Genomic DNA, 1,074,100 nt, shown 5'->3' with positions numbered 1-1,074,100 from the left:
CAAACCATGTATGGCTCAGCTGAGTGGTCCATGCAGACTTGGTTCCAGGGAATAATTCGTTCATATTTCTCACATTCATTTCCTTCCTGATTCTGCCAATAAATTCTACTGGACCTTTCCAGGAGGCATATAAACAATCTCCTAATACACATTTCTTTACTTTCCTTCCCTCTCCAGCTAACACCCTCTTTTCACTCCTTCCGTTTAATGCATAACTCTGAAGAACTGCCCAATTTCTCTTCCCTCCATTCTCTTTGGAACTTCCATTTGGGCATTTGCCCCTCTCTGCTGCACTGAACTGCTCAAGGTCTCCCATGATCTCCATGCTGCTAAACCCAAAGGTCAGGTCTCAACACCTTCTATAAGTAGCATTTGGCCAAGTTGTTCACTCTACCGTTTGAAACACTTTCTTGTGTTGACTTCCAGAAACCACGTTCTTGCTTTTCTTCCTACCCCATGGCCACTTTTGCTGAATCTCCTCTCTGGCTACCCCTTACCTTCTCAGCTCCTTAAAGTCAGTCTTTTTCCTCTCCACTTTTCTAACTACATTCATTCACTTGTCCTGTAGCTCATTCATCCAGTCCAGTGGCTTTAAATGACATCTGTGTGGTTTTCGGTATCATACTGATGGCTCCCAAATTTGTATCTCTAGCCATGAGCTATTCCTTGAACTTCAGACTCCTAAATGCACTGTTGAGTCAACAACTCCACTTGGATGCCTAACAGCCATTTCCTGTCCAAAATACTAATCTTCCCCCTAATTCTCTTCCCTCCTGTGTTCTTGGTTCAGGTCAAAAACGTAGAGTCATCTTTTTTTCCTTTTCTCTTCTGTAACTCTCTCCTTTATAATTCATCACATATCCTGTCGGCTCCATCTTTAAACCAGAATCACACCACCTCTCACCACCTCTTCTGCTACCATCTTGGTCCAAACAACCAATGTTTTTCTCTTGAGCTACCCCATTAAGGATACCCCATTAGGGACTCTTGTCCCTCTGCAGTCTAGTCTCAGCATGTGTGATCCTGTTGAAATGTAATAAGATCACTTCTGTGCTTAAAGCCATACTGCTTAGCCATCTCTCCCCAAGTGGAAGCCAAAATCATTTCTTTCTTTTTTCTTTTTTTTTTAATTGAAAGTATGGTCAGTTTACAATGTTGTGTCAACTTCTGGTATAACAGCATAATGTTTCAGTCATATATACACACACACACACACACACACACACACATATATTCCTTTTCATATTCTTTTTCATTATAGATTACTACAAGATACTAAACATAGTTCCCTGTGGTATACAGTAGAAATTTGTTTATCTATTTTATATATAGTAGTTAGTATCTGCAATTTATCCCTTCCCATTCCCTTTTCCCCCTGGTAACCGTAAGTTCGTTTTATCTATGAGTCTGTTTCTGTTTTATAAATAAGTTCATTTGTGTCTTTTTGTTTACATTCCACATATAAGTGATATCATATGATATTTTTCTTCCTCTGTCTGGCTTACTTCACTTAGAATGATGATCTCCAAGTTCATCCATGTTACTGCAAATAGCATTCTTTTATTCTTGTTTATGGCTGAGTAGTATTCCATTGTATAAATATACCCCAACTTCTTTATCCAGTTATCTGTTGATGGGCATTTGGATTGTTTCCATGTCTTGGATATTGTAAATAATGCTGCTGTGAACAATGGGGTGTATGTATCTTTTTTAATTTTCTCTGGATGTATGCTCAAAAGTGAGATTGCTGAATCATATGGTTAAGTCTATTTTTAGTTTTTTGAAGACTCTCCATACTGTTTTCCATAATGGCTGCACCAAATGACATTCACACCAACAGTGTAGGAGGGTTCCCTTTTCTCTACACCCTCTCCAGCATTTATTGTTTGTGGACTTTTTAAATGATGGCCATTCTGACTGGTGTGAGGTGATACTCATTTTAGTCAAAGTCATTTCAATGTCCAAAGATGTATACTCCCTGTTAACTCTCTGACCTCACCTACTCTCCTCTTTCATCTCCCTCTTCCTTACTCTGTTTTGGTCACACTGGCCTCTCTGCCCTTCCAAAACACCCTACATGCTTTTCTCTATCTCTGGAACTTTCACCCCCAAATATCCATGTCTGCTCTTTCTATAATGTCACTCACTTGGTAAAGCCTTCCCTGGCCACCCTAGTTAATCTATAACCCTCACTCCCCATTCCAGCTCTTCCTAGTCAACTTTCTTGCTTTGTTTTCCTCCAAAGCATTTATCATCACCTAACACAATATGTTTTTCATTTTTTTCTTTATTGGTCTCCCCATAGACACACTAAAATGTAAGCTTTCAAAAGTTAAAGATTTGTGTCTATTGCAGTTTTATCCCAAGCACTTAAAATAGTGCCCAGCACACAGTAGGTACTCAATAAACTACTGAATTAATGATTCAGCACTACTCCAACCTCACAAAAGTCTTCTCTAGGAGAGGAATAAAATCTGAATAAATTATTGTGTTAAATGTTTATATCCTCAGGTGAAGAACAGTGTGGACATAAAGAGGGGATTGATCAATTCTAGGCTGGGGTAGGGGAGGTGTCCTGGAGGTGAGTCTTCAGCAGGGAGTAGCTGTCACCATCCCCACTTGAGGCCATGTGGTCATCTGCTCATTGTTACTGGTGACCTTCCAGGAAGATGGCCCCAACTGCATTCTTGTAAGCCACAGAGAGGAGGTCTATTAAGGTCTCTTGCCACCTTTGTGGGAAAAGGTCATATCATGGTGGATCCTGGCCTCCTGGGCCAGGCAGACCCCTTTCACGGCTGCCCCTGGTCCCTTGTGTCACTCTTACGTATGACCTGATAATACATTGCCTTCCCTGCTATCCCAAAAGTCCTGCTGTGTCCCCATACATACACAAGAGGAAGTGTTGGTGACTTAATGCCCCGGGGCCTGAACTTTGACCCTGGGCATTGGAAGCCAGTGGATCAACTTTCATTATTTTCCCTCCCCTGCCTCCGGGACACACACAGTAGCTTCAAACAGCCTCTCTGAAAATGTCCTGTGATACAAAGCATTCCGCTTATTTCAGAATGACGGCCAGATCAGTAATTCCCTTGGTCTTTCTCTCTCTCTTTCTCAGTCTCCCTCTCCTTTCCTTTCATTCCTGCCTCCCTGAAATTACACCTCCCTGGAAATGCTCTTTTTTTTTTAAAGAAGCCAAACTAAGATAGTGTCGCTCTCCTCTTCAGCAACTTTGAGAAAGTGCTGCGATTTCAGGAAAACTTCGAAAGATAGCTTTTGTTGGGACAGTAGAAAGAGAATTTACTTCTTCTATGAGAATCTTACACTAGTCATTTAGTTTCTAAGAGCACGTTAACGCCCTCCCACATAAGTCGTGTACCTATAGTATCCATCTCGCCTTGCCACCTGGCTGTCATGAGGCTCACATGAGATAACATGGGAAAGGGCTTGTAAACTCTTCACCTCCATACACAGGCCCCATGTAACAAACCCCTACTCCTTTATCTGTCCAGCCAATCTCCTACAGGCAACACTCCTTCCTACCACACTCCATCCAAATGACTACCCCAGAAATACAGTAGAGTAAAATCACTTTCCACATCTGACCACATTGCATTGGTGTAGAAATGGACCCCTGGCCCACGATAGGCGTGAAAGTCCTTCTTCAGGTATTGGGGCATGGGTCAAGGCTTTCTTTCTCTGTACACTTGGACGCTAGGATTTCGACTCAGAAGCTGCTGGCCCCCTTGCTTTATCACATGGATAGATAAAAGAGACGCTCAGTTCAGGCCCTGGGGAAGGTTGGTCACAGAAAGACAAAGCATAGCATACCTCCCAAGGAGGCCACTATATACCTGTGCAGAAGAGACTTCTAACTGTTGCCCCAGGAAGCCAAAATACAATTTATTCCTCAGGCATATTTGTAGCTCAGTAAGAAAACCAATAGTTGGCTTGTAAATATACAAGATACAAGAGAGCAAAGTTTCTATTGGGAGTAGGGGGGAGGTGATACTGCCTACACTGCATGTGAGGAAAGCATGTTTTGGGTCCTGAGCATTAAATGAATACAAGAATACACCTTCTGTTTTCCAGGCAACTGAGGAATATCAACAAATTTTAGCATTATTTCTCATTCCTAGGCATACACCCAGATCTTAATCCTTCTACATACATTTGTCTCCTTCTTAGATACACGAGAACAGCCAGACGTTTAGGTGAATTTCCACTCTGAGTTGCATAACACAAAATTATAGTATTTGTCCAACAGAAAGAAAACAAAATCTACTTGTGCTTAAATAAAAAGCCAGATAGCAATACACACCAGGACCACTCAACATGACACCGGACAATAGGTGAAAAGTGCCCAAATATTGCAGGTAACAAGGGTTTCCAGCTCAAAGGAGGAAGGAGACATTCTGTGTTGAAGAGGTCAAGGAAAGCTTTGAGGAAGAGGCAGAAATGGAATCAGACTTTAAAGAATGAGTGGTTTTTAAAAAGGCATGAGCAAAGGAAAAAGTGAGGAAGATTTGCTGAGGGCCAATTAACAGTGTAGTTGAGAAGCCAGATTACAAATGGCCTTTAATATGAGCCAAAGGATCACTCCTACTTATTTTAGTGAAAAGAATATTTTATCTATGAAAATAGTGTGTAAGTAATTGTATCATGTGATGTCTGGTACACAATACACGCTCACTTATTGTAGGTTTTAAGAAATATACAAATAAAATTATTTATGGCTTAAAACACAGCACAATGTTAGAAGGAAGCATTCAGTTCAAACACTTAATTTGTTGATTTTAAAGGAAGCTGGTTCCCACTGGGAATATTACAGAAATATTGCCAACTTTTATTTCTGCAGTAATTTCGCATGAATATGTAACTTTCTTGCTGTCGTTGGCAAAACTATGTTAAACCTACACTCTATTTTCTCTGTCCAGGTAGCAATCTCCTGGGTTTTCATTTATACAGTATTTAGGGAGGACATTGAGCAAGAAGTAGGCAGAATTCATCCCCACAGGATGCAAATCATAATGGCAATGCAGAAAACCCAGCATCTGCCATCTTAAGGAAAGGACATGAGTGTTTAATTCACAGCATTGAAGACAGACTAAGCTCAGGTGTTGAACCTGGACAGGAATTGAATAGACACGATTTGCTGCAAATTCTCCAGTGGGACGGCTCCCTTCCAGGCTCAAAGTCTTTCTTAAAACCACGTCAAAGTGTTGGAGGTCTGAAGATCTTTCTCTTCCCTCCTCTACCTTGACAGTTTCTATCTCTGGAAAACCTTTTCTGATACTGACAACCATCAATTACCCTTGTTTTCCTAGCTAAGCCAAATCACTGGCTAGATTTTCCATCTTCTCTCTAATAATCAAAATCTATTTAAGTGTTAATTTTCCCCCCTTGCAATTTTCATTAACCTACTAATGTTTGGTCAGCATCCCACTAAAATTTTAAGCAAGCCATTTATGTGTTGTAGCAAAACTAATGAAGAAACATGAGAAACAACTGAGTTATCTGATTGTGGGCTGTCTAGTTAGGGATTACATTCACCTTAGTTACATATCTCTAACTTTATAGTGTTGACTGAAATAAAATCACACAATGTGAGAGTTGTGGGTCGAGTTTTATTGGGGGCAAAATGAGGACTATAGCCCGAGAGAAAGCATCTCAGGTAGATAGCTCTGAGGAACTGCTCCAAAGAGGCAGGGGGAACTCAGTATTATATATGATTTCAGTGAGGAGGGGACGTGCAGTCAAGCACACGTTTAGGCATAGGCTTGCTGCTAGTCACGAGAGGCAGATGTCACCTTTACAGATTTTAGTGATTTTCTAGATATGAGAAGACGCAAGAATTTGGGCTCATAAAATCTTCTCCTGAAAATATCTATCTGAAGGCCTGTTCTGCCAGTTTTCCCAGAGCACAGAGGGCCTCATGGCTGATCTCCACCCTGCACTCTTTTCAGGGAGTGTTGGAGGTCAGTAGCGGCAGCAGCTCGTGATTTAATCCAAGCAAAGGTAGATGGCAAGTGCCAACATGATCCAGTCCTTGTAGAGGCAGGTGGCAAGTGCCAATTTTTAGTTGGCAGTAGATATGCTCACCTAGGTGTAGTCAGCCACGATGGTGTTTTCCATATGTACAGACAGATGAATAGCATATTGGGGGAAGGGCATCTGATATATCAGCCGTAAAGCTTAAGGTCCACTTTCCACTATGCAAAGGTTTGTATAACCAAACAGAAACAGAGAACTCAACCAATCATCTGGTTAATTTATGGGAGGAATAAGTAACCTAAAATAGTGCTTGAAATCATTGACTTTTTATAGAAACAGAATTTCAGGGCTGGAAGTGCCCTTATATGTTAATGAGTACAGTTCGCTCTCTGTGCCCTTCCAAACTGTGATTAAACGTCTCAGGTGACAGGGAGCTCACTACTTAACAAACAGACCTATTTCCTTCAGCACCCCTAGGACTATCAGAAAATGCTTTAATGAAAACATTAGCTTGAGGATTCCCGCAGAATCTCTTCGGTTTCACATCTGTAAAATTGGGATAGCATTTTAATGTTGGCTAGATGGACCTAGAACTCAGGGACAAGATTCATGTCCAGTCACATTATCATGAACAAAACACAGCACTGTGTACTTGACTAGTCACTTCCTCAGAAAGGCATAAGGAGTATGTTGGACTGAAATTCCGTGTCACCCAGGCATTCTTTGCCTCTGTGAACAACAGCAATAAAAAAAATTTAACTTGCCCACAGAATGATCAACCACTTGCTTAGTAATTGATGGACAATTCAGTGCTTCTTTCAATTTAGATGTTAAAAAAGAGTGACCAGATATCCCTGAAAAAACTGTTTAACAGGTAGGCATCATGGGAATCATTTGTCAGTGGTGCAGATACAGAAAAAAAAAAGAAATACTTGAAGTTTAAACGCTATGATCTTCATGAATTCCACAGAATGTGAATGACCTTACAGCATACGGCTTCCTGAATAAAATTTAAAATGTGAAGACAAGAAGAGAACAGAAAGGCCACGTTAGATGTAGAAGCTGGGTGGTACACTGATGAGCTAAGCTGCTTGGTAAAAGAGTAGTTTTAGAGGGCAGGCAGTTCATACTCATCCCACAGCAGGGTTAGGAGTTCCTATGAACCTGCTCCTGTAGGAACAGGCCTATTGAGTTGCTCTGTAACTATCAAGTCCAAGATGGACGGAAAGAATATGCATCTTATAAAAAGTAGGGACTGCAAACTCAGATGTCTTTAGGAAGCCAGGCAGGTAACAAAACAAATGGAACAGACCAGGTGAAAGGGAAAAGGAATGGCCTGGAAATGACACAGCCCTGCAAATTCTCCTTTTCCTTCTCCTCTCCTTTTTTTGTTTTGCTTTGCTTGTTTATTAGAAATAATGAATGAGCAAGTTCAAACACACCTGTTGGCGAGATTTACAATCTTTGATCACTCCCTTGTTTCACACCTAAAGGACTGCATTTATTTAGAAGGCTATATTTTTAAAGGAATACTTTTTTTGTAAAAAAAAAAAAACAAAAACAAAAAACGGAATTTCTGCAGAGTGTAACACTCAAGATGGTGAGGGGTAGGGAAATCTTGAGGAGACATTTCATATACATGTTAAGGGCACTAACTTTGGAGTATTAAAAAATGTAGATTTAAGTGCTAGCTTTGCCAATAATAGCCTATTTTGTTTTAGAAAAATTATTTAATTACTTAATGTCTTGAAAGCTCAGTTTCTTCACACATACAAAGGGAATAATACTATTTACCACATGGGGTTAAAGTAAGATTTACATGGGATAATGTAAACTGTTTAACAGTTAAGCGGAGGTGGTTACTGTTAGTATCATGTGTTGTAGTCATGTAGTGAAAAAGTTCATTGTTTCAGGGAAGGAAGACAGAATCTGCTGAGATAATCTACCTTCAAGGCAGGCTGAGCCTTGCACATCTGAGAACGGTAGGCCTTCACTTCTGAGATGAGTAGAATTAGCTTTTACTCAGCAGAGAGAGTGAGGATGGTGTAACAAGAGAGGGGAGTGGACGGGGGCCTCCGAAGCCCCTGCCCGCTGCTGTGTGATTCCCCGTGCTGTTCTTGCTGCTAAGCTGCAGAGACATGTTAGACACAAACCAAACTTAAAACCAGTGACATTTTGTAGAAACTCATAAAGAGACGAAGTTTTGATACAAGCAGCTTTTACAAACAAAGCTGGAGGCTAGAAGCTGAAAGAATTTGAGAAATTGTAGAGATGGATTTTGAATCCCAGGAGGTCAAGAAACTGGAATTTGAGTCAAGTGTTAGGAGCAAGTGTAGTCTATGAGGATACCTCTAGTCCAGTCACCCTGGGAACCATGGCAGAAACCAGAGGGAAAAAGATTATTGGAAGCCCTGATATGTGTGTTCCAATACTGGAAGGGCTGTCAAGTGGGGGAGATCTGACTTGATTTGTGTGGATCTAGAGAGCAGAACTTTGGACCATTGGCTTAAATATCTGTAAGGCTAATTTTATCTCTAGAAGAAATGTGCAAAGCTGGCCAAAGATAAATCAGCAGCCTCATCAAGCAGTGAACTTCCTATCATGGGAAGTGTTCAGGCAGAGGGTCTACCTGTTAGAAATGTTGGACAAGGTGTTCCTGTCTAAAACTGCCTTAGAAATTGATGTCCACTAAGTTCCCTTTAAGATTTCAAAGCTAACATAACACACTAAGGAGACAAGGGCAGGGACAAAGGCAGAATCTGCCTTGCCCTCAGAAGCTTCTGCAGTTGGAGGAAGACATTCAGCAATACACTGATATTTTAGGACCTCTTCCGTCCTAAACTTCTGCTCTTACAGGGGAGAAGGAAGGAGTGAAGAAAAAAATGGAAAAGTAAAGGAAAAAGCAGGAGGTAATTACTGTCAGACAGAAGCACATGCAAAAGTTAGAAAGAAATCTGCAAGTCCAAAGAAATAAATCACTTCTTGCCTCACCCTATCCCAAATCCTAATGTATTCAAAGGGCTTTGTCAGAATATGTTGCTAGCTGCCTGCAGGACCCCAACAGAAAACAAAATCAAAGGACTTAGGCCACATGGTTATATGGGCAGTGTCTGTTAGTTACCAGCTTCCCTCCCCAGCATTTTGAACATTTTTCTGTGCTGTTTTTAACAGTGGGAAATTAGACAGCAGAAGTCACTCTGTTATATACTATTTGAGAACCGATACTACCACAACTGACTGTGTTCTTCCTTTCCCTCATTAGTTGTTAGAGTTTAAGTTCATTCTCATGTGAGGATCCAAGAAGAACGGTAGAATTTCAAAGGTAACCTTCCCTGCAATAATTGTTCATCATTTAGTTTTCCTTTCAGAAGTGCATCTAAGGCAAATGTTTGTGTCCAAGTCTAAAACAATCTTTACCTGGCAATCATTAACATATATTAATTAAAATTCGACATGCTTATGATAGGAAAATACACATAATTTTTAAAAGTCTTTCCCCTAAAATTAAAAAATATGTAAATCTACATAATAACCAAACAGACCAGCCCTCTTTTGTTGTTAAATTAAAATCAGTGCAGCATAAATACCTAGATAGGAGAATCATGTCATAAATATTCCAAGGAATCAATTGATCTCATTTAATTGAATTTGAGAGCAATAAACTGTAATACCTTCTGCTGTTCTAACTGCATGTGATTCTGTCAGCAATCAACTCCATGTGATGGATGTGTCTAGGCTGAGATGCTTCTATTTGTCTCGCATTTTTATGATCACTAAATTCACTTAAACTTTAAAATACAATTAAAATGCAGCATAATCAGGATTTAGGGGGAAAAAACAAGCTTTCAAAAATCTGCCCAGGTCTGGGTTATCAGAAGATTTAGGTACTCTGAATTCACCAGCTATATATTTTTCAGAAGGCCTCCCCAGTGATTGCCTTAGAATTATTAACAAAATCCAGAAGCCCTGGAGCTTCCTAAATGCTTATGAATGATTCGGCTTAAAGGTTTTTGCAGCCCTCATTTGCATTGTAAAATGGACTTCAGCTCTAAGTTCAAGGAGAAATTTTAGAAGCTCTGACATGGCAAGGTGCCATGAGAATATTTTCCCTGTGGGGAAATGAAACTCAAATGTGCTAATTAAGGGTGCTTAATATCCCTCAAAATTAATTCTTTGTTACCTGCAGTGGTTTAATTATTCCCTTATGGAAAGCTCAGAAATGCCCTCGATCTTTAAATAGCAGTGGGCTGCTCAGTTCTGAGTAAACACCCACTTTGAAGGTATTTCTTCTACTCCTTGGTGACAGCAATGGCCAAAGAGGGGAAGATTTTTGGATGGCACAATAAAACAATAGGACAAATTTTCATTGGTTTGCAAAATTAGCTTCAGTGATGTCATCACCCCTCACATAAAACACCACAGATTGACACAACATTGTGAACTGACTGTACTTCAATTAAAAAAAAAAATTCTTCTAGGAAAAAAACTCCAAAACTTTATAGAAATAAAAATGAAAGGGAGGAAAGGGCTTAATTAACACCAGGTAATTCTAAGCTCTGACCACCAAAAACAGTCAGCCAAGCCCTAACCCTTTACCCCCTAGCTGCCTGCCCTTTCCAGAAAAGGAAAAAATCAGATGCCCTCAGAAGATATTGGTTGCAGCTGAGAGAAAACTAACCAAATGCAAGGCTATTTATCTTAAGAAATAAACTTGAGTGTTATCCAGGTAACTGTTGTTTCTCGTGGAATTAATTCTTGAATCAGGTAACTCCATATAGTGAAGGGAAACAAAAAAAGCTATAAATTCAGGTGCCTATCTTGAGGTCAGATATCACTTCCTCTGGTAACCAGTTCTGTCCACACAACCTGAAGTTGCTGCCTGGTCACTGTATCACATCCCCCCATTTGTGGTCTTCCCATCATTCATGGCCATCTGAAATCTTGTGGGTTTACTTATCTACCAGTTTGTCACTGTCTTTCTACCTCGACTAAACCTAGGACCTCGTGCATGCTAAGCATGCACTCTGCCACTGAGCTCTACCCTCCCTGCCATAGACCAGTTGTAAATTGTAATCAGTTTGAAAAAAGAAATTTTCGGGGGAGGGTGTAGCTCAGTGGTAGAGTACGTGCTTAGCATGCACAAGGTCCTGTGTTCAATACCCGATACCTCCATTGAAAATAAATAAGTAAATAAACCTAATTACCTCCCCTCTGAAAAAAGAAATTTTCAATGAGTCAAAAAAGCTGCTCTATCTCCTTGCAAGATTTGATTTCATCTGTTCCAATCTAGTAAGAAGCATAGTCATTTCCTCAGGCCTTCCAAGGTTAGCCAAGGTAAAGAGACAATACAGTCAGGGCAGGCATCAATTTTCAGGACTGGACCGCAGACCATCCTTAGAAATACTAATTAACTCAACTCTTTGTGGATCTCAGTGAAGAAGACCTCTTTTCAGTATCAAAAAGGAATACCAAATCATTTAGGAAAACTTTATGTCTCAAGTTTCAGATAAGGGGAATTTGTTTCAGTTATTTCAGGCTAAAAATAAAAATATGAACACACGCTATCGAAAACATGAAAAGGGAAAGGGCCCTAATGGTGAATACCACCTCTCCCATCCTGCCATCTTTCGCCAGGTCACCTTCAGGCAAGGGGTGGATTTGCTCTCCTCTCACACACATTCTTCCCCCTTGCAAAACTCTGCCCTCTCTGGGAATGACTGCCAATGGTCAACATTTGGCCTCTGGTTGAGAATTTAAGCACAAACCTCAGCCTTTCTTTTCCTGCACCTTTAGAAAATCTCTAAGTGACACGAGACCCAAGTGAAAGACAAAGCCATAAAAACCCAACTCAAGGAAGCAAAATAAAACCTGGAGATGAAATGCAAGGTGTCCACAGACTTACGTCCAACGCATCTGACCTTCCCTTTGGGCTGCCGCAACCAGCTGGATCCAGAAGATTCATCCGTCAGAGGAGCGTAGGGAAAAATGGAGTCAGTCAGGCTCCCTCGCCGGACATCCAGCGCCCAGTGACGCAGCTACATTATCCCGCATGCGCAGCACGCCTGCGTTGTTATGTAACGACGACTTGCGCTACGCAGGCGCACTGGGCAGCCCACAGGTCATAGTTGGCCATATTCCGGAATTGCTTGTTTTGGCGTGTAAGGCGGGCGGGAGTTTCCGCCGCCATAGAAGCCTGTGTACTCCTCGCCGCAATAAAGGCAACGATACCTATGGCTCGGCGAGTGTTCTTCAGTCTGCCCAAATCCGTGAACCTGCCAGGCCTGGAGCACCTGCAATAACACAAGGAGTCACAGGAGCTGCCTGGTATCTGAAAAACCCACACAACCTGCCACCGCTCTGTGCAAGAGCCTCCGCGTGGCTCTCCTCGTCCAGAGGACAAAGCCGGACTCCTCTGTGGGTAAGCAGGGCCCATCACAGTTGGCCACCCACCTCTCTTTCCCAGTCCTTCTTTCGAGGCTCTCGCCCAAACCATTTTAACTTTGCACTCATCCCCTGCCAATCCAACCTTCTTCCCTCACACATGTATTTTAGCAGACTTTTCCCCCCTTCTTTATATTATTTCCTTGTAAAGAATGCCTTCCCCTTTCTTCTCTACCCATCAAAATTGTATTTCTAAACTCATTTCCCCTCTCAAAACTGTAATTTTCCCCATCCATCAGAATTGGAGTAAATCCTTCCTACTTGGGCTTAACGTTGAACCTGAGAGCCCTCCCACCGAGTCTTCTCTCTTAAACCATGGGCTCCCTCAGGGCAGAACCGGTTCTTTATCTCTATCGCCCAAGGGCCTAGTGGGTTTGGTTTGGTTTGGTTTAGGTTTGGTTTTTCATATAGCAGATATTTAATAAAGTTTGGTCTAATTGGATTTCTTAGGCAAACAACAGCTAACAGCTAATTTAGGATGGGAAACAATTTATAAGAATTAAGAGTTCAGGAGTCAGAACACTTGGGTATAAATCCCAGCTTCATCTCTTACAAGCTCTATGAAGTTGGACAATTCCCTACATCTTTAAACCTAAGTTTCCTCATCTGAGAAAAATGGGCTATTTCTACATTCATAATACATAATAGTATTTATCTCTTAGACCTATTGGAAGAACCAGATGAACACATTTAGCACAGTGCCCAGCCAGCACTTCGTAAGAATTCAGTGCTGGTTACTTGTCCCCTCCTGCCTCTCCTCCTCCCCGTTCTCTTCTTTTTCTTCATTGCTACTACCACTACTGCTGCTTCTGTGACTCCTGCTACCTTAATACCTTACAGGGAAGGCCAGCTGGGGACCGTAAACCTCCTACTCCCTCTAGGGCTCCTGTCTTTTAGACTATGTCTTAGAAAGAATTATTCCTTCTTGCAAAGCATACTGTAACTGACCAAAATGTGACCTTGATACCCTGTTGGAGTGGAAAGAAGCCTGGGAAAATGTTTTTTCACAGCTTTGAGCAGAGAATTTGTTTCGGAGTTAACCCCTATTTGTTTTGGGAAAACTACTTCACCAACTCTTTGAGACATACAAATGCAAAGTAAAAATCTACCCATTTCTGCCAGAAACCAGGAGGTCACCAAGAATTAGAAGACCCCTGTTTAGCCCACAAAGTCAGAGTTTGTGTTTGGGGTGTATTACTGAGTTGAGCTTCTGCCTGTAGACTTTGTTGCAGTGTTTTCATGGAAAGGAAAAAATAAATATTTCTAACCCTTGTAGGAGTGAGTTTGGAGATCCAGCCTGAATTACTGCTGGTCCTAGATAGCACTGGGGTTGGGAGCCATATGATGTGAGCTGTTTGGCTTTGTTTTATTAGCCTCGATGGCAGGAAAATGAGAATGATGTAGTGGTGAAGTTGAAGGAATAGCTTTTGTGGAACCCTGTCACTCTCTGGGAAGGACAGTGCTGCTCCCCTGCCCAGTGACAAGAAAAGAGTGTGACCCAGAGTGGGGACAGAGTTATTGTTCCCACTTCTTTGCAAGACCACCTCCCCTCGGGCTTCCCCAGCAGCTACTGGAGCAAGAAGACCTAGCCCTGTTGTCACTGATGTTCTCAAGAAGTCCAACCATTGGCAGAAGAAACACAGAACGTGATAACTGTTGTGTAGTGGCCTGGAGGACAGCTGGGTTGGTGAGCATCTTTAGGACCTATAGAAATAGTGGGGAAGAAATCGAAACATTTCTGGGAAGACTGAGGTCAAGAATTGCTGAGCTCTTGTAACTTGGACGTTAAAAGTATTGTCACCTCATCTTACCATCCTTGGCTCCAGTTTTATGAAATCTCTGGCACGCTATTTGAATAAATAAATACTTATTTTTTAATAGATTATTTTTAATGCATTAGTATTTTTTAAATTTAAAGCCAGAAAGAATTTAGGGTGAGAGATAGCATAGCATAGTGATTTTTTAAAAGAATGGATTCTGGAAATCAGCAGATTTCTATCTTGACTTCTCTTTTTACTAGTTGTGTAATCATAAGCAATGTAACCACCCTCTTTAAGCCTCTGGTTTTTATCTGTGAATTATAGATGTGTGGCAGATTGTGTTTTCCAGATATGGCTGCACCAATGTGTATTTCAAGCCACATGCTGTTCTCTTGAAGTGACATTGATGTTCTTTCATCAAAAGATGAACCTTAAAATCTTATACTAAATGAAAGAAGTCAGTCACAAATGACCACACATTCTAGGGTTCTACTTGCATGAAATGATGTCCGGGATAGGCAAATGCACAAAAACGGAAAGTAGATTAGTGGTTGCCTGGGGCTGGGAGCCGGTGGGAAGGGATGTGGGGAGTGACTGCTGATGCATTCAGCATTTCTTTTTAGATGAAGAAAATGTTCTAAACTGAGATTTTGGTGATGGTTGCACAGTGCTTTGAGTATCATAAAAACCGCTGGATGGTACAACTTTAAAAAAAATGGGATCTATGTTTTCTTCCCTTGAATCAGGGCTGAACTGAACTGCCTCAACGAAAAGAATGTGGCAGAAGTGACAGGACTTCCAGCTAAGTTATAACAGGCAATAGGCTTTCACGCCTGGCGCTCTCTTTCTCTGCCTTTGGAACCCAGTCACCATGATGTGAGGGAGCCCAGGCCACATGGAGAGGTCACATGTGGGTGTCCCAATCGACGTCCCCCCCTAGACACCCCCCCCAGCTGACAGCCAGCATTAACTGCTCGACATGGGAATGAACGACCCTTCAGATGATTCTAGGGCTCGGTGTTTAAGTCCTCCAGCTGAGACTCCAGACCTCTTGGTGCAGAGATAAGTCAGACTCATCATGTTCTGTCTGAATCCTTGACCCACAGAAACCATAAGAGATGATAAATGATTATCGTTTTCATAAGCCCTTACATTTTGTGGTGATTTGTTGTGCAACAATAGATACCTAACTAAACTAAGAGGTAATGGTATGTAATCCCTGGTGATGTTATAAGGACTAAAAGAAATAGTACAATGCTTAGCACAGCAGCAAATGCTCGATAATGTTAGACACTGTTATTATAACAAAAAAGGCAATTACTAAGGAAAAATTTGAGGTGAATGAGGGCTCTCAGTATCCTCTTCTGAATGTCTTAACACATAACCAGGGGAAAGAGAAGTTGAAATTGATGAGTAACCCACATTAGAAGCAGAAGTCTGTGGGGTTGCACTTGAATAAAGGCATGTGAAGATTTGGTTTTACCCGTCTAAGAGGTAAAAGGTCCTCTTAAAATTCCTGGAGCCAGAATCTCAGAATGGGAGAGAGAATAGATGTGTTAGGGTCGCTGTCATATCTGAGCCCTCAGCACACACAGTGGTTGGCACACCATCCTGTAGACAGCCCCAATCTTTAAGAGAAGCTAGCTTCTGTGTGTAATTACAATGACGTCTCTGGTCAGTAACTCGCCAAGTAATCTGTCATGTGCGGGTCTAATATCAGGTTCTTGAAATATTTCAGAGAGGTATCAGACTGTCTAAAGCCTTTTTGTAAGGACTGCTTTAATGGAAACTTGGAGATACTCCAAGCTTGTTCTGCTTCACTAAGGTAATTACAACTCCATCATCCTCAGAATTTGCTCTAGTTTTAAGAGCCATCCATAATTTTGATGAAAATAGATGTGAATCATTGCACATTCTCGTTGAGTTTCCAATGACTGAAAAAATCAACAGGAAAAGGAAAGACAATGGCCGCTTTATACCTCTAATCTTTTTACCCCCCCCCCACACACAAAAAGGTTATAAAGTATTATAAAGTCAGTAACAGTGTAAGGACAGTGAAAATTAACTGGAAAATGTATCCTTGTTTTTCCTCTCTGCTCCTGAAGATGCGTTGCGTAAAATTTGCAGTTCTTTCAGATTACAAACAATTGTTTTACAAGCAATGATTTGAACAGAGAATCAAGACTTTACTGGTATTGTCTCTGGCATGGTAGCTGAGGACATGGTTTTTGGGTTAAATGTCATTTTAACGACCTTTAATCCTTTAATCCTACTGCTGTTCTACATACTAGTAAATGTAGATACCATCTAGTGAGTGCTTTTTTGTTGTTGTTCTAAGCACTATACTCATTCCTTTGTACACATTACCTCATTAGAATCCTCATCACAGTCAATCTTTGAGATAGGCATCACAAGCCCCAAGTTTTTCTTATGGAAACTGAGTTATAGAGTCAAACAACTTCTAAGAAGAGTAGCTGAGACCCAAAGGCCATGCCTTGCCCATTAGTGCCGCTGGCTGAGGTTACTTCCCCATCAGCCAAGTGCAAAGGCTACTTCGAGACCCAGCTCCAGTGTCACCTCCTCTTGCATGGTTTTCTGCTCACCACCTGCCCCTCCATCTGTCCCCCGACCACCCCTGACACACACACGCACACACAGGGTGTATTCTTCACTCCTCTTTAAACTTCTATAGTATGGCTGGCCGAAAGAAATACAGTAAGCCACGTATGTAACTTTACATTTTATAGTAGCCACGTTAAAAAAGTAAGCAGAAGTGGGAAATTCATTATATACTTTATTTAATCCAGTATATCCAAAATATTGTCATATCACATGTAATCAATAGAAATATCATTAATGAGATGCTTTGCATTTTTTTTTTGCGTTGACTCTTGTGCTGGATGCTAGTTCAGCTAGTTCTCAATTTGAACTAGCCAAATGCCCAGTCATCAGTAAGTAGTGGCTAGTCTATTGGACTATGCAGTCCCCATGTCATTTCCTTCGTATTTAGTGTAAAGTAAGTTTCTCGAGGTCAGGAAATGAGATGAACTCTCCTTTGTCTTTCCCAACATCCCCAAATATCATGCATAATAAATGTTTGTGTCAAAGTGTGAGTCAAGAGAACAAGTTACGGCACCTTACTGAATTCCTGGAAGGGAGGAATCTGCACCACATCAAGGCGTGGGTAGTTCTCACCAAGCGAAAGTCATCTTCCCACAGTATAGTCTTGGGCACTGCACGTTGCTCAGAGAGCTGAAAAACAGCCCTGAGGACAAAGTTATGAAACTGACAAGAAAAAGAGATTGCTCTGGGAGCTAGGAAAACAAAAGACCGGCAGAGCCCCACATCACTTTCTGGTAAGCATTTCAAAAACAGAAAACGAGATAAACAGACAATGATGAGAGGTTGCCCAGTGACTCAACCATCTGAAAATAATAGAGCAATCATTGACATGGTGTAAAAGGATTCTTTAAAGCTCTCTGGTATGGCTTACACACTTGAAACACATCTTGAGCAAACATTCTAACATATAAAAGTGGCATATTGGCAAAAAAAAAATTACCTGTATTGGCCACTCAGGTTATGTCTGATTGACTCAAAAAATCAAGCAGGTAAAATCCATTAAAAAATCAGTTGTCAATTAATGTCTTAAGAAAATGCCCAGTTTGTTTTCTTTTTTTCAGTGCGTAGTTGTTACAATGTGGGAATATAGCTTCACAGTACGTTGATTGCACTGTTTGTGATTTTGTACTAACTTATTTCCTAGGTGGCTGTGATACATCCTGAAATACTTCTTTTTCCAATTGTGTCGGACTTCACAGTTCACTTTTGTATATATTGTCACCTCCAGGTTAAACAATCTGGAACACTTTGGGTCACTCCCCGGGACCTTCTGTTGAGGATTTCTTGAATCATACAAAGTCTCATGCTGTTGATTTTGGAAATCATACATACATACAGTTCAGAAATTCATACACTTTCCAAGTGATTAAAACGCCGTCTTCTTTAAAATCAGAGCTCGCCTTTTAAGTACATGTAGGTCTCGCAGGACGTACAGGTGGATTCAATGCAGAGAACCCTCAGACGCTGCCTCTGTCTCTGAGACAGTAAGCTTTTGAAAAGCCATTTCACTGATGCCCTTTGGTTTCCAGGAAAAACTTGTAGGACCAAGAGCATCACAGCTGAGAGGCTACTGGTAGAATATGATGAGGCCCAGAAATTGGGTTTTGGTTTTTTTTTAATGTCAAGAAACATTCTCCCTGGAATATCAGCCTCACAGTTATTACCATTCAAGAGAAGACCTGAAGCAGGTAAGGAAGCTTCTGGGCACTGTTGGCTGGAAGAGGGCTTTATCTGAAATCTGCACTCAGCCCTGACTGAAGCCACCTTGTCCGGAGGTGTCTCTGTGTGGTCCCACCGCAAGGTGACTGCCAGGTAGCTCCCTCTGCTCAAATGTTCACCAATGGAATTTAATGGTTGGTAACAGAAAAGTAAGATATAACTCAACTTCTTTTTTTCAAATCTCATGCTAATGTATATTCAAGTTCTTTCAAAGATCCAGTGTTAAAGGGAAAGTTGATTCCCCCATGGGGTGGTTAAGAGTAGGGCGTGTATTAGGTTTCCATATGCCCTTTACATCCAATTAAGTGCCTACAGAATCGAGCTCCCAGGAGCCTGCTAGTTTTAAAGCTTCTTCCACCACCCTTTTATCAGCATTTGAAATGGGTCATTAGACCTTCAACCAGTATCAGCCCGAGATGTTATGGTTGTAGTTTAGCAAGAATGGAGCCATTTTCTAAAGGTGTTTGTGTATATACCAGGAAGAAGAGTATGTCATCTAAAAAAACTGAACAGCATTCTAAATTCTACACCAGTAGATCTTTTGTAACAAACGGGTGGTGGGGGTGGGGGAACTAGGCTAGAAGATTGTGGGAAAATAAGACAGGGCCTTAGGGCCATGGTTTGCCACTCTTTTTGATCAAATATCTCATTTTTATAATAAGTAATTTAGACTGCCACCTTAACTATCCTGAAATGAAATTCAAATAATCTCTTATAAAAATCCAATATACGTCCCTAACTATAGTATAAAGGAGGAATAAAAAGGAAGAAATTTATGAAATACATAAAAATATGTATTCAGTATGCAAATGCTTGGCCAAGAGGGCACTGGAAAATCCGCAGTGGAGTCAGATGCCTGCACTAATCAAGAAATCCAGCAAACGCAGTGGGGACGATTGCACTGTGAACCTTTCTGTGTTGCATTGAGCAACCTCGCCATCCTGATATGATGTCCCGAAATAGTGAGCAAGTCTTGGCAAAGTTCCAAGCCAAATGCAAGCATCCCTGAAAAAGTCTCAAATATGTTGTTTTTATATTTAAATTGGAGTCAGATTCTAGGTTCAGATAACAGGGTGTATTTTTACCTACATGCATGTCCAGGGGACATCTGAAAGTGGCGTGAGATGCCAGACAATTCTTCATGGTGTGAGACTATCTTAGAATCTCTGTCCCCATCCCAAATGTCAGCGTTAGCCCCTACGCATTGCAATGTCCAGAAGTGTCGCCACCAATTCCTCTGTGGGCAGAGACCTAAGGAGAAAGTCTATGAATGTGCCTGGAAACAAGAGTCTAAGGAGAAAGACAAGCAGTGAGCAATTCCCAGAGAGGCCTTGTATTCCATTTAAAGCCGTTTCCTGTTTTATACTATGCTGAAGTCTCCTATTCTTAGGCCCAAACCTCTAGCAAAGCTGGAGAATAAGGCTTGGAGATTATCAACTGTGAACCATGCCCCCAGTCCTACCATGGAGCTAGTTTGGTGAAGACCCTGCCACTGCCACCACAGACAGGTCAGTGTGTGCAGCCGCCACCTCTGCTGGCGCTGCTGCCATCACTGACTGGGGAAACAGAACGCAGCTGTCTCCCAAGCATCACCTGGCTTTGCTTGAGTACGTCACAGTAACAGCTTCTTCACCCCCACTGGCTTCCCCTTCGAAGTGTGGTGAGTGCATCTGATTGGCTCAGACTCTGTCTTGTGCCCTTGTCTTAACTGAATGGGAGGCTGGGAGAGTGTCCAGCCATCTTCAGCTTCCACAGCAGGAGGCAGGCACTGTGTCCTCCAAAGTAGGAAAAGGGTTCAGAGGCTGGGCAGCCTACAAGGATGCCCAATGCCCACTCTAGCTGGCCAGAATAGCTCTGCAGAAGAGAAGTCCCCATGGGGTTTTGCAGGAGAGAATGGTCGCTCTGAGGCGTTATGGACAAGGAAGGCTTTACCCAGGAGGTGAGATTTGATCAAGACTTGAAGGACGAGGAAACCAGTAGGGCTGTCTAGAGACAGGATAAGGAATGCTAGAGAGATGGCATGACACTAGCAAGAATGCAGAACTGGGGAGACAGGCTGATGAGTCAAGTTCACTGGAGCTGAGTTTTCACAGGGAGTCATTAGTGAAAGGAGAGCAGAACGGGTGGGAATGGAATGCGGAGTTTGGAGGGTTTGTGAAAGTGGTTTTGATGCAGTCAAAGTGGTGTTTGATGGGGGTGTTTGCATTTTTTTTTTGTATTTACTTTCATTGCTTTATCAAAAAATAATGTCATTGTCAACTTGAATCTCATCCTTTGTCTTTAGGAGAACAGACCTGTTTTTATGAATTGCTAAATGCTTGTAGATTTTTTGTTTGTTTATTATTTGTTATTTTTGTTGGTGGTGGTGCTGATTTTTCCTGATGAAGAGGCTAACTGCTTTATACTTTGAATTTGTATTGCATCGTATCCACAGAGGAATTTCATAGGTATCTTTTAGATGATTCTAAGAGTGACCCCACCTGGAACTTTTAATCGAACTAGGTATCATAATCCATTTTTTCCAACATTTGCTGTGCACCTAACATGGGCCAGGATCACTAGGGAATGGCTTCTATCTGCATGTTTAATGTAATACTCTTTGATTTATGAAGAAATAGGATCTGAGAGAGTAAGTAATTTGCCCAATGGCACACAATTCGGAAGTGGTAGTATGTATCTTTTCGAATTAGAGTTTTTGTCTTTTCTGGGTATATGCCCAGGAGTGGGATTGCTGGATCATATGGTAACTCTATTTTTAGTTTTTTAAGGAAGCACCATATCATTCTCCATAGTGGCTGCACCAGTTGACATTCTCAAAGGAAGCAAATCTTGTTTGACATCTCACCCAGGCTCATCTGGCTGAAATCAACAGATCTTTTGTCTTGTCAAGGATGCCCTTTGCAGTAGTAGAAGTTAGCTATGGACTTTATGCCATTTTTGTTTGCCTGTTGGACAACTCTGCCCTGAAGTGATATAAACTGCCTTCCTGCCTCGGCAGTACCAAGTACTTAAATTACTGCCAATGTAGTGCATCCTTGTGTGATAAAGTTACCTCCAAGAGGACATGCCATACTCTTCTCTTGTCTTATCCTCTGAACCAGAGGCTCCAAGTCCTAGAGAGTGGTAATACAAACCAACACCCATGGTCTAAGGATCATGATGGAGAAGAAAGGATGACATAGTCCAATGGTAATCTAACAACCCATTTTGGTCCCCAACCCTATTCTCTATTCCCACTAAAGTTTGAGCAGAAATTTTAAGGTGTGGCCATCCAGCGTGACCTGTGACATTTGGTTTCCAGTTTCCACTTTCCTCCTTTGTTCACCCTTTGGAAGAGAGAACAACAAGCGTTAACATGTCAAAAAGGCAGGCAAAAGGAAGAAAATGGAAAAATAGGAAAAATAAGCAATCTGTGGTTTCAAGCTTAGCTGGATCTCTCCCCTGCTCTGCTGTCCTTAGTGAACTGGACACAGGCGTTCACCATCCACCTCAAGTCCTCTCTAGAGCCTCAAGCTGAAGGTCATTTTGTCTCATATTTCACCAAGAAAGAGAGGCCTGTTGGTTTAAAAATCTCTCCTTTCCCCTTACCCTGAAAACCTCCCTCTACTTGGAAAAGTGTGCCTCCTACTTTTCAAAGGTAAGCTCTCCTCCTGTGCTCCCTCCCAGTGGTAGCCTCAGCTACCTTCTTCAGTAACTTGCTCCATCCATTACTTTTATTTTTGTCTCCCATGTCTCTCAGCCTACAAGTATGTTCAAGGGCACCATATCTTAAAGACAAACCAACACATGAAAAACCTTTTCTACCCCTACCCCACACATTGCCAGTTCACTTCTTGTTGCCTTTGCACAGCCTTGTTATAAAGGGTAAGGCTTCGTGTACTGTCTGTATGTTCTCACCTCCCATTCACTCCCTGACGCAATATGGCATCTTTGCTGAAACTGCTTCCCCCAGACCACTCGTCCTCTGGACACCTGGGTTTTTGTTGTTGTCGTTTGCTTGTTTGTTTGTTCTGAGTGGCATTCCTGACCGGAGTTCCCCTGGTGGTCAGAGTCAGAGGGGATACACACCAAAGTCAGTCTAGACCCTTTTGAATTTCCTTCTCTGGAATTTGACACCTGAGCAGAGACACACAGGGAAAGGTGAGTGCTGAGCATCAACTGACCTTCACTTTTTCTGTGAAGAAAAAGTCCATCTGTTTCTTCTGCTCAGAATCCCAGGGCTCCTGTATTTCCTGCCCCTCCTGAGCCTGGTGGTTCAGCTCTTCATGAGACTCTGTGAGCTATACTGTATCCTGGTAGCTCCCCTTTTCTTTTTTAAGTTAGAGGAGGAGAAATGGGGAGTAAAGGCTAATAGGCATAGGATTTCTTTCTGTCATGAGGTGTCCTTCTCACCCATTTCCTATGATTATGGGAATACAGGGGATAAATCCTTGACATCAGAACTGCCCCAGAGCCCGGCATTATAGAGCAGGTCATTAGTACAAGTCCATCAGACCCCACTTCCCCTGAGTTGTCTTGCACAGATTTTCTCTGCTAAAAGTAGCATTCACAGGTAGAGTGGTGATGATTGAGAATTCAAAAGGAGAGCAATAGGGATGTTTATCAATTAGCTAGAAGAATAAAGAATCAGGTTGGCTTATCCTCAAGCCAAGGAGACCTGAAGATGAGCACATGTAAAATCAGGTGGACCTAGATCTGTGTTCTGGCAGAGCCAGCTTGAAATCCCAGCTCCACTGCTTACCCTAGTCTTAGTCCTTAACTTCTCTAAGCCTCAGTTTCTCTACCTGGAAAATGCAGATGATAAAGGTATCCACTGTGTAAAGTCTTGTGAAGATGAAATGAGCTGTAAGAAATGTTAAATGGTTGGCAGAGCGTGTATTAACCAGTGAGTGCTCAAAAAGTGTGAATTGCTGTGACTACGATTCTGTTTTTTTCCCTAAATTCAGGTATAATCTCATTGGCTTGCCATGAGTTAATCCATGAGTGGATGGTCATAAAGAAATATGTTTTAACTGCTTTGTAAAATTATTTTAAAATCATCTGTAAGTTTCCCATAAGGAAAAAAATTGGTTTGGATCCTTTAAAAAGAAAAGATAGGTTTAAGCATTTGGTGAGAATAGCTGAGCTTCCTAAGAAACGTAGCAACTTGGTTACTAGGGAATTAATAGGGATTTTTTTTTCTTTACTGAGGAAGAGACCATCGTGTGTTAACATATTTTAGATGTGTGTCATGTTTAGGGATCCTCACTGTTCAAGGAAATAAAGTAAGTGGGGGCAGTCTCTCATTGTACAAAATAAGCCAAAAAAGGAAGTACAGTTTACCTTTGAACAACGAAAGGGTTGGGGAGCCAACTCTCCCTCTGCTGGAAAATCCCTGGATAATTTATAGGCAGCCCTCCTTATACAGAGTTCCTCTTATCTGCGATTCCATATCCACAGATTCAGCTGACCATGGAGAGTGTAGTACTACAGACTTTACTGTTGGAAAAAACCTGAGTATAAGTGGCCCCGAGCAATTCAAATCAATGTTGTTCAAGGGTCAGTTGTATTGAGCTGAGAGAGAAACTGAAGGTTACAATGGCCATTGACACTTCATCTAAATCTGCAAAACAGACAGGTGAATACTACCTGGTTCAGTGCTAAACCCAGAACATAAATTCAACAGTTTCATAAAAGATCATTGAGTGGAGGTTTATAATCCTGGGACTTTAGTTCAGTGTTTTAGAGGACCTGTACATACGTAGTATTTCTTCTCTGTTCGCGTCCTTACAGCACTGCGTTAAACAAATTGCTTGGAGATTAAGTCAGAGGACCAGGTCTTAACGTCCCTATTCTACTGCTTAGTACCTGTGTGACCTATAAATTGTGGCCATCTGTAAAGTGTGGCAAATAAAAACACCACCAAACTGACTTCAAAAAACTATTGGAAACATCAGAATAAAAAATTAACGTGAACACACTTTGCAAATTATACTGCAGGATACAAATGTTTGCTGTGATTATGTAAAATCTAGTGATTAGTGAATGGTTAAACACTTTACATTTTATTTTAAAAGTACTTTTTTTTATAGTAAAGGCAAAATTGATTTCACCATAAATTCTTTTTTTTTTTTAATAAGTGAAATGTATAAACTATGGCTCCAGCATCAAACACCACCTGGTGGCAGTTAAGAGAAATGCAAGTACATTGCTGAGCTACAGCACAAATGTCGCAGTAAAGTAAGCTAGGTAGAATGGATACTGAGAATCTCAAAAGAAGGGCTTAGACTAAAATGAGCTGAAATGAGACTCTGCATACCTAAGGCTGAAGCTAGGAAACGGCCCTGGGGTTTCGTATGCTCTAAGCTGCAGCAGTCAAGCCGCCGCTTGCTTCAGCTGGAGCTAAATTCGGGGCAGAAAGTTGTGTCTTCTTTACCCTTGATGTCCTACTGACCAGCACAGTAGTGCCCAACAAGTTTATTAGGTGAGAAAAGAAAAAGGTAAAAAAGTAAGGGAAGGGAAGGAGAAAGGGAGATAGAGAGGGAAGGAAAATCTTAAGAGAAACTCTGTAATCCAGCCCATTCTGTGCTTTCAGTCTGTGAGGCTTTTGAGTTTTTTTTCTTCTACTTGCCAAGTGGTTTCTTTTGAAAAATTCCAACTCTGTGTCAACTGAACTAAGTTAAAAGCTGCTGACTTGGAATGGATGAACAGGAACAGTGTGTCTTTCTAGGCCTTTTGTGTTGGGACACATCTGCCCTGACCTAGAATGCCAGGAAGCGTCCATGACATAGGGAAGAGAATGCCTAAAAACTGAGATGGTTTGTGGAGGACAGCTAAGTCCCCAGCTCAGCAGTTCTGTCTTCCCTGGATAATCTTCACCACATCAGCCCCAACACGAGGGTAATTCCTCCAATCTGTTGGTTGCTCCCTGCTCTTTGGTGCTGGCATCCCCTCGCAGAAACAGAGCAATGTCTCCCTTTAGAGTCATAGCCCTTGTGCCTTGTTCCTTGGCCTTCCTCCATTTTCTCTTCTCTGGAAGGTCTCTGTCATGCTCCCAGCAGCAGAGCATGCTCAGAACGTGACTTGTACTTGATTATTTCACTCTAATGTGAGAACATTTGCAAATAGACTACTCGCTATATCATGCCAGCCTCATAGACAATCAGGAACTTGGGCTCCAATTACAGAATGAGCTGAGAGAAATCTTACAACTAACTAGGTAACCCCAGTCTTACACATAAAAATTCATTTAATTTACCTAATACTGTAAAGTAGGTATTATTATTATTGCATGTTACAATATTACATACATTAGTATTATGACCCTCACTTTGTAGCCTATGAAATTAGGGACTCTAATTTGATGAAGACTTGGAAGATATGCATTACTCCCAAAGGTGATGTAATATATAGAAAAAAGTCATAAAACAATTATTAAATTCCTAATAGATTGTCCAAAGTCATGGCTGTGATGACAAAGGAGCAGAGAATCATGAAGGAAGGAGAGAGATGCAGATTGAGATGGCTGACTTTTTTTTTTTTTTTTGTAATAAATGCTAGGTTTTAAAAATGAATGTACTTAAAGCTTCTGATGTATATTGTCAAATTTTATCTCAAACGTGGTAATAATCTATAGTCCTACACAAAAGTCCTGAGAATGCCTATTTTATCTGATTAGGCATTACACATTTAAGAGTCTTTGCTACTTTCACACTCAAGAAAATAATATTAAGTAATTTTATATGTCTTTAAACATTTTCTTATGTGTGACTTCTGTGTATTATCTGTTGTGTCTTTTTATAGTCATTAAGTTTTAATATTTTAATTACCTTACAATAAACATCAACCTCTAAAAAGAAAACAAATATAATAAAACAAATACAGATAGTTATTAATTACATTGTGCATTAGAAGCAATATTTGAATATTATTTGAAGTATAGTCAGTTACAATGTGTCAGTTTCTGGTGTACAGCATAATATCCCAGTTGTACATATGCATGCATATGTTCGTTTTCATATTCTTTTTCATTAAAGGTTATTATAAGATATTGAGTATAGTTCCCTGTGCTATTCAGAAATTTGTTATTTTATCTATTTTTATATATAGTAGTTAATATTAGAAGCAGTAAGTATTACAGTATTTGAATCCATGAAGTAGAAGAGAGTTAAAAGCTTTGCAGGAGTTCATATGAAAAGATAAAGAGATGAAAGATGTTGATCCCAAACTATATGATAGAGAATGAAAATCAACTCTAAGAGGTATAGGTATTCCCATGGCTGAATTTGGCAGTGCTGGTAGGATGGGAGTGGGGTAGATGAGAAGATTTGATATAGAAGAAATAACCAAAGATGCATTTTAAGAAAGCTGAGTTGAAATAAAAGGCTGGAGTAATATTAAATAGGTGATTCTACTGTGCAACCAGAATTGAAAACCATTGATCTAATTGATTTGTGCAGTTTCTTCCAACTGGAACCCTCTTTGAATTTGAAGTCCAGCAATGTACTTATATTTTATCACATCTACTTCCTTTCTGCCCTCACTCACTTTGGAGGGTGGGTGGAGGAGAAGAGTTCCCACAGAATTTTTGGAATTAGTGATTTCAAAATAGCACATGATCTCAATGGCTTCATAAAAACAAATGTGTGACTCAGTAAAAGATCAGGAGACCTTATGACTTTTTTTTTAAACAAAGCTTTTTGAGGAATTTTTCCTATTAAAAGAAATGATAATCTTAGAGAAAATGTTACTTAATTTTTTACTGTCACTGGACTTTATCTGATTTAATTTTTTGTACATGAGATTTTTTAAAATTTAGAAATGAGTAAGTTAGTAGACAGAAATATCCCCAAATCCTCTCAATGCTGATTAGTCTGAATGGGGTTGGCGACAGATAAAAGCAACTCAAGCAACAGAGAGGGAGAAACTTCAGACTTTCAGGGGATTTTTTTTGTTAAACCCTGACTAGCAACTAACTCTGGGGACTATACAGCAACTTTCCCTGCAAAAACAACCTTCCTTTGTGGGTTGCCTGGTTTTTTAAAGGACTTTTTAGCCAAAGGTCAAGGGACAACTTCTTCCAAATTAATTAAAAGAGTTTGCTTTTATGTTTTGTTTTGTTTTATTTTGGTTTGGTTTTTTTTTTTGTCTTTTTTATTTTTTTTTTTAATCTTTTTGTTTTGTTTTGTTTCTTTGTTTGTTTTGTTTTATTTTGATCAAAGTTGCTTATTCTCTTTTAAAAGTTGCATTAAATTGTAATCAGATATAATTTACCTTGGTTTCCCGTTTTGCAGGTGACCTTCCTCTTTCCTTGTGCCTAGAGATTCTTTCTCCTATTCTGTCTTTCCCACTTTTACTCCTCTGTCCACCCTAACCCAAGTCAAAAGGGGCTGACGAAAGAGGTTCACCAAATTGAAATGCTGGCGACATAACTTGGGCTCTCTTCTCCGCCTTGATGTTGCAGACCTCCCAACAGACTGCTGGCATCCAGTTGCAACTTCCCTTTCTCTTTTGGAGGCATTGGAGGGAGAGTGTCCTCTACTTTCTGATAACAAAGTAGCAAGCATGCAACAATTCTCTTGACCTTGCAAAAGACCAAGACTGAAGCACATCTTATGCTTTCATCCTTTTTCTCTTTGTTTTAACTTGTAGAAATTATCTCTTGGGAATGGAATGCCTGGGCCTTGCCCTTCCATTCCTCTCAGTAACAGTGTACCATTCTGGGTTTCTGGACGAAGAAAATATTATCAAATGACAAATGGCCATGAAGGCCCTTTGGACAGATTGTCTAACAGTCCCTGTAAGCTCTGACATTTTAGATTTTCCATTTACTTTTAATAACACTTAAGAAAAAAATTTTTTTTTAATTTTACTAGAGCACCTTTGATAGGCCTGGTGACGTGGTTCCTCTTTGGATGAGTCATAAGAGTTGTGGACACTTGTGGGAGCTGTGGGAATTTCACTCTTCCTCCACCTGCACATGAGGCCCATCACATTCAGGACCAGCTCTGCCTTGAGCTGGAGGGATACAGGGAAACCTTGCTGAGTGTCATACCCTAGCCTCCCCTGCTAGTGCCCTCTGCCTAAATCCTCATTGCATAGTTCCCAGACGGGCTTGAGATTTTGTCTCTGTTTGTCCTGAATTTTCAATTCCTTCCCTCTTCCCAGGCCCTCTTCTGTTAGCCTAAGTACCTGATCCCTGCTGCTGCCTTCCCCAGACTTTGAATCAGAAGTTTAGTTTGATGACAGTGTGTGTTTTCAGAGGCAGAAGGGTCACAGGGGAAGCCACCACAGTATTTGAGCACGTTCCCCCAGTGGCACATTTTCAGCAGTTTCTTAACATAACTGTAAACGTGACTGGTGTTGAGACTTAGAAATAAAGCCTCTAGAGAAATGAATGTGAGTAAAACATGGCGATCAGACCATGAGTTGCGTGGAGAAGGTGGTTTCAGCCCACCCATCCATTTTTCACTCACTATTGTTCCATGAGCCACTAGGCTCTATGCAGAGCAGTTAGACTGGGCACAAGTCTCTGCTCTAAGCATCTTCCCTGTCTAGACTTTTGGCATCTTCCTGCCTCTCCTTGATTTATGTTACCCTTTCTGAACTCAGCTTTTCCATCCAGTTGACTTATGGTGCATGCCTTTCCTCCACTGTTATCACCAAAGTCCTGCTGGTGTTGCCCTCATCCTCTTGACTTGTAAGACATGGTCATTCCTCTCAAGTGATCCTCTGTGAGTAGAACTTAAACAAGGAGAGAGGGGAAGGATGCCAAAGGAAGGCCATTTGGGCCTGGTCCCTTGTTCACAAAGGGACTCAGTTGTAGGTTTTTAGCCTTCTATTGAGGTATTACATACAGAGATATTAATAGGATTAAGAAACAAAAATATTCATTATAGAACTGTACATTTTTGTCCCCTCATTGGAACAGACTTCCATAGTGCAGTGTGAATTGATATTTTTCATGATTTGTAGTTGTGATGAATAGCATACTTGCATTTATTATAATTTGTGTTTAAAAATTATCATTAATTATAAACACTTAACATATACTAAAAGTATTGTAAGTTTATCTCCTATTTCATCATTTAAAAATTTATTTATTTTTTGGCAGGGGTTAATTAGGTTTCTTTATGTATTTATTTTAATGGAGGTCCTGGGGGTTGAACTCAGGACCTCATGCCTATGCACTTTACCACTGAGCTATACCCTCCCCATCATTTCATCATTTTTTAATATTCTGGAGCCTCCCTTGGCCTCTGAGAGGCTCTACAATTCCTATCAAGACAGACGAGGGATGCTAGGCTGAGTAGTCTCCTGCTGTTGCTCAGAGCTTGAAGTTACTGTGAACTGCCGTAGTTCAAGAGACTTTCTGGAGGGATGGACTCCATTCTTTCCTTCTTCCATCATCACACCTTACCTTTTTAGCATCTTACCCAGAATGCATGTAATATTCCTTATCAATGGTGTCTTGCCCAGTCGTCAAGGGACTTGCATGTCCTGTTTCATCTGTTGTGTGTTGTGTCTGTTCTCTGCCAGATGGAGGAGTCAGCAGGGGTGTAGGGAGAAATCTCTGCGGATAACCTTTCTGACACCTCTTTTTTTCCCTCCTTCCTACCGACCCCTCCAACCCCCCACCATGGGAATCAGATCCTTCTAAAAGAACTTGGAGAATTCCCACAATGAATTTGGTTTTTGGACTTTCTCTTCTATTTTCCTTTCCATACCTAACCAGAAAGATGACCCCATTTGTTTCATCAGAGACCTTTAGCAAATTCCCAAAGACACTTTGGGCATTTGATCTGCATGTCTGCATTGTGTGAGAAGAAATTTATAATTACATTTTGAAAATTGTGCTTAATTTTGAGAACTCAAAGAGTAACATAACAAATGTCTTATTCAGTCATTCTGAATTAAGCATCATCAGTATTTTGTCTCACTGACTCTCAGTCTTTTGTTTCTTTGTTAGTTAGGAAATAATCCACTACAGGCAGAGGTCAACCTCCCTTAAACCCTCTCCCTGGAGTTAACCCCCCTCCTCCATTCTCCACACCCTTCTCCTCTGGTGCATTTGAAGTGCTGTCTATTGTCTTCCAGTCTGTTCTCAAATAGATTTACATACAGTTTTACTTTTCTCTACATGTATAAATATATATACATAATATTTGTGTATACATAATATTTGTGTACACATAATATGGCTGTGCTTTTCAATGCTATGTGTATGTAAAAGATAAGCATAAAATACATGTAAGATTGTTATCTTTTGTATATGTGTATGGTTAATATGCACAAACAGCATCATCCTATATGTGTCAATCTCTGTCTTATCTTCTTCAGCATTGTCTCTGATGTCTATATCTGTATTTAGATACTTAAAGGTCTTTTTCACTGTCACAGAGGATTAGATTGCATGGATGTAATCCATTTCATTCATCCATTCCCTTATTGATGGGCATTACATTTTTTTCCACTTATTTACTAATGTTAACAGTGCTTCCATGAACATCCTTGGTGTTACTCCTTTTTTGCACATGTATGTGTATTTCTACAGTGTATACTGATACGTAAAATTAGAGGATTATAGATTATATGTATTTTCAATTTGACTAGATGCTACCGTACAATGCCAGTTTATATTTCCAAACAGCAGAATATATATTTTTCCAAATCCTGACCAATAATGATGTTTTTAGACTGTGAAATTTTGCTACTATGATGAGATAAAGTAGTATCTCAGTGTTGTTTTAATTTGTTTTCTCAATATTAATGAGGTTGAGCATCATTTCATGAATGTACTAGACATGTAGATTGCCTCTTGTGAATTGCCTATTGTAAACTGTCTTTTTTCTATTAACTTTTGAGTTCTGTATATAATATAATTATGAATCCTTTTCTAATTATTATTATTACTGAAAAGACTTTTCCCAATCAGTTGCTTCTTGAATTTCATTCAGTTTTTTAAAACTATATAGACATTTTAATTTTAATATAGTCAGATATACCACATTTTTTTCCTTTTTGATTGTTGCTTTTCCTTTTTTAAGAAATGTGTAACTGCTGTATTCCCTATTCAAGAATTGCCTTAGCTATTCATGTACTTTAACTTACATGAATTTTTTGAATTGGGTTGTCATATTTGCTAGAAAAAAATCATTTTGTAATTTTTATTGGAACTTATTAAATATATAACTTAACTTGAGGAAATATTTTTATAAAAGTTTGTCCTTTCATCTTTGAAAATAATCATTTATTCAAATTTTCTTATTATGCCTTTCAGAAGAGTTTTAGAATTTCTCTATAAATATCTAGCATTTGAAAAATCAATTTCTTGCTGTTTTATAATCTTGTTGCTCTTGAGAATGACTTGGTATAAAAAAAATTGGTGAAAGAAATACTACCAAGTTCTTTTATGTTGACATTTTATCTTACTGAAAAAATTCTACTGGATTATCTTATTCATTCGAATAATTTTTTTCCATTTCTTGACTTGGATTTTGATAAGATTATCTTATCATTTGCAAATAATGACAAATTTGTCTCTTCCTTTCAGAAGTAGACAACATGGTTAATTTTTAAATTTACAAACCACAACAGATTGAGTAATATGTAGCCTGACTGACATTCTGTAATTCTTATGCTCCTTATTTCTTACTGCGCTGACTAGGACATATAAAGCAGTATCAAATAGTTGTGGTCTTCAGACTTTAACAGAAATATTGTTGAGTATTTTTGCTGAAAGATTTTTTTTAAATATCCTTCTCTCGTTAGGTTAAGGAATTTCCTTTTTTCCCCTACTTTACTAAGCATTTTTATTTTCATAGAATGCTTTTTCTATAGCCAGTGAAACTATCATGTAAAACATATGATGAACACTGACAGGACATAGATTTCTGCTACTGATCATGACTGTATTTCTGGAATAAGTACTACTTTATTACTATTAACAAATTTTGCATTCAATTGGCTTGTACTTTATTTAGCAAGTTGGCTATTTTATGGGTGTGTGTGTATGTAGGTACATATGTAGTTAAAAGTAGTGCCTAACTCTTTCATTTAAGCATTTCCATTTAATGTTGCCACTCTGGTTTATTAAGTCTCTGAGAAGTGAATAAACTATCATTTCTTCAAGGAGAACTTCTCTGAACTGCAGCCTAGATTAGAACCCTTTGTGAGCCCTCTCACTGTACGTCGTATTATAGTTATATAGTTATCAATGAAACTGTTTGCTGACTGGGTCGCTCACCAGGGTTTAAGTTCCATAAGGCAGGGGATTTTATGTTTAACTCACTGCTGTAGTTCTAGGCCTAACCTGCCCTTGAGCATAGTAGACACTTTAAAAAATTTTTTTTGGAATGAATGAATGATTAAATAAATAGCAGTTTGGAAGCTGATGATGTTCCAGGGTCTTTCTCTGTTTAAAACTTGCGTAATGCTGATGTAACAACTCGATGTTCATTATTAGGTTGCTTTTCCCAAAGTATCTTTCCCTGCCTGAATGGACATATGAAGTATTTGAAGTGCCGAAGACTGGATAAATCCCAGCCTTCCTCCTCACTGGCACATCATTGAAAATTAGGGAAGTTTTCTAAACTTAGAAACTAAATGTTGCTGAAACAAACACACTGCTTAGTAGGTATTTTCAGTTTACCTCCATGGGAAATTGCACACTCACAGGCTTCAACATGCCCTACAAACCAAAGCACAATTAAGCAATGATTGTTACCCAAGAGCTGATAAACATTGACTTTTCAAGGCCAAAGATAAGTGTGCTGAAAGCCAGCTCTGGTGGGGACTTCCAGATCCTTGGAGATTTTGATAGTCAGATAGAGAGAGGCAATCTGCCTTCCACACCCCAGCTCCTTGGAAGGTCCCAGGAATTCTGTGACTAGTAGACACTCTGTTTCTCTGATCCTCTTTCTCACCAGAGGTTCCTAATTTTCAACATTTAGGCTAGTTCTAAACGGTGTTTTAACAGTTGACTAAAGATAATCTCATTCTTTGCATTCAGTTACATCTTTGAGGATGTTCTAGGGAATTGTCATTTCTGATTTCTTAGAAGTAAACATGTCATGCCAGAAGGAGAAAGAAAAATACCACATGAGATCGCTCATATGTGGAATCTAAAAAAAAAAGAACATAAATACAAAACAGAAACAGACTCATAGACATAGAATACAAACTTGTGGTTGCCGGGGTTGTGGGGAAGGATAGACTCAGAGTTTGAAATTTGTAAATACTGACAGGCATATGTAGAATAGATAAACAAGATTATACTGTATAGCACAGGGAAATATATACAAGATCTTGTGGTAGCTCACAGCGAAAAAAAAATGTGACAATGAATATATTTATGTTCATGTATAACTGAAAAATTGTGCTCTACACTGGAAATTGACACAACATTGTAATCTGACTATAACTCAATAAAAAATTAATTAATTAATTTAAGTTTAAATTTAAAAAAAGTAAACGTCATAATTAAGAAAAGGAATAGCCACCTCTTGCCAGCAGTGACACTTTAAAATTAATCAATTTTACTTTCCTATATTTATATCCAAAAATAACTTAAGGTAGTTTCAAATTTGTTTACATCAATTATTAGGCTACCAATGTTGGCTAAAATTATTAAATGCACTGCTAAAATCACATCATATTCAAAGTTTGTCAATTTTACAATTATAATTTACAATTAAATTCTGAAGTTGGAATTCAAAGGATGCTTTTTTTAAATGAGCATATTCACTTTGTTCATTGACAAAAGTAGAATTTGTTCATTTTAAAAAATGCAGCCTTTAAATTATAATTCATTCAGGACTTACTGTGTGTTTAAACTATACTAGGTGCTGGACACAAAGTGAATCTGTCCCCTGCCACTATGGGACGTATAGACTAGTAAGAGAATGGGTGGTTTTGTGCTGTGTCAGCTTAGCTAAGCTAGAACCATGTTTCTCAGAATCCCCTTTTGTGTATAGTTCCAGTTTAGCGTTGGCCACAAGAAACATCGTGGTGAAAGTGTGTGTGTGGGGGGGTGGAAGTTAGCATAAGGCACGCGGCACTGATGTCCTCATGCCCACTGTCACCCATCTGCTGGCTCACCTGTAGGCATCGGGCAGCAGCCAGCCTGCAACTCGGCTCCATCTACTCTTTCAGCTTTTTTTTGAGTCTCCGGCCAGATACATGTGTATTTCCATGGTGAAGGGCAACAACTTCTTCTGAATGTTTCGCATGTCATCAAGGTTGGAGGTCACCATAGACTGAATGACTGTGTCCCTTCCAGGTTCATACATTGAAATCTAATCCCCAACTTGGTGGTTTCTGGCATTGAAGCCTTTGAGAGATGATGAGTATAAAAGAGACCCCAGAGTGTGTCCCTAGCCTTCCACCAGGTGAGGTCACAGGGAGAAGGTGGCATTTATGAACCAGGAAGTGGGCTCTCACCAGTCTGCTGGCACCTTGACCTTGGATTTCCCAAAGTCCAGAACTGTGAGAAATAAACTTTATTGTTTATAAGCCACTCAGCCTGTGGTATTTTGCTATAGCAGCATGAACAGACTCGGACAGAGGTAGCATGAGATGAACATGGGTTCTGGTTGTCCTCGGGGGTTACTGTTTGTCCTCTGTCTTCCCATTTCATGCCTGGAATTTCTTCCTGCTGCTAATCCTGCTGACATGTGGAGACTTCAGACCCATCACCAGAGGCCAGGCAACAGACTTCACGAGCAATCACAATTGCATAAAGGCTAATCCCTATAATGCATCTTGCTTTTGATACTACTCAGGGTGCTTCTATTTCTCTGATCAACTCTGACTGATGCAGGGAGACAGATGTTGCTCTAGGACTCATACTGTAGACTCTACAGTTACCATTTGTGTGAAGGAATTTGAAGGAAGAGTACAAGCCACAATGAGACCATATAAGTACAGTGCCTTAGTTCAAATCAGGGAAGGAGGGGTCAGAGAAAGCCCCTTTGAAAAAGTAATATTTTAGCTGAGACCTGGAGTTTGAGTAGATGCTGGCCAGGTCAAGAGTTAGACATGAGAGATGTGGTATATTTATACAATCAAATACTGCTCAGCCATAAAAAAGAATTTTTAAAACTGCATTTGCAGCTACATGGATGGACTTGGAGATTGTCAGTCTAAGTGAAGTAAGCCAGAAAGAGGAAGAAAAATATCATATGGTATCACTTGTAAGTGGAATCTAAAAAAAAAAAAAAAGACAAATAAACTTATTTACAAAATAGAATCAAACTCACAGACATAGAAAACAAACTTATGGTTACCAGAGGAGGAAGCGGGTGGGAAGGGATAAATTGGGAGTTTGTGATTTGCAGATACTAACTACTATATATAAAATAGACAAACAACAAGTCTCTACTGTATAGCACAGGGAACTGTATTCAATATCTTGTAGTAACCTATAATGAAAAAGAATATTGAAAATGAATATATGTATATATGAACTATTATACTGTACACCAGAAATTGACACAACATTGTAAACTGACTATACTTCAATTAAAAAAAGGAAAAAAAGAGTTAGACAAGAAGAGTAGCCGTGTGCAAGAGCACTGAGGTCTGCCCTGTTGGAGGAACAGAAAAAACCAGGGGGGCTGAGTGGAGGGAAGGAGACAATGAATGTAGAGACGGTCAAGCCATCAGGGCCCTGTATCTAGTTCAAGATCTTGAGGCTTTACTCGAAGGGGATATGGCAGGAGCAGCTTTCTGTTTTTAAACAAAGTGATTATCTATGTATTTGAAAATGATGCTCTGATTGTTAAGAGAGAAGCATGGTCTAGAATGGAATTCAACATTTAGTACTTGGCTGCCTCCTGAAATAAAAATTATCTGCCAAAAACTCACAGCTTGTAGGAAAATAAAGACCTGGCCCCAGAGCACTGAAAGCCTGACCATCACACACGTGGACGGTGGCTTCATTGTTGTTCTTGCTGCATCACGTTGTAGTGTCATGGATGCCTTGTGCCGTCACACTGTTGGCAGTAGTAAGCAAGGACCGCTCCACAATGTCAAGGTCGTGACTGCAAAAATGAATTAGAAAGAGTAGATCATTTGAACCCAAATTTAAAAACATGCTGACCTTATTCTGACACAGAGATCTTCTTAAATATCACTAAATCTATCTCTTTCCATTAGATCTTGAGTTAGCTAAGTGGTGATAATTTTGCCTGCAAAAAAACATCCTATTCTAGCGATGTAGATGCCTTCCAGCACCTCTGTTGCTCTCCAGATTTTTGTTGTCCACTTTTACTCCTCAGAAAGGGGCTTGGGTCCATAGTTCTTCAAATTTAAAAAGTGTATTTCCAAATGGATTCTGGCAGCCTAAGTGGCCACAGTCTGAGTCATATAAAGAAGAAAGCATGTTAGGTGATAATAGAAAACATGAAAGGTGATAATAATGATGATGATGATAATGATGGAAGATGAGGAGGTAAGAGAAGATGCTTAAGAACAAATTCTTTCCATGGAAAGACTTAAAGAAAATATAATTATGGGTTTGGGTTGGCTATTTTTCCCAAAGAAAGAAAACTCTAGTAATGGAGACTGATAAATCCTGAAAAATAAAGAGATAAGAAACAGGAAGTTATTATAATGGGTCTGATGAATGAAAGGGTTATTGGCCGTAGGAACAAACAGGAGCACAGACGCAAGAATCTTTTAAGAAGCAGAGGCAGTGGGACTTGTCGTTTGCTGGAACATTAGCAGTACAGGAGAAATGGTGACTCAGTAATGGTAGTAAGGTTGACACTGAGGGTTCTGGAGAATGGTAGAGAGAATTTTTTATTTCCAAAAAAATATTTTGAGATTTAACAGTGCTAATGAAGAAGGTGGTAACTCTAGGCCTTTTCTTCAGGTAAACAGAAGAATTGAAACTCCTTTTAAAATATAACAGAATTTCCATTTTCTCCAGGCATTCAAATGCAGTCAAATTACTTCAGTCTAGAGACTGTTGAGACCCCGGGTATCTGAGAAGAGAATGCTTTGTTTCTCAGAATAGCATGACTGATGGACACAGTATCTCAAGCCAGAATGGGTGTGTCTTTGAATGGCCTTAGGCCTTCCACTTTTTAAGTTTGTAGTCCCTTTTTTTCCCCCCAATCTAGAATAAAAACAATTTAATAAAGGCTTACATAGCAAAATGTAAAATTTTAATATATACACATATTTGTGACAGAATTAAGATGAGTGTTTAGTAAAGAGCTTTAAGCATAAAATGATATTGTATTGCATGCAATTTAGTGATGGAGTAAAATAGAAACATGAGTTCAAGGTGAAAAAAGAAAAGTAAAAGATTTCTGAATGTTTTAGAAGAAATTATTCATGTATATTTTAAATGGTTGACAAGGATTTCAAATTATTATGCTCAGGAAAAAAAAAAAAAATAGGGATGAGATGTCTGTCCTGCAAGGATTTATCCTGAGCTTTCTTATGGAGTGCTGAGGGTCTGGTAAAGTATATCCATTTACTGCATTCCTTTTTTGTCGTCTGTGATCAGCTATGCCTAGGAGAGATGAAGTTTGTAGCCTTGGTTTAATTAATGCAGAGGGAAAGTGTTTCACAATGGAGTTGTCATGTTAATGACATGATTGGTATTTTGATTCTTTGTATTCATCGGAACTACCTGTAGTTACGTCTAAGACAAATAGTATTATAAGAATATGACTGTGTACTTGTATATTCTCATTTTCAGGTTACAGGCTGCCCTTGGTATTCACTAACTAGGTTTTCCCCAAAAGCACATGTTCTGGGGGAAAAGAGTGTGAGAGGAGGAGAGGGTATTTGCTGCCAGTCTCCACCTGCCTCCACCCACTCCCTCTTCTACCTGTATCACCAGTTCCCAGTTGAGTGATCTTTTCTCTTGCACATCCTGGAATTCTCACTAACCTCTTTCCTGTCTGGGCCTTTCTCTGGTCCTAGATTCTGTAAGTAGGAGAAAATTTTTCATTATTTATGTGCTTGGCAAGAGAAAAATAGCCACTATTATCTGTGATGAAAAGCTGCTCCGATGGGGGAGTTGTGAACACTCTGTTGCTTCACTCAGAGTGATAAAAGTTGAGACTCTGGGGCTAACAGTTCTGCTTTTAAATTGTAGAGCATATTCTGCTGTAGCTTGTGTGGAGTCAGTTACTAAAGGATTGTGGCTCCAACACTGGGCCCACAGAGAAAGCTGGTAGAGGGTTAATTAACTGTGCAGTGCATGTTCTGATTCTAGAGAGTTCCTGGAAAGGGACTTCATTGGCACTTCCCAGTGCTAGGCATTCAGATTCTGTTCCTTTTTTTTTACCCCCAACATAGAAACGGTATCAGTTTCAGCGTCAGTTCTCTATCAAGGCTATAATTGATATTCAAAATCCTTTAACTATTAAAACAGCCTCGGGGAGAGTATAGCTCAGTGGTAGAGTGCATGCTTAGCATTCATGAGGTCCTGGGTTCAATCCCCAGTACCTCCATTATAAATAAATAAAAACCTAATTACTCCCCCCCAAAAAAAACTAAAATAAAATAAAAGTAAATAAAGCAGCCTCAGGTAACTTTAAATTTTCTACTCCCACCTTTCTCCCTTCAACTGATATGTGTACATCACTATGTTACTTTGAAAAACTTTTTATCTTTGAAAAACTAGAGCCTCAGAAAGTCTGGGTAATTCTTTTTTTTTTAATTGAACTATAGTTGATTTACAGTGTTGTGTTAGTTTCTGGTGTACAGCACAGAGATTCAGTCATGTGTGTGTGTGTGTGTGTATATATATATGTATATATATACACACACATACTTTTCATTCTAGACTCTTACAAGATGTTGAATATGGTTCCTTGTGCTATACTGTAGGACCTTATTATTCACCTATTTTATATATAATAGTTTGAAATATATGCTTCAAGAATTTGTGTGCCATCCTTGCGTGGGGCCATGCTAATCTTCTCTGTATTGTTCCAATTTTAGTATATGCATTGCCAAAGTGAGCACTGGGAAATTCTCAATCAAGATTGTCTCAAGAGTTACTGTTTAATGGGTACAAAATTTCAGTTTGGGGTGATGAGAAAGCTCTGGAAATGGGTAGTGGTGATGATTGTACAACAATGTAAATATACTTAATGACACCGAATTGAATGCTTAAAAATGATAAAAATTGTTAACTTTATGTTATGTATATTTTACCTCAATTAAAAAAAAACTCAGACTGGTAGTTACCTCAAAAAAGAGCTATCGATGGGAGTGTATTTTGGAAAGACCTGGCATTTTCTATTTTTCCTCTAGTGATTATGTATCTGTTCAATGATTATTATACTTACCTTTTAGTTGTATTTCAGCATACAATTATATTTCTCAGTAAAAAAAAAATTTTTTAAGTTAAAAAAAAAAACCTATCCCAAGTGGTTAGAATTATGAGGCCTTGGTAAGTCCCTTCCCCTAATTTAGGCCTCATTTTTTATTTTTAATGTAAAGTGAATTAGTTAAACTAAATGATCATGGAAGCCTTTCTAGTGCTAACATCCTGTAATTGTGTAAAATAACTGCTTAGGAAAGAAATAATGACAAAAAGCAAAAATCCTTGGAGTGTTATTTATTTTGGCTGTGTCTTCCTTCAGAGAAATTGAAAATTCAAGGGGGGAAAAACCGTGTGGCAACAAAATCCACTAACGTGAAGGAGTAGGTGTATATAGATTGTCTAAAGCAGAGCATAGGTTAAGCTGGTTGTTCTCTAAGATGCAGACATGAAGAGAAAGGAATGTTTGTCACTTAGTCTAAGGCAGCAAGGAAAAGAAAGCTCCATGAATGGTCAGGTGGGTGGAGAAAAGCCTGAGGTGGAGCGATAGGAAGCCCTTCTACCAGCCCAGAGGAGGAAGGGGCTGGCACCCACATTTCCTCACATTACTTCCTAATGCAGGCTCTCCAATGACAGCTTTGTTTCCACATAAAACTATGATCCTCTCCATGAATATTTACCTTCCAGATCCACTCAGAAAGGCTCAGTGGGCAACTGAACCTCACAGATGGGTTCCTCATGATGCTCCATTTTCCAAAACTCCTACTCATCCTTTGAGGCCCACCTGCCGTCTTCACATTCCTCGAGACCTCAGTGAATCCCACTGTCCCTGTCCTTGGGCTTCCATGACACTGCAGTCTCCTGATTGTCCTTCTCTGTCTCCTCCTGTTGCCAAGTCCAAACTTGTTCTGCTCGCTGCACGACAGGCCAATAAATAGGGAGATGAGGTGTTGGGGCAAGGAATAGCAACTTTATTCGGAAAGCCGGCAGACCTAGAGGATGGCAGACTAATGTCCTGGAGAACCATCCTGCTCTAGTCAGAATACAGGCTCCTTTTATACAAAAAATAAGGGAAGGGGAGTGAAAATAAGGGAGGGGTGTGGTTGATTGTTGTAATCTTCCTGCTGCAGGCATGCTTTGTTCTTGCAGCCATCCCCGTGGGCAGGTCATGGTGTCCCTGTAAACCTCCAACAAAACAAAGGTTATTCTTTATTACACTCCTCTTTACTTCTTCCCTGACTCCAGTTCTCCCCCCTCAGAACTTCCTGGAGCACCTAGTCTCTCAGAAGCTTGTTCAGAAATGTACCGTGTATTGTCTCAGGATTTTCACTTACAGGAGGGTTGACAAACCGTGTTCTGCAGCCCAACCATTTTTATAAGTAAAGTTTTGTGGGAACACAGCTGTACTCATTCGATTAGGCATTGTCTCGGGCTGCTTTTGTACTCCCATGGCAGAGCTGAGTAGCTGCCACACGGACCACCTGACCCACAAAGCCTAAAACATTAGGAGTTCACCAATCTTTGATCTAATGAAGTAAGCTGTTAACATTTCTTTTGCATCATTGCCTTTATTAAGTCTTTTATTTCTCCAACTTGAGGACAGGGACCACGTCTAATATGTTTTTGTGCCTGTTCAACTCCCATCTCTGTGCCTTGTACTTTGAGTCTCAATGAATAATAATAATGAATGGATCTATTCATGAAAGAATGAATGAATTATCGAGACTGCAAAACTATCAACATTTTTGTTATTGTTAAAATTGTCAGTGGTGAGGCAGTACCTTCCCTTAGCTCTCTACTGAGGTGCGTCTGAGTCTCCTTTTTGCCCTCTGTAGACATCAGGATAGCACAGTGCTTGGGCACAGATTCATTGGTCAGAGAGCTTGGGGTGTGCATCCTGGCCCTGGTTCTTGCTGGCGTGTGACCTTACAGGGGTGCTTATAGTTCTCTAGGATTCACCTCCTCATCTGTAAAATCATGATACCAATGGTTCCTTCCTCATAAGTCTGTTGTGAGGATTTTAAAATAAAATAATATATTTTAAGTGTTAGCTGTAGTTTCTGGGACACAGTAAACCATCTAAAAATGGCTGGCAATTGTTATTGCCGCACCGTAATTGTGTTTTATCTCCTTCCATCCCCCTTTCTCTACCTAATCCAAATTCCTTAAAAAAGGGTGTGTTTTCTCTATATTTTTTTGTGGTTTGGATTCTAGGGTTAGAAAGTTGAGGTTCTCTTGGCAGTGGAAGAGGGTGACAATGGACAGATATGTCCCTATCAACTTACCTTGTCTTAATTCTCTTGCCAGAGAAAAGCAACAACCATTTTTGCTTGATAATCACTTCAGAAGCTCAGTAAATGCAGTGAACGGTTTTTGTAAAATGGTAGCCAACCAGAGGAGTGAATGAGGCATGGTTGTTTAGAGGATGAATAGTGCATTGCTCAATTCCTGATGGAAAAAAAAATATCAAGGGCAAACTTGAAAGAAAATTAAGTCCCAGAAGGCCAATAGACTAGGAAAGGAGGGTGGAGTAGTGTTTTACTTTGATGATAGCATTATTTGAAAAAGTTGGGCACTCCCTCTCTTAATAGCACCTTCTGTGTTTCAGGCTTTCTTTTGGATACAAAGCATACATCAATAAAAATAATCAGATAAAAATCTTACCCTTGTGGACTTACATTCTGGTGAGGAAAAAATAAACATATAGGTAGACAGATTAGGTGGATGGGTCATAGATAGAGAGATAGATAGACTTTACAGCATTAGAAGGTGATAACTCCTATGGAGAAATATAGCATAGGATAAAAAAGGATTAGAATGAGAAAAGAGAATGGAATGTTGTTTGCATTTTTAAATAGGACAGTCAGAAGACATTTGAACAAAACTGTGAAGGATCTGAGAGAGTGGACAGGAACGTCTGAAGGAAAAAAATTACAAACAGAGGGAACATACTGTACAAACGCCCCAAAGCAGAAGTATGTCTGGCTTGGGCAGGGAACAAGAAAGAAGTCAGTGCAGAGGCCAGAAATCATAATAATAGGAATAAAGTAGCTAATTTCTGCTGAGCCCTTAACTCTGAGCAGTCTTCTGAGCTTTATTATATGTAATCTTCAAAACCTTCACACACTGTAGGCAAAATTACTCTTTCTATTTTACAGATAAATAAACTGAGATTATTAAAAGGTTGAATAACTTGCACAAGATTATCCAACTAGCAACCAGCGGAGCTGGATGTCTCTGATTCCAAACCTCATGCTCTCTGTCAGGACATTTTTCGCACTACATCTTTGTCTGTTTTGGAGGTCAAGATTGGATTAACACTATTCTGCTCCCCATCTAGAGAACTGCATAATTCTTTAGTTTGACCTTTTTTACACCTATTTGTCCTTTAGACACATTTTAACTCAAATACAGAGTTTAAACTATTAGCAGGGGTTTTCCATGGCCCCTTTACCACCTTGTGACATTTCCAAATTCTTTCCTCTTCTTTCCCATTCTGAGCTTCCATAATTTTTACCAGCTCTGCTTTTGCGTACAAACCAGTTCAGCCTCAAGGAGAAATCTACCCACCAGAGGGTAACCAGATCCTCCCTGTCCTTCCTCCAGAGATCAACTGATGTATGCTGGAGCCTCCTGGAATTTTGACTTTGGCAGTACAGGATTGTGGGCACTCATACATGGGGACATTACTTTTGCAAGTTATTTTGGTAAGTCCTTTTCCTGCCTCCTTTATTTATTTGTTAACTTTTGTATACAGTTTTAAAGATTTATCCTAGTCTTTGACAGTATTACTTTAAACATTCCCACATTCTCAACCCTGTCTACCACCTTCTTAATCAAATGCAAAGTATATTCGTAATAAAGCCAGGGAATGGTACTGAAATTTTTAAAGTCTGTTCACTTCTCTGTCCATTGATGAGTGTTTCTCATCAGAATTCCTATGAGCATTATCCTCTGTCCAAATTAAATCATTTCCTTCTCTCTTCAAAGAAAACGCAAGAGGATTCAACTACTTGTTTTCCTTCTCCAATACGTATGAAATATTTTCTCCCAATAAAAATGTACGTCAAATTTCAAGCCAGAATCAGAAGGACAGAATGTTCATTTCTCGATTAGATCATAAAATCTTTGAGCTAGAAAGACAAGGACCGTGACAAGGAAGAAATTGATCTTTTTGCATTAGTATCTGAACTGAAAGAGAAGAAAACTTGGATATTTTTCACATAAAGCATGAAATTACAATTGCTTGGGTATTGATATTCTTGGAATGGGTATTGAAATAGATATGGATGAAGGAAACCATGAGTTTTGTGAATAATGTTTTTTAAAGGAAGTTCTAGTTTTTTGGTTTGTTTTTTTTAATGGAAAAACTTCAGTATGTTGACCAAATTTTTGAGATTGGTGGCATGAATTTGAATGGCAGAAAGCCAAGCTGTGGTAATTGCTTTCTTCAGAAGCTAAAGATACACTTGCTTTTTAAATCATACGAAAAAATTAGACATGGGGTTACCCAGCCCATCTTATCATATTCCAAGTGGAAGCCAAGTGGTTCTTAGATCATGACATATACGATGGTACCTATGAATATGGTCTGACTGAACTCTTCAGTGGAAAACCACTCAAGGTTTCTTTGCCTTCCTAGAATGATTGAAATTAATATATCTCTAAATAAGTATGACTTTACACAGTTTCTTCTTTATTCTTTCATGGAAATTTTCAAATAGATACAAACTTAGAACAGTTTAATGATTTCTTAGCTCCCATCACATAGCTTCAACCACTTTCAACACATGGTCAATGTTGTTTCATCTCTACTTCATCCTCCTAATACCCTTACAAACAGTTTTGAAGCATATCTAAGAAAGCATATCATTTCATCTGTAAATAAGCAGTTTCTTCTTAAGTTTTAGAGAGTCATACTATGAAACATGCAATAAATCAATGTTAAAAAAGAAAGTGCTGAAAGTCTCCCCCATCTTAAATGTGCTTCTTGATTCCCTTGGCTCACCATAGCTTCTCATTTTGGCCCGAGAAAGATGAGAGCACAGTTTCACCAAGACTCACAGGCAGTCTATTGGAAAAAAAAGTCAAGAAGCTGAAGGTCCCCTGTTGTGCATAGTAGACATACATAATTATTTTTGCCTGCCTGGCATCGGAATACCCTTTTCTGTCTTCAGAGACTTCTGCACCTTGAAGCTTAATGGAATAAAAGTCTATTTCCTACTGTAGGAGTTGGAAAGGCAGAAGGCTCGCTTTCCCAGTTCCCTTGTATCTAAGGTCATGGCCATAATAGGCTTCACCATGAGATACGCCTGATCCAGATTTTAAAAGGAGTGGGTGACTCAGAGAAGCAGTGACATGGAGGGCCTACTGTGGAGGCAGTGGCTCTGGCAGCCATGTGTGTTTTGTGGGTGGGGAGGGGAGAGGAGGGATGTTGAGGGGAGACGATGACAGTCGGGCCAGTATCCTTGTTCAGTGTCAGTGTATAGAGTGTGTTGACGAGTGCTCAGCAATGAAGTCAGTGCAGGGCCAGTTTGTTAACATGATTATGGCTGGGGTGCCAGTTGAATAGTTTCCAAGCTGGTTTTTCAGCTCTACTGGCCTTTCTTTGAGCTACCGATATTCTTTGACTAAATTATTTTCTGTATAATAAATGTTTCTGTTTTTACTATTGAGAAACCTGACTGGTACACCTGGAGTTTATGCAAAACTTTATAAACAAACATCTCACAGGGACCCTAAAACATAAAACAGATTAAAGAAGAAATAAAGAGGAGGCCAATAATTACTCAAAGATCACCAACAAAAAGCTGGTAGAAATATATCACTGTAGCAGCTTGGATAATTGTTGAGCAATTCTATTGGTGTGGTAGTTGAAGTTTTTCACTGCATTCCATTTGGACTTCTTGGCTCAAGGCATTGTTGATATGTAATGACATTCATCAAATATTGCCTATTGTAGTGAAAAATGTTGGGGGGAAAGTCACCTTAAATATCCACCAATTGAATTGGCCACAATAAGACAAACTCTTTTATAGTACTTGTCTCTCCCACTGCCCACCCACCCCACTCTTCTGCCAAAAGTTAATGGTGAAAATTCATCTGCAAGCTTTAGAAAAATGTCAGTGACACAATTTTGAGTTTTTTTAAAAACGTGAAAAATCCAACCTCAAGCTAGATGAAGAGCAGTCACAAGTGTAGTCCCATTTCTGAAATGTGCAAGTTTGTGAATGTATATTGTAGTAAATACAAACACAGCAGATCTTCATGATGACCCTCAGTGGGAGACCAGAATGAAGAGATCATTTTTATTTGTTTTTTTCTTAAGCTTTATGTATTAGTTTCCTATTGCTGCTGTAACAAATTACTACAAATTTATTGGCTTAAATCAACACAAATATATCATCTTATAATTCTGGAGCCCAGAAGTCTGAAATGAGTCTTACAGGGCTGAAGTTAAGATGTCAGCAGGGCTGTTTTCCTTCCAGAGGCTGCAGGGGGGGAATCTGTTTTCCTTGCGTTCTCCATTGTCTCTATGCCACCTGCAACCCTTGGATCTTGACCCTTTCCTCCATCTTCAAAGTTCATCACTCCAGCTTCTGGTCCCGTCCTCAGTTCTCTCCTGGCTTCTATCCTCTTGCCTCCCTCTTTCACAGGCCCTCGTGATCACATCAAGCTCACCTGGATAATCCAAGAAATTCCCCGTTTCATGACCCTTAACTTAATCATATTTGCAAAGTCCCTTTGCATTGATAGGCAACATATTCGTTGGTTCCAGAGATTAGGACATGAACATCTTTGGGAGACCATTATTCTATCACAGTTTTTAAAAACAATCTAATATTATTAAAAATTTATTTTTTTCGTAGAAGCCCTTGTTCTCAATAGTTTAATAGTTTAGAGTGTAATTGTAAAATTCCTATAAAGTGTCAATTAGAGTGCAATATTCAAGCTACACAGATTACACGATTAGTTTTTGGTTTTGTTGCTTTTCTTTTTTACAAAAATAATATGTTTATTTCAAGATAATGCTAGAGATTTGTCAATTTATAGTTCCCAAAATTTCCTTTCTTTTCACTCTCCATGGCTTTTTTATGCCATAGTTACATTTTTTATTTGACAAAATGTCTTGAAATTATTGTTCAATATAGTTATGTTTGACGTTGAATCCATTTTCTCACTTTTTGAAGATATTGTGCTAAATGTCAATGAATATATGCCAACAAATGCCATTAACAATAAAATAAATAACAAAGATATTAACTTTTAAATAATTCATCAAGTATTAATACTTACGTTAAAGATATATGGCTTTTGATGCCTTTAAATCTCAGCCTAAATGGTAAGTAATAATAGAATAATTTCTAGGTCAAGTCTGCCCTCTGCTTGAAAACAAATTCATGATTAAATGTATTTTTGTTTAACTACCTATAAATGTTAATGGTCAGGAAAGAAATATTTCTTACAAGGTGAAGGAATTCTCAGTTTTGGTTGTTGTTCTATCAAATAATATCAAATCTACATCTCCTGATTTCTAGAAAACCTGATGGAAAAATACTCACTTATAACAACCTTACAATTAGGGATGCTCTCTCCAAGGGTAAATGTGATTAACAGGCCTGGGAAGTAACCCAGCCAGGGAAAAAAAAAAAGTCAACATAGCTTTCATTTGTCAACCGGCCTTAGGAGCAAATGACAGGAGCAATTTCTCTTATACTAGCCCAACGTGAATTCATGGTCATTAGAGGGTTGAGTGTGCAATGCCTTGCAGGTGTTCTTTTGTAACATAGGAATATTCATTAAGTCTTTGTACAATATGCAGGCACTAATTATTATTTAGCTCCACCAGCTCATGCCTCAGCGTCTTTGTGTGTTGCTGGTTTTTCCTGCTCAGCCGGCCCCCTCTGCTTGGCCGTGCTTTGCATTTGGCTTCGCCTTGTGTGTTTGTAACTATTTCTCTGGGGTAGGTCATCCTCCAGCCTTCACAGAACCTCAGCAGCTTGGTGGGTATTATTTTGACTCCACTGAATTTGTTACAAAATTCTCTCTCCACCTCCTCCCACCACCCACCATTTTCATATTGTTCCCAGTGATATCTTGCCAACATTCTGCTGTTCTGGGAAACTTCATGAAGACATTTTTTTTCTGAACTATATATAATCTTGGCAGGAATGATCATAATGTTAATAGTGACTCTGTTATCACAGGAAGAACGTAAGGAGTGGTTTAATTCATAGGAAAGAATGTAATTGTGCAAAAGTTTTCTAATTAGAACATTTTCTCCCAATGGTAGAGTGGTTAGAGGTCGGGGATATAGAGAGGTGTAAATCCATCAAGACTGCTGCTTCACACTTAAGGCTATCCCTGCACACTCTGGGCAACCGACCACCGCAAATGACCTCAGGGCTCTGAAAAGCTACTTGGCCCCACATATTTCTCTGACCCAAGGTTCAGAAGAACCACTCCTTAAGGGCTTTCTGGTAAAGATGTTTTAGGATTAGTAGCTCATCTTTTGAGGCTAGTTAACCTATCATTCACATTACCTAACAGCAGACACGAGGTGTGGGAGCTCATGACACGTAATGTTCCGATGGAAAGGACAAATTAAGAGAAATGGTAGAGGAAAGTCCAGAAAATGCCTGGAAGGCACCGCAGCGTAAGCAGAGAGTGGGTAGTTGGAAGCTTATCAAAGACAAGAAGCAGTAGGAAAGTGTTAGGGAGTGTTGCATAGCTTTCTGTATAGATATATTGATTCATCATTATTTTATAAGGTTCTTCTTAAGTGTCTATTTGCTGTGGTCCAGTTAGTCATTTGGTGTCAGCTATGCAAAGGAATAGATTTTTTCATGTTTTTATTTTAGTGGCCCAAATCTTTTCAAATAAAAAATTCACATATTCCCAGTGTGCAAACCAAATGAAAGGAAAACTCTTCTGACTGAAGAGAGTTGAAGTATTTGAGGATTGCTCTTCCCCACAGCACCTGGCCTCTCCTTTCTCTCCCGCCTCCGACAGTCCCCGAGGCAGCTCTCTGGCTGAAGTCTGTCTAAGTAATCAGCATCCTTTGCAATGAAGGGCATTTATTCAATAGATTCCTGATTGAAACCACCACTTCGGGAAGAAAAATCACTCTTCATTAAAGTTGGCAAACTTAGAAACCGCTGATACCCCCACTTCATTAATTAATTCATTTCTTTTTTTCCAAAGAGTATTATTGATAATCTACTATGTGCCCGACACTGACACACTCTGGAGATAAAAGAGTGACCAATGTAGACGTGGTCTGCGCCTTGCGGAACTTAGTTCTAATTAAGAGTCAGCTATTTGCTGCAGCACAAATGCACCTAGAGATTATCATACTAAGTGAAGTAAGTCAGAGAAAGACTGTATTATATGCTATCACTTATATGTTGAATCTAAAAAATAGTACAAATGAACTTATTTACAAAACAGAAACAGACTCACAGACATAGAAAACAAATTTATGGTTACCAAAAAGAAAGGGGAGGCAGATAAATTAGGAGTTTGGAATTAACATACATGCATTACTATATATAAAATAGATAAACAACAGGGACTTACTGTAGAGCACAGGGAACTATATTCAATATGTTGTAATAACCTATAATGGAAAATAATTTTTAAAAAGAGTCTAAATATATACATATAGATGTATAACCAAATCACTTTGCTGTACACCTGAAACTCACATAATGTTGTAAATCAACTTTACTTCAGTTAAAGAAAAAAGTCAGCTATGTGTTGTCACATGCACTCTTTGAACAAATTATTTGCCCAAGATGTTTGCCCTTATCCAACTACACTTTGCTCAAAGCCTATTTTTCCATGGATACTATTCTTCTATGTGTCTTACAAAAACCTGCTCACGCTGTATAAAGTTCAAAACTTATCCAGGTGATGCTAATACAGCAATTGGGAACACAGTTTGCAGTATGCTGAAAGATTGGCAAAGCATTACCTAACCCCAAAGACATTACTATTCTGTAGTCAAAATATTCAGAATTAAAAGGAGTTTTTTCCGTTCATGCATCCTGATGTTCCTCAATTCCTTCCATCTAGGAAGTTCTTTGGAACATTGAAAAATTCATCCTCTGAACAAACCCAAGAAATCTTGGCAGCTCATTTCTTTTAAGCCTTTCTCTTTTCTTTCACCAGCAAATCAGAAAAATGGAGAAGTTTCACACAGTGTGATCCCAGGAAGCTGTGACACAAGAGGGAGGCTGACAGGCTTCATAGAAGCCATGGTGTGTGGTCCCCAGGGTCTGCCCTTCCAGATGCCCACCCCTTCTAGAGTCAGTGTTTTATATCATGCCATCCCTCCTCTTTGTATACCCTTCAAACGGCTGCCTGTCACATCTTTTCTTTTAAAAGTGTTCTTTAGTTTTATTCTGAAAACCCTAGAAATAGCTAGAACCGCTCTAAAGTAAGGTAAGACAAGACAGGAAAATCAGTAGCATAGTAATAACTGACGTATAACTAGCATTCGTTTACTACTAGTTATTCATAATTAATTTGATCTTCACAATAACCCTGCAAGGAAAGTATTATAAAGTAGTATAACCCTCTCTAACAGGTAGAGAAACTGAGCTTCAGAAATGCAAAGCTAAAGGTCACACAGTTAGAAGCATCTGAGCTTGGACTCAGAGCTGGTCTGCTGATACTCAAAACTGAGTCCAACTGGAATCCACAGCCTGCCCGCATTTCTGGACATTTGGGATCGTCCCAGGCCTCAGGCCTCTACTTTTTCCCACTTTTTACAGTCTTGGGAAAACTCATCAGAAAGACATTTTAATCTTGATTTCTTGGAAGAAGAGAGTAGGTCATAAGGAATCCAAAGCCGGCTATGAGAGACAGCAGGGACGGGTTGGGGAGGTAATGCTCCCCCTCACTGCCCCTCCTTGCTCTGGCCCTGGCCCGCCCTGCCTCTCTCTGCCTTCCTGCCACCCCTCAAGCCCTCAAGGCTCATCCCTGCCCCGGAGGGCTTCCCACTGCTGCCCGCTCTGCCTGACACGCTGCCCCAGACCTTCCGCGGGCTGCTCTGTTTCCATTACCCCATCGTGTTCCGATGCTCTCTCCCCTGGAGCGTCCTCTGACTCCTCTGTGTGACCCACCCCATCCTCTGCCCTGTCACCTTACTTTGTTTTCCTCACCCTTCTTCCACTCTCTGAACTTAGCTTATTGCTTTTTTTTTTTAAATAGCGGCAAAATACAGATCAGATGAAATGTACCATCCTGAACATTTCTAAGTGCACAGTTCGGTGGTGTGAGATACAGTCACATAGCTGCACCCCCATCATGACCTGCAGAACTCTTTATCTTGCAGAACTGAAACTCTATATCCATAATGTGATAACTCCCCAGTTCCCCTTCTCCCCAGCCCCTGCCAAGCATCGTTCTGCTTTCTGTCTCTAGAGATTGGACTATTCTAGGTACCTCAGGTAAGTGGAATCAGACAGTGTTTGTCTCTTTGTATCGGATTATTGCACTTAGCATAATGTCTTCCAGTTTCATCCATGTCATAGCACATGCCAGAATTTACTTCCTGGTGGTTTTGTTTTTTAATGGAGGTACTGGGGCTTGAACCCAGGACCTCGTGCATGCTAATCATGCACTCTACCACTGAGCCATATCTGCTCCTGTGCCACCCCCTAGAATTATTTCCTTTTTAAGGCTGAATAATATTCTACTATATGTATAGACCACTTTTTTTTTAACCCATTCATCCATTGATTGACACTTGAGTTTCTTCTACCTTTGGCTGTTGTGAATAATGCTAGGAACATAGGTGTATAAATATGTCCCCAAGTCCCTTCTTTCAATTCTCCTGGGTAGATACCCAAAAGGAGAATTGCTGAATCATATGATAATTATTTCTTTACTTATTCAACAGTCTGGCATTCAGTAGGCACTAGATTATTTTTTAATTGAACAAATGATAGCCATTTGACCAGAGGGCACATGCTTTTTCATTTAATTTTTAAAGTACATAATACATATAAATAGTAAAAACAAACAAACAAAAAATGCTCTCTCTATCTAATAGGGTTTAATTGACAAGCAAGTCTCTCTCTTCTTGCCCCAACTACTTAAGTTCTCTCATTATAGGCAACAGTTTTTACTAATTTCCTATATGTCCATCTAGAAATACTCTTAATATACAAATAAGTATAATATATACTCTTTCCTTATTTAATGGTACAGTACAGACTTATAAGCAAAGTGAAGAATTACCAGGCAGGGTCAGACTAATGGCCCGATTCTGGGGAAAGTTAAGACCTTAGAGTAAAAAGTCAACCCATCAGGTCAGAATGAGGAGGGAAAAATAGCACAAGGCTCAGGACAAGAGACCAGAAAAGGCAATCTTCAAGCTGCATGGAACATACTTCCATCAGTCAATTAAGTCCTTGCCTGCACTTGGCAACATCTTCTATCTGCTCCTTGTCTACTAATTAACCTCTGGGTGTCCTCCCTACCTGCCAAGGAGAAAGCCCTTGTGGCAGGGTGGAAAGAGGCCAGTTTGATTGAGGAGTCTGAGGTCATAACACGACATGGAAGTAAGAAACACCCAATAACCATCACAGTCACAGGGACGGAAGTGGTGGGTGTGTGTCTGGCCTAGAGATAAAGTCTTGGGTGCCACCTGTAGAGAAAGGGGTGCTAAATTTTGTGAGCAACAGTGAGACTTCAAAGAAAGTACATCAAGGGGGCAGAGCAGTAAGCCAAGGATTAGGCTCTGCCAAGACCCCTGGACATCAGGCAGGGAGAGGGAAATTGTTGAAGACAAGTGTAATCAGACAGCATCCTCAGTAACGGGAAATTTAGGCATGGGCACCGCGGTGATGTTTCTTCATTTAAGAATGTGGAAGTTCACTCTGAATCTCGTGAGATTTCCTTTTCAGTATTTCCTGTAATTTGCTCTGAGAACAAATGTTTTCCTGGAACATGGTCTGTAAAAATATGTAATTCTAAAAGATACTGTTTGCCGATGAAGAACTAGAAAGAAACAAAGTGTTCTGGCCACAAACAGTATTGTTAACATGTTCCTCTGACTAAACACTTGCCATATTTCCACTATTCCTTTCTGTCCTTTTCTTCTTTAACCTATTTTAAAATACCATGTTTCCTTTCTGACTTATCTCCTCGTTTCTAAACCTAAAGTGATCATTGTCCTACCCTCTGCATTGCAATGTCATTTTTCTCTTTGTAGGTGGGAATAATTAGCTCTTTCTGAATCTTCAATCAGGTTCTCAATGATTAAGTTATTTGTAGCTTTCTCTTAGGAACACTGTTGTTACAGAAATGACAGGCCAGCCAAGAAACAAGCACCACTCGGAGGGTTGGAGTACTCAGATTTATTACGCCGGCGGGCTCAGAGGGGCTCCTGCTCTGAAGCTCTGAGCACCTCCAAGACGTGCACATGAGGTTTTGTAGGGTTAATTACAAGTATGGGCTATTAGCCAATAAGGCTCAAACAACAAAAAGCAAGGAATCAGTACACTGAAGCTTATCAATTCGGAACAGATCACATTACTGACACTTGTTGAGCTTGGATTTACCAGTTAGCTTGTTAGCCCAGTAAACTGACACTAAACTTCAGATTTACGAGTTAGCCCGGCAGAACTCAGATCAGTAATCCGTCACTTGTTACACTTAGATTTGTGACTTAGCTTGTTAGCCCAGCTGGGCTTTTCTTTCACACTGTCAACAGTGACTTGTTTAGATCTTAGAATAAAACCTCTGAATCTTCAAACTTCTTGCTTCCCTCCTCCCTTCTGTTTCTTTCAGGCCCAGATATGCAAGATAGCCTTCTGAAAAGTAAGCAAATCTCTCATATGTCAGCTTCAAATTATGCAGAAAAATAAAAAAGTAAAGTCTTTTTGCTCTAAAGGAATAAGGGGAATCTTGTTTCTTTGGTGCTTTATGATGAAATTTCACCATTGGCTTTCTCTTTAGGGCTGAGTCTCAGTGCTCTCTTGTGCTTTGAGGGAGGGCAAGAAGGGAATTGTGAGTCCTAGGAAGCCCCCAGGCTGCAAACACAAGTTCTAGAATCTGTAAGCTCATAACTGTAAGTCCACGACATGTGGAGAAAAGGAAAATAGCCAAGAAGGAGCACAGTTATTTTCAAGAAAATACATCTGGGGGAGGAGTCTTAAAAATTATTGAAGGCTTCATACTTATTTATTTCTATTCATCTCACATTAAGTGATTCTTTGTCATGTGTCAGGCACTTGTTAATGCTGGTAATGGAAAGATAAATAAGTTTCATAGAGCATAGGTAAGAGATAAAACGAATATGACCTTTTCACTAAGAAAAGTAATTACGACACCATTGCTGTTACAAAATCCCAGAGGAATACACTGTCAACTGGAATAGGGCTTTGGAAGGGAAAAGTAGTTCAAGAAAGCATCTGATGGAAGAGATCTGTCTAGAAGGTATAAAACCCTGTATGAAATTCAGAAGGACACATCAGCAAAGCTGTATTTAGTAATAGAGGGTTAGAAAGCATCATAATTTTTCTACACACGTCATCCTACCCAAAGAGGAACATTTAGTAATTCCTTGAGTAGGGTGTTGACAGTTTCTCCTCTGAGAGGATAGGGAAAACAGTGAAGATACACTGGCTGTACTTCTAGCCACCCTGGAGAGTAGTCAGGGGTATGGAAGTGACAGGAGTCAGGAGGGAAAGTGGCCCCATTGCAGAATGGTAACAAAGTGGGAGATGTGCGTGACTAAGCATTTCCCTGGACTTTAAGAAAGCAGCTTGTAGAATGTTCAGAGGAAATGTACACATTTATCCATCATCTGAGACCAAGAAGGAATATGACTAAAAGAGAGAGGTTCTACCAAGCAAAATGCTGAGAAGGCAATTACAAATGATCTTCAGTAGAAGGAGAACGGGGAGGTGGCCATGGAGACCGATGCAGGTACACAGGCGCTTTGAGGGCTTCTGGTTTTGAAAGGCTATGTGGGAAAGATGCAAACTGGGATACAGAGTGAAGGGCACCTAAAAAAAGTGATAAGATCTTGAAAGACCAGCAAGAATCAGCAGATATATCCTGATGGAGCAAAATACTGTTTTGACCACTCCCCGCCCACCCCCAATGATGATCCTTACCAGGCACAAACACACAAGAACTCCATGGGCATAGTCAAGTGATTGCCACAAGGAAAGGAGGTGTCTGACCCCTTTTATTAAGGGCCCCAGGGCAGAACTTCTGAGCTGTTGAGTCATCTCCATCCATTGTCAACTCACCTTAGGCAGTTTCAATGGGTGGGTCCCTCATTGTGCTTTATCAAACTCAATTCAGGTCAATCTCTAGACAAAGGAATTACTCAAAGAAATTTGGCAGTTGTTATATGGGCTCTTCCATTTTTGCAACAGATTTTTATCTTCTAAAAAAGGGCCTAACAGATCTTACTGTGACCTACATAGTCAACATCAGTAAACTGCTAATCCTGTTTGTTTCTCACAAGAAACAAAATCCTAATCATATTAATTGCATATCATTCTTCTAGACTATTTTTTAAAGAAGTAAATATGATTGGCTTATGACATTGGTCCCTCCGGATATCTTTATGCACAAGACAGAGCTTATGCACAGTCGTGGTACCTGGATTGGATTTGTAATGGTTTCAATTTTTTTTCCTAGCAATGTTGTGTCAATTTCTGGTGTACAGCATAATGTTTCAGTCATACATACATATGCATATATTCCTTTTCATATTCTTTGTCATTGTATGTTACTACAAGATATTGAATATAGTTCCCTGTGCTATGCAGTATAAACTTGTTTATCTATTTTATATTTAGTAGTTAGTATCTGCAATTTATCCCTTCCCATCCCCTTCCTGCCCTGATAACCACAAGTTTGTTTTCTGTGTCTGTAAGTCTGTTTCTGTTTTGTAAATAAGTTTATTTGTACCTTTTTTTTAGATTCCACATATAAGTGATATTATATCGTATTTTTCTTTCTCTTCCTGACTTACTTCACTTAGAATGACAACCTCCAGATCCATCCACATTGCTGCAAATGGCATTATTATTTTTTCTTTTTTATGGCTGAGTAGTTGAATACTTATTTAAAAGAAAATGACTTAACAGATAGATGGTAATATGAAAAGAAACTTCTAGGAGTATCTGAAAGGAATCTGTTCTATTAAAAATTGTTTAATAGTGACTAGGATGAGACATGAGAAGCCTAAAGAATTACAATTATATATGCAAAATAAAGCTGGTGGGAATATTATACCAGATAGCAGAATCAAGCGATTAAAATGTCACAGTGGATAAAGTGGGGTGAAATAAATAACAACCGAGAAAGGAAATACAAATTCCCACATGGGAGCTGAGAAAAGTCATTTTTTATTTTTCAAATCCAGATGATGGAGAAAATGGAGCAGATTTCATAAAAAATGTCATTGAAAAGAATGTCAAATAGACCAGATTAAAAGAATCAATACATTTTACTGAGGACTGTGGATGTTCAGCGCATTTTAAGTCTGCATTAATAAAATAACGGTGGCCACATCTAGGGCAGTGATTGTTTCAGCTGTGCTTTGTCCTCAACACGACTCATCCAGATGTTACATTTAATTCTTCATACTTCATTTCAACTTGAAAGCATTTGGGAATAAGGTAAATAGAACTACAAGGAAGTCACTTAGTCCATTTTTGTACACCCAGACCCACTTTTTACAAGAAAGAAACAGTCCCTCTCTTATTCCATGTGGTCCTGGTGAGATTATCCATCATTGTACCCCCTCTAGTCCCTCCCAGAATGACTGGTCCAGGGACCCATGTGATTTATGCATTTGAGGTTTAGGAGTTTTTCATCTTTGTTATGAGAGGATGTAAGATGTAGGCGTGTACAGCCGGGTACCAACTTTTTGGCCATAAGGAGCCTGTTGCCTGCAGAAGAGAGTAAGATCAGCAGGTGGAACAGAGATAGTAATGTACTGGAGCCAGCTCAGACTGACTTATGGGAGCCAGCTCTGAAATTTGCATAAAATTTTGAGAGCCAGTAGTTAAAGCCATTATTCTTAAGTGAATTATATAAACAGAATTAAGTAAATTACAATTAAACAAGGGTGATACCTATTCAAAACTTACCGTTTCCTAATTATTCGACTACATATTATTATTATCTATTCTCCTGGGGTTACTTATGGCTGTTGTTCTCTGAGCGGTGGAAGTACTAGGTAATGGTGCATCATTGCACGTCTCTTCCCAGTTCTGTGTACAGTGAGATTTACACTGGTCGGTTGAAATTAGCCAGGCTGGGAGTATTTACACTATAGAAATTGCTAAACACTACAAATCAAGGCTGGATTTTTGTTTTATTGACTTTCTAGACCAGAGATCAGCCAACTTTTTCTGCAAAGGACCAAATAGTATACATTTCAGGCTTTGCAGGCCATACCGTCTGTCAGAATGACTCACCCAGGCCACTGCAGTGTGGAAGCACGTATAGACAGTACATAAACAAATGAACATGGCTGTGTTCCAATGAAACTTTATTTACAAAACAAGCTACACACCAGACTGGGGTCTCAGGGAGAGTTTGCTAATCCTGTTTCCAGAGTTGTAGAGAAAATGTTAAATCATACAGAGTAAACATAGAAGTGTGTCACGTCTAAAGATGTTGTGTTACACATCGCACAACGAAATGAGGAAATACTATTCTAGTATTCAAAAATTACAACGATTCAGCAAAATCAGTCTCTGTAAAAAGAGTGAAGTTCCCGCATACATGTTTATTGTTTCACTTTCATCTCTCTTATCTGTGTCAGCTTGGGCTACCTTAACAAGATACGATAGACTGGGTGGCTTCAACAACAGAAATGCATTTCTCACAGCTCTGGAGGCTGGGAGGTCCAGGGTCAACGTGCCAGCAAGGTAAACTTCATCTGAGGTCTCTTTGCTAGGTTTGTAGGCAGCCTCCAGCTCACGATGTGCTCACATGACCTCTTCTTTGTGCGCTTGCAGAAAGAAAGAGAGAGAGAGATTCTTCTTTTAAGGCATCAATCCTATCAGATTAGGATTGATTGTGACCTCATTTTACTTTCATTACCTCCGTGTAGGCCCTATCTCCAAGTGCAGTCACACTGGGAGTTAGGGCTTTGTCTTAGTCTGCTCAGGCTGCTTGCAAGGAAGTAACAAAGCTGGTAGCTTAATCACCCTTTATTGTCTCATGGTGCTGGAGGCTGGACGTCTGAGATCAGAATGCCAGCATGATCAGGCTCTGACGAGAGCCTGCCTGGCAGAGGCCACCTTTTCATTGTGTCCTCATGTTTGGTGGAGGAGTTGGGTGGGGGACTCTAGTCTCTTTCTTTTCTTATAAGAACACTGATCCCATCATGGGGACCCTACCTGTCTGACCTCATCTAAGTTTAGTTATCTCTCAAAGGCCTCACCTCCTAATACCATATTGGAGGTTCACACTTCAACATATGCTTTTTAGAGAGATTCATTCAGTGCATAACAGACTTCAAACATATGAGTTTAGGATGGAGAGTGGGAGACACAATTCAGTCTATAACGTCTTTCTTGTAAATGAAAATAACAACTAACAGTCAATCCAGAACTGCACTCATTCTTCAGTAACCCTGCATTTGGCTCTAGGTATAAGAGCTTGGCAAAAATCAACAAAAGCATTGTAGGAGAATAAATTTGCAGTATGGAATTTATATAAAGAGGGTTATATATTTTGTTATTAGTAGTAAATTGTGCTGTACATCCTTTATAGTGGTGAAATTTACAATAAGCTTCTGTGTGTCTATACATGTGTGCATTTCTTTTCTTCAGACCCTAGTTGTTAAACACCTTCCTGCCCACCACCAGGCAGAAAGTAGAAGTGAGTGCTGGAGAAGAGCCCGAGAGACAGTGATTGAGGCCTCAGATCCAGCCGTGTTTATAACTGCCTGATCCACCCTTGTCCACCCCTGTCTTCAGTTTCATGAACCAGTAAATTCCTTTCATTATAATTGCCTAGAGCTAATTTTAATTGAATTTCTATCACTTGCCTTCAAGAATCCTGACTAATACTGTGTGTCATAGGCAAGTTCAGGGAGCCAAGTTTATTTTTTTTTTTTCCAGCCCTGAGAAAGCAGTTTCTGCAGGTCTGAAGACACAGCCTTTACTTTCAGGATCAAATCAGACTTTAAGCAGAAAGGATTAATGAGCTCTATCCTGAAACTGGATTTCACATTGCCAGCTTTTCTGCTTCTCTGACTCTGTGCTCATGTCCCACTTTATTTGTTAATTTTTTTTTACTGAGGTATAGTCGATGTACAATGTTGTGTTAATTTCTAGTGTACAGCATAGTGATTGATTTATACATACATATATTCCTTTTCATATTCTTTTTTCTTATAGGCCATTACAAGGTATTGAATATAGGTCCCTTGTGCTAAATATAGTAGGATCTTGTTGTTTATCTACTTTATATAGAGTAATATCTACAAATCCCAAACTCCCAGTTTATCCCTCCCTACCCCCTTTCCCACCTGGTAACCATAAGTAACCATGAGTTTGCTTTCTGTGTCTGAGTCTGTCTCTGTTTTGTAAATAAGTTCATTTGTGTGTGTGTGTGTGTGTGTGTGTGTGTGTGTGTGTGTCTTGTTTCTTTTTTAGATTCCACATATGAGTGATATCATATGGTATTTTTCTTTCTCTTCCTGGCTCACTTCACTTAGTATGTGATTTGCCAATTAATAACAGGATCCATATCTGAGCCCCAATTCCCAGTTTTCACCCAGTTCTGAAAATAGGTCTCTTTGGTTCTATCACATGATCCACTTGCCTGGTGCCAGTACCTTTAGGCCTGGCTCTGTCTTTTCCCCAGATGCTCTAGGGCCTAATTTTGTAGAACTGCTGAAGACAGTATCCCCTGTGCTGCCAGCCTGCTCCGTAGCTTTGCTAAACCTGTCCCTTCCCTGATTTCCCATCGCAGTGCTCTTGTGGGGACACGCTCTCCTCGCCCTCTCCGATGTGATTTGCTGTTCTCAACCACAACTCCAACCTGTAATGTGACCCACGGGACATGGTGTCCTGCCTGCCACACTAGACCCTTCCCTGAGTCTGCTGCTCACTGGGACCCACTGGCTGGCCCTTCTCTGGCGGAGCCTCCGTTACCCAACGGGCTCTGCCCCGGCCCCCAGGGCAGCCAGCCAGGCCAGGCCCTGACACATCCCTTGTCAGAACTGCAGTGCCTGATGTCATCTGCGGGGGAGGACAGACCACACCCACGGTTTACAAACCACGTGCACGACTGCTTTTCAACATGGGCTTGGTGTTTCCCCTTGCGTACTGAAGAGAACAGCTCTGTCTATGAAAATGAAGCACTAAGGATTGTTAAAATTTACCATTAAAAAACAAATTAATTCTAGGTTGTAGATTGACATGTACTTAGGTGTTTCTACAAAATAAGGCTAAAGACCAGTTCTGTTGGCCTACTTGTAACTTCTCTTTTCCCTCACCCAGCTCCTCACCTCCACCTGTTCTTTTGTGATGTCAAAGCCATTTAAGTTAAGGGTGGAGAGAGAAGTGTTAATCAAAAAGCTCCAGCAACAACAGCAAGCCCAGCTCCCCAGTCTGCAAGGCAGGAACCACATGGCTCTCTTATCTCAGCATTTTCCATTGCACAGTGGATGCAGACACAGCCCAGCATCTTAATAATGGGGCCCATTACATTACATTTTCCTCTTTGCTTGAAAAAAATGAATGTCAACATACACATTATGTTCAAGCAATTGTAATGTGTCAACATCATAAAGTCTAGACGGGTAAGTTCAAAAGATTGAAAGTAAGGTAATTTACTTTGTTCCACTTGAGGGAAAGTAAAAGATGAAGCAAAATGGGACTAATTAACAACCTTAGCCTGTGTGGAATGCTTTTTCACATGCTACAGGAAAAAAAATGGCTTTAAAAACAAAGGCTGAAGAGGGAAATGATCTTCAACAGATGAGACAGGACCCAAGATCCATGTATATAGTAATGGAATTAGAACAATGGAGTGTTTCTCTCAAATCATATCAAGGCTTCCACCAGGGACTTCCCGCAGTAATGGCATTTGTCTTGCTTGTTCCCTGGAGCAGCTGTGCTCAACCTTTTTTGTACTACAACTCGCTTGATAGATGACATTTAAATATTTGACACTCCCACAGGCATGCTCAGACTTTAATGAATCAAAACCAACTTTTGTGTGTGCAGAAGTAAAGCACCACAAGTTTGTAACGGCCAGGGCTATTAAATGTAGATCAGTAATAAACAGGCAAGGCTGCCTGTGACGCTTAATTCCTGATACGTTGGTGGTAATTCCACGTCTTTTTCTCCCATTCAGAACAGCATGATGGATTCTAGATGATCGAGAGCTGTGTTGTTTGGGGAAGTCTTCTTGAATCCACTCAGATGAATTTTTTAAAAGTGGAAAGTTTGCAAACTTGAGAACTTTAGCTCCCATCAGTCATACATGACTGTGTCACACCTTACATGGAATTACAGCCTTGGAATTTAGACCATCAAATAATAAGAGGGAAGGGGAAAGCGAAAAGGAAGAAAAGCCATTTTTATAGGAAATGGAAAGGGGCGGGAAAGAGAATAGAGATGAAATGGAAAAGAGGAATTTGGCAGGCAGTGTGGAGTGTCAGAATACCAGCTCCTTTGACTTCCCCAGTTTAGCAGATGTGTTTGGAAATAAAGGAAGCAAATGGATGTGGTCCTTTATCCAGAGGAGTCTTAAGCCTGGATATGTGGGGAGAAGATGGCCTGATTTGGGGCCAGCCTGTCCGAGAACTTTTCATGAGTATACTTTGAAAAATCAGGAGACAAGATACTCTTTTGACAGCCAATCTAAGGAGCTGAAATACTTTCCCAAAACCCACAGAGAAAGAAAAGTAAGGATTCATCATTTTAGTATCAGATACCTTCAGTCATGTTAAACTTCTGCATTTAAAAAAAAAAAATTCCCCTTTCAAAACAGGACACCTAATTTGAAAGACTTCTGTGTCTCATTTTAACCGTAGCATGATGTTGAGAAATATGGTAGGCATTTTGACATCAGAACAGAAGTATGTGTCAGAATACCAGCAGGAAGCAGCTGGCACACTCAGAGAAGGTGGGAGTTTAGTAAAGGGGCTAATGACAGAGGTGAGATCAGGGTCAAAGGAAAAGATAAGGGATGGTGAACCGACCAGGACTAGCAGCACTGGAAAGCCAGTACCATCCCTACGCCTGAAGAGGACTGGGGAGGTGAACTGAACCAGACCCTGAGCCGAGCTGTAGAGCTGAGGGAGGGTGATTGCCTGACTGGAGCGTGGCCGCAGGGAGAGGAAGGCAACCCCAGCCGAAGCACAGCCAGGCAAGGAGGGTGCACGGGGGGTGGCAAAAGGGGTCCAGGATGTAATATCCTGTTGACATTTCCTATTGGTTAATCCCAATCAGAAGCCAGAGGGAGAACAGGAATGGTGAAGTCCATGGGGGTCAGCCTCCTTGGGCACAGAGCAGGAAGGAGAAGGAGAGGTGGATCTGAAAGCTGCAAATGGAGAGTAAGTGCTCAGAGAGTTTCTTTCTACGCAGCCTTCTCCCATCCTTATGCCCGAGGCTTCATTACTCTGGAAAGTCATTGACAGTGTGAGTGGACAGGAAGAATTGATAAGCTAATTCTTCCTGGATTTTGCAATGCTCTCCATTTTGATTTGGGGCAAACTCCTTTATTGAGGGAGAAACCACAATCAGAACACGGACAGTAGCAGGTTAAAGAGGCAGCCTGGGCAGTCTGAATCAACATGTAGTGCCTTGTTTCTAAAACAGAAAAACAACCTGAAATACAGTGTTTAATAGAATTTGGTCCTGCAGACAAAGGCCATTGAGGTCAACAAATTATTCTTAATGCTTTCTCCTTCACTTAATTGCGTCGAAGCCCCATAATCTACAGGAACCCAAGAGAAGACATGTCCTTACAACTTGACAGTGTGTTCATCAACTCTGAACTGGCTTAAAGATTTTCTTTCCTCCAGTGAAGTTCAAAACGCCAGAGTAACTCAGCTTGAAATTAATAAGCCCCCAAAGGTCTTGATTCAGTATAAGAATAAAATTATTTTTTCTGATATCTAGGCAGCAGAAACCTCACTTTGATGCCTGGGTGCAAGAGTTTTACTTCTTTAAGACTTGGGGCTCTGCTTGTTTCTTTCAAGATGCCCGAGGGGCCAGATAAAAGGAGATTGTATTCTTATCCTGGCTAGCAAGTCCTAACTCAAATTTTGTCAAAGTTAATTACATCTCTAATACATGTTCATTGTTGTAAAGTTTATTACATTCTGTTAACATTTAATAGTTGTGGTGGTTAAAAGTTGTGGATAAGAAAAAAAAGTTCTGTGTTCAAATATATTTAGGAAGTACTTGATTAAATAAATATAAATGGGTTTTGTTACCAAATAATTTCCTGTATCCTTTATATTTTAATGGAATGTTGTATTTACACGAGAGGAGGCTAATGGGTTCAGCCTTCCTGAACTTCCTTGGTCATGGAACCATGTGTCACACATCATCTTGTAGACTGAAGTTTCATGGGATGAATTTTGAAACACTGTCCTAACAGCAGGTCTCCAAGCCCCTAATTCTCTAGTAACAATCTATCAATTCTGTCAAGAAAAGTGATGAGACTTCAGGCTTTCAGGAATGTCAGTGGGCTGATGGAAGCTTCTTTAAGTGTAGGGTTGGGAGAAGTAAGTTTTTTTGGTTTGTTTGTTTTACCATGTACTGGCAGAATGATACCGTGCAAATCAGCACCACATTTCTGAGTCTGAATTTCCTCATCTCTAAGAGTAGAGTAATATTTCCAACCTCACCAGGTCATTGAGAAGTTTTCAAAAGTAGCATGATAGTTTCATAAAATGTTAAATACACAGCTGCCATTCCACTTGTAGGTGCTTATTCAAAAGAAAGGAAGGCATATGTCACTAGAGGAATGTTCATATCAGCTTTATTTGTCATAGCCCAAACTGGAAACAATTCAGTGTCCATCAACAGGCAAATAGAAAAACTGTGATGTATACATACATTCATACAATGGAATACTACTCATCAATGAAAAGAAATGAAATATTCATACATGCAACATGGTTAAATCTCAAAAGATAATGTCTAGTGAAAGAAGACAAAAAGCATACATACTATATAATTCCTTTTATATGAAATCCTAGAGAATGTAAACTGATCAGTAGTGACAGAGAAAGGATCAGTGATTGCCTGGGGACTGAGGGGAGGGATTGCCAAGGGTTGGCAGGAGGAAGGATTTACAAAGGGGCGTGAGTAAAGTTTTGAGAATGACAGCTGTATTTACTATTTTTTGCTGCATATAGAATCCTAGGTTGACAGGGTTTTTTGAGGTTTGTTTGTTTGTTTGTTTGTTTTTTGTTTTTGACTGTAAAGATGTCACTCCACCACCTCCTTGTTTACCTTGTTTCCAGTAAGAAAACTGCTGTCACCCTTACCTTTTTCCTCAGTAGGTAACATACCTTTTTCCCTCCCCTCTGGCTGCTCTAAAATTTCCCCCTTTGTTGCTGATTTCCAGCAACTTGACAATAATGTGCTTTGGTGTAGTTTTTTTCTTGTGCTTATGGATACATTGAGTTTTTTGGAACCAGAGTTTATAGTCTTCTTCAAGCTTAGGAAATTTGCGGCTGTGATTTCTTCGAACATTTCTTCTTTCCCACCCCTCTCTTCTCTCCTTCAAGGGCTCCAGTTACACCTGAATTAGTTAGACACTTGGAATTGTCCCACAGCTTACTAAGGATCCCCCCCCCCCTTTTTTAATACTCTTTTTAAACACCTTTATTGTGGTATGGTTCCTGTACATTAAACAACACATATTTCAGATGTACACTTTGATGAATTTTGATAGATGTATATACCAATGAAACCACTATCACAGTCAAAGTAGCTAACCTTTCCATCACTCCCCAAGAGGTACAATTTTTGAACACCCGATTTATCCCTTCCCGCCCCCTTGATGGTTACCAGGGGTCAAGGACCATTTTTAAAGTTCCCTTTTCTCTTTGTGTTTTGTTTTAGGTAGTTTTTGGCACTCTCTCTTCAAGTTCGGTAAACGTTTCTTCTGCAGCATCTCCTCTACATCTGATATCATCCAGTGCTTTTTGTTTGTTTGTTTTTACCTCAGATGTTGTAGTTCTCATGTGCAGAAGTCTGATTTGGGTCTTTAAAAAAATTACCTTTTATGTCTCTATGTAACTTTTGAACACAGGGAGTACAGTTACAAAAACTGCTTTTATGTGCTTGTCTGCTAATTGTAGCTTCTGTGTCATTTCTGAGTCTGTTTTGATTGATTTTTCTCCTTGTTATGGGTCAGATTTTCCTGCTTCTTTGCATGCCTGCTTTTGATGCCAGACATTGTGAATTTTGCCCCTGTCGGATGCTGGATATTTTAAAATTCGCATTAATATGCTTGGGCTTTGTTCTGAGACACAGTTAAATTATTTGGAAACAGTTTGATCTTTTCAGGTCTCGCTTTTTATGATTTGTAGGCAGGACAAGAGCTGTGCTTAGTCTGGGGCTAATTATTTTCTACTACTGAGATAATACCAAGAACTTTTACTCCTTAACTCAGGAAATCTACCAAGATGCGCTTGGCTTCACGCTCCCTGAACTGTGGCCTGGAAACTCTCTCAAGGTCATGTCAAAGCTGTGGCAGTTGTAGGGCTCAGCTCGTTAGTTTGCTGTCTCTGAGGACACACTGTCCTTTGTTGTCTGATGGACAGTGTCTTCATCCATCAGCCTTTCACTTAATTGTTTCAGCATCCACTGATGTTCAAGTCCTAGAGCCTTTGTCTTATTAGGGGTTATAAACTGATGATATTTACTTCTCTCATTCTGTATTTGTTAGATGAAATTATTTTAAAAGATTCTTTCCACATCATGTAGTTTGTTACCTAATAGTATGTATGGTTCATAAAGAAAGGGAAGAATAAATGCTCTCTTCCAATGTTTTCCAGTGTTCAGCATAACTTATGTTTCACTAGCATTCCCTAAAGATGATCAGGAGTTTCTTCTAAAAATTGTGTTTAAGAGCTTCCAGCTTGGTGAACACATGGGGACTCAGGCAGAGTAGCAGACTTAGAGAAGGCGTGCACGCTCCACCCCTTATCCTCTTACCTTGCCCCATGCCTCGCTTCCATCTGGCTGTTCCTGCATCATATCCTTTCATAACAAGTGGTAATCTAATTGGAGAGATTCTAGTCGTGGAGGAAAGACACGCAGATGCAGCGGCAAAAGGCTAAAGAGGGTAGAGTGGTGCCGGTCCACCTGCCTTCACGCCCCCAGCCCACAAAGAACAGGGCTACTCCAGGGGGAGGTTGGAGGAGGCCCTTAGCGTCCTCACCAACTCACCTCCTGTCTGCCCCAGTTAGTGATTTTCCTCCCTGTCTTATTAAATCTCATTTTCACTGTTGAAAAATGTATTTAAGTTATTAAGAGCTCATGGAATTTAATATATTTGATGAGTTTTGATATATTTAATTTTTTTTAATGTTCAAACTGTTTTATCTGTGGCCGAGAAGTCAATTCAAATTGGTTTTTAAGTCTTTTTGACATTACTTCAGTAGTCTTTGATAGCTTCCTTGCTTTCTGACAAAACACAATATCCCAGGTTTATCTTGCATATTTCCTGGCCCAAGCATGGAATGAACTATTTGTGTAGATAGTACTCAGTCTTTTTTGGTAGGAAATGATGTTTAGAGACCATAATCTGGGTGCTAAAGCTACTTTTTTCTCTTGGGTTGTCATTGCTTCTAAGCCTTTCCATAGAGAGCTCGGAAATAACTATAGAAGAAGAAAAACACATCATTAATTCATAATGATACATACAATTTAGATTTCAGATCATAGAGTTTTACTTAACTTTTTTGATTTTATATTTGTATGTCTTTTATTCTAAAAAAAGTTTGGTTTCTAATAAGAAAGTTATCTGTTTTATCATATATATACATATACACACATAACTATTTATATACACATGTATATAAGTAGTCTTATTCCTAGTAGTGATAATTACATTGTTACTTTGAAACTACCAGACATATATAATAGTTTCAAAGTAACAATATAATTATTACTTTTTGCAGTAAGACTATTTAATGCAGATTAAGAATTCATTGCATTTTTTTCCCATTTAGGGTATATTCCAGTAGGAATTTACAGTCAAAACACTATATTTTAAAGTCACGTGAAATAATTTTTCTTTATATTGTTATGACAGCTAAATTATATGCCTTTGATAAAGCTGTTTATTTTAGTTTATTTTTATTTTAATGGTTACTCTTTTTAAAGTTTACTTTTACTTTTAAATTATGCAAAATATTAACATGATTCCAAAGTAACAATGTGCTGGTAAAAATTTAACAACTGGCTCTCTGGGATAAAAGCCCTGATTTTGCTCGTTTCTGTGGTGTAAATATCACCAGGACCAATTTCAAGCTAACAAAGGTACATCACTGGGTGCAGAGTTCAGGAGATGCACAGTACCATACCATTATGTAATATTTCTACTGCAGATATATAATAATCTCTGTAGTGTAGATAATAGTAAAATAATTACAAAGTGATGAGTTTAGAGTATTTATTATCTTTATTTTTACACTAATTACCTAACATTATATAATCTAATTTTTAATAATGGTTATTGACTAATTGGCTCACAAATTTCTTGAAAATTTAACAGTTGATTCTTGCTCACTGGTGTGACCTGACTCCAGCACATCTCTGTTCCAAAGTCAAAACCACAAAGCATAGCACATTCAGAAGGGATTGCTTTCTACCTTCTACCTATCCTTTCCATCCAGTTCCCTTTCTTGTCATATGTGTAACCATTTTTATTAGATTTTTGTCTCATCTTTTCATTGCTTATTTTTGCAAATACAGGCAGATACAATTATGTATTTCCTTTCATAAAAGATATCATACAAATAACAATGTTATGTGCTGTGTTTAGCTTAGAATTGTGATTCCTATTTAATTGCAACTCCCCAGGAGAGATAAAGAGGTGACATTTAAACTATTATCAACATCACACTTTAGTAGAAATTAGTTTTCTTGAGAGCTTAGAAGGGTCTGAGTGGGACCAGAAGGTTCCATTGAGAATATGGGTGAAACCAGCAATCCGAGGGCTTCATAGACAAACTTCCCAATTTTACTCGGGATCAGAGAAGTGAGAAGCTAGGCTTTGGCAAGCTGCTGAGGAGGCGAGGTTGCATGGATGACTGCTCAAGCGCTGGCTGAGCTCCCAGCATATAAACCCAGCTACGTTCACTGATGTCGTCTTTCCTCTCTGTTATAAAACTTCTGGCCATCAGAGGGGTAATTGGTGTTTTGAGGTTTTAGCTGGAATTTTCAACTGACTTAAATTTAATAGGACTATGTTTATCATCCTTCTGAAAGTCATTTCTACAATATTTATACATTTATACTCTATGGGACTGGAATCTTTGATTGATATTGTTTGTTTCTGATAACTTTGCCTGAAAAGAAATGACTGAGATCTTGGAATTCACGTCATTATCACACGACTGCTTTCAAAGTCTTGAGACTTTAAACAAACCTCTTTATTTCCTACCATGAGTATATCCCATCCTGCATTTGCCTTAATAGATAGTATCATTACAGTGATTAGTCACACTTTATAACACCATCATATTTGCATGACGAAGGCCAGAGAGATGACAGGCCTCTTGACGGGATTTGGTGGTGGTGGTTGTTAACCAGAATGGGCTCTTTTATTCTGTGCAGCCTCTAATTATTTCTGGATTTTATTATATTTTTCTGTGAATTCTAGGGGAAAATATGTCATAATGTTTATGACAAGAACACATGGGATAGTTGGTTAAGACAGACTGACGTGTTTTTTGTTTTGTTTTTTTTTTGCAGGGCAAATTATATTTTTATTCTGTTCATCTTTGTTTTGTTTTGCAAATAGCAGTAAGAAGCAAAGAAGGCAGGATGATCAAAATCTTAGGATTGCAATTAATGAAAATGAAGAGAGAAAAAATGGCCAGATGATGAACCATTTTTGTCTTTAGATGTTTATTCCAAGCGCTGCTTTGGTCTGTGTAGTTTAGGCAACAGGTAATTCTTAGAGATTTTTTTTTTTAATCGACTTTATTCTTTTAGAGCAGTTTCAGGTTCACAACAGAATTGAACATAAAATACAGAGTTCACACATAGCCCTCCCCATCCACGCATATATACTCTCCTACCCTCAACATCCCTCAGTGTGGCATATTTGGTACAATCATTGAACGAATGGCACATGATTATCAACCAAAGTCCATAGTTTACGTTAGGGTTAACTCTTGATGTACATTCTGTGGGTTTTGACAAATGCATAATGACATGTAACCACCACTATAGTATCATACAGAATAATTTCATTGCCCTAAAAATCCCTTGTGCTCCATTTATTCATTACTCCCTCCCTCCCTACCCCCAACCCCCTGGAAACCATGTTCTTTTTATTGTTTCTGTAGCTGTGTCTTTTCCAGAACATCATTTGGTTGGAATTGTACGGTTTGTAGCCTTTTCAGACTGGCTTCTTTAATTTAGTAATATGTCTTTTAAGTTTCTTCTGTGTCTTTCATGACTTGATAGATTTTTTTTTAAATTGCACATATATTTTTTAATTTACAGATATGTACTGTTCATTGTTTCTAAGAATGTTTGGAGCTTTAGCCTTTTAAACTTAAATAGTTACCAAAGGAATAAAGCCAACCACAAAATAAGAATAAACTCAAAAAGATACATACACCCTGCTATTAACAGCAACATTATTTATAATTGCAAAGATATGGAAGCATCCTAAGTGCACACCAATAGTTGAATAGATAATGGAGATGCAGCATATATATATGTAATGGAATACAACTCACCCATAAAAAAGGATATTTTGCCATTTGCAGCCCTTCATTCACTTTTTTTTTCCTTACTTCAAAAACCAGAGTTTTATAACTGGCAGAGACATTTCAGTTATATCAAAACCAACAAAATACCTAGAAGTAAACTTAACCAAGGAGGTTACCTACACTCTGTAAACTAAAATGACACAAAGAAATGGTAATATTTCTTGTGCTCTTGGACTGGAAGAATCAACACCATCAGAGTGGCCACATCACCCAAAGCAATCCACAGATCCAACGCAACCCACATCAAAACACTTGCAGCATTCCTCACAGAACTAGAACAAACAATTCCAAAATTTATAAGGAACCACAAAAGACCCCAAACAGCCAAAGCAATCTTTTGTAGGTCTTTTTTTTTTTTTCTGTCCTCTTTCTTCTTTTTGTTCTCTTTTCTTGTGGTTTGATGACTAGAGAAGGTCCTTTAACATTTGTTGTAAATCTGGTTTGGTGGTACTGAAATCTTTTAGCTTTTGTTTATCTGTGAAGCTTTTGATTTCTCCATTAAGTCTGAACTAGAGCCTTGATGGATAGAGTATTCTTGGTTGTAAGTTTCCCCCTTGCATCACTTTAAATATATCATGCCACTCCCTTTGGCCTGTAGAGTTCCTGCTGAAAAATGAGCTGATAACCTTATGGGAGTTCCCTTGTATGTTATTCATTGCTTTTCTCTTGCTAATTTTAATATTTTCTCCTTATTCTAAATTGTCAATTTGATGACTACGTGCCTTGGTGTGTTCCTCTTTGGGTTGATCCTGTGTGGAGCTCTCTGCGCTTCCAGGACTTGGGTGACTGTTTTCCTTTCCCAAGTTGGGGAAGTTTTTGGTTATTATCTCTCCAAAAATTTTCTCCGGTCCTTTCTCTCTTCTCTTTCTGGGACCCGTATAATGCAAATATTAGGGCACTTCATGTTGTCCCAGAGTTCTCTTAAACTATCCTCATTCCTTTTTATTCTTTATTCTTTTTTTCTGTTCTGAAGTAGTCATTTCCACTAATCTGTCTTCTAGCTCACTGATCTGTTCTGCCTCATTTAGTCTATTCTTGGTTCCTTCTAGTGTATTGTTCATTTCAGTGATTTTATTCTTCAACTCTGTTTGGGTATTCTTTATATTTTCCAACTCTTTGCTAAAAATTTCACTCTGTGCATCTATACTCCTCTTGAGTTCTCCAAACATCTTGGCCATCATTACTTTAAACTCTTTATCAGATAAATTACCTATCTCCTCATCACTTATTTCTTCTTCTGGGATTTTATCTTGTGCCTTGGCCTGGGAGATATTCCTTTGCCGCCTCATATCATCTGTCTTTCTATGTGTTTGTGGACTCCTTCCACAGGCTTTGGGATTATTGTTTTCTTATTTCTGGTGTCTGCCTCTGGTGTGTGAGGCTGGACTAGAGGCTTATGCAGGTTTCCTGGCAGGAAGAGCCAGTGCCTGCCCACTGCTGGGTGAAGCGTGGTCCTCGCCATCTGGTGAGTAGGGCTGTGTCTAGAGGCCTTTGTGGCTTAGGAAGTCTGATGATGGGTGGGGCTGTGTTCCCACCCTGTATGTTGTTTGGCCTGCTTCCCTGCAGGCTGTTGGGTGGGGTAGGTCTTGGTGCTAGTGATCCAATCAAGATGTCAGCCTCCAGGAAAGCTCATGTAGATTAACGCTCCCGGAATGTCTGCCACCAGCTTTTATGTCCCCTGAGTGAGCCACAGCCATCACTCACGTCCCCAGGAGACCCTTCAAATCCAGCTGGCAGGTCTGGCCCAGGTTCCTGTGAAATCACTGCCTCTGCCCTTGGACCTGGTGCATGTGAATTTCTGTGTACACTTCTCAAGTGAATGGAGTCTCTATTTCCCCCAGTTCCATGAGGCTCCCAGAGCCAAGCCCCTTGGCCTTCAAAACCAGATGTCCTGGGGTCTCCTCTTCCCAATGCTGGGACCTGGGCTGGGGAGCCTGACGTGGGGCTTAGAGCACTCACTCCTGTGGGAGGGCCTCTGCGACTTAACAGATCTTCAGCTTGTTGGTCACCTACCCAGGGGGTATGGGGCCCAAATATATCATGAGCACACCCCTCCTACCATCCATCTGTGGTTCCCTCTTTATGTTTCCAGTTGCAGAAGATCTTTTTTGCTAGGTTCCAGTCTGTTTTCAATGGTTGTTTAGCATTCAGTTGTGGTTTCATTGCAGTCGCAAGGAGAGGCAAGCTCGTGTTCCTACCACTCTGCCATCTTGACCAGAATTCCCAGACTGATGTGTTTTTAATCAACATTTCCCAGCTGAAGATTAGTGATCCCATGGCACCCAGAACCTTTATGTGAAATTAACGTGGAGGAAATGAATCTAAGGGATTGTACTGCAGTGCTGGGCCAGCACTTTCTATCCCATGCAGAGAAGTAGCCTCAGAAAAAGAGATGGCAGATAACTAGGGCGGCCTTTTATGTCCTTACATAGCGCTCTGACCTTTATAACGGGGGTGCAGAGTTACCTGAGACTGAATTTACACGCTCACTGAAAGCTGCTGTGCAAACCTGAATTTAAAGGACCTCAAGACGTTTGACCTGCCATGACAATGGCTGCTCTCGTCTAATTGGTTGGCTACTAAAATTTGCTGCCTACTCTACTTACCTTGATAAGAAGATTTAAAAGAATGAGCCCAAGCTCCAATTTGTCTCTCTGGTACCTTCCACAGTATTCTTGTTCTGGGTTAGTCCAGTGATTCAGATAGAACTGACTGTGGCTGTAATCTAGCACCCAGCACTCTTCGAGCCATGGGCTACAGTGAAGGTCACTCTACTCCTTTCCCTAGTCGTCTTCACTAAGGTATATTTAAATCAGACACACCAAGTAAGAGCAGAGCCTTCGTATTATAGAGACCGAGAGCTGCTGAAAGGGACAACCAGGAATGCTGGTTTACTGTTAGTTTATTGAAAGGGGTGTTTCAGGGGCTTGAGAGAGTGTAATTCATATAAGAGAACTGGCATCACATGATCTGGCCTAATACCTTAATTCAGGTGCTGCCTTGCCTACTTGTATGTACTTAGATAAATTACTAAGAGGACAGTAATCTCTATTTCACAAGGTTCTTGTGATAACCAGAGAAAATGTTTGTGGAAAAGAAACTCTTTAAATGTTATAGAGCTGGAAAGACTATCATAAGCATCATGTCTAGAGTTTGAAGAAAGGACTGTGCTCACAGGAAAGAGTGAATCGGGAAGAATACACCCAGTGGTGCAGGGAACTGATAAGGATGCTTTTCGGTCTTCGTCTGGGCTCTGGGGAAAAAAAGTTTTCCTGGAGAATTTCCAACCATGGGTCTGTCATTACATCAATTCCAGGAACACCCAAGCTGAGAAACAAACCCAGACCAAGCTACCCTCAGGCAGCTCACAGAAACAAATACAAAACCCACTTGTTCTGGAAGAGGAGGCTCTCGTCCAGATCTCTCAGGATTTCTTCCAGCCGTTTATGTATTTGAAGACGCTTCTTATGTTCTCCATAAGTCTTATGCTGTCCAGTTTAAATAGTCCCTACTGTGTCAGCTACTTTTTGTATAATTTCCAGAATAATCTCCATCCATTTTCTTCTGTGTTCTCTCTAATATATGTTCCATTTAAAACGTGCCCTCTCCTTCCTGTTCAGACATAAAGGCAACACTCTAGAAATTGTCTAGCCATGTGTGGGATAGTACAGGACCATTATAAAAATATAATAATAAAGTAACATAATATATCACCATAGTCATTCATTAATGTAATGTCACCGTGATAAAACTTCTAGTATGATGGCAAATACTATTGAACGTGTTTTGTGTGCCAAGCACTATATACTTTACATGCATTATCCTTTTTAATCCTCATGAAACTCTAAGACAGGTTTTATTATTATCCCCGTTTGGCAGATAAGGAGAAGGCCTAGTAACTAGCCCACGGTTACAGAGCCTGTACCTGGAGATAGTCATGTGTGTATATGACCGAAGCCAGGATTTAAACCCAGACCTATCTGCCTTCAGTGCCCGTGCTTTAAACCACTAATACGCCAGTAGGGCATCTGAAAATCCAAATGCCAATTTTGGTAACTGTCAAAGTCTTTTTTTTTTTTTTTTTTTTTTGAGAATTACATTATATTTGGCAGACATTGCTGAGGACTCGAACCCCTTCGAGCCTGGGATGACAGCCTCTCAGATTGCTTTGAGGGACTGCTCCGAAGAGGTATGGGAGGAGCTAGGATATATAGGAGTTTTATAACAAAGACCAGGTAGTTGGAACATTCAAAGATTACTTGTTAACTAAAGAAAACCAGGCATCTCAAGTTAAAGAATTTAGTACTTTTCTATGTATGGGAGGAAGCAAACCTTTGGGCTCATTGAATTCATTCCTTTCACAAGCACCTAGCTCTCTAGGGCCAGTATCCTGTCCTTTCTTATTCTAAGTGTGCTCAGAGTGCACCATTGTGAGTGGCTGCAGAGGCCGGGCTGCAGGCTTGACTTCACTGGGGGGTGGCGGCAGCGGCTAATGACTTGATGGCTTCAGCATTCCTTGTTTACTGATATGGTTTGCAGTATTTTTCGTTCACAGTGCCCCCCACCCTTGGTCTTAAATTAGACCAGTATCTTGGGAGACATTTCATGACCAGTTTTGTCCCGCGGTGCTAGGAAGGCTCATTCCTAGATCAGGCAAAGATTCTGTTGACATGCCCCTCAGAAGTGTTAACAGGGATCAGGCCCTGTTGATACTCAAAAATTCTCCGGATCACCTGTCTTACTAGTCAGTTATGATCCAGGAAATATTTTTCCCTTGTTGCTCATTCCCATACCTAGAATCACACTATTACAATTATTCTATGCAATTACTCTATGTGGTCTATTTCCTTAAGATGTTTAGCCATCATCAATCTTGTTGGAGGCCTGGTTACACATTGGGAAATGTGAGAACAACAATCTTATAAAATAGTGTTAGTAATACAGTTAGTAACATTAATAAAGTTATACAAAGCATAACAATTTAGAAACAAAACTCAAATTAAAACAATGATTTCTGTCACTGTCTTGATTGTGTGGGCAGTGTCCTCAACTTCCTAGGATTTTTATTTCTTTAAAATTTAAAATTTAAACCACTTATTTTTCCTGAAGATATGTTTTCATAGGATAGAGGGACAAAGAAGAAGTAAGAAGACACAGGGAGAAAGGGGACAGAGGACCAGAGGGCACAGATAAGTTTGTTTGGGGGCACTAGTAATGTCTTTTGCTTATTTCTCAAGCTTTTAGTCAACCAGACCTGGCAGGTGACAAAGAGCTACTGTTGTCACACAGCCAGGAACTCTTCTGCTCTTAAAAATGTTTTGGTACTTTTTATTTCTTACCTTTCTTGAAGGTAATAGTATTACTGCATTTCTGAAAGCTGATGGGTGCTATATTAAAGTTATCTTGTTAGAATCACCTTTGCTTTTCACGGAGCAGCGTCTGCAGCAGAGAGCATTTATGTTTGCAAAGCCTGCCCCCTGCTGGATTAGTGAAATATTACATGCCACGTTTTCAAAGCTTTCCAAAAATGGATCTAACTTGTAAAGATACCTAAACCGCTGTTCAGAGTTTTAAGGATTGTGGGGGAATAAATACAGCTTTTTTAGATGATTTCTTTCTGTTTCCCAAATTATTTTTGGGTGCATTTTATGGATTTTCAAGTCATATCTTCCTCCAAACCTCAAAATAAACGGTTTAAGGGCCCAAAGAGATCATAACAGCAGTAACAGTAAACATTATACTCAGTGTTTTCTGTGTGCCAGGAACGTGCAGAGTAGGCTGTGAGCACTACCTCTCACAATGCTTACTGACACCACAAGAGACAGGTTCTACACATTATCACCCCACGCCCCCAAATTACAGAAAGGCTTAAAGAAGTTGAGGGCTCCTCCACACTCACCCACTGAGCCGCAGGTTGGGAGCCCCTGAGGCTGTTCTTGAGAGCTACGTCACCCCATTAATTGGCCACAGTTGGTTGGACCAGAACTAGTTAAAAAGGCTGGGTCAGCCAGATTCTTTCTCCTGATGATGTGGAAGTGGAGCCTTCAGTCTGGTCCAGTCGCTTAAATAAAATAAACACAAGGAATAGCATCTTCTGCCATGTACATGGAGAAGCAGAAAAAGATGATCAAGAGGGAGAAAGGGAAAGAATAAGGCAAAGCACAGAGAAGAGCAAAGAGGACAGCTTTCCTGTTCTTGGTCCCAGTTCCTCGTGAGGTTCCTCTGCAGTTTCATCAACTTGGCTTGTTGAAATGTGTTTTTCTCTATTTAAAAAAATATGTATATAACCAAGTCATGTGAGCAATACTATATAACAGTGAACCAAATCTAGTGTTATAATGAGATAAAATCTGAAGTTAATATGGCACATTGAATGATGTGCATGATTTTTATTGTACTCCATGGTAATTAGGCTCAAATAGGGAGCAATTAATGAAAATGACTGTAATTACTGTCATGTCAACAAAGCCAAACCAGGCGATTCCAGAGTCAGCTGTAGGGAAGACAGTTTAGAAACAGCAGGCAGTTGTTTGGCAGTTGCTCTGAAAGACCCTGGGTGGAAAAACCAGGAGGTCAGGTCCTTCCTTCCCTTGCCCACAGTTTTCTAGCAACGATAGCTCAGGTGGTTCCTGAGGTCCTGGCACACAGATGTGTGAGCCCCACTGCGCGTCACTCCTCTCCCTGCCCTGTGCCTCTCCTCTCTGAGTCTCCAAGGAGGAGAACACGGAGACTGGTGGGCTGCGTGCCGAGGGCTGCATCTTCTTGGGAGGCTCTCCGCTCCTCAATGTTGGATTGGTGAGGTGCAGACCATGGAGAGTCTGAAGCTGCTCCTAGGACGAAGCTGCCTGCCTGCTTCCCATGGTGTGCTGTCCTTAAGTCTAATTCTAGGTTGATGATCAGTGCAGTCCAGTCTAGCTCACTTGAGGTCTGTATTGAAGATGGGGGTGAAATCCTCATGGCAATAAAAAGTGTGACATTGTCTGACTTTGCTCTACGTATGGATAGCTATCTTCCTTGGGGGGCTGGGCATGACACATGATTGACATGTGTTGAAATTGCTGGGTCCCAACCAAACGCCATCCTTTTTTTTAAATTTAATTTAATTTTATTTTATTTTTGGGGTCAGGGAGGTAATGAGGTTTATTTACTTGTTCTTGGAGGAGGTCCTGGGGATTGAACCCAAGACCTCTTGCATGGTAACCATGCACTCTACCACTTGAGCTATACCCTCCCTACAAATGCCATCCTTTCAATCCTTTTTCCATTGAGGTAAGACAGACGAGGAACACTCAGAATAGTTACCATAATCCAGAATCTTAGAGTCCTGGGACTAATTTGGCTTAAAATAGCCATTCTTTACAGGGATAAAAATTCAGTGACACAGAAATTTTCCACTTTCCTTCTTTGACACATGGCTAAACCAATACCCCAGTCTGGACTTTCACCAATTTGAGGTGCATTTGTGCTAATAAACAAATACATCTTGGGCATTTTAGATGTATTAATTCTTTGAAAATGTTTTTGTCATATCATTAGCTATGATCCTGGCATGGGAACAATGGGAGTATTATGGAAAGGACCAAGAAAGGTTTTCCTGGGAGTCATTCAATCTACATTATTGAGTAAATGCCATGTGACAGGCATGATGTTAAGCACTAGACAAAAAATTACAAAATAATATCTCTACCCCTGTTCAGGAGCCTAACAGGCCAGGCATTCACCATGAACTGGTGTGATGACTTGGAGGAGCATAAAAAAAGAGGCTATTCCTGTCTTGGAACATTTTAATAACTTCAGGACATTTTATACAGATAACGTTGGGTTAAAACAAATATTAAGAGGCATCTAGGAGGGAAAGGATGGGGGTGGGAGTGGGAAGAAAATTATAGGAAAGGGGAGGGTTGTGATCTCAGAGCTGGAGATGGCTGTGTACACATGCATCTGAGTGCTGTTTTTAAACACTGTCTGTCTGAAACTTCTCTCTGCCCTCCACTTCCCCTGCTCCAACTCACCCCTCTTCCTGAGTCATCCAGATTGCCATTTCTCACTAGGTAAAGAGACAAAGGAAAAGATGCAATTTGTGTAAAATCCTCACAAGCTGTTAGGATGCATTTGTGCACTTCATCTGTACACACCACCCTGCAGTGGGTGGGGGTTCTGTGTTAAGATGGGGAAACCGAGGTGCAGAGAGGTTGTGTGACTTCACATCACACAGTTTGTAGAAGGCAGTGCCAAAACACAAACTTAAATTTTGAAGATTAGAACTAACGGGGAGAGTATAGCTCAGTGATAGAGCGCATGCTTAGCATGCACGAGGTCCTGGGTTCAATCCTGAGTATCTCCATCAAAAACAAAAAAAGAATTTAAAGATTATAATAACTAAAAGGTGAGTGTGCTTTTTGAAAAAGTAAAAAAAAAAAAAAAAAAAGGAGGGAAATGTGAAATACAAAAAATAAATGTCTTCCCTTTTTTACCTTCCAAACAGTTTAGGAGTTTTATAATAATAGATTTTTTTCCTTATGCATGAACATGTGTATTTACATACATGATATATGACTGTATATGTGAATGTGGAAATTTTTTACATAAATGGGCATTCTAACTATACTGTTCTGTAATTCACTTCTGTCACCTAACATTACTTCATAGCTATCCTTCCTTGTCAGAATCTATACATTTGCTTCATTTTTACTTGAAGATGTGTATTCAGTTTAATAAATTTATTATATCTTTTTTGTTGTCGTTGTTGGAGTACCCATTTTTAATTCTTTTTTTATTGAAGTATAGTTGATTTACAATGTTGTCTTAGTTTCTGGAGTACAGCACAGTGATTCAGATATATATATTCTTCTTCAGACTCTTCTCCATTATAGGTTATTACAAGATATATGCTATACAGTAGGACCTTGTTTCTCTATGTTATCTATGTTATATATAGTAGTGTGTATCTGTTAGTCTTAAACTGCTAATTTATCCTTCCCCCATCCCTTTCCCTTTGGTAACCATAAGTTTGTCTCCTGTGCATCTGTTTCTGTTTTGTACATAAGTTCATTTGTTTCATTTTTTTTAGCTTCCACATATAAGTGATATCACACGATATTTGTCTTTCTCTGTCTGACTTATTTCACTTAGTATGATAATCTCTAGGTCCATCTATGTTGCTGCAAATGGCATTATTTCATTCTTTTTTATGGCTGAGTAGTAGTCCACATGCACCACATCTTCTTTATCCATTTATCTGTTGACGAATGTTTAAGTCGCTTCCATGTCTTGGCTATTGTAAATTGTGCTACTATGAACACTGGGGTGCATGTGTCTTTTTGAATTAGAGTTTTCTCTGGATATATGCCCAGGAGTGGGATTGCTATGTCATAAAAACTCTAATTTTTAGTTTTTTAAGGAACCTCCATACTGTTTTCCATAATGGCTGCACCAATTTACATTCCCATGAAGAATGTAGGAGGGTTCCCTTTTCTCCACACTCTGGATTTATTACATCTTATTTAAACATTTCCTTATTGATGAGATTACCCCTGTTTTGTTTCATTTTGAAATTCAATATTAGTGTTTTCTAATTAAAGTATTTTCTGCTTGTGAGTTTTCAGATTTAAACCAGGTAGAATTCTAAGATAGAAACTGAAGGCTCTTTTCTCCCCCTCTCCATTCCAGTTCCCACTCCCTGGAGTTGTTCTTGTCACTTTTGTTACTTTTGTTTTTGTTCTTCTGGTGCATCATGTTAAAACTGAATACTTAGAGTTCTCAATTTCTCTGTTTTAGAACATCCTGTTGTCTTGCCTCAGTGATAGCTGGGAAGTTTAACATGCTTTTGGTATCTCTGCCTCCCTCTATTAACTGTTAGCTGTATTACACTGATTACGATTTTTAAGTTATTCAGGTTAATTGCATTTATACTTTTCTCTAAATACGTCTTCTGTGTTTGTTAGAGGTTTCAAAAAATTTAAAGCAATAAAAATACATTCTGCTGATGTAAATACTATATACACTGAAGTGCCAAGTCGTCTGCTAGCATCCACAGAGAAGGAGGTCTTGTCCTCTGTGATTTAACCAAGCTAGCAGCCCAAAGGAGAAGCATTGAGCTCCCATGGAGTCTCTTTTTATTTCTTTTCAGTTTCCTTCTAGCTCATCCTGGGCTGCCACTTTTCTTTGTAGATCATGTCCAAGCTAGCAGATCCAAGCCAAAGGGCTCCATATTCTACAAGGCCTTGTAAGAAGCATGAAGAGCTGGGGGCTGGGGGAAGCAGAAGTTCATTGTGTCCCCACTGAGGAGACATGGAAGTCCTAAGAAGGCCACTGAACTGCCAGTGACCACAGGTTTTATCCTAGAGGCTTTGGTTCTATCCAGAGGCAGAGAAGGGCTAAACCATCAACTTCAGCTCTGAAGTCGAAAGCATGACAACCATCAATGCCAAAGAGAACCAGACTCTATGCCAGGGATCTGGTTCTGGATGTAAAACAGGAATTCTCACTAGAACCTGCATGTGTTGATCTGTGGCCTCCTTATTCCCAAGCCACAGGGTTACCCATTCCCCAGCCCCAAACACCCAGATACCGCTTTGGTGAGGAGCAGCAGAAGGGACTAGAAACATAATATAAAAGAACTGTTTCAACTAGAAGGGACCAATTTACTGAGATTTGTCTAGTTTAGTTATTTCTTCCCCCACCATACCCAATGGAAAAGAGATCCAGGAGAATATTATTTCATGAGACAGAGACTGACCAGCTGTTCACTAAACCCGTCTCCCTTCCTCCTGGACTCTGTTTCCCGGCCTTCCATGCAGTGAGGTGTAACCACGTGCATGAGCTCTGACCCCAGAGATGTGGGTGGAAGTGATACATCCCACTTCCAGGCCTGGTCTGTGAAGCTCTCCCTTGTGTTTTTCTTGAGGCTCTGTTCCTTTTCACAGCGATCTTGGCCACCATGTACTGAAAATCGTGGAGCTGCATATGGATGCCCTCTGGGTCCTCGGAGTGTTAAGACAACTGCCTTGCAACCAGAAATAACTCTCTTGGGGCCTTGAGGTTGTGTTTCATTTACTATCGCTGCATAAGGAACCACTCTGACACTTGAAGGATTAAAACGACACTTTATTATAACCTCTGTCAGCTTTGTGGATTGACTTGGCTCAGTTGGACGGTTCTCACTTGGGGGTCTCGTATGGTTGAAGTCAGATGGAGACATCTTTCTTTTCATTCTTAACTCATTCACTGCGTAGATCCGTAACTGGCTCCTGGGAAATATGTTAAGCATTCAGTTTCCCAGGCCCTGTGTGCGGGGACTCGGCTGGAAGAGTGTGGAGATTTGCATTTTAACCAGCACGTTTCAGAAGCTTTATTCCTCTTATCAGTTCTTTCCAGCTCCGAAGTCCTACAGAATGGAGGTCAGTCTCTCGGCAGACCTAATAGGTTTTGCTTTCCCCAGCTCCATATTTCATAACACACTTAGAAAAACTTTCCATTTTATGAATCACCAGGAATTCGAGAAGTCATGGAGTCCTTTCAGTCCTACCTCCAGAGTGGGTAAAAGTGAAACTGCTTTATTCCGAGGAACATTGATCCTGTTTCAAAAGACCATGAGGGAGGAAGAGTGCCTCAGAGGAGACAGCTCAAACACCAGGATTAGCTTCTGCAATGATGAGATTAATCGACTGATTGACCTACCATTATTTCAAACCCAGAATCCTAACCACAGAACAAGCCCCCCACACTCGTTGTCTTTTTCACTTTTATTTTATTTTATTTTTGACTGCTTTGATCTTGGTCATTCCTTCTCCAGGCTCTCCACAGGCTCTCAGCTCCCTGACTTAAAACCCTCAGCTCACGCTTTCTGCAACTCCTCCAGGCTCTTGTTAACAGCCATGCTACTTGCCTGGGATGTGGGTTTCCCACCCTGGCCATGCTACATTTTTACCCTCCTTGAAAACACCCATAAAATCGCCCTTGCTCAAACAGCAGGCCGAAGGGGGAGGAACAGAAACTGAGGAGTGAGAACTCTGCTCAAGGTTCGGCTTTGCCACTTCCTGGCTGTATGACCAAATAAAGTCCAGTAACTGGTCTTCACTTTCCTTATCTGTAAAATGGGATTAGCATTCATCCTACTCTACAGGGCTTGTTCTCCAGGAACACTGGCTTTCTTTCAGTTCTTGGGAGGAACAATGCCCCCTCCTACCACAGGACTTTTGCAAAATCTGTTCCCTCCCCCTGACGCATGGTGCGCCTCTCACCCCTCGCCCTGGTAAATGCCAGCCCTTTCTTCACGTATCACTTCAGTGGTCACGTCCTCAGGTCAGACCTCCCTCTCCCACCACCATTACCTCACCTTTGGGGCACTGGTCACAGTTCTAAGTTCATATTGATTTGTGAGACTCTTTAATTAACATCAATCTCATGTAATAGATTGTACACTCCCTGAGAACAGACACATTTGTTTCCTCTCACCATTTTATCTCCAACACCCAACATTCAGTAAAGATTTCTGGAATAAATGAATGAATGAATATGAATGAATGAATCATAGTTGTGAAAATGAAGGAGACCATGCACATCAATCATTTACTCTTTTGTTATTATTAATAATATTATCTTCTCCAAAGCGGGTTTTATAATAATAACACCAGTGATCAGGAGCACAAGAACTGCATGAGGTAAGGGCTATGCAAGTTGTTTGTAAATTAATTATAGAGCAGCAGACAAATACTAGGTTTTTATAAGCATTGGTATCCCTTGGTGCCCTCTCTTGGGAACACCTCAGCAGTCCCTGGCACAGCTGTCTAACGCATGTGTACGCAGACACAGCTGTGCTTCTGCAAACTGATACAGACCTGGTTTGCCTAGTAGGTAATTGTCCCCATAAACAAATCACAAGCGAAACAGCAATGGCACCATTAGGGGAAGGAGTGATGCATCTTAAGGAAATAGCTCTCTTGAAGCTCATGATCACAGAGCAAGCTTTGTCACAGGGAGGTGAGCAAGGGTAGAGGGGGTGGAGGCTGTGCAGGACTGGGGAACTGAGCTGTCTACTGCCCTACTGGCAGCAGGGGCATTTGGGAGCCCAAGTACTGTGCCCAACAGGGTGCAGCAAGCTCATGAGAAAGGCTTAGGTGATCATCATGCTGGTGTGTGATCTGTCGGCTGCAGCGTGGACAGAGTGAAGCACGGCCCCATCACCTAGCTCCCAGTGTTCCCATCAGCCAGAGCAGGACTCTCACCAGTGGTTGAAGCCACAGGAACTTCAAGGGGAGGGGGTCACAGCAGACTGGAGATGGCCTCAAGCTCTTTGACAGTCCTGCCACTGAGAGGTGGAGTGTACATCCCCTCCCCTGAATCTGGGCAGACTCTGTGACTGCTTTGGCTGACGGAATTTGCCAGAAGTGATGCCATGCCAGCTTCTGAGCCCAGGCCTTGTGAGACTAGCAGCTTGTAAATCCTGTCTCTTGGAACACTCTCCCTGAGGAAGCCAGATGCCATGTGGGAGATCCACCTACTCTGAAAGCTTTGTGCATGCGAAGCCCAAGCCACCCGGCTCCCGCTAGGCCCTGAACGGGGGTCGGTGGGGAGGGAAAGAGAGGGGGGCCAAGGAGCACTGAGGCACCACACCATGAAGAAACTCTGGCTGTTTGAAACCACTGCATTTTGAGAAAGCTGATCACACAGCAGTAGATGGTTGAAAAGGAACCTACTGGCAAGAGACAGACAGGGACTCCAAGCCCCGTCCAGAAAGGCGAGGTTCAGGGAAGAGCTGCAGTCCTAGAGGGAGACTGGGCTACTGGGGAACTCATCGGGCTGAGTCCTAAGGAGGAGAAGGTTAGGGAGTTACTCAAGGCTACCTGGCACTCAGCATGTCCCAAGACACCGGGCACAACTCACACCAGCCCACAGGTTGTGGGCTGAAGCCAGTTGCCTCATATCCTGGCCATGGGGGTGACTAGATGAGAAACTGTCAGAGGCTGTGCTGAAGGAGGACCAGTCAGGATGCAAGGAGGAGAGAGAGACAGAGAGTGACAGACAGAAAAAGCATAGGGACTGTATAAAAATAAGATGAAAACAATGCAAGAGTTGTGAATTCCAGTAAGTTTGTGAGTTGTAGTAAGTTTATTAAAACGAAGCTTCATCTTTATACGTCTTGAGATCTTCAGAAGACTTGGAGTGCCCGTATCTAACTGCTGCTGCTGCTTCTCCTGCTTTTCCTTTAAATTACAGGTTTATTGAAGGCAACAACTGTTTCTCCTATCATTTTTTTCCCCCTCAAAATGTAAAGTACATGTTACAGGGGTTAATGCGATTTTTGTTACCAAAACCCAACTTTCTTGCAGCTTCTTTGAGTAGCCCCCTGCTTCTGGAAATCATAGGCGAGAGACATAAAACAGAGAATTGCAGACTACTGAGCTCCCAAGGGAGGCAGAATTCCTGGGACCCAGTTATTTATATGAAGAGTAGGCAGGAAGAAAGGCTAGTTTAGTTCACAGTATTAAACAGAATTAAGACAAAAACAAAAGTTTTGTATAGCCTGGATTCTTTTTGCTTACTAACCTACTGCAGCCATTTTCATTAATTTTTTTAATTACAGCAAGAGACAAGTTCAATGACATTTTCAGATAATGCAAATTTATCTAATCCAAGAGTCCAGCTCCAGTATATGCCAGTTCTGAGGGGAGTTTTTTGGGTTTTTTTTTTATTGCTTTTGTGACCAACCCAGCTGAATGTACTGAAAGGACCTTGCCAAATTTAAACTACTAGAATGCCTTAGAAAAAGAGATGAAAGCATGCATTTCCCATCAAGTAGGGGCTTACCTCTTCTGTCTGACATAAAGGCTCTGCAGAGGCAGAGGTGATTCTCCTGCATTCTCATATGAATGTGCCTTTTCCAGCAAGCACTACTGCCTGGTGGTTTCCAGTGAGCAAATCTTACTGTGTTCACGGGGCTAGAAAATTCCCAAGGTCAGGTTCTATACATTGACTCTTAAAATGTTCATCACATCATCCAGGAGAATAATAGACACTATGAAAACTTTATGAATATGGTTGAATTCACTTAATTTCAAGGAACTCTTATAAATTATGAGTGATTATTATGTAACTATACTTTTAAGATTATAGAATATTTACCTTATCATAGTAGTTATGTGCTTTTAAAGAGTAATTGTTCTCTCAGTTATTTTGAGCCCTAAATTTGCATGTTACAGGGATTAATATTTCTTGTCTTGAACAACGTTAATAATCTGTCTTGGTAGCTGAAAGTACTGAGATCATTGGGGTTTATAAAACCGCAGTAAAAATCTGTGTTTACCTCCTCCACCCAAACAGATAAACAGGCAACAAGAAGGTACATTTAAATGTAAGTAAGGGTCACACCAGATCAGCTAGCTCTCCTTGGTAGTAACTGCATGAATTCTTAAAATTCCATGTTCTATAAATACAGTAAAAAGAAGGGCTAAAAAAACCCCAGAAAATAGTCTTTGGAATTAACTATTTCTAGTTCGCTAACAACAAACATACTCATATTAGAAATTAAGTTTCTCTCCTTATCTGCCAACATTATATCCTTAAAGATTCCCAAAGTAAAAAATGTCACTGAAAAGAATTTAAGAAAGAAATAGATTAGGGACCAAGGTTAGGGGTACATCTAGAAAGTCTTTAAAAACTTAATTTTCACTAAACTAAAGCAGTAGATCCTGCAGCTCAGTAAAGGAGAAGTCACTGACATTTCTGCATCTTAAATAGTAGTGTCATTGCTCCTGTGATCTCTTGCTATACAGAAAGCCACCCCAAAACTTAGTGGTATAAGCCACTTTATTGAGTTCCAGGATTCTGCAGATCAAGAACTCACAGAGGGCCCAGCAGGGATGTCCTGTCTCTCATCACAGTGTCTGGGGCCTCAGCTGGGATGATTCTAATAAGCGGGAGCTCGAATCACCTGCAGGCTTCTTCAGGCTCATGTCTGGAATGTGGCCCATGATGAACTGAAGGCTGGGCTCAGTTGAGGCTGTCACACAGAGCTCTACACAGGGCTCTTGTCATGGCTTGGGCTTCCTCCTAGCATGGCAGCCTCAGGATGAACAGAATTCTTACATGGCCCCTCAGGGCTCAAAGAACATGTGACCAGAGAACAGGAGAAACTGCATGGCTTTTATGATCTAGCCTCAGATGTCACATAGTGAAATTCTGCTATACACTTGGTCAGAGCAATCTCAAGCCCATCTAAGACTCAAGGAGTGGGAACATACACCTCATCTCTTCTTTTTTTGTTTTGGTTTGTTTTCTGCCTTTCTGGTTTCATCAGACCTCAGAGTCATTCTCCCTACATCACTATTTGGAGTGACTGGAGAGTCGCATATATTTGATCCTCTAATTCTCAGTTCCTCAAGATACTCAAAGAAATAAATCTGCATTGTACTTGACTTATGTGATGTACAGGTTCAGGCTGGGGAGGAATAACCTCTGTGGTCTCCAGGTTTAAATCATCAGAGAGCAGCTGAGCTGGTATCTCCATTCCGGTCCTAATGCAGATTGTAGTTCACATTCGTTACCTTGCTTCTGTGTCTCCAAGCCCCATCATCCTCATCTATATTCTGCTCTGTTTCCTGCTGGGCTGTTTCCTGCCTCACATTAATTAATACTCATTGGAGAGAGCTTTCAGGCAGTCAATAATTGTACAAAGTTCAAGTCGTAAAATTCAGGCATTCTGCTGCAACTACAAAAAGTGCATCGTTTGTGTTTACGTCACTCTGTTTCTGCTTCGAGTAGTTATTACAGAGAACTTGCAGTGCAAGAATTGCAGGAGGGGCTGACTCTCCCACGTGGCTGCCTTCAAACGGGGAGCAGAGCCCTGGATGAAGGCTTCTACTCAGATTTCTTATAGTCAGAGATGTTAGGGACTTCTGGGCCTTAGACAGAAAAAAGAAGCTTCTGGTCTAAGTGGTACCTGGAAACTCGCATTAAGCAAACCTCTCACTCATGTAAAACTTTACTGCAAAGGAGCTATTTTTCTTAGAGCTGAGATGGAGATTGGGTTCTTCCAGCGCCTCTTTTGGAATTCCCTGTGCTGGATGTTCAGGTGCAGATTCCTGAGTCCCACCCAGACCAACTGAATCACAACCTCTCATTAAAAAATAACTCCCCTTCTCTTCATTCCTCAGCCCTTTGTAACCACTATTCTACTTTCTATCTCCATGGATTTGACTATTCTGGGTACCTCACATAAGTGAAATCGTACAATACTTGTTCTTTTGTGTCCGGCTTATTTCACTTAGCATAAAGTTTTCAAGTTTCATCCATGTTGCAGCACGTGTCCAAATGTCCTTCCTTTTTAAGGCTGAATAATGTTCCACTACACACACGCGTGTGCGCGCACACACATACTACATTTTGATTATCCATTCATCCATCGATAGACATTTGGATTATTTCCGTCTTTTAGCTATTGTGGATAAGCTGCTGTGAACATTGGTGTACAAATATCTGTTACAGTCCTCTTCAGTTGTTTAAAGTATACATCAAGAATGCATTTGCATTTTTAATGAACTTCTCTAGTGAGCCTCTTGCCCTAAATTTTGATAGCCACTAGCTTAGAGGCTTTCCTCATGAATTGTTTTGTCAAATCTTGTGCAAATGTATCTTGAAATTTAGTTTAAAGGAGGATCAGTGAGTGAGTTTTTGCACCATCTCTTTTCTTTTGCTATTCCCTCTTCCTCATCCATGTTAAGGTCCTAAAACCTTGGGTCTCGCCTATTATGAGAATCACCTGTAATGAGTCTGTCCCTTTTCCAAGTTATTCTCAGCACAGTGGTCGGAGTACCCTTCCTAAAACATCTCTCTCATTTTTCAAATCCATCTCCACTTCTTCCAAAACCTTACAGCCATTCATCATGGTCTCCATCCATCTTTTCAGCCTTATCGTCACCTAGAAATGCTACCTTCTTGCTTAGGGGTTTTCTGAATGTGCTCTCTGGACCACCAGCCTCAATATCACTGGGAAACTTGTCGAGATGGAAATTCTCAGCTGGCCTCAGAGCTCTTCAGTGAGGAACGGGGTAGGGTGTGGAGCCCAGCACTCTGTGGTCTGACAAGCTCTCCAAGGTGTTTCTGAGTACGAGACCCACTGCTGTCACCAAGCGACTTGTGATGGTCTTCCCAAAACACATCTCCTCTGCCAACTGTGAACCTGCCTTCCCACTCTCCCGCCTGGCAGAGATTACCCTCTCTTTCTGCCCGTTCAAATCCTGTGTGGCCTCCCAGCCCCAGCCGTCTTCACAGAGCCTCCGTTGAATCCCCTGTGGGAAATCCCTCTCCCAGCCCTGCACTGGGATGGGCCCTTTCCTGCAAGCCATTTGCCAGTTCATCCTGTAGTGGCTTGTATCGTCTGTGTCTTGCACAAGGCAGGTAACGACTGTATTTTTATTGATTCCAGTATATCTGCTTTACTTCTCCTAGATTTAAAAGGAAGCCGAGGGATTTCTCAGACTATAGCCCCAGTCTCTTCAGAACAGTTAGAGCGCCATTGGGTTGGTCCTGAATCATTGACGAGGACAGCCCGACACTTGAGACTAAAATCCAACCATGACTTACTGGCCCTGAACCAAAGGTGGGTAGTGTGCACTGGTGTGAATGTCAGTCACGTGACACCCTGAGGACCATTTCTTTCTGGAAGTGAGGGCGTCTCAGCTGTAGCAGCAGATGGGGAGTGGGGGTGGGGACGCAGAGCCGCCTGCAGCCACTAGATGGAAAGGGCTGCAGCGAAGCACAGGTGCAAGGCTTCTGTTGGCCAGCCCAGCTCCCTGCGGGTTTATGGAGATGTCTGAGAGCATTTCCCCTTTCTTTCAAGCTTTATGGCCCGCATAATCTAAAGGGTGCATTAGCCTCCCTGCAATTACTCAAAAAGGAATTAATAGTGAATTTTGTGTAGAAAATCTAAGAGAGTGTGCCAGGTTCAATTAAATCTTCCACAAAGACTGTGAGAGGCAACAGTGGGAAGGCGAGATTTAATTTTCCCCCAGATGCTGGAGAGTCTGCGTTGTCCATGGGGAATGCTGTAATGTGTTCATAATGGGAGTGTCTCTCTTTTTGTTCAAGCGCTGCCTAATTCACTAGAAAATGTAGAGGGAAATGCTTTTCTACACACAACTTGATAAGAGGACTCGTTAGAAATACTGCGGTAGAATTAATAAAATGTCGAATGATTTTTCCATCATTTTTCTTCCTAATACTTGGTTAATGAGGATGAAAAGCAATTATTTTTATAATACATTTTCATGTAATTGGCAGCTAAGTGTACTCAATAGAGAATAATGAATGTACTAGTTTGCAATGAATTCTTTAAAAGGAAAGAATAGAATTGGGAAGATTCTGAAAAATGTTACCCTTTGGGCTACAGACACAGATTCCCCATCATCAATCATTACCTATAATTTACAATATTTCAAATATGGAAGGTAGTGTTATTATTTCTGTAAAATGGCATAATTCTTTGAGAGTTCTACATTTGGAGCGAGTTCATAGCATTGCCTCAAATTTGCAAGCTGCATACAAGTGACAGGAAAAACATGTTTGTTTTTTGAAGTTGGCTGTTTTTAGCTATAAAGGCTAAATGGAAAAAGCAATCTCATTTAAAATGATGCTGCAATTTCTTGATATGTGAAAGGAAGCTGTTTCCATTGAATGAAATTCAAAAACTACTCACTGCCTGTGGTGGGGCGGGGAGCTGCTCAGTCTAAGAATGGTTTTTAAAGCGTCTGCCCAAGAAGCTCACGAGAGGAATGATTTCCTGATGTTTACAGATTGTAGTCACAACAGCCAATAACCATTTAGAGCCTAGATTGTAGGAAACTATTCCAGTGTATGTCTCTAAAGATTCAGTAATTTCTGGGTCCTAGGATAAAATCTCAAATACACACGAGAATCTTTGGAGCACCCGCTAGTTTCTATTTATCTTTTTAATGTAACCATTTTCACTATCACATGTCACTATTGCACAGATAGCTCTAGGGCTCTCCTTCACCCCGCCCCTTCCCTTGAAGTTCTTTCTGCTGCTGCTGGAAAGCGTTCTCCTTGGGGAGCTGTCGGAGTCAAGGCCCTGTTGGGAGTTCCACAAAGGCATGTGCATGGGCTTTTTTTGTAAGTGATGGCAGAACAGAGCTGGCATGTAGCTTCTATTCCTTCTAAAGGGGGAAACATTTTGCTGTCGGTGAGAAAGGCTGGGATTGCTAGGTTGTCCAGACTTGGGGGTGGGGTGGCGGGTCTCTTTTTATTCATTTTTTCCACGCAGTTTTCCTAAGAGAATTTAAGTTTGGTAGGTTTGTAAATTAATTCCAATCTTGTTTCTTCAGTTGCTTCCTTCTTCATATTGAAGAAATGCATTTTGGATTTCTTTTTCTCCCCCAGACTTGTTTTCATACGTGTCTCTTGTCTTCTCTTCTCCTGAGACATGGCCATTTCCAATGACAAATAGTCTTTAATAACTCCTCAGTCCACCATCAGATAGGAGATCCCTGAAAGAATGTCACCAGGCCAGGTGTCAACTTGAGGGGAAATTACTTGGCTGCAATCAACAGCTTGAGAATCAAAATTTCAATTGGCAAAGCGAAACTTGACAGTGACATTGTGAAGTCGTGTTTTCCTAATGACTGTATTCATGATTTATTTGGTTCTACCAAGCTTGCATTCATAATGCTGTGCTGTATTTATGCAGATGAGCTTTTCATAGCAATGTGCTAATTTCTTTCCTTCATAAAAAAAAGCACCTGGTCCCTCCTGTCTGTCTCCACCTCTCCAAAACAGTCACTATCATCTGATGCAGACCTGGTTTGTTTTGCATTATGTGTGGCCCCCATCTCCACACACTATTCCATCCCACGTACGCTCATCAAATTAAGCTTCCAAAACTGAAGCCCTGTCATATCACTTTCCTTGCTTGGAAACCCTCCGCTTTTCTCTCTTGCCTGTTGAATTTTATTGGCATCCAAGGTTCTGCATACCAGAGCTTTAGCCAACATTTCAGATCCTATTTCCCACTCTCTTCCCTGCAAGCTTCCATGACCTTCAGCCAAAGGGAAACACACCGCAGCTTCCCATGTCCACATCTTGGTTTATGCTGCCTACACCAGGGGTCGGCACACTGTGCCCTGGGGGGTTGGGTCTGCAGCCTGTTTTCGTACAGCCCATAAGCTAAGAATGGCTTTTACATGTTTCAAAGGTAGAGGAGGAGGAGGGTAGGAGTATACAACAGAGACAGGATTTGACCTGCAAACCTTAACATATTTATTATCTGGCCTTTACTGAGCAAGTGTGCCAACCCCTGGCCAGAGAACACCCTTCCCTCTCCTACTGCTGCCATTAAGATCACAGTGATCGCTGTAGATCTGTGCTGAATACAGCCTCACACAACCCTTCCTGCCCAACCGCCCAAATGTCTCCTTTCTTCAAACCAGCGTAGGGCCTTTTGGGGCTTTCAGAGCTCTTACTTCTCTCTCTTATACAGTAATTATACGTGTAAGTTTTTATTAAGCTGAAAGCAACTTGAGGATAGGAATGATTTCTTAATTTTTTTTTTCAAAAAAATTCCTTCCAGTATTCCAGCATCTGGTAAAATAAGCTATAGATCAAACAGGCTTAGTAAATATTTGTAATTGAATTCATTTAGGGTCAAGTAAATACGAGCCATTTCCTGGGTTCTTAAAAATGAAGAAGTTTCCTCTTTACCTGGGCCTCAGGTTATGCTGCTCCACTGAACAGTATTCAGTGGAGCAGGGGCCCCAGGACACCATGTAAGGGTGAGCCTGGAACTGAGTGAATCCACGGGAGCTGCGTGGAAGTCTCCCTGGCCAAGGGAAGAACACATGTGAGTTTACTCCTAAAGATGTCACTTCCCAGTGCTGTCATGTTTATGGTGTTTACCTATTTAACAATGAGGTCAGTAGTTGATTTCAACCATTCTTTATATGAATTTTTCTGTTGGAATCTGAGAGTTACACTCTGGGTCTGTGAGGATCAAAGGTTTCCCCAGCCAGGTGCTCTCTCAGGCCCTCTCTCTAAAACTACTGCAAACACTTGGGAGAAGTTCAGCCATAATTCAATGATATGCAAAGGCAAAATATGGAAGTGGGCATGTGGGATAACATGATCGATAAGTTGTTGAAGAGGCATGAGTGAGGTTGATCTTCCAAGCCAGGATAAATCTCGTCCTTCATTGGGTTTCGTGCAGGTCAGTCATTTTTGCTTGACCATGAGTTAAGCATAGGAAGCATCCTTTAGACAGAAAGCAAAACTAGTGGGTGATCCAAGGAGGGACATGGACTTTGGAGTAGGAAAAAAAGAGCTGGTGTGTTTCACACAGGTTTCAGGCAAGGCAACTGGTCATCAAGGTGAAGATCTCATTTGTGACAAATCCAGCAAGGATTGACAAACACTCATGCACACTCTGAACTAAGAGGTGAAGTCCAGAGATGTATATTAGGATAACTCATGTCATATACCCAGAAGGGGAGTATGTATCATAGTTGAGGAAGTTGAGGAAGGAAATAAAGTGAAGCCAGACATGGAGTGCTTAACTTCAGGTCTAAGGAGTGAGGCAAGGCCATCATTAGCTAGTAAGTCACCACTCAGAAGTCAGAAGACTGGACACGTCTCCAGAGTCAGAAGGGGAGGCAGGGCACATGTTGGGGATGGGGATGGGGGCTGTGCCTGGTGTGAGGGTTTCAAACACGTGGTGGTAGCAACATGGGAAAGAATTTTCAGATCAAGAACACTGGATGATCACTCTTCTAGTGAGATTGCATCCAAATACCAATGACATTTACACAATACCATTGTCACACCTAAAAGAAAAAAGAAAAAGAATAATTATTACTTAGTATTACCTGGTACCCAGTCCATTCTCTAGTTTTCTCCATTGCTTTCAAAATAATAAAATGAACGTCTTTACACATTTCTGATGGTGACATGTTTTCAAAGACGGTGATGGAGCCTAATGTGTATTGATTTTATGTTCCATCTGTGAGGGTTGTGAATAAATATTTCCTGAATCCCATGGTGACAGAAGCAATAGCAGGATGTCATATTGGAGCCTCCAGCAGGGTCAGGAGCTGGCCTGAGGGGGTGTTAAGGGAAACACAAGAGAGAAGCAGGGCCCGAACTACATACAGCAGCGTGAGCAGGTGCCTACTGAGGGACGCTTTCAGAGAGAAAACTCCTCTTCTAAACTTCCTCCAAAAACTCCTTCTCCACCTCCCTATTGTTAACCCCTCCATATGGCCTGGGGGAGCCGCCGAGGGCCAGAAGTAGGATGCTTTTGCGGGCGCCTCCCAGCCTGGTTCTTTTCTCACCAGGTGATCTGCCATCCTGCCCTCCCTGTTCCAAGTTGCACACTATCCCTTTGGCTCCTTGGCTCACTCTTCATGCCTCTTCATTTTGCTTTGACATTCTGACTCCTCCCGGTGCTGCGTTATATAGTTCCATTTCCTCGGACCAAATTTCAGGTACCCCTGCATTTGGGATCTCCAGCCCTGGCTTCACTGTGTTTGTCCTCTATCTCCCAAACCTGATAGGAAAGAGGCCGCACTCCCTGCTTCCTCCTTCCACAGCCCAGCCAACATCTTGACTGCAGCTCATGAGAAACCTTGAGCTAGAACCACCACACTGAGCCATTCCTGAATCCTGTTCCCCACAAACTGTGAGATAATATGTGTCTGTGTTCTAAGCTGCTAACTACAAGGTACTGTTGCTACAGAGTGATAACTAAGTTCCTCATTTCTTCCTACATTTATTCATTTGATTCAACAAATACTTACTGCGCTCTGTTGGCTAAGTTGCAAGGCAAGTCTGTGAGAGGGTACACAGCACATCCCTCATGGACAGAAGGAAATAGCCGCATACTACACCTACAGCCGCACGCGGGCAGCTCCCAGCCTTAGGTGCAGAAGAGCCCCATTTCCACAGAAGATGCCTTTAAGGTGCCCCTATCAGACAAAGGGGGAGGACCCCATTTTTTAAAATATTTTAGGGACGGAGATTCTGTTAATTCTGCAGAGCTGTTTTTGTGTCTCACTGCTTCATTTCGGAAGCTCATTTCCTCCCTCCAGCACAGTTCTTGATATGCTTTGAGTCCCTTTACTCCTATCACTTCTTCAGTGAACACAGGGAACACACTCAGGATAACAAACCCCCCACTGGCTCCCAATTACCTATGTCAGCATCCACGTCATTAATATTTAAAGGGCACAGATCCCACAGTGCTAAGTACAACAGAAATAAATAATGTATATCTGTGTGTTTTTCACGGGCTTGTCCCTGGCCATATTGTGTGGATGAGAGATTTAATAAATCCCTATTTGAGCTCAGAGACCAACCCTGTGCTGCAGTATTATTACCTTTTGGTACAAGTCTACTTCTTTCAGCATGTAATTCTTTTTAATGCTCAGACCCACGGGAGGAAACTTCTAAGGCCTCAGCCTGAATTTCCTGGCATTTGATTACTACACACCCCCGCTGGTTCAGTGCAGATGCACCCTCTGATGTATGACTTTCTTCTTCAATCCCAGGCATTTTAAATTAAGTATGATTTTCCATGATACTTCTGTAGACTATACAGCAGCTTTGAATTCTTGAATAAATTATTATTATAGTCACAGCACATCTCCCAGGCCACTATATTAGATAGCGGGAAAAATATAGTCTTTAAATCAACTGTAATTTTTCACTCCTGTAAAAAATAATTTGTTGGTCAAATGAGTAAATAAATTTGAATTGTAATTCTATTCAAACAGGCTCCTCCAGAGCCAGCTTTTACACCATGTTTACTTAAGACTCAGGTAGGCCAATTGTTTATTAAAAGATCTACTGACTACAGGTTGCGTAAATTAGACTCCTTAAATATAGATCTCTTTTCTGAGTAAAATTCCTTAGCCTTTTTGTCACAGAAGCAAAAGTGAGTCATTTTTCTTTGAGATTCACTTTTCAGCTACCCCCTAAATGTATGATGTTTGAACATTGGAATGATTCCTGAGTGGTCAGACGTTTTTTAAAAAATAATTTTAGAGACTGGGGGCCCAGTGAATGAGAGAGAAGATAAATGGGTCTTTGGCAACTAACTTTAGCCCTTGGAGCAGAGGGTACAATTGTCCAATATGAACACGCTTCTAAAAATAACCATGGGCAAACCGTGGCCTTGTGGTTAATTAAAATACCTCCTCCTGAAGACAATCGAGCTTCATATATATTTCACTTTCTGGGTGGGGCAGAAACCCGAGTCTGTTAGATGAGACTATTAACCAAACTCAGTCCTGTTTTAGTTGAAGGCAAGTTGTCAAAGAGATAGTAAGCCCAAAGAAATCACATAAGTTCACATTTATTTTTAATTTTCAATTTCTGTACACAGTGGAGTCTTATTCTTAAGAGGCAAAAAAGCACATTTCATAAATGAATCAATTCATAGAACAGCTTTGTGAGACAGGTTATGTTGACAGAGAGATGAGTTGTGGGGGTGAAGAATGTCTCTCTGCACTTGAAATGCAGTGTGTGTTAATTTTGGAGAGAAATTATTTATGTTACCACTGCAAATGTTTAACTTATAAAAGCCATGCTGTGGAAGAGGGAAAGGCTGATGGGTAAGGCTTATCCAGCAAAAATACCTGGTTCTAACATTTATAATAATCTCTTGTTTTGATAAAAGAACAAATATGTATTTTCAGCATGTGTGTGTATGTGTTTAAATACCAGATGAATTATTTGGCTTTGTTTGAAGAGGAGTTTAAACTCAGAGTGAAGAAAAAAATTCTCTCTGGAAATGAATTTTGATTAATTTCTTTCATAAAGAGTGATTAAGGCAAATACTCTGTCCAGTGTATTAGCTGTTAGCCATGCGTGCTATTTGAATTTATTTAAAATTAAATAAAATTAAAATTGCAGTTTCTCAGTTGCATGCTCCACATGTCAGGAGCTCAATGGACACACGTGCTTAGGGGCTGCCATATGAAACAGCCCAGATATAGAACATTTGCATCATCACAGAAAGTCCTATAACAGCAATGCTCTATATCCCACCTGGAGAATAGACAAAAATAGGTCCCATCTCAAACTGTTACCTAAATTCAGTACCTAAGAGAAGCTCTAGATAGTTCACTGGAAACAATAGACGTTTTAACCCACTGAAAATTTACCTTCTGTTTCGAATTGTGTTGTTGGTAGTAGTGGTGGTTATTTATTTGTTGTCGTAGCAAGATAGCTGCTGGAGATTCCCTTGGATTATCTTGGGCAGGATGACTGATCAGAGAAGCAGAGAAAGTATTTCCCATTAAAAATAACTGGGGCCCAGGGGAGGGTATAGCTCAAGTGGTAGAGTGTGGACTTAGCAAGCACCAGGTCCTGGGTTCAATCCCCAGAACCTCCACTAAAGAAGTAATTAAACAAACTTAATTACCTCCCCCCCAATGAAATAAAATAAAAATACATGAGAATAGTGCCTTTTAAAAAAGATACTCTTTTTAAAAATAAATAAATAACTTAGGCCCAACTCAGAGGCAATCAAACTCTGTTTTCTGATGAACAGTGTGGCATGAACACTCTGTGTCTCGAGAGTTGGGCGGGAAAGGAGGCTGACTAGTCCCTACCCCCACCTCCCTGAATGTCTGAGACTGGAGAGAGGGACACTAGCTACATGTCCTCTGATGGGCTGACCCTCTAATCAGCTCAAGCACAGTACCTCTGGGCAGAAGCACTTAGCTGTAAGGGCCCTTAGGTGGTCTCCCGAGCCCAGTGAAGGAACCCTGGATCAAGCAGAGCCGCCCACAGAGGGGGCCTCCTTGGAAGCTTAGGATGACCTGGCGAGAAGTTGGTTGAGGGTGACTTCCCTGCAGCTCTTGAACGTATGCAGCAGCAAGGAGCAATGACCACAAGGCAACAGCAGATCTTAAGACACAAAGTTCATCCCCAGATAGAAGTGAAAGTGGATGCACCTCTTTGTTAGTTAAAAAGCCACCACCATTTTTGGATGAGCAAAGGGACTGAGTAAATCCCAAGGGTGTATTGTAGGCTTTCCTTCCCATCTGGCGTGGAGGGGTTTAAGCAATTTTAATTGAACTTGGGAAAATGAAAATAGACTTGATGTAACTTGCACCTCGTGTGGTAGAGAAGTTGATACTTATCTCGTGAAGACATTGGCAACTGTAGGCTAACAGCTCACCCCTGAGCAGTTGTATAAATATCCCACACTTAGAAATAATTCATTTGGCAAGGGAATCCAAATAACTGGTAAATTAGCAGATGGGACATGCCCACCTGCTGAGAAGACTTAATTCAGGGATTGAAACAGTAAAGTTAATTTTAAAACACTTTTTGAGTAAATAATAAAAATTATAAAGATAGACAAATTCTAGTAAGTTATAATTTTTATTAACAATTTAAAACCCATAATATCTCAATTAATAGCATATTTACAAATATTAATTTGTTGTTTTTTAAGTTCTAAATGAAGTTGTTCATTCGTTAGTTCATTAGACACGTTTGATCTGCGTTGCAAATAATTGGTTTCTGTACATGATTCTGTATATAACAGATTTGCATATTTGTTAAAATTCATGGCAAAAATTGTCCTGTTTTCAGATAAATCAAACCAACTTCAAAATTGCAATGAGGATTTTTTATTGACTTAGATTTTGGAAAATACTTCTGCTAATTTAAAATATTCCCATAATTTTCATAAAGTGACTTTTTAAATGATAGTGATCTGAAATATTTGACTCACTTTAATTCACATGCTTTTCTTAGAAATTTAGCTCCTTTATTTTATAACTATAAAATGTTCATTTTTGTACATAGATTATTAATGTCAAATTTGCAAATGCATCAGATTGGTATGAATATACATAACAGCTCAGTGCTTTCTCACTCTTCCACTGCGTGCCCCAGTTCTCTGAAACCAGTGTATTAGCTGGGGCTATTAGATATTTCCCTGCCCAGGACCATATGAAAGTTTTTAATCCTTCAGTTCCCTTGTTTCCCAGAAGAAATGTTTATCAGAATATGTTTTCAGATAGGGTATCCTGAGCCTCGCTCAGCCCCACCCTATCTCCAAATCAACTGCTCTCACTTTAAATCCTGGTTTCAGTTACAGGATATTTGTGATAATAAAAGACAAAAAAGCTACAGTAATTCTCTGTGAGCTTTCTTCTAAAAGTTTACAGAAGTAAGCATTATTGTCTTAGCCATAGCTACATACTCATATAACAATTTAATTTGTGTGCTGGTGAAAATGACTGGCAAGTAAGTTCAAGACTAAAACAAATATGGGGTGTGAAAAAAAGCTTTCACATTTGAGCTGGCTAGTGGCCTGTACTGAATTACTAAGTGGGCAGACTAAGCAGGCTTGTGCATCAAAAAAATGAGTAAGAAATAGAAAAAAAAATTTAAGTTCACCTTCAGTGAATTTATCCAGAATATTATAATCTGAAAATCCAAGAAAAAAACTATTTTAATTTCTCTTTGGTGTAAATTGTGCAAATTCCAGCTTAATATTGTTTTTCTTTTTAGCCATATGTGTTGGAAAAGGGGGAACATTTTTTTTTTCAACAGTAGAAGCCCTAAAAAGTAGAGTTCTAATAGGTGCCATAGTATCCAGAGGAGATGTGTTTGTACCATCAAGTCATGCCATGTGGGTCAGGTAATGGTGCATTTCAGTTCAGGTATAATCAGTGTATGTCTTTAGCCATGCCAGCCAAGGACTCAGATGGGAGGAAATCCCGAAGGAAGTAGTCCTAACCACCCTACACATACCCCAGGGTTTCAGGCCTCTGTAGAGATGCTTATGTATTCCTGACAAATCCAGGTCTGTGTGTCTCCACTGTCACTAAAAGAATCCATAGATTTTTTCCAACCTATCATAACTTGGCTCTTAGAAGATTTCACCCACCAAAGCGGCACTTCTTTCTGGTTGGTTGTGAACAAAACCCAGCGTGTGCTAGGTGAGCTAGGGCCCCAGGAAATACTCCTTTTTTTCTAAATAAGGTGTGAATATCACCAGATCACCCCTTTCACAACTGGAACCCCTACCTTCGCCAGGACCACCTTCTTTTCCCGTTCTCTCAGCCACTACTTTCTGTTTCTATCAGTAGACTCTCTACCAAATAAGATGAGCAATTCTCTTCTGGGGGCTTTTAACACACACAAAATTCAATCACTAAGATTTTATGTGCTGAAAGAAAGATCTGTCTCCTGCCAAGAGTTCATAGAGCACAGCTACTTTCCAAGTCTCTCAACCTCTAACCCTGTAAGGAAAGATAAAATTTCTTTCAGTGAACCAACCCTGAATTTTGTTTTCATTTAAATACACACGAACAATGTCTTTAATAAAACTATTGTGATGCTAACAAAAAACAAACAAATAAACAAACAAACAAAACAGCCTTTTCAATCCAAATAACACTGCTGATGTGAATGACTCTTCTGCCCAAAATCCTGGCCTCCGTTACAGGATATTTATGATGATACGAGTCTTATATGATGAACGCAGGCAGCCCTCCAGTTGACTTAATCTGGCAAGATCTTTAGGTATGAGTATGAGTTTGGGCCTGAGCCAGCAATCAAAAGGGATTGCAAATTTAAATGATTACCTCATTTAGTGAAGTCTGCTTTTTGGCTAGGTCGGAGGCACCTTCTCCAAAATTTATCCAGAATACGTTTGAATCATTCTAGCTGTGTGACCTTGGAAAAATTATTTCGTCTCTCTGTAGCTCTGTTTCTTCATCTGTAGAGTGAGTAAATTATAATATTTACCTCATAGGCTTATCAAGCAAGTTAACATCCATAAAGCACTTGAATTACCTGGCAGGTAATAAAATTTATAGAAGTATATATTATTATTACTATTCCTATTAGATTGACAGAGGGAAGCTGGATAAACTTTACATTTATTCTGAACCCATGTAATTATCTAGCTAATACAATTTCCCTTAGAGAATATTTTCAGATGTATTTTTCATACTTGTATATTCTCCAAATGACTGTCTCAAATCAAATGTAAGCCCCTTCTGGAAACAGTTTCTTTTAAGAAGGAAAATATTTTGCGAATGAATGACTTATCTTTGGAGGATATAAGTGGAGATAAAAATGGGAGGGACATACACTGAAAACTATTATCGTAAACTCCTAATTACTACGTGGATTGTAAAGTTTTGTTTTTCACTGACCTGCATAAAGGTAGCCACAGCTAAATACCTTGGTCATCTCTTACATTTATTTTTAAGTTTACTTTAATATTCCTTTGGTAATTTAAAAAATTATTTTAAATACTTTTTAAAGTGATAAGATACCTCTTGGAAAAAATATTTCTGGTTTAAAAATTTACTGTCTTGAAACGTAAGGCTTTTGCCATGACGGTGTACTGGTACTGGACTAACTCTCCTATAGTAACATACTAGGTAACTGGGTAAAATATTTGAAACAACTATCTTTGGATAGTGGACGATAGGCAGTACAAGACTATTATCCCTGAGAGAAGGAAAATGAGCAAAGTAAACCTACAATTACCCAGCTTGACTGCGTGGAAACACCTTTCAGGCCATGGGGCAGGAGGGAGAACTCAAGCACAGCACAATAGTCTCACTGAGCTAAGAAGACAGAGGGTAGAGGTTAAGGGGGCTGAGGCAGCTAGAATTTGTGCTACAGAAAGCAGGAGAATGGGAGGTGCACAGAATAAGAGCTCCAGAAATCTTCATAGGGATCCCTTTGAGTCTTTGGCTTAATATTTATCTGCACATGGATAGGATGACACCCTGTGAGACCAGGTAAAAACAACTCCCGGAGAACTATAAATTGAAAACCCACTAGAGCACCCACAGAACGAGAAGGCATTCAAGTTCTGTGCTTGAGACAGAGTGGAGACACATCCTTGAACAACTGGGCATTTAGTAGAGGCTCCAGAAAGCCTCTGCTGAGACTAGAGCTAATTTACCACCACAATAGAGCTTCTGCTGCACATGCCCACCAAAGCTTTACAATAGCTTCAAAAAGACTAAGGGAAGCTGCAGTAGATTAACTGCTCACAGGAACAAAACCCAACCTTCTTCAAAGAAAGATAACAAAATTCAGACACTTAGTAAGATGACATTGACAACAGAAAGCATACAAAAAAATTTACTAGAAGTGCAAGGCTCAGGAAAATATGACCTATACCCAGGAGGAAATCAGTCAATAGAAGCAGATCCGGAATTGACAGAAACAATAAAATTAACAGATAAGGACTGTAAATCAGCTTTAATGAATGTAATTAAAGATTTAGGGAAAATATGTATGTAATGAAGAAGGAAATGGACACCATAACAAAGAGCCAAGTCAGACTCCTAGAGCCGAAAATTGAAATAAAAAATGCATTGGACTTAATATATCAGACACTGCCGAAAAAAAGAATAAAAAGAATACGAGAACTTGAAGAAGGTACAATGGAAACTATCAAAACTGAAGTACAGATAGGAAAAGAGATTAAAAAATAAGCAAACAAATCTCAAATACTAATGTATTTTCTCAGTGAAAGAATCCAGACACAAAAGAAAAAAGTTGTGTAATCCTATTTACATGAAATGTCAAGATAAGGCAAATCATAGAGATGGAAAGTAGATTAGTGATCACTTAGGGCTAGGGGTGCAGATGGGAGCCACTATAAACAGGCCCAAGATTCCTTTTGGAGGTTGGTTCTAAAATTAAATCGTGACAATTTTGCACATCTCTGCAAATCTAAAAAATTATATGATTAAATTATATAGGTAAAATGAGTGAATTTAATGGTATGTAAATTTTAACTCAAGTTATTTTTAAAAAATCAACAACAAAACATACATTGCCTAAGGAACACCATCCAGTGGCCCAACATGTTTGATAAGAGCATCAAAAGGGAGAAGTTAGAAAAAAATTTTAAACACGTTACTGAAGTCTGATTGGCTTACATAAAAACATACATATTTAATATATACAACTTAATAAGTTTGGAGATAATTTACAGTCATAAAACCATCACCATAATCTAGGCCATAAACATATCCATCACATTTTACTGGATGAAATTTTCTAGGTTTAATTAAAAATACTAATCTAGAGAGCTAAACAGCTCAATATACTTCAAACAAGAAAACCAAGACAAAGGCACATCATAATCAGTTTTTTTAAAAAACTCAATTATTATAAAGAAAAAATTTTAATTAGCTCAAGAAAAAAAGACATTACATACAGGGTTATTAAGTTAAGAATAAACTGACTTTTCATAAGAAACAATGCAAGCCAGAAAGCCATTTATAAAATGCCGAAAGGAATTTAAATGGTCAAACTAGAAATCTATATCCAGCAAAAATATCATTCAAATGAAAACAAATATATATGTATATGCATGACTAGGACATTGTGCTATGCACCAGAAATTGACACATTGTAACTGACTGTACTTCAATTAAAAAAAAAAGAAAAAAAAATTCAAAATGAAAGTAAAAAAATATATCTTCAGACAAACAAACCTAAAAGAATTTCTTATCAACAAGCTTGTACTACAAAAAGAAATGTTTAAAGAAGTTCTTCAGGCTAAAGAAAAAGAATACTAAATAAAAATTCAAATATGTAGAACATAATAAGAATGCCATAAATGGCTAATATGTGTGGCAACATAAAATACATTTTACCATTTTAAATTGTGTAAAAGATTTATTGATTTTCTAAACCAAAAAGTGATAATTTCTGTGAGATTAATCACATTTTTAGAAATAAAATTAACAAGAAATCAATTAAGAAGAGAGTAAGATGGAGAAGGGGAAATGGTAAGTATACTGTTATAAGTTGGGTTCTTATATTATGAGTGAAATGATATAATATTATGTGAAGACAGGCTGTGGTAAGTTAAATATGTCTATGGTAAACCTTAGAGCAATCACTGAAAAAAAAATAGAACATGGTGGTATAGGTGATTCAATAGAGAAGACTAAATAAAATTCTAAGACAATTCAACCTACAAAAGGCATAGAATAAAGAGGAAAAACAAGAAAATGAGAGACATGAAACAAACAGCAAGATGGTCATATTAAGCCATCTTTAGTGTGTGCTGGAGTCGACTGATGCCACTTCATGAAAGCGAATGATGGATACCTTTCCCAACTCTCCGTCTAGTGATAGCATGTTGGTAATTTGAAACCAGCATTGATGGGAATATTTACACAATGGAAATCAAGAGATGTTGAAAGTTAGGACATTTATTTAGGAAAGCCTATTTACCATCATACCACTGACCTCAATCATATAAAAAAAGTGCATGAAATGTAAAATAAACACATTAAAGGGTAGAGAATGGCATATTCATATAATATACTACACAACTATGATGCTATTTTAAAAAACACACTTAAAATGTAACAGAGATAGATTATAAGTATATTAAAAATAAGATACTGTCCAACATTTCTCTGGAAATTCTAGCCAGGACAATTAGAAAAAGAAATAAAAGACATCCAAACTGAAAAAGGAGAAGTAAAGCTATCTCCACTCACAGAAGACATGATCCTGTATATAGAAAACCTAAGAAAGCCATGAAACACAATTAGAATTAATAAGTTTAGTGAGGTTGGAGGATACAAAATCAGTACACAAAATTTATTTCTATTGTTTATTTCTACACACTTGCAGTGAACAATCTAAAAACCATATTAAGAAAGTAATTCTGTTTATAATAGCATTAAATAGAATAAGAATACTTAGGAATATTTTAACAAAGGAAGCTAACATTTGCACATTGGAAACTACAAAATATTGTTAAAAGAAATTTAAAAAGACCTAAATAAGTGGAAAGGTAGCTCATGTTCATAGATCAGAAGACTTAATATTGTTAAGATTACAATACTTCACAACTTGATCTACAGAGTCAGTGCAATTCTTATCAAAATTCCAGTTGTCTTTTTTTTGCAGAAATTGACAAACATCCTGAAATTCATGTAGAAATGGAAGGATTTGGATTAGACAAAACTGTCTTTAAAAAGAACAAAGCTGGAGGACTCACATTTCTTGATATCAAAATTTATGACGCAGTTAACAGTAATCAAGACAGTATGGTACTGGCATAAATATCGACAGATCAATGGACTAGAACTGGGAGTCCAGAAATGAAATTACATTTATAGTCAATTGATTTTGACAAGGATACCAAGATGACTTACTGGGGGAAAATAGTCTTTTCAACAAGATATGCTGGGTTAAATGGATATTCAGCTGTAAAACAATGAAGCTGGACTCCTAATTTATACCATACAAAAAAATAATTTAAAGTGAACTATAAACTGGTATTTTTCAGCCATAAAAAGGAATGAAGTGCTGATACATGTTACAATATGAATGAACCTTGAAAACATGTGAAGTGATAAAACCAGTCACACTAGGCCACATATTGTATGATACCATTCATATGAAATGTCTAGAATAGACAAATGTATAATGACAGAAAGTGAATTAGTGGTTGCCAAGGGCAAGTGGAAGGGATGATTGCTGATGGATACAGGGTTTCTTTGGGGGAGGCAAAAATGTTCTGGTATTAAATAGTGATACTAGTTATATGACTCTGAATATATTAAAAACCACTTGTACACATTAACAGAGTTAATTTTACAGTATGTGAATTATAGCTCAATAAAGCTGTTTTTCAAAAAGAATGGAAAATATATTATGAAAACTTTAATCATAAGAAAGCCAAAGTAGCTATCCTAACATCAAAGTAAACTTCAGTATAAGAAATACTGCTAAAAATGTAGAATTATTGTACATAAAGATTAAAGATCAAGTTTTCTAAAAGACATAACAACCCTAAATATGTATGTATTTCATAATAAAGTTAAATGACAGACCTGAAATGAGAAATAGACAAATTTAAATTATAATAGGTGATTTCAACTTTCCTCTCTCAGTAGCTGATAAACAAGGAGACAGAAAATCATTAGTAGAAATGACTTTACCACACCATCATTTTTACCCGATTGCTAATTATAGAACATACCACCTAACAAAACAAATATACATTATTTTGAAATGCATGTGGAACATTTATCAAGAAAGTCATATGCTGGAATATAGGACACATTCAATACATTTAAATGGATCAAAGTCACACAGAGTGTTTTTCGGTAACAATGGAATTGGAAATTAATTACTAATTAAAATATTAAAAATTTTCCAAATAGTTGGAAATGAAAAAAAATTCTAAATAATCATCAAAAAAGTCATAAGGAAAATTAGAAAATATTTGAACCAAATGATAATGAAAACACAACATATCAAAATTTGTGGGATTAGCAATAACTAGAGGGAAAGTTATAGCTTTAAATGCTTTTATAGAAAAAAATTAAAAAGCTTTCTTTCAAACCCAAGATTCTGCCTCAACAAGATACAAAATAATAGTAAATGAAGCCACTGTATAGCACAGGGAACTTCATTCAACATCTTGTAATAACCTTCAATGAAATAGAATATGAAAATGAATATATGTATATGCATGACTGGGACATTGTGCTGTACACCAGAAATTGACACATTGTAACTGTACTTCAATTAAAAATTTTTTTAAGAAAAAAGAAAATGAAGGCAAAAATAGAGGGAGTAAGTAACAAAGAGGAAATCTGTGAAATATAAACAGGGCAAGCAGTAGAGAAAGTCAGTAAAATTAAAGGAGAGTTCTTTGAAAAGGGAGAGAGGATCACTGTATGCAGTTTATTAATAGTTATATAAGCAATAGATATGAGTTAAATTATACCATTAAAACTGACAAGAATAAAAGATTAAACAAGAGAAAAAGAAGATTAAAGATATATGCAGATAAATAGAGGTGGGTTTGTATTTTTGTTCTAATACATAGTGTGTGTGTGTGTGTATGAGAGGATGGAGATATATATATATATATATACATATGTATATATATATGAAAGTGTAGCCAGGCTTATTATTTATATATAATTATTGCCAACTTTCTCATTGTTGGAAGACTCCTTGAAAAAATGACTGATTCCAGAGCTTGGGCAGAGAAAGGACAAGGGGAACCTAGAACTTCTATTAGTCTGCTATTGCTGCATAAGAAATCACCACAAACTTAGCAGAAAAAATAACACCCGTTTATTATCTCACCATTTCTGTAAGTCAGAAGTCCAGGTATAGCTTAAATGGATCTCTGCTTAGCTTCTCACCAGGCTGAAATCAAGGGGCCAGCCAGCCTACATTCTCATCTGGAGCTCAGAGTCCTCTTCCAAGCTTATGTAGATTGTTGACAAAGTTCAGTTCCTTGTGATGGAGGACTGAAACCCCCATTTTCTTTCTGGCTGTCAGTGGTGGTTTCTCTTAGATCCCAAAAGACTCTCAAAGGCCCTTTATGACCCTCTTACTTCATGGTAGCTTTCTTCTTCAAAGCCAGCAGGAGAATCCCTGTAGAGAGTTTTACATAATGTTGTGGGGATTTTTTTGTATTTATATATATATATACACACACACATTTTTAACTTTTATTAAAGTATAGTTTACAATGTTGTGTCAGTTTCTGGTGTACAGCATAATGCTTCAGTCATACATGAACATACATATATTCACTTTCATATTCTTTTTCACCATAAGTTACTACAAGATATTGAATATAGTTCCATGTGCTATACAGTATAAACTTGTTGTTTATCTATTTTATATGTATTAGTTAGCATCTGCAAATATCGAACTCCCAATTTATCCCTTCCCACCCTCTTCCCCCCTGGTAACTGGAGAATGTCATTCTAAGTGAAGTAAGCCAGAAAGAGAAAGAAAAATACCATATGATATCACTTATATGTGGAATCTAAAAAAGAAAGAAGAGAGAGAAATGAACTTATTTACAAGACAGGAACAGACTCACAGACATGGAAAACAAACTTACATAATGTTTTTTTAACGGAACAGAGTTTTATATAACATAACACAATCATGGGAATGACTATGCTGCTCCTTTCCAAGGGGAAAGGATTATACCATGTTTGTACACCAGGGGGCAGAAATCCCAGGGACCATCTTAGAATTCTGCCTTGCCCAAACGTCTTGTGCCAAAAAGTAAGGAAGTTCTCAAAAATGATGTCAGATGGATAGAACAGCCATCTTAAAGAGGCTTCTACTCCTCTTGTCTTGGTCAATTTGAGCAAAATAAATAAATAATGAGAGTAATGGGCTAAAATCCATAAAATAAAATACAATATCTGCTTTCACCATTTATATTCAACATTGTACTGTAGGCAAGAAAAAAAATAAAGGACATTCAGATTAAAAGAAAGAAATAAGACTGTCTTTACCACAGACAACATGATCATGTGTATAGAAAATCCTAAATAATCTACCAATAATCTACTAGAGCTAATAAATGAATTTAGCACTGTTGTAGAACAAAGATAAATATATGAAAAAAATCAACTATATTTCTATACACTAGTACAAACAATTTAAAGTTGAAATTTTAAAAATGCCATTTATAATAGGATCAAAAACCTGAAATACTTGGGATACTCTTAGTAGAAATATGTATGGTACCTGTTTAATAAAACTATAAAAATCAACAGGAAAAATTAAAACTAAATAACTGAAGAAATACAATGTGTTTGTGGATTGGAAGACCCAATGTTGTTAAGATGTCAATTCTTTCCAAATTAACAAGCTGATTCTAAAATGTATATGAAAATTCAAAGTACCTATAACAGCCAACATAATTTTCAAGAAGAACAGACAGAGTACTTAGAGTATCTGATTTCAAGACTAATTATAAAGCCACAGTAATCGAGATAGTATGGAATCGGTGTAAGAATAGACATATAGATTGTCTGGACAGAATAGGGAGCCCAGAATTAGAGGCACACATATACGGTCAACTGGTTTTTGATGGGATTACATTGTTCACCTTCCCTGTCAGTGACTTCACACCATTCCTGGCACCTAGTGATCTGTTTCCTATCACTCCAAGTGAGAGTTGCCTGTATAAGGATTACTTATAAATGGAACCAAAGCCTATAGATTTCATAAGTGAAAAGTCAATGGAGTAGTTATGAATTTAGGCAGTGTTCAAATTTTAAAATTAAAAAAATTTTAAATTTAGTCAGGAATTGATCTTTTTCTTGACTCTACCTTCTTCAAATTGACTTTATTCACAGGACATTTTCCTTAAATGGTAGCAAATATGGCCACCAGAAGCTCAAGTACTATGTTCTGGGTAACAGCCTCAGTGTAAAGAGAATACTTGACTCTTTCTGTGTAATTGCTATGTAGTTGTAGCAAAAGCGCTAAGTCTAATACTTACGACATTTACCTGGAGAGTATGCTTATCCCTGAACTGTGGCCAGAGACATGAGACATGTCACTTAGCCAAGCCAGGCCAGGTGCCTCCCTCTGGATCTAGGAGATGACTCCAGCATCATGTAACCCACAGAGGAATTGAGGGTAAGGAGTAATGGCATCCCCAAGTGCTTTCTCAGGATAAAGATGTCCACAACAGTGTGATAAGCTAAGCATCCTGGATTCTAGCCCAGCATTCCTCATACCGCAATACTATAATCCAGCACTTGGGACAGTGCATAGTATCCCATCTGGTCGTCTGTTACCAGAATGTGAGGAGCATGTAGTATGGCCCTTCTTTGGGATGGAGGGACTCCAGCCCTGTGGAGTAGGGTTACAGGTGGCAGAGCCAATTGGATGAGACAGTATCATTGTCATGAAGATTAGCAAGCAGACTAGTAGAATCTTTTACACCAGTTTCTAAAAGCTGAGTTTACAAAACTAAATAAAGCATCAGTGAACTTGATAGAGGGAAGACAGACAATTCCTAGTCATTTTTAATTGTTTCATGCCAATAAGAACAATGACTATGAAGAGAAAAAGAAAAGAAAAAGTAGGGAAGATGGGAGATTGGAAAACTGTGTAGAAGAACAGTTTCTTATTCAATATATCACTGACTATGTTGACAAGCAGTCATTTCCAAATGTCAAAAATGTAAGTAGAACAGCTCACTTAGGAAAGGGGAAGGCAGTATTAGTAAGTCTAATCTGTCAGTCAGTGCTCACCTGATTTGTAGAGAAATGCTAGAGGAAAGCTTTTCAAGTAAAAAAATATATACTCATATTTGCAATAAAATTAAAAAAACAGGACTTTGAGAATATTCTACTTCTGTATTTCTATGGAAATACAAAATACAGTCTATTTAACAAGATGGAATTACATTTTTGGCTTTAAAAATATCTGTATTTTATCATGGAAGTATAAAGCCTATCACTGATTAAGTTACTTCCCACCAAAGATAGCTCTCAGTATTACCAGCATTTCATATAATAAACACAAATACCAGCGCCCTTATTTCAGGCAAGAAATACTAGAGAAAAAATATAGATCATGAAATTGTAAACTCTACCATCAATGAATTTAAAGCCAAATGATTTCATAGAACTACACCATTTCTAAGATAAGGAAAGAGTAAAAATATTTTAGATGTTAGAAGAATGGATGTGGAAAAGCCTCCTAAAGTAAGGTTTGGTGGTTTCAAAACCTAACTGCAAATTCTTGAAAACTTCACCGATGGAGTGATGTGAGTGATAGGGGTCTATGTTCTCTCTACTTAAATCTCAGTGAGCTAGTGACTGCTTCACCTAATAAGAGATGGGAGTTGTGAGGCCATGTGACTTCCAAGACCAGGTCATAAGAGCCCTGGGGCTTCTGCCTTGATCACTGGAACTCTGGCTCTCAGAGCAGCTATGAAAGAAGACCAACTCCGCTGAACCCACCATGCTGGCAAGGTCAGTGTAGACACTCCAAACAGTCCCAGCTGAGCCCAGCCACCTGGCTGTCCCCACCAAGGCCCTACTTGCAGAAGTGAAGCTGTCTTGGGCCCTCCAGACTACTGAGCGACCTGCATTCATACCGTGTGGAACTGAAGAATCACCCAGTCAAACATTTTTTGTTTTAAGGCATGAAATTTGGGGGTAGTTTGTTATGCATACAAAAGAACAAAGGGGACGCCATTTTAGAATAAATGATGTAATTACTTTTCTTATAAAACAACTTGTTCTTAAAAACAAGAACATAACTGATACATCTTAATAATAATTAAGGACAAACAACACTGCAAAATATTACAGCAATAAACTGATATTGAGTGTTTTTTTTGCTTCCAGGATGTTTGTGGCCTTATCTAAGGGACACCTTTAACCCTATAAGAAGAGTCATTTGGAAAGGAAATAGGAAAAGAAATACAGTAGAATTTCTTAATATGACACATGATTAAATGAAACTTCTGTACCTCTAAAATTCAAGCAATCAAAAAGGGTCAAACAATAGATGGTGAGTTGTCTGTATCTCTGTCTCTTGTTTCTTCTCCTTTTTATGAGAAAGAGACAAGGGATAAGTAAATAGCTGATATTATCATTTTACTGGAAAAAACTCAAGCAACATCAGGGCTTATCACTATGACAGTTTTTAGAATCCTCATATTAGGTAAAAGATACCAGAAACTTACTAATGAATAACTAGAGAAACAACAAAAACCTAAAAATGTGGCTACACCTTTCACCTCCATAGTTCTGCACATTGGCAAAAGATGTTTATTTCCCTGAAGATCTGTAGAATTCCAGAGCTCCAAGGGAACTGGTAAAGATAATTAGAATAATCTCCAGAACTATCTTAACATAGAACATATTTGTTCTAATCTTTTGAACTTTAGTTACTTATTTCTCAAAGACTAACCATTTGTTTAGTTTTCGATTCAAATATTACACTGAATCCACTGAAACATAATTTTTATTTTTTGAACTTGGCTTCTTAATGTGAAATGCAGTACTTTTACAAAGGCACATGTGAAACTTTCTAATATCCTTCAAATGAAAGCATAACAAGTTAAACTAAACAAGAATGCGTAGAAGAAAAAGCAAAAAAAATATCACTTGTATTTTATGGTTAAACAGAAAATTTAAAACTACAGAGAACACAGAATTCATTATGTTTTGGTTAAGTATAACACTGTAGATCAAAACAATCCCACTGTAAAACAAACTGCCTTCCGTGTAGAAGGGCTTCTGTACGTCATGGTAGCAACTATTTTTAATCAACTCAATTGATTAACAATAATAGTTGCAAGCACCAGAATCCTCTATATTTCCTAATTGGCTCAAAATAATGTAAGAACTGCAAGAGAAGAGTTGTCAAATCTAAGAGCACTAGGTATTGGTAAAATGTGTTCCACGTAAATGTTCCAGAGGTCGTACACCTTCCACGATGGAAAAGGAAGCCCTTGAAGATGTATCAGTGTCCTCACTGTCCATGGTGTTTTTAATTCTCAGGAGAAATATTGATCCCATTCTTAGGAAATAGTAACATGTTTATCCCAATCGAGGATATTAATCTGATCTTATTAGCTATTGTAATACATAAACCATAGCCAATTAGTTGTGTCACTAGAAGATGTTCTCCTTTCCTCTGATGCTCGCCTGAAGGCTCTGCTATAAGCAAAAGAGATGGAAATTGGGTCTGTAACCAAGCACAGTCACAGTTTCTTGGGAAAGACTGTCCCATTCAAAGTTAAGCTCCAGTTCCTGGCTTTTGAGCTGTCAGCACTTAAGCAACTTTCAGACTGTACCTGAGGACCCGGTTGAGATTTCCAAGACTCTTTAGTCCCAAGCAGATGACTTCCTGAAAGCAGACTGGCAATTCAAAAGCCAGTGGTACAAGAATTAGTTACACTGAAGTGAATGGACTAATGGGAGGCATTTAACTGTCCTGTGTGTCTTCGTTTTGTTTTTTTTTTTAATATTATTGGTATATTGGTCTTATTTTTTCTACTTATGTGTGTGTGTATGTATATATATATCATTTCTCTTTTGTCTTATTTTATCTTTAATTCTTAGTTTAGCTGAATCAGAAAGCATATTCAGAAGACTCATATTTTTATTGAATATTCTTATTTTTCATAGTAATATAGTTTAAGTTTAGTAAGACTCTCTTCCTTATACCAGATAAAACTGGACAAATCATTTGTGCAGTGGAGGCTGTATATAGATTGTCATACTTGACATAGTTCTTGGGGCATCAGTTGGAACTAGTCCCCATGATGGAACATGGGTTGTACTTTGTAGGTGGAATCAATATTCACAAAGCTGGTCCAGACAAACTGGCTTGGTCTTATTCTCTAACTGTCAGGATCCCAGCCTCACAGATAATAAGCAGGGCAAGCATCTTGGCAGATTTGCGGGGGCCTTGAACAAAGATGAAGTCACCCAACCAGGAGGTAGTTTCATGAGCTTGGACTAGAAAAGCAAGTAATAGAGGCCTTTACAAATCTCCAATTCCTTTTTTAACAGTTTTGGCAGAAATCCTCTGGTTTCAGTAGTTGCTTCCTACCATTTGGCTGGAGATTTGCTGAGCAAAGTGAGGGGAGGAGGCTTTCTTGGTCCATTAACACCTTTGCTGCCCCTAGGTAAATAATAAGGCCAAACATAATGAGACAGAACTTTTTAAAAAAAAAAAAAAAAAGAATTATTTTTGGAGATAATTTGTGATAAAAGGGGGGAATGTTAAGTAAAATTCTCCCAAACAGGCACATTCATTTTAAAATATCACTGCTGTTGAACTTTTTATTGAAAAATAAAAAGGACTATGAAACAATAAAACAAAATTAGTCACAGATTTAAACAAGAAAGACTTCTCAGATTACCAGCTACGTTCGATAGTAAAATGAATGCTCAAGTATCAGTTTCCCACATATATTGCACATACACCTAAACGATAATTTCCCACATTTCCTCCTGTTCCCACCGACTGTCTCCTGGTGGCTTGAAGCATCAAGCATCTGTCAGGCTGCAGACACAGCAGGAGCGGCTGGAGCCCCAGGTGATGGCCTGGCAATGGCTGCATCTTGGGCTAGTCCTCCCCTCTCCACCAGAGACAAGATGCAGTCAGCGTGTTCTAGCCACCCCGGTCAGGCTGAGCCTCGGGGTATCAGCAAGCCCCCAGCGTGCTGTTTAAAGGCGATTGTTGCTGCATTGTCTCAGGGAAGGGTCTAGAAGGATATCACTGGTCATCTTTCAGACTTAACCACATGGTGAAGTAAGAACTCTGCGTACTGTAACGTGTCTCTCACATAGAAGCCAGAGGTGCATGGTGGGGGCGTCTGCCAAACCTGTCCTGGCTGATTGTCATGCAACTTTAATAAGAATGCTTCATCGAAAATAAAGAATCAGAGATAAACGTGGGACTGATCAGAATGGCTCTTCAGGGCAAAGGAGGACAGGGGATCTCCCTCCTCTTCTGCCTTTATGACAGCATTCCGATGTTATTTTCAAAATTTCAACCCACATCTGGGATGTGTAAAGCCTGGCCTGGAGCTCAGCTGGGAGGAGAGATTGAAGAGAGCTCACACACACACACACACACACCACACACACAGGTGAGAACTAGGGGAGGCAGACTGGTGGATTTTTATTTTATTTCTTGACCCTGTGAGGAATGGTGCACCGTGAAGATGAACCAAAAGAGAACAGATAGCTGCAAGTTGAATGATTGGCAGGAGCAACGAGCCCAGTCTGCAGAAATGACAGTGAGACTTCCTTAAAACACAAGATGTTCTAATATTCACTTTAAAATTGTACTACTCTAAGGGAAATCTCTTTGTTCCTGTAAATCTTCATACAATCAGATATATTCCCAAATACCTTAGGGGTAGGTTTTCTTTTTCATTTTGTCTTGTTTAATGAAAAGTAAGGAAAGTTTTTATCTGGGTCAGTAAAAATGGCACATTTAGGGTGCTGAGATGACACCTCAACCTAACAAAGTCAGCAGGAGGGGAGTACGGCACCAAGCCAGCCTCCTGGGAATCCATGGGAGTGCCTGGGATAGGAGAAGGAACCTGCCTGGCTGGGCTGCAGCCACACTTCTTCCCTTACCTCCCCTGCTCTGTGTGCAGGGGGAGGTTGGCTGTCAACTCAATTTCCCAGGCTCCTTGTGGCTGCTGGTGGTGGCTGGGGTCACTGATAGGAAGAGCTGGAGATGCTTAGAGACTGAAGGAAGGAGAGACTAGGCTCTTTCTCTCCTCCACCCACTGCTCTGGGACTCTTCCTTCTAGCAGCTGCCTTGAGGGGGCTGAAGGAGAAGAGGGATTTCATGCAGTCAGACCGGCATGATTCCACTCTTTCTCAGATGGCCTTGCACCCTCCCAATGCCGCCTCTTCCCTCCATCCCTCCAGACACGGCAGAGGTAGAGGCTTTCTGTTGCTCATCTTGAATTGCTCTGATGTTCCCATTGTGGCTTCTCAGCTTATTTCTGTGGATAACCCATTCTCTGCATTACTCGCTCCTCTAAGTATCCAGGTGGTTTCTGTTTCCTGATTAGACTGAAACACCAGTTACCATGTGGATAATATACCAAAACAAAAACTGTGATCAGTTTTACAGACTCAGAGGAATTTCCCTGCAGTGAACTGCAGGTGCTGCAGGGCTGTGGGGCGGCAGCTCCACTGGGAAATACAGTGAGCACGGGGAGGGTGATGATTTTACAGGGAAGCTTCCTCCAGTTAGGGCTCGAACAGAAGATGTGGGAGCCAGTGCTGTTCTGAAATGTTTTGTCCTATCAAACTGAATTTCTGTTGTTCAGCATCTACTTACAGGTGGGACTGAACATCCCATGAACAGAAGACAGAGAACGGTAGGTAGCAGTACTGTCTCCTCTCTCACCTGAAGCATCTGGCTCTGGTCCAGACTCACATATCCCACTCTGAAAAACAAAATACCTGTAGTTAACTTGACATCCCGCCTTGGAAAGTAGTTTAGTAATCAGCTTGTTTCAAGCCTACAAGTCCTTTGGGGTTTTCACCTCAAGTCTTAAGTTCTGAAGGATAATAGAATATGTTACTCCAAAGTATGCCACTTTGATGTAGTATTTTTTAGTTGACGGCAACTGAGAGGAAGCAGAAGGAAAACTCTGTCCTCCGTGTCCTAAAATCAGGACATAAACTTGAAAAAATGTTCCCTCTTCCCTCTGTACCATGAAGGACAGAAGTTAATCACTAGAAATAATTCTATATCCCTATCAGCCCAGAGATTTGATGGCACCAGAGGAATCAACATAGCAGATCACCAAAGGGAGGGGGAAAAAGCAAAGATGCTAATCCAACAAAGTACACTTTTTAATAGCAAGGAAGCAAAAAATAAATAAAAAGTTAAGGAAAACCAAATCTATTCATTTTTATGATAAATGCATATAGTTTGAATTCTGCTATGAAATGGAAAGGGTCCTCTGATCGGACTGGAAAACCACCTCCAAGAATGAGCTATTAAGGAAAGGCCCTATTCAAGCAAAATAATAAAAAGGTGTTAAAAATGAAAGTTACAGGCAAAAGATAAAGAACGAAAAAGTGGCATTATTCATGTAGAACTCAAGACAAAAATCATTCAGTGGAGCAAAGAATCATTTTGTATTGATTAAAAGTAAAATCCACACAAATATATTTAATAACATCTATATACCAAATGATGTACATTTAAAATATATCAACAATTGTCAGGTACAAAGTGGAAGCACTAGTGAGAGTATTTACAGTGCCTCTGTCTGTTTTAAAGATGAATTAGACAAAAGTCAGCCAAGGAAATGGAGAAACTGAGAAAGCCAGTAGAATTACAAAGATGCTGAGAAATATTTTTCAATCAGATCTGTCAGCGGTCACTTCAGTTTTTCTACATGTATAAGAGAGAACAACTCAGAATGTTCAATGTCTAGTAAGAAAATAGCAGCTAGGATTAATTAACACAAATCTGGTGAGTTCATTTATAGCTTAAGTGAGCAAGTTCAGTTTCTTACAAATTCAAGTTCAATACCTTCAGTGGTGTGCTGGTAAATGTTTTACAAACAGCAGTCCAGGGGGAACAAAGGACTGATTTGTACCTTGCGCATTTCTGTGGTGTAAATACTGCCACTGTGGCTGATTGCACGCTAACACTGGGAAGTCACTGAGGGCCGACTTGGGAAGACATACACCCATTTGGCTCTCCCAGGCCTTATGAGTTGGTTCCAGCCTGTGACTGATGCATTTAATGACAGATAACAAGCACGTTTTCTTTTTTTTAAATGAGCAAGTTTAACAAGCTTCCTGGTCTTTCACATCTCATGGATAAATGATGTGTTCTTAGGAGACATAACTAAAACTTTATAGGTAAACAGTTAAGTATCACAGAAATCCACATGCCCTTCCTTATCATCAAACATAAAATCAGGAACTGATAATAATGCTGACAAGAAACAGAGCATATATAAATACAAACTTATGGCTCCCCCTAGCTAGTCTCCAATGCTGCTTGATATTTACTGTGTCTGTGGCCACCAAAATATAAATGAATGTGAAAAGAATAATTTCAACCTAGTGTTTGATTACTTACATCTACTGATTATTCTCTTTTAATAGCTTCTTGTCAGATAAGATTGTAACCTACAGTCTGTCATTTTTTATTTACAAACTCACATACACACATAAAGATTTATATCCTACTGTGTATATATTTCCCATGAGTATTAATTGTTGGTCCATATGCAATTTAAAAAATGGTGAAAAAAGTGAAAAAGTTTAGAGATGCCATGATGAGATTGAACTTAAAATATTTAGAGATATATCTATAAATGTATAAACTATTGCTTATCAGTTCTGTGATAGGCTAATTATTGATCTGGGGAAGAAGAGAGAGAGACAGACTACTTTTATGGGAAAGGAAGAAATTTAGACTCCTGTAACAGATGGGAAAATGGTGGGTAATACAGATCAGAAGAAAAATGTTTTTGGTTAGTGGTAAGTACATAAATGTATTTGTTTTTAGAGCATTTATAAGCATATAATTATGCAATTATGTATGCTTGGGCATATTATGTATTCTGTGGCAATAGAAACAGTGTACTACATTAGTGGATTTATGAGAACATGTCTTGGTCAATTAGATGGATGAAGACATTGGCAGGGTAAGAAGGAAACAACTGCTTGTTTATAATCTTGCAACCACAAAAGTGAGACATAGTTGTAGCTCATCAAATCGAAATAAAGGGTTCAGCTAAGACAACTATTTAGACACCATTTCTAATTGCCCAAATTATTTAGTTAGGATTAGGTTCAACTGAAAACCCAAACCAGTCTTCACTTAAACTAGATAGAAATGAGTAAGTACTTTGTTCTTGTAGATCCCTGGACAGGTGGTCCAGGGCAGGACGTTTCACTGTGACAGAGACCTGGGCTCCTTCTACTCACGCATCTGTGTGGGGCCTTCACTTTATGGTCCCAGGTGCTAGTAACTTGTTCCAAGCCCACCAAATGGATCAAGAGGTGAAAGGGAGACAAAGGGTGAGCTGTCTCTGAAGGAAGGTTCCTGGAAGGTGCTGTACTATCGTTTCTTTTCACATGACCACATTTAGCAGAAAGAGACACTCAGAAATGGACTTAGCCAAATATTTTATTGTAGAAGGAGAGAAGGCATATTGAGAGATGCCTAGGGTGCTGATAAATATTACCTTTGAAAATACCAGGAAGATTCTACTACAGCTGATTAAGGGACTTTCCCCCATGTTACATATTAACAACTAAAAAAAGGCATGTGTGAACCATATGTATTAGTTATTGGCAGAACAATGTATAATGTTTCAAAATCCACAGGGACAGAGGATTTGGTGAAATGTGGGAGCAGGTGAGATGAGATGTGGAAGGCGAGATGTCAAGTAATAGAGACATTGTGGGTCCGCTGGCTCAAGAGCATCCTGGGCAAATTACCTGACTTTAGTGCAGTGCTGTTTGAAGTGCAGTGTGTAGACTCATGGTAGCCGCATCAACTCAAAGTTTGTCAGAAATGCAAATCTTGGGCTCCACCCCAGACCTAATGAATCAGAATTTCTGGAGGGGGTTGGGAGTAAGGTGCACAGGCATCTGGGTTTTAATAAGCGCTCCAGGTGAATCTAAGTGCTAGAAGAAGCATTGTATTAGTAGATGGATTTGAACAATGTAACTCAGCCAAGTGCTTTTTTTGAAATTGAAGTATAGTCAGTTTACAATGTTGTGTCAATTTCTGGTGTATAGCATAATGTTTCAGTCATACATACACATATATTCCTTTTCATATTCTTTTCCATTATAGGTTACTACAAGATATTGAATACAGTTCCCTGTGCTATACAGTAGAAACTTGTTGTTTATCTATTTTATATATAGTAGTATCTGCAAATCTCGAATTTTATCCCGGTTTATCCCTTCCCACCCCTTTTCCCCTTGGTAACCATAAGTTTGTTTTCTGTGTCTGTGAGTCTGTTTCTGTTTTGTAAATAAGTTCATTTGTGTCTTTTTTTATATTCCACATATAAGTGGTATCATATGGTATTTTTCTTTCTCTTTCTGTCTTACTTCATTTAGAATGACTGTCTCCAAGTCCATCCATGTTGCTGCAAATGGCATTATTTTATTCTTTTTTATGGCTGAGTAGTATTCAACTATATATATATACACTACAACTTCTTTATCCAGTCATCTGTTGATGGACATCTAGGCTGCTTCCATGTCTTGGCTATTGTAAATAGTGCTGCTATGAACATTGGGGTGCATGTATCTTTTCGAATTAGAGTTCCCTCCAGCTATATGCCCAAGAGTGGGATTGCTGGATCATATGGTAAGACTATCTTTAGTTTTTTGAGGAATCTCTATACTGTTTTCCACAATGGCTGCACCAAACTACATTCCTACCAACAGTGTAGGAGGGTTCCCTTTTCTCTGCACCTTCTCCAGCATTTATCATTTTTGGACTTTCGAATGATGACCATTCTGACTGGTGTGAGGTGATACCTCATTGTAGTTTTAATTTACATTTCTCTGATAATTATTGATACTGAACATTTTTTCACGTGCCTATTGGCCGTTTGTACAACCAAGTGCTTTTTAATCCAACTTGCTTCCCTAATCCTGTCACTATTCTTGCATAAAAGAAAACATTAGATGAAGCTGGATGTGGATGTCAGCACTGGTAAAATTAAAATGGCATATTTATATATTTGTGGAAATAAGAATGGATCTTCCCCACACTTCCATAAGTAGTAGTATATCTGCATTTATAAATATGAATATATGTACATATGAGTACTTTATATAACTGTTAACTGGTATTATGCTTGATGTGGAAACATTTAGACACATTCAATGCAATCTGTTGTTACTGTTATTTAAAATTAATCCCTAAATCAAAATAAGTATGATAAATACGGGAAAGGATGGTAGAAATTTACCATTATATAAAGATACGTTTGTCTTTATAGAGAAATAAACTTGCTTGAAAGAATCATGTGAAAAGCCTAAGCACAATAAACATGCCAGTTTTCCACAGCCTAATCTAGTTAATTAATATTAAACTAAAATCTCAAAATAATTTTTAGAAAAAAAATAAAACAAAACTATCCTAATGTTCAATTATGAGCAAAAGTAGCTAGGAAAATTCTGGAAAAAAATTGGAATCTTGGTTTAAAATATATTGTATGACTAGAGAAGAGAAATAAGTGAAAACATTGTAGTAGTGACACCAGAATAGGAGGGGAAACAACAGAACAAAATATAAAATATGGAATCAGAGAAATAGATGTTAAATAGTTTATTACAAGATACAAGGGGCATTTAAAACTAGTGGAGACTATAACTCAATAAAAAAAATGTTTAAAAAAAAAAAACTAGTGGAGAATGAAGAGCTTAGTCAATAAATGAGGTTCATACCCTTGAAAATATTCATGTGCTTTGACCAGAGATGTGTATGAATGGGTACCCCAGATATTTATGTATACACTTTTAGGACATGACAAGAGTGGCAGTTTATAGTGTGAAAAGTTTTAGTTTACTGAATTCATAGCACTTGGATAATTTATTATCCAGGAAAAATAAAATTGTATTCCTATTTCTTCTCAAACAAAATTGTATTTTCTAGAAAGATTAACACATTAAAATATTTAATGGATGAAAATGCAAAATAAAATTAAAATGAGTTACTTTCTTAAACTCATGAGATAAAATTTGAAATCACACTATGTTGGTGAAGGTATATGGAAAACAGGCACTCTTAAATATTGCTTGTGGGTATATAATTTAGAATAAGCCCATTAGAGGATTATTTAGCAATATCCATGGAAATTAAAAATACTCATCCTCTTCAACTCACTGTATCAATCAGGACTCTCCAAAGAAACAGAACCAATAGGATGTGTGTATAAAGATACGTATTTTAAGGATTTGATGCATATGATTGTGGCTGGCAAGTCCAAAATATGCAGGCCTTACATTTAAGTCTTTAATCTTTTTTTAGTTTATTTTTGTTTATGGTGTGAGAAAATTTTAATTTCATTCTTTTACATGTAGCTGTCCAGTTTTCCATGCACCACGTATTGAAGAGAGTATCTTTTCTCCATGGTGTATTCCTGCCTCATTTGTCACAGATTAATTGACTGTAAGTGTATGGGTTTATTTCTGAGCTCTCTATTCTGTACCACTGATCTATGTATCTATTTTTGTCTCAATACCAGACTGTTTTACTGTAGTTTTGTAGTATAGTCTGAAGCAAGGGCGTGTGATTTCTCAGCTCCATTTTTTTTTCAAGATTATTTTGGCTATTCAGAGACCTGTATTTCCATACAAAAATTTTTTTTTCATACAAGTTTTAAAAAATTTTTGTTCTAGTTTTAGAAGCACAAGTGTTAACTCTTCTCTAAATGTTTGGTAGAATTCACCTGGAATGAAGCCATTTGGTCCTGGGCTTTTGTTTGTTGAGAGGTTTTTTTGTTTGTTTTTGTTTTATTTATTTTTTGTTACTAATTCAAATTCATTACTGGTATTTGGTCTGTTCATATTTTCTATTTCTTCCTGGCTCAGTCTTGGGAGATTGTGCATTTCTAGAAGTTCATCCTTTTCTTCAGGCTTATACATTTTATTGACATACAGTTGTTTGTAGTAATCTTTTTATACTCCTTTGTATTTCTGTGGTCTTAGTTGTAACTTTTCCTTTTTCATTTCTGATTTTATTGATTTGGGCCATGTCTTTTTTTCCTTGATGAGTCTGGCTAAAGGTGTATCAATTTTATCTTTTCAAAGAACCAGCTCTTAGTTTCGTTGGTCTTTTTTGTTTTTTATTTTTTTAGTCTCTTTCACTTATATATGCTCTGATCTTTATGGTTTCTCTTCTACTAACCTTGGGTTTTGTTTGTTCTTCTTTTTCTAGTTCCTTTGCATGTAAGATTAGGTTTCTTATTTCCTGAGGTAATCTCGTATCACTATAAAATTCCCTCTTAGAACTGCTTTTGATGCATCCCACAGATTTTGGATAATTGTGTTTTCATTTTCCTTTGTCTCCAGTTATTTTTGATTTCTTGATTTCTTCAGTGCTTCACTAGTTGTTCAGTAAAATGTTGTTCAGCCTCCACGTGTTTGTGTTTTTTGCAGTTTTTTTCTTGTAGTTGATTTCTAGTTTCACACCATTGTAGTCAGAAAATATGCTTCATATGATTTCAATTTTCTTAAATTTCAGGCTTGTTATGTGGCCTAGCTTGTGATCTACCCTGGAAGATATTCTGTGTACACTTGGAAAGACTGTGTATTCTGCTGCTTTTGGATGGAATGTTTTGCATCTGTTGAGCCCATCTGGTCTAACGTATCATTTAAGGGCACTATTTCATCGTGGATTTTCTGTATGGATGATCTGTCCATTGATGTAAGTGGGGTGTTAAAGTCCCCTACTACTATTGTGCTACTGTCCATTTCTCCCTTTATGTCTTTTAATATTTGCTTTATATATTTAGGTGGTACAATGTTGGATGCATATATATTCACAATTTTTATACCTTTTTCTTGGATTTATCCCTTGGTCATTATGTCATGTCCTTCCTTGTCTCTTGTAACAGTCTTTGATTTAAAGTGGATTTTGTCTGATATAAGCATTGTTACCTCAGCTTTCTTATGGTTTCCATTTGAATGGAATGCCTTTTTTCATCCCCTCACTTTAAGTCTTTGTGTGACTTTAGATCTGATGTGAATCACATATAGGCAGCATATATGTGGGTCTTGTTTTTGTATCCATTCAGCCACTCTGTTTTTCAATTGGAGCATTTAGTCCATTGATACTTACATAATTATTGATAGGTATATGCTTATTGCCACTTTGTTAATTGTTTTGGGGTTTTTTTGTAGTTCTTTTTTGTTCCTTTCATCTTCTTTTGTTCTCTTCCTTTGTGAATTGATGACTAACTAGTTTTATGTTTGGAGTCCATTCTCTTCTTTTGTGTATCTAGTATAGATTTTTGGTTTGTGGTTACCGTGAAGTTTATATATAGCAATTGAGATATATATATGCATAATTATTTTAAGTTGCTGATCTCCTAATTTCAAATGCAGTTTACCAACTTTGCATTTTTATTCCCCTCATGATTACTGCTTTTGCAATCGTATTTTACATCTATTTGTTTTGTGTATCCCTTAACTGCTTATTGTGGTTATAGATGATTTTACTACTTTTGTCTTTTGACCTTCCTACTAGCTTTGTACATATTGATTTACTACCTTTACTGTATTTTGCCTTTACCAGTGAGCTTTTTCCTTACATAATTTTCATGTTTCTAGCTGTGGCCTCTTCTTTTTCACTTAGGGACATTTCTTTAACATTTCTTGTAAAGCTGGTTGGTGATGCTGAACTCTTAGATTTTTGCCAGCACCATGTCCACATGGTAGGACAAACTCCCAAAATGGCAGCTCCTGGTATCTGTCCCCAGGCTGAGCTCCAGTTGCCTCCTGCCTCTCCAGAAGACTCTCCAAGATCAGCAGGTAGGTTGCCTCATCCAGTTTCTGGTGGTTGCTGGCAATTCCTGGCACATTGGCTTCTAGAGGCATCACTCCAGTCTCTGCCTCCAGCTTCAAATGTCCTTTTCTTATGTGTCAGTGTCTCTTCTGTTTTGTTTTCTTTTTTGTTTTTGTTTGTTTTGTCTTTTAAGTACACTAATCACTGGATTAAGGCCCACCCTAATCCAGTACAACTTCATCTTAACCTGATTACAACCGCAAGATCCTATTTCCAAATAAGATCACATTTACAGGTTTCAGGTAAAGATGAATTTTTGGTGTGGGGGGTTGGGGTTCTCTTTAACCCAGTACAGTGCCCCAATACTGAAATGTAGCTATGGGAATCTTTTCTGAAAGTTCAACCCAGATTTGGTCCCTTTATCCCACTCCCAAAATCTGGAAGTCTTTCACTATCCTGTCATAGATAACGGCTCTTTAAACTAGCTAGAATAGGTTCTATTTGAATGAACTGTGACAATATCTTTGTACATTTTTTTTCCTTATGTCTTCCATTTAAGGCTTTGGTTTTGGTCACACGTGTTGGTTAAAGAAAATTCTAATTTGAAACATAAATCTTTCATACTTAGTCCTTTGAAATCTCAAGTTTCTTTCTTTCTTTCTTTTCTGTTTTTCAAACAGGTATATTACCGACTGGAGGAAACGACAGGTAAGTCCATGCAAGAGGCCGGCAGGCCCGCGGTGGGGCGTGAGACATCCCTCTGAGCTCAGGTGCTGCTCCACGTCGGGCTCTTAGCCGGGCCGCCTGCCTTGGGCCACCTGGTGGCGCTAGGCTGGCGGGGGCGTCATCTAACTTGATCTTTCCCGGCCCCTGCGTTCTGCCCGCGTTGGGCCTCCGCTGAGCTCTCCGCTGCCCTTGCTCCTCCCTTGGGTCTAGGAGCACGCTGGGCGCGGGCAGGGGCACGGCCGCGGGATCCTGGGGCTCACTCACCAGCCTCTGCGCGGCGCACATGGACTTGAGCATCTGGAAGATGGCGAGGGGCGCCTCTTTCAGCTTGAGCAGGTCCACCAGGATCTTGAACACATCGGGGTCCATGGCACCGCCCGCCGCCTGAGCCAGCTCGAACAGCCATCTCCTCGGCGCTCAGCACCTTCTTCCACCGCAGCGCCAGCTTCTGCAGAACCGCCTCTGGCCCCGGAGGCGCACCCGGCGCCGCCATCTGCACAGCTGCGGAGGGTGCGTGCCCTCAAGTTCCATTTTTTTTTTTTAACATTTTTTATTGATTTATAATCATTTTACAATGTTGTGTCAAATTCCAGTGTTCAGCACAATTTTTCAGTCATTCATGGACATATACACACTCATTGTCACATTTTTTTCTCTCTGAGTTATCATAACATTTTGTGTATATTTCCCTGTGCTATACAGTGTAATCTTGTTTATCTATTCTACAATTTTGAAATCCCAGTCTATCCCTTCCCACCCTCCACTCCCCTGGCAACCACAAGTCTGTATTCTCTGTCTGTGAGTCTATTTCTGTCCTGTATTTACGCTTTTTGTTTGTTTGTTTGTTTTTGTTTTTGTTTTTTAGATTCCACATATGAGTGATCTCATATGGTATTTTTCTTTCTCCTTCTGGCTTACTTCACTTAGAATGACATTCTCCAGGATCATCCATGTTGCTGCAAATGGCATTATATTGTCGGTTTTTATGGCTGAGTAGTATTCCATTGTATAAATATACCACCTCTTCTTTATCCAGTCACCTGTTGATGGACATTTAGGCTGTTTCCATGTTTTGGCTATTGTAAATAGTGCTGCTATGAACATTGGGGTGCAGGTGTCATCCTGAAGTAGATTTCCTTCTGGATACAAGCCCAGGAGTGGGATTCTTGGGTCATATGGTAAGTCTATTCCTAGTCTTTTGAGGAATCTCCACACTGTTTTCCATAGTGGCTGCACCAAACTGCATTCCCACCAGCAGTGCAGGAGGGTTCCCCTTTCTCCACAGCCTCTCCAGCATTTGTCATTTGTGGATTTTTGAATGACAGCCATTCTGACTGGTGTGAGGTGATACCTCATTGTAGTTTTGATTTGCATTTCTCTGATAATTAGTGTATTGAGCATTTTTCATGTGCCTTTTGATCATTTGTATGTCTTCCTTGGAGAATTGCTTGTTTAGGTCTTCTGCGCATTTTTGGATTGGGTTGTTTATTTTTTTCTTATGGAGTTGTATGAGCTGCTTATATATTCTGGAGATCAAGCCTTTGTTGGTTTCACTTGCAAAAATTTTCTCCCATTCCGTAGGTTTTCTTCTTGTTTTACTTCTGGTTTCCTTTGCTGTGCAGAAGCTTGTAAGTTTCATTAAGTCCCATTTGTTTATTCTTGCTTTTATTTCTTCTAGGAGAAAATTTTTGAAATGTATGTCAGATAATATTTTGCCTATGTTTTCCTCTAGGAGGTTTATTGTATCTTGTCTTATGTTTAAGTCTTTGATCGATTTTGAGTTGATTTTTGTATATGGTGTAAGGGAGTGTTCTAGCTTCATTGTTTTACATGCTGCTGTCCAGTTTTCCCAACACCATTTGCTGAAGAGACTGTCTTTATTCCATTGTATATTCTTGCCTCCTTTGTTGAAGATTAGTTGACCAAAAGTTTGTGGGTTCATTTCTGGGCTCTCTATTCTGTTCCATTGGTCTATATGTCTGTTTTGGTACCAATACCATGCTGTCTTGATGACTGTAGCTCTATAGTATTGTCTGACGTCTGGGAGAGTTATTCCTCCAGCCTCTTTCTTTGTCTTCAGTAATGCTTTGGCAATTCTAGGTCTTTGATGGTTCCATATAAATTTTATTATGATTTGTTCTAGTTCTGTGAAATATGTCCTGGGTAATTGGATAGGGATTGCATTAAATCTGTAGATTGCCTTGGGCAGTGTGACCATTTTAATATTGATTCTTCCAATCCAAGAGCATGGAATATCTTTCCATTTTTTAAAGTCTTCTTTAATTTCCTTCATCAATGGTTTATAGTTTTCTGTGTATAATTCTTTCACCTCCTTGGTTAGATTTATTCCCATCAAGTTCCATTTTTAATTGCTATTTCTGGGTGTATCGATAAAGTCCTAATCAGCTACAGATGTGGGGAAGAGAACCAGGACTTTTTGAGAGACTACTATATGCCAGAGACTTACGTTAACTAGGCACTACAAGTTGTTATCTGAGTTAACATGAAAGAAAACTGAGGCCCAGTGAAGAGAAATAACTTTAACAATACTTGGCAGCTAATAAGTGGGAGACTAATAAATTCAGCAGTAATGTTTTTTTCTGTATTCTTCCATGAAGTACTTTATTGGAGGAAAACGATTGTTAGAGGATTTTAAGTATCCCTGATTGATAGATTAGCACGGCATACATAATATAATTATCCAGCAATGGACCAACTTAAAACAAGAACTTCTAAATCTAAAGGAGTATTGTTCCCTCCAGGTAAGTCACAGTGGGAGCTATGTAGTGATTTCAAATATTGCTCCAAGTATTTTGAACCTTCTCTGTTAGAATTGCCCTTAGAACTGAAGACACTCTCTTTTGAATATCCCCAGTGGTGAGTTTTCTTTTCTTTTTGGGTTGCCTTTTTTCCTTTTAGAGTGGCTCTGATTTTAAAGATTAGCCAAAAGTTGTTTAGAGCAAAGTGTAGTAAATAAAATGGATGATCAAGCAATGATTTGTGCAGTACACAACCCCACAGATGCTTTAGAATTTATGGTAATAAGCTTGCCTGACCGTTTGACCTTGTGGATTAATTCAGCATGGACAATACCATTTATGTTGAAGAAACAATTAACATTGTCTTCATTTGTGACTTGGGTAGGCATATTTTCTTAGATCTTTGGTTACTTGAAGTTCTCCATTCAAGACTCTGGCATCTTCTTTTCAGGTCATACAGGAAATATCAAGTTTCCTCAAGGTTCTGTTGTCCTCAAAAACACATTACTTTGTCCAGCTTCTCTTGAAAGGTCAGAATAAATGTCAAGTCTTCTGTGTTTCTGTTCATCACTCCAAATGCGTGGCATGGTCTTCACTGCACCTTTGCTTTGGCTCAAATTTCTTTTTGGAATGAAACTGTTTCATGGTTCTTCAACACAGGAAAAGATGCTCAGCATCCTCTGAATGCGAGAAAATAAAATTAAAGTGACAACAACATTTTCTTCACCTAGTATATGGGCAAAGATCAAGAAGTTTAATACACAGTATACTGCAAAAGGAACCTTCATAAATTGTTAACTGGAGTGTAAATTAGTACAACCGCCGTGAGAAGTAATTTGTCACTGTCCTTCCAAATTAAAAATACCATACCCTTTGATCCAGCAGTCCTACTTCTAGGGATTTTCCCAGGCATACTTGGACACATGCAATGTCATACATATACATACTCACTGCAAGCTTATTTATAAGAGCAAAAAAGTACATCAATAGAGGTCTGGTTAAATAAGTCATGGTACATCTATGCAATGAATATTAAGTAGCTCTTAAGAAGAAGAATTATGAAATGTTCTATATCTTGCTTGTATTTAGTTCTCAAAATGTATCACATTGAATCTCTGCATTTTAGTGAATGCAAATTATACTTCAGTAAAATAATGAAAAATGGACAGCATAGAGTTAGGTTAAAAAAATAATAATGAGGACTCTATGACACCTTTTCCAAGATAATTTGTTAAAGGAAAAAAAAAGGGACCATGGATCAGTATGCATATTACCATTAGTGTAGAAGACAATATACAAACATAGTTGCATGTGCATAGCGCATCTCTTGAAGGATGCAAGAGTAGCATGATGGTAGTTGCTTCTAGGAAAGAGAACCACATGGGTGGAAGACAGGGCAGGAGGGAGATACAGTTTTCACTCTATACCCTTCTTTCTTTAAATTTTTATAACTTGTACATATATTTATGTATTCAAAAGGAAAAAAACTTTAAATGAAGCTCTTTCATAATTTGTCATCATCACTGTTCCCATGCATGATTAATTGCTTATTCAGAAGAACAAACCTGTCAATAAATACGTGAACACTCTGAGCTTCTCCTGTGCTACTGCTTTCTACCTCACAATGAACATTCTTGCTATCTTTTAAAAAATGTTTGTGCCAATAAAAGAGTATTTTATCGACCTGATATTACCTCTATAAGCTCGTTCTTTTAATACAGTGAGTATCTCACTTGCTGAATTAAATCCATACACTATCTATGGGACATACAAAATGGACCATGCATTTTCATGAGAGAGGAAAAAATAATGCTCTTTCTTTATGCAGACAGCAGAGTTAAGGCAATGACCCGCTTGCTTTGACAGCCCAGCCACAGGAACACAAAATGGTAAGCCTGCTATAATTCTCAGTATTCAAATAATGTCTGCATTAAGTGAGTGGAAAATAAAACCAAGACATTGTGTTTTTTTTTTTCTTCTTCTTTCAATTTTTTTTCAATGTTTTAGTGGAATTTTAAAAGACTTAACCCAATAATTGTTTCATTGTTATTAGTTTATCTACTGAAATATGTGTTAAAGTTCTATAATAATTGTGGCCTTTTCTAATCTATTGAATTGCTAATATATGCTACTATTCTTTGTATTTGAGAAACAATTGTTTTGAAAATTATTCACTAATTACCTGAATTAACTGCTTCATTTAACCATGAAATACTGTCATGTAGCTTTTACTTGATTTGGAGACAAAACTAATAAATTATTTATATTGATTATTGAAATTAACAGTTACTTTAGCATTTTAGAAACACAGATTAACAATGGCCATTGTTCATAGAGTATTGTTGAGGGTGCAAAAAAGTAGTTTTGGAGCTAATACTTATAATATTTGAATAGAAGAATAGAGGTACATATGGAACATTTGTCTCCAAACTCAAAATTGCCAAAAATTTTTGCTCAAAGAAGGAATGCTCCACACTTGGTGATTGTCTCCTGGCTATCTACAGCCTTACTTTTTGGTTTTAAATATCCTTAAACTGCATAGTACATCAGTAGGTAGTTTTAATTAAAATTAAATTAAAATTTAATTTAATTAATAAATTTTCTTTAAAGGTTTCAATGTAATAGTAGCAAATATGCCCCTCAAGAGATAGAGGACTATAATGCAGAATTTCAGCTTCAGCTTTTGGAGTTACAGCATGTTTGAATCCTGGCTCTGCTGCAGATAAACCGAGATTAAGGTTCAGTTTGTTATTTAACCATTGTGACCTTCAATTTCTCTTTCTAAATTTTTCTCCATCTCTAAAAATGCATGTAATGTGATCTGCATCAGCAGCTCGTAGATGAAGATCAATCAATGCAATGTATCTAAAATGCTTAGTACAATGTGTCTGTAAACTATAGCTATTGTTATTATGGTAAAAGGAAATGCTTTGAATTACAGTCGTTTCTGAAAATTATCCTAAAGCAATATATTACGATCCAGTGTTATATTTGTGATGAGGGTGAAAATGTCATTCATTTACTCTGATTCATTCACATCTGGGATTCTGAATGTCTTCTTTCTATCAAAGGGAAAAATTCTCTTTATATTAAGGAAAAAGCTTTTGTGGATAAATGGGATTAATTTACGGTAAGAACAATCTTTCAAGACATCATTTTTGAACCCTTCATATATTAACAGCATCTGGTGTCTAAATTGTTTTAAATGGCTCTTCCTCTCCATTCTGCTCTTCCCTCCCATCTTCCAGGGTCTCTCCACCTAATCCAGGCCATCAGAGAATGGAGAAAATAGAACCCAATAACTTGAATGCTCTAGTTTGGAGTCTTTGAGACAAAACTGGCATCATATTCACATGGTCAGTCTCCCTGACCCCAAGGGACAAATTATTTGTTGACATGTCTGTCTGCACCCTTAGACGTTAGATTCCTTTGAAAGTAGGAATGGGTCTCATCCATCTTTCCATCATTCCACAGCCCCATGCAGAAAGCTTGCACACAGTAGGTACACAGTTTTTGTTTTTTTTTAAATAAGGCACTGAGTATTGTTGTCTTCCAACCATTTCAATGAAGTATTTTTAAAAATGGTTACTATTTCTTTGGTTATTTCAATTTTCTTATTACAAAAAGGCTTAGTCCTTTTTAATTGGTATTTTATTTTCATTATCATTTGCTGTGTCTAGTTCAAGAAAGCCACCAGTGACCAGCCTTTTAGAACTGTCACCTCTCTGGGCGCCCCCTGACTCGGGTGCTTGTCTAGTTGTTGTGGCTTTCCTGTGTCACAGTGATGTTCTCAGGACGATCACAGTTATTTTCAACTCTGGCTGCACATCAGAATCCTCTAGCTGCCCAGTTTCTAGATACAGGTTATGGTTTAGTAGATCCTAGGTGACACCCAGCTGAACAGGTGACTCTGATGCCCAGCCGGGTTGAAAACCCCCTGGATCGCCTGTGCTTTTACTCTGGAGGGAGCCCACAATGTTGTTCTCCTTGGTCTAACCTGGGTGCAGGCTCTGCCTTTTGGCTCATGCTATGCAGAGGCCACAAAATTCTGCTGCACTGGTCTGATGCGGACTAAAAATGTTTGTCCTGTGCAGCATTATTGTTTTATAATTGTGAAATATTTCAAACATACAGAACTGTAGGATCAATAATGTAATAAAAACTCATGGTCCTACCATCTAGTCTAACAAATCTTACCATTTTGCTATATTTATTACAGATTTTGATTAAAGTAATAAAACATTACAGATGCCCTAGAAGCCCTTTGTGTGCCTTTCCCCTGCCTATCCTCTGCAGGGATAATGACTACTCTGAATTTGAAGTTTATCATTCGGACCTATGCTTCACTAACTATGCATTTATTCAAAGGCTGTGTTTAGCGTTTTCTTGTTTTAAACATTATGTGGATGGCACCAGATTGTGTGCAATAGTTTATAAAGTCAGGCCCATATTTACAAATGGCAAAATTTCGCATAAAATCGGATTTATTGGCTTCTCTTAAAACGACCGGAAGATCTGGCAGTCCTGGGCGAGCTTTTTGGCATGAGGACGTGCCGTGCTGGGCCAGCGCCGGCCGGTGTGACACCGTCCCCCTGCTCACACTGTGTAGACATATGTGCTTGCACCTGGACTGCGTCTCCTTTGATGCAGGTCTGGCCCCTGATACTGAACTTCCTTCCACTATGATTCTCTTCTTTCTTCAAGGCCATTTCTGCTGTCCTCTGCTAACTGTTTTATGTCTCTCTTTCTGCTCTCTCTTCTCTTTTGTCTGGTTTTCATTTTAATTTTCTTGCTAATTCCTGCCATTTCTTTTAGAATTCTTGATTTTAGTGCCTGGGGTTTTCGTTTGTTTGTTTTTTAATGGAGGGCTTTGTTTTTTAGACTTTGCCAATCAACAGTAAAAGATGTGATTTATTTTGATCAGCAAATTGACCTGTCGTAGTACATCTCTGGGATCTCTGGTTTTGGCTCTTCTTATTTTACGTGGTATTCGCTTGTTTCTCTAACTGTGGGGCAGCTGGGGCGCTGGAAGATGGGACACGGGATAAAGTGCGATTGTATGGGTTATACGATTCTTAAGGACTGAGATGGTTTTGTCTTTTATTTTTCTTCAGTATTTGGCAAAGTGTCATGCAAATTATAGTCCCTAAAATGTATCTATTGGATGAAAGAATATTAGTAAGTTAAACTATTGTTTTATTACTTACCCCTTACAAACGAGGGCAGCCCCTGACCCTCCTTTTTCAGAATCTGCATTCTGCAACCCAAGATGCCTCTCCTGATAAAGATCTAAGCCTGGCAGGGAGGCCGGAGAGGCAGAGATGGAAATGTTCAAGGTTTGTGGATAGTTTTGGTGGGAGGATTTTTTTGTTTGTTTTTTGACTTGGTTTTATTTATTTGGATTGTGTGTTAGTTTCCTAGAGATAACAAATCACCACTAACTTGGTGGCTTAAAACAACAAAAATTTATTCTATTACAGCTCTGAAGGCCAGAAGTCCAAAATCAACGTGTTGGCAAGCTGTGCTCCTTCCAAAGGCTCTAGTGGAGGATCCATCCTTGCCTCTTCCATCTTCCGGTGGCTCCAGGCGTCCCTTGGCATGTGGCTGCCTCACTCCGATCTCTGCCTCTGTCAGCACATGGCCATCTCTTCTCCCTGTGTCTTCTGGGAAGGTTTTTTTTTTTTTTTTTTAAATAGAAAGGAAGAGAGAGACTTTGAAACATCCTTGGTGTTTGGAAAAATCTGAAGGTGAGAAGGGATGAACAAAATCTTTTCAGAAAGTGCTGTTTTGTGTAATGAATGGGATTCCTCTTGTGATTCTCCAACAGAGACAGCAATAAAGAATCAAATTGACTTTAATTACATTTTTATGTTGGTCTGCCTGGGACAAGACTATCAGGTTTTAGGCAGATTGTGTCATAGAAGAAATACGTATGCCATACAGATTTACTATAACGCCTTTCGATGTTTTAGCAAAGGGCAAGCCTTGCTAAATATAGAGGTCTTTGTGGATACAGAGAGGACGGCTTCTGGTGAGACCTCTCTCTCTCAGGACTGAAATCATGGTCAGAAACCCCTGAGATAAATGAAAAGGTGTTAACTGTCACCAGAGCAATTTTGTCTGTAACATAGAATGCAACAGAAAGTCAATTTCAACAGTGGGCTAGGAAATAAATGAAAACACATGTCTGGAAGTTAAAATTCATTTAAGTTTAATTCCCTAAATCACGTGAATTTAAAAAGCAGTGTCCTTGCAATAATTCAGCTTAAAACAGATTTTAGCCTCTCTTTCCATTTATGGTTGGGAAGTAGGCACCAGTGACACCTTCACACTAAATAGTGTTAACCTCATACATTGAGTCACAGCAGCTCTGGACTTCGGGTAACAGATAGCATCAGCTGTGTCGGTGAGAGCACGTGCCACCTCTGTCAGCACACTAGGTGTGAGGTGGCTTGGCCCTCAAAGTTGGAAAGATTCATATATTCTCAAATGCATTTTTCAGACGGATGTTTGACATTTCTGAGAATTCATTCAGGTATTTACTCTGCAGTTTTTTATTTCCTTTCAGAATAGCACTAAAAACAAGTTGTAGTGTGAAGTCCACGGCTTTCGTAAGTGGCAGCTCCACAGCAGTGGCTGTCTCCATCAGTGCTCGTCGTCAACAATGGTCCGAATGAAGTGCAGTTGTTAAAGAACAAATCCCATAATCCCACTGTATTAGTTCCCTAGGGCTGCTGTAACAAAGACCACAGGCTGAATGCATAAGCCAATGGAAACGTATTCTCTCACAGTCTAGAGGCTAGAAGTCCAAGATCAAGGAGTTAGCAGGGTTGGTTCCTACTGGAGACTGGGAAAATCTGTTTTATGCCTCTCTCTGGTTGTCTGGGGGCAATTGTTCACATTTCTTAACTTGCAGATACATCACTCCAATTTCTGCCTCCTTTGTCACATGGAATTCTCTGTGTGTGTGTTTGTGTCCCTGGGTCCAAATTTCCTCTTCTTATAGGGATGCCAGTCACTGGCATAGGCGCAGCCTAAACCATTTTGACCTAATCGTAGCTTGATTACATTTACCAAGACCCTATTTGCAAAGAAGGTCACATTTACAAGTATTGGAATTCGGGCCTTTGACGTATCTTTTGGGGGGACACAATTTAAACTCTAATACCCACATTCCCCTGAGTCCAACCCCGCGTCCCTCCCAGCAGGAAATTCTGAGCCACTCCTGTACCATTGCAGTGCGTGCTGTGGCTCAGATGTGCTGCATATAGCAGCTTGCTGCATCCCTACAGCAACCCAATCGTCCTGGGATGATTGTCACTATTGTAAAAAAACAGAAGCTCAGAGAGTTTAAGTTATCAACTAGTAAGTGCGGAGCAAGTGTTTAAATTCTAGCTATTATGGACATAAACCCATACCTTTTCCACTAGACCCTGCCATCCCGACTCAAAAAACTGTTGGATCCTTGTCCTTGAAGCAATTGTTGAAATAAATATTCAGCTCTTTCACAACTCTCCCCTCGGACATAGTTAATAAAACAGGAAATCTGAGAGAGTTGGAGTTGGAAAATATTGTGATAGATAACTCTTCACAACCAGGAACATCTGGCCTTTTCCCACCGTGCAATGGCAGTGACTTTGCAATAGATTATAGGTAAGCCATGGGAGAAAGACCATCTGGTAACCTAGAGAGTCCCTCCTTCTTTTCAATAGATGCATTTCTAAAACATTTTATAAATTGCACTTGTGTATATCTACTTTTTTAATGCATTCAGGCCATTTAAACTTTAAAGGAATCTCATCTCTCATGAAGTTCTGTTTCTCTGCTCCTTAAATAATTTTTAAATCTACCCCCTCATCATTAACCTCAATATCATGGCTTTATTCACATACACATTTCTCTAACTTGACTACTGCAGTGGTTTCCAAATAGGTCTCTCCGCCTCCAGGTTCCTCCCATCTAATCCACTCTTGACATGGCTGACTCATTCTGATGCTTAAGAGCATGTTTTTATCCATTCGAAAAGTGTTATATTCATTCAACAAGTATTTACTAACAATATTCTATGCCAGATGTTATTCTAGGCACTGGGATATAGCAATGAGCCAAAGGAACAAAAATGCCTGCCCTCAGGGAGCTTGCATTCTCTACAGTTCACGATTGTCATTATTATAGATCTTTCTCCTGTGTGTTTCTGTTACAAATCTTGGCAGATAAGAAGAATGATGATGATGATGTTGATGAGGGTTTTCATTTTTTTGAACATTAACTATGTGTCAGCCATTATTTTAAGCTGTTTACATACAAATTATGTTGTAACAACTCATGTCAAAGTTATTATGATGCTGATTTTGTGAATGAGGAATTGAGACTCAGAAAGTTTAAATAAGGCAGAGATTTACAAAAAAACCCAAAACAACAACAACAACAAAAACACCGACAAAAGCCTAAAAAAAACCAATCCAAACCAAAACAAAAATGATGGTGGCAAGATTTGAATCTGGCACTTTGTTCCTTCAAGGTCTACTACACATCTTCTTACAGATGTTCAAGTGGTTGTAAAGGAGGAAAAGACTTTCTCTAACTTCTCAAATTTAGTACCTGGGGACCTGTGCTGTGAATTAAACTGACAAAGGAAGATTAGCAAGAGGCAAAAACAGTTTATTTGTGTGTGAAATGCACCTATGTGTGGGAGTACTCAGTAATGAATAACTCAAAGCAGTGGGTAGGGGGTCTTATATACCATTTTAACAAAGACTGATAAATTGTGGAGAAGTGGCTAGATGAGGAAAAGGATGTTTGGGCTTCTAGTGGGGTAAATTGTGAAGGTAACTAGAAAATGTATGGGGGAAACTGATGGCGGATAAGAGCTGTTTATGCAAACTCACCTCAATGTCATCCCCAGGATAAGAGTCATTCTCTTCCTGGTATGGGGGGGCATCTTTGCAAATGGAAATTTCCTTTATAAATGGAAATTCCATTTACAAAAGGGAAATTGATGGCCTGCTTTCAGGCAGATTCAGGGAGGGAAGAGAACTCTTCCTGTGTCTATTGTTTCTTAATTGCCTTTAGCTCAAAATAATTCTTATGCCAAAGTGGCATATTTTGGGGTAGCAAATTCTGATCCTCTTCAGGATTTATGAATAACTAAACCCTAGTTAAACTCTTTGTAAAACAAATAACCACTGCAATGATCTGCTTATAAAATGACACTTTTGTATAAGGTTTACCTAAAGCAGTGATGTGCTCTGTAGAGGACATGTGGCAATGTCTGCAGACTTAAATTTGATAGTCATGACTGAGAGCAGAGGTGCTGCTGGCAACTAGTGTTTTGAAGCCAGGGGAACAGACCTCACCAACACAGAGAATAATCTGGCACAAAATATCAAAAGAGCTGAAGTTGAGAAACCTTGACACATAATGAGGTAGTTGTAAACACTTAACAAAATTTAGCCTCTCATTTTTTCCTTCTAATGTTTTAAAGTCTCTGACTGAATGTGCTCTTTATGTATTGAAATAGACCTTGTTTGTATTTTAAAGGCTTCCTCCTGTGCCACCTTTCAGTTTAAATTTAGTCATGAGTTTTCAGGGAAAACTGCGTATCAGTTGAATACTTTCAAAAATACATGTATTTCCAAGTTTTAAGTACCATTTTATTCTATTGTTTATGGAAACATTAACTTAAAATTCTAATCCAATTCTTTTATGTAATTTAAAGACACAGTTCATGTGCTGTTCTTCATATATAAAAATGATGCCAAAGGCCACTGACAGTAGACATTCTTCTTTAAACTGATTTACTGGTAGTAGGGATGGGTTTGCACTGAGTCATCAGTTCTTACAATGTCATCATCCTGGGAGCCATTTGGAACGTAGTCGGCTGGGTACAGATATCTGTTACATGACTACAGAACTCTTGCTCTTTGTGGGAAAGTAAGTGATCTGTGTTTGATTCAGTTCTGTGCTACTGGTTCTTGACAGCATCATGTTTTCCGATTAAGTTCCAAGAACTTTCCTGGCCTTCAGTTTCCTGGCCTTCATGGTTTGAAAGTCAAAATATAAATTCATATGACAAAATGGAAGTCATATTCATTTAATCATTTTTCTTTTTCTTTGAAAATAGTCCTCAAAAATTCTTTAGGCTGGGGAGCAGCCCTTGAAGAGGTGAGCAGGTAGAGAGTGCATCCCTGTTCCTTATTTTTAACCCTTTAAAACTCAGAGGTCTCCAATTTCTTTCTTTATGAAGTTGTCTGTTTCTTGACAGACATTACAATCAATACACGGTTTTTGAACACCCATACATAAAAGAATGTATGACTTCTTAGTTCAGCATAAATTTCTGCTCATAGACCAGAGCACTGGAACATATTTACCCCATGTGTTCCACTGTGCTGTAAGAGATTAAGCACACTCATGTTCAGTTTACATCAATGTTTCGATCAGGCATATGTTTCTCCTAATGAATTTCTGGGTTTCCTCTGAATTATCTTTTAAAAAAATGTAAGGAGATTTTTAATATATAAATGCAGGATACAAATACCAATCTTTCTGAGTTTTTTTTTTTTTTTTAACATGTTCACAATTCTTATTCAGTAATCCTCGTCATGGAAACTACACAGGATAATTTTGGCCAAATGACGACTGGGTCACTGCATCGTTTCAGCTTAAGACAAGAATGGTGCAATCTTGGTCATCTGTACCAGGGAACAGAGAACATTCAGTATTAAATATGACACCTATAATTAGGAAGACCTATGGTTATACCATGGCAATTTAAAAGATGAGGTAATTTGGGGACTGCTGAAAAGCAGCAATTAATTAAGTTTCCAACGCAGTTTATTTCTGCTGCGGTACATTCTTTGACACCCAGGATACTCAGTAAGGGAAACGCCTGCTATGTGTTGTCCTAACGGGTTAATCTGGCTTGTTTTAAGGGTTTAGAATTTAAAATAAAGTGTCCAAATCTCTCTTACATTTCTTATTCTAACTTCACAGGCCCTTGCATCACCTCTCTGGGATCCAAGCGGCTTGGAACAAATGAAGAAAGTCTGTGTACAGCCAGGGACCTAAGGAATCAGGTTTCACCAAGAAAAACATTAGCAGGGCTGCGATTAGATTAGGCCAGGTGGGGAAAAGGATATTGGCAGGTAGGGCGCCGGAAAGTTACAACTTGTGTTATTTTTTAACTGGCGTCCTACAAACGGCCGGCGTGTAGGTGTTTCCATCGCTGACTTGTAAATGAACTTCAGGTTCTCTTTAGTTGGGGAGACTTCTGAATCTGAGAACCTGGCGGCGGTTCAACGACCCCGCCCTCGGGGTCCCCAGGGGACACCTTCCGGAGAGCCTGATTGAGGCGAAGGCGCAGGGAAAGCGGGGAGTGAGGGGGCGAGGGACGCGGGCCCCGAGAACCAACCCAGTCCAGCCTCGCTCCCCTTGGGTGGAAACTTCCTCGGCGGCGAGCTGGGCGGGAGGGGGCGGCGGTTCCCCTCGCGGAGGCATAAAACTGCTCGCGCGAGGCTCGGGGCGCGCGGCGAGCGCGGCCGCCGCCGCCTCCTCCCCTCCCCTCCCCTCCCCTCCCCGCCTCCGCCGGCACTGCCTCCTCCCTCCGCCTCGGCTCGGCCTCCTTCGCTCCCTCCCCTCGTGGCTGGCGGCGGCGGCGGGCGAGGAGGGCGTGCGCCGGCCGAGAGGTGTCGGCGGCGAGGGAAGGCAAGTTTCAAGTGGAAGGTCGTCCGCCGGCCGGCGCGTCCTCCCGCTCTCCGGCAGCATCATGGCGGAGCCGAGCGGCTCGCCTGTGCACGTCCAGCAGCCTCAGCAGGCGGCCCCGGTGACAGCGGCGGCGGCGGCCCCGGCGGCCGCGACAGCAGCTCCGGCCCCGGCGGCGCCCGTGTCCCCGGCACCGGCAGCGCAGGCCGTCGGCTGGCCCATCTGCAGGGACGCGTACGAGCTGCAGGAGGTTATCGGTCAGTGCGGGGGGCGCGGCGGGGCCGGCCCAGGCCCGGTGCCGAGGCCGAGCGGGAGGTGCGGCCGGGGGCGGTGTGGGACGCGGGATGCTGGGTTCCTCTGCATGCACGCCCGGGAGGCAGAGCGGCTGGCTTCGGGGCCTACCGGCTTCAGTAGTTTTTTTTTTTTTTTTTTTTAATTTATTTGTTCGTTCAGTGAGCGCTGGTGCGGCAGGAGGCGGCGCGGCGGATGTGACTCGCACTGCAGACTAGCTGCATGCTGCAAACTTTTATCTCCCGGATCTCCGGGGCGGCGGAGCAGGGGACTCGGCAACGCCGCCGCATCTCCCTCAACCCGCGCGCCTGGGCCGCAGCCCGTGGTCGGTGGCCACGCGGGCAGGCAGCCGCGGCCGGGGTGGGGTTGCGGGGGCGCCGCCCTGGGCTTCCAGCGCCCCCGCGCCGCGCCCTGGGGGACCTGGCGGGCGCAGCCGCGCCTCTGCCTCCGGTCAGCAGCCTCTTGCCGTGGGTAATCGGGCTACGTAGGAGTTGCGGAGGCCCAGGTTCTTTCCCGAAGCTGGGGAGGATGCTGGGCTCCCTCCCTGACAGCCGCTGCTCCACGCCTGCCTTGCAGCTGGGCTCTCCGCGCCGCCCGGCGCGCCTGGGTACCCGTCTCGGTGCCGGGGCGCGCTGCCTGCCGCCCAGCACGGTCGCCCGTGGAAAGCAGGAGCCCTGGCCTTCTGCCCTGCGCCGGGCCGATGCTTCCCTCCGGTCCAGGGCCGAGCTGCAAGAGTGAAACCCGAGGCTGTCGGTGATCTACTCCCTGCCTTTCGGTGCCTTCTAGTCGGCTCACAAATAACACCTTATCTTACATTTTTAAAAACCTGGCAAAGTCTAATCGTAAGAAGCCGGCATTACTTTTCCCTGGACCCAGCACGTGAAGGGCCGGGAGATTTGTGTTGACCCTTCACTTAGAATCTTCCTTATTGGATTATCCTGTTTGAGAGTCTTGTTAAACCCAGTTAGGGAACCCTCTCGGTGGAGTGGGCCCTCAGCTTCTAACCTTACTGGCGCTGGGATGGGATGCTGCCTTTTCATAACTTGAGATTTAAGTATGGTGATGAAAAAGGAATTCAGGATACTTATCTTAAACACTTTTTTTTGCTTTATATTAAAAACAATTCTCTAACCACCTCCCCCTTAAAAAATTAAAACAGTAAGAATTTCATTAGGTAAATGAGCCTTTACATCACCTGATACTGAGTGAATGAAACATAGCAGAGACCGAAATAAATAGATAAGAAAATGATGGGCAGAACTGTAACCTGGGATAGAAAAGCTCCAAAGAACCTAAATCAGGCATCTCTACATAAAATTCTTTGAGGACCTAGACCTTTCATAACTTTAGGCCTAATGACTCTCAAGAGATGAGTCTTCATGTCACTTCCTGGATTAAGTATCTTTAAGGGCTTCTCAAAGCCTAGAGTATTCAGTGAAAACTCCTTTAACCTGGTATCTAAACCCCTTCATCTTTCCAATTTGCTACCTGCCCTCAACTGCTTGCCCCCTCCCATATTCTGTTGGCATTGATTATGCCCTGAATCCTCAGCTGTCATAGGACACGCCTGGCCTTCCATTCCTTGCTGCCTTTCACAGGCTCTTCTCTCCTCTAAGTGCCCATCTTTACAGTGACTCTCACTCAGCTTCCAAGGGCAGAATGAATGTTCTTGGAAACCTTCTGCTTCTCCCGAGGCAAAGTGTGGTTGGTTCTTCTGCCTCCCTTTACATACCACTTGGCATGTAACTCCATAAGTTTTATTTGCTCCACAAAATCTGAAGGCCCCCATGTCCCAAGCGTTGAGCTGGGTGCTAGCAGTATAGAAATTAATAAAAATGGTCCCCACCTGCAAGGACTTACTGAGTTGAAATAAATGATTCCATAGGATGTGATGGGTGAGCACAAAGGGGGAACTGCTAGGAGAAATAGGAAGCAGGGTATTCCACAGGAGACATTGAGCTGAATTTTGGAGTCTTGGTATGCTTGTAAAGTGCTTATTTCCATTGCTGCCTTTGCTGGCCAGCTGTGAACTCTTGCAGGGTCTTATTTATCCCTCTTGGCTCCAGCATGCAGGGATGGTCCATAAAAGTTGAATGATGTTATCTGCCACATAGTTTTCATAGGGTTAGGACCACAGCCCACTTATAATCAATTCATATGCCTATGTTGTTAATTATTAGGGTTAATATGCAAGCTTTGCCTTTTAAAAACAATGTATTGAGTTGACCAGTTTTGTGAACTGAAGTGAATAAAATCTTAGTTTAATTAAAGTGATGGGATTGATTGCAGGGCTTCTTTCTGCTTGCAGTAACAGCATTGCTAATTATGGTTGGTCAATTTAATTAAAAAAATTCACCTGAGGAATTTGCAAACAGAAACACGTGCTTATTACAGCGTCACTGATTTTTGTACATTCACACTGCAGGAAAGGCTTTTCTACATTTTAAACGTATCTCATATTTTTCCAACTAAAAGAGATGGCCTGTGTGGGGGCCATGTTATTGAAAAGTCAAATTGCTGGAATAGGGTTTTGTAAGGACTTAATGTTTATAGGAAATTACAAACCCGTTTCCATTTAGTGTTTAATGCTAGTTGGGTAATTAAGACTGAACTTGCGGTTAAGCACTTTTGCTCAAATGTTACACGCAGAAGTTAGTAGTACAAACACTGAACCAGTTTTGACATGAATGCAGGTGGACACCCTTCGCCTCTCCTGCCACAAGGCAGGTGTCACATGATAGGGCTCTGGCAGTGTGAACTGTGACCAGCAGGAGGCTCGGATGTGCATGAGCAGAAGGCCAAGGGAGGCAAGGTGTTTTAACTTTCCAGTGTGGCATGGAGCACTTTTTCTTTATTTCCTTCTGGCAGAGGTTGGGACCTCAAGATTAGGAGAGAAGAGGTTTACTAAAGCCCAAACAAAGCAGGTTCAGTCGTTTGACTTTTGTTTTAGAAAAATAAACACAGGATTTTGCAAGTCTTAAAATAAAGCTTTCTCTTTGTTATGTTGTTCTTATGTGGTAAAAGATCAGTGGAGAGTTTGTAATGCTCTTAGGGGTAATCTGGTTCAGAAGTTTATGCGAGACCTGGAAACGATGTAAAATCTGTTGGAGTGAGCTTTATACTTAGGGGTTAACAACGTTGTGAAATGATTAAATTCCTTCTTTTAGCCATTAATATTAGTTGATTTCAAATATTTGTTTCCTATAGAAGTAACTGCTCCTCAGAAGTATTCTAGCCTGTTTATACCCTTCAGCCTCCTTAATTTTTGTTCCTCATCCCTTCCCCATCTCACTCTTAGATTCCTTCTTTAGAAGTATATGGGGGCACCCAAAAGATATGCCAGTTGAAAAATTAGTTTATTTGTTTGTGGTATTAATGTTATCATCTTGATTTGCTAACCAGAGGACAGAAGGTGAGTCATGTAAGTGTTGACTTGGGTGTCCTTAATAGATTGAACAACCTCAAGGAACTTTTCCGTCAAAGAGTTGTAGTTATTGCTGTATCAGTTTCTGTGTTTGAATCAGGTAATTCCAGTAGGGGCTAATGTCTTTGTTGATTTTCCTCTGAGAAACACTAAATAGACTTGTGCCTCACAGTAGTTTTATTTAAAGTTTTTTTTTTGCAGGATGAGCCTTTCTGTAGTTCTGCACCTGACTTCTCAGTGTTGCTTCACTTTTGTCCTGGGCAGTCCTTTAGAATGATCCAGAAGTACCACCTACTAAATTTTCGGCCCAAGTCACCAAAAAGAATTTGGTTCCTAGACTCCTAACCATAGTTTGACAGAGGCAGTTCTCAAGTACTCTGTTTATTTCTCTCCTGTGAGCTTTGTTTAACCATTCAGGTGTGTTTTTCCCAGGCCCAGGTAATAGGCATATGGTCAGGTCCTCAAGGAGTAGCAGCCCACATCACACCTGCTCTGTTCTCAGAGATTCTGCAGAACTCTTGGTTTAGGGATTAGAACCGGTTTTACAGATGTGCTAGAGGGATCTTGAGGACACTGAGTCACACTCATTTGCATGGGACCTCAGAGGGCTGGAGCACCGAGTGTGTATTGTGGTCTCCTGGACCTTTAAACTGTGCTGCTTTGCTGCTGCTGTCAGTTTGTAAAATTTTTTTTCTTTTTTAAACTAAAAGAGGCCTGAGAGGCTTGACTTAAGGCAGGGGTTTTGATTTTCATACCATTTAAAGAGAAAAATGCGTATAGAACTGTTCTTTTTGTGGGTTTTTTCACTATTGTGGTAAAATATATAAATATAAGATTCGTCACCTTAACCATTTTCTGGGTATACAATTGAATGGTGTTAATTATATTCACAAGGAGTGCTCTTTTAAATGTGCTGTTCAAACTAGCATGTGGGAAAAATCTCTAGATTAAGAGAAACTTAGGGTAGAATTACTGCAGCACTTACTTTATTTGTGCATTTGATGTGTGACTGATAACATTTAAGTTTGTTGTATCGCACATTTTTGATGGTGTTGGAGAGTAGAACGTGGCGGGTTCTGGTCAGTTTCATATCTCAGGCATGGCAGTTGCTGGCCTTGTGGCCTTGAGCCAGTTACTTAGAGGTGTCTGCACTCAGTTTCCTCATTTATAACCTGGAGATGGTAACAGTTGGTTTGCCAGGAGAGACAGCCTGTGAAACACTCAGAACAGGCCCTGGCCCTGGGTGAGCTCTCCTGGAGCCTGAGCCATCACTACTGTTGGCTGTGCCAGCTAATCAGATCCGAGTTACCAGGAGAGAACACAGCCCTGTCTCTAGCAAGTCTTAGGGAGCCGCTTGAAGAGTTTCTCTGCTGGGTTAGTACTAGGAAGGATGCAGGAGGGAGACCTGGCCCCTTAGTCCCCGCCCTCCAGGTGGGCAGCTGGATAGGGAGCCCGAAGGCCCTTCAGGGAGGAAGCTGCAGAGACCTGTGGAGCCCCGGCGGCGAATCGGACAGCTCAGGACAGCTCAGGGCTTCGGGTGCCAGATGGCCCTCTGACAAGTGGTGAGAGCACCCTGCAAGAAGGCTGTTGGAGGAACGGCCCATCGCAAAAGGGCTCTGCGAACAACCTGCTCGGACTGCACTTTTCTTCCACCTCTCATTGGCCCCATGGAGGCTGCCGTGCTGGCAGGAAATGCTGCTGACTCAGAGAAATGGTCAGTGTGTGCCCCAGTGAGGGAGAGGACAGGGGCATTTGTCTGCAGGTGAGGTCATCACTATTGCTCCCTGTCTCCTTCCTTCCCTTGCTGCTCTTCCTCTGCTTACATGCATTCTCAAGTCTCTCTTATCTTTCACAGCAAAAGAGAACAAAACAAGACCTCTCACTACTCCTTCCCTCTCTAGTACCACCTTCTCTCCTTTTACAGTTGAGCTGAAAGAACCTCCCATCAAGCTCAGCTCACTGCAATCTGGCCTCTGGCGTCTTGCTAAGAAACCAAAGTTGGAATCTCCACAGTCTTGGTGACCTTCTATGGCCAGAGCCAGTGGACACTGCAGGCCTTCCCTTGCTCTCTGTAGGAGTTGGCACCAGCTGCCATTTCTCTCCTCCTTCCCTCCTGCGCCTGTGCCAGGATCCACTTCTCCATGGGTCTGAGGCTTCAACCACCACCTAAAATGCAGAGGGCCTCCCTGGTCTTGGGCTGGTGCGAGGGCCACTGTTTATACATCCTTGTGTAGATACTCACAGTGAAAATCACCATCTCCTCCTAATTTTACTCCTTCAACATTCTCCATCTTCCTTAAGACCCTTGAGTGTGAAGCAGATACATGCTGGTCATCCCACACTTGACTGCCTTCCTCCATCTCCCACATCTGACTGGTGTTCAGTCTTATCTGTTCTGCGTGCTTGATTCCTTCTTTGATCTGTTTCTTAGTCTACCTCTGCACCATCTCTGGCTTAGTTGAGGCCCTTCTCAGTTCTTATTTGGATGATTGTAATAACTTCGTAGCCAGCTTCCAGCTCTGGTATGCATTGCTACTAAAGCAATACCACTGTACTAAAGTTTTTATCTGTCTCCCCCAGGCTTGAACACCTTTAGTGGCTCTCCATCATCCTTAAGATTAACTCTGAGCAGGTGTTTAGGGCCTTTGGGAATTGTCTCTTGCCTTTGACAGACTCCCAGCCAGTAGGAACCTTTTGCAGTTGGTGAAATGCAACTTCAAGCTTTCCCAGCCCCTGCTAGGCAGGTTTTCCTTCTGCTTGAAACACCATTCCACCCTCATTTTCGTTTTCATCTGTTTAACAGTGTGCCCTGTTTCTCCTTTTAAGTACTACCTTCATTGAAGTATAATATGCATGTGGGAAAGTGTACATATCATAAATGTGCATAGCCTGATGCATGTTCATAAAGAGAACATGCCCTGTCTCTATCCCTGAGCCTCCTCCCCTCTGCCTCCTCTATTGGCTCCATCACCCCGGTGGTCCTCACAGCCTATGTGGATTGTCTGCCTCCTTGCTCATCTTGGCCCTAGATGTGAACTCCTTGATGATGGGTCTTTGGCCTCCATACCCCACACCTCTTAATAAGTATTTGATAAATGTTTTCTGGATGGAAGCCTGAATTTTAGGGATAAATACTGCTTCCCTCCTTGTGGGAGAGAAACATTGCCTCACTTTAAATATTTGTCTCCCTGGATCCTGAAGATTTAATCTTGCCTATGGTTAATGATGATGCTTACCGAGTTGCGTTTGGGCCAATCAGCTTAAAGGGCTCTGTAGAAATTAGCTCATTAATCCTTCCAGATCAAGAGTAAGCACTTTGAGTACTTCCACCTGCCTGTGCTGTGCAGGTAGCCAGGCAGGCAGAGGCCTGGCTTTCCTGAGGTCATAAGTCTGCGAGGAGGTGGCCTCTCCAGATTAAAGGGGCCGGGGCTCCCCGCCACAGTCGCTGTGTCCTGTTACTTAGGCGTTGCAGGGCAGGGCTGGGAAGTCCTGGCACGCCTCCCCTCTTCTGTGGAGCTTTCCTTTCTTGAGTGTACCCATGACCTCTCTCTTGCTGTTTGTGTAGTTATATATAACCCAACCTTGAAGCTCTGTGGGGCCTCTTGCTGTGTAGAAATCAGGACTGTTGGCGAGGATCAGGAACACAGGTGAAACACAGGAGCAGAATACCAGGGCGGGTAGTTTCAGAAATTGTTACGATGGCAGGGATTGTAGTTTTATAAATGACTAGGGACTGAGGGTCATAGATTGGTGTGGTACAAGCTAAGACCACAGAACTGGGTCTTTTAAAGTCAAAACCAATCTAATATGTGTTATAGTTCCTCTATGGTGTGTTTTTTGGAAGTTTTTTTTTTTTCCTATTAAAAAAAAATTCTCCATGCGATCATGTGAGGTTTTACATTTTCCTCCAGGATAATTTTGTTTAAATTATCCCCAAACAACTCCAAGATGGCTGAAGTGATTCAAGTGTACCAAGTGTTTCTGTTTCCAAACCTGCTATTCATCGGTCAAGTTTTTGCTACTAAAGAAGAATTCAGTATATTAATTAAAAAGGCATTTTAGATTTAACTTAACTGGGAAGCAGAGGAGAAATAGCAACCCTTAGAGAATGGGTAAGGAAGTGCTTCAGTTCAAAACTGATTGAGATAAACACTTTGAGAATCTCATGTGAGTAAATGCTGATGTATTTCAAGGTTCTTCTCATTTGCCAAAGAATTATTTGGAAATAAACTCTGGCTTAGCTTTAAAAAACTTCTTGGACATTGAGGAATTAGATGAATCCCCTTTTTGACTGATTGTATATTTTGATAATTGGGGAAACATCATCTTAAGATGGACCTTCAAACATCGTTTTATGATAGTTTTATTTTCAAACTTCTTCCCAGTAAGTGGCGTTCAGTATAACTCAAAGGCCTAGTACTGGGGGTGTTCATTCAATTTTTCCCTTAGATGAAAATACACATTTAGATGACATTTAGGGGGTTTAGGTTTCCAACCTATAGTCCCTGATTTTCCAGAAGAACTAGCATGGTAAGTAGAGATTGATGGCTTTCTATCATGTGAATGATAGCTCTTCACTGGGGGAGTATTTTAGAAGCCAGTGACCTGTGACAATTCTGAGACTTCTCACAATCACTCTTCTGATGGTTGAGGTCTAAGAAGAATCTGTGATCTTCTTTTAAACTGATAGCATCAGTTTGTGCCGGGGTTTGTAATAAGGGGCATCCCAGTTGTGTTCTTTCCTGCTCTGTTCAGTCTGGGGACTGAAAAGGATTATATTCTGTGGATTGGTGCCTATTGGCCTATTTTGTGTTGCTTACATTCTGATTTGAATTATCTGGTCTGTCCTCCCTTCCTCCCTCCCTCCTTCACTTCCCCTCTCTGACTCTCACTTCCTCCCTCCCACCCTCACTAACTCCCTCCCTTCCTTTCCTTTCTTCCTTCCTTTGCAGTTGACTGTGTCACTGTCCCCTTTCTTAATTATGAGGTGGCTCAAGAAGGGAGGGGAAGAGAGTGCCTAGGCAAGGAATGGTAGGTCGGTGCTGGCTTTTATAAGTTAGCTCCTACGTGAGGAATAGCATAAGAATATAGGGGGTAATGAAATGTAATTTGAGGGGAGACTGAAGGGAAAGTCCATACCTGCTCCTTTGTTTTACATCTGAAGACTCTACCAGCTTGACTTAGAGTAATTTGCCTGTGGTCCAGAAGTCCTTAGAATCTCAGGCCAATGCTTCCTACGCAGTTCAGTATTTTCTTCCACTTATATGATGTTGATTCCTCGTTGGTGGGAAGGAGGAAGTTAGAAATATTACCGAATCAGTGAATTTTATAACTACCATTTTAATAAATATGTATCTGGGAACATATTTACCATGTAGATATTATAGCAAAAATCTTACGTATTTCTTTAGCAGTGTTAAAATGACCTTTACACTTCTTCACAGGCCATGTTTAGCATGTAAATCGGGTGATATATAAACATAAAATAGTCTCATTTCAACCATCATCTTTTGTCTGGTCTGTTGCAGTAGATATATATGTACATTCTTTTAATTAAAATTTTTTTACAATATATTATATTTCTAATCCTTGGTTGGAACCTGTCAGTGAGGTAGAGGGAGTGTGCGTGCATGTGCGCGTGTGCGTGCTTGCTGAAAAATGAAAGATTGAGGAGCGGCAAGTAGATACATCTCAGGGCTGGTTATTAGCTGGAGCAAAGCTGTGCTTGAGCCAGGTCCAGGCTGATAACTTCACAGCAGTCAGAGCAGCAGCAGTGTTCTTAGCAGCGTCTAGTTCTAAGCTGTCTAGTATGGTAGCCACTAGCCACGTGTGGCTGTTTCACTTTAAATTAGTGTGAAACTCTTGGGGTGTTGAGGGATGAATAGACGGCGCACAGAGGATGGTTAGGATAGTGCAAGTGCTCTGTGTGGGACCATAGTGATGGGTCCACATCAGTATACGTTTGTCCAAACCCATAGAGTATGCAACACCAGGAGTGAGCCCTAAGGTGACCTGTGGACAGTGGGTGGTAAGGATGTGCCCAAGTAGATTCATCACTTGTGGTCAGTGTGCCTCTCTGGGGGATGGTGACAGCAGGGGAGGCTGTGCATGGGCGGCAGCAGGGGGCATGTGGGAAGACTCTGCCTTCCTCTCAGTTGTGCTGTGAACCTAAGACGGCTTTAAAAAGAATAAAGTCTTTAAAAAATTAAATAAAATACAGTTCCTCAATGACACCAGCCACATTTTCAAATGTTCAATAGCCAACGGTGCTAGTGCAGCCGAGGAGCTGTGTTTTATGTACTTAATTTTAGGCCTGTAATCTGCGCTGTCCTGTGAAGTACCTCGCTGGGTGGTGCAGATGCAGACTTTTCACCACCACTAGAAGTTCTGACGGGCAGTGCTGAGTGGTAGTTCCTAAGAAATATTCAAAACCTGATGAAATATTATGATGGCTGTAGATAACCCGAGGCCACCTCCTGGTAACACACTAAGGGCATTGCCACTGACTTGAGATGTACCAGAGGGGACAGGCAGTGCTAACCTGATTAAAAACAGTTTTAGTTTAGTTTGTTTTTTTTTTTTTTGCCTTGTTTTTTGCACTGTGCTCTGTTAGAAAGCTGATTGATTCATATTTTCAGAAGCACAGTTACTCTCTTTTGTGGTGGTGAAACAGATACCCCTGTTGACGTAGGGAGACTGTTCTGAAGTATGAGTTTTTATCTTACCCACTTAACTCATTCTGGAATGTTCTTGTGATCACTATAAACACAGAATCCTCCCCAATGAAATCTAGTATTTTCAGAAGTATCAAATGTTACATTTCCTCAAGAAATCACTTCAGAGTCTTGGGGTTGGATGTGGTAGACAGAATCACTTCAACTTCTCTTTTATGAGTTAGGAACTGGCTTTTTTTTTTTTTTTTTTTTGATGAAATTACAAAGACGTTGTGAAATTAACTCTACTTAGAAAAAACGATCCTGATATCAATTCTGGTCACTTAAATGGTAAATTTGAATCATGGTCCCTTCCCTTCACTTGATTTTAAAACATTTTGGTATTTGATTCTCATTAAAGTACTTACAGTGTTTACATACCACAAAGGAAATAAAACATCTAGCATTGAAGTCAGTACCTTAATAGAAATTCAAACTTAGTTATCACTGTTTGGTAGGACACCTGCTTTGTTAAGAGAGGGAATTAATGACTGAGGGGTGGAAAAAAAATCTGTCAGGAGATGAACTGGGTTTAATTTTGGGCAATTCAGGAACAGTCTGTACTTTCTCACATTTCACGTCTCTAGGGTGACCGGGGCCTTCATAGAGAATGTTTTACTATGTAATCCTTTTTTATTTTTCCTTGTAGGTGCTCTTTCAAGTTTCTGGAGTCCTAAATCCAGTGCTTGACCTTCGACAAGGGTTGTTGTGGAAACATTTTTAACATGGCACCTCTCCTGGGCAGTTGGGCGGCTGAAATAGGGCTACAGAAGCGTCTCTGTGTGTTTTCAACTTATGGTCATTAGGACAAATTTAAGAATAGTAATATTTTTGCCATCAGTTAAGATCAGGGCTAGATTGTTTATCTTCATTAAGATAAATACTTATCTATTATTCAAAAAGCAACAGTTTCTAGGGTGAAGAGATAACAAGCCTCTTAATTCATCTATAGCCATCTTCCTGAGTGTTTCCATAGAAGCAGCAAGACTTTCTAAAGGCCATAATTTCGTGTTGTACTCTTTAGAGCCCATTAGAAATAGACAACATAGGCAACTTGTGGTTTATATATTTGCTTAAATAGTGTTAAAGGCGGAGAGGGTAACGGACGTGCCATCGCTGGGGTAGGTAAGGGTTGCAGTCAGGCACTTGTTTGCCTCTGGCTTATAGGCTGCGGTCCACTTAGTCTGCGTGTGAAGAGTGACATGGTTTTCATCTGTATGCAGTTGTTTACAAATGAAATATTCTCTTGGAGCTACTTGGAAGAAAGGGAGTGACAAAAGTATGAAAGGTGTTATTTATGAGGTCTGACTGACTTTAAAATTGATCATATTAGAATTGATGTGCACAAGAAGTATCCTTCAAGGGGACATAGTGGGAGGGTGTGCACCTAACACTTTATAGCTATATTTTATTTTAAATTAAAAAATTCGCCCATTTCCCTCAGCCCTCTTATGAAGAAACGAGACTGATTTTCTAGTATGACATTAATTTGCTCTTAAGATATTTTCCAAAATGTTTTAAGCGGTGGTAGGTAGCTTTATCAGAATAATTAATCTAGCCTGAACAGTGCCGTTAGTTGTTTAAAGGCACTTTTGTTTACTGTTATTTTCTTTAAGAGATTCTGTGTCACTGCTTTATGGAAGTAATGAATGTATCCAGGACTATGGCTTGTGATAACAGTGAGCTCAGTTTGTCTAGAGGTAAGAATAGCAATAGCAAAAGCTGATGGGCTGAGAGGATGCATGATGGAGTGAAGGGGTGAAATTCCAAAACCAGATCTGTAAAGCCAGAGGTGGGATGGGATCATTGGAAGGCAAAGACTAGCCTGGGGCAGTGAAAGCTCTCAGACCTCAGCAGGAGTGAGTAAGATGGAGAGGAAGAACTCAGGGCCGAAGCCAGGTTTAACATTTGCAGGTGTTCAGCAGGGGTCTGAGGTGAGTAGGGACTGTATAACTTTTCCCAGAAAGCTTCAGTGGCATAATCTGGCTGAGGTGGGTGCCTCATTTGAAGCTTTGCTTTCAAGGAAGGATGTCTCTAACAAATTGAGAGGCTCAGATCTCTGAGTGTGGATCCATGGTCTCTGTATCAGTATGTACAGCTGTGTAACAAACTGCCACAAAACTTAATGGCTTAAAATAATGACCATTTTATTTGCTTACAGTTCTGTGGATTGGCAGTTTGGGCTGGGCTGGGCAGGGCAGTTCTGCCAGTTTGGCCAGCTGGGCTGGGGCTACCTATTTTAAGGTGGTCTCGTTGTGTGTGCGGTGGTTGCTGCTGGCTGTTGGCTGGCCCTCTCCACTGATCCCTCCTTCGCGAGGAGGCACGCCTGTACTTCGTCCCTGGGCTGCAGCAGCATTCCAAAGTAGCTGGAGTGGAGCTGCAGGGACTCTTGAGGCTGAGGCTTGGTGTGCAAAGCGTCACTGTGCCTCGTTCAGTTGGTCGGAGCACAATACAAGGCTCCCACAGAGTCGCGGGCAGGGAGATCAGTTTTCCTCCTTGCTAGAGGGAATGGTAAAATGACATGGCAAAGGGACGTGTGTACAAAGGTGGGAGGAATTCTTACTGCCTTCTTTGCGAACTTTCTACCACAGCAGCTTTATTTAGGTCGAGGGTGATGAATACACAATGTTTGTCATTCATTTAACATTTGTTTTTAACTCTTGGTGGGTTTGCTAATTACCTGACTACCTTTACCCTGGTTGTTATACTGCGGCTGATTACAGGTTTCATAAACTAATGTGTTGTGTGAACTATCCATCAGAGTGATTTTTGCTAGAAAAGTGGCTTTATAAATGTATGACTTGCTAAGAGGTCTAAACATGTCTGTTCTAATGTAACATTTGAAGGGCAGAGGGGTGTGTGCGTGTGTGTATATAAAATGCTGATCCTTTTTTAGACTTGAGGTGTTTTATTTCAGACTGACCTTAAAACTCAACAACACCGCATTAAAAATATAGATTGTTTGCATGCATATGTAATTATTTCTCCTGCCACCTAGAAGTCAGTGAACTAGATCTGTCACAGCTCTAAAAATAACATGTTTCCTATGCATCACTCAGTTTAAAGGTAGATTGTTGCTTAGACAATGAGGAAAGTTTCTTTACTTTGAAGGCAGTCCAGTGATACTGTACCGCCAGTTTTATAATCAGTTTTCAAAAAAGAATTCCCACCCTGTTCGGATAATCAGATAAAAATACTAGAATCCCAGTAACAGTTATTGACAGAATTTGCCCATGTCTTTAGTTTATCATATTGTAATGGCAGAAATGATAGTAAGATGGGAGGGGTGCAAGTATACCATTTATTAAATTGTGGAATCTTTCTGGTCAAAGCCCTTATTATGAAATGTTGTATGCTTTCAGATGTGGGAAGAGAGCTGGGTGTTACTGCTATCCATCTGCAGATTTAAATGCTGAGTGGCTTGCTGTTTATTCCAAAGGGGAGACAGACCTGTGCCTGGGTTAGACCCGTGGAGCCGTCTTTCCTGTGCTTGGCCCAGGCCCCTTTCTCACATAAAGAGGAACGGCTGAGAAGAGGGTGTTGCCTAGACCTCTGAGTTATAAGAACTCCAATCCTATTTATTTTCAAGTTCCCAACAATTATACAAGTAATAATGGAAGGTCCTTATAGAAAGTTTGGATAATACAGGTGGGTGAAAAGGGGGAAAAAACCACTGGTTACCACAGGGCCTAGGGCTAGATGCGGTTTGAATTTTGCTGTAGGCGTGTAAGTTTTAATGTGTTGGACTGTAGAAAAAAGTATAAATTACTATTTTTGGAAATTGATACTTTTTAGCATTCCCAGTACTGTCATATTTAATTTGTTTGGAGCAAGAAAAATAAACCACTCTTAGGTTAACACTTACTTGGCAAAAGTGATTTGTTTCTTGAAAATTTGGTACATCCTGAGAGTCAAACATACTGTGTGATTACTGGACAGAGAATATATGTATATTTTTCTCACACTTAAGTGTTCTCAGAATACATTTACAATCTGATCTTACTGTCTGTGTTACAGTTTATTTCTTAGGAGTAGCATGCTTTTCTGTCCTTTTGTAGTAGCCTTTTGTCCTCTGGGTGTTGTGAATCTCCTTATTCTGATATTTGGTACTTGCCTGATTCAGAGTTGAAAACATTTTAGAGAAAGTTCTGGGAGAGAGGGAAGTTATGAGTAAGTAACTGTCTCATTGTTTGTGGGTGTGTTTGAACACAGAAATGATTTTTAGATTTCCCATTGACCTTTCATATCAAACCTTGAGGTGGCAGTGAGAACTTTCTGGATTGGTGAAATATTTTTCTGTAGAAGTAGCTATTGGATTTCCTGGGCATGTGGGAGAAATGAATCTCTGGGAATTTAATTTGATCTGAATGTTGAATTTTTTTTGTCTTTTAAGGATGGATTTCATAGAACTTTGAACAAAAGAGATGAAATACCTGTTGGCATGACTAGTCTTCATTTCATTAAAGGTTTAAAATGACAAGGATATAGTAAATACTTTGTGTCAAGTAGGTGAAAATAACAGCCCTCACATTTTCATTCCCCCGGAGATGTTCCCTGTATGGTCAGTTTGCTGTGTACCCTTCCAGATGTTTTTCTACGTTGAATATACACGTAGATTTTTTTCCAAATGTAATTATTGCACGGGTTATGTGGTACCTATGCATTGAATTTTACAACTTACAGATTTAATTTTACAAGTAACGTTACATGTATATATTACTTCTGTGTGTCTTTATACATACTTGTAATAAAACATTATAGTTACTCACAGCTTTCATTCTGGGTCATTTCTTACAGATCCACCTCATTTAAAAATATGCCAGTTTATTTCTGTTCTGGGTCCACTTCTGTACTATGGATGTACTTTATTTAACCAGCCCTTTGGCGATTAACTTGTGGGTTATCTCCAGGACTCCGTATTCCTGTGGGATGGATATCCAGAAGTTGGATTTCAGGGACAAGTGGTACTGCATCCGTACCTCTGACAGACACTGTGAGAATTTCCTCTAGTTGTTTTGTTAAATAACTACTCTCTTAGTTGCTCCTGTTTCCCTTAAAAATAGAAGGGAGTTGGATTGAGAAGGCATCTTGCCTTATTCCCTACTTGACCCAGACCTAAAATACCTAAGACCAGGAGGAGAAAATGGTGGATGGGGTGGGATCAGGTGATTGTGGGTTGGAAAGAGAGAAATTATCATCCAAGTTTAGGGAATGAAAGCTGCATGATTTTCTGAACTAAAAAAAGTGAAATGTGACATTTTTTACTTTGCACAAATTTACAGAAAGATTTTCTGAATTGGTGAAAAGTTTGACTTAGAAAACTAAGTTGATTAATATACCCTTTTGGTTACAAGGACCAGGGACTCACTAAAATTACCCCCAAGTGATAGGGCATTTTTTGTTTGTTTTGCTTTTTATTTTAATTGAAGTATAGTCAGTTACAACATGTCAGTTTCTGGTTAACAGCACAATGTCCCAGTCATGTGTGTATGTATTTATACACACACACACACACACACACACACATACACACACACATATTTGTTTTAATATTCTTTTTCATTAAATGTTATTATAAGATATTGAATACAGTTCCCTGTGCTATACAGAAGTAATTTGTTTTTTATCTGTTTTTATATAGAGAGGTTAACATTTGCAAATCTCAAACTCCCAAATTTATCCCTTTCCCCTGGTTGAGATTGTTTAGTGTCAAGTCTGTTTCTGTTTTGTAGATAAGTTCATTAGTGTTTTCTTTTTTCTTTAAAATTTTTTTTTAGATTCCACATGTGAGTGATACCATGGTATTTTTCTTTCTCTTTCTGGCTTCCTTTACTTAGAATGATGATCTCCAGGTCCATCCCTGTTGCTGCAAATGGCATTATTTTGTTTTGTTTTTTTAATCTCTGAGTAGTATTCTGTTGTGTAAATATACCACAGCTTGGGCATTCTTTATAAAGGTAGATGTGGGAATAGGGACACAGGAATCTGATCCATCATCCTGGGTTTTGCAGCAACCAGGAAAACTGAGCATCTAGGTCTTCGGGAACTGCAGTCAGATGTGTCCTCATGACCTGGGAGTGGGCGAGCCCTCAGCAGCAGCAGGAGTTTTTGGGTCCCCTAACCTTGGTGTGACTGCAGCAGTCAGTGTGCGCCTGCTTTGGCTCTTGCCTACCTGCTGCTCTCTTCTCTTCCTGTGGTTTCTGCTGAGTCAGGATTTTGGCTCATCCATAGCTTAAGACTCTTCTAGCTTCTCTCTTCCTCTTTCCCTTTGAGACATAACTTTGGCTGCTAATGGCTGGATTCTCCATTACTTCTCAATTTTAATCCCAAAGATTGAGAGTCCAGTTTGTACAGAGTCCCTGCACAGGGCCCCTGGCAGCCTATGCACGAATTGCTGCCTTAAGTTCAGGTGCCCTCCTGGGATGACAGTGTGACAGCAGAAGCCCCTGCCTGGGAAGGGAGCTTGGGCGTGGTGGGCACTGCCAGTTAGTGTTTATGTAACATTATGCTTAGGTAAGCAACCTGTCCAAAATGTAATCCTGACGAATGTGCTTTTTTGTTAAAAGATATCTACTTATGATGGGCTTAAGAAGCAGTTTATTCGTTTAAGTCGGTAAATACTTCCCTGGGAAGCAGCCTCCCTTTTTCCACATGGAGTGTACGTTAGGAAAACGTATGCCCTGTCTCACTTATTAGTCGTCTTCAGTTCTGGAATAGCGATGCCTGGGTCGTGAGATGTAGTCTTGCCTTTTCTGCTGGAAAGTGCTATGAAATAGTTCATCCTGTTCATGTAGTAACGGTGAAGTTCCGAAGAATAGGCCTGGAACCCAAAACTTCTGGAACAACTCGTTATCCTGTGTGAATAATTTTATCTCAGCAGTATCTTTGCCTTGCACTTTGGGAAGAGTATCTGTCCTCCCTAATTTTATTAGGTGTTTGGCACTCCAAAGTTTAAGGGATGAAGAGTTCGCAGTAGGTTTCTGGAAGGTTTCTAAGTTCTGTTTTCTTCCTGAGGGTCACTATCAATTTTCCGCCACCACCCCTCCCTTTTTCCTTGTTTTCTTCCCTCCTCAACCCGAGTCTTCTCTTTCAGTTAAGGGCATGGCGGGCTAAATATTTCAGTGACTCTTGAGTTCCTGAGTCCTCAACTTTGGTGCCAGTGTCTCTCAGCATCTCAACAGGCGGATTCCTTGTGATTTAAAAATGAGAACCATGCTCATAAAATGCTGCCTTAGTTTGGTCTCAGATCACTTGAAATGTAATCTGATTTGCGAGGCAGCATTTAAATTCCTGTTTATCGAAAGGTTTTGATTATCATTTTGTAGGAATTTTTGTTGGGTAAAAGAAAGATGAACAACATATTTATCTGCCCCTGAAAAAGATAACCAAATGCTTATTTCATTTGGGAAAGATTCTTCTCATGGTCTTGAATTCTGCATTTTAATCTGTTTAGGAATGCCTTTTAGCACATAAGTAAAATTAAACGTTATTAAAGTCTGTGCAATGCTTTTTGTTATTTAGGAGAAAAATCTTTTAAATACTTTTTTGGTAAGGACATGTGTAATTTAAAGCTTTCATACTAATAGCCTGGTTTGAGCTGATAGGCATGTTAATCTCTATTTGATTGCTTTGGTGGAGAGTTGGGAATCACCTAGTGCCTGACGTAGAGTGCATTTATAAGTGTGCTTTCTTTGGTTTTCATTTTGTGGAGTAATAAGGTGAATTTTCCTTCATGTTATTTTATTATATTTGACTGTTCATATGATTACTGGATTTAAATTAAAAGTTTAACCACTTTCCCTTTTGGCTACATGTCCCTTTGTTTATCCTTTTTTTTTTTTTAATGATAGTATACATGTTTATGTTGTGGCCCTTTCAAGAGTTACTTTGTAGTATGATAGTGCTCTAGGAAAATAGATTTTTTGTTTTTTTTGGTAAGAATTCCCCATTCTTTTCTATTTTAGTTTAATTTTCATTGCATCCTCTTATTTCTCCTTTTGGAAGTGCCAAAGTGTGGCACAAATATGATTATATATAGAATATATGACTAGATATGATTGCATATCACTTGTTTTCTTCATATGTATAGAGGCAAAAGATAATGTGTGTGGAAAACTATCTATGACCAAAGAAAAATTATGGGTAGTAAAACTTGTTTGACTTTTGGAGGAGAATGTTATTATACCCCTGGAGATACAGTGTCTGAAAAATAAAGTTGAGGATTCAAATTCTTGGAAGATTTTTCCTCTATACCATGAAGGGTGGAGGACTTGTAAGGATGATTGAAGCCGACAGGATGATTCTGATACAAATGTCAGGCTCACTCCCGTGTGCCAGGGACTAGACCAGGAACTTTGCATACTTTAGGTCTCATCCTTACCTCTCGGGGTTGGTGTGACTGCCCCAGGTTTACAGATTAGGAAGCAGAGATGTGGGCGATCACATCATCTTTTGAAAGTCACACAGCTGGATCTGAACCCAGTGACGTCTGGTTGCAAAGCCCTGGCCCTTTCCAGGGTTCCCTTTGCCTCTTCTGCTTCTGCTGTCCCATCTGCCTTTACGGTCCTCAAGCTATCAGGACAAGGAGTTAACTTCCAGAAGAAAGGTCCCTATTTTAAAAGCAGGGTCACCTGGCAGTTGGAGCTGGAACTTGTACATCAGGCCGACGCCGGCTCGGGTCCCATTGACGTTGTGCGCCAGCTTTGTGACTGTGAGCCTGTTCCTTGGCTCATTGAGCTTCATGGTGTTTCATCATCAAATCGGGCCATCATATCAGTTGGGCAGGATAATAGTATGCACAATAAGTAATATATACTGTATAATACATAAGAAATAAAAAAAGGATGATGATGATTGTAGTAGTAGTAGCTAGCACCGAGGAGCCCTTAACGTGTCAACCCCTGAGTGAACACTTTTCACAGTTAGTTCATTTAATCCTGACGACAGCCTAGTGAGGCAAGTTCAGTTACCCTTGTTTGACATAGAAAGTCCTTAGTAGGCGAAGGCTGTTTTTATTCTTTGCATTTTCAACACCTCCCCATTGGTATGAATAGTTAGTATTCACTGACGGAGAATCCACTGTCATTCAATAAACTTTAATAACACCCCACTCTATGGTCATTAAAATAGATAAAGTGATTCTATCTCCAAGCCTTTTGTTTGTGATAACTCTTTCATAGATAACTCTTACTTTAACAAGTTTCTGTTTGTTGTTAAAAAGGATTAATCTCATGATAGCTCAAGTACTTACTTAGACGTTTTACAAATAGGAACATCATGGACAGAAGTGCCTATATTCCAAACCAATTTTTATGTGGCCTCAAAATCAAGTAATCCTGCTACGTTGGTAGAAAGGGCTCTGGGGAGTCTATGAGAGGATGAGGAATCTTGAAAAAATGTCCTCTGTGACCTGTCCTCTCATTCTTCTTTGTCATAAGAGTACCCCAAAATTCAGCCAATAAACTGCATAAAGTAGCAGTTCTCATGGCCTGTCATCTACCTAAATCAATAAAGGGGGTTTAAAAAAAGTTACTAACTTTAATGTTGAAGTGCTGACAGGGGTAAAGAACACAGAATCCTGGCAGTGGACTCATACTTTCATCATAGAAGAGAGAAAATTGTTGAGCTTTGCCCATGTGCTTCCCAATATTGAAAACAGACCAGAAAACTGAGCTGAAAAAGCAGACTGTTAAACATTTAAAAGAAAAAATAAAAAACCCATGCAAACACGCCAGTCTCTAAACACTCCTGTAATGTCTGGGAATCTCCTGGCTAGTAGTCAGAGAGGCCTTGTGTGGGTTAAGAAAGGTGTTCCTCACATGTTGGAGAAAGTGGAACCGTGGTTCTCAGAACCCAAAGAAGAGGGTGGGGAGAGAGATGAGTCTGTTCTTTAGAAAGAGCTGAGCCACTGTGAGCCGGCCGAAGGTCAGAATTTATATACCCCTGCTTTTGCTTGCTCAGAGGGTGGTTAATTATCCTCCATCTATTTATTTGGTGTTTGCTGAGCTCGGGTGTGTGCCAGGCATTGCTCCATCTTGGTGATATAAAGAGGAGCTCCCTTTGGTGTCTGACCTTGAGGAACTGGGAAGGTCTGCAGGTGAAAGTAGACAGGGAACCCATTACACCCCAGGGAGGTGTGTCACCAAAATTCAGAGCCAGTCGCCTCTTCTCCAAAGTCTTTCTGTCTCTCACCCCCAGCATGTCATATCGTCATTGTTAGATTTTTAACAGAAGGGATTTCAAATCCAGTTTGTGAAATTCCCACTGTCTTGAAAAGTTTGCTCCAAGGCAGAATTGTGGTGAGAGGTAGACAGGACTACTGTTTTGAAACTTGGTAATTCTCTTCGTAAAAACAATTTCTGAAGTTTAGTACTGTCTGTACAAACACAGGTTAAATGCTAATGTTAGTTGAATATGTATATAAGTATGTGCATATACGTCTATGGCTTTTTGATGTGCGTGTATTAACATCATGCTTTTATCTTATATGTAAGCTTTGGTCTTTGACAGAATCAGTGTTTAAACTTCCAAGAAGGAAGAGAACTAATGAAAAGGAACAATGTTTTTTTTGTTTTCCCAGTAACTACATTTACCATTGTCTGAGAACTCAACCAAGGACCACAGGATGTGAATTTAATCAAGTTGAGCCTTTGAACAAAGCTATTCTGGTTGTGGTGGAATTTTTTACTTCCCATCATCCTGTTCACATGTTCCCTTGACTCCAGAATTAGCAGTTCACTGTGATTTAACCAGTTTAACAAATAACAATGTCAATACAAAAGAAATGGGTTTGGGAAGCAAAAGGAACTATTATTTCTGACTCTGTCTTCTACATCAGCAGTCAAAGTCAAAGATTTTAACCTTTTACGGGAAAATGTTTTCTATATAAGTAGTCCTCTTTAAAATATAACCCCTTCTGTGCAGCCTAGGTTTAATTGGAGGTGCTGTTTGATTGGCAGTGAGGCAGGGTGCATAATCTCAATCTCCTCAGTTAACCACATGTACAATTATGTTATCTTTGACAATTTAAATAAAAAGTTATTTTTCTAACCAGAAGAAACTAAAGCATTTACTGGAGAAGTGTTTAGAACTAGAATCTTCCCTAGAAATTCTGGCATTCTTTTATTTGATGGACTGTTTTTCTTGATCCAGTTGAAATGTCTTGCCTTTGATCTCGATGTCTCTTTTGGCATTGCTTGTACGTTTCATCTCTTTGAGAGAAAAACCTCTGTGTGCCTGTTGTTGGTCACCTCTTATACTTCATTAGGGATGTATTAATAGCTACTCTGCCAAGTATTTTACATGCATATTTTATTTAATACTCATTTCAAGCCAATGGGGAAATTGAAGCCTTAAGAGTAAAAAAAAAAAATTGTCAGGGGCAGATTTAGTTTCTCTTTCTTCAAAGTCCACACTCTTAGAGTAGCTTTCTCTTTGTCCCAGAATTCTCACCAGGTAAGCCAACAGCCTACTCACTGTATCACTGTCACTTTGCAAGGATGCATTTATTGATGTTGCTAATTGAGCCGTTCAGTTTCATTCCATTACTTTTTCTCACATAGAAATCTGTTAACAAAGAGAAAAGCTGATTATCACGATTATTCAAGTATACAAGGAAACGAACTCTTCATCTCTTTTCTATGTGAATACTCCAGAGCACGCCATTAGGTTTTGAGGCACGTTCCCCAGTAAGATAAGCAAATAATGCTTACATGATGAAGTTTAAAGCAAAGAAGTCAACCAAAATTAGCTATATATATATTAAAGCTATATATATATTAAACTATATGAAAGAAAGAGAAGTAGGTTAAGGAAACCTGACTTGTTCTCCATCAGAACGTCAATAAGTGAGGGCCTGGAATGCTGCCTATAAAGTTGTGAACAGTCTCATCATTTTAAAAGTTGACCCTAAGAAATGGGTTCTTTGGTTCCTAAGTCTGCTTCGTTAGACAGCTCCGAGATTGCTAGGGAAGTAATTGAGAGACCAGAATGTTTTTGCTTTGAGAGGTATGCTAGCTTGGCAGCAGACCACTTGGAGAAAAGATCAAGGATGGGTCAGATAGATTTTATTCTTCAGCTGAGGGCATCTGTCTGACTGACGTCGGCTTTGGACAGTGGAAGGGCAGAAACCTACAAACTTCTCTCTCTGATCCAATAGGAGGGAAGTAAAGGAAGCCACAGGAAAAGCCTTCTCCTCCTGGGGACGGGGATAGGGCCACGGGATCTCCTTAGCGTGGGCTGGGAGAAGCCCCCTAGTCATGACTTATCTGCCCTCTGCAAGGCAGCTGACCAACAAATTGAGAGTTAAGTGTACGTGGAAAGTGTCTGAACACACCTGAAATAGAAATTTTTCTCTTTTTTTTTCCCCCCACTTACTGAATGTAGAGACATGTTTGGTTCACCAAGGTTCATCAGGTATCACAAAGAACTGGTAAGGGAATTGAGGTTTTGCCTGGCCAAGGTAATAGTGCCCCCCAACCCCCACCCCGAGGACTGGTGTTACCTTCCTGGGTACCTGGGATCCTTGCTCATCTCTTAGACTAGCTGGATACCTCTTCTCTCCTAAACAAATAGTACTTGGAAAAGGAACAGAGGAAAAGCAGTCATCATCCCACATTTTGTATGGCTCTGATTGATTTCACTGTGAAGCTGGGGCAGTGGGTGACCGTGGCCGGTGGTACCGGTGGCCTGGATAGATCTCTGCTCTTCTTACTTCCAGCTCTGCTATTCTGCTGTTTTAGAATTTCATCTTTTTCCCTCGCATGTTATTTGATGTGAACTGGTCCTGGTCTGTTTTTTTCAAGTAACCTTTCATTACTCCTCATCTGTACTATCTGTTGCTTCCTGAAAATAAATGGTCAGTTCCATCTTTCTGCCATTGTTGCTCCTTTGGCCACTTTCTAGAGTGCTAGCATCTCTCTTTTTTTTCCCTCCTGGTATGTAAGTTTTATGAGTCTTTCAAGATGCAACCCAAGTGCCTATCCCAAACTCTTGATTTATACAGTTCTTAGGGAAAATCACCTATAACTGGATAATGCAGCTATGAGAGCATAAAAGCTTGTTTGCTCTGGTAGCTTTTAAGTCCTTGAGAATAGGAAACATGTCCCAGGTTTTGGATCCTGAGTAATGTTAAACATAGCTCTTGCCCCTGGCAGGAAATGGTGGTCATCTGCTGAGTGGCTGCTTGGACATCAGTCTTTTGACTGTTCTGTTAGTGCCCAATCTAGGCTTCACCTCTCTTTTAGACTTTCTGGAATCTGCTTTTATTTATTGTATTTTATTTTTTGAGAAGTCTCTGCTCTTGCCTATGCTCTCTATGCCTGGAACTACCTTTGGAGAAACGTGACACTTTTTGATTTTGTCTCAAGCTTTCTACCCAACCGTTCAGGCATTTTTCCCAGGACGGTCACGTTCTTTAGGTGAGCTGGTCCTTATTCTCTTTAGTTGAGCGTTGACACGGGCACCTCTGCCCTTACCCTGGTAAATGTGGTGCTCCTCTATCCCACGGTCACTAATTTAATAGTAGGACTTTGACCTGACTGGTCATCTTCCCAGGAAAGATGATACATGTAGATACTGTGAAAATGAACTTTCCCAAAACATTCTTTTGGGAATTTTCTCTGCTTTTGTGGTTCTGTCCACGTCACTTGCCTTTTTTGAACATCCAGCCCAGGCTGCAGGACCCCCAGTACAAATGAAGCAAAATCCTCTGCTGTCCTGTGGGACTTCAGTGAGTGACAGCGGCAGTGCCGATGATTCCAGAGAAAGGCTTTGTTGGGCAGAGCACAGGACTCAAGTGGCACCCTCTTCCTATTTAATTTAAATCCTTTCTCCATCAGGATTCCCATCAGCAAGAGTAACTTCCATTTATTTCCTCCTTAATGAGGAGATGGTATTATGTTTATATTATCCCTGTACATGATAGTATTTTCAAAGTGGAGAGAATTTAAGTGATTTGCTGCTAGTGAGCTTTTCCTAAGTTGTGATGCTAACATGGACTTGACCTTAAAATCAGTAGTTATGCTTTTTTTTTTTTTAAAGAACACATTTGTTTCCAAGGCTATGTCTGTATCTATGTATTATTTATTAACTGTGTTCATGAATATATATATTTACTCATTCTACGTATAAATCTCTGACAAGGAAGGTCGGTAGGAAATTGAACACAGTAGATATCTGATGGAACACATACCCTGTGTGACTTAAGGGAGTCCAATATATTACTTTTCAGGTTTCTTTTGTGGAATGTTCTTCTTAGATAACTTGGGAGAATTGGATGCTTTTGAAGATATTGGTAGAGTTGCAGTGAAACACATCACCTATTTGGGTCTTGGGAGCTGGTTCAGATTCATAAGGAAATGCTCTGCAGCAATACAGCCCTAGCAGGCCTGAGAATCTCCTTTACCTGGTACAGTGCATCTGCCCCTGGGAGAACCCAGGGCTGGAGCTGACCTCCTCCCAGCCAGCTCTCGCACAGCCCCCAGCTCCCCAGCACCTGGGCTGTTTTTTTTGTTTGTTTTTTGTTTTTCTAAAACACAGTGCTGGGGAAAGCTTCCTGGTACCCAGGAAGGGCGAGCTGTGCGGGTAACCTCCAAGCCAGGAGCTGCTGATGCAGACCTGACTGAGGCCTCCTTGAGAGATCAAAGTCCTCGCCTGTTCATGAGCTCATCTGTGGATGAGAGGTGCTGTGGTGGAATGGGCTTTGCCTTTACAAGGTCGAAAGCACACGAATAATGTCTTATTTTGAAGGCAGCTTGTAACAACGTTTCTCAGCCTAAAGGCTTGTATTTCTCTAAGGTTTGCTCAAGCTAAGAATGGCGATTTGCCACTTCGTTAGATGACTCACCTCCCTGAAAAAAGACATTTAGCCCGTTCTCTCCGACCGCCCTGACCCAGGGAATTTCTTGCAGGAATTCCAAGGAGACCTTTAAACAGCCCAACACAACTTTTGCCTCGATACGCAGGCACACTTCTGCTCCTGTCAAAATAAAATTAGGTTGGTAAGTCATAAATTAGGACAATATTTTGCGACTTGTGTTTATTATTTAACAAGTAGAATAAATAGCTGGCCTCAAAAAAAACCCCAAACAAAACAAAAGCAAAAATTTAAACCAATCCCAGGTCAGTTGACAGAAGGTCGTTTTACTGTTTGCTTGCAGTGCAGATGTACCTTCTCAGGGAGATGGGAAGCCTTTCCTCTGTCACCTTCTGATGTTATTCACCCTTCCCTTTCCATCGTCCTTGGGTCTCCTTGCTCTCGTTGCCTCTGCCCCTTGTATTGGGTGGGGAGATGAAAGCCCAGGAGAGGAGCGCTGGGAGCCCTTTCCTATCTCAACTGCTTGCTTCCCGTCTTTTGTCCCTGTTACAGTTTCCCCTTGCTTTGCTTTTATCAAGTCTATGAATGACCTCCTTTGTCAGGCTTGTTGGAATGCCCTGTGGGAGGGATGCTATGCAAAAAAAAAAAAATAATTGTATTGCATAACTGCCCTGCCCTTATGGATGCCAGATAGCCCTTGTCCCCAGAATAGACCCTCCTCTCTGGCAGGTCTTGTAAGTGCAGGATGCGGGGGGCGTAGGGGATGGCCTTTCCCTCACCTCTGATGAAGGGCTGATTTTAGATTTCAAAAATGCCTGTCTTTCCTTAGCTCAGAAGGGGACTTTTCCCTGAGTGTGTGTGTGTTTTCCCTGTGTGATTGTTTCCAGCTGCCGTTTCTTCACAAATGTCAAATTTGTCCCTCCCGTGTCACCTCCAGGCAACTGATGTTTGTGACTAATTATGAAAAAGGGAAACCTTTTAGTTGATTTTGATGAAAACAGAATCCCAGAGAACTCTGTTTGATGCGCTATCATCGAGCAGGTGGCATGCTGGTGTTTGGGATTTGGAAAATAAATCCAGAAGAAGTAACGCTTTTGGCATGTTCTTGGAGGAGCCAGAAGCTCCAAGGTGAAGTTCATGGATTTGTTACTGATGGCTGTGTGTATCCGCTGAACGAATTCCAGGCCTTTAAACTTAATACCAAGCTGCCGGGCCAGGTGGTTACTGGGCTTAGGGAAGGGCCATCTGGGGGCAAAGAATCATACAATGACCTCCTATCCAGCTAACGTTTTTTCCCCACTGTGAAATCAAATTAAATCAACTTCAGTTTGGAGGGTGTGGAAGCGGAGGGGTGTCTTTGTGCTCTTGGCTGTTTGGAGGTAGCAGTAGTGGCTAGTGGGAGGGTCGTGACTGTGAAGGATACATACAAGGTAGCTCTGCACACTAGCCTTGTTTCCGAATAGGGTTTTAATTTGGTATAGGCAGTTGTGTACCATGTTTAATCCGTCTTTATGGAATGTCCATTAATTGGCACATTGTGTGCAATCAAGGGCAAAATATTATGTACGGTCAAGTAAAGCAAGTTAAAAAATGTTTGGATCAGAGTACATCCTTACAGCTTCAAAACAGTGACGGAGGATGATATGTACTAACGTGAGGATAGCCCAAAGTGGAGAATAGAGGTGGATTCCATTTCTTTAAAAAAGAAAAATGGCAGCCGACCGAGGCAGTGTTTTTGGCGCAGGTAAGGAAGGTTTAACCACTCCTAGATCTGTTGAGGGCACCCTGGTCAGCAGGACTCTTTTCAGAATTATGTTGTGTCACGTTGTGTTTTGGCTTTCATTTATGCTTATGCCCTTAGTCATTCCTTTCCCCCATTTGAACCTGTGTGAACATTTATGTTCATCCTTTAATTTGTATATATTACTGGAAAACGTGTTGTTTAGCATTCATGTTTTTTCCCCCTGAGGTGAAATTCACATAAACATAAAATTAACCCTTTAAAAATGACCCGTCTAGTTGCGTTTAGTACCTTCACAGTGTTTGTAACCATCACCTCTACCTAGTTTCCAAACTTCCATCACTCCGTGATAAAACTTGCCCCAGTCAGCAGTTAACTCTCCATTCCCCCTTATCCCAGCCCCTGGAACCACCAGTCTGCTTTCTGTTTTTACAGGTTTACCTCTTCTGGGTATTGCATATGAATGGAGTTATACGGTATGCGACCTTTTGTGTGTGCGTGTGTTTTAAAATCAACTTTATTGAGGTTAAATCTACATAAATAAAAGGTACATGTTTTCTAGTGGACCTTATACATAGTTTTTGGTTTGCTCATTTTGCATCTTTTGCATTTATTTACAGCAGCCCCATGTGAGTCTGTCATTACCCGCATTTTGCAGATGAATACTGAGGCTCAGGGAGGCTGAGTGATTTGCCCGAGGTTGCACAGCTCCTGAGTGGCAAGCAGGATGTGACTGTGAGTGGGCTGGCCCCAGAGTCTGTGCCGCTGACTGCTGTTGTCCACAGCCGCTCAGGTCACTTACAGGTGCAGCTCCAGACCTGCTCTCCCCCACACAGCAGTATGCTGTTTTCCCACATTGACAAAAAGTGGCTATAGACTATTCTGCTGCTGTTTGCACCGTAATAGAACTATTTCCCTATTGATGGATTTTTGGAATGTTTCAGGTTTTTTTTTGTCATGAATTGTATTGAAAGGAACATTAAGGACCAAAGAAAATTCTAAAGTAATAGGTTTTCATGTAGAAATATGGCCAAGCAAGGAGAATAAGCTAGAACATGCCTATGATCCCCCTCAGAGGTAACCACTGTAAACATTTTTTAACATAGCTTTCCAGGTCTTTAGGAGAAAGGATGGTAAAGTAAATGAAGGTTTGCAGTAGAAGGTTTACAATATGTTGTGAACATCTTTTTATCTAATTAACAGTAGTGAATATTTTCCAAGTGCTTAGAATGTGACAGAGACTATTTTAAATGTTTTATACCAGTTTCACAGGAATCTTGTAAAGGGTGTGTGGTTCTTAGAACACGTGAGGAGATTTATGTGTGTTTTAAATTCATATAAGAGGTTTCGTGCTGTGGCTTTTACTGTTATTTATTGATTGATTGATTTTGGCTCAGCACTGTGTTTTTATGATTCATCTATTTACCTTGCTGTGTTTACCTAGACATTGTTCCCACCTTATCTTTTCCTCCAACTCCATGCACAGGACAGTAGGGAGCACCCTGGACACGCCATCTTGGATGTGTGGAGGAGTTGCTGGGAAATATGTCCAGGAACAGGATAAAGGGACCAGGGGAATGTATGTGTACTTAGACTAAGTACTGACCAAGGCAGATCCTTCTCCAGGATGGCTGTGCAGGAGTCTGCACTGCACTTCTTTGCTGTGTGTTTTCTGTGATTTCAGAGTTCTGTGTATAAATGCCTAGAGAAAGGACCAAAACAATATATACCCAACTGGCAACACTGACAGCATGTACACAGGGACCAGGAGGGAGATGATGGTCAGAGGGTCCTTGAGCCTTATTGGTCATGACTTGATAGAAGGAGAATGTCTTTGTGTGTAACTTGTCATGCTAAGTTACTGTTTACAAAAAGTTCTGGAAACATGACTTTACCTAAAGTTTGCTGTTTTATTTTATGAATAGATTTGGAATTGTGACTGTGGATGAAGATGTATGTGGCACATGGGATGAGGTCTTTTGTAGTTCGGTGCTTTTTGAGACCTGCCCTGAACAGTTGTCCTGGTACCACCTGTGAGCCCTCTTTAGATATTTAATCCAGATCTCCCACGTGTCAGTGGCTCAGAGGGGTGAAGTGATTTTCCCGAGGGCACAGGGGCAGGAGACTCAGCCAGGTCTGCTGTGGAGGAGTGGTGTTGGAGAGGTGGGCCAGGGTAGAAGACTTCTCTCTGGAGATTAATTTTCTGGAAATCAAGGTGGGGAGGAAGTGAGTGCTGTCTTCCTGCAGGTGAGATGGGAAGGGAACATTCTCAAGAAAGTCAGTTGCTGTAACTCCCTTGGGCAAACACTTAACTGAATGAATGAATGTATTAGTTTGGCTTCCTTCTTTTCTTCTGAAGTGGCAGAAACAAGGGTTCTGGATGACTGAAGGGACACTTTTTAAAGGGACCCATTCAGGGTCCTCTTGGATATTAGATTCAACTGAGATGCGCCATTCTTTCTACGGAGCCCAAATGAATAGTGAGCAGTTAATCACCTTGTAAGTCAGTGTGCTCAAGTGGGGCAGGTATGTGCTCTTCTCCAGTCACCGGTCCCATCACCTTCACCCTGCACCATGATAATGGATCGTAAGTTGGTTTATAACAGAACCTGTCAGTGAGTGTTTGTGTCTGCATTTTGCTTTCAGCGCCTGGAATAGGAATACTTATATGAACTCACTGGGCAGAAAGAGGAGGTGTTTGTACACAGCTGCAATGATAGGTTCTTTTCCACTCCGGCCCACTGATAATGCAGGTTTCCTCCGACAAGCTACCTGGAGACAGAAGTCAGGATGTTGTTGATGGTGCTTTATGAGGTAGACATATGTTTACTACTTAGAACTAAGTAAAGTTAGAGAATAAGAATATATGGGAAGGCAGATGCAAAGTCACATCTTTAAGACAGGAATGTGTCCTACCACCATATACCACCTGGAACTCACTGGTTTAGAGGTTAAAGGCACAGAAGCATGGCTGAGAAGGCAGAACCATGGGCTGGTCTGTTCTTCCCAGAGTTGCTGAACCCTGTCAACTCTGGAACAGAAGTGACCCTTATGAACAGGTGCATATGTGTGGTAAGTACCTGATGGATGTGTGCTGACCAATAAATAATACTCTTTCCTCCTGACTCATGGAGTTGACAAGAAAGACTGTCACTCTAATTACAGCATATCCTTGTGTTGAGCAGGGAGGCTGAGTGATCCTGCCAAGTTAAGTAAAAGGCTTGAGATGAAGTAGTGGACTGGGAGAGATGCCAGTCATGCTTTGCCTTTTGGGTGAATCTAAGTTAAAATCTTATCGTCTAGATTTACAGGTACTTGATGATCTTTTGCCCAGAATATTGAAGGTGCAAGATTATTAAGTTGGGTTAAGAGGAACAGAACAGTTTGTTCTTTGGGATTAGATGACTATAGAGAGAATGGGCTGTTTAATTACCTTTTTTTTTAAAAACTGTATACTCCCCACTCATGATTCAAATTTTGATGAGCACATTTTTGCCTTATTTCAGAGAAATACCAGTGGAATAATAATTAAATTGTTTATCACCTTATGTAGATTGCCTCTCAGATGAAAAGAAAACCTTCCCTGCTGTTTCCACAGAAAATAAGAAGGAGATTAAAGATTTTTCCGAGTGCGGATTTTAGATCCATTATTCAAAGTGTGACGGTTTGCTTACTTTGGGAGTGTGTGTCTTGATGTTTCTGTACAGCTTATATGACCTGGGAACTGGTAATGAATTTGCAGCACCTCGAAGCTAGAAATTTCTGTAAAACCACAGTATATATTTTCTTTCATATTCTCTGAGCCAGCGTGTGTGGGCCCCTTTCAAGAAGGGGAGGGAAAATGGTGATAAACGACCTTTGAAGTGAACTTTTGATATTTGCATTACAATTCTGTGGGCTTAAGCTTTTAATTTTTACAGTTGTGGGCGGTATCTGTGAAGAGTTTCCAGTATGTTCTGAGCACTGGCGTTATGACTGTTACAAAAATGTAAAGTGCATTGATCTGCCCATTTTATCTGCCGTAATGAGTTCAGAGCTAGTATCCTGTGCAGCATGGGGGGCAGGGCGGGGGGCTGGGAGTTTTTTCAGTTACACTGCTTTCTTCTGGTAGGTGAGAAGTGATAGGTCCATATAGCCACTTAGCTTCAGGAGTGAGCCTTGCTCTTTTTCTCAAAATAAATGTTTTCCTGGTGGTCTCTTGATAATTTCTGTCATTCTTTTTCAAGTCTAACTTATTAAAATCCATTTGATTTTTGCTTAAGTCTTTGATCATCATCAGTAAAAATTTATCACACTGCTTCTGTGCAATATCTCATCCAGGCCTGGGGATGCAAAGGAAAGGGGCAGAACCCAAGATTTGGAGGTTTAACCAAAACAGAAGGTAGGCTGGCTTTTCTGGAGTTAGTGGAAGCCAGTGGAGCATTTGATTTTGGGTGATTTTTGGTGCCCTGGGGATGTCCACTCAGCTCTTTCTCCCAGGTGATCTGGGCGCTGGTGCGGTCACAAACAATGCCCAAATCATAGGAGCTGAAAGCAAAGAAGTGAATTTCTTTTTCGCAAAGTCTGCTGTGAGTCTGGGAGATACTCCAGATCAGCTGTCCTTCCTGCAGCAACTCAGTGATCCAGGCTGCTTCAATCTTGTGGCTCTGTCACCTGATGGCCGCAGGAGAGGCAGAGCTGCGGGAGCGTCCCTCTGCCTCAGCCCCAGAGGGTGACTCGTCACTGTCCACTGATCATTCCCAGGGCCCCGGCTGTTGCAGGGTAATGCAGGGGGTATCTGACATCTGTCTCTTGTGTCTCCTTGAGGACAGGTGTCTCAGAAAAGAGCCTGAAACTAGAGATGATGATTTGAGAGAAGCCATGTACAGAAAAGGAAATGGTGGAGTGAATTTCTAAGGGAAAGTGTTCACTGAAAGAGGGTGGAGCTTTCCATGATGGTTTCTCTGCACAAGGCTTTCTTCACAGCCCAGGCGATACCATGCTGCCCTGGAAATGTATAAGGGTAGTGGTTGCCACTCTCAGGGAAGTCAGAAAGGTTCCGTCGGTCCTGTCGCTGATTTTTGTGTTATGTTGACATTATCTGTGTCGGAAAGTGTACCTGAACCTGGTCGGGCTGGTTGGTCATTGGGTGGTATGATCTTGTAGGTTAACAGATCCTCACATCTTGATGACAACAGTCTGTCCTGGCCAGAGCTTTGGTGGTGAGCTGGTAAAAATGCTTCTTGTTTGTCCTCCTTTTTATCTCACTGGGATTAGGAGAGGGTTTGTATGCACTCTTAGAGATAGTAAAAATTATGAGGGCACTGGCTTTCTATTATCCCTTTTCCAAGAATGTTCATCACCTGCCCTTACACTGGAGCATGTGACCATACTTATGTCACTATACCCAGAACATCCACAGAGAAGGGAATGCTGGGTCAGACGACGATGCGGTCTTTGTGGTTGTTTACTGCCCCGGTTCTTCATCTCTGACCTTGCCTTTCCCCACCCCTGTTCTTCCTTCTCAGCAAGTCTTCCTATTGACTCTTTCCTCCATGGCCTTTGGGAGCAGGCAGAACTGCATTTGGAGCTTATTCCAGTGACCAGCTATTTGACATTGGGCAAAATTTACTCACTCTTCAAGCCTCAGTGTCCTTATCTGTAACGTGGGGCTGAATGGCTGCCTCATGGGATTCTTAGTATTCAGAAATGTATGCAAAATACCACGGTACCTGGTGCCTTTTAATTGCTCAGTAAATATTAGCTATTTTGTATTTTGTTAGTATTATTGCCATGTCCCATATTTTATGGTTCATCTTGAATAATTCCTTCATGAGAAGTTGCTTTGTTGTTTCACCAGGCAGTGGATATGGTTTACTTCACTGAGCTGCCAAAGCACTTGAAATCTCTGTTGACACTTGTCTTTTCCTATTGTGTGGTACACTTGCGTGCTGAGACTTAACATCCCACGGGGCACTGAGTATCTTTCACTCATTGTGGAGTCTGCTGCATTGCCTTCATTGTGGGGTGCAAAGCAGTGTGTGCTCAATTAAAGGTTAAGTTAAGCCAAAATGATATAAAAGGGGAGAATTATTTCCCTAGTTAGCATATGTGTTATGATTCTCACTGTTTATGTAATTGAAACTTTCGTGTAACAAAGGGGGAAAAATTAAAGAAATAATGAAAACAATGCAGATGGCATAAGAGATAATCACTGTCATGAAGTAGCAGGTCACAGGTACTCAGAAGAGAACTTAATACGACCCTGGTCGTTTATATTGCCGAGAAGGTGGCCTTCATTTATGATGTGTGGTCAGCTTCTTAAAAGGTTCACAGCTTTCTGACTGCTTCTGCCTATGAGGAGTTGTGCCTCTTATGGGTGGGGTGTTAAATGAATCTCTCCTGAAGTTGGAGTCTCATTAAGTGAGTGGATTTACCTGGAATTTTGCTCATGTTGTGGACCCAGCTTGCATCCATGGAGTTGGTTTCCTTTCCTCTAGAAGAGCCTCATTTGCCTTCCTTCCTCTGCCCCCACGGCATCAGAAGAAGCTTGAAGTGGGTGAGTTCTTTCTCTCCCCCTTCTATTTCTCGGGTTGATCACCATCTTTGAGAGCCGGATCCTCAAAGAGATCCTTGAGAAACTTGTCTTTTCATTCCTTTATTCTCTTCTAGAAGTGAGCGGAATGTTGGGGGTCTGCCTCACAGTCTGTAACACCATAAAACGCTGAAGAATGTCTGAAGACCTTAGTTTGCTGAGGCAGGTACTCTCATTTTGTGGTTAGGGGTCATGTGATTTGCTCAGTCACCCAGGGAGCCAGGCGTCTTGACCTCCTGATTTCTGCTACAGCACTTGACTCATCAGGGGTGTCTTTGTGCTTGTGCCAGGAAGTAGGTGTTGTGCTGTAAGCACTGGTTGGAGAAGCCTGGGTAAACGTGCTGGCTGTGGGCTTTCCTGCAGACCAAAGAAGGCCCCTGTGAGGACATCACTATCCTGTGTGTTGCGATTGGGTTGTGCCCTACGTTGGTGGTAAACCAGATGGATGTGATTGGGCTGGTAGAATTATATAAATTTGAAAATCTACTTAAAAGGAACTGATAGCTAAAACACACTTCCTCCTTTTCTTGGCCTTAATTGTCAAGAGTATGGCTTATAGGATTGTCTTCTACTTAGTTGCTTGTTTGAAGATCTCCTACTAAGGGAGTTGAGTGTGTGTGTGTGTATATATATATACATAAACCCACTGCAATAAAACTTATTATAGTCCATATAATTATCTATTGTAAGCAGTTTATTTTTTAATTGAAGTATAGTCGATTTGCATTGTTCTGTTAGTTTCTGTTGTACAGCACAGTGATTTAGTTATACATATATATTCCTTTTCAATGTAGGTTATTATAAAATACTGAATATAGTTTCCAGTGCTATACAGTATGTATGTCTTTGTTTATCTATTTTATATATAGTAGTATCTGCAAATAATAGGAAGTAATTTAGATTTGGCTTTAGAAATTTTGTTTTTTTTAAGCTTTACTATGAAGTAAATTTTTATTGTAAAACAAGACATGCTTATTGAAGAAAAATTGGAAAATAGAAAAACACAAAGAAAATAGAAGTACCCCCATAATCTCATCCCCAAAAGAGAAAAAAAGTGTTTTGGTGTTTAGTGTATATTCACAAAATTGGGGTGACATTGTTGTACATGATGATTTGTAACTTGTTACTTATTTCCCCTTGTCAGTACATATTATTCTATGATAAATGCAGAGTTATTTAAGGATTGCTTTCAACATTTTCTTAGGAAAAATTTTCAAACATGCAGCAAAGTTGGAAGAAATTTACAGTGAATACCCATATGTTCATCACCTATATTTTACCGTTAATATTTTAGCATACTTACCTCATCACTTATCCATTTATCCACCCCCTCAATCCATGCATCGATCCATCTTACTGCTTTTTCCCTGAGTTTCAGAGTAAATTTCAGTGCAGTGTATTGCTTTTAATCAAGCTAGTTAACCTTCATACCTTCATAATTGTTTTTGCTTATACCAATATTCAAAAGAATTTGTGTTCTCTCAGCATACACGAAGGAAAGCCCAGAAAACTAGCCAAGAAAATTTTGTTGTATGTAGTGAGAAAGGACATCCAGGGTTTTAAAATTTGCCTTGGAACAGAATGTGCATCATTCGTGTCTAAGGTGGCGAAAAAAGAACCAGGAAGGGTGATCTCCTCACCCATCTGCTTTTACGCCTAAATCAGACTTCAGCACAGGGCCAGGAAGAGCTTTAGGAGGGCTGATGCTTCTCTCCCTTGTCGTCCTCAGCACTGTGAAGACCCCTCGGACTTGGGAAATAGTGCACGTGGATGGACTTGGTGGGTAAAAGCACCTCAGCATTTAACTCCCAGCCTCCCAGTGGCCCCCGGAGCAGGTGTTCCAGCTTTCTTCTACCTTGGGGCTCCCTGGCCAGGAGATGGGGGCGCCGTTGCTCTGCTCTGTAACTTCACTCTTGCTTCTGCTGGGACAGGTTTCCTGCCCGTTTACCTGGCCTTCCTGTTTGAGTGACAGTTTCCTTCTTTGGTTTTGGCAACAGTGGGGAGGTTGGGGACAGGCACGGGACAGGCTTGGTGGGCACAGAGAACACTTCCTGCTTGTGTCTCTCCAATGCCCGCCTTTAAAGCTGTGTGTCCCAAGGGGCAGGGCCAGGTGTAACAACCTCGCTTTGTGCACAGTTCCCAGCAGAGCACCTTGTGGATTGAGGCCCTTACAAATGCCAATGGACAGAGTAGCCCTGTCCCTGTTAAGCCCTCCGGAATCCCTGTAGTTGGCTGTTCTACTCTGCAAATGCGTGGTAGCTTTCACAGGCGTTTTAAGAATGCACGTCGGTTTTGTTTGTCGGTGGCTGCAGCCTTTTTCCCCCTTCTTCCTCGCCACATTTTCACACCCCAGGGTGTGCTGTCTCAGTGTCACATCAGCGCCATTTAAAATGATAAGAAGCTTGGTCCTGATGTTGGTGACTGCCCTCATGTGTTCCTTCTCGTAAACTCAACCCCGGCTAAAACGGGGCTTCCGAGCCCTGACTTTATGTAACCGGGCCCCACAAGGCAAAGCGGCTCCTCTTCCTTTCTTTTGTCCTCCTCGCTTCCTTTTTCTTGTTTTCCTGAGGGCGTTCGATTCTCAGCTGTCTCAGACACATCATCTAGTTTCTGAATTATCCAGGTTCCTCGATTTTTCTACCCACCTCAGGCAATTTCAGTCTCGGTGAAATTGGCTGGGACCTTGATACTTGGAAAGGACACCTGGTTTCCCCTTAGCCCGCCTCTTTCTGCTCTAACTCCGGGAGATTTTGACCTCTTCTCCCCTACTCTCTGGGATGTTTGTCACTACCTTGAGACATCTTTGGTTGTTACACCTGGGGAGGGGCTGAGGGAATGTTTACTGGCCTCTGATGGGTGGAGGCCAGGGTTGCTGATAAACATCCTGCACTATGTAGGGTAAGCCCCCCGCAACAAAGAATTATCTGTCCCAAATGCCAATAAGTGCCAAGGTTGAGAAGCCCTGCCCTGATTTAAAGGTATTTTTTTGGGAAATCTTCCATAAGTGGCATTAAATGATCTCCATGCCAGCGTTACACTGGTGCCTGCCAGAAAGTTCATCTGTACATCTAACCTAAGTCTCTTATGCTGCAGTTAGTTGCTCTGAAGTGAAGATGAAACCGTGTGCTCACCCTCTTCTGAGGACGATCATGCTCTCCGAAGCAGATCTCAGTTCACTTTTAAAATGTATTGTTTTACAGTCACTCTCTCTCTTTTTAATGTCTCAAGATGTTTTCCAAATTTTTCATGTATTATGTCTTTTAAATTGTAGTGACCCAGTCGAGAGGCAGCATTCTAGCAGTTTGGCTACTGCTACATGTGATAAAAGTGGTTCTCTTTGGGGTGGGACTGGTTGGGGGCGGGCATCATGACCAACCATGTAAATGACCAGTAGGAGAGCAGGAAGACAGTTACTTAAGGAAGTCCGTTTCCACATTGGAGAGACCCCAGTAAAATCTTTACTCTGCCACCTACAAAAAGTGGACTCTGGGCTTCAGTTTTTGAGGCATAAAATGGGGATAAAATACTTCATAGGGTTGTTGGGAGTCTGAAGTGAATGGGACCATGGCTGTGGTAATTAATGGTCATTAGCATTTTGAGTAAGTAGAGACTTGGTGTTTTAATTACTGTGTTCATGATTTTCTTTGGAGAAGAGACTCAAACCCTGGAGAAATCCTCAGAGGTAGTTTGAGTTTGATGGTGGTTTTCAAACTTTATTGTGCAGAAGAGTTCCCAGGGAGCTTGTTCAAGAGTGCAAGTCCTCAAACTCCACCCCCAGAGAGTCTATTTGGGATGTTCGACCAAGTCCGGGCATTTGTCTGTTTCACACTAACCCAGGGGGTTCTGATGCAGGTGGTGCACAGGGAACACTTGGAGAAATCCTGGCTCATGGCTACCAGGTGAGTGCAAAGGAGAAGCCTCTGCCTTCCCGGGCAGCCTGGCTCCGGCTAGGTTGTTTTCTGTTTCTCTGGGGCCACTGACAGAGAATAATCTTTTAGACCTGTTCCCAGCAGGACAGAACTGTTCTTTGTTCTTGCTTTTGATGACAACTAGAGGTATCTTTTTACTGGACGGTTTCCTTGAACATTATTTTGACTCAGAGGCCTCACTCTTTGGGGAAGCAGCTCAGGAAACCAGGCTGGGAAAATCTCCTTGGTCCTTGGCAGATGGAGTTGTGATTTGGAATGGGGCGAAGGGGCAGGTTGGAGGGAGGTGGTGTTTATTCTCAGTGGGGGTTTTGGAAGGCTTTGGAGAAGTGAGACTGAACAGGATTCCTCCCAGATCCAAATTGCATTCCTTTAGGAGTGAGGTGACAGTGACCATGTCCCATCCCCTTGCAAGTTATTTGTGTGTCGTTTGTCTCTTCTTTCACTGACTTGTGCCTGGCGATCTGGACTATTGACCGCATCAGTGTTTTAAAGAGTTTATTTTTACAGCCAAGGTTGGAAGGGTGGGAGGCTGGCTCACGGAGTGGACCCCTGATGACCAGAGCTTGTGAACTCCTGAAGTGAATGTTTGTGATTTCCTGACATAAGGACAAAATAAACATCCAAGGCTTGCCCAGAAATATATCTTAATGCTGCCGCTGTACTGCAGCAATGGGTCTGCGTGTGTTCTCAGATCTCTTTCTGTGGGGTATGTTTTACCCACGCTTTCTGTCAGGCACAGCTTCTGGCTGCCAGCTAAAATTTGGCCTCTGCATTGTGGGCTGTGAACCCAAAATATTTAAAAAGGAAACCTTGGAAAGAACTTTCATCATTTATTTAATAAATGAAAGTGTGAGGTGGAACTCAAAAGTCAACTGCGGAGTATAGGTGGAAAATGTAAACCATGTGAGTTTTAAACCATGTGTGCCTTTAAAGTTTTACATCCTCATTGGTAACTCCCCCCCTCCCCCCAGGAACTCCCTTTAAAGTTCTGTCTGTTGAATTTGATGAGTTTGGAGCTGTGAATATGAATCTTACATGAAAAGCATATAAACAAAGAAGTTAGGTTGCTCTGGGTTGGTATTTTTCAGTCCTGCATATAAGATGTTGGTTCAGTAAGTCTTAGTTTCTCTGAGTTAATAGGAGATTGTTCTGTTTGATAATGTTGGATCCCTGGGCCCATGGCAGGTAGACGTTTCTGTGGATTTCATCATCACAAAACAAAATAGATAGGACACATAATTATTTATAAACTGGTACAAAGATAAAAGGTGAATGTTGAATGAATAAATGTTAGTGAAAAATGAGAAAGAAGGTTTGCCTAACTGAATGGTTTTTTTCCCTTTCAGTTTTAACTCCATTTGTTTTAGAGTCAGGAGAGAGCTAAGATAGTAGTTGGGTGTGCACGTTTCTTGTTGACTGAAAGTGTGCTGATGTTCAAGACTAATAGCGTGGTGTTTTAATATTTCCGTGGATTTTTTTGTCTTATCAGTCATAGCCTTTTCCCATTTCTTAAATATTTTGATAGTTTTTGATATATAGATGAATAAAAGCATGGAAATGTTAGTTTAAAGTTCAAGAGAGAAACGAAGGTGAATGGAAAATAAACATCATTTTGTTGACCCTATTTGGTCATTTTGGTTCTGGCTGGACAATGTGAGGAATTGCAATACAGGTCAGATACTATCATGAAACATAATATGATATCCAGATTCTCTTAAAGCCCAAACATTTCCAAGACCCTGCTGACAGCTTAATTATTCCAAGGAATATTTGATACGGCTGAATACCAGTTGTCCAAAGCTTTTGGGTATCCTTTTGGAGTCTTTGTCCAGTGTAAGGCCTGGCAGAAGATGTGAAAGTGTGCATGGACATAATGTCGAAATGCAGGGCTCCCATTTCCCTTTACAAAGAGAATCAGCATGGAATTCCTTAAAATGGCACTTCTCCACCAGTGACTTTGAAAAATGATACGATTCGCAGAACAGCTTCCTCTGTTTTCTGGGAATGGAGTTCAGATTCTCCCACGATGAGATCTGGTATGTAGATAGCCATCTGACTTTCTCCTCCAGACGTTTTTCTGAAATGGGTGGCCTCAAGAGTTAAGGGGAGTGCATAATACCATGGAAGAGTTGACCCTTCTGGTCTCCATGGCTGGTGAGAGTCTTCACAGAGAAGCTGCTGCTGGCTTCCATTTAAAGCTGAGAGCCTCGGGTCTGCTGAAGGGTGTAACCCCTTGAGGGATCAGGGTATCAAAGGATATGGGATTTTTCTTTTAAGCATTGGCTGAATCTAAAGCCCCTGAAAGCGCCCCATGCCCTCACCCCTCTGCTACTTTTAGAGCTGCCTAAAATGCCGATGCCGATGCCGATGCCGTAGTGGGGGATCTGGAAGACAGCTGGGGGCTGGCATTTGCATGAGCCTGTACCACTTTTTTAGACCTGCATCAAGGAGCTAGGAAGCCTTAGAGGAAAGACACCTTTATAACACAGTACAGTATTCTCTCTCCATATAATATTTGTCTCTATGTATATAGTGCTCAATTATGCCCTCCTGTTTAAATGTGGTAAACTATTTTAACATAGTACTATTCTTAAACATTCAGAGAGTTGTCTCCTGCAGCATTTCATCTGTGGACTCTGACCTGCAACTTTGGCGAAGTGACAGTGCCAAATGTGATGTCTCCTAAGTCTGTATTCTATTCACTTGTTAAACACACACCCACACACACATATACACACACACACTTTATGGTGTAGGTTCAGCTAATTTCCTGTTGGGTTTGTGAGTTATTCTTGTATCCTAGGTAAATAATCCCTGAATGAAATTGATATATTTCTTTTTGCTCACTTGGGTTGGCAAATCATTGACAGACAAATGATTTTGTAAGCAATTTACTGGGTTACCAAATACAGCACCTTTGTAAGAGCCTTGAAGCTTATGCATTTGGCATTGTTTTAGCTTTTATTTGCACCAAAGGTGGATTTTCCCTTTGAAATTGTTAAATAAAACTGAGAGAAAGGAGAATTCAAGTGCCCAGTTTTAGGGTTAAAGGCAGTAGTTTATGGTTCAGTAATATGTTGGGATATTATTTTGCAACTAGTATAATTATAAACATATTTTAGAAACATGAAAAGTATTTATGATCTAATTCACAATGCAAATAACAGAATACAGAGCTGTAATTATTGTGACTATATATGTGAGTGTATGTAAGTTTGTGTGAGTGTGTGTGTATGGATAAGAATTAGAATGTAATATGCCACTCTGATGATAGTTGTGCTTGGGTAGGGATTGGAAAAAATTATTTGAAACACTCTTTGCTGTTGTTTAGTGTGGTTTAATTTTAAGGAAGGGAGGGAAAAAAAAGCTTTCATTTGGCTGGTTAATTATTTCTTTTAAGCTTCCAAAAGTAAAAGAGTGGGATGGAAAAAAATACCTCCAAATACCAAATCTTTGTATTTCTTATTTTGGTTTTATAAAATGTTTCTTCATAGGAGGCAGCACCCACAAATATCCATTTGTAAGAGATGACTGAACAACTACTTTTCCCCAGAAATATCTCTTGAATATGTGGAAACACATCCCCCTCCCCTACGGGCCTCTTCTCCCGTAGTAAATGGCAGATGGCAGCAACTTGGTTTTGACATTTCTTTCCCCTACACCCTCACCCTTCCTTGTTTCTCGCGTTGGAGGTTGATTGAACAGTGCATGGTAGCTCAAGCCTTTTAAATTGTCATCTGGAGCAAGTAGAATTTATGCTGGTGGAAGGACCCGTGCTGGTGGACAAGGTTTGGGAAGGGTGAAGAGAGAATCAAGGCTATTCATTATAAAATGCAGTGATGATTATAGGAGAGGTGATTCATATTTAGTTTTATTACCTCAGTGTTTTCCCCCCGAGATGATTTCCAGTCTGTCAGCTTTCGTCCTGGCCCTGATCCTCATTAATTCGTGCCTGCACGTTTATGGCAACTCCCTGACCAATCTTGCTGCGTCTACCCTTGCTCCACATGCAAGCTTACCTCCACAGAGCAGCCAGAGCAAGCCAGGTCATGTAATTCTTTTCAGAATTCTCCAAAGCACTTATTTTGGTCTGTAAGTCTCTCTCCATGTGTTCAACCCTGCTGACCTATCTGACCATCTCTTTTTTCCGTCTGCCCTCTTAATCAACAAACCGTAGCCACACTGCCTATTTCTCTGTCTCTTGAGCTCTCCAAACCCACCCCTGCTTCAGGCCCTTTGCACATCTCTGCGCACAGATCTTTGTATGGTGGTCTCTTCCCCTCAGCCCAGAAGTCCACACTGTCATAGCTCAGGTACTCTCCCCATCAATTGATATATCTGTTTTATTATTTTTTTCATAGAACTTATCACAAAATTATCTTATTCATAAGTTTAAAAATCCAGCCCCTACACCTCTACTAGGAGGGCAGGCACTTTTTACTCTCTGCCTCATTTCCAGCACCGTAAATAGTGCCTGGCGCATACAGGAAGCTCAAAGTCTGTTGAATGAATAAACAAGTACATATTCTGTCAGTATGTCATTATATGAGCTATAAGTTTAAGTTCTTTCCAACCCCAAGATGCTGTTGTTCTTTGTGTGTTGAAGGCGCGATCACGATTATTGTACATGGTTAGTAGATCAGGCTTTTGGTTGCTCCCCCCACCCCATCCCCGTTGGCGGAGGAGTTGTTATGTGTGTCTGTCCATTGTGTTCTCCTTACTGGGACTGGATGGGCTGGAGTGACAACCTGAAGCTAACTGACCCATGAGGAGACCGGATCTGAAACTTGGGCTTTTTCAGGATTTTGGTCCAGATACTGTAGCTAGTGGGCCACAGCCCAGAGCCTGGACCTGAAGGCCTGGCCACTGTCACCAACAGGTTTCTATTACATTATGCACAGGAGGGGTCATCTTGGCGGTGAACAGGGCGAATCAAGAGGGTAGGTACTGCCTTCTGAGAGCTAAGGGTTCAAGGTAGAAGAAGCACTAGTTAACCAAAAACTTGACAGCAACTACGTAAAACTAAATACTTCCTATCACGTGTCGAGTTAATGAAACAGAAAGGAAATAAACTTATTTGTTCAAAGATCGATTTAACAAGTGCTTTTTAATCCAGTTCAGCCCAGCTATTAAAAACAAAGGTAATAAATGAGTGACTCCAAGTCATATGTAACTCATGCCACCTGGGGCAGCCCTCCACAGCATACAGGTCTGCTGCCAGTTAGGGACACGGTCATGGGTGTGACGATCTGGGCCTCGTGCCGTAAGGAAATGTCGAACATTTGACATTTGTAATGACTTTTTGTTTTTTTTTTTTAACTATCACATGAGGTAATCTGTGTATGTTGAATTTAGCCATCATATTGCTGTTGTAAAGTTTAATTGCCCAATGTGTGACTAGGGGTCCAGTACATGTTGAAAAGCATTTACAGGGATCTAGCTCTTCACCTTTGTTTACTGCATGTCCTTAGTTAACTATAATATTTGAGGAGTCGTGTACTCTGAATTAATAAATTTCCAGATAACTGAAGCCCGACTTAATTTCAGTTGTAGTTGCTGGAAATGATTCTGAGTTTCATTACACTTTGTTGACTGAGGCAGGGAAGCAGAATTGTCCTCATTTATTTGTGGTGAATTTCTGCAAATTTCCCTGAAAAATAATAACATGTTAAGGGCAGGAGTGGTGAATCTTCATTTTTGAAGAGCTAAATACACATAAAATTCCTGATTGTGGTTCCTTGGACAGGGATTTGCTCCTTCTGGTCTCTTGCAGGTCGGGAGCCCCTTCTGCAGGCTGGTCCCTCTTCTCCCCGAGTCCCCTGGCATCTGCTTTCCCATAGCTCACACTTCCCTGCCCAGACAGCCAGAGAGGCCTAGGAGGTGGCGTCAGGCACTTTTTAAAACTTTCCACTCCCTTGTTAGGAGGTGGGTACCTGGAACCTTTGGGGGTGATTCGGGGAACCTATGTCCGCTCTGCTTTAGCAACTCAGGGAGGGGTCCGTGGACCAGCCACGTCATGCGTCTCACCTGAGAGCCTGCAGAAACACAGACTCTCAGACCCTGCCCCAGACCTACTAGTCGGCACCTACAGTTTCACAGGATGCCCAGCTGACTATGCTGCCTGCACATCTTCCAGTTCCTATAAGGTACTGACACTCTGGCCCCCAGCCCCAAGACCACAGGGAGGTAGAGTTCTCTGACATCCTGCCAGGCTCCACCCATGGCAATGTGGGATGTTGGGGGAGGACCCAGAGGGCTGGGCTGGTGGAGGCAGGGGCTGACAGCATGCTGCTTCCGTCGGGGCCCTTCACAGGGTGCTTCTTCATCTTCCTGTCTCACGCAGCCTTGCTCGCAGCCCTGATGGCTCCTGGACACTGCTTTCGCCACACCTCTTTCTTGTCTGCCTGCTACTGGGTGAGAATGTGGCAAGAGAGAAGTAGGGGGAGCCCTCTCCCCTGTAGGGTTGCCTGTACTTCCTCTTGGGTGGTGTAGCTTTGGGGGAGAACCTCAGGTTGCTGGGGAGACCAGATAAGCAGGAGTCGCATTATGAGTAAAGTTAAATCAGGTGGAGAGATGGGGAGGGGTGGGTGGCATTGGCGGAATGGACTTTTTCCTCTCTGTCCTTCAGCTGGGAGAAACTTTTTAGTTCCTTGCTGCTTCATGGAGGTGGTAGCCAAGGATATTTAATTATTGGAGAAGTGGATGTAGAACAGTGAATCCTTTCCCTGCATAATTTTCTGTCCACCCAGTCACTGTGGTGTGAAAGTTGGTTGTCGGCGCTGGCTGCCGGGAGTAGGCTTCCATGAGGTGGAGTGAAGGAGCTGGCAGGAACCGGGGCGCTGTGGGAGCAGAAGTGATCTCAGGGAAGAGGGGTTTTCAAAAGCTGGTAGTAGGTGTAGTTCTGGTTTCCATCTAGGTGTCTGGGATCATCATATTGTTGATAACATTTATATTAACAATCAAAACATAATTAAATTCTGTGCTAGACATGTTCATTAGTATTACTGCATCTGTATGTTTTAGCTCATTGAATATTTACAGCTGTCCTCTGAGGTTGATACTATCGCTGTTCTCTTTTTTGTAATTTAGGAAACTGAGGCTCAAATGCATAAGCAACTTGCCCAAGTTGCTGGTAGGCCTGTCTGGCCCCAGACTCCCACTCCTGATTACTCCATGACCAGGAGGGAGTAGAGTGGGGCAGGATGGGGCTTGGAAGTGCAGAGTGAACATTTCGGGAGTGTTGGATATTAAAAAGGGCCATGGTAGGAATTGTGTTTGAAAACAGAGTGAAATGAGAATTAAAAAAAAAAAAAAAAAAAAGCCTGGCCTTTGTTAGGGGAGCTTGGAAGCTTGGAATAGGGCCAGCATCTGTGCATCATGCTCCCTTGGCTCCTTGTTAAGTGATTGTCTCTAAGTGTTACACAGACCTTGGTAAACCCAGCTTGTGCATTGGGCTGATACCTGGCAAACCACGTTCCTCCTTTGCCTGCTGGTCCCTGTTGAGCTCTGCTAACTGGGGGTTCTAGGGGGACTCTGGGGGGCGGGAGGGGGAAAAGGGAAAGGCTTCGTCCTATTTGGTTATGGTTCTTGTCAGCTTCCTTCCAGAAAGGGTCTTTCTGCTCGCGGCCGATGGTTCCAGTCTCTAGCTTCTTCTTACATCCTGGAACTGGTCTCCTGGCACCCTTCAGAGATGCCGTCAGCAGCCAGTCCTCAGAAGTTGGCATCCCAGCCCCACATGGACCCTCCCTGAGAGTCCCTCCTCCCAGCTCCTGAAGTGTCAGCACTCGCTGCTCAGACATCTGGGTCCCAGCTCTGTGGGTCTCCTTCTCTAAATGCTCAGATTCTGATAACCCCATCCCTTCTTATTGATTCCCCGGCCAGAAGGCGGTAGCTGCTTCCTGCAGTCATTCTGTGTTACTCAGTCTTTTCAGTTTTCTGACACCTGTTGAACCATTTCTTAATATAAGTAATTAATATAAATATTACTTAATATAAGTAATTACTTAATATAAAGAAGTGTCTTAGTGGATGCTTAGTGGACCTGGTCTTAACTGGCCTCTGGTTGATAAATTTTCCCAAGTCCTGGTGTCCTGCAGGGGAGGGAGCAGAGAAGCTGATACCCAAGATCCATAGTTCCTGAACTTGAAAGTATAGACCAGTCGCTGGAGAAGCTTATTAAAAATGCAGATTCCAGGCCTCCAGTTGCAATAATTCTGATTCAATAGGTTGGATATGGGCTTAAGAGTAAAGGGAGGAGGGATAAATTAGGAACTTGGAATTAACCAACACACAGTATATAAATAACAAGGACCTACTGTAGAGCACAGGCAACTGTATTCAATATCTTGTAATAACTTATAATGGAAAATAATCTGAAAAAAATATAAAAACAAGTGAATCACTTTGCTGTCTACCTGCAACTAATATGACATTAAAAAAAAAATCTGCTTCTTAAACAGACATTTTAGGTGTTTCTGAGATGAGTTAAGGTGTTGCCTTGTCTCACAGGCTTTGAGAAAATCTGCCTAAACCCAGGGCCTTCTCATGGGGACTCTTTCTTGGGTCTGAGGTGGTTGTCCTGGGGCTTAGAAACACACTTTACTTATTTTTTAAAAAAACAGAATGGGGGCTATGAATGTGCTGAGCTTAAGACCAAGGGCCCCCAAGGATCCCTGGAGACTGAACAGCCAACCCTTTTTCAGCCCAGCAAGCTCTGATGCAGTCAGCTGGGAGAAAGGCGCTTCCCCCCAAATGTGTGTTGTCCGCGCATGCCCAGGTCTGGGTCCAGTGAGGAGGAGGCCTTTTTCTTATTCATACAAAGGCTGCATGCTTGTAGTTGAGATGGGTAAATGGGACTGACCTTGAAGTAGATACTGGCTCTTTTTTGCATTTAGAGCCCTTTCCAGTTGCAGGTGGCTTAATGTTGGAGCAAGAGACCACTACTGCACCATGTTAGGATAGCATATTAGAACCAGGCACTCAAGTCTTTTGACCTTTGCCAGTGGGTGTATCTGTTTATCTGTGTGAATAGCAATGGACATTCCTTTGTGGAATGTTGGCTTCTATTTGGTTGATTTAATCAGTAAATGAGTGGGTTTTGCCGGGAGGAGTTGCTACCCCCTCAGAGAGAACAGGAAGTTTTTCAGTCTTGCTAGATCATGGGGCTTTGAGTTTGCAGGGGCAAGGACTTCAAAGTGACCTTTACTGAGTGTAAAAATCCAGTTTGCTCCGTAGGAATGTGTCCCTCCTGCCGTCCAGAGCCTGATGCAGTGTTTCTCGAGATGGATTTGGGAGCTGTCTTTGGCTGTCTGTCACCTCTTCACTTTGCTAGGCATTCCATATTACCTTTATCATCAGGTGGACTCATGGAAGGCCCTGCGTTATTTTAGCCTGCCACACTTTGCATGATTCCTACGTGCTAAGCAGTGGCCAAGGAGTTCAATTTTTAAAAATCAAAGGTCTCAACCCATTCTAGTGGAACCTTGCTCTTCAGTATGAGTTTTCCTGTGACACTTGACTCCAGAATTGAAAGAGATGGTCTGCAGATCAGAAATGCCTTCAGGCAGATGGCCTTGGTAGGCTTGTTACTTGAAACTAATTGCCACATCCACCAACCACTACTGACTTAGAAACATTCACGGTGAGCTTACTAAGGAGACGTGCTCTTCTTTCCAGGCTGTGTAGCCTTCTTGGGCCTGCACTCTTTTGTACAGACCCAGCTCGGAGCGCAGCTGCACCTCCCTTGCCCCCCTTGTCAGCCCAGGGATAGGTTGACATGAGTTTCATCCACCTGGCAAATACTTCCTGAGGACCTCCTGTGTTCCAGGCGGGGGCCTTAGTGGAAGGGCTGATTCTAGGAGTCATCAGGCTGCAGGGGCCACTTGATGAGTCTAAGAGCCAGGATGAGGCAGTACTGAGTCCTTGGGAGGAGAGAGGAGTGACTAACTCTGCCTGGAGTTGTTAAAGAAGGCAGCATCTCAAGTAATTCACAGCCAATCCCTGGGGCTGGGTTGTCAATTATCCCTCCACCCACCCCATCAAAATAAGATGGTCTTTTTTTTTTTTTTAATTAATACACATTCATGGACAGAGAGATTGTTTTATTCCAAGTTTCATGTTGGTCATTGTCAACATTAGAGCTTGAATCCTAGAATGCAGTTTCAGCTTTGAGAGATCCACCTTTGAAATAAGTGCTTTCCAGACTGCAGCAGCCCCCGCACCCACAGGGCATATGCTCCGAGACCCCCAGTGGGCCCCTGGAACAGCAGTACTGAACCTTAGATGCATACTATGTTTTCTTCTGTACATACCTACATACCATGAAGGCTAAATTATGAATTAGGCACTGTAAGAGATTAACAGCAGTAACTAATAATAAAATAGGACAATTACAGCAATATGCTATAGTGAAAGTAGCGTGGTCTCATTTTCCCCCTCTCAGAATGTCTTACACATTTAATGCCTCTTCCACCTTAAGTAAGCACCTATCATGTATTGTGGCTTTTTTAACTTTCATAGTTCGAGGTAAGACAGCAAAACTAGCACAATTTTCTTTTTCCTTCTTCACGATTTCACCAATGGAAGATTTGTTCTTACTGTATATCTTAGCAATCTCTGCAAACAATTTTTTTTTTCTTATTGAGAACTTTCACCTTTTCACTTAAAGGAATTACTTCATGGCTTCTCTTCAACAGATCCGAATCGCAGCATCACTCGTCTTGCACTTTGGGGCCATCAGTAAGTAAAATAAGGCTTTACCTGAACACGAGCACTACTTGACCTGGACAGTCCATCTGATAACCTAGACGGCTACTAAGTGACTAGGGGGTGGACAGAGTGGACAGAGGGGTGATTCACATCCATGGTGGAATGGAGTGAGATTTGATCACACTACCAAGAATGGCACAAACTTTAAAACTTATGAATTGCTTATTTCTGGAACTTTCCATTTAATATTTTCTGACCACAGCTGACCTCTGGAAACTAAAACCACAGAACGCGAAACCACAAATAAGAGAGGGACGACTGTGATTGTGAATTTTTTTTAAGCTGGCAAGTAATCATATTTACAGAGCAATTCTTTATCTACTGTGTATCATTAAGAAAACCCAGAATGTCTATGCGTAAATCCCAATATTAATCACACTGAATTAAATGAGAATTAGAGTCTGATGTTACTATACAGTTTCTTATCTCAACATACCACTCTTTAGCCAGGTGCCTAGAATTTACCTGTATCCCATGATAATAATTTTCTTTATGTTGGATAATTCCAATCCACTTTCTGAGTTTAGTAAGTACAGTATAGAGTTGTTTTTTTTTAAATAAAAAAAATTTTTTTTTAATTATTGCTTTAGATGTAGCTGGAGGTCCAAGGTGAGCTTATGACATTCATTCTAATTTGATTCTACACACCAGTTTCCCTCTATCTCCGTTACGATCAGAACCCCGGGCGACTTCCGTTTTCCTGTGGCATTATCAGACAGTTGTTGCTGAGTTACACACAAGCCTTGCTTTTCTTTGATGAAGTCTGTGACCTCTATAAAGATTTTAACAAGCCAGGCTTTTCCAGGTGCGGTAGTTTATCCGGGTCAGAGGTGAAACGTAACTCATTCACTGAGTGCCCATTTCTCCACCTCACCCTGGTCTTTGTTACTTAGTACAGTCAGCTCTAAGTCTGCTCTAGCCACCCCACAAGGAAGCTCTACTCACTAGCTCTTTTGACAGAGGCCGGAGGAAGTAGCTCAACCTGCTTGGCTCTTGCACAAACCAGGTCACTTAGGAGGGTCCCCTGTTTGTAGCTGCCTTGAGCGATGTGGCCTTGCTGTGCCCGGCCAGCAGTAGCAAACCCGTACAGCAAATTGCACTTAACGCCTGTCTCACTGTTTCTGCTCTTTGTGTTTGACCTGAGAGTTGACTGCCCACGTTCCTTTCACACAGAACTCCCCGAATGCCCGAATGCCCCTGCTAGCTTTCTCTTGGTGTGAAATAGAATGAGGTGGTTGATGATGTGGTAACAGTGAATCAGTTCGGCCGTGTCCTGAGTACATTCGCAAGTTACGTTGAGCCATAGGAAATGTGACCATTTCTGATCAAGAAGTACGACCACTTCATATGTGTAATTGAATAGATAATTTTAGATTTGTACTCCTCAGGTAAGGAAGGGTACCCCTTCGAAGCTAACCAGCAGTAAAACCCAGGAAGGCAAATAGGACCTGTGGTAGGCTGTTACGTGGCTCACCGTGGTTTTACATTTTTAACCAGTAATTGCTAACCTTACCATCTTGGGAGATCTCACACAAAATTCTCCTTTTTCAGCTTTTCTGCAGGAATCAGGAGCTTGCCCTGCTAGATCAGAGATCTCACACGGGGACAGGAGCCCAGGGCAGAGTGGCGGCTGTCCCCTGTAGGGCTCACAGGTGTGTCCAGTCACACCCTGGCCTGCTTCTGGCCCTCACGTGACCTGGTTGGCCTCATGGGCAGTGTGGTTGGACACATAATATAAACAGAACACCTCGAGTAAGTTGGGGAAAGAGAATTGGAAATCATCAGCTGGACCTAAGTCATTTGTTTTGTTTGCTGCACCCAAGCAGCCAGCACTGCTAAAAAGAAAGCCTGAAACAGCTCTGGACTCTGTTCACTGAGAAAGGACAGCTAAGCCCAATTAAGGAGTGTTTTCATGTGCTAAGAGATGGGCAAACTCTTGGTAAAGTCTTGGCTTGGTGCTCTTCGTTTAAGTAGGATGTGATGACAGAACTTGCTTCCGCTGGCCACCGTTCATGTCCCGGGCTAATGTAATGCCTTTTGTGTTTATTCCTTTGCTTTAAAAAATTCTGACATTTATAGGAAGGGGTTACTGGACCACTGGCCATGTCCTCACTCTAATGTAAATGTTCTTATGTATGAATGTATTTTTTTGAAAGTACCAAATATTTGTTGCTACATTGTTCATAATGGGGGGGGACTGGACATAAAGAAAAATAATGCTTAGATAGAAGAAGGGCAGAATAAATTATGGTACATCAACATCGTGAAATACCATGTGGCATTAAAATGACAAATTGGCTGGATACCAGTTGACCTGGAGGGATTTCCATGGGGAGTAATACTAGCTAAGATTTAATTAGTGCTTCCTATGTGCTCGGCACAGATCCAAGGGCTTTCCAGGTATTAACCCATAGCTGCCCTGTGAACTCGGCGCTATCATGGACATCTTACAAAGGGAGAAACTGAGGCATGGGGAAGTTAAAGTCATCCAAGGATAAGCACTTGGTTTGTGGCAGGGCTGGGATATAAACTGATGCAACCTGGATAGACAAAGATTTTTTAAAAATTATTTTGTTAATAAGTTAAATATCACAGTACATTTTTAGTGAGGAATTTAGCTATAGGATATTAATTCATAGCTGTTCTGAATTCTCTGGCCTATTTTCTTATGTTTTAGACTCTTAGACTCACCCTGCTGTATAAGACCGTAGAAAGCATTTAGTCTTCAGGTTTTCCAGTTTAGCCCTCCTCCTCCGCCCCGTTAAATCAACTGAATCTTCCTTGTAAGCAAAATGAAACTTGGTTTTGACCTGGAGCTACTTTGCCCTCTTTCTCCCCCAGTGTAAACTACGGATGTAGTCTGTCTCCATCACGTTACAGATGGAGAAATCCCAGAGAGAGCGCCTAGCACTTATTGAGTCGATGTTTTCCAGAGATGTGAAGCACATTGTGTTATTAAGCCTTGCAGGTAGATTTTATTATGCCCATTAGGGAAACTGAGACTTAGGTAGAGATAGGCCTGGTGTCACAGAGGGAATTGGTACCAGGGTTGGACAGAATTACTGTCTAACCTTTTCAAGGAATTTACTAACCTAAGGCTTGAGAATTCCAGTGGCCTACCAGAGGCCTTTCAGTTGAATCTTGCCTCTTACTGCTATTGACTTAATGAGGGAGGTTTTGAGAACTTCTAACTTGTATGGCATAATTTAGCACAGGCGGTCGTGGGAGAGTGACTTTGGTATTAGCTTGGGCTGCCGTAACAAAACACTGTGGATTGGGTGCCTTACACAACAGAGACTGATTTCTCACTGCTTCTGAGGCTGGGAGGGCCAGACCAGGGCACTGGCTTATCTGGTTTCTGCTGAGAGCCCTCTTCCCTTCCCTTCCTCTCCTCATCCATAAAGCGAGGGGTTGGACGCGATGGTCTTTAAGCCTCCCTGCACCTCTCACATTGTTGTTGATCTCTCTTACCATTGAAGGCAGTCCTCAGATTCAGAGTGGGCTGTTCCGTGTCGTCCAGTGAGTGGTGAAGTCCCTTTGTGCTGTGACAGTGAGCTCAGGTCATAAGGCTTCATCTTTATTCTTTCTAGAGAGGAGAAGCTACCACTTGTTCTTCATTCAGCTGTAGTAATAAAGCACTAACAATCCTCTGGTTGTGTAGCTCCAGTAAAAGCCTTTCCCCACCACTCCCTCCCCCTTTGTAGAGTTCTGATTTGTGTCCGTATTCTTGCATTTGTCTGTGGAAGCCAGGAGGCTTTTACAGTCAAGGACTTGACTGAATCTGAGTGGCGGCCCCATATCACATGCAATTGTTTTCGCCTTTCCTGGGATTTGTTTTCTTCTTCCTGTTTTTCTGTTCTCCTGATTTGAGAATGTTCTGGGATGTGGATGAAAGATGGAGGGGTGGGACTCGGGGAGATTTACAACAGGTAGGGCTGAGCGGCCTGGCAGCAGCTAGTGATGTCTGCTGATTTCTCTGCTGGGTACCAGGCCCAGCGCTAACCAGCTGCTTACACTTTCTCAGTGGCTCCCTTCAGCTAGGGTCTCTTGTTCTGGAGACCCTGACTGGAAAATACACTGCTATCAGCAGGGCTCTTTGTAGTGCTTGGCTCTGGTATGTGGAGCACTGGGGACTGAACCCAACATGCTGAGATCCACAGGATTGGGGAGGCTGATCCGGTGGCACTTTGAGTCACAGCTGATGGAGCAGCAGTGAGGTCAGGGACTGGGAGGCCCCTTCAGGCAACAGCTGACAGCAGCGCTTGCTCCTCACCTCACTCCAGTGAGAGTGAGGCTCACTGGGCCTTCCCTCTAGGGTTTTTTTTTTTTCCTTCAATCATATAGGACAGAGGAAGACATTTTCCTAGCAGGGACAGAACAAGGAGGGAGGGGGGTATGTGCTCTGGCTGTGGGAAGTGGACAAGAGCCTGGACCATGGGGGCCGGCAGACCTGACTCAGATCCTGGCTTAGGTGCCTGTTAGCTGTGTGGGCAGGTTTCCCGAGTCCTGGGGTTCTCAACGTATGAAAGGAGTCTAGTAACGAAAGGTGCACAGCTTGTAACGAGAATATGTGAGGAAAGTGCCAGCTGTACAGTGGGTGGTCATATGTGTGGATTCTCTTCCCCAGTGATCACAGGTGGGACTTCCTGGAACAGAAGCCTAGAAGTTGGAGGCCTGTCTTTGGAGCATTAGGGTGACCAGCTTGGGTCACCAGATCAGGGGGGCCAGAGCTGATGGTGAGACCATGGGGCAGAATTTTAGATACCCATTTGGACGCTCCCTTGGGGTGGGAAAGCCTTGATTTGCACTCGATGTCACACCTTCCTATCACATGTATCAAAAAGGCTAATCCTGGTCTCTGTCCCTTATTGCCCAAAGATGCCCCCCTTACCCCTCATGGATGATATTGAGTGACTCATTTGGGAACTAGTACCCGAAGGAAAACTTAAGCAGAAAGGCCGACGGTCACGTCTGGCCTTCTTTTGTACAGTCCTGAGCACAAGCGTTTTCTCTCATTGACAGTCTTGCAGCAGTAGCAGATTTATGCGAAGAGAATGAGACTTTTGGTATTCTTTGCAGAATTTAGATGCCTTAACCTGGAGGTCTTTTTTTGCCCCTCCGGAATATAAATCCGATTAGGAGCTCTTTGTGCTCTGCCACAAATCATTACGTGTCTACATTTTGCTCTTATAAAATACGGATAATGACATGACGCTGTCTCCTAGGAGTTTGAGTGCATTAGCTAATGATCATGAAACCTTAGAAATGGGAAATTCATATGAATGCCTGAGGGCTTTTGTAATTACACATTTGCGTCATTTTGCTTGGCATCCTTGAAAGTCGTGCTTTCAACATGAGAATACTCGGATTGATTCCTCTTCTAATTGATGAGCAAGCTCTGAAGAAATAAGCTCAAAGAGTGCTCAAAGTAGATAAGTTGTCACAGCATCTCGTGGAAGCCCTGAAGTAGCTCAGGCTGGAGTGGCTTGGTTTGGGCTGAAGTTGGAGAAGAGCTTGAGATATTTTAAAGGCACTGAAAATAGGTAATATCAGTACCTGAGGATAGTGATGGCTTCCACCAGGGTTGCACTTAGATGCTCACGTCCCTTGTCCCTGTGACATCAGACCCGTCACTTTCTCAGCCTTTGTTCTGGGTGGCAGTGAATGCACAGTACTGCAACGGGCTCTTCTCATGTGGGGCACCTTCCTGGATTGTTAATCGTCTGGAATGCTGATATTGTCTTTGTATCCTCTAGAAAAATTCCAGCTTTTCTTTTTTCTCCACCAGACAATTATTTTCAGATTTAAACTCTTTAAAAAGATGTTAAATGATAAGGTTTTTGAATACCTTGAGTAGAAATTTTTAAAAAATAGATATTAATTTATGAAGGAAGTCATGAATAGTAACCAGACAGTGTGCTATTTAATAGCTGATGGTGTTTTGTTTTCTTTTCTTTTCTTTTCATTTCAGGCAGTGGTGCTACTGCTGTGGTTCAGGCTGCTCTATGCAAACCCAGGCAAGAACGCGTAGCAATAAAGCGGATCAACCTGGAAAAATGCCAGACCAGCATGGATGAACTATTAGTGAGTAAAAGTGGAGGGGACACTGCTAGTTTCTTTTCTTAACTTACAGGTATGTAGAGGTGGAGGGGAGAAGGCAGGAGAGGAGAGAGCGGAAGCAGCTTGGTGCTTTCGCCTGTTTGGACACGTATGTCTTGGAAAGCAGCCCACCTGGCTCTTTCCTCCTTAGGACTGTGTTGTTTAAGATTAAGTTTACTTTACTTTGACAAAGAGAATTTTGCTTAGTCCTCTAATCCCCAGGTGGGGATGGTCTTGTGTTGACACTGTTTTATGAAATGGGAGAATAGACTTAAACGACCCAAGGTCATGTGCTACCGAGTGCAGAGTTGAATGGCGAGCTTCTGGCCCTCATGACAAAAATAGGACTGACCCCCTCCCCCTCAAGCAGTTTGCTGGTCACTTTGGCTTTCATACATTACATGGTCTCTTATAAATTTCAGTTATTCAAAAGACTGCAGGGTAGCTTGCATTCTCATTGGCTAGTAAGAGGAACCTGTTTTTTTGCACTGGGCCACTGGTACTTCTGCTACATGAAGCACATTACAGAAATAATCGGAGCTTGTCGGTGTGGCTGTGACTAGAGCAGCATTGGTTGGTTGAAGGAACATTTGCTTTGGGCTTAGCTGACTCATTATTAAATGAACAGCTTGGCAAATGGTTATTAGTTGCCCGGCAAACTGTGAAGGGTTTGAGAGTTTAATCTCATAAATATAGTTGTCATTCCACCTGCCAATTTTCTCTTTTTCCTTTTGGTCATTTATTTGAGGATAACAGAAAACTGCAGTGGAGGAGTTAACTGATTGGTTATCCCAACACTAATCCCAGTACAAATATTAGTCCAATAGCTCCATACAAGCTACAAAGTATAATGACAGTTGGCTCCAGATGAAGAAGCCTTTTGTTAGAGTCTACATTGGGAATGGAATGTCATTAACAAGAGCTTTTTGTCTTTACTCAGAATATAGCTTTTATTTCAGGCATAATTACAGTACACTATAGTATAAACTAAGTACAAGGATAAAGCTGTACTTTTCCAGATCTGTTTGGCCTTCCATTTTAAATTAGGCTCCACGAGGCATGGATTTAACTAGGGTCTAAGCAGCAGATTGTCAGCCAAAACTCAGATTAAAGGAAGGGTTTCCCCAATGTGTGATGCTAATTAAAAAAATTTTTTTTTGCATACATGTCAGGCTTTTTCACCCTCTTACAAAATTTCAGCTATGCTTTGCTCTTACTGAAATGGTTACCGTACACTTTTTGTTGCATACTATCACGGTGACCAATAAAATTGTGCCTTTGTCATCTGACTAGTTTTCAAGGTCACTTGCTGCAGTGGAAAAAGCTTTAAACAAACTGTGGGGAGAGCTATGTCCCGCTTTTGCCACTAACTTGTTTTTTTTAATTTTAGTCCAGTTACTTAACAGCTCCGTACTGTTTGAAGAGAGAGTTGAATTGGAAGATTTCTATGATCCCAGTGGGAGTCCTCAAATTCTGTGGCTACACTAAGTACATATTGATTTTTGAAAAAAATTTGGAGTATACATTTATCCATATGCCCTGTTTGGAAATGTTACTCTTGAATTTGCCCGTGACAACTGAGTTTGACTGTGGGGCTCTGTTGGAGGTCTCGCAGCACAGCCGTCTTTTTGCCACCAGCAGAATATTTATACAGAAGCTGTATAAGGCTTATGTGTATTTGTGTCCGACAGCTCTGGAACCAGCCTTCTGGCTGATGCTGTGGTCTCTGGAGTCTACCAAAGCCCCCACGATTTCCCTCTGCTGGCTTTTTATCAACAGTTGGCTGCCAGTGATGACAGCTATGGAAGGGGCCTCGTGGAGGCAGCAGGGGGAACGTCACTCCGGACCCCTTCCTCTGCTGCTCGCAGTTTAGGGAGAGCCGTCAGCGTGAGGACTGGTGCTTTTATGGCTTTGTGCTTGGCTCCGTTAATCTGAGGTCTTAAGATTTATGAGTTTTCTTCTTAGCAGTTAATTTATTTTTCATTCTTCCCCCACCCCAGTGCCCACGTTGTATGCACAGAGTAGAGGATATGTGCATAATGATCTAGTTTTCATTTTAAAAGCCATATTGATGTGTGGCTTTGATCTTTCCTTAATCCTGGAACTTTGACCTTTTGATGTCTTCATATGCTCGAGATGGGGAGAATGGCTGTGGTCCTTTAGGACACACAACTCCCAGGTCCCTTGCGAGCAAAGAGAAACGGCGTTTACAGCACAGCCTGCCTGATGTTGCCGGGCTTTTGTGGCCTAGCTCTTGGCACATGACTGTGTGGCGCGAAGCTGCTGTAATCCTTTCTGTTTCTAATAGTGCTGCTGCTCGTGCTTTTATTATCTCTGTGGGTTCACATTTTGGCAGTGTTTGGACATCCGGTATCCCAATAATCCTTTAATTCCGTGAGTGTGTGTGTGTATTAACTACAGGTCAGTGCTCCACAACATTTCACAAGCTGTGCCGTGTGTTAACTGGAGACCATTGTTCTTATAAGAAACAATGGCCACTGGAATCCTTATCTTGTGGGAGTGTTATGTCATAGAAGACACAACTATCAACTATTTGCTGGCCACTGGAACAGCTGTCTCCCCTGCTGAGTGTGTGTCACCTCCGGCCACCTCCTCTGCCCTGCCCCCCCACCCCCCGGGTGATGACTCCCATAGTGGGGTGGATTTTACACATGGAGGTCAGATGTGATGGCACAGAACAGTTTTGGACAACTGGCCATAGACTCTGCTCCTTTCTGTGGTGTAGACTATGTAGATTTTCCTGTGTCGTGGAATTTGTTTGAGGTTTGGCTGAAGAAGAATTCAAATGATTTCTGAAGCAAAGTGATCATTAAAGTGTCACCTTCTCTGAGAATAAAGGGAGGAGAAGAAGTGTTCAGTGAGATCACTGGTGCTAAATAATTGGTAATTTAAATAAAATTTCTACTGCTGAAATGAGTACTGTAATATTCCTCAAAGATAACTTGGTTCCAGATCTAAGATACATTTATTCATTTATTTGGTAAACACTTGTGTTTCTACATTGTGCTTAGGCCCATAAAAAGGATGAAATTTGGGTGTATACACGGGAGCACAAAGGTATATGCTCGTTAAAAATTTGTTTCATTTTTAACAGCAATTAGATTAGAACTCCCTAGAACTTAGAACTCCTTGGCTTCACATGAATAGCATTTACTCTGTTCAATCTCAGCTAATTATTTTTCTATGTGTTCTTTAAAATTCTTATATGTTTTAGACTTTGACCTTTAACTACATTCTAATCTCTCTAGGTATGATGATCTTGGTGGTTAATTTTCCAGGAGCCAAGGGGTTACTGGTCTGTTCGATATTCTTAACCATCCCAACCAAGATACTTTGATGATTTCTGAAATTTGTTAATCCCACATTTGTTGTTAACCCCACAGTGGTGTAAATGCCTAATTATAATTAGTTTAACATCCTCTGGGAGATATTTATGGTTTTAGAGCAGAACATGTTAAATTCATAGTTATTAAAACCCTACTAGATGCTAGGCACTGGACACGTGATGGGAAAACAGAGGGCTCCTGTTTCTTTTTTGTGGAGCGTCAGTAAGTTTCTTCATTTGGGGGGGGGGTTGGTGAGATTTTTTTGAGCTCGGGATATCTTTATGCACTTCTTCCCCCCTCTATTTGTCTAGAAATGGTTTAGCAGATTGATGGTTACATTCTCTAATATGTGCTCCATTGAAGAAGTTCTTACTTACCAATAGGAATTAAGGCTTGCTAAGCGGGTCTGACCCACTGTCATGCAGCCTAGCACATTCTAGTTGAAGATGGCCTTGAGGTTTCTTGGAAGAGCTTGGTTCTCTGGTTTGTGGTCAACCTCAAAGATTAGGGATGCTACTCGAGAGCACACTTGGCTTCCCTTAAAATTCGTTACGAGTAGAGAATTAATCTATTACCTTGTTCTGAAGTCATCTGTCTTTTTCAGTCTCTGTCACCAGGTGATAGTGAATTCCATAAATGTGACACAGTCCTTCCTTTCATTTATCCCAAATCCCACTTTTTTCAGCCTCCAGAGGATTCTCTCTTGGTTTTTACCCAGGGATTGATAAACGTGTCAGTTCATCACCTTACTAGATGTTATGATTTTTAGACTCTAATCATATCCTTCTTAATTTTTTTCTGTAGACTAGGCTTCTCATATTTTTAGTCTGTCTTTGGTACTGACTCACAGAAAACTGAGTACCATTTTCTCATTCTTTCATATACATCAGTAACATCAAAACTTAATTCTTAGGGGCAGGAGTGCTCTAGGTATAGGGAAAATCGTGGCTCTGAGCTGGGCAGTGTTTGTTTATTAAAAAGGGGGAAAATACCTGCTAAAATTGCAGTAATAAATAATGATCAGTAAAATATTTTAGCTTGTGATGGGTGACAAACATGAGCAAAATTGTTTCAAAAACGACTGTGTACCATTGAATGCTAAAACTTGTGGTAGAGGGGAGTCTGCCTCCGGGGTCAGAGGGCCTGTGTTCTCCGCTTGGATCCTTGACTTTGGGTGAATCACTTTCCGCTCTGGTTCTTAGTCCCCTCACTTGTTCAATAAGGAATTATACACGAAGGCAAAAATGTTTTTTCATCACCAAAGTTTTATGATTCTTTATATTTAAAAATTTAACTATTTTAATGAAATCCCCACGTCAAACCACTTGAACAACAACACTAATTACTAGTAAATTATGCTTTGTGATTCGGGGGAGTGTCAAGTCACTCCAGTATTGCAGTATAACGATAAAAAAAATCACTGTAAATTCGTAGATTTCAGTACACAGTGTGCCGTGTGTTTCACCTATGTACAGAATGAAAAAGTTTCTCAGCCTTTAACTAGAAAATTCTGGCATTTGCCCTTCTCTTCCTGTGTCATCTTTATAGAGATATTTTGCTGTGTCGCACTGACAGTATTCGTAAGGCAATCTAGCACTTGCTTTCCTCAGAATACTGCCCTGCTCTCAGTTTGTTTTCTGCTATAGTGGTACTTCATTGATTATTCCTTATTGCTCTTAAAATTTTTTTTTTAAATTTGTGGTTTTTTAGAAGGGTGGTAATTAGGTTCATTTATTTATTAATTTATTATTATTTTTAATGGAGGTGCTGGGGATGGAACCCAGGACCTCGTGCGTGGTAAGCACATGCTGTACCACTGAGCTGTCCCCTCCCCCCTTCCTCATTTCTCTTGATCTTGGGTTCTCTCCCTGCTCTCCCTTCTCTCCCCCTGCTCCCCCTTCTCTCCCCCTGCTCCTTCCCTGTTCTCCCCTCCCACACTTTCCTTCCATCTCTTTAGAGGAATGAATTACCAACAATTTGTAGGTTATCTTGAGAATAAAACTCTAGATACTTACTTTGCCTAATGGTCATTTGAGAGACTAGTTATCTCCTGTTATCTGACACACACTTCTCTCATCCTTTTAAGTTAAATTACAATATTTGGGGGCCTCTGAGCAGTTCCTCTAATCAGAAGGTCTTTTTCCTCCCCCTTTAATTGAGGTTTTTAAAAATTAAAGACAACTTTTTTTGTGTGCTTTTTAATCTAATCTCTGTAATTGTGTTAATACTTCTGCAAATCTTGTTTATTGTAGGAAAAAATTTTACCAGCTTGAGGATGTCAGCTTAAAAAGCTGGAAGCTCTAGTGTATGTATGGTTTCTCTGCTGTAGCAATTGAAGTATTTTCCATTCTTTTTGAGCTAAAGGACTTTCTGATTAGTAACTCAATTATTCGTATCCCAGCTCATCCCTGATCATATGTGGTAACAAATTACATTTGGTTGTTTCTTGTAGATCTTTCATACCAAGGGCATAACATTAAAATGCAAGCCTGCTTTGCTGAGTGTAGTACTCTTTTGGTCATTTTAGTCTCAAGTACTGAATTTTATACTGTCATTTGTCCTTTGCCACTTGGCTTTGTAATTGTTTTCATATATTTGGTGTTTGTGTTTATCCAACTATAGTCCAATTGAGGACAAAATTAGACATGAGAAATTTTTGGATAATTTGAAGATATGCCATTTTTAAGAAATGAAAGAATATCATATATGCAAAATAATTCTTACAGCTCTAAAGTTACATTAGCTTAGGAATATGTATGATTTGGTTTGAGAAAACAACTTTATTTTTAGAACATTAAATTTAAAAGTTATGTCATAGTTGATTGAGATAATAATTAAATATACGAATTGAATATACTTTTAAATATTCTTACACATTTGTTAGAAATGGCTTGCTAAAATGTTCAGCATCTTTTTTTTTTTCAAAAAGTAATCAGAAATGAACATTATAAGGACATGCAGGTTTCTGGACTTACGTGTGCTCGATGACAAAGAGACCCAGCACACGCTCATTTTCAGAGTAGAAGAAAGTGGGGAAAACCTTCCCAGAGTGAATGCAACTTCAGTTACATCTCCTTTTTTTTTTTAATACTTCACTTTTGCACTTAATGGAAAATGTTGCTTGGTTGAGGCAAATGGTTTTCCTATGTTATAATCTTTGTTAGCTTGGCTTGGTTATTTCCACAGGTAATTAATCTGCTTCTGATAAAGGAGGTCTTGGAAGCACTCAAGGGGAAGGCTGGAGAGTGCTTGGGGGGTAGGTTTCTCCCATTTTTGCAGGAGGGTGGTCCCCCAGCAGAACCCCAGACTGCATACGGTAGCCACGTGTGGGGCAGGGGAGGCCGTAAAAAAGAAAGACACGTTTCGCCTCACATTCTCATCCTTTGGTGATGCAGCCAAATATAGCAGCAGTGCTGCAAGTTGGCCTGGAGGTTTCCCGCAGCATAAATTGGCTGGCAAGAAAGACTCTCTGCGTTTCTGTTTTGATGAAGTCTTCGACTTCACTTTCTCTAGCACTCCCAATCACAGACGAGTAAATGACCATACAGCGGTTGTGGATAGCTGAGCCTGATTCAGATTCCTGATGCCCGTCGGCATCCTTGTCACTGTCTGCCGAAGAACTTTCTTAGCCAGCGCTGGAAGAAAATGACTCTTCCCCACTGAGTTTGCTTGTGGGACTTCAGCATCAGTCCTTTATCCCTTGCTTTCTCTCCTCTTTTTCTTTTCGTGAAAATACTATTCCATCAAACTATTCTAGCAACTTCTTCATTTCCAAGCAAAATTGTTTTTTAGTTTTTTTTTTTGAGATCAGTTTTTGCAGAATGCCCCCATCTTTGTGACGTCATAACCAAGCAGATACACCCTGGGATGGATATTCTGTTCTGTCCAAAGTAGACATTTACCCATTGTGATTTCTCTGCTGACTTCCAGACCTCCAGCTCCCCTGATTCTTTACCTTTTAAACTGCTCTCTTGAGTTTTAAGTACTTCTCCACAAACACTGATTAAGCCTATTACAAAATTGATGCTTCCCTTTTCCTAATTTCTAACAAATGTTTACCTGTCTTCAGAATATCTTGATTTTCCCCGCATCTAACCCTGCCTTCATTTGAGCTGTGCTTGGATAAACACGGATACCAAATTATATGAAAATAATTACAAAACTATTGTAATTTTTTCATACAAGGGACATTGATTCTTTGTAAATAATACAGGTCAGAATATTTGACTTATCTCTATCTTGGGTAGGTTTTTTATTCTTACTGGTACTCATTCTAAGAGGCAGGAATGTGCTGCATATGTGGCATATAATTTTTTATAATTAAAAAAAATCTCAGAATGACTTTTTTCCTGATTGAAAATGACAGTCCAAAAAAAAAAAAAAGCATCGCTCTTATAAAAGCTTTGCCAATCTTTTTCTTCCATTTTGTTGGCTGACATTTGAAATATTGAGTTTTTGGGGTAAAAAATTTGCTACACCCAGTATTGGGTTACTTACGAATATTGATGAGGTTGCCCTTCATAATGATGCCGATGTTATGAAAGTGCCAGCTGGAAAGGACTTTCTGGAAAGTGTCTTTAACTAACACGGTTACCCTCTTATCATTTAAGGAATTCTTCAGATGCTTGGAGGAGATGGCATACATTTAAAAGAAATACAGGGTTATGTCTTGCATTTGGAAATAAATGCTTCACTTGGTAGCATTTGTAGGTCATAGATTTATTTTTTCTTTCCAGATTAAGCTGCCATGTGGAGATGTGCTTGGGAGGCCCATGTTTCTTTCTCTCGGGATTTCACTGAAAGAATTTACCGTCTCAGTGCTTAGCTTGGAAGCAGTGCTTCTCAACCATGCTGCCCATCAGAATCACAGGGGAGCTTTTGAAAACTCTCATTCCCAGGGCTGTACCCTAAACTGATTTCCATCAGCATCTCTGGGGCTGCGATCCAGGCATTGATATTTTTTAAAGCTCCCTTCGGCAGTTTGTGCAGCCAAGGTTGAGAACCACTGCTTTAGAATAAAGTTAGAAATAGCATCTCCTCCCACTTGACTACATGTAACATTGGAGCCTAGGAGGGTTTGATTTCTTAACTATGGCTGAGTAGGATATTTTGCCACCAATATTAGATAAAGAAGAAGTGACTTAGGGTTTAAGCTAAGTTGTGAAAATATGCTAATTTGGGTAAGTACGGTTTACCATTTAGAATTCAGGATCCATCTAAACTGTTCTTCAGTGATGACATCTCGTTCCTTTCAGCGCTTTGTGAATCTCATGGTCTCAGGGACCAAAGAAACTAGGCTTTCGCTTTTTCCTAATTCTTTCATCTTTAGACTCTTCCTTGTTTCTCTTTGCTTGGAAAGCTTTGCATAAATGTGTCTTTAGACTTCTTACCCCAGAGCATTTGAGGCAGTACACTGGGATACATGAAATATGACAAGGTAGGCTGAATTAAACACAGGGTGAAATAATTAAGAAAAACATGGGAGGGGACAATGTAGAGTCAGGAATGAAGTGAAAAAGTCAGGGCCCAGTGACCTAGACACATGTCACAGGACACACCTTGAGCCAGCAGGGCATGGAGTGCGTTCCTCACGTGACGCTTCTCTAGGCCAAGGTGAGTGCTGCTGCCAAGGTCTGTCTCCGTGCCTTTGAGGCTTGGTTTGGAACTTGGGACACTTGAGTTAGTGATCATGGTGGGGGATACTCACACGCACAGGAGGAACTGAGACATTAGGAGACTGGCTTTCAACCTTCGTGTTATGTGCTCAGCCTCCTACAAGGAGTTACATAGACATAATTTTGCTTATTCCACAACCTCTGTAGATGGCATTATCAAGCTCGTTTTACAGAAAAGGATACTGAGGCTCAGAGATGCTGGATGGCCCGCCCAGGTAATCAAGCTGTGGTCAGTGGCAAAGTTCAGCTTCAAAACCAGCTGTGTCTTAGAGGACAGCCCTTCTTAAGTGGTTGCTGCTGGGTTACAGCCCTGTTCCTCATGGTTCCTGCTTATTCTCAGTAATATTAACAGAAAAAAAATTTGGGGGGTGGGTGGGACAAAGGCCATATAGCAATATTAGAAAATTGCCCATAATATTTAAACACAGGTTTGTTTTTTTTTTAAATTAAAAGTTTTCCAGTTTCTTGGGATTTTGGGGGGCAGTTTTTCCCTCCCAGCCCATATTTCCAGGGTGGGACCCTTCATGTTTTTGTGTCCCCCACCAAACCTAGTTTGTCCCTATCAGAGGCCTGCGACATGCCCTGTTTCGGCGGATCCATCGGGCTGGCCCAGCAGCAGTGTGTGGGTGTCCCTCTTTGATCGGCCCGCCGCCCACATCTCTTCCGGCAGAGATGCTGCTGTGGCTGCTGCTTCAGTCATAGCAGATGGAAAGGCCTTTTAATTGCTACCCCATTTTAGGTTGGTTTTCCCACTCTTGGGAAATGTCACTTGTGCTGTGTTTCAGATGAAGCTGCAGGGGCAGACCCAGCTCTCCAAGCCACAGGGAGCGTCGAGCTCAGTGCCGTAGCTTGGTCTGGCATTTGACGCCGTGTCCAGGTCTCATTTCGCTAGACTTCCAAGGGAGCCCTCGTGTTAGATCCCTTGACTACAGTTTTGGCAAATGTGTTGCCTGGATTTCAGGGCCCTGTGAGTTCTTCCTACATTGACTTCATGGTTTTCTCTCCTTTTGATTTTTTTACCCTTTCCTGTAGTTGTGAAATTCAAACTGCTTTAATCCCACAGTCCCCTGGATTTCCAGCTTTGCCTCCTGCCCCTCTCGCGAGGGCTCACTCAGCGAGGCGGTGCTGCCAGGCCGGCTCTCCTACACCTTCCAACCCTGGTACCTTCGCTGCCGCCAGCCTCCCGTGCTCCTTCCTCTCACACCCCCTCCACCCACCCAGTGCCTCTGCCTGCCTTCTGCCACTCTGCCGCTCGGAATCTGGTTTCTGGACCCAAAGCATCAGCATCAGCGGGAAGCCCCTTAGAAATGTGGACTCTCAGGCCCCACTCCGGACCTACTGGATCAGAATCTGCATTTTCACAAGGTCCACGGGTGATCTGTGTGCGTATTCAAGTGTGAGACGCAGTGCTCTAAATCACGCATCTTCTGTGGATTGTGTCCTAACTGAGGGAATAGAGTATTGGAACCCATTCATTCTGTAGGAAGAATTGGATAGAAAGGTTTTTTAAAAAAAATCCATTTACTCATCTTTGGGTGATACTTCTGTCACTTTTAGGGCTAGTATGTTTGGGTATAAATGGCTTTGCCTATCCATATGAGTGAAGTTGGGGCACTGGGAAAAGCTTAATTTAGGTGATGGATTGTGACCGAGGAAGGATTCCAATAGCAGCCATCATCACTGTGTTAAAAGGAAGTGGGGGGAGTAGTTCTGTGGAAAGAATATTTGATTCAAGAGACAGTTATATTTTTCAAAGTATACAAAATATATAAATTTGTCTTAATCTGTCCAGGTTGCTAGAACAGAAATGCCACAGGTGGCATGGCTTATAAACAATAGAAACTTACTTCCCACAGTTCTAGAGCCTGGGAGTCTGAGGCCAGCGTGCCAGCATGGTTGGGAGGGGGCGCTCTTCCAGGCTGCAGGACTTCTCACTGCCTCCTCGTGTGGCAGAAGGGGGAGCTGGCTCTCTGGGGTCTGTTCTATGAGGGCACTAATCTCATTCATGAAGGCTCGTGACCTGATGGCCTCGCAAAAGTCCCGCCTCCTGATGCCATCAACTTAGGAATTTTGGGGGACACAAACATTCAGACCAAAGTAGAAGTAGAAATGCGGTTGACCCTTGAACAACATGGGTTTGAACTGTGGAGGTCCCCTTATATGTGAATTTTTTTCAGTAATAAATACTGTAATACTGCAGGATTGTGGTTGGTTGAATCCAAGGGTGCAGAATTTTGCATACGGAGCAGCCAAAGCTTGGATACTGAGGGCAGATTTTCGACTACACGGAGGGTGGGCACCCCTACTACCGTGTTGTTCAGGGGTCAGCAGTGTATACATTTTGTACCTCAAAAAGGCAACTCTGCAACAGGTTTATATATAGACTAAATTAAGGGTTGGGTAGGCCAGAACACCTCTTTCTTCCTTTTTTAAAGGTGTATTTCTATCCCATTTATGGAAATATTACTCAGTATGAGGGGTTTAATGATAGTTAGCACAGGTCACATCACAAGGCAGAGTGACCAATGTTTATCCCCAAGGCGAGTTTCATCATGTCTTCACACATTGGAGGCTCTACCGCTTGAGAGGTTGTGTAGTAAAATGGCTGGTGTGGGACAGGGTGGGCCCCCCCAGCCCAGCAGGAGGGAGTGCAGTGCCATCCTGAGGGGTCAGACTGATGCATGTCTGGTCTCAGGGCCACCTCTTCTTTGATCTGTGTTAGTAGGGGTGGTATCTGTGGCTCTTCTTCTTTTTTTTCTTTCTTTTAAGTGCTCAACACCTTTAAATACCCAGCTGGTACCTCTAAATCCCCGAATTTTGAAAGAATAGGATTTGATAAGTTATATCCATAGGGTCTCTAGGACAGTTTCTCCATGTGTTAGTTACAAGAGTTTATCTCCCCCCGCCCCCACACACACACAGAGTTGCTCACTACGATGTCAGAGAACCTGATCTTCTGGGTAGGAAGTGATACCAGCCATCTAAAAGCAAAGGGCTAAAAAAAAAAATAGTTTTTCCAGACCCTGACCCAACTCTGCCTCCATGCAAAAGAATTTCCTTTCATATGAGCACTGGTTAACTGTATGCTTTAACGATGGGAAAGTTGGGTATTAGAAAGCCAGAGAGGCGTTTGTGCACATTGACTAGAAAATGGTGAGAATGTGGCACACACACACTCTCAAACGTTATTCTCATTCCTGTGAGCACCGGGGCCTCTGTGTCAACTGGACCCTACCTAAAGCTGCAGGCCTTCAAAGTGGGCCGTCCCCACAACGAGCAGATGCTGTGGCTTGAAATAGGAATGCCTGGGCAGTGTTCCACGTCCCCTTCAGAAGCATCTTACGGTATCAAAACCTAACACCAGAAACAGATGGAAACTGGACCTCAGGTTTCAGATCTTGTTCAAAGGATGGCAGTTGCTGAATTGAAAAGTGCTAGATTTAGAAAGCCTGTAACCAGTTAAATGGATGAGGAAAATGATGAAGGGCAAGTGTTGTTATATGACGAAAGGAAAATAGAAAAATTAGGGATTTTTCTTAGGAATGTACCTGTGGTAAAAAGCACTTAAATAAACATGTATATTAAGGCACATGTATGTGTGACGTGTCACCATATTTAGACCAGGTTATCTGAAATGTAGTGTCTTCTTCATAATTTGAGAATTAAGTGGTACTGGATATGCAGAGATAGCAGCCCAAATTGGAATATTCCAATTTGGTTGACAACTTTAAGTTAGCTCTAAGTTAACTAGAGACTCATTCTTGCAAATATTTATAGGATGCATAAATACTCTTTTATTTCATTGGAAACACATAGCAGTATTAATGAGGTTTCTGTGATGACTTAGGTTATTCTTGTGGCTTTTGGTCAGCACCTTGAAAGTGAGTTATACTGGTCTGGTGCCTTTGATTGAGGGTCAGCATTCGAATGAAGTTTTATAGGAGTCATCTGGCAGTAACTTAAAACAGCAAACTAAAACCAACATGAACTTGAATATTGCAGAAAAAATGTGGCTTATTGAGGTTGCCCATTTGTTTGATTTCAAAGCTTTGTTGTTTTGTCTTCTGATAAAACTTTTTTTCTCTGCCAGTGATGTTTTCTAAACTGTGACAGACAAAGCATTATTTTCTTGCATTGTTGGTATGGGTTCAACTATGACAGTTTCTCTATTGCAGTACTTCTCAGAGCCTTTGACAGTACTAATGTTCCCCAAGACTCTTCTAAAGTGAGATGTAAGAGGGGAGGGTATAGCTCAAGTGGTAGAACGCATATTTAGCGTGCACAGAGTCCTGGGTCCAGTCTCTAGTACCTCCTCTAAAAGTAAATAAATAAACCTAATTACCTCCCCACAAAGGAAAAAACCTTAAAAAAAAAAACAAAGTTTAAAAAAAAAATAAAGTGAGATACGATATCTGATGTTTCTTTCCCCAGCTTATTTTGTTTTACCAGCTGCCGCTCCCACCCCTACCTTTCTTTTTCTTGGATGGAGTATCATTGGCGAAGATAGTTGGGGAAATGATACTCCAGCATTTTTATATGTATTTTTTCATTTGCCATCACAGAAGTTCTGAGACGCAGAAATAATTTTGTCCTTTTTTGGAAGAGAGGGGAGCTAAGAACCACTAAAGTTCAGGTTGGCACCAGGACCCAGATTTCCTAACAGCTCACCAACCTTTTTATCTCTCTGTTGAAGCCTTTGGTTCAGGTGGGACACATTCATCGCATATTGTGGGGCTGGCAGAGTAGGATTAGGGGTTATCTGGGCCATGTGCTTATCTGAGCTCCTCTGTCCTGTGGCTGGCCTTCCTCATTCTGGCAAGTTGATAATGAGGGTGAGAGAGTTAGCTCTCATGTGGTTTCCTTGAAGTAGGGGTTTAGGCCAGCCCCCCTTAGGTGTGCCTTTAAGTAGGAAAGTCATCCAGCCACTCAAATGTGGTTCATTTGTGTTCTGCTTCCTGATTTCCAACCGATGGAACTGTGTCATGTTTTGCTTTTTTTTATAGAAAGAAATTCAAGCCATGAGTCAGTGCAGCCATCCCAACGTAGTGACCTATTACACCTCTTTTGTGGTGAAAGATGAACTTTGGCTGGTCATGAAATTACTAAGTGGAGGTAAGTGGGTTTCGTCGTTGTTGTTTGTTTGCTTGGTTTTTTATTTTTCCTTTTGTGCAAGTCAGCATATTGAACAAGACTTTCTGTTTGATCCCCTTACTCCTGAACTTGGAAGTTTTGCGTGGTTTGTTATTTGTCGAGAGAGTAAGTCCAGACTTCTTCACACCGCTATTCAAAGCCCTTCGTAACTCAGGTTAACTCCTGGAGGATCTGTGTCCTCTTCTGCCCCAGCCTTCTAGGCGTGGGTGAGACTCCCTGAAGGCCTTCTGCCCTCTGATGTCTCTGTGCCATCACTGGTGCTGCTCTGGGTGTCTGTCTGTCCTTCTCCGTGTGCTCAAGTCCTGAAAGGCCCCATCCTGTCTGCAGCCAGCCCTAACTCTTCCAAAAACTTCCCCAGTCCTTCCTCTTTACAGCCTTCATTCTTAACATTATTTAAGTGGTTAGCACCTGGCCATACAATGAGTTGTTTCAGTGCTCTTTGTGAAAAGTCGGTGGTGATGGGAATGCTCTGTAGCTGTGCTGTCCAGTTTTTGCTAGTTACATGGGGATCTGGAGCACTTGACATGTAGCTTGTGTTACCAAGGGACTGAATTTCTGTTTAATTTTAATTAGCTTATATTTAAATAACCAAAGGTGGCTGGTGGCTATGGTACTGGACAGTGGGGTTTCTGATTGTGGACCTCGTGATTGAAAGCACATGGCGAGGGGAAGTAATTACCTCTCTAGCCTCAAATCACTGACGTTATAGAAACCGTGGGCAATTTAACTTGTAAGGCCCTTTCCCATTCCTATATTTTATTTCCTTGAATCTTTTAATGTGACTGACTGGTAGGGAAGGATCATGATAACTGTTAATTTTCTTGAACAGTTGCTCCTTAGCTGGATCTAGTACCCGGCAATTTAGTGACCTTATTTCAGGTAATCTGGACAGCACCCTTGAATGGCAGGTGTCCTCATCCTCGTTTTTCAGGAAGTGCTCGAGAGAGTTAAGCATCTTGCCCAAGGCCATGCACCAAGTTACTGTTGGTGCTCGGGTTTGTGGCTGTAGGACATGCTAAAAAGCTATGCTGTGCTCCCAGTATCGTCACTGCATCTTGCAGACCCGAGCACTGGAGCTGAGGCAGCCCAAGTGATTCCATTGCCGCGCCCGGCACCACCGGCACCACCGCGTCTCCCGTGTGTTCTCTTTGCAGGGCGTCACCGCCTGGATATCAGCTTTCTGAGGCATGCAGTATGGTTTAGGAGTGGAGGAGAACGTTTTGTGGTGCCTAGACGAAGCCAGAGCTGGCGGAGCAGAGTTTATATTGTAGAGCTCGTTTCTATCTGCAGACCCAGTTCAGCCAAGGCTGAGTCAGGGAGCCTTTTTTTTTTTTTTTTTAAAGAGAAACTGTCTTGGGCCCAGCAGAGGCCCAGCAAGGAGATGAGGAGGGCAGTGAGATCGCCGCGGGTCTGCTTGTGTAGGTCTCAGTGCTGAGCCTGAGAGAGCTTAGTTCGGTTCTGTTCCCCATCTTGTCCATCCTGTTAGGCATCCTTGAGTGCTGCATCTGGTTTTTAATTAGAAAGGGAAAGAGGAATGGGAGGAAAAAAGAAAAAGCAAGCCGATTGGAGCCGATTGCAGTGTTGCGTATCAGGGCTGCTTCTTGGTTCTGCTGAGGACAGCGCTTTATTAAGAAGATGATTTTAACCTAGTCTCTCCTTGGGGGGGGGGTCCACTCACTCCAAGGAAAAGAGAGATTCTGGGCACCTGGGACCCTGGCTAGTCCCCACTACCTCTGCTCAAGCTGAGGATTTTACTTCCCGTCTTTATTTTTATCCCAATTAACCTTTTCTAAGCTTGAAAACCTCCCCCATGCCCTTTCCTAAGGACTGGATAGAAAATTTCATTGTCTTTTTAAAACAATCCAGTTTAGTCTCCCTGGGCTTTAGGTCAGAGAAACAGGTTTTAAACAGGTTTCCACAGGTGAGGGGAAATGTGGGCAGATGTGGCCTCCTCACTTTTCTTTCAGCAGAAAGTGCGTAAGTGCCTGCTACGGTGCATCCTTCCTTATAAGATAAAAATAAAATGTTTCTGAAAGTATCTTTTTCTAAATGATCCAAAAGTTCAAGAGTCAATGAATAGAGAGATGTTTTGTTTCTCTCTGAGGGGAAAAATATGCATTTGTTTCTTTCTATACCATTTTATCACATCAAATCTCTTAATGAGGAGTGAGCAGCTAGTCTGGTGTAATAATAATCTCTGATGGGGAAACACAATCCTCTTAGTAAGAGAGAGCCCGGAGCCAAATTCAGGTCCTGAAGTAAGCTATTTGTTAACTCTTCAGCAATGCTGACACCCCCCCCCCCCCCATAATTATGTCTCTTAAAATGACCGGGAGGCTTGGAATATTAATTAACATGTGTTGAAACATGAATTCGCAGTGCCAAGGATACTAATCTGTTTATGGTAACAAAGTCATGTATATTTATTTCTTTACTATAAAAGTCAGTACATCACGCATCAAGTAAATGCAAGCGAAGATTGCCTGGAGTCACAGAAAGACATCTCTGGTGATGAGCGGGGGTCTAGAGACAACATGCTTTTTTTCCTCTCCCCACACCTGTGTCTTAGAGGTTAGGGAAGAGGTATGTTTCTCTCAGCAGTTCCCTGCTGTCTTTTCTCCTGGCCTCCTGTTCCTTCCTTTTTTAGTTCAGACATCCTGAACCCCCCTTTTAATCTGTAACCGATTTTATATCTAGGGAAAGGGGACTAACTGAAGTGGCTGTGCACAGTCTTCTGGTTCCTGACCCAGAATCCCTCTCATTAAGTTCAGCTGGAAGTGTGCTTGCAAACTTGGGTTTAGTGTTTCTGATCACAGGCTGCTGTGCAATTGTTGGTATACTTTGGGAAGATTTGTGTTAAATAAGTAAGAAACATATTTTGATGTTCTCATTTGGTTTTCTAAATAGGGAGCCCTATTCTGGAAAGATCATGAAGGTGCTTATACAGTTGTTCAAGTCTTCTGTCTGTCCGCTTAGGTTCGATGTTGGACATCATAAAATACATCGTCAATCGGGGAGAACATAAGAACGGCGTTCTGGAAGAGGCAATAATAGCGACGATCCTTAAAGAGGTTTTGGAAGGCTTAGATTATCTACACAGAAATGGTCAGATTCACAGGTATGAGCTCTACAGAGATATTTAAATTCAGTTGTTGGTAGCTTTAGCCCTAGTTGGTAAAGAATATTAAGGAAACACATATTGTAGGCAGGTATTGACATATTTCTAACTTAGATAAGGCTAAATAGATGCGAAAAAAGTACTTGAGAAAGAAACAAAGAGAATAAGTTTTGATAAATTATATTGGTATCCTCAGGATTGGTTAATCTGCTTCACTGAAATAAACGCAGAATATAAAAAGTACCGAGTGGACTCATTAAACATCAGTTAACATATCACCCTTGAAGTATATTCATTTGAACTAGATAGCATCTCTAACTTTCTGATATAGGCAAGAATGTTCCAGACATTTAGTATGTTAATTATTTTTGACATGGTGGTGAAAGAAAGAAGGAGGCACTAATTTCATCTCTCTTGTGACATGAGATGCTAATCCTTGAAGTAGCCTAACAGCACTGAGTATGAGTGCCTGATGTTTCAAATGGTCTAGTGTTACTTGGGCTCTTAGGAATGACTGCAAGTAAATAACCATTTACCAGTAATACTAATGCTATAATTCCCTGACCCTGAACTGCAAGTGAACTGTATATTCAATGGTATCTACTATATCTTTCAATAATTAGAAAATATATTACTTTAGAAATCAAACTTATAAATTGTAAGTTGTCATTTTTCTTAAGTGTTAAGACTGCTCAGCACAGCTTCTATATTGTGAAGAGATACAGAATATTATACTTAGTATTTATAATCAGTCTCTCCCCAAGAGGAGAGATTGATCAAACCCATTGTTTATGAGGCTGACTGGATTGATTTGGAATTGCACCACAGAAAAATTTAAGCGGAAATAGAACAGTTTTACACAGACAGGGCTCTAATTCCTGATAAAATGGTAGTATTGTGAGTATGTGGACAATTTCTAACTCTAACATAAAATAAAGGATCTACTCAGTATTGTTTTTATTGAATCTAGATAATGACATCACATAAAAAATTATTACTAAAATCCTAACCATTTTCCAGGAGCAAGCTATAAAATCACAATGTGCCCTTACAGCTTTTTAAATCTATATGGTTTTAATATTTATAAAATAATAATTATGTCAAACAGCTACATTGCATGATATGATGTTTTAAAATCTCTCTGAGTGAATTATGCAATATAGTATTAGTACTCCACAACTCATTCTGCATTTTTTTTCTAATAGGGATTTGAAAGCTGGTAATATTCTTCTGGGTGAGGATGGCTCAGTACAAATAGCAGGTAAAGCTGACAAAGATAAAACATTATTTGTTTAGAGATGTGTTACAGTTTCAGAGAATGTAGAATCATTCTTCGGAAATGAATAAATGCATGTAATCTGTTTTGTTTTTTTATTGAACTATAGTTGGTGTACAGTATTATGTAAGTAACAGGTGTACAATATAGTGAGTCACAATTTTAAAAGGGTATATTTCATTTGTAGTTATCATAAAATATTGGTTATAGTCCCATATTGTACAGTGTATATCCTTGTAGCTTATTTTATGCGTAATAGTTTGTCCCTCCTAATCCCCTACCCCAATACTGTCCCTCCCCTCTGCCCTCTCCCCGCTGGTAACCACTAGTTTGTTTTCTATATCTGTGATGTTCACAAGTTTGTTTTGTTTTTTAGATTCCACATATAATGATACCATGTAATATTTGTCTTTCTCTGTCTGACTTATTTCACTAAGTGTAATACCCTCCAAGTCTATCCATGTTGCTGCAAATGACAAAATTTCTCTTTTTTTATGAGTAGTATTCCATTGTGTGTGTGTGTGTGTGTGTGTGTGTGTGTGTGTTCATACACAGACACCACTGTATCTGGGCCGCTCTGTTACAGAATGTTAGGGTCTGAGGTATAACATGTTTTCCTATTGTGTTGACAGATCTTTGTCAGATCGTCCTATAAATACTGCTATTTTAGAGCATGGCCTATTAATAAAGAACAATTTTTACTTTTAATTTTATTGTTTTTTTTTACCTTCCAGATTGAATAGTGGTGATATTTATGTAACTGCAAGAAGCACTTTTGAGAGCTTTGGCATGAGTTTGAAAATTTAAAACCTTATACACATTAATTTTAAACCTTTTATTTCTCAAGAGGTGGTTGAAAGAATTGTAAACTCAAACTCTAAGGCTTATTTGCTCTTAAAAGTCTGACTCTCCCTGGCGGATCTTGACAGCTGGTGGGCATGGAGCTGCAGTTGGGGTCAAACGAGTGAGCGCATCAGACTGAAGGCTTCTATGTTCTGAACCTCTCCTTTTGTTAATGTCCTAGAATAACCTGAAGGGTCTGGGATAAATGGAGCCATGTCCATATCAACTCTTGTTTTACCCCCTGTCTGTGAAGGTCTGTCTCAGCCATCCCTGCTTTGGGCATTTTGGGCTGGACAGTCCTTTCCTGTCCTGAACTAACTTTGTCACCTCAGGTGTTTAGCCTTCTGGCTTGCAGGCATTAAATATTAATAGTAGCCCATCCCAGCAACTTCCTTGGTAAAAATCACCAATCTGGCTTGTGTTGAAAAAATGAAGTTTGCCCCAGATGTTTAACATCTCGATATTTGTACGGGGAAACATTTGAATTGAAGTGGAAGAGTCCTGCCTTCCGGCATAGGTTTAGGGTCTTTGCAGATCTAGTTACTAGAACGAAGTTGATCACAGTCTTTGGTTCCAGTCTTGTTTCTAGACAAATCTGAGGATCTGGGGTTATTGTTAGAAATGTGAGAGTTCAGCAGAAAACAGACACACCCCCAACAAGGGACAAGCCTTGAGCCACCTCTCTGATTCACTGTTTGCGCCTCTGTAGGTGCCAGAGGACCTGTCAGGTGGTGCCCTGGCTGGTGTGCCGAGCACGGTGCTGTCCTTAGGCTCTGTGTTTAGTTAGGTCCACTTAAGAGCACCTTTATTTAGGTTTTTGGTTTTTTTGGGGGGGCTTTGTTTTTAATAGGAGAGAAAGATGTTCTGAAAATAAGAAAGGGAAACTGAGAATTTGTTTCACATCAAATGTTTCTTCCTTAGAGAACTAATAATGGCAATGGTTTTTCTTTTTTATCAGCCCTCCCCTTTGAAAAGATAAATTTAGTCAAGTTTAAGACTGGGGAGGCACTCAGTGTGTCAGTTAAGCACAAAGGCTTTGGAATCAAGCAGGCCTGATTCAATGCCCACTGTGCTACGTGGGGCGAATTATTGGATCTCTAAGCCTCATTTTCCCCATCTGTGAGATGGTGATGATAAGGCCTGTCATTCAGGAAGACACTGATTTCCTGCACAGCTATTGAAACGTAGGATTCAGGCCCTTGTAAGTGCAGTGTGTTTTGGGGAGTTGCAGCGTTCTAGGTGGAGCGGAGAAGCCAGTTTGCAATCAGGCGGTATTTCTATTTAGGCATTCTTGTTAAACTGTCTATAAAGATTCTAAAAGAAAGGACCTTAATCTTTAAGACTCCAGTGAATTGATATGAATTTTTAATTTTAAATACCTAATTCTGTATTCTCTATTTTAAAGATGTCTTTCAAATTGTATAACCTTCATATCTCATGAAACCTGGATCCACCCCTGTTTATAGGGTTGTTGCAATTAGAAAATAAATGTTAGAAATGCTTAGTGCAACACCTAACATGGGCAGTAGACAGAAACAGACATCATAAGCTTATTTTTTGAAGCACTGTTCGCAAAAGATTGGAAACAACCTAGGTGTCCCAGTTAAGTATAGTGTATGGAACATCTGCATTATGCAAGACCCACCAGCTGCGATGGAGAATGAAAAGTTCTCTGTACACTGACATGGAAAAAAATCACCAGGCTGCATGGTTAAGGTGAAATACAATGTGTATAATTTGCCACTTTTTGTGAAAAAAGGGAAGAAATAATCTATGTTTGTACAAAGAAACATTAGAAGGATTATGACGGTGGGGGTGGACTGGTTAGAATACGCCTTTTATAACATTCTGAATTTTGAACCATGTTAAAGTCTAACCCACTAAAACAAATGAAAGGAAATGACTCAAACTAAATGAACTCTCGACAAGTCAAAGCCATTTTTAAGCCTTTTATTACAGAAGTTATCAAACACAGCCTAAAGCAGAGAAGAGTACAGAGTCCTCGCCTGGCTTCAGGACTCATCAGTCTTTGGCCAATTCTCTCTCTCTCTTTTTTCTTATATCTTTTTATTGAAGTATAATTCATTTACAATGTTGTGTTAGTTTCTGGTGTATAGCATAGTGATTCAGTTATATATATACATATTCTTTTTCATTACAGACTACTACAACATATTGAATAGAGTTCCCTGTGCTATACAGTAGGACCTTGTTGTGTATCTATTCCGTATGTAGTAGTTTGTATCCGCTGATCCCAAACTTTGGCCAATTCTTGATCCATCTGTCTTCCCCCTCCCTGTTCTGCCGGCTCTCAGCAGTATTGATGCTGACTTTTGTCCTTGAGCCATCTGAGTTAGTGCCTTATGTTGGTGTGTCTTGTCCTTCCTCCAGCAAGCGGCCCATATCCCTCAGGCTGGGGGCAGTATGAAGAAAAGGCTTCAGCTAAACAAATAACAACTGAAAAACTTTGTAGACAAAAGCTTCACATCACCCCGCACCAGAGAGTCTAGCTGCTAAGAAGACAATCTGTGGGATCAGCTGGCTTGGTTGAAATTCCCGGGTCACCGCTCAAGCTCTGGGACCTCGGTCAGGTTGCTCAACCTCAAGACTCAGTCTCCTTAAAGGGAGATAACCTCATCTTTTTTTTATGAAATCAAATGAGGTTCATCGTACCCAGGGATCTTATAATAGTGGCTGGTGCATAGTAGACACCCAGAAAATATCAGCAGGCGCTGTACTGCGGCAGCTGCGGCTGGTGCTAAGGCTGCTCCTGTTACTGTTAGTACTGTTAGTACTGTTACTACTGCTAGTACTGCTCTGCCGTTACTCTGACCTGACCTTAACTCTCCCTTGTGCTGCCTGGAGATCACATGTACCTCAAATTTGTCTTGCAAGAGGTTCAGCTCTGAGGGGCCTTAGGAGTTATAAAAAGGGAATACTTATTAATTATGCAACTTGGAAGCTAACTTGTCATTAATCTTGCTCTAAGCTGATTAAAAAAAAAAGTACAATGAATTTTCTCTGTTTTGTGATGGAATGATCATTTCTCACTCAGAGGGTCCGGACAGCAGCGGACTGCCTTTGAAATGCGAAGGCAGGTCCGCCCCTGGCTTACTCCGCTACCTGGTCCTCTGCCAGTCACTCCATCCATCACGCTTGTCAGATTAATGACCCGAGCCCTTCCTCTGGGCCTTTGGGAGCATGTCTTCCTTTTCTCAATTGGGATCCCCCAGAGGCAGGGTTTCCTGACTTTCTGTCTCCCTCTCAGGTCTGTCGGTTTTTCCTCACTGTGGGTGGTGGTGGGGACTGTCACCCAGCACGTGGGTGCACAGTGGGGGCTGCTGGGTTCAGGAGGGCACGTGCGGAAAGCCGCCGCGTGGGCTGTCGTGAGGATTAAATGAGTCAGTGTCTAAAGTGCTCAGAACAGTGCTTGGCTAATGGTTAGGGCTCTGTGTCCGGCCCCTCCGGGCTTTCCTTGGTGTCCTCTTTGTGTGTGCGACTTGCTGCCTGTGGAATGACATGAGCTGGAATGTTCGTTTCCCAGCGAATGATGATGGGTTATTAGGCATCTGAGTGTGCAGTTTCTACATCTTGGAGCGGTAGCTTTCTAAAATTCACATTTAATTCTTTCTAGATCCTCTGACCTGAGCATAGCATTGAATTCATAGAGGCTTTAAAATTAAAGTGGTTTTGGTTTTAACTCTAGAATAAGATCATTGCCTTAAAAAACATTTGTAGTGTTTCCTTGAAATACCTAGATGCTACTACTCTCTGTTTTCTAGGAGTTTGCTTTCTTGGTCAGGCAGTGGGCCACTGCCCGACTGAAGAGGACAAGGAGTCCTCAGGTGTTCTGGGGGCATCTGTGGTGTGTGAAATCGGGGAGGCAGGTGGGAGAGTTGAGAGCAGACTGACAGCAGCAGAGCTAGATTGTCTTGTTGTCGCTGTTGTATTTGGACAAATAATGCATTGCTTCTCCTCAGACTTTGTCCTCTCTTCCCTTGACATCTTTCTGCTCTTGGGGCTCCGTTTTTTGAAATAAAATGTAAGCAGGGGAGATGTTTGCATTTATTTCTTTGAACGTAAAGTGTATTTGTTTACCTTGAGAGTATTATTATGAGGACTGGTTTCAAAAAAGAGTATTTTTGCCGTCCTATTAAGAAACATACAGTTTTTATTTAGAAAATCACTCTGCGATAGGTATTTATTCCCTTTCTCAGAACTTTTTTTTTTTTATTAGAAAAGGGAAAATTTTGAGGCTAGGTTCAGACCAGCAGAAACTCTTGCCTTATGATAATACATCCAACAAATGTGGTAAATAAGGCTGATACGCCCTATTTCCAACAGTACCCATTCTGTGGGAATTATATGCACTTTTATTGACTGTGGCTCTGAAAGCAGGGCCTATCGTGTATGGAGTGTTCCCTGTGCGCCAGGCCCAGTTCCGCGTGCTGAGTGCGCGGTGACTGGCTCCGCCTCCCCGCGGCCCCACAGGAAGGTGCTACCATCATATCCATGCTACACGCTGGAACTGAGGGAGGGAGGGGAGTGAGCCGCCTAGCTCACCTGTAGAATAACAGGTGGGGTCAGGCTTCAGGTCTGGGCAGTCTGGCTCCAGAGCCTGTGGCCCCACGTCTGTGGGATTTCCAGGAGGAGAGTCCTAAATCTGGATTTGGATGATCTCAGTTTCGGATGGAAGACCAAGAGTCATCACTGGTGCTTCTCCATTTCTGCGTAAATCGATTCTTTTGGGGGCTGGGGAACATATTCAGCACCTCTCCCCTCTTAGTTCCTGCAGGTTGAGACACAGCATCACTGATAAGGTTTTGGGGGATAGGAGAAGCCATCAGCTTGGACGTCATTTGATGTAGAATTCAGCACTGTGGTCACACCACACTCTTCTCAGACTAGAGAACTGCAGGTTTGATGTCGTGAATTCAAACCTGAGGACTGCCTACTCAGGGTTTAAAAGGAAACACTACTTCTTATCATGTGTTCTGTGCTCAGAAAAGCCCGTATGTGTGGCTTCCTGAGAATAGACTTGGAGAGGATGCCTTGGTGAGTGTAATGGTTTTTGCTGCATTGTGTGAGAGAAGGCGTGGCTAATTGAATGTCATGCTCTTCCCACGGCCTGGCTTCTCATTTTCCAGTGTGATGCTCTGTCAGACATCGTCAGGAAGAGCTGAGTGCTTTGTCCGACGAGGAACTAAGCCTGTTTGTCCGGGAGGAGTGAGAGACGCTACTCTAAAATAGAAATGCATGTAAAACCGGTCCCTTTGGGGTGGTTGCTACTAATATATTTTTTCTTAGGATTCTTTTCAATAGTGACCATTCTTAATCTACTCTAAAAGTCTTGATTTTAAAACGTTTGATTTCTGAAGAACTTTCTGTAAACATACGATTGCATTATATAAGGTTAGAGTTCATGCTCCTTCTCACTTACTTTTAACTTTCTGGTGTGTTTGTGTGTGTGTGAATGTGAATTTCCCAACCCGAGTCTTTCATAACAGATATGAAATCTGGTACCTAGCTGACTAAGGCAGCCTGGAACTTGTGAAAGTGATCGTCACATCTGTCTCGGTGTACCTGAGCCCATTCAGGTCAAGCTCATGTCCCAGGTGTTCCACCTTCGGAGGCACCTTGGTGTGACTTTGTGTATCATCTCTCTTTTCAGGGAGAGGTGTTTTGTCCTGGGTCAGCCTTTGAATACATTTTCAGCTTCAGTCAGCTTCTTGAACACTGAAAACCCCTATGACTAAAACTTCTGCCAGGAAAACTTGCAACTAGATTTAACTTGCTTCCAGTACTCAGATATTCTTCTCAAGGAGCCAGAGGAAGGTTTGCAGGGTGGTGGAGTTTTTATACCTGTAGCTGCTGGATTCTTTTGTGTTCCTTCTGTGTTCTTTGGCTCTGGTAACATGAACTTTAATGGCGGGGGTAGGGGGTGGGGAGTATTTCTCCTGTCGTAGGGAAGAGAGGCTGCTGCTTCAAGCAGGGTAGTGTGGGCTCCCTGTGTGCACCTTCCCCTGTGGGCAGCCTCTAATTAGTGTCAGAAATCTCTGAAAGCCTCTGTGGCATCCAGATCAGGAAATGATAATGTCACCTTATTTTTGGGTGCTTCAGCCTAGAGCGTGGGCTCTGACCCTAGACTTCTGTGGGTCCAATCCTGGTGCTGCTCCTTCTAGCCCGTAACTGAGTTACTTAACCTCACTGTGCCTCAGTTTCCACATCTATGCAATGGGAAAATATTAGAGGGTTAAAGGACTTAACACATTCCATTTTAGAATTAGTTAGCTTGTAATTGCTTTTGTATTGAAGTGGGGGTCATGCCCTTTAATCATTTAGGGTGATCACAGGAGGTGGCTAAGGAGGCAGGGCTGTGGGCACACCACCTGACTGCCTGCCATTTCGTCTTGCTCTCCCTCTTTCTTTGCCCCATCAGTATCCCCAGCATCACCAGAGTGAAAAATCTACAGTGCACGTCTGACCATCTGATGCCCTGGCATAATGTTTAAAACAGTTGCTGATGGAATAAAGCCCCAGCTCCCTAATACAGCATATGAGGTTCCTGTCTGTTGTTCTAGTCTCCACCACCCGTGCTTTCTGCTTCACTTCCTTGCCATCCCTTGTCTTTACTTGGCTCACTTCTTCTCTTTCCCGACTCAAATCAGGGCATTCTTTCCTTGAGAAACCCTTTCCCACTCTTTCCTCTACCAGCCCCACCCTCACGGTGTTAAGCACCTTACCCTGGTGGCTTGAAATTGCCCATTATAGAGTCCAGCTAGACAGCCTGTTACCCAGTGCTGAGGTTGGGTCTCCACGTCCCCTTCTTCCCTCCAGACCGAATACTTATCAGCCGTAGAAACTCCACGGTGTTCATCTCAAACACCCTGCAGCAGTGCTGGCACGTGGCAAGTTTTCATGAACTCTTGGCCAGTGTGATCCGAACTGTCTTGGCAGGCTTGCACACGTGTGTGCCCGTCAGCGATGGGGGTGTGTACAGACGTCAGAGCTGGACGTTCCAACACACAAGGGTGGATGAGCTTCACAGGGAGGAAGGGGAGAATAATGCAAATACTTAGGCACGCATACTCATGCATATTTTTAAGGCTAAAAATAGCTTTTTCACAAACATTTTCCATCTCTGATTTTAGGCAAGCTCCACCTTAGCCAGCTAGCCATGACACGATTAAAAAAGTTAAGGAAGAGTAGAAGCAAAGAACCCAAATTAGGAGACAGTGGCACACTCAGAAAATAGAATACGATCCAAGTTAAAGTCCTTTGGGGTGGGGGGAGTATAAAGTGCTTTTTTTGGGAACCAAAATACGTTTTGAGTTCCCGGAAGTTGATCATTATGTGAATTATGTTTTAACAAATTATGGCAAAATTCTCATTTATTCATTTCCAGGAGGGGTGTTTATTAAGTAAGGACAACAAATTAATGTGGCCTCCTGAATTCGGGGATCTTGACAGATGGTAACATTGAGTGAACCCTCTAGCGTGAGCCACGGATACAGTCAGTTCTGGAAACTTAGGTTTCCATGCCATCTGCACACCATCGGGGAAAAATACTTAGGGAGAGTTTCAGCCCCTTTCCATACTTTAACAGCTGCTAGCAGTTGTTTGAGCAGCAGTCTAAGGAAATCTCCCTGGGTGAACCCCACTGTGGGGAAGCATTTGCTCTGTGCTCCTGCTGGAATTTTTCTTCAGCTGCAGTGGGACAGGGCTGAGCCTCAAGGAGAGGTGTAGGAGGACCCGAGGCAGACGAGCCTCACCCTTCCTTCCTTCCTTCCTTCCTTCCTTCCTTCCTTCCTTCCTTCCTTCCTTCCTTCCTTCCTTCCTTCCTTCCTTCCTTCCTGCTTTCCTGCCTTTAAGGGCCTGCAACTGTCGTTATGATTTTTTTTTTAATTGAATATGGTTGATTTACAGTGTTGTGTTAGTTCCTGGTATACAATATAGTGATTTAGTCATACATATATATATTCTTTTTTATTATAGGTTATTACAAGCTGTTGAATATCTTTCCCTATGCTAGACAGTAGGACCTTGCTGTTGCACTGTCATTATTAAATTTTATTCATTACCACAAGCTGCTGAGGTCTGGGTAAAACAAAGAGCTTCTTAGACCGAGAGCGGAGTAGTTCAACTCATTTCTTCGCTGGATCACTTTTTTTTTCATTGACTTTTTGTTTCCCAGAACCTCCAGTTCTTACAACAAAAATGAACCTCCCCTGGTAAAAAGGTGATCATTAAGTGTTTGGGTTCAGTGCCTCTTTAAGCAGTGAGTCCATGGATGTTTATTGAGCATTTACTATGGCACAGTCTCTGAGCTGATCTGTGGTCAGCAATGGAGACATCTTGTTTACTGTACTGAGGTTTACAGTTCAGGTGAAACAGACAGCTCTCAACAGTTGCCATAAAATTTAATTTAAAAAATCTGTAAGTGGAGAGGAGTGCATATTCCCAAGGCATCTAAGTTAGCCACGCAATGTCTAGATAAATAGGTTGTCCTGGGAAGAAATCTTAAATATGTATTGTAAATATGAATGATTTGGGACTAGGTGTTTTGATCGATAACATCTTAGAAGTTACTGCATGTATCATATGTAGAGTAGAGATTGTTAGGAAATCTAAATAGATTTAACATATATTTACACTCTACGAAATGTAATTTGACACTTGATTTCACAGAGTACACTTGAGAACACAGTAGCCAAGGATTATGCAGGCCCCTGGCTCACTAATGTACCCTGTACCCTCCACCAAGTTCTTTGCTAGCCGTGTGGCACCTATAAAATGAGATTCTTAGGCTCTCAGGTTTCCTTTCAACTCTAAAAATCATATAACTGCAACACAGAAGAGCTCCATAGCCCTCACGCTCCCCAACAAGCTGCCCTTCCACAGTTTTCCCTGCTGCTTTTAGTGGCAGCTCCATCCTTCTACTGAATAAGCTAGAAATCCGTCCTTCGTGACCCTTCTCCTTCTCTTAAACTCTGTGTCCTGTCCAATTTGTCAGCAAATCCCATAGTGAACCACGACTCACCACCTCCCCCGTGGTCATCCAAGCTACCAAATCCGTTAGCTCTTGCCTGAATAATTACTGTAGCCTCCTAAGAGGTCCTCTTCTTCTGCCCTGGTCCCTGTGTACTCAGTTCTCTGTACGGCATCTGGAGTGATGCTGTTAAAGAAAGTCAGCTTGTATCATGGCTCTACTGAAGACCCTCCAATGCCTTTCCATCTCAGTCCAAATCCTAATGGTGGCCCACTGGGCCTTTCAAGATTTGACTCCTCATTGTCTTGTTGACCTCATCTCCTACGCCTTCCTCTCCCTCGCTCCCCTCCAGTCAAATTGGCTTCCTTGCCATTCATGCTCCTGCCTCAGGGCCTTTGCATAGTCTTCTCCCTCTCTCTTGGAATACTTTTCTCAATACTCACATGTCTCTTCAGCAAGGCTTCTGTGGATGGCATCCTGCCGCACCCTGCCCCAGACTCCCCATCCCCTGATCTGTTTTCCATTATTGCACACATCAATGTGCTCTATAATAGTGGTTCTCAAGGTGGGATCCTAGATCAGCAGCCTCAACATCACCTAAGGAGCTTGAGAAAAATGCAAATTCTTGTGCCCTTCTGTCCCCAGTTTCTGCCGACTCAGAAACCCTGGATGTGGGGCCTGGCAATCAGGATGTTAAGCAGCCCTCCAGGTGCTGATGGACCGTAAAGTGTGAGAACCACTGCTGTGGATTGTGCTTCCTTGTTTTATTATCTGTATTTACCTCTCCTCCCCACCCCCGCCCCAGCTTAAAGGTCAGCTCCGTGAAGGCAGTGGTTTCTGTTCTGTGGTCCCAGAGTTTAGAATGGAGATGGCACTCAGTAGGAAGTTGGTAAATAGAGATTGAATGAACTAAGGGCTATATGACTGTGTAGTAAAACTTTAAAGAATACTGAGCAACAGAATTTAACGTGTGTTCCTCATTTTTTAGAGACTTCTCAGTGTTAGGAGTTTTAAACGTGAGGTTTTCTTTATCGCAGACTTAAAAACCTGCGGATTCTTTGAAGACAGTGTTATCCCCGACTCATCCTTCTGGAAACTTCATGGAAATGATGTAAATTGTTGCTTTAAATACTATGGCAACTGGAATTGTGCTATTTTAATCATCTCCCATTGGGACCATCTCTTGAAGAGTGTGCAGATGGGTCATTCTGGTTTATTGGAAGCTTCTGATAGTAGAGCTAGTTGAGTGGAGATTTGTATGAAGAAGACCACTGGGAGGTATATGAATATTGCATTGGAAATTTAGACTCGTTAATATTTGATCTAAGTTGCCTGCGCCTGTCTTTGCGGATCTGGCCGGCCGGGAGACCTCAGTGCCGGCAGAGCCTGCCTTCGGCTTGGGAAGTGATAATGCTGGTGGAATAGGCCTGCCTGGTGTTTTGCATGCTTTGCTGTCAGTTCGGCACTGTTGGCCTTACAGATGAGGGGACTGAGGACTGCAGAGTGACTGTGGCCTTGTTTGAGGTTGTTCTAAAGGTTGTAAAGGCCAGTCACTCTCAGGTCCCCTCTGACTTCACTTTTGGTCCCTAGCTCGCTTCCTTGACATCAGGCTCCCCACCTCTCCCCTATTTGCTTCTTCACTTTATGTCTTTTGACAGTTGGGCTGTTGGGGCTCCGTTTTCTCAGCTGTAAAATAAGGCAGGTTGACAAGATGTTCTCTGAGGACCTATCTTGCATGAGAATGTTCGAGTGTCCCTTCATTAGCCTCAGTCACCAGACATTCTCAGACTTGCTCAAAAGCATGCAAATCAGAGGGTGGTGTTGGGCCTGACGGGAGAGTAAGCCGAGTATCTGTCCTGTGGCTGCTTTCACCAGAGCATCTTCGAGAACATCCCTCCCTCCCTGAACTGGGGAGCCAGGAAACAATGGATTTGGGATTTGCAGATTTTCTGTGCTTTTCCTTTGTCCACTGTAATGATCATATTTGATGGAAAGCTGACCCCTGGTGGGCTCTTGGTCATGTCTATTGTTGGACTTGAGGAAGCCTGCTCTTGCCCGATACCTTTAGCACAGCTGGCCTGGGTCTACTGCTCCGGCCTTCCTGGCTCCCTTCCCTGCTGCTGCTGCCCCCGCTGGCTGTGGCCTCTGGCTCCTCTTCTCACCAGAAGTTAATCTGCTTTGAGGATGCTTCTGTGGCTCTGGCCTAGATGGGCAGGTTTCCAGGGGTTTACCACTGTCTTAAACTAGTGTTCTCCTCCACGCTGGGGCTGATTGGCTGTGAGTCAACTGAACTGTGAGCCTGAGGTGAACTGGCATCAGCCACCACTTACCTTCCTGTCTTCTTGTCTCTCTTAAGCCTGTATTGTCTTGGTTGTGAAGATGGCTGAGGGGTTGGGGAGGGCTAACAGCTTGTGTAGCCTTTGTGTTTTCACCAAGAAACCTTCTGTTGAATTTTTAAAATAATTTGTCTGTGTCATTGTGAATTGATGTTGATTCAATGTACAAAGTGCAACAAGTGCTAAGACCCTCTCCCTTATAAGTAGAAACATAGACGTTTGAAGGAAACCTTTTGATGGCCATTTTGAGTCTACTGACATGAGACACCGATCACGGGAAGATTTGTTTCTTTGTGTGTGTGCTTTTTTTTTGGTTTTGAAAGGTGAAAGTCTACCTTTAGGAAATTAAAAAAAAAAAGTCTTTTTTTTTTTTTTTTTTGCTGTCAAAACAGGCTGTGAAATTGTCATTCTCTGATGTTTCAAAGATGGTCAGGATTGCTTCTTGCTCATTAATAGACGGAAAACCTGGGTTTGTCCAGAGCAGCTGAGAAGCGCCCCCCTAGGGCCCAGTCTCTGGAAATATAACAGATTGTATTTTGTGATCGTGAATGCCCTAGACGCTGCTGTGTGCGCGCGGGGAGCAGCCTGTAGGGCCAGGCGAGGCACAGGAGCCCCATTTGCTTGTGGGAAAGGATAAATAGAATTGAAAACCAGAAGCCTGATTCAGGGAAAGGAGATTGAGTGGAAAGCGAGAGTTTCAGAAAACTCTTTGGTTCTGTCTGGTCGCTCTTGGGGTCGGTCCCTCCCTCTGGAGCAGGACAGGTGGTGTGTCCCACTCCGTAGTGAGGTGGTGTGTGAGTAACTGATTACTAATAGCAGATAAGGTGCTAACACGTTTGTTACTGACTTGCTTAAAAGATGAGCGGATTAAATCAGTGTTATCACTTGAATGATGTAATGCCGTCACCCTCACATACTTACATCTCAGAGGTCTCAAGGGTCGGGGGGAAGGGATCAGCGTTACCGGTATCTTTGCCGAGGCTGATGCTCACTGCAGCCCGTCTCCTCTGTGCCGGGGAACCTCCAGTGAGCAGCTGTTACAGACTGACTGTTAACGAGTATTATGATTACAAATTATGTAAATGGATTTTCAAAGATTTTGTACAAATCTGAGTATTCCCACAGAGGTGTGCCACGTGTGTGAATTCGTCCTGCTTGACGCCCTGGCATCACTGGGTCAGACAGTTCTGTGTGGGACGTGACTGTCATTTTTAGTGCTGCCCTTGTGCTTACTTGTCGTAAGACACGTGAATGTGCACTCAGCTGTTTCATGCTGCTCTCTTTCCACTAATGTGGTTCTCTGCACCCAAGAGGTGAATGAGCTGGCTGTACTTTGAGGCCCTCTGCTCACACTGAACCGTGCTGGAGCGCCTGGGAGGAAGGCGGTGCGCTCGCGCAGTGCTTCCCTGACTTGACTGCGCGTCAGGTCAGCGGGGGCTCTTGCTACAGTGCAGGTTCTGACTCACTGGGGTCTGTGTTTGGACCCAAGGTTCTGCATGTCTCAGAAGCTCCCAGGTGAAGCTAATGCATCTGATCTGTGACCTCACTTTGAGAAGCAAGGATCTAGACGAGAATGTTGAAGATACTTCTCTCTCCTATTTTCCTAGGAGTGCATTGTTCTGATCTGGAACATTTATGTAAGCGTAGCTCCAAACAGAAACTATTGGCCAAAAAGTGAATTAGGCTCTTCTTGCAGTATGATTTTTCTCCCCTTGAGATGCCTGTGCATTTATTTGTTTTGATTTGTGCCCCTGGCATTAAAAGCCATGCTTAATACTGGCTCTGTTTAAAACTCCAAAATGGCACTGTGTGCTAAATTGTTTTCTTGCTGATTTTTCCCAAGTCCATTTGGGGATTATAACGACTTTGGCCTCTGATGCAATGGTTAACCCTTAGCAGTCAGGAAGTATGAATGAACATGGCTGGACTGTGGGGAAGGACAGAGGATTGCAAGGATTAAGCCGTTGGGTACAAATACCTGAGTGCTTGACTGGCAGGGGAGGAGGCAATACGGAGAGTTAACTATCTCACACATTAGTCTGGGGCGTTTGGTTCCAGGCTTAGTGCAGAAGCCCAGGGATATCAAGAGGTCATGGGCTCTTTCCTGCATTCTGCTGTGCACCCAGGGGCTGCTCTTGCTCCCAGCATCACATCCTCCTGTGATGTGTCCCTGACAGTCAGGGGAGTAGGAGGAAAGGAACCTCGTAGGGAGGTTCTTGTATTCAGGCAGAAAATTTTCTCACAAGGGCTTGCACCGTATTCCCCTTGAATCTCCTGGGCCAGGTCTAGGGCAGCCCCTCAGACCATTCACTCACACCATGATTGGCTGAGATCTGTGTGATTGACCCCGCTGGGCCCCACACACCAAATCAGGATGCTGGTGGAGAGTGGGGTATGGATGTTGGGTAGGCAGCCAACAGTGTGTGCTGCTAAGGACTACTGTTGAGAATCTGCTGCTACATGTTCTACGTGTTTTCTGTGCCTCCCATTTTATAGCTTGTGGAACTGTTGCTCAAAGAAGTAATGAGCAGGGAGTGTATTTGGAATCACATGCAGGCTTATTCAAATCGAAGGGTGGAAATGTGGCTCCTTCCTACTCACTGTGTCCTCCCTCAATGCCTCTCCTCTTCCCTGTAGTTTCGGGGATCATCGATGGAGACTCAGTGGAAACAGTCAGGACCCCATGGTGAGCCTCTAAACCGGAGCCACATAGCCCACACTGAGTGTGTCACTCTTTGCCTCTTGATAGTCACGTGCACGAAACACCACTGTCAGGATAGTAAGAAGACATCTCCTCTGAACGAAGTGGCATTATTTCAAGGAGGAAACGAGCCCATTGAGTGTTGTCATCCACTGTTAGGTTGCCACGTCCTGCCTTGGCCCCCTGGGCTACGGGCTCTGCTTCTTGCTTTGGGTTCAGCCAAGCTCCATGTAGGTCCCTGGAGGAGCTGCGTCCACCTGGAGGGCTTGAGGGTCCCCTCTGCCACCTCCCAGTCAGTGCTGCCCTGCACTCTCTCCTGCCAGGGTTCCAGGGCTTCCCAGCAGGCCCGAGGGGATACCCCCCTCCCCCATCTGCCCTCAATCTCGGCTCTTAGTGCCTGGAGGTCTTATGACTCTCTGAAGACCGCAAGCCTCCAGCAGAGTGAAAAGTTGTTCCTATTGAATTTAAAAGCAAGCAAGAAACAAGCAGAGAAATTGGTAGAAAACGCTGGGTTTAATTATGCATTTAAAAAATCAAATTGAGAAACAGTGATTAGGTCAGTGAAAAAAGCTATAAAAGCACTGTGCTCAAGGATATGATAATTGGATATATTGGACTGCATTGCGATCAGAAGGAAACTCCTGGAAGACTTTGACTTCCACATAATGAAGAATTGTGGCTGGGTCTGGGCTGCCTTCTTATCCTTCAGATGCCTTGTGGGGAAAGAGATTGTGCCCAGAGAGGGCTGTGATCAGAACTGTGCTTCAGGAAGATTAACCTGCGTACAGACAGTCGTCTGTATGGCAGGTGGAGGAGGCAAGCCCCTGGTTCTGTAATTGCCTAAGCCTTCCCTTACCCTGGCCTGTGTTTTTCCTCTCTCGCCAAGAAAATCAGGGGGAGGAAAGGGCACCTTGGAATTCCCAGCAAACAGAAATTGGCACCTTTACATAATTCTTTGATTTGTGTTGTTGAGGTCATGTAATAGTCTCTTGATTTAAATTAATACCGTATTTTCCCATGTTGGCTCTCACTCAAAGGTCAGCCTTGTGTCTGGATTAAAGCTCTGTAAGCCCTGTGGAGGCTACACCCACGCTGGCTGGGGGTGGTTGTGCCTGCCCCATGCTTCCTGAGTGGATGCAGGGTGCTGCACCACTGACACATATAAAAACAACATAAAAAGCACTGAATACGTCATTTAAAATGAAACAGCTATTTATACCGTACCTAACAATTAAGAAAATATTTGCTTCTGTTTTATACCCATTCTGATAGTTGGCATAATTGAACTCATAATGTGCTTCTTTGTCTGTCTCTTTATTCACCCAACATTGGCGGGAAACCTGTGGGACTCAAGAAAGCCGGATGCTGGCAGCCCTGAAAGTGTTCCTGGGTGTTTATCACCACACTTCAGTTTTGCCAGGAAAGCCTTGAGTCTCTCATGAGAAAAAAGACTGGGAATCAAACCAAACGGTGAAGGGATTGTTTTTAATGATATAAACATGACGTTTAGGATTAACCAGAGAAACTCAAACGAGTTTTTCTGTGTTGGGTAATCACAGCTTGATCTTTACTCAGGGACGAGCTTAGGAGTTGTGCAGTGTTAACCCCATTATTCCTTTTTGTAGTTATTTTTCTGTGTGGAAGAATCCACTGAATTTTCCCCCAAAAGAAGCCTGGGGCTGTGTGGCTAAAACTCCTCTGTGAAGGCCTGTGGATTTTAGTCTGACCTTCACAAACTTACCGTGTGGTCATTGGCAAGTCATTTAATAGTTTTCATTCCTTTCTCTTTTTCAATTCCAGGACCCACTGAGTTACCACATTTTCTTAAGAATTGGTCTAATCCTTTCCTTTTTCAGAGTCTCTGCTCAAATGCAGGCCCTGTTGGCTTTACTCCTGGGCTGTGGCTGTGGTCTTCCCTCCTTCTAGTCTTTCTCCTTTTCTGAATATCCACTGCACAATTACTTTTCCCAAAATTTCCTCTTTGCTAGAGAGAAAGCGACGGCGGTCCAGGGTGCTAACTGGGTCCATTGTAGCTTCCCAGGCTCTGTGATCGGGCTCCTCAGCACTCTCTCTGCTGCTTTGCTTTTCTAGACCGTGGCCTCTTGGGGAGGGGCTGCTTCTAGCCGGGAACTGGCCCAGGCCCCTGCAGCCATGGCGACTCCTGCTGCCCCAGACCCTGCCCAGCCACATGGAGGTCTGGAGGGATCAGTGCCTGTCGCAGCCCATTTTTGAATACATTTTAGGAAGCTCTGAACCATCAAATGTTGATTCCATTACTCTCTAGCCAAGTGTTGCATTGACCTAAGCTATTTTTTTTTTCCAGCACAACTCAGGCTCCCTTTCATCGATATTAGTAGGTATTACGGATGCTTGAGGTAGCTTTGGGTTGGCTGCTCACCCACCACATCACTCCCAGGTTTTAAGTAAGTCGAGTCGCAGACCAGATTTTGCCATTTGTTAGCAAGCACATCCCTAAAGAGTTGTCACCATTTGTTCTATAAACTCAAGGAGATCCCTGCTCTCTGTCCTTTGAAGTGAATGAAAAATTCACTTGAAGCAGACATGCCAAAATTCCAGATACAGTGTTGTTGTGCACTTGTACTTGGCACCTGAAATCTAATTAGCCCTGAGTCTGGTCAGGGATTTAGCTTACACTTGAGCCTACTTGGATCCTTTCCTTTCTGTTCACGCCGGATGGGGAGTTTATCGAGTATTTTAGCCACTCTCTCGTGTGCTCACTGCTTTTACTTCCACCAGTGAGAACCCATTTCTGACATACATCATGCCTCTCACCAGGTGACTGTTTCCCCCTTTTGGGCATTCACCTGGCTCTAACTTACCTATACTTGGATACGGATAACAGAAATACTTTTAGCAGCTGTCTCTGGCATCCTGAATGAAATGCTGCCCAGACCTCCTAGCACTGGGCTTCCTGGGTCAGAACGCCAGTTGACCATGCGGGTTGTAGTACCCACAAATATAATATCGCGTGGTGTATGTCAAAGTATTTAGATAAACTTTGGACACAAGAACAACACAGTTGACAGACTAGTTTTGCAGGCTAAATCAGACAAGTGTAATTGCTTTATTTTACCACCGCCAAATGAATTTCTTGCCAACAACAGCAAAAATGAGAGGTTTTGTATCAAGATCTCGATGTTTGGTTTTCTCTGGGAAGATGGGGACATCTGCAGCACCAGGGGCATCTCTCTACAGCGACTCTCTTTTCCATCTGAATGGCAAAACCCTGCTTTAGACCTGGGGTGGGAGGGCACTGAGACTGGGCTCCTAGGAAGTGCCCAGCACTTCCCAACGTCTCCCTACGCTGAGTCAAGCACCCTTCATCACTGAGATGGTGCTGTTGGTTTTCAGGACCCCCTCCCCTCCTTCATATTTTCTGCCTTGAGCCCCTGTATGTATTTGAGTTTCTGAGCCTTGCAGCTGTCAGGCAGTTTCTCTTCTTGTACTTTGTTCATTCTGCTCCTTTGTCTGGAGGGTCATATCCTTTTGGGGTTGTCTATCGCAACATTAACCCCATCTTCAAGGCCAGGTCCCAGGCCCACTTGGCAGTGGAGTCTGTCCTGGCCCTTACGGTCCTAGCTCCTCTGCTTCTGCACAGAGAGCAGAGCATAGCATTGGATTCTACATGTTGTTCTGTTGATGGTAATATTCTTAAGGTCAGGAAATGTATCCTTTCCATATTTCATTATGTACCTCTGTGTTTTTGTGTGCGTGTGTTTTAAATGGAAGTGCTGGGGATTGAACCCGGGACCTCGTGCGTGCTAAGCACGCTCTCTGCCACTGAGCTATACTCTCCTCCCAATTAGGTACCTCTGTAAAAACATTAATGCTGTCCCCTCAGCCCAGTCAGAAGGCAGAGAACAGTAGCTTACTGATCTACCTGACAATTATTATAAAGCATATTTATACGTGGTGAAAGAAGTAGGAGAGTGTTATAAATGTGAAAATAGCGTAACAGTAGGCATAACCAAGAAGCCTGCAAACAGCTCAGGAAAGGTTGGTGCCTTGCTGTAGTCCCACAGTTGGGGAGAAGCTTGGTCTTCCTCCTCACTGCGGAGATATCCCACGCTGGCCAGCACAGCTATGCTGTTTCTGGGAGGATCTGCCGCTCTCTAAATCAGGTAGCTACACCGGAGAACCCTGCACATCCTCCTCAGGGCTTAGCATTCACATTTCAGAGTAAGACGATTCCCAAAGTTACTGAAGTCATCCACCACAAATTAGACATAGGTGATGGATGCATATCAAACGAGCCACACCCTAACCAGAGGCAGCTGTGAAAATGCCCCAAGGCACCAAGAGGCAGGATGCAGAAGATGCTTCCATCAATTACTAGGGACCAGCAGAGTCTCCTCTGCTGATGGTTCTACCCTTAGTGGAGGGAGTACCGGGATGATGACAAACCCTCAGGCAAGTGCAAAGGTAATGCTTGCTGAGGGCAAGGATGGAGCTAGGTTCAGGGGTAAAATAAAGTAGGTAGTTAAGGAGGGCGGGGTCTCCAGGTCTGAATTTGGGAGTGGTGATAGATGAGGCAGGAGAGGAAAGGGGAGTCAGATCTGCGTGCTGTGATGAGGGATTCTGACTTTATCTTGGGGGAGCAGGGAGCCATAAAAGATTTTGAAGGAGCGATCAGATCTGTAACACTGAAGGGCCGAGTGCTGAAGCCTGGATCTGGGGAAAGCAGGGTGCTTGTGGCTTAGGAGGCTGCCACAGGAATCTTGGCTTAAACCAGGGCAGTGGCAGTTGGGGAGGAGAGAAGTGGTTGGATTCAAAAGATGTGAGAGCCTTTTAGCTCCCAGGATGACAGCATTCTCTCTGGTTTGAGATGCAGTTATTCCTGGAGGCTGGCTAACTTTATGTGTAGTCTTTGGTTCCATGTTGCCAGAGAAATGTTCATTTCTGACCCAAGTGTATCTGGCTCCACTCCCTTTGGCCGGGTAGAGGCCCCCCTCAGCCATCAAGGGCGCTTTTCACTGCTGCTGCTCCGCCCACCCCCTTCTCACTGTCACATGGACGCTGTCTCGACAGAATATACCCGTTTTCCTGTTTACACAAGCACACCCCTTACTTCAGTCAAAATGTTCTCTTTCTCAGTACATATAAATCTTTCTGTATACACATTAGCCATACTTAGGAGCAAACTGTGTATTTATTCTGGAGTCACAGGCTGAGTAGATGTGAGGATTGGTGTTTTCTGCTTCTGGAATTTTTGTTCTGAGCTTTAAAGGCGTTTAACCATCTGTTTATGCCTTTAAAGTGAGTGTTCTAAGTGGAGGCTATGAGTACATATGTGAGTCATGAAAGATATATCGAAGAGGTATTGTCAGTAATGAATTGCCGCTATACATCTTCCTCAGCTGTTTCTGTAGGTTTAAAAAGGTCTAATGTAATCGGATGATATTGTTAAGGAATTGGAAAGTCTAATGTTAACTATGGATTTTTATCTAGATTGTATGTTAGGAAGATACATATATACACGCATACGTATATATACACACACACACATACATATACATATGCGGTGTAGGGTTGCTTCAACTGCGTCTACAAGAACTTATTTTTCCTTAAAGCCACTTCTACCCGTATTCTAAATTATTTACAGAGGATATGTATATATTTAATATTATCATGCTATAAAATTATTTTAATAAAAATGGAATGTTGGGGTCACTGTTAACTTACGTTTTTGAAAGCCTTATCATACTTTTTCCTCTAGCCAAATTGAGTAGAGGCTTACAAATGGTTCAGTACACCTAGCTCTTCTGTAAGAGAATGAATTTTCTCTCCACCTACCTGCAGGAAACCAGTTCAGTGGTTTCAGAGATTCCTTTCCACAAAACTTCATTTTTCTGACTGTTCTATAAGAGTTCAAATAGAGTTTGGCATATACGTGCAAATTAAATGACATGGCATTTTCAGAATATGTTTTCACTCACTATTAATGTGAGAGTAGCAGTTGGAACAAAGACTCTCTTTGTCAATTTTTATTCCTTTTACTTGTAGTTGAAATCCTATTGGGAGTTGAGTAAATTTAAAGGTAAATAAAGTGAAACAGTCAACATATTTCAACTTAGGAAACTGTTAACACTGGTGTTACTGCATAACTTAATAACGTAGATCTAAAGCAAATGCTAATATTTGACCTTGGTTTGTACTTGATGTTGTTCTTTGGTAATTACTGTCATCTCAGTCAGTCATGGAAGGGGGCCAGCAGAGGAGAATTATGTGAGAGCAGTTTGAAGGAGCTCGCACCTCTTAGATTGCTGCAGGGTTCTGAGGTGCTAACTCCTCCTTTTTATTACTGTTTACCAGCTTACTATGAGCTGCCCTTGAGTTGGCTCTTACTGGTAGGTCTGTACTAGCCCTAAGTAGTTGGTATTCTGTTAACTAATTTTAACCGTGAGTAAAAATCAAAGCACAAATGCATGCATAAATAATCTCTGGGTATTCCCTCTCTACTTTCACATATAGAAACATTTTTGCATAAATGCATGCACATGTACAGTATGCCCAATTAATTCATCTTCTCACAAAAAGAACTTCTAATATATAATGGACGTCGAGAGGAATATTATTTCATTCTCCAAACCATTCTGTCTATACCTGTGAAAATTTTCCAGAAAGCAAGTGGTGAAGAAAACCAATCTTTGCTGACTGGACTTTTCCTTTGTGTTGATTGACACACATGGACAAACCCGGGCATGTTGGTTTTATATACCTGGGCTTGTGGATTTGCCGTTAGGATTTTGGCCAAGGTGTTAGAGAGCACTGTTTAAGCAAAGGCGTGGGAGTATAGACGGTGAATGTTATTCCTCCTTTATATGAAAAAGAAGTCCACTTCCCAAACATTGATGATACGGAATTAAAGAGGTTAGAAAACAATCATAATAAAAGGAAAACATTAAAAGAAACTACATCATGTTTCAAAAGAAACATGCTAGTTGCGCTGCCTCCAGTACTATTCCTGTAAATGGTTTTCTAAAATGAATCTTAGCTAAAAGCTAAGATCCTTTATATTTAACTTAGGGTGTTGGGAAGGTGTTTGTCTCTTTATTGTGACCCTTTATGGTTGGTTATGACTTCTGAGACCTCTTTGGTGGAAAATAGAATTTGCTATGCTTAGCTTTCGGACAGGTGGGCTTGCTGAGCCCTTCCTTACCTGTGATGGCGTTCTCCACAGTGTGGGGGCGGCAGATGGCAGGGCTGCCCCGTCTCTACCTGGGAGAGCTCCATGGTGTTTGAAACAAGTCATCACCATTGATTGCTAGGCTCACTCGGAAAAGAGATGTTCATAAAGTCAGAATTTGTCAGCAATAACATGTTACATAAAATAAGGGTGGTTTTTTTTTCCTTTCAGATTTTGGGGTAAGTGCTTTCTTAGCAACAGGGGGTGATGTCACCCGGAATAAAGTAAGAAAAACATTTGTTGGCACCCCGTGTTGGATGGCCCCTGAAGTCATGGAACAGGTACAAAAAAATGATGTTTTGATTGTCATAGCAGTACATACCATTAATACACTTAACATTTCATTCAGATCAGCCATTTTATTAGACTGTATTGTGTAGATAAGATTTAATTCCCAGTTGCTGGGCCTTAGCAAAGTAATATTGAAGTTATGCAAACACAACTGTGGACTTCTGATGTCATATGGACCACATGATATGTGACATGCCTGCTGTATAATTGTGTTTTTTCCTGGTTCCTTTCTTAGGTGAGAGGCTATGACTTCAAGGCTGACATGTGGAGTTTTGGAATAACTGCCATTGAATTAGCCACAGGAGCTGCGCCTTATCACAAATACCCTCCTATGAAAGTAATTACTATTGGAAATTATATGTCGGGTTTGAAATACGATTTAACAGAATCTGTTTTCTAATTCTCTTAAATATAGTCATTTTTCTCTTTGACCCGAGGAGAGTTAGTGGAGGAATGCAGCCAAGTTAAATGCTGTCTTCTGTTCTCAGTGGACAGAACGGGATAAAAGTAGTCCGGTTCCCAGCTTGGAAGCTTGCTTTGCACGCTCAGCACAGGAGAGTATGACCAGGTTGGTCCCTGGAGGTTGATGGCTGTGACCAGCGCTGGTCATGACCCTCTGATAGCAGAAGACTCCCAGCTCCCCAAGAGCAATCTAAAAATGGATTTAGTGATACCATCTTTGCAGGTGGATTTCTCAAATTTTGTCCCTTTTTTTTTTTTTTTAAATGATCTCTAGTATTTCACCCTTCTCGAGTGTCATGTTGACATCTCATCTGAAATAAGGGAACCCAGTGTTTTTAGGAAATAACATAATTTGGATACTATTTTTAGATTTTTGTTTTTCTTCTAATTGGCCTATGTCATTATTTCTGTTAGTTTTAGATGGTGGTGTCAGGGCTCGTGTACCCAACTGGATTTTGTCTTGACATGGAAATAGTTGAGTGTACAGAGAATATGATCCATGTTCATTTCAACTTTTTCCTAGGATTTTATTGGAAGAGTTTAGGAGGATTAAAAAAAAAGAAACCTCAGGATAAAAAAGTTGAATAATTCTACTGACTAAAATGTTAATACATTCTTATTGTAGACAATTTGAAAGTACAAATAAGAATAAAAAAGAAGACAGTCATCCATAATCTCATCAATCACAGACAAGCCCTATTCAACTTTTAGTGTAGTTTGTTATTTTCTGTCTATATCATAGACATATTTTACCATAGTTAAGATTTGGGAGGGGTTGTGTGTACTTAACCTGATTTTGTCAGCAGAAAATGTAAAACTGAGATGTAAACGATTGAAGTGACTTCTCAGAGAAAAAGCACTGAAGCAACTCTGAGGACTTTTTTCCCATCTGGTTTTTCTCTGCTTTTTCTTCTTTTTTTTTTTTTCTTTCCCACTTCTTAGTGTTTTTCACTTGAATCCCAGCCCAAAGTCCTGCAGGACTTCAGATCTCACAGATCTCCCACTTTCTTCTGTTTGCTGTTGTCCTCCGCAGACAGCAAACGTTACTTGAACCCTTCAACTGCTCACGCGTCTGAAAGTGCTCCAGGAGTCCTGGCATGCATAGTATTTGCATATGTTAAGGCCTATTTATGCATTAGTGAGGTTTTTTCATTTTATAGGTCAATCGTTTGCTACAGATTCTACCCTTTTTTAATAGTTAATAATTTTGATGTTAATGTGAAAGAGTGGACATTTTTACCTTTTCGATGTGAAAGCTGTATTTTGAGGTTGTTTTGTCCCTTTCCAAGAGCAGCATGGCCTTTTGCTGTGGTTATAGTTTTTACTAACTTATAATTGCATCCTGGTTATCTTTCAGTGTCTTACTGTCTCAATTTTGCCAAGCCTAAAGCAATTTTCTGTATGTTTTCTCATTTAAAAAAAAAAAAAAAAGGAAATCATGTGTTACCTCCTGGGATGCTGTGGATTTATTTTCAGGGCTGGTAATGTGTTACAGAAGCCTTGAGTACAGGAGCTTCCTTACTTAGGAGTGACCTGGACACATGAACGTTCACTCTTTCTCTGCCCTGCGCTGCCCCTTTCCCTGCCAGAGCCCCAGCCTTCACTGAGCTGCTGCTGGAGCTACGTGCTCCTCCAGGCTGTATGAGAGCCAGTTCCCAGGAAGCTCTGTCCTGATCCCTTTGGGAGACCACTCTTGACACGTAGAGCAGATTTTTTAAGTTCTGGGGGGAATAACAAAAAGGTTAAAGGGCACGTGAACAGGTTTGGGAAGGAAAATGAATACTCTGCGTACACACTTTCTAGAAAATGAAAATCATAGGAAAGCACGTTTGTACCTAATCAAGGAGGGTCTTTGAGGCTTTGGTGAAAAATGAAAAACTCAATTGTAGCAATTGCTGTCCTGAGATTCTATCTTTCTGTTTATTTCCGCTGCAGGTGTTAATGCTGACTTTGCAAAACGATCCCCCCACTTTAGAAACAGGAGTAGAGGATAAGGAAATGATGAAAAAGTACGGCAAGTCCTTTCGAAAATTACTTTCACTGTGTCTTCAGAAAGATCCTTCCAAAAGGTATGTCAGGCTGAGTGGATGAGCGAATGACCTGCTTGGAGTCATGACAAAACTTTGTTTGTGGATGGGACACAAGGCTGTGTGAGGACACCTGAAGGGGAAACCCAGCTCTGGTCCCCAGATTTCCAGCCTGTTAGTGGAAGACCAGCTTGGGCCCAGGAGGGAGAGAAGTGAGTAGGGACGGGGGAGAGGCAGAGGAAAATTTTTAGTGTTAATAAGATTCACTGTGCTTGTTAGGTGTGGGCGCTGTCATCAAAGGAAATGAAGTAAAACAGAAATCAGAAGAAATTGGCAGCGGCACACTCAGGAGCTGAGCTAATATTCTGCACTGTGTAGGTTGAGCTGACCTCTCAGGATTTGAATATCCTGCCGGCTCCAGTCTAAACCAGGCAGAGCTATTGAATTTTGCATGAACTTCCTTTTAGCTGCAGAACAAGTTGTTTGTGCTGTTTAAAAGATTATTGGTAAAGAAGATTAACATTTTTTACATTTGAAAGATTAATCATATAAACAGAAGCAAAGGGTTTTAAATTAACTTCAGTATTTCCTCTTTGTTCTTGGGTTGTTGCCCTGCACTGTGGTGTGTTTTCTGAGTTGGTTTCTTCCTTCTTCATTTCTGTGACTTTGAAGTATCCCGGGTAGTGAGAGTTGAGCCCAGTGTCAGAGAGGGTTCATGACGTGTTCCGCACTCAGACCTTGGCTGGGTAGAGTCCCTCTGTGGTGCTCGGCCGTGTGCGGCATTGCCCTGACAGACGGTGAACGTGGGCCACACACCTCACCTGGAGAGGCTGCTGAGGAGGTACTGGCCACCCCCATCCACCCAAGGCTCCGACTTGATACTTAGATTCCAAAACATCACAACTGGCTTCTCTTCTGCAACTTTCTTTTTCAGAGAAGGACCTGGCTTTTCGAAGAATTCCTTTATTCTTAAGTTCTTTATGAAACTGAAGTCTCTTGCCTTTACACCGTGCTCTCCTATTTGAGGAGGCCACCCTTCTCTAGAATAAACACAGTTTCCATTATCTTACCTGTTCTTTGCAGCTACTGTCTTCATTCCTTTACATTTTACTGAATATGTCTGAAATCTTTCCTATATCAATCTCCTTTCCCACAGAGCCAGGTCTAAAGACTCTCGTCTTTTAAGCATCTTGAAACTCTTTATTGCGAGAGGGGTGCAACGCTTGCTTGCCTTCCCCTTGTATTTGGTGTCATCTCCAAACAGAAGTTTTTGGCATCACCACGGAAACAGAATCTGATGCTCTGCAGCTCAGAGGAGTACTTGTCTTCCCGCTTAGCACTGGGTTATGATTGATGGTCTTGGTGGTTCTCGAACTTGTGAGACCCCACCTAGTGGTAGTGATGTGTAACATTGCACAATTCCAGCTCTTATAAAATAATTCGGCAGGGTGGAATTGTTAGTGTGCTTAATGATACAACAGTACATTTCTTTAGGAGATTTGTAATTTGGTCAGAATAAATTAAATTAGACTGCCATACATGATATTTAATAAGCCATCCTTATTTCTTAGTAATCTTGAAAGTCTTTCCAAGTTTAACTAATTATATGATATATATACCTCAGATATCAGGTTCTCACCCTCCTACCAAACAACAATAACAACACTTTTAGAAAAGAGCCATGCACCGTATATTCGAATTCTTACAAACTCTTTCCCTCAGACTGCTCTCCTAGTGACATTATTGGTCTACAGAGTATTAATAGCTTAAGGACTTCAGTGTTTTCTCTGTAAATCATAATCTATTCTCACTCTTGCTCAGTTGTCCTCTGTATCAGAGAGTGTTAGTTGGGCAGAAATTTCCCTGGTGACTCTTTTACTGAAAAGATGTGATGTGGGAAGTTTGGGAGGGGAAAAGATCCATGAAATGTAAGAATGGAAAAAAGTAATATTGTTGAGTTATTTATTAGATACGATGCAATTTAAAACTATGTATTTGTTACTGAGTTAATAAGTAAACATTTAATTGTTGCATAATTCTGAAGGAAATTGTGAATCTTTCCTGCCTTTGCTTTTGTTGTCCAAGGATTCTTCCTCTTCTTCTGTCTCCTGTCCACCTGTCTTTCAATAACTTGAAGAAGACCCCATCTTCTTCAAGTTAGAGACATCTGGGTGAGATTCGTAGCTCTGTTTTATCATCATCTGCATGACTTAGTTTCCTTGGCTGTTAAATGGGCCCAATAACACCATGTCACAGGATTGCTGTGAGGATGGAGTGAGGTAATGCCCTGAAAAAAGCAGATAACACAGGGCCTGAGCATTCCTGAGTGATCAGGAAATTAGGATCTCCATTTTTCCTGACTAAGTGGAGTGATTGCAACTCCTGGTTTTCCTGCAGTTTGTTGAAGTTGTGTCTCTTGTAGCACTTAGCACACTGGGTACATTGACTTACACATTCAGTTTCCTCATGAAAATTCCTCATTTAGGAGAATCTGTGCCTCTCATCTTTCTATCTTCATATCCACAGTGACTGGTCTGTATTGCATTCTCAGTGGTATTTCCTGAGCAATTGCAGACAATGGGAACTTGCAATTTGGGGATGCTGTGGACTCACTGAAAACAGGTACAGAGCCATACCAGATTTGAGTGGGTTGAGGAATGAAGGCAAGAGTTTTGCCCATTTATATTTATTTCTGTCACTAGCAGTCAGATCGTCTACTTGTAATCTAAAAACAGTTGAGTGGTACCAAAACCCTGGTCTTGCCTTTTAGCAATGAATGAAAACGTATCACAGGGGAATGGTGACTGGGACAGAATCAGTCCTATGCGGGAGCCCTCAGGCTAGCTGAGAAGGAGCTGTGCTGTCAGCCTTGAGAGCTCAGGGAACTTTCCTATTCCAGGAGAGCTGGGTATTGGGAGCTTTTTGCCTCCTCCAAGTCTGTGCTCTCTGCATTTGCATAGACAAAGAGTTGCTTATATTTGCATAGCAGAACATTTTGCTATTCCTAAAAAAATAAGCCTTAATCTTATAGGTTATATACTTCATATGGATAGCTACTGTAAAAGGAGCTGGCTTTTTTTTTTTTTTTTTTTTGAGCAAGAAAGGGGTGGATGTTGCATAGATAAATCCATTAGAAACAAAAAAACTTGAATATTTCTTCTGGGGGGAAGGGCAGGGTGAAAGATGCAGCTCTGCCAGAGGTCAGTGTATTGTTAGAAATTAAAATGGAAATTTTAGAACTGTTTAAACTGTATCACATTCATCCTGAATCCTTTGAAAATTATTTTAAGTCTCAGTGGACTTTGGTTCATCCATATGCATTTGAATCCTTTAAGAGATTCTCTTCTGAGAGACTGTTGGTACTTGTAGACTCCTACATTGTTTTTAAGAATTTAAAATTGAATCATTATTCAAAGCCTGGGCCATCATTTTGGTTGCTGGGATAGCATTTTAGCATTTCTCATCAATGTTTGTATTTACATTATGTTGTATTGCTTGATAATTGTTAGTGGCCACAGAGACATAAGGTGCAGAATTCTTTCTTCAGTACTACTTAGCTGAGGGGCTGGCAGCATCGATGGTTCCACATTAACCCTATGCTGGTGACTGCTATAGCATAAGAATAAAACACACAGAACACACAGAAACCCTAAAGTCAGTTGGGCAGCACACACCTCGGCTTTTCCCACACCTTCTGTCACTTTCTTTCCTGCCTCATTGTCCTCATTCTTTCCGGTTCCATTTTCCCATACTTTCTATAGAGATAGTTTGGCACATGTGGGATTCGACTCTACAGAGGACCTGCTGTTTAGTTCTTCTCTGTGTAGAATAGTGACCTATTATTTAACGTAAATATTAAGCCTGTTAAGAAAGGAATGTGGCTTCTTATTTCTCATTTCTTTCCATTTCTCATTTCTCCTGTCCTTGTGTTTCTGTGTTGATTGATGAAAGCTAAGGGTGGAGTCTGGAGAGAAGAGTTTTCTCTGCAGCATGCTTTTCCCCTTTTAGAGTTTTGGTTACCATAGAAATGACCTTGCTGTGGAAGGGGAAGTATTTTCCCAGCCCTGTATCTCCAGGTATGCCTGGCATTTCCCAGCCTCCTCTCTACATGGGTCCTACCCTTGACCTTGGTGTGCAGCAGGAGGAGGTGGTGCAGAGGAGAGAGGGAGGCATGCTTGGCTGCCCTCCTCAGTGCCTCCACTGTGCACAGATGTACCTCTTTCCTTTTTTTTTTTTTTCATTTGTAGCATGAGTCTGATTTTCATTGCATCACTCTCCTGTTCCTGCAATATTGAGCAGATGCTTGGAATTTGGTGCTGACTAACTCTTGCTCCAGGAGTTGTGGTTCGGTGCCCAAATGTCTGAAGTAGCATCACGTTTACCCCATATTTGATTGTGGTATGAAATTGAGCTGTAGCAGTTTTGTGATCTGTGGTACGCATTGGGGATAGAAAAAATAAATACTGTGTGGTCCCTGTCTTGGAAGGGCTTATAACTAGTAGAGTGGAGGCAGGGAAATACAGGGACAGATTATTACCGAAAGAAGTGTGAGTGGGTTGTGTGAGCACCAAGGTGGGAACAGTGAATTCTCCTTGTAGGAGCTGGGAGAAGCATCTCTGAAGATGAATGACATTTAAATTGGTTCTTGACTGCTGAGCAAGGGTGTGCCAGTTGGATACAAAAGATACTCAAACAAGGAAAGTGATGTGTGCTCTGTGAGACCATCTCTGCAGTTGGAGGATGGAGTTTGCATGGGGCATGGTGGGAAATGAGGCTGGAGGAACCAGGCTCTCAGGCCACTGAAATCCACAGGGAGGGATAAGAAATTGGTTTTGTGTAGCAGCCAACTGGGGAGCAGTGTGGGTGATGGGTTGGCAGGAGGAAGAGAAAGGTGGTAGAGAGACCAGCCAGGAGGCTGTGTTGTAACTGTACTGGCCAGAGAGGATGAGGGTTTCAACCACAGCAGTGGCCTTGAGTTCCTTAATCATCTTGGTTTTCTTAGATTTTTTTCTTTTCACTTTTAGAAGTTAAATCTTAAGTTATTTTTTATGCTTCTTGGTTTTTAAAATTTTGTTTCACGTTGTGAGGTGCCAGACATGCTCAGTCCCCTGTATAATGGCTCCCCTCTGTGTTCTCCCAGGAGCCCTGTCCGTTCCCCAGCACAGGCCACATGTTTGAGTGTCCTGACCTTCCTCCTGCAGGCGGACAGCGTGCTCTGACTCTCACCTGCCAGCTCGTAAGCTGCTCGGGGTAGTGTTTCTGTCTGCGTAGTCATTAGAGTGCGCCTGGCACCGGCCGAGCACGATGCCTGACAAATGGCAGATGCTCAGTACGTGTTTCCCGAGAGAATGAAAGGATGAATTTGGAGTCACTGGAGGCCAGAAATTTTGCTGACAGTCAGTAAGAATTGTCTACATTAAAAAAAAAAAAAAAACCAAAAAACCCAAAGTTCAATCATGTAAATGAATAGTATCCTTTTGAGTTCTAGTGCTTGGTAAACAAGGTACAAGGTACAAATTGGTGAATTTGAACCGGCTTACTATGGAACCCAAAATGTACAACGTGGCCCAGCTCTTGTTCAGACCTTTATTCAAGGCAGTAAGCAGTTAGGGCTGTGATTGATTGCAGTGAGTATGGTGATTTGGGGTGTTTGTTTGGTACTGTAACCAGCGTTGTGCTTGAAATTGAGGAAAAGAGCAGTAACAATTTAAAGAGAAAATTGCTTTGCCTAGAAATACAGCTTCTGGCCTCTGTAGATGTATACGGTTTGTACACTGTTGCACTTAGTGATGTTTCCTATTTTTCTATATGCTTGGGTCTGGTCCCTGGAAACATTTTAGTGGAAGTTCCTTTCCAAAACACTGGTGTCCACTCTCTTCAAGTATGAGGACTCCTTTTAAACTTGCACCCCCTTAACATGTTATTCTTTGTCCCACGGCCTGAGAGGAGACCTAATGGTACTCAGTAACCCCCCTCCATCCTCCCAGTTTTTCTGTGAGAAATTTAAAACATACAGAAATGTTTTTGCTTCTACACCAACACCTAGATTCAACAATTATTAATCATTTTCCATATCTGCTATACCTATTTATCTACATTTTATTTGCTGAACAGTCTAAAAATAAGTAACAGACTTTAAACATCAGCTTACATTCCCTACAAATAAAGACAAGTTCCTACGGAACCACAGTACTTTTCCACACCTAAGTAAATGAGCAATGATTTCCTAAAACTGCCCCATACCCAGCACTTTCACATGCCTCTGCTTCTAAATGTCTCTCATAGCTTCTCCCCCTCCTCTTCAAACCCAAGATTCAGGAAGGGGTCACATGTTGCATTGGTTTTATGTATCTTTAAGTCTGTTTTAACCTAGAATAGTCCCCTCACGTCTCTGCTTTTCTTCTATGACACCACCTTTTTAAAGAGATCAGGACTGTCGTCTTGCTGACTGTCCTGTCCTCTAGGTTCATGTGATACTTCTTGCATGGCTGCTCTGTTCAGAAGGAACTGTCGATGAAGGGAGTGAGTCTGTGGAAGAGTGCTAGTTAATAAATGTAGGAGGAATGATAGATGTAGAAAATCAGTGTCCTGCCATCTCCCATGAAATAATTGCATAAGACAAAGATGCTAAAACCCATCAGGTGAAAGTTTCTCCGGAACAGGATATTCATATAATGCCAAAGTATTATCTAGCAGAATGCTTGCCAAGTGCAGTGGGGAAAACGTTACCTTAACAGTGGAGAGACCTCAGGCCTGGGGACCACGTAGTTAAACTTAGCATGACTCCCCGTGAAATTACCTATCATCATGTGCCTCCCAGGTGCATCACCTAGGACGTACTTTTCCCCGAAATGCTTGAGTCAGCCCAGCCAAGCCTTCAGACCCAACTTTATGGGAAATACAGGTTAGAGAAATGAGTTAAATGGCATCATGAGGATACAATCAGACCAATCCTGTCCTGCTTTTATATGAATTTACATTTTATTACCCACTGTCACGTTTACCCTCCTCTGAAAAACAGTAGTCTGTGTAACAGGGTTACTCGGCGGGCAGACGACTTATACGCATGATGCGTGGCTCCTTGCAGGAACTGCCACTCTTGAGGACTCACGGGACAAATCATAGAACACTGTGGACTGTAGTTTCTTTGATAGGCTCACACTGCAGCCTTTTCAGCTTCTTAATAAATATAGGACTTTAGCTCACAGATGTGTCAGTCTGCCACCTTTCAGAAACACTGAATTCACTGAGCAAAGTGTAAGGGTGAAGGATGGAAAATTGATCGTGCCCCACATATTTTACTTCCAGGAGTTTATGTGCTTTGCAGCAGAGGTGTTTGGAAAGAACTGGAAAATTGGCACTGTTTTATTTGGTGCCACCTTCCGATTAATTTCATTTCTGGTTTTGTTATTCCTGAAACTGGGGTCTTCCAGAAAGAGTCTAGAATTAAGTTGTTTCATCCAGGCAGCGTCTTTATTGAGTGGTCATTGTTTCAACTCTCATTTATTATTGATCTTTCAGGCCCACAGCAGCAGAACTTTTAAAATGCAAATTCTTCCAGAAAGCCAAGGTAACATGCTTAAAAACCCAAGTCAATCTGCTATTTTGAAATCACTATGAATTTCTGTGTATCATGTTTGATGTTAAACCGTTGGGAATATTTGTTTTGCAGAACAGAGAGTACCTGATTGAGAAGCTGCTTACAAGAACACCAGACATAGCCCAAAGAGCCAAAAAGGTAAGCGCCATGAGCCCTCCTGCCCCAGGAGGAGCTGCTCCCCGCCCAGGGAAGTGGAACCCACAGAAAAATAGGAAAAAGATTCCCACCGCTCAGGATGTATTATTTAGAGGTTATCTGATTAGTGATTACTGTGATAACTGTGTTTGCATTTGGGATGTCTCGGCTTGCTGCTGTGTGTTTGGGTGTGGAAACAATGTGAAACTCAAAGTGATCTCACTTTTCCGTTTCTTAGCTTCTCAGCTTTGCTTAAAGAAGGTCGGGGGAGGGGATTGTGTTGAGGCTTAAACACTGGAGAGGTAAAATATCTTCAAATCTTTTTTTTTTTTTTTTTTTTTTGGACTTTACCAAAGAGGAACAGTCATTTTTAATCAGTTTGAGAAAACAAAACAAAAAATAAAACTTTTGTATTTAATGGTTATTTTGAATATCTCTGTGATATAGGTTCTTCCCTTATAAAACACCCATGAGTTTTTTGTAGTCTATGCTGTGTTAATTAAATTATGTTAATAATTACTGGAAAAGCTTTCCATTCTAGATTTTAGATTTTTTTTAATCTAGCAACAAAAGTAGACACCAGAGTGTCCAAGTCAATGGCTTTCCAACAGCTTTCTTCACCTTGGTAGGTATGAGTAGGTATGTGTGAGTATATTTATTTGTGTGTTTTTCCAGAGATTTGTTTATTTATAATTACAGATTTGATTATGGTATGAAACCTAACAAAATTTAACCTCTGGTTTGGTTTCATTTAGTTTGGTTTTAAAATTATATTATTTACAATTTTTAAATATTCATGTAGTCACAGATTTAGAAAGGGGAAGATCCTTTTTCCCCCCTTTTTTACAATTCATAGTTACAGGGAAAGCTGGTATGAGTCTGAGTCATCTACTCTATAAATAAAATTGGCAAAGAAATATGCATTAGAGATTGTGTCTCATCATGACTAGGTGTAAGTAATTTGGACTGTTATCTTCCACACGTTGCCTTTTCTAAAACTTTGGGTGTGAAATGCATTTAGCTGATGCTTTAGAATTGCTGGAAGCAGATTTGGAAACAGGCTTTGGGAAATGACCTACTCTGTATGGGTATCTGAGCATCTCTCCTGGACCTGCAGAATCCTTTGGGGTGGGCTGGCTCTTGGGCTTTCGGGCTGGGTGAGGGTTGGGGGGTTGCTGGGTTTACTCTGGAGACCGGAGGCAGGGTTGGTCTCTGGGGCAGCTCTGAGGGAAGAGTGAATGTTTGGCGGTTGTCCATCAGGTGGACCTTCAGATGTCCTAAGGAGCAGCACAGAGAAGCTTTACTTTGAGGCAACAGAAAGTCGGAGTGCCCGACACAGTGCAGGGCTCCATGCAGAAGGCTGAGGGAGGTGCCCGTGGAGCTTCCCTGGGGTGTCGGAGTCCAGCATGGGGTCTTTGATCAGAGAACTAAAGTGTCAGCCCAAGATGAAGAAAGCTATTGGAAAGCCGTTGCCTTGGACTCTTGGGTGTCACTTCTGTTGCTAGAAGTCTGTCTGATCTCATCCTGTGGCTGTCCCTGAGATGGGCTTTTCCAGGCCTGCGTCCTTCCCAGAGCTCCAGCCTCACCCCACCAGCGACTCGCGCAGTGCTTCCCGACACTTGGTCTTCCCTCTCGCGCCCAGTCTCCCTGTGCTCTGCGCTTCTTGCTGAGCCTCCCCAGTCTCAGAACTCTGAGATTATTTTATATCTGAGGACTCCTCCTTTGTCTTCCCCACGTAAACCCGCTCCAGGTCCTCCCCACGTTTCCTCTGCAGCGTTTCTCAGAATGTTTTCCCCGTTTTCAACTGAACAGTTGCAGAGGATTTCTAACTCCTCTCTTCCCCCATTCCTCCTTTCTGCCCCCTTTTAGACACTAGTGCAAGATTAACTTTCTAATCATGTCACTGAATTGCTCAAAGAGAAAAAATGATCCCTCAAATTAAACATAAGCAAAAGCAAATAAATGAGAGGGAAAAAATTCCTGTCAAATAAAGACCAAGCTCCTTAGCCTCGAATTCATGGCACCGTTTCAACTTCCTGCTGTATACGGTTGACCCTTGAACAGCACGCCAACCGTCTGCGCAGTAGAACATCCAAGTGTAGTTTATAGTTGGCCCTGCGTGTGTGCGATTCTTCAAATCCACGGATTCCACGAACTGTGGATTGTGTGGTATTGTATTTACTATTGAAAAAAATCTACGTGTAAACAGATTCTTGTGGTTCAAACCTGTATTGAAGGGTCAGCTATCTTCTAAACTCCAGCCAAACTGAAACCACGTATGGTTTTCACTACATACCTCCTGCTTGCCTTTGAGATCCCGTCAGTTTGAGAAGATGAAGAATCTGTTCAGATTCTCACCTTGTCTTCTTTTTTTAAAAAGATAATTACATTATTTATTACATACTATTAATATCAGTGTGTTGTGTGTCCCAGATTTCATTTTGCATGTATCTTCAACAATAAGCAGCCAGCGTTTGGGGGAACGTTTTTCCAACCATGTCGTCGGCCTTTTAACTTGCCCCTTGATCTTAGATTGAAACCTCAGGGCTTGTTTCGTCATCCGTCCCTTCCAATGGAAAACGGCCACACATCTCAGTCACACAGAGGAGTAAAGAGAAAATATAAATTAGTTCTTTAAATGTCTTGTAGAAGTAAGTGGCCCCTAATAATGTTTTTCTGGCGCTCTGGCTGCATTAAATTGGCTATTTTCCTGTCGTAATTCTTATGTTAAACTGCACTTTGGTCATTGGCTACAGTCCACTCCTTGCCCGTAGCTTCCATGGCAGGTGCGCTGAGCAGAGCGACAGCAGTCACAGTGCATGTCTGGTGCACAAGCAGTGCCCAGGGATGTGTGCTGACTCATTGAGCACTTGCAGCGGGTGCTCTCAGAGCAGGCCATGTGAAACTCTTGTTTGCCTCTCACTCAAACCTCCAAATGGTCGGCATATACGTGTTCTTAGGATTCCCGGTAAGAGGCAAACCTCCCTCCCTCCCTGGGACCCGTGATGTTGAAAAGGGGCTGTGCTGTTCCTTATATGAAACTTCTCATTGTAAGCTTGGCCACTAGGAAGTATGTGTTATTTTAATCGCCATGTGCATTGAAAACCTTTGCGGTAGGATGACTTTGTTTGTCTTACGTTCTTGCAGTGTATAAGTAAATTTAATTTAAAAGTTGATACGGGGGAGTCTTCAGTATTATTGCGTCATTCATTCTTGGACTTGTCTCGTTGGCATCTGCGCGGCCCCTGCCTCCCTGTGTGCGGCGGCCCTCCTAGTACGTCGTCCTCTGGTTGCTTGGTGTGGCTTTGTTCCTCAGAGGCCACTCGTTGATGGTGGTCCCTTCAGTCTTATCTCCTCAGTTTGTTGTTTTTGAAACGGAAACAGGCAGTTGATTGATACACCAGTGCTGACCGTGACAACTGGGCCTGTTGACTGAGCTCTGGGCGCTAAGGCAACCATGTTGAGTTGAAATTTGTTGTCAGAAACATGGTCTCTGCTTCTCCTCCCTTGGGGTAATCAAAATTAAGGGATATTTTTCAATATGTATTTTTCTGTAACACGAATAACTCACATTTAGGACAGAGGGACTGGTACCGTAGCTGCTCTTGGGAGTCTGTGGAGCCATAATTCCACGTGGGTAGGCGGTCTTGTCTGCATCCAAATCAGCTCCTCTAAATTAGGAAAAAAGTATAAAAAAAAGTAGAAACAGACCAGTGAGAATTACCTTCTCTGGTAATTCAGTGATATAAAATGATCTTCTTGGATGTGGTAATTGCAGAAGTTAGGGATGTTTGGTTTTTTGTTTTCCTGGAGGCGCAGAGTATTTGGTCCTTTCTGGGTCCTGCTGAAAGACAGTGTCATTTAGGGATCTTCTTAATTCTCTTTTGCCCCGAGTTTTCTGTCTGTGAAGTGGAGATGTGATGAAGGGTGGTGAGAGGCTTCATGTTCCTGGACCACAGGACACGTTATAACTGCTACACAGAACCGTGCTGTGATGACCCATGAGAGCAGGGTTAGGTGCGGCCGTACAACTTCTTTCTCAACTTTTCACTTGTCCTCATGCGTGAGAGGAAAAGGCTTCCTAGCCATTACTTCTTCCCATGTGTCTTTTTAGGGGCCTGTCTCTAGCCATCTTTTGGGGTTTGAAAGCTTGACTATGTGATGTTCCATCGTTTACACTACTGGATTCGCTGGGCAGAGAAGGGTGTCAGTCATTCTGTTAGAGTCACAGGCAGACGCTCCAGGCTGTGTGCCCTCTCCGTGGGAGCATCTCAGCGTCAGAGCTGGCTGATGCCTCTGCTTCACGTCAGTGACGTGAACCTTGAGTCACCACATTCACACTCATATTTGCACACTTTCTGTGGCTAAAACCTACCAATGGCAGGACAGGGGCAAAGGGATGCCCCTGCTTAAATGCTGACTGCTTAGCCAAAATGAGTGTTGGCTGGAGAAGGGATCCGGCGGGGAAGTGTGACACACAGCTTGTCTTTTTATTATGGTGCCTGTGTTTTCATGGGAAGTAGAATCCCTGGAGGATTTTTTTGTTTGAATTTTCTTAATTATGAAATTGAGAAGTTAGAAATGGTTAGTGATTATCAGAATGAGGAATGGGATATCCTACCACTGCTACGTTTGGGTGGAACCATTGTGTCTGTGGGTCGGAATTTCTTAGGCTGTAAGATTGGTTTCATATTAAGGACCCAAGGCTGTTGGCACCCTTTGGTCCTCATGTGTGCTTAGGAATCCATAAGTAGGAATATTACAATTCACATTTATTTAATACTTGATATATATTGATAACTTGTAGTGTTTTTACTTTTTATTTTGAAATAATTTCAGACTTATAAAAAAGTTACAAAAATTTCTGTGTATGTTTTCTCTTACTCTTTCTTTGGAAATATTTCAAAGATACAGACATGATGTCCTGTATCTTTAAATGTACTTCAGTGTATATTTTCTAAAAACAAGGCTGTTCTCTTCCATAAAAGTATAGTTATCTAAGTCAGGAAATTAACAGTGACCAGTGCTATTGTTTAATTTTCAGATCTCATAAAACATTTTCCAATTTTGCCAGTTTTCTCATTAGTCGTTTGTCTGCTCGAGGCTCTAATCCAGAACCATGTAGGTGTGTTATCTGATTTTGTCTCCTTTAATCTGGAATAGTCTTTCTTTTTCTTTCACAACTGTGACACTTTTGAAGGGTACAGGAGAGTTATTTTCAAGAATGTCCCTCAGTTTGGGTTTCTCTCATATTTCACGATTAGGTTCAGTTTATGCATTTTGACAGGAATATCTCAGAAGCGATGCTGTGTTCCTCTTGGCATATCCTGCTAAGTGGCACATTGTGTTGATTTGTTCCTTCGCTGGTGATGCTAACTTCGATCACATGCCTAAGGAGGTACCTGCCGGCTTCTTCACTGTAAACACAATTACCTCTCAATAGGAGGAATTCATTAATATTACATTCCTTCTTTATATTAAACACTAAAAGGTCAAGTGAATGTACTTACTGTACTGGGTCATTAGTTCTTTTTTTGAGAAAACATTGATGCTTTGCGTCATTGTGTTTGTGCATTCATAGGATGTTAACGACAGGATTTCTCTGTGATCTCTAAGCAGTCTTGCAGACCAGGAACGCTTTGCTAGCGTGTGACATTCGGATTTAGGGGGAGGTGGAAATGGTACTGCTCCAGCTCCCACACTGGGTGTGGAAGCAGCAGTAGCTGGATCTGTGTCCTTCCTTGGGCAAGCTGCTGAACCTCTGAGCCTAGTCTGTCAGATGGAGCCAAGGACACTTACTTGATCTGCACAGGATGTCTGGTGCTCTGTTTGACTCATAGCCCATCCTCATCCAGCAATGGCTGTTGTGACTGTCATGTAAACAAGGAGAATGATCATTGCAGATGCAGGAGACCGGTATTTTAGAAGTATGTAGTGGGTCTTCACGTGCATGCAGAGCATTTAAGTTACATTTATCTCATTACGGCAGCCTTATAATAATCAATGAAGTCCTGAGTAAGAGGGCAGAGCATATGACATGTTAGATTATTAAGACTGGCTAAAAAAAAAAAAGCTCTAAGTATTTTGAGGTATGAGTGGAAAAGAGCGACCAGGGCCATAAATATCTCCCGGTTCACGCTCCTTTAATTTGCAGACCTGGAAATTGAGACCTAGGGAGCTTGGGCCCAGACCAAGGCCACGCAGCCATATAGTGACCGAGTTTGAAGCCAGCCTCCCAGTTTACTACCAGTCTCTTCTTTTAGTTGATGAAGAGGGGAAATGACTCTGAACTTCTGCAGAACTGCTTTTTTTCCTTCCTGGAACCTTGTAATTAATTTATAAGATATTGAAGGTTATATATTACCAAGAAATCAGAGAAAAAATGAAGCGATTTCAAATGCTTGGTGGGTGGACTTTAGTTCTGTTCCAAGTCTGCCCAGCAGAGGGCAGCGATGGGTTTTAATTCCGTGTGGTGGTGGAATGCAAGGGGAGCAGGAATTCTCAGCTTGATTGGAGGTCTCTGATTTGGTTGGAGTAGAAGGGTCTGAAGGATGTTAAGCCCCTGCTGAGCTCCTAGACACTGGTACTGAGCACTGGGCACCTCAGTCAGTTGGGGCATTTTTTCCCCTGGGCAGGGGGTTGAAGGGTGATGGTTTAGGTACTCCTCATTATTATCACTTTCATTTTGAATTCCATTTTCTCTTTAAACAAACCACAGTAATGTAACATTTTACATCATTCATGTCAAAAATACAAATCTTGATTTTTGAAGATATGACTGGAGAGCTTCCAGTGTTTGTAGTCAAACAGTTCTAGGTGGCAGTGGGCTGTTTCCAGAAGGTTCACTGGTTGCTGCAGTCCTCAGAGCCAGGCAGGTAGGAGGAAGGAGGGAGTCAGGGTGTTTGGTAACTGCGGAGGAGAAGTGAACAGAATTCCATGCCCGCCACCATGGATGTTAGAGGTTTAACGTGAAACACTCCTGATGATCCAGGTAGGTCCCGGGGTGCCGTGTGTCTTACTGCTTCATGTTTCCTTTCCCCTTCCCCTTGTTCAACAACAGCCGTATGTGTTGGTAATGTATCTTATTGAGGGACTCACGTGCTCAGCAGGGGGAGGGCTGTGGTGTTGAGGATGTTACTTTTCCTATTTTAGAGCTGAGAGAACAGTTGGCCAGAGGTAAAAATTATTGCTTAACTGGACAGATGTTCCCAGAGTGTAAGCTCATTGATGTTTTCCTTATTTTTTTAAAAATGTTAAATGCATTGCTCTCAGTCAGTTTAAAATGCAGTTCATTTGGTCAGAAAAGTGCTTTTGGTCACTAGGGGGTGCTATCAGAATTGTTCATTTTCTCTAAGTCTGTGGACAGGAGTGGCTTCCTGGTCTATAAAAACCCTTGCAGTGGTAGATTTCTTCCTTCCGCTCCGAGCCTGCTTTGAGGAGCTTGGCTGGTGTTTGTGCCGGGGGTGAGGACAGAGGCGAGAACAAGAGGGAAACGCGTCATAAATCACTTTCAGTTTGGTTGGTGAATTGAGTTTAAAAATGCATATATTCTGCGTAAGTGTCCTCTTTCTGGTGGCATTTGACTTAAAGGAGAAAGGATTCACTCTGGAAATTGTGATTTGCTAATCCCAGCGGCCCCATTTAGGGGAAATGTCTGTATTTTCAGATTGAGGTCTCTTTTAAAGACACCAACTGCTTAAGAGAGCGTTTTAAACTTTTACAGATCTTGGAGCTCCACTTTTGGAAATTTAAAAATAATGACATACATTCTGAAAACATTGTGAGAGGTACTGTTTGTGCAGCTTAATTTTGGAGAACTGATTCTTTTCTGTTACTGGAAATGAATAGGCAGAATCAGTGGCCTTATTTCATGTTCAGTTGAAATTTTGAGGCTTATGTGTTCAAATGCATTATGTGCTTCATTTTTGCCTCTGGGAAATTTGCTAACTTTTCACAAAGCTTGTGTGCATCAGCTAACTTTCTGTAACTTAATCGGCATGCATGTGCCAGGAGAGGGGTCCTGACTGCCTGCTCATCCAGTGTTCACTGAACATCACTGATGACATACAAGGTGCTGACTACTTAAAGCGATTTGCTTTTATTCACCTTTATAGCTCACTCTAATACTAGTCTACCATTTCTTTTAAAAGTAGATAAACCATGAAGAATGGAAGGGAATTTGGCTATGGTTGCAGAAAAACTTGTATAAAAAGTTAGGTCTCTTTTTGATCTTTTCCAAAGTCTAATGTGATTGTTCCTTCTCCCTGGTTTAAAGCCATTCAGTGGATTTTTGTCAATTACAGGGTGAATTTCATATTTCTGACACTGATAGATTAAGGTCCACGTCACATGTAGAGTAGGGACCAGGCAAGGCTTCCACGATCTGTTTGGACCACTTCTCCAGCCTTTCCTTCACCCACTCACCACCTCACCCTTGATACACACTCTTGCAGAATTTAATGGGAAGCTTAGAAAATCCTATATCAAAGTGTAACCTTAACTGGGCCTCTTGAATTTAAATTTGTTTTTAAACTCCTGAATTTGAAAGTAAAAAGAAATTTTAAAAGAATCCTCTGGACTGTTTTCTAAACCGTAGAGCCACACATCTCTAGTAAAGTCGATCAAGTTTGATTAAGACGAAATAAGGAGAGCCCTCCACCCCCTGGTTTAAAGCCATTCTACTGATTCTACTTTCCTACCAGCACACTCCTGAAATCCCATGTGTATTTTCCATGAAGGTGCATGTACTGGTCCCTCTGTTTAGGCTTCTCCCTGAATTTGCATCTTTCCAAATCTAGCATCTCTTCTGTGGCGTTTTCTCATACCATTCCCCACCCCACTGCCCAACTGCCTGCACTTAGCATCATTTATAGTTTATTTCCTCACACTCTTGCCTTCTATATCAGACTGTGAGTTCCAGATTATTCCTTGTGTCCCCAGTACCCAGCACAGTATCTTGGTCAATCAATAAATGTTTCTGGAATTGAAGTTCAGCAAGCAAGATTGCAAGGTTATGATGACAGCCTTTAAGGGAGTTGATGTGAGCAGAGGCAAAGCAAATCTGCTTTGGGTTTTAAAGGAGAATCATTAAGATGTTTTTCAGTTGGCTCTGTACTCTTTTATCTCAAGTCTGAGACTCAGATTTTCTGATCTGAAGTTTGAAATCCTTTGTTATCTCCGGCTTGCTAAGAGTCTTGGGCAAGCCAATTAATTTTAATTCACCTTTGCCAACTTATCATAAAATAGAATGGTTAGATTTTATTGTCGAACAGCTGTGCATTATCCACTCTGGATTATTTGACAGCAAACATTTAGTCCCTAGCACCCAGCATGTTCTATATTGTCATTTTCTTCTCGCAACCAGTATGCTTATAAGTTTTCCTGTTACCTGAAGCCACATCTAGTTAGGAAGATATTTCAAAACTAGATTTAAATGGGTTTTTAGTACTCTCTAATGTCGGATTACCTGTAACCTATCCTTCATTTAGAGGAAATAATTTAAACTTAACCCTTATATCATGATCCTCTAAGTCTTTAAAATGAGTATGATATTTTGGAGAAGGGAAAGTGAAAGAGACAGAAAGTAATGGAACTTTTGCACATCATTCAGAAAGGAAGAACTCCATGCTAGTGGAAGGAAGGTGAACATTTTGCCCTTTCCCCTGGAACCTCTTGCTAGTTGTGGTCATGCGCTGGGGCCAGCAGAGGGCGTGGTGCACATGCTTAAAGAATCCTGAGTTGGGTTGGAGGGCTCTGCTTATTTCGTCTTAATCAAATTTGATCGACTTTACTAGAGATGTGTGGCTCTACGGTTTAGAAAACAGTCCAGAAGATTTTTTAAAAATTTCTTTTTACTTTGAAATTCAGTAGTTTTAAAACAAATTTAAATTCAGGAGGCCCAGTTAAGGTTACACTTTGATATAGGATTTTCTAAACTTCCCATTAAATTATTCTCACAAACTCAAATACTGATTTAGAGGGGTGTATAGTAACTTTTTATTTTTTTCTCACATACAGACATAAAGGAAAGGAACCCTTATATAACATACAAAGCAATAATAGAGCTTAAAGATTCAAACAGCCTTTGATTTAACCCAGATTTAAAAGGCCATTTGAAATTGTGGGTTGTTATACAACCAGCTTGTTGGCTGATTATAATTCAATTGGGGAGGAACTAGGAAGGTCCAGTTTTATCAAGACTGGAAGGACCCCTTAGGGGATAAGGACAATGTACTGATCGGTGGGCTTTCTCTGTGGTTTTATGGAAAGCAGAAGGAGGTAGAGGAAGGAGAGAAAGGAAGAGGGAAATAGAGAAACCAAGCCTAAAAAGAGACGGAACAGGCCTCGGCAGGATGCACTTGATCAGGAGGCTGGGATCCACCGAAGTCGGTGATTGAAAGTTAAGACCAGGCTTGGGCTCTTCATACAGGCCCCAGCCAGACCCTGCTCTACCACTCGCTCACTGCGTGGCCTTGAGCATCATTGGAACCCCCTGTGCCTCATGTGTGACATACAGACTGTTCGGGGGCTTCTCATCGATCTCCGGTGAAAACCAGACTCCCTGACCGAGCCTCCAGTGCTCGGCATGGTCTATTCCCTTACCACCCTGAGGTGGCTTCTCTCGCTCTCTCCACCCCCGGTTCCCTGGGCGTCCACCGGCCCAAGGCTTTTTGCAGGTGATGCTTCCCCTGTGTTGGAAAGGGTCAGCCCCCTCCATCCTCAGCAGACTTCAGTTTCAGCTCAGTCATTTCTGCAGAAAACAAAATTGGAATCATACTGTATTTATTGCTCTACGATCTACCCATATTTTCATTTAAGATACCTGTGGATGTTTTTTGTGTCAACAGACATAGATTTACTGAATCATTTTTAATGGCTGCATAATAACTATGGCAAGGATGACCACAATTAATAATCAGTTTTTTCTTTGTGGACACTTAAGATTATTTCCAGTTTTTTTTTTTACCCATGCTGGAGTGAATGTCACTGTGCATGCATTACTGCATGCAGTGTTGCCTGTTTTGTTAGGATGCGTTCCTAGGAGTAGAATTGTTCGGTCTAGCTTGGTCAGAGAGTAGATGCCTTGTCATTACTGACATCCCTTGGCTTAACTGATGTCTAAAATGGGAGGCGTCTTATTTCACATCTTACCCAGACTCTCAGATCTCTCATCTGTAACGTATTACTTACATGCACACGTGCACACACACACACACACACACACACACAGATGCACACCTGCTTAGTCCAGTGCCTAACATATGATATTTAATATTTTTATTTATTTTTGGTATTGAAATATTTTCCAAGTATATTTATTTTATTTCATTTTCTTGGGTCTGTAGTAAACCATTTTGTAGAGAGCATTACAGGACCTCTGGCAGTTCTGCAACCTTGAGACTTTCAGTAACTTGAGGAGAGATTAGAATGCACCATGTACTAAAAGTGGGTCGACAGAGAGCCTATTACGGAGGTCGCAGCTTGGGGTCCTAACGTGTTAGGGCCACTAAGGGTAGTTCAGATAGAGAGCTGTTGGTGGTGGAAGGTATGGTGAGCCCTGCTCTTCTGCAGCCTGTTCTGAGATGAATTATTTTCACTGTGGGAATGAGGCTGAGTGTACAGTGTTATGAGGTGTTTTTACCCATTATTCTGTCACTGAGATCTTTTCTGTCCAGAACAAACAAACGATAAAATAGCTGCCAGCCTGTGAGTAACAATCAAACCATTTTCACCATCCTTTGATTTATGGTTTGAGAGGGCTCATTATGAGGAACTATACTCAATATCTTGTAGTAACCTATTATGAAAATGAATCTATGTACTATATGGATGACTGAAACATTATGCTGTACACCAGAAATTGACACAACATTGTAAACTGATTATACGTCAATTAAAAAAAAAAAAGAGAGATCTGATGTCTGCCGTTTGTGCTGCACCAGGTGGTGGCCATACCCAGTATCTACAGGTAAAGGAAGGTACCGCCCAGTTTGGATACTGGGCTTTCCCTCTTTTTCCCCCTTTTGTTATACACCAGTGTCCTGGTTCGGATCCCCTACAAGCTTAACTGGTGATAGCTTTTAAAATTGTAAACCCCAATTCTCCCCTCTGGAATCATTGCATAACATATTAAAAAAAAAAATGTATAGCCTTGAGTTTACACCCTCACTGCCCCTTGGCTTGCTCTGAGACTTGGAGGAGTCACCCAGCGGCTCTGAGCCTCCATTTCCTCACCTTCCCAACCTCCAAGAGTTTTTGCGAAGTTTAAACGTGACAGTTTATATTAACTGCTTATGCAGCGTCTGTAACATCACAGGGATTCATCAGTGCCTTTTCCTGTCTCCCTACCCTCACTGTGCATCAGGGAACGCTGTGTAAGGAAGGAGGGTGTGTTATACAAGTGAGCAGGAGGAAGAATTTAAATGTCATGTGAGGACTGTCTTTTCTTTTTCTCAAGGAAATTAAAGGCTAAGGTTAGTGAACCTCATCCCTGTCTCTCCTCCTTTCTTCCGGTCTCCGTGGAGCCCCAGCCGCTCACCCTTCTTCTGCAAATAAAACCGTTCGTCCTCCTTCTTCTGCCAACACACACAGTCCTACTAGTTTCCTCGAGAACTTCAAATTACTGCCGTTTGTTTAGAACTCTATTATTTATTTCTGTTTTAATTAAAATTCCTGTTTCTTTTCTTATTTATGCATACTTAAGTTACAATCGGAAAGTTTCCTTATTTAATGTATTTATTTTAACAGTGATGGTCAATTTGTCCGCTAGGACAGAGTAAATGTTTTGTGGAACACATACCTCTAGCCCTTCCCCGACTGATGTTTTCTGTATTCTGATGTGATTTCTGTGGGATCCTCCTGCTTTTCTCTGATTTGCCACCTCAAGAGATGTTCTCCTGTCCTTTTTCCATACAGAAGCTTCATTCCTAGTTGTTCTGCAACTTACTGTGCAAATACCCAGGCCCCCTAACCAAAGATTCGCATTCAGTAGGTCTGAGGCCAGGACCCAGGACTCTGCATTTTTGATAAGCAGGTCAGTTGACAGTTATGCAAGTGATTTGAGACAGACCTTCTGGTCTGTCTCCAGGTTTGGAAGGAAATTATGCTGCTCAGCCCATTTTACAAAAAATTTCTTATCAGCCCTGCTGAGTAATTGAATAGGCTTTACTGAAATGCCTGTTATTTCACCTACTGCTTTTCTCCCCTTGCCCACCAGCCTATGGGCAATGCCGGTCCCACCTCTCTGTCATTTACACCGTGAACCCCACTGAGCAGCCCCTCCTCAGTGTTGCATGTAGGATCCGTCTTATCTGTGTTCCATCACTTGCTGGCTAGGCTGTGCCGTTTGAAGTAGAGCTGTAGCATCTTCTGAAATCATGGCTTCTTGCGGTGTTGTTCATCGATCTTATATTCACTATTACAGTGGGCATATCTGTCTTCAGAGTGCTCTGATTTTACTAGTGTTACTAATATAGGCACTTGTTTCTACCATCCTCATAATGCTCATCTCTTTGGTGCACAGTATAGGAAGGTATGTGGCAGTCTAACACGCAGAGGTGGCGAGATGGATTATGAGCCTTTGGCATACACCCTCATGCAGACTGGGCGATAAAGTGTTGTGGAGAGTTTATATTTGGGCAATGAAGAGAGAGTCAGGAAACGGCTTTGTGCTTATGTTATAGGAGAGTTTCTAATCATGGAAACTGTCCGAAGGTTAAACAGACTGGAATTAAAATCATGAAGGACCTTCAGGACTGGAAGAGACCCTGGCTGTCATTCAGCCAGAGCTTCCCCACCAGTGGCCAGAGCACACTGGTGGACTGCGAGTAGTGGGTCACCAATGAACCACGACAGTGATCCCGCCATCCCTTCGGGCTGTGGAGCAGGGCTGGTGTTGGCTGGCGTTCTGGGGCCCAGCTGCTGTAAATCAACTTAGCAGGTTATCCCATGTGCTGTATAAATATTGCTATTTTCTGTATGTGTCATTAGATGTACAAGTTTGTGAAATAATTATCCAAACCACTGTGTATTAAAATTCTGTGAACCACCAAAAAGAAAACAAACTCATCTGGAAGTTAACAGTTTTGAATATAGGAGATTTTGAGAAAGCTTAGGAGTTCGGAGTTCAGTTGGAAAACTGCTGGTCTGAACCTGTCCTCCTGGTGTGGAGACCAGATACTGAGCTTTATGGAGATTAAATGGATTTTCAGTGACCAAGACCTGGATCACTGCTTTCGGCTCCTGGTTCAGTGCTATTTATCAAGTTTTGGGCTCACTGAAGCCAGCTGACAAAAGTAAGAAGAATTAGTAGATTGTAACTGCCTTGAAGAGCAGAGACCATCTTATTTGGCCATCTTAAGTGCTTTCCATGTTCTCTGAAAATAGGTGCATAGTAGATGTTGGCCAAATGAATGAATGTGATGGAATTTATTTTTTTCTCTACTGGGAAGTTGGGCCAGATGTCTTTCAACCCTCCTGCAATAAAGATTCAGCGAAGTTCTTACTTCTTTCGAGTGTCTGGCGGATAGAGGGCAGGTTTTTTCCTCCCTCTGTTGTAACTGAGCTTAGGGAAAGCTCTTACAGTACATGTCACACTTGAACTCCCGGGAGCCTTGGGAAGTACAGAAGGATTTGAAAGTGGAATTCAGATAGACATTGAAAACTGCTCCTTGAATTTATAAAAAGAAATTTGCTCATTTTTCAGAATGTATTTTTCTTGTTTTAGAGTATATTTTCCCCTCATAGTGTACATGTGAGAAATAAAGTAAGTTGAATATCCCAGTAATGGGATCCTGCCTTAAACATAGATCATATTACATTTCTGGGCTCATAGAAACTTGTATAAGGATCCAGGAAAGAAAAAAAAAAAAAAGAAACACTTGGAGGCCGAATGGTAAATGAGGTGTTACCTGTAAGGGAACATGCCCACATCCGCTCTGTAGCAACAAGGGATGAGAGCTGTGTATGACCTGTTGTTTAGCTCACACACTGATGTTTAATTTAATTATTTTTAAGTCTAGCAATTAAAGGTTGAGCCTGAGACTCCTGAATGTAGCAGATCTTATCATCCTGAGACTTGAAAGATGGCTGAGATGTGGATGGTGCCCCTTGGCTTCTGGCAGAAGCAAACACATATTCTTTGAAGGAACACTTTCCTCTAAATATAAATAAAACATTAAAAATAAACAACTAATTTAGGTACTATCCATGCCCCTCCCTAAGAAATTAGACATTGGAATCACCTGTATTATGCATTCTATAAAAAAATCACATATGAAATTGTTTAAAGAAACAAGACTCATAAAAAATGAATAATGAAATATCAAAAGTGACCAGCAGATTTGAAAAAGAAACAGCTTTTAATAATGAAACTGTTAAAGTAAGAAAAATAACAAACAAACAAAACCCATCAATGGAAGGTCTTAGATGAAAAGATATTTGATGATTGGCAAATGGAAGAAACTACCAAGAAGGCAACAGAGAGGGACAGGAAGATGAAGATGATCAGACAGAGAGAGAGTGAGAAACTGTGACGTGAATCCAGTCATAGCCTTATAGGAACATGGTAGAGAAAAACAGAAGAGGTGATATTTTAATAATTTTCCTGGAGCTATGAAAGATAATAGTCCTCAGAAACAGATAAAAGTATTATGAACCATAAAGATAAATAAAAAGAAATCTGCACTTTTGTATTTTGAAGTAAGATTGCAGAACATCAGAGATAAAAAGGAAGATCTAAAAATGAGCTAGAGAGGTAGAACAGATCACAGGAAGGGAATGATAGCCAGGCTGACAGCACGCATCTCAGTAGCAACGATCAAAGCCTGAAGACAGAAGAAGCAGTTAATATTTTCAGTGTTCTGAGAGAAAATTAAAATTTCATAGGCTGAGAATGAAATAAAGATATTTTAAAATTAACAAAAAATTGAGAAAATTTGTACTCAATGAACCTATGTTAAAGGAACCTGCAGGATTAAGAAAAGTGAAAATTAACAAGCTAAGCATTTAAATTGAATTTAAAAAGGAACAATGTGAATCTGAAAAAAATGGAAGGTTTTATAAGAGATGAGCAAAAATTAGTGAAATCTGAAACAATACAGAAGACATCACAAATAAAATACAGTTTCAGCAGAGATTAAATAATAATACTATGAATTACTATATGTCATATATTTAAAGGAAATGGGTAAATTCTAAGAAAAGTGTAACATCAAAATTAAGGCAAGAAAAATAATATTGAGTAGTCCTATAGGTTAACAGACAGAACAGGATATTATTTATTATTGCTAGTATCTTATTAAATAAGTCTAACAAAAGGTCTATAAGAATTTTAGGTAGAAAAACTATAAAGCTTATTGGAAGATTTTAAAGAAAACCTAACAAATGGACAAGAAAACCATGCGTATCAATAAGAAAACTCAGTCTAATGAGAAAGTCAGTTATCCTCAGGTTGATTGATGGGAGAGTCAGTGCTGTTCCAAGTCAGATTTTCTACAAAGATTTGTGAGAAGCTCAACTAGCTAATTACAAAATTTATTAGAAGAACAAAAGCTCAAGAATATACAGTGTAGCTCGATAAGACATTGTGATATTGGGGATAGACAAATGATCAATGCAATAAAATAAAGAACCCAGAAACAGACTCTATAAATGACAGAGACGTACTGAAGCTCTGAATGGAAAGAGGGAATAATTCAGCTAATAATTCTGAGATAAGATGTGCATCCCTGTGGGAAACAGTTCTTTTTCTACGCAAACATGTAACTTCATTCCAGACTAACTAGACGTTTAATGTAAAGGCAAAAAGTTAAAACTTTTAGGAAAAGAAAACATATTTCTTTGGAGCAGGGAAGGTTTTCTTAAAATTCAAAAAGTCTATCCATAAGAGACTGTTAAAGTCACCTGCATTAAAATTGAGGACAACTCCATCAACAGATGAATGTCTAGAGATGTGGAATATATATACACACACACAATGGAGTATTTCCCAGATGAGGAAACGGAGAAACACAAATAGCCCAGAAACAAAACATAAGATGCTCAACATCATTTGTATTCAACAGAATGTAAACTAGAAAAACAAGATACCATTTTATCTCTATTAGATCAGCAACGATTAAGAAGCCTGGTAATTCCATAGTTGGTTGCACTTTATAAATAGCTGGTGGGAGGGGAAAGTAGTACCACCAATTTGGAAGAGAATGTGGCACCTTCTTACAAAAGGGGTTTCTGTGCCCTATAGCCAAGCAATTCTACATTTAGAAAATTCTATATCCAGAAAACCTTTTGCACACCCTTGCCAGGAGACATTTATGAGAATGCTCAGAACAGCTGCGCTCGTGACTGTGAACACAAGAAAGTGACGCAGATATCTTTACATAGGAGAATGAATAAATGTTGTCTACCCACACATCAGAATATAATATAGCAGAGAAAATGAACAGCTAAGTCTCAGAAATTTAATACTGAGTGACAGTAAGCAGACTGCAGAAGACTAGGCAGAATGATACCATTTTCATAAAACTCAAAATAAGCAAAACTAAATGATACAATATTTAGAGATATGTATTTGAAATACTACTATTTTTAATAAGAGGTAAATGACGAGAAATTTTGTGGTAGTGACCAGGACTGGAACAGAGGAGGAGCATGTGTGTTGTCAATGCAGCGGTATTTTGAGTTGGATATTATTATTATGCTTTCTAACTTACATACATGACATGTATGTTCTTTCATATGTATCAAAGTTCTTATAACAACAGTAGAAAGAGCCAGACTGCCTCGGTTCCAGTTATGGCCCCTATGTGCACTAAAGGTTCAACAATGGACAAGTTACTTAACCTCTTCAAAGCTCAGTTTCCATATCTGGAAACTGGGGTGCTAGTACCTACATCATTCAATTGTTGTGATTATTAAATGGGCCCCCACAAGATTTAAGTTAGTGCCTAATCCAGGGTAAGCATGCAGTATATTTAGTGTATATTTCATTATCTTTTTCTTAAAACCTGATGTGTGATGCTGAGTTCTTCACCTAAAATTAAAGTGGATGGTGCTCCCACAGAGCGTGCACTTCTGTTCTGATCGTACGTTAGAAATGAGATATTCACACTATGCATTTAAATTTGCAGAAATAGTACATATTGGTTTATTCAGAAGGGTTAATGAGTTTAGTAGAGATTTTTTGCCTCTTGACAGACCAAAGAAGAGGTCTTCTGGAGGTAGGAGCAACTTTTATGCCCTTTAAGTCTTTTAAATTCTGGAATGCTAGCGAAATTGCTCCTTCATTTCTTGCATGCAGCTAGGGAACATTGGAGAAAGGCACTCTTCCCAAAGTGGGTCACAGGTTGCCACACCATAGGGTCAAGACATCCCCAAACAGACATCCCATTGTGCTCTTAACTCAGAAGTAATCACATTTAACTTCAGAGATTGTGAATAGGGCCCAGTAACCGTAGAAGACATTTTAGAAAGTGCAATACCAAAGGATAATTTAAGGTGACATGTATATTCTTCAGTGAGCAAGGTTTTGCCAGGGTTGTTGAAACAGCTGTATTAGAATTAGAAAGAGAACATTTAAAATTTGGCTGGTTTGAAAATGTTTTGACTGCACACACTGGGGAGCAGGGGAGCAAAACTGGATTCGTCAAGAGTGGCATTATTAGTGTGAGAGTAGGAGCCACTATAAAGTGAGGGATTCTTAAGCCTGTTACTCAGAGCTTAGGAAAGTATAAAAAATGTTTATGGTGTGGTCACAGGACATATCACCATGAACAGTGTTATAGTAGCTGTTACCACTTGGTGGATTAATAAGGAATGTGAAAATGTGTCAAATTCCCAGTAATGTCTCAGAGTTTGGATTATATCCACATATATTTTCATTTTACTATTCAGTGTAACCATGAGGCAAAGAAAAGGCCAGATATTTCACAGGACAATCTGTGTGTTACAAGGGTGAATGTACACAGATGTAAAGTGATTTTTTTATTAAAGGTGAAGTAGCGAGTCGGTGAGTCCAGATTTCCTTTATTTTATGGCAACTCCCTGACGAGAAATGTTTGAGCTAAGCCCGCATTTCAGTGCTTTACAGAGGCTGACAGGGATGGTGCGTGCAGTGCACGCAGTGTAATTATCCTGGTGTCTTTCAGGAGAGATGCTTTCTTCATTCAAACAGACAAGTAGGTGAGGTACTCATTATTCTGGAAGGCTCCAGATTCCTAAAACCTTTCAAAAGATTTTCCTGTAGCAGGTCAAGTCCAAGACGGATGGGTTTTTAAAAGATCGATTCATCATGTTGTATAGTTATTCACCTGGGAATTACAATCAGAAAAAAAAAAAGTTTAACACAACATTGTAAATCAACTATACTTCAATTAAAAAAAAAAAAAGAAAAAAAGCAAAGTTTATAATATTTGAGAATAAGACCTGAGGATAAAAACCACAGTCACTTCTGATTTTCAGTTTCATAGCCCTGAAGTTCGCTAATGATTATTTGAAAGTATTTTGTTGTTAATTTTACTGTTAATGCTAAATAGATGTTTATGGTAAAATAATCAACTGAGATAATTTTTTACATTTAAAGCCGTGTCATAAGAAACAGTGGCGTACTCCAGGTGACTCATCTGTTGTAAAAATAGCAGATCATCAAAAGACAATCCTTTTAGTTTTTTTGAGTGAGTTTTAGATTATGTATTCCAGGTAATTCTGGATTATAGTTTAAGCTTCAACCTAGGTGCAACTTAATCTGGGATATAGTCTGTTCTTTTCAATTTTGGCTCTAACATACATGTACATCAATAGGAGAGGAAGTGCTGATAACAATAACTGTAACAAGGATAATGACAAAATCGCTGATCTTTGTTGGGCTTAAACTAGGCAAATACTGTGCTTGGTGCTTGTCTGCCATTTTCTCATTTTCTCATTGAATCGTTACGGAATCCTTGTAAGGCAGGAACTGTTTTATCTCCATACTGCAGATGAGGACACTGAGGTGCCTAGGATGTAGGGAATTTAGCTGGAGTCTCACAGCTGGTAAGTGTTAGAGTGGAGGTTTGTACAGAGGCAACCTGATGCTAAAGCTGATGTTTAAAACTAGCATGCAGTCCTGCCTCCACACTGAGTATTGTTACTTTAAAAATGTATTGGAGTCTTGATATCTTACTGTTTTCAACGTCTGTGCAGTAGGACTGCAAGGCAGGAGGGCCTTAAATGGAACCGTCATCGTTCTTTAAAGGAAGGCGCAATTCTTATCTTGAATTTCAGTGCTCAAGTGAGGTTCTGGAATAAACATAGCCCTTGCATAGGACACAGCCGATTTCATTTCTCCCAGAATTGGAGTCATTACTCATGCGAAGTCTTGCCCTACTGGTTATAAAGCCTGCAAACCCTGGGTTTAAAAATCTCAATTAATGTGTGCATCTCTACACAGTCTTTCTAAGACATGATTGGTATTTTCTGTAGATGTAATAGATGGTGTTTGCTTACTTAAAACTTTGTCTTTAATTTGCCAGATTTTACAGCTGCACCCTCTCAGCCAAGAGTTGCATTTGAAATCGATTTACAAGCCCAGATTCCCTTTCTCAAGACCTTTTATTTCTATGCCAATTAGCTAACATCGTATTGTGGGGATGTCCTGAAATAAATCCCCTGAAGCAAGGCAGCCACCTGCCTTTCAGAGGTCTGATCTGCTGACTTCCCTTATTTTATAAAATGACTTCAAGGTACCTGCATGGGCCGGGGCTGGTTTGCAGTTGGTTGACTCGTTAATTTATGCTGTCACTAATAGGTCACAGGTCGTATTTTGTTCCTGGAGAGTATCAGGTCAGAGGAGAGCACAGGAAGCTGTGAAGTTCAGCAGGATGAGTAGGTTAGACTGAGTTCTCGTTCATTCTCATATTAATGAGTTTTCTGGCAGTAACTAGAAGTTATAATGAAGAAGCCACTTTGAAAATCCAGCCTGCCTACCGCTGCCAGAATCACCTTTTTGAAATTGTTTTTCACGTGTTGTTTATCTGCCCAATATGAACATACAGTCTTAGTTTTCACTTGTTTTTAACTCAAAAAGGCAACATAATACACAGTTCTTTGTCTTGGGATTTTTCATTGAATGTATTTCTATATCAGTACATAACTTCCCATTCTTTTGTATTGCTACCTAATATTCTATTGTAAGATATATTGTAATTTATATAACTGGTTCTCTGTTGTTGGACATCTGGGTGTTTCCAGACTTTTGCAGTCATAAGCATTGCTTCATTAATTATTATTGTATGCATGTCATTTTGTATGTATTTGAGTTTTTCTGTAGGATAAATGCTCACACTAGAAAGGCAGGGTCACAGGGTGTATGTGTATGTACTGTGGGTAGATATTGCCAAGTTATCTTCCAAAGTGTCATGGTTTTTAGAACCCTCCTCTCCCATCACTCTTCAGTCAGAATGTCAAGCTTCGGCTAAACTAATTAGGAGTCCTAGTTAGTGGCCCTGAAAAATAATGATACAGCTTTTCACCTGCTTTCTGACTTTCTCAAAACACTACTCCCTTCTGTTCCTTCCACCCCACACCTTCACAGATGCCCTGGAACACACAGGGAACTCTTCTGTCTCAAGGGCTCACTGCTTCACAGTTCATGTCGCTTTTCTTCTCTGAATGTTCAGGGCGTGTACACGCTGTACTCATTTTGAAACTCCGTCTTATACTACCGCAAATTCATTGCTCCTTTTGCAATGGCTGGCCTTCCCAGCGGGCTTAGCAGCCAGATGGAGGGCGCTTAGCTTTCTTTTTCACATTTTGTATCTTCCTCGTGCCCAGGACAGTGCTTTGCATATTTTAGGATTCTTCCCTGATCTTCTGAGGAAAACAGATTTATTGTTTTGGTAAAAAAGTAACACATAATGAGAAAAAAAATGATATAGAAAAGTGCCAGGTGTAGAAAAACTCCCTGAATGGTCACCGTGTGGAGATAACTGCTCCTGACCTCGTGCCCCACGTCCACCTCTCTCTTTGCGAAAGAGTGTGTGGAGCTGCCGCTGGAGGAGCACAGGGCTGCACGTGGCCTCACGCTGCTCTGGTGGTTGAGTGCCTCGCTTTTGTTCAACAGAAGGTTGAGCTCCTTCCCCACGTCACCGGTGTGGTTCTGCGTGGCTTTTAATGCCTGTGTAGTAGTAGTTTCTGTGTATACTCCATAGCTCGTTTACCCAGTGCTGAGCTGACTGACATTTGTGGTTTACAGTTTTCTCTCTGAGTCAGTGCATCTGTCGGTACTAGTGTGATGATCTCTTCAGGTAAGGAAGAGCCTTGGAAATAAAAGAACTGGGTATATCTCATGGGAGCTAAATAATTACTCACAAAAGAAAAAGTTTAAAGCAGTGTTGAGTACCTTTTCCCTAGGCAGCTGTCAAATGCTAATAGTTAGCTGTGGCCTTCAGTACAGCATCCAGTCATCAAAAAGTGTCATGGCATATTATACATAAATGAAAGGAGACAAAATCTCAAAGAGGTTCTCCAGGAGAAATGACCTTTGCATGTATTCATGAGTGTACAAATGCATCATTGCTTTCTGCCTTTTATCCTGCTGGGCAGTGACTACCTGTCTTTCTCCTTCCCTAAACTGTTTTGAAACGCTTGTCTAATTTAGAATATTATAAAAGTATTTTCTCTCCTGCCAAGGTACAGAGGAGAGCAGTGTTTTCTGTTTCTTGGAGAATAGTTTGCTTAGGAAAGTACATAGTCTAACGAAAGAGGCTGCAGCTGTAGGCTATTTTGAAGCCTACTTGAAAACACTTTGGTGTGTTTATTTCTTTACTACTCTTTATTTCAGAAAAGCTTTGAGATGGTTTACAAAGATGGCAAACAGTGGGCTGGATAAAATTTATTTGATAAATGGGAAAAAGGGAGGTAAAGGGAAAAGAAGGGTAAGAAAATACATAGAAAGCCCAGAGTGAGGTTAGTTGACAAAATGGACAAGAAAGATGAAACTGCCATGTTTGGAGTTCTGAAAGAGTGGCACATGGGCAGTTTTGTCCGGTGCAGCCACAATGTAAGTCCTGTGTACTTGTTTGAGGCAGGCCTCAGATTTGGCCCTGAGCCGGTGTGTGGGGTTGTGGCCTCATCGTCCTCATGATTAGAACACACACCTGCTCAGAGGAAGTCCGAATATTCCTGACACTGATGCCAAAGGGAGAACACCTAGAGAGGAGATTTTTAAGCAATGTAAATTCATGCTCCCAGGGCAGCACAACTGGAAAGGCCCCAAGGGGCCGTGCTGTTCGACCCCCTGAGGATCCTGTGAGGCCTGGTGGCTGTGCAGTGCTTTTGAGGGGGCTCTGGTGGGCACAGAGTCTGCATAGGACTCTGAGCTTGAGTCAGTTCCCTCCCCTCTCCATGCTGCTGTTTCCTTGTGTACCAGCTAGGAATATGGACTGGTTTCTGCCTCATGAGACTGTTGTGAGGCTTAAGTAAGACAATGCAAGGGAGGGAAATGCAAATCAAAACCGCAGTGAGATCCCACATGGTGCCTGCTACGATGGCTGTAACCAAAAAGGCAGACAATGACAAAGTTAGTGAGGATGTGAAGAAACTGGAACCCTCATACACTACCGTTGGGAACATGAAATGGGCAGCTCCTTTGGAAAAAACTGGCAGTTCCTTAGAAGGTTACCATATGATCCAGAAATCCACTCCTAGGTACATACCGAAAGCACCAAAACTTGTACGGAGATGTTCACTGCAGCATTGTCCACAAGAACCCAATGTGGAAACAACCCAAATGTCACCGACTAACGAATGGAAGAAAAGACAATATATTGCATGATTCTGTTTACGTGAAATGTCCAGAAGAGGCAAACCATTAGTGACGACATAGACTGGTGGTGGTCTAGAGCTGGCAGCTGTGGGGAAGTAGAGGATAAACTGCTAATGGACATGGAGTTTCATTTTGGGGTGATGAGCTCTTTCTAAAGCTGGTAGTGATGATGGTTACTCTGTGGCATGTACACTTTAAGTAGGTGAATTGTGTGGTAGGTGAGTTATCTCTAAACAAAGCTGCCCCTGTATAAAGAGGTAACGCACAGCAGAGTTCTTCATGTGGTGCAGTGAGCAGTGCACTAAGTAAACGCCCAGTAAGTGTCGGCGGCTCTTTTGAAACTGCTGGCAGAAGTGAGGCCCAGAGAGGCCAAGTGCCTCATCCAGATCACGTGGCTCCCTTGGCCCAAACCGCAGCCGGGTTCTCCTGAAACTGAATCAGCGTGCTGTTCCTCCTGTGGGACGGCGGCCGCAAGGGCCCGGGGCTCTCGTCGGCCCTTGTCCCGTGGTCTCGGATTGGCTTGACTTCAGTTCACCTTCTTTTGGTCCTGAACCTTCCCGCCGTCCAAAGGTTTTCGAGTTTCCTGATTGTGGATACAATTATCAATCTTGAACGAGTCAGCAGAGTTTTCAGTTACCTGTGGTGAGCTGCTTGAAGAGCTGATGCGCGGCCCTGGCCGCCTGTGACGTCTGAGACTGATGAGCCCGTCTGAGGGTTGCCGGGTGCTTGGCTGCATTTCTTTGTCTCCAGGCAGCGCGTCTTTAGCCGTTGTACTTTCTGCACTTCTCCCTCGGAATAGGCTGGGCAGCCAGAAGTCGTAGAGACCCCTAGCTCTTGAGTTTTCTCAGCAGCAAATCCGGCGTCACTTTTGAAGTTGTAGTGTTGGTGTGAAGTGAAATTTGGGTTTCTTATGACAATTTTTTTTAATGTTTATGTTGTGGCGTTTTTTAAAAAAATCTTTCTTTGACCCCTGCGTCTGGGCATTGCCAGATCATTGTGACGTGAAAAAATCACGATGCTCAGGATCAGCCTGGTGTTTTCAGTCCAGTGAAGCTGACCGGGTTTTAGATAATTTGAATCGCGTTAGTTTGCTGTCGATTAGTGTTAAGGAACACATACATTAACAACAACTTGAACAATGTGTATGTTTCACTTTGTATAAAGCTTAGTGCCTTAAAGGGTATAGCTGAAGGTTTGACAAATATTACACTAAAATGGCAGCTTTCTGAAAATTAAATTTCAGGAATAGCTGATTTCAGGAAAATCAGATTTCCAGAATAGCTCTCTCTTTATAAATAGTTGGGGAATAAAGCAATAGGACCCTTCCTTGGAGCATAAGAGTAACCTCCAAGTAATAAACATTAATAAAAAGTTAACAAAGGGGTTAACTCTTCACAGTAACAGCCCCTCTCGTGTTTGGACTGGTAATTTCGCTCTGTAAATATGAAGGCACACTCTGGTATGTTGGGTCACCATTGATTATCTAGTATCTGTTGGTTAACTCTTGCTGTGTAATGAATTACCCCCAAACTTAGTGGGGGTAACTTAACTCAGCAGCAGTCATTTTATTATTCTCTCTCATGGTTCTGGGTCATGATGGGCCCAGCGAAGTGGCGCTTGCTTGGGCCATCTCATGTGGCTGCAGCCGTGAGTGACTAATGGCTTCTTGAGGCTGGTCCACTCACACAGCTGGAGACCACTGAAGACAGCTGTCGTCCGGGACCTCAGCTGGGAAGGTCAGCTAGGCACCTCCACATGGCCTCTCCACGTGGTCTCTCCTCGTAATGCCTGGGTTCCAAGAGCTTCCAAGGCAGAAGCTCCGTGGCAGCAGAGTGACAAAAGGTATGGTATCAGAATCACCTTGTGCTGGGTGGGGATTTCTGGTCTTCCTGTGAGGGGACAGGAAAGATGTTAGCACAAAGTGATGGTGCAGACCTCAGATGAGAAAATGGACAATTACAGTTGTCCTTTCTCATGCCCTCCCTCCCTTCCAACAAGTATTTAATTTGATTATTAGAATATGTACCCTTGATAAGAAAAGGGCAGATATTTATTGGGTGTTTACAGTATGCTAGCTCTATTCTAGGTTGGGCTATTTGACTAAACGTGAGGAAACCTAGTGATTACTTAGGATTGTTCTTCACAGTTGTTTCATTTACCTTGTATGAATTCTGAGAAAGGGTTAGTGTTAGCTTACTCTGAGGTCTCCGGTATATCACTTAGCTTGGATGAGTCTCCATTTTACAGACTCTTTGTAATACCCATTTGCACAGCTCTTGTAGGAGTTGGAGATGTGTTTGTAAAATGAAAAGCACACAGAAAGCACTTAATAAATGCTGGGTTTCATCACCTTTACAGACTGTGATTCCATCAAATGTTCCAAAGCAGAGTCATAGGACCTTCTGGTATAAATGTAAGCATTTTATGAATGTATGCCTTCATTCCTTCCCCTTCAGCTCAGTTGAAAACCTGGAACATGCCAATGAGAGAGCCAGGCTCTGGGATTCAGGGATGAGCAAGCCGGGCAGAGTCTCTGTTCTGTGGTTCCTGCATAGGGAAGATTCCTCTGTGAAAAAGATCTGGAGACACATATGACTTAGTGAAGAAGTGAAGTGGACACGTGGGCAAGTATAGCCAACTGTGTGCTTTTTGGACAGGGCACTTAGATTTCAGATAGATGTGGTCTGGAAGGGGTTTTGAGTGGCTAAAAAGCAGTCAGCAGGGATGTAATAGATCTCTGGCATTTTCCAAGACATCATCTCTGAGTGCACTGTATCGCCTGAATAGTTTCAGAGTGCTGGAGAAACGGGCCGCTTGGTGGTACTTGTCAGTGTTAATTAACCCAGGCTGCTATTAGGAAACCAGGTTTAGGAGGACAAGGACACAGAGTAGCATGTGTTCAGAAAGGGTCCCAGAATAATAAATTAACAACTTGTTCTTTCTCCCTTGTGGTATTTTGGGCACAGTTAATATCCTTTGCAAGATTTTTTTTACCATGCCCACTGATTCAACATAGATATAAATGAGTATAATTCAGAATATAAATATAGAAAAGGTCTTATCAGGGAGTTTATCTTTAACTCAGACGTGGTATCATTAATACTTTAGATCTCATTATAACGTTATAACCTGAGTGCCACATCTTCCTTCCTGCATGGAGACCTTGGAGAAAAATTGTGGTCAGCTGCCATCTTCATCCACTCATTTATCATCAGCATTCGTAATGATGATCCCAAATACCCAAAAATAGTCATATCAGGCTGAATATTTCTAAAAAAATAGACAAGTCTACAGGAGGTTCTAAAACTCCACATATTTGGATGTAATCTACAGTGATCCAGTCTCTGAAGTTTCTGAGTCTGAGACCACCCAGTTTTGTTGTTTTTGTTTTTGTTTTTTGGAGTAGAATTCAATACATACCAGCCTTTTTGGAACATGTACTAAATTGGGTGCACTGGACTAAAATGCTTTACTCACATTATCTCATTTGTCCTCATAATAACCCGATGAGGTAGGTGTTACACTCAGTTTTGCAGGTGAAGAGACGGACACTTAGGACACATGTTGACGTCCAGGGAGCGGTCAGCTTGGAACTTAGCCTCCAAGATGTCTGATGCAAAAAGCCCTTTTGTTGGCAACTGCTATGTTGCACTGTCATCTAGTGGAAGAATTAATTAGAATTAATTTCTTTCTTGTTCTTTTCTTTGTTTCCAAAATTTTCTGTAATAAATGTGAATCAATTTTATATTCCAAAAATCTCAACCAATATAATTCAAACACGTGTTATGATGCAGTTAGATTAAATATTTTTGTGTGATGTGAAAAATCTAAAACTACATGAATCTGAACACTATAACCTTATATTTAGCAATTAAATAGATATTACAATTAATGCTTAAAATGAAATGCAATAGGCATACCAGTATTAAGGTTTCTGCTTCAGTTATTTTTTCGAGAAAATAACACCTATTGATTTAAGATCTTCACTCCCGGATTCTAAATTGATTTTCTTATTTCATTGTCAGCATGATTAGAGGATTGTCTTCTGACAAGGACAGGAAAGGTATACCCTTCCTCTTTGTAGAAATTTATGTACATGGGAAGGTTAGAGCTAAGTTTTGAGGGGGGTTGGTGATTAAAGGAAGAGAGTTACCTGAGTGGTTTGAAGACTCAGTAAAGGTTTCTGAGGACAGTGGGGATCTGAGCATTTTTCCCCTTCTTCTTCCTCTTCCTCCACCACATAATTTGATATCAGGGGCAGCTGTCAGTACTGGGGAGACAAATTAATTTAGATAATTACATCAGCTAATTTTAGTCTGCTGCTTTCTCCCCCACCCCGCTTGCCCCCTTCCCCCACACCTACTCCCAAAAGATCCTTCCTTTTTGGGCATTGAGCTGGCTAGTCCCAGTGATGCCTTGGAGGTTTTGCCTCATTTGGTCTTGGGTAGGGAGGACCTGGGAATCTGCATTTTAACACACGATCTGAGTAAGTTGTATGATCAGGTATATTTGAGAACTCCTGGGCCAGAGGAAAGCCTGCATGAAGAGCAGCAGTAGGAAAGGAGATTTTAAAGTAGGATTGGGTCCAGAATGTGAAGAGCCTTGAATCATAAGCCATGGGCTTGGGCTGTGGTGCCGTAAGCTCTGGGGAGCCGGTGGGGGGCACCCTGTAAGCAGGGAAGCAACTGCAGAAGGCAGGTTGGAAAGGGGTGGAGAGTAGGCAGCCGCCTGAAGGAGGAGCCATGGGCGGGCAGAGGCTCTTACAGACGTCTAGGCATGAGGGACTGAGGGTTTGAATCAGGACGGTGGCAGAAGGGACGTGAGGAAGCGCTGTGGGAGTGGCAGAGTTGAAAGAGCCTGGCAGATGATGGCTTTGGAAGGCAGAAGCACAGAAGGGAGGGGAGAGAGGTTGAGGCTGCATGGATAACCGGATGGTCGTTTAATGGGGAAGAGATGCCCGGTTTGTCAGCATCTACTTGAGTTTGAAGTTCCACTGGGACTTCCACATGAAGGTGTGCTGTAGGGCAACAGAAATATGCAGCTCAGGAGAGACGGCGACTGAAGGAGCTGTGCTTAGCACTTCTCCCCATGGAGATGATGGGGGAAGCCATGTGATGAGGTGAGATTGCCAAGGAGGACATTGCAGAGACGACGGAGAAGTCCCGGGGGAGCACTTACGGGACGGGTGAAGGATGGAAAGGGCTGTTGGAGAAGAAGAGGGAAGTGCTGTCTCAGGAACGGGGAAGGTCAAAGTGGTCGGCAGTTTTGCATTTGGCAGAGAGGGTTGGGAAGATGAGGTCTTACCGGAGGACACTGGATTGAGCTCAGAGTTAGTGGTAAGGGGGAAGCTGGGCATTCAGATTTAATGAGTGAAGAGAAGGTAAGGAAGTACAAGTGGGTCATTTTTCAAAGTTTGACGGTAAAGGGCAGGAAGAGGCCTTTGAGGCCTGGCATGTGAGAAGGGCTTTGAGGCCAGTGGAGACTCATAAACATTCAGGAGTTTCCTGTGGAGGAGGCTCGGGGTGCCTCACAGAGGGTTCTGGAGGGCGGTGTTTCAGAGACACTGAGCTTTCCTGTGGCAGCTCCAGGACTGTGCTCAGGCTGCAGAGGTGAGGCTCAGCCTTCATCTCTAAGTATCCTGAGAGAAGAGTGAAAGTTGACAGTACAGATCTGAGCCTGGGGAACTCAGAGTGGAGGCCCCCCAGACGAAGGGAGGACCTGGGCGGGAGCAGCGGTGGGACATTGGATCAGCACGTGATGAAATGCTCCATGGATGCTGGGGCTTGGCCAGGAGGGCAAGGGGCGAGGTGGCCGTGGACCTCATCGAGGACACAGTGTTTGAGTTGTCCCCTGCAGGATGTGTGGTCGTGTTCCTTCACCAGAAGATGAGGACGCTTATCTCAGGTCGGGAACCAGCCTGGGCAGAGACTTGGGAATGTATTGGAGGTGCAGTTGCTGATATGACGGGAGTTGAGGGAAGATACTCAGGCGGCTGGGGGGATGGGCAAGAGCCAGACCCCAAAATGCCTCATGTGTCTTGATGAGGAGTTGGGTTTTTAAGTTTTGGTTTGTTTGTGTTTTTCCTGACAGTCGTGGGGAACAGTGAGGAGAATTTAAGCAGAGATGTGCAATGATCTAGCCTCATCTTGGGAAGACCGCCGTAGCCTCAGTGTGGACAGTGGTTTAGGGGCAGGACTGGCAGCAGCAGCCTGGCTGGAAGGCTGGCGTTTGGTCCAGGTGAGGATCAGGGGGTGGGAGGCTTCAGAGATCAGGCATAAGAGAGACGTAGGAAGCAGAGGGGACAGGACTGAGGCTTTGAAAGGCTTCACCGTGATGGGAGGTTGAGAGGAGGACAAGGAAGGGGCGGATTTCAGGAGGAGCTGAGGCTGAGCTCCTTTCTGACAGAGACCTATTTAGAAGGTAGGAAGAAACATTTACTAGCAGAGATGCTGAGCGTTTAGAACATGTTGAGCCTCGTGGGATGCCTCCTCTCAAATGGAGAGTACAGAGCATGGTTGGCCAGCGTACATACCTGCAGAGCACGGGAGGATGTGGCCTGGAGAGAGGAGTAACAGCTAGACCAGCCTGTGCAGAAGGTGTCCTGGGAGTGTGGAGCCTACACACACACACACAGAGAGACACCTGTACACACACAGATACATAGATATACAGAAGAGACACACAGACATATACACAAGAGACATACACATATGCACATAGACATACATATGTACACACACATATACACCCACACACACAGCCTCTCGACTCTAGAACTAATGATCCCTTTTCTGAATGTTCTGGGTGCCTTCTACATATACTTCTACAGTCTTAGCTATCTGCAGGTGAGCACTGCACTCTTACTGGCATTAGGCAGAGAAGGAGATAAATTACGGCATCCGAGTATACTTAGTTATACTACCAATTAGCAAATGTGACGAGAGATTGAGATCCTTAGAAGAGCAGATCCCGCAGGAAGACTTGGATTATGTGTAAAACTCATCTATGTGTCCACACATGCTCTCTCTAGCCCTTACTGAGGACTCTGAAGCTCTGATTTTTTTTTTTAATTAACCCCATGAGAATATACAACCATGTTATTTCTTGGTTTCTTTTCTTTCTTTTTTCTTAATCAGTGGTTGGACAGATGCTGTCTTTGGCAAATACATGGATTAGAATATGTAATTTTTCAGAATCTTTAACGGGAAAATCTCTGTCACTTGCTTTGCTGCTCAGCCCATGTCTTTTTAGTACTAAATGAACTAACAAAAATAGAATTTATGGCCCTTTCCAGCAGTGAATTGAAGCACAGTTGAGACATTGCCCCTGAAATAAAACTCCTGTCTGGAGCATTTTTACATTGGAGTCTTCATCATAGCTTCCATTTATTGCTGAGAATTAATTTTCCCAGTGATGTAAAGGTAGTGAGTATTATCCCTGTGGAGGTGGTGCTTCTTTTTAGCAGCGGGGAACAACAAGGCTCTTACGGTGTCCTTTTAGTTGAAAAGCGGCATCTCAGTCAGAACCTGCTGATGTGGGTATGATGGGCAGCTTTTTAAGAGAGACCCTACCAAGAACTGTTCCAGATGTAAGAGTGTGGATCATGTGTGGGTCTTGTTTAGATCCCGTTTTGAATAAATACACTGAAAAAGACATTTTTGAGGCAATGGGACAGGATTGAACATCGACTGATAGTAAATTCTACTGAGGAATTATTGGTGATTTTGTTGTTTGTGAAAATGATACCGTGATCATGTTTTAAAACCTGCTTATCTGTTAGAGATGTGTGCTGAACTATTCACAGGTAAAATGAGATGATGCCTCAGATTTGCTTTGAAAATACTGAATCGTGAAGAGTTGGAGTGTAAAGGTGAAATCTCAATGGCAGTACAGTTCCATTAAAAAAAATCCTTAACAAAATGGAATATAGTAAAATATAGATGCCAAGAACAGGAGGGAGTTGAAAGTCTCCTCACCTGGTTTTGACACTTCTGCAGACATACCGTTACTCTTCCTGCATGTAGGGTGATAATCTTTCTGACCCATGAATCAAGAAGTACAGTGCCACTATTGTGTTGCCATGGTAATAGTGACTCATCACCCAGGACTTGGGCATTGGTCCAGGGAGTTCCTAACTCATCCCCTTCAGAGGCTCAGCCTCCTGTGGAAATGACCAGGCAGAGGGTTCCTTGTCTCTTGTTACATTTTTGAGACTTCTGAAAGAGTGAGACATGGGATGATAACTTGGGTGGGTGGACTATAAAGAGATGGAATGGGAGAGAGTAGAGATTTACATATGAGGATTGATTTTGCATATAGATCTTAGGATGGAATCGTTGGCTCTTCTTGCTTATCAGTTCACATTTGTGCTGAATCAAACACTTCACTCTTGCAAACCAAAGTGTAAGTCAGTGCTCTGTGTTTGTGTTTTTTTTTTTCCCTAACTAAGCTCTCTTCTGAAGTCTCTGCCCTTTGCAGACAGCAGGATAGCGAACTGAGTCCGTTACAAAGGGAACATGATTTCTGCGAACCACCACGGACTTTTTTGCTCCTTTGAATTATTCCCAGCACAGCTGGATGTTAATATGTCATCTCAGAGGCAGATGGGCCCATCCATTTTGATCATGAGCTTTGCTGTGACTTGACGTTTAGAACTATGCCTTTCCTCTCAGATCTTCAGAGTTTTCTTGACACCAGCTTCTGCTTTGCTTAAACAGGTAGAAGAAACGAAGCCCTTTGGCCTCCCTGTGCTCATCTGTTAACCATGTCACTGCAGCGACAGGGTCCGTGAGGATAGTAGTAGGGTAGTAGCTTTCTGAGGACATGATAAAATGCCTTTGAGTTGCAGGTTGAGATACTTTGGCCCAGAACTTTACTGTGCAGCCTTTACATTTTAGCCTGGGATGACTACTCATTCATTTGTCCAACTAACACATTTTAGTTGTACTGGGTGCTGGTTTACAGAGCAGGGTTTTCTCTTCTGCAAATTTCAGGTGTGTTCTGAATCTGGAGATTATGAACATGAGCTAAAAGGGTTTCAGGAAAGAAGAGGTAAATTACATTTCCCCTCATATCCCTTCAACAACCCTGCGTTGCTGTGTTTCCAGCGCCTGACATCCCTCTCCAGGGGAAATGGTGGGAAAAGGATGGGGAGAAGTTCCCTCCTGGTACAAGGTTTGCTTTGGCAAAGCTTGTTTTTGGGAGAGGGGCAGCAGAAAAATGTTTATTCATTAACAAATACATATTTGGTACCTACTAAATACAAGATACTAAAAATAAGGACTGAGATTAGATTGAACTGTGTCCTACCACCACGGCATGTGCTTTCCCAGGTCTACATTTTCTTGTGTGCTGAAACAGTTTTTTAATATCTTTAGAATTTTATAGCAAATGCCAGGTTAACAAAAACAACAAAATCTGCTATTCTGTAGGCACATACTCATCTGGAGCTGGTCTTCTCCCAGAGAGAGGTGCTCTTGGTCGATCACTGTGGTCTGCCTGTGTGCTGTCCATCCTTGCTGGGGACGGGATAGGTAAATCTCGTCGAAATCCAGGGGTCAGTTCATCAAGGAAGGCTGCTGGCCCAGCATTTAAGCCACATTCTCAAGTATCACCTTTGTAAGGAATAAGGGTGATGTTTTGACCCTCCCCCCTTAGGTTGGTCTTATTTCCAAATTAGTTCAGGACTTGGGAGGGGGAAAGGACTAACATTTATTGGGATTTCTTAAGGTGCACAGCACAGTGAAAAATAAGCTCCCCCCAACCCAGAAGCCATCACCAAGTCCTGTAAATCCTTCCAGAAATGCTCTGTGCACATACAGATGAATCTAGAAATGAGTCTGAACCTCCTCCTCTTTATGTTAAACAGTGACGAATGCTCCGATCTCTATTGGCTTCTTCCACTCCGTGTGTTTTGATGATCTATTTGATATTTGCTGTTGGCTGCATAATATTCCACCATGTGGATGTTGTGTTGCTTTTCTAACCAGAAAGAATAAACAGGACTCCTTTTGAGCTTCATGCCCTGAAAAACAGTGGGAAGCTGAAGTTCGGCTGGTGACCAGCAGGGGTGGCACCTCCTCCCGTACCTTTTTTTTTTCCTCATGTGGAAGAGGCATATCATGTATCTCAAGGTGATAAGACTTGGTCCTTGGTAGTGGAGAGCACGCTGGAAAACTGTAGGGACCTGCTTCTTCCGAGAACCTATAGCTGACATTTAAGTGGGAACTTGAAAGCTGAGTCACGGCTAAAATGTATCTTTAGGACAGTTAGTCATAATTGCCATGAAGGAACTGCTTGGTACCGACATCTGCAAGTTATTCTGAAATGTTTGTGTGAATGTGTATATTTTTAAAAGTAGACATCTTAGTGGAATTACAATTTACTGATATTTTCTGTATTGCGTTCCATGCAAGAGTTGCTGAGGCTGGAGGAGTTTCCATCTGACCAAGCTCAGTGTTTTGGGGCATCTTTCACAGGTAGTGATTCCCTGAGCAGATCTGGTTCTTGCCGGAGCGTTTTCCAAGGTGCTGGTATTGCTGTACAACTCGGAGTTCACGTGAATGATGTTCAGCGGGCAACTCACCCCTGATCTTTATGGTGGATGTCTTTAAAAGTTAAAAATCCAGGCTGAAGTCTGTGTTAAGTTACAGTAGTTCTTATCATCTTAGTTATTTTTTGTTTTACTGTCCTTACTGTTCACCTGTCTTCATATTCCATTTGGAGACGGTAACATGGGCCGTTACCGAAGACCAGTGGCTGCTCCTGTTGGTGCTGCTCTCCTGCGAGCCAGCTGGCCTCTTGTTCTGCAGCACCAGTACTGAGGCTGCTGGATTCAGTGTATCAGTCAGGCTTCAGCCAGAGAAACAGAACCACTAGGGGTATAGAAAGAGATTTGTGTCTTGGAATTGGCTTTCAGAATGACGGGGCAGGGTAGGCCGTCAGGAAGGGCAGGCCCGAACTCTAGGGCATGGCCAACACTACTGTCCACAGGTGGAATTCCTTCTTCAGAGAAGCCTTATTAGCTCAGCTGTTAAGGCTTTTCAGCTGATTGAATGAGCCCCACCCCCTTCCCGCTTATCAAGGGTAATTTCCCTTGTTCAAAGTCAGTTATGGACTTCAACTGTATCTACTCTGCCTTGACAGTAACGGTAAGTAGTTAGTGTTTGACTGAATAACTGTGGACAGGAGCATCGCCAAGTGGACACCTCAGCCCGACCATCTCAGTGTATCTCTGTTGCTCGTCAGAACTCTCCTGATTTCAGTGGTCCTTCCTGCTGCCGGCCTGGAGCTGCCTGGAGCTGCGTGCTGTTGGCTCTGTGCTCTTCATTCTCTTTCCCGCCCCTCCTTCCCCTGCAATTAAGTTAAACCGGTAACTTAGTGCTGTAGCCAGAGCATCTTCCACTCTGCTCCACTGCCGAACATTTATTTTCTCTCTTTTTTTCCCCCCGTGGCTTTACATGACGCGTGTTTTCTCAACTGTGTTATTTGTCTTACCAGGACAGAACGTTCCCATTGTTTTCTTTATTAGCTGAAGTCACAGATCAGCTTGGCACCCATTCCAGCAGGAGCTTTCGTGCTCAGAGACAATAGTTGCAAAATTGGATGCTGCTTTCTTGGCTTCTAGCTGCCATCACTGTTCTTTGTCAGCTGAACTTGGGGAAATGCCATATTGGAGGTTTGATAGGACGAAAACAGAGAAAGAAATCTAATTACTTCTTGTTTTGTGCTGCTTCTTCAGAATACCTCCCTTCCAGCTTCCAGAATATTCTTTTTCAAGGCATTGCCCTTTCATGTTGGATTTCCAAAGTTACAAAATTCCATTATCACCATCTGAAGAGCAACATTTATCGAATTTGATTCTTTTCACATTAGAAAATGTTAAAGCACTGTAAGGAAGTTGCTACAAGTGTGTCCTTCACTGAACAAGCCCAGAGTTTTGAATTGTTATTATTAAATCATAAGAGTCTTTGTTTCTCTAGAATTTTTTCTAATTGCCTACAGGACATTTTAATATTCTCCTTCCTTTATTCTGTCCTTTTACATTCTAGAAAAGGGGAATGTCAAATTTTAGCAGAACTAGATGAGCATTGAATTCCAAGAGGTCAAAAAAAAAAAGTTAATGCAAATCACTGGCAAAAAAGTCCCAGATTTAGCTGTAGCCACTTATCTATAATTGATAGGGATGGACTTTTTTCTTCCTGGTATTTTAATGAATAATAACATGGTCAGACAGAAAAAAATTAAGTATAAATTAAAATCAGAGTGCTCAGATGCCCTGAAAGCCCCCAGTCAGAAAACACTGACCAAGCAGCAAAGCCTGTTATCTGTCATGGGAAGGGGTATCAAATATGACTTACTAATTTTTAAAGAATTACTAACTATACAAAAATGGGAATTAAATCCAGTAAATAACCTCATCACCATCCTTATGCTGATTATCTGTTGCTGTGCATCAGATCACTCTAAATTTAGCAGCTTCAGAAAATAACAGCCATTTTATTAAGCTTCTGTGGGTCAGGGATTCGGGAGAGCCTTGGCAGGCTGGTTTCTGGTTTCATGCAGCTGCAGTCAGATGGCCAGGCCGCCTCTCCGTGGGGTCTAGTCTGCAGCACGGAGGCTTCAGGGCGGTGGGACTGCTGACATCGTGGCCGGAGGCATCCACTGCTCATATTTCAGTGAGCAAGGTGGAAACTACATCACCTTTTCTGACCTGGCCCCGGAGCCACCCCGCTTGGTTCTCTTGGCTCCAGGCAAGACACAAACCCATCCAGATTTAAGGAGAGGACACTGGACTCCATCTCTTGATAGTGGAGTGGCAAGATTCTGGAAGAACACGTGGGGCAGGAGGTATTGTTATGGGCATCTTTGGAAAAAACAGTCTGCCCCCCAGCCACAGTAATTCACATCTCTCCCACATGCGAAATACACTCTTGTGCTTCCAAGACCCTCCAGAAGGCTCAGCCCATTAGGGCTTCAGGCTCAGACTCAAAGTCCAGGGTCTTGCCATCTCATTATCTGCCTGACACACACCCAAACACAGCAGGAGGACAGGTTTCTTAAAGGTCTGCCCCAAAGTGGGAAATCGAGGGGGCAGCTGGGTCCATGGCAGTTGTGGCATTTGGCCAGGTCCCTGTTGCCCATTCCTGTTCTGCTCTTCTCCGTGGCTCTCGGTTCCACTCTCTGGGCTGTTCTGCTTTTTAAGTGATCCTTCCTTTTCCGTAAGAAAGAGCCAGTGTTTGCTGCTGGTTAGTCCTGCCTATAAGAGTTTGGGGATCTGAAAGCTCTTTTCATTTTGCACTGTTTTGGTCGGCAGTAATTCCGTAGTACAAGTATCTGCAAAAACTTTGTGGGTTTTCCTTGAATCTTGCTGGGTTCATGCCATTAAACAAGAGCTATGACCTCAAGGTGCTTTGTCTACCTTGGGCTCCCAGTGACACTGCTAAGAGACAGCACCCTTAAAATTCTCAGAAGCCTTAATATTTAATGCAAATATGCTCTTAAGATCCTTAGAAGGCCTTAGATCTGTTTGAACACGTCTAGGAGGCAACACCTTAGATCTTTCTGAAGTCTTGAAGTGTCTCACAGCCACGCCCTGGACTTGATCTTTGCTCTGAAGCCATGGCTAGGTTTGAGAATTGTTTGACATCTGGAGAGGCTGGACGTGAGGAACAGCTTTGTATTTAACACTGGGTTCTTCAGCTCCTCTCTCTCTCTCTCTCTCTCTCTCCCTCCCCCTCCTCACTTTTTACCACAGGCAGTGGGCAGAACGCAGATGTCACTTTGAGTATTCTGCCTGGAAATCTCTTTAGCTAGATCACTGAGTCCATTAAGCACAACTCTAGTCCCACGTTACCGTAGATACCAGCATGGCCAGACTTTGTCATTGCACAGCGGGGTCCTCTTGTCCTCCAGCCTCCAGCAACATTCTCCTCACTTTCCTCCAGCCCTCACCGACAACCTTCTTTTTTTTTTTTTATTGAAGTATAATTGATTTACAATGTTGTGTCAGTTTCTGGTGTACAGCATAGTGATTCAGTCAAACATACATACATATTCTTTTTCATTATAGGTTATTGCAAGTTATTGAATAGAGTTCCCTGTGTTATGCCATAGGACCTTTTTGTCTATGTTATATATAGTAGTTTGTATCTGCCAATCCCAAACTCTGAATTTATCGCTCTTGTCACCCCGTTCCCCTTTGGTAACCTGAAGTTTGTTTTCTATGTCTATTTTGTTTCTGCTTTGTAAATAAGTTCACTTATGTCATTTCTTTAGATTCCACATAGAATTGATATCATATATTTGTCTTTATCCATCTGGCTTTCTTCACTTACCGTGATCATCTCTGGGTCCATCCATATTGCTGCAAATGGCATTATTCACTGACAGCCTTCTTAAAACAGCAGCCCTTTCACTATCGTCATTATCTTGCGTGTCAGGAATTCTGAAGGGCTTGTTCTGTTCTGACTCGGGGTCAGAGTGGAACTGAAGCATTTGTGCTTAGGGCCCCGAGCCACTAAGGAGGCCAGTCTGACCGCCCCAGGGCTCCTGTGATTGTTGTTGCTGTAAGTCACACAGTTTGGGTGTGATGAGTGACCTGTCAGTAGTAACTGGAACAGTTAACCTTACTGTTTTCTTCTTGGCCTTAGTCATCTTCAAGTCCTAGTACGCCGCCTGCTTTGCTTTCAGGAACCCACATGTGGTCATTCCCTTACCCCTGTGGCCGTTGAAAGCCTCTGTGCTTTTCCCCAGTCCGGATTCTCAGCCCTCTGTGAGTTGGACTACAACAGAGGTGCAAACTCACAGGCCGCATTTGTCCCACAGACACATCCTTCTTTAGGCTGTGCAGAAGAATTTTATTCTAACTTGATATACACTTGTTAACATTTAGGAAAAAATCAGGAGCATTCGCAGAAAAATCCAAGCTATCCAGCTCCCTGGCAGAATCAGATCTGGCAGCCCTTGGCTATCTTTCTGCTGTGGCTATCAGCTCACACTGGGCACTCCCTCTAGGTGGGACAGGACCTGCTGTCCAGATCACCCATGTCCCCACTGGGTCTGCTTTCTGTTTCCTGCCGGGTTCCTACAGCCTTTGAATTGGCAATTCTTACTGTGCAAGTTCTCCCCACAGCTTTTCTGGCCTTATGCTTGGCTACTTCCCTAAACCCAACCCCTAGACCAGCCCCAGTACCTTGTGACCCAGCCGTGTTACATGAGTCAGCAGAACTCGGTGAGTTCTTGCCTTCCCACTGGGTGGAGTAACTTCACTCCTTCTGCCTGGTGAGCTGGACAGCTGGTCCTCCTCTCTTCAGGGATCTCACGGCTTTCGTATCTTTGTTACAGCACTCACAGTTTATTGAAATTATTCGCTTAACTGTCTGTCCATCTCTCTGGATTGTGAACTACCCCAAGGTGTAGCCTTTTATTTTATTCGTCATTTGTCAAGAACTTGTCACCAAGGTAGGTATTAAATAAGACTTTGTTGACAGAATGAATAAATGAGTGATTCTTTAAACAGACCAAGGCTAACTCTGCCCTGAAGGAGTGTTCAGTTCAGCATGTCATCTGTTAAATGTAACACAGAGTAGAATGATATGAAGGAGCAGGTGAAATGCCAGGTGGGAGACTCGGCAGAAGCTTCTGGGACTAGAAGTAAAGAGATAAGTAGAGAATATGAAAGGGCAGGTCTGGCCAAGATACAGATGCAGTCCGCATGTAAAAAGGTAGAGTTGTGAAAGCACGTAACTTGTACACAACTGGATTGTGTGTTTCTGATGGCATATGGCGGGACGTAAGTCTTGAAAAGGTAATTTGGAGCGAGGGAATGGAGAGCCTGGAATATTAAGGAATCTGAGCTCATTCTGTAGGCAGCAGTGAACTCTTGTCAGCTTTTTGGGGAAAGTGCTGATCTGTGACTAGTGGCAATATGAAAGATCAAATAGGCAAGAGTTTAGAGGCCAGAAGATTGATTAGCAGTTTGTTTTAATGGGAGAGACAAGAGATCAGCGTTGAAGGGAACCTGATCTAGCGCAATGCCAGCTGAGGAGGTAAAATTTACAGAATATAGTGTTTGATAGATTTGGGTTGTGAGAAAGATGAAGTGTATTAATGATAATAGCACCTGTCACGTCTTGAGTGTTTATTTGTGTTCCAGGCATCATGTTAGCAGCTTTATATGACTGTGCCCTTTGTCCAAAATGACAAAAGTTGGGAGCTTTGGGAGTTTTTTTCTTTTTTTTAACCCAAAATGTAGTTTTACTTTAAGTGTTTTGTAATTGAGATAATTTATAAGAAATATGCCTTGTTAAGCCAACGTCCAGTGACTGCTTCATGCAGAAAATATATGTATGAATATACTCACATGCACATACACACACATACACACACATGCATAGTAGAAATAATGCATTTACATATTTCTGTTGCTTTTGGGATTAGAAGGTACAAACAGAAATGTCAGCTACGCTAGTCATCCTCCGTCTTTAATATTTTTCATTTCCCAGATATTCTGTCAAATAATCAAAGTTCCTAATTGTTACAAACAAAATGAATAACTGTCAATGATACTTACATTTACCATTGACGTATTGTTGTATTATTTACAGAAAGTTTGAGGACCTAATTTCGTGCTTTAACTGGAAGGATCTGTATTTCCATTTTGCAGAAAAATTATCTGGTGTAAAATTTTTGATGGTGTTTATATATAAAATTTATCATGCATTCCTAATTATAAAAGAACCTTGAAACTAATGTGATACTTTATTATTCCAAATCTAAAGGTTAGGAAAAAATGTTTTCTGGTCACTTTGAACACACAAACACTTAGGGACATAGATGAAATAAAATATCTACTCATATTAGTTTGTTAGTATAGTTACATATAACTAAGTTAAATGAGTTGTTATATGAAACATTTTTATTTAGAAATACACCATTTGTCTTCCTTTCTTACTTTGTATCAAGCAATATTGTTTAGGCTCTGAGTTAACAGTATTGGCCACAACCATCATAAAGCCAATTTTCACATTGTCTAATGGTTTTTCAGATGACCCTCTTCCCTCTTTCATCTACATTAAAAGATTATCTAGCCCTGTGTCTCCTCATGATGCTTTCATAAAAAATGTTATCCCAAGCCATATGTATTAGTTTGATTAATATTAAGATATTTTTCTTCCCACTCCCCTTGATTACATTGGTGTTTGGTAGATAAACGTCAATTTGTGTGTTGCTTTTAAAGGTAAAATTTGAGAGGCTTGTACAATAAAATTAAGATATTTGCCATTGTATTTATTCCCAGGGACAACTACTGAATTCATGTTAAATGTTGTCAAATTTTTTAATGTTTCTGTAAGCTGAGTTTATGATCAGTGATGTGCTTATAAACACTGAGAACTTCCACTTTGTCAGCAAGGGGGAGTACAAATGCCAATTTAATTTATACTTTTTTTTTTTTTCCAATTTCTGTTGTGTAAACACTCCTACTCTGGCCAATTTTAAGTGACCAGTGTGATGGCAGCTGTCTTGTAAACTTTATGCAATCTTAACAGTGGGTTCTTCCTAGCCAGCATGAGTCAGTACCCCCCACCCCCCAGGGGTGTTAACTAAGACACAAGACACTGCAGAAGTGTTAGAGTGAGCGTGGGTGGGGCATTAACAAACAGGCTGGAGATGGCGAGCTGTAAGTTGATCAGATGTTTATATCCAACCTAGCATGTGGAAAACAAGACTAAGAGGTCCAGGGTCACTGGCTTCACGGAGAGTGGGGGCCCTGGAGCTGTGTGTTCACACCGGGAGATGGTGTCGAGTGGGCTAAGAGCAATCGGGTTTGTGCTGAAGATAGAGAACAGCAGGAGACGGAGAAGGACAGGTGAGAAGAAGGTTACAAACACAGGTTTGGAGAGCATGAACTAGAAGAATGGCTTCAGCTGTCTACAGGCTGGCGTTACGGCAACGGGGAGGAGCATTGGATTTTACAACTGTGACATCATTAAATCTTGGGGAAAGAGCACGTAGTTTTGGTGGCCAAATGCGGACAGATAACATTTTGTGTGAGGCTGAAGTTTCAGGATGGGCTGAGGGAGTGAGGGCAGCGATTAGAGAGGAACTTCCGAAAGATGTTGGGGTGGCTGCTTCAACTGAGCCTCCCTCCACTCCTCCCCCTTTTTTGGGAGAATTGTACGAGAAACTTAAACATCTTTATGATGGGTGTAGGGGGGCCAAGGCCTTGGTTATTTGTGTCTTGAAGGACTGAGTGATTGAATAAACAAACGAGCTCGGTAGGAGGCGTTGGTCTTGACAAGGAAAAGGAATCCATTTTCCTTACACACAGAGGGGAAAGGGGCTAAGGGCGGGGGAGGGTGTGAAGATATTTATCAGGAATAGAAGGCTTGGGATATAAATTGGATGGACCTGGTGCTCTCAGGGTCACAGGGGAAGCTATTGGGGTGGTTGGGGCCGGGTGAGACGGGCCCTCCTGTGAGCAGCAGTTGCAGCGGGTAGCCCTGGAGGCGGGGGTCAGACTAAGCACTGTCACTCCCAGCTGCACGAGCTTGAGCCAGTTGTTTAAATTCCCTGTGCCTCAGTTTTCTCTCTGAAAAATGGGGGGATAAAATGATTCTCAGCGCACAGGGCTCCTGTGAAAGTTACATTAGTTAATAGGTTTCTAGCTGTTCAAGTGTAGTAACACTGTGATTAGCAGGAACGGACTGAGGAGGGGACTAGACTCACAGGAGCGAAAATTCTTACCCAGCCCAGTGCTTCATCTGAGGGAGGATGTGAATCACCTGGGGATCTTGCTAAAAGGAAGATTCTGATCCAGTGGGTCTGGGGTGGAACCCTAAATTCAGTATTTTTAGCAAGCTCTGAGTGGTCCTGTTGCTGCTCATTTGGGGACCACACACTGAGCTGTTGCAGCACTGATGCCCCCACTGGGAGAGGCCATTGGCTCTGGAGTGGAGAATGGATGTTTGGGCCGAGCCCACAGCTTCCCTCCAGGTGTGGGTTGGACAGGAGCGGGCCCAGGGGCGTGGGGTGCTAATTAGTGCAGCTTCAAGCGCGTCAGCTGTGGGCTCCAGGCCTCGCGTGATGCAGGTGAAGCCAGGAGGGGCTGATGGAAGAGGCAGGCGCAGACCGAGGGTCTGAGAGCACCGTGAGGCCAGGCAGTTGGTGTGGGCGGAGGTGCTGGAGAGCTGGGGGCGATGTCCAAGCATCAGCTATGGGGATGGTAACATACCGCTGAAAACTTCGTGAGTATAATTTTATTTTTAGATTTTTGATGATTTAGAAGGCTTTTTGTTTGCTTGGCCGGGCCTCAAGGACGTTAAAGCAGCAATTGATTAGAAACTATTCTTTACACTTCTGGCTAGTAGAATGCACGGTAAGGGAAAAGTTCCTGGGTGTTGCTCTCTGCCGTGTCCAGGATGTCCTTGGTGGGCAGACGTGAGAAGGGTGGGCTCCCCAGGTCACTAGGGTTCAGGCTGCAGTCAGGCACACTGTTCTTCCCATGAACAGAGGCACAGGGGAGTACAAGTCTCCCGGGGACCGGAAAAGCATTCCGGGGAGATCCCCAAGTCCCACTCCAGGGAGAAGCTAACGTGGCAGTGGAAGGAGCAGGTGGGCGCCTTGGAAGGAGGGGGCGTGCAGGCCCGAGACAGATGCTGCTCAGTTGTGGTCAGTATTTCTTTGAGTCACGTTGATCCTTTGTCCAGGAGTGTGGAGAGAAAGATGCTTCATTCCTAACTCATTTGACACCGACCGTGTGTGGAAGGATCTCCTGCTGGCTCTCTTGTTTTCTCTTGTGCATGTCCTTCCTGGTCTGGTGTCTGGGGCCAGGGGGCAGCCTGAGATACTGCATGGGGATCCTGGGCCCTGGTATCTGTAGAGAGCTCCTGTTGGGAGGGGCACCAGCGGGGGGATGAGTCAGGCTGCTGCCAGGACCGTGTCCTCTGTTGCTGCCGTTCCCTGTCCTTGGCTGCTCTGCTGGCCTAGCTCTGCCTCTGACACCTGAGCCTGTGGCCCCAAGGACTGGCTGGTGAACCACGCCGTTCCCTCTGTCTGCCTGGTGGAGCCTGGCTTTTTTTGGTGGGAATCAGAACTTCAGTTTATTTCTTGAATAGATTCCCGTAAAAATGCCATTTTGAGAAAGAAAAAGATAATATTACTTTCCTTTTCAGAGATGTGGTATAAATAGGGAGCTGCTCTGTTGACTCTTACTCCTAGTTTTGGGAGTAAATGTTATCGCAGGTAAAACTGCCTAGCCTCCCTATGGCCAGCTCTGACCTGAGGAGCTTGTGGGTTTATGAAAACCTCTAGCTATCACTTACATTGAGCTCATTTCTCTGAGCATCATTGGGTTATTTTTTTAAACCCCCAACAGCAAACAAATTTCATCTTGCCACCTCTTGGCTTTACTGAGTGAACCATTTTTAATAGACAAGAGCAAAGTAACGGAGGGTAAGCTCTGTTCTCCTGTGTAGGGGGCGGGGGAGGAGGGACGTTTTACACATCTCTTTTTTTGAAGTGTCCATTTTCTAGAGTATTTTTCAGTTCCTGAATAAGAACCCCATATGTTTATAAACTATGTGAAACTTAGTTGCCTTGGCACTAAGAGCTGAAAATTTCCTGTCATCCCTACAAACTCCCTGCAAGGATGTAACTTTGTAAAATTGCTGCTTGGCCTCTTCCGCAGAGGTCAGCGTCACTAAATACACCATGAGACCTGGGTTTCAAACTATGCTGTGCGCTTTTCCTTTCCAGTAAACGCAGAGAACATTCTTAATGAATAAATTTATATTCTTATTCTTGCTATGCTTATACCAATATTTTATGCTATGTAGATTTTTGAACATTCTTTGTCCTAATTTCTACATTTATTTGTTTAACCGAGTGTTTATTACATAAAGGTCCGTTTCACCATTCCCTTCAGTTGTCCAAGATTATATAATCCTAGACATTTTGCTTTATCTTCTAGCCAAGTAAAAGGAAGAGGAGGGAGACAATCCGGGTTTTAAAATAAAAAGAGAAGAAGATGCCATTTTTATGGCCTGTAGTTGGGTCCTGCTTGTAGAAACAAAACTGACAAGATCTTGTAAACATAGAGCAAGAGGAAAAAGCATAAACTTTATTTTAGGGTGTAAAGATGTGCTCTCTGACTATTTTCAGAAAGAGAGATTTCCCTACTGTGATCTTTTGGATGAGTACTTGAATACTAACTCATCAACCATGCTTGTTTTTTTACAGTTTGAATAAAGGTGGAATTTTGTTCTGTTTATGATATGAAATTTTACGCGTCTTCTTATTCCTTAGTTAAGAGCATGCTTTGTAGACGTGGCTTTAAATGCTTTCTCTTAATGTCGTCGTTAACAGATTGTCCTCTGTTCCTATCATCGTGGTTACTGTTACAAAGAAAATAATTAATTTTGTTGTATATGTCAACAGAAAATTTTCTCTTCCTTTATCCATTTCTTTGTAGCTTTAAAATGAGCAATCTGTTCTAAAAATCCTGAAGTGCATTTCAGCGTTTTTTCCTACAGTACTTTGCTAGCATCTATAAGCATCATTAAAATCACTGTCATTAAGCAGGTCTCTCCAGTGACTCAAAATGCAAGTGGAAAAAAATGTCTTAAACCAAGCACAGAAGCGGTTTTACATAGCGCTGAGTGTTTCGAAGGTGAATTTGTTAAAAAGTGTTTTTTGAGGTGGAGAAAAAAGCTTTTTTAAAAAAAACAAAAAGCATGACCGTTTACAGATACGAACAAAAACGCTCAGCTTGTTTAACTTTACATGTGGGAGCTCAGGACCAAGTGGTCAGCTTCCTTCTACCAGTTCCACGTGGTAACGCCTTCCCGTCCCGCCCAGCCCCGAGCCCGCGCTGCTGATGGCTTCACGTTGAGCCCACACGTGTGAATGCTGACTTTACATCTGAATTCTGTGCTGTTTTCCTTGGGACTAACGAACTTCCCACGGTGTAACTGAGTAGTTTCTACTATGGAAAAAAGTCTTTACATCATAGCCTTTCAAAGTCTTCCCAGGGCATTTTTAGCTGCTTTTTCACAGTTACCATCCAGTGGCACAGAAGACTCATATTTGAATGATGGTCTGAAGGCTGTTGTTCTGGCCTTGATTCTGTCATTATGCCTGTGTGCTCTTGGGTCACTTTCTGGGCCTTTGTTTCCCCATATGTTTGACTTGACTGTCTCCAAGGTCCCTTTCTACTTGGGGTTTTTCTGAAGCAGTGGATCACTGGCTGTTAGATTCACATCATGTCGGCTCGCTACGTTGCTTTAATCCATCATGCCTCGGTCTGTTTTTTAAGACAGATTCCTTTGGTCAGGCTCATTATTCTCAGTCATCTTATCCTTTTAAAAGTTTTACCTTTTCCACCACAGTGACACTTGGAAAGCATGTCCCATGGATTACATCTCTACCCTAGTTCCAAAAATGTTTGAAATAATTGCAGAAGATTGTTACCATCTGGTTCAGTGAGCTGGTGTGTCTGCTGATGGTCTTGTTGTGTTCCTAGCAATCTCGCGAAGTCTCAGAAGTGCCGTCAGGTGTGTTAAGAACAGTCTGGGGCTATTTTGTTTTGCTCAAGTAGGTTGAGCAGAGTCCTGGGAAAACAGGAGGATGTAACATTCTGAAAAAGAGCGAGGTGGCAGGAGAAGGGTATTTGCTTCTCTGATTTAGGTTTTAGGTCGCTGACACCCTAGGCTGGTAGGCCAGGTTGGGCTGCCTGAGTCCCCTGCCTTCCCTCAGTCAGCAGTCTGTCGTTTGCATGCATTTCCTTAAGCAGTTGTGAAACTTGCTATGTGGCCTTTTATGTGTAGGGATTAACAAAGGGTGAACTGAAGCCAAGGTGAGAAGCAGGCTTGATCCTTCGTGGCTGATGTGTATGGGGATCTTCTAAAATATTTTGTTCTAATGTGCACATAGTAATGCATTTCGGGAACACGGTGTCTTTGGCAAGAGGACGCACGTGGGGATCCGGAGGCTGTGTAGTTTGGGGTATTCGCTGCAGGTTCTCCCTGAATTCTTAACCACTCAGGTTATTTTCAGGATAGGTTTATGCTGTGAAACCCAAGTAGCAGCACTTGCGAACACTGTTCATGTTCGACCGGTGAAGAATTGGGTGGGTTTGTTTTGATTCAGGTAAGAAGAGTTCCGGGGTCAAGTGGTCACCTTCATAAAACTGAAGACGGTGACTGGGAGTGGAGTGACGACGAGATGGATGAAAAAAGTGAAGAAGGGAAGGCAGCTGTTTCTCAAGAAAAGGTAAATGACATTGATGATTTGCCAACCTGTGTACGTTTTGTTTTTGTGGTTTCCTGGGGGTGTATATTAATGGATATGTAATTGTTTTACAGTCACGAAGAGTGAAAGAAGAAAATCCAGAGGTGAGTGGTGGTCATTTATTTGCTACCCTCTCCCATCTCCCCCCTGCCAGTATCAGAGTCTGATTCATTTGGTGGAGAACTTGTGAAATTTTGCTCTTCTCGTTGTATAGAAAAAAAAAGGCACTTAGATTTTGCAGGTCCTGATACTGTCTGTGTTACTTTGGGGCTGTGTAAATTGGGGCAAAGTACTTGACTCTCTGAGCCTCAGTTTCCTCCTCTGTCAAATGGGGATGGTCACAATAATTATAAAGTTGCTGTGAGGATTGGTGAAATCATACACATAAAACATTCAGTGGGGTTCTTAGCACAAACTAGTTATTCATTTAATCTTAACTTTCAGTATTAGTGTCATTTAGAAAACATAGTAGGTGCATAAGAGAAATTCCTTCTGGATTTTTAGTGGACAGTCAAGCAAGATATTCAAGTGGTTAGAAATTCTAGGTTGAATCTGTTGGTCCTGATTTTTAAATCTCCTGGGTAACTTTGTAGACAAGGGACCCTCTTTCATCAGCTTCCCTTTGAGAACTGGTCATCTTTTGATTAACTTTACTTCCTCCACTGGTTAATTATCCTAATGACTAGTGATGACTGTAGTTCAAAGGACTTGCTAATTTTAGAGGAAATTTGAGCATATTTAAATAGCTCCAAATATTTTACAAACCTAGTAACTAATGTATACCTTGATGAGTTCTTATTAGGAAAACAGAAGGCTTTGGGCTGCAAATGATATCCATCCCAGCTTTTTTTTTTTTTTTAATTAGCAGACATTTCCTTTTAATTAAATGGAGTAAGTCTTATCATTCCGCTTTAAGTGGCAGTAGCCAGCCGGGCCATCTATGAAGTGAGCATCAGAGCTAGAAGCCACTTCTCCCCTGTCATTTCTCCCCTCCCTCTGGTCCCTCTTCATCCTCATGCCTCACTGCCAGGCCTTGCCTAGGGGTTTTTCAGTCTGCCTGCCTCCATTGGTAACTCTGCTTCAGATCCTGTTTCCTCCTATATTTATCATATGAATTAATCTTTCCACTTTGTAAATAAAATATAAGCTTTGGTCAAGAAAGTTGCAAGGGTGGTGAGCTCCACAGTGGGGCACTGGCGACACACACACCCTGCTGGGTTTTAAGAATGACCTTAGCCTGTTCGTCGTGAACTCTGCCGTCCTGCCCACTTTCCTGTTTTCCCTGGAGTGAAGTGCAGCCAGGGCTTTTCATCCATCTCTGAGTGTCTCCGACTAAAAAGCATCAGTTCTTCTTAGAAACAGAACAAAATGACATGAGCCAGCATCGCTGACTCAAAAACAGTCGCTGATTCACTGCAGGACATCTTCATTGGGTATTTACTGGAATCCTGTCTTTCTAGTACAGATGGAAGGGTAGAGGTCATTCCTCGTGAGGATTTGTTAAGTTTATTTTGAGAATATCTTGCAGTGTGTTCATCGAAATTGCTCTGATAATGGCTGTGGTATCTGGATAACAGCAGTATCTTTCTGGCAAACCAATTTTCTTCAGAGACAGGGAAGAGAGTAGGGTGTAGCGTGCTGTCTGTGGGTCACATCACACATTCTTATTGACCTTTTGAGTGGGAGTTGAAAGTATTAGGCATGTCACGGTATCTAGACTTACTTGATTTCTCAGTGGCATATATATGTTCCTATACTGGTTTACAATGAAGGTAGCACGTGGGTTGGCTTCTTATTTCTTGAACAGAAACATGAATCTGAATGCAAACACTCCTACCAAACTCTAGGAATCACTAGCCCCACCTACCATGACACAGCTTCCGAGGCCAGGGTTTTTTTTTGTTGTTGTTGTGTGTTTTGTGTGTGTGTGTGTGTGTTGCACATCTGGCATTTCAATGTCCTGAGCTGTGTCTGGAGTCCCTGTAGTAATGGTTCCTGTGTCCTTTCAACTTCTAATTAAAGTAGCCCCTTGATCTGCCAACAACACCGAATCACTTTTTGTAAGCAAAGCAAAAATTATTTTTATCTAGTTTAAAGGGAATTTAAATTGTTAAATGTGCAAATATATATGTACCTACTATGTACACTGCTTTAGTAGGTGTTGGGGATAGATCGGTGAGAAAAACTGAAATTCCTGTCTTTGTGGAGCTTCCATTCCAATCGGAGTAGATAAACAATATCCAGTAGCCCTCATAGGTGAGTTAAGTGGTTTGCTACAGTGGAATAGGAGTGATGGAAAATAATAGAGTAGGGTGGAGGGTGAGGTAGCATGGTCGGGTTTGTAATTTTGAATGGATTGGTCTGGATAGACCTTATTGAGAGAGACATATAGTAAAGACTTGTAAAAGGCATAGGGGGATTAAACAGGAATAACTCTGAAGAACCACTTTTATCCTGCTACCCTCTTTACCCATGTGACTGTCTCTTCTTTCCAGAGGTTATCAGTTTGCAGTGTTTTCTTTCAGACCTTTTCCTGCTCATAAACACAGAAATATGTACACAGGGAAATCTAGCCTATCACTTTAAAAACATGAATGGGGTTATGAAGACAATAAAAATTATTTTGCATCTTGCCTTCTATCTTGGAAGTCTTTCCACATGAGTTGCTGTAGATCTCCCTCTTTGTTTTTAACTCCTGAGTAGTATATGTATCCAAATGGATTAACCTTTTCCTTCTTGGTGAGACTTTGGGTTGCTATTATAAGCTACTCCATTAGCGTTTTTGTGTATTCATATTGAGGAGCACATATGCAAGCTAAGCAGAGGTGCGCAGAATTGTGATTGATTCGTTCGACAGAATCTGCTGCTTTTGAATGTTTATAGCTGCTTTCAAGAGATCATTAAATATCTTAACCATGTTTTTGGTCAAGTACACCTCAATAAAGCTGGGGAAAAAAAGCTGTACTAACGTATACAGCCTCAGACAGTGTACCTTATACCTTTAAGCATCTTTGAGAGAAATTGCTTATCTGTACCAAATGACACATTGAAATGCCAGAATGTTGACATGTTAATAAGCTTTTCAATAATGCTTGTCATTTAAATTGCAGTTTAGTTATTCACTTGACTCTAAGCCACTGGGGAGACTGGTACAGTACTTTATTTATGTTTTTGTTCCCTTAGTATCTAGTAGACACTCTGTACATGTTTGTTGGGGACATGGATACCCATGCACTGAAAATCAGACATTAAACAAGTGCCTCAATACGCATATCATATTTATGAGCAGCTGAGAAGTGGGGGGAAGTTAGAAGACATTATATGATTAAGCTGAAGTTCAGGAAAAGTAGCCTTAGTCGTCCCAGAGTGAGATGCTGCAACAAAGGAGGGGCATTTTGAAAATGCTTAATTGTGAGGGGCTCCTTGGCTTCCTGGGAAGAGTAAGGCAGAACATCCAGGTGTTACAGCGTGAGTCAGAGAGGACTGAGAAGGCTGGGGAGAGACAGCGTTTGCCAGAGGACATGAGGAAAGTGTGCCTAGTACTGGGCCATATTTGGAGATGAGAGATTCTGGTGTAAAAGGGCAGGTTCCAGATTTACACTGCTTATCTTGAGATCCATAGCAAAACTCTTAGGGAAATTGGTCCTAGTGTGTCCCTAACCTGGGTTTTTAGAAATAGCCTTGCAAAGTATTAGTCACCTGCTAGTAATTATTAATTTGTAATAAGTAAATAACTCATGTTAATTTCCTTTATTTATTATCCTACTCCACTTTGATGGTGGAAGCCAGTGGAGACTCAGGGTCATTAAACAGCAGTAATGTTAATAGTGACGTTAGTTGAAAGAACATTTAACCTGGGCCTGATTTCTGTGTGGAGCTGCGGTGGGCGCTGTGGCAGGGTGGGGGGTTACATAGAAGAGCTCCAGAAGCCGCTCATCTCTTTGGGGCAGGGCTTGGGGGTGGTATTGGCAAAGACTGGTTTCCTTAGGCAGGGTTTCCTAGCTTATATAAATCTTCCCAGCTATTATCTCATTATTAATTTTTTTTTTTTTGGCTGTTTTATTTTTGTTGTTAGCAGTTTGATCTTTTTGATCAGTGAGTTTTGGAGTCTTTTTTGGTCAGACTGTGAAATAATCAGTACATATCTTCTAATTTTAATGAATTTTTATACCTGAATTTTCTATATAAAAGTAAAATGGACTTTATCTTTAAATCCAGATTTCCCCTTGATTGCATTTAGGTGAGGAGGACATTTTCCAAGACTTCTGTCATACAGAAGCATCCATTTTACAGTAGCTCCTCCATTAGGTGGCATGAAAACATGATTCACAACCCTGGCTCCATATCAGAAAAATCGAAGGCTTTAAAAATGCGGATCCTTATAACCCAGCAAGTCAAATTATGATTTGATGGTTTGGGGTGATGTCCAGGGCAACTCTGATTTTTTCTTTTTAAAAGCTGCTCACATGATTCTGACACATGGCTAGGATCGAGGACCACTGACAAGGAATACTCGCTCCGAATCTAAAAGTCCAGACTGGAGTCTAGGAGAGTGTGTGCTCCAAATTCCTGAAAATTACCTTTAAATATCTGCCTATCAGAAGTCTCAAGAACCACCCCTCCAAAAAAACCCAAAAACAAAACAAAGAAAAAAAACCCTAAGACATTTCAGAATCCCTTGGCAAATTTATCTTAATCAAGTTACTAATGCCAGGTGGGAAGGTTTGTTGACAGAAGCCCTGAAGCCCTACAGGGCCCATAACAGGTACGCTGAAGAATTTTGTTACGGAGCCTAGGCTGGTTTTTTCCCCCCAACTCTGATACTTTGTTCTAAGGAGAAGATAGACTTGGTATGGATTTAGGTTGAGTGAATTTTACCAGAGATGAGACACAATGTGAAAGCTAGAGTCATTGCTTATGTTACTCATTGCTTTTGCTTGGTGATTGCTAAAACTGCGTTTAGCTTTTTAAAATGATTTCTGATGACATTGTGTTTTCCAAGCACCTGTCGGATCTCGTACGCGTTTGTCTTACATCCAGTTTGTAGTTGGAGGGGGAGATTTGGTTTCTTCCTCCAGATTGATTGTACTCGGCCTTGGTCACCACAGACGGCTTTAACCTGGTGCTTTTGTGATACCACTTTCTAAAAGGTATTACCGCAAGTGACTGTCTTTCTGACTGGTTGTGGCAAAAGTTAGAAATTATATTTCTGAAAATAAACCTTTTGTGTTGGAATAACTTTAGTCATACAGAGAAGTTGCAGAGATAGTGCAGAGTTCCTGTACACGCTTCACACATGTTCTTGTGCTGTTCATTGCTTTCATAACCCTGGCACGGCCGTCAAAAGCTTTGTTACTATCAGCTAAACCTTAGACGGCTTTGGCATTTACCTAGTTTGTCCACTAATATCCTTCTTCTGTTCCAGGATCCAGCCCAGGATAACACATTGCATTTAGCCACAGTATTTTTAAAAATAGAAAATGAGAAGATGAGGCAGAGAGCTATGCAAAATTGGAAAGCAGGCGTTGTCCTTTTTTTCTCTCCATTCAAAGATCTTTTCTTCTTTCACCCAGTCCCAGAGGCCTCTCTCCAGGGCTGTGTCCAACATTAATCTATTTTTCTCTCTCTTTCCTATCAGATCACCCATTCTCTCAAGTCCCCTGCTTGTAGCAGACTGTTTAAAAACAAATCTAAGTTCCAATAGACAAATTTATATTATACTGTTAATGAATGACAGCTGCTTAATAGGTTAGCTTTCTTATAAGTTTTTACATCAAAAAATGTACACCCAAAGTCATGCCCTAAACTGATAGAATGGGGTGCGTAATGGTGAAATTTGGCAGACTACGATTGGTTGTCAAGGAGGATGTTTTGTTCAGGGAACCTCCCTCTTCACCACTCCTTTGCATCTCTACATATTTTCTGCACCCGATGAGAGCCACAGATTGGTTTCTTCATAATGTGCAGAGTGCACCTACACAGTGAGGTTGCCTGGTGGGTGTGGGGTTCCAGCCCCTAGTCCAGGTTTATATCTCTCCTTCTCACCAATTGTCCAGGAGTAAGGGAGTGGGGCAGGAGGTGGGGCCTGGTTGTCCCCTCCAATAAATGCCAGGTTACAGATTACAGTCTTTCTTGGACTAACGGTAGGGTATTCTGTAAGTGCTGATGTGGCTTTAGGTTGTATCTCGAACCTTAGTTAAGATTGTGGAACCAGCCTGAAAAATTTTTTACTGAGAAATCATTTGGTGTAGGCCAGGGCGCTCTGGTTAAGGGACACAAATTGTTTGGTCTTCTAACAGAGTCATTTCCTCCCAACATTTTACTATGAAAATTTCCCCAAATACAGCAACATTAAAAGCATTTTATAGTGAATATCCACACAGCAATCACCTGGATCCTTCCATTACTAGGCTTGCTTTATCTCATGCACAGCCATCTATTCATCCATCAGCCCATCTTCATTTTTGGAGGCATTTCAAAGTAAATTGCAGACATCAGTACGCTTCCCCCTATTTCTTCATCACCAACACAGTTATTTTTGAGGAAGCACAGAAAGTTAAGATTGTTAGGCTCTTAAACTTTAGAAGACTCTCGGCACAAAGAGTTTCTGGTCCTCTGATAATTTTAGAATCGACAGTCAGCTTAGGAAATAATATATATTTTTTGGTCTTTGTTATTGCTGTTTCTCTTTTACCTTTTTGTCTTTCAAATTTTGTTCCAGGGCAGAGTTTACAAAAGTAGGGCTGGAGGCAGAAATATTTGGGATATCACAGTACGATTAGGTTTCCAATTTTGAGAGAAAAATATAACCTGTCACTCTAGCTTTTCTTTTGGGGAAAAGGTGTTTTAAAAATCCAGCTGCCCTTCTATAGTTTTGAAATCCAGTGCTCTGAATAAATTGTTCAAACTTATGATTAGAGGGGTAGGTTTTACTAATCCTAGCATTCTTTCATTAGGGGGTCCTTAACTTTAGATGAAATTGTGCAACAAGGGAAAAAAAAGTCCTGGGGCATCTTTCTTTTATCAAGTTTAAAATATCAGATAGTCCCTGCTTTTTCACTTCAGCTTGGTGGTTCTTCTAAAAGCCTAAGGCTCATCCAGGACATTGTTTAAGATACAGATTCTCTCCTGTCTCCATGAAATCCTGAATTACGGGCTGGGTGGAGCCCAGGAATCTTTAACCTGTGTCCTAGGATAATTCCAATACAGGTAGTCAGGGGGCCACACTCCAGGAAATGGTGCTTTAAAATTGCTTAAATTATTTAAAATTTTTGTCTCTGGTAACTGAGACTTAGTATAACCACATTGACCTTAATGTCTCATTTCGGTTTCCTTAAGTGCTGTTAACCGTGGCTCTCTTGACAGATGGCGGTGAACGCGGGCAGCATACCCGAGCAGATACAGTCCCTTTCTGTGCAGGACTCTCAGGTACGTTTCTCTGCCAGTCATTTATGTTCAAGATGCTTTGTAGAAAGTTTTTTTTTTTTTTTTTTTTTTTTTAACAAAACCCAACATTTTAGAAAGATAGATGGTATCAGGGTACTGCTTCCAAATCAGGGGCTTGTAAACTCTTTTTTAATAGATATGGAGAAAAGATGACTGTCACTTTTGACCATGGTTTTCAGGACCTCCAGCCTTTAAATGACAGGTTCAAGAGCAGGAACTGATTACCAGCCTGCTTCTGAGATTGCCAGTGCTGTGTGAAACAGGAAAAGGAAAGAAAATAACTCTGTTCTGTTAGATTCCAGCCACAGAACATTATAGTTAATTGATACTTTTCTTTTGTGCTTCTGGTTGGATTGCTATAACCTGTTTTTGTAATTCTTTCATCATGGAATTTCATGGGTCAGTTTATCCCTATGACTTGCCTTGTAGAAATAATAGTCCAGTGACTGAAACGAATTCATATCAGAAGTTACATGACAGAAAACATGTGCCGCAACTTGTGTTGGGTGCTGATGAAGGCTGCTGCGCGGGCCGGGGCAGGACTGTGAGCAGAGAGCCAGAGTGCAGCCCTCATCCTGGTCTGCCGTGTGATTAATAGGCAGGCCCTTTGGCTCTCAGCATGGTTGTCCTTTCACGTATCACCAGCCTTGAGATCACATTTGCCCCTAAACCCGCATATTCCACTTAAATTTATTCTTGTTCTACCTGATCTGTATTTTATGAAACAGCTGTATGCTGAGCAGGTAGAGTGATGGGAGTTCGTGGTTGCAGGTCAGCTATCTAGTCCTTGACCCGTGTTTTCTAGCTGAGGAAGCAAAGACTTGGTGGAGGTGAAGTGGCTCATCCAAGGTTGCACAGGTGCTCAGAGGCAGAGCCAGGGTTCAGCTCAGGGCCTTACACTGTATCAGGCAACTCAGTAAAACACCCTGAGATCAACTGTGGGGATTGGTGGAATGAGAAGAGGCAAGTTGACAGTGACGACGGGTCAGAAGGCCTAGAGTAAAGGAAGCAGGAAAGGGGTCAGGACACCTACTTCTGTGTAACATGGTATAGTTGAACTCATGTTCGTATGTATTAGTCTCCCAGGAAACTTTCAGGGCAGGTGTTATCCCCATTTTGTAAATGAGGAAATACATTCAGAGAATGACGTGCCCACGGTTGCATAGCTGGTCAGTGGCAGAGCCAAGACTTGACCTAATTCCCTTATTTTTCCACTCCAGCATGGAGGTCTCGTGCCTAGGGATTTGTCGGAGTAGGGAGGGGCTGTGTCATAGCGGAGGCCTTCAGGATCGATGATCTGTGTTCAAGGAAATAGGCTGTAGGTGAGAAGGGTAACAGAGGTAAACAGTGGCCTGACCTACGAGGCCCCTCCCTCTGCATCCTGAAGTTTAAAGTACCCAAGCTTTGTGCATCACCAAGGTCTGGTAGCTACAGTCCATGGCTCGGGGTGCAGGGTGCCTCTTTGGATGGCCAGCCCTTCTTCTTTGGACTTAACCGCAGCTCATACTATTTGTTCAGAGGGCCCATCCTACAACCGAAGCTTTGTGTGCAACATTCAGATCCACAATTGTGGTGGAAAGTTGGCATCGTTCCAGCCTTGGCACAGAGGTGTTAAACCTGCATGTGTAAAGACCTAGTTTTGAAATTTCCAGGAAGAAAGGGCTCTCTGAATGAAGGGCTGTTATGGTTTTATGCATTTGTTTCCCAGGTTTGTAACGCTTTGCTGTTTTCCTTTTAAAGGGCCTACCCAACGCTAGTGAAGACTACAGAGAAGCTACTTGTGCCGTGAACCTTGTTTTAAGATTAAGGTAAATAATATTGTTTATTTTGCATCACTTTTCCGATACTACAGTATTCTGATCTCATTCCTTAGCTTTTCATAATACTAGCATAAAATCGAATTGCTAACTTATTTGATTTCCCCAAATGCCCAGTGTGAGCTGTGTTCCCAGGACTAGTTGCTCTCTTCTCACTGTTTTCTTGAGAAGAATAAGAAAGAAAAGCACCTTATGAGTGTATCTGCAGGCTCAGCGTACCCTTCATTAAGTTTTTTTTTTTTATTGCCTTTTCTTTCCTGGGTATTTTTTTTTTTTTTTACAATGTAAGATCACAGTAAGAGATTTTTAATGAGTTTCTTTCACACTTGAGCAGTCACTGTCTGACAGAAATAAACCATGCTTGTACTGCAAGTTGCCTGTTCAGAACATTTTTCAGTGACAGGTTTGATCAGCCACTGTGGAGAAATGATAGATATATTTTGAAAGAACCCTCAGTCTTTGAGGAAATGGATACAAATATGGTTCCTGACAGTTTAGTCTTTGTATCTAGCGAATGAAATCTGTTTCAAGGATTTTTTAAAGAACGGTTAATTTAATGTATATTTTTGTTAAGAATTTGGTATCTCAAGACAAAGTAAATTTGCTGAAAATTGTAAAGAGCTTAACTTAACCAGGTCAGTCAGAACACCGTCACCTTTTTGAATGCGTTTTGAAATAAGTTATACATATGTTCTCCTTTGACAATTAAATAAAACCCATGGCTAATGGACCATTTTCAGAGCTGTGGCTATAAAAGGTGGATTCACTTTCAAGGTTAGTTTCCAGCCCTCTGAATGATCATAATCTGTCAAGGTAGATTATCATCACCATCATCACCCCTTCCTTCTTGATGGTTGTTGACAATCTGCATTGCATTTTCACACACTTACCACAGGAACCCCACAGCGACCCTCGGTGTGATTTAGTTCAGGGTTGATTTCCAAGTCAGGGTGGGGAAATTATTACAATACTATTTTCCTTATATTCCAAAGTAGCCTTGATTGTGATTCACAATTAGTGTAGTTAGCACTCTCCAAAAAGGAAATAGCCCGTTCCCCTTTTGCTTGATTTTGGAACCAGATACTCCTTTTATTTATTTTTCATTTGTTCATTTATTCACTCATTCCACCAATATTTCTGAGAAACCCACTCTGTGCCGTGCTCAGCGTTTATCTTTAAGACACAAGGGTGAGCGAGACTACAGAGGTTATAGTCTGGCCCTCTGAGCCTGCAGTGTTGGACTGACCCTCAGAGTCCAGCAGCCTGGTCTCCTATTTGACATAGGCAGGAGTCTTTCCTTTAGCATCCCTGCTGGATGTTTCCCCAGCCTCTGTGCAGGCATCAGCTCACTCTTTTTCCCTGATCACCCCTATGATACTGAGAAGTTACAGTCTGTCTTCCTCCTGAAGATTCAGCTGACCTTACTGTTCTGGGCTCAAATTCTGGCCCTTGGAGCAAATATCAGTCTCTCTGGATAAAAGTCTCCTGAAGAGTGTGTTAAAATGCATATTTTTAATTGAAGTATAATTGATTTAATAGTGTTTAAAATGCATGTTTTTGAGCCTTGCTTCCAAATAGGATTCTGGAACAAGACAGAACAACTACGTTCCATCGTTTTTCTGAAAGCGGTTTGTTATTTGCCAGGCTCGCTCTCCTCTCCTAGGCAAACCAGTGCAAGTAACTTCAGCCTTGTCTCTCACCATATAGTTCTGTATCTGCCTTCTGATCCTCGCTGTTCACCTTTAGTGATATTTAGCCTATGCCAACTTTTGTTATCCTTGTCTTCACTGGTCTAAATGGTGGTTTTCCTGAGTTTGTAGCTTGAACTAGTCAGTCCTATAAGATTGTGAAGAAAGGGTTCCATGTTCAAATAAGTTAAATAATGTGTACTGTCCATCTGCTTACTGCGTGTGCATGCACGCGTGCGCACACACACACACACACACACTTACACTTTTTTTCGAAATCACAAGGAACATTAACATTAAAGGTTCTAAGGAATTCTACCGGGAAGGAATTTGTTGAGAAAAATACCAAGTGAGCCACCTCATAATTTATATTTTGTCTTTAGGTATTAATACAATTTCTGGTTTTAGTTAAACATTGCACACACATTTTGTCATTAGTATGTTTTTCATAAAATAGAATACTCACATACTTGACATAAAACATGTGTTTTTTAGAGTTAGGTTCAGTGATTTGGGAAAATGATAAACTTATCATTTAAAGTGTCGATTCCTTTGTGTTGAATGCTGTTCATGCTTTGACGGCGCAGCCCTGTGGACGGCAGCTGATCTTGCTGAAGGCGGCTGTGACAGTTGTTACACGTAGGCGCTTTGATCTAGCCTGTCAGTTTGCTCGTAATGAATTTACCTGGCTTTTAAGTAGCAGTATGACTAGATCTTGGTGGGCCAATTAAAGACCCTAGACCGACAAAATAGCTTTCCTGTTTGGAAGGGAAAATGATCTCTAGAATGGGATATTTATTTTAACAAAAATCCTTTAGCATGATAATATGGCCTCATTTGACTTATTATTTTAGTTTCTCTACTAAAAGTTGACCTCGAATATTGGTAAAATTTAGACTTAGTAAGTTATAATTTCATAAAGAAAGCTGAAGCTGATAAAAACCAGGTTGCTCACTGTGTTAGCATCAGTGTGCTCGATTTCTAATTTCATGTCATCATTCAGGAGGGATTAGAATTCTTAAATGGTTCTCTAGCCTGTAAAATCAGGTTCATTGCATAATTCTTACTAGTCAAGTAGTTGGGAGACTTGATTAATATTTCCCCCAAAGGTTAAATAGTGTAAGCTTAGTGTTCAGTCGTGGCAGTGCTCTTCCCCCGTGCCCCACCACCCCGCCCCACACTACTTATTTATGGCTTTCTTTTGTGCAAGGCTTTGTTGAAAATCCAGAATATGACAGTTTCTGCACTCAAAGAGCTTACCATGTAGGCGGATAGATCAGACCCTGCACAAATGACTCTAACACAAGGTAGAAAGCGATAAATGGCAGTAAGAAGACAGATGAAAAGGAGAGTGATGCGTAGTTAAAGGAAGGTGAGCGCCCTTTTGTTTGAATGTTACCTTTGGCTTACTTGTTCCCATAGTAACCAGCATTTATTTTTTTCAGCATCCATGTTTTGAGAAGAATAATGGTTAGGTTGAATTGCGGGGCAGTGTAAGGCTGTGTGGTCTTTGGGAAAGGCCTTAACAGACTTAATTATTTCTGACAAGATTATGTTTGTGTTTTGGTAGAGTGGTATGTATTATTGCATAGGCACCAAGTTATTAGAAACAATTCTTTAATATGAAAAATATTTAGCATTTTCACTTTTTATAATTATAAAATGTTCTCCTTTGGTGATCACCTTTCCTCTGAGAACTGGCATCACTGTTGCACATCTTGGCTAGATTGTTAAGTGAGGTCCTTCAAAAAGATGAGGTTCCTACTGTGTACCAGGCACCATGATGAGCACTATGTGTGCTTTGTCTTGTTTAATCATCATAAAACCTCCATGACATGAATACTGTTGTGACTGACATTTCACAGGTGAGAGATGAAGGTGGAAAGTCGTCGGGGTTATTTGTCCAATACCTTCCAGCTCTGGTGAAGCGGAAACAGGGCTTGAACCTGGGTCTGTTGATCACACTGGTCCTTGCTCTTCTGCACTTGACCCTCTGGCCGTGCTCTACTGAGTTCCATGTTGAACGCAGGGAGAAACTCACGTACTTTCAGGATTGTTACATTTACCTGTCTCCTCGTTAACATTTTACCTAAGTATTCTTTTAACAGTGTTTCCTGATCAACTCATCATTAAATATTGTGACAGGAATACCTGAAAATATTTTGGAGGCGATATTAAAGATGATGATGAAAATAGCAGTCAGCATTTGTAGTGCTGCAGCTTTAAAAGCACTGTCACATCTCTTGCCTGATTTAATTTTTCCTTTCATCTTATGTTTGCTGCTCATTAGTGAAAAAGAAAGATAAGGGGTGTTCAGTAACTTTCCTACAATCAGAGAGATAGTACACCTAGGCTGGAGACTGGGTCTTCTGATGTTAACCCAGTATAACTAACAGTATAGTTTAGGGAGATGTTATTAGTATAGAAGATACAGGGTAGTGTAGGCTGTAGGTCTTTTGCATATACAAAATCCTTCTTCTGGAAAACATGGTAAGGGAAGGAATATCTGTATTCAGAACAATGTGGTAATGTAAAGGAAGCAAAATAAAAGAATTAGAAACCATTCATTATGAGATAATGCCATTTCCTTTCTGACAGTGGAGCAAGAAGAGGTTTGTGAGTGCAAATACTTTCAGCAATAGGGAATGTATAGATTTCTGTATTTTCAAGCAATAGATGGTCATCTTAGAAATCTAGAAAGTCAAATAAAAGAACAAGAAATAAAATCTTCCATAATCTTACTACCCAGAGAGAGAGCATTTATTAGCCTCTTGATATTCTTCTACTCTTTTCTACGCCTGTTAATTTATAAAATTTTTTAATGTTTTTGTATAAATATTTTGTATCACGTAACACATAGTATTTTATGCTCTTCTTTGTCTGGTAATGTCTTTGATCTCTTTTCATATCCATGAGTGTAAATCTACAGAATCCTTTTAAATGGCCGCCTTACATTTTGACTGAATGTGCCAAAACGTATCACTTAAAGAATTACTTGACATTTACGGAGTTCTAGTTTTTCAGTGTGGCAGCATAGAAAAGCTTATATGTGCAGAAATGATGTATGAAAACTGCTCAGTAGAAAAATCCCCTTGAGCATTGGATTTTGACCTTGGTGACATGCTCTCAGACTTTGAGAAACCTGGAGATACGTAGCTGAGTAAGCCCAGTATCAAAGCTCATGGGGACTATAGGGGCTGGCTGTGGCTCTTGGGTCAGAGACCTGTCACTATCCTGGTAGCAGCTGACACGGCTTCCTTATTCTTTGTTAGTGCTGAGTTCTTACAGTAGTTTTTTTTTTTTTTTTAATTGAAGTACTGTCAGTTTCAATGTGTCAATTTCTGGTGTACAGCATGTTTCAGTCATACATATGCATACATATATTCATTTTCATATTCTTTTTTATTATAGGTTACTATAAGATACTTAGTGAATATAGTTCTCTGTGCTTTACAGAAGAAATTTGCTTTTTTAAATCTATTTTATATATAGTAGTTAATATTTGCAAATCTCAAACTCCCAATTTATCCCTTCCCACCCCTTTCCCCCTTGGTAACCATAAGTTTGTTTACTATGTAAGTCTGTTTCTGCTTTGTAGATAAGTTAATTAGTCTTCTTTTTTCTTTCTTTACTTTTTTTTTTTTTTTTTTTTAAGATTCCACGTATGAGTGATGTCATACTGTATTTTTCTTTCTCTTTCTGGCTTACTTCACTTAGAATGGCAGTCTCCAGGTCCATCCATGTTGCTGCAAATGGCATTATTTTATTCTTTTTATGACTGAGTAGTACTCCATTGTATAAATATACCACAGCTTCTTTATCCAGTCATCTGTCAATGGATATTTAGGTTGTTTCTATGTTTTGGCTATTGTTTATAGTGTTAGAGCAGGGTTTTAACTAAGGCACTGCACTGAGAAGCCACAAAAGTGAATGATTCCCAAATGTAACATGCCCCACAACGGTAGAACACAAACACAAGTTTCCATTTTGCCACCGTTCTTTTAAGTTCTTCCCTTTAGTGCATGTTCTTTAAGAAATCCTCTCTTGGCTGCTTGCTGTGAGCAGCTTGGGATTACAGGAAATTGACATGTGTGGGACATAACTGTTGGAAGAGATGAGAGATTTATTCTCTTAGAGCCTTACACAATGCCTAGCATGTGATAGACCCTCAATATTTTTTTTTAATTGTAATAGAGTCAGTTTACAATATTGTATCAATTTCTGGTGTAGAGCATAATGCTTCAGTCATATAGGAACATGCATGTATTTGTTTTCATATTCTTTTTCACCATAAGTTACTACAAGATATTGAATATAGTTCCCTGTGTTATACAGTATAAACTTGTTTATCTATTTTGAATGATTCTTAACTAAAGACATTTTCCACAAACTTAATATCAAAATGCCTCACAAGATTTTATTTAGTTTTTTTGTAGCTAAAGATGTTGTAGTGGAACAATAGTTTTTGATGTTATAGTGGCAATGTGTACAAAAACACTTCTTTACTGGACTTCCTCTATAAAAGTTCCCAAGCAAGGTAATTCTTTGGGTATAATCTCTCTAACATATTTCAGAAAGTATATAAGGACTCCACGCTCTAGGAATTGCAAGACAGTTTCTGTCGCAGAGATAGAGTCATGCAGGACCAGGATCCTTCCTGTATATCCAGCTCAGATTACTTCTAGGGTTGTCATCAGCATCCACTGTTGGCTATACCTGCCGCTGGGTCTCAGGACCAGGGCTTAACGTGAGAATTTCGAAGTGTCAGTGTGATACACTGCTTCTTCCAACGCCCTCTCTGGTAGACAGTTCCCTCGTGAAAAGTCTTCCTGCCTCCCGCAGGCAGCTTAGAGGTGGCAGCTGGCGTGCCTCTGTGGAGCTTACCTCCTGCAGCTCTGATGCAGAAGGTTTTCAGAGAAGCTCTCAGCTGACCTTGGAAGGGCAGTGAATTGTGCAGTGTCATCTGACCAGCTGTGGTCAGTGCCAGAAATAGGACCCCAAAAGCCTACAGAGGGGGTTGCCTCCTTGCTCATTGTTAAGTTCTGCTGTGCTCTGGCCAGCTCAGTCTAAGTTGCTGGACCAATTGTTTGGTCACATTTCTGGGACTTTCTTGTCTTCCCATAACTCTCACTACTTTCTCATGAAAAAATTTTTTAATATCATTGTACAGATAGGCAGGAAGAAAATATGTCTTAAAAATAGTGGGTACCTTCAGTATGGAGATTCCTTAAAAAACTGAAAATATCCAGCAATCCCACTCCTGGACATATCTGGAGGAAACTAATTTGAAAAGATACATACACCCCAATCAATGTTCATAGCAGCACAATTTACAATAGCCAAGACATGGAAGCAACCTAAATGTCCATCAACAGATGACTGGATAAAGAGGTGGTATATATATGCAATGGAATACTACTCGGCCATAAAAAGGATAAAGTAATGCCATTTGTAGCCACATGAGTGGACCTGGAGATTGTCATACTAAGTGAAGTAAATAAGCGAGAAAGAGAAAGAAAAATACCATATGATAACACTTATTTGTGGAATCTTTAAAAAAGACAAATGAACTTATTTACAACACAGAGACAAAATCACAAACATAGAAAACAAACCTCTTTCCCCCTTATGGTTACCAAGGGGGAAAGAAGATGGGGAGGGATCAATCAAGAGTTTGTGATTTGCAGATACTAACTACTATATATAAAACAGATAAATAACAAGGTCCTGCTGTATAGCACAGGGAACTATATTCAGTACCTTGTAATAATCTATAATGAAAAAGAATATGAAAAGGAACATATATATAACTGAATCGCTATGCTGTACACCAGAAATTAACACAACATTGTAAATCGACTTTAGCTCAATAAAATAAAATATAAAAAAAAAATAGTGGGTACCTTAAGAAGCTTTGGTAGCATTTAAGTCAATGTTAATTACCTTATACCTTGGCTGGTAATGGCCGGAAATTTTAGCAAACACCCGAGTATTTTAAGTTGTCCTTTGTGTCACTGTGCAGAGGCTCTCTCTCTTCCCCTTTTTTTATACTCCCACCTTTTCTAGCTGCTGATGAGGTAACCTGCTGCTCTTAGCATTCTAAAAATTCTCCTCTCCAGTTTTATCAGGGAAGGTTGTCTCTTAGGACTTGTCCTCTTGATCAGAGCCGAATAATTCTGAGGTCTGTTTGCAAAGTTATTTCGGTTCCCAGTTAACCATATCCCTGGAGATAATGAGTGATAAGATTTCTTCCTCGAAATGTGGAGTCTTGGAAAGGTAACAAGCATATTTCAGTTTGGGGGCTTTCTTTGCATTAACTTTTCTTTGCCCATTGAAACCAGAATCCCTGGAATATACTTTCAACTTTATTTTGCAATTCCCAGAGTGCTAGAAAACTTTATTCTCCTTGATAAGATTCAGACAGTTGTTAACTGGTAGCACAGCGAGACATCTCTGCTGCCCAGTGAATTTCATTTGTTGGTCTTTGTATTAGTTTTCTATCACTCCTGTAATAAATTACTACAAACCTAGTGGCTTAAAACAGCACAAATTTATTATCTTACAATTCTTTAAGTCAGAAGTCTACATGGGTCTTGATGGGCTAAAATCAAGGTGTCCACAGGGCTGTGTCCTTTCAGGAGCCTCTAGAGAAGAATCTGTTTCTTTGACTTTTTTTTTTAAGGCTTTATTTTTTTAAAGCAATTTTAGATTCAGAGCAAAATTAAAAGGATGGTAAGATTTCCCATTTACCCCTGGATCCCCTACATACATAGCTGCCTTTGCTATCAATACCTTCAACAGAGTGGTACCGTGGTTACAATCTGTGAATCTACACTGACATGTCCTCATCCAAGTTCCATAGTTTATATTACATTGGTGGTGTACATTCTATGAGTTTGGACAAATGTATAATGATATGTGTCCACCATAATAGCATCACATAGAGTGTTTTCACTGCCCTAAAAGGCCTCTGCCTGTTAACCCCCTCCCACATCCCTGGCAACCAGTGATCCCTTTACTGTTTGCATAGTTTTACTTTTCCTAGAATGTCATATGGTTGACGTGGCACATAGGAATGTACATTTAAGTTTCCTCCATGTCTTCTCATAGCTTGGTAGCTCATTTCTTTTTAGCTATGAATAATACGCATTTTCTATGTGTTCCATAGTTCTTTGTTTTTTGTTTTAATCTATTCACCTACTGAAGGACATCTTGGTTGCTTCCAAATTTTGGCAATTAAGATAAAGCTATTATAAAATATCCATCTGCCTTTTTTTGCATAGACATACATTTCCAGTTCCTTTGGGTAAATACCAAGGAGCATGATTGCTGGGCTGTATGGTAAGAGCGTGTTTAGTTTTGTGAGAAGTTGCCAAACTGCCTTCGAAAGTGGCTGTAGCATTTTGTGTTCCCACCAGCAACGAATGAGAGTACCTGCTGCTCCACATCCTCACCAGCATTTGGTGGTGTCATTGTCAGTGTTCCAGATTTTCACCATTCTGGTGGTGTGTGGTGGTACCTCTTTGTTGTTTTAATTTACATTTCCCTGATGGCTTATCATGTGGAGCATCTTTTCATATGCTTATTTGCCCTCTGTATATATTCTTTGGTGAAGCGTCAAAGTCTTTGGCCCATTTTTCTTTGTTTTCTTATTATTGAGCTTCAACAGTTCTTTGTATATGTTGGACAGTAGTCCTTTACCAGGTATGTCTTTTGAAAATATTTTCTCCTAATCTGTGGCTTGTCTCCTCATTCTCTTGCTGTCTTTTGCACAGCAGAGGCTTTTAAATTGAATGAAGTCAGATTATCAATTATTTCTTCCATGGATTATGCCTTTCATGCTCTATCTAAATAGGCATCCCCATACCTGGGGTCAGAGGCACAATAGTAAGGCAGGTACCAGGACTCTCACTTACTCAGGAATTGGAGTTTGTTTTCCTTGCCACCTTCATTTATATCATTATCCAACGTTACCTGTGTTTCCTAGGTGTTAAGTCATGGCTGGGAGGCACTTGGTTAACTCAGGGAGTCTTTGCCTTCTCCAGCACTCTCTCATAGATCTGGAGTGTTTTCTAGTGCTTGTTCCACACTGTTTCTCTTTGTGCATCAATGGACAGTTCATGGAACATCTGGGCAGGGGCCTGGCTATTTATAAGATACTCAGTCACTACAGGTTATCAGGGCTATCACTAGTCATTGCTTTTGCAAATGGTGGTAAAAAGCATCTTCTCAGTAGCGTGATGCATTGGGTTGTTAGCTAGATTGAGGACAGTTAGTCTGAGGGCTGCTGCTAAGGTGGGTGTCACATGGTTAAAAGAAGGTGTGTGCCTGTGGGCTGACCGGAGGTGGCCTTTTACAAAGGGCTAAGCTTGGCCCAGTGTTTATGAAAGAAGATGAAAACCATCAGCTTAACTGAACTTAAAGGAATATTCTGAGAAAGAGGTAGAAAATACCTGCTAGATTGTAGGGAACCCCCGCGAAATGAAAACCCAGCGCTTGATAAGGATCTTAATTCCATCAGACTTTGGCTGCATAGGGTGACCAGAGATGGTCTTCTGAGTTCCCAGACTCTGGGCCATGTGGAAATCAGACTGTTATACAAATACGGGAGCTGCGCATTTAACATTTTTCCAGAAAATAAAACGCTTCCCTTCCCTCTGGCAGTCTGCTCATCTTTGTTGAGTTTCCCCAGTGAGGTGTATAGTTAAGGAACTTTAACCTCCAAAAGAAAATATGAGTTTTGGTAGAGTTTTTAATGAATTTGGATACTGGAGATGCTATAAAGCCAACCTTGCCACGAGATGTTTCTGTGTGTCTTCTTTAAAACCCTTGGCTCATTTTTATTTGCAGAAATATAACTCTCTTCAAGGAAGTGCTGGAGGGCTTCTGCTCTGGGTAAGAAAACAAACCACTTTTTTGAGACACAGGGAGCCCCTGGGACCTGGGGTTGCTCCTCTCACACCTGTCGGTTTGGGACCCTGTGTCTACACTGTTCGTGTGAGTCAGAGCCCACTTCAGTGGGTACTTTAGGATAACTTGTCAGGTTACCTCCATGGAGAATTTGCTGCCTTGCTAGCTGCTTGCCTTTGTTGTCTTAATGGGGAAGCTCTGGGGGTTCAATAAAATCAAACTGCACGTCTGCATGGAGTTGATTCCAGATTTTCTCGCAGTGGAGTGGGAACGAGTTCAGCTCGGAGGGAAAGCTGCTGCGATTTGTGTGCTCTGATCTGTTCTCTTTCTCTGGCCTGAGTGAACCATTTTGCTTCCTCCCTCAAAGAAGAGAGCTTTTCCCGAGAATGTTCAGATGAAGTATTAGTCCTTTAAAAGGCTTAAAATGAATGTTTATTACCACAGCAAGGGCTGTACCGTTTTAAACTCTTAGATTGTAAATCACACCAAGGATCCACATCAGGTCGGCCTTTTGACTGCATTAGGCTAACTGCTGTGTTGCAGGAAAGTATAGTGTTTGCTTAGAGTACTTTTGGCAATACCCAAGTAGCTCAGATGAATCTCTTCCCTTTCGCGAAGTATTCTGTCTCCCTCACCACCCCCTCTAAGAAAATCTAAAAATAGGGGATTGAAAAAAATCAGGACTGGAAGATATTTAACAATTCTTCATTCATTCTTTTGTAATCAGTTTATTGAATATACTATCTGGGGTTAAAAAGTTTTATTTCTCTTTTGTCACCATCCAAAGAGCTTTGTTGACTCTTCCTTTTCCATCTTTTAGTGGCATCTGGGGCATTAGGCCATGATTTTCCAGTCAGTTGGGATATTAAAAAGTTAAGTCTAGTCTAAACTTCAATCTTCTACTCAATTTAGCCTTTGTATCTCCTCCCCTCCGCAGTCCGTCCCCTCTGGCTGAGGAGAGGCCACCCTCAGCGCTTTCAGCCTCTGCCGCCCCCCCCCCCCCTTTCCGCACTGCTTCCTCCTCTTGGTTGTCCCCGCTTCTCCAAGTGGTCCTGTGGCTGCCAGTGTCCTCTGAGGCAAGTGTGCAAAGGCTGGCTCTTGGGTGGGGACCCTCTGAAGAGTTCTGGGCCAGCGCCTTCTTGCCTTCACCTGGGCAGGTGGGCAGGGGGTGAGCACTCCCCTCTGCTCTGTCTTACCAGTTTTCTTTCCTCGCTCAGGCAGTTAGGGGTAAGTCCACTTGATAAATTTGCCCCGTAAGCAGATAAACGTGGGGAGTGAGGTGCCAGCCTTCCCTCCTTGCTGGGGCCTCTGATGAGCTGAGCGCTTCTCTGGGAGGCTCCTGCCGTTGGCTTGGGAGTGGGGAGTCCCAGCACGCTCCCTGGACCAATAATTCATGACGGAAGATTCTTTGTTGTTCTACACCCCCACCCTCAAATTTTGTTTATATAGATAGGGTTTGAGGGAGTCAGAGATCATGACTGGTGCTAGCATTGTGATTTGGCCAGTTACTAATAAGCATTGAAATGGCTTACCTGTAACATTTGCAGTACCCTTGAGAATATAGGATTCTTTCTTGATGCCTGTGTGTCCTCGACTTAGCGTCCTGGGAACCAATTCTGGGGTAACAAGAAAAGATCCACTCAGTATCTGTTGATACAGCTATTCATCTCCATGTAGATTGAACTACTTCTGGGCAAGCTACCCAGGCAATATTATGAAACATAACCCTTGGCCTTAGAAGTATTAAGTAGAATTTGCAAGGAACTTGCTGATCACTAACTGCTTTTCTTTCTTGTCTCTGTTATCAGATGTATTCCTATTCGGTGTTCCCATTCATTTTTCACTATATTTAGTTGAAAGGAGAATTTAAAATACCCACTCTCTTCGGCAAGGGTCCTGTTAGAATTGTTACTGTGCTTGAGGTTTTAGGTAGGTTGGTGGGTTTGCCCCAGGCTTGTGGTATGCCCTCCTCAGCCTCCTTCCCCCATCTTGTCTGGCTTCTATGACCCGCGCCAGCATGCTTGTCACCTCTCCTTTCACATTGGACAGTCTGCACTCACCTTCCCCGAAGAGCCGTCGTTGGCTTCACTGGGTCCGCCCCAGCACAGCGCAGCAGAGAAGGCGTGTGAGTTTGGGGGTTGATAGGTTTGGTAGGTAGGTACATTTTCACCTTCTGCTTTCTTTCCTTATAAACTCCTGGTCTTCCTGTACTCTCCTTTTTGTTTCTTAGAGAATTATTAGAGGCTCCTCTTTTCCGTGTTTTCATCTTTTGTATAAACAGCCTTTGGGTCATATTCCAGTATTTTATCAAGATTACTTTAAAGACAAATCAGACTGATGCTCCGTAACCTCTCTAAGGCTAGAACTGAATTTATGACATTCATTAAATCACCACGTTTAAGGACTCCACAGATTTATCTTCGTGGCCTTGGACTTCACGTTGCCTATTGAATGATAAGGAAAAGACATTTTTCCCCCCATTTTATTCTCTCCTGTATAACTACTGTTGAAACTGTAGGAAGGTCCATTAAGACTAAGGTTACCTTAAAGGGAGGCTGTCTCTGCCACTAGCCTGACTATACCCTTGATGCTCTCCGTGGTACTGCAGGGACCTTTTCTCTGTCCCTCAAAAGTTAGCTATTATTATTTACTTATGCTCCTGCCTAACTCAGAAAAAAGGAGCCATATAAAAATTACACATTTTAAATAGCCTACAGATACATTTAGTGGCCCGGGGAGAGGCTCTCTGGGAACGTGGGCTGTGGACACCATCTTGGTGCTTTCCCACAGCCGTGCTCCAGCTTGCCGGTAACACCCGGGGAGCAGGTTGGACACTCCTCTGGAGCTCTGAGTTTTCTGACTGCCGCCCAGGGGACACCTCTAGATCACCTGCTCAGCAGGGTTTGCCCTTGTAGCCCCTCGGGACTGGATATATTTGCGTACTTTAAAAAGCTGCTGTCTGAGGGTCTGGCTTCCAGCCAGCCTGGATCTAGGTGCTGGGATCCTCTCCTTTGGGACACTGACAGGTCCTGGCACATCCTTAATTACAGGCAGCTATTAGAGATACAGTAGGCTGCCTGGACAAGCACAGAGGTTGGAGAGACAATGAAGAGCCTGCAAAATTTGTGCTGAAAAATCTCGTGACCGTCTTACAGGAGTTCCTTTGTATTTAAAAAGTTGTTTTTCTCTTATTGCTTTTAATATTTCAGCACAAATTTTGCAGGCCACGAGAGAGTGGCATGATATATTCAAAGTCCTGGGGGAAAAAAGCTTCCAATCACAAATACAAGTAAGTTACCATTAAGAACTGAATGAGAGAGAAAAAGTCCACCAGACAAGCGAAAGCTAAAGGAGTTCATCACCACTCAACTGGCCATACAAGAAATGTTAAAGGGAACCTCGTGCACTGTTGGGGGGAATGTAAATTGGTGCAGCCACTATGGAAAACAGTATGGAGGTTCTTCAGAAATAATAGAACTACCATATGATTTATCAGTTCCATTTCTGGATGTATGCACCTCTGTATTCATTGCAGCATTATTTACAATAGTCAAGTTACGGAAACTAAGTGTCCATGGATGGATGAATGGATAAAGAAGATGTCTGTGTGTGTGTGTGTGTGTGTGTGTGTATACACACACGTATCTATACACACACACAATGGAACATTGTTCAGCCAAAAAAGAATGGAATCTTGCCATTTGTGACAGTGTGAATGGACCTCAAGGGCTTTATGTTAAATGAAAAAGTCAGACAGAAAAAGACAAAGACCATGTGATCTCTCTTATGTGAAATCTAAAGCAAACAAACAAAACAACCCAAAAGATACAGAGCACTGATTAATGGTTGCAAAAGGTGGAGGAGGTGAGAATTGGGTGAACTATAGTTTGGTTTTGTTAGTTTAAATAAATTGAGCAGGAATTTTAAAAATCAAGAAAAATAAATAAACATAATGTATTTGAACATGTTGCAGATAGGAACAAAAGGCTTTGAAAGGCTTTCTCTAAAGAGAAAGACATAATAAGAATTTTTATAAAGTGCTATCCTTTTCCCGATTTGAGAGGCTGCTTCCCACTGGCTAAATCCTCAGTAATAATGCCCTGTCTATTATTGTTCTGATACAAAGTATTGTGAGGGTGGGGGATCATTTTATATAAAAGATCCTCACTTTAGGGGATTTGTCTACTGGATAATCTGCACCCTCCTGAGCTCCCATATAAAATGGAAATTAGAACCCTCTAGTTTTCAAGTGTATATAATCTGCCCAAAGTACAAGGTCAGAAATTGTGAGAAGGTAAAAATGTTCACAGAGTAGTATGTGCTTCTGACAAAGTTCAGGGAGAAACCAGGGAAAGGACTAAAAAAGGACTGTGATGGGGTTGGCAGTGGCCTGTGTCTTTGAGAGTGGTCAGAGGTTGGGCCTGTTCCGTGCTTCTGACTTCACTGTGAGCTCAGGTACCCCTTCCTGCTGTGTGGCTCCTGCAGGGAGAATTTGCAGAGAAAGCCCACGTTTGCATTGCTGCATTGCTTCCCTGTTTTAAGGTTTAGCAACAGCTGCAACACGATTTAATCAAGCAGGAAAATATTGCTTTGCTACATCTGGGGCTTGTTTGTTTGCCTCTTTTCTGTACATACACACTTAATCGCTCCTGTTACTGTGGTGTATGTTTATCTTCAATTAAAAAATTAGGAATCATCGGACTCCAGATTAGACTTGTCTCTATTAGTTATTGGTGAGTGGTTTTTTGCTATCAATGAGTAATAAATAGCACTTCTCAGATTAATTAATTGTATTTGCTCAACAATTTTTTTTTAAGTTTTCACCATATGTCAAGCACTGTGCTTGGAGTACAAATATGAATAAAACAAGTGAAAAGATAAAGAGAAATGTACTCTGGTCTGTGAGTAAAAGGTATCCTTTGAGCTGTGTTTTGTGTTTGTGGTCAAGATTCGGTATTGAAGATTGATTAGGTGGAGCTGGGCAGTGGGGACAGATGGCTGGAAAGGGTAATAGTTCTTCACCATTGTGAGGGATGGTTACGGACTTTTAAAAATCAGATTAAAGCTATGAGCTGCCCGCCCCACCTCCCCCAAGTGCATCTTTAACATTTACCAGCATTTTGCATGCAGTTCAGTGGGTCTGCCAATCCTCAGAAGCCCATCCATAGACCCCACAGGTCCCAGATTAGAAGACAGGGAGCTAGAATTAGAACCCTTATAACGTTGATATAATACTGTTACTGATTTCCCACGTATGTCCAGACTCCATCATAACCCCGATCTTTGAATTGTGCTAACCTGACTCCAAATGGGAATCATGTCATAGTATATTTGTTTGCTGTTTTGAATAGACGAAAGGAACATTGCTTGTTTCTGCCGTAGAGCATAGGCTGTGTGCACCAGTGATTTCTAAAGGGTGAATCGTTCCATGGATGGACGGATGGACGGATAGATAGATAGGGTGATACCAATCCAAGCTGGGTACATGGAGTGATACTAATCCAGTGGCAGAGCAGAAGAATGGAGACTGTCATAAAAGTTCAGAAAATAATTTCTGTGCCTTTGACTTCTTTGTGGTTTTAACCTCTGCTATGGCTCACTGAAATACTTAGGTATTTGTGAAAAATGGAGCAGTGTGGGAGGTAAGCATTAGTTCAGGCCAGGAGACATGAAGAGAGATTAAAAATCCCCCAGTGAAACCCATATGTTTAAACACTGAATCCAGGCACCCACTGAAGCCCAATAAGCTTCAGTCAGTGGTCTTCATTTGCCCAGGATCTATCCCCTTTGCCTTTTCGTCTCCTGCTTGCTTCCCTGACCCCATTCCCAGAGTCCTAGGTCATCCTCTGGCTCCTCAACTTATTTTTGGCTGATATGATTTTGGTGACCCCCTTGAATTTCCTCCTTGAGTTTCTGTTGGTTCCTGTCTAATTCTCAGCTCTACTTTCCTCTCTGGATCTGTGTCCTCCTTTGTCAGAGAACAGAAACGTCCCACATGGGCCAGTCCCCATGTTCTCTATGGAAGGAGGGCTGGCGGACTTGGACGTGTAATTCACGTAAAATTATGTCTAGGCCTGTATGCTCCACATAATGCTTTGAGAGTGTGCCACCTGTTGGAAATGGGAGGGTAAACAATGTGAGAAAAAAATTTTTTTAATTGTGTCATTTTACACCAAACAAGGATTACTTAACTAGAGGAGCTTTATGATGTCTATGGAAAATGGCATTTTGAATAACGACTTGGAAAAGGGGGTTGATATGTGATGTGCCAGAGAGATGGAAGTACCAGAACTCAGGTGGGTGTGATTTAACCACATGAGGTACATGAACGACTTATTTCTACCTTGACTTTTTCTAGAGAAGACTTGAGTTAACTGGAAATATAAAAATATTAAGTAGGAGAAATAAAAAGAAGCTAAGATGAGATTTTAAAACTATCTTGAGAGTAGAAAGAGAATTGGACTAGGATCTCAAAGTGATATAATTACAATCATTGAGCAGTAAATTTAGCTCTCAGCTTCTTAGCAACCAGGAAATTATAGTTGTCTGTGTGGTTCTCCTTTCCTGATAAAAGTAAATGTGTCCCATTAAAAGGTTATACAGAAGGGCAAGCTCTTGTTTGAAACTAATTTCAGGAGAAATTTATCTCATGGTTCTTCCTGTAAAGAACCTTGTATAACAATAGCAGAAAACTTGACTCCCTATATTTTTAGAAAAAGTACAACAAAAGGTGTTCTTGTATTGTTTTTTTTCCCCCCTTAGATTGATCCTGCTTTAGAAGTCAAGGGCTTGTCCTCATTGAATTATGGTGTAAAGTTACATCTTCAGATGCTAAACCAGTTTCAAGTCTATTTTCTTTCTGCTCATCAACTCAGAGAGGGCTTAGAGAAGTTAAGGAGATGCTTTTGGCAGGGAGAGGATAGCAGTTGGTCCAAGTTAAGAGCCTGACACCCAAAGTGCATTGATTAAAGGGAATTCTTATGTGTAGATGAGCAACAAGCACTGCTGGCATTCTCACGGGGACCTTCAAGAAGCTGATTTGTGCATCACCCTGATGGAGGAGCCCTCATTTGTAAACCTGCTTCAGAGAAGGACCTGTGGGGATAGATCACGCAATTATACACACATACACACAAAGCCTCTAATACTTTCCCCCAACTGTTCAGTTTACACTCCATGATTCAGAACCATGCAATTCAGGAAAAGGGTTTTTAGCTCGAGCAAAATCACTTTACAGGTAGATATGATTAATGGCTTCCTCTTCCATAAGCCTAAGGTCCATTCTTTAGAACTTTGATTATATTAAACACTGTTTGCAACACATCTCCAAGAGTTTTACTTTAGAGTTAGAAGGGCTGCATGCTTTTCATTTTAGTATTAGCAAGTGTTCATCACAAACGTGAACGCTGGTTATAGCATGCTGATATTGAACTTGTTAAAAACAAACTCAGAAGGGTCACCTGCTCTGGGAGACTCCTAGTGAGTTCAGTCCCGTGTTCTTCCCGAGCTCCAGGCAGGCGAGGACCAGGTCTGTTTGTTTTTGTTTTTAAATTAAATGCTTGACTGTTTTCTTTATTCAGCTGTGTGTGTGATCAGCATTCACTTACACTTCTTTTCTTACTGAGAAAAGTTGGCATTATAACATCATACTAGTTAGAGGTGTACAGCATAATGATTTGATATTTGTATTGTGAAATGATCTCGGTAAGTCTAGTTAACATTCATCAACACACGTAATTATAATTTTTTTCTTATGATGAGAACTTTCAAAATCTACTCTCTTACCAACTTTGAAATATACAATACAGTATAATTAACTATAATCACCATGACTATAGGTCTATTTTGTTCATCTCTGTATGTTCTGTGCCTGACACATTTCTGCCACAGGAGAGCTTGTTAAACACTTGCTAAAAGAATAAATGAACCACATTCTTACCTACCTATATGGTGTGTTAAATAGGCATAGCATCATGTAATTAAAGAACCAAGACCTTATTTAGACGTATTAATGAAAGAGAAATTGGAAAGAAGCCCTTCTGAGAGCAGAATCAGTGTTAGGGTATATTAGGAGACAGAGCATGCCCTCCACACTGATAACGCATAAAACTTAGGGGTCTCGTGCATGGGATCTGTGCACCTTCATCAGGTGGCAGCTGCCACGTACTAAAAGAGTTCTTGTCACTCAGCTTAATCATTCTGAGATCCATGTGTGCTGTTGCATGCATAAACAGTTCACTCCCTCTTACTGCTGGGTAGTTCATCTTACGGATATACCTGTTCACTCATCTCCTGATGGGCATTTGGGGTTTTTCCCCCCAGTATTTTGCTATCATAAGTAATGCTGCTGTGGACATTCACATAGGAGTCATTATGTGGATTATATTTTGATTTCTCTTGGGAAAATATCTAGTTGTGGAACAGCTGGGTCAGGTGGAAAGTTTTGTGTTTAACTTTTTAAGAAGCTGCCAAAACAGTTTTCACAAGTGGAGTTTCCGTTTTACATTTGCATCAGCTGTATATGCAAGTTTTGGGTCTACCACATCCCTGCCACTACTTGGTATGGTCAGTCTTTTAAATTTTAGCCATTCTAATAGGTATGTAGTGGGTCTCACTATGATTTTAATTTTCATCTCTCTCATTAGAGACGAGCATTTTTACATGTGTTTAATAACCATTTGTATATCTTCTGGTTAAATCTTGTGTCAACATTTTATGGAATTGTCTTATTACTGAGTTGTAGGAATTCTTTGTATATTCCGAGTATGTCCTTTGTCATGTGTGTGTGTGAATATATTCCCTCGTTCTTTGGCTTGCATTTCTGTTTCTTAATAGTATCCTTTAGGAAAAAGTTTCCAATCTTGGTAACAAGTTTAATTTATTAATGGTTTATACTTTTTGTATACTCTGTAAGAAATTCTTACCTACCTCAAGGCTGCAAAGATTTTTTTTTCTCTACCTTTTTTCCTAGAAGTTTTATCATTGTAGCTTTTACACTTAGATCTGCAGATATTTTAAGTTAATTCTTGTGTATGGTGTAAGATAAAGATCAATGTTCTTTTTTGTTTGCCCTACAGATACTCAGTTACAGCTTCATTTGTGCAGTGAGCTGAACATTTGTAAAATGTTCATTCATCATAATGAAAATGATGCAGCTTTTTTTTAGAGGGGGTCAAAAGAATAAACTCAAAAGATTGTCTCCCACCTAAACAGCGCTCCTATTGGCATGTTGATGCTTTTCTTTCAAGCACTTTCTCCGTGCTTATATGAGTGCTTGCGATTATACCATGCACATGGCTTTGTGACCTATTCTAACTGTAGGTAATGTTTCTCCATTCGTTTTCAGTCTATCATCTAAACCTCACCCAAGGATCCATGTTTCACTGCCCCCCCCCCACCTTGGTGACTAAAAACACTTATCTAGTTACTGCTTTTATTTTTTAAGTTTGAGCTCAATTCTCTGCCTTTTCTTTTTAAGTCTTTTTTACCCAAATGATGATGAGTCATTGTAATTGTAGCACAGTTTCTCTTTCAAATCTTAGTGGATCTTTTTAAAGAGTTTTTTCCCCCTGCATTATAAAAGTAATACATGTTCATTAGAAGAAGTTTGAAAAATAAAGAAAGTTACAAAGAAGGAAATGATTACCCATTGAATCATCACTCGGGGATAAGCACAGTTAGCATTCTGGTGTATTTTCTTCTATTTCTTTTACTCTGCACAGTATTTTTTTTATTGTTCCAATTATACCACATATGCAGTTTTATACCTTGCTTTGTATTTAGCATTACATTATAGCTATTTTCTCATGTCATTAAAAAATCCCTATAAACAGCATTTTAATAGCTACATTATATTGCATCCTGTGGTTATTCCACTGCAGCTTATTTAACTATCTCTCTGTCACTGGGGATTTAATTTGGTTCCAGATTTTTGTTACAAAATAAATGCCGTGAAGACTGGCCTTATACAGAAATCTGTCAGATTTCTGATTTTGTATGTCACATTCATAGACATAGAATTGGTAGATCAAGGAATATAACTATTTTGAAATTTTGGAAACATATTTCTCAAAAGGGAGCATCAGTCCATATTCCCAGCGGCAGTGAAGGGAGGTCTAATGCACTGTATCCTTGAGAGGGCTTCACGTTTCCTATTATCACTGTGTAATCTTTCCTAATTTAATTTGGTAGATTAAAAAGTAGTGATTGGATTTTTAGTTTGCATTTTTGCTGAGCCAAATCTCAAAATCCCCAGGTGGACAAAGTTGGGGAGGGCGTGAAAAGACCCTTTAATTGTTACAGCCTAGTAAAACAACTTACCCCTGTATAAGAAGAAATTGAAATTTCTATCATTATGGGAAAAGAATTCATACCATGTCTTGAAATGTGCACTCGTCTTACCAAAGCAAGCCTAAGGCTTCCCCTTGCAATTGGAGAGTTTGTTAAAACAGCAAAGGAAGAAATTAGGTTATTCCGAGTGTATGTGTTCTTAGTGATTACCTGCTGAAGTCCAGTGATCATTATTTCCTCTTTTGGGTGCTCTCAAATTACCTTTTTAATAATGAATGTGGAGGAGCAGCCTCTTCATAGCGGTCTCTTTCCTCTCCTTTCCTAACTTTTCCCTAAAAAGACACTTTGCATGGCCTTGTCCTCGTCCTTCCTCTGTAGTGGGCAATGGGAATCCTGTCGCTAGGTTTCCCTACTGGGTTCTAGGAAGCAGCAGCAGGGCGTCTGAGGGAAGCCTTTGACTTACAAGAATCCAGAGGCTACCACTCTTCAACACGCTCAGCCAGCCAGAGGTGCCCAGATACATCTGCAAATACGTGTCACCTTCTTCCCTTAGAATCTCTGCTCCTGAACCTGTTGTCTGTTGATATGAGCAAGCATTTTTGCTCCCCTCAAGAATAGTAAGCCCAGTTTCAGACAGAGCTTAGCAGAACTCTCAACTGTAGGGCCAGAATCATTAGGCTTGCCTGATGCCAGGGAGAAATCAATAATGTGGCATCTGTCTTCCCGCAAAGGCACATGGTGACATGTTTCTGACCCTGATGGAGTCGTGGAGTATAACCTTCTGGTGACTAAGAGTTACTGGAATGGGTGGGCATGGGAAGCGCGCTCTGTGAGCCTCCTTCACCAGCTTTATGGCAGCAAGTCCTCTCCCTGCACAACCTTCCCAGTCCTGCAGTTTTATTGGCACAGTAGCCACACAGACTTGGGCTAATCCTACAGAAAGATACTCTGAGTTATGCGTTTATCTTTGGTAAACCCACCCTTTTCTGTTTTAATGTAAGGAACCCGCAAAGAGACGTTGAAATTCCTTGGCTGTTTTTCCCCAGCTTGGTAGGTTTGAATTTTCCCTATGCTAAGCATTTATTTGCCAGTTTATTTTAGGAAACGTGAAGTCTGGGAATGACCTTGGTTCTGTTACTGCTTCCTTTACAATATAGGCAGTTCCCCTGCTCTGTAAGTGTATGTGTTTAAGGAGAGGGGCAGGGTGGAGATGCGGAGTAGCAGGTGGGGGTAGACATTCTGCAGGCTAAGAAAGAGGCGTTCATGGTCCCAACATCTGAGATGAGTGTTCTCTTAAGGACAGCATATCAGCCACCTCTGATGTGCCTCGGCTCACTCACCTGTAGAGTTTCTCTCCAGCTCTGAATACTGTGATTGGCCGTAAGCCTGCTGGGCACCGTCTCTACATCATTTCATCTCTGTGTGTTCTCTTCTCCCGAGACTCGCACTTTGCCTATGTGTGTTTTATATGTATCTCAGCAGAATGACTGAGTGAGTTTCTCTACTTGCCTCATTTAAAACTCACTCAGATAGATTTGATTACACCTTCTCAGTTAAATGGCCTGTTACATATTTATTGTGTTTGAAGTTTAAAGAATTTTATTTGATGCATATTTTTACTTAGGTTATTTTTGTCAGAAGAAAGGGAAGGCGAGGTAAGAAAGGATTAAACTCTTCTCTCTGCTTTGCCTTCAAGAACCATCCATTAGGACATTTTAGAATTGCAAAGGTAGTAATAATACTTTAAATTATCATTCTAAAATTGAAAAAAGTTGTAAGAAAGCATGTTGGAGGTGGAGAATTTCGCTGAGTGGTAGAGCACATGCTTAGCATGCCCGAGGGTTCAATCCCCAGTACCTGCATTTAAAAAATTAATTAAAAAACCTAGTTACCTCTCTCCCCACCAAAATTTTTTTAATTAAAAAAATAAAAAGGAAGTGATAAAAAAAAAAAAGAAAGCATGTTGGCGATCCCATCTAAGACACTGAAATGAAATTAAGTCTTTATGTGTCCCAAGCGAAGCAAGACCATCATCACAGGGACCCTTATTTCCAGCTTTTAAAACTCAAGAGCAGGAATCTTTTTTTCATCTGTAACCAATCAAAAGGGTGAACAACATTCTGGATACAGGAGTTTCCCAGAACAAGCTTGAATCATCAACGGGCAACTTTGATACCAACTCCAGTTCTTTCAAGTGCCCAGCTGTTTGGCAGCCTGATTCAGGCTCTAGTTCATAAAAAGCCTTTCAGGTCATTTTTAAAATGTTTTATTAATGGCCACATCAGCGGGGTGAAGGAGATGAGTTTGCTGAGGCACAGATAAAAATGAGTATTGTGTATTTTTTTCCCTCCCAGTTGGCTCAGCAGGAGATCCTATTAGTGTTCTAAAAAGTTGTATAATTATCGTGGCACCCGCTGCTCACTTGGTGAGCCAAACCGGTTTTTAATGTTCAGAATAGAAAACATGGAAATGTCATCTTCCTAATGCGCCGTGTTGTCACTGGTAGACGAAGGCATTTCTGATGACAGATCAGTGGTAACAGTGATGATGAGAGTCACAAGTGAATAGCACTCCAAGCTGGGAGCACTGTTCCTTGAGGCGCCAGATGGTGGCGTGTGTATAATATGAATGACATGTGGGTCCTATCTAATGGTGCAAAGGGAAGGAAGTTGCCAGAAATGCTGGTCGAGCCACCAGCAAGATATGGGTGCTTTTCTTGTGTCTCTTTCCTCAGGAAATTGCCCTAATCTGGCAGACAGGATTTCCTACCTCAGGCATCGTTTCTGTCTTTTGCTGTACCTTTCTACAGTCACATAACCTGTGATCTTCGCTTTGACCGAACGAAAATTCTCCTAAGTGGAGAATTTAAATTCAGAAGGGAAATAGGTGTGCGGTGTGTTACCAGGAGAATTCTCAGCTCCTTGTGGGTTGACTTCACTTTCTGAGGGTGATCAAGGATTCCAAAAGCTGCCCCAGGTACCAGTCTCTTTGTCTCCTTCAAACTCTTGGCTGGAGGATGCCATCCTCCACCTCCAAGTGGTCAAGCCCCATTTATTCAAGCATTATTGGGATTCTTAACAAGGTAGAAACCTTTACCCCCCAGAAATCTTATTATACACATTGGTTTATATGGTTAGAATCTACTATAAGACTTGCTGTTGGATTGGATACTACAGTCCTGCTCAAGTTAGGTGAACAGAAAAGAAAGATCAGATCTCAGGTTGGGGGCCCACGTCTGACATGATGAATTCAGCAGCTAAAGAGTGTGTTTATTATGGCTGTTGATATTTGACGAATGCTGACTGGATGCTTGCTGTGTGCAAGGCGCTCCCATGCCTCTTCTCACCTGACCCTCTTAGCTACCTATGAGGTACCTCCTGTTGTACCTTACTTTACAGATAGCGATGCTGGGACTTGGAGAGTTAAGTGAATTGACCGCAATCGTGTTTCAAGTCAGTGTTACAGTTGCCATGTGAACTCTAGAATGTCGTCCTGAGAATCCAAGCTGTGGTAGACTGAGCAGACCAAGCAGAAAAAAGCGTATCTTGTCCCCTTTGACTCCCTGTAAAAATCAACTCAAAGATTTCAGTTTGAGGGTAGGAAAGGACATGAGGTGGAGGAGAAGCCAGTTAGAAGGAGGTGTGCTCGCTTACCTTCCTTACTGAAATAAAAACAAGTGCCACATAGACGTGACAGCAGCCTGCAGCGCTGTGCCCAGGTGACTTCGCCACAGCGTCTCCTAGCTGGGTTTCAGCCCCCAGAGCCTTGGTGTCAGGCAGCCTAGCCCATGGCTTATACTTAATGGGAGTCTTGTCCGGGTTGATCCCACCACTCCAGGGTTGACTGCCGCCTTGCCGCCAATGAGGAGTAGCTTTTTGGCCAGAGATCTCTTCAGTATAACAGACCCCGTTCCCCTTTCCCAGATTCATTCCTAGTGTGACATCTACTCTGTTGATCACAGCCCCGTCCTTCATAGCAACTTAAATGCCCTCAGCCCAGAAATTCATTTTTGGGGTTACCTGGGTATTTATAGAAGGTTGGTTACCTCCATACGTGGGAGTTTTGTCAAGCGTGCTTACATTTAATGCAGTGTCTTGCAGCTGGTAAGAAGGACTAGTGTACCATTGGACTCAGTTTGATCCCTTGAATATTTATTGAGAACTTTTGTGGCAGACCCCGTGCCAGGAACCCTGGGGGAAGACAGGGCATAGCTTCACGGCCCCTCTGGTCCATCTTTTGATTTCGGCATTTTTGGCCAGAATGCTCATAATTGTTCACCTTTACCATCTCTTTATCTTTCTTATGTATATTTAGTGGCTTCCTTATTTTTTTTTACCAGCTAATTCCCTGAAATTTGACACATAACAATGATGATTTTATTTTGTCTCACACCAGTGGAAAGAGGCTCTACTGTTTCGTTCATCATTTTGGAAAGGGCCCCACGACTTCTGCCTCTGAACCCCTTCCCCCTCTCTAGTCTAGGGGCACTATTTTTTTGGTTTTGGTGCTTCCTTTCTGAAAAGCACATCTATCAACTTTTAAAGTAAAGAAACGAACAGCACATAGTTTGCAGGATGTACCGCATAAATATTTCTGTAGAGTGAGAACTCTCCTTTCTGCAGCCTGACCTCCTTTATTAAATTTTTACCAGAGTCAAGAGATCTAGAAAGTTAGTCTCAAAAACTCGTCAGAGATCAACAGACCAGGTTTAAAGGCCAGTCACTGAGGAACCCATCGTGAAGGAAATTGTTGAGAGTATTTTTTTTATTACTGATTCTTAGGTAAGAAAAATGCAGGAAACCTGCAGGCTCAGTAAGCGCCTCATTTGTGTGGTGCAGTTACACACATCGGGGTTGAAACATAAACGTTCTCAAGCATGTTTTTCAAAATCTCTGAACTTTGAGTTATGGCTCCAAAATAGGGATTCCATGACTCCCACATGAAAGTCAGTTCCATTACTTGACACTCATACAGCATGATTGAACGTAGGCCAACGACTGCTTCGAGCATCTGGAATAAGATTATATGTCACACTCATCTGCTTTTGAGTCCTGTCCTCAGTTATGCCCTCCATGGGGTAGGCGGTGCTGCCCCATTGCAGAGTCAGCTTCATGGTTCAGCCTCAGGTCCTTCTCATTTTGGCAAACTGCGTGCACAGACTTTGAATTTTCCAGTTAGAATGGTTTGATTTCTAGGCCAAGTCATAAATATACCATTTTATTTACTTTATCTGGAACTATTGAATGGATAGTTTCTTCCCGAAACGTGGTAATAACTAGTGCCCTAAATTAGTACTCCGGAAGCTGAGAACAAAATTTAGTATTTGCTGGAGTTTAGTGTAAGTGTTGACTTTTAAAAGTTTGCCAGGACCGGGTGAGAAGGAAGAAGGCATCTCACGGTGCCTGCGTCTTAAGGATGACTTTACAGTAATAAGAAGAGTTGTGCATTCAGATCATCAGGGGGCTTTTAAAGGGCGTTTGTGGGAAGCAGATAGGACCAAACTTCAGATTTCCATTCCCATGCTTGTGGTGATCTCCAGATTTAAGAAGAAAATCAGTTTTGTAAAAATACCTGTAAACTCTTCCAGGCATTTCCCCTTACTTTGAATCGCGTCATGCAGATAATGACCTCCTTTTCGGCTCTTCGCCTTTCTGGAATATGTTAATCCGAAGGAAGCTTCTCACCCCCTTCCCTCCGTGCCTTTTCGGCCGTGTTGGTGCCAGAAATTAGAGAACCACATAATGCCAAGCCTCAAAAGCTAATGGATGCTTTTTTTGTTCCCCCCTTGCCTTGAGAGAGGTTTTGGATTCTTTATTTTTGTTTTCACTTTATGCTGAATAAAGCTCCTGTCCAAATCCAGCCTCCTCACAAGTTTGGCCTCATGTGCTCTAGTATGCATTTATTTTCTTCAGATGCCCACCAACAGCCTATCCAGGGCCTCGTAACAAGGCTATTTTCTGTGCAGGCTGCGTATTTTATAAATAGCCATTTGCTGAAGTAATTTCAGAAATGTCCAACTTGAGGATTTATGCTGTCTTTGCCAAAGGGTCATCCACACTAGCCTGTAAATACACTTAATTATAGGCCGTTTCTCTGAAATGGATCAAAGGGGAAAATACTTGCTCACCCCCATTTATCTTTAAACTTGATTGTCCTCAAGCTCTCACCTGTGGAAAAGCCAATGCGGGAAGTGCTTCCGTTTCTAACCTGGAGGACGCTGGTGTTAACACTTACTATTCACAAAGCCTTCATGGTTTTCTCCCTTGTGGGATGGGCGTTTTATTTTTTTGAGGTATAATTGACATATATTAGTTTTAGGTGAGCAACATAGAGATTGGATATTTCCACGTTTTGTAAAATGTTTACCGCAATAACATCTGTCTCCCTACAGAGTTACCGTATTCTTTTTCTTGTGACGAGAACTTTTAAGATTTACTCTCTTAGCAGCTTTCACATACACAGTAGTGCAGTATTACTAACTGCAGTCACCTTGCTGTACAGGGCATCCCCATGGCTTACTGCGTAATTGGACGTTTGCACCTTTTGACTGCCTTCACCCATGTTGCCCACCCCCACCTCTGGTCACCGCCAATGTGTTCTCTGTATCCATAAGTTTGGGCTTTTGTTTTTGTAGTTTTTTTGCTAATCTTTAATGTAGGTTTCCCTGGTTTTGGTTATACATATAAATCAGTAGGAAAATTATCAGAATGGGAAAGTTAAAATAAAGCATATTTCTTGCTACTTGTGTGATCACCTGACATTTAAAGACTTATGTTATTGTCCGCTCACTTTTTATTATTGCAGCTAAACTAACATTCTAATAAGACTAACTCTCTTGATGAGTAACACAAATTCTCTAAAACTTTTAAGCAAAAAGTTATCCTTCCTCAGTTCCGAAGCGGCGAAGTTTGGTGTTCAGCTGAGCACGTGTCCAGGTTTTTGGCCAGACACGCAACTTCCTGTTGTAGCTCAGACACCCTGCTGCCCACCTCCCTTAGCAGCTAATTCACCAGTTCTCTTGGGGAAGACTTATGTCAGTCTCCTGCAGGTTCACAGCAGAAGGTTACCTCTGCTTCCCACGTACATTTTAGCTAAACTGAAAGATATCGCACACAGACCATCAGGCTCCCCCCAGTAGTTGTCAGAGCTCAGTCATGAAATAGCCCGTTGCAGCACTTGGCAGAGACACTGCTGGGGCCCCGGAAGCCGTCTGTGTAGGCCATTCATTTCTCCAGGTTCTTTGGGCTCCCTCTCTTGAGGTAAATCACCAGGAAACAATGTACCTTGGCTATATTATTTCAGCTCCCAGCAGAAATGCCATCATTTAGGTAAGATTTAATATTGTGCCTTCAGCACACAGGAGAAAAAAAAATCCCATCTTTTGTACCACATAGTTGAAGACATTTATATGAAAAAAACCTCGTGTTTTACAACATAGATTTGAAGACATTACTCAGTGTCCCTTATAAAGGAGCTTCCATAAAAAATTTCTCTGTGATATTAATGCCAAGGGGGAAAAATGTGCCTTACATGTTTCTTTTTTGATAAGTTAAGAACTGTATCATGCAATATTTCCTTTTTTTTTTTTTTTTTGCCTTACCCACAAGCAAACAGCTAAATTTGGTGCTTACTTGGAATAATTGATATCTCAAGCATGTGTAATGTCTCTTTCTGTGTTCCCTTTAACTACTTTCTGTTATGTTTAATAAGCAAATGTTTGATTATGTATTTGATTTCATTTTGAAAGTACTTCCCACCCGTTTTGCAACAATTAAACAAACCAAATAAACAGTTGGCAAGGAAGATGGCGCTTGCCCATAATAGAGTTTGTAGCAGTTTGTGCCTTGAAGAAGTAACCTTCCATTATTTCGAAAATTTACTCCTGGAATCCTGCAAACACGTGCAGCCCTGCCTACCTCCCCATATAATGTATCAAACTGCATCGAGACACCCACCACCATAACGTGATGTCTAGAACCCAGTTGGATATTTATTGAATCATGTCTTGGGCGGGGTGATTATGTTGTCAGTATAATGGACTTTGCATGTTGACTTGAAATCCTGACGCACTGAAGACAGGTTTCTATCACAGAAACATCTGTGAGTCTGGGTTTTCTGCAATAAACCCTAACACACTGCAAACTTTCAGGGGCAAATGTTAACGAAGGCTGCCTCTATACTTATATCAGTGGATTGTAATTAAGAGGCATATACCCTGAGTAATAAGTGTGCTTAATATTTTTTTCTGCTCCTAAAAAAATGTGAACTCTTGACTGGACTGTTTCTGCCCTCATCAGCCCTACACACGAGACTAGTTTTGTGTGGTCACTCCGTTTCCCTTTTGCCCTGTAGGTAAAAATCAGTTCAATAAATACCTTCCCTGGACATCCTGAATACTAAAAAGGACTGCCACCTGTGATATATAGTTCCATAGTCTTGACAGGAAGCAGAGCCCTTCCACAATAATCTGTTTGCTCCTGATTTATCACAGCTCAGATGTAACACAACTGATTTTGTACCGTGTAGGTAGAACATTATTAAAATTTTATGTGTAAAACAGAATCAAAATGTTGTTTAGCCTGGAGAGTGGATGGAGTGGGGGAGAGGAGACAACTGTGGCTTCTACTTGGCAGGCATGGAGATTTTCAAGAGGTTTCTGTTGAAGAAAATAACCTAATTTAACTCAGGTTGGATTATTTCCAGATGAAAACTTTTTTTTTTTCTAAGATGGGCAAAGGTGGTTATTTATGATAATTTTTGCATGTGACTTATTCATAGGTGTTGGCATGGTGGAGAGCATCAGAGATCGCTGTATGCAAGGCTCAGCGTATGCACCTCTAATTTAGGTGTCAGCTGTGTGAAGTCACATGCAGCCAGGCTGTCTGCTCCCTGCAGGCTGCAAATCTGAAAGGGTCCTTCAGGCTGCTCGATAGCCAGTGGGATGCTCCAGAGTCCTTAGCCTGTGGTTCTAGTTGCAGAAAGGCCTGCAGACCACCAGCGTGAAAGGTCGAATTTTTTTACTTGTCAAGATAGTTTATTAAAGAAACGGGGTGCGTGCGTGTGCGCGCGTACCCTTACATGTGTGCATATACATGTGTACGTTAGTCACTGCTCGTGGTTTTGTTGTTGTTGTTAAAGGGAACCGTGTGATATCCTGATCAGTTTGACGTTGGTCACGGGCTCTGTGATGCTGCATCACGATGTAGACTAGAATTCTGGATGCTGCCAACTTACACCTAGGCTGTAGGCACATTTCTGGGTGTCTGGAGGTAGAATGCTGAAAGGAATTTTCACTTTGGCTTTTTAGGACCCTGATCCAAAAGGCTCTTTTGAGGCAAGTCACATGCAAGGCCAGGGGTTGGGAGGAGGGGGAGGTACGGCTCTCTCACTCCTGGAGCACTGGCACGTGGTGTATGGAGGTATGTGCACATGGGAGAGCTTGCTCCAGGCAGGGCTCTGGGACGCGGTGCTGATGGTGCAGCGGTAGCTCCCACCTTTCTCTCTGCCACCACGTGGACCGGACATGAAGCGCATTCCCATCAGTGACGTCTCGTTGGGTGTGGTCCTCCTTAACTAGGGGCCACGGTGCACTGGGAGAAGAACCTCTTCCTTTAGAGACTGTACCTCCATCACCCTGCCTGCAGTTTGAGAACCACTTATGGGGGATAAAGAGCCATCGTCTCGGAATCTGAGTCCCTGGTGGGGTGTTCTGCCTGCTGGTAATGGCCCCCAAGACTGGGCTGGCACCTAGTAGGTGGTCAGCAAGGACTTAGGGAGTGTTGAGTGAGTTAACCAGCTGTGTAGGCTTACCTACACAAGCCACTCAGTCTCTTTGGCTTCTGTTTCCTCACCTGAGGAATGAGGGAAATGGATTAGCTGACCTCGAGGGCCCCCTTCAGTTATAAAGTTATATGGTTCTGTGGTTGGGCCTTTACCTGAGGGGAGGATTAATTTGACAGGAGTATGAAGGATGAGCAGAGTGAGAGCTGAGAGGGTCGGGGAGCACTCCTCTCTCTAAATTAGTCTAATAGTTCCTTCTTGCTACTCTTTTTTTTTTTGGATGGGGGTGGTGTGGTTAGGTTTGTTTATTTACTCATTTGTTCAAGTGGAGGTACTGAGGATTGAACCCAGGACCTCATGCTGCTAAGCATGCGCTGTACCACTGAGCCGCACCCTCCCTGCTCTGCTGCTGAGTCAGAGCACACGTGTGCTCCGGGCTCTTCCCGGCAGTGTTACATGGTCAGCCACTGCTCTCTCCGTTCTCTGGGAAGATGGTAAGCTCGCTCGGGGCGGGAGCCGGGCCTTTGCCCGCTTGCGTGGGCCTCAGGGCATAGGGCATCACTGCACCTGATGGTGTGAGGGAGTCAGTCCCACGGTGTTTCCACACAGCTCGTTGAATCTGGGAGGGAAGCTGAAGAAACTGCAGGTGAGACAGGGAAGCTGCCGACTGGATGTGCTTGCTGGTGGGGGAGTGAGCTGCAGAGGGGGCTCCCAGAGCCGTCTCCCGGGAGCCGCCAGTTCCTGAGCAGGTAGGTCTCTGCTCTGGGAAAGCCTGCAGGTGGAGCCGGTGCCACGGCAGCACACCCATCGGCCTGGCCCGGGGAGCTGCTGCTTGCTCTTCCTGCGTCTTTGGTGTCTGGCCTTATGTTGTCGGTGTCCTTCAACTTCTCGTGACATTGGCATTTTTCACGTCTCACGGAGTTTTCTTCCTGGGCCGCACGCTCATCTGTCAGGGGTTACACCCCAAGTAACGGCTCCCTCCCCTCTGGGCCCTCTCCCCTTCGGCTGTGCATCTTTAGTTTTAGCCGCAGTTTTCTCTCTATGGATGCATGGTGCACGTGAGTGTGGCTGAAATTTTCTTTGTTCACTAAAATCATTTATTGTCATACGTATCGCAGATATTGGTGACCTGCCCTTGATCAGTATAGTGGACTTTGAGAGAACTGGATGATTTGAGAAATTTTAAGATCATTAGCCCACAGGTCGTGGTAGGTGGCTGGCAGCACCGTTTACTGTGACAGAGAGCGGAGAAAGAGTTGTGAATTGGGGAGGAAAAGGGATGCGTTCCATTTTGAATGTGCTGAGTTTTCCAGTGTCTAGACGTCGCAGGAAGAGATGCTGTATTGGCACTCGGAGAATGGGCTTCATATTAAGCTCTGGGACGATACCTGGATTTGTGTTGTGGGTTTGGAATTAATCATCCAGGGAGAGAAGGAGAGGAGAAGATGGCAGAGTATAGAACATGAGTATTGAAGGCATAGGTAGATGGAGATAGAGGTGTGTTTGGAGCACACAGGGAAAGGGCAGCTAGGGAACCATGGAAGGCCAGAGGACAGGGTGTCACAGAGACCAAGGGAGAGGCACTTTACAGAAGCCAGACTTGTAGACTCTTCATACATTCCTGCCTCTATCCACTCAACAAACCCTGTCTGTGCTCCCAAGGACCGTGCTGGGTGCAGAGGGCCATGCTGGGTGTGAGGACCATGCTGGGTGCAGAGGGCAAGAGCAGTGCCCAAGGCAAGATGGTGGGGGGCGGTCCTCGCTCTTTGGGAACTCAATGTCTAGTGGATGAGACAGACATTAAAGCAACAACCAAATGATTACATTAGTGCAAAACAAGAAGCACCTTGCACAGAACTGGGGGCTAGGAGTGCAGTTCAGAAAGAGGCTTACTTAATCCTGTCTGGCTGCCCTTAACCCCCTTTCCTGTTTCCCCCAAACAGACACGACCAGGCCCCAGGGCATGGTTGGAGTCAGTCGGGCTGGGGAGAGTGAGAGCGGCAGGTGGGGAGCTGGCTCCCCGCAAGGTGCTGCAGCCCCTGGAGCAGTTCCTTGTTCCCTTGCTCAGCGTTGGCTTCCCTCCTTTACTCACTCTGTCCCACCAGCACACAAATTTTTTTTTCTCTCTCATCTTAAGGAAAAGCCTTCTCTTTATCCCACCTCCATCATAGCTATTTCTCTCCACCACTGCACAGCTAAACTCTTTGAAAGAATTGTCCCCTGACTTCAGTTCCTTTCCTGCCACTGTCTCTTGAGCCCATTCCGGGCAGGCCTGGACCCTCCCCCGTGTCCACTCGGGCTGTCCTTGGCGAAGCCGCATCTGGACTGGGGGCAGCGGTGGGGACGGCGACAGGGGAGCGAGGAAAGAGTGGAAGAGGGGATGGTGGGGAGACCGGCAGAGGCAGGTCTGGGAGGGTCACGCTAAGGACTTGGAATTTTACTTTAAGAATCAGGGGATGGAAATGGAGTCTTTCAGCAAAGGAGTGAGATGATTAGGTTTCCAGGGAACAAGCTGATCTGACTCCTGGAGATGGTGGACTTGAACCTAGAGAGAGCAGTTAGGAGCATCTGTAGATGCAGGGCAGGGCTCTTAGAGCCTCGGGTGAGGGTTGTACACTGGCAGAGACAGTGGGTAACAGAAGTAAGTTCTAGATTTGGTTCAGATCTGCCCTTCAGGCACGTGCTGTGGGGTACAGCCTTTACGCTTTTCTGAGCCTCCATCTCCTCAGCTGTAAAATAATTGGGGATCATAGTCATCCCTACTTGAGGGGTGGTTTTGAGCCTCGAGTAAGGTAACATGTGAATCACCAAGCATGTACCAGCAGGTATTAAATGCTGTTAACTATGATTTTCCCCATCGCACAGTGGAGGAAACAGAGTACAGAGGCCAGACAACTAGTGGGTGGAATTGAGCACAGCCCTCTCTCCACAGTTGACAGTATCACCTCATTAGCGCCGAGCTGCCTCCTGGTGTGGAGAGAAATGCCCATCTCGCTCAGTCTCATTTTCTTCCTATACCTGTGGGAAAGGACTTCAGTTTGGTGCTAAGGGTAGGAAAGGAGCACACTGACCTAAACTGGTGTCCTAACTGAGTCCTGGCCCAACATGTTTGAAAGGTCCCCATCCGGCTCCCGGTGCGGGGGACATTCCAGGAGTCCAGGAGTGTGTGGAGGGCCCACTGAACTTCCTTGGACACCAGCAGCTCTACCCTGACCTGGAATGTAAGGAAGAAGAGGGCTGTTGTTGGCTAGGAAAATCCCCTGCTACTTAGCGGGGAGGGGCCACCTGGATCCTGGGAAACTTTGTATCCACTGCCCTTAGAGGGATCCTGTGTGGTGCTACGCCAGCTCCATCCTTCAACCTCAGGGCTCAGAAAGATGGTTGACTTTCAGCCTCGCTCCAGAGTACCCTGTGTGATGGAGGGGACACAGTCCCAGTGACACTGAGAGCTTATGAGACCCTTTGCCAACGAGTGGTCTTCGGTCTTCTAAGCCTTTGGATCACATCTGATTGTTAGGATGCGTGTGCCCCTGTGTATTTGTTGGCGTGGGCTTGGAAACATTACTGTGTGGCTGAGAAATGCAGATAGTCCTGAGCTGGCATTTTACTCTGGGAGCCCTCCAGGAGCAATAGCTCTGTCAGACTGTCCTGACGTGCTAAATTAAGAGGTGCAGAAAATGCTACATCCTGTAAAATACATACTTGAACTGCTAGGGCCTTGTGCACCTCTGCCCCCAGGAAGGGTACATGTTCACTCACGTGTCTGTCATCACCACCCTCGTAGGCAGCTGCCTCAGTTGACTGTTCACTGCCTCTGTGTCCCTTGCAGATGAATTGAAGGAGCAGAAAGAAAAACCCGACGCATACCGATCTGTATCTTGGAAGTTCTCATTTTGAACGGACATAGCAAAAAATAATAGTATTTAACAAAATTAAGCCCCAGTTCTTGCCTGGCCATAACCAGCTGGTACTGAGTAGTGGTTGCCCCCTTCAAATGGGGAATAAGTTTTCCAGTTGGCATAGTCGTCACATCTCTCGTTTTGTTTTTTTTTAGTACACTTCCTGCCTCACCCATTTGAAGTTCCCGCAGTGGTGCTTTCAAATTGCTTATGAGAGTGTAAATTGGTCCAACTTAAATGAAGGGGAATTTGATAGTATCTGTCAAATTGTAAATGGATATATCCTTTGACCAAGCAATTTGCTTCTAGAAAATTTATTTTTATTCTCATATATTTGCAAAGTGACATGAGAACAAAGTTATTCATTGCAGCACTGTTTATAATAGTGAAAGAGTAGAAACAATCCGTTCATAGAATGGGAACTGGTTTTAAAAAACAGGATAGAGCATATAACAGAATACTATATAGCTATAAATGAACAAAAAAAAGAATTCAAAAGCTCTCTGTGAAACAATATGGAGAGATTTCAAGTTGTATTATTAAGTTAAATAAAAGGCAAGGAGCAGAGTAGTGGATATAGTATGCTGCTGCCATCTTGCATTTGTATTAAATAGGCTAGAGGGGACTGTGTGTATTTGCTAGTATACACATAAAGCATGTCAGGAAGGATGCACAGAAAGCATATAGCACTGATCGTCTCCATGAGGGGAACCAGGCAGATGAGTAATAGGGTTTGAGAGAACTGGATTGCACTGAATACCCTATTGTACCTTTTGATTTTTAAACCATGTGATAATATCGCCTATTTTAAAATGTAAATGTCCTTCCCAAGCCCTATAAGCATTTGCATTTGTGATACAATATCTACTGCAATGAGAAATAAGAGTTGTTCTTGGTTTTTTCTATTTAGGATTAAAAAGGTTTGCAGATGTTAACCACTATGTATAAAAATAGATTAAAAAAAACAAATAGCACAGGAACTATATTCAGTATGTCATAATAACCTTTTATGAAAACGAATATATGTGTATATATGCATGACTGGGACATTATGCTGTACACCAGAAACTGACACATTGTAACTGACTACTTCAATTAAAAAAAAAAGGTTTTTAGTAAGAGTTATCGAGGGGGCGGGTATAGCTCAGTGGTAGAGTGCATTCATAGCATGCACAAGGTCCTGGATTCAGTCCCCAGTACCACCATTAAAAAAAGTTATCAAAAGATTGCCTGGTTCTTGAAACCGTTGCTCTCAAGTTATTAATGTCTCCTCTGTAAAGTTGCACAGACTTAGTTTCTGGCCTTAAATCAGACCTATTTTCAGCTTCCCTGAAATCAAGAGTATCCTGTGCCACATCAATTAAAGTAAATGTACTTTCAATTAAAGGTGTTAAGTATGCGTATGAAAAGATTAATTCTTTATAAAAGGATGACCTTCAGTAGTTAGATCCAATTAGGCATTTTTCCGACTGTATTTCATCCTGATGGGACAAGTCTACTATTCACAATCAATCACTGTGATCTTTACAAAGGCAGGTATTTTAGGTTCAGAGTCATAAAAGAATGACTTGACTAGGCAGCCACCATGACCTGAGCCACAATCGACGAAGACAGAGATTATGGACCTTGGATGTTACTTTCCTGGGATTAATATTTAAAGAATCAGGATGAGCATGGTGATATTCGGGTACAGTTCGTATATCTCTCTTCTCATGACCTTAGTAGAACAAACTAATTTCAACAAGACTGATCAAAAGAAAGAGAGAAAAGGAGCAATGACCTAAATTAGCATGAAACCTAGTTCCCTTTCATTTTTTTTCTCTTCCTGTCATTGCATGATTAAATACAGTAAAAAATACTGGCTTTCCTAGTGATGATTTTGTCTTACTGAATTGTTGTAGTTCACATGCAACCTTTGCTGATACATGGCACACAAAACCAAGGCTGTTAAATAAATAAATGCCCACTGATCTTTTTATGGTAACATGCAGAGTGCTGCGGAATATTTATTTTCTCTCAAAGAAAATTGAACATTTCTATTTGCATTAGGTATTTGCAATATGGAATTGTTGGTCCTCACTATACCACTCACTAACTTAGTAAACTTGGAAAAGCCATTAAATGTACTGGTCAGAAAATGTGAAACAAGTAATACTTCCTTTGTATGTATCTCAACGGTTGATTGTTGGAACCAAATGAAACTTGATACCAGTGTTTCTCAAAGTGTGGTCCTGTGACCCCTGGGAGTCCTTGAGACCCATTCAGGGAGCTAATGAGGTAGAAACTATTTTTTTTTATAATAATTTAAAGAGATTATTGGCCTTTTTCACGCTCATTCTTTCACATATGTACAGTTGAATTTTCCAGTGGCTGGCTACATATATGATGTTGCAGCGGATTGAATACAGAAGCAAATGTAAGAATCCAGCTGCCTTAAGCCAGAGGTTTACAAAAATAGAGAACAATGCATTCGTTTCACTGATTTTTTTCTTTTGGAATGCAAAATAATTATTCATAAAAAAATTCTTTTACGTTAACAGGTGACTGGGCTAATTATTGTCCTTTTCAAGCCAGTTAATAAATATTTTAAGCAGTTTTAATTTCTAGTGCAGTAAATATCGATAGATATAACTAACATAAACAAAAGCTCCTTAAGGGTCCTTTGTACTTTTTAAGATTGCAAAGAGGTCCTAAGACCAAAAAGTGTGAGAACTGATGATGGATGTGAAGCACTATGTAATGTGTAGGTGACGTTGGTAAGTTTTTAAGTTTATTATGAAAATGTAGGCAACATGGAAGCAGCCCTTCCAGTGCAGGCGCTGGTTGTTCACGGCCCCCTCCACCTCCAAGGCAGGCTTGCTTAGTCTGGTGTCCAGGATGGTCTCTGAACCATGTACAGCTGCCTGCAGTTTCATGCATCAGTCATGGGTCTGCTTTCTTAGTGTGAGTGTCTCCAATATTTAGTTTTCTGATTCTCAGAAGGTCCTAAAAGAAGCACAGCTGTAGGAATCGCTAATGTCCGCTAGTCCCACTCTTGTCTCCAAGAGGAGTAGTAATGACATCGTGGTGCAGGCACCTGGGAGGAGATGCAGAAGTTCAAGGCTCTCTTGTCAGTGGCCTGGGCGTGGCCATCTCTTGAGTTCTTGACCCTTTGCCTCTCTGCTTGTGGAAGGCTGTGAGACTTGCGCCGGCTTCTCTAGGCACTGGGAAAAGGGCTTTCTCTCAGTCAGTACCATGCCTTTGTCATTGTTCTGGGCCTCATCACACTTGATGAAGTAGGTTATTGTAGGACATAAAGAACCGCGAACAGGCTATGGACCAAAAACGGCCCGGAGACTGGCGTCTGATTTGAGCACTGTGCCTAGACACCAGCAGGCAGTAGCCAGAGTTTTAGAGGACCAAACTGGGGTGCTGAACAGGATTTGACCAGACTCCTGGCACCAGAAGGAGGTTGTTCAGGGATGGGTATTCAGCCCATCTCCGTCTCTGTCTTGCACATCCATGGGAGCTGAGCAAGTAACTGAGTGCTTACAGAAATTACTACTTCATGTGTCCTGCTGCAGTTTCTTAAGGTGTTTATTTACTTTAATTCCAGCATCTGTTGAGAGTTATAATAGTTAAGTGTTTTTCTGAGAATTTAAAACCACTCTGATTATAACTCAGTGCCCCTTATTATCATTTCTTGAAATCAGTGTGAATGGAAAACTCGTATCTTAGATATTTTCTTGTTCCATATTTCCCCAGTGTCATTTAATTTTTTGATTGAATGCAGATGTATGTATATATTGTAGTTTTATGTAAGCATTTAAAATTTTTTTTAAGTTTTATGTATCCAGTGGGTAATTTCACAACATACACAGGTCCCTCTCTAGTTATGATAAAACTTTTAACTACAAAATACACACCTTATTCTGGGCATTTTGTTGCACGATTTAATGTATAATGCTGTCGTGAAGTTTACTGTGAAGACTATCTTCCTTATTTCTTTCACTTTTAAAAATAATTTGATAAAATACTATTTTCCCAGGAAAAAATATGACAAATGTATTGAATATTATTTAAACTAGACTAAAAGCTTCTGAAATTTTTAATGAGGGGATTAAATTTAAGGTTAATGATTTAGTGTAGATTTTATAAAAGAAGCATTTATTTTTGGAATTTTATGATATGAGCATGTTTGTGTAAGGTAAATTCAATCAATTAAATGAATATCTCCCTTTATTATTGTCATAACTATCTCTTCCAGTTGAGGAGGTATTCGGAGGTAACCCAAAACTGTTAAATGCTATCTACGTGTTAGTAGCATCTTATAAAAATTGGGATACATTTAGTTGGGTTAAACTCTGCTTCATTAGATTTTAATGTGCTATATGTTATGTCTTTCAGAAACTCCAGAAAGGAACTTAATGACATACGATTTGAATTTACTCCAGGAAGAGGTAAGTTTTAGTTGAAATTATTATTTTAATGCTGCAAAGAGCATTTCAGAAATTGATTACAGGCGTGTGGTTATAATTTGCTATTCAAAAATGCATTCTATAAAATCAAAGAGGGGAAGGAAGGAAGGAAGGATTTGCAATAATTGTGGGGAATCCAAACTGAACCCACTTACTGGCTGCATGAATTCCAGTGACGCACACAGCACAGTATATGCACACTTAGAAATTGACTATATTAGCTGGACCATGAAAAGAAGTACTGGTGTGATGATGCAGGGCCTCAAGGACATTGTGATGAGTGTGATGGCTTGTGCACAGCAGTCCTAATTAGGACTGAGCAACAAACAATGATAGTAGACAAAAAGGTAGCGCACTTCGTCTCTCTTGTTGTCAGTTCCGATTACACGAAGCCCACACTGAGGGATACCTGGGCTTCTGCTTGCTGCAGGCACCACTAGAGAGCTTGGTAGGAACGGTGCCAGTCTTGCAGCTGCATGTAATTTCAGTATTTTGAACAGTTATTAAAATAGTTTAGAGGCTAGACTGGTTGCTCTTTAAGCACCTGGATGCCTGGAAGTCAGAGCCTTGTCTTATTTCTTGGCATCGTGAGCACCTGCCAGGTGCCTGGTAGGCAGGAGAATCTCAAGTCTTTTTTGGTTAATTATTGGATACAGGCTTTGGAGATTTTGTTCTTGAACAAAAACTGCTATTTTCATACTGTTTGGTTTATGGCCCGAACAGTCTAGAGAAGTGAGAATCAGGTGCTAATGCTAAGACTGAATGTGTTCTCCTTGGCCTCTGGTTTCAGATTTTTATGTACATGAAGATGGCCTCAATGTCTATGTTGGATATCTTTCTAAAATATATTAGTCTCATACATTTGAAGTATTAACATATATATATATAAGCTAATAACACTCTGTAATTACTGTACGTATTAGAACTCTAGGTGAATTTTGATTAGATTAAATAAATTGTATTTGCTGAAGTTGTGAAAATCCGAAACTTTCTAGCTTGATATCTAGCCAGTCAGTTAACTGCTTTGACCTCCCTGCTATTATCACCTGGAAGGAGACACAGACTCAGGTGCTTCCAGGAGTCAGAGTGAATGGTGGAGCCTTCAGGTAACCAGAGAGTTCTGTCTAAATATATTCAGGTTCAGTTTTGAAGAAAGTGCCCATCAAACAAAATACGTTCCTGGACCGTACATGGTCACAGACTCGCTGGCCCTGATGTCTAGGCTCCTGTAAGCACAGAGATTTAATGACTTCCAGGATCTTTGAATTAAACTAACATATGAAGTAACTTTTACAAAAGAAATGAAAGTAAGGCCCTTGTGAATTTGCTAACTGATCTTCCTTTCTGGGTACATCTGTCTTTGACAGTTTAGACTCAGCCTATGAAATTGAACAATTGCCCATTCTATTATCAAAAAGCTGTCTATTTTGTCCTAATATAAAGATACTGACCAGACAATACTGTGATAAAATCTAGTCACTAGATAATAGATGTTTCAAGTACAGTAAATAAGAGAACAGATTCTTATTTTAAGGGGTTTTTTTTTCTGATTTTTTAAAATTGACAGTGGCAATAAAAGTCAATTTTAATTTTAAGAGGTAACAAAGAAATGAATTTCTGCATTGAAGATTTCTGGGGAGAAGACAGTCCTATCAGCGTTACCTGGCCCTTTGTGCTGGCTTTGGCAGCCTTGTTTGCCATGGTTAGATTCAGAGTCGCTGCATTCGTTACCCAGGTGGAAACAATAGTATTGGCTTCCTGTTGATAGCTGGCCTCCCCGGGCAGTGGGCACAGCTTGTTAATTTTAGAAACACCATGGCTATGTCACCGTACCTCTGTGATTACTGATGCTGCCTGCATTTCAGGTGTTGTCTGCACTCCATCTGTGCATGCACACCACGTGGTGCACTGTCTCTCTGCTGTGTACACACCTAAATACATGTATATGGCATTGACTGTATAACATGAACATATCAAGTACTCTGTCCTCGTTTGAGGGTAAGCTTTTTTGGTTTATGACGTTGCTGTATGCTCTGGAAGGCAGAGCATATGTGATTCTTTATGATTATCCTTTTTATGCATTAGGAATGTTAAGCAGCTTAAAGAAAAATAAATGACCAGTTAATTACCTTCAAGTTTTTGCTCTTAACTATTTCTGATAGATTACTTAACATGCAAGCAAAATAACTGCTTAGTGGCACACACACCCAAACATGGAATATTTCCATTTTGACCAACCAGCACAACCCATTTACCAAGAGTCCTGAAAACAGTCAGAGGTACTGTGCACTTTAGTCATTTGGGGATGTTACTTGCTTTGGTACTGTTTTAGTGCTAGCCCTCATTGTGGCTTTGTTTGATTATTCCGTTTTCAACTACCTTCTTTTGATAGTAGCTCCTTACTCAAGTGTAAGAACTTACTGGTACTTTAGAGATGGTGGTAACACATCCAGTTGCTTTAACAGATGATCAGTCAGCAGATGTAGACTGGGCACATGGTAGGCAGTGGTTACACTAGACAGGCACTTTAATTCAATAGGCTTCTTTTCTTGACGCTTCCAGTGGCATCCAGAAAGGTGGAGATTGTGCGATGAACATTCCAGCTGACTTCATGAAGCTAAATCACATTCAGAGTAGAGCCTTTTATTGTGCTCCCCTAGGTTCCATGCTATGGGATCATTTTATCTCTGAGAGAATTTTATGCAGTGTTTCTTGTACCTCCAGCAGTAAGGACAAGACCCAAGATAAACCCACCTTATATGGAATTTCATTGTTTAGTAAGATTCCTATGTTTTTCTTTTCTATTTCCTTCATTTAGTCCATTCACTGAATGAGGAAAATGATAGAATACCACAATTTCTCTGCAAGGACAAAGAACAGATGTCAGCTGTCAAATTTTTATTGGAGATTTAGGAAATTGGGCCATCTACGAAAGGGAGAGAGAGCACAAGAGTGTGAGGTGCATCTGAGATGATCTCTGGCTGCTGCCTCTCATCACAGTTACCATTTATTGAGTAATTACTGTGAGTCAGACACTGGGCCAGGCACATTGAAGCCCATGGATTGTAAGATAATTGTACCATCCGTCAGCCACATGCTCACGTGAGAGCATGTACATACATACTCTCTCTCTCATATATGGCCTCTTACATAGTCACACATTTGAAACACAGATTAAGCAAGGAAACTGGTCTGTGTTGAGGGCACTGTTGGAATAGCAAACTCAGTTCACTTTAGATGCTTGTTTGATTTGGGTGCTATACTTTTCCCAGATTCTTCTTCTCCAGCTATAACCCTGGAAATTTGTGGCAATATCTGATGGCCACAGAGACCACGTCACCTCCCTTGTGAATCATAGGGGTTCATAATGGTTCTTTGACCATGTGGCAGTTTATCAGTTTCTCTTTACAGAGTCTTCAGACCGACTTCTCACTATTACCATGTTCGTGTATAAGCTCTCAATTAAGTAATTTCAGTTATAGTCACTGGCTTCAGTCCCATCTTTATGTGATTTCTAACTCCTGTCGCTTATTGAGAAAAGGCATTCTTTTATTCAACCACATTTTCTAAGAGGATGAATTGTTGCTATCAAATGATCAATGTCATGTTAAAGGAGTTTCTTAATAGCATAAATTTAAATAGCTCATCTCAATAGTCCAACAAGCTCATAGGCTGTTTGTACCAAATATAAGGTTGTATCAAATGCTGCCTCTTCAACCTGTGCCATAAATTCTGACTCAGTAGCTACTAATGATAGGGCAGGATTGATGGAGACTGGAATTAACCTTGGCAAGAAGGAAAAGCAGCGTCATAGGGACCAGTTATGAGCTAACTTCAAGAGATGCATTTGAGGAGTAATTCAGATAGTAGACAAAGGGCAAAGGTTTCTTGGTTCACCAGAAATGAAAAAATGATTTTGTGTACCTTCTGTTGAATGAGTAGCAGGATGCAAATTGTACCTGGCAAACGTCGTTCACAGTGCTTCCGATTTTACTCCTGATGGAATCTGAACTGTTGAGTTAAAACACATGTGGATGATTTTTCTATATGAAAAAAATACGTATTTTACACTGTATTGTTGGGTTTTACGTATGGTTGCTAACACACCTTCACATCTGGGCAGATACGGCAGACGGCGTTTCTCAGGAGCTCTTCTCGGCGGGCTTGGTTGATGGTCATGATGTAGTTATAGGTAAGTGCTGTTTTACTCACGTACAGTCATTTTGTTGATGTATCAAATGGAGATATGCTCAGAAAAGTTTCATAAAGAAGTAATTATCTATGTGGATTTCTGAAAATTTCTTCTTGAACTCTTACCTTTTATGTGAAACAATTATACTTAAGAGCCGTATTTAATTTTCTGTTTTAAAAGCTCTTAATGCAATTCTGTCCCATCCATCTGGGCATGATTTATCCAATGCAGAACCTCACATATTAGAGATAAAACAAAGAACCTGGAAGACCCAGAAGAAGCCTATGACATAGCAAACCCAAGAAACTATAAATTCTATGTAGCAAAGTTCAGGAGCCTCTGAGGTCCTCTCTCAGCAGCTCTCTGCTCTTTCTTTGGACACAGTTCTAATAATCTTAGATGGCAGTTTTGGCAAGATTCATTATGAAGTCTTAAGGTTGGATGGGACTTAATGATCATTCAGGTCAGTTCTTTGATTGCATAGACAGGGAAACAGATTCCTAAAAGTGAGTCACTGGTGTCCAGGGCTGTGGCAGCTGGGCTGTGGCAGAGACCAGGGCCCTTTCTATGACTAATAGAATCAAAAGAAAGCTGCATGAAAATAGGGGAGCCTGCTAATTACACACGCTGATGGGAGCAAGAAATGACTCCTGATAAGACAAGGGAGACAGAGAAGCTATAAGAGGCAGACAGTGTCGTCTAAGAAAGAGTGTAGCCTGGTTCTACCTGAGGTAAGGGTGAAGAGCTGCACACCCCTCAGCAAATTCTGTTTATGAAGACTTCATAATGTAGTCTGTTACTGCGCATTCATAATGACGACCCTAAGTAACCAAGGTGAGTTACCAGTAATATTAATTATGAACCAGTATTAATTATGTTGTTAAGTATAATAACATTATATTAGGAGATTGTGTATTATGATAAAACTTTCTTCACAAATATTCAAATCAAAACCAAATCCTGAAATGACTTGGGACCCCTAAATGATGTTCTAACTTTAAAAAATCACTTACTTGAAATAAATCCCTCCCCAGTAATACTGATAGGTGTCACTAAGAGGGAGCTTGAAGTAGGTATATCTACCCATCTGAAAAATTTATTCCTAGCATCTCTATAATATACATCATTAAAAAGTGAGTTATTTTATGTAAGAGTGCTGGGGTTTTAGGGAGAGATTAGAATTCTGACAAAAGAATCAGTATCTTGTTATTGGTGTACAAAACAATATTCATAAACGTAAAGATATGTTTATAATTAGAAAAAATTAAGCTTTTTTTTCCTATTTATCATACATGATGTGTACACACTGGTTTCACAAAGAAGCTCTGATTCCTCTGCCAAGTGGTACATATATAAAGAGAGATATTTTAAAGGAAAGCAATATATATATATATGTGTGTGTGTGTGTGTATATATATATATATATGCACACACAGGTGTGTGTATATGTTTCCTGGTATATTCTGTCTTTCACACTTTGCTTTAAAGCTTGTGAGGTCTGACAGCTGGCTGAGTTCTTACCTAGGTTTTCTGGTCAAATGTGAGGGGGAGCTGAGTAATAAGGTTACTTCAGCTTTGGCATCTGCTGTAAATTCCATCTCAGAATTCTTTATGTGATGTTAATGGTTCTTTGATAAAGGTAGATTCTCTCATTCTCAGTAAAAAAAAAAAAATGAGCAGACACCTTAGGGTCTTAGGTTACCTGAAGAAATTAGGAGAAAAGTTAATGGCTAGATCAAGATCCTTTGTAAGGTATGTGTTCCTTAAAGAGAGCTCTGGTCTGTTCACAAGGCAACCAAAAATAAAGATGATAATGATTAATTTAAAAAATAATCAAAAACACCTACTAATGTCTCATTTGGCAGAAAGTGGAGGAGGAGCACAGTCTTTTGATTCGAGGTGATCTTGGCAGGTGGTAGGGAGCGTGGCGAATAAAAGGGATTCATGGGAAGACGTTAGGTCACATCTCCATTTGAGCATGGTCTTGCTTCAGGCTTATAGTCAAATTTAGCACGCTTCTCTTTTTGCCCCAGGCTCAGCTGAGTCCAAACTAGAGGATTTGGGGTTGTCGAGTTTTTTAAAGTGCAAATTAAGGCATAATTCATGTCCAGCTTATTGAGTGTGTTTTAAATACAGTGCATAACCAGAAAGCTTCTATTTTTCCATGCTTTTAGTTATTTTTTCTTCTCTAAATTTTTCATTTTGCCTTTTTTTCCCCCTTCTTGGAGCTAAAATGTAGAGTTTTGGAGTGAGACTGTGTGTGCAGTGGTTCCTTACCTAGAAGTGCTCAAAATGCCTTAAGGGACAGCGCATCTAAGAGTTACAACGTTTTCGTGTTTCATTTGATCGTCACATTGGTCCTATAAGGTGGAGAGGGCAGGTTGTTTTTAGCCAGTGTTCTATGGACAAAAAAGGGAGGCCCAAAGAAGTTTCTGGGATATTGTAACTTGTCATGGTCCTTGAACTTGGATCTTGTGACTCTAAGCCCAAAGCCTAATCCTGAACCTGTATACAATTAATCCAATATCTTTAGCCTTGAAGAATAGATCTGGATCATTTTAAATGGTTTTTGTGTCCCCTGGGAAAACAGCTTTCCTTACTTGTTTTTCCTGCATCAGTAGGTGATTTATATTTTAATTGTTGACTATTTGACCACACATATAATGTGGTTAACTCGGTCCTCTCTAACCTGTCTCAGCAGTTCTCTGTTCTCTCCTGCATCATTTACTTCCCTCTTTACTAGATTTGTTCTACCAGTGCACAAGTGTGTCTCCCATCTTAAAAAAAAAAAAAAAAGAGCCCTCTCTTTATTCCACCTCTCTTTAGAGACATTTATCTTCATCCCTATACAAGTAAACTCCTCAAAAGAATTGCCCTGGCTTCAATTCTTCTTCTACCACTGCCTCTTGAACCCACTCCAGTCAGACTTGGGACCTTCCCTACTCCACCCAAGCTATTCTTTTCAAAGCCATACCTGGGGAGGGCACACACCTGGCAGATGAAATGGGGAATGCAAAGGTGGATGTGGCTGGAGTGGAGTGGGCATGACGGGGCCAGGGGTTAGAAGGTGCAGGGCCTGTGAATGACTGCCTGCCGTGTTCCTAAATCCAATGGTTATTTCTCAGTGACCTGTCCACAGCCTGGGGCATAGTGGACCATCCCCTCCTCCATCATAAGTATTTGCATTTGGTTTTTTAGACTCCGTTCTCTCTTGATTCTCCTGGCTTATTGGTGTTTCTTTCTCAGTCATTTTTGTCACTTGTGTCTCGTCACTCTGACCTGTGAATACTGACATGTCCAAGGACTCTTACTAAATTTCTTTTTTTCCTCATCACTCAGTTCCTTGCTGATATTATCTAGTTTCATGGTATTAATGGCTTCCACTCTCTAATTCTCAAATTTATGTCTCCAGCCCAGATCTCTCCTTTAAATTCCAGACTCATATCCAGCTCCCTTTTTGGTATCTTCCCATGGAAGGCTAAAAGGCATCCCAGACTTAATTACCATCTCCAAAATCCAGTCCCCGGGGTTTTCTCCTAACCTGCCTCTCCAATAGCCTTGCATCCTAAGTTGCTGTCAGCTACATCTTTTCAGGTGCATAAGCCAAAAACCTAAGAGTTGTCCTTGATTTTCCTTTCTCTCATCCTCAATATCCAATCTATCTAAATATTCCCAAGATCCAGCTGTTAGTCACCATCTCACTTCCCCTCCTATTTCAAACCCCTCTTGTCTCTCAGTTGAATTATTGCCTTCATCCCTTCACTGGTCTCCCTGCATCTGACTTTGCCTCCTTTCAGTCTGTTCTCATCATTGTAGCCAGAGATCCAAGTAAAAAGTAAGTCAGGTACAAAATGCCACATGTATTGTGATTCCATATATACGAAATGACCACAGTATGACAGTCCATAGAGTGAGGAAATAGATTGGTGGTTGCCAGAGCCTGAGAGGGATGGGGGAGACTGTTATGGGTCTGGGACTTCTCTGCGATGAGGAAAATGTTCTGGAATTAGAAGTGGTAATGGTTGCACAACCTTGTGACTATACTAAAAAGCACTGAATTGTGCCCTTTAAAAGGGTGAATTTTATGATATGTGAATTACATCTCAATAAAAAAAATGGAAGCCAGGTCACATTAATGCTTTAAATAAAACTCTCTAATAGCTTTCCATTCCATATCTCAGTGGCTTACAATCCCCTCTGTGATCTATCCCCTGTCACTTCTCAGACCCCTTCCCTCTCATTGACTCTCTCTCATCCTCATCCCACTCCAGCCACACTGGCTTCTCTCCTGGCTGTTCCTTCTGCCAGGATGCTCCTTCCCCAGGTCCACCTGTATGTCTCCTACTGCTTAAATGTTGCCTCTCATCTACTGGTAATTGCAACCCACCCCCAACTCTCTGCCCCCATCCTCACTTTACCTAGTCTCTCTCCATCATGGGCTGTATGTTTCATGTATTTATTTATTTATTTTTAACTATATAGGATTTTCCCTTGAGGATAAGTTTCTCAAAGGCCAAAATCTCTGTTTTGTAAACTACTATGTTCCCATTGCCCGAAACTGCACGTTTCACATAGTAGGCACTCAATAAACACTTGTTCAAGATAAACAAATACCACCTTGAAATGTACAGATAACTCATTATAACTTTCTCTTTAGAAAGCTATTTTGGGTATAGGATTCCAGTCTTTTAAAAACTCTTACTTTTGAGAGTACAGAATTCCAAGTAGTATTTACAAATAAAAATAGATTCACTTGACAAAGGTTGTGCCAAAAAATATTCCAGTTCAGTTTAGAACATTGGTGTATTGAGGTTTAAATGATTTCTTATTTGTGTATTTTTTCTGCTTCCATAATACGAAACAGGTAACATTTCAATAGAAAAAAAAAATCCTTCTTTCTCCATCAGAATTTCCTTTTGAATTGGAGTAAATGCTTAGGGCCATATAAAAAATCTGAACAAAGCAATAAGTATATGTTATGGAGCAGTGAATGTTATACCTTTTACTATAACACAGCTAACATATGTTACAAAAAACCTTCAGTACCCAGCTTCAGAGTAATCTGCCTTCAGTGATGGACCTTTACAAAGCAGAGTTTAGACTGAAGAAGGATGGGCATAATGACACGGAGTGATTGCTTTTGTGCAGAAGATGAGCAGTGCAGAAATTAAATGCAGTGTTTATAGACTGAAATCATAAACCCACTTCAGCTGTGCTTCAATGAAGCACTACCTTAGTCAAGAAACAGAAAAGATATTTAGGCCTTGTGTAAATCAGAAATAAGATTGGCAAGGCTTCCTGGGTGAGTGGGTGTTGGTTAAAAAAAAATAAGTTAACTTTGCAAGATGCAAAACTTGATGCATGTGTGAATTTCTTCTCTTGCCTGGCTGGGATGGCTGACAGATGGAAATAGACCAGATCTGAGCCCCTCATCCAGCTGTTTGTTTCAAAGAGGGACCTTCAGTGAGGAAGCAGAGAAACTGGTCCCTTTGCCTCCTAGTTCAAAAACAGCCCATCAGAAGTTTTCTTGGCAATAGAAACAAAGGGGAGGGGGGAAAAAACAAAACTCATGTACAAAAGACAGCAAAAGTTCTGAATTCTGTTCAGGCCTTGTGATACATGATATTTTTTATTCTTTCTCTCTTTCTTTAAACTGAAGTATAGTCAGTTTACAATATTGTGTCAATTTCTGGTGTACAGCATACTCAAAATGACTTAACTTAAATATGAGGTAAGACACTATAAACCTCCTAGAAGGGAACATAGGCAAAGCAGTTTTGTACATAAATATTAGCAATGTTCTCCTAGGGCAGTCTACCCAGGCAATAGAAGTAAAAGCAAAAATAAACAAATGAGCTCTAATTAAACATATAAGCTTTTGTACAGCAAAGGAAACCATAAGAAAAACAAAATGACAACCTATATGAATGGGAGAAAGTATTTGCAAATGATGTGACTGACAAGGGCTTAAGTTCCAGAATATACAGACAGCTCATACGACTTAATAACAGAAAAACAAACAACCCAATCCAAAAATGAGCCAGAAGAACTAAATATGCAATTTTGTAATGAATACATGCAAATAGCCAATAGACGCATGAAAAAATGCTCCATTTCGCTGTTTGAGTCTCTTGAATGAGTGTTAGCCCCTCAGCAACAGAGGGAACACGGATGGGTGTGCTAAGCCAGCCAGTTCTCTCTCCTGCTCAGCCGCTCCTGCAAAGCTGCTGACCCTGATTGGCAAGGACCCTAGGGCCAGGATTCGACAGTGAGTGAATGTGGGAGAGGAAGTCGCTTGGCAGCTGCCTTTTGGGGAAGTGCCTACTGACTGCACTTTGCTGGGTTTTTATCCCACCATTTCCTGGCTTTGTAACAACATGTCTTTTTTTTCCCCTTTAAGTGGAGTTTAGGACCAGATGTTGGAATTTGTTTCCCGAGAAGGGAAGTGTGTTTCTCCATTCATTTATACAATTTTGCTCTGATGGATTTTGAGCTTCACCGACAAGTTAGCACTGCCCTGGAAGCTGATATTATCTCTGTGTATACTCATTAGCTCTCAGTGGGCTTTTGGACACAATGTTCACGTCCCTGGGATGCTCTTTTCCTGCACATGGAGAAGCCTGTTCCAAGCCTGTGTGCCCTTTGAGATTCACCATAAATGCCACTTCCATGAAGCCTCCTCTGTTGCTCGCCCCTTTCCTAACAGAGTCTGGAGGACAGCCTTTCCTTGTCGTGAGTGCCAGAGAACTGTACTTTTACCTTTACTGATACGTCTTTCGTCCAGCTCTGCTCACATCTTCTCTTTGTGTCTAGCTTGAGCACACCTTGAGAGCAATGTCTGTTTTCTATTTTATGGAATCTCTAACATCCTTGCCATGCATAGGTGCTTCATAAATATGCCGATGGATAAATGAATACATTTAATTCTGTTTGGTACACTGAACCCTGGAATAGTTCATGAATTGATCATCTGGACAGTACAAATATTGCCCTCTCTCAAAACCTAGGAGAATTCAACATCATTGATTCTCTCTCTCTGCTCCCCTTCCCCCCCACCCCCACCCCTGGCTTCCTTCTCGCTTTCTTAAAAATTGACTTTTCGATCTTGCCTCTCGGGAAGAAGATGCAGTTGGTCTAGAAGGCCTTCTGTCATCCAGTGCTTGCTGCGGTTACAGTGTTTGTCTCAAAGTGTAGACTGTGAGATGCCTGCATCAGTCTTACCTTGATGCTTATCAAAAATGCACATCTCTTGAGTCCAGCCTTGAGCTACAGAATCTGGTGTATTGGGCATAGAGTGTGAACATTTGCATTTTTAACAAGCATCCCAGGCGACTCTCAAACACCATAGAATGCTGTGGTCACTTCTTTAGTTCTGCTGGCAATAACCCTCAGAGACAGTGTTAGCTTGCTTTCTCGTCTGTATCTCCTTTCCAGTCTCCCTAATCTCTGCTTTTCTGCCTTGATCCTCTTCTTCCTTTTGGAGTCTATTTTAAAACTGTGCCAGTTAACTTCTAAAACCTTGTGTATAAATGGTGTAGATGAGTGGAAGAGCCTCACTGGTATAAATTTCTACCGTAATGAGTCATTACCATTTTTATTAAAACGACTGCTGCTGCTCAGGGCGCAGTCGATCCTCCAGGTGGCCTTCAGCTTTTACGTTTCTGCACAGTGGCTATGTATCTTGAGGCTCCAAGGTACGCAAGCAACAGGATCTTTGCTCGTTCATGAGCATATGGTTGGATGTGTGAAGCGCTTTGTTCCCCTAGCTACAGCCAGGGATATTTAAGTCTGCTGTGAGTGATCCAGGATTTATTGAGCAGCCGTGCACTTTTATAATGCAAGTTTTGGAAAAGAGTGAACATATTCTCTCTTGTATTCAGTTCAGTGATTATGCTCGGATGTTTATTGATATTGAAATTCAATGAAGGAAAACACTCATTAAAAAATAGTGTCTCTTTTACACAACTACGGTGATTTTAAAATGGTGACAGATAATGGGAAAGGAAGACAATTCTGTCAGCCCTTCTTGGGTTGAGACAGGCTTGGTGTGAGTTAAATGATGTCAATAAATACAGTCGAGTGATTCCTGATTAAAAGTTGTCTGTATGTTAAATTTAATAGTCTAGGGAATTAGGGACTGTAAGTGGCTTGGGAGAACTATACTGATTACTTTCCTTGTATATTTTACTAGAAATAAATATTGAATAGTTTGATATGGCAGAGGGTTACAATTTTTAAAAATGCACCATCGCCAATTTGATTGTAGCTCATTGCTCCTGGTTTTCCAAATGTCACTTTAAAAAAGTCTTTACTGAGGTATTTATTCCCTAAATAGGACAGTTTATTGTTAATTTTAATGTGAAAAGATGGTGTAAAGAAATTATTTAAAGATATTTACAAGTGATAGGTTGGACCATCTAATATAGAAAGTACCATGCATTTGATGACTGGCCGTCATATTTGGCAATTGTACTCTTTGGAGAGGTGGTAGAATCCCAGTGTTGCTGTGTAAATATCCAAAGAGCAGTCTGCTCTGTGGAATGGTAGGAATTGGGCCTGAATAAATGTGCAGAGAGCGCTCAGGCACATGGGCACACACCTGCACACATACACACAGTACACACACACGCACAGTATACACACACACAGTATACACACAGTGTACACAAGCACAGTATGCAAACACACCTATACACATGCAAACACCTGCACACATACTCAGTATTGGTCACAGATCTAAAAGTTAATATTTTTTTAAGTTTATTTAATTGCAGCAGAAAGAGAAATAGACTGAAGTAAAATATAATTCTTGTATTCACAGAGTATTGTTTTTTATAACCTTTTAACCATATTCCTCCCACCCTCCAAAATTCAAGGAAATTAAACAGAAGAAAAGTTTTCCTGGAAAACCAAATCAGAACCTAAAATAAGCTGCCCGGTCCTATGACTGAATCCACTGCCAGCCCTAGCCACCCCCTCTGCTGACTTATCTGCGGAGTCCAATGGAAAATGACTGACTATCCAGATAAGGGTTGGCAGACTTATTGTTTATAAAGACATCTGATTTTGGAGGGGGAGGGCGATTCAAAATTAACTTTCAAAATGTAGGCAAAAGTTATTTCCAGGAAGTTCTCAGAAGCATAAAACCTGTGATTTCCCCAAAGGTGTTCTCAGTTTCCGTATCACATGATTATGAATCAGTATAGCAGTAAACCATAGGTAAGCCCTGATTTTCTGATCAACTTTGTCACTTTTTATTTATTTAAGATTTTGGCTTCTCTTTAAATCCACTGATACAGATAGACTCCAGTTAAGATCTGTACTTAATTTCATTTAAGTGAAACAAGAGCTTGCTAGTGGATTAATTTTAGATACCCACTGTCGGTAGAGTCTTGCTTTTTTCAGTTGCTATGAATGTTCCTGTTTTAATTTATGTTAATCTGTCTTGTTACTCTAGAATCAGATATGCTTAAGGATTCCAGTCAATCCAGCCAAACTTTTGGACCATAGAATTACAATAAATCCCCAGTACCAATCCCTGCCTATGAGAGTATCTTTCTGGTGGAAGTAAAGTAGGTTTACTGTGGTGCAGGAAACCTAGTTTTTCTGACATTATTTATTTTTCTAACAACTGCCAGGTGTATAGCACTTAAATGGCTCTTTGCTGAATAGTCTGTTAGTAGATTGATCTGTTTGGGGCTGCAGTCATTGTGTACTTGTATATGTGTGTGTGTGTGTGTGTGTTTACCCACTTCAGCTCTCTGGCCTACGTGCATTTTAACTGTTTCATGCAGCACAATGTTGCAGATGTGAGGAGATGCTGGGTTTTGCTTGTTGATGGATTGGCAGGCAGATCTCTTAATCTCAAACTATCTCTGCTGCTCTTTTTACTCCATTGAGGTAAAATAGAAGTTGCTGCCTCTTAACTTCTTATGTAACAGAACGTGGAACTCCTAGTATATCCAATCAAAAACATTTTAAAGCCAAGAAAGAAAATTAGGTCAATATTTTTAATGAAATGTGGGCTTAGTATCATTTTATTTTTGGCTTTGTGTCTAATTATAATTTTTTTTGATGTTGCATATTTATTTTTTAAATTTTTTTCCCTTTTTCATTTTTATTAGGTAGAATTATTACAGTTTGACTGCACATACACATTATATTGCATGTAAATAGATATATACAATACTCTGCACATTTTTTTAGTTTACATATATGTACTGATCATTGTTTCTAAGAACAGATTAGAGCTTTAAGCTTTTAAACTTACAAGTTAACAAAGAAATAAAGCCAACCATAAAATAAGAATCAACAGAATGCATTAATCCAATCATAAAGTCAAATGTACTTACTCATATTCAAGAAATCAATCATCTACGTTATAAATAATAAGTAGTTCATTTGTATCCTTTTTTCCCCCCTGAGATTCCACATACAAGTGATATCATATGACATTTTTCTTTCTCTTTCCGACCCACTTCACTTAGAATGACGATCTCCAGGTCCATGTCTAATTATAATCTTAACTTGATCCTATATCTTGTATTTGGTTACCATTTTTTAAAACAAAGAGGACTTTCTTGCTGACTCTGAGAATACCTACTTAATCTTGCATTACTTAAGTATAACATCCAAAAGGTGTGTAAGAATGCTAAACCCCAGATTCATCTTTAAGACAAGGTGAGCCCTTGATTGGTCACATCCTAATAGATTGTGAAACATGCCCTTGTCTGATGAGCCATAGAGCCATAGAGCCATCCAACAGAAATTTGTAGTCAGGATAGCATTTGAATAGCCTTGGGTGTAACTCGTGGGCCTGGCGCTACGCCGTGTCTGGCTAGAGTACACGGAGGCAGAGAGTGAGGACAGAGCTGTCCATTAGACTTAGCAGGTTTGGGTTGTTTGTTTGTTTTTAAATTTTTGCCTCATCTTCTGATAGCAAAATGCCTTAACCTTCACTATTAGGGAACTTGGTCAGCCATGAGAAGTTTGTTACTTGAAATGAGAACATCAAATTCAAAATATCTTTTCAGTAATAGGCCCTCGAGAGGGCTAATTTATAATGGATCTTGAGACTTCTTACCAGTTTGTGATTGTTAGCTGGGTCTTTAGAAACTGAATGTCCTCGTGATCCTTTTCTTCTTTGGGTGGATGGATCTGGGGTCAGAACTCTGCTTCCAGGTCCCTACACCATCTCATCTGTCTGTGATGTGCAGGGTCAGAAGGACAGCAGAGACTGGCAAGTGGCTTGGGCAGTGCCCTGCTTTCCTTCCCTGTGAGTTGACTGTTCATCCCTCACATATCCTCCTCGCTGTTTTGCTTTCCAGTGCTTGCACTTGTCAGTGGAACTGATTGATAAGGTGAGAATGGCGTGCACTGGAGAGCTGACATCTAATAGAAAGGCAGACGACAGGCTCGAGGACATGGTTTGGACAGCACAACTCTTGGGAAGCATAAAAATGCTATAGGTTATCTGACTCATGGGGTTCTTAGCCCCTGGCACAGGGACTGGAGCACTGAGAATTTCTTTAAAAGTGAAAAGTTGACTTTTTTATTTAGTGCTCATAAAAACTGTTATAAGGAATGGGTATGAGAAATTAATTTTTGATTTTTTTTCAGGAGGGATTTTTTAAACATCAAAAATGTCTAGAATTCTGCACTTAAAATAACTCTGAACACTGGCTCTATAAGATTAATTAGCAATACTTAACTATAACTGCTCAGGCTTGTTGACATAACCTGAAATATCCATGCAGTTCAAATGTCTGCAGACTAAATAGTTCCTCGCCAGTAATAACTGATATTCCTCTGGGACATCACTGGGCGTCCCCAAAGGAATGTGTCCTGGGGCCCTTAAATCACTTTGTTAGTGCTGGGTACCACGTGGTGGGCTCACTGACTCCCATTTGTTTCCTGCCCAAGAGATTCCTGGAGAAGCCTCACCAGTGTCACCAGTCAGTCTGAGGTCCCCAGTGCCCACAACAGAGGTGCTGCTTCCAGAAGGTCCCCTTGGGGGGGGGGTGTCCTGTTATTCAGCCAGAGTGGTGCTTTCTTTCATGCAAAAGTGGGGAGAAGGGTCTTCTGCCACACTTTGTCATCCTGAAGTTGCCCTCCTTCATTTACTCAATAAATAAAACACCTAATCTACTCTGTGCTCAGTATACCGGGTGAACAACACACAGGTTTTTTGTCCCCACTGAAGCTTCCAGTCTCACAGGAGAGGCAGGGTGTTAGGGAGGCAGTGCACTGGTGTGAGGGAAACTACAAACTTTGAGAAGTGGTCTGAAGCAAAAACAATGCGCTATAAAGAGAGACAGTAATAAATGGGGGTGGGGTGCTGCTCCTCATTTAGAGTCAAGAGTAGAGTGAGCCTCTCTGAAGGAGAGACAGTTGGGTGAAGTCAGAGAGTCAGCCTGACCATGCCGGGCAGACACACAGCGTGTGCGGATTTAAGGAGCTCTGTACAAGGCGCCCAGTGTGGCCAGGAGAGGTGAGTGAGCAGAGGGCGATGTGAAAAAAATGAATCCGGGCAGGAGAGGCGGCCAGGTAGCGCAGGACCTTGTAAATAGCCATTCGCCATAATGCCTTATGAAGACTAAGTTCTAATTGTTCAGCTTCGCTCAAGTCTCGTGAAGTAGACATTCTTGCCTTTTTCCTATCTAAGAGGGCAAATAGTGCTTTTCTTTAGCCTCATTCATCCTGCCAGAGAGTCTAAGTATTCAGTGTACACAGACTTAGGTCCCTTTGCTGCCTGGACTTGGGGCCCCTTTGACCAAGGTGAGTAGAAACCACGGAAGGACAAAACAGCGGCCCCCGGAAGGCTTGGGAAGTAAAAGGTGAAGAGGTGTTTCAACATCCTAGGTTCATTCACGTTGGACGGCACTGAAAAGTGCCTTGTGATTTATCATTTGGGGGCCAGGGGAGTTTCAGAGATACCTTCCAGTAATTCTGAATCCAGTTATTCTATCAAAGGGAAATTGGGATTCCTAGAAAAGGCAAAACCTGGACATTAATTGCTGGCATTTGCTTTATATTAATTGTAACCAAAGGGCCTTCGTGTATGTTCCCAAGAGGATGAAGTGTATTTTTCATTTCATAATATTGCCTAATTCTCACACAAACTATGGAGTGGGCTAAGGTGGTACTGTATATACAGTGGAACTATTATCGCTATAGTGGAGTGCAGGAGACATGAAATATTCATCTTCATTGGGCTAAAACAGACTTGCCACTTGAAGTCCACTAATTGCAGTTGAATTCAGCAAAAATTTTTTTAAGGGACGAATACTCTAATTACTAAAGTAGGCATTCAAGTGGCCTCCTGTTCAGAATGCAGGCACAGTAAAGGGAGTTCTTGTTTAGCTGACCTTTGTCCCTGTGAGCCAGATGCAGAGCCAGGACAGTGTTTTCTCCCAGGGGTGATTTCTAGAGTATTTATGAATTAGTAGAGCTGACAATGCTGCTCATGCTGTTTTTACCCTCCTTTTGTTGGCTTTATTCTCTATGCAGTACTTTCTAGGAAAAAAGCTTTTCAAACTTCTGAGGAATAGAGGTGATAAAAATGTTCGATGGCATTGAAGTCACTATTCAGCCTTCCAGGTAATAATTTAAAAAACTGATTTCACATTGGTTGTTGGTACAGTTTGGTAACAAATCAGATTTCACATGTCTCTTGAACGGCTGCTTTCCACATTGTTCACTGCTTTTTGTGATCAAGCAGATAAAACATACTCCATCTGTTCCTTAGGCTCACAGATCTGAAGCTTGTAGAGAGAGACCCCATGACCTAGGGAAGGCACGCCAGCTTTCGAATCAGACAGATGCAGGCGGACACCCCAGCTCTGTTAGTTATTCAGTGTGACTCAGGGAAGTTAGTTCATCTCTCTCGTCCCCAGTTTCCTCTTTACCCATAGAGTGGCCCTCATGATTCGTATAGTTGTCATGAGTCTCACTAGATTACGTGGAGGGGTCACTGTGATAGCCGGTCCATAGAGACGTCAGTGAGTGGTGGTTCTTTCCTCCTTCTGTGTTGGAGTCAGTCCAGCTGGCCTCCTCTCCACTGTAATACTACTTTTGTGAAATGCCAGTCAGAGAATGTAAGGCAGCCCTGCGGTTTCCATGAGTAAGACAAGACGCAGGTCCGTGGCAGGGAGAAGCTCCGCGTGGCGAAGGATGCCTGAGGCACTGTGGCCTCCCGGGGTTTATATCTACGTCTGTCGCCTCCGTGCCAGCAGCCAGAGTCACTTTCTCCCGTTCCTGCTCTCGCCCACGCCGTGCTGGGCAGCGCTGTAGAAACAGCAGAATGAGCGTGGACACGCTGGAATAAGCAGCCGGATAATTGGTCCTACCAGGTGGTTTACTTGTGGTCAGCCTGGAGGAGACTCTCAGGACACTTCCTTGTTTAGCTTTCTGCCTGCTTCCCTGTGACTGAAGTTCTCTTTCCCACCGCCTGGGAGGATGTCAGGCATCTGGGCGCTACTTGGCCCCAGAAGAGAGGCCTGGAGAGAAACGTGAATCCCCTCACCCTCCTGCGGCTGGCCTTTGAGCTCTGCACCCATCCCCAGTGAGCTGCCTCTTTCTCGGATACTGGGCAGCAGGGCTGTCCACCGGCTTCACCCCCGTCTCAAGGAAGCTCACACTTCTTTTTCATGGGAGTGTGGCCATGCTCAGCGGCCTCGACAGGGCAGCCCAGACAAGCCAGACAGAAGCCAGTACAGCAGGCCTGATACTTGTACAGAATAGCCAGCCATGAACTGGACCCGCCGAATTGAGTGGCACTCTCCATAAAATGCACGGGGGATGACCCTTTAATCTGCCCCCCACGCCCACTCCCACCCCCATGTCTGCTCCCACTAAGGAGGTTCCATGTCTGACAAGAGTTTGTTCTCACACTTGTTTGTGCAGGTTTACTTCTTAGTAAAATGATAATCATTTAAATAATTGATAAAAGACGAGTTCAAAAGGTGAATTGCTTCCCTAAAACACAAATGGGATGCTTGGGGGAAATCTATTAATAAAGACAAATTGTTAAACACAAACTGTTACTAAATTCAGTATAGAAAAGATAATTGTTTAAAAAAAGAGATGTTTTTAAACCTAGGGTTTTTTAAATGGCTTTGATCCTACCTCAAAATATTGGTGAAGGGAATGTACCTTAATACGGTTTAAGTTAAAACACAAAATTTAAGGTTTACTTGCATCACGTTTTTGTATTTCCCTGCCTTTTTACGTCAACCGACCAAACGCCACGCCAGCTTTGTCAGGAAAGAGTATTTCTTCTGTGACTGGCTGTGTCATTTGCACGGCCCAGCACGAGTTGAGAATGCAGAGTCCCTTGTTTTAAAATGAGTACGTTCAAAACAGTGACTGCAAAGCATTAAAGCAAGTGCAGGGCCCTTCTAAGCCTGGGCCCCTGTGTGTCTGCACAGCCCAAAGGGGCTTGGGGAGGGAGCGGTGTTTGAGGGGTTACTAGCTCTCTGACCTGGCTCTTGCGCCAAGGAGCTTCCCCTGGTGAGAGGCACCGTTGTTGCAAGTTACTGGCTGGAAGGCCTTTAAACAGAGCCAGATCCACTCTCTTTAATTTCTGGCCTCTGAAGCAATGCAGAACACATCTAATCCCTTTTTCAAACATTTATGCAAATATTAAAAACTGCCCACGCTTTCCCCTTATCCTCCCTCTTCTTAAGGAGCTTTCTTGGGTGGCAATATTGTTTTTAAAACCTCCGCTGCCTCATCTCTCTGGATGCTGTGTGGTTCTCCTGTATCCTCCTGAGGGGTAGTGCCCATCCTCGTACGCAGACTCCAGATTCCTAATGTGATGTGGGGGTCACAGAGCCTGGGGACCCCTCAGTCATGAGGGGAATACTACATTTTGACTAATGGCATCAAATACTATGTGAGAATTTTAGATAAAATAGGTGCCATTGTTTTATACAGAACTTAACAGCAAGGAAAGCAACTTACTTTAAAATTTTTTATTGTTAAATACATCAAATATCCAGAGAAGTGTATAACGTACTGTAGACTTACACACATGTCATTGAGGTTTTATCGTTATTGACATATTCGCTGCAGATCACTCTCACCCTCCCTGCATCCCCTTTTAAAATCTTTTCCCCACTGGTTGCTACTTACCCAGTGTACTCTTATTCTCTCTACTTCTATAGTTGATTTTTGTGCCCTGAAGGCTTTGTTTAATATTGTTTTCCTTGTTTGGACCCATATAGGGTCTCTGTATCTGTACTAGAGTCTTCTCTCCAGGGAGTTCTAAAATGAACACTCTTTCTGGCATAAGTTTTAAGTTTATTAAAATTCTATGAAATGAACCTGGAAAGCATTATGCGAAGTGAAAGAATGAGATACAAAAGGTCACATATTGTTTGCTTCCATTCTTATGAAATATCTAGAATAGATAAATCCGTAGAGACAGAAAACAGATCAGTGCTTGGTGGGAGCTGGGGGGCGGTGGGAATGGGGAGTGATGGCTTAGTGGGTGTGGGGTCTGATTTGGGGGAAAGGAAAGTGTTTGGAACTAGGTAGAGGCAGTGGTTGCACAACATTTTGAAGGTACTAAATGCCATTGGATTATTCACTTTAAAAACTTTTGTGCTGTGAATTTTCTCTCAAAAACAAATTCCATGAAATGATATTTAAGTATTAGGAGTAGAGCATTGTATATAAATACTGAAATCAGTAATGTTGATACTTCTTAACTAGTCACTGTATCATGAATATGGATTACCCCGTCCCCAAGCCTGAAGCACAACGTCTTCTTGGTAGGCGAGATGATGCTTATTGACAGTGTAGCAATACTTGTAGATAAATAGTCTTCTAAGAGCAAATTAAGTCCATATAATAGTTGAGACTTGTGGTTTCAGTGTGCGCATAGCAATGGAAAGTTGTGTAACTTTCCAGCAGTGTCTTGTGTACAGGTATGGACTCCACTCAGGCTGTTCACTGGTTGGTGTGGGCTGTATTCCAGAAGGGCAGAAGAAAGGGGCTGTGTCACACCCAGATGGTTTTCCCTTGGGAAGACTCCAAGGGACTCTCTCATGGACAGAGTTTCAGAATCGTTGCATTTGTATTTAGCCTGTTAGCATTCATTTCCAAATAAAATATATCATTCTTAGGAGATTTTGGTGTTTTAAGAAACTGATAAGAAGGTAAGACAAAGGGAGTCTTTTTCTCTATCTGTTTATATGTTTTTGTAGAAACACAATCAGTGCCTATCAGGAAACTACACTGGGTGAAAACTGACCCTTCACATTTTGAAGAATTTGAATGATTCTCAGGGAGAAAGTGCATTTTCAGTTGGAGTGATTTAAGCTACAACCAACAGAAGACTCATGTTAAAATGGCTTAAACAGGCAGGACTTGGAGCTTACAGAGCTGGAAATCTAGAAGGAGGGAAGGTTTGGGGTTGTTTAGCATCTCAGCAGCGTCAGTCAGGACTTGTGGTCCTTCCTCTCTCAGCCCAGTTTCCACAGCTTTGACTTCATACCAAGGCTCTTCCCCTTCTCTGTCCTAAGAGGCTACCAGTGGCGAAAAGTACTACGTTTCCTAATTCACATTTGGGTTTTTGTGGTCCTTCCTAAGGAGCAAGAAAGCTTCTCTCTTAGAAGCCCCAGCAAGCCCTTCCTTCTCTGCCATTGGTCCATATTGGCCTGCCGCCCATCCACCCAGCCCTAAACAGACCCCGTGGCTGTGAGATGCTGAGCTCTGTGTGAACCGATGGTGGGGCATCAGCCACAATATTCACGCTGGCCCTGTGATCGTTTTGCTCATCTTAGAGCCTTAAAAATTGTCTTCTTTTTAAACTGTCTATAATCTTGGTGTAGACAGTCTCCAGAATATTTATTGTGCCATGTTTAGGATATGCCAGGGCAATATCTTTCAAATGTGCTATTGAGATGTGCTATTTGCAGCCCATTTTCAAAAGTGGGGAATATTAAAGAGAGAGAAAAACCAAAATGTGTCTTCATTTGTTCTCATCTTTCATTGGTGAGTGCTTCATACTTGACAGAAGGGCAAAATCTAGTTTGTTTATGCACCTCCTTTTTGGACTTTGCATGCTATATAGGTTTGTTTTTAATAGTCAAGCCCTCTTTTCAAGTTAGTATACACTTGGTTGGTGCTTCATTGCTGATTGTGCTGTTTCATTCCATTTTCTTAACTGCATTTGGTATGCAAAATTGCAACCTTAATTACTTATTATAGAATTTCCCCTCACTTTAAACCATGACTCCTTTTATTTGAATTGTTTAAAAATAATAATAAACCCCAAACTGTGAAAAACTGATTTTTTAAATTACTTCAGCTGGCATTTTCTATCTCAAGTCTTAATTTAATCACAGTTCTTGAGGAAATGAACCTAGGCGGTCTTAATTGAGTATATCTGTGCTGTGGAATTTTTTCCCTCTGTCGGCATACCAAAATTGAAATCTGTTGAGTTTCAAGTTTTTACCACAAAGCCTCAGAACCACATTTTAGTCAATAATCCATCCCACATCCCTTTTTCTGCTCTGATTCAGTTCCTGACAGTTCCTTCAGTTTTTAGGGTTTTTTTTGCTATACTGCAGAGGTTACAGCCTAGTGGCCCAAGGCTTGGATCTTCCCTTCAAATATACTTTGTTTGGCTTGAACAGTGTTACTAAATTTTGCAATTAGTTGCCAACATTTAAAAAGTGAGAGACTGAACATAAGAATCCAGTTCTGGCTTATCTTAGAAAAACTGGAAGATCTGAAAACAATTGGGAATCAAATCTAAAATGGCAAAACTCCTGCCCCGTCCTCTCTGAATGATTTTCATTATCTGCCTGGTCCCTGAAGACATTTGAGTTTCTGGCCCCTGTAGAGTGCCTTAGTGCTAACTGGTGGCATCCTGTTTTCTTCCTACATACACAGCGTGTCATCTCTGCAGACCTAGATAAAGTTAGCTTAAGAATATTTTTCTAAGCAAAATGCAATCTGCTGTCTCTTGGATCAGGCTATTGCTGTAAAGCTCTACAGCTTTATGAAGACTCTTGTCTCCCTGATAACTCGTTGGAGACCAACATCATGCTTAGGCATGATCCTGGGCCAGAAGAATTCAGTAGGCACCTAATTGTCCAGTTTTGGAAAAGATTTAATTCCAAACCAGTAGAACATGAAGTCCTAAACCATTTCCCATCAGGGTGGAGGAGCCACCTGGACTCATGAGGACTGACTGAGTTAGCTAAGGAGACACAGAATCTCAGGGAGCCAAGCCCTTGGTCAGTCGCAGCACCCCCTTTAAGAACACCCACTGTGGGGCCATTCCTGCTGGTGGTCTCCTATACAGGTTCCCTGGGCATTTAGCAGTTCTTTATTGATAGAGCTCATCAGTGCTAAACTCAGTACGTGCCCCCATCTGACACGTGAACCCGTGGCATTAACGTGCGTGCCGTGTCCATACGACTAGATAGTAAAGTAGCAGCACCAGCACGTGACGTTCTTGCTCAAAGACGATCACAGTGTCATCCTAACACCCCTTCATCGCTGTTGAGGATTATAATTCTGACCTAACTCCAAGATCTCTTCCACCCCCATCAGACAAACCCATTTTAAAACTCGAACTTGCATCCCTTTTCGTTACTTTTTAGGCAGATCTATCACCATCCCTCCACCTTCAAACACCAGGGTGCTGCCTGGAGCTGAATATGCCGACACTCATGATAGTCTCAGACCAGGCACACAGGCTAAAGTAATGTTCTGTTCTTGGCTTCGTTTTCCTAGTCTGATTTAGGTGTTTATCATGGGAAGTTCCATCACTGGAGAAGTGTGTAAGTTGAAAGGAACTCTTACGTTCTCTCAGTAGTGACTTACAATACTTCTGTGATTAATAGGATTTTGCAGATGAGCAAGTTTTGAAAGTGTTTATAGCATCTACTAAGCATTTCCATATAGTGTTTGCTACTTTACCCAACGAAGTAATCTGGATGGTCCTTAAAATTGAAGCTCATTACTCTACCATGGCATCCCCTCATAGTCCTAATAGGTTGTTGCCTCTTTGGACTCTATTTGAAACACTGTAGCTAGTAATGCCTGGTAAAATGTCTGGAATTTTCTGAAAAATGCTGGATATTCAGTGGGTCTGTTGAGAGAGTACACTAATTCCTGGACTAAGCTCCATACACACAGGTTATTTTTCTGCTTTGTTGACTGGTGTATCCTAGAATGCTAGAAGAATAGAATAATATTTAGTGCTTAGTATATAGTCGATAAATACTTGTTGATTTGTTGAATGAATGATCGAGTTAACTTAAGTCATACCATTGTACATGCTATAAGAACGTATGAGGTTCTTTTTGAAATTGGGTTTTGCTGGTCTTAGTCAAATTGCCGGCGTGTGTTAGCAGCAAAAATTGGGGGTCTGCATTTGTCGTGCTTAGATTTATAGACTGAACAGGATGGGCATTCCAGAGCTTTCTATCTTCTAGAATCATGTCTGACAAACCAGAAGCTAGAATGCAATCATTTTTTACTTCATTACCCAAGCAAGAATGAATTCATCATTTTTATCTCACCATTTCTCATTAAAAGCCTGATGCCAATATCTCGTCTAGAACACTGCCAAATTTCGGATTCTGCTAAACTGAGAATTGAATGCGTTTGAACAGCACACTGTGGGCCTGTGGCAGATTAACTCTTAGGAAATGGAAAATATATATATATTTGACTGACCTCCAGCCAGCCAGAAACAAATCCTCTGTATAATCTCACTAAAATGTCACTTGGTTGTGAACAGGCCCCTCATTTGTCTTATGAGAACCTGCATATCAGGTACCAGGCCACTGCCGTCTTGTCTGCTTCTCTTTTGTCCTCCCAGGCAGCTGCATCTCAGATAAGGTGCACTGGTGAAGAAACACAGTCGTCATCCTTTACTTTGCCATTAGCTGCATTCTTACCTTACTGACATGTCTGTTGGATGAAGGATTTGTTTTTTAAAGTTTAGTTTCTAATAGCCGTTTGGTGTCTGTGTTTCTAATTTGTTCGTAGGCTTTCAGCCTCTTGCTCCTTTTCAGCTAGCCTTGGTGTGTTATGTCTCACATTAAGCGGTGAGGAAGAAGAGCGACAGCTGGCGGCCCTTGGTGTTTGCGGGCTGGACAGTCTGGTCTGAGGAAGGCCGTGTCTTCACTGCTGCTCGGGGTTAAAGCCTTGGGTTGTTAATTGCCCGCTACTTGCCATTGTGGCTGCCCCCACACAAAGCACAAAGCATAAGCAAGCAGTGACGTTGCTCATCTTCTCGCCCCATTTACCTGCTAGGGGCATTTTTCTCAAGACTTCCAAATACCACAGTTTTCAAGGTGGTTTTAAATACGCCCATCATCTCAGGAATTTTATGTGCGAATTTCTAAAGTCGTCATTTACTGTAAACTAAATCAGCTCTGTCATCATCTTCTATTCCAGCAACACTTTTTTCCCCCTTACATTAACGAGATGAAGCCTTCACCTAAGGAAAAAGGTTTTTTTCCCCCTTAAAGCAGGGAAAAAAGATGTAGAAGCATTAACAGCAAAATAATCCTCAAAACAGCTTACTTTTCTACAGCTTTAACTGGGACCAGCTGTCAAGTGTTTTGAGTGTTGCAACATCTGAAAGATCTTGGCTGAAAGACAGTAAGATCAAAAAGATGATGGCATTTTAGGTTGGGAAGTATTAGCCCCACTTCCTTCTAAAGCAGTCACGCTGGGGAGCACACAGGGCTCTGTGATGTGTTTCACTTCCTCTTTTGGTTCGCTCTTTGAACCCCCAAGGGGATCTTCATCTAAACTCCATGACTGCTTTGTCGTAACAACATTAGCTTTTAGATGGGATGGAAGCCACACTGGCACCTGCGCTTTGACATCGGGGAGAGCACCCTACATGAGGGGCACCAATAGTGCTTCTTAAATCGTGATTTTTATTTTAAGTACCTGCCTTCGAACAGTAACTTTTAAAAAGGTAGGTATCTGAGAGGCAGCATGCACTGCAGTTGTTTGGACAAACTCTGGAGAGCCAGCCTGCCTGTGTTTGGGTCCTCCCCCCTCCCCTTAGCTGCGTACATAACCTTGAGCAAAGTGCTTCATCTCTCAGTGTCTCAACTTCCTCTGTAAGATGGGGCAAATGCTAGTTCCAAGCTCATAGAGCAGCTGGGAGGATTACAAGCTGATACATATAGAGCATGGTAAATCTCAGTAAATATGGTATCATTAATTATTAATAATAGTTTAGAAATAAGACCATTTCACTACTCCAACTGGCAGAATTCCTCAAAAGCAAAATGAACTGTCAACTCGGACTTGCTCACCTGGTGGTCATTAGCATGTATGAAATTAAAACCTCATTAAAAGGGACACAGGAAGACATGATTATTTGGGAGTTAGTTGGAGGTTTCAGTATTCCCTGGGTGGCTCAGTGCAGAATACTCTGTGAACACATCAGGACCTCAGCCAGCTGGGGTTACCTTGGCCATGCCCTTCCTAGGATCTGATTAGAATTTCAGGGATCATCTTAACGGTCTGTTTTATTAAATGATTGGACAGCCTTGAACAAAAGACACCAGTTTTTAAAACACAGAGAGAGAGAAAGAAATGTTATTTACCTTTTGCCTCTAAATCGGCATATCTTTACTTTTCTCATGAATGCCCCGCTGCCACACAAGTTTCAGTGAAGAGGAGTGATGTTATCGCGGAGTTTAGAAAGGCTGCAGAATCTGTATGTCCTCACTCTGCTCACAGTTGGCTAATCTAAGTCTGCTAATCCTCTTCCTAACATCCTAAAAGTATGGGATTATGATAAACCCGGGGAAGGAGGCGGGGGGAGGGGGCTTTAGTTTTGTAGTGAAACTACAGCGGGGCTGGAAACTGCATTACCTTCGCTTGTGCCCCCTGCCTCCCCCACAATCTTTTGAACCAGAAATCGACTTTAGCTGCAACTCACAGCATTTTATTTGATTTCTTCCAATGGGTAAGAAAAGCCAGATCTGCCCAGAGTTAATGAGATCCTGGTGCCTTAAATAGCATCGGAGTAAGTAGTACTGACTTGTTCTCTGAGGCTGCACGTACAGCCCACAGTCTTGTTTGCCTTTTTCACTGCTGTCAAACATTCTTCTGATTTTTACTCCTTCGTGCATTATTGATGATCGTCCCCGAGTCAGCATCTCCTTCCTGACTCCTCTTCTGGATTTTGATTGCTTGTGGCTCCTCTTGGTCCTCGATCTCATTACTGCACACTGCGTGAGCCCCTCTCCACATCCTCCTACAAATGGCCCCCTTCCTGAAGATAATCAGCAGCTTTATTTACATGGATGGTAAACTTACCTGTGCCCCATAATGACCTCACAGTGTTCCTTTCGTGTCTGTTCCCTTGCCAGAAGTGTTTTGTCTGTCTCCCTCTGGTTTTTATTCCCCAAATCAATGTGACATCTATTCGACTATTTTTCACCTGCTACCTGTTGTAAAAGTCTAAATCCATTTGTTGTGCTCAGGTATCTAAGGCTGGAAGACAGTGGGTTGATCTCTTCTCTCTTTATTAGGGAGGGGATGGAAATCTGAAATTCAGTTAATTTTATTATGTTTCATGTACATGCAAGAAACTTGTGATTGTCGACCCCTTTATAAATAGATAATGTTTCTGAAAGTCTGGTGACCTTCTGGTTCAGAAGTTCCAGTCCCATTCAAGGACCAAAGTAAAACTACAGTCGTCGTTTCCCAGATTGCTTTGGGTTGCTGTTTTTAAGCATATGAATGATTTAGTCCCCTTTCAGTCCTTAGAGACCCAGCACGTCCTCTCTGCAGTCTTATTTCCCCTGCCATTCTTTCAAATAATTTCTGGTAACAGCAACAGAAAGTATCCTTTTGATAATTATCTCGACTATGATTGGCATTAAGGGCATTGTTTCTGATGCACACTTCTAAGATTGTCTCTGCTTTCCCCACCCAAACAAGATTGGAATGGCTTAATAAATCAGCGTATTGTGCAAGTGAGCAGTGCTGGCCGTGCATATGTAGTCGGTGAATTCCAATCTAGAGAAATATTAGCAGGACCAAGACTTAGAAAAGCTGTGACTGTGGACTCTGATCTAAGTGTTTGGTGTACGCTGTATTTTCTTTCTTCCAAATGCTGCATTTTTCAAAATTGAAGTACAGTTGATTTACAATGTTGTGTTAGTTTCTGGTGTACAGCAAAGTGATTCAGTCATACATACATATTTAATGAATAAGATAGGTGTGCACACCCCTTATAACATGGAGTCTAAGGCTGCTAAGAGTTTTAAGGATAAGGTTTTGAAACCGTTGAATTTTTAGGCTGTTTTTTTAATTTTATTTTTTTATTGAAGTGTAGTTGATTTACAATGTTAGTTTCAAGTGTTACAGCAAAGTGATTCAGTTATACATATACATATTTTTTTCAGATTATTTTCCATTATATGTTATTACAAGAAATTGAATATAGTTTCCTATAATATAGTTATATTTATAGTTTTATATTATATATATAGTTTCCTATATTATGTGCCCACTTCAGTTTATCTTAACCCAGACAGTGTACTTGATATCTTCGATTCTAATCCACACATCTCATGACTATTCAAATATTTTTACTTTTACAAAGCCAAACCAAAATTGTACATTTCTTCAAGCTTTCTTAAATTATAACATTCTTCAGTGTGTATAGTTAACATCACTGTTAACTGGAGTCATATTTAAAACCCTGTTCTTCCTATAAGACACAGTCCGCACTCCTCGGTGGACCAGGCGTAGGTGACTGGCCTCCGTCAGCTTCCTCGCCTGCGTCTCCCAGAAGCCCTCAGCCCCAGGCTCGCCCCAGCGCGCGGGGAGCCTTCCGTGTGGCGCTCGGACTTGCTGTGCTCACGTGCTCTCCCTCCTCCTGGAATGCTCCCAGTCATCTGGCAGATTCCTCCTCTTCCTAGACTCCCCCCCCAGAGCTCTCCAGGCCGGTTGCCTCTGAGCTGTCCTTGGTGCTTACTCCTGTCCCTCCCACGGTACTCATAGGACTGTGCTGTAGTCGTTTGTTTATGAACCCGCCCACTTACTAAGCCAGGCAGGGTTTGCATTACTTACGTGTGTATCTCCCGAATGCCTAGCAGGTACGCCAGCTTAGGGTACACATTCTTGTAAGAATTAGTTTAATAACTAAATGCATACAGTATCCCTGTTGGAATGCACAGCTGCTTTTAAACAGTTGTGGAGTTTAATAGGCAGTAGCTTGAATTGTCTTGTACTTCTAACACTCCATCCCCTCCATCCCCAGCCTTTGCCCCACAACCCAGAGGGGCTGAGCTCTCAGTGGTCTCCTCATGAGCTCCCTTCTCATGATAGAATATACACCCACAGGACCTTTGAGTAAGTGCTACTGCCACCCACCTTGAGGTTCCGGAGGGTCGGAAACAGCAGAGTCCAGAAGGCTTGTGAGTTTTCAGGTTGGGGTGGGAGCAGGCGCAAGAAGGTAGGAGAACATAAGCCCACACCCCATGTCACAGTTCAGGGAGAGGAGACCCAGGGCATGCCACCAGGGTAGGTGGCATCAGAGTGAGTTCTACACGGCCAGCCCCCAGGCTCTGGGAGACCTGATGCAGAAGGCAGGGATGAGGATGGCTCAAGTTCAGCGTGCTAGAATCAGGAAGTCCCTGTGAATGCCTGAATTCCTTATATGTTTAGACAAATTTTAGGGACAAGGAGCAGCTTCACCCTTTCCTTCTACAATAAAGGAGAATAATTCCATCGCCACTAGTTTCTTATGACCTAACATTTTCTTACTGTGAAATCCGTCCTAGCCGTAGTGAAAGACCAAGGCTCAGATTTAGCTACAGACGCCTTGAAGAGCTAACATACTATCTTGGAAAAATATACTGCTGGTTTATTTTCATTCATTTGTTCGTTCTGTAAGTAGTTATATGCACCTGCTTTGGGGCAGACCCTGTGCCTACTGGGTGTCCAACAGTGAGCTAAACAGACCTTGTCTGTGTCTTCGTGCCTCCGTGGCCTCTGCCAGGTGGAGGGAGGGAAGGGTTTGGTAAGCGCCTAATAAGGTCAGAGAGGTTCCTTCTGCGGGTGGGGTGAGTAATTCACAGTGGAAGGGGGAGGTCTGATACAACAGGCTTTCATAACTTCACCCCCATCAGCTCTGTTTCATCTTTATGGAGGGAAAATACCAGCGTCTGAAAAAATACTTTCTAATCTTGGCAGCCAGGTACTCGCTGATCTTTTCTTTATTAGTTCACTTAGCGCCTCCCGGGTTCCAGGCTCGGTGTCGGGTGCTGACCAGAGATCTAGAGGTGACTGATGGTGTCTGTGTCCAGGGAGCCTCAGTCTAGCTCCCTTGTAAGTCGGGTGACCATGGCCTTTATTTTTTAGGCCATGGCCTATCCTAGAGTGACTTCCCAGTCAACCCTTGAACTGATTTGATTTCTTATTATTAAAGAAGACATTTATTTAACTTTGCTCTGTGGGTACCATTCACTGGCTGCTAAACCCTTACTTTAAATGTTTGGAATAAACCACAAATTAAACAAAAATTTTAAAATTGAAAACTCAAAAAGTGAAGATAATACAGATGTCGTTCTTGGGGGGCAATGCCGGGTAGTGTAAACGGAAGCCCCACACTCTCCTCCACTGCCCAGGCAGCCACACGTGTGAGAAACGCTTCTGGCTGGAAGGCTGCCACCACGTGCCGGCCTCAGAGCCCTTCAGATTTCCCGGCTGTCTGTGCTTATGGCAGATGGTTCTGTCGGCAGTGGCTGCATTGGCCCATAATTTAAGTAGTGTTCCTTGTATCAGTGTGTTTACTGTCTTATTAATTCTAACTTTTCCAAAGCTTTTCCCAGTCCAGAAGCCACTAGGGTTAAATCTCAAGCTGCGTGTGTCCTGTTAGTATGGGACTATTGAAAAACTTGCTTATAAAATGGATTAAGGTAAAGCATGAGTGACAGAAAGAGTCAATCCTGCGAAGTTAAGTGTTTCTTTTCCCTTTGGTATATTTCCCCTGGCTGATTAGAATTTTTCTAAAATTCATATGATTTTACAAGGTTGTAAAGACAGCTTAAAGACTTAGACAGGCTTAGGTTATACAGACTTACTTCTGTTAAGTGTTTTTGTTTTTAAGCAAGGGATTATGGGCATTGAAGGAGACACACATTGTTTTTAGTCTTATACATACAGTGCATTGGAGAGCAGCTGCCCTGTTGTCTTAGTTTGTTCTTAGTTAATACTTGCTGCTTGTAAGTTTTCCCTCAACAATGGTAGAGACATTGTCATCTGAATCCCAGAGTATGTTTTGCCTTGGTGCTTTATACACAGAGTCTTGTTAATATTTCCAAAGTGTGCTCCTGGGTGTAAGATTACTCCACTCTTGGAATCTAGACACCTGGCATAATTAACTGAAACCTTTTTGCCGTAGACCTGGAAGGGCTTTTCTTTGTGCCTCTAGAAATCAAAGTTGGATGAATTTCCTGTGTCTTATTATCTCTTCTGCCTTCCATGATATGATTATTTCCTTCTCTACTTTCATTCAATCTAGCTTATGACCTACACATTTAAGGATCCCTAGTGGAAGAGGGTTGAGGTTTCTGAACTGCACAGGAAGCTCTAGGAGATTTTCCAAGATGTGGGCTGATGCTCCGTCTGATGCCTGTATAAGTGTTTTATTCATTTATTGGATGAACTAGACGAAGATCTGATAGACACCCTCTGAACATCTTACCTCTCAGATGAAGAAACACCTCTGGTTTCTCAGCAAAGGCTTTTGGTTCTTTTTAGAAAAAGCATCCCACTTAACCTAGAAAAGCCATACCTGTATTTATGGAACCCCTTAATATCTGCTTTGTCAGAAAGGGGCTGTAAAGACTCAATCAAATATGTACATGGAAAGATGCTCTGTTAGGGAAACGGAATGTAAAAGTACAGACTTCAGTACACATTAACCAGAGTGGCTTAAATTAAAATGAGTGACAGGCTAAAGGTTGACAAATGTGTAAGAAGCTGGAACTCTTATGCACTGTTGGTGGAAATATAAAAATAGTTCAATCACCCTAGAAAATATTTTGACAATTTCTTTAAAAGTTAAACATACATCTACTACATGATTAGCAATCCTACTCTGAGGTCTCTACCCAGCGAAAGGAAACTGTGTATCTGTACAAAGGCTTGTACGAGAATGTTGGTAAGAGCTTTGTTTGTAACAGCAAATCATGGAAACAACCCAAATGTACCTCAAGAGGTAAATACATAAACTGTCTTACATCCATACAATGGAATACTACTTAGCAATGAAAAGGAAAGAATTTTTGTTTTATTTTTAAATTTTTTTAAATTGGCATATAGTCAGTTACAATGTGTCGATTTCTGGTGTACGGCATAATGTCCCAGTCATGCATAAATATTCATATATTGTTTTCGTATTCTTTTTCATTAAAGTTTATTACAAGACATTGAATAACCCTGTGCTATGCAGAAGAAATTTGTTTTTTAATCTATTTTCATATATAGCGGCTAACCTTTGCAAATCTCAAATTCCCAAATTTGCCCCTTCCCACCCTCTTTCCCCTAATAACCATAAAATTGTTCACTATGTCTGCTAGTCTGTTTGTTTTGTAGATGAATTCATTAGTGTCGTCTTTTTTCTTTCTTCTTCCTTTTTTTTTTTTTTTTAAGATTCCACATATGAGTGATATATGGTACTTTTTTCATTCTGTCTTACTTAGAATGATGATCTCCAGATCCATCCATGTTGCTGCAAATGGCATTATTTTATTCTTTTTTAATGGTTGAGTAGTAGTCCATTGTATAAATATACCACAACTTCTTTATCCAGTCATCTGTCAGTGGACATTTAGGTTGTTTCCATGTCTTGACTATTGTAAATAGTGCTGCTGTGAACATTGGGGTGCATGTATCTTTTTGAATCAGAGTTCCCTCAGGATATATGCCCAGGAGTGGGATTGCTGGATCATATGGTAAGTCTTTTGAGGAATCTCCATACTGTTTTCCATAATGGCTGCACCAAACTACATTCCCACCAACAGTGTAGGAGGGTTCCCTTTTCTAAAAGGAAAGATTTTTTGATACAGCTCCAACGTGGATGGATTTCAAAGTAATTCTAATGTATGAGAAAAGCCAGACAAAATGAGTACATCTTCTATGACTGCACTTGAATGAAATTTTAGAAAATGCTAATCTAATCTACAGCAACAGATCAGTGGCTTCCTGGAGAGAATAAAAAGAAGGAAAGGTGGGGGAAATTACAGGGGGTCTGAGGACATTTGGGGATGTGATGGATATGTTCATTATCTTGTGGTCATGGTTTTAGTGGCATATCCCTGTGTCAAAACTTACCAAATTGTACACTTTAAATACATGCAGTTTAATGTACATCAATTATACTTCAGTAAGGCAGTTATTAAAATACATAAAAGGCCCTACCTCTAAGCTCCTTACATGACTGTACTAGACGAGGGTAGTAAGCCTATGGGATAGTGATTGTTAAGATTATAAAGGACATGACCCCCTAAGAATCTGGTAAATGCTACAACACTTTCCCCAGAAATGTGCAAACAAAAATTTTGCCTATAATTTAGAGGGTTCAAGATTAAAACCCCCAGGTTAAGGCACCTATGGGATTTTTCCTATTTTTTGAAGAACCAAGGTACTTTTCAACAACTGCGTCTCCTAAGCAGTGATCCTCTTTTATTTTCCAAAGCAAATAAATTAATTCTTACCTTCATCTCAGAGGAATGTTGGATATTCTTGGCAAGCCTGACTTTAAAGTGTAGCCATTCTTCACACAGTAAACTATAAATGCACTGGTGTATCACCTCCACCAGCTAAGTTAGGCTGCAGTTTCATTGATTATACCATTTCATTGATTTCAAAATGAACAATAATAACATAATGATTATTGGACACTTCTGTTACTGCACTGTGGTCAGTTCATAAAACTCTGCCTTAAGCACAGTAAAGGAAATTCAGGATAAAAATAGCAATTTTATGATTATATTTCAGAGGACAGACTCAATACCAGCCACTTTAGCTATTCCATCACTGTTTCAGGCTTTCCCATCATGCCCAGATAATAGTAATACACTGGAATTTACCCAAAACTAAACAAAAATGGCAGGTGTATTTCTGTGTCTTTTCCTTCCTGTGAGACCTTCCTGCTATATGTAAATAATACTAATACTCCGCTTTGTTTAAAGTTTTGACCTCAGAGGTTGCTTGCTTATAGTACCTGTAACATTCCTAAAATCTCTTCTGTCTACCTCTTTTTCTCATCATCCACGATCCTAAGTCTGAGCAAAATGCAAACAAAAATGTTACACAGTACACTGATTTCCCCCCTTTCCTCGTGTATTTTATTTATCATTTGTACCATCTTAAAATTTTAATCATGGAAACACTTTCTAAGGTGACTGTACCCTGTCCATCCATGGATGGAGTCTTAAGATTTCTCGGGGAAAAGACTCAGAGGCCTAGATGTGCTGGCACTTAGGTTTTTGAGGAGTGATTTCATGACTGACACAAGTGAGGGAGTAAAGGAAGAAGGATTTTGGAGATGGAGGAATTAAACTACGATTTAACCATGGCAAAGACCTCAGCTAATCCCACAGCGAGCTTTGGATCTGAGTTGACCCTTAGGGTTGTCCTGCCCTGCGGCGCCAGGGCCTTTCTGCTCTCGTGGCCAGTCGAGGGGTGCAGGCTGGGCTGCCTTTGGGGAGAGGGCCGACTCTGGGTGAGATGGAGCTCTTTGGCGAAGGGGAATTCCCAGACAGGGATGAAGCTGAGAGTCATCGGCTACTAGTAACCCCGGCAGGTGGGAGGATGGTTGCCTCAATCCCTAAGACAAGATCTTGGCAGCGCAATACAGTGTTCACTGCTGTCCACCCCTGGCACTGTGTGGGTCTGCCTGGGAATCAGTCCTCAGGAGGGGTTCATCTCTTTTCCTTGGGGAGACGTGCAGGAGGGAAGGTCAGTGGTATGACTTTTAGTCCCCGCTGCAGCACCCGGTCCTGAGATCACACTGGAGGCTCATCACGTCCGTCCTCTGCTGCCTGTTGTAGGTTCCCTTTGTCTGGGGTACCACCTGTGCTAGTCCGGCCGCTTTACTTAGGGAGTGACCTGGTCTCTCATCTCTGGGAAAAAAAAAAAAAAAGAATGAAAAACAGCCAATCTTGGGGGTTCCTTGTAGCTGAAATAGGGTGGAGGTATTAGAGATGAAGAGAAGTAAGCTGTTTCAAATCCATACTAAAGGCAAAACTGTCAGAAATTGATGGATTAGAAGAAAAAGATGAGAGAAGTAAATCAAGATAAATCCTGGTTTCAGTTCAAGATGTTGACACAGGAGGATCCTGAACTCACTTCCCACCGTGGACACCCTGAATCTACAGCTCTGTATGGAACAATTTCCTCTGAAAGAAGCCCCCAAATTATCTGAGCAACTCCTGTGAATCAGGCAAATGAGAAAAACCCACATTGAAACGGGTAGAAGAGGCTGAGACACAATTTTGCCATAAGCCCCACCCCTGACACCCCAAGTTTTAAGACCTGCACCTGAGAGATGAGCCCTGAAAACATCTAGCTTTGAAAGCCAACGGGGCTCATGTCCACAAGACCAGCAAGGCTCAGTGGACTGAGAAGCAGTTCCCAGGGCTCCTGCAGGCTCACTGTGGCCTCACACCCAGGCCCAGCATGCAGGGATAGGGGTGAACTAGACTTACTGTGATCATTTCATAATACATACATACATCGAAGCAATATGTCGTACACTTGAAACTAACACAGTGTTATATGTCAATTATGTATCAGTTTAAAAGAAAAATGGCCAATCTTTAAAGTCATGGTTGCTTAGGATACTCATAATTCATTTGAAATGAGGCAAGAGTCAATTGATTTGCTTTTGGGAAAATAAATGAGATTATTGTTAGGAGGCAACATTTTTAGCAGTTCTTCTAAGATACGAATAATTCTTCCGTAAGAGGGTATTAACCTAGGGTTTTTAGAATCTTGGAACCCTCTATACTGACACTACCATATGTCAGGCACTAGGGACACAGCAGTGAACAAAGTTCCTGCATTCATGGGAGCTTATGTGACTTGGGGAGGGGTGGGGGAGTGAAAAGCCACATCCAAAAATAACTCAGAAATATATAGTATGTCTGGTGCTGATAAGTGCTATGACAAAAAAAAAATCTGGATAAAGAACTAGAGAGTGGGGCTGTGGACAGGTAGCCAGGGACGTTTGAGCAGCAACTAGGAGGGAGAGAGGGAAGCAGCCCCGGAGGAGCAGCATTTCCAGCAGAGGAACAGCAGGTACAGAGGGTCTCGGGTGGAAGCCTGCTTTGAATGCTTAGGGAGCAGCATGGGCGTGGGGGCTGTTGTGGCTGGAGCAGTTGCAGCCAGAAATGATGGTGAGAGATGAGGTTGGACCTGGACTGGGGGGGGCCTACTCATTGGAGAGACTGGTTTTTACTCTGGAAGGCTGTTGGGGCAGAGGGTTGAATAGAAAAGTCATGTGGTCTGATGACAGAAGGCGCACCTGACTGCTGAGTGGAGGCTAGTCCTGAGGGACCAGGATGGAAGCAGCGACACAGCAGGTTACTGTACACTCTAGATGAAGTGATGGCAGCTGGACTGGTGCAGCAGCAGTGGAGGTGGTGAGCTGCTGTCAGTTTCTGTGTATGTATCCACGTGGATATATTTCCAAGATACACCTTTTGTAGAGATGAATTAAGATTGTGTCTGGGTTATCAGAGACAGAATCTTAATTAAGTGGGGACATCAGCTCTGTAACAGAAGTTTTGCACACAATGGTGAGAGTAGGGATAGAGAGGGAGAGGAGAATGGGGGTTACAGAGCTTTTCTGAGGAAACTGGGGTTGGAAATGATGAAAAATAAACTAGAGAGAGAGGTAGTTGGGGATGGATCGTGGAGGGTCTGATGGACCACATTAAAAACGTGGGCTTCATCGACAGATGGCTGGGTAAAGAAGTCAGTGGTATATTTATACAATGAAATACCACTCGGCCATAAAAAAGGATAATATTTGCAGCACCATGGATGGACCTGGAGATCATCATTCTAAGTGAAGTAAGTCAAAGAAAAATACCATATGATATCACTCATATGTGGAATCTAAAAAAAAAAAAAAGACAAATGAACTTATTTACAAAACAGAAACAGCCTCACAGACATAGAAAACAAACTTACGGTTACTGGGGGGAAGAGGGTGGGAAGAGATAAATTGGGAGTTAGAGATTTGCAGATACTAACTACTATATATAAAATAGATAAACAAGTTTCTTCTGTAGAACACAGGGAACTGTATTCAATATCTGGTAGTAACCTATAAGGAAAAAAGAATATGAAAATGAATATATGTATGTGTACAACATTATGCTGTACACCAGAAATTGACACGGCATTATAAACTGACTTTAAAAACAAAGACAGAAAACCCACAAAATTTAGACTTTATCCTGAAATTGATGGGAAGGTTTGTTAAGAAAGCAACATGTTCCATTTTATGACTTAAATTCTCCAGGTACCTGGTGAGTGTGAGAAACAGGGCTCATGAGCAGTTAAGACTGAAGGCAGGGAAACCAGCTAAGCTCTGCAGTGGTCCACGGTGGAGGTAGTTAAGCTGGTATTTATTATGCACTTGCTCTATACATCAAGCAGGACTCTGAGCACTCTAGCTCAGCCCTCCAAACAGCCCTGTAGGTAGGCACCGTCAGCATTCACCTTTCACAGCACACAGAGGCCGAGGAGCCATGCCCAGGTCCATGGGGCTGCACCGCTCTAGGCAGGACTCAAGCCGAGGCTCTCCGGCTGGAGAATTCGGACTCTTGCACCCTTCGCTACACCGCATCTCATGAAGATAAGAGCCCGGATATTTGGGGAAAATAGGGCAGATCTCTTGTATCTTATCCCAAACCGAGGTGTGCATCAGCCGTAACTCTGCGTGAGTGCTACAGCAGTATCTGTGAGAAACCCACGTCTCTTTCTTTCCTTGCGATCTCACACTGCCTTTCTGCAACCATGAGGTGTACAAGATGCATCTCTGAAGAAATACTGTGATGTTATCATCAGTTAACCCACGTCTACGCTTCGGTCTTAGCTCAGAATTTCTTTTTAGGGGAATGCGTTGGACTTGGTGTCCGTTGGTGTGCTTTTCCCCACAGCTTTTGTCTGGGAATAGCTGGAATTAAGTAACTCACCTCCATTAGAACATCAGGACTATATGGGCTTCTTGTGAAATACACTGACCCGTGGGGAGAAACTTGTTTCTCTTGACTAATCCCTCCGAGTACAAACACAGACTGTAAATAGTCATGCTCTAACTGTTACTTTTTGTAAATGTCAAAGTGTGCAGATGAGTAGTACAAGTTTATAGAGAAAAAGAGTGTCTGGAGAATGCCTGAGTTAGTTTGCCAAAGAAATGTCGGCTCCGCTGCCTGGCGTCTGACAGCTCACCCCGCCCCCCTTCTCTGTTTAGATTCAGGGAGGGAATGAGCATTAGCATCCTTTCCCACCTGGCCGTTACTATCATTCCAGCTTCGTAGAGCACAGTACTGATGGTACCTTAGGCCAGATGTTATCCTCCAAAAGAGCAAACAAACTTCCAGCCCTGCCAGGGATTCAAGCCTGAAGCGTGGCACGGGGACACAGAAATAGCAAAGATTAGCTTGCTCACGCAAAGGCATCAGGGGGCCCCAGGTCCTGGGGCCTGAGTGAGTGTTATCTCTGCCTTAAGTGGCCACGAGACAGAAAACACCGAGACCAAAGACAGTGGGCCGGGGAGGAGGGGAGGGACGAGTCCAGGGAAGGTGACACAGGGTCCACATCAGAAACTAGAGGAAAGAGTTTTATCTGGGAAAGCCAAGGGCCGTCAGAAATGAGTTGATGGCCACTGAGTAAGCAGGGTTCAGAAGCTCCATATTTTTTGGAAACCAGAGTAGCTTAAGACAGGAAGTTCAGTGTTATCAGCACACACCTGAGACACTCTCAAGTAACCACCAGCCCTACCCAGCCCTTCCTTCTCCACTCACGTTCCAGGTAAGGAGCACTTTTATTTTTGAAACCCAGGTACACAGTTAGGAGAAGGGAGGAAGCAGTGGCACCCATCTTTTTAATGAGCATTGCCACTGGAGAAGAAATTAGCATCAGCCTGAATTTTATGTGATGTCAGTTAAATGAAGGTTGTTTTATAGCCCTTTACAACAAATCAGAATCAACTAAATTGAAAGTAAGCCTAGCAGCTGGGATAAGTAATCAGGTAAGTGGCCAGTTTTGCTATTTTTGCTTTGAGCTGAAGACAGAATTTAATTTCTAATGTCCCTGAGGTGTAGGATTCACAGTTGGGGACTGCGGTTTCTGGGATGATTGTTTAAGATGCTCGCAGCTCAGTCTCGCCCTCCAGTCTACAACTTGCTCCACCGTGTTCCCTGGAGATGGGCCCCAGCACATACGCGTGTCCACCAGAGACAGGGTTGTGAATTAGTGTAGGACAGAGCTCTGCTTTTGGCGGAACATTAGAGAGCAGGCTGGAAATAGATGACCCAGAACGAGGCAGTAAATCATCCACATTAACTGAGAGACTCTAATGAAAGTCCTGAAATTCATATGAAGACTTTATGGTCGCTCATGAAATTAGCCCAAATCAGAGGAACTATTAGAACAGTTTTGTGCTTTAAGAAAACGGTGACTGTGTTCAGTTGCTGCAATTTGCATATAGTCAGAATGCCCTGACAGAATAAATCCTGGCTTTTGGGGACAAAATTTCCCAGCAGAGCTTTTCACTCCATGAGCCATTGTTTCTTTCATGGATTACATGATGAGTTTAGTATCTCAGATAAGTTCAGGAAACTGTTGAGGAGGCCAGAAGATGCTTGGTGATGATAACAATACTGAGGTTAGTGGCCTGGGGAATATACCTGGGGTGTGCGTGTGTGTGTGTTTGCTTGTGTGGGCAAAAAAAAGGAGGAGGAAAAGAGGATGAGGGGAGAGTAGTCTTAACAGAAATGAAACTTTGCAATTACTCAGAATGGAAGTATTAAGAGGGCAACAGATGAAGATAAAATGGTGCTTGTAATTATGGTTTATGAAGACAAATAGGCCATACTGAGTATGTAATCTTCATTTTTTTCTCCTCTGCAGCAGATGGATTAAAGGCAATACACTAATCTGCCGAAAATCCATGTACCTAGGTGGTTTTCAGTCAACCTTAGAGAAGAATAAAATTTGCACAGATTTCTTTCTTCTTACAAATTTGCACCTTAAAACACTTTTCTCAAAATATTTGTATGTTTACTATTTCCCCAAAATTTTTATATCAGAATATTCAGAAAACTTTTCAGATGTCTGCTTACTGAAGTAGCAGGTGATCTTCCCCATGAAAAAGAAAAATGATAAAAGGGACTCTCTCCCTTAATTTCTTCAATAGTAACTTCTCCTTCCCTGACCAGTAACACCTACTTGACTTTCAGTGCTTTATACTTTACGTTTAGATGTGGAAAGAGCATGATGTTAAATTTCCATCATCGTCACCTCTTGATAATTCTATTCGTAAACAATACCCAAAGCAGGAAAAGCTGACTTCTCTGGGAGAACATCAAACTGGTCATGGCAGTGCAGAGAGCAGGACGGGTCTCTGATGGATCTGGCTAACACAAAAACAAACCTTCACTATTGAGCCCCAGACAGCCTCTAGCACTTGACCCTGTTCAGCCGGCTCGGGTGTCGCTCCAGGTGGTCCTTCGCGGCTTTGACGGATCATTGTGCTCTGAAAGCACTAAACCATGTCCCTGAGTTGTAGAGGTTACCCACTGTATCTTGTTGCTTTGATAAAAACTGGCACACAGAATTGAGCAAATTTATAGGGACAGGAGTTCAAATGTGCTGACCTGTTATTTCTAGAGAAACGGTTCTTTGCAATACCTCTCCTCTTTGTTTGTACTGCCCTCTCCTGGCTTGTACATCTGTTAACGTATTGTGTTGAGAAAAACCACATGGTGGGAAGAAACACTGAGGGCTGCTCTCCTTTCTACTTTCCATTAGCAAGTCATTTCTCATTTTATTGTCTGAAAGACGGGGTCAACGTGGAGTGATCGATTCAGATGTGCTGAAGATGTAAGTTGTGGTAGAAACTGTCTTTATGAGAGTAATTTTATATGGACTTTGTAATGTCTGTGAAAGAAATGATTTTGCAAGTTACTGCATCATTAGTCAACTTTTCTGAATCATCTATGTGAAGATTCAGTGTTATTGGAAATAATTTGGACACTTTTTCTCCATGTTTATATTTTACAGTGGCTGCTAATTTACAGAAGATTGTAGATGATCCCAAAGCTTTAAAAACATTGACATTTAAGCTGGTAAGTGGAAAGCTATGGAATGAAGGTAAATATTTTGCCATGCTGCGCCAGCAGGGAGTAGTAATGTAATATGATAACCCACTCCGTAATTCTGCCAGTGTTGTTTTCTTTGGAAACCCATTTTGCATTCGTCATTTGCCTGGTCAACATTTGGGAGCATTTTCTGATCACACTCGGAAATCTCCTCTTCCGTGAGCATAGCTTGTTCTTTTACCGTCATACCTTTGACTAAGAGTGGCCATTTGAGAAGTTTTAAAGCCTGTACCGTTTTGCCCCCGGTTTGTATGGTAACTTGACCTGAAAGACAAAATTAAACTGAATTCCTTCCAAACAACACTAAAGCTTTCCTGACGTGAAAGTCAGGGTTTCTAACTTTAAAAAATTGAAGCCGATTGTGGTAGAAATGTTTTAATTAATTGGGAGCAATTGTAGAACAGCTCACTGAAGGCTAGTGAACAAAGACATAACATTTTAACTCCACAATTCAAACCACAGGAACAGATTCTCAGAGAGAGGAGATATTTCAGCAGTTTTTCTGCACTATTAGGTTTTAAATTTAAAGAACTAGGGTGGCCACAGAGATACAGATACGGAGCATTCTGGGATCCTTGTGAAACCAAGAGATGGAGATCATGGCCAGAAATGGAGAGAAGTCCAAGTAGTCCAAAAGCGGCTATTTTCCTGAAAGTTTTATCAAACAGCACATTAAGTGACTCATCTTAAAATTTTATCTCATCAAGGACCAGTCAGAACGCTGCAGGCAATTTAGGATCGAGATGGCCAGTGCTTTGCTGTGCACAACATATACTGATGACCTGTCTGTTTAATTTCTTGTAAAAAATTTAATGGAAAACTTGTGTGGCCAAAAAACGCTAAATGATGAGTAACAGTAAATGTGAGCCTGGTGCTAATTAACTTTCTGGGCCTTGCTTCTCATCTATTTTTGGAGGGCTAGGCTGGGTGAGAAAAGAAAAACAGATTTTCAGAGAAAGAATTTAGGTGAAGAAGTTCATTTAGATAAAAGAACATTTTTAGACACAGATAAATTAACAAATTGAAAAATTCATCTTCTAGCTTGGGACGCATCTGTTGCCTCTGTCATGTTTCTAAATTCACCCGCGTCTCTGTGAACGTGTTTCACTCCTGTGAGAAGGTACTGATGAGAAAATGGCACCCCTTGGCTGTATTGTAAGCCAATGTTAATGTTCCTTTATTCCTTTTTTATACCGTTAAAAAGCTACAACATATTGCCTCCAGAACATTTTCCTGATTTTGAACCTGTAAACTGAGAGACTGAAACTTCCATGGTGCCCATTCCCATTGTCCCTAAACCTGCTTAACCTACTAAACAGGAGTAGCAACTCTGGCCCTTCAAACTACTGACGGTTTTGTGAGAACAGCCCCCGCACGGTCCCTAGATAAGCAGTAAGAACCCCTTGGATTCCCCCTCTTGAGTCTGTGCTCCTCTTCACCCCCGTTCCCAGCGCATTACCAGGATCCGCTCATCTTCTGAAACTCATCTTCCCGCCTGTAACTTGCCAGCCTCCACCTCTGTTGACCACATTGAGGCTAGAGCTGGGGTAATTCTTCCTTAATTCCAGAATGCTCCAAATACTCGACTGGCTCTCCACTGTCCTCTTCTGAAATGCAACCCCTAAGCGTGGCTAAGGAAGTCCTCCCTGCTCAGACCTCCCTTTAAGTCCTGCTTCCCTTTCCTTTACCCCCCCCCCCCAACTTGTTGCCTCCCTCTTTCTCTAGTTCTCTCCTATTTTCATCTGCCAGCCCTTCCTGTGAACCTTTTCCTCTTACTAAAATATCCTCACTCAGCTTTTCCAGGCCTGCTCATCACAGTGTCCAGTTTTCTGCTTAAATTTCACTTCCCCAAGAAGCTTGTTCTGACATCAGTCCTTGGCCTCAGTGCTCCTCCCGTATTCTCCCCGACGAAGGTTATGTTGTATTGAAATTGTGCAGAATCTTATTTGTACCTCTCATCCATCTAGAGGCTCTGGGGTGGGGAGGGGGGCAGAGATTTCTATCTTGCATCCTCTGCACATAGCAGGGACTTGATGATCATGAAAATGTATCGGAATAGTGCAAACCTCATTGAGGAAAACTTCAGCCGTCATTATCTTTCCTGTTTGTTTCCATCCATGTAAGATAATTAGGACTGTGACTGCTGCTCCATGCCCTCTTTTTACAGTGTATTAAAGTTCCTTGGCCTTGCCTGCAGAAGTCACAAGCATCACTGCTTTTCTTGTGCATCCACGGTTTGCAGGGCAGTGCAGGTGTTCTTCATCTCAGTGACTGTAGTCCTCACCATCCCACAAGATGGTGACGTCATTAGGTCCATTTTCTGTCTTGGGAATTGGAGGCCCTGTGGGGTTGACCTGCCCGGGGTCATACAGAACAGAAGCCGCAGGTTCAGCGCTCGTCTGGCATCACAGCCCATATGTTTCACAGCTCTTCAGTCTTAGAGGCAGGACCCAGCAGCCGTGGTTCTACAGTTTTCTGCTGCTTAGTGGCTCCGCCCTTTTGGATGACTGGATATGTTTACACTGGCTGACCAGATCTCCTTTGGACCTTTAAGCACAGTGAGTAATACTGGCCTGTCTGGCCCAGGAGACGTGCGGGAGCAGCTTTCCAAGTTTTTCCTGCCCCTTACAGCTTGAGGAGGTTAATGTGTGGCATTCTCAGTAAGTGGAAATGGATGGCTTCTCCCCTAAAAATAGTTAAAAGATGTTAAATAAAGCCAAACTCAGGCGTGACCTCCTATTTCTGTCCCTTTACTCTCCATCCAGCCCTTGTTAAAACCTGAGAGGGTTTCTTTGTGGTCGTCAGTTGCTGGCCAGTTTGAGATCCACTTGACAGAGCTCATTCGAACTGTTGGCTTAATCTTCTAGAGGACACTAGCATCCTGGTAAAACCACAGAAATTCCAATGCATTTGCCTTCATTCATCAGTTTGGTTATTTTACCGAAGAATAAAAGATCAAGGTACTTCAGAAACATTTTTCCTCCTAAGCGGCAACTGCGCATAGTCCTTTTCTCTCTCAGCTGTTCATCATTTTAATCACAGCGCTTTCTTTGCTTCCTAAAGGAGAATGTCAGGGGCCTAAAAATCCTCTAAAGAGCCACTGGTGCTGTGATTCTTCACCTCGCGGCACAGCGGTCTCACTCAAGGGATGGTGGGGCAGCTGGGAAATTACTAAAATAGCCTAATGTAATTGTTCTTGGCATTCCAGTGTAATTGTTTCCCTGGGCTTGGGGAATTTTGAAAGTGCCCCCTGGTGATTCCTGTGTTGGGCTGAGGCTGGGAATCAGTCCATTTGCAGATGGCTCCTCCGATCTCTTTCCTCTTCCCGCTCCCGCTGCTGTTAGATGTACATGGCTTAGGTTTGACAAGGTGTCTCTAATCTTGTATATCTGCTTGTGTAAGAGAAACAGTGGCCTGAGGGGTAAGGGTATTGGCTATTTAAAGAAGTACATTTACTTTTTTCTCCACCCAGTGAGATCTTTAGGATCATTTGACAGGTAAGTGGAGTCTGGTTTCTGTTGTCAGTGTGGCTGGGAGCAGGGAGATCAGAAACCTTTCTTATCACGTTCAACAAGGTGGTTCAGGCACAGACGGCATTTCAGCTCAAGTATTACGTGCTTCGGGTTTGACATATCAGTATGGTTTTATCGTTGTAAGCCTCGAGACCAGTCTTCATCAGTGTTTATTAAGGCATTTTTTAATTTGCTACCTGGCAGTTTTTTAAAGTAGGTGAGTCTCGCAGCTTTCTACATGGAATTTCTGAAACTGCGTTAGTGAAAATAGAAAATATTTAATATGTCCTTAAAGATAGAATACAAATTGTACGTACAGTTGACCCTGGAACGACATGGGTTTGAACTGTGCGGATCCAATTAGACGTGGATTTTTTTCATAAATACCTTCCACAGTACCAGCAATCCGTGGTTAGTTAAACCCCAGGGGACAGAAGAACCTCCTTTAAGAAGGGCCAGATATGTTATATGTGGATTTTTGCCTGCTTGGAGGATTGGCACTCCCAACCCCTGCGTTGTTCAAGGGTCAATTGAACATGTAATTAATATCCAGTCAGGACACATTTACTTGAGCATTCTAGATTTTAGTTACTGAAGTATAATAGCATGCATTGTGGATGGAAATTTTATAAGCATTTTGGTAATTAATGACTAAAGGGCCTTATTTTTAGAGTCTTTCAGCTTAGCTATAGTTGGAGGCTGTGTGACAAAGGAGGCATTTCCCAAAGTACAGGTTAAGCCAGGGCACCTGAGAGTGTTGGCTTTCTCTCTGTCCTGAAACTGTCAGTTCAAGATGGTCCACGTAGCCACTCTCCTGTTCAGTTGGAAACAGTGCTTCTGCAGGTGTGGTCCCCAGATGGACAGTGTCAGCTTCCCCTGGAAACGTGATAAAAATGTGAATTCTAGGGCCCTGGCCTAAGGAATCAGAATCTTGAGGTACAGGGCACAGGAATTTGTTAACAAGCTCTTCAGGTGATGCTGAAGTTCACGAGCCACTGCTCTAAAGGAAAGGGAGGTTCATGCCTTGGGAAGCACTAGGGTAGAACAGAGGTTCTCAAACTACTGAACCTGTAAATCAGCTGGAGCGGTCAGGAAAGCCCCGACCACACTCCAGACCACTTCAGTCACCACCTCTGGAATGGAGGTGGGCAGGGGCTACTTTCAGAGTCTCCAGGTGCTTCCAAAGTGCACCCAGGCTGGCGGTGGAGGGACTCCTTAGACTGATGTGGACAGCCACGTCTTCAGCTCCTCCCCGGGGTGTGGGCCACACCTGCTGGGCTGGCAGGAGGGGTGAGCAGGTGGGGGTTTTTCAGACATCAGAGTACAGACACTTGAGTGAGAGCAGTGGGGTAATGGTAAGTTTCTGATCATGTATACATTTTCCTTTAAGGTTCACAGTGTTGGTCCTGAAATTCTGGTGTTGAGACCCTTTTAGGGGATCCTGAATGTCAAAACTTTTTTATAATAATACTGAGATGTTACTTGGCCTTTTCCATTGTGTTGACATTGGTGTAGAGGCCCTTGTGGTTACAGCTACTAATGCTGGCACAAATCAAGGCAGGAACACCCACCTGTACTGGTAGGCATCTTCTTCAGAGCACTCATTTACTGGGTGATGGACTAAAATGCAAACAAAGCCAGTTCACTTAAGAAGAAGCCATGAAACACTACTATTAAATCCCTACTTGAGAACATATCTTGTTTAACATTGTGACTGATGAAGTGGGAAACACAGCTCCAGTACTAACCATGAGGGTTGTCGCCAGGAAAAGCACAAGTGAGACTGTTTGAACTGGCCCTTTGTTTTTTTCCATGGAGCACCATTTTCACTTGGAAGAACTGGCAAACAGTGGCTATTCAGACTAGGGATTTGGCAGACTTTTTTCCAAAATGAACCAAGTAATCCTGACATCCTAAGGAAAACTGACAATATTTGTTAGTAAGTCTCAGCTTTCAAGCAAAAATAGGATTTTAGAACTTGTATCTGCCATTGCGAGCTTGACAGACCCTCAGTACTTGAGGCTTTTCTGATGAGATTGGTGATGGGTAAGATTAATAAATACAATTTGTTGATATTATATAATGAAATACGTCAAGATTTGCAAGGTCTGAATAGCGCAGTGATGCTGAAAAAGCCATTCCAAGTGCAAAACAGACCAATGGATTTTAGTAAGAGTTGAGAAAAGTTCAATACTATGGTTTCACATTCCACATTGCAGCTAAGCCTTAAGAAAAAAAAAAAACCTGGCAAGTTTTGACACAGTTATGTAGACAGGCTAGTAAAATGCTCTTCCCTTTTCCAGCTACAGATTTGTGAGAGTCTGGATTTTCTTTACATAGTGCAAGGAAAACAAAGCAAGAGAGTGAATGCAGATGCAGGGCTGATAAAATCCAGCAAAACATTAAACAGTGTGGTAAAAATACAAAGCAGTGGCCATTCTTAACCAGTTTCCCAAAGCAAACCTTTTTTTCACAAAGATTTTATGTGTTAGCATGCACTGGGCTTGTTTTTGTAATGGTTAATGAATCTATGTGACTACTTTAGAAAATCTTCTATTTTCTTAGATGTCATTACAACCTACATCATGTTTTATGTTTTTGAGTATATTTAATACTTAGACATAAAAATGATCAAGAACTCCAAATGTGTAACAGTGTAAAGGGATCCTGAGATCATAAGGATCTCTGGTCCCTTTTTCTGTAGAGTTCAGCATCATTTGCCCTCATTTGTGTCTTGCAGGCCAAAGAGAGACAAGGATTCAGCCTTAAGACAGCGCTAGCGAGGTAGCTGGGGAAGGGAGAGCCGAGTGCCTTGACGCAAAGCCAAAGCGCCTGGGCTGCTTTGGGGTCACTGCATGGGGAGGCCGTGTCCCATCCAGTGTTCTGTTTCCTGGCATAGTCGCTGGTTTAACTACCCAGTCTCATAAATGCTCACTCCCATGACCCTTCCTTAGAGGGGTGTAACGTTTTTATTTCTCATCATTTTAACCCCCTGCTATTCACACTGCCAAATTTCAGAGGCACTGATGGGCTTCACACTTGCTGGGCTGACCTTTTTGTCGACAGCAGCAGGAAGTTTGACCTCAGATGTTTGGCAGTTGTCCACACAAATTGTCTCTGCCCCCAGCAAGGGGTTGAGGAAATGACGTTATTGGTAACAGCTACAAGCAGAGAGGCAAAGTTTAAGAAGACAGATGAAGAAACAGTGGTAAGTAGGAGGAGAAAATCGGTGGGGGTGGTAAATATCACAGTGTCCACGTGACAAGACACCCACCAGGGAATTTCGCAGCTTCTTAGTGACAAGGGAAGGAGTGCAAACGGTGAACACGGTCCTTTACTGAATATCTTACCTGTCAAGTGAAACGAGAGCCATCATTAGAGACACACAAAGTAAATTATTTAAATGTTAGCTAATATTCCTACTCCGTAGGCTGTGGGTTTTCTTACATAAGCATAACTACTCACACTGAATGTTACTGTAAAATATTCAAGTTGTAGGTTCTAATTAGCTGCTTATTTTAAAGGAAAACGCTGGGGTTGGCAAAGGCCTGCGTTTAGGTACTGTTTGTTGGAGCGGTGCGAAGCAGATACAGTGTGATGATTGGAAAGGGCTTTTTACCACAGGAAGCTAATTGTTTTCACAATAATTTAGCAGGAACTAGGCCAAGAAGAGGCGTGGAGGGCTCTTCGGTCGATAATTGCCCATTCCCAGGTATTCAGTTTTCTCCCCACTTGTACTTACATAATGTACTTACGTGTGGTTGGTTCTGATGTATGCACTGAGAGTGAAGAGGCAGTGTAGAGTGGTGAGCCGAGTACTCTGTGTGCAGGAGAGGGAGGTTAAAAAAACAGAATTTATGAACTAGGACCAGGGAGAGGGTTGATGGTCAATGCCTTATTGCCAGTTTCTTTTGATTTTAAAATAAGTATTTGGCACACTAACTTGGGCCAATTTTAGGTAATGTATAAGTCTTAAATTATTACAAGTTACATTATAAAGAAAAATCTGGTACACTGCATTTCCTGTAAAAATTACTTGCTGGTATTAAACAACCTTGTCATGAGCCATTCCACTAAGTTGGTGACCACTTTTTCCCCTGGCCAGTTTGACAGATGATTTTGCTAAAACAAATTACCCTTGTGTGACCTGTTAAAGCTCTTCTGCTCATTTTTGTAATGTTCTTTTAGAAGTTATTAAGGAGCTCATTTACCTAGCTGTTGAAATCACGCCACTCGTTGACAACTCCAGGGCGGCAGGCGTGGGCACGGCGGTGTTCTCGCGGCTGATACACCCCGCTCCTCTGTGTTCTGTACTTGATGGCATGAGGACTGGGCTTCTCAGGGCAGTGAGCACCCAGTAGTTGCTGAAGAGCGCGATTCTTAGGATGTCTGCTGGCAGAGATGAGACACCAGGCCTGGATCTGCCTTCACAGGAACAAGTCGGTAAAAAAGCAGCAGTGACCAACCAGCACTGAGGTTTCTTTTTTCCTTTTCAGGCTTCTGGCTGCGATGGGTCGGAGATTCCTGATGAAGTGAAGCTGATTGGGTTTGCTCAGTTGAGTGTCAGCTGATGTCTGTCTCTTGACATCACCCTGATCTGTCATGCCGCCCCCGACTTGTCCCTCCCCTGACCAGTCCCTCCCCTGACCACTTCCTGCCGCCCCCTAGCAAAATCAGAGGATTGTGAAGAGGCCGGCTTCCACATAACGGGATAAAAAAAAAATTTTTTTTTAAACTTACGACACTGAGTTTCTGCTTTATTCCCTAGCAATCCACTGTATGAGAACAAGCAAACGCCACAACTGCACGACTGTTGCTTATTTTTCCAAAAGCTACCTAATATTCTCAGCAATCAATTTGGATATCCCTTAAGAGAAAAGAATCCGAAACCCACTCAGGTGGTCCTACTTATCGGCAACAAAAGGAATTTTTTCTATCAGAAGCCTACTTCTCTCATGGTCGTTCTTTCTGTTATAATACTTTAATTGTACATCTGACAATACTGCCTCTTATGTTGTATTTAGAAATTAATATACTTGTAAAATTAAGATTTATTAGCCAAACTTGAATTCTAGTTTTAAAACTGACTGTGAATTTTATTTTTCATATATTTATGCATTACACACCTTAGCTATAAGGAAAAAAAAGTTTTTGATTATATGCTTCTTGCAGTTACTCACTCGTTATTTAAACAAAGTTTCAGGTTTATCTTTGGAGTACTTATAACTTCTGATTTTTGAAATGACTGAATTAGGAACTAGAATGCTTTCTCTTTTGTTTTGCCTAAAAACCAGTCCACAATCGGATTGTCTCTTGGGAGAGGGAGGTGCCTTGCAAAACAAAAAAAACAAAAAAACAAACTTTCATATTAAATGTGCCTGAGGCTGCTTTACTCTGGAATAGTCTCAGATCTAAAATTTTCTCTACAGGAAGTGGCAGATGTAAGTTTTGCTTCACTGGAACGTTAGGATGCTCTATATAAAATGTTGCCATTCTCTTAGATTGCTGAATATGTACCCACCTCTGATATGACTTCTCCTGAAGTGAGAGGATCTGTTGTTCCAAAGGCGATAAACTTGAAAAATACCGGAATCCGTGTTTTACTTGAAATTCTGCAGCATACCCAGACGGAATGAAAAATAATAAAGGGTTTTGTGCAATGACTCAAAAGGTAAAATGCTGTTAAGTTTCAAGAATACTTTCAACCCAAATAGCCCTTTGCTTGACTATATATTATGGTAATAGTAAACCTTAGGATTTTCAAAATTGGAGTCTAAACGTTCAGGGAGGTGGCTCCCGGATGGTACCATTTGCTGTTTCCTAGCTAACCCTAGACATGGCAGCTCTTTAATGTACTTTCAAAAGCAAATATATATTACTAAGGAAAAGTTATTTATAATTGCCTTGTCAATTGTTAAGGTGTTCTAGAGCCATTTGCATACAATTTAATGTAATTTCATTCCATTCTATTGTTTACACAACGGTTACTCACAGATGACTGCAAAGGTAAAAGGAAAATAAAAGTGTATCATTGCACAAAGAGATGGCATCGCATGGCTTCATTCCTCTAGGTAGCACCTGCACTGCTACCGTGATAAAACGCCCACTGAGAACTAACTGGTGAAAAGCGCCCCACAGGAAGACTAAGGCATCATCCGGTCACAGAGAATCAGGTTTAACAAATAACCTGAATTAGCTTGAGGAGAGAATGAAAGACAAACATTCACACGCCAGGTAGACAGACTGTCTTGGAATTAAAACCACAGGACTGCAGGGGACAAGAGAATTCCTTCTAACTGCTTCGGTCTAGTGACGTGGGCGCCGAGGCTGGAGTGGTTAGGGGCTGCTCCAGGGCCTTTGACAGAGCTGTCTGCAGAGCCGGCCTCCTAGGGCCCCGGCTTCCTGACATCCACAATATGTTCTTAAATTAACACTCTTCTGCACAACTTGTGGACAAAATAGTACAAGCAAAGACCCTCATCTTCTACCCAGAGTAAAACATACATGAATAACTGGAGAACTCTTATTTTGCAATACAGTAACGAATATTTAATATCTATTTTTACTTTATGCCCGGATTCCCATCTCTTCCCTAATGGTATTTGAAGGAGCCTACATACATTCACATACTAGGATAAAGATTTAAAAATAAAGTTATGATGAAGGATCAATAAGAATTGGCTAGCAAATTTGATACAACATTGTAAAATGATTATAAATCAGTAATATTTAAAAAAAAGAATTGGCTAACAAAGAGAAAGGAAAAAAACCGTATGATATCACCTGTATGTGGAGTCTTAAAAAAAAGACAAATGAACTTACTTGCAAAATAGAAACAGACTCACATAGAAAACAAACTTGTGGTTACCCAGTGGGGGAAGGAGGAGTTGAGGGATAAATTGGGAATCTCGAATTTGCAGAGACTAACTACTATACATAAAATAGATAAATAGCAAGGCCCTACTGTATAGCACAGGGAGCTGTATTCAATACCTTGTAATGGCCTGTAATGAAAACATACAGAAAGGAATATACATGTATATATAACTGAAGCACTATGCTGTACACTGGAAATTAACCTTGTAAACCCACTACACTTCAAACATTTTTAAGAACTGGCTAACAAGATAAATGCAAGTGTCAAGTTAGGGCGCAGAAATCCACCATGACGTATCGCTTGATGACTAGAGTAGTGCGCAGGTCTGGATTACAGCTTCCAACCCACCCACGGTGAAGAGGGATGTCTTTCAGATACAGATGACTCATTTTTTTTTCTTTTTCCCTCTCAAGTTAGGAGAAACAGTTTTTCCTAGTACTGCAGCCTGCGATGAAATTCTAGGAAGTTGGAGTTATGTATTCAGAAACTTAAGACTTCTCAAAGCACTGATACATACAGAGCAAGTTCTGAACATTTTCTTTTTCTAGTACTTTGAGTGGAGACCCAGAGGTAGGGTTTATGATAGGAAAACCTGGCCAGAAAGGAGCGGAGGGCATGAACCACGCAGTTCCTCTCGCTCGTGGTCTAGACAGACAGACCTAAGGTACAGCTGAGAGGAATGAGTGGGCTCCAATTCCTTTAGGCCAGTCCTCTGGGGCTACTTCTCTTAATCAAGCTTTCGATTAAATACGACACGTTGTGATTCTGTTCACTGGCTAAGACCTAAACTTCGTTAAACATAGATATATGCTATTATTTATTTGGACAACTTCATGTGCTTTGACAAACAGGAGGATTTACACTTCGGAAAACCAGTGCCCGCATGTATCTGACCTAAACAGATACAGAAACTGTCCTGCAGCCCATGTGCCCCTACTGTGGTCAGCTCACAGTAGGAAGTTATCTATCTCATTTTCAACATACTGTTTTTCTATGAACAAAGGAGTTTTTTCTGTATGTAAAACAACTTTTAGAGATACCTATAAATCCTGTGTGATGAAAAATTTTTCAAAAAGTTATCCTTCTAAAGTTTCCTAGGTGTTAAATATCTTGTGTGCTGGTAAACATGGTGTCTCTTCATGTCTGGGTAGGGCGAAGCAGTAGTCCTTACGGGAAGAGGCAAGAATTCCCTCAAAAACCGAATCTAGTCCTATATACAATGATCATAGCATGGGAAAATTTCATATCAGGATTTTCACTCCCTCATCTCAGTAATGCACCTGCAGCCTGTTTAGTGTTAAACCTGACAAATTAACTGTGGATTCTGCTTACCAGTTTAATTAAATTACAGATACGGTGAATATGAGCCAATTAAGAGTGGAGGACTTTGCCCAGAATTAGGGTTTGCATTTGACAGTAAATGATCTTAGGCTTTCTTTTTTCTTAGGAGTGTCTTTGGTAAGAGAAGATGTTGCTTAGTGAAGCCCACTGAGTCCGTGACAGTAAAATCTTACCAGTTTAAGATAAACTCTTTTCTCCATTCCTGTAGCAGAGAGCATGCTCCTAGCTCATCCAAAAGTGGCTCTGCAGCATTACAGTCCAGTCAGAGGAACTCAGATATACTCCTGCTTTCCTGCTACACACATTCATTGTACAGTCTGTTAGGAGGTCCTAGCTCAACTCAGACTCTCACCAGGATACTGAAGGGCGGGTTGGGTGTAAGTGTAAGTGGTGTGCCGGGGTGGGTGGTACTAGAACATTCCCTCACAGCCAGAATGTACAAACCTAGAATGATGTGATGCTTTCAGGGGTTCTAAGTTTCAAGAGGTCTATTACTAGGCCAAATAGCCATAAGCAAATGGTTTTATCAAGTGGTAACATCCATTATTTATTGGCATGAACTAAAATTTCAAGTAAGGAAGTTTGATCGTAAGAGTGTTTCCTTTAAACTGATGCAATTCCTAGAGCTTGCTGCTTAGGATGTGCAATACCAAGAATGATTAAAATGCTTAATGCATATAAAGTGTGTGAACTGTAAGGGTGAATGTTTAAAATAGGATCAAGTGACTGATTCCTTCAGGGGCCCTAGATACAGTATCAATTAACACCCAGAACACCATAGAAAGGGGCTGGTACTCCACTGGAATACACAAGCCATTAAAAAAAAAAAAGTCAAAAGTACCTGTTTACAAAATGTCCCAGTGATTGCCTCAGTGCCATTTTGCCGCAGAGAAAAAGCACGGTCCAGAAATGGTGATTTTTTTTTTTTTAACCTGTCTTCTTATGCCTTGCTCAACTTACTTAGTCAGGGCTAGTTTGGGGACCTAAGAACAGAAGAAAAAAACTGCACAATTAGCTTACCAGCTATATAGTACATCTTATGCCAAACTAATGGATGCTCAGAAAGATACATAAAACTTCCCCTACATGAACTGTAACCTACAAAACAAGCATCATTAACTGATGAGGTTTATTGACCCTGTATAATTTAGCTCATAACTCAGAGGGCAAGGAATATTGTTAAAAGTTATAATCTTATGCTACTATTTGAATTTGCTACAGAATGAAGAAAGATCAGTAATAGAGTAATAATCCCTATAGTGTAGTTATCCATCATGTAGAACACTGCCCTGAGAAACCAAGATTTTAATTTATCACATAGGGAACTGGTTTATTGTTCGGGTAGAATGTTCAGTAAACTTGAGTCTACAACATGGAAGAAGTAGGATGACCTTTAAAAAAATGGTAGAGACAATACTCTGGTCCAGCCTCCACCCAGATGAGTAACTTGGTATTGAACAATCCTGGCAATAGCACTTAGATGTGTTAAGTAATAAATACAAATGGCCAATAGGCACATGAAAAAATGCTCAGTATCACTAATTATCAGAGAAATGCAAATCAAAACTACAATAAGGTATCACCTCACACCAGTCAGAATGGCCATCATTCAAAAGTCCACAAATGATCAATGCTGGAGAAGGCAGGGGGAAAAGGGAACCCTCCTACACTGCTGGTGGGAATGTCGTTTGGTGTAGCCATTATGGAAAACAGTATGGAGATTCCTCAAAAAACTAAAGACAGACTTACCATATGAAACAGCAATCCCACTCCTGGGTATATATCTGGAGTAAACTAATTTGAAAAGATACATGCACCCCCAATATTCACAGCAGCACTATTTACAATAGCCAAGACATGGAAACAGCCTAAATGTCCACCGACAGATGACTGGAGAAAGAAGATGTGGTATATCTATACAATGGAATATTACTCAGACATTAAAAAGAATAAAATAATGCAATCTGCAGCAACGGATAGACCTGGAGATAGTCATTCTAAGTGAAGTAAGCCAGATAGAAAAACAAAAATACCATATGATATCACTCATATGTGGAATCTAAAAAAAGAAAAAAAAGACACTAATGAACTTATATACAAAACAGACTCACAGACATAGTAAACAAACTTATGGTTACCAGCAGGGGAGGGGGGTGGGAAGGGATAAATTGAGAGCTCTAAATTTGCAAATATTTACTACCATATATAAAATAAACAACGAATTTCTTCTGTATAGCACAGAGAACTATATCCAGTATCTTGTAGTAACCTATAATAAAAAAGTATATGAAAACGAATATATGTATGTATATGTATGACTGAAACATGCTGTACACTAGAAGTTGACACACTGTCTTTTTTTAACAGAAGTGTAGTCAGTTTACAAACAAACAGGCAATCAGAGTGAGGTTGAGTACATTTAGGTAGATTTTTCATGTACATACATCTTTTTCTCCTCTCTCCAAACTCAGTGGGATTCTGGAAAGGAAATAAGCAAACTAAGAGGAAGAAATCCAAATGGCAGAGTAGAAGGATGTGGAGCTCACCTCCTGCCACAAACACATCAAAACCTTATCTAACATGTGAGACAGTTCTCACTGTATAACTGAATCACTTTGCTGTACACCAGAAACTAACAACACTGTAAATTAACTATACTTCAACAACAACAAAAAAGTCTACAGATTTCAAATGGTGAGGATGTGGACAAAAGGGAACCCTAATGTACTGTTGGTGGAAATGTAAATTAGTGCAGCCACTATGGAAAACAGTATGGAGGTTCCTCAGAAAACGAAAAAATAAACAGACATAGACTCATAGATATAGTGAACAAACTAGTGGTTACCAGTGGGGAGACAGGAGAGAGGAACAAGATAGGAGTAGGGGATTAAGAGGTACAAACTACTATGTATAAAATAGCTACAAAAATATGTTGCACAGCACAGGGAATACAGCTGGTATTTTATAATGACTTTAAATGGAGCACAATCTATAAAAATATTGATCACTATACCTGAAACTAGTATTATTAGTCAACTATACATCAATAAAATAATAAGTGAGTTAAAATGACACAGGATTGAGCAAAAGAACAAGCATGTCACACACTGGGATGCCAATACTATTTTTGCTTATTACTGGGAAAGCCTGAATTGAGACTCCACACTCTGTTTTCCCGTTCTAGAATACTGTATGAAGTATTGGGCATACACATTATCAAATGTGATTCACACATCAGTCCTGTGATAATGTGTATGTGTACGCTGAGTAACAAACAACATAAGATCTATTTCTTATTGTGGCCTGTAGCCAAAAAGATTGAGAACGACTTTTTTAAGCTATTTCAACTATTCTTGATTTTACTTGCAGCTGAAAGCAGCCGCCCTGATGAGCACTTTACATCATCTCATTTACTCTTAAACAGCTCTGGGGGCTAGGTTTATTACTCCATGTTAAAGATGAGAAAACTAAGGCTCAGAACGACTAAGCTCCCCAAGATAACACAGTAAGTACTGAGATACAAAGCAGGGATTTGAATACAAGTATCCCTGGTTCTGAAGCCCAAATTCTTAGTCACTGTATCAGGCGACCTTCCTACACAATACAAGAGCCACTTTATTGCAGGTTTGCTCTGGGCCAGGCACTAAACCAGACTTCCCCTGCCTTACCCTGCTTAAGCCTCGCAGCAACTCTAGGACATCGACTCCACTATCTGCCTTTCACAGATGAGGGAACAGATGTACAGAGATCTTCAGTAACTTTACCAAGGTCAGCCAGCTAGTCAGTGACAGAGGAGAAATGAGCCTATGCCAATCTGATTCCAAAGCATTCCCACCACCCCTTAGAGAGCTGCCTTTCTAAGGGCAAATTCTGATTTTGTGGGTCCTGAAGTTTAGGCAGTTTAGGGTAGGAAACTAAGTTTTGCAAGCAAAATTATTCGTTGAAAATTAGGTATTTAGTCTTGCAAGGGGACCTAAAGATTATTCCTAGTAATTCTGCCCCTGAGCCACAGATGTAACACTTGCTTCTCATTCATGATTTGTATTTTAACTAACTTTTATGTTCATCAGAGCCCTTTGTGATGTAGCTTCCAAATCCAGGAAGGTAAGTGATTTTCCCAAGATCAAAGAATCAGAAGTAGTTGTTTGAGACAAGACAGATTCAGTTTCTTTATCTTAAATGGCTTTGAAAAACTAAAATAAAAAACAAATTACATTCTTTGATAATAAAATGTGAAAAACCAAAATGGCTTCTGCGCAGGCTTTGTTGCTGCCTGTCAGAGTGACCTCACCCAAGTCCTGCTTCACTGAGCCTCAGTGTACTCCGTCTTAGATTGAGGGGGATTCATTAGTTGATCATTAACTTCCTTTCCAGTATGAACATTCTAGGGACCTAATTGAGCAGAGGAAGGAACAAACCGCTTGCTGCTTGACTGAACTGGCCCACCCATTCAGCTGTAACAGTTGAGCTGCTGGTGAATTGGGTCTGAGAAAATCCAGTCAGCTAATTAGGATCTTTGGTTTCAGCCACTGGTTGTACAGGGAGTCAGGACTCACCTACTGGAAGTTAAAATGATGGCTGTGTTAATTAACTTGATTGTGGTGATTATTTCACAGTGTATGTGCATATCAAAACATCAGGTTGTAAGCCTTTACTCTATACAGTTTTTATTTGTCAATTAAACTTCAATAAAGCTAGGGGGAGAAAAGAGGTGGAGGGTCACAGCTCTGAAAGGAAGCTTACTGCTTTCTGATTCTTCCCTCGAGCCTCTTACAGAGCTGCTGGGTGGGAAGAGAGGGGCTGAGGAGACAGCACAGTCCTCAGGCTGCAGGAAGTAGCCCACAGCTCTGGGTTCCTTGCTTGTCTCCAGATACTTTCTCTGGATCCTATATTAGCTAATGGACATGGTCTTTAAATATTTAAAGTATTTATATTTCTGGGGCTAGACCCTAAGCGCTCCTCAGAGGCCATTCCTCTAAGCTCCTCCACAGAGCTCTCCTTACAAGAAGAGAGGCAGGAAGCGTGGGGAAGGGAGATGCAAGAGGAAGACACCTAGCAAATGACTCCAGCCATGCATCCTTGCCAAACGTAAATACAAGCGGCCAGTGTTCTTACTGACTCCTAGGACCTAGGTCAAAACCCAGGTCTTAGAAATGGTGGATTCCTTAATATTTCTAGCATTTTTGTTTTATGAATAGTTAAGTATTTCAAAAATAAGTTTAATATTAACATTACTAAAAATAGTAACCAGAGTGTCTATATTCCAGATGCTTTTCATATGTATTACCTATTAATCTTATAACTATGCAAAGTAGGTATGCCTGTGTCCAATTTACAGCTAAAGGAAATAATAGGCATTCACAGAAGGAACCTGTGAGGTCAACAGCTAGTTAAGAGCAGTCCTGGAATTTGAACTTGCACGTATCTCCTCACCATATCACACTGCCTCCCAGATAAGTCTGCACTTTCCCTGTATTGATTATAATGTCATTTGATTGCCTTTCAACAGAAAAGAGTAAGTTTCATATAGGAGCTATTTCAAATGAAGCTTATAATATTAAGTTGTCTGGTACAGACCTTTACTCAATGTGATGGGGGGAAAAAAATCCACTAGGAGAAAATATATTGTTGAAAACCAATGACTGCATTCAGACCAAAATAGATTCAAGTACAAATGGTAGGTGCAGGCTGATCGAGAAAAGGACAGTCTGGCTGGAAAGTAGCATTTTCAGCTGCTACTCTATGTTGGCAGCCTTTCAAAGCCATACAACTGTTAAATATATTAGTATAAGGAAGTCTGTAATACCACCACAGTCAGCTGTGCAAAGTGAAATTAAGAGTGACTGACAGATAAGTAGACTTCAAGTAGCAAATTGCCGAAAAGATCAGCCTGGAACTGTGAAACACAGAATGGTACTCTGGTGTGGGTTAAAAGAGAAAGGGTTGACTTGTCCATCACCACAGCCACTTTGGGGATCAGTCAAGTATTTCTTGAACTTCTCAGTACCGGCACAGGTATCTATACGGAATAAGGTTAAACTTCTTCAGGTATCACCTGGACAATGCTCACTACCACAGAGAGATTACCTCTGAGTCTAAATGATTTCTGGCTCTTGGATATTGCTTTCATCCTTCAGGAAGACAGGAGGCTTGTTTTAAAAGAATGATGTAATATTGGGCTGTACATGGTAGAGCTCTGGTAAATTTCAGGAAATTGTTTGGGGTTGCCTCTTAAAAAGAGAATCATCAGTGTCTGGGCTCCATTTGTGCAAGGAGACTTTGCATTTGCTTATGGTAGACATGGCTGATCAATCACTGATATCTTCCCTGAGCCTCAGTATTTTCCAACACAGCAATCTAGATAACCCTGACTAACTAGGCACTTGTGAAGTGAGCTAAGCCATGAAAATAAGAGCCTCATGCCTATTTTATTAATAACTTTATACACAAGACTTAGAGTAATTATGCAACAATCGTTGAATGAATGAATGTCATGACTGACTTCTACCAATTCTCTCAAAATTTAGACTCAATAAATATATTTTTTAAAAGATCACAGGATTTCAGTGATCACCTGATCTAATCTCCTGGCAATCATCCTTGGGGCTGAAGATTTCTAACTCCCAGTCTTGTATTTCTGATAGCCTACATAAAAAGAAATTCTCTGCTAAAGGAGAAATCTTGAAAATATGAGACCAGACAGTTTTCTGAGTGGGCCAGGGTTTGTATTTTTGAAGGTTTTAATCAGAGAGAATATGTTAAATGTAGGGTGATCCCCAAAATGTCATCCCCAGAAACTCCTAGTCTGTAATAAGCACTTAAGTACACAAGGAGATACTTGATACATAAACTTAAATTTCCATCAAATCACCTTGAAGCTTTTAGTTGCAGAGAAATGATTAACTTTTTAACAGATTGAGCAAGGGTAAGTCCTCTACACCAATGCTCTGTGCTGAAGGCTGTCAAGGCTCTGTATTCACTCTTTGTCCTTGAGTTTGCAATGGATGTCGCTGAGGTGGCTGTATTCAGAAAGCTAACCTCAACGGAGCCCTCTGACCAAAGCCAATCCACAGTGAGGTTGGAGAGCCACACACTCAACTGTGATGACTCTTCCTGCAAACACAATATTCAAAGAGCAGCATTTTGTCACCTAGCTCTGAACGCATGTGGGTAAGAGTATAGTTTTCAATAATTTTTTTCAACTTCCTTTTATTTGGATGTAAAGCTTTTATTACCTTGTACTGATCTTGAGAACAGTCACTGGTCTACAAAAAAAATTCTTACATATGTGTAGAATCCTCAGTCTCCCTTTCCCCATTCTTGTCTTCTTCAAAAGACCCCCGTACTGTCCTGGGAGTAGGAGTCGAGAGCTAAGGATCTTTCAGTCTTGAGACAATGGCTCCCCAGCATCTCATCTACTGCTCTCCTCTGTGCTCTCTCGACCTCAGCCTCACTGGCCTCCTTGCTGTTTGTTCCTTTAACACACCAGGCACTGCTTTAGCCACTCCTTCAGAGACAGGGTTCTCCCAGACCCCCTTGACTCATTCTCGTTTATTCTCCAAGTCTTTGCACAAATGAGGCCTCCTTAGCTCCACATTTAAAATGAACAACATTCAACCCAATTACCCAGCACTCTTAATCCCCCTTACTTTGCCACTTTTTTCCCCTAAAGCACATGTCACTCTCTAACAGTCTATAAAATATACTTACTGTGCCTAGTATATATTCTCATTCTGCCCTCCAAAGTTAAAGATCTTTGTTTTGTTTAGTGAGGTATTTAAACTCCCATAACGAGGATATTATAGACTCTCAAGTACTGGCTGATGAATGAATGAATGAATTCTTAAGAAAAAATGTAGGCAACGCTGTGAAACAACAGCCACAGCTCAGAGAAACCAGCCGAGGGAGCTCCATTCTGGAGCTTCTTATTTTCTCTTTTCACTCAGCCTGAAATTTTACCAATTACAGATTTACTTGACATACGGGATGTTATCTTTCAAAATGCAAATACTATGGTATTGGTGGTAAGGATGGTCAGTTACTAACATTACTAACACGTTAGTGTGAGTCTATCTGAGTTCAGTCAGTCTCTCCCAGTCTCTAATGGGAGAAGAACAAGAATGACAGCGGAAGCTAGGACATTTTGGGACAAAATGACTTTAGGGAGTGTGGAAATCCTGGGTGGGCACCAGAGTGCATAGGCTTAAGGCAGTATAATAGGGCTCAGCCTGGAGGGACGGGAATGGTAAAGCCACATTTACATGTTAATGTTTAGTTTTAGTGACGATCTTTTCAAAATACCTCCAGGAAAAGTTGGTTTAGATCAACGACCTCCTCCCTGGAATGAATAACATCTGGTGGCCAAGCAGAGCCCATGTCCAAAAATGGGCCCAGCAGGAGCTTGTTTAGAGGGGAAAATGGGAACGGGGATAGGCATCTGGTTTCCTGGATCTCTCACTGTGTCTCCTGCCAGGAGACTGAAAATGCTTATCAGATTTGCTTCATCTGGAAAGAATGGTTCTGTTTCCCTTGCAGCTCTCTGCAGGCTGGCCCAGCTGATTAGCTATCCAGATTTAACTGCCCAGCACTGTGGCACTTCCATAATTTATTTGGCCACCATGAATAACACCAATATTACAGCCCACACAAACACTGCTTTATGGCTATTTTATGACTGTTAGATTGTTGATGGTCAAGCTGTTTTCAGAGTCAACACATCATCCCTTAGTGTCCAGAGATTTCAGACCCCATCAAAGACCCGAATCAAACAACTTTGGGATAATGATGAGGGGCCGTGCAGGGTTGGGAGAAGCAGTGGTGCATTGAGCTCAGGCTTCAAAGTTTGTGGCCATTAAAGTTGCTCATATTTTAGGGCTGCAGAAGCTTAATGAAATCATTTTCCTCCCATCTTTTCTGGACACCACTTGATTATTTGTAGCACAAGTTGAGATTTGGGAAAACAAGAAAGAACAGAATGAGAAACTTCTAGATTCTCCATGGATTATGTCCCTGTAAGCCCCATGGAGGGATGTCTTTACAAAAAAAGCTTTAAATTCCTCTACAGACTCTTCTGGATTAAAAATCGTCTACTCTAAATAATAACAGCTACCATCTGCCTAATGTGCACGCCTTGCCAAGCACTGTGTGTGTAAGATTGCATTTAATCCTCATCCCCTAGAAATGCTGTTACCCTTGTTCCACAGGTGAAACCTATCTCAGTGGACATCTGCCCAGGCTCCCAAAATAAGGGGTAGAATCAGAGCCCAAATCCGTGGCTGAGCTAACACGCATGTGCGTCCTCACTTACAGGCACCATGAGGGGTGTCTGGGTCTCTTGGCTCCGTCTAGAGAGACACAGTTTCAAGAGATTTGTTTACTCCAGAAGTTCCCCCCATTAGAGCTTGGCATCAGGTTTTGGTCTGAGAATTCCCTTCATCTCTGTCTTCTCATCAAGACCTGGGACCAAAAAAGTGGTGCAGCTTCAGCCTCTTACTCCCACCTGGGCAGCCAGCCAGCCGCCCACAGGAGGCTCACATTCTCTGCTGCTCAGCTCCACAAGGAGGGGCCTGCAGGTTATACCTGGAGAGCAAAGTCACCAAGATGGCGACACAGGCCATTCCTGACTATGCTCCCTCTCAGAAGAACAACAACTCTCCATGAACAAGACACCACTGAGGGAATGGTGAAGCATCGGGGGGAGGCCTGTGGACTAAGAATGCCGCTGCCATATCAGCAAACAGGATGGTGCAGCCACCAGCCATTGTAGCCACCCCCTTCGGTGAGCCCTGAGGGAACTGAGGATGGAAATAGGATGCCCGCCATCTAGCCATCAGCCTGCAGCCACCCCGACCGGTGCCCTCTGAGGAGACTCAGGATGGGCAGCACAGGATGCGGGCCTTGGAGAGCTAAGGTGCATATCAAAGGAAGGATTTCAGTGAGCCCAGATTCTTGCATCTTCCCATACATAGAAAAGCGCTAAAATTCCTTAACTGGAAATATCTGGTTTTCTTCAATTAACAGTAACCTTTTGATGTTCCAACTACCGAGTCTTTACTGCAAAAACTCCTATACATGCTGGCTCCTCCCTTATCTCTTTGGAACAGTCCCTTAGAGCTATCTGAGAGGCTGACTCCTGGGCTTGAAGTCCTCAGGAAGTCTGCTGAATAAAACATTACTCAACCTTTAGGTTGTGCTTTTCTTTTCTTTTCTTTTTTTTCTTTTTTTCAGTTGACAGGCTGCAGCACCTTCCTGCACCACAGAGACCAAGATGGGCTGTATCTGAAGGCTAAGAAGCCGCCAAACAGTGACAGCACTGCCCGCCCTTAGGCCAGCCCAGCACCAGGCAGGAGGCCTGCCCTGAGCCTCTGGTCCCTCCAGTGGGAAGAGAGCCCACGGGTTCAAACAGCTCCCCCAGCACTGTGGGTCGCTGTGTGGGAGCCCCTACTCTAACCTCACCCATGGGGATGGCAGGGGAATCCACACGGCTCAGCCACTGGGAATCTATGGCAGAGAAGAGGGAAGGGACTCGCAACCACCAGCACAGGATCTTGGCAGACAGAGGTCACTACCCACCAGCAGCTTTAACCAAGTTGGTGGTGCGCTCTGACCAGGACCTCACCAGGGTGCAGACCTGTCTGCCTCAGGTCCTCAGATGAGGAGTGGGGCCAGTCTGGTCTGCCTACACTGTGAAAAAAGCTGAGTCACAGCCCCACCTACTGGGGACAGTGTTGCCTGGCCCCACCTGGCCAGAGGGGCTGGTGAGAGCACCCAGAAGCTGTGCAGCCCAGCAGTGCTCTGGCTGAGGGGTGAGTGGGAGCTGACTGACCGCAGAGCCAAGCCAGCACGGGGCCTGGAGAGTTTTCTGCTATGCCCACAAAGAAGACTAATTTGTAGCCAAGGCTGAGGGTACCTCAACCCCTCCTGACCAGAAAAGCTTGCTGGGAAAAAATTGGAGTGGCCCCTCTCTGTCCTATCAGACAAGGGAACAGAGGCCCAGCAGCCCTACATGCTGTGTGGAAGGGGTCTCCTGGCCCCACGTGACAAGAAGGGCTGGTGAGGCCACCCGGAAGCTGCATAAGCCCGCAATGCTTGAGCTGAGGGACTGGCAGGCAGAGCTGACAGTATGTGGAGCAAAGTCAGTGCCCCTTTTCGGCCAGGAATCTTGGGGCATGGGTTGGCTTAACAAAACAAAGAGCTTTACCAGTCTCAGAGCTGTTCTTCCGAAGCTCCTGGGAAGGCAAACAAATTCACAGCCTCACTCATTGCTGAATACAGCCTTCAACTTGCCTAAATGGGAACCTAACCAGAGCACATGGCAGGCAGTGTAGCCCAGACAACAGGCCTGCTTACACTGACACTTGAAGAGAGAACTCAGCTAGTGCATCTCCTTGTTTGCAGAGCAAAACTGGTGGCTCACCTGCCCAGGTACCCAGCTGCACACTCTTGCCTAAGCCCCCAATAGCGAATGTTCCAGACCCTGGTCCCATCCTACTGTCTTGCCATGGCACAGAAGCTAATTTATGGCCCCATCTGCTAGTGAATATAGCAGCCAGTCCCATCCATCTAGAAAGCCTGACCAGAGAATCCAGGCAACCAGAGTCCATACTATAGCCTCACCCAAATAAAGAACCAAGCCAGCAATACTCAAACAGGTCCCCATCACTGACCGAAGAGCTTGAGCAGCTGCCCTGACCAAAGATAAACCTGTCCAAGAAGATTACCAGCAGACACACCCACAAACCCAAACTGAACTGACTAGTGAAAATCTGACCAAAGAAAATCTGTAACATTTACTCAAATGTGCAGATAGCGAAATAATGACAAAGATTCAAGGGTCACAAATCACGTGAACATGACACCAAAGGAAACAACTCCAATAACTGATGCTAAAGAAATGGAGATTTACAAACTGTTGGGCAAAGAATTCAAAATAATCCACTTAAGGATTTTGCAGCAAACTACAAAAACATGCAGAGAGACAAGTAAAATAAGAAAAACAATGCATGAACAAAAAAGTTGGACAAAGAAGTAGAAACCATCAAAAACAAAATAAAATAAAACCTAAACAGAAAACCTAGAGTTGAAAAACACAATAACTGAACTGAAGAATTCAATAGAATGTTTCAAAAGCAGACTTAAAAATAAAGAATTAGTGAAACAGAGGATAAGAAATTTCAAATTATCCTATTAGAGGAACAAAAAGAAAAATGAAAAAGAGCAAAGAAAGCCTAAGGGACATACAGGAAACAATTTAAAAAATAATATTCCTGTTAGGGGATTTCCAGAAAGAGAAAAGGACAGAAAGTATATTTAAAGGAATAATGGCTGAAAACTCCTCAAACCTGGAACCAGAAAGCAGAAACCTCTGCATGAGGTAGGGCCTGGCAACCAACTGGACTGGGAGCCAGCCATGCCTACCAGACCACCTGCAGTAGTCAGCTTGCCACAACAGAAGGACCCACGTAGCCCACATAGGGGATATCCCTAGAGCATGTATCTCTGGTGACCAGAGGGGAGTGTGCTGCTGATACGCACAGGACGTCTCCTACAGAAGGCCACCTCTCCAAGGTCAAGAAATGTAAACAATTACCAGATACATAGAATTAAAAACAGCAAATTAGGCAAAATGAGGCAACAGAGGAACATGTTTCACAGGAAGGAACAGTATGAAACCCCACAACAACAAAGTGAAGTGGAGACAAGGAATCTACCCAATGGAGATTCAAGGTCATGATTATAAAAGATCAAAGAGCTTGGGAGAAGAATGGATGAACAGAGTGAGAAGTTAGAAGTTGCTCAACAAAGAGTTCGAAAGTATAAAGAAGAACCAGAGATGAAGAATACAGTAACTGAAATGAAAAATACACTAGATGGAATCAACAGTAGATGAAATGATACAGAAGAATGAATCAGTAAGCCGGAAGAGAGAGTAGTGAAAATCACTGAAAGTGAACAGAAAAAAGAATAAAAAGAAATGAGGATGCGTAAGAGACCTTTGGGACAACATCAAATGTGCTAACACTCACATTGTAGGGGCCCCAGAAGCTAAAAAGAGAGAGAAATGGGCAGAGAGCATATCTGAAGACATAATAGCTGAAAAGTCTTAACCTGGGAAAGGAAACAACCATCCAGGTCCAGAAAGCAGAGTCCCAAGCAGGATCAAGCCAAAGAGGACTATACAAAGATACACTGTCAAAAGCCGTAAAAAAAAAATTTAAGATAGACTATTAAGAGCAGTAAGGGAAAAGCAATTTATGTACAAAGGAACTCCTATAAGGCTATAAGGTGACCTTTCATCACAAACTGCAGTTCAGCAGGGAGTGGCGTGACATATTTAAAGTAATCAAAAGGAAAAACCTACAACCAAGAGTACTCCACCCAGTAAGACTTTCATTCAGATTTCAAGGAGAGATCAAAGTTTTACAGACAAGATAAAGCTAGAAGACTATCACCACCAAACTAGCTTTACAAGAAGAAATGTTCAAGGGACTTCTCTAAGCAAAAAGAGAAAAGGACACAACTAGTAACATAAAAATTACAAAGGGAAGAGCTCATCAGCAAAGGCAAATATACAGTAGAAGGCAACACATCAATACAAAGCTAGTAGGAAGGTTAAGAGACGAAAGCTGTAAAATCATCTATATCTGCAATAAGTAGATAAGGGACACACAAGACAAAATGATGTAAAATATGATGTCAAAAACAATCATGGGGGAAGGGATTAAAAATGCAGGGCTGTTAAAAGGCTTTTGAAATTGAGAGATAAGTAACTTAGTCATGTGTGTTTGTGTATATATGTAGATTGCTATATAAACCTCATGGGAACCACAAACTGAAAATCTATAATACAAAAAAGATAAAGGAATCCCCCAAAGATAAAGGAATCCAAACACTAGAGATAGTCATCAAATTACAAGGGAAGAGTATAAAAGGAGAAAGGAACAACAACAAATCCCAAACAATTAACTAAATGCCAGTAAGTATATATTTATCAATAATTACTTTAAATGGACTAAATAACTCAATCAAAAAAAGGAGTGGTTAAATGCATACAAAAACAAAACCCATATATATATGCTGCCTACAAGAGATACATCAGATCTAAAGACATACAGACTGAAAGCAAGGGACTGGAAAAATGTATTTCATGCAAATGAAAATCAAAATAAAGCTGGGGTAGCAATACTTATCAGACAAAATAGACAAGAGCTGTAACAGGAGATAAAGAAAGACATTATATAATGCTCAAGGGATCAATAAAGAAACAAAACAATTTTAACTATATATGCACCCAACACAGAAGTACCTAAATACATAAAATATTAACAGACATAAAGGGAGTAACACAATGATTGAAGGGGACTTTAACAGTCCACTTACAATAAACAAATCATCCAGACCCCTCCTCTAAAAAAATCAATAAACATTGGCATTAAATGATCATATGGACTTAATTTATATTTACAGAGAATTCCATCCAAAAGCAGCAGAATATAGTTTTGCATTTGCATATGTAACATTCTCCAGGATGGATAACATGCTGGGCCACAAAAACAAGTCTCAGTAAACTTAAGAAAATTGGAATTATACCAAATATCTTTTCTGTCCACAATGCTATGAGATAGAAATCAACTGCAAGAAAAAAACTCCAAAAAACAAACAAATGAAGGTTAAACAACATGCTACTAAACAACCAACGGAGCACTGAAGAAATCAAAGAAGAAATAAATAGCTGGAGACAAATGAAAACAAAAACACAACAAGCCAAAATCTGTGAGACACATCAAAACTAGTTCTAAGAGGGAAGTTTATAACGGTAACTGTCTATCCTAGGAAACAAGGAAAATCTCAAACAACCTAACCTCACATCTAGAGGAACTAGAAAAAGAACAAACAAAACCTAAAGTTGGTAGAAGGAAAGAAATCAAAGATCAGAGCAGAAATTAATAAAATAGAGACCAAAAGAAACAGTAGGAAAGATCAATGAGACTAAAAGCTGATTCGTTGTGAAGATAAAACAGATAAAGCTTTAGCCAGACTCATCAAGAAAAAAGGAAAGGGGCCCAAATCGGTAAAATCAGAAATGAAAAAGAAGTTACAAGTGACACCACAGAAATACAAAGGATCACAAGAGAATACCATGAATAACTATATGTCAATAAACTTGACAATCTAAAAGAAATGGACAAATTCCCAGAAATGTGCAATCTCCAAGACTGAACCAGAAAGAAACAGAAAAATATAAACAGGCCAATTATCAGTAATGAAACTGAATCAGTAACTTAAAAACTCCAAACAAAAGTCCAGGACCAGATGGCTTCACAGATGCATTCTACCAAACATTTAGATAAGAATTAACACCTATCTTTCTCAAATTATTCCAAAAAATTGCAGAGGAAAAACACTTCCAAACTCCTTCTATGAGGCCAGCATTATCCTCACACCAAAACCAGACAAAGATATTACAAAAAAGGAAAGTTACTATCCAACATCACCAATGAACATAGATGCAAAAATCCTCAACAAATTACAAAGTGAATTCAACAATACATTAGAAAGCTCATACAGTATGATCAAGTGGGATTTATTACAAGGATGCAAGAATGGTTCAATATCTACAAGTCCTGTGGTACACATTAAAAAATTGAATAAAAATAATATGATCATCTCAATGGATACAGAAAAAGCTACTGACAAAATTCAACACTCATCTATGATAAAACCTTTATACTCACTTTGTGAAGAGTTAACACACCTCAACATAATAAAGGCCATATATGTTAAACCCACAGCTAACATCATACTCTGATACTAAAAAGCTGAAAGTATTTCCTCTAAGATCAGGAAAAATACAAGAATGTCCACTCTCTCCACTTTCATTCAGCATAGCATTGAAGTCCTAACCACAGCAATCATGTAAGAAAAATGGGAAAGGAAGAAGTAATATTGTCACTGTTTTCAGATAACATGATACTACACATAGAAAATTCTAAAGACACCCCTGAAAAACTACTAGAGTTCAATGAATTTGATAAGGCTGCATTATATAAAATTAATATATGGAAATCTGTTGCACTTATATACACTAATAATGAACTATCAGAAAGAGAAATTAAGACAACAGTCTCATTTATCATGATATCAAAAAGAGTAGGACACCCAGGAATAAGTATAACTAAGGAGATAAAAAGACTTGTACTTAGAAAACTGTAAGACACTGCGAAAGAAACTGAAGATGACACAAACAGATGGAAAGATATACCACATTTATGAATTGGAAAAATGAATATTGTTAAAATGACTGTATTTCCCAAGGCAATCTACAGATTGAACAAAATCTCCATATGTGGTTAATTAATCTATAACAAAGGAGGCAAAAATTTACAACGGGGAAAAGACAACCTATGCAATAAGTGTTGCTGAGAAAACTGAACAGCAACATGTAAAGAATGAAATTAGAACATTTCCTCATACCATATACAAAAATAAAATAGATTAAAGTCCTAAAGATTTAAGATCAGAAAGTTACTAGAAGAAAACATAGGCAGAATAACTGTTGACAGAAATCATAGTAATATTCTTTTGGATCTGCCTCTTAAGGCAAAGGAAACAAAAGCAAAAACAAACAAATGGAACTTAATTAAATTAAAAAGCTTTTGCACAGCAAAGGAAACCACTGACAAAATAAAAAGACAGTCTATGGAATGGGAGAAAAGTTTAGCAAGCAATGACTATTAAGGGGTTAATATCTAAAATATATAAACACTTCATACAACTCCATATCAAAAGCAAACAAACAACCCAATGAAAAAGTGAGAAAACAGACAGATTGCCAATAGGCACACAAAAAAATGTTCAACATCATTAATTAGAAAAATGCAAATCAAACCACAATGAGTTATTATCTCACACTTGTCTGAATGGCTATCATCAAAAAGCTCACAAATAACAAATGTTGATTAGAATGCAGAGAAAAAGAGAACGCTTGTGCACTGTTGGTGGGAGTGTGAAGTGGTGCAGTCACTATTGAAAACAGCATGGAGGTTCCTTAAACTAAAAATAGAACTATCAAATGATCCAGCATTCCACTCCTGAGTATAGGTCCAAAGAAAACAAAAACACTAACTCAAAGAGATACACACACCCCAATATTCATAGCAGCATTATTTACAATAGCCAAGATATGAAAGCAATTTAGTTATCAATCAATAGATGGATGGATAAAGAAGTGAGATGTATACATCTTTACCTAGTTATATATTACAAACACACTGTGGAATGCTATTCAGTCTTATAAAAGAATGAAATTTTGCCTTTTGCAACAACATGGATGGACCTGGAAGGTATTATACTTAGTGAAGTAAGTCAGACCAAGAAAGACAGAGAAAGACAAATACTGTGTATTACTACTGACATTAGCATCTAAAATATAAAAACAAATCTATATAATAAAACAGTACACAAACTCACAGATACAGAGAACAAACTGGTGGTTACCAGTAGGGAGAGGGAGGAGTGATGGCAATAAAAGGGTAGGGGATTAAGAAGTACAAACTACTACGTATCAAATAAGCTATGAGGATATACTGTACAGCACAGAGAATATAGCCAATATTTTATAATAACTTTAAAAGGAGCGTAGTCCATCAAATTTCTGAATTACTATGTTGTACACCTGAAACAACTATGACATTTTAAATTATACCTCAATAAAAAATAAATTTAAAAAAAGTAGCAGAAGAGAGACGTTACATACAAGGAAACCACTGTTAAGACTACCGGCATATTTCTCAACAAAAACTTTTCAGGCCAGGAGAGAATGAGATGACATTTACAAAATATTGAAAGAAGAAAACTCTCAACCACGAATTCTATACCCAGTGAAGCTGTCCTTCAGAAATGAAGAGAGGATAAATAATTTTCCAAACCAAAGCTGAAGGAGTTCATTATCACTAGACCTGTCTTAGAAATGCTGAAAGGTAGTTTTGATTGCAAGTAAAAGGATGCTAATTAGCATTATTAAAACATAAAAAGGTAGCATAAAACTCACTAGTAATAGTAAATATATAGTGAAAGTTAGACTCTGTATTAATGGAAAAAAAGGAGAGAGGACCCAAATTAAAATTATACATGAAAAAAGAGACATTAATACTGACATCACAGAAATACAAAGGATCATAAGATGCTACTGTGACACTATATGCTAACAATCTGGTTAATCTAAAAGAAATGGAAAAATTCTTAGTAACATACAATCTACCACGACTGAATCAGGAATAGAAAATTTGAATACACCAATTACTAGTAAGGAAATTGAATCAGTAATCAAAAACCTCCCGAGGAAGAAAAGTCCAGGACCAGACTGCTTCACTGATAAATTTTATCACACATTTAGAGTAAAACAAATCCTGCTCAAAGTCTTCCAAAAAATTAAAAGAGGAAACACTTCAAAACTCATTTTACAAGTCCAGCATTATCCTGATATCTAAGCCAGATAAGGACACTACAAGAAAAGAAAACTACAGGGCAATATACCTAATGAATATAGTTGCAAGAATTCTCAACAAAATACCAGCAAAACCAAATTTAGCAGCACATTACAAGGATCATTCACCATGATCTAATGGAATTTATCCCTGGGATGAAAGGCTTGTTCAACACATGCAAATCAGTGTGATACATCACATTGAACAGAATGAAAGGAAAGGATAGTATGATAAGCTCAATAGACACAGAAAAAACATTAGACAAAATTCAACATCTGTTCATGTTAAACACTTGACAAATTAGACTATAGAAGGAACATTTCTCAACATAATAGAGGCCATAAATGACAAGCCCACAGCTAACATTATACTCAGTGCTGAAAGGTTTCAAGTTTTTCCCCTAAGATCAGAAACAAGACACATGGCCCACTCTCACCACACCTAATCAACATAGTACTGGAAGTCTTAGCTAGAGCAATCAGACAAGAAAAATAATGGCATCAGAATTGGAAAGGAAGAAGTCAAATTGTTCCTATTTGCAGATGATGTCATCTTATATACAGACAATCCTAAAGACTCCCCAAAAACTGTCAAAACTAATCAACGAATTTGGTAAAGTTGTAGGATACAAAATTAAGATACCAAAATCAGTATCATTTCTATACACTAACAATGAGTTTTATGAAAAATCAATCAATCCCATATACAATAGCATTAAAACAATAAAACACTTAGAAATAAATTTAACCAAAGAGGTGAAAATTTTCTACTCTGAAAATTACATTTTCACTGATGAAAGAAATATAAGACACAAATACATGGAAAGGTAACCTGTGTTCATGGATTGGAAGAATAAATACTGTTGAAATGTCAATAATACCAAAAGCTATCTGTGGATTCAATGCAATCCCTGTCAAGATTCCAATGGCATTTAAAAAGCAAAAATAGAAAAAACACTCCTAAAATTTGTATAGTACCACCGAAAACACTGAATAGCTAAAATAATAAGAACAAAGAAGGGGGCATCACACTTCCTGATTTTAACCTACACTATAAAGCTATAGTAATTAAAATAGAATTATAACAGAATTAAAAAAAGAGGCCAATGGAACAGAATCAAGCATATGCCTAACAAATTAGGCATAGAGGGAACATATCTCAACATAATAAAGGCCATATATGACAAGCTCCCCACTAACATCATAAATCATATAAAGTTAACTAATATTTGACAAAAGAGCCAAGAATACTCAATGGAGAAAAGACAGTCTCCTCAATAAATGGTAGTGAGAAGACAGGATATTCACATCTAAAGGAATGAAACTTGACCCCTATCTTACACCACTCACAAAAAATTAGCTCAAAATGGATGAAATACTTAAATGTAAGAACTGAAATCATGAAACTTCTAGAAGAAAACATAGGACAAAAGCTCCTTGACATGGGTCTTGTCAATTATTTTTTGGAAATCATACCTAGAGTACAAGCAACAAAAGCAGAAGTCAATACGTGGGACTACGTCACACTAAAAAGCTTCTGCACAGCTAAACAAACAATCAACAAAGTGAAAAGACAACCCATGGAATATGAAAATACTTGCTAACTATGTATCTGTTTAAAACCACAATTAAATAAAATCTGTTTATCTGTTTAAAACCACAATTAAATAAATTAAATTAAAAAATAAAATAAAATCTGTTTAAAACCACAATGAACAAGTTTATACTGTATAGCACAGGGAACCATATTCAATATCTTATAGCAACTTATGATGAAAAAGAATATGAAAACGAATATATGTATGTTCCTTTGTGACTCAAGTATTATGCTGTAAACCAGAAATTGACACACTGTAAACTGACTATACTTCAATAAAAATATATTAAAAAAATAATAAAGCCACAATGAGATATCACCTCATACCTGTTATAACGGTCATCATCAAAAGGCAAGAAGTAACAAATGTTGTGTGGATGTAGAGAGAAGGGGACTCTTGTGTGCTGTTAGTGGGGTTGTAAATTGGTGTAGTCACTATGGAAAACAGTATGAAGTTTTCTCAAAAAATTAAAATGAGCACTTCCATATAATCCAGCAGTTCCACTCCTGGGAATATATCCAAAGGAAATGAGAACACTATCTCAGGTATCTGTACCCATGTTCATCGTATTATTTACAATAGCCAAGACGTGGAAACAACCTACATGTTCATTGATAGATGAATGGATAAAGAAGATATGGTATTACATAAATAGAATATTATTCAGCTATTAAAAAAAAAAAAGAAGTCCTAACATTTGTGACAACAAAGATGGATCTCAAAGGCATTATATTAAGTGTAGTAAGTCAGAGAAAGACAAATACTGTATGATCTCACTTACACATGAAATCTAAAGAGCAAAAACACCAAACTCATACAAAAAGATCAGAGATCAGACTGGTTATCAGAGTTTGGGGTGGGGTGAGAGGAGAGGGAATTGGAGTAAGTTGATCAAAGGGTACAAACTTCCAATGTTAAAATAAGTACGCACTAGGGATGTAACCTACAACATGATGACATAGTTAACACTGCTCTATGATATATAGGAACTTTGTTAAAGAGTAGACCCTAAAAGTTCCCATTACAAGGTAAAAGTTTCTCTTTTCTTTTTGTTGTACCTATGTGATGATGAACTTAACTAAACTTACTGTTATCATTTCATGGTGCATGTAAATCAAACCATGCTCTCTGCACCTTACAGTGATGTATATCCATTATTTCTCAAAAAAAGCGGAAAAATTGTTGAATGAATAAAAATGTTTGTGTTTGGTGGGAGACAAAGGGATACGTATTAAAAATAACTGAATTCACAGGAGTGTATGTTTTTATTAATTTAGGAGGAGTAAGAAAAAGGTTTTGTTTTGTTTGTTTGAAATAACAAGTGTTTTACTCTTAGTCTAAGGTAGATTGTGTTCTTGATCAAGAAGGTTTGTCTGGCTTTCCCATAAAGGCAGAGGATTCTTTTGATAATTCCTAGGGTTACCTTTTACTCTTATTTAGCAAAGCACCCTCACCATGCGTCCCTGCAAGCTTTAAGGAATAAAAGGCCAAACAGATGAGGCAAAGTCTCAGTTTGTTTCCTTCACAAAATGAACCAAATATTTTCTGAAGCAAGGATCCAGAGAGTTGCCACTAGTTGGTAGCACTGATGTGGGGATTAGGCAACTCACGTTGTTTCCTTAAATGTTTTAAAAAATAGGTTAATGTGAATGCATATGACATTTCTGCTGCCAAATGCCTTCTGGGATGTGAGAACAAATCATTTGGGTAAAAACTTGGAAATATCTAAGATAAATGCTTCTCTTTGATTGAACAGAGGCAGGATGTAAGAGCCCTAATGTACTGTAATTTGGAAGGGCTTCTGGAGAAGATCCATGTCTTTAAAAATTAAGTATATGTTTAGCTTTAATGGTAAACTTTCTAAGTACTCATGCTACTGGGTATCACTTAAGGGAAGCTGAATTGCAAAGGCTATAAAATAAGATATGAACAAAAGAAAAAATAAAAAGTAAAAGTTCTCTAAAATTTTTTTCCTGCCAATAAAATGCTCTGGATCTTGATTGTTTCTTCAAGAGTTTCTTTACCCCATATGCTCCTCGTGGTACTATTTATGTGATACAGCTGCCACAAGATGCTTCTTTACTATTAAACAGAAGATATAAAAACCAATCTATCATGAAAACCACAAAAGCCCACAACTCAGAAACAAAGCATGTATTTCCAAGTATACTTAATTTTTCTGAAAAGTCACATAAGTACAACATTTCTCAACTTCAAATGGCCAAACATTAGTGAAATACTGTTCTCGACTGAAGGCATTAAGCCCTTTCTCTATGCCAATACTAAATGGGGAACTTTGTTCACTCTTATCTTATCCCCGAAATCCTCACTGAGAACTAGGTCTACATATATTGTGGTGGATGTGTACTTTCTTTGCTCATATTACAAAGTGTATGGCCAACAATTTTTTTAGTTAACAGCAACCAAAACTGAGTGCCAAGAATCTGTGATGCTTAAAAAAGAAACCGACACATAAAAACTTTAGGAAATACAGAAAATCTCTCCATTTAACTAAAAGGAACATAAAAGTTCAGGATTTTCAGTTTGATTTTCAGTTTTCAGTTTTGACTGAAAGGGAAAGAAGAAATTCTAAACTGTATATACTCAGTCATAAAACCACTTATCTTTTCAAGGCATTATGCTAGAATCGTGAACAAATGGAACTGAAGCTAGACATCTGCATTCTCATCCACAACATCAATTACCAACACAGAACTGAAGCAAACTTTGGAGACGATATAAATTCTTCACACAGTCAGTAATCGAGATTTTCCAAGCTAATTACAGACTAAGCAAAACAAGTAGACACCCAACAAGTATCTGCCCATGCCTCTTCTATTCGTGATCAGTGAAAGAGTCAAACTAAGCTCTTTCAAAAAGGTCTATTCATTTTTCGGCTTTTGAAAATAATGCACATATAATACCTGAGAGCATAAACTCAGGAGAACATTCCAACAGAAGTCATGAATCTGAGAAATTCTATGCTCCAGTCATGTCTGTTCACATATGGAGAAAGCCGGACCCAGAGAGATGAAGCCCGTGGCCTCCCATCCCACACAGCTTGGTAGCAGCAGAGCCAAGACGAGAACCTGAATGACTTTGCCCCCAGGCTCACAATCTTCCTTCCCACTGTACCATCCTGCCTCCTCTCTACTGTGACTAGTGTGGCAGCCTGAAGTATAGTATTCCTCTCACACTATTTCAGGTGGACTTTCAATAAATGCTAAATTGATAAAGGGAATACCTCAATTATACACTGAGGCAATGTATAATTATGCATCACATTAACTGTGATTCTTTCAGAGTCCTGAATGGTGGATGGACCACTGAACGGACCTACCACATTGACCCACCAGTACCTGATCAGTCTATGCTGGACCTGCTTTTTGTAGTTGACTACATGGTAAACATTTTTCTTTTTTTCTAGTTTCACTGAGGTACGGTTGACAAAAATTCTATGTATTTAAGATATGCAACTTGATGTCTTGATATACATATTCCTTGTGAAGTAATCTACATGATAAACATTTTTATGCTGGCTTATAATTTCACAGGGCTCAACCATAAAGAAAATACCTTGTTAAGAAATATTATTGATTCCAAAATGACAGTGCTAAGTAGGAAGAGAAAAACATTTTACCAGGCGCATTCTCATGTGTATAAAGAAACTATTATTTTTCACTTTGGAAGCTCAGTTACGCTTGTTTAGCATAATACGTTTAAAGTAAGACAGCAGTTAATATATTAGCATGTTGTCATCCATTACACTCCTGACAGGGAATTGAGCACAGATAAATGGGACCTTAAGGGCTTTAAGGAGACTTCCAATTCCTGCATTTATACTTAGTCTGGGAGCCAGAGAAGAGAGAAGCAAAGCAATGAATGTAAGTATAAATATGCATGACTAGTAGTGAAATGATGTTCAGATGCCTTTTCGGCATCAACAAGCCAGTTGGACAGACAGAGATGTTAAAACACAAGATTTCTTTCTTTTTTTTTTTTTCCTTTTAAACATGGAATTCATCTCTTTTCTTCAAGGAATTTCTGCCATGTGTGGTTGTTTTCATTACTTGATGGGCAGTTTTCTTAAGCTGCTTTACATTCTGCGTTAGCTTGCTAAGGCTTCCACAAAGTACCGCAAGCTGGGTGGTTAAGTGAGAGAAATTCACTTTCTTGAAGTTGTAGAGGGTAGAAGTCCTAGGTCAAGGGGTCAGAAGGGTTGGTTCCTTCTGAGGGCTGTGAGAAAAGGATCTATTTCATACCCCTGCTAGCTTCAGATAACTTGCTGGCAATCTTTGCTGCTGCTACAAGACTCCCATCTTCCTTACAGGACATGGCCATGGAATGATATTCTGGCCAATGAGATGTGAGCAGAAGCAATGACAGCAGGTTCTGAGCAATATTCTTAATGAAGGTTGATTTCCCTCCGCTTCCTCTGTCCTTCCCTCCAGCTGGAACACAGACATGGTATGTGCCAGCTTCAACCTTACAGATGAGGGAAACATCTAGGGCAGTGGTTTTCAAACTTTATGCTTTCTGGATTCCTTAAAATTCTTAAAAATTGAGGACTCCAAAGAACTTTAATTTGTGTGCATTATATCTATTAATATTTATGATGTTTGAAATGAAGTGAGAACATTTAAAGATATTTAAAGTAACAATGAATCCATCACATTAATGTAAATAAAGTTTTTTATGAAAGATAATACATAACACAGTTCTGTGAAAAGTGTAGCATTGTATTATATTTTTGTAAATCTCTTTAAAGTCTGGCTATAGAAGACAGCTAGACTCTCAGTTTTGCTTTCACATTTAATTGGTTGTGATAGCACATATCATATAACCTGTGGAATATTTCACTGTGTATTCATGAGGAAAGGAATGTGGCAAAAACCTTAATATTTTAATAAAAATACTATAAGATCACTGATGAAAGAAACTGAAGACAATACAATCAGACACAAAGATATAACTGTGTTCACAGGTTGGAATAATTTTGTTAAAATAACTAGACTACCCAAGGCAAGCTACAGATTCAATGCAGCCTCTGTAAAATTACCAATGGAATTTTTGTGTCACTAAAACAAATAATTCTAAAATTTATATAGAAGTAAAAAAGACTCCTAATAGCCAAATAATCTTAAGAAAGAACAGAAGATGGAGGTATCATGTTCCCCGACTTAGAAGATGGAGGTATCATGTTCCCCGACTTCAGACTGTACTACAAAGCTACAGTAATGAAAACAGGTATGCTACTGGCACAAAAACAACACACAGATCAATGGAACAGAATATAGAGTTCAAAAAAAAAAAAAAAACCAAGACAAAACAAAATAAAAAAACCCACATCTATGGTTAATTGATCTAAGACAAAGGAGGCAAGAATACACAATGGGGAAAAGGTAATCTTTTCAATAAGTGGTGCTGGGGAAAGCAGACAATGAAATGTAAAGGAATGAAATTGGAACATTTCCTCATACATATACAAAAATATACTCAAAATGGATTAAAGACCTAAATATAAGACCAGAAACCATTACATTCCCAGAAGAAAACAGGCAGAACATTCTCTGACCTAAGTTGTAGTAATATTTTTAAAAATCTGTCTCCTAAGGCAGAAGAAATGACAGCAAAAATATGAACTGGAATCGAATTAAACCTAAAAGCTTTTAGTTGGCAAAGGAAACTATCAACTAAAAGACAACCTACTAAATGGGAGAAAACACTTGCAAATGATTTTGTGACCAGTAAGAGGCTAATACCTACACTATATAAACAGCTCATACCACTCCATATCAAAAAACAGCCTGATAGAAAATGGGAAGATCTAAACAGACATATTCCCAAAGAATACACAGAGATGGCCAATAGGCACATGAGAAGACATTCAACATTATTATTCAGAAAAATGTAAGTCGAAACTATGAGATCACTTCACACTTGTCAGAATGGCTCTAATCAAGAAGACCACAAACAACAAATATTGGTGAGGATGTGGTGAAAAGGGATCCCAAGTACTCTGCAGTGGGAGTGTAAATCTGTGAGACCACTATGGAAAACAGTGGGAAGTTTCCTCAGAAAACTGAAAATACAGCTACCAGGAAGATCAGTCAAGACGATGAATTAGGAGGACATGGACCACACCTACCTCCATGAACACATCAAAAATACATTTACATGTGGAACAACTCTCACTGGAAACTGGAAGAAATACTCCTGTACAACCAAGGCTGTAAGAAAAATCCACATGAAATTGGGTAGGAAGGGAAGATAAAGATCAAGTTGGTACCTGTGCCCTGGGAGGGAACTCAGAGGAAAACAGAGATTACCCTGGGGAGTGAGTGGTTCCAGCCACACACTGGGCACCCTGGTCTTGGGGTTTGACACGGGGAAGATGAGCCCCCTTGGCTGGCTGGAGGGCTGGTGAGACTAACAGGAGCACTGTTGGAAGCCTGGACTCCACTTGGGAGGAACACATCCACATCTGCTTGTTCCTGAGGCAGGCCAAAGGGTGGACTGAAAACTGCTGGAGTGGCACCCAGCTTCCTACGACCAGCCCTGTGTGCAACCCAGTGTGAGCCCAGTGAAATCTTCAGCCCAACTTATTTTAAATCATAATGCCTGGAGCAAGGACCACCATGAACAAAGAAAGAGCTCAGCTGTGTGACTCAGAGGCAACTCAAACCCAAAGCAGCGTCTGAGCAGGGCACAGGCAGTCATTACTGGCGCTTGCACAGGCAGCCCACGAGAAACATTCCTGATGGCTGATGGAGACAGGACCGCCAGAGGCAATGCACTGACACACGCTGAGTCCACACAGGCCCTGCCTGCCTTGCAGTGCAATTCCATACCAGGGCAGAGTGGGCAGAGGCTGAGCGGGGAGGTCAGATGTGAGGTAGGGAAGCATTGTCTGAGCCGGGCAGGGAAATCTCTTACTGGCGCTTACACAGGCAGCACATCAGAAGCAGCTCAGAACTGTCTGTGGCTGGATCACCACATCCTATACCCTGTCACAAGTCAACAGCCTGCATAGGGCCCTCTTGCTCCAGCACTGCTTTCCTCAGGGCCAAGGGTGCTGGTGCTGAGATGGGGAAGAGCCCACACTAAAAGAGAACAGAGCCAGCTTGGACCTGAACTTCAGGGCTTCTGCTTCAACAACTTGGGACTGGGACGCAGTCCTGCCCCTGATAGGTGATGGCCCCTAAGCACAGGGAAAGCCATGCTTCACACCTGGATCTGGCCCTAGTGCCCATCCATCTCTAGTCTCACCTCCTACCAAGATGATAGCTGCCAGCACAGACTCAGGAAAGATATAACTTATGTTCATGTCGAATTCAGCTCTCCTACCAAAGCCACTGGCCACAGGAAGATTGTATAGGGATGCTCCCACATAAGGACACCACTTTAAGATGGTAATACCTGTTTCACCTAAATTCATAGAGACAGAGCAAGTTAAGCAAAATGAGAAAACTGGTCTCAATTGAAAGAACAAGACAAAACCCATGAAAAAAATAATGAAATGGAAACAATATACCAGGTAGAGTTCAAAGCATTAGTAATATGAATTCCAACTAAACTACAAAAAACAAACACAGTGAGAATTCTAAATTAAAAAAAAAACAGAAAAACATAATGAGAATTTTAACAAGGAACTACAAAATATTAAAAAGAACCAGTCAGAACTGAAGAATACAATAAGTGAAATGAAAAACACACTAGAAGGAATTAATAGCAGATCAAGTAATAAGGAAGAACAGGTTAGTGACCTGGAAGATAAAATGGAAATCACTCAATCAGAATAGCAAAAAGAAAAAAAGTGAGAATAGTTTAAGAGATCTCTAGCATAATATCACAGGTACCAACATTCCCATTATAGGGGCCAAGAAAGAGGAGAGAGAGAGAGAAGGAGGTTGAGAAAGTATGTGATGGAAATATGGCTAAAAGCTTCCCAAGCCTGAAGAAACATATTTGAGTACAACAAGAACAGAGGATCCCAAACAAGATGAACCCCAACCGACCAACACCAAAACATATCATAATTAAAATGGCAATAGTTAGAGAATTCTAAAGGCAGCAAGAGAAAAACAAAGTCATATGCAAGGGAACCTCCTAAGGCTGTCAACTGATTTCTCTGGAGAAGCTTTGCAGGCCAGAAGGGAGTGGCATGATATATTCGAAGTGCCAAAAGGGAAAAATCTGTAAACTAGGATACTCTACCCAGCAAGATCACTTAGTATTGAAGGAGAGATAAAGAACTCAGACAAGCAAAAACTAAGCATTCATCAATACTAAACCTATTTGAAAAGATACACACACCCCAATGTTCATAGCAGCACTATATACAATAGCCAAGACATGGAAGCAGCCTAAATGTCCATCAACAGACGACTGGATAAAGAAGTTGTGGTATATTTATACAATGGAATACTATTCAGTCATAAAAAGAATAAGATAATTTGCAGCAACATGGATGGATCTGGAGATTGTCCTTCTAAGTAAAGTAAGCCAGAAAGAGAAAGAAGAATACCATATGATATCACTTATATGAGGAATCTAAAAAAAGGAAAAAGACAAACTTACTGACAAAACAAACAGCCTCACAGATATAGAAAACAAATTTATGGTTACCAGCATGGGAAGGGATAAATTGAGAGTTCAAGGTTTGCAGATACTAACTAATATATATAAAATAGATAAACAACGAGTTCATACTGTATAGCACAGGGAACTATATTCAATATCTTGTAGTAGCTTAAGGTGAAAAAGAATATGAAAACAAATGTATGTATGCTCATGTATGACTGAAGCATTGTGCTGTACACCAGAAATTGACACAATATTGTAAACTGACTATACTTCAATTAAAAATATAGATATAAATGATTTTTATATGACAACTAGAAACACATTTTTCAGAACATTTCAAGTTAATCACAAATTTGAAGACTCCAGCTAAACGTCACCTTTCCAAAATGTTTTACACATTTTTAGTTGGATCAACCACTTAAATAAGCTAATATAAAGATTAAAAGCCAAAAAAATTGTAAAAACAGCTATAAATGCAACAAACAGTGAAGGGGTAAGCATGAAGATATAAATTAGGACATCAAAACACAACATGTGAGGGAGGTGAGTAAAAAATATAGATCTTTTAGAATTTGTTTGAACTTAAATAACTACCAGTTTAAAACAAGTAGATATATATCAACATATATGAACCTCATAGTAACTACAGATCAAAAACTACGATACGAAACTAGAAAGAAAGGAAGACAAGTCTATCACTAAAGAAAGTCAAACTAGAAGGGAACAAACAAAAAGAAATGAACTGAGAACTATAAAAACAACCAGAAAACAAGTGACAAAATGGCAGTAAGTACATACTTGTCAACAATGACTTTAAATGTCAATAGACTAAGTGCTCCAAGAGATATATGGTGGCTGATTGGATGAAAAAACAAGACCCATCCATATGCTGCTTACCAGAGACTCACTTCATGGCTGAAAATACACACAGGCTTCAGTGAGGGGATGGGAAAAGGTATGTCATACAAACAGAAAAAAGAAAACAGGGGTAGTAACACTCAGACCAGACAAAATAGCCATTGAAACAAAGTCTATAACAAAAGACAAAGGAGGGTACTATATAGTAATAAAGAGATCAATACAAGAAGAGGATACTATACTCATTATCACATATGTACCAATACAGGAGCACCTAAATATATACAGCAAGCATTGGTTAAAAAGGGAGAAATTGACAACAATACAGTGACAGTAGGGGACAATAACACTCCACTTACATCAATGGACAGATCATTTCAGGGAAAAAAAAACAGTAAGGCATAGTCTTAAATGACACAATAAACCAGTTGGACTTAATCTACAGGATAGGCCTCCAAAACACAGCAGAATATACATTCTTTAAGTGCACATAGGACATTCTCCAGGATAGATGGCATGCTAAGCCATGAAACTAGTCAACAAATTTGAGAGCACAGAAATTATATCAAGCATTTTTTCAACCACTTTATGATATGAAACTGTAAGTCAATTATAGAAAGAAAAAAGAAAAAGTGGAGACTAAACAACACGCACTAAAAAAAACAACAAAAAAACACAATGGGTCAATGAAGAAATCAAAGAGGAAATTCGAAAATACGAATGTGACAAATGAGAATGCAAACCAACTTTCCAAAATCTAGGGATGCAGCAAGAGCAGTTCTAAGAGAGGTTTACAGAAATATAGACCTAGCTTAAGAAATAAGAAAAAGTTCAAATAAACACCTAGAGCTACCATCTAAAGGAATTTTCAAAAGAACAAAGCCCAAAGTTAGCAGAAGAAAGGAGGTAAGATCAGAGAGAAACTAAATATAATAGAGACAAAAAAAAAAAAAACCCCAACAGAAATGGTCAATGAAACTAAGAGCTATTTTCTGGAAAATATAAACAAAATTGATAAACCTTTAGCCAGGCTCATCGAGAGAGAGGACTGAAATAAAACAGGAAATGGAAGAGGAGAAACCACCGCCAGCACCACAAACATACAAAGAAAAATAAAAATCAGAGAATGCTATGAACAGTTATACTAACAACTGAAACAACTTAGAAGAATGGACAAGTTTCTAGAATCATACAACCTGCCAAGACAGAATCAGGAAGAAACTGACCATTTGAACTGACCAATCACTAGTAGTGAAACTGAATTTGTAGTAAAGGCTCCCAGCGAAAAAAAAAAAAAGTCTAGGACCAGATGGCTTCACAGCAGAATTGCATCTAAGTAGAGCTAATACTTTCTTTCTGAAACATCCCAAAAAATTGAAGAGGATGAACACTCCCAAATTCATTGTACAAGGCCACCATTACCCTGATACCAAAACCAAACAAAGACACCACAAAAAGAAAATTACAGGCCAATGTCTATGATAATACAGATGCAAAAAGCTTCAAATTAGCAAACTAAATCCAACAATATACAAAAAGGAACATACATCCTGAGCAAGCAGGATTTACTTCAGGGATGTAGGCATGATTTAATATTCACAAAATCAATGTTGATACCACATTAACCACATTCACCACATTAACAAAGGATAAAAATCACATGATCATCTCAATAGGTGCAGAAAAAGCATTTGACAAAATTCAACATTCATTCTTGATAAAAAAACTATCTAACATGGTGTAGAGGGAACATTATCTCAACATAATTTGGGTCATTTGTAACAAACCCACAGCCATCATCCTGCTCAACGGTGAAAATCTGAAAGCCTTTCCTCTAAAATCAAGATCAAGACAAAAATGCCCACTCTTTCCACTTCTATTTAACTTAGTATTGGAAGTCGTATCCATAGCAATCAGACAAGATAAAATGCATCCACCTTGGAAGGGAAAAAAGTAAAACTGTCACTATTTGCAAATGACATATTATACAAACCCTAAAGTCTCTACCAAAAAACAATTAGAATAAATGAAATCTGTAAAGTTGCAGGATACAAGATTAATATACCTAAATTTATTGCTTTTCTATTCACTAATAATGAACTATTAGAAAGAGGAAGCAAAAAAAGATCACTTTTAAAATTGAATCAAAAAGAATAAAATACCTAGGAATAAATTTAACCAAGGATGTGAGAGACTCAACACTCTTAAAACTATAAAACACTGATAAAGGAAATTGAAGATGATAAAAAGGGAAAGACAACCCATGCTCTTGGACTAGAAGAATCAATTTTATTAAAATGGCCATACTACCCAAAGCAATCTACAGATTTAATGCAATCCCTATCAAAATAACCAGTACATTTTTCATAGAACTAGAACCAATAATCCTAAAATTTCTATGGACCAACAGAAGACCCCAAATATTCAAAGTAATCTTGAGAAAAAAGAACAAAGGTGAAAACACACTCCCTGAGTTCAGACTGTACTACAAAGCTACAGTAATCAGAAGAGCATGGTACTGGCACAAAAACAGACACATGGGTCAAAGGAACAGAATAGAGAACTCAGAAATAAACCTAAGCCCTTTTGGTTAATTAATCTATGACAAAAAAGGCAAGAATATACAATGGGGAAAAGATAGTCTCTTCAGTAACTGGTGCTGAGAAAATTGGACAGCTACATGTTAAAAAATTAGCTTAGAGTATTTCTTCATACCATCTACAAAAATAAACTAAAAATGCATTGAACACCTAAATGTAAGACCTGAAACCCTAAAACTCTTGGAAGACAGTATTAAGCAGAGCACTCTTTGACTTAAGTTGTGGCAATATTTTCTGTGGTCTCCTAAGGCAAATAAAATAAAAGCAAAAATGAACAAATGGAACCTCATTAAATTTAAAAGCTTTTTACACAACAAAGGAAACTTTCAACAAAATGAACAACCTGCTGAATGGGAGAAGATATTTGCAAATGATATGACCAGTAAGAAGTCAATATTCAAAATAAACAAACAGGTCATACAATTGCATATCAAAAAAACCAAACAGCTTGATTTTAAAAAAAGAAAAAAAAAGGGAAGACCTGAATAGAATTGTTTCCAAAGACATACAGATGGCCAACAGGCACATGAAAAGATGTTCAGCATCCCTCACCACGGAAGTGCAAATCAGTACCACAATGAGATATCACCTCACACCTGTCAGAATGGCTATCATCAAAAAGTCTACAAATAAATATTGGCGAGGATGTGGAGAAAAGGGAATCCTGGTATACTGCTGGTGGGAACGCAGACTGCTGCAGCCTTTATGGAAAACAGTGCAGAGGTTCCTCAAAAAACTAAAAATGGAACTACCAAATGATCCAGCAATTTCACTCCTGGGTACGTATCAAAAAAAAACACAAACCCCAGAAAGTACTAATTCAAAAGGATACATGTATCCCAATGTTCACAGCAGCATTTTTTACAACTGCCAAGATACAGAAGCAGTCTAAGTGTCCAATGATGATGAATGGATAAAGATGTGGTATATTACTTGGACATAAAAATGAATGAAATTCTACCATTTGCAACAACATGGATGGACCTTGAGGGTATTATGCTTAGTGACTTAAGTCAGAGAAAGACAAATATGGTATGTTATACTTATATGTGAAATCTAAAAAATATAACAAATGAATATACACATGAAAATAGAAATAGACTCAGATACTGGGGACAAACTAGTATTTCCCAGTGGGGAGAGGGAATGGGGAAGGACAAGATGGCGAATTAAGAGGTACAAATTACAAACTACTGTGTATAAAATGAGCTACAAGAATATATTGTACAGCACAAGGAACATAGCCAAAGTATTTAAAGTATTTTATACTTACTTTAAATTGAGTATTATCTATAAAAATTTCGAATTACTACATTGCATATCTGAAAATATTATTTATCAATTATACCTCATTTAAATATTAATTTGATATTGTAAACCCTTGAAAGGGTCTCAGGGGCTCCTGAGGAGTCCTTGGACGAGGCACTGAGAACCACAACAGAGGACATGAGAGACTGGGGTCTCAATACAGCTGCATGGAATAGAACCTTCTAACCCCAACCCTCGACCCTCGACCACCTATCAACATACACGTTCGTGTGAATGATAAATAAATCTTGTATCTTTAGTAAGCCACTGTACTTTGATCTTCATTTATGCAGTCGAACCAACATCCTAAGACAATCATTTGACTGGCAGGGCTGTTTTTCTTATAACAGTTAAGAATGAAGTGATACTTCTTGTATGAAGTGTGAGCTAAAAGTGGGAAATAAACTGTAGATTTAGAAAGCCTCCACTATCAAAATAAATGGGAGGAAGTGCATCTCCTTATGGAAGTTAGGAACATTTCCAAGCTTTCAGACCTGAAGGGTGCCTGTTTCATTTCATCTTGTCCACTTTGCTCACTTGTGACACTGGCTGGTCTCAGTAGGTCAGTGAGTCAGTGGAGAGCTAGTGCAAGTTGTTTGGCAGGGAAGTGATCAGAGCAATGCTTCAGAAAGATCAATCTGACAGCCCTGGGAAAGTGGATCGGAAGGAGAGAGGCTGGCAATGGGGGAGCTGGGCAGATTTAAGGCTACCATACGATTCCAGGAGAATGAGTCTGGATTAGGTCAGTGGAGGAGAGCAGGAAGGACAGGGTAGATTGAGAGTATTAATGCCTGGATCACGGTTCCTACACTGTTACATTACCAAGAACCATGGCACTGAGCACAGCCCAACTCTGCACACAGACTATTCCTCAGAATGGCTTGTTTTCAGGACCCTGCCTGCTAGTCTGAATTATGTAGCAACATGAAGGATCCCTTCACATCTTTTCCAAGACTGCCTAAAGCTGATCCCATGTTTTCCCCCCCAGAGCCCAATTATCTCACACTCCACTTCCCTGCACTCAGGGACCTGAAACAGACAGCACACTTGGCCACATTTCACCTCTCACTAGGTGGCAGATGCAAAAGAGTTGCCCCTTTCAGGATGTTTGCATTATAATCCCATCCAGTTCGTGCCTCCCTGTCCTGAGAAGGGAACAAGGGGGTCATTGTCCCGGGTCATATTCCTTACCTGTGTCCAGGGTATTCCTGATGGCTCTTTGAATTTATCATAGGTCCTCCTTTCTGAAATCTGGAATGAAACAGTAGAGTGTGCACTCAGCAATAAGAAGAGAAATAGCTAACAGGTACAGATCACTTACAATGTGCAGGTACACCTTTAAGGGCTTTAGATACATGAAGCTGTTTAGTTCTCATAGCAACCATGTAAGACAGATGCTAGTATCATCCCCATGTTACAGCTGAGGGAACTTAAGCACAGGATGTTGAATAACTTGCTAAGGTTTTACATCTAGTAACTAAGGAGCTTGGATTTAAACCAGGTCATGTGTCTCCAAAAGCCTGCAGCCTTAACCATGGCACTCTGCCATCTCAAATACGGTGCCCAGGGTTCAAGCCTGGGTTCTGGAGAACAGCCATTTCTAAGAATGTAAGCAAGAGAGAAGGCAGGGAGGGCTTGATATTATGCACCTGTTCACAGCACCTAATACCCAAGCAGAGACAACCGGAGAAAAATCCATTTGATACTCTTCCTGTGCCTTTACACCACATGCCCAAATTCATCGGGTCTCCTGTGCCAGAGATACGATGGAATCGGTTACCAGTCTAAAGTGATGAGTCTGGAGTGCTGGACTGCTGGTTTTAAATCCCATCAGAAGCTTTCATTCATAACCCGCTGAATGGAAGGGAGAAGTGTCCCCAGTTCCAGGCTGCTACTGCGCTCCTAATCACACACTCAAAGAAGAATCTCTCACCAGGACCAACACCTTGGTGCATGCACAGCCTTACCTGTGTGCTCTGAGGAAGCTGGCAGTCCTCAACTCAGTCTTCATCCGGGAGCTGCCTTTAGGCAGGCTCCTTGAATCTCCAGGTTCTATCAATAGAGGAGATAATTTGGCACAGTTGGTCAAAGGTCAGCCATGTGTTTTTTTCTTGTGTTTTTTCTTCCAGGATGATTAAGTTTTTATTTGTTGAATCAACGTTTATGCCCTCTGCACCCAGGCTAACTTTTTTGGGGGGTGGGGGGAGGGTAGATAATTAGGCTTAATTTTTTGGAGGAGGTACTGGGGATTGAACCCAGGACCTCATGCATGCTAAGCATACCACTTGAACTATACCCTCCCCACCAAGGCCAACTTTTTACATTTTTAAAATACCAACTCAAATCTTACCAACACTGTTATCCTTTTCCTCCTGCAACAGGCAAAATCTCCTTTCTGGGGTTTTCACAGCACCTTGACCATACTTCAGCACTTATTAAACTGCACTGTAACTGTTTAAATACTTGTTTAAAAAGTAAGCCTCTCTAAGACAAGTTTTACCTAGCCAGGTTTGTTTTGTCTGACGAACAGTAAGCGAACACGCCGACACCGAGGTTTGCGAACAAAGAGAGGGTTTACTCACAAGGCAGCGGAGCCAGGAGACGGGAGACCAGATCGCAAGCCGGCCGCCTTGTATGCAAGGGGCTCAGGGTACTTACGGGATAGAGCGAAGCGGCAGGGCGGTCTGAGGCGAGGGGAGCGTGGGGGAAGGTGATTGGAAAAGGTGCCCTAACATTCTGCGCAGGCGTAACTAGGCTACAGGCTCCTGCACGTTCTGAGGGTGGAGTTTTGGGCCCTCTGATGTCAAAGGTCACTGAGCTCAAACACTCGCGCATGCCCAGTTGGAGGGTGGGTGGTCCTATCCAGTCTTAACGAGCTCAGCTCCATTAGACACAGCTGATTCCAAGCTCCTGGAAAGTAACCTGGGCAAACATCTTACTGTTCCAGCTACGTGCGCTTGGAGGCCATGCAAGCCTTTTGTAGATGACCTTGATTAGTGAAGGCAGGTGAAATGGATTTGACTACCACCTACAATTTCACAAGGACTGTGCCCCACCTGCCTTTCGGCCCCTGTACCTCCTGCTGTGGCTTTACACACAGTTGAGAAAAGAAAAACAAAAGAATGGAAAGTGAGAATGAGAGGCAGATAATGGTGTTAACAGCTTTATATGATTCAAGATGTCCTGAGAAGAACCGTCCTGGCCCTCAAAATCTCTTTTCTGGGTCTGCTTCTATCTGTGACATTCTGCCATAATCAAGGAGGTGTGCAAACACAAACAGCATTGGGAAAATAATCTTCCCTAGCCTGTAGCTATTAGTGTAGGAGGGAATGACTTCTAAGAGGTGAGTTTCTGAGCAGAAAGAGATTGGGAAAAACTGGGATGTGATGATGCCCACAATGAGTTGTCTCAGGCACAAGGGAAAGAGCCACAGACATTGAGTGTCTCAGTATGTAGATAAGAGAAGGGTAAGGGAAGGGGATGAGGGAACTTAAGGCAAATTTCCTTACATCATAAGTGTGTCTAGAACTAGCCCGGAAGAAGAAAAAAAATGTGATTATTCTGCATATCCCATTGATGCATTTTTGGAATCCTGGTGCTTATTTTGGTATTAATTTTATGTGTGGATATCAGGGTTATACTAACTAGTCTAATCCTCTTGGAAATGTGGGATCCAGTGAACCAAACTGGTGAAGCATTTAATTCAGTGCTTTCAAGGCCAAAGCAAATGCTGCAAATTTGCCCTCTTTTTTCTGAATAAATTAACTCATCAATTCACTAGATGAACCCACATTTCCATTTCACAGCCAAATTCCAACTAGCATGATTCTCCAGCACCCCCGTGGGAGTTCAGTCTGGAATCGGTTGTGCTATACGACTTGGTGGCTTAATAAGTACTTCCAGACCTCCATGACTGCAGAGATCTGGGAGAAAACACCACACGAGCTGCTGTGTATGATGGATGGGAGACCCATTTCTGCAGGGACTCCAGTCTTACCACTCCCTAACAATCACCTCCCTTCCACTGTCGTTTGCTTCTCCCCTCCCCTGTTGCCTAGCTTCAGGGTCATTTACTTTTCCAAAGCCACCTGCTCCTCCTCGCCTTTGAGTTTCTAAGTGCCAACTCTCTAAGATTTGACCTCAAGACCAGCCAACTCAGAGCTGGGATGGCTTTTCCCATGTGCAGCAAAAGCCATTTCAAAAAGCAGAGAGAGAGCTGGGCACCTCGTATTTTCCTTGCTGGATGTGTTTGTGGCTGCAAAAACCAATTGCTGAAGCTCAGCCGTAGGAAATGAAATGTATTTAGTCACAGGTAAAGTTCATGAACGTGGGATTAGCTGCAGAATGTGCGTTGTGGCATCTTCTACCAATGAATGCACATCCTAGATCCTGCTCCTTTTACAAATAAGCTATGTCTAGAGTGGTACTGACGACAAAAACAGAAGCAAGTCTGATGGTCTGGCAGCCTCAAAGCTGCTGGGAATAACGAGCTACGGCACACAGCACTTTATCTTCATCAGATTTTTCCCTCTTCTTGTTTCTAGCATCTGAAATGCCCATATTCCGTTGGGATCAAACAGGCATCTAGCTCTGCAGGACAAACTCTTCCCTCCACACTTTCTGGGTTAATATTTGAAGCTGTTGCACCAAGAGAAACTGTCGTTTAGAGAGCACACAGAAAGCAGATCAGGGCACATATGGACACCACTTGGATCTCCCAGCAGCAGTCCCAAGAATGGCTCTTTATGCTCCCTTCCAATTGCCCCAAAACAATTTGGGAAACCAAAGACCAAACCATCAGATTTAGTTGGCCTGTTTACACTAGATACAAACTTTGGTGAATTTTTTTTTTACTAAGAGAGCAACTTACTTTCATCATTTGGGCTTCCATAGGGGAGTTAAACCTGGAAGACCAGCCAATATCAAATGTTAATTCTATATGAAAAGGAAAAGCTTTCAAAAACCACAGATCAAAAAGGACCTTGAAGAGGTCTTGAGAAGTCAGAATTTCCAGGCTGTGGAGTTGCTGTTCAAAACATAGAGAAAGTAGCTGCATGGCTCACTTAGGTCTTTGGGCCATGGCCTCTGCTGTAGTTGGTTCTCCTTGGTTTGCCTCCCAAGAGGAGGCATGTTGACTTACCAGGCTGAGTGCTGGTTTCCACTGCAGGCTCTCTTATCCATATTGCTGGGTGGTACTAGGTTAATCCTCCAGTATTTTGTAATTGCTTTGAACTCTCATTTGTTCTTTACTTTCTACTTGGAGCCACTACGGGGTAAAAAAAAAAAAAAGAAAGAAAGAAAGAAAGAAAAAGTCTGAAGGAAGCTTAAACTTGAAGAAAATAGAATTTGTTACAAAGTTTTGCAAAGGCTTGCAGCGACCTTCAGCAACTCAATCAGCTCTTAATTTTGGCCCATGTCTGTCTCATTGCTTCCTTTACTAGGAGGAAAAAAGTTCTCAGTTGTGTGTTTTCTTGTTCTGCCTCTGGTCTCATTACAATTCCATCCCCATACAAATACCCTTCTCCTTTTTTATAATCTCAGGTGGTGTCTTTCTCAGGCTAATTAATCAACCTGAATTCTTAAACCCACACTCTCCTCCTCCGTGACTTTGCTCCGTTCTATTTCCTCCTCCCCTGCTACCTTCAGCTTCTGCTCCTGCCTTGGAGTCCCTTCCCAATTGATATGCACACACCTGTGCCCAGGAAGATTTCCCAAACTGTCCTGCTACTTTACTTGCACTTTTCCCTACCAAGACTCTTGCCCAAATGCCACCCAGCATCCATTTCCAGTTACAGTAATGCTAATAACCAGAAATGTTACTGAACCTTGTAACTTTTGCCTGATGCATGGCAAGGAAAAATGTTGAGACACTGAGTTTTGCAGCAACGAGAGAGTATATTCACCAGGCAGCCAAGCGAGGAGATGAAAGAATGAGTTTCAAATCCACCTTTCTGAAAGCAAGGGGCTAAGGATATTTATGGGATAAAGACTGAAGAAGCAGGGCAGTCTGAGGCTTGGGGAACGTGGGGAAATGTGATTGGAAAAAGGTGAGGTAATCATCGTTCTGCCCAGGCTTAACTAGGCTACAGGCCCCTGCAGGTTCTAAAAATGGAGGTGCTTTGCATGATCTGAGGTAGAGTTTTCCATCCTCTGACGTCCGAAGATCACCAAGTGGACACTCACCTATGCCTATCTGGAAGGTCGGGCGATCCTACCCAGTCTTAACCAGCTCAGCTTGATCTAGCACAGCTGACCCCAAGTTCCTTGGCAAATAACTTGGGCCAATATCTTGTTTAGGCTACCTGACGCCTGGAAGACATGCAAGCCTTTTGTAGATGACCCTGATTAGTGAAGGCACGGGAAATGGATTTGACTAACGATGGTTTCAGTAATAAATAACAGCTAAGTGCCTGTACTGTCTTAAGTGATGTATATACATCGCCCCTTAGCCTCACAAAATCCGTATGAGTTAGCTACTATTACTGCCATTACTGTCTCCATTCTAAAGGTGGGGATGTGAAGGCACAAAGGAGTTCAGGCGCTTGCACAAGACCACACAGCGCGCTTGTAACAGAGATGGGACTGAAATCTAAGCAGCCTGCCTGCTCTCGGGGCCCACAGTTCATACCAGTCTTGTACTCTTTTTCTCTCTTGTTCTGCAGTCAGCCCTCCCAGCACTCTGAATCCATATTCAGGAAGTGCACGGACCTCATAAGAGATGAACCTGCTGACATGATCAATTTCGCGTTCTCATCAACCTTTCTTCAGTATCTGATATGGTTGATCTTCTGTTTCCATCTTTTTGACCCTCTCCTCTCCTGTGGCTCTCACAGCACCACACTATTATAGTTTTTATCCATTCTCGCTGACCTTTCTCTGTCCTCTTTACTAGCTCCATTTTCTGCTGTTAATAAATATGAGCATGCCAAGTTTTAGTCATTGAAACTGTGCCACTCTCCATATAAATTCTCTCACCTCAGGCCTTCAATTGTGTCATCTGCCAATGAATCTTAGTTGTATAGCTCCAGCCCCATCCTCCCTCCTGGCACCAGGCTTGGATTTCCAACTGTGGGGTGGACTTCACCTCTAGACTGTATCACCTTCACTTCAACTGCAGTATGCGTTAATATAAATGAATCTCCAAGTTGCTAGGCAATGTTCGTCTCTGCCTTCTATCTCTAGTTTTGTTCAATGGTGCTATTACTCATCCAGTCACCCAGGCTTAAAATATGGATGTCATCTCTGAAGACTACCTGATCATCACCACTTAGCGTTATCTACTCAAAATTAAGTTTTTGTCCGTTCTTACTTTCATGATGCTCACAACTTTCTCCCCTATCCCATTCTCTTTCCAATGCCAGCACCCTAGACCGTGTTAGCTAATGCTTGACCTACAGTTTAAGCCAGTCTCTGACCTTCTTGCCTCCTTTGCTGACCCCAATCTATATGGCTGGCTGCCAAAACATCATCAATCTAAAACACTACTTCCATCACGTTATTACCCTACACATAAATCTAGAGGCTTCCTATGAGCAAAACCCAAACTAATTAGCCTTGCATTTAATGCCCTTGCTAATCTGACCACAACTTGTCTCTTGGCTCTCTGTCCGCTCCTCCAAGTGGGCTCTGCTATATCCAAACATCTTCAGCTCACTCTTGCGTCCACACCATCCTCTCGCTTCCTGGGACAATGCCCTTGCTCTTTCCCACAGACTACTTACCTTTCAGGATCCAGCTGTAGTTCCCGTTTCTTCAATCAATATGTTATAACCACATTCCCCTAGACATGATCTCCTTCCTCTGAATTCTACAGTCATGATCATCCAAGCTATCAATTTAGCACTACGCATTTCCTGCCTATATGTTCATGTGATATGTATTTCCTCCCCAACTATTCTTTTTTTAAAACACATTGTGCAGTTGTTAGAGTCTGGGTACTATATTAGGTGTTGTAAAGACACCATATTTTAATAATAATATTGAGAAGTAGGTATTTTAACTGTAATTTACAGATGAGGCAACTGAATCTCTGAGAAGTACTTTACTAAGGAAGCTGCTAACATGAATCTAAGCAGGGATTTTAACCAGGGAATGTGACTCCGGGGCCAGTTCTCTTTCTTTTGTAAGAAGAGATCTACTATTATAGCAAATTACATAAACAGCTTTCCTAATACTGAAAATTCTTACATTACTGGAAAAATCTTACTTGGCTAATACGTAATTTTCTTTTAATGTGGTACTTAGGTCTGCTAACATTTTATTTAGAAGCATTTTGCACTGATAGTTATAAGAGAGACTGGCCTATAAAGATTTTCTTTTTGGAAATTTTTGTTGAATGTTGGTATTAATTCTTGCTTCATAAAAGAAAACATTGAAGGTTTTCTTCTTTTCCTGTACTATAGAATTATTTGTTCTTTCAAGATTTTATAAGAAATCCACCACAAAAACCATTTGATCTTTGTGTCTTTTTGGAAGTGAGGTAAGGATAGCTCTTTGAAAACGTTCTCTATTTCTTTTACTTAATTGATATATTTATATATTTTACCCGCACTTGAATCTGTTTTGATATAAAAAATTATATTTACTTAGAAAATTATTTATTTTATCTGGATTTTTAAATTTCGTTGACTGAAATGAAGTAGAATTACGTTTTACGATTCCTTTAGTTATTTCTGTAAATATAATTCCCTCCCCCTTATTCTTTCTTACCTTGTGCATTTGTGCTTCCTATTTGATTACATTTGTCATGGGCTCATCTATTTTATATTTCCCAAAACTGGATTTTGTATTTACTTATTAGTTCTATTATTTGCCTGCTTTTTAATTTACCATTTTCTGCGTTTATCTGTTGTTTTGTTCTGCTCTCCTTTGATTTGTTTGTTTTGTTGCTCCTTTTCTAAATTCTTCGATACTCAGTGGATTTGTTATCATTCTGTTATTACTAGCTATTGAAGACTTTGCATTTGCTTTTGAGTGCTGCTCTACCAATCACACAGATTCTGACATACGGTATTTTAATTATATTTTTCTCAGATATTCTAAAATTTTCTCTGGAGTTTCTCTTTTCCCAATAGTTGGTTAAGAGAGAGTTTTTGAATTTCCACCGTCTTTTGGTTTTGTTATTATCTCCAAGTTTTAACACATTATGGTCAGTGATTATACTATTTATAAAAACTTTGGAGCACAAAGAGGATTTTCTGGGACCATTCTATAGATTCTTGAAATGTAGAAATGTTCTTTTCCTGAATACAGCATTCGATATCCATTTTTATTGTTTTTATCCACTTGCTCAGTCATTGCCCAAGAGAAAGAAAGTCTTCTCTTATTAATATAGTTCTGCCTTGGACTCCTTTAATTCCTGAAGTTTTTGATTTATGAATATTGCTGCCAAGTTACTTGCTTAATAGATGTTCATACTTATTACAGTCTTATTATGCACCTTTAATATTATAAATACCTGTCTGGCTTGTGTCCTGTTTATTGCTTTTGGTCCTGAATGATATCTTTTCTGATACTGAGATTGTGACCCCTGCTTTCTTTTTGTTTGCTCTCCTCTGGTGTCCTAAACTCTTCTTTCATTTTCAATCTGTCTAAATTACTTTTTTTTTTAATCTTAAATCTTCATCATAGAGCTTGGTTTAGCAATTCCAATTCAAATGATTCATCCAATAAAAAATCAGAGGTATTTACAAAGATTCATGTGCAAGAGTAATCATTAAAGGAGGAAGCTGATTAAATAAATTATTATATATTCAAAATGTGTAATAAGATACAAATGTTAAAATCAGATTGAATAAAAAATGACTTAAAATATTTAAAACATAAATATATTTTATATGCTTTATGAAATATTTTCTGATAATGGCAGTTTCCAAACAGATTGTGTAGTTTGACCCCAACATAAATATCCATTCCTATATCTTTAATCATACCATATGTCTATATAATATAGCTATATAAAGACTGGGCAATGTATATAAAATATTAACAGTTGTTAGCTAAGTAGTAGTATTGCAGATGGTTTTATTTTTCTTTTTTGTGCTTTTCTATGTTTTCTGAAGTTTTAATGTTTACATTTTTTATAATCTCTATGTGATTTTTTTTCTAAAAATGAAGTAAGACGAAAAAGCTCATTGTCTAATAATTTGACACGAAACTCCTGGCTTCAGTTAATGACTGATGTCCTTAGTACCTGCCTTACTCTCCCAGCATTCTGAGCAGAGCTCTGGAAAGTAACACTTTTTCCTTGAACAGAGTGGCTAAGACTTCGGCACCTGAAGGGAACCTGATCACTGCCCTGCCTCCCTCAGAGGTTCCGTCTGACTGCCTGGACCAGGCTGGGGTGGCTTACTCCTCTCCGGGGGCCCTGGTGGCCTTCAGGCCCAGTGTGTGTGACTGTAGTTCACCGATAGGTTTCTGCAGCTGCCCATTCCTGAGAATTCCTCATAGAACAGCTCCCAGAGGAACAGGATGTTCTTTTTCTCCCATTTTCCCCCCTCACTAGCCTTTTTTACCTAAGAGACAGGAACATTCCTTTGACTAAAAACCTGTCAATTTTGCTTTTCAACTCCTTCAGTGGGTAATTTAACTGTCTCATTAGTGTTTTTAACGTGTGGATTTTACTAGGATCCCTTTGTGTTTTTGTTGTCCTTTTACCAGTTGATGTGGAGACACAAGCTGTCATTATAAAGCCTCTTAAGAAATTAAAACCATTTCTCTGAAACAATCCCCAGGATTTACATTTTACATCTCAGGGAGGACTTCTCTCTGATGAACTCTTCATCTGTCAGCTTCCGAGGCTGAAACAAAATTTCTTAGAGCTTTGGTTCTGTCTCCAGTTTGGGGAGGGGAGTCAAGAAACCACTTGCAGTGTGTGGTTTTGGGTTTGATTTTTGCTTCTGTTCTGTTTTTGTTTTTGCTTTTAAAGATGTGGCTATTTCCACAAAGGTTTGGGCAGTTACATAGCCACTGAAGGAGAAGAACTATCTGAAAATAAGACTAGACAAAACAAAATGCAATCTCTCAAACCCTTAATTTCAACTTCTCGCAGTATAATTTGGGGCTGAGGTGATATTCAGAGTAAAAACCTATAATTTTGTTGTACGTGCATTATACTCTTTCCTCTTGTTAAATGTCTACATCCAATTCCCCAGTGAGTTCATAAACCAAGTACTGTATTGATTAGCTTTTTATATCAAATTTATTGCTAGACTGAGATAAAACTGACCTAGCTGATAAAACCAAATACTTCCTTCTTTTTGTCTCATAACCAGGGTCAATCCTAGGAAAAAAATGTCAAGGAACAGTGTTACTATCTGTCTTCCTCTTTTAATATTTGTTGGGGGTCCCCCGCAATAACCCCCAAGTATCTATGGTACCATGGAGGACCCCTAAAGCAAACGCTACCCACAGTTTGCATTTGCCTGGCAGATATATTTTGTGAGGCTTGTACACAGTTAACAATTGGTAAATGTCACATCAAAATTCAAGTTTCAGAATCTCTTAGAAAACTAAAAAATCTGATCTACATAACTTAGACTTTTTGCAGAATAGCAGCTTACCTTTTCTTTTTGATTTTTATTTATTTTTGATAAATAAAACTATATAAAGTATACAATGTGATGCTTTGATTGATGCATACATTGTAAAATCATTACCACAATGAAACTAACGTATCCATCATCTCCCATAGTGACCTTTTTTGTGTGGGTATGGTGAGAACACTTGAGATCTACTCTCTTAGCAAATTTCAAGTATATGATACATTATCATTATTAACTATAGTCACCATGCTGTACATTCGGTCTCCAGAACTCATTCATTTCATAACAGAAAACTTATGATCAATATCACTCCTTTTTCCATTCTGCTCTCCATTACTATGGGTTAAAAAAAAAATCCATATATAAATTATATCATGCAATATTTGTCTCTTGTGTCTGGCTTATTTCACTTAGAACTTGTCCTCCAGGCTCATCCACGTTGTTGCAAATGGCAGAATTTCCTTCTTTTTTTAAGGCTGATTAATATTCTATTGTGTATTTTAAAAAATCTATTCATCTGTTGAGGGACTCTTTGTCCCCGTATCTTGGTTACTGAGAATAATGCTGCAATGTACATGGGTGTGTAGCTATCTTTTCAAGATAGTAATTTCATTTCCTTGAGATATATGCCCAGAAGTGGGACTGCTGGACTACCATATGGTAGTTCAGTGTTTATTTTTTTTAAGAACCTCAATAATATTTTCCATAATGGCTGTACCAATTTACATCCCCACCAACAGTGCACAAAGTTGCCTCTTTCTCCACATCCTCACCAACACTTGTTATCTTTTGACTTTTTAACAGTAGCCATCCTAACAGGTGTGAGGTGATACCTCAATGTGGTTTTGATTTGCATTTCCCTGATGATTAGTGATGTTGAGCAACTTTTTATAAAAGTCGTTTTTCCCATTCCATAGGTTTCCTTTTCATTCTGTTGATTGTTTCCTTTGCTATGTAGAAACTTGTAGTTAGATGTAGTCCCACTTATTTATTTTTGCTTTTGTTGCCTATGTTTTTGATGTCAATTAAAAAAAAAAAAAAAGAGAATTATTGCCAAGACCAATGTCAAGGATATTTTCCTCTATGTTCTCCTCTAGGAGTTTTATTGTTTTGGTTGTTATGTTTAAGTATTTAATCTATTTCGAGCTTATTTTTATTTATTTTGGTATAAGGGTCCAATTTCATTTTTTTCATGTGGCTGCCCCAATTTTCCAAACACCATTTGTTGAAAACACTGTATTTTCCCCATTGTATATTCTTGGCACCTTTGTTGAAAAGTAGTTGATAATAAATGTTTGGATTTACTTCTAGGCTCTCTATTCTGTTTCATTGATCTATGTGTCCGTTTTTATGCCAGTACTATACTGTTTTGATTAATACAGCTTGGTGATATAGGTTGAAATCAGTTAAGTGTAATGCCTCCAGCTTTGTTCTTCTTTCTCACAATTGCTTTAGCTTTTCGGGGTCTTTTGTGGTTCCACACAAATTTTAAGTTGTCTGTTCTGTTCCTGTAAAAAATACCATTGGAATTTTGATAGGGATTGCACTGAATATATAGATCACTTTGGGTAGAACTAACAATATTGTTTCTTCCAATTCATGAACACAGGCTATCTGTTCATTTATTTGTGTCTTCTTTGATTTCATTCATCGATGTTTTATAGTTTTCAATGTTCAGATCTTTCACCACCTTAATTAAATTTAGTCCTAAGTATTTTATTCTTTTTATGCTATTTTAAATGGGACTGTTTTCTTAATGTATTTTTGGATAGTTCATTGTTAGTGTATAGAAATGAAACAAAAATTTGTATGTTGATTTTTTTTATCCTTCAATTTTACTGAATTTATCAGTTTTATGTAATTTTTTTTTTTTTTTTTTGCTGGAGTCTTTAGAGCATTCTATATATAAGATCATATTATCTGCAAAAAGAGACAATTTTACTTCTTCCTTTCTGATTGGGATTCCTTTTCTTTCTTTTTCTTGCCTAACTGCTCTGGCTAGAACTTCCAGTACTATGTTGAATAGGAGTGATGAGGGTGGGTACCCTTGTCTTCTTCCTGATCCTAGAGGGAAAGCTTTTAGCATTTCACCATTGAGTATGAGTTTAGTTCTTGGCTTGTCACATATGGCCTTTATGTATGCCAAGACATTCCTTGACACCCACTGTTTGAGAGTTTTTATCATGAAAGGATGTTGTATTTTGTCAAATGGTTTTTCTGCATCTATTGAGATGATCATATAATTTTTATCTTTTTATTCTGTTAATGTGATACATAATATTTAACTGATTTGTGTATGTTGAACCATCCTTGCATCTCAGGGATAAATCTCTCTTGATCATGCTATATAATCCTTTTAATGTGGTATTAAATTTGGTTTGCTAGTACTTTGGTGAGGATTTTTGCATCTATGTTCATCAGAGGTATTGACTTGTAATTTTTTTTTTTTTTTTGCTTGTAGTGACCTCGTCTGGCTTTGGTATCAGGGTTGTACAGGATATGTAAAATGAGTTCGAAAGTATTCCCTCTTCTTCAATGTTTTGGGAAGAGTTTGAGAAGGACTGATATCAATTCTTCTTTAAATTTTTGGTAGAATTCATCTATGAAGCTACCTGGTCCTGGACTTTTCTTTGTTGGGAGGTTTTTTTGTTTGTTTTGTTTTGTTTACTCCTGATTTAATCTCTTTACTTGGTTTTGGTTACTGTTCAAACTTTGTATTTCTTCATGATTCAGTCCTGGTACATTGTATGTTTCTAGGAATCCATTTCTTCTAGGTTATCTTATATGTTGGCATGTCATTATTCATAGTTATGTTTTATGACCCTTAACATTTTTGTGGTATCAGTTATGTCTCCTGTTTCAATTCTGATTTTATTTATTTGAGTCTTTCTATTTCCTAGTTAGTCTAGCCAAAGTTTTGTCAATTTTATCTCTTCATAAAACCAACTCTTCATTTCATTGATTTTTTTCTATTGTCTTTCCATTCTCTATTTCATTTATTTCTGCTCTGATCTTTGATATTTCTTTCCTTCTGCTAACTTTGGGCTGAGACTGCTCTTTTTCTAGTTCCTTAGGTGTAAAGTTAGGTTGCTTATTTGAGCTCACTCTTTTTGTTTTTTTCTCAATGTAAGTAAGCATTTATCACTATAAACTTTCCTTTTGTTATTGCTTTTGTTGCATCTCATAAGTTAGGTATGTTGTGTTTCCATTTTTGTTTGTCTCAAGATATTTTTAAATTTCCCTTCTGACATCTTGACTCATTGCTTGTTCAGGAGCATGTTGTTCAATCTCCACATATCTGTAAATTTCCATGTTTTCTCTTGTTATTGATTTCTGGTTTCATACCACTGGGGTAGGAAAAGATACATCATACAATTTCAATCAGTATTCTTAAATTTGTTGACTTGTTTTGTGGCCTCACATGTTATACAACCTGGAGAAAATTTCATGTGTACTTGAGAAGAATGTGTATTCTGCTGCTGGCCTGCAAGATGTGTGCTGAGAAATCCACTGACAGCCTCACTGGTGGTGGTGATGGGGGTTCTGCTGTATGCAATGAGCTTCTTTTCTCTCTCTGCTTTCAAGATCCTGTCTTTATTTTTGACAGTTCTATTATAATGTGCCTCAGTGAAGTCTTCTTTAGGTTGAACATGATTAGAGACTTTTGAGCTTTGTATACCTGGATGTCCATATCATTCCCCAGATTAGGGAAGTTTTTAGCCATTATTTCTTTAAATGAACTTTCTAAACTCCCCACCCCACTCTCTACCACCTGGGACTTCGATAACGTGAATATTGTTCCGCTTGACTGTGTCCTATAAATCCTCTGGGCCTCCTTCATTCCTTTTCATTCTTTTTCTTTTCATTTTCTGACTGGATAATCTCAAGTTACCTGTTTTCAAGCTCACTGATCCTTTCTTCTGCTTGACTGAGTCTCCTGTTGAAGCTCTCTATCACATTTTTTAGTTCAGTCATTGTATTCTTTAGCTCCACAATTTCTGTTTGGTTATTTTTTGGTTTTCTGTCTCTTGGTTGAACTTCTGATTTGTTCTTGTATTGCTTTCCCAATTTTGTTAGATTGTTTATCTGTGTTCTCTTGCAGCTCTCTGAGCTCCTTTAGAACAATTATTTTGATTTCTTTGCTGGGTAATTCCCGGACCTCCATTTTTTGTGGTCAGTTACTGAAAATGTATTGCTTTCCTTTGGTGGTATCATTTCCCCCTGATTCTTCATGATCTCTGTAGCCTTGCATAGGTGTCTGCACATTTGAAGAAGCAGTCATCTCTTCTAGATTTTATGGACTGACTTTGGTAATGAAAGACTTGCCAGAGGGGTGGGGCCATGCTGGAGTGTGCTGTGGTCCTGGGTCTAGTTGTGAAGGGTGCCAAGTATGGGGTGAGTGGTGGCTCTGGGTCCAGGGGGGTGTAGTGTCTTGTTGCTGGGCTCTATGGCATCAGTAACTGCTTGATTCTTGTCAGTGAGAGCTGTAGGGTATCCTTCATGGATGCAAGGGCTGCTAGGGTCCTGAGCAACCCCAGGTTCTGTGCCGTGGGGCTGGGGCAGGCAGAGGTAGTGGCTGGAGCTGGGGGTGTGCATACCTTCAACTGCAGCGGCCGGCTGTAGGTGCCTGTGTGGTGACAGGGTTGGCAGTAGGCACATGTACAGTGGCAAGGGTCGTGGCCAACTACAGACTCAACAGGAGCCTGGGCTGTTGATGTGCACCTGTGGGGCTGCAATGGCTGGCCCAGGTGCATATGTGGCATTGGGGCCAGTGACAGGATTTGGGGCCGGTGGCATGCAGGTGGATGGCTTCAGGGGTTAGTTGTGGGCACATGTGTTAGTACAGGTCAGTAACAGGAGTCAGGGCTGGCTCTGAGCACTGGAGCAGGTGTGTGGTCCTGGGCTGGCGTTGTGCACACACACAGCTGCAGAAGCTGGGGCTAGCTGCGGGTGGGGTGGCTGTGCTGTATCCCAGGACTAGGTTCTGGTGGCGGATAGGGAGGAATTCCAGCAGCTGGAGTCCGTGAATGCTAAAACCTGTGGGGCCTTCAGCGGTGAAAGCTGGAGGGGATCCGCATCAGCTGTGCTGGCTGTTGGTTTCCTCAGTGGTAAAAACTGTTGGGATCCTCTGCAGAGCAGTCTCCTGGGGTCCCTGTCAAGATGCCCAGTGATGAAAGCTGTGGGGGTCCACAGCATCCACAAGGGCTGTTGAGATTCTCAGCAGTTAAGGCTGCTGGGGTGCTCTGCAGAGCAGGCACTGGGAACTCTGGTCACTCCCACCAAGTGGCTGGTACTGGTATACTGATAGCCTCCCCTTCCTTGTTCCTAGCCATCTCTGGATGCCTCAGCTATGCTGGTCTCTGGGTTGGGTCAAACTGATGTGGGTCCTTCATGCAGTGCCCCAAAAGCCTGGGGAACCTGGTCATTCACCCCACTTTTCTTTTCCCAGAGTTCCCTCTTTGTGCTGAGCTGTGTCAGCCTGGGGGATAGAATGACACAGGCAAAATGAAACTCTTCTTCCTGTCCATTTTGTGCAGTTATTCCCAGGTTTTTTGTTCCACTGTGTCATCAAAGCTCTTATGTGGACCCTGAGCTCTCCCAGGGCTGTCTCCGTTCATTGATAGTGAACTGCTATTCTTTTTGGGGGGACCAAGGTGAGGTCTCCTATTCTGCCATCTTGGTGACGTCACTTGCAGCTCACCCCCTCAGGCTGGCCATGTGCTCTTGCTCTCTATTTTGGTGCAGTCTCCACCACTCCTTGTTTTATACCTGTCCTCTTTATGTCACCCATTTATGCAACTTTCATTGTTCCTGGAGGCATGAGTCTCTGTCCCCTCCCCTAAAGCAGAAACTGATTATGACTTAAGGTTGTGGTTCTTAAACTTCAGCACATATCAAAATCGTCTGGAGTGATGGTTAAAGCATTGATGGCTGGACTCAACCCTGTTCAGTAGGTCTGAGAATCTGTATTCTAACAAATTTGGAGGTGATGTAGATACTGCTGTTCCGGGGACCACACTATGAGAACCACTGCTCAAGGTATTATTCCTCTGAGGGATATTTAGATTTTCATTCACTCATTCACATATTCAATATTTATTACAAAGTACTTGGTTCTATACTAAAAATTCATTGCTGATCAAATATATACAATACGGTTCTTAATTGATAATCAGGCAACATTTTTAAACTTTATTTATTTTGTTTGTATTTAATAAGTAAACTTTATTTATTGTATTTGACAGTGCTGTGAAGAGTATTCAAGTATGGCTTCCTTGAAGAAATGACATTCAGTTAATCCACGGAGCTAGTCCTAAGTAGGGCTTGGTCCGATTAGGGAGGAGAAGGGAGCTTCTTAGGTCAGAGGAAGAACGTACGTGAAGCTAGGTAAGCCAGCCTCCGGGATCTAAATGATGAATCTCTGGTGGGGATTTGAGAAGCTGTGGAAGATATTTCAAAAGAGCCAGGTGCCTATACTGATGACTTCTGAGGCTGACTGTTTCTAAAATTGCAGGGAACAGAGCCAGGAGAGAAGGAACCATCAGTCCTGGCAACCTGATCCATCAGTCCTAATGATGTGGGCCGCACAGGGGACCAGTGGCAAAAGTTATTTTGAGATTCTTCTGTTCTGGGAGAAATCCCAGTGGCATGTTGGCAACTCATCCCAATTTCTCTCTATTCCAGCCTCTGAGCATCGCTAGAAAAAAGAAAGATAACAAATTGCAAGATCAGATCGTTATAATTTCAGGCTCAGCTCACCAGTGCCTCTGCCCGGCTCATCACATAAACGGTTGATGCCATGGTTCCTCCTCACATCTCCAGTCTCATCCCCTTCCTGTCACTGTGGCTAGTGACCTCCACGTAGTATGTAGGTTCTCCTTCTGAGCCATCTGAAAGCATTCGCTTTTATTTTGGGGGCTCATAGCTCTTTCTCCTTATTGTCACATGTCTAAATGTGACAGTCTTTGTCTTTGCGTTCTGTCTTTCCTTTTCTCTTTCTGCCACAATCCATAAACAAGAATGCCTCCTACTTAAATCTTTTTTTCCTATATTTCTTTTCAAATGTCTTCATCTACTTTTTTCTATTTATACATGTAAAACTTATTTGCAAATGAGAATATCAAATTCAGATCTCCAAGTCTTTGTTTTTGCTCTTTGAAGGAACGGAGTGGTTTTGACATTGTCAACCACCGCTGGCTCTTTTTAAGCCTGATCTGTTTTCTGCCCCTTCATTATTCCTCATAGATTGTCTTATATCTTCGTTTTCTAGTGTAACAGTCATATAGAATGCTTTTTAAGGTTGCCTTTAGTTCTGAAATATGACTATAAGGAATTCGCTCCTCTTCCATATAAATTTTGATTGAAATCCAGCTTTTAATAAATTAATTTTGGTTATTTTCATAGCATCATTAACAAAAAGAAACACGTCTTTCACTTTACATTTTACAACTTCTCTTCCACCTTGCAAATATATTGTATCAATGCTACTAGCCAAGTTGTTTTAATGTGATTTTACTCTGGACTCTTAAAGTGGATACCTAAAAATGTGTTCTTTCCTAGAAGTGTATCTTACACACTGATTTTAAATATTTAACTTTGGAGGTTACATCTGTTCCCATCCAGGTTTTTCTCAAGACAGTGGAATCCTTATGCCGTTTTTCTCCTATGTGGCAGGAGCCTTCTATAAATTTCTTCTCACGTTTCCTTTGGGAGTACGTGCATTTTACAGATCTGATCTGGTGCCCTTCCCAATTCATATCCACACATTCTCTTTCCAATAAGGATCTCATGGATATTCCATTATCTGATTGATAATCCAAAATTTCACCCAGAAATAAGCTCCCTAGGTTCCTCTTTTCCTAATATACATTTAGAGGAGATATAAATCCCAGCCCCTAGTCCTCTTGTATCCAGTAAAATTTTCTGGCTCTTTTTTCAAATATGTATTTTGCCATTTTCTTTTCTCAAGGTCTGATAGCGTTGGTAGTTTTGAGCTTTTTTATCCTTTTTGTATGGTTTTTTCCAGTTTAGGTGATTTTGGTTTATTTGGTTAAGATTTCCTTTGATCTTACTCTTTTGACTCCTTGAGGTTCTAATTCTTCACCTAATTAAAGGTGATGTGATATTCTCTTCTCCTGTGTTTGAACTGTACAGTCTGCCTTACTATTTCCATTTTGTTTGATATTTTTATAAATGCTCTTGCCTTTTCTTCCTCCACTAAGGACTCTGAGCAGAGATGCATCATTATCTTCTGATAATGTGTAATGCATTCATATAATTTTAAATTCGATTACTGTTCATCTTTGGGTTGACATGTTCTGATTTGTATTTCTTGAATTATCAAAAATGTGAAAAACATAAAGACCTTTGACTTTTGCCTATATAGGTTAAGGAATTTAGCAAATTTTTGTCTCCTCATCTTTCTTAAAATACATTCCAATATTTGTTATAATATCTGAACTCTCTCATTCAGATTATTTGCAAATCATTATTATTTTAGTCTTGCAGATCTTAATTTCTATTTTCAAAATATATATGTAGTTTAGTCATATTATAACAATTATTTTACTCAATCCTTTGTTTAAACAGTTTCACTGCTAACCATCAAGACTTTTCCAGTCCTGAGTTAACTGTTTTTATACATCTCTAGATCAACTAGAACATCTATTTAACTTTATTAGAGAAGCTCAGTCAAAATACCTGGGAAACGTTCACTGCTGACTTGTAAGAAAGACAACTTGGATGTGAATAGATTTGGGGGGATACAAATTTTTCCCCTGAAATCTCTCCTAAGTGGAAGGAGCACAGATGTTCATCAACATGGGGTTAAATATATAGAGGTCCATCAATACAACATCTTATGATGCTAGTTTTTAGAAAAGAAAGAAACAAAAAGCTCTCCATACATAACATGGAAAGATCTCCAGGTTATAACACTGGTGAAATGAAACATCATGGCACAATGCACACCCATGTTCAGAGGAGCACTATTCACAATAGCTAAGAGGTGGAAGTAACCCAAACATCCATCCATAGTTGAACAGATAAACGAATGTGGTACATACATACAGAATATTATTCAGCCTCAAAAGGAAGGCAATTCTGACACATGCTGCAACATGGATGAGTCTTACTGACATTATGCTAAAGGAAATAAGCTAGTCACAAAAGACACTGGGATTCTACTTACACAAGTTATCTAGAGTAGTCAAATTCATAGAAACAGGAAGTAGAATGGTATTTGCCTGGGGCTTGGGAGGGAAGTTGTTTAATGAGTATAGAGTTCAGTTTTGCAAGATGAAAAAATTCTCGAGGTTGGTTGCACAATTAAGTAGTCTGCGTAAGTAACATTACTGAACTGTATACTTAGAAATGGTTAAGATGGTAAATGTCATGTCATGTATTTTTTACCACAATATAAAGATCACGGTACAGAGTATGAAAACTTCAAGGTAAAAAAATGGGTTCAAAATATAGATATATCTGTAACTGAATATGCACAAACAGTAAAATACACACAGGAATATATCAATAGTAGTTCAAAGTTATAAGTAGGTAGACGTTTGGAACACATAGATGTGCAAATGAGCATTGAGAGGGAGATTTTTTTTTTACCTGAACATTTGTTTTTATATTGTTTTTTAACCATGAGAATATATTACTAATTCATTAAAAAATAAAATGAACAAACCCAAACAGTGAGTAGACAGTGCTGGTGTTTATGTTACCCAAATCAATCTCCCACTTTTCAGTAAGAGACACTATCTGTCTGATAGGAGGTAATACTTCTTGAAGCTTCTAATCTCAGGGCCCCCAGATTTTTTTTTTTTTTACTGATAAAACCCGTTTACTGACTGTGGTAGGCAGAATAATGACCCCCTCGTCCTGCAAAGGTCTCTTCATCCTACTATCTGGAACCTGTGACTATGTGACTTTCCATGGCAAGGGGGAATTAAAGTTGTAGATGAAATTAAGGTATTAATCAGCTGACTTTAAGAGTAGGAGGTTATTCTGGATTATCCAGTGGGCTTAATAGCATCATAAGGGCTCTTAAAAGGGGAAGAGAGGCAAGAGAGGAAGTCAGAGAGATGTGATGTGAGACTCTACCTGCAGTTGATGGCTTTGAGGATGGCGGAAGAGGCCATAATCCAAGGCATGTGGGCAGCCTCTAGAAGCTGGAAAAGGCAAGGAAATTGATTCTTCTCCAGAGTTTCCAGAAGGAACACAGACCTGCCAACACTCTGATCTTAGCCCAACAAGACCTGGGTAGGACTTCTGACCTACAGGAGTATAAGATAATAAATTCATATTGTTTTAAGCTGCTAAGTCTATGGTCATTTGTTACAGCACTCACAGGATATGGCGACTGTGGAGTGGGCTGAGGAGACGACTGGGGACAAAATAATCCAACTCTAACTAGCAGCTCTAAAAACCTAAGTGTTTATTCATCTTCTGAATTAAATTTGGATAAAGATGAATAAGGAAAAAAGAAACCAGGGATATTGGTACATTGTCATCCACTCTTTAATATAAGAAAGAAGACTGAAATCAGAGTGATATTCTTCCTTTGAAACTAAGATATTTTTCTTTCCCTAATTGTATATTATTCCCTCTCCCTTCATCCTTGAAATTAAAAAAAAAAAACTATCATTAACCAATCAGTAAATAGAAAATACAAAGGAACAAGAATCACTCTTGAAATTAAACACACATCAGGACATGTCTAGGTGGATTTTTTTTTTTTTTTTTTTTAACAAATTGAGCTAGTTTGGAGTTCTTCCTTGGTGTCAGGGCCAACATTTTAATCCTGAAAACCTATCAGGTAGGAATGATTAGTGTCCCCTTTTGATTGATGATAAACCCAAAGCTTAAAGCAGTTGAGTAATTTTCCCGAGCTAATCAGTTTTGAATCCATGTCTGCTGACTCAAGGGCCCACGTTCTTAGCCACCGAGGTTCCCTGCTCTCACGTTCTGCCCCTTTTCCTCCTGGCTAGTCTTCAGAAGTGTTGCCCTTCAGATCTTGCCTTCTGGCTTCTCCCTACGAAGTATTTCTCATCCATAAACTTCATCATGTAATCTCTTCCCTTCACATTCTGTCTTTCAAGTCACTGGTCCCTATTTTTCTAACCTCCCCTCTGCTCTCTACTGCTTTCAACATAGATTTTAATATACTGTTGCACTTTTAGTGTACTTGTGTGAGCGCGTGTGTTTGGCTTTTTTTTTCAAGGCCGATCATTTAAAATAATTCTATATTTGCACATATTTTCTCTTTCATCTGTTGAGTCACAGAGACACATAGGAAAACACAAAGTAAAAACACAAAGTAAATGCTTTCTAATTTTTCGTCTGGTTTTTCATGAAAGATTCTCTCCTCAGATCCATGGCACCTTGTCACTGCTCTTGAGTTCTGCATTCCACAGAAGAGAAGATAGCTCTACCCATACAAAGCGCTAGGAACTAACAGTTCCCTCACCTTTCCCGTAGAGAACGGTGGCATCTCCCGGGTGGATCTTGACTTGGAGGGACTATCCAGAGCTGATTCTGACCAACATGGCCCACACGAAGGAAGGACTGATTACTACTCCCCGCTCTTCTAATTCTGTAGAAAGCCATTTGTCTTTTCATACTAAAAGTTATTGGAAAAGTTTCCCTGGAATTTTCTTGAAATTTTAAGCAGAAGCATGAAAAATACAATCCGCAGAGTGCATTACTCCCTGAAGCTTCCTGTTTATATCCCTTCTTGAAGCCTACTTCACATGCTACAGTGTCATGGGCCACCTGTCCCCTTTACCACTGCCTCACTGCAGAAAAGGGCATCTTTAAGAAAGTGGGGAAAGAGGCAGTGATGACATTCCTACAAACGGACGCACACGCGTGTGCGCGCTTTACCCTCTGTCTCGGGACGTACACCTTAGAGGTGCGGATCCAGGCAGGACAAAGGGAGTGGGTGGGAGCCTCTCTTTCACTGTCCTCCCGCCCCTCCTCTCTGTTGCACGGACCTGCTGTTCTGCCTCATAAGGTGCAGTATTCTCTGGTGACTGTTACTTTTACCACCTGACCTCGGCTGGGCTTTGTCTAGTAGAAATGCGTTTCAGAGTAAAACTGTTGATATTTATTTCTGATTTTCGGTGCTATGGCAACTTTGTAACTCACTGTAACCTTTCATTGCTATTATAATGGGCGAGATGAGAAGAGTGGATTGGTACGACTCCCATAACCCAGAAGTCAGCTCTGTGAAGACACCTTTGCTAGTAAATGCTTCCTGTTTTTGTCCTCAGTGGGAGTCGTCATCTCCATGTACCACTTTTCCATCCCTAGCTACGTGCTCTATTTTCTTGACTTCTTTTCCATTTCATTCTGAAGCCTACCTAGGCTATGTCCTTAGACAGCACCAAAGACTTTCTGTGTTCATGTGGCAACTCTGTTCTGTTATCTATTGCTTGTCACCTTTAATTGCCAGCCTTTGAAACTGGTGCTGGCTGCCTGTCTCCCATTCAGAACCCTGAGCACCTTGCGTATATGTAGCCTCCTTTCATCCTAAAGGCTGCACACGAGGTTTTTTTCCAGGAGGCCCTGCTGTGCCCTTTTCTTCATCCTAACATGCTTTTCCTGACTGTAGGTTATACTCAGATGATTTATTGAGCCTCGTCTGTAACATGTCTTTGATTCCTGTATATTCACCAAGAACCCTGTCTGTCCCTAAATGAAAAGCACTTGGCAGGCAGTTAACCTTATCTTCCTCTGCCACAGTTCTATTACATGCCTGTGTCAATGAAACCAACTCCCAAACGGTCTGCTACTTTTACTGAAACCATCTATACATCACAATCTCTTAACAAGTCATAGAATCTGTGACTAAAAGGGGCTTTACAATTAATTTCGTTATACATAATGACAAGAGGATAACATGATATACAATTGAACAGTCATGACGTGAAATTATATATACAATATGGCTGTGTGTGTGTGAGACTGTGTGGTGAGTGTTTGTCCTAGAAAAGGTAGACATCACAGTGTTGACAGGCTTGTCTCTGGGAGGTAGGATTACTGTTGCTTTTAATCTTCTTTCTTACATTCGTCTACATTTTCTTTAATAAGCAATGCCATACTACAGGAAACACTGGAGAAACAAAAATTCCAAGGGGAAAATTTTTCATCCTAGAATTCTATACCAATGCAATTAATTACCTATAGCAGGCTAGAAGGCAGACATGTTAGATAGGAAACTACAAAAAAATTTATCTTCAATTCATCCTTTTAGGAAGCTTGGTGGAAATGATTTCTTACAAAACAAGGGAATAAGCTAATGTAGCAGAAGACACAGGATGTTGGAAACAAAAAACTCAAACCAAAAAATCTAAAGGAATTCCCAGAAAAAGCAGACATGCAAACAGTCATAGACAGAAATCACCTTAGAAAGGAAGCTGAAAGGGGAGCTTGTTTTTGTTTTTGTTTTTGTTTACTTTGGGAGAAATAATTAAGAATAAATTAGCTCTGATATGTCCCTAGATGTCATTTTCAATGGATAGTGTTATTCACACATTCATTCACACAGAACTTATGTATTAAGCACTTATTGTGTCATTGTTATGCTACGTGCTACTCAGAAGAGTGAACCAAAAAAATCATGTTTTTATGTAGCATAAGAAGCTAATGGCAAGGGGTAGAGGGATAAATTAGGAGTTAGGGATTTGCAGATACTAACCACTATATACAGAATAGATAAACAACAAGGTCCTACTGTATAGCACAGGGAACTGTATTCAATACCTTGTAATAGCCTGTAATGAAAAAGAATATGGAAAGGAATATATCTCTATAGATGTGTAACTGAGTCATTATGCTGTACTTCAGAAATTAACACAAAATTGTAAACCAACTACATGTCAATTAAAAAAAAGAAAACTTATGCCCACACAAAAACCTGTACACAGATGCTTATAGCATCTTTATTCATAATCCAAAACTTGGAAGCAACCAAGATGTCCTTCAGTAGGTGAATGGATAAATAAACTGTGGTACATTCAGACAAAGAAATATTATTCAGCACTAAATACAAATGAGCTATCAATCCATGAAAAGGCATGGAGGAACCTTGAACGCTTATTACTAAGTGAAAGAAACCAATCTGAAAAGGCTACATATTATATGACTCCAACTATAAGATATTTCGGAAAAGGCAGAACTACAGAGACATTAGAAAGATTAATGGTTGCCAGGGGTTGGAGGAAGAGAGGGATGAACAGGCAAAGCGCAGAGGAATTTTAGTGCACTGAAACCACTCTGAATGGTATTATAATGATGGATGCATGTCATACCTTTGTCCCAATCCAATGAATGTACGTATAAACACCAAGAGTGAACCCTAAGGTAAACCATGGACTTTGGGGGATAATGATGTGTCAGTTGATAATGATATGTTCATTGATTGTAGCAAACGTACCACTCTGGTGCAACTAGTTGCTAGTGGGGGACGAGCAGGGGGTATATGGGAATTCTCTATACCTTCTGCTCAATTTTGCTGTTACCCTAAAACTGTTTAAAAAACTAAAGTCTATTAAAAATGCTAAAAAAAAAAAAAAGAAGATAATGGCTATTACCTTCTTTAATTTTCCCCACAGCCCTATTTTGTAAATGAAGTCTTTTCCCCAAGTAATAAATAAGGATGTCAAGTTCAGAGGGTTTGCATAACCCGCTCAGGGTTGCCAATTAACAAGTGCCAGGACTGGGATTCAAACGCGGACCTAAAGCTTGTATCGTCTTGGCTGTGTTCAAAGCTTTTTCCTTCAGGGGAAAAAAAGGGTCTTTGCCAAGAAATCTGCTTTCTTAGAATTGTATACTTAGCAAAAAATGGTAAGGAATATAATTTGAAAACTCTCCTGGCTGGCCATTTTGCGGATGATGCGTCTGGATAAATCTGTACCTGATCGTCTGTGACAACACGCGCCTGTACAGATGGACGCCCAGCAGACAATACTGCAGCCCGCCGCCTGAGTTACTGCTGCACTTCCCAAAATGTCTGCTCAGCATAACTGCAAATTGAAAATAAACTTGTAAACCATTGTCAGTGATGTAGCCCAAAGACTTTATGTGCTGAAGTGTCTTTAAAGTTGTTTTTCATTATGGTCTGCCCTTTTTCAATGGGCAGAATTCATTTTCTCCTCTTTAAGTGTGCTCAGCGAGGGGAAAATGGATCTTGAAAGGAAGACGAAGGTCTGATTTCCTGGTGCTCTGTGCGAAATGCATCCCATTTTTCAAAGCTGGGATTATTCTCTCCTGCCTCTCCTTGCCCCACGTGACCTCACCCCACAAAACCCGTTCTCCAATAGTCTGTCACTCTCAGGCAAGCTGCTCCAAGGGACTTAAATTGCATCCAGCCCGGAGATATTCACTGGGTATGTATAGGTGTCCAGCTTCTCTGATGTTAGGCTTGATATAAGCCCTTATACCAACCTCAGGGCTGGTTAGCACAGTGCTTTCAGGGTTCAACTCTGCAAACCACAACTGCCTGGCTTCTAACCCCAGCTTCACTTCCACTGAGCTCCATGACCTTGGACAAGCTACATAGTTTCCCTGTGCCTTGACTTTCTGTAACATAGGAGTAACAACAGCTCCTTCTCTGTAGGATTCTAATGGGAACTAAGGGAGGAAACAGATGTAAAGCACCATAGGCAAAACGTGTGGGTGATTTGGGGTTTTACCAACTTTCTTTTCACCTGCCTTCTTACCTTCAAAATAATTTGCCCCAGTATTTCAAACAAACGAATCTCCATGTAATCGACCCTGGATTCGATAAGCAATCAGTTTTCAGTCCCAATCTCTTCTCCCTAATCAGACACTGTGTCCCCTTAGGAAATGCAGTCAGCTCTGATGCCTCATTATCTGTAGGTTCCCTGTCTCTCCTGGCACAAAAACCTTAGACTCCAGACACTTGTCTCCTGCCAAAGAGTGAGCACTCTTCTCTTTCTACAGCTGCCCTTCCCCGGGCACCTCCCAATACCTGCTAACTTGGAAATCTGTGTCGAGGATTCTGGCAAGAATTTAATTGGTAACTTTCTCAAAGTTTTGTATTATTAAGAGGTTTGTAAAGGCAAAACCAGATTTCAAAAAGGAAAACACCTCCCCTCAATCCCAGAAAATGCAGCTGGCGCTCTATATTAGCTGTCTGGGCTATTGTAACTCCAACCTTGAACACAGAAGACAATTCACCGCACTTACCAAACCTCTTCCTCGAGCACACTGAGGGCAAGCCCGAGTTCCCTGCGGTTTGCTAATCAGGAATTAGGAGACAAGCCTGTCAAGCTGCTATAAACCTTCAAATAAAGCCAAACCAACAAACCCGTGGAGGAAAAGAAAGCCTACCTTTTCCATAAAGATGGGGGCTCCCACAGGATCTATCCTAGGTCCGTCTCTGTCTTCCTCCATTTCTCTTTCCTCTCCTCCTCTCTCCTCACTTTACACACGTCCATAGCTTAACAACCATCTCTAAATTGGTAGACATCTGGGACAAGGGTGGTCCCCACCCTCTCCTTCCTCTCCAAGGCGGGGGAATGCTCTTCAGACGCCCGGCTCCCTATCAAAAGTAGGCAGATTCCCTGCGTACTGAAGACCACTTAACGCGGTGCTCTTTCATTGGTTTCTTCCTTTCTCCTGACTTGACTCAGACAGACCGATTCTGCACCACTCACCGGCGGCAGCTCAGCGCCCCTGCTGTGTCTCCGCTTCGCGCAGCTGGCCGGTCGTCTGCTCCGGGGAGACCCGGCCGCCCCCTGCTGGCGCGGCTGACTTTCCCCGGACTTCCTTCCCGCTCTTCCCCGTGACTAGGGCGCAGGCCCACTTTGCCTGCGGCAGAGCTTCCGCCCGCACTCCCTTCCCCTCAGCTTCCCTCTCCGGTTCTCGGTTCTCGGTTCTCGTTCTGCCGCGTGGCAGCTCAGCTCCACAGGCTGCTGTGGTTGGGGCCTGGCCGGGTTAAGCAACAGGACTTGGGACCGAGTGTCTCTCTCTCTCTCTTTTTTTTTTTTTAATGTATTTTTTACTGCTTTCTCTTTCTCTGTCCCTCTGGATCTGATGGATGTTTTCTAGTTGTATCTGGCATGAAGCAAGTTAAAAATTACTAGCTTTGAAAAATACAGTTCTGGCACACCTGTTGTTTTTACGTCCTAGCACCCAAACTCACTCTTCTCCTGGAAAAGGTTATCCTGTTTATCTGGGGGGAGTTACCCTCTTTCTCATCCTCAAGACACGTTCTTTTTGTGGAGCTCCGTCCCACAAAGCGTGAAGCTCAGACCTGGGCATCAGAGCATGGTGCCATCCTGGCCACAGTGCTCGTTTCAGGGGGCGAAAACCAATGAGACTTTTTCTGGGACTGTTAGAAAAATGCTCTTTTCCACTGGACCTGAGATGGGAAGATGGGATGTTGGAACTTCTGGCGACCATCTTCAATCACAAGGGGACAGCCTGACTGGGGATGGAGTCAGTACACGGGGGTATGTAAAGGTATGGATGGAAAGACACCAGGAGACTGAGGTACAGGACAAAGCATCCTTGTAGTCAGCCCCACCCTTAAACTTCACATTTACAACCCAATAAATCCTTTCTTCTTAAGCCAGTTTGGATGAGGTTATCTGTCACTTAAAATGGGAAGATGCCAACTAAAGAAGGGGGGTTCAATTCCAGGCTCTCCCATTCACCACAGTTTTCTTCATTCAGATTTGGGGCTCATGCCCCCTTAATCACAAAACGGTGCTGTGCTTCTTCAGCTGTGATCCCTTGTGCTTTGATCTTCCCCAGGATACTGTCAATGGGGCAGGGTTTGGGTGTTCCTGGGTTTCCTGGTGACAGTATCTTTTGGACACAACCAAAATTTCATCCCGATTTGATAATTCTTAGATTCATATTTTCCGACCAAAGTTTTAGTTCTTACATCAAGATCTATGATCCATTTTGAGTCAATTTTTGTGTGTGGTATGAGGTATCAGGGAGGTAAATCATTTTCACTGCATAAGAATATCCTACTGTTGCAGCTCGTTTGTTTAAGATGTTTCTTTCCCTGTTGAATTGTCTTGGCACCTTTGTTCATCAACGGACCAAAAACGCAAGGATTTATTTCTGAACCCTCAATTTCATTCCATTGATCTGTATTTCTATCCTTACCCAAGTACTTGATTTACTTTCTAGTAAGATCTTGATTTACTTTCTAGTAAGTTTTGGAATTGGATGATGTAAATCCTTCAGGTTTTTCCTTTTTTTTTCCCCCTTCAAAATTGTTTTGGCTATTCTGGGTTCTTTGTATTTCCATATAAATCCTAGGATCATGTTGTCCATTGGGAAAAACAAAAAAAAAAAAACCCAAAAAACCTCTACTGGGATTTTGAATATTGAATCTTCTAATCTGTGTACATGGACTGTCTCTCTTCTTTTTCAGATCTTCTTGATTTAAATTTATTTCTAAGCATTTTATTTCTTTTGCTGCTACTGTAAAGGAACTATTTTCTTACTTCCATTTTTTAATTGTTCCAACTTTATATCTTTTGAAGTCATTAAGAGGAGAAAAAATATTTATATAGACTTAGCAGTTTTCATTTCTTTCTGTAGAATCTCCCTAACATCTGGTGTCATTTCCTGTCCTCGAGAAGGGCTTCAGTATTCTTTAGTATTTCTGTACAGCTGGACTGCTAGCAAAGTATCTGTTTTTATTTATCTAGGCATGTTTTTATTTCATCTTTAGTTCTGAAGATAGGTCTGCTGGATATAGATATATTCATTTTTTTTAAAGAATTTTGAATGTGATTGAACTGCATTTTGGTCTCTACTGTTTCAGATGAGGGATCAGTCATTGAGAATACTATGTTCTAAGAACTCCCCATTGACGTCCTGCATCACCTCTGATCACACTATCAGACTGGACTGCAACTTCAGGCTAGTGGAGCAACTGACTTTGCTTAGCAGAGTTGCCGATTACCAACACTGCTACTTTCACCATAGCATAGTGGAACGTGGGTTTACTTCCTACTCCAAATCAAGTGAGCCCCCTCCAGTAACAAAGCTCTAGCCTCACCCTGGCAAAATTACCACACTGACTGAGCTGAGAGATAGAGAGGAGGGAATGGGAACCACCCCAAGAAAGCAAGCGGCAGATTCCCTCTGTTCTTACATATAGCTCCAGCAGCTTTTTCTGAATCAACATTCTTCAACTTGTTGTTTGCCTTTAGTCAATTTCCAGAGCCCTGAAATGCATGTTTATGAGCCTTTAACTGTGTTTTATAGTTGATTTTTGGGAAGAGGATTTGCCAACTTCTCCACTCTACCATAGGCACTGGTTGGGTGATTCAGACTGCTATAGTTCTATTCACTTATGAACATATTCATATCTTTAATTTTCTTTGGCCACTTTTAATCAATAGGAAATATCTGTTGGTCAAAATCACTCCTGTCATTTTTAAATGGTTTTACAATTTTAGTAACTCCCTGTAATCCACTCATCATAACACTCACCATACTAAATAGCAAATTGCCTATTTAATTATCCTTAACCCTCACTAAACTGTAAGCTCCATTATGGTAGAGACTGTCTCTTTTGTTCACCAGCTATATTTCTAGGACCTGGCACAGCCTGATATATTAAGAGGTGTTTAGGCTTATTTTTAAATATTTGCTAAGTAAACAAGTAAATTTCCCCTCCCCTGTTCCTCGTCTCATGTGCTGAGGTAATAGGAAGGAGCCTAGGAAGTGTAGAAGGCATTTTAACTAGAATTCAAGGGCTAAAGTAATTAGTCACTGGGGTTTTCTTTGTTTAGGAAAGCCCAGCGTTGCTCTCAAAATGAGTGATCATTTAGCTCATTAGAATCTCAGTTTGTGAACCCTAACTTGCTTTTGAAGCCCCTGAGCCTACAGTTCTAGTTTTAGGAAGGCTGTGTAATAGAATGGAAAACTTAGGACTGGGAGTTTTGATTCGCCCTTGTCAATACCTGACTGAATGTCATTCTGTCTGGGCCTCCATTTTCTCACTTAAAATGAGGAAGTTGGGCTGCATTTTATTGGTCTGCAAACATGGCCAAGCAGAAGAATCTGCCCTGAATGTCGTCCCATTGTGAGAATCCCCAGGGTTGAGATGGGATGACCTGTATTATGAAAAGCTCCAGGGGGAAGTCTTTTTGTAGTCAGCTAGTCTGGCAAATGGATGGCGTTTGAGAATCACTGGACCAGATGATCTCAAAGGCCCCTTTCAGCCCTGAACTTACTGTCCTCCCTTCCTCTCAACGAAAGTGAAACTCTCTTGGGGTTATGCACCCAGGGTCAACCCAAACCTCGGTGCAGGAGGGAAAGTCTTTGAAGATATAGTTTATTCAGGCCAAAGAAAAGACAGCTTCTGGCTTGTTTTTGTGAAGTCACACAAAATGTGGGTGTGTGTGAAACGGGAACTGGGGAAAGGAAACTTACACCTCTTTTGGCTGACTGACAATTGATACAGGAAGAGAACTGCTAATTATCTAATAAACGAGGCTGGCAGGATATTTTGATCACTTTACTCTTTCCTAACCTGCAAGTGAGCATTTGCTACTATCTTTCGTTTCCCAGTTTCTAGAAAAGCAGCCCTTCCCAGCATGAGCTTATTTCAAAATAAATTGAATAAGGCTTTGCATGCAAAGCGAGAGCGCTGGGTACTGTGAACAGGGGCTCTTCTCAACCAATTCCACAGTCTGTTTTCCTGGGAATAGAATGAGATAAACTCTAAGGGAAGTGTGGCAGAGGGTTGCCTAGAACAGGTAAATGTTCCTGCTCAAACACAAGCATCTGACTCCTTTTTGTCCATGAGAAACAAAGACCCACCTGGGTCCCAAAGAGGAAGGCTGAGATCAATGTGATGATGTGAAGAGGCTGGTGCTTTCTAAGCTGCTAGAAGAGTGCTTCCTCTAGATGCCAAAACCCAGTATTTGCTGCCTTAGACTTTCACTGGGCAAGACTAATGCATGGCAGGACGGCTGCTCCACTCCCAGAGCACCAGAGATGCGCTCTGATCTGCAAGAGAAGCACGGGCTGTGTTTCCCTGTTCATGGATCCTACTGAAGCTTGGTGCTTTTTCTGATAAGTAGCAATTCTATTCAGAAAGAAGAAAATAAGTAATTTTTTATACAACTTACTAATCCAGTGATTCTCAATCTTCTTGGAATGATGAGCTTACACTGTTTGATGGAAATGTCTGACAGTCGTAGATACTTTGATTAAATTCTAATGCTTCCCCAGCAGAAATAGAACATATCCACTAAAAATCATGTATGCAAAGAACAGAACAACACAAAATGTTTGTAACTTTAAGTAACAAAGATAAGGTTCAAGATAGCATGGAAAATATCACTTAGATGTAAAAATAGACACAGGAAAATTATTGGAAAGAAACATGTGGAATAATGATAATTGCATTAGAATGGTGTGATTAACACTGGATTTTTTTTCTTTTCCATACTTTTTGTAAGATGGCTTAAAAAAATTAAAATATCTACCATGGTTAATTAAGAATAAGTGCTATTGAATGAAGATCATCTAACAGTCTGAGCAGCCACCTCTACCTCCCTGTCTTCATCTCCCCAATTTTCAGTCAGAAGAATCAAAGAAGGGGCGAGTGTTCATGTATGGGAAGAAGAGTTAGGGATGTGCACTGATTGCTAGCTAGCCGTCACAAGCTTAGGAGATTTAGGGATGAGGGACCAATGAGCACACCTCGATTATTTTCTGAGTGTGAGAGCATCTGTGTTACAAAGGATATTGACAAGCTGTATTGACAAGGAGGAACTCTGACAGATGAATGCTGGCGATGTTGCTCCACCTGCTCCCTCATCTTGCACTTGAGTGGTCATCTGTACCTGTTCTGTCTGAATCTCAACATGGCTCTTCAGTCTAAACCAATCTCCACGGCCACTACCTTGAATATCCTGCTACCATTATCTATTCTGCTTTAAAACCTTTCAGTTACTCCCTGTATTGTACAGCAGCCACTTTCTAACACTATGGTTCAGCTCTACCTAGCGTTATAATTTTTGACATATAATAAATAACAATAAATATTTGCTGAATGAAAGAGCAATCCTTTACCAGTTAATATGTGAATGAATCAATGAACTGTCAACAATCATTTTCCAGAATAGTGGAAGAAAGACCCCTGAAAAAAAGCTGCTCCTCCACGAAAGCAATGAGAACACTGGAAAAAAAGTGTCGACTGTCAAAATAAGCTTTATCAGAGCTCTGTAAATTAACTAAAGGCTTGCAACAATCTGAGGAGCGTCCATTTAAGAAATATGACTGGATCGTCATAGGAACAGCAAGATTCGTGGGGGTTTAATTCGCCAGTCTTATCCACCTCTTCCTAGTTCTGCAGTGGTCTTGAAAACAACTATGGTAGCTGTGGAAACCAGCAGCCTAGAAGCCCTCAGAGGAGGCATGATGGGTTTGGAACTCCCCAAACACCCCATAACCAGCAAACTGTCACTATCTGTCCTGCCTGGCAACTTGCTGATAGGCTCCCTTGTCAGGGATTGCCTTTACCAAGACTTATACAGATCTCATTCTGTGAAAACAGCCCTATCCGCAGAGTGTTTGTCGAACGCTATCAGTGGCAACTGTTGAACATCACAGCTGCCTGAGGCAGTGTTACCAGGAGGACTAATAAGAGGCTGTCCAAATTCTTCAAAGAAAACCTGGAGAAGGAGATGTCCATAGGACGCTTTGAAAAGTACTTCTGGCACATTTGTGGGAGTCAGAAAGGCCACACACAGGTACCAGGCTATGGACATGCCCAGGAAAGACCTGAGAAGGCCTGGTGATCATAACTCTGGCTAACTTAGAAGCTCTGTGCAAGCAGAAAGTGAAGGTCAAGGCAGTGTTGTAAACAGCTTGCCAGAGCATTGAAAGCACGGCCAGTCATGCACATACACAGCCCCTTTGCAAAGGCTGGAAAACACTGGTTCAAGACATTTAAGGAAATCTGTCCAGTCACCAGTCGGCCACTAACCTTACTGATTAGACATCTCAGTGGCCAATACAACAAAGAATATATAGACTTTACAAAGTTACTCAAGGAAAATCACTAAACAAAGTAGTTAATAACCACCACAACTAACAGCAATAACAACAAACCCCGAGGAGAGGGGAGAAATCTAATTTCCAGAATTGGCACATTGTATTATTTAAAATGTCCAGTTTTCAACAAACTATTATAAGACATACAAAGAAACAGGAAAGTATTACCCATTTAGAGGAACGCAAGTCAATAGAAACTGTCCCCAAGGAAGCCCAGATGACAAAGACCAGCAGAAGACTTTACATCAGCTATTATAAACATGTTCAAAAAATGAAAGAAAACTATGTCTGAAGAAAAGGAAAATATGAGAACAATGCTTTCACAAATAAAGAATATCAATAGAGAGTTAAATGGTAATAAAAGAGCCAAACAGAAATTATTTTCAAGTACATATGAAACATTTTCCAGGACAGACTACACATGGCTATAAATCAACAAATCACAACAGATTTAAAATAAATGAAATCGTTCAAGACTTGTTTGCCAACCACGATGAAACTCTGAAATCAACAACAGAAAGATACTGGAAAATCTTCATATAACCGAAAATTAAATCATACATTTCTAAATAACACACGAGTCAAAAAATCACAAGGGATATTAGAAAATATTTTGAACTGAATGAAAACAAAACCAAAACATATCAAGATTTATGGGATGCAGCTAATGCAGTGACTTAGGGAAAATATATAACCCAAAGAAGCCTATATTAGAAAAGAAAGAAGTTTACATAAAAAAATCTAACCTTCACCAAAAGAAACTTTAAAAAAAAAAAAAAAGGCAAAATGAAGCAAACAAACATACAAAAAATTAAACCAAAATAATCAGAAGGATTGGAAATAATGCAGACCAGGGTGGAAATCAGTAAAGTAGGAAAACAAAAGCAATAGGAAAACATAAATAAACCCCAAACTTGGTTCTTTGTAAAAATCAACAAAATTGATAAACCTTTACCTAGATTGACCAAAAAAAAGAAAAAAAGGGGAGAGGACCCAAATTACCAAAATCAAGAATAAAAGAAGGAACATCACTACCAAAACTACAGACATTTAAAAGGATTATAGGAAAGATTTTGAAAATTTTATGCCAAAATGGTCTATCCACACAATGGAATATGTATTCAACCACAAAAGAATAAAGTGCTACACGCAATGAAAAGCAACCCCGTGCGACAACGGGGATGGACCTTGAAAACAGGCTGAGTGGAAGAAGCCATTCCCCAAAGACCACGTATTTCATGACTGCCTTTATCGTGATTATAGAGCCCAGAGGGGTGAGAGATGATGCAGAGGGAGAGAAGAAAAGGATCTGGCTCCCAAAAGGTACACTCTGCTAGGCTCCCAAAAGGCTAGGGACAGTTCATTCTGCAGCCGTGGAAAACCTTCCACTGGGAGGAAGTACTATGGTCAGACCTCTAAGTGTTAGAAGGATTACACATGATAGGAGGGATTGATGGTAAAAAGAGAAGACTAAGGAAAAGAAAGATAGCCATTTTCTAACAGCGCGAGGAAGTCCAGTGATCTGTCTAGAAAGGGAAAGATGACTTTAGGAACAAGTGAGCTCCTGTATCTGGAGTTAAGTAAATCAAAGGTGGGCGGGCATTCACATGGACATTGAAATTTGTTGGATTAGGGCATGAAAGTTTCTTCTAACAACTTCAGATTTTATGGTTTATGGATGGAATAGTTAAAAGGGAAAGTAGAATAAAGAAAATTAACTTTATTTTGAGACCTGTTTGAACTTTGGAATTTCCCTTGAAAAAGCAAAATTTTGTTGATTTATTTAAACTGCTTACTGAGCACCTTCTTTGTCTGACTGTGTTTGGTGATAGACATGCAGCGTGGGCAAGGCAAACATAGTCTCTGCTTTCATGAAGACTGTGGTCCAGGGAGGTGGGGGGTATGGATAGACCAGAAGTAAACAGATGCTCAAATAGATGGACAGCTATAAATGTTGATGCATTTGATAAAAGAATACAATGATACCGTGCAAGTGAGTGACAGATGAAAGAGCCCAGGATGTCTCTCTGAGGAGCGATACCCACACCAAGAGCTTCTGAAGTCTGGGGCAGGGGAAGTGGGTTGGGGGGAAGATAGTGAGAGACAAGGCTCAGAGCAGGGCAGAGCGGAGGTCCTGAGGAAGGAAAGGGCTGGGAATGTTCATAGAAATGAAAGAAGTTTGGTGTGACTGAAAATGGAGGAGGATGTGGGTATGAGATGAAGACCATGATGTAGGCAGAGACCTTGTCATGCAAAACCTTGCAGCCATAATAAGGATTTTATACAAGGTACATTGAAAAACCAATGAAGTGTTTTAAGTAGAGGAACAATATGGTCTAATTTTTGTTTTAAAAAAGCCTCCCTGGCTGCTGTGTGGATAAAGCACTGGAAAAGGGAGAGTGGGATTAGAGAGGTGAGCAAGCAAGCTACTAGCATGGTCAAAATCTATTGTAGTGACAAAATTAAAGGACCTGGTGGTGGATTCAAGCTATGGAGAAGCAGATGTTGAGGGTGGTCCCCAGATTTCTAACGTAAGCAGCTGGGGCTAGAGGGCACAATTACTAAGATGGGAAGATTGGAAACAGAGCATACTTTGGGAGAAGATAACGCCTGCCAAGTCCAAAGCTGTTCGTCATTGTTTTGATCCCTTCTAAAGGAGCTCAGCAGCTCTTTGCACATGAAGGGCAATGGTCCAGGAACTTTTCCTTACACCAGTGGATTGATGCTAGGAGGTGTTTGTGACTTCAGTATTATATTGGGTGAATCTCACATTTAGGGAGATTAAATGGCATCAGCAGGTACACTTGTGAAGGCTTTGTATTTTGAGACAGTCCACAAGTCTCATAATATATGACGGCCCACACCTGCGGGCTTTCTTTGGCTCGTGGAAAGACAATCAAGAACATCAATGAGCAACATCTGACTTGAGTCTTGAAGTTTGGGTGAAATAGAGGTGTGGGCTGGGGAGATCATCCCAACCATGGAGTAGCTATCTCGCTGTGGGGGAGAGACTTTAAACAAGTCTTATTGACTATTTATGTGTAGTCTGATAAAGCTAAGTGAGACGTGCCTCAGCCCTGGGGGGACAACTGCCAAATAGTCTGGAGATTTCAAACCCTGTCCACCATGTCCAGTTGCACATGCGTAGCTGTGAGTACAGACTGGGCAAAGCTGCTGACTCAGGACAGGGGGCTGGGACAGGTCTGCTTGCCCAAAGCTTTTCAGCAAATTTTACTGCCCACTGTGCAATCTGCTTTTAAGTTCACAGGAGTAGGTTTTAATTTTAAATTATTAAACCTATTTAGAGTTCTGTATCATCTTCCATTTGTTTGAAGAAACTGAAGTATCAGCGCATAATGTAAATTAAGCCTACTGGTTCTTGTTTGGGGCTGGGGCTCAAAGACAATTCATATCACAATGAGAATGGATTTAGTATTTGAGAGGCGCAAACACATAGGACCACACATGGATTACTGTGTTTCTTTTCTGGTTAGCAGACATGAATCTAACCCCTATTCTAATCCGCTAAGTTTATTCATGGAAGTGTAAAAATACTAATTCTATACACCAAGCTATAAACAATTCGGACTTAGTGAAAATGGAATTACAAGTCCTTTTAGAGTGAAGGATCTCCTACTGAGGCAGGGATTCTAGGAAGCACATTCTGATTTTGAAAAATAAAGAAGCTTGAGCTTTGGAAGGCATGTCAACAATCCACTCCTAAAATGTGTAACACTTGGTGCTAACATTACATCTGGTTCCCAGTCAGCCTTCAAGGGCTATATATTGAGTGAATGGTTGAATCAATGCATATGCCTCCATGAACTTCCATCAACATTCTGCCATCTCCCCAAGGGCAATAAAGCAAAATGACAGCTTTCTCAACTAAAATTGGTTTTATAGTTTATCAGAAATGCAATGTGAATCTCTTTACTTTGATTTTAAAGCTAGGTTGCTCAAGGTTGTACCTGCCTTCTAATGCAGAGAGAAAACTATCCAACCATCTCTTTCTCCACTTAAAATGGTAGGAAGTTCACTTTTTAAATTCAGGTCCATGAAAATCCATGTAGGTCTAATCTCTGGGATCCAGTCCATAGCACTCACAAAATTTACCGCAAAAGAATGTAGCACTTCTGGTACGGGCATCAGAACCAACTGAGAATAATTACAAAGTAAATAAGCAAGCAAAAAATCAAGCTGATACACAAGAGAATGTGAATTAACAAACAAATTACCTTAGAAAAAAGCACGATTGACAACTGCCTCTGGGGAGCCTCTCTGTTCCCTTCCTGTTTCTTCTCTAGCTGGAAGAGAATTTGACGGACAATGGATGAAATCTGTGACACGTAGATACCTTTCACGGTAGCAAAAGTAAAGAGGCATTGATTAACCTCAAATGAAAACAGGTGTGGCTCTTACCTCATTTTCTGTCTCACTTGAATCACTGCTTTCTGTTCTCGGACCTCCCTTTCTTCCTGCTCTTTGCCCTGGTCTCCTCTTACAGTTCTCATTGTTTCTTCTCCTTTGTTACTTTAGAGTCATTTTCGCCTCCTTTTGTTTGACTTGGAAATAAAAAAGCATATGCAAAGCTTTTGCAAAGTGTTCTTTGTGTTCTTGTTGAAAAACATTTATTTGTGGCTGCATCTGACCTAGGTTACTGCCAGATTCAAAGTAGAGGCACCGCCCTCCCTCTGAGGAGCCTGTAGCCAACCCAGCGCATGGCAGTTATAAGGACTCCTGAAGGAGCGTTCCTGCCCAAAAAATCTGGTTCTGTTTTTTTGCCATTTAATACTAAGTAATTCTGATGGATGCTTTGAACCTATTTCTTTGACTCTTGCCTAGATTCTGAGGCCATTTTCCCAGCTATCTGCATACTCTTTGGGCTGAGTACCTGGACTCTGAATTGCTTTTTTTCATGCTGACTTTCCAGGCTTGTTTATTACTTCAAGCACTGACTGCCCATTTGGTCTTGGATATAATGTTACTTCTAACCTTTAAAACCAGGGTTTCCCCCTATTTTGTTTCCAAAATTACAAATGGAATGGAGAATAGTATGATATAATGGAAAAAAAGCATTTGGACTCCAGTCAAAAGAACTAGGGTTTGAATACTCTTTCTGGTTATCAATTTTTTGATCCTGGAAAAGGCACTTACTTTGACCCCTGGATTCCTCAATTCCAAAGTGGTACCAATAATAAATACTGGGTTCTTTATCTAGGAGGGACCACCTTGTTTCTGATTTCATGCCAAAAAAAGCTTCTTTTTTCCCCACCCTAATTGTTGTTCCTCAAGAGGTCAGACTGCTAATCTGAATGGTCACATTCTGAGATGATGATTAGGCCACACTTACACTAAGGGCGTTCATGAACAAGCTGCATCAGCATCACCTGAAAGCTTGTAAGAAAATCAGAACCTTAGATCATACCCCAAACTCTCAATCTGCATTTTAACAAGAGTCCCAGGTAATTACCAGGCACGTTCCGGCCTGAGCAGCTTTGCTGGGGAGGGTCCATGGCCTTCACGCCAGCCTTCCTGCTCCGCTCCCACAGCCAGGCTGCCTGAGCTTGGACGGCCTCTCGGACCGAAGGGCATATTGTTACCAATGGCATGCGTAGCAAGTTAACGCAGATATTTCTGTCCATAAAGTGTGAAGAGAAGCTTGTGGTTGTGAAGTTATCTTTTCCTAAAGGAAATGTGAACTAACTTATGTTGAAAACCAATAGGAAGGAAGCCTGGGCAGGTACGGAAGTGGAGCTCGTCTGAGTGCGGTTTGAGACAAATCAAATCCCCGAGTGCGGAGAGGGCTTGCCTTTTTAACGAGCTCGCCAGTGATGGATGCCTCTCCAGGGAATCCCTGGCTTCCAAGAGGGGAAAGAGTATAATTGAACTTACAGATCGTTCTTTCTACCCCACAGAAATGTGTGTGTGAGCTCAGAAAGATGGAGGCTCTCTGAAGGTTCCTAGTGAGGTGGGCTGGATCAGAGTGGGATTATAGAATGTGACTTGTCTTCTGATTAATATTCATTAGATTTGGATATTCTTGAATCAATGGTGGCTTATTTAAAAATGTTTGCATCTTTTACCTGTGCTTTCATGTTGCTTAATTATTAAATTTTTTTTTTCTGTCTTTTTCTCTTCTCTTCCTTTTCAGGTTTTTCCTTTTCTTTATACTAAGTTGTCATAATGTGTTATCCAAAGAGCCCTATTTTTAACATTAAACATTGTATGTGACGGCTACCTGAATAAAATGCAAACCTCATGTAAAACAGAAGTTTGGGAAGAGATCAGTGATTGCTGGAGGGCGGAGAAGGGGACTGATTACAAAGGTGCATGAGGGAATTTGGGAGGGGAGATTCTAGAATTGTTCTCTATCTTGACAATGGAGGTGGTTCCCCGGATGTATGTATTTGTCAAAACTCACAGACCTCTACACTTTAAAAGGGTGAATTTAAAGCATGTAAATCGTAACTTATTAAAAAAGGAGGGAGTTCCACTCTGGAAAACAAATTTAAAAATTAAAATAATGACACTGAGTTCCATAGGATGGGTGTGGGTGTATATGTCCTTACTCTGTAAAAGGCAGCTTGCTGTACTGGTTAAGAACATGACTTTCAGAGCCAGGGGACCTGAATTCACCCTGTAAATGAAAAAAAAATTCTCTGCTGCCTCAGTTTCCTAATCTGTCAACTGAGGTAGAGCAGCATCTCCCCCATAAGGGCTATTGTTTGGGTTAAACAACAACAAAGACAACGGTAAAACAGAGGGGCGGACACTGAAAATTTAAGGCACTGAAATGGGAGAAGGTCTCCCATGTTTTCTTTTTCCTCACCTCATGCTAGATGATGTCATCCTTGTCTCTGCTGAGAGACAGTCTTCATCACAAAGCCGCCACACGTAAGTGTGCCCAGCCTGCCGTTTCAAGCAGCCACTGCTGAGTAAACGTTCTGGAATAAACCTCAGAGAGAGAATAAATCACCTCTCATGCCACGCTCCCTCCAGGTGAGGACTGAGGTCATTGCAAAAGGCATAACAAATAGTCGACATAATGTCCCAGACTAATAGATTCTATAAGGAAAACTAAATGGAAAATGTTTCTTGAGCGCTGGGCACCTCTGATGAAGAGACAGTGGGGCCAGGGTTATTATAGATGTAGCTGAATCAATAACACTTTTTCTTTCATTTCTCTCTCATCTCACGAAAATGCCTATTTTAACCAGCAAAGAGGTAAGGAGATATTATCAAGGGCAATTTTTCATGCTCACATGGGTTATATTCTGGGACACTTCGCTTTTTTAAACAGCCCCATTTCTGGGTTTTATCCCCCCTCTCAGAAATGTATTCAATTCTCTTCCAGCAGCATGAATTCATCTGGAAAGCTATGACAATCAATTAAGTAAATGAGAAAATAGAATGCTTGTAATTATGATAATCAAGCTATATGAAACCCACCCTCTTAGGTCCAGTACCCACACATCTTTAAGCAATATATTAATTAAGCTTTGGGTAATTGTTACAATTAAAATCAAGCTTTTACAATTTTAAAAAATCACTCTGAACGAGAAAAGGGAAATATTTTTAAAATATATGCAGCTGTTGGTTTTTAATGCAATTCATGATCAGGACTCCATTGTCACTTCCCTGGCTGCACAGAGACCATTCCAGTATGCTTTACTGATGTGACTGCTCATTTACAACTGGAGGAATTCGTATGCAGCACCCTTATCAGATGTTTTCTTGTTTCTCTAAGTCAGAGGTCAGCAAACTTTTCCTGTAAAGGACCAGTTAATAAATATTTTAAGGTTTGCAGGCCAAGAGGCAAAGTTTGAAGATAGAGAAAAGTACTTATATAACAAGAAACAAACTTTGGCAGTTCCTGTATTGATAGGATTAAAACATAATAAAATAATAATTGAGACAATTTTTTTTTTTTGCGATACATACCTACTAATGAGAAAAGCAGAGTCCTTCCTGTTGGGGTAACATTTTGCTTCACTGGAGTTCAATGTGTCTCCCATCCTCGAGTCACTGCAAATGTTCATCACCAATCCATTCTCAGCTTGTGGGCGGCAGGCTCGATGCGGTTCGCACGCAGAGTGCAGTTTGCCAGCTCCTGCTCTTCATCAGTGTTCGCAGCCTTAGGGTGCATCAGAATCATCTAAAGAGCTTGTTAAATACACTGCCGAGCCACACCCCCAAGTTTCTGGTGGGGCCCAAGAATTTGCATTTCTAACCAATTCTCACCTGACACCGATGCTCCTGGTCTGAGGCCATACTTTTAGAACACCGTGCTTGACACTGGTCCTTTTAAAAAGTCACACTGAATACAGATCTACATATTTCATTTGCTCGCATTTCAGCTTACCCGATAGACTTCACCTTTTTGAGCGCCAAGGCACAGGGCAGAAAATCCCAAGTTAGATTTCTGTTAAACAGTGAAGACGTATTTAGCTAGATCAGGAACTTTTGTCTCTGAAACAGCTATTAGTCTCTAGCTTGCAAGGTCAGGCATCAGCGTCTACAGGTGAAGAATGCCTGAACAGCACTTTCCTGGTTCCCCATCAAATTTTTAAAAGAGCATGCAATATTCCAAAGGCTCTCTGTGGCTGAAACATAAGAATGACAGCTTTGCTTTAGATGTGACATGTCCTAATGCATCAAGCACATTATCAGTATAACGCTCTCTGGATTGGAATTTGTTGGCATGTTCCACCTATAGAATTGGTCACAGACTTCCGTAAGGTCGCCAAGGGGCAAGGGAAATAATAATTTCATAACTCTTGGAGTAGCCCATGGTTCACTAGACCAAGTTATCTCTGAGTTGACTGTTAAGTTGCCCTGGGCTCTTGTGGACAAGCTCCAAATGATTTGAACTGTCACCTGTACTGAGGTTGTAGGGAAGGTTAAAATACGACAGGACATCGGCTCATTTCAGTGATCAACTCTCACCAAAGACACTTTCAGAAAAGAAGCAAAGTGGAAAATATGTTCTCCTTCTGTTTATTTGTCCCAAAGGTTTAAAAAAATCAGCTTTATGGAACCATAGTCTTCCTCATGACAGATGGGCTTATACATTAGCATCGTGCTTCCAATCAACAGTTTACATTTCACGAGGAAGGTGAAGAAACTGAAAGTAGAGACATTTTCTGCATCTATTTGTCATTTTTCAGCTTTATAACATTGATACAAAAAATAGTATTCTGATTAGCAGCTGGATTGGCAACCCACGTAACCCTAAGGAGTCCTACAAACCTGAAGAGTGCACTTTTACAGACAATTACGTTTGGTGAAAGAGTATGTACAATTCTGACAAATAAATACATAAATACAATCATTCATATATAATGATATACCTAAATGTCAATTATCATCCACAAGCGTTTCTAGTAAATTACTTCTTTCATTCACAAGTACTTTGTTGCTTATAAAAACTGTCTTCACCTTTACAGAAGAAATGACATAATCAATTCCCCCACTAAACCCACTTATTAGGAAAGATAGAAAATGAATCCCAGATGCTTTATGTAAATATTCCATTGTCTTTTGATAGAAGAGATTTGATTGAAAAAACTCCTTCCTTAGCTTCTCTGTAAAGAGTTTCTTCTCCCCACATCATATCATGCAAAGGGGTTTTGTTCTTCTGAATTTATTCCAAATTGAAAATGATCTTCACTTTTTGATTCTGGTTATTTAAAAATACAATAATATATATTGAAACCTGCATTTGCTCCAATATCAGAAGACACAAAGCCACACAAACTAGCCACCAAAGATCAAAAGTTTTTTTTCCAAAAATAAAATTTTAAATGGAAATTTAAGAGTAGAGACATGAGTTATTAATACTTTTTGTTATCCAATGCAAAATGAAGAAAAAACAGGTGGGGGGACAGTCAGAAGGTTTTTGTAGACACTGTCTGAATGACTTCTGGTACAATGCTGTGTGAAACACCATTTTATGTCAAAGAAATTGATCATAAATTAAAAAATAGCTTCACAAAGAATTGAAACCATCATTTGGCCAGTGTCATAAAACTAACAACAGTAGAAAATTAGAGCTTTTTCCTGATTACTTGACTTAACCATTTCTGGAACATTCCAAAAACAAAGGGTAAACATGCTTTAGGCTATTGAAACACAGGACAAATGGCTTTGTCTCACCAAGCTCCATGCAGAAGAAAAATGTCCATAGCAAGCAGATTCTAGCTATACGTACAGCTGAGGAGAAAAAAAAGTGCCTTTAAAATATATACACATGGTCTTCAATGAATATTTACATGTTCATCACGTGGGTACTACTTAGCATAAAAAAGTTAGGAAACAGTCCTTTAAGACATGATTTTCTGATTTTTGCTCCTTTTAAAGATTAGGGCTCTATTCATAATGTACTCACACACACACATAAAATAATTCACAGATGTACACATACAATGCTAATAATGTGCAATTCCTCGACACTGAAGGTGCCTTGACTGAGCATAAGGTAAATGCAAGATGTTGGTATGAGACTGAGGCTTGATTCAACTACACGCTTGACGGGCGAACCAAGTTCAAAGTCATGAGACTTTCCCAGTGATTGGGACTCACAGCAGTTGAGGGTTGGGGGTTGGAGGGTGGCTCGCCTTGTGCGGATCCATCTCTCCCCGGGCTACCTAATGCTGTTTTCTAATCAAACCCAGCAGTCCTGCTGACTTGAGATGAAGATGAGTTAAGGGACAGGAAGGCCTGTCTCCTATTGGGTTCTCTTGGGCTGGAGAGAAGACATCCAGTGTTTTCAAGAAATAAACCATGACTTCCATTTGTACATTTGGTCTGCATGTTTGCTATCAACTGCTAGGGGAGCTTGCAAAAGTCAGGTTAAAAAAAAGAGTATGCTTTTTCAGTTGTGGAGTTTTCTTTGAATGAAAAGAAACAGAAGTTTTATAATGAATAGTAGAAATGTGTGGTGTAGGGCTTAGCCAAGTGTCTAGTCTTCTGCTAGAGGCAGACTAGTTCTACCAGTCCTCAAAGCTCTTACTGAGAATTCAGATCAAATGTTTCCTGAGATCTAAGTTGATGTGATACATTTTGCAAAGCATGTGCTTCAGTGACTGCAATGGACCCCCAGCCAGAGGCTCCTCCCCAAAGAAAGGCAGCTGCTTTCCCTTTCAGCACCCTGGGATAGCAAGGCAACGCACTGAAGTAATAACTGACTCGTTGAAACCAGAAGAAATGACAGAGAAATTGAAGCCTTCCCAAATACCCAGCATACTCAAGGAAAAGTCAAAATCTTAGAAGAATCAGGTGCACTAATAATTCATATCTGATCTTTATTTTGGCCGATTTTACATTAAGATGGTGTTACTACTCCTAGTGGCCATCACTGTGATTATGCGATTATTTTAGCATTTAGCATAATGCAGGATACGTTGCATTACGTAGCACCTTTGAAACTAAGGATCTCAAAATACTTAGCAAATGCGATTTGCTCTCACAGCACCTGTGAGGTAGGTGTTTTTCCCAACCTTTTTATAAGTGAGCAGAGTGAAGCACAGCCAGGTGAGGATGCCTGCTCACGTGACCCATGGGATGGCATCAAGAATGTGAACCCAAACTTATCCATCCTTCCTTTCCGTAAACCTCAATCACAGAGCTTCCAGAACACCCCCGAACAGCATCACTGTTAGAGATACTTGGCTGTTTTGGATGTTGGAGAGATTATATCTATCAACAAGTAGGGCTAAATCCTTCAATAACATTGCTACCCATTAAAATATTTTCTCACGTGCTTTGCAAATGTACAGAAGGTGCACCTTACGCCAGTGCTGAGTTTGTGTTAATTATAATGCATGTATAAATTTGTATTTTCTCCATGGTATTTATTGTTCTTTTGGCCTCCTATCAACTTACTTCTACACATGTGCCTGCTTGAGCCAGAAACTTTCCAATGTGTTTAGCAACATGGTATGGAGGGAAAGCAGGTGAGATTACGTTTGGCAGTCTCCTTGGAGGCACCGGGTTATGTTTGTTCTGAAAGAGCCAAAAAAAAAAAAATCTCCTGTTTATTTTGTTAAGTAGCATTTTATATACATTCCACCCGCTGACTAGGTTTAATTCTTGGATGAGCAAGCAGAGTTGTCTTCCGAACATAGAGAAGATTTGATTCTCAAGTTTAAATTCCCATTTATTTAACTGCAGCCTTCCTGCCAGCACTAAGTTCATTTCTTGATGGAACTACAAATACTGTATACATTCCATGGTAATACAGGTAAAAATTCAATGAAACAGCACACACAATATTAATAATCACATCCAGTGTGTCTCCCTGACTGTGCATTATGTCTGAATTATTTTTTAAAAAGTGTTATTTACTTATTTATTTCCTTTTGCAGAGATGATATGAAGACATTACCGTGAGTGCCAGTTTCCCAGAACCAGATTTTTGATCTCAGATGTACAGTATGTAAATTGTAGTGGTTGTTAGGAAGTTGCTTTTTGAGATAAATGCAATACCTTAGGACCTGAGAATGAAATCTGGTCCTTTTAACTCATGTATTATTTCTCTGACCAGAGCTTAACATTTGTAGATTGGTAATCCAAGAAAGGAACTAGCAGTGGGAAGAAAAGCACTTTTTACAAAACCCCTTCACCAGTTCACTTCCCCTGGTGACACCTGTAAAACACCTACACCCTAGGCCTCATTTCTTAAAAAAGAAAAGAAATGTATTTACACCAGTAAAAATCCTAACATCTGAGATGTTTCTTGCTTGACATGTCATTCCAGATTCTGTGCATTTCTTCTGGTGAGATCTGATGCACGGTGATAACTCGGCGGTACCTACACAAACTGTAGGCCATTTTCCAGTGATTGAAGCCACTGTTCTGGAAAGGATGTATGCCCAGCTTGCGAAGACACAGTCCCACGTATACATCTTCTAGGTGGAGCAGCCTTGTGTGGAGTGAGGTCTTGTAAATGAGCTCAGCCACATCAGCTGAGAAGATATAGCCGGTCCCCGAGCAGAACGGTGGGTAGTTACTGTCCGGGTACAAATCCCTGGGCATATACCACTTACTGCGGACGTCCCGGATTGGCCCTCCGTTGATGACGTAGCCAGTAAAATACCTCCGTCTTGGTTTGGTGGAGGGTTTTAGCAGTTTATAAATCAGGTTGTCCATGTTTACAAAAATGTCACTGTCTGTTTTCATGACATACTTGGCTTTTGAACAAAAAGTGGCCACCCATCTCATCCCCATTAATGTTTTGAGGGTAAGGTTATGGTAGGAATCAATGAAGTCCTCCACGATGATGTCGTGAAAGATCTGGCTCTCTTGTTCCACCATCTGATTGAGAACAGGGTCAGCATTCTTGCCCAGGAGGAAGAGCGTGGCTATCTTGATCCCTTTAAAGTTGTTCTCATCCCCCCACGTCTCTCGGATCGCTTGGCGGGCATCAAATTCTTTATGGGTGGTGCTGATGAGGATAACAAGGAAAGGAATGCTTTTCTCACATTTGTTGGGCTCGTTTATAAGAAATTCAAAAGAATGTGGGTTTATAGGTCGAGTTCTTATGTTGCCAAAGGTGAAGTTTTTCCTGGCCACGGTCAGATGGCTGAACGGCTTGGAGCCAGTGTAGGAAGAAGTAGGGCGAGTTACACTCAAGTACCAGAGAGCACTAGCCCAGCACACAACTGTCAAAACATACAAACAGGAGACCTTGGAAGCCATTGTCTTGAGAGCACGTCTATTCCCAATATTGAAGAATATGCCTTCTTGGCATTAGTTTCTTTTCATTTTGCAAAGGCAGCATATTACTAGTAAAGCTTAAAGTTTGATGGAGAAGTGTGAGGGTGGGACTGTCCATGGGGCTCAGTAGCCGTCTGGCATCTCTGCATTGACTCTACTTTCTCCCAAACCTGATGGAAGTTCCCGTGCCTCATAAATCTTCCACTTAACTCTGCAAAATCAATAAAGTACAGTTGTCGTTCAGATTTAGTCATTTTGCATCCTCAAATAAACACAAGGGTCAGAGAAATTACCCAAGCTGATTAAAATAAACATTCATTTCCATCAGTACTGAAATCTCCCCGATACAACCCTCCTACCTTTTCTTCCCTTGACAGACGTTGTTTGTGGATATTCCTACCCAATTAACACGTGGACTGTAAGCTCTAGATGAACACGAAGTAAACTGAGTATCTGTCATTTTAAAAAAGCTCCCCCTCTTCACAAGAGGCCTTCTTCGCAGTTGAATATTTTCCGACTCTAAAGTCCTCTTTCAACCAGTAGAGTCTCACAGCCACATATCTTCCGTTTTTCCCGAGTCTAAGGTTTTGTTTGCTTGGCTCTGATGATCTAATCAGCCCCCACCTCTCCTTGCTTTCTCTAGCCCCGTACTGGGAACTGTGTCGATCACCACTGGAAATCTTCACTGAAGTGGTCTCCCTTGGCTCTGACTTAGAAGTAATTCCCACCTTTTCCTCACTCTCCCCTTACTTTGGCTCTCACAGTTGTTAGTTCCTAATTATCAGTTTTCTATGACTCTTCGTATAGAATATCCTTAGCCCTCACGCATGGAGACCTCGGCCCCAGTGTCCTTCAGACAGCCGACAGCATTCATTTTGGAGCTGACCTAAATGGTATTGCTTTTTGTGGTTTTCAACAATTCACCCTTATGTTCCCTTGATGAAATTTTACTGTTCACTTTTAATTCCTTTTACTTAGTTACATTTGCCTATAAACACAGCAGGAGTATAAAGGAGAGACAATTGAGCTTGGGGGCCACAAATCCAACGGAGACATGACAGAGCCCTTTCACTGGTGTTCATATTAAAAAGCTGTCCTTCACAATCCTAATCCTTTCTAGAACTTCAGCTGCTGTCATGCCAGTTAAAAAAACTGGCATGGTTTTGCCAGGTTACAAGAGCCATTCATGTAAAAAATTCTCTCTTCCTTCCTAGTTAGATCAAAACGTGGTTAGGTAGTCTTGGAAGACAGAGGTAGCAGATAATGGGTATCAATTTCAACAAAGTCTGCTCTTGAAGACAACGATGTGCTTAAATGTACACACAGTGTTGAAAGACTGCAACTGGGATTATAGCTCGAAAATCAGGCTCCAAGTGTAACAGTCATAATGAAATGAAAAGACATGATGAGTAACAGCAGAGATAACACACATCATCTTGACTAGGCCAAGAGCTGACTGTGAATGTATGATCCATATGAGACCAGCAATAAATAACTCAGCGTAGTCATGGTCCTAAGTAAATGCGTATTAGAATGGCTTCAAGCAGCATGACTCTGGGCACAGTCAGGCCTTCATCCAACCCATATTAAGTACTCTCTAAATTTAAGCTCCAGTATCCGTGGCCTTCTGGAGGGAATTTCTGCTTGAAGGTGCATTAAAGCTGATAAAAAGAAGGAAGTGATGTGCAGCAAGCTTTGAAACTTCAAACAGTAAGTGAGTGAAATCAGCAATGGACAGCTTAGGAAGGTGCTCCCCTTGGGATCTACACTGACCCCATCTGAACTCCAAAGGGATGTGAGTAAGTCTCAAGGTGGTACCAGAAACCAAACTTTCTCCATCATTGTCCAGGCCTAGTATTTGATTGTTATAAGCCTACCTTTATCATCACACAGCACTGGTCACCTTTCATACTTTCCTACTGAACTGTGAACCACCTATTACTGAGCTGTTGAGGGACTCCCCAAAAGTATCACCTGGAAGAGGGTACTGTCAAGTTCTCTTCTGTAATCGCTCATCAGACTATCAATGAGGGGCCAATGGTGTGTGCCAAGTATTGGAAAAAGATATAGAATCCATACACCTCCTCAAGGAACTCACAGTCTAGGAGGAAAGACTTCAAGTAAGTGACTAAACAGTAGCATACAGTTTTCCATCATGTGGCTCATGTAGTACATAGGAGAGGTGGGCCGGTGGACAGGGTATGGGAGAACTAGGTACAGCACTGCAGACTGTGCACAGCACAGCTCCAAAGGGCACCGTTCTCATAGACCGCGTGAATCCCACTCCTCCATCCCATCCTGGAGCCAAACAGTGAGGCTGCCGTGGGGAAGAAGCCATGGAAAGTTCAAAAAGTTATTTGAGTGGAATCTCCAAGGACATCGAGGCGTTATCTGACAAGGGTCAGGCATTCTAGGCAGAAGGAACAGCATATACAAAGGCATAAAATGAGAGCGCCTGCTGTGTGCCTCGACTACAAACTAAAGGAAGAGAACAAGGCGATGGGGTGGTGAGGGCTGGGGCTAGCAAGATGGCTGGGGCCAGATGGTGAGTGGCACCCAGAAACTGTTCTGAGCTGAGTAGCTGGTTACCCCTCTTTGCAATCTAAAGGGTGTAAAGGAGGATTTTACCTTCCCCAATCCTGTCTGTTGATTTCAATAGCAATTCATTCTTTCATTTTTAAGGACATCTATCTCCCACATTTCTATGCCCCAGAAAAGTAAGTGAAAATTGGTCTTACCTGATATCTTTCTGTATGATTTTCTCGGAGAAGGGACTCCATAAACACAGGGACCTGGGGAATTTTAAAAAAGCTAAAAGAGGGGGGAACATAAGAGAAACAGGTGAGAGTATAAATAAGGTGTATGTATTTATACACACTTTTCATAGAAGAACGAGCCTTCTTGCCTTGACAGCTAACCAACATGATACTTCTTACCACTGTTACTGTAGGTCTCATTTAAAACGTGTACAGTTCACCAAGTATTACACTACGTGCTGTGTTCTCTGCCATGAATTTTATAGAGCTTTGTCCCTCATAGTGTTACAAGAGGTATTTTCTCCATTTTACAGGTGAGAGAACGGAAATTCAGAGATACTAAGTTCAAGACCACAGGACAGGGGAGTGACTAGGGAAGTGGGCCCCCGGAGCTCCCCGAGGCCTAATGGTAGGACAACAGGCAAAAGCTTGCATGGGAAAGCCCAGGGTGGAAGGGAGCGTCTCAGGCTGCTATTTTCCCAGTGACCCAGGGGTCTGTTTTCTTAGATGTACGTCCATTGCTTGAATTTTTTCTAGTTCATTCTGCTTTGCTATGCACCACACTACACCAATTCTGTGGGGATCCTTTATCATGAAAAAATGATGATTTGCAAAGAGCCCATTAAAGTTTCAAGATGCTGGGTGGCAGGGGGGAGGGGGGGAGCTGCAACTGCTGAAGAGGTTCAGAAACACTTTGCAGTTCCCGTGCCCTGAAGTCCTGCAACACAGACACACAGACACAATACACACACACACACACACACACACACACACACACACACACACACAGAGAAAGAATCACTCTTTCTATTTATTGTTTTTTTTTTGAGACAAGAACAAAAGTAGGCACAGTGTTATATCTTGGTCACTAGTAAATGCAAGTTATCACAATAAAAAGGTAGGATATAAAATGGGGAAAGGAACCAGCCTAGAATCTGAAGAACAGCCAAAGATAATGAGGACCTCTAGTAAGGGATGCTAAAAAATGTCCTTTTTGCTCACAACCAAACAGGTTTCTCTTTTTTGGTGGCTAAACAAGCACAAAAATATGCCTCTGGACCAGAAATGTACTACAAGTAAGGACAGGACAGAGTAGCCTGGTGCATTTAACTCTACAGTGTAATTTCTTGTATGTTGGATGAAGCGGTTGGTAAAGTGCCAGATGTCCATGTTTTACTCTTTGAGTAATCTTAACTTGCTGTGTTCTTTCTGTGCCTCAGTAGCCCTAGGTATCAAATAAAGGCAAAAATAGCACCTGCTTTATTTCTAAATACATATTATAGGTATTAATGATCACCATTAATTGCGTTCCCAGGGAAAGAGTGCTATACGGGCAGATGGTATTAGGATACAAAGAGCAGGTTGAAATAGGGACGAGGGGGTTATGTCAGTTCATCAGTTCGTGATTTAGGATCCAGACACACGTATCGATCGACTCTTCTAAATACATAGCATTGCTGTCAGTTTTTTGGTTTAGTGACTACACTGTTCATATTGTCCTGCTAGAGAATTCTATTTTCTTCCTGGAAAACTCAAAGCCAAAGAAAGGTCCACTGAAAAGCTAGGAAAATTGGTGGGCTGAAAAGTTCGGGGGAAGGATCTGAGTGTCACAAAGCAGCATCCTGCAGGGGTTTCTTTCAGTTTTACAACACTGAAAAAAAAAAAAACCCTCTTTAATAGACACGTTAATGTATCAGTAAAATAGAAAGTTGCACATATAACGTTTGTTATTCCTTTTGGCAGCCTTACCACAACCACAGACACTGATGACACATTAACTTGTCATCTATTAAATACAAATCTCTCGACACTGAAACGTTCAAGGAGAACGTTTGAAAGACTCCCCTGCAACCAGGGGTCTTAACTGTATTGCAGATTACTTCATCCACAGAATCCTTCAGTAACCACCCACCCTCACATTTCAAGAAGTTAAGGGGGTAGAATTTTCAATTTAAAAAGCATATGTTTCTCCTAGAAATCGTATGGTAGATTGTCTATTACTTTGAGGAATTTATTATTTTATTAAAAAGCCCCTGAATTTGCAAAAAGGCCCATTGTATGGCCAGAGGTCAGTCCTAGGAGCAAGTGGGTTGTGTCCCTTGGGTAACCTGTGCATAGTTTGGGTGCCAAGTTCATATCCTTCTCCATTATGGTTCAGGCAGGCACAAGTCAACACTGATCTCCTAAGCCTCAGCTGCCACTGAGTTGGCTCAATTATTCCAGCTGCCCCACACCCAAGGGCAAGGCTGCAGGAGCCCCAGAAAATGGCCTGCTGCCACTCTCTGGTGTCTCAAGGAATATAGTATCTCACTTCATTTGTTCATCAGAGATGCACTGAACACCGGTTGATGCCAGGCACTCCTCCAAGCCAGTAAGACAGATGGGGCTGGGTGCTTACTTTCTAGTAGATGGAGGCAGAAATTAAACACATGATAAATGAGTGCACAGAGACTCTCAGGCAGAGGTAAGTGCTGTGATGTAAATAAAGTGGAACAATGGGCTAGAGCCTGAATAGCAGTGGGAGGGGGAGGGGGCTACTTTAGATAAATCGGTCACACTCTGAGGAGGTGATATTTGAGCTGAGAATAGAACATTTAGCTATCTGTGGTTCAGTCCTTAAGTCTTTTCCTAAATTTTAGTTCCTTCTCTTCCTTCTCTTGGCTCTTTGGTTCATGTGTCTGTTTTTGTGCCAATATCATGTTGTTTTGATAACTGTAGCTCTGTAGTATTGTCTGAAGTCTGGGAGGGTTATTCCTCCAGCTTTGTTCTTTTTCTTCAGTAATGCTTTGGCAATTCTGGGTCTTTTGTGATTCCATACAAATTTTAGGATTATTTGTTCTGGTTCTATGAAAAATGCCCTGGGTAATTTGATAGGGATTGCATTAAATCTGTAGATGGCTTTGGGTAGTATGGCTATTTTAACAATATTAATTCTTCCAATCAAAGAGTATGGGATAGCTTTCCATTTTTTAAGTCATCTTTAATTTCCTTAATCAATGTTTTACAGTTTTCTGCATATAAGTCTTTCACCTCCTTAGTCAGATTTATTCCAAAGTATTTTTTGATGCAATTTTAAAAGGGATTATTTCTTTCCTTTCCTTTCCTGATATTTCATTGTTAGTGTAAAGAAATGCCACTGATTTCTGTATGCTAACTTGTATCCTGCTATCTTGCTGAAGTCTTTTATCAGCTCTAGTAGTTTTTGTGTGGAGCCTTTATTTTTGGGATGAATGCTTTGTTAGGGGCATCTTTTTGGTTTTTGATTTCTGCCCATCCTGGTTTTTTGGATTTTCTTGGCTTTGTATTTCTCAGCTGTGGCCATTCCGTCCACTCCTGCAAATGCCCTCAGCTTTCTGAGATGTAAGTTATTTACTGTATTAGTTCTCCAGGGCTGTTGTGACAAAGTACCACAAACCGGGGAGCTTAATTGACATAAATGTATTGTCTCACAATCCTGAAGGTTAGAAGTCTGAATAGATGTTGGAGGGTTGGCTTTTCCCGACGGCTGTGAAGGAGAATGTGTCCCACCCTCCCTCCTAACTCCTGGAGGTTTGCTGGCCTCTTTGGTGCTCCTGGTTTATTGATGCCTCACCCCAATCTCTGCCTTCGTCTTTACTTTTCATTCTCCCTGCCTGTGTCTCTATGTCCAAATTTCCCCTTTTTATAAGGACACCAGTCATATTTGGGCTTACCCTAAAGACCTCATTTAAACTCCTTTACCTCTGTAAAACCCTATTTCCAAATAAGGTCACATTCTGGGGTACTGGTGCTAGGACTTCAACATATTTTGGGGGGAAGACATAATTCCATCCGTAACAACTGCCTTCCTGGGTAGCAACAAAATCAAATGCTTTGCTTCACAAGACTTCACTCCTCTACACAGTTCTATTTTCTTGATTTAAAAAGGTAAGTAACAGGGTTTTGGTAAATTAACTTTTAAAGGATGAACAACTTGTAATTAGCACTCAAAGGAGGATGGAACAGGAGTGTGAAATAGACACAAAGTTTGGTCAGTTTTTACATTTTAAAAAAGCTAGTTCAGCTGATGTTTTTTTTAAACCATGTAAAGAATATGACACAGTTTATTTCACTGAAGCAATCCTTCACTCTGGTCACTTTTCTTTTGACCCTCCCTTCTCCCACTTAAAAAGCAATGTCGGGGCTCCGGCAAACCTTCCAAAAGGTTGGGGCCAACAGTTCTTGAAATACTGACTTGGTTTCTAGAGAATCAGGACAATTCTCCTGTGTCACCTCAAATTATCAGCATTTCTATTATCCAGAGCCAATTTTGAATATTCAGAGACCACAGGACACTACAAAAATGGTTTTAACATTAAAATCCACATAGTAACTTTAAAACCATGGTGCAGAAAGATAAGCCAGTTGAAAAACATCAGCCAATTTTTAACTAGTTAAAAGAAAGGAATGAAAATTAGACAGAAACTCAGAAGGAGAGAGAATGAGAGAAAGAGGTCTAAATACTAATGTTTCTGAGACGCTCTTGAAATGAACGAGAAGCTGGTGGTACAGCTCATCAGGATAGTGAGCAGGGGAAAAGAGATTCTTTCTGTAAAATAGTTTTGATCTCAAATGACTTTCCTCAGAGCTGGTGAATCAGTGAAATCAAAGAATCTTCATTCCTTGGGGAAATACAGGAACTCAGACCGCCACAGAACTAATTGATAAACGGGCCCCAAAGGCCCGAGAGTCTACTCGGCTGCATTAATTTGGCGAATCGTTCTCTCGATGCCTGACCCCCCTCCCTTCCCCTCGCTCTTGTAATTACGGTCTAAATAAGCACAGGAGAGGAAGAAATAAAGCACTATTAACACTAGATAATGGTCCTTGAAGGCAGAATTTCATAAACCATTATGTTATACAGCTTGCTGACTTATTATCTCTCCAAATCACAGAGGGCTGGCTTTCTCTCCTAGCCTTTCTTTGAAGTAAGCCCCCTTCCTACATGGCAGGCATGGTACCCATAGAAGTAGAAATCCCCGAATGCTCGTAGAAGCAAGTGTTCTGACTCTTCAGCCTCAGAAAGACAAAGAGCTAATTCGTTTCTTTGAAAAATGCAATTATGAATCCTTTCAAAGAGACCCCAGAACTGAACTTAGCCAACAGATCATTTGCAACGAGGAAGTGGCAGAAAGCAAAAGGTAATCTTTGTCATGCCTCGGCAGTTGAAATCATTTCCCTCCCAAATCTGGAAGAAATTATTGGAACCTTTCTCCTTTTAGTTCAATACACCTTGAAACTTATTGAAAAGGTCTTTATAAATCCCAGCATTCAGAAGAATGGGGCCAACCTGAGAGAGGAGTGGTTGGGATGAGGATGCCTTGGTGTGGCCTCAGGGCTCTTGCTATTCTGAAAGCTACACTCTATTTCACTGCAGAAAGAGTGCACTTGAAATTAGAAGGGAAGATTATAGCTTTCTTCAAATCAATGTGTTGCCCTTGTTCTAGAATTCGGGGCATTTTTAAACACTGCTACAATCCTCTTGGGGAAAAAATGAAAATGAGGATCTCATTATTTTAAATAAATGCTTGGCTTCCTTTGCAGTGATGGATATTGTCTGGACTGTTTTATACGAGGCACATTTTTAAAGATGGGCAGAGCAATCACTTATTTAATCACAGAAGCCTGGGAGCCTGGTAGTGTGGTCAGGCCTCACGTAGGGCTTCTCCACGGGGATAGGAAACGCCAGGGTGTTTTATTACAGACATGGAAGAGCACACGAGGAAAGACATTCACCTCATAGCCAACAGCAGCTGGGAGAATTTTAAAACAATGAGCTCTATGACACCAAAAAGAGTTTTCACTTTGCTCACTATCTGGGGGCAAGCTGATATATAAATGGACATTTTTAGATAACCAGAAAGATGGTAGTGTATTTACTATCTAAAATTTACCAAGTCTAAGGAGAGAGATTTCTTAGACAGGTCATCACAGAGAGGTAATATTATTTTAGGTCATATTTCAAAGAATGATAAAGGTACCATGCAGCAACTGATAACATATGGATAAAATTTGCAATTTTTATTTTCCTTTTTGCCCCTTTTTCTAACTCGAATGCCCCTTTATGCAATATCATTTTATTGGAATATATAATAGCCAAAGATAATTTCATGTACATGCTGTCAATAGAAATTATTCTATAGGCAGGCAATCTTACAGCACTGGACGAACTGGATTCAACTTCCAGATTTTAGGTCATTGGTCCTGAACTCAGTGCATCTCTCTGCCTTGTTCTCTACTCTATAAAACGAGAATGATAACATCTGGACAGTACTATGCAGGATCAGTATAAGGATCAAATTTCAAAAATTATTTGGAAATAATTTGTAAGTGGAACACTGCTACATGAATTAAAAGTGTTATCATTATTAATATAAACATGATAAAGACAAATCCAGAGAGAATCACCTATAAAATGTTTCAAGAGCCACAATCAGTCAACGCATCTTGAGTATTTAGTGCAAAAGCTGTTTTCTTACTTGGCTGTTGCTCCCAAGAGGGGAAAGACTATTTTCATAAGAAGTTTCAATGTCAGTTTATGATGCGTATATAAAAAGGTCTTATACTTTTGTTAAAAAAAAAGGGGGGGGGTGGTTTACACAAGTCAGAGGAAATGTCATTGTGAGTAGTAGTGTTAGCACTAATATGATGTAGAATTAAAATTTTCTCAAATATGACTTAAGAATATAAAAAAACTACCAGATTTAAATAGCCCTTTGAGTAGCATTTACACAGCCATAATTAACATTCTGTGTACACTAAGATAGCCTGAAATGGCTACACCATGGTTCTTTTATAGATGCTTAAGACAAAGTCAATTCAAGATTCATCCTATTTTTCTTCATAGGCTTGTCAGGGCTTTTAATAGAACCTATCCGAGACGTAATATGACAAAGTATATCATCACTTCAACACTTAACTAAGAGACTCACCAGTTTTCACCATTAGAATCAGCTTTATAAACTGTTCTAGAAATGCACCCCAAGAAAAGCCTGGGTGATAAGGAGAGTTTGGGTAGGCAGAGTAGCTTTTTAATCATGCCCTTTTGTTTCTGAAATCTGTGGTTTTGCATATAATTTTCTTAAATTAGTACCCACTGGCCAGTCCGATGGAAGTGCTGCTGTTGGTTTCATTCTCATTCTCAATCAACTGTGTTGGTTCTTCGCTGTCCAGCCCCCAGCTTCACCCTCACTAGACACTACTTTATGCCTGGGATTTCTATTTCTACACATTTGCTTCTGTTTACAACTTCCTTTTCACTAAAGATTTGAATTTCCCCAACAGTCAGACTCCCAGCCTGCCGATTTTCATCCTACTGTGCCTTGAACCCTTCACCACAACCAACCTTACATAGCTCTCAAGTCTGTTTGAGGCTACAGCGGACTCCTCTAGCTTGGGTTCTGCAGGCAGGGATTCCAACACTAATCTCTCCCACGGGCTCTGGGTTCAATTCTCATTCATGTGTCCCTTCTCCAGTCTCTCTCCACTGCATAAATCCCCCACTGTTGCCCATCATCTGTCTTCTTACTCCTGTGCCTTTAAATATTGTAGGAGGAAGTCTCATTATTAAAGAGACTAGGCTAATTTGTCTTCTACACAAAGCACAAGACTGACAATCAACAGAAAAAGGTTCAAGTTGTAGCTCTGCCGTGAAACCTCTTTGGACCCCCCCGCCCCTCGCCAAAAAAACCTCTCTCTTAATTTAAAAATTGCATCAATCCTCACTGATCAGGAATCCTGTCACTAGTCCATGTTTCCTCAACCCACCTGATTAGGGCTCTTCCAGATCTGGTGGTTTCCGCCTCTCTATTCCCACTGGCTCCTCTTTTGTCTTCAGAAGCGCTTATCTGCTTTTGCTCAGAAAAATGACAAGAATAACAATAAAACCTTCCCTTGACCCTGCCGTCACTTTCAATTAGCATCATCGTAGTCTTCTTCATTTCATATCCAGCGCCCCCAGGTGAGCGCTCGCTCCTCTTTTTCTCCATCTCCTCACCCAGTTAACTCTCGCAGGGTATCCACGTGCCTCGCCATGCCCTCCCTGCTCTCAGCTGCCTTCGACACACTCGGTCCCTCTGTTCTTTCTCCTCTTGCCTAGGCTTCCTTCCTACTGCACTCTCACTTCTCTGCTCACCTTTCTGGTGGTCCTTTGTGTTTCCTTCTCATCACTCCTCCTCTGTCTGCCCTTGACATTCTCTAAACCAGCACTCAGCCCTCCCTCCAGTCTCATCTGCATGGGGAGCTCATTCTTTTGAGAAACGGCTTTTGCTGTCAGCTTTCCAACAGTGCTCACCAGAAAGGGGAAACAGGCACCGATGAGCCTTCCGTCTCTTCCCACTTTCAGCACTGTTCTCTCTCTGATAAGTGTCAGTGTAAACTGGTACCAAAGCAGGGAGGCATGTGTCTGCCTTCTGCTTTTTGTTCTCCCCCCACCGCCACTTGTCTACAATATATTTCAGAACACAAGGCTTCGAGTCCAAGTTCTTACACAGGGAAGTTTGTATCCTAGACAAACTCAACAGGCATTAGGACAGGTTTTGCTAATGACAACAAAACATAAAAAATGGTTCTGTGCTTTTTGTTCCCCTACATACATGAGAGGTTTCACTTTTTATTACATTCGAGATGTCGGGCTGTTTCTGAGACTGTTAAAATGTTTTAGAGTCTCATTCAAAGCATGTTTTCACTTGGCCCATTAGAGATGACTTTCCATGAAATTCTGAGGCTATTTTTTGTTTAAAGACTGCATTTTAATACTCATTTTTTTCCCCAGTAACTCACAGACAGATGGTACAGGTGATTTTTCTAAGAGATTTCAAGATATCTGCTTTGCTTTTCCCTTATTATATAATTTGAAAACCCATCAGTTTGAAAGTTTTGTGAAAGTAGAATTTAGGAAAGGTCTCTAAGTATAATTGGAAACAGGTCAATTGTGAAAGGAAATAGTCTTTTTTTTTTTTTAAATAAATGGAACTCTATGAATGGTTCAGAAATTAGAGGAAAAGAAAATCTCTCTTGCCTCTCTACATTATATTTCTTCAGCCAAAACTATAACCATTTTCATGACTGTGTAGAGTATCATGACACATCATTATTAAGATTTGTTAAATTAAGATTATCACTTTAAGGGTGGGGAGGGTAACAGCTCAGTGGTGGAGCACGTGCTCAGCACGAACAATGTCCTGGGTTCAACCCCCAGTACCTCCATTAAAAATAGATAAAGAAATAAACATAATTACTCTCCCACCCCCAAAAAACTTTTTTTAAGTTTATCACTTTAAGTAATTATTTTGAAATGGTATTTTAAATAACAGCTTCTGTTTATCGATACTTATTATTTGCTGGGACTACATAAAGTGCTTTACAAGTAAGTATTTTTTTCATATAATTTACTTATTTAGAGGACACATCATTGCTTCCACTGCCTCTATGCACATCTATGATGTTCTCTATAGTTTACATAAAATCTTACTAACAATTATAAGAAACAAGCATTCCTGCTCCCATCTTACAGAAGAGGAAACAGATCCAAAGAGATTAAGAAACTTGCCCCAGCATCTTATATGTAGTGAGTGAGTAAACCTGGATTTAAACACAAGTCTGTTCAACTATGATGTATGGGTCCATAAGGTATTTTCTGCATTTCATTTTTTTACATGGTAGTCAGATTAAAAATGTTTGTATTTCTTATTTCCTTTAATAAGAACTTATTCATGGAGTAATGTGAGAAATAGGGAAAACTGACTTATAGCTGCTGTAAATGTAACTATGGCTTTAGGGTCTTCTGGCCCTGAGATCCTTGGTTTCATAACATAGATGTGTAGTCATTATGTTTTAATGAGAACTGGAGAAAGGATGAAGGACTCAACTCCACTGAGAAGGCTATTCCCTTCACAATATTAAGATATCTAGAAAACCAAACCAATAATGATGCTTACAGCTCATGCAATTCTATGTCAAAAGCAAACAGTTGCTCTTAAAGAATATTTTAAATAAGCTCTGAAGCCCAGATGAGCACCTCTACCATAATGAGCATCTCTAACAGTCATTGATCTTGGGAAGAGGGTGAGACTTGGCATGTGAGGCTCTGCCACTTACTAGCTATGTGACTGTAATCAAGTAAATTCTCCCTTTATGGCAGATCTGGAAGACCAGGTTACTGATTCCCTATTCCAATCTCCCCTTAGCTTTTCTTCCTGGAAAGTGCCAATTGTAAAAGAAGCCGAAGTCTGTTTATAACTAGGATACAGGCATACGACCCAGTTTCCACCAATCAGAAATCTCTGGGCAAGACAAAGATTCAGGAGTGAGCAACATAAGATGGCAGCTGCTTTCTGGTTATTTGGATTGACTGAGAAGCACATGGAGTGACAAAGGTCTAGTTCTTCGGGAACCACTGTGATGGAATTTCTGACCTGCAAATGCGAACATCGTAGGTGTGAATAGAGGCTGGGGAAGCAATGATGTGTCCTCTAAAACAGCTCCAAGTGATTGTCAGGCATTGTTTGGGCTATGTCGTTCATGGTCATGCTGTTCTGACTGGTTAAGAACCAAACCTGGGTCTTGCCCCCAGCCCCACAAGAGATTCCATGAACTGCCTCGTATCCTTCGATAGGTTCCTTTCTCCTTAACCTGATAGACTGGATTCTGTTGTTTGTAACTAAGAACCAAAGCCATACACCATTCTACTCCTTCAAGTATAAAATGAGATGATGATAATCTAATTTTCAGGCTGGCTGTGAGGTACAGGGTAAGCTTTAAAATGGCATATAAATTTTAGTTTCTGTTTTTATTAATTGCTGACCACTGAAGCTTTGCTTCAGAGAACTATTGACCACCATAAAATTAATAAATATGTCCCTGCTGTACTTCTCTTGGAAAATCCTACACAGCATTGCCCATGTGAGGTGCAGCCTTTGAATGGGGGATGGCATCTGAAAACTATTTCCTCTCTCCATGCTGTCCACAAATGTATGCCATGTGTCTTTGGACTGGATGTCACTTGGCCCTCTTGCTGTGATCTTGCTTAAGGCCAGATGCCCTGGATGCCAACTGACTCTTTCTTTCAGGGGACCCTTGTGCCCCTTTCTCCAAGGTGAATTCACTGAAAACCACACAGCCTTTACTTAAAAATAGATCTCCAAAAATATACTCTCAAAAATCGCTGAAAATCCATTTGGTTCTTTTTCTGTGATGTGTTTATTTTACTTATATAACTATACATGGCATCATACATGTGCCTACTCTCGAGTCTGGAGACACGCTGACAACTTTTTCTCTGTCCTTTTTTTTTTTTTCGGTCCTAAAAAGGACCACTGTGTTTTTGTTTGTATTTAGTCACTCATGATAATTCCCATGATTAAAATTTATAACATTTATAAATGTTATATGAAACACAGAAACTGAAATGAAAATTCCCTACCTCTAAGGAGCTTATACTTACATCAACTATAACTATTTGGGAAGAAATAAGGAATAATTAGAGTTATGCTACTAAAACTGAAATAGTTAATTACTGATGAGGATGACTGGGTTAAATTCATGGAAGAGACAAAATCTGAGTTAGAGTCCAAATTTTTCAGAATGAAATCTCAATAGGAGTTCAGATTTTTCCAAATGAAATCTCAATAGGAGAAAAACTGGTTGTCAGGGAGAGAGATTCAGTGATAAGATGAAAGCATTTGCAAAGAAACAAAGGCGTTAAATTGTTTGATTTATTTGGAGAATAGGGAGCTGTCCGGTATGGCAAACTCTTGGGTTCATGGTAGAAAGTAGTTCAAATTGAGAATGCAAAGGGAGTCATTGCTCATGAGTATATTTCTTCTCCATCAAACTTTTCATCATTTCTTCAACTTCACTGTATTTTTATAACTTTACCATTGACTGTATTTTAGGTTGATTGTTTATGTTGTATGGAAAGACCCCTCAATCAATAATTGGCTAGTTTCCTCAACTGCTTTTAATGCTGTCTCTTTGATAAAATGTAACTTCTATACGGGCAAGGATTTTTATCCGGCTTTATCACTATTTTTATTACTCTCAATATTATGTCTATCTTTATCACACACCTACGTATAATAGCACGATGCAAGAATTATTACAGTTGATGAATAAATAATTGCTGAGTAAATGGCTTCTAGGTAGCCATAAACATTAATCCATCATCCAACAGTAGCATCAACAAGAGCCCTTTGCTGAGATATCATAGATAAGTGGACCATATTATACAGCAAGTATTGACGTGATGTGCTGGAAAGATACACCAAAAGGTGCTTTGCAGTCCGAGTGTATGATACCTTTCCTCACGCCTGGCCCTTTTCACTGTGTCATTCAAGGCAAATTTTTTCTCTGATTTAATTCCTGAACTCACGACTTAGTTATAATGATTCTAGGTTAAAAATACATTTTCTGGAGAAAAGACAGAGTTTCTGCAGGTAACAATAAAACACACAGACAATAATTCAGCATCAATGGAAGAGAAATTCAGGAAACATAACATAGAATTTGCAGTTTTTCTGGGGTGAGTATTTTTCAAAGTTTTTCACAAGTTGTCAACTGTCAAATCCTTGAATTATTCTTTCCTGAATGTCTTTCTGAACCAATTTTTAATAAATTATCTGGCTTGCTGTTGTGGTGGGTCATTTGTGATTCCATCCATCTTGTCCAGTTACAGCAGTAACATGTGTAAATTGGATCTCTAAGGAGTGATAAAGTGATGCAAATAGTGCCTTTCACCTTGGGTTACCATAGCCACAGTCATTATTTCCAATAGCTACTGTGCTGTGTTCCTCTATGAAATCCCTTAACAAGATGCTTCACCTCATGTCACATCCAGCCTACTGATAAGAATAGATACATTGAAAAGTCTGGAGCTGACATAATTTCACTGCCAAAATTGCCCTTCCAAAAAATTATCTTCAGAGCTATTGTTAGGTTGATTTTAATATGCTCGGAAATTCTTTATAGAGACCATATGTTGCCAGACTCAAGAGGATAATTTGCATTTGGGGTAACAGGAATGGGGTTGAAGAATGACGCTCTGATAACTAGAAAGTTTTCAAGGCATGAAGCACACCAGTGACAATGGACTCCGTGGTTCCCTGGGCACGGCCAGTCCTAGAAGACTAGTAGAGAAGTGGCAGTGCTTCTGGGTCTCTGGGGAGCTCTAGGGGATGGTCTCTGGGGCACCTGCCAGAAATCAAGATTAGTATCTATTTTCCACTTGGGTCAGAGAGCTAAGCAAATGAGTAAATTCCCAATAGTAGCAACATATTCTAACCTGAAGGAAGGCGATTTTCAAAGTGCTGCCTTTGAGCCAGCGTCCTCCCCGTGTCCTTTCTCCTCCGGGTTGTGGGATGCTAACGGGTGGAAACACTGGGGTAAATGAAGTTCTTCAGGTTTATTTACAGCAGGTTGGCCCCAGAGCCTTTAATATGACCCATTCCTTTGGGAATCTCAACACAGAGATATAACATGGCTCCCCAAATTCTGCTATTATTAGGAGCTTCTTGGGAACACAGTGTGGGATGCTGTGCCCTATTGGACAGTTAAGATGCTCCACGACTTCCCTTTTGGAATTGTAAATGACTGTCACCACTTTTGTGTTATAGTATTTTGGGTTTCTTAGGGAAAAAAGGTCTTAAAAAAGGCAGACTGGTCATGGCCTTTTGGTTACTTTATGGAGTGAACATAATCCTATTAAAGTATCTATTTAAAAAATTTTTTGTTAGCCTAGTACCTTATTACTCTTAATTTTCTTAACTTTTCTCTTTCTAACAGTGTATTTTAAGGCTTTATTGCTTTTGAAAAAGCTTTTGTTTTAGTGGTACAGAAGGGATGTATCCTCAAGACATAAAAATTTAGAGGATCAAAATAAAAAGAAAAAAATAAAAATCACCCATAATCCTATCAAGCAGATATAAGCACTGTTGACAAGCAGATGTAGATCTTTACTTAATTTGCATTTTATGTATTTTCACTTATAAATATAGAATCATGTTGTGTGGATTTTTCATGTGCTTTTTTTCCACTTTGCAAGCAGCATCAACACTTCTGCATGCTATTACCTACTCTCACGCCACTTCATTTTCAATGACTGCCATATTTCATTTATGTAATCATCCTTCTGCTGCTGGATGTTTACTCTTAACAGGCCTCCCGCTCTTCCCAAGTTTACTCTGTTAGCATTCTCAGAGATTTCAGTGATGTGACTATTAGAACAGATGACAGTGTTCTCGGTTCTGTGAAGCCTAGAAACTCCACATGCCAATTGCAGTGCCAGAGAACAAAGGCACTAACAGTGATCTGCTGCCTGGAGTCCCTGAAATTCATTCGCATTGTAGAACTGACGGTCATAACTTTCCAAAGTGGCTCATCCATCTGCAATCACAGCTTATTCCTGGGTCACTACTATTTCAGAGGAACAATACAAGCAAGCAAAACCTGCAATTTATGGGTCAAATTCACAGACGTGCACTAAGTCAACCCTTCTGGGATGAGAACAGCATGGCGTCTGGGGGCCTTTAGGATGGCAGCATGAAGTCTTTGTTTGAAGTCTTCCGGGTTATTTATCTCAAAGCTTGTTCTGGAATGAACTGCCTACATCGCTTAAAACATAGATAGTATCCTCAGCGTCAAAGAGTTATTAAAATGCTGAAATCATCACATCCCAGTAGACTGTTCAGTGAGCCAACCCCATTAATGATTTGAACTGACTCGCAAGAATTCATATCTGTAGGCTGACCACAGGACTTCTTCAGGGCATCTGGTCAGATGTGATATGAGGGAGCCTTGTGGGCTGGATTTCCCTGGTCTTACTCCAGGCATGCTATCTCGGGAGGATAAGATCTTGATTATTTTTCATTCTAGTTTCCTTAACTGCCAAGCACCTAGAAGTAATCTGTCGTATCAAGGAGGTCAAACTGGACTAGAATTACCTTGGCTCTCTCTGGGAGTCAAATGTTTATGAAAATTTGTAGCTACAAACTTTTAATTTGTAATTCCCAGGATTTGAATTTTGTCAGTAATCTTAAAAAGCATTTGTTATGGCATTTATACCAGGATGTGGTATTATAAGTGTTAAAACTATAGTGCAGTCAGACAATTTAAGCTCAAATTTTGCCATTTTCCGGCTGTATCAGTGTTCTGCAATCATTTCTTCAGCTGGAATACAGGAAAACTGTGCCTTCTTAAGATCCATGAAAATTAAATAAGTATCAAGAAAGCACTCAATACAAGTACTGGCCCACAGCAGTGCTAATAAATATGCTTATTATTAGTTTTAATAATTGAAGAAAAGTATATTTAAATATTTTAATACAATTTATCATCAGTAAAGATGCTATTATTCATTGCGTCTGCTACGTACGGGTGCTGTGCTGGTTTCTGGGGGTAGAAAGTTGAATAATATACTGTCCTCTAAGGAGCTGAAGTCTAGAGAGTAGTCACTTGTGGTTTATTTCAATACAGTGTTCTAAGATATGAAATAAATTGCATGAGAGTACGTATGAGCTGTGGAGCTGCACTGCTCAGGGTAGATGGACATGGGGAGACTTGTGGGAGTCACGTGGCCTGGGCGCTGGAGGCTCACATGCTGGGCATCGTCAGCATGAGCTACTGAAATGTGGTTGCTGTTCGCCTCTAGAGCTTCCAATTCAGACTTAAATCAAAAGGTCTGGAGAGCCCACCCGAACGTTTTTGTTTTGTTTTAACTATTGCCTTTTATTGTCTTACAGAAGATATGAGAAAACAACTCCCTGCTATTCTCTGTACAAAATAACTTGCAATATTACGTATCTTTCCATGACCTAGTGCAGGGAATACATTTTAATTCATTTGGGGTTTTTTCAGCTTCTTGAACATTTACATCAAACCACATTCTATGCAAGTGTTTAAAACCCTAGACCAAATCAAGTTAGTAGTTTTGTGTGTTTAATTAAGTGAAGAAAAAAGAGACAACTCTATTTAAAGGAAACATTATGGTGGGGAAAATTACTAAAATACATTGGTCTTCCATCCTTATTTCCTGTGGTTTCCCATATTTCTCCTTTTCCCTGAGATAATCTCTTGGCAACAAATATAGAATCTCAAGACCTGTACTCACTGGAGACACCTGGATCTCTTGTATCTTTGTCAGGGGCATTTTACTTTCTTACTTGGGGATACAGCTTCAGTGGCTGCTGGCTGAAAAACAGCCCGGTGTTGCTTTTCACCCACTGTTAGGAACAGGGCGAGGCTGGAACGGGCCTTTGGCCCTCATTAGAGGGCTCATGTGTTTCATTTGTACATTTTGCAGACTCTGCTCAGGCAAGTGTGCCAGAGTCATGGCCAGGTTTGCTAACTGGAGAAGGCGAAAGAGTACCCGTAGAATCTCAGGGTTTCTGGGGAGTTTGGCAAATTGGAGGTTTAATCCCATTGTCTTTCTTCTGCTAAAGGCATAGAAAGGCACTATTTCAAAATTTTGTTCTCCATTCAGACAGGAATGTGGCTTACAACGATCAAATGTCAGACGTGAATGAACCACGAAAGCTGACTTTCTTGTTTTAAGGGTGAAGACCTTGGGCTCATCCGTACAGTGTTCTAATACTGGACGGAGGGGATTTACTCTGAGGAGCTTTTTGAAACAGCTGTTCCAGGAGGTTCTGAGTATCACGCAGGTATACAGCTGACCCATGAACAATCTGGGGGTGAGGGGCCCCGACCCCCAAGCAGCCCAAAATCCAGGTACTGCTATCTTTGCCTCAAAAACGAAGGAATTGATAAACAGTCTGGACAGAATCAGGACTCAAACTCTACTTCTTTTGATTCCACACATCTACATATTATTCCATTATTCTCTAGTTGAAAACAAACTTTTCCACACAGTTAAGATCTGTAAAGTGAAATTATAGGTATTATATTTATTGAAAAAAAATCCATGTATAAGGGGACCTGTGCAGTTCAAACCCATGCTGTTCAAGGGTCAACTGTCTTCATCAAGTTGTCATTCTCAGTGAAATGAATGACAGCATGTAAGAGGGGGAGTTCCTTAGCTGGCATAAAAAGGATCTCCACGTTTAGTAACTTCATTACCGCATTCTACGGGGAGAAAGCCTATAGAAAGATTAACCATTTGTGACCAAAGCAAAAGAACCAGTGGGATCCAAAGCTAGAACTTGGGTCTCTGATTCTATTAAGAGCCCCGTTATTTTCTGGAAAAGAGACCATGCTGTGCCTTTCAAGGATGGACAAGCCAGGGCAACCCAGTCTTTCTCCATCTTCCCTCATTATACTCTTACAAAGGGTGCCAACCAAGAAGACCATTATTCAGACAAGGCTGACTTTGTATAAAGAAAAATCTAAGCTCCACTTGGGTGCTATTTATTGACTTCAAGCTTATGTTTTTCACTCTGGGCACAAGGGTTTACGTGGAAGACAGTTACTTGCACTAAGTCTTCATCATACAAAATGGTGGCTCTTTTTAGTCTGAGTGGTTATAATGAATCTATAACCCACAAGAACACCATTGCTCTGAACTGATTCTCTTTATGTTTGAGTTCTGACCTGTTTTAGAGAGTGTTTTTGAAATGGTGACTAGCACATACTATTTTGTCCAGCAAAGTTTTCTTTTTAGTTAATAATCCACTCTACAATGAAGTTCAACTCTCGACTGATACCGAGGTCCAACAATGAGCTTGTTTTGTTAAAAATTCTGATTTCATCTTCACAGTCTAAATTTCAATGTTGAAAGTAGTCTTATAAGATGATTTAAGACAATCATCTACCCCAGGGATAAATCACATCTTAGGTATGAATGTATCTTAGGAGCTATAGGAAGAGTTTCCAGAATTTCCTTTGGCAATTTGTACTAGTATCTGGTCATGTTCACTTAAAGATGTCATAGTTCACATACAGACCCCTCTTCCTGTAATTTCAGCACCTATCTTCCAGTTTTACCCTGGGACTTGGTGGAGGACAGTCAAATCAAGTCTCTTTTTCAGTACTCATGTGAGGATAGATCAGTAACTTTCAGCTTTCCTTTCCCCAGATTAAGACATGCCTATTCCAATGGTGGGAGAAAAGGAAAGTTTGTATCACACATAGTTGTTCTGTTGTTGCCCAGTGTCACTTTTCTACACTCAAATCAGGAAATAGCTACCTTTGGGTAGTGGTTTTCTTCTGACTCGTGGGCACTGACACATCTTCAGGATCTTTAGTTTAAGGAACTGAATGTCCTTGAGAGCGTCACTGTATTATCTACAAGAGTCATTGGTGCCTCTATTTTTGTTTTTGTTAAATTAATTTCCAAGTCTTGGAGTTCTGAGTTCATAACCTCTGCAAGGAGATGATCACTGTCATATAGCTTAGCCTCTGAGCTGTGGGCTTGGAGGAAGCTCTATTTCAAGGACAAGGAAGCCAAGGAGGGGCAGGGGGACATGTTTATTTGCATGTTTCACAGACAACAGTGGGACTGAATCTAAACTCTGGCAGGAGAATGCATTAGGTGCCAAACTGCCACTGTCATTTGCATAATGTGTAATCTAAGGTGTTGATTCATCCCTGATAGACAGGCATGTTTAGTGAGGGGTGGCAAAATTACCCATAGTCCCTCTGCCTGACCCTTAAGAAACTAATCACATTCCTTCTCTCCATCAATTCCACAGAGGCAGGGACCTTTCTGCTCCACTGAACTTGCGTCTTGTCTCTTCTTAGCAAACTGACTAATGGTGCTAGCTTTTCCGCTGCTGCTGCTTCTGATGCCGCTGCCTCTGATGTTGCTAAAGGCAGCTGCTCCCCCACCCAGAGGAATGGAACCGACATAAATATAGCAGGTTGTTTGGCATGCTTATTTTATAAAATTGTATTCCATCCCTAAATGGAACTTAACTTTTGAACACTATGGAGGAACATGTAGGTTTGGAAAGTGTCGTGCTGTTAAAATCGAACCATTTGATGTTAGTGTAATTGCAGAATAATGGATTTTAACAGGCTGTTTGTTGAAGGTGGGTGTTTGGCATAGTATTTTGGTTTTAGCCTGGACATATATGTTTGCATGTTTTTGCAATAGCAAATGCCTTTGTTTTAACAAATGAGTTCTCATTTTAATAAAATTCCTATCATTAAATATTTAGTGAAACTTGTGTTTTTAAATACACAGTGGTCAAAGAGGAGACTTCCACAGCTTTGACTTTCACAACATTGTCTTCACTCATCCTATTTCTACTGTGCAGTAATGGTGTTGTTTAGGGGACCAAGGGTAGGAAGTTTCTACATCCCTTCCACCATATGCAACTTCTAAACATTTATATAAACATTTACTAAGAACATTTTATAAACATTTTTTTCTAACTCTCAAACATTTAAGAGGCATTTCCAATTCCTTTTGGTTTAACCACACAAAAAATTACCGTATGTGAGGCTTAAAAATGGTTGAATATCAGCAGTTTCATGTGGCTCAACCCAACAGCTCTTTAGGAGAGCTGGGATTCAAACTCAAGTCTGGCAGGATCTGAAGTCAGCCTTTCTTCCATTATGCCATGCTGCTGCCTTGTTTATTTATATTCTGGGTTGTTCCAAGAATCTAGCCTTGTATCCGTTACATACTCAGTATAACATGTGGTTAATGAATATTTGTTGACTGGCTTTTAAAGATGGATTTAGAGGAAGCACCATAGATCTATGTTTTATACCCACTTAGCAAAGTGTTAGGTCTCAGTTTTTAACCACTGTAAAGCTGGGTGGTTATCAAGGACTATTAGACACAATGTCATAAATCATTAATCCTCTAATCTCCACAAATTGTACAGTTTCCCAAAGTTCAAACAGCTATTAGTAGTGAGGGGATCTTCATGGAGCAGGTGAAACCCTGCACCTCTGATCTCTCTTCCTCTTGTGTTTTCTCCTGCCCGCGAGGCTTAGCAATTTCACCGGTTTTATGAAATGACTGAGAAAGCACTTAGCTAATCCACCTTCAAAATATCCCTCCCCTTTCTTTCTCACTCTATTAACATCTCCTTCCACATTTTCACTTCTTCCCTCTCCAACACTTTCTCTTTTCTAGAGATAATACTCTAAGCTTTCGGCCACAGGTGTTTAGCTCAAATCCTTGTATTGACCATTTTAAGAATATATTCACACATCTCGGAAGAACCCAGGTGGTCTTCAGGCAGAGTATGTCCAGAAGATGAATTCTGAGAGCAAATCAATGACTGCACAATTTATAGTGTAATTACATAGTAATTACTCAATTTGCTTGTGAACACTGAATCCTCTCCATGGGTTTTAAACAGATGCCACAGCAGATGCATCACACTGAAAGGAGAATTTCTATTAACTGCAGCAGCAGTTGGGCTTATTATCTTCAGTGGTGCTGAATTAAATTAGTGATAGAGGGCACTGTTAGAAAGTATGATTCAGACAGGAGAGGGACAGAAGTTGTCAAACATGGGAAGGTTCCCATCAGTACGTGTATCAAATATAGCATCAGCATTTCAAAGGATTGATGAATACTTGGCTTTGGGGTTTTGTGACAGTTATCTGTAGTAATGACTGAATTTTGGAGACAACTTGCCAGTGTGCAAAATTATTTCTACCTATGTTATCTCGTTCGGTTATCGCTGGATCCCAGGACATAGGTACGAGTGTCCTGAGGCTCTGAGGTCCCCCAGGCTCTTACAAGGGGTGTATAGCAGAGCCCAAATCAAACCCCAGACGGCCTGACTCCCAGTCACTTCTCCCATCACACCACTGCTTCTTCAAGCGAATAGTCAATTGAGCCCATAAATCAATTAGACTGGGCGTGTGTATTTTATCAAACTGACAGACCTTCTGATTTGTTAATTTACAAGCCAAGTGATTAAATCAGCTGTTGGTGAAAATACAGATTAAGCACCACCTGTTTATTTTTACATCAAACTCTTGGTTCTGGTAGTATCTGTTTCCAAAAGCTACAGTTTGAAATCTAGTCTTTGTGCAACATAGCAGACCCACACCTTTCTCTTCTGCTAAGTCCATATGCATACAGGATAACCACCACTGCGAGTGTGCCCAGATTGATACTGATGGTTTTAATGTACGGGCAAATTTGAAATAAAAGAATGTACAAGCTCCTCAGTTGAATTCTTGTCTGCATTTTGCTGGAGGCTGGGAAAAACTTGCACGTGTCTTTGATTTTCCTCTCTGACCAACACTTTTATTTATTTATTTATTTATTTATTTATTTATTTATTTATTTATTTATTTAAGCATCAATGGATCCCTACCTCAACACATTACAGCTTAATGTCTTTCTTCATCCAAACCTGAACAGTGGTGTGTTTGCCCAAGCAGCCTGCCCCCTGCCTACCCCTGCTCCCTGGTCTCTGGAAAAGACTTGGCCTTAGTGAGACTCATTCAGGAGGCTGCTCGGGTTGCCAGGGCTCCAGAGAATTCACTTTTGTTGAGTCCTTGAAGGCATTTCCCTAGGGCATGACTTCCAGACACAGGTGGTGACTGGCGAGAATGACAAGGAAATGATCTGGTTGTCTGTCAACAGGACTCTCACACAAATGTCAGAGCTGGGCTGGGAAAAGCTGCAGTTCTTTCTGTGCGTTCTCTTTCATAAAAAAAATCCTGAGGGCTCTCTAGAGATTTCTTTCCCTTTTCCTCTCCTCCCCAAAGACTCCGTGGTGTTGGAAGCCTTCTACACTTCTCACCAAACAAGATGGCAGCCCCGCGCCCACCGTGCTTTCTCCCTGCCCACCTCTCACCCACTCTCCTTTCTCCTACTTGGGATTTGGACCCCTCCTTGGAACACTCCCCCTCCTATGGCTCCTCTTTCTAACATTTTCTATCCTTTTCTCTCCCCTTCCTCCTGCATGTCTGAGGACAGTTCTCCCAGACTCTCTCAGCATAGCCCATTAGTAAGCCAAGGCCTGAGTCTCAGCTGAGGACAGGGGTGGAGATGCGGCCAGTGAAGAAGGAAACAAAGGGGGAGGGAAGGCATCAAAGAGAGATGCAGAGAGTGAGGGAGGGGAGATCAGAGGAAACTAAGTGGGTTTGGACCCGGCTTTTCTGTCCTGCTCCAACATTATATATGATACTTTCTGTATCTGTTATGTTAGAACTCTTAGTGTTAATATACCATAAATAGATTAATTAATAGATTACAAATAATTAATATTAGAAATAATTTCTGCAAAATCTGACTTTGTGAGTGGAACATAATAGACACTCAGTAAAGGATGGTTATTACCTTATTGCTTTCTATGACCCAAAGTGACTCCAGATAAGTGACTTGGGTTCAAACTATGGAGCAAAATCCAGTTTTGATAGAAGCAGCACTGTATTCTTGGTAACAGGTTCTCTGTGTTATAATATACAGATTGTGGCCGTCACTGGTGAAGAATGTCACAGGAAATTTATAATAGTCACCAGGTGCTGAAATTTGAGTATGACGATTTTGGAGACAGGTGAGCGTAAACATAAAGACTTGGATTTCAGTCTTAGCCACGCATTGGTCTTGGAAACATTCTGTACCCTCCACAGGCCTCTGCTTCCTGATCCTCACAATGAAGATGCTGTAGAACCAACCAGACAGGGTTGTTCCTCGCTCAGATAGGATCCTGTATGCAAACCTCACGGCACAGTGCTTAGCATGTAGTAAGTGCTTAATAAAGACTGTCCATTAATTGGTTTCAGTTTTCTAAATTAGAAAAGATTCAAGTTTATTCTTGTAAAGGCACTGATTTTCCTCGCTTGTCTTCTGATTTACTTTCCTGAGAGACAAAGAAAGGGCTTTGTCTATCCCCTGTCGGGAGTGTGTGACCCCTGAGAAATTCATCTCCTACATGGACTGTGACAGGAACAATGTCAGGACCACTATGGTAGCTTTCACATCAACCACATGACCACTGCCTATCAAATTTCTGGCCATTTCAAATGCCCATGGATCATTTCTCCACAGGGTGGTGTTCATTAATTTATAAGACAGTTCATCATGTGCTAGAATTATTTCACCAAGGTCCAAGGGATATTTTTGGGCTATTAGGCAAGAGAAGCCACTTGTGGGATCTCAGGTAGATTTGACTGGCAAAGGAGGATTTGTTGACCATTTCATATTTTATGGCATTTTCCTAATTCTGGAACTATATGGCTTATGCTAATTTGTTTGACCAACATCTATAGAGCACCACCACTTTCTGGCTCTGGGCTGGGTGCCAGGGACCCGAAGGTGCATTAGACAGGTCACAGCCTGTGAGAAAGCATGGGGCCTCATACACAGCTGAGTGTCTGTCTGTCGAGGTGACCAGGAAACAAGTCCTTACTAAATCATAAATACATTTGAGAGCTGACAGCAAGCACCCCAGGAGGGCAGGGGAAGGAGCAACCTCTCTGGGCTGGGACATCTTTGCTGCCTGGAGAAATCTTTACTGGGCTTAAGGTTCTGTTTATGCTGTTTCTCCAGGGCTCAGTGAAATTCACTAGAACACCTGCCACATAGTCCCACGACAGAGCAACCCCATGATGCGGTCGGCCCTAACCCCACCTTCCACCCTGGGGGGCCTCTCTTTTTTCTTTTTTCGTTTTCTTAACCTAGGAATTGTATACTGTTCCTGTTTCCATACCAGTCTGCTCCGTGGCTGAGGCACAGCTTGGGAAGGACTTTGGCTCTAGTGCATCCGAGGCCATAAACAGACACAGCATCAGAAGAGCCAACTCCCGGGCAGCAGCCGTGCAGCGAAGGGGAACCGCTGGGTCTGCGGCCTGAGAGGCAGGCCTGGCTCCCTGCGCTCAGCCCCGCTCTGCGCATGCGCGGAGGGCGGGGCTGGGGGCGGCGGCCTCTTGCTCCTTGGTCTCACCAGGTGCCGGCCTAGGCCGATCCAGCTCCTGAGTCAGGGGCACAGAGGGGACCTGCGGCCACTAACACAGTGGCTGAGCTCAATTCCCAGCTGACCGTGTGCTCGGCCTTTAAGAGAGGAAACGCTACATTCTCTTTTCTTTGCGACTAAATGGACCATCTTGCATCCTGCTTACCAAAAGCGGCATCTGTGTTGGTCTGTGTACCTCACTCTCTGAAGCTTTGTAACCCCACCGTCCTCAGCTGTCAGGTGAACGAGTAACACCTACTTCCAGGGCTGCCTTGAGCAATGAATGAGATGACCTGTGAGGCACCTGGCACAGGGAAGACAAACTGTGTTGGTGTCTGAGTCCTGATCTCTGTACATTTAGTCACATCGGTGTCCTCGGGGCCTGGAGTTTTGCCTCTGAATGTGAATAATGATTGTTTTGGTGTGGAGGACCTTTGGTAGATCACAGGGTAGAACTATGTGTTTTATTCACCAACATTCCTGTGTGCTACTGGCATCCAGGACTCTCACCCCATCCCTGACCATCATCCCTTCTCTGAGCCTCATTTAGTACCAGGCCACCACCTCATTCCTGACAGGGTGTCTCCTAATTAGTGTCCTTGAGTGTCTTTGAGGGTTTGGGACTCAGAGACCTCCACAGGGCCATAGAGAGGCAATAGACCATGGAGCTAGACTGCAGTAGCTTGAGCCCACCCTGGTACCTAGTGGGTTTCCTCTTCCTCAGCTCTGGCTCAGCCGCCTAGCGTGTTGTCCTGGAAGATGCCCATCAGAGACCTGAGCACGCTGGCTCCTGCCTTCCTGTTCATTCCTCTTCTCAGGGCTCTGGATGCCTGAGGGGAAGCCTTACTGGTTTTCAGGCATGAGAGGAGCATATTGTGAGCCCTGGAGGGCAGAGTGGTGGAGCGGGTAGAGCACATGTCTGAGAGTCAAGTGACAACCCATTCCCAGCTGTGTGACCAAGGACTTCCCACATGCCACTTAAGTGATGTGGCTGAGAAACGTAGGAACTAAATGGCAGATGGGCCTGTGACTCTGCCCAGCTGAAGAATGTCCAGTAAAGCCCATCCTGAGGGAAATTGCTGGCCCCAATCTCTATCTAAATAGAAATGATGCCTAAATTAACACTTTAGCTTACAGGACTGAATGAAAAGGAATCAGAGGGAAAACGTTTGAAAAATTAGCTCTGAATTCATCAGAGTCCAAGATCTTTATCAATATTTCATTTTAAAAGGAAAATAAAACAATGTGCTAACCTCTCAGTGGCTACTGAATTACAAGCTGGATATTTCACCTTAGCAACACCTTAGTGACATCTAAGGAGATCAGAGAGGGGATCCAAGTGTTATTGCACAGACCCTCTGCCCGAGCCCGAGACAGACATGGAGAAGCTAATGCCCAGCCACCATTTCTCCAGGTGCTGCAGGGGCTTCCTGAACGACTTCCCTGGGTAGGGAAGAGAAAAGGAGTGGATTGTGGATCACCATTCAGAAATGGAAATGAAAAAGATGTCCTAAAGGAAAAAGTACTTATGGTGCACTCTGAGTATGATAACATGGAATCAGCAAGAGACTTGTCTTCTATTGGCAGCCTATCTCTGGACAAAATACTTTGATGCATAGTGGGGAAAAAAATAAAACATAAAAAAACATAATAAAAAATAAAACATAAAACCTTACACTTAACACTTATTTAAGACAAGGAGATAAAGGATTTGTAAAAATATTTGAAGGGACTCCAGGCATGCGTGGGTACAAGACCTGGAGGAGAGTGAACAGCAGGGGAACCCCACGTATGGGTAATGAGAACGGCCCTGAGGTCCTCTGACTTTCTCTTAACCCTGTCCTGGTTCCTTTCCTCCCCTCTCCTTCCCATCTGCCTTCTTCTGTCTCCCTAACTACTTCCGAGCTTCCAAGAGCCTCCTCAGTCCTGCTTCAGCCAAACAGAAAACAATGTTCCATTAGAATCTGAGTAGTTTATCTGAGACGGAATCTACCTTTTAAAACCATTAGAGGCTGATATTGGTAGTCCTTTTGGTAACATTTGTATTTTAACAGGGAGACCTTTAGAGCCTTATCAGAAAAGAGTGAAGGCAGGGCTTATTTCACAAGTTCATGAGCCAGTCACACGGGAGGTATCTTCACATGGAGGAGAAAGATGGGCAAGTTCCAGAACTCCCTAAAGCACTGCAGGTTCAGCTGCCTCCTCCCCCTACAGATCAGGTCCTCATCTGAGAAGAGGTTGGTGCTTCTGCTGCATGTGCCTTCCTTGACATTGTCATCTGCTTGTGATATGTTGTGCCAAATTGTAACTACATGAGAAAAAAGACTGCCTTAAACATAACAGCAAATGTTTACTGAGCACTTACTATGTCCATTCAGTTTTCTAAGCCCTTTATGTTTATTAACCAATTTAGTTTTTACGATCATCAGTGATAGGTTGCCATTTTAAAGATGAGGCACAGGGCCTCTGAATAATTTACCTAAAGCCACAAGGCAAGTAAATGGCAAAGTTAGTATTCAAACCCAGCTGTCTGACCTGCTGGCTCCCACTGTCAGCCATGATGTAGAGTGTATTCCCAGCACCTAGTACAGTGCCTGGGAAACAACCACATTTCCACTTTTCCTTTTGTGTCTTGCGATGATTAATTTTATGGGTCAACTTGGCTGGACCATGGTACCCAGATATTTGGTGAAACATTATTCTGGATGTTTCTGTGAGGGTGATTTAAATGTAAATTTAACTTTAAGTGGACTTTGAGTAAAGCAGATTGCTACCCATAACGTGGGGGTGGGGGGCACAGTAGGTGATGACCCAATTAGATGATGTCCTGAATAGAACAAAAGGCTGGTCTTCCCTAAGCAAGAGGGAATTCTCTTGCAGACTGCTTTTGGACTTGAACTGCAACCCTTTCTTCAGTCTCCATCCACTATCTCGCCTCCTCTATCAGATATTGGACTCATGAAGCTTACACAGTTGCGCAAGTTGATTCCTTATAACACTCTTCTTCTATTGCACATCCTATTGCTCTGTTTGTTTCAAGAACCCTGCCTAACAAAAGTCTCCTTTGCTAACAAGTTCCTCAAGTCTAGATCCTAGGTGTCTTTCCTTCTCAGTTTAAGTTTTGCCTATTTTTTAAGCACATTTTTCCAGTCCCCTGCTATATGTGTGTGTGTGTGTGTGTGTGTGTGTGTGTGTGTGTGTGTGTGTGTGTATTGCTTTTCATATTCTTTTTCATTACAGGCCATTACAAGGTATTGAATATAGTTCCCTGTGCTCTACAGTAGGACCTTGTTGTTTACCTATTTTATATATAGTAGTTAGTATCTGAAAATCCTAAATTCTCACTTTATCCCTCCACCCCCTGCTTCCCCCACCCCCGGTAACCACAAGTTGTTTTCTCCACAGACCTCACATAAAAACTACTAGAGCTGACAAACAAATTCAGCAAGGTAGCAGGATACAAGATTAACATACAGAAATCTATTACATGAACAATGAAATATCAGAAAAGGAAAGCAGAAAAACAATCCCTTTTAAAACTGAATCAAAAAATAAAATACTTAGGAATAAACCTGACCAAGGAGATGAAAGACTTATACATGGAGAACTATAAAACACTGCTTAAGGAAATTATAGATGATTTAAAGAAATGGAAAGATAGCCCATGCTTTTGGATTAGAAGAATTAATATTATTAAAATGGCCATACTACTCAAAGCAATCTACAGATTTAATGCAATCCCTATCAAATTACCCAGGACATTTTTCACAGAACTAGAACAAATAATCCTAAAATTTAGATGGAATCTTAAAACCCAGAATTGCTAACACAATACTGAACAAACTTAAGGGTATTTCTTGACTCCTACGGTAACTTTTCACGTGGGCTACGTGTACATCCTCTGTTTCCCCTCTTATCTTTTTCTTCACGCTCCAGCCATAGTGATCTTTCTTAAAAATAAAGCTGATCACATCATTCTGTGTCCCTACTGGCTTGAAACTATTCAATGACTTTCTCTTGTGCTTACGAAGAAGGCTAAATTCTTAGCGTGGCTACAACGTGGTTCCCAAGGCTCTGCATGGTTTCATCTTGTAGCATTCCTCCCTGCTCTCTGTATTCAGCTATTACGTTTGTTCATTTCCTTAAAAATGCTTTGTCACTGGTCCTTCACACATACTGTTCTTATTTTTTAAAATGTGTAGCAGTATTTCCAACCTCTCAATTCTCTTATCAGGAGTCACTTCTAAAGGGAAACTATTCCGCACACCTCTCCCTCATACTAGTGAGATTTTTTTTATTATACAATCTCATAGTATTAATCTAAATTAATAATAATAGCTAAGATTTATTGAGTGCTTATGATGTTCAAGTGTCAAGCACAGTACTAAATATTTTACAATCACTATATTTAAACATTATTTAATTAAAAATACAACATCTGAGAAGTAGGTAGTATTACCATCCTCTTCTACAGACTGAGGGACCTGAGAACCTGGGTGGTAAGCTAAGTTCATCTTCAGGAGTGTGATGACTTGGTGGCTATTTGGCTCTGCCACTGGACTGTGTATTTGGAGTGAGCTGGGGCCATTCTCTGTGATTGATCAGTACTGTCAGAGGACTGCCTAGCATGTAGAGTATGTTCAATACCTACTTGTTGATTGAAGTAATGATGAATATTTAAATAAGTAATGAACTAGAGCACATTTTAATATGGAAACTAATTGAGCATTCCTTTCATTCTCTACCCTAAATCAGTCGCCTATGAGATTATTTACAAAATTCTAGAAGTTGCTTGTAAATAAAAAAAATGGCATTCCCAATACTAGAGATGCTTTAGAATCTCCTCCACTCTTCATTTTGATGACCATCTGCTCCATTTCTAAATGAGGTAGCTATTTAGTTTAATTTTGCTCATAGTGAAGGATTTTTGTTGTTGTTGTTGTTCCTATCCTTCTGGGGCTTCTGAAATAGAGGGAGTCACACACACAGAGATACACACTTACAAACATGCATATTAGGTGCATCTATACTAGCTCTGTAACAAATAAACCCTAAATTTCCAAAATTAACACAATAGATGGTTATTTCTCATTCAACCTAATGAGGCTGTTCCAGTGGGCCAGACAGCTTTCTGCCTGGTGATCCATGTCTCCCTCCACTCCCGAGGGCCTCAGACTTCTCTCAGGCAGGTATCAGCAGGGGAGCACAAGCATGGAGCAACCTACTTCCCAGAAATCCTGGCCCCAAAATGAAGCATGTCACTTCTGCTCGTATTCCATTGCTATAAATTCATCATGTGATCACACCCATCTATAAGGCAGGCAAGGAAATGCTATCTAGTTATATGCCAGGAAGACAAGAGAGAAAACATATTTGAGTGAGTCACCAGCCATCTCTGCCACACCTCCCGTCCCTACAATACAAAGCAGAGAGATAATAAAAGATTAGCGCCTTGGGGTACGGAAGATGAAGCTTAATTTTAACAGGTGAACATCTGAAAGGACTGTGAAGGAGAGCATTTTGAGTGGATCTTGAGGGACAGGTAAGTTCTTAGTAGAAAGATATCTTAACAGGCATAACTGACACTGGAACCAAAAGTGGTGAGGTCTAAAGTCAGCAGGGAGGAGGGGTGTGAGAAGGAAATGTACGCCTGTGCTTTAATCTGTGTGTACATATCTCAGAGTCAAGTAGAAATTTCTTTAATAATCTCTTTTTCCTGGTTCCCTGAGCTCCTCTATAACTAATTAAATAACAAACAGAATTACCCCCTCCACCATAAGTATCTTAGTCCCTAATGTGAAGATATGAAATAATTATAGGGTGTGCTGTGTAAGAATTTTAATGTCATGGAAAACTTGTATTTTCAAGACTGCGCTAATTATACAGGATGAGGCTGAACAAAGGGAAGATGTACAATTATCAGAGCACAGCTTATTACAACCAGTTCTATTTAGAGGCTCTTCCAAACCTAGATATGTAGTAAGTCAGGAGTGAGCTAGTCTATCTGGTAGAGGACCACTCTGGAGATTGGAGAAATGCAGGACATGGCCATTTGAAATGTAACTATGGTGATGGTACAGGGAGACTTTAACACTCTACACTTTGTCCTCTCTAGTGGTAGAGAGGAAAGAGAAGGGTCTTGAGAGGGAGAAGACCTCTGTTTCTTCCTTGGTCTGCCAATCCCTGGATGAGCACAACCTTTCTGGGCTACTTCCTCCACTGGATGGGGATAATAAAACATGAAAGCATTTAGCACTGAGCCTGGACTATATTAAGGACCCCATTTTTATTCTAGATCCATTTCCTTTCCCTTCTCCTACTTTTTCTTAAGCAAGATTTCATTCACCTCAATAAAAATCCTTAAGAACTGTAAAGAATGACTGTAATATCAGATGGATGTACCTCCTCTAAGTCTACCAAACTTCAATAAAGGCAGTTATAATATCAGTGGCTCTATCTGAGCAATGTCAAGGATAAAGAAATACCTTAGTTGTCAAATCCCTGGAGGGCTGACTCAGCTCTTCTTTTCTTCCAAAGACGATAAACTGTATCTCCTGCAATTTGCTTCTGGCTAAAGGGGTCTTGTTTTGTTTTCAAACTAAGATCTTCAGTGCAAAAGACAATCTCTCCTACATATCCATTAAATGGACTATGATGAGTCCCATAAAAATGTGGGCTTTCCCCTAGATTCTGTTGCTGGAATATTAGAAACTGATACGAAAAGCTGAGAGCTGAAAAATTGCACAATATTACGTATTATTCAAATGCAAAATGCTGTGGGCTGCCACCCCACATCTCAGCTCAGCTATGAATGGCCTTTATACCCAAGTGCATCTCAGTATAGACTGAAAGGATAGAGGCCTTCAGCTTCTGAGATGGCATTAGGATTGCATTATCATATCAATAACCCACATGCCAAGTTCTTGATAAAAACGATCATAATCCAGAGGTAAGAGATAAAATATGAGAGTTTGATTTGTGTAAACAAATCAAAGGCATTTAGAGTCAAGCTACTTAATCTATCTTAAAGCATTGCCAGGAATATAAATACGAGCCTTGAAGTCAGAATAGGCAAGAGTTGAGAGAGTAGAAGGAACTCTAAAGATTATGTGCTGCTTCTTCCTGATTTACTATATCCAGCCATACTGGCCTTCTTTCAATTCTAGGAACCAGCCAAGTTCAAGGTCTCTGGTCTTAAAGCCTCTATAAATCATCCTTCTGCCTCTTCAAAGATGCCTTTTGTGATAGTCAGGATTGTCTCCCTTAAGGTGCATTAACAAATAGCTTCCACATCTCAGTGGCTTAAGGCAAGAAAAATTGTTTCTTCAGGCTACATGCTACCTGTCCATTATGGGTTGGTTGAAGGGGCTTAGTTCCTTGAAGCCACACACGTTCCAGGCTAAGGGAGCAACCACATCGTGGACCACATCATGCATCAGACTGCCACAGAGAAAGGGAGCTAGAGCAACAGCACTTAGATGTTTCAGCATGGAAGCCACACATACTATGTCTATGCACAATCGATGGGCCAGACCAAATCCCTTCGCCCATGGAAGCCCAGAGAGACCAAGGCAATGCAATCCTGTCACGTGCCTGGAAAGGGAAAAGAATGGGACATGTCCCTGGACTCTCATACTTCCCCAGACCACCTTTTAGGAAGCAGGCTCTAGCTCTCCACTCCCTTAGCATCCCCTTTGTTTTCCATAGTGCTTGTAACTGTATTATTTATTTGTTTTCTATTTTGGTTTTAGTTGTTTTCCTCCACTGAAATATATGATCCCAAAGAGGAAGGACCATGTTAGCAGGTTAATTCCATGAAACAGTTCTCAAAAATGTTTAATCAACCTAATATATTTGAATACTAAATATATCTGTCTTGAATTTGGAGAACCCTTATGGTGATAAGGTCATGTCTCTGTCTCCGCCTTTTCTGGCTGTGGGCTGACACCTCTCCATCACTCCTTATCAGAGGATCCTGTCTCCACACCATGGCAGGGGCTGAGGCAAAGACTAACTGGGCATTCCTTCAGCTGCTGTTAGGAACTGGGAAATTCTCAACTAAAGCCTCCCAGAAATCTCCAAAGGCGGTGAAAACCAACATATTCAGTGCACATTGCTGTAAACATTGTAAATATTGAAAAGAAAAAAGGAATTGGGTGAATTGGCATTTTGTCGAATTGACTTTTGGCAAATTACCCGGCAGGGAATTAGCTCAGAGCTACCCTCTCACCCTCCACTCACAGCTGTGCTTCAGTGTCAAACCTGGTATTTAGAAGGCACTCCGAAATAACTGTTTTCATGGGCAAGGAAACTGTAGTTTAGAGAGATTAAGCTATTGCCCCAAATCACAGAGGTGATGGTGGGAAAGATAAAAGTCTGATTCAAGTCCCCTCTCGCCAGTGCGGTGCTCCTTTTCCTAAGCCACATTCCAGGAAGGCTGCAGTCATTCTGATAAACTTAGCATGTTACTGAGAGCAAAAAGTTAGTGTAGAGAAAGATTCTGAGTGTTTGTCTTGCATATCACTTTAAATAAAAAAAATTTGAATGATTACTTGTTATTTTAGACACTTTTTATAACTAAACCATCATTTGCTGTATGAAATCCTATTATTTTCAAGCGAAATAAGAAATAATTGAAGTACAGTTGCCTCTGGGACAAGGTTATTGCAGGAAAGAAGATTCAAGAATCAATTAGCTATGGCCTTGGAGAAATGGATTTTTAAACAGGCATTGTCTCAGGTCACCTAAGGCATATCTTTAATTCCCTAATATTTCATCTTAAAAGAGGCCACCACTACTATCAGTCAAAGGTTTTCTAGATACTGGTGGATGTGAATTTTTAAAAAAGAACACTTTTTTGAGCTACCTATTTTTTTTTTACTCCTGTATTCAGGAACAAAGCATTTATGACAAGGTGATTTTACGTACCATAATTGGGAAACATTAATCCAAGGAAAAAAACCCTAAACTTCCCTCACTATTCATTAGTCCTTAGACGTTGATATCTGATTTGACAGAATTGCTATTGTTTTCCCTTAGTGACGGGCTACCTAAGGGCAGTGAGCATCTCCTACCTGTTGGACCAGCCTTGCTGGGTCTCCTTCTTCTTACTCCAGGCGTGGAGCACAAAGCATGGCCTCAGTCTGTCTGAGGAGGAGATGTGCAGTAGCTCAGGCCAGGAGAAGCTGCTGCTTAGCAAATGGCAGGCTCCTAGGAAGATAAGAAGAAAGAACGTTTCAGAAACAATGGGGATTAATCAGGCTCTGAGATATGAAGGCAGACTGCTGTCACTTTAAAAATAAAACACCTTGTGTTTAGGCTGTAAGTACAATGCATAGAACGGCAAGTAAAAAAGCACTGAATAGATATTGATCAAATGAAGAAAAGAATGAAAAAATGAACAGTGAAGGTCAGAGCTGGTCCTAGGATTACAAAACTATATGCCAACAAGACCAGGCAAGCAGGGTAGGCGGGGAGCGGACTGGGGTGAGCCAGTAGAGGGTGGTGGAGCTGTGCTGAACTGCTGAGCACATGTCCCCCAGCTGAAGCCGGCAGCCAGGGCTCGGAGCTGCCTGAGGGCTTCCGTTGATGCCTTAAGGAAAAGCGGCTCAATAATGCCACAACTTCAGGTTCTCGGGGGAAGACAGAATCACAGATTATTATGTGAAAACTTTTGAATTTATATTTTAGAATTCAACTGAACAAAACAAAACTCTATGCAGGTCAAACAAGGCTAAAACCAAAGCCCATGTGAGGGTCAGAATTAGCTCCTGAGTGGCCATGAGATCTAAGATCGAGGGCAACATCTTTAATGTCCAGTGATGACAGAGGGTCCAGGGAGCTGATGCCACTTGAGCAAAGATGCCCAGCTAACTGGAGGCAGTGCTGGGCTTTCTGGACATGAGTGCCCTCCCTTCCTCTTACAACTTGTGACCACTCTCAGACTGCCTGAATCTGATCAGAAACCTGTTTAAATAACACTGGAAGCCGATCAGAAGCTGTCTTCTGCCTTGGTCTCACAGCTGTGCTTAGATAAAACTTCATAATGAGAGGTATAATTTTCTATTCTTACCACTCACATTCTGGGTAAAGTCAAAGGGACTAAAATATGATGGTTCTTCAGCATGGCCAGATGTGGAGAGTGGGAGTGAGGGGTATGGACAGAGGCACAAGTGGGTCCCACTGGATCCACCTGCTGGTTCTAGTTTCTGGCAAAAGCCTGCTGTTTAGATGAGGGGTGGTACTGTGTGATGGTTAAGTGCGTGGGATGGGTTTAAATATTGACTCAGCTGCTTACTGTGACTTAAGCTCTCTAAGTCCCATGTGTAAAACACTGATAACGACAGTACCCAAATCACAGAGTTGTACTGAGGTTTAAATGAAACAGTGCACAGAAAATGCTTATAATGGTATGTATGTAAGTATGTATGTATGTAAGTATGTACGTATGTATGTATTTTTCTATTTATTCACCAATATTGGTTAGGAATAAAGGGAGAATGCAATGAAACTGATAACTTTTCTGTCCCATTCTTTGGGGGGGGGTGTTTCTTTCTTTATTCTTATTTTTTTAGTTGAAGTATAGTCAATTTACCATGTAGTGTTAGTTTCTGGTTTATACTGACTCAGTTATACATATATATATATTCTTTTTAATATTCTTTTTCAACATATGTTACTAATAAATATTGAACATAATTCCCTGTACTGTACAGTATGACCTGTTGTTTATCTATTTTATATATAGTACTTAGTATCTGCAAATCCTGAACTCCCAGTTTATCCCTCCTCACTCCCTTTCCCCTCTGGTAACCAAGTTTGTTTTCTATGTCTGTGAGTCTGTTTCTGGTTTGTAAATAAGTTCATTTGTATTTTTTTTTTTGATTGTATATGATATTTTTCTTTCTCTTTCTGGCTTATTTCTTTCAGAATAACGATCTCCAAGTCCATCTATGTTGCTGCAAATGGCATTATTTCATTCTTTTTTATGGCTGAGTAGTATTTAGAATGGTAGTTAGACATGATAGGCACTCCATAAATGTTTGCTACAGTGTAATAAATACCAACATTTATTGAATGCCTATTATATGCTAATTTACTTGCTTTTATCATGTGTAATTATCATCACAACCCTCTTTGTTTTATGTAATTACTTTCATTTTAATAATAAGAAAACCATGACCTTGGAAGATCTAGCTTCTTGTCTAATGTCACCTTAGTATGAATGGAGCCAAGTATTGGAACACAGGTCTACTCAGCCTAGCTGTCTTCTTAACCTGCTTCTCCAGTGCCTTGCCAGTCAGTGTTCAACTGAAGATACTGATTTGGATCTTTAAAGGGAGGGATAATCAACTTTGGTCAAACGGTAAATATTTATCAAGTTAAATACCAGGGGTGTGGGTACAGCTCAGTGGTAGAGCCTGTGCTTAGTATGCACGAGGTCCTGGGTTCAATCCCCAGTACCTCCATTAAAAAATAAAAAAAGTTAAATACCAAAGCAAAGAAGTCTCAAAGCAAATAATCAAAAATGCTTCAATGCTTGGTAATCTTCTGCCTCATGTAAAAATGTGCTGTACTGGAATGGGAGAGTGCCACATGGCTATGAATAAGATAAGAGAGCACGTGGTCCATTTTCAATCGACATCAACCCTCATTCTTACCCTTTAAGATGCTCTGGCTCTTAATAGATTATTTGCTTAACATTGATAAATCAATTTCCATGGAGGAAGTAGATTTTAGGAACTGAAACATGTATTGAATGTCAACACTGGGAAGATAAGACCTGGAAGATTTTACTCTAGCATAGTTCTTTTTAAACTCATTGCTTTTATAGAATTTTCTATACAAAGAAAGAGTAGAATAAGACACAAACATTTTTAAAGTGTACGAAGCATTAATATGAAGCATCTTACATAAAATATTGTTGAGTGAAGAGAAGGAAGGAAGGGAGGAATAAAGACATGAGCAGTTACCGACTGCTACCATGAGCCAGACCCCATACTACGCACCACGTACTGTTAGATACATATTAGATTTGCTAAATGAAAAATAACCAAACCAGGGCCACAAGACATGTGAAGAATGTACATTACAGCCAAGTCAAATTTTCAGGGGCAGATATTTCAGTTTAAATCTTAAGTCTTACTTAATATATAATATTTAATACATAACTTAATATATAATACATAATACTTAAATATAACATCTTATATTAACCACTCATTCTGTTTAATTTTTTTTGACAAAAAAGAAGTTTTTAATTAATTTTAACCAAACAAAAACAGGGAAAGAGGGTCAATGAAACTCACTTCTGGGAAAACGTAAATTAGGATACATAAAGATGCAAACTTTCTCTGCTTTAAGACAAACTTAACATTATCCTAGGAGTAAATGGTATCTATTCTCAGCAACAATATAGAAAACAGGAATGTTCTGTACAAGACCAGATGAAAAATATAAGCCACTTTGTTCAGGCTGACTTCTAAAGCACCATTTTAATACTTAAATTAGAGTCATTGCAACTTTCTAGAATGTGAAATGCACCCACATTTGAGTGCTGGTTTTAGAACATGAAACAATATGTCAAAGTCAAATAGAAATGAATTTGTTCATTATCTACTCTTTTGGATAATTGCCATTATTGCTATTTCTCCTGGGGCAGATAATTGAAAATTGACTATATAAATTGTTGTGTTTTTCTGGGAAAATAGCCTAGACTCAAAATTTGTCACCCACATTTTAATCTAACTTATAATTTTACCAGGCCTAAAAATTATAGCTACTCTAGTACATTATTTTATTATACCTCATTAATATCTTTTCTTCTTTGCAGATTTATGTGGCTAAAAGGAATTGTGCAGTGCCATTCATTCCAAGGAGTCCATTCATTTTGCTTTGCCCTCCCACCAGAGTTCGCTGTGAGGTGTTTTACTGACAGAATAGGACAAGTAAGACAGTAAAATATTTGAACATGACATTTAGTTCCCCCAGTTTTGCTACAGCCCTCTTTATGGCAACAAAGGGATTTGCCGCCTAAATCTCTAACGTCAGCATCTGTCCACGTGTGATCCTGGTTTGTGTGTGGTCCGTGTACTATCAAGGACTTGAATAAAGACCCACGGAACAAAACAGAAAGCCCTACTGGTTGCCCATTTATCAGCTTATCAAGATAAATTCTTTGATTCATTAGGAAGCCAGGTAGAGGTAACAGTTGTCTACTTAGTTAATGAATTTAGGAGAACACAGGGTTTTCATTCTCTAAATTTCAGTGATAATGAACCTAAGTTTCTATTTCTCTGGTCATAGGTAGGATCCCTGGGAAATAGACTTGGAGACTGAGACACCCATGCAGGAAGCTGACTGGAGCATGTTCTCATGTGCAACACCTCTTCTGGGATGAGAGGGGAAGGAGGAAGGGGTGGGAGAGACTGAACTGTGAGGCAGTCACACTGGAGACTTGAGCCCAGTCCCCAGGGAGCTCTGGAGCTGGGGGGAGCCTGCAGAGGTCCACTGTGTGCTGGAGCTCGCCTGGGCTTGGGCAGAGCTCGCTTTACACACCTCTTCCAGTTGCAGTCAGTGATATCGTGCTGATACCTTGAAAATGTAGGCATGTGTGTGAACTATTTACAACCCAGTAATTGGCCAATGCTAGAAACGAGAGCTTCTGTCACACCTGACTACCAAGCCCTCAACCTTCGGACAGCTGGCTTACAAGCAAATGCCTAGTTGAGGAAGACTGATTTGCAATATCTGTGCCAAAATCCATGTGATAAGTTCTTAACTGCATGTGGTACGACGTGGAGGGAATGGTAAACTATACTGCTACGTCTTGGATCGCTGTAGCTTCTCCAGGCTAGGTCTCCTCTGCTCTACACAGAGGATTATTCTAATCCCAGGATCTCCAGCCCTGCTATGCTGTCAGTAATCTTTACTGTTGCATTTTTGAAAGAGGCAGCCAAGCTCCTATGAAAATGGAACTGTCCCTATGAGACACAACATGGTGACATGACTGCCAAGGCCCAAGTGACAGTTATCAAAGGAGAAAGTTCTGACAATGATCAAAGAACACCCTGTATATAATACTCGGAAAAAGCCAACAGAAATAATTTTTATGTACAAGTACTGCCATGTCTTTACTTGTAAACATGATCATTCCCTGCCAGTAGAGTGATAATCACTGCAGCTTGTCTTTGTTTAATGAAGTCATAAAATATTTCAAGAGCGAGTTTAGCATATATACCACAAGGTGGGAGATTTTAAATTTATTAATCAAGCCACACAAAGATTTTGGGCTAAAATCATTCCAGTTTTTTAAAAACTTAAATCTAAAGGAGATGATCTAAGCCAATTGCTGTTTGCCAATACCAATATTTTTAGGAAATTCAGAGAGTTGGTATGAGAGAGTTCACCATTAGCTGGGATAGTAGAAAAATTTAGAGGGACCATTCTGAACAAAGCTGCACACCTACCGAAATTCTTTCTTTTCAGTCCTTTACTCCATAGGAAAAGACCATAAGGAAAGACTCAAGATTTGTCAGAGACAGATTATACAGAAACTCTTCTCAGCTTGGCCCCTTACCTCCTAAACCCACGCTAAATCTTGGAAATGTAGTAATTGCAAAAACACCACGGAGGCATCCAATTTAGGGGGAAAAAAAACAATAGCCATCAAATGGAGAACTTCTCATGATTTTAGTATGAGACTAGAATTAGGAAATGCAGTAAGAAAAGTGTGGATGATTCTGAAATTCAGTGATTAAAAAGTGACTCAGTATTGACTGTATCTATCCTATCACCTAGCACATTTCTGTAACAGACATCAAAGCAGACAGGAAGTGGGGTTTCCAACAAATGTTCTTTCATGACATAAAATCATTGAGCAAAAACTCTCTTATACATCAAACTTAGCACAGGACCTAGCACATGGTAGGGGCTTAATCTCTCTCAGTACCTTGCTGTTAGGTGAACTGATGAAAGCTTGCTTGGACCACATTTGGATTCTCTAATCAGCTACTTAATTGTTCTCCTATAATATCCAGTGTTTCATTCAACAAACCTATGCTGAATATTTTCTATGTTGTGGTAGTCTAGGAGAAGCTGAAAATATAGAGGAACTCATCTGTCTCTTCTGGAGACACATAAAATTCAGACAATAAAGCAAAGTAATAGAGATACTGAAGCACAGAGAAGAGACCCCAAACTGGAAGTGTGTGTGTGTGTGTGTGTGTGTGTGTGTGTGTGTGTGTGTCTCGTGTGTGTGACCAAATGTACTTTTCTCTTAAATGAGGTATTAAGAATATTAATAATTAAGAGCAATAACTTCACTTGTTCTGACTGAAAAATATGAATGCAACTGATGTTTTTGTTAATCAAACAGGGGATATTGTAAGGCTGGAGGAATGTAGTATGGAGCCTTAAAAATAACCTGGCCTATTTTTTCCTGATTTTAAAATATTTTAGTTTTTTTTACTAGTCTAGTCTTTCAACAGTTCAACAATATTTTTATTTTCCTTTTATGTACAATTCACCTACTAGGTCCTGGGGAGATTTAAAGAAAAATGAAGAAAATTCAACTGGCTTTCAGAATCTTACTGAGACATTCCAAATATCTGCTATGTTATGACCCTTTTAAAAGTCTGATATAATTTCATGATACTTTTCAAGAATACAAATGTTCTAATCTATGTCTATTTATGAAATTCTAGCCTGTATAAATGAGTTGCTTCCCAAATGCTTTTGAGAGAACATGAATTTCCCTTTATAACAAGCAAAAACAGAACAATGGAACAGGTCCTTATTAGTGTTTGGCTGTCAAACTTTTAGCTAGAGCTTTAGGTCTCTGCCTTTATAGATGGCAGAAGTTGCTTCTGAAAATTAAGACCATTCCAGGGCATATGTGCAAAGGAATTTTGCAAAGCTTGCACATTGACTGAGTCAACTACTGCCTTAGCTGGACTTTTCAGGTCATGCAAACACTGATACAGTCAATCATCCCACATAAGCGCATGCAATTTGAGCATGTCTCCTGATTTGACATAGACTGTCTACAGCCAGTTAGCAACAATGAGACTTGAGCGCAACCCATCTGTGGGTAATTGCTTTGCTTTTTCTTTTCTTTTTCTATAAGCAATTTTATTCTAGATCAGTATTTTTAGCAATGGATATGGGATCTGCCACTAGAGATGATGAGAGAATAGGCTGGCATCTGCACAAATATATCACCACCATTAAAAAACAGCAAAAGAAAACCAACAGCTTAAAGTGCATGCCCCACACACAGATGATCGAAGGAGCAGTAGCATTCCTTCATCCAAAGGGCAGCATCTTGACCTGACATGTGCCTGACGAATGGTCCTCTTCCTTACTTAAGTGGTCCTCCATCATACCCAGGCACATTTGGTGCAGATGCTCTCAGCCATATCGACCAGAGAGAGGCACGGCGGAGAACCTGCAGTAGCGCCTGCAGGGGGCTGGAGGTTGGGAGGTGGGCACTCGAAGAGAAGCCCCCTTTGCCCTGAATGGATCATACTGAATGGGGATTTCTATAGTCCAAGATCCATATGACTTTCTGAAGTTGTGGCATGGCAAGCAGGAGGTGCAGTATGGGAACAGTGCATCTTTTTCTCTTAAGTTTTATAGAGCTCCCCACTAGGTTCTCACCCTTGGATGTGAAAAGAAAATGCACCTCTGTTACTTCCAAGTTGGGCACATTTTTCCTCAGTAGGCCTTCCCCAAAGGGATGAGGAGTTAAACCTGACACTGTGGAAATGTTTTCCATGCCTTGGCTAAGTTGCAAAAGAAATCAGTTTAGAAATGTCTTGAGTCTCTAAGTGAAGTAAGCCAGAAAGAGAAAGAAAAATACCATATGATATCATTTATATGTGGAATCTTAAAAAAAAAAAAAGACACAAATGAACTTATTTACAAAACAGAAACAGACTCACATACAAAACAAACTTATGGTTACCAGGGGGAAAGAGGGTAGGGAGAGATAAACTGGGAGTGTGAGATTTGCAAATACTAACTACTATATATAAAACAGATAGACAACAAGTTTCTACTGAATAGCATAGGCAACTGTATTCAATATCTTGCAGTAAGCTATAATGAAAAAATATGAAAAGGAATATGTGCATGTATATGTATGACTGAAACATTATGCTATACACCAGAAATTAATACAACACTGTAAACTGGCTGTACTTCCATTAAAAAAATTTTTTTAAAAACTTCAGAAAAAAAATGTCTTGAGTTAACAGGGAAACATTATGTTGAAAAAAAACAAACCCCACAAGTATTTTCATTTGGAAACAAAGGTAAGTAAAGCCTAGAGACTAATGATCTCACAGAAGGACTAAATCTGAACAACAGACACTCAAGAATTAGGTTTATGAGAAGGGGCTTTGTAACCAAGCAGGACCCTATGGCGCCTTCCTGCGACAGACCCCTCCCCCATTTCCTCTGCTTTAGCTCCTCTATGAAGTACCTAGATACAGTATCTGATGCAAATTTCCAGAGTTGTTTTACAGATGCTAAAACCCTCACCAAATTAAAGAAATTAAGTAGTTGATGACTAAGAGCACGGTAGACCCCAGACCTACTGGTGAGTAAGGATTGATAATGTTAACCCCTGTGACACCACCCTGTTACCTCACCATCAACCAATCAGAAATGTACACGAGCTGGTCACATACCCTGGGGCACCCCTCCCTCTCCTTGCCTTTAAAAATCCTTCACTGAAACCAACCAGGGAGTTGGGGCTTTTTGAGCCCTAGCAGTCCCAGATTCCTCTCACGGTGCCTTAAAATAAACACTGCACTTTCCTTCAGCACAACCTGGTAGACTGTGGCTTGGCTGTAGTGTGTGCAGGCAAGCGGACCCAAGTTTGGTTCGGTAACAGCTTACAATTTCTTACTACAATCACTCTATATGAATACAATTTTACACCTGTTTTCTAGTACTTTGACTGATGCTATTATTTTTCAAGTTTTAAGGTCTAGACTCCTCAGCTCACTAAGCCACATCCACCCCACTCCTTTGACAACATCACCTGGGCCGCCTGCCGTTGTTTGTTGCTTTGAACTTCTGCGATGCTGAGGCGGCCCACTCCGGCTCTGAGAACAGGGTGAGCGAGCCACAGCCTCATGTTTTCCTCTTGTGTTATTATTTTTACCTGATTTCTCCCCAGGAGGAAGCTGTACATTTTAACCAGAGAGATACGGGGAAAAGAAACTATTTTTCTGCCAAGATAACAATCGACGACCTCGGGCAATATGTGCAGTTTTCTGGAATTCTATTAAAAATTATCTGATGAACTGCCTTCGGGTCTCTGTGTTGTTTTCTTTGTGTGGGGCAAGAAGTGGGACCTACTAGGCTTAGCAAGCTTAGCTGGACGTTACTTAAAGTTTAGGCAGTAAACAAAGATGTGCCCTATAGTGCACAGATGGCTGGAATGATCAATTTTAGAGTTGAAAGTTACATTAAGAATTACCTGGTCCTGCCCATATTCATTAAACTTGGTACAATAATAGCCCCAAAGATACAGTACCTTAAGTAATCCATCTGTTCTCTCTATTAAACCCTTCTTGTCTGGATTCTAAAAACCAATCAGTTCACTTTCTCTTCCAGTAAAAAATAAAAAAGAAAATTTGAAAAAGGTCACAAATCAGGGCCATTGTGTGTATACTCCTTGTAACACATTTTCCCCTGGAAAAAAATAGTAATAAATACAAAAGGACCTGTGACATATGCCTCCATTAAAGTAAAATACAAGTCTTTCACGGGGCTAAATGCATACCTAGAACTGCTTACTGCTCCATGCGATTGTGATACTGGGGATGGAGCCAGAGTGTAAATGGGTCACCCAGAATGTACTTTATCTAAAAAAATGTATTCCTTGGGGGAGTTGTGGACAAATGGACTGAATGTTCATTTCTGAGGCCTTTGCTTAGGAAGTCAATGAAGCCAAGTACGCCAAGCAAAACCATCTGCTCAAGGTCAAAGAGATGGGAAGGCCGCTGCCAGACCCCACCTGGATGAGGGCCTGCCCAAGCCATAGGCACCAGTCCATTTCCTCCTCTTCCTTACCTGGAAGAAGGCAGATGCCTGGAATTATGCAAAATCAAACAATATATTTTCCAAAATCAACAGAGCTAAGCACCCTGTGAAATCTCTAGATAGAGAGAAGACACCACATATGCCCACACTGTACCACCACCACAGCAAGTTTTTATTTTTGTAAAGCAATTATCAACTTATGTATAAATGATTACAGTATTTGAGATCCAAGCTCCTTGGAAAAATCTGATGTTGCAATCAAAACATAATTGAGCTATTTTGGAAGAGAAAGACTATTTGCTCTTCAAAACACACAAATATCTAAAAATTAAACAATGACCCACTTAGAATGGACTGCTTCACTGTAATTTTTTAAGGATGCATTTTAAATGAACTTCCCTACTTGATGAAAAGTTTCTATAGTCTAATACTGGTTATTTCCCAACCTGGGATGTCTGTGTGTCTCTGAGGGTGTGTGTCTCTGTGTGTGTTGAGGGGTGGGTGGTGTAGTCAGTATTGATGAGTTAATTTACTCAAGTGATCTGATCCGAAAATCCATCTGCAATCATTTGCAGCCTAAATAATGTCTTGTACATGTAAGTATTTTTCAAATATGTATACACGCTCTCATGATAAGAAAAATGCTAATTCATTTTAAAGTGTTGTCTACAATCTACTTCATTGTATACTTTTGTTATTACATATTTTTCAATTCCATGGATCATAAAAACAGCAATTACCTATGGGCAACCACAACATTTTAAATGTTAAGAAGGAGGTCTCTTTCCTGGATTAGATGTAGTGCAGTAATGTATTTCAAGAGTTACAGATAAAACAGTTGTAATAGGAACTTACTAGAGGTATAGAATATAATGGAGATATGATAGATATGATGCATTTTCAATTATGAATGAGTCACATTATAAGAATCATTAAGCCATTTGGTTATATTAAGTTGAAATGTTTAAGCCCAGCTCTGAAATATAACACTTAGAAAACAATTAACAGTCATTGCCTCTGGGGATAGGAGTGAACTTGTGTGAGCTGCCAGAGCAAAGGCACTTCTTTTTAGTCTCCATACATCTATATTGTTTCTATTGTTTACAACAACCATGGATTCAAATATTCCTTGTATATTTCAGAAAGAAAGAAAGAAAGCAAAAGCAAAAGCAAAGCAAAGCAACCACACAAAATGAGGTCAGCAGTCTATGGAGCCAGGGAGGTGCTGGCTCCCTCTCTTGCACGTCCGCCCTCTTCCACTAGGCTTGCAGTATGAGGCTGAGAATTGCTTCTCATTCCTTATAACTTCGCTGCTCCCAGCTAGACAATCGCATTCACCCCATGCTGGGCCCTGGGCGGCACACGTCGGGTGGAGTCTGGGCTCACAGGGAGGACTGCAAAGCAAGCTCCCTATCACCATGTCCATGTGTTTGGGAGCTACAGGACCGCAGTGTATTCCCACCCAACTGTGTTTTGTTGTACAGTTGCCTAAGAGTGCAGAGAGAATGACTCTTGCCTCCTGCCACTGAACATGCACTGGCACACCCCAGGGAGCACTTATGAAATCCTCCTCAGTGCTACACCAGGATGAGATTACAGCTGGCTGATCCAAAGGGGCTTCCTCCCACGATGACTCTATGAGAGCTGATGTTTGGTGTCAGGGGTGCACAGGGATCATGTGATGTTTAATGCATTTAGGCTCAAGAAGCTGTAGCAAATTCCGTGCCACACTTGCTAATATGGTGAGTTAATCTAAAATACTTTAAATTCTGTCCCCTCCAAAATGCTGCCATGCTAAATTACCCCAAGTTAAGTAATGTCATGTTGTATTATGGCATGACATTCAGGTAGCTTATTGTAGCAAATAAAAACATTTCTATCCTTAAGGAAGATTTCATGGAAAGCAGATGCACTGTGGTTGTTTTTTTTTTCTAAGGAATTTAGTCCAATTTTAGTAATGCATATGTGAAGTGGATAAAATGTTACAAATAAAAGATTCTGGTTTTTATCTGAGGCATAAACTAGACCTTCAAATTTTAAGTATAGTACTGGGGAAGTGAGTTATTTAAATTTAACGATCACATTTTCTCTCTATCTGTTATATCTACAGTGATTTTTCTTTACTCATTCAAAGGGAGGACAAACAAGATGGGGTTTTTCCTGATTGGTTTTTTTGATTTAGGACCAATATACACCAACTGGCTCTGTTTTCACTACTGCATGCACATACACGCACACACTATATACTATATATATGAGAAATATACATATAGTTTTTAATACTTTACTTTTCCAATTCTCTCTGTAAATATGTATATATTTAAGTATATATTTGTTGAAGGCTGTTTCTATGTAACAAAAATCCACCATAGTGAAAGGTGAAAAAAGTATATTCAGAGTATGACAATATAACCTAGCCAAGCATGCGTGGACAAAGAATGTCACTAGAGAACAAAGGATGTTGAGGCCCTCAAGCCTTCAGCCACGGCGGCCACCCCCGATGGTGGCCCCTGAGGGGGAACTCAGGATGGAGATAAACAGGATACTGGTTCTAGATAGTCAGTGTGCCTATCAAAGGAATAATATCATTAAGCCCAGTCTCTTACATCTTTCCATACATAGGAAAGCACTAAATTCATTAACTTTAGGTGCCTGGTTTATCTTTAGTTCACAGTAATCTTTTGATGTTCAACTATGTGTTTTTTGTTTTGTTTCTCTTTCCCCCCAAAACTCTGATACATCTTGGCTCCTCCCCTCCCTCTTTGGCACAGTCCCCCAGAGCTATCCAAGCAGCTGAATCCCAGACTTAAGTCCTCGGTAAGTTTGCCGAATAAAATACAATTCTCAATCTTTCCAGTGGACATATGCAATGTGCAGTAGCCAGGGCATCAACTCATTATGCATATGTTTGATCAGCTATTTCAGCTTTCACCCTGATGGATTTCTGTCACACAGAAATAGCCCTCAATAAATACAGTTAGTGAGTGTCTCTTTTGAAACGGGTTTTCATGGTTTTAGATTCAGGTCCAGAGCATGCTTTCTTTCTGCAAATGCTTCCTCTAGACTCCACCTCTCAAAGCTCAGTGAGCTGAAGGCCGCTGGGCTAAGGCTTAACTGCTGTGCATCTAAGCTCTTCATGGTCAAGGAGGACTTGTCAAGGTCAGTCAGGTCTCCTTCACAGAACTGCCCATCCCCAGGCACAAAGATAAGGATCAGCAGACCCTTTCCTTTTGGTACATCAACAGACACTTCACTTTTGTGAGGGGGAAAAGAAAAGCTTTTCAATATGAAGAAATAATTCCAAAGTCTCAAAGATCTATGGTTAAGTAGGGAAGCTGAGTTGCTGATAATACTTTAAACGTATTTACTACTTCCATTTTAGTTTGGGACTTGTATTTACATATCTTTATGTTTTGTTTTGATTTTACTCTATTGAGGAGGAGGATTAAGGGGCATGGTTGTCAACAGGCTGGGGTGATAATGCGTTTTTTCCCTTCCTGAACATCTGATTTAAAGGTAACAAAAGACTCCAGAGGTTGTTTGATCATGAAAATAAATAATCTTGAGGTTTCAAATTTTAGAAGGCATCACACAAGGATGCCCAGCACCGACTATCATGGGAGCTGCTTACAAGTCCCATGTTTTTCCCTCTGGGATTCCTGTCTCAATGATTTTATGTCCATGAAATAAAATAACGGGAAAAAATTCAAGCAGAGCTGATAATGAAATGCTGTCATTACCTCAGCATGAACTTTCTGTATTCGTTCAACAGATATCTAATGAAAAAAGATTTACAGAATAGGGCACTAGTCTAGGCACTTGGAAATACATCAGTGCACAAAAGAGATAAAAATCCCTGCTCTGATGAAGTTTATGTACTAGGGGCAAAGACTATATGCATGCATACCTTGTGTATATACATAATGCATTAATAGAATGTTCACTGAAGGCAGACAGAAATTCTATTAAAACTAAGAACCTTTGTCTGTGGGTCTTGTACACATTTCAGATTTCATAAAGTAATTAAATTGCCCTTTAACATTTGCTTTAAACCTTCCCCCTCAATTCTTATTGAGATTATAATCTCTTCACAGTTTGACAAGAGCAGGCACCAGGCTCAAGGAATAAAGCCAGGAGAACCATTTAGTGTGTTCTAGAAAGTATGACTTTTCAAAACTTAAAACCAGGTTTAATGATTTGGTTTGAAACAATCATTCAAACTCTCTCTGTACATTTGCTGGACATTTCAGAAAAGTTGGTAAATTAAAAAAAAAATCTTCCCAATATATTATGGTACTTTTTCTTGGTTTCCAAAATGATGGTCTGTTTTTGAAAGTTGATTTTAATCCGTTTTATCAACAGTGAGACAAATGCTTGGATGTCCCATTCACAGAGAAAATGATTATAGAATCAAGAGGCTGCATCAAGTACCATATTAAGGAAACAGTATCCATGGCAACAAAAATGAGAGTACATTCATTGAAATCACAGGCTTGGAAAGCCCCTTGAAATAGTTCTTCACACGAGAGTGCCTCTGTGTAGATAAAAACTCATTTGGCATTCAAAAATATTTACTGAAGCCCTACTGTGGGTCAGATACTGTACCACATACCAGGAACAACTAAATCATGGGTCATATTCCCAAGAAGCCAATAGCTAATAAGGAAGTCAGAAATGCAGACAATCTAACTAAGACTCAGTGTTATAATGATGGCATATTTAAGGTGATGTAAAAAAAAAAAAATCACCAAGCCTTCCTCTATTTCATGGCCTCTCAAAAATGTTCCTGTAATCTCCCTCATGAACCTTGCTCACTAGAGAAAACACTTTATTTTTACTAATTTCTGCTTAATGTCTGGCACAATCTATAAGGATCAGTTCTGTTTTATCCTGTTCTCAGAGAAAAAGATAAAACATCTGATTATAATTTCTTTATAAAACCCTGCATATGTTTTAAAATTAGAAAATTATTAAATCAAAATAAAAATATTTTAACTGTTGAATTTACTTAAGTACCATCTCTTTCCAACAAAGATTTCCAGGGCATAAAGTAGAAGATTTAATCATAAGGAAATTAAAAAGAAACAGAAAAACAGACCTAATTTATAGGCAATCAGATAAAGTAACCATAAGAGTTATTGTTACTAATAGCTGGAAGCTTTTTCAGATCTGCATTTCATTTGAGCTTCCTAGCAGCTAATGTAAAGATGAGAAATGTGACAAATTAGTTACATAATTTTAAAAAAATATGAAAGGCATAAACATGCCAGTTTTTCAGCAGAGGTCAAGTTATTTTTAATATTAAACTCTATAATAACTTTTACACAGAGAGAGAAGATTAAATTATATAGTGGCCACTATCCAAATGGTGAAGCATACAACCAGATGTTAAATCAAGTCTAATAAAAACCAAGGACAAACACTGAAGCAAATTTAGTGAAGGCAGAGCCAGAAGGAAGCAGATCATTATGATATAAACATATGGCTCAGGATATGAATACATGCATAGATCAATTGGCCTCCATTTCCCCTCAAAGCACTTTTTCATCTGACATAAGAAATACCTGTTTCCTTGACAATTCAAGGTTAATTCTTCGGAAAAAACCTTGGAGAGCTGGTTTTCTAGAATGCTGCTTGATGGTGGATGAATGGTCTATTAGCTTTGAAATTTAAGTCAACTAGTGGTAAGATGGTCAGTTTACTGTGAAAATGAGAAAGCAAACCAGCTTGGATCTTTGTTTCTACAGGATGTGAAAGACATTCCATCGTCACACAGAAATGAGCTAATCGGAGCAGGATTCTCCACAGATACAGCATCAGACTGATTCTAAGACTTGAATAAATATCCCAAATATTAACATAGAACAGAGAAAAAAATGGTATTCATCGGGAAATTATTTCTAAAGACAGATAGGTATGAAATAACCAATTACTTTAGTTAATTCTGGCAAATAAAAGGGCAATTCAGGCAAAAAAGCAACAATGACTCTCAGCAAGACAAAAAGAAAGCAACCCACGTGCAAGAGAGTGCTGTTCAGAGACTTCTTCCCCCTCTAAAATTTTCAAAAGGGAGCTTTGGTCTCAGACGGTTCTGATACAGGAAAAAACATGGGGAGTGAGAGGATGGCCATGTCCCAGTCCCTGGGGTGCACCTCATCAAGTGAGGGTCCTTGGCTTTGTGTAGGAAAGAATTCAAGAGTGAGCCACAGCTGAGTAAAGGTAGATTTATTCAGAGAGATACATACTCCATAGACAGAGTGCAAGCCATCTCAGAAGGCAAGAGCAAGGCCTAGGAGATACACATTCCATAGACAGAATGCAGGCCATCTTACTCAGAAGGGAGAGTGGTGGCTCCAAGCATGAGGTCAGCTAGGCAAAATGAGATCAGGCATGAGGTGTGGGGGTTGTTAGTTTTTCTGGGCTCAGTAACTTCACATGCTAACAAGTGGGAGGACTGTTCCAACTACTCTGGGGAAGGGGCTTGGATTCCCAGGAGTGGGGCCATCACCCACCTTTTGACCTTTGTCATTGTCAGCCTTGAAACTGACATGGCACCTGTGGGAGTGCCATTTACCATGCTACTGTCTTTCAGTGAGTGTATATTGAAGCTCAAGGTCTACTGGGAGTTGAATCTTTCACCATCTTGGTGCCAACTGCTGTGGCATTCTTGTAATGGTTGTGCCCTGTTCCCTTCCCTCTTGTCTCAGTTCCAGAATATTCTCCTTAGGTTTCTATTCTGGAGCAATGTAATATCAAACTGTTTCTTCCTTCTGTTTTAATTTAGGATCTTTGAATAAACTTTTAATTCTTCTAATCACATATCTGTCCCATAGGTTCTTGGGAAAATGCAAATTATAGTTTGCCAGTAGACTTTCAATCCAAATACTTGAAAAGTGAAGGAGAGCCGAGCTGGACGGTGGAAATCGGCCGGCCGTGCTGTCACGACCGCTCGTAACCACGTTACCGCTCCCACTTCTCCCATTTGTTTGTTCTTGTTAGAACCCATTGTTTGCAGTCGGAAAGCAAGCAAGTACTTGAGGCTCTGAAATTTATTTTACATTAATCCATACATAATTTCAAAGGTGGAAAAGGAAAACCATTTCTTCTTTCTCTTGATATTGGAAATTGGAGCTCTGTGTGACTGTTTACCTTCCGCCTTCCACAGCGGCCATGAGATTAAAGCAAGGTGAGAAACAGCATGGTCTCTGATCGTTTTGACTTTGTGAAGCTGGGTGGTCAGGATGAAAGACAGTAGTTTATCACATTAGTGCGTTCTCGCTTAAATTTTTTAAAAGAGGGAAATAAAAAGGATTTGTTCAGCAAATAGCTTGTTAGAAAACCAGTGACAATGAAGCTGACCTTTCTGTTACATCAAAGGGGCCTTATTAAGTGCCTTATGGATAAATTTCAAGTTTGGGAAAAATAACTGCTACAAAGCAAAGCTTTTTTTTTTTTTTTTTTTTTGCTTTCTGTTGGCTCATCTAGAAAAAGCTCAAAATCTTAAACTATCAGTTAAATTGGGTGCCTGCAAATGAGGGGATTTTCAACATATAGTCTGTTTATTAAATCCTCTGGTTAATGTTATCCAAAGTGTAACAAAGGAGCTGGCTCTCTTACTACAGTTCTTAATGTAATAGTGAATCAACAGAAAAAATAATGTATTCTCTTACTTTACTGACTAAGGCAATGAGTTCCAGAGTGTATGTTTCTTTATTAAAAACATCAAATTCAACCAGATTTATTTGAATAAAACATATATTCATTAGGCTCACCCTAAGGTTTTAGTTTATTCAGTGGTAACAGTGTTTAACGGATGAAGAATAAGTGAGTCAGGAGAACAAATACATGTTTCAAGAAATATTAGAAATATTTCTCAGCAGTTAGAGACAGAACTCCAGACTAGAGAAGGATTCCGAGGTCTGGCCCTTTAAGCAGCAAAAAGTGCATAATACACCCACTGTGGCTTTGTCTTCTTACTAAAATATCGGTGGTGGAGAATCTTCAAAATTCCTCTTTTTGGGGAAAATCTCGTTTGAAAAATGGGCTGATTTTGAAGTAGAAAAGGAATCAGCTGATAGGTACTAAGTCTCAGGCTGATTTCTTCATCTTTTCCCTGGGGAGAGGGAGTGAAGGAATTGGGTTGAAAAAAGGAAAGGAGTTCAGGGAATTTAGAGAGACAGACAGCCTGCAGCCTGTAAAATCCTAACATTTGAATAAAAAGACGAATGCACATCCATCATTCAGATGTTTGTTAACCAGATGCCACGCAGGTCAAACATCAGGGTGGGAGCTGAGTTTTTCATTTCTAAAAATAAAAGACGATGGAAGATGTCTGCTTTATCTGCTGAGACTCCAAAACACCAATTGTTTGGGTCATTTATACTGGGGAAATTTTACTCACTATCTTACCTTTATCATTTGTTTCTCCCCCATCCCCATGCCTTGCCCTCATACCTAGAATGGAAGAAAAGCCAAACTAATCATCTTCCCTGCAGCAGACAAGGTTAGTTCCTACCTGGTCCCCATTCTTTTCAGACTGCTCCTTAGTAACTACATGCTGATGTGTCTACAAGAAACGCCTGCCTGCAACCCTGAGCGAGCACTCCATGGTGCCTGCGAGTGGGGAGAATGGAAAGATGGGAGGAAAGGGAACCTGGGTTCTGATGGACGGGGTTGAACTAACCAATCCTGGGCTTACCTGACTTCACACTTACGGTTATCAGTGATAATAAAGTCCCTGAAAGCACCTTAACTGATCAATTTCTAGTCCCCTCAACTACACAAGTGAGTAGGCAGCTTCCATTTCTTTTTCTTCCTCAATCTCCAACCCTATCCATCTACCTACCTACCTACCTACCATCTACGTACAATTCTGTCCTCCTGTCTTTTATTGTTTTTCCTTTTCTTTTCTTTCCTTTTCTGAAAGTCTTTCTTTGGGGCTCTTGTAATAATTTCTAATTGATCTCCCTGTTTGTAGCATTGGTCTCTGGATACATCCAGCAGATGGCAACCATCCTGCCCTTTCCAGAAGGGGAACCAAATTACACTATTCTTTCACTTAAATTCTTTAACAATGTCTCATTCTTGGGAATGGTGACTATTGGTGACTTGGGAATGGTCCAAGCTATTTTCATGTTTACTATGGTTCTATAATCTGGTTCTTGCCAAGTCTTCTATCCTGAAATATTCTTTATGAGGCATTGTTTAATTGGCTCCTAGTCACCCTTCAAGACCTAGCTAAAAAGCAAGAAGTCCCCTCTGTGGTATTGCTGACTCATTCTGGCCAATTGCTCACTCCCTTTTTATGCCACCTCAGTATCTATAGGTAATTTTATCAATACTTTTCTCACAATATTCTTTGTATTTCTGTGTAAGTCTGTCTTCTTCAATAAACCACAAAGTCCTTGAAGCCAGAGGCCATGCCTTTTTTACCTCTGAATCTCAATCCAGTGATTTGCTCAGTGGGTGTTTAATAAGTATATTGTGATTGCTTCTAGAAGGTTTACAGTACAAAGGTGGGACATCTTAACCCAAGAGAGCTTAACTTTCAGTGTGAGAAATGTATATAGTATCTCTTCTATTTTTACCTTGAGCTAATAATGCCTATGTCATGATATGGGGAATCAATGCTATAATAACCAGGATCTCATCAAAGAGATTAGAGTAAATTATTATTATTATTGATATGCATTTGTTTTATAAAAATCATCCAGGAGCTATTGACAAATGGCCTCTCAGAAGTCATAAACTGCATTAAATAACGATCAAAGTATAAACTGTTCAATAGATCAACCCATAAGGTTACTGCATGTAAAGGATACAACGATCCAAAGGTCAACACAATGTAATATTTATTCCCATTTACAAGAAGAAAATACAATTTTGGTTCAGGGTGTATCATAATGTTCACAAAACATGGCAGCCCCAATCTGTGCTTACTTCATGTAGAGATAATTCCTGGCTTTCTTAACATAATAAATGAAATGGATTCATTAGACTACCCTCTGGGCACATGTGTTTTACATTATGAGTCTGATCAAATGGTTATATTTACAGCAAAGTCAAGTGAGGAAACAGAGTTCTGCAGCAAAAATTCCTCATGATTTTCCTTCAGAGACTACCCAAGTAGACCCAGTTCAAGCAGAAGGCAGTATACTGAAGCCAGATTTTGGATTTACAAGACTGCTCTGAATTTGAGACCTGCCTAATTATTTTGACTTGGGAAAAGCCACTTAGCCATTTAGAGCCCAGTTTTCCTTCATATCTAAAAAGGATGATAAGGGGGGCGGGTATAGCTCAGTGGTAGAGAGCATGCTTAGCATACACAAGGTCCTAGGTTCAATCCCCAGTACCTCCTCTAAAAATAAACAAATTACCTCCCCCAACCAACCGCCCCCCCCAAATTAAAAAAGGATGATAAATGACACCTATGTCAGCCTAAATAGACAAAACAGTCTTGAGAAAGAAGAATAGAGCTGGAGAAATCCTGCTCTCTGATTTCAGACTATACTACAAAGCTACAGTAATCAAAACAGTGTGGTACTGGTCTAAAAGCAGACATATAGATCAATGGAACAGGACAGAAAGGCCAGAAATAAACCCATGCACTTATAGTCAATTAATCTATGACAAAGGAGGCAAAAATATACAACAGAGAAAAGACAGTTACTTCAATAACTGGTGCTGGGAAAACTGAACAGTTACATATAACAGAATGAAATTAGAACATTCTGTAACACCATATACACTAATGTGTATAAACCTAATGTAAGACCACATACTATAAAACTCTTAGAGGAAAACATAGGCAGAACACTCTCTGACATAAATTTCAGCAAATTTTTTTTGAACCAGCTCTCAGAATAATGGAAATAAAAGTAAAAAAAAAAAACAAAGGGGACCTAATTTTGCACAGCAAAGGAAACCACAAACAAAACAAAAAGACAATCTACAGAATGGGAAAAAATACTTGCAAATGATACAACTGACAAGGGATTAATTTCCAAAACAGATAAACAACTCATACAACTTAATATCAAAAAACCAAACCACCCAATCAAAACATGGGCAGAAGACCTAGATAGACATTTTTCCAAAGAAGATAGATCGCTAACAGGCACATGAAAAGATGTTCAATATCCCTAATAATTAGAGAAATGCAAATCAAAACTACAATGATATATCACTTCACATCAGTCAGAAAGGTCATCATTAAAAAAGTCTACAAATGATGAATGCTGGAAAGGGTGTGGAGAAAAAGGAATCCTCCTATACTGCTAGTGGGAATGTAAATTGGTGCAGCCACTATGGAAGACCGTATGGAGATTCCTTAAAAAACTAAGAATAGACTTATCGTATGATCCAGCAATCATATATTCCTGGGCATATAACTGGAGAAAAGTATAATCTGAAAAGACACATGCACCCTAATGTTCATAGCTGCACTATTTACAATAGTCAAGACATGGAAACAACCTAAATGTCCATCAACAGAGGAATGGATAAAGAAGATGTGGTGTGTGTGCATGTGTGCGTAGATAGATATATATAGATGTATACAGATATATCTATCTACACACACATACATACACACACACACAATGGAATACTACTCAGCGACAAAAAAGAATGAAATAATGCCATTTGCAGCAACATGAATGGATCTAGAGATTATTGTACTAAGTGAAGTAAGTCAGACAAAGACAAGTATCATATGATATCACTTATATGTGGAATCCAAAAAAAAGATACAAATTTTATTTACAAACCAAAAATAGACTCATGGACAGTAGAAAACAAATTATGGTTACCAAAGAGGAAAGGACAAGGGCAGGATAAATTAGTTGCTTGGGACTGTTGATACACACTACTATCTATAAAACAGTTAAAACAACAAGGACCTACTGTATAGTACAGGGTACTATGTTACATTTCTTGTAATAATGTATAATGGAAAAGAATTTTAAAAAATATGTATGCACATGTATCAGTGAATGGCTTTGCTGTACACCTGCAACTAACAGTGTAAATCAACTATACTTTAATAAAAAACAAAATTAAAAGAAAATAATCACCTACGTGAATGTGCCTCCGAGGGGACAGCCATGAAAGGATTGATTTCTTCTCATGCTTTTATGGTACAAGTGCAAGTGGAGAGTCCAATGAAGCATTCAGTTCAAAAGAAATCCCTGCCTCTTTGGGAATTCTCTTTAGTTAATGCTAATTCCAGAGAAGTCCGAAGTCCATGTCCAATCTTGTGTCGTGGTTGTACAGAAAATAAAGGAGTTGGGTAAAGGGAGTTGGGCCTGCCCCCAACTCACCCTTCTGTTTGCTTTTGTGCAGATTTGATAACAGTGTTCCAAGGGGCCTGTGTCTATAATTTCCACACTGTAATAACCACTGGGCACAGAGTGATTCCTGACCCACTGGAGTTGTGGGAGGGGAAGGGGATGAAGAGAAGTAGGGATGGAAAACTCTGGAGCGACCTACTCCAACATTCACCTTCCTCAGTATATACAGGAGGAAAGTGTATTTTGGATGTTAGGATGATAATATGTATTATTACCCTATAATAACTATAACAGTTTGCTTTGAAAAGACCTTTTCAAGAATAATGGTTATTGTTATAATCATCACCATCATCATTATTTGGAATCTGCCATTATTGAGCGCTTATACACCAGGCACTGTGCCAAAGGCTTATTTACGCTCACCCATTTAATTTTTCTCTCTCTTTTTAAAATTGAAGTTTAGTCAATTCATAATGTTCTGCTAATTTCTGGTGTATAGCATAGTGATTCATTTGTATGTATGTATATATGTATGTATGTATGTATGTATGTATGTATGTATGTATTCCTTTTCCTATTTTTCATTATAGGCCATTACAAGGTATTGAATATAGTTCCCTGTGCTATTCAGTAGGACATTGTTGTTTGTCTATTTTATATATAGTAGTTAGTATCTGCAAGTCCCAAACTCCCAATTTATCCCTCCTCATCCCCTTTCCATTTAATCCTTAAAATATTATGCCTATTTTGTTGGTGACACAAATCAAGGCCAGAGAGGTTAAGAAATATACTAATGTTGCAGAGTGAGTGACAGAGCCAGGATTAAAACCCAGATCAGTCTGACCCCCAAGCCTGTGCTCCTAACATTCTCTATATCCTTGTATATATCAGGGTGTCAGGCCCATCAGGAGGAATGCATTATACCACAAAGCCACACAGACAGGGTGATAGTTTCCTGAGGCTGAGGAAGAACTAGAAGTTATCCAATGATCTGTTTCCTGACGCACTGTAAAAATTGAGTAAGTTATATGACATCTAAGCTAATGGCCAGCACCAGTTTAAAAACTGTCAGGGAACTCTTTGGCTTGAAAGAAATCAAGAGAGCTGTTACAGGACGAGAATGAGCTGTGTCAGAAGAGCCCTGATGCCATTTCAAGTCATCTGGGCACTTAGACTGCTTCACTGGCAAGGGAGCACTGCACCCTCTGGCTGGGAGGAAGTGCACACAGGACTGTGCTATGGGCTGCACTGGGTAGGATATAGTCATGAAATATCATTAATTTTTCTCATATCATTTCCCTGAATCTCTTTTATCGGTTTTCCCCTTCCCTCCCCTGATCATTGTCTTAGGTTCATCCTGCAGATTTCTTGGTTACTTTGAGGGCATTAAAAGAGTTTTGTTTTCAAGTTATTGAAAAGACAAGTGTCATCTAAATCAAAACTCCAATCACTCGTCCAATTTAAAGAAGCTATTTTCTAGCTTGGACCTGGCAGGCCATATGGCAGGGGACATCGGCTTCTGCAATATTACTCCACTTTACTTTGTTTCTCCTTCCCTCTCCTCTGCACCCCACTGACTGTGTTGCCCCCGGCCCTGCCACTGTCAGGCAGGAGGGGAGGGATGAGAGGAAGACAGCACAGTCTCACCTGAATGGGGCTACTGTAATCAGGCATTGATACTCTCTGTAATGGCAGATGCCCAAATGCTGGTTCTGCCTCATGGGGCAGGTTCAAGATTTCCTCAGGTCTCTGCCAACCACCCCGTTCCTTACCACCAGGGTCCCCGGCACAAAACATCACTGACACAGGTGGTGTACTCTCCACTGACCTGCTCTTAGCTCCTGATCTTGGACTGAAGGCTGCCCCGCCGTCAAGGGAACCTCTCAGAAAAGATCCTTTCAAGATAGCTATAGCCCAGCAGCATTTAGCAACATGCCCTGTTCTGGAACAGGTGATGGGGTAAGGGGTCAGAGAACCAAGTTCACTAGACCTTGGCAGGCCTCGCGTGGATGAAGAAGCACCTCTCATTGGGATGTGATGGTTCATGATTTCTAATAGGTCAGGTTAGAGGCCTCAGCAGAGACTTAAGACAATGAGAAAAGTACCATTTAATCCCTTCAAGAGGTTAGTTCTCCTCAAGAGAAGTAGGACTAAATCCATAGAGCCAGAAAGTTTTCATTTGATTGAGCTGGTAGACCCATGCTCTTGGATTGGAGGAATTAATATTGTTAAAATGGCCATACTACCCAAAGAAACCTACAGATTTAATGTGATCCCTATCAAATTACCCATGCCATTTTTCACAGAACTAGAACAAATAATCCTCAAATTATATGGAATCACAAAGACCCAGAATTGCCAAAGCATTACTGAAGAAAAAGAATGAAGCTGGAGGAATAACCTTCCAGACTTCAGGCATTACTACAGAGATACAGTAATCAAAACAGCATGGTATTGGCATAAAAACAGACATATGGATCAATGCAACAGAATAGAGGGCCCAGAAATAAACCCACAAACTTTGGGTCAATTGATGACAAAGGAGGCAAGAACATACAATGAAGTAGACAGTCTCTTCAGCAAATGGTGTTGGGAAAACTGGACAGCTGCATGTAAATCAATGAAGTTAGAACACTCCCTCACACCATACACAAAAATAAACTCAAAATGGCTTAAAGACTTAAACATAAGACAAGACACTATAAAGAAAGTGTGGAAGAAAACATTGGCAAAACATTCTCTGACATAAATCTGAGCAATGTTCTCCTAGGGCAGTCTACCCAGGCAATAGAAATGAAAGCAAAAATTAACAAATGAGACCTAATTAAACTTACAAGCTTTTGCATAGCAAAGGAAATCATAAGCAAAACAAAATGACAACCTATGGAATGGGAGAAAATATTTGCAAGACATGAGACTGACAAGGGCTTAATTTCCAGAATACATAAACAACTCATACAATTTAATAACAAAAAAAACTAACAACCCAATCCAAAAATGATCAGAAGACCTAAACAAGCAATTCTCCAATGAAGACATACAAATGGCCAATAAACACATGAAAAAATGCTCAATATCGATAATTATTGGAGAAATGGAAATCAAAAGTACAATGAGGTATCACCTCACAGCAGTCAGAATGGCTATCATTCTAAAGTCCACAAACAATAAATGCTGGAGAGGGTGTGGAGAAAAAGGACACTGTTGGTGGGAATGTCGTTTGGTGCAGCCGTTACGTGAAAACAGTGTTGAGATTCCTCAAAGGACTAAGCATAGACCTACCATATGATCCAGCAATCACTCCTGGGCATATATCTGGAAGGAACTCTAATTTGAAAAGATACCTGCAACCCAATGTTCATAGCAGCACTATTTACAATAGCCAAGACATGGAAACAATCTAAATGTCCATCAACAGATGACTGGATAAAGAAGATGTGGTATATTTATACAATGGAATACAACTCAGCCATAAAAAAGAATAAAATAATGCCAGTTGCAGCAACATGGATGTACCTGGTGATTGTCATTCTATGTGAAGTAAGTCAGAAAGAGAAAGAAAATTACCATATGGTATCACTTACATGTGGAATCTAAAAAAAAAAAAAAAAAAAAAGACAAATTAACTTATTTACAAGACAGACACAGACTCAAAGACATAGAATACTAACTTATAGTTACCAATGGAGGAAGGCGGTGGGAAGGGATAAATTGGGAGTTCAAGATTTGCAGACACTAACTAATATATATAAAATAGATAAACAAGTTTCTTCTGTATATTCACTATCTGGTGTAACTTATGGTAAAAAAGAATATGAAAACAAATGTATGTATGTTCATGTATGACTGAAGCATTATGCTGTACACCAGAAATTAACACAACATTGTAAACAGACTATACTTCAATAACACACACACACACAAAGAATGCAACCAATGTAGAAAGTGAACATTTTAACTACCAAAGCACCAGTCCTTTAAAAAGAATGAAATAATGCTGCAGAGCTTCAATGCCATTTCCCCATATTTATTTAATTTGATCCTGATAACATCCCTCCCTGTAAGGCAAGTGATGCTATAACTCCTGTGTTACAGGTGAGGAACCCAAGATTCCATGTGTGAACAACTAACCCAAGATGGAACTGAGGGCTAGGTTTCCTGGCTGAAAACTGTCCTCTTTCCACTAGTCTGCACTAACAGGAATGATCTTGATTCCACAGATCTTTCATGATGTCAAAGCCCATTCAAATTCAGAGTAAGAGGCAGACCTGCCATTTACATCTGTGTTGATTTAATAGCTATAGTGATTCAGAAAAGCTGACTAGTGGGAATGATTGGAAATGAGCAGTGGAAATTGCTTTCAATGTATCACCCATGAATCAATAGTTCTTGCTGATTTGAACAGTTGGAAAAAGTTTACTGATATGAAATCAGAAAAGCAGTTGCAGAAAAGCCCTAAGGCTGAACAGAGCTTTACCAGCCTTCACAGAGGGCTTTTGTCTTCTCATTTGACTTCAGGAACAGTGAGCAGAGTGAAAACAGATGCTACTCCCTAAATGAGAACTCAGCAGCAAGAGGGAATCTGAGGTCTGGCCCTTAAATTCATAAAGAAATTCTTACATGAATAATTCTAGATCCAAGCACTCTGGTTAAATGCTCAGTGGAGCATGACATACAAGAATATTATGCATTTTGTTCTAATTAGCTAGTTGATTTACTCCAGCAATAGGAAATAAAATACTTTTAATGATATGACACACACCAGTGCATTGTGGTGTCCATCAGTGGAAACTATTCTGCTTGAGACCGGCATTCATGTGAATTCTTAACTGCAACACAGTTAAGAACCTGATTGGAATGGCATCTGAACTCTTTCTAGAAAACCCAAGAGAAGTCCCAGTCCAAGGGGGAGCTGTGTCCCCATCATCTGAAATCTGAAAACAAGGACTGAGGAGAATAAAAGCTGCACTTTTAAGATACAAATGATAACCTGGTACTTAAAGCCCTTCGGGGGATCAGCTTCTCAGTTGATTCTCTATTCTGGTTTGTGCGTCTGGTGGTTCTCACTCTGTTCTGCGTTCATATGATCCTGACCATCTTCTCACAGGTCCCTCACCTATGCTTCTAACTTAGATCTGGTCTTTTGGCTCAGATTCTCCCTTTATTTACAGCTATGAAATTCTTGACCTTGGCTTATACCAAATGGTGACCATTACTTAAAGCAAAGTTAGCATGTACTTTGAAGGAGAGGCCAATTATTTATTGTTTTAATGCACTGACTTCCCCAGGGCCAGCAATTTATGTTGATTTTGTGGTGTAAGTCAGAAGTACATATCAAATGAACGGGCAGACTAATATACATGAATGGTTTCAATGCTTTTTACACCACAGTAATAAACACTATCTTTAAATATTGTATTTTAAAACAGCTTTATAGTTTTATGTTTAACAACAAAAAACCCCTAAACTATCATAAAAACACAAAGTCCTCATTCGCTCCAAGCACTAGTTAGATATGAGGGTGGCCTCTGCTGTTGTTATGAAGTGGTTTTCACATTATCACAGTAACATACTGTTGTACTGTGCTTAGAATATCGTGTGCTCTCCTTTTTTCATATAGCATCATTTTACGTAGGCTTTCTAAGTATTTCCATAGTCCAGATAGTCGTCATTTTTGTTGCCACAGACTTTATCACCTGATTAAAGTTCCAAAGTTTGTTTAACCACTCCTAATTGTTGAGCATTTGGGTTGTTTCCAGTTATGTGCTATTATAAATAAGGTAGCTATAGACATCTTTAAACAAACAGGCTTAAAAGCAACTTTCTTTAGATAATTCCCCAAGGTAGGGATACTAGCTCAAAGGTCAGGATCATTTCATTTATCTCCTGCAGCACTGGAATGCTCTCTAAAAATACCATGATAATTAGCAGCACCACTGTTGATGAAGAAGGTACCTGGGCATCTCTATCCTTCTTCACCTCCATGAATGCTTATCCTGTCATGAAAAACGTGATGTGGCTTCAGAGCTCTACAAAACCAATAGGCTGTGAACATTCTGCAGTTCAGTGCACCCACAGGATACCCCAGAGGTGCATACATCTATCTCCTTCTAGCCGGCACCCATCTGTGAGCCGCTGTGTATGCTGCTCACTCCACCCACGCCCTTGGTGTGTTTGAACTCGCCGGCTGGAAGTCAGTGCTTGGGGGGAAGCTTCAGGAACAGAGTCAGGGAGCAATGGTTTGGAGTTTGAGAGGGAAACAGGCTGGATAATGGGGCTTTTAATTTCCCCAATACCCCCAGTTGGGAATTTCTCATCTCCCTACTTAAAGCTACTGCTGTCGGTTCCTCCCCAGATTGACCTCCCTGCCCCCCCGTGCTGTTGTCACTGTTAATGGTCATGCTTTTTCCTGCTCTATGCCGCCATCGGCCCTGGCTTCTGCCAGAGGTTACTGGCCTGGGACAACCGCTTTTCAATTTAATGAGATGGGTGTTGTCCTCAAGACAGAGGAAGTTAATGATCACAGAAACTTTGCTGAATTTCATTTCACCTGACTGTAGGACCTGACATTTGAAATCAAGAGTAGCTAGAAGGGCACAGTGTCTCTTTGACCTGTATTCCTGCCCTCCCCAGAGTCTCTGCAGAGCCATCTGGACAGGATCAGAGAGTTTCTTCCTGTCTCCTCCACCCCATGCCAAGTAGTTACCTCCTTGTCCTTATGATTTGCTCTTAAAGGCATCAGCTTCGTTGGGGATAAGAAAATAAATTCCCAACTAGTTTCACGGTAAGAAAATGTGTGGAAAATGACTAAACTTTTTTCTTTCAGATTCTAGAAAAATTACTCCTACTCTGCTGCTGAAGGCATCACACAGTGACTCAGAGTCAGGCGTTAGGTGGAGGTGGGGAGGGAGTATAATGGATCTCACACCTCATTTGGCTCAAGGAAATAATCATTGCACAGACTCTCAGCTTTTACCATCTTCCCTCTCACTATCATCCGATGTAGTTGACATGAAGATAAAAAGAAAAATGGCCCCCGGTGGGCCACTAACATTTGGCATTTTTCCCTCTGTGTATTCCTGTTGAGTTCAATGATTAAACCTCATTGAAAAAGGTATTACATTTTTGGTAACCTCCTTATTCTTTTAATCACTTTTCCTTTTCTTTCAAACTTGATTTGTTTAGTATGAGACAGGGGTACAACAGAAGGCAGAAACAGTAAATTTAAAACTATATCCCTTATTCCCCATGAGTGCAGGACACAGCCGTTTCACGTTCTCTGCCACATCACCGGAAATTCAACCTCCTGTCGGACTCCGTGCCCATGCATGTGGGAGAACTCTCCAGCAGTCAAATGAATCATACAGCCAGAAGCTGTATGATTAATCCACAATGTTTATTTCTTTTATATATTCTTATTATTCTCTCTTTAGTCTTACTATTAAGGTAATTTCATGACCTTGTAAGCATAGTTTTCAAACGGACTTTGATAGATAATTCCACTCACATATTTAGGAAGGTTTCACAAACAATTCCAGGTTTTGAGAAACTATATTTAGAAAAATATTTGCATGCTTTCCTACTTAAAGTGCATGCTCTGTTAAAATAAATCCCTCCAGGAGTTGGGAAGGGTGTGTAATTACTTATTTTATTTGTGGGCTAATCAAGGTAACACACCAGAGGAGCAGATCCCTCTGTTTGTATCGTTGTGTGATCTTATATTGCCACTCTCTGATTCCAAATGTCTATGTATTTTTAATTTTTATGTTTCTTAATTGAGCTGAAGTTCACAGAAGATAAAAAGGAACCACTTTAAAGTGAACAATGTAGTGGCGTTTAGTACACTTACAGTGTTGTGCACCACCACCTCTAGTGACTTCCACAGTATCGTCATCACCCCAAAGGGAAATCTTGTACCCATCAAGCAGTCACTCTCCATTCTCCCCTCCCTCCAGCCCTCTGAATCACCAATTGGCTTTCTGTGTCTGCAGATGTACCTGTTCTAGAAAATTGCATGTAAATGGAATCATACAATATGTGACTCTTTGTGGGTTTGTCTGTGTTGTAGTGCGTATCAGTACTTCATTCCCATGTGTTTTTAATAGCGTAAGACTAATGCTTTCCAGACATAGGCTCGAAAAATACATGCAAAGGTAACAAATCCATGGCGCCATAGTTCACAGCCCACTTCTAGAAAAGCAAAGTATTGTGGAACACACAGGTTTACCCAAGAGCTGCAGGTCGCGTCCCTCCATGTCAGGGCATCCCCATTTACTGGGCCATTCCTGGTGTTACTGACAGAAATGAATAGCCTACAGCCTGTTGGAGATCTTCAACTTGGAAATGCTTTTTTTTTATTTGAAAGAACTTTCTTCCATCATCTTCAGCCATGTGATTTACATACCACAACACAGCTTTTGTAGGTAACTCCGAAAAGCTTTTCCCTGGTCCCTTTTGGTTCATGACCACAGAGTGGGACTGCTACACTAACGCCGGCTGCCTGCCGGGTGCAGTGATACCTGCAGAGCTGAAACAGACTTGAAGTCCGTCACCGAAACTTCAGCGTGGATCACTTCTCTGGCTTCAGAAAAGTGGCAGTTTGGTAGTGTCAGGAAATAATTCCAGGGGACAACTGTGCTTCTAAAGCACAGCAATTTCGTCAATAAGTCAGGCTTTATCAGCAAAGTGTGCATCTGTAAGAGTGTGTCAAGATGTACTAACAGAAAGATGTGAGAGTCCCTGGAAGCTTCACGGGCAGAGAACTGTAGTTGGAATTGATTGCTTATTTCAAAGCGCTTGACAACAGACAGCTGTGTAGAGATGTCATCATAATAGATGCCTTCTCTTTGTTAGTGAGTTCTTACACTTTTAGTGGGCCTTGCCGAGCACAGAATGCCTTTCTTAGAGCATGATTACTAAAGCTGATTGTTGAAAGCAGTGCTTGCAACCTTTTCTATGCCGATACACACACAGGAAAAGATATTAGAGCAGCACACTGGGGTCAATAGTCAAAGCTGATCATGCCTGGAGATGACTGGACCATGGGGTTCTGGCTACTGTGGGCTCCATGAGTCACCCCTGGGGCTCAGAGTTCAATATCTCAGCACACCAGCTTGGAGGCTCTGATCTAACCATTGTGTGCAATGCAATACTACTACCCATAAACATTTGCCGTTCAAGATTCTTATAGTGACAGAAAGTCTGTGTTTGCAAAAACTGCTTCGAAAACTTGATTCACCGTCTTGAGGCACTCACTGTCTTGAATACGGTGGATGTAACACAGCAAAGACAAAGAATAAACTCTTGTGTGATGTTTTCTCGAGTTTCTTTGAAACTTGCCCGAGATTTGTGATCTACACAGTGAGAGAGATCTTGTCAGTTCACAAGCAAATCATTTTTCTAATATTCACACTGACATTTTGATATACGTTTTAAAAAGCTGAATGTCTTTAGGATGTGTGATATTAAGTGGAAAGGACTACATATGTGGTAAATTATTTTAATAGTTTTCCACGATTCTTGGAACAGATGGATAAAACTCTGCCATCCAGTGATTACCCTGAAATTAATAACAGTTATGAGCTTGAGTGGCACTGTGAGAACAATACAGTATGTGACACTCTGGTTCTAGCTGTTCCTTTTGATGGTCGTTTTCATAAACAGACATTCATATTTGGCTCTGCCTGCTGGGTACTGAACCACAGAGCCCCTGAACACATGACATGACCAGTACTTACAAACTAGTAAGAGGCACTAACAGCCCCTCGGAGCATGCAAACCAAGGGATTTGTATCTCGAGTCATTTTCAGGGTAGTAGCCATCATCAGCAAATACCAAACAAGGGGTCGGGGGGAAGCATATTGATCAGGGCTAACTGCATCAGAAAAACAGGAAATCACTGTGGATATATTTTATGCAAATCAGAGGCTTTCCACAATGGGAAGAAAATGTACCCATCATACCAGGTAACTTAAATAAATCTGTTGGTCTTAAAATATTTACCAGCCTGAAACATTTCCACTACCTTCCTGATTGAGTCTGCCATTCCTTTCTCATCATGCTGATCATTAAATTCAGATTATCTACACATGGTGAGCAATTCCAAATGGCTCCAAATGGCTCCAAATGTCTTTCTTCTGCTACAGGGCTTGTTTTAAAAGTGTGAAAAAAAATGTGTGGAGAGAAGGAGAGAAGAAAAAAATAACCTGGACATGCTGTCCAAATACTCCACTTATGTCTGGCATCAAGTAACAGTCAATGAATGGATGAAAAAAGTGAATGAATGAATGGAAAAAACAAAGCATTTCTGCATTCCTACTGGGTAAATCCCTCTAGGCTTTTCTGGACTTTCAGGTATTAGTAGACCTGCAGAGATCTAGTAACCTCCCAATTCTGTGACCAAAAGCTTTGCATTTGATGTCATTGTTAATTGACAGGTGTCTCATCAGAAGGTAAACAGAAGACAGGGATAAGAACCAGCCCAGGTATCCTGACTTTGCAGGGAAGTACTCGAAGTTGCTCTGACTTGCCCACCTCTCAGTCTAGCAGAATGGGATATGTTACAGAATATGGTTTGCTTTAATATTTTGTCAGCCCCTAGAGAATTTCACTCTAAAGGCTTTGCCACCCCACCCATTTGTGCAGGCTGATACTCCTTGATAAGTTTCCTTTTCCTTGTGAAAACATGGTCCAAAAGAAAACACAAGATTCTGCTTATTGAAAGGACATAAGACATACATAACCTTTAATTCCAAAGTTTTCTCTAAATCCTAACATAAGGAGGGAAAAGGCAAAATACTGAAATAGCTGTGGGGGCTCTACTCTTACCTGCTAATGAAAGAAGCCTACGGCCTCTTCTCCTTGTGTTCACTATACACAAAATTAGTTCTGTGTTTCCACACAGTTTATGCATTGATAGGGAAGAATGTTCAATCACCTCAATCTTAGAGGAAAACAACAAAGGACAGGAAGATGAAAAGTACAGGAGAGGAAAGGTGTAGGGTGTCACAGAGAAACCTAAGAAAATGGACATGGAGGAGCTGATGGAAGGGAGAAACAGGAAAAGGAAAAGGAGAAACAATACAGAGGGGACAATAGAGAGGAGCAGAATAGAACACAAGGAAGATAAAGCAAGCAAGGTGGTGAACTGATTCAGAGTTAAGGAGGAAAACCTGTTTCCTACTTTATTATTCAACTGTAAATGCTCATCCACCAAAAGTCTACCCTTTTTGTGGTACCTTGCATTGGTATTCAAAACATGTGGACTGAATGAATGCATATGTTACAGATCATCCCTAAATGCATGCTTGTTCTAGGCCAGTGTTTTTCAGCCTCAGAATCATTGACAATGTGGACCAGATAATTCATTGTTGCGGGGGCTGACTTGTGCATTGTAGGATTATCAGCAGCATCTCTAGCTTCTACCCATTACATGCGCCTTGTCAGTCGTGACAAACCAAAATGTCTTCTGTTGTTGCCCAAGGTCCCCTGAGGGCAAAATCACCCCTGGTTGAGAACCATTGTTCAAGGCATATGGACACACTGGAATTTACTCACTCAGTGCTTGAAATGTACTTGGTAATTAATGACAATACACTATACAGACATCAAGATAAAAATATGTCATACTGTTGAGAAATTTTTGTAGTTAATTGTTCTCAGGAGACTGTAAATGTCTCCTTTGGAGGACTGCTATAACAATGTCATAGGAGGTTTTGTTTTTTTTTAAAGAAAATTGTTTAGTTGGTACATGTGATGATTCATAATGATCATTAGCAGTTGGTATACTGATAAAAGTCAAGTGTCATGTCTACGTTATTATATAGTTCATTTACTTGTTCATTTTACATTTCTGTTATTGCAAAAATTCCATTATAAACTCTACTAAACATTGGGTCTGTATATTTTTAGTTCCAAGTTAAATCTGGTATGTGCCTGATACTCAGAAACATTCAATGTGATTTTAATTGTCTTACTCTTTCTCTCTCCAGCAGTCACTGGGAAGTTACTGTGATCTACTTTCACTCCACATGAATAGATCATTACTTGACCTTAAAAAACAAAACAAAAAAACCTTAGTGCACACAGAGAGAAGAAACACATCTAAGTAGAAACCAAAACCAAAAGACAGAATTTTAAGAGTTTTTTTTCAAAGACAAAAAACAAGGCCAAATAATACCAAACTCAAGGTATGCAACTGCAAGAGGAATTCAGAAGGATTTTCTAAATGTTACTCCCAATTGTCTTATGATCTAAATCATATTTACCACTACAGTCCGTCAGAGTTTACAAAGCAGAAATTGAAGTTTTATAATGTCCCATTTCACAGACCAGGAAACCAAGGCAGGGAGAAGATGAAAAGAAAACAAATTCTTGGGACACGTTTGTCAGAGCATGTCAGATACAGAGAAGCACTGCTAGTTAATCCACGTTCAGGCTCTGAATCCAATTTCTTTCATTTGATAGAGTGCCTAAGAGGGGGTCAGTGCTACACCAGCTCATTTCCCTGTGTTCTCTAATTCACTGCTCAGAAAACCTTGTGTCATCAGTTCTGTCACTCACACTCTGGAGGAGACAGGTTTAGTCAGGTAATCTTCCCACGTTCAAGAAACTCAGCGAGTATCAGAACTGAGACGTGGACAGCGGTCTTCTAATTCTAACGTTAGGACTTTTCCTCTCCACCAGGTTGGTTTTCATGGAGGGATAGTTGGGGGAAATAGTGCGGAATTTCCCCCACATGATTTACATCTATGTCCTAGTCATGTGAAGGGCATAAATACGCAAAGATAGGAGAAAGAACACCCAGGTCTGGAAGTGCTGAGGGTGAGTACAGAGGTCAGAAATGTCTCTTTGTGGGCAGGAGAGCACCCTAGGTACCTGTAATTGTGTGTGTGTGTGTGTGTGTGTGTGTGTGAGCACAGTTACATAACCATCTCCTTATACAGCTATCTAATATGTTTCCTGATGTTCTTTTTGTACTCTGGTTTCTTTCATTTGATTACAGACCCCCGAAGGATAAGGACTGTGTTGATTATTTCTCTTGGATCTCTTGACAGTACCTAGAACAGAGCTCTGTATGTCATAAAGACACATTTCCTATTATTTTCTGGTTTATTTAAAGACATTGCTGGTTATGAAAGTAATCAGTTGTGTAGAAATTGGAAATACATGCAACATTATTTCTTCATGTATTTGGATACGGAGCCATCTGTTTAAGTGTCCTAAGATCACTATGAAAACTATTAAATTAAAAAAAAATTCAATGTTGCACAATCTTACTTGGAATATAAAGAGCAGAAAACTTATGCTTCAAATATACTATTTTAAAATTCCTTTTTGTTAAACAGTGCTTTAACGAGAAGTTAAAAATCATTTACTAGGAGAAGAGACCGTCTTAAAAATGATAAAATAATTATGCTTAATAGTGTATCTCAGTCTTCCTTTGAATTTGATTATCCTCTTACTTTTGTGTTTCGGTAATCTTATATGCCATGTCACTCACTCATATCATGCTGGGGTTTCATGAGCTAATTAAAAATAATTATTTTCCAATTCTCATGTGTTACAAGTTTATTGGAGGAAATCCAGAAATTACAGAAAAGTGTAAGACAGAAAAGAGTACCAACTATAGCTCAGGAATAATCATTGTATCCCTGGTTTTGGGTGGTCTGCTTTGAGCATGGTTTCCATACGCACATGCACATACGATCACTCTCTCCCATCCCAACCTGTGTGTGTGTGTGCGTGTGTGTGTCTTTGTCTCTCTCTGTGTATATGTGTATACTTTAAAAAGTAAATTGAAATTATACTCTTAACAGTTCATATTTTTACATAGCATTATACCATGAGCATTTCATAATTTTTTGTAGACACAAATTTTACTAGATAGAAAGTATGCCATTATTTATTTGTATGCACTATAATTTAACTAGTTCATATTATGAACACTTAAGTGGCTTAAAATTTTTATCTCAAATAACAGCATAAAGACTTTCTTTATTCCCAAATCTTGTGTCTACAATTACCTTCCTTCTTATAGAGTTCTAGAATTTACACTGCTGATTAAAAAGGCAGAAACATTTCAGGCTTTCCAGGAAGGTTAAATTTCCTACTACAAGTCGCACATGATGGGGATCATTATCTAAAGTACCCTCATCAGCGTTAAATAATATCATTTAAAAATGAGTGCGTCTACTCTGAGAGGCAAATAATATCCTATTGCTACTTCAATTTGCATTCTTTTGATTGTCAGTGAGTTTGACTTTTAATAAGTTTATTAATGTAATTAAGAAAACTCAGTTCATCAGCTTAAGTTCAAGTTCAAAGACTAAACACAGAGAAGCTACAGAAGCAAATATCCCAAGGATAGTGGTTTCTCCAGTTCACATGGAAAGATAAAACTCTTGGAATAACAATGGCAAGGAAAAGGGTTCTTTAGTCTTTTCAGTAACATTCTTATTTTGATATGAGCTACTGGTGCTTGCTGGGATAAAGTTACAAGAAAGGTAAGGGGGCTTTGGCTCTTTGGTCCATATTTATTGTAAAACTGACTAACAGTAAATATTCATATGATGATTGTTAGAAAGTTTGAACGTACTGGCTCACACAGTTGGTATATTGTAACATGGGATGCTTGAACAAATGAGAAATTACTTTTTTGGTGATTGCATTATCACCTGCTTATCAACCACATGATGGTTCAACAAATAAACAAATGGACACTAGGTAATGAAAGAAGGTCCTGTAAGTCTAGGCCTAAACAATAGTCTTTCAATAGTTTAAAAAAGTGGGACACCATTTCAATTTCAGTCTGAAGCACGGATCTTTAAACTGAGCATTCAGTATAGCTAGCTATCAGTTTAACCCTTCCATTAGCTCATTAACCATACTTCCACATATGGGGTTGGACCTCCTTTAGGTCGGAAGAACAAGTCTCCTCCGGGTTACTAGACTGGCAGGAATGAATGATCACCTGGACTTGGCTGTCGTTTCCCCCAGGTTGTTTTACTTTAGAATCAGCTAACAAGTATGCAAAAGAGAGACAAGAGATGAAAAAAAATATATAATTGGATGTGGTTCCCACTGCCTTTGAAATCTTTCCAGAAATACTGAAGTACAGTAGGTTAGCAGGTTACGTGGGGTAAGAAATCTGCCAAAGGAGCCTAGAATGTGCTCACTAAATTTTGTAGCTTTAGCTTAGGGAAGCTCATGTAGAACTGAAGGCTCTGACCACTACCACGTAGGCAATGTCTTGCTTTTCTGCAGTTAATTTCTTCCTCCTATTTTTTACTTATCATTGGCCTATACAAGGCCCCAGACCTAACATATGTCTGTGACTTCTATTATTTCATGCATTTTTTTATGCATTCTTTGCAGAGGTGCTCTAACCACTTAAAAGTTCCAGTCATAGAGACATATTCATGAGCTGTAAATTTAATATAATGAAAATGCATGGTAAATTAGGCCAAAGTAAACTTGATACTAATGTTTTCTTTGAAATATGTGTATATATACTATACATACATATTTAATATTTGTGTTTAAACCTTCAAATATAATATATATAGTATCAAAAGTTGCTTCTAAATGATCTAATTCTAAAATTCTTTGTAAGTGGGCAAGACTGTTGCTCTATGAGCTAAAATTTTTAAGTAGATGAATTCATTAATGAATCTGTCCATCCTAAAAACATTTACTGACTTAAAATTTGCCAACAGACCCATGCATTCACCCATTCATACCTCAACACAACAGACACTAACTGAGTCTCTCCTCAAAGCAATGCACTACATCATGGTGAACAGGATATTAGCCTTTCCCTATGAAGCTCATAGAACTTTTTGCTAAAAGTGATAGTAGAAGCTTCAGCTCTTCTCTGCGTAAGGGGTTAAGGGAATGTTTTCTTTTGGCTGGGGAAATTCTGTATTTAGGAAATTAGGAAACATTTGGACAGCTCTATTAGATGATAATTACCTCTTGACAGGTATCAATGAAGTTTAATCAGGATCACTGCATCTGTTTAGTTGAGCTTGAGAAGAGGAACATACTTGGTATGTTATGCATCTGAAAGTGCTAAAATGCTTAGGAGATTAATAAGGAAACACAAAACTAGAGTGACCTTTAATCTTGTAATTGCAAATGGAAACACACATGCACCTAATCAAAAGACCTCGTGCTGCGTATCTAAAAGTTAGGTGCATTACTGATTCACCAGCTCTCCAAAATTGAGACTCCACGTTTTGGGGAGCATTCCTACTTTCCACAAGTTGTAAACTGCAGGGTAAGTTGATCATGTATAGCAGTTAAAAACAAGGTTTTCCAGTTACACAGACTTGAGTTCAAATTCTGATTAGTCATTTATTAGTAGTGTGACCCAGGGCAGACATTTAACCTATGCCTGCATTTCCCTGTTCATAAAATATGGAGAATAACAACACCCACATCACAGAGTTGTTATAATAATTAAGTGAGATGATGTACAAAAAGCCTCAGTGATACTTCCTGGCACTGAAGGATTGTTTAATAAATAGCATTATTATTAGACAAAATATCATCATGACTTTCTTTTCAAGTCATTTCTCAAAATGACCAATTTTAAGAGCATCTCAAGATATCGCATTGGTGTGTGCTTCTAAACTAATCTATGGGCTTACTTTGTGGCTTGTCAGTCTAGCAACATGATTACGATTATCCAGTTCACCAACCTAATGTCTGGGACCAGAAGCGATGCCAGCATTTTTGGTTCCATCAGTCAATCATTAATGAGCTATATTTTACACAGAAAAATCCTTTTGATTTAATAAAAAGTTGAGATATTGACAAAATGAAGCATACCTTACATTTGGTAAGTTATTGGTAATGATCTGGTAAGCAAATTACAAGCAGAACCATTTTTCTCTCATTTGTATTTAATTATTAGTTAATGTATTGATTACCAATTCCTGACTAAGCCTGCCTGGCCCAATTCTCCCATGAATGCTACACTCCAGGGTTTTCCCTGACTGGTCCCCATTTTAACCTGTCTCCCCTACTGGTGTACAGTAGTAGAGTTGTTCTAAAGAAGAAAGACTGTTGAAAATGGCCATCTGGAACCATTTTAGTCATCTTTGCTAAAACTCATGCATATATGAAAGAATATATTCTTTTTTAAAATGGTAGATACAGAACATACTGATTCATAGCATGTGGAAGATTTCAGTTATTCAGAACCAGAGCTGCTTGACTGTAGAACATTTACATTTTTAGGATTGGATGCAAAAAGAAAAAAGAGAGAAAATAATTCTTAACAGAGTTTCCAGTATATGCCAGGCACTATGAACACACTTCCACGTGTTAACGCACAATTCTCACAGAGAGCTTAGAATGCATTATTAGTCCATATTTTTAAAGCCAGGAAACCCTGCACAAGGAACTGAAATAAAATGCCTTCCCAAGGTCACAGAGCCAGCAAGGCATGGAGCTGTAATTTGAATACAGAACTGATTGTAAAGTGTATCCCTCTTGGACTATACAGTAGTGAAACTATAAGTCTGCTTTTCCAAGAGGATTTATCAATTCTTAATAAGCATTTCTTGGACATCTAGCTGCTGACAAGGATGTGGCTAGGGTGAGGAACAGTGATGCCACTGTGAGATGTGGCCTTTGACACAGGAGATAAAAATCTAATTGGGCATTTAAAAATTTCTCTGACACCTTAAATTTTCTGCGTCCACTTACAACATTCAGAATTTACAGAGTACTTACTGGTCTAATTAAGAAGGGCACTGATACAAAAATCTATACACCTTTTAGAGTAAAACATAAGAGAAAATCTTTGTGATTTCAGGTTGGACATAAATTTCTTACATTTAGTACTAAAAGCATGATCCACAAAAGATGAAAGTTGATAAACTGGATTTTATCAGGATAAAAATTTTGCTCAAGAAAGACACCACTAAGAGAATGAAAAGACCCACCATACACAGGGAGAAAGTATCTCCAAACCACGTATCTGACAACTTATGTCTGGAATATTTAAAGAACTCTCAAAACTCAATCATAAACAACCAAATTAAAAAATGAACAAAAGATCTGAATGGGGTTTTGACCAAAGAGGATATACAAGTGAAAAATAAGTACATGAAAGAATACTCAATCTCATTAGTCTTTAGGGAAATGAAAATTAAACCTACAATGAGATATCACTGTATCTCTATTAGAATGGCTAAAATAAAAACTTAACTAAACAAATAAGCTAAAAAAAAAAAAACCCAAAAACCCAAAACCTAACACCACCAAGTGCAAAGGAGGATGTAGAGCAACTGGAACTTTCATGAATTGCTGGTGGGAATGCCACATGGTATAGCCACTCTGCAAAATAGTTGAGCAGTTTCCAACAGAGTTAAACATATGCTTATCATGTGACCCTGAAATTCCACTCCTGGGTATTTCTGATAAAATAAAAATACATGTTCAAACTAGACCCTGAATGTATTATTCACATTTGCCCAAATGTGGCAATCACTCAATGTCCTTCAGCTGAGGAAGAGATGAACTGTGGTATATCCATATAATGGAATGCTACTCAGCACGAAAAAGGAATAAACAATTGATTATGCAAGAATGTCTGTCTGTCTATCTATCTATCTATCTGTCATACCTAAAGCATTTGCATGAATCTCAAATGCATTATGCTGAGTAAAGAAGACAAAAGGCTAGATACTGTATGATTCCACTCATATGATATTCTGGAAATGACAAAACTACAGTGACAGAGCACGGTTCTGCTCCCTGTTAAGGATGGAGAAGGAGTTGAACTACAAAAGGGTAGTGTAATGGATTTTTGGGTGGAGTGGTAGAATGATGGGACTGCTCTGTATCCTAATCATGGTGATGGTTATATGACTCTGCATTTGTCAAAACTCATAAAAACATATGCCAGAGAGTGAATCTTATTATAATATATTCCTAAAAGATTAAAATTCAAAACAGCAGAAAAATAAGGCACAGAGATTTAGGAAACTCAACAAAGGACTCAAATCTTCCCTACTTAGCCATGGAGAGGGTGGAAGGCACCTGCAGGGGCTGGGACTTGGCTCCAGTCTTATTTCTTGCAGCACACCCTATCTGTGCTCTCTGGGATGTGTGCAGGCTAGAGTTACAGTTCACAAGGTCTCAGAGCTCAGTGGCCTCTCTGCCACTACTGGGGATGGCCTGGGATCCCCAGAGCTGATAAACTGCCTGTCCAGGGGCACCAGGTACCATCAGGAGACTCCAGCTAATTCAGTGCAATATCAAATACAACATTCTTTTCTACTGTCACCCAGCCCTTTGAAGACAGATTCAATAGAAAAAGTTCTTATATTAGCTAATCCTTTAAAGGTGAGAAAATCAGGCAGTTCTGGAAGTGTTTCACCTTTCTAAGATGACTAGGATCCTGTTAAGCAATAATTTCCTAAACGGAATAGCAAACGTTACAAGTCTAATTTACGATCAAGGCATCAGTAAAAGCAAACAGGATCCAACGGCACCTTGGCTATTGTTAGAAGCTTCCCACAATCACCATCAAGCACAGTCAAACCTTGCAATTTTCGAATGTCTCGCATATACTTCAGGCAACCTTAAGTGCATTTGAAAAGTAGGGAAATTTTAGATGCCTGGGAAAGTTGCCAGTGACAACACCAAGAAAAAGATGCATCTTATGAACTTGTCAGAAACAAATATCTACTTTACACACTGGGAATAACCTTTATTTTTCCAGGTGTCAGCTTGAGTATCTAACATGTTAATTTATGTTCTGGTATTTTTTGAGAATAAACGTGTTCCTGTCATCAAAATAATTGCCTCTCCTATGAGTGGAATGTGTAACCGCAGCATCATTCCACATCCTCTAGCCTAGAGTGGATGTGCCACCAAATCAGCAGCCTTTCACCAGAAGGTGACGTCATCAGCACTGCGTGGGGAGGTCTTTTTGCCCACCGATTTCCAGACCATGACGACTTTATTTAAGGAAAACAAAACAAAACACCTCCAGACAGATGCAAAGAAACTCAGTCCCACTATTCAGAATACAGAATATTTTGGTTTCTGGGAAACGTGAATATATTACTACAGCGCTCAGAAGTTTCTTCATGTATTTAACACATGCCTTCTTTGTTAGAGCTGTAAAGATTAATAAGCTTTTTTTTTTTTATCTAATTCTCCTTTCAAAAAGATACTTTAAATGAAATTTACTTAATGAAGGCTAAGTTTAACTGAATTGCTCATTTTTCCCCTCAACCTGGCAAGTTAACAAATATCTGTCATTTTCCTACATGGCTGAAGTTTCTGGGGAAAAGTTTATTTCCATGAATTTTATCTCATTTCCTAGGAGTAATAGAAGAAATGCTAGGAGATTCATTCACCCTCAGTGCATTCACATCACTGGATTTTAAATGATCCCCTGTCAAATGTAAATCATTTCTTTGACACTGGTTCCAATTGATAGGTCTGTTAGACCAAGTTGGTGCACCTCCCTTCTTTGGATGTAAAATCAAGGAGACAGAAAGATCTTTAGAGCATCAGTAACCTAAGGGAGTCAAATCATTTTATATCCAGTGTGTGTGTACGTGTGTGTGTGTGTGTGTTGGGGGGGGGTTCATTAAAATACCATGGAATGTTTGGGAGGATCCTATTCAATAACCCTTTTCACCCCACCACTCCTTTTTGGGCAGAGGGGGCTTGCAAGCCAGCTGGCAGATTGGTAAAGGAAGTGTGCTTTCACTTGGTCACAAAGGTGTTATCCATTTCTTAAATAACGTGTTTACAGAGGGCAGCAGAGTCTGAATGATTCTGGAAGATCCTTACCAGGATGAGGATGGTCTCAAGGAGGTGTAAACTTATGGTGCCACAAGGTTTGTTGGTAAACAACACATTTCAGACTAAAGTGTTGATGTCTACGATTTGTTAGTTCTATCTTCATTCAGTGCAAATCAAGCATTTTCTAAGATGTATTACCCGAGTTTAAACTTGGGGTTTAAAGAATTTTTAAGTGCATGTACTATCCAGTCAAATTTGGTATCCTACTACACTGTCATAAAAGTATATTTTCTCCTTATACAAATGAATTTTTTATTTGATACAACAGAGGCAAACCAAAATAAGGAAAAAACAATGTTCGTTTGGCCAGTAGGCAAATTCTGGTAATAAACCCAATTGTTTGAAATGAAACCTATTCTGAATTACCTCAAATCAAGAACAAGGGACTTATTGACAGTTTCTGTTTTCCCACTAGCAACACATCATTTGTTCTAACCATCCTTGACAGAGCTTATGCCCCAGGGCTCCTATTACCATTTGGACTCACAAATTTGCCATAGTTTCAATTAGCTGAGAGAAGACAAAATGCTCACTAAACTTTCTACCAGGCTTCTGTTCTTCTTCAGTGCAGCTATTCATCTTTCCTGTACACATGTGAGCAACAATGACCACACTCAGCCACACAGTAATTCCCTAATGAAACATGAATCACAAGGCAGGCCAGTCAGAGGCAGGAAGCGCCCTCACACCATGCTGGGTCTCCAGGCTGCCATCTTCGTTAAGTCACTTCACACAGTCATAATGATTAAGGGGTGATACTAAGCCAAGTCTGGTGACCTCAGAACTGCACAGGATCCCTGCTCCTTTCAGAATGTCAGTGGGAAGCATTTTCTGATTTGGGTCAAGGTTCCTGCCTCCATATCATACCATCTGATATCACTGGCAATGAGTTACTGAGAGGCAGAGGATGCAGCAATGCCCAGAGAGCCCATTTAACTGCATCCCTACTTACTCTCTCTGGTGTTTGTGAAGTTCAGAGTACCAAGGCTTCCTTGGGGGACACCCAAGGAGTCAGTCTATCAGCACGGATCAAGATCCAGTGTAGAAAGCCATTACATATTTTCATATCCTTATGTTCTAACAAATCTGGGCAATCCCACTCCTGGGCACATATCCATCTGGAGGGAACTTGAATTCAAAAAGACACGTGCACCCCAGTGTTCACAGCAGCACTATTAACAATAGCCAAGACATGGAAACAACCTAAATGTCCATCAACAGATGACGGGATAAACAAGTTGTGGTACACACATACACACACATACACACAAAATGGAACACTACTCAGTGATTAAAAAAAGAATAAAAAAAAATAATGTCATTTGCAGCAACATGGATGGACCTAGAGATTATCACACTAAATGAAGTCAGACAAAGACAAATACCATATGATATCACTTGTATGTGGAATTAAAAAAAAGACACAAGTGAACTTATTTATAAAATAGAAACATACTGACAAAGAAATCAAACTTATGGTTACCAGAGGGGAAAGGGATAAATTGAGATATCGAGATTTGCAGATACTAACAAATATATATAAAATAGATAAACAACAAGCTTATGCTATATAGCACAGGGGACTATATCCAATATCTTGTAGTAACCTACGGTGAAGAAGAATATTAAAATGAATGTATGTGTGTTCCTGTGTGACTGAAACATTATGCTGTACACCAGAAATTGACACAACATTGTAAACTGACTATACTTCTATTAAAAAAAAAATCTGGGGCTGAAGGAAAACACTATGTGAAATATTTGCATTCATTATTTGCTCTGTTATGTTTTGGGCTCTTTAACCAATTTGGAATGAATCAAAAAATAATTATTTTTCTTTGTTTCCTCAAAAAGTATGTTTATCTAGGAGTAGAATTATAAAACTCATTAAACTCTCAAAATGTGTTGATTTTACATATTTATAAAAGCATATTCAAGTTGCATAAATAAAAATGAATACTTTTTTTGTACTTATGCCAACCTAATTTAGACCTTTATAAAACAATAACAAGGTAGGATAATTTCTGAGACTAACCCAATCATGTCTTCGGGTTTCAGTGAGCAAATGCATTCCTACACCTGGGTTGCACCTCCTCCTCAGCTGTGCAGGTAATTGCTACCCAATATTTTTATATTATTAATAACTAGTGAAAAGTATGAACTATACTGTATAACTAGAAGGGAAAAATGAGAAGCCAACTTTGAAGTATTATAATCTACTTAGGATTAATTTATGAATATGGTAATGGAGACTAATGCTGGTAACCCAGTGAAGGTTATTTGAAATTCAATGACTTAAGTAGAGGAGGACTTTTGTGAAGGAAGGAGCACCTGACATTTACTGAAGACAACAGTGCTATTTGGAGCTCTTACACCTAAAAAAAGAAGAACTTTTCATTGCAACACATCTTACTGTTGAAAACGGAGGTTATTGTACGTATATATGCAGCGTACCTCTTCTTCCCATAGCACTTAAAAATGGAGTCTTTTACATGCCATAACTTTTAAGCTAGAGTGATTTCATTTCAAAAGCATCTCCTGTGCTTCCATGTAAATAATTCTTGGCTGCATTCTATCCCAAATTTTTGGTTTCGAATGAAAAGTCATCAGGACTAGGGCCCTTTGTCTTCAAGGATGTGCTTGCAGCTCACGGTTTCCTTTGTTCCTCTTAAGAACATTTAGTGCTTTTGTTTCAGGGCTAGCGATGAATCCAGTGATCGAAAGTTGTTTCTTTTTCTTTAAACGCAAGTACACTAGCTTCTATTTTCATACCCGAAGAGGCCACTAGAGTTCTCAAAATGACTCTGTTGGACACAGCATAGACTATTGAGAAGGAAAACATCCTGATTCGTCTTCTCTTTCTTCTCAACAGATGCTGTCCACTCTGTGCTTAGTTGAAAACATGCAGCTGTTACGTACATTCCAAAATGTTTATTTACTTTTTTATTGATAAACTTACCAAACTGAAGTTGTTCCTTGATGCCCTTCCTATCACGGACAATAGAAAAAGCCACTAAAAGTTGAAAGAAAATATAGTTTACCTGATCTTTACTTTCATGAATTATTTCAGCATTTATTTTACAGATTTCAAGACAGAGGCTGTATAGTTACCTGCTTATGACATTTTCATAGTACCTAACATCATTCTGTACACAGCCTAGGAACACTTGGTAAGTGTACATTGTTTTACATTGTTTTAAAAGTAAATGCAGCTTAATTATCATGAAACCTAGAGATCATTTATAGGATAAATATTAGTATTTTCTATGAAGAAAAATGCATCTTATTAACATGTAATTTTACGACATGGCTAATGAGTTTCAGGTTTATTCACCCTTTGGACAAGAATGATAGCAACTGTTTTAACATCACAACTCTAACAGCGTTCTTTTTGTGCTCTAAAGCAAGTATTTTTGGCAAAAGATGAGTTTTTACAGAAGAAAGAATTTTGCCTTTGGGATCTTATTGGTTTTCTTAGTATTTCAACCGTTAAGTTAGCTAAGTTGAGCCACTTCTGAAATCCTTCACACAAAATGCTCAACCTAAATTCCTCTGCTGCCTCTCAGGGACAATTTGGTGGAATTCTTTCTTCACAAAGGAGCCAGGACACAACCCAAACTCTAAATGTGAAATGACATCAGCCCAATCAGCACATAAATAAATCATTAAGTGAGAAATAGCTGTCTTCTTAAATTTTGCCTCTTCATTAGCTTTTTCTTTTTCTTTTCATTTTTTTTTTCTTCAGTACAGACTTCCTTTATAGCCACAAAACAACTTCCTTCTTTAAAAATGTCTTAAGACTCGTAGGGCATTTGGTTAACCTGAGTGGCAGGAGAAGTGATCTGCTCCAGAGAAAAAAAAGACCCATTTTCATTTCTTTGGAAATTTCTGAAGTTATAATCTCAGCCTTGTCATGAGGATGATACATTTCCTCTCCAAAAATAATTGCAACTACAAAGGAATAGAGTAGAAGAGTTCTCTTTTGAAACGCCAGATCCCTGATCTAGTAATGTGAATTTCATGTACTGATTAAGTGTTGATACCGTTTTAATAGATTTACATGAAAATATTTCAAATCTTAATTTTCATTTCAATTAAATATCAAGTGACAAGTCATTGTGCTAAGAACTGTAGGGATAAAAATAAACCATTTTAAACCCAGAAGAAAGGTTGAAAACTACTAGGCAGGGATCATACAGGTGTTTGCTTTTTAATTACTTGTTAAACTGCACCTTTCCTTATATACACATATTTTTAAAAAATTGGTAAAGGAAAAAACAGAAGTTGGAGTTCAATAATTTCCATTTCAAATCTGGGTTTCCTCCCTCCCTCAAAATTCCAAGTCGACTCAACTAACATGTCCTGTGTACCTACTGTGTGCCGGGCATTGTGGTGGGAAGTCAGCAATGGACAAGAGGCAGATTGTTTAGAACTTGGATATTTAACAGATGTGAGAGTGCATGAGATCTTACCCTGTTTTTAAATATGTGTAGATTACATGTCTGGGTTGAGTGTATTTGTAGGAATCAGAGACTTTTTCACTTGTGATAGTGGGTGTAGAGAGAATCAATTTCTTATCTTTATTTCTAGATGTTGAACTTCATTGCTTTGAACAGCCTTGAACCTCTGAACAAAGAACCAGAAGGATGCTTATGAAATAGCAGGGGTTTCGCCTGCCGTGGTTAGTTAAAAATCTACGAAGTACTGGTTCATGGCCTTGAGTTACCACATAAGATCTCTTTTAAAAATCTGTCCTCCTCTGATGCTTCTCCTTTCCTTTAAACATCCAGTGGCAAATGGAAAACATGTCTTGATTAATAGAATCACCAAACATCATCATAAGAATGGGTAAAATTCAATAAACACATACACAGAGAAAAGGAAAATGTTGTGTATCCACTGACTTGAAATGCATTCTTCCTAGGAACACAGGTTCAACCTGTAATTATATTTTTAACTTTGAGAAAGATATTCCTTTTTTAACATATGCCCTTCCCCCAAGGTGGGAGGACCTGATGATAATAGCAACAATATTCGGAGGGAAATGGTGCTTTGTATCAGTTCAGCGTCCTCAAAGGAAAATTTACCTTTTCCTGCAGAAGCAAAAACTGCTACTGAACTTCAAACTTGAACTTGTGGGATTTTTTTTTTTTTAATTAGAAAGAGGGTGCTGAAAACAGGCTAAACTATCAGTAGATGACCACTGTTACACTATTTTATGTTATTTTCTACTACCTTCTCATTTGAAAAATTATCTAGAGCCTTGGAACAATGTTGCTGAGGAATGCAGCACCGACCAGAGGCTGTTCTCAAAGAACTCAGGGGCCAAAGGGGCACACATAGCACTGAATTGTGAGGCACTCTGCTGCACTCCAGGTTCAAATATGCTGCATTCCAAATCCTGTCTCCAGTGCATGGAATGAACTCTTCATACAGTAAACAAAACAAAACAAACCAAAACACCACTGTATCATGAATGCCCAAGACAAGGGGCACATCTTTATCCCCTTTTTCTCCCTTTTGTAGGATGTTAAATAATCACCACATGACATTAATTAAGCATCCTAATTTACAGATGATAGGAAACAAGAGTTATACTTATCAGGTAGCTTAAGAAACTCCTGGAAAAGCCAAAGGCAGAAGTGTCAACTGCTATTCTTCAGATCAGCCTATTTAAAATAGGCTTTATACATTCACAAGGTAAAACTAATTTGCTAATAAAAGATACTTTCCAAATGTCTGAACGGGAAGGTGACAAGAACTGAAAAATATTCAGCATTTCATTTTAATCTCAGAAAAAAGGGAGACTGTGAAATTGCGAGCCTGATTTTTAGCAGGTGCCTCCTGGCATGTTACTGCCCGGCACTGCCCCGGATTACTTACTTGTTCGTCATGTTGCAGGTAGCAGGCTGGCCTGATTATCACCCAGGACAACTGCTGCTGTGATGTACAGCTTCCGGCATTCATCACAACAATCTGCTGCCCCTACTCACTGTCCTTGTCCTCTCAGTGATTCACCAGAGTGCCACTGTCATAATTCCGGGCGTGCGAATAATATAAATTGTGATCTCTAGTCTAAAAATAGTTCTCTTCATTTATTATGAAAGGGGATTGTTTACTTTAAACAGAAGCTTAAACAAGTTTCCCCTCTCTGGTCTAAGACCATCACATTGCCAAAACAAGTCTTCGTGGCTCTAACTTTTTAATTTCTCATGTGACATAAATAAGCAGGGCTGTATCCTTAAATGAACTCTCAAGTCCTTCTCTAATGACCTTCTTGGCTGTTAATCAGACTTTCAAACTAGTAGCTTGGGTTGAGACTCCAGTGATGAGAGAAAAACTCGAGCTAAATAAATCCAAGGGCACAGTCATGTATTTTTCATACCACGCCTTCCCAGGAGCAGTTCAACTTAAGTAAACAAACCCTCAAAATGGTGCCTCAGCTATAATAACACCCTAATAGGCTGAGATGGACACAAAATCAATGCAAATCTATAGACATTTTGAGCCCTCGCATTGTAACAGGAGACGCGTCTTGCAAGATAACAGACCAGAGTAGCTTATTACAGACGAGGCTGCCGTCGTCCTGAGCACACTGGCCCGCCTCAGTTTTCCCCCACATGGTGGCCTCTTGCCTCCTGCCAGGTTGGAGACAGTTGCTGCAGCAGCTGAGGAGGATGCAGTGGAAAAAAATCCACCACTGTGCTGGGTTTCAGCCTTGACCTCGCCAACTCCTGGCTGGCTCAGAACAACTAGCTCTCGGCAGGGCTTCTCTGATCTCCATTTTCTCCTTTTTTCCCTTCCATGATACTTTACGGAGACTTCCATTTTAACTGACTTTGCATTAGAAACATACATGGCTATGCTTCAGTAGGTTGTCCCTGTGTGCTAGGCAATGTGCTGCGTGATTTATGCACAAAGTTACATCTCAGAGCCTCATGCAAGTAAGGAATTACTATCCCCATATTCCAGTTCTTCACAAAGGACCAGGTTCGGTGGCTGCTGAGCCCATTTCCTGGGATTCTTCCCTCCTAGTACATTCCCAGGACAAAGCTGTACTGTACAAACAGGGAAACGGAGGAAACAGAAGCCTAGGTAAGTGGAAATCACTCAGCAGGTAAATTGACAACCTATGGTCTGAACTCGTACCCAAAGCCCGTACTCTTAAGGCAGGTCAGATGCTGCTCTTGCTTACATATCTGTCTTTTGCTGCTAGTCTGTGGGCACCTGGAGGATGGAGACAACATTTCAGTCAGTCATTCTCTCCTCTGTGCCTTGCACAATGTTGGAAGTGAGCGGTTCTATTCAGGCTTCAAAAAATCTATTATTTGCTCTACCTAAAGCGAAGGCCCAGCTCCCAGAGGCAGCTGGCCATTGAGGAGAGATTTTTGGAGGGCTTCCTCTTTGCTGGAGCAAAGACACTGCAAGGCTGATGACCTACCATCTTCTCTCTGTACAGACTACACACAAGTGTGCTGGGCCTGGGTGGCCATGGATATCTCTGTAACATAGTTACCCTGGACCACAGCTGACCGGGTCAGAGCTCTGAGCCTGGCCGTCTGTGGACCAGCCTGTTGCGTATGAGATAACTTGCTGTGAGAGCCTGTGTAACAATGAAAATCATCCCTGAGAGTCTGGATGTGAGACACACAAAGAAGGCATTAATACCAAGAGATACACAGAAAAAAAAATGCACTAAATGGAGGTCAGGAGACAACAGAAGACAGGAGGGAGCTGGAGTTTGGGGAGAGGGCAGAGCAGTGCTGGGGCAGCAAGGTCAAGGTGGAGGCTGGAATTACTGCTGGTTCCACCAGAGTGGCGGGTGCGTCCCAGGGATGAGCCTGTTCTCCAGGAAGTACCAGGCTGCATGCTGCTGAGCCCACCTCCCGTGCTTCCTTTCTTTGCATCCCTATCCTGAGATCATCTCGGGATGTCTTGGAGCCAGCGGCTAAGGCGGGGAGGGGTTGGGGTCTGGGGCAAAAAAGTGATGAAAACACAGGATCCCAGTCTTTCAGGAGCTGTGATCTAATGAGGCAGACAGAGAAGCCCATGGATGATTATAATCCGAGGCTAACGAGGCTTGGATGGACTGGACTATGTATCAGGGCTCTCTAAAAGGGGCTCCTGGGACGTCGCTGCACGGTCTCATTACAGGCCTACCTGACAGAGCAGGGCAGGAAGGGAGAGAAGAGGAAGGGACAGGGTGGAATCCGGAAGGCTAAAAAAGGAAAACCTATTATAATTCTGTCCCCATTTGAATTCGTATATTTCAGTAATTGCCTGTAGCACTGAACGAGAACCTAACCTTTTTCTTCATATCATGTTTAATAAAAACTACCTCTTAGTATATTTTGAGTGAGTCTGGTGCTCATTAGAGTGAGGGACAAATAGCAAATGAGATACAGCACCGCATAATGAAGAGGGGACCTGGGACAACTTCTTCCAGCCTGAGCTGGGGAATTTGCTGCTCTCCTTCATCTGAGGCGACTGCAGTCACATCCTGAATTACGAGCTGGCTTTATAATGGGCACCCTGGATGTCCCGGTGCCGGACCTGCCCCACAGTTACAAGGTGGATAGGAAATCAAATCAAGTCAACCACAGGCTGACCTTTACATGTACAAAGCCAGGGTGAGAAAGGGGACCTCCCCTCTCTTTTTTTCAGATTATGATCAGTCCAGTCCTAAGGTTATGATGGAGAAGGCCCCAACCTTCCCGAAACTTAATTGGTCCTTCTTTTCTAGCCTGTGACCAAGCCACCTATACAGTCAGAGACTGGAAGTCACCGAAGGGCAGCTCTGAGAAGTAGTCCATCTTGCCACTCTAGACTCCCGGGGTCATGAGGCTCACAGAGTTGGCCTATAGTGTAATGACTGTCTGGATGGTAGACTAGGATACTGCTCCGCACAGCCCATTGGTACAATGAACTGCATGGCTGAGAGAGCAAATTATGTCCCTTGGCCTAATAACAACCCACACCTTGTAAATGCTTATGGAGTGCCAGGGCCTGGAAGCCATGTCTGATTTACTGCCTCCTCAGAGGTAGCGGATGACAGTACCTACTGTTAGTCCGACCTGCCAGGTGGGGAGAGGGATACTGAAGAAAAGAAGTGACTTGTCCCAAACAACATGGCAGGTTAATGGTGAAGGGATGGGATTTGAACCCACTCACTGGGACCTGAGAAGCCCCTCTACTTATTGCCCCAATACACAGCTTCCCAACATGGAAAGGAAGTAGCTCATTCTCTTACAAAGAGGAGAGCAAAACCAATGAGTGTCCAGCTTCTGCAGTAAATGCCAGTAAACTGGCCAGTCCTTCTGGCTGATTTCTACCTGGTTTCCCTCTTTTCCCACCCCTGGAATTCTCTCGTAGAGATTATGGGTTTTTTTCTCATCTCTGCAGAGGTTCTCTGGTTGAAACACATCAGCTGAGAGCAGTGATGTGAAATAATTTCTTCTGCTGCCCAAGCTTAGCCATGCACTAGTTTAGTCCACAAGTAAAGCGATGCATATTTCAAATGCCATCCCCTGAGTAGCCACAGTCTGCACTTTCAGCCTGCTGAGCCAAAATTAATTAGAGATGAATATCATAATGGAACCGTATTGATCGTAGCATATCACTAAGAAGTGTTGGTCTGTGTTAATTAACATGATTCACCATCAACACTTGGTGTATTTATACACCATCAGCACAGGTATTTGTCTATACAGGCCAACACATTTTTCAGTAGTAGCAAAACACATCCCACAAATGATCCATGTATTCACTCTTGTCCCTTTTGCCTGTACCCACACCCTGCCCACCACACATTGATGCATATTGGCTGTTTCAAAACATACTGTACAGCCTTTGAAAAATATGAATATTTGGAAGTGAAGAAATAGAAACTGTTGGCATAAATCTTAAGAAGCATCCTTGGGGACAGACTAGGAGAGGAATCCTAGGCAAGTTCAACCTGCCTATAATCTCCCTTTCTCCAAAAGAATCTGAATATTTCTCTTTTATTTTCACATGACCTAATATTATGCTCCATTGCCTGCCATTCCAACAATTAGAAATTCAGTGAAAAATAAATAAATAGCCTCTTTTAAAAGAAAGATATCTCCTCGAAAGTTAGAGGGCTGTTGGTCATATATCTACGCAATCAAATTTGTACAGATTTCTTTTAACCCCACTTAATTCAGACAAACTGAATCTAGGAATGGGAGTTTTGACAGGCAGTACATTTTGTAGCCTAGGTTCATCCTTGAATCCAGGAAAGAGAAAAAAAATTCTTCCTCTCCTCCTTCTCTTTCAGATGACGTCACAGGGACATCCAACTTCCATAACCCAACTGGGTAATTTAATCCATTCCTCACTTTAGCTACATTATGAATTAAGAGCCTTCTGTGGACTGGCTTGAGTAGTTACCCACTGTGTGAAACACAGTTTCCAGAGGAATCCACGCTCTGAATATTGAACATCTAAGTTACAAACCAATCTTGGGGACAGACTCTGTTTGGAACTGGGGGCTGTGTGCATGGCTGCAGGCTGCCTCTTCCCCCTCCACCCCCTACAATGTACTCATCAGACACTGTTCAAGCATGGAAATGCATACAAAAACAGAAGGCTTGGAGGCAGAGTGTGGTTCTGTACACAAAGCTGAAACATCTGGATGAACTGTAGACTAAGGATGCGATCCAGATGTTTGAAAAGAATTAGTAGGGCAGGCAATACATCTGTATGATTGACATTTTTACTTTTTTTTTTTTTTTTTTTTGCATTGCATAGCCCTCATCTTTGTCACTGCAATGTTGCTTACTAAAAACTGCCTTTCTTTTCTTCCAGACAGGCAGGGGGTGTTGAACTCAGAGGGTGCGTTAGAGACTGTGCAGGGATTAGCTTTGGGTTGTCTTGTAGGATGTAGACTTGTCATGGATCAGGAAAATGGGGGCAAGGTGAGTGGCCCGGCCATATAGATTTCTTTTTATCCTTCTCCTCCCTTTTGGCACTCTACTCTGAACCAGAGGCTTGATCTCAGCTCTATTTCATCTATTTTAAGCCTCTTAACTTTCTGTCCTCTTTCTTAAGTGTGTCCTGCGAAACCTGATTCAAAAGCAGGATGTACTCTGTTGCAGTTTTTCTCAAAATACGATCAATGGCCACAAGCGTAGAACCACGCTGGCTATTGAGTGTGAATGCTGATTCCCAGGCCCCACTCGCTCTTCTGACTCAAAGTCTCTGGAGGATATGTGCTGGGAATCTGTCTTTTAAATAAACTCTCCAGATGAATCTAAGTGCAGGCTTAAGGGAACTACTGTATTATAGCTTTTCTGATCGTTTCGACTCATGAAACCTTCACTGAGCTTTTATTACCCTATAGAATCTAAAAATCAAGGCAATGCAAGAAAAGTCATAAATCGAAGTATCAAGGTGCTTCTGAAAATGTAAGCAAGTCAGGAACTTGATAATTCGTCATACATTCTTGCTCTAGAATCTATTTTTAAGTATGTCGGGCATTTTTCTCTCTGAAATCTGATTTCCATATAAGATCAATAAGGGAATATTTACATTGCCAATACGGTAACTATTCATTTGATTTTTACAAAATTCTTGCCTCTAAGCAACTGACATTCAAAACAAATCATTTCTCCATTAGCCATAATAATACTCTATTGCCTTTGTTCTGAAGTGCGCCATTTCATTTCCATCACCCCCACTGTATAAAGCAGTTTATCACAGTGCAAATCAAATGGGGAGGCTACGTGAAGGCCATCTGCCAAGCTCCCCCCGCAGACTAGCCCCCGGAAGAGTCCATCCTCTCTAAGAGCCCCTGGCGGCCTGTGGGAAGCAGCCTGAGGGGAGGTCTGTAACACAGAGCTGTAACTCCTCCAAAATCACCGATAAGCCAATTTATTACAATTGAACCAATTACCAAGTGAGTTGTTTGGCATCAAGACAAACCACTTGGTGAGTCAGGAATTCTGCCCTATTTCCATGGGAAGGGCAGACAGAGGACGAGGCTGACTATGGGGACAGAGTGCCTTTCAGAACCTCCTGAGGAAAGCTGGCTCAGCAGAGATGCAGGTGCTCCCGGAAATGGAAAAAAAGCTTCACGAGAGCATTTTTAGGGTCTGAACTCAACTATTGACATGGAAAGTGGGAGGTAAACAAGTGGCGTACGGATCAGGAACCTCAGAGCCAGAGCCAAGGTCTGACTTCTCAGCACTTTGCGTGGTTGGGTTTCCCTGCTGTCAGAGACTCTCCCAGCCTCGCACGGCTGGCATACACTGAGGGACTCAGTGCTTGCCGCAAGCTTCTGCAGAGGGACACGGCTCCCAGGATTCCTCAAGTGTGGACGAGCGTGAGTGGCCTTGACTATTTCTGTCCTTTTCCTATTTTTCCTCCTTACTTTACATGAGCGCTACTCACATTCCTAAGTTTCAGACTTAAATGTCAGCTGTATTTGAGTTATCAAGTTCTATGAAATGGCCCCTCTCTCCAATGCTCTGTCTGCACTAGGACCTACACCAGTGCCAGGGAGCTGCCTGGCATAATGTTATTCTCCAGAATCAGCCTTGGACCCCTAGGTAAGTAGACTTTCTAACATGGCTCCAATCCAGACCCTACATGTATGCAGATTTATCCTGGGAGGTAAGGGTGCTGAGTTCAGCTGGTACAGCTTGCATTTAGCTGTCTTGTCTCTCCTGCTCACTCAGGAAGCACCTCAGTTCTGTTTATCTCAAATTTAGCTCCTCTAAGTCTGTTAGTTGCAGCAGCTCCCCAGATGCGGTTGCCAAAGACCCACATGACTGAGGTATCAATTCTGTTGGTTCCAACTCTTGGGAGGTTCTGAGATGAGGGTTTTTTCCCCCCCTTTTTAGAGCTTTGTTCACCTAGGAGATGTTAATTTCTCAGAACTGGAATACGCTTCTCTCAGGCAAATCTTATCTAGAAAGAAGCCACTAATTACGAAGTTAAAGGGTGGCTATTATTCTTCAGCAACGGCAAAGTCTGCACTTTATTAAAGAACAAATAGAATATTTATAATAAACCCTACCCAAATGGTATATACCAAGCCACATGGGCCTCCTCATGGCTATAAAAGCAGTATGTTTTATATTTATATTGCCTTTATACAATTAACATCAGGCATTCTCCTTCTACTTTCACTGGGAAGTACACTGAAATTTTTGTCATAAAAAGTAGAAGTGTTTTACGAGTGTTTAAATGTACACATAAACGTTAAAAGTATTGTTCTCTGTATTTAAAAAAAATGTTGACAATACAATAACTCATCTTCACTTGAAATGGCTGCTGAACATAGTACCTATTATGCTGGTCTTTGTTTCCACTCCTCATTGTGAAAATGCTTCCATTTTCAAGTTAAATTCTCACTGCATCTTTTAAAATCTTTTTACAACGTAAAGATTTTGATGTGTCAAAAAAAAAAAAGGGTAGAAAATGCGACTTTCAGGAGCTAAGACTCATGGAACAATGTGGTGTCAGGCACCGTGTCTGATTTTCCTGTGGAGGTATAAACGAGGTTTTATAAAGAGAAGAGTTTGTTTCTGGCCCTTAGAGTTTTTGTTCTATGTGAGCATAATGCACATGACCCTAATTTGATCAGCTGCTGCCTGGTCCCTGAGGCTTGATGACCTCCTTCTCCAGCCTTGGACGTGCTATCTGCAGGCAACTACCTGACGTGTAGGTCAGAACCTTAGTCACAAGTTCCAGTGGTACTTTAATTAAATCTTACAATATCCCAGGAATTAGACTGTCTGGGAAACACGTGGGTGTCTAAGTTCGCTGCTGAATAACACACATTTCCATTTTCTGAACATCTCGTCAACCACTCCTTGTTTCCCCCCATGCCTTCACCTCTACCAGCTCCCCCAACATCTCTCCCAACACAGACACCTTCTATCAGTCCAAAGTGCTGCCTGCCAAGCAGTCCAGTATCCCTACTGGGATTCCCTCTCTTCTTTGCATTGTCTAATAGGCTAGGGCCCCATTATCTTGATAACTCCATTACCTAAAGGCTTTGGATGGATTCTGATTTGGAACGAGCATTTTGGCAAGAATATGGTCCGAACTTCTTCTACGACCAGATTCCTTCCTCTACTCCCACTTCAGTGCACTCCACCCCACACATTATTAGTACCTGGGAAAACACACTGGGTGGCTATGACTATACAGTGCCTCTGCCCAGGTCTCATCTGGTCTTTTCTGCCCTTTACTCAAGCATTTGTTGCCTTGGGTCTTGCAAACCTTAAGCAAGGGCTTGCTGGTGTTAGGACACATTTTAAATAACTTAACAGTATCTAAAGGAACCCTGACACTTTCTCTGTAAGAACATGTAAAGAAATTTATGTGGTCCCTATTTCTTTAGTAATGTGCCCAAATATGATCCCAGAGGGCTGATATCTTAGGGATGAACAAACTATGGCTCACAGGCCAAAGCCATGCTGCTCCCTGTTGTTTTAAATAAAGTTTTATTTGAACACAATCATGATCATTACCCATTCATTTATGTGTTATGTCTGTTTTCACACTACATCAACAGAGTTGACAGAGACTGCATAGCTCACAAAGCCAAAAATAATTACCATCTGACCCTTTATATAAAAATCTTGCCAACCTCCACCTTATACACATCCATTACTTCATCTCTCTGTTTGGAGCCAAAACAGACTCCTACCTGAGGGGGTACTCATAGCCCTACTTTGTTGAACTTCAAATTATTTTCATCAAAAAAGACAAAAACTCTTTTTAAATTAGTGACATCTGACTAAAGATAATAGCATTATGTAGGGGAAAAAACCTGCAAAGCTAAGTTCAAAGACTTCTAGAAGAAATTACTTAAAAATGCAGCCGAGGGCGAGGCAAACTGGAGATAAATTATTAACAGTTATTGTAGTCCTATAACAGGGATTCAGAAATACCATCCCACTCTTTAGTCAGAGCTTTCCTTGCAGTTCATTTACTCCGACCACACCCTACTGCTAGACAAAGTCAGCCTCACTGGATTGGACCGAGAATTAGCACTGATTTTATCCCATTAAATAAAATATTACAAAGGCATGCTTATAAACTGCTGTATCACCAAAGCTTGCAAATAGACAAGAAAAAATTTTTCTCGTAACCTCATTTGCTAAACTGAACCTGATAGAAAGTAAGCAAAATTTCTCATGCAAATCCAATGACTGTATATGCTGACATTTTGTTTCACAAAGTAGTCTTTCTACAAGGTTACACATATAACTACTAAAATTTAAAATGGCAGAAGGAAGGGGTTTTTACAGCCTATTGTGCCAAGTTTTATTTTTTCCCCCTGCACTGATTCAAATAAAGAAGTCATCATTGTCAACGGGCAGAGGCTGCTACACTGCTTTTATCAAATGCAAGAAGGTGTAAATACAAACTGTAAAGTAGAAGAGAAAAGATCATGACTCACTGTCTGACAGTGAAGCTATTAAACATAATCAAAGGCTCAGAGTGAACTCACATTGCCTTTCAACACATTGCTAAAGAATCCTTCTCACTGTAAAACGAGCATAAAATGTCACAATTCTGACACTGCTGTTGGAGAAGCTTGGTTTAAGGCATTTAAGACAACTTCAACACTTCAAACAAGGAGGAGTTACTCACCATAAAATAAGTCACACTGTGTTTAGTCTGGACACAAGGCTCCTCAAATTGTAATCAATAACTGATTAAAAGTAGATCATTCAGGGCATTATAATCCAAAATTTTAGGACACTTGATGATTAAAATATATAGTTTGTTGAATGAACGCGGGCTCCCCTACGTTAACAACAAAATCAATGTTTGTTGTCTCTTATGAAATACAAAGACAAATGATTTATTTTCAGGAAGTCAGTTGGACCACGAGGTAAGGTACATGGTTCTATATTGAGAAGTGAAAATCCTGCCCATGGTGTAGGATTCCCGCATCTTGAGTGAAAGGAACAGATGGGCAGGAAGGTGGGGCATGGAGGTACAAGAGAACAGATGTGGCAATATCAAAGTTTCCTGAGTGTTACCTGAAAAGAGCCTATCTATTTCCTGCTATCAGTCCTTTAAAAGCATATGCCCTCAAGGTCAACTTGTTACTGTATATCAGGCTATGAAAAGGATGCGATCCAAAGGACTTCTAGGATCAATCACGTTGAGTTCTGTGGGCAGCTCAATCATGGCTATTTACATGTTGAAGCTAGACTTCTAAGATCAGCCTTTGGCCAGCTTCACAAAAATACATGCAACATAGCTCTGTCTGGGTTGCCGGTGTTACACACATGCCCTTTGGACCCTAGCTTCTGAAGCACCAACTACTTTCACCTGGCTCTCCATGAATACGCAACATGGAGCCTGGAACACAGCAGCAGCTTAATAAATGCACGTGACATAAATGATAGCAAGAGTGATTCTCATCACTTATTATTAAGCAGCAGGAGAACAAAAAGATAGAGATGCTGACCTGTCCAGGGAAGACTGGCTTTGGCTGGCAATATCCATTCAGTGCCTGGCCCAGTAAGTTTCACCTCAGACCTTTTCCCCATATACTACACAAAAGTAAGTCACAAATACTGCCATTTATTGTGGGGTCCAATGTGACTAACTTATAAAAGTCTAGCCTCATACTCTGACTTCAATACCTGCCTCTAGCTCCTACTAATTCATGGTCCATTAAGTTTCTCCTTCTCAAATTCTGGATCATGTGCTTCCACATAGTTGTCTACCTTTAACTTCCCCTTAGCATGGTGACTCCTGCTCCCTCAGCTCAAGAAGTCCCTGCTCTAACCTCTAGCACTTTGACATCTCCCAACTCCCAACCTTATTCTATCATAACGAGAGGGATCCTGAACCGGAAAGAATAATCTCAGAAAAAGCTTCAGGGGGATATTTCAAATTTTGTTTCTTTCCTTGAAGCCTTATGATCTCTGAGAATTTCTAACAAACTGGGAGCAGAAGGTCTTTTCATCAATGATGAATTCCCAGGATTTTCTGGTCCTCTCTCACCTCAGTGGATAACTAACTGATGGCTTGCCTTTAGGTGATCTGCATGAAAGTAACTCTCACCCTCCAACTGCCAATCTTTATAGCAAAGGTTCAACAGGTAATTTGTAACTGAAGGACTGAGCATCCTTTAACACTCTGTATAGTACATTGTGCTTCATCTGTTCTTCCCAAAGAGCTCACATCATAGTCTACCTTGTACTGCATTTATTGCTCAATTTTCTTTTTTGTAACACTTTGGTAGCTACTTGGGGATAGCGCTTTTGTTTTTCTTATTTGTTGTACTCCCCGGTAGGTCAGCAATAAAATGTATAAACAACGACACCAGAATTGCTTACTGAACATATGAAAAGAAAAAGGAAGCCTACACAAACATATCTAACTCTTGTTTGGTGAAACAAATATTTAACTATTGGATTGAAATTAGATTTTTGACCAGTTTTCTGCCTAGTTTTAACAGTCATTATCAGAATTACATATGTGCACTAAAATCCTACAAATGCAATAAATAACCTTTATTTACCCCCCTCCCCACACACTTCTTCATGCTTTGATTACCTGCAAGTTAATTTCTATTGATGCTTCCCACTTGCCATGATTCTTGCCTAATGTGATCCCAAATGAAATTATTCAGGAAACTATGTCCACTGCTCTAAGTTTATAGAGTATTTATGTGGATTTTTTTCTTCATTTAAAAAATATTCACCGTTAGGAGAAAGAATGGGCAAAAATGGGAATTAGATGAGTTTCTCTCGAGCCTCTTCAATCTCTAGCTGTTCCTTCTCTCTGCCTGTAATGGCCTCCTACTGCTCTTTGGAGTTCTGACTCTCAAACTGATTTTCTCTAGTCCTCCTTATAAATCTGCTCTCTGCCTAGTTCTGCTGGAAAGATTCCAGTATATGAATTAGTCACTTGATGTTAATGAATGATAGCAGCTTAAAGCATTTTCTGGCCCAGAGGGATTTGCATTTTGATAAGGGACAATGTCCTAACCCAAAGGATCAAACTGCTAAAGGTAGAATTTAAGTCTTCAGAGATGGCACCAGGGGTCAGAAAGCCTTCTAACCCCATCATACTGACTGCCAGCTCTAAAAGTGCAGAGAACTTTCACTCCCACAATGCTGTCCCTCTTTATCACCATAAATAATCAAGAAGTTATTTTCTATATAAGTCCAAATGCTGACACTGACAAATGCTGAACTCATTATAAAAGGGAAAAATGTCAACACAGTGGCTCTGAATAATTCCAGATTTGGTGGAAGGGGGAGGGAGAAGAAAGGAAAGCAGGAAGGAAGGGACAAAGGCAGGAAAGGAGGGTTGTCAAACAGGGAATGAAAGAAATACTTCTTTAATCTGAATGCTATTATTAGATATACAGAATGCATGTATTTTCAATGCCACTTCTGAGATCAACTGTATGTGTTAATCCAACATTTTTAATAAAATAAAAAAGAGATTGAGTTACAATCTGTGGGGAAGGGGGACTTAAAAGACACAACAAACTTAAGGGCTATTAAATATAATATGTAAAAATTGAAAAACAAATTTTATAATGGAAGCTCTGGCAGTTAGTGTATAACAAGGAATACTAATTTGGACAAACAAGTCCTTCAGGGCTATTTACCAAATTATTATTAATTGAAGTGTATGACCATTTTGTCATTGCTAAGAATAGTGGTGAAACAGTTCTGTATTGTTGAAGAAAGTCAGTAAGAAATGACTTTGCTTAACTGTAGAAGAACTTAGCTGCATGTGTTGAACTCATGACTTCTTTTATCTTTTTTGAAAACAATAAATCACACACTCACAAAATATGCTGCTGGCCTTGGGTTAGATCATGCATACCCTCTTACAGATGTGGGGGAGAGGCTTGAGAGGGCTTAGGAGATGATACCACATCAAAGAAATAAATACAATGAGTTTGCAAACATATGTTACTGCACTGACTCAAGTTTCTTAGCTGAACTTTGAAACTTAATAAAGATCTCATTTTATTTACACTTTAAAAAGAAAATTAATGTTTAACAATTGGAAAGATGAGTTAAAATTTCTCTTAAAGTGAAAAGTTCAGTTCAGAACAATAAAGATAATATTTATTAATGTGAGTTACTTAGGAAAGAAATTAATCTGTCTCCTCTATCTTTGAAATGAACCAACCATTTCCTAAATCATCCTTTACGCTACTTCTCTATTTCCATCCTCAACCAATTTATGACACTTAGCAAATTAGACACAGATTAACACTTAGACCCTATACAATTATGTAGACACAAGAAAATGTAAGTTATTAGAGAGAAGTTAACAGACACAGAGAATAATATGAATATATATGTATATATGTGTGTGTATACCTATATGTATATATGTATACACACACAATTGTTGTCCAGTGAGAGAGACTAGAGATAATGGAGGAGATACAATATTTAAATTCAATATCTGGTTGAAAATTTTTCAGAACTGATGAAAAATATGATTCCACATATAATGAAAGCACACCATATGCCAACAGAATAAATTTTTAGAAATCCATACCTAGACAAGTCCAATGAAACTGCAGAAAATTAAAGATAAAGAGATGGTCTTCAACATAGCCAAAGGGAGAACATAGACCAGCTACAAAGGATGAACATTTGACAGCACTATTTGCACCAGATATAAAGGGAGAAATTGACAATAATACAGTAATAGTAGGGGATTTTAGCACTCCACTTACATCAAAAGACAGATCATCCAGACAGAAAATCAGTAAGGCAACAATGGACTTAAATGATGCAACAGAACAGCTGAACTTAACAGACAGCTACAGGACATTATATCCCAAAACAGCAGCATACACATTCTTTTCAAGTGTACATGGAATGTTCCCCAGGATGGATCACGTGCTAGGTCACAAAACAAGTTGCAACAAACATAAGAGAATAGAAATTACATCAAGCATTTTTTTTTCTGACCTCGACAGTATAAAAGTAGAAATCAATTGCAGAATGAAAAACTGGAAAATAACAAACATGTGGCGCCTCAACAACATGCTACTAAAAAACCAATGGGTCAATGAAAACAAAGAAGAAATCAGAAAATACCTTGAGAGTAATGAAAATGAAAGCACAATACTGAAAATCAATGAGATGCAGCAAAAGCAGTTCTAAGAGGGAAGTTTACAGTGACAGGCCTTCCTCAAGAAAGAAGGAACCTAATCTACCAACTAAAGGAATTAGGAAAAGAAGAAAAAACAAAGCTCAAAGTCAGCAGAAGGAAGGAAATAATAAGGATCAGAAAGAAAATTAAAAAAAGGATCAAAAAACAATAGAAAAGATCAATGAAACCAGTAACTGGTTTTTTGAAAAGATACACAAATTGATAAACCGTTAGCCAGGCTCACCAAGAAGAAGAGAGAAGATCCAAATAAACAAAATAAGAAATGAAAGAGGAGAAATAACAACTGATACCACAGAGATACAAAAAAATCATAAGAGAATGTTATAGTTATATGCCAATAAATTGGAGAACCTAGAAGAAATGGACAAACTTCTAGAAACATAAAGCTTGCCAAGACTGAATCAAGAAGAAACAGATAATTTGAACAGACTGATCAATAGTAGTGAAACTCAAATTGTAATATAAAGCTCCCAGGAAACAAAAGTCCAGGACCAGATGGCTTCACAAGGGAATTCTACAAAGCATATAAAGAACTAATACCTAGCCTTCTCAAACTATTCCTGAAACTGAAGAGGACTAGAACACTCCCAAATTCATCCCATTAGGTCATTGTCACCCTGATACCAAAACTAGACAAAGACATTACAAAAAAACTTATAGGCCAATATATCTGATGAATACAGATACAAAAATTCTCAACAAAATATTAGCAAACTGAATCCAATAATATATAAGATCATACACCACAATCAATTTGGGTTTATTCCAGTGGTGAGAGGATGGTTCAATATTTGCAAATCAATCAATGTGATACACTGTATTAACAAAAAGAATGATAAAAATCACATGATCATCTCAAGAGATGCAGAAAAAGCATCTGACAAAATTCAATACCCATGTATGATAAAAACTCTCAAAGATGGTATAGAGGGAACACATCTCAACATAATAAAGGACATTAATGACAAATTCACAGCCAGCATCATACTCAGTGGTGAAAAGCTGAAAGCCTTTCCACTAAAATCAGGAACAAGGCAAGGATGCCCACTCTTGTCATTTCTATTTAATGTAATATTGGAAGCCCTAGCCAAAGCATTCAAATATGAAAAAGAAATAAAAGGCATCCAAACTGGAATGGAAGAAGTAAAGCTGTCACTCTTTGCATATGACATGATAGTTTGTATAGAAAACCCTAAAATCTCCACCAAAAAACTACCAGAACTAATAAATGAATTCAGTAAATTTGCAGGTTATAAGATTAATATGCAGAAATACGTTGTTTTTTTATACACCAATAAAGAACCATCAGTCAGAGAAAGTAAAAAGAAAAATCTCATTTGCAACTAATATCAAAAAGAATAAAATATCTAGAAATAAACTTAACCAAGGAAGTGAAAGACCTATACTTTGAAAACTATGAAACACTGATGAAGGAAATTAAACTTGATACAAAGAAATGGAAAGATATTCTGTGCTCTTGGACTGGAAGAATTAATATTGTTAAAATGGCCAAACTACCCAAAGCAATGTACAGATATAATCCAATCCCTATCAAAATAGCCATGACATTTTCCACAGAACTACAACAAATAATCCTAAAATTAATATGGAACCACAAACAACCCTGAACTGCCAAACAGTCTTGAGAAAAAAAGAACAAAGCTGAAGGTATGACCTTCCCAGACTTCAGACTATACTATGAAGCTACAGTAATCAAAAGAGCATGGTACTGACATAAAAGTAGACATATAGATCCACAGATTGAAACAGAGAGGCCAGAAATAAATCCACACACTTACAGTCAAATAATCTTTGACAAAGGAGGCAAGAATATACAATGGAGTCTCTTCAAAAAGTGGTACTAGGAAAACTAGACTGTTGCATGCAAAGCAATGAGATTAGATATTCCTTCATACCATATACAAAAATAAGGTCTTTAATCCATTTGGAGTTTAATACAAGACCTGACGCCATAAAACTCCTAGAAGGGAAAAGAGGCAGAACACTCTTTGACATAAATTGTAGCAATATTTTTTTGGATCTGTCTCTGAAGGCAAAAAATAAAATAAAATAAACAAACAAATGGGAACTAATTAAACCCAAAAGCTTTTGCACAGCAAAGGAAACCAATGAGAAAACAGAAAGATAATGTACGGAATGGGAGAAAATATTTGCAAATGACAGGACTGACAAGGGGTTAATATTAAAAAAATATAAGTAGCTCATTCAACTAAATATCAAAAACAAAACAACTCAATCAAAAATGGGCAGAATACCTGAATAGATATATTTCCAAAGAAGACACACAAATGGCTAACAGGAATGTAAAAAGATGCTCCACATCACTAATCATTAGAGAAGCAAATCAAAACAACAATGAGATATCACCTCACACCTGTCAGAATGACTATCAAGAAATCTACAAATAACAAATGTTGGCAAGGATGTGGAGAAAAAGGAATCCTTGTACACTGTTGATGGGAATGTAAATTGGTGCAGCCACTATGGAAAATAGTATGCAGGTTCCTCAAAAAACTGAAAATAGAACTACCATATGATCCAGCAAGTCTACTCCTGGGTATATATCTGGAAAAAAATGGAAATGCCACATTGAAAAGATGCATGTTCATAGCAGTGTTCATAAAAGCACTATTTACAATAGCCAAGATACTGGTAGTAACCCAAGTGTCCATAAACAGAGGAATGAATAAAAAAGATATATATGTGTGTGTGTGTGTATACACACACACACGCACACAAAATGGACTATTAGCCATAAAAAAGAATAAAATTCTGCCATTTGCAGCAATGTGGTTGGATCTAGACAGAATATCATGCTTAGTGAAATAAGTCAAAGAAAGACAAATACTATATGATATCATACATGAAATCTAAAACAAATAAAGTAAATAAATGTATATAGGAAAACAGATACAACTCACAGATAGAAAACAAGCCACTGGTTACCAGTGGGGAGAGGGAAGTGCAGAGGGGCAGGCTCCGGTAGGGGATTAAGAGATACAAACTACTATGTGTAAAATAGACAAGGAACAAGGATACAATAAATAGCACAGGGAATTATAACTATTATCTTGTAATAACTTCTAGTGTGGTAAGATCTGTAAAAATACTGAATCACTGTGCTGTATACCTGAAACTAATAGAACACTGAGAATACTTCAATTAAAAAAAAAGATTCTCAGCAATAATAGTGGAACTCATAAGCCAATAAAATAAAATCTTCAAAGTGCTGAGGGAAAATAATTTTCAACATAAACATCAAAACTACCTTTTATGAATGAGGATAAAACAGGAATTTTCATTAAAAAACAAAACAACCAACAAAATAGGGTTTCTAATAATAGGCAGTCACTAAAAGAATATTGAAGGTATATATTTCTTATATGAAGGAAAATTGTCTCAAAAAGACAGTCTGAAATGTAAGAAGAATGGTGAGAAGCAACTGCTTAATAAGCAAAGAAATCTAAATAAATACTGTCTATATAAATAACCATAGTCATCTCTAATGTAGGGAAAAACAAAAGACAGACCATAGGGTAAACAAGAAATTCTAATTGTATTCTAAGATCCTTGTATAGTTTTAGAATAGGATTAGTATGCTGATTAACATTAGACTTCATTAAGTATGCATGTAAACATTCTAGAGCAAGCACTAAAATAACACATATAAGATAACTTCCAAACAATTAGCTGGAAAACAATGGAGTAAGAAAAATACCCTCTGTCAATCCAAAACACAAAGGGGCAAAAAGTGGGCTGGGGATGGGGGAAGAGGCATAGGAAAATTGTAAAGTAAAATGATAAAAATAAGACTAAGCGTATTAGTGATCACAATAATTAAATGATCTTAAATTGCCAATTAAAAGTAGAGATTCTTAGATTGAATATAAAAGCAAAACCAATCATGTCCTATGTGTAAGAGGCATGCCTATAAGAAAATAGAAAAATGGAAAATAAAAGGCTGGGAAAAGCATACCATGTTAATGCTAACCAAGAGAAGGCTGGAGAATATAAAATATTCTTAAAGTAAAAAAGCTTTTGGAAATAGGAAGTATTAGTACATAATGATAAAAAGGGTCAATTCACTAGATGGTTATTTATAATGATAGTTGTAAATTTGTGTGTACCCCCCAAAATAACAACAAAAAATAAACTAGAACTGCAGTTCAAGTTAGTGCTAGTTAGTGCTGTGTGTTAAAACTACAAGAGAAATCACGTTATGATGAAAAATTTCAATACAGTCCTTTAAACTATTAATTAATCAGGCAGATAAAAATAATGAATATGTAAAACATTTGATCACTACAATGAACAGGACTGATTTATTGAACTCTGCATATAACTAGAGATACTGCTTTCTTATCAAGAAACATAAGACATTTTTAAAAAGTCACATATGAAGCCATTAGGTAAGCTTCAAAGCCAAAGTCTGTATACACAGAACATTTCCCCTACCCACAGTTCAAATACATTAGAAGATACTAACCAAAGAATCAATACAAATCTCTGTACTTCTGAATAACTCATAAGTCAAAACATTTTGATGGAAATTAAAATATTTAAATGGAATGATAATGATACATAGAAATGGAACTCAATGAAACACTGCAACCTCCCATGCTTGTGGCAAGCCCATTAAATTAAGGTTAGAAAAGCAGTTTTGTTTAAAAGACAAAATAAGAAACAGATTAACACAGATGTTCAACAAAGTCAAAGTTGTTTCTTTGAAGAACCATTAAAATAGACACGCTAGTGTCCAGACTGATGAAGAGAAAGAGAAGACATAAATTTAAAATATTGGGAATATAAATGAGAACATAACTACAGATACATTGAAGAATTTAAAGATAATAAAAAGATATTCAGAGAAATTATGGCAATAATCTAAAAATTTAGACAAAATGGACTGGAAACATATTCTTACCAAAACTAATCTAAAATATAGAAAACTTGAAATAGTCCTAAAATTATGAAAACATTTCAACTGAAAAGTGGGAAAAAGATAAGAACAGCCTTGTCTTAGAAGAGACATAACTGCACATAAATATATTGAAAATGCTTAATTTACTTAGTAATCAGGGAAACACAAATTAATACTAAAACGTTATACATTTTGTTGCTTCTTTGTTTGGCAGAAAGACAAGAAGTTTGACTCTATACACTGCTGCTGCTGCTGCTCTGGTTCGATGCTGACCAGTGTTTAAACTGTTTTAACTGCTTGGGAAAAAAATATTGGCACGCTTTTGTAAAACTGAAGCTTTATAACCATAAATTTCAGCAATTCCTTTCCCTGGGCTTATACCTGAGAAACTGTTGCTCATGTGCAAAGAAGATACTGCTGGTAATAACAAAAAATCGTAAGTGTTCATTAGTAGGAGTATAGATAAATATATGTGGCATATTCACATTGGTATTTAGACAGTGATGAAAATGAGTTGATTATAGCCATGACAACAATGATATATTTTTGAATTTAAAAAATAATATTCACAGGAAAAGCAAGTAGTGAAAACTACATGTAGCATATAATTTTATAAAGTTTAAAACCAAGCAAAACTAAGCAATATATTGTTTAGGGATATATACATGCTAAATCATTTTCTTTTTAAATAGCAAAGAAATGATAAAACAAAATTCATTATCTGATAACTGAGCAGGAAATAACAAGCTGGTTAGAGGAGAAGCAAAGTTACGTATGCAATGGTATTAGAATGATTTTAATTCTTTAAAAGGGTGATAGTTTCATGGATATTAATCATAGTATTACTCGTAATATATATTTCAAATATATTTTTGAATGTTCAAAAACTACAGCAGGGTGGGAAGGGACAGACTGGGATTTCAAAATTTGTAGATACTGACAGGCATATGCAGAATAGATAAACAAGATTATACCGTATAGCACATGGAAATATAATCAAGATCTTGTGGTAGCTCACAGTGAAAAAAAAAATGTAACAACGAATATATGTATGTTCATGTATAATTGAAAAATTGTGCTCTACAATGGAATTTGACACAACATTGTAAAATGACTATAACTCAATAAAAAATGTTGAAAAAAAAGTAAAATTAAAAAACCCAAAAACTACATAATATAAAACTGAAAAACAGAATTATATTATTTCTGTGGTTACACTTTTTAAATAGTTCCTTAATATTTACCAAATAAAGTTCTAAGTAATTAGCATAATGTTCTAGATACAACTTCTTTCTGCTATGTTAAGTCATCGCTCTGAAATGTTAGAACAGATTTCTCTGCCTTACAAACACTGCCATGTACTCAGAGTTTAGGCTTGCTGCTTTTCTGTTCTTTAATGAATATACAATATATTTTTATATCCTTGTACCTTTCCTTAAACTATTTCCTCAATAGTTGGGAGGCCATAGTGGGAAGCTCTCACACCCTATAGTGACAGCAAAGCCCAAGACAGTAAGATGAAAAACTCCCTCTTCTTGCCTGGCAAGAGCTCAGCCAGTGAGGGATGGTCACAACTCAGCCAATGAAAAGCCACCATGCTTCAGCCTTTGCATTCCTCCAGTGGACTCTTTGTTTACAACAGCCCTCTCAGCTTTCTTTTCCTCTCTTTACAAGAGTTCTCCTCCCGTTACTGCTCAGGGACTTACACATGGCTTGCCATGGTTGCAGACTCCAAATTTTAATTTCTTTGCTGACCCCAAATAAACCCATTTCTGCTAGAGAAATAACTGGCAGTCAACACACTGCAATCTGCGTTTATCAGATAGGAACTAGCCAAGCCATAAAGTCGAAGCCACTGTCTTTCATACCACAAAGGATAAAGACTACACTAAAGCAATCTGAGAGCAATCGTTCATCAGAAAGTTAGAGTACAGAGCAATGATAAAGAGACCTCCTGACAAGGGCTAGATCAGAGCTAGAATGGGAGGTGCACAGAACAGCATCAGTGGGTCCAATGACCTTAGTAGGAAATTCTAGAATCATTACAGAGTTTGTTCTCTTAGTCTCACCTGACTGAGAGATATTATAAAGAGATGTCTTGACTCAGTAAAGACAAACTGGAAATATATATCAGCTCTTAATTCTTTAGCAATAATATTTTGTGGCATATAATTGTCCTTATCCCATTATGCACCTTCATATAGTTTCAAAAAGTCCCTAAGTTGCCTTTGTACAGCACTGAATTAAGTCCATGTTGCCAAAGATACCTCTGCTCCGTTACTGCAATCAAGATTTTGATTCCCATATGATCAAAGAGCAGCTTTTTATTTTTTTATTTAAAAGAAGGCTCATTTCTGTAAGGATGAGCTGCAAGCTACCATGATGATTTAGTGTGATTCGCAGGAGGCAGTCATTTAAAAATGACACACCAGGTTTGGTGGCCTGAGGCAGTGGGAATGGTCTACCCTGGCAGAAAGGAGTATTTTATCACTGTACAGGCATTATTGAGAATTGACAGTGTGTGGTGATAATACAAAGAAAACCAACTTTTAGTCAGTTTTATTATTTTTAAAATCCTCTTTTAACAAGCATGCCCTTACTGCCCGCATCTGTGATGGCCATTCTCACCCGGACACCACCCCACCTTAGTGTTTACTTTCTGTTTCTCCTATCAGATTGTAACTTCTTTAGGGCATGAAAGAGACCTAAATTGTCTTTGGATCACAAAGCTTAACATTTAGTAGATTCTTAGCATATGTTTGTTGAAGAAAGAAATTCCATGTATTAGGATGTGCTTGGTGATAAGTAACCCAAACATTTAATTTACACTGATACTAACAATGAAGCAGATACACTGATGCACGAGAGAAACTTGGTTTAGTGACCCAACAAACACCCACTTTCTTTTGCCTCTCCACTCTAGTTTCTGGGGTGTCACATCACCCGTATAGACATAAACCGGCTGCTAATCATTTCAAAGGCTACAGAAGTCCCTTCCGTGACTGGAGAAATCAAGAAGGGCAATACCAGAAGCAACCTCATCACAAGAGCAAGGAAGCTCGTTTTCCAAATCTTGTTCTCCATTCTCTTTGCCCCGGCCTGGCTCATGTGCTTGTGCCTGAATCAGTGGCTCTCAGAGCCAGAGAAGAAGGGAGCTCCTCCCAGAAACTGGAAGGAAGACCAGAGTATTTACCAGCTAAAGTGAGAATGGAAGCCACAGTGCCTGCCAAAGGAATAAGGTATAATTTCTTGTATATAGCGGGGTGTGAAGGCAGGTTTTCACTCAGAACAGAGTTTATGTATGATATTGGGCAAAATCCACAAATAATCAAATGGGTATGAACATTCCTAGAAAATTTTTTATCATTTAAATATTTGATTATTTGTATTGCTAATATCTTACTTTTCAGAGTATTTGCAGAAAGATGATCTTATCTGTTCCTTGTTATCATTCAGAGGCAGGCAAGGTATTTCTACTCTGTACCCTTATTACTATATGGGCTATTATTGTAATGCATTTGCAAAATATCTAAAAAATTAATAAAGTTATTCATTATCAAGCCATAATAATATTGTTTTACTTGCCACAGTTGACTTTGATTAAAAGAAAGTCTACAAGAGTTTTATTCAGTATTATTTTGTACCCAAGTGGTGAAAGAAAATTTCACATACTAAGGTATGAGGAAGTCATTCTGGTTTACACACGAGTTAACTTGAATTTTATGCTAACTAAGACAGCCTGTTTGTGGCCTATCAAACACCCACTGTATATCTGCTTTAATTACTAAAGAAAAGGGCACATTGACCAGAAGTAAAGAATGTCCACGTTAAGAATAAAGATTATATGCTTCCCTTCCCGGGACGCCGGTGCTGTCCTCCTTTGATAAGACCCCCTTCCCAGGTGCCAAGGCCAAACTGACTCACTGGGTATATGTTGGCCTGTTGTTTTTGTTTTTTGAAACCTCGAAGAAATGTATCCCTGACTTGTTTAGTGTTCTTTGTTCTGACAAGATATACAACTGTGCTGAAAACCATGTGTCTCTGGAGCCGTTTCTCAGAATAATCTAGGAACCTGTCTGCTGGGCTATAGTCCTCGGTTTGGCTCAAATAAAACTCTTTTCTATTCTTATCACAGATTGTTTACTGCTTGTTTTCACTGACACAAGTTAAGAATGCTAGAGGCCAAAGACATCTCACTCTAAGGTGTTTTTACTGGTGTTCCAGAGCAGTATGTACTAATATTGCTGGGAAAAATAGGTCAAAGAACTCTGGAAATTTTATATTTATACATTAAAATACATGCTTCACTTGCTAGCGTGAAGTTAGGGAGATTGTACCTATCACCCATCTTTACTGTTGCAAAAAGTGGACCCTCCAGAGAAGCTACTAAATGTGTTCCATTTACCCTAATCTTAGTCCCAACACATTGCATCTGTAAGTTTCCCCAACAGAATTGCTTTTAATGCAATGTGGACTATACTAAAAAAAGGCTGTTTCACCCTTTATGCATTTATTCCTTCATGCCACAAATATTCACTGAACTCCTCCTATGGGCTAATCTTTGGAATGACAGGGCACTTACAGTCTAGTGATGTGGAGGCTGATCATCAACACACAAATATATCATATGCTAAGTGGAGAAAAACACAATGGAGAAAATAAGTTAGGCTGGAACCTGAAAGATGGGAGAAAAGTGGTAAATACCTGGAAAGTATGTGATTTAAGGGAACACAAATCACTTCCCCATACTTTTCTAAATATGGGAAATAAAACTGTCTGGACCAGAATGCTCTGACAGCAGCTTTCACGGAGAATCCTTAGCACTGGCACTGTGGACAAGTATTTCCTGATTCCCTCTCCACCATCTTCCCCATGCGTTCCCTCTCTGGACTAAGGAAGCTACTACAGATCTTATGGATAGCTCTCTGATCTTTTATCTTAGGGAATTATTTAAATTTTTCATCACAACACCAAGCTGTCCTGTAAGTTACACCAGAGCTATAGCTGAGTTATACATTTAGAAATTACAGTTATTTACAAAAAAGTTAGGAACAATAAGTTAATTTAAAAATCTTCCCATTTGCTAGGGGACAGTTTAGAATCACAGCTAGTTTATCCTTTATCATACGCCCCCAATTGTTACAGCTTAGGCAGCTGAAAGAAAAAAAAAAAAATCCAACCTTGAGTAAGAAGGGCAGGGGGAATAGAGTCTGGGAATCTGAATCGGAATTAACCATCAAGAAACTGAAAGATAGGGTTGGTTGAGCTTAGGGAGACAGACTATTTCACGTCTAACCATACAGGAATGACTGCTTATAATACTGTCTTAATAGTTAAACATTTCAATCCAAGAGCTATCGAGGGAAACCTGGAAAGACAGTGAATGTCAGAAAATGGAAGATGTCAAGGATACATGGAGTTCAAAGATAATTGTTTCTTGGTTTCAAACATAGACAAGAGTTGGTCCTGCAGTGGAAAGTACACAAACAACAAGGCAATCAGAAGGGCGAGTTCTACTTTTCTCTGAAACTTTTAGCTATTCTGAAAGGCTGAGAAATCTTGAGGTGTTATTTGAAATCTCTCTTTACAAAGGTTTGAATTGTAACCCTGCCTGCCTGGAGAGGGATTCGTAACTATTTTTCGTTTGCATATCCATGAATGTGTGTCTCACACAGAAGATACATTAAGGGTTATTTGAGATTGAAAGAAGAAAGAATATAAAAGGAACACCACTGTAGTAACTTCTTTTTAAGGAAATTATCACTTGAAAAAAAGCTATAGGTGAAACTGACCCCAGCTTCAGGATATCTGCTGAGGGGGTCCTATCATTCTCATTGTGTTCCTCATGAAGTCTGATTTTACTACATCTAAACAATGAATTTGATCTGATCAACTGGTTTGAATTTTTCACTCATTAACCCACATCCATATATAGTTGCATCTAACCAAGAAAGATTGCCTATCAATTAGGAATGTTGCCTCTCTAATTTTTTTAAATTGAAGTACAGTCAATTACAATGTGTCAATGTCCCAGTCATGCATATACATACATATATTCATTTTCATACTTTTCCATTAAAGGTTATTATAAGATATTGAACATAACTCCCTGTGCTGTACAAAAGAAACTTTAAAAAAATCTATTTTCATATATAGTGGCTAACATTTGTAAATCTCAAACTCCCAAATTTATCCCTTCCCATCCCCTTTCTCTGGAAACCATATGATAGTTTACTGAGAGTCTGTTTCTGTTTTGTAGTTGAGTTCATGGTGTTTTTTGTTTGTTTGTTTTAAGATTCCACATATGAGTGATATATGGTATTTTTCTTTCTCTTTCTGGCTTACTTAGAATGATGATCTCTAGGTCCATCTGCCTCTCTAATTTTTTATATTATTTACATTCCCTAAAATGAATGGAATTTTGTTCTTTTTGAAACATTTTCTTACTGTGGAGGGTATAGGTCAGTGGTAGAGCACATGCTTAGCATGCATGAGGTCCTGGGTTCAATCCCCAGTACCTCCATTAAGTAAATAAATAAATAAACCTAATTACTCCCGCCCAAAATAAAATAAAATATTTATTTAAAACGTAAACTTAAAAAATTTCTTATGAGTTATCCTATTAGTTCCTGATGGAATATGGAATTTCTTTTATTTTGTATTGTGGTAAAAAACACATAACATAAAATTTACCACCTTAACCATTTCTGAGTGAACAGTTTGGCAGTGTTACGTATATTCATATTGTTGTGTAACAGATCTCTAGAACTTTTCATCTTGCAAAACTGAAACTCTATACCTACTGAATAACAACTTTTCCATTCCTCCTCCCCTCAAACTCTGGCAGCCACCATTCTATTTTTTGCTTCCAAAAGTTTGGCTACATTAGATGAAAGATATGAATGCAGTCATGCAGTACTTGTCTTTTTGTGACTTGCTTATTTAATTTAGCATAATGTCCTCAAAGGTCATCCATGTTGTAGCATATGTCGAGTCCATTCTTTTTAACAGCTGAATAATATTCCATAGTATATGCACCATGTTTTGTTTATCCATCTGTCAATGGGCATTTAGGGAGCTTTCACCCCTTGACTATTGTGAATAATTACATAGATTTTCTTACAACCCTGACTGTGTCATTTTAGAATTCAAGTGCAAGTGCTGACAGCTGATGCTACTGTCATTATAAGTTCTCTCTAGTCTCCCTCTAGTGAAGGCTTCTTGAGATGAGCAGAGGAAACATGGGAATCTCAGGCTCAGAAGTCTTAGCATAAAGCTTTGGGAGTTTGTAATCATGAAGCCTTTATTGGTCAATTCATGGACTTTCCAATCTGGGAAAGGTGTCTAGTTTAATCAATCACTTTATATTTAAATTTCCTTTCCAAAACTCCTGCCAAGTGTTCTTCTGACCCATGCTAGTATTTGCAATGATGGATTAAGTCTGAAGCACAACTCCTACCCCTGGATTGCTCTGGCAGAGAATTCTTCAAGCTAAGCTGACACGCAGCTCCAGTTCGCTCTACTCTGCTATGGAATGATGTTTGTGTCCCCCAGAAAAGTCGTATGTTGAAACTCTAATGAGATGGCATTCAGACATGGGGCCTTTGGAAGGTGATTAAGTCATGAGGGTGAAATTTCCATGGTGGGTCCTTATAAGAAGAAAAAGAGAGCTAGTCCTCTCTGTTCTCCACCATGTGAGGATATAAGGAGAAGATGGCCAACAGCAAACCAAGAAGAGTGTCCTCATCAGACACCAGATCTGCCAGCACTTTGAGCTTGGACCTTCCAGCCTCCAGAACCATGATAAACATGTGTTCTTTAAGCCACTTAGTCCTTGGCATCTTGCTATAGCTGCCTGAACTGACTAAGACATACTCTTTGGACTCTTGAGGAACATATCATAGAATCACAGAATGTCAACGAACCCTGGATACAGTCTCTTCAAGGCCCCCTCTGAACAGAGACTCATTTCACTTCTTTCAGGGCAGCTCTTCAAATCTCTGAAGACAGGACCATATTAAGGCTTCCCTTCTCCAGGCTAAGATCCCTCTTCAACTGAAGTGGTTACGAGCCCTTTACCCTTCAAGTTGCTCCTTTCTGATCACTCCCCAAGTGGCCTGTATTCCTTGTAAACTGTAAGACTCAGGACTGGACAGTACACAGCCTTTCACACTGATGATGACCTACTAATCCACACCTTTTGAATATAATCACTTGACTAGCTATGAATTCAGTGAATACTGATGAAGAGCTCAGGCTCTGTGATCAGGAAGACTTGAACTTAAAGCCAAGCTCCTTTTAGTTATGTGACACAGAGAAATTAACTGATCTATTAAGCCACTGTTTCCTCATCCATTTAACAGAGATTACATAGCACCTACCTCACATTAAAGAAGGCAAATAAAGTACTTAGCACAATACCTGGTGCACAGTAAATACTGAATTAATGCCAGTTCCTGTAAGTCCATACTTTCCCACCTATTCAAAATTGCCTTTAGGAAAGACAAGGAGATCTAAAGAGTTAAAGGGGGAAATAATGACTGGAATAATAGATATTTTTATTTGCACTGCTTATAAGGATACTTATATCAATGGGAAGAGCAGATATCATTAACTGTTTTAACCCTGTAAAAGGGATTTGTTAGAATGAGTTATTTGGTTTTGTTCTGTTTGTCATCCTAACACCTGAAATTTATCTTAATTGAGTTCATGCAATTCTTTGAATTTATTAATCCAGTTCAACAACAATCTGCTAATTCTGCATGAACAGTAGAGTTAACTGGATTTTAGACTGTTCTCTCCTTCTCCTGTCAATACTACTTTGAACCCCCAGTGCATTCTGAAGGAGTCTTGTATGTAGTACAGAAGACGACACGTTGATGAACTCTTCCCTGGCATGCTGGATTATCTTTTCACATAACCCTTTCTATACCTGGGCTATACTGGCATGCTAGTCATATCTTGAATGATACAGAATTTTTTTTAATATGGCACTAAAATATATTTTTGGTGTTGATTTTCCATTTCATATGTCTCGAGACATGGTTATATAGTGAAAAGCACGTGGCTTCAGAGTTGCTAGTGTGGGATCTGAAGTTAGTCCGCTATGGTTCAAATCCTGGAGCTTCCACCCACTAGTTCTGTGATTGGACAGATTATTTTACCAGTGTACCCTTTGGTTTTTCATCAGTGAAATGGATGTAATAATATTACCTACTTCAGAGAGCTGCTGTAAATGAAATAAAGTACATGAAATGCTTAGTTCAGGGTCTGGTTCAATAAATGTTTCTTCTCCTCCTTGGTCTTTATCATCACCATCATCATCTGGATTCATGGATGACTCTAACACTTGCTAGGTGACCAGTGGCACTTATTCCTCCATTTGCTTATTACCTTTATAAAAGGTATAGTTGTAAATACTTCATAGGATAATTGTAAGATTAAATGAGATAATATGGCTAAAGCACTAGGAACAGAATGGAGGCTCAACCATCATCCATTATTTCTTTCTCGTCGTTTCTTCAACCCTTTTTTCATTCTTTACTGATATAGCTCTATCTCTATCTATTTTTTTAAATGGAGGTACTGGGGATTGAACCCAGGACCTTGCACATCCCAAGCCCAAACTCTACTACTGAGCTACACCCTCCCCCTTGTATCTATGTACATCTGTGAAATATATGTAGAAGAAATGTGTTTGTTACCCTATTTTTGCACAAGGAGATTTGAGCCAGGGAACATATTTTTCAAATATTATGCTACATATTACCAAATATAAGCAGTCCCTGCAAAGACAGCAAGGGTAGAAATAGATTGGAATTAAAGCTCTCATTGCTCTTGCTCTGTGGTTGGTCCACTGAGATGCTAAGCTGCTATTGGGGCATGGGGTCTCTAGACAGTCTATTGGAATTTCATCTGCCAAATGCTGGAGTTAGCAGAGACCAAGGAAATATATTAAAAAGGCATGGGTCCCAGAATTTATTGGAAAATCCAAAGTAATAAAAGAGGAAAATGTGATATAACCAGGGGCTCTTCATACTATCATTTTTCACCTTTGCCACATCCTCTCTAGCTGACCTAAGCTATTTCTCAGTGTGGTTTTGGAAATCAGAAGGGGGGATTTAATGCCTTGCTTGAGCAGGCTTTCATTTGGCTCAGGCTGATTTATATTTAAGATTGTATTCCTTTCTCCAGAGACAGTTGGAACATTGTTGGAGTGATTGTTTAACAATATAAAGTCATGTGCAAACTCAGTTACTTGAAGAGTGAGTGAGAAAACGATGGCGCATAAGCAGAAAGGGAAGAGAAACGAAATACTGCACATATTAGAAATAGAAGGGGCTGAAAAATGGCAACTGTTTGTGAGAGATTTGAAAATAGTTGCAAATCAAGCAAAGAAAGATAGATTGAAAAACACATATAAGAGAGAAAAATCAGAAGAATCAAAGGTGCAGAAACAACACAATAAAAAAAGTCAACTAACTTGAAATACATTATGCTGTCTCTCCTCTTTACATTATCTGCTTGACTGAATACAAAAGAGGTCCAGGAATGATGTTGGAGGAACTGGGTTATTAAAGAGAAGGGAATTTTAAAAGAAAGTCTTTCATAAGTCATTCTCATTTCTCTAAGATCCATATTTGAATACTTTTAAACAGGGCTCATTGGAGCCATTGGGACGGCCTGCATAACTTGGTGCCTTCAGGAATAAATTCATCGTGCTGTTGATTTCCTGACCAAGGACTCACATGGTGCATGGGACTCTCACTCATATAATTAGTGTTTTGCTGATGTCTGAGTAATCTCTGAAGTTTTCCCACACGTTTGGACCATGTCACCAGCAACTGAAAAACTGCTATTGCATTAGAGAAATAATGACCTGGAAATTGCTTTAACTTGATGTTACAGTAGCAGCCACAAGCAAATAAACTTGTAAACTAGTAGAAAATGAGATCAAAGACCATTGTTTCTGTTTTTTTTTTTTTTTTTTTCCTCCTTTCCATCCCTGCTTGGGTGAATGAAGACTGGATCAACATATGTTTACTTCCTCACTGGCTGGCTCTAAAAAATATCACAGGGGAGTTTATTCTGCAGAACACTCCCTGAACTCATGTTTCTGAATCTTTGTACAAAACCGTAATTTTTATAGACCCATAAATATGACTCTCAGATGTCAATAAACCAATGCGTTAAATGTCCTGCCTGTGCACAAGGCGGAGTGACGGTGCCTAAGAACTTGAGCAGCCCTGGCTCTTCTCTGACTCCCTGTATGACCCTGAACTTACACTGCCTGCTTTTTTACTTTCCTGGCCTTGCGAGCCAGGTAATTATTACTTAGGTTAAACCAGGAAATGGCAAAATGCCTGGTGCACTCAGGTGGATGTTAGTCCAATAACATCACCATGCCAGTGGCCCGTGCCTCACACACTGGGGGAGGGGAGGGAATGACAGCATCTCATGCATCCTATCAGTCACCACAGCAGCTCCCCTCAGGACCATCGGCGGCACACAGAGCACCCCCGTCAGCCTCATTTGTGGAAACCAGAGCCAAAGACGAATGGCTCCGAAGAGCGTTGCGCTTGAGAGTACCACGCTGTTCCCGAGCTCTTACGCTGACTTAGCAGCAGCCAGCTTTGCACTCTTGGCACATCATCTGAAATCTCTCTGTGCCTCTTCTGTTAGCATATCAAATAAAGACAGTATGTCTTTACAGGATTATGGCAGTCAAATTGTGTTTGATTGGATGGAATTTAGTAAGTCAGAAACCATTTAAACAAATGAGGTACCAAGAGATAGGTGACTATAATGGTTAAGAGCACACTGGAGCCAAAATTCCTGATGAGAAACATCTCAACTTCCTGATGAGAAACATTCCTGATGAGTGTCAGTTATATAAGTGAATGTGTAGGTGCCCACAGGCTCCCTGCTGTGCCTGCCTCCAGGGACCCTGCTAGTAAGAAAACCAGGCCCTCTTCCCACCCGCACCCAACAACTCTCCTAAAACTGCCTTCACAGGGGTCTTGGATAAGCCTGCTTGTGGCTAGACCCAGTGGACCCTTTTCCGTCCAGCTCTGTCATTCACCAGCTGTGTGACTTCCCTTTGCATTACTCTTTTCACATAGAACATGGGAATAAGAATAGTTTCTAATAATGGTGGGTGCATGACACTGTACATTTGTCCAAACCCACAGCATGCAGAGCATCAAGAGCGTGCCCTAATGTAAACCATGAATTCTGGATGATAACAATAGGTAAGGGTAGGCCTATCAGTTGTAACAGGTGGCCACTCGGGTGGGGGATGCTGATGAAAGGGGAGGCCATGCCTGTGCAGGGACAGAAGGCATGTGAGAAGCCTCTACACTTTCTGCTCAATTTTGCTGTGAATCCAAAACGGCTCTAAAAAATAAAGTCTATCTGAAAATAAAAGAAAAACAGTATCTATCTCACAGTTATGAGGATTTTTAAAATGCAACATATTTAAAGAGTGTATACCATCCCCAACATACAGTAAACACTCAAAAAGTGTTGACTGTTACCACGGCACCGTTTTCATGAATCTCTCTGGGAATATTCTTTCCTCCTTCTTTTTTCTTTTCACTCAGTTACCTTCAGTGTAGGGCCACGACAGATCACTGTTATGTCGACTGAGCACCAACTCTTCATGTGCAAGAGAAACACCTTCCATTAAAGAACACTCTGCTTTGCTTACACGAAGTAACTAACTAATTCAACTGATCCACGGGCCTCCCTTTTCCATCTCTTTCCCCCACTTGTTCAGTTATGGGCCTCCCACCAAACTGACCACGTGTTAGTTCTACACAGAAACACCAGGGATTACAGTGGAAGCAGCTGTTCTGCTGAAGTTACACCCACACCACTATCAGATTCAGCAGTTTCCAGCCCAGTCACTTTTTTCCAGGTGGAGTTAAATCCTTGCCAGTGGTAGGTGTTACGCATGTCAGCTTCACTGCTATGGGAAGGCTCACCAGGACTTAATTCTGGCCATCTGCTGGAAGTTTAACGCTGTAATTGTCTGAAGTTGAGTGACGTGAATCCAAATAAGCTCAATTTCTAATTATGTCAGGACTACTCACAACTCTTACTGGTTTTGTTTTGTTTGTTTTTAACGTGGTGCCTCCAAATGAGATCTGATGGAAAGTTTTACCATAATATTTTACAATATCAATAAAGCTTACCCACATGTCCAATTTACAATTTTATACCTCTTAATGTATTCTACTCTTGGGTACACTGGCTGTGTGTTCTGAGTTTATAGAAGTATTCAGATCATAAAACATATATTCTAATTAAAGGCATTTTGCATTTGTTTTATAATGGCATCTGGTTTGACACTGAACTTACAGAGTTTTTGTTCTTGGCCATATTTATCTAGAAAAGCCTTATGTTAGTTGCAATATTATGGATAAAACACTGACCTTCCAAGTGCATACAGCAAGACTAAACAAGTGTTTCACCAAATCATTGTAGGTCAAAAGGAAATTCAAAGTTTGTTGAGTAAGTTTTAAGGGCTGAGGAAAGAGGAAAAGAAAAATCTTGGGAAAAGACATTTGACAGTTAGGGCAAAGGGCCTGGGAGCAAATCGACTTAAAGGTAGAGAACCACCAGGCATCGCTGTTCTGACTTTGAGGCCTTAGCCCAGGAGTTTTTATAAACAGAAAAGAAAGTAGAACAGAAAAACAGAGGGGCCTTGAGACGGAAGACTTTAATTTTAAATCATGTTGTGTAAATGGGAGATGTCTGTAGTGAAACAGACTGGTTTCCTTCCTGCACTAGAGGGTGCCCTCAAACAGCCCGAGAAAACAGTCACATGAATCCTGACATTTTGAAGAAGGATGCATTCGGAGGAGACAGAGTGGTGGCAATGTTGCAAAACAAAAGATGCTGTAATTACCAACTCATTTGCAACAACAGCAGCAACACCAAGGTAAAAGTGAGTAATCCTGACTCCATATGGTGAGAGAATTGTTCAAATGCAGGAAGGAAGGGAAAGTGCCTGGTTAGCCTTGGACACTGGTGACCTTGGGGATACTGCGGAGATGGAGCTTCTAAAAACTGAGAGTCAGAGAAAGACAGTCTGGCACGCACAGCAAGCATTCAATACATATTTAGAAATGAAGGAATAACTGAAGCTATGTGTACCATCAGTGGGAACAATACTAGCTCACATTTATTGACTACTAATTAGGGGCCAATTTTTGTTAACTCATTTAGGCATTCCACAGATGAAAAAAAACGGAGCTTCTGAGAGATTACCCAATTTAATGCAACTACTCATTGGTGCAGCTGAAATTCTAACCTAAGGTTGATTACAGAACCGGACATCTTAATCCCTGTGGTTTAGTGGTGAAGACTGTGCTCTCTGCAGCCCTGTTTCCTAGGTTCAAGTCCCCAGCCCTACCACTTACCAGCTTGAGTGATTCACATAATCTCTTACAACTCTGTTTCCTCACCTGTAAAATGGAGATGATAGTAGTTGCTATGGATTGTTAATGTTATCCCCCCAAATTCATATGTTGAAGCCCTAATCCCTAATGTGGTAGGATTTTGAGATGCAATCTTTGGGAGGTAATGAGGTTTAGATGGGGCCATAAAGATGGAGCCCCAGTGGCAGGATTAGTGTCCTTACAGGGAGAGGAAGGACCCTCTCTCACCTTGCCATGTGAAAATATGGGGAGAAAGCAGCTGTCAACTAGGAAGAGGATCCTCACCAAGAACTCAGTTATGCTATTACTCTGATCTCAGGTTTGCAGCCTCCAGAACTACAGGAGATAAACAGTTGTTTAAACCACTTTGTGTACAGTATTCTGTGAGAGCAGCCTGAGCTAAGACCCTAGTACTTCCTTTCATGGGTTTGTTATGATGATTAATTGAGACAGTATTTGGAAAGCACTGAGTAGAAAGTATGGTGTATTGTAAGTACAATAAATGTGCGCTATTACCATCTTTAAAAGCACCAGCTACTGCTTTTGTGTGTATTGCCTTCATGTTAAAAGGAACAAAATGACACATGTTTGACCCAAACTGACAGTTGGAACATCTTTCTAGACACTGGGATTTATTCTCTTACATTTAAATAATAACACATATTTTCTATCCATAATTTCTTACGTGGAAACCCAGGGACTAGGGAGGCAGCACTGAGTGACATGAAGGGATGAAGCTTGGAGCCAGAAAGCCTGCTTCAGTCTCAGCTCTGGGAGTGGCCCTGCAGCCTCTGACAAACCAGTTATAAAGCCTCAGTTTCCATGTTGGTAAAAAAATTCTGAGTAATACCCCTTTCTCAGGTGATGATGGGTTTGAAAGTATTTTGTAAACTGTAAAGCACTATACAAATATTAGTTATTATGTTAACACAGTGAGAAGGTTTGAAAAAAAGCAAGAAAACACCACATTGCTAGCAAAGTTCGAAGAGCTTTCTAATTTGGGGATTGCTGCCGGCACCATTAAGAACTAAGACACACTGTACTAAATTTAGCTTAAAACAAACAATAAAAAAGGAAATGTGATTCAACCTGAAAAAAAGATGTATCTTGTTATACATGAAGAAAGGAGCCTGAAATAGATTCAGAGGTACCTGGAGAGCAACATAGTGGATGAGCAACCCAGTGGTTATATAGTAAATCAGAAAATAGATTTGAGCTTTTACACTGTCATGCAGTATTTAAAAGGGCAGTTCTATTTTAGGCTTTTATCAAGAGACAATGGGCTCCTTTCTTCCTTTTTGGAGCTTGGACAATGCTGGCCTAGCCCCCTTCTGGGCACTGCAGATCAGCTACATTCACCACACACACACACCCTTAGGAGTGTGTCTATGAAGAAGGCATAGGTCTGATTGGAGGAGGAAGACGTGGGGAGGGCTTGGCCACCACCCACAGCTCTGCAGATCAGTGGAAGCCCTTTGTATGGTTCTCTCAAAGGGATTTTGCCCACTTCACTTCTGTACGTGATTCTTCTGGATCTGCTTGAATCTGATCTATCTGTATAGTACGCAGATCAGAAAGAGGAGACCATTGAGAATACATTAGAAAGGATGGATGGATATGGTGATTGATAAAAAGGAATCATAATATTTGCTAAGGCAACAGGTTAATTTCATTTATTAAAGATTTAAAGAAAAGCCCTTAATAATAGGGAGAGGGAAAAATAGGTGGATGAGACAGTTTTTACTCTGAAGATTCCATAGTTGTCCCTGATGAGGTGTTCCTGTCCACAGGTCCAGCCGGTCACCCTCCTCTTATGATTATATTCACTGAGCCAGAGCTTCAGGGGCCTACACACTCCCTCCACTTTGCCACAGTTCTTCCCTAATTCCCCAGCATCATCTTTGTGTTTATTATTTGTACCTGCCACTTTACAGCAGAGAAAGGGTAGTGGTGAGGGTGTTAGATTATGTGTGCTGATCAGCTGAATCCCTAGGGTGTATTAAGACAGCATCCTTCATCATTCTTCTTAGCACCTGTCACCACCTGCCCATTCAACAAGCTCATCTTCTAATGGTTCAAGTGGTGTGACAATGGCCATTGCCAGGGGATAATGCTGAACCAGTGTACTAAGGTGTGCTAAATACTTACAAAGGGGTACTGTTTGAGGGTCTCAGGAACACTATGGATCAGGGCTAGAGGACAGGCGGCAAGGTCTCTGTGGGGGGTGCTTGAGCACAGGAGTGGGAGCCATGCCTGGCAGCTAGATACCAAACGTCCCTGTCCCACCACCGTCCAGTCCAGGGAACTTAGGACACCCCCGGGTACTTTAAAAGAGGACCTTTGGGTATTGTGGGGATAGCGAGGACAACTTTTGACAGTTTGGACCTGGCAGTAAAAATGAAGTTCTCAAATTGGGATAGAGCAGGATGGGTGTTCGCTTTTCGATTTTTTTTAGAGTGGATCTGTAACACTTTAAAAATAAGAAAAACAATATTAAAAAGAAAACAAAAGCCCTATACCATGAGGCAAAAGAGCATTCTATATATCTACCAAAGGCTACTTGCTGAATATTTTAAAAGAATGAGGAAGACTTTTCATCAATGGTGTCACATCATGGGTCAAACACTAGCTGGCTGGTCAAGTAAGTGCTTCGCCCTTAGTTCTCAGAGTCCTGGGACTTTGAAATTAGAAGAGGCTGAAGATTAAGTGAAACTAGAAAATGAGGTTTAAAAGTGTGAACAAAAAGCTGATGGAGATAATCACATCTAACTCCCAAAGGACAAAGCCTAAATCCATCACTTGCAAAACTTTCCTTCACACTGGCTCTGGGGCTTTGCGTTGTTAATGATATCTCTTAAGCTCAAAAAAGGCACAGATGCCTTGTTCTGGTCAATGAGCTTCTGGCCTAGAGCAAATCATTGTGATTTAATTGTCTGTTACCTGGTACAAACAGGTTAGATGTTTATGATGATATAGCCTTATTCCTGCACTCAATCAGTCGGTTTGTAAAGGACATACATCTTCTCTACTCTCAGTCAAAGGTGAATGAACTTGTGACACAGAAATGATAGAGTGCCTAAAATCAAAGAGATATTAAAGACCAAATGCCAAATGATGCTTACATATAAATAGCAATGAATTTAAAGATGCCTGAAACTGCTGTAGACTGCACTTTGCCTTGCAGAATGTGCTGGGTGTAGAGTCAGATAGACCTAAAGATGAAACTGCCTCTGCCACATGCTAGTCGTGATAAACGGAACATAGTATTAACTTCTTGGAGTCTTGGTTCTCTTGGCTATAAATTGGGGGATAATGATATCTATCTCATGGGGATGTTGTGAATGTTAATCAGACAAAGTATCTAAAATACGAATCCAGTGCCCTTCATAAATCTAGTCATTATTGTTCTTTGATGCTACATCATCAAATGTGAATTTTGTCACATTGCAAGTCTACAAGTGAAAGATGCTCTGGGGCGAGGTGATTTCTCCTGTCATCATTAAATCATGTTTACTGTTTACTCTTAAGGTGAGTTTTGGCTACTGCTTTGTCTTGGGCTGAGCAATGTGCCTGGACTAGTGGAGGCCAAGCCAGGAGCAGAGGCAGTTGTTCAGATTCCTGAAAAGAAAAGGCTGCCGCAAAGAAAGAAACAGGTAGGGAGTAGGGTTGTCAATATTAATTTGCAGCATTAGTCCCCTAGGTATAAAAAACATAGGCACCATGTCAAGAAACAATCACAGCAAGACTCAGAAAAAAGCTTGATTTTCTAGAAATACTTGGAAGTAGGGCAGGCCTAAGCTGGCAAAACAGGCTGAAAAATGATGCCCTGAGATGAGCACCCTGGATAGCTCCAAGGGAAGCCATTTCTTCCTCCATGAAAAGGTGGCATCTCAGGATTATTCAGAGTAATTTTACGGAGAAGCCAACATCTTTCTGCCTTAAAGGACCAAGGTCTATTAAGGCATCTTTGATCCTGAACACCAGAGGAAATTTTTACCCATTCAGTACTTCTAAATATAAGTCAGCAATAGCATAATATCTAGACAGAACTGTTCAGAAGTGGTTCTCCCTTGGAGAGAAGGAGATCTACTGTGACCTTAATTGGTCTGACTTGGGGTTGCTCTTTCATTCTTGGAGATCCTGAACAATTCCTGGTTCTATCAGGAAGGTCTCTACCTCCTGTAACACTAATACAGTGCTGGCATTTAGGGTCAGTGGTGGGTCAACTATAGAATGTTTCAACTCTGGGAGATCATGAGTGTGGGAGAGGGATCCCATAGTGAGGCCATGTTTATCCCAGTCCATTAGATAGTCAAGCCACATGGCTGCTAAGTGTTCATAAAGGGGTGGCTATAAATCCTGCTCTACTTTCTGTGTATCCTTGGGAAAGTCATTTGATCCTTCTTACTGTGTTTTTTTACCTGAAAGATAAAGGAATTGAATGATGATATCTGAGGGGAGATAAGAAGTTCCATTATAAAAGATGAAATAATTTGGTTTAAAATTATTAGTTCAGAGACTCCAGAGATGCCAAATATATCCCCGAGGAAAAAGACAACAGCTACAAAAGTGTGTGTGTATATATATATGTGTGTGTGTGTGTGTGTGTATGTATGTATATGTATGTATGTATGTGTGTGTGTATGTGTGTGTATGTATGTGTATATATATATAGAATCAGGATTCAACCAAGCACTTCCAAGACCACATAAAATCAAAGTATCTTTGGCAAAGGGATGAAAGAACCACAATGTGTTTGGTTGCAAAGTACTATGGTGTCTTAGAACTGGGACAAGGTCTTCTCAGATCTTCCACACCATGAATTGGTAGAAATATCAAGGTTTTACATTAGAGCTTTGAATTGACAGTTTTCCTCCAAGTTTCAAGCTTCTGGATAACAGAATATAGAGTTCTATAAAGTCCAAAATGTCTGAAGGGCAGTCTATCAAGATACAGGAGAGAGCTGTAGGCTAAAATTGACCCTGCTGAGACACACAGGCTTTGAATTATAGGAACCCCTCTGACAAAACAGCATTCAGTTGATGGGCTTTTATGTTTTCTTAGAAAAAGGAGACTCGTGATTTCTGAATAATGAAGCTAGGGCTTCTCAGTTGTCATGTTCTCCACTCACTGGATGGAATACGGTCTTGTATTTTCTGGAGCAGAGATTCTCAAAGTGTGGTCCTTCCATTCCTGTGTGCCTCCAAAACCATTTTAGAAGATCCATAATATCCTTCCTTTTCCAACCATTTATCTCCATGGGCCTGATTTTCTTCTTAAATTTCAACCGAAATAACAGATCACAATAGACTTACTGCAAGAGCAGATATGAGAATCTGGTTGTTTGGGCCAGACAGTATTGAGATTTGCTAAAATATAAAACTGTGCCATCTCCTCACTGATTTCTTTTGAGAAATGTAGTTTCTTTTAAAAAGATGCTATTTCTTTTTAATATAGGATGACTTTATTGCTCCTTAAAATTAAATAAAACTGTTACAAATGTCTCAGTTTTAATATCTAATGTGGTAAATATTGGTAAATATAACCCACATAATCCAGAGCCCTTTGGGAGGCTTTAATAATTTTCAGGAGCATAAGGAGATCAAAATGTTTGACAACCACTGTTTCAGAGGCAATAGAATTCAAGTGGTTCTGAATAGTTAACCAGTCTTTAAATACTAGAGTAAAATTGAGCAAAGACTCTTGGTGTCTAAGTCTCTATGAGATGTTAAGTTGTCTGGGAGATGTGGGTATTTAGATACTCACTTGGTTTGATGTGGGCTGACCCATTGGGCATGTGAGGGCCTCCCTTTAGGGCCTGGACTCTCTTCACCTTGGGCTGCTTTGAGCTTAAGAGTGAGTCTTGAGAGATAACACCAGTGGGCATCACACTATTCACCTACATTTCAGCCTCTAGGCATGCAACCAGGCATGATCAGATTGAATGAAGAACTTAGGCTGAATGCAAGGAAAATCTCTCTATTGATATCAGTGAGAAATACCACATTTTAAAATATTATCTTTAGATAACTGGTGGAAGCTTTATCACTAAAATGTATCAAATGTAAAAATCTCTCTCAGTATTTCCCTGGCATGTAGTTTACAGGAAACAGTAAACAACACTGTTAAGCTTTATATTTGGAGCCAAAAGATTTATGACGATGGGCAAATCTCTGTATAAACTAGGCTAACTGAGATGAAGTCCAAACTAAATATATGAAAATAAATTTAGAATGGAAATCCTTTCAAAGAAAATATTAAAAGATGAAATTTTCATACTGTGAAATATACTTCATATTTCCAGCTAATACATAAAAAACACACATATTACTGGACTTACTCTAATGAAAGCAAAACTCTTGCTTTGCGATTTTGAGTAGGTCATTTAGTGCCCCAGTTTTCACATCAATTAAATACGAAGAATGGATCAATAATCACCTAACATCCATTCATATGTAGAACAAGTAGGTTCCTGAAGCATATTTCGTTCTCTCAGGTAGTAAAACATGTCACCTGCTGTCTTATAATTCTTTTTGTTTACTCTATAAACTATTTTTACTTTTTAATTTATTTTATAAAGTTATAAATAAAAATTCTTATTTTCTGAAGTTCAAAGGCACGATTTATCACAACCATAGATCAGCCATCACAAAATAGTGAATGGTGTGACATGAGTGATATTTTATAGAAGACCTCAAGAATATCTTCACAAAAAATTATGGTATTTCAGGGAAGAGTAGCATTTTTACCCGTAAAGAATTTAAATTTTTCAATTAAAAATTTGGACTCACTTGATCATTAAGTATTTTTTTTTTTCCCTTACACATTTTGCTGCACTATCTTGGGCATGGTGGGAGTGGAGTAGAAACAGAGGTAAGGAAAAGGAATAATTCTTGGGCTGATTCAATTTTGATTTCTCTGGTTCACTAAAACTTGTGTTACTTGATTTAGGAATTTCAGTTTTCACTACTTCTGGGTTTTATCCAGTTCTAAACAACTCTTTTGGAACATATATGATTCCCGAGGCAATGAAATAAAAATCTTATCAAAGACTATGCTAATTCAAAGTCATCAGCTTATAGCTTATCTACCATGCTATTGCATTTTAAGCAACCAATTATTATTTAAAATTCTGGCTTCAGCGGTATTAAGGAAATGCAGAAGTCATGAACTCTGTCTGATTACAAAGAACTTGAATTTTCATTAAAGGACATGGAAAGTTAATTAACAGCTAATTAAAAGGAATAAAATTTTTCGAGTATCTGATATTCTATACTTATTCAGTACATCTGGAAAGTTGAAAACTGTGTTCAATGTCAAGTAAAAGACACTAAAGTCTTTGTCTTACGGTAATTTTAGCCTCTTTGTTTGAGAAGAGGGGTCAATTGTTTATAAAACATAATCCACTCACATCATATCAAAAAGAGGAAGGAATACTCCGTCTGTAATGCTCCACACAGATTCATTAACTTCAGAGTAGTTGTGTAGGGAATTCTCTAATACAAATGGAATTTATATTTACATTACAGCAGATTAATACTGTAGCCTACATCAAAGCCTATGATTATTATGCAAAGATTCCAAGTAAACAAGTACTGGTACTGCAATTAACATCTGAGAAGAGTAATTAGTTGACTCCTTTATCCTTTTTATACAAAACAGATACCTTTTTTTCAACACAAGAAACACAGAGACTACTACATCCAAGAGTAATATTCGTGAAGAAGACAATCAAAATAACAAAAAAAGGGTAGAATTTATCATTAGCAAAGAGTGGGGGCATGTGACTCTACCCCCAAAGAGGTCAGAAGTTGAAAAGAAAATAAATGCCACTAATATGACAAATGCCAAGAGTAATATTCATGAAGAAGGCAATCAAAATAACAAAAAAAAGGGTAGAATTTATCATTAGCGGAAGAATGGGGGCATGTGACTCTACCCCAAAGAGGTCAGAAATTGAAAAGAAAATAAAGCCACTGATATGACAAATGCCAGTCCCTACCTTCTTTCAACCTCTATTTTACTACAGGACCAGGTTTCATCCGCCTACAGGACCAGCCCTGCCCAGGTTCAGAGCCACTGCTGCCTGATGGCCACTGTGTGTGGAGCCCTGGCAGCAGGAAGTCTTGAGATGCGTCAGCCACAGGTGGATCCCTGAGTGTGCCTTGATTTTGTCTTCTGACCTGAGTAGCATCTTTTCGGTCTTGAAATGTTGGTCCTGACACTCTCTTTCCCCAATATTCTCCTCCCTTCCCTGTTTTGAGGTCTGATTCTTGTCCTGCCAATTCCTAGCTGCTGCCTGGATTCTGGTTCCCACAGGTGGCTGCTCATCCAGAAAACATACACGGTTGTACTTCTCTGAAGGTAACACCTGTCATTTTCTGACAGGGGAAAAAATTCTAATTTATGCTGTTATTTTCTGCTTCTGCCTTTGTCTGTCCACAAAAGGAATTTCTACAACGAAGAATGATCAAAAGCAGTCTAGACAGTGAGATATACAAAATCTTCCTTTCTGCCTTGTTTCAGCTGCTCACAAATTGTTTCCCTTCCTCTGCTTGTGCGTGGTAAACCTGCTAAATTCTTTCCTGTGGTCTTTAGTTCCCCTTGCACCAACTAGGATGATCAGAGACCAAAAACTCCTGGTTGTATGAAATAGTCTGTAACTTTGTGCTTGCTCTGGTACATAAACTAAATTGTCTATAATAAAGTGTATTTTCAATGATGAATAACACCTGCAGAGCATTTTTGTGGCTGAGATGTGAAAGTGAGAGAGAAAGAAAGAGGGGAAGGGAGGGGAGGGGAAAAGGGGGGCGAGGAGAGGGAGGGAGGGAGGGAGAGAGAGAGAGAGAGAGAGAGAGGAAATGCCCAACAGTAACAAAATACAAACAGGAAGTCGATCCCACAGGATGGCTCCTGTGAGGTCCTCAATACATCCTGCAAGTGGTTGGTGCATCCCTCGCTCCTCCTCTCCAGAGGAGCCTGCAGAGTAGCATACTCTATGTGCATAAAGGGCAAGAACCTGCCAATCAGAAAGCCCCATATAATATGTTCAGTCAAAAACTAACCAAACCAAAAGTTCAAGAATAGTAATAAGGAGGGTAAATGGGCAGCAGAGGAATTTTCTCCAGGAGGACAGCAAAATAATGCCACTCCAACGCATCATTTCCAAGACTAAAATTTAGTTTCAACAGCACTGCAAACACTTATTGGATAAGTGTGAGTGTGAGTGAGTGAGTGAGTAGGGTGAGAACCAAGAATTCCCAGCAGTTCCATGCCCTGTTTCTGAAATTCTTCCTTGATGACTGTGCCACTGTGTAACAGCCTTCTTTGTGTTGAAATTCCCAGCTGGGATTCACTTTATGGATGCCTTGCAAGATGAGTGATTCGAGTATTTTAATGCAAGTGGTGTCTGGCAGTGATTGAGTTTAGTACATTTATAGTCATCTGCAGTCAAATGGTCTACCCCTGAGCTATATACCCCCTATTTATAGTCATCTGAATAGAAATTGAGAACAACTTCCAGTGTCCAGATGTTGGGCATGAGGTAGGTGAAGCATTCAGATAATGGAATGTTTAACTTCCATCCAGGTGTTTTAGCTGGTAACTCCATAAAATACCTTTTACGAGAAAATGTGAGTAAACCAATACATAGCCAATATAAAACCACAAAAACAAACAAATGAAAAGCAATTTTACCATAAAAAGCCAATTCCTAAATAGCAAATGTTGAGATAAAGCACGTACTATTTTTATGAAAATAGTCTCTCCTGCTATATCTTGAGAGCTGCATTACCAAAAAAACTCCATTAAAAATCACATTTTAACTACAATATAAGATGGAAAAGGGAAATTGGGTGTTAGAACTTTAGACATGGAGGAAATTGTTGGTTTTCATGCACGAGTTTCAATAATGCAGTTGTACTGATGGGAACTCATGGGGAAAACCAAGAGCAGAAGTACGAGTTTGCTCAAGAGCAGTGGCTACTTCTTCCCATTCACTAAGGGAACTGTCACCAAACCAGACTTCTACTTTCTTATCACCTTTATCATCCACAGCCCACATTACTATATATAAAATAGATAAACAACAAGGACCTATTGTATAGCACAGGGAACTATATTCAATCTCTTGTAATAACATATAATGGAAAAGAATTTGAAAAAAAAGTATGTATAAGTATAACTGAATCACTTTGCTGTATACCTGAAACTAACATTGTAAATCAACTACACTTCAATAAAAGCAAAATTAAAAAAAAAAAAAAAAAGAACTGGACCTCTTAAACAGTTGTGTTTCCTAATCAACAAATTTTTCCTCTGTAGGTAAGAGATAGGGACTAGAATTCTGCTATAACAGATGGCAATCACAGAAACGAATCCTATTTACTTTAGATTTGATAAACTTATGTTAAATTACAGTATATGAACGTGAGTGCAAAAACAGCACTTGTAATCATTTGGTGTTTCTTATTACTGTTCTAGCACATCAGGAACAAATTCACTGAATGTGCCTGTACGTCAAACATTATATTATTTATATTATACTATACTATTTGATAAAATAAAACTAAAGTAGCAAAACATATGTCATTTTAAAGACACCTTGGGGAGGGGGGATGTATAGCTCAGTGGTAGAGCACATGATCCTGGGTTCAATCCCCAGTACCTCTAGTAAAAAGTAATAATAATAAACAAGAGTAAGACAAAATGAAACAAACTTAAAAACATCTCAAAACCAACACACACACACATATGTTGAACAAAAAAAACCATAGAAAATGAGTAAAATCAACGTAAATGAAAGTCATGGAGCCTGGGACAATTTCAGACTTTCTCTGCGTAGGGATGCTATGTTCTAGCATTATAGTTATCAGTTTGCTTGTAGTAAGTTAGTAAGCTGTGCATTAATTTGGTCCTAGATTTTGGGAACAAACACAAAAACTTGCAAATGCATTCCAGGTGTCAATAATAGTAAGTATTATGACTAAAATCTGGGGATACATACACTTGTTTTTTATTCTGCTCAGAGGGACAACAACTGCCATGTGTACACCTGCAAAATTCATGGGGCTTCCTTCCCCACTAACTAATTATTATCTAATATTTTTTGAGGGGGAAGGGGGTCGGAAGGGATAAATTGGGAGTTTGAGATTTATAGATACTAACTACTATATATAAAATAAACAACAAGCACAGGGAACTATATTCAATATCTTGTAGTAACCTATAATGAAAAAGAATATGAAAATAAACAAAAAATTTCATATGAACATTCTCTATTCAAAAATGGTTACTAATTTCACTCCTTTTGTGGTACTTCTCTACTGACAGCAGGGAAATTATTCACTGTAGTTATTTAAGCAAAGTTTAACTTTGAATACAGTATTTTCCTAACTCTTTGCTACTAGAGATGGGGTCATTCCCAATAAGCAGCAACACTTCTGAAATGGAAACAAACCCACTCCTCAACCATGCAATCTTCATGGCTCAAAGAAATGCATATGCAATGAAACCTACAACAGTATCTGAAAGGAGGACAAAAGGGAAAGAGCCTTGATTCAAGTCCCAGTTTTCCCAAGTAAGCACAGAGTAATCCAGTTTGCTAGATTTAGTCCGACCGTGGCTAGTGAGTTGGTGTTCAGCCACATTCAGATTAAAAGGAATTATATACAACGACCAAGTGAGATTTATCCCAGGCATGCAAGGCTGGTTCAACATTTGAAAATCAATTAATGTAATTCATATCAACAGCCTAAAATAAAAAAGAAAAATCATATCATCATATCAATAGATACAGAAAAAGACATTCGGTAAAATGCAACACCCATTCATGTAAGAACTCACGTAAACTAGAGAGAGTAACTTGTTCCACTTGATAAAGAATATCTACAAAAGACCCTACAGCTAGGGGCAAGACAAGGGTATCCCCTTTCACATTTCCTTTACAACACTGTACTGGAACTTCTAGCTAATGCAGTAAGTAAAGGAAATAAAAGGTATACACATTTGAATAGAAGAAATAAAACTGTCTTTGTTCTCAGATAACATGATTGACTACGTAGAAAATCTGAAGGAATTGACAAAAAGTCTTCTAGAACTAATAAGTGATTACTGCAAGGTTGCAGGATATGAGGTTATGATACAAAAGTCAACTGCATTCCTATATGGCAACAATGAAAAAGTGGAATTTGAAATTAAAAACACAATACTATTTACCTTAGCACTACAAAAATGAAATACTTCAGTATAAATTTAACAAAATACATACAAGATCTATACAAGGAAAACTATGACACTCTGATGAACAAAATCAAAGAGCTAAATTAATGGAGAGTTAACCTATGTTCATGGATAGGAAGAATAATCCATGTTCAAAGAAAGGATAGGGAGTTAATATTGTCAAAATGTCAGTTCTTCCCAACTTGATCTATAGAATCAACACAATCCCAATAAAAACCCCAGCAAATTATTCTGTGGGTATCAACAAACTTATTTTTAAAGTTTATACAACAGGTGGGGAAGGGTATAATTCAGTTACAGAGTGTGTACCTAGCATGCACAAGGTCCCTGGGTTACTGAACCCCCGCACCTCCATTAAAAATAAATAAATAAAACCTAATTATCCCCCCAAAAGTAAATAAATAAATAAATAAATAATTTTAAAGTTTATATAAGAGGCAAAAGACCCAGAACAGCTAATACAATATCTAAGGGAAGAACAAAATCAGAAGGCTGACACTATCTGATTTTGAGACTTACTATAAAGCTGCAATAATCAAGACAGTGTGATGTTAGCAAGTGAAAAGGTAAATAGATAAATAAAAAAGAATAGAGAGCCCAGAAACAGACCCACATGAATGGAGTCAGCTGATCTTTGACAAAGGAGCAAAGGTACTACAATGGAGCAAAGGTAGTTTTTTCAACAAATGCTTTGAGAAAACAAAAACAGACTCACAGACATAGTAAACAAAGTTTTGGTTACCAGCGGGGGAAGGGTAGGGGAGGAATAAAGCGGAAGTTCGGGATTTGCAAATATTAAGTACTATATATGAAACGGATAAAAAATCAAGTTTCTTCTGTATACCACAGGGAACTATATTCAGTATCTTGTAGTAACCTATAATGAAAAAGAATATGAAAACCAATATATGTATGGATACATATGACTGAAATATTATGCTGCACACCAGAAACTGATGCATTGTAACTGACTATATTTCAATTTTAAAAAAGCTATGTGAACAATTAGACATTCACATCCAAAAAATATAAATCTAGAGACAGCCCTTATAACTGTCACAAAAATTAACTCAGAATGGATCACAGACCTAAATGTAATATGCAAAACTATAAAACTCCTAGGTATGATCCATGAAAGAAATAACTGATAAGCTGGGCTTCATAAAAATTAAAAACTTCTGCTCTGCAAAAGACATTGTCAGAAGACTGAGAAGACAAGCCACAGCCTGTGAGAAAATATTTGCAAAAGACATCTGATAAAGGACTCTTATCCAAAATACCTGAAGAAATCCCAAAACTCAGAAACAAGAATTAACATCTTGATTGAAAAAATGGGCCAAAGACCTTAACAGACACCTCACCAAAGAAGATCTACAGATGGAAAATAAGCATATGAAAAGATGCTCCACATCATATGTCATCAGTGGAATGCAAATTAAAAGAACAGTCAGATATCACTAACACCTATTATAATGTTTAAAATCCAAAATACTGACAACATCTAATGCTGGTGAAGACGTGGAGCAACAGTAACTCTCATTAATTGCTGATGGAAATGCAAATTGGTAAAGCCAATTTGGCAATTTCTAAACAAATCCTTACCTCGTGGTTCAGCAATCGCACTCCTTGGTATTTACCCAAAGGAGTTGAAAAGTTGTGTGCACACAAAAATCTGAACACAGACGTTGATAGCAGCCTTATTAATAATTGCCAAAACTTGGAAGCAACCAAGATGTCCTCTAGTAGGTAAATGGATCAATAAACTGTGGAATATCCAGACAACGGAATATTATTCAGCACTAAATACAAATGAGCTATCAAGCAATGAAGACACAGAGGAACCTTAAATGCATATTACTAAGAGAAAGAAGCCAATCTGAAAAGGCCGTATGTTGTATGATTCCAACTATATGACATTCTGGAAAAGGCAAAACTATGGAGAATAAAAAGATCATTGGCTGTCAGAAGTTGGGGTAGAGGCAGAGATGCACAGGCAGAGCATGGAGGACTTGCAGGGCAGTGAAACTACTCTGTATGATACTGGAAGAGTGCATACATGTCATTTTACATTTGTCCAAACCCATAGAAGGTATAACACCAAGGGTGAGCCATAATGTACACTATGGACTTTGATTATGATGTATCAATGTCGGTTCATCAGTTGTAACAAACAAGTCACTCTGGAGGGGGTTGCTGATAACCCCACATGCTACGCATGTGTGAGGGTGGGGAATATCTGGGAGATCTCTGTACTGTCTTTTAAATTTTGCGGTGAATTTAAAACTGCTCTTAAAAAATAAAGTCAATTTTTTTTAAAAGCATAAAGAAAACTCACAAAACCTAAGACTAAGGAAGCATTATTTCAAGCACCGGCCAAGCTGGGGTTCAGGCTTCTAAGAGGAAGTGCTAGGCTTTGCTTTCTGTAAGGCTCTTGGTGGCTGCAGTCTATGGTAGGTCTGCTTATAGTCAGATTCTGAATGTGAGGTGCTATTTGCAGGCAGGCAGACTCACTGGATTCCACATTATTTTTATTCTCATTTCTTCATCTCACTTCTTAATCATCACACGTGTTGGTTTGTACTTTGGAAACCATCTGGTAGGTGTCATCTATTTCTGCAGCATATTTGGAGCCTTAAAATATAAGTAGTAGGTCAAATCAAGGAAGCAAATCTAGGTTTGGGATCCTATTTCCTTGATCCCTTTCTGTTTTCCCATTGACCCATTACTAAAAGTTCGGATTAAAAGTTGGGAATCAACCCATGATTGAAAGCCATCAATATTTGGAAGGGAATGCACCTGAAAGGCTTAAAAGAAGTATGAGATAAATCCAAAAACATTAAAAAAAAAAAACCAGAACATTGGGAAAAGGCTTTATATGGAAGAGCCAGTAAGTTTTACATTATATTTCCAGGGAATGTTGGATGTTTTAAAAATTATTATTTTCATTAACAAGATTTAGGCTACTTATCTAGAACTGGCAGTGATAAAATTTCTTACCACTTGGAAATTGTTAGCAGGTTTAGACTTAGGAGAAAAGTCCTGAGTAATTTTATTCTGGCCCTTAAATCAAAATACCATTTAGTGCTCCAAGTCTTTTTCTCACACATTCTTGGCAGTCTGCAAACCCCTTCAGATGCTAAGGGGACTTTCCTATGTCACCTTTTCTACCTGTACTGCCATTCACTCACTCATTCACTCACTCATATCCCATTACCAACATTTACTGAACACCTGCTATTGTTGGACATTGACTGTAGGTGCTGGGAGTACAATGATAAACCAAACAGATAAATAACATCAAGACAGCAAATGCTACAGTGAAAATAAAACAAAGGGATATGACTGTGACTAGGGTCTTGTTTGGACTGGATAGTTCGGGAAGGCATCTTTGAGGAGATGACATGTAAGTGGAGATGTGATTGACGAGTAATTAGATATGGGAGACTTGGGCGGAACAGCATTCCAAGTAGAAGCAACACAGTGCCAGGGCTGTAAGCTGGGAATAAACTCATGACAGAGAATAAAGGCAAGCAGGGCTGGAGCACAGGACCAAGTGGAAGATGGTGTGTGTGGGGGGGTGAGTTTGATGAGGGAGTCACATCACAGGCGGTCCTACAGGCGGTGTGAGGCATTTGGATACTATTCTAAAAGCTGCGGGAGACCACAGAGGGCTTCTATTAGCAGGACCACTACGATCTTATCTGCACTTAGAAGGTGGCTGCCATTGTGGAGAAGAAATGGAAGTAAGGAGAGCAGCTGGGAGGCTACTGCCTTAGCCCAGGGAAGAGATGATGGTGTTTTTGATTTGGGTGGCTGATGCCTGAAGAGATGGGCAAGGAGTGGATGGATCTGCAGGATGTTTTAGAGACAGATTCAGTAGGGTTTGCTGGTTGGTTTGATAGGGGGAAGGGTAAAAGGAAGAGAGGAACAAGGATGATCATGTTAAATAAATGTCTAAAAATTAACAAAAAATATTCCCAACTTTGCAAAATAAATGGGAAACAGAGAGCCGTGCTTGCTGAACTTCTGATGAAGTGATGACGGGACTGCACTAGGTACAGGCATTTCATTTTGGACGTTAACGCCCAGGGGTTGGTGCATCCTCTGCTGAGGACTCACAGACTACGCTCTGATCAGCACAGCCAGTTCTAACAGGCAGGCAGGGCTAGCCCCTGACAGGGACTTCCTCAACAGTTTCACACCCTGTGAGTTTCACTGCTGAAGAGCCGCAGTGTCTTTGTCTGTAAAGTAAGGAGTTTCAAATTAGATGTTCTTTTAAGTTGCTTCCAATTTAAAAATCCTTTGTTTTAAAACCCTGCTGGGTCGATTCCAGGGATCTTGAGTACCTAAGTCATACACAGAAGTAAGTTACAGTAATAAAGATTCTTCAGATATTTTTTATTGTTACATTCCTACACTTAATTCTGGATTTAAAAAAAAAGTGTTTGTTTTTGTTTAGTATTTATAGTTATTCTGAAGCAAGAGCTAGTCAAGCCCTTTTTGCTTGAACATTAAGTCTGCCCTTCACACCTGGGACAAAAGTATTTTCTTTAGAGGGATATAAACCCTAGTTGGAATGCTTCCTTTATTCTAATAAACAATCTTCTTTCTTGCTCAACCACCCACCCACCCCTAGCGAGAGGAAAATACAGTACATACACTACACTTGTTCACGCAGACAGGTACACTACTGAGCATGCGCTCGGGACCGTCCAACGCATCGTGATAAGCAATTTCCACATATGAACTTATTTAATTCTCAGAATGAGAAGTGGTAGGCATAGTTCTCCCATTTCACAAATGAGGTAACTGAACCTTAGCACATGGGAGAGCTAGGACTTCGGGCCAGTTGGGTCCACTCCTTGGCCCAGGCTCATGGCCCCAGCCCCAGTCCCCACCCCCCCAGCCCCAGGCAGACTCCCCAGCTCTTCCCAGTGGTGTCCTGATGTGTAGCCATCCCTATGCCTTGTATGCTACTGGAGGCTGCAGTGTTTCTAAGTTTTTCAAAGTATTCATAACTCTGCCCCACCAAAATTTTCTATCAAAGCTGAGTACATCTTCCTAAACAAATATTAACACAATTTTAGCATATGTCAACCCCCAGTGACTTCTGGAGCCCTCGGGCACTGGTTAGAAGGGCAGTTTCCGCTCCAGCCGTGGCCTTGGTGAAGGGCTGGTTTCTTTCCTAGTCACTGTTCCTTCCCTGTATCTCTCGCCGTATCCAAAATTCAGCAGAAGTCCACAGGGCACAGAGCTCAGAATGCATTATCTGGTTATGAGCTTTTGGTTTTCCTTGGGAAGGCTGCAGTGCTCCAGCAGACTCTGGGTTACGTCTGGGCTTAACAGGCATCCTGCCGGGGGCACCAGGCTGCCCTGGGCCGAGGCCAGCCCGGGCAAGAGCTTCTCCTTTTGTTTCTCAGACACACACTACCAGATACTTTGCCGAGCTGATAAGCAGCTTCTTTGTTTGGCTTTCCTTGTCTGCTGTTTGGTCTTGGGTCACAGAAGGGTATGAAGTGGTTGGGAGGAAAAAATCCAGAAAAACATGTGTCCTGAGGTCCTCAGATCCCCAAATTCACAGGATTTAGTAAGTATCAGTATTACATAAATACTTTCTTTAGGTTCTTACAACTGAATGGAGGAGGAAATGTATTTTAAAGACAACAATTACCTTTGCTGCCTTCTCAGGGGGGTAGAAGGAAGTAGGGATATTGTTTACATTACTCTGGATATAAATCCATCTCTCTCTGTCTCTCTCACAGGCACCGAAAAGGGAGGGAGAAATGAGAAGGGGGCACATCAATGAACTTTGTGTATATACTGGGGGGCCTGGAACCTAGCTTGGGGTCAGAGGCTGGAGGGAGTTGCCTGGTTCTGCATGGAGCAGTAAGTGATTCCATGTTCTTTTGTTTTGCTCCAGGAGTGAGACCATGCCATGTGGGGAGGCTGACCTGAGTTGGCACAAGTGTCCTTTGACCAAAATGTCTGAGGTGTAAATTTAAATTTCTTTTGTCATATGCACCCTTCCCATCTCACATTTTTAGTAAAATCCTTCTATGTACTTCATTTTTTAAAAATTATATTTGGTTTGGTTTGATTTGCTCTTTTGTGGTAACCCAGGAAAGGAGGGACATTGTACCTAAGTGAACTATAGTACAGAGCAGGTCCACCATGCTTGGGATGGTGAGAAAATTCATAAACTTAACAAATTTAGGAGATGTTGGAGTATAATAATAAGGCAACTGTCAACAACATAAGCCACCCTCTCCACCAGAATTTGATTTGACTGGAAAGAATGTGAAGCCCTCACCAAACATGATGTTTGAACCAACTGCGCGCGCACACACACACACACACACACACACACACACACACACACTAGAATGCTACTCAGCCATAAAAATGAATAAAATTATGCCATTTGCAGCAACATGGATGGACCTGGAGATTGTCATACTAAGTGAAGGAAGTCAGACAAAGACAAATATCATATGACATCACTTCGATGTGGAATCTAAAAAATGATACAAATGAACTTATTTACAAAACAGAAACAGACTAACAGACACAGAAAACAAACATGGTTATGGAGGAAAGGGAAGGGGTGAAATGGGAGTTCAGGATTTACAGATATACACTACTATATATAAAATGGATAAACAACAATGTCCTACTGTATAGCACAGAGAACTATATTCAATACCTTGTAATAGCCTATAATGAAAAAGAATATAAGAAGGAATATATATATAACTGAATCACTGTGCTGTACACTACAAATTAACAGATTGTAAATTGATCATACTTTAATAAAAAGAAACTCAATGGATGGGTGTTGATATCTAGAAGCCATTAATCAATGCAACTGCTGTTTTAAAACTATAATTCAATTTTCACAGATTCATGTCCATACTTGGGGTGGCAGAGGACTAGCCCCCCAAAGATGCCCACATCGCCATTCCTGGAATCTGTGGATATGCTGGGTTAGATGGCAAAGGAGATTTAAAGTTGCAGACGGAATTAAGGTTGCTAATCAGATGGCCTTAAAATAGGGATACTGTCCTGAATTATCTGGGTGGACCCAATGTAATCACAAGGACCCTTAAAAGTGAGAGAGGGAGGTAGAAGCAAGGGTTAGGGTGATGCTAAAAGAGAAAGGCTCCACACTATTTATGGTTTTCAAGATGGAGAAATAGACACATGAGCTTGGGGATGAGGGAGGGGAACCTCCAGAAGCTGAACAAAGCAAGGAAATAGATTCTCCCCTAGAACTTCCAGAAAGGAATTCTGCCCTGCCAACATCTTCATTTTGGCCCGATGAGACCCGGGTTGGATTTCTAACCTAGAGAAAGGCAAGATAACATATGTATGTTAGGTGACTAAGTTTGTTATGACAGCAAAAGTGTATCTGTGTCAGTTATCTATTGCCACATAATAAACCACCTGAAAATGTAGTGATCTAAATAACAAGAATCATTTATTTCACTTGTGAACCTATAATTTGGCCAAAACTCAGGAGGGCAGTTTGTCTCAGTTCTATACACCATCAACTTGGTGCTTCTCTGGGGGTTGGGGTGGGGAGCCCACCCTCAAGATGGCTCACTCTTATGCCTGAATTAATATGAGCTGTTAGCTGGGAGTGTGGCTGGGAGCTCATGTGGCACTTGGGGCTTGAGGGCTCATTCCCTTCCCATAGGTATCTCTCCACAGGCTGTTTGGTCTGCCTCCCAGCGTGATGCAAGGTCAAGCATCCTAAGAGAAGAAGGGAGAAGAGCAAGGCAGAAGTACATGCTATGCCCATGACTTAGCTCAGGAGGTAACATAATCTCACTTCTGCCATATTCTACTGTCGTGCTCAAGCTCAAAGGAGGAGACGTAGATTCACCTCTCGATAGAAACTGGCACATTTCTAGTAGAGCATGTGAGACGGGGGATATCAGTGAGGCCATCTTTGAGTGATACAATCTGCAAAACTGACATGTGAAATCTCAGCCCTTTGTGCACTATCTTCCAAAATTATTTCCGGAAAACCACAGTATATTTCCCACCTTGTAAATGGTAGTTTTATTTCTCTTCTCTTACTTCTAACCCCTGTTTCTGGGTAGAGTTGTATCTTCTGGATAGTGGAAGGTTTGTTGTTATTCCCACTGCATGATCACTCTTGTGGAACCAAATACCTACATTAGGACGTACAAAAGAGGAATGGCAGCCTTTGGTCTCTCCGCTTTTGGTGTTACACTGTTAAGGATTACCCAAATAGGACACTCTTTCTGTAAGAAGCTCCTCAGTCCCTTATGCAAATGGAGTCTAGCAGGTCCAGACCTCATTGTACTCTGAAGTACCTATATTAGGTTCAGACTCACAATAACAGAATTAAGATTTAGATAGCTTGTAAAAATTTTAATGACTCGGTACATAATCCCGCATAGTCTTAGCTGAGTGGCAGTTATAAGGATTAAGGTCTCCTCTGCCTTCATTGCCACAATATCTTTATTTCTGTCTTATCTGGAAGAATAAGCTTGGCTGGATGACAGATAAAATAGGTAAAACGACATGCTAAATTTTCTATCAGTTGAAGTAGCTTCCATTTGGAGATCCCATACTTTATAACTGCCCCCTTCTTTTGGGCTTCTTCTTTTTCAAACAAAGGTTTACACAATTTTGGCCTGGGCCTCCTGACTGTAGGAGATGACTAATGAATGGGTTCTCTTGCCTGTAGTCAATGCTGTCCAATGAAAATTTTTGTGATAATGAATGTGCTCTGTATCAGAGCTGTGCAATGCAGCAGGCACTAGCCACATGCGTCTATTAGGCATTTGGAATGTGGCTACTGTGACCGAGCAACTGAATTCTTACTTTAATTTCATTTAATTTAAAGGTAAACAGCCACCTGTGGTTAGTAGCTGCCATACTGGAGAGCATGACTAAATGATGGAATCTTTGTGATTTCCAGGTCCTCAGTTTTTGAAAGCTCCTTCACAGCCAAAGAACAAGGTCTGAAGCTATCAGAGCCCCATTACTATTTGGGAGCATGTAAGGCTTCTATATATGGTTAAAATTCTAGTTGTGCTACTGAATGGACAGGCATGAAAAGTTCTGCTGGACTCTGGCTTTATCTCTGAACAGTTTTATTTTGTAAGACAACAAAGACATAGCTCTGCCAATTATCCTGTGGTCATAGATCTCATGGCTGCTTTTACGAGAAGGAGTATCTTTATTCCTCTCTTAAGGCTCCTCAAACCTGCTTTGATCTTGGCAATGTCTGCCTCAGGCCTGCATCACCTTTCTCCCAACTTTTCAAACATGATGAACACCTTAGCAGAGTCCAAAAGAAGAGTTCTTCAGCACTTAAAGCTGAGACAAGTTTTTTTTTTTTTTTAATATAACAGAATATTTAATTACATCAGTTTCCCGTCAACACACAGGTCATTTAATGATGTTTATATTGGCCATTTCCATTGTTTGGCAGAGGCTGTTCCACTAAAGGCTCCCATGGTTTCCATGGTACCATTTTCCTCTCCAGTTTATTTTTAGCCTGAAGTATCACCTCTTCTATCTGGCCACTCTGAAGTCACTCTTCTAATTTTTTAACATCTGATTCCGCTTTAACCATACCCAGCTTCTCACTTGTAATCTGTTCTGTATACTTTCTATATGCTGCATCTTTAGGGATTTGTCCAAGAACATCAAGAATCTTTGTATACAATATTTTTAGCCTCTCCTGTGGACTCTCCCATACAGCCAATCCCACAAGGCCTTCTTCAGCAAGCCTGCCATGACAGTGGACAAGTTTTTATTTTGGGTCAATTACAACTACCAGTGAAGTCAGATCCCACAATAATAGTGCCCTGTAACAAATCACTCCCCCAAAACTCAGTGGCTTACAACACAAACAAGTACAGGTTGGTTTGGTTCAGCTGATCTAGGCTGAGTACAGCTGAGGATGCCTCCAGGCTACAAGACAGGTTCAGGTCTGCTCTATATATTTCAGGACATGTTCTCATAGAGATGGGAGAAGCCCAAGAGAGAAAACACAGGCTTGCAAGCACATTTCAAGTCTTTGCTCAAACTATATAGGCTAACACCTCATTGGCCAAAGCAAGTCACATAGCCAAGCTAAGCGGGAGGTACACTCACTCCTCCTACTACAAGGCCATGGAGAAGGTACTGATGTGGAACACTACTACAAGAGAGTGAGGAATTAGGACCAGCAATTTAATTTATCACACCTACATCAGACTCAATCTTTCCTTTTCCCTTTACTCCCCTGCTCTCTCACTCGCTCGCTCGCTCTCTCTCTCTCTCTCACACACACACACACACAACTTTTCTAGTACCGATAACAACATCAATGCTAAAAAAAAAAAAAAAAAGCCCTCTGGAAAGACAATGCTTTGACTTCTTTCTTTTTTACTTCTATCTTTGGGAAACTCTTTTAAAATACATTTTTTAATGGCAAATACATCAGCAGATTTAGTTATCTTGAAATCAGTTTATTAATTGTGATCAGTAATAACTTCTGATAGTCTAGATGTGATGTGATAGAAGAATTAGCCTTAATGCTTCCACTTCGTTATCTTGTCTCTTTTTCTTAAAGCCTTTGATGTTCATTTAGTTAAAAACCAACCAATGAATGTAGTACCCAATCTCTCTGAAGCTGTCCCACTTGGAGCTCTATGGTATCTGCCTGAAATAATTTTTGGCCCAGTTTAAATCACTGAGAATTTTTAAAAGCCAAATATTTAATATTAATAATAAATTTTTATTTTTAAAAGTAGGTTAGAGAATGAGATAGATAGATGACTGAGAGACAGCATGTATCAGTTATGTAAGTAAATACTTGTGTCTCATTGAGCTTTGAAAGAATCAGGAAGGCCAGGCTACCTCCGGGGACAGGTGCTGAGGCTTCATGCTCACTGTATCCTTTATATGCCGTCCTAGCATCAGATCACCGTTCGGTAAGCAAGTAGTATTTTTCATGACAAAAAGTTGTTAAAAATAAGAACCATGTCATTATATCTCAAATATTTTGACAGGCTGTCACAGTTGGCAAGATAGAAAGAACCTTCCTATTTCCACTATTTACAAGTTTCTAATTTTGAGTTACCTTTTTAGAGGACGAAAGAAGTGAGTGTTTTTGAGGGGTCAGTAGGAGTCTTTTAGGGTTCAGTAAGAGATTTTACTTTGTTTTTCTCTTGCTCCAATTGAGTTTTTCTTTAGTTCTTAGTTTCTAAAGATCTCTTACTCTAAAATGATCCTCTCTTGCAAACATTTCTAAGCACTCCAGATTGAGCTCAGCTTCCCGTACTGGAAGTTCCTTGGAGGAAAAGGGATCAAGGGTTTCTGTTTCCTTATGAAAGAGCTATGTGTAGTATCATTCTCTGCCATCTTCAGATGAATTGTGGCCAGGCAACAGATGCCATCTATCCTACCAGCAAAAGCTTCCATTGGTATCAATCAGACATTCTTGTTTTTACCTTAACATAATCTCAGTCCTTCAGTACCAGCTCTCAAAGAGAAAATATTACAAAACACAAATTTCCCAGGACTAGGCTCCCTCTGGGTCCCATTAGGATGTGTTAAGATCTCAGAAATCAAATTCATGACCATTCAGGGAAGTCGGCCCTCATTCCAGCTATTTGTTTGCTTTCTGGGCATCTTCCAGTGAGAGTGGTCCAGAGGTTAGAGCAGGCCCTTTGACTTCTCAGTTTAAAACCTGGCTCTCTCCATTACAATGTTGTATAAACTCTGGCAAGTTAAAACCTCACTGAGCCTCATTTCCTTCTCTTGCAAAGTGGAGATAAAAATGACATTTACCTCTCTGGGTCCTGGGAGGATGAAATAAGAGGGCATGAGAAAGTATTTAGAACAATGTCTGGCTGGGTAGGGGCACCCGGTAAAGCTTCACCTTCTAATGTTTCTCTGCTAATTAACTGTCCCCCTAGTACTCTGAAAGGATTTCAATTTGCCAGGTGAATCTTTACTCTCCAAAAATGGATAGGATCAAGTACAATATTTTACTTTGTGAGAAAACGCACGAGTGACTGGGATCTAAACCAGATCCACTTATATAATTTATATGAATATTTCACATCCACAGGATGCTTAAAACTAGTTAAGCAGGGGCAAACGTGGGAGCACATCTGCTTTATAACGCTTCTTTTATAGATTTTTCACATGTCATTATAGAATATATCCATGATTGAGTAAAAGGGGACAAGGCTTTCTTGTTTCTGACATGAAAATCACTTTAAAAACCAGATTTAAAAGACTATAAATCATGTAACATTGTTTCAATTTTATTATAATATACTTCAGGGAATTAATTTGATTTTCTGAAATATTTCACAGGAACAGCACCGTTTTTCACTTTCTAGCGTTCTAGCTACATTGAATTACACATCATCACATAATGTTACCAAATTTTATTTTCATATTCTGTATTAGCCCTCTACAATCAGTATCTGGAACATTTAAGTCCTGTAAATGGGAATCTGCTCATTAAAAATGCATAGAATATAAAACAAACTGATGACTATTTCATCTATATTGTGCAATCCCTTCCTTTGCCCTTCAACATATATGCACACTATTTTAATCACACTCTCCCAGAAATTGAAGATGGAAAAATATTGCTTCATTGAGTAGAACATTTCTCAGAAAAGATAATACAATGCAGAGATTGTATACAAGACTTGGTGGATACAGGAATGGATCTGACTTAGGTGTAATAAATGAAATCTTTTCTCTTCTGCTCTGGTTGTTTTAGTCACAGAGTTGCTGGTGAGTGACCAAAGGAAGATTTTTGGCTTTTGGCATGTTGGGGTAGTAAGTGGGCTAAGAGTTCCTCAGGGAGACACTACAGAGAAACTTCTGGTAACAAGAAGACTGCATCACAACAGAGTGACTCTTATAAGTCACTCTTATGGAGTTTAGTTCAAAGAATCACAGGTCCTAGCTTCATGAATGTATAATGTTTATTCTAAAAAGAATTCCAAAAAAGCCTCAACTCCTTTAAAACTCAATCACAACTCTGGCTAGTAGCTGACATGCCAACTTTTAGAGGGCATAAATGGAAATGGATGAGAAATTATGACAGGTGTTAACAGGTCCAAATGTGATGCAACAGTAAAGCACCAACGCTCTCACAAAGAGGCTTAACGCCACGTGCTGATGCCTGCCGAACAGCATCTGCTCTCCGAACCCTGGCCAGAAAGGCTTCCTTTGAAATTAAAAGCGTACCTGAATCTTAGTCAAAGAAAAAGATAGCCTTGTATACGTCATGTTATTTGCAATTATCAAAACCCACAGATTTATATTGTAACTAATTAATGTCTGATCAAGGATACCTGCTTCAGTAGAAACAAAGGAACATAAAGACGTCATAAGGCAAGGGTACAGCTCAGTGGTAGAGGGTGTGCTTAGCATGCATGAGGCCCTGGGTTCAAACGCCAGTACCTCCACTAAAACAAAAACGAAAACAGAACAAAACTCAAAGAAGTCATACGATCTTAAAACTTTTTTCAATTATTAACCCCTGAGAGGAAAGAATCAGATTCATGAACTAACTTATTCTTATTCTGATGAAACCCAGCATTCACCACTCTGCCAATGCATTTAGAAAGGAAACTTTATGACTATCATAGTGTCTTCACAGGAAACTCTTCATTTTTCTTATAGAACACGTTGGTGGCTACTACAAGTGTGTGTGTCTCTGGTCTCTTCACCTACAGGCTCTGCACTGGAAACCTTCAGTTAGTCACTTGACCACATGTAGTACCAAGGCTATTCCTGATAAATTCCCTCCCGCTCACCGTCTCTGGGGCCGCACTCCTCATCCTCCTAGAGCAGGGGTGAGGGGTTAGTGCTCTGCATTTGCTACCTCCACGCCCCACCTGCATCCAGACAAGAAAATCCTGAGTCTCCATCTAGCCTCAACCCTGGTAGAATCCTTGTACTAGGGGGACCTTGCCAAGCTGTGTGACCACTGCTTGCTCCTTTTCCTCATGTCTTATTTTTTTGGTCTGTTTTCTGTCATCCATAAGATACAGACAACAATAGTGTTTGTCTCAAAAAGTTGCTGTGTATATTAAATTCATATAAATGCTAGGCACAATCCATGCTATGTGGTAAACATTCAAGAAATGATGATGATGATGATGATGATGAAGGCAGATGCTAGAATCATGATTCTGAGAAAGGACAATCTGTTGAATCCTGTTGCCACGTAATGTTTTGCTTTTCTTAGAGCTCTTTTCCTGAATTCTTTTTACTAATGAAGTTACTCTAATCTTTAAAATTTATAATCATCCCCAAAATATTATGTTATAATGAACAGTTGGACAACCATATATGAAGTCAGTTGTTTTGCATGCTGTATGTATTCAAAAAGTTTTAGGTGTCTTCTTACCAATAAAGACTTTTTACACTGAAAAAACAAACAAATGTGGCCTGGAGGGAACACTCCCAAAGTCATTCTATGAAGCCACAATCACATGATACCAAAACCAGACAAAAACACTACCAAAAAAGGAAACTACAGGCTAATATGTTTGATGAATATAGATGCAGAAATTCTGAATAAAATATTAGCAAATAGAATCCAACAACACATAAAAAAAGATCATACACTATGATCAAGTTGGATTCATCCCAGGGATACATGGATGGTTCAACATACACAAATCAATCAATGTGATACACCACATCAACAAAAGAAAGGGTAAAAATCAGGATTATCTCAATAGATGTAGAAAAAGCATTTGATAAAATTCAACACACATTTATGATAAAAACTCTTACCAAAGTGTGTATGAAGAAAACATATCTCAACTTAATAAAAACTATTTATGACAAACCTGCAGCCAGCTTAAGTACTCACCAATGAAAGGGTGAAAGCCTTCCCACTAAAATCTGGAACCAGACAAGGATGCCCACTCTCACCACTTAAAAAACAAATTATTTGGTTTTTTTTGTTTGTTTTTGGTGGGGGGAGGTAATTAGGTTTACTTATTTATTTACTTTTAGAGGAGGTTCTGGGGATTGAACCCAAGACCTTGTGTATGCTAAGTGTGCACTCTACCACTTGAGGTATACACCCCCCACTCATACCACTTCTTTTCAACACAGTATTAGAAGTCCTAGCTATAGCAGTCAGACAAGAAAAATAAATAAAAGGGATCCAAATTGGAAGAGAAGAGGTAAAACTGTCACTATATCCAGATGACATGATACTGTATATAGAAAACCTTAAAGGTTCCATACAAAAACTACTAGAGCTGATAAAAGAATTCAGCAAGGGAGCAGGATACAAGATTAACATACAGAAATCAGGCGCATTTCTTTACAATGACAATGAAATATCTGTAAATGAAATTTTAAAAAATCTCTTTTAAAATCACATTAAAAAAAATACTTAGGTATAAACCTGACCAAGGAGGTGAAAGATGCTCTTGGATTAGAAGAACTAATATTGTTAAAAAGGACACACTACCCAAAGCCATCTACAGATTTAATGTAACCCCTATCAAACTACCCAGAACATTTTTCACAGAACTAGAACAAATAATCCTCAAATTGATATGGAATCACAAAGACCCAGAATTGCCAAAGCCACACTGAAGAAAAAGGATGAAGCTGGAGGAATAACCCTCCCAGACTTCAGACAACACTACAAAGATATAGTAATCAAAACAGCATGAGATTGGCATAAAACCAGACATATGGATCAGTGGAACAGAACAGAGAGCCCAGAAATAAACTCACAGACTTATGGTCAATTAATGTTTGAAAAAGGAGACAGGAATGTACAATGGAGAAAAGACAGTCTCTTTGGCAAGTCGTATTGGGAAAGCTGGACAACCACATGTAAATCAATGAAGTTAGAGCACTCTCTCACACCATATACAAAAATAAACTCAAAATGGCTTAAAGAATTAACATAAGACAAGACACTATAAACCTTCCAGAAGGAAACATAGGAAAAACATTATCTGACATAAATCTTAGCAATGTTCTTCTAGGGCACTCCACCCAGGCAGTAGAAATAAAAGCAAAAATGAACAAATGACACCTACTTAAACTTTTAAACTTTTGTACAGCTCAGGAACTATAAACAAAAGAAAAAGAAAATCTATAGAATGGGAGAAAATACTTGCAAATGATGTGACAAGAGCTTACTTTTCAGAATATATAAACAGTTCGTACAACTTAATAACAACAACAACAACAAAATCCCAATACAAAAATGAGCAGAAGACCTAAACAAGCAATTCTCCAATGAAGAGATACAAATGGCCAATAGGCACATGAAAAAGTGCTCAATGTTGCTAATTATCAGAGAAATGCAAATCAAAACTGCAATGAGGTATCACCTCACACCAGTCAGAATGGCCATCATTCAAAAGCCCACAAACAATAAATGCTGAAGAAGGTGTGGAGAAAAAGGGAATCCTCCTACACTGCTGGTGGGAATGCAATTTGGTGCAGCCATTATGGAAAAGAGTATGGAGATTCCTTCAAAACTAAAAATAGACTTAGCATATGATTCAGCAATCCCACTCCTGGGGTATAAATCTGGAGTAAACTTTAATTCGAAAATACATGCACCCCAATGTTCACAGCAGCACTATATACAATAGCGAAGACATGGAAGCAACTTTATCGTTCTAGATTATTTCTATAGTGATGACAAACTGCAAAAAAACAAAAACAAAAACAAAAACAAAAACAAAAACAAAAACAAAAACTAGATGATTAAGAAAAGCTAACTTTTCCCATACTGATTTTTATACTGGCTAATGTTATACTCAAAACAACAGTAAAAAATGTTATATTTGATATAACAAAATCTCTATATTAAATTCTAATTAAAATTTTGTCTAAAATGCATTGCTTCATATCTTGCCTCTCTAAGTGAAGTACATTAAAATTTCCCTAATATTTGATTGATAATCAAGAAGCTAAAGTGACTAAAAGTAATTTTGTGTGCAGTTCAATCTTAGTTTTTAAAGATTTGGGCATAGAAAGTATAGTAGATTAAATATGTCCCAAATATGTCCTTGTGATTGTATATTTCAGAAATTTACTTCAACTTTTGTAAAAGTTGCTTATTCATTTTTTGGCCATTTATCCTTCCATCTAAAAGCAGAGTGAATCTATTCTGGTTAATTGTGGTTTTAGTTAAAAGATTTTTTAGAAATTAGGAATAATAGCAAAAAAAAAATCAGTAACACCCAGTAACAACTTCAGTAAGATGACATTCTATAAATGATGCTTTACAGACCTTTTATAGACCTGCCTCTATTAAAGTCATTATTTTTAATTGTGCAGAAAACAACAACAAAAAATTATCTTACTACAATTACACACACATTGAATGCTTACATCTAAGAGGGAAAAATATCCAGATCTTGGAAAATTCAGAGAAACGCTATGGCATATTATTTTCCCCATAACTATAATGTTAGAAATACCACTTGACTTCTGATGAATACTTAAATATAGAATAAAATAATTTAAAATTTATTTTAAAGCTAAGAAGAATCATTTTTTAGATCTCTTTACTCTCCATTTTCATTCTGAATATTAAAGATGGATTCTCCTTGGGGTTCAAAATCCCACAAACAATATCCTTAGAAGATTTATTGTGCATTCAAAGATAAGTAGAGAAAAATACAGCTCGATGAATAGACCCCAGTTCCTGCCTCAGACCATGCTGTGGGCCTACAGGGTTAAAAATACAAATGCTAAACCTCTGAAGGCCAAAGATTTATTGAACAGAATTTTTTTTTTAATGTGGGTGAAGTTAATAATCATCCTCTAAAATTCACATCAGTAAGATTTTCTTGGAGTGGTTTACCCTTGAATGAACTTGTCAAAGTCCTGTCTTTCATGTAACTTTCAGAAAGTCTAAAATAAAAGCCAATGAGTCCATTTTACTTTCCTTTCCTCCCTAATCAGGAATGAGGATTTGTTGTGAAGGAAAGCCCTGTAGACATGGGGGGCAGTGGTTCAGCTCCTGTCTCTGCCTGGATGGACTTTGAATTGCTGAGATAATTTGTGAAATGAGGGACTTAGAAGGACATAATCTCTAATGTCCCATATTTTATATCTTTTTAAAAAATCTAAATCCATTTAGACACTAATGGATTGCAGAATAGGAAGCAGATGACCTGAAATAAGTGCTTTAAAAATCATTTTCTATTTTTTCCTCACTAAGTTTATTTCTCAGAACTTTCTTGAACCTGAAAGTATGGCTTAATGAGCTGTAAGTAAAATTTAAGCCACAAAACTTCGTGTTGCTTATAAACAAAACACCCACAATGACCAAGATGGCTCAAAGCACTTTCCTTATTTCCATAAATACTACTAATTTGCAAAACCACATGATTAAGTAATATAACTAAATCCTTATAAAACTGGGAAGCTTTCTAAGACCAGCCGAGGAAAAATAAAGCAGGCATAAATAAACACGGTCTTTTAAAAATTCAGTGATGGAGTGCAATCATGATGATTTGATACCCAGCAAATGAACATATTTTTAATGCTACAAAATTTAAAACTTTTAAAGCCTTTCCCTAAAAGATAAAGCAAGACTGAAATCACACAACTTCAGTGTTTCTGAAGCAAATTTATTGATTTACAGGTGAAATATCAATTCAATGGGTAAAACTATGTTTTTCTAATGACCTTCAAGCTAACTTCTAATATTTTGAGGGGGGACATGGGATGGTAGGTTTGTTTTTCAGTGTCAATCTAATCAATGCCTTCACTCATCTTCCTCATGAGCTAAGCAATCCTGGGGAAAATGTGGGGAACCTCACCTCTGTGATACACTTTTAAAAAAATTACAGTATTTTTTTTTTCCGGAGGGGGAAGTAAATAAACTTAGGTTTATTTATTTATTCATTTTTATTGGCAGTACTGGGGATTGAACCCAGGACCTGGTGCGTGCTAGGCGTGCACTCTACCACTGAGCTATACCCTCCCTCTCTGTGATACTCTTTCAAACAACACCTCTGATACTCTTCCCAAACAGTAAGTACCTACCTCTATTATGACACTTACAACACTGTATCATAGTACTTGATTATCTGGTTAACTCTCTCACCATCTACAAGTTCCTTGGGAGCAGGAATTAAGTCTCAACTTTAATGACAAGTAGAAACTTTCTTATCCAGACAGGCAGATCAAGCAGGACTCACTGAGAAACCTGCTATAAGAGATAGCAAGTTGTTGTGCTATTTGGAAGAATCCGTCAGGGTAGAGGACTTAGTGTGTTTCCCAAATAGGAAACCAGAGAGTGGGTGACCTCCCTGAGCAGGACCGCAGACTGCCTAGTGCAGCCATCACACTGAAATGGGAACAACTGTCACAGTCCACGTGTGGCACTCTGGAGTGGGGAGGGAACAGCTGGTCCTTTACAACTGTATGGCCACTCAAGGCACAGTCTGCTTCCCCCAGCTCCCTGACTCCTTGTTTACTCATCACTGCCAATCCTTTGATCAGGAGGGACTTCAATGATCATATTCAAGCTTGGCAAATGGGCATTTAATTGTTACAGCTATTCCAATTTCATAATATACTCTTTCCCATGTTATACGTTCAATTTGCTGTAATCCAGGACAATTCTCCAGTGTTTTAGAATCTATCACACCTGAATCACTTTATTAAAGCAGAGTCTGTCACGAGAGCAACACATGAAGACCACTACCAGCAGCAATAACTGCTCAATATCAAGCCCTTACTGCGTTCAAGGCACTGTACAAAGTAATTCATGTGCATCATCTCACTTAATTCTCACAATAACCCAATGTATTAGGAGTCAGTATACCTGATTTTACAGATTATGAAACAGAGGCCCAGAGATATTAACTGAAACCCCACTGTTACACATACTAACTGTATTAAACTCAGATTAAGTAAATCAAACATCACTGTTGCCAACATTTCTTGTCTCTTAATAAGAGATGGACAAGTCCTCTTGACAGTGTTAATACCTATAAAAACCTGCTATACAACACTGCTCTTACTTATGTTCCCATTTATATCATGGCATAAACATGTGTCTCAGTATAATGTGGGAAACCTATAATATGGATGCTAGTCTTGTCTCTGGACCCCAGCTAAAGGTTATTTTACATTGACATTGATTATGAAATCATTTGACCAATTATTTTATCATGTGTGAGATGGGGCAATGTAGGGGAAATCTCTAGAACGAAAATATGACATGGTTTCTATTTTTAGAGAGACAAACACAACACAGGAAACAAGGGCTGTTCTGATGGCATGGAACTAACTGCTACACGTGTGAAACTGGATGTAAAGGCGAGGGATCCCCTGAGGGCTGAGGCAGTCAGCAAGTTTCAGTGGAGGAAGTAGCACCACATAATCACCACTATGACTATCATTTATTGAGTACCTGCTACATGTCGAATGCAGTGCTAGGAGTTTTATACGCACATTGCTCTCACTAGCCTTGAAAGAGATGTACTACTTTTCACATTTGCCAATGGGAATAGAAAGGTTAAATAATTTGCCTAAGATCACACCACCAGTAAGAGGCAGAGCTGGGATTGGAATACTGCTGTGTTCAAGTACAGAACATAAGTTAGGTTTTAAAATATGTAAATAAAAGTATGGCAGAGGCAACTTTTTTTATTCCCAATGTCCATTCTCTCCTTTAGGAACAGAATCCTCAAACTGTAGTTGGGCACCTGGATGCTAGTTAATGTCTACTTTCTTTCATCTTTGCTTATAGCAAGCTGTGGCCACGTGCCTGTATTTCAGTCAATGGGACATAAGCTAAGGGATGGGGGTAACTTCTTAAAAGAGAAGATACACAACCTTCACTTCCTGTCTCCTTTCCCTCTGGCTGGAATGTGGACTTGATGGGCATCTGAGAACCCATCTTAGGGCATGAAATGAAAGCCGAATGTTGAGAAAGGTGGAAGGGAGAGAGGTTTCCAACACCATGGGGTTGCAAAATAAGCCCTGTAATCACTATGTTTTGTTATTCTGTAAGAAAGAAATAGCTTTAACTTGTTTAAGTCACTGTCATTTCAGACTTTAATACTGCAGAGACCTGTATCTCAAAGAACTCATTGAGTAGGGCACCAAAAGATAATAAGCAGAAACAGTAATAAACATTATTGTGTTTGGTTAAAAAAAAAAATTAAAGCCAATGGTGCATTTGATAGATCGCAGGAAATATTTTTAAATATATAGGGAGGTCAGGTTATAAAGGGATTTCCTTGGCCAGGCTGAGGATGTATCTTTTAGTAAACAAGAGCAATTGAAGGGTTTTGAGTAAGGGTTTGTATATTTATTGATTGATTCTTTATCTCCCCAATTGTGGGGATAATTCAATATATGTTGAATAATTGTCTATTCTTTGTAATAATAAGACATATTCTTAAAGATTAACCATTGATTAAAGATAACCAATAACTAATCACTTGGGGAATGACTGGTAAGAAACAACCAGGAAATAAAAATGAAGGTTAGGAGAATATTGAATAATCTGGATACAAATGATATCTACTAGGGAACACTGATATACAAATTAGAATCTGTCACCACAGAGTGAACTGAATTCAAGGATAAGAGAGAAGATGGAAGGTTACTGGAGTAACTCTGACTTGGAATGATAAGAGAACACATTCTAGAAGTGATGCCTAATTTGAGACCTACAAGGTGAACAGGAGTAAATCAGATGATGAGAGAAGAAAGAGATGGTAGAGAATGTTTTGAGCAGAGATCACGTGAGACAGTACAACTCATTTTGGGAACAAATGCAAGCCAGCAGGGTCAGGATATAGAAAATGTCAGTGGATACTTGAAGAGCTTTCAGGTAAAGTTCTATAAATGAAGACATTTAAAAAAAGAGAAGTAGAGAGTTAAGGTCCAACCCTTCAGCAATAGAAATACTTACTGGTTGGGAAGCCGAAGAGGAATAAGTGGATGTGCTATATATTAAAGAGGGCTGCACATTCTTTGCCATTCTTTTCATTAAAAGGTACAGTCTATGCATGGAAACAACCTAAATGTCCATCAACAGATGACTGGATAAAGAAGTTGTGGTATATATATACAATTGAATACTACTCAGCCATAAAAAATAATAAAATAGTGCCATTTGCAGCAACACGAATGGACCTGGAGACTGTCATACTAAGTGAAGTAAGTCAGATAAAGCAAAATACCATATGATATCACTTATATATGGAATCTAAAAAATTGACACAAATGAACTTATTTACAAAACAGAAACAGACTCAGACATAGAAAACAAACTTACGGTTACCGGCGGGGGAAGGGGGTGGGAAGGGATAAATTGGGAGTTCAAGATTTGCAGGTACTAACTACTACACATAAAATAGATAAATGACAAGTTTATACTGTATAGCGCAGGGAGCTATTCAATATCTTGTAGAAACCTCTAATGACAAAGAATATGAAAATAAATATATGTATGTACATGTATGACTAAAACATTATGCTGTACACCAAAAATTGACACAACATTGTAAACTGACTGTACTTCAATTTAAATAAAAGATACAGTCTATGGCCCCTCAGCCTCAATCTTGACTGCCACTTGAAACTGGTGAATTTCTTTTTCAAATAGAATGTGCTATAAACGACACCAATTCATCTTCAGACCTAGACCTTGGAAACTCTTGCACTTTCCATTTTTGTCATCTTAGAAATTTACACCACCGTGCCTGGTACCCTGATGTAAGGAAAGGACTAGCCAAACTTAATCAGCTCCAGTTACCATAGATGAGGCTCCAAAGATGTGAATGAGGCCAACTTAAAAGTCTCAGCTGAGCTCCTAGTAAATAAGGAACCTCAGCCAACAACATATGGGAAAGGAGAACCACTCAGCTTAGACCAGCTAACCAATAGTATGGTGAATAAATTATTTTAAGCCTCTGTGTTTTGGGATGGTTTCTTATGCAGCAATAACTAATACAGTAGAAGAAACAAAAATCTAGGAGGGCTGGAAATAGATCAGAATCATGTAGTAATATGGAAGCAGAGGAAAGAGACCATTTCAAGTAGGGGACAATCTATAGTATCAAATGTTGTAAAGAAATCAGACAGCAACCTACATTTAGACAGTAGAGGCATACTAGCAAAGTGAAATATCTGAACTTGCCATTAGGTGTATTCACTCTATAAAATGGGCATTTCTTTTTCACATCTACTGAGTGAAGCATCGCTGTGAGAATTCCTTTTCCCAAATTATAGCACTGCTTTCAAAGGAGAGCATATGTAGATAGAGCACACTAAGGCAGACAGCCCTTTTCATTATTTGCCTCTCTTCATAAAGCTGGCATGAAGCCTAAAGTTCTATTCATTTCCTTGTCTACTGTCTATCCAAGGTCGCTCAAGTTCATTCATAATCTTCCACTAAGGGGCTTAAATAAGGGTCTGTGCCTTTTAAATATCGGGATTCTGCTCCATATGCTTAGAGAGACTACCATGCTCATTAGCATCTGGTGCAAAATCTACTCATCTCTCTTTTTTTGTTTCTATCTCCCACTGGTTTTCGAGTTGGAATCCAATGGTGAGTCTCACTCTTTAAAAATGAAGTCTTTTGAAATGACTGAGATTAGAGAACCATTTAGCCATACTCTCTCCAGGGTTCTGTACCAGGGCCTTGGGCACTCCTGTGTTGTGAATTCTCATTTGCTTTACCAACCTCTCAGTGCTCCTGCTGAGAGCCTCAGATGATTCAATAACAAGTTCAGCAACCCCTTATGCTGCTCTTGCTTCCTTAAGAGCTATAATTTTACTTATCATGCTGTCAGTCTGTACTCTTGCAGACTTCCTTCCTTTTCTTGGCTCATCAAACTTGTTGGAAACTGGCCTGAATTGCATATCAAGGGAACTTGAAGGAAGAGCCCACCTCATCAGTTTTCTCCTGGGTTACCCACAGGCTATGATGTCTTCACTGAGTTAAAATAGCAGAATCCAATGATTAAAAAAAAAAAATGAAGATATTACTTTCTTCTAGAATCATTTACTTATAGTTATGTTATCAACTAGATGACACTTGGCATTTAAATCTTATGATCTGGGGTAATTTAAAAACTCTTCAAACATTGTATTATTTTAAAATTATTATTAATTAGAAATATATCCAAATCCAATAAAATGAAAGTGTCTGTTTAAGTGCAAAGAAAGACAAAATTTAAACTATGCAGAACTTATAAAGCTTATACCAACTACGATAATCATAAGCAAACTTTGATCCTCAAACCAACTTACAGGGAAGAAAAAGTGGAAATTATGCTGAACTCCAAAATTTTTTTAAAATGAGTATGCATGCTCTTTTTATTATGAAGTAATATATATTCACATACGCACTGATATTATGAAGATTATGCCATATGGATATGATGCCAGGTAGATGCTAAGTACCTGATTAAGCAAATTACCCCAAAGGCCAGAGGGACAAAAAGGCTCACAGACCAAATTATGATGCTTGAATCACTAGGTTCATTAAATCCATTTAAACACATAGCAAGAAGAAAGAGGCAAAGGTGTGACAGGAAAAGTGCAAGCTGAGCAGGAGTGTTCTTGAATTGTGGATACTGCAATGTTCTATATCTAATTTCCATCTTGCTGCCAATGGTGTGGTTATGAAGACCAAGGGTGATGTTTGAGCAAATGGGCTTGGCCAGTGGAAGGTGCCTAGACCAACGCACACACACTTTACAACAGAGGCAGGTATTCCTGGCCACAGTTAAAGGTTTAGCCTGATGAGTAGCAGTAGGTTTTATTCGCCAGGATGCACATCATTAAAATGTGGCCAACTTAATTACTGCACATGGAGCGCCCCATACACCCCACATGTATTCAGTCTATGATACTGAATAGATGCCTGATACACACATGCTTGACTCACCTTATCCATAGCCAGCACGTCTCATAGGTAACTAATATCTATATCTCTGTCTCTTATAGTTCTGCTTATGCTTCATCTATATCTGTATCTGTAGGTCTGATAGTTCTGCCTATGTTTCTTGTGTGACTTGCTTATTCATTATCTTTACCTAACACAGCTAATGAATCTTGCCTATGCCTTGTAAGATACTAACTCATTCATATCCACACCGTTGTCTTGTCTTCCATAGCAGAATTAATTATTCTCAAATACTGGAAACTCATGTTATACACTTATTTAGCAAGTGTTTATTGAACATATACTATGTACTAGGCAACATTTAAGTGCTGGTCATACAGCAGAGAACAAAATAAGACCAAAACCTTCTGCCTGTTCAACAGAGAATAAAAAACCAAAATCTTCTAATGAATTCTGAGTGGTCAAAACTTCATATGTATGGGGATGCTGCAATTTATTTAAAAAAATATTTTCATGTAATGATCTTTATTTTGTTGGTATTAATTTTACTGAATGTGAAAGAAACAAGTGAGCCTACAATTACATTTTGAGTACGTTTCCATCCGAAAACAAAGTGATTGCACAGTTAAAACAAAATGCAACTTTTCAATAGGACCTGTAGGCCACACAGATAAACATAACACCTTGCAGATGGGATGTTTACCTGCTGTGGTTACAAAAGAGTCCCCATCCCATGTGGAAAGTATTCGATAGGCCAAAGCCAGTTTAAATTCAATATACCTTGGAACAAAGTGATACTGGTGCAAATAGCTTTGAAGAGGTAATAAAAACAAAACAGAACAAGATCTTAAACTACTTGTGAGGACTTGAGGTTTTTAGACCTTAGCTGTGATTACTTAAAAAGACACCAGAACAAAAAGTTATTTATTAGTGAATTTAGATACTAATTTTCTATATTCAGGTGTTCTGGTATTTTGTTTAATTTTACAGAGTTAAAATACTGATATTTTGGTTGGTATTCTTATTGTTATTTCAGACCTTTTAAAAAATCTAAAACTTGAATTATATTCATCTTACAACTCAGCCTGTTTTGAAATGATTAAAATTTTATATAAACAAAGGTGCACCTGCTAAGGAAGCATTCTTCAATGTGTAAATCATTTCCAAAAGGAAGCGAACAATGAAAATCAACAGAGCAAAGCTTCTATTGCACAAAAATAATTCTTACTGTAGTTCAAAGCCTTTCTGAAAAGTGACATCTCCATCTGTAAATGCTGAACCTAAAGAAAGATAAGTTGGTAAAATATTCTTTGAAAAACAAAGTGCAGCTTTCACTCAATAAAAACATTTCGGCTCTTACAAATAACAAAGTTGCTGAAACAATCTCCAAAGGTATCAAATAAGGCACAAAATTGTTTGAAAATGAAAGAATCAAAGGAAAGTATTTGGAGTTGGTTTATAATTCTGTTCTCATTCTTCCCCAAATCCTTTTAGACTCAAAGAGTTTTATGCAAGAGCTAGAAAATGTGCATCAAAAATACACTTGAGATTCTATATCATTAATACTTTGTTTTTTAAGGATTTCACTGTTTGAAAAATAAATGTTATTTCACTTTCTTTTTAAAAATTACTGGTTGAATTTTACACTGTAAATAGTTTGTTATTTTTGAACATTTTATTGTAATTACTTTTAGCTAGTAATTATTTCCACTGGAATATTAAAGTACGCTTAGTCATATTTTATAGCTAATTTTTATTTGGTGTTTTATAATGTTTTTAAATTTTCATATTTTAAGTGTATTATTTATTTTCACTGTTTTTTAAAATCATGAATTCTGAACACTCAAGTTACAGTCTTGTCATTTTTCTCTTACATTGCATCATTGTGTATTTATTGCTCAAATCATAGTTAAATTACTGATCTTGAATATTTCCAAATCTCCAAATTTGAGGATGGCATTAGTGTGCAAACAGACAAATGTGGCTCTTTGGATGTTTGTATGAGAAGATAATCAGGGAACTCAAATATTCTCAAATTTTCATTCTCACTGGTTTACTGCTAAACGCATGATCTTCCCCCATTGTCTTGTCCACCAGAAGCCTTTTCCATTAGCTGTAAGCAACCTTATTCTTCTAGCTGTTGAAAACAAAATTCCTGGCCTCATCCTTGATGAAGCTGCTCCTTCCCTCTTGCTATGCAATCATCAACAGCAAATCCTGTTGACACTACCTGCAAAACATATCCAGAAACAGATCTTTCTCATCACCTTCTCTACACACACCCTGGTGTAGGTCTCCATCATCTCATCCTGGATTACTGTGTCCTGGCCTCACTGCTTTCACTCTGGTGTCCCTACAGTAGCCAAGAAGATCCTCTTAAATGTCAGGTCAGATCACATCACTCCTCTGTACCAGACCTCTAATGAGTCCTCACGTCTTTTGGAGTCCAGAAGTTCTTACAAGATTAGCCTTGCTGCAGACTCAAGAAGAAAAGACAAGTCTACTGTATTTCCCCACATTTTTGCTTACCATGTTCTTGCTTCCTTCCTGATGCTCCATGATCCCTCCTTTTATAGTTTTCTTTCTGTTTAGAGAACTTCCTGCAGCCATTCTTTTAAGGAAGGTCTGCAGTGACAAGTTTTCTTAGTTTTCTCTCATCTGACAATGGCTTGCTTTCCCATTCATTTCAGAAGGATATGTTTTGCTAAATATAGGATTCTGGGTTGATAGCTTTTTTTGTTTCATTTTGTTTGGGTTTTTGGTTTTTGGTTTTTGTTTTCCCAGTATTTAAAAACGTTCTGCCACTTATTTCTGGCATCCATGGTTTCTGATAAGAAATCCACTAATTGCTTTCCCCTTGTAAGTAAGCTGTTTCTCTCTTGCTGCTTTCAAGATTTTTCTGTCTTTATATTTGAGAAGTTTGACTATCATGTTTCTTGGTGTGAATATCTTTAGGCTTATACTATTTGGGGTTTGTTGAGCTTCTTGAATCTATAGGCTTACTGTTTTTGGTCAAGTTTGGGAAAATTTCAGCCATTATGTCTTTGAATTCTATTTCAGTGCTGCCTTCTTTCTCCTCTCCTTTCAGGAATCTGAGGATATGGATATTAGATCTTCTGTATTAGTCCTGCAGGTCCTTGAGGCTCTGTTCTCTCTCTCTTTTTTTTTAAAGCCCATTTCCTCTCTGTTGTTCAGACTGAGTAATTTCTGTTGTTCCATCTCTCAGTTCACTGATTTTTTTTTTCTCCTCTGTCCCCTCCATTCTATTATTGGGTTCATCTACTGAGCTTTAAAATGTTCAGTTATTGTATTTTTCAGTTCTAAAATTTCCATTTGGTTTTTCTTTACCTTTTCTATTTCTTTGCTGAGACTCCACTTTTTTCATTTGTTTTATGTGTGTTTATAATTGCTTGCTAAAGCATTTTTATCATGGTTGTGTTAAGCTCTTTGGCAGAAAATCCTAATGTTCTGTCAGATGTGTTTTGGCATCTACTGATTGTCTTTTTAAAGGTATCTCTTGGTCTGAAAATGGTCCTTTGGTAGAGGTGTTTTTATTCTGTTCTTTTTTCACATAAGGGAATAGAGGCTCAGACAGGCCTCAAAATACACCTTTGGAAATAGGACTGAGGGGTGAAACTAGAATCCAAGTGTGTCTAACATCAAAGCCAGGCTCTTAGGCTCTCAAATTATAGACAAATACATAAAGTATGGATCTATATTTATGAGAAAATACGTACAGCTAGATATTTCTAGCAGAGAAAAATTTTATAAATAGTCCTCAAAATGTTAGCTGGAAGTTTTTAAAGAATATAATATTTTGATGATTCACATTTTTGTCTTTCTGTGCTTTAAATTATTGACAATAATCTCAGTTTAATCACCTGATTTTTAATAAAGCTGTGAATATCTTACATGTTTGCTTAAACTTAAAGTTGTGTTTTTGGTCTCCTAAAGAAAACATAGGTAAAACATTATCTGACATAAATCTTAGCAATGTTCTTTCAGGGCAGTCTACCCAGGCAATAAAAATGAAAGCAAAAATTAACAAATGGGACCTAATTAAACTTATAAGCTTTTGCACAGTAAAGGAAATCATAAGCAAAATAAAACGACAACCTGTGGAATGGGGAAAAATATTTGCAAATGATGCAACTGACGAAGGTTTAATTTCCAGACTATATACACAGCTCATACAACTTAAAACGAAAAAACAAACCACCCAATCCAAAAATGAGCAGAAGACCTAAACAAGCAATTCTCCAGTGAAGACATACAAATGGCAAATAGGCACATGAAAAAATGCTCAATAGTGCACATTATCAGAGAGTGTAAATCAAAACTACAATGAGGTATCACCTCACACCAGTCAGAATGGCCATCACTCAAAAGCCCACAAATGATAACTGCCAGAGAGGATGTGGAGAAAAAGGAAGCCACCTATACTGCTGGTGGGAATGTAGTTTGGTGCAGCCATTATGGAAAACAGCATGGAGAATCCTTAAAAAACTAAAAATAGACTTCTCATATGATCCAGCAATCCCACTCACTCCTGGTCATAAATCCAGAGTCAACTCTAATTCGAAAAGATACATGCACCCCAATGTTCACAGCAGCACTATTTACAATAGTCAAGACATGGAAGCAACCTAAATGTCTAATGAACTCATCTACAAAACAGAAACAGACTTGCAGACATAGTAAACAATCTTATGGTTACTCAGGGAAAGGGGGTGGGAAGGGATAAATTTGGGAGTTTGAGATTTGCAAATGTTAGTCAATATATATAAAAACAGATTAAAAAACCAAATTTCTTCTATATGGCACAAAGAACTATAATCAATATCTTGTAATAACCTTTAATGAAATACAGTATGAAAATGAATATATATATATATATATATATATATATATATATATATATATATATGCATGACTGGGACATTGTGCTGTACCCCAGAAACTGACATATTGTAACTGACTATATTTTAATTTTTTTAAAAAAGTTGTGTTTTTGAGATTTTGTTTCTCATATGAATAGTCACAAATTATGTGCTCTAAAAGCAACCCATTTAAATCTTAAAAGTATGAAATTACTCTTCACTTCTAGAATTTTACTATTTGCAAGTAGGTTTAACACATTTTTGTCAAGCAGCAAATTTGATGTTTATTTCCTCATATTCTTTATTTTTAATATCAATTTTGTTTAGAGCCAAATTTATTTAGAATTTAGATCACATTATTTACAAAACAGCATTTTTATAATGAAAATATATATATATTTCATAGCCCATCTATTTTCTCATCCTCTTCTTTTCTCTTCTATAGTCAGTATTTAAAGTAGCAAGAAAAACCTTTGGAATGATAATATATTTTTTTCTAATAGACTTGAATGACATGGTATATTTTCATATCATGTTGCCATGACTACCAAAACCTCCAGTCATCTTCATTTAAATATGTTCACTGTTAAATTAGAGATTTAGCTTAAGCAATTCAAAATACTCTATAATTTTTATTTAAAACATTGGTTATATGATAAGTCTCAAGTTCACTCTTTCAAAAGAGTAATGCCAGAGAGTTGCTGGCTATAGGACATCTATTCTGTTTCCTAATTCCTCCAAAGGCAGTTTGAAAAAAAAAAAAAAAGCAAACCTCCTGTCTACGAGAGCTTTTCAAGGTCTGTGTGGGAATTTGTCACTCAGTTACAGAGCAACATTTATGAACGTCATTAAATAAATTGGAAAGCTTTTTCTAAATTCCAAGATGTCTGGGTAGATACTGAGACTTCTTAAGCACACCCACATTAGAATATTGAAAAATGATCAAATGATAACAAAGGTCGCTTCCTGGCTGATTTAAAAATATCTGTCTAGATACAGCACTCCTTCACCCTCTCTCTGTGTGAAGGTGCGATTGCTGTATATTGCAGGGAGCCCACACTGACTCGCTGCTCAGGGGTGAGCTCTGCAGAGAGAGGAAGCAATGGCCCTAAATGAACAACAGTCAGTAGCCAAAGTTGACATTTGCTCACTTCTTTTCTAGGAGCCTCATGTATGAGGGAATGAAGATAGGAGTTTACTGTGTGTGTGCAGGCATGTTGGAATGAAAATGGTAGACGGCCATCATATGATTCTGCACACTCCGGATTGCTTAAACACTATTTTATAAAGACCTGGCTAGCTTTGAGGAGGAGTTTAATTTTATTCAAACACTGCCCTTCCCAATTAAAAACAAAAACACAACCTCTAAGTAACAATATAACAAGGAGAAAGAATTGTTTTGGTCCTGAGGACTCAGGTTTGACCTTTAAAATGGCACTTTTAAAAGACTATGGAATTAAAACACAACAAATATATCTAGATTCCTCTAATGGCTGATCAGATAGAAACGTACATGAATCAACAAACCATCATTGAATTTTCTAATATCATTATTTTCTATTAAATTTTTAAATTAATTTTTATTGAAGTATAGTTGATTTACAATGTTGTGTTAGTTTCTGGTGCATAGCATGGAGATTCAATCATACATATATACCTATATATAGGTTTCACTATAGGTTATTATAAGATATTGAATATAATTCCCTGTGCTATACCATAGGACCTTGTTATTTAAAATTTTAAATTTAAATAGATCAGGTTTTTCCTTGGATGAAAACTAAAAAATCAGATTCTGAATAAAATATAAAACTAGAAGGCTCAGCAAATAATTGTGGATAAATGTACAGGAATATTAGGATGGCACGCAGCATGTTTTTATCAGTAAATCTAATTTTGCAAAAAGTACTAAAAGTTTTTATTAAAATGGGCTATTCATAAATCCTGATGTACTTTCTAATCTTCCTACCTCCAATTTCTCTCAAAACAGAATATTAAAAATAATTAACAAGTAAAAGCAGGGAAAGAATTCTAATAATCCTTCACTTTGAATTCCAGGATCACAAACTGGCAGTCACTACTTATTGCAAATGACTCCTGATCTTATTTTGATTTTCAGTAAAGCAAATCAATAATAAAATAATTAAAAATGACCTTTTCATTTAAGTGAAGCAGGTGGAATGAAATATTTAATAGGTTTAAGAAAGCAAACAACACAGTATGTGTTCTTAGCTGGTTTAAATTTACCTGAAAGACTGCTTGTCTGTCTAGCCCTTTCCTCTGAAGGGAAAAAGGAGCTTAGAAGGCAGCAGTCTGGGGCTACTGCGCATATGGCTACCCTGCTTTAGAATTTTCCAGTGGTGTTCCACTGTACAGAATAAAACCCAAACTCTTTCCCTTGACCCCTGCTCCTCTCTCTGTCTCATATTCTATCTCTTATGCATCATTCTCTATTTTCTAGCCTCAGCAGCCTATTCCATTCTTTAAACGTGCCAAGCTCATTCCTGCCTCCGGGCCTTTGCACCTGCTTAGGATGATCGTCCTCAGATCTGAACAGCTCTCAATTAAAAGGATACCTTTCAGGTCTTTCTTGAGCATCTTACTAAATAATAGCCCTCTCAAGATGCTCTAAAAATTAGTTTAATACTTTGTTCATTTGTCTGCATATTTATTTATTTTCCTTTGTGTGTGTTTTCTGTTTACACTAATGAGAATAATGGATAAGCTTCTTTTAGTACCATGCCTACATTTGTGTCTGACACATATTATGCGCTCAATAAATACTTACAGACTGACTGACTCTCAGGGTGTTTCAAGGCTCTGTGACAGTCTGATTTTGTCTAAGAACTAACATTTGCACAATCATTTTACAACTTACCAAGATCTCCATGTACAATATCTTGTATTCTTAGACCCTCATGCAAATGGAGAGGAAATGAAGGTAAGGTGGTGTTATCCTAATTTCTACAGCTTAGAGTAGGAAGTGGTCATGTTGTGACTCATATCCAGTGGTGTAATTGATGTTGATTTCATGCCTTTCATTATCATTTGTCCATTTTTCATGAGACCCAGATGGCTCTGATTAACTGATGGGACAACAGAACATGTACCACAGATGGCTATGTGGACTCTGTTAAATCCACCCACATCTGGCATCAGAGCTACATGATTTGACCACCAAGCTGTTACCACTACCACTAGGCACAAAGTCACCTCTCCTTCTTTCACATTAATTCTTAGAATATAGAAATAAAGGCTATGTGCTGAAAGCCACTGGATCTTTACTAGTGTTACAAAATATCATCATGAAAACTTCTATCACATGGTAGGGGAACAATCAAGGCTTCTACTTATCACTGGAGTAGGTATTTTGCCAGAAATGTCAAGATTTTCTTTTTGGGACTCATAGAATCTTTGGGCTAGAAATCAGCTCTTTTAGGTGAGGAAAATAAAAACCAGAAAAACAGTGATCTGTAAAAGATCACTTAGCTAGTTAGTAGTAGAGCCAGGATTGAAGGCAGACTTTTGCCCTCCTAGACTTTCCAGTCTATGTGATTTATGCCTCTTTGGAAATTAAATCAGATACTGGGAAGTTTTTTGGAGACTGGAACCATGAAAACAAAGAGATCAAGATAAAAATGGAAATAATCTTCAGGCTGTGATAATACTCAGCGATTTGGATCTAATAAATACACATAAATCATTGATTCACTTGACAAATGTTTATTCCTGGCCTTTTTTTATTGTAGGTTCTATTCTAGACACCTGGGTTACAATGGAGAATATGACAGCATTTCTCTCTCATGGTCAGATGGGGAGACCAGTCAGTAAATGTGTGATTTCAAGGTACCGCACTAGGTGCTATGGTAAAGACCAGCACCGGGGAACACAGAGAGATGGCGTTCGGGAATGCTTAACCCAGGTGGCGGCAGTCAGGAAGTGATCCTGGAAGATATTGCTTCCAAGCTGAGATCTAAAGGATGAGCAAGAAATAGCTGTGTGAAGAGGGCAAATGTTCCAGACAGAAAGAAGAGCATGCACGTCAATGTGGACGCATTAATGCATCTTCCCATTCACCATGGCCAAAACACAAAAATAAAATAACAGTAATTTTTATTCTTCTGTGATCTTCTCACCTCAGTTCCTTGGGAGGAATCACACACGGTACTTAAGTATCTGGATCCCCTCAGATGTATTTTGTATGTACACTATCACGTTATAACAGATTCAACACCCTGGCAAAGTAGGTTAGAGTGAGATTCCCCCGGCTAGAACTGCACAGGAACAAGGCTTTATGAACTCTGAAGACAAGTCAGGTTCACAGTCATCTGGATCACCCCACACCTTCCTCGGAAAATCTTTGGTGCCTACCATCACTATGTAATTAAAAATAAGCACATTAAGGAGGCACTGTGCCTGCCAATATTAATACATTGTCACAAATTAGCAACATAATTTTATCCTTGCTCTAACTGCTTTAAAGCATTTAGAGAATCTGTGCCTTTGTAAATTAACCACCTTGAAAATTAAAAGCAAGTGAACTGTTTTTCTAAAAATCCACTTGTTTATGAATTATCTTCACAATAATCACAATCGTCATAAATTAGAATTTTCTCCCCTAAGGATAATCAGAAATAAATGTTAATCAAAACCAAAGCTGAATGCTCCAGATGTTTCCTTTCAATCTTTGACCAACTGATGCATTCATTTCAGGTATTTGTCAAACTCACATGTTTCTAGGTTTATCAAATCGGGCAGAATAATTTTGAGTATATTTATTACTTCTTTCTTTCATTTCAAAATAATTATGAGAAGCCATCCATTTCTTGAGCCATCCATTTTCTGTTGGGTATGGGGGTTCCTGTCTGCAAGGAACTGACAGCAAGGGGAAAGTAGACATGGAAGAAATTCCAGGTAATGGCACCTGTGCCACAATGGGTTGGGCCTGACACCCCAGAACTACTAAATCAGAATCTCAGGTGGGTTTGGTCCTGAGAATCTGCATTTTAAAAAACTCTGGGTTATTCCCACATATGTTCAAGTTTGAAAATCTTTTCTTTGGCAATATCAGAGGTCACTGAAAAGTTTTAAGCAAACAAGCAGGGTGAGGGATTAAGTGTTTTAGGAGCAGCGGTGTTCTGGTAGCCATGAGAAGAGACACAGGACATTTTAATTTGCAGTGCAAACTGGATGACTTTGATGACATGGCATCAACTATGAGATGAAGGATGGGGTGATTCACAGAGATGACATGACTTTTAGGACTCAGATGAAGAATTAGATTCACACTGCATTTGATAATTTTAACTCATTGAAAGTTGACTATTATATTTATTTTATCTTTTTGTGAATGCTTATTCCATTGGGTCAAAATAGTTTAGTTAAAATGATTGGAGCTAGGCAAGCAGAGACAGAGAGGGCGCAATAGTTAAAGCAAGAGACAAACAGGATTGGGGGGGGAGGGGAGAGCTCAGGGGTAGCGTGTATGCTTAGCATGCATGAGGCCCTGGTTCAATCCTTGGTACCTCCATTAAAATGAATGAATGAATGAATCAATCAATCAATCAATCAATCAATAAACAAACCTAATTACCTACCCTCCAAAAATCAAAACAAAACAAAACAGACAAACAGGATGAAATCTAGAGCCATAGGAACAGGATAGGAAGAAAGGGTTCATATAATAACAAGGGAAACATTGAAGGACTTGGTCTCAAGGGGGTGAAAGATTTCTGCATGGAGAACTACAAAACATGATTAAATAAAGTAAAGATGACTTAAAGAAATGGAAAGACAGCCCATGCTCTTGGATTGGAAGAATCAATATTGTTAAAGCGACCATACTGCCCAAGGCAATCTACAGATTTAATGTCATCCCTATCAAATTGCCCGTGACATTTTTCACAGAACTAGAACAAATAATCCTCAAATTATATGGAATCACAAAGCCCAGAACTGCCAAAACATTACTGAAGAAAAAGAATGAAAGTGGAGGAATAAGCCTCCCAGACTTCGACAATACTACAGCTATACAGTAATCAAAACAGCATGGAGTTGGCATATAAACAGACATATGGATTAATGGAACAGAATAGAGAGCCCATAAATAATCTTCAACAAAGGAGGCAAGAATATACAATAAGTAAAGATAGTCTCTTCAGCAAGAGGTGTTGGGAAAACTGAACAGCTGCATGTAAATCAATGAAGTTAGAACACTCCCTCACACCATACACAAAAATAAACTCAAAATGGCTTAAAGACTTAAATATAAGACAAGACACAATAAAGAAAGAAGAAGTTCTCCTAGAAGAAAACATAGGTAAAACTTTCTTTGACATAAATCTTAGCAATGTTCTCCTAGGGCAGTCTACTCAGGCAATGGAAATAAAAGCAAATGGGACCTAATTAAACTTACAAGCTTTTGCACAGCAAAGGAAACCACAAGCAAAATAAAATGACAACCTATGGAATGGGGGAAAATATTTGCAAATGATGCAACTGACAAAGGTTTAATTTCCAGACTATATAAACAGCTCATACAACTTAATAACAAAAAAAAAAAAAACCAACCCAATCCAAAAATGGGCAGAAGATCTAAACAAGCAATTCTCCAATGAAGACATACAAATGGCAAATAGGCACATGAAAAAATGCTCAATATTGCTCTTTATCAGAGAAATGCAAATCAAAACTAAAATAAGGTATCACCTCACACCAGTCAGAATGGCCATTACTCAAAAGTCCATGAATGATAAATGCCAGAGAGGGTGTGGAGAAAAGAGAACCCTCCTATACTGCTGGTGGGAATGTAGTTTGGTGCAGCCATTATGGAAAACAGCATGGAGATTCCTTAAAAAACTAAAAGTAGACAATCCTACTCCTGGGCATATATCTGGAAGGAACTTTAATTTGAAAAGATACAAGCACTCCAATGTTCACATCGGCCCAATTTACAATAGCCAAGACATGGAAGCAACCTAAATATCCATTGACAGATGACCGGATAAAGAGGTTGTGGTATATTTATACAATGGAATATTACTCGGCCATAAAAAAGAAATAAAGTAATGCCATTTGCAGCAACATGGATGGACCTAGAGATCATCATTCTAAGTGAAGTAAGCTAGAAATAGAAGGAAGAACATGATACAATATCACTCATATGTGGAATCTGTAAAGTAAAAAAAGAAAAAAAAAAGGACATTATGAACTCACCTACAGAACAGAAACAGACTCATAGACATGGTAAACAATTTTATGGTTACTAGGGGAAAGGGGGTGGGAAAGGATAAATTTGGGAGTTTGAGATTTTCAAAGGTTAACCACTATATATAAAAACAGATAAGCAACAAATTTCTTCTGTATAGCACAGGGAAGTATATTCAATATCTTGCAATAATCTTTAATGAAAAAAGAATGTGAAAACAAATATATGTATATATATGCATGACTGGGACTTTGTGCTGTACACCAGAAATTGACACATTGTAAATGACTATACTTCAATTAAAAATAATAATAATAAAATAAATAAATAAAAATAAAAACTTGTCTCCAATTAGATGGAAAAGACAGAAAGCAAAATAGCTGTGACTTTTTAAAATATATATATATATATTTTATATATATAAAATATATATATATATATTATTTGGGGCTTATTAGAATGTGGAACTGATTCAACACAATTTACCTTAATGACATCGCTTTACAGAATGGTTCAACAGAAAGCAGGAGGAAAGAAACCACGGCTCAGCATCACCCCTCACTGTTCTGAAAGCAAATCGCACAGATGACACAGTTAATGCATCATCCTTGGATTCAGGGCTGGCTCCTCTGCCTTGGGCCTCACTGTGCTGTGTACCAATCGTATGCTTGTGCGCCTGCCTCTCCCACTGTGCTGTGAACACCCTACAGTACGATCCACGCTTTTCTCTTATTGCTATAGTTACATGCACATAGTAGGACCTCCAATCTTGGTTTCAGAATACACAGAGTGACTAATTAATTGTGGTGTTGATTGGAAGTAGCACTTTCTGGCTTAAAATAACTTTCAGAGAACCCCTATTGCATGCCTTTGCTTTCCAACAAGGCCATCCCTAAATACCCTGTCCTCTGGCAATATCCTTGTCCTAGAAAAACCTACATGAAAGGTACTCCAGGCAGTCACACAGTTATTTAGGATACTGTATGTCCTGTCAGGGAATAGTTTGAATGTGAGACCCCTTCATGAACTGGAGCAGATGGCTTTCCAGATGTTTTTTTTGGTCAACAGCCATCATCAGTTTGACTTTGGAGAAATGACCTGGGTTCGGCCAGGGTCTTTCAGATTGAATTCTGCAAAGCTTTTGTATAAAAGAGTGAAAGGACTGCTATTTGGAAAGATTACAGTTATATTTGCTTCACAGAATTTAGAGAAATAGGAATTTTTAAAGCTTTGGATTTACTTGTAACATTGGATTTTGGCTTTGCTTGCTAACATTCTCCAGTTCAAGACGATGCTAGAATATTAGAACTGAATGGGAACTGCTAGATGATTTAGCTCAGTCCCTATCTTATAAATGAAGAAACTCATTCCCACACAAGCTGGGTGGGATGTGTAAGGTCTGGCTCACTGGTGCAGAGGTTTAGAATCTAGTTCCCGCAGTAGTTTGTCTGATATGTAAGAATTTGGCTTTAGGCTTAATTTTATTAAATGCTTATTTCACGTTCGCATTTATACCTTTTGTCCATTTCTTCCTAAATTCCTTCCGTTTTGTTAGTGCTTATCTTTATTTTCTCCAAGATCTGTGGTTAATAAAGCTCAGTCAAATGGAGTAACTCTAATATAAACCAGCAAATATCATTATTGGTTTTATGGGGAACACCAAGTCCATTTCAATGTAAATCAATTATGTCCATGGGGTATAGTGAAACTGAGAAAGAAACTTCTATGGGTCAACGAAAATGACTACTCAATGGGTCTGATGTTGAGTTAGCGAAAAACGTGTAGCTAGCACTTGCTTAAATGTCAGCACCGTGCTAAGCCTTTCCCATAGATCTTTATATTTAATCCCTATGGTGTGCAAACGAAGCGTGCTTATCCTCACTTTAAAGTAATAAACCGAAGCTCAGAAATATAACTCGCCAAGGTCACACCATTAAAAAGTCACAGAGCTCGGCTGATGGTCTGGGACTCGAATCTCTGTGACTTCGGAGACCCCAGCCTTGCACATCGTGGAAACTCCAGAGAAGCCCAGGGGCTGCCACGTGAATCTTCCCTCAGTGGGTCAACTAGATTCATGCAGAGTGAATGAACTCCAGCAGGGCTGGGAGTTATTTCACACTGGATACGGTTCTACAGATGATTTGAGTCATTAAGACTGGAAAAATAATTTGACTCAAACTCTTTGCTTTAACCAGCAGAAAATGTCTATCTAAAGCAGATTTTGGGGATGGAAGGGAAAATATTGTATCTGAAGGCTGAAACTTCACTCCTTGAAAGCAAAACACTATGATCTGGGTTACTACCTCCACATCACGTGGCCCTCTCCCAAGGTGTGTGCTCCCCAGGTGCAGTCGCCTGGACCTCCCCCCTCATCCCATCCCCTCCCTAACTCAGTTCCAGTTATGCAGGGCGCCAAGTCATAGCCTCTGTTGTCATATTTATGCCTTCATGTTAACAACAGCAACAACTGTGCAATTACACATTTTAAAAATAATTAATTCTTTAGCTTTAGAATTTTAAATGACTGAAAACATTTGTAGAAAAATCAAAAAATATTTTATTTCTGTATGTTAGATCAGACTTCTGCACCGATCTTCATCTTACTTTATATTGTATTTCATTTTTATTTTATAAATTTTATTTTACTAGAAGTATAATGAGAAAGATTTCTTAATGCTTTCAGTTTTTTTTAAAAAAGTAAATTATGCACCAATAATCAGGGAAGAAATAAGAAACGTCTGCAAGCCCACAATTTAGCTCCGCCCCTGACATACTCTGCAGCCTTGGCTGAGACAAATCTCTGAACCTCTTGCGATCTCTGTTTCACTCTCTAAGAGCCACATGAATCCTAAATACCTAGTCCTTGCAGAATCTGTGATCTTTGAGGATACTGAAAAACATTTTATCTATATAAAAACATAGGACAAAAATGGGGGGAAGAGATTTTTAATCCCCCACCCCCTTAAAAAAAATCCTCATCCAGTGACCTGAATGCTTTGGAAACCTGGCTATTTAGTTATTCAGTCATTAGAAAGGTTGCCTGCCCACCTGCTCCTGTGCATCATGTAAACCACTAGGAGTTTTTCATGTGTGCTTATGAGGGCATGAAAAGCACTATCTTCTGTGTGTGTGTGTGTGTGTCTGTCTGTCTATGAGAGGGAGGTGAAATCTTTGTTTATGGATTTTTAACACAAAACATCTAAGCAGACTGACTCGCTGTGAGTAATTTTTTACACATCTGTCTACTGAACTGTAGAAACAGAAATGCCCTCTTCCTGGGCTTCTGACAATATGGCAACTCTAAATCTGATGTGTATTTACAAGTCCTCCCTGCATCCAAAACAAAGGTTTACCTTTTTACTTGATATTTTTCATTCATAAAATATTTATGTAGAACTAATCCTTCATCAGAAGTGTGTGTTTAGAATGAATTACCAAAGTGAGAAAAGAAAGCCGTTAGAATTTAGAAAATGCCAGGCTCCAAGGTTTCACCAAAGAGCAGTTTAAAAAAACAATCCTTGTAATTTAGGCACTAACATGGTTTATTAAGTAGAAAGAACTCACATGTTTATGAATCAGCCAGACCAGTATCAGATAACACATTCTATCAGTAAAGGGGAATTAAGAAAGAAGACTATGCTATTTGCCACAATGGAAGTAACAAGGGATATTCAGTCTAATAAAAAGTTCAGACACATTTTTAAACAGCAAGTTAAAAATAATTAATGTCATTTTTACTTATTTATTTATTATTATTTTTTAATGGCAGTACTGGGGATTGAACCTAGGGCCTTCTGCATGCTAAGCACACACTCTACCACTGAGCTACTACCCTCTACTATATATTAAGTAGATAAATAACAAGGTCCTACAGTATAGCACAGAGAACTATATTCAATACCTTGTAATGGTCTATAATGAAAAAGAATGAAAAAAATATATATATATATCTGAATCACTATGCTGTATACCAGAAACTAACATAACATTGTGTTAAAACATATCAGTCTAAAATAAACAAGCCATGAGGATGTGATGTATAGCATGGTGACTCTAGTTAATAACACTGTATTGCACTTCTGAAAGTTGCTAAGAGAGTAAACCCTAAAAGTTCTTATCATAAGAAAAAAAACTATACATGTGGTGATGGATGTTAACTAGACTTACTGTGATAATTTTGCAATACATACACATACTGAACCATTATTAATACATAGGAAACTAATATAATGTTATATGTCAATTATATCTCAGTTTAAAAGAATGAAAAAAGACAGAAAGCCCCCACTAAAGAAGTATATTTATTCTTTACTTTAGAATAAGAAACAAATCTATTGAACAGAGCAACTATGTTACATGAAATAAATTCCCTATTGAATAAACAACATTTAATATATTAACATAAAGTTTGTTCTGAAAATAATTATGAGCCTAATAATTGAATTTTCTTTAAAATATTTTCAATTTCTATTACCATTTGAGTTGCACGCTGCTTGCTTCATTGTGATCTAACATTGTTAGCTTCATCAGCTTATAAGAAAGTAAAGTGGGTAAAGGAGAAATCATAATAAGAAGGCCAATAAACATTTAACAGATTTTTGACTTAAAGTATCTCACTGGGTTGAGTCCACGAAGAAAGCACTCATTTTGATTCCTTCAACAGCATTTTTTGAGGCTTACTGAGTGCTGGGTACAGGAAGATGAGTAAGATGTGACTGATGCTTTAAAGAATTTCCGGTGTAGAAGATAATGGATGTTAAAAAAAAAAAAAGGTATGATAATCAGATCATGCAGACTACCTAAATTCAGATTTTCCTAGCCATGAAAAGCCTTGGTTAAGTTGTTTAGCACTGTTAGTACCTGTATCGTAGGGTTATTATGAGGAAGACGTGTTAAAATAGGGAAAAGGTGAAAGGAGGAACATTGCAAGCAATCAATCAATGCCAGCTGCCATTATTAGACCTGTGATGGATGGCAGAACAGAGTGGGATAGAAACAAAGAATAAAGAGTCTGGACCACCTAGCTGTGTGAAGGAAACCATCCTGGAGAGATGAGACCTTACAGAAGATGGCTAGGCATCCACCAGGGTTCTTGGTGTAAGATGGGTCAGGGGAGCAGGAGCACTGAAAACAAAGGGCAGGAGACATTTGGAGGCATTTTGTGAACAGCGCCTAGCAGATATGGTTAGATGCTATAGTGTGAGTGTGTCTACAATGAGGGAGAGGTGCTGGGGCCAGAGCCTGGAAGCTTATATAGCCATAAACCCTCTAAGTCAGTGCCTTCCATAAACCCTCTAAGTCAGTGCCATCACAGTGTTCCTGAGAGCCCTGTGATGTAAGGCTTTGTAGAACTGCCTCAGACACTACTAAGGAGAGAGGCCTGGGTGGGTATGGTGTCGGGCCCCCTCCCTAGCTCTAAGCCGAGCAGAACTGCTTTTCTCTCTTTCATATATTGTGTATTCATGTAAGGTTTTAATTTGAATAAAATGATCTGCTCCTTAAAAAACACTTGAATTAAAAAAAAAATCCACTGAAACTTTTTATCAAGGAATAAATATGATCAAACTTGAATTTTAGAATAGATCTGGGAGTCCTTACTTATTTAACAAAGATTGTAAAATCCCTTGGTAGGAATTCTTCTGATAGATAGGAAGACAGTATGAATTAACGTTAGGTTTTCCCGGGACTGGGGCAGAAGTGATGAGTAATCACGTGACACACCTAGAACAAGGCATTGCTCTCAACAGCATTGGTACCACATCTTGGGGTGCTTTGTGAATCTCTGCCGATGGTTTTGATGGTCATAAAAATAAAGAGGGTGCTTCCAGCATTTAGTGGTTGGAGGCCAGGGATACTAGTCACCCTTTAATGTACAGAGCAGTTCCCCATTCTACCTGCCTTCCACATATGCGTGAAGGTAAAACACTTGGGTATAATCACAGAACCCTGTTATCTAATTTTTTTTTTTTTTACAAAAAGTAAAATATAATGTATTTTGGCATGGTTTTAATAGATACTGAATTTATCTGTAATGAAACTGCTGTGTGAGTGAGGAAATACTGTATTTTGTTCAGTTTTTTTTCTAATTGCCAGGAGTTGTTCATTACTTTGGAAAATAACATCACAAGGCATTTGAGTTCCCAATACACTCACCTATATCAGTCAGTCTTGGAGCTGCTACATTCACTGTCAGCCTCTAGTGAGTGTACCTCTGGACAGATGCGAGTGTCTGATTACTTCATTATGTCACCACTGCCGTTGGGCTCCAGGGCATTTATATATTTTCCCCCTTATATTACATGCAGGGCATTACATTTGTTTCTTTAAATAGTCTGTGCAGGTAGTTTATCTTGGAATTTCTTTGAGGTGAATAAAGATGTTTCATAAATATTTGCTAAAAAAATGGAGCTTGGAGTAAGACGGAGTTGACAGCCACTGTCAAGGTAAAACAAAAGCATTTTCAAACCACTCAAGTTTCTCTTACACTATGGTGGATGGGGAATCAAATTGATTTCTCGGTATAACTGTAACTTTTCCAAGCTGAGGCCATTTTTGTTCACAGGCTGTAGAAAGTTATGGTGGAGGATAACATACTCCAAAGGCAAGAAGACCACTTGCATGCATGCTGCACAATGGCCCAGCCACCAGGGTGCAGAGCGGTTCACTTGGTAGGTCCAGACCACAGTCCTGGGCAAGATACTGCAGGTAATTATATACCTACAATTTGGGAAAACACACTTCCAGCATCAGGTCCCCTGCTAGCTGCTGTCTCGACACCCAGTAAGAGTAATTTCAGGAAGTGACGTATTACCACTTTTCCTTTTTTGTGTTGGAGGCAAATAGGTTTTAGTAATTAGTGAATATATATTGTAGACATATATTCACAAACATGCAACTATTCATTACAGGTCAAATTGCCCAGCATTTAAAAAGAGTAAAGATACAAATTCTATTTAAAAATTACTGTATCTTCAAAACCAGACAAATCTTGATTTCCTTCTTTGGTCCTTCATCTCTTTGGTCTAATATTTTCATCAACTTGTGCCAGTTTATCTATAATGCATTTGCCAGCATATTATTTACGTATGTCCAAAGCAGGACTCCTTTGAGTCACCCTGGGCCTATAAACCTCTGAACAAACTGAATTCAAGATGGACTATTTGGTTATCTCATGCGCTTGTTACTCTTTGACAAAAGCTTCTCTGGAGGCTGCATCAAAATGCTTTTCCTTCCAGACTTGTTCCCATGCTTATTAACTTTTTTTGTCATTTTACGCTACAAATACACTTCTAAGTGTGAATCTTTTGCTTACATAAAATAAATTGGAACTAAAAATTTTTCCAAAGAAAATGAAGAAAAGATGTGTATCTATAATGGGAGGGGAAGCAGGGTGAGGGAGAGACAGAGACCATGCTTTCTACTCATTAACTTTCCATTCATAAACTAAGATAAATTCTTGCTTTATAACTCTAATGGGTATTTCTGAACAGCTTGTTGGCAAGCACCATCTTAATAAAAAGTAAAAATATTTGATTCACAGTCCTAGAGGCCCCGAATAGGAATGTAAATTTCCTTCCTCTTTCAATACCAATATTAGTTGTATCTAGTATGTACTCAATCCTAGTAATTGGTAGTTTACGTAGATCCTGAGACCACTTATTGCTGTCTACTGTGCTTGGATCTTTAATTAAAACAATAATTTCCATGGATAAATAAAACAGCAAAGCTTAATTCAGAACTAGTTAATATTCTACTTCCAATTTATCTGACTATTAGGATTAATCATGCAAAGTTAAATGTTACAATAACCAGTCATTACTTTTTAATCTTTCTTTAGCAGTGTAATGAAGGGAACGATTTTTCTGATTGTTCAGAGGTTATTAGAAACAGTTCATCCCAAAAGGCTTTTCTAGATAACTAACTAGATCATATCTAAGCATATTCTAATGATAGCCTAAATATCTGACAAAATAATTCTGAAGTAGGTAAGTCTTGTGATTCTTGAGAATTCTAATTAGGCAACTTGGTATCTTGAAAAAAATTTGTCAGACCCTTTTTGAGGTCTCAGTGTAAGGCTTTTGGTCTTAATCTTATAGATGTATATTTTTAAAAAATGTATTCACTCTGAGCAAGGTGGTATGCAAGATGCTAATCTTGTTCAAGTGTATCCTTCAGTGCTGGGTTACTGGGAGTTACTGGGAAGAACTACAGAATTTAATCTGATTAACAGTACTTACTCTTTCTGAGGATCACAGATTCTAACAAGCTGCATCTCGAGCTTTTATAGGAGTTAGTATCAGTTTCTTGTACTTCAAGACCTAATTATTTTCTGCCCAGGATAGCACTTTTTCTGTCTTTCAACTTTTTTTAATACCCCCCATGAACAAGTCCAGTGCCTGAGTTTACCATTTATGGCTCACAACAGGATGATTCACAACCTGCATTTTCATTCATTTTCCTCCTCTCATACTCTATGCCATCCCCTTCTCCAAGAAACCTTCTCCGAGGTCTTGTAAAAAGGGCTCTGTTCCCCCTCCATGCTCCATAACATTCCCCTGTGCCGCTGCATAGGAACCACCGTATTTGATCTAGTTTTCTAATTCTGTATGCATCCATATTCCTCAACTCCTACCTGCTTTGCTTCTGAGGGCTGTGCTTTTTGTGTGTGTACACTTATTAGGCACCCCTTCAACACACACACACACATACACACACACTCATGGCCCTTTCTCAGTAAAATCTATTGATGCTTTAATGAATCGTTCTGAGAAATGTTAAGTTAATTTTCAGATGCAATATTTAGTATGGGATATTTTCATAAAATCCCAAATTCCATAACAAAAAATTACACATCATCATACTCAAAGTATTACATCCTAGGAAAGTTTTAGGACCTATAAGTTAGAGTTTAAAATTCAATAATGTGCCAATATACCAAAGACAGTATAACATCTGTATAGGCATGATTAAATTAGCAAGCATCACCGATTTCCTCTGTGATCAAAAATAGTTCCCAAAATTCCACTGAGAACTTCAGGCAGGTTCCACTTAGTGACATGGCATGTGTTCTGACTGATTGGTACCTCTGTCTTATAATTTATTAGATATTTTGAATACTGCCCCATATAGATCAATTCTTGCTTTAGTATCAAGTCATGGGGCCTCTTTTCCCCATGATAGTGTTTATTTGAGTGTATTATTGGGCAACACAGAGGAGAAAATGAGCACCCAGTTTTCTCTGCAGGGTTAACTGAGCCAAAGCAGCTTATAGTGACTCTGAGACCAAGAGATTTCATGAAAAAAACTATCAATTGAACAAACAGAAAGAATGGAATATAATATGCTCATAGATAAAGGTGAACTTTGTGTAGTTCTGAGAAAATCAAAGTTGTGGGAATATTCTTTTCTTTTCAATTTCTGTATGAAATATGAAAATATAAGTTAGTAATATAGAAGCCCCTCTCAGATAAGAAATGTTACACTTATACTGCTTTCACAATGAAATAGAGACAAATGCACCCTTAAAGTTGTCATAATCCTTCCCCTCTGAATTGCCATAATTATTTAAATGAAGGCTTTCAATAGAAAAACCTTAGAGATTTTTAAAAATATAAGTTTTTGACATTGTCTCAGATAGTTTTTGAAATATTCATCATCTCTCTCACATGATAAACAATATACTGTCTTTATTTTTGAAGTCAATGAAGATATATATATATAGATATACATAGTCAATGAAGATAGATATGGATATAGATATAGTTATAGATATAGATATAGATATAGATATAGATATAGATATAGATATAGATATAGATATATTCCAGAATCATTATTTGAAAGAATCTTTAATACTTAGGAAATTGTAAAGATATTTGGAACACACTGTGATGGTACATTTTATGTGTCAAATTGGATCACAGGGTGCCCAGATATTTAGTCAAACATTGCGGGTGTGTCTGTGCGAGTGTTTTTGGATGAGAATAACATTTGAATCTGTAGACTGAGTAAGCAGATTACCTTCTTAATGAGGGTGGGCCTCATTCAATCAGTTGAAGGCCTAAATGAAACAAAAGGGCTGGCTGTTCCTCAAGTAGGAGGGGATTCCTCCAGCCTGACTGTGGCCAACACATTGATCTTTTCCTATTTTTGGATTCAAACTGAAACTGATTTTTTTTGTGTGTCTCCGGCCTGCTGGCTTTCTAACTGGAACTTACACCATTGGGTCTCCTGGGTTCCCAGTTTGCTGACTGCAGCTGTTGAGACTTCTTGTCTTCTATAGTTACATGAGCTAATTCCTTAAAATAAATCTTTTATAACTATAAATATGAATATCACTATGGGAGACATACACATGTACACATCCACTTGATTCTGTTTCTCTAGAGAATCTCGATTAATATACACAATATAAATTGAAACCTGGAACCACTGACAACAAATCCCTTGAGTTACTATCTTACATGATGTTTAAAAGTTACTTGATTGTAATATACGTATATTTAATTCCTAGATGAAATAAACTGTTGGTTATCCTCATAATGTATTTTTCAATAAATAAAATATTTAAAGCAAAAAAATTAAAGATCCATCCCTTTTTCCTCAACTTGACTCAAGGCAAATTATAATAATCTAATCACTGACATTTCCCCACAAAGTTTATATGCACTTCAAAATCAGGATGATTTAAAAAACAGCTAACAGAGTTCGTATTTCATAATGAGAAATTCTTTAACTTGTGAATTAATCCTCTCTACAACTAACTGTTTTGTTTCTTAGGGCTATAAGGATTTTAAAAAGACTGCATCATTCATACACACACACACACACACACACACACACACACTTAATTTAGCCATAAAAAAAGAGTGAAATTCAGGTATTTGTAATAACATGGATGGACCTAGAGGGTAATATGCTTAATAAAGTAAGTCAGACAGAGAAAGACAAATATTCTACATTATCACTTATGGAATCTAAAAAAATAAAACAAAGAAATGTATATAACAAAAGAGAAAAAGACACATAGATACAGAGAAAAAACAAAGTGGTTACTAGTGAGGAGAGGGAAGTCAGAGGGGTAAGAGAGGGGTATGGAATTAATAAATACAAACTGCTATGTATAAAAAGAAGGACACATTGTACAGTACAGGGAAATACAGCTATTATTTTGTAATAACTTTAAATGGAGTATAATCTATAAAAATATTGAATCACTATGTCATACACCTGAAACTAACATAATATTAGAAGTCAACTATACTTCAAAAATTGTATAAAAGAAAGGTAAAAAATCAGTAACTAAATAAATTTAAAAAGACTACATCCGCTATAATTTGAAACTTAATTCTTCAAAAAAACTAAATATCAAGATAACATTGAAACTTCATGATCTTTGAATTTATACTTAGAAAATAATCTTTTGTTACAGTACCTATTGCTTACTTTCATGATTATAGAGACATTCAGCAAATACATGTATCACCAGCCCTTGCTAGGACCTTGTGACATCATAGAGGATCTAACAGTAAAAAATCTTCGTCTTCATTGAATTTTTGTTCTTTAGAGGAGTGAAGAATACAGACCAAAACAAAAAGGAGTTAATATATTACACAGATACACATCATGATAACACATAAAGAGGAGAAGGAGAAAGGCAACAGAATGGAGAATGGGGAGACAGCAAATGAAAGAATAAGAGTTGGCCTCATTGGAGAGGTGACATTAAAGCAGACTTGAAGGAGATGAGGGAGTGATGCATGCACTCAGCCTTGGAAGAGCATCAAAGGCTAAGGAAACAGCAGGCACAAAATTTCTGAGAGAGAGCTGACATGTTCTCACAACAGTGAGGAGGCCAATGTAGCGGAGCAAGGGGGGACTACTAGGGGATGAAACCAGGGAGGTGGGTCCTTGTAGACCATTCTGCAGTCTTTAGCTTTTACTCTAAGTAATACAGGGAGCCACTGAAGGGCTCTGAGCAAAGGATTTACATGATCTTAATGGCGTTCAACAGGATTGCTCTGTTTGTTACAGTAGAGACAACAGACATTAAGAACTAAGGCGGAGGCAAGGAGACTAATAAACGGGTGATTGCAATAGCTACGTGAGATAGGATGCCTTTCCATATTGGTACCAAGTGAGCACTAATCTTTGCAGATGATGTACTTGGTTTTTCTTCCTATAGCATTAGGGAGAACACTGCCTACTTTTTAGAGGCAAACTCTTGGAGTTTTTTTTTTTTTTTCTGACTGTGCAAATTAAGAACATAGTTTCTGTTTTGACATATTTTCAAAATAATTGTTTTAAAAAGAAACCACAACCAATGATAGCTGTGATACTGAACTACTGAATCACTCAAGAATACTAAAGAATAAGTCATTTATATACAAAAGATATGCTTCTGGGCAACACCAACCATCACCTAAACAAAAGAGCTTTTCCTGAGGACTGTGTCAGGGTATTGTGCTTGGTTTGCACATGTGGTTATTGCCTTAATTCCAATGTTAGTTTTTTTCTTTAAATACAATCAAGTAAAGCCATATCACGATGATGCAGTAATAATGCAATGTCTGTAAAGCATAATTTTCACTGTTCTTATTCTAAACAGCACACCAAACTAAACAGAAGTCACAACAGTCTCTAAAAAAAACCCAATTTCAATGGATGGGCAAAGCCCAAAGCACTAATGGGGTGGGAGTAGCTTTATTATCATGACATTTTCATTTGAATCATACCAAAGAGCTTTTTATTTTTTTCATTACTTATTTTTATGAAAAACTTAGTTTTTTACTGTCTCTAGAAAAATGTATAGAATCAAGTCTACTCTGTATAGAGCTCATTGTGTGCTTTTGGCAGTTTCCTTTCACTTCTGAAAATTTTAATTTTTCCCTTACAAAAAAAAAAATGTGTGAGAGGGAGAGAGGTCTATGTCATCTTTCCTGTCTTCAAACTCACCCCTGACACTAAATTGTCTCAGAGTGTGGCTTCATGTTACAATATTGAGTCCATATGCTGAAAGCATCCATTTTAATGCTTTTATGGCTTTTATATAAACCCTGGTTAATTCATCCTTTGGCTTCACATTGGATCATCTTAATAACATGGATAAGAACAAATTCTCAAAGCATCTGATCCCTGTCCTTCCAGGACCTCTCTGGCTTGATAAAGAGCACTTTAGAACAATGGTTCTCAACTAGAGTGATTCTGTGCCCAAGGGGACATTTGGCAATGCCTGGGGACATTTTAAATCATCACTTTTGGGGAGAGGATGCTGCTGGTACCTAGTGGCTAGAAAGTCTACCAAACATCCTACAGGGCACTGGACAGCTCCCACGGACATAGAATTATCTAATCCCACATGTCAGTAATAGCGAGGCTGAGAAACCCTGTTCTAGAACAACAGCTGCGAAGCACTTGAATGAGGTGGATGGCACTCCAAGCAGACAGAACTCTTCATCAGTTTGAAGACATCAAACTGTATAGATTGGCTCTCCTGGGGCCAGAGTGAGTTAACGCTCCTCCATAATGGGCTTTTCCATAGAGTAACTCAGGCAGCAGTTTGGCACCTGCCATAGTATATTACAGAAATTGCTTTGGGCTTTAACGAAACACAAAGAACTATAAAAGCAACTTCAATAAAATACTAACGAGATTTTGCACATTGTAATTGAGGAGTAAGTGGGTGACAACATCCCTTCCCAGATTTAAAGGAATATTTTCCCACTTATTCAATTAATCCCTTTTGTAGCCTGAGTGACAATGGGAAATGTGCAGCCTGCATCGAAGATTTAAGCTCCACTGCACAATGGAGGGCACTCAGAGATTATAGTATATCTTTTCTTCACATTCCAGTTGACCAAACACACAACTGAAAACTACCAATGACATTAACAGTGACAAACTATCGGGAAAAATTCTTCAAATGGTATTTATCAAATTTATAAATGGAATGGGGCAGTCAAGGAAATCCCTCCTTATTACCTTATTTAATCAATTCTTAGATGCACTACATTTTCACTTTTTAACCTTTCTAAAACAACATTGTCTTACAATGCTCTGCATCGTGCAATCACTGTCAGCCAGGTAGCAGTCATGCTGCAGTTATGTGAAAACCTTCTGAGAAAATAAAGAAAATGTCACCATCAGTGTATCCTTCATTTGATAAAATAAGAGTGGTTCCCTAGAAGTCTGCAGACAGAGGCATGGCCAATATTTTCTGGCACAGTGAAACTCATATGGGAACTGAAAGAAGGATCCAGACCCTCACAAATTGTGTTTTGAAAGATCCTGTATAGATATTAATTCACACAGTCCCTTCATAAATTACTCTAGAAATAGTATGCAAGCAAATAGAACATGAAGAGTATTCAGGCCCCTGAGGCTTGAAGAGCCAAATCACTATAATAGAATCTTCTCTCAAGATACCTCTGCCATCTTAGTAGAGAACAAACAGAAAGCTGTTCCTTCTACTAAATCTCACTTGAACTTATCTGAACCCCACTGGCATACTTCCTGGATCTACCGGGCTGTTTCTGGTCCCTTAACACACAGACCAGCTACACACCACAGTACCCATCATTACTCACATTTCCATGAAGTAGAGAACCACACAGCAGAAGACAAGACAGAACAACAGGTACGGTTAGTTTCTTGTGATAGCTTTCAAGGTTTGCATCTTTGCTATGACTTAGGAACAGCTATAAGAAGACAGAGCTCTAAATGCTCAAGTGACAAATCCACGACCCAAACATGCTGCATTAACTTAAAATTTCCCTGCTAAAGAGTATTACTATATCTATAAAATTTCAGTTAGTTTACCAGTATAAAGATCTATCTGGGGTTGAGCCAATGATATATGCAGGGCAGCTGTATGCCAAGGGCTTGTTGGGACCCAGAGCAGGCTTCCTCCAAAATCTGCCTCAATGGCGTGTTGATTATTTTGACTTAAAGTTACTTAAGAAACAGCCAATGCAAGAGGGACACTCTGATCCTCCTCTCTGTTTTTCTGAGAGCAGGAAATAAATCTCTCATGGGAAAGGTGTACCCACTGCATCTGGAGGTGGAAGGACATTTTTCTCACCAGAAACAGGGAATTCGGGGCCAAGAAGCCTGTGTAAACAAGCTTTATTACTTCTTTAATTTACTACTCCAAGCCCCAAATTCTGTTTAGATTCTTCACGAATTAAGCAACCAAAGCCTAAGTTTCTTAGTCTTGTCAATTCCTCACTTATTTACTGTTTCTTTGTCTAAAAAAATATAAACACTGCCTGTTTTAGCTACTTCTGAGGTCGCATTTCCATAGGACCTCCTTGCACATGAATTAAAATTTGTTTCTTTTTCTTCTGTTAATCTTTTGTATCACTTTATTATTAGTCCAGTCACAAGAACTCAAAAGGTGCAAGGGGGGGAAATTTCAGCCTCCCAAACAGGCTCTTTCCAGGAAATAACCTTCTTGGGGAAGACCAGAATCAAAGCAAAACAAACAGGCTTCTTGAGACTGGGATAAAAATTAGACTGTATAGCACAGGGAACTATATTCAATATTACGTAGTAACTTACGGTGAAAAAGAATATGAAAACGAATATATGTATGTTCATGTATGAGTGAAGCATTATGCTGCACACCAGAAATTGACACAACATTGTAGACTATACTTCAATTAAATATAAAAATAAATATAAATATATATTTATATATTAGAATTGAGTACACTCACTTCTGGAATTGGGGAACCATCATGACTAGTCATCATTCACTAGCAGAAGCAGCTAAGGCTCTGGTTCCAGGGTAGAAGTGAAGATTTTTTTCCTCCACTGTAGGAAGAAGCGAGAAGATTTTGCTATCTCTGAAATGCCCTAAGACTCAACTATTGGTGATCTGGTAGAGATATCAACTCACTAGTGTCTCCCTGTAAAAGAGCCCTCCACATCACACTACAGAAATATTCCACAACAGAGTGGCTAATATGAGCTCTTCAGAAATGTTTCTCTGGATTTACCATAGGCTGGGAATGGAGCAAGAAGAGAGAACCCAGCACAGGTGAACTTCCTAGTATTTGCATCATTGCCTACAATCTACTAAAAATAGTATTTTGCTTTACAATTTTTACTCCTGCTTCTGTACAATTTATGCAAATGTCTGAGGAACCAAGGTTATCTAGACAGTACTGAAGAAACAGTAAGTAAATAATCCACAATATGGTAGAAGAAAATTTTGAATATGCATAGTGTCAGTTTTTAAAGTTTTCTGTATGGTTTATTTTGATGAAATTTCAAAGCCTTTATCTAGTAAGAGTTCAAAGTTGAAGTTTTCATCTAACTGGTCAATGAAGAAATGGATAAATTCCTAGAAATCTATAATCTCCCAAGACTGAAACAGGAAGAAATAGAAAATATGAACAGACCAATTGCCACTAATGAAATTAAATCAGTAATTTAAAAACAAAACAAAAACTCCCAACAAACAACTCCAGGATGAGATGGCATCACAGGTGAATTCTATGAAACATTTAGAGAAGAGTTAACACCTATCCTCAAACTATTCCCAGAAACTGCGGAGAAAGGAATGCTTCCAAACTCATTTATGAGCCTAGCATCAGTACCAAAGCCAGAAAAAGATATTAAAAAATAGAAAAGTATAAGCCAATATCAGTGATGAACACAGATGCAAAAATCCTCAACAAAATATTACCAAACTGAATCTAGCAATGCATTAAAAGGGTCATACACCATGATCAAGTGGGATTTATCCCAGGGATGCAAGGATTTTTTTCAATATTTGGAAATCAGTGTGATATACCACATTAACAAATTAAAGAATAAGAAAAAGTTGACCACCTCAATAGATGCAGAAAAAGCTTTTGTCAAAATTCAACATCCATTCATGATAAAAAACTTTCCAGAAAGTGAGTATACACGGAAGATACTTCAACATAATAAAAACCATATAAGATGAGCCCACAGATCATATCATACTCAACAGTGAAAAGCTGAAAGCATTTCCTCTAAGATCAGGAACAAGACAAGGATGCCCACTGTCACCACTTACATTTCAACATGGTATTGGAAGTCCTAGCCACAGCAGTCAGTCAAGAATAATAAATAAAAGGAATCAAAATTGGAAAGGAAGAAGTAAAACTGTCACTGTTTGCAGATGATGGGATGTTATACATAGAAAATCCTAAAGATGACACTAAAAAACTACTAGAGCTCATCAACAAATTCAGTAAAGTTGCAGGATACAAAATTAATATACAGAAATCTGTTACATTTCTATACACTAACAACAAACTATCAGAAAGGGAAATTAAGGAAACAATCCCATTTACGATCACAGCCAAAAGAATAAAATATCTAGGAAGAAACCAAGCTAAGTAGGTAAAAGACTTGTACTTGAAAAACTATAAGACAATGATGATAGAAACTGAAGACTACACAAACAGATGGAAAGATACAAAGAGATGGATTGGAAGAATTAATATTGTTAAAATGGCCATACAACCCAAGACAATCTACAGATTCAATTCACGTCCTACCAAAATACCAATGGCATTTTTCTCTGAACTAGAGCAAATAATTTTAAAGTTTGTGTGGAAATACAAATGACCATGAATAAACAAAACAATCTTGAGAAAGAACACAGCTAGATGAATCCCACTCCCCGACTTCAGACAATACTACAAAGCTACAGTAATCAAAACAGTATGCTACTGGCACAAAAACAGACACATAGATCAATGGAACAGGACAGAGAGCCAAGAAATAAACCTGTGCACTTATGGTCAATTAATCTATGACAAAGGAGGCAAGAATTTACCATGGAGAAAAGATAATCTCCCAATGGTGCAGGGAAAACTGGACAGATACATGTAAAACAATGAAAACAAGAATATTTTCTAACACCATATACAAAAATAAACTCAAAATGAATTAAAGATGTAAATGTAAGACCAAAACACACAAATCTCCTAGAAGAAATAGGCACAGGCAGAACATTCTATGACATAAATTGTAGCAATATATTTTTTGGATCTGTCTCCTAAAGCAAAGTGAACAAAAGCAGAATTAAACTTAAAAATGTTTGCACAGCAAAGGAAACCAACGTCAAAATGAAAAAAAAAACAAAAAACCCAACCCCTATTGAATGGGAGAAAATATTTACAAGTGACGTAATCAATAAGGTGTTAATAACCAAAATACATAAACAGCTCATACAACTCAACATTAAAAAAAAAAAAAGATTAAAAAATGGGCAGAAGACCTGAATAGACATTTTCCCAAAGAAGACATACAGATGGCCAACAGGCACATGAAAAGATGCTCAATATACTTAATCATCAGAGAAATGCAAAATTAAAACCACAAGTGAGGTGTCACTTCACACGTATCAGAATGGCCATCATCAAAAAGACCACAAACAACCAACATTGGCCAGGATATGGAGAAAAGGAAACCCTTGTTGGTGGGAATGTAAATTGGTGCAGTCACTCTGGAAAACATTATGGAGGTTTTTCAGAAAACTAAAAATAGAACTACTATATGAACCAGCAATTCTACTCCTGGGTATATATCTGGAAAAAATAACAAACCACTAATTCAAAAAGATACATGCACCCCAATATTCCTAGCAGCATTATTTACAATTGCCATGATAGAAAGCAACCAGTGTCCATCAAAAGATGAATGGATAAAGAAGATGTGGTACACACACACACACACACACATACACATATATACATAATGGAATACTACTCATCCATAAAAAAAGAATATTGCCATTTGCAACAACATGGACTTGAAGGGTATTATGCTAACTTAAATAAGTCAGAGAAAGACAAATACTGTATGATATCACTTGTATGTCGAATTTAAAAAATAAAAGAAACTAGTGAATATAAGAAAACAGAAATATACTCATCAATACAGAGAACAAACCAGTGGTCACCAATGGGGAGAGAAAAGGCAGGGGGGCAATTTGGGGTAGGGGATTAAGAAGTACAAACTACTATATATAAAATGAATAAGTTACAAGTATATATTGTACAGCACAGGAAATATAGCCAATATTTTACATAACTACAAATGGAATATATATAACCTTTAAAAATTGTGAATCACTATGTTGTACATCTAAGACTTACATAATACTGTACATCAACTATACCTCAATTTTTAAAAAAAGTTTAAAATTTTTAATGCTTTTATCTAGGAAGATTTCAGAGTTGAAGTTTTCATCTGACTGGTCACTTGCCAAAAGGCTTCTAACTACACATACTGAACTACCCTGCAGTACTTGCATTGCAACTCAGAGTCATAAAGAAGCATAACAGAACAACTGTTGACAAAGCTCCCAAATTAAAAATATTTTTTTAATTACAAACAAAAAATATATGAAACTAGTCCAGGATATTTTCTAATTAAAGCTTTTATACCAGTTACACAATTTTAACCACTCAAATATACCTTTCGTCTCCATCTTTGATTTGGTTCTTTTGTTCTTCCAAATTGTAATCAAGTTCTAAATCTTAGAATTAGAGACTTTAAAAAAATGAAACAACGAGCAACTGAATAACAGTGATAAAAAAATAAACTCAAATAAGAAAATGACAAGTGATTCTTACATTTACATCTAAACTCTGGGCAAACATTTGGAAAACTAGTTTAAAAAGACAAAAATAAATGAGAATTTGCAGCTCCTTCACAATCATTTTTATAATATTATATGTTCTTCAGAGTTGGGAAGGACTTTTGATATCATCTAGTTCAAACTCTAATAAGACACCTAAATCTAGTATATGACAGCAGTCATTCAAATTTTACTTAATTGCCTCAAGTTTCCTATATACCATTCTGTTGATGATCTTGCTTCGTATTTCACAGAAGTAAACAAGCATCATCAGGCAGGAAATGCCTTATCTTTCTACGATGAAATACAACAGCCTATTCACACACTTTGCCAGTGATGTCTTCGTAAATGCTTAGGAAACAGGAGTCCGTGAAAAATTCTAAAAGCCTTGATTTGTATCATTTGCTGATTCCCATGGTGAAAATACCTATGTCGAGTTCTCTGGCAGCAGAGTTCAGGGGAGATGCACATTATCTGTTTTCATGAGCAAGCAGTCCTCCCCTTTTGTTACTTTGATAAGGATGTTCTGTCACAGAGCAATCACTCAGTTTTACTTCCGGATCCAGTCCCCTTTGATTTTTCTCAACACTTCAGTCCCAGATAAACTTCCTCTCTCCTAAATCATCCATTTCTCTATTTCTAGAGGAATTTTCCTCCTAGCGTCTAGCATGGTATATACGCTATACAGCACTTTCTTTTATTCTTTAAATAGCACTCCTTAGTACTTGATAGTTCTTGTATGTTCACATTTTTAATGGTATTTAAATTCTGTCTCTCTCAATTAGAATGTAAGTCTTACACATTCAGGGGCCTTTTGTGGCTTGCTCACAGCCTTATCTCCGGAACTATTGAAATAGTTCTAGGCACATAGTACATACTCAAGAAATAGCTACTGATTTATGGAAACAATAGGAGACTTCATAGTGCAGCCTTTTGTTTTTGATAGCACTTATTGTCAGAAATTTCTTCTTTATATTGGTAAGAATGAGCCTTCTAATTCTACCGGTTTCAGATATGCTAATTAAGACAAATGAATAGAGTTCGTGTGCTGATTCTCTAAAGAGTAGGGAAAGGATAGTGAACACAAGGATCATCAAATACCTTAACCAGTTACCTGAGGGAATCATATCAGTTTGAAAGTAATAAAATGCACACTTACCTATCCTTATATTACACATTCTTACAAAGTATGTCACATTAATTTAAATTGCTGTTTATTGATAAATGTCCTGACCACTAAGGTTAAGGAAGAGTCAAAAAACCTTATTACTTGTTCCTTGGTTATAACTCCTGGTAAATGAATGATAAGATATCCAAATTTAATGTCACATTTTCATATTAGAAACTAAATTTAATTGGTAAGATTTTACCTGAATTCTAAGCAGATGGTCTCTCTTAAACATTCTGGTAATGGGTGATTCCGTAAGTCATCAAAGTGATCCCTGCCCTCTTTTGTCGTGGACAAAGTCATTCAGCACCGGTACTACCCCCTAGGAGGCTGTGGTATAGGCTTCCTTGCCCCAGCCTGCCCCTTAAATACTAGTGACCCTTAATGTTACTTCCCTAGCTCTTTGCTTTTTTCTCTGCAGACTCTCCCCTGTTAATCTGAGCCAGTTCCAATGACCAAAAGCTGACAGTTCCCCAGATCTTACTCTCTAGCCTAAATGTCTCTCTTGGGCTTCAAAATTTGCAAATTCAACTGTCCACCAAATATCTGCATTTGACTGTAGCATGGGTACCTCGAAGGAACAGGTTCCAAACTGAACAGAAATTCCTCCCAATCCCCGTTAAGCACTCTAACTTTGCCTGTCTCAGAGAACGTTACCACCCTCCATCCAGCTGACAAACCATTTTTGCCCCAATCATAAACCTTTATCTCTCATTCTGAGGTGCCTCTTTCCTTATTATCTCCCTCACTAGAGGGTGAGTCCTCCCTTCATGGCGGTATCTCCAGCACCCAGCACTGTACTTAGCAAATGTTAAGCCTCAGTAAGTATTTACTGAAATCTGTTTTTCTCCAAGGTACTAGAGAAGATATCCATGGATCCTTGTAGGTTTACATTGCTCTCTAAAATCCAGACGCTACATCTATTAGGAAAGTGCCAAAACTGAGTGTTTATTAAGTGAATGTGGTCAAGGTCTGTACAGATGATACACTATAATCAGTTTTCCCTTTGCTGCACCAACAATAAGCTTTAGGATGGCTAATCCAGTATAAGTCACAACTTTCAAATATGCCAATTCAATGCCTGAATGCCCTGTCATTATTCTCATTTTTGATGCCTTTTTCTTTCCAATTACATTCTTGAAGCACAACACACTGAAGTATAATTTTTCTCCCTTAATATCATAGAAGTTTAAATTTAGCTTCCTTAGAATTTTAAGGGAAATGCATATAGAAAGGGATTGAAAAAGTTAATACTTCACAAGAAAAGTCAACTCTGCTAAGTGCAACCCTAAAAGAAAAAGAGTTGGAACTTGAGAATTCCTCTGTTCAACAGTGAGCTTCAGGGGAGGGTAATAGGTAGAGCGCATGCTTAGCATGCACAAGGTCCTAGGTTCAATCCCCAGTACTGCTATTAAAAATTCAAGCAAACAAACAAAACAACCTCACACAGCCTCATCCCCAGTACCATCATTAAAAAAAAAAAAAAAAGAGTAACAATGAGCTTTATACTTAAATTTGTTGTGGTCACTTTGCTGTTTTTGCTTTTTGTCATAAAGTGTCCATGGAGCCATTGTGTGATCAGACCCAAGTGTTGAACCACAGGGGGGACCTCCGAATGATTAATCTCTCAAATGGAAATTGGGCTCTATTCTAACCTAGAGAGGGTTAGAGGACACCATTTGAATGGGGAAATTATGGGCAGGAGGAAGCGTACAAAGTGGTTTTCAGTCTGGATACCACACATAAATCTAGAAGGTGTCTATGGAATGAGGAGACAGGACAACAGTAGACTTATCTGAGTCCACCAGACTGTCTAATGTCTAAACACTGTCTGTGTTATCAGGGGCAGAGGAGCTTTAGAGTGGCTGCTCCAGTGCAGAGAATATTTTGACCTTTTCTAAACTGAGTACTGCATTTATATGAATGAAAATGTTAGTGGTGTGTGAGCATGGATATTTATACACTCGGGCATTTTCCTTAGTTTGCTAGCACTGGATCAGATATTTAGTCTGTGAGTGATTAACTCACAAACCTCCATTGTTAATTTTCATAAGTACTAGACGATATAAAATCAGTCCTATTAACAGCTTTGACAGGATTTAATAAAGCATGCAAAGAAAACTTGTCATTTGCACAGGCTAATTTACACATATGTATAACTGAGAAATGAATTTGGAAGATGTTCGCCTCCCATCTGTACCACACAGAGGAAAATGGGGAAAAAAGTGATTCACCACCTGTCAATAAACAATTTTAAATGTATTCTCATGTTCTCATCCCAAAATAAAACTTCCAGTGTCCAAAATATATTTTCTGAGTTCTCTTGCTAAAGTGGTATTTTATTTCCATGTGATCCCACAATTTCTATATATGTGTTACAATATGTTGGTTTTCAGGATCTAAATTGTTATTTTTTAAGATCGCATAATCATATTTAGTCGGTGTTGTTTGTGGTTGAGAAACAGTGAACTGGTCAGGTTGAATGCATGGGATATTTCTTTAGTTTTTTTGTTTTGTTTTGTTTTTGTCTGAATTCTTGATTGCTCATCTTCTTCCACTGAGTCTGTAATTTCTACTCTCCTGAGTTACATTATGAATCACAATACACATCAGCCTGCCTTAGACTTAAATGCAGTTAAAGTTGAGAGTCTAGATTACAGAGCTAAATAGTCTTGTTGTTAACCTTCTTGCTTATTTTCAACTCCAACTTAAAAACATGTATGCTCAATCATTTTTGCTAGCATTCAAATGGGATTTGTGTATCTCACTGAGTATGGTAAAAAAAAATTTAGGATTACGTAGGGTTTCAACATGATATTAGTATAAATCTCTGGGTGAGACGTCTAGTTCTAGATTTACATGACAGAATACTGTTTCCAAAATATCCATCAATATTAATCAAACTCATGGAATGTGTTCATTAATTCTACTATGGAGATCTTCTCTATCTTGCCCAATTAGACAGAGGCACTGATTGCTAATTTAGTAGTTACCTGTGGTAGAAGGAATATGAAAGGGGTCATTGCAGAACCTGAGAGTCAAAAATGACAAAGCCTTAAGTTAAAAAACAAAGAAAAGAAAGAAAGAAAAAGAAAGGTCTAGGGTCTAGGCAGAAGAGAGAAAATTCTGATGCAGACTTGCAGAATAAGTTTTTAGCTCCCACTTCTAACTCATTCCTTGGCTGAGAGAGGTGGGAAGTAGAAAAGCTGGACAAGATTTCACAGGGTCAGACCTCAGAGTTCAGTTTGACCAGCCAGCATCACAGCTTCCTAGTGGAGCAGAAGCTGGTAGTAAGGAGCTGTGACGTTTGTTCTTCTCAGTTCCATGTGATGAGGTTAATATAGCCATTATTATTATTAAGTATCCCTTAAGTACCATTCAGTCTAAGCGTAGGGTGAGTATTTATTCATTTAATCCTCACAGGAATCCTATGGTAAGTACTATTATTACTATTACTTCCATTTTATGAAAGGAGAAACAGAGGCATAAAAAGTGGCATGTCCAAGACTACACAACTAATAAGAACTGAAACCAGGATGTCAACCAGCCATCTCGACTTCAGAGGTCACACTCCTGACCACTACTCTTTCAGGATGGTCCATTCAAGGACCCAGCCCATGTGTCACCTGTTTACTGCCCAGCAGGAGGGATACCCAAGACTTCACCATCAACACCACAGATGTACTGTGTGTAGACAGCTCCCATTTCAGTGCCCCAGGATAATCACTCATGAGCCCCCAAGCATGCATGCTGGGACCTTGGGTAGCTGGCAGGGGTAATGAGCTGGGTAAGAGGAACTAGATGGAACGAACAGATGAACGCCCACCAGGGCGAGGGCACTAGTGGCACCCACACAGCTTTTCGTTACTAAGATAGTTTTGATACTTTAATTCTTGTGGTTTCAAGGAGACTGCAGCACAGACCCTCAACACTGGATGCAGGTACTGCCCAGCAAATAGGAACACCAATTAGGAGGCTGAGCCTGCAGCATTTCCTATAAATAGCCTGGTGGAGGATACAGGAGCATAGGGAGGGAAGCTGACTTCTAAAGCCCTTGCATTTCAGAGGTTTGACGGTCCTGTGATTCCAGGGAGATACTGCTGTTCTTTCCGTAGTTTCTATCTTTTAATGTTGGCAGCTCAAACAGGTTCTGGGATGCTGGAGTGAAGCTACTTATTAAAAAATAATTAACAGTGAGCTCATCACAGGCGAGCCAGGGCTTTCATAAAAGAGCTCGTGGAATTTTCAGGGTTTTAAAACTGCTATATGTGAGTCTGCAGACTAAAATTAGCAACAATGAACAGGAAATGAGACACCCTGGTTAATGTCCACATCGGCCATGACTGGGTAACTGCCTGCTGTTTTTGAATCTTTACCTTTTTAGATCTTCTTGTATTAAATACTTTTCATGACAAAAATATACAAATGGTAACACTGTATTTTATTTTGGAAGCATAGCAGGGAGTCTTTTTCAGATACTTTTACTACTATTATTAGCATTATATATATATAAACATTTTTAAAAGTCCAATTTGCAGGTATTCCCTTTGATAAATAGGAACAGTACTTTCCACAAATCCTTGGCATGTGTAGACACCCAGATATTAATGATGGCTGAGATGGTTTCCTATTTTCTATACACAGACACACACACACACACATACACACACGTGCTCGTGCACACAGGCACATAAAATGCTTCCCTTTTCTTATGACCTGACTTTTCAAGTGGAAAATGCGTGAAAATGTGGCACAAAGTCATGAAAAACAGACACACACGAGGTTAAACTTTACTGAGTCCCTACCCCATGTAAAAACTATGACAGTCACTGGTGACAATGGATGAGATACGGGCCTGGAACCAGAGAGCTCCGAGCATGGAGAGGACTAAAGGCAGGAGATAAATATACAACCACTATGTGCCAAGGGCATCATCAGGTGTACCGCCTTTAGGCACAAATAAGCCATTTGAAGGTCACCTGTAAGGCAGGAATCCTCATCTGTCATCAGTCTTTAACAGCAAAAGACATGTTGGAACTTTAAGAAGACTATCATTTGTCATGATTGAATACACACTGTAAAATAAAAATAGCTGCCATTTACAGAATGCCTACTTTACATTCATCTTCTCTGATTCTTGTTATCTTGGAAACTTGTTTTACAGGCAAGAACTCTAAGCCTCAGAGAGGCTCAGTGACTTATACAATGTCACAGCGGGAGAGAGACAGAGCTGGAGTTCTGTCCTGGGTCTAGCTGCAATTCCACGCAGCTACAGTAAGCACAGGATCGTCCTGCCTTGGCTCTGCCGAGCCTCTTTTCTGAAGCCAGGGCCACTTTTCTCCCATGCTGTCTGTTCCGAGATTGGCTGCGTCCTCATCTCTGTACTCTGAAGCTGTTGGTAGATTATCTCATTCTTGGCTGTTGAGGTTGTGCTGGATACAGCTTCTGTCAATGGCTTCAAGGTTTTGCCTCCCCCCAATATGCTCAGCAAAGTGCTGGCTTCCTGCTTTCCTTGTTAACCCCTGGTGGGGCTCTTGTTGGTTTGGTTGACCCCATAGCCTTCTGTCCATTGTGAGCATTCAGCATTCTCTGCCGGATCAGCGGTGTGGGGCGTGCTGGGGCAAAGGGAAGGGATTTATTCTACTCCCTTTGGCAAGAAGAATGGCTTCTTTGTTGAGATTAGAGTTGCAAACAGATGCCCCTTTGTACGGTGTCATGATACTTCCTGGGTAACGCCATTAAGTGTTTCCCAGGCAGCAGAAGCTTGGGGGTCATTGCTGATTTACTATTTAACTTCCACTGGTGGATGAGCCTTCAACTGTTTTGTTCAACTGCACTGCTGAACTAAGCACATGATGAGAGTAGGATTCTTATGAACTGGCTCTTGGACAAAAGGAATCAAGACCTGAATCCGTGACAAAACATATCTGTTTCGTTCACATTATGTACTCGAAGCCCAACACAATACATGCATGACACACAGTAGATGTTCAATAAATGTGTCATGAATAAATAAACTTGGAGAAGTAGCTGGTGCCTGTCTGTCTGTCTGTTTAAGCAGATATTTCCTTTTCCCCAGAATGACAAAGTATAATTACTGATGTTGTCTGCATAGACTAAAAGATAATTTAAGTAACTCAGATTAAAAGAGGTCATAAATGTACATGGAAAGTAATGAAGATGTAGGTTCAATCAGAAGACATTTTGTGGTGTGGGTGATAGGATCCTGACTAAACTCTACCTCTTTTCAGAGCAACTAATAATCACAAAGGAAAGGCGCCATTTTACCCTTTCTCTTTCTTACACGCACACACACAGACCCTTTCCACTCTTCCAGGAATATGTTTAGATATGCATATGAAGCTGATACGCCATTTCTCGACGAAGCAACACAACAAAAGACAGACTGGAGCAACTGTCTAGTGAGTTCCCTAGCAAACGTTCACTGCATAAAATACTAGAGGACTGTTGTCACCTAGGATCTCAGGACAGTTCACCTTTTTAGAAAAAATCAGGTCTCAGAAAGATTTTGAGAGGTCAAACCCAACAGCTGTTTTCCTTGGGACTTTCATTTCAAAACATGGAAAACATATAAAAAAGGGGCCATTTATTATATGGAAGGCAGAGACATTTTCTTGTCTCATTCAGCTAATTTTGGTGAGGAACCTGGCTTAAGTCTAATTAATGTATTTTCATTTAGATTTACTTTCAAAGGGAGAATATCTTTCCACTCACTTCATCTTGATTTAATCTCTGAGAATGGAAAGAGCAATAAAATGTGCTCGAGGAAATAAGAGATCCAAGAAACACAGAAACTATTAGATTGGCTTAAGGAGAAATAGAAAATCTGAACAGACCTATCACAAGTAAACAGATGGAGTCAGTAATCAAAAACTTCCCAACAAAGAAAAGTCCAGGACCACATCTTCACTGATACACAGATTAGTGTGGAATAGATAGGTGGGGCTATTTCATATGATAAATAGGATTTATATTGTACTCTAAAGAATGGGTAGGAATTGGTCACAGATGGACTAGGAAGAGATTATTACTTGCAAGTAAGGATCAGAATGAGATGGACATGGCAGGGATGACAGATGAGACAGTGAGGACTTTGTTAAGTGCAATACTTTACATTGCGCAGAGATAGAAGTTAAGATTGGACATGTATTTTAGGACCAGACAAATGAAATCCTTAAATGCTGATGTGAAGAGTTTGGGCATTATCCTACACACAGATGGGATCTATTAGAGGATTCTGACCAAGGCTACATATTATAAAGGCAGAATTTTAGAAGATAAAACTAATTCTATTCAGGATGAACTGAAAACATGGGTAATCACAAGAGGGAGATGAGTGGTTAGGAGGTTTTGATGATAATCCAGGCAGGATTATCATGGCGCTAGGATGATTACACTGAAATTGAAAGAAAGGATTTTATGGACATGAAATTTAGTGACCAATAACGATGAGGGATGAATTAGACTGAAAAAGTGTTCGATGATTCCAAGGTTAATAAGATGAAAAACCAGAAGGACAGTGGAAACACTATCAAAAACAGAGTGATTGGAAAGAAGAGCCTAGATTTGGGGGCATAAACAATGAGTCCAGTTGGACATTCAGAGTTTGAGGTCCTGGAGACATACCAGGGTGGTGGTTCCCTGCAGAGAAACATCCCAGACAGGAAGTAAAGAGAGAAGCCAGGTCAGGAGAAACAGATTTGAAAGCCACTGTTGGACACTTCTAGTACTCTCCCAAAGGGTTTCAAATTTTAGAGATACTCTGGATAAATGATAGTATAGTATATTGCATCATTATTTAATGGTAGGACTCTTTGCCTTGCCTTTTGCATTTGCATATTTCAACTAGAATGATGAAGGAAAACAGACGTGTTGTGAGATGGAAAGGAGGAGTGTGGCCATAGGGTACAACCACGGGAGTAACCTGCTTCTCTCCTGAAGGGTTGTTTTCTTGGGCTTCCTTTCTTTGCTTCCCTTGCTCAGGTCAGTTCTGAAGACCTGGGAGAAGACTTTCATGTAAGATGGTGCTTGGTGCTGTAGGAAACACATGCTAAGTGAGAAATATAAATGCAAATGTGTATAATCGAGTTGGATTTTCAGGAAAATTTGTGAGTGTGTTTGGGGTCCGAGTTGGCCCATGATGCGGGCTGTGTGGTGCCTTTGTGGGGAATGTCGCCACTTTCCCTTGGAGGTGATCATTGCAGGTAGCTGAGAAGTTCATATACGTAGTAAGCTGACTTCTCTGGCAGGAGTTTTGAGAAAAGTCTATTCTAACAAAGGCAGTTCTCCAGTATAGAAGGCAAGATGAGGACACTGAGTGTCAAAAGCAAACACAGTAAGACAAAGCAAACTACGACAAACGAACTTTACACTCAGGCTTTCAAAGAAGAGATCTCTAGGATACTTCTGAAGATCCAATGACACAATGACACCTACTAAGTGAAGCAGGAGAAGACAACAACTCAAACTTTTACATTAAGATCTTACACATGATGCAAAACAAACCCATACAAACCTGTTAATAAAAATCCCCTAGCTTTCAGAAGTCACTGCCAGAGAAACCTTACATACATTTAACTAGCAGATGGTCACTGATCAGCCTAATGCTATTCCTTTCTTTCCTGGCCATTTTTATCTCTTTTTCTTCTCACAAGGCTGAGTGGGTCCTCACTCACCCTCAGTGAATAGATGGCTTCCAAACTATGCCAATTCAGATTTGCCTGTTGAATGCATCTTTACAAGTATCTGATTTTCCACTGCCGTGGCTACAAGTTTTAAGTGGATCGTGTCATGGTGGCTGAGGTTAAGGTGGAAGACAAAGCAAAAAAAAAAGCAACCGGAAACTCACAAAATGGTAGCTTCAGCTGTGACAGCATCTATACGGGGGTGGGTGGGGGCAGACAAAGAGAATGCCGGGTAGGCAGGAAATCGGAGGAGGCAGGAGACAGGGAGGAGCAGAGAAATGATGAAATAGTTTCCTCTTGCTCCCTTCACTCCAGGGAAGAGCTCCTTTCTGATCAGAAAGACTTAGGTCCTGCCTGGGAGAGACGCAAGAGTCTAAAGCAAGGAGGCCTTCTGTTTCTTCACCCCACATGCCTGGTCTACTTTAGAACAGTCCTCACTTCTCTATTCAGCCTGGGGTGACTCTTACGGGCGTTGCAGTAGCCTTTCACAATATATCTTTGAGAAACTTCATTCACTTTTTCTATCAAACCACTTCTTTTCACCAAGCCTCAGGTGCCTTTCTGTAAAAAGAAGGGGTCAAAAGAGAGGATCTCTAAGCTTCCTTCCAACTTTATCCTTCCATGATTTCAGAAAAGATATAGAAAACTGTTCCCTGGGAAAGGCAGATGTAATTTACCTACAAATCACTTCCATATTTTCATTCAGTGTTTGAAGCCATCCTTCTGATGGTGAACTCAGACGTTTCACAACTGCTACAAGCCCCCAATTTTACATTTGTATTGATAGCGCCCAAGGGGAGAACAAGTGTAAATACTTGCGTTTGAAACCCCGGAAGCATCATGAAACTTGTTGACAACTTAGTTCTCGGTGTAGCAGGGCCTCTTATTTCTGCTAATGTCCACAGCTTTCTCCTTCTGAGTTCATAATTGGAGATGTAAAATTTATGTCTTGTCTGTATCACCCAGAAAGCTGTTGGTGCATTTTTAGGGAAGAATTTATGCAAAACACTGCCAAGAATTTTCAACATTGTGTTTCATTAGAGTAATTCCTTTTTTTCCCCCCAGTGTTGCTAGAAAAGATCCAAAACAGCTATGAAAAATAAATCAGGGTGGCCAGTTCTTCAGACAGCCTTTCCTAAAAAACCCGTGGGTGGCTGAGTCCAATTCAAGCCAGCCCCTTAAGCCTTGCCTGCCTGCTTCCATAGGAGTTTAGCTTAAAGCTGACACGAGCAGCGGATTGTGGTGGAAGACGAAGAAGCTCCTGGCCTAGTACTCCCTGTGGTGCTGAACTCAGAATAAATGGGAAACATACTGGAAAATGTTCTAAAAGTGAAGTTTCAAACTTTCTCCAGTAAATATTCAGCTGCAATTAGGCACTTTAGGTAAACATGGCTCTGAGTCTGAATGGTGCTAAAGCTTAGATAACAAAATCAATATGGTAGATTCAGGAAAGAAGACTGCTGTTTGGAAGAGCAAAGAAAATCTATTAAGAATATATTAGTCAGAATAAAAGCTGGTAAAATGTTTTTAAGATCAGTTCAATAGGTGATCTTGAAAGATATTTCTTTTAATTATTCTATGTAGAGGGTCTTTGAGGCTTTTTATTGAAGAATGATGCAGGTCAAATCAGTGATGGCACTCCTCTCAAGCCAGCTATAAAATAGTGTCCCTCTCCTTATAAACCAGATAAGGGTTTTTTGTTCGTTCATTCGTATTCTACCAGTAGGAACTTGTTCTCTCTCACCTGAAGCATCTCAATTAAACTCATTCATACACATTCTTACTTTAGATCCAACTAGTATATTTTGACCATCCACTCCAAAACTGGCATGCCAATGACTGCCCGCTTCTAACACTATCAAAACAGTCACTAGGATAAAAAAATTATTGCTAACATTTTTAAACACCACCTTCAGAACTGTGCACAATGGACTCCAGTGGTTATTTTGTGCTCTTTTACCTTACTTTACACTTTGGCTTTATTTTTTATTTTGCTCCTTTCCTCTCTTCTTTCTGCATAGATAACCCCACCCAGTTTACAGACATGGACAATGTCTACACATAAAAGAGAAATGGAGGTAATGGCAAGACAGTTCAAAACAGCTGCTTCAGGCCCCTAGTTCACTCTGCACAAAAAACTAACCACAAATAACTCCTATGATAACACAGAGCAGTTTGCATATGGCACCGATGTTAATCATATTGCCACATACTTGCACCTTATACACTGGTAAACAAGTTCTATTCAAATGAACCTCAGGAGAGGGAAACTGTGTTACATTTGGAAGGCTTATATGTGTGTGGGGCTCTCTTCCACTTAGCATAATGACCTTCGGGAAAAGATTATGGCATATTTGCTTAAATCTTGAGAAATCTGGCCTTACTGCCTTTTCTTCCTCTCTGTTTTCGTCATCAGCTGCCTGGGTCAGCATTTCAAACTCAGGTTTCAGTATGATCACCCCATTCTCTACAGACAACTATAATTCCATGCCTTTCCTGTTCTTGCCTCTGCCACTCTCAAGAGAAGGGGGCAGGAGGTTGCAAGTCACATCAGTGCATCTCCATGGCCAGCGATATAATCCACGGATGTCATGGATTTTGATCCAGTCTCAGTCTGTATTACATACCACTTGTAAGTGTAGATTTAGTAGCAGCAGAGATAAGAAGAGACAAATATCAATAATATTAGAGTTACCAGCAAGGAGTAAAGGACAGTCTCTGAATTTTCATCCTTAACATAGGTAATTTCCCCCTAAATCTCAAAGGCAGATTTAATGTCCACTAGTGTATATATATATATTTGTAACTGAGAATTTTAAAGAAGGTATGTGCACAAAGCTTACTATATGGAGAATCATTTTCATGTAACCTAACCCATTCCATGATTATAAGATATACTTTAAAATACTGTAAAATAAACTGTAGTTCCAACCAACTCTCTAATGGGCAGGTTCCTTACGTCTGTACACACAACTACAGCCTTAGATTCTTATGCGGTGAAATGATGCAGGAAGGCCCTCTGAGAGCACTCACTTGGCTGTACATTTTGCACATTAATAGTTATCATTTACGTGTATATTTTCACACCTATTTATGGCATGCTGATACAAGCCAGTATTTTTAGGTATTGGGAATACAAAAGGAGCACAAAATACGAAGCCCTTCTTCTTGTGGAGTGTCTATTCTTGAGGAAAGAGACAGATAACAAGAACCACAACCAGAGTAACGAACAACTCAACAAATAAATATGTAACATACTTGAACATAAATGAAGCAGGGAGAGTGAGCACAGGGAGATGGCTGCCATTTCAGACCAGGTCATCAGGGACAGCTCCCCTAGCAGGGAAACATTTGAGCAGAGACTTGAAGTCTCAGGAAGGACACGTCTGATAACCAGGGAGAAGTTTATCTCCTGATGGGTTGTACACACACAGCACTATCCAACAAGACAACCAGAAAATAAAATCCTATCAACTTTTTGGTCTAATAAACATGGACAAAACAAGTGGTTTGTAGTCTGAATTTTTCACTCTTTGCACCAGCTATATTTTGTGGTACAAAAAGTAAGATACAGCTTTAGATTAGCAGGGCAAAATAAAATCCCTGCCTGGAGCTGCTAATGGTAAATCATCTTTAGTGATTACCGCTCTTTATTATTCTAAAATTCCAGCAGCAAGTGATAAACCCAGGGAGTAGATGGAAACAGTGGCTGCTGCTGAATTCTGTCTCCCCAAGTCTGCAGTGAGAGTAAGGAGCTGTCACACACCAGCAGGGACGTCAGCAAACTAGATGGTGCTCACAGCAATCGTCAACCAACAGAGATGCACTGAGTGATTTGAAACTTAAAAGTAAATCATTCTGCTGCTTTAGGAGAATGGACCCTCTGGAGAAAGAGTCAAAACGGGAGGAACAGATGTGAAGGGAATCAGGAGTTCAAGTTGGTGATGCCCGATAAATATGCTGAGGAGGCACTTGGATATGCAAGACTAAAGTTTATGGAAAATGTCAGATTGGAGATACAAATTTTACAGTCATGGGAGCATAAATGGCAGCTAAAGCCACAGCTCGGTTGTGATTACTTTGAGAGACGGCAGACAGAGAAGAGCAGGCGGCCCGCTGTCAAGCTCGGGAGCACTGCAGTATTTGCAGCTTTGACAAAGGGAAGCAGTCAGCCCAGAAAGCCAAGGGCAGTCACATCACGGGGAAACCAGGAGAGTGTCTTGCCAGGAAAGGCAAACCAAGGGTAGAAAATGTTTCAGAAAGAAGGGAATGATCATTTGTGCCAAGTGCTGCTGCAAAAATGAGTAGTAAAAATAGTAGTGTAATAATGATGACAAAACGGTAATAGTTAACATGTATTTTACCCTTATAATCTGCCAAACATTGTTTAAGGGTTTACATGGATTATCTCATATACTCGCGCGTGGGACGTACTGTTATTGTCATAGTTTTACAGATGAGGAGACTGTGGAATAGGTTATTGACAACATGGCCCGAGTCATGCAGTCTTACTAAAGGATTTAGGAAGATGGAGACATTGATGACCTAAACAGAGCTGTTTCAATAGAGCAGCACAGAAGCTGGGGTGGTTTAAAGAACAAATGGGCAGTGAGAAAGAGAGATTGTGGGTCTAGACAAGCACGCAGTTACTATGTCTAGCACCTAGAATGTTCAGTAATTGATGGCTACTATTAAAATAGTGCTGATAATATTTTATTGCAATTATTCTTTAAGATAACCATCTTTCCTGCTGAACTAAGCACTCTGAGGGCACACTTTGTATTTTTTAATCTCTGTTATTTCAGCCTTTAACCTGATTTCTCTCATCCATTTAGTGTTCATTAGTGTTGATCAGGGTTAGGGCATGGTAGAGGTTAATGGAAGAAATTCATTTTTCGACAGCTTCACAGGTAGGTAGCATCTGAATAGGAAGAAGGGTCAGGTATAGTATTACTGGAGATGCTTGGACCACTGCTGAGCTCAATATACAAAATTTTTATGAAATGTTAAGTCAATAATTTATCCAGAATGTTCACTTATGGGATGATAGGTCTGTCTGTCTAGATCAGAGGTCCAAAGCTCAAAAGCCTACAGAGACGAGGCTGCAATGGAAATGGGTGAAATGAGCCAGCTGTAAGCTTTGGAATAAGATGATGGGGACAACCTGGAGAGAAATCAGAAGTCAGGAATTTTTTTATGAAATCTCCACGAGTTTTAAATGCTAGCATCTCATTCAATTTTTTGATGATACTCTTCAGTGCAGATGGAACACAGCTGTGGAATATACTGGCCGAAGGGGCACTAATTTATGGCTTCTGGTCTGTACAACGTCAACCCATCTAATCAAGAGGGTTGATTCTAGGGGAAAAATCAGTGAAACTTACAGTAAAACAAGTGAATTGAAGAACTTTTTGACACAGTGCGTCAGAATTTTAGACAGCAGGATGGTTGATTGTTCAAAAAATAAAAGCCAAAGAGGGGAAAAAATTTCAAGGCCTTCAATGAGAACAGAAAAGCAAAGCATAGCTCATAATTACTATTTAAAGCAGATCTGCCCGAAAAGCTGTGTGATTCAAGGAAAACCTCATGCGTGGGCATGGCTCTGAGGACGACTGTATGGTGGACAATGCATTACACCTGTCCTCAGGGAAGGTGGCAGCCTTAGGGCAGCATTCACACAAGTGGAATGTGCGAGGTCAACTTTCTGTAAGAGAAAACTATCTTCTACAGTCAAGTAAATATTTCATAACTGCTTGGCACTTCTCATAGCATACTGCTTAGATGAAAAGAGTGTATCTACAGAGATTTATTTGGAACATCATATTTTACAAAACTATTGCCTGTTGCAATGCTGACAAATAATATTCTAACCTATCAACTAGTTTTAAATGAATTTTTTTTAAGCACCTCAAACTACAATGTCTCTCAGGTAACCTCAAGAAAAGTCTCCCTTCATCCACTTCCACATGTCACACCGTTTTTCCTGGTGGGGTCTTTGACGTGTGACACTAAGGAAGTGTGGAAGTGAAGTGTTATATGCAGGGACTAGCTAACTTTTCAGTGATTTGGATGTCAGCTGAATTATTTCTTTTGATCAATAAGGCAGCAGAGCGCTTGTTGTCTGGATTCACAGAATGATATATCATTTACACTCAGACCAAAGAAAGATTATATGCCCTCAAAAAACAAGCAGTATTGAATTTTTAAAGTGTATTGGTGCTGTGAGGTTACTTCATTTGTATGAGAGTAAGCTAGTGGGAATCTGATTAATCACCGTATTGTCTATGCATCCTTCTGTCTGTCCATCTATGTCTATAGTAATTGTTTAATATATAGTTTTTGGATTAAGTTGAGCCAATAACAGTACATGAACGAATAAACACAGAGTTTCAATTTACTCACAATTTTATATGAACAAACCATGTGAAGAAGTTACCCAAAGGAACAGGCTTTCTATCTTTAATGTGTTTGTTTGACAGAGTAATTTTTTTAGGTTTGTTACTTAATATTTAAAAGTAATTTTATAAGCCTCAAAGTTCAAAGTAAGAATGCAAACCAATTACTAAAATATAGACTCATTCTCAAGTCATGGATAAACTAGGTATTAGACATCTAGACACAGTGAAAACAAGCAAATTTGCAACATGACATTTCTTGGGTCTAATATTATATACAATGACCCAGCAAGGTTTACAGTATGTAACTTTCTATCTTTATCTCTCCCAGAGATAATATATGTCCTGGGAGGAGATAATGCATGAAGACTTCTTATTTGAGTTCCTGTGGGTACTTCTTATCTGTAATCATTTTTAAGCATATGTAAAATTTACATCTTACTTAGAGGTTTAAACTTATGAGAATATTAAGTAAGCCTAGCTCCTGCTCTCAACACAGGCAGGCCAATGGAAAAAAAATATATTACCACAGAATGTTAGAACAGAATTATTAGACCAGGAAATCAAGAAACTATGTACGAAGGGAAATTTTAAAAACTGCATTTTAACAGTGAAAATAATCACTCAAACAATCTATAATTTTAAGGCAAATTATAGAAAATAAAGAGCAAGTATCTTGATATTTCTTCTGTTCATTTATGGGTTCTTTTTTTTGGGTATTTGTGTCCTTATTAAACCCTTATTTTCTTTATGACCAAATCAGAACCTCAGGTGGTACTTTGCACAAAAGCACTCATCTCAGAATACGGTGCCTGGACATACTCTAGAGAAGATTTGAGTTCAGAGAAACATTAATCATTTTGGGCAAATAGCTAATAATAATTAATTTAAAACTTTTGGCTATGACTTTTTTATTTAAATATTTTTAAAAGTTAATATATGAATATGATAAAGTTCAAACAATATTGAAATAAATAATATAAAAAGTAAAATCTCCTTTCCTCAATTCCAGTTCTCTCCTAAAAAATATATCATGATTTAAAGTTTCTTGTTCATTCCTCCAGCATAAGGAAGAAAAGAGGGAAAGAAGAAAGATGGGTAAATGGAATTATTCTGTACAATCCTTAGCATCTGGCTTTAATTGGGCTATATCTTGGAACCATTTCTCTATTTAGATGATTTTTTTCAAAGTTTCTATTATGAGAATTCTCAAATATGCAAGGAAAGTATAAAGTTGGGTACATTAAGCACCCATATATCCCCAACTTGACTATGATTGCTAATATTCTACCTAATTTGCTTATTCTGTCTTGCAATTATCTATCTCATTTTTTAACTGAATCATTTCAAAGTAAACTGCAGGTATCATGACCCTTCATTCCTGAATGAATGCTTACAGGTTAAGAACATTATCCAGTACAGCCACTTTAACATTTAACAAAATCGATAATAATTCTCAAATATAATCTAATGTCCATAACTACTAAAATGTCTCCAATTATTTTCCAAATGTCATTAATAGATCTTTTTGGTGGGGAGACTTGTATTTAATTAAGAATCACATTTTGAATTCAGATGTAAAATCTTTTAAATTAGCATCTAGAACAATGCTTCCCTCCACCTTTTTTGCAAAAAAGTTTCATGACTTCATGAGGAGATCAAATTGGCTGTTTCCTCAGGGTGCTGTTTAACTTGTTCCTCTGTTCACTCATCTTCTCTGTGACTAACCAACGTGCCCACGTTCCATGACATGCCGTGAGTGCGTTTTATGCGTTTAACCTTATTTAATTCTTATAACAACCCTAAGATATTAATAATACCAGTGCCTCTATTTTACTGATAAGAAAACGGAGGGGAGAGAGGTGAACTCAATTCCCTGTGGTCACATATCGTCTGTGTTTTCTTCCTCGTCCATATATGTCTCACATAACTTTGTCTAGTACTGTAACACTGAGAGTTGGAAAAGGCTTACTTTTACACAGAAGAAAAAGAGGCTCAGAGAGATCAGTTGCATGATATGCCTAGTCGCATAATTATTTAGCACATAATTTTCAAATGTAAAAAGCAGTTAATTAGCTGCTGTCTCTGGGGAAGGTCAGCTGGCTTCTCATAGGGTGGCATTACATTTGTACATCTGCCAAGGTACAGAGCAGTGTTTACAACATGTGATGCAAGGTAATTTATGTCCATGTACAAACAATTTTAATTTTTATAGTTATTTATTTTAATTCATCCTAGGGAAACAATATAACCAAACCCAGATATTTTTCTTCAGCATGAGGCTCAGTTAAAAACAAAGATGAGCTACTTTGAAGTCAATTTAAAGAAAAATGTTAAGAAAATAATGGTACAGAGGGTATATAGTTAGAGCAAACAAACAAACAAACAAACAAACAAAAACCAACCAAAACAAAGCAAAAACAAAAAACCAGATGGAGGGGAATGACTCCCTGGAGGAGCACTGTCTTCGAGGGTGAGCTCACAGTAACCTAATTCATGTATGAAACCAGAGTGTATATTTACTAATTCATGACGAGAAATAAAACAGTTGTGTGCACTGCAACTCTCATCTATGTGACATGTAAATTATCCACCTAAAGGCAGACCTGAAGATAAAAACAAGGGAAGCTATTTAAATAATTCTTAGGTTTAATAACTTCAGGTCAAATATGTCCCGTTTATCCATCTCCAGACTACTGCTGGCTTTGCCAGTGGGATCTTCACAGCAAAGCTCCACTGTCCAAAATTTCCTATCCTTTAGACAATACAAGACGACCAATTTTCCCTTTTGGTTGATTAGAGGTGCTCACACCCAACATGGTTACTGGATGGTTCTGCCTGAGAAGACAGTTTGCCTTTTCAAGGAATCATGACACAGCTCTGCTCTAATCCATCATCTACTGTATATGTGATGTAACTCAGAGAGATTATTTTTACTTCTTTTATGTCAATTCATGGTAGTCTCCAAACACTAGCAGTTGTTACTACTGATCTTGCGTTCGGTTGTTGGCTTCCTATCTGCTTAGCCTGTGCATTTTCTTCTACGTCACTTAGCATCATCCAAGTAATTTTCTCAGAACAAATAAAGTTTCTACACTAAGGGACCTGAAGCCTATAAAATCCCTGATATGATGGATTACCACCTCAATCCTTTGAACACATTTATAGTAAGAAAAATACATAATAAGTAAAACATAGGCCCACAAAGTTGGAATAATTTTCCCCAGCTATCTTTCCTTCTTCCACTTTTTTTTTGTTTGTTTGTTACATTTACCTGGTACAGTGATATTAGGGATATAAGAGGATTTTGAGTGAATTCTTACAACTATTTACACTCATCCAATGGCTCTAAAAGTGAGGATTGTTGAATCTACTCGACAGTTTATCTTTTACTTGTACCATTCTAGATATAACCTGCTGGTAGCTGTGGATCCAGATGAAACCTAGAGGCCAGTTATGTCCATCTTTAAAGTCTGCATCTTCAAAGTATGGCCACATATCCGCCTACGTTTATAACAGGGGTTACAGACGCAATCTGAGATCTGATTGAATGCTACAGCAAGTCAAATTTCCAAATAAGGGGAATGACTGTAAAAGCAACTGTTTCAACTCTGTTGCTACAAAGTTTACTCTCACATGTTAGGAAACTTATCTGGGGTCAAACACAATACACACTGTTAAGAGAATGAAAAGACAACCCACAGACTGGGAGAAAACATTTGGAAATTACATATATGATGAAACACTGCCTACCAGAATAGGTAAAGGGCTCTCAAATCTCAAATAAGAAGAAAACAACCATCCAAGTTTTTAAAAAATTGTAAAGAAACTTCACCAAAGAATAGATGCAGATGAAAAATAAGCACATGAAAAGTTATCCAAAATTATCCAAAAATAGAGGAAAGCAAATTCAAATCAGAAAGTACCTCCATGCACCTATTAGAATGTTTCAAATGAAAAGTTCTGACAATACCAAATGCTGGTAAGGATGTATTGCTAGTGTTGGGGATGCAAAGTGGTATAGCCACAATGGAAAATGGTTTAGTAGTTTATTTAAAAAGTTAAACATATACTTATCGTAAGACCCAGCCATTCCCTCTCAGGTATTTATGTAAGGGAAATGAAGCTATACAACCATACAAAACCTGTACACAAATGTTTATGTTAGCTTTATTCATAATTGTCCCAAACTGCAAACAATTCAAATGCCATCAACTGGTGAACGGGTAAACAAACTGTGGCATGTTCACGGTGCCCTCCTCAGCATCAGAAAGACTAGAATGCGGATGCATGTAGCCACATTGAATTGATTGAAATCAATCTCAGCAGCATCATGTTAGAAGAAAGCAGCCAAACTCAAAGGCTACACACGGCCTGAGTCCATTTACATGGCCATTCTGGAAAAGGCGAAACAGGGACAGAGAGCAATTGGTGGCCGTCTGCCTGGAAGAGACACTGGAGAGGGGAGGAAGAGACTGACGATAAAGGAGCGTGACAGAACTTTTTGGGGTGAAGGCAATATTCCGTATCTTGATTGTAGTGATGACTATACAACTATATAGGTTTGTCAAGACTCGGAGAACTATACATTAGAAAACGCCACTGCAGCTGACCCTTGAACTAATGGGGGTTAGGGGTGCCTAACTTCCAAGCCATCGAAATCTACATATAACTTTACAATCAGCCCTCCATGTCTGCACCTCCACCATATCTGAGGATTCAGCCAACTTCAGGTTGTGTATTACTGTCGGACGTATTTATTGAAAAAAAAAATTGCATGTAAGTGGACCTAAGCAGTTTAAACCTGTGTTGTTCAAATGTCAAATGTAGTATCACATGTAAATTATACCTAAAAACCCTGACAAACGCACACACATACAAATACACACACACATCACAGATGGATATACTCGTTTTATTGAGGTCTATGTCTTATTGAACCCAAACTAGACCGACAGCATCTATATTACTTTTTGTCTGAGAGTGGAAAGGTTTCTGATGGATGGAAGAGCTATTGTTCAATGTTAGGAAAGGAACTGAGAGACTACTACTAATTTTCACAGTATTTTTTCTGGCCAGATGGATGAAAACTGAAGATGTACTATTAGCTAAATAAACATTGACTGGGGACCTATTACATGTCAGGCCCTGATTTAATGCTAGTTGGCAGACTGAACACAGAAGACAAAAACCTCTGCTCTCATGGGCACAGTTCAGTTAGAGAAGATGAAAATAAACAATGGCTTAGATAATATGTAGCTTAACAGCAGAAGTCTTAAGTGCAATGGGCAAAAGAGAAGAAGCAGAGAACAGGGGTAGGGAGAGCCAGTGGCGTGGAGGTGGGTGGGCACTGAAACACTCTATCATGAAGTCATCAAAAGCACGTGTGTCCTCCCCTGTGCTGGGCACTGGAGATCAAATGATGAGGGACAACAGACATGGTTCTCGCCTCCAGAAGCACTTGCCCAGTGGAGAGGAGATATTAATTAAATAACTGTATAAATGGGAAACCACACACTGTAATAACTATTTTGTGTTGTACACAAAATTACATAAGGAAAAAGTTCTATGACCAAATAAGTCTGGGGGACCTGGCACACTATATGCACATCTTTCTGTTGTATTCATTAATAAATGAATACATTAAGAACCCCAAGAATCTCTACAGTGGCTATAAATGTATTTACCAACTGTATTTGGCTGTGGAAATAATTTGTCTATTAGCGTCTCACAGAATACTATATTTAAGGAAACACAGGAATAAATAATCATATTTTCCCAATTATTCTAATTTTCTTCACTAAACTGACATTAACAGAAATATAACAGGCAAGCCAAAACTACTAGGGATGAAAAAATACAGCTTTAGTCACTATTTCTCAGTTTTTTGGTCTTTGAACAAGATGAATCAGGAACTCAAAAGAACTGTGTGCTTTCTCCAGATCTATTTCTGATGAAATCTGCCTGTTTGCCATCATTTCAGCTTCAAACTATAATATCTAGACACCAAACTTCTTGACACAGAACATAAAGAAATCTTGACTTTCACTTAATAGGTTTGTTGTTGGGGTACATTGCAGAATGGAAAACATGAGTTAGTATATTGATACTGTTGAATGCAAAGGTTCTTACTGTGAGACAAAGAAGACGCAAATATTTCTTGGGGTAGGCTTCAATACTGCTATCAGAGAGGATCCATATTGGGGGTTAGATTCGAAATACAGTTATCATTATGAATTTATAATTTTAGAAATTTCTTGATATGGCTATAGGCCACTGTCACTTTAAAAAAACTAAGGAAAAGTACGGTATGTACTAAAATATTTTTTATTCTACTCACAGCCAACTTCGTGTTTCTTTTCTTTTTCTGTTTCCTAACCCCATTGCTGTAGTTTCAGTTGAGCTGAAAATTGTTCCCTTCAAAGTGAAATTGTTTGGAGTTTTCAGCAACCATTGCCACGATTTAGATTTTGAAATTCCTGATGGGGGTGGGGGGGAGTATAAAGGAGCCTAGACGTTGATTTTCCTGTCATCTGGGTGGTTTCTAGTTTATATGACCCGGCTTCAAGCAGAAAGCAAACATTACAAATATCTCTATATTCACTGACTTCTACAGCCTCACCTCAATTTGTCACACCCAGAGATAATTCTGAAGTCAATAGGCAGCCATTACATAAGATGGAGAAATTAAATGGGGAAAGGAAAGAAAGCCAGTTTCCAAAGATTAAAAAGAAGAAAATTAATTACAAGTGAAGTGCACAGAAACTATAGTTTGGAATGAATCATGCCATACAGTTAATTATAACACTAATCTAAAGCTCTCCTTTGACATGGAAAATAGATGGGTTGTTAGTGGATTTTTCCTTCAGAATGTGAAAATATAAATCAGTATGTGGGCTGGTTTGGTTTAACATTTAATATCCCATTTCTTTCTCTGATATTTAACCTTTTCATATTTTTCTTTTACCAATCAAATAATCATATTATATAAGCACAGATATCTGCTTTGTACTGCCCTGTTAAATACCAATGTCTGGTTAAAACAGATGTTTTAGCCTATTATGTAATAGCTAAAAACACTTCAAACAAAGGAGCAACAAAGCTTTCATAACAGGATTAAACTGGTGAAAGTTAGAATGATTGTGGCCAGGATGGCAGTGCCTCAAAGGTTAGCCATCCATTTTTATTTCTATAGCATTTTGTGGCCTTTGGAGTTCCAGACTGATCTATACTTAAAATGTGTGTGTGTGTGTATGGCTTGGATTTTAAATTGTTTAAAAGTAAAAGATAGAAGGGTTCATACTTTTCTATTTTAGTTGCACTTTAGTCTGTAGAAGTCCAAAATTTTTCTAAATTTCAAGGCATCTCTACAACAAGTTATTTGCAGAAAAGAAAATAAAATCTATATTCCTCGTGACGCATGTCTGAGATTTATTCTCCAATTAGGCTTGGCCCTCTGTTCCTCATGGAATGGAGTGTAGCCCCAGGGAACGGTAAATACTTTATGCTGATAGAAAATCACTAGCTGGTTGATCAGTTGGGGTTGACCAATCTTTAGACAGATATTCAGTAATTTTTTAATGAAATAGGTAATTACAGGTTATTTCCTAGTAATAAATACTAGATGTTCTTCATGAACATTCTTCATATGGTTTAGTGCAAATAGCAAACTAAAGCAAACAGGACTTTGAAAGGAGAACACGTAAACTAAAATACCCCCAAACACCTAACTAAAAGAGAAAAATTCTTCCATATCCTTTTTCCAATATGGCAAACCAAAGAGCAAATCCCATCTATTTAAAGCTATTGAAAAGAGGCTGGAAGACAGTATGACATATGGCTGTAGTATAAGTTTAAATTTTAGGGTTAGACAAACTTGGGGTCAAATTCCAGCTCATATTTAATATCTGTTTGACTTTGCTAAGGTATTGAAACTCAGAATTCTCATAAATAAAATGAAGATCATATCTAGGTCATAAGGCAGTTTTGAACATTAAATAAAATCATATGTAAAATGCTTAGCACAGTGTCGGCAGAGAATGCAAGAGAACTATTGCTTTGATTTTCATTTTACTTATAATTAGTACACAGTATTCAGTTGCAGTTTCCTTTCCAGTTCTGCACTGTGCTGTCCTGTTTCTTGGGAAAACTGTCAGGAAGTATATTAAAGAAAGCTGAAGGTGCAGTTTTTGCTTCTGGGGAATTCCTACATAAATGGGAGGGGGATGGCAGCAACGGTCAGGGGTCAAAGCTCAAAATTTCACTACCTAGTATTTAGAACATGGTGGTGAGCATACAAGTACCCTCAGCCTACCTGTCAACCCCGTCTCCCATTGTTCAATCCATTTAAACATTTTAGTGCTAGGTCTCACTTTTCTCAGAAAACACTAGCTATTATAGGTTTTATGATTTTGTATGGACAGGGCTCTTTGGAATAGACTTACTCCACTGTGTCTTGACATGTCTCAATTATATTCAGACTTGAGAATTAAGCTCAAATGATTCTTCTCCATGAATACTTCCCAACATCCTTGTAGAGCATCTATTTCTACATCACTGGTGTTCAGATAGCAGTCAATGCCATCACTGAAACACTGCTAAGGTTATAGTTACTTGTCTGCATGTCTTATCTTTCCTTAAAATGTTATGAGTTAGTAGATTTCATTCCACATGCCCAGTGAAACTTCCTGTTACACAATTGTCATAGTTGGCATTTAATAATTTATGGTCAATTAATCAGAAATGACTTTGTATTTTCAAAGCACATAGATATACTTTTTTTTCAGCAGAAGTATTGCTACTTAAATATAAAAATATATTTGGGAAGAATTTAACGTACTATAGTCGTGACTGTTTTATCTTGAGTCCACTATTATAGCTCACATTCTACAGTCATATTTTGTAACTAATATAATGGGTGATGCATTACTTCATTTTGGATCAGGTTAATATCGACTGCCCTAGGTTCTATCAATGGCTAGATACCTAAAAATGTCACCAGGACACTTTTCTTTAACATACTGCTTTTGTATACTTTAATGTTGAATATTAAACTTGGCGAAAAATTCCTTTAGCTCAATGAATTTAAGATACTATCAACTGTAAGATACATCTCTTTGAAGAGATATTAAAGTGTGCAAATATGTGCATCTTACAATCGATAAAATATGAAATGATAAACTCCTTAATAGTGGTCCATATTAGGATGCTTTTGGTTGCAAGTTACAAAAGATTCAAACCATCATTACTTAAATACTACCAATAATAAACTACAGATAACAAAATTTCCTCTGTCAGTTTGGTTAATTGAAGAGCTCGGCAGTGACATCACCCAGGTTTTTAACATATTTTCTCAGGGCTTTAGCTTTTGGCCTCATGCCTGAGCTGCGATGGCTGTGAGATGGCTTACCCATCTTCTGGCACCACTGGTTCACTTAGCCCCACATTCAGAGACGTGTTGCTTTCTACGTGCCTCTTTTTATCAGCGGAAAATCTTTCTCAGAAGTTACCCCAGCAGATTTCTCTTCATGGTTCTTTGGACAGAGTTGAATCACATGACTTTTCCCAAGTCAATGTCTGGAAGAGGGGATAACATTGTCACCACTGGCTAAGGAGCTTTAAGTCCCAAACCTCTGGGGCTGATGATAGGATCATCTTTTTCAAGAACATGAATATGAGAAGACCCCGTGCATAACACTGAGGTGTTCCCAACAAGAACAGAAGGGTGTCTATTTGAATGGATACCAATGTGTCCACTGAATTTCATTTGTTTATGCTTCTGCTTATGAATATATTTCTAAGGCCAAATGTTTGCTAAAGTAATATGTTTGCTTGAATTCTTTATAACTGGAAGTCTTGGATTTTATTTGAAATAAAAAAGGAAGTTTCATGGAGGGGAAGACAAATTAGGAGTATGATATTAATGGATACAACCTACTATACAAAAATGTACTATATAACATGGGGAATAATATTTAACATCTTACAATAACCTACAATAGAATTTAATCAGAAAAGTAACTGAATCACTAGGCTGTACACCTGAAACTAACACAACATTGTAAATGAACTATACTTCAATTAAAAAAAAAAGAAGTCTCATGATTTGTAGCAGAAAGACTCATCAACGACTACTTTCTTTTTAGAAACTCTTCTGGTCAAGTAACTTAAATTTAAAAATTAAGTAAATTGATTGATATTTCATAAAAATAAAAAAGATGGCTATTTCATAAATGTCACCATTGCAGCTAGCATTAACTATTTTGCTTAACATGCCAAACCTCCCACTATGCAAAGAAAATCCCCTTCAACATGATGGTCAGTTCGGGGAAACCTTTCTGAGGCTCTCTAGATGATGATAGGTTAAAAAATGAGCTTTTACAGGCTGATTAGTATCAGTATTGCAAGTTGGTGAAGAAGACATTCCCTCACAAAGAATGATTTGATAGCCTTTGAAAAAAGCCTACTAAATACATGTCAAAAGAATACATTAATTAGGTTCACACGAATTAAAAAATAATATCAGTCACAGTCTGTATGGTATGGTGAACATCAGTACTGTTCTCTGAAAGATTTTTTTGAAGAATCACATTTAAATACTAAGTTAAATATTTAAATTGAAAGCATGAACCCAATGAGCTTAGAACGTAACAGATATCACTGTATAATGGAGAACTTCCTTGAGAACACGGGCTCATAGAATGATGAGTGCTCTTGGTACCGGCAGCAGAGAAAATGACAAGGTCAGAAGGGGCCCCAGAGAAACCTCACCCTGAATCTTCACCTCCAGTCAATTCCAGTCTCCCAAATTTGTCTCCTCATAACCATATTCACCATATTCCCCATCTAGGATCCCTAGATTTCCCACATTTTATTTCTAAATAGAGCTTTCTACACCCACTCCTATCCACTCTCCACACTCTATATTGCACAGGGGTAATCTTTCAAATTGGTATAGTTGATTGATGGTATGCACAGTAGTTAAGGTCTATAAAGTTGCTGCAAACACTGAATTAACAAACACTGAACAACTGCTCCTACAGGACATACAGGGCTAGGTTCCTGTGAGCCTCTGGTCACATCATATTTGTCAACTGATCGATATATATCCTTGTTTTACATATGTTTCTGTTTAAAGCCCCTTTATCTAACATACGCTGTTGGTTCACTGGTATTGAGCTCATGGTCACCAGCACTATAACTCATGCCTTATCTAACAGTATTTTCTCCAGAAGGCACATCTACAGCCTCCATGCACTTGGAAACATGAGAGAGCACTTCAGCACTTTGTTTCAGGGCCATTTTAAACAGCAAACTCAGCAATAAAAAGCACAAAAATGTACATCATGTGGTACCAAATACACTGTGAAAATGACACCTGTTACAGTATGAGAGCTGCAACAAGAGCAGTGTCTTCTTGTTTGGCCTCAGTTGAGAACCTGCGTGTAGGGTGAGCTGGATTTTTCACCACTCTGCAAATCCTTAACACTGCCTACAAGGACCTGCTAGCTTGACTCCAACCTTTCTCTCCATGTCTTTCTTCTCCAGCCAGTGGGAAACCCTCTTGCACACTGGAGGTTAGCCACAGGGTTACTTATCCGTTCTTTGAATATCCCAATATTTTCCCACCTGAGGGTCACATATACTTTTACGTTTTCACCTCCTCATTGGAATGCTCTTCTTTCTTCCTTTCCTTCTACGTGTGCATGTGCACCTCCCCCCATACACACACCTTTCTCTCCTTACATGTTGTTTTTTTCCTGTCCACCAGATCTCAGCTAACATACCTTCTTCTCAGAAAGGATCTTCCTAACTTTCCAATTTAAAGTAGGTTCCTCCTTTTACTATCCTTCATAACACCCTTTCTGTGCTTTTATGCAGGGTCTCATTCCTCTTCATTTTATTGAAGTATGGTTGATTTACAATGTTGTGTTAGTTTCTAGTGTACAGTATAGTGATTCAGTTATATATATGTATATATACATATATATTCTTTTTCACTATAGGTTATTACAAGACATTGCATGTAGTTAAGCAACCTAAATGTCCATTAGTAAAGAAAATGTGGTATATACACACACATACACACACTGGAATACTACTCAGCCATAAAAAAGAGTGAAATAATGCCATTTGCAGCAACATGGATGGACCTACAGATTATCATACTCAGTGAAATCAAATCAGACAGAGAAAGACAAACATTATATAGTATCACTTATATCTGGAACCTAAATAAAATGATACAAATGAACTTATCTACAAACCAGAGATAGACTCATAGACATAGAAAACAAACCTTTTTATGATTTTTAAGAGCTTAGTACAATTAGTAGTTAGTTAGGTATCTATTTGTTTAATGTCTCTCAGTCTTACTGGATGGCAAACTGCTTGAAGGTAGCCCATTTGATGACTGGTATACACCTATCCCTAACACTGTGTCTGGCCACTGCAGTCCCTTAACAAATATTAGCTGACCAACTGACTGAGTCATTGAATGAACAGTATTTTAAAGGATCAATTACTTTTCACTACACACAAATCTGGCAATTGACAACCAGTGGCTGAGCAAAATTCACTTCTGTAAGACTTAAATCACTCATCAATCCCACCCTTATTTCCAAAGTTTGAGCTGGTGTCATCTGCCTGCAACAAATAACAGGATGATACAAACACTGTTGGCAGAAGGATGCCACCACACAGGCACCTAGTTCGTACTGCACTGCTGTTACAAACAGTAGAGACCATCACTGCTACAAGCTGGGAAATAAAGTGTACAGACAACATGATAGAGTAAAACTACCGAATACCAAATAGTTAAAGAAAGACACATGTATTTGCCTGCCATTGACATTTATCCAAAATGTTTTCCAGTTTCATGTGTAAATTCAGTTAAAATATTTACTGAGCATGATCCATCTCTAGACCCTGAGCTAAGCATTGAGGATAGAATACAACAGAAACAACTCACTAGTATCACTTTGTAACATCACAAGAACCAATGTCGTTATTTCTGTATGTTGGGATACCCGCACACAAACATACATGGCAGAACTGCTACAAAATACCTGGAACAGTCCACCTTATCACTTAGATGGAACCAGCTAATATGACCACTTCATTTGTTCCTTTATCCTTCAAGCTGTATTTCAGTGGAATGCCAACTAACTAGGAATGCACTAGGAATAATGGAGTTTGAAAATCATTTGACAACCACTATCGTAATCATTGTTTTAGGCAAAAATAGTGGGTGTGGTAGATGAGAAACAGAATATTTACACAGCCTCAAAGTATCTCCCCTCAAGATATTTACTAATTACAAAGAAAAAAGAAAGTAACTTTAGAGTGGAGAAATCTGGCACGATGCCTCCTTGATTAAATGATCAACATTAGCATCTAATCCATAAAGAGAAAAGCTGACATCATTGGCCTCCTGAAGCACTGAGAATGCTCACCTTGAATCCAGTCATGAGTAATGTACGCAAACCAAACTGAGAGACATTCTACAAAATAAAGGACTTTTTTGTTTTTTGCTTCAAAAACATAAGATACAAGGAATTGCTCTGGATAAAAGATTAAAAAGACACGACAACCAAATACAACATGTGATTCTGGAGTGATTTAAAGTTGAAAATTTCCTTTCCCATTTTTATGAAAAACATCAGTGGAATAATTGGTGAAATTTTTAAAAGATCTGTAGGTTAGATAATGACACTGTATCAGTGCTCATCTTTGGATGTTGATCTTTTTTCCGTGTTTATGTAAGATAATGTCCTTGGTTTAGGAAATACAAACTGGAGTATTTTGGAATAAAGTGGTATCATGTCTATAATTTAAACTTAAAAGGCTCAGAAAAGTTTATCTATACACACATACATGTAGCAAAGGTATTAAAATGCTAATATTTTTGCAATGTGGATATAGTATACATGGGAATTCCTTGTGCTATTTTGCAGTCTTTCTTCAAGTTTGAATTTAATAAAACTTTAAAAATATGCTGTGGTCCAACGCATCTCTGGAAATTTTGTGGCAGAGAAAATTATGGAGGCATCAACAATTAAGAATCTGAAACTGAGGAAACATCTCAAGCAAAGAGGTGGAACAGAGGTTCCAATAAGGGGTGTTCATAGTGGGACAGGTAACAAGAAGAAAAAGGACGTTCCAGAGTGTTCTATTACTTGCTTCTGTTTGTTGCCATGGTAAAATGTGACAGGGTTTCATTTGGATTTAATAAGGACTAAATAAGAGAAAGTCATGAAATGGTAGATAAAAAAATCTTAATCCAGTAGGAAACAAATCAGACAAAACACAATAAATGAAGAGAAGGCCATTATAACATTGCTTTTTATTATCTAGACTCAACCGTGCTAGAGGCAAAACACAGGAGGCAGTGTGTTGAGGAAACCAGAAGGCTGGTCTGGCTCCTTAATTATAAATCCAAGTGATGTGGCATAGAGTATAACCTGCCGGACCCTGCTTACCTCATTAATTAAGTAAATTAGGCTGGGTAACTTTAAAGGTCCCTTCTAGTTCTAAAGTTCTATGATTTTTGTGTCTCCCAAATTGCAAATGAGAAAGGAATGTGGTTAATTTGAAATGTAGGCTAGCCTACTTCTCTAATAAAAAAGTCCTACAAAGGTTTTGTTGTTTTGTTTTCCTGTGTTAAGAAGATTCAGTTTTTATGGCAGACACTGCTTGTGGCCCACCTAACAGCCTTCACCTAACCCTTTTTTGCTTTTAACAGAACCCTAATTTTGCATAGCTGAGGGTGGAATAAAGAGCTAGCCCTTTCTTACAGTGAGAGCAGATTTTTCTCCAGCCCCAAGAGGGTGACTCATAATTGTTCTAAACAAACAATGGGAATCCCATGTTCTTTGCCAAAGATAGGTTTCAGGGTGGACATGCCAGTTTTGCCAAGACAATAGGGGAAGTTTGCTGAGACAAGGAGACTCTGAGAAATATTTTCTTTTCAAATAAAAAGCGGGAAACACACAAGGTAGAAATATTCATGCTCCCTCCCCATTATATTTCCTAACTTTAATGTGATTGTGTGATGAATGGGATGGTTTGAGCTGAGGCAACCATCTTATAACCATGAGGCTTTAAGTTTAAAATGCAAAAGCCAACATGCTGCTAGTGGAAGGCAGAAAAAGAGACAGTGCCTGGTATTTTGGATTGAATGTGTTCTCACCAGATTTATATGTTGAAATCCTAACCCTCAGTGTGATAGTATTAGGAGGTGATTAGGTCTTTAGTCCACCCTAATGAGTGGAATGAGTACATTTATTAAAGGAACCCCAGAGAGCTCTCGTCCTCTTCTGCTATGTAATGACAGAGCAAGAAGACAGCCATCTACGAAGCACAAAGCAAGCTCTCACCAGACACCAAATCTGTCAGTGCCTTGGTCTTGGGCTCTCCAGCTTCCAGCACTGTGAGAAATAAAATGCTGGTGTTTATAAGCCCCTCAGCCTATATAATTACAACTCAATTTATTGATGTTCACAACACACACACACACACACAAAGACTTGCCTAATAGTTTCCTTAAAAAAAAAAAAGTTTCCTTAGGACAATAATTACTGAGTCGAAGTATGCAGTTAAAATTTTTTTATATAGTTTGCAGAAGTGCCCTCTAGAAACGTCATCTATCAATGCACATAAGAGGTCCTGTTTCCCTACACCTCACTCCTCAGGATACTTAATCAATGCTACAATCATCACTAGCATGAAAACCTATTCAGTTCCCTTTTATTTTCTGTTCTTTGATTTCCATTATCATTTAACATTTTCCCAGTGTTTATTGACTGTAGTCGTTCTTCTGTAAGCACCCTTTTTTGTCCATTATTCTATTTGAATGTTTATCTTACTGATTGTGAACAACTCTTAAGTGCTTAGTGGCATACCTCAGCGAGGAAGGAGCACAATCTCCATATCCTGTTGACCTGGGTTCAAATTCTAGCTCTACCATTTACTAACTGTCTAACTTTTGAGCTACTAAAAATCTGTGTATACTTCAGTTTCATTGCTTGTAACATGAAGATAATAGAGTATCTTTCCCATGGAGTTGTTACATTTATAAATTATTAGTTAATACATGTAAAGTGCCTAAATAGGGCCTGACACATGATAAGTATTACATAAGTGCTCGGTAGTACTACTATTATTGTTATTAAAGATACTAGTATTCCATCCTAAATCTTGTTAATATTTATTAATATTTATTGTTTGTTTTTTCAACTCTTGAAATGGTGTCACATGTGACACATAAAATTTGACATTTTCAGGTCAACAATCTTTTCATGTACGATCTCTGGCTTTGGTACGATGCTTAGGAAGTTCATTCTCACTCCAACACTTTTTTTTTTTTTAACTCTTATGTTTTCTTTTAGTATTTGCATGTTCTTATTTTTCACATTCAAATTAATCTGGAATTTATTTAGAAGTAATCTCTGAGTACAGCTATATCTATTACTATCTGTCTATCCATACATCCATTCATGCCTCCAACTATCATCTACCAACCTGTCTATGAATTGTTAGCCAGTTGTCTCAGTTTGATATACTAAATATTTCATCCTTTTCTAATGGATTTAAAAATATGTTTATTACATTGTTAACTTGCATTTGAACCCTAGTCCGCCTTTGGACATTGCATTATGCCCCACTGAGCTATGTGAATTCCTCAAATACCCATCAGTTCCCACACCATTTTAATTATAAGAATTCTTAATTAGAATACATTTTAACAAGCTCACATGCATTAATCTTGTTTTTAAAATGTTTAACTATTTTAATATTTATTTTGCTGGATAATTTTAGAGTCACGTTTTTTCTAGGAACTCTGCACTTCCCCACAGTCTTACTAGATGTCCATGTAGAAGACTTCTTCACATTCACAAATAGATTCAGGGAGAATGGATAACTCTTAAATATTTAGATTTTCCATCCTGTTTTTCTTTTTTTAATATCTGCCCTCAAGATTTTGTCATTTTCTTCACAGAGGCTTTGCCTCTTTTAAGTCTCTTGGTAGATTTTTCATGTGTATAGTAGTTATTTTGAATGGGAGATCTTTTCTTTTCATTCTCTTTGATACTGATATTAGAAATGACATATAAAAGGAGGGACAGAACTTTGTATAATAAGTATAGCCAACTTACTAAATTATTTTCTAAGCATTGACTTGCTGATTTAAGTTTTCTTCAGTGGACATTTGTGTCATCTAAAACAATGATAATTTTGATAACCTTGACTCTTTGTTTCTAAGACTTTCACATTTATCTGTTGCTGTTTTATTTCACTTGCTAGAACTTCTAGAAAAATACAGAATGATAATAGTTACTGAGAGTAGATAAAAATACTGGGAGTTTGGTCTTATCTTTGCCTTTAGTGAACAGGTTTCAATATCCCCCTGGTTGTCAGTTTCTGGCAGATACGATTTCAAGAAGACACACATTTATTTTTAGTTTACCAAGAAATTTACTGGAAATGGATGTGGATATTCTTAGTAATTCAAAATATCCGTGATGTTTAATTATTTTTAAATTCTTAGAAGGTCTTTATATAGTAAATATTTCTGAAAATAAAAGTTATATTGAAGTTTTGCAATATCTTAACCTGTTTTGCTTGTGCCTCCCAAAAGATGAAGCAATGAAAGAAATAAGTTAATTGCCCATTACCAGTTCTGTCAAATCCGGGCTTCCCTTCCAATATGTCTGGACAGATAGCCTCAAAGGAAAACTGCTTAAGAATATTTTTAAAACATTTTTTCCCTACAGAAGTAACACATATCTATTTTTTTTAATTAGAAAAATAAAGAAGACAACAAAACCCCACAAACACTCACATGCTAATAAATAGGAGATAATTGCTAGTCAATATTTGGTATTTGTTTTTCATACACTTTCTTCTCTCTTTCTAATATATGTGTATAAAATACATTAAAATAGAATTATATCTTTTATATCCTGCTTTCTAAATCAGAAAAAAATAAGAGTTACTGTAGAAAGTACAAAAAGAAGGTTTAGAATTGCTCAATTTGGTAAATAATCATAAATTTTCCCATGACCCACTGTTAAGAGTCTGGCATTATTTCAATACCACTATGTTATTCTTCAAGGAAGAAAGAATTTTTTAAACTTTCCCATTATAAGAGTCACACAAATACTACCGAACACCTGAGAAACAGCCAAAAATATTTAATATTTTTGAAAGGCAAATAAAAATGATGTCAGATGTCTGAACATTAGACTTTATAGACATAAAGAAACCTGATCACTTACCCTAGGCACAATGAGCATAGAACCCAGCAGAGTCAATGTTTCAATGAGAAGTAGAACATAGGATTACCAGCGAACTGGTCAGTCTGCATTACGGAACTCTATGCTGATACATAATGCACAAGCACAGGGACCAACCTGTAGCAGAAAGCACAACTTTATTGGGGCTTTCTTTGTATGGATAACGTCTGTTAAAACCATTTGACTCCTGGTTTCAGGCAAAGACTTTAAAAGGTTAATGTCTCATTTATTGCAAACATATTACCACAGGGAAGAAAATATTGAATTTTCTAGGTCCACTATTCATAAATTAACTATCTACTGATAAAAGCTACAAACTAGATCATTCATAGAAATTGGCAATTTTCTTAACAGCCCTTTAACAACAGAAGATGGATTTGCACAGTGCTTCACAGTGAGGTCACTTCATTCTTTTGTTTATCTACAGGTTACCATCAATCCCATAGAAAAATCTCACTGTTAATGATTACATATAAAGACATTTTTACCAGCCTTCTTCCTGTAACATTTAGAACTAAAGTCATTCATCAACAGGCCACTTGTTCCCTTTTTCGAATTTAACAATCTGTTAGATATTCTTTTCCATCAGAGAAGAAATATGGTGGATTCTATTTCCCAGACTGTAAATGATTTTGAGACTCCGTGTCTGAAATGTTTCTGCTGAAACTTGACAAGGGGGAAAAAATAACTTTCATAAGGCAACGCCATCCTTAAGGCTGAAGGAGACATGCTGCAGGTGCGCTGGCCTGACTCTCCACTGTGGCAACGGAACACGAGAGAACGAAGCGGTGCATACTAGATGCTCATTTTAGAAACCATGGGTTTCAAACATGAAAAGTTTAGGCTTCACTGGGTAAAGAAAATTGCTTTCTAGTGAACTGCAGATCTGTGAGCTTGTTTGGCCAAGATGGAGCGCTGTGACCCCAGGGCAGTGCTCCACCTCAAAATTTGCTCGATACACTGAAATTCTCACAGCTCCCCTTCTCACTGAGCACTGCAGGCCATGCCATTTCTTAACTACAACTCCCTGGCAGTGTCTATTTTCACCATAAATAGTGTGTGTGTGTGTGTGTGTGTGTGTGTGTGTGTGTGTGTGTGTGTGTGTGTGTGTATTTCTACAGAAACCAGTTATCTTGCCAGGGCTTTAATGCAAAAAATAACTTTGGGTGACTTTTCTATACTTGCATAAGTGAAACTCCAAGGTGAGCCTGAATTTGGCCAGAAGGGGACTTTGAGAAAATGAAAGAGAATGACAAAGCGCTCTAGGTAACCTCCAGAAAGGACAGCTTGCTGTATTTTCACAGGTATAAAATGTCACATCATAAAAAGCCAAGTTTTCAAAAAAACAAATATATATTGAGAAACCGTACATATGCCCAGGATTATTCTACATAGGCAATACAGTAGGTGAAGCACTGATACAGCAAACTCAGTCAAAATAAAATCAATTAGATGACTGAGGTCTCAACGGGGTTTCCTATTTTGCCCCAATAAACCAGGAAGAAAATTTCTTAAAACCAACTTCTGCTCTAAGGTTGGCTCTATGACCCCTGGCATCTCACAGTTTGCTTGGCTTGTGACACAGATTTTGGTCCCTAGGTTCTGTTTTGGATGCAGCTGTGGTTTCCTCTTTGGTCCATTCACTAGCCACAGACACTTGTTTCAAACACAGAGATCTGTCCCATCCCCTACATTTTGAGGTCGGGGTTGGCTCAGGACTAAAACTGTTAGAGGCAGGCAGTTTGGAATGATTACCAATACCGAGTCTGGTTCTTACCTCCCACCTGAATTGCCATTAGAGGAAACCTTGTGGTTACCAGTACTTACCTATGCCTACCTTACTGACAGTTCCTCCTTGGAGCAGGGGAATCTGTCAGTCTCCTCGGGCTATGTGTTGACCCGTTAAGATAGCAATAGTGTACATTTTGGAGCTGGCACTTGCATATAATTTTGATTAAGAAATGGTAAATCTCTCCCTAGAAAAAGAAATCCAGGAAAGGATGCAGACACAGGTTTTCTATACAGCACATGCATTCTCCAGCGTACACAGGAGAAGGCTCATTGCAGCCCATCACAAAGACAAGCTCATTGATTTTAAGTACAGCTGAATATCTCATTACCTATACTCTGCCCACGTATAAAAACCATCCAATATGTCAACATTTATGTGGTTAAATCTTTCTGCAAAAACAAAATACATCCATAGAAATGAGATCAATAAGGTAGTCTTTCTCAAACATAACCCCTTTCCAAAACCATGACTTAACATTAAAAGACAGCACGATCTGTCTCCTTATTCATCTTTTAGCTTTTTAAAGTAGATCCTCATCTTCTCAGAAAAATAAAATATCTCTATCAATCAACATAAACTTTTGAAAAAGTTTAGTACTCTACTTTTTTAATGAAAAAGTTCTTATCTATTTTTGATTTGTCCATTTCTCTTCCTCCTTTATAGTTACTGTTTTGCTTGGCTTGTACTGTCTCTCTCTCTGGCAAAAGGGTGGTCCCATGGGGACCTTCATGCCACATCTATTTCCCAGTCATCTCCCTCCTCATTTTCCACACACTTGTCCCATCATGGCAAATACTGTGGTTACTCAACATCCATTCCATTCCTTTTTCATGGAGAACAAAATTTGCAGTAGAAGGGCATTCACCTCATTGAGATCGACCTTCTGGCATCCCATCCTCTTGCCAGTAATAAGTTCAAGAAAAGTATTTGACACAATAACAGACCATGAAATACAAAGAAATACATTCTGGTGACTTCTGAGAACATTCTCCTTATCTCCTACTAGAGAACAGTTCAAGTTAATTTGTTTCCCTCTTGACTTGAACAAGAGGGTAAGGAGCAGCCACTGAAAGTCATTCTAAAACAAAGGGGAACCAGCTTGAGGATGAAGATGATATTCTGGATGGAGAGCAGAGAGAGACACAAACTATAGAACCTGAAGACACGACTGAGCCATCGGACCCACCCTGTTTTATGCTCTGCTTTTTTATTAATAAAATCTACTTGGATTGACCTGTTATTGGTAGTCCAAAGGACCCAAACTAACACACTTCATGCCACATATTTCTAGTTAGACCAGTAACAGCTGTCACATTGATGCACATCGTCCCCAGGAGCCAAGGTTTTTCTCTTTAGTTTCCCTTTAAATCTAAGTCACGGAAACACAGAAGAAAAAAAGATTACTATTGGTCTCTATGTCTGAATGTCTTTATATCCAAAAAATATGAATATTTATATGAATATTGGTTAAGTCAACAGTAATAAACCAGATAGTAGCCATTAGGTTATAAAGAGAGTAGAGTAAGTCATGGGTCTTGTTTTCAACAGGCACATTTAGGATGGCAATGGGCAACAGATACATCAGTAAGTATAATATCTGTCCTCTAGTGATTACGTTACTCTAGGATCCTTAGAAGGCAATCCCATCTCTAAGTCAGTGAAGACCATTCACCTGCTAGATGAGACTAAATTCATCTTGTGAAGAAGGGATGCTAGGATAATGATATTAGGCAGAAGTTCTTAATCTCAAGATTACTGTCCTTTAAATCTACTTCTATCATAGATATAGGTTGTCTTCAGAATGCTTAACACCCTTGAGACTATCAGAGCTTCTTCAATGCCAATATTCTATCATATCTTATCTATGAATTTGAGCACTGTCTAAAACTTCTTAAAGACTTTAAATTCAGAGAGAATAATTTTCAGACCATTTGCTTAAGATATGCTTTTAATCATCTAGTTATTTTTCCTATTTATCTACTTATAAGCATGTATAATCACACACTACAAGTGTTAACTAAATAAATACAAAACTCTGACGGGGACCACAACATGCTACTCCAATACACCACTTTGGCATATTGATTATTTTGCACTGAAGGTGACTGAGGTGCAGGAAGGGCTCTCTGAACTACCTCCCATTTCTACCTAAAAGCAAAGCACAAATTTCCTACGAGAATGATGCCCTCCCTGTTCAGGAATAGGAGAATATCCTTATCACTGGAGACAGAGAGTTGACACTGAGATAAATCTGCACAAATTTACTAAAACAACCCTTACTTTTCATTAGTTTCTTCCATATACTTCCTAGTCACTTTCCTACAATTTACTGCCCCAGCCCAACCACTTTTCCTTTCCCGTTACATATCCACAACTTATTATTCTTTATTAAAATGATATATAAGTTCTCAAGCCTACCTGCTTCTTTGGGCCTTCATTTCTTATATATGAAGGACTCTTTGTCCATGTAAAAATATTAATATCAAGCAAAATTTGCATGCCTTTCTCCTGTTTATCTGTCTTTTGTCAGTTTAATTCTCAGGCCCAGTCACAGAACCTAAGAGGGCAGAGGAAAAACATTTTTTTTCCTGAAACTTCTCAGTTTACCAAACATGTGGCTCTTTGTGACTCTAGCATTTTCTCTTGAAAACTTTGTTTCCGATTTAAAACCAAAACAACTGGAAAATGTATTTACTTAAGTTAAAAATTCATTCTGGTTATTTATCTAACACAGCCCTCTCAAAGTCTGATTGGATGATCTGTTTTTCTATCATGTTGGATATTCTTCATCATATCAATAGTATAAAGATCAGAAATAAAAGTAAATATGTACCTTAACATTTAATCAGCACTTCTTATACTCTCTGCTTCTTTATCACTTAATGCGAAATGAATCATTATTATAAAACTCATAGTAAATTCAGAATCAGTGTTAGACATACTAACACTTTGGAAGGGAATATGTTATTCACATTATATAATCATTGGGAGACTGAGCACACATACATAAAAGTAAAATTTAGACATTTAAGATATTTCAAAACACCTTAATTCAAAAGATTAAGAATTCAACCTCAGATACAGGAATTTCGGCTCTCTAAGGTAATCAAAGCATCTTGTAACTCTAAAGTCAAATTAATTTAAGTCTCAACAAATATTAAGCTATGGTATAGGACAAATATGCCATCTGGATATATATCATGAAACAAGCTTTAAATGCCTTCCATAGGGAAAAATAACTTCCTGAATCCCTATTTACTAAGCAAATTCCTCTCCTATTAGTTACCCATTCACATTTGTTTCATTTTTATGAATTAAAAGCCAGTGTTGTTAATTTCTCTTTCTTTTGTTTCAGGTACCAAGTAATCCTAATATTGACAGTTTATATATTTTGCTACACCTTATTTAATTTACATGGGTAGTTAGACATACCAGCATGTTGGAATGCCTTCTTTTCATAATTTTGTCTATGGGAAAACTGTTGCATAAATCGTCTGCACTAGAGGTAGCCATGGGTGAAATGGCCTTTCTTATTAAATGTCACAAGATTTAATGTCACAGTATAATTGGGATGGAAGGATAACTGCACTGAGCTCAACATGTCTTTTTCTGCTAACACATTATTAATCCTCAGGAGTGTTAAAATATGTTTAATAAAGGCCCCACTCACATGGAAACTGTTGGCACTGGCTAAAAATTACAGTATTTCATTGCTCAGCCCTAAGAATTTATAGTGGAATTCACAGCAAGTTTGATTTTCAAATAAAATTATAATAAAAGTTCACACTAAAAAACTCAACTTCTGTTCTTAAAGTATATTTTTGAAAGAATTAAAAATGGTCTTGTGCTTGAAGTACTAGTGTGCCCTAGTATTATTACAACACTGGCAGTGCCCAAATTCACGCTTACTTAACAAGTACTCTGAAAGAAGGTCTGTTTGGATTTGGTCTTAGCTTTGTTATGCTATGCGAGCGCGTGCGCGCGCACACACACACACGCGCGAGCACGCACACACACACAGTGCTAGCCTCCCCTGCAGTGATGTAGGGTCATATGACTTGAGATGGCCTAACGAATGTGGGCAGAAGTCATGACCCATAAGCATCTGCTCCACGATTCTGTGTCTCCTCATCCATTCTCTCCGCATGAAACAGAAGACTCGGGAGAGCACTCCAAGCCCTGATGCTTGCCGAATATCCACACAGAACTGCTACTGAGAAAACGTAGGAAAATTATACCGCTACATTTCTGAGGATGTAGGACTGACTACATAATGCAGTCAGATCATTCTTTCTCTTCATTTCTTTTTTCCTTCCTTCTTTCTTCTTTTTTTTAATCTTTTTTTTTTTTTTTGCATTCCTTTTTATTGAAGTATGGTCAGTTTCCAATGTTTCTTTTATCTTTTTACAAAGGGTAGACTCTACCTACTGAAGAAAGAAGGAAAAAAGTCATCTTCTAATAGTCTCTGTTCAGTTATCACTGATTCAGCCAGTAACCTCGAGGAAGCTAGTTAATTTTCTTGGGCTTCACAGTCCCAGTCACTAACCGCAGGATATATGCTCAAGCATTTCATAAAATCATAACCCACAGTACCTTCTGTAGGCAAACACCTCCATCTCCATGCCTTCACATAGAATACGTCCCCTCAATGCTACAAACCATGGGACTCTTTATTGTGTGTAAAGGGGCTAGTGGTAAGAGTCTACATTCTTATTTCAAAGTCTAATCCTGCACTTCCCAATACCTTTCCGGGGGAAATTTACCTGTAAAGAAGTTTAACCACCCCACTGTCCTTTCAACACATTTTACATTTGTCTTACTTTCCACAGAGTATAGAAGTTCTTCCTATCAGTGAGAGTACCTTAAGTTTTTCCCAAACTTTTCTTCTCAAGGCTAACCTAAATCACACCAGTCTTTTAATCTTTCCTTGCAAATGAGTTTTGAAACTTCAAACAGTTCCAACTTTCCTACATCTCTCTTTCATAAGCCATAGTCACATAATTGATCTATTTGGTAGAAAAGTAAACTGAAGCAGAAAAGAAATCCATCCAACCAGCTGTTTATATAGACAAAGCTACTTTTGACTGAAGCCTGCTTTTTTTCTCCCATACAGTTTTTATAGCCTTAAAAACAGAATTTGAAATGGAAAAATTGCTCAAGGAAAATTATAATGAATGAGTTTTAGGGAATAATTTTTATGGGTTTAAAATGTCAGATGTCTATGCATATTTTACAGTACAATCTGTTTGGATTTAAATTAGTTGTAATAACAGTTACTTTCAGTTCAGATAGGCACAATCCCCATAGGTTTCTATCAATTAAATAGATTTGATTAGACTAGAAGTGGACACAATTGAAAAACTTAGAGGCATATGATTTGCCCTAATCTCTTTTTGTAATTTTCTGAGTGACAAGAACTCAACACATCCATTTATTTGGAAGAACCAGGAGAAGCAAAGTGAGCGAGTATAGAAAATTACACCCAGCAAATTTTTAGACAATTTAATCAACTTAGCCTCACAGGCTTAAAAAAAAATGTTAATAATCTCAAGATAAAAGGAATGGGAGAAGGGACTCAACCCACAGCTTGGGATCTACTAATATACAACTTACCTAATGAAACATAAGCAGGTGTCGTCCCTGTACTCCCTATGGCTTATTGGGGCTGTGTAGACAGACAGACTTGGATCCAAACCCCATCTCTCCCATTTATTGACTCTATAATTGAATTTCTCTGATCACCAAATTTCCTACTTGACAAACTGAGGATAATGATATTCACCCTGCTTCATGGTTCTGAGGTTTATATAAGATACAGTGGATAAAGCACTTACTAGAGTACCTGGAACACAGTAGGTAGTTGTGGTGAAATAAAGATGGCTGCACCTTCTCTGCCACGCCTCCCACCCAACAATGGAGTCTGTCTCTCCCCACCTTGAATCTGGGCCTCTCCTGAGACTTGCCTTGACCAAAAGGATGCAGCAGTAATGCTGCTGTACAAGTTGCAAGGCTGGACCTTAAGAGATATGCAGCTTTCACCCTCATGCTGGAAATGCTCCTTCTTTGAACCCAGCCACTAAGCCAGGAGAAGCCCAAGCCCCATACAAAGGCCGTGTGGAGGAGACGCAGGGTACCTGGCTTGACAGCCCCGTCTCAGCTAACAGTCAGTACCAAGCACCACCCGTGTCAGGGAGCCACCTCGGATACGTCAGCCAGTCCACCCTCCAGACAACTGCAGATCCAGTCTGGAAAAGGAGACTCCACCCACCCACGTGCCTAGTCAGCTCGAAAGATAGCAGTTTTGTTTTCGTAAGCCACAAAGTTCTAAGTTAAGCCACTAAGTTTTGAAGTTTGGGGTAGTTTATTACACAGTCATAGATAGCCAAAGCAGGGCTCAAAAGTGGAGCAATTACGATTTTTCTCTAGTGACAAGGGAAAAAGCATACACTGGGGCTTCTTTGCTCTACTTAGAGACTTCAGGGTCAAAACATTAGGGAAAGAAAAAGTAGGGGCTTTGCCCAAAAAAAAAAAAAAAAAAAAAAAAAAAAAGGAGGAGGAGGAGGAGCAAGAAGAAGAGGAAGAAGAAGAAAAAAGAAACACTTCACATCTATGAAAGACCTCTAGAAGAACTAGTGCTGTCTTTCCTTCTGTTGTAATCTTCACTGCAGCCACATCCTCTCACTAATCACACACCTGTGAGTTCCTACATGACCATAAACTGCAGGACCAAGAATACATTTGCCCTAAAGTCAGATATCAGAATCTCTTTAACGAGTGCAGCTCTTAAAGACCCCCATTCTTCTTTGCTTACGCCCTTCCTGGATTTACATTCTTTTTCCCTCCCTGCTCCTTGTCCCAGCTGTTTTTGTGGCCACAACAGACCTGGCACCAAACTTGCCTATCTGCCCTCATTTCCTACCTGTGTGGGCTTCCTGTATCTTCCTTACAGTATTTTTTAAACTTCTCCCTATGCCACTCTCTCTCTCCCTCCCAAGCCTTGACCTTGACTAGTTACGTCCGTAGGTCTGTTACATCTAACAGACACTGCTTTCCGATTTCCAGTCTTGGCCTTTCTTGCCCTACTGTGAATCACGGTTGCTACGCCCAGTGTGGTACTAGGTATGGTTCTATCTTAATTGCAGGTGTATAAATGCACAATGTTTTTTTTCCCTAGGACACAAATGAGTGAAGATTATAGTCATTTACAAAACAAAAGGGTTCTGTGATTTCTAGGTAAATTTCCTAACAGAGGTGAAAATAACAAAATATATAACTGTATATTCAGTAACCAATCATACACTTTGTTTTTGTTACAAAGTCAAACTCCTGAATCCTTTGGAAGTTTCTACTTCCAGGGAAGCAAATTCTTGCCATCTTTGGTGGGGTTTGTAATCAAATATAATAACATGGGGGCAGCTGAGCAATTACCATGGTATGCTTGGCATCAGTACATTAAAGTTGCCTTGTTTTGGGGAGCAACCATTTCTTTACCAAAAGAGGCCACAACCAATTTAGGAACAGAGTACTTATCGTGTATTTGCAACATGAAGGAAATGATTACTGTAGATTATAATGATTTAAGATTTTCAGCATGAATAATACATTCCGTTCAGGAAATTTCCTCTTAAACACAGTAATTATTTTCATTATTTCTTCTCTGGCAATTTTTCTATTGAAATTTTCCCATTGTGTTTTTAATTGAGATAACTCAATTAAGCCATAGAAGTTTTAAATTATTCAAAATTGTAGCAGTTTTTGTTCTATGTGGATTTGAAAAAAAACATTGTTTTTCTTTTAAAGTCTTCCATTTGAAGAAGCGTTTTTCATGTTTACTCCTCAGTTATCTGTCTCTCAGCTGCCTGGATCTAGATGGTGACATGGTGGGGCAGTCTCCTGCATTTCACAATAGCACATCTCCCAGTGAGGACAATTCAAACTGCAAGGACGGGGGACTTGGGCTGAGATTTTAAAAAAACCACAAAGGTGAGGACCAACCACATTTAGAGACACGTGGCTGTCAATCAGACTCGAACAAAGAGGCGAAGGAAGCAATTCTAACAATTTGTTAGCATCATGGGTAGAAGTACTTAGCTAACCAGTCTGTAGGGTCAGGGGTACACAGAAAGGGGCTGCCCAGTGAGGTTCCTTTCGTCTTCACATTCGTGCAGTCATGTCCAGTTTATAAAGAACTTCCACATCCTTTATCTCGTGCAGTTCTTACAACCACCCTGTGATGGAGGCGAGGATAGTGATGTTTTCCCTTTTCAGCTGTAAGGAAACTGAGGTTCTGAAAAGACTGCTGAGTTTCCTAATATTATTACTTTCCCTTGGAGGAAATTCAAGACATGGCGAGCAAGACACAGCTGGCATTTATGGGTCTTCCAACTTCTGAGCTCCAGTTCTTCTGCTGCATCCTTCTGTGGCTTGAATGTTGTGATACATAAAGGTGTGAGTGAAGGTGGATAAAGTTTAGAAATCACTGAAAGATCACATCTGCCCAACACTAAGGAAGAACTAGAATTGATAATCTTAATAGGAGATTTGTTTTGTAAGTACTTCTTTATTAAAATCTGGAGGACACAGGCACTGAAAACTACACCTGTGTGCAAGCCCTGTTTACTGTCAAGAGGAAAGCTCAGGAAGCTCTCCAAATAGGAGATTTGGCCATAGTGCCATTTTATTTGATCATGCTAATTCTGGGGTAATGTGGTGACTTCCCTCACATGGATGGGGTGCACAGCCAATCGAGAATAATTCTTGCTAAAGGAATATTATACAGGATGTGCTGTTTACCTCATCTGCCCTACTTTGTAGCAATGGTCATTTGGGACCACCCCAACCGAAGAGCCATCTCTAAAAATACACTGACTTTTTAAAATTTGGGATTTTATAAAAGCAACAGAAAAATTGAGATGAACAAACGATAACTATGGGCTGAGAATTATAGTGAAGAGTTAACTATAATTTGAGTCTACAACAAAGTATACATAACATGTCTATAGTTAGGGTAAAATACTATTCTCTATAGAAATCATGGAAACCTTTAAAGAAACATAACCAACAGAAATATTTCTCTTCAAGACTAGGATCACTATTAATTACACTTTGATCCTGGATCACTGATCATTCCCGCCTGTTGTGCGCCTACACTGATCTATAGTAGAAGGTCATTTCCTTATATCAAGGCTGTTACCATAAATTGCAGATTATCTGCAATTCTTTGTTTTTAAGTTTGCAGTAATTTACCATAAATTGCAGAAAAAGTAATTTTCTTTCCTTCAATGCTTTAGAAATTGCCGATGATCTGTCGTGGATTGCTCTGGAACGCTCCGTCAAGGAGCACTGTGGTTCTCTGTCTCTCCGGACACCCTCTTTGCTGGGAGCTCACTAGCTCCGGATATGCTAGCAACAGTCTCTGTAAACTGCTGTTTCTCCAATCTGCCTGCTGTCTTTTTCTCAGCTGCTTCATGGCCCTACGGCAATGGGAAGGATTTTCACAGTTCCTGGCTATTTTCAAGAAAGAGGAGTAACTTTCAGATTAATCTATGGTAAAAATTAGTTTGCCTCATTGCAGCTACTCTATGCCAGGGTTTTTAAAGTTGTGGTTAGAGCCCTATGGGTCCCGAAATTTGGAAAGAATATGAACCCATACTTGAAATTTTTGTTTATAAGTGGTAACTGGGCTTTGATAGAAGACATATTTCCTATTTTGGATCACAATCAAAACAACTTTGACATTACTCTTCTATGTTATTTGTTGTATAATATTAAGGATCCAACTACTGGCAGATACTTGAGATTTCACTCTTTAGCTTTTAATGCTATCGTGGGAGTCTATGCTGAAGTGATAGCTGAAACAATTACATAATAGTTGCAAACAAAATTCTTTTATTTGGTGTCAGTAGTCAAAGATGTCTCAATATGGGACAGCCTGATAGTGTGAAAAGAACCTAGTCTTCTGAGCTGGAAGGCCTTTGGCTTCTAATCTGTTTCTACCACTTGCTTAACTGGAGGCCTTGAGTGAGTCAATTTCTTTGAGCCTCAGTTTCCTCATCTGCAATACTAGAAGAATAATTTTTATCTCTACTGTTTGCTTTTAGGATTAGAGAAATGCAGATAGAGCAGTGCAATAGATTTTGAAAATCTGAAATATTTAGGGAACTCAAATTGTTTAATATGGAATTAGATAGTTAAGTGATCTTCTCTATAATTTGAGAATCAACTATAAAGAAGGATCTAGCTGTCCTCCAGAGAGGTCAAAACAACATAATCTGACAGTAAGATAATCATGTTACATATAGAAATAAACCCTGTTAAAAATTTTTAAAGTGGATAAATTCCTCCACTCTTAAGTATGTATATACTCAAGGGAGATGGAAATATAAGTCTGTACAGAAATTTGTACATGAGTGTTTAAAGCAGCATTATTCATAACAGCCAAAAGTTGGAAACAACACCTTTTAAAAGGATAAACAATGGATTGGATAAAAAAAATGTGGTAAGGCCATATAACAGAATACCATTTGGTATAAAAAGGAGTGAAATACCAATACATGCTATTGTGTGAACCTTGAAAAAAAATGTTAAGTGAAAGAAGTCAGTCACAAAAGACCATGTATTATATACAATTTCATTTATATGAAATGCCCCAAACAGGCAAATCTCTAGAGACAAAAAGTAGATTAATGGTTGCTTAGGGTATAATAATGAAAGGGTACAAGTATCTTTTTCAGGTGATGAAAATGATTGAAAATTGTAGTGACCATTTTACCAATCTGTGAATATTATAAACCACTGAATTGGACAAATTGTCTGATATGTGAATTATATTCCAAAAAAGCTGTCACAAGAAATAGTGGCTAAACATAGGGAAAGGTAACAAAAGCTATGAAACCTTAATGTTTGATGGGGCTGGCCTCCCTCAAAAACACAGCAGCCCTAGAGCAGGAAAGGAGGGGTGATGTCTGATTCTGGGATGTTGCCATTGCGGTTGTTTCTCAGGTTTTTGCTGAATTTCATCCTGCTTTGGTTTTGAAGATCATTTCATGCTTGATCATACTTGCAGAACTTTCCTTCTTTAAGGATTTTTATTATCCTCAATTGGGTCTCTCCACACAGAAGAGAAATAAATAATGCATCAAGTAACCTATAAGGAGATTGGTAATGTATAACATCAAATGCTCACAAAGACATACAGCATATGGAGACACATTTCTGCTATATACATATAAAAAATGAGATACATGCCTCATTTTTGCTTATTGCTGTCTTTTTCCATTTCTATCACTAATAATCAACAACCAAGTGTTTAGTACTCAGACACAACTAAGTTTCCCACAGAAAGAACCTGTCAGAAATGGAAAAAAAAAAAAGAACCCAAAACACATGCACAGTTATAGTGTGTCAGAACTGTTCAATTCTCTAGCAACAACAATTTTAGCAGTAAAGCAGTGTACGTTGTGGTAAAAAAAATCAGATTTTAGTTTGTGTTTACTAAAGTTAGAAATATGTAAGATGCAAAATGAAGTGTTCTACTATAAACTGACACATAGTTTGGTGACACACAACAAAAATATTTAATTTGAAGATATTCTTATGCCATGTGGGAAGAAACACCCACAAAATCACAGCTTTCTCCAACACATGCGTCATGAAAAATTGCCCATCTTCTGCCACCTATGCAATGTGAAGTCGAATATATAACAGAACTTGTAATGGGCTCTTAAATGTGCTGTACAGATGGAGATTTTGACAATATCGTTGAAAATCAAAAGCAGAAATGCGATCTGTTTCTGGATTTGTTATCTTCATAAAATGGAATCTCATTATTTTTCACTTCTCAGATTATTTTATCTTCTACTTATGGATGAGTTATACTCCAGACTCTAAAAGTCACACAAAGCATAATGAAAAAGTATGAAATCTGTTCATCATAAAATATTACTAGGTATAGTAATTTCTGAATCAGAAAGAACTGAGTATTTTGCAGCTAAGAACCAATACTGAAAGCAAATGCAGTTATGGGCAACTTGGGGTAATACTGAGAATTGCGAGCTGAGGAGTCCTAAGTTTACCTCCTATATGACTCACTTTGAGCAAGTCAGGACTCTCTGAGCCTTATTCTTCCCATTTGTTTAAAAAAAAAAAAGCCATTTGGACCAAATGGCTTCTATCTATTTATATATGTATTATTTTAAAGCTTTGGCACTCTATGATTCTGTGATATGGCATTGGATAGTCAATAGCCCAAAAGATTAACAGAGAGAACAAAATGTATGCCCTTTTCTACCACACTCTAATTAAGCTACCTTTATAATAGTTTTTTCCTGCTAAGAGTTTTAGCGATTATGATTTTAAGCCAATAAAAATGGAACAATTGAAGCCAGTTTTGGTATTCTTGCAAAGAGAGCTATTATATATGCAATAAACACTCAAAGCTAATAAAGGAAACCTTAATCCACAAGACACCACCAGTACTGGACACACCACCTGAGAATGTGTTAAAGAAAACCAGTTTACTTTAGTTCTCCAGTATAGGCTAAATTAATTATACTTGTATCTGAGCCTATAATATAAAAAATTTTCAAATATTGCTTTTGAGGAGGTTTTTTTGGTAGACTTTTTCTCCATTTTATGAGTACTGTCCTTTATTAGTGATAAAACCTAATCCTGCATAACACCTGCTATCTGAGGAAATTTACATTGACTCCTTTTGCCAGTCACATTGGCTGTCTCTCCTTAACCCTGACAAACTAGTAGTTTATTTACACAATTCCCTGAAATATTAAAATAAATATATTCTATAATATATAGTACATACACATCAATACATATATACTACACATAGAGTATACACATACATTATACACACACACACTCACACATACACACAAAGAACACGTGCAAAACCAGAACTGAGCATCTGAAACAAAGGTGACTTACGTTGATTGACTTGATTTATCTGGCAATCTGTTTCAGTTTTGCTTCAGTTTTCCAGTAACAGAATAAATGTAATTCCATCTGTCAGTCTACATGCAAATGCTATCTGCTGGAACTGTCTAGTTTGTGTAGGCAGCTCTCCCATAAGCAGGCCTATTTCACATCCTATCTTCTGACCACTACTTACTCCCTCATATAAATGTCGAGAAATCTGATGAGATTCAGGTTTCTGAACATAGCTTGGGGATGCTGTTTTGGGGGAGACAAAGCTGTTCTTAACATTCAAAGATGGCATTACTGGACTTTCACTGTTAAGCATTTTTCTCTGGTAGCAGAAAGAATGAACTCAACATTTATCTACCAAATGGTTGCTTCAATTTGGAATCAAATTTTTCTCCTGAATGCCACTGCAGAACCCTGGGGCTCTGGCTTCAATAACATCTCATTCTAAAACAGTACCAGACAACACATGGTAATGGCTTTGCAAACTGGAGCTAACCCAGGGAAGATGGTAATGTGGCAAGACAGGGAAATCCCACAGTTCTCTCCAATCTTCCCCAATGTCAGTTAGCAGCACTATTTCATACCGATTTTAGACATTTTACATATTCTGTACCTGAATGGTAGCTACAGCAATGGAGTGTTGAGAACTTGAAGGATATTAATGGCCTTTAAAACATTAACATGACATTAAAACATGACAACGAACACACATTATCAACATTAGTGGGTGATACTCTGGGATATTGGTCACTAAAGCTAGACTTTTGCTCTGCCACTCATTAATTGTGTGCCCTTGGATAAGTCAAACATTCTCTAGTTCTTACCTCTATCATCTTAAAATAAGGGATTTGGATAAACTCTAAAGGGCTTTCCAAGACTAATTTGACAGTTGCATAATCTTTTATAGCTTGCAAAATACTTCCACAAATCTGATTCCATCTAACTCACACAACTCTCTCTGTTATTTGTCCCACATCTATTTTATAAATAGCTACATTGAGGCCTCCCCCAAGAAAACCAGGTAATAAATGTGTCACCTAAGTTTGCTTTGAAATTATCAACAGCTTGGGGAACTAGTGTTGTCATCTTAATGCATATTACTTAAGTGTATCATGGTTTTCTATAATACCCCCTGTTAATTTTTATTATATACTAAAGGAGAAGAAAACTAAGAAGCAGAGACATTAGGTGGCTCTCAATAATACTAACGATAAAATTCTATCATTTATTGAAAATTTATTATGTGGCATATACTATAATAAGGGTTATACACAGATTATTTCTAGTTCCACTATCCTTCAAGGGTATAGTAATACTATCCTTGCTTTGCAGATGAGACGAATGAGACTTGGAATATAAGGACATCTTCAAAGGTTGTGCAACTGTTAAGTGCTATAGCCATGTTTGGAACTCAGCTAAAAATGACTCCAAAGCTGGTGTTCTCTCAACTACCGCACACTGCCTTTCATTTTCAATAAAATGAACAAGGATGTAAAAATGTGACTATATGTACAGTCCTCTGTTAAATCCAACTGGTCTAGTTAAACAGGGCACCTGACACTTACATACTTCCTGCTATAACTGATGTGCTCAGCAAATGTCCTGTCATTCTCTGAGCTTACATTCCATTTCCCTCAATAGATGCTTAACGCATGATCCTAAAGTCTAAGTTAGATGAACACATTTACAAACTTCTATGCTCTTCTAAGCTAAAGGAAGAAATTTAATTTCCCTCCTCAGGAAACCAAGCCACAAGTGTACACACTAATTAACCACTGCCAACTGATGTACGTTACATGGCTGAAGGAGACCGGGCGTCCTGCACAATTATCTCTTTGAGGAAGGCTCCTTGGAGCTTTACCTTCTCTTTCTAAACAGCAGTATTATAAGGTAAGAAGATAAAGTCAGAAGAACTGAACTAAATCCCTCTGGAATGAATGAGAATGACCACTACACGCAAATACCAACACAGAAAGGGACAATGTAGCCCTCAGTCTCTCTCCCACAGGTCTTTGATATTTTAAAACATGGGAAACAACTTCCATTTTTATTCTACCAAAATGCATAAGCTTATATTTCAATTCACATAAGTGTTGAATTGTGTGCTAGTCACACTTTGCTGGGCTTAATGATGGACATTTTATTTCTAAAGTGAATAATTTAATCTTTTTCCTTCTTCCCCAAGGCAAAGTCATCAGTGAAAAACACTGGTCACCACTAGGAGTTTCCATGGTGTTTTGAATTTGGGATGGAGTGATTCTCTAGTTTACTTTTAAAATGTAACAGAATAAAGAGTAGAATATTTTTATAATTCCTCCATCTATATTTATATATATATATATTCATGTTGAAAAAAGTTATAATATTTCAAAATATTCTTGGGCAATCTGAAGGCTCTCCTTACCTGCTATTTCACAGGATCATCCTCACTGTAATTAGTGTTGGTTTCCAAGAATTATTATAGCAAAACAGATTAATAAGGCAACACACGATGTGGGTGGGTTGACTAGAGCAGATAGCCATAATGACTTACTTCTATTTATTTTTTTTCCTATAACCCCCAGACAGCTTTCAAACCAGTTTTGGTCCCCTAGCATTAATCCTTCATTGTCATTTCCATCATGATTTTTTCTCAGTCCCCCGCGACAACTGTCCAATCTCCCCTGCTTGCCTCTAACTCCCAACCCGATGCATCCTCTCCTGTATATCTAACTTTCAGCTCCACCTTTAATGCTCAGAGCAAGTAGCTGCCTACACCTATGTCCCTTATCCAAGTTTTTCATACACATTTGTAATTCTAGGCTGTGAAGGCATAAGAGATTAAGTGGCTGCTTGATTTTTAAAAGTTTAGAAAACACCTGAAAATGACTGTCTTTATGTGAGGACAAATTGGGTTCAAGATATATATCAAATCATAGTCTGGTCATGCCACATATGAGGAAACATATGCATTATTTTATTATATAGTCCGAGTATTTTAGCCAATCAGTTAATCCAGAATATTATTTATAATGATGCTATCTTGATTGAAAAAGAAATTCACAGAAATTCACAATATATGCAGTAAAAGCAAACTATCTATGATTTATTGAGCATTATGTACTAAGGACTTGCTTTGCATCCATTGGTCTAATGCCGCCCAAGTAGGAAGTTGCAAAGTCTATGATTTTGACATCTGTACTCCATAGCCTTCCAAAGCAAAAGCTGTCTTCACCCAAGACAACCATTACTAACATATGGTGTTCTGTCTTTCTAATCTTCTTCTTGTGCTGTACCTCTGCAATTAAATGGGCATTTTTTTTTGTGATCCAGGTTGATAATAAGTGTTTATTTCCACCTTATAAATGTATATATAAAAAAAATTAAGTGGAGAACTTGAATTTTTATTTGTTTGCTTTCAATTCTATCCCTCGGGTAGTTTACCCATTCTCATGGTATCAGCCTATCTCCTGATAACTTCCCAATTGATCTCTCTTTCTTCCCTCACCTTCATTCTACTTCAGTTTTTCTCTATTATTATTATTTTTTAATTTCAGTGTAGTCAGTTTACAATGTTGTGTTAATTTCTGGTGTATAGCATAGTGATTCAGATATATGTGTGTGTGTGTATTCCTTTTCCTACTCTTTTTCATTATAGGCTATTAAAAGGTATTGAACATAGTTTCCTGTGTAATACAGTAGGACCTTGCTGTTTATCTGTTTTATACATAGTAGTTAGTATCTGCAAATCCCAAACTCCATATCTGTTACTTTAAACCCATCATTCCTGAAAGCTTCTTTGCCAAACTGGCTCCTCCTCCTGAATTTCCTGTGGTTGAACCATGCCATCCAACACCAAGGCTGGAGACCTTGGCACTGCCCTTCATTCTTCCCTTTCTTCACCCCATCACCTCATGCTAGTGGGTTTTGATTTCAACTGCTTCTTCTACCTGTTTCTTCTTTTCTACCATCAATTTACATCAACTGCTTTATTTCTGATTAATTTTAAATCACACAAGCACACATTAATTCATTGTTCTTTATCAAAATTTCAAATATATCAACAAAGCTGAAATATGGGTTGGGTAAAGTCACTCCTCTACTCAATATCCTCCAGTATTTCTGTAAGGGATGGAGGGTTTCCAATGGTCTTTGGTACCCCCTTGCTGTCTATTTAACCTCATCACCTATTATTCTTCCTCCTTGCCTCTCTTGACTTCACCAACACTACCTCCCTGCTGTTCCTCTACATGTTTGGCATGTTCCCAAATTGAGACTTCTGGACAGCAAGTCTTAACTGAAATATCACCTTCACAGTGAGACTTTCCAGGTTACTTTAACTAAAATTTCCACCCTTTCATACACACTTCCTATCAACGTCCCAATTTTCCACTGTACTTAGCAACATCTAACTTACTTATTCTACTTATTTATCTTTTTGTTTGTGTCCTCCCATAAGAATGTAGGCTCCAAGGAGGTGAGCTTTTTGTCCATTTTGTTCACTGCCATAAATCCAGTGCCTATCAGAGTGCCTGGCACATTAAAGTCTCAGTAAGTTTTATGTATGCACGAATGAATGAGTGAACGAAACCCTGTCACCCATGTTGTGGCATGTGGTATTGATCAGATACCAATCTCTGTAGCTTTACTTTCTCTCTTTTTCCACTTGAATGTTTTTATTGCAGCTATCCTGAAACGTGTTATGCCATGGACTTTGTGGATGATACTTGATTTCAACATCAGCCTTCTAGACATTAACATTTTAATTTCACATATATTTCTTTAAATAATGCCAGTGTCATTTAAGTCATGTGGATTTTTTAAATAGCTCAGTGTCAGGAAATCTGTAAAACTGTATTCAGTTTTGGCCATGAATGAGTCAAGTTTATATGGTCTAGAACAGTGGTTTTTAATCTTTATGGTTATGAATTCCTTTGAGAATCTATTAAAAGCTTTTACTTTTACTTCCAAATCATTTCAAAATAGGAGTAAGCTGGTTAGCAGATGTGAACACAATGCAAAATAGTTTTTTAAAATAATCAAATTAGGCAGTGGAACAGAAAGGAAATAAAAATGGGGGAAATGATGAAGTTAAGGATGGGGCTGATGTATAAACGTACCCCTTAAGGCTCTGTAGAGGTGACTGGAGATGGACTCAAGTTTTGTTGCTAAGCTTACTGCTCAGAGCATTATGGCTTTCAATACTAATAAAACGAGAATAAAATTCTTTATTTTGTGCTATTAGAAAACTGTCAGTGTTTTATTGTATCTATAATAAAAATTTAAAGTAGGTTACGGCAAATTTTTTCCAAAATAATATATAATTTTAATGCAATCTAATAAAAATCCCAATGAGTGGTGCTGGTGTCAGAACAGGAAGACAGATTAATGGAATGAAATAAAAGATTAGAAAGAGACCCAATTATATTAGAAGTGTGTGATAAAATTTGGATATTAAATTTGTGAACAAAATGTAGATTATTTAACATATGATATTAGGATAAATCGTTTTTTAAAAAGAAAAAATTTTCAATCCCTACCTTACACCTTGTAACAAAATACATTTTTATCAGGGTAAATTTTGAAATAAAATCATAAAGCAATTACCAGTAATGTGCACTTTTATTAAAGTTTGGTGCTCTCCTAAGAATAAGATGAAAGGCCAGAATCATAAAAGAAAAGACTGATAGGTCTAATCATTCAGAAATGTAGAACTTCTACATATCAGAAACAGAACAAAGAAAAACTCCTGACATATTTAGAAAGTGGATATATGTATCTATGTAGATACATACATAAATGGATATATACACACAGATACACACACACAGCGGGAGAGTGTGTGGGAGGGGGGAGAGAGAGCAAATTCAAGTAAAAGTGAGCTTACAAATTAATAAGAAAAACCTGAATAGCAAAACAGGAAAAACAATGACATAAAGAAACAAAATCCCCAAAGAAATTCAAATATCAATAAACACATGGAAACATTCCAGGACCAAAGGAATCAAGTAAAGGATAAAGTAAAATATTGAGATGCCATTGATTCTGATAAAGATTAAAAAATAATAACCATCGTTGGTGTGCATATTGGAAACTGGTGTTCTTATATGCTATTGTGGAGAGTGTAAATTGGTTCAAATTTTCAAAAAAGTAATTTAACAGTATGTATAAAAAGTCTAAAATTGCATCAGTTCTAGCAAGTCTTTTAGCATTTAATACACATAATAATTCGTCAGTTATGCAGATATACGTGGAATTTACAATGGTATCTTTTCTTTCGGTTTAATTAACATAATGATTAACATTTGGGTAGGAAAAGGAGACAGGAATTATGCATTGCAGTGTTCTCAGTACTAATTATGAGGTTTTGAGATCTCAGGTAATTGAGATAGCTTTCTATTTGTGTGCCCATATGTTTTGACTAGATGCCCTAATTGGAAATAAGAGGCACACGTCTCTGGTTATAGTCCCAAAAAGGTTATTTTCGGAAGCACAGTGGATTCTTGAGCACATTTAATACACAGCAGCTAAGAAGAGCAAAGCATTTCGAAAGATGCAATGTCTTCATCGGCATCAGAATTCTCATCAGTGCTAGTCAATTTCTGGTCCTCAAATATTTAACAGCGAACCTAACTTCCATCTAATGGGCCTTTGTGATATAACATGGCAGGCATTTCTCTGACTCCACAATGGGACCTGAATTCTGTTCCCAAAAAGACAGTGAAAGAATTAGTTAAGACTTCTTCAATTATACTCACAAGGTTGTAGAATTCTTTTTTGTTTCTAAGGTAATATAAACATATTGAAGTACTAGACCAGAGAATTTGCAAATACAATAATTATTGGTGAACAGTTCAAAGTTAGCTGCAGAAATTCAGGCCTAAATTTTAATATGATTCAAATAGTCTTGTGAAGAAAAAACTAATTCAGTCTTCAAAGAGAACAGACTTTATGTCTCATAGCTTCTGAAGTAAAGACAATTTTGCTTTAGTTAAGAAAAAGTCAACACTCTAAAGAAAATGCTCGAGATTCTTGAAGCACCTTGGGAAGTTTCTTTTCCTATTGCATTATGTTAGGCCCAATAAACAACCAAGAGGCAGCATGAGGTAGGTTTGAAAAATTAGTTTTGGCGCTCCTGTACTTACTGGGTGACATTCTGCAATCTACTCTGTGTACCTCAGTTATCTGATTCATAAAATAAGGGTACCAGTAATAGCAAATTCACATGGGCTTTATAAGGACTAAATAAGTTAATAAGCATAATTAATATGTAGCATCTAAGAAGAACAAGCCATGTTTGAAAAAGCTGTAACAAAGTATTCAATAAATAAATGATCAATAAAACTATAAATGCTTGATAAATTTTACATTAAAATATATTGACTATTTAATGTTTCCCAGGCACACAGTAAAAATTAAAAAAAAAAAAGGATAAAAACATAACAACTGGGGGGCAGCCCAGCATACAACATAATGTGGATAAATCAAGTGGTAACAAATATTCCTTGAGCAATTGGAGTTCAGAGGCAAGAGTAGAAATTAAGACTTTCTAGGAAAGGTGGGGTTAAAAATAAGCCCTAGAAATAGGAACAGGGAATAGGATTCACCTTGCTAGAAAGAAGGTGGGAGTACAAGATGTTTAAAATTTGTAGCTGAAGCAAACCAAATTTTATCATCCAATTTTGTGTAGGATTTCTTTTTCTGACTCCCTTTTTCCATCCTCTATGGGAATCCATTTGTGATAGAATTTATTTTCTGTTACTGCAGAGGCAGATCCTTGTATTTTTCTTCTTTCAAAAAAACTTATGAAAAATTTCAAACATACATGTAAGTAGCCAAATAATATGAACTCCTATCTTCCTTAACTCAGCTTCAAACTGGTTATCAACATTCTGACATTCTCAGTCTGTGTAATGAACTGATTAGCATATAACTTTAAACACTGGGCTCTCTTATGACCAGCTTTAAATGTGCACTTGAGAGGTATCCATAACAATACAGCTTTTTTCATCACTGTGTAGGATGCCCCAAAGGGGCCTTCTGGACTTGCTCATTTCTTCCTGGAATAAGGAAGGATTAAAGGATTTTGTTCTAAAAACACACTGTCTCCCCTAAATTGATTAACTCTTTTAAAGCAAACTTGTGAAAAATTGAAGAATAACATAAATACAGAAAAATGCACAAATCAAAAGTATAAAGCTTCATTCCTGAAGACTCCAAGTGAACATGCTGTATAACTATCACCCACTTCAAGCAATAGTCTATAAACTGGATACTTCCCTCGTTCTATCCTAGGTGTTACTCCTGCCAAGTATGCACGATGTTGGCCTCTCTGCATAGATCTGTTTTGTCTGTTTTTGAGTTCGTTATACATACATACATACATACATACATACATACAGTATGCGTTCTTTTGTGCCTGCTTAACTTGAACAACAGTATGTTCCAGACAAGCCTCCACATTATTTTTATATATTTTTTCATAGTATGAATATGCCAACATTTGTTTACTCTATTATTGATGGATATTTGTTACAGTTTTTTTTTTAACATTATGAATAACACTGTTGTAACTTTTTATGTCTGGCCTTTGGAGCTATTTATTGCTGTAGGGTACAAATAAATCTAGGAGTAGAAATATTGGGTCATATAAAATGAATATTCAGTTTTGGTAAATTTGGTAAAACAGGTTTTCCAAAGTGGATACACATTTATATTCCCACCAGTAGTGTATAAATTGTGCAACTTACTCCAAAGCCTAGGACTTGTTGTTCTCTTAATTTTGGCCATTCTGGTGGATATGTAGTTGTATCTACTTTGGGCTTAATTTGCAAATTCCCAGTGACAAATGAAGTAATGAGATAAGCACCTTCCTGTCTGTTTACTAACCATGTGGATAGCCTTTTTTGTGCCCAATGTTTTAAAGGGTTTCCTACTGTTTTAGTTTAACAAATTTGAGGGATCTACTAATATATTTTGGACATGAACTCTCTGTCCATCCTATATATGGGCCCTGAAAAACAATTTCAGTTCGCTTAAAACCATGACACTACCAAGAGTGCTGCTTGACCGTTTAGCTTAATGATTAGCAGATGCCTCAGTGGGCACAGGGCTCATGTCTCTGTATTTCTTTTTCCCAGAAAATCTTGGTTCTGCAAATTCTGGCATCACCGTTACTCTTAATTCTAATTTTCAGCTTCCTACCCTTATGAAGTTTTTGAAGGCCCCAGGTCATCACATTCTGCACAGCCTCTAAGGCCATGACACTTAAGAAGTGGCAAGTATCTTGGGCTGAAAAGTGGGAAAAAAGTCCAAGTTCACTTGAATGCGTTTCCCATCTTCACAGGCTCTTAGTGCCCTTGTGCCTGGGCTGTCTGGGCTGCTCTCCAGTGCCTTCAGACACCTGGATACTTTTTTTTTTTTATTATCTATGTTTTTGCTATTGTAGCTGTTTTTAGAGGGCTAGTTAGTTTAATATAAACTATTCTGCCATGACTGGGAGCTGGCTCCAGATGTAGAAGTCATAATCTGGATTTATTTCTCAAATTTAAGCAGAATTGTGTGAGTGTAAAAATATTTCCAGGGGGAGAAGAAAAATCCACTAACTTTTCTTCAGATTTTATATAAAAAAATTAAAAGTACTGCTGTAATTTCTAGGAGTCCAAGAGAGGATTAAAAAAAGGTTAGGGATTGGCAGGAGGGGAGGGGAAAAAAAGAATTATTGTTCTGAATATTTAAAGTGATTCATTAAGATCTCACAAATTGAATATATATGATCAACAGTAAAGGCGTTCAGAGTACGCTACCCCAAAATTTGCCACTCCTACGTAAGAATTATTTAGAGCTAAAGGCAACTGGAAAGCAACAGAGACGCATAAAGACCTCTCTGCCCCTCCCTGTCTACCAGGAAGGGAAGGGGGATTCTTAACCACAAGAGACAAATCTAGATTCTCATCAGCCCAGAGGCAGCACCGAGAGGAATCTACAACACAAACTTTACTAAAACAATCCTTATCTCCCACTAGTGCCCCTGTATATCTTTCCAGTTTGTCACCCCTAAGAACCTAAACTCCTTTTCCTCTGTCTTGTCACTTCTCTAAAAATTTATTGTTCTTTGTTCATATACTATAAAACAAGCACTAAATTCTAACCACCCCTCTGAGATAACACTAAGTTCTCCCAGGTGCTTATGTAAATATGTGTTAATAAACTGTTTGTTTTTCTCTTGTTAATTTTTGTTTCATCAGTTTATTCTGAAGGCCCAGCCACTAAACCTAAGGGAATAGAGGAGTTTTTTTCTTCCCTACAGTCCTGGTGACCCAGATGGGATGCCTGGATCATTCTACTTACCCCAGAGGCTACAGCTAAATCTTAAAACAACTGACCAAACCAGCAAAAGGTAAGAATACTTAACCAAAATCAGCCTCCCAGATTTCTGCCTGTAGGATTTAGTTGAAAAAGGGTGGTAAAAATTTCTCCCTTCCAAATTTAGATTAAAAGGAGAAAACATTTGGGTGAACTACTTCTGGTGTGTGTGGCTTTGGCCATGTTGTTACTGATCCATTCTTTCTCTCGGGTAGCCATAATTTACCTCTGTCGCTGGTTTTGTGTCACCTGTCATAAGGGAAAGAATCATAGGGCAAAGCATAGGCATAAATCCTAAAGCCTGTCGTCTGAGCCAGTCTCACTAGCTGGTGAATTCATAGTTCTCACCACTCCACAGTCTGTTTAGACAAACTTTTCTGTGGGTCACCAATTATAAAAAAAAAAAAGAGATGAGATCCTCCTTCTGTCTTGTTTTGTGCCTTGAGAGCTTGGCTGGGATCCAGTGAAAGTGTATGCTCCTTGATTTTTCTGCTTGCTGGGAGGCACAGGTTGTTGGGTCTGCATGTGCAGGTGGCCATCTGTCAAGCTGGGGACCTGAGACATACCCCTACCATCTGTGCCAGCTCTCAAGGGAATTTGTTTAAATAAGGGGTCTCAACCCATAAGGGACGTGTGCTGCCTTTTCCCTGCATTGCCTTGTCAGTGCTGGAAAAACCTCATCCTTGTATAGCCTAACAGGTGTCACAGACGAATGGGTCTGTCACTGAAGGTGTCCCATTTTTGTGGGAGACCAGAGTTTTCCAACTGCCTGTGGCAATGAAGTTTTTGTTTTCTTGTACTATTTTTGGAGTGACCTTTTTGGATCATGGGGGCTACAACATCTGCACCCATTCTAGAGACACCTCTTGCCTCCATGGTAAGAATTTACTCTAAGCCTGGAAAGTGGCCTCTGGGTCTTTCCATCAAAAAGGCTTTCTGATTTGTGCTGCATTTGGAATGGATCTACCTTTGAAGAGCTTACCCACTGAATGCCTGATGATGGATCTTCAATTTGGAAAAAGATAATTGGAAAATATTTAAAAAGATTTTTAGAGAGCTCTCATCCTAAACACAAGTCCTATTGGTACCTACAAGATCAGATTAAAAGGAGGGGGGAAAAAAAGAGAGGAAAAGAACAGGAGAGTTCCTTTCCTAGTTCTTAATGAGATTGGAAGTAGAGATAAGGCTTTGAATTGAAAAGGGTACTCAGGTAGTTCTAAGACTTAAGTAAATGCTGATAACACGGACAAAGATTCTGGGAATACACAGCAAGCCTGGTTTTACTGTCCTTTACTCTACAACCAGACCTCAAGAGCCTCAGGCCCTCCCATACAAAGCTCTTTGTGAATGTACTTTGGATCACCCACTGCAAAGGATTCATCAGACTATCTACACCTAAGGAAAAGAAAAACTTCAATAACAATGGCTCTAGATTTCTGATAATAGGCAAATATGCCCCTAGAACTCCTTCTTAGAAAAACCCCAGATCTTTTCTCTGTTCCTGTAAGATGTAAATCTTTCCATGTCTTTAAAATGTAAATATCCAAGGGGACAACTCTTGGCTAAAGCACCTACAGCAACCATCTGAGATTGAAAGAAAAAGCAGGAAAAAAAGAGGTTTTTGAAAACATTCTGTTGCTCAGTATTTCCAAAGGGTCTTTAGCCCAAAATTTAGTCCACAGTTTTCATAAAATTACATTTCAGGGCAAAGGAAAATCTTAAAAGTCTTCTTCACAAATTTTTAGTAAAAAGTTTCAGTTCTCACCAAAAAGCTAACTTGTTAACTGCTTAACTTGTTCCATCTGCCAGAAATATAATTTTTTATTCTTTACCTGTTGAAAAATCTGCCTAGAAAACAGAATTCTATGTCTAATCAGACTGATTACCTGTGCTTCATGTTGTCTTTATCCAGGTCTTTGATAACTTAAGAAAACCACGTCTTAAATACTCTACAATATCACTTGTATGTGGAATACAAAAAACACAACAAACTGTTGAATAAAACAAAAAAGAAGCAGACTCCAATACAGAGAACAAACCAGTGGTTAACAGTGGGAAGAGGGAAGCGGGGAGGGGTAATAGAGAGGTGGGGAAAAAAGGGTTATGCGATTATATGAAATCATATGTGTGAAATTATTGAAAATTGTAAAGCACCATAGAATTTAAACAATCTTTCATTCAATAAAAAAGAAAAAAAAAAAAACCAAAATGAAAACCAAGCCTTCTCAATATTGAAAAAGCTAAGGTTTTGTTTTTCTTTTGTTTTTATTTCCAAGTATGTCACTTACTATATTAGCATTTGAACTCTCTTACCGTCAGTTTTGTTAAATACTAACAAATGTCATCTCATAGTGATTTGTGATTCCATTTAATCAAATGTTTAAAACTTTCAACATTTTTGACAAATTTGTAAGTTTTGACAAAATCAAATTCTAAATAGTCTTTTTGACCTTGAATAACTTTGAGATTTCTCTGAGGGTCTCTGGAAAGTCTCAAAGGATTTGTTCTTTCATCTTGTAAAAACGAGAGATGCTAAATTAATTTTTTTGGTATATTAAATTATATGGGAAGTACTGTCAAATAAGAAGTGATGTTTAACTTTCATTAGGTTATTTTTTATGAATATGTTATTAATACAAGTGTTTCAAAAATCTTTCGAAATTCCTAGACATGGGTCAGTGTCCTTACTTTCCATCTGTGTCCGTATGTCCTGATTTAATGTTACCAGTCATAATTCTAATTGTTATCTTAAAATGTTTTGTGTCACAAAAATAACTAAATTACTTCGTCAATTGTATTGTAATGAACACTCATCTGATCTTTAACTACAACTATTTTAAGACTTTTGTTGCTCACAGTTACTTTTACTTTTCTTCTCTGAAAGCATTTGCAATCAGCTATATAGTCCAAAAAGTGATTTATCTTCAAAGAGATCCACGAAAAAACTCTGACAGGTACTCCGGAGTACGGATTTCTGATAACTTTTAAGATCATGCTACTGGACTGAGTAAGAATTTCCAGAAATCTAATGAAGAAACTGATGGATTTGTAAAACCGATAACCTAAGACCAATTAGGACAAAAATTAATTACAGGAGACTGAATGAATTGATGATGATTATAATTTCTATGACTCTTTGTTTGAAACATTACTGGTTCTTTGATGTTTTGTTTTCCAGATTTAAAGAATCCTTCTTCTCTATTCTCTTAAGCTATCACTATCTATGGTTTGCAGCAAACTGATAGATTATATTTTTATAAATAAAAATAAAACATTTCTTTTTCTTCCTACCTGATCCCTCCAAAATATGGAAAACTCTTATTTAATATTCTTATTTTCACGGTAATGATGCTATTTGTGTAAATTCAATAAGAATTTGTTCTCCTTGTTAACAGGACACAATTGAAAACATTGGTTATAACACCAAAGCTTTGACTGGAATGTCATATTTCAAAATGATGTGCACAGAATCAGAAAAAACCAGAGTTAAGAAAGTGAGGCTGACTTATTAGAGCCAGTGCTTCCAAAGCTCCTTGAAAAAACTGGCTTACAGGGTTCCCGGACTTAAAGAAAAGTTACTTCCTGGCAGGCTCAAGAATCCTAAAATATTTTGGGTACCTCAGAAAGAAAGAAATTCACCAAATCTATAGATACTAAAGGAAAATGTAGTGGCAATTTCTTAGCTTGTCTTTCCAGCCTCAAGAGGCTTTTAAAAGTCTAGTCTGAGATTCCTTATTAAAAGTTCCAGTAAAGCAGACTTAAAAAAAAAAAAGTCTATAAGGTCAATCACCATTCTTGCTAAACTTCTGTAAATAATCAGGCCAAGCTTAATGAGACTGACTTAATTTTAAAACAAATTAATTTCACTTGGATTATCTTTGATAGAAATGGGGCTGATCGGTAGGGATAAATTCTATGTTTCAGTAAAAAATTGTAACCTACCTTTACATATGTTCATTATCTTTGAGCTATTTTTATCTCTTTGTAAACTGACTCTTGCATTTTGTGAATTTTGCCAGCAATTAAGGTTTCCCATTTTCCTTGCACCTTCTTGATGTGGAGTCACTGAGAACTAAAACCTGACATCCCAGATCCTTATTCTGTCTAAAAAAGCCCTGCAAATTGAAGACAGATGTTTCCATGCTCTGCTCTGAACAGTAACTGTGACTGTGACACTGATGTATAGCCATCAGCAGAGACATTCAAACTACAAAACAGGGAAATTGTCAGGTTGCCACCATTGCAAGCTCTCACTCTGCTACCTCAGCTCGTTTCCAGCCCAACATCTAGACATCTTGACTGACTGCCCCCTGGATTCAAAAACTAGGGTAATGGTTTGTTCTGACCATTAAACTTTGTTTTTCTTTTATTTCCACAGAAAAGCACCTCATTAAATGACTGAATGCTCACACCATTCAGAAGCCTAATTTAAGTGGGTTCCCTATTCCCAACTGCACCGCTGCCTCCATAAATGAGACACAACTGTTTATCTAGACGGACCTATTCCCAGGACTGAGAGACCGATTCAGTAAGATATGGAGTAATGTGCTTAGATTTGCTCTTTTCTGCATTTTCCATCCTTTCCCTATCTCTTATCTCATAACATCTAACTCAAATCTTTCTCCCTAGCAACCAATGTGATTCTTAACACATGAAACTTAAAATTTCAAATGGGGAGTAAAAATAGGACACTCTGAGGTTAGCATTATTTTGAGCTAAAGGCAAAAGAAAAGAAAAGGCAATTTCCAAGACACGCAAAATCTCTCTCTCCCCTCCCTGTCTTCCATGAAGGGAAGGTGGATTGTTAACCATGGGAGACAACTCTAGATCCTTATCAGCCCAGAGACAGCACCGAGAAGAATCTACATCACAAAAAACCTTACTACAAGAACCTTTATCTTCCATTAGTTTCCCTTTATATTTATCTTTCTACAGTTTGTCAGAAATTCCTTTTCCTTTGTCTTGTGGCTTCTCTAAAACTATATTGTTCTTTGTTTACATGTTATATTAACTCCAAGTCCTAATCACCCCTTTGAATTATTCATCACTGAGTTCTTCTACAGGTAGGCACATTGCACACATACATAAAACTCTGTTTTTCTCTTGCTAACTTGTTTTTATCAGCCTAGTTTCCAGAGCCTCAGCTGGAGAACCTAGTAGTGTAGAAAGGGAAAGTTTTTTTGCCCTACAATACCAAGTACAATTTTTCCAGTATACTGACATCAAGTTTTAAAGTATTAAACATCCCAGATGATGTTCACAATGTCTGGAGAAATGCACAGTAGTAGAGCAGAGGAATTCCTGTCACTCTCCCTGTTGAAAGAATACAGTGTGGGAGCTGCCTCATTCAAGCCACCAGGGTGGGATGAATGGCCAGGCAGACAGTGCACTCTAGCCTATGGCTCTTTCCACGTGGCAGGAATGCTGACTGAGAGCCAGTGGGCCATCTTGGAGAACATGGCAGAAGCACAAGGTGAGTACGAGAGCTAGCCAGGGGTCATCCCTGAACTTGGATACACAGGCGAGACGTTAGAGAATGGATGTACCATTCTCTAAATTCAGCAAAAGTCCTTTAGAATGCCCAGAGATGGGCTTGCAGGGGTCATGTGTTTGTAGACAGCACAAACTCAAGGATCAGCAGGGTACCTGGAAGACCCCTCCTTGTTAATGTACTGGGTCATCTAACCCTTTCAGAGCCCAAATGCCATCTTAGGAAGGATCAAAATTAGAAAAAGAGAAAATGGTGAAACTAAAAATATTTTTTCAAAAGAAACAGTTAAATCTAGAGAAACTGATCCTTGGCTCAGGCTACTGTTTGGACTAACTGTAGGATGTCTCTACTTTCTACTTCTTAGAGGCGAGTGGAAGAGATAAGAGTTGTTCTACAGAAGAATGGCAATATATTTTCTTGGCACATCTGAGTACAGTGTGAGTAAATTTATGATGCTACTGTAGCGTTAACCACAAAGCCAACTGCATAACCCTTATTACTGCTGCTAAAACAACAGCCCACCCAGTCTAACAACAACACTTACTTTTTAGGTCCATTTCAAATTTTTTCGCTTTGGGGTAAGTTTATAGAGAATGAAATCCCCATGTTGGCTAAAAGAAGAGGAATCGAGCAAGATTCCAAGATAATTAAACTGGTCAACCAGCTCCAAGACATTAACAGCTGCTGTTTTAATCACTAATGAGACAGTCAGTTTCTATAATCTGGGAGATGGACCAAAAAAACATGGGCTTGGTTTTTCTTTCATTTTAAATCAGGTCAGTGGAGACGAGCTAGCCTTCTCTCTCGATACTGTCGCTCTAGCAGAGAGGGAGCACCACACTGTCACCAGGACACACAAGCACAGAGGAGAAAGCCATCAAGTTTGAGGTTATTAACAACACAAACATAATGTAGAGCTAAGACATTAATTCTGGCCACTTTACTATGCAGGACCCATGTGACTCCCAAGAGACAAATACATAAAAAAAAAAGGGTAGCTAACTTCTTGTTGGAGCAGGTAATCAAGAGGACACGATCTCTGGTTGACCCTTGAGCTAGACCCGGGTAATGGGAGGCTCCTCACCCCTCCTCTGTCCTGGGAATGTACACTTTGCCTACCATTCCTACACTGGGAGCTGTTCCAAAGACACATCCTTGAGGCAGTAAGGTGTTGTCCAGACCATCTAGACTAAACGCGGGACTGAACCCAGCTACGGTCTCGTTATAAACTTGTAAGATTCTGGTAGGCAGGTGTGAAGATCTACTCACCTCAAAAAACCTCATAAGTCAGTTCTCTTGCTCTTAAACCTGCCACCTACCAATCTGGAATGGCCTGCCTCTTTCTTTGGTTTCTCCTTGCCTTCTATGTACAGGAGCCAGTTTGTGAACTAATACTTCTAAAAATATTTGGAGTGTAGCTCTTTGAACAATTTGCAAACCCCTTTATGGCTTTTCAAAAAACCTCTGTGTTCCTGAAATTAATGTTCTGATTTAATAGATGTTACCTTGGTCTTGCAATACGGCTCTCAGTCATTACCTTGTTATTCATGACTTTCACTGGGTATAACTGCATGAATGGCGCAGGAGGCTTGGCAGGGCTGGAATCAGAAAACACCTGGCTCATACAAAGTATGAGATCTAATGATGTCCAAATGCATCTGCTCAAGAAACGTTTTAAAGCAACAGACAATCCAGCAGAGGTATTTAGTCTGTTTCGGTTGTATTTAAGGCAAGTATATTTCCCAATGAATTAACTATCGCAGAGGAAGAATAAGGAAATGATTATAAATTGGTGACAAATTAATAATGGAGCAGTCATTTGGGAAAGCAAGATTCTAATGATCATTAGCCATTTATTCCAACATTTCTAAGGCATAATGCTCTTAAACATTTTGTATGGACCTCTACTATAGCACATAACATAGTATATTGAAATTACTTACTTACTTAGTGGTTTCCATAGATATATGTATGCATGTTTGGGGCAGGAACTGTTTTAAAATCTTATTACGGTGCTGGCATTCAATTAGTGTTATTAAAAAATAACAAACGATCCTTTACTCTGTAGGAATGGAAAACCTTTAAGATGAATCAAACTGAAATACTATGGAATAATTTGCAAAGTTTATTAGGATGAAATGTTTTGGTATAAACAGACTATATATCTTATATTGTGCCTAGAATGGGGTGAATGGGGAAGGTGAATACAAGTTTATAACAAGAGGTTTAAGAGGCCTTTCTGATGTCCTCCCCCGTTTTTTTACCCAGATATGTAATAATAGAAATGGAATATATATCAGTGTCTCTACACTTGAAGCCTCCTCCCTCATACTGGCCCATCATTGCAAGACGAGAAAGCTCCTAGAAGTATCTCTTGCTCTATCTTCATCTGGGACCATTAGTGTATCCTTCAAACAAGACTAGAGATCTGAGGAACAAAATCCAATCCTTCCACATTCCCAACCAGAAAAGTTTTTTAATTAGCCGAAATGAAACTATCATAATTGAAAAGCAATGAAATTTACAAAGGCTTATTAAAATGGTGATATGGGCGATACAGACACAGGCCCGACAAAGAGCAGTCTGCATTTCTACGGGGGGGGGGGGGGGGAGAGGAGGATGCAGGGGCTCCTGTCTCCCTGTGAGGTTAGATATAATTTCTCACTGGGGCTCAAATGACTTTTTCCTCAAACTCCCAAGGCAGGGTGGGGTGGGGGGATGGCACAAGAAAACCGAGGGATGGAGTTTGGCCTTTGATCCTAAGATCAATAAAAGTAAAGAAGAATGGGGCAGTTAAACGCTCATTAGATAAGAGAAGTCAGGGGAAGGAGACAGCGCTGGATTAATGGGCTACTTTTGTTTTAATGATTGGGTTTTACTTGCGAGAAATGAAAAAAAAATCTTTCTAAAAGCATTTTTGTTCCAATTTAATCATCCAAAAAAGATTACAAATTTTAGTGTTCTACTTTAAGTAAAAACAGAAACATATTTTTAAAGTTATCCTTTCTTGAGCCCACTTATTACTTACCATAGGACTTGTCTGGTTGTAGAAGAATTTGCAATGCAATACAGACAAACTACATCAAAATACCTTGTTTCACTAAATTATAAAGATGATGCAAGAATGAATGAAATTTGTATAGAACTGATCTAATTTGTTGCTGGCAACAACTAGAAGTTCAGTTAAAAAAAAACTGAGCTCTGCTATTTTTCAATCACTTACTATTATTCACTTTACTATGTAAAGGCTAGGAACTTGAAAGAAAAAAATGCGTATTAAAAGAACCCTGAGCCCCTGCCATTTAGGTGTTGGTTTTCAACAGAACATTATTTAAAGGCTAGAAACTTGAGAGACTGAGATACTAAAATCTAATCTCTGACCTCTATGAGTAGGAGAGAGAGAGAGAGACAAAGAAAGCAATAATTATGATAAAATGGGATAAGCACTATGATAAAATAAGCCCAGGGTTCTGTAGCACTACAAAAGAAGGGCTTCCAGTTCAGCTAAATTCCTTCTTTTCTCAGCAGTGCATCAAATGGCCAGTTACAACAGCTCATGTGAAAAGCCTCCTATTTTTGAGGACTTTACCCTAGAGGTTATCAATTCCTATTGAACATCAGAATCACTTGAAAACATTTTGAAAACATATCCATGTACATTTCAGGCTAGAGAGAAATCTAGAGAGTTTTAGAGATTTCATTGTTTTAGGGTAGAGACAGCATCAACATCTAAAGGGAAAAAACAATTCCCCAACTGATTCTGCTTTACAATTAAGGCTGAAAACCACTTCCTTCTCCAAGTTCCTCTGGTTATTTGGGAAAAATTTTAAAAAGAATCATTCAGGACAATAGCTGCTTTCTATAAAATTTCACTTTAAGACAGGAAAAGACTGAAAAGAGTGTCCTGAAACCAAAATTGGAATCATAGGGTTAAACAAATTCAGCATAGGACACGTAACATTAACAGAGGAAGGCAAAGAGACACGCTGCAAACTAAAATCATTCTCTGAAGACTTATTAGTAGGCAAAGAAAGTCAATGAGCAATGTAAAAAATGATTTAAGCCCTGCCACTGCTGTTCTATCTAGGGGCAAGCTCTGTCAAAGACTATTTAGTGCTTCGCCCTATTACCACAAACTTATCACCATCTGTTCCTTTTGTACGCTCCTCTTTCTGCTGAAAGGAAACACTTCTCACTATATTATTAGGTTTCCTATTATACACATTCTATCCTGTGGCTTGAATATCGTAGTTTTGAAAGCAAAAGTAGCATATTTGCCCTCCAAATGTCCCCATAACTCTCAGTACTTGCTAACTTCCATAGCATCACTGATTTTCATATTCTGGGATTTCCCTGAGACATATTGAAATGAGAAAAAAGATTTTATTAACTGAACATTCCTACATTCTGACCTAGGCTATTTTTGTTTCTTCACCTCTATCAGGATACCCGTTACGATTTTAAGAGAACTCTTATTAGAACATCTGATTTCAGTTGCTCTGTTCTCTAGAGAAAATGTACTTATTACAGAAGCTGAAGATACCTATGCTTGATTTTCAAATGTGAGTTTTTTCTCCCCTGAAATACTGCAAGGAAAATTTTGTTTGAGTACATTGATGCAAAGAGGGAAAATCTTGGCTTATTGCTTATTTAAACATCATTCTGGTGGCATATAAAAATTCAATTTCTCATTAGAGAAATAATGTTACTGGAGAGAACGTGGGTCCAGGGGGCCTATGCATGGATACGAGCTATTGTCACCAGTGTATTTTGATTTGTCCTTGGAGATACTTAGAATTTTTCATTAACCAAGTTTTCACATCTGTAATTGGGCAAATTTTCCTCTGTTCCACTGAGATGACCTATGTTCTTCTTGCCAGGAGATAGGCTACGTAATATCTGAATGGCTCCTTCTATAACTCAATGCTATGCTTTACAAGCAGACAACAGTGATTACTTCCATGTCAATATAATGCTAAGCACTCAGAAAATGAGAAAAATAATAAAATTGATTTACGAATTTTTGTTGTTGTTGTTAAGGTAGATAATACGGCAAAGTGAGGAGAAAGAAGAACATGTTCCAAAAGAAAGAAATCTGAGAAAAAAGATTTTAATGAAATGGAGACAAGCAACCTAACCAATAAAGAGTTCAAAGTAATTGTCATCATTGAACTTAGGAAACAAATGGATGAACATAGTAAGAAGTTCAACAAAGAGATAAAACATATAAGAAGTACCACATAGGATTTATAACTGCACTGAAAATACACTTGAGGGGTTCAACAGCAGACTTGAAGCAATAAATGACTAAGTGAAGTGGGAGGAAAAGCAGTGGAAATCACCCAAACAGAGCAGCAAAATTAAAAAAAATTTTTTTTTAGGTGAAGATAACTTAACGGACTTTTTGGAGAACACGAAATGGAACAGCATTTGCATTATAGGGGTCCCAGACAGAAAAGAGAGAGAAAGGGCCAGAAAAATGATTTGACGAAACAACGGTAGAAAATTTCCTTGATCTGGGGAAGGAAACAGACATCCAGGTCCAGGAAGCACACAGAGTCCCAAACAAGATGAACCCAAAGAGAACCACACCAAAACACGTTAAAATTAAAATGATAAAAGTTAAGAATAAAGAGAGAATGTTAAAAGCAGTAAGAAAAAAAAACTTATATATAATATGTAATGCTGTTTTTAAGATGATTACTTATTGCATATAAGGGAAAATTTGTTATACTAGACAAAATAGACTTTAAAACAAAGACTGCAGTAAGACAAAGAAGGGTGCCATTAATGATAAATGAGCCAATCCAGCAAGAAGAAATAACATTTATAAATATATATGTGCGTGTGTGTGTGTATGTGTGTATATATATATATATATATACACTGAACATATATGAGCACCAAAATACATAAAGCAAAGAACCCTGCTATCAGCAGAAATTTCAACCAAAAATTTACATGTCATAAAGGAAAGGCATAACATATTCAAAGTGCTGAAAGAAAATATTTCCACCAAAGAATTATCTTCCTGGCAAGGTTATAATTTGGAATTGAAGAAGAGATTAAGATTTTTATAAATAAGCAAAAGCCAAAGGAGTTCATCACCACTAAACCGTCCTTATCAAAAAAAGAAAGAAAGAAAGAAAGAAAAAAGTTAAAGGGACTTTAAGCTGAAAAAAGGCACTAATTAATAATAAGAAAATGTACAGAAGTAAAACTCTCACTGGAAAAGGCAAATATACAGTAAAAGTAGTGGATCAATCACTTATAAAACAAGTAAGAACCTTAAAAGATAAAAGTAGCAAATGAAACTTAAATTATAATAATTAGTTAAGGAAAGAATAAAATAAAAATATATAGAAGGTGTCATCAAAAATATAAAATGTGGATGGGGTATGTAAAAATGTAAGTGTTACAATGTATCTAAAGTTAAGTTGTGACCAACTTAAGAGACTGCTATATACATGGGAAGCTATATATGAACCTCATGGTAACTACAAAGAAAAAACTTAGAGTAAACATTCAGATGAGAATGAGAAACAAATCTAAATATAATACTAAAGAAAGCTAGCAAACCACAAGGGAAAAGAGAAAGACAAGAAAAGGAACTATAAAAACAGCACCAAAACAATTAATAAAATGGCAATAAATACATCCCTATCAAGAATTATTTTAAATGTAAATGGACTAAATTCACCAATCAAATATATAGAATGGCTGAATGGATAAAAAAAAAAAAAAAAAAGAAGAGACCCATCTATATGCTGCCTATATATGTAAGACATGCACTTCAGAAGGACATAAACAGCCTAAACGTTACAAGATGGAAAAATACATTCCATACAAATTGAAATGAAATGAAAGCTGGCATAGCTATCCTCCTATCAGACAAAATAAACTTTAAAACAAAGACTAATAAAAGACAAAGAAGGGCACTACATAATGATAAAGTGGTCAATCCAGCAAGAAACTACATCATTTATAAACACATATGCACATAATATATGAGTACCAAAATATATAAAGCAAGTATTAATGGACCTATTGGGAGAAATTAAAAGCAATACAGTAATAGTAGGGGACTTTGACATCCCACTTATAACAATATAGATCATCCAGACAGAAAATCAATAGGGAAACACTGACCTTAAACAACACATTAGACTGGATGGACTTAAGACATATATATAGATAGATATCTACATATATCTATATAAATAGAATATTCCATCAAAAGCAACAGAACACACATTCTTCTCAACTTCACATGAAACATTCTCCAAGATAGATCACATGTTAGGTCACAAAACATCTCTCAATAAATTCAAGCATCTTTTCTGATTACAGTAGTATAAAACTAGAAATCAATTACAAGAAGAAAACTGGAAAAACTATATAAACATGAAAATTAAACAGCATGCTGCTGAACAACCAATGAGTCATCTAATAAATCAAAGGAAAGGCAAAAAAAATTACCTACAGACAAATGAAAACAAAGATATGACATACCAAAATGTATGGGATGCAGTACAAGCAATTCTAAGGGGAAAGTTCATAACCATGAAGCTTACCTCAAGAAAAAAGAAAAATCTCATATAAACAATCTAAATGTACACCTAAAGAACTAGTAAAAGAAGAACAAAAGAAAATAACAAAGATCAGAGGAGAAATAAATAAAATAGAGCCTAAACAGACAATGGAAAATGATCAATGAAACTAAGAGGTGGTTCTTTGAAAAGATAAACAAGTAGGCAAGCTTTTAGGTAGACTAGACAAGAAAAAAAGAGAGAAGGTTCCAATAAATGAACTCAGAAATGAAAGAGAAGTTACAATTCATACCACAGAAGTGCAAAGGATCATAAATGAATACTATGAGCAAGTATATGCCAACAAATTGGACAACCTAGAATGAATTTCTAAAAACATACAATCTACCAAGACTGAATTATGAAAAAATAGAAAACTTAGACTGATTACTAGTAAGGAGATTGAATCAGTAGTCAAAAATCTCCCAGCATACAAAAGCCCAGGATGAGATGGCTTCACTGGTGAATTCTTACAGACATTCAGTGATGACTTAACAACTATCCTTCTCAAACTCTACCAAAAAATTGAAGAGGGAATGCTTCCAAACACATTTTACAAGGCCAGGATTATCCTGATACCAAAACCAGACAAAGACAGCACATAAAAAGAAAATTACAGACTAATAGCCCTGATGAATATAGATGTAAAATCTTCAATAAAATATTAACAAACCAAATTCAACAATACATTAAAAGGATCATAAACCACAATCAAGTGGGATTTACCCCGGGAATGCAAGGATGCTGAAGTTCAACATCCACATATCAATCAATGTGATATACTACATTAACAAAATAAAGGATAAAAATCATAAAACTATCTCAATAGATGCAGAAAAGCACTTAACAAAACTCAGCATCCATTTATGATAAAAACTCTCAACAACATGTGTATAGACGGAATATGCTTCAACATAATAAAGGCCAAATATGACAAACCCACAACTAACATCATACTCAATGGTGAAAAACTTGAAGCTTTTTCTCCCCAAGATCAGAAACAAGACAAGGATGTTCACTCTTGCAACTTTTATTCAACTAGTATTGGAAGCCCTAGCCACAGCAATTAGGCAAGAAAAAGAAATAAAAGGCACCCAGATTGGAAAGGAAGAAGTAAAACCATCACAATTAGCAGATGACATGATCCCACATATAGAAAACCTTTAAGACTTTGCCAAAAAAACTGTTGGAACTCATAAATAAAATCAGTAAAGTCATAGGATATAAAATCAATATACAAAATCTGTGACATTTCTATTCATTAATAATGAACTATCAGAAAGAAATTAAGAAAAAACTCCATTTATTATTGTATCCAAAAACAAAACAAAACAAAACAAAACAAAAAACCTAGGAGTAAATTTAACCAAGGGAGTCAAAGACCTGTACATTGAAAACTGTAAGACACTAATGAAATAAAGTGAAGAAGACATTAAAAAATGGAAAGATATTCTGGGCTCATGGAGTAGAAGAATTAATACTGTCAAACTGTCTATACTACCCAAAGCAATCTACAGATTCAGTATGATCCCTACCAAAATGCCAATGGCATACTTCACAAAAACAGAACAAACAATTCTAAAACGTGTATGGAACTACAAAAGACCTCAAATAGCAAGACAAACAACAACAACAAAAACCCAACAAAAAACAAACAAAAAAAAAAAAACAAAAAACCTCAAAAACTTAAGAAAGAAGAACAAAGCTGGAGATACCATGTGCTCTCATTTCAAAATATACTACAAAGCTACAGTAATCAAACAATATGGTATTGACACATAGCTCAATGGAACAGAATTCACAGCCCAGAAATAAATCCACCTATATACAAACAATATGACAAAGGAGCTAAGAACATACAATGAAGAATGGACAGTATCTTCAATAAATGATGCTGGGAAAACCAGAAGAGCCACATGCCAAAAAAAGAAAAGAAAAGAAAAGAAACTAGACCACTACCTTACATCACTCACAAAAACTAACTCAAAATGGATTAAAGACTTGAATGTAAGACTTGAAATCATAAAAATTCCTAGATGAAGACACAGGCGGTAACCTTCATGACATCAGTGTTAGTGATGTTTTTGTGGTTCTGACTCCAAAGGCAAGGAAAACAAAAGCAAAAATAAACAGATGGAACTACCACAAACTAAAAAGCTTCTGCACAGTAAAGAAAACTACCATCAAAACGAAAAGGCAATCTACTGAATGGGAGAATACATTTGCAAATCATATATCTGACAAGGAATGAATATCCAAAATATGTAAAGAATGCATATAACCCAACAGCAACAACAAAAAAACAATTAAAAAATGGGCAGAGGACCAGAACAGACGTTTTTCCAGAGAAGACATACACAGTCAACGGGCTCATGAAAAGATGCTCCATATCTTAAATTATTAGGGAACTGCAAATCAAAATCATGAGATATCACCTTACACCTGTTAGAATGGCTATTAGAAACTAGAAATAATAAGCGTTACAGACGATGTGGACAAAATGGAACACTCACTCTGCTGGTGGCATTGTAAAGTGGTGCAGCCACTATAGAAAATAGCAGGGAGATTCCTCAAAAATTAAGAATAGAACTGCCATATGATCCAGCTATTCCACTTCTTAGGATTTATCTGAAGAATATGAAAACACTAATTTGAAAAGATACATGTGCCCCTACGTTCACTGCAACATTATTTACAATAAACAGGATATGAAAACAACCTAAGTGCCCACTGATGAATGAATAAAGAAGATATGGTATTAATGTACAATGGAGTTATCAGTCATAAAGAGTGAAATCTTGCCATCTGTGACAACATGGATGGATCTTGAGGGAATTATGCTAGATGAAGTAAGTCAGAAGGAAAAATATAAACACTGCATGATTTCACTTATACTGTGGAATCTAAAAACAAAAACAAATCCAAATGAACAAACAAAACATAAAAAAAAATAAATAAACTCACAGGTACAGAGACTAGATCAGCGGTTACCAGAGGGGAAGGAGGATGGGAGGTGGGCAAAAGGGGTGACAGGAGTAAACTCTGCGATGAAAGATGGTAACTAGACTTCTGTGGATGATCACTGTGTAATGTATTCAGATGCTGAATTAAAATGCTGTATACTTGAAATACACACACATCTATATAAATATAAATATGAAATGCAATTAAGTGAAATAACAGTAGCATGCTGCTTGATATTTCTTCCAGAACATGCAGGACCTGGATGAAATTCATTTCAATGATTGTAATCCTTGAAACTACTATATTCCAAAGAAGAAATACCGCAATGTCATATATAAATCAGAATTATAATTGGGCTTAAGGATGTACAAGTGAGTCAGGAAAAGAAACATATTCATTATGAAAAGCATCGTGAAGCACAGATTAAGTGATTAATTAACGCAGATGGATTGATTATTGAAAGCAATGCCTAACTGCTCCACCATTCTTAAGCTTCAGAATATTTTTCTGCCACTTTACACAGATGCTGATGGTCAAAAATTAAAATAAAGGTGTTTATTTTTAATTTATTGGTATACCATTATTAATCTAGTCCCAGCTTTCCATTTCATAAATGATATCCTGAGACACAAAGGATGTAATTTATATCCTGTTAGTATCGGTATTAAAATTCCAGTTTCTGGATTTTTTTCAATATAATTGAAATATTGTTAGTATTGAAATTCCACTTTCTTGGTTTCAATTTAACTGTCTTCCCATCATACAAGTTCTTCCATGTACCAGGCATTTATTAAACACCGTAGTGAAGTGAACAGGGCACAAAGGCAGCGAAGGTATTATATATCACACAAAGACAGAGGAGATTTCATAATTGCCCTTTGAGGTTATTAAGAGTTCATACCCACTGACACCAAAAAGCCATCAGCTTCACAAGCTGTTTATACGAATTAAATGGTTGCCTGTTCAAAAAGTGAGTGCTTGGTGTATGAGGAGAGGATGAAGGAAGGAGAGAGAAGACAATGACATGATGAAAGTCTGAGTACATTAAAGCTGGTGCTCCTGGGGACCTGGAACAGTGGCTGATGGGAAAATCAGGGGGGGGATTTTTTGGTTGGTATTCTCTCCAGCAATTTCTCCTGGCAAACTGTGTGATTTGAAGTTCAAGGATAGGTATTGTACAAATACAGCAAGGGGATTTTCATTTGTGGGGTTTATTAAACATACAAGCTTATTTAGAGATGATTATATGTGGTTGCAAGGGCAACTGCAAAACAAAGAGATACACAGGCATATTTCATGTGTATCCCAGAAATTAAAAATGTGAACTCCTGTTTTTAAAACATTTGGGAAGCCAGGAAAATCAAGTTACGATAGTGATAATAATAATGACTTTGTTAATGTTGGTTCACCCTCCTTTGTTCTTTATATGTGGGCAATACGACATACAATGAGTGAGACTACAGTCTACATAAAACTTCAGTTAAGAGGTGATTTGGAGAAAGGTGTTGTTAGTTTTATGAAAACGTACTTCAAAAAGCCATTCCACAAAATTTGTCATGATATTCTCACATACAAGATAGAGATGTGTGAGTGGCATGATAATCTGGTTAAGCAGATGTAAAGCTGGTTGAACCACTGGATGAAGTGAGATTAGTGGATCAGTTTCACCCTGGCAAGGAGACCTCGGTTGGTGTGCCAAAGAGCTCTGTACTCAGCCATGTCTTGCTGAACATTATTATGAATGACTTGTATGAAGATGTAAAGGCAATACTGTCATATTTGCAGATCTCACAGTACTAAAACCTGTAACAGCATCCGTATCTAAAGCAAATTACAGGCTGGAATGACTGAAATTAACAGGGGTGCATCAGGTCCTGAGAGACCATAACCTAGCTTAAATCAACATTGTAGTCAGCTTTTAACAATCTGATCCCTGACATAAAAAGAATAAAAGGAATACTAAAATTGTCAACTTTTTTTTAGCCCTTGTGATGTACAGGGACTCTTCTGTATGTACTCTTGTACACTTAATCCCTAAAACAGGGCTATGAGATAGTTACTATCATTCCCATTTTACAGATAAGAAAACCAAGGCAAAGAGAAGAAAAGCTACTTTCTGTAAGATGTCAAGCTTACAGAACACTAAACTTTAAGTGGAGAGGCTGTGAGAATACAGCACAAGGCATCTAATTCAAGAAGCACTATGTCATAAATTCTGCACTTAGATTAAAATAAAACCAATACACAGCACAGGCTGCTAGGGGAGACATTGTTTAACAGCCCATAAGTGAAAGTTCTCTTTGACAGAGAGTTTAACGTGAGGAAACAGTGTTGCCACAATGGTTAATGACATCTCTAGCAGCATCTGTGGAAGAAACGTATCTGGAACAAGACAGCTAACGTTCCTGTTCTTCCAGATGGTGCCATCCTCCTTCAAATTCACTCATAGTCTAATCTTATGCTCCCCCACTTCCTGCACTTAGATTGACACTAATAAAGGTACTTAACTTCATTAATGAAGAAACAATAATATAAAAATATAGCACAATTTGAGGTCAAATACACACTTATAAAAAAATGAGCAATTATTCAATAAATCAAGTTGATGATTAAGTGATACCTAGATAAACTGAGATGGAAGCCTGTGACTTAGTTTATTTATTTCCTTTGGAATCACATTAATGTGTGTGCAAGTACCACACAGTCGACTGGACAAGTGTCATTTGGATGAACTGGGACGATCTTCAAGTTTCCCAAACAAGATCTTCCTTCAACATTTACTTCATGTGATCACATAATCCCTAATTTTTCTTTCTTTTTTTAGTTGAATGCTACTGGTTCAATTACACTAAGAAAAAGGAATTGGATCTACATTTATTAGGTGCATATTCACTCTGAAAATGCCGGTTTAACAATTTTATCAGTTTTCAGTTTTGAATTTTAAATTCAGGACTGGGTTGCTTATTCTCTGCTATCTACTTTTTAAAGATAGTTAAATGCTAAATGCCCTTGTAGACTGTTTACTTTATGCAGTATTACCACGTAAGTACAAAGCTTATATTTTATGGCATCAAATTTGAAATTTATAGCCTTTCTCTAATACTTTGAGGACTGATGAAAACTTGAATTCTATAAACAAAATAATGTTGGAAGCAAATTCAAAAGGATTCTGGAAGCAAAATGAAATTCAAGTAATTCTTTCAACTAGGAAGTTGCACTGCATTCCATTTTGCCATTCTTATAAATACCCTTTATTTTATTTCATGTTATTTTATGGCCAATAAACAACAGAAATTTCTCAGTTTTATGGGCTGAGAAATTCCAGCTTAAGACCAACATGTTGAGTGTCTGGCGAGATATATCCTTATTTTTATGAACTTACATGTCAAATAACTTACACATTAGGAAAACAAACTTGAACATAGAGTTCAGACTATGAATGGGATGCATGGAAGCTTCATCTCTTGATCTGAACCTTGTCAGGTTGTTTACCTTCAATCTTTTTTCCTCCCTGATAAGCCAATAGTCATACTCAATATACTTCTTCCAGATTATTGGAACTGGTTGTTTTTGAATCTAAGTCCCTTATACAATGAACTTCAGAAACTATACATTAAGTGAAAATTAAGTACAACTGTCTATTTTTAAACATGAAGACAATACTAATTACAATTCTCCAGATAAATATACATAATTATAGTAATTACAATTCAACAATAACTCACTGGTACTTACTATTATACACTCATAAACTATTATTCAGTACCCAATAAAATTCAAAATCTAATTGAAAGTGCTAGTTTAGCATAATTCCCACAAGCCATCATCTTTAATATTCTGGAATGAATGAGGTTTTGGTTGAGCTATTAATTGATACTGACAAGCAATAACCACTGGAATGAAACTGCAATTATGAGTGGCAATTAATCACATTTGCTGTCATCACTGGTGTCAAACAAAATTCAATAATATTCTAAATACTTTTTAAAGTTTACACCTTTCACGTTTCAATTCATTTAATGGAAACCAAAAGTGGTTTCCTGGGCTAATCAAGTAATATCCAAAATATACTTATGTAAAATATGAACAGTATATTTCTTAGTTTAAAAAGCTTTTCTTTTTCTTCCAAAATTATTTTCAGGATAAATCTGTGTCTTTACAGACTAGTCAAAGCCTCTCATCTCACCTCCCACCTGCCTTAACTCAGCACATCTTTTTGACTCACAGATCACCCCTGGACACAGCAGAAATTACACATGCGGAAGAAACTCTGGGAGCAGGAAGTTGAGTAAGCATCATTAAGGACTTGAGATAATTTGACAGGGAACTTTTAGAAGCTTCAATTGATCAATGTCTCTTTGAATCAGGGCAAGGAGGCAGCAGGATTTAATTTCCTCTCCCTCATTATTTCTAATTAACAGGGCAACTCCTGATGTTCTTTCCCTCTAACCTAAGGCATGCATACACCAGCATCAGTCACCAACAGCCCCAAGTCTGTTCAAAAGTCACTGGGGGGCTCCTATTGGCACCAAGGCTGTGACCTCAGGACCGAAACAAATCAATGTGTTTGTTGTAAACTAAGCTAGGTCACCTACGAGATGATCACGTGAAGGCAGCATTAACAACACAAGATTCCGTCCCAGACAAAAGTGCTCTGTGTAAAGTGGAGGCTGTGACCTCACTAGGTGGATATGTACCAGGTATTCAAGCAGACGCACAGGCTTTACTTAAATATTCATAAATCCCAATCCTTGGTTGGTTGGTGAGAAGTGACTATAAAGAGAAAGTCTTGTTTCATTTTATGTGCTTAGGTTTTGTGGCAAGTTTATTGTACTGGGATAGTTAATCCTCAATAAACCATGAAAGGAAGTAAAGCATCTGTTCACTCTAAACTCCAAACCTGAAAAATGCTTTCTGGAAGAGTTTTCTATAAAGCTGAAACTGTCTACAACTTAAAAATCAAAAAGGATGTATGCCCTATAATCAATAATCTTAAATAGACATAGCAAGGTTACTTATCTAGAAATATTTTTAAATGCACAGTATTTGCATATTTTTCATAAGATGTTATTAGAGTGAAGGGACTTACTGCAAGCAGACACTTAGAGAAGGAAAGAACATTATACTAATTGCCTGTACTTATTAATAATGTAAATGGAATGACCTTCATTTTAATTATTCTGTTTTTCCCTTTACTTCTGTTTCCATGTATTGCATTTATGTTCATTATTGACTTATAGTAACAATGAGGTAACGGTCAAGACATAAATTCCAGTTTTCAGACTGCATTAACATATGACCTTTTCTGATACACTACGATATGTTACCTTTTGGTTTGTTTCTTTCAAAAGTTGTTTAACTTCTACTCTGATTTTGGATTCTTCTCTTTCTCTTCTTCTGGGTCCCCTATTATGAGATATAGTTGTAATTTTACTGTAACTGTAATTTTATAAAATTTCAAGTGTCGGAACTACTCAATTAGCGGGTCAATTATTTTCAATTGTCTGGAGTTGTATGCTTTGGCTAACTCATGCTGGCAGGTATACTGCAAAGAAAACTTGCTTAAATTCAGAGCAGTGCTACAGGAGTGGTACTGAAATTGTTAGAGATGATTATGACTGCTAGTTTTTCTTGATCTTTAAAAAGTCCAGGTGAAAAAAATCCTGTTCCAGAGCTTGGAACTTTGGGGTCTTAACTGAACTCTAATCCAGGCACCAGATCAGATCCCACGAGCTCCTGGAGGAAACTGCAGCACCCTCTGTGTGAGGTGCTCTCAGGTGAGATCCAAGAGAGATTTAGTCTTTCCTAATTAAATACTAATCCTTCCTTTGTTTGTTGTCCTTCCATCAGAAACACAGAGCACTCAGAGAGTATTATCTTTTTGCTCTCTCTAGGACTACTGAACGCCAGGCAACCAGAAGTGATATTTACTAAAGAGAGTTAAGGGAAATCTTGTTCCCAGGTGGTCTGAGCTCCAGTCTTGTGTCAAGTTACATGACTGGGAAGGTGCAAATCTAAACGACGTGAGATTCCTCCACCATAGAATCACCACTACAAAATTATACGTTACTGTTCATGTAGAGACCTTCAGTGAGAGCAGATACAAGACATGATTACACAAAGAATCCTTCTGTGTTGTCCGCTGGAGTTCTTATCTGCTGTGTTGTTGAATGCCCCCTGTAAAAATCTCCTTTCCCCCTATGGTGAACTTCTTTTACAGTGTCATATACTGGAGAAATATATCTCTTGAAAAAATAGACCTCTCCCCTTCACCAGAATGAGAATTATGGAACTGAATAGCTTCTAAAATAGTTTTGAAAGAAAATTATTGTGGAGGATGTTATTATGTGTGAAAAGTGAAAGTCTCTACCTGTGAAATGAAATTTGTTTAACAACTTAACCAGGATTCAAACACTGAACAGTTTTTTTAACTGTAGGATGGCCTCAAGACTCTGACTCGCTAATGTGCACTGTGAGTCTCCAAGAAGGAGTTTTACAGCTACATTCCCCAAGCTCACTAGAAGATGGAACTCTTGTTTTCAGAACACCATTAAAATCTCTCTCAATAATTAAAGAACTAAAGAAAAATCTTCTTTAAAGAATATGGCTTTGAATGCTAGGATGTAATTTTTTTGCATTCGTTTTCTGACTTAACTGCTAAGAAGCACAAAGCTAAATAAGCCACTCAGAGTATCCTGCATATCTCTTTAGTTAATATAATTACATTACATTAAAGATTATAACACTGTATTCCATTTCTTATAATGAGCTGTAATGGAAAAAAATCTGAAAAAAATATACATATGTATGCATATGTATAGCTGAATCATTTTGCTGTACACGTGAAACTAATATTGTAAATCGACTACATGTCAATAAAAAAAAGGATTAAAATTATAACACTCATTATTATTCACTACAATATCTTGGAAGCAAATAAGGTATAAATGCATGAAAACACTACAAGAAACATGCATAGTGACAGATTTTTTTCAAAAAGTCAATTTACTCATCACCGTCACTATCATTTCACTTTATCTCAGACACAAAACTTCAAGAATGATCCTTTTGTTCCAATGATGCAGAGTGCTTAATACATCCTTGAGATGGCCTTGGATTATCAAAACCAAGTAAAAATTCCATGCATAATAAAAGACAACTCCTATATTTAAATCAAAGGATTACATTCATTGGAACACTATTTGAAAAATAATCAGGTATTATTATCTACAGTCTTACAGATTAATTCTATTTCTTATTTAAGTTTTAAAATAAAGCTTCCTAGCCACCAAAGCCACTGTCCTAATATCAGTTTAATATAGCCACACTCTCTTCAGTTTCTCTCTCTCTCTATATATAAATATATACATACATAAAAATATATAGATATGTACATGTATATGTATTTTTTCAGAGCCCATTCAGGGAGGGGAACATCATTCCCCTTTAATTCTGCTCCTTCACAAGTGCTTTCTCAACTCTATGTCCATATCAGTCACCAAAGGGTTTGTTTAAAATGTAGATTCTCTGGGTCATTTCCCAGAGCTTCTGACTCAGTAAGACTATAGTAGGTCCTGAATCTCCATCTCCTGAGAAACACTCCAGGTGATTGAGACGGTGATCCACAGTCTAATATTCAAAAATTCCTGCTGAAGAGCATTGGCCAGTAGAGACCAATTTTAGTTGTATTTAAACTCAACTGTCCTCCCACTCCGCGAGGGCACAGCCACCGGCACTGCTTAGGAAAGGACTTCTGGGTCACTCAGAAATTCAGCATAGAAATGCACACCCTTCCTTCTTTCATAAGCCCCTCTAACTCCTGTTCCATCCACACTCAAGCAGGCTGTGTTCGGCCACTACAAATGCAGGTTCTAGTCCCAGCAATACTACTAACTAGTTGTATGGCCCAATTAGTAAATCCTGTAACGTCACTAAACCTCACGTCATTCAAATAGTAGAGCGGATTATGCTATTTCAAAAATCTCAATCAGCCTCATAGTTCTGTGAATCAGGTGTAAACCTTGATTTTTCTTTTCATTTTCTCTCCATCTTATTTTATCTAAGCCGTATGTTTTCAAAATGAGCTTCAAAAGCAGTTTTTTTTTTCCCCCTGATCACCTGACTTGCTTTTTCACAGTAGGCCACATATTTTCTCCATTTTCTTTCAAAAATAAGACATAAAAAAATGTAAAAAAATGACTTTGTATTGTGACTTTAACCAGAACTCAGTACTACTCCCCTTGGATTTGTAAGTCCACTGGACTAGAAAAAAAGGTTTATATTCTGAAGCAGGAAACGATAAAACAAACAAACAAAAAAGTCACCGAATACATTGAGGGTATTCCCCCACCCCCTTTTCCTGAATGGGCAAAGTAACTGAATGTAGGTGCATACTCATTGTTTGCAAAAGATCTAAACTGACTATAAAACTACTGTGAAAGTGGTGCCAACAAATAGATTTGATTCTTCCTTTCCAAGGATGAAATTTCAACACACACCCTTCTCATTTCCAGTCAAGCCAGTGATGTCTGTTTATGTGGAACACGAAGTACATAACAGTCATTTGTTTTGGGGTGACTTAAAGAAACCAACACATGCCTTTTGTTTCCTCCATCAGCTACCAAGGAAAAACAATAGGCATCTGTAGACTGTGGGATGGAGTGTGGTCCACGATCACCTTCATAGTCAGAGCAAGGGCTAGAATACAGAGTTCTCAGCTCTTGTGTCCTGTCCTCAAAAGAGAAGAAAGAAAAAACTAGCAGGGCTGCCCGGTGTCCTGCCAAATACTTGTTTGTTCTTAAAACCTAAGATATGATGTTTCTCTGTTTTACTGAAACTTTTAGAGCCAAACAATTTAGATATTAAATAATATATAACAAAAATAAAATTTCAATCTGGTAGAGTAACTTCCATTCTGTATCCAAGAATTTTATTACTGTGCATTAAGATGATACGGTTTTAGTTGAGAAGGTAAGAATACCCATAGCTTTTTATTAGAAAAGGTGAAATTCTTGGCAAACAAGGCTACTAGTTGGTATTTGTAATTCATAAAAATAAACAAGCCAGGTATTTAGATTAAAATATATCTGACCACATAATCCACCTTCAAACTCACTTTACAATTTACTATGGGGCATATGAACAGAAATTTTAAGAAAAGAGTCATGTATGTTACGTAGATAACCAGCTTGTATCGTCAGTCATTCTGGCAGTAGGTAATGCTATTATTCTACATTGTACAGTGATCTACCTTGTGTAGCCAAATAGCTTATTTTAAAGGATGGACTCTGGCCTGACCCAAGGGGACATTTCCTCATTTCTCTAAACCTTTTCATCTCCCTAAGTTTCAACTGTAAAACAGGCACACGGTTACCTATAGGAACCTTTTATACAGTAAGGGGAAGATCAGTATTTCTGCAAGAGAACAATTATTCCTAACTGGCATCCTAAAGAGAGAAGAACACCTAGAATGTTCATATTTTACTGAAGTTGAAGTAACGGGAAATTTTCCAACCAAGGGCACTACTGACCAGTGCAGATGAAGGACCAACAGTCTATTCACTGAATCACTTTCTGCAATGCTTTGGTGAATATTTCTTCACTGTCTTAGCTCTAGACTTGAATAAAGCAGTGAGATTCTTGAGTTTAAATATTTTGATCAAAACAAAACCATTTTTATTGAAATAGTTTTAAAGAGTAGAATTTAAAGATTCTAAAAAGACCTCCTTATGTTACTTTAATTTCCCCTATTGTGTTCTTCATACTACATTTTTAATACTTCAACTTGATGCTTGACAATAATTGTTTCCAAAAAAATTGTATATTGTGCACTATAGATAAAGGTAGAGCCTTTCCACATTACAAAATTTTTAAGTGTTTTGTTCAGTTCTCACAAAAGTGTTTAGTCTCTCCTATTCCATTGCCTCCTTTGTACTAAATTTTACGCATCGTGATTAAATCAGCATTCTTTTTATCTAACCTCTGGGAAGACGAATGTTCCATAATTATGATTCTAAATATATTCTCGATAATGCTGCTGAATCCTTCCATATGGAGAGATTTTTCTTTTTCATTCCTTGTCCCTCAGATTACCAATGAAAATGTGAAGCTTTGTTGTATTGTACTTCTAAAAACAGCAAATCACAAATAAGCAGCTTTTGGCACGGGTCCCTTCCACATTGCCACTGGAATCCATGGACTGATCCTTGGAGATTCCATCCTGTTGAAATAATTCATATTTGAGTGATGTCAATGGCCAGAGAAGGGCTCAACATGCATTCAAAGGGGCTGATCCTTGTGGAGTCACTGTGCATGGTGGTATAATCAAAATCCATTCAGATTCAGATGATTATTTGATACACTTTTGAAGGATTCCTTTCTCCTTTCATCCTTACTACATTCCCAAAGGAAACAGGCTATATCAACATACCATATGGGAAATGGAATCAGTCGCAGCATCACACTGCATCTCCTGTCATATGTTATTTCACAACATGACAAGCTCAAGTTCTTCGCTGATGAACACTGTAACTCCTAATATAGATCCGGCAATAATCACTTTCTTTTCCTCCCCTTTCACAGTCATCCCTGTCGTTGCTATTAGCCTATTTCTATGTCTGAATAAAAGCCTGTGTTTCTTCCTGGAAGGCAGCTTTTTTTGTAACAGTGTATAAAAGTAAAATGTAAGCAAAAAGATGAAATGGCTCCAGATGTGGTAATTCAGCAACAAGTAGTTGAGCTATACACTGGTAAGAAGAAAATGCCCATAAAAGATTGAATTTTACTTTATCCTAGAAACATGGTAGAGTGGAAACAACAGGGGTTTTGTAGTTCTTTCTCAGCTGATGACTGCTTGTGTGACCTAGGGGAAGGTCACTTCTGAACTTGGGGAAATAAGAGCACTCACTTCATGATATGGTAGTGAGATTTACGGACGGTGACGTGCAAAAGTCCCAGAGCACGGCACCAAGACACAACATTCTAGAGCAATACATTCAAGAGCTGTCTGTTCCCATGGCTTCTCTACCCACTAATGCTTCCCTGAGATCTCCCAGATATCAGGTAGAAACTGTAGCTTTAAAAACTGAACCATATACATGACAGACATCTTTTATGCACTGTCCTGGCATAGTTTAATTAGGTGAAGTATAAGCTTTTCAGACAACTTTAGATTTGTACATCACTCAACACATTATGTCATTTCTGGGTCATCCATTTTATGGTAGAAAACTCAGAAGGTAGTTAATGGTTGTTAACTTGTGTTTCATTGCCTTTTATCCTGTATGTGATTAATTAATAAAAGTTATAGGATGAGTTGTGTGATCTTTTTTATGGTGACCTAATGGTAAGGTATAAAGAAATACTATGAAAGAAGACAAGAAATTAGCTCAGCTGATTACAGGTACAAAGCATCCTTGCAAGTAACTCCAAAGATAATTTCACTAGCAGTATGTTTCACACTTTGGTAAAGAAAAATCAATGAGATGCTTAAAGTAATCTTCAGGAAAATAAGCCAAAAATCTTTTATCGAAGATTTGCAATGACTTTTATAGACTAGCAATGAAAAGTGTGAAATCTAAATTTATATCTTTTTTAAAAAATAAGATTGGTATTTATTATGGCAGGAATCGGCAGGTGTCTATCAAGAGACTGTCTTATTTACCTAACTCAAATTTTCCTTGGATTTTTTTTTCCATCATAAATTTTTTTTAATGGAGGTACTGGGGATTGAACCCAAGACGTTATGCATGCTAAGCATGCACTCTACCACTGAGCTATAACCCACCCCTCTAAATTTATAAATTCTTATTCATCCTTATTTCATATACTCACTTTTCTTCATACCAGCCCTGTAATTGAAGGAGAGGGAAAAGAAGAAAACTAAGAGTATGTATATTAAGAAGGGGAAGACAACAGGCAGATTATCTGCATAATACTGGTTCCTATAAGGGCATTTAATGAAACAATGCTAGTGTTACCGTGGTCTGTCATCAGGCTATTTAAGCACTGGTTCATTCAGCCACTACTTACAGCACTCCCTCAGGCCAGGTACTTCTCTGCTGGGAGATGCTGTCTTTCTTCCCACTCTTCACTATAAACAAGGGGTGATGTTCAAATTACTTAACAATTTGTACAGTGTAGGGACTAACTATTCAGAATAGATACTTCTTAAGTGTTTACTACATGTTAAGCATGATAACCAAATTTTGTATACATTATTGCTATGTATTCCCTTAACCACTATGAACTAAGTCCTACTCTTATTCCCATTTCACACATGAGAAAACTGAGGTTTAGAGACATCATTTCCTCAAAGTCACACCACTTGCAGGGAGAAGGGCTAGTATTAGAATCCAGGTGGGTGACTAGAGGGCATATTCCTAATAAACAAAGATCCCACGGAGGAAAATCTATACTATGTTGAGTCACGGGACAGTTAAAATGCCTGACAGAGGCCCTTATTTTTTGACATTTTGTCTGCACAGTTGTTGACTAAATGTACCATACAATTATGCCTCTCCTAGCTGTCCTTTTACCTTCTTCTCAATCACTGGGAAAACTGATTGCAAAATTTGTTTTCTGAATTTCTGAAAATTGCATCAGCTTAAGTGTTCAGAAAAATGACTGGATGATTAAGAGCCTCATATCCATAGTTATAGTTCTGAAATTATATGTTTAAATTGTGCCAGAGAAAGAGATCTGGTATATATTACCGAGAAAAATGAAGCATGGCAGGGAATCAGAGCAATTTAGGGCTAAAAACGATCTCAGGCCTTGCCTGGTCCAACTGTATCACTTTACAGATGAGGATGGAAGCCCCGGAAGGGTTCCCTGACTGTGCACGGGTCCCAGTGCAGCTGGGATTCCGCATGTTTTCTTGGAGGCCCATAAGACAGCAAGAAAGCCTGACTAGTAGTCAAGGGTCCCGTAAGCTCAGGTTCTGCCTCTATAAACAGTCATGTTCTCTTCAGATAGTAATTTACATTCTCTGCGTCTCAGTTTCCGAGTGTGAAAAGAAAGGCTTCTTACTATTTGATCTCTTAGTTTGTTTCTAAGTCTAATACTTTTTTAACCTGAAGTTCATTACATCACTGTCAATATGGTGATGTCAGTTAGACACTGTCGTTTATCACTCACATTTCTGCCTACCACCATTCTGATTCAGAACACAATGCACTCATTGGCTTTTCTGACATGAACAGCTTCCCTACTAAGATCTAAGTTTTGTTTTGGATTTGGTCACCCTTGAAATCTTGAAAAAATCTACTAGGGTAGCTTAAAAATTCTCTGTAAAGGGATTAAATACCTTCATAATGATGATACAATAAACATTTGATGATATGTTTAGGTCATATAATCAAGGATAAAATAGTACCCCCCCGAAGATGTTTAACAACACATTCAAGTGCTAAAGGCTTGATTAGGACTGTATTAAGGAATAAAAAATGAGAGATAAAGGTGACCAGTGGAGAAATTCAAGGATCTGAAGCACACATTTAAAAACAGCAAAATGTTGGGGGAGGGTAGTAGCTGAGTGATAGAGCACATGCTTCGCATGCACACTGTCCTGGCTTCCATCTCCAGAACCTCCACACACACACACACAAAGTTCCATTTAAAAAAGTACATAAAATAAAATAAAAACAGCAAAATGTGATATACTATTTGACTAAAAATATAAATAGACTATCTTGCCTGGAAACTCATGCCATTTTAATACTCTTTGTCATTCCAAATGGTTTTCCCAAAGGGTAAATTTCAGTAAGGGCTCACTAATGTCCTCATAGGTCAAATCTACATCAGAATGAAGGGACCTAGAAATGCATTTCAAACTCTACTAAAAACTTTGAAGAATTTTTTTTATTATAGTTGGACTATTCACTCTATAATATTGGTCCCAGTAAGGAAAGAGTGATGATGATGATGATAATAATAATAATAATAATACAACAATGATACACACCTATACTGTGTTCACTGTATAACAAGCACTCTTCTAATATACATACATATTTTTCACAGATTAAATTTTACTTTAAATTTGTAAATTTATTTTACTATTTATCTGCTTCTCAATAACGCTACTAAGTAGCTTGCAAAAGTTTAATTAATATTTTATTTTTATTTTGTATTCAAAATAAGCAGTGTTCTTTATTTTCATTAAAACTTATAAATACAAGGTTGTACACTTCTGGGTTTCATAAATTTTTATATGAAAATCTCTTTGTCTCAACCGTGTGCTTGCCACATACCCTAGAATCTAGAAATGTCAGCACTGAAGGGGACATTGGGAATCACGTTCTCAAGGAATTGTCAGTACCAACAAAATGAGAGCATTTCACAGCTGAGGCAAGGCAGGGTTGAAGATGTGAAAAGACTCTCAAGGTCATCTAGTCAGTTAGGGTCAAAATTTGATCTAATTCTTGTTACATCTAGCACTAAGAATTTTTCATTACAAGCAAAATTCACATAACTGTAAGCTCCTAGCAGTAACTAGTGATAAAGGTAAGTTGCTAACAAGATCAAACAACTCCTTACCAAAAGTCTAAAACCCCAGGACAAGACAGAAATATTCCACAGTCTGTCTAAAATACTGGAAAAAGGAGTAATTCAAATAAAATAGCAGAATTAGAATGGAAGGACCCAGATCTGGGGACTTGAGAACCCTTCTCCAGTGTCCCTTGCAGCAAGCTCCCAGACGCCCACACAGGGGAAGCACACCTTCTCATACATCTGCTTAAGTCTGGTCCAGTCACCCCTAATTTTGAGTGGGGCCACTGTTAGCCCGTATGGTGGCTTTCTGTGAATTTAGGAAAAGGTGACTTCCCTGGATGGTTGAATTAGAAAAAGGTACCGTATCTGGGCGATCTGTAGCCCCTCAGGCACTAAATGACTTTGCGCCAAGAAAAAGTACCCCTCTTCTAGGACGATGCAGATGCCCCCGGAGCACACAGTTTAGAGTCGACCAATAGCTGATATTCATCCCTTTCTGTCTCTTGGCAAGGCACTTTTGTGCAATACACAAACTACACAACTCTATGTAGTGACTTGCTTTGGGGTCTGCTGTCTGTCTCATGAGTTCCCCTGGAGATTGGAATGAAATGTTGTGGTTGTGGGGTCCTTTACAGAGTGCATTAGGGGGGAAGGGTGTAGCTCAAGCAGTAGAGCACATGCTTAGCATGCCCGAGGTTCTGGGTTCAATGCCTGGCATGTCCTCCAAAAATAATAACTAAGCTTAATTACCTCCCCGTGCCAAAAAAAAAAAAAAAAAAAGAAAGAAAGAAAGAAAAGAATAAACAAAAACAAAAACAAATACAGAGTGCATTAATACTTACACTGCCTTCTCTCCAGTCCCAGTGAATGTGCTCTTCCAGCCCTTATAAAATGGCAACATCTTCATCAATGCCTTCTATCTCATCTCCTCCCATCTCAATCAAATAATATATTTTTGCTTATTTACGTTCACCTTTTTCTGCATCCTGACTGTTTCCCTGTTCATAATTATTCTGCCAGCTGTTCACCAAAACTCTTCTTTTTTTCCCTCCTGTGGTCATGGGTAGGCCATATTTTCCAGCCTTCCTTATAGTGAGGTGTGCTTTGTGATTAAACTCTGGCAAATGGGTAGGTGGACAAAAACAAATAAACTACATGTGGGTCTAGCCTACAAAACTTCCTGTGCCATCTCCTCAATTCTCCATCTTTTCCTGAGTGCAGAAGAGCCAGCAGAACTACGGGCAGTGGTAGTGTCACTAGATCAAAGATACTTGGGTTCCTGAATAACTGTAGAGCCGAACCCCATGCCACTCTCACTAGACTATAACAGAAGTGGACAAGTTTTGGGTGGTAAGTCACTGAGATATGGCAGTTGTTTGTTTAATACAATAGGCCCCCAAAGCCCACTGCAAAGACGATGTTACAACCCTTGCTAAGTTTTAGGGAGGGGTCAGACAACCCCTAGAGGCAGCTAGGCCTTCTGTGGTTCAGGAAATTCAGTGACATCACAGCTTCGCATTCTACTCCCAAAGACATCAAGGCTTCAGGATAAAGACAAGTAGCTCGTATGGTGGCAAATTTGAGGGACCATCATGCAGTTTCTACCCTTCCATGTTGATATTATAGAATTGACTCAGCTCTCTGGGTTTGAAATACCCTCTCTGTTACTGTAGAAGAACACATGGAGTTTGTTGACTGCTTAGCCATATTGCTATATCTATTCTTGAAAGAAAAGTAAATGCCCAGAGACATACTTACTGCATTTTGGAACCACAAAATCCAGTATGTATGCTTTAAACTCTGTGACTCCCTCCTCCCTGCCCCGTACTGACTTTCAGTTAAAGGATAATGAATGTAGTTAATTTTTTTTTAATGTATGCACTACACAAAATCACCTCATTATTTGAGGTTAACTTGCATATTCCATCTGCTTTCTCCCACTTTCTCAGTAGACAGCCATGCAAAGAGATGGGAACGAGGTTTACTTCTGAGATTAGAACCACCTCTTATAATTAATTTTGAGTAGATGGTAAGACACGTTCATTCACAACAAAGAAATGGAAGAGAATACTATTATAGATAATTAAAGAGTAAAATTGAAAATTGAGACCTGAAAACCAAAAACCTTACAAAATATTGAGAATATATCAATTGCAAGGTAGGTCTGATACAGCTGTTCCTCAAATCAAAGATTAAGAGTATAGACTATTTTTAAGAGGTTTTTTTCCCCTTTGGAACCACTTCTGCTCTGAAATAATACAAACATTAAAAAAATGAAATTATGAGGGTTTTTATTTAGTAACCATATCCCTTTAATTTTCAATTTATCTCAATTCATAGCTCAGAAAAATTTATCAAGTTATCATGTAAATTATTACAAATAATAGAGTTTAAGAGTGTGGCCAACACCAAGATCACTATGCAAAACTCCTGTATTTTTATATGTCCTGGAATTAAAGATAAAAAATACAATTTTAAAATATTTCTCCTAACAGCTCACATTAATTGAATGCTTGTTATGCACTAAGTACTCTGCATATATTGTTTGATACCAGTATATATGTCAGGATATGAAGGGAAAGGAAATACGGAGGGATATAAATCAACCTCTCCCTTCTGGATTCAATTTCATTCTTACTGAAGCACATCCTTGACTGTTCCTTTCCATAAGTTTCTATGACTTGCTAGTCTGTCTGAAATGTCTCTATTGTTCTCTCTTGAGTGATAATTAATCTGGGGATAAGATTCCTAAATTCCTTTGACAGTACAAATTCATTTTCGCAATGCTGTGTTAGTTGAAATTATGAGCTTTTAATGCCAATAATATTTGAGGCTAAAGTTATCTGGGAAAAAGGAGCATGTTTCTTTAAGTGTTTCAAATCATACAGATTCATACTCTCTGACTATATAACATACTCTCTGATTGCCATTTACACCTACTGGGAGGTTTAGGAAACGATTTGGACCCCAGACCACTTAGAGCAATAAGGGAAACTCTTTAAATGGATGACATCACAGGCAGGGAGAGAAGCTGGTCACCATTTTCCAGTGACAACTCCACATTAGGAGAGGGAAACGTGCTTGCTGTGTACGGCGCAGTCACACTGCCACCCTCTCTAGGGATGGAGCTGAGAGTGGAACACAGTAAGGCAGAGGGATAATTATTCACTAATATGAAGGAATTAAAACATTCACGATTTTAATGGTAAGCTCCTAGATGGCAGGGCCCCCAGTATGCTGTACTGAGGATACAAAGAGTTATTTGTGAATTTAAGGCAGCGGGATGCAGTGGAAGATCAATGCACATTTTGAAGGCCAGGTTTGGTACGAGCATCCTAGGAAGGTTGTCATGCACATTATAAACTTCTCTGATTCTGTTTCTTTCTATGTAGGGATACTAATCACCTGCCTCACAACTTCATGAGTGGCGCATACACACACACACACACACACACACACACACACACACACGCCCAAGGCAAACCAGGGTTAGTACAGCATCTCCTCAGCTTCTTCCTATCTCGATGCCTCCCTTTCCGTGGCCCTGATGGCTGCGACAGCTCTGGCCGCACATCTGCATTACAAGCAGCAGGAAGAAGGAAGGGGCCAAGGAGGGCCTGCTCCACCTCTTTTAAGAAGACATCCAAATTCCATTTACTTTTCATTTTCAGAACTTAGTCATGAGGCCATAGGCTTCTGGGAACTGGAGTCTTTAAACATTTATTAGAACAAAAAAGGAGAATGAATACTGGGTTGCTGGTGGGCGTAGGTGGGATGTGAGCCTCTCCTTAAGCTTGATCTCTATTTTCCCCTTCCTTCTCTTAGGCAGAAAATTAAAACATGCCCCTTGAATACGAATACAGTGGGCAGAGAGAAAGGAGAGCCGGGCTCCCATTCTGGCCCTCTCGCTAATTAGGTAAGGTCGCTGCCTCTCTCCACTTCCTTTTCTCAGCTATAAAATGAGAGCTAGCTCCTCTAACGGATCTCTAATTCCATCATGGGTAAAAGCAGACCGATGGAGCTGGACACAGTAACTTCATAAAAGGAAAGAGTTCAAGAGTTTAACACTTAAAAGATTAGATTAGGTCATTGATCGAGAGAAAGGTTTATAGGCCCAGGGTCATAAAGAGAGGGGTCTCCTTCCTCAGGAATTTGGGTCCTGGTACACAGAGCCAGGGAAGCTTGTCATTCAGAAGCTGTTGATTTGATGCTTCATGAGCCTCTGCAAGCAGAAATTTCACCCAGCAAAGGCTGCTGGATCCAATTCTTTTGGGCAGGCAGCCTAGGGAAAGCAGGGGACGAAGTCATAGGACTTTGATTCCTCTCCCAGCTTCGCTACTCACCACCTCTGGGACGTTCACCCAATACTTAACTTCTTTGAATCTCAGTTTTACTAAATGTAAATTTTTCGTAGGTATCCCAAGACAATACTGTAGAGAACCAGAGGTCTGCTCTCCCGCCTACTCAAGGATTTGACAAAGATTTTACTGTGTAGATGTACCAGACAGGCTGCATGTGAGAAACCAAATGAACACTGAATGATCTGGGGAAACACGTGGCAGCCCCCAGAGGGAAGTTTCTACCATAGCAAGAACAGCAACAGCAGGATGGCATCCGTGGCAGAGCCACTCTGTATGGCGCTGAGAACAACAAGGGGGTGTGACAGTGGTGGGACTGAGCCAGCACAGCTAACACCCAGCTTTCTGAGTTACTGAGGGATCATCTCCAGCCGCCTGTGTACCTAGCTCATGGGGAACAAGTAGCAGAATCCAGGACGAGATGCTGACTGCTTGGGGAGCGGCCAGGGGCCATGGTGGGGTAAAGACTGAAGATTCATCTCCACCTTGAATAGGCCTTGCTCAAGGCAGAAATACTCTGGTGAAATGACACTTGTTTTCTGGCGCTAAGGATGTTTTATACTCCTCCAGGCTGGTGGTGTTGGAAGATGCTTGATTGTACCACAGGGGAAGATATGAGTGACAGGAAAAGTTCAAGGTCAAAAAAAAAAAAAAGGAAGAAAGAAAAAACAACAAACTATAGCAGTGCCGTGGAGAGTGGTCTTCTATATTAAGCAGGGATCCAACACTATAAATCGAAGATACCTTTAAATGCTAGAATTACGTAAGAGCTGCATCAGTCTTTCACTTCAATTCCTGTTGTGTAGGGAAGGATCAACTTTAACCCAAGAGCGGTCCTTCCTTTGCCCTTGGCTCCTGGGATGTGATCTCTGCTTCACAGGAGTGTTTGTTTGCCTGGGGGCTTTGGTCACCAGCTAGTCTAACAATGCTATCTATGGTGGGGGCTTAGGAACCACAACAGCTTTGACCTCTGGAGGAACCAGAAACTAAAGGTATTATTCCAAATCTCCAGGATGGCTTAGGCAGTATGTGACTGAGCCTCAAAAAAACCTCCAGGCACCAAAGGCAACAGTCTGAGTTACTGAGTGGAGTCACTGAGTCTCCCACTGGAGGAGGAGGGAATGCCATCAGTACCCCAGGGGAGAAGAGGAGTGGAGCACTGCGTGTGGACCCCTCCCTGACTTTGTCCTGTGTGTCTCCTCCTTTGGTTGGTTCTGATTTGTGTCCTTCACAGCAATAAGACGGTCGTTTTAACTATGGCACTTTTTTGAGTTCTGTGGTTATTCTAGTGAAATACTGGACCCAAGGGAGTCTATGGGGGCCCTGAATTTGTAGCCAGCTGATCTGAAGTGAGGGTGGCCCTAGAGACTGCTAAACTTGTGGCCTGTTCTGAGTGAGAACAGTCCCAAGGAGGACTGTTCCCTCAGACTTGCTGTTCGGCAAACTCACTGCATTGGGAGTCTGGAGGCCTGTGCCCTTAACCTTGAGTTTGAATGACTCTGGGTACCTCTGATCTACAATCTCCAGACCAGGGTCTGCTGGATCCTTATGGTTAACAACTGTTAACTCGCCATTTCAAATGCTCCACTGTCTTTTTCTTGAAGTTTTTGAGGGCAGCCAATGTACCCATCTGGCCAGATGTTGGATCAAATTTGGCCAAAGCCAATCATGACAATTCTCTTCTCTGTTCTCCCTTTAATCTCTGGGTCTCCATGTGACCCAGTTGTGGTCTTTGAGCCCTAACCAGGTTTCTGCTGGGGATGCATGTATTCTGGGGAAGTTTTTGTCTTCCTGATAAGAGGGTATATAGAGCTCTTCTTCTGTTGCTGGTTTGTCTGCCTTGAATGTGACATAATGCCTGGAGGGCAGATCATAAGGCTATAAAGCCAACAAGCTAAAGCTGGATTGAGCCTGGGGCACTAATGACATTTTTGAGCCACTGCATTAGCTTTGGGATATCTGAGGACTTTCTTGCTAGGTAAGAAAAATAAGCTTGCATTTGTTTACAGCCAGCTTGTATCTAGTTCTCTATCCTTTGTAGCCAAATGCACTTGTAACAGGCCCAGTCCTACAGGAAGAAGAAAGAGGTGAAGCACCACGTTCAAAGTCACAGGCTGCACTGCAAATCTGCCCTATCCTCCTGACTCCCACACAGCACCTTTCCCAATGCTCTATTTTTTTCCTGTTTTATTCCTTATCCTATGAATGACAACGGGCTTAACGTTCAACACATCATCTTGTACAGTAAGTGAAATAACCTTCTAGTTACAGGAACTTATTTAAAGTTATATGCAGCTCAACGTTCCATTACCAGACCCTCAAAACAAATTAAATTGAATGATCAATTTGTTTTTCTCATAATTTTTCATTTTCTTATTTTTCTAAATGCATCTTTTTTTCTGGACTTTTACAAACGCCCATCTCATCATACTTTATGTATTCTTACGTGGTATATAATCATGTTATATCCATTCGTACTAAAACCACTTTATGCCATCCACCAAAACATTAACACTGATAAAGACCTTCAAAAAGTTTATTAATCTGATCTCAGTGGCCTGAATGCATCTACATAGCCCTTGCTCAAAATTAACTTGTGTCTTAATTTGATTTAAAGTAAATACTAAATTCACTGTGAAACAAAGCAGGATCCTATGGGGTCCTCCCCGGTACAAATCCTTTCTGTGTCCCCTGTTTGTACAAAATAGGCTTCATTCAGCCTCCTTGACCTTCCCTGAGTTCCAAAGGGCAGATTCGAACAATTGCTAATCAGGGAAGATGGGGAATGAAAAAACAAGGGAGGAACAGTCAAGAAACAACAGTGCAGCCTTGGGGGAGGGTCCTGGTTCCTCTTCAAGGAATATACATAACAATACCTTTGAGTTCTTCTGTAGGAACCAGGGCCCCCACCCAGGGGGAGGATGGTCATTTCAGGCTGAATCCGAGATTCCTACAGCACTGCCCTGTGACCTCACCACCAGCCAATCAGAAGAAACACACACCCTGCAGCCCTCACCCCAAATTTTGCCTTAAAATTTCTTCCTGAAAACCATCAGGAGTTCAGGTTTTTGGAGCATGCCACCCATTCTCCTTGCTCGGCCCTGCAATAAACCCTTCTCTGCTCCGAACTCTGATGTTTCATTTTGTTCGGGCTCACTGTGCACCGGGCACACGAACTTTTGCTCAGTAACAACTATATTTCTAAGTAATTACTCAGTAGGTTTCCTTGACCATGTTCTATTTATTTACAAAAACAGACACTCTTATTCTAGAAGATAAATTCCATATATTAAAATTTCTTTCTGTTATTGACCTAGCTGAGAGCATAATTAGCATATTGTTTCCTTCCAAAATGTGTGAACTAAATAACAACTAATAAATCAATCACTTTTCAGTCTCTCTAACTTAATAATAAGGTTTAATTAAAAAAATCTCCTATGAGACTATTTACACAGAGAACTTTGAGCTCACACTTTAAAATGTTCTCCTCTTAAGTGTATTTTTAAACATACAATGTAAAATTTAAGAGACATATGCATGTAAAGGAAATCACTGTTAGTATTAGAATCTACCTGACTTTCTTTTCATCTTACAAAAGAAAAAGACTTAATGCCAAATTATGCACAGATCTATAGAATATTAAAGTACTGAAAAGAGTCTGCCTATTCTGTGTGATCCATGCATTTCAAAAACAAGATAGAGGAATCAGAATTCGACTTTGTGGACCTGATTTTCCATCAACATCATGGTCACATCTTTGAGAATAAAATACATTTATACTAGTAGACCAGTGATTACTAGAGTCATTTCAAATGCTCTTCTATCCTTTTGTAAAAGTGCTCTACTGAATTTATAACTCATTTTACTGGCATAAAAACAAGTAAAAGCTTCGAAGTATCTATATATAGTTTTGGCCATAACAAGAAACTGTGCCAGTGCTTTTTACTTCTTCCAAATATGGAGATTTTCAGGTAAAAAAGATAGACCTTGACTTGCCCACATTTTAACAGAACAAGCATACAGCAACACCACCATCTGGGTTCCTCATCACAGAGAGTTCTGTGTGTTTTGTGGGGCATCTCGCAGCAGAATCTCTTCTTAAGCCTTGTTTTAAATCTTGAAACTTAGCTTAGAAAGGAAAATTGGATAACCACTGAGAGAAATGGTTGAAAACACAAATAGAATATAGATAAATTATGAATGGGCAGATCTTTTCCTTTCTCTTATCAGAGCAGACAGAAAAAACATCTCACATCATTTATGCAAGATTAACAAGTGAAACATGTTTGTCTCACATTTTAAAAGGCTAGAGAAAAAAATGAGTGTAATAAACAATAGTTAATAGTTTGGATTAAACATTGGTTCAGAAGAACTTACAAAAAAAAAAGCATTTAATGTCTTTTCAAAACATTCCTCTAAGTTCAGTGTCAGTGTTAATACTGCCATTAAAAAAAAAAAAAAGGAGCACAAGTAACTCCTTCTAGGACATTGGTCAGTGAACTGCAGATTCAGGACCAAAAGCCTCATGCTGTGACCTCTGAACCCAATTCTGTTTCCACTAGGTGATTTCATCTTTTAAGGGAATGGGCCATATTAAAGAGATGAACCACTATGGAAATTCAATGCATAGGTTAATTAGAAATAATAAGTTAAATAATTACAGCCTTATGCAGCCACAACTAGGAGTTTGGTGAACTGGGAAACATTCATGGAGGACTATATAATTATCACTTGTAAAAATCCAATAGGTCCTTAATAAATGTTCTGCAGGACGATTGCAGTGATTGCAGAAAAATCTGTCTGTAGGGATAAAAAGGAGTAGAGAGTTTGAAGTGATTTCTCTATCTTTCAGGCTTTTTAGAAGTCAAAATTGAAATATCCAGATTACTCTAAAAAAAGCTGAACGACTTCAATTTTCATCTACTTCACTGTGTGTAGAAAGTTTAAACCTGGTCCATGGGTTAAATGACCTAACTTGGAACTGAGGCAATCTGGGCAACTTCTGGCCTAAATGGTTCTCTTCCTTACTGACATCACCCTAGGGTGATCAGGACCCCTAGAGAGGAGACAAGTGCAGAGTCAGGAGGATTCTTTTGGAAACAGAAAGGATGAGTAGTACTCCACAAACACAAGACTGGGGAAATGATTATTTTGTAACTGCTTTAGATTAATGTGTGCCCAATGGATTCTGCTTGTTCCTAATAAATAAAATCTGAATCATATTCCATATGTCCTTTCTCCTTTAAGAAACACAGTTGTTTTTTCAGCAGTTGGAGAAAGAGAAACCCCTCATTGATTTGATTATTAGCCAAGGTTCAGCTCATCCAGCGTGTGACATGCTCAAACATCTATAAAAAGAGGTGGAAAAGGGAAAAAAGACCACCCACACAACTTTTACAACTTCTAGTTACAGAAAAAGAGCTTTTTAATTCTCATCTGATATTGTTTATATGTAAGTTGGTTGCTGCAAAATAAATTAGTACTTGGACATGAGGAGGAGAATAGAAATGAAAGAAACAGGGCTGTGGCAAGCAGCAGCAGCAGCAGCATTCATCAAAATGAGTCAGGAAACCTAAAACTGACAGTCCATCCTTCTGATCATATAATCAGTAAAATCAGAAAGGGGAATAAAATTTTTTTCTACCTTCAAGGGAGGATGCAGAATAAGAAAGGAAAATGAGTAGCAGATTTGAAAACTAAGGCCTCAGAACACTCTTCAGTAAAAAAAAAAAAGCATATGTATGGAGAGACTAAAAAAAAAATAAGCAACGAGTCATTAATTATAAAAATACTAGTGGCTTGGCAAGAACAAATAATTCTGTTTTAAAGTAATTTCAGACTTTCACCCAAACAAAACATGACTAATGCTTTTATTGCAGCTTCTTTTAATGATTGATTTATATGTGCCAAGACTGAAGAGCAATCATTCTGATGATTTAATATTAATATCCACTGTTGCCATTTGGTTGGTAGCCTTGTTTGAATGAGGTCACTTCATATTTGCAATATCCCCACTTCCTCTTTCTCGGAGTTTAATAGAGAAAATAATGTAATTCTTCAGAATTAGATTTCATGGAGAATGAGATAAAACATAAAAGTAGATTTAATGGTACTTTAGAAATAATAGACAAGTGTGAGATGAAACACACTTGCCCACTCAATAGAGTCAGTGGCATAAGGACAAGAAAACAACCACAAAACCCGGAGAGGTTAGTTTAACACTAACTGGCATCACTAAGACATAACAGAAAGTGAGGATACGGTTTGGGGCACAATTTGGATCAAAAGAGCATGAGCCATAGTTTTAATACTTAAAAGAAAACCCATGAGCATTAGGGTTGTTACCAGGAAGAATGCTTAGGCACTATATAAGTAGCCTACAGCATCACATCTCAAACATTAGACCACATATCAGCTCAGGATTCTGTGAAAATGCAGATTCACATTCACTAGGTCTGGGGTGGGGTCTGAGATTTCTGTGTCTCCAACAAGCTTCCAGGAGAGAAGGATGCTGCTGGTCTGGAAACCATTTCGAGTGGCAGGAACACCACCACCTGGAGAAGGAACAGATGCAGCTGCTTTTCTGGTCCATGGGTTCAATGAGCTAACTCGGGACTGAGGCAGTCCCGGCAACTTCTGGCCTAAACGGTTCTCCTCCTTCCTGACATCACCCTAGGGTAACTGGGCCCCCAGAGAGAAGCCAGGTATAGATACAGTCTGGAGGATTCTTTTGGAAACTGAAAAGATGAATAGTGTTCTACAAACACAAGACCGGGGAAATGGCTGTTCTGTAACTGCTTTCGATTAGTATGTTCTAATGGATTCTGCTTGTCCCTAATAAATAAAGTCTGAATCATATTCAATATGTCCTTTCTCCTTTAAGAAATATAGTTGTTTTTTAACAGTTGGAGAAAGAAAAATCCCTTATTGGATTTGATTATCAGCCAAGGTTCAGAAAACAGAAAATAATTAAAGACTTTCCAAAAAGCTATCTGACTTAAATTTCATTTAAAATTATATTAGATTATTTACCATTTTCATGAATATTTTGTGTAAACCAAATTATGTTCTCTGTGCTTCATCTCACCTTCTGATCATCTCGAAATTAAGCTGTAAAAATAGAATGAAGGCTATTTTGGGTTAACTACAAACCAAATTATGGGAAGAGGAGAATGGGTATAGCTCTGCAATTTCTGCCTGTGTATATGATCCACGGTTTATGCTATAATGTCAGGGAATAATCAGCACTATTCTGTCCTCTCACAAAGTGTATTAGTACCATAAATCATACCAGATTGAGGTTCAAAATACATCACTCTTTTTTTAAAAGAGGGCAATCTGTTTTTGCAAAGTAATGCATTGTTCTGGTTTACTTGAGATAATGAATAATTTTTGTCTAACCTCTGCTTGAAGTGTATACCAGTACCACTCTGGGAAATTACAAATGTTTGCAAATTTGGATTTTTTTTTTTTTTTTTTTTGGTCCTTGGCTCTCATTTGGCTGCGCTATATTGAATTATAAGGATTTGTCTTTTTCATTGATAAAGCTAACTCTGGTCTAGTCCAAACCTTTTTTAAATAGAAAAAGAAATGACTATATTCTACTTAAGCTCTTTTTGCGAATTCTAACCATGCTTATACTATTGGGGAAAGAACAGAGGCTGAATAATTCGCTTGAGCTTCAGGAGACTACCCTACGTTTGTTACTCTTATTGGACAGCTTTCACTCATCATTAATTTTTTAGCACAGTATCATTAATAACTAACAACAACAACAAAAAAGCAGTATACTTATCTTTTTTGCCATTATGGTACATTACACTATTGTAAAATTAATATAACCAGATGTGTTGCTTTTGGATTCTTTTTCCCAGTAATAAGGTAATAGTTTGGAACACAAGATTGTCACATAGATTTTGAGGTACAGTTAGGCCTGATGGATAAATTATATTTATTCACATTCTTTAGCATCAATTGTGTTATCTATCAGTGCTCTAGAAGCAGGTACGGAATTTTTGTGAAAGCTAAAAAGCCTCAGTTAAGTATTTTTAAGAAGTTCCTGCTAAAAATCTCTTCAGTTTCATATTTAATTCAGCAGTTTCTATGATTTACATAATGTTCTAAAAAACTATTTGAGTTATACAAGAATGAACTGAAATTATTTTCTTTAAAAATGTTTCATGTTGATGAGCAATGCCAACCCAGCTCAGAGAATAACCAAAGCTGCCTTCTGTGAACAGTGCGATGAGGTCACCACTCCGCCAGGGGTGACTCGGGGAATGAGCTCACTAATGAGTTAAAATCTTAAGCAGTCAACCTATTACAGAAGGACAAAGAGGAAGGAAGGAGTGTTTCCAAAGGCGAAAATAACACCCTCAAGGTATTCTCACCAATATTACAGGTTTTATATCCTTAAACACTCTACTATTTGCAAGACTTAACATATGTATATGTATATAAAATACACATAAACATGTATATGGATGTGGTCTTTAAAAACACACAGACATATATGTATATATATGCACATATGTGCGGTTTACTCAACTATATCAAGTTTTTTTATTTACAGTTTTAAAATTTTTTTGTCTTGTTAGTTCTCCAGTATCCAGACGTGGAGTTAAGCCTTAGCATATCTGCAATTTGGATCAGAGGAAGCATTCACGAAAGAAAGATGCTCGAGCACAGGTGACTTCACAAGCATCTGGGAATTTAAAAAAAAATGTCTGGAAAGGGCTTTATCCCTAGAAACCACAGATTTTGGATTACTTTGGACTTCCAATAGGAAGAGAAGCAGGGAAGCAATTTAGTTGGTGGCCAGAAAGGTCAGAAAGGTTTGGAAGAGTTGGAAAGAGCTGGAAAATTTGCCAATGCTGGTAATGGTGGGGGAGGGGCTAGAGGCAGGGAAGGAGAGGAATCAGCATGACTCCTAAGTTTTGGCTGGAGCCACTGGGTGGATCATTGTTCCACTGACAGAAACGGGGAATGGTGACTGGAAGGAATACATGTAATTAACCACCATCGCTTTAGATTTTAAGTCCCTTTCTTGCTTGTATCCCTTCCTACTCTAACTTAATTTGGCCCTCTCAGAGACAGACTGCATACACAGATGTTGTAAACTTTTTCCTGTCTTCCTGATCTCCATGTCAGCCTTCAGTTACCTGCATCGGGGATGTGGGACTTTGAGTAGGCTTTTAGAAACCTGAGTTCATCAAGAAGTAGGCAGATCAAGACTACCTTCCAAAATAGGGTGCTCAGAGTACTGAGGTTAATGGGCAGCTAAAGCTTTCAATTTGTCTGCAGCTTTGCCTGGTGGGTTCCCAGTTCCTCAGTCTGTGCAGTTAGGGTACCAGGGAGGAAGAGCCTAGGTGTGTTGGGTTCTACAATACTCTTAACGCTCCTGGTGTCTTCCCCGTATAAGAAGGATGAGAAATTTTTTTTTGCTTATTCTCCTTTCCCTTCTCCCTGCATTCAACACACAAACACATCCTTGTCTCTAACACTAGAACTGTTTTCCAAGAGGCTGCAGAGATAGGGAGGCAGGAAGGGAGGAGAAAGAGTGACCCTGAAGGGTGGTCAAATACAGGTCAGAAGACTTTATATAGAGCAATGATGAATGAGACTGTACATTTATCTTTTTGCACGATTACCACTTTAGCACAAATAAAATGTTTTGCAGTCTACTTTACAAAAAATAAATTCTTTTTTTTTAATGACAATTGCCTCAGTTGATATGACGCCATTTAAGAATTCTTTGATTATTATCATGTTTCTCTCTTTTTCTTTCATTTCCTTTTGCTTCCTTGTCTCCTTCCCTCGTTTCCTCATTTCTTTACTTCCTATTCTCTCTTACTCCTTCCGTTTAGCCCCCCTCCCTCCCTTTCTTTCTCTCTCTCTCTTTCTTACATTTTAGAAACTGCCTATCTAGCATGAATTGAAACATCTAATTATAGGGCTGCTACACTGAACAAATTTTGTTGAGCAAGACATTTTTGAAACTAGACTTTCTGACCCTGTACCATACTTAAATGCAAAATACACTTTGACTTACAATGGCTCTTATTATTGCATTTTATACAATAAGAGTTGTCTAACGTAAATAATGCAAACATTATCTTTTTTTTTTTAACATGGATGAAAAATTCCCTAATCTAATTGTTTGGAAAACACAATTTATGCCAGCCACTTATTCTTGAGAACTAACACAGCAATGGTTAAATTTTGAGGGATGAAAAGGTATGCCTCTCCTTCATATCCCTATGCTTTTTGTGTTTTTGGTTTTTGCCTTCTTCCCAGACTGAACAATTTTGAAGGATCGAGCCGCCTCTTTCTGCAAGATCTGGCCAGTACAATGATGCAGCTGACTAAACTTGATTTTCCTGGAGATTCAGTCTCCCACTTCAAATGCATTTCTGAAATTACATTGCAAGTTGCACCCCAGAGCAAGGAAGACCAGATGGCAGGGTTTTCCCATAACAGGGCTGCTGCATTGTGCTATAGACTGGAGAACTCGAGGGAGCACCATTTTTGTCACATCTCTATGGATGTACAGAGTTCAACCTGCAGTCAACGCCCTGTGGCCTTATTGCCAATTCATCCCTACCATAAATGAAAGTCTCCCCCAATACAAAAAAAATCTATAATTCTATGATTTACTGTTTTGAGTCTTTACACTCTTAAGCTATTTACTTTAGGGTAATTGGACATTGTCTCCACCCTGCCCCCCCAATTTTCTTCTGTTTCCTTCATGACTTGTGGAAGAGAACTTATGATAAAATATCTTGGTTTGGGGGAAGTCCATGGTCCTTGCAGTTAGACCTGGGTTTGAATCTGGCTCTGCCAGCTGCCAGCTTTGTAATCATGAGTGTCTATATTCCTCTAAGCTGAGTTTCTTCTTTCGCAAAACAAAGATAACAAAATCTTCTCCTCAGGACCACTGTAAGGGTTAAGTATATATAGGGCTTAATCCAGAACATCATAATGCTTAATAAATATTGATTGATTTTCTTCTTTTTTATATTTGCCAGTCCAGAATTGACTACTAAAACCATAAGAAAAGGAATACTAATATAAATATAAATTTATAAATATGTAAACACACATATATTTTCTCTGTGTGCTTGACAGAGAGACTGAGGGTCCTTCTGGTATGTCACGAGTCAGCTCAGTTACTACCTAGGGGTCTCTCTTTAATTCATTACTTACCATACTCATTATAGTTGTATCTTCTCAATTCACAACAAGATTTTTAATTTTATTATCACTTACAAAGGTTTTTCCATTAAAAATGCTCATCCACATAAGTATTTCCAACTAGTATTTTTAACATATAAAAACAAGACAATTCTTTCTATCCTGTAATCCTCCAAGCTTCCAACATCTTCATCTTTACATCCTCTCTCCCCCTAAAACCTCGTATCTCTTCATTTAAGAGAGTACTAAACATATTTTATATAAAAGCATAACATATGTATAAATATAAATATTGCTTTTTTTTTTCCCTTTTCCAAAAAGTAAGATAAGAAAACAGGAAAATCTGTGTGTGTGTGCGCGTGTGTGTGTGCGTGTAGGTGAAAACAGTGAATTAAGAAAATATATAAAAGTGTGAACAGAGAACCATATTTCACTTGATTTGAAACAACAAAAAAAGATTTGTCCCATAAAATATATCATGTAAAATAAATCTAGGTAAAACACAGCTTATAACAAAATGCCTGTAAAAAAAATGATTCTTGGTATTTTATTTAGAAAATGTTTGAATAGGACCTAAACAAAGAATATTTTCTGAGCTATTATGTGTTACATGGCCTTGAACACTTTACCATTCTTTAGGACTAAGTTAAACCAATAAGGAAAAAATGTAATGGATGGTGGACTAGAGAGTCTTGTCCTGACTGCAGAAACTATTTATGGAAGAATGTAATACTAAGACCGAAATAAGTAAGTTGACATATTATATGAAAAAGTCCCCAAAGAAGGAACACAAATGGCTAATAAATATGGGAAAATGTTGAACATTAGTAATAAGCAAAGCTAAACAAATTAAAATAACAATGAGATGCAATTAGCAATTTATATATTCAAATTAGCAATCCAAAATAAAATTCTGAGGAATGCATGAGACCAAAACATTCACTACCGGTAAGAAAACAAGTTTTCAGAACGCTGGCCTCACATTCTGCTTTTTAAAAAGGAACTTATTCCAAAAAATAATTTCAAGGTTTTGTGCAAAAAAGTATATGAATGTTAGACATAGCCAAAATATTCACAATAAGTAAATGGCTAAGTAAATTAACATACCTTAATAAATTATGAGATATTATTTGTGTGATTATTAACATGAGACATTTGTAAGGAATGGGAATATACTGCATTACTAATTAAAAGTCATGATACAAAGTTATAGAGAATAATACTACACTCTCATCAACATGTTAAAATGAAATACACATAGAAGAAATACAGGAAGTGTGAAGATAATAATGATTCTATCTAGATGATGGCATCATGGTATTTTAGTTTCTGTTTAAAAAATTATGTTTTTACTTTTTTTTTACAACATGTATTACTTTTATTTTAGTGCATTTATGATTTATCAAAATCATGCCATGCACTATTTAAGGAAAAAAAATTGCATTAGACTTTCCTATCCTGGAAATATGCATTTGTGACTGGCCTTAATAATGCACTCCCCAAAGGACAGCCCTATTCTTGCTGGTAGCTTAAATCTTCATACCTGATGGCTGATCATTTATTTCGCTTAGTCTTAACACATTATGAAAAAAAAAAACCACAGAATTATAAAGAGGTCCCACCCACTCCTTAATCTTTTTCAAGGTAAGAAACATACATAGAAGGTGACCATCAATTTCCAGATGTGATCTTTCTTTCTCCTCTGCTCCCTTTCCATTTCCCCTGCTGTCTCCACCCTAACCCATCCCCAAACAGATTTATGTTGAGTGCCTCCATGAGCCAAAGAGAAAAACCTATTATTTAAAACTATAACATGACATTGAGATGAACTTACTTCGACATGCAAGACCATGGGATTATTATTTTAAAGTTAGTGTTCATTTGTTATGTGGACTTTTGGGGTCTGTGTTTGGTAGGAGAAAGAGTATATAAAGCTGAACAACAAAAATATGAATGAAAACAGGTCACATGATTAAAACCTTGAAATGGCCAAAAAATTCTTTTTTGTGTACATACAATTTAATCAACAACATTCCACAAGCACTGATCTTCCTACTAGGTACCCCTGTACTGAATCTACTTAAGCATTTTGTATACAAACTAATTTTCTATTTCCTCAGAAGCTCTCTAAAAGAAATGAGCTCAAACTGTTGTGATCAGATCTGATTTGCCTTAAAAAAAAAAAACAGGTGTTCAGCTGAAAGAATGATTAAATGTTGGAGGAGGTATCTTCTCAAGGTTGTGGAATGCTGTAAGAGTTATAAAAGTAAGACAACCATTCAATGACGATGCATGTTACCTGAGTACTGTGCAGGCTAGAAGGTGGAAGCTGATGCAAAAGGACTTTTGGTTTCTCTTCCATCCTCATTTCTCACATTTTTTAGTAGAAAAAAATGTGAGTTTTAAAAATGTGAGTTTTTTCATGGCCTCACTTAAAACATCACATATCAAAGAAAATGGGTCATTTGGTCCAATCCAAAAAGAGCATGAAAATTTTATTTCAGGAATTATTATAGCAGCATGTACCTGATACATTTGTTCAGAGGCCATTTGTTCTCTTTCCTTTAGATGTTTAGTGATCAACTTTTGGGTTCCAAGCATGAATCTAGGATTTGGGGAATTACAGAACGCCTATGCCCTCATGAAGTGTATATTCTAATTGAAAAAACAGACCAAAAAAAAGAGATAAAAATTCATAATCGTCAGATACTAAGGAAATAAGCAAAAATAAAGCCAGGTAAGAGACCGAGGGAGACGTGGGTACAATTTTAGTTCACACTGGGCAGTCGAGAGGTAGGTAGTACCTATTTGAGAAGGTGACATTTGAACAGACACCCAAATAAAACAAGTGAGCAAGCTATGCACATACCTGAAGGAAGACGGTTCCAAGCAGATGGAACAGCAAGATCAATGTCACAGAGATTGAATGGGCTTTCATGTTCACGGAAGGAATGGACAAGGGGAGGCTGGTAGGATGTGAGGTCACAGAAGCAAACAGGCTAGACGAAAAGCCTCATGGGCCACAGTAGAGATTTTGGGTATTATTTTATAATATAATGGGACTCCACTAGAGAGGTGAGAGGATAGTGACATGATCTGATTGATAATTTAAAAGAATTGCTTTAGCTGCTATATGAAGAATAAACTTGAGGGTAAAGGTGGAAACAGGAAGATCACCTAAGAGGCTACTGAAATGATGGAGATGAGAAATGGTGGTTTATACTAGAGTGGTAGCAACAAAATGATGACAGAATAGTAGCAACCAAGTGGATGAGAAGTGCTCAGAGTCTAGATATATTTTAAGATCTAACCAACAGAATTTATTAAAAGATTGGATGAGAAAAAGAGAGGAGCCAAGGATTATTCCAAGTGTTTTGGCCTAAGCTGCTGGAAGGATGGAGTTGCTATTAACTGAGATGAGGGTGACTATTGGTGTTGCTCATTTGGGAGGACATGCAACTAAATTTTAGATATGCTGACTTCGAGACTTCTATTAGACGTCCTACTGAAGATGTGAAAAAGGTAAATGTCAAGAATGTGGCATCAGTGTAGAGGTTTGGGCTGGAAGGATTAATTTGGAGGCTGCCATTGTATATATACATAGTATTTTAAGACACGTGACAAGGAAATCACCTAGCAAGTGACTGCAGATATAAATGGAATGGAACCAAAAGGTTACCATTGAGATATGCCAGTACTTAGAGTTAGGGAGATGGGGAGAAGCTAGTAATAAAAACTGAAAAGGAACAGCCAGTGAAACAGGAGAAAAACCAAGAGGGTACACAATCTGGTGAAGGGTTTGTTCAATAAGGGTCTAGTGACCGATGTGCCAAATCCTGTTGACAGGTCAAGTACAATGAAAACTGAGAAATGACATGGCTTTCAAGGAGGTGGAGAGTGCCGGAGACACTGACTGGAGTGGTTTCACTGGAGGGGTAGGAAAGAAACTCCAGCTGGGATGGGACCAAGACACAAAAGCAGATGAAAAGGGAGTGTAGACAACCCTTTCAAAGAGTTTTGCTATAAAAGGGGTCAGAGAGAAGCAGATTGAGAGTCAAGAGCACAAAGCTGGAAAACAGGAGACCCCCCTAGGAATCCTAGGACTTCCTTATGTTTAGGAAACAAAACAAAACAAAAGCTATTGCAACAATTACTGGCTTGTTATAAAATAGAATAGGGTTTCTATTTTGTACTTTCTCATTATTTCACCAATCTGCACTGACTATAGAGGAATTAACCAGTAAAGTAACAAACTAATAAACTGTATAAATTACATAGTTCTATTTCATATAAGAGTAGTTAAGAACATTTTATACATGAGAAAACTCGGGCATAGAGAGTAAGTGACCAGTCTGATGTCATGCAATCATAAGCAGCCAAGCAGAATCCAGTCTAGATTGTCTGGCTATAGAGTACACACTCCTGACAGTAATCAGTACTGTCTCCCTGAAGGAATGACTGTGATCCCTCCCCAACAGCTCATGGAAAGTGCTGTGAAGGAAATAAGCAGGGCCATGTGACAGGGAATTAATGGAGGAGAGGCTCCTTTGAACACGGTGCACAAAATAGACCTAAAGATATAAAGAAGCCAGATACATGGGGGTCTGAGAGCAGAGTTCTCCAGATGAAAGATATCCAAAGTCCCTCAGGTTGGAAAAAAAAAAAGCTGTGGTTTACTTGAAATAGAGCAGAGGCTGGCTCAGGGAGCTTGGAGAACAACAGAAGTTCATGGAAAGACTGGAACAAATGGGCTTGAGAGACAGTCAGGGGCTAGATCATGGCCTTCTGGACCACAGAAAGCAGTGCAGCTTGTATTCTCAGCCCAGGTGAAAGATCATGTTTACTTCTCTCTGTTGCTGCTTCGAAGCTGAAAAGAAAAGGTACGGCCCATCTCTCCAAGGTAGATAGTATTCTGCAACATGTTTTTCCTTTTCTAACCTTATATCTGACTTTATCTTATCTTTCTTACTCATCCAATTTCCTCCTTAACCTAAAATCAAAAAAGAATAACAATTTCTCGAATTGCTTTCTTTTTTAAAGCAGCTCTGGGCATAACTTAACACAAAGAAATATCTTTACAAAATTTTTTTTCCAGATTAGAGTGGGCAGACTCTGTTTGCTATTGACACCACATAGTCAGCAAATCCTAAGAGCCATTTGACCATTTAATGTCTTGATTTCTTCAATTTTTAGAAATAAAAAGCACAAGGTTATAGGGCAATAGGATAGGATTATGAGTAAAAAATATTTTTAAATTATATACAAATTGTACACTATTATAATTATTGTGCTATAAAGCATCATGTAATATGGGGTCAAACCAATGTTTTTGGATGATTACACTTGTGTTTGGAAATAAATTTCTATTATTTTGGTTTTGTGAAAAGAAGTCAATTAATTTACTAGTCAAAGTCAGCTGAATAAATCAATCTTTCATAACTAAATGACAAAATAAGATCTTCAGTTTTAGTCTGGAAAAGTAATCACAAATTTATTAGCCTTTCTCCATTCCTATAAAATGAAGATATAAATCATGAACTGGGGACACATTTAATATCAAATAGAGTGGTGAAGATTTAATATTCTTAATATCAAGAAAAAGGATTAAAATCAACCAAACACTGAAGGCCTAGTAGAAAAACATGGGCAAAAGATATAATAGATTCTTTCAAGTTCATAATATTGTCAGAGTGATATGTGGTGAGCAACCTTAAAAACCATTTGTATGGTTGTAAACTGAAACATTCTTTTCAGAACAAAATCTTATAATCTATACCAAAGGACATAAACCTTTCATACAATTGACCAAGTAAATATGACCAATTTCACATTTAGGAATTTCCCCCAAAGAAATCAGAAATGGAAAAAAAAGTGGAAGGAATATAAACATCACATCATAGGATATGATTTTTAAAATTATGATAGATTCATAAGCTATAATAAATCCAAATACTAAAGAAATATATTAGACAAAAACAGAGAAATGTTCTTTACCTACCATTTATTAGAAATAGTATGTACAAATATATATACAGTTGAAGGCAAATTTTATAATGTGATAAAATGCATCTAAATATACATCATAGAAAAAAATTTGGAAGGAAATACAACAGTGTTAATAATGACTATCTGTAGGTGGTAGAAATACTGCTAATTCATAGTATCTCTATTTTATTTTTTAAAGTATTGACAAAGACCATGAATTGCTTTTATAATTAGTAAGAAAAAAGTGTATGATTACAAATTATGAAAAAAAAGTCAGGCAGCCAAAATATCTGAAGTTTGAAGACCGAAACTGACCGTAGTGAATTCCTTCATCAGAGGAGCCCTGCATATAAAAATGCAAAGTATGTCTGCAGGTACACGCCCATGTGCCTGAGCCCTTGGGTGCTTGGGCCTGTCACACACACACACACTACTGTGTGTGTTACACAATGGTATATTGTGACACAATACATATTTATGGGATCTAAAAGTGAAGAAAATAGGCTTAATTATCTTTTTATAAACATACTGTCTAACAGCCTAATGCAAGGGTTGGTCAAACATGGCGCACGAGCTGAATCTGGCCCACAGCTTGTTTACATATGGTCTATGTCTGCTTTCACACTACGACAGCAGAGAGCAACAGTTGTGACAAAGACTTTACAGCCTGCAAAGCTCAAAAGACTTACTATCTGGCCCTTTACAGAAAATGTTTTCTAACTCTTGGTCTAACAATCTAAGACATCCTTAATATATCTTTCTAAGTAAAATTTAGTGATATTATATTAGCTAAAAAAAATACACTTTCAGGTGACTCCTATTGTATCTACATTTAAGTAAAAGTTATGAATAGTTAACACAAGATATATTTATATGATAATAGTAAGGGAAAAAGGTAATATAAAATTGTATATACGGATAGTAATAACCCTATAAATAGTAAAAGACTAAATGAAACATATCAAAATATTAATAGTGATGATAATTGAGAGTTGAGAATATGAGTGATTTCCTCTCTTTTTTTCCCCTAAGTTTAGGGTAATTTTTCTCAAATATGTCATAATGAATATATTTCCCTTTTGCAATGGAGAAAATGTTAAACTCATTATAAAAATAAAATTCATGACACAAGCATCAAAAACATCCATTCTGCACCATGCCCATAAATTTAAAAAGAAAAACTGACTTTGAGAAATTTAACAGTAGACTAAAAAATGAAATAGCTGAATACAAACTAATTAGTTGAGGGAATTAAATGACTCCATGCTAGCTAATTAATAGGTTTTATTCATGAGGGGAAATAGGAACATTTAAATTAAGCATCTATATTGGAAACCTTAAAGGGCTGGGTACTGTATAAGGTCATGTTTAAAAAAAACCAAGAACAAAGAGAACAGATGACTCAGGACCAACAGTTAACCCAATTATTTGCCCATGATCCACAGTTCAGTATTTAGGCCTTTAATGAACACCTGACAGAAGGATACCCTGATTGTCTAAGGTGAAAAAAAAGCCTAAATATTTCATGAATAAGAGTTGGGATTTCCTTATTTTGTATACACTAAGTTTAAAATTTGATTATAATTATGGCAGTGCTAAACACAGAAAATAGATCCATAATATCTTAATGTCAAACAAGAAATCTCCTGATGGTTCACCACAGCTTAGTCCTGTCGTAATTAAATTCAGTGCCACAGCAGGCGTAGAAACTGTGCTGTGAAGCATGGTAACTACAGCACATGCCTGAGGAGCAGCTATTTTGCAGAAGATGCTGTGGTTGGCCCTGAGAACTAAGTAATTATGTGTAGAAGGAAACTTTGCAGATGAAGACTGTCAGATGTTTTCCCCCTAGAAATGCAACTATCTCATTATGTGCTTTGAGTTAGGTTAGTTATAACACTGTTGGAATATTTCTTTAAGAGTTTTGCAGTAATCTATACTATTACTAGGATATACGATGCTAGGAACAGAGTCAATAAAAAGCAAAATACAAATCGGGCAAACACTGGTTCTCATTCACATAAGTGGGAATTTTTGGACACATACATGAAAGTATAAGATTTGGGTATATCAAAGAGGTGAAATCATTCTTTTATATTATTTTGTTTTGAAAACAAATCATTATATGTAGTTGCTTTGTTCAACCATTCAGAGGATTGTTTATAAACACATCTTCCAAGTGGAGGAAAAGAATTAGTCAAGTTAGAAAGAAGTATTTTATCCAGAAGGCATAAAAGAAAAGATTGATATATTTAGCTTCATAAAATGAAAGCATTTGCATGGATATATATATCACATATATGTGTGTGTGTGTGTGTGTGTTTATAGTCAAATGACAAAGTGGAAAACAGTTGCAACTTATATCATGGATCAGGGGCTAACTTCCTTCACGTAAAAGGCACTTACAAATGAATAATAGGCTAATAACTCAATTTTCAATACCCCGAGAATATAACAAACAATAGAAAAAAAGCCAAAGGTTTCTTGAACATATGATGAGTTATTCAATCTCATAAATAATATAAAAATACAAATTAGAATTACAACCAAAACTTTAGTTGGCAAATTTGTTTCTCATATGGATATAGGTTAATAATTTTTTAAGTATTAAATTTTAAAAACTAAAAGCATTTTAAAACGCTTTATATGTACTCTGGGGGTTTGGACAAATTGGTAAATGGACGGTGGACAGTGGCAATCTGGTCATTTACACTGTTGAAGAGGAAAGTTACATACAAGAAAGGAAGACTAGAAAGAACCCTTCACGTTTGGATTAGAGTCAGAGACAAAAAACACACATTTACCTTCATATATGTACAGAGGGTGAGATAAAGAAACAAATATAGATACACACATATAATATACTACTCAATTTCTGTCCACTGAGAGGTCCTTGAAGCATTAGTGCTCAAGTAACAACATACTCAGTGTCTAGGTCTGCATTTCTAAATCCTATTCTCCACTTCAGGAACTGAGAGTCCTTGGGAAAATGGCTGACTCTAGGCCTGGGCAAGGAAAATACAAGATGATCCTGGAGCAACTTGTGCCAGAAAATAAGGATATGCTCAGCTAACAAAAGGTTGGGGGCTATGTCTAAGCAACATGGGAGCCAACCTGAAACAGCTCCCAATGGCTAAATCTGGAAGAAGAAAAAAAAAAAAAAACAAAAACAGTATTGGATTAGATCCCAAAGTATAAAATATACATGAATCCATACTGATATAAAGAAATGACTGAATAAACAAATAAATGAATAACAAAATACAAAAATGTATAATCTTTCTTAGTATTTCTGTGAATTTAAAATTATTCCAAAATAGTAAGTTTATTAAAAATAGTGTTTATAAAGAATATTTAACAAATGGAACATGTCCTCAATATTTTGCTAAATGAATAAAAGTAGGCCAAAAAACTTAACAATAAGACAACAATTTAGAAAATTAAAAGAAAAAATTATACCGAAATACACCCTGAAAGCTACAGCAAAACAGACTTTCTTCTAAGACTGACAAATGTCAAAATATTGAAAATGCTGAGCTGCTCAGGGTATAGAGAAACAGCAGCCTCACAGAGAAATGGGGAGGCAGAAGCAGAATTGGTATAAGGTGTCATGGAGGACAATTTGGTAATGTAAAACTGCAAATGCACTTATTATTTCATGTAGGAGCTTTCCTAATAATTTATCCTACAGAGATGCTTGTACCTGTGGGAAATGGCATATGCACATGAAAATTCACTACAGCAATTTTGGTAATACTCAGTGTTTACAAAGAACCTAAATGCCCATCATTATGGACTATAGTATATATCAACAGAACACTACATAACTGTTAAAAAGAATATGACTTTATATACTGATACTGATACGAAAACATCTCCAAAATACATTGTCTAGGGGAACAAAAGCAAGTTGCTGATAGTCTATTTGGCTACACTGATAACAGCATACATTCTTTCTCTCTCTCTCTCTCTCACATACACACACACACACCCACACATACCCACCCATGTAGAAATTGGCTAAAAGTGTCTTCTGGAAGAACAACTGGTTGATGGGAGACTGAGAAGCAAAGGCAAATGACTTTCACTGTACATCACTTTGTACTTGAATGTACATAGATAATGTACTTTAAAAACTGAAAAACTCAACACAACCTCTCCAAAAAGTACAGTCAACTTATTTCATAAAGTAAATAAAGTTTTGATTAGTATACTATTAACAAGTTAAACAACTAAGTAGACATTTTTACATATTAGTCAGAGGTTTTAACAGCCTTAACTAATTAATTAGCTATGAACTGAATTAAGTTAGCAGTTTATAGTCATTGGGAAAGGAATTATCTACCCTGGAGAAGAAAATGTTGACACAGTATTTTCATGTTATAAAGAAGTCACTAAACAGTGGTTACTCTGCTATGCACAATAGATCTGCATTCTTACTATGGTGGTTAATGGATTCCAAAAAGGTCATGGAATTTTCTCCTTCGGGGTGAATAACTAAGATTAGTTTTAAAATAGATGTGATTTGAAAGGGAAAATGACAGAAATTTGCCCCACCGCTCATAAAAAGAAATTTATACTTTAAATTTAAGATATAATTGTAGATTGTCATTGGCAAATATCAAAACGTTTGATGTGCTAAGTTGGTGAGAGTACAGACAAACTTGGGTGATACATTGGTACAATCTCTACGGAGGGCAATTTGGCACCATACAGTAAAAGTTTAAAAAGTTCACATCCCATTATCAAGAAAATCCTACGTATATATGTAGGAGGAGTCATTGCAGTATTATTTACAAAAGTTTGAAAATACCTTAAAATGCCCAATAATAGTAACATTAAATAAATGACATCTCACCCATCCAACTACCAAGAACAAGGCAGCTCTATATGTAATAAAGTATCTTGTGACATTGTTACATTTTTAAAGAGCAAAGTATAGGTCACTTTGTATATTCTGGTCTCAGCTGTATAAAAATTGTAAGGAATTCTCATAAATGCTTATAGACAAATGGGATATTTCTGAAAGCATACACAAGAGACTTACAACAGTAATGGCTGTTGGGGAGAGGAACTGAGTGACCGAGGGACAAGAGTGTGAGAGAGAATTACTCTTCACTTATACATTCTTTTGGAATAGGTATGATTTGAAGTAGGAATAGGTATGATTTGAAGTACTGCTCCAAAATATGTCTTCAAGGATGAGATTCTAATGCCTGTCATAGAAGTTATTCTTTTGTGGTTAGGATGTTCTTTCTAAAAATCTAAGACAATCCTAGTTTTAAAAGCAAGAAACACTACATGAGATTAAATTGGGACTAGGGTTAAGTCTGGAGAAAAATAGAAAAGGTTTGATGTACGGATGCTCTGGGACAGCAGGTGCTTTCTGCAGGGAGGCATGGGTATTCAATGGCATCTAAAGGGAGGAAGGACCAAGAGATCACCAACATGAACTTCCCTGCCTTACCATTATGCTCTGGTCTAATCCTAGACTGAAAACCTCTCTTAAAGCATTTATAGAGTTTTTCCTACATGAAAGTACTTCCTTGCTTTACAGTAGTTTTACCATACATCCTGCAGGAATGTAAAGGCACAACGGAAGGGCTCCAGTGAACTCTATTCTTGATAAAGGAAACATTCTTTACTTTGAAAAACACTGGAAGCCATTTAAAATCTCACATCAATAACAACTGATAGAAACGCATTTCATCTTGAACTCAGGAAGATCAGGTAAGGACTTAATCTGTTCTTCTTAATGTGCACTATGTTTTTCTACTTCAAATTCTTAAAAAAAAAAAAACTGTTCAGGTTTCCTTCAAAAGAAACTTTAAAAAATCACTAATTAGCAATGTATTTTAATTTGTGAATTTAGTACACAAGAAACACTGGGAAACATACTACTAGGTAATATTTTCTTCCTTCTGATCAAATAAATATGTCTTTGGATTGTGAAAAATTAGCCCAACGTTGAAACTTTGATGAAAATCCTGCAGCATGGCTATGAAAAATTCTAGAGAAATCTGGCAAATCTGCTAATTCAGCATTTTTAATCAAGTATGTACACCCCTACCTCTTTTTTTGGTGGGGGGAGATAATTAGGTTTACTTAGATATTTATTCTTGGAGGAAGTACTGGGGATTGAACCCAGGACCTCATGCATACTAAGCACGCACTCTACCACTTGAGCTATACCCTCCCTCCAAATGAGTATGCTTTTAACTGTAAGTAAACAAAACTGGGAGAAGACACAAACCTGAGGACCATGGGACTGACCAACTCAGGAGAATAATATGTATATTGAGTTTCCCCCTCAGTGCATCCTAATGGATTTCTCTGACATGTCCTCCAAGAGGGTAGGTACTCAGTGACATTTTAGTAAAGATATCAAGAACTCATCTCATACAAGTTAGATTGCCATTTCATTTCTAGTAATCTTATGGCAGAAGTCACATTACAATTTGTCATTATGCTGGTACAATGGTATATCTACGAGTTGATAGGAAAAAAAAACAAAAAAAACTATTGATAATTTGTCTATATGCATCAATTTACAAAGAAAACCTAATTGTGCTTTGTGGCTAAAGTAGATCTTTCAAAATAATACCTGTGTGATTTTGTTGTAATAAAATAACTATACATGAATATATGTCTGTTAAAACAAATTGATCGGAAAATAAAGCCAATTACGGAAATTAAATTCTAGGAATTACATAAAACTGTAGCCATTCTGATTTTTTAAAATAATAGAAGATGTAGGGAAACTGTGAAGAGTTGAGTGCCCTTGTAATCTGATGGTGGCAGGATAAACTGGGGCAATGTGGTTGGGGGAAAGAGAAGAAATTTGGCACTTTGTGATAAGAGACTTCAAAAACTTCAAATCTTGTTACCCAATAACCTCAGTTCTAAAACTAAAGAACCAAGGTAGACTGTCTTATCTACAAATTGGCCAGATTTTTAGACAAAGATGTTCACGCTAGCATTATTTCTAATAATGACAAAAATAGAAATAAGCAAAAATTCTAAGATTTAGATAATAGTTAAACAAAGTATAGTATATACCTAAAAGGGAATATATAGTCATTAAAGTAGTGTTTTTGAAGAACAATTGACAGGAAAGTTGGAAAAAAATAAGCTACAGTTTTGCATGTATATTTGATTCCAGTTTTCATATTAATATATTCCTTCTTACAAAAGGAAAAGAAATGGTAAAGGAAATATGACATGATTATTGGCTAGAATTATGAATACTTCCTTTCTCCACTTAATTTGAACTTTTGTATATTTTCCAAATTCCCTCAAATGCCCACATATTTCTGTTAAAATAAAACTATGGAGTTTTTAATTTAAAAACTCAAGTAATTGAAAAGTAATTTAATACATTCAACAAGACTAAAATGAGGTTGGGTTTTCCAGTTTTACTTTTAACACCCCAGTAGCTGGCTAATACGCAGAAAACATATGACACATATGAAATACACTCACAACATCCATGTTGATTAGCTAAGATCTGCCATATCAGAAACAAAAGGGTAAAATGACATTTAATATAATTGTTATCTTAGTATATGTATCTACTGAAAATATAAATATTTTTCAGGTTGGTATGATTCAATTGGATAGAACATTTATAGCAATTAAAGAATAATTGTTAATAATTGTTCTCACAGGGGGCCGTGTTTCAATTATTCTTTGCATTCTCCAGCTCTGGTCTGTGCTTGGTGTTCCCACTGATTCTAAGTGATTTCCAATGGTGTGGAGCTAAAGGAGAAATGAGCTGAGTCCATACTCCATTTAAGTGCTCATTTACATGATGATACAGAGTCTCATATAAAATGATGATGATTCTGGCCAGCTGATATGCTACATGCTCTAAATTACTGTAAATTTTTGTTATCTGTCATATTATTATCCAAGGAGGAAAGCCTGCTTTGCCACGAGCCTTTTACAACTCATATCCTGGTCCTTCTTTCATAAGAATTCCACTGGGGATCAAAATTATGGCCTTTGATTAGCTTTCTTCCACATAAGACTAATTACCTTATTTGAGAATCAAACCTGCAATTTTAATCTCATTAGCACCATATTCTAAGCAATTTAGCTGACTCCTATTACGTATTAAAAAACCAGCAAATGGAAAATTATTTTCTTAAGCTTAATGTAAATTCACACCACTCATTTTATTCTTTCCAGCAAGAGGCTTACAATAATGAAAGATATTGAAGTTACTAGACCCTTTCACAAGCAGTGTGGAGTCTTACAGAACATAAATGTAAAAACTGATTTAAAGCACAACTGAATGAGAAAGAGAAAACTCTGGAATATTAGGGTAAAATGTGAAAGAGGTAAAACAAATAAATACTGTATATGAATAGTCACTCTAGGTAACAGAGGCAAATGATCGGTAAAAATTCGGCATTCAGTTGCTGATATCAGCATCAATTTGGGAACTGTTTTCTCAGTGTTTTATCTCTGTTTGAAAAATGGGTGTCTGTTAAACTCAGACGAAAATCTAGAACAATATCTCATGATTTGTAATCAGTCAGTCAATTTCTCACTTTTCATTTGTTAGGATTTCCCGGGTGCGCTAACTTGCTACAGTGCACTTGAAGGAAAACAGTTAATGCCTGATCTTTTCTTTTCTTACAGTCTTAACCTTTCTCCTTGCCCCAGGAACTTATCTTTTCCTGGAAAGTCACATATGATCAAAGTTCTACTGATGCAAGCACATTGCATCCTCTGGCCAGGAAATCCCACAGCAAGGAGAGTTCAGATACTTGGATTAAATGGGATTATATTGGTATAATAAAATAGTTTTTATAGATTTGAGTGCCACACAATCAGGTATATTCACAAAATTAGGGATAATGATTTTCTCCTGAGATTGTTTGGGACTAAGCAACAGACTAACATTTGGAAACACCTGCTTTGCTGTGAAAATCCAGCACGGAGCTGTCTGTGGAATTTCTCACAAACTCCTGTCAAGGAATGTAAGAGTGCATAATGATGGTAAGTAATAGAAGCTTATGTCCACTACAAACCTAGTTTAAAGTTTCATTTTTAGTTGTCTGGCGACTGGTGAACCTTTATAGAGAAATTTCCAGTTCACCTTAATTAAGTTAGATAATATACTTCATGGGTTATTTCTGGACAACTGCTCTTCTCACTATAATGGAAATCAATGAAAAAGTAAAAGGCTTACTTATAAAATAGAAAATAAAAAGTACATAAAAATTTCACAAAAGCAGTTCCTGATTGTATAGGCAGTATATTAACTGCCTATAGAATTGGTTACCAGCAGAATTTACGTCAGTGTAATATTTGCAATATTTTTAACTCTTTTCAGACTGAAAACTAGTTTGCTTTGAGAAGATTTTCTTACAGCCCCTATAAACAGTGTCCTCATTAGAAAAGACGAAAGCTTGCTCTTTAGGTGACCTAGAGTTGCTGTTATTAATCTGTTGGCCCTAAAATGAAAAGGCAGCTTTTGCATATTGAGCTATTTTATGTCTCTTTAAATGCACATAGACAAAAAAATACATCAATAATAACATCTCAGTGTAGAAAGGATAACTTCTTTTATGTTTTAACAAAAAAGAAAATCTAAGGAGCACTTTCCTCTTTGCCTCCATTTCCCAAAAGCAATTATTCAGTGATTTATGAAGCATCTAGTATACGCCGGCCCCTGTTCTGTCAGAGGTACACAGGTTTAAAAAGAAATTCTAAACAACCAATTCCTGCCTTTAAAATATTTACAGTCACGCGGTGTGGTTAGTCAAGAAGGCTACAGTTTATATGTATAAAGAAAATTTTAGAGGGCATCTTGGACATGCAGGTAACCTATATGGAATGGCCACGGGACTGAAGCATGAGTAAATGATGAAGAGGAAGTAGGAGCTCTAAAGACAGACAAGGGAGTGCTCAGTGAGTATGGCAGATCGTTAAGGCTGCAGCGTAACGTGTTTGTACACGGGTTTGGCAGGACTATGATCCAAAAAAAAAAAAAAAAATACAGCAACAAGAAGACAATAATAATAGCTAAGGTGATATAGCTTCTGCTTTGTACCAGGCACTGTGCTAAGCATTTTCCATATATTAACTCACTTAATCTTTTCAACAATAATACCTTCTCAATAATAGTAAGGCTTGGATGGAAGCAAGACACTGGCAGGGCACTCATTAAACAAGTTCTTGCATCAGTCCAAACAAGAAATAATTAGGGCCTGATAGAAAGCAGAAGGCAGATAACAAGTATCTTTTGACAAAAAAAAAAATTCTGTTGAATTTTTCAGAATACTGAACAGAACCTTCTCACTGTGCATAGTATCACAAGCAGCTAAATAGGGGGCTCTAGAAAGGACATAAATTCGGCAAAAGGGAAAAACCATAAATGGGCAAATATGATTAAAATTAATGGTAAATAGGAGGTAAAGTCCATTTGGCCTAATCTTTGCTTCACAATAGGTATTGCTAGGATACACAGAATACGCAGGCAGGCCCAGAAAATTTGTGTAGTTTGTCTTGTGACTTAACAAAGTTGATTTTTAAGTCACTGTTTGACTAGAATATTTTGATGGCCCAGTAAGGATGGTCACTAGATAAATATAGCCTGAAAAGGATCCAAAATTTAAGTCATCATGCATTTTCGAATAAAATTTTTAGATGAACCTGCTTTTATGACAGGCTTAATTTCTCTAGGGAAATAAAATAATTGAAGGTGGTAAGACCAAAAACAAAACCAACATAAATATTCCATCCTAATAAACAATAACGGAGGTGGCTTTATACCAAGGTAAAGACAAAACAGTGAGCAGCCGCACGTCATCCTTGAAACAGGAACCTGTTCACAGAGGCACTTCTCAGCATTTTGATTTATGCTTCTCTATAATTGTGCGGTTGCTCAGCTGACGCTTCGTCTCCGAGACTGTGTTAGCTGTCACTGTTCTTTTGTAAACTCCAACAGAAACAAGAGGACAATTTGAAGTGAGCACCTTCTCCAGCTCAAGTGTGTTTCTTGAAGGATGCTTGATTAGCGTTAAACACATGAATGGAATAACATCTGCAGTAGGTATGCACATCAAAGCGAGATAGATCTAGTTGATTCAATGGATCGCCTAACCTCCAAAGGAAAATCTCTTATGTATTTCTGGATTTTCCAAGCTGTATCAGGCTAGTTCAGACTGAAGACATTGTGTTTGATCCTCAGTATTATTTTGAATGTTGAATATAATATCCTTAAAGGTGATAACTTGTAAAATCAAGGAATGAACGACAATGTTAAAAATACTCAAACTGGTTACTAAATTATCAAAATACTCATGCTCTTATCTTTTTTCACTAAGCTTTTGATGTATTTTTAAGTTAAAAATAGAAATCCTAATGACTGAAAGATGATGACTACAAAGAATTGTAACGGTTTTTATTTATTAATCAGGTGCCCAGGCTACTCATTATACGTTTTATCATTTCTTCACGACAACTTTATGAAGTAGATATGATTATTCTTCTGTTGTAGATAAAAAGACTGACTCCGAGAGTTTCAGTACTTTACACGTATTTCCACAGGCAGGAGCCAGGATTTATCTGCTTTAAAAAAATCTACTTATATATATAAAATAAATATATATATATAAAATCTACTCTATATGGTTTATATTATTCGACTATAAACAAAAAATACTAACCTTCAGTACATGAAATAACAGATACTCTGTTTGCCAGTTACTGTTATTACATCTTGGTCCCCAATTAACTCATTCATACCCTGCTCTGTGAAGCTGGGGCCAGGACTCTGTGAACTTTATTTCTCCTTCGCCACATGACTTCCTTTCAATAAGGGACATTAAAGAGAGATTGGAAGGCAGGAGGAAGAGAGAAAAGACAATCCTTGTTCCTATACCCTGCAGGGAATTGTCACTGGCTGACTATTGCTGAATGTTCAAAAGTAAATATTTTCAAAAACTGCCATGATTTTGCTCATTAAATTCCAAACATTTTTTTTCTTTTACAAAATGGAATAATTGATATCCTCTTAAAATATGATTAAGGTGCCTATAAAAAGTAGCTAGAAAATATGTATCAATATTGAAATTTTTCTCAAAGTTTAAAATAAACCATGTATAATAGGGAAGAAAAAGTTGTATTTGTTTATAGCAGCAGCAGAAATTAGACCGAAGCAAAGACTGTGCATTTATAAGCTAACACAATACCTTTCTGTTTTTTGATAAAAAAAAATCAACTCATCATGACAGACATTTTCAATATGCACAAAAAGAAAAAAGAATAGTATAATTACTCTACACGTTACACATAATCTAGTTTCAATGACTTTGCTAATTTTGATTCATCTATTCCACTTCTACCTTTTATTTTACTTTATTACTTTTTTCTGACTTTTTTAATCCCAGAAATCATATTTCATTGAAATCCTTCAATATGTATTTCCAAAAGACAATCATTTTAAAAAAGTATAGTACCTTTAATATGGTTAATAAAATTAAGCATAATTTTTTTATTGTCTAATACCCAGTAGATGCTCAAGTTTCTACACTGTCTCAAAATGTCTTCTGCTGTTGATTGTTCAAATTAAAACTCACAAATGGTCTACACTTGCATTTATAACTAACCATTCCTCCTTCATTTTCCCCTTTTTGTACCAGGGGTATAAAGTACAATTTGAAAAAGAAGCTGTGATACCAAGACTTCAATTGTGCACCATTAAATATGATGAAGAAACCAGGTCATTTATCTTATAAAATTTCTGTTATTCTATATACAGTTAGTTGCTTCTTCATGTGTCACTTAATGTATCTTGGATTCCCTTAAATTTTCTGTGAACTGGTAGTTAGAGGTTGGGATATATTTCATTTTAACTTCTTTCTTTATTTCTTTCTTTTTGGCAAGAACATTCCATAGATGGTGTTGTGAATTCTTCCAAACATTTAAAGAAGAAATAATAGCAAATTGTACTCAGTTGTTTCCTGCTGAATATAAATTTATCAAAAATCAAAATATAACTATGTGTATTTATATAAATATATGTTTATAACGTAAATATACATAAAATGTTATATAAATTTATATAATAAGTATAAATCAAAGCAGGTTTATTCCAGGAACAGAGTATTGCTTTACCATTTAAAAATTAATGTGTTTTACCACAGTGACAAACTAAAAATGAAAAAATACGACTATCTCAAGAAATGCATAAAAAGAATTTGATAAAATTCCAATTTATTGATGATAACAACACAAAGAACACCAAGAATATAAGGGATGTTCTATAACCAGTAAAAAGTTTCTACAAAAATATCTGTAGCAAGCATCTTATTTAATGGTGAAACAGTAAAATCTTTTCACCTAACATGGGGAATGAGAAAAGAATGCTTGCTGTCGCAGCTTCTATTTCAAATTGTATTTTTAGTTTAAAGTATGTCATTAGTTTGACAACTTGCCCTGAATCCTGCTTCATTTGTCTTCATACTGTCTATCACTTCCCAACGGATCTAATTCTTATTTTTACATCTCTTTATTGTCAGAATGTGAGCTCCACGAGGGAAGGGACTTGGTCTGTTGCGTGCTGGCCGTGGCAGGTACTCACTAGTAACTGTGTTCTGAGGGACTTAAAGTACTAAGTTCAAACATGTTCTTTATATCAAAATGTAAGTCCACCTCATTAGTTTGCCTCCATGTTTTTCATGTAATTCACTGTTCCCTTCCTTACTGATAAACTTTTTTTTTCTGAATATATCATTTATATAGAAAATTTAGAAAATAAAGAGAAGAAGAGAAAGGAAAACCTACCATTTGGCAATAATTACTTCCTAATGCTGGGAAGACTTTCCATATCAAACAAACAAAAAACTATGTGAAAACACGTGTTTTTGGTCTATCTACAATCAAGTAGATTATTAATGTATTTTACTTGTTTTTAATTTCCATATATTTGTCCATTATATTTAATGGGTGAATGAATGCAATTAATTTAACTATTTTCTATCACTTGTTTCCTTTTATTAAAATAACACAAAAATAAACATTCTTCAGCATTTTCACGATTATCCCACAGGGTAAATAACTTAAATTGAAATTTCTGAATAAAATGGTATTTATATATAGTTAAGCCTCTTGATTAATATTTTGTCCCTCTCTTTTATTGATTCTAAGTTGCTGTTTTAAGTTTTACTTTTCTACTCATTCTGCATTCTTCAGATGATCACATCTTATCTCACACTTTTAAATACTGTCTACATGCCAATGATTCTCAAATTTGTATCTACATTCCAGTTTTCTGCCTGATTTCCAGACTCACAGTTAATTGACTAATTGACATTTCTACCTAAATGTCTCATTCACATCTTAGAATGTGCAAAACTGAGCTACTACAGTTTTACTCCACAGCAACTGCTGTTTTGACTGTCTTCCTCATCACAGTTAACAATAACTCTGTCCTTATTGTTCTGGAGAAACTCCTGAGTACCATTTTTGACTCTCTAGAAAAGCAAGGGTTAATAGGCTTACAATCTGGTTGTCACCTTAATCCATCTGGAAAGAAAGGTATATAACGCAGTTGACCTTTGTAAACATGCCAATGACAATCCCAGCAAATATACAAACAGTATTTACTCATGGGAGAGTCCTTACCTATGGAATGGTTTTAGTAGGACATATCTGGGCTACCTAGGATTGTTTATGTTGAAAAAAACCATCACCACAACAAAACAAAAACAAACTTGGAATTTATGAATTTATAAAGCATGTCTCCATGAAGAGACATTATGTTATGTAATAAAAAGATATAAAAAGAAGGTGCTTCATAACTGAAATGACTCCTGTGCCAGGACTGTCACATACATTATTTAAACCTGTTATGTTAAATCTTGAACCACAGCATGTCCTCATTCATGAAAAGATCATTTTAAGGAGAGCTGCATTGATGGTTTCACACCTTTCCAAGGGAAGAACGCTTGGCTTGTGTTTAGCTACTGCTTGTATCCATGAACTGTTAGTAAACTTGATACTGGGTAAGATCTATAATTCATCTTGAGTCTGTTTTGACAATGTGACCCTGAATTTTATCTCATTCTCCACATCTGATGGTCATCACATCCTATTGGATCTGCCTTCAAAATACATCTGCTGTTCTCTTCTCCTACTTCCCTCTATTTCCCAGTGTCCATCCATCATCTGTCTTCTAGGCTATTTCATTAATTTTCTCAGTGGCATCCTTACTTCTGCTCTCAGCATCTTTCATTCTGTTCTCTACACAGCATTCAGAGTCATAATCCATAAAAATGTAAATGGGTAATGTCAGTCCTTTGTTCTAAACCTTCCAAATGCTCCTCATCTCATTCAGAGTAAAAGCCAAGTTCCTTTCAAAGAACTACAAAGTCCTGTGTGATTTGCACCTTTTCTCCCCTTCACTTTTTTGACCTCGTTTTCTGTTGATCTTTCCCAGACTCACTCTGCTCCAGCCACATTGGACTTACTGTTCATTGGCCATACCAGGTTTATTCTCTCCTATCAAGGTCCTTGCAACTGTGAATGCTTTTAAGCTGGATTTCTGCATGACTTGCTTACTGTCTCATCTCCTTCAGGACATTAAATAACTATCTTCTTCTCAAAAAGGCCTTCTCTGGCCATTTTAATACAATTGCAATTCTACCCTCAATGTTTCCTATCCACCTTCTCTGCTTTTTTTTTTTTTTTTCTTTAGCAATCATCACTTTTTGATGTATCATATATTTTCCTTACATATCATATTTATTATCTGTCTCTCTCACAACAGTAAGCTTCCTGAAAGCAGGGATTTTTGTTATTTGTTGCCTACTGTATTATTTGTTGTTATTTTATTTTCAGATTCCAGAAAAGTGCCTGATACATACAAGTGCTCAAAACACTTGGATCTAAAGTGCATTCTTTGGAAGCAGGGAGTTGATGAGTTCTGGATAGCTCTCAATCAAGCCTTGAATATGTGTTCAAACTCCAAGCTGACTGAACACCCTGTGACCAAGTACACTGACTTTATAGACGGCCCTGCTCTTTCATAGGAAGTCCCGAGATTTGACTCCATTTCCCCTCCTGAAATCCCTAATCACATTTCTTGAACCTGACCCTGAGGCATTTGTGTTAACAATATCAAAAAGAGGAGCTCTGAAGACGTCTTTCAGATGCTTACAAGATTGATACATGTCTATTGTTTTCAGATAACTTTCCTCAGCTCCATCACACTTAAAAAAATGAATCCTTTCTTTTGCTTCTCCTCGTGTTTCCATTGTTAAAGTTAAGGTATTTATTTTTTAATAGTTAACATATTCACATGGTTCAAAATTTAGAAAACACAAAGTTTTTTCAGTGAAAAGTTTCCCTCTCATTTCTTCATTTTAATCATCCCTCCTCTCCCCCAAGGTCATTGGCATAATCAGCACATGGTACAATCTTCCTGATATATTCTTTACAGACACACGTAGATCCACTCATGTTCCTTTTTATTTATATTTATACAGATAGTAGCATATCATGGACACTGATCTGCACCTTGCTTTGTTCACTTCATATATGTTGGAATTCTCTCCATATTAGTACACACAGAGACATGCACTCCTTTTTTAAGGCTGTATATATTACGTTGCATAGATGTACCTTTATTTAATTACTTAGCCAGCTATCAATGGAAACGGAAGGAAACTATTCCTTTGTGATAAGCTATTTTTCTATTTTTTTCTTTATGACTAGTTTAAAAGAAAAGAGGCATCTGCATGTGGCAAATGGGCCTAAATTTTCCCTTCCCATGAAAACCAGTCATAATGAAGACAGAAAAAAAGCAGTACTACAAATCTGAGATGATTTATCTGGAGATCCTGAAAACTGGCTAGTGCTTATTTTCCTGGGTGATGTATAACTGCGTACGATATCTAATCTTGAGCAAATCATAACAAATACTAGGATATGGACTCTAAGCTAGAATTGTATCCATTTCAATTCAATGTTCTGCAGAGTCTCAGGAAATGATTACCACTAAATAAACAAGGCCAGTTAAACAACAGTACACACTCAATCTACAAGCTTGGCACAAAATGAAGGAACTTCACTATGATTCAAGTATGGCTTCTACGTTCTGAGATTATTTTAACTTCTTCGTGATTGGTAGCAGTTAATCTGTTCTAGGGTTGGACCCACTGCATATTAATCCAGGGAGCCTGAAAGTTCCTGGTGGTGACACAGCAGTTCTCCTGCTTGGTGGTTATTGCTAAATCTGTTCCTTTTCATCAACCCAGCAACATGCATTTATTCAACACTGAATATGGGCAAAGCACCTTGACTTTAAGGCTTTAAAGATAAGCTCAAAGATGAATTTGAAACATAAAAAGGATGCCTAGAATCCAGGACAATATATAGATCTGTTTTGTAAACAGAACCTATGCACAAAATAAAGAAAACAAAGTGCACTTGACAATTTAACACAAGGAAGGTAATCACAATTTCAGAAGAGTAACCAAGGAATAAGCATCCAGGAATATGGTATTAGAAAGCTTATATGCTGTTTAAATTTGGAATTCAGATTAAAAAAGCACTCCAGAGTGACACAGTCAGTGATGGTATCATGTAGACTGAGTAGGCTCTGAAGATGAAAAACTGGGGCGGGTGTGTTGGGGAACTTCTTGGAAGTGAGATAACTTTAGGTACATTAGGGGAAAAGTAAATGCACCACTCTGGCCCAGGCATAGACTTGTCGGGAAGTGTGGGTGACGATGCTGAAAATGTAGGTCGAAGATCACATTGATCGTAAAGAGTTTTTAGTGCCAAGCTACTGTATTTTGACATTATCAAATAAAAGCACCAGCTACTGGAAGCTCTGAAGAGTCTAACATGATAAAAACTTAATAGTAAGCTTTTTCACTTTTTGCAAGTGTTCAGAAACCAGAAGTAGCCTGGGTGGTAGTCAAGTAAAGAGAAACCTCCCAGCAGCCAGATACTCTGCAGATCTTTATTTGATGTATATGTGACCCTGAATTTCCACAAAGCATCCATCGGATCTATTCACTATTTGTAAACACTTTTGTAATAGTCCATCCATGAGAGTGGATAAAAAGAAAGATTATGAAGGGAAACTGAAGAAGTTTTAGTGGGCAGTATGTCAATTACCTTAACTTTAAAAGTATCCTAAAATCCTGAAACAAAAGTATCCTATATGTTATAAAGTATTAATTAAAATCCGATACAACTACAGGGCTGGTGCTACAGTTTTGTCTGGGAAACAGCCAGATGAATATACTCCTAGGACATTTTGGTTGCTTTTCCTAGACATTCCCCTTTCCCTCACCTGTCTTTCTCCTGGAGATTCCTGACCCCACTGACTATGTTAAGGCATTCCGTTCATCCTGCTCTTTTCTTTATGGCATTTCTCATAATTGTACCTATGGAAAGACTGGTCAAATGTTTTGTTTAGTGTGTATCTCCACCCCTAACATTTAAGCCTTCACCACCTCATTCACTACTTAACACAAAGGAGCCTTTGAGAAAATGTCCCTGGAAGGAAGGAAGGAAGGGAGGAAGGGAGGGAGGGAGGAAGAAAAGGAAGGAACCACCCATGGTCCTTTGTCTTTGCTTTTATTGTAAGAAAAACGGGATGCGGAAGTGATATAAAACAAGTGTATTTCACTACGATGCTTACAACTTCAAAGGAATTAACACTTTAAGAGTCCAGAGCATAAATGAGACTCTAGAGTCTTGCCATAAATGTCATGTGTAATTCATTCATGCACTCGTCTCAAACTTAACACTACTTTGAAGGCTAAATGCCAAGAAATAAGCAAGCACTTCAAGGTAAAGTCCAAGGTATTTAATTACTGCAAGAGCAGCCCAGTGGTGGCTCAACCTCATTGACATTCTTTTGCTGCTCAGACAAGTGAATTAATATTTCTGAGAGCTGTCTTTCGGGGCAAAAAGGCTTCCAAACTTGGAAAAGATCTAATTGATTTTATATTTACGCTACAACTAAGAGGCAACTATAAACTGTTTCATAATGTTTAAAACATTGGTTTGGTTTTGTAAATAAAATGTATTGGTGTTTTTTTAGTTTGGTTTATCGCAATCTTTCAAGTTTGAATTTCAAGCTAAAAATCAGGAAAAATGTTTAACATATTTAAAAGCTTAATTGGAAAAAACTGAAAACGAGATTTGAAAACTACAAATAGCTATTGGCTGTCTAACGTATTAGTTTTAGTGAAATACTACAATATTCATTATAAGGTAATGTTAAAATACATATTTTTGAATTTTGAGTTAATAAACATTTTTCTATTTGCTTTCATTTATTATTTGATAGATATGTTATCAGAAAGAAAAAAAAACTAGGTCAAAATATTCACGTTAAGTCATTTTCTAGCTTTGTAAATTCAAAATCCATTTCCATTTATTTTCACCATACCATCTTTTATAGTTAAAAGGAGAGTAATTTTATAATTACTGCACTTTATTAAAATATATCATGAAGTTTCCATCATTGGCTCCTTACATGTCAATTTTTAAAGTGTATCCCATTATTCTACTTCAGGAATTTAGCAGCAAATCAATGAAATAATCTAATTATTCAATTTATAGTTAACAGATTCACCACCCCAGACTGTATGATAGACCCACTATCAGTAAAGGATTGCAGTTCAAACCATCAGCCACTATCAAAGAGCCTACAATCCCCTCATTGGGATAATCTCATCCCATGAATCATTCTTCAAAAGAGTCTTTTATTCCCGCCCCCCCAACAATGAATTAGAATCAGCTAGTGAATTGGAATTTCCAATAATCTTAGCCAAGATGATCAGCCATATTCAGTTTTAGATCTGTGTACTAGCAATATATTCAGGAATTATTGATGCTGACAAAAAATGTAGCTGTGGGCAAACACTCTTGCCTTTACATGAAGCACAATATGGGCATTTTTTTTCCCCTCCAAAGTCAAGCTCTGTCTGGGGTCCTGGTGTCACCTCGCCTCTAGGTGCTTGAGTTACTCTAGTGATGGATATAGCCAGGTCATCCAGATACAGCCAGATCGAGAGAAGATACCACAACTCACGAAACAAATATGGAGGAAAAGAATTTTCTCCCAAGATCACATCAGTGGCACCCCAGGGGAATTTTTCCTGATTAGCTGTCATTTAAAGTGGTGAAAAAAATGAGCATGTTAAAGCCATATTTTAGAAGTGACACTGAAGAAGGTCAACTTGTAATTTTCTGGTCATTATTTAACTAGCATTTTAACAATTTCTAAAAAATTATTCTTGCCTTCTATTCTCTACAACTGATGGTTTGGTAAATAAACCCATCAAGTTCTCAATCTGTTAAATTAAGATTGACAGAGGCTGTAACGCCTCTGCAAAAACTGCGTCTTCTGTCCTGACCGTTCCGGGAGGCTTTCAGCAGGAACTATTACACTGCTCCTGTGAGGCTACTGTGATATTAAGTGGGTATTTTTCTCAGAAAAATTCGGATGCAAGAAGGTGAAATGATGCTTCCAGAGCAACAAAAGCCCTTGTGAGGGTCAGACCACAAACGTGGAAAGACAAGCAAACAGTTCCTTCTGCTTGGAACTCCAAACTCTTCCCTCCAAGCTGCTGCTGTGTCTCTCTTGGGCTGTCTCTCTCTCTCTCTCACACACACACACACACACACACACACACACACACTCTCTCACTCACTCCCTACCCCTCTCCACCATCACCAAGATTTACTTAGACTACACTAATAGTAGAGCAGATAATGGAGTTAAATGAACTTGATTATCTCTGGGTTCCAGCCAGCCATATATTCTCACTGGGCTCACTCACTGCCCCCACCCAAATTATTCTCTTGCTGCTCCTTCCTGGGGAAAGGAAAACATAATTTCTTTCATCCTTTAATGTAGAGCTTTGAGATGCTCTGATAAAATGTTATTTTCTCTTTTACTCTGTTTTTATAAAGCCTATGTCTTATGTATTTTTGAATACTGAAGGATCAAAAAAATGCATACTTCTGTGCTTATAAAAATTAAGAATTGTTATTGATGCAATTACAATAACTAATGCAAATAAAAAGCTTTAGAAAAGCTTTTATTTCTAAGTAACCACTTCTAGTGCTGCTACATTCACAGTCAAATGTAACAATTCTACCCGCTTCCCTTTAACAAAATATGCTAAGTTTTCCTTCAGTATAGATTTCCTTTTACTGCTAAATCCTTGCATCTCATAATATCAAATATACTAGATTACTCTGACTGACATTTTGCCCTTCCAAGAAATGAAACCAATAGTGCTACCTCTAAAAAAATCATTTCTGAGACAATGACTTCAAGGAAAAAGTGGTGGTTTTTATCACAGAACATAAGATCTAGATTTTATTTTAAGATTGGTCTCATTTGAAACATAATGATGGGAACATCAAGTAAACAGTAAAAGCAACATGCAGGCTGTGCAGCTATATATATATATATATATTTTTTTTTTTTTTGCTAACATTCAGCCAAACTGTAGAGTTGAGAAAGAAAAAGGCAGGTAAATTAAAAGCAATGAGAATCTCATCATGTTGCAAATATGGGCACCACACAGTTCCTTTAATATAAAATGGAAGCAAAAATAAATGTAAAAGTGCAACCACCAAATCAAAATTCTGTTAAAATTCCCCAGGTCTTACATACAGACTGAGCAAGCTGATTTGTAATTAATTTAAATGGAGACATAACCTTCCTTTCCTGTTTTAAAATGTACACCTGATACTGAGCAGGACCCTGTGGGGTCCTGCCTGATACAAATCTTTCCATGTCCCCCATTTCTTGTTCATTGGAAATAGGCTTCATTCACCTTCTTTCACCTTCTCTGGGTTCCAAAGGGCAGATTCAAACAGTTGCTAATCAGGGAAGGGAGGGAACGCAGACACAAGGGAGGAACAATAAAGAGACAACAGTGCAGCCTTGGGGCAGGGTCCTGGTTCCCAAGCTTGCCACTGGGATCATATCCCTGCCCCCCTTGAATAGAAACCAATTACTCTTCTCAGGAGGCAAAGAGAAGAAACAAGAACAGGTTAGAACCTGCGAAGCCCAAGATGGTGGACGATTTGACCTTGTCATTGTAATGTATTAGCATGCTGAGTGGCACACCTACCAGCGCCATAACAGTTGACGACTGCCATAACAACAACCAGAAATGCCCACATATAAGGGCCTAAAAGAAAGGCCACTGGTTCCAGCATACGCAGAACGAGGATATGTTGGCAGAAGCCTCCCATAAAATCCACGTGGCCCAAGGTGCAGCTGGAGTTGTCCCGGCCATCTTGGCTGATGGCTCCCTGCTCGAGCACCTGTTCCCCACTCAGATGCCTTTCCCTCTCCCTCCCTGCTGGAGCATTTCCTTCCTTTTCCTCTTCTGAGCAACAAAGCAGCTGTTCACATTCGTCCCTCTGCCTCTGCTGTGCCAGCCCTTTCACAGCAGGCGGCAAGGACCCACACCTCGATGGGCTTCCTAATTTAGGGGTCCCTCCACCCACTACCACACACACTTGGGAGAGATTACACACCGATTTAAATTCATGTGAAGTTATAAAAAGTGGACTCTTTGCTTTAATTGGGGCAAGGTGATGGGAATCTGGAAGGAAGAGGAAGAAAGAGAATAAGGGGCAAGAGATTAGCCTTGAATATGAATCTGCTCTCTTTCAGAAAGTTCCCTACAACCAGTCCTGAAATTTCATACAACTTTCCACCATCTATCGCATTAGCACATTTCCCTTTCTGTTTTCCAGAATAACAAGCCCATCCCTTCCCTTATATTAAGATGTTCTTCCGTTCTTTGAATGTCTAATCTCCCACTGCTTTCAAAGCACTTTTTTTTGATAGGCTCACTAAGTAACATAAAAAGATCCTTTAAAAAGTGAATTCTAGGTTAGAGCAGAGGGAACAGGAACCACAGCCGGCTACACCGATTTTATAAATCCCTGACTTCCGAGCAACCTTTTTATTAACGTTTTAGCAGAAGTATATTGAGTCACTACCTATTACTAGGTTTTAATTCTTATAAACTTCAAAAAAAAAAAAAAAATCCATCAAGGGAGCTACTGAAGAGACTACCAAATATTGACAGGCTTCACCACTCTTCACCCCAGCACAACCACGCGTTTCTGCTGGCCTTTCGAAACCAGAACATCAGTGTGCCCTAGTAAAAGGCTTGAGGTATTAATAAAACACTAGCTTTGGTGATGACCTGAAGAAAACTCTTCTTCAGGCCAGAGGGTTTCTGCAAATTGAGCAAAAGTGCAACATCGCCCCACCAAAGAGTGCGGCGCCCTCGGTTTTTCAGCACGTCAGCGCTGTGCCTTGTCCTGAAACCAGAGCAGCCGGAAGAGCAGAGGGGAAGGGAAAGCAACACACGGCCCCAGTCTGAAGCCTCACGCACTTCATCTGAGTCTTTCAGGCTTGTCAATCCTTCTTATCGGAGGCGGATTTCAAAACATTATCACAGCACCTTCAATGGAGAGCTGAAGAACTGAACTTGTCTAGGACACTGAACAGGAGGGGCGGGAACGCGGCACAACCGGTAAAAGGACGACAGAGCAGTCAGCACCAAGATGGCGGAAGACCCAATTTTCAGCAGACCTTGAGCTTCATCATGCGCTCACTGTAACGCAACAGCGTGGTAAATGGCACTCCCACAGGTGCCACGACAGCTTCAAGGCTGACCACAAAGGTCAAATAGAGTGATGGCCCAGTTCCTAGGAATTCCAGCCCCTTCCTCAAAGTAGTTGGAATAATCCCCCCATTTGTTAGCATATGAAATAACCGAGCCCATAAAAATTAGCAACCCCCACACCTCGTGGCCCATCTCACTTCCCTTGCCGACCCCATGCTCTGAGGTGGCTGCTCTCCTTTCTGAGTAAGATGGCCCACATTCTGTCTATGGAATGTGTATTTCCTAGGCCCCCCGTCACTCTCTTGCCTTCTGAGAAGGCCTGCACTCTGTCCATGGAGTGTATATCCCTCTCTGAATAAATCTACTTTTACTCAACTGTGGCTTGCTCTTGAATTCTTTCCTGTGTGACGCCAAGGACCCTCACTTGGTGGGATGCATCCCACAGACTTGCCTGGGACCTGGGAGGTGGCCATCCTCTTGTGCCCTATTTTTCCTATATCAGTATTATTTATTCCTAACAGCACAGACTGTCACTGTACCTGGTGGAGGAAACATGACCAGCTGGGCACTGTGTAATCCTGAGCTCTCAACCAACTGAAACAGCTCTCTCCAGGGTCACCAGTGACTTTCCTAACCCAATGCCCCTTCCCTCAACCCCATCGTTGTATTGTTCCTGCAGTCTTTAGTCTCCTTAATCTTTTCTTAGCAAAGCTCTCTTCATAAGGCTTCAAGGACAGACACCACCCTGGTTCCTCTCTGACCCTCCAACCTCCTTCACTTTCTCTAACCAAAGTTAACTCTGGGTATGGCCCAAGGCTGACTCCCTAATTCATACTGCTTCTTTCCTTCCTCCCTTCCTTCCTTCCTTTCTTTCTTTTCTTTCTTCCTTTCTTTCTTTCTTTCCTTCCTTCCTCCCTTCCTTCCTTTTCTTCCTTCCTTTCTTTCTTTCCCTTTAGAAATATAATCCAGTCTGGCTTGAAGCAGAACTGCATAGGAGGAAGATTCTTTTCAGCAGCAAAACCCTCCATCTCAGCAGTTGATGATCAACCAGTACAACTGAGTATCTTGCCTTGAAATAGATTTTAAGTGCAAAATGTGGCTGCTCTTGGAATATCCTAGGCACACTTCCTCTTAGGGTCTTTGCTCTTTCTCTTCCTTCTGTCTGGAATGCCCCTCCCTCAGGGGACTGGCTCTCTCTCTGACCTTCCTCAAATCTTTGCTCCTTCTCGAGGAGGCCTCCCTAGACCATCCTGTATAATATTGCAAACTGCTGTCCTCCTCCTTCTCGGTTCCCCTTACTCTGCCCGGATTCCTATTTTTCTATAACATTTCCAACTTCCAACATGTTATATATTACTTTGTGTGCTTATTAGTCATTTTCCTCTATGCTTCTTTTATCCTGATAGAGTATATGTTTTATTTTGTTCACTCATGTCCCAGTGGCCTCGAACAATGACTGGCACTTAGTAGGTGATTAATCAGTGTTACTCCAGTTGAGCTGGAAAACTTCCCTATATTATCCACTACCCTTTTTCTCCTTTCACTGCCAACAGCCTTGTCCAGGTTTCCTCTCATGGTAATTAGCTAATTAGCATGCTAATTGCATTTCCTATTCCCCTCTCTTTAATCCATCTCCTTTACTGTTGGCTGACTTTCTTCTTCAAATTCCACATTTATCTTCTCATTATCCTTCTTAGAAACCTTCACGGTACAGCCAAGTCAAAATTCCTTCTTCTGGGACTTGAGGCCCTGCCCAATATGAGTATCAATCCCATCCAGCCTCACCTACGCCCACACCTCCGTGGACTCTAATCAAGCTGGCACTGGCTTTTTTCATTGAAAAAATATCTGTTGGCCTCCTAGTCCTAAATCCTATGTAGTAGCACAGAACGAAGTTACTGTCAGCTTTGGCAACATGAGCTGAAAGGATGTAAGTTTAAACAACAGCATTTATAATGAAAAAGAAACTGAGTCCACAGAAGAAAGACACTTGGCCAACTTAGGGACGTGTGGTCCCCATCACCGAAATGCCTCTCACCTCTGCCTTTCATGTTCCGGGAACACAAATCACACTTATTTGTAAAGGTTCAAGTTCAACTTACTCTGTGACTGAGTCTCTGCCTTTGAAATGCCACCATTCCTTTTAGTTAACAACCATAATAAAAGCTTTGTCCTCCCACAAACACCTGGATGTGCCTGTCCTCACCCCCCTCCTCCTCACCCTAAGAAACACAAGCCCTCCCACCCACGGTGCGGAGCGGCCTCTTCTCCCAGGAGGCTTCGCTCGCTCACCTCAGAGCCAGGATCCAGAGCCAGGATACAGCTCAGGAGGAAAAGCCTGAGAAGGGACCGGCGCCTCCCGGGAAGGGGTGTAGGGCTTCCGCTTTAACTGGTGAGAACTCTGCCATCCCCGAAGGGTGCCATTCTTTTACTGGCATCGCTACATGTTTCAGGGTCTCGCCACCTCTCCTCCTAACAGGAAGGTTCCTAAGATGACGATGCAGCTCGTGGCTCCGGCTCCACTACGCTACCTCTGCCACTAAGTCTTACGAGGGTCTTGTTCCAGAAGGCCCCCCACCCACAGACCCCTCCTCGTGTTCCTCTTCCCCTCTCTCAACTTCTACTCTATTTACTATGTTATCTACATGAAATACTCTAAAATTTGACATTATTTTGCCTTGTATTTGCGGGGGGGGGTGTCATGTATTGATCATTGCAGAAACTCCTGAAGGCATAAAGTGTCTTCCCCACCACAGCAGCTGTCAACCTTTGCTAATCAATAAGGCCACCAGGAGAACATAAAAAAATAAAAAAAAAATAAAAAATCAGATTCCAAGGCCCAAACTCAGATCTGCAAAAACTGAATGAACCACTTGTCTAGATTGTAAGGAATCCATCTATTCAAAAAGTCCCCTAAATGATCCTGAAATTCAGCCAGATATTTGTGTCACTGCTTTAGACAGTCTCCCTGGGGCTCGAAAGCAGCATGACCTCAGAGCACCTTTTGACTTGAAAATTATTTACTCTTAACTATTAAAAATCCATGACCAAAGCTTCTGATTGTGGATATTGTTGTTTCAGCTCATCTAGGTTTTAGATTCCAGCATTCTGTGATTTTAAGAACCACATATCTACGAAAATTTTACAACTCGAAACATCTAAAATTTCACCACATATACGTACACGTTTTTATGTGGAAACAGCCATATCAAGCATACAGTTGTAGATTCTAATTTTTCTTTTAACATAACATTATGCCAAATACGTCCTAAATGTCATCATTCTTTAAAGCAGGGAAAACAATATTCCACTGGGATAAGGGTACTAATTAACTTAGTCATTTCCCCACTTTTGGACTTCTTGGGTATTTATCATTTCCCTGTAATTTTAAATATCACAACTGACACCTCTGAATAAATAATTTATTGGATATTGATGTAATGGTGTTATATTTTATCTATTTAGAAATAGTTACTCTATTTGTAAAATATGCATAACATTATTTTTTTTAATGTTCTAAAATTGGACACATTTTTTGTACTGGTATCTCCAATTAGTTTGTTTTCTTATTTTCAGGCTCTTAGGACCATCCTTTATCAACCACACCACTATAAGGGGCCATGAAGCCACTTAAAAGAAAGTGCATTCTTGTGGTTCCTATATTTGGGCCTAGTTTTCCTATTATCCTGTTCCCAGCAGATCCTTTTTAACATCAACCACACTACAGGGAGGAAAATTGCAAACAGTACAGATCAGTGTTTTTAAAAACATGGCTCACAGGTCCCCCATAATAAGAGTAAACTGGGGTGCTTACAAAAAGTGAGGAATCATGGTCTCTTCAAATTTCTTAGACATTCAGGTGTGGAGCTAAAAGAATAAAATTTAAACAAAGACTCCAGGTAATTTTTATGCATACTGATGTTTGAAAAACCAGTCTTCCATATACCACAATATCAATGACTTCGCCATCTAGATTTAAGGTATATCCAATGCCAGCACACCTCATATTCTACTTCTCTGTTAAATTTTTACATACATTTAATCTGTGATCACTAATACAACATAATTCTTCCCTTCCCCTGCCCCCTCCTCCACTAGAGTGCATCTTTTTTAGAAAGGAGAGAACATGTCATTTTATCTTTGCACTTCTGTCACGGTTGAGATTCCATTTTGCACATGAAAACTGCTCATGTATATTATTTGTTTCATTTTTAACCAGATCTATGCTCAATAAATAGGTTAGTCTTGAATATTACAGAAAATTATTTACATAATTTAAACTGATTTCCTTAATTCTTCCTTAAATTACAATGCTCATTTGGTGTCTTCAGGAGTTTGTTCATAGATTTCTACAGTATTTGATGTAGGGCCATCTATATAATAACACAATACGGGGTCACTGAAACTCTACCATATGTCAGGTGACAAAGATTCTCTCCTTGATCAAATCTGGGTCAGGCTCCTCTGAATCCTCTTCCCCACTAGGCTCTGACCTTGTGTTCTCTCCTTGGCCTGCTTAGTTCAGTTTTAGCAAGAATTCTGCTGAGTCGGTTTAGTGAAAATCTTCTTCCCTTGGTATCTGACTATCTTTGATATCAGATCAAATTCCTCATCCCCCAGCCTCCGTATCTTACCTCCCTGGCCTGCCTTCAGCAAGAATCCTGTTGAGTCAGTCTAGCAAGAATTCCCCTGGCCTTGGTGATTTTCCATCCATCCACTGATCCCCACTGTGATCCTTGGCTGTAAGTCTCCACTTGTTCTTGTTGTATTTGGACTTGAGCTCGATCTCGCTTCCCAACTGCAAAACTCCATTGTTGTAGTCCCTCTTGTATAAAGTCTCCCTTACTGTCTTTAACAAGCGTCACGAAATTTTTTTTCTTTAATTCAGGCATTGTGTCATATTTTAATGACAGAAATATGAAAGGAGTAGTACTTACATTAGAGAAAGTAACATCCTAGTATGGAGGTTTATCTCAGAAATATTCACAAAGTAATACAATAAAGTCTAAAGCAGAAAGGTGCACCAAGCATATAGAGAAATTACTATAACTTGAAGAGACTATGAAGAGTCTCTTCCTGTGGCTGTATCCACATGGCTGAATTTAACCAGATATAAAAATTAAGAATGTCTAATTTGATGTGGCCAGGATAAACACTGTTATTCAGTCAGATAACTAGCTATAAATAGACTAGCTATAAGTAACATCAAGCATGGCTTGTTACAAAATCAGAATCTATAGAATACTCATATTTCACTTTTAGAGACAAAAATGTTGATTTACTCTGCATATTTTCATTTTAATGGCATATTATAAGATACGTCTGCCTACCATAACCTCTTTATAATAGAGAATAGCAGGCATACGCAGACATACATACACACTTATTAGATGTACAATGCTCATCTCATAAAAATGCATCATCACAGTGGATACACCCAGAAGAAAGCCGAGATTCTTAACCAATATCATTACCAAGTAAATGTTCAAGAAGTTTCTGGTGGTTAAGTGTCCAGAGTCTTCTGGACAAGCGCAATCTTTTTAAATTAACTGTATTAAAAACCCAATACACATCTATTAGAATGGCTAAAATTCAAAACACTGACAACACCAAATGCTAGCAAGGATGTGGAACAGCAGGAACTCTCATTCATTGGGAATGTGAAATGGTACAGCCACTTTGAAAGACACTTTGGAGGTTTCTTAAAAACTAAACATTCTTGGACCATATGATCCAGTAACCATACTCCTTGGAATATATCCAAATGAACTGAAAACTTACGTCCATGCAAAAGCCTGCAGAGAAATTATGGTAGCTTTTTTTTCATAATCGTCAAAATTGGAAGTAACCAACATATATTTTTACAAGCTAATGGAAAAGCAAACTGTGGTACATCCATACAATGAATATTATTCAACAATATAAAGAAGTGGGCTGTCCAGCTACAACAAGACATGGAGGAACCTTTAAGGCATATTGCTAAATGAAAGAAGCCTATCTGAAAAGGCTATCCTGCTGTATGATTCCAATTATACGACATTCTCAAAAAGGCAAAACTATGGAGGCAGTAAAAAAAAAAAATCAAAGGTGGCCATGGTCTCAGTGAGGGGAGGGAAACAGAGGTAGAACACAGAATTTTTAGGGCAGTGAAGATATTCTGCATGATTCAGGAACAATGGAAATATGTCATGACACGTTTTTCAAAACACATAATGAACCTGTATGTAAAAAAAATGCATCAATACTGGTTCATCAATTGCCAAAAAAAAAAAAAAAAGTACCATGCTTATAAAAGATGTTAATAATAGGGGAAATTAGGTGTGCTTTGGGGGAAGTGTAGGCACTCACTGCAGTTTTCAATTAATTTTTCCATAAACCTAAAACTGCTCTTAGAGTAAAATCTAAGACACAGAGGTTATAAAACCAAACCAAACCGAACCAAACCAAGACAAAAATCCAGGTAATATAAGACAGCTTCCAGAATTGTGACCAAGGGGGATTTTATGCCAGTCTTTCAGGGTGATACCACTGGGTACCCCACTGCTACCTCTTACTCTTGTGGCAGTAATTGTGGCAGGGCCTGTGATGGCATTGGAATAAGGCTCAGAAGAAATGCAGTGTATCCGAGTCCCATTGGCCTGAAACCTGTGATTCTGCAATATTCAGTGTGGGTTTGAGTCAGGCCCCAATCTGCTGAACCCTTAATAATTTTTTTTGAATAACTACTAAGATAAGGAAATCTTATCCAGACTAGACCACACCCTAAAGTGAAGCCTAAGCTGTACGATTATCTCAGACTGCGGGGAGTCCTCCTGACCCTTGAGGGAGATTTTGTCTTATGTAAACTTGCCCAGAGCCCTAGGGCAACAAAGGAGTCCTGCCAGCACTGACAGGGCCCTGCAGGTCCGAAAGAAAAAGAGAGAGAGAAAGAGAGAAAGAGAGAGAGAGAGAGAGAGAGAGAGGATTTCATCATCACTGTGCTGATAGCGGGGAGGAAGGAAACTACTGAAGATTTCTTGATGTAAAATTGGCATTTGATCAATCTATAGGTAAAATTAACTTCATGTGAAAATTTAGAATGCGAAGTGTCATTTCTTTTTCTCCTGTACAAAAGCTTCTCTAAACCCAAACTCGGATCATAGGGATGCATAAAAAGCAAGGGACACTTTAGGATTTTCAAAAAGGAAAGCATCTGTAGCTCCCCAGCAGAGCTGTCCAAACAGCGGTTTACAGACGCACCGAGACCGCATCCCTTCAGCTGACTGCCGGCGGCGCCCACGACTTGGGGAGCGATCAGCGTCTGCAGTGCATCACGGGGCTGTTACCATTTTCTGTGTGCACACGGCAGGAAACAGGCTGAGAAGCACCTCGAGAGAGAATCTCTGCTAACAATATTTTAATCCGAAACGGCCAGATTGGTGCTTTGAAATTCCCACTGTTTCTACTTATCATCCGACGTCAGTCATAAGGATAATATCTGCCAACGAATTATTTCTGCACAAACTTCACATGAGAGGTATAAAGCACGAACTACTGCAAAGCTATAAACAAATTCAGAGCATCCTTAATACTTGTGATCGTTTGGCCTAATTTCACACCACAGTTTCATTAATTTTCAAAGACGACAAGACCAAAAGGAGAAATCAGCTCTTACCTTATAATGAAAACTTCCACACTGGCCTCATGGAAAAGCGCTGGTGTCTTCACGCAATCCCTCCTCTCTGGGACTGGGCAGTTCCTGAAGCGTCTCTGCCGGGTCTAAGGGGAAAGAAAAAAATATAAAAACCTTCTCGGTGCACTTCAGCCAACATCAATACTGGTTTAAGTTATTCGGATTCTCTCTGTGCCATTTCATGACATTTCCACATATCTTGCATCAGACTATCTAGTACAAAATAGCAGCATTTAAAGACCACTTAATTTGAAGGGGAAATTTTATCCTTTAAATCATTTACACTCTCCTCATCCATCTTTGAAAGAATGGCTTCTTTATCTGTTGTAACATTGCATTCACTATTTTCCAATAATTATTTACTTACTTTCCCTAGATCATAATTTTATTCTTCGGTCTCATTAGTGATAGCAAATGTTTCCACAAGAGAAGTTGAAAAGTGTTAAGACTTACACAAGGCCTGTCTGTGCCTTTGCTCAGACTGTTTTATTGCTTTACTCTGCTGTGAAATAAACTAACACATTTTGTCCCCTAATCTTCTATGTCTAATTTCTTTTTTTTTCCTGACCTAAAAACTCCCTACCAGAAACCTAAGTACCCCATCAAGTCTATAATAATACCGACCAGAGCTAGTGAAAAAGTGTGCTCTGCCAGCATGTTTTGTAAGATAACCTTCCATCACCACAAAGTTTCAGGCATTCTTTCTTGGAACGAGCAAAGAAAATAAGCTGGCTTTGGCAGTCGATCGTGGACTGCTCTAATTCGATGAATCCATTTTCGACAGGCTTTACTTGGCAAGCCTCTTTCCACCGCCTGCAAACTGACTATGGTTCTTTGCAAAACTCCTTTGCAATTCTACTTCAAAACCACCCTCTACACCCCAAAGAGTTACAGGTTATTGAAAATATGTTTTATTTTATTTTTTTACATTTTTTAATGAAAATATGTTTTAAAGAAGACCTCTGGAGGCAATATCTAATATTTCTTAACCCCTACCCTAACCCTAACCCTACCACCTGTTACGCACATGTTGGTTAGCCATGGAACTGTCTTGAAGATAAGTGAAATCAACAGTGTGCTCTGTGCAACGCTCAGAGAAGTCAGGAAGATGGGCTGTGTTCCCAGCTCTAAAAGGTTAGGATTATTTAGATTATTTGTCACAACCTAATAAATAATATATTATTTATTAACATAGTATAATATTAATGTTATTATGTATTATAGACTAACATTAGATTAATAGATTATTAATGTTAGGGTTATTCAGATTATTATTGATGGACTTCATTTATCAAATGGAGGCTCACAGTACAATGATATAAGTTGGGTGGTACTTCTGAACTCCACTTGTAAGGATCTTATTCTGTTTGTCTTTGGAATGCTTAAGAGCAAATGGTTGGAGACTGGGGAGGGTGGGCTCAATAAATCCTCCAAGGAGAGGCGTATAGTAGTGTTTTTTTTCAACAACATGGTCCTTCCTTATTAATCTTATTTCTACAGACAAAAAAAAGGTACATACTTCATAGTTATATTTAAATAAAGTTCTGGAAAAGACAAAAATAAGGAGGCTATGGTGATAATAAGAACAGTGATTGTGAGAGATTAACTGGAAAGTAGCATGAGGGAACTTTCTGGAATAATGGAAAAATTCTGTATTTGGTTGAGATAACAGCTATATGAGTATAAGGACTTGAAAAAAAAAAACCTCTATGGAGCTGTGCCCATAAAATCTACATTTTATTGTAAGTGAAGTATACTTTCATTAAAAAAAAAAAACAAAAACAAGAAAACTCAAAGAGATTCCTCATTTCTGGAATGATTTTGAATCAGGGAGTCTCTAAGAAGGAGTCATTACCCCCTTTCTGGTCACTGAAAAACAATCCTTCATTCCTTCATTTAAGCATCCCCTTAACAAAGGTTTATTAAGCACAAATACATCCAGAGCTAACACAGTGGCAGTGAGCTAGAGAAAATAATGGTTAGCAAAATACACAGAACCCCTATTATAGAGGTTAGAGTCTGCGGGGGGAAAATAGACAAATAAAATGCACAAAAAAAAGAGTATGGCTGGATCATTGAGACAAGGCCCATGTTTTAACTAAGGACTTGCATCAAAACAGAATGAACTATTTTATGCTAAACCCCAAGCTAATATGAGTGGAAAATACTGGTGTCCGCTGAGTCATCAAAAGCTGTTAGAGGGATCAGGCCAAAGTAAACCAAGTAATGTTTTTCTATTAAACCAAGCCTATACATCCTCTAAATCTACTGAATCAAAACATCAAAATACTTTTCATGTCAAATTTCATTTGGACACTGAAATCTCTTTAAAAAAAAAAAAAAAAACAAATTTAGGTCTTCTACACCCTAGGGGAGCTTATATATACAGCTGTCCATGAGGATAATATGGTGTTAAATGACCCTCTTTCCCATGAGCAAATCCCAGCTGGGAAAACAGGTACATCTACTTCTGGTGACTCTACTGCCAAAGAGGGATCTGCAGGCTTTCCCAAGAAGAAGCATTATGCACACTCGCGATAAATACAAGCTTGTGACAGGTGCAGAACTTGATCTACAGAGTGTAACCATGAACAGATCAGCATTCCAATATAAAATGCTTTCAGGTAAATACATCTGCCTCACCACCACTCACCCCCCCCCAACACTATTAAATGAGGTCCCTCTGTGGGCAATCCAATTTTTAAAGCATATGAAAATTTTCCCTAGCTTAACTGGCATAAAAAAATAAATCACCTTGTTCCTTTTTATGGCTTTCTAGTCTATTTGTCCAAAATTCTTTCCAAAATGGGAGAAGCCATTGATAAGATGAAAAAAGATGAAAGGATAGAACTAAAAAGTGAAAAAATAAATAAAACATGAACCATATAATTAAATGATTGCTTTGCAAGCCTTCAAAGGAGGGCTGTACTATTTAGTTAGTGAAACTGTCCAGGAGAAAACCAAAATGATTTTTTAAAAGACTGCTTTAAGAGAAAACATGCTAGAAACAGTGAATAGTTCAAAAGTTATCTATGGAATAAGAAGCTTATTTTAAACCAAGGCCATAATGGATAATGAATGCTTTGTATTTAATCAGTTAAACATCCACACATTATCTCTTACCAGTCTCTACTATCCTCCCCAGTCTCTGACCAGGCAAATTAGGGTTTAGGTTACATTCTACGGGTACGACAGAAAATGGCCACTAACATCCAGAAGTTACTGGAATATTAGACAACTCTCTCCATCATGACAGCTAGTCCATCTACCTTCAGAAAATATTGTCAGATTGCAATCGAAACTGTGGAATGACACTTTACTTTCTTTTTTTTTTTTTAAACCTTTTAGAATTTATTTTGAACTAATTTTAGACTTGAAGAAAAACTGCATAAGTTGTTGAATGTCCATATATCTCACCCAGGTTCTCCTAACATTTTTTTTAACATTTTTTATTGATTTATAATCATTTTACAATGTTGTGTCAAATTCCAGTGTTCAGCACAATTTTTCAGTCATTCATGGACATATACATACTCACTGTCACATTTTTTTCTGAGTTATCATAACATTTTGTGTATATTTCCCTGTGCTATACAGTGTAATCTATTCTACAGTTTTGAAATCCCAGTCTATCCCTTCCCGACACTTTACTTTCTAACTCTGGTCAGTGATAAATTCAAAAGAAATGCTCTATTGCCGATTAGGAATTATGGTTCCTGTTTCTGTAGCTTTAATCTACTTAATATTTAAGAAGTGCATATAATTTGACCAAGTAATAAGGTTTTTAAAAAACCTATGTTTTATTTTTATTCTTCAACCAAATAATTGATGATAACGCAATGAAGCATTTTCCCAAAATTTTCGTGGAATTTTTCCTTCTACTTTTCCAATTTTCACTCTCCAATCTCACTTTTGTTTTGGTTTCTATTCTTTCTTTCTGCCAACATGAATATCAGCTCTCGGTGTTCCAGGTTCCTTAGTCATTCTTTGATATTCACTGGTATTCTAAGAAATAGTTTAAGGTAAAATGTGGTATTGAGCGTGTGAGATTTGAAGGAAACTTAAAGACTGGCATTTAAGACTCTCTCAATTCCCATCCATTGGGTACATAATTGTGGTGCGAAATTCTAGATGATTTCTAACAGGTTTTGCATTGTCACAGGTTTCTTCCCCACTAACTCTCAAAGATATCACACAATGACATGGTTGGCAAGCTTGTATCCAATTTTAAGACAACTCTTTTCCTGTCCGTTTCCTTTTCCGTTTAAGTCCGTAGAGTAAATTTTAAGCAGCTACAAGTTTAACAAATCTATTAAACCCTAAAATCTAACAGCACTGAAACATTTTGAAAGAGGAAATAAAATCTTGGGAACCAGTGACTTAAGACAGAATTTTTCCAGAGGTTCAATTTTAGGAATTAGCTTTACTGTATATGCATACCTTAAATAAGTTCAAAAGCATATAATTGGCTCCTGGTATGTACCAATCACTGTACAAGTCCCCAAGGACACATGAATAAAACATGGCCCTTCCGCTAAAGTAACTCACAGCTTAGGCGATGAATGTAAGAAGATACAAACACACCCAAAAAAGAATTTAGTGCCATTTGGCAAGTGCTATGACAAATGTATACATGGGGCTATAAACAAAATGTAGGTTGGACACAGTTACCCAGAGGAGGTGGGAAGAACAATGCTGTGTTCTGTAGTATCCACTGGGCATCTAACTTTGGGACAACAACATGTATCATCGAAACCACTCCTTAAAGTCCTGTCCTGATTACTAGTTGCAGATTTAATTAAATACTTAACATGCTTGGGTTTGCCCTGTTTCTCCTTTAATAATCTTTAACTTAATATTTACCATGTGGCAAGTTCAGGCTGAATTTTCTCACATACCTATATGCACATACCTATATGCTTATTATGATATTTAATGAAATAATAGATGTAGAATAGTTGATGCAATACCTGGTATGGAGGGAGGAAGGAAGGGAGGGAGGGAGGAAAACAATGCTTAATCATTTCTATTGAAGATTTCACTTATCATTTTAACTCTTTGCCCTTGGGCAAATTTTTCATGTGTAAAAGATCTGGGATTAGCTATCACAGTTCTTCCCTTAGAAGACATCCAACTCATCCGAACAGGTTGGTAGGTGTTTACATCTGAGGGGAAGAGCTGTGTATTCCTCTAGGATGAAGGGCTCATATGAAGCATCTCCCTGCAGCTAGAGGTGGGTTCTCAAGGAAGACAGCTGAGCTGAGGACATCTTCAAGGTTTCCACAGAGGTTCATGGATAGGTTCCACAGCGTCTTAAATATACTGGGTGGACAAACTGTGAAAAACTGAAATGGACCAAAAGAAGACAAAGTATCTCTAATGCAAAGCGGGTACCATCTGGCACACCCTTCTTGGTTATCTGATTCTTTGAAGGGCAATTCACGCTATTTTACAAAGCTGTAAATTATAGATAACTGATAGCAATTAAAATGGTACTTATCCAAAGATTTGCAAATTCCTCCTATAGGAGGGAAAATGGATTTCTCTCATTCTAACCTTAGGGTAAAATGCCAGTTTTGCATCTATTTGTAGATTCATTTCAATATTCCTGACTCAAGTACATATGTGTAGTATTTTTAAATTCTCTACTGAGCCAGTTGATAACACCTTATGAATTTCTTCATTAAAACTGAGTTAAATAACATTTTTGATAGTGTTTTTCATATTTATATAACAAAATCTTGAGCTTGTTCTTTTAAAATTAACCTTTAATAACATACTTATTAGATTTCTACTTTGATTTCCCATAATAATTTAAAAAATAACCTAAGTGATTCTTCTAGACCGCTATCTTGTAACTCTGTACTCTCATACGAACCCAGTGTCCATGTTTGTAAATACAATCATTTTCAAACCAAGAAATATCAGCAGGAGCAGAGATAGAAAAAGGCCAATGGCGACACCATACAAAGAGAGTTTCTACAAACAAAATAGGAGAGTTGTCACTATATTGCATATTGTATTGTCACCCTGGACACAAGAATCTGTGTCTAGCAAGCCAATCCCATATTTACATGATGAACAGGCATTTCATTTTCACAAAACATCTCCTATTACATTAAAAACCAATAATGTGAAATTGAATTTCTTGGATTTGTAGATTTGTTTGTATTTATTTGTAATTACATTCTGTAAGAGGTATAAGCATAAGGCATTTATGCCTTGTTTTATGTTTGCATATTTTTAAGTAACACTGTAATAAAAATGATTTAATACGGGGTTTCAAAAAAAAGAATTTTTGTCCTTGTTTTTGTTTTCCCTTGGAAAGATTCTACATATTATATAAGTTTAAGAATTAGTGGCCTACAGAATTGTGGAAAATGTATAAGTCAAATTGTGCACTTGTGGAAACTTAGTATTTAAAAGATAAAGCTCTGGTATCCTGAAAGAGTTGATTTATTTCAATCTTATGATCGTCTTTAATTCACCCTGACTTCCCATCAGATCATGTACTATAAGAATAAAGAAGGCTCAAAATAAATGTCATTGTTTTAAAAACATGTAGTCCTAATGGAGCTCTGAAAGCTCCCCTGTGTAGCTACAAAATAACATTCATCTCTTCAGATTTCGATGTATTATTAATTTAAGTTTAGTAATATTAGACTCAGACCATGAGATTATTTTATTAGTGCAGGACTGCAAGGATTGATGGATTTATGCTGTATCCACTGTAAAGCCCAAGAAGAAAGGAAATATAACCAAATTTGTGTTGTTTAAACTGATAGTCATTTTCTACTCTTCTAAAAACCAGTTGCGTCTTGGGAAATGGTAGCTATTAGGTAGGAAGTATGTTTCAATTATTTTAAAACACATTTATTTCTGTGTATTATTCATTTAAAAGAGACTTTTACAGAACTCTGCCTTAAAATTGTGTATCCCGAGTTAACTCTTCTGGGGATCGAACAAAGTGCTCTCTCTAGTGGTGGAGAAGGAAACACCAAATACACAGTTAACTCTTCCACTGGACAGAACAAGTGAAGATTCCAGGTGTGGCTTTGATCTTGGAAAGGTAGGGTTTGGGAGAGTCTACTGTACAGGATATAAGCTTGAGGATTCTTGATATTCACTTGGTAACCAAGGAATTCTCAGCATTCAGTAGATTAGGGACATAGCCATTGTTCTTTTTCACTTAATGATGCCTGGTTTCTGGCATACAGCAGGCATTCAATCAATGATTCAATAATGTTTATAGCTAAGAGGGTTCAACCAAGACAGCATGCTCATGTTAAAAGATTTTTAAAAACAGAATCAGTGATAGCTTACGCAGCAAAAACATTTTGGCAGTTACTTGTATTTGAAATGGAGACCATGATTTAGGTTGGAATACAAAGACACATAAGCAGCACATTTAGTTTGGTTTTTGTTTTAGCTGACAGAGATAGGCAAACATAGATAAATACACGTGCACCTATCATTCTGTTCCACTGTGGATTTCCTCCTGTAGTGGAGTATTTTGCTATTAAACTAAGGGTTGATTTTTTCCAATTTTTTTTTTTTTTAGTTACACTTTTCTACTATATGTAAGTAGCAAAGAGGACTTTCTTTCTCTATGCCTCAGGGTATGGTTGATTCAGAGAGAACAAAGAATCACAATTTTGGCCTTTGAGCAATTAATTTGACCTTTGTAAGTCAACAGCGCTGACAATAGCCTTTAAAACCATGGCTTTGAATTGCAAGTACCAGCAGCTTGAGAAGAAAAAAATTCCAAAAGCTTGAATTTAAGGATCAAAAGCCAAATCCTAGAGGATCTGAAACAACGGTTTAGGCCATAGAGAGGGTGGAAAAAAATAAGAGATGCCATGGGAGCACTTTTCCTATAAAATAGTGAGGTGATAAAAATAAAGATCCTCTCTGGACTAGAAAAGGGGAAAGAGATAGGAAAAGAACAAAAAGGGTAGAGGTATTATGGATGGCTCTGTTCCCTGAACCGACTGTGAAACTGGAGAGTGAGGGTGACAGAAATTCCCCCAATACACAGTAACTCTCAGGCCAGTGACTCACACCACACCTACTCCAGAACTTGAGAAGAAAATAATCTTGATCACCAGACCCGTCAGCTACAGAAGATAGAAAAGTCAGCCAGGTAGATCTAGGCAGAGAGGCCTGAGGTGGACCCTCTCCTACCCAAGTTTTCTTCAGCTCTCATGAGGTATGAAGGAAATAGCAGGAATTCTCAAGACCATGATTGTGAAACTTGAGTTACACGTTGAGAATCAGTAAGCCCAAAGGGTTACCGTTACCAGAGTACAGGTTCTTGTCTCATTGCAGAAAGAATTCAGATACGAGATATGGAGGTCAAGAAAGCAAAGGATTTAGTAAGCAGCAGTACGCTGTCACGGGGCCAGCGGGCAGACTCAGGTGAGTAGCTGCACTGAGTTTCTTCGGCAAGCTGATTATATGGGGTGTAAAAAATGAATGGGCAAAATATTCACTGGGGAGGGAGATGTTTGGGGTCATATTTCCTGATTTTCATCCAAGCTCCATTGTGCTGAGGGGAGGAGGGGATTTTGTCCTTACTTAATAGTTTGATTGGAAGTGTCACAGTGTCGGTGCATGATGGGTATTTCTAACCTGTAAGGCTAATTTTGTTGTAATGAGGGCATAATAAGCAAAAGGTTACATTCCAATGAGGGTACAAAAGGTTACATTTGGATGCCGGAGATTCTTTCCTTGTCCCACCTCTCTTTATCTGCCTCCAGGACACTTGTCAACCCAAAATGTGTGGTTTCTTATGAGTCTGGAGGTTCCTGCTTTTCTTTGTCTGACCAAGGACCTCCATTGTTCACAAGATGTATTTTCTTGCCATTTGGCCTGTGCCCCACTTTCTCTGCTCATGTCTAGCTATCTCTGCCAGCTCTAACGCTGCTATAGTTTGATGTGAGGGGATTCCAAAGCTGAATAAAGTTTGTAGAATGTGTAGCTCTAGCTAGGGGTCAGAGGGAAGGTGCTGCTAAGTCCCAGAGGACCACAAAATCAGTACAAAGCCCAACAGGCGCTTAAGTCTGCAGCAGCAGAACTCCATGGGCTTACAGAGCAATGTCTATGTTGTCAATGCCCATAGGACAGAAGTCAAATACAGCCAAGACTGCAGATGACAGAGAAGCAACCACAGACCATCCTGATTCTAGGACAGTATCTCTGAAGCATACCTATAGTCCTCCAAACAACATCGGAGGTGGTGCTTTAAAGAGCTTGTTAAACTTACCCATTGTAAAGAAATTCTTTATAATGGCATGAATACTACTATCTCAGACCTGTAAGCTATTTTACTGCAAAGCAGATTTTCCTAATTTGAAGTGCTATTTTGTGTAACATTCCATCTTAATGTTTACTTATTAATAAATCAATAAACAGACCTTCCAAATGCCATTCACACGATGTTGGTACTTTCTCTTCTGTCTTTCACAATGTGTTTTTGTTGTTTACTTTTCAACCAGCTGATTGAAAAGGCATGGGTGGACAAAAAGATGTACTCAAAACTGATGATTCGATGGAATGTGTACGAGGAAAAATGGTATCTTTAAAATGTTGAATAGTTTTCACACCATCCATTCTTGAAAACTACTATTAGACACCAAGGTACATTGACAAATGGGCATAACAGCTTCTCTGCAGTGGTCATCACAGAAGAATTGGTAATGCACTCTATTATTTTGTTGGACATGCACTTCTAGTGACATTATAGTGCCCATAAAATGGTCTGGTAACTTACAATCGGGATAAAACTGAAGTAGTATATTACAGACTTCGTAAAAATGTTTCTTTGAACTCACTTTCACATTATTATAGCATCTCCCTGCATCACCCTGCCTCTTTCTTTTGTCTGTTCATCTCATTTCATCCTTCTGATGATTCCTAAACTGTTCTTGTGGCTAGTTTTGGTTTGAAGACTCAGGTTCTATTATTGTATATGGTCAATCACTGCTTGGCCTGGAGCAACAGATGTGCAGCCGGACCAAGGATGTGGGCACAATGGGGGCGAACTGAGACTGGGTCATATAACGTCAAGGACGTCATTTCATCCTGTACCTCTAGATCTACCTGCTGACACAACTTTCTAAGCTTCTTTATGCCTTTTCTCTTTTTCTAAAAGGCTGAACTATCAACCTTCTTCCCAGGTACAGGGTTTAAATCAACCCAATACTCAAAAGCACATATGCTCATAAGTGGTCATATCTTAAACATAAAAAGCATGTGCCAGCATCTTATCTTTGGCTCCTCCTTCAGAGTTATACATTAGGATTCTTTGATGACTCCTAAAGCTTGAATAATTAATGAAAACATGAGTGTGATCAAACAGTTTCAAAGTAATTGGCCAATCTGCTCCTTTTATCTTCTGCAGATAGAATTATTTACGGAACTACAACACTTACTTAAGGCTTCTGAAAAGTCAGAAGAAAGTCTTCTCTTTTTTTCTTTTCTTCACATTTGGTCATCCCCCTTTCCCTTTTTTTCTTCGTCTTTGCCTCCACCTCCTCCTCCTTAAGTTCCTTCTTTTAAGTGATTCCATTTCATCATTTAAAATTAAATACGGATTGCAGGTGGTGAAATAAATTGCTCAACTTTGCTCAAAAATTTAAGGGAATCATTATTTTAGTGAACAGTGCAGAGGATACAATTTCTAAATTTTATTTTGAATGGCGTGCCTATATTTTTAAATGAGGGAGTAGCCTTTTGCACAGAATGTTTTATTAAGACACTAAGACCCTAAAACAGTCAACAATTTCAAAACTGTCAACAGTATTCCTCCTTAAAGGAAAAACCCAGGAGGCAGTTGAGGTTTAATGGAATAAGAAGGATTGTGTTTTATATCTTTTAATATCAGTTCCTTTTGTAAAGCTGCAGTCTCCACAACTGAAGTGACTTCAGGCCCCAACCTACTAGGCAAGATATAATACTTTCTGAACTTTGAACCATGAAAATAGTAAATACTTATAACTATGTCCATTGACATTAGAAAAAACGCTCGATACTTTTAGCTGTCCTGACTCTGGCTGTATCCACTCAAATACCTAGGGCTGCTGCTAACTTGAATTCTAAGCACTGTCCACAGTAGAAGCAAGACAACTACATGAATATCATGTTGTTTTTTCTGATCCATTTACTATCACGTGTTGTTATGGGCTGAACTGGGTTCCCCCAGAAATCATATGTTGAAGTTTTAATTCCCAGTACCTTAGAATGTGACCTTATTACAAACAGGGCTGTTGTCCATGAAACAAACTAAGATGATGTTATACTGGAGCAAGGTGGGCCCCTCATCCAGTATGACCGCTGTCCTTGTAAAATGGGGAAATTTGGACAGACACACATGGCAGGGAGAGCACCATGCGAAGAGGAAGGCAGAGACGAGGGTGATGAAGCAGAAGTCAAGGAACAACAGGGATGACCAGCAAACCCACAGAACTCATCCTTCCTCACAGCCTTCAGAGGAAACCAATCCAGCCAACAGCCTGATCTCAGACTTGTAGCTGCTCCTTTATTTTGAGACAACAAACTTGCTGTTTGAGCCATCCAATTTGTGGTGCTTTCTTATGGTAGCCCTAGCAAACTAATACCTTTGTTGATTAAGAAAACATATAAAAAATCTGATGAGATATTTACAATGCATACCATGTATATTTGTTATTATGGGGAGACAAAAATCTTCCATCATCCAGTAATTATATCTAAATTGGCAATTCAAAATTTTTAGAATCACTTTAGAATCACATTTATGTACTCCCTTTGGAGAGCAAACTACACGATGAATAATTTACATTTTAACATCTGGGTCAAAATCACATCAAATTTTAGGAGTCTATCAAATACTGATAATAAGAACCTATAATGTAGCTTCAAGAACTGATTTAAGTACTGTTGACAGCTATTTCGACTTGTGCCACATCACTCGTATCTGAGATAACAGCAGCAGACCCAGGTTTTATGGGGCCTGAATCTTATACAACTCAGGAAAAGAAAAGAAGACAAGATTACAAGTCAAAAATCAGATTTGTACATAATGGGCTCATGCAGGTGACAGGCCCTGAAGTTTAGCTTTGGTTAACTTCAGTTTAAATCCACCTCTGGAGCTAAGACAGTGACAACACAGCCAAAGACAACACAACCAATTTCACAGGGGTGAAGCGATGTTTGTATCAACACAATTTTGCCAGACTGTAACTGTGAAATAAACAGAAGTGAAACACAAGGCGGGGGAGGGGGCGGGGATGATACCAAAAGATACTGCACATGTTCTAGACGGATAAATCCAGTCTAACCTCACGTCAGCATTTCTCCACAAGCAACCGTGTGGTACAGACAATGAGTCAGGCTGCGTCAATGAGAAGGCAAATCAGGTGGCCAGTGTGGCAATTTAACGCAAACAGTAAGTCAACACAGCTATTGAAGTATGAGCCAGCTGACTGCTCAGACATTTTTCATATTGCAGTGGTGTATCCCATAGACACAGCTTCATATACTAACATCCCCATTCTGTCACATCCCCTATCCCTTTGTCCAATATTTAGTACCAAGCTTTTTAAGAGTCACTTAAGAAGCTGTGCTCTTTCACGTGTTTGTGCCTCTGTCCATCCTGGTTTCTCTGTTCCGGTGTCATCCCTCTTGGTCTTCCCAGTAAATATCTACTTACCTTTCTGGGTCTCATATGGTTTAGTCTCAGAGTTGAGCTCCCATTACTTTGCACTGCTCTGCCTTACGCCAGCAGAGTTACACTGCTGAACCCATGAATGTGATACATAGTCTAAGAGCCGCATTTTTCAAAGCCTGCACTTTTCTCTCCTATTATGTTCCTTAAATACAACAGGAACCCTTACTCATCCTCTTAAATCGTCCCTAAGCTACTACTCCAGTCCTGGTTCTCTCTTGTATTCCCCTTCTCCCTTCATTTGATTTGCATAATCAAAGAACTGATCAGAGACTCTTTCTAGGAAGGCAGTGGAGGGAAAGAAACTAAGAAAACTACCCTTAGCTCCAGGCGGGAGGGAAAGGCTGGGAACACTCTATACAGATAATCTGCGTTTCTTCTCTTTCCCAAACTCAAATACTCTCAGATACTCTTGGAAAAGCTTCCGACTGACCCACCGCCACATCTCTCAACATTCATTGATTACTCCGGCTTCCTTTTTTTGTTTTTACTACCACTATACATTTAACACGTTAACATTATTGTAAGTAACGTAAGTCTGTTTCTACCAAAGAGTACAAACTTCTTAAAATCACGGATTTTATATTCTCGGTGCCAAGCACAGTGATGGGCCCATAATACATTCACAGGTAATGTTTTTAGGAAAATGAACTATCTTTACCAGTTATTCCCAATGTGCCTGCTCCTTAGGGTCATTTTTCTTTAGAATCTATATGATAATTTAAAATGTAGTATGCTACTTTAAGAGTGGCTGGCATATAGTAGTTGTTCAATAAATATTTAATGCTTGAAAGAATGAATTTAAGATTTGAGCTTGTGAATAATTAGCCTCTGTAAACAGACTTTAAGGTCCTAAGTAGAACTCCTTAAATCTTCTGAATACAGAATGTGCCTGATACAGATGTCTTCATTAATTATATAATAATAAAATTCAGGCAAAAATTGCTTTGGGCAATTTTAATGTTTCACATAGAAAATGACTTAACATTCATTTTTTTTTCACAAAAAATAGGAAAGACACTTATATCACATGTATATGGCCATTTTTCATGAGTTCCAAAAATATTGAAATTTTGACATCACTGCAGATCATTGCCATTTTTCACCATATTTCACTTAACATTTGACAGCTCTGCTCCTGTGATGCTGCCAAATAAAGGCTCTATTTCAGTTACAGAAATAAAGAGTTAGGAAGAGCACAGCAAGCAGCGGCAAGGACAAGGCAAAGTCTTTGAAACAGGGGGAATCTGCAAAGTTCAGAGAAGAGAAAGAACACCTGAGTGTTTCCTAGACAAGAGTGAGGGTTTTGGTGGACAGGGGTAAACCTGTGTAGGCCCTTTTAGACAATAATCAGAGGTTTGAATATTATTCTAACGTTTCATGGGAAGTCACTGAATCCTCAGCAGGGTGTGAATCACCAAGCTAGATCCACTGGACCCAAGAGGTAGAGCCCACAGTGAGAGTAGATTTTATGGGAAACACTGGATTTAGACTCATGAGTTGGGAGGGTGCTGAGATGGTTTGGAAAGGTCCAGTATACTTGGGGGCTACAGTCTTTCGCAAAGAGATTCCTGCTTATTCTTGTTAATATCTTCCACCTCTACTTTTATTCCTCTCCCTTCCAGATACACACTGAGACAGTAGGACTGAGTACCTGAAAAATGTGTACAGATGAACTGTGACTTGAAGCCCCATAACAGCATCGTATCAGCATCAACGTATAAAGATTGCATAATTTGTATATCCTATAAAACCTACAGCCAGGTGTGTAGGAATAGCATAGTCAAACGTGCACTAATTACATTTATTCTTTGAAAACATGCTGAAACACACACTGAAGCACTGAACACACTGAAATTAGCTAGTTTGTATATGGCCAATCATAGCATGGAAGTGAACGGCAAAACCGCTAGGAGAACCAATCACAGAAAGGGAGTTCCTTACTACAGAGTATAAGAATTCGACCTTCATGGTCTGCGAGTACTTCCTCCTGCTATGGTGGGTGGTTCATACTATCCTTCTACTTGTCTAACTTCTGGCTGAAGGCTCTGGACCCCTCGCTGAGAGCCCCTGAACTGGACAGCACCCATAGGCATAGCCTAAACAGACACCATGAAAGAAACACCACCCATAGCTTTATGGTGACTAAAAGACCATGTAAGGCACCCACCAAGAGTCTAAAGTATTAACTATACACTTTTACTCCTGCTTCAAAAGGAGTATGTGTGGTGTATACATTAAGAGGAATGTAAATTCTAGATATACTGCATGATACTACACTAGGTAGTTTTTTTTTATAATACTGAATAATCCTATAAGTAACTTGGAAAGGCTCCCTCCGGTCAGCTCCCATGTGCCACCCTGAAGCCAGTTCACTGTAGGTGTTAGACACCCCAACATCCTGACAGTAATCTACCCAAACTTCGTATCAGCTGGATTTCCCCAAAGCTCATTAGTTTCTGACAGAGGCTGCCAAAATCTCAGTTTCTACATCTGCTCTCTTAAATCTTCAACTCCAAACACATCTTTCATTTTCAATGGGAGTAATTTAGAAGATGGAGTTTGGTATATCGATTTTTTTTTCTTTTTCAGCTAACTTTGAAGGGATAAAACTATTCCATCTCTGAAAGGATAATCTGTATACAGGAATGTGTCTTCCCACCAAGTATTAGCTCTATTTATGTGGCATAAATAAACCAAATGTCGATTTTTATGTTCAAAATGCACATATATTTAATATGTGCTAATTAATTAGCAAGACCTGTTCAGAAATAACAGTCCCCACAGGCTTTTTCAGGGAACAAACCCAAACCAGAAAGGGTCTCCTCATTTTGTTTACCCCATGTTCTGCTTATCTATTTTTAGCAGATTCTTCTTCACTTTTCCCCACTGGACAGGATCAAGGAGCTGAAACTACATTATAATGAATCTCTTCAATCAGCCTGCTCTTTCCTACCTGTGTAAAGGATAACAAAATATCAAGCTGTCAAAAGCCACAAAGCCTATTTTCTATGCAGAATAATGAAGCCTTAGGCACAGGCTCTGAATCCTCCCTGACAGTAGCTATATGACACTGCTCAAGCTCCATGGAAAGGTAAGCACAGAGATTACTTTTAATTTTGGGTTTCCTCAGTGCTTTTCAAAGTTCTTTAAATAGAAATTAGCTCCCATAAACTGGTCTACTATATCTCACAAAGTCAAACTAAAAGACTGGTGAACATACTCTTCAGTGACACTGTAAAGTCTTCAATATGGGTTGAATGATTCACGACACTGGGCAGTCACTGGAGATCATGGGGGTGGTGGCAACCTCAACTCATAAAGATGAGCTTCAGTCCCTCTCTAGCTCCTTCTGTTTCCAACTGCCATTTAGATATCAACATTTTTTTTTAAAAGAAGGCAGAATAATTAATAGCTATTATAGTTTTAAAAATAACCTCATATCACTCTATGAAGTATTATTTAACATCCAAATATTTACAACATTCCAATGAACTGCGTTAGATTACAAATAAATCTATATGTCTATCTATAACTAAAGTAAGGATGCTGAGACTAAAATCTATTTCTGAATAAAAGAAAAAGAAGACAGAACATATTCAGACTACTATTTCTATTTATTTTTGATTGCCAGAACCCTGAAAAACTAGTTAACCAACTTTCAGTATTTTCTGGATTGCTCTGACAGCAGAAAATGATTAATGGGCCCATTCTCTGGGGTGATTATACCAGTGAACTTAATGGACCTTCCTGGCATTATGAAATTAATGGCATCAACTAAACTCCCTTTGGGATCAAGCAGGAATCAAATAGACACTGGGTTTGAAGCTGGTGCGACGTACTGCTGAGCACTTGGTCCTGGAACTCATGAACATACATCAGGATTATAGTTCAGAGAAAAGTTACCATGATGGGAGTTAATTTTTTAAAAGTGGACAAAATGAGAGTTCAGGAAAAAAATTCTATTCTTGAGAATCAACACTGTGGAAAGACAGTCTTTTGTTGCAAATACTACAGAAATAATTTTATACAATTTGCTATTAATAAAGAAACAGGAATACTTGACAATTTTCACAAGGCTAGTTGCTTTTAAATGCTAACACTAGTTTTTTCTTAGCTGTCTTGAATTTTTAATGATCACAGATATTAAGTTAAATCATATATTGATATCTAAAAATGTGAATGATAATTAGAAACTGCTTCCCAATACAGTTTCATCCTTTTAGGGAGATAACTACAGTTTGACAGTATGTTATCAAAGTCTCAACTCCATATAGATAATATTTTTAACCGTTTCATTTTACAATGATTACAAGTATCTATTAGATCACATTCCCACTACTATCAATAGTGATTTGAGACACATTTTATTAGGATTTAGAATGTTCTTATCATGAACATATCTGCTCACATGTATGGCTTAATGCTTAAGTGTACCCATGTCTACTAACTAGTTTGTACAGACAGCCTAAAAATTTACTTCTAAGCGTGAGATTTCAAAATTCCATAGTTCAAACTTTGTTTTTCCATGACACTATTTATGAAATAAATGAATACCAAATATGCAATAAATATATATACTAAACATAAATATATATGAAATATTTGTTTAATAAGTACATACTAAATAAATACATATTAAATAAATATTTAGGCACTATTCTAAATGTTTTCAAAGTCTTAATTCATTTTATCCTCAAAACAATGCCCTAAGACAGATAACGTTATCCCCGTTTCACAGATGAGAAACCAAAGCACAGAGAAGTAAGTTACCTAGAGTCACCTGGTAGCAAGTGGTAGGGCTGGGCTTTTGCACTCAGGCTGGCTCCAGCGTCCCCACTTTTTACGATTACACTGTGCTGCTTCTCAAAATACCACTAAACAGCTTATGTATAGATGTGGCTTCTGCAGTTCTCCGAGTTGCAGACTGAGTGTTTCAGACCATTTCAGGAGCAGCAGCACCACAGAAGACCTCTTTTTGTCTCCTCAAATCACGCTTTACCTTTACCTGTTTCTTCCAAATGGGTAATCATTACTCTGACAACACCAGGGATTAGTTTAACCTTTTTTTTCTTTTATATCTGGACCTAACATAGCTATTGACCAATCATCTATCAATCTGTATCTGTGGTGGGAGCAGTAGTCTCTTCATTTTTATTCCTACTCCAATGCATGAATACATCTATTCTAATATGTGACTAAACCCCTAAAAAAAAAAGTCCACGCTACTGTTGATGGATATTTGGGTTGTTTCCACATATTTTAGATATAAACAAGTAATGTTGAGAAGAACTGTGTTAGTTTTCTAGGGTTACTGTAACAAAGTACCAGAAACTGGGTGACTTTAAGGTAACAGAAATGTATTATCTCACAGTTCTAAAGGCCATCAGGAGGGCCATGCTCATTCTGAAACCTACAAGGGAATCCTTCCTTGTCTCTTCCTGGCTTCTAGTGAATTGTCTGTTAATGTTCTTTGGCTTATAGATGCCTCTATGTGTATCTGTCTCTATGTCCAAATGTCTCCTTTTTATAAGGACATCAGTCATATTGGACTGGGCCCACCATACTGACCTCACTTTAACTTGATTACCGTGCAAAGACCTTATTTTCAAATAAAGTCACTAGGGGTTAGGAGTCGAACATTTTTTTAATAAGATATAATTCAACCTATAACAAAATTTTTGTACATGTCACATGTGTGTGTATGTATGTGTGTGTGTGTGTGTGTGTGTGTATTTGGTGACTATCTTTTCAAATCCACCACAATGTTACACAAAAATACATTTTTTTAAATATTGGCTTCAAGTCCAGAGATCTCGCTAAATTCACATATTAATCTAATAATTTCTTCATAGATTCTTTTGTCTTGTTTTCATATTCAACCATGCCATCTGTTTTTCTAATCCCTTTATAGTTGTTTCTTTTCACTTTATTCACTGGATAGATCCTCTAGTGCAATGCTGGATAGAAATGGCTATGGTGGCATCCTTGCCTTCTTTTTCATCTTATGCAGTAAAGAGTAAGCATTCCATCATTAAGTATAATGTCAGAAACACTCGTCAGATCGGGAAAAACTTTCCTATTACTAATTTAAGAGTTTTATTTTTAAATAATGAAGAAATGTTGAATTTTATCAAGTTCCTTTTCTGTATTTATTGAGATGAACATCTCATTTCTTCCTTCATTTTGTAAATGTGGTAAGTTAAATTGATTTAATTTCTGAATCTTGCATCATTGGAATAAATCCAACTTGATCATTATGCATTATCATTTTTATGTATCATGGAGTTTGGCTTGCTAATATTTGGGGTAAGATTTTTGCACTTATGTTACCAGAAAGAATAGTTTGTAACTACCTTTTTGCGTAGTACCTCTGTCAGATTTTGAATAGATTTGATTAAAATACCATTCTGTAGGCTATTTTCAAAAGTAACTTATACAGAAAATTATTTATCATAGACCTAAAGTCATAAAATATTTGTAACAGTTCTTCAGATTGTGAAAATCAGTAGTCTATAGAATTTTCCCAAGATTGTCATCATTCTAGAAAGCTATGTCTTTGAGTCTCCCATTGAACAATAAATGGCATCACTCTCCGTCCCTTTCTACCTCCTCACCGTGCACCTATCACCAACTAACAAGGTGTATTTGTTTGGATGTTTATTAACTGTCTACTTTGCTCCACCAGAATGTAAACTGCATGAACACAGGATCTGTGTTTTACCCCAGTGCCCTAAACAGTGTCTGGCATATACTGGACATTTAATATATGTTTGTTGAATGAATGAATACATTAACTTCTTACTATATACCCTAGATACTCTACTTGTGTATTGTATCAAATTTACAAAGTGGAAGCTGAATTAATTTGCTTAATTGACAGCTTTTTTCCAGTGTGGAAAACAAATATTTTTGACAAACAAAATACAAATGCCACACAAAATGGCGTTTGGAGTTAAAAGCCAATTTATTTCTCTCCTTATTATCTTGACCACAGAATGGCCTTCTGCTCCCAACCCCTGTAAGGAACACAGCCCTTGCCAGTCACATGTCATCATGTCAAAACTCTGGCTGACAGGACAAAAGAATAACCAGCCAATAGTTTACAACACAGGGTTTACAAACATGTGGGAATAATCACTCAAAGAAACAAGGCAGTTGTCCCTTGAGAACCTTAATGTGGCATTTTTGTTCTTTACTGTCTGCACTACTAAGTAATGCCATTGCTCAACACGGTTGCTGAAGACTATTTCCGTGCTATCAAAAGCAATGCCTGGGGGAGGCCCTGCATTAAGTAATAAGCCAAGGGAATACCTGGGTTTCTGTACTCTTATTCTTACTTTTTTTCCCAGAACAAAGAACACTTACAGACTAGCTCAGGTACAGATGCATGATGCTACTGAGGCCCTGAGTGGGTCAGTTAGCTTTGGCTTTTTCCTTGCTAAGCATGCCTCCCTTCCTATCTCCAGAATGTGTCCTATCCCTTCTGCTCATTAGACTGACTCAAGGGAACAGTAGATGAATTTCCACACATCCAAAAGCCTAGTGCTACAGCATAGTAGTATCATGTTTTAATATAAAGGAACATAATAGTACTTAATAATTTTACATATAAGGTACACAGCTTACGGAGGCCAAGTTAATAGCCTTTTTCCCCAAGACCATCCTGTTTAAAATACTCATAAATAATATGCTAATTTTTCTTAATATATACTAAATCTATCCCTATTTGATTCTCAAGTGCATTGCCTCCTTTTTTGATAACTTAGCATCTTACTTCTTTTCTTAAAAAAAAAAAAAATACATACACACACAGATTGCTGGATATATCAGTGAAAATGGGCCACAGGTGACATTTTCCTTTGAGGAATTCATTGAAATATTTCTGTCTGACTGTAAGAGATGGGGTTGCATTTATAGGAGGGTGAGGCTTTCTGAAGACAGCACACTCAGGTATGATTGGGAGCAATGTGTTTTCTTGCCTTGAAGCAAAACCAGTGACTGACTTAGAAGCAGCAGATGATTTCTGCAGGCAATGTCATTGAGCTTTCCTTTCACAAAGGTCATTGTGAGAAAGGCTGGATGGAAAGAAATCACTTTAAGGAGGGGAGGAGGAAAAAGTCTGGTCACGTCTTCATTAAAGTGCCACTTTCCCTTCAGGTGAGATGAGTTATTTTTTATCACTTGGCACTACTCCTTTTCACAGTTCAATCTCAATTACTGAACGATGTTTTCAATAATTAAAAATAAATTATATTTGCTCTCTGGAATTCTTTCTGAAATACATTCGAATATACACATCTTTGATCTTGTTATGAACAAACACTTTAAGTCCTATGAAAAACACATACACTCAAACTCAATGGAGTAATTTTTTTTCTCTTAAATACTTTCCTCTTTCTTAATAACTTAAATATTTCTTAAACACTTTCCTCCTCATATTTCCAAATGGAAAAAAATCTTAAATTCATACAAAGGACTGAAATAGAACAGTTAGCAGGGAACTCCAAAGTAACTGTAGGAATGCCTTGCCTGGAAAATAAGGTATTTATTTACCTACGTCCATACATACGTACGTACGTATATATGTATGTACATACGTATGTATGTTTAAAAGACCCTCTCTCTCAAGAACCATTTGGATACTTTAAAGTAGTATCTTATTTAGCACTCATAAAAAATTGAGTAGAATGGACCAGGATGCCAACACAAATTTCAAAAATGTTCCCATGATCAATTAGGCTGGGAGTAATACATGAATGAAAAGGAGCGTGTTGAGTTTATACGGTAACATTGTAACTTTCATTTATTGCACTCAGCACCGCATATCTATTAGAGAATCTATTTCTCATAATGACCCTTTGAATCAGTATTTCCATTCATATTCACGTCAGAGATTTGGAAGTAGAGATTAGGAAAAATTAGGTAACTTAGAGTCACTCAACTAATAATCAGAAAAGCTCAGTTTCTAATTTAAGATTATCTGACTTCAACCCCTGACCCTCACTCCGCCTTGTAGCCCCTACCCTATGTTGCCTTATCACGTTTATATGGGATGAATCCTGATTCTCCTCAGCAGACAAGGACTGGCCATTATTAGCACTCAAAAAAATTTTTTTTCTGGAAATAGGTTAGATTATATTTTTCTTCTTAATTGGAATGTCATGGAACTTTCAGATGGCCAAATAAAATCTGCTGCAGGAAACAATTTTATCTTCCTACAATGAAAAAATAGTCCATTCTAAGCAGTATAAATTTTATTCCTGTCTGAAAGGAAGGATGATTACTTCATTGAGGCTAGGAATTTGCATTTCAATTGTCTTTATTTTCAGGTTATCTCCTTTAAGAAATAGCTAAAGCAGTGCAATAAAGGCATGCTATGATTATCCTTCTGATACTTTGGGTTTTTCAAATCATTATTTTAAATAAAAAGAGATCCTTTAAAAAAAAATCACACAGGACTCTTGGCTTCTAGAAATGAATTCCTCAAATAAATCATTTAAGGTAACTATGTTCCAGAAAGCCCATCTCTTTCAGTTTGACTCTCCTTAGAAATTACATTACAGATTAAAGATGAAATAATTACATTTCTCAGACCCGGGTAAGGCAGAGCTTTGAAAAGCTGGCCCAGTCCAAAGTGCAGCTTGTCTTAGCTCTTGCTCAGGTCCTCTGGGTTAGACAGGGCTTGCCAAAGACATGAACGATAGTTCTAAAGTGTCAGGTCTGATCTTATAAATGCTGTCTTTATAGTATGTTTTTAATGGACTACCATACGTATTTTGTTTCTCACTCAAATCAAAGTCTGTATTACTCAGAGTTTATTCTCATGCATCCCCTCATATTTGCTCTTAGATTTGTCATTTTCATGTCTTCCACTGAGTTAGCCTTACAGAACTTCCAAAACTTTTAAGTCCATTTTTATGTCATCTTAAAAGCATGGAAATCCATCAGTGTTGGATTTCTTGTTGGCAGACATCTGAAACACGCCACTACTTCTTAATCATCTCTGTGTGTGAGGTGCTGGAGTCAATGATTATGGGTACAGATTTTAGTCTGGCTTCCCGTGGGTGCTGGTCCTTAAACTATGTGATCATGCAACAATTTTTTTTCTTTCACCTTGAGTTTGTGGTAAGAATTATATGAATAATCCATGTAAAATATTTGAAATAGTGCTTAGTATTATTAAGCACTAAATGCTACTACTAATATGTTACTTAATAGTAATATTTGGGAGCTATGACTCTGAACCCATGTGCAGAAACTCACACTTTTTCTAATAAATTTTAAAAGGCATTGCCTACCACTATGTTCTGGATTTTGGTAGGGGACAAAATTAAGTAAAAGCTGCTCCTATAAATCATAACATCACTGCTGCCTCAACATTTATGAGAGAAAACGACAAGTGAAATAAGACATTTCAAGACCTTTATCCTTTCTCTGGACTACCTAAGCTTCTCTATTAAAAGAAGATTTAGTGAAAGTAAGATAGTAATGAGAAAACAATGGAGGTCTAATTTTGCCACAAAGACAGTAAGTATAATAGATATTAGAAAAATTAAAAAAAAAAAAAAAAAACTAGGGCAAGTCATGAGGAACGATTTTGCAAAGAAGACAGGATTCAAGCTTGCCTTGAGGGAAAGGCTTATGTTTTCCAGAAGTTGATGTGGAAATAGAATTTCATTCAAAAACAAATTTACATTTGTTTTATTATTGATGAGCTCAAAAAACTCTGAGGAAAAGTGACATAGAACAAATTTATATGGCACTTATCCTGTTGTCAAATCTGAAATTTTGTTTCCTGAATAAAGTACTTCCTTTGATACCCTTCATATGAAATACGAGAGATGATACATAGGCAAAATGAGTGCTTAGTATTTGTTATTTGTATAATACATTATCATGAGCTAAAGATTACCACGAGACAAGCTTATTTTGAAGGAATCCTTAGAACAGTGAGCATTATCCAGTAACAGAAGCTAATGGCATTTAAATTATTATCCTTCCTGTCTCCTCACTAAAGTTAATGACACAAAATCATACCACCCTTTGGATATCAGATGGTTCTCAACTCCCCTCTTCCCTTCAGTGCCTGAATCCAATTCATCAGTGTATTGGGACAAAGATGGATGCAGCTGCCCATTTTTAGGGAGAAAATAATTTGATTATGGAAAAGATGAGTGGATGGAAATCAGATTTTCTTCTTTTAATAGAGAAACTTAGGTAGTCCAGCAAAGGATAAAGGTCTTGAAATGGCTTATTTCACTTGTCATTTTCTCTCATAAATTTTGAGTCAGCAGTAAACAGGCGGAATGACCTAAGCCAGTGGTTTACAACCTTTCTGGCACAGTCCAACTGTGTACCTGAGCTGGTTCATGAGAGCTGATTGTTACATTTCCAGGAATGTTGTGAAACAGTTGTTAAAAATGTCCATTATCAAACATTAAATTATATCATTTAAAATCAAACACATTATATTAAAAATAAAGTTAATAAACACCCAAAATGTGTCCATTTCTAATTATTTTACAACATTTCACTATAGGCTCTTGAGGTCATTATATCTTCAGGGTTAAAAATACTGAATCAGGGTGTAGACTCTGCATCTTGCCCAACTCCATCGTCAATGGTGTCACACTGGTAGCTTGACATCTGCTATGGGCAGGAGGGGGAAACTGACAAGCTATAAACCAGAGCAGTTTATCCCCAGACAGCTAGTTAAAGCATGTTATATTACAACCTAGTGGCACATACAGACTTACATGTGTAGATATACATTTGAATCAAAATTTCACATTGGTGTACTCCATTTTCTATTCTATTCTCTATATTAAATATAATACATTAAAAACCTGGTCACAATTAAATAAAGTAACTCCTATAATCACCTAAAAGGATTACAATCCAAAGTAAAATAAACTAATCAAAACAAATGAGCATTTATCTCATATAGAATACATTCCAAGACATTTTACAACTTTAATAGACTAAACATAATGCTTTTGAAAAAAGTTCAATATAAAATAAAACATGCTTCATATATTTTGCATGTGGCTGACTTTATGGCTATATCTACACTACCTTTCCACACTCTTCTGATTAACTAGTAGCTGTGTCATTTGAAGGTTTGACTCCAGCTCTAAATGGAGCCTCTGATCAGTCAAAGAATGGTTCTCAAGTTTACAGAGGCTCTCCCAGAGGGCCTGACAAAATCCAGATTGCTGGGACTCTCCTTCAGTTTCTAATTTGGTTGGTCTAGAATGAGGCCCAGGAAACTACACTTAAAGTAGTTTTCAGGTGCTACGGATGCTGCCGTTTCAAGAATCACACTTTGAGAACTGTTGGGCTAAGTTAGAGTAACTCCAGGCCACCTGCCCCAGTGATTCATTCAAAATGGCCAGCTTAAGTCAGGGCCATTCCCCTGGTAACAAAGACTTACTCTAGAAATGAGTGTATCATAGATTTCAGGCCAAAGACAGGTAAGGGCAGGTTTGATAATGGGTCCTGGGAAAGCAGCTTGAAGTACAGGCCACATTTTGAAAGTTACTCTCTGCCTCTGATCCACTCGTAAACGTGAAACAAGGAGCTTACACGGACCATCTAGTAAAGAGCCCGATGATGCCACCGATCAGAGAAATGAACTCGCTTCCTGAACCACCTCTGAATTTATTCAGTTAATAGAGACCCTAGAATTCTCAATATTGCTTAAGCTTGTTTGAGTTGTATTTTCTTTTCCTTAGAGCAAAAATGCATTTTAACTAATATACCTATATCCCTCATGAAGCATATAGTATTTTAAAATCCCCAGTAATAGATCTAAACCCTTGCTTTTCACAACAATCTCTATGAACTGAGATACTGCTGTGCAGAAACTTCTTAAGTGGATGCAAAACTGACCTTTCATCCTACTGCCGTTATGGACAAGTGTGCACATCACATACTAACCAGGATCTGCACTTTGAATTCCAACAAAAAATAAAAACAAGGTCACTCTGAATAACTAAAATCCCCCAAAGAAATAAAAACGTTAAGTATTACATACTCTAACAAAACAACTTAACCCCTGACTTTAGCAATACTGATTTAAGATATATCTTGACCTTTTGCAGATATAATATTCATTTGAGTGGAAAAGATGCTACTCTCCCACCATGATCATAAATTTGGTAACCTTGAGGATTCTGTGACATCTTTTTTTTCTTTTCCAGTAAGATACCTGATGGGCTTATAGTTGATGAGCCAGTCCTTCTGAAGTCTGACTCTTTTCCAATGGCTTATTAAGGAAATGTCTTCCCTCTTTGACAAATGCCTTTGTCTCTTAGTCTTCCCTTCACTCACCTCCATCTTTTGGACCTAGGAAACTATATACAATATATATAAAATATATATAATACATACATTATATATATATGTTATGTTATATTCTATTATATATATACTCCCAGTCTGTGCCTTGCCTTTTCACTCTCTTTAGTGGTATTTTAATAAACCAGAGTTTTTAATCTTCATATGGTCCCATTTATCTTTTCTTATTCCTTTATTATTAGTATTTTTTGTTTTCTTATTTAAGAAATCCATGCCTCTTCCATGGTCCAGAAGATGTTTTGTATGTTTTCTTCTCAGAGTTCTATTGTTTTACTTATGATATACAGATCTGAAGTTAATCTGCAATTGAGTTATAAGTATGGTTTGAGTTGGAGGTCAGATTCATTTCTCTTATATCTGACAATTTATTGAAAAGATCATCTTTCTCCATTGCGCTGTATGGTCTCTTTGCCTTAAATCAGGTGATCGTGTATGTGTTGGCTGCACTTCATTTTTAAGGAAATTCAACATTCCATACTCTATGATTTTAAAGATATTTATTAAGAGTATAGCATTTAGAGTGATCTGCTACAAGCAAAGAGCTGAATTCTTCTTTAAGATGATAGAGCAATGGCATTTTAATTTTGCTTCTCTATCTTGAAAGCCCACTAAAATTAATAAAACTAAAAATTATATAAATATATATTAGATATGAAATATGCATTACATCTTCATATATGTATTACATCTTCATATACATATATATGAAATAAGGAAGTTGCCTTTCCTCCAAAATGGTATTAGGCCTATTTTTCCAAGTCTGGCAAAACACTAAAAACTGACCTTGATCGAGCCAGAATTTTCCATAAATGTCCGCATTCTGCAAAGTCCAATGTCTAAGCATATTTTTTAGAAGCTCTCAATCCAGGGGAACCATGGGACACAGGGAATGTATGCAAAGTCCCATGCATGGAAGTCCATGAGTGGATAAGTTTCAATTTGGAAATGTTGAACTTAAGTACATGAAATTCTTGCAAATGGAGTTAGTAAGTTGGAATAAAGGCTTGGTGTTTTGAAACACGTTCTCCAGGGAGAGATCTCCCTGACTTTTTGCTGTTCTTTCTTTGGTCTTAGGTACAGGAATGCACAATCTGCAGGCTCTTGTATGTGCATCTGGATCCTCAGGGGTGGGTAAGGCCTGAGCATTGCCTAGAGAGCAGCATGGATTCAGTCCATGGATGTTAACTCAATTGCTTTTAGCTCGGTAAAGACTAACACTTACTGATTTACCGATTTTCTCATATGAAAACCTGGTATTATAGTAACAACTGCCATCTCGTTTCAGAGGGATGTTCTTAGTAGCAAATGAGATAATGGATAGGACTTTTGCTTTATTACTATACAACACTTTCAAGGGGTTATCATTTCTAACATTGCTTTCTTCTCCTAGCATATTCAGTCTCCTAGGAGGACAAGCTTGAAAATTAAATAAGCAGATGATATTTACACGGTATTTACATGAACCACATCTCTCCTGCTGTATCAACTGTATTTGAGAAATTAGTCTCTGAAATTGTAAAGCATTTTTCCTTCCATATCGCTCCCTATATTCCTTTTTTCTTTTTTTCCTGAAATAATGAGGCCAATTTTTGGTCTTCCAAGGCCTCCGGGTTATGGAGTGCAAGGACAGTGGGCTGAGCTGGGATGAAAGTGGCTGTGATGGAGAATGCTGTGCGTCAGCCTGACTAGATCATGAGGCATCTGGATACTTTGGTGTGTCTGTAAGGGTGTTTTCAGATGAAATTACCATTTGAATTGAACTGAGTTATGCAGACCACCCTCCCTGGTATGGATGGGCATCATCCAATTCAGTGAGAGCCTGAACAGAACAAAAAGGTGGAGGAAGGGAAAGTGTTATCTCGACTTATTTGAGCTGTGACATCAGTCTTCTCCTGCCCTCTAATTGAGACTAGGCCATCTGCTTCCCTGGTTCTCAGCTTTCAGATTTGGACTGAACTTTACCACTGGCTCTCCTGGATCTCAAGCTTGCAGACAGATCTTGGAACTTCTCAGCTTCTGCAATCATTGCATGAGCCAATTCCTTTATATATCTGTATCTGTATCTATACCTATATCTTTATCTACATCTGTATCTGTATCTATCTTTACTATGCTAAAAACAATCAATTTAACATACATATATTGAATGCCTGCTGCTTTCCAGGAAATGTTCAGGCCTCCCCCATCCCCAACCATCCATATATTTCAGTTTTGTTGATTTTGGTGGGCTTCAAGATAGCGGAGCAAAATAACAATGCCATTGCTCCGTCATATGTATATGCTTTTGGTTCTGTTCTCTGGAAAAATCTGATTTCCACTCCATGCTATATTGCTATATGGTCTGGCTTACCCAGAAGGTCCGTCCTGATATCCTAAGCAAGCTAACATTCCACCTGCAGATCGTTGGCTTTGTCTGTGGTTTACACACACACACACACACACACACACACACACACACACACACAATATTCCTGTTATTACTGTGTCTGATTACTGTGGTTCACCTGCAGTTGTAGGTTGAGAATATTAAATATAATGTAGACACTGTTATGACTTAATAAAAATTCAGTATACCTACACAAGAATATTTGAAAAATTTAGATAAGCCTCTGGTATAGATAAATAAAACTCTAACTGTGCAAGATTCTAGTCTAGATTACTTTAAAAAATTGTAATTTGTATGCCAAGAAGGTAGAATCTGAAGCTCATTTAAAGTCAAGGTAAATTACAGCTGTTACTTCAACTGATATATCAGTCCTATCATTCTGACAGAGAGGAAAATTCAATTAGTCTGACAGAACTTCACAAAGAAATCTTGATTACTACCTCCTTCCTTTCACATGTTTTCAAAATGATCTGTAGTTAAACTTTCCATTGGGTTTAATCATGGTAAAAGTTTACCTCCACCACACCAAAAGAGTAATTCTAGGTTAACCATTTTCCCACTTAAAATAGAAAGCTCCGTTAAACATTTCATTGACACTTGTCCAGTATTCTGGCTGAAGTGCCTTTATAGGAAAGTGTCCTTGTACGTATGATTTCAATTTTACGTCAGTTTTCCTAAGTGACAGAAGAATGTGGCATTGTTCTATGAACCTAAACTATCTTCTACTCAATTTCATCTCATCTGTCTTCAAATATTATAATTCTTGCATTAACTTCGTATAAAATTAAAATACATACACCGCCTTTCACACATTCATCAAATTGATACTGAACAAATAATTCAGGAAATATAATGTTGGCGGGGCTGTTCAACAATCTAGAAATAAAGCTTACTCTCTAAGGAAGAAACCAAAAAGGCAGGAAATATAACAGGAAGTATTAGACCTCTGTAAAGAAAACTCACCCTGAGGCACAAACTATGAAGTGAACCACAGAGGAGATGTTGGGACATCCACTTTCGATCAAGGCGGCTAAGAATTTTAGGGATCTGGAAAGAGATGCTTAAAGTAAACAGGAAGAAGTGAATAAAGTGAAAGTCTGTGTGAAAGAACGGTGAAAATATGTTTTAAAGAATGAAAGAAAATAACAGAGGTGCCAGAAAATGGGAGCTCAGAAGGTAAGATTATATCAACTGCAGAAGGGCACTGCAAGGTCTGCCCGCACTCCTAGGTCCCTGGGAAGTGCGTCCTCTGCCTGTCCTGGTCAGGCTTGATGAGGCTAGCCGCTCATGTTTATTTCACCTCCTCCCTGTGGTTTGGCCTTCCCCAGGCATGCTACCAACTTCCTCCCAGCTCCCTACATAGACATCTCTGCAGGAAAGAGGATGTGCTCATCAACTAACGTTGATAGTTGATCTGCTGGCATTACAAGTCTCAACATAAACCAGTGATCTTCAAAGTGGCTGCATATTAGAATCACCCAGAAAATTTTAACTGCGTATTTCAGGACCAATCCAGATCAATTAAATCAGAATTCCCTGGAATTGGGTCTAAGCGTTGGCATTCTACACGTGATTCTCATGGCACTCAGGGTTAATAAGCAGTGCCATAATTAAACTGGAGATGTGGCTTATACATCAGCTTCCTGTCTCTTTGTTTGCAGTGTTGTCTTCTCATGATCAAATTCAATATGAATTGGCAACACTGAGATTTTGGCTTTGCAAAGTTGAAAACTGGTCTCAACTGGTCTCAACTTGCTATATGAAGTGTAGATTTCCGAATCAGCAGCATTGGCACTTTCTAGGCATTTTTTAAGAAATTCAGAATCTCAAGACAGAGCCAAGACTTACTGAATCAGAATCTGTAATTTTAAGAAGATATTTAGTTGATTCTTTTTCCCATTAAAGTTTGAGAACCACTGTGCATTAGCGTTTCTCAAAGTACAATTCTTACACCTATACATCTGAGTCATGCTACAAATGTCCATTTCTGAGCCCCACCCAGACTGGACACAGTGAGCTGCTGACTCTGCAGCCAGGCAGCTTTCCACCATGACTACTTGCTCACCTCTTCCTCTTTCTTCATCAAGAAACACTTCCACTACTCCTGAGAGACACAGATAATTATGATCATGAACTGTTTACCAAATACGAACTATTTTATAATTAATCAGAATAGTCAAAAAAATACTAGAGGAGTGGAAATTCTCTCTCTGATGAGTCTATGATGACACTCAGTCACTTAGAAACCAGAATGACAATAAAAGTAGTTACTAAAAAGGAATAGAAAAAATATTTTTAAAATACATTTTTCATTAAAAAAATGTGTTGCTGAGTTATGGTTATTCATGCAGCTGGTAGAGGCTGTATTTAGAAAAAAATAAAAATAAACCATCCAGCATTCATATGGAATTGGTCATTTTACCACAGCATTTTGAATAATGTATGAGAGATCCAGGGAAGATTAATTTGAATGAAAGAATACTCTGAATAACTTTCACTCTTTAAACTTACATCAGAATTGAAAACAATATTACTGCTAAACCATTCATTCACTTTTGTTTACATGCTGAAGGTAGCATGGCTGGAGTCTCTCTCAGGAAAAGGACGACACACTTTAGAAATTACCCAGCACACACTCATTTTTCTTTCTTCTTTGATAGATAACAAGTCCCTAAGCACTCATTTTTTTGTAGAGCAAGGGAAGAAAAGATTCTTCCATCACTGAAGGAAAATGTTAAAGGTGAAGGATACCTGGTCATTAATAAGAGTCCATGATCCTGACCCATGAAGTTCCTCAGAAAAAGAGTTACCCCTGGAGAATGATTTGAAAGCAAGCTTTGCAGATACGATTCCTCCAAACACAACTGCTTGATAACAGAATAATTTAAGATGCCATGCCACGACGACTTTCTAGGAGAGTTCCCACCTTTAATCATATCTTTAATATTTGCTTATTTTAATGAATTATAAGATGCAGCTATGAGAAGAGGTCACTGCCATTATTTGCTAGAAGTGTCAAAAGAATGATGATTCTTTCAATCCTATACACCCTGGCAAGCTTCCTTGTTTCAACAGGATGAAAGCATTTGACTGAATATTTTGATCTGAATTCAGGAAGCAAAGGCAATGCAGCTGATATTCTTCCTGAGTATCTCTGCATCTGAATGTGTTATCTTGCAGATTTTCAACGTATCTCCCCAGTAAACAGTTAGCAAATGTAACAAAGAGAAGACACAAATAGCAAAACATCCTACTTCAACTATTTATAAGTAATTTAGAGAACTAGTATCAGAATCACAACTGTCCCAAATGATTATTTTGTAAATAAGACACCTTAAATATAAAAATAGATATATCTGTGTTTTAAAAATCAGACCTCTAAATCCAATAGTCTAGGTCATCAAAACCAGAAGGGCATCTGACTATATATGTTCTTCCCAAACCCCAATAAGATCTCAAAATATAAGTAAAAGTAACAATAAATCCAGTATACTAATCATTAACAAGAAAAGATACTGTCAAATCAAATCTTGAAGACTTTCTGGGAGACAACATTTGTATATGGCTTATGGCCAATAAGCACAAGAAAAGATGCTCAACATCGCTAACTATTAGAGAAATGCAAATCAAAACTACAGTGTGGTACCACCTCACACCAGTCAGAATGGCTGTCATCAAAAAGTCTACAAATAATAAATGCTGAAGACGGTGTAGAGAAAAGGAATCCTCCTACACTGTTGGTGGAAATGTAAACTAGTGCAGCCACTATGGAAAACAGTATGGATGTACCTTAAAAATCTAAAAATAGAATTACCATATGATCCAGCAATCCCACTTCTGGGCCTTTATCCAGAGGGAACTCTAATTTGAAAAGATACATGCACCCCAACGTTCTTAGCAACACTATTCACAATAGCCAAGACATGGAAGCAAACTAAATGTCCATCAGCAGATGACTGGATAAAGAACATGTGGTGTGTGTATACACACACACACACACACACAAATACATACATATACACACATACATACAATGGAATACTACTCAGCCACAAAAAATAAAATAACACATTTGCAGTAACATGGATGGACCTAGAGATTATGATACTAAGTGAAGTAAGTCAGACAGAGAAAGACAAATATCATTTGATATCACTTATATATGGAATCTGAAATATGATACAGATGAATTTATTTATAAAACAGAAACAGACTCACAGATGCAGAAAACAAATTTATGGTTACCAGAGGAGAAAGAGGGTGGAAGGGATAAATTAGGAGTTTGGGATTAGCAGATACTAACTACTATATACAAAACGGATAAACAACAAGGGGTAACTGTATGGGACAGGCAACTATATTCAGTATCTCACAATAAGTTATATGGAAAGAACATAAAAAAGAATATATATAAAACTATTTATAGAAGGGGAGAAGAAATAGGTAAAAATTTTGCTAAGCATCTTTCATTCACAGGCGAGGTTACAGATATAGATTGGATGTTTCCATTGATAGCAAAATAAATGTTTAAATAATATTTATTAAAAATTAAGGGTAATTTTACTAGTAGAGAAATAAACTAGAATATGATAGCATTAAAAAGTCCAAAATATATATGTAATTTTAAATATTAATTCTAAGATTGAGGAAAATATACATATACACCCAAATCCAGCAACCTAAAACAAAGTAACATATATACTTGAAAATAAGAAAATGTAAAATAACATATTATGAAAATATTAGTAGAAAGAAAGCAGAGTTGATAATATTGATATGAAAATTAGGATTCAAAGGAATTTAAATTGTCTAAGAAAATATAATAACCACAAACAATGTAGCATTAAAGTATAGAAGCAAAATCTGTGTAGAAGAAAGTTGCCAAAACAACAATCACACTGAATGAACACTACCATCTCAAGTATCCAAATATGAAGGCAAAAATCTTACTTAAGGTGTAAAGGATTTGAAAAACAGAATGAATAATGTTGATATACACATCAACATTTTATATATATAGATATAGATATAATATGTATATATACTGTATGGATATGTTCATATGATATACAGTAAATAATACATAATATATTGCATGTGTGTGTGTATATACACATATAAAACGTGATATATTCAAAGGGCAGAAGAAAGAGGCAAAAATGGCAATTTTTTTTTTCATGACTGCCTTTGAAAATTCACTCTGTGGGTCTTGCTCTGCTCTCGTCCTTGGATGAAATCTCAGGCAGATCTCATCTCTCCTTTGGTCACTTAATAACATAAAGTCCTTCTGTGTGCTACAGATGGAAACACTTCAAGGGGAAAGGGTGGCACAGTTACTTCTCTGTTGACCTCATCTGAAGCGACTATCTCTCTTTCCTATACCAATTCACTAGACTGCCAATTCTCTTTGAAGTTTGAAAGGTAGTGGGGAGAAGTAAGGAACAGAGAATAGCTTACTAACATGAAAGAGCCGTAAGCTGGAATTAGTACTCCCTTAGCTTGGTTTAATGTTTAATGCTGAATTTCACTCTTCACTGTGCTTTGTGGCTTCCATGAAGAATACTCACTGCTTGGAATCTCTCACTGAGATTCCCCAGTTCAGATTTTGGTTCTCGACAGTCTAAGCCCATCCAAGAAGTTCTCTTTTGGAATTCCACCAAATCCCCAGGTTGCAATTTTAAAATAATTCCAATGAGACAACCCCAGGGAACTTTCTCCACCCATTTAGTCACAGGAATCGTGCATTTTAAATCAATCTTTGAGAAAGCAGTTATTCTCCAAATTACAGCCTTCTACTGGGCTGTCACAAGCGACTTCCATTTCTTGCACTTTGGTTCTCTCAGGCACATCAGGCACTAATCGACAGTGCATTGTTCACCCTCCAGGAAAAACATCACACTTTCTCAGTGGTTTCTTTGAAATCTCCCCTCAACCTACCTGAGGTTAGAAGAGGAGCACCTCCCTTCCTCCATCATGTTGTAAGTGGGGACATGCCATAGCATTCATTCCAACAACTGTTTTACAAAGAAATGATCTCTCCAATCTCCAATCCCCTTTCACCCATTCTATCCTCTTTCATAGTAGTCTGTCAGCTAGAAATTGAAAATCTCCTTTGTAAGGCATGTGGAGGTGGTCTAACCATTTTTTTTGAGTTTTGTTCTTTATTGAAGTGTAGTTGATTTATAATGTTACTTTCATGTGTACAGCAAAGTGATTCAGTTATACATATACATATATATATTTGTTTCAGATTGTTTCTCATTATATGTTATTATAAGAGATTGAATATAGTTCCCTGAGCTATACTGTAGGTCCTTGTCATTTATTTTATATAAAATAATGAAACCCTTTATTTTATAACATGGGAGACATCCCTTAATGTTTTCTACTTGGTCATTTTGGTCCACTAGAAACTAACACCCCACTTAACATCCTATTACACAAGGAGCTGGCATTGGGGATAATGCTTCTACCCTCACAGACTACAGTTTTCCAGTGTCCAACACAGATCAGACATCAGCCACAAAGACGTGAATTTCTTAAGGTCAGGTCATGGAAACTGCTTTCCACGAGAGTTGAGGAAATCTGGGACTTAACTGTGGCATATGATACTCTTAAAGATGAAATGGCTGAGCATTTAGGGTTTTAACTGTGATTAAGAAATACGTGACACTGGGAAGATCTCCATTGCCTCTGTTACTTCAGGTAATAAAGAGAAAAAGAAACTATTTGAACAGATGGATGATGACCACTTTCAAGCTTTAAAATGTAGGTTGGGTAGGGAATTCATAAATAAGGTGTGGTTTTCTCAGCTCAAGGTCAAGTTTCTCCATGAGTATCTCCTTCATGAACATGGAATGATGATTCTGGATATCTGAATGGGGATACAAATTGTAAAACTAATCTAGGTGGTTATTTTTCCCCCCCAAGCTGCAGAAGTTGTCAGATTCAAATGGAAAACTTGGGCCTGCTGCTTCTAGCAGAATGCTCTGCCCACACAGGCAGCTTAACTTGAAGACAATTGAAACAGAAGGTACTGGAATTGGTGTGCATAGACCTTTATGCTTAACCAAGGAGTATATTTGCAGAGGCTAAACACTTCACCTTTTAGACTCAACTTATCCTACCCAAGATCAGAAAGCACAGATGCTCACTTATTCTAGCAGACTGTATGAGAACTTCTGACTCATTAGGGGAGGATTTCTAAAACCCCTTAGTGTAGAAAGTACTCCACCTAGTGGGAGTTCAGAAATCTAGAACCTTCCATCCTCAGTGAGACCCTCAAGAAGAGGCATTTAATGAAAATTTACTAAATATATTGGGGATACAATATAGTGTTGTTCCACAATGCCACCAGAACAATGCCGTTGTTTTTATTTCTTTTTCCCATATTAGAGAACATACCTCAGCTGCCATTTACCTCTATATAGCGTGAGTGATGGAGATTACATATCCAGAAACCAGTATGCAGCTTGCGTCAGGGATAAATTTCAGGAATAATACTTCTAACTATCAAGGTAAAAGTGAAGCTACTTAGCAATGGTACCTCACTAGAGTGAATGCTCCAGAATTGGGGACTGCAGGGTAAAAGCAAAATGCATGACTTTTAGAAGCCCACACCATAGGCTGGTACAGATTTTACCTGTACGCAAAGTGAGAGATTGCAGTTTATATTCCAGCGGAGGGAGACAGGTAATGAGCAAATACAATAAATAAGTAAATAAATAAATAGATAATAAATAAATACACAGTGTTCTGAGTGGTGATTAAGAGAAATGAAGGAAATTATATCAGGGTAAGGGATGGACAGGTGTTATTTTTATTTTGTTGGTCAAAGAAGGACCTCTGAATAAGGACACATATTGGTTGAGACCTGGAAGTGATGAGAGAGCAAGTCATACACGTGTCTCACGTGTCTGAGGAACAGTGCAGCAGAGAGGGAGTGGGACCTGCAAAACACCTGAGGCAAGACTATTCTTGGCAGGTTGAAGGAAGGGCAAGGAGGCCAACCTGAGTGGAACAGTTAGCAAAAGGGGAAAAGAAGTAGGAAAAGTCAGGGGGGGGTTCATCAGGGGCCAGATGGTATAAGCCATTTTAGGCTTTGGTAAGTTCTTCGAATTTTACGTTGAGTGAGATGAAGGTCTGCAGCAGAAAAATGACTTGGCATGAGTCCTTTTCTAAAGGATTATTCTAACTGTGTAGAATAGGGGGTTAAGTGTTGGGTAGAGAGATTAGTTTAAGAGTTAATGCAGGAGTCAAAATGAGACATAATGGTGACTTGAACTAAGAGTGTGCGTGTGTGTGTGTGAGCACACACGCATGGTAGAGATGGAGAAACGCAGATCAAGACAGAAAACAGAGCAAGGAGAATACATCCATTCTAAAGGTAAAGGAGAAAAAGCACAGTTGGAGTTCACATCAGAATACTCACACCAGGAAGGCAGTCAACAAAAACCCTTGAGCACCTAAGTGAGCAAAAAATTCAGACTTTTGCTGAGTGATCTATTACAGAAAACATATAGGATGAAGATACAGTACTCTTTAAACAGTTGAGTCCAGAATTTGGCAACAGTAAACAACTAGATACATCCTCTTCAATAGATTTATACTTGTGATTAAAGTTAAGCAAAAGTTGTTGGAAAAATTTTTAAAAAGTATATTTCTCTTCAAATTTTCTTTCAATTTCTTAAACTTTACTTTTCTAATTATCCACTTAAAGCATAAAGAAATGTGTTGACTATCCATTATGAAAGAAAAAATTAATTTAAAATGGCTTTACTGACACTATTTACAATAGCCAAGACATCGAAACAACCTATATGTCCGTTAACAGATGACTGGATGAAGAAGTTGTGAGGCTGTGTGTGTGTGTGTGTAATGCAATACTACTCAGCATAAAAAAGAATAAAATAATGCCATTTGCAACAGCATGTAAGAAATTGGAGATCATCATTCTAAGTGAAATAAGTCAGAAAGAGAAAGAATAGCATATGATATCACTTATATGTGGAATCTAAAGAAATAACACAAATGCACTTATTTAAAAAACAGAAAGGCTCTTAGATACAGAAAACAAACTTATGGTTACCAGAAGGGAAAGGGGGTGGAAGGAATAAATTGAGTGTTCCAGATTTTCAGATACTAATTACTATACTTAACATAGATAAACAACAAGTTTCTACTGCATAGCACAGGGAACTATACTCAATATCTTGTAGTAACCTATAATGAAAAAGAATATGAAAAGGAATATATGTATGTATATGTATGACTGAAACATTATGCTGTACACCAGAAATTGACACATTGTAAACTGACTATACTTCAATAAAAAATAATAAATGGCTTTATCCAAATCATCTCAGATAATAGACTCATACACTATATATTATCTTTGCTTTTAAGAACCAGTCATGATGTTTTCATTCTACTTTGTAAGGTGGACTTGTAAGAGTTAATCCTATTTACATTGCCAGTTCTAAATCACAGCATTTCCAGTTTGAGATTCATTATTTTCATAGATTTTGTTGTTTGCTGGCATTTCAGGAAAAGTGCATGAATGATATACATTTTCTAACCTCATGGACAATAAGTGACTAGTTATTTATGACTAAATCTAGAATTTTTAAATCACAGTGTTTTCCCTCAAACTCTGTGGAATGGAAAAAAAATTTCTTCAAAGAAAAAATTGTAAGGAAAAAAGAATCAGAGGAGACATTTATAGATTAAACTACACTTTAATTTAAATCTAAATTTAAATTAAATTATCAACCAAACAATTGGTACATGTATTTAGGATCCTGCTTTGAATAAATCAGAAGTAAATATATAAAACTGAGGAAGATTTATTATATACTGATTACAGAAGTATTTTTTTAGATAGAATAATGGCTTACAGTTATGTTTTTTAAAAAGTGTCCTTATATTTTAGAGATATGTATTAAAGTACTTATGAAAGAAGTGATACAATGTCTTGAAACTGCATAGGGGGAGGGTGGGTGGAGATACAGATGAAACGGTGGGCAATGAGTTGGTAACTGCTGAGCTGGGGAATGGGTACATATGGGTTTACTATGCAAGTTTCCCTATTTTTGTATATACGTGAAATTTTCCATAATAGAATAAGAAGGGGGAAAAAAAGGCTAGTTACTGTTTATTCTTTTCTATAACTGTGGAAGAAAGATCTAAAATTACAGTTTTCTTGGCAAGAAAAGTGTTATTTATTCACTATTCCTAGCCAGAATGCTCGCTGAATTTCTTTTGCTTAAATTTCAACTTTACTTTATCTGTGTCTTTACTCTATGTCTTAGTTTTTTAAAATTAATTCTATAAATCTTATTAAATATCAAATTATATCTTTAGCCACGAAAATACTTTCTATTATTTGTTTTAATATCATTTTTAATATGTTCTGATTTACCAACTTTTTGTTGTTTTCCACATCATTTATCTTTCTTCAGCTCAGTTGTTTATTATTATCATCTGCATTCTGAGAATTACCACACTTGTTCACTTTTCTATTGTATAGTTTCTATTCTTAATTCGTTTTAAAACATTTAAAAATTCTTCCACCTCTTCATAACCTTACTTTCTTGTATTACTGATCTCTCTTCAAACTTGTGTTTGCACTCAGATAGCTCCATTTTAATAATCTCTTTTCTTTTACCTTTTATTGCTCTCCTTACACAGTCTATGCTTTCTTCCTTTGTCAAAAGGACACAGCAAACAGAATTTAAAATTTCTTGCTGCATATACAAAATATTTTTCAAGAATATATTTTTGTAGGCTTATGGCAGCTTTATTCATAACTGCGAAAACTTGGAAGCAACCAAGATGTCCTTCAGCAGGTGAATGGATAAAGTGTGGTACATCCAGACTATGGAATATTATTCAGCACTAAAAGAAAATGAGCTATCAAGTCACAAAAAGACAAGGAGGAAACTTAAATGTGTATTACTAAGTGAAAGAAGCCAATCAAAAAGGCTACATACTATATGATTCTAACTCTATGACATTTTGGAAAAGGCACATCTGTGGAAACAGTAGAAAAGATCCGTGATGGCCAGAAGCTGAAGAAGAGGGGAAGGATGAGCAGGCAGAGAACAGAGGATTTGGGGGCAGTGAAAATACTCTGATACACGTGAGACATTTCTCCAAACCCATGGGGTGGACAACACCAAGAGTGAACTGGAATGTAAACTAGACTTCGGGTGATAATGACGCGTAAATGTAGGTTCCCTGATTGTGACCAATGCATCACTCGGGGAGGGGGTGCTAATAATGGAGAAGATTATGGCTGTGTGGGCGCAGGACATATATGGAAAATCTCTGTACCTTCTGCTCAATTTTGCTTTTCTAAAAATAAGGTCTTATTTCTTAAATGATTTTCCTCTGCCTCTTGAATGCTTTATGCTTCATTTTATTATATAATGTTTTCAAAAGCCCCCTGTGAGTTTCTTTCTTTCTTTCTTTCTTTTTATTTAATTCTTCAAAAGTGGCAAAGCTATCTATGCCTGGTATCTCCCCCACAAAAATAGGACAAGGCTTTCTCTTCTTAGGCTTCCTCATTTTCCACTCACATGCTGCTAGAGAAATTCTTTTAAAGCTCAATCTGGAGAGCTTACTGCTCATGTGCTGACATCGTGTGTAAGAGGAGGGGGCCACTACAGCTATGAATGATCCCCACGGGCCAACTTCAAATCTGCATGCTCTCTCCTCGGTGTCTGCAGGAGCTTCTTCTGGGTCAGTTGCTAGATTTGGTGACACCCAGCTTTCTTCCAAGCGCACCAACGGTCGTTATTTCTTTGGACCAATCTTACTAACTTTCCAGTCAACGAAAACTCTTGCTCAATATCAGAATACCACTATTCCAGATCAACAGTTCCTGGTGCCCCAGTTCAGTTTCATCATGGAAGTTACTGAAGTGTTGGGCCAACTCGCTGCTGTCATCCTTACTCAGGTTTTCTGTTCCCTTTACTTTTCTGAGTTCCCAGCTCAAGTGCCACTACAACTTACAGGATTTCTGCTGATCCGTGTGACTCACCAGGGCCCTACGTGGGGTTTGCCTGGTCAGTCCCTCAGTTCCACTCCTCTGAGTCCAGGAAGGATTATGTCCCCCAGGGTATTGATTGTATACCTCCTATCAGATAATCCTTCTCTTCCGTACAGTGACTTACAAGTCGTTTCTTCTTTATTCATGCCCCATCTACATCGATTCTAGCAGAAAGCCTTTTAAGTTGGCTTAGTCCCTAGTTTCCAGTGTTGTTGCAGATTTCCCATTATTATATTTTCTAGATTTTTTTTTTCTTTGGAGTTACTCCTCCCTAAAAATTCCCAAGTGATCATCTTTTCTGCAGAGACTGACCAAATTTCAGATGATGATTCTGAATGGTCTGAAAGAGCAGTGTGCTTTGCCCATCTTCTCTTAACGGGTATCCCAATGACTTGAAACTGCTTTCTGCTGATTTGGAAGCACGTACCGAAACAGAAAGTTGCCCAGATGTGTTTTTATTATCTCAAAGTAAGGGAAGTCTCAATAAACAACTGAACATAATATCCAACTATCGTCAAGATAAATGATTCTAAAAGCAACGAATCTCTATATGACAGAGAGAGCCTCTAACAATACAGGTTAACCCACTTACCTACTCAGAGATGCATTTTTGCAACTTAATTAATCCTGCAGAATTCATCAAAATGTTATACTACTTAAAAAAACTCTCAAGGGTCCATTAATGAAATTTTTTTATGGTAGGTGATAGGTAATATCACTTTGAAATTTTGCCAGCCTGCAGTTATTAGAGAAATGCTCCGTGGAAAGGAATCAGGGGGCTTTTAATTTCCCACTTGTCTAAGGGTTGTTCTCTGAGGAAAGTATTTATCCCTCACCATTTACTCCCTCACCTTCCTGAAGGCGGGATGATTATCTCTTCAACCACAACTCTTTCCACTTTCATTGTACATAATTAATTATACTATCCACTCAGTTGACTATCAAAGCACATGGATTTTTCTCAGACACTCACGTCAAGAACATGACAGTTTCGTGCCAAAGAAATTCTCTGTTGTCCAAATATTATCAACATTTCAGTTGTAAGAAATAACATGGCAGGATGCCTGACAGAAAGGCAGTTCATTAATCCTTCCTAATATTCTAAATTTTACCCTTGCTTTACTTAGACCACCAGAAAGCTGCACACTTACACTACAATCCCTCAGATCTTCACTGAGGTGCTTTCCCTGAATTAAATTTTGGTGGCATGCCAGCATGGTATGAAGATAAATATCTTTATAAATTAAATCAAAAAGTTGTGTTCTTGGACCAAATTACTTTGACCTCATAAAATTGCCTGCTCCTCAATTTCCCTTCAGTGTTATGTTCTCAGCTGAGATGAGATACTGGAAGATACTATATATATGATATACTATAAGGAGCATCTATAAAAAAAATTAGCAAGCAAGTATTTTTTGCTTTTGTTTTCCAGATGCCTACATCCTTAAAAGAATGTAAAAGGTTTGTACAAGAGGGCAAAGGTGGGCAGAAGACCTAAACAAGCAATTCTCCAAGGAAGACATACAAATGACCAAAAAGCACATGAAAAAATGCTCAATATCACTAATTATCAGAGAAATGCAAATCAAAACTACAATGAGGTATCACCTCACACCAGTCAGAATGGCCATCATTCAAAAATCCACAAATGACAAATGCTGGAGAGGCTGTGGAGAAAGGGGAACACTCCTACACTGCTGGTGGGAATGCAGTTTGGTGCAGCCACTATGGAAAACAGTGTGGAGATTCCTCAAAAGACTAGGAATAGACTTACCATATGACCCAGGAATCCCACTTCCCACTCCTGGGCTTGTATCCAGAAGGAAATCTACTTCAGGATGACACCTGCACCCCAATGTTCATAGCAGCACTATTTACAATAGCCAAAACATGGAAACAGCCTAAATGTCCATCAACAAGTGACTGGATAAAGAAGATGTGGTATATTTATACAATGGAATACTACTCAGCCATAAAAACCGACAAAATAATGCCATTTGCAGCAACATGGATGCTCCTGGAGAATGTCATTCTAAGTGAAGTAAGCCAGAAAGAGAAAGAAAAATACCATATGAGATCGCTCATATGTGGAATCTAAAAAACAAATACAAAAACAAACAAAAACAAAGTGTAAATACAGGACAGAAATAGACTCACAGACAGAGAATACAGACTTGTGGTTACCGGGGGGTGGAGGGTGGGAAGGGATAGCCTGGGATTTCAAAATTGTAGAATAGATAAACAAGATTACACTGTATAGCACAGGGAAATATACACAAAATGTTATGATAACTCACAGAGAAAAAAATGTGACAATGAGTGTGTATATGTCCATGAATGACTGAAAAATTGTGCTGAACACTGGAATTTGACACATTGTAAAATGATTATAAATCAATAAAAAATGTTAAAAAAAAATAAATAAAATGTCACAGAAAAAAAAAAAGAGGGCAAAGGAAGGGAGGAGGCTTTTGTGGATGGAAAGGAGGGAATGAGGGAAACTTGAGAATGGCCAAAGAGCCAGGAACAGCAGAGATGGGCCCTGCCTCCACCCGCAACACTGAAAGGTAGCTCTTGGGAGGCCATGGGGAATACCAACAGGCCAGACCACAGGCAGCCTCAGAGAAAACCCCAGGGTCCCCAGGTTAGCCCAGCACTGCTGGAGAGCTGAGGGATTATGCAGCCAGGGCGATGTGAACATTCCTGAAGCCATTTGTTTAGACAACAACCAGGCCTCGGCATTGTGGAAGACACCTGGGCTATGGAATCATCCCAGGGAAGAATAAGAACGCGGGAAGAACAGGGGTTAATTTTAATTTTTCTGCCAACTCCTGTGGGTTGCGGTCAGAACCTGAGTTAAATAAGAGAAATGTATTTTTTCAAATATTTGCAAACCTGAGCTTGTGGACCTACACATACGTTAGCTGCTTCAAGTTCCTTCTGGAACCAGGCACAGTTCAACGAATTAACCCAACAAAGAATAAATACCTAAACCACGAATAAAACATGCAAATAAAGTGATACGAATGGTAGATAAAGAATCTGGACTTAGAATTATCTAATTTCCAAGGTCTGAAGTATAATCTTTAAATGATATTTAAATGATCTTGCTACTGAGTACACTGAAGGCTGAATTAAAATCTGTTCTGTCAAATTTCTCTTTCCTGCAAGATAAATTATAGAGTTTTATTATATATCTTAATGTGGTTATGAGGAACAACCAATATTTTTTCCAGTTTTGTAGAGAAATAATTGGCATATATCACTGTATAACTTTAAGGCATACACAGCATGATGGCTGACTTACATATATTGTGAAATGAGTACCACAGTAAGTTCAACTAACATCCATCTTCTTCTATAGATACAACTAAAAAAGAAAAAAAGGGAAAGAAAAAAATGAAAAAGAAAAAAAGTTTTTCTCCTGATGAGAATTCTTAGGATTTACTCTCTTAAGATTTTTCCTATATATCACATGGCAGCGTTAGCTACAGTCATGCTGCACCTTACCATCCCGAGTACTTGTTTATCTTATAACTGGCAGTTTGTATGTTTTGATCACATTTTCCCAATTCCCCCTCGCCTCACCCTCTGGTAACCTCAAATCTGTTATTTTTTTCCTATGAGTCTGGTGTTTTTTCAGATTCCACGTATAAGTGGGATGATGCAGTGTAAGTCTTTCTCTGTCTGCTTTATTTCACTTAGCATAATGCCTTCAGGGTCTATCCATGTTGTCACAAACGGTAGGATTTCCTCGTTTTGTATGGCTGAATAATATTCCATTGTGTGTGTGTGTGTGTGTGTGTTCTTTATCCATGCCCCTATTTATGGACACAAGTTATTCCCATGTCTTGGTTATTGTAAATAACGCTGCAGTGGACATGAAGGTGCAGATATCTTTTCAAGTTAGTGTTTTTGTTTCCTTTGTTTTCTTCACTGTTTTTTCCATAGTAGCTACACCAATTACAATTCTACCAACAGTGCATAAGGGTTCCCTTTTCTCCACATATCATCCCTGTATTTGTTTTTGCTTAACTTTTTGATGATGGCCATTCTGACAGGCATGAAGTGATACCTCACTGTTCTTTTGTTATCAGTGTAAAATAGGGTGTTATAAGTTTAATATTTTTTAATGTAAACTGCATAACAACCACAAGAGAAAATCTTGTAATAGTTACACAAAAGAACACGACAAAGAAGCCAAAACATACTGAAACCAAAAGGCATCAAAAAAAAAAAAAAGGACAGCAGGGTAAGAAACAAGGAACAACGGGTCTACAAAACAACCAGAAAACAGTTGAGAAAATGGCAACAGTAAGTCCTTACCAATTAATAATTATTTTAAACATGGAATTTTCCTGGAAGCAGAGTTTGAAAGGCCCTAGAAAGGCTATAATGAGTTTATAAGATACATTCTACACATATAGGAGATCAACGATTATGTGATTAATGTAACAGTAACTTAGAACATGATATGATCATTATTCAGTTCCCCATGTGCTGTAATCAGTCTTAAAATTTTTTTAAAAAAATTAACAAATGAAGAGAAATGGTGCCTTAGATCATGTTTGAAGATTCAGAGTATAGGAATAAGAATACATGATTAATAGAAGTGACTACTATTTACCAAGGACTTAGACTAGAAAGATACTTCACAGTGTCCTTCAGCCCATCTGATGAGAAGGGCTGGCAACAACTACTGGAAGCTGTGGGGCCCAGAGCTGCTCTAACAGAGAGGGGAGTGAGCAGAGCTGATCACTCCCAGAGCAAAGTCAGTACTGGGTACACTGGGCATGGTGTGTTCCCATGCTACACCCAGGTAGGGGGATTAATTCAGAGTCAAGGCTGAGGATAGGTCCTGGCCCCTTCCATCCAGGGAGCCAGTTTGAGAAACTGAGAGTGGCCTGGGCGGCTCCTCACCATACCAGCCTGGCAAGGGAGCTGTGACATAGCCCCACCCACTGTGATGAATGACTTTTGGCCCCACCTGACCAGAAAGGCTGGCAACAACTCCTGGAAGCTGTGTAGCCCCGCAACAATTGAGCCAAGAGGCAGGCAGGCAGAGCTAATCATCTATAGGGCAAAGCCAGCAGCCCTCTTCAGTTGGGGAACTTGAGGTGTGGGTCAGACTGAGATTAGACACAAACTAAGCTTTACAGCTTTAGAGATGCATCTCCTTCTATACTTGGACAAGGACTCTAATTCATAGTCCTGCTCATCACAGAATAGAGCCTTCAGGCTGTCTGATCAGGGAACCTAACTGGAGCACACAGGAAGCTATGTGGAGTGGCACTTGCACAGAGAGTGGAGCCAATGACTTCCCCCATCTGCAGAGCAAAACCAGTGGCCACATCTGACCAGGGAATTCAGTGCACACTCTGGCCTGATTCAAGTGCCCAAACAACAAGCTATATAGGCAGTGTGTCCTATCCTGCTGCCATGCCAAGGAAGGGAAGCTAATTTATACCCTATCGACTACTGAATATAGTACCCAGCCCTACATGCAGTCAGCCTGACCAGAGAATCCAGGCAAACACAGAACCTATCCCACAGCCTTACTTTGGTAGGGAACCAAGCCAGCAGTCCTATCAAACTGTGGCAATGGCAAACAACCCCATCTCCATCCTCAGAGCTCAAACTGTTGCCCTGCCCCCACAAATTGACCATACTAGCAGGTCACACCTGCCCAAGGACATTACCAGCAGATACACTAAGAAACCCAAACCGAGCTGACTGGGGAAGAACTGCTGCTGCCAAAGAAAACCTGAAAGTCTGAAAGAGGAGCCTGATCACTTAAATGTGCAGACTCTGACGGAAGGAATCTAGGATCATGAAAAATCAGGTAAATGTGACACCACCAAAGGAAACTAATAAAGCTTCAATAACTGACCCTCAAGAAATGAAGATCTACGAACTGTTAAACAAATAATTCAGAATAATCCTCTAAAAGTTTAGCAAATTACAGGAAAACAGAAACAAGTCAACAAAATTAGGAAAACAATCTGTGAAATAACAAGGAGTTTGACAAGGAAATAGCAACCATCAAAAAAAAATTCTACAGTTGGAAAATACAATAACTGAAATGAAGAATTCAATAGAGAATTTCAAAAAGTAGACTCGACCATGCAGAAAAAAGAAACAGCCACCTGGAGAATAGGACATTGGAAATTACCTAGTCAGAGGAGGAAAAGAGAAAAAAGAGTTAAGAAAGCCTAAAGGAATTATGGGACACAATAAAAAGAAACAATATGTGCATCATGGGAATCCCAGAAAGAGAAGACAAAGGGACATATTAAAGCAATAATGGCCCAAAACATCCCAAACCTGGGGAGAGAAATGGACATCCAGATCCATGAGGCTCAAAGGAACACAAACAGGTTGAACCCAAAATAGGGCTACACCCAAACACATTATAATTAAATTGTCAAAAATCAATGAAAAAGAGCAGCAAGAAAAAAGAGAGAAGTTACATACAAGGAAACTCCCATAAGACTACTGGCAGATTTCTCAACAGAAACTTTTCAGGCCAGAAGAGAATGGGATGTCACAATCAAAATACTGAAGGAAAATACTTGTCAACCAAGAATTCTATACATGGCAAAGCTGTCCTTCAGAAATGGAGGAGGGGTAAAGGCTTTCTTGAACAAACAAAAGCTGAGGGAGTTTATTACCACCAGACCTGCTTTACAAGAAATGCTGCAAGAAAAAAAATGTTCTCAAAATGTTCTTTGAGTGGGAGTAAGAGAACACTATTTAACATCATGAAAACAAAAAAAAGATAGTGTCAATGGTAATGGTCAATATATAGTCATAGTGAAATTCTGCATTATGGCAATAATGGTGCATAATTCACTTACAACTCTAGTTTACAAACTAAAAAACATAGTAAAAATAATCAGAACTACAATAATCTGTTATTAGTTACAGAATATAAAAAATGTAAATTTTAACAGCAATAATCTGAAGTGTGTGGGGAAAGAGAAGTAAAAGTATAAAGTTTAAAAAGTCTATTGATGTTAAACATAAATGGATTATATTCTCCAATTAAAAGACACAGATGGCTGAATGAATAAAAAAGCAAGATCCAACAATATGCTCCCTATAAGAGATTCACTTTAGCCTTAAAGACAGTATTTCTAAAATATCTTACTGATTTCCAGTTAATAAAAAGTCATTTGAATAAATAGTCTTTCAGGCAGAGTTTATTGTGTCATTTAAAATTTTAGTGTGCTTTAATTAGAGCTGAACTAAAAAATTAATTAATTGTATACAAAGGCTTTATAAAAACATCCAAAGTGGTTAAAGTTTAAGGCCTAAACTCTTCACTTATTCATTTTTAGAAATTCTAGAGGAACTACTGCAATGGAAAATGGCATTTTTGTTTGTAGTTTCCATGGTATGTGCCTTTAATAAATGTTAACATTTATAACGTCATATTACATATTTTTTTTGACATTCAGAAATGACTCAAAGCTCATACTAAAAGTGAAAAAGCTAAGTTCTTCAGGTTTACCTGTAACATCATAAAAGGGTCTGGTGAAATTTTCAGTAACTCAAGAGACTGACAAACTTTTTGTTCGTGGTGGGTTCCTCAACCCATTTCAGGCCAACTAAACTTAATCTATGTTTCCCTTGGGCCACAATATCAGAATCTCATGGATATTTGTTAGAAAGGAAGGTTGTAGGGTCTAATCTCAAACTACTAATTCCAACTTTAGGTTTCTAGTCTAATGCGCTTCCTGATGTTGAAGAACTTCAGCACCAATCTCAATCTTTCATCAAAATCTCCAGTTGAATCCCTTCTATGCAAAACCACTAATGATTTATGTTGTACATAATTTAGCTCATGGTAGAATCAGTAAACATGATTAGGCCATAGCCCCATTCTATCTACCCTAATGCAGCTAGACTACAGAGAAGACAGTTGGAAACATAAGTTTAGTAATATGAATAGCCATATGGCTTCAAAGAGAAGGAAACTGGATGTAGACTGGGAAGAACGGATGTGCATTTTCCCCTCAAGTTCACTGATAAGAGAGAAACTTAGGAATAACATGCCTCAGTATTGGCAAGGAACAAGATGGGCACTTCCAGCCTTTAGCAGTCAGATTTATCTAAATTTAACCAATTTTTTTGGTCTCAATGAAGTCATCTGAATAGTGACACAAAGGGTTGGACTATTTGACTGTCAACATTAGTATTTTATGATTCTAACATTAAAGGTGATCATAATAACTTGGTAAGTGTAATATTAGTTATCAAGAGAAAGTTATTAATGATCTGTTGTTAGTAATTACTATAGTTAACAATACTGTATTGTATATTTGAGAGTTGCTAAGAGATCAGACCTTGCAAGTTCTCATCATAAAAGAAAAAACACTGTAACTGTGTGAAGTGATGGATGAGTTCACTAAACTTATTGTGGTAAACATTCCATACTACACACATATACAAAATCATGTCATACACATTAAACTTACCCACTGTTATATGTCAATTGTATCTCAATAAAGCTGGAGGAAAATGCTACTTTTCGCCAACAGCTCCTCGTGAGGGGAGTTCACGATCAATATACTATCCAACTACTTTAAATAGATTCTGGTAAATATAAGTTAGATTGAACTTTCTACTTATTTTACCTTTTAATTGTGAAATATATTTATAGAAGAATACATAACACCTTCAAATGGAGTTTAATTAATAAAGTGATCACTACTGTAGTAATCAGGTAGAGAAACATCACTGAAACATTATGCTGTACACCAGAAATTGACACAACATTGTAAACTGACTATACTACAATAAAAAAAGAGAAAAAAATTAAAAAAGAGAAACATCACTGACATGAGTCAGATCCCCTCTCAACCCATGTATCCTTTTTCGATCACATATTTTTCTTTCTCATAGAGATAACCACTAATCTGAATTTATAGTACTAATTTCCTTCTTATCTTAATCATGTGGCCCCTGAATACTTCATCTAACTGATACACTTTAGTTTTGCTTATTTTTGAGATTTGCATAAATAGAACTGCATTTTGTGTTCCTTTGTGCTTTTCCATTTTATTCCATATAATGTTTGGAAAACTGAGCCATAGCAGATCTCTCACTTGAATTGCTGGATAATATTCTACTGTATGACTATATCATAGTTATTTATCCATTCTACTACTACTGAGGAACATTTAGGTTGAATCCAGTTTGGGGAAATATTAAGCAATGATGCTATGAACATATTTTTCCTTATATCCTGGAGCACCTAACAATGCATTTCTCGGGGACATATATGTAAGGGTGGAATGCAAACTCACTGATTATACATATCTTCAACTTAACTAATAAAGCTCCACCATGTTGCAAAGTGGTTTTGCCAATTCATATACTCATCGGCAGCGCATGAGCATCCCTGAGAACTTTGTCACTTCCTGTCAGAATTTTTTATATTACTTAGGCTATTATACTCATTCACTCAACCATCCATCCATCCATGCAGTAACTTTTTAGGGTTTCCTATGTCCCACTCACTGTGCTAGGAGCCAGGAACACAAAGGTGAAGACAATAGGCCCTGTTTCACTGTGTCCACTGTAAACTGAAATCATGAGAAACAAATGCTGGCTGCCCCTCAGGGCTCCATTTCTGTCAGCGCTGCAGCAGGCTGATAAACCATAAACATGACTTTTCAGGAGAGAGTCCTTCTGCAGAGGCAAAGAATTCAATGCATCATCCTGGTCATGGTTAACAGCATATTCAACAGCAGTTCATCTTGTTTTACCTCCATCCTATTGGCTTGGGATGTGCATCTTTATGGGGAATAATATGTTTCTTTCATGCCACAGGAAACACTCCTGGATTTTGCTCTGGAGGCTACAGGTTGCATGTGCCAGCTTGACAAACTGCTCATGTAAGGAAGAAAAGGTACCTCAGAATAGCAACAAATGGTCTATAACGCTTCATGTCAGAATGATATTTAATCGGTTCAGTTTTTAAATAGGAATTCCGATTTCATTTAAATTCAATGGACACATGTCTCTGAGTGCCTGTGTTTCTGCACACGCATCCACTGTGCTCACAGTCAAAATTTGTGCCTATAACTCACGTACAAAGGCACGGGATCATTATAACTTTGGTACTTAGATACAAATATACATTTGTGCACATAAATGCAGAATGAAAAATTAAAAAGAACCTGAGAAAATCTGGTATTGAATATCAAGTAAAAGACTGTGCAGCACAGCAATTCTCTTATTTCCATACTAATTTGCCAGAAGAGTTAATTCTGATGGCCCAAGTCTGGCAGTGGTCCGCACATCATGCAATTGGAGAATTATATATCATCTTAAGATGTATGCAAAAGTGATTTTTCTCTCAACTATATTACTACACTGTTCTTAACCCTTTAAAAATCTCATTATTTGAGATAAATGCTTCTTTTAAATAGGTGGGGGTTTTTTTTCCCTCTTTGGTGGGATTCTTCCTTTAATATTCTATGGTGGGCATTTAAACTCGTGCAGAATCTCTTGGTTATCCAATGCAACTTGTCACTGCATTACTTCAAAAAAATATGAAAAAAGTAGGAATCACATACTAAACAACCAAAGCAGTTGTAAGCCTTCACTTTTAGTTCAAAGTGGTGAATGGCAACTGCCAACAGAATGTATCAAGCTCTCAGTTTTGGATGTGCACTCAATACAGGACACAAACAGCAGGGTTCTGTCTGCCAGGGACAAATAAAGACTCTGCAGGCTTTGTTGAGTGCCTATCAACCAGAGAGGCTGCCCGCACTGTTTACAGTCACAGATACAAATTATTTACTGCAGCGCATTAAGTAATGGGGTAGATTTATAGTAGCAGGAGAGGCTGATACAAACCACTGGCAAGATGTAGCTTGTAGAAGTAAACAAATTAACCAGAAGGAGCAGCTGGGGAAAGGAGTGCAGGCATATGTGTGTGCATTTGGTTAAATGCAATGTTGACTTCAAAATGATGGGAAAAAAGTTCTCTTCCTTCTCCTGTGCTCACCCCAAGGCACAGAATCTGAACAGGATACTTGCGCATTTCATTGTCTGTCTGCTGTTGGAAATCAGGTGTAGTATATGTAAGTCTTCTATCGTTGCTTTAAGTCCACAATCCTTCACAATGGCCCCCCTGGCTACAAAAGGGAATGGCTATTACAGAAGTCTATATTTTCACTCTTATCTACGGAAAAATGGGCAGGGGATGAAAGAGCCCTAGGACTTACAGACTTGCCTCTTCAATCTAAATATGGCTTGCAAACTATTTTTGCTTCATCATTTTGGAAATCACTACACACACGTACAATATTACTGTAGAGAACACTTTTGAAAGTTTCAAGTTGGTAAAAAAAAGAGAGACTCTTCCTCAGATTACATAATTTTAATTATGTCTTCCTTCTGGCATTTTAGCAGGTGGCATTTCAGTGATCAATGAAGCTCCGGCATCTGCGTTTCCTTGTGGATTTTGCTAGTCTGCTAGTCCACTGATCGAGAATTACATTATTGTCACCATCATTTTTAGATGCCTATAAAAAAAACCAGGTCTTCTGGCACCTTTATTCATTTTGCAGCATGAGAGTTATACCAAATTCTCTTCTAATTTATTCTTAGGGAGACATTTTGGTTCCAAGATTTTTTTTTCTTTCCCTCTTTGATTCCATTTAAGGCCCTGCCACTTACGGCATGTACAGTACTCAAGACAGACTGGAACAGATATATCAAAGCAACAAGTTTAACATGGTAATACCTCGCAGTTGCATGATTAGAAATGACAAATGCACCAGGGAAAGATGGCATCTGGACCTTTCAAATCATTTCCATCCTGCATACTGATACTTTGTGTATACCTTTGGCTTTGGTGTAGCACTTAAAGCATGTTGTCACGTCTACCACCTCATCTGATCTTCACAATATTCTTATAAGCTTGGCAGGAAAGGCATTCATTCAGTGTTTATTATCTCTCATGTGCCAGGCACTGTTCTTGGCACTAGGAACAGAGAGAGAAATAAATGAAATGTCCCTATGTTAAGGGAAGGGGATTATATTCTAGAGGTTATCATTGCCAGCCTGCAGAAATGTGGAAACAGAAGTACCAAGAATTACAGTTTGGTCCCTAGTTAGCAGTTGCAGGGACACAACTAATAATCAGGTCCAGGTCCTGCTCTTGGTTTCCAGGCTGCCCGTAACCCCCTTTGGATTCGTACTAATTGCTGCAAAGAATGATGGCGACAAACTTCGAGCAGAAACCATTTGCTAATTTGAAAGGAAACCCTCAGCTTGCGGTTGACAATGTATCGTGTGCACTTTTACGGCTCTTTACACTGAAAGATTTAAAATCATTCACTGTACTAGGGAGAAGTACTTTCGGTATTTGTATCTGGTTTATTGCACAAACTGGTTCTGATCGGCTGCGAGCAGAAAGAAAACAGATTCTTTCTCGCCAAGACCCCTGCAAAAGTAACTATACATCTTTCTTCCTTTCTTCTGCTTTTTAAAAATTGCTTTCTAGTATTTCAAAGAGCAGTCCAGCTTAATGCAATCAACTTACCCAATTGAGAATTTCTGCCTTCTCCCACCTGAAGCTTGGACTGGGCACCCCCAGATGGGCAGGGGATACAGTCAGTTTCTTTTCTCCCTACTCCTGGCTCTTCTAGGCTTTTTATCCATTAACAAGGCTGCCTCCTGATCCCCCAGGTTGGAGTGGGGAGACAAAGGAGAAGCAAAACCCCAACAGATCTCACTTGATATAACAGAACCTCATCCTGGTGCCCTATGAATTTCCATGTCTGGATGCCACTTTTTCTCTTCTGGAATGCTTCTGAAGGATTTTCACACTGTTGCTGCTAGGGGTTTCCAGTTGTAATTCTCTGACTTTAGTGATGACAGTCCTTCCTGAGTCCTGATTTGCAGTAATTTATCCCACATCACTTTCTCAGTAAATCACCTCACCCTCTAAGGTGATCCACCCCCTGGCTCTTGGCTGGAGTCCACTTCAAGATGACATAAACCTGGCTCCCTTCTGTGGAGTCCACATTTGGCTTGTGGGAAAAATGCACCTTTGCCCCTCAATCTCTGGAAGGGCAGGCCATTCCCAGAGCAGTGCTCCTGGCTCTGCCACGTGTGTGGAGCACCTACCATATCAGACACTGCAGCGCCGAACGACTGGCTTCTTCCTCTCTACTTTTTCCCTTTGCACAACAATGCCAGAATGATGTCCCACTTATAATCCATTATATTGTTCTACTCAATAAATACTGAATGACTATAATTCCATCATTTTCACATTAGCAAAGATTAGCACTTAAATATCTTTACTTGGTGATATTAGTATATAAGCCACTTTTGACAATATTCTAACACCAAACAGCGTCCTTCTCTATTTGCTACTATAACTATGCCTGTGCCCTTTTTCTACTTCATGTAATCAAGTAATTTTGCAAGGCAGGACTTAACATGGTGTGCGTCATTTGTCCTTCAAAGAAGCTTCAGAGTGATGACTATACATGTTCTGAGTCTGGCTCTATGTACAACTGATAAAGTGGACACAGATAAGATGGTTCATATGGTTTCCAAAGCCAATCACCATGGAAGATATGGATTTCAATGGCATGAGGTAATTTATACTTATTTCAAAACACTTTAGAGATGCAAAGAGCGTCTGCTTACATCATGCAGTGCTCACTAGTCTCTCGGGTTGACCCCAGTGTTCAGTGAGTTTTTCTGGTTTATGGATCTGTCCTTGATTTTGAAATGCACAATGACTTTATGCAAAGAAAACTTTACCATCTCTGATAACTCTACTTTATGTTGAACTAGATCCTCCTGAGCCTTACTAGGAGCCCCCACATTATTTTTAGTTCATCTAGTAAATTTACAGTATTCCTGCTTTTTTTGTTAATTTTTGTGGTTTAACAAATGTGGTTACCATTTGTTAGTTTGCCAAACCATCCAGCTTCTATCCATTATTCACCAGTTGAAGTGGAATGACACTGACACTGCCCTTCAGTGAACATGCTATGGGCATACTCCCGGATTTCGACGGTTATTAATTCTGTCATTTGAAACAATAGATGGCACAGAAGTAATCTGGTGTTGATGCACAGAAGTCATGTGTGAATTCTGAATCATTTCTAAATCTCTAAGAAATACATCTCTTTACACTGCTGCAGAAATCTTCAAATTGCTCTAGAGTTTCACTTGGAGTAATGTTCTATGGGATGGAGGGAAACCAGATATCAGTTTTCTGGGACCAACCTTATAGAAGGTATCCCATTAAGCTGATATTTAATAGCCTTTTAAATCTCCGGACAAATTCCAAAGGAAAAAAATATGTTTTGTTTAACACCAGCTATTCTGATTACAACAGTGGTTTTAGTCCACTCGGATAACTTCACGTGATGTGTACCGTTGAAATCCGCTGGGAAATAACATTACTATCAGACTCACTGATTTTGACACCATCAGGCCCATGGGACTGTTTCTGACTAAAGGTGGTGAGTAAGGTCAACAAGCACTGAAAATAGTAAGTATGATCATCGGTGTGTATTTTCAGAGTTGAAGAGGCTATCAGATGCATCTTGGTGGATTACAGATTAACTCGGGTTTGACTTAGTTTTTTCATTTTTTGAGGACGAATGATAGTATGAATAAAGGTATTCTGTCCCAACTTGTCCCTAGAGATCCTCCCAGATGTTTTATCTAGTCTCAGTCTCCTACATTTCCTAAATTCTGGGGTACTTGTTGCTATTACACATTTTGGCAATTTCATGACATCTTTTATCGTCACCTCTCACACACAGACTCTGCTCATGGATGGGGGAACATGTCTCACACATTTTCTGTAGTTTTCAAAGTGCCTAGTATCGTGTTAGACAAATAGAAGGCATCTAATAAATCCTTGCTCATCAGGGGTTAGTGTAATGTGAAATATTCTTGGCAAGAGGAAACTAGATTTAAAGATTATTGTATTTTATGGGCAGAGATTAAGCACTAACACCTCATTTACTCAGGTAAGGTACTCTATGCTTTAAGTAACTCTGCAATTGTCTTTTTGTGTGATCATATTTGAAAGCACAGTAGCTCCCAATCTGGTAAATGCCGGGGCTTTACTGATTAGTTCTTTATTTGATAAGGCTAGATACTCTCCCCATTTACATATGTTTTCCTGAGCTGTGGTCAAGCTGCTGTTTTTTTCATTTCATTGTAGTATTCCTAAACCAGAAGGCTTCCTAACGATTTTTTTTTTCTGGAAAAATAGGAAGACCATTTAACACATAGAACGACCTCCTTCCTCCAGGGGACACCAACAGAGGCAACCATAGCACCCAGGGGCTGGTGGTGCCTACCGCTCATCAAAAGCAAACACAGGATTCTCTCCAATAGAGGAAGAGCCAATGTGGCAACAGCGTTCCTCAGTCAAGCGCCCTGCATCTCCAAGCTCTGATGGGCGGAGAAGAGAGGAGGAGGAAGAAAGTAGGAAAGTAGCTTCAGCCACAGCCTTTGATAAAATTACAGTCTTGTTTCTGACAGAAGGTTAGGGAACCACGACTGAGTACAAACCCCATCCTACAACTGCCTTCAGAGTCACTGGGGTCCCCAGAAGCTCTGGGGTATCATAGATGTTGGAAAGCTGGTTTTCTCCTTCACTGAGGCAACAGGCTTCTCCTCTGTTAAGTTCTCCTTAACCACCATAGAAAAAACATTAGTTCTTTTTCCTCATCCTTTCCCCTCACTCACATCTTACACCCTGATCTTTGCTTCCCCCAAGGTTTTGAAGACGTTAGACTTTGTATCAAGCTGTCTTCCCTAGTTAAGTCACTGCTTTTAAATCCACATAGAAAGAGAAAAAGTAAAAGAAAGTTGTAGTCAATGAGTTAATTCTAGAGATTTCGAGAGATCTGAACTTCCCAGAAGCACTTGAAAAGCACAGGGACTGAGAGCTGTGTTCCACTTTGGGAGTCAGTGGCATGGTGGAAACAAATATAAATGATTCCTAAAGTTGCCTTCAATCCAAGAGAGTGTAGTGGCCACAAGATGGAGGTCCAAACCGGAAGTAAGTCACGCAAACTCTAAGTGAATATTATACCATGACCCAATCTGCCATTTCAAGAGCTAAAAACTCTTTTCAACTGCAAAACACATAGGACTTTTGCAACACAATAAATAGTGCTTAACACTGTAAAAGCATCAGATACTGCAACTGCAATATACTGGCCAGATTACGCCATGAAATTAATATTGTACAATTATTGGACCAAGATCTGCACAATGCTTATTATAGCACTAAGGCACCATTCCAATAGGATAACTCTCATTTTGTCAGAGAACTTAGTATTTCTTTGTGCAGTTAATACTTTCAATAACCATGACTATGACAGTTTGTGATTCACTGGGTCTAAAGGGTTAAATACAATCATGAAACTATTAACTTGTAAACTAACCATTATTCCTGAGGCTACCCTTTCAATGGTGGGCCAAGGAGTCCTAGAAATTTCCAGAAAAATATGAATTCATATTAGTTTCCTATAATTACTTTTTAAGAGAGCACAGATACTGACTTGGCAGTTGACTGACCACATAAATCTCGCCAAGTTACGTAACTACTCTGAGATATAGTTTCTGCTCTGCAAAAGGAGTGCGGTGGGGGGTAAAATATATTGCATTGAGTTGCTACGAAATTAAATGAGATAATGCATGTACAATGTGTAATAATCAGTCAGTAAACGTGGATTTCCTTCTCACTTGAAAAGCATTAAATGCATATCACTTTGAAAAATGTCTGTTAAAAATTAAAACATGCATTAGGGAATATACCCCATAGCCCTCACACCTGTGGCTGCCAAGACTGTTAATACAATATTTGTGAAAGCCTGGTGAGAGATGAAAGCACATTCGAATGAATCCACAGCACTGTCAACTTACTAGCGGCATTAAAGAGTTGCTGATTCACGGTTTCCAACAGTGTTTACAGTATTACCCTAGGCTCCTAAGAGTGACTATGCATCTTCATTTCAAATGCAATAAATCTTTAATGTAACTTATCTTTTTAAGATTCCACAGTTCACATAAATGGCTTTTATGGAGAAAGCCCACTTTACTTTTCCACACTGAAATCTACAATTTGGCATCTTTAAATTTACTGTGGATCTTATAAAAAGCACTGAACCAAGAAGAGGACACATGCTTAATTATATGCCACTTTAGGAGAAATGTAACACACAGTGAACAAAAATGACTTCCATAAAGCGAACATTATAGCTTAATTGGTTACTTGGACCTTATAAATGAGAGCTAATTAGCAAAAAAGTTTGTTGTTGTTGTTTTTTGCATCTCAGAGTAGTTACGTTGCTTGGTCAGAATTACAGTCAGTCAACTGCCAAGTCAAGATTTAAGCTCAAGTATTCTTGAGCCAAAGTTAATATTCATTCTATTTGCTGTTCTCTCTCAAGTAGTAAGAAGAAACCAGTGGTGTTCTGGGTTTGCATGGGAATTGCTACAACTTATTGACCTAAGACCTGGCAAAAAGCAATCGTCTTCACTCTGCATTACCTATAAGAAAAGCAAGACTGTTCTTTGAAAACTTGAATCTCCCTTTTTCTTCAATTCCTTTACTTAGTAAATGAGTTTTATACTGTAGTCTATGCTATGGAATATTGTGAAATTAATTTGTAGCACCAACTTTCAATAATTCATGTTAATGAAGATATTTTAAAACATGTACAACAGGAGTACTAACCAATCAAAATAGATATTGGGAGCACATAATAAGCCCTATAGTGGCTAACAGTGTTATTACCCATCAACAAAAACTTTACTTGTTCCAATTTTTAATTAGTGCTACCAATTCCTAAAGTTGAACTATATGTAGTGCAATAACCTGCTATATAGATAAAGATAAGATTTTAAAGTTGTGTCGCAAAATGGGAAATCAATGTAAGCATAATGCTTAGGTATCAGTAGTAAACTGTTCTCATTCTTTTTTTATGGAAATTACCCTCTACCCTGAATGGCCTCGTATTTCCATTAACGATTACTGACTAGACAGGAGGAGGTTGGCTATATCTTTCCCACTCGATCAGATCACTGATACAGATTTTTTTCTCAAAAGAAACATAAGAAATAAAATCATTTTAATTTTTAATAATTCTTTTCTTTGGCTCTTTTGAAAACATTTCCAAAGATTAAAATAACTTGTCATTATGCCTGGAAATGTCTACAGCACAGTTAAAGAAACACAGCAGACTGATGGTTGAGACATTCCTATTAAAAGTTTTATATCTGAATGCTCTTCAATCATCCCAAGAACCACTCCCTGCTGAATGTGTGCTGCAGTAAATACCTGAATAAAAATGATTTTGGTAACATGCTGGGACAGGGAAATAAACTGAAGACCTAAAAGAAATATGCCAACATTCTTTAAAAGTTCTACACAGAAGACTCACTGCTTTCAATGTTTTTGATTAGCAGCCACAAAAAAAAAAAATGCATCTCACATCTTGATCCAACACACACATACATCAACATTAAATCACCAAACAATACCTTCCTCAACTACTAAAGCACTTGTCTTACTAGGGGGAAGATACTGCTATGTTAAACACAACAATAAAGGTAAATAAATGGAATTGGTTCTTAAGTTTATGGCAACTACAACATTAAACAAAATTAGAATGAATGACTTTTAAATCATCAGGGGAAAAACCCAACAACTTGAGCTATTCTAAGAAAGCAAAATAAATTAAAATGAAAGAAAAGAATAGTATGGAAAGTTGAAAATATGGCCAAGACAAAGCTAAGTCCTAATAAAACAACAACTACAATATACGTAAATGACATACAACAAAAATGTGGAGCCGGGTGGCACTCACTGGGATCATAAAACCCCCACCCCGGGCTCTCTGTGTGCCAGCAAAGCCCACAGACACGTTAATTCCCACCCCCTGCTGCAGGACTCTCCGCATACCTGCATTTCTGCAGAATAAAAACATCTTCTCTCGATGTGTGTTTACCCTAACAAAACTCTTGGCCCCAGGAGATAGCCCATCTCACAATACTCTAGGCGGACAGGTCTAGCATCCTGCCATTATCAAAGTCCTAAATCCTACTCAGAGTAGCCCCTGACAGATCTTACAACCAATCAGGGCCCTGTGCACGAACTGATCATGCGGCCCCTGCTCCTTGTGTGCACCGCCCTCTCCCCCCAATAAAAGACCCTGCACACCCACCCTTGGTGCTCACACAGGCACCTCTCGCCTGTGTGGTCCACTGTTCCTACAGCAGCGTAACTATTAAAACTTTCAGTTTCAAAGTAAATACTGCATGGTGCCACCAGTATAAAGTAACTTTAAAAATAGCAGAAACCTAAAATGATCTCATAAAATTCAGCATTCTTTGAACAATGACATGCTGTAGTGTGTCAGACTAGAAATTGGGCGATCTTTCACTCACCACAGCTGGCAAAACTGAAGCCAGTCAGTTTCTGGAGAGGCTTCTCCTCAGCCGTAGGTGTGGTTTTTTTGATCTAAGGTCCCTGCTAAGATCTTTCCTCCCAGCTCTAACCTCCTTGAATACTTTTATGCCATTCTGCTTAAAGGCAAGAAATTGCACTGAGCACCCATTTAAAACAATTATTTTAAAATATTTCAGTTACGTTAACACTTAACAAAATAAAAATATTTCTCCAAATACCATACATTCTTACAAATCGGCGGCCTTATTTCACAATGTGTCTGTCTACTCTTTTAGTTTCTACAGTCATCCTTTGGTGTCCACAGGGGACTGGTGCCAGGGCCCCATTAGATCAGAAAATCAAAGTGTGCTCACGTCTCATATAAAAGGGTGTAGTATTTGCATATGATCTATGCACATCCTCCTGCATATTTAAATCATCTCTAGATTACTCACAATACCTAATACAATGTAAATGCTATGTAAACAGTAGTAAATAGAATGTAAATGATAGGTAAATATTCGCCTCTGCACCAAACTCAAGTTTTACTTTTTGGAACTTTTCACAGTTCCTTTTCCGAAATATTTTCAACCCTCAGTTGGCTGCATCTGTGGGTGTGAAACCTGCGGATATGAAGGGTTGATGGTACTTACGTACACATGTTCACATGCTTCATTTATTCAACAATAATTTCTGAACACAGGCATAACTTGTTTTATTGCCTTTGCTCTTCTGCGCTTTGCAGGTATTGTGCCTTTTTTACAAATTGAAGGTGACTTACTTTATTTTATATTTATATTTGCAAATTTAAGTGACTTGCTTTATTGTGATATGCCCTTTATGGCGGTGGTCTGGAAAGGAACCTGCAATACTCTGAGGTATGCCTGTATAATTCCAGTCTTTGAGTCCATTTAATTCACTCTGGCTTTCTTGAGCTTCTCTGGATAATAGATTTGTTTATTTCATGACTGTCTATGAGGACTTTCAATTTAAACCACAGCCAAAACAAGGTTTAAAATAAATGAGACTGAATCAAATATATTTAATATTTTACATAAAAAGGGAACTAATTTGAACTAATTCTTACTCAAATAAGTACTGCCTGAATTTCTTAAAAGCCAGTCCATTCTCAGATTTTACTCAGGACCTTCTACTTTCAAATTAGTGACGATCTCAAACCATTTATTGGTAAAAACTCATTTATTTCCATTGAATTCCCTGCTTTTAATGAGATTCTATTCCAGTTATGCAATTCAAACCTAAGTAGTCTTCCTTAGTTCACAGAGTAATTCAAACTTGTCCTCAATACTGTGTCCCAAGAAGTATCAACTTGTGCATAACAGGATTTTAAAATGTGCCTTTTCCCTTCTCAGTTTTAGCTGAGGTGTGAAGGCCATAGGTGATCCTGGCCAAGGAGACTTCTCAGAGCCAGCACCATGCCCGGTGAAATTTGAAAGGACTTATTTGAAGAGAACCGGTCTGGGAGTCATCTCCTGAGGCAGAAGGGTCCAGGAGGTGTTGTATTCCAACCCCAGGCAAAAGGAGCACTCAGAGAACTTGATGTGCATCCCCTGTAGCTGTGGTCGCAGTGGATTAGTGAGAAGGTCCTTGTTAAAGGATCTGCCAGAGAAGGCAGCCTGCCAGGACATAGGACCCTAACTGTAAGAGCCTGTGGGTGACACTGTGGGGTCTGCAGCTGGGAGCTCAGGAGAAGCTGGACAAAGGAGGGGCAGCGTCCACCTCAAGGCAGGTGCAGGGAGAGGAACTCACTAGGGCATTCTTCACAGAATTCACAAAAGTCCCCAAGAGCGAGTCAGCTTTAAACATCTGCTAAACTCAGAAAACACATGATCATCTTTCCCTTGCTTTCTCTTCTAAGTCCAGTTGGGCTGAAAACTGAAATTATCCTGCTGAGAGTAGAGGAACAAAAAAGGATGGAAGACTAATTTTACACAAAGTTCAGAATTTTTTTATATTATCTGGGAACACGTAATTTTAGTTATTTATCAAGATTCTTCCGGTAATTTAAAATGACTCTTGGTTTGGCCTGGGCTTTTCCACTGGCAAGAACACACAGTCCCTCACCAAGCAGATCTAAGGGAACAGTGGAAGACCAAAATAATGATGATTTCCAACTACATTCTATGAGGTCTGCCTACTCTAACTGATTTGATATATGTGCATGAAAAAAGGGAACTGAAAAAACAGACTGAAGTAAAATTTTCACCCTATGTTAGTCACTGGCAAGTCTGCTAGAAGTTCTAGTTACTGGATTGAGTACAAGGATTTCCTATTTAATTCAAGTCTGTGGAAGTTTAGGTCGAAGTTTCTGTCCTGTGATGGCAATCTTTTGGGATGGATTTCCCACACAAAGTCAGATTTTCTAGTAGGCTCTTCAACCAATTAAGCTATTGAAAACGTGCATCCTGTCCGGTTCAAGACGGCCAAACTGCTAGACAAGTTTTCCCTCCAGCCCTTTCCAAATCCCACTGAGCTGACAGTAAAGGTGCACAGTGAAGAGTATAAATCTACGGCAGTAAAGACGACAGAACAGATACAGAGATCTTGAGTGAATGAGTTTACAACAAATTTCTGAAAATGATACATCACTAAGGTCTAGTTAGGGTACCGGAACCCATTGCTGCCCCCCACCATCATCTTCACCCCCCGCCTCCAACTCCAACTGAAAAGTCCTAACAGATTCAACTGGAGAAGCAGAGAGGAAGTGGCTGGAAGTGTGCTGATGGATAAAGCATAATGGTAGAGTCTGTATCAAAATGTAAAATCAGATAAAAAAAGTGAGCAAAATAAAGATTTTAAGAAAAGACAGAAGAAATAGAAGGGAGCAAATCATCAAAGAAGTGATGAAAAAAATTTCCACAGCACTGAGGAAGGTGAGTCCTTAGATTAAAATGGCTCACCTATTTCAAAGCAGAATGGATGAGGCAAGTTCTGTTCTAACACAAATTTATGAAATTTCACAACTCCAAGGACAAAGAGAAAATCCTCAAAACTGACAAAGACTTAAAATCAGATCTCCTGTAACAGAATAAGAATCATTCTGATTATCAGATTTCTGGTGAGCAAAAATAAATGTTAGATAATATTAGAGTAACATGTTCAAATTTTTAAGGAAAATGATTTTAGATTTATAATTTTGTGTCCAACTAGGTTATTAATCATGCATATGCAACTGACATGCAACTACCAAACTTTTACTTCTTCATTCTTCACTTCCTTCTTCTAAGAAATGAACTTGAGTATATATTCTAGCAAAATGAGAGCCAACCAAGACAGAAAGTATAATTTCCCAGAAAACAGTGCCTCTAACACAGAAGTACATTTAAAAGAAATCTCATAACAACATCTATAAAGCATGCCTAGAAAACAAATAATTCATAGTAAAGCAGCAGATCAAGGACTGTGGGAGGGATCTCACTAGGAGGAAAGAATTCTTTACATCATATAATTGAAAAAATCAATCATTTTGAAGAATAAAGGAATGCACTGCTTCTACGAACCAGCAAAAATAAAGGCAACAAGAAATCTCAAGAAAAACTGAAAGCAAAATGATGAATGTTAAAATATGAAACAACTGTATCACAATTTTAAACAACTGAAAGTAAAAGAAAAATAAAATAAAAGAAAGAGAATGAGCATGAGCCATCTGGCCTTGATGCTAGAAATATGTACTTTCAAGTGGCACAGGTGTTATTACATTACTTATATACCTTAGTGGAAAAGAAGTGTTTAAACTTTGTTTTATCCAATTCCTTTCTATTCAGGCTATAAAATGATAACTATTCTGACCTCTAAGAAACAGAAGACATTTGACATATTCTCAGGGACATTTGTTACTTCTTTTAAAGATTCCTGACGGGGGACTTTTCAACTCAATTATTAGTATATGCTGCTCCTGCTGGCCCATGAGTTTTTAATTTCAGAGGGCTGTGGCTGACTGCGTTCTGTAACTCACCTAATGAAGCCATCTGTACCATTTCCAACCAAGGCACCTCAATTAAATGAGAAATTTGCCCTGTAATGGCTGTAAAACTATTTCTGCCAGACATGACCAGGGCAGTTCACCACATCTGGGGTTGCTCACACTGCTGGGGAGCTGTGAACCCTGTTGATTGATTGCAGTCAGTAAAGTTTTAGCACATGAAGGTCTGTGCTGGCAGATACCACCTTGGCAGTCAGATATACTGGTGTCAGAATAGAGATCTCTGAGACAGAGCTCCAGCGCGGAAATGCAGCACCCACTCCAGGACACAGGCTATGGTGGATGAAACCTCAGGTTCCTTTGTTTTGTAACTACAACCATCAGTATAAATCTCAATGTAGAAGGCACCAAGATATGCTTGATGAATGGAGAGGGCGACGGATAAAATAAATGAGTGATTAAGTAAAGGATATTCTGACCAGTCAGTCAGACCTATAACCTTAGGGGATATTTCCTTCAAGAACAGCCTTAGTAGGCATTCCTCTCATGCATGGTTACTACTTTTAAATGCATATTGAAGTTTATTTTTCATAACACTTTAAAGTACAATAATTGTTTTTTTCTCCATTTTAACGTTCCTTCAAATCTAAATAAAACTTGTAAGATTTATACCTGGAACACATTAAAAATTCAGTGAAGATTAGCTATGAACTATTACCATTTTTTAAGAGTTGGACAGAGAGAGAGAGAGAAATGAAGACATAGGCAGAGTTAGAGACGTACAGCACTAGCAGGAGAGGGAGAAAGGAAGGAGGGACAGAGAGACTAGAAAGGCAAACTCAAATCAAGTGTCTCTCTCATTTACCTAGTGGGACCTGTAACTACCAAGCCTGGACTCACAGCGTGAAGGTCTAAGACTTCCCGTAATTCCTTGGAACCTGATCCATTCAACTGCGGATCTACTAACTTCTAACTTGAACTGACTTGGATTGTATCCTCAAAGACCAAACCACGAATTTTGTTCAAGTTAGTAAATAAAACACACTATTTATAGTTATAAACCAGTGAAACAGATTTCAAACACAGGAGTATATCAAAATGTTCCCTGTTATTATTTTGCATGGGCAATAAAGATTCAATAAAGATTCTTTATATCATATAAATGAAAAAAATGAATCATATCACCTTTAAAGGGGTGCAATTTTGAAGCCTTTTAGGAAGTCCTGGATTTGAAGACCTGGCAGACTCTGATTAAGACTATTTTATTCAAACTTTTTTTTGGCTTTACATTAGCTAATAGAGCCAATATGGAGGCTCTTTATTTGAAAAAGCCCTAAAAAATCAAGTTAGTAATAACTTTGAGGATGCAGTTGAGGCCTCTGTTCATTACATTAGAACATGCTATTTTTATGAAAATCTTCCGAAGGAATTTCTTGACTTTGCAATGACAAGATATTTTTCCTTTTCCTTCATACATACTAAATCATGTAGATAATGATATCACCCTTTTTTTGCACACTCCTTTTTAGAAAGGTCACAGTCATACCTGTGACCCTCCTTGGGCATGTGCTGTACCTCATGTACACTCATGCTTTACACATCTCAAAAAGCTCATTCGTGTGTTCTTGAGCTTTGGTCCAGGAAAATAGTGTCTTATTGCTAATACAGTATCACTCACAACTTATATTCCATATGTTATTTAAAAATCACAAATAAGTATGATTTATATATTGCAAGAGTTTCCTCACAAAATGCTAAAATCAAAAAATAAGCACATAAATATTATATATAATATTTGGTATATTTAATGGGTTTTTGATTAAAAGGAAAAATTCTATCCAAAAAATGTTTCAGTCTGAAACAACTTATTTTTCTCAGAGTTCCAGGTAGTAAAAGCTTTAGCCTCCTTAATGAAATAAGTTCTTTGTTCCTCCAAAGGCTCATACTATTTATTTAATAAGCATTCCAACACACAGAGTTCAGCAAAACAGAAATGTACAGCAGAATAAGAATTATAAGTGATATACTGGCTTTTAGCATGACTAATCTTCAGATGAAGAAACTTTTAGATTCATAACAATCAACTCTGTTTCCATTCAACTGTTTTCCATGAGAAATTCAAATCAAATTATGCTAAATAGCAATTAGTTAGAAACTCTTCAGAGGAATTTATTTGGTTTTATTTCCAGTAAAAGCCAAGTCTTCATAAAAGCCATTAATGAGTGTATCTTTTGTCTCAGCAGGGGAACTAAGAATTGAAGCCCTTGAACTTCATTTAACCTTCAAAAGGGTCTCTGCAGGTCCAACTTGAAATGCTCTGGAGGAGTGGGGGTGGGTGATGCAGGAAAGAAAACCAAGGAAACATTCAGGAAAACCAAGATGAAAATGGGTTTTAATGTAGCTTTTTGGACACTAGTCAAAACAGCCTTGTCAAACTAGAGAATTCCTCTTCTTTATTTCCCAGTAATGTGTTGAGCGCATGTTCCTGATCTTTCCTGGATCTCCAGCTCTCACACCCCTCACACAGAGTTTTATTTTCTGTATTTGTTTGATTGTTTTTCAAGAAGTATGAAATTAATATCCAAGGAATCATCTGTTTTCTACCAGAATCCATCACTATAAAGCAGTTTCTTTTTTTTTTTTTTTTTTATATAAAGCAGTTTCATAGGGACCCTCTGTATTAGTTTCCTGTCACTGGTGTACTGAATTACTACAAACTGAGTGGCCTCAAACAACATAAACTTATTACCTTTGAATTCTAGAGGGCAAAAGTCTGACATCAGTTTCCCTGGGCTAAAGTTAAGCTATCAGCAGGGCTGCATTCTATCTGGAGGCTTTAGCAGGTAACTGGTTGCCTTGCCTTTTCCAGCTTCTTGTTGCTTTTGGTTTATAGCCTCTTTCTCCATCTTCAAAACATCTTATTCTAATTTCTGCCACTACCATCACATGGCTTTCTCCTCGAACTCTGACTCCTCCTGTGTCCCTTTTACATGGACCCACCCAGATAATCCAGGATAATCTCCCAATCTCAAAATCCCTAATCTGATTACTTCTGAAGTTCTTTTTGCCTTATAAAGTAACCTTCACAAGTTTTAGGGACTGGGCCATAGGCATATCTGCCATTATTCAGTCTACTATAGTTCACTGGCCCCCAAAGATTCACATCCATTCCACATGCAAGATACATTCCTCCCATCCCAACATCCCCCAGAGTCTCAACTCATTACAGCATCAACTCAAAGTGAAAACTCTCATCTAAATACCATCAGCTCAGAATCCCATATCTCATCATCTAAATCAGGTATGGATGAGACCCTGGGTAAGAGCCATTCTGGGGGCCAAATTCCATTCTATCTGCAGACTTGGAAAGTAAGTGAATAAATGATTTGCTCTCAAAATACAATAGTGCTACAGCACAGGATAACAGTTATAGATAGGTCCATTCCAAAGGAAAGAAAATGGAAGGAAGAAAGGAATCACCGGTCCTAAGCAATGTTAAGTCCAACTAGATAAAGTCCATTAGGTTTCAATGCCTGGGAGTGATCCCCTGTGGTTTGTAGTTCTGTCCTCAGGGACCTTACTCTAACCCTAAACCCCCTCATTCCTGATTTCCATGGTTGCAGAGTAGGGAGTATTTGGTGGAGTGTGTATCAGAGTTGGAGGAAAAATACCTATTTTGCTTAGCACTTAGTAATGAAATGCAGGAAATGTTATTTTTTTTAACGTGTAACACATAAAAATGTCCTCACATAGAATTGCTTCTAACAAAAAGCCACTTCAAAGCATCCCCCCCCCGCAATTTTTTTTAAAAAAAGGGTCTTGCTTCAATATGGCTGCCTGAAAGCTGCAGTATCAAATACCATGTACACATCTGGAGTAATACATTAAAAGTTCAGTTGCTACAATTAGCACTGTTTCAGAAATACAACAGAGCACACCTTGTATAATGAAAAATGTCGTTAGGGCAGTTTTTTCCAGAACTAAATACAATGATTACTTTGGGATAATCCGGCTTTCGTAATGACAGATAAAATTCAGAAGAACTGCCAAATCTCTTTTGCTTAGATATAGAAAACAAAGTGGGTTTGACCTAAAACTACGTGTGTTTAAATCAGCAGGAGTGATTAATTTTCAACTTTTCCTGACCTTAAATTTTTGTTGGACACAACCTCATAGGAAATCTTTATAATTCAGAGGTTAATGGAGGGCTTATTGTTAAAAGGTACACACTAAGGCAGCAATTTATTTTGCTGTTTACTTTGGATTAATTTCACAGCTGAAAATGAGTATGAAAAATGGCTTGTTTATTTTAGATAAGGATTCTAACTAGAACAAAGCTGTGATGTGCCTGGGATGTCAGCCATCTCTGCCTCTAATTTAACAAGCTAGTTCCAATAAAGGAGAGGGAAATCTGGCCGTATGATATATGCAGAATAATAAGTGGTAAAAAGTAAATAATTATGTTTAAATTTAATGATAAAGGACAATATTAGTCACTCAATATTCAATTTAGAATAAGTGAGAGCAAAGTCAGACAAGTGGACAAGGGCTCTAAAACATGAGGCATGTCTGGTCCATTTCTTGCCTTAATTCCTGCCCTATATAATGAGTATTGAGAGTGACATACGTAGGCCTGCACTTGAAAAAAAAATACCATGTTATGTTGAAAGACTTTTTGAGATGACCTCCAAAATGTTACACAGTGGATCTGTGTGACCACTGAAAGCAGGGCATCTTTACTGCGAGAGAGAGAATAATTCCTAATTTTGAAAGGAGGAATGTAGAAAGTAAAATCGTTTCCATAACGACCTACTTTTTCAAAAAGTCATGTGCAGTTGCATTTGTTTTTAAGTAAAGAAGTTAAGGGCTACGGAGATTGACGTTTGGTTGTTTTGTTTTCTACCGTGTCTTTGTTTCATGCCGTGTTTCTGTTAGGAGAGAAACAAAACGAAAAACAGATGCACCCTGCCCAGAATCCCCACTCTTCGCATAAAACTCTCCCCATCCTTGACCATGTCGGTCTTCCCAAATCTGTTTTAATAAACCTTGGGGCTTCCACCAGATCACAGATGTGATTACAAAACAAACAAAACATAAAAAAACACCAACAGAAATATTCATTAATGGTTCACTTTCAGCCCAGAAATCCATGGATAAGTGTTCATTCTAAAGGAGAGTATGTTATGGTATATCCATCAATATCCTATGGGTTATAAATTGTTTTTGGCACGGATGATTTGTGTTGAATTAAAATAAAAAAATAATGTATTGAGTCAAATAAATGTAGTAACATGCCTGTCTGTTATTATCTTAAGTTTTATTGTTCTTTTGTGCTACTTTATGCTGTCTTCTGAAAAACTAAACTTGTCTAAGACAGAGTAGCTACTTAAAAATACTTAGTGGCCAAGTAATTTTAATTATGTCTTAACTTGATTTTAAGAACAGTTCAACTTTAAAACAGTGATGACTCATCTCAAAATCAGTTTCAAAAATTAAAATCTATCATGATTCTGTTAACTCTGACCTTTCCTACCATAAATAATACCAAAAGCATGGCAATTGAGACTGAATTATTTTTACCATGAGTTGAGCATCAGATTACTCTGGAGCAGTCTGGGGTGTCATGGATTACACTCTTGTGCCCAATGGGCTTACATTCCAAACAAAAGAGATGAAAGAAGCAAACCAACAGCCTGAAAAGAATTCTGTATCTCCAAAGTGAACGAGCATTGTATTTGGGGGGAAAAAATTTTTTTTTGGTGTGACCTTTTTTCAGATTCTTCCAGATTCCCAAACCTTTTGTCCTTGAGAGAAAACATCCCAGATTCGATAACTGTTAAAAGTTTATAGAAGTAATTTGAAGGAGCAATTTGCAGAACAGAGAGGAAGAAATGTTTCTGGGCTAGTTTATGAGTAGGACCCAGGGAAAAGGAGAGAGGAATAAGAAGGTCATAGAAAAGTAACAGCAGTGGTCTGTCTGGACGGTGCAGATGCCACAGAAGAATATTCCATGCAGAGAACTGACGGGGACTGGGGCTCGAGAGAGACCAACAAGCCAAGTCTGATAAGGCTGTAGGAGAGAGTCAATATTTAGTCACTTTAAGAATGTGTGCACTTCCTAATCAGATTCACCCTCACCTTACTCCAAGCGGGATGGTAAAGTCACACCATTTAATGATTCTACAGGTCTTTATTTATTGCATGTGTTCTTTGTCTCAGGATCCACCTTAGGTGCCAGAGATCAAAAGTTGGGACAAAGTGGACATCCTGCTTTCACTATAGAATGGCAACCTCATCACAAAAACTGGGGTTGATGGGAAAAATGAGAATTAAGTCTTCATAGACAAAGAACCAAAAAATGTAACGGTAATTGGCAGGACAATGGTCATACATTACTGATCCACTAAAAACAAGAAACTTTGAAAGCTCACATTTGCCACGAAAATCTATTAGATCAGGCTAATCCAGATTGAGGTTTAGCAAAATTACATCTACCTAATGAAAGCTATCATTAAGGCAACCAGCAGTGGGTGTAGGGGCAGTCATTATTCTTTCATCGTTAGTCCCATGATTCATGCAAGTGTTCCTCATCAACTGATTTATTAGCTCTAACATCCAATATTATAAGGTAATTCTGAGTCTTATCAAAGCATGAAACTGTTACATAAAAGTTTCAGAATAACAAGAGAGCTATAATAAAGGAACAAAATACAAGTTCCAGGGAGCTCACAAAGTTAAAAAATAATCACGATTCAGTAACCATGGAACTGTAATTAAAACTGCCACATAAATGTACGGTCATCAAGTGCACTCACTCATCTACATAGGATTTCGGTGTTCTGAGGGCACCGAATTTCTCTCCCACAGTAAAACTAAAACAATTGTAGATGATACAACAGAGTATAAACTCCATCTCTGGGAAACTAACACACAAGATTCTTTCCCATAGTATCCACATTCCTCTCCTTTCAGTGATTCGACGTGACAGAAGTGAGAAATTTTGTCTCAAGGCAAGTTTCATTGTACATTTTAAAATAAATACAGACCTGTTCCACACTTCTATTATCTAGTCATTTAAAATGAGAATGATGGTCAGAGGTAACATCATTTTAAAAAATTAAAAGAAATGTTCTCTATGTTGTGGTTGTTACAGCAGGAAGGAAGATCAATGAATGTGCTGATTTAAAAATGAATAGGTAAGTAAGTGGATTCATTCACTCACTCATTCATTTGGATATTGACCAAATGCTTTCTCTACCTCAGACACAGTCTTCCCCCATAGAAATTAGGAGCACGGCTCACATCCTCGCAGGGAATACGTTACATACATAATTACAAGTGTCATGAATGATACAGAAGGATCTTAAGTAAGGAAGATTTTGCATTTTGTCCAGGACCTAGGTAGGAGGGGCTCAGGGATGGAGGGAGAGGACATAATCAGAACTTCCAGGAAAATAAGGCAGTGGTATGTTTAGTCCAGAAAAGCTCCAAGGATGACGCCACTATATGTACTCCAACTGACAGCCTCCACCCAGAGCTGGGGTCAAGATCCGAGAGTTGGGGTCAAGATACGAGAGTTGTAAAGAGAACCTTTTCCCAATATACCCAGTGTTCCATCTCCACTGTCAATGAGGCGAATAGGAGAGGAAAGAAGGAAGCTACGTTGACAGGTGAGAATGAGCTCATTTTCTTTAAAGAAGTGTGCTGGACCACTGTTGGCCATTTGTGGGAGCGGCAAGATCAGGATCATGTACACTGGGAGCAACTCCAATGGCTCTGGCCTCATTTCTTCTGCACCTCTGTAGTGCCCACCCCACAACTTGAATCATTTATCTCCACTGCCCACCAGTCTAGTTCTGGTCCCTAGGATAAATCCTAGCTGGACCAGCAAGTATTTGAATAGCCTTAGTCTGACCTTCTATTGGCGCTTGGAGGCTAGCAATGGAGTGTAGCGATGATTTAGTCCTGGGGCCCCACTTAGCTGCTATTTTACCCTTTCTCCTCCGCAACAGCCCAGGGTATAGTTCTGGGCTTCTGCCTTGATCCCTCCTTAATATGGCTGGGGTCCCTCTCAGAATGGGGTCACTCCCAGAACGTCTTCTGATGGGGCTGATACCTTGACGCATCTGGCCATCACCTTTTCCTGTAGGTGGCTGGACTTTGCTTTCCATACCACTAGAGTAGGGTCTTTTTGTAAATAAGCAAATTTCCTACAACCACCATGCAACTGTTGACTGTGCAACCACCTAGACTTTCCCATTTCAGGGTCCTATTCTTGCATGAGGTATTCTATTAGGCTTTGAAATATTTGGCTGACCTCACTCCAGGTAGCATCAGCAAGCTGACTAGTTCACACAAGCAGAGCAAATGCTCCTGATGATGGCGTCTTCTTATTCCTAAGGTAGGTTGTTCCCCAAGGCAGGCCACTTACTCAAACTGACGTGGACATAATAAAATGGCACCAAGTCACTGAAAATCACTTGGGTCCCATCAGTGGCTGGTTCATTGACATTTTTATGAATGAAACCACAAAGGTCTATACATCTGATTTTTTTCTCTGACTTGCAAATAGAAGACCTAGAATGCTTAACATAGACAAAATCTCAAATTCCTCGTATCCCATGCCTATATGCTGGAAAAAAAATCTAAGATTTGTCTTACCCCATCAAAAATATTCATGGGCACACTAGAATCACAGAATTAAGTCTATCACAAGATGTTCTTCTTATATAATATCCTGGCTCTCTCTCAAACCAGATTGTGACTTCTTCCTGCCAGCCAAAAGCTGATATATTCTTGGAAATGTCTCTCCCAGAATTTAAAAAAAAAGATACATTTACACTCTAGGAAATTATTTTGTCCACAAAAGAAACAGATGCATTCACCCTTAAGGGACAAGACCTCCCTGTCCTTCTGTTATATTTACAGAAGTCAAATTTGCCAAATATCAGTGCATGGTTTGATCAGGGAGATGGCTCTTCTTGTTTCTCCTGGAAGTGTTGCTATTATCTTCTTACTGCAGAACAGAAGTTCTCGAGGCTGGCTGCACATTAAATCACCTGCAGAGTTTTTAACAAATCCTTCTAATGCCTATGTTTCATCCCCCACGGACTGTGATTTAAATGACCCAAGATGGGGCCCAGCCATTGGGATTTCTTTCCAAGCCCACCAGGCAATTCTGCTGTGCAGCCAGGGTGGAGAACCAGAGCTCCAGGGTCAGTGTGTCTGTTTTTCCCTGCTACTGTGCACTGGACTCCTGGGTATCTGGACAGAATACTGACCTTGGGTGTTTGTACTTTCTAATCCCCAGGTATCCTCTTCAAGTCTGGCTCGGCTGGGATCAATCATGAACTTGAGTGAGGCCCAGAGGAGCAGGAGCTCAATGTGACTACTCAGCTCCTAAATCCAAGAGCCTTCCTGGAGATTTCCCCAGTTTCTCTCCCTCTGATGCTTTGGAACAGATGGTTTGTCTTAACAAAACATTTTGCTATTTTTAATTTGTTTGATGATTTAAGGCCAGATTCCTGCCTCAGACTGCACAGAAGCCTTCAGTGGTTGCAAGGCAATCTTAAATTCTACCAGGTAAAGGTTATCCTGCCTTCCTCAGCGAATCACACAGCACCAAGTCCATTCTCCCTTTGCTCTGTGATGTCTGTTTATCTCATCATCTTGCATCTCCCAATAAATGCAGGATTTATTATTCTAATGCCTTTGGCTCCTCCATCTAGAACTCTCCCTTAAAAAATTATATTTAATGCTGCTGAGAGCAAAGCTATCTTTCTGCCCAATGTCACCTGCTATTCAAAAATATTCAATATTTGTTTCCCATTTTTATTCAAGTTTTGCTCTTTAGGAAATGCCACTAGTGATGTAATGGGTAGCATCCCATTAAGTAACATACGTTCCTTTCAAATATGCTGCAATGCTATCATGAAATAAAGAAAATTGAATTTTGAAATGCAATATTCTGTATTCTGCCAGCTGCAAAAAAAAATAAGGAATTATTAGCCTTTGCAGGGACGGTTGGCAGTGGAGGTTTATGTCATCTTTTTTTTTCCCCCTCTTCCAAATGAAATATATCTAGAGTATCATATAGTTTAGAGTTATTCAGCCTAAATTAAATGCATGTAAATCAACACTATGATTTAACCAGTAAATAAGTGTGCTTAAAAATGAAATGTGCAAGTTTACTAACAAACTGAATCAACCTCCCTGTGGAAGTTTTTAAGGTAAGCCTCGCAGTTGCTACAGTAAGGAAACAACATTGAGTTAAATGGTTTGCTTTTCTTTACCCTTCGTAATTTCCTTCTGTAATGCCTATTAGTCTTTTTCTTCACTGGAGGGAAGGGGACTCAACTAATTTCTACATTTTGCTGTTGAATAGATACAAGAGAAACTCCCACAAGATTTCATATGATGAGATAACATATCACCTTCTCTACAGGGCCCTATCCAGATCCAATTTTACAGTTTTGAAGCTTTATTATAATACTCTACTTAATTAATATAACATTGGATTTTATAATATTTTTCCCAACTGGGAAAAGCAAATGGCTCCTTTAATGGGATAATAAATCTAATTTAACGTTACATGTAATTTTTCCCATTTATTTTAGCAATCCTAAACATGAGTTTAGGAGTGGCACGTTGTTGATAAAAATGACAGTGAGAAAAATGGCAGCCCATCTTATCTTTAAATGCCCTCTCTCGGCAGGAATAAAGAAAAGAATGATGAAGCGTATCAGACGACAGCGAGGCCTCTCATGTTCTAACACTGGTTTCCAAGGCAAGGTGCTTCACTAAACCTCAGTTTCCCTGCCTTTGAAATGGGACAGGTAGACTAACAGTGGTTAAAACTGTGAAGCCCTGAGGGAATCAAGAAGGTCACTCAAGGCCAAGAGAAAAGAGGCAGTTCTGCAGCCCTTACTTTACTCAACTGGTTGGTCTCCTCACTCATCTATGACATAGTTAGGGCTATTTTTATTAGGGGAGAAAAATGGTTTCATTTTCTAAAACTAGTTTGAAACACCGTTTAAATAAACATTGGTGAAGATCTTCTCCAGTTCCAGAAGTGGAAGAACACTGTACAGTAGGATTTAAGCTCCTAGGTCATGTGTCCTAACCCTCTGACTGTACATTATTATTTTTTTTACATATTTCAGATATTGTCCTCTTATTGGTCACATAATTTCCAAATATTTTCTCCTACTCAGTAGACTGTCTTTTTTTAAGGCACTATTGGGGGTTCTGTTGTTTAGTTTGGGGGGTTTTGTATATTTTTTTATAATTTTTATTTATTTAAAAAAATTTTATTGAAATGTTTTCTTATTTTTTATTGAAGTGCAGTTGATTTACAATGTTAGTTTCATGTGAATAGCAAAAATATTCAGTTATACATAAATGTACACATATATATTTAGTCAGATTCTTTTCCATTACAGCTCATTATAAGAATTTGAATATATTTGCATCTCAGTGATATTATACTGGACTTTGACATTGGAGGATTAAATCATATGGCTGTATAAGGCTAGTAACATGGTTTGAGACCATCACTCCTATTTATAATTCAGTAGAGTACATCAGAATTACTCAAAAAGCTTTTGGAAAAAAAAATTCAATATGTGGCAATATCCCAGGTGTGCTGAGTCAGAGTCTGGAGAACACAGGAGATGGCTGGGTGGTATGTATTCCCATAACATGTCCCCAAGTTACTCAGCTGCTCACCTTCAATTAAAAACCATTAGTTACACTATTGTTTTATGTGTTTTCACTCCTTAATTTTCTATTTGATTTCCCACCATAAAATGTGTACCACCATTTGTCTACTCTAATCAACTAGGTTTGGGAAGCAGAATTTTCATTTTACACTAAAGAACTTTCTTAAGAGGGAGCAGTGCAATTTTAAACAAAATGGCCCGCCCAGGCACCCAGAGAGTTCTCAAAACCTAGCTGAACCTTATTAGCATCTTCTAAGGAATGGTAACGCCAGAGTTCTACTGAAGGAGAGACAACTGGATGCCCCACTGTTCATCTATTTCAGTTCTAGACTATGTCAATTAGCAAAAACCGCTAAAGGTTTAGAGCCTCATTGGAGGGAGCCAACCTGCTTTGGCTTAACAAGCTGCAGCCTGCAAGACAAATAAGAAAGGAAAGAGGAGACCTAAGAAACTGGGTATTACTTGCTTTACCTGGAATATGTTCCCAAGAATATAAATGAAAGTTTATAAACAGTCCTCCTTCCAACCATTACGATGTTTGCAGCATGGGTAATCTGGGAAGTGGCCTGACAGAACTCTTTTAATGTTCACCCCCCAAGAAGCCTGAGATTGGGCAGCGAAGTGGAATACTATGGCAGTCAACAAGTTGTCTTGAAGAGATTTCCAAGCCTGTGCTAATGGTGTCCATCAAAGCAACTATTCTGATGAAAGGAAAGCTGTAGTTATGTTGTCTCATAATTCTAGCAGGATACAGGTCTCATAATTTCATCTGTCCTAGCACTGTGGCCCTTGGAATCTCCCATGACACCCCCCACCCCCACCCCACAGGCAGTACCTTCCAGGGATGAGTTGGAAGTTGACAGGTAGAGGAGAGGAAAGAGCATTTGGGGCAGGAAGGACAGAGTCGGGGAAGAGCGCCTGCTCCATGGGGAGAATGGCAAGGAAGCAGTGGTTTAAAGCTCTGGTCTGGAGTCTTGGTGGCCCTAAACTGGGGTTCTCCTTCCCAGCTTGTACTGAGCTCCTCCAAGCCTCAGTTTCCTCCTCCACCCCACCACCACACTTGTCTGTGGCAAAAAAGGTATGAGATGACTCTGGTTCTCAGTACGGTGCTCAGCATACAGTAAATTATTCCTGTAGGTGTGGGAGGGAGAACGACGATGATGATGATATTGAGGATGCTGCCGTTGGTCTGCATGAACACTGAGCTGAAAAAGTAAAAAGGAGACCAATCTCCTTCTTCCGGGAACTTAGGGTGCAGATAGAGAAGAACGGGCTTTTAGCCCACGGAGACTAGTAAGATGAGAGATGGAGCACAAATGATGGCTTAGATGAAAGAAAGGAAAAGCCAAATGCTTAGAGAAATCTGAGCAGGGGCTGCGGCCGCAGTGCAGGGAAGAGATGCAGGGGGCTGGTCGGGGAGCAGAGGTAGTGGGCATGGTGAGCGTGAGATAATGTGAAGACTTCCTGAAGAACCAGGTGACTGGGGAGGGAAGAAGGACAAATGGGGAGGGAAGAAGGACAAATCAGAGAATGGATAATGATTTCTGACAAGTGAATCAGGGAACATAGGAGTGTGGATGAGGGAATGCATGGGTAGGGGTTCAGAGAGGGCTTCAAAAGTAGAAGTCTAGAAATGAAAGTGCCCAAGCTTCCCATGGGCCCCCTGAGCGCCCCCCGAGAGAGCACACATGTTCACCACATACTCTAGTTTCCTCAAGGAAAACCGCAGTGTGTCAGTCAACAAGCTTCTCGAGCATGGGTCTGCATTACCCACGGAGGGAGACGCTTTCTAGTTCTGTTCCAACTCTCTGAGGTCCAGAAAAGATAATGAGATTCATTTTACCAACACAGTGTGGTCTTTATGGTTTTCAAATTCTTCCAGATTCATTATCTCATTCCAGCTGCACCACATCCCATCATTAAAGGGATCAGATCTGGTTGCTACTATTTCGAAAGTCGAAGGGGAAGGTTTGCTAGAATCCACAGAGCTAGTTACCGAAGGAGCTGGTCCTCTTTACACCAACCTATACTAGCACAGCTCTGTATGTAACATACGTGTAAGTATGCATCTATAAATACTGTGCATTTTGAAAGTACGATATCTACATTAAAAAGCGTTACAGTTAACATGATACTCCGTTTCAAAATGCATAATAAAAACTTTAGCCATAAAGTGTAAAACTCATAAAACTTGAAACCTGAGAGAAGAAAAACTCTGCCAATGTCAGTGACTGGAGGGTTACACTGCAGAAGGCTGTGAAGGGTTTGGTTCACAAGCACTGAAGCGGCCACCAGCAGAAGACACCTGTGAATAGTTCTACCACTAGACAGAATACCTGGATACACATGGATTTGCTTTTTAAAATTACTGTGCATTTATAATGTGTTTAATACTATCTTATATGCTGGTGTTTTCAGCACTGAAAAATATGAACCCTGACCCTAGTTCAGTGGAGTGGTCAGAAAAGGACAGAAGAAATTATTATTGTAATACCATGTGTTACAGAGAACTGGTTCCTAACCTAGGCTCCAGAGCTAAGGCAGGCACCACAGGGAGGGGACCTGAGTCAAAGGATGTGTAGGAGTCCACCAGAATAAACGCCGGGCAAGCGTACTGTTAAACTGTGGGAGCTGTTTGGGCATCCCTCCCATTCTTTAGAAACTTCCTGCTTCCTGGAAAGATCTCTGATTTGGACTCCTCATATTGATTTACTCTGGAGCTCCTTTTTTGAGCAATTGTTTCTCCTATGATCAGAAATTACTCAGAATTTAATCATAGTTGCCCCTGCCCTTTACAGCAAACCTTGGCTAAGAGAGTACCAAATAAATTCCGCTCAAAATAAGGCACTGCATGTTACAGAATTCTAAAATGCTAGAAATGGAAGGGAATCGACTCCAACTCTCTCGGTATAGTACTTAAGGAACCTAGGAACAGAAAGGTGTTCATAAATAAGGTGTAGGTTACAGCATCTAACTTAAAGTAGATGCAGTCTCCCCCCTACCCCTGTGACATGTAAAGTAACACTTGGTACATATGCAAATTCACGTACAACTTGCTCCCCGACCTCCACCACCACCCCAACTCTTCCTTCATTTCATCTGCAAAGAAGGTTGGCTAGGTTTCCATGTACCTTATTCACCAAGTTTAATTTCTAGGTATGTAGTTTACTGCAGTTACTTTCGCCTATTGTATTTCTAACAGTGATTGTTTTTTAAAACTAGTGGTTTCAGTGGGATGTGGGGCGGAGGGGGTGTATAATTCCATAATAGAGTGTGTGCTTAGCACGCATGGAGGTCCCAGGTTCAAACCCCAGTATCTCTCCTAAAAATAAATACATACATACATATACAAATTACAAACCAATATTCAAATAAAATAAAAATAAAAAAATAGAACTGCTGGTTTCCATTCTAAGGTACAACCCTTATCACTCCTTGGATGATTCTCATAAAGGAATTCTTGATAAATATATACATGGATGGAGGTAGGGAGAAAAGGAAAAAGGAAAGGAGAGGTAGGAACTCAGCTCAAACACAATTTTCACCGTAACAGGCACCCTTAGCTAAAGAAAAAAGCAATGCAAAGTTAGTGAAGAAGGTAAGAGAGGGTTCATTAAAAATTTTTAGGGAAAGAAAAACACAGAAGGGAGAAAAAACCTCATACAACAGAACAGAATGGAAATGTGAAGAGCTTTCGTGCCAAAATTATGATTGGGGCACCAAGTCTAAACACGCCAATGAAGTTTTGCCATGTAAGAGAAAGTTACTTAATGGTGGAATCACTGACATTATACAACTAGGACTTAAAGGTGACTGGATATGTCTGTAAATGGAGATACAGAAAAATGACACCCTGCAACTGTAAAACGAATAGCCTCATTTTAAGCCCAATAACTTATTCCTGCTACTGGTGTTACAACCAGCCACCTTTGGCTCACACCATCAACCTCCAATAAAACACAGTTGGCAGCCCTGGTTACTGAGGTAATAGGCTATGCCCAACATATTTAATCCAAATTTTAAAGGATCCTGCTGTCTGCATCATCAGAGTAAGAAAGATAAATTGATCAAAACGGTAGGTAAATAAACCATTAAATGAGATACTGGTTGCCAAGTCTGCAGCCTCAATACCACAAAGGCTTTTATACAATCCTTAAAACAACAGTCCCTCTCTGGTTAACAGTTGGTATTACTTGCTCCCTGTAGGTTCCTGCAATATAATGCTCAGTATATCTTCATAAAGTTGGCAACGGTAAATCAGATTTTCAGGGTACAAAAATGCAGCAGATTTTATGTAAGTTTCCCTCAAACCTAGAGTCAGAAGCGTACATCAACCAAGTATCAGCGGGTTGATTCTTCACTCTATCTACACATCACAATCATCAAAAGTTTTCAAATAATACCGATATCCCCAGCCCTCACCCAGGTGATCCTGGTCTGGGGTGAAGCATCAGCATTGATGCTTTCAAAGGCTCCCAAGTAATCCGAATACGCAGCCAGCGCTGGAAATCATTTATTAAGATATTTCTGATAAGGCAGAGTATAATTCGAAAAAAATTACATTAAAACAAAAGCATTTCCAAGTCAAGAGTTGAATGCTAATTTTAGCATCATTTTGCTTCCTCAAACCATGATATTAAGCTCCTCCTTTTACGAAGTGTCTGTTCAAGTCTTTTGCTCTTTTTTTTTAAATTTGCCTACTTTTTCTTAGTGATTTATAGGAATTATTTGTGTGTTAGGGACACCAGTCCTTTCTTTGATGTATACATTGAGTTCTTTGCCTGATACATGCTTTGAGAATATTTTTCTCCTAGCCTGTGGCTTACTTTTATCTCTTTTTTTCTTCATTATCTTTCAAAGAGCAGACATTTTAAATTTAGATAAAGTTCAATTTATTAATTATGCTCTTGTATGGCATGGGCTTTGTGGCCTGCCTATCCCAAAAGTTTTACATATATTCTTCTATATTTTCTTCCAGAGGTTTCAAATTAATCAGTTTTTAAATTTAGGTTATCATTCACCTTGAATTAGTTTTTGCATATGATACGCAGCAGAGTTGAAACTTATTTTTTCCCCCCTAAACTTAACCAATTGTTTCAAAACTATTTCTAGAAAATATGTTCTTTTCCCAATGGAATAACCTTGGGACATTACCAACTGGCCATATATGTGTAGGTACGTATTTCAGGGATCTGCAGTTATGTTCAGTTGCTATATTTGCCCGTCTTTATGCTAACACCACTCTATCACTGTCCCTTTCAATAAATCCTGAAATCAGGTAGTACGAGTCCTATAGCTTCTCTTATAAATTGTTTTGGCTGTTTTAGATCAGGTCATTTATATTTCATTTGTATTAGTATAAATTTTAGACTTATCCTATAAATTTCTACAAACAAATCAGCTGGGATTATGACTGGGATTGTGTTGAATCTGTTAATCAGCTGAAGGAGAACAGACATCTCAACAATATTGAGTCTTCTAATCCATGGATATGATGTATGTCTCCATTTTCTCCATTTATTCAGGTCTTCCACAATTCCTTTCAGCCATGTTTTATAATTTTCAGTTTATAGGTCTTTCGCATCTTTTGTTAAATATTTTTGTAAGTATGTTTTTGCTTTGGCATTATTGTAAATGACTTTTAAAAATGTCCTTTTCTCATTGTTTGCTTTTGATATGTAAAAATATAACTGATTTGCATATATCTGTTATACTTTGATCTTGTTAAATTCTTTTTCTAATTTTAGATGTTATTCTTTAGATTCTACAGAATATTCTAAGCAAACAATCTTTTTTTTGTTACTGCTTCATTTCCAATCCGTAGGGCTTTTATTATTATTTTTTCCCTATTGTACTGCATTTAGCCTCCATAAGCGGTAGGACAGAAGTAAGATATAATTTTCCTTTCTTTTAATGACTTGGTCATGGTTTGTTATGAGACTTATGCTGTCCTCATTAAAGAGTGAAAAAATTTGTGTAAAATTAGTATTATTTCTTCCCTAAGAATGCAAGAGAATTACCAATGAAACTATCCAGACTATGTGGGAATATTTTTTATTATAAAATTAGATTCTTTAATATGATTCTATTCAGTATTTTTTGAAATTTTACTTTTTGATTTTAATCATGTTTTTAACCATTTTAACAGTAAACCAATTTTGAAAAAAATTTTGCAAATATATTTATATCTAAAAGTTAAGTGATCAGACCCACTTTGTGTTAGCAAATGTTTTAAAGTCTCTAATTTTCTAAAAATATTCATCTCTGATTAGAAATTTTAGAATTGATATAGCAATAATATTGTCTAAATATCTTATTAGAGATTCAGAATTAAGGCATAAGAACTTATGAAAAGCAATTAATTTATTTCTCCTAAGAATATTTGTAATTTGAACAATTCATAAATTCTACCCTCATTTTCAGTTTCCTAATTTATAAAATGAATGGATTGGATTTGATACTTTCTAAGAATTCACCCAGTTATAATATCATAACTTGGAGTTAATAGGTTATTACCCTCTTCAGATAAAGTGCTAAGTATTTTATTTAAAGTTTGAATAAATTTAGCCTACCAATAATCTTAATTAAATCTATTTTTGAGTGTTTCTAAAGTACTTCCCAAGTACATTTTTGACGATTTTGGACTTCATCATTAAATATGGGGTAGAATATCAGTATTATCTATTTATATACCATTTATTAAAAGCCAAACAAGATCTTTAAGAAATAAATGTTGCTCTTTTAGAAATATACACTATTTTTATTTTTCACTGAAGTTTTTTTAATGAAGATTTATAGTGCCTCAGGTGTACAGCAAAGTGATTCAGTTATACATATATATATATATATATAAATGTATTATTTTTCAGATTCTTTTCCATTATAGGTTATTACAAAATATTGAATATAGCTCCCTGTGCTATCCAGTAGGTCCTTGTTGTTTACCTATTTTATATACAGCAGTAGAAATATACCGTCTTTGTTAGGAACATATGTATTAAATTTTCAAAAGTAAAGATATTTGACTTATAAAAACTAAAGAATTTTATGATATACTGATAATATTCAAGAAATATTTCTGAGTACATACTATGTACAAGACACCAAAGATAAAGTAGTATACAAAGATACACCAAAAACCCCTGTCCTCATAGAGCGAATATTCCAATAATGCAAACAAGAAGAAAAAGACCAGTGAATTAGCTCGTATGTTCTAGACTCACAGCAGAAATTTTGCAAAGCTCTTTGCACTGATTGCTGCTATATCTTCTTTTTCCTTCTATCTCTACTACATCACTGCTGCCCCACTTCCTGATGAGAAGATTTGGTACTGTACAAAATTGAAATTTTGCAAATCATGGTTGATGGTATAATTTCATCATTGTTTCATGCAAATGCTCCTCTAGGTATTTTCTTTTATTTTTAATAATGAGAAGTATGGAGATAGAGCCCAAACCTAATGATTTGAATATTACCAGTTACATTTACCTATGTTTTCCACTCCCTTACCCCACCTCAGTGCACCTCCACCAGAAGTACCCATCCTTTAACACTCTAGTTCCTCCAGAAGACTAATCTTCCCATTTTAGAAGCAATAAAACCTGAGTGTCTGTATGCTCTACTGGAGGGCTGGCTGTATCTTCATTTTCTTCCCACAGGGCCTAGCACAGAGTATGTGTTTAGTTAATGTTTGTTGAGTGAAGGTACTACAGGAACTCCTGGTTCTTTCATTCAATGCCCACACACATCACCATTAGGTATAGCATATGCCTCTGCAATAAATACGCTTAGCGAGATGAACCATCATGTACACAGGCTTAGCAGTTAAATGGATACAATCATGGCCTTTTAAGAAACTGGAATCTAAACTAAACTCCTATGTACATACAGTAATGAGGTTTTCGCACAATCACCGTAAAGTATATTAAAATCTCATAATACAAGCAATGGGAATGCGCTAACATTTGTACAGCAATAGAAAATTTGGCTTCAGAAAAAAAAAACTAACACTAACCTGCTTTGCATTTAATTACAGTTAATTTCAACTATCACTGCTTCTATTATTAAAAACAAACAAATAAACAAACGAAAAAACCATAGAGGATTACCTAGTCTCAATAACGGAACTAAGTCTTCTGGTTTATTTTCTTAATTGAACTGGTGTAATAAACAAAAAATTTCCAGCACCCTCTAAAAATAAATAAATGAAATTTAAAAACTGCTAAGAAGGATAGTTTTTTTTTTCCTGCACAATGCTGAATTTCATTTTGCACTTTGGTCCAATGTGACCCTGCAAAGATACTCTCTAAAATGTGGCTTTTATTTAATCATAACCACTATTATCCTTAATATTACATTCTCCTTTCCTTGTTGGCTGCTGCACATACAGTATCGGAGCTAAAAGCAATACTGTTCCAGACCTATGAAACCATCTTAGCCTCATTTCCTCCACTTAATGTACTCCAATCTATGCTTGGATGGTTAAAACGAAATTGAGTATTACTATCACTACCTTTGTAAGGTACATATTTTTACCCAATTGTTTCACAGCTCAGTCGATTTGGTAGTGAGTTATGTCAAATATTTTCCAAGCCCTATTTTACTCAATATGATACTTCAAACTTTGATCTTGTCTGTTATAATTCAAAATAAAACATCTACACTATAACTCTTGGCTGAAAAACTTTTTCCATCTTTCACACAACTAGTGAACACAAAATATCGCAAACACTACCATTCTGAGCAACTCTGGATGTGATTTCCCCACACTGTGGTTCGACTTCGTAGAATATCCCACCTCTCACTCTTTCCCACTATTCTGAATGTGGACAGAGTAAAAGGCTAGGTCTCCAACTTGACTCTATTGTGTCACACATGTCAGCACAGAGCCCTGCCGTGTGCACAGCTAGGCACCTCCCAAAGCAGACAGGTCTCTCTTCTGTTCAAAGATCCTCAGTACACACACATACAGAGACATATACACACAGAAGATATGGACAGGATCTATCCAATACAAAAACATCCTATTACTTGAGATTGAGAAAGTAAATGTGTTAATAAAAAAACAGTCAAGCTAATCATTTATAAGTAACTGATTTCCTGATTAAATTCCTCACTTCAAACTGGCTGCTTTACTGTCCTGCCTACTATCTCAGAACACTGACGTAAGAATTTATATATTATATAAATATTTAACTAAACACATATTACTGTAAAATGTACATATCACTAAAAATTAAAAACCATCATTGGTAGTTTGAGTAACTGAATAGATACAGCACAATAGTAACATAAATAGCTTGGAGAGCCACAGTAGTAATTTACTAACAATGCAGCGCAAAATTGAATAGATAGAAAATATGAATGAAAAGCTCCAGAATTTAGAGAACCACTGAATAAATCTAGACATCTTTATAATAGGAGTTTAAGCAGAAATAACAGAAAATCTGAAAGGGTAAGAACAAGCCCAAGAAATGAGCCTGGAAATTTTTACATAATTGAAAAAAATACATCAAAAATTTTAATAGTTTACTAAGTACCAAGCAAAACAAACTGAACACTCCTCACTGATAGTTTCCCAGAAAGAGAAAAGAAATGTGGGAACAGGTATCTCACATCTAATTATCAAGTTAGATGCTAAAAATCAGTAGAATGTCTTTGCCGAGGGAAAATAAGTCTAAGCTAAGCTATGTGCACACAGCGTAAGACTTACAGATGTGAAGTGAGTTAAAGACATTCTTAGTCATTCTCAGACTCAGAAATTTCAGCTCCCATAGAAACTTTAGAAAAAGAATTGTTTGCAATACATACTGCATTAAGAAGGAAAAAAAGAAGATACTGATGGGGGTGGGTCCAGGAGGGAAGCAATATCTAAGGGGAGTACTGAAACACTCTGGCATTCGGCATTGGAGCTGAAGGAGATGCAGGGGTCCTAAGACGCAAAGGAGCTTGGATTCACAGCAGACCCACCCATAGGGAGGCAAGACGGTAAGGACCACATTTATTTAGATATACACGAGGTTAAATTTAGAGACTTAATTGTGAATCACGTAGAGCCTTAATTAACACTTTCTAATCATATGTTTCAGGTGAACGTGGTTCCTCTCTGCAAATTGCTTAAATAGGAGCAACAGAAGTGCCAGACCTTTGCAGAACTGGAAGACGAGGGTTGTCTGGCTGGGAAGTTTATTCTCCTTACATAACTGCTGTACAGCCACGAAGTGACCATCCCAGTCTCAGGTGCTCCGTCATCCAGGGAACAGGCAGGGGGACAAGGTGCAGCGGAAATCAGGAGGTGGGGACAGTGGAATTTAAGGCTCCCAAAACTTACATATGACCCTCAGGATGTAGGCTTCAGCACAAATAACAACTCGACAGCATTTCATTTTTTTCTAAACGCTTCTGGGCTTAAACCACACATCCCTTAGACTGCTAAGTAAAGCAGTCAAAGAACAAAGAACTGGGACAAAACTTCAAGATACTCAAGGATGAAACTTATATGAAACTTGAGTACTCTGGTCACACACTCCAGAAGACAATTTTTCCCTCAAATTAGTTTTTTCTGGGCTCCCATTTAGCTGCTTCCAGAATCTTCACATTTCCCGGTCTACAGATTACTTGAGATGAAGGTGTCATACTCCTCTCATTCTTAGAAAAAAAGTGTTCCTCATAGCTATCTGGTCCCTGTGCGTTCTCGCCCGGCTGCTGAAAAAGGAGCATTTAGAGCAGAGTGCTACCATTTAGTGTCAACTGCCAGAAAATTCCTTTTCCTGCTCGTAAGATCGGTAGAAGATTAAATGGGAAGATTCTTGCTTTTGAGGTCCTGTTATATTTGATTTGCTATACCTCGAAGCACCACAGAGGTTCTTATTTATGATTTAAAGAACGGACTAGTGTTTAAGGAGATGTTAGCAAGGGAGACGTAGCATTTGTTAGACATCCCGCGACAGAGGCCAGTCTCACTCGGGGGAGGTGGGGTAGGGAAGTTTTTTACTTAATTGGCAAATAAATGTTCAAATTCTGGATCAAACCCCTTCAGGACCAGTCTATATGTTTAACTGGAAAGGACTTCATTGCCTTTCCCAGATGTAAAATTAGTGACAACAGTTAATTTTTTAGTGTAGAACTGCAGGTTCCTCTTGCTGAACAGTTGCACATGTAACACACAAACCTACATCTCATCTTTAAGATGTCTTATTAGCTTATTGTAACTTCGGCAATGTGTCCTCTATAAAACAGATGTGATTTCTTCGAGGTAACTATTCTTCGTGGCTTTATGTCCAGTAGAGAATGCTGGAAAATGTTGGACCCTTGCCCAAAGAAGATCCCACACGAAGCAATGGGTAATTTGTGACAACCTCACTGAAAAAAAAACCCAACCAAAGGAAAAAAAAAATAGCTAAGATAGATTCTTTCAGAATCCTTTTTAAATTACAGGGTCTTTTTTTCCCCACCTGGCTCATCGGAGGAATCACAGAATTTTTCCCATTAACTAAAGTTTATTTTTGTAAATACCCAACTTCTTAGAGACCTTTCAAAAAACATATACTATATCTCAGTCCTTCTTAATCAGAAGATTCTAAACTGTATGTGATGTAACAGGCAGTTACGTCACTGGCCCCCAGCAGACTATGCCCCTTAAGGGCTTGTGAGGTCTCTTCCCCCGGAGTCTGCACTAGCCCTGTGACTGGCTTTAGCCAGGAGAACGTGGCGAACACGAGAACGTGCTAGTTCTAGTCCTGACACTAAAGGCCGGGCTGCTTCTGACTCCATGCTGTGGAGGAAGCCAGGCACCCCTGAGAAGTGCAAGTACCCCGAGCCCCCTGGATTCCTGCTCCAGGCCCACCACTGACGGTCTGGTTTGGCTAGTGCTCTCAGTTCCCACCTGTGTAAATCCTGGTCATCCCGCAGGATTGTTGTCCAAACTGAGTGGCATAAACCACATCACAGTGCTTTCAAAACTATTCAATACATCTGAATCTATGCCCTGTTAGCAAATTACCTTTAATTCCCAATTCTATTTTTTTTCTATTAAGACCAATATAAAAATAAAGTTTTGAAGCCAAAGAGGTAATTTTGGCTTCAGTATACTTGATTTGGTGCATGAGGTGAAGTTGGTGAGCCACAGTGGTCAGCAGTGTGAATACTTCGTAAACCAGATGTTGCCGTCACCTGTACACTCAGCGGGCCAATTTTCATTTCAGAGAAGAAAGTATAAAGTGTTTCAAATAGGCTCTCAAGAATATTTCTCGAACTTCACCATGTGTCCTTGATAAGACACTGCCCAGTATTGTTCTCTGCAAGCAATTCTGCTTTCTTCTGATGTTTTCCAAATCGCCAGACAAAAGGAACACAGGAAGCTTACACGTACGTAGCCTTCGGCCAGTCACTTAATCATGCGGAGGCTCAGTTTCATTATACATAAATTAGGGATAACTGCTTCTGCCTTGCTGTTTTGTGTAAGTACTTACTGTTAGAGGCAATACAAAGGCATTCAATAAATGTCAGTCGATAATTATCGTCAGCATCATCACCCTGATTTCCTTCGTGCGCCACAGTAGTATATACGCCTTCATTTTTATGGTTTAGAGATTTCAGGCCAACCTGTTTTGATATCCCTACTTGGAAGAAACAAAATGAAAGAAAACAAAGAACCAAAAGTAAGAGAAATAAAGCAGATTGTTTTTGCTCCTTGAGAATTAGGCAAAAGGCATTTTACATGCGAGTAAGAGAGTGTGAGAGTGTGAGTGTGTGTGTGTGTGTGTGTGTGTGTGTGTGTTTATCTCATTTTATGAATATAAGCTCCCTAAGGAAAGAGATAGGATTTCTTACATCTTCTGTTCAGCATCACGCAACCTAGGGCTGAGTAAGAAAAATATTCTTATGGCAGCAGCAGCAGCAGCAACAAGAACGGATAGGCGAGAGCCAGTATCTCTGATCTCTCACAAGAGAGTAAGTTCTCGATAATTTCGTGAGAATAAATGAAAAATAACCTGAAGTCTTCTGCCTAGTTTTTAAAGCCAGGTTGCCAGGCAGCTTAACCAAATGCTCCAAACTGCAAGAGCAAGACGAATGCAATTCTTTTTCATCCCTCTCAGAGACTGTTCTTAGACTTCAGTCCCTGATCTGTGAAGGGAGATGGGCACAGAAAGATTCTAGAAGCAAGTCTCCAGTTTTAATTCCTCAACTGTGTTTCATCCCCTGATGCCCCAGGAACTACCTGTGGTCAAGAAATGCCAAAATTGTTTTGGTGGAGTCTGTTATTGAGCTAAAATCAAAAACTTGACACAGAGTGATGCCCATCAGAGAAGAGAATTCCTACAGCTCACATTTTACTGCTCTGCTGGTACACTTCAGGGATTTAAAAGTCCAAAGAAAATTTTTCACCTACCAATCAGGCATTCGTAAAAGGTCATTTAAGGCCAGCTAGACTGTTCATCAGATAATCCTCAATGCTCCCCAGAAATGATGGTGGGCTTTAAGAGGATCTCATGCATATTTTGACCCTGACTTGCTTAACCATACACATACTATGCAAACTGGAAAGGACAACAAAAACGAAGATATGAGATAATATCAGCACTTATGCTAAATATAAAGCCCAAGGCTGTCCAAGTGTCCGTGTGTGTGAGAGAACAGAAGAGAACACGGAGCCGTCTTCAACCGATGCAAACAACACCTCAGCATCACTCCCACGTCACCCTGAAAACGAGCAGAGTGGCCCAAGTGCCAAAAGTGGAATTGGGTAGATATTCCTTCAGTTTCCCCAGCAGGCAAAATGATGGATGCACTCAATGTTTATTTCTTAATTCAGCAAAACTGTTTCGAGAACTTCTGCTACGTACTACAGACTAAGATACTGGGAGTCAGAGATGGAAATCCTGTCCTGAAAAATGAACGAAAATAACAGTCAGGTAAACAACTTGGCAAGAAAAAGTGCCCGGGACACAGAGGATGGGAGGAAACCGTACAAGGAGTGGGTGGGGAGAATGTACTTTACTTTGGTTTCAAATATTCATTAAGTTCCTCTTGTGAGCCAGGCACTGGGTGTTGAAAAAAAAAAAAAAAAAAAAACAAGTATGACCCAGAAAAGCAGGTAAGTCCCTCCTGGCAAAACAACAGAAAACAGAGTAGGAAGCATTCAGCTTTCGATGGTCTTGAATGTGGAGGCAAGGCCATTGTCCAACAGGAGAGAACACTGAGACGGGGCATGAGGGGGGAAAAGAAAAGGAGGCAAGTCTGACAGTGACACGAGTGAGAACAAGTGAAATCATTACCACCCAGTGTGGAGGGCTCGGCTGACAATGGGTAGGGCAGATTTGAGAGGCAAGAGTCCAAAGTCACTATGGGTGCTGCCTTCTCAGTGAGCAAGAACCATGACTATTCCTCTTGCTATGATGAGGAGACATTTAGAGCTTTGCATACAGTATGCATTTTTATCAGAGCATGAATTATTTTTTTGAAAAACAGTAAAAAGGAGAAGAAAATTAAAAAACAAAAAAAGAAAAAGAAAAAGAGAAGGCGCTCAGAAGGGCAAGATCAAAAGACAGTTAAGCAAGGCAGGGCTGAGAGAGGACAGACCACCAGCAGGGAGAGACCAAGGCAGGAGGATGAAGGAACGGGGCTGTGAAGAAATAAAAAATGAATATGTGAATGAGGGAGTGAGACAGTACATTAAAAAGGAATAGGGGAAATGCTTATTTCAAAACAGACAAGTCATAAGTGGGGGATGAAGGACATGGGATAATGAACTGAAAATGAAAAGCTAAGACCCTAGAGTTACAAGAAGTAAATGTGTGTGAACAGGCAGAAATGAAGCACGTGAGAAAAGAGAAAAAGAGGGCAAGGGGGTGTGTAGAGCTCAGTGGTAGAGCGTGTACTTAGCAAGACTGGGTTCAATCCCCACTACCTCCAGCAAAAAGAGAAAAAAGAGGGGAAAGTACCAACATATTTCATGGCACTAACTACCTTTTATTCATATTATTATTTTTTTATTGACACATAGTTGATTTACAATGTTGTGTTAGTTTCTGGTGTACAGCATAGTGATTCAGTTATATATGTATATATATAAAGTATGTATATATATATATTCTTTTTCATATTATTTTTATTATAGCTTATTACAAGATATTGGATATGTTTCCCTGTGTTGTCCAGTAGGGCCTTGCTGTTTATCTATTTTGTACATAGTAGTTTGTATCTGCTGATCCCAAACTCCTAACGTATCCGTCTCCCATTTATTCATATTCTCGTGTATCCCTACATCTTTGTCAGTTATGCAACATCTAAAGACTTTTTAAAGTCAAAAGTGGAGAAATTATAGTTTATTTGGAGGATTTGCAATATATTATATAGCTCTGAACTGTGGAATATGTATTTATTTTTTAAAAACATCTCTGCTACAGTGACAGGTAATTTTCTTAGAATCTAAAACTCTGATTTGGGACAAAGAAGGTTTTAGCATGAAAAACAAAGGAGGGAGAAAAACAAGGAAACAGGAGTAAGTGTTGATTGGTGCTGGTTGTCAGCCTGTTGACAAGAAGGAAACAGATGAATAGTCACCAAGAATGCTAAGCAGTGAGGCGCTCTAACAAAGGAAAAGCAGGGAGTTTTTTTTTCCTTTCCATTCGCCCTTTTGGGTTTTTGTCCATGGGTCACAATCTGCTGTGTGTGCAGCACTGCAACTGGCTGCCCCTGCTTACCTCCCGAATTGTCATCACTGCTCTGCTGGCCTCTTGTGGTCTCCATACTGCCACGTGTTCCCTTTGTGCTTCCAACTCCTTTCTTTGGTTTTTGCTGGATCATTTGATTTTTTTTCCTTAATGAAGAATTTTCTCTGTATCATTTAGGAGGGGTGAGTCATGGAGAATTTTCCTACTTTCTTATGGTACAACTGGCCCTTCACTCCCCAACAGAAGAGATTACGTCTCCACTGATGCAGAGCAATGGTTCTCAGACTTAAATGCGCATGGCAGTCACGGGGCCCCCCCTGCAGTCACTGACTCAGGGTCTGAAGGGAGGCCCCGGAACCTGCATTTCTAACAAGCTCCAAGGTGACGCTGCTGTTGCTGCTGGTCTAGGAGACCGCACTTCAGGAAGCCCTGATGAAGATCATTCCTACCAGATTTCCTCAAGAGACTTAGTCTTGCACCTGGAATGACAGCAAGTGAGCTTAAGGTCCCTTGATTAGCGACGATGTTCTCTGCTCGTAACATTAAGTGAACAGAATGCTTAAAATACTCCTCACCACTATTCGCAGCAAAACAGTTGCTTACTGCATGCGTACTTATACCCGGCAGAATATAACAGTTCTTAACCTACAAACTCTATACATCAAAGTATGTAAAAATCAACGTTTTGCACCTCAGGATACATTTCCTCATAAATAATCCTCTAAAATTCCAGCTGACTTAAGTAAAAGAGAAACACTTTTATATATCAAATATGAATCCCCATTTGGATATTAATTTCTGTTATCCATCATTATAAGAAAGGCAGATATATGTGGAGAAAGTACAAACCTTCACGGAAATTTGAAAGAGAATTCTGAGGGCTTATTTATGGCAGTAATTGATTATTATATCTTAATTCATTTCAAAATGCAAGACTCCTTTTTTCCTAAAAAAATGTTAATTCTAATGTTATGTATGCTTTCCAGTTGGGGTAAGGGTTGCTTCTTTTTTAACACTGAAATTAAGAGAAGGTAATGTTTACCTGGTTTAGCAAAGCAAACGTTATGGTAGAAAAGAGACTAAAGACAAAGGTTATATAAACCTATAAATGTATTTCTTAAGATAGATTTGACTAAACTCTTTTGAGAGTATGGGCAAATAGTATTCCCAAATGGGCAAAAAGAAAAAGGTGCTAACTGTTCATACTTAGGTTAAATGTTTCCCACTGTCACACTGTTCATGGTACAATTGTAACGGAGCAGGACCCTATTGTCATCAGTGACCACATGGTATTTGTAACTGCTTAATTGGATAATAGTTTAGATGGCTCTTCTCATGCTCCTGCCGACCAGGGTTAGGCTGGAGAGGAGGGGGAGGCCTGCCCAACCTCCTGCTATGTACAGGCATCACGCCCCAAAGTGCCCCACCTTTGCCCCCTGACACAGTGCCCTGCCTTTGCCCCTGACACTTCAGAAGTGGCAGTTAGGCTTCTGTGTTCTGTATCTTGTTGTTTATAACTTGCCCCAACTGCACATGCATGCAGTTGTTTTTAGACCCTTGTGGTTTCTTTGTATTCTGTTGTTCGAGATGTAGGTGTAAACACTGCAGCAAGAGGTCCCAGGCCTCAGCCTGCCTAATATGCTAGAAGCATTTACCAACCTGACTTTAAACTGCTCAAGTTTCTCTCTAGAGCACTTTTCCACAGACCTCCTTCCTAAGCCCCCTTTACTCTAGGCATAAGAATATAAGGAGACTCCCAACACTGGAGGAAAACATCATACTCAGCAGAAAAAAGGGGACCATCACATCTGCAAAATCAAGAATAACTTTGCAACCATTTGTTACCCTGTATGCGATCTCTATGGAAAACAGCACCGACCCTTGAACTCTTGAACTTTTACCATAAAACCTTCTCTCCCAAGTGGGCTTACAGTTTTGGATTCATTAGCCCACTATGACCTCCTTTGCCTGGCAGAGAAATAAAGATGCCTTTTCTACTTCATCCAAAACTCTGTCCTCCAGTTTCAATTCGGTAATCAGGGTCCAGAGGCCAGCTTTTGGCAACACTACGATGTTCTCAAAATGTGGTCTGTGGATTTTCCGTATCAGAATCACTCAAGAGGTACATAAACAATTTGTATAACAAGAGATACTGTGTCAGGAATGGATATTTTATAACTGTACTTGAAAATCTGCACCCTGAAATTTCAAAATCACACGGTTGAGGGTAATGGCACAGAAGATTTACTACGGGTACCGCAGAAGGGAGCAGTATGCCATTAGTATTCTGCACTTTGGGAGGGTATTAAAAACAAATTGAATAGATTGAGTTTTCACCTTCACATATTCTAAAATCTGTTATGTAGACCCAGTGTAAATTTAAAGATGACACATTTTCAAGTTACTTTATTTCATATACAAGGATAATATTTTTAATAAATCTTTGCATGAGAAGTATGAATTACACTTATGTGACTGTTGCTAAAACAATTATTTGCTACCAGACATAGTTAATAAGAATTGTAGCATCTAATTTACTACAAGTTAGCAACCCATATAGGTAAAATGTATTAAAATCCTCTCACATAATAGCATACGGTGTTAATGATTCAGATATCACATCAAAATAAAGGATTGTTAATGTATTATTTAATGAGTATAAGGTTTGACAATTTCAAATTGAGCCCTCTGAAAAATTCTCAAGTTATTACTGATGTTTACCAACATGCTCTACAAAATTGGATAGTTTTTCTTAGATTTACTCATAATTAGGTAACTAATGAAAAAAAATCTTTGTGTGTACTGTCTCCAACAAAACAAAATAAAATCTACCCAGTAGAACATGCCTGAGGTTTTACCATTATGGCAGCTTAATCCATCCATGTACCTTGAACAGCCCACAAAGTAAGTCCTAAACTTTGATGCCATTCATTAAAATAACCCAGAACCTTCTCCCCTCATCCACTTTCAAAATGGTACCTGCTCCTCACAAATGCTTCTTTCTCTAGGACTTTGTGTTTGTGAACTTAGCTTGGTTCCTCTGCGTTGACCTTGGCTCTTTCTAAAGACTCAGTTTCTGACCATCTTAGCTCTGGTTCCCAGCAATCATCCAAGTGTCCATCATATCTATAGGTTTTACTTCATTCCTTGCCAAAAAAAAAAAATAGTGATTTTGATACCAAATAAGTGGGCTTTTTTTAAAAAGGCATCTACATTTTAAATTCTTTTCAAAATACCCTAAGTTTGAAAATGTAACCAGATCTAACCAAATAAAAATTAAGTTTATCACACATTCAAAATGCTCTTAGTTGAAATCCCATGGTTTCTGCAAATGTTAAAAGTGAATCTTGGATTCAAATTAGTTAATGGTTTTACCTATCATTTACATTGCAGTTTAAAAAGATGAATGTGCAATGTTTTATTAAAAAGCTATGAACTGTGTCCAAACAGATATAAAGAAATGTTGAAATAGGCTCCATGTAGGAGAATGTATGGCTTTTATTTTCCGAATAGCAACTTCAATAAATTAAAGTGCTCAATATTGTACCAGTCGGGTGTCAGAAATGAATAGTGAACCTGCCAGCAGAAATGTTTTCAATTTCTTAAGCACCATCCTGGTCCCTGACAGAATTGATTGGCTTTCTGACACAAAGTTGTTGTGGCAGGGATTAAAAAAGAAGAAGAAAATTCCCCTTTAACAAACTACTGGAGTGACAAACTGTATCCAAATGTAACTCAATACACCAAATGTTCTATTTTAGAGTGAAGCTAAGATAAATACCAGAACTATTATATTTTGTCTTTTAAATTAATAATAACAACATTGAAGTGAATTTCCAAAAGAAATATGTTTAAAAGTTAATTAAATGTTTGGTTTTCTTTTTAAAGATGACAAAACTCTTCTCCTGGATTTGCAAAATGAATTCATTCAACATTCTGTACCTATTCTCCTTCAAAAAAAATTTTATCGTAAAAGAAATGCAAGTTAACTGCAGAAACTTGGAAAATACAAAAAAATCAAGATAAATATGAAAATACATATTTTAAATAGTATTAAATACAAATATGGTTGCATATTTATGATACACTTTTTATATAATTTATGTGTAAAGCAAAGTTTTAGAAAATACTGAAAAAATAATTCCATATACATTTATATTCACAGGTATATGTTTACAGTTGTGCATATGTATATATGCACTGTACACAACTTAAACTGGGGAAATTATCTACAATAGTTATGTTAAGGTTAATGGTGTATCTATTTTTTGTTTAGTATTTTTATGATTTCTTTAAATTTAAATTATGAATCCATTTGAGAGTTATCTGTTGTAATAACAGTGTACTGAAATGCCACTCTAATGATGCTTGATTCATATAAGTTATTATTTGGAAACTAGCAATATGTTGCTGTGTAAATATATATATATGACTATGTAAATTTTATTAAAGCCAGCTTTAGCAACTACCTTAGTGCCAAGGTTTATGCAAATCTACCAGAAAAGTCTCAGATTCTAGAACACATTACATACGATTATATTTTTAGATTAACAAAAAGTTCACTTTATAAAAGGATTCACAACTAGCTTTCTTTAAATATAAGACTCCCAAGAGTGTGTAGTATCTGTTTATACATGACTACCTATTCAGAGTGTTGTAGACACAGAAATTTACAATAAGAATGACAGAAGCAAGGGATGTACTTTAGCACGATTATATTAATATATTTTATCTACTACTAAAAACAGTACACCTTATGCTACTGTTTTAAGACAATAATACTTTTAAAAATCAAATATATGATCCTAGTCTATATCCTCATCCATTCTTCATTCTCCATATTTTGGCCAAGGATACGTGTGTGTTGAGGGTCTACTGCATTTTCTTTAGTCAGTGTAGTCAGTGTAAAAGCAAAGTAACAACAGGCACTGGGATACGTGCACTGCATCCCCGTTTCAGACACCACTGTTTATAATGTATTATAAATGAGGTATCGACCTTACCGCCGAATGGAGCCCAATTCCCACAGTGAGCAGGGGAGAGAAGTTAGGGTAGGAACTCTTGCCAGAGGAGATTTAACCAATCTTGGGCTTCACACTCCACCAGTTGTGCTTAGTTTCTCATTTTCCTTAGAAAACTTGATATACTCAGTTGCTATAAACATTACTGGGCGCACCTGGAAGCTGCACTGTATGACTCATTCTTAGTCTCGGGTTTGATCTCTTCCTTTCACATTGACAACAAAAACACTTTCCTATTCTGATCATCCCAGCTGCATGTTTCAGTATACTTACCATGAATTAGACTTTTTCAAGAAAAGGAAAGCTATGAATGTTCATTTTTCTACATTTTACTACAGCAAAAATGTCCATCATTGATATCTGGGATTCAGTACAAAGTTCAAACTAATTGCACACATTTTAAACTTAGTGGTTGAGAAAAATCATTTGTTCTAAAAAAATACAACCAAAATAAAATTCATTGTAATGAAAAAGTATTCTGAATTTCAGAAATATAAAAATCAAGGACAGGGACTAGTTTTAATAGACATTTTTCATGAAAGATAAGCTAATACTGGGTTAATACTGAAAAACAAATCTAGGAATATATATATATGGCATCGTGTTTAAATATCATTTATAGCTCAGATTGCTTGAAAGCACAAGAATGATATTTCAAGATAATATTCTGTATTTATTGACCCTGTAAAGTTGTATTTGGCAGTTACTCATCAATTTCAACTTTATAAGTCAGGATCACCCAGCACACCCCATAAGAGAGCACTGAGTCCACTCAGCCCTCACTTCCTCACCCGTCATGCAATTTTAATCAATGAAGTCCCCACTTTTAGACTAACTGTAATTTGCAAATTACTTGTACGTCTCTGAGAGCCTTCAAAAGTCCTCGAGAGAGTCACCTATAAGGTTAAATTGGAAATGCGTCATCATCCTGAGAGATACATTGGAAAGAGGGGAGGTGAAGAAACACACATTTATTGACCGCTCTCTGTGTAACAAATTCACCTAGCCCTCGACATTATTTCACTTAAAGCCTACTGTGAATGTAGCTTCTGTTGGACCAGCACTGATGGATTTACCAAGACTTTAAGGAGGAGATAAGACTTGAGGTTAGCCAGGGAGGATGGGAGGGATTAAGGTAACTTTTAGGAAGAAGAGTAGGAGGTACTGAATAAGCAAAGGCATGGTGACAGTCTAGACTCTGTGTGGCATGTTCTAGCAAACCAATCGGCTGGGCATCGATGGTTGGTGTAATGACACTGTGATGGATACGGATGGGCAAATAAGTTATACTCGGCAAGCAGACAGCAGAGGTGGTGCAGACAATGTTAAGATTACTGAAGGATCGTGAAGCAGGAAAAAACTTAGGGAATAACTTGCATGGAATATCGTCACAGACTGAAGCATCAAGTCCTGCTAATGGGCTCTTAATAAAGCTGAGTAGCAGGTTATAAGGGTCTTAGCTAAGCAGTGACAAAGTAGAAACAAAAGGACAGACATGCACAGGGAACTATAGTCAATATCCTGTAATAAACCATAATGGAAAATAGTATGAGAAAGAAAAAATATATATATATAAACTGAATCACTTTGCTGTACACCAGGAACTAACACTAGGTTGTAAATCAACTATGCTTCAATTAGAAAAAAGAAAAGGACAGACACAAAAGATTTAACAAACTATACTTGTGGATGTGTTACTATGAGAAGGAAGGAAATAAGAAAAGCTGATAAAACTTGAAGAGGCTTTAGCTATTCTAAGTAGAGGATGGCACTATGGCTTGATGATAAGTCAGGAGAATATATACACAAAGCAACCTGGCAGCTTGGCAACTTGGGCAGGGCCTTGTTCTACGATGTCAGACAAAGAAGCTGACATGCCATAGGTGGTGGAAGACTCCTCATTACTTACTGCATCCTGAGACTATGTCAAAATGGTAAAATCTTTCCAGAAGAAGAAAAAATACTAAAAAAAAAAAAAAAAAAAACTCTTAGTATCTATATTTCCAGCTTTTATGAACTGAATTAGCTCTGTAACATTTCACTACTGTCATTGATGAACCATTTTATTGTTATATCATCCTTTATTATCATAACAACAGAAGACTTGAAATTCCATCATTCAAAACTGCAGCACTAAATTCCTTCCCCAAAATTCTAGGAGGTTTCAGATAACCAACAAACACAGCACCTATTAGGCCGGTATTAGGTATTCCAAGTGACTCAGCCAGGTACAATACAGGTAACTAAGTATGACTCAGCCAAATACAATACAGTAAAAACACAAGGAAGTGAAAAATTATGCAGGTCTCCTAAGTGGATATATTTCAATATGATTTCAGAATTGAATATAGATTTTATACTGCTCATTACTTATCTGATGTTTTTGGATTTTCCAATAACACAAACTACAGTTTAAAAAAATCTTTCATGATACTTGTATCTACTCTGCTAGCTGCACTGCACATATACATTGAATGGGTAGGACACCCTGAGACCTTAGACAATATCTTACCTAGCAACATTTGAGTAATGCTTATATAAAAATAGTTGAACATCACAAAACAGGTGCATTTGTCCACCTGAAAAACTTACCACTGGAAAAAAATACCATTAAGTTTCAACTTCAAGAAATATTTGAGAAAGCTGTGAAGCAGTAAGTCACAGGTCCCCTAACTGGCAGAATGGCTTGAGTTTTAGTCGACACTACTGAATAAATTGTTGACTCTACACTTGGAACCATGGCCAATAATCTTGCACCTACAATACACTACCTGAAGACCTCAAATCACTAGACCCAAATAAAATTCTAGGAAATAACGGTTTCCCAGTCGTCTTACATGCAATCGGTTTTCTTCCCCCAATTAAGTGACAAAATAAAGGAGAAAGAACTACTTTTACTTTATCATCATTCACTCAAATGATGATAAAGAGAAAGCCTAGCCTCTGAAGAAAACCAACTTATCGTCGTAGCTTGATCAAGATGGATAAACCAGTGCAAGTCTGGCATACTTCCCATACGGAGACACAGTCTCTGTCTTTTCTGCTCCCTCCTCCTTCACTTTTCCCCATGGGGCTTCTTTTTTCAGTCTCCATTATCAATAAACCCTTGGCACTCAAAATCCCACAGGGTTTACTAATTACAGTATTACGCCTCATGATCAGAATATCATAATTATTGCTATCATCCTAAGATTCACTCTCCCAGAAGAAAGGAGATGTCTGCTCAATAGTCAGTTCTCCTCTTGAGACTGTTGGATAATCCATCACTTTCAGACATTCTTCTGGACTCTCTATGTCAGGTTACTGAGTGTGACCACTGAGGTCTGTTATTCCATTAGTCCTTCCTCTTCTTGGTACAGTTTCTACAGTCCTCAACTATCTCACATACCCCCAATCTCCTTACACAGACAAACTCTATAGACATGTCTATGCCAAAGAGAGAAACAAGCTACTCATCTCTCTTAATAAACTGATAACGTAGAGAAGCAAGCAGCAATGGACTTTTAAAATAATTCAAAAAGAGCCTTCCTGTTCCACAGTATTGGGAGATTCTGCAAGTCACCTCCAGTTATAACTATTATTCATAATCACATCAGCTGATTCTGGTGTTGAAGGTAAAAATTCAACACAGTGGTGACTGTGTGTCTTTGTACCCATGCTAATGAACACAGACCACACTTGTAAACTTGGAAAGTGAGGAGGAAGCAAAGTGGGTCATTTCATATTCTTCCAAGTTTTCAGTCTCCTTGGCCTTCACCTTGTTTTCTTTTCCCTCTCAGTTGCTCATTAGATACGCAAAATTCAGATGTACAAAAATATTCCTGAACACTGAGCAAACCTTCCATTTTGACCATTGCTCCACACAGACTTGTATACTTCAGTTTGCCACACCAAATTTCTTTTCACAAAGCCAAGTCTGCTTTCAGGGGCAAAACTGCTTTTGATTTTTCATGTCGTCAGTAGGAATTAATGCAAAACTACGAAGGCTGATTTTTACTGTCATGAGATCTATTTTACTTTTGTTGTGGGAGAAACTACCTGAATGCCTACTTTAACTGCAACGACATGGAGACTGTTAAACAGACCGCACAAAAACACCTCCAGTGTGACAATAAATAAAATGCTATTGCTTCACTAAGTGGTCAGATTGTGCCCCAGGACAGAACAAAACAAGTACATCCAAAGTTAAAAGGCAGGCAAGTGCCACCCAGGGAAGGGACAAGTGCCTGGTTCGAGGTCCCTGAGTACAGCATGCACATCAGGCTCCAGCGGTACAGAGTTTATTTACAGAAAGAGGAGAGATAGAATACACAAGATCCAGTCCCTTGCAATGCATTGTTCCCCCAGGGCAGCCAACATGCTGGGCAGTGAGGCTGCAGGAACTCCACTTTGTGCTACAGCAGAAGGACTCCAACCTTCACCCTTTGGGGTCTGAAATACAGAAAGCTGGAGGTGTGACCAAGAGCTATAGAAGCACGCATAGCTAAACAGTTCCAAGAAAAGTGTGCAAGTGCCGGATACAGAGGGACCAGGGATGAATGTACTGGCTGAGCTCTGAGCTCTTTGTACGCAGTGCAATTTGCAAGCTTGCCAGAGTGTCACTTACTAAGCACAAGGTTCACAGAACCTTGGGAACACAGAAGAGGTGTCCAGCTGCACTTGGACCCTTCCCACACTGACATAAACCTTTCTTTCGAAAGACTGAAACATGTACTATAATCAATTATACTATTTATACATCACAAGCAGTTCAGAGATTAAAAATTCCTTTGCTTATATAATCACGGTTGATCTTCTCAACAACCCACCGAGTAGGCAGACGGTATGCTATTATCCTCGTTTCCAAGTGAAGAACAAACTGTAATTCAAAGAGATTTAGGAATCTACCCAAAAGCCCACTGTAAATGAGTGATGCAATTACTTAGAGTTATGATTCTGGTCAGCTGTGTTTTTTTTTTTTTTTTTACATTTTTTCATTGAGTTATAGTCATTTTACAATGTTGTGTCAAATTCCAGTGTACAGCACAACTTTTCACTTACACATGAACATACATATATTCATTGTCACACTTTGTTTTCGCTGTGATTACTATAAGATCTTGTATATATTTCCCTGTGCTATACAGTATAATCTTGTTTATCTGATTCTGGTCAGTTTTGCATGCATTTAAAATCTCTTTTCAATTACCATGTTTTACTTAAGGTTTAAAAGATTAGAAACAATAATGCTTTCTTTGCTATTCTTGTGAAAATGCTGATTAACCTTATTGGAAATTACAAGTGTGAAGATACATATAAAGTTCTTTGCATTGATATCAGATCTTTTATAAAAAGCATTTTATAAATGGAGTTGTTTTTTATTCCACTTACCAAATACATTGGTTGAAATTATGATCTAATTGTAAACTTCAAGTTCTCTAATATAATTTAAAGAGAAACATGAAGAGTTAGTTTTAAAGTTATGGAGGGAAGTATACTCTATTAAAAATTCATATAAGAATAAATTACAGTCTGTGTCTTTATAGAATGTTGAATTTACAGTTATCTATCTCATCATTTAACAATTAGTATGATTTTTTCAATATATCCTGAATTGAAAAATCTGAATTACAGCCAATTCAATAACTATGTATTGGTTGGCCTATTAGGTGTAAAGCCCTCTGCTCACTACTGGAGAGACACAAAGATTAATCCAGCATGAATCCCACTTTCAAGGAGCTTTTAATGTAACAGAAAAGATAGGACATGGGGAATATTATTATATTACGATACAGAAAAATAGATACTATAAAAAACCTCTATAGAAAAGTAGTAAGGGGAGTTACAGGAACCACACATACTTACAGTAAGTAAATCTGGGAAGGCTTTCTGGAATAGGTGACTTTTAGAAAAGTCTTTTAGAATGAATGAAACGTGAACATATTGAACGCGGTGGAAACGATTTATATTTTGAGTGACTAAAAAATAAGTTATGATGCCAGAAAGTGAAATTCAGCCTACATAATAATAAGTGAATTACAAGATAAATTTGCAGAAGAAGGCTTTCCAGTTCATAGAAGGCTTTAAACAACTAAGAAATTTGGATTTAAGTAATTTTATGTGATTAAGCATACCAGGTTCTATCAATTGCTTGAATTCTCTGGCAATTCTCTTAAGCCCTAAAACCTCTATCAATAAAATGTGTTTTATTGAGTTCTATCTATTCATGAAAATATTCTGTGCAATTAAATCCAGTCTTGTCCATTAAGAATATAAAGAAATTAATTTATTGCCAAAACACTGCCTCAATGCAATCTCATGCTTCATATAATGTAGAAGAAATATTTTAAAATTTGCTGAAAAAGCATAAGAAAACTGGTTAAATGTATGAATGCATGTCAATATAACTTAAAACTTTTATTAAATTTACTGAAATTTTTCTCTGAAAAATCTATTACTATTTCTAATAATAATGTTATACGAGTCAACCTTTTCTGAATATATATTACATACCAGGTGCTATGTAAAATTTGGGTTATCATCCCCTATCTTTGATCATCACAACAGCTCTGTAATTTGGGAATTACTAATGCTATTATGTAGAAGATGAATTCAAGGTTCAGAAGTACCCAAGACTGCACAGTACAATATGTTTTGGACATGGGACAATGACCCAAGTCAGCCAAGCTACAAAGCTGGTGTCACTTACTTTTGCTACCCTAAACACCAAACTAGTATCTCTAATGGTAAACCTGATTTCTGAAGATATTAATACATGAGTTTTCCAGATACTAATACAACTCTTCCAGGATAAAAAAAATAAGTGAATTATTTTCTTTTTTCCCCCTCAAACACAGGAAAAAAGGTTATCTTTAAGGAATAGCAGCAATTCCATGGATACTAAAGTGAAGATAAGACAGAATTACAGTCTGTAAGAATCCATTCTATCCACACTTTTATATAAACTCTCCTGGAACTGATACTAATGTTAAAAAATGTTAAGCCAATTTCAAGCATAACCAGTTCCTGTGAATCCCAAGTCACATGGAGCTTGAAAAGTGATACAGTACATATAAAATTTAATTTCCCTCTATTAAAAAACATCCTGCTGATGCAGAACTTCAAACACAAGTCCTAGAAACCAGTAGGGAAATGATGTGATAATCAGAGAGAGAACACTGGTGAGAAGGCCCCCTTGGCAAAGGACATTTCTTGCAGAACTGGATTTGCTTTAGGGATTCCTAAAGGTCAATAGGTAAAAGAGGTTTCATATAATTTCACCCAGTCAGGCTCACCCTCTTCATCTCTAGGCTCCTAATCTAGTAGTGATGGTATTTGGAGATGGGGCTTTTGGGAGTTATTTGAGTTATGAAGGTGGGTCCCTCGTGAAAGCGCTTAGTGCCCTTCAAAGAAGAGACCCCCGGAGAGCTCCCTCGGCCCTTTCACCTTGGAGGACGTAGCAAGAGGATGGCTGTCCAGGAAACAGGAACCAGGAACCAGGAACCAGCCTCTCACCAGAAACTAAATCTGCTAGCTAGCACCTTGATTTTGGATTTCTCAACTTCCAGAACTGTGAGAAATAAATTTCTGTTATTCATAAGCCATTCAGTCCACGGTATTTTTGTTTATAGCAGCCCAAATGGATAAAGACAAGCCACAATCAAGGTGGTTACATTATTTAATTACAACTGGAGGATCCCAAAGGAGTTTGATTTAATGACTTACTCCTGGCTGGGATTTAAATATGAAGACATCTCCCAACTAGCATTTTACTGCAAAAAAGTGCATAATTAACAACAACTGTGTCATAATACATTTTATTACAACAGAGGACAGTGACTTAGAACTAACTTTATTTTAGATAACTTAGAAGGTTCATATGAAACTGTCTCAAGTTTTCAGGGAAAAGGCCTTTTGGTTAAATCTTAAGGCATGATGGGAATTTTCTATTGTTAAAACTATGTTATATTACTAATTTCTTATTAAAATTGACAACTGCATTATTTAAGTGGCAACTACTTTATTATTTAAGTACATGAAGTTAAGCTTGAATTTACAGCTTAATCTTTTCAGGATCTTTCAAGTAAGATACTGAGGTTTTCTTTCCTTTCCCACTCACACTTATAATTTTTGAGATAATTCTATCAAGTACCTTAGCAAATCTTTAACTTGGTCTTTTCAATCAATTTTGATATGCTATTTCTATGTCCCCTACTGAGGTTTTCACTACAAAGCTTGCAGTTAATCTGGTTAAGATCTGATCCTCTTCAAAAGCAAATAATAACTCCACCTTACACAGTTAAAGAGTGAAGCATTTATCTTAACCCAGAAGACTTCCTTCACGTACTAACGCAGCCTATTTTTAAAAGATTTGTTATAATATCCATGAGGATCAAGAATATCTCTCTTTTATTTTTCTACTTGGCATGTTCTGCACCTGATAGATTAACATCCCCAAGGAAAGTTTCTCAATTGTCATTCATCTACCCAAAGCCCCAAGTTTAATTTCAGAGTGTTTGATCAGTATGAGGAGGGAGAAAAGAGACAGATGTTGATTGTAAGCACATGATCAAAATAAAATATCAGCACAATAGGACGTTAAACAGATTTAAATGACACAAAATAGTTCCTCAATACTGCTGCTTTTCTTGTTCGCTCTCTTCACTTTGGGATGTGAAGGTGAGCTTGCTTTGGGGGTGGGCTCACAAGGTTCTTTTCTTCCCCAGCCTTATTCAGATACAACTGACACATAACACTGTGTGAGTTTAAGGTGTACAACATGTTGATCTGATACATTTATAAACTGCAAATGACTACCAGACAAGGTTCTTTCTGATGATATAGGAGCCAACCGTGGCTCAATAGCTCATCTTATTTTTATAGGTTAAATTATTGTTTTATTTCAGTTATATGCCCAGATCACATTCTCCACCTGTTACACTATTATTTATTTATCTTTTTCATCAATTATAATTTTTATGTGTAATGTTTGTAATGATTTTTTAAAATCAAGAAAGAGATGGAAATTACTGTGATGGACACTATAAAAAAACTGAGCACCCTAAAGCCATCCAATAGTCTCTTCTCCTTCATCTTCCTCTACTGGAGAGGCAAGGTTTAGAAATGTGATCCAGTCTTGGCCACTGCTATGTAAGTAGAAATCACGGGGCGTGTGAGAGGGGAGGACTTGGGCAAGTGCTTTTAAAAGACTGTCCTTTTTTGTCTTCTTCCACCTTCCCCCTTCTAATCCCGCCTGCAAAAGAGAACTGACACCTGAGAACACAGAAGTCATCTCGCAATCATAATGACGAAGGCCAGAAGGGGGACCATATAGTCATAATCCACGCCTTTTTTCTTCCTCCTTTCATTACTAATAAAATGCATTGAAATTAAAAGGAAGTTGGGGTTCTGGGAAGATGACTGTGGTAACAACTGACAAACCTTTTGTGTGATGCTGTAGAGCAAGTTTGCTCTTTCCCTCCTTCCCTGGATACTGATTCCATTTTTCACTCAACCTGCTTCACACTGAGGGTGTTATGATTCAAACATCATCAGAGAAAAGCTGGCACCATAATATGAAGCTACTTCTTGCCACTACAGGATTTTCCAATGTTATAATATTCACAGACACTCGATTCAGTGGGCAGGACAAGGAATTTCTTTCAAGAAGGAAAAATGAATAAATCCCGAATGCCCCCTTGAAGTAACACATGTGTGGACCACCTTAACTAGTTCATTTGCTTTGGTTATTCTTTCTCCTTTGAGCAAATTCTTAGGAGCCCAGAAGCTCAAAGCGTGTGCAGCTTCAGAACTCAGCAAATGTCAGAGTTGGCAACTACACGTGCTGGAGGCTCCTCAAGCTCTATTTTTGTTACGCTAGGCCCAGTGAGGACATACAAAGTTCTGCTAGAGTCTGTTTCCAGCAGCGACCCTCTGACTGGTCCTAACCAGTATTTGCAGTTTGGAGCCTGGGTGCCGATTCAGGAACTACCCTCAGGGGCCACTGCAGACCCCAAGTGTCCAAGAGTTTCTCCCTGCCTCTAATTTTACTCTTTTTGGTTCTCATTGCTTTCATTGCTCTCTAATGCCTTTACAGATAGCACTTTTGTAATTAATTGGCTTCTCTATTGGTTGTTAGCGAGAGTCTTGGGCAACTGTAAACTATTTCATCCTTCTTGGAAACTGAAGGTTTCTATTGTTTTGAATTTGTATTCAACTGAAACCCTCATTTGCTTACACTTCAAGTAGTAAAAGGCATATAGAGAACAATGTGTATCAAACACCAGCGTACCCTCCACCAAGCTTAAGTAAATGTTTGCCCACTTTCCAACCTAATAAATAAACCACTGCAAGTACAACAGAAAGTCCTTGCATATAATTCCCTCCCACAAATTATTCATTATCCTGAACTCAATATTTATCACTCTTATATATCCGCACACCCTTTATTTGCACCCACCCATAACCGCATACACAGACTCCTATTCTGAGTTTGTGTTCAAACTCAAAATGCACTATTTAGTAGTTGTGGTGCATTTCTAACCTTGATATAAATGGTGTTATACACTGTATTCCCATGTGCAACCTGCTCTTAACAAATTCAACTTTAATTTAAAATTTGTGTTGATACATACAGTTTTTGTTACACGCTTTCACTGAGTGTTTGAATTTTTTCTGTTCCTTTGCTACTGCAATCAATCCAGCTGTGAAAATCCTTATGCACTTTCTCCTTTCACAGGCATAGGAGTTTCTCTAGAATATACACCTAAAGGGAGAATTGCTGGGTCAAAGGTTATATGCATCTTCAAAGTGAGCGAACTGCTCTTCACTTTGACAATACTAATTTAAATGCCATCCACATTTCATGGGAGTTTCAGATCCTCTACACTCTCACTAATACTTAGATTATTTAGCCTTTAATTTTGACAATCTGATTGTATGAACTGGTAACTCATTTTCATATTTTTTAAATTTGTTTTCTTATTTATTGAAGGAATTTTTAGACATGCTAAGTATTAATGCTTTTGTATCATATGTTTTGTAAAACCTTTTCTCTGTGGTTTTTCTTTTTCACTTTATTGAGTCTTTTAACGTACAGACATTTAAAACTTCAAAGTATTCATTTATATCACTTCTTTTTCTTTATAGTTTATGTATAATTGTTGTCATAAGAAATTCCTACCCTAAATTTTCTCCTAAATGCCTTAAATAATTACTTTATATGTTTTAGTTTTAAAACAATCCATAATTAGTATCTGAGTAAGGTATGAGGGAAGTATCCAGTTTTTTTTTATATGTGAAGCCAGTGGACTCAGTATTCCTTTATTGATTTGCAATGCCACCTGTATCATCTACCAAGTTGTCAGGAATGCATATATTGCTTTTTGAATATCTATTTAATTCCATTCATCTATTTGTTCTCTTACCTTATAATTTGTCTTCAAAATTAGCTACCTATTCTTGGCATTTTCTGCTTTGTGCAGATTATTAGCATTAGTTTTATTCATCAAGATGGCTGAGATTACACTTTATAAGCACAAAATCCCCACAGATTTTTAGAGACTTAAAAAAGTGGCTCTCCTCCGAGTGGTGAGTCAGGGATTTAGGCTACTTCATCTATGGCCCCATGGCCATCTCAGGGGCTTGAAGGTCACCTTGATGCACACCAATTCCTATGCTGTCCTATCTCTTGGGTAGTGCTAATCACCTGGCCAAACTAAATGTGTGAGAAACTGGGAAATGCAAAGGCACACAGTTTCTGCTATATATATAAACATTTGTGCAAAACCCATTATAACTTTACTTCTATTTCATTGAATTCATAGATAAATTTTAAGAGAATTGATTTTTTTAAAAATAAGACTTTAATTATTTAGAGCAGTTTTAGGTGCACAGCAAAACTGAGGGGAACATAGGGAGATTCTCTCCTGCTCCTACAATGTCTGTCCTCCCCCATGATAATTAAGATTATCAACATCCCCCAGCACAGGAGTACATTTGTTACAACTGATGAACCCACACTGACACATCATAATTATCCAAAGTCCACAGTTCACAATATAGTTCACTCTTGGTGTTACACGTTCTATGGGTTTAGACAAATGTATAATGGAATATATCAATAAACAGGGTATCACACAAAATCTTTTCACTGTTACAAAAATTCTCTGTGCTCTGCCTGTTTATCCCTCTCAACCACCTAATCCCTGGCAACCACTGATCTTTTTATTGTCTCCACAGTTTTGCCTTTTCCGGAATGGTATATAATTGAATTCATATAGTATGCAGCCTCTTTCAGACTGGCTTCTTTAACTGAGGTAATATGCATTTAAGATTCTTCTATGTCTTTCACGGCTTTATAGCTCACTTCTTTTCAGTGCTGAATAATATTCCATTATCTGGATGTATTACTGTTAATTTACCCATTCACCCACTGAAGGACCTCTTGGTTGCTTCCAGGTTTTGACAATCATGAATTAGTTCCTATAAACACTGGTGTGCAGGTTTTTGTGTGCATAAAATTTTTCAGCTCTTTTGAGTAAGTACTAAGGAGTGTAACAGCTAGAATGTATGGCAAAAGTATATTTACTTTTGTAAGAAAGCACCAAATTGTATTTCAAAGTGGTTTTACCATTTAGTATTTCCATCAGCAATGAATGAGAGTTCCTGTTGCTCCACATTCTCATGAGCATTTAGTGTTGTCAGTGTCTTCGACTGTGGTCATTCTAATAGATACGTAGTGCTATCTCGTTGTTTTAATTTGCATTTCCCTGATAACACAAGATGTGGAACATCTTCTCACATGTTTATTTGCAGTCTATCAATTTTCTTTGGTGACGTATCTGTTAAGGTCTTTGGTACATTTTTAATCGGGTTGTTTGTTTTCTTACTGTTGAGTTATAACAGTTCTTTACATATTTTGGATAATTGTCTGGATTCATTTTTTCACATATAGATGTCTAGCTGTTCTAGTCCCATTTCCTTTGTCAAAGATCAGTTGGCCATATTTATGTGAGTCTATTTCTGTTTTGTCCAATTGATCTGTCTATTCTTTTGCTAAAATCACACACTATTGCAGCTTTATAATAAGTCTGGAAGTCAGGTAGTGTTGGTTTTCCAATTTTGTTCTTCTTCAATATTACGTTGACTGTTCTGAGTCTTCTGCCTCCCCGTGTAAACTTCAGAATCAGTTTGCCTATGTTCATAAAATAACTTGCTGGGATTTTGCTGGAATTGTTTTGCATCTACAGATCATGTTTGGCGTAACTGAATCATTATAATATTGAGTCTTCCTATCTGAGAACATGAAATATCTCTCCATTTATTTAGCTCTTTGATTTAATTCATCAGTGTAAACACTGATTTCTTCATATAGAGTTTGTACATATTTTGTTAGATTTATACATAAGTGCTTCTTTTTAAGGGGTGTTAGTATACATGATACTGTGTTTTAAATTTCAAACCCCATTTGTTCATTGCCAGTATACAGAAGAGCTTGACTTTTGTATAGTAACCTTGTATCCTGCAACCTTGCTATAATCCTATTAGTTCCGGGAGATTTTTGGTCAATTCTTTTAGGATTTTTTTAAACAGACTATCATGTCATCAGTTTTATCTCTTCTGTCCCAGTCTGTCTAGTTTTTCTTTCCTATTCTTGTCTTATTGCATTAGCTAGAACTTCCAGAATAATGTTGAAAAATAGTGGTGAAAAGGGACTTAAGTAGTATCTTTCTAATACTGAATATTTATGCTTATAAATGCAGTATATATTTTCCTAATTTATTTAGATTTTCTTTATAAAACCTCTCACTTAAGAGAAATGGAATTAGTTACAGAGCTACAGAACCCTGTGAGGGTGGGATGATTCAATTCTGCACATTGATGCATTCCCTCCATAAACTCTGATGGTCTATCGAGTATCTGCTAAGCTCTGTGTACCAAGGCCAAAAACTAAGATGACTAAAATTCTGTTTATTCTAGCTTAACACTTTGATGACTCCTGTACACTTTAACTTACGATCTAAGAAATAATACATTCTGTCCACTGTGTGTAACCATTTTGACCTTACTCATTTTTCCTAAAATGGAAAATTAGGTCACTTCCTTAAAAAATATCTTGGAAATATGCAATCTTATTTTTTCAGCCCAAAACTTTCAGTGTTTAGAAAGAAAGATCAATGAAATAGATATCGATAGCCTACTAGATCAAGATTTCAAAAAAGGAGTGATCAAATTGCTGAAGGAATTAAAACAGATAGTGTTTAGAGATATAAAATATGTCAAAAATGAAATTGAAGCTATAAAGAAGAGCCAAGTAGAATGCGTAAACTCATTGACAGAGATGAGGAATGATCTAATAGCTGTGCAAAGCCGACTAGATAATGCAAAGGAATGCATTAGTGATCTAGAAGACAGGACAATAGAAAGCACCCGTTCAGAAGAACTACAAGATAAGCAAATAAAAGATAATGAAAATAGCATAAGGGACCTATGGGATAATATAAAGCATCCCAATCTTCGCATAATAGGGGTCCCAGAAGGGGAAGAAAGATCAAAGGGGATTGAAAAGGTTTTTGAAGAAATCATGACTGAAAACTTCCCAAACTTAAAGAAGGAATCAGATATCCAAGTACAGGAAGCTCAGAGGGTCCCAAACAGGAAGAATCCAAATAGACCCACACCAAGGCATATCATAATCAAGATGGCCAGAGTCAAGGATAAAGAAATGATTCTAAAGGCAGCAAGAGAAAAGCAAAGAGTAAGTTACAAGGGAACCCCCATAAGGCTCTCAGCTGATTTCTCTACACAAACACTACAGGCCAGAAGGGAGTGGCAAGATATATTCAAAGCCCTGAATGAAAAAAAAATGCAGCCTAGGATGCTTTATCCAGCAAGGCTATCCTTTAGGATAGAAGGAGAAATAAAGAGTTTCACAGACAAAAAAAAAAGCTGCAGGAGTTTAGCAACACTAAACCCATGCTAAAAGAAATATTGAAAGGTCTATTCGAAATAGAAAAGAAGCAGGATGCTACAGAAATGAGAAACTCACAACTGGAAAGGTGATAACTCATGAATTACAAATAAAGTAAACACGAAATTATAAAAGAAGACATACAAATCACTGAGAGTGGGAGAGGGAGGCAGGGAAATATAGAATATAATTTTTTCTTTCTTTTTTAAATTTTTTTTAACAGTAGGATGGGTTTGAGATCATGTTACTATCAGTTTAATAAAAACAGTTATAGTAATGGGCTAATAGATTTACAAAAAAGGGTAACCACAAGCCAAAAACTTACAAGGGAGTCACAAAAATTAAATAAAATCCATGATAATACAAAGGAAAATTACCAAACCACAAAAGGAACAAGAAAGGAACAAAGAGGATATACCAATTCAACTGCAAAGATAAGTTCAAAATGGCAATAAACACACATCTATCATTAATTACTGTAAATGTTAATGGACTAAATGCTCCAATCAAAAGACATAGAGTGGCAGACTGGATAATAAAGCAAGAACCTTCAATATGCTGCATACAAGAGACCCACTTTAGGGAGAAGGACACATATAGATTGAGAGTGAAAGGATGGAAAAGGATATTCCATGCAAACAGAAAAGCCAAAAAAAAGCAGGTGTTGCAGTACTGATTTCAGACAAAATAGACTTTAAAACAAAGGCCATAAAGAAAGATAAAGAAGGACATTTTATAATGATCAAAGGAGTGATACAAGATGAGGATATTACACTTGTTAATATATATGCACCCAATATAGGAGCACCTAAGTACATACAAGAATTACTAACAGAGATAAAGGGGGATATTGATGGGAATACAATCATAGTTGGAGATTTTAACACTGCATTAACATCACTAGACAGATCTTCCAGACAGAAAATAAACAAGGCAACAGAGAAATTAAATAATACAATAGAAAAACTAGATTTGGTGGATATTTTCAGAGCATTACACCCCCAAAAAATAGGATATACATTCTTTTCAAGTGCACATGGAACATTTTCCAGGATCGATCATGTACTTGGGCACAAAAGAAACCTCAACAATTTTAAGAAGATAGAAATTATCTCAAGCATCTTTACTGACCACAATGCCATGAAACTGGAAATCAACAACAGAGAAACAAAGGAGAAAAATAGGAAAGTATGGAGATTAAACAATATGTTATTGAAAAAACAATGGATCAATGAGGAAATCAAAGCTGAAATTAAAAAATACCTTGAGACAAATGATAATGAAAGCACAACCACTCAAAACCTATGGGACACAGCAAAGGCAGTGCTAAGAGGGAAGTTTATAGCGATACAGGCCTTCCTCAAAAAAGAAGAACAATCTCAAATAAACAATTTAACCCAGCACCTGAATGAATTAGAAAAAGAACAAAAAGCCCCAAAAAGCAGCAGAAGGAAGGAAATAATAAAGATCAGAGAGGAATTAAATACAATAGAGATTAACAAGACCATAGAAAAAAATCAACCAAACCAAAAGCTGGTTTTTTGAAAAAGTAAATAAAATTGGCAAACCTCCGGCCAAACTCACAAAGAAGAAAAAAGAGAGAGCACAAATTAGCAAAATAAGAAAGGAAAATGGAGAAATTACAACAAACAAAATAGAAATACAGAATATCATACGAGAATATTATGAAAAACTATATGGAACCAAACTGGATAACCTAGAGGAGATGGACAAGTTTCTGGAAACATACTGTCCACCAAGACTGAATCAAGAAGAATCTAAACATTTGAACAATCCGATCACTAGAAAGGAAATAGAAATAGCAGTTAAAAACCTCCCTACAAATAAAAGTCCAGGACCAGACGGCTTCACCGGGGAATTCTACCAAACATACAAAGAAGAACTCATACCAGTCCTTCTCAAACTCTTCCAGACGATTGAAAAGGAGGGAATACTCCCAAACTCATTCTATGAAGCCACCATCACCCTGATACCAAAACCAGGCAAAGACACTACAAAAAAAGAGAATTACAGGCCAATATCACTGATGAACATAGACGCCAAAATCCTCACCAAAATTTTAGCAAATAGAATCCAACAACACATAAAAAAGATTATACATCATGACCAAGTGGGGTTCATCCCAGGGACACAAGGCTGGTTCAACATACGCAAGTCAATCAATGTAATACATCACATCAACAAGAGAAAGGACAAAAACCACATGATCATCTCAATCGATGCAGAAAAAGCATTTGATAAAATTCAACACCCATTTATGATAAAAACTCTCGCCAAAGTGGGTATAGAGGGAACATATCTCAACATAATAAAAGCTATATATGACAAACCTACAGCCAGCATAGTACTCAACGGTGAAAAACTCAAAAGCTTCCCACTAAAATCTGGGACAAGACAAGGATGCCCACTATCACCACTCCTATTCAACATAGTCCTGGAAGTCCTAGCCACAGCAATCAGGCAAGAGAAAGAAATAAAAGGGATCCAAATTGGAAAAGAAGAGGTAAAAGTGTCACTATATGCTGACGACATGTTACTATATATAGAAGACCCTAAAAGGTCCACACAAAAGCTACTAGAGCTGATTGAAGAATTCAGCAAGGTAGCAGGTTACAAAATTAACGTTCAAAAATCAGTTGCATTTCTTTACACTAACGATGAATCAACAGAAAAAGAAAGTAAAGAAACAATCCCCTTTAAAATAGCACCCAAAGTAATAAAATACCTGGGAATAAATCTAACCAAGGAGGTGAAAGAATTATACTCAGAAAACTATAAATCATTGATGAAAGAAATTAAAGAAGACTTTAAAAAATGGAAAGATATTCCATGCTCTTGGATTGGAAGAATCAATATTGTTAAAATGGTCACACTGCCCAAGGCAATCTACAGATTTAATGCAATCCCTATCCAATTACCCAGGACATATTTCACAGAACTAGAAAAAATCATAATAAAATTCATATGGAACCATCAAAGACCTAGAATTGCCAAAGCATTACTGAAGAGAAAGAAAGAGGCTGGAGGAATAACTCTCCCAGACTTCAGACAATACTATAGAGCTACAGTCATCAAGACAGCATGGTATTGGTACCAAAACAGACATATAGACCAATGGAACAGAATAGAGAGCCCAGAAATGAACCCACAAACTTTTGGTCAACTAATCTTCAACAAAGGAGGCAAGAATATACAATGGAATAAAGACAGTCTCTTCAGCAAATGGTGTTGGGAAAACTGGACAGCAGCATGTAAAACAATGAAGCTAGAACACTCCCTTACACCATATACAAAAATCAACTCAAAATGGATCACAGACTTAAACATAAGACAAGACACAATAAACCTCCTAGAGGAACACATAGGCAAAACATTATCTGACATACATTTAAAAAATTTTCTCCTAGAAGAAATAAAAGCAAGAATAAACAAATGGGACCTAATGAAACTTACAAGCTTCTGCACAGCAAAGGAAACCAGAAGTAAAACAAGAAGACAACCTACAGAATGGGAGAAAATTTTTGCAAGTGAAACTGACAAAGGCTTGATCTCCAGAATATATAAGCAGCTCATACGACTCAATAAGAAAAAAATAAACAACCCAATCCAAAAATGGGCAGAAGACCTAAACAAGCAATTCTCCAAGGAAGACATACAAATGATCAAAAGGCACATGAAAAAATGCTCCATATCACTAATTATCAGAGAAATGCAAATCAAAACTACAATGAGGTATCACCTCACACCAGTCAGAATGGCCATCGTTCAAAAATCCACAAATGACAAATGCTGGAGAGGCTGTGGAGAAAGGGGAACCCTCTTACACTGCTGGTGGGAATGCAGTTTGGTGCAGCCACTATGGAAAACAGTGTGGAGATTCCTCAAAAGACTAGGAATAGACTTACCATATGACCCAGGAATCCCACTCCTGGGCTTGTATCCAGAAGGAACCCTACTTCAGGATGACACCTGCACCCCAGTGTTAATAGCAGCACTATTTACAATAGCCAAAACATGGAAACAGCCTAAATGTCCATCAACAGGTGACTGGACAAAGAAGATGTGGTATATTTATACAATGGAATACTACTCAGCCATAAAAACCAACAACATAATGCCATTTGCAGCAACATGGATGCTCCTGGAGAATGTCATTCTAAGTGAAGTAAGCCAGAAAGAGAAAGAAAAATACCATATGAGATCGCTCATATGTGGAATCTAAAAAACAAAAATAAAAACAAACAAACAAACAAACAAAAACAAAGCATAAATACAGGACAGAAATAGACTCATAGACAGAGAATACAGACTTGTGGTTGCCAGGGGGGTGGAGGATGGGAAGGGATAGACTGGGATTTCAAAATTGTAGAATAGATAAACAAGATTACACTTTATAGCACAGGGAAATATACACAAAATGTTATCATAACTCAGAGAAAAAAATGTGACAATGAGTGTGTATATGTCCATGAATGACTGAAAAATTGTGCTGAACACTAGAATTTGACACAACATTGTAAAGTGATTATAAATCAATAAAAAATGTTAAAAAAAAATTTCAGTGTTTACCTTATTCACACAGGAGAATGCAACAAGAGTTGCTAGATCCAGTCTTTACTGTTTCAAAGCTTTTACCATTTAGCAGTGAAAAGAAGGCAGTACACACTTAAGAAGCTTTCTCTAATTGACTGAGGGGAATACAGAGAACTGGTCCAATGATAGTAATAACATTGATAATTCTTTATAGCTAGTAACTTAAGAAAACAAATGCATATCAATAATTGTTTCTTTAACAGACTACTTTTATGCTTTTTCCATAGTAAGTGGTAAAAATCCATCAAATACAAAGGCAGATTTGTTTCAACATGGCTGTAAGGACCTGAAGTTCAAAACTGAAATACAGATATCCCATGCAGCAGCGAAGTAACTAACAACATTGTTTTTAGAAATAAATCACTCAAAGAGAGAACATTTGAAACTAAAGGAGGTGCATTCTTTGTTATTTTTTAAATTGCTAGGGTGACAGCTACCAAATGAATACTCAAGTTGACTGCAGCAGCCTGAAAGAATTAATTATACACCCCAAATGCTAAAGTTATTGCTAGAAAATAAATTATACAGGAAACCCAGCTGGTCAGACATTTCTTCACAAAGCAGATGTATTTTGGGAAAGGTTTTATTGTGGTGTGTGTATATGCATGTGTGCACATGTGGGAGTGTAGTGTGTGTGTGTGTGTTTGAAGAGTGTAGCAAAGGAATGGATAAGAGATGGATACTCTCTCTCCAGAAATGACTTTATGCATTTCAATCCTCATAGCATATTACCCGTGGCCCCTGGTAAGCACCTGCATTACTGGAAGCCACAAAAAGGATACCCTATGACTTTCCTGTAGTGGAGAGTACTTGTCAGTTAAAATTAGAGGACGAGTTCACCTCCAACTATCATATTAAACCAGCCTTCAAGTAACACTGGTGCTGTTCAACACTGTGATCTGCTCCACCCAGCCATGGCTTCTCTGTATCTAATCTTACCCGGAAGAGGGACGGAGAGGTAAGGAGGGAGGTAAACCTCGGAAAGCGGGAGAAGAACTGAAAGTTCTGTTGTTCCCACCTGGCCCTACTCGAAGAGGAGGGAGTTTCCAGGTAGAACTCTATGCTCAATTGTGGCTACAAGCTGGGCTTACATTTGGCTGGGCCTTCTGGGCCAAATTCAGGGCAAATTTGAAGAAACGGAACTTTGAGGGGAAAAAGTTTAAAACTTTTAAAATTATTGCAGGTCATTTATTGATTTAAGAAAAAAATGAAAATTACTACATGAAAATACTACATCTACCAGGTTAGAAATTTAATGGTAGACTGGTAAAGAGCAAAAAAAAACATTTTAAAAGAGGAATTAATTACTAAAAAGCATCTGTATTTTAAAGGAGACAAAGAATGGACCTAGGGAACGAAGACAGTCAGCTTAATTTCTACACCTATAAAAAGAACTAGACAAAATACTTCTCATTCAATTGTCAAGTACCTAAAAAAGAATGGAACATTACCATCAGTCTTGCTAGACCAATGTAACCTGCTTTTATGTAAGAATGCCCCAGTTGACCAGACACTGTGCTCACAGTGCTGCGGCAGCAACACCTTTCTGAGATTAATTTGAATGCCAAGTAATTATTGAGTCTGATCAGCATCTCTGTTGATGACCATAGAGTAAGTGCCTTCTGGGTGGCAAACTTGTCTTTCTGGGTAAATCCTAAAAGCCTAATCAAGCATGAATCCCCATCCTCACCGTTTGAAAGGATGGGGAAAGCGTGCGTGATGTGTAAGGACTCCACCTCACAATGCTGACTCCGAGAGACCTTCGATGGCCTAAAACAAGGGATCTGAGTTGACATGTAGAAAACTACTTCAATTTGTGAGTCATGCCGGCTGTAAACGTGTAGAAGCAGAGTAAACTCTGTCAGGTTTTGCTCTGGGGTTCCTATCAACAAGACAGAGGAGGCCTTCGATGTCTGTGGGTTCCACATCTGTGCATTAAACCAACCACAGAGAGAAAATACTTGAAAAACAGATTCGAGAAGGTTTCCAAAAGCAAAGCTTAAATTTGGCACATGCTGGCAACTATTTACACAGCATTTTCATTGTATTAACTCTTCTAAGTCATCGAGGGGTGATTTTAAAGTATATGGGACGATGTGCACAGGTTATATGCAAATACTACTCATCTTACATAAGGGGCTTAATGATCTGTGGATTTTGGTATACCCTGCGGGTGGCAGTGGGGGAGGGTGGCCCTGGAACCAATACCCTTGCAGCTACCAAGGGATGACTGTATTAGCAACCAGTCCACTGCCTGGCAAACATCAGTGAGACAAGGCAAGAACTAGCAATAATGCATGCAGAATATCTAGGTTTTTGCTTTAAACCAGAGTGTTTTATTTTCTCCCAACAATGTAATCACCAATAAACCAACAAATAAATTAGACTTTGCTACCATTGAGCTGGCGAGCTCTGGCTAAAATTCCAAACCACCCTAGGTCTTCGTTCTCTCATCTCTAAAAATGAAGGTGTTAAATTATTAGATGATTTCTAAAAATCAATGCAGCCCAAAACTATGGTTCTTGAAGATAAACTGGAATTATATGCTTTCTATTAGGCCTATCTATTTAAAATGTAAGTAATTGTAGGCTAAGAAGAGAACGTTTACCAATGGATACTACTAAGATGTCGAGCTGGGAAGGTGGATAGTTTATTAAGAAGTGGTCATCCTTATACAAATAAGACTTCTAAATTAAATGAACAGATGGTCAGAAATATACCTGTGGTCATTAGAAGGGCAGATAAGCTGGTGCACTTCTTAGAATAAAATAAACTGTGCTGCTATTTATTTTCCTTTTGGGAAGGTTTTAAAGAAAACAGGCCAAGAACTAAGAGGTAAAGAGAAATATTTTAAGCTTTTAAGGAGAATGGAGCTTAACCTAGCGACTCAGCCATGTAAGCAAAGCCAAAAAATATACCTAAAGTTGAAACATAATAGAGGAAATAAAAAGCTTGAGTATTCTAGCAAAAAAGCAACAGTAGCAGAGCTTCAGCAGAAAACCTGAAAAATAAAGCAAGAATATAAATTGACAAAAACTAAAAAAAAGTTACAGAATACAATCAGTTGGAATTTAAGCAAAAACAGACCTAAGAAAACTGATTTTGCCACAATCAAAGAAAAGCAATGTTATATCTATAACATATAATTCTTAAGAGATGATTCAATAATAAGTTTGTACAAATAAACTTCTAGTTATGCTAAAGTATTCATAATTGTTAAAAATACCTCTATATTCACCTTATTCACCATATTTCACCTGTTTTGCAAATAAAATTTAAAATTCCCTGTAAAGAATAGCATCATAAAATATTATCTTTTTCTTTATTGAAGAGAAGCTACACTACCCTCTCTGTGTGGGTGTGTGAGGGTGTGTGTGTGGGTGCATGTGGGTGTGTGTGGGTGCATGTGGGTGTGTGTGGGGGGTGGGTGCATGTGGGTGTGTGTGTGGGGGGTTTCTGGGGAGGTGTGTGGGTTTGTGTGTGGAGGGTGTGGGGGGTGTGGGGGGTGTGGGGGGGTGTGGGGGGTGTGTGTGTGTGGGTGTGTGGGTGCGTGGGGGGGTGGGGGGGGTGGGGGGGGTGGGTGTGGTGGGGGTGGTATCTCAAAACAGTTTTGGTTCAAAGATAGTTTCAGAGGGAACTGCAAACCCGAATCAATCAGCTCATGACCTTACAGGTAACTTCAGAAATGACTGCTTCATGCTTCATCAACTGGCTTCAGCATAATGAATTATAAAGCAGGCTTAAATCACCTTGCGGGGACTGTTTAAAAGTGAATAGAGTCCCTTTACTTTCCAATGTATCATTCCTCTTTGAGGAAGATTAGGAGATACCAGATGGTTAGTTGTCCATCCATACTAATCTTAAAGGCAGTCAAATGTCAAATGGTCCACACCATCATTAAGTTCTTTAGTGCACAGTGAGTAAGTCAGTTTTGAGGGTCACTAGTAGACTAACCATAGTAAGTAGCTAAAATTGTGCTGTGTTATATTTATTATCCAATATAAACAGGGTCATGCCCTAAACTGTGTTCAATTATAATATAATAACTGATGCTAAATGATACAGTAATAAAATAAAAATAAGCACCTGAATAAAAGTTTTAGTAAGCTATTATCTGGAAAGTAAGAAAATGATGAGACAATACTCTCATGCTATAAAGATGAAAAAAAGCGTCCTTAAACCTAAACAGGGAGAGTTCCCCGGACCACGAAACACAACTCTGAGAAGAGAGGTTGTTTCCAAGTCTCTTGAGTATGTCCTTCGCGCTCTATTCCCAGTAACCTCACCACAGTTTGGGCAAACCTAGTTCCCTTCCTCCATGAAATATCGCAATCACCAAACCATTTCCCACCTCGCCATCTAAGTCTCACCTCGTGCGTTCTACAAACTGCCGACTGATTATTTCTCACGACATTATCTAGTTCCAACTCTTGAGTTGTTTATCCTGACACTGATAGGATGCTCCCACAGGTCCGAAGCATTCCCCTGCAGAATCACTCCAGGTTATCAGGTAGTTTGAATGCAGACAGAAAGAAATTCAGAAGCCAGTTCTCATCAAGCCACAGTCACTAATGTCTGAGCTTGAGGAAGGCCCTTTCAGCTCCCGCTTCTAACACTAATCTAACGCTGACTTTCAGATGATAAAATTCTGTATCTGTACAGCACTCTGGCAGGCACAAAGCAGTGGGAGATTTGAGGACTTAACTTACTCTTAAACAGAGCTGTGACCAATTCTCCCGGTTTTAGCCTGTTTTACTTACTTCCAGCAGTACCTCTCGGCACCCGCAGAAGCCTCTGGCGATCTGTGAAGTGAGCTCTGCAGTTTCTGGGCCTTCTGTGCCCTTACCTTAGAATTTAACTTTTTTAGGACGGCTAGGTTAGCTACCACTTGTCCATTCACTTTTTGATTTTCAAAATTATGTTGTTCTTGTCTCCTCCTCTTTTCTTTTGGCTTTATGGGTTCATGCCTTTACAAAAGTTACCTGTACTATCATTTTAACAGGATTTTAGAAAAGAGTAAAAGTAAATGCATATATCCAATCTGCCGTCATTACTCAGAATTATTTTTTCTTAAACTTATTTCAAAAAAGTTATGCTCTGAAGGCTAAAATAAGAAAGGTGGCTGCACGGTACTGACACCTGATTAAGGCGTGAAATGTACTGGTTAATAGTGTTGCTTTGTAACTACAGGTCCAAAGAGTCTGGGGGAGGTTTGTACCATCTTATCAGGATTGTTTCTTAACAGTGAGATTGATGATTTGCATTTGGTCTCCATGAGACCTTTACAGGGCCTGCTGAGGGGGCCGATTATACAGCAAAAATCTGTCCCCATGACCAGCAGAGTCATCTGGGCTCAGACCCCATTTAGGGCCCCCTGGTTCCAAGGAATTTTGTACACACATCTGCGGTTCCTAGTCTGAGAGAGAAAGTGCATCCAGTATGGCCTTTGCTCAGAAGGGCAATTGGAGTAGCACCTGCCCTTTCCTGAGCCCTTGCTGTGAAACAGCCTTTGGATGTGATGTGTATCCTTAATTAAATGCTATTGCAATGTTTTATCATCTTTCCTGCAATAAGCTGTAGCTTTGCATGCATTGCCATTTTGGATCCTGGGACTCTTCTTAGGCAAGCTAATACTAGTTAACTGTTCCGTTCGTGCAATCGGTAACCATATAATTTTACATTTTCATAATTTTGCTTCAGTAATTTCTGCACAACAAATTAGTGTGTTACCCTTACTAGGTAAAAATCATTTTCCTTGGTTTCAGGTCGTAATAAAATAAAGCCCTCGGGTACGAGTAAATTAAAACATGCCATTAGGAAATCTTGAAACAAACTTTATAAACAATAACAAATACAAGCCAGCACCAGGCGGCAACGTTAGGTGTATTTTTTGGTGCCATGCGGACAAGTGATAAATCACTGATAACTCATGATTATCATCCTGACACTCCATCATCTATCATAAGGTAATGTGCCTCGCACTGCGAAATGAATGTCATGAACTGAAGCAGTCAAAACAAATAAAGAATTCCAGAGATACAGATTTTCAATCTACATAGACATTTTTACAGAACTGCTACTCTTCGGTTCATCTACGAAGCTCATAAAAAGAAAAAAAGACTCGTAAGAATGGTAATTCTAGCCCATATCCTGCAGGAATTTCGAAAGCCACAGTGATCACTTGAATTGCATTTTGAATCCACATCAGGGCTTGCTCTGAAGCAGGATACTAGCGCGTTTCCAGCCAAAACAGTGCAGCCAGATCTCGCACCTGCTGAAACTCTACTCATCAATCACAGTTACATGTGAGCTGAGTAGCAACAAGCCACCATGGGGACTTCTGGTGGCTGGATGGTTTCTATCAAGTTCCCACCAGCAAGACAATACCATTGGCCGTATTTCAAAAAGGAACCAAGAAACTAAGCCAATGTGAAATTCTGGACTTGAAGTGTAAGTCTGGAGCACTAGTTCCCAGGTGTCAGAGGCAAAAAACAAGTACAACTTCTCAAATGAACAAATTTTTAAAAACTAGAATTTCTGACTATCTACCAAATGCGAAGCACTGACCTAAGGGTTTTAGACACAAAACCCTGGTGAGCAAAACGTAACTATTCCCATTTTATAAATGAGAAAACTAAGGCTCAGTTTTATGAATGAGAAAAGAGAGTAAGTAATTGGCTGAAACTCTCAATGTTTGACATGTTGTAAAGCAGAATCTGAACACAGATGCACACTGTTGCAATGAGCTCTTTCTGCTACATCACATTTTCTCCTAAAAAAGCTCTGTGACTCCCATCTCTGTCTGCACATGCCCATGGTTAACATCCCCTCTGCACTAAGTTTAATGTGGCTGCCTATCTTGCTCAGTTATTGAGTTTCCTAATAACCTGGCGTTTCAGCAAAGTAGCCATTCATTCATTGAAATCATATATACATTAAATAAACATTTTCTGAGCACAACCTATTAAAAGTGATAGGATAAATAAAGCTGTATGTACAGATAAGAAAACAGAAGCTTTGACCAAGAATTTTCTAAAATAGGAACAAATCTGCATTTAGGATATACTTTATCACCTCAGTGGAGTCTTTCACATACCCAACATGCATGCCACATACAGTTTTACACCTTAAATACTCACAGTCTTCAATTTTCTTTCTTTGGCTAAATTATGACCTATATAACACCAGCTGGGGAAAAAATACTTCACGCTATTGGAGAGTGGGGCTACCTGCCTGCCTGCCTTACGTGGCTGTGTTCTCACATACAACACACTTGCCTATGCAGCCGTGATTGTTTGAGCAATCATAATAGCGTTTGATTGTGCTTTGCCTTTATTTCATAGAAAAATGACCAGAGAATAGAAAATGAAGGCATTGTTTTGGACAGAATACAATTGAGACAAAATGGAAATGGTTAGTCATGCCAAAAGTGATGAAGCCTACCTACGCTGATTGGCTTCTGCTTTCAATTGTGAGGAAAAATAACACAATCCAAAACTCATGAAAAAGAACCGCCTGATTTCTATCAGGGAAGATTTTGCCTGAAAGCCTCCATTCAACGATAGATTAAATCAATAAGTATTTTAAATTATAAGTTTAAAAATCAAGGTTCAAAAGCTTGCCAGTAATTTGGACTCAGAGAGGGCTTCACAATCCTGTACAGCGAGCTGGAGCTGTCACTGCACAGTTGCTACAAGACTCCTTCACCAAGAGAGGAAAACTTGGGGTTCCTATTTCTTTCAAGAAATTCTTCAAGGAAGTTGATAGGAAACCATCAAAGTGAACAGCAGACTCTCTTAATTCTTCATTTGCAAAATCATCATCAAATACTTCTCAATACCCAAATCACTTATTTTAATTTTCCTAAATGCCATTCAAGGAATCTATGAAAACATCTACGATATTATAGGTAAAATAAGGTACATCCATGCATTTAGAGAAGTAGACCAGGTACATTATTATTTTAGATACAAATTTCTTTATATTTGGTGTTTAATCCAGTTTTTAATTTTTAAACATATTACGAACTATACATCATAAAATTTCACTATTTATAGACTAATTATAGATTTTATCTCTTTTTAACTTCCTGGGAGTTGAATCTCATTAGGTGTTATTCTACTGGTTTTTTTTTCCCCAAGATATTCAGCTATTAAACGTATTTTCAGTAATGTTTTAATTGAAAGGTAGGAGACAGTTTGTATCAGGACAATCCCTTTAAAAATATGTTGGGGAAGAACCTTCCATAGAAATTAGGTAAAAATTTGATAGTATTTCTCTTCATAGAAATTAAACAATACACTTAACCATTATATTACTTTGTTTAGATGTTCAAAATAACCAGATTCTAACTTTCCTGAGAATGTGTGTCTTCATTTCACACAGGTAACACACAAGAAGAGAGTCTCACCTTTAGTACCTCACCAGGAGCAACCAGGTCATTGGCTGGAGTCTTGGAGCCATTCAAAATCTTATTATTTTAAAAATGAGATGAATTCTGCCTCAGAAATAGTTCATTTCTCAAATGAAATACCCCTGTAATTTTTCTCTCAATATTAGTGTTCTCTTTTTTTATTAAAAAGCTTATAAATATTAGATAGCATGTATTTTTGAACTTGTTAAGTATATTAAGTTATCCCCAGGGTAGCTCACTCTAACGGAATTTATTATAGTTCTTTGCTACACTGGTGTCTTAGAAAGATATGCCTAGCTCTTTATGAATTATTTTATATAATTATCTGTTTCTAAGAGCAAACATCTCAAGAAGCTGAGTGTATTTCTGCTCATGGTGGGGATGGGGGTGGAGAGACAATTAATAATTAGACTTAGATACTATTTTTTAGTACATGAACAAAAATTTAAAACAATTTAATTTTTGATAAATAAGAAAGATAGAAGTAATGATTTATTTGATATTGTATTCTTAAAGTGTGCTTCTTTTATTGTTTTTAAGTCTATCACAATAAAATAGCTTAATAGTTTTGTGTGGCAGTCCTGTTGTAGAAAACATAATCTTATAAAATGGTATTTTATCATCTTTTAACAATGTAAATGCCTGCCATTAAACTATGGAAGGAGAAAAAAATCACCATGTCCTTAGAAGCACAAAGATAGAATTTAGTTTTTCCACTTTTGGTCTGCTATATCTTCAAACATCTATCACCTAGTCAATGTTAATATATGTATAAAAGCTGGGAAATTACCCATCACGTTACAGGAAAAACACAGCACATTGGTGCATTTAAATAAGTTTGAATGTCAGATTTTGAGCCAGATACTTTAGATAAGAAATGGGGAAAGAAAAAAAAGTAAGGAAGGAAAGCAGGAAGGGGAGAGGAAAGAAGGGATAAATAAATTATCCTGACACTCCAAGGAACTGATATACCACACAGTGAATGAAAATTTTCTGGTTATAAAGTAGACATTTAAATATTAGTAAAATGAATAAAGAATGAAAATATCACTTCAGTTATTTAAATATCACATTCAGTCATTTAAAGAATTCACAGTAGAATGTTACATGTCAATTACATCTCAATAAAGTTGGAAAGAAAAAAAATAACGATCAAGTGAATTAAAAGACAAGCCACAGACTGCGAGAACATATTTGCAAGAGACATATCCGATAAAGGACAGCTATCCAAAATATACAAAGAAAACTTACAACTCAACAATAGGAAAACAAACAACTCAATTAAAAAATGATCCAAAGACCTTAACAGACACCTGACCAGAGAAGATACACAAATGGCAAACAAGCTAAAAGATGCCCCACAACATATGCCATCAGGGAAAAAATGCCAATTAAAATGTCATCAAAGAAATACAAATTAAAACAACAATAAGATTCCACTACAACCCTACCTGAATAGCCCAAATCCAGAACACTTACACAAAATGCTGACAAGGATGTGAAACAACAGAAACATTTATTCATTGCTGGTGGTACGGCCACTTGGGAAGACCATTTGGCAGTTTCTCACACAACTAAACTTAACTCTTACCGCATGATCCAGCAATCATGCTCCTTGACTTATTCAAAGGAGCTGAAAACTTATGTCCAAACAAAAACTGCACATGGATGTTTATATTTATAGCAGCTTTATTCCTATTTTCCACAACTTGGACGCAAACCATGATGTCCATCAGTAGGTGAATAAACTGGTACATTTTTGGGGTGATGGAATATTATTCAGCATGGAAAAGAAATCAACAATCAGGCCATGAGAAGACACAGAGGAACCTTAAATGCGTATTACTAAGCAAAGGAAGCCAGTGTGAAAGAGGCTGCAGACTACATGAGTTCAATTACATGCCATTCTGGAAAAGGCAAAACTGCGGAGATAATAAAAAGATTATTGGGGGACAGGGGGAGGTAAGAGATGACTAGGCAGAGCACAGAGGATTTTAAGGGCAGAGAAAATATTCTCTGATAGTTTAGTGATAGTTTAGTGATGGATGGATGTCATTATGAGTGAAACATAATATAAACTATTAACTTTGAATGATTATAATGTGTCAATGGAATTTCATCCTTGGAAAAAAAAATAATAATTTACCATTTTGGTGAATGATGCTGGTAATGGGTGAGGCTATGCATAAGGGGAGGCAGGGGCACATGGGAAACCTCTTTACCATCCTCTCAATTTTCTTGTAGACCTAAAACTGCTCTAAATAATGGCCTTCAAAAGAAAGTGACACAAAGGCCTTGGCTTAATTTTATTCTTATATTTTACCTTTTTCTCTATTTTTAATGCATACTAGATTTTCAGCCTGGGTTCATTTTTCTTTTCAATCTTCTAATGATTTCTTTCTGCTCCAATTACCAAAACTCCTTAAAAAGATGTGACTCTATGTTTTTCAGGGCTTAGGGTATTTTGAGAGTAGGGGTTCTGTTTTATGGTGATTGATGAATTTCAGCTTGGAAATCTTTTTTTTAACCTAAAAAGCAGACCTTAGGTGAACATCTTTCTTCAAGAGCCATTATAGTTACAATGCCCACTCCTAAACTGCCTGATTCCCATTTACCCACTTAAATGTTTTCAATTGATTTTTTAAAAACACAGTGTTTTCTAAAAATACAGCCACATAATATCAGTTTTATCATCTATACAGGAAACATTACTTAAAGTGCCTTGAAAATGTTTTCAAACTTGTATATAATGTTTCATACTGGTATATAAATGTTTTCATACTTATTTTGGGGGTGAGGACACTTTGAAGAGAGGAGAAACAAAGAGCTAATAGTGGAAAGTGAATTTTACTGTTTAACACAAACACAGCAACATCCAGCTCTAGGATGAACCTGGAAACCTCGATGCAGAGGCAGAGTCTTAAAAAAAGAGTCCAGGATGTTGAACTGCATAAATTGAGAAACACTTACAAATTCATAAAATCAAAACATCTTCAGCCTAATTGGAAAAGGCAGATTTTATTGCGTTCCAAAGAGACAAGCCAAAAGTTACAAACTTCTACTTATAAGATGAATAAGTTCCGGGGATCTAAAGTACAGCATGGCGAATATGGCTAATAATATCATATTGTATACTTAACATTTGCTGAGAGTAGATCTTTTTATTTATTTTTATTGACATATAGTTGGTTTACAATGTTGTGTTGATTTCTGGTATACCACACAGTGAATGAGTTATAACATATATTCCTTTCCATATTTTTTCATTCTAGGCTATTACAAGGTATGGAATATTGTTCACTGTGCTAATATACAGTGGGACTTTATTGTTTATCTGTTATATACAGTAGTCAGTATCCACAAATCTTGATCTCCGAATTTAGCCCTCCACTACCCTTCTTTCCCCGCTGGTAACCACAATTTTGTTTTCTAAGTTTGTGAGCCTGTTTCTGTTTTGTAAATAAGTTCATTTGTCTCATGTTTCAAAATTCCACATAAGTGATAGTATGTGGTATTTACCTTTCCTGAGGGTAGATCTGAAGTATTCTCATACACACACACACACATACACACACACACACAAATTGGTATCAATGTGAGTGATCAGAATACTTAAGATTGAGGATACTCAATGTGACATGTTGGATATATTAATTGATTGTGGTTATCATTTCACAATGTATACATATATTAAACCATAATATTGCAAAACTTAATAAAAATGAAGGCAAGAAATGTAAGATAGTGATTCCTCACACCAAAATAGGATTCTAACAGATATGGGTTCAAATTAGAACTTGCTCACTTGTAAGTTGTGGAGCTTCAGATACACGAGTAACCAAATCACTTAATTACTGAGCCACAGTGTTTTCATCTGAAAATGGAGCTAATGCGTCTTCATCCTAGCCTGTCAGGATCCAAGGGGGACCCACAACAAAGGTCTCAGCACAGGGTCTTGGCACACAGTAAACACTTGGTGACACTAGTCATTATTATTAATCATTAATCATTAATCATTAATTAAAGTCTACATTAATAGACTTTTTTGTGTGTATTACAAAAATTGTATGTATAATGACGTTTTTATACCCGCCCCCCTTTAAATAAGGAGGTTTCTTCATTTGAGTTCCAACAAAGGAGAAGATGCTCTTTCTTTTGCCTTCATGTCAAAAGCATTTAGGGCAACGGTATTATCCTTGTAAGAGAATCCTTAGAAAGCCCAGTGTGTGACTTCGAGAGGCTTCTGCTTTCTGTCTTCCTGCAGGGGTCACGGTTTATAGAAATTTACACAAACTTGCACCTTTGCACAGGTATTTGATAACTGAAAACCATTTCAAGCTTTTGCTGTGTTTGCGCATGAGTTCCATCTTCAGAGTATTAGGTCAGAAGCCACCATCATAGGCTTCCTGGAAAGGAATTCTGGCTTCAGGGAAGAAAATTACAAAAGGTAAACTAGAGTGAGGGAAAGATGAAAGGTTCAGAAGAGCTCTCTTAAAAGTTCAGAGATGTCTGAAGGCAGACCTGCCTACCGTAAGAATGAGATCAAGGGCATGGAGATTAATGGCAGCTTCACTCCTAATGTGCTCCAAACAGACATCACGAGCAACAAGAGGTCACCCTCCAGTGTGCCCTGACCATTATTATTCCTCACAAAGAGCCCTACAACCCAATACAAGCAAAGCAATGGCATCTCATGCTCAGTTCTCTGAGGCCACTTTGACCCATCCAAGGCGCCTCTTGGAAGTCATCCTTCTTCACAGCCACAAACAGAAGTGGTTCAAACTCCTCTAGAGCAAAGCTGATGAAAAAGGTGTTCTTGACGGCGAATGACACCCCGCAGGCCCCAAGAGGCCAGAGCCTCCCTGGGACCCCGCCGTCCCATTTGCAGCTGGATTTCTGTGGCTGATTTTCAGCTTGTCAGAGGGACATTTTTTCAGCCTCTGTGCAGACAGGAGTCTCTCGGCCACGGCAGCTGAACAGGTCTCCCTGGGAGACTGGCCGAAAGCCCAGGCACCTCAGGGAGTCCAGGAGGCTGGAGAAGGAATTCTTTTCCCCTCCTTAGCCAAGGAGTGCAGTTGGCCTGCATTTCTGAACCCAAAATGGATAATTAAGAGCAACAAATGTTAAACTTAAATAACTATGAAATCTTAATGAACTTTTTAAAAAGAAAACTTTTACAGAAAATAACTGCGGAAAACACATGTTGGATTTTTTTTTTCTTTTTTTGCCTCTTCTAAACATCAAATTTCTTAGCAGGATAAGGGCCTACTTGGAGAGAGGACCAAAGGGTAGAAACTTGACTCACTCATTTGTCTCATAAAAATAATCATAAGGAAATCCTATTTTATATCTAGACTGGCTAGGGAATGAAACTTGGGTAAATGTCTGCTACTACTTGGGTTTCACAGAACTTTTTTAATGGAAGCATCACAATATTAAAGTTATGGAAAGGTCAAACACATAGGATAATGATTTTGGTGTTGGGTATAACTAATCAACTCCTTTTGAGTATATGTACTCACAAAACATATTTTGTCTTTTTGCAGGGGGAGGTAGCTAGGCTTATTTATTTTTATTTTAGTTACTTGATTTTTAATGGAGGTGCTGGGGATTGAACACAAGACCTGATGCATGCTAAGCATGCACTCCATCATTGAGCTATACCCACCCCTACTCACAAAACTTTCATCAAGTTTAATTCAGCCCCCATAAACAAATTTTAGATCTTCATGTTGAAATTGGCTCTATCTGCAATATGAAAACTCACCTTCCAGAACTTGAAAGGAAAACCTGTCATTTTCAAATGCAATAACCTCAGGATTTAAATTCTGTAGTTTGTTTAGAAAACAAATCCTATCATTCTCTTTCTGCACAAGCAGCAGCAACCTTTTGCATAAAAATCACATGATGCATTGGTTTCTTTTAACATAGCTGCCCTGGGGAGAATTATCCTTAATTATCTGACTTTCGATTTTTTTTAAGAAATTCATATGCTGGATTGCAAATATGAAATACATATTCACTGAAATTATGATGTCATCACTCAAGAAGAACATAAAAGTTTCCTTCTTTTTTGTTTCCAAACACAAATGTTCAGAAATTCAAATAAAAGGGTAGGCTTCTTTATTACAGTTGTAAAAGTGCACCAGTCCAGCTTGGTCTGGGGGTTTAAAAGGTTCATGTACTTTTAAGTGTGTCCTCAAGTCACTTCCAGAAACAATGTGACTGTGTTGTGTGTTTGCAGAGCAAAAGCATCCCGGCTTTTCCTTCTCCACACCTCCAGGGCTCGGGAAGCGGGCCGAGTCCTACAGCACAAGCTTCCCTTTCAAGCTAGCTTCGTCCGTTCACTTGTCCGTTCCACTGCCGTCGCAGGTAGCTGACCTGATTACCTGGATTCCCTGACTTTGGCTGCAATGGTTGGGTCATTTATGTTTTGATCCACACTGGACCAGCCTCCATGTTCCAGTCTGTCCTCTGACACAAACACGTTATTTACGTAGCCCTCTAATGACTCCAGTGCTTCACAGTGAAATAATTAGAGCTGTTCTCTGCATTTCTTTATTCCTCTCATCCTAAAATACCCACCCTACGCAGTCCTAGTAGCCTGGGAAAATGGAATAGCTGCATTACCAAGTCTCAGAGGACTGACATGACTTGCAAATTGGTAAAAGAAACGAAACAACAAAAATTTAACTTAGTGTACGCCTTCAGTATCTGCGCTACAACACTTAACTTGTTAGTGTCCTTGGTGTTTGCAGGAAGGTGCTTATATTAATTTGTATTCCCCCAGGATCAGACCCTATGAGGAGGGTTTATTTGGGAGCTGATCTCAGGAAGTATTAATCAGGAAAGACAGATGCCAGACAAAGCAGGGCAGAAGCCAACAAAGGGTGCGTGGCTGAGTAAGTGCCTGCTTTAGGCAACTGTCCCGCTAGGGAAGGCTGGGAAACAAGACCTAGCCTAGCTAGGGAGCAAAGGTGTGTTATTAACCTCCAACTTCAAGGCAGTAACCTCTGGGCTTGTCTGACCTGCACTGCCTGGGGTCTGAAAGACCCCAGACCTGCAGCAAGTGGCACGTGCCAGTATGGTTAATGCTGAGCTGGTTGTGAGCAGAAATAAAATAAAGAGTGGATACCACTTTTCTTTACATAACAGGTGTGATGCTGAAACATTTTGTCATACTTTTAGCAAGACTGCTAGTTACACGGTAGTCATTTTTCAATTGCCTGCTATGGGTCAGGAAGCACTGTGCTAGGCAAGAATCCCAAGGTAAAGGTTTTTGTGATTCAAATGCCCATCCTTGTTTAGTTCTGTTGTTCTTGCTACACATGCATTCTCGTATTTTCGTTGTGCGTACAGCATCCCTTACCATTTCCTTCCAAGAAATAAAAGGGTTCTCAGGGGTGGCTATGACATCTTTTGCACCAAATACTCTTGCTCCCCTACCCTCCCATTCACGTCTATCAGTTCTCACAATCTCAGCAGCACAACTATGCTAGAAACTCAGCAGGATTTTAAAATTTTTTTTTATTTCCAAGGCCTGAATAAATGTGAAAGAAAATCTGGGTCAACTGTCTAGCATTTCTTCTCATGCTATGAAGAATTATGCAAATACGTAAAGGACCAGGGAATGAAAAACACTTGCATTTTATTAATTGGTAAAACATATAAAATGTACTTGTAAATTTGATATAACAGGTGGAAATGCTTCAAAACATATCCTACGATATCAAGCCAAGTGGAACAGTTTCTCTACCTCCTTGGAAACAAAAGTCATTTCCTTTTCAAAAGATCTCTCAGCATAAACCTGTTGCCTTAGAAGTAAACAGAGAGGCTGTGAAGTCAAATCTGCAGAGAGGAGTTAATTCTGCTCAGCTTACTGGAAAAGGGATGATGTTCGGCACTGAACGACAAGGGGAGAGAAAAGACATTTTGGATTTCATAGTAATTATAAAGTATTATGTCATTCTAAGCTTTCAAAGTACACATATCTCATTTTATCCTCATCAAACATTTCTCAACTAGGTAAGGTGCTACTTCCCTCTGTTTTCCAGATAGAAAATTTGATGAGTAGCGAAGATCTCCCTGACAGCCCTGAGAACAGGAACCGGAAGGTAGGGGATGATGAAGTTGGTGGTAGCTGCTATCACTTCTTGCACCTTCGTCAAACAAAACAACAAGCAAACAAACACAAACATTATGCCACAGTCCACTGAGTAATACACTCTGGAAAAAACCCTATCTGAGACTGAAAAAGTACAGAGTTCCCTTTTGACATATAAACAGAACATAACAAGCCTATATGAAATAAATTCTCTCTTCCTTTTATATCTAGAATGGCAACTATCCTAGGAGCCTCTTCAGAGTAGGTGGATGTATACTTGGTCACTACAATATTAAACAGAGGTTTTAAATATGGGTTGGCATGGAGCAAAACACATGGTTGATTATTCTCTGCCTTATATTTTATTCTGTGGAACCAGCTCTTTGGTTTTAAACAGTTTAATATTTCAATTAAGTTTCAAGAATCAGTGGATGTATATATCACTATCGTCACTCTAACAGCTTTTACTAAATATGCATGATTTATTCAAATAATGTTTAGGAGATATAATTTATAAAGTATTCCTGTTCTGGAGATATTTGGCAATCTAATGGACTTGCTGAACTGAATCATGAAACAGGTCTCTAATCACAAATGGACAGTCAATATGTAACAACCTATTGACAGAAATTTGAGAATTTTTTTAGGATATAAGATTATACATCCATATAATTTACGGAAAATATCTCTTGCGACCTTTATTTGTGAGATATGGGAGGTCCAGAATCTAGAAGGGCTTTAAAATACTAAACGGAAGCATTATTTTAGTCAGTATAAATGCACCAAAACATTTCAGCAACCCACGTTAACAGCGTTATCACACTCAGAGAAAAACCTGTTCATGTAAAAATGTGCCCTATTTGCATGCAAGCCAAGATAAAACATGGATTCTTAATGAACATGACAATTTAAAATGACACATAAATCACTATTACTAGTTTTGAATATTTGGCATTTAAAAACAACAAAGTAAGTCTATAGTTTAAATCGGTAAAACCACAAATGACACATCAAGTCTTGGCACAAATATCTTTATTAGAGGAGCTGGTGAACACATACCAGAGGAACACCTGCTCAAGAGCACACTGGCACACGTCAGTTAGCTTCTAATGTTCACACAACTGAAGTAAAATGGTACGCGCTAGGCGCAGTGACAGGCTGAGTCTGGTGCTGGTAGCCGCATTAAATTATTACAGGGCAAAAAAAATGAGCAATTTTCTCTCCTCTCCTGAGGGACTCTTAGATTCTTCAGCATCTAGGCCAATTTTCCCAAAACTTCTTTTTAAAAATTTTTATATTTCCATATTTTAAATCTGGAAATCAATGCCAAGCAGCTTTTATACATGTATGAATAGGGAGTATTTTAAAATGTTCACTGCCAAACTCAGTTCAAAAGCATATCAGGCTAATATTGTTGACAACAGTTGTTTTGTGAAGGATTAAGACCCTCTAATCACCCAGCCAGCGATGCTTATAACAGGATACGATCTTGGTCAGGATTTTAACCTAATGACAAATCCATGTTACTCCTAGTGGGTGCAGCATGAGAAGAGATACTCTTAATATACCTCAGGACTTTAGAACCCCAATTAAAAATATAAGAGCAGTTTTCATTGATCAAAGGGAAATGATGGTAAAGAAAATCTAAGGAACGGCAAGTGACCTGGACTTACACAAGTCTGAAAAGGAAGGATACTTTCTGTGAGGTGGACTAAATTGCTGTGCATCCATCAGATGCATAACTATCATCTGATAATTATCAATAAATCAATTCTCTTCTCAATAATTGATTGACAGAAAGGGGATCAGAGACCACTTTTCATAGAGAGTCCCAAATCAAGAAATTCCCTGTAACAGCATCTAAAAACTGGGCTAAACAGAGAACTGTTTTCTCTCCTGGCCTCACCAGGTCAAAAAAACAAATTAAATGCTTTCCATTAGAGAGGAATTTTGAGCTCTTCCTTTAGGGTCATCAAAGGACCAGAGTGCCTACCGCCCCCTCCATTGAGAGATCCAGCCTAGATTTAGATCCTAAAAACACTCGTAATCTTTCTACATTACAGGCATCTATTTTTGTTTAAAAGTTGTTATATTCAATCATTTAACATATTGATCACAGTCAACAATAGTCTGCCAATTTTTTAGGTAAGGTTATTTAAATCACAGTGAGTCATTTACTAAAAGATGGTTTGGGGATGGGGATATGGACTTCAAAATATTCCCTATAGTTTCTCTATAAAAAGTAGAGAACAAGCAGGCAAAATACATAGCAAGTTATCCTGAGAGGAGAATTAGTTTAGTAAGATCCCCACAGAAAGTGGCAAAAAGTAATGAATGGTACACCGGCTTTTCCATAAGTGAAGAGGAAAATCAGGACTTAATAAAGCCAAGATACTGTAGCATTTAGCAAGTTAATTACTCTGCTAGATCATTATATTGGGATATTGCTTGACTTAATTCACTACACTTTGAGGGACTGAAGGAGAAAGAAAAAAAAAAAACCAAACCTTAGACTAATAGAATAAAACTAGAACTGTCGTAATAGTTTAATAGTACATTTTTATGTCTGTCCTTTGTAGTATTTTTAAACATATATATTTGTGTGAACGAAACTTATGTTTTATCGCAAGTAATTTTTCCAGCTTTACTGAGGTTTGACATATAATATTGTATAAATTTGAGGTGTACAATGTGATGATTTGATACATCTACATACTGCAAAATGATAACAACAGTAGGGTTAGTTAACATCTCTGTCACCTTACATAATTCCCTTTATTGATGTGTAGTGAGAATATTTAAGATCTACTCTTTAAGCAATGGTCAAGTATATAATACAGTATTATTAACTATGGTCACCATGCTGTACATTACATCCCCAGAACGTATTCATCTAATAAATGGAAGTTTGCACCCTCTGACCTACAGCTCAACATTTCCCCGATCCCCTGCAGGCCCTAACAACCAGCATTCTACCTTGTTTTTGAGTTCAGCCTTTTTAGATTCCACATATAAGATCACACAGTACTTGTCTTTCTCTGTCTGACTTATTTCACTTAGCATAATGCCTTCAAGATCCATCTATGTTGTTACAAATGGTAGAATTTCCTTCTTTTTAAGGCTGAATAACATTCCATTGTATATTTTGGACACTGAGGTTGTTTCCATGTCTTGGCTATTGTCAATAATGCTGCAAAGAACATGGGGGTGCAGGTATCTCTTCAACAGCCTGTTTTCATTTCCTTTGGAGATATACCCAGAATTGGGATTGCTGGATCATATGGTAGTTTTGTTTTCAATTTGATCAAAATTTAAATTGAATTGAATTGAAGAATCTCCACACTGTTTTCCATAGTGGCTGCACCAATTTACATTCCCACCAACAGTGCATGAGGGTTCCTTTCTCTCCACATGCTCACCAATACTTGTTACCTCATGTTTTTAATAGCTATTAACAAGTGGGGAAAAATATCTCATTGTAGTCTTTATATACATTTACATTTATCACAAACAATTTTTAAATTAATACTGGCATTATATTTCTCTTATATATCTGTAATCCTTAAATTAGCCATGCTGAAACTGTTGCACTATCTTGAAAAAAAGTCATCACTACCCACATAGAATTAGTGAGTACTAATAATTTTTTCCAATCCTTTGTCCTTCAAACTTTCCACATCCTCATGTTTTAGATACTCATTTGAAAACAGTATATAGTTAAATGTTTAAATATAGTCCAACAATCTTTGAGATCATTTAATCAATTTACATTTTATGTCATTACAAAATATTGCTTATGACTTCACCATCTTATATTTTCTATTTGTCCTGGTTGCATTATTACAATTTCTCTCATCTTTTTGGTCTCTTTTAGACTGAATGTTCTTTCAATTAGAATTTCACTTTTCCCTCTATTACGATAAATTTTTCTATTCTCCTCAATTTACTCTAGAATTTATAGCACACATTCTCAATTTATCAATTGAGTCCCTCCTCCTCAGACAATTCCAGGACCAAAAGAACCAATCTAACTTCATTTAAGTTCCCCGTGATGCATGTGATTATCTTGTTGTTGTGTTATCTTAATTCTCCCCATTTGTTTAGTTTCATACTTATAAAGACAAATTCCACTTAGATTTACCAACACCTTCATCATCCTCTTTGATCTCTACTGTTTCCCTCACTTGTGCGTCACTTTCCTTATACACAGAGTAACTATCAATGCAGCTTTGCTGGTGATAAACCCAGTTTTTGTTTGGCTTTTTTTTTTTAATCTCAAAATTTAGTTTTATTCCATTTTTTGTTTAAGAATATTTCCACTAAGCACAAATTTATAGGTAAGCAGTTATTTTTATTCAATACATTGGATATAACATCTTACTGTCTTCCGGCTTCCATTGGTGTTCTGGATGTGGTTCTAAACCAACTGTTGAAAGGTATCTTTTTCCTCTATTATTATTTTTGCAATTTCATAATGTAGTGTCTAAGTATGGTCTACTTTTTTTTTTTTTTTAACTTACTTGGAACTCCTTAAACCTTTAGATCAAATTTTTCATCAGTTCTGGAAAACTTTCAGGCATCACCTTGTCAAATGTTGCTCCTGTCTCCTCCTTTCCTTCCTTCTAGAACTCCAAATAGATGCACATAAGGTCCACCCACTGTCCTTCTCCTGCCTCCTTTTGTATCTTCATCTTACTATCATCATTGTCTCTTCTACTCCATCTTCCACCTCGCTAAGTGCCTCTTCTTTTATGTCTAATTTACTGTCAGACTAATCCCAGTAAATTCTTAGTTTCAATTATTGTTGTTATTTTCAATTCGTAGTTTCAGGATGATTCTGTTTCAAAGCTGCTGTGTCACCTTTGCATAAATTTTCAAGTTTGCCTTTTTTCTATCAATGAAAATAATAAATACATATTGACTTTTAGTTAGTAAGGTATTATAGGTTGTGCCTGGTTAACTTAAATAACTTAGGTCCTGGTGGGCCTAATTTTTCTTTTTAACTATTCATTTGGGAATAATTTCAAAATTACAGGAAATTCCTGAGTAAAAGCAGTACATAGAACACTCATATAACCTTTTCTTGATTGGAATATTGTTAACATTTTGCCCCTCTGCTTTACCATTCTATAAATCACTAAATAAATGAATAAACAATTCTCTATATTTACTACGTATATAATTCTTTCTATATAAATATAATTCTTCTCTGAACCTTTTGAGATTAAATTGCAAATGTGACTATTCACTCATAAAATCTTTTGTGTTTAGTTTTTAAGATAAGGCTATTATTACTTTATACAACTATAAAAAAATTACCAATTTCAGTTAATATAACGTTGTTACAACACTGCGATGCACTGAATGTTTATGTCCCCCTCAAATTCACATGCTGAAAGCTAACGCCCAGTGTGATGGTACTTGGAGGTGGGGCCTCTGAGAGGTGACCAGGTCATGAGAGTAGAGCCCTCGTGAATGGGATTAGTGCCCTGATAAGAAGAGGCCGGAGAACTTGCTGGCTCTTTCCACCAAGCGTGGATACAGGAAGTTAGTGTCTGCAATCTGGAAGAGGCCTCTCACCAGAAGCTGGCCAGGCTGGCACTCTGATCCCAGACCCTCAGCCTCCAGAACTGTGAGAAGTGCATTTCTGTTGTTTAGAAGCCACCCGGTCTGTGGTACTTAGTTGTTAGCGGCTCAAACTGGCTAAGACAAACATTTTTATCTAGTTCTCCAACCAATGTCTTATTTTGTGAATTGATACAATGATGTCACTTTTTAGCACATTTTCCCCTCCAGTACAGAATTCAATATAGGATAATGTATAAGATTAGTTGTCATGTCTCTTTGGTCTCCTTTAATTTGGAACATTTCTACATCCTTTGTGTGTGTCTTTTATGACACTGACATATTTAAACAACACAGTCTTGCTCTCCTTCTTTTAAATAGAATGACCTCATTAAGGTTAATCTGTTGTTTCCCAATGACTAGATCCAAGTTATATATTCTCAACCACAACACTACATAAATGATACTGTCTCCTTCTAAGGACATCATATATGGAGGCACAGGATGACCATCTGGCCTGCACTGACAGAGTTAATTTGGATTACAATGTGTTTCTGGTTTAAACGTATACCGGCTATTATATATGAAAAATTATTTGCTAAAGCATTTCAAACCTAGAATGATGACATTTCCTCCAGAGAGGCTTTTCATTGTCTTCTGCCAGGCACTTGAGATACTAGCTAGTCTGACCCACTTTAATCTTATGTCAAGGCTTGTGGTTTTCCAGGCCACCCATGTAACATGGAGGTGGGTTCCAAGTTGTGCAAAGACAGGTTTGCTTCCAATAAACTTACTCCTAAGGTGCAGCTCTTTACAAGTCCAGCCCCAAATGGAGGATGGTTAGCTAGTAAATCCCCCTACAGAATTCCTGGATTACACTCAGACCTGCAAGACCACCAAAAGTGCAAGTCACCCCTTAGACATCCCTTCCTTCCTGAGGATAAAAACATTTTTGAGTGCTGAACTCACTTCTAGGGGTTCTTCCCTCTCCCAGATTTCAGCACTGTAATTCTGCATGACATTGTTGCTTTTAAGAAGGTTTTATTTTTCTTTTAAGTTCCATCCAACTTTTCTTGCTGCTCTTGGTGGAAAGGGTAGGTCAAATTAATGTGTGTATCGTGGTTGGAAGCAACGTGTAACAGAAAATGATCCAACCACTGTTACCTAATGGCCACTGGGCAATTTTCACATTCACCCAAATGACAATGAGGTTTGTTCTGTTACCTCAGACTCTAAAAATCTCTTCTCACATAAATTAACCCAAAAATAGAGTGGCAGCTTCCAAGAAATCCAGAAAATCTGAAATGTATTTGAAGTAAGTCAACTGGAGTAGATGTGACTACTTTTTGTCTCCCCATCAACCTTCCTCAGGGTCACAATCAGCCCTTATAAGGAGTTCCAGAAAAGCCATGTGTAGACATGTGGGTCAGCACTCACTTCTCCCAGTCACATTTATTAGATCACTTGACCTAACAGTGACTTTTCCCAGAGTTACCAAGAAAGAAACTCACTCCTTCCTTTCTGGCATCTTTAATTTAGAGACTGCTAGTTTGGGAGTGAAGGGATACAGAGGGAGGGTGAGGTTGGAAAAAGAGAAAGAAGTCACTGGAGAATGAATTCAAGCAGAAGGTAGCCAGAATACAAAGATGCTGGGTTAGAGAATCTCCCCCTACTATTCATTGAAACCTTTGATCTTCATCGATCCGAATTTACTCCTTGGATCGTTCAGTTACGCAAAGCCAATAAATTATCCTTAGCTGTTTTGAACTGGGTTTCTGTCTTTCAACAGATTAAAAAGTTTTAAAAGGTCTGTACACAATAAAATTACGTGTATAACTATTTGAGTATCTCTCCTCTCATCCAGGTCAGTGAGCAATAACCACATGTGAAGGAAAAGGCATGTAAGATGATAAATAGCACAGTAGGAATTAAATCTAAAGAGGAGAGAAGATGGAAATGCTAATTAGCACATTTAATTTTCATGTAGTCAAATTTTTTGGTGTTTTTATTATTGACAAGCTGCCTTAGGAAAAATACGACGCACGTACATGATGAGTGTAGAACAGCGCTCCCAAACGCGTCCACACAACTTGGTGTCCGCCGTTACGCTTATGTATTGGGTAGCATCCAAAGTGAGACATTAGCAGACAAGATAAATCATTTTTGGAAGTGCCTGAACACAGCTGAGGAGTTTCTATTCCATGCCTCCAGGGCCACCATTACTTCTCAGTTGTGACTCTGAAAGAGCCTTCTAACTCATTTCCTAGCAGGCTCTTTTTTCCCTGTTGTCAGTTCCACACATAGCAGCCAGAAACACATCACCCCACCTTCCCAGTCAAAACCCTGCAAGCCTTAACACTTCCAACACACTCTGTAATCCTTCCTGCACGCCTACAAAAGGCTCATCCGCAGGTCCTGGCTACCTCTCCAACCTCATCTCCTCCCCTGTTCCTCACTCATTCCTTGCAGCAGCACTGGGCTGCGTGAGGTTTCTCTCACACACCAGGTCCACTCCTGCAGCGCCTCTGCCCGGGGGGGTTCTTCCCAAGACAGTCAAATGGTGTGGTCCTTCCTTTAACTCAGGTCTCTGTTCAAATATCACAACTTCTGAGACAGCTTTCTTAAACTGCCCTACCTAAAACACACCGCCCACTCCTCCATCAGTTTTTATGCCCTCCTCCACCTTGTTTTCATCCACAGCACTCACAGGGCCTGACATGCTATGTTATGTTACATTGTTTATCTATTATTTTTGTCTCTTCTCCCTCCTTGACTCTCAAACCTTCCCCTCTCCTATTGCCTGTTAACTCTTTCTCTCTCTTTTATAAATTATTTTTATTATTTCACCCTTCATTGTCAATTGAGCTCCTGGAAATACAATGTGCTTTGATAGACATAAGAGAATATGAATGCTAAGTACTTTCCAAACCAGTAGATGGCTGAGATTAGAAAACAGACCACAATTTTTATGGGGTAGGTCAGTGTAGTTATGGAGTTCCCCTAGAACTTCTAATCACATGTACCACATACACTGACTCTGCCACACACACACAAAAGTGGTTCGCAAATGCTAATACCAAAGAAGTGGATATATAATTTTAAGGTGCATAAACTCTAAGTTTCCAACTCTCCTATGTTCATGTATAATCTATTTCTTCACTCTCAGAAATTCTGAAATCTTGCTATTTATTTGGGATTTTACAGCACATTAGAACAGGATGTATGAAAAGTAACCAAAAAGAATGCAAAGCAAATGTGAGAAAAAGAAAAACTGAGTAACAGGGATTAATGCCAGATCTAACCTTTCTGCTCTGGAGCAACTAGCTTTAAATACAGACCAAGGTACATTTAATAGTCTTCTTCAATCATAAGCTAAGAGAAGTCAGCTTCTTGAAATAAACCATTAATATATTTAACGGAAAAAAATTCATGATTGTGATTCATGGCCTCTTCAATGTTAAGCCAGGTCCTGCTGAGTAAATTACTCTTGCAACTGGTAAAGTTGTAAACCTAAATATGACAATGAATATGACTTTAAAATAGTGAGGAAACAAGGCTTCAAGTATAAGTCCTCAGTCCAAACAGGAGTTCCTGTATACTGAAATCACTGCTTTAGATATTTGGGGTTATTTTTCAGGATTTTATATAGATGGAAAAAGATCAGCCATCATAAATACTTGTGATGCCTCTGATGACATAATATAGTTCTCACATCCTACCTGAGTTACAGGGGAAATTAAGTACAGGATGCTGTTCTCCCATCACCAGCTAAAAAAGGGAAATAAACTATGAACTTAAAATGGGCCTTTAAAAAATCTAAAAGTAGAAATGTACTCAGCTCTGCACCCCCATCCCCACCCTGCAGAAAAAGCTTTGATTAGAAGCCAAATATCTTGGTTTCATTTTTAAACTGATTACATGGAGGCAATCTTATTGGAGAGTTTTCCAAGTTTGATTTGAGAGTATCACTTCCTGCATTTCCCAATTTTAAATTGAAATGTGAAATAATAAAAGAGCATAGTAAATATATGACAGAGGATATGAATAATATAGACAGAAATTATAGCCACTGTCTGAGGAAGATGGCGTTGCTTTTCCAGTTATTAGACAACCCTGGGCCTGCTCCTTTCTAGTAATAAACATATAGATAAACATATACATATGCCTATACATGTGCATGTATAGATGGATGTATATTTGAAATTTTACCTCCTTTACTGAGTCTGTTCAGCAGAGGGGGGGAAGTTGAAAATTCATTCTACACCAAAAGCCAATGAACAAAAATAGTTCACTTTTTGTTTGAGGCTTTGGTGTTAGATTTTTGGCTCCATCAGAAGCTCATTTTTGAGTCTTGGGAATGTTGGCTAACCAACTATCTTGTCCTTAGTTTCACCATCCATAAAGTGAACGTATGAGTGACAACTACCTCCTAAGGTTTTGCTAAGTATTAAATTATATAATTCCTGTAAAAAAAATCAATTCTATATCTAACATGTAGTAATACTTCTAAATATATATTGTTTTATTATTATTTTAAAAGCTTAATGAGATAGGAACGATTGCTCTATTTGCTAAAAGGATATGTTAACTTCATTTTAAGATTTCATGATGTCATCCCTACTCCTAGTCATGGGATGAACATTTAACTATAAATGCAATTTTAAATGAGTTATGTTTGTAGAGCTTGAGAAGCTGCTGCTGGTCTTTTTACTGAAGACACCCACAAGGTTTTGAACTATCAACCGGTGGGGCGGGGGGGGGGGGGGACTCTGGAAGAGCTAAGAGTGAAATCTCTGAGTGTGACTAGTAGGAAAAGACAGAGAAGGGGTGGTCTTGGCAGTGATCTCCCTGCAGGGCACAGGGAGGGAGACAGAGGAGTTTCAGCACTACACAGGCAAAGCAGATGGATTCTTTAAGATTTGACCTCAGACAATAGTCCTGGCAGACCACTGGGGGCATGTCCAAAGCAAGCCCTTTAGACAGCTTTCCCACTGCCCTCCAGAGGTTTCAAGATGATCCCTTCTGCTCACCGGTGCACTGTCTCAGAAATGAACATCTTTATTATGAAGACATTCAAAATCAGTTCACTTGACAGGAAAGATAAGTAGACAGAACGGTAAAATATAGTGCTTCAAACAAGAGATGACACTCGTCTCATTCCAGTCTCTTTGAAATTAACTGTGAGCTTAATACTTTGAAGATAATGTGATAATCAACTGGGCAAAGATAACAAGATAGGCTATGATATAAAATGCATTTCAATAAAGGGAGATAATGTCACTGCATTCATTTCCCAAGGAGTTAGTGGGGGAAAATGCATACTTCACTTCATTCCTTCCTGCCTCACTTCAAGTTAACAAGTTAACTCATACGTAAAAAGAGTATTTTTCTCATTATAGTTATTTTGCTTCTTCATAAAGATATGCATGTCTTCATAAAGATCACAGGAAACCTTAACAAGTGGCCATCTATTTCACGGGGTAAGTATGTTTATAGTATGATTTATGTGCTATATTATTAACTCACTCTTGAGTATATTTTAATGAAATATGTAGAATTTAATAAAAACTTAGTAGACAGTCTGATTTCGCTTAGAGTGTTTGAGAGAGAGAAAAATCTCAGCATGACAAGAGCTTAGTGAGCACAGGACAGGATGTTAGGAGGTTAAGTCTAAGAAGTAGCAAAGAGGCAAATTCAGGACTGCTCCAAATATTTGAATTTGTTCTTCCAAAAAGAAAAAAAAATCTATCACAGGAATGAGGGTGAAAGGAAACTGAGTGATTAAGATGTCTTTTGATATATGGAAGGGAGTGAGAGAGGACTTTTGAAGACAACACGCGTTGCACTGCAAACTCTAGGATGCACTCATCTGTATTAAAAAGATGAAAAATCTCACATCACTGAATAATAGCAAAGATGTTAGAACTATCAAAATTTCTAACTTATATTCAGTACAAAATATTAAAAAACAAAAGGGAAAATCTAGTGGTGTTTTCTTCATTTTTAAAATCTAAAATGTAAAACACTGTAGAAAACAGGAGATAAAAAAACACAGAAGGAAACACCTATCTTCCCATTATTCTATAACACATTTATAATTTTAGTTTACAGGTGTAGATTTTATCTATTTATAGTAGAACCTGCAAAAATTCTGTTCTCTGTTTTCCCCAAGAAACATTACAGCATATGCATTTTTGTTTTGTTATAATCCTCATATTTACTCCCAATGGCTGCATATTCTCCTCAAATGTGTGTGCCCAAGTGTATTACTGGATACTTGAGTTTCTTCTGATTTTTTCAGTTCACATAATATATCCATCAACATCTTCAAACATATGACCTTTTCCATATTCCATACTATTTCCTTAGGATAGATTCCCAGAAGTAATATTAATGGATCAGGCAGTATGAATATTTTTATAGTATCCCCCCTCTGCATATGCCAGATTGCTTTCCAAAAGGACTGTGCCAATTTTAATTGCAACAACCAGTTTCTGAAAGCACCAGATTCACTGCATCCTTGCCAACATGGGACATGATTATTTTTAATATTATCATTTAGTAAATGAATAATGAGTCCTCATATTGCTCATATAATTGATTTAGTCCAAGAGACCAAAGGATGGGAAAGGAGAATATCTGAAATCAAGGAACAATTTAACAAAAATCTCTTTATTCTAGTGCCTATCATTGTGGTCAAGATGACTAAGCAGATGCTGGAAGATCATCAAGTAAGATTAGTTCACAATAAATTGCATACACATGAGGCACACTGATAGGTAAGTGTAAAGCCGGTCAGGTGTCTCTAGGGAAATGTCATGAATCCGTCTCTGGTCCAGTTCAATTCAGCACTACTGATCATGCAACTGAAGACAAGGAAAGCAAGGTAATCATGTACGAATAAACAAATACACTTACATTTTCGAAGTAAACAGCATACACATTTTAATCTAGCGACTCCCCTTCCACGTCTTAAAGATTCTTGTACACACGAAATAATGTGCACAAGATTATTCACGACAGTACTGGTTGTGTTAGCCAAAAGATCTGAAAAATACAGTCGTTCATCAGGAGGGGACTGTGTAATAGTAACTAAATTACAGTACTTTCAACAAAATACCATGAAGTTTAAAAATGAATGAGGAAGGTATGTATCAACTTTGACAGTCTTTCCAAGATTGCCCAGTCTAAAAAGCAGAAAGCAAAACACACACACAGTCACACACACACACACACACACACACACACACACACACACAATGTTAGCATTTGTATAAAAACTGGGGGAAGAAAAGCAACAAGTTAAAAGTTCATTGTTTGTATGTACTAGGCAACCTTTGAAAAGATACCAAGAAAGTATTAAGAGTGATCACCTATTTGGGGAAGATGAGTCCTGGGTATAGGAGGGAGGAGTATGGAAGGGAGAATTTTTACCATGTGTTTTTTGAACCATGTGTATATTATCCGTTCAAAAAGTATATACATCCCTACAAAAGAAAATAACAAAATGATCCTCTCCTATGCCCTGGAATGGTACTAGCCATTAGACTGCACATCTTCACCAACTACAAGGCAGCAATGGTTATTAGAGAGAATCAATGATCAACCAATTTTCTTTTTCTCTTCTGTGCCAGTCACTGCATTATTTGTTCAAGTACAATTCATGTGGTCATCAAAATCATCCCGTACAGAGCTCAGCCAACATGCCAGAGTGAACTGCTACTTAAAAATGTATTACAATAGCAATGTCTTAATGCTTTTCAGAAAATCCCACCCATTTTTATATCCAGACCCTGGTTCTTCTTTAAAAATTATAATTTCTGAGCTGTAGGTATAAGTAAGAGGAAAATATTCAAAATAATCAGCTATATTTGCCTTCTGATTTATAAAAGGAGGCATGGTTTTCTGCTTTATTATACTTAAATTTTACAGTGTCTTTTATTTTATTTAATGAATAACTGCACCAGACTATAGTTTCCTTCCTAAGATATAAAGCACGTATTGTCTTGATTTAAGCACGAGCCAACGGGAATTAGCAGAGTAAATGGTGAAATACACACACGTCAATACTTGTAATTATTTTTATTCTTTGTTTAACTTTCTACGCTAGTAAGAATTCTTCATTTGCACCATAAAATGCAAATACTTTAAATCTTACTACACCAAGATACAGATTAAAAAGCAAACTCCAAGATGGCTCCTGAAGTTTTCCAAGTTGGAAACTAGCCAATTTCAATTGAGATATAGAAGCTAACTTAATGTGGAAAAAGGAATATTGTACAAATAGCTCCTTTCCTTCCAAAATTAAGTATATAAGTAGTCCAATGTTTTGCTTCCAAAATAATTACCTAGAAGCTCAAAGCCACTATCACATCTCCAATTATTCTTGTTTTTTAATATAGATTTTTGTATGATTATTAAAGTAGTGCCTGTTCCTGCCAAAAAATATTTTTATATGCTTAAACACAAAATCCCCATAATCCTACTACCGCAGAAACAAATGTTAATGTTTCACTTAAGCCTTTTGTATATGTGAATGTAAGCTCCTCCTTTACATTAAATTTTGTATTCTTTTTTCACTATTATTTCATCAGCATTTTCCAATGTTATTACCAAGCTTTCAAAATCATGATTTAATGGTATACACCTAATTTTATTATTCCTATATTACTGGCCAAATAAATTATTTTTACTCTCAAACTACAAAAAAATGGCATTTTAATAAAACTCAATGTTATTTCTGATTAATTACATGGAATTAATTTCTAGAATTGGTATTACTGAAACAAAGGCAACATTTTTAAGGCTTTTGATTCACACAGCAGATGCCTGTTGTTTCTACATGTCCAGCATGCGTCTGCCCTCCTCAGTTAACATTCCCATGATACTCCTTTGATTGTGGTCTTGATAGGATTGGCAATCAAGGTGCCCAGGGATCCACTGACGTAGGTGTGAATGGAGCTAGGTCATACTTTTCACTCTAGGAATTTGGGCCTGGAGCAAATTGACACATGGACAGAAAAGGATTGATGCTGACTCATCCCAGTGATGGTACCTGGCAAAGATTTCATCACTTTCTCCAATGATCTCTTGTAGCTATTGTTTTCTCTCCTTTTTTTTTTTTTTTTTGATTCTGTAAACTACAAAATGCCTTCCTTTTGTTGTGGATCTTATTCTTTAAGTTAGTCATGTTTAATTTCTGTAGCATGCAACAGCAGAATTCTGTGAACACCAACGAACAGCCTTACCAGAATTTTAGAGGTAATTGTGGCTCACCTCATCTTCACCTTCTCCATCAACTTTTATAAATGAATCAACCTTCACTTATAATCTCTGCTACTTTGATAAGCTAAAAAGTGCTTCCCCTACATTTTTTTAATTAGGTTAAAATTCTAGATGATTAATTGGCCTTATATATTTCTGGCTATAGTAGATTATCAATTTATTCCTTTGTCCATTTTTCTACTGGTATACTTGGAAATTTTTTAGTAGCCAATAGCAATGCCTATTGTCCCCAGTTATGTTCAAGACACTAGGGATAAAATGATGAATAAAATTATCAGCTTCTCTCTTTAAAAGGTTTTCAGTCCAGTGAAGTGAATGGATATCAACTGTGAATTGTAATATTCTGAGATAAGTCCTCTAGTGGGAGAAACCACTGAAAGGTTTTTGTAAAGAGTAGTATTAAACTGTTATCAGTAATTTGCATTGAAAATATTTCCTTGATTTACTCATAGCATTTTTGACTTAAAGTTGTTCAATTTTATAATGTCAAATCTTTATATTTTCCCAATGTTTGTGTTTAAAGTCTCCTTTTTCTTCTAAAGTGACTTAGAGTTTTTTTTTTTAATATTAAATTCATCTGACATTTGTTTTGAAATGCAGTATGAGACAGGGAGTGTACATTTTTCACAAAAAAATTACTCAATTTCCCCAGTACTATATATTGATTATTTTTTGTTTTCCCACAGATTTGTGATTACTGCATATTATGCCTTATTTATTTATCTTAGAGTTTGTGTCTGAGGTTATTTTAATTTCTTCTTCACGTCTGTTTGTAATTAATACAGTATATTAACAGGCAATCATTTTACTATCTTCAAATAGTTGGTAGTGCAACCCTGTCTCAATGTGCTTTTTTTATTTAAACATTTTTTTGCTACTATAACTTATTTGCTATTCCATATGAACCTTAGAATCTCTAAGTTTTACAAAAATTTCTTTGGATTTTAATTTGAATTGTCTGTCATATGAATGTATATACACATAATACACATTCAGCATTCCTATTTTGGAAATGTCTCTACTTTTCTGCATTTACTGTAAGTAACCACTAGCAAAGGTCTGAGTTTTAATATCCTCTGAATCTTGGCTAACAAAAAGTAAGGAGAAAATTTCAAGCAGCTCCGAAATAACTCCTTACAATGTTTAACATATAAAATTATCTATCTGTCTATTTACAGAGAAGCAGACTGACAGAGGGAGAAAGACAGAAAGAAGGAATCAATAAAGATGGGGGGATGGGGAATGACTACTTTAGCTGCCTTGAAGAAATTTCAGGATTGACCTATTTTTTATTTTAGTCAGGAAGGTTAGAAACTAAAGATTATCTTTTACTTCACTGAATAAAGGGAATTAGATCAAAATAATCACTAAAATAACTTTACTGGTATAATTCATTATTTTTAGTTGTTACTTATTATAAAATATAGTACCTCTCCTGTCTGTAATTAGATGGCTGTGTTCACTCAGAGAAATCAATATGTGTTACACATATTCAGTTCATCTAACTCCTCAAAAACTGGAATTCAAGGAATTAGTAAGGCTATGGTTATTTTATAGGCATAGAGACTAAAGTTGTGATGGACTAGGGGGAGAAGTCACCAGCAAGGAAGGAGTCTAACTGTTAGTTCCTGCACCCTGTTCATGCAGCCACAGTGCATTTGTGTACATTTAGTGCAATTTTTCTTGTCTAGTAGCATTTGAATTTGCAACCAATTGTATACAAGTGAACTATACCTCTGGCAATTGCCTTTGATTGAGTGTCAAGGCCCTGGGGAAGTCATCCACAAATTTTGTTGTTCAGTGAGGCATTGATTCAGCCCTGATGTCATCTATATATGCCATGAAAACATTTCATAGTCAAAGACCAAACAAAATGCTAACTGTAATAACTCAGAACCAAGCGCAGAATATCAGTTATAAACCATCTCTTCAGTTACAAATTTGCATTCTAGGACAATGAAGTGTCTCTTCAAGCCACTGTGGGGGTTGTTTTCCGATAGAACCTAGCAATAGATTTTTTTTTCTCTATCTTTTGCCTTTCCTTGAGTAATGAGATACTAGTTCTTAAAAATCCTGTCCTTATCCATGAAGATTCCCTCTCTCTGCTGGGCTTTGTTTTGTTTTTGTCTTATGTTAACTTAGAGCAGTAGCTCTTAAGCTTTTCTTAACCACTTTTCCTTACTATGGAACATTCGAGAATGGAAAAAGCTTGCAAACAATTTTGGTATTTCCTGGAGTCCCTGAAGTTCACCTACTGATCACTTTGAAGCCCACAGACCTCTAGAATTAAGAAATCCTGTTTTAGAGATACTAGCAAATACTTTAAAGGAATTCTATAGACAAAATGACTGCATTAAATAGAAATATTTTACATACAAACATACCTCTAGCCCTATGAATCTTAGATGACATCTCTAAATGCCTCCCAACTTATTTTCTTGATCCCAACATTAATGCAATGTACTGTCATTTCAGATAGTAAAATACTTAGAGGCACAAATTGGTAGTCATTTCTTCCTGTATCATTACAATGATTAACTTTCTGTAGTCAAGTTCTTCCTTACACACAGGGGAGTTAGGGCTAAGGACCTGGGTTCTTCGCATGTCTAAATACCCGCTTCCTGTTTAGCTGTCATCTAACTGTTTCATACTCAGCCAGGGCCAACTCTGTGTGTGAGGTATGGTAACTGTTGGCTGGTTTAGTTGCTTTTATAAAACACTGTTTCCCTGAAGTTTTGCTATTCGAGGCAGAAAGGAGAAAAGCTAGGGCAAAAAAAGTTATGGCTTAGGAAGGTGGTATATGCATTCTCGAATCTGGAAACATACTGAAACAGCATTACCAGAAGACCTTTCCCCATCTCCTAAAACCGGATTGTTAGAGCAGCAATCTTGAAAACATTTCTTGGAGGATGGAAATCGATTTAGAAATGACTATTAGCATTGGGTGCCCTGCACTAGTATCTGATCATAATAGAACTTGTGAATGAGTTGGCATTAGTTCGTTATGTGACATGGCTTCTTGGGAGCACAAGTTCAGTTTCCTCTAATATGAAAATACTGTTCACAAACCAATTTCTGAAAGGCAAGCTAAGGTCCATCCTTTAGATGAAGGTAAAACAAACAAAAACAATTATTTTGAGATACAAGCTAAAGACCCGGAAGAAATTAATGAAATGGAAAGCACAGAAAATGACCTGGAATCATAATTGCACACTGTTTTATGCCCAAGAGACTAGAACTTGGGAAAATATTGCAAGGTTTTAAGTGTAGTTGAACTGACTGGATAACCAAATCAATTCTGCATTAAAGATAAACTTATATTGAAATTTTTGAAGTGTTTTCGTTTGCATTTCTTATTAGATGATTGGATCGTGATGAGCCTTTTTTTTTTTTTTGGATGCATAAACATTAGGAAAACTTTGACCTCAAACTCTAGGGTTTTAATCAACTTTCACAGAGGTACATGAATATGTCTATGTCTCTCATTGTGAAAGAAGTAGAATATTCCATTACAATTATGCTTTTGGATCCTTTATTACTACTTCCAATTCATTCATCCCCTAAAAAACTGAGGTTCTGAGATTTGACTGTGGATAGTCATAAATGCCTTTTAAAATGTTAATTTGAATGAAATATGTTAAAGGATAACCTTCCCCACTCTAGTTCCTCTGAAAAACATTATTTGATTTTAAAGATTGTTTTAAAGGACAGATACCTCATCATTTTATTGCTTAATCATCTTTGAATCTCTCTTAACCTTTAACCCTCATCATATTCAGTGTTGTTTTCAGACATATAGCTTCAGAAGTACCATGCATCAGATTATCACCATGATTCCAGTGCAGTTCTTAGATTCATTTGACTACACTTGTGCGGGCGTGTGGGTAGGTCTGTATTAATCAGTGAGAAAATGAGATGGAAAGAGACTGAAACATGGAATAGAGGGTTTAGAAAAAATACGTTGGTAGGAGATAAACCTTCTATAAGTTACTCACTTACGTTTTTGTTTATGATCTGTTTTACCCAATAAAATAAGATTTATGAGGGCAAGGGTCTTTGTCCGATTTATTCTCTGATATAGTCAAAGCTACTAGCACAGTGTTTTGCACAAAGAACACAGTACAATTTGTTAAATTTCACTTGAATAAGCCACTATCATAATTAATTAGTAATAGATGACCTAAGAGGATGAGAATTTTGCCTTATGAAGTACATCCATCATTTAGGACAGGTTGGTGAATTTGTTTCAAATGCAGGAGTGGTAATATTCTTCCTGAAAGCCTTTCCAGTATATGTGTGTGTATGTGTATGTATGTGTATGTGTCTGTGTGTAAGGAAGACAGAGAAAGACAGGGATAGACAGAGAGAGACTGCAAATGAATTTCTGATTTACTGAACTGATTAAGGTTTTTAATTCCCTGAAACATGTTAGTTTTCAAAAAACAAAATTATTTCATTATTAATTAAATGAAAATAAATTACTATAAAATAAAATAAACATTACTATCTTAACAATGCAGAAAATAGTCATGACTATTTAATAAATTAAATATGTTTTATTTAATAAGATCATGGTATTTATTGCATCGCTATTCACAGTCAATGTGATCTTTTTAGAAAAGTTATGCAGTATTGAAATTAAAATCTGGTATAGGTCAAAAAGTAAATTTAGTGGCCTAGAGTCTTGACAAGTTGACATTTACTTGTGTTACTAAAAATCCATGTAGAAAATATGGCAGTCTGAGCTCACGGGCTACCCTGCAGCAAAACAAGTCAAAACTGAAGTGAATTTGCAGAACTGGCAGAACTTGAATTGCTTGTATAAACTAAGTGGCTTGCACTATTCCCTCCCCTAAGCCTGAGCGCCCCCTCCCACACACCCTGCATCATTTTTGCTCTCAGTCACGCATAGACAATGCTGCGTTATCCTAGTATTTCTTCTCATTGACACATTTCTCTGCACTGTATTACATCTCAGCTGGTGGCTTTGAATATATATTTAATTATCTGAAAAAAGTTCCTAAAATAAAAGCCCCTCCCAATAAAAACACCTTAAAATGAGTAAAAAGGCTCCGTTTCTGTTTAAAAACGTGTGGATTTACAGGATGTTACTTATTAGCAATGTGAAAAACCACATTTTTAGGCAAGTAGTTAAAATTTCCCTTAAAAGTTCCACTTTTATTATCAAATATTATTGGTAATTAGGTTTTAACTTAAGCTTATTTTTAAATTATTAATTAATAAATGCATAATACATTGTAAACCTATTCCCCCATATCCACTAATAGGGGAAAACAGTTTTTATCAGCTCAAAGCACTACATAAATGAAACACAAAACTAAAATCAACTACCTAATATGTTTAATAATCTTAATGAAGTCGTGGAAGTTACAACTAAATATTGCAATATTAAAATAATCATCTTGCAACAGGTAAATTTTGCATTGAAATGTAATAACCACAAGCTATAGTCTATTTAATTATATCAGAAAAATAGACTTTTAAACCAGATATGAGAACTATTAAGGGGAAAATAGTTACTACCAATTTTCTACTAACCCAAATGCAACATGTAAGTGTTCAACTAAAACAGTACTAAAAATTCCATTTACAGTTCAAGAATAAGTGATGAAAAAATGTGCAACCATTCTCCAACATAAAACGAACATCACTCCTAGTTTACCAGAAAGTTATTCACCTGCCTTGTAAGTATTTTGTATTACTAAACTGGGGGAAAATGCAACCTGTACAATTAAAAAAAAAAAAAAAACTTGAAAAAAAAATGCTGACATTTTGGACAGCTCCATCCTAATTTTCCTACAGTATTTCTATTAGATGTCTTACTTTCATTTCTTCTGCTTTACCAAGTCAGAAATGAGCCCAACCAAAGTGATTTCTGTCGCTTGGGTTGGGTTTTATTTTTGTTGTGCTATACTGCGTTGTGTTTTGGGGTAAAAGATTCCTCCAGTGACAGAGATTAAGGAGCTAGATAACCGGGAAAGTGCCGTTCTAAGTTCAAGATCAGGCTCCCTATATTGAACCAAGTTTTATTTTGCCAAAGATGCTAGCTGGTAAGAAGACGGCTGCCCACTCCCATTCCCCGCTGCAATCCCACCGCCTCGGTAAAGGACCACCGCCTCTCCATCTGTGCCAGAGTAAGGACAGTTTGTTAATGCCGAAGTATTTCAAGAACTTTCCAAGCCGACTCCTAGGAGACAACGGGCCACATACAAAACAATCGCCAAGAGTAAGTTTGTGAGTCCTGAAGAGGGATGGAGAAACCACTGCACTGGGCTACGGAGATTCGTACTTAGCCCAGCAGCACCATCCATTTGCAGCAGCGCATAAAATCCTCCTTCTGCGGAAAGGTTTGCAGCGCGGGTAGAACTCCCAGGGGCTTTACAAAATAAAATAATTTAAATATAAAACTAAAACAGCGTAGGCATTGGAGGATGCTTGGTTACCCACGGTGGTTAACGTACTCTGGGTCTGGTTGCCCAGACCCCAACGGGCCGGAACTTTCTCGGAGGGCGGAGCCACCCGGCAGTCCGCAGCTGCCCTGGGCGCGCCAGGCCGGGTCCCGACCCGGGAAGGTACTGGGCCGAGGTAGCCGGGTGAGGCAGGGGCTCCACGTGAACGCGTACTCGAGCCCCTCAACCCGTTTCAGCCGCTGAGTTCGGTCTCTGGCACCCGTGTCCCACGCTGGCGCGGGCCAGGAGCAGCCTCCATCAGCCCCTCAAAGCGGGACTCTATCCATTCCCAAATCTGCGCTCCCAGAAAGTGTAGTGAGCTTCCTACGTGAGGCGTCAGGCACAAAACACAGTCGCCACTCTCCGAGCCTAGTCCTATTTCCCAAGCCTAATTCTACTCCCCTTTCTCTGTCCTCCTCTTATCCAGAGAGGCGGACCAACCGTTACTTTCCCCTCCCATCCGAAGTCCCCGGAGCAAAGTGGGACTTTGGGCAGCCTCGGTGAATGCGCCGGTCCCCTGGAGCGCTGGATCCACAGCTCCCTCTTTCCATTAAGGCAATAAAGTTCAATTTGCCCCGCTCTTAATGAGCCACGATAGAGTTCCCCGTGCGTTCCATGCGCTCTCCCTCCCGCTGAGCAAAGAGCTTCCTATTCACTCCATCCCGGTTTGGATCCCTGAAGGACGTCGGTTCACGCGACAGGGGACTCGCCGCGCTCCCAGCAAAGTGCCCCAAACCGCGCGCCCACACACGCATACACACGCACAATACCATTCCCGCGTTATCAAAGTCTTTCAACGCGTATGGGAGAAAACACAAGCAGGAGTGGCACCGGAGCGAACATCAGCCTACCCGTGCGTCCGGACTCGCTGTCCGGGTCCCAAACACCCTTGTCCGAATGACCCAAGCACAACAAGCCTCGTAAACCTCGCAGATAACCCCAGTGGTCCCGGAGGCGACGCGCGAACCGCCGGGCCGGACCTTACCAGTGGGGCGCGTGGTCTCCCGCCGCTCGGCTGGCCCGCTGGCCACAGGGACGCTGCAGCCGGGGTCCCGAAGATGCTGCTGCTCCGCTGCCGCTGCCCGGCTCCCCGGCGCCAGCATCACTTCTCCGCCGCCTCCACCTCCTCGCGCTCCTTTCTCTCAGCCGCCCCTCCCCGGTGGCCTCCTGCAAGACCGGCAGCGCCGGCGGCGCGGTGGGGTGGGCGGCCGCGGAGGCGGCGGCGGCCGCGCGAGCTCGCCCAGCTGCACGGGTTTGAGGAGCCGCGGCGGCAGCCGTAGCACACGAGCCCGGCTGCGCTTCCTCGGCGAAGGCTCTGGCCTCGTCGACTGACAACGCTCGGCAGCCAATCACTGCCTCTCCCCGTGCGGCGGGGGGAGACCAATCACAGCGGAAGGCCCAAGGTTTTCCTCCGCCTTTGCTCAGCAGGCTTGTTTCCGGGAGAGGTGGCGAGGCTGCCGGCGTTGGGATGGGGGAGGCGCGGGAGGTGCACGGCGTGGGGGCTCCTGGCTCGGGAGCTGTAGATGCGGCGAGACGGCAGAGCCCGCCAAGGTGGGCCTGGGGCGTTTTCTGACTGCCAGGAGCCCACGGCTCGGCAGAAAAGGGCGCCCCGGGGTGACTCTGTCCCCAGAGCCTCGGCCCAGAGGTTCAGCGTCTTGGCATCCCTGTGCAACGGTCGCGGGACCCGAATACGAACGGCATTGTAGAAGAACGAGTCCCTGGAGGTGGTCGCCGCCTTGAAGGAATCACGCGAACAGTCACCAGACAGCGCCCCCGTCCTTTCCCCTTTGGCAGCTTTGGCATCTGAAAAGAGTGGTACTTCTGAGCTTCCGAACCTCTCCTCGTAGTAACCAGCCCAGAAGTGTGCCCGAGCTATTAGAGGCACCTGGAGAAATGTTCGCAAAGTTGTAGGTAGAGTGGACTTTCCCTACCTTCCTTCCAAATAAACTTCTCCAGCTTCACCTCGTCTCAAAACACCTGAGGTAGCAATGAGATAGTTTAAATAGGCTACCCAGTTGGCTTGCCTTTCCCCCCACTTTGAAGAATCACTTCTGAATGTTAAAATAGGTGTTTGTGTGTGAGTGTTGTGTGCGCGCGTGCTTGACAAATACCAGGGAAGTGATGTTATTTAACAAGGAAAGGGAAAAAAGTGGCAAACTCTTTTCCCGCACCATTCTCTCCTCAAAATTGTAATGATCTTTCCTTGTGCAGCTTTTTAAGTCCCTTCAGTGCAAATACGTCTGAATAGTCCGGAGTTCTAATAAGTCTATAATCCGTGTTGCAGCTTTAAAAAAAAAAAAAGTAAGCTAAGTACTACGTGAAGACTAACAGGTGTGGGTCTTTCCTCAAACGGCCTTCTCTAATTTACAAGGTTGTTGTGAAGGTCAAAAATCAAGTGTATAAATCAGCTACATCCTTGTCTGACAAATAGTTGGAATTCAGTGTATGTTAGTTTTGCTGCTGCTATTTCTAATTATATTTAAGTGATATTTTTCTTTTTGCAATAATCACCTCTTTCTTCATTTACCTTTCTTCTAAAGTAAATAATATATAATTCCATATAACCTGTGATACCCAAAATAAACCCTGCCTAAATTTTATGAGCACTATAAGGAAAATGTGATTGCAGAGTAGACTTGAATGTTACCATCTGCTAGTACTATAGAATACGTATGCAAATCAGTACCATTCCTCCCAATTTTCTTATACCCTTTGGCCCCCTCTTCAGTGATTTGACCAGTCTAGCTTGGTAACTAGACCATCTCTGATTAAGGAACCATCTTGCAAATACAACAGGTGATACTTATTTTTAATGCTAAAAACAGGTATGTCCCACATCACTTTGAATTTTTAATCTAGAGAAAGTTTTTTTTGTTATTGTTTAGTTTTAGAATGATTTATTCATTATTTTTTGTAATTATTGTGTAACTTAAAGTCAACACCCTCATTAACTACATGAGGTGATCAGTAGAGGAATAGAGTTTAAGCCTGGAAGAGAAAGAAAAAAAAGTAAGTGTTATATTCAGACTTCAGGGAGGAGAAGGGAGTTGTTTTTTGCAGTAAGCAGAAATATTAAAAAGGATATCTTAAAACTGGAAAATGTAAATGCAATGGCAAGTTAGAAATATCTCTGAGAAAAGATAAGTTGAGAATGGTCATCAATCAAGACTAATCCTGACTAAAGCAAGCATGTAAAATATGAAAATGTTACCAAACTTTAGGATATTGTAAGCTACTTTAAAACTTTCAGAGATGTGCATACACAAATATCTACATAATTTTCCTAATGATTCCTTCATGCCCTGCCAAGTATACTATTGTCCAGTATCTTATAATTTTTTTCATATCTGGTATTTTGCAACATTTAATCCTGAAAATATATGGCTCCTATGTACCCTATTCCTTAGTGATTAAGATAATCAAATGGCTATCTTACAGAAGCAAAAAAGTTAAAGAAAATCAACAGCATCAATACAGATACAACAGTAATATCTCACGTCACTAGTGCACTTCAGCAGCTCTAAGCAAAACAAACCTGCACAATCAACAACCTACTAAGAGTGAAGACCATGAAATACTTATAATCAATGAAGATGGAAAATTAAGAAAAAAATTTTTAAGTAGCTGAAAAGGTTGCATGCTGATGCGAGGTTTTATGCATTTATGAATTTCACAGGATGTATTGGACAGAAAGTCCAGTGTTATTTAATTACAGGACTTTAATGAGCTAATTATATTTAATTAATAACTTCTTGATGTTTCCTATTTTTTTGCCTTATGTATGTCGGTTTTTCTCTCCATACAATGAGAGAACTCACCTTGTTAGTGGAGGAATAAATTTGCTTAGACACCACTTAAATCTATAACCACTTGCGTAATCTTGAACATATGTGAAATAATATCATATTAATTAATGCAAAAAGTCTATATCAAGAATAGAAACTGAATACTACATTGGAGTCAGTTCTGACAAAAGGTACAAGAGGCAGAGAACTGTATAAAAAGGAATAAAATCAGTCTAGTCTCAGCTCTGGTTATGACTGAGTAATCGTAGGTCACTCAAACTTCCATAGCATCCCTTATCTGTAAAACAGAGATTAAAAACAAGGTAAACCTGTAGCTGTTTTTCTCAGATGTGAGGATTAATTTATAATTGGAACTGCAAGCCACAATGCGCTTTTTGCAGAAAAGAGTTTCCAAAAAGGTAGAGCACTGGAATTTAATAATATTACCCTCTTCCAAATGTGACTTAGTTTAACTTTCACAATAGCCCTGTTCAGTTTGGATACATAATATCTATTTCTGAAGATAAACCTATTAAGTTCCAAAAAGGCTCTTTTACCGATCTTTCGATAAATTGACCATCAAACAAAAACACTTTTTTTGTTGATGCTGTCCCAAGAGAGTGTTTTTCCCGTGGTTCCTTCACTATGCATTTCCAGTATGGTTGAAATATACAAGTTTAAAGGCTGGCACCTTAATTTAAATGAAGGTCAACCCATTTCATTTATTTATTTATTTAATTTATTATTTTTCATTTTTTTTTAACATTTGTCACCCACACAGTTATTTTCTTTAATGTTGAGAACACTTAAGGTATAACCTTTCAGCATATTTCAAGTATACAATACTATCTATCATTACATAGCTGTATATTAGATCCCAAGAACTTAATCATTTTTCATAAGTGAAGTTTTTTTTTAACATTTTTTATTGATTTATAATCATTTTACAATGTTGTGTCAAATTCCAGTGTTCAGCACAATTTTTCAGTCATTCATGGACATATACACACTCACTGTCACATTTTTTTCTCTCTATGAGTTATCATAACATTTTGTGTATATTTCCCTGTGCTATACAGTGTAATCTTGTTTATCTATTCTACAGTTTTGAAATCCCAGTCTATCCCTTCCCACCTTCCACCCCCCTGGCAACCACAAGTCTGTATTCTCTGTCTATGAGTCTATTTCTGTCCTGTATTTATGCTTTGTTTTTGTTTGTTTGTTTGTTTTTGTTTTTGTTTTTTAGATTCCACATATGAGCGATCTCATATGGTATTTTTCTTTCTCTTTCTGGCTTACTTCACTTAGAATGACATTTTCCAGGAGCATCCATGTTGCTGCAAATGGCATTATGTTGTCGGTTTTTATGGCTGAGTAGTATTCCATTGTATAAATATACCACATCTTCTTTATTCAGTCACCTGTTGATGGACATTTAGGCTGTTTCCATGTTTTGGCTATTGTAAATAGTGCTGCTATGAACATTGGGGTGCAGGTGTCATCCTGAAGTAAATCCCATTTCATTTAATATTGGATATCAGTGGCACCTAGAATAAAGCTATTTCCCCAAATAATGTAATTAGTTAACTTCAAAGGCATAAAACTTCTGTTTTCATAGTTCAAACGCTGAAACATCTGTAACAATAGGTATTACTTATGCTTATGTTAAAAGATTACCATATAAGTTTCTTGTGTTAAAAGATTAAAGAAAAATCAAGACAAGAAAACAAAACCACCAGAATGGAACTGGATTCTCTTTAGTTCATCAAAACCAGTATTTTTTTAGTACATACACTTTATACCAGAACCAGTGTTCTTTCTCTCTCCTTCTCTTTTGTGAGCACGCGCACACACAGGTGAATACAATAAAGTCCCTCATCAAAATTTTGTAGGGAACAAGACTCCAAACCAAGCAAATGTTCCCACTCCTAGCCCTGTACTATTCCTCCCTCACCATACTTTTCGAGATTTGGGAGTTGTCCATAGAGAGGGAATCGCTGAAACTAAGAGAAAGTAAAAGATATCCAAGGCCGAAGTGTAGGCAGAGCAACAAGCTAGGAGACCACTGAGACTTAAGAGGAAGTAAGGATGGTGGGGGGCTGGGCAGGGGGGGGACAAATGTAATCTGAAATCTAGGAAGACAATAAAAAGTAATTTGGTATCGTGGAATTCAAGGAAGGATAAGGATGTTAAAGGACAGGAAGGTGAATTATATCAACTCTTGACTATAAGTATTAATGAGACATCATGGATTAAGTGAGGACTTTGGTTTCTTTGAAAGAATAGTTATGGTAGTGATGGGGGTGAAAATACTTTGATACACAGAATGGGAAAATGATAGTTCAAGTGGTCTATGTTTCTATTATATTAGAAAAGAGTTATATCATTCTAGGTTCAATGAAATGTCCTGAAATAAAGGTGGAGTCATGATTTATGCAGGAGGCTGTATGAATAACTGATCGACATAGTCTCACAAATTGTTAAATTAGTGACAGTCTTTATTGTTATTATTAAACAAAATGATGTGCAAAAATAGGCAATCCTTCAATGAGTGCGTATATTACAAAAACCAAAATCGAAGAAAAGATATTTGACTACTTTATAGATTACCTTCAACTTTTATAATTTAGAATTAGGTCATTTGCTTGAATAAGAGATCTCTTTTAATGTTTCTCTTTTTTTCCTGTAGCCTTAATCCCTAAAGAAAAGCTGCATATGGCAGTGGTCCAGCATGAAATAGAAAAGTGGAAAGGAGATGTGTGCATGTGTGTGTGTACTTGTGGGGTGGGGGGAAGGGTAGGCAGGTGAGGGAGGAGCAGTGAGGATGGGAAAAGAGGAGGAGTGGAGTGGAATTTTTTAGTTATTTGTGTAGCCATTTTCCATGGCTTCATTAATCGATACTTCTTTCAGAAGCCACTTAAAGCAGAGGACACTAAAAAATTAATTTTAAAAAATTAATGACTTCTGTTACCCCAACAGAATGCTATTTAAGTGCCTAGCAGAGTTCTAGGGGCCCAATAAATGTTTGATCAAGAAAAAATGAATTTATAAATATTGCATGGGTTTTTTTTTTTTTTTTGGTGGGGGAAGGGCCAGGGCTGCTGCTAAAAACTGAAACCAGTGAATGACATTTAACGTACGTCTTGCAATTATGACTATTTTAAGTTTAGGTCAATAAAATCTTGACATGTAATTTTATTTTCCAGGGTTTCCCAGGATTGTTGGTTGGATCACACAATGGGATGCACTTTCCTCTGAGATGGAATCCTTATTTTCCTTTGGCTTCCCAACCCCCTACCCAGTCAGGCTTTTAACTCATTCTCCAGGTGTTTTAAGGTGATTAGGAAGTGTGCCTGGAGAATGATCCTACCTGCTTGGAGAACCATGCTAATAAAAGGTCAAAGCTGAGTTCCTAGGGACGGGAGCTGCTGAAGCTAATAGTGTGAATCATCATTAGCTTTTACTGATGCCAAGTCATGCAAGTCTGCGGAGTTCATACAGCAAGAGAAATTTGGATCAATAGGACTTTATGCTACCATGCAGCTTGATAATTACTTTCTAGAAATTAAGTTTGTAGAGCTTTTTTCTTCCTTAAAAAATTGTTCTCTGTTCTGAAAGCCTGCCTTAGTCTCTACCTGTAGTGCAAGATAAACCTGTAGTGTTTTCCTTTAGCAAACCCTTTTTTCTTGTTTGATGTTGCATTACTATGGAGGCTGGCTACATGCTTCCTTTATATTCAGTAACCTTTGGTGTCTATTTAACAGTGACCTGATATTTCATAACAGGATTGATTTTTTTTTTAATCCATTTCTCTGAGGTCTACAACACCAAGTCACAAGCATGTGCAGTACTTGGTTTGTAATCTGCTGGCATTCTGGCTGTTGACTTGGCAATGCTATGGGGTAGGTGGGCTGTGTTGTTTAGGTGCTAAGTGAAGCGTGCAAGCCATTGCTGCTGCTGTTTTATTGCGTGTTGACTGTACAGAGACCCAGTGAGCACTGTGGAACACTTTTACATTCACAGGGAAAAATATAATAGACTTGCACATCTCAGTGTTGAAGGCCTTAAATAAAAATAGCCAACAAAATATTTTATGCCCTTGCTATGTCAAGAATTTTTGAGGCTTTAAAATAAACCAGGGAGTTGAGAGCACGTGTTTATGAGCTTAAATAGCAGACAACGTTAGTTGCTTTGTTCGCAGTCTTGCCCATTTGCCTGTAGCTGCTAGTAGAAACTTTTAGATGTGGTTAGAGAAAGTGGAAGTAAATTTTTTAAAGTGGTAGAAAAACCTAGCTTTCTTATTAGCGTTAGTTTAATCTGGTTTCACGTTTCAGAATTTTCTTAAAATCTAACTTATATAAACTAGAATGTTAGAAATCTTACAGTCTACATCTTTACATCCCTGGCTTACAATCCTTTCTAAATTCTTACAACTCTATTCCCCTGTAGGTGATTTTTTCTCTCACAAAAGATGGGAATTCTTAACAGATTATGTGAATGTCTCCCCCAAAAAACCCTCATTATTTCACTTCATTTAATTTAAAAAACTTGCAATCATAATGTCTTCTATTTTTTGTATCCTTCAGTGTTTTGATTGAGATATTACGTGTATACACAGTGTTCAGTTTTTTCCTCAATTATACTCACCTGTTAGACCTATATAATACTTGACTTGAGTACTTCATTCTTTTGAGAAGCAATTCTGATTATTATCAAGCACTTTTCAATTGAGACATTAATTATAAATATTTATAACAACGGCATTGCAAAACATTAACTGCACAGGGTAAGATAAGTCAGATTCCCCACATGATACGTTCATAACATATGTACCAAGCTTTAGGTACTCTATACATACATTATATTCGAATTAATATGTGTCAGAAAGATAGGTGACAAGGTATTTTACTATGCTTGTATTTAAGCATCTCCCCCACCGCCTCCTGGATGGCCGACTCTCACAAAGCCACTGCCCTGTGGATTTTAAGTCTTTGGTGTAAATCTTCCTAAATTAACCCAGTGCTCAGCCACATGAAATCTCAGATACTTCCAACAGCACCCCAGGGTTACATCCCCTGGTCCAGTATACCAAAAATGTTCTAACTGTGCAATGCATTAGATGTTATGTAACATCTCAAGCAGTTGTAGCAACTTGGAAATCCCTTAACAGAACATTTAAATCAGGTACTTTAATGTAGCTAATTAGTGTCTTTTTAGTCTTTGAAAAAATTGTTGTTTTCTGGGAACTGAACAAGAGACCCTAGAATCCAAAAGCAACACATCGAATTTGAGCTGGAAGATAATTTCCAACAGCTGGTATTGGCACCAGACCATAGATCCTTTTTGCTGGGCTCTAGCCTCTGGGGGCAAGAACATCGTAATTTTCTAAAGAGTAATAGGATAATTGTGTGAAGCAAATTTCAAATCAGCCACAAGAAGAGAATAAAAGAAAGACCAAAAAATGTGCAAGTATTCTTTTTTGCTTGACTTTTAATGAGCAACTAATGAAAACTAACCACTAAGTCATTAATATGTAATATATGTTCATTGGAATGGCTACTATACAGCGACATAAACACAAGTGAGGTATATATTTTATGGGATTTTCTGGACACTAACTGAGAGATAATGGTACAAGATGAGTTTTGGTTTTGGTGACCAACTGAAAATATGTTTAAGAGAGGCATGGTTTGAGTTATTTTTGGAAAACTCAACCACAAAACCTCAATCATCCCATGCACATTTTTATTTACATCAAATGGGTAAAGCAGGAAAGTTTTAAAATGCTTTGCTTTCTAATCAACAGAATGGAGTAATTAAGATAGGGATTCTGAGCACAGACCAATCTGAGTTAAAATTCTAGATCTACCTCTTATGAGGTATGTGACCAAGCAAGTTACTTATAACTCAGTGCTTTAGTTTCCTCACATGTATAAAATTGGAATAATAATAATAATATCTAGTTCTCAGAAGGACTTTTAAATGAGATAATATGTTCTAAGTGCTTAGTTTAGTATCTGGAAGATAACTGCTCAATATATATTAGCTATGTAGATCATTTTCATTGCTTTTTCGTCAATATATTAGAGCAGGGGTAATCATAAACTTGAGGTGGTTGACTTGTCTCAACTTTAAAATATTCTTTTAAAGATCAGTCTAGTTTTCTGGGTTTTACTTATGCTTTTCCCACTAAAGCAGATGTCCTTCATCACTGATAGTAAATTTCAGGGGCCATGTGCACTTCCGCTTTTTTCTGGGAAATCTTTCCTAAAGTAGTTGTTGGGATAGCTACCCTACGATGGATAAGCCCCAATATAGCAACAGCTTAACACTGTAGAATTTATTGAATTTATTTCTCACTCATCCTTGTTTTATTGGTGTAGTAGAGAAACTACATGGCTGCTCATGGGTTTTCAGGCTATTTCATTGTAAGCACATGGCTTTCAAAATGATTCTGGGAACCAACATCCAGATAAAGATGGAATATGAGACAAGAGGGATTATTCAGGTGTGATATGTGTCATTTCCACTGACATTTCATTGGTAAAAACTCAATGACATGGCCATATCAACTGCAAGGGAGTCAGGGAATGCCAGTCTAACTGTGCATCAGGAGGAAAGATAAATGCTCCTAGTGAGCAGCTCGTCTGTTTCTACCACAGGCTACCCTTGGGAGTTTCATTTAACCCCCACTGTGGTCAGAAAAATAAACCGATTCCCAACTAGACACTGCCTCTGGCTCAAAACCGGGGTATTTGTGTGCTGCGCCTTTTTCTCCAGCAGAATCTGGTGTGCTTCCTCATAAACCATAAACAAAAAAACTGCTTTTCTACCCACTCCCATACCCAATAAACAATGGTAAACATGGTAGCAATAAAAATTGATCTTCTGAGGAATGAGAGTAATGGGAGGTGCCAGGGAGACACTGGCCCCTAGCAGTCAAGACAACTTTGTTGTGGGCTTTGTGAAAGCCCCAGTCTGGCTGAGGGAAAGTTCCTTAGTGAGGCCCTGATTCTAATTCTGGGAGGAACTTTCCTGTGCACATTTCTCTCTGGCTCTCTCCTACCTGCAGGAAGGATGCTCTCTTGTAAGTTTTTCCCCTTGATCCTATATGAAGCTATGATAAGGACTATGCTCTCCTTTTGCAGCCTGCTTGTTGCTGGTGCAGGTTTGGAAACTTGGTTTTTTACACTCTGAAGAGTTCGAGTTTGGTTGTTTTTAAAGCCTGGACTTCTGATGTCTTTGACGATATAATTCATTAAAAATTTAATAGGCCCCTATCCCATTCATTTCCGGATAGTACTGTATACTCATTTTCACATATCACATGTTCTTTCTTAGACACAGTTCTCAAGCCTAATTTATCTGTTTTTATCCTTGCCCTTCAATTCAATGGAAGCATCTTTGAGATCAACAGAAATGGGTGGGGTAGATACATTCTTAAATCAGCTCCTTGAGCCAAGCTGCTCAATGTATTTTTAAATTATCTTTCCTAATATGTGAAGACCAGAATTAATCAAATTTGTCAAAATTTTAAGTCAACATTATTTTGGTCTTTCACAATTCCTTTCCATTTCTGCTTGTAAAATTAATCAATTCTTGACTGGCCTTATCTCTATTTTTAGTACTTTGCTAAATTTAGCTATTAGCAAATCATGTACATTGTTACAACTGCATATTCCAACTTCTTCTTCTAGTTCTACAGAAAGGCTCAGTGGATATCTGGTATTACTCACTTTATTGCCAACAACATTTTTGCCAAACATTTTGCCTGCACATGGCATCATTCTACATCTTTCAAAGTCATAATATTAATTTTCTTACAGCCTACTGCCCAACTACTAAGCCAGTGTCTCAAATTTTAAGTTTTTGTTTTGTAGCATCACACTTCTGATACCAATTTATGTGTTAGTCAAGGTAACACCAGCTGCTATCACAGCTAAATCTAGAAATACTATTTTCTTAAATTAGTGGATGTTTATTTCTTGCTCACATAAAGTCCAATTAGGGGTAGGTAACACTGAATCCATTCAAGGATTCAGGCTGATAGACGGCCAGGGAAAGAAAGGAAGGAAGATTTATAGGTGATGTTTATGGGCCAGGCCTGGAAGTCATATGCAGTCATGCCCAGACTAACTGTAAAGTAGGCTGAGAAATGTAGTCTGTGTGTCCAGAAGGAAAGGGAAATGGGTTTGTTGAATCGGTTACTAGTTCCTCACCTGTTTTCTTCAGTTCTTACTGATCTTTCATTACACGAAGCGCAGCACCATAGGAGATTATTTTACGTCACACCGGGAGCTGTATTTGTGTCAGTTCTACCTCATCTCCCTTCCAAATGAGAAGTGTTTATAAAAAAATATAAAGCATGTACTTGGTTCTTATTTCTGTGTTGGTAGTTGAGAAAGCTTAGGCTTTTGAATCAGTTTTGAGTTCAAAAACCAGTTCCACCACAAATTAGCTGCGTGCCATCGGGTTACTGCACTTCCCAGATTATCCGTTTTCTTATTTACAAAGTGAAATAGTAAATAAATAAATAAGTAAATAAAATGAAATAGTAATAGCTACTTTGTAGAAAAATTGGGGGGACATTGAAGGATATAATTGCATAAGGTATCTTTTTTTCCTAGGTACATATTAAATACTAATTTGCTTGATTAACATTATGAGAATGGAAAGGCAGTTTCTGTGTATAATCTATAATGGAATAATAAATGCAAGCCTTTAATTCACAGTCTCTCCTTGTCCTGATTATTATCAATTGGGGTGAACCAAGGGACTCAAAAACCTATAATCTTGATCTTGCTTGTAAATTTTATCTTTTAAAGATAAAAGTGATTCAGTGATTCTGTGATTCAAATTCACGTCCAGGTTTTTTTCTCTGTGAAGTCCCATTCTTAGATTTTAAAGCCTTTTATATCACAAAGAACTAGGTTATACTTTTAGTGGCATAGCCAATGACATGTTGACATTCTGATTATCTTTATGCATCCACCTTGACAGTGCAACAGTGGTAGTAGCAGAACAGAAATTAAATTAAGAAGAGATAATCAGAAAAATACAGAGAATATATTGGAAGTTTTGTTTCAGATAACACCATCATTGATTCATAAAATCAAGATCATCTTTTTTGCACTAATTTTCTGCTTAATGAACTTAGAAAACATTTCTTTCTCACTTGTTTCTTTTCTCTGTCTGAAAGGGGTTTTTTTCTGCTTTTTGAAACAATAAGTGTATAATTACTAGGAAGGAATATGTTCAAAACAATTGTTAATGGAAACAGCAGGTCAAAAACAACAAGCTTGGTCCATGAAAGAGAAAAATTGATCTTGGACTTCATTAAGCTTAAAAATTACTCTGGGAAAGACCTAGTAAAGAGAATGGGAAAGAGAGGCCATACACTGGGAGAAAATATTTGTCAAACACATATCAGATAAAGAATGTGCATGCAAAATACATGATGAACTCTTAAAGCTCAACAATAAATTAACAATCCAATCTTAAAATGGACAAAAGTTCTGAACAGACATCTCACCAAAGAAGATATACAAATAGTAAATAAGCATACAGAAATATGCTCAAATCATATGTCACTAAGGAATTGTCAGTTAAAACAATAATGAGATGTCAATACACACATATTACAAATGGCTAAAATCCAAAAACCAACTGCTGGTGAAGAAGTGGAGCAACAGGAACTCTCTTTCATTGCTAGTGTGGATGTAAAATAGTGCAACCACTTTGGAAGACAGCTTGTTAGTTTCTAACAAAGCTACACATCACTATGCTTTCTTATAGGTGGTATAGTAAACACACACAAAATGTTTATGCCCACATAAAAATGTTGATAGCAACTTAATTCATTGTGACAAAAACTGAACGCAACCAAGATGTCTTTCAATAGGTAAATGGATAAACAAACTCTAGTAATCCATACAATGGAATATTATTCAGAGGGGAAAAGAAAAAGTAATGAACTATCAAGATACATAAAGACATGAATGAATCTTAAATGCATAATGCTAAGTGGAAAAAGCCAGTCAGCAACAGTTAATACTGTGTTATTCCATTTGTGTGAGATTCTAGAGAAGGCAAAACTATCGCGACATTAGACAGATTAGTGGTTGCCACGGGTTCAAGGTTGCAGCTGCTGAATAGGTGAGGCACAGGGGACTTTTTAGGGTGGTGAAACTATGCTGTGTGACATGACAATGGTGGATACATGACATGCATTTCTCAAAAATTGTAGAACTTTGTAGCAGAAAGAGTGAAATATATGAAACTAAAAAGAAATCATTTATGGGATTGGAGGATCCTAGGATGAACAGTATATAAATATATACCTAGAAATAGCAATAATTATGTCTTTTTTTAAAGTTTTTTTTAAATAGGGGGAGGTAATTAGGTTTGTTTATTTATTCATTAATTTTAATGGACGCACTGGGAATTGAACCAGGGCCTCATGCATGCTAGGCATGTGCTCCACCACTGAGCTATACCCTCCCCCCAGCAATGATTTTCTTATGATTATGAAATTACATTGACTTTTTAAAGAAAGTTATTTTAATTCTATTAAAATGGGAGGAATGGGCACCATTATAAAATTTCCAAATCTTGCTTAAGGCATTTCTTGGCTTACACAACTTCTACCACTCAAAATTCAGGCTTGTGGAGACTTCTGTAGCCCCATCGTCACTCCAGTATGACATGTTTTACACTTTCCTCACCAAGAACCACACACTCAAAGTCAGTTTCCACAATCAAGGCCACTGCACACCTCACTCATTTCTGTCCACACTGAATTTCAAAAATTGCAAAATGGGAAATGGTCTTCCTCCTATATGCTGCTGACTCTTACCACCTGGGGCCATTGCCACAGGTCTACCAAGTAAGTTCTTTCTAGGCTGCCAGCTTGCTTCTGCTGCCCAGCACAACAGCTGGTGCCAAGGTCACCCCTGCTTTCCCTGGTGCCTGAGCTGCTGGACATCTCCCTGCCCTGACCTGTCCTGACTGTCCAGCAGCTTCTGCCAGGGAGGTCCTCACTTCATCCCACATGTCCTCTTAGCTCATAGTGTATAGGATACCCTTGGTTTTTATTCTGTTTTACTCTTATTCCTTAAAAATGGTGGAGATTTTTGGATTGGAATGTTAGAATAAACGTCCACTATTACTGAGGGAGCTGTTACTCCAGAATCACTCCGCACAACTTTAAGACTAAAAGCTTTCTGGTGATTCTATCATTTTTGTATGTGTGTGAGTGTATTTTTAGAAGACTATCAAGAAAAAAATAATGTGCCTCATTGCTGCAACTACGTCCTCTTTCTTTTATTTGTTTGTTTTGTTGTGAAATAATTACTAATGTTTCCATCAACTTTCCCATCAATAAAATTTTAAAAAGGTGGTATGAAGGTGCAGGTGTCATTTTCTGGAATGTGAAAAGGGCAATCTACATAATGTTCTATTCTGTACCAAACATTTCTGGATAGATAAGTCTAGTCCAGTCGATGTCCTTAGGCTAGAAATCAAACTGGCAACCCACTGTGGACTGTTCTAGTCTTTAGACGTTTTCTCTGGCCACACAGCTTCTTAAAACAATTTGAAATGCTAGCCCTTAAAATTTGGGAGGTTCAATATAAAAATTCACATTTCTGGCTTATCCCTTTTTTTAAAGGTGATTATCCATCAGCACAGTGTCCACATTCTCCAAAGTAGCAATAGACTGGTACTGAGAAGAAACTGCCTCTTCTGATGAGTGAAGGTGAGTTTTTAGCCCATGGCCTACAAACCTTTCTCCCACTAAGAGCAGCGTGATGATAGCTAGCAAGTGTCACAAACATAGCCTTACCACCACAATTAACTTCATTAAAGAATAATGTGTAGTGTATCATCACTCTCACAATCCAGCATTACCCTTGTCCTAGCAGGAATCAATACAGCTCTTACTACCTTGGCCTCTCTCTGTATATTAATCATAACATAATGAGGTGAGAATGCGTATCATGTCAATAGCATGAAACCATCATTCACAGGAGGAAACGCCCTCATAACCCTCCACCTCCACCTCTTCTACTTCTATCGCTTAACCCCCAAGCTGTTTGGGGGACTATAAACTGTAAATACAGTTTAATAAAAACATTAGATTGTGAATTATTTAATGATAGAAACTCAAAACTTCTTATTTACCAAAGAAATATGCAAGAACTACTAATTCATGCCTCCACATATAACAACAAGGCTTTTTCAGCATTTTAAAGGGTAGAAGTCATCCATTGGTCTTAGGAACCAGAAGACTGGTGCAACTCCAAATGAAAGTAATAATTTTATTTACTTGTTTACACTAGTTACACTAATCACACTAATTTTACCAGTTATAATAACCACCTTTGACATCTACAAAAGCGACCTAGACCCATTTTGTGTAAAAAACATGATTTCATATGCCTTTATCACAAGCTTAATACCCACACTAATATTCATCGACTCAGGCCAAGAAATAATGATTTCAAACTGACCCAAGTTTGCCACAGGCCCCACTGCTCCCCTTTGTCCCTGTCATGGGAGGTGGGTGACAGTGACTATTTACGATTGTGCTTGTTTTCTGTACCCAGTCTGCCTGTCATATTTGAGTCCTGCTTGGCTTTATGGACATTTGTGCTCGCTACCCCTGACTGTGCATTTTTAGATCTGGAAGAGAGAGATGGCGGTGAACTATATGTCCAGTTTTTGTCCTCTGCCTCCTGGACTGCTCTGGCCTCAGTCTTAAACCCCAAATTTGAAAGGGATAGAAATGTGTTCAAGTTTCTGACTTTCATTCAAAATGAGCAATGTATTTAGGAAAGAGATCATGATGGGTCACCATCTAAATCACCTTTTTGTTTTTTTCTGCTATGAAATGTCTAGTGAGTCCAGGAATTTTTCCTATGTTTTACTCAACAGGAAAAGCTATAGAGCAGTGGAAAGAATACTAAATTTTTAGTTAGGAAACATGATATTGTTTTTTAAACCTGGTATTCACTAGCCATGTGCCTTCGGGCAAGTCACTCAACTCTCATGAACACATGCATAACTCATCTATAAAATGGATATAGTATCTCCCCTATCTCTTTCACAGGGTTGTTTTAACGTTTAAGTATGATTATGAGTGTGAAAATGCCTTAAAAAGCATGATGCTGTTAATGTAAGGGCTTGTTTTTAAATGCAAAATAACCTCTCTCAAATGTTAATAAGAGAATGAAATTCAGACATTGGTCTGTTTTATATTCTTTTGACTTTCCATGTTAGACAGAATAATGTTCCTCCAAAAGATATACGTATCTTCATCCTCAGACCCTGTGAATGTATTTACATGGTTAAAGGGACTTTTCAGATGAGATGAAGTTTAAGATACTGAGATGGTGTGATCGTCCTGGATTGCTACTATGCAGGCATGAGTCAAGGATTGTAGGAGGGCTCCCGAAAGATGGAAAAGGCAAGGAAACTGATTCTCTCCTAGAGCCACTGGAAGGAACACAATTCTGTTGATATCTTGATTTGGGGACTTCTGATCTTCAGAAATAAAAGATTATGCATCTGTATTGTTCTAAGTCACTAAGTTTGTGGTTGTTTGTTACAGTGTCAATAGGAAGCTAACACATACTCCTCATAGCATGCAGCCTTAACTTTACAGATGAAAGGGAATCACGCCACAAACAAGATCTCCTTTCTTGTGGTATTTGGAAATTTATTTCTACTGTCTTAATCCCAGGCCCACATGCCTTAGGTGCACTTATTTCAGAACTGATTTATTAATTCTTTATTGGATTATCCTACTCCAATTCTTAGAATCAACATCCTATTTCTGGCATTATTTCCCCTCTCCAATATCTTATCCAACTCTCTCCTCTTCTTGGTGTATCCAAATATTTCCTCAGATCTTACTTCTTATTTTGTCAGGGTAAACCCAGGATAGTAATCTTTAAAAGGCTTTGGGTTGCTCTTATTATTTGTGACTTATGTTACCCATTGAGCATGTATTTTCATGCTTCTGTTTTATTTGGTTGTGGTTATTTATCAGTTTGTCAGTATCAAATGTTATTTGTCTTAAATCCTGAGCTCATAGGTACTACACATAAAGTTCAATCATTTATTTCACACACTAAACATGCTGCCATGCTCATGCACAATTCTAATGTTTTCAATTCATCAGTCCTGATAGAGTCTAGGCAATTTCATTCATACCTGTATCCATTGTGTATGGATGAATCCCAATTTGATGCCTCTAGTTTTCTAGCTTTGATTTACCTTATACTTATCACTGAGATTACAGACAGGATAGACATTTTTCCAACCTCAAGATGTTTGACAATTTGTTATAATTTCATGCTCAAAGACAACAGGAAGTGGAGAGGACAGGCACCTACAGTCAGTGTAGGGTGGTAAGAATGTTTTCAAAATGAAGTGATGCTTGAATTGATCTTGAGAAACATATATGAGATATGAGTTAACCTAGTCAAAGCCAGAGAAAGGGCTTCCAGGGATGAAGGACAGCATGAGGGAGAGACAGACAGACAGAGAGACAAGACAGACGGACAAAGAGGCAGGAAAAGAAATTAAGGATAATCAACAGCTTGCTTAATTGGGTGCTGTCTGTGGCCATCCCATTCAATTAACACACCATAAAACACACACAAACATATAGACAAAAGGGCAGTGTTTATGGAGAACACACCAACTTGCTGTGTTGAAGGTCCTGGTGAAAGAACAAACAATGAGAAACAAAGAGCCAGGTCCCAGGAGGAAGGTCCAATCTCAAGAGGTAGAGACATAGCAGTAGGATTTACTCATACAAGGCAAATATAGATGCGGATAAAATGGCGTAGGAAGAATGTGTAACGACTGAAGGTGAGAAGGCTGAAAAGAAAAGTCCGGAGAATACACATTCAAGTGAGAGATAGAGGAGAAGCTGTTCATGAAGAAAACCTGAGAATGAACGCCTAGAGACTTCGAACAGAACCAGGAAAGATGTGTACCAGGGAAGCTAAGGTAGTTGGTGGCCTCACGAATGTTGGGGTCCACAGTGTCAGACACTGCAGAAAACAAGCGAATTGAACCTGCCCTGCTATTTCTGTGGCTACTTCCTTCCAAGTAACCAGCTTTGGGAAGAGTTTCCACAGTTTAAGGGACCAAGTCAGAGATCCCTGAAGGAAGGAAAGATCTTCAACACAAAAGAGGAGGTTTAAGCCAAAGACTACAAAAAAACACAAGGCTTCCAAATGTTAAGAGAAGAATGAAAAACACCAGGTCCAGGGAGGTCAATAGAGTAAATGAAAATACAATTACAGAGCCAGGAGGACAAGGAAGAGCACTTGTAGGACCTGGAAACAGAGCAGTGTTGAGGCTTAAAGGGCTAGAGCCAAAAGATTGAATGTAGTTCTTTTCTTTTTGGGGGTGGGGGTGGGGTGACGGCAGGTAATTAGGTTTATCTATCTATTTTTTTTAACAGAGGTACTGGGGATTGAACCCAGGACCTCGTGCAAGCTAAGCACACACTCTACCACTGAGCTATACCCTCCCCCTTAATATGGTTCTTAAGTTTCATAACAAGGGTGTCACTAGTAAGGGTTGGGTGATTCCAGTTTGTACTTGGTTGAGCTCTGTATGGAAAATGAGGAAGAATCAACTGCAACTAAAAATATGTGTTTTCAAGCAGCTTCATTGTGCAGGCGAGGAGATAAGTGTTGCTAAGGGAGGATGCACAGCCTAGAAAGTATTGTTTTCCTTTGTGGTAGAAGTGATCAGAACGTGGACAAAGGCCAGGTAGACGTTCTGGGAGATTGGAAGTATAACTGATAGAACAAGATCTCTGCAGAGGCAGGAGGATGAAATCCAGAAAAGAGGAGGGAAGTTTAACCATAAATCAGCTTCTGAAATTTTTGATATGAGGAAAAAGAGAGAAAAAGAGAAACTTTCATGTCCTTCATTATGCCCACGACAATGATAAAATTAATTAAATGTAAATGCCTAGTGTGAGAGCCTTGTCACATCACTTAGAGAAGTTAATGCACAATATATTTACACCTGTAGATACCATGAAGCATAGTTTTCAAAAATCGAAGCTCATTTAGTATGACAGATCAACAGTTTATTTTTAAAATCAGCATAGAAAAAGTCAACTCTATAATAAGTCTACTCTATAATAACTCTATAATATTCTATTTAGTGCATCCTAAATCACTTCTTTTATGGGGAAAATAACTCCTCTTCTGCAGGCGTAATTTATTCCTTTGTTTTCCCTAAATTCTTTCAACCTATTATTTGTAGTAGGTGCTAGTAATTTTATACCCGATAGAACTGAATTAACTTGTTAGTTAATATGTTTGAAGTGTATTTCAACAATTAGAATTCAAATAAGCTTAAGCTTTAGAAAACACCTGTGACTGATTAGGAATGGAAGCCAGGACTCTATAAATATAACTGCATTTTAATACTTGAAAAAAATTAATTTATACACACACACACATTATCTTTACTCTGCTCCATGCACTCCGGCTCTAAAAGACCACATTCTTATTCTCTTAACAAGAGCAGAGTGTGAATCTTCATTTGACATACATGAAGACCTAGCTGAAAGTAAAGAGACCTTACTTGCCAAAGTTTTCCCAGAGTTTTGCATCCATGAAGCTTAAATAGGCACCCAGTTTGAATAACTGCAAGAAAAAATGAAAGAATACACAAAACACAAAGAGAGAACTAGAGGACTAAATTAAATTGTCTTTGATCGTCAAATGCCAAGAGGGGTACCAGAAGGAGTCGGGCAGAACCACAGAGGTTGGTAACTTGTTCTGTGATCTGTGGGTTTGTCATCTGTCATGGCCTGCCTTCCAAAAGTGTGGGATTTCCCATAATCTGCTCCAGCAAAAAGGCAGAGGTCACAGATAACGCAAAGCAGTAAATAATGCCAAAGCCAAACCCAATCATTTTTGGATTTGGAATGCTTTCGCCCCTGCACATCTATCTAAAAACACTAATGATTGACTTTGGAAATTCTCCCCTTTTCCCTCAGAAATGGCTGTATCTTTGCCAACCCATTTGTAATGTTTATTCTCATTATTTTTCTGCCTTTTACCTTCTTGTAGTTTTAGCAGCAATACTCCAGTCTCTGGCAGGGTGTCTTGAAAAACTCCTGCAAGCGAGGCTGAGAATAATCACCAAGTCAGTCATACCCCAGGGCTCACACCTGGGTTCTCAGCTTGTTCCAAGCGAGCGATCCTCTGCTTTGGATCTTGGCCCTCAGAGCTGTCATTTTTGTTGACTCTCTCCTGACACTTCTCTCCCATTTGGGCAGCCTCCTAACCCTTCTGTGCTTGGGGGTCTGCTTTGAACTCTCGGGTCTTCCGAAGGCCCAAGTTTGATTGCAGTCCCCCAGCCTGCGTTCTTTCCTTCCTTAAGTTCTGAGATGTAACGTGCTTGCCTGCTGTTAATTCCCAAATCTCTGTGCTGCTGGCCTTTTGACAAATCCCTCAGCCCAGTGCTCAGCCTCCCAAAGGTTGCCTACATGTCTGCTTTGACTTACAGTCATTCATTCGTACATATCAAAAATATCTATGAGGCTTTCTACACCAAAGGCTATAAACCACACAAGCATGACTTTTAAAGAATACTACTTAGTATGAAGGTACTGAAAAATAGATGTGATTGGGTGTCAGAGTCTGTACTTCCTTTTGTCTCGTTATGGCAGAGGTTCGGGTACATGCAAGTTTTCATCTCCCTCCTGGGCCTCAAGTTGAATACATTTTCTTCCCAGGCTCCCTTGCAGGTAGGTGTGGCTATGTCGTTGAGTTCTGGACAATGAAATGCAGGGAAAGTTACGTGTCCCACTTCCAGGCCTGGCCCATAGAAACCTCCCACGTGAGCCTTATTCCCTCTTACCTTTCTGTCTGCCAGTTGAGGGGACTCCATGGCCTCAGAGGAGAGCAGAGACACAACACGGAAAGACGGAGTTCCTGAAGGACTTGATGGAGCAGAGTCTCTTCCTTACCAACTCACAGTGGATTGTAACAGAAGCAAGGATTGAAGTCTTCTTATCTTGTACCTCTGAGATTTCAGGGTTTAGCTGTTACACCTGGAATGCTACTGATGCTAATCAATGCATTCCTCTAGCTGCCTTCTTGGCTTTTGGGGTTTCAATCCTAGAATCTGAACCTATCTGTTTTCACCAGTCCTCACTCATGGAACCCCAGTTATAGTGCTGCACCCTTTACTGTTCCTTCATCTGTTTATTATCACCCTCGTTTAAATGAAACGCAAAAATGAAAACAAAAAGCAAAACATACTGTTAAGCTGTTTCCCTGGATAATATTCTCTTTTACCATTTCCCACATTTCTCTACTACCCAGATCTCCCCAATTAGTTTCAGGCATACTAATTTTTGGCCAGGGTTCCCATGTTCTCTCATAATTTACTGTGATCTGCCACTTTCTAGATGGGTGACCTTGGGAAAGTAGTTTCAACCTCTTCAAGACTTTGGTTCTTTACACAGAGATAATACTACTTTATCTCAGAAGTATGTTGTTAAGACTAAATGAACTTCAATCAGTTACCTCAGTTATAAAAGCGTAATACTAAAATATATGCCATATATTTTGCCTTAAGTAAGTATCAAATGGATATTGATCGATTTTTATTTTGAAAAACCTGAACTTTGGCAAAATGGAGGCATTCCACGTTAGTTTCTTCCCTCCTTTCGTCCTTTCTGATCTCTTTACTCTCTATAATTAGTTATATTTGGGGATGAAGACCTGAAGGCGCTTCTGCAACATGCTACCATTTGCTGCCCACAGGAACCTATGATATTCATTCATTCATTCATTCATTCATTCATTCATTCATCAGTCAAGTATTCACTGAGTACTCATAGTATGTTAGTATTAAGGGACACAGAGGCAGGACACCATAGCTAATGAAGAGAAAGCTAGAAAGTGGTGTGGGAGTAAGTGACTGCAAACCCTGAGGGCAGGACAAAGATGAAAAGGAAGACCATGGGGAAAGTCTTTAGCTAGATCTTGTAGAAGATTGGCATTGAAAGCAGAAGCAGCAGAAATCCATAATGTCATTATGCTCACAATTCCCTTCCTTCAGCCTTGGAATAAAAATATCAGAGGAAATTATTCTGTAAATGTGGCCATTATGTTTTACTTCTACTGATATTGAAGTTCATTCTTATCCCCTGAGGACACCAGTGGAGGTGGAAGGGAGGCAGTGGTCTGGGTAGGTTGGAGACGCCAGCCTGGAATTTAACATTTTCTGTAGGCAATCTCTTCATGAGTAATTGAAAGTGGGCTCTTTGAAATGCTAGTGATTTAATAACTTTCTTATGAATTAAAAATAGGCACATGCTCTTCCTTTTTTTTTTTTTTTTATAAAGTAGCCATTTAAACATCTGCCAGTGTTGGAAGTATTTCTATCTTAAATATTGCAGAACTTCGAAAATTAAAAGGTTTAGTATTTAGGGCAAATAGTTCCTGTCCTGTTTCACATAATCGAGGCTGAACTTTTAACGTCCTGACATTTCCTGGTACAGGGACAAATGCTGCCATGTTTTACAGCCACACGGAGAGTGAGGTAATCACTAGCAGCAGAGGCATTGATGTCTTTCTCTAAGTTATTCACAGTCTTCAGGTCCCACATGTGCTGATTCCTACCTGACATCTCCTCGCTGCCACATTCAATTGCTTTTGCTAATTTAATCGATTTAAAAAGAGCAGTTCTACTTTCTGCTTGCCTTTAAGGTAGGCGGGAGGATTGATGTATTTCCTTCACTTCCATTCCCTGAGGTTGATGATATTTTCAATAAGTAATCTGATTTTTTGTTCTCTGCTTTGCATTACAAATGTGTCTTTGGGATGTACAGGCATAGGGACCTGGCTGTACTCATGTAATGATACACATGTGTGTACAAACACAAATGCACATAGATACACACACAACATGCAAAGTGCATGTACATTATACATGTGTATCTTTGTTATATAGTTATAGGCACGTTACTGAGGCACACTTATATTTATGTGTATATGTGTGAACATTTAATGTATATACTTACACACAGTGAAGTGTTGATGGATGTGGAAAAGCTATAGTTAACAATAGGGGACTTTTTTAGTCAGCTAGGACTAGCTTCAGTCTGTGCCTCGGCATTCATAAGCATGACAACTCAGTTAACTCAGTCAAAAAACTTAACCTCCCTTATTCACAGATTATTCACCAGGAATAATAAAACTTTATCTCATGTCATACCCATGGAATACTTGTGAAGTTTAAATGAGATCAGGGACCACAGTGTTTGTCCTTGCTGTGAGCTTGGAACACAGCAAAAGATGAATGCTACCAGGTACTAATTTATATTATTTTTGTCTGGACATGTAGAGCCATTTTCCCTAATTAATAGCTATTGGTTCCCTGCCTATCTGTAATTTCTGGTTATATGATGATTAATTCAGATATTTTTTTTTTCAATTCTTGTTAAAAATCTTCCAAAACCAATGGACTCTGCAGGTTATCGAACTTCACGAAAATGATCAATGCACCAGATTTCTAAATATATTGCAATCATGAGATGAGTGTTCACGTAAAAACTAATAAATTATTTTTTCAGCCAAATCATGAGTAGGACCTTGATTGAACAATTGATGTTTCATTTGGTTCTAGAGCATTAGAACATTAGTGTGTGAGCATATACATACGTGCACACATAGATGTACATGCATGCATAGGTGATATATATATGTATAAACATATACAGCACAATTATATAAGATGGAAAATGCAAGAGAAAAAATAAAGCCAGAGAATAAAAATTAAATGCTTGATGGCAAAATCACAACAACACTTTCACAGAGACTGTCTGGATGGAGGAAAGGGTATGAGACTGTAAACAATTACTCCTTTTCACGCCCACGTGTCACAGTACTTATATGTGTGATTTGGGGCAACTCAGTGTCTTTAAATCTTGTTTTTCTCAAATGTAAACTGGAAATACTAAAATCTCTTTCATTTCTAACTTCCTGGGTTAGCTTGGGATAAATACTTAGTCTCTCTGAGCCCCAGTTTTCTTACATGTCAAGTGAGGTAAATGTTTATGTACAATAAAGGGTTTTTGTGAAGATGGAGTGAGATACATCATATTGACATGCTTTATAAATTACAAAGAGCTATATAAACTTCTATAGCTAGTAAAAAATAATAGAGGTATTATCACATGAATTCTTATACTTTAAATAATTGAAAGCATTGTTTCTTTAAAATTTCATCTTTAACACAATTTTATTTATATGTGGGTATATTTTTTGAAATGCGATCTCTAAATCAAAGACTTACCATCATTCCAACCTTGAAAGATCCAACTGAAATGTTCTATACAAGTTACTGTACAGAAAAAGTTAATTTCTAACATATGGGAAAATATACACTTTAAGGCTACTGTAATAAATATTAATACAGATTTCACATATATGTATGTGTGTAGTTATATGAATGAATTTGTCTGTCCTTAGGTACTGGATTAATTTTGTCAATCTTTAAGAAAATAAACTCTTTTCCTATAAAAATCTACCCAGCTCTATTTGTAATAATGAAACCTACCCATTTGGCCATTATTCTAGAAAAATACCCAATGGTGCCATTGACACTTAGCTATGCAATCTGAGAGGATAAGTGCAGTTCCCTTGGAAGTATTGCTTTTACATATTGTCAACATGGTCTGTGGCTGATACTTGCATATTATCCAAAAATCACTTCAGAAGTTATCCATATCTATTCCCATATGTTATTTTAAGACAGTGTGTATGGTAGCTCAAGTTTTAGATTTATATAGTGATTGGCTCTTTCAATTTTTTCAAAATTTATTAAATGCCCACCATATGCCAGACTTTTTGCTGGGACTTGAGGAAATGTGGAGAGTAAAATCCGACCCAGTCCTGTCTTTGTAAAGCTTCCAGTCAGCATGGGAGAGATGGAGTGGATGGCACTAACTGAATAATTTACAAAAACATGTAAAACTATAAACTAGTGCTAGGTTTGTGCTAGGAAGAAAAGATGAGAGAGTTATTTGAGTAGTAAAAATCAATTGGATTTGGTAAAAGATTTTAATTGTGAATGGATGGATGAAAGAAATAAAGAGTATAAAATTTGAGTCCTAGTATTTTGTTTAGTAACTTGATGGTTAGTACGGTCTGAGTTAGGAAATCGTGGAAGAGACCCAAGTTTGAGGCTGGAGGTGGAGAGTGTGTGATGCTCTGATTCGAACATGTGGGATTTAAGGTGCCACTGAAGTATCCAAGAGAAACTGTCAAACAGGCACTTATATATATATATGGTTCTAGCATTCAAAGGAGAGCTCAGGGAAGGTGATATAAATTTGTGAGTCATTGATATTGAGATAATTGAAGCCTTGGGAATGGGTAAAACTGCTAGGAATCATATAGATAAGGAAATAAAAGAGATTAGTAAAACATCTTGAGTAGCTGTGATATGGTTATAAGAATTATGTTAATGGATGTGCATTTGCTTACAAGTATTATAACTACATCAACCACAATAAATCAATCCAGGTATTAATGAAAAAGAGAAGAGTAAAATGCATATCTGAATATTGTAATTGGTAACAAATGTTATTCATTACAGTAATAAATATTTATCCAAATAATCCCGTTATTAACTTGTAACAAACACATATTCAGAGTTGGTGATTTTGACAACGTCAAGACTGAATGTGTTGGCTTGCTAAAAGGAGGCGGAACAGGACTGAAAACTGCTGATATTGATAGTTTTGTAATTTGGACATTAACTATTAAACACACGCTCACATTCACATTCACACATACATACATGCACACTTACAGTATGAAACTGAGGGATTAAGTTTTTTAAAAGATTTTTAAAAGAACTAGGGTTTGGCATTTAATAAATTTTTTTCATTATTTGTTCTTAGACATTGCCAGCTTAATCATGTTTTATATATCTTCTCAGCTACAAAATCCTTGAAACTTTTATTGAACAATAAATATTTTAGGTTAGACAGAGTTTGGGAAATAATGAATTATTTTGGAATTGGGTTTTCAACTAATTTTTTTTAGGAAATTTCTATATGGGCAAATAAAGATGGTACAGAAACGTGTGTTCACCAGAAACAACATTTAACCAGCCTATCCCGCTCCTAAAGGAAAGTTAATGGGGATGAAAGGAACACCATGAAAATTAATAAATAAACATCTGCCACCATCTTACAAAAAACATGCAATAAATTAGAGGGTGGGTTTAGTAGTTGTCATTACCAATTATTGTCTCTGTGAAGCTTTTAAGTCTTCATTCATCAAAGATGATGCTAAGTTAAAATGGTAATGTGTAGGATAGGTCCAAGTGCAGCCAGATACCTCTTCTTTGTTCCCCAAAGAACCTTGTACTCCTAAGGGACCTGCTGGCAAGGTCACAAATCACAGTGCACACAATGCTTAGAGCACAGCCAGTACCTACATGCCTGTTCCCTCTGTATCAGGCACATGCGAACTTCCGCTGGAACTGCTTAGCTATGGTGTGTCAACGGCTCTTGGGAACACCCCCTGTTTCTGAGCTTCAGATTCCATGGGGCTAGGGTCAAGGTCCATCTATGGTGGCATGAAGTGAGTTGACACCGCCCACGTGGGCTATGGAGTGGATCCACCAGCCATGGGGGACCAATTCATTGTAAGGGACTGGGTCTTGCACCTCTCCTCTTGCTGTAAGTAAACACTATGCAACTAGAGCCTTGCAGTGTTCTCACTCTGACTTTTAGAATATAGATTTGCTTCGGCCATTAGAATGAGGCAGAAGTAAATGGTGTGCCAGTGTCTCCCCTTCATGTCTTTTACTTCTGCCATCGCCATTAGAAGGGTGTGCTCAGAATCATACACGCAGGAGAAGGATGAATCACCTAATGCAGAGCTGTCCAAGCTAAGCACAACCTAGAACACTGTTTCCAGCATGCTTGCTGATGCTTGAGAGAGGCCAGCCAAGATCAGCAGAAGTTGAGTTTGTGGAGAAACATCTGCATCAACTTTGAGGAAGAGTGTAAGTGTTAACCTTTAATAGGGAGGAATGGGCCACTTCTGTAGGCTCAGGCAATTCTGGGGAGTCTGAGGTTTCAACATTTTTGGTTGCACCAGGCAACTTATCTCCATCCCTGCTCTGGATTCCATTCTTTTCCAAACAAGTCCCCGACTTTGGCAAAACCTTTAAACCTTCCAGGGGCCTCAGCTACTCTTACAATTAAGCCACATTTAGCCTTTAATTGTTTATTGATGTTTTCAGCTTTTTGTTAATTTTCCCCCCAGGATTTAACAAGGGCCACTCAATTCCATTTTCATTGTAGGAATTGGTATTTGTCCACACTTCTCAAATATCTGATATATGGTACCAGCTATGCATTTGCTTCAATCAGTACAGCCACTCGAGTGCAACAATGCTGGGATTTTTAACAATTGCACTGCCATCTTGTGCCCACTGTCAGTCAGGCGGCAGATATTTCAGCTCCAAAATACCATCCCAGTGTCTGCTTTCTTGGGCCATGCAGCACCAGCTGGTCCAGGCTGGGTTCTCAAAGAAGTCAATTCTGAGACAGAGATTAATGTGGGAGTGGTTTATCAGAGCGCGCTCTTGGTACCAAGGGAAGGGAAGGGATGGAGAAGGAGGATTGAATGGAAAAAAAAGCTGATGTGATGCAGGCTTAGTGGAGGCCTTAGCCAGCCCTGAGGGAGGGCTGACACTGGAATGACCCTTCAGAGTTATGCCAAGTTGTCCTTTAATTGATCACTTATTGAATACACTCCATGTTGAGGATGGTGGTTTTCTTTAGCTAAAGCAATCCTGGCAGGGGCTGAAAGTTCAGGGCTTTCTATGGGCAGCACTTCCAGCGTCTGGGGAAGTAAATCGTCCATTCCCGATGTGGGGACCTTGGCTGTGTGTAACAGAGTCCACAACCACATACTTACACTGAAGTAAATTAGGAGTATGATGAAATGAAGACAGTGTAGCTTTCAAACCCCCAGATTTCCCACCTGTTTATTTACCATTATTTTGAAGTCTCCCAAATTAAGAGAACTCTTTGTGGTTATACATTTTCCTGGATCGGTTCCCTCTACATCCATAAGCATCAGCTGTAATTAGTTTTTCTTTTTTTTTGAATGGCTTTTTTTTTTTTCTGGTCTGAGAGCTTATATGGAAGATAGCCTGATTAATTATTATTTTTTTTTAAAATTACTCTACCAACACATACTAAGGATTCCATAATATTTGTGGAATGGCTGTTGACTGGGTGACACCACAGTGTGTATTTTTCAGGCTTTCTATCCATCAGTTTACTTTCTAGAAAAAGGTACTATATTAAAAGATAACGACCACACTGCAGACATTCTAAGTCTATTACTTTCCCTCTATCACTTCATTTGCATACAAACACCTAAAGTTTTTAAATGTCTCATAATATTTTAGAGGGAAAACATCCATGCTAAATGAGCCTTGTCAGGTAGCTTAAATTAGCCTTTCCAAAGGACTCCATCAAAGCTGAGACTGAATTACTTTTAAATTATATTTATCCAAAAATATTTCTTGTCTTCTGTTAGAGATCATTTCCAGGGACTGGGGACTTGGAACTTCTTCAGCACCTCTCATACACTCTCTTGGCTCTTATTTTGAAACTGAGTGTTATCTCCATGGCCTATTTCTTTGTTTCTTTTTTTTTCTCCTTCATGGCCTATTTCTGATCTCCATGTAAATTTGATTTTTCTAAAATAAGTTTTCATATTACTGTTAATACTTGCAGCTTTTAAGAATTCTGCATTAGATTTGGAAATCACCCTCCATGCTCAATAGCATTTCCAAAGAGAAAAAACATGCTGCGCTTGTCCTTCACTTCACCACCTGCGATTGTCTTTCTGTAAGTTCATCTTCTCAGCAAAGGGAAAACTTTTCTACTCCTCAACTGGATAGTAACTATTAAAACATGGCAGAGAAAGCATTCTTTTTCTATCTTCCAGTTCCTTGAAAATATTAATATACCATTAGAAATTACTCCAGAGATGTTTATAGAAAATTGTCTGTTTGGGGGGAAATGTGGCAGACTCACATGCTGGTTGCACATTAGGGACTAGGGGGTAGGTGTGCATTCTGCAGTTTCATTGCACTGTGGAAAAACCCCTGTCCCAATCCAAAGAATGTGCTGCTCAGAGTCCCAGATCTGTCACAAGGATTGATTGTGTGGCAGCTGCAAAAGTTAATTCAGCACCATTTTCTGAGTAACAGAACATTTTTGTAAGATTCATTGGAAGGCCCAGTCCTGAAAAAATAAGGCAAAACCTCTTGGAAGCTAAGCTCAGCCTCCTCTGGTAAAGCTTTTGGTCTCTCATGAGCCCATCCTGATTCCTTTGAAAGAGAATTATGTTCCTGGAAATATTGATTTCTATAGCATAAACCTATATATGACATAGTTCTGTAATATAAATCCCAAGTAAAAAATGATTGGAAAGTTGTTTCAGAATATTAATGTACATGTACTAAAAAAACCTGAAGGTGATATGTGATTACTATTGTTATGGACTGAATTGTGTCCCCTTTAAAAATTAATACATTGAAGTCCTAACCCCTGGTATCTCAGAATGTGAGTATATTTTGGGGTAGGGTCTTTAAAAGTGGTTATTACTGTACAATGAGGCACTAAGGTGAGCCCTAATCCAATAGGACTGGTGTCATTGTAAGAGGGAGAAATCTGGACACAGACCCATATAAAAGAAAGACCACGTACAGAGAGAGGATGACCGTCTATAAGCCAATTAGAGAAGCCTTAGAAGAAACCAACTTGCCAACTTGATCTTGGACTCCAGCCTCCAGAATTGTGAGAAAATAAATTTCTGTTGTTTAAGCCATTCAGTCTGTGGTACTTTGTTATGATAGTCCTAGAAAGCTAATAGCCTGCGTGCAACAATAAGAAAATGTACTGCATTTTGGAATTGTTTGTTTATCTACACTTAAGTTCTTAAAGCTTGCTATTTATTTAGCTGAAAGATTTTGTCATAGTTAAACTCATTATTGTGAACTTATATATATATATATATGTATATATAGTGGACTCATTACTAAATTAAACAACATTTGGGTTTCTTAAGCATATCCGAATTTTTTAAAACTCCTACATGCCATCCAAAGAAGGTGATGTTGTCAACAATTTTGAAATACACTATTTCTGATTAAGAAGATTTTAAAACAATACTTTATTGATTGAATGATCGGTAAACAGAAGAATAATTCTTATTTTTCTATTGTTTTCCCTTATGTGTATAATAACTTACTCCAATCCCAAATTTTAACATAATTGAACAGTGGGCTGGGCTACCAAGATTAAGCAGGCAGAATCCCAAGGGAGAATTTTTGTAAAGCAAGGCACTTTAGTAAAAGCACAACTGACATTAAAAACTATACATTAAGACATTATGTCCTAACCATTCATAAGTTATTTTTTTCTCTATGGGAACTTTTGTGTAATCTTAGCATAAGGGATTGTAGAAATGACGCTGTGTCATTGAGAATATACGAAGAGTAGTGTAGAAAGTGCAACAATTCAGTTTGAACAAAAATTTTGCTATTGTAGCCCCACAGCTTGCTATTTTCTTGGCAGACTTTCAGTGTTCAATTAAGTTGGGTAAAAATGCCCCCACAAATGTGTATGTTGAAGCTCTATCCCCCGGTGTGACTGTTTTTGGGGACAGGACCTTTAGAGATGTAATTGAGGTTACATGAGGTCATCAGGTGGGGCCCTGATCCAGGAGGACTAGTGTCTGCAGAGGAAGAGGAAGAGACATCAGGCATGTGCCGCACAGGGGAGAGGGCATGTGAGGACCCAGTGAGAGGACAGCTGTCTGCTGGGCAAGGAGCGAGGCCTCAAGAGAAATCACCCCTGCTGGCATCTAGATCGTGGAAACCAAGACTCCAGAAGTGTGAGAAAGTCGATTTCTATTGTTTAACCCACTCAGTCTGTGGGACCCTGTACGGCCATGTTGGCAAACTGATAATGCAGGTCTTAGATATCTGTTGAGAATGTACTAACAAGAGAGAATTGTATAAACTTTCTAAAAAGAACTCGTTTTCAACATTGCATTTCGGTTTCAAACTTGACAGAAAGGCAACGGGTTTGTGCTTATGGAAGAAAATATGGGATAAGGCCTGTTTCATATATGTACACTTTAAATCAATGCAAAGCAGCTCATTTATATTCATGTTATTTTTTTCCTCACAATCATCAAATGTACTTGAGGAAAGGCAAATTCGCAGGAAATCTGGAAGACAAATTTTCCAAAGACAATGTTTTCCTAACAGAAAAAATTAATATCCATTAAATATATAAGAAAAACTTGACAAACAAAATATAGTGATATAGTTTGTATGCCTATAAATTGCATACAGCAAGCAATTAAAAATTCAGTTTGCATAATTTATTTAAGTAACTTCTAAAACATTTCTGGTTCAGTTGATATCTGAGTATGGACTCCACATTGTTTTGGAAGAAAATTGATATTTTTAATTAAATGTTTATAGACATGTTCCATGCCATTTTATTGGTAGTTTATTGAAGAGCCAAAATAATCCTCACATCTTTAAAAAAGAGAACATAAAAGAGAAAGAATATTTTATATTTTCTAAGAATACTGTGGCTTTGGCTTCATATTGAATTTTTCCAGGAGAGAGAGAGAGAGTATGTGTGTGTGTATTAAATACTTGCCCCAAGACAGATACTTCCTAAATCATGGAAAACACATATACTTAGAATAACAATATATATGGAAAAAAGTAACACAAGTGCTTTAGTTTGCACCCCAGGTGGTTTAATTTTATTTCAGCATAAATTTTAGAGAAAATGTAAGAATTGTGATAAATATCAGCAATATAGAATGTCACCGATGTTGTTATTCGGCATGTTGAAAAACAGAGCAATATACTTAAGTGCCACTTGACAGGAAAACATAGTCATATTTTTCATCTCTTCATTCCAGTCAGAATAAAAGTAGATTCAAACCAATTATGAAAATCATCATAGTGCAATACAAGGAATATGCCATTATGACAGACACGAGATTTCTGATCATTACGTTTACATGTTCAACAAAAGGTTATCAAAATCCCCGAAGTCCTATTTCAGGACATTGGTATTTCTCAGTGCCTGAGTGAGGACTACAGGTGGCCAGAGATGTTTTACTCAGTGTCACTGTAGCACCTATTCCTTTTAATTTGCTCTTCCACAGTGAGTTGTTCAGACTGAATCTCCGCTCCGGGAAATGAAGGCTTAGTTGTAAATTCACTGCTGGGAGCATCAAAACTTTTTTCGTTAATGTGTGCCGCTCCTACTGTTTCACCATGCCAATGTCTGATGTCCTTCCCCAGTTCTCTTAAATACAAACATGGCATATTGTTAACTTGATCTACAGAATCTACTAAGTTTCGCTCAAAAACGTTCTCATTCTTCTTGGAAAAAGCAGTGATTTTCACAGTGTTAGAAAAGAAGAAGTGTAGATTTTTGTTATTCGAATGATATCTTTTGATGTTTAAGATACTTGGGTCAGAAGAGGGCGTTGAACTTTCCCCCTTTACTATGATCCCACCATTCAGGCCCGCCTTGGGGACAGACTGCACAGGACTGCCAGCAGTAGCTCTGTCAGTCTGTTTATCCAGAGCCATAGCTAGTACATTCCTTGAGTAAGTCTTTTCAGATTCAAATATACCAAGTAACTCTGAGATTCTAGAAGCATTTTCTAACTTTTCAACTTGATACTCATTTGCAGGGTAGTGTGCTTCACTTGACAGTGGCAATAGATTAGGGAATTCTAAAATAGATGTCTTCTGCCTGCAATTACTCAGGTATGAGACTGCTACATAATTGTTATTATTATTCTTATTCAAATTCTCTTTATGATTTTCCGGCACTGCCTCATCATCAGCGTTAGCAACCTGTAAAACTTCTGCACCATCAGGTTCATTAGTTTTTTCATTTTTCTTCTTCTCAGCACTCTGCACAACCACATTAATGTTGTCATTAAGATCCATTTCACTTTTCCTCTTATTCTTTGTATCTTCAGCCTCATTCAGCTTATCTTGCACATTCTTATTTCCTTCCTTCTTCTCATCTCTTTTTGCTTCGTGCATTTCCATTACTTTGATTCCTGTAACATCCTCTTTCTGAGACATATGGATGGACTGCAGGTATGGCTGCAGGAAAGACATGTTATTCTGTTCTTGTAGTTTATTTTCCAGAGTTTTCATGTGTTCTATCAACGAGTCACTTTTAAATGCAGCAGATGTAGGGGTTGTCATTTCTGGCGGCCATTTAGGTTTACTCACTTTGAGCTCTCCCTCAAGGGGGAGTGTTTTCTTAGGCATCTCCCTGGAAGGGGGCCAAATGATTTTTAATTTTCCCCTCTCACCACATTTTCTCAAATCATCCCTTTGCCCTTCACTGTTATCAGCATCTAAATGCTTATTAAGCTCTCCAAGCATGGGGGTGTTTTCCGCACTGTTTTTACACATATTTGGTTCTTCATTAGGAGTAAAGTCAACTGAGCTGCTTTGAGTTTTGCAATTCCATCTATCTTTATGCTGTTTGTGTCCAAAACCCTCATCATAATTTCCTTTAGATTTGAAAAGTTGTTTAAAGTGAGGTTTACAATATATTTGTCCATGAAGTGATGCATAATTTCCCAAACTGCCAAAAACAAAAAAAAATTCTTTTAACATTCTATATATACACTGCAAATTCATAGGGAATTAGAGAATTAATTATTTCAAGAATGAGTCAGAGATTCAGTACGATTAACTTACTGGCAATAGGAATGTGCTTATTAATTGAACGTTTCTGTTAGATAATAGTTACCACTAATACCCTACATGATACTTGTCTTGCAGTATTTAGAATTTCATGCTGTACATCAGGTATTGGTTTAATAGGTATTAGAGTGTAATGCATATGTAGTTATAGATGGTGTAAAATGATAGGGCTAAATCTGTGCTAACTCAGTGATTTATGTGAGGGGTTGCAGTTTTCAATAAATCCTGATTAGCATACATGCAAAAATCACCTATTTGAACTTCTGTGTTAACTGAATTTTGAATGAATTGGAAAGCTTGCCTATGCAATTTTTTATCTGGTCTCATTGGAGAGATCAACAAATAGGGTGCCTGTTAAAATTAAAATCAAATTTAGTCAAAGGCAGCAGCAGCATTTTTAAATATCTCTGAATCTCCACCTAAAAGCAGATCAAAACTTAAAACCCATGGATAAAATTACAACAAAACTAAGTGACAAGGTATCCCCATCAACCTCAAAATATAAGGAGGTAAGGACAAACCAGCAACAGCCACAAGACTAGCATGATAGTTGCATCTATATGGGTGAGAGCAGAGGGAGCAAGGAAGGTGTCTGATGGACCTGAAAATATGAGACCACAAAATAGCCAACCAACACTTCCTGGAAAATGTCACATGCTAACCAGAGAACAGCAGCTGAAATTGGGAGAGGTTTTGCCCTTTCCAACAACCAGTGAGTGCAAAGGTCCTGTGGTAGGAAAGACTGAAGAGGCTAGAGAAGTCAAACTCAAAACTGACCCACTGAGATTCCCCTCTTAGAAAAAGACCTCCACACTGAGAAAAACAAATATGGGAGTAGAATCAGAATTCAGTTGGGTAGTGATGACAGAAATGGAAAAGAAGGCCCCAGTCAACACGAGGAAGAGGAACCAAGGCAGGAAATCCCCCAAATCAAGACATCATAGCTTTTGGAACAGTATACGAAAACTAGAAGAGGTAGTTCTGTGAAGTTGGGAAAACTATCTTGAATTTTGCTTCTTTCTAAGATTTGGGAAAACTAATTCTATATACAAGTGAGTAACAGAAAAGTATGAAGGCCAGATATCATGCAAAGTTATTAGAAGAATAAGGGTAAGGAGCATTATAACATCACTGGAGACAATGAAAACATGTTAGAAAAACATGTTTTCAAAATATCAAAATTTTAACCTACTATTTCAAAATGAGCTAAAAGACCTTAAGAAAATGATAAAAGACCTGAAACAACAGCATGAATTTTAATTAGGAAAAGTAATAAACAAAGTGTCAGATAGCAGGAAAAAAATAAAAGGAAAAATGCAGACATGTAAGCAATAAAAACTAAACTAAAAGAAATACAATAGCAAATTAACAGAAAGAATCTTAAGAGAAATAGGAAAATAAAAAGATGAAAATGTATAATCATAAATGGTAAAAGAGATAAGGATTTGAGAGATAATAAGAGTTCCCAAAGAAGAAATGAAGTAATGAAACAAATTAACTACTAAAAAAGATGTAATTTAAGGAAAGTTTTCTGACATAAAAAAGTATGAAATTACATATTGAAAGAACACAGTGGAAAACTGACACTATTGATCCAGAATGACCAACACCAAGGAGCAGTCTAATAAGATTACTAGACTTTTAATAAAAAGAAAAAAAATCTTTGTGTATCTAAAAAGGAAAAAAAAAGTGTATGATGCAAGGGAAAGAAAATTAGATTATCAGACATTTCAGACACTTCATACCAGAAGAAAACGAAATAATGGATTTAAGATACTCAATGAAAGAAAATGTAAGCCAAGGATTTTACTTTCAGCAAGATCGATCTTCCATTGTAAAGATCACAAATTGTTATTAGCATGAAAGGACTCTAGGAATATAGTTTCCATGAGCTTTCTGAGAAATCTACTTGAAAATAAGCTTGAACAACCAGAATTACCATAGAAACATCAACATAAAGATTGATGGTAAACATTAAATAATTACCTATAAACTAAGATGAAATGAAGGCAAAGAGGTGATAATATGGCATGCAATGGCTACGTAATATGACAGAAGACAAAGTACAACCGTTTTTACAAATGAGGTGTCGGTGATCAGGGGAGCAAATGCAATTTTTAATACTTTAATAATCAAATTAGCAGTGGCAATAGTTTTATCATTTCAAAACCGTTGTCCAAATGAATATGGGATATTCTAAATTTTTAAAATTTCCTTTGTCCTTGAAAACCAGAAATCCTGAAGTGGGAGAAAGGAGATATGGATGTAATAGAGAAGAAACTAGGCAAAAGCAATGCAATTTTGAATTCAATTTGGAAACATCATTGTGAATTCATGATACATTTTGTCTTTATATGTAAACATTTACAAGTTCTTAATACTAAAAAAAGCTTAGAAACAGTGACCAACCCAGTAGTAAGAGCATCAAGATTGTAGTCTTGAAATGTCATTTCTCACTAAAGAAAACTAAGGCTTAGAGAAATGACTGATTCCAGATCTGGGCCAGTAAATGTCCAAGATGAGCATGGAATATCTAGTCCTATCAGATAATGAAGAAGCTATCCAAGATTACTAAGGCCTTGCCAAAAAGACTCAGGAGACAACCTGAAGTGGCTTCTGCTGGCCAGGGATAGAATAATTTGAGTTTCTGTAATGATGATAATTGCATCTGATTAAAGACAATCAAATGTGTAAATCTATGAGTTTATAACGAATTTAAATATTTTAAAAGTGGTAACCTCTAGGCAATAAAAAATCATTACATTAAATTGTTAAATAAATAATTGATACATTGACAAAACTGGTAAATAAAGGGAAAGAATAACGTATTATTCTTCCTTTCCTCTACCAATTGTACTACTGTGTAACCAATAGTAGATGAGGGGAAGCATCTCCTGTAAAAATACTCTAACTAATAATGAAAAAGAAATAATGAACTAAAGAATATCAACATTTTGCAAACCTCAATTTAATGGATATACATATTAAGCTTCAATATCTATGATCATAAAACAAGAGAAGAGCAGACATAACGTGCTTAGTATATTCTTATCAACCCTCCCTATGTTCTTGCAAAAGGAATCAAATCTTAGTTTAAACTAGAATGTAGATTAAGCTGACACTTTGGCAAAAATACAGAGGGTAAAGGAGCACCTGATCTGCAATTCCAGACTGTGGGAAACTCTACAGTTCAATATCCTGAGTCCTTCAAAAAATAAACTGTAAAGAATGAAAGGAATAGATAGAAAGCCTATAGATTAAAAAGACTTAAAAGATACATCAAAGTTTTTTTTTTTAAAGAACAAAACTAAAGTACAGTATTTAAGAAAGCACATTTGGATAAATGAAACTATAAAAATGCAAGGGAGCAATTATTACAAAGGATACTATTTACTCACAGGGAAGAGACGGGTTGTGTTTGGGTAGGGCCGAGCAAAGAAGGAGTTTCTGGAATGGCTAGCAATGTTGTATTTCTTGACCTTGATAGTAGTTACAAAGTGTTCACTGTATAACAATTTATTGAGCCACACATTTGCTTTGCTTGGCTTTCTGTATTTGTGGGGTTTTCTACAGTGATTTTTTAAAATGTCAGTCATGAAATACAGATTTTTGAGTCCTTATTATACATCAGCCTTTACTTGGTGTTCGCAAGACAAACATTAACACATTTCCTACAGCCAGCGATAATTACTTTAGATGTGTTATGAATGAGGAAAGCACACAGGATGCTGTGATCCATATATGGAGGTTAAAGCAGGTCTCCTCAGAAGAATGAGTGGATATTAGCAGGACTGAGAGCTGAGGGAGAGGCAAGGGAAAAATCCAAGGAGCAGCAATAATATTTTGGGCCAGCCAGATGTGACATAGAAAAGTAATGATTCTGAGGAACTGAAAGAAATTGTCTTCATGAAAAATAATGTGCAAGGGTGGAAGGGGTGTTAGGAGAAGAGAAGGGACAGAACTTCCTTTTAAGTCATATGAAGATGCTAATTTTTTGGGGGGGAGGGTATAGCTCAGTGGTAGAGTATGTACTTAGCATGCACAAGGTCCTTGGGTTCAATCCCAGTATCAACATTAAAAAATAAACAAATAAACCGAATTACCTCCCCTCCCCTCAAAAGAAAGTAAAAACAAACAAACAAACAAAAACAAAGAAAAATAGATGCAAATGTTTTGGATCAAGGAAGCCATTATATGTTTTAAACAGGGTAGTGAGCTCAGATTTGCATTTCAGAAAGATGATCCTCCCCACATTACGAAGCATGGCATTGGGGCAGGTTGGTGGTTGTGGTGATGGTGGTGAGAAGAACTCTTGATTTTTCTTATTTATGTGGTCTCCATGTTTGGACAAAGGGATCCTTCTGGATTTAAGAAAGCAAAATATCAAAAGGAAAATGGTCACAGCCCTCCTGAGCAACACAGAACAGAACATGACCTCATCCCCTCTTGCTGTTGCCTTAACTGATGGCAGCAAGAGCTGGAGAATGCCATTTTTTGAGACATGCAATGTTATAAGTACTCTGCAGGCTCTGTGAATCTTTGTGCCCCAGAACACAAAAACATTTTACCTCAGCTTACTGTTGCAGTGGTGGCATCGGAAGCAGGACTTATGAAAACTCTGCTTGTCTGCTACTAGGCACTCCATTGGATAAACGGTCTTTTGACAAAGTATACATGTCTCTTTGTCTTGGAGTTGCAGCTTCTAAAATTAAAAATTTATAAAAGCTCATGCAATTCTGTCTTCAGTCACATTGTTTTACAAAACAAAGGATAACAAAACAAACGACAACAGCATGTTACCTGGCCATGCAGTTAAGTAGAAAGCTCTAAGACTAATGTTCTGAATGCTGCTCCTCTGAATGCAGGGCATCCTAACATCAAGGTTTGAGGCTCTGCTACCATCAACCTTACTCTGGTGTCTCTACTATTTCTACATTGTGAAAGTTGACTTTTATTATTTATTATTAGACATACATGATGTGTTCATGAATCTTACTACATTAAAAAGAATATACAGGAAACTCAGCCGTGAGGAGCCCTGAGAGCATGTATCATTCTATATAACTGAACTTTCCATATACGTGAAGGTTTACACCTAACTTGATCTAAAGTTTTTGTTTTGAAAGCATTCTGGAGAGATTTTTCTAAAATATGTACATATCTTTTTCAGATGATATTATATTTGTTTAAATATTTTCTTGATGACTTAGTGTTGACTCTATGACACCAATTCTCAACTTTAAGACAATGAGACTCCTAAATACATTGAAACGTTCAAGGCCATTTGTCCCCAATCTAAACAGCTTTAGATTTTAAGGCTTTGGAGATTCTTACATCAGTCTCTCAGAACCTTCCTACTCTTCCCTTGCTCTACCTACAGTCACTTGCTGCTGGGAATGCCACTAACCAGTGTTCGCGTAGTAGTTCAAACCCGGCCTGGAACTTTCACTGTAGCATTGTTTTGATCCTAACAATGACCCTGTGAGAATAACTAAGCTTTCATAGTAGTTATATACAAAAGCATACAGGCTTAATGTTCTTTATACAAATAAATACATACATGTTAATGCTTTCATGCTCAATTTGGGCTACTGAGAAATCTGGGAGACACATTTCTATATTTAATACAAGTTTCCTTGTGTTTTTTACATTTTTAGTTATCTTAACAGAAACTGAGCTTTTGAAATTAATTAGACAGCTTTGCTTAATTATGTAAGAAGCAAGTACATTAAGAAATCATATTAACCTGATAAACTAGACACATATGTTGCAAATATGATAGAGGCATAATTATTTTTTTCAGCAGTTTTAATTTTTAAGCTTGCTATTTCTTTCAGTCTGTCTAAAAGAATGCACTACCCTAATTATGTTAATTTTTTATTGTGAAGCCTCATCAATTATAAAAAGTAGAAAAATACAAAGAAATGAGCTGCTCTCTGGATTTTAAGAAATATGTACTAAGTTCATATGTTTTAAATATCCCTCTTTCCAAATACAGTCACATTTTCAAGTGTATTGTCCATGTTCATCTGTGAATAAGGCCAATTGAGCTATCATTTGGGGTTTTGAAAAGGTAAAAAAAAAATCACTTACAGGGAAAAAAATGAGGGACATTAGAGAAAGCTAATTCCATCCAACTCAGTAACAATAATTAATATAGAAAAGGTCTAATTCCATACCTACACTTTTGTGAGAGATTCCAATCAATAAAAATCCTTAAAGTACATGTGAAGACTGTAAATTGTTTCTTGGATTATTACCAGGCTGTACTGAATTCAAATGCAAACACCATTTAAGTCCGGCAGTTAAAAATATGTCAATAGTAGATCAAGGGATATTATCTAATATTGTCTTAAACATGTAGATAAAATACTTTAAATAAGAAATATTCATAATGTGCAAATAGCATACAATTACTAATAAGTATAGTGTTACATATAATAATTAATAATATCATAATAACAATTATTATTATACCTGCTGCTTTATCCAAAGCCTCATATACTTTGACAAATACAGGTCTCAGTAATCGATAGAGTAGTATTTGTTATTCTCACACAGTGTGGGTGAATCATATTGAATGCTTTTGTAAAGAGAACGTAATAAAAGCAAGCATTGTAAAAGAAAGGATATCAACAAGCAGGGAAAGCTGTTAGTTTTAGGTTACGCTGTTTATTTCTTTCCATGTACTCTTTCAACTGCAAGTGGTCTTAGTAATGGAACACGTGCCTTTAAATGGGTTAATGTTACTTCACATTTGGCAAGCTCATTTACCGTGTATAAATGCAGCTTCCTCTTGGAAGGTGGTTTTCATCTCAGTTGCCAAAGCATCTGAGGCTGCATATCCCAGGTTTTTAAAAACTCTCTCACTCTCCTGCCATGTCTCTTGAAAATTCCTCCTGAGTTCTTTAGGTGAGTCAGAAACATCTAAAATATGGCCAGCGATGACATCCTCATAGGTTGGTGGGGCATGCTTGAAGTCAAAGCCAGACCTTCCAGCTTCTGAGCTGTGTGACGAAGAGACTGTCATCTTCGACCCAACAACTTGACTCTCGAATGCATCCACACCTGAGAAATGTTCACCTAGAGACCTTGTTTCAGAGCTGCTGGGATGCTTCACAGGAATCGTTTCTTGCAGCTCTCTTGGATGGTTGCGAGAAAAGCTCGTAAAGCTACTATTTTCTAAAGACGTTAATCCAAATTCCTCCTTACAAAATGAGTGACTTTCTTGTTTTATATTATGGTTTGCCTCTCCATTTGCATAAACTCTTCTATTTGACTTTGCTTCAAAAACTGGACCCTCCTCAAATCCCCTGAACCATTTGTTTATTTCATTTTCATGGTCATTCATGAAATTCTCAGCCATCTGAACAGTCCGGTTGGCGGCTTCGTATCTCTGCGCGTGCTCTGACAGGCGGGGTCCATCGACTTTGCGGATGATTTCAACTGCATCAAAACTCTCGGTATCTGGCACTAAGCCCTTAGTGGAATTTACTCCGTCTTTGTGAACGTAAGTCGCCCTTTTCTCTACTTTCCTAACTTCCTCTTGAGCTTCCATTGAGTCTCTGAAGGAACCACTATCAACATGATTGACACTTATAGGTATTGTGATTGTAGGTGGAGAATCCCTACCTCGAGCCTCTATCTTAATTTGACGGCGAAGTGTGGCAGGAGATGTGATGATCTCAGACCTCTTCTCTACTATGGGGACCGGGGTTACTGACGAACATGGGACGGTCCCTCTGGATAACTTTGCAGTGGTGTCTTTGAGTTTGACAAGTTGCTCAGAGCCACTCCGGGGTGGAGACGGGGAGGCATTTGCTCCGTGAATTCTAGGTGGCTGTGGCACAGGCCTTGGTGACGGCTCAGCAAAGCTGTCCTTTTTAGGGGACTGAGAAAGCTCACCCTTAGTAGAGGTTTCTGTTCGCCGGGCGGTAGACTCGATTGTTATGAAAGTCGGTGATGGTGGGCGTGTTTTTAACGAGGCAAGAGAAACCTTGGTATCATCTAGTTTAATTTGCTGATGGGTTTTCACATGATGATGAGCAGTTTCTTCCTGATGAGTTGCTACTTGGTGATGCTCTGTTTTTTCTACAATTGTGCTTTCTTTTTGCTCAGTGTTTTTATTATAGTTGACATTAGCATCAGACACTTTGGATACTGTTTCATTAAGACTAGTAGCTTTATTTCTCTGCTTTCCTGCTTTGGAGGATATCATGGCTGTTTGAATTACATTTTCACAGGACACAAGCATATCCTCTGCCTGACTTTTAATGTGTGTTATTTCTTCTTTGATTTTTTCTACGTTATTCTCCATAGCAATGCGAACTCCATATTCTCTTTTTTCCTCACTTAATAGCCATGCTGGACTAACATTTAACAGCATCTGAAATGTTTTAAGGCCATTTTTGTCTGGATCCGCTTCAAACTGTTTTACCCTAGACAAAATCTGTTGTAGTTCTTCACGTTTTCTCAAGAATTCCAATATATTTACAGCACATTTTCCATCATCCTGCTGGGATTCTTTCACAGAGGAAACTGAAGATTTGTTCTGTGTAATCTCTTGCTTTGAATCTTTAGTACTAGAAAAGACTTGTTTCTGCTGTATGCCCTTGACGCCAAGACATTTTTCTTCCTGCAGATTATTATATGACTGGGGCAATTTTTTACGTTCAAATTGACTTTCAGAAGTCCCTATTTGTGTTTGCTGAAAATTCTGAGTCTGTGAATCAAGGTGTGTACCAGTAACCTTTTGTTCGACTATCTTCTGGGCTGATTTATTCAAATGTTCTTGTTTTGTTTCAACTGTTAGTCTCTCTCTCTTTGGACTGGTCATTGGTGGTCCTTGAATTGTTTCCTCACTTCCTGAAAGTTTCTCACTCTCAGATTCTCTAAATTCTCTTTTCTTCTCTTGAACTATATTGAGCTTACTTTCATGGCTTTCCCCTGTGGATTCCATAGGCAATTTTATTGTTACTCTTTTCTCTTTCTTAGGTAACTGGTGATACTTTTCAGTCACAGATTGTTTATGGCTGTATTCAGTGCTTGCTTCAGTTTTCTCAGTTTCCTGGTACTGTTGTTTGGTAGTGGTTTGAACATCAGCTTCAGATTGCTTTTTATGGCTTGCATAGCTGTGGTTTGTTTCATTTAACTTATGATCTAGTGTTGGAAGTGTGATGGTTTTAACTTTGAAAGTTGGGGAAACTGGTTTGCTTTGGGGCAGGTGCAATTGTTCCAGATACTTCTTCTGCTGTGTTTGCTGTGTACTACATTCTTGGTGACTCTGTTTTGTTTCACAAGCTGATTTAGACTGGATCATGTCCCTTGTGCTCTGTAAAACTTCCTTTTTCATGCTATCTTTGTCCTCTGAGGCTGCTGGAACATGTTGGAGCCTCTTGGCTGTGACTGTCACTGCTGATGTGGAAAGCTGGTTATCAGCACACACTCCTGGTACTTGAGAAAGACTTTGAGATACCAGGTTGGTTTGGGCTACAGTGACCTGTGAATCCATTCCATGTAGGGCACCCTCTTCCTTTGTTTTTTGTAACAGGACTTCCTTTCCAAACTCTGATACTTTTTTATTTTGGCTTTCTGTTTTGACTATGTTGTAGCAAGAACTCTCCTGTTTCTGTTTTTCAAGCTGTTCTCTTTGTTGTCTGTATTTTTCTTCAGCAATCATTAAAGGCGTCTTAAATTTTCTCATGTAAGGTTTTGGACTTTGCTGTCCCACATCTGCTGGAAATGAATGAGACTTGACGAGAGGCGCTACCAGTTTTGCCTTAGGCAGTGAAATTTCTGGAGCCATCTGGGACAGTGACCTTGTAGAGTCCATAGATAATTGTTTTCCTTTATCAAGACTTTTTCTCGATGTGTTCTGCTTTGTCTCTATGTGTTCACTGCTAGTTGCCATTATTACTCTTTTCTGATCCTTTGAGGGAGTAATTTTATATTCCAAATCTGGCAGGGAACTTTCCAATTCTTCTTTTGAGGAACTGTGATTCTTTTTATTATCTATCTGCTTGGAAAATTTGGGTTTGGGGAGTGTGGGAGGTGGCAAACGTCCTCTTGATTTTCCTGTTATGATTTTAGCTTGAGAGCTTGAGGCTTCTTCTTGGGAATGTTGTATGAATGCTCCACTGTGCTTTTCTTGAACAGAGGAGGAAAGGAGATGTGCTGGCTTTAGAGATGGAGTTAGAGGAGGAGGGGGTGGTGGAAACATGGATAGACATTCTCTTTCAGATTTCTCATCTTCTGGTGGTGGAGGAAGAGGGAGGCATGGAAAATTTTCAAATTCAGCCTTTATCTTCTCTGTGGACAGTGAGGGAGGAAATGCATTTTGTTCGGGCAACATCATCAAAGGAGGTGGAGGAGGAAGAGGAAATTCAATTTCTGACGATGCATTGGATGGTGGAGGAGGTGGTGGAGATGGAGGTGGAAGAGGGAACTCACTTTCTTTAGCATTATTTTCAGGGTTAAAGTTCATTGGATTAAAGGACATTTCCATTGCCATTTTTAAATCTGTGGAAGTATTTGTCTTCATTAGAAAGTCCTGGCTCCTCAGATGAATATCAGTCTGCTTTTTGTCAGTTGCCTTAAATTTATTGTGGCTTTTTTGGGAGACTTTCACTTCTGTTACATTTGACATATCTTGATTCACAGGCAAAGTCTGCTGCACTGGCTGAGGGTTCATGTTCTTTTTCTTTATATCTTTATTAGAACATTGCGTTTCTTGCTTTAACAAAGTCTGTTTCTTAAAGTCCCCTGAAACATCATATGCTTTTCCAGTCATCTTGTTGACTGGACCCTGGGTTAAACTGGGCTTAGAGCTTTGTGAATCTGTTGGTATGTTAGTGATGTTGGTATTTTTAGGACTCTTGACAGGGAAAGCCTCAATCTTCTTGTGGTCATTCCTTAGGTCGCAAGTTTGAGTCTGTTGCTTTCCAGTTGTTTTCTCAATAGATTGAAAAGAGTTAAAGACAGCATCCTTCTTTTGTTCTCTCACTGCCTCTGATTCCTTGGTTTTGGAATTTTCCCTAACTGACATTGTTGAAGCCAGTTGTCTGCTCACATGTTCATCCCTAAGATGTTGCTCTGTTGTGTTATCAGTCCAGATACCCATTCTGTCTCCTGATTCCAATACATTTTTAATAGCTTTGTGGGGTGAATTAGATAGCCTTCTAAGGTTTTTCTCAACAGCATTATTGTTTTGTTCACGATCTGCGACAATCTTTACAGTGCCTTTGGGGGCTTTTGAAAGATTAACCTCAGTTCTTTCTTCTGTGAAATTCCCATGACACGATTTGCCTGCAGTTTGATTGAGAATGTCTGTTCCCCCTTGCCACCTGGTCGCTGGCTCAAATGGTCCTGGTCTTGGCTGAAGAACACTTTTTTTGTCCCTCTCGACAGCTACCTGATGAATCTCTGTTTTCTCCTCTTTTTCAGATCCTCCCATCACAGACTTCACATCTTCTTTGATTATACTTTTTTTATCTACCTCTTTGAAAGCTCTTTGTGCTTCTTTCAGACTCCTTAATGATGCTTCAAGGTCATCTAGGATAAGCTCCTTTTTCAGGATTTCCGTCCTTGTGTTTGCTGTCTTTTCAAGGCATTCAATAGCTTTCTCAATATCCCCAGGGATGGCATCAGGCTGTTTAGATTCTTTCCATTTTTGGCTTGATTCTTTAAGTGACTTGAGTGTGGCCAGCATGTCACCTTTTAAAATTTCTTCCGTTTTAGCCACTGTTTTCTGACTTACGGCCTGGCTGAGGGAATTTAGGGTTGACTTCAAATCACCTCTTATAATTTCTTCTTTGGGTATCATGCAAGATGTACTCTGGGGTGCCGTCATAAAAACCTTAACTGTATTGTGCACATCTCCTGGGATGATGTCAGTTTCACTAACAGTACGTTCAACTTGAGATCGTCTTTTCTTTAATAACAATTTGGTGCCTTCTACATCACCACCAATTATTTCTTCCTCCTTTTCTTGTTTCATAGCTGTCAGTGTTTCATTTGACCCTGTCTGGAGTTGTTTGAGATAATCCAAAGCTCCAGTTTCTATGCATGTTGTGAAAAACTGAACATTTCCCCTCTCAGAGGCATCAATTTTAGCCCTTTCAGTTATTTTATTGTTTGATATGGAAGACAGCAAATTATGAATGGTACGTTTTACATCGCCCCCTATTACTTCTTCACGCTCAATTGTGTCACTAGTATTTTCATGGAGAAGACAATAGATAGTCATGTTAATATCTCCCCTTTCATCTTCCTGAATTAAAATGCCTTTCTTTACAGAGTTTTGCTCAGAGAACAAGTTTTTTATTGCTTGTTGTACATCACCACTCACTATCTCTTCTTTTTCAGCATGAAATTCTGTTGATCTGTTTAATAATTGAGTTTTGGTCAAATTAACATTTCCCTTCTCTTCTTCACTAACCAAAATCTCTCTTTTTGTACAGTCTTTTTTGGAAAGTAGGTTCACCATTATATTTCTGAGATCAACCCTGATAATCTCTTCTTTCTGTATCTCAGGAGATGCTTGATTCATTAGCTTGTATTTTGCCATCCGAACATCTCCAACTTCATCAGCTTCAATAATGATTCCAGGAGCCTCAATAACTTTTTGAGAGTAGAGTTCTTCTAAGGTTTCTTTAATGCTCTTGCCAATAATTTCCACCTTTTCTACCCTGTTTTCAGTAAATTTATGAAGGGGTGTAGTTTCAAAGAGCCATGTTGTTGTCTTGACATCAGAAGGAGGGATTTCTTCCTTGGTGATTTTTGTGATGCTTTCGTCTGCTTCGTTAATAGAATCCAAAGTTTGATTTTCAAAAAGCCATACTGCCTGCTTAACGTCCCCTTTCTGCATCTCTTCCTGGGTGACTGTTTTGATATTTTCATATTCTGACCTGTCTCCTCTCAGCTCATCTAGAGTATGAGTCTCAAATAGCCAAGTAGATGTTTTAACATTGCCCTTTTGTATTTCATTGACACTCACAGTTCTTACATAAGTATTCTTATCCAAATTTTCAGACTCAAAGAATTTTTTACTTGTCTTTACATCCCCACCTTGAATGTAGTCTACAGTGGGCACAATATCATGTGGTTCTTTTGAAATCTGATCCAGTGGCTGGGTTTCAAATCTGTATCTGACAGAACTAACATCTCCCTTCTGAATGGCTTCTTGTGTGACAGATTTAATAACATACACAGTCTCCGATTCATTAATTGAGTCTAATGGTTTTGTTTCAAAAAGCCACCTTGTCCCTCGTACATCTCCGTGAATTACTTCTTCCTTTTTAACTGTTGTCACTTCATGATAAAACCCTTCTCGATCTTGAATTGCATAGAGTGGCTGGGTTTCAAAGAGCATTCTGTAGCTTTTTACATCACCCTTTATTACTTCGTCAGTAATTGTTTTCTTGGTGCTGATAAAGTCAGATTCCTCTTTAATCTCATCTAAAGAAAAAGTCTCAAAAATAAAGCACCCCTTTCTTACATCTCCACCTTGTATATCTGTCACTGTCTTAACTAATTCACTGTCTTGGCTTTCTTTTATCATATCAATGGGTTGATTTTCAAAAAGCCACCTACAATTTAAAACATTGCCTTTCTGAATATCTTCAGCCTTTAGGGTTTTGATCTTTTTCAAAACTTCCTCTGAACTGGAACTAATAGAATCTAAGGACTGATTTTCAAATTTATGCCGCATGCCAGAGACATCCCCAGCTTGGATGCCCATTTCTACGGCCTTGATTTCCTTTCCTTCTTCTCCCTGTATGCTGTCCAAATTTTCTGTCTCAAAAAGAAAACATGCTGTTCGAACATCCCCACCATGGATTTCCTCTCGTTTTACAGTTTGCAGCTTGACTGTTGTTTCAGAGCCATCTCTTATGGCATCAAGTGGCTGAGTTTCAAAGAGCCAAGTACAGGCTTTGACGTCTCCCTTTTGAATTTCTTCACTGCCGGTCATTAATGAAACTTTTTCATACAGAGACTCCATTGGCTGGGTTTCAAAAAGCCATCTACAGGTTTTGACATCCCCTTTGACAATATCTGTACCTTGTTCAGTTTTACTTTCTATGTCTTCCAGGTTGCTAAAATATTTAATTGAATCAAGAGGTTGGGTTTCAAACAGCCATTTAGCAGATTTCACATTTCCAGTCTGTATTTCTTGAGCAGATATTCCTCTGATTATCTGAAACTTATGAATGCTTTCATCAAACTGGTCAATGGGCCTAGTTTCAAAAAGCCACCGACAGCTTCTTACATCCCCTCTCAGGATTTCTTCTTGCTGGACTGTCTTTACTTGATGGTATTTTCCAAGGGGATCTTGAATGGCATATAGTGGTGTTGTTTCAAAGAGGGATTTATTTAACTCAACAGCGCCCCTTGTGACCCCTTCCACTTCTATTTTGTGTGATGCATCAAATGTAATTAAATTGTTAGATTCAAAGATATGAGTGTAATTCCTTACATCTCCTCTGTCCACTTCTTCAAGTTTCACTGTTCGTATATACTCTTTCTTATCTTCTCTAATCTCTTCCAGAGGTTGGGTTTCGAAAATCCACTTTTGGTGTCTAACATCCCCCTTTTCTTCTTCAGAAGCAGTAATTTTTTGAAGTTTTCCTACATCTGGGCTATCTTTTAAAGCCTCTATTGGAAGGGTTTCAAAGACATGCTTCATAGTTTGTACATCACCCCCTATTATCTCTTCAGATCTTAGAGGGTCTGCAGCAGGAACTTCTTTTAGAATGTCTAATGGCTGTGTTTCAAACATCCAACACTTTCTAGAGACATCTGTACCTATGATTGTTTCCTTTTCAATGGTGACTTCTGACTCTTCATTGATTTTCTCCAAAGGTTGAGTTTCAAATAACCACTTTGCCCTACTCACTCCGCCTTTGACATTTTCTTCCATGGATATTCCTCGGACAACTTTAATTTCTGTGATCTCCTTGTTAATTGTGTCCAAGGGCTGTGTTTCAAACATCCAACGTGCTGTTCTCACATCTCCCTTTTCAACATCTTCTCTGTGAACAGTTTTAATTTCTAGCATTTGACCTAAACCATCTCTGATAACGTACAATGGTTGAGTTTCAAAACATTTTATGCTTCTCTTAACATTTCCCTTAATTTCTTTGAGCTCAGATCTGAGCTGCAGCAGGTGCACCTCATCTACTGAGTGAAGCTGTCCAAGTTGATCCAGATGTTGAGTTTCAAACATGTATCTCACAGTCTTGACATCCCCCCCAGTTATGTCCTTTATGGCAGTTACTGTTGATTCTTCTTGACTTTGATGCATTTTATTCAGTGAGTCTAATGGCTTTGTTTCAAACATCCAGCGGGCTGTGCGGACATCTCCTCTGGCTAGCTCAGGAATTTTCTCTGCATTTCCTTCAGTGCCAGAAGAATGATCCCCCAGTGTATCTATGGGTTGGGTTTCAAACATCCATGTGGTATATTTCACATCACCACCAGCAATGATTTCTTGATCAGCAATGCCCTTGGAGATGCTATCTTCATCTGGAGAGCCATTATTGATGGAATCTAATGGCTGATTCTCAAAGATCCATCTCATGGACTGCACCTCTCCCTTCAGAATTTCATCCCACTCCAAATGTTCTCTTTCTGAGTTCAGACCTTTTTGAGAAGCGTCATTCGTATGTTCAAAAACATACCGGGCTTGCTGCACATCTGCTGAAACTGAGCTCCCTGGGTTCACTTGACTAGAGACGATCTCAGAAACCTCACTGATATAATCTTTTTCTAAGTTTTTTCTTAACTCTGGATGGATGTGTTTATATAAACGGTTTAATTCATACAAATTTCTTTGCTTGGAATATAATTCTTTGGGGACTGGTGGTATTCTAGGAGGGCTGGGGAGTTCAGGGGACTGGGAAAATGCTGTCACATCTAGTGGAGCTTGAAGTATGTTGGGTGGGGGAGGAGGAAATTCTTCTGTCCTTCCCAAAGGAGCAGCATTAACTTGTATCAGAGCTGAGGAAGTGGAACTGTGGTCACTGTATCTCGTGGCTGATGTTTCCTTCCTCTGGCTGTGTGAAGTATAAGAAGTGGAAGAGGTACCCACAACTGATGATGGCTTTAAAGTCTCTTCATATTCACTTCCAATCTTTAAGGGAGAGAAAATCGAATCTTATAAAGTTGAGTTAGTGGCGGAGCCTTCCTAGGCATGGCCCTTCACCTGCCCACCTGCTGGGACATCTCCATTGGGAACCACAGGTGATATGCTCCATTTAGAGACCTACTTAGAAGCAATATTCAGTGTTTGTCACTATCTTTCCTATAATCCAGTTGCACTTTTAGAGTTAGATTCCCTATACATCAATGACTCAGGATTTTAAAATTTACACATAATCTTGATTATTTTTCTTCCTTTACTTAATGTGCTATGCAGAGTAATCTAGAGGGAAACAACAAAAGTCTTAAAGTACTTTTGAGGGTTGTTTAGTTTTCTTTGAAATTTTAAACAGAACAGAGTAAGTATATGACATTTTTAAAATTGGCTTTATTATTTTATCTAATGTTAGTTATTAAAGTTTAGTGCATACATAATTTTTCTCTTTCCTAATTTTCTCTAGTGAGAAAAGTTTTCATTCTTTTTACTGCTCTTCTCATATAGAACAATATTCTTATGGAACAGGTTAAGTACCGGTTCAGGATATATTGTTGTTTGAAAAACCACCTCAACATTCAGTTTGAAAATGCTATGTATTTACATCTGGCTTTATACCTAATATGTCTCTGTGTAGAGAAACCATCTTACCTTAATCTGCTTGGCTGGGGTTGTCTCTTTGTCAGAATAAAGGACCTTTTCCTGGGCAGATTTTTCAAATTGCTCTTTTAAAAACTTAGTTGAAACCTTTGGAATCTCTTCCTCCTCAGGTGTATCTATGACTACAATCAGAAAAGAACACCAGGGATGTTATGTAGCTAATAAACATGACGTTTGAGAAGGCATTATAATGCTATGGGGAAACTTCTCATAATGTATGTTAAGTACAAATATTCAGGATACAGATGTATACATATGGCAAAATTTCATTATGTAAGTTAGTCTGTCAAGAAATACAGGAAGAAAAATGGTGGCATATATGATGAAACTTGTTTATTTTAATTGTATATATTTTCCAAATTTTCTACAAGCATGTTTTACTCTTATGCTCAGGAAAAAAATAATAAAAGTTAGAAAACAATAAAAAGAACAGCAGAAGAACAGAAAAGGAAGATCGACTTTCTTAAACAAAACTCAAGTAAAACCAAATTCAGATACTGTCAAGTAATGTTTGGGTCACCGTTGGCTTAAATGTTCCCTTTTAGCTCTTCAGGACAGCAAAACTTCTCATTCATCTTTTATAGGCAAAACACCTTGTACTCAATAACAGAAACTTGCATAGAGTTGTCTGTAGTCTAATCTCATATCTGCAGGTTGGGGAATTTGACTTAAAAGTGCTTAAATCTGTTAGTAAAAGTAACACACTCTAAATAGCTTTTATGTTCTCAGGGAGCCTGATCAACATCAAGTTTGATTCTAGATCCCTGAGGCAAAAAGCATTTCGGAGGTGGCTGGCTTACCACTTTTTAGGCTTTGAGGATGAATACATCATAGGGCTGAAGGGCAGTGAACTCTTTTAGAAGCTTATTGCATCTCATACCACAGGCAAACCTAAGTATAATTGTAAATAGAAGTACTACTACCCATTCCCTTTTGGGATCGTGAGTCATAGTTACTAACTTAGTGGGAAGGACTGTGCTTCGGAAATCCTCCCTTCAAACACAGAAACATCAATAGGAAAAAGGTATGCTGGGGTCAACTCTACCCCATGTTCTTACCTGTTTCTTGAACGTATTGATGGAGCTGAGAAGCTTGATTTATTTCCTTGGTGTGCTTTCCAAGATGAGAGACCTGTGTTTAAAGATAATTTAAAATAAGTAATTCTTTTTAAGAATTTAGTTATTTCAGGATTGCACACATATTCTTCCTTTCACAGTGATTTTTCATCTGACTTCAGTGCACATTGAGAAATGCTAATTAAACCTCAATCATTTATTTTAATGCATGAGCTCATGCTATAGCAGAACACATATGAATTGATACTGTGAATGAAAAATACTGCAAACCATATCAGTAAACAAAGAATGCTGAAGTCATCAAGTCATCAGCCACTGCTGCCACCCACCACAGTGAAGACAAGCCTGCAGCCCAGCCTCTGCAGCCACTCACAATGGTGCACTCTGAGGGGACTCAGAATAATAAAGGACAAGATACTGGCCCTAGAGAGCTAGATGCTTGTCAAAGGAATGAATTCAATGGGCCCAAATGTTTGCTTCCTCCCATACATAGAAAAGCACTAAATTCTCTAAGTTGAGATGTCTGTTTTTCTTTGGATAACTAGTAATCTTTTATTGTTCCAACTACCTGGTCTTTGTTGTAAAGCTCCTATATATTCTAGCTCCTCTCCTACCTCTTTGGAGCAGTCCCTCAGAGTGATCTGAGAGGCTATCATTCTGGCTCAAGTCCTCCTACCAAGTAAAACATAACTCTCAAGTTTTAGGCTGCACATTTGTTTCAGTCGACAATACCTAAAGTGCACTTGTATTTTTAGGGTGCTCATTTTATTTTTCAAAGAACATCAACTCCACAGTGGGAAAAGAGACATTGATGTGTACGGATATTAAATACATAAAGGACAATAAAAGCAATTGCTTATAACAAGGTCAGAATTATCTTTATCTTTATCTGTTATCTTTCTAAGTAGTTACCATTTCTGTTCCAACAACATCAATTTTTTGTGCTTTGGAAGTTTCTTGTTCATTTCTTTCCATTTCCTGGCTGCTTCTTGAAATGTCGACCTGGCTGCTACAGATTACCTCCTGAAAATGAATGAATGAATGAGCGAATGAATGAATAGACAATGCCTTAAGAAAGGTCTGGAATTTTTAACTTTTTTTTAATTAATGGAATTTCAATGATAGAGTCTTCTGAAAAATAAATTAAATTTCCTCAGTGTATTAGTTTGGTTGTTGTAACAGATTACCACAAATTTAGCATCTTACAGTACTGTAGGTCAGAAGCCTGGAATGGGCCTCACCCTGAATGGGTGTTGGCAGATGTCAGAAGGTATATGTTCCTTTGCCAGCTCTAGGGGAGACTCCATTCCCTTGCTGCTTGAAGTTCTAGAGGCTGGTCATTTTCATTGGCTCATGGCCTCCCTCCTCTATCAAGCTGAGCTTTCTCTCACTCTGACATTTCTGGTTCTCTGTTCTGATCACCTCTTTCACTTTTAAGGACACTTCTGATTACATTGGACTAATCCAGAGAATCCAGGATTATCTCCCTGTCTAAAGGTCAGTGAATTAGCAGCAGTAATTTCATCTGCAACTTGAATTCTTTGCCACGTAACAACGTATTCCTAAATCCTGAGGTTTAGAACATGGACACCTCCAGGAGCCGTTATTCTGCCTACTGCCCTTAGTAAGCAGCAAACGTTAATTAGGCATCTTGTACTCAGTATGACAGAGATGAATCTCAGATAGCAAGTGAAAATCCTTGCTGAAATGTATTTTGTTGTTTGTGAGTCAGATTTTTGTTTTACAGAAAGATATTTCCCTCTTCAAGTTGGGCATCTAGTTTGATGACACATCCAGAGTTCAATGGAAGAATATAATCATTAAATATAACCAATATAAACAAGCCACATTATGCTAGTGTGTATTTCTCCATCTTCACATAGGGAGTTACTTTTTATTTTGGTTAAGTTAGCACAGGAGATTCTGGCTGAATTAGAAGGTTGAAGCTCCTGTTAATTTCAGTGATCCAGCCCTGCTGTTACTATGGCTGTGCTCTGACACAAGTATATGGTTGATTGATTAACTGATCTGATGCAGTAGCTGGCATACTGCCAAAAATCTTAACATCAGAAAATAAGGATACAGACAGATGATTCTCCAAGAACACAGGTATTTAAACTCCTCTGAAGTTGGGAGTCCACTTTGCTCTTGATGTCTACATGACTAACAAATACTGTTTTTGAGATGGGATTTTTTAAAAAGTTGTCCTATTAGGGAATAGTCAAGTGAGTAAAGGTGCATTATTATTATTATTGATCAAATAGGAGCATTAAAGTTTTTTTTTTTTTAACGTGGAGTTAAATAGTGCTAAGCTATCAAACTCTACTCCTCTAAACCAAGAATAAATTCAAAATTAACTCATGAGATCTTGACTTCTGATTCTTATGTTTTTGCTAGTGGACTTGTAGTGTCTAGCATTTTCCCCCTAAGGGTATTTGGTATACAGAGTTAAAGTTCTGATTAACCACGTGGCAGTTAGACATTTGCTTAGAGATAATATAGTATGATCTGATCTTATCACACTTTTCTAGGAAGGAGAATTAAGTAAAAGTTGATACCCTCCCCAAAGTCCTACAGAGAATTGAAACCAAAATATAAGTTTGCCATTTAAAATGTAAATTATATTTCATTGACTGTGTTAATTAACTAGATGGAAGGAATCCTTTCACAATGTATATGCATATGAAATATCACAATGTACACTTTAAATAGTCCATAATTTTTTTAATTGAACCTCAATAAAGTTGAAAAAAATGTAGATTATATTTCATTAAATTGAAGACAAGGTAATTTTTTCCTAAGCAGAATGGGTTTCTAGCCCTAGTCAGTTATCCATATATATCAAATCATATTTATTAACATGCTTGACATGCAGTTTGTGCTAAGGAAAGTTTACTTAATGAATGAATGATTAAAATAGCAAACTTCCATTAATAAATTAACTTCATTCAACCCTCTATTTGCCTGAGAATGTCCTAAAAGTGAGGACAGAACAATAAGCAAAATGTGCCCCTTACTTTCTTAAGAGGGAGTATAGAAAATAAATAATCCATATGCTTTCCTTTGAATGCAAAGAATCCTAATTCCATATAATAAGAAACTTTGCATAATTCAGTTTTACTTCAGGATATCAATAACATTAGGCTGAGGGGAACAGTAACAGTCACTGAAAACCACAGATAGAAAAAATACACAGGTACAGAAAACAACTCTTTCCATTACAACTGTATGACTGTGGCAAGTCTATAGGAATATAATGAGAATATTCTATGGCTTTCTAATGACACATTGAGAAGTAAGAAGTATTGCTTAGACTGACAGTGAAAGAGTAGGGGACAGTGGGAAACTGACCAGTACCCAGATCCTTATTGAAGGGCACTCTCATCATTACTGTAGAATCACGTCTACCTGGAGGCCCAAATGACAAGCTATGGCCCAGAGACCAGCTTCTTTGACCCACTCAATGTTTTTTTAAAGTTTTAAAAATGTTAACATCTACAAAAGTCAAGATTTCTGCCTACTTTTGAAAATTTTGAAGATCTGTCAACACTGGGTTCACATTCCAACAACCAGTGGCTTGCTGGAACAAAGTCATGGCCAATCATTCCAGTTGGGACATATACTTTTCAGTTGGTCACTGTTTCCATTACTTACTAATATTTAACATCAAGTTGACCCTCTTTAAAAAACCTGCCTGGAACCATAGAAATTTGTTTCTGATACTTGCTGCTAATTGTCAGGCTGAAAGAACAGAGTTAGTAACGTGGATTTGTATGTTGAGAAAGACAAATGCAAAATATTGGGATGAGAAAAACAGTAAATAAACTTATTTTGACACATATTTTAAAATAATCATTTTTGGGGGCAAACATTTTATACTTAATGTGTATCTACTTGGGTAAAAATAATCCACGTCTATCATCTCTAAGTATATTTTCTTGTGGGAGATGGCACAACATAAACAGTACAAGGGTACATAAATTTAGTTTAGACTTGTAAAGTTCGTACTTCAGCACTTACGTACTAGTACTAAATAGAACCGTAATTGCTACACTAGTTTGGTATATCAGTGTCAACGCATAATTTTACTGCCCCCTGTTTTCTGCAATTCTCATAAAGTCTGTCTTAAAATATTCCAAGATCTTGTTTCCATTATTTATTGTGTTTCACATTTTGCAACTGGTTTAGTTGGATTTTAAATCTGACTTTCATTCTTCCCAATTGCTGGTGTCTATAGGGTGTAGGGTTAGATAAAACTCTGGATCATCATAATGCTCAGGAAAGAAAAATCAAATCACACAAATAAAATGTAATGAAGAATTCTGGCCAGAACACCACACATAAATTCACAAGAAACAATTCATGACATTGGTACTTAGAAATTAAATTCAAATATGGATCAGGCTGCAAGAAGAAAAATGCAGTTTCATTCATAAGTAGATTAACCAAAGTCAGGAATGGGAGATTTGTACTCACTCTCTCCTTTATACTAGGTGTGCCATAACCTTTGTTAAGTTACTAAATCACACTTAAACTTAAAAAAAAAATCTTATTCATCTATTAAAAGAAAGAAACACAGAGGATACACGTGCTCTAATTTTGGACTCTAAGGGAGAAAATGTGACACAGTCACAAAACAATGTTATAACGTTTGTGTAGCTCACACCAATCTGATGCCAGCTCATAGGTTAGCCAAGTATATCACAAAAGTCTATCACTGATGTGCACGTCTCCTAAGGAGATTCCTCCAGCACAGGAAAGAGTTCACATTCTGCCTACCCAACCTGCCATTGTTACTATCACTACAGGAAGAAAACAGTGTACATTTCTACGAATAAAAATGCAAACTCATTCTAGCAGAATGAGTAAGGAAAGAAAAGGACAGGCTTTTTTTTTTATAGTGATCCACTATTATTGTGACTCTGAGAATTGTACCCAATAGAAAAAACATGGTAAAAGACTGGCAGGATAGCAGATGATAGCTGCCTCACTAGAGTGGAAAAAACAGTTCATGCTCAATGCCAGCAATTTAGCAATTTTACCCATCACTAACCTCATTTTTAATGAAACTAGAAAGGGTTATGATATATTAATATTATTTGCATTTTTGTCAAACAGACAAAAACAATGCCAAAATGTGCTATTTATGTTGGCAAAAATGTAGACTGAGCCAAGGTTTGAAAGAATAATCAGTTCTTTCTTTTAAGTGATAACTATACAGATTTATGATTGATATATTGTGTTTGTCTAGATTTGGAAATGTTCAAATGTAGACATGTTTTCTTTCACCCTGAGTTCTCTCTCTTTATTTTAAAAAAAATTTACTTTAAATTTTTACAGTATAAAAATTGACATTCCCAGGTTATGAGTTTCACAGTAGGCTTTTCCAAATTCACTATACACTTTAGTCTTGGCTCAAAAATTATTTTCTCTTTGAAGCCTTTCCTGACCTTTCCACGCACAGCTAACTATTCCTGCTACTTTTATTGTATTCCTCTATTGTCATACATATCTCTATTACCTGCTGATCACATTTCACAGTCATATTTGATAATATGACCCTCTCCTTTAACTGAACACATGCATCCTCAAATCTCAACATTTAGCTTGTTGGTAGAGAGTAGATGCCCCCCAAAACATCAAGGAGTGAATGCATAGGCAAATAGTCACTCTTTTTTCTAGGAGTGTGAAAATTTTTTGATTTTATACAAATCTAGTTTAAAAATTAAGATTCTATTTTTTCCCTCATGATCCAATGATTTTGTTGTTTGGTATTCTGGCTGACCATCTTTGATACAGAGCATTTCCTAATTGGTAGGTGGCATTACTGAAGCTGATGTGTATAACAACAACATGTCAATTGCTGACAACGTGTGCTCAGAAGAGGCCTCATGATAACACTGCAAGTGATCAGAACATCTAGGAAGAACGTGGGTAGTGCTGTGGTGTTGTAAAGAGTAGTTGGCATCATGAGAGGGAGGACAAGCCTATATCAAGAAACCAAAAAGTACACAAAGGCAACAAACACATACAAAAAGGTAAAGAACCTTTCAAGATCGAAACATTTATTTTCAAGTGGTCTTTTCATAAAAGGATCTTCACAGTGCTAAACAAACTAGTTTGTATATTCTTTTTTTAGTGAATTGTTTTTATTGACTGAGTGGATGAATCTGATGTGCTGCCAAGTGTCATGTACAGATAGCAGTAGAATGCGTTGGGTAGAATTACTGTGACATTCAAAAATTAAGTTGAGATATTTATGATAATAATGAAAGACAATCATTTACTCTTATTTTGACTATCCAAGGGAAAGAAGGATCAAGGCAAATGTAAGTTGTGATTCTTCGTATAATTCAATATATTTAGAAGTGAAGCTTCCAGTTTTACTTGGTTCAGTAGCAGTCCTGCCTAAGGCTGTGAGTGTGACCTAGTTGGACTGTTGGATCCTAAGACTGATGATGCAAAATATCCAGAAAAAAATTAGGGTAATGACTTTTCCCTTCAAATCACTGCATCCCTAAATGTGAGTGATCTTATATAGCTTCACCTATACATATATTTATTATTCAGTCAACAGCTACTGAGCACCAACTCTCTCTATAGCATTTTGCTAGGCATTGTCAGTATTGTTTTAGTGAAAGTTTTATCTACCTATCTACCTCCCTACCTATCAAGCATCTGTCTATTCATCTATCTCTATATCTGTACAATATATAAAATATATACATATATGTTTCATGAAATAAAAATGGCTCTTGAAATTCTCTTGAGAGAAATTTGTAATGTATACACATGCATGAATTATGCAGGTTTGTTGTATAAATCTCTGAGAGAAGTGCAATCATTCAATTAATTTCAACTCTTTCTTGACTCAAAGCAATTATGCTTTGGTCATATTTAGCTATAAAGAGCAAAACTTATCATTTTTAATACAAAATACTCAATTGAAAAGCAGGAATATTTGGCTTCAAAAAGAGGTTTCTGAATAAGTAATGCCATCTTTAACAGCTAAAACTCTGTCCTCTTCTTTCCTCAAAGTGTTATATATAGAGCCATACCCCAGCATCCAAAAATGCTGAAGATTCATAAGAACATATAAAAGATGCACTCTCAGTTGGGTTAAAAAACAAGATAGGTAAAAACACTCAATTTTCAGTAAAAGTTGCTTTCTAGAACTTTTATGTAGATATATGTTACATATGTATATATACACACATATATGCATGTATACAATATTTCAACCTAACATAGATGTAAGGCATCTTAAAACCAAAGAGGTACTAGGATACAAATAATCATAAAAATATAATAAAAGGGGCTAAAACTCAAGAAGCAGTGAAACTGAAAATAAAAAGCTTGCAAAAAGAATGAAAATATTTTTAAAGAAAAAGAAAACTGGGGTAACATGTATTTTATGTTATATATTTAGTGTTAATTAATGCAAACCAAAATGAGAAACAGAAGAATTCCACCTCTTCATTACTACCCCTTCCCACCAATGCCAATTGATTTGTAAGCCCTGCCAATTCTATCTTTATTGAGTCAATGCCCTTTTTACCCTAAAACTTCTGACCCATTTAAGTCTTTTAATTAACCTGCTATTCCAGTAGTCTCCCAATTTGCCTTCTTCCATCTAGCCTTGACCCCCTTTATATCAACCCTATACAGCCAGAAAAATCTTTCTTAAATGCACATCTATTCGTCTTACACCCCTGTTTGTTTCTTCAATGGTTTTTAGTTAGAATAAAGTAAAAATTCTTGATTATGGCATATAATTTTTTCTGTTATCTGGCCTTTGCTTACATCTGTAGCATCATGCCTCAATTATGCCCCACTATGTTCACAAACACATCATGCTATTTTACCTTTTGTATAAGTTGTTCCTTTTTACCTCAAATGTAATTCTATATTTATGAAAAATTATTTCCAGTCTCAGCTGAAGCATTCTTCACTCTTAGGTCCCTCCTGGACCATCCTTCATCCAGAGTCAAGTTCATCACAACCTTCTTGTGTCTCAACAAACCTCATTTATATTTTCTATCATAGAATCTATCATATTTCACTTGAAATTATTTGTTACAGTCTTTCTCTCTCATAGAGTGAGCTTCTTGAAGGTAAAACAATATCATACTCATCACTGAATCTTTTGTGCTTGACCTGTGATGAGGGCTTAATGGTTATCAGCTGAATAAAAAAATATAAGAAACAGACTCTGGAGTCAGCCTTCCTGGATTAAGATCACATTTGCTTCCTTTCTTTGGGCAAGTTACTTAGTTCTTCCATAAGTCCATTTCTTGTCAAGAAAAAAAAAGGGGGGGAGGCGGAGAGGAAATAATAATAGTGCCTGTCTCAGGAGGTTATTGTGAGGAAGTCAGTTAACATATGTGAAAGCCTGGCTCATAAGTGGAACATTAGTATTTGCTATTTTTACTTAACAAATATTCATTGCATATTTTCCCTATGTCACTGTGTCAGCTATTTTCTTAGTAACTCAGGATGCACAGCAAACAGGTAAAAAAAAAAGATTGAATGAAAGTAGATTGTGGATATGTCAATGAATTTTGCCATATATTTTTTCATTATGGAAGTAAGCCCAGAAACTAAAGAAAAAGCAAGTTTAATATGTAAATTTTTTTCCACCAGAGCAGTAATGGATTTGGGGGTTTATTCAAAGGGAAAGAAGCAAGATAGTGCTTATGCATATTACGACCCTTCTAAATCCTTCTGGTCCCTAAGACATGGACATTTCTATAAAGACATGGCCAGAGAGTGGCTTTCTGATTACCTATCCAGATTTTCTCTGGTTCCTCTTTCATGAACTGACACCCAGTGAAGAGTCAGTGAACAGTGATTTAATCTTCTGCTACACAATTCTTCTCACACACTTAACTCTTTCCTAAAAGGCTCTTGTGTGACTCTCACCTAGACTATAATTAAGAACATTAAGATTGGTAATGTACATATCCTTTTATCAGTCACAGCTCCTAATTTCAAGCATCAGACTCTAACCGATTTAAACAGGAAAGGTAATTTGTTAAAGAGACATAGCAGAAATGCATTTTGTGGACTCACCAGGATTCCAGAGAATAAGACTTGGAGGTTTTGTGGCCAGTAATACTTTTGAATCATGCTGCAGAACCTCCCTTGCTGCTGACACTGGACCCACCCACTGCTGAAGCCATCAATATTATAATGATATTGCTTCTAGAATGGCTACTTCTTGAAATTTGATGTCACTAATCTCCTGCCACCAGCCATCACCAAAATGGATTCTGCATTGTCCCTGCTTCTCATGCCATTTTATTACTTCTTTATGCAAAGCCTGAGCTGGAGGTGTCTGATTGGTGCAGTCTAGTTCACAAGCCTGGGTCCTAGGTCCAGGAGAGTAAGTGCTTGGTATTTGCAGCTTCTCCTAGTGGAAGCTGGCTCTGCCTCCTCAGGTGGTGGCATCCTCAAGTACAGAAGGAGGTTCAGATGTCCAGAAGAATGAAAAATGTACATTACCTCTCCTAAGAAAGTATTATTTATAAACACTGAGGTCTTATTAACCAAACAGAAATCAGTTAAAAACACAAGGAAAGGGATGCTGCTCGTTTTTGACAACAGATAACATAGTAGAAATCACCATTCGTGTCTTATGATGAAATTAATCTGGGCTTATTTCTTGGCAATATGTATATTCCACGCGGCATTACAAGTTCCTGTAGGAAGACTTGAAGACAGTACAATTTGCCTGCTAAAAGGGTCATGAAGAGGTCCCATCATACAACCTGCCTCCTTCTTTCACTGTCCCTCTGAGTCTTTTTGGACAACAGTCTTGTTCACTGGGAGGAATACATTTGAAATCCTTATATAAAATCCAAACAGAAGAAAGAAGCACAATAAAACAGATTTGGACCTGATGTAAGCATTTCAAGTTTATCTGTGCAAGCAAGGCATTTCAGGTAATGGTTAATTATGGCTACAGTTAATTATTCTGATTGCTTGGGCTTTCTTCAAAATGAGGAGAACACAAGAAAAATAAAAGTGTAATTTCTTGTAATTTCCCTGGTCCACTGGTCAATATATCTAATAGTAACATGGGGAATGGAAAGAGACTGAAGTGGAGACAGGAATGTTGGGTTATGGGCTGGAGTTTCTCATTAATTTAAGGAGAAGTCAGGTAAGTAAATCACAACTGAAACTTAGAATCCTCATTTGTAATCTGCTGGGATAGAGACTAGGGAAGCACTGAAGGAGACAGAAAAGAGTTACTACTGATTGAGTGGTGTACGTGTCAGGAAATGTACAAGGCCCTTTATACTTTATAACATCTAATTTCTTTAGAATTCTACCATTTTTAAATTCTACATGTTGATTGCACATGGACTTAATCAGTAAAAGGAGTTGAAGGGAAAATGCTGTGCAAGATGTGAAAATTCCAAACATATACCATGAATACAGTGATGAACAAGAATTCCATCAGCCAGCTGTTTTGAATCAATGTTGTTAACACCTAAAAGCAGTAAGTGATGTGCTCAACGTGCACTTAACGGTGTACCAAAGTGCATTTAAAGTAGGGACAAGAAAGATAGTCATTATTTTCAAGTAGCTGAATATGTTGAAGAACTGCACTGAAATGCCTTCAAAGAATCCAAAAATCAATAATCACATGCAGTAATTTTTATTGCATATTAACTTTTAAAGAATCATTTCACCAGAATACCCTTTTCACTAATGTATCAGGTAACTACATAATTTTCTTTATTTATTTTAGGGTTGGTGATTCAGTGAAACATTTCTATCAATAAAATATTGGTCACCAAGTGCAAAGTTTCAAGAAATATAAAAATCAATGTCAGAATTAGAGGGGTCTCAAAATTGAAAAGAGGTTCTTACAAAAAAGGACAAAGAAATATTTGCTTTAAGTAGATGCTTAAATAGTATCATTTTATCTAAAAATATACATCAATAACTAATAAAACTTGAGTGATTTAATGCCTATAGATTTAGAGAAACAAATCAGATGAAATGACACTAAATGACATACTCTTTGATCTGTACTAGATTTCCTCCCAATTGTGCTTATCAATTCCAGTGCACTGGAAAGGACAGAACTGTAGATTCACGACTGAAGATCAAGTTAGTTCCATAAGGATGAGTCAGAGCAGATGAGATTCAAACAGGCTTTGATAAGGAGTGATAGTCTTTAAAACTTACTTCAAGTATAGTGGTCTATGTATGACATAGTAAAAGAGAAATATTTGATCACATATCTCAAAATTATAAGAGAGATTATACTGAGCTTGGGTGCCAAACACAGAACCTACAGTCGTTATACTTAAGTAATTTAACCTGCATTTTGTGTAAAATGATATTGCCTGTCTCATCAGTTTTTTTTATAGGAGGAAATCAACATATTTGCATTTGATTCTGATATAGAAAAAGTAGTTCTGAATGTGTCTATAATTCTTTATATTTTTTTCACACTCCTGCTTCCCCACAAATTATTGCTTTTCTTCTTTCTCTATTTTCTGTATCCCAGACTTGATGGTACACTTTCTCATTATCATAATCCCCTCTCTAGTAATGAAATGCCTGGAAAAAAATAAATATGGGAAGGAAAAGGAATTGAGAGGAAAAAAAGAAAAGTTTTTTGATCCTCCAAAAGAAAAGAAACAAAATATGATCTGGGGGGACTTTGTTGATGTTTTTAGAATAATGATATGAAATGTTTATGATAAAAGGCTCACAAACAGAACCGCAGCCTCAAGTACTAACTTCACTGAAGCTCGCTAAATCCTCCTCAAACATTTCCATACACCATCCAGTGTGATGAAGTGCAGCATCGAAGGAAGGAATTTCAAATGCCCTGGCGGGATGTCTCCAGAAAGCCCTGACATTTACCCAAGAATAAGGAAGATGGACTGTGCACTTGGCTCCCCCTGTTGGTGTCCATCAAGTGGCTGGTACATGATGTGCCCTGTCCTGATGAAGCTGGAAACGAAGGAGCCTCTCAAAGATTTGTTTCTTACCATAATGGGTAGATCAGTCAGGATAGAGAGGGATAAAGAAAAGGCATAAGAACAGGCTGTTAGAAGGAGATGTAATCTTACTCAGGGTTCCAAGATGTTGAGATTTGCAAAGAAGCTGGAAAAAATGAAGAATTTCCTAAACATATTTCTGCAATAAAATGGTACTAAGGACAGAATGCCTCTTTCTTTGCTCAGGACTTGTGTTCTTCCAGTTTCTTTTTTTTAGCATGATAATTCATTTGCAGTTATGCAAACTAATAAATAAACGAACATCCAAAAGAACAGACAAGCTTGACTCAATCCAATCATTTTCGGAGACCCATGAGGATGGGTTTATTTTGAGAAATATCAGACCCAGAAGCAGCAGAAAAAGCTAATAATATCCTCTGATGTCAAGTGCTTACAGAAAACACCCATTTTCATAAGGGTAACTATGTGGAAAAAACATTTTGCAGATTTTACTAAGTTCTGCAAACATCATGATTTGGTAATACTAATGGTGTCTTTTGTTGTTGTAATTTTCCTTGCTCCTCACAAACTAGCAAACTCTCAGAACCTAAAATTCTGTATCTTGCCATTCTGTTTTAAAATTTAACAAGAAAATAAATTTAGTTAGTATATTATAATATTTTGTCTATGTATCTGAGAATTTGACAAAGAGCACATTTATATTTCAAAACTAACAGGAGACTTCAGATTGATGAAGGGGCTATACAAATGTACTTTTTCTACTCCAACTTCTCTAAATAGCTACTCCCTCCCATAAGAGAAGAGATAAAATTTGATTATGTCGAAATATCTGTGTTTTACATCTTTATCAACATCAAAAACTTTCTGAGATCACCCACTGAAGCCCTGAGAACATGAAACACTGTGCTGTGACTTTGTGTCTTTGGGGAAAGGGTCCAGGTGACACTCTCAACCACACCAGGTCCGGTGATAAGAACAATACCATTCCTTTTTTCCTAAAGCAATCCCAATTCCTTTTATTTTAAAGGAGTGAGGGGTACATTTGTAAGTGCACTTGTCTTCTGTAAAGGAAACTGAACCTGGGTTCTATAAGAACAAATAGGTTTATGGAGATAGAAAACTTACAGTACCATTAAGAAGAGGCACTATGGTAGTAATACTCCAATAACTGGGGAAATGTTGCTCCTACAAATTTTATTTTGGAGCACAAATAAGATGAATTGCAGAAAGAAAGGCAACCCATTCAAGATTTTTTTGGAAGCACTGAATCTGAGTTTGCAACTCAGTCTTCCTTACGACTGTCTGTACTATCCACTGAGGCCCTGACTGCCTGAGAAACAATGCCAGGGCTGCCTTCATATGGTAATGTCTCTAAACCCTCCAAGCCACAGGCAGATTAGTTTGTTTGCTTATTTTTAGCACAGTAAAGGAATCCAGGCAGAATGTATGTACTGGATGGATGACACTGTTTCATCAAGAAGACAGTTTCCACAAAAGACCCAGGAAAATGCTTTGCTAATATCTGCACACTGTGGGGTTGCAATGCGTTTCCCTTTATAAGGATGCACTGGGATGGCCTACAGTGCTGCCCCAGGGGAGAGAGGAGTGAATCTCTCTACATCAGCATATACCAGCAGACGCTGCAAAAGAAGCTGAAATTGGAAGTTGCAAAGGGACCATGACTGAGACTTCATGGTCACGCCTCAGCAGACAGTTAGCAATTACCATCAAATTCATCTGGGGACAGCAGAAGTTGAGAGTTACAGTGCGGGGCTCTAAAGTAATGTGATTAATGCCAGTAGATCACAGAGGACGGTCTCACTGTGCTTTATGTGCACACCTGGTATCCCAGGGGGAGTCTACATATTAGTTGCCTAAGGAGCCAAACGTCTATGAGCATGTGACTACATGATTTCATAAGGTTTATCACTTTATAATCAAGTCTGATGTCTTTCAGAAATTATTTGTACAGAAATGTCAAAGGTACAAACCCAAGAAACATTAAGTATACAGATTGTATAATCCTATGAAATTAAAGTTTTCAATGAAAGATGGCAATATTAATAAGTTAAACAGTTAAATCTGTTTTAATTCATTATTAGCATATCTGTGTAGCCTAAGGTAATAAATCATTTTTAGTTTATTTTTATTTTAATTGGTTTATTTTAAACGTTTTGATATATCTTTCTTGAGTTCATTTCTATCATTCCATTACTTAGTTTTTTTTAATATTCAAATATCTTTGTAAATCTGCAAAAAAACCCCACTACTTTAATACTGCCTGCCATTAACAAAGTAGTTAGTTGGGCTTGGGGAGAACCAGTAAATTGATTGTTTGGCTGATTGACATTTATTATATTCACCATGATTTCATTAAGCCCTTGCTTTCTCGGTTCTCTGCAGTCCTTGTTCTATTCTTTGACTGCAGTAGGCATCTCAGGAGAAATGTCGATAGAAACAGAAGGGCCTGGCTTCAGTGTGAGGAATGAGGCAGAGGAGAAGCCTCAGATGAGAAACTAAATGGGGAGTGGTCATCTCTGGGATAACAAATCCTGGCTCAGGTTTGCCCTGCCATGTTCATTCCTGCACGTTAGAATCCTCTGTGGAGCTATAAAATCCCCTGATCCCTGACCACAAGCCAGAATAATGCAATCAGAATTACTTGGGCTGTCCACGGAGTTCCAGTGTACCACCAGAGTCGAGGGCTACCTTCCTGAGGGCCTGGGTGACTTAGGTGACAAGAGCTCCCACTGAGATTTCATGTCCCTGCCTAACAGGGGGAGCATTTCAATTCCAAATCCTAATCCAGACAGAGAAAAGGTAGGAGGAGACATGTCGGGGGCTCTGAAAAGGTCTTGCTTCAGGTCTTGAGTGATGTGGAAACTGGCAGACAGAGGCTGAAACCCACTACCACTACATTCCTGTATCCCAACCCAGGGAAACCTGAGGTAGAGTCATGTAGTAGGGGCTTCATAAGGACTATGGGGTGCATTTCCAGACAAACTAGGCCCATGCAGGCCTTATGCAAGCAAGGGAAGAATCAGTGGTTTGTTGGGGCAGGTAGAAGAGGGCTTTCTTTCCTTTCATCATGAGAAATACATTTTCACAATTTAGTTTGTGTTTTCGCTTTTGTTTTCCTCATAGTTGGGAAAAGCAGTACTAAACACAGTTAACTGACTTCACATCTTGAGCAAGGATTTTTTTTTTTAACCAAATATAATTATTTTCCATTCAGTTTCTGTAGAAAAAAGTATGGGGTTCTGCCAAGACCTACAGAACTATAGGAAGGTGGATACGGGGAAGAAGACAGGAGACACAGACTGAGTAGCAGGAGGTCTCCAGTTGCAAAGTATGTACAGGGCTGTTAATTTGAAACCAATCTTTAACTACCTAATGAGCTCCTGGGAAATGATTCTGTCTCTTGGGGCAAAGATCCAAAAAGAAAGGCAAGGTGTGAGGCACAGAACAGTGCCATCCTTCTTTGTCACTTTACATATGCATAAAATGTTTATGAATTGCATTCTACTTTGGGAATAATTACCACTGTATTATGCTTTAGTGGCAGTACTACTAATGACAATAGCAGGTGCTTAGTGAACAGCTAATGTCCACCAGGCGTTCTAGTAAGAGTTTTACATGAACCATCTCATTTTATTCTTAACACATGCCTGTTACTTCATCCTTGCTTTACAGAAGAGGTTAGGTGGTTAACTCAGGGGACTATAAACCTGGCTGTCTTGACTGTGGAGCCAGCAAGCCTAACCATTACTTGAAACTGCCTCATTTGGGGTGGGGTTACTTTGTGCTATAGTAATCATTTTAAAACCATGTATACAACTAAAAGACAACACAAGACACTTTTGGCTGCACCCTTGTGTGCTGATAGAGATCTAGATTAGGCTGGGGTTGTTAATTAGAACCTACGCCCTTGAAAAATTATGTATGTGGCAGAAAGCTAAAGGCAGATTTAAAACATTTATATGAGAAATGCTTTGCCATGTGGACATTTAGCTGCTAAAATATGTTTAGTTTGCTAGAAAATAATTACAGGTCACCTTTAAAGAGTCTAAAACACACAGATGTCAGATCATGTCTGTCACAAACTGTCAAAAACGTTTTGTATCAACCTAAAATTGTCCAGAGATTGTTCCAAATCCACACAGTCTTCTAAAGTGCTCATGTTTACATGAGGATTTCTGCAACAGCAGATGTATGTGGAAAGATACATGCTGTCTTGCAGCTCCCTACTGGTCCACATCACACTTGGTGGCAGGGAGCAAAGGTCAGGAATACTTTAGTTTCTTGACGTAGAGTCAGTGCCCCATTTTCACGTGAAAGCAATTACCTATTTACCAGACTTTTAGAGCTCCACCTGCTCCTCCCTACTTAAGTGACTTAAAAAGAAAAAAAATAAGCAACTCCAGAAAAAAGGAAGCTTCCGGGATGCCACAATTAATACACAAAGAGCTACTCAGTACTGCGTAGATACTAGATAAAGAAAACGAAGAAGAAATAAGCATGAGAGGATGAAAATCAAACCCTGAATGTAAGAATATGGTACAAAGAAGGAACGTCTTAAGGCTGCTAATGGGTCCGAGGTTTGTTTGTTGGAGGAATGGAAATGTTCTAAAATTAGATTGTGGTGATTGCACAATTTTGGGAAATATATCAAATAGCCATTGAATTGTACACTTAAAATGGGTGAATTTTATGGTATGCAAATTATCTCAATAAAGCTGTAAAAAAAAGAAGAAAAAGAGGAAGAAATCCTTAAACAACAACAACAAAAAACAATCCAGAAACCATAGAATGGGCAAGTGAAAATGAACTCTGAAAGGAGATAATGGCAGTTTCATACCCAAAACACAGTTATCCTAATACCTCCTCCGGCATACATCAAGAAACCCTTTCAAGGATGGGGCATGAGTTACTGAAAATGTCTTTCCCAAATGGGGCCTGTTATAGTGAGTGGATTAAAAATATCCCTTGTTAAGTGGTCCTTTCCATTCTAGCATTAAGAACCTACTGATTTTCACTGGAATAGAACACAGAACTCAATCTTAAGACAAAAATCAGAAACAGTGCTTATGTGATATTTCTAACCTAAATATCATTAGAACATAGGCTGAATGGCTTCTCATCCTTTCAAGAGGGTTGGATTTCATTCATATCTCCAGGAATCAGCAATGGGTGTTTTGAAAAGCAGAATCTAAATGGGTGATATTAAAAAAGGTTACTGTTAGCTACTAGAGTCACCTAATAAAGTTTTCCCCACCACATGCTTCTAAGAAGCTGCACCCTCTCCCCACACCTCCTTCCTCCAGGGGCCCTGGTTTTTCAGAGCGGCTTCTTTTTCTGATTTACATAAGGAGACTCCACAGGCTAGCAGTGAGCTGCTGACTGGTAGACAGGCAGAAACATAAAGATGGCAAGTCTAGGACACATAAACAGGACATAATTCCATGTTTAAATGTCTAGCATAAATGAATGTTCCTATATCTTGTACCTCCTTTTTTCCCTCTAGGTATAAAATAATCAATCAGCAGACAGAGTAACCTTTAACCTCGGAGACAGCTTAATTTTCAAAATCTGTTTAGTTCCATTGTTGATCTCCCAGACAAACTGTTTCCAAATAGCTAATTGCCCTGAAACATCTGACTTCAATACATTAGGAAGGAAAAAGACAGATTGGACTTAATTATTGTACCTTATGAAATTATTACTAATGGTGACATTAAATATCATCAGAAATCTAGACAAATGTTCTTTCTTATAACTCTAATTAAACTTGATTTCCAAGTTAATACTAGTTTTTATATGTCAGGAAAAGAAATATTTTTCTGGCCAGGGGCAGACTTAGCAGAGAGATAAATCTCAAGTATTTTCAACTAGCAAAGAAACCAAAAACACTGCTAGAGCCGACAACAGTTTAGGTGAGACAGAATTAACTGTCTGTGTACCATTAAATGTTTTATCCTCAATCTCTGCTGATAAAAGACGTGATTCTAAGAATGCATTTAGATAGCTTTAAAAGTTTAAGTGAATATCTAAGGCACGATTTTTCTACGTCTTCCTCTCAGTAACCAAACTTGACATGTATTTCAAAGTTCTGTTTAGGATTATAAGTTTATCATTTGATTTTCTAAGATACAGATGGCTTTTTTCTTTCCTTTTCTCACAGACTTCTGCATACAGTTCAATAATGGTATTTACTAGTTTATTCCTGCACATATTTCCTTTATATTTTATTTATACTGCACTGCATTATGACTTAGATTTAGTCATTCCTCATGGAATTTCGGGGTATTATTAGTACGTCTAAAGGTAGATAATGAAAATGAAGTTCAGAGAGGTCACTGCAGGCCCAGAGTCATGCAGACTTTTAGTGCATAGGTTTTCGTTTTTTTTTTTTTTTAACTACTCTCACACACTTTAGTATTTCCTGTTCATAGAGCAGGAACTACAGCTTATAATAATAAACTAGATTTGCAAGGAGCTTCTAGTGAATATGTATTTGTTGATTTGGTTATCTTTGTTTTTACCCAACATCCATTCATCCTTTGTTTATAAGGGTATGCTGAGAACTTCCACTTAGGTAAACAGGGATAGAGGCCTCAGCCAATCAGCATCCTCTGGCTACAGCAATTTAGTTTTAAGAGGAGAATGTATATTCCATTCAGAGCCAATTAAATGCGGTAAGGCTTTTTCCTGGGACTTCTGGGAAAAAAAGATTCTTACTCTTTCTCTGCATCTTTTTTACTCCTTTCTGGGGAAAACCTGGGTGAGAATGGGACCAGCTCAGAGGAAGTGAGGCTGAGAGGCAAAAAAAAAGAAAAAATATGATCAAGGAGAAACTCAGTTTTTTAAGCAAAGACTTGTGAAGTGCTTACAATGGGCCAGGCACAGTCTTAAGCACTGTACAGAAACAGCCCATTTAATCCTTTTAACAAGCCTATGAGGTGGGTGTTATTGTAATCTTGACTTTATAATTGAGGCCGCTGATGCACAGGGAAGTTAAGAAACTTGCTTAATGTCACACAGCTAATAAGTGAAGGAGCAGGGATTTGGACCCAAGTGATCTTGCTCCATCCCAGTGCTCTTAGCCATTGTGCTAGAGATATACTTTGAGCCCTTAATTACAATGATGGTAAGGCAATACATGCTTAACAATGGGTTCTCAAAAACAAAACAAAACAAAACAAAAAAAACACAGGAAAGAGGGAAGGAAGAGAAAAAAAGAAGGAAGGAAGAAAGGAAGGAAATACATTTCTGATTTGCTGCATTTAGCATATCCCCTTGTCATAATTATCCTTAATGTGGCTGATTTCAATCTTTTAACATGACATTATCCAGTTCCAAATTCTTACAAATTTAAGAATCGAAGAGTTGGTACAAGCCAGTAGCTCTAGTACACCCTGGAGCTTACATTCAAACCTTCCTTCCACAAGGCTGCATTTTTATGAATCTGTAATGTTCCCTCTGGTTTAAGACACTTGTGGTTGTGTTTTCGGTCTTTTGCCATATTAAAGAGTCCTAATTTATACCAAGTTTCACAGATGATGAAATCCTTTCACCGAAATTGCTGTTTGTCATATTTGACCACCACAATCACTTCCTGAGGCTGACAAGTCATTCATCAGTTTCCCTAACTTAACTCAACAGAAACTGAGACTTGAGGAGGTTATAAATTTGGACTATATAGTACCGGCTACATAATTTGCCAGACCCAGTGTTAAACGAAAATGTAGGGTCCCTTGTTCTAAAATTTTTAGGAATTTCAAGATGATAGCAGAGAATGAAACTAAGTGCAGGGCCCTTCTAAGCATGGGGCCCTGTGCAACTGCCCGGCCACATACCCAGGAAAGTAGCCTTGAGTCTATGTCACCCAGCTGGTAAGTGACAGAGGTGGTGTGTGAACTCAGACCTACAAGTCCTATAGGGTTTACACCCTATCACATTTCTTCTCTGCAAAATAAAGGATCTGTAAATACTTTACCTATACTTCTGTGTAAGAGTTATTTAAATTATTAATGATAACTCTATATTGTATTGTTGATCAATTTCAAGCAAACACACACATTGATTCACTTAGACTCCTTTGTTGCAAAAGCTATATATTAGATCACAAGTATATCCAATCCTAATTTATTTACATGACATTTAGGCAAAATTAAAAGAAATCTTACTGTTAAATTACTGAGCTATCTATATTGCACATTTTGTACTTTTCAGACAAAGCCAGAAAAAGAAAACAAATACTATTTCACATGTCACATTTTTAATCACTGTCTGATATGCCTCCCCCTACCATACACAATCACTTGCCTTAATTTTTAAAACTTAGGCAACTCTAGATATTCTAGGGATTTTTCTGAAAAACAAAAAAACAAAAAAACCCACTTTTCTCTTCTGCTACAAAATTTCAGAAATACCCTGATTACTTTCTTCCTCATTGAAAACATGGTCCTAAGTACAGCTGTTTACAGTGCAATTACTATTTTTCAAAGTGCCAGGCTCAGTCTAATGAGTTTTATTACTTAGATTTTCACATTCAAAAATCATTACTACCCATGACAATATTTGGTGATATATGATAATGGTGTAATGAAATGGGAAAAAAACTTATATAAGATAGCATTTAGGAGTTGCATTATGAAGTTTTATATAACATCTGCGTTCTACTGCTCAATTTTTGATGATTTTAAAGAAAACAGAAAACTCACCACAATAAGCAGCTGAATAATGCTTCCAATTTAATTTATACAAACAACCTGAATAGTTTATCATGAAAGATAACCGAAAGGTAGAGGCTCAGTATTTACATTGTTCTCAACATTTCTATTTACCTGTCGACTAACTGAGGCTATTTAATTTTAATTCATGTATGAGACATTTGAAGCTGAGAGGGAAAATATTCCAGTATGATTCCTTTAAAAACATGGCAAAATGCTCCAAATAAGTAAATCAATACACTGATATACTTTAAAGATGATTTTCTAAAACATTTTAAAATTACCATTCTTGTTAATGAGTAGTGAAAGTAAATAAACCGCTAAGAGGGCAGGGGTGTGTGTTTTATGTTAGCACCGAAATGAGAGCATTGCAACCAGATGTGATTTATCCTTTACCGACAGTAGTGTTACCTGCTCAGATCTGTTCTGGTGCTGGTATTGGTGCTGGGAAAAAGTATCATAGGAAGAAGCAATTTTGTCCTTCTCAAATTGTTTCTTCACTCTGGCCAGACCACCAGGCACTGTGCACATTTCTGACTCCTCCATCATCTAAGACAAATCAAGGAAAAGGAAAATTCAGCTTTACATCTACTCACAATGGGATTCTCAAGCTATTTGTTTAAAAATAGTTGACAATTATTAATGGGTGGCATGAAAAAGATATTAACACACATGATTATTTCGGTAGGTCCTTATTACTGAAAACCTTAATAAAAATAATCTCTCCATGTTGTTTTCTCATGTATCAGTCTTTTGATATAAAGTCAGGAGGATCTTCAAAATACTGAGCTAATTTTCCTTATCCAATAGATTTTGATGTCTGGAGATTAGACCTATTAGAATGTATTTATCTCATAATACACAGACTAGCAGAAATTAGAATAATGGTTTCAATTTAATCCACAATAAAGTTGTCAATAATATTCCAAATGTCTATATAGGTACCACACATTATTAAGAATATTAAAAACATTTGACTCATTCCAAAATGTATTTAAGTTGTTAAGGATTAACAAAATAGCTTTGGAGCTATTTTTTGGGAGTACTATTTTTAACAATATGCAAAAATAGTAATATTAGTAAAAATAACAATGATTTAATAAACAGTGCTTAGTGATTTTCTATGTGTTTACATATATTTTGTCACTTGATGTTTCTCCATATTTTGTGAGATATGGACAATCATCATCCTCATTTTAAAATGCGGAATCGAGGTTTGGGGAATTAAGTCAGCTTGTTAAGTTCTCACAGCTAGGCTGTGAGTGTAGGAACTGGAATTTAAACCCATATCTGTCTGTCTTTTTTTTTTTTAATTAAAAAAAACTTACTGAAGTATAGTCAGTTTACAATGTTGTGTCAATTTCTGGTGTACACCATAATGTTTCTGTCATACATATATATACAAATATTCCTTTTCATATTCTTTTTCCTTACAGGTTACTATAAGATATTGAATATAGTTCTCTGTGCTATACAGTAGAGACTTGTTGTGTATCTATTTTATGTATAGTAGTTAGTATCTGCAAATCTCGAACTCCCAACTTACTCCTTCCCAACCCTTTCTCCCTCTGGTAACCATAAGTTTGTTTTCTATGTCAGGGAGTCTGCTTCTGTTTTGTAAATAAGTTCATTTGCGTCTTTTTTTTTTTTTTTTAGATTCCACATATGCATGATATCATATGGTATTTTTCTTATCTGTCTGTCTTAATCACAGCTGTCTGTCTTATCACTAGCTCTAAAAAATAGGCAGAAAAACAGCTACTCCAGGATTGGCATACCCTAGGACTCAGCTCTCAACATAAGTATGAGAGAATCAGGAGGGTCTAAATTTAGAAGGGTTCTGGACCAACATTGGTGTTTTGCAAATGAGAAAACCTAATCAGTAGGTATCATTTTGAACAACCTGAACAACTTGGAGGAGTCTCGTCAGACGTTATGCTCCTGTGGGAAGTGCAGTAACTCGAAGGCTTTGATTTTGATGATTTAGCACACTCCCTAGCCCAGCAGGCACTCAAGCCCAGATGGGATGACGACTGTCAAGCAAACAGGCCCCAGGCCAACCTACTTTCCTCCAGGAAGCTTCCAGGTCCACATGAAACTGGGAGGAGACTCAGTGACACCTCATACACAGGAGGTCTCCTGAGGTCTGACCCAGTCCTGACATTACCCTGGAAGCCTTGAGACCTGAAGGTAACTGCATGCCCGTGAGCTGAGGTTCTTATACCCTGAACTGTGGACTCATGGGATCCTCAAACCTTTACCCAAGTATATAGTTTCTCAAACGAATACTAAAAATGCAACTACCATATTGGGGTTTTCCATACTTAAAAATATTGGAGATGGAATTAATATTCAGGATTATCTGAATTACTAGCAAATACTCAAGTGATTGCTTTTTCAAGTTCATAACCTTTCCCCAATTACAGGGACTGTCAAATATTTAAGTATATGCACGTTGGCTCTGTGGGAAGAGAGGATATATTCTATCAGATTCTGCAACGACTTCAGATATATGTCCTGGTCAATTATTGTTGTTTGATACATGTGAAAGTCATAAGAAAGTATGGCATCTGTCTTGAAATTTAAGATGAAGAAAGGGAAGGGTGAATTAAGGCTACAATATTTCTTTTACCTCTTCTGCCATTTAATTTACATAAATGGCCTTTTTAATTAATCACATATAGATAAAATATAAATATTAAATTTAGAAATTAAGGCAAATTTTGTTAAGAACCCTATTCTTTCCAACAACTATAAACAATGTCCAAATCATGTGCAAAATAATCTGGTAAGCGTCATTAATTATGCTAATGAATACTTTCCCAGTATGTGCATTTGCACAAAAATACCAGTTCCTGTACTGAACAAGTTGCCTCATCTCCTAAATAAATTTGAAAAACAGCTATATCCATTCCTTTCCTTTAGCACTGTGCTTTGGAATCAAATCATATTACACATGCAAAAACACACACAGTGGATTATTTTTACTACTAGTGTGACCAATACCCCAGTACTCCTGGTATTATTATTATACTGTTAGACTCTGCTCACCTACCTAAGGGAGAAAGTCTTTTGAGCTGTCGTTTAGTGGTGGTGAGAAGGTTTCCTTAATCAGCTCAGCTTGTAAATGAAGTTTCGCACATGTAAGATGGGAGGACTTACTTAAGGAGCAGCTGGTGGCAATATACCTTAAATTGCTTTGTGTTGAACATTTTAAAATGTTTATCCTTATTCTATTTTCTTATTCTTGGACTCAGAAATAAGATTTGGAATCTAATGGGTGTACAAATAATGATTATTTTATTAACAATTTAATTTAAATACCTTACACAGAAACTACCTAATGTTATTTTAATAATACATGCAGTTAAATACCTAACACTTAAACCTAGATAAATATATTACGTACAAAATCATCCACTTCCTTTGCAAAGAACTGTTCTTGTGTTCTAGGGCATAACAGAAACAAGATAACTTGGGGAGTTGAACAGATAGTGATTCTAATCCCACCTCTCACACTTAAAATCTTGGGCTAAAGTTCCTGAACCTCAGTTTTCTTTCTTCTAAATTGAGACTAGCAATATATTTCTCACAGATTTCTTGCAAGTGTTAAAAAGATAAAGGAAATAAAATTGCACAGCGTAGAATCTGTTCTTAGTTGGTTGCTTAACAAATGTTACATCCCCCTTATCCTCTAGGGGGCTCTGCAGGTCACTGCCTTTTCATAGGCAAGTCTGTTTTTGTTTGTTTGTTTGTTTGTTTTTTTAGATTCAACAAAATGCCATATGGCTGAGTCTAGGACAAAGAAAAACTGATCACAGTTAGCTATCTCAATGTGATAGAAATAGAAAATATTATAATCAGTTTGGGGCCGAATCAGTGACTATCAAATTTTGCACAGAAAATAATTGGTTTAATTGTGTTGACAGAAATTTGGTTATAAGTGGTTTCCATGATTTTTTGATAGAACAAACATTTGATGCAACTCCAAATAAGGCAGTTATTTTGCTTTACTCTCTATATTTACCAGGATTTCTCTGAGATGATATAAGTGCTCGTTTTTCTCACACTATTAGCTTAGGACCAAACCAAATAGTAGAGCTTTTTTTTTTTTTTTTTGCTGAAGATGTTTTCTTGTATCAGAGGAGGCAGGTGAATATAGTTAAAAGAGTACTGGATTCAAGAGCTTAGGATTTAGTCTGGCTTTGTCACTGTCTAATTGCATGATCTCTCATAAATCACTTCCTCTCAGTTTGTTTTGTCTGTAAATGGGCAGGAAAGAGAAGAATTATTAAATTACCTATGTGTAGAATTTCTTCAGAATAGAATTAACATGAAAAATTTTTGTATTAAATAGTGGAATAATTTAGTTTCCTTATGTGCCCAATGTAAACATTCTCCATTTAGCACATTATAAATACAAATCATGTTTTATACAAATTTGTTTTATGGTATATTATTCTAATGCCTGGGAAGATAAAAGCCTTCCTAAATAAAAGATTGTTTACCAAATAACCAGTCTTTGACTAGGTATTTTCAAAATCAGCTCATTTCCCCAAGAATCATTTCTCCAATTCTGAACACTAATTTGTAGTAAAGTTCCTCAGTGGTCCAGCAGGGGGTGCTATGTAAGAAGACTGGCAGGAGGCGCTGGAGGGAGACTGTTGTGGATGTGCTCTAGCTACTTAAGTCATTCCTGTACATTCATTCAAAATCTCTGCTGCATCTAAAATATATTTTAATGACTGTGAAAACTTAAATGTCATCTAGAATTGCAATATTGTTAATGAGTTTGGCACAGTCTTGTCTCTGAATAATTTGTAAAGGAAAATGTTCAGTTATTTTAGAATGCTACCCTTCTTGGCTCTTCCCTCTCCCTCTCTCTTTCTCTTTTGTTTAAAAGAACAACTTTGCTAATTTGGAGATTATAATTATAAAAGAATATCCCTACATTCCATTAAGCTACAAAGCTGCTACTAATAAAATGACTTATCATATCCTGTGGCTTGAAGGCCACAGAATATGGAACCCAACAAATTCTTTTCAATGTGACTTTATTATGCGTTGGCTCTAAAAATCGGTGGTCTTACTGAATCTCGCTGTTTCCTATAATCATAATTGGTTTAGCAGAGTGCCTACATTGCTAATCTCCCTCATTTCTATGTTGATTAAGCTACTCCTAATGGATTTAGTGCATACAGAGAAACGAGAAAAGCAAAAGAAATTATACTGCCAGTGAATTCAAATGAACGATACACAAGACCAAGGAGGGCGGCATGCAGACCCACATGATTAAAATTTAAAATTAATTCCCAACCTTTCCGAGGAGGAGAGCTATATGTTAAATGATAATGATGGCAATAATAACACATTTATTCAGTGCCTTATAGCTTACACATAATTATCTCTTTGACTCTTCACGGAGACCCTCTGCAGTAGATGGTTATTCCCATTTTTCAGTTAAGGAGACTGAAGTTCAGAGAGGGGTTAAGGCAGTAGCCCAAGTTCACACAACTATAAGTAACAGAGCTGAAGCTTAAGTTCAGATCTTCTGAATCTGATATACACTGTTTGTGTGTGTGTGTTTTCTACTTTATCCCACTGTCCAGTAGTGTTCTTAATAGCAATGTAAGGAAGGCGTAGAAAGGCAGACAAACAGAACCACCAGGAGCAGCTTACGTTGGCAGAGAAGCTGCGGCAGTCACCCCTGGAAACAGCTGCCTGGTACCTCGCCATCCTCTCCTTCAAGGACACCACCTCTTGGAGGTCCGAGACACCCTTGCTCCGTGAGGCACTGTCTTCCGCAAATCCACTCGCAGGCTTACTAGGGCCAGCAGTCACTGAAAACAAATATAGCATGCTCAGATATGTTTCAGGCTTTGAAAAGAAAATAGCATACCCTTAGAAACAGTGAAGGCATTTAAAAAATGTGGTCTCAGAAAACAGACTGCAACATTTCACGGTATTTTCCGTGTGTCATGGTCACCCTCTTCTCTTTAAGCTTTCAAGCCAAGATACATAGTGCCTATGTAGGGGCATATGTTTATGCAAACCTCAAAAGAAAATACTGTCCCCACGCCTACTCCTGTAATTATTCTGATAAACAATAGGTACTTCTTAAGAGATACATAATGTTCATAATGAACATTCCTGAAGCACTATGTGTTGGATTTGTGCTAAATGCTATAAAAACATTATCTCATTTACCTCTCTAACAACCTCATGAAGCAGGTGCTATTATTTTCTAAAATTTATAGATAAGAAAACAGAGAGTCCTAGAAGTTAAAAAACTTTCCCATGATCACACAATTAGCAGGTGGCAGATTTGGTGGTTTGACTAAATCTTAAGCAAGTCTAAAAATTGCTCTTTGCCTCTCTCTCTCCCCTTCGACCCTCAAAGAGATAGATCTAGCTAAAATATGTGAATGCTATGAGAATTAGACTAGGCTTTTTGTCTTTTATTTATAAAGGTATGTGTTACATAAGAAAGAAATAATAGTACCATTAAAAGAAAGCTTTGTCGGTCATTCCAGATAGTCTGATATTTTCCCATGTAAGCCATCTGCCTGACAAAAATACAGGGTACTAGAAATTATATATTCATAAGCAAAGCGAAAGACTGCATGATCACAGAACAGTTGTTAGAAACAGAAAAGTCTTAGAGATCCTATAGTCTCACCTGGTCTAACCAGCTCCTTTTAGGCATAAGGAAATACATCGAAATGTTTCTTTATGTGAAAGGAACATAAGCAGCCTCCCTGGTTCAAATGATTCTCTCATTATTTAGTATACATGCCGGAGCTGGTCTCAAAACTAGTTTTTCTTCTTTACTCTAGTATTCCTTGCTGTTATTCCTCTGCTTGTTGGTTTACTATCCACTCGTAAAGAATTTTTAATTCCAAAACCATTTCAAGGGCTCTTTCTGGGACCAATCAATGTAAGGTAGGGGTGTGTGTGTGTGTGTGTGTGTGTGTGTGTGTGTGTGTGTGTGTGTGTAACACAGTCATACATCCCCTGTCTTTCACCTTAGGGCTGATAGGTTTGGAGACTCACAGGGTAGCCATCTTTGGTGTATTTTGTTACTTGAATTGGTTTGATTTAATTATTATGAACCAAGGCCCAAATGATCCCAGGTAACAGTCCACCACTCTGTTCCCTCCCTGCCCTGTTTTTTGTACCTCTTCACTCCGCCCCAACATTGAACCAGCACATTAAATTGTTTGCTTTTTTCTATTAGTTTCTTCAAGGTTTATGTACACAACAGCAGTTGAGAATAACTTCCGTGACCCAGGAAAAATTAAAAATCATTTGTATTTTGACTCCTTGAGTACTTAGTTTTCCATAGAGACTTCTTATTCAATTAAAATTTTCATTTGTTTTAATTAAAATTGTAAATATATATTTCAAAAGTTAATATTTATTTTTATATTTTGTTTCACATGGTATCAAAAAGAAACAAGATAAAAAGGAAGACATTGCAACATATGAATGCTGTGATTGTACAACCTGATACATTCACAATAAATGTCAGTTATTTTTAAAAATTCAGCTGTCTTCCAAAACCTCGTATCCACACAAAAGTAATTCCTCCAGTTCGTTCTGATAAAAAGAGATTCCCCGAAATTACTGAAACTATTACATGCTGACGAATATATATCTTTCTTTTTCTCTGTGGATTATCTGCACAGATAAATTCTGTATATGTTCAGCTGTAGTCTTCTTACTTTGTTGTAAATGGTCACTATATAAATGTTATTGAACATGAACACTAAAGTTTTTCCACATTAAGATATAAATTTCATTTTGCCCATTATTCATAAAAGGTGTCCTTCTATTAATCTTAACAAAAAGTTAGCAGTTTATTTTGCAAAACTTTACAGACAGTATTTACTTTCCAAATATTTCAAGTTTTATGATTTTTCATCCTACTGGGAAATGCCTTAGATTAATAGTCAGGAAATCAGTTGCCTGAGTATTAAGAGATTTGGATTCTATTGCCTTGGGGCTTTTTATTCTGATTAGAAAAGACATTACATCTTTAATCTTTCTCTCTTTCTCTCTCTTTTTCTATTATCTCTCTCCCTCTCTTTTTCCCATCAGTAAGTTTGCCTACAAAGGTAGGGTTGTGGAGTGGAAAACTTACCTTGAATTAACAAACTGTGTCCATATTGTTTCCTAACTTCCTAAGTCAGTGTCTTTCAATTTCTTCATCTGAAAAACAGGGTGATACTTCCTGCCCAGTGTACTAGAAGGCAGCACACCTGTCTGCTCCTATCTTGATGCTGATAACACCTGATGTAAATTTGTAAGGTTGATAAGACAGCCCATTTCTTAGCAATGCTAAGAAAGATAGGGATGTGGGTCACCTGACCTTGTCACCTATTTCAGAAGACTTGGATGCAACTGAGATTGGAGAACAGTGTGAAATGAGTTTAGGGTAACTTTAAAGAAAACGGTAACACAGAAGAACAAATTGGGTGTAAGACTCAAGGGTGTATTGTTCAACGTGGGGAATATATTCATATTTTTAAATAACTATAAGTGGAAAGGAACCTTTAAAAATTGTACAAAATTTTTTTAAAAAGCTAATAATTTACTGAAAAAAAGATGCCACTGTCATAAAATACCTGTGGAAAGTAGGGAATAACAGAACCTCTAACTGTAAAAGAGACAGTGAACGAACATGCTATAAGGCTAAAGTGGTCTGTGAGAAAGAGGAAGGGAAAAGTGAAATTTGCAGATGACTATTTCTGTTAGAAAGCATTATAAATATTAACATCACAAAACCATTGCACTAGAAGTTACTTGTCTCTGGGGTTTAGAGGTAATTTTTTGTGCATATGAGTAAATGAAAAAATTTAAAAGTTCAGTGAATTCTCCCAAATTTCCAGAGTTAATGACATAGCTGGGCCTCAAATCCATTGCACCTTAAATACAGAATGTTTTATTTGCTGGTAAGAAAATAATTGCTTAACTGTACAAAATATTAATTCTTTGTATAATAGAATAAATCATGTAAAGCAGAAAGAGTGTGAAGGGAAGCACTTTAAAGAAAATAAACCACAAATAAATACAAGCTGTTACCAAGAAGACTATTAGAAGCCAAGGAGAAGAATATTTTCTAAAAGAATTCTGAGGTTCTTAGGAAAAATATTTATATTATCATTTTTTGTAATATAAGAAGTTATGTACTACAGACAGATCCAATTTATGTCCACTTTCTATTTTTCTTAAATCATGAGAATTTATGTCATTCAGGATCTATTTTCATGAGCCCCAAACATGTGCTTTTCTTCTGCAGTTTTTAAAAAGGAAGAAACTGACTCAAGCAATCAAATTTACCCAGGTTACAAAATTCTTTATGCCTTTCTGAATTTCACTTTCTACTGAGAGTCCTTTTTTAAAGCATCTTTTAAAAAACAAAGTAGTACAATATAAGGTAGAATAACCTTTCTTTCTTGAGCAACTATCCATCTGCCTGTAGTCAGTCATAGAAGAGATTCATAGTCAGCCTTTTGTGTTTCCTTGGAGGCAATCAAATAATAGCTTTAAGATGTCAGATAAAGAAAACGATGAGGAATAGTCAATGTAATTAAAATATTTTGGCATTTTCTCCTAATTTCACAATTTCTGTTATCAGTGGAAGAATTCTTAGAAATATGCACAGACTAATATCAGAAGGCATTTCAAAAGGGTCACTGAGACCTTTGTTAGGAACCATTCTCCTAACTAGCTGTTCAGGAAATTTCAAAGATGGAATTCAGTGGTTTATAAAAATGGGATGTTCCTACAGCATTAAGAAATGACAAATCTATCCTCTTTTCCCATTGAACAAATAATTGTCTAAAAATCTGAAATAACAAGTTATAAATCTAACCCCAACATCTTTTTAGAGTAATGATTTGGAAATGAAGGTTAATGACTTGATACATCGAGCTAGGATCAGTGCATTGCTCAAAAATACTGTCAAAGTCAGAAAAATGCTTATTCAGAAAATACCTAAAGTGTCAGGATTCACAAGACCAAATGCTTTATTATGATCTTATTCCTAAAGCAAGACTCCATGTCAGCACATTTTCTAAATTTAAATATATCTTCTTATTGTCAAAATATGAGAGGCACATTCCCAACATGTAGTCGCAGATAAAGTTTTATGGAAAGGATGACTGTGTAAAAATGCAATGGATGTTACTGGATGAAAGACAGATATTGAACACCAGGTACTTTAAAATAGGCTTACACAAGACTGTGTAAATTTTTGTGAGTCACCTCATTTCTTGTTCCCTTTGCCAACCCAGTATAGATTACGTGAACGTCTATAGAATAAGAAAAATACTTTGACCTCTTTATTCATTAAGAGACCACTTGCTAATGTCTGGATTGTGAAGCTGATATTTTCTGTTTGATTTACAGCAGAGGTATAATCAGAGGTGTGACTGATTTACTAGCTGAGGTGAAGTCAGAAGAAAGGAATGTTATCAGAAGGGAGAAAAGAACTAAGGGTATTAAAGTCTTTTTAGAAGAATTAAAATACACATTGAAGGCAATTAATAGAGTAAAATATGCTGCAGAACAGAAAGCCAATAACATATCGACAACAATGTGAAAGATGATGACAGAGACAGAGAACAGACAGCAAAATTCAAACTACAATATAATAGCATTTCAATGGGATGATGGGAGAGTGGGAACAACAAATGAGATACAATAGAAGAAAAATTTACTGAAAATAAAATTTGGGAATAGATTTAAAATATTTACCATAATCCAGGAATAAATTTCATTTTAAAACCCCAAGATATCTGCAAATCCTGGTAAAACATTTCAGATTCAAGGAAAAAGAAAAGCTCTACAATTATCCAGATACATGAAGAGTTTCTGTGATAAAGAAACAAAACTCAGGCATCCTGAGATATCTTTATGACACTGAACACTAAAAGGAATTAGGGAACTGATTACCAGTTACCGAAATTTTAGTTTTGTGAACTGGAAGTCTACACGAATCCAAGTTGGTACTCATGTGAGAAGTCAACAAAATGTCAAACACAGTCCATGGAACAAAAGTCAGCCAAAAAGAAAACAAAGGTCCTTAACATATAATACCTAACCAAGAAGGTAGGAATAAAACCAAATGTGATAGTTGTGAAAATAAACATGGGTCAAACTTCACACTAAAAGACAAAGACAAATAAATCCAACCGTATGCCACCTGCAAGACACAAAACTTGAAAAGAAAATACCGGGCAAGAAACCACCAGACAAAAATAAGTGAAGAGATGTTATCAGGACTTTATTTCTTTCATGCAAAGCAGCATTAAAGACAAAAATATGTTAAATGAAATAGAAGGCTACTCTGTAGACAGATGATGCCACCCCACGAGGGAGCTGTACCAACTAGGGGCCCCTCCACGCTGGCTAGCACAGTACAGAAACATACACAGATCATCTGTAACAAGAGGAAGGAGAATTTTATGGGAATGTAATTGCTGTGGATGACTTTAACCTCCTTCCATCTTTGACATATGAAATTTCAAAAATAAATTATTTGAATTATATAATTAATAAAGTTTATCTTAATATACTTATTACATTATATGAAACAAATATTATCTACAATATGCATGAGACACATTCATTTTGTTCCAGAGCTTTCAGTCTGGTTGGAAAGAGAGACAGTCAATTATAACCGAAGTAGTTAATGGGTTTGCACCAGGTGAGTTGGAAGCCTACAGGGGAGAACCTAATCCCCTGGGGTGTGTCGATGAGACAGGTGTTGGGAAGGCATCCTGAGAAGTGGAACATCTGCGCTGACACATGAAGGAGTTGGATGTGTGACTATGTGGAAGAGAGAAAGATGCAGAAAGGGGAGGAAACAGCCACATGCCAACAAATCATGTTGGGAAAATTCGGTAATGATTTTGAGGAAAATATTTAAGATTTCCTCACCATACTGTATATTACATATGAAGTATTAGATGGACTAAAGGGTTAAATGATTTTTAGAATGATGAAAAATCCTTAGAGAAATGTAAGTAATTTACAAAATGACTTCAGTTGGACTTCTTAAGCATAAATATTCAAAGTGGAGAAAATCAAAAAAAGTATAAGGCAAAAGAAAAACAGAAGAGGGACAATTATAATAAATAGGCTACAGTGTTAATTTTCTGTAAAGAACACTGACAGGTTGGAAAAAGAAACTAACGTTAGTGAAAAAATGTATAAGGGATTCAAAAGAATGATTTACAACTAAAAAAAAAAAAGATAGCAAGTATGTATAAAGTGCTTTCTGCATGTCAGACAGTCTATGTAATGCTCTCAACCACACTGTGAGGTAGAGACTATATTTATTTTTAATCTCCATTTTACAGATAAGGAAACAGAGACACAGAAAGATTGTAAAACTTCCTCAAGGTCAGATGGCTGGTGAGCTTCAGAGCTGGAGGGAAGCCAGACAGTCTGGCTCCAGGTTGTGTGACTTAGTACAATTCTATGCTACAACTTAAGAAGTACAGGTATCGAGAAACCAAAAGACAAACCCAGACAATCACCTTCCCAAGTAAACAGATGAAGAAAAATTCAAACAACGAAGAGATGCCTTTTTTGTTGTTAACTGACTCATTGCATCTGCAATAAAAATATATACAATAAACCAATAGTCCTAGATAGCCAATCCAGTGTATAATTATGACTCAAAAGAAATTCTAAAGTTTAATAGTAATTTGAACCCTTGAGCAGAAAAATGAGAATTTAATGTTTTTTTTCCTTGGAAATTTTCTACACTTAGTTGAAGAAGATTTTATTCAGTCCAGACAAAAAGCCAGGCAGAAAATAAGCTGGTCTGTCACATGGAAACCCACAGAACTGACGCAGACACCCATACCAGCTTCAAGGAGGCAAACACCCTTTTGGTGACACATTAATAGCCTCACGCTTATGTTCTGGACGTATTATAAAGAAGTCAACTGCCTGGTGCTCAGAAAAACTGATTTAGAACTAAATTGGAAGTGATGAACTGAATTCTGTCAAATGTAAATATATGATCTATAACCCAGCTTGGATTTGTGTACAGGATATCATACCAATGGACAGACCATAGACTCAGAGCCATTAGCATGAATAAATTTTCTATAATTCTTAATATTTGCATATCCCTCAGCTAATAGTAAAATTCATCTCTTTTAAACATTCAGAATGCTACTGCCAAGTCAAATTTGTAATCAATTTGAGTTTTATCTATTTTACGCTCATTTGAATATTATAAAACCAAGAAGTAGATGGAGAATAAAGTGAAAGAGCAAGTGTATAGCACAATCTTGATTAATTTACAGTTCTTAAAAAACATGGAGAAGAAGGGCAAAGAGCAACGAGTGAAAGTGTATCCCCTGACAGCACAAAGGCTGTATTGCCCATCCTGCCAGCACCTGAACGGTGAATCAGATGATACGTTTTAAACTAACCTCCCAATGGTACCATTCCCCCCAAATGCATTGTGTTGTTGTGTGTACTCTTGTCACCTCCCCCAAAGTCCATCCATTCATCTGATTACCATGTTTTATACTTTAACAAAAACAGATCACCTCAACTGTTGGTGCTTACAATTGTTTGCAGTGCTTTGTTACAGCAGCAATAGGAAACCATCACAAGCATCCACTGTACACATACATATACCTGACCGAGTCACAGATCGCTACACGGTAGACTCTTAAGTCATAGTTTGGTTCCAGCTCCTCCAGATCTCACAGATTTATATAAACAAACCACTCTGTGATGGAAACATCTTTGAGTTTCTTCATGCTTGAAAGAATAAATGTCCACCTACTCGGCTTAAATGTCTATTTAGATTCTAATCTCTCTGGGGAACAGAACTGCCATTTCTAATTGTAATAACTTCTTCTCGTATAGACTTGTTTTCTGTTGTCTGCAGCCCCTATCATCTCACAGGAAGAGTTCCTGGTACGAGAGCAGTAATAAATGAATAGAATTTAGATAGAAATTAAATAACCATTAGTATGTTACTAGCGCTAGCTTGGGCATATTTGAAAATTTAATCTTATTGCTACTAAATATTCTTAATTAATTGCATAGTTTAGTTAAAGAATTGGCTAGTTTAAAAAATCAATAATTGAATAAAATGACTTAAATTTCTTTGAAATAGTCAAATAAAGTAAAACTATTAAGTGCCTATAGATGATGCATATTTTTACAACATAAATCTCTTATTAGATTTTCCCCTAGCACAAAAAGACTTGTATTAAAACAGTGATAACTGTCTGTTAATGAGTATCAACTATGTGCTAATCATTTTACATGTATTCTTATACATCTACTTTACATCTAATTCTTAAACAACCATGTCTTTGGGTGGTATTTCCATTTTAATGATGATTAAAGTAACACGGAAAAGATAAAATCATATAGGAAGTGGCTGAGTCTGGAATTAAATTCATGTACATCTGAATACAAGGCTATTTGACTCTACACAGTCTTCTACGTAAATATTTTTCATTAAAATATAGCATTTTATTATAAAGTAAATTTTTAATTAACGGTATGAATCCTACTTTCTGCTTCCTAAATATCTATACACAAATCCTTTCCAGACATTTATTTCAGTGTATCTAAGGATAAATCAGGGGGAAGCCAATAAGTTGAATTTCTATGGTGCTAAGTATATCCTTTTTTGTCTTTATAAGCTTGAGTTTAGAATTAGAAATCAAAGCAAATTCCTCAGTTATATTTCTTCGGTCACTATAGAAAACAAACTTGAGAAGGGGTTAGGTATTGATCCAAGCGAGCAGGGAAAGGGACCAGCTTTACTATAAGGGAAAGAAAATGCAGCGCAAGGTCCACTTCTCTCATTTTCTATTGATCTGCTTTGCCTCAGGGCATGGGGGTGGTGTCATGCTCCCATCAAAGTTTCTGCGTGTCTAAATCTGCATCCCAGGTATACAATAAGGACATTTGATAAACTCTCTTCTTAAGGCTTTAGTCATACATTCAGTTAACATCTACTGCCCATCCACTGTGACCAAGCACGGTGCCCAGGGCTGGGCATGATTTAATCACCATATATTCGGTCCTTTTCTACTTGAAAGAAAAATACCAGAGACGGCCTCAAGAAATACAGTATTCTAAGAAGTGTTGATCTGGCTTTATCTCTTAAAACAGAAATACAACAGGTTGCATCGTTTCAATATGCTGACTTATGAACAAAAAAAGTTCCCAGATGGCTGGCCATGCCAAGGAAGATGGCTTGTCTGAAGACACACCAAATGGCGCCCTCCTTAGGTGGAGACTCCTTGGAGGCACACATGCCACATTCCTGCCTCCAAAATCACATTCATTCATATGAAGATGAAATTGAATTAAAATGGATCAAGCCCAATCAGATTTGATGGGACTGAAAAGTCAATTATAGGTATTCTCATAGTGGCTCAATTTCTGTTCAGATTTTCCCTACTTAACCTAAGCAGGGAGTAGCTCCCTCTGCTGTGCTCTTTAAACATTTGAAAACTACATTTCTATTTATATTACTTACTACTTTTCAGTGTATCTTTGAATCTCTCTGCCCTCCCCACTACTCTCCCCTTCTGCCTACATGCAAGTCCCCCCAGCACAGGGACAAGTTAAGCTCATTTCGAAAACCTGTTTTACACCAGGTTCTATTTGGTTTGATCTTGCAGGAGGCAGACCCACAGGAAGATTAACCATCCACTGTGGACCCAGAAAGCCCGGTATTTATTCTATCTCTGACACTTACTTTTGACTGTAAGCAAACTGCTTAACTTCTTGAAGCCTCTTTCCTCTTACCCTTATCCTGAGAATGATTCTAGAACCACATGATTGCCTGAAGGAGGAGGAGACCTTAAGGAGTTTTACAAAGTAATTTGCACATAATAAATAATAAATGCTCATTATCTGCCAGTCACTTTAGGCGCTATTATATATCCTACGTATTATTATCCAGATAATCTTAGATGATACAAATCTGAGAATAATAAAAAGTTGTAACACTTTCCCAGATCTCAAAGCTAGCAAGTAGGAAGAACAGGACTTGGCTCTGGTCCCTATGAATCTAAAGGCTGTCAGGATATTCCATTCCTCTTTATAAGTCAAGTATCCATCATGTTGCTTGAAACAAGGAGAACACAATAAATCATGAAAGAAGAGATAAGTACAGGTAGAGATTGGGGCAAAGAAAGTGGCATAGTCCTGCTCCTATGGCCACAGGAATGGAGAAAATACATGAAAGAGAAGAGTATCAATGTACAGGATATCCAAAGTGCTCGTTTATCTGTGATGAGGCACTGGCCAGTGAGCCGTCAACTTTTCACAGCAAGCAAGAGAGCATCCCCTGAAAATGTAAAGTTCACAAAAAACGTCCTGGTGTATCACGCTGCAGGGACAGATCTGCTCCTTTTATCCCTGCAAATGGTTCCTCATGTTTTCCCCTGCTCTCTGTTTTTTAGGTAAAATCGTGAAACCATCACTTAAAGTTATTCACATTTTTCATTTTCCTATGGGGCCTGTGAGCAGTGGGCTTGGCACAGTGAACCCTGGCCTGGACCAGTCAGGAAGTAATAACTGGGTCCCTCCCTAAGTCTCTGCTGCCCTTGGCGCTGCCTTCCAAAGGCAAAGAGAAGGATCCTGAATTCCTCCCTTATGATCCATTCCACTGGTGTTTTACTAAGTACCTCTGCATTGCTAGGTACCTTTGCTAAGTACTTTGAGTAAGTAGCTTTATTTAGGTGTTTGATAACCGCTGAATAAAGAGCTGTTTTTACATTTGGTTAGTTTGAATATAGGTATTCTTTCTATTTAATCTGAGTATTCCTTCTATTTAAATTGATTTTCATCCCTTTTTTTCTAAAGTCTCTGTTCCCGAAAAGCCCAAAGTTGGTATCTTTCTACATTATTCATCTCTCCCTGAGTTGTTCCCTCTTTGATGTAACTTCTTTTTCTCCCGTTATTTCCTAATATGCTCCTTTTTCTATTCATACTGCATACTAGCTCAGAATTTGTCTTTCCCTAAAACGATCTGCTTTTCTTGCAGTCTTTGTGAAATCCCATATGAAGCTAGTCCATGTATGCTGAACTGTTTTGTTTAGTTCTAGGTGTACTGTTCGTACCTAATATATCAAAAATAAGCAACAGTAACATAATGCGAATGAGCCTTTAATCATTCGCAGCTCTGAAAATCACCTTCCTGGCATGCCCATCTTTGAACTGTTTGAGCATAGGCAGGGTAGGAACGTTACCAACTTACTATTATCTTAAATAATTTCTGTGCTAGCTGCATTCGGGAAAAGCCAGAGGTTTCCAGATCTGTTTTTAGGAATTCCCCGATTCTTCACCCTCTTTCCAGCTTTCACCTCTCTGTTCAGGTTAGTATCTGAGATTTACTTTGACAAAGGATATTAAAAGACAGCCCAAATCATTAAATTTTGACTCTCACTGACTTAGACAATTGATGGTGTCACAGCTTTTCTCCTACTAATCATCCTTTTCCTTTGAATAATAAAATGTATTTAATTCAATTCGCCTTTTGTCTTAGAGAAGTTCAGTTTCTGAATTTACTCAAACTCTTTTCAATGACCTTAAGCCTCTGTTTAAAATGCTTTCTCTGCCTAAGTCCACAAACAACAGTGTATTTTGATATGCTTTTCTTTTGAACTTAATGGCTGATAGACTTGATCAAAGAAAGGAAACCACACTCATTCCACATACTTTCTTTACTGAACAGTCTTTGGAAAGCTAAGCAATCAGGAGAAAAATAAAAATGCTTAAAGAATGCAACATTCTGCTTGCTGAATAAAAGTAAATTCACTCTTTCAGAGAAGTGATATACTTAGAAAAATTCTACCTAAAAGAAATAAACACTATCCAAACGATGTGATCTTTAGTCAGGTAAATGTTTCTTGGTTAGGAAGAGCAAGCTTCGAATGTTAAGCGGAAACGTTAAGAATCCATGGAGAGTTTTTCTTACCAAAGCTATAAGTTCTTCTAATATGCTCTAAAAAGAAAGGTAATCAGAACTTGTTCACAAACTTGATGTTTGTACTGTCACAACTACTTTCTGATTATTGTCGCCCATAATCACAGGGGACATTAGATGATGTTGTATACACGTTGATTAGTCTTTTGAATTTAGAACAAGGATGTTTATAAATGAAAGCTATAATAATTTTAATATATCAAAACTTGGAATCAGTCAGGTGCTAGGTTACTCTTCCTGTCACCATTAACATGCCCTAAATACCCTCTGCATACAAATGCAGACTGTAGTTTCAAAAGAAAGAGATGATGTCAGTTTCCTAATGATACGCTGGTACTAAGAACAGTCCAAAGAGTGGAAGTAATTTAATAGTCTTCCCTGCTTAAGATACACATGGAATACATAGTTAGTCAGTCTCATCATCCTTTAATTTATTTATAGTTACTTATCTTTAAAATTTTGGCATTGGCATTTGTTTCACTTCCCTTGAATTCCAAACCTAATCCTATGAGAGCGCCGTCAGAGGAGGAACTCAGTTTATGCTGCTTACTTCATTCCTGTTTTTAAAGGGCGAAGTGTAAAAATCAGCCTTTAAATGTTACTCAGATTGAAACTTGCTCTTTTCCCTACACATTAAGGCAGTCACATCTGTGAACAACAAAGAATTTAATTAAAACTTGCCAACAAAATTACCCTAGACCAATGATATTTAAACTTAAGTGAAGTAGAAGGTGAGAAGAAAAAAGTTGAAGGGAATGAAATATAAAAAGCAATTAAAAATTACATTTAATATACTTTGTAAAATTCCATATAAAGCTAGGCTCTCCCAACTTTAAAATAAAATCACTTTCCAGGACCACTCCTTTTAGGTACCAAAAGCCTCAGGCAGATGGACAAAGTTACTTCAACTTAGTGTGAACTCCCACTGCATTAGAACAACGTACTGAATGGGAAATCATACTGTAAAGTTAAGCCTCTCTTTGTTTGTTTTTGAAGATTATTTTAAAAATTTTAGACACTACTACAACTGCAGGTTGGAACTACCCAGGAAGTCATCAGTTTCTGTCTCTTAAGTTTTCTAGTAGCCTGAATAACCATCTTCACCATGATTTCAGTCAAAGTATCTCTTAGCTTCATCAGTTTACAACATGGTGACACCTACATTGTGAATATGAAAGGCTTGGCCATCACGAAGTGGCCAGAAATGCTCCCTGTGGGTCCTCGTGTGGGGTAGGAGAAATATAATGCACTTCTAAGGATAACATGCTTGTGCTTCCCCTAACAATAAGTGGCAGAGCCTTTCCTAACACTTTCACAGAACTGGTTATTACATTTTTATTATCACCTAGAACTAAAATTCCTAAATTGCCGAGAAGCAAACTGACAGTTGAGGTAAAAATGACCAACTTCACAGGTATTTAACATCATGACTTATACACAGTGGATGCCCATTAAACATTTGTTGAATGAGTTTACCTTGAAATAATACCGCAAAACTCAATGCCCATCTTTTCATGGCTCCTGTTGATAGCCTGTGTTAAGGTCTCTCTCCTATTTCTTTCTAAAGAGTAGAAAACAAGTTCCAAATTCTGTAGCAAAAGTTATTTAAGCAGAGTCACAATGTGAACATTGGGATTAGAGCTTCCAGGTGGGAGCAAAAATAAACGTCTTGTCTGTGAACCTGTGAGTCTCCCACAACAAAATCTACCTCATCACCGAAAATGCTCAGCAGGACACCACATGAGCAGGTGAAAATTAGAACTGCACAAAAAGTGTTTGTTTGGAAAGTGAAGCCAGTCAACTTTGGGCTCTCTGCCAAGTTTAATTTCTGCCAGAAATTCTCCTGTTATTACGAAGCTGCAGAAAGAAATTCAAGAAGTGTTATAGCTAAAAAATTCCAAATACATTCACGTCTCCATCACGGTTCTACCCAGAAGAAAATAACTAACCTCCCCAGCCCACTAAGCCAAATACAGGACTACAGACAGAACATGCAAACACACACACACACACACACACACACACACACACACACTTTTCCTTGGAAGACCATTGAATCACAGGTAGTATCCTATTTGTTTTATCAGATCTAAGAGGAAGGCCTTAGTAGGTTTTCAGAGTGTCCCAGGGCAGTTCTGAGCTGGAAACCTGCCAAGGAAAACAGATGTGGCAGAAAGCCCTAGGTCCCATTCACCAGCAGTGCAGGGCCCTAGGAAAATGTCATAAACTTCACCAAGCCTAACGCTCACCATTACAAGAAGTATCTTACAAGAGGGAAACAAAAATGCTGATGCCTTGTAGCACTGTCTGCATTATTCTTTATAAAATCTCAAAACTGAGTATGGAGTTGGTGAGTAGCTTAGACCAGACAGAAATAACACTCATTTATCACTACCAGTCTCCTGAAACACACACACACACACACACACACACACACACGCACACTTCTTGATACCAAACCATGTATATTCTTCAGGGCTCTATCCCAGTCTTCTGTTTTGTTTTACCACCCACACTCCATCAGTTCTCAGTTTCATCCATATTATATCAATGTACGTCTCTAGTAACTACTTAAGTCCTAATCTTACCTTGCCAAACCTTTTAAAATTCAACATGGCTTTAAAAAAATATTACCCACAAACTTGTTACCATTCCCAAATTTTCCAATTATATATTAGAATTGAGCACATCTGGGATTGTCAGGAATAATGGTGAATGTGATGAACAGTCATTAAAAATGAATAAAATTATTATTGGGTATTAGCTTATGTACAAAACCATGAACCTTTAAATATATATATTTAAATAAATATAAGAATATATATATACACATATATATGTGTGTGTGTATACACACACACACACACACACACACACACACACATAAACAGCAGCCCGGGAATGGGAGCAAAAATATCAGATTATAGGGAAAATGCTGAACTGGCTTTTGGTGAGATAGAGTCAGCTTAAGAACGTGGAGACAAATGACACAGGATCCATGGAAGCTCTACTGTTGCAGCTGACAACTAGGCCCAGGCTGAGTGGGCAGTAGGTCTAGCATGGTTCCTTTAAGCTCTTAGACCCATCCCTGAAGCCTAGAGTCAGGAGTCCTTAACACCGGGCCACCAACAGTCCTGAACTGTTCTTGGCCTTAGTTTGAAATGCGTGCACTAGTCTATCCTAAGCTCTACTCTGTCTTGTTCCTAGTTCCCCTTACTTCTGACCTTGTGATTTATTTTCCTATTTACAGCTTAGCTTCATCCCTCAAACCTGGTGCACTGCACCATTTCACTGGCTCATAAAATTTTGCTTTTTCTTCCACTCTGGGATTCTCCTTTGCCTTTTCTGCTTTAGATTCTCCTGATAAACAGTCTAGTCCCCACAGCCTCATCTTACAATGCCTCCCTCCTGAGTGACAGTTTTCCTTCCATCTTTACTCAGACACTGTGAGTGGATCCAAGATACAGAAAGATGAGGCAAAGGCAGAGGGGCTGATGGGGAGGATGCGTTGGGGATGGGAAGACTTTGCTGTGGGTCAAGATCAGTTTTAGGTGAAAAGAAAGAAAACTGTGATCTAAAAGAGTATTTTGAGAGTCTAAAAACTAAGTCAAAGTATGACAAGGTCCAATATGTGGCCATGAGCTGCTCCATCGGAAGGGAGACAGAGCCATTAGTGTTGAGTGGTTGAAGAGTTCAGTTTCTGGAAGTAATGTGTTGTTGACATCATCAAGGATAACCAGAAGATTATTAGTTTCAAGTGTTGGGATGATTATAATAGAAAAAGGGTACTTAATAGCTTCCTACAACTCCAGAGGGGACAGAAATTTAATTTTAGTTCAAGATAGCATCTCTGAATTGTAAGGATGCCTTTAACAACAAAACAACCTATTAAATCAGGTAGATAATTTTCTCTCTTAAAGAGTTTTTATTTACTGTGGTGTTATTTTGAGAGTTCAGCACCTAGAATAACTTGATACTTTATATTTTTATCTAAGATGACTTGCTACTTTATATTCTAATCTGGCTCTCTGGAAAGAGATGAAGGTTATTATACTATATTAGCACCATATATTAAATAATAATAGCAATGGTAATAATATCAAAAGCTTATATAGTACTTATATGTGCCAGGCACTAGGGTTTTAGTCATTTTACAAATATGAATTTACTTAATCGTTAAAACAACTCTATGGGATAGATTCTGTTAGTGTCTCTATTGTCAGATGAGCAAATAGGTACAGGGATGGGTTAAACATTTTGCCCAAGATCAACCAGCTGGTTGAGTGTAAGAGCCAGAATTCACACCCAGGCAGTCTGGTCTGGTTCCAAAGTCTGTGTTCAACTAATTAGGGTTTACTTGATAGCATTTTCTGGTTTCCCAGTAAAATGTTATGTGAGGTTCCTTTGGAATCTCTTCCGGCCCTAGAAGATGATGCTTTTGTGATTTTGATAAACTGAGGACGCTTCACATATCTTAAGGATAGCAACAGCTCTAGGGTTAAGGAATAAATTACAAAGGTCTTTAATAGAAATGAGATTTTTAAAAAGGAAGGAGAAAGGGAAAGAGAACATAACGCATCATTTTGAAATTTTGAAATCTTTCTAATTTCAAAAATTATTCAAAAAGTTTCTAATTTCAAAATGTAAAGGTGGTATCAATAATGAACTTTTATATATCAACGCTTGGAACTTCTTTTATATAACTATCTATGGGAGAATAATCCTGTAGAAAATTATTATTATTGTTGTTGTTGTTGCTGTTATACAGATGTAACTTGGTGCTTTCTCAATACAAATGTTTACAGAACTGTGTCAGGCTCTTTATACAGTGCTACACAAAAGTTAAAAAGAGGTGTCATTACAGATGATATTGTGGTTATTGGTTGCCATTTGAGGACTACTCATCTTTCTTTGAACATCTAAATGGACTTTGAGAATATGAAAGAAATGGAGAACAACACGGAGGTATAGGTAACACTGTGCTTTACCGAAAATAATGTATACGTATACATATACATTTATGTGTGTGTGTGTGTGTATGAGCATAAGGGAGCACAAATTAAAAGAAATAGTAATGACATAGTCGAGAAGCTGGGGCCAGTTGGGTTGAAATGGTGAATTAAATGAAAAGAGGTGAAAATTGAAGTTTGAGGTAATTTATTGCTTCTATTTAAAGAGTGGACTGTTAGAAACTATAAAGAGTAGTTTTGAGTTGACAATCATAACAGCTGGACAAGATCTTTGGAGGAAGATAAAAAGACTGCAACCTAAATACAAACATATGCTTTCCTTTCAAATTTCATTTCTCTGATATTTTACAGAGTTAAATTTGGGGCTGTTGTCCAGCTCTGGATGATGAATGGATGCTGAATCCTGAAATTATTCTCATTCCAGAATGAGTCAGTGACTGAAGCACACATGTACTAATACAGTTACATTCCTAAAAATAAATGTTTTTGAGTCCTCTGGGACTAAGAGCGCGAGCAGAGTTTCTACTGAAGAAGTCAGGGCTCTAATGAGGTTCTGCTCCCACTCTGAGTGCCCTGGGATGGCACAGAGGACAGAAGGGGCTGGTGGAGCTGCTGGCTGCCACCAGTTGCTCTTCCTGTGGCACCTGTAACTCGAGGCCCTGTGTTCCAGCTGGAAACTGGGCTGGGCTTCACCCTAGTGCTTCACCCTAGTAGCCAAAAGCGGACTTCCACCCTATACAGTACCCAGGGAGAAGAGCTCGGGAATCAACAGAAGCAGAAGCAGTGAATTTTAAACAAAGCTTATAGTTGGAATTGACTACTCTTAAATACTGTGAACAAAATCACTTTTTTTTTTTTAAAGTAGATTGAACCCAGAGCCCTATGCATGCCGAGAATGTACTCTACCACTGAGCTATACCCTCCTAGCCCCCTGACAAACTCACTTTCTTCTTGTCCCTTTCCCAAAACTTTCCAACTTGACAATAAGACCCTTGTGTCCACAATCAAAAATTCTCACTTACAAAACAGATAAAAGGTGATCAGATTCTTCACTGTTTCCCTGGAGCACTTATTTACTAGTTACTCATGAAGTCTAATTACTTGACAAAAAGGCTTAGTGGTTAGATAAGTATAAAGCTGAATTCTTATTATGACAGTACTGACTAAAAACAAACAAGCCAAAAAATCAACAACAGAGATAGTGATAAAGCACCTATGAATTTATAATGCAAATCACTGCGGGAAATGTGACTCTACTCATCAAAATTTAATATACCTAGTTTTTAAAAATGCAGTTACTTTATAATGTGAGATCTGCCTACATTTTATTTCAATGCAGTTAAGTTCCTATGAATTAAATAAAATAATTATTATTTGAATATTATTTTATATTCAGTTCATAGCTGTTAAACTTTACATGAAAAGCATTGAGAACGTGCTTTGAAACCATTTATGATGCTGGACTTCACTTTTAAAATAAATAGTGATATAATTTTTTTTTTAGGTTTTCTATGTTGGTAACTACCAAGTTAATGCATTTAGAAATACACATGCTGATATATTCAGATTTGGGGGAAATATGCTATTGGATCTTTGACAAACAGAAATTTCCCAAAATAAATTCTTTCAGTATTATATTTATTTTGTCATATGTATGCCTGGAGCAGTTTGGCAATTATTTACTTTTGAACAGTCAGACATATCTGAAGTATTTAGCTCACCAGGCAACAGGATATATCCTGCATACAATTAGAAAAATATAGAAAACAAAAGCCTACTTGAAGGTCTGCCAAAAAAGAGCAGTGAAAAATGATGAGTCCAATGACAAGACTGATGGTGCGGAGGGGCGGGGGTAAGGGGAGGAAGAGCTCAGCTTGTACTGAAGATGAGCAAACTTAAATGCTTAGTAGAGTTAAAAAAAGAAACCAATCACCATTTTCTGAGTTTTAGATGAATATGTGAATCAGGTCTCCTTTTCCATAATTTATCTTAATTTTAAGAGAAACATGAAATGCAAAATAAAAAGCAAAAAACCCCAAAAAACCAAAATACAAACCACCCTACTGCTAGGGAAAAGTCTTTATCAAGGTGTACCTCAAAAACTATTCCAAGTCACAGGGTGGAGTGGGGTTGGGGTATGTTCTGGCACAAAGCTTTGCAGAATGACATATAGCACTGAGATGTAAGTCAAGAGAGTCGGTTTCTAGTTCTCTTTGTTTAAATCTTGTAAGAGTGACTAGTTAATGTTCTGTGCCTCAGCTTTCTTATCTAGAACTTAAAAGTGTTAAATCAAACAGACACTGAGGTTCTTTGTGTTATCTATGTAATAAATTCCTTTTATCCTTCGTGACATTTTAAGAAGTACAGCCACTCTACCAGGAATTTGGATTACCTATTGCACTGCTCACTGGCAGATTATTTTCATGCCATCATTCAGGCCAAGTCCCAAGAGTCATTAAATATAGTCACACTGTCATTTGTTGTATCCAAACTGATACAAATAATTCATCGAATTTGCTGATTTTCAACTTTTTTAAAGAAACAAAACCTTTCCTTTTTCTTTGGCTGCCTGGTTGGGATTGTTCTTTGTGCTGTTCCTGATTATATTGTACAAATAGAAAAATATCCATGGTAGTTAAAACTGCAAGAGAAGGATTCCAATGATTAGGGATGTAAGTAGTATGAAATTTTTACTCTGGAGTTTATAGGTAGTATTTCATAGAAGGAGAAGTAACACTGTGGATATATGTGGCATAATAAAAAATAAAATTTGGTCTTTGTCCCTGTTTCCTGAACAGAGCCCCTAAAACCCTGGGAATCTCCTGAGTGATGATGTCTTTGGTACGCAAGCTAACAAGATAACTCCTGGCCTCATGTGTGGGTAAGGGTGTCGGGGGAAGAGACAGCTTCAGGATGGGGGCTAGTCGCCAGAAAAACCAACCAAGGGGTTAGAGAGTTAGAACATTCAGGCCCCCTTCCCACCTCTGAAAAGCAGAGAGGGGTTAGAGATTCAGTCCTATTACCAATGGCCAGTGACCCAGCCAATCATCCTACATAATGAAATCTTGATAAAAATTCTAAACAACAGGATTTAGTGAGCTTCCAGGTTGATGAACATGCTGATGGGTGGTGAGTCCAAGAGAGCTTGCAAGCTCTGTGCCACACACCTCCTTCTTAGTCTATGCATCCTTTCTACTTGTCTGCTCCTGAGTTGTAACCTGGGTTAGCAGCTGAAGGGGAGGCAATCTGTAGGTTCTGCTCTAACTCTGAAAGTTAGTGTGAGAATTGAACTGAACTGCTCTACACACAGTTGGTGTCAGAGAATTGGAGAATTGGTTGGTGTCAGAAAACACCACCCATTTGGTGTCAGGAACAAAACAATACAACATATCAATATCACAAAACAAAATCCAAACAAAACAATACAACATATCAATATCACACAGTCACATAAAGACTATGTACCTATATTGAATACATCAGTTTTCTTAAAAAAAAAAAAGTTATGCTTGAATCAGAAAAGTCTGAAGTTACCCACACTCTGCAAGGGATGAACCTGTAATTTGAATGAGCAAGTATTTGTTTCAGAAGCAGGAAAAAACAAATTGCAAATTAATTAAATTTAAAAGTGTAACTTGAAGGCTTTCAAAAGAGGGGGTGGGAAGCAAATAAAAAGGACAACGGAATGTCAGTTAAGTTCTGTGCCCCACAGATTGTTCAATCAGAAATCTTGGAATTCTACTGCCAGTCACTTATTAGGTGTCTGCCCTGGTCTATAAATTACTGAAACCAGACATGACTCCTCGCTAACAGACAAGTCTTACAAAACTCTCTTACGGCCCACAGTTGTGTGTGTGCATGAGAGAGAGAGAGAGAGCGCAGGAGAGACAAGAGACGAAACCTCAGCTCCCAGTACCAGGGTCACCAAGGGAGTCCAACCCCAAACTGCCTCATCATAAGTAACATTCTACCAAACGAATAGAAATACTGATGTGCAGAAGTTTTTCAATTGTGGTAAATGTGAGAGGCAGAATACTGGAAACGACTGAATAGTAGACAGCTATGAATGGTAAACAGTAGTGAATTAATTAACAATAGTGAATTAATTATCTAGGAACTTTGTGTGCTTTTAAACCAAAAGTAAACTTGAGGAAAGACACCCAACCCTTTCTTCTTCTGTAATCACAGAAGACCTGACGTCCAACTGACATTTTTACATGAACATTTTCACATGAACATTTTCTGAAGCCCTCTGTGATTATTTAATAATGTATATTTTTATTTTTCAGGTAGTTGAGGGAAGTTATACCTTTAAGATGTCCAACACTGCATGCAGAAATATTTACTCCAAACTCCAGTCTACATTTTCCCCAAATGGCTGGCGCTTTGCCACATTGAAGACATCCGAAATGCCGACTGACTTTTAAAAATGGATCTTTAAAAATAAAAGGGTCGGGGAGGGTATAGCTCAGTGGTTGAGTGCATGCTTAGCATGCATGAGGTCCTGGGTTCAATCTCTAGTACCTCCATTAATAAAATAAATAAAAATAAACCTTATTACCTCCTTCCTAAAATGAAAAATAAATAAGTAAATAAATTAAAAAAAAATGGAGCTAGTCGTTTGTTTACATATTAATAGCCAAAAGGTAACGTATTCAAAGATTAGGCAGAGTAGTAGAGAAATATTTAAGCATAGAATTCAAGACTTTCTCATTTCTGATTCAATATTTTTGCCACTCAATGGTAATACCTTCTAAAGCTCAGAACAGGTGCTCTTTTATATTAAAATTCACAGCTCTGAATGTAGCTGAGGTAAATATTTTACTTTCCTTTGGCACCCAGCACATAAAATTTTAAAATAATTCAAATAACCTCCAGCTCGTCAGTGACCAAATAGAGCGCTGGTAAAAATAAAATATCTTTCAGTTCAGCACCAGCTGGCTAAATTTAAACCCTGTATTATGTAATCTTAAAGTGTCCTTGCTTTTAGTTGGTGTCTTAAGAGATTCTGTTACACTATCTCTCCCAAATCACTTCAGTCACTAATATCTAAACATTTAAGGCACAACAGGACCAAATTAAGGTGTTCACGGGCAACTGAAGACAGAAAAAATTCATTTGAAACAGTATATAGGGCATGCGATTTTTGAAGTAAAATCTCAGTCTTCTCTCTTTAAGTTTAGAGTTACTATAATTAGGGCTGGCAGATTCAACTGACAGTCCTTTTCTTGATTCTGCAAAACATGTAAGAACCTGATTCTTTAATCCTTACTCCAGTAATACTCCCAGAGGAGAGGAGACAGTGGCTAGGGCAAGAAGCACAAAATCAAACTAAGGCTGGAGAAAGAATACATTTCACACATTTCTCTGAGCAAGCTGCAACAGTTGAAAATATTTTAAACTCTTTCTTTCCCTCAGCAGATTTTAAGAAATATAGCTTAGGGTTTTAAACATACTCACTGTATACATGATCAATTTATGCTCATAGAAGATACACTAAATTTTTTTATTTTCCATTTTAGCTATAAATTGAAGTATAATTTTTCACTCATGACTGTTTATCAAGTTTGGCTCATTATTCTTCAATCCTAAACATGAAAAACGCTAACTATTCTGGAAAGAGACTAATAAATGAAGCCCTAAGTTTACTAATATGAAGTCATGCTAAATATTGTCATAAAACAAAAACTGACTGAACATTTGCCTTGATAACAAATACAATTTGACCTATGGTCTTCACTGATCTTAAGCAAGGAACAAGAACATATTACAACTCTGGAAGCAGACACTTATCAGTGACTACATAACACATACCTTTTGTAATATTTAGAATTAACCCCAAGTTCGTGGAAATGTCATATATCTTTACAGGTCTTCACAGAGAAGTTTCCTCCCTTGTTTCCTGTACAGCGAATTTCCCAGTCCCCTGAAAGCAATGGGTGGAGTGGAGGCCAGCTCCACTGAAGGGTCTATCAAGCAAGTAGATGGGACGGCTGAATTTATTTTAGCCCTGTGTCTAAAGGATGCAACTATCTATTTTTAGGAACTGAGCTCTGTATAGGTGGGGCCTGAGTCAACTACTCTTTTCAGAAGTGTGTCTCTGAGGACACTCAGCCTCCTTGTGCCCTCTGTAATGTATGCACGGCACAACACATGTGCAGTCAATCAAACTCCCTTCCGCAGCCACAACCAGTAAGCCAACTCTCAACTTCTCAACAAAGCCTAAAAAATAACCAGCACCGATGAGGAAAAGGAAGTATAAAAGCCCTTGACTTCCTTGCATTTGTTTTAATAATGTCACTCTTTTAAGAGTCAATGATATGAAAATAAAGCACACAGAAAATGTTCCAATTTATTCTCGTGGAATTTGGGTTCTCAGGAAGCGGAATCATTCCTTTTATTTACAAAACATTCTCAGGCATGGAAATTATTAGTTTGCTTTTTGAGGCTTCACATATAAAGCAAAGCACTATTATGATATTTATATAAGTAAAGAAAGTACTCTTTTGATTAAAACAGTGAGGGAGGAAGGAGTGACAGGCATTCTAGAGAAAATGAAGGGCACACCTACCATAGGATGCCTGCCTATTAGTATTAGTTTAAAACCACTTGGCGGGAGGAACAGCTGGCAAGGGCAAGGAGTCACCTCACATACTCCTGAGAGAATCACATTAAGTGTCCTTTGCTGCCACCCTACTTACTCAGCATACTCTGCCGAACTGACCCGGAAGGAAGCAGGAGAACTCCCCTAGAACTGCCACTTAGCTCCATAATGTCAACATCTAGTACATTCTATGTAAATACGAAGTAACTAGCCTACCCTGTCTTTCCCTTCTTCTATTATTTTCCGAGTGTGGAGTTAAGTGTGCATATGAATGGCCTCACAGCAAGCTGGAAAATAGGAAGAGAAAATTACCCTTTGACTTAAGGAAAGCACCTGACTTACATACTGTTTATTTCATACAAATGTTACAAATAAGCTGTTTATCATACTATTTACTAATGAAGACCAGAATAGACATTTTTTTCCATATACAATATTGATTCCTGTTAAAAGTTAGGAAGTGATAATCCCGCTGATTGACTCGAAGAAGATCTTCTAAAATGGTGTTCTTGTATACTCCACAAGATATTTCAGAGCCAAGAGCCAATATAGTCTAAGTATTTTAGAATTGTGCTGTCCAGTGTGGTAGCTACTAGACACATTTGACCATTTACATTTAAATGATTGAAACTGAATAAAATTAAAAGTTCAGTTCCTCAGTGGCACTAGTCACATTTCAAGTACTCAACTTCTACACGTGGCTAGTAGCTATGCATCTGATAGGGCGGTGATGGAACGTTTCCGTTATTGCAGAAAACTCTATAGACCAATGCTGATTTGGAGCATAGGATTTTCAACACAGCTTTGACACTAACGAAACTCTGTGACCTGGCAAATTTCATACGTTGTCCTATGCTTCACTTTAAGTATCTACAACTAAATAGGACTAAGTTTACCTACCTACTTTAAACGGTGGTTGTGAAGATTAAATAGCATATATATAGAATACTCATTACAGTCTAAATCTGGGACAAAATATCTGAAAATTATTATTTTGCCTTACTACATGCTTAAGAAAATGGCACTAGATGTAAAATCACAAGAGTTCAATTCAGATTATGAGGAGATTGATCCTACGATGTAAATGTAGTCAATTTTACTCTTATATTTGCGTATAGATACTAATGATGCTTATGGTGGTTTTAGTCTTTCAAAATATTGTTAATTACTCAAAGATATGACTTGTGGCTTCTTCATTTTCTCTCCTTATCCAAAACTACCCACTTTCTCATTCCATTGTAGTGACAGGTTTCTTCACTTGTTTCTCTTAAGTTTCACTCAAGATAACCTTCAAATTTTCTGGTTTTGACCTTTCAGGAAAGAAGTATATTTGATTTAAATACATATACATAGATAAGATTTTTTTTCATATTTTTCTCATTATAAATATTCTAATGTTTATAATCATCCCAAAACTCAACAGTTATACATTATTAAAAGAAAAAAATAATGGATAGGAAACAAATCCTTGTTGAAACATTTTATCATAGTTGGTAGTGGATTAAGAGCAATAAATGTTAGATCTAATTGTAGCATGCATAAATTAACCTAAGATGAAGCAAAAATTTTCAGTCATGGAGTTAATTAGCCATCATACAATTTGGTTTATTCATTTTAGTCACAAAGACAGTGAAAATATCAGCACCTAGATTCTTACCATTTGTTATTTCAGCTGTTTCAGACACTGATCTTCATTCTCCATTTAATAGCAATCTAACTAATTACTATGAAATTACTCTGAAAGCAAGATGGATGGATGGGTGGATAGAAGGATGGAAGAACAGGGTAGATGGATGACAGCTAGACAGACAGGTAGAAAGAGCCATAAGATTATTCCTTGTATCAAAAATTGTAGAAAGTTTAAGTGGAAAATTCTGTTCCCTATCGAATTCATAAACGTGCTTTAAATTAGCTTCACAGTGCCTAGATACCTCTACCTATTAAAACCTGTGTTGCACTCAACTAGAACACACATAAGACTGCAGCTTTTAGTGAGATGGAGTAATTAGCATCAGACCAATGCTCCCACTGAGAACAATTAGAAAAGCTGAATCAATTACAAAAATAATGTATGTAAGGCATCAAGGATCAGCCAAACAATAAGGACCAGAAGGTGTACAATTCAAGAAATGCAAGAACGTTTTATGTGAGCTAAGGATCTGAAGCTGTCCCTAGAGGTTATTTTTCAATTCTGGATGCAGAGAGAGGCTGGAAATCCAGGCTCAACCCAGGAAGAGCACTGCTGCTTGGGGACAAAAGAAAGCAAAACTTTTGGCAGTTACATGGGACTGGAGTAACAGAATTGAAGAGTAGTTGGACCTCAAATTCAGTTTTCTCCCCAAGATATTTGCTAAGTTTCAAAATTTCACAGGATGGCAGGCTACAGTCATAAGCCCAAACACAGAAAAATAAAGTGGAATAGCCCACATTTTCATCTACTTGGGAGACAAAGATCTACTAGGAGGACGTGTAACGACTGAAAGTCCTCAGAGGAAAGGGAAATTGACTGAAATAATCTGCAATAACTGCTTTGTCCCTGGAGGTACTTGATAGTGTGGACTTAGCTAGAGGCTGATTGAGGATCCTGTCTTGGCCTCTAGAAGATGGGAGACAGATGAAACAGCAAAGATTTGGAGACTTGATCAGGCTTGGGGTGATAAAATCAGTGACTTGTGTAGACCCAGACATAGCCAGTCTCCCCCTCAAGACAGCTGCCAAATTCTGAAGCTTCACAAAATGTGAGGCTACATATCTAGGCTAAAGACCTCTGAAAAGTAGAGCAGACATAGGATCTGACAGATTCTCAATAAAACCCTAAATTAAAGTGGTCAGCCTCTCTCCTTGCTCCACTCTGTCTGTCTAGCAGAGGAAAGGCTGAACCTCTCTGATGGAAGTATATCATCTGGAGATTTTTACCTTGGCTTTTGAAAACACACAATGCTTGACTTACAATTGAAAAAAAAAATATTAGGTACGTGAAGAGGCAGAACATTGTCACTAGCAATCAAGAGAGAAAAAAAAAAAGAGAAGAAAAGCAGATGTAGATGTTTGAATTAGCAGATAAGGACTTTATAATAATCATGATGTATATGTTAAAGGAAATATAGGAAATAACATAGAAAGCATATAAAAGATGGAGAATTTCACAATAAAATTAAAATCACAAAATAATAATGAAATGGGCAGTCCAGTATTGAAACATATAATATCAGAAATTGAGAACTCAAGGGATAGTTCAACAGCAGACTGGAGACAGCAAAAGACAAGATTAGTACTCTGGAAGACAGATGAATACAAAATAAAAAGCTTTGGTTTGGATATTTTACATTGAATATAAAAAATGTTCACAGGATTTTCTGTAGCAATATAACATTGTTGAGCCATATAGCTACAGTCCATTAAAGTAAAGTCTTTTTTGCATATGTTACTGACAAGCTATATCTATATTCTCTTGTATTTGTTTAGTTTATGCCTAAGTGAATGGCAATAGTACCATCCCATTATTCCAGCTTGCTTCTGCCATTGAGCATAGTGGTTCCCTCCACAAGTTGCAGTCTATGTCTTATCTAAGTCAATGATACAGAATATTTAACAGAACAGAGCCACTAACATATATAAAGTCATACTCCTGCTACAGACCTCCTTCTGAGGGGAAAATAATGTATGAGTTTAGGTCCACTTATGTATCTACATTTCTTGATAACTTGAAAAAAATGTATCCGATTAGAGGATTTCAAAATTCTACGTGCTTTTTACTAGGTCATCAGTAATTTTGAATTTATTCCCTTTTCTACTTTTGCTGGTAACATTTGGTGGTGGAAGCCTATTTTCCTTGACATAAAGGATAGACACCATTTAGGATTTCATTTGGTTTATTTTTTTCTTGTTCATTAATATTAAAACTTTCTAAGAAACACAGTGAATCTTTCTTCTTCCTCTAATTTTCCCTTAATAATAAATCTATACTTTATTAAAGAATCGTGCAAAGGTGATTTATATTTATTTTCTTTTATTCTCACAGCAACTCTAAGACTTTGGTGTTATCACCATTTCATAGAAGGAAATTGATGATGAGTGAAGTTAAGTAACTTCTCCAAAGACAAGAGTTGAGATCAAAATCAAAAATGATGAGTGAAGTTAAGTAACTTCTCCAAAGACAAAAATCAGCATAAGTGGGAACTGGACTCAATTCTGTGGATTTCATGTGTTCAGATTATTTGGGATATATTATTTATCCTGACCTTAATCTAAAAATTCTATCAAATCACTGTTACGTATGATGGATGATGTACTTTGAGAGGGAGTACCTCTTTCCTACGTTAATAAATTCTGTGGTTAAGGCACAGTGCAGGCAGGCCTGAAAAAGAAGTAGGCTCTGGCAAGGCCCTTTTGCGCACAGCAGCCAAGTGAACTATCAGTAGACACTCCAGAGACAAGAAGAGTAGATGAGTGGGGGCTTTAAAGCTGGGACAACTATACTTCACTCACCTGATATATAATCCTTGGACCTATGGGGCCAGTCTAAGATTCTGAGAATTAAAGAGCTTGAATATATAAATTATCAAATTCTACATTATTATCTAGTTGAGTACTAGTCCACCAATTAGGGTTTAACAATCTGCTTTGAACTATTGGTGGCATGACCCATACAGTCGTCATGCAAGCAAGATTAGGGTATTAGTAACTAAACTGTAGCTGGATTTAATTAACTGTAATTTTCATCTGCTCAAGTTTAATTCCATTAAAATTACGCCATGATACTAAGGAAGCATGAATAAGGCCTTAAGGCATATATGACTCACATTTAAATTTTATCTCATAGTCTTATGAAGGATGATCATGTAATTTATCATGCAAAACAAAATGCTTTGGAGAGTGAAAGGAACACTATTAATAATTATGTTAACACAACAGTACAATCTGAAACAGTCCAGGGCAAACAGGGATGTGGAATCACCTGACCATTAAGCCAAAGGTAGACCCTCTTGATTCACCATGCAGTCCACATGCAGGGAGATTTCTAGTGCCCCGGCTCCCAATATAAAAAATAAAAAGAAAAAAGTTCTTTACTAGTTACTTCAGTGTGTGACTCATCCCTACCTTTGAAATATCACTTGGATTAAACATGTTCTTTATAGCAAACACTGGAATGAATTAAAGAACTCTAGGGAATCTATGAGATTTGATCCAGAAAGGAAAAGCAGCACAAAATAGCATAGATTGCTAATAATGAGAGAGAGTATTAATGTGATTTTATGTCTGTGTAAGAGAGAAGAAGAAGAACACAAAGAAGAAAATGAGGAAGAGACAAGGAGGAGGAAGAGGAAGAGGAGAAAATAAGCTGAAGTCTGTACAGAATTTCCAGTAGTGGTTATCACTGAGAGCTACAAACATGAATCACAGTTTGGATGATACATTGCATAGAGAACCCTCTGAATCAGAAGGGGACACATAATTTTCCCAAATAAGAGGGAGAGACTTAGACTCACTCCATAGTCTCATGTTAGTATGACCAAAATTTGGTGATCTTCCTTCAATACTATGTGCAGTACCTTCTGGACCAAACCCAAGCTATAGTCCTGACCCCTTTCAGTATCCATCAGTCCATGCACCACATCTTTCAGAACAGAAGGGAGAAGATGGAATGGGTCGTTAGGTTCCTAAGGAAGCACTTTAGAGAATAGATGGTGGAACTTTGTATAATTTTCATGCTTTGCACCATACAAAAGCAAGATTACACATTTTATGTGACAATTCTAAGTTAATATTGCAAAGTGTGGGGTAGAAGTTTCAACCCCTATTCAGCAAATTTGGATAGGACCAAAAATTAAAGATTTTAGACGTGGTTCAAAGGGAAAAAGGGAAAATTATGGGAGCCAAGTGTTCAGTGATGGCAGAATAAGAAAAATTCACCCACCCTATCTGAAGGAAATGCTAAGCTTAAATCATTCTCAACACAATGCAAATAAAGTAAATAAGTCAATATGTCATAAAGAGGCACTGCTGGGAGGAAGGAAAGGGGCATTGACTTGATGAGGCCAAGAGACACCATAGCTTTTAAAATCAATTTATTTTGAAATAGCTGAACATTTACACTTACGTTCTTAATGTGTTCAAAAAGATTCAGGAGGAGAAACCTCTACATAACCATAATAGGTGTTATTTAGGAGAGAATAGAATTAAGTGAAAAAATGGAAAATGCAACAGCTAAAATAAGCTGCAAGAAAATGTAAAATTCAATAGAAAAATTAAAAAAGCATTTGAGATAGTAGAGAGCACATATAAAAAAAATTAATTCAATCAGTGAAGCAAGGAAAGATTTGAGAAATTTTTCCATAATGCAGGAGAAAAATCAAAGAGATGAAAATGACCTAGATAATGATGGATATGAAGGATAGAGATGTGATCAAAGAAACATAACTGTTTCAGAGGAAGAAAGAGAAAAATAGCAAGGACATAAATAATTAAATTTAAAAGAAAAGAAAAAGTTTTCAAGCTGAAGAAAGATCTGAGAGGACAAAACCAAAGGCTCATCAAGACACCTGGATATGCCCTTATAAATTTTTGAATTTTAAAGATTAAAAAAATAATGAATAAGGAAAAAGACAAGCTGGTTGCTCAGAGTTCCTCACTAAGATGTAATGTACTATGCTAGAGTGGAATGAGGTGTTTTGCTTTTGTTTGTTTTTACCATAGACATAGATTTAAATGAAGAATTCTCTTTTTTTATGTATGAGGTACATAGAGACATATTTTTCAACATATAAAAAAATTTCTCAGGTAAAGAAAATGGTTAATATATCCTCAACAGGGAAGCAAATAAAATGTATCTGCAAGCCTACAAAAAATGATTCAAAATTAAGAATAAAAGAATGAGTAATTTATTGCATAAAAGACATTATTTGAATTAAAACCAAACAAATATTGTATATACAGTTATAAAATTGAATGTAAATGCGAAAAAACTTCGAAAAACTGCATATGGAAAATAACACATTTTTACCATTCATGATATTTATCTTAATAATCATTCAGGGCTCTACTCACAGATTAAAATAAATTCTGTGACATTAAATGTCAAGAGTAGAGAAAAGCAGGGGAAATAAAATCAAGTTTGTGTTTTTTTGAAGTTTGATGAATTTATTCAATCACTCACTCATGCACTCTTTCATTGAATGTTTGTCATCAAATATTTATGGGAGCACCTCTATATCAAGTGCTGTGCTAGGTACAGTGTTTATAGAATGAAAAAAAAATACTGTATAAAGTGGATAAGTTTATGAAGGGGAAGAAATCAGTGGCACGAAAAGGAAAACCCTTTAATTTGAGCGATCAAGATAAGCACCTTAAGGTGTTGACTAAATTTTAAATTTCATCAGAAAAATAAATACAAAAAGAAAAAAAGTGAGGTAAAGAACTCAGTAAACTAATATGGCACACTAGTGCCTCCAAAATTACAATTTACAAAGCTACATTAATTCAAATGCAGTGAAATTATTATTGAAATCAACATTCCCCTTAGTGGAATAAAAATAGCCATTCTGAATCAAACAACAGTGCTTAGTAAATGTAACAAAATGGAATTAGCTTTCTAGAGTATGGAAACTCAACTAAATAATTGGAAAAAAAAATATTTCAAAGGCTCACCTTATACTTTACTCCAAATTATATTCCAAGCTAATAAAATACATGTCTAAATGCAATAAATAACCATAAGAAATAGAGGCATGTATTTTTTTTTCAAAGTCATATATAGTCAGCATTTCACATAGTACAAGAGAGTAGGCATAAAATAAAACCTTTCTCCTAGCCCAGACATTCAGACCTTTTTCATATGGGCAACAGACTGATGTGAAAATTTTCATGTATCCTGAAATGTTCCCTGTATATAAAAGGACACATATATGAGTGGTAATATATGTATAAAACACAGTTTTATTTTTTATACAAATGGGAGGATTATATACCCAATGGTCCACATTTGCTTTATTTTTTAGTGAACAATGATGCAAATCTATTTCCATCTCCAAAGCAAATAAAGTAAATCATAATTGTAGATAAAAAAATTTTTAAGTAACTTATCATTCCAGTAACTGAAGAAACATACTTGACAACATTCAATACCTATTAATGATTGAAAACTTTCAACAAATTAAGAATGAAAAGAAACTTCCTAAATTTCATAAACAGCATGTACGTAGAATCCTATAGCCAGCATCACACTTAATGATATGAGTATGTCTCCTCTCATCCCTTCCACTCAGCATCACAGTAGACTGCCTTGCCAGTGTAATATGGCATGAAAAAGAAATATGAAACATAACTATTAGGAAGGAAGAAGTACAACTATCATTATTTAGATAGCATTACTATATATTTAAAAATCTTCAAGGTAGTAAGGCCATTTTAACAATATTAATTCTTCTAATCCAACAGCATGAGATATCTTTCCATTTCTTTATATCATTCTCAATTTCCTTTATCAGTGTTTTATAGTTTTCAGCATATAAGTCTTTCATCTCCTTGGTCAGGTTTATTCCTAAGTATTTTTTGATGCAATTTTAAAGGGATTGTTTTTTCACTTTCCTTTTCCGATATTTCATTGTTAGTGTAAAGAAATGCAACAGATTTCTGTATGTTAATCTAGTATCCTGCTACCTTGCTGCTCTTGGATTGGAAGAATTAATATTGTTAAAATGGCCATACTACCCAAAGAAATCTACAGATTTAATGTGATCCCTATCAAATTATCCAGGACATTTTTCACAGAACTAGAACAAACACTCCTAAAATTTATATGGAATCACAAAAGAGCCAGAATTGCCAAAGCAATACAAAGAAAAAGAACAAAGCTAGAGGCATAACCCTCCTAGGCTTCAGACAATACTGCAAAGCAACAGTAATCAAAAACATGTGGCATTGGCACAAAAACAGACATATGGATCAATGGAACAGAATAGAGAGCCCAGAAATAACCCACACACCTATGGTCAATCAATCTTCAACAAAGGAGGTAAGAATATACAATGGAGAAAAGACAGTCTCTTCAGCAAGTGGTATTGGGAAAGCCTGACAACCGCTTGTAAATGAATGAATTTAGAACACTCCTTCACACCATACACAAAAATAAACTTAAAATGGCTTAAAGACTTAAACATAAGACAGGACATCATAAATCTCCTAGAAAGGAACATAGGCAAAACATTCTCTGACATAAATCATACAAATGTTTTCCTAGATGAGTCTTCCAAGGCAATAGAAATAAAAGCAAAAATAAACAAATGGGACCTAATCAAACTTACAAGCTTTCGCAAAGCAAAGGAAACCATAAATAAAGTGAAAAGACAACCTATGGAATGGGAGAAAATATTTGCAAATGATGTGACTGACAAGAGCTTAATTTCCAGAATATACAAACAGCTGATAAAACTCAATAATAAAAATCAAACAACCCAATCAAAAAATGGGCAGAAGACCTAAACAAACATTTCTCCAGTGAACAGATGGGCAATCGAAAAAATGAAAAAATGCTAAATATTGCTAATAATCAGATAAATGCAAATAAAAACTAGAATGAGGTATCACCTCACACCAGTCAGAATGGCCATCATTAAAAAGTTCACAAACAATAAATGCTGGAGAGGGTGTGGAGAAAATGGACTCCTACACTGTTGGTGGGAATGTAAATTGGTGCAGCCACTATGGAAAATTGTATGCAGATGACTTACAAAGCTGAAAATAAAGTTACCATATGATCTAGCAATCCCACTCCTGGGCATATATCCAGAGGGATCTCTAATTTGAAAATATACATGCACCCCAATGTTCATAGCAGCACTATATACAACAGACAAGAAATTAAGCAACCTAAATGTCCATCGACAGATGATTGGATATAGACGTGGGGGTGTGTGTGTTTGTGTGCATAAAAAATGGAATATATATGGATATATGGAGTGTGTGTATGTATGTGCATATATATATAATATATACTATATATATATAAAATGGAATACTACTCACCCATAAAATGAATAAAATACTGCCACTTGCAGCAACATGGATGGACCTAGAGATTATCATACTAAGTGAAGTAAATCAGACAGAAAGGTAAATATTATATGATATCACTTATATGCAAAATCTAAAATATGATACAAATGAACTTATTTACAAAACAGAAACAGACTCACAGATATAGAAATTGTATGGTTACCAAAGGGGGTTGGAGGAGGGATAAATTAGAAGTTTGGGATTAGCAGACACAAACAATATATATAGAATAGAAAAACAACAAGGTCCTACTGCATAGCACAGAGAACTACATTCAGTATCTTGTAATAATCTATAATGAAAAAGCATATTGAAAAGAATATATATGTATAACTGAATCAGTACGCTGTACGCCAGGAACTAACACAACATTGTAAACTATACTTCAATTGAAAAAAACAAAAAAACAAAAACAAAAACAAAAACAAAAAGTTAAAAAACCCTTCAAAAATTACTATAACACAATCAAATACCACCAGACATCTAGTAGAATGTGGAATACCACTACACAGCTAGTAGACCACCAGTTCCCAAAATGTATATTTCCATATGCTTATTTACATGTACCTCCATTGAGAAAATAGCTAGGAGGAAACACTTGTTTCACTGTGGGTAGGAATATCAGTAATTTTTATTTTTTAAATTTGCTCTGTCTATATCTCCCAATGGAAAATTACATATTTACAACAAGGACAAAACTATAAACTCCATTAAAAATTTTTTTCATGTAAGAAATATGCTGTCATTTTCCACTGGACAATATACATCTATAAGTGGAAGAATTTTTTGTAGCCAGATATATTTTATGTCTTATTTTCTGTTGCCTATATACATTAGAAACTAGTTTGCTTGTAAAATTATTTATAAATAATCTCTTCCCCCTCCAAACATGCACATATCATTCTACTGTTTTCTAGCATTGCAGAGGTTGAAGAAAAACTCGGTAAAGCTTGACTTTTGTTGCTTTGTATACAGCTGATTTTCTTCCCAGGACACTTAAGGACTTTTATTCTTTATCCTAGATATTTAAGATTTTTTTAATGGAAGAAGGAACTCAAAAATACATGATAATAACAATAGTGGTCTACAAATGAGCATTATGTATGTGCCACTTACATGCCACACACATTGCAGATATCCAATATAATCTTCAATAAGAAACATATAAAATAAGTTCTGGGTTTTGTTTTTGTTTGTTTTTAAATGAAGAAACAGAGATACAGAGAGGTTAAATATTTTTCCCAACATGTTTTCCCGAAATTCTAACCGTCAAAAATTGGATCCAAACAGTTTGGTGCCAAATCCAATGCATTCAATCACCAGGTTGTAAGTTTTACTCTTCATCATAATGGGCAAAATATTTAATCTCAAAATTATTTATCTTAGAAACAATTAAGTGAAATACAGTTTTAAATGACTTCATCCATGCTATAAGAATAAAATATGTATCTCCATGGTGAGTTGTGACAAATATGATATAATTCATCTAAATGTTCTTGGTATACCAATGTGTCATTTATCATTTTATTCTTCTAAGCTCCAAATCTACCCTCTGTGGCTCTGCTTGCGATAGTAGAACATTTCTGCTTTGCCAGCTGGCAAGATGCTAAGCTTCATCAGTAGAGGACCCTGGAGGGATCCTGGAAGAGAAATAGTCCTTGGTTTCTGTGCATCCTCTCTCCTGGCAGGCTCCTGTGATGCTCTGTGGCCAGCAGCATGTGGCATCTCTCCATGGTACCTTCCTCAGCATCCCAGAAGGTGATTTCCCAGTCAGCTTCCCAATGCAGCCCCTCAGTGGGACACAGTAGTGCTCTCTCCAGTGACGTCTGGATTCCAGCCTTAGAAGGCAGGGAACTATTTCCATATTTGTTTCTTCCTGGTGCTCTGTGTTATCCCTAGAGGTCGTAGCTGCTCTCTGTATGGGCTATTTCTGTATTACTTACAGTTTCTTTAATCCTTTGTATCCAGCCCCGAGTGGCTCTTATCTCCTGTTATATAGTTAATGAGTCCTTGTTTTAAACTTTCCCAGTTGAAATTACTGTATGTTTCTTGTCTCCTGATTGAAATCTTACTGAAAGAAACTGTACTGTACGATAAAAAATAAATGGCTATTTTTGTGGTTGACTCATATGTATTTGTAGTTATCTCTGAATCTCCCAGCCTTAAAATTTCCCAATTTCAATAATCTCATCTATATGCTGAGAATAATAACACCCACCTCAAAAGTGAAGAAGTAGATGACACAACTGTTTGTAAAAATGCCTTACATATTGTGAAAGCACAATAGAGACAGAAGTTATTATTACCGCATGGTAAACTCTGCAAGGGCAGGGCCATTTCTGTCCTGCTGTTCCTGGATACCCAGTGCCCTTCACAAGGCTTTGTACACTGGGGTACTCCGTAAATTTTGGTTTGGTGAACAGATGCATGAACACATCTCTATTACTCCACTTCATGTTTGAGTCCATTTGAACTGAATTTCAAAAACGTCAGATAAATAAACCTAGTGCTTTCAACTTTGCAAAAGGTAAATATTATACAATAAAAATATACTTAATATCCTTCAACTGCATCTCAGAATCTTCTAGAATTTTGCGTTAAACACATTTGTCATTACAAATGAGACAGAAAATATGGTGAAAACTATACAGTCTCAGAGGCTAAAACTGTGGTTCACTGCTTAACTGGTGGTTTTCAGGTGCATCTTGTCAGGATATTGGCTCTTTGTAATCTGATAAGACACACATAATTGACTAAGGTTCTTCTTTTGTTATCTTTAAGCAAATTCTAGAGTCTGATGGCAAACTGTTTATGTTACATTTCAGCATAACTCGAACACTGTTTAAGGCGTTTATTACATGGATAAGTAACTTCACATTTTATACCCTTTATTTTCAGGGAGAAGAGAAACAACTTCCATAGATTTTTTTTTTCACTCTTAATAGTCTCTCCTACAATATTTTCACCAGAAAGTCTAGACAGATATCAAGCTAAAATATGTCATGATGGCCAAGATGAAGCTGTACAATTTTTTCTTCTTGCATTCGGACCTGGGTTTGTATCCGCATACACAGTTTGTTCCTCCTATTGCAACAATTTTCATAATGATCTCCAGCAGCCTCGTGAGAGAAGTTCATTTTTTTAAGAGCATGGAACTAATAACATTTCACAAGCTGCTTTGATTGTAGGGGGGAAATGTAAGGGAAGGATTGTGAATTCCTAGTACTTCTAAAACTAATGAAAAATCAGTTATTTTTAGTAGATTGCCCTCTGTGTGTGTGTGTGTGTGTAGTTTTTCTAAAAAAATGGAGACAAAGGATCGTCTCTGAGCTATTTTACTTGTATATGTATACAGTATAATATATGTGTAAGCTTCTTTCCTTTGCTTCATATAAATGAAGAACAATATCTGTATAAAGTAGATCCTGACTTTGTGACATAGGAATATTCCATTGAACATACTAGGATCAAATGTTATCCCAAGCAAGGATGAAGAATTAAGTCAAAAGAACATTCAAAACTTCCATCTGTTTT

At 39.0% G+C, this 1,074,100-nt stretch overlaps 4 protein-coding genes, 6 long non-coding RNA genes and 2 pseudogenes across 18 annotated transcripts; 5 read left to right on the top strand and 7 right to left on the bottom strand.

Annotated features, from left to right (window-relative positions):
- Window positions 1-39,399: 39,399 nt before the first annotated feature.
- Window positions 39,400-39,496, bottom strand: LOC116663945 (annotated as a pseudogene).
- Window positions 39,497-123,275: 83,779 nt separating this feature from the next.
- Window positions 123,276-146,643, bottom strand: LOC102510846 (mitotic-spindle organizing protein 2-like). The gene is made up of 3 exons (XM_032479626.1): window positions 146,633-146,643; window positions 140,480-140,486; window positions 123,276-123,779 (listed from the first exon to the last, which is right to left on the bottom strand). Exon 3 carries the CDS (start codon window positions 123,701-123,703, stop codon window positions 123,281-123,283), a length of 423 nt encoding a protein of 140 aa, XP_032335517.1. The 5' UTR covers window positions 123,704-123,779; window positions 140,480-140,486; window positions 146,633-146,643; the 3' UTR covers window positions 123,276-123,280.
- Window positions 127,938-131,752, top strand: LOC116663653. The gene is made up of 3 exons (XR_004319912.1): window positions 127,938-127,982; window positions 129,342-129,449; window positions 131,574-131,752. It is a non-coding gene; the product is annotated as an uncharacterized LOC116663653 (long non-coding RNA).
- STK39 (serine/threonine kinase 39) lies at window positions 137,725-389,844 on the top strand. Of its 2 annotated transcripts, none has more exons than XM_032479619.1 (18): window positions 137,725-138,053; window positions 192,022-192,134; window positions 206,175-206,283; window positions 209,299-209,440; window positions 210,646-210,701; window positions 232,964-233,073; window positions 233,319-233,420; window positions 235,481-235,614; window positions 243,094-243,142; window positions 243,245-243,310; window positions 290,256-290,378; window positions 290,471-290,500; window positions 297,762-297,824; window positions 299,583-299,650; window positions 338,613-338,665; window positions 342,807-342,875; window positions 380,193-380,257; window positions 388,299-389,844. In XM_032479619.1, the coding sequence occupies exons 1-18, from the start codon at window positions 137,861-137,863 to the stop codon at window positions 388,371-388,373; spliced, it is 1,620 nt and encodes a 539-aa protein (XP_032335510.1). In that variant the 5' UTR covers window positions 137,725-137,860; the 3' UTR covers window positions 388,374-389,844. The 2 variants fall into 2 exon arrangements, with proteins under 2 accessions (XP_032335510.1, XP_032335511.1); XM_032479620.1 differs by lacking the exon at window positions 137,725-138,053 and adding an exon at window positions 185,945-186,020.
- LOC116663650 lies at window positions 201,978-202,553 on the top strand. Its single transcript, XR_004319909.1, has 2 exons — window positions 201,978-202,138; window positions 202,235-202,553. It is a non-coding gene; the product is annotated as an uncharacterized LOC116663650 (long non-coding RNA).
- Window positions 227,491-231,267, bottom strand: LOC116663651. The gene is made up of 3 exons (XR_004319910.1): window positions 229,738-231,267; window positions 229,376-229,380; window positions 227,491-227,501 (listed from the first exon to the last, which is right to left on the bottom strand). It is a non-coding gene; the product is annotated as an uncharacterized LOC116663651 (long non-coding RNA).
- A 2,995-nt stretch (window positions 389,845-392,839) lies between the features above and the next one.
- Window positions 392,840-467,776, bottom strand: LOC116663648. 2 transcript variants are annotated; one of them, XR_004319906.1, is made up of 9 exons: window positions 466,900-467,776; window positions 464,490-464,632; window positions 464,306-464,374; window positions 451,921-452,029; window positions 447,105-447,277; window positions 430,595-430,720; window positions 427,422-427,506; window positions 426,646-426,705; window positions 392,840-393,003 (listed from the first exon to the last, which is right to left on the bottom strand). It is a non-coding gene; the product is annotated as an uncharacterized LOC116663648 (long non-coding RNA). The 2 variants fall into 2 exon arrangements; XR_004319907.1 differs by lacking the exons at window positions 464,306-464,374; window positions 464,490-464,632; window positions 466,900-467,776 and adding an exon at window positions 453,686-454,599.
- An 828-nt stretch (window positions 467,777-468,604) lies between these two features.
- On the bottom strand, window positions 468,605-958,972 carry B3GALT1 (beta-1,3-galactosyltransferase 1). 5 transcript variants are annotated; one of them, XM_032479625.1, is made up of 6 exons: window positions 958,688-958,972; window positions 803,958-804,061; window positions 509,460-509,595; window positions 476,525-476,597; window positions 472,775-473,997; window positions 468,605-472,073 (listed from the first exon to the last, which is right to left on the bottom strand). In XM_032479625.1, exon 5 carries the CDS (start codon window positions 473,766-473,768, stop codon window positions 472,788-472,790), a length of 981 nt encoding a protein of 326 aa, XP_032335516.1. In that variant the 5' UTR covers window positions 473,769-473,997; window positions 476,525-476,597; window positions 509,460-509,595; window positions 803,958-804,061; window positions 958,688-958,972; the 3' UTR covers window positions 468,605-472,073; window positions 472,775-472,787. The 5 variants fall into 5 exon arrangements, with proteins under 5 accessions (XP_032335516.1, XP_032335513.1, XP_032335512.1 ...); XM_032479622.1 differs by having other exon boundaries at window positions 468,605-473,997; window positions 958,683-958,972; XM_032479621.1 differs by having other exon boundaries at window positions 468,605-473,997.
- On the bottom strand, window positions 613,714-614,295 carry LOC116663647 (annotated as a pseudogene).
- Window positions 780,988-796,021, top strand: LOC116663649. Its single transcript, XR_004319908.1, has 3 exons — window positions 780,988-781,362; window positions 781,416-781,419; window positions 796,011-796,021. It is a non-coding gene; the product is annotated as an uncharacterized LOC116663649 (long non-coding RNA).
- LOC116663652 lies at window positions 840,166-856,455 on the top strand. The gene is made up of 3 exons (XR_004319911.1): window positions 840,166-840,332; window positions 846,802-846,810; window positions 856,444-856,455. It is a non-coding gene; the product is annotated as an uncharacterized LOC116663652 (long non-coding RNA).
- Window positions 958,973-990,345: 31,373 nt separating the features above from the next.
- On the bottom strand, window positions 990,346-1,059,892 carry XIRP2 (xin actin binding repeat containing 2). Of its 3 annotated transcripts, XM_006180694.3 has the most exons (9): window positions 1,059,724-1,059,892; window positions 1,036,624-1,036,784; window positions 1,031,356-1,031,493; window positions 1,011,141-1,011,251; window positions 1,010,211-1,010,283; window positions 1,009,144-1,009,274; window positions 999,135-1,008,489; window positions 996,929-997,062; window positions 992,102-992,238 (listed from the first exon to the last, which is right to left on the bottom strand). In XM_006180694.3, exons 2-8 carry the CDS (start codon window positions 1,036,678-1,036,680, stop codon window positions 996,968-996,970), a joined length of 9,960 nt encoding a protein of 3,319 aa, XP_006180756.2. In that variant the 5' UTR covers window positions 1,036,681-1,036,784; window positions 1,059,724-1,059,892; the 3' UTR covers window positions 992,102-992,238; window positions 996,929-996,967. The 3 variants fall into 3 exon arrangements, with proteins under 3 accessions (XP_032335509.1, XP_006180756.2, XP_032335508.1); XM_032479618.1 differs by lacking the exon at window positions 999,135-1,008,489 and having other exon boundaries at window positions 990,346-992,238; window positions 1,059,724-1,059,890; XM_032479617.1 differs by lacking the exon at window positions 1,011,141-1,011,251.
- Window positions 1,059,893-1,074,100: the final 14,208 nt, after the last annotated feature.

This window comes from Camelus ferus, chromosome 5, assembly GCF_009834535.1.
Source record: "Camelus ferus isolate YT-003-E chromosome 5, BCGSAC_Cfer_1.0, whole genome shotgun sequence".
NCBI classification, from domain to species: domain Eukaryota; kingdom Metazoa; phylum Chordata; class Mammalia; order Artiodactyla; family Camelidae; genus Camelus; species Camelus ferus.
This window is presented reverse-complemented; position numbering and strand designations above follow the sequence as displayed.

Coding starts and splice junctions, on each gene's coding strand:
- LOC102510846 (XM_032479626.1), bottom strand. CDS start 123,703: ATGGACCCCGATGTGTTCAAGATCCTGGTGGACCTGCTCAAGCTGAAA.
- STK39 (XM_032479619.1), top strand. CDS start 137,861: ATGGCGGAGCCGAGCGGCTCGCCTGTGCACGTCCAGCAGCCTCAGCAG. Junction 210,702..232,963: donor TGGCTCAGTACAAATAGCAG/GTAAAGCTGACA, acceptor TTTTCCTTTCAG/ATTTTGGGGTAAGTGCTTTC. Junction 290,501..297,761: donor TGAAAGAAGAAAATCCAGAG/GTGAGTGGTGGT, acceptor CTCTCTTGACAG/ATGGCGGTGAACGCGGGCAG.
- B3GALT1 (XM_032479622.1), bottom strand. CDS start 473,768: ATGGCTTCCAAGGTCTCCTGTTTGTATGTTTTGACAGTTGTGTGCTGG.
- XIRP2 (XM_006180694.3), bottom strand. CDS start 1,036,680: ATGGCGAGGTACCAGGCAGCTGTTTCCAGGGGTGACTGCCGCAGCTTC. Junction 1,011,252..1,031,355: donor ACCAGAACAGATCTGAGCAG/GTAACACTACTG, acceptor ATTCATTTTCAG/GAGGTAATCTGTAGCAGCCA. Junction 1,009,275..1,010,210: donor TCAATACGTTCAAGAAACAG/GTAAGAACATGG, acceptor TTCTGATTGTAG/TCATAGATACACCTGAGGAG.